At 42.7% G+C, this 1,153,433-nt stretch overlaps 7 protein-coding genes across 11 annotated transcripts; 3 read left to right on the forward strand and 4 right to left on the reverse strand.

Moving 5' to 3' along the window:
- Nucleotides 1-24,315: 24,315 nt before the first annotated feature.
- LOC149852334 (uncharacterized) lies at nucleotides 24,316-25,953 on the reverse strand. Its single transcript, XM_090028134.1, has 2 exons — nucleotides 25,352-25,953; nucleotides 24,316-24,445 (listed from the first exon to the last, which is right to left on the reverse strand). Exons 1-2 carry the CDS (start codon nucleotides 25,900-25,902, stop codon nucleotides 24,316-24,318), a joined length of 681 nt encoding a protein of 226 aa, XP_089884260.1. The 5' UTR covers nucleotides 25,903-25,953.
- A 69,621-nt stretch (nucleotides 25,954-95,574) lies between these two features.
- Nucleotides 95,575-712,352, forward strand: RORA (RAR related orphan receptor A). 4 transcript variants are annotated; one of them, XM_090029403.1, is made up of 12 exons: nucleotides 95,727-95,828; nucleotides 518,858-518,887; nucleotides 520,241-520,325; nucleotides 672,599-672,684; nucleotides 684,503-684,644; nucleotides 686,622-687,017; nucleotides 690,341-690,462; nucleotides 692,463-692,595; nucleotides 694,229-694,336; nucleotides 696,129-696,239; nucleotides 698,677-698,789; nucleotides 700,668-712,352. In XM_090029403.1, the coding sequence occupies exons 5-12, from the start codon at nucleotides 684,632-684,634 to the stop codon at nucleotides 700,830-700,832; spliced, it is 1,161 nt and encodes a 386-aa protein (XP_089885529.1). In that variant the 5' UTR covers nucleotides 95,727-95,828; nucleotides 518,858-518,887; nucleotides 520,241-520,325; nucleotides 672,599-672,684; nucleotides 684,503-684,631; the 3' UTR covers nucleotides 700,833-712,352. The 4 variants fall into 4 exon arrangements, with proteins under 4 accessions (XP_089885526.1, XP_089885528.1, XP_089885529.1 ...); XM_090029400.1 differs by lacking the exon at nucleotides 520,241-520,325 and having other exon boundaries at nucleotides 95,575-95,828; XM_090029402.1 differs by lacking the exon at nucleotides 520,241-520,325 and having other exon boundaries at nucleotides 95,575-95,828; nucleotides 686,622-686,828.
- On the reverse strand, nucleotides 359,199-361,450 carry LOC149852336 (uncharacterized). Its single transcript, XM_090029491.1, has one exon. It carries the CDS (start codon nucleotides 360,822-360,824, stop codon nucleotides 359,199-359,201), a length of 1,626 nt encoding a protein of 541 aa, XP_089885617.1. The 5' UTR covers nucleotides 360,825-361,450.
- Nucleotides 712,353-719,184: 6,832 nt separating the features above from the next.
- Nucleotides 719,185-782,658, forward strand: ICE2 (interactor of little elongation complex ELL subunit 2). Its single transcript, XM_090029399.1, has 15 exons — nucleotides 719,185-719,309; nucleotides 722,403-722,507; nucleotides 729,936-730,236; nucleotides 732,089-732,208; nucleotides 740,118-740,252; nucleotides 740,579-740,695; nucleotides 743,273-743,432; nucleotides 749,592-749,776; nucleotides 750,225-751,194; nucleotides 756,607-756,785; nucleotides 760,110-760,239; nucleotides 774,787-774,871; nucleotides 775,753-775,803; nucleotides 776,811-777,069; nucleotides 778,442-782,658. The coding sequence occupies exons 1-15, from the start codon at nucleotides 719,281-719,283 to the stop codon at nucleotides 778,604-778,606; spliced, it is 2,991 nt and encodes a 996-aa protein (XP_089885525.1). The 5' UTR covers nucleotides 719,185-719,280; the 3' UTR covers nucleotides 778,607-782,658.
- A 5,144-nt stretch (nucleotides 782,659-787,802) lies between these two features.
- On the reverse strand, nucleotides 787,803-789,646 carry LOC149852338 (uncharacterized). The gene is made up of 2 exons (XM_090029593.1): nucleotides 789,071-789,646; nucleotides 787,803-788,711 (listed from the first exon to the last, which is right to left on the reverse strand). The coding sequence occupies exons 1-2, from the start codon at nucleotides 789,644-789,646 to the stop codon at nucleotides 787,803-787,805; spliced, it is 1,485 nt and encodes a 494-aa protein (XP_089885719.1).
- A 20,921-nt stretch (nucleotides 789,647-810,567) lies between these two features.
- On the forward strand, nucleotides 810,568-862,889 carry ANXA2 (annexin A2). Of its 2 annotated transcripts, XM_090028733.1 has the most exons (14): nucleotides 810,621-810,708; nucleotides 815,298-815,365; nucleotides 818,764-818,823; nucleotides 825,505-825,604; nucleotides 839,868-839,962; nucleotides 847,490-847,603; nucleotides 853,251-853,341; nucleotides 853,954-854,033; nucleotides 854,403-854,462; nucleotides 855,137-855,230; nucleotides 857,061-857,156; nucleotides 858,210-858,268; nucleotides 860,217-860,339; nucleotides 862,519-862,889. In XM_090028733.1, exons 3-14 carry the CDS (start codon nucleotides 818,776-818,778, stop codon nucleotides 862,576-862,578), a joined length of 1,020 nt encoding a protein of 339 aa, XP_089884859.1. In that variant the 5' UTR covers nucleotides 810,621-810,708; nucleotides 815,298-815,365; nucleotides 818,764-818,775; the 3' UTR covers nucleotides 862,579-862,889. The 2 variants fall into 2 exon arrangements, with proteins under 2 accessions (XP_089884858.1, XP_089884859.1); XM_090028732.1 differs by lacking the exon at nucleotides 815,298-815,365 and having other exon boundaries at nucleotides 810,568-810,708.
- A 220,605-nt stretch (nucleotides 862,890-1,083,494) lies between these two features.
- On the reverse strand, nucleotides 1,083,495-1,084,570 carry FOXB1 (forkhead box B1). Its single transcript, XM_090028876.1, has one exon. It carries the CDS (start codon nucleotides 1,084,533-1,084,535, stop codon nucleotides 1,083,570-1,083,572), a length of 966 nt encoding a protein of 321 aa, XP_089885002.1. The 5' UTR covers nucleotides 1,084,536-1,084,570; the 3' UTR covers nucleotides 1,083,495-1,083,569.
- Nucleotides 1,084,571-1,153,433: the final 68,863 nt, after the last annotated feature.

Consider the following 1,153,433-nt stretch of genomic DNA (forward strand, 5'->3'; position numbering starts at 1 on the left):
AAGTCAACAATAATACCTTGGAACATGTACAATTCCAAATAGTATTAGGATGGTCTGGGATTTTGACAGGTATCAAAGTCATTTTGTCTATTATTTACTATAATGGTGAACTATAGTCATGTATGCCTTTAACTGTTACTTTTTAACATAAATATGGGTCCTATAAACTCAGTATTTTATACATTGAATTCTCTAATTAAAACAATCGCTAGTATATATAGTGCACTACTACATTTTATGTATTGACAGAAAATATTGAATTCTGATACACCTGGAATATGAAGTAGAAATCTCTCAAATTTGTCTGATAACAAAACATCTGCTTTTATAATTTACATCACTACATGCTTCACATGAAGCACTCCAAGGAACTGACTTTGTTAAGAATGGCTTGTCTGGAATGTACACCAGACTGAGGCTCACCTCTTTCTTGAAATGTATGCATTTTCAGTCTCTATTGAGATTTCTTGCAAGTCTCAGTTTCTAGTGTTTGCAGAGTCGGACTGCCACTATTGAACACGGGAAGACTACATGTCAGCATAATCTTAAAGTCCTGACTGAGATTTATTAACAATGAATAGGGAAGGGACATGATCATTTTCACTATCATAACTGTCTGGCAAAAAGCTATAAAAAATATGACATTTGCTCCATTTTTTATTGCCTGGCAAATGCTGTCAAGAGGAAGGTCATTGGATTCTTACCTATCACTATAGAGAGGTGGTAAATGTCAGATGGCATTTTGTGAAGTCTTCTCTCTTGTAAACATTTTCTAATGGTGTATAATTTTATTTGTTTTAAATCAGAAAAAGTGTTTGAAATGCATGGTTTTTCCACCCACCTTCAAATTGGATGTGTTTTTGTTTTATTCTCAAAACTAAAGTGCATTTTGTTTTTAAAATAAGATGGCTTAATGGATGCACAGCTTGAAGAATACCAGTGCTGGTGCCCTGAGAAGTAGCTAAGCTTCAGAACGGAAAGTTCTCCAATACAACTCTCCTTTATGTACTAGAGCAGGGTTGACAGGCTGTGAAGGAGAGCAGGGTCCATTTATATTGGGTCCAAGGAAGAGTTGTGATTGCTGAGGGCTGGGGAAGGCTTTTTTTTTTTTTTTAATTCTGTGACCTCACTTTAGTTCATGAATCCACTTCTGGGCTGAGTCCAAGTGCTACAACTTCATTTAAGTGGAATTAGGCCATTTGTAGGTTATACTCCCTAGTAAGAGAACTGCAACTGTAAATGATTAAATGTTGTTACAAGAGAATATGTCATCTCTAATTATATTTTGGATGGGCCAGTAGCATACCTTTAAAGCATTTCATCATCAACCAGGGAACAGGAGTTTATGATCAGTTATAACAGAGGTGGTAAATTTTCACAACTTCCCAAGTTGATTGAAAGCAGATATGTGCCTCAGCCAATCAAAAAGCTAATACGTTGAAGAGTTTCTCTCATACTTATTACAAGTTTTACATAAACTTTTTAGTATGGATCAGTAGATGCAATGTGGGTCAGTGGATAGAATATGGTGTTGGCATTTGGGTTCTGTTCCTGAATTAACACTAAATTGCTGTGTGACCTTGGGGTTACCACAGCTTTGTGTGTGCCTGTCTCTCCTCCTGCCTTTTGTCATATATATGCACTGATCACTGGAGCAAAGATTTCCTCTTACAAAGTGTTTGTACAATGCCCACCCCAAAAAGGATCTTTGAGATTACCATAATAAAAATAACTTTAAATTATTTTGTTTGTGACAAACAGAGAAATAAAGTTTAGAGGACTTCTATTTCCTTAAAATAATTTTTTTTAAAATCCCTAAAAATAATTGTAAAGTTTGGGATTAATCAATTTAATTTGAGCCAAAGTTACCTAAGTTATAGGTTCAAGCAAACTAAAAACTTTAACTGATATTGCTTTTTTATTGCTTTATTTGTTGCATATTCACGTTTCCCCTCCCATTCTCTCACATTTCAGAGGCAAGTGACTTTTCTGGCATTACTGAAAACAAGAAAACTCATTCTTAGACAAAAATAAATGTTTTCCTCTTAAGGAAGGGTAGCCTCTTATTATTCTGACCTATCTGACTGTGCCTTAGAAAGATTTGTGAAGGGTACTCAAGCTGTAATGCCTTCAGTGGCAAACAATTTTTCAGACTTTAGTGGGGTCATTCATCAGCTTCAATGAAGAAAAGCTGACTTCTTGTGCCATTGCAGTAATATGTCATTGGGTTGAAGATAGCATTACAGAGCAAAGCTACTGGATGAGGTTTCAAGTATTAACCAGCTGTTTGAAAATTTATTTCATATTTTCACTAGGTTTCTGATCAGGTAGTGGTACTATGTTATTTTTACAGTGGAAGTAAAGCTGTTTACTTAGTGTGAATTTAAAGGAGCATGTTTCATTATGTGTACTGTGAAGAAGCACATTAGAAACAACAGACTTTCACAGGTCTCTCATATTTACATAATAAAACTATTTCATGGGCCAATGTTTGTTTTTAAGACTATTTCTGGTAAGATAATTTTTAGTAACTTAATTTTACAAATACTTGGCACAAAGTTCTCTATCCTGTTGAATGCAGTTTGTGGCTTTAGGTTATCATCAAATCAAGGACAGCAACAAGTCCAAGTAAATAGCCAGAAAGCAGGGCAGATTTATACTTTATAGCCTAAGTCATAGCATATCATAACATAGATTTATACTTTATAGCCTAACATATAGCACAAGTTTTAAAGAGCCAGTAATCAATTAGTGCAAATAAGTACTTACACACAAGAAAATGTACCATATTTATTTGACTATGAGATTTCCCTCCCCAGTCAATGCGGGGGAGGCTCATCTTACATTTACATATAAGGAAACCACATTAAATACACTATCATTGAACTACTGCTAAAAGCAGCATGTTCTCAGTAATGGAAACCAACTATGAAGCTGATTAAATGAAGCCATTCTAGAGCACGACTATAAAGTCATCACCCATATGGAGCAAACATGCTTATGGGAACCTACCACAAAGACAGGTTAGTGCAACTCATCTGAATAAGACATATGGTAGTGTCCATTGAGCACATTCCCACTGAGGCCTGACTTTCAAGTCATGATGAGGCACTACTTGTATAAATTTTGACTTCCTTTTCACTCCCACAGCTGAGCTGCACCTTTCTTTCCCATTTCCAGTGTTTCTCTACCAGCCTTAAATGCCTGGCAAACATCACCAAATGGGGCCTCAAACAGTTTACCCAAAATTGTCACATGATTAGTGTGTCCCTGCCCTCACTGAGGTGAAACCAGACCAGCTTGCCCTATGTATGTTTTTGGAGGATGGCAGGACTCATGACAAGAACACTCAGTCCAAGGCGTGGGTGGGGGGGGATGATTAGCACATAGATTCTTTGTGGGGAGTATGTCAAGTACTTATATTGAGCAGTGCTGCAGTCTGGGATCACTATGGCTTGACATGCTGTTGACTCTGCTGGGTACTAGCCCAAAGAACTATGTGGTAAATCACAAGCCTACTAATATTATGTATAGTTTGTACTACATATAAGTAGGTACAGAACTGATGTTCATGTAGTACCTGTGCTAAAACTTGCAGCAGTTTCAGAAAAAGGTAAAATGCATCAATTCTAGATGAACCAAGTCTTTGAGTACTATATGCAAATTGCTACCTCTATGTTTATTTCATTTTCAGTTTTTTCAAATTTATCTATACTTCCGTTGCTGAGAGAGCAAGATCTGATGGTAAGGAAGAGGGAAGTGGCTACAGGGAGAAGTTGTTGGGGGTGGAGAAGGCAAAGGGGCTACTTGACCCCCCAGATTTATTTTCCCTGCTGTAGCAGTGGGAAGTTGACAGATTAAAGACAAATCTCTAATAATTAAATTCTATACCTGGAAAATTATATAAAATCTATCATTTTTCCATATATAGAATCTAATTAGTGAGGTGTTGTCTTATAATTTGGGTCAACTGATATTTGAGTGAATATGGTAATTTTTATTCATGATGGAGAAGGACAGAGGATACTCTTTGTTTGCAAAGCCTTTATTAGTCCGGATTTGTTGTTCCCAACTGGAAATATTTGTTACCCCCATTGCTTTTCCTCTATATTCAAAATTTCTGAATACGTTGAATAATATTTCTGTTTGCCCATCTTAACCCCTTTACTTGGAGTAAGTATTTTCCTCCATATTTTATTTACTTGGACTTTTAATGCCCCATACATTCTAACTGCTCTCAGTCTCAGTGGTCAGTGATCCAGCAGCAATTGGTACAATAGTTCAGAATTTAAGTTGAGCCTTCCTTCAGTCCTTTCTGAGTCCAACTTCCTCCCCTCGCACAATATTTTTTCCAACTGGGCAAATATCATGAGGTTCTTGAAACAAATATCTGACCTCTGCACCTACATAGCGTGCTCATTCATTACACAATACTTCATTATTGAATTTTTATTATTAGAATTATTTTCATTAGGAATTTTTTCAAAACACTATGCCAAAACATGTCTATCTCTTTCTGTAGCTTGTTGTCTTTCTCCTAACATGACTCTCACACAAGATGTTATGCTATCTTTGTTGTAAAATTCTCTGACTTCCTAAATTTGCCTAGATAACAGATATGGAGCCCTAGCAATCAAGGAGGAGAAGCAGGAGCATGTTTGATCAGTGGAAGAGACCAAGCCAGACCTCCCCAAGGCTGGGAGGATTAAGACCACTGCTACCAGAGGAAACGATTGGTGGTGGTAATTGAAGACTCCCTTTTTTAGGGAATGGAGGCAACCATCTGTCTGCCTGACCTGTTGTCTTGGGAGGTCTGCTGCTTGCCCAGAGCCCAGATCCTAGATGAAACAGAAGGATTACCAAGACTCATCTTCTGACTACTATCGCATGGATATGTGGGCACCAATGGTACTACCAATGATACAACCCTGACCAGATTAAGAAAAAAAGTGACTCTAGGTTCTCTTTGATCCTCCCAGTCAATGGGAAGGACTGGGCAGGAGAAGACACATCCTGCAAATCAATGCATAGTTGCACAGGTGGTGTTGCCAGCAGGGCTTTGGCTTATTCAACCATGGAATGCTGTTCCAAGAGGAAGGATTGATAGGAAGAGTTGGGATCCATATGAGAAAGAGAGGCTCACTAACTATTGAGGAAGGCTTTAAAGTAGGTTTGCTGGGGGGTGGAAACCAAAGCCCTGAAGGAAGTGGGGAAGCAGCTGACCTGGAGGAAGTAGGAGGGGGCAACAGGGGAGGCCTGAGAAAGAAGGACAACTGGCTAGTTACCTCAGGTGCCTGTACATGAATGCATGGAGCCTGGGAAGTAAGAAAGAAGAATTGGAAGTCCATACACAGTCATGCAACTATGATGTGATTGGAATAATAGAGACTTGCTGGGATAGCTTGTATGACTGGAGCACTGTCATGGATGGGTATAAACTGTTCAGGAAGGACAGGCAGGGGAGAAGAGGAGGAGTTATATTTTATGTAAAAGAGCTGTGTGATTGCCCAGAGCTCCAGTATGAAACTAGAGACAGGCCTTTTGAAAGTCTCTAGGTTTGGGTCAGAAGGGAGAGCAACAAGGTTGATGTTTTGGTGGGTGTGTGCTATAGACCACTAGTCCAGGGGCATATGATGGATGAGGATTTCTTCAAACAGCTAGCAGAAGTTTACTGATCACAGGCCCTGGTTCTCATGGGGAATTTCAATCACCCTGACATGTACTGGGAGGGCAAAACAACTATATCCAGGCAGTTTTTGGAGAAAGTTGGGGAAAACTTCTTGGTGCAAGTGTTGGAGAGACTATCTAGGGGCCTGCTAGTCAGTCTTCTTGACTTGCTACTCACAAGCATGAAAGAACTGGTGGAGAATGTAGAAGTGGATGACAACTTGGGTGGCAGTGATCACAAGATGATTGAGTTCAGGAGAAGGAAGGAAGGAAGAAGAGCAGCAAAGTAAGGACCCTGGACCAGAGGAAAACAGACTTTGACTCACTCAGGGAACTGATTAGAAGGATCCCCTGGGAGGCCAGTCTGAGGAGGAAGGGAGTCCGGGGGAGCTGGCTGTGCTTTAAAGAAGAGTGCTGAGAGTGCAGGAATGAACCATCCTCATGTGCAGGAAGACTAGTGAGTATAGCAGAAGACCAGCCTCGCTTAGCAGGCAACACTTCAGTGAGCTAAAACACAAAAAAAGAAACTTACAAGCAGTGGAAAATTGGACAAACTACTACAATAGAGTATAAAAGTATTGCTTAGGCATATAGGGTTGAAATCAGCAAGGCCAAAGTGCAATTGGAGTTGCAGCTATCAAGAGATGCGAGGGGTATCAAGAAGGGTTTCTACAAGTATGTCAGCAATAAAAGGAAGATCAGCAAAAGTGTGGGTCCTGAATGGAAGAGGCAACTTAGTGACAGATGAATCAGAAAAGACTGAAGGCTGAATGCCTTTTTTACCTCCATTTTCACAGGCAAGGTCAGCCCCTAGAGTATTGCACCTAGCAGCACAGTTTGGGGAGAAGGTGGGCAGGCAAGAGTGGTAGAAGAATACATGAGGGACTATTTATAAAAGCTGGATATGTAGAAATCCATGGGACCAGAGGTGATTCACCTGAGGGTACTGAAGGAGCTGGCTGATGTGATTGCAGAGCCACTGGCCATTATCTTTGAAAACTCTTGGTGATCAGGAGAGGTCCCAGATGATTGGAAGAGGGCAAATATAGTGCCCATCTTTAAGAAATGGAAGGAGGAGGATCCATGGAACCACAGCCTGGTTACCATCACTTCAGTTCCTGGAAAGATCCTGGAGCAGGTCCTCAAGGAATCCATTTCTAAGTACTTTGAGGAGAAGGTGATTAGGAACAGTCATCATGGATTCACCAAGAGCAAATCATGCCTGGCCAACCTGATTGCCTTCTATGATGAGGTGACTGACACTGTGGATATGGGAAGAACAGTGGATGTGAATATACCTTGACTTCAGCAGGGCTTTTGATATGGTCTCACACAATATTCTTGCAAGCAAACTAAGGAATTATGGGTTGGATGAATGAACTGTAAGGTGGATAGAAAACTGGCCTTATTGTCAGACTCAAAGGGTAGCAATTAATGGCTTAATGTCTAACGGGAAGCTTGTATCAAATCGAGTGCCCCAGGGGTCAGTCCTGTTGAAGATCTTCATCAACAATCTGGAAGATGGGATGGAAGGCACCCTCAGCAAGGTTGCAGATGACAGCAAGCTGGGTGGACTAGTAGATATGCTGGAGGGTAGAGCCAAGATTTGGAGAGACCTCAACAAATTGGAGGGTTGGATCAAAAGTAATCTCCTGAGGTTCAATAAGGACAAGTGCAAAGTCCTGCACGCAGGTGGAATAATACCATGCACTGGTACAGGCTGGGGTCTGACTGGCTAAGCAGCAGCTCTGAAGGAAAGTATCTGAGGGGTTACAGTGGACAATAAACTGAATATGAGCCAACAGCGCACCCTTGTTGCAAAGAGGGCTAACAGCATGGTAGGCTGCATTATAGGAGCATTGCTAGCAGATCAAAGGAAGTAATTCCTCTCTGCTCAGCACTGGCGAGGCCACATCTAGAGTACTGTGTCCAGTTTTGGGTTCCCCACTACAGAAAGGATGTAGAAAAATAGGAGAGTCCAGTGGAGGGCAATGAAAATGGTAAGGGGGTTGGGGTACAAAACTTATGAAGCGAGGCTGAGGGAACTAGGCTTATTTAGTCTGGAGAAGAGAATACAGGGGAATTTAATAGCAGCCTTCAACAACCTGAAGTGGGGTTCCAGAGAGCTGGACTGTTCTCTGTGATGGCAGACAACAGAACAAGGAGCAATGGTCTCGAGTTGCAGCAAGGGAAGTTTAGGTTAGATATTAGGAAAAACTTTCTCACTAGGAGGGTAGTAAAGCACTGGAACAAGTTACCCAGAGAGGTTGTGAAATTTCCATTCTTTGAGGTTTTTCAGACCTGGACAGACAAAAGCCTTGGCTGGAATGATCTAATTGGGGATTGCCCTGCTTTGAGAAGGGGCCTGGACTACATGACCTCCTGAGGTCCCTTGCACTCCTAATTCTATATGATTCTATGTTTCTGTGATCTTGATTGATGCAGAAATACAGACTGGAGAATGACTGGATAGGCTGCAGTACTGCAGGGATTGACATGGGGGTTACAGTGAAGCATAAGCTGAATATGAGCCAACAGTGTGCTCTTATTGAAAACAAAACAAAATAAACCCCCCTGCCAAAGAAAAAGAAAAAAGCATATTGTGTGGTGTTAACAGGAGTGTTTCCTGCAAATTAAGGGAAGTGATTCTTCCACCTTCTCCATCATTAGTTTTGCCTCACCTGGGGTATTGTGTCCAGTTTGGGGCTTCACAGTTGAAGAAAAGATGCAGACAGATTGAAAAGATTCCAATAGAGAGTGACAAAAAATATTAGTGGCCTCAGAAACATGACTTGATTATAGTCTGCAAATGCCTGAAAGGGCATTATAGAGAGGATGGAGACAGCCTTCTCTCTGCAGCTGTTGGGGGTAAGACTAGGAACCTCAAACAGCAACAGAGGACATTTGGATTGGAGATTAGAAGGAACTTCAAGAGATGAGTGTGGTCAAGCACTGGAACAGTCTACCTAGAGAATCTATGGAATCTCTATCCCTAGAAAATTTCAAAAGCAGGTTAGACAGACACTTGGCAGGGATGGTTTAGTCAGGGATGATCCTGTCTTAAACAAGGGGCTCTTGTTGCTTGGACTACTTAAGCTCATTAAGTCCCTTCCAGCTCTACTTTCCTATGATCTTATCTTATTTTTATTGCACCATATTTTACTGTATGATCTCTGGGGGGTTTTCTTCCTAAAATTACTGGACTTAGAATCATGAAAAATAGAGCTGGAAAGGACTTCAAGAGATTAGCTACTCCAACTTTCTTACCATAGTAGAATAATTCTTATCCAATCCATTTCAAGCAACTGTAGTACAATTATGCCCAGTCATCATGCATTCTTTCTCTCAGATATTGACCATATTTAGAGGGTCACACTTAAGTACAGTATTTCTTTTTCTCTCATCTGACATCACTGGTATATCGGTCCATGATTGAAAGTCTCCACTAAAGTCAGTGGGGTGCAGCATGGCCTGATGATGAATCCAATTTGTAGTGTTGTTTCTTTTAAACCTACTACCAAATGCAGTGTTTCCATTCATGGGTGGATCTAGGATTTTTAAAATGGGGGTGCAGGTGGTATGTGTGCATAACATAACACATTTTTCTCTAGTTTAATGAGAAACTAGATGCTTTACTAATATATCAGGGCCTAGCACTATATTATTCAGTTTAAAACAAATATAGCCTTATTGGAATGTATGCTAATTTGCTAGATTACATATTAACTTTAAAAAAAAGCAAGAATCTAGACAAAAATGGTCAAAATAGTCTAAAGATATTGTATCATGACTGTAGTCATTACAGGCAACCCCTGCTTAATGCTGTTTCACTTAGCACTATTTCGCTAGAGTGCTGATTTCACTTTGATGCCCGATGCCCAAGTTCACTTAGCACTCAGCAAGTTTGGCTATAACACTCACAGGTATTGAGCAGGTAGCATTGGCAAGGAGCAACCCTTGCAGCCACCCCTCAGAAAAATCCTTAGCCAAGCACTTCAAAATCCCCTGAAATTGACACTAGCCCTGACGGTCCTGATTCTGAGTGCTGAAGGAAGCTGAATGAGCAAAAAGTGCAAGTGCATCTGTGCATACAGTTCATTACTTTATTATGTAATTTTATATATTATTTCAAAGTTCTAAGTGTCAAATAAAGCATTTACATACATTTAGATGGCTGAATATATTGATTTTATAGTAGTAGTAGGGGATTTCAGTGATTTTATAGTACAAGTGAGGAGCCCTGGGAATTAATTATATTTATTTACATTCATTCCTATGCGAAAATCGATTTCACTTAATGTCATTTTGCTTAGCGCTCAGTATTTTCCAGAACCAATTAAGAGCACTAAGTGGGGGTTGCCTGTATATGTACATCCCTTTTTTCAAATTGGTAAAACAAAATCTAGTCTTCTTGAGAATTTTGCCAGTACCTCTGGTACTTCATTGTCAGCCATTTCTACACCTGAGTTAAGGTGTTTAGCTACAGCTAAAAACAGTCTACAGAGCTGTGAAATAGAAGAGAGACATTACCAAGAATACCTAAAAGAAAAATTGCAGAACAAAGGATAGTTTGAATAGTGGAATATCATTCTAATATTATAAAATCTTTAGTCTGCCTGTCTGTAACACTTTATTTGCACTCCGATAGGTTGCCTCGGCCTTGGCCTGAAGTGGCAGGGTGGGGCGGGGGGAGAGGGAACAGCCCCGGCCCTGGCCCAAAGCATTTGGGGGGGGGGGGGGAATGGCTGCAGCCCCAGCCCACAGTGGTGGGGGAGGGGGCCAGATGCAGGCATCTGTCATTGCCCACCCCCCTCTCCTCCCAGTCATTCTTGATGGGCAATTTGCTAGTCAAAACCAATAAAGAGGAGACCTATAGAACGCCTATGGAATTAAGAGACATTATTAGGAATCAGGTAGATTATCATGATCTATAAAGGCAATTGATCCCCTCAGTATTGCCTGAATAGAAATGCAACTTCCCCTCACAGGTAGTTGGTTTTAAAATTTCAGTGAAGCAGGAATCCAAGGTGGGTGTAACTATACCACTTCACACCTCCTATATCTACCCCTGTTCCCATTGCTTCTTGGTATAACAATTCTACTTAGACCTACAGTAGGTTTTGTATTGAACTACTATAGTACTAAAACCATAGTTTTACTACTACTTCAGCTAAGGAACAAAATACCTTTGTTGAAAGTGGTGACATACCTATAATTCTCTTCAATGGATCAAATACTGGAAGACCCATGCCCACACTTCATGGATTGTGAATGATCATGACAGTCTGTTCTCTTTGGTGTTATAGAACTCTCTCATTTAGCAAACATTCTTCCAAACGGTTTCTTGTTAATAGCTATTTATTATTTTAAAGCAACCAATAGAGTTTTAATATCCCAGATCAATTTTTATTTCTGAACTGAAGGAGATTATTTGGTCCTTTACAGAGGTTGTTTGTAATATTCTGCCATGTCCTGAGCAGCATGTTATTGGTATTCTCCATGGTTAAGGTAATTGCGCACACCTTTGTTAGGTTAATATGTTATGCTAACCTTATACTTTTTGAAGGAAGATTAGGTAAATTACAGGAAAGGTTGGCATAGGGAGGGGGAATCCTAAATATTACAGCATGCCAACCTTTGTCTGAAAAACCACTTGTTAGAATAGGGAAAATTAATTCTACGGTACAACAATAAAAAGAATAATTGGGAATTCAACTTAATGGCCACAAACTCAATAGAAAGAAAGGGCCTGCTAGAGCTGGATGATGAAGGAACAGTAGCAGTGAATAATACATAAAAGAATATAGTGGATTGAATGTATGGTTCTATGGCCTCTTTAAAACCTTATGAATAGCATCGCAAAATTGAGTTAACTGAGGTAAGTAGTAATGAATCTAGAGATAGAAAGTTACAGAAAAATATTTATTTGACATCATATAAAGAACAAATACAAGTTTAAAGGTCAAAAATCAAATATCAAATGACTATGAATAATTTAGAAAAAATATACAAGGACAAATATATGTTTTATCAGGCGGTAAAGACAAACGTGACCTACATCAATAGCATACTGAAAGTAACATGTCTGATAATATAGATAAAGTATCTGAGAAAGATAAGCAAGGACTTAAATACAGTTATAGTTATAGTTAAGGAGGAAAATAAAGCCAAATGGCTACAAATGCCTATCCCTCAAATTCTGAGACAAGCCAATGAAAAAATGGTGTCCATGAAGAGAAAGCAGCCAAGATAGCTTGTCAGTAAAACAGGCCTGTGGCAGATCCACAGGCATTTCTAAAGCTTCAAATACAGATGCTCAAGGAAATTGCCAGGGAACCAGATGCTGCTGCTAAAAATTTCTTTTAGAGCATGGCATTCAAAGCCAGTGAATGCTATCCACAGAAAGAGATGGAAGAAAACTACATGCCCCAAGGAGATAAACAGTAGATGGCTAGAACACAGGTACTTGTAAAAGCAAAACTTACATTACTGAAGCAAAAAAAAATTCAAGATTTTTTTTTTAGCTCCAGATACAATTGACCTTAACAAACAGATTTTATATGGAACACATTTACAAAAATTTGTACACCTGATTTAGATATACAAATATCTGTAATGCTTTTGCAAACCAGATGCTATGTCCTTACCCATCTATATATGCATGACCAGTGAGCCTGGCTTAAGTCAAGTGAGCTTAAAAGGGGAGCATATATAACTATGTTCTCATAACTTTGAAAATGTGGGCTATTATTTTCAGTCTGAAATTAAACACCAGGCCTGAATAAAGTGGCAAGCATTCCATTCTGATTTGAGGATTGACCAACTCTGGTTCTGTCATGTGAATACACAAAGAAAGATCATTCGATGATAAGGACTTTTAGTTGGGGAAAATATCAACCACAGTAAAAAAGATCAAAATTATACATACCATTATAAATAAATAGCAGCAAAGAGGAAACCAACACAATTCCTTCAGAACTAGAGTAATAGGCCCCACTGTGGCCAAAGACCTCTGTATTAGGGCTGTGTGAAGCTTCAGTAGTTTATTCAATTCAGCAGAGATTGTCCCGATTCAGTGATTGAATCTCTGAATCCAAATCAAATCAGGAGACCCTTTAATCTCTCTGAATTGAATCAAAACCCTTCAAACTGATTCAGAGAGATTCAAAAAGATTCGACAGTTCAGATATAGACACAGCTTTAAATGTTTTTTCTACATTCTTCAAGGTACTAGGTGGCTTATGAATGCTGAGGTGGTGGGGTGGATGGAGTATCCCACAGGAGGCGGGGGGGGGCACTCTAGTGTGCTTGGCAGCAGACCTGGAAGTGGACCAGAAGCACCAGGGAGTGCAAGGGAGGCCCCCCTGCACCCCCTCCAGCAGGGTAACTAGTGCCTCCTGGGTGTGGGGGGGCACCTGGGGTCCTCCCATGACCAATTGCTGAGCTGGGGGAGTACAGGGGCCTCCCAGTCCATATCCAGTTCACTTCCAAGTACTTCTGGTCCACTTCCATGTTCAGTGCTGAGCATGCGGGGAGGTGGGGGAGGCTGCACTCCTGTGGGATGCTTGATCTGCACCACCATTTCAGCATTCACAAGCCACACTGGCACCTCAAGGTAAGTAGAAAAAGCATTTATAGCCGTGTCTATGTACAAATCGCTAATTCTCCAAATCAGCATTGAATCTTCAGATTCGGCCAAATCAAATCAGGAAAGTGATCTGAATCAACTAATTCAATCACTGTCCCCAATTTGGGCCAAATCGGAATCCAAATCTAATATGGCCCATTTCTCACATGCCTACTCTGTATTTTGCACCCAGATGAAGCAAACCAGATACTCTGCAGAAGCTTCCTTTAGATTAAATAATGAGAGGGATTTTTAATGAAGTCTGACAAGTAGCAATGCAATTAGTACAGTACTCTGTTTGTCAGTTATTTGGATAGTAAACTGAGTTTATTTTACACTTTCTTTTCATTTTCCATTTTTGACATAGTCGATCTGTGTTAACAGTTGCATTGTAGAAATTGTCATGGGGAAGTGAGAAGGTTTGGCAGCTGACAGGCCATTTGGAGTCTAACAGTGTTGGAGTGGAATGGGCAGTAATCTGGAATTCTGAGATAGACACCTCGGTTGGATTTTCTATTACCAAATACCATGCCTTTGCAATCATGATAGCTAGGTTAGGTCTACATTACTTTTTATCCCCAGCACAGGTATATCAGTCAGGGGGCTGACCTATCATGTAGACATCTACAGTGGCCATACATCCTAAACACTGTTATACTAGCAAAACTGATAAACTTGAATAAAATACCATGGGTAAAAGCACAATTTTGTGTCCATGCTAGGAGCACTTTGCTGACATAATATTCTGATGGTATAGCTGTGCCAGAAAGGCTTGGCTAATGTGGACCTGGCCTAAGAAGCCCTTTTTATAATGATTGCTCATATTCTGGAGCACAGTTTGGCAAGCCTGGATTCCTTCACTGCAGAGTACACAAGGTCCTGCCTGTAGTCAACTCCTCTGAGCAGCTGGGCATTTTGTGACTGCTGAAGCTTCAAGGTCTTTAGAGATAGCTCACAGAGAAAAAAAAAAGCAATCCTGTTTGGTGGGGGATGGGGAAGAACACTGTGGCAAAGTGAACATCGACGATAGATACTTGTGGACATGGTTCTAAAAGCAGATGGGAAAAGACACGTTGCTGAAGAAAATCTGTTGCTGAGATGTATGCCTATTTTAGAACCATGCTTTAATCCTAGCTTTAGGTGTCCTAATGCTCTTGAGTAACCAAATAGGAATTGGCCTGAGAGAGAGATGCTACACACACACACACACACACACACACAACACTAATATACTATTCTATATATGTACTATTCTATATTGTGTGTGTGTGTGTGTGTATACACTAATGTAAACATTCTAATGCAAAATTTAAGCACTCAAGAATGTTATATAGATTTGGAGAAATCCCTACAATTTGAATTTCATAAGGAAAATATTTTGGTAGGACACAAATCATCCTGTACCCAGACATTTCATAATGTTAAAACTGACATAAGTCATACAGTCTTCCTCGAACTAGCACCAAAATTTTATAGAAGCAATTTTTGAGCATGAAGCAACTCCAATATACAATGCAGTGAAGAGCTGTATATGAACTGTGATGCTGAAATCTTCTGGAAAATGCAGAGGGGGAGTTGCCCATTTTTCACCTATTTTTGTGATGCCTCCATTTTAGGTGTTACAGATTGGAGGGCAAATGGCTCAATCTGGCTGAGCAGGACAGTGAGCATTTTGTGGCGTGTCAGTAAAATTAAATTTTTATCATATATCTGAATTTTGCATTTCTGATCTAGCACTATTTTTCCATGTCGTAGTTAGTTTGGATGTTTAAGGTTTCTCTCTTGAATAACACACACCTCTTACACACCCTCCAAAAGAAAAGTAGTGAAGTAACATGTTTTCTTGAATCCAAGATGAGTCCTTGTCTTCCCTGCCCCTCCACCCCCACAACACGGGGGTGGGGTGGGGAGGAGCCTCATCTGAGATTCAAGTACTGGCTTGGGGCTGGTGGCTGCTCAGGTCTCCTTTGAGCTCAGGCTCAGGCTTGGAGCTAAAGCTGGAGCTAAAGCCAAGACCAGGGTGGCTCGTACAGCGTGAGTGGTAGAACGTGGCAGGAGCAGCATGAGGGAGACCCTTGGTGAGGGTGGGGGCATAGAGGGAGAGCCATTTGTGTGGCTTGGGGGAATTGTTGGGGAAAATGTACAGTCTTCCACATCCTACCCTCCCACTTACCTTCTGCTCCTCCTCTGGCCTTTCCGGCCCCAGTCTAGCCAGGCTCAAATCTACTGCTGCTGCTTCAGCCTGGCTGGGCAGGGCAAGTTTGGGCTGGAGCTGCCACGTCTGCTGACTTCCCTGGAGCCAGAGCAGTGCAAAACAACAGAAGGTAAGTTTGTTGGAGGTAGGGGTGCAGGCAGGAAGGGCAAGGGTCAGAATTGTAAGGGGCCTGTCCCCTTGCTTTCTGCTGCTGCTTTCCCCACCATGGTGGGTGGGGAGGCAGGGTGGAGATTTAAGACACCCTTTCACTAATTGGATTGTATATATGCAAAATTATAAATGTGTTATAATGTTCAATGTATGCAATCTAATTATGGGGGGTGGGAATCTTAAATTCGAAGTTGTCTTGGATTTTGGTAATATACAGTGTATATTACAACTATATTTGGGACTATTAGTGCTATTACTTTACTAAGGTCAAATTCAGGGTTATTAGTCATTCCAAGAAATAGACCATACATCCTTAGACATTAAACAAGGAATGTGCATAAAAGTGTAGGGTTGGAAAGAGATGATACTAGATTATTGTGCTACTCTTTACACAACGTTTTTATGTGGGGCTGTATAAACATTGTGAATTTTCTGTAGTTGGCCAGGTCACTTACCTGCCACACCATCACCAATCTGAGATACTGCTAAATTGAATTCCTTCTAAGAGCTCTACTAGTGGACTATCAACTGGACTAAATATTGGATATTTTGTTATCTGAGAAATAGGCCTATCAGGACTTTAGATGAGGAGCATGAGCACACAGGTTTACTAGAGAGTAAAAATAGTGCTCCACGTTTGTCAAGTTTTTAGCGATCATTATTGCAGCCCCATTTTTTTCGTGGGAGATTTCACAAAAGATTGGACACAATTGTGCAATAAGAAATGTTATACAATGTTTTCAGAAAAGTATTGATCAGATTTTGGGTACAGTGTTAGTGGATATCTTGACAAAAATTGTAAGTGGTGCATTTATAGTATCTGAAGGGGTTTTATCCTTGGATTAAGAACAGCTGGAGGAGCAGAATTTTATGACAAGAAATATTAGATAGTGATGTGATCCGTATTAAAGCTTTGAATAACAATGCTCCTGTTTTCATCTGGAAAGATGGCATTGGAAACAACATGTTCAAGTTTGCAAATGACACATAATTGTGAGCAAAAGAAGAATATTGGAAAATTGTTCAATCAGAAAAGAAATGCTTAAGTACCTGAGTGGCCAAAAGTAAGCTGTATGAATGCGGGTGTTCTAACAGAAACATACAATGTGGTGCATAAAAGCAGAAATCTTGTTTTTAACAAAAAAGGAGTGCTAGTGCAGAAAAACCCACAATTTTTAATTAGCAGTTGCATTAAAGGAGGTAGGAAAGAGGCTGGGGTTTTGCTTCAAAATGCTTATTTCAAGATTGCTGAGTTGTGGGTGCTTTTAAAAAATGTATAAATTATATATAAAAAAGCTGTTATAACAGAAAAGCAGCTCAACTGCAAAATTCTAATGATTGCTTTCTAGGTGTGAAGAGATGCTTTGGACATCATGTTGTGCCTTTTCACAGGGACCCACCTCCAACTGCTTTTCAGTGCGATATGGGCAACTATCTTCCAACATGGCCAACATGAACACCACCTCCTACTGCCCTAGAAGCCTGTGTATTCTCATTTAGGATCCTGAGATATCTTTATTTCAGATGACAGTGATATTTCAAAATAATTTTTATTTTATTTGTTCACCTCCTTATTGTGTAAGGTGTTGCCCTGCCCATTCTGTTAACATAAGCCTTTGGGCCAGATTCATCCTCTAAATCAGTATAGAACCATATAATGAGTCCTCAAAATGATAAGTCCTCCATAAGGCACTTGCTTCAGCACAAGACAGAAGCAATTTCTTTCTGCTGGGAATGAGAAAGGGCCACAAAAGGACATAGCTCCGCTGCTTAACTTATTTCCTGAGGTTTTTATGGGGGGCCTAGAACAAAGCCTGAACAAGCGAATCCCTTATTCAGTCCTTAGACCATTGTTGATCTAGAGCTGTGATTTGCACCTTTGCCAGCTAAAGTGAATCTGGTCCCTTTGCATCTGTTATAGTCTCTAACTGGGGCCTGGCTGCCTGCAGTTGCCTTTAATTCCCAGTTGAATTGAGGGAAATGATTGTGTGATGTTCTTTGGTTTAATCCCCTTAATTTGCAGCTAGGGAACTGCTTGTCACTCTTCCTACTTACTGATTTCCTTTTTTATTATTTTTGATTCCAAATGACACTTTTTATTGTTACCACAATGATGTTTAAACATATCTGCCTGAGAAATGTCAGAGTTCCCTTCTCTTTCACTGAAGCATGAGGGAGATTCTGGACAAAATGAAGAGTGAGCAGCACAGAATTGGTAGCAGTAGTTCTGTCTTACCATGCTTTCTCTTGTGCACAGACACCTTTTCTCCCATACTGGCATCGTTATCAGGTGTCAGATTTGGGGTCCTACCACACTTTCTGTAGGCCTCAAACAACTTCCTTCCCCAAGAACCTAAGATGAAATGACCATTCTTAACTAAGACAATTGATTCAGTGATTGATTTGCCAGAGCAAAAGACAGAATGTCTGCAGAGAATGACATGGCTGCTCCTGCCAAATCCACCATCTTCTAAGGGTAATAATATGTCTGGGAGAGCGATGCCTAATCATGCTATTAATGAGCCAGTGAGAGGTGGCAGGCAGAAGCACTAGGTCGACCTTGCTGCACATCAACATTTTGCAACAAAATGATCCCATTTTTATCAAAAATGTTTTTTACATATTGGAGCTTTTTTGACCAACCTCAGAGTAGGTTTCCCTGCAGCTTCCGGATTTTGGTGCATACATAGGAAAAGTCAAATCCAGGCATGTGGACAAAATTGTTAAATCTCTGAATCATCAGTAAGGAAGGAAATTCACACAGGATGATCCAGTGGGATGTCAGACTGTGTATATCCAGTTTCCCAATATTGCATGCTGGATAGTAATCTTCTTCCTGGACTATTAGAGATGATTGAGTATCCATGTTGTGCACCCAGACACTGGATTCCTTGTTGCAAGGTACTGATCCTGATGTCTTCCCCAAGCAGCCCATAGCCCTCAGATTACTGTGAAACATAAGGCAAATGCTCATCATAAAAAAGCAGTGCAGTGTGGAGATGATGAGGTTTGCATCAGTGTAAAATCTATTTAATGTTTACATCTTAAGAGCTCCTTTTTTGATCTGTTTCTAAATGTTGCAGATGATGGAAATAAGTTCATAATGTGTGTATGTACTCTATTGTTTAAAGAAAAAAAGCCTGGCAAATAGGAAGGCATACATAGCCCTTCTCCACTGGGAAACATTTAATTTTGGGGTGTCCTCTGTGCCTTGGTGAGCTAGCCTGCCCAGTTTGCATCAAGAATGTCATTTGCCTACCTGCTTTTTTGGAAGTTGGGAAGCAAGGGAGGGAAGAGCCAGGTCTGTTTTACTCCTTGCAAAGAGTAGGTGTTATCCCTCAACCTATTTTATTCTTAGTGAAACATGATTTATAATCCATTTGTAAAGTTATAATATTTGCAGATGATAAAACCATAGCTAGAGAGAACCCTTACTTACCATAACTGTTGTCCTCTTTTATCTTAGTCATAGAGACCTCTCTTTGTGTGTCTCAAATGATAACCTCAACTCTGTTCAGTCTGATTCTAAGGCTCCTTGTTATAAACACAGCATCATGAACACTCAGAATGCTTGCAGTGGTGCTTATGCAGAAGTGGCCCGATAGTTGCATTAAAATGAATACGCACATCTGGAAGTATGACAAGACTTGAAGAAACAATATAGATGATGTTTAGCCACAAGACAGGAACAGCCAGAGGACATTCTTGAGGGGGAAAATGCATTATCTTCTCCAATTTTTACTATAAAAGACTGACTTTTTAACAAACATGCTGTGAATCATCTTGACATTGTTTAGGAGTATATTGAGAGGATATCAGAGTAAAACATTCATAACTGCATACAGAGACTATTCTGTTTACCATATTTTAGTACAATTAAAAAAAAAAATCTGGAACCAACTGCCAAGAGAAGTGGTGCAGGCGCCTACCCTGAGGGTCTTTAAGAGGAGGCTGGACGAACACCTGGCTGGGGTTGTTTGACCGCAGTACTCTTTCCTGCTATGGCAGGGGGTCAGACTAGATGATCTGCTCAGGTCCCTTCCTACCCTAGAAACTATGAAACTATAAATAGTGACAAAGTTCTTGGAAGGGAGCTTTGGAAGTAATGAGTTTGGGAGTCATCTTGGATTTAATCCAAATGCTTTCTGCATTCTCATGAAAAATCTAAGGAAATACCAAATTGAGCACTTTCAAATTTAATTATGAAAAAAATAAAATCAGAAGGCAGCTAACTGAAAAATCTCTTTGAGTATAACAAGAACATTCTTTTCTGCATGCCTAACATAGTGTGGAGCTGGTTGGCAGTTTTTAAGGAGATAGAAGCTGGAAAATACTAGATTTATTTTTATGGACCATTACATTAGAGTATAAACCTGTTCTTCAGTTTCTGCTATTTGACATCTTGTGAGGTGATTTTTTTTCATGCTGCACTGCTTAAAAAAACAAAGGCGAAGGGAACGTGTTGTTGTTGCTGTTGTTCATCTCTGCATGATTCCAGAGTGACCATTAAATCCTCCATCAGAAGATAGTAAAACAACAAATAATTCTTTTACTGTGCAGTTGAGCCCCCTCTTTAATTACAGAAAGGTACTTGTCTTGTATTTAAAGTGAGAAGCAAACTCAAACCATAAACCCAATTTTTATCTTGTAACAATACCTTGTGCTTCCACAGAGCTTTCTATGAGAGGCTCTCCACATGCCTGACAATCATTAACAAATTTAGCCTGCCTGCTCCCCTGTGAGGTAGGTAAGTACTGTATTGACATTCTTATTTTACAAATGGGGAAACTGAGAGACATTATTATTGATGCTTTATAGCCTGAAAAGGCACTTTGCAGAACATACAGAAGACATGTCTGCCCTGAAGAGATTACAGTCTAAATAAAGACATGACATAACAAATGGATACAAGAGAACAAAGCAGGTAGGGTGAGTGAAAGGAGGACAGGGGTTACAAGACCATGTGGTTGCTTTGGGAGCAGTGTACACATCTCAGTGCTAAAGCACTGAATTTTATTTTCTACAACATCAGGTTTTAGCGGATGTTACATCTGTACCATTAAAAAATAATGGAGGGAATGGAAAGAATAATAGGCACAGGCCACTGACAGACATTAATTTAAAGGCACAGCGGGATCTGATCCCCAGTTCCAATAATCGTGCCTCCTTTCATGCCACAGGTGCATGGCAGGACACACAGTTCTTGGATCAGGGATCAGATCCCAGTTGTGCCCTACTTGCCAGTTCAGGAGGAACCCAGGATCATGATCCTAGACTCTCTCTCAATATCAGCAAGTTGAAAACTGATTGCTCGGCGATCAGCTGATTATTGGCTGGCTCCAGGACCCCACCTGGGGATTGAACTGGCCCCCATGCAGTTCCCAGAGCTGATTATCAACCAGGTTGGGATTACATCAGGGCTTGAACCAGCCCCATTCGCTGGTAGGGATCATACCAGGGCTGGTTGGAGACCCCAGCATGGTCCTAACCCCTCCATTTAAGACATGATGGAAACCAGACATAAACACAATGTACATTTTTATGTAACATTTTTGTGGTTGATTTCCTTTTTTGTTTTGCCATTAATTGCCTGAACATGTGTCTGGGTTACTATATAAGATGTGGTTAACAAACAGTATAATATCTTCTCGGGTCCATGGATATGATTAAGTTGAATTGCCAATAGGCCTGGAACAATTGAGTGAAAAGCCCAGAGTCCTAGGTTTCTGAGGGTCAGAAAATGTCCAGAGGTCTGAAAATCATGCTGAGTCTGCAAAAGACTGGAATTTCCTGACTTACTTCTTGGGAATTCACTGTTGACTCCTATCTACAGGATGCAGATGGGGACTGCTAGGTACAATCTTTTCTTTGGTTCCCTTCTAGCTTAGGCCTGCCCCTTGTGTCTTTAAAACACTCTACCAGGAAGTAAAAAAATGATCTTTTCTAGATTATTTGGACATATCTAACCTAGAGGAAATAATCTTCTTGTAAATAGATTGGTTAAACAAATGGCTTGAGGAAGCTTTTATAATTCATGTTCTGAATGCCAAACTTTTTTGGTCAGTCTTGCCAGCTACCATGTGTCTTCCTTAATTATTCATGTCAGGGGTGCTCAACCTCTAGCCTGAAGGTCAGATCCAGCCCACAGCAGTCTGTCATCTGGCCCACAGGGCTCACCACAGATTCGGAAATGTGGTGGTAGGAGAACAGTGGCACTGCTCCCCTGCTGCCAAATCTCCAGATTTGTGGGCAGCCCCAGGCCCTGTATACGGGATATGGTGCTTGATCCCAGCATTCAAGGCCAAGCAGGGGTAGCACCAGGCTCCCAGGCCCAATCCTGGACTGCAGGGGCTGGGAGGGGGTAGTGCCAAGCCCGTGGGACCCAATTCTGGCACAAGGGAGGTGGAAGGGGGAAGTACAGACCCCGCCAGGACCAAATGCCAGTGGGAATGAGTGGTGCCAGATTCCCAGGACCCAATGCTAGCATGAAGAGAGGAAGGAGGCAGCATTGAAAAGCTGAAACAATATAACTTGAACATGTAACAAAAGGTCATAAAAGGCAAGGTAGATAAAACGAACCTAAAAGATTCTACTAAAAAAACTTACGATTTTGAGTAAATCTGATATTATTTATTAGACCAATTAAATAGTTACAAAAATTCTTTTTTGCAAGCTTTCAGGTATAAACACCCTTCATCAGGCTGAGGAAGGATCTGCAGTTGGTCTGTACTCTTCTTGGAGTATCAGATATTAGTAGGCCTGTACAAAGTGGCTAGTATTGCTTTGGATTTGGATTCGGCCGATTCGGGAGAGAGTGATTCAATTTGGTGATTCGAGTCACTGTCCAGAATCAATTTGGCTGAATCTGATTTGGAGATTTGGCTGCTGCTGAATCTCTGAATCAGCCAGGCCCATCCCCCACCAGCTCAGCAATGGCTCCCCCACCCACCCCAGCTCCGGGCAATTTGGGAAAAAAAGGCCCCAGCTCACTGGGTACTGCCGGGCAGGGGGGGCAATCTCTGCTGCCCCCCACTGCCCCATGCTGCATAGGAGGATCTACACAAGCCCCCTGACTTCCCCCAGCCCCCTACCAGGTGCCTCACCCAGGCCAGCTCCGGCCCTTTAAGAAAAAAAAAAGAGAGAACCTCCTGGACTCACTACTTCTGCCAGCAGAGGCGATTCCCACTGCCCACACTGCCCTGCACCACGTGGGGAGGGCTCTGCACGAGCCCCCAAAGCCCTGAGGCTACACTGCAGGAGCAGTGAGTTTTGGGGATTTTTGCATTTTTTTTTCTTAAAGAGCTGGAGCTGGCCCAGGCGGAACACCTATGGGGGGGCTGGGGGAGTGAGGGGGGGTTGGAGGGGCTTATGCAGAGCCCCTCATGCAGCATGGGGCAGTGGGGGGCAGCGGGGATCACCCCTCTGCCCAGCAGCACTGGGTGAGCACTGGGGCTTTTCTTTAAAGGGCCAGGAGCTGGGGTGAGCGGAGCAACCATGGGGGAGGCTGGGGGAGTGGGCAGGGGTCAGGGAGGCTGGAGGAGTGGGGTGGCTGTCAGGGGTCCCCCCATGTTCCTCTCCACCCTCCTCCAACCCCACTACCCCACCCCTAGTACTTACCAGCTCAGAGTCTGGCTGCAGCTCCCTGCTACAGCCACCGAGGACTGCCCAAATCATCAAAGTTCTCTGAATCTTTTCCAAAGATTTGGAGAGCCTTGAATCAATTTGGACCTTTATATTGGTCCCCTGATTTGATTCAGATTTGGAGATTCAGCCACCAAATCAAGCCAAATCTCTACCGAATCACATCACCTCCTGAAGCTTTGCATAGCCCTAGATATTAGCAGGTTATAATGTGTAATAATTCCAATGTCTCTATTTAGTCCATGATTTTTTGTATCCTGTAGGTTGATGAAGTGAAGTTCATAGGCTGGTCTCTGAAAGCTGTTTTATAAATTCCCTTTGAGGATTAGAATTGAGAGATTGGAGTGAGAGCAGTTTTCTTGTGAGAAACGTGCCCCCACAGATATCTGGGTATTCTTGTCTTTGAAGATTTTTAGTGTGTGTTCACTCCAGTACAGTTGTTATTTGGTTTCTCCTATATATTTTCTATCAAGTCACTTAGTGCACTGGATGAGATGTATTACATTTCTGCAGGTGTAAGATCCAAAAATGTTGATGGTTCTGTTGTGGGGTGTCATTATTGTGGGGTTGGTGGAGATGTGTTGGAAGGTTTTACATTTCTTGTCATGTCCTGGTCTGGATCCATTCGATGTGTTTTGGGCCATAGGAAGTTTGCTGCTGGTGATGAGGTTGGTGAGGTTCGGTGGTTGTTTAAAGGCTAAGATGGGTGGTTCTGGAAAGAGCTCTTTAAGAATTGGGTCTTCTTCTAGTATGGGCTTCAATTGTTTGAAGATTTTCTGTATAGGTTCCAGGGAGGGATGATATGTCATAACTAGTGGTGTGCAATTCATGAAGGTTTTCTTTCTGTTCCACAGCAATTCTTCACGTGGTATCCAGGTGGCTCTTTCAAAACTACAGTCTATCTCTTGGGAGGAATGACCTTGCTGAGAGATGGCCCTTTTGAGATTTGTGAAGTGATGATCATGGGTGTTCTCCTCAGTACATATTTGGTGGTATTGGAGGGATTGGCTTTATATTACAGCTTTCTTGGTGTGTTTAGGGTGATTGCTGTTTCTGTGCAGATATGTATGTTAGTCAGCGGGTTTCTTGGATATGGTGCAAGAATCTGTATTTTACCAAGTATCTGTATTTTACCATTCTGGATAATGATCACTGTCCAAGTTCGCCGATGACACCAAACTTTGGGGCAAAGCATTCACACCTGAAGACAGGAGGGTGATCCAGGCTGACCTGGACAGGCTCAGTAAATGGGCAGACGAGAACCTGATGGTGATTAACACTAAAATGCAAGGTTCTCCACCTTGGGAGGAAAAATCTGTAGCATCCTTATAGGCTTGGCAGTGCTACGCTGGCTAGCACTACAGAAGAAAGAGACTTGGGGGTCATCATTGACCACAAGATGAACATGAGCCTGCAATGTGATGCTGCGACTAGTAAAGCGACCAAAACGCTGGCTTGCATCCATAGATGCTTTTCAAGCAAATTCCGAGACATCATTCTCCCCTTGTACTCGGCCTTGGTGAGGCCGCAGCTGGAGTACTGCGTCCAGTTTTGGGCCCCACAATTGAAAAAGGAAGTGGAGAAGCTTGAGAGAGTCCAGAGGAGAGCCACGCGCATGATCAGAGGTCAGGAAAACAGACATTACGACGACAGGCTGAGAGCCATGGGACTCTTTAGCCTGGAAAAGCGTAGGCTCAGGGGTGATCTGATGGCCACCTTTAAGTTTATCAGGGGTGAGCACCAGTACCTGGGGGAACATTTGTTCACCAGAGCGCCCCAAGGGATGATGAGGTCAAACGGTTATAAACTACTGCGAGACTGTTTCAGGCTGGACATAAGGAAGAATTTCTTTACTGTCCGAGCCCCCAAGGTCTGGAATAGTCTGCCAGCGGAGGTGGTTCAAGCACCTACATTGACCACCTTCAAGAGGAAATTGGATGCTTATCTTGCTGGGATCCTATGACCCCAGCTGACTTCCTGCCCCTGGGGCAGGGGGCTGGACTCGATGATCTTCCGAGGTCCCTTCCTGCCCTAATATCTATGAAATCTATGAAATCATAGTGTCTAAAAAGGAAATGTTGGTGGTGAAGTATTCAAGAGAGAGTCTGATGGCGGGGTGATGATTGTTGAATTTCTGATGAAAATCAATCAGAGATTGCAGGTTTTCAGTCCAAATTATGAAGATGTCATTGATATATATTAAGCATAGCAAGGGTTTGATTGTGCAGTCCTTAAGGAATTCTTCTTCCTGGTGGCTCATAAAAAGGTTGGCATGGTGTGGGGCCATTTTGGTGCCCATAGCTGTGCCTGTGGTTTGGAGAAAGTGTTGATTATTAAAAGTGAAATTGTTGTGTATGAGGATGAAGTGTATCAGTTCAGTAATATCTTTAGGTCTGTACTCTGAGTTGTAATCTTGCTTTTGTGGATATGTAAGGCAGGCTTGGATGCCATCCTGGTGTGGGATGTTCGTATGTAAGATGGTAACATCTCTGGTGGCTAGGAGGGTGTTGCTGGGAAGGTGGTCTATGTTTTTAAGTTTTCGTAGAAAGTCTGTTGTGTCTTCGACAAAACTCACCCTTTGGGTGACGAGAGGTTTTAGCATTCATACGGTGAAAACTGATATTTCCTCAGTTAGAGTTTCATGGTTGAATATAATAGGTAGACATGAGTCCTCTGCCCTAATGATTTTGGGAGATAAGGCATAAGCAAAACCACTTTTATGTGTTACTGGATTGTCATACATGGTTTATCTCAGTTTAGATGAAAACTGCCACAGATATCTGCTGTTCACAGTTTGATGGGATCTTGTACATTTTCTACCAAAAGATATTAGTACAATACTTACCTGAATACAAGACAAGGTTTCTCTCACCATTGAACATGGAGGGGGAAAGCACCTCATCTTAGACTCAAGTACGAAGTGGAAGGTAGGGCAGGAAGGTGCTCTGGCTCTGACTCTGGCCCCCCAGGGGCCAGAACCATAGCAGCTGCTTCCCCTGCCTCCTCTGCCTGCCCCCCCACAACCTCTGCCCCCTTGCCTCCCTTACCACTGCTTACTGGCAGGCAAAGCTCTGGCTCTGTTCCTTTCTGAGCACAGAGCTCTTGGAAGTTCTGGCCCCTGCCTGGCCTTGCAGCAGCATCCTGGGGCCAGAGCTGCTGCCATCACTACCTGGCTGGGCAGGGGCCAGAATATCCACGTGCTCCATTCCCAGGAGTGAATGGAGCTGGAGTCACACCTGACAATAAGTAGTGGAGACAGAGGGCAGAGGCTGCAGGGAGCAGGTGGGGTGGGGGCAGAAGCTGTGGGGAGCTGGTGGGGGTGCTGGCATTGCTGGGGAAGCAGGTGCCAAAGGGGCAGGCATGGGGTGTAGGCACCATGGTGTGGGGGGGGCAGGCTGCAGGGGAGAGAAGTGGGGGCTGCAAGAAGGCTGTGACCCTGTGTACTGTATGCCCCCTTTCCACTGTTTTCTGTGTTATAATAGTGGAGGGGACAAATTTAAGATGATTGTCTGATAATTAGATTTTATACATGGGAAATTACAACAAATTGATAAATTTTCTATATACAGAATCTAATTATTGGGGGGGGTCAGCTTAAATTTGAAGTCATCTTAGATTCAGGTAAATATGGTAATTTTGGTGTCTTTCAATATTAATGCTGAGAATTGGGGTTCCATTCTTCAGCTAAAAAGTACTAATTGAGTTCCATTAGTACCAGCATTTTCTTTTTTGCCTCATGAAATGCACAGCTGGTTTTTGAAGTTCTATATAACGAAAAGGTTGTTATACTATTCATAGGACAGTACTATCAGTGTCAGTTGATAAATATTTCTAAAAGCTATGTTTAATTTTCAGCTATAACATGCTACTAGATTTTAAAATGCCCAGATGGCTGATTGCCACAAAATCTGATACTGCAGGTTTTATAACAGAAGTTATCTTACCTATTTTGTACAAAAATAAGGGCCTACATTGCAATTAATATTTCTTGTCATTTGCACCTGTTAATGTTGAACATTTTTTCAGCTGATAATGTCAAGTGCTACAATTCACTCCATAATTGAATTTGTAGGAAAAATGTATTTCTATTATTTAAATGCAGTATGTGTATTTTGCATGCAGGAGTATTCCTAAACATTACTCTTAGGATTGTCATTTTAAAAATATGTTTTGTCCTGCTTTTGAAACACATTTAATCTTTTGCCCATTAATCTGATTTCCCTAAACCTTCCCCTAATTCTTCTGAAGGATTCCCCACCTGCTGTGCAGGCTATACAGCAAAGTGAATCTAATCATGTCTGGAATTATCATCATTTTATCAGTTTAATCCATATTTTTGTGTTATTTGCTTTCCAAAGTCTTAGCTATTTCATGGTTTATGCTGAGCAATGGTGTGAGTTAGTCTCTTTCTCAAAAGGCAGTGACAACACAGATAAGATAATGAATTGATTATTTTCTGGAATACAGTGTTAGCCTTCCATGTAAGCTAAGCTTGATCCTTAGATTTACTGAATTTATTTTAGACTTCCAATTGTAGTTCTACTGAGCAACAAAAAATCCCTGTATTTAGCTGTTAATATTTAGAACGTTTGCTTGGCATCTGAAATACTTTCTGTCATTGACTCAACATTGTTGCCAGTCTGAATTTGTTCATTCCATGTTAATGTGAAACTTTTGTACTATTTTTTTTTAGGACACCTATATAAAATAAACTTCAGATAAGACAACAATGCTGTTTATTTTTTTGAAATAGAAAAACCTTAGTAATGCTAACTTACTTACCTATACATCATATTATTTTGGCTCAAATGATTCAGGAAAGTTTTAATTCAAATAAAGACTAACTTTATTGGGCCAGACTTGGACTTTGATGCAGGTACTCTGGAGTTATGATGACCTAACAGATGAGAATTGAATCCAGTATCCTCAATTCCTTTGCCACAAACTCACATTATATGTGCTGATAAAAGGCATTATTCAGTCTAAATATTTTCAGACTGGTGGGGACAGACAGTTTGTGCCTTTGATTTATAACAAATGACTAGTAAAACCAGTGCGCTACTTTGTGATTGTTGTTGTCATCTTCAAGGACATAAGCTTATATGAAAGATTTAGAATAAAATCACATATCTATGCCTGTGCTCTTGCTCTTAGTAGATCTGGCACAGGTGATACGAAAAAATAACTTTGGCACCATGTTATTTCTTACAATAGATTTAATAGTGGTTCCAGGGTAATCTGCCCATTCAAGGTTGTCTTTTTCCCTTATCCTTTTTATGCCATGTCTGTGAAATGCTCAGCATCTGCTACTTATTTAACACCCATATCAATGTATAGGTCTAATACTGCTCCTTTGGTGGTAATGTTTTGTAAAATATAATTTAGCAAAATCCTTGTGCAAATGAACAGACTGCAAACGGTTTGTAAAGGCCTATGATTTGTGCTGTTTTCATTCAGAGTAGGACATTAGGGCTCGAGCCACATTTCATTATCCATTTGAATAACTTTTTTCAATTTAGAGCTCTCTGCCTAACCATGAGCACTAAATTATGACTAGATCCTTTCTCTGCCTAGTGGGAACACTAAATAGATAAATAAAAATCATTGCAGAATAATTGTAGGTGCTGTGGGCTGAAAGCCAAACCAGGCCAGTTCAGCCTTTGAGCCTCATCTGTCTGCCTCTCCCCTCTCCCCATCATAATAGGGTATTCAATTATAATCTTTTCTCTGCATGCACAGAGGAGGTTTACATACAGTGGCCCAGGGGCATTATTAATCTCAATGCATTTGGAGTGAATGAAAAGACTAAAGGTTTAGGGGGAAAATCTGTCTCCCTTGTAGCTGTATTCATCACTTAGGGGCTTTGTCAAAATATACTCTTCATGCCCCCCCACCCCAACCCGGTTCCTTGGAGCATAAGCTGGAAATGACTTCCGAAAGCAGAAGACAATGAAAGCATTAGCACAGGGATTATGGATCTTTGTGTGCAAGATCAGTGGAAGGGACCTACTCCTGGCAGCGGGATATGGACACTTAAAAGACATCACTGGCCAAGTGCTTCCTACTGGATAACAATACATAGTGCTTTGTACTGGACAAAATTCAGTAAAGGGGAGTTTTCCATGTCATTATGTGTCCCCAGAGGGACAAATAATGCATAAGTGGGTCAAGAGTTTAGCATACATGCCTAAACAGAATTCATAGTAAACAGCATGCTCCATAAAATTGGTTTCTGTTACTATTCAAGAATTCTGAGTACTTGTATCTTTCAAGAATAATTAATTTTTAAGAATTATTAATTAATATCTAAATTGTCTGGCTGTTTTCTATGACTAATCCAAAGGTGTGGACACCCAAAACAGAAAGATTTTACTCTGGAGGTTTGCTTTGGAGTGGATTTTTCAAAAGCTTCTATGCGAATTAGAAGCACATGCCACTGAAAGTCATTAGCCTCTTTGAAAGTGTCACTTGGATTTGATTGAACAGATAAATCACAAGGTATGGATTCTGCCTGGCTAAAAGAACATAAACTAGAATCAGGTTTTCCACATTAGCAATCCAGCTGATGAATTCAAAGGTGACTTTCTGTATACTTTTTATAACATTGCTCTAGGGTTCAGGATCAGCCAGGATGGAACTTGGATGAGCTGTCAGTGTCCTCAGAGCTCAGAGGCAGTGGGATAGCAGAGGCCCCTCATCTACCTGGTAAGTATAAAAGTGTAAGAAACTGATGATAGGAGATGAACAGTTATTTGAGTAGAATTTTTACTTTATTTCCACATTATAATTTTCTTTAGAAAGGAATTAATCTGTACCACATTTGCTGAATTACAGTGGAGCTGTAGAAGAGATCACTATTAGGTACCTTTTGTTTAAACAGACTATGCCAAAGTGCAAATTTTTGTATAATTTTTTTCTCCTTTTTATTATGGATCCAAATGCGCCAAGCCTGAGAGTGCTTAAAAGAGGTTTTAGTGATTTGATTTTTTTCTTGCCTATGTAGCTTTAAAATATGTTACAGTTGAGTTTTTTTCTTAAACAATATAGACTAGAGACATATGACTGAAATTGACCTAACTTGGTGAGTTGCAGAGGTGGGTGCATACCTTCAGCTGTTTCTCAGTTGTTTCCCTGTACAGCTCAGGGAAACAACTGTATTTAATTAATACCAAGCAGACTTGATCGAGTCTGCTGGAGCATTCTGATCAGAATGCTCCAGCACATATATCACTTCAACAAGGATGAGGTAAAACTCAAGAGAGTCCAGAGAAGGGCCATCTGTGTGATCAGAGATTTGCATTGCAAGCCATATGAGGAAAGGCTGAGGGACCTGGAACTCTTCAGCCTGAAAAAGAGAAGGCTGAGAAGGGACTTAATAGCAGCATACTGGTACATCAGGGGCATATATCAATGTCTTGGTGAACAACTGTTCACCAGGGCACCCTTGGGAAAAACCAGGAGTAATGGTCACAAACTCCTGGAAGATCATTTCAGGCTCAACATTAGGAAAAACTTCTTCACGCCTAGGGTGTCCAGACTATGGAACAGGCTCCCGCCAGAGGTAGTGCAATCACCTACCCTGGAAAGCTTCAGGAAGAGACTGGACAGTCACCTTATTGGGTCTTTCCTGCCTGGTGCAGGGGGGCTGGACCCAATGATCTCCCTAGATCCCTTCCAGCCTCACAACCTATGAATCTATGAATCTAGTGTAGTCAGCATATCACATGTCTAAATGGCAGTGGGGGCACTTTAACTAAAGCTGGTCAAATGAGTTTAAAGTGCCCCTGCCACCATTTTGAAATGTGAGATGCTGAATACACGAGATGCTGTGGGTGTGTTAATTAGAGTAGCTTCCAAGAGCCACTGTAATTTAAAACACACCCCCAAGCCCAGAGCACATGTACAGATGCCCATGTTGGCCAGCCAATTAACATTGTTTAGTGTGATACATGACTGCTTAGATTCACTGAGAAAATTGGAAACTATCCTTTACATTACTGAACAATACTTAGGTCCACCCTGACACATTATATCTATTGTGAAATTAATTCACTAAATGCATAATTAATTTAGACATGCTACATGTGTAAAGTAATTATCACACAGTAAAAATGGTCAAAAGCCATAAAAATGGCTAATGAGCCACAAAGTTTTTGCTTGAAAAATGTTGAACACGTTTAAGCTGGTTTCTATCAAGCTTTAATAGAAATGTATGGCATGTCACCCATAGGGTGATAGTGTTTGGTCAGGTCCACTAGTATTCTAGAGTAGACAGTTCTCTCTCCCCAGCCCCCTTTCTGAAAAAGCAATCTGTGACTCATACGTAACTCTGATGCCCCAAGGCAAAGTAGCAAGAGATGTCATGGCTCACTGCCCCTCCTCTCTTTCTTCAACCAGCCTTCAGGGCTGCTTCTTTAAGAAGCCATTAGCAGTTCTCTGTGAAACCTAGAGTGTAAACAAACACTTAAGTGCCACGCTTTACTTGTCTGAGGGCTATGTCACAGGTTACAATAAAACTGGCATAAAGGCACTTAAAACAAGAGCATTCACCCCTTAAATGTTAAACCATCATAATTACTCTCTAAGGCCATGTCCAGACGAGCATGGCTATGCGGTATGTGGCACTGCAGACACATCTGCAGTGCCACATACTGCACATTTAGATATTCTCTATGCTGCAAGGGTGCACTGCCTGTGCGTGTGCTGCTCCGCTTTTTTTTCCCATGGTTTTTTTTTTTGACACTGGGAAAAAAGGCGGAGGAGCACATGCACAGGCAGTGCATACCACTCAAAAGCACAGCTGGGCTACTCAGAGCTATGCTCCAGCTGCCAGCCAGGGCAAACTTTCCACTGCTGCAGCCTCAGGAGGCCCCCAGGACCTCAGGTAAGGCTGCTGGGGCTAACCCAGTTCTGTCCCTAGCCTCCCCTACCCCACCTGAGGTAACTTGTCACGTGCCAAAGCACACATGGCATGACCATTCCCCAGGGACAAGTAGCTGCAGCACAAGGTGCGCCACTACTGCTTGTCCCTGGGGAACCAAACATCCATGCTCGTCTGGACACAGCCTAAATGTTTAAAAGATAAGCCATTCAAAAGGAGGCTTATCTTGGAAATGTTTTACCCATGTTGATCCCAGGTATTTTTGGAAAGGTCAAGGTAAAATTGTTTACCTTCATTTCTTCAGCATGCCAGGATGCACAACTCTCAGCTGCACTATCCATTCTCACTCTCTAAAACTATAGTGGTCCCCCATTTCCACTCTTTCCTGCTGAGAGAAATTGCTCTGAGAGACTTAATTGCAGGGACCATGGAGCCAGAGAAGTTTGCTTCCCTAACTGCATGGTCTCACTGCAGGAAGATGCAATTTCAGCAAGACCAGAAGCCCTACGGAAGCTGATCCTGGGGCTCTCTGGACTTGCTGAGCTGTAGCAGCTCTGCATGGAGAACAGGGCCCCAGGGCTCAAACCCAGTGTCCATGTTCTCAGCGCAGCGCCTCTGCAACAATTTAAATGAGACCAGAGAGCCCTGGGTAAGCAGTTTCCCTTGGACTCTCTGGTCTTGTCAAGCCATGATGGTTCTGTGCTGAGAATAGGACCACCATGTCTTTAAGTATAGCAGGCCCCTTCCTCAGCACACAGCCTCTGTGACAATTTCAGTGAAAGCAGAAAGCCCAGGTGAGTAGCTCCTCTAGGGCTCTCTGGCCTGGCTGAGCCACGGTAGTCCCATTTTCAGTGTGGAGCCACAACACAAGGCCAGAGAGCCCTGGGGAAGCTACTTCCATGCTACACATCCATTCTCCCACCTAGCTACTGTCTCCATGCCCCTGCCCACCAGGCCCTCTACTGGCAAGGCAGTCACGCAGGTCTGAAACAACATGAAGACTTCACCTGTGGCTGCTTTAAAACACCCTAACTTTGACATCACAATAGTCCACAGATTTCTGGCATTATACATGTAACCTGTGACAAAGTCCTGATACAGGGAGAGATGGGAGAGGGAATTTGTTCATAAACTTGTAGGCAAGACAAGCACATACAACAAAATGTCCCTGGAGAGTTTGAATCCTGCTACTCCTGCCCACCCTCCACCCCCTGCCCTTTGCAGGGTCTCCCAAGATCTGCACAAGGGTTGGGGAAGCAGCTTCTTCGCCCAGGGGGAGCCTAGCTGGCTTCTCATTCCCAGCACAGCTGCTGAGAGGGATGACAACCCCTGCCAGCAGCTGTCTAGCTCCCCTTGCTGGCCAGCCCTGGCAGAACAAGTTCCCAAGATGCTCGTGTCTCCTCTGGATATTTTTGCCCTTTGAACATAAAGCAAGTAACACCGTGTGACAGTTGCTATTGTGTGATGGGGCCTGTTGTTTGATGGAGGTGATGTCTGCCAAGGACCTACTTTACCTCAGTTTGGCAAGATATTGGTGAACCTTTGGTTAGCTCATGCAGCAGTGTTAGCAAGAGTAGTGGTTTTTCTTCTGATATACATTCAAAATCAATCGGTACTTATACATGTGGCAGGGGTTTAATCACCTAAATTGAAATGGTGAGTTTTTAATTGCGATAATTAAAAACCCATCATTTGAATTTAGGGGCTTCCATCACTCTTACAGGGAGGGGCCCGATCCTTTTCTTTTCCCGCAAAGTCTGCCTGCCTTTCTCACCGCTAGGGGATGAGCTGCCAGCGGGCTGAGCAGCCCCTGAGCTGTGGGGTCCCCAGTCCTTCCCTCCATAGCATCAGCCCCCCTCAGGGCTGCCCAGGTGGGCTGATAGTGGGCCTGGGGCTGCTCCAGCTCAGGTTTGGGGAACAGTTGGATCAGGCTGGGAGCTGTTTCTTTGCTGGGGCAGCTCCTGGCACACTAACAGCCCACCCAGGTGCCCCTGGGGGGCACAGCCACCATAAATAGAAGGACCGGGGTCCCCTGCAACTCAGAGGCTGCTCAGCCCACTGGCAGCTCATGCCAGCAGGCTTCACCGGAAAAAAAAAAAAGCGGCAAGGGGCCTGATCCTTTTTTTTTTTGTGCAGAGTCTGCCTGCAGCTTCAGGGGACCCTAATCATTTCCTCCACAGTGGCAGCATCCCCTGGGGCCAGCCAAATGAACTGCTAGTGGGCCAGGGACTGCCCCAACTTGGAGTCCAATTGTTCCCCAAACTTGAGCTGAGGCAGCCCCTGGCCCACTAGCATCCCACCAGGGTGGACCCAGGGGGTGCCACTGCTGTGGAGAAAAGGAGCAGGGCTCCCCACAGCTCAGGGGCTGCTCGGCCCACTGGCGGCTCAACCCCTAGCCTTGGGAGAGGAAGGCAGGCTCCATGAGCCTCTCCTACAGCCGGGGGGCGAGCTGTCAAATTAAAGGCTGCAATGTTATAAGTAGCTATGTTGCCAATTAAACTACATAAGGATGTGGTTTAGTTTGCAACACAAACACATTTAAATAACAAAAAACCCCTCATACATGTGAAGTGTGATGCAATTAAACCACAAAAATGGGCAGTTTTCATCATGTGTACAAGTGCTCAATGACTGAAGATTGCTGGACAGTGGACACTTGCTGGAAGGCTTCATGTCTGCCTGCTACTAAACCAGGATTATGCAGTATCTGATTTAACCTGGATAATACTTTAACAGTGTCTTCCCTGTATAAAAGCTTTAACATTTCACATCAGGACCTTGATTTACTTACCATCTGCTCAGAGGTCTGTCATCAACTGAGATGAGTTCTAGCTCCCTTCAGATAACTGGGGTTTGGCAAGGTTCTGGTAAACATTCTGTGACCTTGAAGACAAGGAGAAAACAAGAACTTGCATATATCAATTAACCTTTAAGTGTTTTAATTGCCTCTTTCTTTATGAAGTCCTTCAGGTTTTTCCTGGTTTTTCCCATAAGCCAGAGGAAGAAATTCATTGAAACCCTGGGAACAGTGGAGAAATTCCATGTCTGTTTTGACTTCTAGCTTTCTCTCCCCAAAATTGTCCATAAGGACAACTTATTTTCCTTTTTGTCTGAGCTCTTCGTGATTGCTACAGAAGAATAGTTTATGGTGTTTCTTTTCCAAAACTATGCCTGGGAAAGGCAAATGTGGCAGAAATTCATTAGCAGCTATATGTGCTGAAACTACATTAGTTCAGTGAAAGCAGAAGAATTATTTGGACTTAGTTTCTAACTGCATGACTTTGGACAAAAGGTTTGACCTTGCTTCTTGTTTTAATAGTAAGTCTGACATTTCAAGAGGTTAATAATATATTCCTCAGGGTGTCAAGCTAATGACTGAAAGCAGTAAGAAAAATATGCCTCCTAGGTTTAAAGAGCAGAGGAACATTTTCTGTGCAAGAAGAAGCAGAAAAATTATGTCCAATGGCTCTCAGAGACTTGGCATTTACTTGACATTCTGACCAACCTTACGTTTGAAGAATCGCCAGATCAGAGAAATTGTAGGTTAGAGCAGAGTTGCCCAACTCATGACCCATGAACCATGTGCAGCCTACAAGAGGTTAATTTGCAGCCCCTAGGCTCCCACCCAGCCACTGCGCTCCCTATTGCTCTAGCTGTAGCAGATGGGGTCTTCAGGTTCCTCTTCCAGCTTCCTCTTCCTACCCTCTCATCATGGGGTAGGTCATGGTGCAGGCCCGGAGAGCCCATAGCCTGGGGCTTCTTCACAGCATGGCACAACTAGGGACCCCATGGCTAGGGAGCTTAGGGTGAGGACCAGGGCACCTGTGGTCAGTACTAGTATGACATATGTGTTGTGTGGCCCCTGGCCACTTAGAAGTTGGACAGCCTTGGCTTGGATCCATTGAGTGAAACCTGAAAGGGCTTTTTAAAGCAAGAGAAGTGTTCAGTGATCAATATAGAGCTATGTAGCCATCCTTCTCTGGTACCAATCAAAACTATAGCTGTGTTTGTTACTAGATATATTCCATTACAATAAAATTTGTTTGTGAGATTAAGAGTGTATATAACAGAATAGCCAGCCACCCCATAGCAGCAAATTCACTTAGAACTTTTTGAACCACTGTAGGGACATGTGTGTTTGATTGCAGTAGATGTCCTTTCAGAATGGCCTGACATAGTCTATGAACTCACCCAGTTCAGTGCAGAACTGTAAATTCTCTTGTTTTCGAGTGTGAGAGTTCCAGAACAGAGTGTAAATGACAATGAACCTCGGTGTAGAGGCTGCCTTGAATGCAGTCTTCCCGTAAAATTAAATTACAAAATGAAAGCACTTACTGCTTTTCTCCAAAATTGTATTCTAGCAGCATTTCACAACTTCTTCCTAGGGAACACAGAGGGAAACCAATCCTCTTTTGAGGAAGATAAAGACTGCAGTTTCACAACAAATTACTGACCCTTAATATTTATTATTTATTATTTAAGTGCCATTTAATATTGTCCCTGAAATAGGTATGCATTTATGCTGCACAGTTTATGGTCATGAACAGGGATCCTAAGTTTCTCTGATTTAAAAAAAAATCTCCAATTTTCAGTTTAAAAAAAGTAACTCCAAAACCACATTTTTTGTGATTAAAATGAAATACCACTATATATATAATATATACCACTATTATGTGTGTGTGTATTATATATATACCTTAGGTATATATTAGTGGTATTTCATTTAAATCATGGGAAAAATGTAGATTTGGGGTTACTTTTTTTAACCAAAAGTTGGGGATTTTTTTAAATTGGAGAAAACCAGGACCCTTGGTCATGAATTTCTATAATCAAAAAACCAACATTAAACACCTATTGGGACATGCACACCATCTCTCAAATATATGTGGATGGGGGAGGTTTCACTGAGATTTGAAGCTACTTTAAGTAACTGCTGCTGGAAAGGGGACAAAGATACAACAGAAAAACTCAGCATAGCCAAGACTCAAGATGGAACAATTTCATGGACCCAACCCTAAAAGGGTTAGGTAGAAGGCTGCTGTATGTAATGCCATAGTGGCACAGCAGAGCGGGCCTGTATAGTACAGAGAATCTGTGGCTCAGGAAGACCTTGAATTTCCTGTGACTTGATTATGCACCTGGGTGCTTATCCATAGTGCATTCTTTGGGGTTCATTCATCACTAGTAAACACTGACAGATCTTGTCCCTTAAGTTGAGTAACAGTGCTATCTAAGGCATTTCATTACAGTGGCATCTAGAGACACCAAGGAAAGTTGTCTCATCCAGTGGAGCCTCCAGTGTGTACATGTATGGCAGGAGATAGAGTTTATAGTAATAAACATGACTAACAAAAGAAGGATGGAGGCCATTTAAACAACTTGCCCCGCATCACATTAGAATTTTGGGTCAAACTTGAGAATAGCATCTAGGTCTCTGGAACCCAGCCTGTAACTTAACCACAGCACTGCACATTTTTCTGTTCTTGTGCTGCAACTGTAAGAGAAGGCACCTTTCCAAAAGTCTGTAATTATCTTCTGAGTATAGTGATCAACATTAGTTTGGATGTCAATTTTTAATGATAGTATACATGATTGTAATTGGTATCTATATTAAAAAAATGAACAATATAACTTTAAATGGTGTCCAGGTGCAGCAGCAACTTTTTGCATTGCTTATATAAATTCCAGACTGTGTGTTAGAATTACAATTAATCCATAATAAGGATTGGCACAAAACACTATAAAGTCTCAAAGCTAATGATGGCTCCTTTAACGATTAGTTTATGCATGCTTTTCTATAGTACTGGTGATTGACATGAATCCTATGAATTTCTATATCCAACAAATTGACAGGAAATACCCATTAATGAAAGTTGTCTTGATGCTGATGGGAATTTAAAAGGAGTCATTCTGCAGATGTATTGTGCCTGAAACCCTTAAGAGTATGTAGATTACTGCAAAAGTGGTGTTAAGTATTTGTGTTTTGAAGCACTGTTTATTTCTTAGGCTGTGTTTGTGACACCTTTTTCATGGACACTTTGTATGTATATCTAGATTTATAATTACATCTGGATATCAAGATGAACATTACCATGCACAAAAAAGAATTTGACATCTTTGTTTGTGATTGCTTTTTCTCTTGTTAAAACGTGTTTTCCAGTAATCTCATCTGAGAGTAGAAACAGTGCCTTGTGATCCAGAGGTCAAGCACATAGCACAAACTCTGAGTCAACACTCCACTAATAGCCCATAAGAATTTAAGGTATGTTTCCAAAATATTTAGCAAACAATGTAAAATATTCAATACAGTTCTAGTGATCAGAATCAATTTGGAAAGTGAAAATAAATTGAACTAAACAACAACTTACTTGGAACAAGCTCTAGACTGGAAGTTTCACAAGATTCAAGCACTCAGCTGGCATTGGCATTAAGTGGTACCTGCTGGATGCCAGATTGTTATGCTCCTTCGACTGTTCTAGTTTTCCTTTTCTGTGGCTACCTGTAGTTCAGCATGTGCTGCAGTGCTCTGAGTATACTTTAGAAGTACAGCAGGAATAGGAATAGGGTAGGGAAGGAAGTGGAATACAACTGTATGGAACTCACTGAAGCCTGGTTTTTTTGTGAAAGAGAAGAACTGGATTAGGCACTAAAGTTTTTCTCTAAATCAGGAGTGTCTAACTTCTGGGCCACAGTGGGCCACCCCCTCCCCGGGCGATGGACCTCTGGGCTGCATTCAGTGCAGGCCACGCACCACAGGAGTAGCCCTCCTGGGTTTCCCCCCACTGCTTAGGCAGCCAACTCCCCTTCTCTCCATGAGAGCCCGAGCAGGCAGGTTCCTCTCCCCGTGACTGCACACAGACCACAGGCAGTAGGGCTGTGTGGGGCTTTAGACAGAGCTTCAGATCTGGAGAAGCTTCAGATGCTTCGGGGTCCAAAGCAGCACATCCGGATCAAAGCGCTGGCCTTGTTAAGCTTCCTGAAGTGATTCAGAGCTTCCAAAGAGACTCAGAGCCACCTCAGAGATCTGACCATAGGGTATAATGGGGAAATAATAAAATATCTATAACTTTGTTGTTTTTTGTCTGATTTGGATTAAATTTTCAGGGGTGGTAGACTCTGCAGAGGATGAAGCCTGCCAAGTTTCAAGAAGATCAGTGCAGGGGTTTGGGGGAAACAGCACCTCAAATTCTTGAAAGTAAAACTCATGTCACATCTAGGTGTTACAACATAGTGGGGTCAAAACTGCAGGGCTGGTAGCTCTTACTGAGGCCACAAAGCCTGCCAAGTTTCAAGAAGATGGGTGCCATGGGTGCTGGTGGGACTGACTGTGTCTATCTTGGGGTGTGGAGGGGAGACACTACTGCAGGCCTGGCTGCTAAGCTGCTGTGTTCCCAGTTACCAATCAATCAATCATGATTCACTCAGGGACCAGGGACTCAGGGACCAGCTCAATACACAGGACCTAGCTACTACATAATGACTTAACAAGCATCAATTAGCTCCTTCAAAACCAGGCTAAGGAGAGGAAAGAATCAAGACAGACAATCAACTGCCCCAAGACAGACACAGTCTTGGCAGGAGTTTTGCCCATCAGCAGCCAGGGGTGCAGGGCCCCACAACCACCCTGCACCGATCTCCTCCACAGCTGGCAGGCGTCGTGGCTTCAGCAGGAGCCACCATCCCTGCAGCTGTCACCCTGCTGCGCCTTAACACACACAGTGTCACCCATGGCCTGAGTTTTGCTTGTCTGCAACTTGAGGTGTAGTTCCCCTCAAACCCCTGCACCTATCTCCTTGAAACTTGGCAGGCTTTGTGGCCTCAATAAGAGCTACCAGCCCGGCAGTTTTGACTAGCCTGTGTTGTAACACACAGCCGTGACGTAAGTTTGGCTTTCAAGAATTTGGGGTACAGTTTCCCCCCAAGTCCCCACACCAATATTCTTGAAACTTGGTAGATTTCATGCTCTCAGCAGAGGCTACCAGTTCAGTAAGTTTCATCCAAATTGGACAAGAAACAACAAAGTTATAGATATTTCACTGATTCCCCATTATACCCTATGGCCAGATCTCCTAGGTGGCTCTGAAGCTTCAGAGCTGCTTTGGCCGGATTGAGGCGGAAACCCGGTCCAGAGCTCCAGATCGGATCGCAGCCATCCGAAGGGGCCAGATCCAAAGCCGGATCGGATCGCTGCCGACTCGCACAGGCCTAACAGGCAGCACAGACCCTTCCCTTGGTCCCTTCCCGCTGCACTGCCCCACCCTGAGGAGCAGGGGAAGGAAGCAGAAGCCTAGAGGGGGAGTCTATGTCGGAACAGGAGCTAGGAGTGACAGTGGCGAGATGGGAGCCTACAGGCTGCATGCTAACCCCGCACAAGCTGCATGCAGCCCATGGACTGCCAGGTAGACAGCCCTACTTTAAATGATACCAAAGATCATACAATCAAGGCCTGGAGTTATGCTGTGCCTACAACATCTCTGCCCACGTTTCCTATATTGTCAGTCCTTCAGTTCTTCAGTGTGTAAGGCACAGTGTCCCCCTGAGTTTTTAGGTAGTCCCTGCTCTTCTCCTTTGAACCTCTGCAAGCAATCCCTTCCCCTTTCTGACTACTAATCCCTACACCTGCCCTTCTCTGAGCACTACCTTGTCTTTTCTTCTCTTGGTTTGTAGTGTTTTCAGAGCTGGGATCATGCCAGGCTTAAATCTGTGAAGTATTGTATACATTTCCACCAGTATAAATGTTTTGTTTAAATAATAATCACTGTGGTACAAAATATTAAAAATCATGTTTAGAAATAGGTCTTCTATATGGTTATCCACCTTGTGTATCACATTTCAGCCCCTTTTTGCTGCTAGAGTGGTGCAGAAGGCTGGATTCTTGCTGTAACTGTACAGCTAAGTATTCCCTTGGCTTAAAGGATGCATCAGAGGTGGGAGTGGGGAAGGATTAGACAGAGCTCAGATTCTCTTTGCGAACCTCACCTGGTATGCAAGTTCTCTAGGATCATCAGTGAGTGCATAAGGTAGAGCACTCCCAGTGTTCAAAATGGGCTCCATAGTGAAACCATTCTCAGAGGGAACTGTGACCAGTTACTGGATGCCCCTCCCTTCTCCCTCTTGCACAATCTGTAGAAGAGTCTGCCCCAGTCTCTCACTGCAATTTTAATAATCTTGGGTGTTAGTGATCCAGCGGGGTAATTATTTCTTAAGCCCTTAATATTCTTTTGATACACTTTGTGTGTTTAATTTTGTAAGTAGCTAGTCTTCTTTATCAAATGTCCTAGCTGGGTTTTCCTGATTTACTTTTTCATCTAAAAGACTCTAATGAACTCTAGAGCTGCCAGTCTTATTCGATGATTTTGTTAAGCACTTGGACACCATCCCAGTCCTGTTTCACCTTCAGATGAGGTGATCTTCTGTTTAAAGTCTTCCATTGATCTTCTCTCATTTTAAAATTTCTCCAAAGTGTATGAGAGCAGGCTTGAAAACATATAAATTAAGCTTGTCAAAATGCATTCCTCTTTCCAAAAATGGTTAAATAGTACATAATGTATTCTGCTCATGAACCACAGAGTAACTACAAAGATCATATCATCTGCCATCTTAGTTCTTTATAATGCATCTGTCACATTCTAAATACAAGGTTCTGAATCTTGGAGTACACTTAACAAAGTGGTTCCTGTCCATGGGATTTCTCTCAAACCCTGTGTGCACAAGCAGGTTATTTATTGGTTGTGTAAATTCTTTTAGCTTGATAAAATGTTTACAGTATTGGAAGCTTTCTTTGTGTGTAACTTTCTTTGTCTTTAAGTAATCCTATTAAAGGAAGTAGGCTATTAATCAGGTTGTTACAGTTTAATATGGATTCCACTCTGCTTTACAGAAAGTATAGGAAACACTTGTAAAAATGGTGTTGACTCTCAATAAAACTTGGTTTTTGATGAAGGCTTTTGAAACAAAATACAGTATAATAACTTATATATTTGGTTCAGCCTAATGATTAGAAAAGTAGACTTCATAGGAAAATCAAAGACTACAATAACAAGAGGTGTTGGGAGGATTTTTTTTAAAGGCAAGTAAGGCCAGGGTTGCAAAATTCAAAAACATGAAGGAAGAAGAGAACTGCAGGTCAGATGAGCTTAAGCACCAGTGACCCAGGAATCTATTCCAAAGAGCGTGTTCAGACTCTTTCACTAGATTTTTCACTAATCTATACTAAATGCAGGCAGTCCTCGACTTACAATGTTTTGAGTTACAATGTTTTGCACTTACAACTTTCTGACCTCAGTTTTGACTTTACAACACTTGATCCACGCCATGCCAGTTGCCCATTTCTCTGGAGGACATCTGCCCAAACTTCCTTGGACACTATCTTTAAGAAAGGAGACTAGAGTTCAGAAAAACCTGCAGCCAAGACTCCTGAGAAGACTCCAGCCCAAGAACCCTTTAAAAAGTCCAGCAAAGTCACCTCAAAGAGGTCCTTCCAAATCAATATGATTGCTATTTACAACATAAATACATTAATGCAGCTCTATTACTTATCTAAAATTGATTGACTACAAAATTCTGGGTTATTTTTGGTGAAAATAGGGTATCCAGCCTTGGTTCAGGAACCAATCCCGCATTTATAACGTTGTTTCCTATGGGAAAATTGGTTCCAAATTGCAACGTTTTGGCTTAAGGTGCGGTTTTCAGGAACCAAGTCCAAGGAATGCCTGTAAATAATAGTAGCATTATGAGGTACAGGACTAGTGGAAGTAGTCCTGTATGGTAGTCCTGTTAGTAGCATAGTAGAGACAAAAGAAACAAGCCTAGGAGCATCTTAAGGCGGATACTAACAGCATTACATTCTGGGAAGGGAAAATTATAGGCATTAGTGAGCATGTCTATATAAGACACCCATTGTGCAGTTGTTACTGTGCGGTCATTTAGTACTTGCATAATCAAGTACTAAATGACATTACACTAACCGGCTTTACAGCACAGTGGTGTACTGGCATGGTTGCTTATTGATGCTTATTGGGCAGTAGCTTGTTTCTACTGTGCAGTACCATCATGTTGTAGTTCATGCCCAGTGATGCTACTGCACAGTAGTAACAAGTTACTGTGCAGTAAGAATCTCATGTAGATGCAGCCAGTGTTGAATAAAGAGATAGCAACATCCTATAAACCTGACTACCAAGCACATGGATAAAAAAAATGGGCCCAATTCTACTCTGTTAGTCTAATATAAATCTGTAAATCAATGACATTATTCTTTATTTACACTTATGTGAATATAGTTCAGTCCAGTAGACTTTAATCCATAATATAGTCCTAGAAAAACAATGCTTTATTACTCTGAAAAGAATGAACAATAATAAAGGTCAATTAATTTGATAATCAGAAGATGTAAAGAATCTGTCGAGGGCAATTACATTGGATGGCATCTTTTTAAGTAGATAAGACAATTGATCTACATTTTAAGTTGAGCAAAACTTAGTTCATAGCGCTAAATGAAGCATTAGCTGGATTATGAAAAACAGGTGACCAAAAAAGGAAGAGTTTAGATTCAGAAGAGGCTGGAATCTCAATACTCAGTAAAATACAACTGAGTTTTTTACCCAGGCTAACACAAGAGAGAATGGCAAATATTTAGAATCCCACAGAATAAAGCTAATAAAATAAACAATCAAAAATATAGCTAATACAACAAAATAGAAAAATCAGTACTTGAAATAAAGTACCCTGTCATAGGATCATAGAAAATTAGGGTTGGAAGGAACCATAGGTGACTGGTAGGGGGTGCACGGGTGTGCACATGCCCCCCGGTGGGGCCGGTGCCCTTCCTGACAGCCGACACTACTGCTGTCGGTAGGGCTGGTGCCTGCCCTGACAGGGCTGCCACCATGGGTGGCTTCTGCGGGTGCCCCCCCCAGATTCAGGAGGCACCAGTCATTCGTGGAAGGAACCTCAGGAAGTAGTCTACCCCAACCCCCTGCTCAAAGCAGGACTATCCCCAACTAGATCATCCCAGCCAAGGCTTTGTCTAGCTCGGTCTTAAGGGTGGAGATTCCACAACCTCTTTGGGTAACCTGTTCCAGTGCTTACTACCCTTCTCATGAGAAAGATTGTCCTTATATCAAACCTATACTTCCCTTGCTGCAACTTGAGATCATTGCTCCTTGTTCTGTCATCTGCCAGTACTGAGAACAGCCTAGCTCCATCCTCTCTGTAACCACTCTTCAGGAAGCCAAAGGCTGCTATTAAATCCTACCTCAATCTTCTGTTCTCAGATTAAATAAGCCCAGTTCCCTCAGCCTCTCCTCACTAGTCATGTGCCCCAGACCCCGAACCATTTTCATTGCCCTCTGCTGGACTCTCTTTAATTTGTCCTCATCCTTTCTGTAGTTGGGAGCCCAAAACTGGACACAGTACTCCAGATGTGGCCTCACCATTGCCGAATAGAGGGAAATGGAATAATCACTTCCTTCAATCTGCTGGCAATGCTCCTACTAATGCAGCCCAGTATGCCGTTAGCCTTCTTTGCAACAAGGGCACACGGTTGGCTTATATTCAGCTTATTGTCCACTGTAACTCCCAGATCCTTCTCTACTTCGTCAGTTGGTCCCCAGCCTGTACCAGTGCATGGGATTATTCCACCCTAAGTGCAGTGCTTTGCACTTGTCTTTATTGAACCTCATGGTTTCTTGTGCTCCAATCCTCCAACTTGTTGAGGTATCTCTGAATCATAGCTCTACCCTCCAGCATATTTACTACTCCCCCCAACTTGGTGTCATCTGCAAATTTGCTGAGGGGGTCCTTGATCCCATCTTCCAGATCATTGATGAAGATATTGAACAAAAGCAGCCCCAAAGGCCCACCACTTGATACCAGCTGCCAACTAGACATTGAGCCATTGATTACTACACTCTGAGCCCAATGATCCAGCCAATTTTCTGTCCACCTTACAGTCCATTCATCCAACCATAGGAGACTGGTAGGGGGTGCACTAATACTTCCTTAATTTGCTTGCAAGAATGTTGTGGGAAATTGTATCAAAAGCCTTGCTAAAGTCTATTATGAAATCAATGTTAGCAGCATGATCATCCAAAAAGAGCTTTCTTTTTCAACCTCAGTTTTAAAAAGATACATCTTAAACATCACTGCTTCCTTGCAGGAGAGGATATGTCTTAAAATATGGTAACTAAAGTGTCTTACTTCATGCAGCTTTCAGGCAAACCATGGGAAAAGGAGAGGATGTGGGCCTACATATTATACAGTGCATCTGGAGACAAGAATAGTTAAAATAGTTAAAATGTGGACAAAATGTGCCAGAGCAAGGTTGTGTCTGTGGCTTGTGCTATAAGTAAATGGAACAATTTTATAGTCGATGCATTGACTTCTTTGTAAGCAACTTGAAAGGCTCTATGATCAGTGAAATATGTTTAAATCATCCCCTTCTCCCCAGAAATAGAGCGGCAGGCTGCACCTGCTACAGACTGTGCCGAGCCCGGTTGTGCAGTCCAGTCAATAAAGAATTATAGTAATCTAATCTTGAAGAAAAAGACAAAAGTATAAATAGACTTTTCAAAGGCTTCCTGAGAGGGAAATGACAGCCACTTGGTAATGGCCTTTTCAAATGGTAGCAAGGTACTCTCGCTATGGAGATTAAGTGCTTCTCAGAGGTCTAACATGGATCTCAAACATTTCTGAATACTGACGAAGCCATTTAATTGCAAAGTGGTGGAGAAATAACTCTTCTGTGAGCTTCAAAACCACAGATCAACCTGACTGTCATAGCAATATGTTTCAAGGAAATTCTGACACAGAGGACTGAACATTTCCCTAATACATGAGGCTTGGTGTTGCATGGTTTATGCACCTGGAAAAATTACATACAGGTAATAGAGATGGGGATGTTCTATGCCAGGCCAGTTTGGTGACTCTCATATACCCTTGCTGGCATGTGGCATGGGTTTCCTCTCTGTCACATAAAGGGTTCCATGGGTACACAGCTTCTTTGGGTTATGGAAGGATTCATTTTGACATGAGCTGGTCTAGATCCCATAAGACAGGGTAGACTTAGGATTCTGAAAAGGGGGGTGCAGACAGAGTGGTTCCCCATTATGTATGACAAAACATACATTTTCTCTAGTTAAAAGGAAACTAGAAGTTATACCACTATGCTAGGGGCCTAAGGCTATATTATTCAGTTAAGACCAAAGCAAAAATGTATATAACTTTATTGGAATATGCATTAATTTTCTATATATATATTATGTATAGAAACACAACAAGCTAGGCAAAAACTATGAAAAGATGTTGCTTCTTTAGTTCTGTACGTTAGAATTACATGTACATCTCTCAAAATGATTAAACAAAATCCAGCCTTCTTGAACATCTTGACAGTGTATCCAATGCCTCTTTGAAAGTTATTTCCATACCTGAGTTAATGTTTCCACATCTGAGTTAACATTTTTAGCTAGAGTTAAAACCAATCTGTAGGGCTGTGAAATAGGAGCTATATTATCAGAAGCCAGTAAGAGAGCAGAATTGCAGAAAAAAGGATAGCTTGATTAGTGGAACATCAAAACCATTAAAAAGGAGAGAGGGTCATTATCACCTGGGAATGATAAATTAAAAGGAATTAAGTAGTTTATAATGATCCATGAAGTCAGTTGACTCCCTTACTGCTGCCTGAACAGAAATGCTGCTGTCACTTCTAGGCAGTTGTTTTTAAAATTTGTCTGAACCAGGAATCAAAATGTGGTGTGACTAGATCACTGAACCCCCCGCTAGATCCACCCCTGAAGTAAGAGCATGAGGCCTGGTGGTCTTATTCAGTGCAGGCCTTTGGGCTAAGTACTTGGGAAATTAAATATCATTGTTTGGATGACATTGGGAGAAAAAAAACCTATCTCAAAAATAGGAGTCTAGGTTGTAGCTGTGTTGGTCTAAGGACATAGGCAGACAAGGTTCTTTGGGTAAATCCGATATCTTTTATTAGACCAACTCAAATAGTTGGAAAATTCTTCTTAGCGAGATTTCAGTTTAAATACCCTTCGTCAGGCTGAAGATACACCAACTGCAGATGCTTCCTCAGCCTGACGAAGGGTACTTAAACTCAAAAGCTTGCTAGGAAGACTTTTTCAAATTATTTGCGTTGGTCTAATAAAAGATATCAGATTTACCCAAAGAAACTTGCCTCTCAAAAATATTAATTCTGGTTACTGCACAGTCATTTAGTACTTGTGTATGCTTGTAACTCCTGCACAGTCAGCATCTTGTATAGACATGGCCTGTATGTTTTTCTTCAGGCTTAGAAAGAGGATGTTTTCTAGTAACAGAGGCAAAGCTGAAATTTTGCAGACAGGTGCATGCACAGACAGGATGGAAGAGAATGGAAGGTTAATCTGAGCATGTTCCATAGTGTGCTCAGCCCTGCCCAGGGACCTATAGAGACATTCAAAATGATTTAAAAATAGACAAATTGGACATCATCCCTTAAGGGATCACAAAGTGCCTTACAAGATTATGAGCTGGACAAGTAACAATGACTGCAAGTAAGCAAAAAGAATGTGTTTAATGCATACGTTCACAAATCCTTTGTTTATTACTGTCTTTGTGAATGAGGCTATCCAGGAGATGAGATTTACACCTTAGTCTTTCATAGCGATATTGTCTAATGGAAATCATAATATCCACCTGGACCACCTTCAGAGGCATGCAGAAGGAATCTCATTTTATGAGTAGATCTCATCTACTTTGCATACTCAAAACTCCTTTTACTTGAACAGGTATGCAGTCTTATTAGTAGATGTTGAGAAGGTATGACGACTCTGCTCTCAACTACCAATCTTGGTAAACAGATGAGGACACAATTACAAGTTGACTTGATCCCAGTATTAAACAGCATATTTCAGTGTTCAGATGAATTGATCTTGCGATGAGATCTTGAAGAGCCAGTAATGGATCTGTAGCAGAGAACATACAGTAACCTGGGAATTCACTCACTACAAGGGATGGATTTTAAAACTGCAGCTATATACCATGAAGTCAAAAAACGCTTTCTGCATAATAAGTAAGCGTACTTGTTTCTTTCTTAACATTATCATACATTCCAACAATCTGGTAGTAAAGCAGCATTGGCACTATTTCAGCTTAATGTTTCAAATTGAATCTATGTTCCCGATACCATTTTTCATAGAACAGCAAAAATCCAAGTGGTATGTCTTCCTTTTTTTTTTCTTATGGCAGACAGGGTTCTTTGGGTGAACCTGATATCTTTTATTAGACCAACTTAAATAGTTGGAAAAAAAATTCTTTGCAAGGTTTCGGGTTTAAAAATCCTTCGTCAGGCTGAGGACGCCTCTGCAGTTGGTGTGTGTTCTTCCTGGATGGAAGGAATAGTAAAGAAGCCAGAGGGTGGGCTGGTATGCATACAATGAAGTCAGTGAAGATGTAAAGTGATGAATCAGTGGGTGAGAGACAGGCTGGGTAGGGGGGGAGGGGGAGAGGGGGAGTGAGAAGGCGGATGAATGTAGCAGGTAAATAGTGGAGAGGTACCTGGGGAGACAGATGTCAGGCAGGTTATAATGTGTCATAAATTCAGTGTCTATATTTAGTCCATGATTTTCTGTATCCAGGAGGCTGATGAAGTGAAGTTCATAGGATTGTCTGCAAGAAGTGTTTTGTAAATTCCCTTTGAGGATCAGGACTGAGAGATTGGAGAGAAAGTGGTTTTCTTGTGAGAGAGGTGCCCCGACAGGTAACTAGGTATTCTTGTCTTTGACAGATTTCCGGTGTGTGTTCATTCTGGCGCGCAGTTATTGTTTGGTCTCGCCTACGTATTTTCCATCAGGGCATTTGGTGCTTTGGATGAGATGTAATGTATTTCTGGAGGTGCAGCTGTAAGATGCTGGAATGCTGATGGCTCTGTTGTTGGGTGTAGTAATTGTGGGGGTGGTGGAGATGTGTTGGCAGGTTTTGCATTTCTTGTCATGGCATGGTCTGGATCCATTCAGTGTGTTCTGGGCCTTAGGATGTTTGCTTCTGGTGATGAGGTTAACGAGGTTCAGTGCTTGTTTGAGGGCTAGGATGGGTGGCTCTGGGAAGATATCTTTAAAAATAGGGTCTTCTGCTAGTATGGGTTGCAATTGTTTGAGGATTTTCCGTATGGGTTCAAGGGAAATATCATAACCAGCGGTGTGTGATTTGAGGGTTTTTTTCTTCTGTACTGCAGCAATTCTTCACGTGGTATCTGGGTGGCTCTTTCAAACATGCAGTCTATCTCTGGAGGAGTGTCCTTGTTGAGTGAAAGCCTTTTTCAGTGCAAATTCAGTGGTATCTGAGGGCTTAGCTGCCTATCACAGTGTTCTTGGTGTGTTTAGGGTGATTGCTAGTTCTGTGCAGATATGTATGTTGGTCTGTGGGTTTCTTGTATAATGTAGTCTGTATTTTACCATTCTCAATACTGGTCATCATGTCTAAAAGGAGATGTTGGTGCTGGAGCAGTCAAGAGAGCCTCAGATGGAGGGATGATGATTGTTGAATTTCTCATGGAACTCAATGAGAGATTGCAGGTTTTTGGTTAAAATGATGAAGTCATTGATATATCTTAAGTATAGCAAGGGTTCAATGGTGCAGTCCTTGAGGAATTCTTCCAGGTGACTTATGAAAAGGTTGGCATACTGTGGGGCTGTGTTGGTGCCCATAGCTGTGCCCATGGTCTGGAGGCTCCCCCAGCCTCCCCTATGGCTGCTCCACACACCCCAACTCCAGCCATTTAAGAAAAAAACCCCGAGAAAACCCCCAGGCCTCACCACTCCTACAGCAGCCTTGGGGCTTCAGGGGCTCATGCAGAGCTCCCCTCACCCAGCAGGAAAGGTGATTCTAGGGATTTGGGATTTTTTTTTTCTTAAATGCCCAGAGCTGGGGTGGGTGGGACAGCCATGGGGGAGTGGGGGTTGGGACAGCAGGGGGGTCAGGGGATTCATGCAGAGCCTGACCATGCAACATGGGGCAGCGGGGAGCAGCAGGGATTGTCCCCCACCTGGCAGCACCCGGTGAGTCGGGGCCTTTTTTTTCAAAGCACTGGGAGCTGGGGCAGTCGGGGCAGCCATTGCCAAGCTGGGAGAGTGGGCGGGGTTAGGTGTGGCCTGACTTATTCAGAGATTCAGCCTAATCAATTCAGGACAGTGATTCGAATCACCGAATCAAATCACTGTCTCCTGAATCAGCCGAATCCGAAACAAATACTAGCCGCTTCACACAGGCCCAAAAACCATGTACCCCGTGACTTAAGAGTTAGGTGCAAGGCCAATGTGAGGAAAAGTTTTGGTAGGATAAAGCAGTAGCATCAGAGTGTTGTTGTGTTGCAGTGTTATAGGCAGGGCCATCCCTAATGGGGGGTGAATTGGGATAACTGCCCCGGGCCCTGTGCTTTGGGGGGCCCTGCAGAGGTGGGCAGATTGGCTACCTCCCCCCCCACCACCACCAACACTGCTGCTGCTGATGGTGGAGGCAGCTTCTTCAGGTTCAGAGTGCATAGGATCAGAGCAGAGACAGGGCCCCACATGGGCTGATTTGCCCTGGGCCCTGCACCCTGCTCGGGTTAGCTCTTATTGTAGGAGAAAGCACAGTGAAGGAAGAAGCAAGAGGGCCTATGAGAAAGACACCAGAAGTAAAAAAAGGAAAGGGCAATCAGGAAAATCTAGGAAGACAGAGAGGGCTTTTAAGGCTAAAACTATAACAGTTGAAAACATGGCTCAGAGGAAGATAAAGGCACAGAAAGAAGAAAGATCTATTGAGATGCACATAAAATAATGATAGGAAGACAGGAGAGAATGCCAGGAAGGGAGGAAAAAACTCAACAATAAAATGATCTTATAGAAGAACCTGACTTTAAATCTCTGAGTTAAATTTAGCTGATATTTGTCACCTTCCCCAAATGCCTACCTAGTTGCTTAATTTATATATGCTATGTTATACACATTATGTATGCTGTGTGTGTGTGTGTGTGTGTGTGTGTGTGTGTGTGTGTGTGTGTGTGTGTGTGTGTGTGTGTGTGTGTGTGTGTGTGTGTGTGTGTATCCCGGGGTGGATCCAAGATGGGTTGGAGTCCACTTTTGCTTCCTGGTTCAGCCAAAGTTTAAATCCTACTGCCTGGTAGAACTGGGAGAACCCTGCCTACAACCACTCAGTTTGAAGAAGCCAGGTCAAGGCTGGTACAGTTACTGTACAGAGTCATCATCAGAGAGCCCAGGCTGAGGCCTGCAGGTGAGCCAGGAAGCAGAGTGTTCTTCAGTCTCCATCTGACAAATGGATCAGGCTCTTCTCCCACATGACTGCCAAGCACTGCTGACTGATTGACTTTGTTCCTTTCATCTGTCAAGATGTTGGATGGCCTGGTAATGGCAGCAGCATTTCTATTCAGGCAGCAGTGAGAGAGCCACTTGACTTCATGGCTCATTATAATCTACCTGATTCCTTTTAAACTCCTCATTCCACAGGTGTTAATGAACCCCTCTCCTTTTCTTAATTGTCTTGATGTTCCACTAATCAAGCTATTTCGTTCTTACACAAATTTGCTCTCTGTTAACTGCTGCTAGTAATGTAGCCCCTATTTTACAGCCCAGCTTACTCTCTATTGTTTAGCTAAAAGCACTAACTCAGGTATGGAAACATTAACTCAGGTGAACATTAATTCAGGTGTGGAAAAAACTTTCAGTGAAACATTGGATGCACTGTCAAGATGTTCAAGAAGGCTAGATTTTGTTTCATGAATCTGAAAGACATTCATTTAATTTTAATGACTATAACATATAAGGAAACAACATCTTTTGATTATTTTTGCCTAGCTTGGTGTGGGTTTTTTATAATAAGATACAGCAAATGAATGCATGTTCCAATAAACTCACATTTGTTTTTCCTCCAATTTTAACCTGAATAATACAGCCCTAGGCTACTATTATATTAGTAAAGCTTCAGGTTTCTACTTACTCGGAGAAAAATGTGGTTGTGTTATATGTGATTATGTACCACACCATCTGCAGTCCCTTTTCAAAATCTAAGAGAGGTCTGTGTGTGTGTGTAGAATGTATGTTTATAGGCAGAGGTGGCAGTGAGGCACTAGCTATTGTTGGTTAATATTTTTTTATTATTAAATCATATTGGCAATGTGTTTGAACCTTCACTGAACTTTAACTATTCCAGCTGAAATTTTTCAAGAGTAGAGACTTCCTCAAGCTCTCAGATCTTAAGCTTTGGACAGAACATGTCATTTAACAATGATACTGGAGTCTGGGTCGGAATGGACTGTCTGGTATGACTACATTTTGGATGGTCCTTAGAGGTTGAGATTGGTGCTATTAAAAAAAATTGGGTTCCAACCTCAACTTCTGTTTATTTTATAACAACTGGGGATACTCATCTCCCTGCAGGCCTAATTTGTATAATTCTGTTTATCCAGTATTTCTATAATTGAACTGAAACTGAAATAACCCAAGCTCCAGCATGATGATGGAAGGTAAAGTTGCATATTTTCTTCCTCTTTGTTCTTTGACTTCAACTTCTTGGGGGTGGAAATGCATCAAGCACTCCCCAAAGTCTCTATGGACATGGCAGAAGTAAATCAAGAAAAAAATTAGTACAATAGGGGACCCCTCCCCCTGTCACTTGGAGCAAGAACAGCTTGCAAGGAAGGAGCTGTGCTACTTGCATCTGCTGCCAAGTGAGCTGCAGGGTTCAGCTTGTAGATTGCAGGCAACAGAACACCTGGTTGCTGAACAGGGGATGAATAAGCGCTATTAACAGGAAGCCAGGTCAAGTAAAAAAAGGGGGAGGAGCAAGGGCCGTATAAGCCTGAGCCTGGAGCTGAAGGCTTAGACCCTCACTATAGAACAGAAGTGGGCAATTATTTGTGCTGGAGGGCAACTTAAGGAATTCTGGTGAATTGCTGAGGACCACAAAGATGGGAGGGGGCATAGTTATTTCTATCCAGCATCACAGCTGCTGCCAAAAACCTGAGGAGAGAGGGCTGTGCCCCATGCCACTCTGTTTGCTGCAGCCAGGGTCAGGGTAGGCCACACAGCATATAGACTCTGCCCACATGCTGCCTGGCCTCCTGTTGGCACTACACAGTCCTGGCACTGCAGCTTCCAGCAGCCAGGCCTGCACAGCATGGGGCATGAAGCAGTGCACTGAGTAGTCATCGCATCCACCTGTCATGATGAGCTGCTGCTGCTGCCCCACCACACCAGAAAAATTGGGGGCAGTTGCCCCAGGCTGGGCCTCTCCTATTGCCAGTACAGACTAGTGGTGCCATTGCAGCAGTGGCTCATGGTGGCAGGTACGTAGGCATGTGGGACGGCTACTTGGCATGCTGCATCATATCCCATCCCATGCAGACCAGCTGCTGGTGGCCACAGTGCCAGGACTACACAGCTGCGGTGCTAACAAGAAACCAGGTGGGGAGGATCAATGTGAGGGGTGAGGGCAGAAGAGTCTGTGCGCTGTATGGCCCAGGCCTGGCTGCAGCCCAGAGTTGAGATGCATGGGGCACAGCCCTCCCTCCTCAGGCTCCCAGTAGTGGTCAGTGGGCCAGACAGGATCAATTGGTGGGCTAGATGCAGCTTGTGAGCCATATTTTGCTCACCCCTGCTATAGAAGGAACTCTCCAGGTAGGCTGCACAGGAGGAGGTGGGTTCTATGTTTTGTTTCTCTTGTTTGGGTTTTGCTCAGGTCAGGTATGAGGGCTGGGCAGACTGGCAACCTGGTGATGAGCAGGGGGGAGCAAGACACCAAAGGCCAAACTCTGGTTCTCTGTAGGCAGCTTCCTAAAATATATATTAACCCAAAACATCAGGGCATGGCAGGTGAGAAGGTAAGACCAAATTGGTGACCTGGTGTAGCAGGGTGGATGTAGTGTGACCACCACCAGGTGGCGCCATGGCCACCCCTGGAGATGCACTCTTGCAGAAGAAAAAAGCAGTCTTTCTTGAATGATTACTCATGAAATGTTTGCATTATAGTGTTTCAGTTTTGCAGTACATTAACTTTTATTTTTAAATTAGTTTTCCCTTTGTGTATTTTTCAACTGACTTCTTCATCTCATAGCACTTGATATGAACTAGCAGCAAATGGCTAAAATACCAGAAGAAAATTTCAGTAACTTAATTAATACTTAAGCCTTCTTATACTGCCATTAATATTAATTGCAAAACTCCTATTGAGTTCAAAGGGATCTAGATGACTCCCATGCTTCTTCCCAAGTAGATTAAACCAATTTGATTAGTGATATAAAATCTGATCATATTAATCATTTTGGCAACAAATGATGATTAAAAACCTTTATCGGTGGTTAGCAAAATTTAATATCAGATGTGTGAATACTGCAAAATACGAGTCTTCAGATATGTTTACAGTTTTTAATTGTAACTTGGTTTGCTTTGTTCTTCTTTCATGATTTAGTTGTCAGCCATATTCACAGAAACAGCATGTTTTCAGTGAACATTGGAGAATATTCATGAACATCAAGTCCAGCACGCATAAGCATGAGATTTTTGTATCAGAAGACATTTACAACCAACACAACAGAAATGGCAAATGACCTGCTTGTGAATAAGAGTCTACTTAAACCAACCAGCAATTATTGGTTTAAAACTGGGCTATCTAATTGGTGACCTTTAAGTCTAGCCCCCACATTCTGGATGCTGTGGTTCTCATTGTTCTCTTGCTGCTGCCACTGGGGTCTCTGAGCTCCTCCCTCCTCTAGTTTTCCCTTATTGCTTCTGTGCCTGGGGATGGGACAGGGCAGGGCAGGACAGCACAATCTGTGGGGCCCCAAGAGCCTGCAGCTTGGGGACTTGAGGTGCCTGGGGCCCTATGTGGCACGGGGGCATCCATAGCACTGCATAATAGTGAAGCCCATGCTGTGTGGTATGTAGCCCAGGGGGTGTGCAGCCCTCAGCCTCTCAAAAGTTGGGCAGCCTTAGTTTAAAATAACATATGTTTGAAAAAAAAATTAAAATCTGCTGCTAGAAAACTTGCAGGAAAGTAATCATGACTTACTTGTTTCTCCTAATACTTCCGTATGTAACTAGAGCTACATGATACTTTAACAGTGAAGACATGATGTTGGAAGGGAAAAAAAATTTAAATGAGCTACATTTAAGTTAGTGTGGGGGCAAAAAAAAAATTGAAATGGCTCTTGCAAATTATTGCCAAACTCTAAAGTCATATTTGTCAGTCTAAGGCCCAAATATAGGAAGAAGACTCAAAATGTGACAGACAATAATAATGATCATTAGTACATGGAAAACTTAAAATACTGTGTTTCCTTCCATTTGTGCAGACAACCTTTTATAACGTTGGTATTACTAATTTTTTAATAGATTAAGTTTTCCACAGCAAAAATAAGACAATGACAAATTTTTGTGGAACACGGATAACTTAGGGACTAAAATGAATGACATCCCTTGAAACAAGGGTTTTCTTGTTGTCTATGGTTCAGTGCATATTTTTCAGACTGAAGTGCATGCTTTGATATCGGTTTTGTAATTCAACCTGACATTTGAACACTTTATACCCAAGGTTCTCTGTGTTAAACAAATCCTTGAATGCTGTACAAAATTCACAATTTGTTTTAAGAAATAATCAGAGATTTTTGCCATCTTATTTCATGAGATTCTTCCACACATTTGAATTTCACTCTCTTCCAAGATTAGACACTATAGCAGTGGTTCTCAACATTTTTAGATTCAAGGAACTCCTTGTTAGGCACCCCTCATTGGACTCAAGGCATCCCTCAAAAAATGCCAGCTTTTAGTTTTTGCCCATTACTTAACTATTTAAAAAATGATAGGGCAATCTTCTGTTGCAAAGAACTCGGATTACAACAGATTAGAATGTTTTTGATACTATGGATTCCTATTTGAAATCATATGTAGGAGTTTATATAGCTAACATAAATACTATTGCACAGCACGCTATAGAACCACTAAATGGATCTCAAGGCCCTCCTGGTTAAGAATCAGTGCACTAGAGCTATTCCTGGATTAACCTCATACAAAGAAGTAAATTGTACTATTTGTTATATAAAAGCCATCTTACTCAAATTAGTCTGTTTTTTACTGGAAACTTGGACCAGTTTAATTCCAAAATTCTATGTGCTTAGTGAAAATTTCCAGACAAGTGATAGAATTCAAATATGGAATAAAATAAAAAACCTAGAGAGGAAAACAAAGTGTCTATAAGATAAGTGGTATACAGCAAAATAACACAGTGTAGCCTAGGGTCATAACTGACAGCTTTTTAATGCATCTTGATTATATATATGAAGATGTATAAAGTTTTCAGGCTGCAGTTCTCAGACAGCCTGTTTTCAGTAACTACCGGTAAGTAGGAAACTGTTGGGATGGTGGCAGTGACAAGTGACAAATGTTACTATGGCCTCAGAGGCTTGAGTTTGACTCCTGATATTTGGAGCAAAGACTGCTTCTAATCAATGTATGTGTATATGGGTACCCAGTCATTTAGGCTAGAGAGCCAAACGTGACCAGACATGATGGTATCACTTGCAAATCATACAAAAGCTGGTGTACATTAATCACTCTAGGCAGATGAGCCATTTGACTCACATGTGTAGTAGTCATTGGGTTCAATAAACATAGGCCTACACAAATGTGAAGAAGAACAGCAAACTTCAATCATGGAGCAGTAAGCAACCTCTGCAAACCCTTTGTCTGGCTCTAGCTGGCAGACTAGCTGCTTCTTAACTGAGGGACTATCTCTGAGTTCTCCCTCAATCTCTAATTTACAACTGCTATCACTAAGGACTTTTGTTCACATTTTTTACCTTCTCCACCTAAAGTTTCAGGTAGAAACAATTTTCAAACTCTAACAAAGCCCATGAGTTTCACATAGGTCTGGATGAAAATAACAAATTGTCTGTCCTCCTCCAAACAAAAAGTTATGTGCCTGTCAGCAATTCCTACCATAGCTTCAACTTTGCCTGGATTATCATTTCCAAACCCACACAGCACAACATCCTTTTAGACACAATTTGCAGACACATTGAAAACAAACAATTTTAATCATTTTCACTGGAAATTCTGTGTGTTCAATTTTGAAAATCAAGCTCTTTAATTCTGGCTGAATTTTAACTCAAAATGAAGTCTAACAAACAAACAAACAAGGAAGGAAAATCTCTGTGTCCCTCTCACAAACCTTTCCCAATTTTAAATTATTAACTGCTTAGTCAAGAAACTAAAGATCAGATCCAGCACTCTACTTCAAAGACAAAGTCCACCTGATCTAAGACTTCTGTTTCACTAAAGTAGGACCATTTTAGGTGAAGTAGAATCTCCAGAAAGTCATTCAGTCTCTATTTGAAGATACTGAGAGGGATAATCCACTGCTTCCCTTGATGATATGGTCCTCTGATTAATCATCCTCTCTGTTATGAATTTTCATTTAATTTTCATTTTGAATTTGTCTGCCATCAGCTTCTAGCAATAGGTTCTTTTTATATTACTAATTAATTAAGTAACCTATATTACTCTGTATGACTGGCCTGGCATCATCATTATTATCTTTCTGCCAATCTTTTGTCATCCAGACCCACCTTCCTCCCTCCTTCCCAAGAAATGCCCCTATGTTTCATGATGGTTGCCCATTGAGATCTGTCAATTCTTCACCCAATGAAAATGTACAGTATTGAAATTGTATAATGTTTATTTTTAATTAGAATGCAATGCAAAGTTCATTGCTTCATAAAAATGTATTGCATTTGTGTAGTTTCCCTCATCAGCTACGCTTGTCATTTAAGCAAAGAACTACATGTTTGTTTGCCAAGTGATAGTGTAACTAGGTGTGGGTGAGTGGGGCACTAGCCCCCGGCACTGACTTAGAAGGGGTGCTAAAATCATTTCCCACCCTCTCATACTATGCACCCAGCAGCAAGAGCAACCCCACAGCATTATTCTTATAGCCGCAGCTGGTTCACAGACACCATGCCACTGGCACTTCAAGAGCAGGAGCAAGGATGAGCAGAGCACGGGGCAGCAGCAGCCTGGGACTGTTTTAGAACCTGCTCGTGACCCCCTGTTCTTGGAACCACAGCCCCTACCTCTGCCTCCCCCTGCTCTGCTGCAGAGTTTGCCCAGGTTGCAAATCCTGCTTCTTACACAACTGTTGACAAGAGATATTTTCTGTAACTATGCTGACTGTATTCCCGTCATTTTAATATTTTATCATTTTAATTTTGTATGAGCTTGTCTTTCATTTTGTTTGGGATGGATAGGAGGATAATGAACATAAAGTTCCCTTAGGCATCTTTCTTGCTCTTTTTAAATATTAGCACAACACTAGAACTCTCCCAGTCTTCTCCTGGTATTTCAAGGATTGCAAAAATATATCATCTGTAGGCCAGCCGTTTCCTCAGCCAGCCCTTTTAGGACTCTTGAATGCAAGTCTACCATTCATAAAGTACCTTTTCCACAGTAGTTGTTGTTTGATGTACTCCTTGCTTGTTCAGTGGAGTGGAAAGTACACTATCATTGATGTGTCATGCAAACATCATATTATGCTTCTTTGTGCATATGGAACATAAATATTTATTGAACACTCCCCTGCTTCTTCTGTATCATTATTACTAACAATTTAACCATCTCCATCTAGTCGTGAAGCATACTGTTGCTAGGATTTATTTTTTATCCTAGAAGGCTTAAAATATTTCTCCTTATTTGAATTGCTATGTATTTCCCCTTTTACCATTTGATTTAGATTGCTCTTTAAAAAGTAAAAAGCAGCTTTTACTATTTCAGTGAACTAGGATGGACTTCTAACCAAATTTTGTACCTTTCTTAATTGCAGTATCATGACCTTTTTGTCATCTATCTAGTAAACTTTTCTTAAATAACCCCCAGTTATTCATTTGCATTTTTCTGGCTAAACTTCAGTATTGCTCATAACTTTCCTTATCTTTTGGAAATTGATCCTTTTAAAGCAGCAAGTATATATACTGATTGGGTCTGAATTTTCTTGTATTTTTTAATGTAATAAGATCATGATTGCTGGTTCCTAGGCAACCACCAATTTCCAGCCCAGTTATTAATTCATTTTTATCTGTCATAATGAGGTCCAAAGTGGTTACCTCATGTGGGTGCAATACTTTTTTGTATTAGAAAATGATCACCTAGAATTTTTAGAAACTTTAATGATACTACTGGCTGTGACCTCCAGCACTTGTCTCCTAAGCTGAACTTATTCATAACTACACAATTTCTGATGTTGGATGTTAGAAAGGTAGTTATAGCGTGACTCACACAGTTCAGTTTTATTCAGTAGCCCCTAAAAGACAATGTGAACCAGTATGGTACCTGAGTTACCACATAACATATGCTTTCAAGATCCAGTGGTTGAGTCAGTTCTAAAAGAAGTAGTTGTGCCTGAGGCAGGGCACATCTAAATATATGGATTAATGCACTTTTTCTAATGCGCATTAAATATAGTACCTCCAGTGTGAGGTACTAAAATGCACATTAGACTGCCCTAATGTGTAGTACCAAAAGCTCATGTTAAGTGATGCATAATGTGCAGTAGTCTATTATACTGAGCATTAGTATTACTGCACAATTTTTTTACATGATGCTTTAATGTGCAGTAAAATAGGCTAAAGTGCCCACAGAGTACTATTCCTTCATTTCTTATCACCTACTCTTTCCTCCCTAAACAGGTGATACAGACATTTTAGCATTCTAATCAAGCAGATCATCACATCAGGTTTCAATAAAGCTAGTTACATCACATTTTTTCTTAAAAATGAAAATGACTAGTTCTTTTTTACTGTTACCTGAACTCTCCTAGCATTGGTGTGAAAGCAACTGGAAAGTTTCTTTTCTTCACAGTCTTTGCTATATCTATATAATGTGTTCCTGATATGTTGAGTTTGAGTTTGTCCATTAGCACCCTCTTCTTGCACCTTTAATTTTGTAACATGGCTCAGTGTTACCCAAACCTGAATCCTTCTACTTCAGAGCAGATTTAGAGTTTCCACTGAAGATTTCTTGCTTTTTTAGGATGGTTGAAGAACCTCTCTTGGAGCTGCTTCCTTCATACTACAAGAACACTCTAGAGGAATTTCCACATCTGGTTGTCCACAAAGTCATCATTTTCCCAGCTGCTGCAGAGTTCTGAAATCTGAATATATCCAAATGTGATGTATTTTCATTCAGTGTGTCCATCAAGTTGTATTTCATGGCAAAAATCTCATGTGTCCTAATGCAGAAGGGAAAGCTCAGCACATCCAAGGTAGATGGGAATGTGTTATATCCCTCTCCAAGCATCCTCCCAAACTCCCCTGTTCTGCTTCTGCTTGCCTGCTCAGGCATTTATCTGTCAAATGATTCAGTAATTCTAGTTGCTTAGCTCTGCCCATTGGCAGAAAGTTGTATTAATCATTCAGATTTCAAATAGGGGATCTGATCCTTAGACTCTTCACAGACTAAGTACAGACAGTCAAAAAATCCCAATTCAACCTTCGCAGGTTAGTCTAAACTACCTAGATTGAACTCACAGGCATTCACTTTTGATTCTGGAAATGCAGCCACATGCCTGCAGTGGCCCAAGGCAGAAGCCAGGGAGCACTAGAGCACACCTCCCTGCTGGGCTGAAGCAGACAACTTGGGCCAAGGCTAGCTTGTGCACCCTGCAGGGGAAGAGGGAAGGTGCAATGCATACTGAGCTCCTGGAGGACTGAGAGTTAACTTGAATCTGGAGGAGATCTGGGACAGAAGGTCAATAAATCAATTTAAGCTAAATCAGCTAAGTCTGATACTACATCCAGGTTTATCTTAAACCAGTTTTAGCCATTTTTAATGCAGTTTATGTGCATTTAACGTCTGTTGTGTTACAGATTTGAATCAGTTTCCGATCACTTATACTAGTTTATGTGTAATTTCCGTTCCTGGGTACAGAAACATATACAAACATACCTATCCTACCTTGCTCATCTATGGTCCCAAAAAGTCCAGACACCTGAAGAAAAACATCTAACCAACCTACAGGCAACCCAAAGGCAGAACTCACTGATTCACTAAACTTTATCTTCAGGAGCTGCAGCTACAAACTGACCAATAGATAGCAGTGCAGATAATAGCAGTGCCTGCATTCTAATTTTTACATGAAGCTAATCCACTTTAATTCTGAGGTCATTTCTTATTTTATGGTAGCTGAAAAATTTTTTTTTTTGATATAACATTTGGAATAGGTTTTTCATTGTCATTTTCTCTACTGTGTGTGCCATGTTAAATACAACTACAAAACAGTTTAAAGCAGCAAAAGTGCATAAATTATTGCTTTGTATATGTGTAAAATTTGAGGTGTGAAAAAAATCACCCAAATGTCATTTGAATTAAGTGGATAATTTTAAGCAAGTGCATCCATTTTAACATTTTCCATATTGTTAAAAATAGTAGAGAAAGCTGACTTTTTTAATATGTAAGAAAATACTAATTTTACACTTTGCAGCTCATTCATTTCTGTTAGTAATGAAAATATATTTAGATATTTTAAAATTAAGCACTTAACACTTTTTACATATTCCTACAGCAATTGTTATGGGCAAAAAAATGTTTGTCAGTACAAAGAAACAGGGTTGGGATGTAATATAAACCAAGGAAAAAAGAGTGTATTCTAAGTAAAAGCTGCCTGATTGCTTTGTGCTTAAGCTGTACAGAGTGCATTATCATTACAGTGCTGGTTACCAAAAAGCAGCAGGACCTTATTACATATATTCAGGGGTTCAACTACAACAGATTCAGTAAATAGTGGCTGAGTATTCCATAGATTGGATACCTGGAGTTGCAAATTGGCAGAATGACTCAACAACAAAAAATAACAGTTATAATGAGCAAGGTTCTTTTTGTACATTTTTGGAGCAGGGACTTTATCTGTTACATGTGCATAGAGTGGCTAGTTAAGTAAAGCCTTGATTAGTGACTGGAAGCCCCATTCATGACTGCAGTATTGATAAGGGCTTGTATTTAACTGGTGACGAAATTAAGTTCTATATTTACCCAAAGCCAAGATGACTTTGAATGCATGATGACCCCCACCCCCCAGTCATTAGATTATATACATGGAAAATTATAAATTAATTATAATTTTCCATGAATGGAATCTAATGACGGGGGGGCTGCCTTTAAATTTGTCCTCCTCCCTCCAGCACTGCTGTAGCACAGAAAGCATGAGTGGGGTTGCGGGGAGAGACCCCTGCCCCTTGTCAGCGCCCCTGCCACTTGCCTCAATTTCCTGTGCCTGCCCCACTGCTTCCTGTCCCCCTTTGCACCTCCCTGTGCCTGCACCATGCTCTGCCTGTCACCCCCTGCTCCTGGGCTCCACTTGTTCTCACTCATCTCTGCTCCTGGGCTGCACCATGCCCTGATGCAGGCAGCTGGTGTCAGCTGCTCCTAGGGCTGCTCCAGCACAGGCCGGGGTGAGCGCAGACAAGCAGAGCCCTGGCTGGCATGGGGAGCGGCACTCACCCTGGCCCTGGGAGCAGCCAACACCAGCTGCCTGTAGCAGCTGGGCTGCACTTTGCCCCAAACTCCTTGGGGCTCTGCCAGTTCCCACTCATCCCAGCCCCAGCTGCAGCAGCCACGGGAGCAGCTGATACCAGCTGCTGGTGCCCCAAACCCTCCTGGGCTCTGCCGGTCCCCACTCACCCCAGCCTGTGCTGGAGTGACCCTGGGAGCAGCTGAAACCAGCTGCCTGCACCAGGGCACGGTGCAGCCCTGGAGCACAGGTGAGTGCAGACAATTGGAGCCCAGGCGTGGGGGGACAGGCAGAGTACAGTGCAACCCAGCGGCTCCAGGCAGCTGGCACCAGCTGCTCCCTAGGCTGCTGCAGCCAGGGCTGGGGTGAGTGGGGCCATGGCCCTTTTCCCTCCCCCCACAGACTTACCTGCTTGGGCAGGGGCGTCTATGCTGATCGCACAAGAGCCAATTTACCTCGCATATAACGAATTATGGGCTAAATATACTCACCATAGGAGAGCAAATTCGCATATAAAGAACCCACATAAATCAAAGGGAACCTGTATAAGAAATGTTATGCAAGATGTAGCAATTACAAGGTTGTACCCTTTTCCAAGTACCTCTCATTTTTCCTGAAGTTCAGTCCATGGAAGAATTTTTTTTAATGACAAAAAAAATATAATCAAAATCAAATCATGTTCTTCTGTGGATGCAAACAGTTTCTTACAAGGAGGGTTTTTTAAAATAGTTTTAAAACTTTGTCTAAGTGCTGTTTTCAGAAGCAACATAGAGGAGCCTTGTATGGATGAGGCTTTGACAGTCTGTTAATTTTACCCAGGAAAGAAAAAACTAATTACCATCCAAACCCAAAAATTAATTTTTGTCAGTAACCAACAACTCAGAGAAACGCAAACAAATATTTTATTTCTAAATGAAATTACGTGAGTGTCTTTTATCCCAATCTTTCAGTTCTACCAGTTGTCCCAATTCAGTGCACATAAGGAGGAAGAAAATCCTTCTGATTAAAAATCAAAGTTTGGCAGGGCATAACATAAAATGTCACTGATAATAGCTAAACAAGAATTCTGAAGGGTTTTTTTTCTCTGAGCCTGTGTAATGTGAATAATATATTTTCCCTTCCTGGCTGAAACTCTCCCCCAGATACTTTCAAACATTACTCATTATAACTTATTAGACCTACTGGGACATATCCAGGTGATATTTACTCCAGCTTTACAATGGTATCAGTTCATTGACTAGAACATTAGGGGAGTACATCAAGGGCTCAGTGAACAGCTATTCACCAGGGCACCCTTGGGTAAAACCAGGAGTAATGGCCACAAACTCCTGGAAGACAGTTTCAGGCTCAACATTATGAAAAACTTCTTCACAGTTAAGGTGTCCAGACTGTGGAATAAGGTCCCTCCAGAGGTGGTGCAATCGCTTACCCTGGAAATCTTCAACAAGAGACTGGCAGGGGGCTGGACCCGATGATCTTCCAAGGTCCCTTACAGCCTTAAAATCTATGAATTTATGTAGTTATTCCTCATTTACACAGTGTAACTGAGAACAAAACTACTGTTGAGAGAGATGTAAATATAATGGCATACATTCATCAGTGAGTGATAGTGGATATTGCAGCTATTCTACCGACTGGTGGTGCATTTTCTCTTGTGGCTATAGAGATCAAAGTTAGACTTTCAGATCCTGCCACAGTGGTCACAGGTTTACAAAGCATTAGGGGCTACATACTGTTAGCCTGGGTCCTTTGGTCATGTTTCTGTTGTAATTTGAGTAACAATTTCTTGTTGTGATGATGGACTCCATGATTAAGAAGGGAGCACCACTTTGTCCTGTCTCCTGCTAAGGCCTCCCAAATGTTTGGTTTCATTCCAAAAGCCTTCATGTCCTGCTTGCAGATGTCTTTGAAGTGCAGTTTTGGACACCCTATCCTTCTCTTCCCACCTGCAGTTTGCCCATACGTGATGTCCTTTGAGATGTGCACATCTTTCATCCTGTGGAGACAGCCAAGTCAACGTAGGCACTGCTGTAGACACCAATGTAAATATAGGATTATAGGAATGAAATCTGGAAGGGACCTCACAAGGTTATCTAATCTCAGCCACCTGCTTAAGGTAGGACCACCCCGATTAAACCATCATAGTCAAGTGTCTGTCCAACTTTTTCTTAAAAAACTTGCAAGGGTGGAGATTTCACAACTTCTGTTGGTAGGCTGTTCCAATGCCTGACCAGCCTCATAGTCAGAAAGTTCTTTCCAATCTCCAACCTAAATTTCCCCTACTGAAGCTCAAGGCCTTTGCTCCTAATCCTGTCCCTTATGAATACAGAGAAAAGCCCATCTCCACCCTCTCTATAAACATCTCTCAAGTATTTAAAGACTGTTATCAAATCACCCCACCCCTGCCAAATGTTCTCTTCTCCAAACTAAACCACCCTAGTTCTTTCAGTATTTCCTCATAATTTTTACTTCCCAGGTCCCTGCTCATTTTTGTTGCTCTGCTTTAGATTGTCAGTCTGTCCACATCCTTCTTGAAGTTTGGGGCTCAAAACTAGACACAAAACTAGGCAGATGAAATCTCACCTGCTGAATAGAGTGGAAGAACCACTTCCCATGATTTAAAAGTGACCCTCCTGTTGGTACAGTAAAATCTTTGTTATCCAGCATTTAAGTAACTGGAAATTCTATTAACTGAAATTTCTGGCCAGCTGGCTGGATGCAGGGGAGGGGAAGGGAGCTTGCACATGGCGGCCACTGCCCCTGCCTCTCCCTGCAACAGTACCACTGCCTTTGGGTGTGTGTGGGGGGGTGTATCCCAGATTTCCTATTCCCCCATATGGTCACCCAAGCTAAGTGTGTACTCAGTCCCATCACCCACAATCCTGCATTGTTGTTGCTCTGCATGTGGCCAATGCCACACCTCTTCCTGTTCTCTCCCCCACTCCTCGTTATCCAGTAACCAGAATTTTTATATAACCAGCAATCACCAGGGATGCAGGATGACAAAGATTTTACTGTACAACTCAGTATGCTGTTGGCTTTTTGTTGCAACAAGAGCACAGTGTTGTCTTATATTCAGCTTCTTGTCCACTATGACTCCCCGTCACCTCCACACCCAAGTCATTTTCTGCAGACCTGCAGTCTGGCCAGTCTTCACCCAGTCTGCATTTGCATATGCAATTATTCCAGCCCAAGTACAGGACTTTTCACTCCATCCCAAGAGGACTCTCATCTGTTTGAATGTGGACCACTTCTGCAGTCTATCCACCTCTTGCTAGATCCTACCTCTGTCAGAGTGTCTGCAACTCCACCCAACTTGGTGTCATCAACATATTGCCTAAGTATAGAGTGATCTTACATCCTGGTTTAGCTGGGACAGGCCTGGATTTTAGAGGCCAGTGCCAGCCAGCTTTTGAGAACTCAAGTGAACATCCTGGAAACACTGGGGTGCAGAGCACAGTTTGGCAAGGAGGTAGAGTGATGCAGAGTGGAACAGCATGCCAGACAGGCACTGCTGCTGCCTGCCTGTCCAGTGCACCATGCTGTCCTGTCCCTGCCTCTGCCTGCACTAGTGCCATTGGGGGGAAGGGGTATCCCAGATTTCCTATTCCCCCATATGGTCACCCAAGCTAAGTGTGCACTCAGTCCCATCATCCAAATCATAGATGACTGTTCATTGAGCATGATTTAACCAGTTATGTACCCACCTTACAGTATTTTCATCTAGCCTGTATTTCCTTAGCTCATTAATGAGAAGGCTGTGGGAAATAATGAAAAAGCCATACTAAAGTCAAGGTATATCATGTTCACTCCTCCCCCCATCCCTTCTCCCTCCCCCATCCACAGAGCCTGTCACCTTATCATGGAAGAAAATCAGATTAGTAAGGCATGACTTGCTCTTGATGAATACATTCTTGCTGTTCCTGATCACCTTGTTTTCCTTTAGGTGCTTCACAATGTTCTTTCTAGATATTGAGGTCAGACGGACTGGTCTGTAGTTCCCAGGTCATCCTCCTTCCCCTTCTTAAAGATGGGCACTGTATTTTCCCTTTTCCAATCATTTGAGATCTCACTTGACCTCCACGAGTTTTCAAGAGGATAACCAATGGCTCTGCAATTATCTCAACCAATTCCTTCAGTACCCTCAGGTGCATCCTGTCTGGCCCTGCTGACTTGAAAGCATCTAGCTTCTCTAAGTAATCCCTAACCTGTTCTACCATTACTCAAGGGTGTTTGTCTCCTTCCCTCCCTCTGCTGCCTGCTATACTCATCATCTTGTGGCTGCTCATATTTGTGAAGACTGAAATAAAAAGGCCTTTTCTGCATCATCCATAACTAGACTGCCTTCTGTATTCTACAGCAGACCTATGGCTTTGATTTTCCTCTTATTCTTGGCATACCTGTAGAATCCCTTTTTTTTTCCCTTATGTCTTGTGCCAATTACATCTCAAATTGTGGTTTGGCCTTCTTAATTTTCTCTTTGCATACCCATGTGATGCTCTTATACTTTGGGTTTTTTTGTACGTTTCCTTTTTGAGTTTCAAGAGATTGCTGTCTAGCCAGGCTGGTCTCCTGTTATACTTCCCATTCTTTCGCTGCATCAGGATAGCTTGCCCCCGCACCATTAAATGGGTCTCCTTAAAGTACAGCAAACCGTCCTGGACTCCTTTTCCCCTCAGAATTGCTTTCCAAAGGATCCTGCCCAAAGGTTCCCTGAATTCCATAAAACCTGCTTTTCTGAAGTCTGGTGCCTTTATTCTGCTCCTCTCCTTCCTTCCTATCCTTAGGATCTTGGCTATCATTTGGTGTTCAGTGGGGCACATCTACAGATTTAATAATGTGCTTTTGCTACTGTGCGTTACATTTAGTACCTCTAATGTAAGGTACTAAATAAAAGCACATTAAGCTACCCTTATGCACCCATTGCGTGGTAGTGAAAGCGCATACTTTTTTGGTGACGCTTAATGTATATTAGCCTATTTTTACCATGCATTAGCATATTAGCACAGTTTTTGACGCGACACTCTATTGCACAGTAAAATAGGCCACTGAACATTAAAGTGCACATATAGATGTGCCCACTATTAGCCAAGTTGCCTTCTACCTTCACATTCTCAACCACCTGCTCACAAACATGGAGGAACAAGTCCAGAAGAGCTCCGCCCTGCACTAGTTTGCCTATCATCTGTATCAAAAAGTTATCTCCAATGCATTCCAAGAATTTGCTGGCCTGCTTATGCATTGCTGTGTTTCTTCTCCCACAAGAGGTCCAGATTAATTAAAGCTCTCATGAGTAGTAGGTCCTGTGATCTAGAAGTTTCCATAAATTATTTAAAGAAAGTCCCAACCACCACCTCCTCTTGGTTTGGATGCCTGTAGCAGATGCCCGCCATGACATTCCCCCTTCCTGCTCTCCCCTCTGACCTTTACCCAGAGGTTTTTAACAGGCCTACCTTCCACTTAGTAGTGCACCTCAGCACACATTAATATAACCTTTTCTATATAAAGCAACACCACCTCCTTTTTCTCCCACCTACCCTTCCTGAGCAAATTATACCCATTCATGACTGTGCTCCTGTGTACCTCTGTAATCCCAATTACATCATAAAAGGAACTCTAGACGTCTTTACTACTTACAAATTGTAGCAAAAACCACGCAATTATTTTAGAAAACATGTCTAATAGTCATCTTGGGTAAACCATATATTAGAAGAATCTTGAAAAACCACTTTTCACAGGATGATTGAGTTCAGGATCCTGAGGAAAGGAAAGATGGAGAGCAGTAGAGTAAAGACCCTGGACTTCAGAAAAGCAGACTTCAACTTACTCATACAACTCATAGGCAGGATCCTCTGGGAAGCCTGTCTGCAGGAGAGAAGAGTCTAGGACAGCTTTGTATTAAGTGGAGTGCCCCAGGGGTTGGTCCTGGGGCTGATTTTGTTCAGTATCTTCATGAACAACCTGGAAGATGGCATAGAGTGCACCCACAGCAAGTTTGAAGATGATACCAAGCTGAGGGGTGTAGTAGATACAGGGAGGATAGGGCTAGGAGGATAGGGCTAGGATTCAGAGCAACCTAGACCAATTGGAGGATTGGACCAAAAGTAATGTCATGAGGTTCAATGAGGACAAGTACAAAGTCCTGCAATTAGGACAGAACAATGCCATGTATTGGCTGGAGGGTCGCACCCAGAGAGTCGTGGTGGATGGGTCGGTTTCGACCTGGAAGGGTGTGGGCAGTGGGGTCCCGCAGGGCTCGGTCCTTGGACCGATACTCTTTAATGTCTTCATCAGCGACTTGGATGAGGGAGTGAAATGTACTCTGTCCAAGTTTGCAGATGACACTAAGCTATGGGGCGAAGTGGACACGCCGGAGGGCAGGGAGCAGCTGCAAGCAGACCTGGACAGGTTAGACAAGTGGGCAGAAAACAACAGAATGCAGTTCAACAAGGAGAAATGCAAAGTGCTGCATCTAGGAAGGAAAAATGTCCAGCACACCTACAGCCTAGGAAATGACCTGCTGGGTGGCACGGAAGTGGAAAGGGATCTTGGAGTCCTAGTGGACTCCAAGATGAACATGAGTCGGCAGTGTGATGAAACCATCAGAAAAGCCAATGGCACTTTATCGTGCATCAGCAGATGCATGACAAATAGGTCCAAGGAGGTGATACTTCCCCTCTATCGGGCGCTGGTCAGACCGCAGCTGGAGTACTGCGTGCAATTCTGGGCGCCGCACTTCACGAAGGATGCGGATAATCTGGAGAGGGTCCAGAGAAGGGCCACTCGTATGGTTAAGGGCCTGCAGGCCAAGCCCTACGAGGAGAGATTAGAGAAACTGGACCTTTTCAGCCTCCGCAAGAGAAGGTTGAGAGGCGACCTGGTGGCTGCCTATAAGTTCATCAGGGGGGCACAGAAGGGAATTGGTGAGTATTTATTCACCAAGGCCCCCCCGGGGGTTACAAGAAATAATGGCCACAAGCTAGAAGAGAGAAGATTTAGATTGGATATTAGGAGGAACTTCTTCACAGTTCGAGTGGCCAAGATCTGGAACGGGCTCCCAAGGGAGGTGGTGCTCTCCCCTACCCTGGGGATCTTCAAGCGAAGGCTAGATGTGTATCTAGCTGGGGTAATGTAGGCCCAGCGCTCTTTCCTGCTTATGCAGGGGGTCGGACTCGATGATCTATTGAGGTCCCTTCCGACCCTAGCATCTATGAATCTATGAATCTATGTATCAGTACAGGCTGTGGGCTGCCTGGCCAGACAACAAGTTCTCTGCAGAAAAGGAACTGGGGTTTACAGCAGAAAATAAACTGAATATGAGCCAACAGTGTGCTGTTGTTGCCAAGAAGCCTAGTGGCATATTGGGCTGCATGAGCAGAAGTGTTGCCAGCAAGGCAAGGGAAGTGATTATTCCCTTCTATTCAGCACTGATGAGGCCACATCTGGAGTATGGTATTCAGTTTTGGGCTCCCCACTACAGAAAGGATATGGACAAATTGGAGAGGGTCTCACCCTTTTTCCTCCAAATTACTAATCTCCCTTTTCAGATTGGATTCCTGCTTGTCTCTCTTGGGCCATTACATGGAGGTTAGCACTTACATGGGCATTCTACAGAGGAGTTGATTTTTGCCTCCTGTGATTATTTAATACATTAAAATTGTCCATTAATTAAGCTTTGTTTTAAGGGCATTATTTAGGAGACAACTTAACACAAACAAGAGGAAAGCATCTAAAACATCAGCTTTAAATTAAATATGGAAAATGAGCTACCTTTGAGTTCATGCAGTGTAATTAAATCTTGTGCTAATTTAAAGCATATATGTGGGAGAGAGAGTCAAATAAAATAGAATGCAGTATGCTAATTACTGAAGCATCCATCAGCTTATATCCCTAATGACCTACACTTTATTAGAACTTCTTAAAGTCCAAGAGTGATTCAAAATTACCCTTGAAAGTCCACAGCTGGAGCATCCTTCTAAGCAGAAATATAAAAGGGGGTTGCAGCACATCAATCGGGTAATATCCCAGCTCAGCAGTTCCATTTTACCCCTCTGAGCACTTCAGTAGCAGAAAACTTGTCAAACAGCAACTCAAACATAGCCCAACTCATTAGCAAAAGTCCCCAATGTAACATCAATTGGGCAAGCTGCAAATTCACCACTTCTTGCTCCTCAGCATCTTCAGCTTGATAAATCAATATGCAGCTCAAATGTACTTCTGGGTGCACAGTAGCAAAAATATGACAGGTACTAACGCATAGTATTTTTAGGCCAACAATACAAAACAAATATTTTTTGTAACATTAGAAACATAAATACTTTGTTGTTTAGGAACTACCTACCTGAGACCTCTTTTTGTCTGTGTCACATATACTACGTTTGGCATTGGCACAGGTGCTCAAACTGAAATCCATTGTTATGTATGAGAAGGACTGCTGTTTGGTCATTCTCTGCAAGGACATCCCAGCTTTGAAATGCCATCCTCCCTCTCGACTGCATGCAACAGGGTCTGTAATATGTCCAGAGGGCATCAGGATCTGCTCCAAATATTCCTTTTCTCATCCTGTTCCATGGTAGATGTGGACAATCATAAAGCGTTAAGACTGGAGTTTTGCGTGAGTAGGAAGGACAACTGAAACTTATGCAGTTGCCTAGTTTGCTGGTTCTAGGCTATACTGAAATTGTGCTGCTGTTTTGTTGTGTGTTAAGTAATGTCAAAGGCAAAAGCAGCTCATGATAGGTCTCTTTTTTGAGCTTTTCGGTAAATCCAGATAAATAATGTTATATTGCTTGCAGCAAATGGTTCTGGGATTTCTACTCTCTGGTGAGTATCTAATGGTGAGTAGCAATGAGAGCAGCTGCCTTACCTGTTAGTCCAGGTGGATATAAAACTGCCCTTTGTAAAGGTACAACAGGAAGGAGGCAGCAAAAATTTAACACGCCCAATTACAATTTTTCTTTTCCTAACAGGCTTTGCTTAAGAGCAGAAATTTTGACAAATACTGTAGTAAATAAACTACTGGAAATACCTATTTTTGAACACTACCAACTGTAGTTTACACTAAGTAATTTGAATGCTACTTAAAATATTTTTAATCAGCTTCCTCTTTTCAGTTATTAGAGAATGTATGTGATCTTAATGGTTTTCATAGCTGTTTCCTGGGTTTGGTAGGGCTCACTCTTTTTCTGTGTTTCTTTGAGTGTTATGGTCATTTACCTTCAAAATTTAGATGTCTTTAGATTTAACACATTTGTCAACAGGTATTACTGCAGTTAAATGAAGTGTAGACTAATAACTTACTGATGCCTAACTCTTGCGTTGTGGTAACAGGTGTGCCACCTTGTGAACTGAATATGTGAAGAACTTGCTATGACATGGCTGTGATTTCTGGCAAACAAAGAACAGATGCAGTGGTAATACACAGTTGGTAGCAAGCACTGTAAAATTTCACAGCTTCTCCAAAATTAGCATAGCTAAAATAAAAACACGAATTGCAATACGTTGTGTCTAGTAATGCTGATACACTAGCCCACACCACCACTTGTGCTTTCGTATCATTGTTCCAATTCAGTCTGGAATAAAAATTAATATAATATAAAATAAATAAGTTTACAACCAAAAAAAGAAAAAAAAAAGTTTGCCATTAGTGAGTCAGGATTCATATCCTTTAATGGTAAGGGGAAAGATTCCAGTAAGATCTTCACCCCTCTGTATTTCACTATCTAATCATATGAACTGACTTCATAATTAGATAGACAGCCAACTTGTTGCTGGATAAGTCTACAGCCACCTCTACACATGCAGGTAAAAGCGTGATGGGACCTAATGTACTATCCCAAAATTGCGTCTCCTGCCATGCTGCACCTGCATGGCAGGAGGTGTGATTTGGGGATTGCACATTAGATCCAATTGCACCTTATTGCTGGTGCAAGGGGAGCCAGATCTCAGGCTCCCTCTGCACAGGCAAGAAGCAAGCTCCTGCATCTGAGAGCACCATCCCCATTCCCCTTGCAGCCCTGGGGTTAGGGGATCATGGCAGCCATGATTGTCCGTGCACAGGGGACCAGGGGATAATGGCTGCTGGGAATCTCTAAGGCTTGGGGTGGGGCTGAAACCCCTGAGCCCTGGGGATTGCAGCTGCCTTGATTCCCAGGGCTTGCGGGGGTGTCACCCTGGGCATGGTGCACCCTTGCAGCTGGGAGCTCTGTCAGCTGAGGGGCTCCCAGTCATGGGAGACCCTGCTACATGTGCAAATGAAAGCTTGATAGCAATGAGGTGTAAAGGTAGTACACATTTTTTAGGTCTCACAGTATAGCTGGTTGGTGCTTTTTATCATGTGATAAATACTTTGTACGTGTAGTTGATCTTATGGTAACTGTGCAATTAATCAGTTAATTATGCAATACTTGTAATGTGTAAAGGAGGCCAAAGAGACTATGCTTATTCCATATCCTGAAAGTATGCATATTGCTTTGGCATCTTGGGTTTCTTAAAAGAACACCACCACCATCATAGTTTTGGAAAATTCTTAAGTCAATTTCTATTCAAATTGCAAATTCACTTTATCCTTTACGTTTTCTTACAGATAAAGCACGTAATTCTGTCACATAATTTCAGTCCTCATCCAGCAAGAAAGGAAACCTTGGGTCATATTTATCAAAAAGGATAACAAATAGTTTTCAGGTATTGCGTTCTAATGGCTGGCTCTTATTCATTATTCATCTAGCTCAGAAATTTAATGAAAAGTTTGAAAGCTAATTATTGAATTTTTACATTTGGGTGAAAGTGCTTCAAAGAGTGCAGCTGACTGAATACTGCCAAAAGTTTCTATGAGCACTTACTTTAATTTAAAAATAAATTTGCTTCAACTATACTTGTCTCTGCTGTTATTTTTCATGACTTCAAGCCATTCAATATTATCTGCATGAACTGAGAGAATTAATTTATAACTACATGTATGAGTATTTTGTACTGGAATAAGTAGGTTTCATGTGGGAATTGGCTTCTCTTGACACATACAGGAGGGAAACCAGGATTTTGAAAAACTCATTGGGAAAAGTCAGCTAGTTGCATACTGTCTCTTTTGCTGGCCCATCTTGGGTATACTTACAGAGATATTCAGGGTCATGCCTTTACCTTTCCTAGGATGGAACACCTCAGTTTTCCCAACTCTCAGACTAGGTCCTGGACTATAGTACCCTGATATATCACTGTGGTGTCTCAGCAGGCCTGCAGGTCTTCCCTTTAGGAGCTTCTGGCCAATGATTCATAGAGATCATCAAACATCTACCTTGAGGTAAAACACTGTCAAATTTTAACAGGAGGAACTGAGCAAAGGATATGATATAAACTGTTTTATTATGATTAAGGACTATAAACATTGCCTTATTTAAAGCTTACTGACCCCCTGGGGCGCTCAAATAGAAGTGGTGCAAATTTGAGCTGGGGCTTTTTGCCTCAGTGCATGTGCTCGGACATGCACTTTGGTGTGAAGCAAATTGTGCCACTTGGGGCAAAGTAACCCTGCCTGGCTCCTCCTGGATCTTCAGCCAGGGGGAGCTAGAGCTCAGGGCCAGCATCTGTGCTGTCCCCAGCAGTATAAAAAGCTACCCTGTCCTGGCCCCATCCATACAAAAAGCTGCCCTGGCAAGCAGCTTGGGTCTACTTGCTCTCTGGAGCTTCTGGGGCCCAGCCAATTGATACCTGGTGACACTACCCCTTGTGCCAGCTGGACTGCTGCAGCAGCATCCCAAATCCATTTTTTTAAATACCCCAAAATCCATGTTCTTCCACATTTAAAACAAAAAAACACTCTACGCAAACACACACATATATCTGGAGAGAGAGAGAGACAGTGATAAGTTGGGTAATGCTTTATTGATATATTTACAATGTTAAAGCAATTTGGAAGCCTTCCAGTGTCTCTATCATCATGCAAAAGTACATTCTAAATACCTATATGTGTTGATCTGTGCTTTTGGTTTTCTTCATACATGATGGGTGTGTGATGTATATAGAAAGGGGGTGATAAGGGGTGTGGGGGAAAGCGGCTGGATGGATATGAAAGGATGTGGGTTGGTCTGTCGGTAGAAGTGGGGCAATTGCTGGGGGCACTGTGAGTGTGGGGGACCTTGTGTGGAGGCTGCTGTGGAGGGGTGGGTCCCCTGGCCCCCACAGGGTGAAGCCCCCCCCACAGCACATGGATTGCCCCCTCCGCCCAGGGTCCCAGCTCCCCCCTGGAAGGCCCCAGCCCCTATCCCCCACAGGCCCCAGCCCCCCTTCCCAGGGTCCCAGGCACCCTGGAGGCCCCCCCACTCAGGGTCCCAGCTCCACCCTGGAGGGCCACAGCCCCTATCCCCCACAAGGCTCCAGCCCCCTTCCCAGGGCCCATAACTAACCTTTAATAGCAGCAGTGGGGGTACCATGTGCCAAGCCCAGCCTGGTTCTGCCAGCCCTGGGGCTGCTCTTGCTATCCAGCTGGCCTGGCCTTGTGGCAGCAGGACCCGGTGCAGCATGCAGGGACCACGTGCCAGGCCCAGCTGAGTCCTGAGCCCATTCTGCAGCCCAGCTTGGCTGGGCCCAGATCCTTGAGTCTCGTTAGTCTGGCTTTGCACTGGAGTTGGTTGCACAGCTCCAGGAGGCATGGACAGGAGCCACGCCTCCTGGAGCCCTCTGACCCTCCTCGGGCCCCGGGAGAGACACGCCTGGGCCAGGGGTTAGCGAGGAGTTAGTTAGGGTACTTCTGGAGAGGCTGGACGTGTTCAAGTCCGCTGGTCCGGACGATCTTCACCCTAGGGTTCTACAGGAACTGGCCGAGGTCATTGCGGGACCCCTGGCGCGGCTCTATGAGCACTCATGGTGCTCTGGTGAGGTGCCGGAGGACTGGAAGAGGGCCAATGTGGTCCCTATCTTCAAAAAGGGAAAAAAAGAGGACCCGGGAAATTACAGGCCAGTTAGTCTTACCTCAATCCCGGGTAAGCTCTTTGAAAAAATTATCCTGGCACACATCCAGGAGGGCCTTGCAGGGGAATGCATGCTCAGGGGCAACCAACATGGGTTCATCAGTGGCAGGTCTTGTCAGACCAACCTGGTGGCCTTTTACGATCAGGTCACCAAATCATTAGACGCAGGGGTTGCTGTGGATGTAGTCTTTCTGGACTTCCGGAAGGCTTTCGACACTGTCTCTCACCCTGTCCTCATCAAAAAGCTGGGAGACTGTGGTGTCGATGCCCACATGGTCAAATGGGTCGCCAACTGGTTGGAGGGCCGCACCCAGAGGGTGGTAGTGGATGGGTTCTTCTCGACCTGGAAGGACGTGGGCAGTGGGGTTCCGCAGGGCTCGGTCCTCGGGCCCGCACTGTTCAACATCTTCATCAGTGACTTGGATGATGGGGTAGAAAGCACCCTGTTCAAGTTTGCTGATGACACTAAGATGTGGGGGGATGTGGGTGCACTAGAAGGGTGCAATAGGCTACAAGCTGACCTTGACAGGTTGCAACGGTGGGCGGATGAGAATAGGATGGGGTTTAACACTGATAAGTGCAAGGTGTTGCACATGGGGAGGAAGAACCGGCACCACACTTACAGGTTGGGAAACTCCCCTCTTGCCAGCACGGAGACGGAAAAGGATCTTGGAGTCGTCATTGACTCCAAGATGAACATGGGCCGGCAGTGTGGGGAGGCAGTCAAGAAGGCCAACTGTCATGCATCCACAGATGCATCTCGAGCAGGTCCAGGGAGGTGATCCTCCCCCTCTATGCGGCACTGGTCAGGCCGCAGCTGGAGTACTGTGTCCAGTTCTGGGTGCCACACTTCAAGAGGGACGTGGATGATATGGAAAGAGTTCAGAGGAGGGCCACTCATATGATTGGGGTCAGCAGGGCAGGCCTTATGAGGAGAGGCTACGGGACCTGAACCTGTTTAGCCTCCACAAGAGAAGGTTAAGGGGGGACCTTGTGGCCTGCTATAAACTGGTCAGGGGGGATCAGCAGGTATTGGGGGAGTCCCTGTTCCCCCGTGCGCTGCCAGGAGTGACCAGGAATAACGGTCACAAGCTGGCGGAGGGTAAGTTTAGATTAGATATTAGGAGGCGCTACTTCACAGTCAGGGCGGCTAGGGCCTGGAACCGGCTTCCAGGGGAAGTGGTGCAGGCTCCTAGCCTGGGGATTTTTAAAAGGAAGTTAGATGAGCACCTTGCCGGGGTCATCTGACCCCGGTGCTCTTTCCTGCCAAGGCAGGGGGTCGGACTAGATGATCTACCTAGGTCCCTTCCGACTCTAGCTACTATGAAACTATGAAACTATGACCTGCTCAGTGCAAGGCCAGACTAGCGAGCCACATGGGGCTAGGCCAGGTCCTCACCCCCCTGCCGGCACGGGGCAGAGGCGGGAGCCAGCCCTGGGGCCCAGCCCATGTTGACAGGAGTTCATGCTCCCCGGCCCAGCCGGACATGTGGGGACTGTGTGGAACTGAGCTGTGTCCTGCCAGCCCCAGGTGGCTTGTGTTCCCTGGCCTGGCCCAGCACATGGAGACAATCCGGGTCCTGCCAGCCTCAGGACTGCTTGCACTACCTAGCTGCCAGGTGGCATGACCAGCCAAGGCGAGCAGGACCCAGCTCAGCTCTGCTTGGTCTCTGCACACTGGGCCAGCTCCTGCAGCTATAGGAAGGGCCTGGCTGTGGCAGGGCCCGCTGTGGCACGTGGAAACTCCATGCCACACCGGCTCCTGTCAGCATGGACCGGGGCCCAGGGCTGACTCCCTCCTCTGCCCCCATGCCTGTGGACGGGTGAGGACTTGGCTCAGCCCCATGTGGCTCGCTAGTCTTGCCTTGCACTGGAGTAGGTCACAGGGCTCTGGGAGGCGTGGCTCCTGTGTGCACATCCCAGAGCCATGCAACCTGCTCCAGTGCAAAGCCAGACTAGTGAGCCTCAGGGATCTGGGTCAGGTCCTCCCCCTCCCCCCCGCAGCACCAGGGATATCCCCCCACCACTCTCCAACCCCCCCCAACATCCCCCGCCACCCCTCTGCCCTGACACCCATGAAACCCCTCCCCCCCCAATTTACCTTAGACAGCACTGGGGGTAGCAGGAACACAAAAGAGATGCTCTGGCCAAAACCAGAGTGTCTCTTTTGGAGGACTGGCTCTGGGTACGGGCTTAAACTCTTGCTCCACTCCATTGCAGAACATTTTTTTTAGACCCCTGGATATCCAGGGGTCTAATTTGCTTGTTTTCACATGTGCCTGTTGCCCCGCCTCAAAGGGGTTTGTGGTTGGGCAACAGGCACATGCTCACTCATCTGGATCCAGCCCTGGAGTCTTGGGAAAGTCTAAATTCTTCAAATGTCCAAGTAAGTATCTGTCAGGGCCAGGATGTTACTTCTGAACAACTCCCACAACTTCCTGATCGGTGGACAGAGTGGGCTCATCTACACATGCATTTACTTCAACCTAGATTTACAGTGCAGTAAGCTACTGCACAGTGGGCATGTCTACATGTGCATTTAAATGTGCCTAAATTTAATGCACATTATCTTAATGCACATTAAGCAAGGTTTAGGCAGGCATCTACATGTGCAGGCATTAAAGCTCATGAATACTGTATGTGGACTGACTTGGGACTAAAGCTAGTCCCAAGTCAGTCCACACCCACAGTGTTAATGTGCTTTAACGTGTCTGTACATTTGTTAATGCATTTTAACTATTCATGCCTAAAGTTAATACCTTCAAATGCAGATATCAAATTTAGGTGTGAATAGCCTAAATTGGCCATTTTTAAAGCACATTATGGATACACACATGTAGATGCACCCTAATACACCTTAAATTTAGCTAATGCACCTTAAAGCATCTCGTGTGGATGCATCCAGTAAGAATTTTTGAGTAGCTGTCTACACATGCAGGGATTAGGGAAAAGATTAGCTCCCAAGTCCCTGCAGCGCTACAATGTGCCCCTGTGGCCATGGGCGGGAGCTTTGACTCCGGCTACAACTGCAACCCTGCCTCATGTGTAGATGCAGTCCTAGTGAGGTACATTTAGTTGCAGTACTGCTGGTGATACCAGTAGATGATTCTGAAGTTGTAGACATGGCAAATGACAGATGTTCATAATTTCTTACATCTAAGAGGCCCCCTGAAAAAAAGGCTCAAGTCACTCAAGTAGAGTATTATTCAGTGTATGACTTTAAAAAATGAGATTATAAATGAAAGATCCCTCTTGCAGAAGATGTTTTTAACCAGTATTTAAATTATATTCTTCATCAGTGTAAAACAGCTTGAAATTTTTTTTCAAAATTATTTAAAATTTAATAAATTCCCATGAAAACATTATTCTGCACAAGATATATTTACCTAGGAGTTACATATATGCTTACACTGAGAAATAAATCTCAACCATTGGATTTTGAACACACACATTTTGAAATTCATAAGAAATCTAACCCAAAACTCACATTATTGTCATACATTTATCATATACTAGTATTGCAATATATGGTAGGCAATCTATAAGAATGTTACAAAAATAGTAAGTTTACTAACAAGTTCATTCAGATGGCTCAGACATGTCCAAATCACCATCTTCAAGTTCATTGCCTTTTGAGAATCATTTTTCATAATGTTTCATTTAGGTGACCAGGCCTTGCACCTCTTTGCTCACTGTTCACATTTAGCATGTGTTCCTCTTTTTCCCAGTGAAACAGGACGTTCTTGAAAATAATCCCAAACAGGGCCTTTTAGTTACTTGAACCCATGGCAGTATTTTTCTCCACTTTTCAGGTGTTGAAGTCAAGACTAGTCTATATGCTCCATTGAATGTTGTTCCTTTTCTTACATTGTCTTGAGCCCAGCATTGGTCCTTTCTGTTGCATGAACTGCTCCTTACTCTGCTCCCTCTCCTTCCTCCACACAAGAAATTAACAACAAACCAAGATGAGTCCTCCCTGTGACATAACCCAACACACCTTTGTCCCTTACCACTCCTGCACCAAAACCCCCTAAACCCTCCTCCCTAACAATCCATGTTTTCTGCTATTGGAGCCCACTGGCATTATGTGCTGAAGTAGTTTAGACATATGGATAGAACACTTGGAAAGTTAATGTTTACATCTCTGTATAAATGCAAAGGAACCAAGGAAGACCTTTTAACTGACATACCCCAAACGATTCAGAGGCAGGGGGATTGGTAGTTACTAAACAGATGGTTGTTTTTCCCTGAGCTGGAGAATAAGGCTGCTTACAAATGGAAAAAAAATCCAAAAAAGGGTGCTTTACTTTAAACGCTGCACACTGCTGCACCAAGCCCAGCACATGCTCAGAACAGGCAGCCTATTAGTTGGACCTGGCTTGCCCAACATCTGTATAGATTGGGCACTTCAATGGGGCTTTTTGGGCACATTTGTCTATTAGCTGATTGAATCAGATTTAGATACTAGTTCCAAAAGGCCATGCTAAAGCACCCAAACCAGGGCCAGATACAGGCATGGGTGAACTGGAAGGCTGCCCGGGGCCTAGACAGAAAGGGAACCTGAAAATAGTAATTTTTTTCTGTTGTCCAATTATTATTATCATTATTTCTGGTGAAATGGGGGCCCAGTACTAAAAGTTTGCCCGGGACCACCAGAAGTCTAGGTACAGTGCTGGTCCAAACTATACAGACACTGTGGAGCCAGGTTGAACTAGTATGCTGCTGCTTTTGGTAAAGTGAGCATGGTTTTTTTTCCATGTCTGTCAATGCCCTAAGTCTCCACTAAGGGTGTATAGGGTGCCTATACACATGCTTCAACACATTCTAATTAGAATGCATCAGAGCAAACACATCAATTAATTGAGTCTGCTCTGCATTCTAATTAGAAAGATCTAGCATTGCTGCTGTATCACATGTATAAGTGCCCATGGGTTTAAAAATGGCCACTAGGGCACTTTATAACGTGTTGACCATTTTTAAGTGCACTTAATACACATGATGCTGTGGTGTTTTAATTAAAGCAGCTTTTTGGGAACCACTCTAATTAAAATGCTACCCTCCCACCTTCAAGCATGTGTATTGGCACTCATAAATATTTATAATTTGAGAGCTGAGCTAATCAAAGCTCTATTGCAGAGAATAAAACAGGAGCTTGACACCATCCAGGTGAGATCAGTCAATAATCCTGGTTAAGGAGTACACATGATGTAGTGGAGCCAGGGGCCAGGTCCTAACACCTGTGATGACTTTGCTGATCCTTTGCACCTGGTCATACAGACCCTGAATCTCTTGACAATCAGGCCCCTAATACATGAAATATATGTATTTCACATTTCACCACACTGACCATTCAGCGTGGTGCCACCTGGTCCACCAAGGCATGCACCACTTTGAGGCCCAACGACTCGATACTGAGGCAAAATGGTCACAGCGGAGGAAGGAGAAGGACACCAACCCAGGGCTGTGAATCCCACTCCCCTGTGCAACAACATGCTCCCATTGCCATTGAATGTGTGTGTCGCAGGACACTCCCGTGCCCTGCTCTTAGTGAGTTATGAACTTAAGGGGGGAAAGGTACAGGTGCCGGTTGCCGAGGCGACCGCAGTTTGGTCAGCTGACTTGAAGAGGGCAGGGCCTGGCCTATATAAACAGCCTAGGCTGAGGCCAAGCAGGCAGTTCCCCACTAACATCTAAGGCAGAAGGAGCTCTGCTAGAGTAGGCAGCCTAGAGAAGCTTGATGGCCTGACCAGCTTTGGCTTAAGGGTACTGGGAGGAGAAAGCCGTGTTAGGGATTTGTCTGATGATTAGCCAGGTGGCATAGAGGTTTATGTTTAGCCATGATGCTTAATTTGAGTTGTAGCCGATTGGCTCATGTTATTATATGTGGTTGTTTGTTGTTACACCAGAGGACCAGGTGAGGCTATCAGGGGTTGGAGAAGGCCTCACAGGGGGTCCGCAGCAGTGTGGGGACCCTGGTGCCAGAGAGGGCACAGCATTTAGGGGTGCACTGACCCCAGCCCTTAGAAGAGGCACAGTGCATTGGGCGCCAGGCATGGCTACGGCCACCTGAGCCCCAAGCGCCAAGAAAGGCCCTAGGGCGGGAGAAGCCCCAGGGAGGGGATTTGGGGGCCAGGCATGGCTACGGCCACCTGAGCCCTGACTGTGAGGCAGGGCCCCAGTGCGGGCGGGATCGTGAGAGAGAGCCCCGGTGTGGGCACCGCCGTGAGAGAGGCCAGAGAGCGTCCAAGGGGAGCGCAGGCAATAGCTAGGAAGGAAAGGCCAGGGAGTGTCCTTGAGGGCGCAGGCCAGTGAGAAAGAGGCCAGAGAGCCGGCAAGGGCCTGGGCCAGAGGAAGACGAGCCCAGGGAACCCATGAGGAGGCAGGGGTGCCCACAGGGGCACAGGTAGGATGTGGACTAAAATAATGTCCGGAACATCCGTGAGGCTTGGGGCGTGGTATCAGGGGTGGTTGGAGCCACGTGTAGCCCTTAAGGTGTTAATGCACAGAGTCACCTTAGACGGGACACAAATTTGGAGATGTCAGGGTTACCGTGCCAAGGGGGACAAAAAGGCAGCGTTCCTTAATACTCTTAACATCAAAGACATGGCGGGCGAGAATGAGGGTGCATTGACACCAACTTGGCACGGTAGGGGACACTAGGAGAGATCATGGCCACTCCTAGGACCCCGCCCCATGACAGTGTGTATCCGGAATCAGGCTCCTCAATCACCTGAGGACTCATCAAGCCTGACCGACATCATCCTCGACTCCGAGGGACTGCCAGCGATGACAACAACCTGAAATATAGTGCTATATTGTTAAAGCTAGACCTCAAAAGTTAGACATTTTCTCCCTAATTTTTTATATAAAATGAAATCAGCCTTTAACTCCAGAGTTTTTAGTACAGGCTCATTGATTCAGCGTATTATTTTATTTTAATTATTTTAATAGATCATGCTAAGTGAATACCTGAGCCTATGCTGTATTAAATTCAAATTACATTTTAAGATGGTTTATTTTTAAAAAGGAAAACTTAATTATAATTTAAATAAAAATATCAAACAAGTCTGGGTAAAATAAAAAAAAATCTGTTTTAAATATAAAATTAAAGAGTCTTTTTTTTTTAATGATCTTTATTCACCCTGGTTTCACAACATGATAACCCTTGAGGTTGGACTGAAAATCAAATTAGTTTGGAGTGTAGTTTAAAAAGTTAAGTCCCAAAAAATGTTCGTTAAAGTTACATTCATAAACTAGAGTCTGACAATGTTTCAACTTTGTCATTTTCAACTACTTGAAGAGTGATTATGAAGTGGATAGAGATAGACTATTTTCTGCAGCCTTAAGGGAAAAGACTAGGAGCAATGTTCTCAAACTGCAGCAGAGGAAATTTAGGTTGGAAATTAGAAAGACCTTTTTCGCTAGAAACCACGAGAAAGGCGGTTAAGTATTGGCCACCTAGAGAAGTTGTGGAATCTCTGTCCCTGGAAATTTTCAAGGGCAGTTTAGATTGATATTTTACTAGGGTGATTTAGATAGGGATGATCCTTCATTGAATGGGATAATGACCTCACAATGTCCCTTCCAGCTCTATTTTCCTATTATCCTATGATTTTTTTAAATCCGGAAGCAAAGTAACAAAGGATATTATAACATTAACATTCTTAAAGAAACAGTTCAGCAAATGCCTTCACATGAGCAAAACCATGGTTGTGCAAAACATATGTATGCACAATCTAGGACCTATAGTTTTAGTGTAGGTATTTCAAACCCAGATTGAGGGATAAAAACATTGTCTTAAAGATGTGACATGAGTCTGAGGATTTCTTAAGGGAAATGTGAAAACACAGGTTTAAAAATACTGAATATGAATAATTAAAAAAAGAAATGTTCATTAATCATAATGCATTCATCATGATATATGTACATTAGGGAAAATCTGGTTTTGGAAAGTTTTACAAACAATTTAGTAACAATTCCACAAAATTTCATCTGTGAGCTGAGATGAGATCTATGGAAACAATGTTCTCATCCACACACCAAGCTTCTGCAGAAAAATCTAAAGTGGTTATCAACAGGGATTCATCTGGGGGGAAATAGAGCTGAGCTATTTATTTATCTTTAATTATAAGTGGTTAAACAAGTGAGAACAGGCTTACAGTTCCTCTTGAACTTAAAAATGGTTGCGTGTGTGCCAGCTGAAAATTAATTAGTAAGGATTTTTTTTATTCTAACATTTCAAGCCAAGAATCTATTCCTTGATAAAGATGTCCCCTAGGAATAAGGAAGGATGTGAGATCAAATTAGAAGACATAAAAACTTTGCATTACCTAAAGCTCACATGCTGAGCACCAAATCATAGAGAGAGTTAAAGAATTATTTATAGTTATATCATGGTAGAGCCCAAAAGCTACAACCCAGTTTTGGCAAGGGTGAATTGGGACCTGTTATACTGTATGGAGAAACACAAAATCTCAGCATAAAACTAGAACACTTTACAGTGGAAAAAATATTAACAACATTTAGTATCAAGCAAATAACAGCTCTGCTTCCTTTTGTTCCTGAACTTAAAATGATTTATTAACTAAATTATTATTCAGTTCATTTCAGGAGAACTTCAAACTGTTCCCTCTCCTTCTGATTTGAGGGGCATGAAAAATAAAAGGCATAGTACTTACTCACAGTGTTGTGGAATCCTGCAAATTGGTCTGTTTCTCCAACATTTCAATATATTTTGCTTGCTTTGGAGTTGCGTATTAAAAATATATTTTTTTTCACTGTAAAAACATTCCCAAGTGGACATATATCAATTGTAAAACTCTGAAGCTATTTTTCCACTAGAAACATAAAGGTTCTCAAAATGTAAATTTGCCAGTTTCTAGCAGACCCACCACTGAAGCAACATCTATGGAAAACGAATAAGACAATGTCAGACTAATATTTGCAATTTACATCAAGCTCTAAGTTAGAACAATTGAAAATATCTTAATAGATCTGCATCTTATGGTTGTTGAAAGTGCTATTGATTATCTGAGATGTAATTGAAAGCAACAAAGCTTGGCAAGGACTTAGTTCTTAAAGTGAACCAAGATTTTCAAAAAATTGTTAATTACCCCTTGAGTATATGTATGTTTGTGTGAAGTACTTTAACTCACTGTTCACTTTAAATGTTTAATATCAACACACAAAACCTGTAAAGCTATCAATCAGTAGCCTTTTGTGGTATCTGTACCAGATGAAAGTCAGTGCAGTCTAAAGATTTATGTAATGTGAAGAAAAGCAAAATTAAATTAGAGTAAAATAAATGGCTGTGCATTCTTAACCATTTGTTCAGACTATTTGATGCATGGAAAGAGGTGGGAAAATATTAACATACTATAAGGTGAGAACAAAATTACTCATGAAAATTTGTGATGATTACTTAGAACCAATAATGGGCATAAAAGCAAAAAGATTCTTACATATCATCATATGTTATTTATGCATGTAATGGAAAACTTTTAAAATGGTACTTCATTCTATCTTTGAGACCATATTTTATTGCATACACACAAGGGGCAGACTTAAGGATAAATGTTTAATTCTAGTTTTGAGCAGTTTTAATTCCTGCTGAGATTAGTAAATTAAATATTCTCCATGTAATTTTTTCTGGAATTTCCTAGGTATATACAAATAGAAAATCGTTTTTACAATGCTCCCTTCAACTGTGTAATCCTCCCTGTTCATAGCACTTTGCCTGTTTGCTAACCTAAAACTTTAAAAGTTGGATCTATACTGCACAGGCCAGAGAATCAGATTATTAGCCTCTTCAAGCAGCCCAACCATAAAGAAGAGGCATTAAAGTTTAGATTAGCCTTAAAACTGAAATCCGTCACAAAAGCAGAACTGAAAGCTAAATTTAATTTTAAATAGTTATTCAGCTTTTACATAATTTAAGGCTTTAATTTGATTTATTTAACTTTGTAGTAATGAAATATTTTAATTCTAAAATAAAAGCATCAAACTACTCACTGTATGCAAAGGTCAGTCAGCATGGCCTGAAATATTGAAAGTATACATTCTCCAGTCTGCTTTACCTCTTAGAGCATATAGCATTACAAAACTGCAAAATTAAACTTAGGGCACAGTTTAGAGCATGGAAAACATAAAATGGAAAATCCACTACATCCTTACATTTGTTTTGGACATAAACACACATACACTTTCTTGGTGAGATGCCAAAGCCATGCAACCTGGCTACATTATTTGAGTGATCATCTGATTATTTTTGCTCCAGTTTCACACAGCTGACGCTAGCTACAGCATTCAATCAGGTCTTGTTACCAGACTTTCAGGTTGTTGGAAACAGTTGGGGGAAGGGAATGAGGATCTGAACAGGGAATTCTTCATGTACTGACAATCTAACAAATCTGCTGGCAGTCTAGGGATGAAATAATTCAATTTAATACACATATAAGGTGCTATTCATGGCAGCTTTCTTGCGTTTGTTACATTAACAAGATAAATATATTATACATTGTGTACATGTTGCAAGAATAAGACAGGCAATGCACTAGAAAAATGTTTGCAAAGGGGAAGAAACTCTCATAGTGGATGTAGTAGTTCCAGTAAGTCAAAGGAACAATGTATACAATGTGGGAAAAGATTTTTTTTCTTATGTTTAGAAGGGAGTAAGAAAGAATTTATTGAACATTCATAAACTGCAGTTATACTAGTAAGAAAACTGGCTGGATTTATGTAAATTTACCTGAATGTGCATTTTTTTGGTAAAAATGTTTTCCTCAAAAAATTTCACACAGTTCTAAATCCTACAAAGTTACAGTATAATAACTGATTGATAGCTTTTTGATTGTCTATGTACAAAGAGTTTAGTGGCTTTGGTCCAATTCCCATTGGATAAGTGTGCATATCATGAAAGCCAGGCCAGTTATTAATATTCTCAGCAGAGGTTGCAAGTGTTTCTTAGATATAAGAGCGCAACAACTCTCAGAAATAAGCAGTGAGCAATATGGGGAAGGTGTGTGTGTGTGTGTGTGTGTGTGTGTGTGTGTGTGTGTGTGTGTGTATGGCTGCAACAAACGTATATATATGTTTGTTGCAGCCAGATTTTTGGAAGAGGTGAGACCCCCAACCTCATGGGTCTGAAAAGGGGCAGTGGAAGGAAAGGCTACCAAACAATGTTGACATTCACTTCAACACTGTGGGTTACAATACTGGAATTCTTAGTGATTAGGAAGGTTCTTCCGCGAAGTACTCCATCTCAAGGAGTCCTTCTCCTCCCTGAAACAAGGTACACTATGATCCACCCCTCAGAACCTGATTTCCAGTACTCCAAATCCTTGGATTCCTTTCAGGAGGTTGCCACTCTCCTGAATTCAGCTCTCTGGAGACTCTGAGGAGCCTTTTTCACCCTCCTTTATTCTTATTTATCTCCATATCTCCATATCACATCATTTCTTCTCCAATGAACTTAGATCCTTTTTCCATCAAATCATACATTCTTTCAATTATTTCTCACATTTTTAACTACATTTTATCATTCCAATCTGTCACTCAAAGGTGTTGTTCACCTTCTCAGAACTCTCCCCCTCTTCCAAAACTCTTGACTAAGCATGCTTAGATGCTGAGATGATTATGATATGATATATAGATGTTTAAAAGAAGACTATCCAGGCAAAAACATAATGTATGGTCACCCTATACATTTTGGTGACCATACATTATGTTTTTGGCTAGACTGTACTGTTTTAAATATCTATCCCAAATGATAGGTCAGTCCGGTCAAACGAACATTTTTGTCCCATTTTCAGGGTGATGCCTGGGACTTGTGCTTAAATGAGGATGGTCACAGCAAAGACAGGACTGTTTCATTCTCCGTGCATAAACCCACACCCCAACATGTTCTTCTGAGATCAGAGTTCAGTGACAGGTGAGTGTGCCAGAGAGTAGGCATACTCTAGTTTTGACACTAGAAAAATATAGTCATCTTGCATCTATGGATCAGATTCTTCAGTCTCATCAAGACATATAAAGGTATAAATAAGTCATATCTGTGATCCTGATTTTGGATTAGCCCAGACCTCTATTGTAAATTAGAATGGACTCCAGGATGTTATTCTGAGGACAGAGCTCATTGGAACAGAGGGAGGTTCTGTGCCCAGGTTATTTTGCTTAGGAGACTGTATCAGGGGCTCTCCCACAGAAAACAGGCATCATAATAGGATCAACTAAGCCAGCTTTAGGGAGGCTTTTATATTTCTGTAGTAGTGAACAAATTATGACTTTTCCCAAATATTGTTTTGCTACTGCTCCCCTAATTGTGTAGTTTTTCTTAATTTGGAACGTATATTAATAAATTGCAAGATTTCCCTCTTGACCCTTCACCAAGGCCAAGGGCAAAGTAACTCAGACCTCCAAGATAACCTATTTGGGAGTGTAATTTAGAGCTAGCTCAAAAGCTAGCTACCCTAATTATATTTATGGTAAATAAATAAAATGTTAATTAGTGATCTAATTTAAAGGGGCTAGCTATTTGAATTACATACCAAACATTCCATTGTGGGGAATAGCTTGCATACAGCATGACCTAAAATATAGTAGATAACTTGTTTTTCAAAGGCAAAATGAAGAAAAAATATTGTTCCTTGTAGTAAGGTAACTGAATATCAACAGCTAGGGAATAGACCCCGCTCATTGTTCAGCTTCTTATAGATCTTTGCAGATTTAACTTTGGACTTCAGCCTGTAAATGAAGTCTGTTATTTTCATATTTCTTGCGTATAAGGTACATTCCTGTTTCCAGCAGTTGTTTTTTTTTTAAATATGAATGTTGTATGTGAGAAAATATGGTATTAAACAGATAACACCTTGAGTAAAACTTGATCTATGAAGACTTTGAGAAATGGTTTCTCTTGTTACGGTCTTTACTAAAATATCTTATTCACCCATTTCTTTGGAAGGAAAAAATCATCTTTGAAACAGATTTTCTGATTTTTATCACCTTTAGTTTGATGAAAGCTATATTTCTCCTCTAAATCAGTTGTTCTTTTGTGAGATAAAGAGGTTTGTCTGCAATTATAAGGAACCTCAGAAAGCTGCTCATGTTGCTACAGAAAGATCTGAATTAATTTTTTAAAGAAATTGCAGGAAAACAGCAACAAAAAACGTATTGCAAAAGCCCATGTGTGAATCAGGGATCGCTTTGCCTTTTCCCTCACTTCAGACAGAAAAGCTTTTTAGCTTTTAGAAATATATTTGTGCTGTTACTGTTTACCCTTTTCATCACATTGGATATGAATGTTACTGCTGAAAAAAGTTTAGAAGTCATTTATTTTGTCTGGTGTATATCTAGAAATGGTTAAAGTTGAGTAGGGATCAAGCCCAAACTGCAGAAGAAAAAAAGTGGCAGTAGTTCTTCATCAGACAATGAGATTAGTAGTTTATATTGTGAATTTGCATTAGGAAAGGAAATAAAAAATACCACCACAAAAATATATGCAATCCTAACTGGTTAACAAATAACCCCTGTCCTTAGAAAAAAGTAGGTAAAAGAAACTTCTGATGAGCTGTGGCCGAGGACAGTGACCATTTTTTTTTTGCTTCACTTGGGGATGGAGGGTAGCACAGAGTGACACCTTAGAGTGTGTTCTCATGATCCGGAATGTGTTTTTCCCCAGTGACAACTAGCAGTAGCACATATTTGTGCTACTGCTAGTTGATCCCCGGCATGCCCCTCCATGCATGTGGCAAATTGCCCTGGGTCAGGTAGGGGAGGCTGGGGCCAGCACCTGGGTTGGCCTCAGAAGCCTTACCTGGGGTCCTGGGGGCTTCCTGAAGCTGCAGCTGTGGCAACCCAGGTGCCTGCAGCCTGGCCGGCAGCCAAAGCATAGCTCCAGCTTTAGATGTCGTATGCACAACACCCCTTTTTTGGTGTGTGTGGGTTTTTTTACATCAGGATTTTGTGATGCTAAAACACCCCACTGTGTTGTAAACTAGCTGTGCCGTGAACATGTGTCTGCGCGTGTGGTTTGCAGCACCACAGATGGGTTAGCAGTACTGCAAACTTCATGTGCACGCTCATGGGGATGCGCTCTTAGAGACTAACTGGTTCAGACGCATGCTCGCATAAGTTTCTATAGACAACAACTTAGTTGTCAGATGCTGTGAATAGGATGGAGGAGGAGAGAAACGGCATGAAAAATCTGCATCCATTATTTGAATACATTAATTTTTATATGACATTACTTGTATATATGTATAAACACACACAGGAATTATGTGCATTAATCTAATCATTTAGTCAAAATGTATGTCATACTCCCTCTCATTGTTCATCCATTTTTTCTTACTTTTTCTTCTTCATTCTAAAGCACGTGTTCAGTATTTTATAATGTATATGCATACATATACCCTGAATGTTTTGTAGAGATTAGTGAGTAGGTAGTCCTGATGTTGACTTTAGGAACACACAAGTGGCATGTATTTTGAATGGATGCCATATCTCACCATGCTGTTTTAAATGTAATAGCAAATTTAACCAGCAAAACAACTTCAATTAAGTTCTGTCACTCATTAAAATATATGCCTGTGAATATAGAAGCAAAGATATTTAAACACAATTTAAGTATTTATTTTAAAAAGGAAAATATAAATGCATGTATATTAAAATCTGCAATACAAATTAAAATATAGGTCTTAGAGTAACTGACTTATTTGAAGACCAATCAGGTGTCCCTCTCCTATGACACTGAAACAACTTCTTTCTACTACTTTCTGCCAGTCCTTGACATCTAGCTTCTCCAGCAGTTACTGAGGCATCCTTCCAGGATGACCACAGAAAGGAAGTAAGGGTCACCATTTTAACTGGCCTGTTTTTTTCTGTCAAGGTTCAGTTTCATGAGAATTATGAAGGACCACAGATTAAAAGGTGGTGGTGGCAGTTGGCTGAAAGATTGAGGTTCAATGTATGATAAGGTGCAGTGAAGATAAGTATATATAAGTAGGAGTTGCATAGATCAAAGGCCACATCTGGGCCTTCTGATTAAGCCTTGTTAGAGAATTAAGTGCATAGATATTAAAATGTCTGTGCCCTTTCCTTAGTGCTTCTTTACATAGTGGTCCTGAATATCTAGTGCTGCCGGTACTACTGCTACAGGAAACCCAATGGGCTTTTTAGTTGTTCATAATAATCTTGACTAAACTTGAGGTAGAATACTGGTCCTATCAGCCTCAGTTGTATCACACCAGACTTAGCCCCATCGGCTAAGTACAACAGTCAAAAAACCCAAGGCTGAATCAATTCAGTCTTCACAGGTTAGTCTAAGCTGCGTAGATTGAACTAATAAGTGAGTGAACAGACATTTACTTTTGAGTCCAGAAATGCAGCCGCATGCCTGCAGTGGCCCAGGCCAGAAGCCAGAGGCTAGATCATGCCTCCTGTTCAGCTGAAGCAGACAGCTTTGGCCAAGGCCAGCCTGCCCATCCTGGGGGTAGGCTTTGGGTGGGGGGAGGGGTTGTTCAGGGGAGGTGCAAAGGATCCTGGGATGCTGTGGGATTGTAACTTAACTTGAATCTGGAGAGGATCTGGGACAGAAGTTCTATAAACTGATTTAACTTAAATCAGTTAAGTCTGATACTACATCTACTCAGGTTTACCTTAAACTGGTTTTAGCCATTTTGAAAGTGGTTTATATAGACTGAAGTTCTGTTGTTTTAGATTTGAATTGGTTTCCAATCACTTATACTGCTTTATGTGTAATTTCTGTCCCTAGCCATCCTCTGTTTCAAAACACCTAGGGGATATTTAAGCTTTCCTTGGTCGCTGACTGAAGTTGCAACTAACTTCTACTTGAGTAGTTACTGTTTTGGTCAGAAAAGATGTGGGAACACAAAGACAGTTTCATAAAAGGATTCTGGGGATACATGCTATGATTATGAGGCTGAAAGTTTCCCCACTAGCCTTGTATGTGAGGTAGTAAAGTGGGCTCAGCTGCCTGCTTGTTTTAAAGATCCATGGGTGCATACATGAGATGCTTAATGCACAGTAGACTAATTCTACTGCACATTAGCATGTAATGGGAAAAAGCATGCTAATGTGCATTAAGTGTGACAAAAAGATCATGCACTGTTGGTACAGCGCATTAGTCTTGGCTACTGCACATTAATGTACGTGTAGATGCCCCCTGTAAGTAATTCTTGATAGCTGCCCAGTAAGGGAGCAGAGTTTAGCAATAATCTATTTCCATGATCCTGACATATTTCCTTGTGGTCCGATCCAGTATTTGCTGTGTTATGATGACTGATCAGGGAACATAAAATTTAGGAATTACAGTTCACACTGTCTATATCATGTCTTTGTATGATTATTTCACTGGGTTCTTACCTTCTTGTGCTAAGGGATATGGGAATACTGTTTGCATGTCAGCCAGTGATTAGATAGATTGTTAAAGACTATCTGTTTATGAATAAATCTCTGAAAGTAAGGACATCCTAGATGAAACCAGTTTTCTTCAACCTCTCTGCAGATAGTTAAGGTTTGAAGGGGTAGACTTTCCCCAGAAGCCAAGCAAACCCGGTATTGGTGCTAGTACTTAACAACTCAGAGGGATTTACAAGGAAGGTTGGGAAGGAGAAAGGAACAAAGACTCCAGCTTTAGGAGGGAAGGAGGGAGAAGGGACCATGTGAATCAGCCAAGATTAAGGGAAGCTAAACGGAAGAGAGTAACTCATTGTTCCAGAGAAGCCACAAAGAGAGAGGAATTGGAATCCTGGCAGGACCAAAGTGGTTAGGAAACCAAAGCAGGAATAGCCTTGTAGGTATTTCTTGTTTTGTCTAGATCTGTGTATTTCTTGTGCTGTCTAAATTAAAGAATAACTGATTTTGGAACCTTTTGCAAAGTTTGTTTCTAGAGGGGTAAACCATAAACTTCCTGTAAGTTGCTGTAAGTGTCTGTTGGGAAGGGTAGCATATACATTGCATGAATAAACAAACAACAGTATCCACAAACTTCGAGATTTCTGGATGCATATGAGTAAGCAGCTTGTAAGGGTTGTAAGGGTTCAGCACTTATCCTGTGGAACTAGCAGAGTCGGCTGCAAGTTCTACTTCACTATAGACGTACCAGCCATAAGGGTTCACCTCCATGATTTAAAACAACAGTGTTGTTTCTCTAACAATGAATTCAGGTTCTCCAGAGGTTTTTCTCTCTATTTTGACATAAGGTAGAGCTGTTTTATCTGCTTGTTGCGTGGGTGCTGTTGAAACACTCCAGTAAATTGATGTTGCCCTTTGAGATGTATTACTTGAGGCTGTAGCTCTGCCTTAGCTATTCCTTACTGCTCCCGAGCTATGGAGAGGAGAGGTTATTGGGAGACTTAGTTTTAATTCTCTCTCTTGCATGGAGTCAAATCCCTGCTACAGACAGACACACGTACTTTCTCTTCTTTGTCTTGTATTATTTTTATCTTTTGAATACACACTCATTTCTAAAAGCAAACTCTGTTGTCCGTTGCCCTGTCAGAGCCTTTGTTGTCTCACTCTCTCCCTTTTTCCTAGCAAAATGGGGAAAATAGTTTTAAAAATCTGTACAGTTTTGCAAGCAGCCCCCCCCCCGACAAATTATTATGCATAATTAAGGTTAGGACATGAAATCTCTGTAAACCTTTGGAAGTGCAGAGAGAAAAACAACAACAAAGGTAAATCTCAGATCATTCAAAGCATCTGGAATTCCAGAAGCATCAGGTCCTGCACACATTCAGAGGAGCGAGCCTTTCTCCTGCAAGTAGTTCCATTGTTCCTAATGCTTGTGAAAGGCATTGGTTTGACAGCCTTGGGGAATGAAGTCCTCTTTTTATTAACCGGGCAAGCTTCCCAACACATGCTGCCTGGTCAGCCTGCCTCAATCCAAATCTGGGAGGAGGGGAAGAATTCTGTCAGGGTAACCAGGAGTTCAGTTTCTAAGGCTTATATAGTTCTTGGCCTCTCTTCTGAGTCTGCCAGTTATTGAAAAGCAAGGGAAAGTGTTTGTGAGGCAGAGAACTGCAACTCAAATCCACCAATCTCACATCAGTGGGGTCGCTTAATGTCTCAGCCTACACCGAGAGGACTTCAAACTGATGGTAGGGGTGAAGAGCTTTGGGGCCTTTTGTAGCAGTAACTTGGGACAGCTGCTCCCCAAGTACCTGAACATTTAGCCTGAATACTATTTTCTATTCAAAGCCATAACTACTAAATCAAATTCTGACCTTCTGGAATTTACAGTCTCCAATTATAAAGGAAAAATCTTTTAATGCTGCTTTCAGTCTCCTACTAATACAATCTATCATCTATGATTCACACAGCACCACTGTATTTATGCATTGGGATAGTAATTATTTGATCATTTTTTCCTACATAGACAGTTGGTACCCAGAATACTTCTTTGCACTTGAGAGAAAGGTACAAATAATGGCACAGCAGGATATTATACAATTTATGGCCCAGCCCTTAGAGACAAATGTAACAGTTGGTGTGTTTCACAACTATGTGCTACATGGCAGTGAAATGCTGGCTGTCGGGCAGACTAGATTTTCTTCCTACCCCAGATGCAGCGTATGATCTAGTCATTAAACAATGTTTACAGGTTAGTAGCTAGGCACGCAGGTTTGGTGCATGCAGTTTGTAAGACTTTTCGGCTATTAAATTAGAGGTGTGTGTTCTGATTCCAGCTCTTTCTAATGTGATTTTGTGAAACTTCTGTTACCTTGTAATAAAATAGAATGAGTGATATCTGCCTCCTGCAGTGGCAGATCTAGAACAGGTGCAGTGACACAGTTGTATCCCTGGTTATCTGTTGCACATGAGCGCTGCATGGCATCTGCCTGGAGCCCCTGCTTTCACAGCGTCCAGGGGTGCAGCACTGTCACTTGGCCCCTCCTTTCCCCTTCTGCGGCATTCAGCAGGGATGGGGAGGAGAAGGGGAAGGAGAGAAAGGGCAAACAGTAGCAGCATTCAGCCCTTGGGCTCTGAAGCCTGGCAAAATCAGAGTCTCTGGCCAGACTAAGCACTGAGCTCAGAGCTCACTGCACATGCCTGGCACAGCCAAAGTAAGGGGCTGCACATCCCTTGTCCTCTTCCTGGGTCCATTACTGGCTTCCAGTTACCTGTTTTCAGGGATAGGGCTAGGAGACCTAGATCTGTAAAATCGGTCAGGAAGATTTCAGTCAGAGAGCCCAAGGTCTTCTGGCTCCCAGCACCAAAGGGGACATCATTGGAGAGGGCCTTGCAGACAGTCCTCCGACCTGGTGTCAGGTTTTGCCCGCTCACAGGGCAGCTGAGCGGTGACACCCAGCAGGTCAGGCAGCCCTGCTGCTCGCGCAGTACCTCCGCGCGGGAAAGCCGAGTCTGCCCCGTGACGTTTCTTTTCAGCCAGGGGTCGGGAGCGGGTGACCCCAAGGAAGGGGCCCCACAAAGACCTCCCTCCGCTAGTGCGAGGCCGGGGTGGCGGAGGGCCCTTCCCCCATCCCCTTGCTTTGCACCCTCTGCCCTAGCATCCTCCTCAGGAGCTGCCGCCCCTGCGCTTGCCAAGGGGGCTGCCAAAGCCCTTCTCGCTGCCGTGGGAAGGCCGTGGCCGGGTTCCTCCTCACGTCCTGCCGCTGCCACCTGCCCGGGCAGAGGTCGGGGGGCAGCAGCAGAGCCGGCTTCCCCGCGGCTCGGCTCGCCCAGCCCCGAGCCGGCGGCTCCGTCCCCGGCAGCCCGGGCGGCGGGTCCGCGCCGGGAGCCGCTCCCCCTGCCCCGGGCAGCTGCGGAGGGAGCGCGGGGGGGCGAGGAGCTCTCGCTAGCGCTGCTTGTGGTCACAGCCAGACACGCTCGCATCCCATCTGGATCAGACTCGCTCTCTCCCTTCTGCCTCCTACCATAGAGTCGCGCTGGAAACAGAAGATAGAGGGAGTGTAGGAGCTCGCCATCTCCAAGCGATCTACATTGGGAAAAACATGGAGTCCGCTCCGGCAGCCCCCGACCCAGCCGCCAGCGAGCCGGGCAGCAGCGTCTCCGAGGCGGCCGCCGGCGCCAGGGACCCCGCGGCCAGCCTGGAGCCGTCGCGGAAAGGCGAGGCGCCGGCCCCCGCGCGCAGGCAGAGCTACTCCGGCGGCGGCGGCGGCGGCGGCGGCAGAGGTAGGGCAGCCGGGCGGCGGGCGCGGACGGCCCCCGGCGCCGCGCAAACTTTTCCAGCTGCCGCGCGCGGGGGGCGTGGGGCGCCGGGGCCGCGCCGGCGGGAGCCGGGGCCCGGGGAAACTAACTTTGCGAGCCGCCGGGCTGCCCCCGGAGCCGGGGCGGGCGAGCGCCTGCGCCCCGGGCGGGGGGCCGGGGCGGCTCGCCCCGCGCCCGCACGCCGGAGAGGCGAGCCCTGGCGGCGCGGCGCGGCGCGGCGAGGCGGGGACCCACGGGCTGGAGGCGGGGCTGCACGCGCCCGGTGCGCGGCGCTGCCGCTTGTGCACACCTGGAGCCGCGGCGTGTGCACGACCGCTACGTCGCTGCTGCCGCGGAGGAAATACGCGGGCGAGCGGCCGTAGTCGCGCCCAGGGGGCCCTGGCGGGGAGCGGCCCCCTCCCGCCGCCTGGCTCGGGCTGTCGGCGGAATATGGCTGATGATGTGCCGCCCTGTGTTTTACAGTATTTTCCCCATTTTGGCCACACCCCCCTTCGAGGCGGCTTCCCACTCGGGGCGCGCAGTACAGTACGAGCCCGCCGCGGCCTCCCGCGACAGCCGGTGCCGAGCCGCTGCCGCGGGGAGACGGCGGCGGGGCCGTGCCAGCCGCTTATGTAAGGCGGTTAATGAGAAACACTGGAGCAAATCGCCTTCACATGCCGAGGGCTTCCCTGCCCGCCCGGCGCGGGACGCGGGGTGTTACACAACCTCTAGCCCTGGTCCAGCCCCGCTCCCCGCCGGCTGGGACGGGACCGGGACCGGGACCGGGGGGCAGCCTGGGCTTGCATCTTCCCTAACTTTTACAGCCCCCGGTGAGGGGAGGGGTGGCGGCGGTTGATGCATGGAAAGGTGTGTGTGTTGGGGGGGGGGGACGGTGATTTGCATTTCCAGTTTTGAGGGCGACCCGAGTGGCTTCGGCTTTGATACTGGTAACCTGCTGACCCACATGTCCCTTCTCCCCCTGGGATTAAATAGGAGGGGAGTTCAAGGCGCACACACTGCACGCAAGCACCGGGTTATGTAACAGTGGGAATGAGGGGAAAACAAAACCAAACCAAACCCCGAAGGTCAGTGATGGAGGCAGCCTTGGCAAGCAGCAAAAGCTCCTAGAAATTGCCTCTTTCCAGTCTTTTAACATTAGCCTGAGTTTGTGCTTTTCCAGGGCAATCAGCTGTGCACTCAGACTGGGGGGGATTGGGGAGGAAAAAAAAGAGATGTTTTGGGTTTTCAGATGATGTAATGAGCCTGGCAGAAAATACAAGTCTGCTCCTCGAGCGCAAACACTGAGCAAATTGGAGCTGGCACTCAGTAGCAATATTGCATAAATGACAGTACTGGAAACAAATTGACCAAGGCGCTAGGTGATCATGCCTTTCTAACCTTTAAACCATGAAGGTCGGGAACTGCAGGAAAACAGCATAGGCTTGTCATTACCCTGTTTAGTCTGGTTGAAAGGAGGACTAGATGAAGATTTGGGTGAAAACGACCCCATTGTCATTTTTCTTCTTTGAAGTTTATTTCAGGCCCTTTTTTTTTTAATATGCAGAGAATAAGTAGAACGTGGGATTTCCTTTGACATTGGGTTGACCTGATGGTGCACAAATAGTATAGGTGTAAGTGCAAGGGAAAAGAAGAATCTTTATAACAGAGACATTTCAGATCATGTGTTGATGTGTTTGTTCAGGCCATAAGCTGATCTTAGGTCCTTACTCTTTAACTTGTGCCAGCCAGTCCAAGACACTCTGGCAAACTGGGATGTGGGACTGTTACTCAAGAAGGTATTTGTAGATTTTTAAATCAGTGAAGTTATTAAGACAACAGACATACTTGTTTTATATACATCTATTTTATTAGCTGCTACTCCTGCAAAACTGCTTGATGCCCCAGAGCTAAACTGGTTGTACAAACTGAAGTAATGGAGAAAGTAAAGGTTTGAAGGGATGAGACTTACAAAGGAAAGACTACGTTCTTAATTGCAGTTTTAATTGCTGTAGCCTTCACAATTTGAAATATTCTGTTTTTAGATAACATAAATGTATCTGATGTGCCAGATCCCTGAATAGTTTTATTTCTTTATTTGTTTTTTTCAAAACCATGCTAATGGATGGGAATGTATAATATATTGTTCAATTATTAAATTTTTTAAAAACAGAATTATTGTTATATAAACACTGTAAACTACCTATGGCCTGGTACTGAAGCCTCTAGTGGAAAAGTGATGACATAGGAGACTGAAAAAGTGGCCAACAGCTGAAAAAGACAGACAGTTTTCCCAAATAAAGATGTTACCACCTACACTAGTCATTAATTTACCCAAGAGGAGTCATTTTCCAGTAGGTTAAATGCTGATCCATGTATGGTTCTTGGTTGGGGTTCTCGGATGTTTTTACAATGCACTTCATGTATTCCTAAAGAAAGGGTTTTTTGCCCTGCTTCCTAACCCTTATTGAGAATTACATTTCCTTCCATTTGCAGTCACTTAATATTCTTGGGGTAACTATGACAGTTGCTTCCATGGAGAAGCAGAAGTGGTAGAGTATAATTGGCATTAAAAACATTACAAATTGAGCATCTGGGGGGAAAAAGAGGAGCCAGTATCTTTGTTTTCTTCGTTCTACAGTCAGATGAGACCAGTGAACAAAATAGTCTCTCTTCTGGCTGTTACTCTGATTCCTTCAAGGTGAATAAGTAGGAAAAAAAAAAAGCCCAGACTTCTTTCCTAATGATGAGGTGGGTCTGAAATATGTTTTAATGCATGCTCTCATTCATATCCCCCAGTGACTTTCCCTAAAATACCAGTTTAGGAAAGTTTCAGATTTTAAAGACAGCATTTGTATTGCTGGAGGACATTGTACTAAATGTTTTTTGTGATGTTCATTATATTTTTATAAACAGAAACCTGCAGGGATGTTAGACGCACACTTTTCTGCCATTTTCTAGGATCTTCCTGAGGAACGGTTGTCACTAGTTAACTCTAAGTATTTCCTCTTTTTTTCCCCCCCTCTTTGGACTTCTTTGTGAGCAATTGGATTGTACTGTCAAATAACACTGACTATGTGTGTGTAACATAAAAATATTTCTTAAGTGTGATAGAGAAGATACTATGGATATATATTTTTAAATTTTATTTTAATGTAGTCTTCCTTACATTTCAGAGTACCTTCATTGTAAGTGTTTTTCTGCAAGCACTATTTTTAATATAGGCCTGCTGCTCACCTTTTTCAATAAATGTACTGTGAACCCTTTTAAAGAGCATCTCACCAACTTGAACTCTTGCAGTGTAAGAGCAATAACACTGCTGCGGTGGTGTTCTCTTAGGGACGGTGCAGTTCCCTGATTTCCATAAACTGTAACCTAGTCTCTTACTTGATCCACTTGAGAAGTATCTCTGTGGCTCATAAACTGGTATGTTATTATTCAACCAAATGCAATAATATTACTAAATAAAAACACATTTTATTATGTAGCAAAGTTTAACAGGCAGCATGATTATTTTAACTCTGATTATATATCTGCAATTGAGAAGTAGAATGATTTCAGCATTTGGAACTTGTCTAATTCTCTATTGTTTGTTTCCCACCATACAGACATTTGCTTTGGGAAAAATGTGGATTAACTCCATTGGCATTAATGGATTTAGCTTGGATTGACACCAGCATGAGAGAGAAGAGATTCTAGCCTAAATTTCTAAAACCACCTTTAAAACGATTTCATTACCATGATGGCTGTAATAATCCACCCATCCCAAAGGGATCTTGAGACAGAGATTTCTGAGTTTCCTATGGCTGCAGGATAATAGGTCCAAAAGCTAAGGACTGAAAGAATTTTAGGGACAGATACCTGCCACTAGTATATTTTAAAATATTGTCAGTAAAAGATGGATAAATAATGTGCAAGAGTAGGGCAGGTAAAACTGAATTTCAAGTCTAAAGCTTTGTTGCTGTTGACTAATTTTTGACTGTTAAATTACTGTTTTGGGCAACACACTAATTAGCATGTCTTCACTGTTTTTTAGTAAATTTAGGAAGTGTCTAAAAGGCTTTGCTCTGGTACTTTTTTGCTTATATTGAATTTGGTAAGTAGTAATGGAAAAGATCCACTGGTGTGACATAGCTTGTTCTTATGTCTATGCAGACACATGAATGTTTTGTCAGGTTGAGTTTTAGTGTCTCGAACAATGGAGGTTCTTCTCTCTACCTTGGCATGTCTTCCTGCTGTTCAGTTTAAATGATCTTTCTATGCTATTTTTCCAACTCCTTTCCCTGCATTTTTTCATGTTTCACCTGCTCTTCGTCATTTAGCGCTTTTAAAAATCCATCTAGCCTGGCTGTGCGGTTTGTTTATTTTCTTTCCTTCCAACTGAAAAAGAAAGATGTCCATTTTTGTTATAGGAAGCAGCGTTGGGTTTTCACCTGCAAATAATTCAGACTCACTTTAGAAAACACCTGTCAACTTAATAGCTGTCAAGTCTTGTGCAGCTTCTTTTGTGATATTTTTTATGGGTGAGCATCACTGATTTTTCCCCACACATCATTCCTTAAGCAGTGGTGTGACTAGTGGGTAGGCATGGTAGTTCAGGCTGTGATAAGCATGTGTCTGGGAAGTCAGAAACATGTTTATCTTGCTAAAGGCTCTGGGAGTGTCGGTGCCTGGACTAGCAGCTAATGATGGCCTGGGGGTGCTGGGGTGACAGGTTGTAAGTTATGTTGATAGTTACATGTGGTCGTTTTGAAGAGGGTCCCTAGATGCAAGAACTTGGGACCAAAATTCTGATCTTTCCTTGGCCTTCTGTTTTTGTGAGATTAGCTGCTACCATTTCCTTTTTCTCCGTAAAGTTGCTGATGCTGCATTTGCTCCTCACAGCAGTCTGAATGCATAAGGATATAGCTGGTCTATGAGCATGTGTGGCAGGTTTGCCAAATGTACCTGCATTTTCTGCTTCTGAACTCCCTTCTGAGAACACGAATCATAGAGCCCCAAATTCACGAAGGCTACTGAGGACTTGGTGCAGTATTTCCATGGAATGATTTGTGTTTTAATAGTAGGGGTGAAGTCATAGTTTTTGACCCAGTCCCTAGAAAAAAAAAATATTGTGTTGCTTCAGAGGAGTGTAGATATTTGGGTAAGAATGGTTGTGAGGAAATTGAGCAGGCCTGTGTTACAATAGTTTAACACTATATGTATGGCACTTTTATCACACTTCTCACCTGGAAGAACACTAAGGTCCTTGTATTGGTATGTGGGACTGTTTCATTTTCTGAAATCTGGTCACTTTATGTGATGTTTTCTGCTCTTAAACAGTGTTTTGCCATCTGAAGTGTTGTAGACAGGAAGTTAAGAATACCAATGAAGAATTAGGTATGCATAATGTAATTACCCACATTGGAATCTGATTCTGGTATTGGATCAAAACAGCTGTAGTTTTATGGACAAGAATCTTAGAAATTTTCTGCGTCTATCTTTAGGAAGATACATTCTTCACTAGAAAAATACCTGGAATCAGTAGTGCCTGTTAACTCATGGCCACTAATTCCTGTAACACTGAGATTTTCTGTGGATATGCCTGCATTTGTTTGCTGACCAGGCCTAAGCCTAATTGATGCTCAGTATGAGAAGTTCAGTACGAGATGCGATGAAACGGAGAGTAAAAATGGAAAATCTACAGGTTCTATTCCTTAGAGAAGATTTCTGTACAAAGTCACTGTCTTTAATGAAGTTGTTAGAAAGCATGGGGAAAAATGCATTATAACAGGTTTTAGGTGCTATTACAAACCGTTTTGCTGATATTAAAACAATAGTTTAAGGAACACAATAAAAGTTTATGGATGTTAGCCAGGTGCCTTTACTTCCATTCGTTACCCAATGAAGCTTCATTTGGTAAGGGACAAAAATTAAAATGAATGCTCAGCTGAATATACATAAACGTTCCAGTAATGGTGACCTACCACGGTGTCCCTCATTTGTAATTTAATCTAATAATTTCTATGCATTTCTAAAGCAACACCCTGTCAAACTAGCAACTTCTGAGAAATTGCTGTGCTGTTACAAATGGTTTTTGAACTGGTATTATAGCAGCGTGCTCAGTTGTAACATGGAAAACAAAAGTTAGAGCTGAGAAAAATTGCCAGTAGAATGTGAGAAAGCAGAGTTGGATTATGATAATTGTCCTTGTAGAATCAAATTAAACCTTGTTAAAGGTTTTATTGATTTTTAGTCTGTAGTTGTACTATGTATTTACTGCACATAGGTACATGAGATTAATGAGGCAGTTGTAGTGATCAAGGAGTGCAAACTGTGGTGTTGCAGTTCTTTTAAAATGTTTTATTTTGCACAGACTGTGGGAAATTTTACAGCATTAATTAACAATATATTTATGCACTTCAATTCTGTGCCCACTCAAACACATTGGAGACATCTGATATATAGTAGTAATGGAAATAGAGTAATAATGTAATAACATAGTATTATATTAGAATGGCTTTGAGCAGGTGGCATTCATTTTCTTTAATTTCTGTTTCCCAAAGAATAAGAACTCTTAAAATAGAGCAGTGTTTTTGTAGATGGAGAATAAGTGTGAAGAATGATGTGTGTACACTTGACAAGGGTGCAGCTAGCTTTTGAAAGTAGTGCATTTTCTCCAAGTTTCACAGTCTCCCTTATATAGTTTGATCACCTCAAGGAGTATACTTTTAGATTGGTCAGTGTGTAAAAGGTCCAGTGAAATATGTTAAAACAGTTGCCATAAGCAATTTTGCATCCCAAAAAATATTCTGTGGGGAAATCACCCTGATATACAAAGGGGAATATGGGAAATGTTTGGATATACCTATGGTATATGCAACGTTGTGTATTCTCCCATCGGGAATGAAGAACTGGCAATACTAAGAGAGGAGCTGGACTGTTCATATGAGCAGAAACGTATGGAATACTGATAAAATGCACATAAGTGCAAAATTGTGGGCACAGTGGGAAAGATGTCAATTATTTATTAACAGAGTTTGAATTGACTGTTTTGGCACAAATGCGAGGTCTGTGAGAGACAGTCAAGGATAATATCAAGGCCAAGGCTTATGAAACACAGATTATAGGTTTTAGTTCTTCCTTTAATGGGAGTATAAGAATATTTTTAAAGTGAGATTTCGTCTCATAATTGCCTACAAGAGAGAATACACCATGCTATTCATATAGAACTTACAAACAGACTGTTTTGCCACGGAAGTCTATGCCAATTGTGCATCAGTAATACAGAGCTGCTCTGCGTTGCCAAGTACAGGACAGAGAGAGAGGTAGGATTTTAACTGTGCCTTTGAAAGAAGTCTTGAAATTTGATAAGACAAGCTAAAATGCGGCTTTTGTTAATACTTTGCTTGAAGTCAAAAACCTGTCAGCACAAAACATACTGTACATCTTATGTATGTTAAAAGTGAAGTGAAACCTATATCAAAGAAAACTGGGGCATATCAGATAGTCTCTTCTCTGTCTACTAGGTGTTTTATCCATATACATTTTAAGAGCAGACTTGTTAGTCATTTGTAGTGTGATTACGGACATTGTTGATGGTTCCCCTTTTGAATAACTTGGGCAATAACTATTGTGTTTAAGATAGATTCTTGATAACCTGATGTTGAAACAGAGTTGCTGAGAATAAATAATAATATAAGTAGGACCTAGCAAAACTAGATGCAGAGACTATTTCCAATATTTCAAGCTCTAAATATTTTGTATATGTACAGGAATAAGTGAAAAGGGATTATATTTTTATATTTTTAAAGAGTCTGTTGCAAATAATGGATAATTTAAAAAACAATATTTAAATATATCAGATTAAACAGCCCCAATAGAGCCTATACCACCACTGAATAAAGGAGGATTGAAGCACAGCTCAACTGATACTTAAAAACTGCTTAGTAAAGTATTTTGAGGAAAATAGAAGGTTTCTTACTGGTAATGAGCAAGTCTTTGGGAAGCGGACTGCACTTGAGTTCTTGGGTTGGTTACTTTGTAGGGCCTACTGTTACCCTCCCATAATACTGCTTCTATAATAGCACTGGTAAAGGAGGAAGGCATATCCTCCAGTAGGAGTTTTTGCAGTAATAAGAAAATCCTTCTTTATTTTATAATGCAGGATACAAAACCTGAGTTGTGCTTGCTTAGTCATAAATAGGAAGTTTGGAAAATCCTAATCCCTTCTTCAAATAATGCAGTAAAAAAGGCTGTTTTATGTTTTCTGCTGGGAAGGGAATGAATAGGAAGGGATCTAGACAGGCTGCAGATTGCTCAGGGGGTTGGTTCTTCTACTCAGACCTCTGTTGGTTGTGGTACACAATTCTTTAGTGATTCTCTGAGCTCAAATACATGGAGAGGGATGGCAGGCAGGTTGGGAGCATGTCCAGGGAATCTGTGCAATGCTTGGCTCCACTAGCTTGAAACGGTAAGATAGAAGGAGGGTGCCGGGGGGGGGGGGAGGAAAGAATGAAAGAAAGCAGGCCCTGTACACCCTCCACACTGCAGGAATGACCTTTCTGTTGACATGGTCATTTGGGTTCTGTTTTTCCAGATTTACCCCTTAGATCAAAGCTTATGTATATGCAGGTTTCTCCATGCAACAGGTTTTGTCCTTGAGGGCTTAATTCTGCCCTGATGTGTGCCAGAGGACAAAGCCTGGCAAACACTGAAAGACAGATGAAGTGAAAGCATTTTCTGTGCCTATATCTAAAGATTTTTTTTTATGAACACTTATCTGCATAGACTATTGTGGCACATCACATCTTTTGACAAATGTTCTTCTTGGTCAAGCATTAGTTCTTGACCAATTTGCAGTTCTTCATGCTAGTGACCGTAACTTCTTATTAAAAGGACCATGTCATACTGGACAGTGTCTCAAGAATATTGTCGATAGAGTGAATAATGATATAACATCAAGGAATGAGGCATGGGCACTTTGTGAAAAAAAAATCCAACTACATTTTTATGTATAAACCAGTTTCAAAGTGGCTGAAACTGGTTTGAGATGAACCTGGTTGAATGTAGTATCAGACTTAATGGATTTGGGTCAGACCAGTTTATGGAACTTCTGTCCCAGACCCCTTCCTGGTTCAAGTTAAATCACAGTCCCCCAGCATCCCAGCATGCTTTGCAGCCCTGGGCTGGGCTGTGCTGCCTACTCCAGAAAGCAGGGCTAGCCCACCCCTCTGCTCCCTAGCTGGAGCAGTGAGGGCTGGCTCACTGGTCCCCACAGGCAAACCTTGACTAGGGTCTGGGGGCAGAGATGGGGGTTAAACTCACCTTCCCCCTGCCCCCTGAGTACAGAGCTGCCCTGCTGGCTTACTTAGTGCTGGCTGTGAGTGTGTACTACAAATCCCAGAGGCACCTAGAAGCAGAAAGAGGAAGTGATGAGCAGCTCTGCACAATCCTGCTGTTCTGATTATGGACTGCAAATCCCAGAGACCTTGGGGGGCAGCAGGAAGAGTATGAAAACACACAGGTCATGCTGTGTTCATAATTGTTCATTTTATAGTTTGGAAGAGAAAGAACTATTCTTGTTCAAGCTTTTATGAATTCAATGCCAGTACCTTCCCCCTCACTCCCTTCTATGGCAGAGTATGGGCTGGGCCTGGCCATGCCTCCTCTGCTCAAGGAGGGAGGGGGGAAAAGTCTTGGAGAGCTTCTGTCTTCCCTGCTCTTTGACAGTGGCTGGCAGGTGTGCTCTAGCAGCCCCCAGCTTCTGGCTTGAGCCACTGCAGGCATGTGGCTACAGTTCATAGTTTCATAGTTGGTAGGGTCAGAAGGGACCTGAGCAGATCAGTCCGACCCCTACCATGGGCAGGAAAGAGTACTGGGGTCAAATGACCCCGGCAAGGTGTCTATCTAGCCTCCTTTTGAAGACCCCCAGGGTAGGAACTTCCCTTGGAAGTTGGTTTCAGATCCTAGCTGCCCTGACTATGAAGTAGCACCTCCTGATATCTAGCCTGAATCTACTCTCCATCAACTTATGGCCGTTATTCCTTATTACTCTCAGTAGTGCTCGGGGGAACAGGGATTCTCCCATTGCCTGCTGGTCTCTCTGGTCCAATTTATAGACAGCCACCAGATCCCCTCTCAGCCTTCTCTTGTGGAGGCTGAACAGGTTCAGGTCTCATAGCCTCTCTTGTAGGGCCTGCCCTGCTGCCCCTGATCATGTGAGTGGCCCTCCTCTGGACCCTCTTCATGTTGTCCACATCCCTCCTGAAGTGCGGTGCCCACAACTGGATGCAGTACTCCAACTGCAGCCTGACCAAAGTCATATACAGGGGGAGGATCACCTCCTTGGACTTGGTCTATAATGACTCCAAGATCCTTTTCTGCCTCTGTGCTGACAAGAAGGGAGTTCCCCAGCCTGTAGGTATGCTACTGGTTCTTTCTCCCTAGGTGCACTTGTCAGTATTGAATCCCATCTTATTCTCATCTGCCCATCCCTATGGGATCTGGATGTAATCTGTCCAGATCCAATTGCAGCCCGTCCCTCTCTTCTAGCATGCCCACTTCTCCCCACATCTTAGTGTCATCTGCAAATTTGAACAGGTGCTTTTCACCCCCTTGTCCAAGTCGCCGATGAAGATGTTGAACAATGCGGGCCCAGAGGGACCCCCCTGCTCTCATCCCTCTAGGTCGAAAATGACCTATCCACCACACTCTCTGGATGTGGCCCTCCAGAAAATTGGCAACCCATCTGACTGTGTAGGCATCGACACTACAATCTCCTAATTTTTTTAATGAGAATGGGGTGAGAGACTGTGTCGAAGGCCTTCCTAAAGTCCAGAAAGACTACATCCACTGCGACACCTGCATCCAAGGATTTTGTGACCTGGTCATAGAAGGCCACCAGGTTGGTCTGACAGAACCTGCCTCTAATGAACGCATGTTGGTTGCCCCTAAGCATACACTCCCCTGCTTGCCCCTTGCAGATGTGCACCTGGATAATTTTCTCAAAGAGCTTCCCCAGGACCGAGGTAAGACTAACAGGCCTATAATTTCCTGGGTCCTCCTTCCTCCCCTTTTTGAAAATGGAGACCACATTGGCCCTTTTCCAGTCCTCTGGCACCTTGCCAGAGCACCATGAGTGCTCGTAAAGCTGTGCCAGGGGTCCCGCAATGACCTCTGCTAATTCCTTCAGCTCTCTGGGGTGGAGATCATCAGGACCTGCTGATATGAACACGTCCAGTCCCACCAGAAGTTCCCTGTCTAGGTCCTCTCTGACCCTGGGCCTGGCTGTGCCTCCCCTGGGACCATCGGGGATCCTGGTGGGGTGGATGACCTGGTCCCTGCTCAGAAAAATGGAGGCAAAGAAATTGTTAAATAGGTTAGCTTTGTCATCTGGTGAGACCACCAGATTTCCTAGCATGTCCTGCAGAGGTGCCACAGTATCCAGAACCTTCTTTTTACCCCCAATGTATTTAAAAAATGAGTTCTTGTTATCCTTGATCCTGGTTGGTAGTCCCAGTTCCATGTCCACCTTGGCTTTCCTAACAGCCCCCCTTACAATCCCGAGCAATGGAGGTATAGTCCTCCCTGGTGATGGCCCCTGCCTTCCATTGGGTGTACGCCTCCTTTTTAGCTTTGAATCAAAGTGAATGTGAATTTCTTGAATCAAAAGTGAATGTGTATTAATTTGCTTATCAGTTCAATCTCTGCAGTTTACACTGAATCAGTTCAGCCTCAGGTGTTTTGACTGCCTGTGCTTAGCCCAAGGGTGCCTGTAGACATGCTTGTTCACATTCTAATATAGAACATGTTGGAGCAGACTTGATGAATCGGGTCTGCTCTGTGTTCTAATTAGAGTGCTCAAGCATCACCTCACTGTCATGTGTATTAAGCTGCTGTGCATTTCAAAATGGCTGTGGGGGCACCTTATCTAAACCTCATTGAATGAACTTTAAATAAAGTGTCCTATGGCCGTTTTGAAATGTGCAGGGGATCAACACAAGTGACAGTGATCCATTTTAATTAGAGTAGCTGTCCAGGAACCACTTTAATTAAAACGCTCCCTCCCCATCCAAGCACATATATAAGCAGCCAAAAGTACCAGGCAGATGCAGTTGGGAACCTAGGCTGCTTAGTGTTGTTTACTTATCATTTGAGACTAGTGGGGTTTGTTCTAGTGTCAGGCAACTCTGTCCCAGCAAAATGTTCGATGGTAATCTGAGGTTCCCCACCAACCAACCTCTCCTCTTTGGCAAGGTTGGAGGCTACAGAAGCAGTGAATCTAGGATTGTTGGGTTTCTCCTCCTCTCCACTGTTGAGGCTGTAGAAGTAGCATCTCTTTGGGGATTTGAAGGCCAGTGGTTGTGAGTTGTTGGGTGGGCTGCTGTACGTGCATCTGTGTTATCACTGAGTGATGATCAGAAAATATTTGCAGAGCTGCTTCTGGCTGTGATGGTACTGGCTGGAGAGAGTTGAGATGGTATGAGCTGTAGGGGAGGAGGATACAGGGTAACATAGATTGACAGTAGGACAAGACAGAATAGCAATAGGGGAATGCAGAAGAAAATCAGAGTGGGGAGGGGCAAGGGAACTTGGGGAAACCTAAGGAAAGCTACGGAGTACTTGTGGGAAATGGACAATAGAATAGAAACTTCTACATCCAGTGAAGGATATTGAAAGAGTCCAAAGGAAGCTAGAGCAAAATTGGAGAATGGCCTCAGGGGACCTGAGGATTATGCTAGTTTTTCTGTGGGAGCCACAGATGACTGGTGGGGGGGGCTCTCCCCCCTCCCAAAGATTGACCCCCAACTTGGCACCACTCTTGATGGGCCAGTTTTTTTGCTGCGCAGGCAGGTGGAGTGTGGTTGGGGGATGGGAGGGGGGCGGGGGGGGGGGCGGGGAACTAAGCTGTGGCACAGAAGTATAGGAGCTGTGGTGTATTTACCAAAAAGAGCTCTGGGCAGTTCTCATTTTGTACTTAATGACCTTGTCTTTACAGTGAAGTGCGGTAGAATCTGTATAAATGCATGATGAGGTTTCCTTGCAGCTTTGCTCCAGCACTCAATTGTTCCCAATGAGCTCAGAATAAATGCTTTCACCATAGACATTGTGCTAATATGTTCTATGAATGGTTTGTCTTTTTTCAGTGCTGTGAAATGAGAGGCCCTTTCCCACAGCATGTTAAGCAGAGTAAAATGAAAGTTTATTTTTATGGTCCAGAAGTAGTGCAACTCTAAGGAAAATATTTTGTTTTGATCCCACATGTAAGGTGCTGTAAGGAAGCTCTATGAAAGCCATGGGCAACTGGTAGTGCTTGTGGAAGTACAAACCAGTAGTGCTGCTGGCACTTCTCAGGGGGGCACCGTCCAGTACTCTCCACTCCCAGGCTAGTGAGGGCCAATTTTAGGGGGCACATGCCCCCCATCCCCCAATGCATCACCTATGATGAAAGCAAATACATTTTGTAATCTAAATGCTGAGATCAGTACCAAGGTTCCTTCAGAAAAGTTCCTATCATATTCTCTAGTGCTTCTTAAAGGAAAGGTAAAGGTTGGGAATACAGAGGTTCTCAGGATACTTCTGTCATCTTAAGCTGGCAACACTGCAGACATCTTCAAAACTTTCCCAGTAAACCATGGCCAAATCCAGCCTCTTCTGTTAGCCTTGCCCACCCACCCACAGACTTCTGAAAGGCACTCAACAGCGCAGCAGATCCTGGTACTAGTTTCTTTTTTGTTTATAATAGATCTCTGCATAAAGCTAAACAGAAGTCACTCTAAAATGCAATCCAGAGATGGTTCTGCTGAAGTATAAACTAAATCCAGTATTTGTATCACTTGAGCCATGCTGTTCCTTGCACTGGTCTGCTTTACGCCCTTTCCCCCCAGTCTGTGAATAGGGAGAATATATCTTAGTTACAGTGGTATTTTATAGACATCTTTATGCTTTAATCTTCTTGCCATAATGTTCTAAGACACTGTATTTGACAACTTTTCTTCTATCTGTGTGGTATTTGTCATGTAAAAGTCTGAAGCTATAATAGAACTGTTGCAGTTAGGGAAAATATTAAGACATGACATGGATTTAAGATAAAAGGATATTGGATTGCATTTAAGCAATAGTTTTAATTAAGAGGCCACATGCTAGTGGAAGGGGGCAGAGTAATGGTAGCATGTCATAGTGAAGGTTACTCTTCCAACTCTAGTTCTTAACTAGATGGCTTTCTAGTCCTCCAGCGTTACTGTATTTATCCAATGTGGTTTCAAATTTAAGATAACTACACAATAATCATATTCTGTATATGGAAAATTATAAACTTCTTATAATTTTCCAAGTATAGAATTTAATTAATTATTGCAGTTGTCTATAAATGTGTCCCCCCACCACTGTGATTGGGAAAGCAGTGGTAAGGGGCCAGACCTCACCTTTTACCCCACCCTGTTGCTCCCCTCTCCCTTGCTTCCCATATTTATACTTGTCCCCCCTGCTACCTGTCCCCCACTTCCACTTGCTTCCCCTCCAGTGCCTTCCTCCCTGTTGTCTACCCACCTGTCACTTGTTGATGGTGGCTGATCCCTCCATCACCTGCACCCCCTTTCCACTTACCTGCTGCAGTGGTTCTGACTTGGCTGTGGCTCCAGCGCAGTCAGTGGCAGTGGCTCCAGGCACACAGAAGCAGTGGCAATAGCTTTAGGCCTGGCCAGGTTGGGGCTTAAGCCAGAACTCAAAGTAAGTGGATGACTAGGGGAGTGGCCAGGCACATGGTCTCTTCGGTGCTCTCCCTAAGCTGCACAACATGGGTCTTCCCTATGAACTCCCTATCCCACTGCACACCATCTCTCTTGCTGCATGAGCCACCCTGGTCTGAGACAGATAGCGGCTCAGCTCTGGCTTTGGCTCAAAGCTTGGAACAAGCGCCAGAACTGAGCCACTGCCTGGCTGAGGCTGGAACTTGAGTCTAAGACCAGGCTTTTCTTCCCCATGTTAACTGAATTTCGAGTAAATATGGTACTTCTCTACACAGAGAATTAAACATGGAAGTAAAATGTTTGTGTATGTGTGCATATGTGTATATGCATGCGCAAGCATATGCACACACTGTAGCAAGAAACCTTTTCGCCTGCCCCCCCCTCAAATGTGAAGCTGCTCCATATGGCAAAAACCCCTTTTGCAGTATTTGCCCCCTTTTGGGGATGCTTTCTCTTTTCTATCTTTTCTTCCTTCCTCTCTCTCTTTCTTTTATTATATTATTATTATTTTTATATAAGGTGTATTTGTAGTGAAAACAGCTTGTAGATGCTTTTACAAATGTACTTTAAGTATTAAAGTAAGTTGTACCATGTAACTATGTTAGAAGGAGCAGGAATCTGTATATGGAGCAGGTCCCTGAATGAATCATGGTTGATTGTGTAACACAGTAGCTAGTGTGGATAAGCATGTTAATGAGTGGCGATTAACACCTACAAAATCAGAGACCAGGAGAGGAAAGAATCAACAAAGAGCCAGGAATTCCTGGAAACTTCACTGTTAAAGGTAAGGAAGCCCCTGTTTGAACTAATCAATGATGGAAACAGACCCTTGGGGCTGAAACACCCGCAATCAACCACTTCCAGAGGTCTATTCATCACGGCAGTGAATCAATCAAAATTCATGAATTTACTCCTGAGACGGCACGTACGTGCGGACCTGACCCCTGGGGCTGACAGTTGCCATCCAGCAGCTACCAAGAGGGACATCCCTCGAGGTCAACAACCCCTGGATTGGGTAAGCCCAAGAATTGAGGAGTCACCGAAGTCTGCCAGAGAGGGATAAAAGGCAGTGAAGAGTGACCCCCAATGGCACCCTCTTTGACCTGACCAGCACTGTGCCTGTCCAGCCAGAAGGACCAGCCGGCGACCCCCTTCTGAAGCAATGTCGCACTGAAAGAAGCCTTGACTGGCCATTGATGACAGACTCCAGTGCTTGGGGATAGGTATAGCTGGACACTGGTACTGTGAGTGTGTGTGTTTGAGTGGATCAGCACCAAGGTTTATGGTTTGACTTTTGCATCCATCCAATAAACTAGAATTTTATGATCCTGTGAGTTTGTCCTTTGTAGCCAACAACATGTACATGCACACACATGACTATTGAATGGGGCTTTTCTGAGCTATGGTCTGGGTTTAGCAGTCATGGAATGGGTTGTGGAGTATGTTTCATAAAAATCTATATCGCCACTTGGTCAGCCCTGAGCAAGGTCCAGGGTGTAGTTGCATAGCTGCAGAAGTAGCATAGGAAGAAGATGGTGATAATCGAAACCCTGGTTTGTGTGTCTGGGCAGGAAATATATATGTGGTTCTTTTTTGCAAAAGCATAAGTCACAACATTATAAGATATACTGTGTTTACCCCTATCCATGACAACTTCAAATTTAAGACTAGCCCCCAATAATTAGATTCTATATGTGGAAAATTTTATAAATGTTGTCTTAACTCTTCATGTACAGAATCTAATTAGTGGAAAGTCATCTTAAATTCATCCCCCCCCCTGTTGCTGTCATGGGGAAAGCAGTGGCAGGGGCAGAGGGAACAGATTCTTACCCTTTGCCTCCCACCCCTTGCCCTCCCTGCCTGCTGTCCCTTGCCTGCTGTGCCTGTTCTCCCCACCGCTTCCCCAGGAGCCTGCCCCTGTCCTGTGCTTGTGCCTTTCCTCAGCACTTTTTTTGAAGTCTGAATTCTTATGTGAAGTGATTTATGAGTAGTTTCCCAGCTTCTCTTGATAGACATAAGAGTCTGGTATTTTTTTTATTTCATTGGCCCTGTTTAATGTCTAATTATTGCATATACATGTCTAAGCACTGAAATTCCTATGTGCATGGTACTGCTCAAACAAGAAAGTAGCTATCCTTATTAAAAATTTTACTCAAAACTTTTAACTCACATTTGCATTTGTTTTTTTTACAAGACTCTCACTTTTTCAGTTTGTTTTATTTTAAGCATGAATGTCCTTAATTACAATAGTTGTTATATGAAAACTATAGATGTACAGCAGAAACTAACGTGGAAGGTTCTCACTTAGAACCAGAGCCCTCTAATTTTAACACCTGAACAGCCCAATATGTTTGACTTGCATGGCATGGTGCATGGGCTTAGCGGTCTACTTGCTCATTCAGTGTTTGTGTGGCAGTCTTCCAGTTCTGGAGGAATTAATAGAATTTCAGAATATAAGGGAAAAGGCAAGTAATTCTGTGGAAAATGCTGCATTTTAGATGCTGCTTTAATAAACAGCAGCTCATGTTATGTTACCCGTGTAAGGAAAATACAGTCAGGCAGGAGGACTATGATAAAGACCCTTACAAAGGTAGAGGTAGTACTATTATAAATTTAGGTGAACATGTATATTCCAATGACAAGGTGCCTGTTCCTTAGAATTTGTTTATGGCTTCATTGTATGAAATTTTAGAGAAAGTTAATGGAGAGGCTGCAGAATGTTCCCTGGAACGTCGTATACGGTCTTCTGGATTCAGGCTATCTACCGAGTGTGTTTTCAGGACAGGCAATATTAAGGTTTTGAATAATCTGTAGCCATACTATGAAGATTTTACCTGACAAGGAACCATTAAGTAAATTTTAAGTGATGTGATTTTGAGCATACTTGATTGCAGTCTTCAATTTGTATATAAGTACAATCTCTTTAGGAAGCTGTAAGCACCATGAACCTGTTTGTAGGGTTACAGGTAGCTCAGTTTGATGCAGTCTGAAGCTGCAAAGGAATCTGATGGGCAATAGTAGAAAGGTTCATAGCTCTTGCTACTATGTAACATGAGCAGTTTTGTGATCACTGTGCATATCTACATGTGCATTAATGGGATGTTAGTACTGCATATTAAATTTAGTACCTCTAATATGAGGTGCTACATACATGTGCAGTAGCCAGTGCTAATGTGCAGTAGCAACTGCACACGGTCTTTTTGTGACACTTGGGCTAGGCACAGAAGTTACTATACAGAACTATACAAAATGGTTTAAGTGATCAAAAACTGTTTTATACCTGTAATAGAACAGAAGTTCAGTGCACATAAAGCAGTTTCAAAATGGCTGAAACTGGTTGAAGATAAACCTGGTTGAATGTAGTATCAGACTTAACTGATTTGGTCAAATGGGTTTATGAAATTTCTGTCCTAGAAGTAGTCCCTTTCTGGTTCAAGTTAAATCATAATCCCCCAGCATGCTTTGTAGCCCTGGGCTGGGCTGTGCCATCTGCTCCAGAGAACAGGGTTGGCCCCACTAGCTGGAGCAGTGAGGGCTGGCTGACAAAGGGATGTGGGTGGGAAACCCAGCTGGGGACTGCAGCTCAGAGTCCTGCCAAAGGTGCTAGCAGTGATAAGCATACTCATGTCAAGGCACCGAAGGGGGAGAAGGGGGTGCAAGTGTGCCTGTAAAAACCCAAATAGAGATGAGGGTTGTGGGATCTCCACTCCAACACCTAAGACCACCTGCTGATTCCCCAAGAAGGACTTTCTGAATACCTGGCTGTAAGGAGACACCCTGCCCTCAGGATTATGTAAGATGTATGCAAGGCTTTCTCTTGTCTTTTTGGTTTATTACATTCCGTTTTGAGTTAGACCAAGTTGTGTGTGCTCTCACCATGTTTTACTGGGCTGTATCTTAGCTTAGGCAAATATTTTTGTTTGTTCTTTGTTGTGCTTGAGGTTGCAAGTTGCTATGGTTCAGCACATGCTTGTTTCAGAGAAAAGATTATTGTTGAGGCTTTTATGAATTCAGTGCCACTACTTTTTCCCCCACCCACCCCCTCCTCAGCTTGGTAGGGGCTGCCCTCCCTTCCACCCCTCCAAGCGGGGAGTGAAGGGGGGCAGAAGCCTGGGAGGCTGTCCCCCCCTGGCAGACCTGGGTTGGGGTCCTGTGTGGGCAGGATGGGATTTAAACCCCCACCCTCCATTGTGCTAGTCAGGGGCTGAGGCCTGGCTACGCTGCCTCCTCTTGAGCAGGGAGGGAGGAAAAGCCTTGGAGCTTCAGTCCCTTCCCTTTGGCAGTTGCTGGCAGGCTGGGAGGTGTACTGTAACGCCCCCTGGCTTCTGGCCTGACACTGCAGGCATGTAGCTGTGTTTCCAGAATCAAAAGTGAATGCCTGTTCACTTGCTTCTAAGTTCAAACTCTGCAGCTTAGACTAACCTGCAAAGACTGAATCTCTTCAGCCTCAGGCTTTTTGACTGTCTGTACTTAGCCTTAATACACAGTAGACTAATTTTACTGCGCGTTAGCACATTAACATGTTTTTTGCACGTGTCTGCTAATGTGCAGTAGAATTAGTATACTACAAATTAAGTGTCTTATGTAAATATACCCACTGAGACTTCTGTGTTCTTAACTTGAACACACTGCTATATCAAGAGATCTGCTACTTTATCAAAGCCCTGGTAGCGGCACAGCACAAGTTGTTCTCTTTTCTCCTTTAAAAAAATACTTCCACCTTTCAAATACACACCGATTCCACATATATATATATTTGCTCCCATCCAGTGTGGGACTACATCCATCCAGATGTCATGGTATGAGTACTTACAAAGTAGCTAGAGTAAGGGTCCCATTTTGGGGGTGTGGAGGTGAAGCGTGGGTTGAAGTGGGGATGGGGCAGAGAGGGATAGTTTGAACCAACTTTGCCAAATGTACTTCTTTCACATTTCACACAGTCAGGTCTCTGCTGGCAAAAGCCATACAAGCAAAGCTGGCCTGTAAATGTTTTTGGATAGAGATGGGGGCAGAAGAGACTTGCACTCTTCTTCCTTTCTTGCTTCTGAACTTAATTTATTATTAAAAAAAAATATGGGTAGTGGTGGTGTATTGTCTTGAAAATATTGGTTCATTTGTGTCTCCTGTTGCAATAGTTTGTTTTCCTTTGTTTTGTTTCTTCTGGCTAGTCGCACTGTAATCCACTGTCTCTCACCCTCCGGTGTTTCTCACTTATCCTTCCCCATAAATGAGCAATAAGATATTTAAGGAATACATGTTTTTCAGCACGAGTAAACTTTCTGATAGCATATCAGTATTTAGCTTCGCTCGCTGCTGTCCTAACAAGCTTCCTTCTGGCTAGACAAATTTAAGCTCCAATCTTGCTGGAGACATTCCTGCACACAGATTTGACAAGTAGCTTTAGCTGATTGTTAAAAGTGAGCTATGATTATGGGTTGGCAGGATCTACTACCAATTCTGAATATTAAACAGGCAGGATCTACCATTCATTGGGAAAACAACTCTAGCTCTAACTAGTACACTAATACAAGAAGTTAGCAGAGTCATTCTTAAGAGTGTATTGGCAATAAAATTTATTGTTGTGCCAGGGGTCTGCTTATGGCCTTTTTTCCCCCTATTTGCTAGATTCTCAGTATGGGGAGAAATTTTTTTTTGTAGTAGACTACCACTACCTTGGATTTCATTTTACACCCTATACAAATAAACACTGCATAGAGCATAAGTAAAAAAAAAAAAAAAAAAAAGGCAATTTAATTAAGCTCCATGGTGTGACATGTAACTGTAGAACAACTTGTGCATGTAACTGTAGAATAAGGCTTGAATTTTCTAGACTTCATAGTAGTGGTAATGAACATAGTGATGCATCTGTGTAGCTCTGAAATATTTCAAGACCTGACACTTGTTTGTCATCTTGTTTTGATGACTATAAAAAAAAAAGGTAAAATTGAGACCATATCCTTTCTTTGAACAACAGCTCTGCGTATGCAAAATGTACTAGGCTATAAAATAGACATAAAATACAAATACTGCCGTGTAATATATACAGACAAAACAAGACTGACCTGTGGGTTCCTATATTGCCAACACAACAATTGCATGATTTCAAATGAGTTCTTTAGAGAAGAACAGCTTTTGTCGTTATGATCCTCAGCACATGACAGGGTCATAATTTATGTACCAATAGGTAACTTAAAAGGAAGTATATTTCTAGCACTATACTCTTCCTGTGCATGTGGCATTTGTTTTTATTTAAAATAGTTGCTATTAAGCTAAAAGGAAAAGTCACAATGTGACACATAGACCTACTTACTTAGTTTCTAAGACTGAATTGAAAAGCATTCCTCACTGTAAGGCAGGGAATCTGTATAATTTAAGTTAGCTGCTAAAAGCATTATTTGTCATGGGATGTATGAGTCCTTTGTGACTCACTATGGCAGGGACAGGCAATTATTTTGGGTAGAGGGCTGCTTTATGAGGTTTGGTGAGCTTTCAAGGGCTGCATGGATAACCCTGCCCCATGATAGTTACCCTGCCCTCTGGTTGTCATCTTGGGACTGAAAGTCCCACCCCCTAACCCCTGAACATTGCCACTGGAAGTCCCTCCCCTTCCCACCCCCTTCCCAAAATACTCCGGGGGGGGGGGAGGGGGGGTTGCCATCTTAGAACCAGAAAAAAACCAAACCATACACCAAAAGTCAGACGCCTACTATAACATATTTTAATTTTATTACAAACAAATATTTGTCATGATTTGTTTTTCTGTACTGTATCTAGAGGTGATTGCATAATAACTCAAAATACATTCTTAGTCTTTTATATTGTGTGGGGATGTGTGTATGGTGGGGTGTGAGAGGGGTTGTGAGGGATGTGGTTGTGTGGATTAATAGATTCATAGGTTGTAGAGTCAGAAAGGACCACAAGGGATCATTGTGTCCGACCCCCTGCCCCTGGCAGGAAAGAGGACCGAGGTCAGATGACCCCAGCCAGGTGACTATCAAGCCTCCTCTTGAAGACCTCCAAGTTAGGTGATAGTACCACCTCTCTTGGAAGCCCATTCCAGACTCTGGCCACCCTACTGTAAAAAATGTCTTCCTAATGTCTAACCTAAATCTGGTCTCCACTAGTTTGCACCCATTATTCCTAGTTACTCCTAAAGGCGCTCTGGTAATAGTGCATCTCCAATTCCCTGTTGTCCTCCCTTGATAAACTTATAGGCAACTACAAGGTCTCCCCTCGGACGTCTCTTGTGAAGGCTGAAGAAATCCAAATCTCTCAAGCTCCCCTCTTAGGGTCTTTCATGGAGATCACTAATCATGCGAGTGGCCCTCCTCTGAATCCTCTCCAGATTCTCCATGTCCCTCTTGAAATGCAGCTAAAACTGGACACAGTCCTCCAACTGCAGCCTGACCAGTGCCGCACAGATGGGGAGCATCACCTCCCTTGATCTGTTGGTCATGCATCTGCTAATGCATGACAAGGTGCGATTGGCCTTGTTGATGGCCTCGTTACATTGCCAGCTCATGTTCATCTTGGAGTCAACCATGATTCCAAGATCCCTCTCAGCCGCTGAGCTGCTGAGGAGGTCATTCCCCAACCTATAGGTGTGCTGGGGATTCCTCCTTCCTAGGTGAAGTACCTTGCATTTATCTTTGTTGAATTGAATCCTATTTTGTTTTGCCCATTGATCCAACCTGTCCAGATCAGCCTGTATTTGCTCCCTGCCCTCTGGTGTGTTAACTGTGCTCCATAACTTGGTATCATCTGCGAACTTGGAGAGGGTGCTGTCCACACCCATGTCCAAATCAGGGGGGCATAGGGTATGTTGGGAGGTTGTGTGTATTTGGGGGGTTGTGGAGGCGGGGTGTGGGTATATGGTATTGTGGGGAGTAAGGAAGGGTGGGAAGGGTTGGGGACCTCACACTTCCCCCATGGTGCAGGGGCACTTGGGGCCCAGGTGCCCAGCTCTTGCCAGCGCTGCACACCACTGCTAGTAGCACAGCACCCTGCTGGACTGTCTGTATCACCAGCTCTACCTGCACTGCTGCTGCTACTCCCTGCTGCCATGGGGGGAGTGTGAGGGAGGGTGGGGCGGTCCCCACCCCCCTACCCTCCCTCACACCCACATGCTGCCCACCTGAGCTCCATGTTGCTGCTGCTCCCCTGGGTGAGGGCTCCACACTGCCACCAGCCCCAGCCCCATGCTCTGCATTCCTATCCAGCTGCAGCCCCACCCCTGCCACTCCTCTACCTGCTGCCCAAGGTGAGTGGGACCCAGGGAAAGCAAGCAGCAGTGGCAGTAGCAGCCCTGCATGGAAACTGCTGCTGGCTGGGTAAGGCCCTTCTGTCCACGAGGTTGGGAGTGAGCCACAATAGGGTATGTTGGAGGCAGGGTGTATATGTGGGCACCTCAATCCCACCCTTGTGGGTGGAGGGACTGGGCAGGGTACAATTTGTTGGTGGGTGCTGCAGGCTGATGAAAAAGTCTGGCAGGCTGGATTCAGCCTGCTGGTTGTGTTTTTACACCCCCACCCGCCCTGCAATATGGAAATTACCCTGGGTCAGAAACAAGGTTAATTGTACCTTTATCCACATATGGAAAATCTGAAGCACTTGAAGCTAACTATTACTGGCAGGGAAATAGAAAGATTCACATGGAATCCTGTGTACATCTTGTCCCTGGAAGGAGAAATCCTGAAGAGTAAGTCAGAGTTGCTTTCCAGGCTAAGGAAAAGGAATCAGAGAGTGGGGTTTGTATGACAGCTAATTAATGAGCTAATTAAGAGAACTCATAAAATGGGTTGGGAAAGAGCAGGAGATAGGAGGACCTGTCCTGAGAGACTTCTGATGCATGGAAACCAAATGAGTGAGTTATGTACTCTACAGGGTTTGAGATTGCCCGAGTGTTTAATTTTGACTGTAGTTACTGTGAGCCATATGTGGTCTGATACGCCTGGTGACTTCGGACTGCAATATTTTATTTGGAGTCACAAGTGCAATAAAATGATTCCAGCTCAATGGAAGAAGTCTTCTGTCACCTAATTTTCCCACAAAATCTGACTTTAGACTTGTTCTGACCCTCATCCCATCCCAGTCCCCAGCCCAACTGTTCTATAATATATGAAGTCCAAACCATTTATATGTTTGGTTGTTTAGAGTGCACTTTATTGTTTACTTTGACCAGATTCTTCTTTCTAAACTATCCAAAAAGCAACAGTAGCAGAAGTGGCAGGTTTTTTAAAATAAAAAATGTTGTCCTGTTGTGTCTTGTTTTCCTCTAGATAACGTCCAAAGGATGCTGTCATAACACTTTTCTACAAGTATGCAAACCTGATAAACTGTCACCCAGATTATAGAATGCAATTTAATCACCTAACACTGTGATGTATAGACAGAGGTTCAACATGAATAAACTAATTTGAGGAACCTCTCTTTAATTTACAAAACTTGACCCCCAAGTTAAATTGAGATCAGCTGATCTTATATTGAACTTCAAAAAATAAAAATCTTCACTCCAGTGACCAAGGTTCAAAAAATCAGGTTATACATTGTGCGACCAGATCCCTGTGTAGATGCATACCTAGACAGTATGACATTCAAATGGTGAGCAGTGATGTCAGCCCAAGGAACCTGAAGTTGTTCTCAATTTACTCATAGTGATTAGTGACACAATACTGTGAACTTCATACTGCATAAAGCTTCCTTCCTTTATCATAGAAGTAGGGTCAGAAGGGACCTTGTAGATCGTCAAGTCCGACCCCCTCCCTGGGCAGGAGAAAAAAACTGGGCTCAAATTATTCCAGCCAGGTAGGCATCAAGTCTTCTCTTAAAGACCCCCAGGGTAGGAGCAAACACCACTTCCCTTGGAAGTTGGTTCCAGATCCTAGCTGCCCCAACTGTGAAGTAGTTCTTGAGGAAGCCTAATCTAAACCTACAGCAACTTGTGGCCGTTATTCCTTGTTATGCCAGGGGGTGCTAGGGGAAACAAGGTCTCTCCCAAACACTTCTGGTCCCCCCTAGTGACTTTATAGATGGTCACCAGGTCCCCCCTCAGCCTTCTCTTCTGAAGGCTGAACAGGTTCAGGTCCCACAGTCTCTCATTGTAGGGTCTGCCCTGTTGCCCCCGGATCATGTGGGTGGCCCTCCTCTGGACCCTCTCAATGTTGTCCACATCCCTCCTGAAGTGGGGCACACAGAACTGGACACAGTACTCCAGCTGTGGCCTGACCAGTGTTGCATAGAGGGGGAGGATCACCTCCTTGGCCCTGCTTGAGATGCACCTGTGGATGCATGACAAGGTCCGGTGAGCCCTGCCAACCGTGACCTCGCATTGTCGGCCCATGTTCATCTTGGAGTCAGTAATGACTCCAAGATCCCTTTCTGCCTCCATGCTTTCAAGAAGGGAGTTTCTCATCTTATAAGTGTGCTGCTGGTTACTACTGCCCAAGTGCAGCACCCTGCACTTGTCAGTATTGAAGCGCATTCTGTTTTTGTTAGCCCACCCCTGCAACCTATCCAGGTCTTGCTGCAGTCTTTCCCTCCCTACTAGCGTGCTCACCTCACCCCACATTTTTGTATCATCAGGAAATTTAAACAGGTTGCTTTTCACCCCGTCATCCAAATCACTGGTAAAGAAATTGAACAACGTGGGCCCAAGGACCGAGCCCTGGGGGACTCAGCTGCCCACTTCTCCCCAGGTCATATACGACCTGTCCATCACCACCCTCTGAGTACGACCCTTGAGCCAATCTGCAATCCATCTGACTGTGTAGGCATCAATGCCACAGTCGCCTAATTTTTTAATGAGAATGGGGTGGGAGACGGCCCAAAGGCCTTGCTGAAGTCCAGGAAGACTACATCCATGGCGACACCTGCATCCAATGCTTTTGTGACCTGATCATAAAAGGCAGTCAGGTCAGTCTGACATGACCTGCCCCTAATGAAACCATGCTGGTTGCCCTTGAGCATCATCTCTGAGGCCGGCCCATCGCGGATGTGCTCCATGATGATCTTCTCAAAGAGTTTCTCTAGGATTGAGGTAAGACTGATGGGCCTGTACTTGCCTGGGTCCTCCCTCCCTTTTTTAAAGATGGGGACCACGTTGGCTATCTTCCAGTCATCTGGGACCTGGCCCAAGCACCACAAGCACTCATAAAGCTGTGCCAAGGGCCCTGCAATAACCTCCACTAGCTCCCTCACCACCCTGGGGTAGAGAGCATCTGGACCCACTGATTTGAACACATCCAGCCCCTCCAGAAGCTCTCTAACCTGGTCCTCCCCACCCTGAGGTCTGGAGACGTTCCCCTTGAGTCCGTCTTGCATCACAGTGGAGAAGTCCCGGTCCCTGCACAAGAAAACGGAGGTGAAGAATTGGTTAAAGAGGTCTGCTTTCTCCTCTGGTGCAACCACCAGATTGCCCAGAGGATCTTGCAGGGGCCCCGCATTTTCCGGTGCTTTCTTCATTCTCCCTATGTATTTGAAAAAAGACTTTTTATTATCTTTGATTTTGGATGCAAGTCCTAGCTCTATGTCCACCTTAGCTTTCCTGACAGCCCCCCTACAGGCCCGAGCAGAGGAGGTATACTCCTCTTTGGAGACAGCACCCCCCCTTCCACTGGGTGTACACTGCCTTTTTGGCAATCAGGCATTCCCGTACACCCTTGGTGAGCCAGGGGGGCTTTTGGGCACTCCTGCCCCCCCTTGCTTCTTGTTGGGATGGTCACCCCTTGGGCCCCGAGTATCGTCTCGTTAAGGAACAACCACTCATCTTGGGCATCTTGGGCACTGAGCTCCCCTGCTCTTGAGAACCCCAGCACCTCTCCCACTAGTCTCCTCAACTCCTTGAAGTTGGCCCTCTTGAAGTCTAGGGCTACCGCCTTGCTGCAGGCCCTTGACACCCTGCGCTGGATGGTGAATTCCAGCAAGCGATGATCGCTATCACCCAGGTGGTCAAGAACCTGGAGGCCCCTTACCAGGTCGTCACCTGTGGCCAGGACCAGGTCCAATGGGGCGTTTCCTCCGGTGGTACTGTGCACCTCCTGAATTAAGTAGGGGTCCTGTATCTTGGCCAGGAACCTCCTGGAACGGTCCGACCTGGCTGACCGTTCCTCCCAGCAGATGTCCGGGTAATTTAAATCACCCGTGACAACTACATCCTTTGCCTTAAGTGCTTCTGCAAGCTGGCCTGAAAATTCCCGGTCCAGGTCCTCCCCTTGGTTGGGGGGTCTGTAGTAGACCCCCACCGTTAGATCCCTCTCCCCATGGCCCCCTTGTATCTTGACCCAGAGCACTTCCGCTTGCCCCTCTGACCCCATTTTGCTGGCAGAGGATGTGTATTGCTCCTTGACATAGAGTGCCACACCCACACCTTATCTTTCTTCTCTATCCCACCTGTAAAGCCTGTAGCCCCTAATGCTACCTGCCCAGTCGTGGGATGAATCCCACCAAGTTTCTGTAAGCCCTATTATGTCTGAGTCTGAACTGGCTATTCTGAGGGCGAGTTCCTCCTGTTTATTCCCCATAGTATGAGCATTGGTATATAGGCATTTAAGGCCTTGCCTAGCTGCGTGTGCCACCCCCTGATTTGGGAGACTGTTTGGACCCCTGTTTCTTACCTGGGCACTCCTTGCATTTGTCACCTGTCTTGCTTGGGTGGTGTCTCCTCATCTTCCTGCGGCCCCCTCTCCTGGCGATGCTAGTTTCTCAGGAATGGGTAATCATTTTTGACCAACTTAATTGTAGTTATGGCCAAGTCATGCTCATGATTGTCTGCTGATAAATCATGTTATCAGCATCTGTATATCATGACCAGGCTGATGCAGTGAGGTTATCCTTTTCTCTGTGGTCAAAATCCTGTTTACGCGACAATGAAATTACTGATGTGACTTGAGACTCCTCTGGACTTATTTTATTTAGATACTGTTTGATAATGTTCACGTTCAAATAATTTCTCTCATCTTACTGGCAAAGGCTTTATATTGAATAAAGCTGAAGGACAATTCTGTGTAAAATACATAAAGGTGAACATATAAAGTATTTTAATTCTTAAGGGCATCTTTCAGGGCCATTATATGTCCAAAGGTGCCCTTGTACAACTGCTGCTAGAGTCATGCCTGTTTATTTGAGGAACAAATGGAGCCATTTATATGCATTTGATGTAGTAAAAATAGTATGAATTGTTTTAAAGTTACTATATTTTAACTGTTAGGAGGCTTTATAGAATTAATTTAAAATTAAATCTCCAGTATTTATATAAGCACCAAAATTGATCCTTCAAAGAACAAATACTTTGCACCAGTACAATTGGTGATGGGTAGGTTATGGCCAGCTGCACTGGGGGGGGTGTAAAAGTAAGACTTCTGCATTTACTTGATGCCTTTAAAAAAATGAGAGAAGCAGTAGCTTTGAAAACAAGACCTCTATGAGTGGATTAGATCCATGTGCATTTCAGAGTCCTGAGAACTTTGAAGAAACTACAATCATGGAATTAATTTTCAATGACTTAAGAATTCAGCTCGCTGAAAACGAATTTACTTAGATAAGTGTGGGTGCTAAGAATGAAGGGAGTGAAAGCCTGTAGAAGCAAGCCCCGTATTAGGTTACAATCTTATGCCTTTTTGCTTTCTAATTCTTCCTGCAAATGTTGGTACAGAAGTAAGCACTTTATCAGCTACCTTTTCTTAACCTGAAATTCAGCTTTTTGCTTTTCATATAGGAGTAAACACCATCTACTCTTTAGTCTGAATTAAAGATGAATAGGGATAATTTGTCTCTGTCTTACTGAGCTAAATTAATCATTGACCAGTTTACATTCACTTAACTTCAGCCCCTCCAATTGTGTTTCCAGACTGAAAGCTCAGGGGTACATCCATATGAGTAATTTAAGAAGAACGTTTTAAATAATCCAAAATTTTTGACACGCTTTACTTACCTGAAAGTTAGAGAGTGAAAAAGATTAAGGGATTGAGATTGGCAAAATAGTTATAAAAGGAAAACAACTCTAATTCTGAGCTGAGTTGATCTTAATAAGAAAATCTTAAGGCACTTCCCCGCCACACCACCTTTTCACCTCCTGCACCAGTAGATTCATCTTCATTTTTCCTTCTGGGTTTGTTCTTTTTTATGCCTGGTATCAGGTTGCAGCTGTAACTGATGTTCAGTTACAGATTTGCCATTAGTATATCTCTGTCCAGCAGCTTAGTACTGCAAAGTAGCTTTACTTCTTCACTTTCACTCAGTACTATAGACAGAAAGTGTATGGTTCTGCCAGATCACATAGAGTCCTGGGCATCCACTTTAATCAGTAAATTACTTGACCAGACCTCACCTGTAGTGGTACTGGGCGTTGAAACAAAAGTTTTCTCTTCCTCTGTTGTATTGGTACTGCTTTGTTCTTTTATATCGTGATATGATGATATCATTAAAAAAACCCCCAGAAGAACTATATAAACTTGCATTCTGTTTTTGTAGCTGGCATTATGGATTTTACTTAACATGGGATAGTTTTTTCTCCCTTTGATAATGATGTACTAAAACAATTACGTAAGTTTTCCCTGTATTCAGAGAAATGGGATTGTGCTCTGTAGTCAAGAAGTATGTGTTTGAATTTTTAGGGCCACTGACAATGCAATTCAGGAATGATCTAATTAGGGAGTCAGAGAGCCGAATTCAACCTATCCTTAAGTGTTGACTGTCCTGGGAGATGCTCTGGCAGATGGTTAGTTCAAAGTGAGTTTACCTTGGGCTCAGTTGCTTTAGACTGACAGCTTTTTTTACTCAATTAAATGAGACAACTGTCAAAAGAACAGACTCTTGAGTTGATGCAAATAACTATGCGGCACTGATAAAGCTTAAATGTGTTTCTTGAGTCAGCTGAAACTGTCAGGTGCTTTCAGTAAGTAGTTCAGCCATCCAAAAAGGCACACTGGTATGCAAAAGAAAATGTTGGGAGATGTCTAAAAATATAACAATCCTGGGTTTTTGTTACCTTTCTTCATTGGTTTAGTTTGGTATACATAGCTGTGTGTAATGATAGGGTTTTTTTTTTTGTTTTTGCTTTAGAAGTCATTTAAATGAGTAAATCTAGTTGTAATTACATTTATCCTTTGGAGTTTGTTTTGGTTTATGGCTAAAGGCTTGGTGTATAAATGCAGAAAGACTAGGTGCCACCACCACCACCCCCCAATCATGTCGGAGGGTGCCAAAATGAAGAGTCCCTTGCTTTTTGGTGAACCAGTTATTTTAAATGTCATATTGTAATTTGTCATATGGCATGTGGCTTGAGTTTTCTGAGAGTCAAATATTATGAGGAGGATCCATTAATGCATCATGATAAGAGTGTAGCAAGAAATGTTCTACAAATGGTACTCCCTCCATAGATTACCTGCCTGACTTATGATAGTGAAGGATTTGAGTTTCCACTTAATACCTCAGATTTCCAATATATAATCCTATAAATGTTGGGTTGTTATTTGTATATGAGCATGGGGCTCAAAAACTGTGTTCTACTTCGGGCATGTTCTACTGGTAGCCTGTTGCCATCTCCCTAGCTTACTGTGGAAAAGCTTTGAGAAGACTTGTCTTCTCTAATTACATATCACCCAGTTTTCCCTACACTGTGCACATGAGAAACTATATAATCCATATCATTGGCTGCATGCATTTCCTTCCATCTAAAATTAGGAGGAATGTACTTTAAAATGTCATCTCCTTGACTGAGATGGACACAATAAATGGCCCATGTAGGTTTTGATCTTCAAAAATACAGAGTGGTCTTCAACCAATGTTTGGAAAATGGTTTCTTCACCCAAAGCTCAACTCAACTGATTCTATAAGTTTTTGCATTTTTAAAAAATATATGCCACTGGATAATCTTAGATGAATTTACTTGAAACGCTTTTTATTCTAGGGATGCTAAGCTCTCATTTTGGTCTGAATGAAAATGCTGACTATAGTGAAAATTGAAGAAGAAACAATGAGAACATAAAAGTCCTTATGCCTGTTTGGAAACAAGTTTCAGAAACCGCTGGAGCCTAAGGGAAAGGGAAATGATGAGGCTGAGAGCAATTTAGGAGGAGGAGGGGTACATTGTCAATGCAATCAATGACAGTTTGGTTGCTTAAGTAAGGGAGTGGTTGGAACTGAGAAGTTTTTGGTAGGTTTGCTTGCCCTGTGGGAAGAGCTGCTGACAAGATTTTGTATGTAAAGATAACTAGTACTTTCTGGCTTTGGTGTTTCTCTGGCATGCTTCTAAACATGAAAATCAACTATCAGTTAGTTGATGGTAAGTAATTACAAAACATCAGTGTGTGATTTTTTTTTTCTACTCAACATGCCTCGAGTTGAAAGAAGTGCTGCAGTTGAGTGAAATTGTAATGATGATGATGATGTTTCTTCCCAAGTGAAAGAGCAAATACTGTCAAAAATAAAGTGCCAAAGATTTGTGGTCTTTTAAAAAAGTGCAGAAACTGATTTGATCCTAATATAGGATTAAAAAGCCAAAATGTACCTGATTAAAAATAGTCCTTACTTCCTTTCTTCTAGTACTAGCACTGAAGAGTCATATTTTTCTCAAAGTTCATGTTTTCTGGGGGAGATGTGAGTGAATTCATAAATACATAATTTGATCAATTTCTGGAACCCTGAACTTCTGTCCATTTCCTCATCTAATTAGTTTTAGCATGACGTCTTGTCCTACCAAACTAACTGCTGAAAGAGCAAGGAGTCTGTTGCTCTTGTTTTTGGTTTTGGATCCCAATTTTCTCTGCTCAGGTTAGTTACTAGACTCAGGTCTTTATTACTACTTGCATATATTTTACTTAAGGAATTGCAAGTTTATTTATTTTAGGCAGTATGTCTTCTCCATTTATGTTTGAGTGATTAATAATTCAAGTTAGGTTGAGTTAGCTTTTTTGCTTTGTTTTTCTGGAAGCAAAATAGTGTGGATTCACTTTTGTTGGATCAAATCACAAAAGTTATGGTCTCATCTCAGCAAAGTCCTCTATACTGCATGCTTCATGTGTAAAGCATGATATTAATGGATTGAACAGAAATTCTCTTGTGCTTATCTTAAAATATACTAAAACAGATCAGGATGGCTCCTTGGTACATCCCTTCATGGTGCTTCAATCACTCAGGTTTTAACTTGTAATATTTAAGCATTTTTCATTTAAAAGCTTTTCCTTTAGAACTGATTTATGTAAAGAAGTCTTGGCATATTCTACCTATAACCTGCTATGAAGGATGAAATATAATCATGAAGAAATACAGTGGAAGAAATATTCTATTGATAGAATATTACCATCCATCCCTCTAATGACAGCCTTGCTTTCAGATTAAAAACAATTTTTGTTTAGTAAACAGTATTTTCATAATGGCAAGGCTCATTATCACTCTGGTACAAAAGCATTTACTTTTCAATGGGATATTGTAATATGTCATAAAAGAGGTCTCAGTGGCCTCAAAGTTCTGGGATGCTGAATAAAAGAAAAGGCCCAAGAATTGCCATCAGGCATGTCAATGGGACATAAGCTATATACCCAAGGATCAAATGTGATGACACATACGCCTCTACACTTACATAAGGCCCCCTTTACACTTCCTCAGCAAATGTACATCCTTTTTATAGCCCTTTTAATGGGCAGTGAAAAAAAGTCTAAAAGTGATATGAGAATTAGGCTTATATTAATTCTGTGAAAGAGTATTTTAGCTTTGAGGTTGTTTGTTTCCATTGTGCAATGCTTGTTTTCATACTTATAAATCATAGAAATGTGTTAACGTTATTTGGTACACATGTTCCAACTTCAGCCAAATGTAATGTTGTTAGTTAATAAATGATAAAATAAGGAAAATAGATCTGTTAGCCATTGGAAAACACCAATTGTGAGTGGTAAAGCAGCTTTGTAACAGTGGTAATAATACACTCTATTCTCATCATAAGACTCCCTGTTATGACTTGATCTCTAGACAAGTGCCTGCACTTCAGCTCCTAACTGCATTAAACCCCATAAGTATCCGTATTGCCAGCGCCTGCTGTGTGAATGCATGTGGAGGAAAATGTGGCCAGCTTCATAATTGAACAACTGAGCTTTTGTCAGGATTCATTGTTCTCAAACTTGCTTTTACAATTGCTAATACCACCATGTTTCTGTAACAAGCAGAATGTGGCCTTACAAAGCATGATGTGTGAGTGACATATCTAATTATTTCTGTGGAAAAACAAAACAAAACAGGGTGATATGTCTTTAAATTTCTATTATTTCTCATGGCTTTTCTGGCAACAGACCTCTGTCCTAAACCTGCAGAGTTAAATTTACCCAGAATGACAACTGTATACTCAGGGTTTAGTTACATAACAGCAGTTGCTGCGTTTCACGTTGCACTAATCCAAACACAGTGATAAAGCAGGCCTGAAAAAGCTGTCTGCTTTTGGTGTATTACATGGGTGACTGGATAACTTGTTTTTAATTTTCCTTCGACGCTGGTAAAATCATCCCCATGATCTTGCATTTTGGGCCGTCTAGTGGCTTGTTTAATATTCCAAATAGTACGTTAGCAGGAAAAGTGACTCAATATTATATTGTGGAGGAATGTGTAGGGTCTCTTCTCTCTCTCTCTCTCTCTCTCTCTCTCTCTCTCTCGCCCACCCACACACCCAGGCTGACACACCATTACCTGATGGTTTATAATACTGCAATATAAAACTGCACTACAGCTTTTGTGTACCATTGTGAGACTACTTTTAACACTTGTTCACAAGGAGAGGTTTCCAAACAGTACTGACAAGAGAACCTCTGTGCTAGAGCTTAAGCAATCACCTTTGGGTACTTGCAGGTCCATAGTGGTGATATCATTTACCGTCTATCCTATCATTAGCATGTTATGGCTCAGCTTTTGAAACCCTGCTGAGAGTGCTCAAGTGTAATGTTCAGTTCTGTTTGTGAGCAAATGCATTGCAGCTTCATATGGGAATGCTTGCAGAGCAAATACAAAAAGCATTTCTCCAAATTCTTATATGATCAATCCAGTTATGAACTGTGTCTTGAGCTCCTTAAATTAGTGAAACATTTGAAGGGTGTGTGTGCACTATCAGATTTGAATTCTTGCCCTAGATAGGAGTTTGAGGTTGATTTGCCTCTCTTTCTTGCAACTGGTCTTGAGGCTTCCCCTCTCCATTTATGCATTCTTGCCATGTCTGCTGTCTTTCTACTCCTTGTCATTCTTTGATCTCTCTTTCAGGGGTGGGGATTGTTTTGTGCCAATGTCATGCTTGGCATTTGTACAATAAACGAAAATAAAGACCATCTATGCCATAAAGAGCTTGAAGGTTGAAGAACTGTACCTTAAATGATCCCCTTAGAGGGATGTGTCTTGTCTCTGGCAACGTGCCTATGGTCTGCAGTGGTGTTTGGCAAAGCTCCACTAAAATCTCTTATGCTACAATGCACAGGGTACTGTTAGGCGAATGTCATAAGAGAGGCTGCAGAATATGAGAGAGATCTGAACATGACAGTGAAAGGGGCATGGTGCAAAACTGCAAGCATGCTGTTGGAGGCTGGACCTCCCATGCTGGCATTAGAGGATAGGTCTTGGGTGTTATGAGGGGAAGTCTCAAGTGGATGAAGTGAGGACTTTAAACCCAAGCTGTTTGAAGAAAGGAAGGTTTTCATTGCTAACTTCACTTTTCCTCTTAAATCATCTTTGCACAATATAACATTCAGCTAGGAAAAAAATATAAATAACCACACACACCTTGTTGGTGTTGATACTGAATAAAGTAGAATAAAATAGTTACTGTGGATAAGTTGTCCAGGCTCTGACTATTGTTCTCATGAAGATCCCCCTTCAATTTAGGCTTTTCATAGAGGTCTCAAGCCTTCAAGAAAAAAAGATATATAGGGTGACCATATATCCTGTTTTCACTGGGACAGGTCCATTTTAACCAGCTGTCCCAAGCATCCTGTTGGTTTGGTCAAATGAACACTTTTTGTTCTGTTTTAGCAGGTGCTGAAGCTCTCTGGCTAGGAGATACAAGGATTGCCAGTCCTCTGGCATCCGGTGATTCCCCGTTCCTGGCTTGGGGCGTTGCAGCGGTGCGGTCCAGCCCCCCTGCCATAGTGAAGGTCACACCCAGTGATTCCATTTCCCTGCGCCTGGGTCCCCTGTGGTGTCTGAGGCACAGCTGGAGCCTTGGGCTGGAGTGAGACACCCTGGGGGGGTGAACCAGGGGGCAGGTGAGGAAGGAGTGGGGACCCACTTGCTGTTTGCTGCTGTCTGATAGAGAAGTTGAAAATACTTTCCTTTTTCCTTGCCACCCTTTTTGCCATGTGTATTGAATTCCACATAAATGATCATTGCTATTTGACCTTTATTTTGAACTTTAAGGAATATACTTTCTCTTCTAAATGAGCACAGATAATGTCCTTATCCTTAGTTTGAAATACGCCTTACATACATTTGGACATCAAAGTATCATAGACTCATTGTGTTGTGTACTTTTTTTAAATTGAGACTTCTAATTTTTTTAACAGTATTTGTGTTTGGGTTCTTGGAAATTCTTTTGGAACAGCCATTTCAGTGATATTTCTAGAACCAGAAGAGTCACAGGCCTGTTCAAAGTAAAGGAAAGGACAAGAAGTCATTGAAATTAATTTTAATCTAGTATGGTTTGTTTAACATTCCTTTGTATTTTGGAGTCATTTTTTTATTCTTTCCTAACCTTTTCCAATCTGCTTAGTGTTGGCTGTCTCAGGAAGATGGACAAGCCCCTTAGGCATTGTTTGATGGTCTGAGAATGTAACAAGCATGTGGTAAATATCTTGGAAGGACTGGGAGGTGTCAAAATGAAAAGTGGTTGTCCTCAGTCAGTGTGTAGCTTCCTTAGTGACTTGGAAGTTGACAGGCAGTCAAGCAAATTCAGTGTTAATGAACTGATATGTAAGAGAAAGGCATAATATCTAGCTATGTGTATTTATTCATGTGTTATCCTGTGATTGGATCATTCAAAGAATGATGAAAGTTTTCAGGAGTCCTTTGGGTATGCATACCTTGATATTTACACCGTGGGCTGGCCAGCCAAGTAACAGCAAATGAAGGCTATTTGCTTTCTATTTTGGTTTTTACTCATTGGGGAACATGCAGCAGTGGGACTGGGGAAAGTATCACTGCAAGCTTCAGCACTTTTATCACTGCAAGTTGCAGCACTTTGCACTTTCAGTGGTGTAGAAGCAGCCATGGAGGCCAGGTCCAGAAGTTACACTTATTGCGTGGTAGATGTGTAGAAGCATCTATAGTTGTAACTGAACAGACAGTTATGTCACATTGAGTGCTGTAAAAATGGCAGACCCCGCTCTTACATAAGCCTGGATAGATGTGTTATCAGACTTCAGCATTGTAGATTAGAGCACCATAACGAACATCTGTACCAGCTGGTGATCCCATCGTGACTCACAGTAGGTCTCATTTCACTGACATCCCATGGAGCATAGTGGCACACTGCTCACCCACCTCCCAGAGCGGTGCTGTTGCTTCAGCCAAAGCTCGTGTGGTCAGCCTGAGTGCTAGGCTGGCCCTGCCCCTGGGCTCTCAGTGACCCGAGGCTGTGAAGCCTCTGTTTCCACCTCCTCCCTCCCCTCCTTTGTTCCCTCTGGCTAGCTATGAGCCACTGTCTGGTATTATCGCTCAGTGTGCAGATTCCATCTACCCCATCTGGGCATTTGTAAAGATTGAAGCTTTTGATTCAGTGCTGTGCTGTCTGCTGGACACTGCATTCCCGCAGGGGGCTGTCCAAGATGTTCGTCTTGTGTTGTTTTGAAGTGTCCCTATCCAGACCTCAGTCTGTTAGCTTGATCCGTGCTTTTCTGTCAAGGTCATGCCCAGTGACTCACTTGGTGTTGGTATAAAATGCTGCAGGAATAGATTTCAGACTGGATTACTCGGGATGATCATTTCATTTCCATTCACCCCACCCCTTACCTAAATGTAGCACAACAAACAAAGCCACAGTACCAGGCCTGCCAGGTGCTCCACAGGCCCAGAAACCTGGCAGCAGGGGAGCTGTTAGGGTCTATCTTCTTACGTCACTTGGTCTGATGCCTGGGAGTGCAGGGAATTCATCTGTGTGTGAGCAAGTTGCCCAGCTTGTTATGAGTCTGTACACCGTTAAGTACAGTATTGAGTTTTTTTAGTGTGACAATTTCTGCACCATATAGGAGCACAATAATCTTCTGGAGCTCATACCTTTGCAAGTGTGGTGATGCTGAGCACTTGCCTCAAGATGATTAGCCATTGGGACATGGGGCGCTAACTTCCAACTACCCATTCAGAGACTTTGCTTCTGACTTTCTGAATGTGATGGTTATAGGTGAGGGAATGGTCCAGTGTGACTCCTTGGTAAGTTGGGGTACGCTCATGGGGAAGGAGATACTTGCCTACTCGGATATTCATTGTGCTCTTTGCATCATGATTGTCCACACAGAAGACTGATGAAACTGATTTATTGAAGCTCCTCACTGTTCTTGTGTCTCTCAAACACCCGCCTCCGCTAACCCCTGCACCTCTGGCCAGAAATGAAGCAGAGGTGCCAGACTCAATCCCTTGTACTATTGTTGGAGGCTTATCAGTTTGTGTTATGCTGAGTGGGGCCATATATCTGGATGATTGACAACTGACCACTCCATCACTCACTGGGCTCTCAGGAAATCAATGCAGCCTTATTTATTCAGCTCCATCTGACACACCTTAACCTAAAAAGACCCTGATATACACTGAAAGCATTTTTCTAGCCCCACAGCTGAAGTGTAACCAGCAGGTGAAACTGCACATTTTTGATGGTGATCCTTTGAGTACTGTTTGGCAGAGCAGCTACGAATGAACCCTGCTGCAGGTAAGGCAGAGCAGGACATGGGAATTCTCCCTAACAAAACCCTCCCTGCTCTCTTACACCCTCTCCTACTGGAGAAGGCTTATCTCTCCAGGCCCTGATGCTTGGGTTTCCCAGCCTGCTTGGTTCTCACAGCAGGGAGAATAAAGCCAGATGTCTGAGTTTTCCCAGCTGGGAGGCATAACGTGGGCATTTGGTACTGTAGTCAGTACCAGGTTGTTAGGAACTTTGTGGTTTCTGGCCCTGGGCAGGGGTAAGGTCTGGACATGGGGCTCACTAGAGGTCCCTTGGTGTTTCGCTTGTCTGCAGACTCCACATTTGTGTGCAGGAGGCCTGAGATGCTGGATCCAGGAGTCTGAGATGCTGGATCCAGGATGGTCAGCTGGGTATCTGCAGAGCACCAGAGATCTGTGCACAGATGGTGCCAGCGACATGGGGACCAAAGGGGACCTTCATTAGAATGGACAGATTGGTGACTGCTCACACCTGTGATGCTGTGGCACTTAAACGAGCCACCTCAGCCCAGAAATGCACAGCAAAGTTCCAAGAATGAGGTCTACATATAGCCAGCTGCTCTCTGCGGGACACCACATGTGCCACTATGGAGCACATAGTTGCAGCACCAGGATAAGGCGTTTATGTACAGGGGCAAAGACTGCTTGGGATCCAGCTATGACACTCCTGAATGGCATCAGTGCTGTTGTCCTCCCAGGCCAGAGTGGTGGGGCAGGCTGCCCTCATAGAATGGAGAGCCCCAGTCCAAGGACTCCTCCCTGGGATGACATGGCTGAGAGTCCCATGGGAGTGGGTGAGGGAGTATGCGCCATACTGGTGCTGACTGTGAGATGCTGGGGGGCAGGGAGGCTCCAGGACAGGAGATAATGGCACATGGGAGCCACTGACCCATCGTCCAAGGAGCCAGGAAGGCGACCGGTAGGGATCACTCTGGGGAGCAGCAATACAGGAGGGAAGGGTGACTTGACTGCCCAAGCAACAATGCCAGGGCCAGCATTGACTCAGCCCACCTGGCAGGGTCAAGTTGCTAACCCCAGTCGCTGGCACAGACGCAGGGCCCCAAAGAGAAGACAGGGGCATGAAGAGGCAGCCCATCAGACCACAGGGCCAGGTCTCTGCAGGCCAGGGTCCTACTGTGGGGGAGTGACACAGCCTCTGCAAAGATAGGCAGCACCCTGGGCTTTGGTCCAAATTCCAGAGCAGGCAGTGTTCCAGACAGGTTTTTTCTTTATCACGAGCACTAAAAATTAGGTAGCTACAACATTTAATTAAACCAAGAGGTGGCAGTTTCATGTGTGGTATTTCCCCTGCAACCCCAAGGTTTCATGTTTTAAATTGAGCCTCCACAGCTGCCCACCCCATTTCCCCTCAACATTATAACCACCCGGTGCATCCAGCATCTTTCCCCACTGTCTCCATGTTAACTGAGAAGAAGTTTCCAAGTTCCATGGCAGGGAGTGTTGCACAGTTTTTGTTTAATAAACACACTTAAAGTTTTGCACCTTCAACATTTGACTGAAATGAGGTACATCTCTTCCTTGCGCCACAATCCCCACACTCCGATGCATGTTCCAGGAGGGGTAGGATGGGAGCGGAGAAGGGTGACAGTGTGGGTTGTGGGCAATGGTGCCTGTGATACAGGGCCAGAGGAGCCTCGGGCAGGAGACCCATGGCTTTAGTGCCTGGATAGGGCACTTGAAGCCCTCCAGTCCTACTAATCTGAGGAGGGCTTCCAGTCCACATGAGTGAGGAGCTACTGGGCCAGGGCTTCACAGATCTGGATAGCTTGCTGTGCTGTGGGGCTAAGGCCACCAATATTGGCGAGGGATGTATGTGTAGGGGGGATGGTAATACAGGAATTGCATGTGAATGCAAGTGTGCACACCCACACACACACACCCAGGCATCCAAGACATACATACACTCGGGTGCCTGGTGTGCTGGGTGTGTGTGTGAGAGACAGCCAGCTGATAGCTCATGGCCATGATGAGCTGCTGCCGCATCAGGTCCAGGTGAGCATCCATGATTTCCCTGCCAGCCAATTAGGGGCAGTTCAGCTCTTTGCCTCCTCTCGGGAGTATTCAACAACCTGTGGGGCATGCTGGGAGGTGTGTGGGAGCATCCCACTTGCTGCCTTCAGGCTGTGCAGCCAGGGTCCGAGCCTCCCCCCCACCTACCACAAAGGCTAATGTGTGTTCTGCTTCCTTTTTACCTAATTATGAACACTTAGATGACTGGTAGGGGAGACATGAGGAGATTGTCCCCCAACTCGGCACCACTCAGGACGGGGCCTTTTTTTTTTTTTGCTGTGCAGGCTGGTGGCATGTTGGGGGCATTAAGCTGTTGCACAGAAGTATAGGAGTGGATATGGGGCTCTTGGCCTGCCCCTGGGCTGGTCCACAAATTGTGCCTCCCCCCCCCCCCCCGACTCAGACGGCACCTGTCACCCCTGCTTAGAGTTAATCTCAAAAGTTAGAGTGTTTTCACCATGGGCTTCTTGAATACCTGTACTTAGCCTAGGGTGCTAAGGTGAGCTGTTTTTGAATCTTAGAATGAAATCCTACCTAGCATAGTAATGTGGATTCAAGCTCCTAAAAGCAGGAAGAGCAGAAGAATCAATTGATTACATAACTTTGCTCTTAAAGGAGGCAAATATAAAGGAGAAATAGGGCCTGGCCTAGGTTCCATTTGTATAATGAGAGAGATGTGGTGCTCAGAATTCATACCACTTATAGGTTGTCAGGTAGATATTATTTGCATCCATTTTAGATTATAAGCTCCCCAAGACCAAACCTATCTTTGTGGCTCATGTAGCACCAAGAATGCCACAGCTATTTTCAAAGGCAGCAGTGGGCACAGAACTCACACTGATAATGTGGTGTCCTATTTATTAGGCTGTGTGAAGCTTCGGTTGCTGATTCAAGTCAGTGGGGATTTGGCCTGATTCAGTGGCTGAATCTTCAAATCTGAATTGAATCAGGAAACCCTTTAATCTTTCTGAATCGAATCGGAACCCTCCTACTCAATTTGAAGAGATTTGGAAAGATTCAGTGATTTGGATATAGACACAGCTTTAAATGTTTTTTCTACATGCCTCAAGGTAGCAGGTGGCTCATGAATGCTGCGATGCTGGTGCAGATGGAGTGTCCCACAGGAGTGCGGTGGGCTCCCCAGCAGGCTTGGCAGCAGACCCAGAAGTGGACTTCCCATCCACTTCCAGGTCCACTGGGCAGCATGCTGGTAACCTCCCTGCCCCGTGGCTTAGCGATTGGTGCCTCCTGGGTCTAGGGGGTCACCTGGGGTACCCCGCAGCTGATTGTTGAACCAGGGGAGCACTGGGGGGTCCCCCGTCCACTTACTAGCGGACCTGGAAGTGGACCAGAAGTACTTCCAGTCCACTCTTGGGTTTGTCGCCAAGCACGTGGTGGGTTCCCCATGCTCCGGCGGGATGCTCCATCTACCCCAGCATCACAGCGTTCATGAGTAACATCTGGCACCTTGAGATACGTAGAAAAAACATTTAAAGCTGTGTCTATGGCTGAATTGCTGATTCACCGAATCAGCATTGAATCTTCAGATTTGGATTTGGCTAAATCAAATCAGGACAGTGATCCGAATCAGTGAATTGAATCACTGTCCCTGATTTGGGCCAAATCCAAATCAAATACGGCCCGTTTCGCGCACTCTTACTATTTATGCATTGGAAATATTCTCTTGTTAAAGGCATTTGTCATTGGTTAGGGAGAATGGATATGTATATGACCAGATCTAGTTCTAAAAAGTAATGCCATAAGGTCACTGAAGCTCTTATTCATTGTCTTGTAGCTGGACCAGTAGAGCTAGCTAGAGTTGTGATGGCATTTTTAAAAGATAAGAGGTTGTCCTCACATATGAGATGCCACATTGTGAAGTTGCTTCTCTTTCAGTCACAGCGTATGATGCAATAACAGAACAGGCTTTGTGTTTTATGTTATTGAAGTTTTCCTTCAGTTACGTTGTTGTGGAAAAATATAGTCCTTTCTCTTTCCTTTCCTTTCCCATTTGAAGGTTAGTTTTTCTTTAGGGTATCTTTTCATGTGTCTGACAATCTGATAAAGCCAACTTAATTAAAAATATTACCATTAGATCATAGTTCTTTTTATGAGTTAAGTCTATAGAGTTCCTTCCCCATTGGGAAATTATTTACTTCAGAACATGAGGGGCTAGCTTTGGCTGTCTTTGCTTTAACACTGCTTTAAAGGTTTCTGCTAGATTAATGTTTTTCCAAGGCCTTTATTGCAGGTGTACTGTTATTCAAAGATAACTGCATAATTACTGTTGTACAGCATGGACTGTGGAATATTGCTTATAAGACAACTGGACAGTTACATTGTAAAAGAAATATAACTTTATTTTAAGTGTTTGGTTACTTAACCAAGCTCTCATTTTCCATGTAAAAATTCAGTGATAGTCTGCATATAGGAACTGTGTGAATTCCTTGTTCTCTGGCATGGTGATTTCTTAGGTGGGTAGGTTGTTGGAGGGCGGCAGGGGTGAAGCAAAACATTGATCCTCTTTTTATCTCAGCCTGGCACATTAGAGTAAGACCACATGGCACTTGATCTGTTTGAGGCAAATCCAACATCACATTTTTTATATGAAAGTGAAATAGAGCTGTATTTTTGGGGTGGACTTGTGAACAACTTCTATGTTTTAGTGTAGTACAGGAGTGGGAATAAAGAAGTAGTATAGTTCAGTGAACTTGATTGCTCGTGGAGTCAGGAGAGCTGAGTTCTCTTCCCTGCCCCACCACTAAGCTGCATTGTGACCTTGGGTAAATGCCTCTCTCATCTTCCTAGCCTGGATTTTCTATTTCAATTTATTTTTTTGTGCATACTTATAACATGGCTGCTATGTTCCCTATAGGCAATGATGATAATATTATGTCGTCTGAGTATATGTGTAAACTGTACCAGGAGCCATTAACTCTTTCAACACATGTACATACCTGTGCCTTAGCCTTCTAACAGTGGCTAGGGACAGAAGTTACGCACAAACTGGTTTAAGTGATCAGAAACTGGTTTAAACCTGTAATAGAACAGAAGTTCAGTACACTTAAACCACTTTCAAAATGGCCAAAACCGGTATCAGATAAACCTGGTTGGATGTAGTCTCAGACTGAACTCTGATTTAGGTCAAACCAGTTTATGGAACTTCTGTCCCAGACCCCTTCCCAGTTCAAGTTAGTTCAATCTCCAAGCATCCCAGAATGCTTTGCAGCCCTGGGCTGTACTGTCTGCTCCAGCAGAGCACGGTTGGCCCCATGCCTCTGCTCCCTAGCCAGAACAGTATCACTTTTCCAGCTGGCTGAGAAGGAGATGGAGGTAGGAAACCTGGCTCTGAACACCAGATGGGGTCTACCTGGTGGAGGTGGAGCAGCCCTTCACAATCTTTTCCTTTGTTCCATGCTCAAGCAGAGAGGCGGGGGGGGGGGGGGGAGAGGGGGCATGGTCAGATGCCAGCCAGGCTACAGGGTGAAGCAGAGGGGTTTAAACAGGGGGTTTAAACCCCCTCCCTCCCCACTTCAGCCTGCGAGTACCTGGCCAGGGCATGGCTATATTCCTTGCTCTCTGTTTGTGGGGGAACAAAACCCTGGCAGGGGCTGTCCCCTAAGGCACACTAGGGCTGGGTTCCCATGCTGGCCTGGGAGGGGGTTAAACCCCTCTCCCTCCCACCTCAGAGTGCCGGCCCCAGGCTGGGGTATGGTTAGGCACCCTGCTCTCCACTTAAGCTGGGGGGCAAAAGCCTAGGAGGGTCTGTCCTGTGTCAAACCCTGGCTTGGGTCCTATGAGGGACAGGGAGGTGGTTTAAACTCCCTTCCTCCCTGCCTCCATGTGCGAGCCATGGGCTGGGGCATGGCAGCACCCCCTGCTTTCCATTTTGGGGGGTGGGCAAAATCCTGCCAGGTACTGCCTGCGTTCCCAGCAGGCAGCAGGGGGCAAAAGCCTGGCAGCAGCTGCCCCACTTTCCACTAGTCAGGGGTCCTCTGTGGGCCAGAGACAGTGTTTAACTCCCCCCCCCCCCCCCCCAGTCTCAGCATGGTGGCCTGGGCTGGGAGCAGGAGGGAGGGGAAGCCTTGGAGGTCATCTCTCCTTCCTTCCCTTTGGCCTTGGCTGGGAGGTGTGCTCCAGCACCGCCCCCATCAGGCTCTGGCCTGGGCCACTGCAGGCAAGTGGCTGCATTTCTGGAATCAGAAGTGAATGTCTGTTCACTTGCTTCTCGGTTCAGCCTACACAGTTTAGACCTGCAAAGATTGAATCGATTCAGCCTCAGGCTTTTTGACTGTCTGTACTTAGCCAGTATGTCTAAACTAGATTTGATTAATTTTTCAACTAAGTTCCTTTAAAGCCTCTATGTAGATGGAGCAAATTGTATTTTATCTTGTTAGCTTGTTGAAATGAACCCTAGTTTAAACCAGTTAGCATGTTAAAATACAAGGTACCTTGTATACTGTAGGGGTGTAAATATATTTGTTGGGTTTTTTTCTCTCATTTCAGATATAACCTGTGGAATAGTTTTATTCCATTCATCCTTGAACTTTTGATAGTACAGTGGACACACCCTAACCTCATATTCTCTTTTCTTTTTAAATAAAGGAGTAAAAAACCTGGAGACCACAAGACTGGCTGGCAATAGACCATACGTGAAACTTGATTCTGGCCAACTGAGAAATGCTGTTTTTCTGGATAGTAAGGATGGGATGACATTTGAGTGATTCACTGAAATATATGATCTGACTATCTTGTCTTCCCTTCTGTTAGTGTATAGAAGTTTCTATGGGGGTGTAGGTTGTAGCTGTGCTGGTCTAAGGGCATAGGCAGACAAGGTTCTTTGCTTGAATCTGATATCTTTTATTAGACCAACTTAAATAGTTGGAAAACAATTTTTAAGCAAGCTTTCGGCTTCAAAAACCCTTCGTCAGGCTAAGGAAGTATCAGCAGTTGGTGTGTGCTCTTCCTGGATGGAACAGAAAGTAAAGAAGCCAGAGGCTGGGCTGGTCTGCATACAAGACAAGCAGTCAGTGAAGATGTAGATTGAGGAGTCAATGGGTGAGAGACAGGCTGGTGGGGGAAGAGAAGGGGGATGAATAGTTCCTTAGCCTGACGAAGGGATTTTGAACCCGAAAGCTTGCTTAACAATTGTTTTCCAACTATTTAAGTTGGTCTAATAAAAGATATCAGATTCACCCAAAGAACCTGCTCTGCCTAGAAGTTTCTATGTAGTTTTTGCTCATACCATTATTTTAGGTTTATCACTTGATGTTGAATTTAGATTTTAGGCCAAATCCTGTTTGCTTTACTTATGCAAGCAGCTAAATAGATGCAAGAAATGTGAGCAGGCTTTGACCCCTAATCTTGTTTATTTCTTCTGTCATGGGAAGTGACTGCTGTAGCTCAGACTCAGTTAAATGCTAGCATGTAGGCAGCATTATTTTTCAAAATGCTCCCTTCTTCATAATTAAAATTCATGAGCAGTTCCCCAGAGAGCCACCTGAGGTAACTGAGTCTTTTCAGCATGCCATTAATATACAGAAACACTAAAGACAGGCATTTGGCTGTGTTCACTTTTCCTCACTCTTCCCTGGCTGGCCGCCTGTATATGTTGTGGAACCGAAGTCTGGACAATTTATATTTCAGTAGTGATGGGATAGTCTCTCTTTCCCTGTCACTTCACATTAAGGACCTGCCACTAATAAAACTAATTAATAACTGTTGGCACTGCACAGAATAGTTGGACTCCCTAAAGCTGGCGCTGTGCCACCGTAGCTTTTGAAAGAAGTGCTTCATCTTAGTCAGGGAGAGGATGAATATTTCTCCACACTTCTAATTGGACAAAGTGCCTTTCAAATTCCCTGCCATTTGTAAGATAGCAGATAAGTAGGCAATAGGCACACCAGATAGCATCACCTCTCTATAGCTCCTGAGATGAGTGTGTGAGAGGTGGGTGGGACTGCAGTTTCTCATCTGGCTTCACAGCAGGATGGCGGTAGGAAGCTGAATTGAAGGGTTAGTGTATATGTTTCAGGGGCTTTACTGGTATAGCTTTACCAGAAAAATACGCTAGTAGAAAAACATCATCCCATGAATGAGATGCCTTGATGATGGAATTTGTTCTTCAGGGGGTAGTGTATACTGACTGGCAAAAACAGTCTTTTTCCTGATAGAAATAATCTCCCTAAACGACAAACTTTACTTGCAGAATGACTTTTTGCAGCTGTAAGTTGCATCTGCATGGGAGGGTCTGCTGTGAAATAGCTAGGTTGGTTAGGGGTGATCCCCACCGTGTTCCTAACTTACACTGTCATGCTGGCAAAACTAGCATAGATTCACCTGTGCTCATAGGATAGAACTTATTTTTTTTTTAAATTCCCTCCCTGCCTCCCCCCAGCACTCACATATACCTTTATATTCATGTTCCTTTCTTTTGCTGGACTCTTGCTGTCCTGTTCTCCATGGCAGGAAGGCAGGCTGTCATTGCATTGGTGATCTGGGATATGACTTTAGTTTTATTTATACTCAAACTGATCTTTACAAAAGCAAAGGTGGCCAAGAGCCCTGAAGTCCTCTTCCTACAAAATGGCTCACAGATAGCGGTGATGCTTTTCTAACACTAGTCCCACAGGCATAGTTCATCCTAAGAGGCCAGTGCTAGCAGGATTGTAAATGGAGGGGGCCAGAAAATTCTTATCAAAGAAATGTTGGTGAACATAACCTTTTGGTTTTGTCTGCATGTGTTAAAAATGCTTTGACTTTTCTGAACTTCGGCAGTAGTAACTCTCGCAGCAGTAGTAGAGTTCATACAAGCCCAAATTTCCCTCTCCTTTCAGTCCTTGATTTTGATGCTGAAGGCACTAGTAGTGGTAGGTGACTGATTTTAAAGGCAATTTATTTTTACATCCATTATGAAGAAAAAAGCTGCAAATAAGGTGAAACAACTGAAGAGAATCTATATAGCAGGGAACAGAGATTGGAAATTTTATGTCCTTTTACATATGGAATAAATGAGTTTCTCACTATTCTCATCATCACACCCCTTAGTTTACCATCAAGCTAAGAGATGGTCTTATTTATTCATAATAAATGTAGTATGTATGTGGCATGGCACTTCACTGACAAAGATGGATTCTGTGTCTAGAATAACTTGCCATCTAAGTGAAGCAAAGAAAAAACCGGAGGAGGTGAAAAGCACTGAGTTGGGGGTGGAGAAGAGTGACAACATTAAGAACACCCGGTGGCTTAGGTGAGTAATATGCACAGCTGCGGCTTTCATGATGTTTTGTAGGCCTACAATTAATGTACAGGAACACTTTACACAGCCATTTAACTGTGTTCAGTTTGCCTTGCATCTCTCCTGGATCAATGGCATTCTCAATGATACAGCTCCAGCAGGAGAAACGAATATGGATCAGGAGGTAGAAAAAAGAAGTAAGGAGTTCTTGAATTTAACAACAATAAAATCTCTGTTACTGGAAAAGAAAACATTGGGAAGTACATATAGAGAACTATTGCTTTTCCAAGCTCTCTATCCTTATCATTATTGATATTTTACTAGATGTAAAGCAGTTGCAGTCAAATTCTACTCTTTTACATTGATGTATATCCGGAGTAACTTTATTGACTCCACTGAAGTTACTTTGGAAACCAACCAGTGCAACTGAGGAGAATTTGCATCTTGGTTTTGTTGCCAATAAACTTGCAAGGCATAAATACTAAATGAGTGAGGACAGTCCAGTAATTTGCAAAGAAATTCCACTAGTGCTAAAAAAGTAGCTCCAGATTAGGTTTTGCATCATAATGCTGGGGAAAAAATGCAAGTCCCTAACTCCCAGCTATATTTCTTCCCCAGTTTCACTGTCCCGGTATTCCTTGACTTTATGCCTTAATCTTTTTCAGCAGAACAGAGAGCTGGCAGTCTCAAGTTCCCAGAAAATACAGCTTTTTCCAGCATAAATGAAGGAGATTGGCTGGAATCATAATTGATATTTCAGGTCCCTCATTATTGAATAAGCTTTCAAATATTGTCATCTCTTTTGATTAAGCCTGGGTGCCGGGTTGAGGGACATGGACAAGCAATTGTGTTGAAGAGAAAAAAAACTTTTGTATGGAGTGAGCTGCTCCCAGGAATTTGTTCTAGTATCCTGAGGGAATGCAAAGGGTACCACAAGCAGGGTTTGCCCTTATTCTTAGATTGTGACCAATATTGTGCCTCAGATTTGCTCTCCTGATAACTGCTTTTGGAGATTTCAGTTATGTATCAAGCTTTGTTTTCATTTCTAGACTACTCATAATATTCATAGAAAGAATTGAAGTGGTGCATTCCTTTCCCCCTGTCCCCCCACCAGGGATTTTAGTTACAAGCTAGGTGAACTAGCTTGGTTGACCTTTGGATCACACTTTGGTTTTATTACCTAAAAAAGGAGCTTTTACAGTTACCTTAAACAGTAGCAATGTAGTGTGTGAATTAACAAAAGCCAATATTGTGTGACTGAATTACTGCTGGAGGTATATAGATCACAGTGCAGCGAAGGAAGCTGGTGGCAAGTTGTCAGACATAAGTTCTTTAGAGGTAGATGTTTCATGATTACTTGCACTGGAGGCAAGTGCAGTTGGCAAGGGATTGGTACAGACATTCAGAAAGCCCGAGCCTGAGTTGATTCAATCTTTGCAGATTAATCTAACCTGTGTAGATTGAACTGATTTGCAAGTGGATAGACATTCACTTCTGATTCTGGAAATGCAGGCACATGCCTACAGTGGCTCAGACCAGATGCCGGGGGACACTAGAACGAGCCCCCTGCAGGAGGGCAACTGAGCTAGGGGATGTGGCCAGGCTCCAGCAGGCCTAAGTATGATTGTGGAGGGGTTTAAACCCCCACTCTAGCCTGCAGGGACACCAGCAGGGTTGTGCCTTGAGGGGGTAGGGGAAGCAGCCCCTGTAAAGTGTCCCTTGGCCCCGACGCCTGCTCATTCACTGGCTGCTCCAGCAGCAGGAGTGGGGGCATGGCCAGACTCCAGTAGCCTGAGGGGAAGGGGGGGGTTTATTCCCCCATTGCAGGGGGTGGGGACGGTGGCATGGGCACTGATAGGCTTGGCTCGTGCACCTGGCCAGACTCCAGTAGCCTCAGATGAAAGGGAAGGGGGTTAATCCCCCCATTGCAGGCAGCAGCAGTGTGGGCATCAACACAATGTTGGCTGTGTCCCACGCTGAAGATCCCCTCAGGCAGGGCTCATGCCACAGCACCTGGGCTGAGTCCCTTGGAGGAGCAGTGAGCTGGCCACGGGCAGGGGGTGGAGAGGGGTTGTGTGACCTAGCTGGAGGCACAGAGGGGTTTGGGAGAGGGAGCCAGCGTTAATCACAGAGCCCTACTCATGGCTGCCTCCCACTGCAGCAGCATGGCCTGGGCTGGGGTGGCCCTAGGAGGAAGGGGCCTATGTGGCCCTGTAGTCCCATGTGGGGGCTTCAGTTTGCAGGCAGACTGCAGGTGGAGCATGGCTGCCCCACTCCTCCCACCAGTGGTGGTGGACCAAATCATTACGGTGGGCAGAGGTGAGGCACCTATCACCCACCACCTGCTCATGGTGGTGACGGGCACTCGAGGCAGGCTGCTGTGGGCCAGTCACTCCCCATGGGCCATGGGGCTGGGCTGGACCAGGCTGTGGCAGTCCTTTACCTTCCCTCACTGCTGCTCACACCCCTGCCTGCAGCAGCCTGCTCCAAGTGTCTAGCGCTACCATGACCAGGCAGCAGGTGATAGGTGCCTCACTTCTACCCAGCTCCCTGCTTTGGACCCCCAGCCAGCTGTGCCCAGCACTGGGTGGGAAAGCCCACAGTGGGGGCTGTTTTTCCCCACAGTCCCTTCTCAGCTGGTTGAGCAGGGGGTGTAGCCAGGTGATTTAATAGATTCATAGATTATAGAGTCGGAAGGGACCCAATGGATCATTGTGTCCAACCCCCTGCCCCTGGCAGGAAAAAGGACCGAGGTCAGATGACCCCAGCCAGGGGATTGTCAAGCCTCCTCTTGAAGACCTCCAAGTTAGGTGATAGTACCACCTCTCTTGGAAGCCCATTCCAGACTCTGGCCACCCTACTGTAAAAAATGTCTTCCTAATGTCTAACCTAAATCTGCTCTCCACTAGTTTGCACCCATTATTCTTTCATGGAGATCACTAATCATGCGAGTGGCCCTCCTCTGAATCCTCTCCAGATTCTCCATGTCCCTCTTGAAATGCAGCGTCTAAAACTGGACACAGTCCTCCAACTGCAGCCTGACCAGTGCCGCACAGATGGGGAGCATCACCTCCTTTGATCTGTTGGTCATGCATCTGCTATTGCATGACAAGGTGCGATTGGCCTTGTTGATGGCCTTGTTACACTGCCAGCTCATGTTCATCTTGGAGTCAACCATGATTCCAAGATCCCTCTCAGCCGCTGAGCTGCTGAGGAGGTCATTCCCCAACCTATAGGTGTGCTGGGGATTCCTCCTTCCTAGGTGAAGTACCTTGCATTTATCTTTGTTGAATTGAATCCTATTTCATTTTGCCCATTGATCCAACCTGTCCAGATCAGTCTGTATCTGCTCCCTGCCCTCCGGGGTGTTAACTGTGCCCCATAACTTGGTATCATCTGCGAACTTGGAGAGGGTGCTCTCCACACCCTCATCCAAATTGCCGATGAAGATATTAAATAACACTGGCCCAAGGACCAAACCCTGTGGGACCCCACTGCCCACCTCCTTCCAGGCTGAAAATGACTCGTCAACCACCATACTCTGGGTGCGGTTCCTAAGCCAGTTAGCCACCCACCTGATTGTGTAGGTGTCTACTCCACAGCCCATTATATTCTATATGTGTTGAAGGCCTTCCTAAAATCCAGGTAGATGACATCGGCCTCTACTCCTTTGTCAAGGCAGTATGTGACCTAATCATAAAAGGCTATAAGGTTTGTCAGGCAGGACCTACCTGTGACGAACCCGTGCTGGTTTCCTTTCAGCATCATTGCCCCTGCTGGGCCTTCACAAATGTGCACTTTTTTCTAGTATTCTTCTAGTATTCTAATAACCTGTGTGATTTCCTCAGCTTCCAGCTTAGGTGGGGAAGTAAATTCCCTACTGCATACTTCTCTGCAGCCAGGAGCCAGGCTCATCACCCAGCCATGCCCCCTGCTCTGCTGGCAGACCAGCTGAGAAGGTAGTCAGGGGGTGGGGGAGGAAATGGTCCTCACTGAGGGCTTCCCACTCCCTGTACCAGGCACAGGGGGGGGAGGGCAGGCATTATCCCTCCCATTCCATTCTCGGCCGGCCTGCCAGCTGGGCAGAGGGCATGGCTGGATAATGGGCCCAGGTCCCAGCTGCCAGGAAGACTGTGGTGGGGGCTTTACTCCTCTTGCCCATGCTGGGACCTGAGGTCATCACCCGGCCATGCCCCCTGCTCAGCCAGCAGGCTGGCTGAGAAGGGAGTGGGGGGGAACAGCCCCTCTGCCCAGCTTTGGACCCCAGCCAGGCTGTGCCAGTACAGGGGAGAGGAAGCCCATAATGGGGGCCATTTCCCCCCCATTTCCTTCCTCAGCTGGCCTGCCAGCCAGGGAGAAAACATGGCTGGGTGATTACCCTGGCTCTCAGCTCAGGTGGTGACTGTGGGCTACCCTGCAGCCGGGAGCTGGGCCGATCACCTAGCTTCATTTCTTTCCCGGCCAGCAGAGGAAGGAGTTGCGGGGTGGGGGTGGGGGGAACAGCACTCATTATGGGCTTCCTGTCCCTCGTGCAAGACACAGCCTGGCTGGGGGTCAGAGCTGAGCTGGGGGCTGTTTCCCCTACCCACCCCTACCCACTGCCCCATGTTTGGTGGGACTGAGCCCAGTTAGCCCTGGTTTTCCACCACCTAGCTGCCCTTCCACCATCCCCGCACCCTGCCAGATGAGCTGCTCATGGCTCTGTCCTGTGCCCTGCTCCAGATGGCACGCCTATTGGTGCCCCTTGCTTCAGCACCTGGGGCTGTCACCGCATTTGCCCCCCCTTCCTACGGCACTGCATGCGTACATGTGCAGACACATGATGTGTCCCCTCCACAGCCCTTTCCCCTCCCCCTGGCCCTTCCCCCACAGACTTACCTGCTGGGCGGGGGAGGGGGCCATATGTGCACTACCAGGCAAGCATGGAGGGGCATATGCCCCCTGGATCTGTGCGCGGGGCGAGGGTGGGTTGCTGCTGCAGGCTTTGGGTCGGGCGCCAAACTTTGTTGCTGTGGCACTGTGTGCATGCACGTTTGGCCACCTATTGAATATTTATAGGAAGCTCACAGTACCTTCCATGCAGAATCATCAGCATGCAGTTTATAGTACTGAGATCAGCAGATACACATTTGAAGTGTCCTTTGTTTAGAGGCTATCAGTGACTTCCAGTAAAAATATGAAATATTTTATTTCTGTATTGGCCTGTATCATCCTGAGAGAGAATATTTAACTGACACTGAATCTTCATATTTAAATGCTAGCTTGAAAAGGAAAAGCTACAGAAATTATGTAAATAATTTCTTTGGAGGTGTTATCTAGCAAAGTCCAGGACCAGGGTGCACAGATGGTGAAGGAAACCAGCGGTACTGGTTTGTGATGGAGGAATGAGATCTTCAAGGACGGGGGTGGGTAGCTTCAAGAATTGTCAGGAGAATGGATGAAAATAAAGATGACAGCAGTCACCTGCCTATTTATTATTCCTTTAAACCTCTATGATTAGTTACACTACCCACAGTTATAGGGAAGATTATAGGTCTTTTTTAAACCTGCTGTTGTGGCTCATTGATAGAATCCTTGTCTGCTATGTGGGAGACCTGGGTTCAGTTTCTAGATGAACATGTAACTAGAGTCATTGAGGCAGCAAACCTCTGGACTTGATCTCATCTTTGGATACTGTCTCAATGGTCTAAAGAAGGGCTAGATCATCTGGGCAGCCTCCACTACTCCCTACTCCTAACTAGGTATACATGTTGAAGGTCCTGGTGACCTCCCTCACACAGCATGATCCAGAAGATGTATAGAACTACTGTAGTGTTTTTAAATGGTACATCCATTAAAGGGCTATCTTTAAAAGTAGCTAATTTAAATGGTTTTCAGTGGCCTGTTTTTTTTTTTAATGATTAGAAGTGTTTGCTGGGCCTGGAACGTACTGACCTACTTTATCCATTTTCTGCCAACTTTTATACTTTGCATACAAATTCTTCTGCTTAGCTTATGAAAATGCTATGTTCATCAGGAATGACCATGTCATTTAAAAGGAGCTAACCAAGTCTGATTGACTGTGTGGAATGTTGGCAGAACTTTTTAATATGAAATCATTGTTGAGTTTATTTTTGTTGTCACCTTTTTAAATCTGTACATCTATGCCTTGCTCAGCTCTTGGTTTTAGAACTTTACTTATTACTGCTTCTGATTCTTGAGGATGTGGCCTTTGTCTCTTTTCTTGTTATTTTCCCTTTTTAGTGAAACTGACCCCACTGGATCCTGACCTTCTTCAATTTAATATTTGCTCCTTGACTATATCATGGCTTTGACCAGTATCTGTTTTCTCTTAGTATCTTTTGATTTTTTTTGTTTCATATAAAAAAGGACATCTAGGTGGGTTGAACAGTGGCTGAATAGTGTTTTTGTCCTCCATAACCAAATTTCAAGTTTTTTTTTTTTTTTTGTTTTAGATCTTGAAAGCTATTGTAAGGGTTCTACATTTGGTCATAATGTAGGATGGGAAATATGTTCTTGTTTGAAATGTTTTGCCCTTTTCCTTGTCACTTCTTGAACTTCCTGATATGTAGTAGAACAGTTTCAAATGTGTCTTGTCTTACATGGCAGGCACACTTCTAAATGTATATTTCATAAAGTAGAAAGACCTGAGTGCAGTTGAATGGAATGGTTTGTATTGCTAAGGTCCCAAGAGATGGACATTGTGCAAGTCTTGCATCAGAATTTTGAGTAGGAGGACTGATGTAGTTCAATTCTTAAAAGGATCTTTTACTTGAGAATAATGATATAAAGGTGAGTAGCTTGTTATGCTTATAGTAAAAAATGGCAGGGGTTTATGGTAGTCATCACAAGTGTTTCTAAAGGTTTAGCTTTTAAAAAGAATGTCAGTTTTATGTAGCAAAGACAACAATAAATACAAATCCTGCTTGCTGTCCTCTAGCAAATACTCCCACAATGGCCAGTCACATGAATAAGGCACGCAGAATTTTGGTTTATATACAGAAGCACAATGATTACTTTTAAAATGAGCATCATACATCAAAGACAAATAGTAAAAAAGAGCATTTTCAGTGCAACCTGCAGTCTGTGTACCAAAATGGATATGTTAAAATGCTTCAATAGTTTTATTTTTATGGTAACTTTAGTGTCAAGAAGACTGGCGTCATGTACCAAGGGGTGGAAGAACCAATACCTGGCATCACTCTGGAGGGTAAATATCTTGGTGTCATCAACAGCTTTTGTTACTTGGGTTCTATGATCATCAGGAATCTTGACCTTCAGACTGAACTAATAGAATTGGAAAAGCAGCCAAAAAATTCAGACTATTACATGTGTATGGAATAATAGCAAATACTCAAGGTGAAGATGTGAATCTGTGAGACTTGCATGCTGTCATGCCTGCTTATGGTTCAGAAACATGGGCTACGTATGCTAGGCACAAGCAGAGTTCGGGCAGCTTCCGCATAAGATCCTAAAAATAAAGTGGAAAGACAAAATATGAAACAGAGGTGCTGGAGCAGACAACTGACACACTATCAAAAAGTCGAGGCTGTGATGACTTGGCCATGTCAAGAGGATGGGAGGAGACCATATTCCCAAGAATGCTTTGTACAGCAAGATTTGAGGTGGCTCTAGAAAGTGGGGTCACCCTTTATGGCACTACCACAATGTGTGTAGAAATATGAAGTCATTCACTGTCAGTGTAGAAAGCTGGGATCAGTGCACACAAAACCTCCTGATCTGGAGGGAATCTGGCACTTGGTGTAGCACAACATGAATCTGCTTTGATTCCAAGGATGGAAGCAAAGAAAAAAGAAAGCAGCACACTAAACTTAAACTCCAACTTAAAAGACATGGATCTGTAAAGCTTGCAACAAGTTATCTTGCTCTTGAATTGGGCTTGTCAGCCACAAGTGGATTCATCAGGCACCTGACTAGACCTCTCTGAAATGAAAAGGAAATAAGCAAGCAAAACAGTTATCTTATGCAGATACTAATGGTTTACTCTCTTGGTAAAATAGTTTCAATCCTTGAACTTTACTGATCAATTTATTGTCAAAAGCCCATTTGGTAAACAGATTTTGATGAACCATGTTACCTTTGCATCCTCTTGAATTATTTCCACACTGGTCAAGGTCAGTATGCTGCCAGCAATCACAGATGGTGTTTCTGGAGCATCTGAACAGCAGATGTGGGCAAGCACACACTATGACTTAGATCCTAGAGGGCCTAACCTGATTGGATGGATGTCTAGGGATGCTGAATATAGTTACCAAAAATACAGTACTTTGGCTTAACCAGATGTGCATAGGCTCCTTATAATGATCATTCTTGCAAATTTTGAATGACTAATTTTCAGATGTATTTTGTGGTTCATAAATATTGTTCAGTACTGAAGCTTATTTGTAAGTTGAATTAAATTACAATGTTTGGAGGGAGAGAATAGTTTTGGGTCCAACTTCTTTTTTTGGCTGTTTGCTTACTGGTCGATGAAATAGTAGTGTGGACTTCAGTTTCTGCATGTATCCAGAAGACTCTCTCCCAGCTTTTGGTAGCGCTCATACATCAAACATAATATAATTCTCACTCCTGTTACTTTGGATAAGGATTAAAATGCACAGTGCATCCATATTGTCTAAGTGAGTTGTATATGAAGGAAAATAACAGATTTGTAAATCAAATAGCCACATTTCTGAAGAATTTGTAGCTAATAATAATTTGTGGAATTATATCTCAATCTTTGGATTTATGCAAACATTTTAAAGGTAAGTGAAAATGATGACATACATAATAAAATATTGATTGTGAATATCATATTAATTCAAAGGTGTTGTTAAAGTTATTAGAAGGTCACGGGATATAGCACTGGGAATGTGACTACCTTGAAACTTTGCAGTAAGTAATACCTTAGTGAATAGTAATACGAGCATTCTTTTTATATTTGTCAAATAGTGTATTGCCTTTGATGCTCACTAATTTTTTTTTCCTGTTGAAAGCAGCCAGAATTTCTTCTGCTTTTTTTCCTTAAGATGGATACCATGACTATTTTATACATGGTTATGGACTTGATCCTATTTGGAATAATAGTACATATAGACATGTTAACTTTGACGTGACATGGGCTTGATGTAAGACTAGATTTGTCAGTTTTTAAATCATTGAGCAGAGAACCTGGCTGCTTACTGGTCGATGAAATAGTAGTGTGGACTTCAGAGTCTAAATGGTCATTAAGTCCAGGTCCTTCTTATACCACACAAAATATAACTGAAGAAAGAGATCTTTTTTTTAATGGTATGTTATGTCCCCCAAGTGCGTTGTATAAAATAATAATAATATGCACATTTTCTTGGTTCTATGCCGTGGTGATATGTATCTGTGAGCATTGGAACCAGTTCCAGCAAGCCTGTGGATCAACTCTTTGTAATGGAACAGGGTACTCGGAACACGCTTTATTGTTTGGAGTTGTATTTTTAACAGGTGGATTAGAAACAGATTTTCTTTTTTTTCCATTGCTATCTTTCCACTGTAATGATGTATTTGCTGAAATGCAGTTGTCCACCAGAAGATTCCAAACTTAAACCTTTTTGATCCATAGAAGTACAGTAAAAGTCCTCTTATCCAGCATTCCAGTAACTGGACTTTTCAGCTAGTTGGCTAGATGCTTGGGGACGCGATGTGCGCAGGAGAGCCACCCGCCACCCTGTGCTGCTGCTCTGCGTGTGGCCACCATCACTCCTGCCCCCACTGCTCCGTGTGCAGCCACCACCCTGCCCCCACTCCGCGTCCTGCCAGAAACACGTCTCTCAGGTAACTGGCATTTTCTGGTAGCTGATGCCAGAAAACAGGGCTTTTACTGTATCACCTTTTGGTTCTTTTACTGCATTACTGATATATAAGAATTTAATGGCTCTAAGCAACTGCCCAGTTTTTGAATGTTAATTATATACAGTTATAAAAGATAATATTTTCCCATTTTCGTTACACAGATGTAATAGTAATATTCTTGGAAAAAAAGAAAATATGGTAAGAAATTGAAGTGGAAAGGGATCTTGGAGTCCTAGTGGACTCCAAGATGAACATGAGTCAGCAGTGTGATGAAACCATCAGAAAAGCCAATGGCACTTTATCGTGCATCAGCAGATGCATGACAAATAGGTCCAAGGAGGTGATACTTCCCCTCTATCGGGCGCTGGTCAGACCGCAGCTGGAGTACTGCGTGCAATTCTGGGCGCCGCACTTCAAGAAGGATGCGGATAACCTGGAGAGGGTCCAGAGAAGGGCCACTCGTATGGTTAAGGGCCTGCAGGCCAAGCCCTACGAGGAGAGATTAGAGAAACTGGACCTTTTCAGCCTCCACAAGAGAAGGTTGAGAGGCGACCTGGTGGCTGCCTATAAGTTCATCAGGGGGGCACAGAAGGGAATTGGTGAGTATTTATTCACCAAGGCGCCCCCAGGGGTTACAAGAAATAATGGCCACAAGCTAGAAGAGAGCAGATTTAGATTGGATATTAGGAGGAACTTCTTCACAGTTCGAGTGGCCAAGGTCTGGAACGGGCTCCCAAGGGAGGTGGTGTTCTCCCCTACCCTGGGGGTATTCAAGAGAAGGTTGGATGTGTATCTAGCTGGGGTAATGTAGGCCCAGCACTCTTTCCTGCTTATGCAGGGGGTCGGACTCGATGATCTATTGAGGTCCCTTCCGACCCTAGCATCTATGAATCTATGAAATCTCAGATGCCACTTGCAGATTGGCCACTAGCAAACAGTCACTGTACACTGTAAGCAATACAAAATATAGTGAAGTGTACAAAGCATGCCAGACCTTCACAGTGAATAATTTTAAGTGCTTCCCAGCTGTTCGTACTGATTTTTCTGTTTAATAAATGAAATGGGATATAAAAGGAAAGTGTTTACTGCTTAGTAAACTCTATATTTGATGGTAACTGTCAATCTTCCTGAATCATGGTGTATGCATGAGGGCCACCCAGACTTTCAATGTATATGCCTGGGCAGGAATTTGTGGAGGCGATGCAGACCTTCCTTCAGGCCACTGAGACAGAATCCAAAGACCAGGCTGAGTCCAGATGTTTGGTGCCTCCATAGTTGTCATTGTATAAGTGTCTGGGAATCAAACCCAAGTCTCCTGTGTGGTATACAAGGATTCTACCACTGAACCACAGGGGACTCCTCTGTATGGCTACAGACAGAAGTTACACATAAACCAGCTTAAGTGATCAGAAACTGGTTTAAACCTGTAACAGAACAGATGCTTAGTGCACATAAACCGGATTCAAAATGGCTGGGGGCTGGGGTCAGGGAGGGGGTTAAACATCCCTTCCCCTGCTCAAGCTACTAGGTTATGGCCTTAAGTTGTAAATGCTCAACAATAGGGAATATAGTATGGTCTTTGGGGCTTGTTTTTCATCTCATGTCATATTGTTTTACGTGTCTTATATAAGTCTTTACATGTCTTATATATTATTATTGGATTTGAAATCCAAACATTACATCTCAGGGGAGAAATATATATATAAAGGCATTAGATTTTTAAAAAAATCCAAACTTAGCTTAAAATGGAGTTCCTTACAATTACACTTCTTTTTTATATCCTTGTGACAAGATACTTTGCAGGATTCACAGATTCATTGGAATCTGATGGGGCCTCATTCTGAGTGCTTCTGCCATGGCCTTGAACTTGTAGTCTCTGGGATGTCAACTACCTGGGCTGCACTACCCAGCCCTTCTTTCACATGCTAATACTTTGATTACTCCTTACAAATACGTTCATAAAATGAGTACAGTAGAACCCAGTTCATTCTTATTTGGATGATTTGTAATCTGCCTAATTTGGAGTGAGTTGCCGAATGAGAGACAAGTTATATAGCTATTTGCTGTGGCTTTTGCTTCAAAGATCATGGCTTCTTTACTCAGCTGGAGAACATCTGTGGTCCCACGGAGCTGATTGGAGAAACAAACCTTTGAAATAAAAGCCGCACCAACTAGCTGAAGTACCCCTGTGGTCCCACACAACTGTTTGCTGTGCCTAAACAATAGCTGGCTAGACTATGGAACTGAACCCGACATACTATCCAGGTTCCATCATGTTAAGGAGAGAGGAGAACTTTTAAAACTAAAAAACAGCAGCAGCACAAGATTAAATGGCTACAAACTGGCTATGGGTGCATTTTAGATTAAAATTTCTAATCATTATAGAAGTGAAGTTTTGAAATGGCCTTCCAAGCTAGGTCAGATTTACAAAGACTGAGTGCTTGGGGTTTTTTTTATCTTTTTCTTAGACATACAGCATGGTTCTTTCCTTTGATTCTTCTAAGCAGATATTAGGGGTGTGCAAAATGGGCTGTTTTTTACTTGGATTCAGCCCAAATCAGGGACAGTGATTCGATTCGTTGATTCAGGTCACTGTCTCCAATTCTATTTGGCCAAATCTGAATCTGAAGATTCGATGCTGATTCGGAGAATCAGTGATTTGGCCATAGACACAACTTTAAATGTTTTTTCTACATACCTCGAGGTACCAGGTGTGGCTCATGAATGCTGTGATGCTGGGGCACATGGAGCATCCCACAGGAGCGTAGGGGAGGCCCCGCGTGCTTGGCAGTGAACCCAGAAGTGGACTAGAAGTGCTTCTGGTTAAGTCCTGGGTCTGCTGCCAAGCGTGCTGGGGAGCTCCCTGCTCTCCTGTGTGATGCTCCATCCACCCCAGCATTGCAGCATTCATGAGCCCCTGCTACGTAGAGGTATATAGAAAAAACATGTGAAGCTGTGTCTATGTCTGAATTGCCAAATCTTTTTTAATTGATTTAGAGGGTTCTGATTCGATTCAGAGAGATGAAAGGGTCCTCTGATTCGATTCGGATTTGGAAATTCGGCCACCAAATCAGGACAAATCTCCGCTGAATTGAACTGGGGACCGAAGCTTTGCACAGCCCTAGCAGATATCATCAACTGTTTCTCTGCCCTGTGGCAGGACATTGGTGGTGCCCTCGCCTCCTCAGCTTTTACTTACGGAACATTAAAGGGTGTTTGTGGTGTTGTGACTTGCATTTTGGCATGAGCATTTATCAAGTGGTGATCAAGGGGATTCCTTGGATAAGTGATTGCCTGTGAATGCAGGGAACTAAACTGCATGGCTTCATGAGGCCCCTTCTATTCCTGTTTTTCAAACCCTTGGTCTGTGTCCACTTAAATAAAATTATGTGTGGTATCAAATTGAATGGAGCCCACTCACTGAAGACCAGGCATAGATGGAAACAAGGCAGAGAACCACTTGGTCTGCAGAAGACTACTAGTTCTTTTTGTTGATTTGAGCTCAAACATACTAATGAAGAAAATTTTAAAATTAGCAGCCATTTATGTGGCCAGCCCCCGAAGTAAGAATTCCATTGAGTCTGTAAATATGGAGCACCTGTGATTCCTCACATTGGATTTAATGACTTAGTTGTATTTAAACTCCTTTCCTTTCACCTGGTAAATGCAATGTAAAGAGATGTGTCATAATGCTAGCTTAAACTCAGACTGGAGTGAACAAAGGTTCACATTAAACTCAGTCACCCTCATTGGGCAGGTCCAGATGACAGTGCACATGCGGTTTGCAGTGCCTCAAACCTGTTTGTGGTGCTACAAACTGCAGGCTGTGCACTCATTTGCTGCACTGCAGATTTGCAGTGCGGTGCCAGAGTTTGACTCTGGGAGATCCTGGTGTGAAACCCCCCCACAAATGCTGCAAAAAACAGGACAGCACAGCACACACAGCAGCAGTGTGTGCCACCAGAAATGGAGTGTAGCTGGCCAGAGCCATGCTGGCTGCTGGCCAGGTTCCAAGCAGCCAGATTGGCCCCGCTGCTGCCCTGGGAGGCCCCCAGGACCCCTACCTCACTCATGACAATTTGCCCTGCACCGATCCCACGTGCAGGGGCATGTGTGCACAGCAGCAAAAAGAAGTGGCACACACGCTTGCATGTTGGGACATGCGCTGCTGCGTGCAATACTGAGCCAACTGAAATCAGTGGGAGTCTTGCTATTTACCCACTGAGGTACCATTGTGTGGTTCTTTAGAATGATTCTGAGATAAGCTGTGAATGAAGCTGGGACAAGGACCTAAGTCATGGCAATAAAACATAGTTGGGTTCATGTACGAACAAATTACTTCCCACGTTTACCCTTTTTCTCATTGCAGTAAGGACTGATATTTAAAAACGAGCAGATCTGAACAGCTTGGAAATGGCCCCTGTGAGGGTCAAATTAAAGAACTAGTTTATATAGTCTAAGCAACAGGCCTTATCCTGCTTCTCAATAAAGTTTCTCAAAAGCAGAATTCAGGGTTCACTTTACTAAGTGCAGGGTCCTTGAATTCGACTGTAAGAGCCTTTATGAAGGGCAGAAGGACTATGTTGATTTCTGTTGGCAGATTCAGTTAAGTTGGCACTAAATTGCACAAATAGTCTCTCAAAGTTCCATTAAATAGAGTTGTTTTCATTAAATCTTCTTGCCTTGAATGCATTTTTTATAATTGGTAATTTGTTTTCCTGTTATTTCATGAAGGAGCATAAGTACCAAATGCTAAATAGTAATGAAATGCATATAGGTATTGTACTGGTTGCTATATTTTTTATCATCATGTATATGGCTCAGTATTGTACAGGACATGCAAAATTTAAGTAAAAAGGATGTATTTTCTAAGATAAGCCCGAACTGTTCAATATTCAATTTCCTTGTCAGAAATTTGGACTAAGTTACTGCTTGTCATATCTTTTCGTTTCTATCCTTCATCCTTTTTCTGGAAAACGCATTCAAAAGTCTGCAGTATGCATTGTTCTTATAAGATGCTACACTGTGTAAATGGTCTCTTGTGCAAAGCTTAAAATCCTCATCTGCAGCCAGCCAAGATATGCTAATATGTTCATGCTTTAGTCAGACAGGGTTATATCTAAATACCCCCACTGCAATAGTGTATACAGTCTGATGTGATCTGGGGTGGTGTGGGAACATTTTCCCCACAAAGGGAGATTTAAATTGGTTGCAGGTAGCTGCCATATCAGAATAGGAAGTATACAGCAAAATTCCTCTTCCCCCCTAAACGGGTTCTGCGGAGGACGGGGGCGGGGGTTGGTGGGATCAGCAGGGCTAGCAAGTTCTGGAAGGGGGTTGGGGGGCTCCCTGCCTCCCAACCAGGGACTATTTTTAGCCCTCCATAACCCTTCCCGCACTTGCAGATGAGCAAGCTCACCCAGCAAACGAATCCCACAGATCTAGCCCACCTCTTCCCTCCCCACCCTGACTTATTTCTTGGCTCCTGGCACCAGAAAACACCAGTAAAACCAGCCCTGGGAGCAACTTGTGGGTTGGGGGGAGGGGGGGGTTGGCAGGCTCAGGGTGGGTCTAGCTAGCCCACAGGGGGACATTATGCAGCATAGTCCAGGGGCTGTGTTAGGAACTGTACAGAAGTTTAGCTTGATCAGTCACATCTGATGTGATCTAAGACTGCTTTGGAGGTACAGTTAACTTCGATTAGGCGGTCCATTTTTAGATCAATCTAACCTTCTTGAACTTCTGTACAGTTCACACTTAGATTGATCCAGCTAGGAATCTAAGTGTTCAGTTTGTAGCTAGGTGAACTAAGTTAGATCAGGTGGTCATTTTTAACATGATCTAACCTCCCCGAACATCTGTATGTATCCTAAGTGTCATCTTAAAAAACTTCCTTTCTTTTGTTGTATCCAATGAAGGGTGTATGTGTGCATGTGTATTTTGCATTATGCTCCTCTGGGGATTCTATGGTGCATTTTTCTCTCGTGCCTTGATGAAGGCAGAATCTCATTCCATGTGGCAGGGGAAATACTTGCATGCTCAGTATTTTGAAGCATGAAGTCTATGCTTGTGCTATGGATCCTGTTCTTTCCCTATTACCATACCTAGTGTACTATGGGCATGGCACTGAGCCAGAATCTAGTTGGCTTTTAAACCATTGGGCAGGAGAGTTGAAGGGATTTTCCCTTTACCTTGAGCAGCACCAAGGTTAAGGGTACTCCTACCTCTCTGGCATCAGCTTGCATGACACAGGAGGCTATAGCTGCTAAGAGGGTCATAGGAGATATGCTTCCCTTGTGTGCGGATGAATGCACAGAAACATTTTATCAAGTGACTGTGCTCTCTCTGGAGTGCTGCAATCCCATGTTGCTGTTAGTTTGGTCTCTGCACAGATGGTGTGCCCTATCCCATTTGGAACATCTCCCCCTCTTTTGAAGACATAAGGAACAGCAATTTGAATTGTCATGACTTAAGCCAGGTGATAACAGTTGCCTTAACAACTTCCAGAGACTATTTGACCCAAGCTCTGGTAGAACTTAATAATGCAATGTTCAGTCAATATGGCAGAGAGGACATGCTCTTTTTAAGAGATGCACTTCCAAGCATATGAAAATGACTTCTCCATATGTTGGGTAATTTTAAATAGTAGCTCCTTAAGTTTGTCTCATGTTAGATATTTGGCATATATCCAGGAAAATGTTTTTCACCATGAAATCCCAGAATCTCTGAGTGAGGTAAAGATTTAAATCTATAATAGCTACTACATGTTAAATACCTTCTATGTATATGATAATTTTTCCTCAATAAATTACCTTTTTATTGCTATCTAAAAACATGTTAAACATTTGCCCATGTTGTAGGTAATATAGCATATATGTCTGCACTTTATGGCTTTAAAATATTATGTATACCACAAGTGAACAAAATTCACAGGTTTTGCGTTAAATAGACTCCAGGTATAGATGTGTTTGTGTGTATCTGTGTATATGTTTTTTATTTTGTACCTCCAAGTTTTTCTGTTCTTTTATGGTAAGAAATTAGAATTTACAAATTTTTTCTTTGAAAGAGAATGAATATGCTGTGCTTTTTTCAACAAATGCCTTTTCCAGTACTAAAAACCTTTTATTTTAGGTGTGTATAATTTAAAAAGCAATGATTGAATAAGGTATCTGTCTTAGCAGAATATCACAGAGAAAAGAATTATTTTTTTGGCCTTGCAAACTGATATTAGTTTTCTTTTAAATATATTGATGAGTTTATAAAAAGGGTAAACATTTGTTAAAATGTATGATCTCTCCATATCAGGTCTGTGATTTCTCAGATATTGTAATAGCTTCTACCTTTCCCATAGCCAAGAAAGGAAAATGATTGTGTTGTCCTTCAATAAAAATAAATATGCGGTATTATTTAATATCAATGAGCAGAACATTAGGACATGAACTTGTAGAGGTTCTTAAGATAAAAAAACCATTTGAAGTAAGCTTTTTAATGCATATTAAGACAGACCAGCTTCTCACAGGTCACCTAATTTGGTAATTGCTCAGAATTCAGATCAGGTATATGCAGCAAAATTACCATGCAGCAAAAAGCCTTTTTGAAAGGGTTTTCTGTTGGAAAAAAAACATTTAAAGTAACACTTAAAAAACATGAAAGCCATTTTTTGGGATTGTGTTTTTCTATTCCAGGTCTTCTGACTGCTATAGGACAAGAGGGATTCGCAACTTGGGAAAAATGGGGAGAGAATAATTGGGATGGGAGCAGGAAGGATCTGTGATACTATCTTCCTAGACATCTCCATCCTTAATTCTTTGGCAGGGGCAAAAGAAAGTGAAGAGTTTCATCTGCTTAATCAGTACAGCAGAGGTCAGGGATGTCCCATCCCCAGGCGGATGGAAGAAAAAATCAACTTGAAAAACCAAATTCTAGGGATGAAGCGGGGGCTGATTTTGGGCAAGTTACTGTGTGTTTACTCTACAGGTGCCCTATCCCATCTGGGAGAAGAAAGAGCTGTTTTCCATGGTATTGCTGCCTTATGGACAGGGATACTTTTCAGCTACTCTTCTTGAATTTGTGCACTGGTTGGTCAGTGACCTGGGCAGTGCTTTGCCTGTTCCAAAACACTGTCATGGCATTACAGAATCACTCCTACCTGGGGGAAAAAATGTTCCCAATGTTTGCTTTCCAAAGGAAAAGTGATATTGCTAGCTAGCAGTGCAGACAGAACCAGCACCATTGCCCCATGCCCTGGGGAGAAAAATCCTGGATGGCAAGCTTCTGGCTAACCTCTAAGCCAAGATGATGGTGGAAGGAAAAGGCAAAACACTTTGAAAAACTATTCGGAGTTCTAACTTCTCCCTTTCTTGGGGTTGGTTTTGTCAGGGCAGTGTTATTCAGTCTGAGAATCCCACACTACTCCTCTTTTGCATATAGTGGCAGTAGATTGAAACACTTTTTATCCTCTCATCAGGTCAGGAGGTGCTACCATGTACGGCAGAGTTCACATCTGAATTAAGCATAACCAGGCTTAACTGCTTCTCTGACCTTTACCTAGGGTGAAAATAGTAGTGTTGGTAAATATTCAAGTTGGCTCAGCATTCAGCAGGTCAGCTAGTAAATGAACCTCACTGTAACAGTCTTCATGTGATATCGGCTGCTTTTTGATACCAATTCAACTCAAAGTCCTGAAAATTAATGTACTGGTCCTCATATTTCTCAGCCAATCTGTGTGTTCTTTGCACAGTTTACCACAATTTCAGCACTACACTGAGTTGCTAGTGCCCAGAATGAAGCTCATAGGAACAAAGGAACAGCATTGAAGTCCCAGCTGTGACATTTCCTGTTACCAGATATCAGCATGATAACACATCTCAGCACCTTCTGAATGAACTGAAGACAAGCCCCTTTGCAAAACTCATCCCACTATAATGACTGTAATGAGTGGTCTGTAACTCTGAAGATGAGTTAATGAAATAGTATGGTTGTATTTGGAAAACTACGTACTCTCTAATAGTGATAAGGAGCCAGGGAAGGAGGGAATGAAGCTTTGTGGGATTATTTGTTGCCTTACAGTCTAAGCACTCACAAAATTATATCAATTGATGGTTATGTTAGAACACGCTAAATAAAATATGCGTGAGTTTACCTCTTCTTAACATTTAAAAACTTTAGAGTCCCTTATTCAGCTGTAATAGAACAAGTCACATACCTTTATACTGGTGCTTATAGGTCAGCTGTCTGGATTCTTTGGTCTTTACTGTGTGTATCCAAATATGTATCGCTTTTGAGAAATTGATGAGTATGCATTTATGCAGGTATAAATACTTCCACAGATATTTATGCAGGTGCAAAATCAGAGGCCCCAACTAAAAATATAAGAAAATGGCACAAACCCAAGCATGTAGAAAGAGGTTCAATGGTTCACCATGCATACCCAAGCATCTGTGAAATGCATGGTAAGTTGTACTTATATCTAATATAGCTTAGAGGGCTTTTAAATGCCTGGGTAGTAGACAAATACTTTCCTAAGGTGTGTTACATAGAAGAGGAATTGCTTTAGATACAAATAACCCCGTCCCCCCCCCCAAAAAACCAAACCAAAACAACCAACACAACAACCCAGCAACAAAAAAACCCAATGATCCTTTTCCAAATCTCAGTGCAAGATTGGCAGTCAGTTTCATAGATTTCATAGACATTAGGGCTGGAAGGGACCTCGGGAGATCATCGAGTCCAGCCCCCTGTCCAAAGGGCAGGAAGTCAGCTGGGGTCATAGGATCCCAGCAAGATAAGCATCCAATTTACTCTTGAAGGAGTTCAATGTAGGTGCTCGAACCACCTCCGCTGGCAGACTGTTCCAGACCTTGGGGGCTCGGACAGTAAAGAAATTCTTCCTTATGTCCAGCCTGAAACGGTCTTGCAGGAGTTTGTGACCATTCGACCTCGTCATCCCTTGGCGTGCTCTGGTGAACAAACATTCCCCCAGATCCTGGTGGTCACCCCTGATAAACTGATAGGCAGCCATCAGATCACCCCTGAGCCTACACTTTTCCAGGCTAAAGAGTCCCATGTCTCTCAGCCTGTCATTGTAAGATCTGTTTTCCTGACCTCTGATCATGCACGTGGCTCTCCTCTGGACTCTCTCAAGCTTCTCCACATCCTTTTTGAATTGTGGAGCCCAAAACTGGATGCAGTACTCTAGCTGCGGCCTCACCAAGGCCGAGTACAAGGGGAGAATGATGTCCCGGGATTTGCTCGAGAAGCATCTATGGATGCAAGCCAGCGTTTTGGTTGCTTTATTAGCCACAGCATCGCATTGCAGGCTCATGTTCATCTTGTGGTCAGTGATGACCCCCAAGTCTCTTTCTTCTGTAGTGCTATCCAACGTAGCACTGCCGAGCCTATAAGGGTGCTGCAGGTTTTTCCTCCCAAGGTGGAGAACCTTGCATTTTTCGGTGTTAAACACCACCAGGTTCTCATCTGCCCATTTGCTGAGCTCGTCCAGGTGAGCCTGGATCACCCGCCTATCTTCTGGCGTAGATGCTTTGCCCCAAAGTTTGGTGTCATCGGCGAACTTGGCTAGTCCACTCCTGAACTCCAATGTCCACATCGTTAATGAAGATGGTGAACAGTATGGGTCCCAGGACAGAGCCTTGAGGGACCCCACTGGTCACAGGGCACCACGATGAGTGACTGCCATCAATCACAACCCTCTGGGTCTGACCACGAAGCCAATTTCCCAGCCAGCGGATCGTGGTGGAGCCAAGGCCACAACTGGGCAGTTTGGCCAAGAGGTGATCATGGGATACCAGATCAAAAGCTTTTTTAAAGTCAAGATATATGACATCAATCTCTTCTCCCTGGTCCAGGTGATAGGTCACCTGGTCATAGAAGGAAATGAGATTGGTCAAACAAGACCTACTCGCAACAAACCCGTGCTGGCTATCCCTTAGTATGGTAGCCTGGGCCAGTCCATCAAGGATGGCCTCCTTAATAAACTTTTCTAAGATCTTCCCCAGGATAGAAGTCAGGCTAATGGGCCCGTAGTTAGCTGGATCCACTCTCCTCCCTTTCTTGAAGATTGGCACCACATTGGCCTTCTTCCAGTCTTCGGGCACTACACCAAAGCGCCAGGAGTTTTCAAAGATCCGTGCCAGGGGCTGGGCTATGACACTCGCCAGCTCCTTGAGTACCCTGGGGTGCAGATTGTCAGGGCCGGCTGACTTGAAAGTATCCAGCTTCTCAAGGTGTTCCTTCACGAGGTCAGCATTTATGGAGGGTAGGGGATCCCCATCATCCGGATCTCCCTGTCCCATAGCAGTCATGGGCGTCCCATGGGACTGATGAAAGACTGATGCAAAGTACCTATTTAATAGGTTGGCTTTTTCTTGGGCGTCAGTTGTCAGTTGCCCCATCTGGTTTAGCAGGGGTCCAACATTGCCCTTGCTTTTCCTCTGGCTCCCCACATATCTGAAAAAGGAGTTCAGTTGCAGCCTTGGCTTTGCTGGTTTGCTCCCTGCAGGACTGAACCAGTGCAGAATAATCCTCCTTGGAGGTGAATCCCGTCCTCCATCCTTTGTAGGCTTTCATTTTTAGCTGCAGGAGGTCCGCTAGGTCCCTGGAGAGCCAGGAGGGCTGCTGTGCCTTCTTGCTGCCTTTCCTGCATGTTGGAATAGATTTAGCTTGTGCATTGAGGATCACTTCCTTGAGAAGCAGCCACTCTTCTCGAACTCCCCTCTCCCTGGGGTCATGGTCCCTGAGGGCCTGACCAACAAGCCTCTTGAGCTTGTCAAAGTCGGCTTTTCTGAAGTCAAGGACTTCTGTGTTGCTGACTGACTTGCCAGCTTTACGGCGGATGGTGAAGGTGATCAGCTCGTGGTCGCTGTCACCCAGCTTCCCATCGATCACTAGGTTGCCAATTAGGTCGTCCCCCGTAGCCAGTACCAGGTCGAGCAGCGCTTTGCCTCTCGTTGGCCCATAGACTACTTGAGTCAGGTAGAGGTCATCCACGCACGAGAGAAAGCTTTGCGACCGCTCGGATTTAGCTGAGTGATCTTCCCACGAGATGTCTGGGTAATTGAAGTCACCCATGACAACCAAGGTCCTGGAGCAAGTGGCCTCAGTCAGTTCCCGGGCGAACTCCTGGTCAAGCTCAGGACTTTGAGTGGGAGGTCTGTAGTAGACTCCCACCGTTCTGCATGTTTAATCCTTTACATCTATTTCCTCTTGGAGCCTACCTTAGAACACCCTACGCCTCACTGAAAATTCATTAAAAATGTTGGTCCCACGACAAGGTGGGAAACAAAGTGAGCAGTTTAACTATTCAGTACTTACTAATGATCTTTCTGTGTAGCAGTAGTAATGAATAGTTCAGAGCCATACTGTATGTATTCCCAACAAACTGCCTCCAGACATTGTAATTGCCACAGTTTTGGCTTTCAGTCAACCTGGTAATGAATTATTAAGTTGTGTCCACATGTTATATGCTTTACTGTATTGCAGACTTCCTTATCTTGGGTGACAGAACAATGGAGAGGAGAAATAATTCTGGAATTAGATATGTTAGTGAGCATTAGGCACAGAGGCGACAATAAGCTGTAGAATGTTAGGTAGCCCCTGCGTTTCAGTATACTTAATCTTTCTTTTTGGATGCTAAGCCCTTTTCTGCATGTTTTTCTGTTTTGTTGTGAACTAACTTTGTGTCATTGTGTAAAAAATAAAAAAAAGTAAAAAACATAGTGCTACCTGGTGAACACCAATTCGCTGATTCCCTGAAGAAAGGGAAGTAGCATTATCCTGTCAAATCCAGAACAGGGGCTTGGGCCTTTGGTATATGTGGGAGAATGGATGCATCTTTTATCTTGAAAATGAATCTAACAGTGCAGGGGTGAATATTGGAAAAGAGAGTTCGTGTTTAGTTCAGATAGTCGTAGAAAAAACTGCATTTGAAGCCTTGTGTACCCAAGAGCAGAATTTAACACAGATTTTTTTAAATGCTTCTTCTCTTCTGCTGATATAAAATGACCAACAGAAAACAGGAAGCGTTTGGAAACAGAGAGAGCTGAAGATGCTTTACCTCACTTACATGAGCTATTCCTCCATGTGTAATTGAACATGACACTTTATGTATAATTTAACATGTGGAATAAACATAATGTTTGAGTTTACAACTGAAACTTTTTTTGCAGAAGTAGAATTCTTTCTGCTCTTGATGCAGAAATTGTGTGTTTTAAATAAAAAACCTATCTCCTGTGCACTTGCTAAACCTTCTGAAACATAAATGCAAAGGTTGCCTGACATACACAATCTACTGACAGTGTCTGATGGGACCAACTTGCAGGTGCCTTTTCAACTGACAGCAGTGTCACAACTGATTACTCACTTTTGTCCTAAAAACTGAGTCTTTTATTAAAAGCTTTTTTCAAGAGAATGCCCTAAGTGTGCAGTTGTGCTTCCCAAACGCATGAGAATACAGGCTTATGCCTCAAAGAGCTTGTAGTCTAAATTAAAAAGATAACCAGAGGAAAGATCAAAGGGAAAGAGATTGAAATGACCTGGGAGGGGTGGGAGGGAGTTGAGACCAATTCTCATGTGTAACTCTAGTTCTTATTTTTTGTTTCACCATTTATGTTTTCTTAAAGGAGTATTGATCTCTATTGTTATGATCAGGAACAGGTAGCAAACAGCTCTTGAGCAAAAGGACTTGACCCAAAAGGGAGCACAGAAGGAAGCAGTAATGTCAAGGAATGTTCTTGAAGAAGAAGGGAGGAACACACGATGAACATATTTCACGAACGTCAGCTTTCCGCTAAGCCAGTGATTCTCAACCAGGATGTCATGGCACCCTGAGGTGCCATGAGATCCTTTTAAGGGTAACATGCAATATTATAATTGTTAAGTGTGCAAAACCAATACATGATTCACAAGATAAACCCAGAGATTTTAAATAGGAATCCATAGTTTTGAAAGCATCCTGACTCTTGTGGTCTGACTTCTTTGTAACAGAAAAATTGCTCTTATTATTTTTCTGTTGTTAAATGGAGGGGTGCCTTAAGTCTAAAAAGGTTCAGAACAACTGTGCTAAACATGGACCTTGCAGTTCATGCAAAATGGTCCTCTTGTTCTAATGTGTTGATAGATGACAACCTTAGTAGCGACCTTCTGCACTGGCACTATGAAAAAAATAATGTAACATGGTGCTGTCTCTCTCCACCCTCTCCTGTTATGTCGTTATCCACACCAGAACTGCTAGTGACATGGACCATACAAAACAGAAGTAAACTTGTATTTAAGATTCACTTGTGTGGGGAAAAAATGAGCCTAGAACAACATAAAGGGTTAATGCTTAGTGACTGCAGTTAAAGACTTGCAGTCCTTCCTGCTGTTCTGTAAAGCCTGCTTTAATTGTTCTATCTCCAGATTTTTTTAATAGAGAAAGGGGCTTACTGTTTCATGTACAGGTATATGCATACAGGGTTAATATGTGCTTTAGTCAAAATATCTATTGATGACTTTGGGAATATTTTTTGCTGTCAGTGTTATCTTTGCCTAGTCTTTTTATTTTTAGTTAATGCTAGCAAGATCAGAGTCTTGGATTCAATATTTACCTGTAAGAGTTCATGCCATCACCAACACTGTGATATTTATTATTGCCTTATATAGTATTATCAGCAATGGCTGAAGAAATGCAGAAAAATGGACTTGGTTCTTGGCAACTTAAATGAAGAAGGAACTCCTTAAATATTTTTTTTAAAGAATTCAAATTTTGGAGAATCTAGCATTGATAGCCAGATATGTGTACATAATGTATTGCAAAGGAGTCTGGTATGTCTGTTTAGGTCCAGATTTGATCACCCTAAACTACTACAAAAGACGTTGGAGGTCCCGAATGATTAAGGGATTAGGATGTAATGAACTGGCAACAGTTGTAATGTTCGGGTTTGTAATTGTCAGTATTTCCCTTGTTTACAGTGTTTAGGAGACAGTGCTAACTTTTCTCAATAATATTGTTAAATAAATTACAAAATGAATGCCTTGCCTTGAAATGCCCAATAAAGCATTGAGAAGGCTATGCATTTGCAGTGTCTTTCTAATATGACTGGTTTTCACTCATGTGAACAATCCATTGACTTCCTAGAATGGGAAAGAATAAAGAGAAGACTTAACATTTATGGGCCTGCCCGTAAGTGTAAAAGTGCAATTTCAGGTTCTTGTTTTGTAAAACTGGACCTGTATATTCTGATCTTGACCAGTTTTTTTTCAGGTGTGTGTTTTTCAAGCATTTTGATAGCTTGTCCTTAGAAAAGAGAACTAAGTGAAACTTTTTTGTTATAGTTGACAAAGAGACTTGAGTAAACCGTCGTTACCCATGACATGAACATTATGAAAACACAGAACTGTCTGACTTAATTATGGTATTTAATTCTGTATCTCCTTTAAGATTTGATGTGATCTGAAACCTTGCATAAAGATATGATGAAGAATGTATTTTTTGTAGACATTTGAGTTTAATGTTTTTATTAAATCTCTTTTGGAGTAGGTTTATTTTTAAAAAAAATGTTATATAGTTGTTACCCACTGCTTTTCTGCCCTGGATGAATTGGTCAAGGACTGAAGAAGCATACCTTAATAATGTATTTTCTGTTTACTTCTATTTTCCCAGCGATTGCACAAAACTTGTTTACAGACTGATAGAAACATACCATTTGTGTTTCAGCCTGTGGCTGTATGTATCCTTCTTAGACTAGAGCTGTAGTGATGCTGCAGGGAATTGCAATTAGTTGGCATGTTCTTAATAGATAACAATAGTGGGGTGGAAAGCCTGGGAAGGATGATGCTTTTTCAGACATCTATTTGTGGAGAGGGGGGAGGACAGAGAAAAAAATGACCTTGCATCTTAACACAAACTGTTGCTGCATGGAAAGAATGTGAGACTAGGTCCTAGGACTGGAAATAGAATGCAAATAGAAGTTCAGAATTGGAGGGTTTGTTTTAAGTAGATGTAGTTTGCTTAATGGACATTTTTAGAATGTTTTGTTGTCGTAGACACTCCTCATCTCACAAAATTATCAGTTTATTAAAAACTTGCAAAATCTCTCACCCGTCCTTCACCATGATAACAGATTAAAAAACATTAATATTTCTGTGCTCATCCCATTTTAATCCATATAGAACATAAAATGTTTCCACTGCTTTGAAAGGCTTTACCAGTTTCAGAGGGTTTTGAAGTACATCAAACACAATTTTCCAGCACAACTGGTAAAAACTATAAAACTTTTAAGTGCATCTAAGGTGTGTGTGCATATCCCAGAAAAATCATAGATTGTACTTGTTTCTCCCATAGAACTAATAGCATTTGGCAGTACTGACATTTGAAACTTGTGTTGCAATGTATGTTTGGGCAGCACTGCAAAATTTGACTTGCCCATTTTCACAGTGCAAGGAATGTCTGTGGCCAAGTAAAACATCAGTATTTTCATTTTCAGTTGTAATAGTGAAGGGTGGGTGATTAGATTTCATGGCTGGCTAGTGAACTCTGACAGCACAATATAATATATTATTTTAGATATAAAATCTGTGATAGTAGTTTGTTCTGTATTACTGAGGGAAAATAATATTGAATGGTGTTATGTGTATGCAGTTTTATCCTTTGTCTGATAAGTATTGCCTAATTTGCATGGAGAATGGCATGCTGGTGTTCATGACTTGCAAACTGCCATGGTAGAGTTTCTAATTATTTTCATACAAAAATGAAACCTGGATGTTTCTCTAATTTTGTTTGCATCTTATCATAATGTGACAACTTTCTAGTTCTTTACTCAGAGTCAGTGAAACACCTTGCTGGCCTTTTTTCCATTAACCTTGCTTGGATTGAGCCAACATTGGGTGTAGCATAACATTTTGCTATTGATTTCCTCCTTCCCTCCCCTGAATTGCTAAGCCTACCCTGAGGAGCGAATAGCTATTTTTAAAGTACCTGTTATGATTAAAAACTATAGGTAAAGGATGCTGACAATTTTCTCCTTATTTTACTCTTTTGGCTGTAAGCTGTTATTGCAACAATTTAACCTCCAGCTGGGGAGGGTGGGCAAGTAGCACCCTCTGGGTTCTTTTTGCAGCACAGCCAGTGCAGTCAAGCCATGAAACCAGCTTTGTTGATGGCTGCTATAGGCAGTGCATTGTTTAACCAATTTTCCAAAAGCAAATTGATGTTTCCTATATTACATGTTTTAGTCAAGTGGCAGATCAGACACTCGACCACTTCGGCTGGAATTTACTTTAAGTGAAGCATTGGATTTTATGTTGTAACTGTGATATCAGCGATTACAGTTTTTTCTCCCCTTTCTTTACATTTTGGAGGTGGTCTAGGATGAACAGATCTGTATAAATGCTCACCATGGCTTATAATGGTAGGGCAGGAAGAAAGAGTATTTAGCCTGGGTGAATCAGAAAATACCTCCCCAGTGGAGCTTGCTATGCACAGCTGTACCAGAAACACCTCTTCCATGCCTCCTAGTGGCAACTCTGTATTCAGCGTGGCTGAAATAACGTACTGGTGGAGTACATGACTGCACCCCAGACTCTGTACCAGGTTCTCTGTTGTTTAGAACCAAACAGAAGAGTGACCAAAATTGTGTGCTGCCATACGAGATTCAAAGTGATGCATTTGTCTACTGGGCCTTTTCCAAACTGCAGAAACAAAAAATAGAACAAGATTAGTTTTTTCCATATTTTTTCTGCATAGCCCAAAGAAGACTTTCTGGTAGACGTGTCTTCTCTAATCATCTTCTTTTAGCCTGTATTCCCTGCCTCCCTTCTTCTTTTTCATGTTTCACGCCCCCCTCTCCCTCCTTTGACAGAACACCAATTTTATTTTCTAGCTCTCTTTTTAGCTCACATGGGTGTCTAGCCACTGCCTCAGCCCCAGCTAATACAAGAGAGTTTGAATAAATGTATAACAGCAGGTAGCAAGTGACTGTTGACAGGGTGACATATTGACTTAATATCTTGTGTAATGTGATATGAAGGATGTGCCTTTTGGTGTGTATTTTCATTTTAATTATTTTTGTTGCTTTTCTTAGGCAGACACTTGTAGGCAGTTTTGAGTAATTGTCTGAAATCATTAACATGTTTATTAAATAAGGAAGCAGAGTGCATTATCTAGTGAATCAATTATGTAAATGCACCAAAAGCATAAGAGATTAGTTTTTAACTGTTGCTGAACTGCATCCATTTCCCTAAATTATAGATGAAAGTGGGTTTTTTGTTGGGTTTTTTGTGGGGGTTGTCTCTGTGTGCGCCTGTCTGGTGCTAGTTCTACTCCCTTGGAGCTTAAAGTAGCAGCAATTAATTGGTGATATTGTGTAGGAAGAAGCCATTTCTAAGGTACAGTAATGAACACCAGTGTGTATATATCCTTTCTATAGAGGAATAACAGATGGTGTGGAGTGAAGAACAGAAGTAATCTCAATTGAAGGGTCTGGATGACATGATAAACTGACAGTGAAGATCTAGCAATTTTTTCTCTCATCTAGACACTGAGAAACAAATCTCCAGGAAAATCTGTTAATCTCAAGCATTTTTAGCAATATGTTTTCTTTCTGGTGACTTGTGATAAAACAAGAATGTGGCTCTTGCAAACCTATTGCTCCTCAAATTTAAAGAGGAGGAAGTGGGAAGGAAGAGGAGTTCATCATTGCTGTACACTTGGGAAATTCACCCTGGTCAGCCAAAGTAAATGGCATGTGTGCAAGAAACTGTGTGGAGCTAGAGAAGGCAAACTACCTTACTTCTGTCCTCATCACTGGTATCTCCATTCCAGCTGATGGTTTGGTTAGGTCTAAGGTAATCTTTTCAGATTCAAGTAACTTACTGCTTTCCTTCAGATTTCCGATGTGATCCTGGGACTAACTGCTCACTTCCTTTTTGCCTCCGTGGATAAAATGGGGAGAATACAACCCTAATCCTACATGCGTATGTGATGATGAGCAGTTAGAAAGGTCTGTCAGTAAAGTTTAAAAGTAGGCAGAATGAAGGGGAATGAAGTCATTCTTCCATAACTGCTACAGATACCTCAGTCTTCAGGTTGAAGTAGGGCAGTGCTTGTACCCCTTCTCATAGATAACATTGGGCACATCTACATGAGATGCTATGGTGACATAGCATTGGTGGGCACTAACTGTGAATCCGTCACTACAGCAAAGTAGCAGTGAGCTACTGCACCATAGCTCATTGCTACTGTGCAATAAGGTTGAAAACGCAGTACTGGTGAGTAATGAGCAGTCATGGGCATGTGTAGACGTCCCTGTGTGAAGTAAACCACTTTTTTCCCCTCAACAGCTTTCTCTTTGGTGCTGTCCCTTGTCTGCTCCCTACAACAGTGTCTGCAGTCATTTGTATTTCCAGGGACACTGCTTAACTACTGTATTCAATGCAAAGTATACCTCAGTACAGGTTTAGGCAGAACTGGTGCCTACTCCTGCCTTTCCTAGTGAGGCGTTGCAGCGTTTCACTGCCATGTACCCATCTCCATACAACAGAGCTGCCTTGGGGCCTCTTTGCAGTTTGTATTCTCTATAGGTAAGTTTCATTATCCAAGCAAAATAAGTCAAAATTTGATGTTGATTGTTGTAACGCCTTGTGCAGTACAATGCAGGCTTTCTTTCAGTTTAAGTGTTGCACATGGCTATATCACCCACACCTACAGTTGCTGGTTTTGCAAACCATATCCTGTTACCAGAGCTCAAGGTAGTCTCCATCCCTTGGAGATGAGATTTTCTTATTCTGCTCCTGTTTTCACTCTGCCCCACTTGCCTGACTAGAGAGGAACCATGCAACTTTGGCTCTCTTATGAGAGACTGTGCCAAACAACAGCAGACTCCTTATACCAGGCACTTTTAAGTTAATTTGTCAGAACATCAATGGTTATGTTATGTGGCTTAAACTGAAAGAACTAATGGGGTTATGCCATGTTAAGTACTATTGTAATAGAAAATGGTTACAAAGATAAGAATGTTATCACGGGACAGTATATTTTACTAGATCTAAAGTAGTTATTCTCTCTTATTAGGAGAATTTCTGGACAACAGATTGCTTTGGTGTCTGGGACACAGAACAACTAGTGGTTTACATGGAAGCAGTAATGATCTTAATGCGGCTGAACATAAAAACAGGGTTTTTTTAGTTTTCTTAAAATTTTACTTATAAAATGCCTTTTTAAACAGTGCCTTACCTGAAGTTCCCAATATTAAAGCAACAGAACATTAAATATGTCATGTTTATTAATTGTCAAGATTAGATCAATCATAACAGACCTAACAGACATGTCTGGTTGAGTTGAAAGATGAAGATGGAAGAGCTAACAGAAAGCACCAAGGAGCTAAGAGATGACAGAAGAGATGACAAATGTGGCTGGATGGCGCCAAGAGGAAAATATGGTTTAGGATACTGAGAAGCACATTTCCAGGCCCTTAGAGAAGCAATAGTGAACCTTGTAGATATGTTGCATAATAAAAGCAGTTACTGAATGAACATGTCAAAGAATTATATGTAACAGTAGAAAAATGTATTTCATAGGGGAGGCTGCAATAGCTAGTATTTAGCTCTCTCTATATAATGTGTATGTATGTATGTTTTAAATAGGTAATAGCAAAATGTTAAACTAATGCTACTTATTTTAGCCTTCCCTGTCAATTAGTTTTGTTCCACCATTTGCAGAATTGTGAAAATCATTGCTAAGCCCCTCATTCTTCCCTTAGCTCGTTGTGAGCAGATTTATATTCATGCAGTATTTAGGAACAATGTTTCAAAAACTAGCACACAAATTTAGGACTTGGGAGATTGCAGGCTAATTTTCTGCTTCCCCACACATTTCTGTGCATGCTCAGTAGTGCTGTAACCACCACCTGGGTGGTAGCTTTGTCAGCTGGGTGGTGACAGCAGCCAGCTGCAGGGGCTGGGCTGCCAGTGGCAGTCAGGCCGGCAGTGGCTGCCATTCTTGTGCTCCCCTCTTAGTGGGTGCCTGGCACTCCTATCCTTTGTTCCAGTGCTGAACCCTCATTTAGTCTTTGTGTGCCTTAGTTCCTCATGTGTAAAATGGGGGTAATATCATTCCACCTCACAGCATATTGGTGTGAGGTGCTTAGATACTGTGGTAATACAGGCTATAAACATAACCAAAATGCAGAATTAATGACAGAATAGAAATGTAGTGGTGTTAATCATGTAGGGTAGTTATTCTCTTCAAAGAGTTTAAGTATTAAAATTGCAATGTTTTTATTGTTTATTTTTGGGGGTTTTTTAATATGTATATGAAAAGTGAAAGTAGGTGGGCTAGTTTAATTTATATCCATAGGTGGTAGCTTCAATGTGCTGTATGATTGATTTTGCATTTCCAATGCCTGAAATGGCTTGATCAGATGTTTAAAATATATATATATTTTTATCCTCCTGCTGAGTTGGGAAAAGCAGTCCTCATAGATAAAAACCTAAAATATGAGCAGAAACAATTTAGCAGTATAATTTTCTTAAAAAAACCCCAGTTTCTTGAATATAATTGTTGACTGAATATGCTTCACCTGGTGATATTTTTGGATGTACGGTAGTTTTGTAAATGTGATTCAGAAAGTCTATGCTACATCTTTTCCTTGATGCTATAAATACAACGTTGTGATGAAGCTGAAGATGTGACTATAATATTGGGCAACTGCCATTATAATATTTTGATGCATTTCTTGGCTTTCAAGATGAAAGGATTTACTCCTGGAACTTACACTCGTGTGATGTGATTAAAAACAGATAGGTGCACTGTAAATAGAATACACTGTGTATGAAGATAAGTATGTTTTAGTGTTCTGAGCAGGAGATTTCTTGCTATGAAAAACAGCTTTTCTTGACAAGCTGCTTGTCACTTTTTTTTTTCAGCAACACCTTTTTCATTTATAATTCATTCTGGGGGATTTAAAAGTATAGTTTGGGCATAGGCTGGCAGCAGATGCTAATAAGCCATAACCCCCCAAAAAATAAGAAACCTACAAAAGTCAAGGATATAGTAAGAAACAGTGGGAAAATATTTTAAAGAAAAAACGACCTTGTGAATGATAAACTTTCTATATAGTTTCATCCATTTGGTGTATTTGCCCCTGTAAAAGGTCTGAACATATGGAAGGAATAGCTTACGTGTAATGCCTATTGTATATGGGCACCACTGCCCTCTAGTGAATAAAATGTGAGGTCGGCCCTAGTGTTTTCACTCATATTGGCTAATAACGACCAGCCCATATAATAATATCTAATATGCCTATATGTAATATTCTCTCCTAGCTCATTTTGATGGGACTGTGTTTTCTGAATAGGTTTACAGTGTTTTCCCCATTATTTATCATGAGGTCTATAGGGCCATAGTGTTTGATATAAATAATGACTGTGAAGTCCTGTGTGACCACAGCTTTGTTGCTGTCTCTATGTGCATGTAGATGGATGTATTTATAGAAGAAGCACTGTGAATGTGAGAAACAAGCCTTTGAAGTGTCAAGCCAAATATTCTGGGGGGAAAAACATTTCTTCTTTACATCAGAACTTTACATCTTATGTCGAGCTGTCTTATTTTGCCCAAAATATTTTCTCACAGGTTAAAATAGCTGAAAGTAATAATAATGGGTAGAGGGAAGGGAGAGGGAATAAACAAACATCATTCTGAAATGTTCTTTTGTTCTTTTATCTTACGTTTTTTTTCTTTCCGTCAGATTTTTCCTTCTCTTTATTTCCCATTGTGGAACAGAGCAGAGCAGTTTGGAAGACAAAGCAGTAGGTTTCCCTCCTGGAACCTTTCCCCCTGCAGGTGCTAGGCTAGCAAGAAGCAGCGGTGAGGAAGGCTGTGGCTGTCTACTTCCTCTTAACAGTTGGCATACTAGATTCCAGATTCCAGTGCTAGGTCATTCTGTTTTGATTTCCAAGACGGATACGTTTCCTGATGAGCTGCCAGCATGGTTGCTGTGGTGAAACTAGCTAAATGCCAAAATGAGATTTTTAATGTTATTGTCTTTCCATTGGAAAAGGAAAGGAAAATGAGAGTACAGAAGCTGTCAGAGGTGTGCATTAATCTCCTCCCCCTGCCCCAAACTACTACAGTTAAAAATTGCAAGTGCATCCTAAAAGATTCCTGGGTGCTTATTGATTTAAATAAAGATATGATACTAGAGGTAGCTTTCAAGCAAAACAAAATAACATATTGATTCTGAAGTTAACTGTCTAATTGATTGCAAAGATTTTTATAGGCTACTTCAAATTATGGAATGGAAAAAACAGTAATTTTCATGAAGAATCCTTTCAGAACCCCATTTCTGGCTGTAGTCCATCTTCAGATGGTTTGCCATACAACTTTTTAAATACTCCTGAGTAAATGTCTGAAATGGAGATCAGTATTGGCTGCATGCAGGTGTTTACCTTGTATAGAACAAGTCCAGTTTGTTCCAATCCTGACTGAAGTATCTGCATAGTGCCATAACACAAATCCTTATTTACAAAGCTCTTTATAATATGGAGTACACCAACTGACTTCAAAAAAATAACTTCATAAGTAGCTTCTTGGTTTACTTTGTTGTTATAAAACTTATTTTTTTGCTTTCAGATAATGGCTGGTTTTGATGAAACTCTTGTCCTTTCCATGGGTTTTTTTCCTCTATCCCCTTTTAACTTATTAAGGATGTATCATGGACCTAGATGACCCCTATTTATTTTTTGAAACAAAGGTAATACAAACCAGAAATGATTCCATTTAAAAAACAGCTACATGTTTCACTGCCTTCTATAGTCTTAACATTGAGAAGAATCTGAATCTTGGGATTAAGATTAGGTTAAACTTCAGTGGACATGTCTACATGAGACACTTAATGTGTATAAGATTAATTCTCCTGCGCATTGGCGCAGCAGGCAAAACCTATGCTAATGCATAATAAATTTAGTCTAATGCGTATTAACGTTACTTTAAAAAACATTCATCTGCACTACACAATAGTGCTGATTACAGCACATTTTGACTTTAGTATCTGTCATTACAGGTACTAAACTTAATGCGCTTTAATTACGGTGCATTAATGAACAAGTAGACGTGTCCAGTGAAGCTTAATCTAAATAAGGTATGTGACAACTAGCCAAGCCAAAAATGTATCTATTTTCTCTGTATTATATTCAGAAATCCATTATTTCATATCAGATAATGGCCACTAACTATGATCTGTTTTTTAGTCTGTTACTGGCATAATAACTATGTAAAAATCTTCCCTATTGTCCATTGGACTTAATCTTACATTTTCATTAGAAGTTATAATATTACTAGTGAACTGCCTGTCAAGAATGACGGATGAATTTCAAATAACAAAAGCAAACAGATGGATTTTACTTTTTATATTTATTAAGTAAATTAAATATTTATAAAACTTAATAAAATAGGCTGAACGTTTGAAGATACCAAATCCTTCCTGCACTTGCTCCCATTCACTGGGCTGGAGGTATACCCACCCAGGCTGCTGCCCAGCCACTGCCTGCATGCCTCTTTGCTGGGCAAGGGCAGGGAAGCTGCATACCTTGCAACAGCTGCCCACACCCTGGGGCTTCCTCCGCACTGCCTCCTTCCCTGCTCGAGGCTTGGGATGGGGCTGCCACTGCTCGCCCACTGGCTCCTGCCTCTGCCTGGCTCCTGCTTTTTCTCAGCTGGCCCCTCTCTCTGCCCTCCCCACTGCTCTGGGCTCATGCACCCTCACCCCCCCCCCCGGGAGGAGCTCACTAGAAACAGTCCTGGCCCATTTTTTCCCAATTCTGGAACTTGGGATCATCCTGACATGGTCACTAAACAAATGCTAAGGTTTAGCAAAGACATTTCTTTGAAGACACAAATGTTCTATCTCTTACAGTTTTCAAGCTGTTTGCATTTAAAGAGCATTACAGATGGACAGATACAAGACAGATGGACTACTCCCTTTATATATATTATTGCTTATACTTTTTGCGTAATCACCTTTAATATGTATTGTGGGAAATTTCAAATAAGCCCATCATTGCACTAACTTAATATAATGTAAATTGTCTGAGCAAAAGTATGGCTTTAAGAAAAATGTTAATGCTCAAGTGTAGTTTCATTTGAAATTTCAGATTGCCTTAAGTATCAACAAGGATAAGTGTTTCATCTTTTCATGAAACTGTCCTGGTTGGGAGGAGTTTGCACCTTGGCACTTGAATCAACTTGTACAGCTGTAAGTAACTGTTAACATACAGCATACACTGCAGGCAGAGAAACTGGCTGCCAGAAAAAGGGCATTTCTCAAATCTATTGCTATAGCATTGAACAGGAGGTTGAGAATCTGGTTTCTCTGAGAACCTGAAAATATTAGAAGAGCAGAAGCAATAAATGAAAGTGTGCCCCTTGGTTAGTAGCATTTGCCCATATATCAAGACCATTTGGGGAGGCAAAACTTGTAACTTAAATTACAGCCTATCTTATGCTGAAATATGTTAAGGATTCTTTTTAATTACAGGATGTTAAAGCTTCAAAAATGAAATTCTTCAAAGTTAATCAGAGTAAAATAACTACAGACTGAGCTGAGCTCCAACTTCATTAAAGCTGTTCAAAACGGCTGAAGGAGCCCTATTAAGTTTTGTTCAAAGATAGAGATCTTTGAAAATTCTCTGCAAATCTCTCTCTCTTGGCTTTGATACCCTTTAATTGGATACTGCTATCTCTGCTAATGTTGCCCAGTGGATTGCATCCATGATAAGATGTTACAAATGTAGCTTTGTCCTGAAACTAGCAGAATCCCAAGGAGTAAAAGGGCCGTTTGGACAGCAGTATTTTCAAGCTTTTAAGCAGTATCTTGAAGGAGGCAAGAGAAAACAAATATTTTGCATGCCATGAATATAGAACATCTTTCTGAATTGGAATGTAGAGAAAATGGAATTGCAAACATTCTGACAGTAGCAAATCATTAATGAGGTCACAGGTACCTAAATTATTTACAGTAAATTCTGTTTGCATCTGTTTCAGAATTGCTAATATTAAATGTGTTGTTTTATTATGCACAAATATTTTGCCTTCTGTGTTATCTTTCTATTCTCCTTTCATGATTTAATTAGCAATGCTGTTTAGTCTCCAAAGATGTGAGCATTTTTTCCTGCAAAGTAAAAATCAATAACCAATTTTACTACAGATACTACCATATTGGAGGTTATCAATAGCATATAGATGATAGAGGAGCGCGGGAAGTTAGTAATTAGTTATACACACTGAAGTGTACATGACATAACCTTGAGAAAAACTGCTCAACGGTGTCCACTGCAGTAAAAAACAGGTTGATAATTCCATTCTTGAGCAGTGTATCATTGTGTCTCCATTACTTGCCATGCAAAGAATTTTGCCGTTTTCACAAGTTCTTCTAGTTGTGTTTGGGAGCTGTTACGTTCAGAACCATCATCCATATGATGATGTCCATGGAAGCAGCCAGTTAAAAAGGCAGCATTTTTCCCCTTGTTGGGAATCTGGACTTGATAGAATAATGGTAGGAACTATTTTTATTGTCCTTTGTTTCAAGAAAGACTATTACATTATAAAAATTCCGATTGGTTTTGTAGACTCATTTCCATGGTTCATTTTTTCCCTCCTTCAAGTATCTTAGCAATATTTGTGTTTTTTTCTGCGTAATCCATTATTTGACCGCCATTAAAAATCAGCTTCTTTTACTAGAGGTGGGCTTAAAACCACTAATTTAATATACCTCACAATTTCAGGGAGGAGTGTATGTATAAATTGATGTATCCAACCTTTCCCCTACAGTTATAAATTAGACATTTATCCAGAAAGGGAAGAAGCCCATTGTCTGGTTTTGGTTTGGATATATCCAAAATCCTTTCCTTGTATGATCTTAGCCAAAAGTGGAAATAATGTAAAAACTAGATTTCTTACATTTGGACTAGAAGTTCAGCAAGAACAACTTACAGACTTCTAACACTGTTGTGCTCCAAGCCTGACTAGACCCTCTACTGAGCCTCTAGATCTTAGAGGCTTATAACCCCATTCACTTGACCCCAGTTATGACTTAGTCACTTGACCCTTGTGGTCTTCCTGCCTAGAGCGGGGGGGGAGGGTTAGGCAGGGCTGGACCCGATGATCTGCAAGGTCCCTTCCAGCCCTAACAATCTATGAAAACATGAATGTGACTATTGCCTTCTTGTTAATCCTTCTTCAGTTACCAGTGACAGTGAATCTTCCTGTAATGGATATATACAATTTCTGTCCTCAGATAACTACAAATTGCACAACAGTTGCTCAGGCATGATGACCTGCACAATGATCGAGTGACCAATTATCATTCTGAATGTAGTAGAATAAATACTCAAGAATATGAAATAATCTTCTGTTATTATGAAAGATGATGCATTTGTGTTTCCAGTAAAAAGTAACAGGCAATGAATTTTACATCATTCAAAAGGTAAAATATTTTTATGCCTTTGTTCTTTTGTATTTGAATTTCTTAGTTCAGCACCCATATTAGTGTCTTTTAATATTGATACAAATACAATAAATAAATAAGTGTACTTAAATAAAAAAAGATTGCATTTTTTTGGTTCAAATCCACTCTTACACCAAACGCAGAAGGTTTCCCCAAGGCCTGTAGTATCACTCCAAACCTTAATATGGGCATAATTAGGTCTTGAATGGCATTGAGATACTGGGTATCTTTGTGCACTCTGATTCATTTTTTACCGTTGAAAGTCTAGGTGGATTAAAAATGGTTTTGTGTTTTGTGAGCTACTGTTTTTCATTTAGAACAGTGGATTTTATAAAGGGAAAATAGCTTGCGTTTCACACAGGATAAACCAGGAATAGAAATACTTAGGTCCACATCTTTAAAGGTATTGAGGTACTTTATTCTTATTTTTTCCAAAATGAAAAGTTTTAAGCATTAATATTTGTTCATTATTTTGTATATTCTTCATTATTATTATCTTTGAATCAGTTACTCAATGCTTCATTCACTTTATGTGAACCGCCTTTTTCTTTCTTATGAGTTGTCCTTTTATCCCCAACTCTTCTCCAAGGAAATGAGTTGTATCTATGTTCTTCTCAAGCAGCTTCTTTACATTTAAGGTGGGGGAACAGTCTTGCGGGGGGGGTGGGGGTGGGGAGAGGTGAAATAAAAAATGGACACGTTAGTACTATGATGGTTTGTAAAAATGCCAAATGCATGTTTTGATTTTCTGCCCAGCTGGAAAGTCATTTAGTGTTAAAGCTATGCATTTTCATATTATTAAGTATTAATAGTTTAACCAATTGTAATTTTATAATGCAAAATTATTTTAAATATTAACACAATCAACCTCTTATGGAAGCAAGCATAAATTCAGTATCATAGCCTTAGTTGCCCTTTCCTATTTGGTGAACATAACAAATGTATTTGCTCTATGTTCTATGTATTTGTATGCTGTTGGACTGGTTTATGTCTCCTTGGGGTCCACAGACTATGTCTAAGGGGTCCACAAAAGATGACTATGATAAATGAATAGTATATGACTACCATACTTACAATTCAGAGGGGTCCACACCTCCATTTGCAATTTCCAAATGGGTCTTCAACTTCATTATACATTTTTAGGAGTCTACAAATGAAAAAAGGCAAAAAACACTGTCCTAGATTGATAATAGTGACTATTTTGCTTTTTGAGTGTGGGGTTGTGTTGTGTGGACAAGTCAATTAATGTCTGAAAGGTGCTTTGAAATCCTTCAAGGGAAAATGCTGTTATGTGCAAGACAGTTGCAGTGGTATGAATACATATAATGAACATGCAACAAAATAATTAGAACCTGGTAGGCCTGCAGTGTTAAAAGAATAACTAAACATACAGATTTTTTTTCAGAAATTGAGCTACAGGGGAAGACTGATATAAACCATATTAGGTTAATTATTCTACCCTTATTTCCTCATGAATAGATGTTTTCTTGCTATAAACATTTTTTCATCTTATTAATATAAAGTTAGCTGTTTGAACCTACAAGATCATGTGTACAGTACTGATAATATCCTTAGCTATTATCACTACAGTACAGGATTGTACAAAGCACAAGGCAGGGTGTCTCTTTATAGAGTTTTCCCTTGCATGAGACAAATCCCATCTCTGTAATCCATGGCATTTCTCTGTTTCATCAGTGACACTCAGAGTTTCACTTGTTTAATAATTTGAATGATGAAGATTTAATATTCTTCCCATGTCAACTTCTGAAGTAAATTGGCTGGTAATAGTGATACTAAATCTACTCAGTCATAAAAATCAGATCTGGTACTTTCCTGCAAGGAGCCAAACTGTGAGGCATTGTTGAACACAGTTTTGAGGTTGGAGGGCACAGTCGGGAATACCTGTGAAAGAAGTTCAGAGATCCTGATTTATTGCCATTCAGAGAATGCCCCCTGCTATGTTTTTCCTGAGTAGGTTTCTAATGCTGTAATATATTTATAATTGGATTTTAATTGTTATATTTTTTTACTTGTTGGCTTTTACTATAGAGGTGGTGATTTAAATCAGTTTCTACATCTCACTGGCTAATTTATATAGATTACAAGACATAAACCGATACAGTTAACCAATGAGTAAATCCTGTCTCTGCCTGTGAAAGTGAGTACACGGGAGGCTGTGGCTTTTGTTCTGCATCATGTATTATATTTCTGCAGGTGCTCCTACATATAAATATGTTGTAGGGATTTAAGATTGGGCAGTCAGAGGACTAGAGACGGCACAGAGGATCCATGACTTTAAACCCTGTGGGCACCCTGTCCTGACTCCTGAGCTCCTAGGCAGACAGCCCCTTTGCATTAATTGGGGTAGGTTAAGATTTAGCAAACCATGGCTTGGTGGGAAATGATTGCGTGTTAACAATACACTGCTTAATTTCAAACCTCTCATTAAGTCACTTTCTGATCCTTCTGGATACAACTACCAGTTTGTTTTATTGGAAAAATTATTTATCATTGCTGAGAATAGGCCTGAATTAAAATCCTTGATCCAAACATCTTCAAATCTGCACAAAGTTAAAGACCAGATCTCAATTGGTCTTGAATGGTCCCTTGGGACCAATCTTATCCCTCCTGAATGTCCTAAGTGTTTCAAAATTGGGCTGCATAGTTAGGAGACTAAATTTAAATATAAGAACCTAATATTAGACATCCATTTTTAAAAAAAATCTTGGCTCCTGTATCTAATATGCCTGAAGCAAAGCAAGACTAGTGTTTTGCTTCTCTGAAGGTCAGAAGAGAAGGTTAGTTCATCTTAACAAAGACTGTTGCTTTGCAAACTGAGAGTGAGCAATTTTATAAATGCTGAAAGCAGAAAGAAAAGGTAGCCAGCCTCTTCAGTTACCTTTCATGAGATGATCAGCCACTATTGTCTTGATACATAGCAAAGTACTGTCTGTGGTAGAGTTGAAACAATGCTAGTAACAACTGTGCTGAAACACTGTCATCTCCTGCGAGTGATAGATAGCAGTGCGAGAAAAGTAGCTCACAGAAGTCATGTACTGCCTCTGGAATAAAGAAACTGGCAGGGGGACTATGAAAAATATTGGTAAAGAATTGCACAAGGTTAGACATAAAATAAGGGTTATCAATTGTGGTGTAAGTTCGAACAGAAGGAGCCCTTAAAAAAGGAGAAATGAAGTTGAAGGAACTGGAAAAAATAGAAGCCAGGAAAAGATGCAAGAAAAAGAAGTGAGCAAGGGAAGTTAAAATGTAAAGTGGAACCAAGATAAACTGCAGCATCTTTTAGTTAAAGATGACTGAAATTACATAGTTTATCTCCTCATTTTGGCTGAATGCAAAAAGTGTAAAAGTTAAGGTCACTTTAAAGGGTAGGTCAGCAATGCTTCTTTGTTGTTCCTGCAGTGGAAGTGTTGAGAAAAAAAAGAAGTGAGTTCAACTTCTACATAGACCGGGACTTCGTCCTCTACAAATCAAAGAGGTTATGCTGATTCAATTGAAAATATTAACAAAGGTGCCCATTGCCTAAAAGTGGATCAGTTTTAATCCTATGCTTAAAATTTTCCATCTGAAAAATGGATACTCCCAAAACTATGCTAACCTGAATTATCCTATCAAAAATGAGAATGTCACAACTGGATTATAGCACTGGTTTATTTAGTTCCATTTTTGTCTGACTGTGTCAGACTGCCAACTGCTTCCGAAGAAAGTGTAGGAAAAACCAAGGTAGGCAACTTAGGATATAACTTATCAGTAGTGAAGTTTCTCCCCCCTCAGTTAAAAGTTAATGTATGTTATGAAGCACAGGGATTTATACCCCTTCCATATTTGCTTAATCAACTGTATCCTGGGGATTTTTTCATAAACCATGGAAATGTCTAATCCATTTTAATGCTGCTATTCTGTGTCATGAATGAAGTGTGCATCCCTTTGCTTTTCCCTGTGTCTTTTTTATTTCTTTGTTTGTTATTCTGTATTTTGTACAGTGCCTAACACGGCGGGCCCCATTTTTGGTTGCTTTCTTGACAGTTACATAATCCGTATGATGGATCAGTGTGGCTGTTTTTGCAAGGTAAATTGAAATTTAGAAAATAACAATATCCCTTTTTAAAAACACTGATTATTGTGATCATTTTCCTAATACATATGTTGTTTCATTCAGGGAAGTCGACTGGCCTGGAGGTCAGAGTAGATGGTCACAGTGCTTCCTTTTGGGTTTATAATTTGTGAAATGCAGGGTTTTGACATGACTAGAAAGTTCATAGGAAAAATATAGTGACTCTGATGCCATTAAAGGTCCTTTTTTAGATAGGGTGGTTTTGTAAGCTTGTAGCTATGTTGAACTCTGGTTTCCATAATATATTGAAGTCTACACAAGAGCCACTGGCTTTGTGACATGCATATACAATGTGTGTCAAATACAATTTCCCATTGGGGTTGGAAATGAGTTTAAAAATAAAAAATTTGGATTTGACTTTCAGAAACTAGACACTGATGAATTGAGGTTGATATAAAGCATTGTTCATACTTCTACTAACATTGAGACTATTATCCAGGGAAGTGCCAAATGAAATGTTGTAGTTCTGTCATGCATTTTCTGTTGTATGAGTATTCTAAAGGCCATTTCAATCCAGTCTTGCTGCTTGATAATGCTGTCTTGATCTTTGAACAAAGATTTTAACCATTAAAAAAGTTACCACAACAATGTCACATTTGATTTTTTATGTGCATATACATTTTAAGGTAATAAAGTTCAAATATTACTGGCTGTTTAATGCAAATGGCACTTCTTCTGCTAGATAATGACCTTCTATAGTAGGTAGAGGAATTTTTTAGTGACATCCTCAGATGTGTATATTTCTTGGCTCTTTTAACCTATGTAGGAGGCAAATGCTTAGAGAGATTAGGTAACATAATCAGGATCCAAAAACACTATTGGAAGCTGGCTATAAGCTACTATCAAATATTTTTATAATAGAGCATTTTTTCAGCAAGAAAACTGCTGTTTCTCATGCACTGTGAATAATGTTCTACACATTCTGTTTTCTGTCTTTTACAGTGATCACAAACTTGAGTTCAAAACTTCATCATCTATTGTATATTAACTTTTTTTAAAAAAAAATCTGATGTCAGATATACTAGATTTAAAAAGAAATATCATGGTAAATGTTAATGAAGATGGTCATCTGTTTTTCATCTGATCCACAAATTGCAGAGAGACTTTCCAGCTAATATTAGGTTCATGCAAAGTGACAATCAGAAAAGAAACAGATCCACTGAGGGTTGTTTTCCAAATTAACAGTCATCAGATTTCTTGGTTGAAATGAAAGGGGTGAAATACAAAGTAATTCACCAGACACATGCCCTAAGCATCCTTCAGGAGATCAGCAGTCAACAGAAGTGGAGACAGATACTTTGATGAGAGTCATTTAACTAGAATTATAGTTAGCTAGAACATTTGGCTACAGAGAACCTGTAAGAAAAAGAAATCAGTATGGAGGGGTTTGCAATGTGTACTGAAAGAAATTAGCTTTGGTGAAGTGAAAAAATAAGAGCCTTGGCTTTTGAAAAACAATATAATCCCTCTCCTAAGATGCTAAATGATATGAAGAGGGCAGAAGGTAGCCATAGTAGGAAAAGAACAGAAAATGCTGGAGGCAATTTTTCCAGTAGTTTTTACCAATGCTTGACAATTTGGAGCTCTTTAAAAAATAAAACAGTAGATTTCATAAGAAGCCAGACATCCGGTTCTTGTGTTTCTCCCATAATCTCTGCTGGTTAACTAGTCTAAGGGTGTTGTAATGTGTTACAGTTCACACATACCACCTAATATTCCTTAGAGTTGGTTAAAAGGTGGTGGTTGGGGGTGGGGGGGGTTGCGCTTTATGTTAGGGAACAGTATACCAGTTCTTCCTTCCAAATGGGACCAGAGGAAAGCTTAACTGAGACCCTGTGGGTCAAACTTCAAGGAGGGCGGGGGGAGAGGGATCTGGTGGTAGGGGTTTCCTACAAGCCACCACATCAGGAGGAAGAGCTGGATCTGGAATTTTCCAGGAAGCTGGGGGAGGCCGTGTGTGCAAAGGATGTTGTGGTCATGGGTGATATGAATCAACTGGGAGGAGCAGTCGGCCAGTCTAGCCACTCACAAAGGTTCCTGATGTGCGTACAGGACCTACACCTTGTGCAGGAGGTACTCGTCCCCACTAGGGAAAACGCCATACTGGATCTGGTGTTAGCCTCTGGGGACAACCTGGTGGGGGATGTGCTAGTACAAGGGGGTCTAGGGGGCAGTGATCATGAAATGATCCAGTTTGCTATTCAGAGAAAGGTGGGGAGGGTAACTAGCGCAAATGCTTGACTTTAGGAAAGCCAACTTTGATGGGCTCAGGGCAGTAGTCAGGGAGGCACTTGGAGCCCAGGGTATAGCTAGTATGGGGGTCCAGGAAAGGTGGTCCTTCCTCAAGGAGGCTATCCTTAGGGCGCAGCAGGATGCAATTCCACTGTGCAGGAAGGTGGGAAAAGGGTCCAAGAAACCTGGATATCATGGCTGAGCGCCGATATCCAGGATGGCCTGAGGGCAAAGAAAAAAGTGTATTGGCAGTGGAGGCAGGGGGCAGAGACAAAGGAGGAGTACACCTCCCTGACCTGAGCTTGTAGGGATTTGGTAAGGGAGGCTAAAGCAGCACTGGAACTTAGATTAGTTTCTGGGATTAAGGATAATAAAAAGTTCTTCTTCAAGTATATAGGTAGCAAGAAGAAGTCTTGGGGTAACATTGGACTCCTATGGGGCAGGGCAGGGCAGGGCAGTTGGTAACGGACGCGCGAGAGAAGACAGAACTCTTTAACAAGTTCTTTGCCTCCGTGTTCCTGTCTGCTGACAATGGGGTCCTCTCGGGTGATAGTGTAGAGAGGCCCAGGAAGGATGTGAGTCCCCCTACTGTTAGTTCAGACCTAGTTAAGGATTACCTGGAGGGCTTAGATGTATCCAAGTTGGCAGGCCCGGATGACCTTCATCCACGGGTGCGGAGGGAATTGGCTGGTGTCATTGTGGAGCCATTGGCACGGCTGTTTGAGGACTCCTGGTGCTCGGGCCAAGTCCCTGAGGACTGGAAAAGGGCCAGTGTGGTCCCTATTTTCAAGAAGGGGAGGAAGGAAGAGCCTGGTAACTACAGGCCAGTCAGCCTCACTTCTATCCTAGGGAAGGTCTTTGAAAAAATTATCAAGGGCCACATTTGTGAGAGCCCTGCAGGGGAAGTAATGTTGAGGGGTAACCAACACAGGTTTGTGCCAGGCCGATCCTGCCTGACTAACCTGGTCTCTTTCTATGACCAGGTAACAAAGAGCTTAGATGGGAAGGAGGAAGTTGATATCATCTTCTTGGACTTCCAGAAGGCCTTCGACACAATGTCTCACCCAATTTTGGTGGGCAAGCTGAGGGACTGCGTCATTGACGAATGCACAGTCACATGGGTGGCAAACTGGCTCCAGGGTGCACCCAGAGGGTGGTGGTAGACAGATCAGTGTCGACCTGGGAGGGTGTGGGCAACGGAATCCACCAGGGCTCGATCCTTGGGCCGGTGCTGTTCAACATCTTCATTAGCGACCTGGACGAGGGTGTGGAGAGCGCCCTGTTCAAGTTCGCTGATGACAGTAAGCTGTGGGGTAAAGTGAATACACCGGCAGGCAGGGACTGCATCCAGGCAGACCTGGATAGGTTGGAGAAGTGGGTGGATCTGAACAGGATGCAGTTCAACAAGGACAAGTGCAAGGTGCTGCACCTGGGGAGAGGGAACCAGCATTATGGTTATAGGTTAGGGGCTGCCCCTCTTGGCAGCACAGAGGCAGAGAGGGATCTTGGAGTCATGATTGACTCTAGGATGAATATGAGTCACCAGTGTGACGAAGCAATAGGCAGAGCCAACCTCACCCTGTCGTGCATCAACAGGGGCCTCACTAACAGGTCCAGAGAGGTCTTGCTCCTCCTCTATGCGGCACTGGTCAGGCCGCAGCTGGACTACTGTGTCCAGTTCTGGGCGCCGCACTTCAAGAGGGATGTGGAGAACCTGGAGAGGGTCCAGAGGAGGCCACTTGTATGGTTGAGGGCCTCCGTGGCCGGCCCTATGAGGAGAGGCTGAGGGACCTGAATCTCTTCAGTCTTCGCAAGAGGAGACTGAGGGGGGATCTTGTGGTTGCCTACAACCTTATTGGGGCCAGCAGCAGGGACTTGGGAAAAGTTGGTTCACCAGGGCCCCCCTTGGAGTCACCAGGAACAATGGCCACAAGTTGAGGGAGGATAGGTTTAGGTTAGATATTAGGAAGAACTACGCCACTGTAAGGGTGGCCAGAGCCTGTAATAGGCTTCCCAGAGAGGTGGTGCTCTCATCTTCCCTGGAAATCTTCAAGAGGAGACTGGATAGGCACCTGGCTGGGATCTTCTAACCCCGCAGTGCTCCTTCCTGCCCATGGCAGGGGGTCGGACTCGATGATCTATCTAGGTCCCTTCCGACTCATTGATTCTATGATTCTATGATTCTAAAGGTAGCACGTTTTGTGATCAGTTGCACGTCTGTGGTTAATACCCTCTCTAATGTGTACATCCCTGACTTGCTGCTTGATGGCTGGCAAGCAGAGGCATGTCTAGAAGCTGCCAAGTCTTCTCCATGGCTGCCTGGCTTTCCGACTCTCCAGTGGATCCCCACTCAACCCTTCCCCCGCATGGCTCCCTGCTTACTTGCCTCCACCCCTGCAGCTCTCCACTCACCCATGGCTGCCCAGTTCTCCACAGCTCTCTGTTAGTCCAGAGCAGTAGAGTTCGGGATGATACACTATCCACATGGGGTGGTGAGGAGGCTGGGAGAGGTGCACCCTGGGGTACTGGAGGACTATAAATTGCTGGTATTGGCCCTGTGGAAAAGACTGATGTTACTGCAACATGAGCTGCCTAACGCCAACTGGAGGTGATCCTTGCCTGAAGAGGCATAACTTTGAGATCTGCAGAGGACACTTAGTTCATCTTTTCCTTGCTGAATGCACAGATGCTCATATTTTAAGAGCATTTAACATGTGGGAAAGGTAACGTCTAACAACACTCTAAGGGCTTCTAATGTTCCCTCACGGGTAATAGGAGTAATTGCACAGCTTCACATTGTCTTCAGAGTTCAAGCAAAATAATTAGATTGATAATATACAGTTAGACAAGATTAAGGAGAGAGAGAGAGGTATCTCTTGAAATCTGTAGCATATAACTCCATAATGCAGTCTTTTAGAATGAGAAGCTATTTCTTGAAAGTCCCCATTTCCTATTTGCCCTTATCCTTGTAAATAATTGTGAAACATAGTATACTAAGTTTTTTTTTCCCTACACAAGTAGCTCATTGGAGAAAATGAGGGAATTAAAGGCAAAAAGAATGAAGTTCAGTCACTTCACAATGAAAATGCATTTAAATTCAACTGTGGTTGTCAGGAGAAGTACCTGAGTACACAAAATCCCCTTCCCCCAGCCTCCAGAACCCTGTGGGCCAGGATATGAAAATGCTAATTTTCCTTAAGATGGGACTGATTGACTTTATTCCTTCTTACCTGCAGTACCAGAAATATGAAACCTAGGAATAGTGGCCCATTAGCTGCAGTTTAATATTTGGATGGGAACAGGTTAGGCAGGAAAAGAAGATCTTAGACGCAGACGCGACTGTTATTGTCCAGGGAGTTAGGTTTGCAGGCTCAGTCCTACCTGGAGCATTCCTCCATCTCTCTCTTTCTTTCTCCCCCTCCCACCCCCCTCCCCTGCTGCCATCCCTGGCCTATCAAATAAACCCATGGACTCTGGCCACCTCAATCTGTCTGCCCATCACCCACCCACACTGCCACCTCCACCCCTCCCCCCAGTCCATCACACCCTCCAAGTGGTTCCTGGGACCAGGAGCCCCCCTCATCCAGGTCAGGGCTGCATGTCCCAGCACTGTTGTGGGCATGGGGCAGGTCCTGTCCTATCTAGTGGCTGGGTACACAGGGTATGAGATTTGTGGGGGTGGAGAAGGGGTGTGTGGGGTATGTGGGTGGATTGTGGGGGGGTTGTAGGTGGTTATGTGGGGGGTTGTGGGTGTGGTTTGTAGGTTTGGGGTTTGTGAAGTGGTGGGAGGTTTGTGGGTGGATTGCGGGGAACTTGAGGGTGTGAGTATGGGGTTTGTGGGGGGCATATGGGTTTGGGAATTGTGGGGGGAGCTGCCACATGACTACCTGCCTTCCCCTGACACAGTGCACAGCCTCTGCCACCAACAGCAGGCCTTTAGGGTGCTCATGACCCACTGCAGGCAGAACCCCTGGTGGCCTGCAGCATTGTCTGAGATGCAGGAATTATATCTGTTGCATGGAGCTGGACTGGCCTGCTGGCACACACCTTCAAACAGGACCAGGCCAGCTCCTGCTGCCATGTGGTAGCCACATGGAGGTAGGAGCTATCCTGGCCTGAAGCTGTGTGAGCCATGTGCAGACAGGAGCTGACCTAGCCCAATGGTGTGTAGCTCCTGCCTGCAGTGCCGGGAGCCCTGGGTGGTGGCAGCAGCCAGCCCAGTCCTGCCTGAAGATTCACACCACCAGGCCAGGCTAGCTACATGTACCACATGTAGCCCCTGGGTCTCACTGCTAGAGGCTCTGCCTGCAGCAGGCCATAAGCACCTTGAGAGCCTGCTGCTGGCTGCTGCTTCCAGTAGTGGGGACTATGTGCCATGTGGGGGGATGGAGGGGGCAGCAGGGACTTGTGGCAGGCATAAAGATGATCTGGCCAAGTGCTAGAGTGTCTCCTTGGAGAACCCAGCCTCCAGCTGCTCTGGGGCGCACTTCAGGAGCATGCCCTGCACCACGTTTTTCCAGTATGTTTTCTTTTGATACCAAGATTCCCCAGTATCAAACTTAGAGTCCATGTTGCAAATATGCAGCACGAGGAACATTTTCATTTCATGGTGTGCCTCCTGCAGTGTCTTAAACTGCTGGCTATGGGCAGTGGTATCTTTTAACTGTGTCAAAGGAAGAGGAGCAGTTGCTACATCAGTTGGTAAGCTGATGTTGTTACCTCAGAATGTTCCTGTAATGCTGCAAGTGAGCTACCTAAATTTAATGGTAATTGAAACATGTTTAAGCTTGTAAGAGTCTTGCTATACTTGTATTTTTACAGGAACGTTCATGGATAAGTTACATCATATGGTTACTGAGTAATTGCATGGTTTTACAAGAGCCCTAGGGGCTGTGCTCTTTTGGTCCTACTCAGTTGAATGTTTACTGGACAATGTGTGACTCCTCGGGGCAAAATTCTATTTTCCAAAACCTGCATGCTTCTTCAGGAAAAGCCTATTTAGTTTAGCTAATTCTAGTGAAACTTGGACCCTGCTCAGTCAAAACTACCTTCAGTTTCAGCAAAAAAAAATTCAAGATTTCCTTTAAAAGGTATCCCTGCTTCTTTTGAGTAAGATGATTATCACCATTTTTTTTTAAAACTGTTATCAAACAATAGTGTAAGATGAGAGACTTTGCTTATAGCTTGAACAGGAAACAATTGATAATGCCAGTTATCAAATCTGACTCCTATAACCCCTGCAGTCATATGTAGACATCCCACATGAACTTTGTGAGGTTTGTGATCCTATGATTAGGGGTCTACCCAACTCAAGGTGGTAGCCCACTGCTTTCGTGGGTAGATTGTGGGGCCAGCTGTAATTTTTGAGGGCTTATTGTGGGTGGGGTTCTACTATGCCTATGAATGGCCAAGGGGTCCCAGTGGCCCTGCCCTTCACCACTGATTGGTTGTGAGGCTGCCAGCAATTGATAGAGAGGGGCAGGGCTTCACAAGGGGAACCTTCTCGGTCAAACAGTGGCAAGGGGTGGGGCATCAGCCATCTTGGGCCCCTCTGTGTCCCAGCAACCCTCCTCCCCCCGGTGGGCTGTGTGGCCAGGCCACAGCACTATGCGGACTGGTTCCCTCTGGGGAGCCAGCATTTTATTTTCAATAAGTTTGGGGGGCGGGGGTTGCAGATTTCATGTACGTTGTGCACTTTCGCAGGCAATGCTGGATTTCATGTTTTCCACAAAATCCACAAAATCATAATTTTGATAGGTCTTTACCCATGATAGGTTGTAAGACTGTGTACTGTCCTGGGTTTCAGGTCAGCAAAAAAAAGATGGCTACTGAGAGGTCAATGCTGAATCTTTTAGCTTGCAAGTGAAAAATAGACAACCCCTTAAAATTTTAAACAATAGTAACTTTAATCATTCTCAGAAATGTGACTTCCTGGGAGTGAGATTTAATGTGTGTATTTCTAGGAAATGTATCATAACTTTGCCAGGAGTAATGAATATTATTCTTTCTGAAGTAGAGATGACTTTCTCAAATCCTAATGAGCACTTATTGGTGTGTAACAAGCAAACCTTATTCCAAATGGGAAGCTACTGATCCTGTTTTTGGTTGTAAAGTTCCTATAACTCTTACACTGTTAAACTGTTCCTTGATTTTTAAATTCCTTCTCTCATCCAGCTAATGCAGCTGCTATAATAACAACTTAGTTATAATCATGCCTTTGATCTCTGGGATCCTAGAGTTTACATGCTATAGAGAGAGGCCACACACCTGCGAGCTGCTATTGGTGGGCACAGGGGTTCTCCTGTACGGTACGTTTATTAGGGTTGAGGTTTTTAGTCACTGCTAATACATATTCAGCAGAGTTGGACCAGAAAACGTGAACTTTCTTGAAAGATGCATGAAAGCAGAGATACAAAAAAGATAAAGAAAGGTGAAGAGCATGGGTAGTATTTTAAGAGAAATTGTTTGCAGGTATCCCACAGCTGTTTCTCCCGTTTTCACTGTGTGTATCCAATTTTTTCCTCTCTCTCCCCTGCCTGCTTCCTTAATGTTTCTTGGATTATCTAGTAAAATTTACTGACCTCAAAAAAACAGACCCCTTGTGAGGCTGCTTTACCCTTAATGAGTTTGCTGATAGACCCTAACCAATATGATTAAGGAAAATGGAGTACATATTAGCAGTTTTCATCAAGAAATTTCATATATTCTAGCCAAGCTTGGAAAGGAAAAAAATAACACGGTGGTGACAAAAGAATTTGAAAGATCTTTTGAAATGCTAAATCAACTAATTCCAACTCAAACAGCTGTATGTATGCATTTTTTTAATCCATTTGTCATCTACCCAAGTCTTGTGGCATATATGTGTTCGTGTGTGCATGTGTTTGTATACGTATACATATATATACACACACATGTGCATGCAGACACGCACACACTTATACACATATATAATATTTGTCCATGAATCAGAGATAAATGTTTAGGTGGCCTTTTGGGAGTCCAATTAATCAGTCTGATTCACTGCATTACTTATTAACAGTGATGGCTGCGCCTCAAAAGATTTGCCATTTTCTTTGAGTAAAGTTCACTGGATTCCAAGCCAAAATCTTTGAGATTAACATCTTAACTTTTATTACCAGAAAAATGCTGTCAGAACTCTCTAATGGGTTTAACTGGAGTAAGACCAGTTTTTTTTTTAATCGATTCAGTCTCCTGTTGAAGGGAGTAGGTGTACACAAATTATGGGAAGGGGAATTAGAATTAAAGTTTGAGTTCTGTTCAGATCTCATGAGGCTATTTATTTAACCTTTTTTTGTATATATATTTTGGGGTTTTTTTAATGACCCCTATTTAGCAGATTGTAGAGATCTTTGAAACTCTGTTATTTTACTCATTAGATATTTGCCTGCTTTCTTTTCCCTCTTTGGGATTTTATGAAGTCTTTTTTCTCTTCGCTGTGCCAACGGCAGATTTTGCCCAAGCATTCTTTTTCTCATTAACATGAATCAAAGTGAGACGTTAGAAATTCAGGACCATTTGCAATGACAGGACAGCGCCAGCACTCTTCCTTTTATAACCCTTAGGAATAAAACTGTGGAAACCATCATTTCATTATTCACATTCTGATAACCCGCATAAGTTAAAGATCAAAAGTGAAGGAAATATTTTTCATGCTGTCCATTGTCAAATATCCAAAGTTAAATTTTTGAGAGGAAAAGGAAAAAGAAATAATTTAAATGATCGCCTTCAGTTACTTTTCAATATGTCAGTTTCTTCCTCGTACCATTTTTGTCAGCATAACATATTAGTGTGCAAAGATGAAACAAGATGAGTACCAGCATGCTTCTTTTTTTATACTGAAATTTGTCCCAATACATTTTCTGATTATAGTGGGATGTTCCAGGAATAGATCCAATAACCACTGAAATCATGGAGATCTGAAGTTACCATTGGTTTCTGATCCTATTCAGCAAAACACTTAAGTGTGTACTTCAGCCCCAGTATTTTGAGCAAATGCTTAAACCAAACACATTGCTTAAGCACTTAGCTGCATTAGGACCCCTGGACACATAATAAAAGGAATATTAATCTTACTAAATTAGGCAACTGTTCACTTGTAAGGATGAGTAAGAATATCCATAATTATTTAATGATAAATAATTTTGTATTTTGCTGCTGTTTAGCTTTAAAGATCACTGCTTGATAGTTTGGTTTGTTTATTTCATGGAGAGATATTTACTTTTCAGTTGAGGCCCCCCCCAAGTCAGCATGTATGAAGACTGTGGGTTTGCAGTAATGTTGGGAGTTGCTGTAATTCTTTTATCTCCTTGTTTTAATTTTTTTTGAGTGAGCTGCAGTCTTAGGCATGGTACATGTGAGAATTCCACTAGTGAAATCGCAAAGAAGTTTAAAGGGCCATGGCTGGCTGGTAAATGCATTTAATACAAATGCATATGGTCCTCTGTATGTGCTACATTTTCACTTTATTTCAGAAAAACTTCCTCCTACATGTTATTTGACCTCCATGAGCAGGACTTGTCAGATATAAATTTGAAGTTAAGTAGCTATCCTGGAACAGGTGAATCATCTTACTCTGGAATCATGAATCCAGTCCATTTTCAAGTGCAAGTAAATACTTGCTGAAATCTTGAAATTTTCAGAAAACCCTTATTGCATGATTGTTCCCTGTCTTTGAACAACATAGAGATACTTACATGTGGATGAAGCCAATGCACATTGACTTAACCATTCCATTTCCTTCATTAAAAATGCCATTTTGCTCATTTTTCCCTGCGATAGACCACTTGAACAAGCAAGACTAAACCTTTCTTGAGTAGCCCAGACTTTATTTCCTCATTCTCTAACCATATATTAAATTATTCTTTCTGGTGAATAGGGTAGGTCATTAATTTTCAAACTTTCTTGGTGGCAAACACTTTTACGTGCAAAACACCAGTGGGCAGTGGCAATGCGGAGGGAATGCACAGGGGTGCACCGCCTGGCATTGTCCCACAGCACATGTATCAGCACAACAGCACATCTCCACACTGAGAAAATGGTGGTGGTGCACTTTGAAATAAAACACTTTCAGTGTGCTTTAGTTCAAAGCTCCTTGCTACCATCTTCTCAGCATAGGGATGCGCTGCACTGCTGATGCACATAACGCGCGGGCACTTTTAATTAGCATGGCTCGCTAATTAAAAGCACCTGGTGCTGCATCAGGAACACATGTAAAAATGGCCAATATATGCACTTACTGAGTTTCTTGTTACTGGCACTAGTTAGTCAATTATATGATTTCCACTGAAGACATCAGTATAGAAAAGTTTTTGCAAAGCTTTCATGGAGTCATTACCTTGAAGGGTTCGTTATTTAAAACACGGAAGAAAAAACACCCCGAGAGCTACCTGTGGTTATAACAACAGACTCCCTGAATATGGGGATCACCCCCTTCACCTTTATTTGTGGGATTACTTGACTTTGCAACTGTAATGTCACACACAAAATGGCATTGAAGAACACTACACTGTTAGGCAGGTATTTTTTCCTTTTGGGTGGTGCAAGAGGTGCAATCCATGCAGTAGTAAGTGAATCTGAATTTTTGTAATTGTGAATTGGAAATTTATGTGAATCAGGCCCTGTTTCTGTTTTTGCCTCTGCAGGTGAACATCGTCTGTTTGTCCCCTGGTTTTCCTTCCTGCCCTTTGCATTGTCTGTTTTAAATCATGAGCTCTGCAGGGCTGGGACTGTTTCTTATTCTGTTTGTGCAGTACTGAGCACTATATGAACCTGTACTCATCTTAGGTCCATAGGTACTACTGAAATATAGTTTAAGACACGAACGATGCGTGCCCTGGTGGCTGGTGGGGCACAGCAGCAGCAGGAGCACGGTAGCAGGAGTGCAGCAGCAGTAAGTGGGAGGTCCTGCAGAGGCCACCAGCACTGTCGGCGATGGGGATGTGGGTGGGGGCAGCGAGTGCTGACCAGGGGGCAGCGACCACTCACAGATGCCAGTGGTGGTGGCAGCCAGTGGGAATCGCTGACTGCCTACAGATGCTGCCAGTAGTGTTGTCAGCGGGGGGGAAGGTTGGCAGCATCTTTTTGTAGAGGGTGCACCACCATGCTCAGGAGGTGCACATGCAGCCACATGCACCCCCTACACGTCACCCCGGTTTAAGATTTTTGTTTAAAAATAAAAAGTTTGCATGCGACAACTCGCATGCAAATATTGTTCCAGCTGACCTTGTCTTCATTATGCAAAGAGATGAATTCCCATGTTTGGTTAACTAAGGGAGTGAAATCCTAAAAATAAAGCAGTTGGAAGTTTTCATATATGGTAGCTACAGACTATCCTTACTAGGATTTGACCGTGGAGTTAACACTGGTTAACTGTAATAAGCAAAGAACGTATCTTTTTTTCCTAGTGAAGACTTGCCCATGGAAGGCATTGCCCGTTGGCGGCAGAATACTGCCTGACTTCAAGGAGGATAAGATTTCATTTCTTGTTTTGGTCTCATTGGGATTTGGCTGCCAGACATGATGGGTTAGCGTAATAGGCTATTTCTATTTGGCTAATTTTCCATCTACAACACTGAGGATTCTTCCTCAGACCTGACTATGGTTTTTATTAATAGGCTGGCTAGTGCCAGCTGAATAGTATATGGACTGCTTGAGTCAGTGGAGGCTCTGCTTCCTTTTGAGAGAGCAACAGCCAACCCTTTCTTTAAAAAAAAAAGAGAATACAATCTGTCTCTTGCTTATTCACACAATTACACCTTCGTAACTGCAGCTGAGTACCTGTGGTTTAGACAAAACATATTTTGTTCATTGTAAATGTAATATGTTTGAGTAAACTGGAGACATGAAAATTTTCATTATGCTTGTCAAAGTTTGTTCGATGCCAATTGACAGAACATATAGGCCGTGGGGATAATTTTAGCATAAAATCACCTAAATGGATTTGTTAATTTTCTTGGTTCCCTGGGTAATCGATCTGCATAGCATGAAGTTATTCATTCTGACTGATGGAATAGAAGAGTATTTTTTGCATTGGTGACTGTGAGAAAAGAGTGCAGGTTTCGAAATGAGGAGGCATAGGAAGTTGACAAGCAAACAGAGAAGCTACAGTGTCTAGGATGCATTGCCTGTTGCTAAAACTTCAAAGCAGTGATTTAAAATGTAAGTATTTCCTTGTTCCTCCTAGGCAGAAGTAAGCTTTGAAAATATTGCAAAGAATTGAATCTAATTGTGTTTAGTTTGAAAAAGAAATTGAAATGAATTAACATATTGCTTAATAGGAAAAACACATACAAAATCACCTTTTCCATCAAATTTGTTAAGATCTAAGAGAGTTTGATGTTGTGCCTTTTTTAGATTCATAAAACACACTATACTTGCAAAGTAGCATTTCAGGGAGGTTGCAAGGCAAATCCAGCATGTTGAAATAAAAAGGATTTCATCTCCTCTTGCATGCAAATGATTTGGAGTTGCCATGTTCATAGAGTCCTTTGTTTGTGTCCCAGTGCTTTCTGGAAAACAGGTTTTAGAGGTGTTGGGAGCCAGACTTCTATAAATGTGATGGGAATTAGAATATGGTACTTAGTGCACTATATTTATAGAGCTGTACTTCTAGATAGTTGTTTGAGGTAATTTTCAGTGAACACGTGGAGAGAGTTTGAGTGAGGCAGAGGAGAATAAAGTAGGAAGAGTTTTTTTAGCAGGCCTTTCACAATGTCAGTCCTAGATGGAAGTAACGTTTGGTATTAAAGATTAAAATAAAACACAACCAAGGGCTCTGCTGTTGTAGTTTTAAATGTCACGTGCCCCTTGCAGAAAGTATCTCTCAGATAAGTTATGAAAACCCTGGATTTCAGGAAATCAGTTATAGAGGCAGGAGGGCTGGCCCTCCAGGAAGAATTATTGAGGAGATAAATTGTTCTGAAAGATGCAATAAAAAAGGGGGTGAGGAGAAAAAAATGTCAGTGTGAGGTACAGAGAGAAAACAAAACCCAGTCTGGCTGCTTTCTAGAGAATTAGTGGTATAATAGAATATATTTTGTATTTGTGTGTCTAAGATGCAGTATGGTTTTGTAAGCACTCCCTTGGGAATCGCATATGCAATTATTTTAGTTTTGCCACTGTCAAGTAATTAAGCCCTCCAAAATATATACTGGTGAAAGGTTTAAAACAGCCATACCCTATATGTGTTACTGGTCATTTCAATTTGAATCTGAATCTTTTTTTGGCTGGCAGATATTGCTTAGGGGAGGAGCTTGCTGTTTGTTGCCCAGCTTGTTGTTTTCCTAAAAATAGTTTCCTGTTGTTCAGTCCCTAACTCTTTGTGCATGCGTGCACGCGCATGTGTGTTACATATGAAATACAGTTTAATACAAAATTATATTAAAATAATTTTAGGGTTGGAAAGCCTAGCACTCAAGAAATTGGAAATGTCAGAATTAAGATGCCACTAAATCTTATGCTGGATGCATTGAGAGAGTACCTTCACGTATATTATTTTGTTGGTTTTATTTCATAGTCAGTGTTCATGATTTTTCTTACGTTAATGTTCTTGTAGCATAATTTTAATGCTACTTTCCACCCTTTAAACTATGCAAACTGAAAAAAATGTTCCACCATGTGGAATCACTTTGACTCCTGCCTGTGCCATTAGAAGAGTTGCAGTCTTTAAAGTGGCAAAATATATTTCTTCCATTTGTGTTAATGGAGTAACTGGAAGTGGAAGTACATTATGCTTCTCTGGGGGCACACTCTTCCAGTGAGTTAGGCTCTTTGGTAACAGCAGGGCCATGATGGGACTTGGGATACTTGGGTCCCATTTCATATTTTGGATAAAATACTAATCTTTTTTGCTTCCTTTCCCAGTCTGTCCCCTTCCCTCTTTGCTTTCTCCCTTTGCCCTGCTGTGCTCCCATTGCTCCCATCCCTTCTGTTTCCTTTCCTTGCCATAAGTCCCATGCTGCCTGCGTTTCGCATTCAGTTTTCATTACCTCTGTACATCTGACTAAAATAAGGAGCATGTTTCTTCTCCTCTACCTCTTGGATAAGTGGGTGCCAGCTGTCCCCATACTACCAGTTTTGGTCCTACAGCAGATGAATACCAGAAGTCCTGTTCAACCCTTGCAGCACATGCTGGGTCCCTCTGTGGTGATGGAGTACATTTGGTCCAACTAATATCTAAGAAATGGTTGGGATACATACAATCTTAAAAGAAAATGCTGCCAGCCTTTGTCAAGTTTCCAGTGAGCCTGTGTGAACTGCAATTTTTGACAGTCTTGTAATGTGGCAAAATAATCTGTGGATTTTCGCAGAGGTGGCTAAAAGCATCTCTCTTAACAGCAGTGAACCCTGACCTAATGTTCAGTTCCCCAGTCTGAAGTGTGGGGGTGCTACAGCTTCTCAGTGAAACAGCTATAGCGATTTAACAGGGACAAAACATTTCCCTTAATCTTATTCTATGAAGCACACAAAATGTTTAACCATATTAACTCAGTTAAAACTAACCTCTCTTCCCCAATAAAAAAAACCCCATGTGCATGCACTGCCCCCCTCCTGACACATACCAAGCCACCAGCATGGAAAATTGCAGTTAGCCTGACAAAGTTACAAGCAAATAATAGAGGATCCTATGGGCAACTCTATGGCTAAGTACAGACAGTCGAAAAGCCTTAGGCTGAATAGATTCTGTCTTTGCAGATTAGTTTAAAATGCAGAGATTAAACTGAGAAGCAAGTGAACAGGCATTCACTTTTGATTTAGGAAATGTAGCCACATGCCTGCAGTGGCTCAGGTCAGAAGCCAGGGGGGGATTGGGGAGCGGTGCTGGAGCATGTCTCCCAGCCTGCCAGCCACTCCAAGGCTTTTCCTCCCACTCTACTTCAGCAGATGGGGTGTGGCCAGGCTCCAGCCCAGAGCTATCCGACTGGGGGAGTTTAAATCCCCTCCCTGGCCTACAGAGGACCCCAGACTTCTTCTTCTCCCCACCCCTTTCCCTGCCTGAGGCTGCCAAGTAGTGGCATTTAATTCATAAAAGCTTGAACAAAAATAGTCCTTTCTCTAAAGCAAGCATGTACTGAACACAGTAATATGCAACCTCAAGCACACAACAAAGAACAACCAAAAACTTTTGCCTAAACTAAGGTACAGCCCAGTAAAGCACAGTGAGAGCGCACACAATTTAGTCTAACTTAAAACATAAGAAACCAAAAAGACAATATAAAGCCTTGCATAAGTCTTACGTAATCCGAAGGGCATTCTATGAAGCGCACAAAATGTCTCCCTACAGCCCCTTCCCCCTATTCCATGGCCTGGGGGGAGCTGAGGGGAATTATGCCCCCCTCCCATTCCCTTTATCAACTCAGTCACTGACAGAGGTGGGAGGGGGTGGAGTCTGCTGGTCTCTTGCCATTTCTTTGGTCACACCAGCCTAAGCAGTCCCTCTTGAGCTGTTGCCCGCCTGCGCACTGTGCCTTGCTCAAGCAGAGAGCGGGCGGTGTGGGCAGCACACTGAGCTAGGGAAGGGGAAGTTAAAGCCCCTCTGAGACCCCAGACCCTAAAACCCAGCTTGGGTTTGCCTGGGGGGGACAGTCCCTCTCAGGCTGTTGCCCCCATCTGCACCCCACCCCACATCCCCATCTCTTCCACTCCAGCAGGGAAAAGTCTAGCAGGGGCTTCACCCCCACCTACCTCCAGCAGACTCAGCTGTGGTCCCCAACCAGTTTTCTCAGCCCTATCCCCTTGTTCGCCAGCCCTCATTGCTCTGGCTAGGGAGCAGAAGGGCTGGGCCAAACCTGCTTTCTGAAAAGGACAGCGCAGCCCAGCCCAGAGCTGCAAAGCATGCTGGGATGCTGGGGGACTGTGATTTAACTTGAACCAGGTAGGGGTCTGGGATAGAAGGTTCATAAACCGGTTTGACCTAAACCAGTTAAGTCTGATGCTACATTCAACCAGGTTTATCTTAAACCAGTTTCAGCCATTTTGAAACTGGTTTATGTGCACTGAACTTCTGCTCTGTCACAGATTTAAACCAGTTTCTGATCACTTACTTTACATGTAACTTCTGTCCCTAGCCTTTAGGTTGTACTTGGCAGTATTTGGGCCGTATAGTCTTACTACTTGTATTAACCGGAACACTTTGTCCACTCTTTTGCTTTTTCACACCAAGTAATCTCCAGATACATTGTGCATCTTGCTGCAAATGTAGAAGTGGTAGCCCTGTGATACTGCATATCCATGTGCTGAGAAACGAATGAAAAACAATGCTTTTTCCATGCACTAACAGTGCTTTTGGCATGCACTTGCACTGCTAGAGTCAAGCACATAGGGAACAGTTAAAGGGTAAATGGTGCTGAGAGACATGCTGAATTAAGGAGCTGAAGAAAGTGAGTAAGGGTTCCCCAGTAATGGCCCCAATGTTTCTTAAGACTGTAGGATGCAGTGCTCAGCTTGAAGTAGGACTTTCATTTTCTTTTTGAGGAGGGTAGTTACAGGCTCTATGGGGAGTGGAATGAAAGACGAGATCTTTCAGGTTTTGTGCCATTTGGAAGGATTTACACTGGTTAGGTCCAGCATTGTTGTTTGCCAGACTTCAGAAGTATGCTTCCCCATGTAGGGAGGGCTGTGGAACAGGTCTGTACATTTTGCCAAACTGCTATGTGAGGAAGGGCTTTAGCTCATTCTGCAAGGGCCTTCCTCTTTACCTGTGGTCTGGAAATGAGCAGAAACCTTCTGATAAGGCCCACTTCAGTATCTTCTCCCATGGCCTGCTCATGCAGACCCCCCAAAATGTGGCTTGCCATGGTTCTAAACTGGCCAGATTCTACATAACTTTGGCTCCCAGCTTTCTAATGTTCAGGGTATCTTATGAATCAGGATTTTGTATTTGATCCATAGTATTGAACCTTCAATACAAATTTCCCCAGTTGGAGCCTATTGGGATCTGGGCCATTTAGCTTAAGCCAATCTTTACTTTCTCGTTTTGAAAACTAAATTTAGTTCCTGAGTGGTGTGTGAGGAAAGGTGTAAGTACAATATCCAGATGGCTGTTTGGAACATGCTCAGCTAAAAGTCCAATCTGTAGCTACTACAGCTGATGAATGTTTCAGTCAGTTCCATCAAAGAAGGTGTTGACAGGACAGCTTTTATTTGCAAAGTCTGTGTCCTATAGGAAGTCTTTCCTTTTATCCCAGAAATGAAATACTAGCACTGTGTTTTCTTTTACTAGAAACCTTATGCTGTTTGCAGTATTTGCCAAAACAAGCCAACTGAATAACAGTGTTAAAGTGAATTGCCTGACGTTAACAATAGTCCTGGGATTAAACATGCTGTAACCGAGGGAAGATGAGCTAGCTGAAACTGCATAGATTTAAGTAGTTCACCACAAGATTGGAGGGGGACTAGGAGCTAAGAGGGACCGTTTGACCTTTTCACTGCTCCAATTTGTAGCTTTGTGTGGTTGACAAAGGTTATCATGAAGTGTAGGGTATGTTCTTCTGAATCTTTTGGCATTGTACGAGGCCCAGTTCAGCATCCAGAGCTTGTGGTCAGCAGTCTGGGAAATTCTTTGCTTCTTACTTCAATTGAATGCTCTGCCTAGTCCATGACAGGGGAAGGATGGAGTGAAACAAAATAAGAGATTCTACAATAACTTTAGACTTGAAAAAGGGTCTAGGGAAAAGTTGTAGCCTGAGGTATTCATCAACATTTTAACTTCTTTCTTGGCTCATAGCTCCATGAGTACAATTCCTAAATCCAGGTTAGTTTTTGCAGGTTCAAAGTCCAAAGGCCCTTCTCTATCCCATCCCCACAACACAGATTTTTTCTGACAAAGGGTGGGAGTACAGTTAGGTCTGAATGGGAGCTAATTAAAAACTGAATCACAATGCAAGATCTAAGGACGTTGGCAGGAACGGAAGAAGGCCTTACGCTCCTTTCTGCTGCCCTTGCCAAAAGAAATGAGAAATGAGATTTGCCATACATACTGTCATACTGTCTCACCTTAAAATCCAAATGACATCTTTCTCCTTTCCGAAGGAATAACTTTCTATTTGTACTATATATCAAGTTTCAGAGCTTCTAGCTCCTGCTGAGTCTAGTGTCAGTGTTATTAAATGAATATGTTTTCAGTTACTTATCTATTTATTCTTGAATGTGGGGATCATTCTCCTCATGTCTGTTCATTATCATCTGTGTGTCTGTTCCCATTTACCAGTTCTCCCAAATGAGTTGTGGCTCACTCATAGAGATGGGGATTAGTTAGGGTGAGCATTATAAAAAATGCTTTTGGTGTTCTAACAGGGAGAAAAAAATCCCAAAGGCTGCCAGAGATAAAGATCACCCACTGAAAGGATAAAAATGAACAATGGTTCCCTCAGTGAGCCTAAAAATACAGTACTTACTTGTCCCACATGTGTTTCAGTTATTGAAATAGCTTGATTGTACAATGTCAGAATTATTATGACCCCAAGAACTTATGAATTCTAGTAACTTTAAACAATATGCTCTTTAAACAAAAGAGAAAAAACTCTTTAAACGTGTTTAAATTTGACCCAGCACTTCAAGAAAAGAGGTAATGCGGTTAGTCACTGGGCTGGGACTCAGGAGATCTAGCTCCAGTTCTTACTTCTTCAACTGGCTCCTTTTGTGATCTTGGATAAATGGCTGAAATAAATTAATATGAAATTATACCCAATAAGACCTGATGGAACAAAGCTCCGTTCATTAAAGATCCTGTAAGACTCTTCAAGACAAAATTCACTGGCTTAAGAGGGTTTACTTGTTAGTGGAGCATGTCCTTAAGTAACTTGCTCAATCGTAGCCTCACATATCCCTCATCCGAACTTTAGATTTTTGGGGGGGGTGGAGGGTGTTGGAGAGAGGGGGAAGGGATGTATTTGGACTTTAAATTCAAAGCTGTTTAATGCTGCTGCTTCCCAAATGGGATCGGGACAGACTAGTGATCTGTAAAGTCTATTTTTGGTCATTGAAGCAATAGTAAACATATCCTCCTAGTTTTTAGGACTCGGAGTAATTTAATTTTAGACAGTCAGTTTAGCCAGTTTCTAGATTTTTTGTTTCCTTCGTGAAAATGGCTGAATATTCAAGAAGAATTTGTGTAGACTCATGTCATCTCTGGTTGCATATCTGGCTTCTCAATCCTGACTGAGATCATAAAGTAACATACATGCCAGAAAAGCAGGCTTTCATAACTGCAGACACTGCAATTAATTGCTACTACTAGGTAGGGATACTCTCTTTTTTTCCTGTCTCTGATGATGACTTTTTGTTTCCTGCTACAAGGAAATCTAATTTGCAAATGAAAAATTTCATTATAACCAAAGGTGCCTGCAAGGGAATTAAGGCACAGCACATTCAAAAGAATTCAGCAGAACATGCAATTGCCTTTTTAAACAATCGATTTACGATCCCCATTTGCAATTAAAATAACAATTGCTTTTAAGTGGTACTTATTATTTTTAAAAAGGTAGACATTCCAACAATAGAATTGGAAGGGAATAAGTCAGCTTGTGAGCAAAACATACGGTAGGTAATTGGCAAAGCTCACTTAATATTTTTGTTTGCTATCCAAGAGCTATTCACGATGCCACTGTAACAGTATGTTGTTGGTACAACAGTGCTGACAGTTTTCTAAGATGAAAGGGAAGAGAATGGAATTAATCACAAATTTCACCATGCAGTCTGGTATTGCTACAAGAGTGAGCTCTACTATTACCTGAATTATTCCAAATAGCTGAGGCTTTATTAATCAATACTTTTTTCTGCTGACTTTTGCTGCTGTGGCATGATGTCACATGTTGCCTTTTGAGATGGTGTTCCCTAAGTGACATATCTACTGCGTGGTGCAACAAAAGACATGCATTTTATCCAGTGCACCATATAGGTACATTAGGTAGGGTCAAAGCACTTATGTGATGTGGGACTTGTGGTGGGAATTCCATCTTGCAGATGGCACAAATATTTCTGAAAGCATACTGTGACAGTTTGGTCAGAGGAGTTGTCCCCTGTAGCATGTGATGCATAAACATTCAGATATTTTTCTGCATTAAAAAACAACAACAGTTTTTGTGTTGTCTGTGGCCAAATTAATTGTTATTTCCCTGGAAGGATCATCCATCCACCGCAGCTAAGATTCCTGACTTAGGAGCTGCTCTGAGATTTGAGTACACCAGAGCTCTGGAGAATCCTGGATGGTGACTGATTTGTGACCAATTTCTGGTCTATACTTTGCATGGTATAAAATGGGTAAACAAAATGGCGAATCCAGCTGGCAGCTGGACTCCATTTCCCAGCAGCCCCTGCCTGTGTCGCTGCAGCTGGTTTCCATGGAGACCCCAGAAGCAGCACCATAACAGGACAGAGCCAGGGTTGCCATGAGACCAGCCCCACAGCACTGGCAGGGCGCGCAGCTGGGCAGGGAGCTGCTCTGGGGCTGGGATCTTGCAGCGGTGACAGCATGGTCCAGAACTAGGGAAAAGCTGCGATCCGTTGCCTGCACACCCTTGCCTGGGGCCTGTGGGCAGGAGACTGCAGGTCTGCCATGGCCCCAGACCATGCTGTCACAGCCGCAAGATCCCAGCCCCACAGCAGCTCCCCGCCCAGCTGCACACTCTGCCAGCGCTGCTCAGGCCAGTCTCCATGGAAACCCTGGCCTCATGCTATCACGGTGCTGCCACTTCTGGGGTCTCCATGGAAACTAGCCACAGCAAAGCGGAAAGGGGCTGCTGGGAAATGGAGTCTGTCACAGGCCTGGTCCGGCCCACAGGCTAGACTTTGCTCACCCCTGGTATAAAATCTCCCTGCAAAGACGCAGCTCTCAAAAGAGAGCCTTTTATAAGCCCTACACTTATTCTGCCTTCTAAGAAACCTGTGACTGTCTACCTTTTAATTGTGATGTCCTGCATCTGTGCAGCACAATACAAAGAATAACAAACAATCATGGCATTTTAACAGTAGATCAGTGAAGAAAATGGCTAAGAATAATAGAAAAGCTTCCAGCAGCACGCCTAATTCAATAAGCCATTTCACTAACTGACAAATGCTTCCATATGTTAAGAAGAGAAAAAGAAGTGGGGAAGGGAGAAGCACACTGCAGAGAAAGGGCCTTGTTATATATTAATTTTAAGTAGCTCCTGGACCACTTAAGCCCTGGATTGTCCACACATAACACATGAAACCAGTTTTAAGCACACTTCAATTGGCTTTAAGTTGTACGACTCCAGGGCAGGGTTATCTCTGATCTGTGTTACCAGGGCGTGTTTCAGTAATGTGTGACGACTCCTCACAGATTAGCTGCCCAAGTTCCAGTCCTCCAGCATCCCAGGATTTAGACATCATCAGGGCTGGAAGGGACCTCGGGAGATCATCGAGTCCAGCCCCCTGCCCAAAGGGCAGGAAGTCAGCTGGGGTCATAGGATCCCAGCAAGATAAGCATCCAATTTACTCTTGAAGGTGTTCAATGTAGGTGCTTGAACCACCTCCGCTGGCAGACTGTTCCAGACCTTGGGGGCTCAGACAGTAAAGAAATTCTTCCTTATGTCCAGCCTAAAACGGTCTTGCAGGAGTTTGTGACTGTTCCACCTCGTCATCCCTTGGGGCGCTCTGGTGAACAAACGTTCCCCCAGATCCTGGTGGTCACCCCTGATAAACTTATAGGTGGCCATCAGATCACCCCTGAGCCTGCGCTTTTCCAGGCTAAAGAGTCCCATGGCTCTCAGCCTATCATCGTAAGATCTGTTTTCCTGACCTCTGATCATGTGCGTGGCTCTCCTCTGGACTCTCTCAAGCTTCTCCACATCATTTTTGAATTGTGGAGCCCAAAACTGGACGCAGTACTCCAGCTGTGGCCTCACCAAGGCCGAGTACAAGGGGAGAATGACGTCCCGGGATTTGCTCAAGAAGCATCTATGGATGCAAGCCAGCGTTTTGGTCGCTTTATTAGCCACAGCATCACATTGCGGGCTCATGTTCATCTTGTGGTCAATGATGACCCCCAAGTCTCTTTCTTCTGCAGTGCTATCCAACATAGCACTGCTGAGCCTATAAGGATGCTGCAGGTTTTTCCTCCCAAGGTGGAGAACCCTGCATTTTTTGGTGTTAAACACCATCAGGTTCTCGTCTGCCCATTTGCTGAGCTTGTCCAGGATACAATGTTCTCTCCCAACCTCTTGTTTTGTGTGGACAAACTTTCTACTTTCAGAACTTTATTGGCCAGGGGGCAGTTCTAGCACTAAGCCAACTCCCGCTCCAATTCTCAGGGGTGTGATCTGTCCACTCCCAGGAACACAGCCCGATGCACATAGCCTGCAGAACACATGTCAGGAATCCAGTTGCAGGGTACAGACAGTCCAGAAGTGGGATATTGGGGAAGGGGGGAGTGGAAAGGGAACAAGGTCTTTACTGTCCGAGCCCCCAAGGCCTGGAATAGACTTGCCCCAGAGGTGTGGGTGTCTGGTGCCTTGAGTTAGGGGGGACACATGCCCCTCCCAACACCAGTCAGTGACCGGGGGGGACCCCTGGCGGCCGATCTCACTCACCATGAAAGTGGCCACGCTGCTTCTGGAAGTCCTATGGCCACTTCCAGAAGCTTTTGCTGGTGGCCCTGCCCCTCAGCTGGCACTCATGGGGGGCAGGCACTGGTGCTTCCATCTGCCCCCCTCCCAGTATGGCCTGGCAGGGGGTGCACCGGTGCTCTCGGGGTGCACGTGCGCCCCCATACGCCCCCTACCCATCGCCTCTGCCCAGAGGTGGTGCAAGCACCTACTCTGTACTCTTTTAAGAAACAATTGGATGTTTATCTTGCTGGGATCCTCTGACCCCAGCTGATTTCCTGCCTCTTGGGCAGGGGGCTGGACACAATGATCTTATGAGGTTCCTTCCAGCCCTAAAGTCTATGAAATCTAAGGTAGGGGGCCAGATCAGCTCTCCATGAGCTGGAGGTTCCTTCCTAAGGCAAGGGCAGTAACTCCTCCAGAGAGCCTCCCTTCACCACTCCTACCTTGTAGCCACTCCAGGAAGCACAGTCAGCACCCCTACAACCCAATCACAATTTATTAAAACGAGACCTTTTTAAATTTCCTTCCTCTTTATTTATTTATTTTTACTTCCTTATATTTTATCCTTAGTAGCTGACTTCCTTCATTTCACCACCCTTCCCCCACCCACATTTTCTTTCCAAGTCCCATTTCATTTAAGCCACCCCCATCCCATTAACCCTCTGCCTCCAAGCTTCATGGTTTTGTTCCCCCCTCCCTGCAACTGTCTCTCACACACCTCTACCTGGATCAGGGATAGAGGCCTGTCCTGGCTCACCAGCCCTGTAGTGGCAACTCACAGCTATAGCTCCTAGTTAGACTACTGCTTACCAGCCCTTTAATAGCAAGTCACAGCTGCATAAGTGGGGGACAGTCAGAGAAGGTTTTTAGCTTTAAGATGTGACTGCTTCAAACTGGGACTAGCACTAACATTAATCAACATTTGAGCAACTTAGAGCACAACATGAAAAAAGGCCCAAAGTGTTTTTGGCCTACCTAATTTGATACGTGAAACTGTTAAATAGAAATTTGTTTTGTATGTTTCTGATGGCTTGAACATTTTGGCAAGAACCTTCTCTTTTCACTCTGTACCTAACTCTTCTGGAAGTGTCTGCTCTCTTTGCATTGTATGCAGAAAGACTATCACAGTGTGAGTCCCTTTTCCTGGACAGTCTTTACTGTAAGAAACTAATCACAGTTAGGGTCACATTTTCATTTGGCTTCAATCCCATTTCTTGTTGTCTGATTGTACTACTTTACTGTGCATTACAGATAGTTAGGAATCTAGAGACTGTATTTTAAAATAATATTCTGAATTGGCACAAATTTTGTAGAGAGTGAAGAAAATATACTTTATTTTTTCTTAAGTCACAAGTGAGGTTTGGCAATAACTTTTAAGATCTTGGGTTCTTTAGGTTGAAAGAAAGAAGCTCAGGAAGAGTTGGAATTACTAAATTATAAAGGGAACTGCCTCAATTAACCTTTTTGCATACTTTAATGTTAAGCTCTGGACTACTTTGCACAGACAACGCAAATGCTGATCTTGTGTTAGCTAGTAAATCATGCTGTCCTCAGAGGATCACTTTGATTTCTTTTCACTGTTTCCACTGAGGTAGCAAATTGTATCCACTGCGATGCAACCTTGGTGTGACGGTAGGTTGGATGCCTGCCCTGAACCTATTATGAATTTATATTTCCATCTGGAGCTCAGACTTGAAATGTTAGACTGCCAAGTCTTTATGTAGTGCCCATTCCATCAAGCAGTACTGGTTTGGCTATGCAGTCAAAGAAGTGGATGTGCCTCCAAACTGGATAAACTTACCACACAATCATTCAGGCCTTCAACTGTTTACAGTTGCATTGAGTTTCGAAATTTTATACACATCATGGTTATTAATATTGTGCAGAAAAAAGAGAAAGTAGAGGTGAAAGCGTCACTCAAGAAAATCTAATAAGCAAAACTATCTGAATTTTTTCCAACTATCACAAAGATAGATGTGTCTGCAAAAAAAAAAATCAGATTAGTTTTCTGATTTACCCTGTATGTTCTTTTATTTTCTGACGTGGGTGGACTCTCTCCTATCCAGAGCCTCTCTCACTCCATACAACTGCTATCTGGTTCCTTCCTGTGGTTTTTACCACTCAGAGAAAGGAGAATTTGTTGGAAAATAAATGTCTGTGTCTGAGCCACAGACTTTCACCTGTGGCTTTAGGAAATGCCATAATTCATTCCCCTCCTGACAGATTTTCACTAGTCCTCCACCCTATCCAGAATCACTCTTTTCTGATTAAAGCATAGTGCTAGCTTTACAGCCCTGTTTCTCCCAGGTCTATATTCAGATAGTGCAGTATCTGGCAGAGAGAATGGTTTTGTCTAGAGGTCTTGGCACAATTGTAGTGGTAAAATATCTGCTAGAGTTGCTAGCTTTTTACAGGTACTTTCAAGGTATGGGTCCAGTTTGTAAAGTTTCAAATAAATAAGAACATCCTGTGCTCAGTAATGAAACAACGTTCGGTAATGGAGTTTGGGCTTCTCTTGTACTGAAGTATCTTACTAATATTGAATCTCCAAGGAGGATTATTCTGCACTTGTCCGGTCCTGCAGGGAGCAAACCAGGAAAGCCAAAGCTGCAACTGAACTCCAACTAGCTTCGAGCTTCAAGGACAATAAGAAGTCCTTCTTCAGATATGTGGGGAGCCAGAGGAAAAGCAAGGGCAACATTGGACCCCTGCTGAACCAGATGGGGCAACTGACAACTGACGCCCAGGAAAAAGCCAACCTATTAAATGGGTACTTTGCATCAGTCTTTCATCAGTCCCATGGGACGCCCATGCCTGCTATGGGACAGGGAGGTCCGGATGGGGGAGATCCCCTGCCCTCCGTTAATGCTGACCTCGTGAAGGAACACCTTGAGAAGCTGGATACCTTCAAGTCCACCAGCCCTGACAATCTACACCCCAGGGTACTCAAAGAGCTGGCGAGCATCATAGCCCAGCCTCTGGCACGGATCTTTGAAAACTCCTGGTGCTCTGGTGTAGTGCCTGAAGACTGAAAGAAAGCCAATGTGGTGCCTATCTTCAAGAAAAGGAAGAAAGTGGATCCGGCTAACTATAGGCCCATTAGCCTGACTTCTGTCCTCGGGAAGATCTTAGAAAAGTTTATTAAAGTGGCCATCCTTAATGGACTGGCCAAGGCCAACATCCTAAGGGATAGCCAACATGGGTTTGTTGTGTAATCTATGAAATCACTTTCTAGTAGTGTGCCTATGTAGCTATATATTTTCACATAATATTTCATAAGTTGTTACTACACCTTTACTTTTAGGGATTCATAATCAGTGTATGCAAATCAGACAATCATTTTGAAGAAAGGTTGGTAGCACCTTTAAAAGAACTGAAAACGAGTAATTTTATGATGGGCTTGTTTCATAGATTTCATAGACATTAGGGCTGGAAGGGACCTCAGAAGATCTTCGAGTCCAGCCCCCTGCCCAAAGGGCAGGAAGTCAGCTGGGGTCATACGATCCCAGCAAGATAAGCATCCAATTTACTCTTGAAGGTGTTCAATGTAGGTGCTTGAACCACCTCCGATGGCAGGCTGTTCCAGACCTTGGGGGCTCGGACAGTAAAGAAATTCTTCCTTACGTCCAGCCTGAAGTGGTCTTGCAGTAGTTTATAATCATTTGACCTTGTCATCCCTTGGGGCGCTCTGGTGAACAAATGTTCCCCCAGATACTGGTGGTCACCCCTGATAAACTGATAGGCGGCCATCAGATCACCCCTAAGCCTGCTCTTTTCCAGGCTAAGGAGTCCCATGGCTCTCAGCCTGTCATCGTAAGGTTTGTTTTCCTGACCTCTGGTCATGCGCGTGGCTCTTCTCTGGACTCTCTCAAGCTTCTCCACATCCTTTTTGAATTGTGGAGCCCAAAACTGGATGCAGTACTCTAGCTGCGGCCTCACCATGGCCGAGTACAAGGAGAGAATCATGACCTGGGATTTGCTTGAGAAGCATCTATGGATGCAAGCCAGCATTTTGGTCGCTTTAGTAGCCGCAGCATCACATTGCAGGCTTATGTTCATGTTGTGGTCAGTGATGACCCCCAAGTCTCTTTCTTCCATAGTGCTAGCCAGCGTAGCACTGCCGAGCCTATAAGCATACTACAGGTTTTTCCTCCCGAGGTGGAGAACCGTGCATTTTTCAGTGTTAAACACCATCAGGTTCTCGTCTGCCCATTTGCTGAGCCTGTCCAGGTCAGCCTGAATCACCCTCCTGTCTTCTGGCATGGATGCTTTGCCCCAAAGTTTGGTGTCATTGACGAACTTGGCCAGTCTGCTCCTAACTCCAATGTCCACATCATTAATGAAGATGTTGAACAATATGGGTCCAAGGACAGAGCCTTGGGGGACCTTGTTACCTGAAAAAAATAGAGGAAATATTCATATGCTTGGTAATTTGATACAGCATGTGCTGTTTCTGAGACATCCACTGAACTTTGCACAAGTTAATTACATATGAAAATGTCTCGTCATTTCTTGTTCAGGTATCTGCTGTACAGCTCGTAGTGGATATGTGCCTTCCATAGTCATCTGAACTGGAATCTTGTTGATTGTACTAGAAAAGAAGCCAAAGGATAAACAGAAATTTCCATTCCTCATTGGAATTGCTGCAAATCAGAATCTAAGGGTATTAATAGATTAGTAGGAGGGAAGTTTGCACTGCTGTTACTCATACTTTCCCTGTGAATTCTGCTTCCTTTTCTGAATACTATGTCCTTTTAAAATGATTTATGAAAACAGAAAAACCCCATAGAAATAATAATTTATAGCATTCTGCTGTTAGCATTTAGCAAATACAGAAAAATAAACTAAGAAAATGGACTGAAACTTACCTTTTGAGGGACTAGCCCTTCTGGAAAAATTACACCGTCAGGAAAGATTTTTAGCTAGTCTGATTTACAAAACCTGGTATTACATGAGTCGAAACCACATTTTCCCAATATGACTGTGTTTTACTGGGATGGGGCAATTAACATTTTTAATGGAAGTCTGGAAACTTATGATTCATTTTCAGAAGGATACTGAAATCTCCTAAGTGTATTCCTTTGATCAAAAGCTGAAACTGACTTTCCTACTCCTCTTGGTTTCAGCTGTGTATCTTTAGTAAGTTACTGCTTCTAATACTGCTGTCATTTTAATTTTATTTCTTGACTGTCTATTTACTCATCTGGCTCATTATGGCATAGTACGGCTAGGTAATTTCCTTCCCTCTGAAATATGGAAAAGTTTTATCTGTTTTATAAATACTTGAACACCAGGGATTGCCAGTAAGTCTATATTCTCAAATTCCTCTTGGGATTAGTGATTTTTTTAAAGTAAATATGCTCTTTGCTTTTATAGTACCTTCCAACCAAGGATCTCAAACATCCTCATATCTGCTAATTAATTAGTCTTCTTGTTGAACAAGGCTAAGTGTTATCCCCCTTATACTGGTAGGGAAACTGAGCTTGCTCAAGGAAGTCCATGGGCTAGACAGTGCACGTGTTGTATGATGGAGCTATACACCATCCTCCCTCTTCTAGCCTGTTTTCTCTTCTCCCCCTCAAAAAAAAACACCTGGCATAGATCTGGCTAGATATCTTTTTGAGACTGTATATGTGTGTGTATCTATATTTACTTACAGCTCTTATATTTTATGATATGACATTCCAGGTGGGATCAGTATCCTCTTTCAATCACTCTACATTTTACAGTTTTAGTGAGCAAACATAGTTATCTGTCAATTTGCTTTAGAAGTCAACTGAAGCAGGGAGCAAGTTCTGCCAAAAGAACATATCCTGTATGGTAGATAGCTGACTTGCATGAAGAAAAAGTGTTCTGTAACCTAAAGTAGCCTGGCATGTTCAGAGTGTGAATACAGTGGGCTGCACATTCTGTGCTACTGTTTGGGTAGAGCTTTTAGACCTTAATTTAAAGAGGAATTTCAAGTTTGGTTTAATATTGTTGAGAAGTCAGCATTATTCCACTCCTGCAGGAATGGAGGTACAGAGTTAAACAATATAGGTGACTAGACATTTACCATTGCCATAGCAACTTCAGATGATGATTTATTAAGCTGCATTTTTTTCCACATTCGAGACAATGCATTTATATTGGTCTGAGCTCTCCAGAGAATGTTTCTTTCAGTTCCCCAGAGTATTTTTTTTCCTTTTTGAAAGTATAGAGCAATGAAGACACGTTTACTGGTACCTTTATGTCAGGAAGGAGGGAGCCATTAGTTGCTGCTGCTGTTATTAAGTTATTAATAAATAAACTTGTGATGGTCAGTTGGTTATCGCTTTGAAGTACAACATGATTCTGGTGACTGACATACCAATTAGGAATCCAGGACCAAAGTAAGAGAGAGCGTGTCAAAGAGAAAGTATTAATAGATCTTAAGATACTTCAGGAACAGAGAGAGACCTTTTGGCCTATCCAGGCGGCTTCATGTTATTGATCTCAAGCACTCCCTCCTGCTTTTGTTCCTATATGTCTATCTCTTCTTGCTTAAAGCTTGTGATAGCTGTTTCCATGGCCACCTTCAGGCTTATAATTCCTTGTAATTGTTACTATATGGTTCTGTGTTAGTTTGGGGTTCCAGTTTTGCAAAAACACATGCACGTAGCATCAGTGAACTGAGTGGGCCTGCTTGAGCACGTAAGTTAACTATGCATAAGTGTTTGCAAGCTGGTGCCTTTGTGCTCCCTATCATCATAATGCAAGCTCTCTTGTAGCACCACATAGGAGCAAAAACAGCAGCTTTCTCTGTGCCTGTGCTCTACTGTGTAAGCAGTTATTAATTTGCTGTCTTCTTTTAGAGGCATAGAAAGATACTTTGTACACTCTGTGGAGTGCCAGTGAGTTATAGACCCAAATAAATCTCCAAATGAAAATTAATTGGTCTTAAACAAAATGTTTCATCTGCAATTGTACAGATGCAGATTGAAAACCATGGATAAAAAAGGATAATGATAACCCAACTCAGAGAAATAATATGGACATATCAATAGAGCATCTTTAGTCTTAGTGACAGCATATTGAAATAGTAAATGAAACTGGCCATAGCAGAAAAGCAATCTTTCTCTTTGTGAACCAGAAGATGTCTCCCTCAGAAAATCTCAAAGATGTTGCTGTCCGTGCCTCTACCCACTTTTATGGAATGGCTGATTCTGCTTTTGAAGTCCAGGTCTGTAATAGGATTAGGACATGACCTCATATATAAATATTATGTGATTCTCAAAACACCCATTTCAAAGGGATTTTTTTCAAGCACAGATCCCTCCTGATGATTCTCAGGCAACATATTTGAGACGTATCTTGGCGTATAAACTGGGTTTCTTCTGACTGGCACTGCTGGAGACTTACCTTCTCTCAGTAGGGTTTATTTAGATAAACATTATTTAAATAGCATAGTTTTTAGGTTGTTCTGATCTCCTTAGACCTACTGTGGCAATTATTCTTTGATCAGACATGTTTAATGCAAGTTTACTTGCTTGGGTTTGGATCATCAGTAAGATAACAGCAGAATGCAGAGGTATCCAGGTAGTTTCACTGAACACTTTCTAGTGATTTCATATTTTCCTTTCACCAAAGTAAAACCATAGCTTTATCTGACAGACCCTTTACCTGTTCAGCACATCATGCAGTGACATTATTTGTAAGTGTGGGTCTTGACTGCAGAGATAGCTTAGGCTGTTGCCCAGGTGTTGTTCCAATCCTCCTCCCCACATTTATATGCAAAGAGTTTTCACTTCAGTTTAGCACAGACTACCATCATGGAGTATATTTTAGAGCCTTGGGTTTGTTACCATTTGGGTTGTTAACCTTTGCTGTGAGCCTCTGTAGTCTATTGGTTCCTGTGGCTCAATAATTTTTTTCTTTCTTCTCAGACTTAAACTTGTGGATTTCAGCTCCTAGAAAATGCTTTACATATCTCTCTCTAATTGAAACTGAAAAACTTGATTAAAGATTATTTAAGTTTAGCATGCAGCACCTAATTGTAACATACGCGTTCTTACATTTGTTGTTGTCAAAGGATTAATTGTTTGCATATATAGTTAAAATCTGTGAAAACCCCAAAGTGTATTGATCTTACTAAGAAATGTTCATTAAGTGCCTAAGTGTTTTAGGAACAGAAATCTAATTGAAAGTTAATTATATTGATGTTTTTTAATCAAGTGAGATTTTAAAATGAATTCTACATCATGGAAATAAGTCTAATGGTACTATCTGGAGCTGGGATGGATTTTTCACTTTCAAATATTTAGATAACTTCTCATGGAAAAAAAAATCCAATATTTGTATTTTTAAGAGCTCTGTTGTATGAAAGAGTTGTAAAACAGTATACCTTTCATGAAAGTTTTTCTGCATTTTCCAGTCAGTCTGTGAAAGGGTACAGGAAATATTTCAGTGCACTTCAGCTAGGATCAATGCCAGATAAATGCCTCTCATGGTACCATCAGGCAATCATGTGTGCTACCCTCTTGCATGTACGTGGACTTTGATGACCTTGGAGAACACTGGCCACATCTACATGAGACACTGAATGTGCAGAAGACTAATTCTCCTGTGGCTTAGTAAGTCACAGTGAAAGCTGTGCTAGTGCACTAATGCACGGTCGAATTAGTTTACTGTGCATTAGCGTCACTTAAAAGGCATACACCAATGCTACTGCACAATAGCACCAGTTACAGGTACTAAACTTAATGTGCACTAATGGACATGTAGATGTGCCTCCTACCACTCATTTCATTACTGAATGGTCACTGCCAAAAGTAGAAGTGTCCTGTTTGTCTCTCAGCAAGATCTTATTTATTTATCCATATTAGTTTAATTGTTCCACCCATGTCAAACTTCCATATATACTAGCTGTCACAGTTATTCCATATAAATCAGAAAATGTAGTATCATGTTGAGGAATAGAGCGTCAAGGTCATATATTGAAAGAATGGTGTAAAACTCCTTAATTTTCATAAGAAAAGCTATTATGACATATTCGTGCAAAAGGTGATTGTTAAACCTACTTAATGTAACCAATGATGCTGTGGCACCTCCCAAAAATGTGTGCTCATTGGCTGACACATAAGACAGACCTGCTTCTGGCACTAAATTCAGTGCTGTTTTAGATAGCATTAGCACACAGGGATGCCAGAAAAAAAATCTGTATTAAAAGAATGTAAAATGACTGGGGTGGGAACAATTCACCTACTACCTCTGTCTCTTAAATTCCATGTGTTCTTGGAAATTCTGGTGCCATCTCTGCATAGCAACATGGCTTTAAGAATTATAATAAAGGGAGAGTAGAGCCCCAAAGGATTGGTGGCTGAATTTAGCAGCTGGGGAGCTGCAGTTCCACCATTATCATCATGTCAGTGCAATTGCTGGGAATTGCTGCTGAGGATTTAGAGACACTTGGGGATAATGCAGTCAGCCAGAAAGAAAAAAACAATCCCATAAACAGATTGTTAAAACTAATGGCAGAAAACAAACAAACAGTGCAGAAGTATTTAGAAGTAAACAGACTTGCATCTTTGAACAAATTAATAGATTTTACCTTTTAAGGATGGAAGGGATTTCTTTGACTATCCCAAATTCATGTTTAATACCTGCCATAAATTTTTACTCAGTAATTGACCCATCAGGCCCATAGATCTTCCATTTCCAAATTCTGCTTCCACAAGATTTGAACCCAGTAACTTCATCTGTCACTCTAAGCATGAACTCTACACCCTTTATAGACCAGAATCTGAAAAGGTAGTATACATTTCAGAATGCTCAGGTGTCCAAATGAATTTAATGAAACTGTAAAATAATTTAAATATAATAGAGCTGTCTTTGGAAAACTAGAGAGAGATTCTTAATAAACCCAACTTCTGCAGACTGTTGCCTCCCTCATTGGTGAACAAAATGTGTACAGCAGGTAAGTAAATTGGCTCTGTCTTGGTAATACAATATGGGATTAATGAATGAATATTCATGATTATTTTTCCCCAGAAGGGTATAAAGTATGCATTTGCTTTCCTGCAGTGTAACATGTGTCAAATCATTCCATGCAATTATTTTTGGGGGCTATAATTAGCATGGTTTTGTGAGTGAGATTTTTGCTCACTCCAGTAAAGGTGTGGTCTCACAGAAGAAAATCTAGAGGTTGTAGTCTGTTAGTGCATTACTGTCTAGTGTGTGGACACGTATCTGTTGTATCTGCCATTAATTTGAAATTGTACAAAATTCTGCATATGTGTACATCATATGGATGCTATCAGGCACAAAGCTTTTTTTAGCTATTAAGGGTGAAAGCATAGGTGTCTTGCTGTTGACTAGAGTGGAGTCAGGATTTCAGCCGTGTGTGTGTGCATATACATAATTTGAACTGAATTTTATTTCAAAAGGTAAAGCAAACCTAGTCATGTGAAGGAGAGAGGTTCATAGATGATACAAAAGGATGTACAGAAGAAGGAAAAGAATTTTTCATAGACAAATAATTGATATCAATAAATAGTAAGAGAGAAGCTATTTCAAATGTAGTTCAGATGGTCATAATGAAAAAAGTAGAGACCATTTTGTGCTGTAGGACTTGCCAAAGTAATGTGGATAATACAAAATAAAAGGTTTGTATACTCTGGGTAGTAGCTTTGTTTTTATAAGTATAGTATTATCTAGTAAATATATTTATACCAACAGTGCCAAAAAGAACAACTTCTGCGTGTTGATTTCCTAACAGACACTGTAGTTGATTAGAGCTTTTTATTTAGAGCTTCTGAAAAATTCAAGCATAATGCTTTTTGCTTTCAAGAAAACTTTCTCCCTTGAGGAGCACTTGATTCAAGGGAGTTGAAATGAGTTCTTAGCATTGACGATCAGGACCCATAGTACAGATGATATCTTTTATTAGACCAACAAGATTTTGCAAAAAAAATTCTTTAATTGCAAGCTTTCAGGCACAAACACCCTTCATCAGGCACTGGAGAAAAGATTGTAAAGGTTCTCCTGGGTAGAAATGAAAGTTCATATTTCATAGGATTACACAGAGAAGTCAATAGATGGAAAACTCCTCCAGGCAGTCAGTTCATAGCTGGTGCGAAGCCTCTCTTCTTAGCACTGAGAAATCCAAAATCCTGATAAGATGGCAATCTGGAAAAGCCGACTGTGCAGGGGAAAGGTGGATAGGCGAATAGCATGTTTGATAGTACTGTCAAATCTAAGATCAGATTAATAGATTTTTCCTACCACCTAACAATCTGAAGCTTCTGTGTTTGAAGTTTTAATAGCCCTTGCTTTTGGAAAGCTGTTTATGTACCAAAGCTGGCTTTTAATGAAATGTGAACTAGAGAACCAGTCTGGTTAGAAAACTTAATCCATAGATCCTGCTCTGTGTAGGAGTGTGGTTTTGATATATGACACTCGAGGGTTGTTTGAGAATCTCTGCAAATTCCTTACTACTTCATGTGTAATGGCTCATATACCGAGAGAGATGTCATAGGCCAGAATGGCAAATCCTACATACAGTATGCCTTGGTGCAAAATAAATAAGAAAATGTAAACAATGTCATATCTAGTGCTCGTCTGCCTCCCCAGAGTTCTGGAAAGTGTTCAAATGACTTTCTCCTGTATTCTCAAAAAGGTGCTTCAGAAAATGTTAGTGATTTATAGGATGCTGTTGCTGTCAGGCAGTGTTGATGTGTAGCCTTCAGTGAGACGAACTTTACAGAATTCCAGAAACAGGAAGGTTTAGATCTACCAGCATTGTAGGCTGAATATTGTATGTACAATGTGGGGTCTAGGTTTTCTCTGCTGCTTTGTGAATCATATTCATCAGTCAGTTAGGCGCACATCAGACTAATATGTGACCTTTAGTACATTAGGTAAACAAAAAGCTCTAAGAGAGAAGTGTGGTACAGTGCACCCAGGAGCAGTAAAGCTGCCAAGTTGAGGACTGAAATGGTGGAAGGAGGTTGCAACACCTCATATAAAAGTGGTGCCAAAAATGTGCAGGTGCTGCTCATACCAAAAATTGACATGGGTGTTGGTCTGTTGGAGTCGGGACATTTCTTGGATCAAAAAAGTTTTTTTCCTCAAAGATTCAACCCCATGTCAGCTTGTCAAGCCTTGCACAACAGATTGGGTATCATGTGGCTGAATCTACATATGCTTTTTTTAAAGTGTACATGGAGATGCTTCTATACACTGAAATTGGATAGAGTGTATTTCCCACTCCCTTGCAGAAATAACTTTGCTCTAAAAAGTTGTTTACAGGAGAGAAGTATTTACTGTAGTTTCTTGCATATAATACATGGTTTTCCCAAAACCCAGCAGCTAGAAATTGGAGTGTACATTATATGTAAGAAATATGGTAAAAGTAGGTTCTGTCACTTATTAGTAGAAACCAAAAGTATACAGAGATCAGAACAATGAGCAGTTTTGTCTTCCTAGCAGCTGCTACTCGGTAGGCGTGTCTACACAAGACGCTATGTCGCTGTAGTGATGAGCTACGTTGTCGTAGCTCTTTCAAAAACAAGATGTGCATTATATTCTAGGGTCTGGTGTATGTAATAAAATGTACTCTACTAACTCCTGAGCAGATAATTTCTGCACCCTACATTTTGCAGAAAAATATGGTTTTGTTTTAATCAGGATATAAAAACGGTTTTTGTCTTGATTTACATTTGTTTTAACTGAAAAAGAAAAAAGTCTTATCTGGTTGTGGGAACCAGGATATTTCCTGTGTCATTAAGCAACTTCAATACCAATTTAGGCACAATTAAAAAGTATTTTAAGGGGTAGAGGTGGGGATGGAATTGGAGAAACTGTTGCTCCCTGAATTCATCATGTATTCCTGTCATCACTTTGTAGGGGGCAAGGAGGCATAAAATAAAATGAAGCTGACTCTCAATGAGTTTTTGTCTCTGGTTGTCCCTTTTGTAGCATAGTGATATGAAATTTAGTGGAGGTTGTGTAAATCCAATGGATGAAACATGGTAGAAGAAGACAAGACATCATTTGGTCTGAAGAAAATTGCATCAAATTACTCATTTAGTTTTTCTGGTATAAACCTTGTGTGGCAATCATTCCCATGACTTATGCTTTGTCTTTGCAGGGTGATTTAAAATAAAAGGGTGTATTCCCTGACAACTTTGAATATGAAAAGGTAATGCTTATTATACATTTTGGCATATAGCAAAACAAAGTAAACAGAGATTTTTCTAGATTGAAAAACCTATAAACTGACTCACTTGCAGTCTTTCCTTGCATCAAACATTTTTTCCTTCCCTTTATTTTTAACATAACTAAGCATTACGTTTCTCTAATGGAAATCATGCTTGTCTGACAGTTGATCACCTGAGGACATCTGTAAAATTGTCACTTCATAGAGTAAGTTTTTTTCACATTATTATGGCTATTATGACAATCCTTCATGTAGCTACAGTGTATGCCTTTGAATGCATCAGTGGTTGATAATGCATGGGCACATTTTCAAATGTAATTGGTGTGGACAGACAGATATCTGTACATGTGAGAAATGTGTGTGCAAACTAAGTAATTGCACCCAAATATCTCTTGGAATATGCATGAGTTTGCAATGCTTCTCAACTGAGGGATCTGTTAGAGTTTCTCTCCTCTGGCCATATAATTTACAGGCAAAACAGACGCTGTTTTAAACACCTTCAAGGAAATAACATGGTGGTGATGCTGGTATTTATATAATTACAAATGTTGCCAGTTGAATCACTATGCAGATCTTGTAAAATACTATGCAGTATTTTGTAATAAACACATCATATTACATTTTTGTATAACAATCCCTATAGAAAGAACAAGAGGTGATGCAGGAATAGCTCAAATAAGTAGCTCTGCTGGAACTTATATTGCACCAAATCTCTGCTTGAGAAATCTCATTTGATGACAGTCAAAGAAAGGTCTACAGGCATCAAACACACATTATCTATGGCAAGCACACTATATATGGTCATTGTTGTATATGGGAAGAACTTCTATCCCATCTGATGTTTCCATTGCTTATTTTAGTCTACCATTTCATACCTCCTCTTCAACACTTGATCCTTAAAGTTAATCAATCTGTGCTGCTGCTGCATATTTTCAGAAATGTTGGCATAAAGTACTGGTATTGACATAAGTTAGAATTCCTGGATCCTCTTAATTGCTTTACTTCAGCGTATCTTCACTTCCTAACTATTGATGTAAACTCTGTATCTGAACATCTCTGAAATTTGAAACGATCTCTAATCTCTGTCTGTCATGGAATTACCTGCACAGCTACTTGATACAATCATAGTGCTGGTTGTTTCGACACATGTAGCTCACCAAGACTTATTTTGTAGTTCCTTATTCTTTCTGGATCACCTGTGTATAGAAACATTTGAGTCTCATGAGGGCAAGCCCCTCCACTGCTCTCCCCCCCGCCCCAAAAATTAATTGGTTAAGACAACTCAAAATCTTCCATAAGATTTCATAGACATTAGGGCCGGAAGGGACCTCGGAAGATCATCGAGTCCAGCCCCGTGCCCCAGGTGCAGGAAGTCAGCTGGGGTCATAGGATCTCAGCAAGATAAGCATCCAATTTGCTCTTGAAGGTGTTCATGTAGGTGCTTGAACCACCTCTGATAGCAGGCAGGTTTTGGGGGCTCGGACAGTAAAGAAATTCTTCCTTATGTCCAGCCTGAAACAGTCTCGCAGTAGTTTATGACCGTTCGACCTAGTCATCCCTTGGGGCACTCTGGTGAACAAACGTTCCCCCAGATCCTGGTGGTTACCCCTGATAAACTTGTAGGTGGCCATCAGATCACCTTTGAGCCTGCACTATTCCAGGCTGAAGAGTCCCATAGCTCTCAGCCTCTCATCATAAGGTCTGTTTTCCTGACCTCTGATCATGTGCATAGCTCTTCTCTGGACTCTCTCAAGTTTCTCCTCATCGTTTTTGAATTGTGGAGCCCAAAGACGCAGTACTCCAGCTGTGGCCTCACCAAGGCCAAGTATGGGAGAATGACGCCTGGGATTTGCTCGAGAAGCATCTATGGATGCAAGCCAGTGTTTTGCTCGCTTTACTAGCAGCAGCATCACATTGAAGGATCATGTTTGTCTTGTGGTCAGTCATGACCCCCAAGTCCCTTTCATTCATAGTGTTAGCCAGCATGGCACTGCCAAGCCTATAAGCATGCTGCACGTTTTTCCTCCCAAGGTGGAGAATCTTGCATTTTTCGGTGCTAAACACCATCAGGTTCTCATCCACCCATTTTCTGAACCTGTCAAGGTCAGCCTGGATCACCCTCCTATTCTCAGGTGTGGATGCTTTACCCCAAAGTTTGGTATCATTGGCAAACTTGGCCAGGCCGCTACTGATACCAGTGTCTACATCATTAATGATGATATTGAACAAAATAGGTTCAAGGACAGAGCCTTGGGGGACCCCACTGGTCACAGGGCACCACGACAATTGACTTCCGTCAACCATCACCCTCTGGGTCCAACTGCAGAGCCAATTCCCCAGCCAGCAGATCCTGGTGGACCCGAGGCAGCAGTTAGCCAGTTTTGCCAAGAGGTGATCATGGGATACTAGATCAAAGGCATTTCTGAAGTCAAGATATACAACATCAATCTCTTCCCGCCTTGTCCAGGTGATATGTCACCTGGTCGTAAAAGGAAATAAGATTGGTCAACCATGACCTACCGCAACAAACCCATGCTGACTATCCCTCAGGATGTTGGCATCGGCCAGTCCGTTAAGAATGGCATCTTTGATAATCTTTTCTAAGACCTTCCCCAGAATAGAGGTCAGGCTGATGGGCCTGTAGTTTGCCAGGTCTATTTTCCTTCCTTTCTTGAAGATAGGCACCACACTGGCCTTCTTCCAATCTTTGGGCACTTCACCAAAGCACCAGGAGTTCTTGAAGATTTGTGCCAGGGGCTGAGCTATGATGCTAGCTAGCTGCTTGAGTATCCTGGGGTGTAGACTACCAGGGCCAGCTGACTTGAAGGTGTCAAGCTTCTCAAGGTGTTCCTTCATGAGGTCAGCATTGATGGAGGGCAAGGAATCTCCCTCACCTAGGCCTCCATGTCCCATAATGGGCAGGAACATCCCATGGGACTGGTGAAAGACTGACACAAAGTACCCATTTAGTAGGTTGGCTTTTTCCTCGGTGTCGTCAGTTGTCCCATCTGGTTTAGCAGGGGTCCAATGTTGCCCTTGCTTTTTTCTCCGGCTACCCATATATCTAAAAAAGAACTTTTTATTATCCTTGATACTAGTAGCCAGTTGGAGTTCCAACTCCAGCTGGCTGTCAACACAATATTAACATCTTCTTTGTGTTTCTGTCTGTGAGGTTGGAGACTTATAGTTGTGAGACTGTATGACACAAATTGAAATTATAAGCACCCAGCTCCCATTGAACCCACTGCCATGAAGACCTCAGAGATCACCATTCTCTTTTTGAAAGTTCAGTCTCCTGACTGCATAATATGTTGGCTTTACTACTCCATGTTTATTTTAGAACTGTGGTATAATTCAGTGGTTTTAAACCTTTTTCATTTGCAGACCCCTAAATAGTTTTCAGTGGAGGCATGGACCTCTGGACATTTTGAATGGAGATGTGGACCCCTTTGAATTGTAAGTGTGGGGATCCACATACTTTTGATTGATCGTAGTCATCTTTTGCAGACTCCTAGCACATAGTCTGCAAATGCTCAGGGCTAGGGACAGACATTACCCATAAACTGGTTTAAGTGATCAGGAACTGGTTTAAACCAGTAACAGAACAGACATTCAGTGTACGTAAACCAGATTCAAAATGGTTGAAACTTGTTTAAGATAAACCTGGTTGAATGTAGTATCAGACTTAACTGATTTGGGTCAAACCAGTTGATGCAACATCTGTCCCAGACCGCTTCCTGGTTTCACTTAAACCAGAGTCCCCCAGCATCCCATATGCTTTGCAGTCCTGGGTGGGGCTCTCAGCTCCAAGCAGGGCTTGCCCCTTCCCTCTACTCCCTGGCTGGAGCTCCAGCAGAGACACATCAGCTTCCCTCTGCCCCATCTCTCCCTCCCCCCCTCCCCCCACACTGGCTGCTTAAGCAGAGATTCCTTCCTCCTCTCTCCCATAGCATGGACCATAGGCAGCATGTGGTAGGCTAGCTAATGCTAAGAGGTGTCTATGTAAAGCAGACAGGACAAAGGCAGGACAGTGTCTGGTTAGGGCTTTCTGGAGCTAATCAACAGGTAGTTGGTTAAGTCCCTCCATTGATTCCTTGGAAAAAAAGTAGTTTAAAGAGAGCTTGAACTCAGTTTTGCTAATGGGCTGATAAATGTTGTGTAAATCCCTGCTGGCTCCATCGCTGGTCAGAAGAGCAGCGAGGGAGGACACCCCTCCCTAATCAGAGCATCCCACTGGGTCCTGGCCACGCCCTCCTCAGCTCAGTGCTGTGCAAGAGAGGGAAGGCTGCTCTAACACCCCTAAGCTTCTAGCCTGAGCCACTGCAGGCATGCGCCTGCATTTTTTTCAGTCCAGAGGGGATGTCTATGCAGTTGCAAACCAGTTCTCTGTAACCAGATTAAACTAACCTGCAAAGATTGAATCTGTTCAGGCTCAGGGTTTTTGAATGTCTGTCCCTAGCCCAGGGGTCTGTAGACCACAGCTTGGAAACCACTGGCATAAGTCATTATTTTACTCTGATGGTGTTTGAATACTGATCGTGTATGCTGTATGTTTTATTTTACTACTTATCATATTTGACTGTGAAAATGCAAGGAGATACTCATGTCAAAATGGTGTGTGAGAGATCCATGGTTTATTTAAAATAATATTTTGATTGATGAAAGATTTTCAGTACCTAAAGGAAGAGTGAGAGAAGAGCTGAAATTAGATTTTAATTCTGATATGTGTAATCTTTAGCCTCAGCATTGCCAATTGTTTCCACACACTCTAAAGCAACTCTGTTTATGGCAAGAAATAAAGAATCTGTGAGATTAATATCCAATCCAAACTCTGTCCCTTTAAATTCTAGCAGAAAGCTGTGTGGCAAAGTTAAGATCTTCTGGTTCATCTGTAGCTGAATCTGTGAACTGTCTCTTCTCTTAAAGATGCATGGTAAATGAGTTACATAAGTACAAAGTATTTCACTGGGAATAGGGAATTGTCACTTTGACAGTATTTTGGAACCATACGGAGTATGGCAATATGATTGAACTATTTTGCTTGTGTTGACTTATGTTCTGGTGCTCATATGTCACTGTGACTATTTCTAGTTCCAAAGTTTAGTAACAAAAATATAAACACAGCATAAAATTTCTCCTAGTGTTACATACTGACAGCAATTTCTGTTGATGGAGCTGCAGGAACAATATTACAGATTGAAGCCCAAGGTCTCTTAATGGCTAAGAGTAGCTGAAAGGGTCTTCATATTCATTAAGTTTACTTAGAAAAGCCATTTGTAAACAAAAAATATTATAGATCACCATATGAAAATTAAATCTTCTATAAAGTATGTCAACCTACTTGGAAAAGATATTTCCCTTTCCTGGCTTGTACTTTTTAAGAAGTTAGATGATAAAACCTTCATCACTTGGTCTTAACTTGCCCTTTCTTTTGATTCTGCTCGCGTACATGTTGGACTCCTGTTTGTCCTGATCTGGTTTTGAATTTTTTAAATTTTGTTCAGAAGTAATATTCTATATTTTATATGAATGTTCCCATTTCATTGCCCCTTGAGCAAGTCCTGCCTTTGCCTGCCAAAGCAGCAGAAAGCTGGCTGTGTCTCTGATGGGAAAGTGGAGGGGCAGGATTTTTTGTGTTTTGTTCTTCTTCAGGGATGAAATGAAGTAAGGCTGATGGTATGCTGTTATGTGCATCATCACATTTTCTCTCTACACAAAATGGGGCTCACGAGAGGCTTGAGAACCATTAAGGTGGCATCTGTGGCTCTTCACTTAAGCTTAGAAGTCACTGTATCCACCTTACAAGACTGAAGGTTAGTCTGTAACTCAAGCTGTTTATATAGGGAGCATGAAACCATCAATTAAAAAAAAACAACAACATCCTATTTGCTATATGACTAAATAACGTGGGATTTGAATTCTGCATTACTACACAAAATCAAGATTCCTTTCTGGACGCATGCATGTGTTCGACTATTATTTTGTTGTCCCCAAAATGTGAATCTCTAATCAGTATTAAGCCAAAAAGGGTATGAACCACAGAAATGTACAATAGATTTTAAGGAGTGGTATGTCACGTGTGTGTCACTGGCTCACCTATGGAAACCTATTCATTTATTTGCAAAGTTCTGTGCCTATGCTGAGATGCCTGAAGAGGGTAGTTCAGAGGATCTGAAGTAGGGATAAAACATTCACCAATTGCAGTCCCCTCAGGGACTTCAGTGGAAAGACATCTTTAAGATACTGGCTCTTAGGCAGGGGTGTGTGTTGGCCTGTATCTAATATCGACCTGCCTTGCTGTAGCAGCAGGCACTGCAATACAGAAAGAGCAATACAAGTATTGGCTGTTTTGGTTTGCTTAATCACTGAAGCAGGTGTATGGTCTTCTGTAAATTACCAAATTTGGTATGAAAGTGTTTTTATTTTTGGCGGGGGGTAGGGGGATGGTTGTTGTTTTTTTTTTTTAAAGAAAAGTCAAATGCTGTTTCTGAGCTCCAAGGGCTGACAGCTGTTCTAGTTTTGCTTGGGGACGTTTTCACAATGTGGATTAATCAATGTTATGAACTGGGTCCATGGGGTTTTGGGAATGTAATTGGTTTCAGATGACACTTTGCTAGTCAATCTGTGAAACAGCCGAATGTTGACACAGCTGAACAATTCCAGCTGTTTCCACTCGCCCCTTCTTCCCTCCCTGGATGCTACAGCCTTTTCCCTCTTGCTTGTCTCCCGTCTCTAATTGTGACTTTGTTAAACAAATTTGTTATCTTCTTTTTTTGGTATTTTATTTTGGTTTTGCTTCCCTTCCCAGCATGCTTAAAAATATAGTGTTTTGAGAATGACGTCTGCTTTTATTGTCTTAAGCTTCATTTTGTTTAAAAGCAATTAACTAGTGTGTTTGGGGCTTCAGTATTTGGATGCAGGTGCTTTTGTACTTCAAAAGTGGCTAGATTACTTTTTCCAAAATAAAATATACCATGAAAGAAAGAGAAGGAAATGTGTCATATAGTATGTTCCCTTATTTCATTTAAGGACTAGTTGCTATTGCTTTATTCCCTGAAGCAGCAGCAGACAAGATCTCGTCAGGTGTCAGTATTGTTTGAGATTTATGTGATTAGTGAAAATTAAAAACAGCAGTTCAGGTGTATTTGGAGCTGGTATGCTTTGAGGGACTAAGTCATAAATCATTTAAGAAGTTTTAAGTTTTAGACTCTTTCAAAAAATCACTGTATTGGTCCATACCACTCATGTGGTGACAACCCTGAACATGACTTGCCTCTGACATCTGGGGTTTTGTACTGCAGCCTCAGTGCAATAAAGCTTGTTCTGGTTTGGCAGAATAATGGCATATGTCCTGGCAGAAGAATGTAGTACATCACAACTATGTTTTTTAGAAAGCCTCTCATACAATAAACTATGAGATGCTTCATAGCATTAGATAACTCATTTAAGAGAAGGAAAAAGAAAAAAGAGAAAAATAGGTTTGAAGTGTTGCCCACTCCTCTCTATCTTGTTGAGAGTGAATATACTGCATCTGTGGTTTTTTTAACGCCTTAGCTCCTGAAGTCACAGTGTGATGAGAAAAGCTGTATCTATTTAAACAAAAAAGTATGTTAAAAGCTCGAAAAGAATTTGGTAAATAAAAAGAATGATAAATGTATTACTGTTTACATTTGTGTGATTCCTATGCCAGCCGTCTAATTTTGGAGGTCCTGATTCATGTGTTTAGAGCCCTAGTGTTTGCTGGGCTAGCCAGGAGAGAAGATTGGTCTTCATTTGAAAAATGGAGGGAGTTGAAGTGGAGGTGTGAAAGAAGGCTATTCCATGTTGCAAGAATAGCTGTTATAGAGGGATAGGTACTTGTGCAACTAGGACTAGAAATAGACTGGACCAGCGGTGCACAGATGATTTCTGCATTACTTCACCCCTTGTCCCATCTTTGAACGGTGATAGAATCTCCCTGCTTTCCCTGCCCAGCCAGATCCAGGGCACAGATATGGCTGAAGGAGGAAAACAGGGAAGTATTTTTCCTCATCAAACCAGACCTGGGACATGGGTTTGGCTGAGTGGGGAAAGTGTAACAGGGGTAACAGACGTTCACTGCAATAAATCAGCAGAGTTTATTACCACCTTTTGTTGTACTACTGATTTTCCTTTTATGTGGAACAACAAAGGCTATCAATGTCTCTAATGTCCTCTAAACTGCATAGATTGATCCAATAATCAACTGAACTGATGTTCAGTTTTCAATTGGGAAAGTGAGGGGGAGGCCTGCACTGACTCAGGCCAGTAGGCAGTGGGCGCTACAGCATGTCTGCCAGCCTGCTGGCCTGGCCATTGCTAACTCAGGCAAGTGGAGCAGTCCCTGATTGGCTGCCTAGCACATGTCCCCCCAGGGGCTGAGGAGCCCAAAATCTAGGTGCCAGTCCACCTGGGGGAAGCCTCCACCTTCGAGTGTTTCCCTCAGCCTGGGTTCCCCAGCCCAGGCAGCCCTGGGGAATTCTCCCCTTCCATGTTCCTGTGGCTGCTAATCTCAGCCACTACCACAGGAGGGAGGGGGAAGGAGCCTTGGAGGCTGGGTGCCTGCCCGTGCAGCCCAGCATGGGGTGCCAGGGAGCCACCACCCTCCCTGCTTCCCCATGCTGCTGCTTGCCTCAGACTTCTCTCTCCTGTGGCAGCAGGTCAGGCAAACAGCTTCAGGGGAGGAGAAAGGGGAGAATTCCCATCCACTCCCTGAAGCTGCCCTGGGCTTGGATGGAGGAAACCCCCCAGATGGGGACTCCACAGTGCTCCCAGGCTGGACTAGATGGGGACTCCACAGTGCTCCCAGCCTGAGGGACTCTTCCCTGCTCCCTCCTGTGGCAGAGGCTGAGGAAAGCAGCCACAGGAGAGCTGGATGGGGAGAATTCCCCGTAGATCCCCAGGGCTGCCCTGGGCTGGGGTGGGGGGAAGCCCCACCAAGGCTGGAGCTCCCTGTTGCCTCCATGCTGGGCTGCATGGGCAGGCACCTGCCCCAGGGAGCTCCTTCCCCCTCCCCACTCTTGCAGCTGCTGAAGCAAGCAGCATACGGGAGCTGGAGGTGGGAAATTTCCTTCAGCTCCCCTTGGCTGCCCTGGGGTAGGGGACATCAGGCTGGGGTGGGAGGGAAGCTCCCCAGGGCAGGGGCTCCCTGGTAGGCCTATACTGGGCTGCATGGGCAGGCACACAGCCTGGAGTGTTTCTTCTCCCTGCTTCCTCTGGCAGCAGCTGAAGCAAGCAGTAGCTGGGAAGCAGGAGTGAGGGGAATTCCCCTTGGCTCCTCAGGGCTGCCTCAGGCTAAAGGACCCTGGGCAGGGGTGAAGAAAGCTTTCTGAGGAATTGGCTCCCTGGTGCCTGCTCCCCAGGTAGCCTTGGAAACTTCTTTTCCTTCCCTCCTGTGGCAGTGGCTGATGCAAGCAGCTGATGCTGGGGAAGGGGAGGTGGGGAATTAGCCTGGCTCCCTGGGATGCCCCCAGTGCGGGGAGGAATGCGGAGAGGTGAAAAGCCCCCATTGCAGGGGGTTTCCCTTCTCCCTCATGCTGTGCAGACCTGAGCTAGAGGACTCTGGGGGTCTGTTGCCTTGACCCCTGTCCCTACAGCCTGACAGGCGTAGGCAGGAAGCAGGCTAGGGAGCAGATGGGGAGGGAAGACCCCTCTCTGCCAGAGCAGATAGCACAGCCCAGGGCTGCAAAGCATCCTGGGATGCTGGGGGACTATATGTTGACTTGAACCAGGAACGTATCTGGACAGAAGTTCCATAAATTAGTTTGACCTAAATCAGTTCAGTCTGATACTACATCCAACCAGGTTTGTCTCAAACTGGTTTTCACCATTTTAAAAGAATTTTATGTGCACTGAACTTCTGTTATGTTACAGATTTGAATTTAAACTGGTTTATGTGTAACATCTGTCCTTAGCCATGATATGTAAAGACAGAGACATGGGGGAAGTAAGGAAAAGGAAAGAACAGGAAGCAATATTTGTGAGTAATTATGGAGTTCTTAAGAACATTATGGGGTTCTTAAAATAAGGAATTTGATCAGTTTTTAACTAGATACTGAAATGAACAGGGTCAAAGTGGATTTTGAGGACACTCAAGTTAGTTGTGTTGCTTTGTATGTATAATAATTTTAGCTGAACATTTCTTCATAGAGTCTGAAGACTTGGGACAAAGGTGAGGGAAGGGACTAAAGAGAAATGAATTTTAATAGTCAAAGCAGAGAGAGATGAGGAAACTCAACCATCAGCTGGTATCTTTGCAGTGTTAAAAGTAGAAAGTTGCAATTAATAAAAGCGTTGCATGCATATTAGGGCTGTGCGAAGTGGCTAGTATTCGCTTTGGATTCAGTTGATTTGGGGGAGAGTGATTCGATTCGGTGAGTCGAATTACAGTCCTGAATTAATTCAGCTGAATGTGATTCAGAGATTTGGCCACTGCTGAATTGGTCGAATCTCTGAATCAAACAGGCCTCATCCACTGCCCACTCCCCCAGTCCCGTCAATGGCTGTCCTGCCTGACCCTAGCATTCCAGCACTTTAAAAAAAAATCCCCGCACTCACCAGCTCCTGCCAGGCAGAGGGGTGATCCCTACTGCCCCATGCTGCATGGGGGGGAGGGCTCTGCCACGAGCCCCCAGAGGCCCCAACAGCTGCTATAGCAGCCAGTGAGTATGTGGCTTTTTTATTTATTTTTTTAAGTGCAAGGACACTGGGGCTGGGCAGGGCAGCCATTGATGGGGTGGGAGAGTGGGCGGGGGTCAAGGGGTACTCAGGAGGGCTGGGAGAGCAGGCAGGCAATTGGACCTGGCAGGGGTCCCCCCATAGTCCCCCCCTAGCTCCCTGAGGCAGCAAGCAGGTCCAGCTCCCTGAGGCAGCAAGCAGGGACTGCCCGAATCTCCAAATCTTTCTGAATCGATTCAGAGGCTTTGACTAGATTGGGACCTTTTCATTGGTCTCTCAATTCAATTCAGGTTCAGAAATTCAGCTGCTGAATCTCCTCTGAATCAAATCAGCAACCAAAGCTTCACACAGCCCTAATGCTTATATGCTTTTAACAAATACTGCTTTTTAATCCATTGACCAAAAATATGCTGTCTACCTGAGAGAATTTATTTCTATAATATCTGAAAGGACCTTTGGGAGCTATAGCTGTTCCGATATGTTTGTGGTTAGTGTTTCATTAATGGCTGCAGTAATGGTAGTTTCTTTTATTGTTTCATCCTGGCAGTGTCAGAATCCCCTTGAGAGAAAATGCATTCATTTTGTTTGCTTGTATGTCTTCTCCGGTGGTAGATTGTTCTAATTTAAAACTTAAATTAAGATCTTCCTATGCCTATTTTCTTTTGACAAGATTCAGCTCATTTCCATGTTTAAAGTAGCAAAACACTTCAAACTCCTGTAACTTTATAAGCTGGCCATAGGTATAACATGGGTGGGCAAAATCTGGCCCATGGGCCAGATCAGGCCTGCAACAGATTCCATTTCCCAGCACCTCTGCCTGCCTTGTTCTGGCCAGTTTCCAAGGAGACCCCCAGTAGTGGCGGAGCCATGACAGCGTGCGCCAGAGTTTCCACGGAGACTGGTCTAAGCAGCATTGGCAGGGTGCACAGCTGGGCAGGAAGCTGCTCTGGAGCTGGGGCTGGGGCTGGGGCTGGGGCTGCGACAAAGGCCGGGGCCAGAATCTTCTGACGGTCACAGCATGGGATAGAGCCAGGGCAGAGCTGCCACATACCCCAGGCAGGGGCATGCAGGGAGTGCATTGTGTCTCTGCCACAGCTCCAGCCCACATTGTCACCACTGCAAAATCCCGGCCCCAACCCCAGCCCATGCCCTAGAGCAGCTCCCCACCCAGTTTTGCACCCTGCCAGAGCTGGATTTGCCATTTTGTCCACCCTTGAGGTATAGTGTAGCATATAAGAGTAAGTAATGCAACAACTGATAAAATAGTTTGTTGATGCAGATTTTGGACTGTTCCCCCAGGCTTGTGAGTACTTTACCTGAGATTGGGTTCATTCCATCAGCTACTAAAAACAGTCGTTTTGTGAATAGTGAAAAAGTGTTAAGACCGTGTATATGTCCATGTTATTTATAAGAATATGCTGTACCTCCAAGGAGGAAAGTGTAAGTGCCATTGATCTAAATAAATTATATTTTTAAGAACACAATGAGGTACAGAGCAGGAATTCTGCCACACTTAATTTTTTACTTTGTGCACAGAGCTGTGCAAATCTGTGGATTGTGTACATAATTTCCATTTTATAGACAGAAGTTCTCAATAAAGACTGGGGTGAAGGGGAAGGATAGTATTGTGGACTTGGCCCTAGAGGAGGATTTAGGAGATACAAGTCTTGATTTCATATGTGACCTTGAAGAAATCATTTCCTGTCTCTGGCTCAGTTGCCCAGCCTTTATCTGTCTTGTTTAGGTAGTTCCTGTCCCAAAGTGTTTACAGTCTCTTACTATCAGATAAAAATAGAAGTGTTTTTGCTGGCTAAGCAGTAACAAGAATGATTCTTCATATTGTACTGGGTTTATAAGTATTGCTATAAACATAATAGTTCAGGTAATGTACAGGAGAAAAGGGGTCTTTTTCTGATATCTTTTCTTGGACCAACTGATTAGTTGGGAGACACGCTAAGCAAATGTTTGGCACAAAGCACTTTTTTAAAGTTTCTGACCTAAGGAAAGGAACTTTGTGCCAGAAAGCTGTCCAGCATCTCTCCCAACTATAGTTAGTCCACAAAGAGATACCACAAAAAAAACTTTTCTTCTGAATACTGGAAAAAAGGAAAAATGGGAAACCCAAGAACTCAGTGTAATTCAGTGTGGTGTGCTAGCATCGCAACAGAACAAGCATGAAACCAACTGCAGCAAAACTCCTACAAATTTATCTTTGGGTTTTTGGTGGGGAGGGACTTGATTTTTTTTTTTTTTAATTTTGTTTATTTTTGTTTGGGGTTTTTAGGACTAGATTTTTCAGGTCTATGTAGATAAAGGGTACAGAAAAGTATTCATGCTATTTATTCTCTGTCCCTTTTTCATCTTCATTTAGATAATCCATAAATGGTTTAAGATTCCATCAAATTGATTCCCTCCCTCTCCTTTTTATATTTTTTGTTATTTTCTTATGACCATTCACCAATGGGAGCAGCTTTCTTTAGGTACAGAAAGAGAATGCAGGCAAACACATGGACATAGGTTTCCATTTTCTACTGTTAATGCAGCCAAATGGACATTTTCTCCATTTGCTAAGTACTTTATATGCATTGTTTTATATAATTTAAACAAACGTCATATTGATTTCCTTTCTTGTAGCACTGAGTTTTATTACTATCCATTTTCGTGGTTAATTTTAGCCAGTATGTATATGCATACACAAACAGAAGTAGGAGTGAAGAGGCTTAATATACTTAATGTGGTCAAGTGCCATGCTTGATCATGTTGATGTCACTAGATATATGCAGTTGAAGGCTAAGTTTACCAAATAGTAGCTCTCGCATTACATTCTTTGGCATGTGGCATGAAACAAAATCTCAGCAAAACTACCTGCTGAAAGTATTCAGTCCTTTGAGTATGGGGGTGAAGAATTCTCTTCTCACAGTAGAACATTCTCTTCATACAGAAGAACCTTGCTTATTCTTGGTGATTGTTACACCTGGTTTAAATTACTACTGCTTTCTGAATTAGCAGTTAATGAACAATCACTCAAGAGCAAGGATGATGTATCACCATATACATGATTCACTTATTTTAATTAGTCTTAATTATTCATGATCATTGAAAACATACAGCAGTACCTCCTGTAAATATAAACTGAGGCATCATACCAACACTTTGATTTTAAGCATTGGAATCAAAAACAAAAAAGAAGACCCTTGATGTATCTCTTGCCTTGTATATTCAGTTTCTCCTGGGAGAGTCTCTGCTTTCCTAGGAGAAGCTACAAGTTTAGAGATGTTCATGCTTTTTCTCTCAGAGTAAAAATGGCCACTCCAGGAGTAAAATAACATGGAAATAACTGGGGTTAAATCATTCCCAGGAGTTTCTCTTAGGAGAGCAAATATTTGTATATGCTAGAGAAGAGAACATAGTCCTCCAGCAACCCCCACTCCTGAAGGGAGTCTGCAGAGCATGCTGTGGTGTGTGTGCAAGGCCCCTTCCCTAGCTGCATAGTGTTAGTACTGCAAGCTCTCAGTTCTTCAGGACCTGTGTATTAACAGGTCAGGCCATCCACTCTGTGTTTCAGCCACCAGCCAACTCTCTCTGGTTCCCAGTCAGGTTCCTGCATAGCATATTCATTTTTCCTGACTTAGCTGTTTACTAAAAGACACTGGATGGTTCTAAAGTATTCTGTCTTTGCTTTTCAGAAAGTGTTATAAGCCCTACTTGTTGAGTATTGTGGCAATCTTTTGTTACTGTGTTTTGTACTGACAACAGTACCACATGTTTAATTATCAAGGCACGGTAACATTGAAATCCTTGTAGGGAAAAATGCTCCTTAAATAGCTTTTCAAGTAACTGTATACAGTTAAAACAGTCTCCCAATTTTGATTTGGTGTTTCTATTTTGATAAGTCAGGAGAGTTGGTTAGAAGGGAAACTACCCATTTGGAAATCTGTCCTTCTGATGTTCCATTTTGGTCTTTCAGAGTAAGACATCCTTAAAAGAAAGATAAAGACAATTGAACTGGGAAAGCAAAGGGACGGTGGAAAGGATATTACACACTTGGTCTTACAAGCATGCTATTTTTCTTAGCATTAAATTTGGGGTCACTCTCAGTATCTAGGGGAAAATAAGTTAATTAGTAATTGGCAAACAAGCACAAGAGTACTGCATCTAATTATGAGCTCCACAATTCAGGAAGGGTGTGAAGAAGCTTGAGAGAGTCCAGAGAAGAGCCACATGCATGATTAGAGGGCAGGAGAATGGGCCTTATGAAGAGAGGCTGGGCCATGAGACTTTTCAGCCTGGAAAACTGCAGGCTCAGAGATGACCTGGTAGCAGCCTATAAGTACATCAGGGGTGTGCAACAGGATCTGGGGGAACATCTGTTCACCAGAGTGCCCCAAGGGATGACAAGGACCAACAGTCACAAACTCCACCAAGACCATTTTAGGCTGGACATAAGGAAAAACTTCTTTACTGTCTGAGCCCCAAAAGCCTAGAATAGGCTCCTGCCAGAGGTGGTGCAGGCACCTACTCTGGACTCCTTTAAGAAGCGTTTGGACGCTTATCTTGCTAGAATCCTATGACCCCAGCTGACTTTCTGCCCTTGGGGTACAGGGCTGGACTTGATCTCCCGAGGTCCCTTCCAGCCCTAATGTCTATGAAATCTCTGAAGAGGTCACTAACATAGAAATATCCATGCGTGTTTCCACACACATGCAAACTCTGTAGTTGTTCTTGGAAATTTTTTACTATATGTGAGAGAATAATGTATTTGTGTGCATGACTTCCTATCATGTAAACATCGTAACTACAATAAGGCAAACTGTTTTTGAGAAAACTAGAGATGGAAGAGATGCACTAAGAAATATCTATATTGTTCTTAGTGAATGCGGTGCATGGGTCTGTGATGTCTTACTTGTTATGGAGTTGTTAAAGGAGAAGGCAGGGTAGGTTTGCATTGTATAGACCAAGGGTCAGCAGTTTTTTTGGGCAGAGTGTCAAAAACACATGTAACCTTGACTTGTAAGATGTTGGTGTGCCAGGGGTGGACAGTGGGGGAGCTGCAAGAGGCCCCGTCCTTGTGGAAGTGCAGCCCCAGCCCCAGCCCTTTCTCCACAGTCTGCCTCGAGGTGTGTGTGCACCCGCTGCCAGCAACGAGCTGGGCTGGCACTTCATGGACCCTGGTGCAGCCATTCATAGCCTTTCATCTGCTTAACACAGCTAGCCTGGGCTCTGGGCAGGCCCCTGAGATAAGGATCTCCCAGCCCTGGCCCCAGGGTTGTAGAGCAAGGCCTGAGAGCTCCCTGCTGCCAAGGCAGGGGGGACATTGTCCCTGCCTGAGCTCTGGTGGTGGAGCCCACCCCAGCAGCAGGCAGCTCCCAGAGGCAGGGAGTAATCTGCTGCCCCCTGCTGCCCAGCTGACCAGGAGCACATTTGCTCCAGGCAGGTGTCTACACATGTGCTACTGCACAATAAGTAATCTTTTACTGCTACTTGCATTTGCAGGTAGAAAATGTACTCACAGAGCCAATTACTGCGCAGTAAGCATCTGCAGATGTAGATTTGGGTATTTACTTTACAGTAATTAGGTCTACTGTGCAGTTAGGCGTCTCATGTAGACATGCCCAGTGAGATGCAGGAACTCAGGCGTGTTGCACAAGCCATGTGCTCATGAGAGACTAAAAGGTGCCCATGGCCCAGTTTCATTTTTAACTATGACACCAAACTAAATCAGAATGTACTGGCCAGGGATTTTGAGGAAGTTGAATCTGTATCCAAATCCATATCTGTGTTTGCCAACTCTCTATTGCCTGCTATATCAGCAAGTTTCAACTGAGAAAACAAACAGTAACTGTGAAGGAGTCAAGAATGTTCCCAGTCATTAGGCTTCCAGCAAGCACTTTTGAATCCTGTTATTGCATTGCAGTTGCCTCTTCAAAGGAACATTGCTTTACTTTTTTGTTACATAATTCCAACTAAAAGTGTTTTGAAGACATTATAGTTGAAGAAGAGAGAGAAAAAGGAAAGAGTAAATGGTACCAGTTAAATTTTCATATATTTATGCATTATTATGGCCTGACAGTCAGAAATGATATTCTTTTCCTTTTATCCTGATTTTTCCCTTTTGACTTGTGTATTAAAAATCCCCCAGCAGTAACGAAGTGTAAAAGATTGAATTAAATCCTAGTTAGAATGACTTCACTTTAAATAGTGGAATATCTTAGATCTCTTTCTCTTTCTTTTTCTCTCTCTGTCTAGTCTACAGAGACTTGGCAGTCTCAGATACCCTTGGGTGTTCAAAGGTAGATCAGTCTGCGGCAGGGCTGCCTTTGATGTTTTCACCTACAAAAATGTCACATCACAACCTGCTCTGTTATTTCACATTTAATGTGAAAGATTCACTAAAAGGTTAATTTTAAATCTTGTTGAGTTTTATACCATTAAAGTCTATGCCTTTTCAAGGGTGCACCCTGAAAATTATTAGAAGGACAGGAAGTAAGGTTGCTTATGCAGTGAAAACTTACATACATAGGCATATATACTTAGCTAACTTAAGTGTATACATACAATATTTGGGATTTTGCAACACATTAATACATGCATATTCCATCCTAATCAATTCAGAGACTTGTAAGTGACACCACCTATCACACTGCCATTATCGCCACCACTCTAATTTGTGTGACACGTCATCATTTGACCAGTATTTTTTCCTGACGAAAAGGACAAATTTAATAGGGAGGAGGAAGACCTGATTTAGTTTGAAGACTAACTTTGATTATCTAAACTGATTCTCGAGTTAACTAGAGAAAAAATAACATGAACATTTTAAAGGTGTAGCCTTGTTGCATAAATACATTTTCTGTTGATCAGAAAGTGAAAAATATCCTTTAAAGTAGGTCTCTGCATAAAAGCATAATGTACACATCTGATACAAGTTACAAATTATACTTTGAAAATATGCCCTGTTTTATTTTAACATTTGACAAGATGATAAATCTATTTATATGTTTCCCCATATTAAAACAACACAGGCACTTTCAGTAAAAGCCCTTATAAAAGAAGAGGAGCCACTTTCCCCTCCCAACACATCTTAGGTATATACTTTACTTTCTTACCAAGTTTGATCTCCACTGTCAGTCTCTTTTCCTCTGTGAAATCATTTCTGTAATAGTGCATTGAATAGTCAGGTGACTCAGAGTGTGTTCACATTTGTAACGTATCAGAAGCTGGCATTACATGATATGTCAAGCTGTGTTCTTAAGGATCCACTGTGTTTCCTGCTGTTTTATTTATATTGAGTGTCTCCATCATCAGGCATCTGTGCTTTTTCCATGGAACCCTTAATTAAATGAAAATTGAAGGTGTATCTAGAGACCACTTCAGGCTTAAGTGGGGTGTGAAGACTGGGGACAAAAAGGACAGGTGGGTGGTTTTGGTCATATTGAAAACAGGTTGCAGTGCAGGTAGGTGAGGCATTAAAATGTAAGATTTCTACTGGGATGAGGTAGGAAAAGATCTATGGTGCAAGGTTTTCAGCTATCTATGTAACTGAGGAGTCTAAGCTCCATTTTTGAAAATGAGTTAGGAGCCTCCTAAGCCTTATTGAAAGTTGACTGGACTTCAAAGCCTAAGTACCTCAGACACTTTTAATAATGGTAGTTCCGTTCCTAAGTCACTGATGTGTTTTTGAAATTTTTTTCCCTGAGATTTTTCTGTGGCTTCATGCAGTCTGCTATATGACCTCACTCACTGCAGGTCATCCACCGTACCTGCTTAGCTGAATACATTGCATTGAAGTCACTGGAATGGAGGAATCTGTTTGGTCCATTCAGCTTCAATTGGTGTTGTGTCTATATATATCTGGAGAATTTACTGGCAATCAAAAAAGTTAGCTGTCCTCTGAACACTTCCAAGTACTATTTTAAAATAATCAGGCCAATAACTTGTTTGAAGGAATTCCACAAAAATAGCTCCCTTCAGTGTTTATAATATAACAGTTGGCATGTACAATTGCTTTTAAAATTAATCCATTTTAAAATAATTTTCCTACTATTTCTAATATGCAGGTTTTGTTAGGAAGATATACAACTATGGCCATTTCTTTGCTAGTTAACTGAAGACTAAAAGATACTTGTAAGTTTTGATTCTTAAAATTAATGGTCAGCTTGTCACATTTATTATGCACATACACTAATGGCTGATTTGTATCAGCGCCCTAATACTAACAATACTAATTGCACCATTATAAACTCAGTTGATAACTGTGGGAACAATAATGTAATATGAATGTAAGCTACTGTAATGAAAGGCTGACATCATCATGTCTAACTAGTCATCTTGCTTTTGAATTATTTGCAAATTGTTCAGCAAAGCCCTTGACTGAGCAACAGCCAAATACTATTGTAGTTTCTGACAAGGAGAAAATTAAGTTCTGTTGGTCCCATGCCCAGCCTGCAAGAGGCTCTTAGTCTAACAGAGTACTAGTACAAGTGATTCTGAGCATTTAGAAAACCACAACCTTCCCTGTTTGGACCACCCAACAAAAGATTCTTTGCTTTGGACTTTATTTGCTATTTCATTAACATTGTGCCACCTTTTTCTGTTGTGTTTTCGTCAGATTTTTGCGAGTTAAGGGAGGGTCAGTATTTGGGTGGGAGACCTTAAGTTAATAACAAGTTGCTGCAAGAAGTGTCAGGTTATCACTACGTGGTGTTCTTTCTGAACCAATGATCAACCTGCTATTGTGTTAGGGGGCACTTTAATGCTGGTTTGCATTTTCCACACAAAACTGAAGAGGTAACAAATGCCAACTGTGTTTTAAAAAAATAATAAAATATTGTACTTTTTTGCTACAATGAGGATTGTCTATACATGCATTGTGACTTGTGTGGCTTTCTTCTCTTTCCCTAAAAACCTTCTGTGACACATTTAAACATGGAGAAAATCATTCTGCACTTCCTGTTTTTATAATTTCATGTATTGGTTCTGTGTACAGTTAAATAGCTACCTCATTCCATCAAATGCCATGGAAAGTAATTTCAGCTCTTAAATGCTTGAGTCTGGATTTTGCAAGGTTCATAGTTCATGCTCCTTATAAGTAGGATTTTGATTCACAGTTAAAACCCACGCATAACATTCAGACACAAATCTGGATATATTCAGATCCTACTTTTTTGACACACATCTTAATACAGGTTTTACATTGTATTCCTTTGTGAAGCTCATTAGAATCCTTTGGGATAACAGAAACTATTGAATATGCTGATATTTTCCTACCTCAAAGGAGATGGTACTCATCATAGAATACCATCTTGCATGAGATGAGGCTTTTTTTCATACGTATAGAAGAAAATAACCACCTATTGTGTCAGAGACAGACTCTCTGCGGGGTGTAAAGAGAACGAACCAAAATCATAAATACTTCATGGGAAAATATCTACCTTCTGAAGTAGGTAGAGATACCGCTCTGATGCTGTGAGCTTGATCCTGCCTTGTTCTTGTTTGTTTGCATGATTGTGATTTACCCTCCATATCTGCCTTTTCCCTCCCTTTGATTTCTTTGAAGCTCAAAGGCTATTCCTGCTGCTGTAAAGGCCCCCTCCTGTTGGTGAGCTGCTGCAGATTCTTTATACCATACTGCTATTATTTGTTTAGTAGATAGTGGATATGGATATGGAACAGATTAAGGTACTTTTGAGAATTACCTTTTGCTGACACTTTCTTGTGTTTCATTCTTACTTTTTTTTTTCCTGAGGTTTATTTCACAGCGTGTCTGAAAGGCTTCTCCCTTCCCCAATGTAAAGGAGATTATTTCCCTGTAGGATTAGCTTGGATGATTCCTGCTGTTAATAGTAAACAGTGCCATTGCTTGAGGGCTGAGATCTTCAAAAATTTTAAATGTTTGTCAGGTATACTAAACATCAGGCACCGCACAGCAGTCTTTATGATATCGCCTTCTGGGATGAGAACAGTACGTAACAAATATCACTAGGTGGCATAACCACCCTGGTATACACCACTTGTTAAACAACACTTGTAGCAATTTTTGAGACTTTGATTATAGTCTGAAATAATTTCTGTCCATAAAATAAAATCTACTGGTCCTCTGTTAGGAACTAACTGTTGGACTGACTCCAGGAAAAAAAGTGACAGGTTAGTACACAGTCTTGTGCAAGTTAGACCTATCCTTGCAGGCTCAACACGTTCCTATTAATAATAAATATACAAATACATTATTTAATTAATAAAGCTCAAGGTAATGCAAAACAAAAGTGAGAAAATAGATATGTTGTTTTTCTTTCCCTGAATTTTGAAACGGCATTCTCCATTAGTTTCTTGACAAGTCATCAAAATAATTATCTCTATGATTCCCTCCAAGTCATCAGAGAGAGTCTTTCGTATTTCTAACTAACTTAATTTCTGCTTAGAGTTAAGCACTCACAGAAATGCTTTGCTGATTGGGGGCTTTATTGAAGGTTAATTTATTATGCAAATAATATTTGGAACTTTGCTTGAGTGTAAGGCATGGTTTCCTCCATTGATTGTCATGGGCTTTCCTATTGAATTTGAAACTGGTAGAAAGGTAAAAATAAAAAGTATGCTATCTGGTACATAAAATGTGAAAGATCTGTATCACATTTTTCATTTGTAGCTAAACATAATTCTTTCACCATATAATAGTTCTGTATTCAGGAAGATGAACTTGAATGTAAATTCATTAATTAAAGCAAGCTCTATATGTCAGATGTACTTTCTCCATAGAATACGTTTATATTGTTAAAACAAAGCATCCGCATTCAGTTTTCTTCCATTGCTTTTAACTGTAGTTGCATGCGTTCATCCAAGAGGGGATTTTGGCCTTCAGTTTATTATAAAGGCTTTGCAGTATTTGTTTATGAGAAAAAGCAGTTAGGTCCTGCAAAAGCTGATCAGCTTAACAGTCTGCTTCTTCAGAGGAAAAAAGGGTAAAAATGAGTATTAAAAACAAACCTACAAAAATCCAAAATTCTGGAAATGGAAACAATTGTAAAAGCTTTTTGCCTTTAATGTTGCCCTTTAGTAACTTACTAATTAATCTGAAGAATTATGCAGCATAAAGTTGTCCATTTTGTTATGATTCTCAGTTCTTCAGATTTTCAGTTGTAGCACTGAAGGAGGGAAACTTACCATATTTTTTGGATGCCATATGCCCCAAATAAGACATATATGTTGTTTTTGGCAAGGCAGAAGGAGGAAGAAAAGATTTTTCCAGAATTATGGCTGCATACAGTAGGGGCAAAGCCTAATCTTCAGCTCACTCACCCTCCCTCTTCTGCTAAGGCAAAAGCCACAGTTTTAACCCTCTCACAGCTGAATTGTGAGTTGCTGTTGGCTGCTCTGCCAAAACCTGAAATTGTAGCTGGTGCTTAAGACTGGAGTCTGTTGGCAGATCTAGCATTTTAAAAGAGCTAAAAATAGCTTGCCGGCTTGTGAAATAGGAGAGAGTTCAGAAGTAGCTAAATTGCAATCCTTCAGCAAAATTGCTGAAGAAAAGCTGGCTTGATTACTGGAACATCAAGACCATTAAAAGGAGAGTGGGTCGTTAACACCTGTTGTGTAAAGAGCAATTACCTGTAATCAGTGCATTTTATGGAACCTTGAAGTCAATTGTCTTCCTTCTTGCTGCCTGAATAGAAATGCCACTACTGCTTTTCTGGGCAAAAAAATCAGCTTCCCTGCTTAAGACATACACCCCAATCTTGGAAGTCTAATTTGGGTGGAAACAGAAAGGTGCTTGTAGTATGCAAATAAATATGGAATGTTCAGGTTCTCACTGAACTGAAAACAAACAAACAAACCCCTCATATTTTGATTTTTAACTGATCTTACAAACCTTCAGTATCAAGCACGGGAGGAGAAGTGGGGGCGTGGTGCTCTACATCAAGGAGAAATACACATCCTCAACAAGTGGCACTGGGTCAGAGGAGGGGCACACTGAAGTGCTCTGGGTTACAATACAAGGAAATCGAGGGGAAAGGGACTTAACAGTGGGGGTCTACTATAGACCACCCAACCAAGGGGAAGAGCTAGACCCCTGCCACCGGGACCCTCATAGGCCCCAGGGGAGGAGCACCCAGGCCTAGGGTCAGTGAAGACCTAGTCAGGGAACTTCTGGAGGGACTGGGTATATTTAAATCAGCAGGTCCTGATGATCTCCACCTAGAGTGCTGAGGGAATTAGCAGCGGTCATTGCGGGACCCCTGGCATGGCTTTATGAGAACTCATGGTGCTCTGGCAAGGTGTCAGAGTATTGGAAAAGGGTCAGTGTGGTTCCTGTTTTCAAAAAAGGGAAGGCGGAGGACCCAGGAAACTATAAGCCAGTTAGTCTTACCTCGATCCTGGGTAAGCTTTTTGAGAGAGTTATCCTGGCACATGTCCGCGAGGGGCCAGCAGGGAAGATTATGCTTAGGGGCAACCAACGGGTTCATTAGAGGCAGGTCCTGTCAGATCAACCTGGTGGCCTTCTATGACCAGGTCACAAAATTCTTAGATGCAGGTGTAGCAGTGAACATAGTTTTTCTGGACTTAGGAAGGTCTTTGACACTGTTCTCATTAAAAAACACCCCATTCTCATCAAAAAACTAGGAGACTGTGACGTTGACACCTACACAGTCAAATGGGTCACTATTTGGCTTGAGGGCCGCACCCAGAAAGTGGTGGTGGACGGGTCATTTTGGCCTGGAGGGATGTGGGCAGTGGGGTCCCGCAGGGCTCGGTCCTTGGGCCCGCACTGTTCAACATCTTCATCAGCGACTTGGACAAGGAGGTAAAAAGCACCCTGTTTAAATTCACAGAAGACACAAAGATGTGGGGAGAAGTAGGCACGCTAGAAGGGAGGAGTAGGCTGCAACTGGACCTAGACAGGTTACGGGGTGGGCAGATGAGAACAGGATGGGATTCAACACTGACAAGTGCAAGGTGCTGCACCTGGCAAGGAAGAATCAGCAGCATACCTACAGGCTGGGGAACTCCCTTCTTGGCAGTGCAGAGGCAGAAAAGGATCTTGGAGTCATTGATGCCAAAATGAACATGGGCCAACAGTATGTGGAAGTGGTCAGGAAGGCCACCCGTACCTTGTCATGCATCCACAGATGCATCTCAGGCAGGTCCAAGGAGGTGATCCACCCCCTCTATACAACACTGGTCAGGCTGCAGTTGAAGTGCTGTGTCCAGTTCTGGGTGCCGCACTTCAGGAGGGATGTGGACAACATGGAGAGGGTCCAGAGGAGGCCCACCTGCATGATCAAGAGGCAGCTGGGCAGGCCCTGTGAGGAGAGGCTGAGGGACCTGAACCTGTTCAGCCTCCACAAAAGAAGGCTGAGGGAGGATCTAGTGGTCATTTACAAACTAGTCAGGGGGGACCAAAAGGCATTGTGGGAGTCCCTGTTCCCCTGAGCACTACCAGAAGTGACAAGAAATAACAGTCACAAGCTGGCAGAGGGTAGATTTAGGCTAGATATCAGGAGGTGCTATTTCACTGTCAGGGCGGCTAGGATCCAGAACCAACTTGCAAGGGAAGTGGTGCTGGCTCCTACCCTGGGGGTCTTTAAGTGGAAGCTAGATGAACACTTTGCTAGGGTTGTTTGACCCTAGCACTCTTTCCTGCCATGGCAGGGGGTCGGACTTGATGATCTGCTCAGGTCCCTTCCAACCCTACCAACTATGTGTCCACTTTTAAGCTTTTAACCAGGCTCTCCATGCACAATACTTGTTCAGTTATTTTTATCAAGAGAAACACTATTTAAGCTCAACAAAAGTGACACTGAAGATGGTTCTAGAAAATGTAGTTGGTGTCTCTCGGTCCTGGTGCACTCATTTCCAAGAAATGTGGCCTTGTGACATGAAAAGTTCTACTATTCTGACTCTAGAATGATAACAACTGAATCAAAGTATCCTCCATTTTTCTGTGGCTGATTATGAGGTGGGGATGTACAGCAGCCTGTGGTGTTTGGAGCTGAAGGACTAGTACTACAAAAGAGTTCAGCAGGTATATATATACAAGTATGTTGTAGAAATGTGACAACCTTATCTTGTTGAAGACCCTTGTGCTCTTAAACACACGTGGTGTAAGTCTCACTGGGTGCATCTACATGACATGCTAAAGGTGCAGTAGACTAATTCTACTGCACATTAAGGTGGCAAGCAGAAATGTGCTAATGCACTAATGTGCAGTAAAATTAGTCACTGTGCATTAGTGTCACAAAAAGTGTGCACTGGCATTACTGTGCAGTAGCACCAGTTACTGGGCATAGCATTAGTACCTGTTATTACAGGTAATAAACATAATGCGCAGTAACTACAGTACATTAATGCACATGTAGATGTGCCCACTGTCAACCAAAACTTTTTTTTTGGGGTGGGGGGGGGGAGTTTATTAATCTAATTTGAGTAAATAGTTCTCAATCTTTCTTTTATTGTGTTGACATTATCTTCCAAGGGATGATAGGGACTAGGTCGAACGGTCACAAACTCCTGCAAGACCGTTTCAGGCTGGACATAAGGAAGAATTTCTTTACTGTCTGAGCCCCCAAGGTCTGGAACAGTCTGCCAGCGGAGGTGGTTCAAGCACCTACATTGAACACCTTCAAGAGTAAATTGATGCTTATCTTGCTGGGATCCTGTGACCCCAGCTGACTTCCTGCCCTTTGGGCAGGGGGCTGGACTTGATCTCCCGAGGTCCCTTCCAGCCCTAATGTCTATGAAATCTATGAAATCTTTCTTTGAGTTGTTTGTTGTGCTGGAAAAAAAATCTCATCATATCAGGAAACAAGATTTAGAGGAATTTATTTCCATATTAGAGATAAACAATAGGCCTGTGCGAATCAGCTAGTATTTGCTTCGGATTCAGATTCGGCCAATTCGGGGGGCAGTGATTCAATTTGGAGATTCAAAACACTGTCCTGAATTGATCTGGCCAAATCTGATTCAGAGATTTGGCTGCTGTTAAATCTCTGAATTACTCAGGACCATCCCCCACTGCTTTCCCACGCTGGTAATGGCTGCCCCACCTGCCCCAGCTCCTGGCACTTTGAAAAAAAAAAAGCCCCAACTCACTGGGTGCTGCCAGGCAGGGGGGTGGGGGCGATCCCTGCGATTCCCTGCTGCCCCCCAACCACCCTTTCACTGTCTCATCCCCCCTCATGGCTGCCCTGTCCACCCCAACTCCCACCCTTTAAGGAAGAAAAAACTGAGAAAACCCCCAGACTCACTGGTCCCTGACTGGCAGAGGGGGATCCCGACTGCCCCATGTTATGTGCAGGGCACTGCATGAGCCCCCCAAAGCACCAAGGTCGCTGCAGGAGCAGAGACTTCTGGGGTTTTTCTCGGGCTTTTTCTTACAGGGCCGGAGCTAGTGTGGGCAGGGCTGGGGGGAACAAGGGGGGTGGGGTTTGTGGGGCTCACAGCAGATCTTCCCATGCAGCATGGGGCAGTGAGGGGAGTGGGAATTGCCCCCCATACCTGGCAGCACCTGGTGACCGGGGTTTTTTTTTAACATACCAGGAGCTGGGGAAGCAGGCAGGAGATGGCCCTGGCAGGGGTGGTCCCCCTCTCCCCCACTCCCTACTTATTGGCTCCGAGTCCAGCTCCAGCTCCCTGCTGCAGTGGGCCGGGACTGTCCAAATCATCAAAATTCTCTGAATCTTTTCCGAGATATTATGTATATATTACACTCCCAATTATAGACAATAATCACAATGACATTGATGTTGGTGGAGATACGTATGGGTCCATGACCACCTGATTCTCTTATCTAGTCATTAATATCCTTTTTCCACACAGCTGTTTCTTAAATTAAAAAAAAAAGCTTCTTGGACAGACTGCTTCTGAATTTAGTGAGCACTGGTTTTGAATTAGATTTTCATGGTTCAGGCCTATCTCCAGCTATATCATAAATGTAGAGGACAAACCCCACGCTGATCCTGGATTCTTACTTAAAATACTCTCTTCGGCTTCCCACACAGAATAGAGTTCGTTATTGAAGGGGATTTTTATGGCTCATGCTGGGATTGACGTCACAGTCACCCACAGCACAGAACTGAAGAAATTCTGAAAAATGCACATGCAAGCAGTTCCTTCCTGTCAGGCACAGTAATCAGAAGCAGGTTTGGCTCTTTGGCTGTGATGCACATCAGATACTGGCAGGCAGTTAGTGAGCTTGCTAAAATCAGTGTGTGAAAATAAAGGCATCCTTAAGGAAAGTTGTAGCTCTCTCTCATGAATACCTCTCATCCATGTCACTTTTCGACACACCATGAAAGAGCTGTCTTTGTCTTACCAGTTCCTGTCCAATTTTCCTCTTCAGTGTTTGTTCCTCTTAGCTTCCGTCTGCTTTTACTTCTGGTACATACCTTTCTTCTGAGTGCATATATGTGTAGGTGTTTTGCTTTTCATGGCTTCAGTCTGTTGACCCACACAGATTTTTCCTTGTTTTCTACCTCCCCATTCCCTCCACCAGTACCTTTCCCTTTTAATTCATTTCCCATCTATACCCATGAAATAACTTGCTCTGGACCATGTAGCAAGTCAGTGGGAAATGAAGACCAGATGACCAGATTGCCAGTTCTCTATTTTAACCACCCACCTGGTTGTCCCCTTGCACTGAATTCTCACACTAAAGCTTAGTTGTCTGCACAGTCATAATGGGAAATTAAGAAACAGACTGAGAGGAATTAAATTAATTATGATAACCCAAGTGCCAAATACACTTTTAAAATAAATTCTGCTAGAAAAAGAAGCAGTTGGTTCTCAAATGTCAAGTCAGTCTTGACAGAGTGCGCTGGCTGAAAAAAAAAAGGCCAGCACCAAAGTACAGCTAACCATTCCCTGTCTTATATTACAGCAACCCTCTGTGGTTGAGGGCGAAAGGGAGGTCACATCAAATGAGGCAGACTTTCTTGTCTCCTTCCTGCAGTGAAGTGGTCCGATTTAGGTGAGCCATCTGCTCCCACTTCTTGTATTAAAAGTCATGCTGCGCAGCACATTGCAACGCCCAGCCTGAGGACTCCTTGGAGTGTAAATGTACAAAGGTAGTTCTGTAGTCCCAGCAATGGTTCTCATTTGGGAGGCAGAACAACGCACACAAGTAACTACATATATTCAGCATTAGCACCTGTACTGAATCCAGATGTTCTTGCTTTGACTTACCATAATCCTTTGAGGTTGCCTGAAGTTCAGCTGAATGTGACTTGGAAGGAAGGGTGCCAACTAACTGTCCATAACATCACCTTTTCATATATCCTTGCAGGTCCTGTCATTTACCAATATAGTCTTTGATAACTTAGCAAGTTATTCTTACTAGTCAAACAGCTCAGCCTCAAGTGAAGTTATTTTTTCTACTTTACTCCGCGTGTGTTGTATCTCAACTACTATGTGGTGTGAAGAGCATGAGTCTCAACTCTGCTGGAATGAATCTGGAGAGGTGATGTCCTATAAAGAAATCAGTTGTTTAAAAAGAAAAAAAAAGTCAACCCAACTTCAGCCTTATTGTGTATAGCTTTTAATAGGATGTAAGGATAAAGAGATCCAAACTAATAGTATGAAGATACAAATGAGCAATAATACAACTTATAACAATCCCACATATGATAGAAGTATATACACAAGACCTTCAGTATATCCCAGTTTTCTTGAGTATTTTTTACAAACCTTTTCCAGTATTGGGCTGCATGACAGATTAGACTTCATTTTCAAAGAGGTCTCAGTCTGATTTCCTGGGTGCAGTAATCTCAAATGTGCTTGTATGGCTAATTGTGGGCACACTTGCAGGTTAATTCTGAAAAAATGGCTCTGCCTATCACACTCTGGTTCACTCACACAATATATGAAAAGGGTTGAGAGATATTGAGCCTCCAGTGACTTCCTTGATCTGACTCTGAATGTGCTTGTAGATGCAAAATTCATCATAAAGCAGGGTTGTTAAACTCACACAGCCCCACAGCCAGATGAGTGGTGTAGGATCCATCTGCAGGATGGATTGGGCCTACAGACCCACATCCTTCCTCACCACTTCCCCCCAGCATACTTGATCTGGTGGTTGCTCCAGCTGGTCTGGATGCTAAAATGGGCACTGCATGCAGTGCAGTCTGCCAAGAGCAGCAGCTGCACTGACACAGTGGCCTCCCTGCCAGACTGCAACACACACAATGCCTGTACTAGCAGCTCTGGGACTGTGCTGCATACAGCACCCACTCCAGCCTGTCCAGGATGCGACTTGCACATGGTGCCTGCAAAGCACCGCATGCAGCGTGGGGTCCCGGACAGGGTGGAGCAGTCACTGTGTCACAAAGCAGTTGCTACACGCAGAAAAGTACAGCCGGGGTGGCCACCATGTGCAGCATGGCTGATGCCCTTGGCAGGCTGAGCTGTATGTGGTGTCTATTCCAGCCATTCTGGGGGTTTGTGCTGCACAGAGTCCAGTCCCAGATTGGCTGGAACAGCTGCCAGATGAGGTGTGGGGGTACGGGTCTGTGGCCAGATCCAGCCTGCAAAGCAACCCTGCACCATTGGCACACACTGTGCCCTGTGTAGGTCTGATCAGACCCAAGGGCAGCACTGGGCCAGATGGCAGGGCTCTATGGGTCATATATTCTGCAGCCCTGACATAAAGGTATCTGCATAAATCAGGCTTATATTTTAAAATCAACTTAGAGTACTAGATGTAGAGAGGGTGAAGCAAAAAGGGAAGTTAGCTCTGATTACTGGCTATATGAAAGCCAGTCATGCTTTGAGGCTTATTGGCTAGTAGTTTTGTGTATGATGTCTGGGAGCCGCTTAGAGGCTCACTTTTTCTTTCACACTTTTGTAGCCAGGATTGTGGAAAGTGTCAATTTGTAGCCATCAAAATTTATGAACATCAGATTTCAACCCAAATGGTATTTTGCATATGTGAAACCCCTTCTGTCTTGCATCTTTTAAGCCACACATCCAGAGTCCCATTTAAGAGCTAAAACACTTGAGGACATGGGAAGAGAGAGAATAATTCACAAATAATTCAGTAAATAGGCTATGGTAAGATTATCTGAGATGGGAACTGGAAAAAAGAAAAGCAGTACTGGTCATGTTACATGACTCTTCCACCAATTATTAAGTTATCATCATGTCCTCCCAGCCGGTGAGATAGACATATTAATTTCCTGTGGCTGACCAATTACACACGTTCTTTTGTAGGAAAAGTAAATTCTGAGAAATAAAATCTTTGAGGCCACTAGCAGTGCTGCTTTTCCTCTCCCAAACTACAGGAAAGCTTTATAGCAGCCAGCAACTGTAGCTCAGGTGATTTTTATCAGAAACCCTTTTAAAATGACCAGCTTTACCCAGAAGCCTAAAAATAAAGATACTCTGAAAAGCTTCTTTTAAGTTTTCAGTTGAAACAGAGATTGGATGCTTTGATATTGACAAAGAAGATTAATAATGATGGCAAGCCCTGGCTATCCTGTTCAATGTACCTTTTAAATTTTTACCCATGATGGTACCTGTGAATTACATTTGTACAAGCAGAACAGGGGTGTTGTGCATTAGGCACCAGGCTGGGAGTCCAAAAAAGTTCAATTTCCAGCTCTTTTGCTTAATTTCTCTGTACTTAAGTTAACTCATTCATAACATGAGGATGATGGTGTTCACCCAACTTTGTAATATGCTTTAAGACCTTCACACAAAAAATGCCTTCTAAATATATATTATTATGGGATAAAATGGAATGTGGTCATGAAGGAAAACTCTTGCATGTCACTTAAATGAAAAGAATGAAAGTGGAAATGTAGGGGTTACGTTTTCTAAACATAACATGTTTCTTCTACACAGAAGAAACGTGTTTCTCTTCACTGTGAACTAGATGCTTGCGTGTGTTTTCTTGAGGAAGAGAAAGCGCATGTGTATGTGAAAGGAGGGAGACATCTTTCCGTGTTAGTGTGGGAATTGACCAAAATGCCATGTAACCTGCACGTGAGTTCAGGCTGTTCTGGTGAGGTGTTGCTTCACTGAAAGAAGTTTGTTACTGAGAAATTACTGATAAAATGTTTGTGTGCTTATTTCCCTCTCCAATTGCTCAGATTTAAAGCAAGAAAAAGAAACTCAGTACAACAACCTGAAGGAAAATAGGTAACAGACTATAACACAATTTAAAATAGTTATGGTTGATAGGCAGATTGAAACTGGTATGCCAGAAGAGTGAGCACATGCATAGGTCACGATGCTAGTAGAATGTGTGTAACGGTAAGGTGAAACCTTCTCCCTCTTGAAATCAATGGCAAACCTTCTGGGAACTCTAAAAGGGCCAGGATTTAGTGCACAGTTAACTGTGGTGTAAAGACTGGCTAGGGATTGGTGATTTATTACCCTTTGAGAATTTTCTGAGCCCTGTTTGTTTAGAGTAATTTAATTTCCTTCAGCTTTCCTTTCAGCTACGTCCTCTGGCTTATAAGAAAATGTAGGTAAGACTGGGCCAAATATTACCTGTTTTATGCTGAGCAGCCATATTCATGCAGTGGTATGACATGCCATTTGAAAAGCATCATTCACAGAAGTCAAAGATAGGACTGAAAGATTAGAAATTGAATCTGTGATAGGGGAGCTTAACCTGGTCACAGACATCCACCAAAGATACACAACAGAGGAAGAATAAGAGTCATGGGTGACTGGTGCTGCCTTAGTTAGAGGGGGGCATGTGCCCCATCAGCGACCAGAGGGGGTCCCCCTGCAACTGATCACGCCAGCCAGGAAGTGGCCACGGCACTCCTGGAAGTGGCCATAGCACCCGTGCTTGGCGCTCACAGGGAGAATACCGGAGCTCCCACCTGCCCCCCTTGCCCATCGCCTGAGCGGGGAGTGCAGCTTGTCAGAGGGTACACCAGTGCTCTCAGGGGGTACATGAGCACCCCCATTCATATTTAGGGTCATCCAGGGACTGTGGATGGTGGAGCAAAAGACTGCAAACTGGAGGAGAGTGGAGGAGAGGGAAGCATAGAAAGAATCAACCATGGTATAAGGCGAAAAGGGAGAGCAGAAAGATCAGGGAAAAAGTTATCAGTGCTGTCACAGTATCTACTCACTTGCCTTTACGCCATGAAAATAATGTGCATATGGGCAGACCCAGACACAGGCATGGGTGAACCAGGTGTCTGCCCAGGGCCTAGACAGAAAGGGGGCCTGGAAATGAAAAAAATAATTTATAATCTCAAAAAGTTTTAATATTGCACATATACAGGACTGGCAATATTATCAACTGAGAATGAACTATTTAAAGACATCAGTACTACAGATGTGATAAAGACTTTGTGCATGGAGGAGTGAGCCAGTAGTATTCAGCAAGTCTGCTTGTACATTAAAAGCTGTGGTGGTGCTATAAATTATTTGAATGTGTGCAAATTCCCTGACCTTTAAGACTGTGATGATTGCCTGTAGATTCTTTTCATGTTTTAGTTTTAGGCTTTAGTAACTGATGTTGTGGCCTCTTGTTCCAGATTTATTTATCTTGGCTCTTTGTATGCTACCCATGGGAAAATGATGTGAATGCTGTGTTTTTAAATGTGTCTTAGTAAGAAAAGTCAAGTAGATCTTGTTGTTTCTAGATGTCAAAACATTCTCTTTTGACCTGACCATGCTATAGAAGAAGTTTGTTGAAAGTGTGACTGACTGACATGATGACTGATTGGCTGATAACAGCGGCTGACAGTGATTGATTGAGTGCAAAATTATCTGCTCTCATTACTGCTGAAATTGAATTCAGATTGGTTCTATCATAGTGTTGCCATGGAGACAGTAACCTGCTGTAGCAGGTGGTTGTAGCTGGTTGGTGCATGGTGATCAATAGCCACTTCCTGTGTTGGTCCAGGGGCATTATTAAAAAGCACAATAAGGTGGAAGATATACTTGTTTTTAAGATAATTCTTGTTTTCCTTGGTGCGAAGCATAGAGGTTGTCTAAGTTCCATTTGTAACTAAAAGTTCTGTAGAATTTAATAGAGTTGACATGAAAAAGAAATGCAATGGTAACTTAAGAGGCTTTAATACAAAATTATCTCCTTTGTAGTAGTGTTGAGTTAAGTTGTGGCTGTGATGGTCGAGAAAAACCGTGAGAGGCAATGATTTTTGAGAGTGATATCTTTTATAGGACCAACTGTATAGTTTGTAAGGACAGAGATGATCTTTCAGACCTGAGGAAGTATACAGTGGTATCTAAAAGCCCACGTCTGCCCTTCCAAATTATATCCTTTTTATACATTTTTATTAAAATGCATAGGATGCTTAAAAACCAGCATGGATATAATTTCCTAATCAATGCTGTGGTACTATTCCATAAGTAACTGTGATGTACTAGGTATTAGTATCTCAGTTAATTTATATTTGAATTTGAACTATAAGAATGTTTATTTGTTGATTATACAGAATAGGCATGGTTAGCATAGTCTTGGAACGCTATGCATTTTATCTATTTTACTATTCTACCAGGATTTCAAAGCATTTGAAATTAACAACTGATATTCCTCATAACAATTTCTCTAGGGTACAGAAGATAATTATACCCATACTACAGCTATGTAAAACAAGGCTTAGAAAAGGTTGTGTAAGTGTCGACAGTAGACTTCCACTCTAGCAAGGTGATATGTATTACCTAAACAGTCTTCCTTCCAGTATTCCCCTGAAGAAGGAATAAAACGGTAAGTGAGTTTACAAGCCAGTAGGGATCTTAATAGACAATTTCAAGGCAGTAAAGATGTTACTGAGTTTCTTCTGTTCACAACATACACTGCTCAACTAAAGTTAAAGAAATGCACGTGTGTGTTTCTTCAGAGCAGTATTCATTTGAATAAAATAAAAGCTTTTGAATAAAAAACCTTCAGCACCTCATTCATAGTCCCTGTAGATTGCACAGTAAGTACAGTGATACATCAATGAGTTCACCTCAGAGACCAAGGAATTTAAATCCATTCTAGAACTATGATCATCTGTTTGATCCTTTGCATTATCTCACTAGTTTAAATTTTTTTTCTGTTAAAAACTTTAGCTTTTGTTGAGTCATACAGTTTGCTCAAAGCTCCCATATATTCAGTAATGTGTTAATGCATTTCTTTTTAGGAAGCCAATATTGCAGTACACTGTAGACAGCTGTAGAACAGATTATAGGAGCACAAGAGAAACTTAAAAAAGGTCTATACACTGATGACAGCTGGATGGACAAATAAACTATTTAAAGTACAGTCTTATGCCAATCTGTGAAATCCACCGATAGAATACATTCTGACAAGTGTAAAGGTTAACTTCTTCATGTTCCGACTGTTGGTTCCTGGTTTTGGGGATGTGATAAAAAGTTGAAATGCAAGTATATCATGCACAATTGCTAGTATTGCATAGTGCTGATCGATAGCACTGTCTGTAGTTACAGCTTTATAGTTGTATGATTTTTGATCTACTGTTGTTCCTTGTCAAGTGCACCCCTTAGGTATCAAGTCTTACATCCTGCCCCTCACACAAGGTGGAACCAGAGGATCATGTGCTCTCATGTTGGCATCTAAGCTATAGCCTCAACCCTCTCTTCTCAACTGTACTGACAAAATAAGCCAAACTTGTTCTGGCATCTGTGAAGCCTTTTGGTCTGGGGACTTGCAAACAGCAAAGGAGTTAAAGCAACTGAAAAATAAGCAAGAGCTACATTCATTTTCCCCCCTCCTAAAGCTTAACTTTTCTTTGCAGAATTCCCTGCATTTGTGCCATTATCTTTGTTGGCTTGTGAGAATCTGATTATCATTACTGCAGTTTTCTGCTTCTCTGGCTTGCTTGCTTGCTCTCTCTCTCAGATTGCCCCTTGGTAGCGTTTCTTAGCTCACCCACACCCAAAGATCCTGTCAGAGCTGGCATTAGGGAAAATGGTACACTGGGGAAACTTGTATTTTTGCACCCTACCGCCCCCGCCCAGCACCTATCCCCTGGCACCCCCCACCCCAAGCCAGCAATGCTGCTGCTGGAAGAGGCAGGCAGGCAGGGGTGCAGAGTGCAGTGCAGTGGGGAGGAGTGGCATGGTACTGCCATCTGCATTGCCAAACCCAGCTCCTCTTGAGCAGTGGCTGCAGGGCTGGACTGTGCACCACTCCTCCTGCATGGGGCAGGCAGAGAGTGCTGCTGTGAGTGCGGGCTGCTCAGATATGTGGGTGCATGTGGTGCCCCCCTGACCATGGCACCTTGGGTGGTTACCCACTCCTAAGGCAAACTCTGGATCTTATAAAGGTTGAGTGTTCTCTTGGATTAAAGTAAAATTCCTGTACTCAAATGTTGGGGCTAGTCAGTCACCTCTTACCAGCTCCAAAGCTCATTACTATGTTTGAGTGTTTGAGATGCTCCTTATGTAGGCCACTGTTTTAGCTTTCCTGCTTGATTCCTTTATCAGCCTCATTTGATTTAACTCTACAGCAAATCTTAGCATAGCTCTTTGGATGTCAATCGTATTTCACTCTTTTGCACTAGCTGATGACTTGGCTCTGAGGCAGTTTGCATTCACTTTTTAAGAGACTGGCCCAAATCAAAATGTCGTGTTGAATAATCCTCAACCTTGTGTTAGAGTTTAGAAGCTGGACCTGAATTCACATATTATGAATTTTATAAATGCTATGGCATTTATACCAAACCAAAACTGCAGGTCAAAACACCTCCAATATTTGTGTGTTCAGAGAACAAAACTGGATGTTTTTGCTTAGGCCTATCTTTCTCTCTTTGGTGGGGAGGGAGGGAAAGGAACAAGGGATTTTGAAATCCTTAATAGCCCATCTGACCTTTCCACCTGTAGCTTTCTGCTCCTGCTGTAGCAGTATCTCAGTCTGAAAACAGCTACTGTTTGACACACATTTTCTTTCTTCCTTTTTTTTTTTAAACCTGTCTTTTAAGTGCTTGTGGTGGCAGTGTGCAGACAACTGGCAAGCTATCTGAAACAGAAAATGGCATACTGTATTTTGTCACAAGAAGTATGTTCAATCTGCCATTTGTTTCTTTGTAGCATTTTGATTAAGAATTGCAGTGAAGTTATTTGAAAAGTGGAAATCCTCTCTTTCCTCTCTCTCCAAAAAATGACATGCAAAACAACATCAAAATATTTGCCTAATCTCACAGAATTATAAACTTGTAACTATGCTGACAGACCATAACAGTGGTCATTAAATGAGGTGCAGATGCAATAAGCATGCAAGCAAACTTTTTATGATAGCCAGAGGTAGAAAAAAATTAGTTGTTAACAGTGCTCAGTAAGCATCAAAGAATTAAAATCCTTCCACACAGGTATACCCAATAAGTATTGTATACATTGTTAATATATTTTCACTCTTCTTATGCAACACTGACTTCAGATCTGGATGTGGGTTTCTGAATTATCATTGTCTCCATTTTGCCAGGAAATTAAAACTTCCGAAAACAATTTTCTAAGGCTTGACTTAATTTTTAAGCCCCCTTTTCCTCCTTGCTTCCTCTGACTAGGGCTAGGGACAGACATTCAAAAAGCCTGAACCTGAATTGATTCAATCTTTGCAGGTTAATCTAACCTGGCTAGGTTGAACCGGTTTGTAACCAGACAGACATTCTCTCTGAACTGAGGAAATCCAGGCACATGCCTGCAGTGGCTCAGGCTAGGAGTCGGCGGCAGCAGGGGCGGGGGCACTAGAGCAGCCCTCCCTTCCCTTCTGCAGGGAGCTGAGCTGAAGGGAGCATGGCCAAGCCCTGGCAGGACTCTCTCATTAGGGATGTCTGCCTGCACAGTCCCAAGCTTTTCCCTGCTATCTGCTCAAGGGGTGGGAGTGTTGCCAGACCCTAGCCCCTTGCTAGCACTTGAAGGCAGTGGGGGGGGGGAGGTGCAGTGTATGCATCTGTTGATGATAAGGAGCTTTTCAGTCTCCCTCCCTGCTTCTTTATAGTGTCTGCAGCAAACTGACAGGCAAGCAAGCCACCAGGAGGCTGATAACAGTGTTTATCACCCCGTCAGCAAAACAATAGCCTCTCTCCATTAGTTCAGACTCTTAAACAGCTTAGCAGCTGACCTGTTGATTAGCTCCAAAAAGCCCTAAGGGGTCACTGTTCTGCCTGGCTATCCCAGTGAAATTGGAGACACATCCAGACACCTCTCAGCATTACCTAGCACACTACGTGCCTTGGGTCCGTGGGGCTGGGGTCCATGCTATGGGAGATGGGAGGGATGGATGAAGGGGGGGGGGGAGTTCCTGCTTAAGCAGCAAGGTGGGCTAGGGCAGAGGGAAGCTAGGCAGACCCTGCTGTGCCTGCAGTCTCTTCTGAGCTCCAGCCAGGGAGCAGAGGGGAGAGGCCAGCCCCGCTGTGGAGCAGAGAGCCTCACACAGCCCAGAGAGCATCCCAGGATGCTGGGGGGAGTCTAGTTTATCTTAAACCAGGAAGGGGTCTGGGACAGACATTACATAAACCGGTTTGAGCCAAATCAGTTAAGTCTGATACTACATTCAACCAGTTTTATCTCAAATTGGTTTCAGTCATTTTCAAACTGGTTTATGGGCATTGAACATCTGTTCTGTTACAAGTGAAAACCAGTTTCTGATTACTTAAACCAATTTATGTGTAACGTATGTCCCTAGCCCTGGGGCATGGCTGAGTTCCCATTGTAGGCAATGCTATAGTAGGTGGTGATTCTATAAATGGTGTTTTGTCTTGACTACAAGGGCAGGAGGTCCTTTGAGAAAAGTAGTATTTATTGTTATTCCAGGATTTATAAAATATAGATCATATTAGATGCTTCTATAGTGTATTCTATGCATTCAGGAATGCCAGTGTGTGCAAGGAAGGGCCAGAAGCATCTTTTATGTATTTGGGTCTCGGTGTTGATGCTTTAGATAAGTTTTTACTAGGTTAACTATTCATGAAGTGTTAGACACTGTTGGTTATAGGAGATTTGTTGGGATTCTCTTCTAGTTTCTGCAATGTTACAAATATTGTATGTTTTACCAACAACTCTATTAACAAATCCCTTCTTCCTTGATATGGAGTATACTGACTGACAGCATATACCTGAAGCAGTGTCCTTTTTTGTACCTCTCCCATGACACGAAAAGGATATTGCTCTAAGGTAAAGTCAAGTCTTCCAAAGCAGTCAGTCAGAAATGACTTTCTTCCTGCAGCTCAGTATTAATGCAGAAATGTTTCTTTCTATGACTGCTAAACACAGCCAAATCTGATCCAGTACAAAAATCTAAACCTCTAGAAGGAATATTTATGGCATTTGAGAGAGATGCAAAAATGTTCATTATTAGGTTAAATTTGAGAATTTGTTCACACATGAACAGCTACAGCATATGTAGACAACACTCCACATACAGTGCATAGCCATGGGTGGATCTAAGATTTAAAAAAATGGGGGCACAAATGGTGCCATTAGTGCCTCAGAGGTGGCTGCAGTCCTCCTCTCCCTCCATGTGCAGGTCAGCCCCATGCCACCATCTGGTCCACAGGACCACGAGATTGAGCATCACTTTTAGAGTGTTCTTGCATTTTGGATATTATTCACGTAATTGCAGTTGAGGGCTCAAAGTGATGACTTGGGAGATCCATTTGGTCAACAGTAGCCTGCAAACTCAAAGAGCTGGATTCAACAACTCAGGAGGCCCCTGTTAGTCATATGTGCTTGAAGGACACCATTTTGACTGTGTCTCTGATAGAACAAGTGTGGTCTGTTGTGAGGACTCTGCGAATATCATTCACTGAGGTGGGGAACCCTGGTACTTTTCAAACTGCTTTCAACCTTTTTCTCACATACACAAGTTTATCATAACATAGCTGTGAGGTAGGGGGCTATGACTTTATTCCTGTTATTGAAGGTAGGGATTTGGGGAAGAAGAAGACTAAGAATTTATTTTTAAACTTAAATGCCTAATGGTGGGCACCAAAATAAGTGTGCTGACCTTTACCCTTAGCTCTTGTTCATAGTAGCTAGGGTCAGGAGGGACCTGAACAGATCATCTAGCCTGACCCCCTGCCCCAGGCAGGAATGAATGCTGGGTTCACAAGACCCCAGACAGGTGATCATCCAACCTCCTCTTGAATTTGCCCAAGGTAGGGGGTAAGGACCACTTCCCTGGGAAGTTGGTTCCAGATTTTGGCCACCCTAACTGTAAAATATTGCCTTCTGATCTCTAACCTAAACCTGTTCTCCATCAGCTTATTACCATTATTCCTTGTCACCCCAAGTGGTGCTGGGGAGAAAAGGGCTCTACCTATTTGCTGTTGATTTCCCCTAATGAGTTTGTAGGCAGCCACCAGGTCCCCCTCTGCCTCCTCCTGTTGCTTGTTGATTTTTTTTTGGTGGATGTTATGGGTACAGAGCACCTCTAAACTTCAAGCCACTTAACACAAACTGTATAATGTTGGAGTAAATGATTTGTTCAGGGTCAAAGAAGAATCGCAACAGAGCTGAGAAGAGAACCTCCTATACTACCAAACCCAGTGCTTTAACCACAAAACTTGCATTTCCTCAGTGGACCCAAGTCAATGATAAATACTGATAACAGAAAATGGGAAAAAATAGCTGTTAGAACCATCAACATTTATTTGACTCAGACTGCAATTTCTCTATACCAGTTCACCCAGCTAGCAAAGAAACTGTAGCAAAGCAAAATGACTTGTGTTAATTTTTTTAATCAGTAAAAATTAAGCTGAGGGCCAACTGGAAGACTTTAGTTCTACTAGAATAAGATCTCTAATTAGCTTGGGGCTAAATTAATGCCAACTGGGAATTTTTAATTTGTCATTGGGTTTAATGTACAAAGCTCTTAAATATTCTGTCACATTTAGCAACTTGAAATAGAAGGAACCCTTTGAAACTGTGTCTGAAAAGCTAAAAACCACAGAAACAGTGCTAAAAATTCTCAATTAGTTATTGCTAAATATTAGAACTTTTGATAAAATTACTGTGTTTTTCAGCCAATATGGAATAATACTATAACATTTTAGTATAAGAATACTTACATTTATTATATATCTATATGTGCATACATACATTAAATATATATGTATATTTGTATAGATACATTAAATGGTAAATTTCTTCATTCTTACAAGCTTGACATACAGTACTGCATGCACACGTTCAATACTGATGTCAAGTGAAGTTTTAAAAGTTTAATAAATATCAGATACCATATAAATATTGAAATTCAAATTATTGCAATTGCCTGGTTGAGATAAGTATCTAAACAGCAAACATAATACAACATATGTCTAAGTGAATGTAAAATGCTTTAAGTCTAACTATTGGTTTAGTACTCTATATAGCAAGTAGCCTGAATCTGTAGCTGCATGATTCAGGAGGGAAAAGCAAAAGTGGACAATTTTAACAATGATAGATGTGTTGCTAGGGAGTAAAATTAAATGGTTGATAATAATTCTGGTAGCTTACAAAGAATGATGTTATTTACAAAAGCTCCATTTTGCATGTAATCTGATGTCTTTTCCCATGAGCGTGGTCATAATTCATATTCTACTGTAATGTGCTTAGAAAATGTATTTCTTTCTGGATATGTATTATTTTTAGGATGTTATGTTTCCTTGGTGCATACACAATGAGCCTTAAATCCTGTAGGAATGTGTTTAATTTGAAAGTTTTATCCTCTGGGCCTGGTTAATTCAAATACAAGGCTGAGAACGTTGTTGCGGTGCCTGGAAGAATGCAGGGATGGCAAATTATGTGCACAAAGGCAACTAAGAGCCAAAGTTACTGTGATACATGTAGTGCAAAGTGCCTATTTTTGAAGAACTTTCTTGCATCTACTGTATACATTTATATCTTTTATTAATTCTTGAGCCTATAAACTGAACTGTTATCAATATTCCTGTCGCTTTAAAAAGTCTGTAGTGGCCCCTTTGAGTTATAGCAGTCCACTTGACAAACCTTCTTTTTTCAGTGTCATGGTACATGCAAGAGTTGAGTGATCTAATACTTGTTGATACAGAGTCCACACAGCATTTTAATTGTTTGGGGTTTTTTAACAGAAAAAGTACTCGTTCCTCCCCTCCCCCCCTCAAAAAAAGGTTTTAAAAGACTGAAAAATTCACCTGCTAAATACGTGCTATTCTTCCGTCATTTCTCGGAGCTGTAAACTATGTTTGCCTCTGTAGAACTGCTAGAGCCAAGAAATTCCAGTGTGCGGTCTGGTGGAAAGAACTGCTGGATCAAAAAGCAGAGAAGGGGAACGGTCTTTGCACTGTGAAGTGGGTGGGGCTTTCACCAAGGAGAGAAATGAAAAGCATTTTTTATAATACCCTGCTCAGCATATGCAAGATGTTATGTCTGGCTTGGACTGAGCTGACGTGGTAACTAGAATTTCTCTCATGATGCTGGAGAAATTGATATGGGGGATAAAACAGAGCAAGCAAGAGGGGGGAACACAATTAAAGTAAATTTTGATAGTATAGTACATGATTTCATAACCTTTGGCCAGGGAGAGAGGAGACACTGGGCACATCTACATGAGACATTTATTGTGGAGCTGCCTAATTAGCCCTGCAGTAAAGTCTCGTTGTCTACACATGCAGTTGTATTAGGCCACAGAAAACTAATTACCTCCGCCATAGGTTATTACTTGTAAATACAAGTACTGTCCTGCAGCAGCGTTCTTTAGTGAGCAGCAGTACATGCCTAGATGGTGAGAGGGCTGGCTGGGGCATGCGGGTGCTTCAGTGTGGGGGCTGCCTGCTGGCTAGCCCACACTGTAGCATCCTTGTGCCCCAGCCAGCCCCTCCGCAGCACGTTGAGCCAGGTCAGAGCAGCCCTGAGCCGACAGGCTGACCCCCTGGACATCCTGCCAGCTGGGGCTGCTCTCACCTGGCTTAACATGGTGTGGTCCTGGGAGCACGTGAAGACTCTGCGCCTGGGAGCCGTGAACTTTGGTGCAATGTGTGCCAGAGTTTATTCATTCGCATTAATTTCATATGTAAACATTCCCACTGAGTGCTAACTTCCTGAAAAGCATAAATGCCAGTTGAATACCCAGGTTATAATGGATATGTCACAATTCAGAGAAAGTAGTATCTGAGGCCAGCTCTAGGGAGAGAAAGGGAAGGGCCTCTGGGACAATTCATCCAGGTTACATTTTCCCTTTACAAGTGCTAAAACACCGCAACTGGGAGCTTTGGTTCCCCTCCATTGAGACAAAGGAAGTGACCAGGCATTGCTTTTCAGTTGCCTGGGATATTCAGGCAATCTTTGGCTCAGGTGAGTGCCCTGATGGCCAGTTTAGTATTCTTCAGGGACCTACTCTTATCTTTCATGCAATCATTTTAAAGGGATTTAAATAGGGAAAACCTTTGCTGGATGGCTCCCATATACTCTCTACATCTGAGTGTGATGGACTATGTGTTGTATTGTGTTATTTTTATCTTAAGTGTATTCACATTATTGTTAAAAGACTGTATGCTGTACTGCATGGATTACACTGGGTCATCCTGAGAGGTGAAGTCCCTCTCTCGAGTGGAACTGGATATGAGCTCCTTCAATCAGGCCCACAGAGCGAGGCACCAAAAGGCTAGGGTTTCAGAGCAAGAAGAGCTCAGTCTCCTCCCTTACTCTAGAAACTGAGCCCGGGCTGGCGTCTAGGGGGTACTCCCAGAGATGAGACAAGGCCACAGTGGGCCCAAGCAGGCAGTGCCCTGGAGGGCACTCTGTCACCCTGATGAATTCAGTTGGCACAAAGTATTATGCTGGAATCTATAAACTTCCTTCTTAAGTGAATTATGTTTTTAGCTGTCCTAGTCACAGAGGTAACTGTGATATGTGAACATAACATAAACCTATGGTGTGTCATCCGCTGGTTATGCTGACAGCCTAAAACTATATCTGAATGATGTGAATTGTCCTATTATTATTTAAATCAGCTGATAACACTGATGATTACAGATGGGGATTGCCCCTCTCACTTCCATGTGGGGACATACTTTTTCCACGCACTGGCTAACCTCCCATTTACCTGGCTATGCAGAGCAGCTCTTTCTTTTGAAAAGATAATTCCTTTTTTCTGTCTGTACTCTCTTTTTATTATAAGCCCGACTTGTCCAGCATATTTTAATGAAATTAAATGGCATGTCTCTATTTCTAGCTTTCTGATGTGGTTAAGTATTAAAGTATGGCCTTCTTTCATCATTTTAAACCCTAAAAAATGGAAGAAATAAAATAGCTTTGCTGTTCTCACATCCTGGAGAAATAAAGAAAGAAAACAATCATTTTCTGTACTTCTGCGTGCCTCAGCATGGAGAAGTCAGAGGAGAAAGAATTAGATTTTTCCCCCCCTAAAATATTATTCTGGGATTTCTAGCTTCAATTTGTTTTGCTGAGACTTTGGAGTCAAGTTTTATATAAAAGTTTTTGATGTAGGAGCTAATTAGGCCCTGCACATCTTAATACTTTCTGCTGCATCTGCATTAAAGATAGCATTGCATATATTTGCATACAATTTACATTAAAAAGTTAGCCATGCTGTTTGCAATAATCATTTTAACTGAAGACCATTGACAGCCAATATTGTGAATAAGCATACAAAATATACATGTATATACAATGCATGTCGTGTTCTTACAGAAATCTTTAGAAATTAAGATTTTTTTATCATTGTAAATTTGTTGGATGTTTCATGACAACCATTGTCACTAATCTAACAAACCAATGAGTAAGAACAGCTTAAAGGCTTAAAGCTTCTACCACAAACTGGGATCTAAATGAAACAAACCCAAGTCAAAAAAGTTTGGATGCACAATTAAACATTCCCCAATTTTGAGGTTATTCAGTCTTCTATAAGCATACAGGATGGTTGTGATCTTCCAGTCTGGATTTGAATTTAAGAGATTATTTTTATGGGGGTTTGATTCCAGTCACACTCTCAGATTTAATACTAATTTTAAACCAGTTTATCCATACAAATATGTGGTTTTATCAATTTCTTTTCTGAAAGTGATGCTGGTAAATGGAAAAACACAAGCAATTCTGAGTATTTCTTTGGAAATACATTTTGGTTGTGTAATTACTTTCCATTTCAAATAATGAAAAAAATCTACAAGTGGTTGCTAGTCAGAGAAAGAAAAACAAAGTGATTGACCTAAAAGGGTAGAGAACGTTTGTCTTTATGGGCTTATGCCAAGCCACACCGTCCAAGAGATGAAGATCAAAATCTCAAAGTGGATTTGAAGAGCACCCAGGCAGAAGCAAAGTTCTGTAGGTATTTTTTTCCTTACGGGATCAACCTTTTTCTTTCTATGATTCTGATGATGTCAAAACCTTTTCAAACATATTAAAAAAGTACAAAAACTGCTTAGACTCAGCTAATGATTAGGCTTGTAAAGCTCACAAGGAGACAGGTTCTTTTTAGATATACTTCAGATCTGATTCTGTCAGAGGTTGGAACTAGCCACTTTCATACTCTACATAAACTCAGCCCAACAGAGTGAAATGTTAATTCACACTCCTGCTATTAAGTAATAGGAGAAATTAAGAATACCAAATATAGTTTTCTGTAGTTTCCCTCTGCTCTGATAATGAATAAGCAGGGCTGGGGATGGTAGTGTCAGTGAGCAATCTACACCCCACTTCAAGGTATTCCTGCTCCCTGCCCACCCCTTGGTGTGTCCCGCAGTCAAGGAGCAGACGCTGGAAGGGGGCAGGGGATTTGCTCACTGACACTATCATCCCTTGCCCAACCCTCCACACAGCTGCTTCCCACAGCTGGAGCCCTTAGGCTAGCATGGGAAAGGTGGTAAAGGGGGAGGAAGCCAGAACCCAACACCGTGTGTGCCGCTGCCCACAGTCCCCCAGCTAGAGGATGGTAAGAGCAGTCCTGGGGCTTTCCCTACCCCCAGGTCAGCTGGGGATACCAGTGGCGGGGGGTCACCCTTCCTCACCTGCTCCCTGTTTGGTCCCCTTCAGTGTCACACTCCAGCCCAGTGCTCTAGTTTCATTTCAGACATAGCAGGGGACCCAGGCATGCAGGGCTATGGGGAGTAGAATCACCAGCAGGCAACCTTCAGTGTGGAAGGTGGGATGCAACCCCTCCACTGCACCCCACAGATCACCTCCTGTCCTCCCTAGGTTCTGAGGCTACCTTTCTCTTAAAGGGAGAAAACATATGAAATATGAGTTTCAAACACACTGGGCATGTGTACATGTGACATTAATACACCACAATAAACTCTGGCACATATTGTGCTGGAGTTTATTGCTTCTGAGCACCATGTTTACATGTGTCCCCAGGTCTGCAGCACATTGAGCTGGGTTGGAGCAGTTCCAGCTTGCAGGGGGCCCAGGAGGCCAGCCTGCCAGCCTAAGGCTTCTCCAGTCCGGCTCAACACTCTGAGGAGGGGCTGCCAGGGGCACAAGAATGCTTCAGTGTGGGGCTAGCTAGCAGATCTTTGTTCTCTCATTTATTACCACTGAGAACAGTCCAGCTCCATCCTCTTTGGAATCACCCTTCAGGTAGTTAAAGCCGCTGTCAAATCTCCTCTCAGTCTTCTCTTCTGCAAGCTAAATAAACCCAGTTCCCGCCTCTCCTAAAAAGTCATGCCCTAGACCCCAAAGCATTTTTGTTGCCCTCTGCTGTACTGTCTCCAACTTGTCCACATCCTTTCTATAGTGGAGGACCAACAACTGGAAACACTACTCCAAATGGGGCCTCACCAGTGCAGAATAGAGTGGAATAATTACTTTCCTCAATCTGCTGGCAACACTCCTACTAATGCAGCCCAGTATGCTGTTAGCCTTCTTGGCAACAATGGCAGACTGCTGACTCACATCCATCTTATTGTCCACCATAATCCCCAGGTCCTTTTTCACAGAGCTCCTGCTTAGCAGGTCAGTCCTCAGGCTGTAGCCATGCATGGGATTCCACCATCCTAAGTGCAGGACTTTTCACTTGTCTTTGTTGAACCTCATGAGATTTCTTTTGGCCCATTCCTCCAATTTGTCTAGGTCACTGTGAATCCTAGCCCTATCCTCCAGTGTATCTACTACTCCCCCCAGCTTTGTGTCATCCATGAAATTTCTGAGGGTGAAATCCATCCCATCTTCCAGATCATTAATGAAGATATTGAATAAAACTGGCACCAGGACCAACCCCTGAGGTACTCCACTTGACACTGGCTGCCACCTAGACATTGAGCCATTGATTACTACCCATTAAGCTTGACAATCCAGCCCACTTTCTATCCACCTTCCAGTTCAACCCATACTTCCTCAGCTTGATTGCAAGAATGCATATCAAAAGCATTGCTAAAGTCAAGGTATATCACATCTGCTGCTTTTCACACATCCACAGAGCCAGTTATCTCATCATAGAAGGCAATCAGGCTGGTCAGGCATGACTTGCCTTTCGTGAATCTATGATGACTGTTCTTAATCACTGTCTCCTCCTCCTTCCTTAGAAATGGATTCTTTGAGGACCAGCTCCATAATTTTTCTGGGGACTGAGGTGAAGATCCCTGGATCTTCCTGCTTTTCTTTCATAAAGATGGTCACTATATTTACCCTTTTCCAATCATCCAAGACCTCCCCTGATTACTATGTCTAAATATAGACAGTCAAAAAGCCCAAGGCTGAATCGATTCAGTCTTTGCAGGTTAGTCTAAACTGTACAGATTAAACTGAAACAGAAGTGAATGGGCATTTACCTTTGATACAGGAAATGCAGTCACATGCCTGCAGTGGCTCAAGCCAGAAGCCATGCAGCGCTAGAGCACAGCTCTCTGGCTGTTTATTCACTTCCTCTTCCTACTGCCCCTGAGGTCTCTAGTAATTGCAAATCAGAATTACAGCAGCAGGACTTGGCGGGGTGGCTCATCACTTCCTCTTCCTGCTTCCAGGTGCCTCTGGAATTTGTAATCCACAGTAGCAGCCAGCAGTAAGTGTGAACAGGGGAAGGGGTGTTTAACCCTATCCCTGGCCCCAGACCCCAGTCGAGGTTTGCCGGGGGCAGGGGGAGCAGTCCCTCCAATAGACTGGGCTGCATCCCTAGCTGGAATTACCCCTCCCCACCCCATTGTCAGCCACCCCTCACTGGTCCAGCTAGGAAGCAGAGAGGTGGGGCCAGTCCTGTTCTCTGGAGCAGACAGCACAGGCCAGCACAGAGCTGGAAAGCATGCTGGGATGCTGGGGGACTGTGATTTAACTTAAACCAGGAAGGGCTCTGGGGCAGAAGTTTCATAAACAGGTTTGACTCAAATCATGTAAGTCTGATACTACATTCAATCAGGTTTATCTTAAACCAGTTTCAGCCATTTTGAAACTGGTTTATATGCACTGAACTTCTGTTCTGTTACAAGTTTAAACCAGTTTCTGATCACTTAAGCTGGTTTATGTGTAACTTCTATCCCTAGCCCATGAGACCACCTTTAGGTGCATTGCACCCAACCCCATGGTCTTGTACACATCAAGCTTTTCTAAATAGGCCCTAACCTGTTCTTTCACCACTGAGGGCTGCTCACCTTCTCCCCAAACTGTGCTGCCTGGTGCAGTAGTGTGGGAGCTCACCTTGCCTGGGAAGACTGAGGTAAAAAAGGCATTGAGTACTTCAGCCTTTTTCTCATCATCTGTCACTAGGTTGCCTCCCCGCTTCAGTAAGGGACCCATGCTTTCCCTAACCTTCCTCTTGTTAATGTACCTGTAGAAACCCTTTTTGTTCCCCTTCATGTCCCTTGCTAGCTCTAACTCCAATTGCACTTTGGCCTTCCTGACTTCATCCCTGCATGCCCAAGCAATATTCTTATACTCCTCCCCAGTTTTTTTTTTCCAGGCTTCCACTTCTTTTAAGCTTCCTTTTTGTGTTTGAGCTTACCAAAGAGTTTTCTGCTAAGCCAAGCTTGTTGCTTGCCACATTACCTGTTTTAACTGCGCGTGTCAGGATAGCTTAGTTTTCTTTAAAATATGGAATAAACTGTATTGGCATGTATACTTTTGTGTCAATATATTGTGCCCCCACTTCATGTGGGTTTTGCCATATTAATTAGACAAGACCTTAATTTAATCTTTGTAAAATGTTTCAACTTTTAGGTTAATAATAATTAAAGTATTAAAATACTATTATGTTTTATGGGCATTTTGTAAGTTAATAAATTGAGTTACAGAGGGGATAAGTGGGTATCACTGAGAATATATGTCCAAAATCATGCTTATTATATAAGGAATGTCCTTTTAGGAAGAGTTCTTTTAGACAAAAGGAATTTTGTAACATCTTTTCTTTCTAAGTTTATTGTTAAACTGCATTTAAAACTGTAAACATGGCAGAACAGCAATAGAAAAATAAATTCTGTCTATTACAAATAGGGAGTTCTGAGATGGATTCAAATCTCTCCTTTTTTTCAAAAACATCTGCTAATTATTAGGGCTTAAAAAAATTCTGAAAGATTCCCATTAGTAAAACATGAATTTTTCATGCTCTATTTTCTGCATTTTTCTGGTACATTTCAGTTTTTCAGCATTTAAGACAAGTGCAGGATCTATAATATACCCTCCAGCTTGTTAAGCCCCCACACAATAAACTGTAAGCAACACATTAATTACTCTCCTCAAGAGAATGAGTAATTCTATCCATAAATACTGAAGCAGGAGTATCTCAGAAAAGAGCCCTCAACGTTGGGGACAATTCTAAGGAAAGTATTACTGCATGAATTCTGGATGAGAGAGTTTGGCTATTTATTTATCATCAATAAAGTATATCTTTTTTCCTTGTCTACATTCATGAGTCATGAAAACCTTAATCAGAGAGGGTTTTCTTTTCTGAATCATCTTCTTATGTTTAGAATGTACTGGGAGACTGAATGAGAGCTGGCAGTCCTTTCAAAATTCATCCATAGATGGCACAGATATTACTCTACAAACAGCTTGACCCTGCAGTGATTTACTGGGGGATTTATTGCATCACAACTTTAAAAATTTCCCAGTTGCTGTGTTCAATATAATCACTTCCCTGGATGTGACTGATGAGTGGCCAAATAAGGAACTGCATAGGTATTACCATGGGCAGAGGTCTTTGAAATATGGATCAGCACTTCACAATGGTATAGTCGCAATGGTATAGTCATAAGAACTGGCCTCAACCCAAGAAGGGTGTTTGATCACAGCAATTTGATTTATCTTTCCCTTTTTGCATTGTTTTTCTGGTGTAATAATCAGATATTGCACACTGCTAAAAGAAAACATTGTCCTCCTCTTTTTTGTTTTTACACTGTCAGATGTCATTTCTAGATGTGATAAATTCAAGAAACTTGTCAGATGGTTGCAGGTTTTCAGAAGCTGGTGCTTACATAGACTGTAGTGAGATCATATACTGGAGAATTTTAAATTATCTCAAAGAATGATTGCTGCACTATGTGAAAACTAATTAAAATATTGAGGCCTACATTTTCAAAAGTGGTTTCCAATGTTGTGTTCCACAGGTTTCATCTTGACTGTTCATAACTACGTATTAAGAAGTTTTCAGAGGAGAAACTAGTAGAAGTTTTAGCAGGTAGCTAAGAAAAGGTTGTGTTTTCTGTCACCTGTAGAGGCATGAAAATGGTTTTGGTTTGTGGACTGAGCAGACAAAATGTTTCTGCTAGGATTCAGCTGTAAAAGAGTTAGCTAAATTGGTATTTAAATGGTCATCTGTATAGTTCAGAGTTATCAGTTCACTGAAATAAATAGGACAGTTTACACCTTGAGGCATTGTTTGAGGTGGTCTGTAGACTCAGAAAGATAATAATACCAAGATAATACCAAGATTTGCATAATACCTTGCATTTTCAAGATTATCTTTATGTAAGTGTACATGGGTTTGTACTTCCCTCTCCAATTGAGGGAATTATTGGCAGGGCGGTGTGCTGTGGACGGACACAACAGCCCAGTGGCCGCCTCCATCCCCTATAGAGTCAGGCCCAGTCAATCAATTACTTAACTATATACAGATTTATTATCACAACAAAACCATTAAAGGGTAATATATAGATATAAATAGATAGATAGATAACCTGTGTACAAGTTTACAAAACAATAAACCCTATAATATATCTACACAGAGATATACCACACCCAGTTTGAGGGGGAGGGCTCCCCTGTGAGGACCCTCTCTCCAGGGTAACTTACTACTACTCCACAGTCCTGGAGGGTTGCCTCTTGCTCTCCAGCGCTATCCCTGCTGGGCTTTTCTGCTGCCTGACTCTGCTGCCACTGTCCTGTGTTAGGGCCACAGGCACCGCTGTGTGTAGTGGGTGCTTCACTTTATGCTAGGGGTTGGAGGCCTGGACAGCCTTGTGCAGCACTGGGGCTTGGTCTGTTCCTGGACCCTCTGGGCTGCGGTATCTGCAGTGAGCTGCTGCCCTGCTTCAGCAGCTGTAGACCCGAGCCACCTCAAGTGGCTTCCAGGGTCTCTCACCCTCTGTGAAGCGCCTCCTGCATTGAGCTCCCAGGTTTGTTCTGGGGGTTGAGGACCTGAGCCGCCCCAGGGGCTCCAAAGATCCTACTCTGTGCACCGGCCTGTGCCACACACCAGAGGTTGCAGACCCGAGCTGCCTCACACAGCTCCCAGGGTCTAGACCCTCTGCTGCGCACCAAGAACTTAACCGCTGAGGCTGTGCCATGCTCCCCACTGATGGAAGTCTTCAGGGGCTCTTCCTGGGCTACTGCTTCTCCCTGATGAGCAGCTCTCCTCAGCTTTTCTAAGCCCCGCTCTCTTCTCAGTCCCTGATGCATCTCCCTTGTGCTCCTTGTATATGCTCCAGGGCACGCAGCTCCTTTTATATCTCCAGGGCTCCACTCATGAAGTCTTCCAGATCTGACAGTTTGCAGTCTTCAATCAGGTCCAGGGGAGCTCTTCTCTCCCTCCCCTCAGAAAAGGGGCATGATGTTATTTGTCTTGCTGCCCCCTGATTGGTGGAAGGGCTTCACCAATCAGCAGGATCTCAAGCCTGGGGCTCAACCCAAGCTCTGAAGGGTATGCCTGCTATATAAGAAAGGTTGCAATGAAAATGAAAGAGCAGATTCTGATGGTTTTTGGTATCCAGTGGTAAATTCTCCAAATTGGAAAATACATGGGGACCACAAAATAATAGCAAAAATATTTATTTCTTTGAAAGCTTTCAGGCCCAAACATGCTTCTTCAGGTTGAGGAGAATTCAAAGATTATAGAAGTTCTCCTAGGTACAGGGGAGGTAGAGGATGGAAGTTTATTCCCCTACTCCTCAGTCCTTTGTGAGAAAGTTGCTCTGTGATGTGCAGATTAGGCAGGCTTTTTCCCTGGAGGTGTTCGATGTTAGTCAGGGAGGTAAAAATTTCTTCTGTCTTGGTTAGCAATGAAATTTACATTTCCAAATGGTTAAATACAATATCTTCCATGTTTCAGGGATATATGTGGGGAGTGAAAGGTGGCAAAGGCCTGCAGCAAGGCAGCAGCCCTAGATTTCAGGAGGGCAGACTTCAGTGAGCTAAGGAGAATAGTCAGGGAAGCACTGAGGTCCCCAAGGGGAGGGGAGCCAGGTGTCCAAGAAGAGTGGTTGCTCCTTAAGGAGACGATCCTCCAAGCCCAAAGGGAGGTAATCCCAGCACGGATCAAAGGGAGCAGGAGGGCACAAAAGCCCCCATGGCTCACCAAAAGCATCCAGGAATGTCTCCTAGCTAAAAGGGAATGCAAGGGAGGGGCCATCACCAGGGAGGACTATACTGCGGTTGCTCAGAGATGCAGGGGGGCAGTCAGGGAGGCCAAGGCAAAGATGGAACTGGGACTAGCTTCCCAGATCAAGGACAACAAGAAGTCCTTTTTTAAATACATAGGGGCAAAAAAAAGGTACCAGGTAACGTGGGGCCCCTGCAAGACACACTAGGAAATTTGGTCGTCACACCAGACAACAAAGCTAACCTATTAAACGACTTCTTTGCCTGCATTTTCCTGAGCAGGGACCAGATCAGGCCCCCCTCAGGCCCCAGTAAGGCGCACCTAGGCCAAGGGTCAGGGGGGATCTAGTCAGGGAACTTCTGGAGGGACTGGATGCATTTAAATCAGCTGGTCCAGACGATCTCCACCCTAGAGTGCTAAGGGAATTAGCTGAGGTCATTGCGGGACTCCTGGCACGGCTTTACGAGCACTCGTGGTGCTCTGGTGTGGTGCCAGAGGACTGGAAGAGGGCCAATGTGGTTCCCATCTTCAAAAAATGGAGGAAGGAGGACCCAGGGAACTATAGGCCAGTTAGTCTTACCTTGAACCTGGGTAAGCTTTTTGACAGAATTATTCTGGCACACATCCAGGAGGGGCCAGCAGGGGACTGCATGCTTTGGGGCAACCAAGATGGGTTCATTAGAGGCAGGTCCTGTCAGACCAACCTGGTGGTCTTCTATGACCAGGTCACCAAATCCTTAGATGCAGGGGTAGCAGTGGACATAGGCTTTCTGGACTTTCGGAAGGCCTTTGACACTGTCTCTCTCTCCGTTCTCATTGAGAAACTGGGGGACTGTGGTGTTGACACCACACAGTCAAATGGGTCGCCAACTGGCTGGAGGGCCGCACCCAGAGAGTGGTGGTGGACAGGTCATTTTTGACCTGGAGGGATGTGGGCAGTGGGGTCCCGCAGGGCTTGGTCCTTGGGCCTGCACTGTTCAACATCTTCATCAGTGACTTGGATGAGGGGATAAAAAGCACCTTGTTCAAATTTGCTGATGACACTAAGATGTGGGGAGAAGTGGGCATGCTAGAAGGGAGCAATAGGCTGCAATCGGACCTAGACAGGTTACAGGGGTGGGTGGATGAGAATAGGATGTGATTCAACACTGACAAGTGCAAGGTGATGCACCTGGCGAGGAAGAACGAGCAGCATACCTACAGGTTAGGGAACTCCCCTCTTGTCAGTGCAGAGGCAGAAAAGGATCTTGGAGTAATTATTGATGCCAAGATGAACATGGACCAGGAGTGTGGGGATGCAGTCAGGAAGGCCACCCGTACCTTGTCATGCATCCACAGATGCATCTCAAGCAGGTCCAGTGAGGTGATACTCCCTCTCTATGTGGCACTGATAAGGCCACAGATGGAGTACTACATCCAGTTCTGGGTGCCGCACTTCAAGAGGGATGTGGACAACATGGAGAAGGTCCAGAGGAGGGCCACTTGCATGATCAGGGGGCAGCAGGGCAGGCCCTACGAGGAGAGGCTACAGGACCTGAACCTGTTCAGCCTCCACAAGAGAAGGCTGAGGGGGGATCTAGTGGCCTGTTACAAACTAGTCAGAGGGGACCAGCAGGCACTGGGGGAGTCCCTGTTCCCCAGAGCACTGCCAGGAGTGACCAGGAATAACGGTCACAAGCTGGCAGAGGGTAGATTTAGGTTAGACATCAGGAGGCGCTACTTCACTGTCAGGGCAGCTAGGGTCTGGAACCAACTTCCAAGAGAAGCGGTGCTGGCTTCTACCCTGGGGGTTTTTAAGACGAGGCTGGACAATCACCTTGCTGGGGTTGTTTGACCCCAGTACTCTTTCCTGCCATGGCAGGGGGTCGGACTTGATGATCTGCTCAGGTCCCTTCTGACCCTACTAACTATGAAACGATGTTGTAGCAGGGTTGGTTTAAGAAATAGAGATAAACAAAGCTTTGTCTCTATTTCTTAAAGCAACATGGCTGTAACATACATCCCTGGTGCCCACAAAACTTTTATGTAAAATTCCCACTCCATATCAAGACAAGTCAAAGATTTTATTTATTTACTGTGGGAAATGTGCAGTTTTGATGCAGAGGGAGGAAGACATAGTAATAAATATTCAAGTGGTCAGGGAATCGACCTACCATATAGGGGACCCAAATTTAAAGTCCTCCCCTGACTGTCTCAGACAAGCAATGTAATCCTAGATCTACCATGTTCTAGGTGAGAGCCCTCCTTGTCAGGCCTTTGAATGCTTGGTAGTGGATGCTTCTCAATATTTGCAAAAGGATCTTTCTCTCACCAAGTCACTAGGGCAGTCACCAGGAAAATGGGAGACTAAAGGCTCATGTCTTTAGTCTAATTTGGGTAGAACAGGGACATAAACCTGTTTCTCACATTCCAGTTAAGTGACCTGATCACAGTATACTCATTTTGGGGGAGGTCTCTCTTGTTTATAATCAGAAATGTCCATTCAGTATCTCTTCCTGTGAAAAGTTTAAATTTCAGTGAATCATCATTTTCCAACAAAATATGTTTTGTTAGAAAATACTCGAGTAGCTCTATCTACGGATAAAGACAGATGTTTTTCATTTGGTAGATAAAATTTTTCTGTGAATGACTGGCTGTATATAATAGTTTTTCAAGTGTAAAACAGCTCTTTGTGCCTATAAAATACTGTTCAATCTACAGGCTAATTATAAGAGTGAGTTTTGTGTATAGTTGCCACTATATTTGGCATTCAATAGCAAAGCCATAAATGCACATTTTTGTTGTAGCAAATATTTTTTTCAAAGCCCAGAAGCATAGTGATTTAAATAGGAGGTAAGTATCTGAACTGTAAAGAGGCTAAGCCCCTTATCAGGAAGAGGTAACTTTCTTAGACATTGTAAACAATATAGCTGCCTTTATAAAACTAATTTTCTCAGTACTTAATTGTGTTGTTTGACTGATACTTCTTTGTATATATAAGGTGAGGATTTCAAAAGTGCTTCTATTTGGGTACCTCAATCAATGGCCAGATTTGACAAAGAAGTCACCATGTTGTGTGCTTGGCTTTTAAGAAAGTGTGGCCATGTGTGCCCCAGTAGGTTTCTGGATACTACTGAAAATTTGGCTCTTATTTAGGTGCATAGATGGGAACTAAGTTTTTTTTTGTTTTTTTGTTTTTTTGCGGGGGGGGGGGGGGGGCAGGGGGGCGTTGTATAGTTTGGCCCCAGTTGTAACTGCTAAGCTTATGAGAGTTTGTCTGATAAGATATTCACAAATATGTAGCATACTCTTTTAATATGGACTGATGTATGCTTAGAATCAGCTAAAGGATTAAATGCACAATACGCAGACTGCAGTTCCTACTGCATGTTGAACTCAAGTCACTCAACTGCAAAAGATGGGTATGGATGGAGCTGCAGGAGTGGGTTTGCTGAGCCCTAGTCTAAGAAAGTGCATACAGTACAACTTTAATGGAAAGTTAAAGAATTCTCAAAAGCGCTTTGCTGTTAAATTCATGCTCTGAAGTGATAAAAGCAGTTTAAGCGTGGAATTGTGTAGAATACTTTCCAGCCTGCACATTATAAGTCAAGCAGTGTATTTTATAAGACAATTAAAAAGCACTTTATTTGTTATCTTTTTAGTCTCTTTCTCCTCTAAACTGTGATGTGCTTAGTTCCTTTTTAAGTTCAGTTTAAACAGCAAATTCTTCTAAAATTTAAGAGCAAAAGGAAATGGCTTGTAGAATTAGAGTTGGGAAATGAGATACTGTCGTTTTTTTTCATTTATTGGTCACTAAGGGAGTCTCAGAATACTTTTTACTTTTCTGTACAATGTAGTTACATACAATTAGGATCATAGTTTAATTTCCTTTGGAGATAAATGCAGTCTTTGCTGTGTATCTTTTTGTTTATCTGCATGGCTTTATTTTGAAACCTACCTCAGTGTGTGCACATAATGTATAGGATAGCCTGAGAGCTGTTGCTCTCTAGATATTTCAGCAACCTTGCAAAACAAGAACTGTCAAAAGAGTATTGTTAAGATCTCAGTAGTATGCCTTGGTTCTGTGGAGGAGGGCACATGTCTACATTAGCTTGATTCGAAATAAATTTGAGTTTTCTTTCTTAAAAACAGATTAACTCTGCAGAGTTACTCTCTTTTTTTTCAATGGCATTTTTCCTACTTAAGATCAGGTGGTGCCAAATTCATCCCTGGGAGAATATCTGTGAAAGCAGTGGGGTTCAACGTGTTGTGCAAATATCTATAGCTGATACAGGTTTGTCACAGTAATTAGTCTAGTTGAGTTTAAGTAAAAATTAGGCTTCACTTAATCACAAAAACAGTTTTCCTGGATTTAATCCCCTCTTTTCCATTCTTCAGAAGATCAAAAAACTTCTGTAGTTGTTGCCCAAGTACTGTGGCATAAGGTTTTCAACTAGGGGCAGATCCGGGAGTGGGTGCACTGGTACACTTGCATCCCCCTTTCATTCCTGGTTCACCCAAAGCTTAAAACCAACTGCATGGAAGTGGCAGCAGCATTTCTGGTCAGGCAGTTTTGAGGGAGTCACTTGACTCCGTGGCTCATTCTACGTGCAGGCAGAAGTTACAATTTTTGCATGGTTTGGCCACAAAAAGCAGTTTACAACTATGACCAAAAACAAGTATATGGCTGTAAACAGCTTTAAAATGGCCGACTGGGTGAAAATCCGACCCCCCATTTCATGAGGTATCAGATAAAGATGTTACAAAATGTAGCATCTTTTGTAAGTTGTGTTTGCTGAGCTCCCAGCCTGTCACTGTTTTCAGAACGGGAGGAATATCTCCAGTTCATGCACCCCACCCTTCAGCACCAGCTGAGGAGCCCCAAGAATGAGCCCCCTCCACTGCCCTTCCGCCCTCCCATTCTGAAATCAGCGAGCACTGGCACAGAGCCCTGCCCATTGCCACAGGAACCTGGCTGCAGGCTCCCAGCTGCAGCTGCATTCCCCTCTCCCCTGGAACCAACAGTGAACTTCTGTTTGGTCGGGGGTAACATAACTTAGAATGCTTTACAAAACTTGTTCTGAGTTGCAGCTGAGTTACAGCTCTTCATTCTGCGGGTGTTAACAACCCTCTCTTTTTTTAATGGTCTTGATGTTCCACCATCAAACTATCCTTTGCTCTGCAGTTCTGCTGTCTGCTAGCTGCTCCTGGTAATGAAGATCTTATTTCACAGGCCTACTGATTGGGTTTTTTTAACTCATTCCAATGAAGTTATGTTTGTTTTTGCTTCCATTTTATATTGAATAAAACAACTTTACTTCCCTGGTGCATCAGTAACGCTTCTAGTTTATTTTTAACTTTTGTTTTATATGTGATAATGTACCTCATTGTCTGCCCTTTTCAAAATTCTAAATCCACCTATATTTTCAACAGATTGATTTACAGATTTTGCAAGGGTTTCAGAACTGCATCAGAATTTTTAAACAATACATAACCAAGGAGCATAGAGGGCATGGGAGATGGTTTTACAAGTCTCAGGAGGAACCTTGTACACATTACTGGTTTTGGGAGCTGTACCAGACAGTTTCCTAGCTCTGCCACTCACTGAAACATTTATGGGGACCCAGGACCAAGTGGCCTTGAGCAATCACAGGATCTCTATAGAAAACAAAATACAAAAATTCATTATGTTCACTAGAAAGAGAAGTATGTCTTGCTTACTTATTTTTCATGGATAATGTGTGCTTTTACATCTTCAATTTTTTAAAGGAAAATTAATCTTTTCCCTGTCAAGAAATGCTGCCAATAAGAGAGCGCAAGCTTAACTAGTAATTTAAATAATGGAAGAAAATGGCAAAGAAAGAAAAAATGAATTGTTTCTGGGTCACAAAATGACTGGCTGAGAAGATCCTTAAAGTTGAAAACTCAGTTGCCAGGCCTTGAGAGATCTGTGAATTGGGATCTCACAAGGTAAAGGAATCCTATAGCATGGCAATATGGAAAGGCTCGTATAACTCAGATCCATTTAGAAGGGACTTTATACTGACTTTTTTACCAACATCAGTCCTGGAAGAACTAGGATTATTTAGTCTGAAGAAGAGAAGATTGCGGGGGTGGGGAGGGGTGATGGTGGATTTGATAATAGTCTTTTACATACCTGAAGGGTGGTTTATAAAGTGGATGGAAATAGTCTATCATCTGTGGCTGTAGGGGACAGGACTAGACTTGTAGTTCTGGAGTGAAGTCCTTAAACTGCACCAGATGAAATTTAGGTTGGATATTAGGAAAAACTTTCACACTATGAGGGTGGTTAAGCATTGGAACAGGCTACCCAGAGAGGTTGTGGAATCTCCATCCTTGGAAATTTTCAAGAACAGGTTAGACAGACACTTGATGGATGGTTTAGTCAGGGAGATCCTGTCTTAAGTAGGGGCCTTGACTAGATGACCTCACAAGATCCCTTCCAACCCTACTTTCCTATGATCCTATAATTAAATAAAGATGGAAGAAGCATCTGAAGATATTGGTGGAGAGTAGGCATTGTAGAGAAACAGAAGTCCAAAAATAATACTGCCACATATTCACCCCACACAAGGTTGATTTTTTGAGGTTCAGAGATTTTCCTCAAATTAGATTTACGAACATTGTTTTGGGATTTTATTTATAGATAATGTAAATTATGCTTGGTTTTATTATTCATATGTTTCCGTGTTCTGTGACTGATTTCATTCTCCCCATTTTATAAAGTATGGAGGCTGAATGACTGGTACAAGAAAGACCTTGTGGAGTAAGAAACTTAAGCTAAGTATCTGAAGTCCAAGGTTACAGCACTAACCAGGGACCCATCTCAATTCCCCTTTTCTTCTTCCTCTACAGGTATCAAGCTACCTGTCTGCCCCTATGCCTCACCTAAAGGAACAAGCTGCAGAACAAGGGAGATAGAGATGCTGGGTTTTAAGGATCAATTAGGGAGAAGTAGTGTCATGGCTAGCCATCAAAGAGAGACCCGCCACACCTACCCCAGGGCCTACAGAAAGCCATGTTGTGCTTCTGCTAGTTTCAAGAGGCCTTTAGAAGCCAGTCTTCAAAGGAGTGGCTGACCTCCTTCCCAGCTCCTATCTATAAGCTTGGGAATGAGACCATTCATAAACAACCAGGGAGGTACCTTAACAGACCAGCTGCTCATGGAGATGAGGCTTGAAACTTTTAGTTTAGGGAGGTTCTGCTGACTAAAAGATGCCTGTCCTCAGGTGTAAGTCCACAAGTCACCTTTCTCAAGAAATGCCTTTGACAGCAATATAAGGCCAAATGAACTTTGTTTGTTGCCAAAGAAGTGTTATCTAGCAGTTAGAATAGAGGAGTCAGAAGTCAGGAGTCCTAGGATCTGTTCATAGTTCTGCCATACCCTTGCTGTGTGAAAGTCAGTTAAGCTGTTTGTTCTGTTTTTGTATTTGTAAAACATTTCATGAATGCTTGTCTCACTTGTTTGCAAGTGCTTTAAGATCAACAGTATAAATGTTGCTATGGAAGATAATTTTTATTATATTATATTATTTGAATTTAATTGCAATGATGTGCATTAGGGCTTAGAAGTCAGACTCTTCTGAAAATGGTTAGTATTTGCTTCCAGTGAGCTTCTTTCCCAGCTCCAAAATAATAAGAGAGCTGTATTCTATGTGTGTGTGTGTATATGAATATATGTGTGTATATGCATGTATATATATGAATATATGTGTATATATACATAAATATATGAATGTGTGTATATATTAGGGCTGTGCAAAATGGCACCATTCCATTTTGCCTTGAGTTTCAATGGTTCGAGGGAATAGTGTTTTGTATTGAATTTCATTTTGAGTCAAAACAGCTGTTCCATTCCGTCGAAACAGAATGGCTGTTTTGACACCGTTTTGAGTTTCGCTGGGAATGGAGAGTCAGACCAGCTGGGCTGACTTCCCATCCCCAGCACTACATCACACTGGGGCTGGAGGCAGCCCAGCTGGGCTGCTTTCCAGGGCCCCGCTCTTGATTGCACCAGGCTGCCTCCTGCCCCTGAGCTGCCTCCTGCCCTGCGCTTGATCTCTGCCTCCTGCCAGCTGGGCTGCCTCCCTCCCCTGGCGCGATCAAGCATGGGACCCCAGGAAGCAACCTGGCTGAGCTGCCTCCTGTCCCCAGCACAATCAAGTGAGGGGCCCTGGGAAGCAGCCCTCCCTCCTCCAGTGTGATCAAGATGGCTGAAAGCAGTTTAAGATAAACCTGGTTGGATGTATGTTAAATTGGTTTATTGAACTTCTATCCCAGATCACCTCCAGATTCAAGTAAACTCACAGTCCCCCAGCATCCCAGGATGCTTCGCACCTTCCCTGCAAACTCCTCTCTGCCCCAACCAAGCAGGGAGGTGTGCTTTAGTGTCCTCTTCCCTGCCCTTCCCCCACACCTCATCCCCTGCTTCTGGCTTGAGCCACTGCAGGCACATGGATGCATTTCTGGAATCAAAAGTGAATATCTGTTCACTTGCTTATTGGTTTAATCTACACAACTTAGTCTAACCTGCAAATATTTAATCTATTCAACCGCTGGCTTTTTGACTGTCTGTACTTAGCCTATGGTATATTCTTTCTCCCCTTCGATAAACTCCATCATTGCAGGCAACATGGAAATTGCACCTCCACTTCTTCCCCAAACCTTAACATTTGAAAAACTAAATTTTTTGCTCTGCTAAACAAGCAGCCACTCATAGTGAATCATTTTGTAGTTGTTATCTATTTTATTTTATTTTTCACTCTATTCCTTTTTATGCAGTCAAGCTGGCTTCATATTTTTATTCTCACTTTGAAATAAATACTTTATTTTATTAGAAGACCTACTATTGTCAGAGTTCTTTTGGTCCAAATATAAACATGCTTTCCTGCACTGGATTTAAAAAAAACCTCATTTGGGAGCACCTACATAATCTTTGTGCAGTCTGACCTTTCTACATTCTTATATAAATAAAGTAACATTAAGTGGCACATGTCCAATCATCATGAATATTTTCTTTTCTCACATGCTTAGTTTTTTCTTGTCTTGGTATAAAGTGAGGCTAGAATATGACAATCAAATTGCAAAACAAAGATTTGTTGTTGTCACACTTGTTAATGAAGTAAGGCACATACATCTGGTATTTGAGTTCAGACTAGTACCTTGAATACCCTTTGTGATACTTTGCCCCTCTAAAATTCAGGATTTGGGAATTCTTTTAACTTGTCTGCTTTCAACAACAGAGCCAATAGTTGTGCTCTTTCAGGGTCAAAGTCAGAGGAGTCACAATACAGAGGCACCTTCAGGGCTTCTGATTACCCATGTGAAAACTTGCAAGCAATAGATCCCTGAATTTAAGCCAGAAAAATTTTGATAACACAGATCTGCTACCTGATAAGGAGGGTGCAATAGTTCCACTGGCATTTACTAGCAGTTACAAAATACACAGTTATGTATGTTACACTGCATTTACTTACTGTGCTAAAGATGACCAGATTTCCAAGCCCTCCATACTACAAACCAAAATCATGACACAGGTGAAAGATGCACCAAAAACTTTCAATACCATATTTACTCAAATCTAAGAAAGTCCTGAATTTAAGATGACCCTTCCAATAATTAGATTTTATATATGAAAAAAATGATAAATTTGTTACAATTTTCCAGGTATAAAATCTAATTACTGGATAGTTGTCTTAAATTTGTCCCAATCCCCACTACTGCTTCAACAGAGAAAACGGTGGATGGGGGTGTCTGGTGGCCCCCTTACCCTCTGCCCTCCCCCATTTCTTCCACTTGCACCCTTCCTACCCCCTCTTCCAGCGGCATCCCCACCCCCAGCTCCACACGGGCTCTCATCCTCCCCTCCAACTATCCCCCAGTATCTGCCTCCTTCCCTCCCCCCTTTGAGTCTGATGCTGCTGGGCTCTGTCCCCTCCCATAGCACAGCACATCAGCCCCTGTTGGCCTTGCAGCAGTGTCTGCCTGAGCTGGAGCTGAGCTAGTCTGATAGTAATGAGGGAAGCCATCAGAGGGAGGACTGGAAGCTGCAGAGGGCAAGCGAGGCAGCGGGGAGAGGAGGGGAGGAAAGGAGAGGAGGCTCCTGTGGGTCCAACTCTGGCCTCAATCCAGGATCAAGGTCAGAGTCAGAGCTGCAGCAGCAGCACTTCACTTTGTATGCAAATCTAAAATGAGGAGCTTTTTCCCCCCATGCTGATGGGGGAGAGAGGGGACCGCATCTTGGGTTTGAGTAAATGTGGTACGTGTATGCCCCAGAGTTAGTGGTCCATGCACTGGGTGTGAGCTGAAGTAATTCTTTGTCCTTAAATTACTTTTTAGAATAAAAATTAAGAAATGAAGAAATTAAATAGAAAATAAGAGAGAGAGAGAGAGAGAAGTTTTTTTTATTTAACTATTTCCCTTTCTTGAGGAGCCTCAATTAAACTGCCTGGGAGCTGTAACATGGTTTATGAACCATGATTTGCCCACCCCTATCCTGTACTAAACTCTGAAGAAAATGTTGAAGATACTAGTGCATGGATAAATGTTGACATATGTTGACTTTTTCAGAGCAGCCTCTATGTCTGATTTATCCATATTTAACACAAGCATTAAACTTACCTGTTGAAAGTTCAGTGTGAGTATTATGAAATAGAATTAGAAATGAAAACTTCCTTCCTCTTTATGATACCAACCCTCCAGTTCCTCCTGTATTTCATTGTTTTAGTACATTCAGGGGCCCCTATAATGTTCAAGATTACATTAGCAGGATTCCCCCTGCTGTTTCTATTGAATTGAGTTAATATAATGAATTTATTTTTAAATTAAACAAAATAATTCTTGCTGTGTGGCAGCAATACCACTGAGATCCCATAATTTCCCCCTATAACTTGTCTCTGAACTGTTGGGTTGTAGCTTGAATGGACTAGACTGCATGTCTTGTCAAATATGTCTAATGTGTTTTCTAATAATTGCATTTTGACACAGAATTTGTTATAAAAGCGAGGTGCATCTGTACAAAAGCTAACAATTTTATCTCTCTAATACAGTAAGACATTACCTCCCATGTGGGTCTCTGCTTTGCGCATGTGCCCCAGACATTAATGCATTTGATAGCTTGTGAAATGTGAATTAACTTCTTTCTTACTGTTTCTGTAGAAAGTCTTCTGACAGACGGGGCGTAGCTAAGGGTGCCAGCATAGTGTAGTCATTGGCACATTTGTTCATGGTAACACAATAACATACTGGGAAAAGGTTAGGTCATGCTGTCTCAAGCTGCAATGTCCACATCTGTCTGTGTAATTCAGGTGTTGTATAATTGTCTTCTATCCCCTTGCAGCACCTTTCAGCCTTTAATTTGAGAAAATAGCAATCTTTAGTTTCTAGCTTGTTTTTGAGGACAGTCATTAAAAACAAGAGAATCACCCAAAATAACTCTGGGAATTAGCCATGCAGGCAAAAGGATATGGCAGCAAATGTACTAAGAGCCCTGATATCATCGTGCTGAAGCACCAAGGACGATCCTAAGTGATGGCCATGGGAGTTTTCTAGAAATCTGTGGCTGTACCATTACACTTAATTCTTTAACTTCATTTTGTGCTTTCCCTCTCTTAGTCTTTGGGATATTTCCATGGTCTCTGTGCTTTTCAATGATTCTTAGCTTCAGTCTTTTCCAGAAGTGGAAAAAACATGACATTGAGTTTTTGCAATTAAAATTTAACCTCACTTCTCTTGTAAATTGTTGTGAGCTCAGAAGCATAAAGGGCCACTCATGGATGCAGATTTCCTCAAAGTTTGTGAGTATTTAACTCTGGATCTTGGATTCTGGTCTGTTACAGATTGAAATCTCATTAATTTTTCAGGGATTATTATCCAAGAAGAATTTGGACTGGAATAATAGAAATAACAAAAAGGTTTTAAGTGCCTAAAAACTGCTACCAATAATTTTTGCTATAAGATGGGTGCTTACAGACAGAAGGGGAAGGAGCTGTGTGTGTTGATTGATAATAGAAGTGACCATGTGCAGTGTAACATAGCTATGAAAATGGCTAATTTGATTCGAGAATGTATCAGGCAAGGTATCTGCAATAGAGACAGAAAAGTATTAAGTACAAGTCATTGGTAAGAAAATATTGTGTGCAGTCACCTGTATTTAGAAAGAACTAGTTTAAAATTAAACAGATTCAGGGAAGGGCTACTTCAGTGTTTAGAAGAAAAGTATTTTTCATAAAATGGGTTCTGAAAGTGATTTGTTTAGCCTATCTAAATGGAAAGGGCATAGGGGCCAGTGTGTATGTTCTTGTGGACCCTTTTGGACTTTGCCTATTATATAGTTGCCAGCTGTTCTAGGAGCCTGACCTCAGTAATCCTGAGTCAGTCTTTCCAGTCAGATATTCCTACATGTCACACATGGTTTTTACCAGCTGAAACTCTGTTCTTTACCTGGTATTCAGCTTTGAAGTGCGTGGCTTTATGGAGTACTTGGGTACAGAGTAGCTATGTGGATCAAAACCAGAGATGATTGAGCACGTTCCTGTGAAGTGAAACTGCTGAGTTAGAGCAAATACCTTCTCCACACATGCATATGCACACTCCCCAAGTTGTTTAACATTAGGAAACTAATGTGTGGCCAGTGTCATTAGCATTCTTTCAGGCTTCACAGGAAAAAAATCCTTCCTCTACCTCTGAACAGTTCTAGACGGCAAATATATTTTGTAAGTTATTTTTCTACTTGGTGAAAAGCCTCTACATGTTAAATATATCCTATGATTTTCCATCTGTTGAGTGGTTCAAACTGTTAAGCATTAACACTAGAAAGGTTGCTATTCCAGCTGGTAAACTGCTCAAAACATTAAACATTTTACAGGAAGTTGCTATTCCAGCCTCTAAGTGGTTCTAAAAGTTAGACAGGGTTTGGGGGGTTTTTCTGTTTTGCTAAAAAAAAAAACCAAAAAAACCCCCCATCTGCAACTAAGCTGCTGTAAACTTTCTTAGCATTCTAGACCTATTTAGATTTTGCTCATGAAACCAAATGTGACATCTGTGGCCACAAGCCAATTCCTGTCCTGTAAGCATAAGATCACATAAGTCATTTTTAGAAATTACTAGAAAATGGGGCAGAGGAAAGACACTATGGGTGTGTGCAGACGAGCCCACGCATGCCTCTTGCCATGTCTCAAAGCAGTCTGAGACATGGCCAGAGGTACGCTGGGAACAAGAAAACATTCCTCACACTGCATATTTGCAGCAGGGGCTCAGAATTGATACCTGGATACTTGGAGGCAACCGGAGCCTCAGGTCCTCCGAAGAGATGCTCTGGTAGCCAGCCAGAGTGTCTCTATGGGTGCCCCTTGGCCCAGTGCTGAATCACGCTGCCTTCACGTGGACCCCAGCTCCATCAGAGGTAAATAAGGGACTGGGGGTGGGTGGACTGGAGTGGGGGAGAGGTGCAGGGGACTGTGGGGGCAGGGGGGCTTCTCAGGAGGGGTGCACATCCTGATAAGCAAAGAGGGTAGGGGCAGCTCTGATTTTTCTATGACAAAAAAGCCAAAAGTAAATGCCAAAGTGTATGGATATTTAGAATTTATTTTATTATGATGATAGAGGCACCAGTAGGCTTCCAAATTGCTTTAAACTTGTAAATATATCAATAAAACATTGCCCAACTGATCTCTCTCTATATATAGTATCATTTCATTTTAATAGCAAAAGAACATTATTTTGGCTACTTTAATGAGAGAATTTAGGTTTCTTATCAGAGAATTTGCACCAGGATCTCTGCTGGTGAGACAAGTGGCAAGACCCATACAGAGGACCCTGTCCAGGAACAGCAACGGGGACCCAGCTGGAGGGCAGATGAGGTGCCTGACCTGTTGGCCATTTGGGACTAAAAGGACACACTTGGGCAGTTCAGAGTGGGCCCCCACAAGAAGCACATCTTTTGGGCAATAGCTGCCCAGATGGCAGAGTAGGGGCACCCCATCTGGGTCTTCCAGTGTGCAGCCATGGGGGGCAGATGGCAGATGCTGTCACGGGTGGCAGCAGGTCACAGCCAGCAAGTATCCCCAGACTGCTGCAGTGGGTAGAGGGGATGGCAGGTAAGGGCTGCTTCAGCAGTCCAGCTGGCACATGGGGTAGTGTCCCCAGATACCAAGTGGCTGGGCCTCAGAAGCTTCTGAGGGCAAATAGCCCTCAGCTGCTTGCCAGGGCAGCTTTTTATACTGTTGGAGCCAGCACAGGTGGTGGCCCCAGGCTCTAGCTCCCCCTGGCTGCAGATCCGAAAGGAGCTGGGCAGAGTTATTTTGCCCCAAGTGGCACAACTTGCCCACACCAAAGTGTATGTCTGGGCACGTGCACTGAGGCAAAAATTCCGGGCTCAAATTTGTACTGCTCTTATTTGAGCTGCTGCAAGCATACATGTATGCACGTGTGGACGCACCCTATGGGTGCAGACAGAAGTGACAATTTTTGCCTGATCTGGCCACAGAAAGCAGTCTGTAGCTATGATCAAACACAAGTGCACTGCTGCAGACAGCTTGAAAAATTGCTGATTGGGTGAAAATTTGACCCCTCATTGCATGAGGAGTCAAATGAAGATGTTTCAAAACAGAGAGTCTTCTGTAACTTGTGTCTGCAGACCTCCCATTATCACTGTTTTCAAAATGGGAGGGGGGAAGGGAGTGGAGGGAGTTCAGTGTGGAGGGTTTTCATTCCCCCTGGATTGTGGGGTGGGTGCATTGGAATCCCCCCAAGGTGGGGAGGGCTCCAATTCACCCACTCCACCCTTCAGCACCAGCTAGGAAGCCCCAAGAACAAACTCCCTTTTTTGCCTTTCCCGCCTCCCATTCTGAAAACAGCGAGCACTGGCAGAGTGCCTGGCCATTGCTATGGGCCAGGTGCAGCTAGATTCCCCTCCCCCCCCCGCACAAACCAACAGTGAACTTCTGTTTGGTCTGGGGAAATGTTGTAACTCAGAATGCTTTGCAGAAGACAGTCTCAGTTACAGGTGGAAACTGCACTTCTGTCCTCACCATATGGGCCTTTTTACACAGTAATTTGGGTGCTTCCTGGAGGTCTTGACACCTGGATTGTCCACACAGTAACAACTGCAGCTGGTTTTAAGAACTCCTTATGTTGCTCAAAGTAACACCACTCCAGAGCAGGATTCTCTCTGATCCACGCTACCTAGCCTATGTTGCACTAAGGTGTGACCACTCCCCCAGACCTCAGATCTGTGCTCACTTCCCACCTCTGACCCTGCACCCCTACTTACCTGTGGCTGTCCACACTGTCTGTCCCAAGGGATCAGGCAGGGAACAGTTAAACTGCCTATCTAGCCACCACCACTGCTGCTGCCCTCTGGGCCAATTTTGTCCAGGGGTTTGACTAATTCTATTTTATTTTGCATGTAGACAAGGGAAAAGATTATAAGCTCTTCCAGGCAGAGTGTGTTCCTTATTATCCTCTATCCTGTATGCCTATCCAGTGTAACTGGCCAGTACCATACCATGGGCAGCAGTGGCACTTGCTGCCTGAACAGTGGCTGGAGGTTCACTGCAGCTCAAGGAGGTTACTTTCATTTTTTGCTGATGCATGTGTAAGTTACCTGAAAATGCACTGTTTTTTGGTGCCAGAAAAGATGGTATCATCTCCTTCAGCAGCAGTGAACCACACCATGCACCATGAGCTGCCACTGCTTCTTTATCCTCCCCAGAATTGGAGCAGGAGCCACTGCAGGGAAGGTGTAAGGTGTGTGATGGGGTCTGGGGGAGAGGGGACAGGAAGGTGAGATGTCCCCTGTATATATTCCAGCACCCCCCCCCTTGCCCCGCTTAGGCAGTGCCTAGGGTTCATGCCTTGCTTGCCCTCACATAGTTAAACTGTTGTGCCTAGTACAAAAAATTTCTCTGTGTTATAATCGGTATTTTCTGTGGATACTTCTTCAATTAAGCAGTGGGTCTGGGGGATGCTGGTAGACTATACATTCATTCTGGCAAGTTCTAGGTAATTTAGGTATTAGATTATGTAATTATTTTTCAAGTTGTTGTGAAAGCTCCTTCTCTGTCCAAAAGTCAACTTCACTCAGTCCTCCATTCTTGCCCTTATGAGGGAACTTGTGATATTGCATCAGAACATGACATTTCAGCCCAATTATATGGTCTTATAAAAGAACATACAGGGTGCACCTACACAAAATGTTTGCTGTACAGTAGACTAATTAGCTGCACAGTAAATGTCATGCATTTACACATGCACCCCTAGTAGGCTCGAGTAAATTAATTAACTCTGCAGCATGATAGTACTTGTAAATAACAGTACTGTCCTGCTTCAGTATTTTTTACTCTGCAGCAGCACACATGTTGATGCTGCCCCAGCTGACTGGGGCACAAGGTTGCTTCAGTGTGGGAGCTGCCTGCTGATTAGCCCCATGCTGAAGTACCCTTATGCTCCAGCCAGCTCCTCCACAGCATGTAGAGCTGGGGGGAGCAGCCCTGGACTTGGAGACTGACCTCTCGGGCTCTCCTGCTAGCTGGGGCTACTCCAATCTGGCTGAACATCCTGGGCACATGTGAAGTGCGGTGCCCAAGAGCAATAAACTCAAGAGTTTATTCATGCACCTTATATGTGTAGATGCACCCATACAGTCACTGGGGAGCCTCAAATATGTTGAGTTGGGGAGCAGTTTCACAGTGGATCCTAAAATGTGGATGCTTATTTGCATATTGGAGCCCACCTGTCAGGCCCTGTGGCTCTCCCACTCCCTATCCTGGCTTCTGATAGGAAATCTGGTACCCCATCTGGTATGTCAGAAGTGACCTGGAATCCCCCATCCCATCTGTCTTACTCTAGAGGGGACATGGCAAGTCTGGCTTTTGTGAATTACAGTGCCCCTTCTCTGTCTTGATGCCTCTTCTTCCTGGGAGCTTCTCTCTTCCCTGAGCTTTCTTTGTCTTTGTCCCTTCTTTGTATGCATCCAGTGCCCACTTTTCTGCTGTCCCCACAACATTTATCTGGAGAGAAGCAGCCTCAATATCAACTGTAATGACTGGAAAGCAGGATGGCCATGAAAATGTTGCTCAGTCTCTTTTTCCCAAGGCAGAGAAGCAGCAACCTTGGACACGGGAGAATAATGTGATCCTCAGCCAAAATGGGACTCTTAGCAAGCAGAATACCACTCAGTGTTACAGACAGAGCCATGCCATTAAATGTGTGACATCCTACATAGCTTGAGCAACTGTGCTTTGTTTTAGCTACTGTTAATAGTAAACATGTCTGGCTGTAAGATGGGAAAGACTAAAACAGTAGAAGAGGGAGGGAATGAAAAAGAAAAACCTTCTCCAAGGTCACCTTTCACTGAAGTTGGGGAATGGGAACTTGAAGAGGGCTCTCTTACTGCTTTTGATGGCTGAGGGCTGCTGCAATGCTGGCAAGTCTCTCAGGAATGGTTCAGGAAGATCTGCTGCCATACCTGAGGCAGACACTCATTTATCTGAGACACTGTGCTCCGACTGCTAACAGCCAGCTCAAATTGGCTTATTTTTTCACATTTGTCAAGGAGCCAGCTGCATTGGCTCAGCTGTGCTTCTACAAAGAGGGAAGTACGGAACCAGAAAAAGTTTTGAAGTCATTATTCTTGTTCATTTCTTCCCTCCTCATCTCCTCTTGATTTTTTTTTTTTTGAAAACTCTGTTTATAACCATCCTTTCCTTTGTTACCTTGAAATCTTGGAGTGTTTCCAGTATATTTCTCTGCAGACAGGTACTCCTCCCTGACTGTAAGGCTCTTGTTATAGCATTTGCTGGTTAAAAGCTACTGTCCCCTCACTCTCAGGTACATTAAATGTCATTACAATAACCACCCTTGTTAAAACACAAAGTCTTTCTGTCACAAAAAGGCTTTGCTTCTAGAGGTGCTATTATAAAGTGTGAGTGAATTCTATAGAATAGCTGTATATGGCAAAAAAAAAGGCCTTGAGATACCTGGTGTATCACTATATGTTTGTATCTCTAGTTTGATGGGCTGCTATTTTTCCCATGTTGACAGAAAATCATAATTGCAATGGCCCCCTCTACACATTACAGCCATTGCACAATTAACTCGTTAATTGCAGTTACTTTGAGACAAGTTACATGTGCAAAGTACCTATCACACTATAAAAAGCTCCAACCCAGCTATTAAGTTAGACCTTGAAAATGTGTACTAACATCATGGCTAGCTGCTATTCAGCTTTAATTTGCATGTGTAGCAGAGTCTCCCCAGTGATTGGGAGCCCTCATCAGCTGAGGGGTATCTCAGCCACAGCAGAGGCTAGCTCTGGGTCCCAGCAACACCCTTTAGCTGCAATATTGGGTCCTGGCAGCATGCCTCCCAGTGCTGGGACCCACCTGGGTTCTGGTAGCCACAGGACATGGCTGTGATCTCCCAGCCCCAGTTGTGCTTGAAATCCCAGGGTATAGGACAGTGGTGTCCGACCTTTTTAAGTCTGAGGTCACTTTTGGAATTTAAAAGGAACCCAAGATCTACCCTGTGCTGCCATGCCAGCACCCCCCACTCCCCTTGCCCAGCAGGTAAGTCTGTGGGGAGGGAAGAGGGGGCATATTGAGGCAGAGGGAGAAAAAATTATTTGGGGGCAAGCCTCCCCAGCAGGTAAGTCTGTGGGGGAAGGGGTGGGGGGTAGGGGAGTGGACTGGGGGGGGCAGGGCAGGTCGAGGCCCCAACCCTAGCCCCGCTCCCTCCCTCACCACTAGGGCCATCTGTCTCCCCCCAGTAGCAGTGAGGAAGGGAATGTAGCTGGAGCAGGGGCAGGCCCTGCACATCCAGGGTGGGGTGGAACAAAGCCACAAGTGGCTCATTCAGAGGGCATGGGGGGGTGGCACTCACCCTAGGTGGGCATGGGTGGGGGGGGAATGCCCCTGGAATTGCACGGGGTGGGGAAGGCTGCAGCTGCAGGCTGGACTGTTCCCAAAGGAGGCTGGGGCTGTGCTGGGCAGTGCCGGCACTGGGAGTGGGGCTATGGGGGACTGCAGCCACCCAAAAATTAGCTATAGCCCCTGCAACCCCTCTCCCAACTGCAGTGCAGACCCAGCTTCCGCTGGGAACAGCCTGGCACCACCTCCCAGCCTCACTCCTGGACCACTTCTGGGTCAGCTGCAGCAGGGCTCAGGGCACAAAGCCTAGCCTGCGGTTGCAGCTGCCTCTGCCGGGCCCAGATGTGGGGGGGATGTGCCCTCTGGGGCCTCGAATGGGGTGCACATAAGATTGTACGTGACCAACTGAAGAATGTTAAACCTACACCAGCTGCTACCTGCAAGTGCATTGTTATCCATTCATTGCTAGTGTTTATGAGGTCACAGTCACTTGACCAGGTGCTATGGAGAGAGTTCATGTTGATGTCTTCACGTATCACACTTCATCCTTGGTGAGTGGTTTGGCGAAATAACAAAACGTATGCCGTGGGATGTAGCTGTTAAAACAATAGACTTTCATTTTTCTGGGCATAAGGTATACCCCCTTTAAGCAGGGAAACTAAGGTACATGGAGGCAAAGTGACTTACCATAGGTCATGCAGCAAGACTAGGGTGTAGAGTCAGGAGTAAAAGAGAGAACATCCCAAGTCTCAGACCACTGCTTTTTGCCCTCAACCATTACTCCATTTTGTTTCTCTTGCAGTCTAATGTGCATACAGGCTATTGGCAGGGTTTCTGATGAGGTGTCTCAGGTCACAGTGTTTTCAGGTACCTGATAACATACTGCTCTATATCTCTCTATTATGACTCCATTTCATTGCTGTTCAGGTCCTTTTCCAGTTTCTGATTTTACACATGGATGAGAGCTACTGGTTACATGGCTGAGGTTATCTTTGGATTATACTGCTGGATTAGGGGAAGCAATGAGACAGAATGAAACGTTTCACATTTACCTTGCTAACTCAAGGCTGTTTGCCTGAAGTTTAAGAACTGATGCAGGAAGTTGGGTCTTCAGCTGCTGCTAAGCACAATACGAGACTAGTAAGCAGAGTACATTATTTCCATCTACTTCTGGCCAAAAGATTTCAGCTGCTTTTTCCAGGTGGAGAGTTTACTACTGTCATCACATCATTGTCACCCACAAGATGATTATGGCTGTTCCTGTACCTGTGATGGCAGCTTAACTCCACTTAGAAAGGGAAGTTGCTGTTTGTAGAGAGCAGTTGGCACCTCTTGTCTGTGCATACATTGCCTGCAGGCATCCATGTTGCATTCGGAGGGTTAGTTAAGATCTGCAAAGCCCAAAATACTTTGGGTCCTGTGTTCTTAAGAAAGCCCTTCTCTACCAGTTCAGTACTGCCCAAGTTGGGGTCAACAAAGGTGCTGAAATTAAAGGCCTTCCTCTGTACTTGCTCTTATTTACAACTGAACCTAGATATGGCAATCGGGGGATCAGAGCCCCCCTGGCTAATTATAGACATTCAGAAAGCCTGAGGCTGAATCAAAATAGAAACAGAAGTAAACAGACATTTACCTTTGATTCAGAAAATACAGCTACAGGACTGCAGTGGCTCAAGCCAGAAGCGTGGGGGCTGCTAGAGCACAGCTTTCTGGCTGTGTGTTCACTTCCTCTTCCTGCTGTCCCCAAAGTCTCTGGGATTTGCAGTCCAGAATATGAGCAGTAGGACTCTGCAAGGTTGCTCATAACTTCCTCTTCCTGCTTTCAGGTGCCCCTGGGATTTGTAGTTCACATTTGCAGCCAGCAGTAAGTTTGAGCAGGAAAAGGGGTGTGTAATCCTCCTCCTTGTCTCCAGGCCCTAGCCTGGATTTGCCAGGGAGGGGGGCAGTCCTGTTCCCCCTTCCTGGTAGATAGGGCTGCATCCTCAGCTTTGCTTGCCTCCTCACATGCCCTTGTCAGCCAGCCTCACTGTTCCAGCTAGGGAGGCAGAGGGACAGGGCCAGGCCTACTCTCTGGAGTAGACAGCATGGCACAGCACAGGGCTACAAAGCATGCTGGAGAACTGTAATTTAACTTGAATCAGGAAGGAGTCTGGGACAGAACTTTCATAAACCCGTTTGACACAAATCAGTTAAGTCTGATACCACATTCAACCAGATTTATTTTAAGCCAATTTCAGCCATTTTGAAACTGGATCAAACCAGTTTATGCTGTGTCTGTCCCAGCCCCTTGCTGGTTTAAGTTAAATCAGACTCCCTCAGCATCCCGGCATACTCTCTGAGCTGGGTGGGGCTCTCTGTTCCACAGCAGGGCTGGCTCCTCCCCTCTGCTCCCTGGCTGCAGCTCTGGCAGAGACTTGCAGGCACAGCCGCATCTGCCTGGCTTTCTCCTGCTCTCCCCCTCCTCTCACCAGTCCCTGCTAAGTGGGGAGTCCCTGTCCCCTTTGCCTTACACAGCCAACTCAGCATTAGCTAGCAGACCACATGCTGGCTTCGGTCTGTGCTGTGGCAGACAGCAGTGTTGGCTTAGGGCTTTTTAGAGCTAATCAACAGCTCATCCGGTAATGTCCCCCCGTTCCTTCTTTAAGAAGAGCTTGAACTAATGAGAGAGGCTGTTTATTTTCTGTTGGGGTGATAAATGCTGATAGCAAAGCTGATAAATGCTTTGTTATCAAGGTAGGGTGGGGGGGCCCTCCCTAATCCTGCTGTGGCCTGGCCATTCCCCCCCTCAGCTCAGCCCTGAGGAAGGGAAGGGAAGGCTGCTGTAGCTTCCCCAGGTTCTAGCCTAAGCCACTGTAGGTATGTACCAGCATGTCTGGGATGTCTGTGCAGTTACAAAGTTTCATAGTTTCCAGGGTTGGAAGGGACCTGAGCAGATCATCGAGTTGGACCACCTGCCATGGCAGGAAAGAGTATTGGAGTCAAACGATCCCAGCAAGGTGTACATCTGGCCTTTTCTTAGAAGTTGGTTCCAGATCCTAGCTGCCCTGACTGTAAAGTAGTGCCTCCTGATATCTAGCCTAAATCTACCCTCTGCCAGCTTGTGACCGTTATTCCTGGTCACTCCTGGTAGTGCACAGGGGAACAGGGACTTCCCTGGTGCCTGCCGGTCCCCTCTGACCAGTTTGTAACAGGCCACTAGATCCCCCCTCAGCCTTCTCATGTGGAGGCTGAACAGGTTCAGGTCCTGTAGCCTTTCCTTGTAGGGCCTGCCCTGCTGTCCCCTGATCATGCTAGTGGCCCTCCTCTGGACCCTCTCCATACTGTCCACATCCCTCTTGAAGTGCAGTGCCCAGAACTGGACACAGTACTCCAGCTGTGGCCTGACCAGTGCCGCATAGAGGGGGAGTATTACCTCCTTGGACCTGCTTGAGATGCATCTGTGGATGCATGACAAGGTACAGTTGGCCTTCTGACTGCATCCCCGCACTGCCGGCCTATGTTCATCTTGGAGTCAATGATGACTCCAAGATCCTTTTCTGCCCCTGTACTGACAAGAAGGGAGTTCCCCAGCCTGTAAGGTATGGTGCCAGTTGTTCCTCCCCAGGTGCATCACTTTGCACTTGTCAGTGTTGAATCCCATCCTATTTTCATCCGCCCACCCTGTAACCTGTCTAGGTCTAATTGCAGCCTATTGCTCCCTTCTAGCGTACCCACACTAAGGTGATTTAGCCTAGCCAGGTTAAACTAACCTTCAAAGATTGAATCAATTCAGGCTTGGGCTTTTGAATGTCTGTCCCTAGCCAGTGTGCTATGTACCTTCTTCTCCTCTGATTGTGGAATATGGTCCAAAGTAGCTCCAATTTGTCCTTCAGGGCATACTGCAAAGCTCCATCTCTCTCTCCTCAACTTTTGAAAGCAGAAACGCATGTGGAAAGCAGGTACGTAATGATGAAATGGGGTACTATGGAGACTTGCCATATGGTTGATTGTTTTCTGTGTGTCCATCCCATCCCCCCTCCCAAGTTTTCACAGTGTGAAGAGGTTGCTAAGATTGTGCTTTTTCATATATATTTAATTATTTAAGGCTCTACACAAGTACTCTTTTTAGTACCACCATTATAGGCTGAAAGAAAATAATATATGATGCCAAGTTTGCAGTATAGGGAAAAAGATCTAATTTCTAGGGAACAGCAAGTAGCAGTCCACAAGAGTTAATGGATAATGTAAGGATTAGTTAGTTTGTTCTGTATAGTGTTTTGAAGATGTAAATTGCTCTACTGGTGTTAACACTTAGAGAGAAGAGTGAATTTTTTCTTATTTAGTTAATATTAAGATATTTCCTGCTTCGACATGCACTGTTGAACCTTTTCATCCAGAATGAATACAAGGTTGAATCTCAGATGGAGCTGGAATGTCTGATATTTTATGTAGTTTCATGGATACTCTTTTGGTTATTTCAAGCACGGGACATTTTTAATAAACAAATTTTGAAAAAACTCATAACAGGTGTGCTCGAGAAAGGCAGACATCTATATTAGTCACATCAGGTAGTAGTTCTTCTAGAATGTTTATTATATTTACCAAAATCACTTCACCTTGAGCTGTGATTCCCTCAGGTAGCACAAAAGGAGCAGGGCTGGTTGAGTAGCTGCTTAAACAGAAGTCTTGAAAACACTACCCAGATGGAAGTAGTGGGGCTACTTATTGCTGTAAATGACATACTCCCCTCCTTCTGCCACTGCTGGGGTGGGAAGTATCCATAAAGCCAACAGCTAGGGAGTTAACCTTCTCACAGCTGTTTCTTTTGCCATCAAATTAAGGCTTTCACAGTGTTGTCTGTCACAGGCTTCAGTGGTGACTGCCACATTAACTCTGTAGTTGCTGACTGCATAGACCTCTCCCCCTGTCCCAGGGCCTAAACATGACCAGGTATTCCTTTGGTGCATCCTGTGCTGTGGTAGGTAAAACCCTGTTTGTCCCCCCATCACTTCCCACTCCTGTGCTCAGCACAGCACCCTCTCTTCACCCCCGTTTCTCCCTCCCTGGCTCTGCCTAGGACCCTGAAATTGGCAACTGTGCCTCTGTGTTTTGCCTCTGTGTATTGGCAACAGCAATTAGGGTTTACCAAAATGGGACTGAACACAGCAGAAAGCAAGAAGTAACCCTCCAGGTTTTGAGACTAAAGGGAAAGTTCTTCAGGTCTCAACTACTCTCCAGACATCTTCAGCTGATTGCAGTAATCCTTTGCACTCCTCTCAGCAAGGATTTCTTGTCTCTTAAAGCAGGCCCGTCCAACTTCTGAGTGGCTGAAGGCCACATGCTCTGTGGACTGCACCAGTGAGGGCTGCAGGCCAGTTAAGCTCCATCAACACAAGCCATGGACATCCCTCCACTACACTACGTGTGCAGTGCAGGGGGCCTGGCCCCCACCCTCCATTCCCCAAGTGAAGGCTCCTCTGCTGCACCCCTCCATTACCTGGGTGAAGGCTCTACCACACCCTATGCACCTCAGCTCAGCTGCAGACTCCTGTGTTGCAGCATGCCATCTGAGCATCTCTGGCTGCGGGCTCCCCTAGCACTGTCGGCTGTTCTGTACCACTCCCTGGGGCCAGGGTAGGAATGGAAACTGAAGGAGGAAACTGAGAAAGCCTGGGAACCCCAGCTGCTGCTGGAGCAATGCGGGGAGTGGTAGGTGGGAGGGAACCTGGGGCAGAGTGGGGGAAAAAAAAACACCCTTGTGGGCTGCATATGGTCCCTGGGCCACCAGTTAAATAGCTTTGCCATAAAACATTAAGTGCCTCATGTTACAGTAAGTTAATTAGTAGGGGTGTGCAAAGCAGGCCCTGTTCAATTTGGATTTGGCCAATGAATCAATTTGAGTAATTGATTCGGATCACTGTCCCTGGTTCAATTTGGTTGAATTGATACTGATTTGGAGAATCAGCGATTCAGCCATAGACACAACTTTAAATGTTTTTTCTACATACCTTGAGGTACCAGCATGGCTTGTGAAAGCTGTGATGCTGGGGTGGATGGAGCGTCGTCCCATGGTGGGGGTGGCCCTCCACATGTTCAGCGGTGACCCTGGAAGTGGACCAGAAGTGCATCTGGCCCACTTCCAGGTCTGCTGCCGAGTGCGCTGGGAAGCCCCCCGTGCTCCTGTGGGACACTCCATGAGCCCCAGCATTGCAGCTTCCGCAAGCCACCTGGTACCTCGAAGTATGTAGAAAAAACATTTGAAGTTGTGTCTATGTTTGAATCTCTGAATCTTTCTGAATCTCTCTGAATCAATTCGGAGGGCTCTGATTTGATTTGGAAAAATTAATTTGATTTGGATTTGGAGATTCAGCCACCAAATCGGGCAGAATCTCCACCGAACTGAATTGGGCTGAAGCTTTGCACAGCCCTATTAACTAGTTAGCTAGAAGTACAGCAGATGTTCGTGTCTGGAGCCAGAAACCAGCTCCACAGATTGAGACGTTGCCAGGACAACAACTAATAGAAGAGAAACATAGTTCATTTGTCTCAGAAGTGTTTGCAACACAAAATTTATAATGTATATAATATTTAGTTACTAGTCCTGGTTTTAATATTACATTCAGTGGCCTTTAGAAAACACTATTACAATGACAGGAGTTGATAACAAGAATTCCTTCAAGTGGAAAATACTGTAAATATAGGTATCCAAGGCTTGGAGATTTATTGACAATATAAGAGGATCAAACTATAAACAGGAGCAATTTTTTTTTTTAATTCTCTTCATCACTGTGATTCACTTTTGAAACATTCTGCATGAACAGCATTGGGTATACTGTAAATGTCAGTCTACTGCCCTTAAAGAAAACAGTTTACGCTCCTTCCATTTTAGATTCTAATGACTGATTTATTTATTGGGCATGGCAATCACTTCTGAAGAGACACAATTTGCTTAGCATTTTTTACAAATTAGCAATGGCTACACATTTCTTTTAACTAGATGTAATGCACGGCATGGACATTGATTAGTATTAAAAACTATGTTTTTTCATATCTTGTGACTAAGGTAACAAGCAATCACAATTCACATATGTTATTTCCTTTTATAGTTGTTTTAATACACTAAAAAATACATTTTAATTTTTTTGACAGCTTTTACAATTGTAAAAATGTAGTGTATAAAAGTGCTGGGAGCGTCATGCTTTCACCTACAGGAATTATAAGCTGTGATGTACAGTTCAGTATTGTTGGTTATTCACAGTTTCCCATTAAGTTTTGCTGTTAAGTAATGGGAAAAATGTCTGATTTTTGGTTTGATGAGCTTATGTGGTTTGTGAGATGATTGTACCACATGGTTTTAACCTAAAATGTGTATTGATTATTAGCACATAGGAAAACTGTGATAAACATTGAAAATATTTTTTTTAATTACAGTCCTGTCCCAATGAAGCAAAACATTTATCTGAGAAATGACATTTGTAAACAGTCAATATTTCTGGTTCTGGTTAATATGTAGATGAAACAGAATGTCACTAATTTTTTTAATAACCATTTATTATCTGGTAATGGTCTAGTTTTATGGTAAAGATTCTAGCTTTTAATGTTTATTTGTCAGTTTAATTTATGTTTTATTTTCAATTTTGTTTTCATAACCTGTTGCTAGAACACTACAGGAGTGGAAAATTACTCATTTACTAGCTATTAATGGCTGAGCAGCTAGTGAGCTGGGTGCCTAAGGGGATGTGGCAGCCAGTGTTCTGGTGAAGTGCTGGAAGGGAGCGAGGGGGTAGTTAAAGGGGCAGTACGCCTGGTTTTGAGTTGGAGTTTTTTCTCTTCTTTTCTTGTAATTTTGTTTTTCTCCAAGCTCCGGAGTATCTAAGGGCAATAAGCCCGCATGGTGGCTAGGTAGGGCTGAGGGGCTTGTATAGGGTCTGGTCGAGGGTCCCTGGAGTGAGATGCTGACCATCTGGAAACCACTACACAGGAGGCGTGAAGCCGGGGTGTAGGGGTGCAGAGCCCCGTGAGTGACCGCTGGGAGAAACCTCAGGTCTACGAGCATGCCTGATGAACTGAGGTCAACAAGTCATGGCAGCGAGCATGGGGTCAAGGATTTGGGCGGAGGTCACTAGCTCAGACAGAGGTGCAAGTCCATGAGGCGAGTAACATCAATCTCCTGAGCGAGAGCAGCACGAGAGTGACTGGTTGAGGCCCAGCAGTTACACCTTGTGAAGAGAGGCTGAGAGCCATAGGACTCTTTAGCCTGGAAAAGCACAGGTTCAGGTGGTACCTGGTGGTTGCTTATAAGTACATAAGAGGTGTACATCAGGACCTGGGAAACGTCTGTTCACCAGAGTGCCGCAAGGAAAAACAAGGACCAATGGTCATAAACTCCTCCAAGACCATTTTAGGTTGGACATAAGAAAAAATGTCTTTACTGTCCAAGCCCCCAAGTCCTGGAATAGATTCCCTCCAGAAGTGGTGCAGGCACCTACTCTGGACTCATTCAAGAAACACTTGGATGCTTATCTTGCTGGGATCCTTTGTCCCTAGCTGACTTTCTGCCTCTGGGGCAGGGGGCTGGACTTGATGAACTTCAAGGCCCTTTCCAGCCCCAGCGTCTATAAAATCTATATCAGCCAATACTGATCTGATTCTGATGTGTAGCCCTGCAGCATGGAGAGTGGCATCAGGCTGGTAAGTCTGTTGTGGGGGAAGGGGTGGGAGGGGTGGATTGAGGCCTCCCATGGTGAGGGAGGGAGTGGGCCTGGGGCTGGAGCAGGTGCTGCCTAGCCAGGGCAGAGCAGGGCACAGGACAGTGCCATGGCTCATTCTGGGGATGCAGGGAGTGGGAGCTCCCACCATTACACGGGCCCCGAGAAGGCGGGGGGGGAATATGTGCCCCTCAGATCTGCGTGCAGCGTAGGGCAGGCTGCCATTGTGGGCTGGGGCTGGGGCTGCACCAGGCTCTTCCTGGCAGGGGGCTGAGCTGGGCTGCACTCGGGGCATGCAGTGGTGGTGTTGGCAGCAGGGACTATGGCAAATTTTGGGGTGGCTGCAACCCCTCCAGCACTCTCTCTCCCATTGCCACCACCACCTGCCACAAGCTCAGCCTGGCCCAGCCCCCTGCTGGGAAGAATAACCTCAGTGTGGCCCCACCCCACAGCAGCAGCCCCCCCCCTTGCATCCTGTGCCCTCCTGGGGTGCATGTAGCAGCAGAAGCCACCCCCCACCACACTCTGCAGGCAAACCATGGCTCCATCCCATGCCCTGCCCCACCCAGCTGGGCGGCACCTGCCGCACCCTAGCCCCATTCCCTCCCTTGCTCCCCATGGGGGCCTCAATCTGCCCCCCCACAATCCCCTTCCCTCCCCCCACCCCTTCCCTTACAACAGACTTACCAGCCGGACCCACTCCATGCTGCCAGGCTGCGCTCATGGCCTGCTGCTCACACATATGGCATTTATCAGCCACATTATTGGCCACATCAGACAAAAAAAGCCAATTGCTGATACTCTCGATTTTCCTCATATCGGTGCCAATCCAATATGGGACCAATGTATCAGTGCACCTCTAATGTTAGTGGTTAATGAATTACTATACTCACGAGTGGAAGTGAAACAGTATTTATCACAGGACTAGTGGTTTGTATACTGTTGATTATAGATAGAAGTACAGCCCTTAGGCAAACACTGATCCACAGAGTTCAGCCTTTCTGTCAACTTATACAACACAGAGGTGTAGTGCCAAACAGAAGTTATATGTTTGTTGACTAAATAAATTGTCTGCATTCTCAGATCCATGACACTTCATTATTAAAGTAGGTGCTGAAATACCTCTATCCTGTTTATGGAAGATAAAAACAAATAACTGTTGATACTTTTCTTCCTTTTCCTGATCCATAACAGGTATTGGTGGCTAGAGGTTAGAGAAGTGTCATTTTACTGGTACATGATGGATGACTTCAGCTACGTGTCCATATACATTTGTGTAAGTGTGTGTGCATCAGATACATAAGACATTGTAGGAGCAGACAGTCAGTGTCACATATTAGTAATATAGATTGGGTAGAGCAGGCATGGTTTCTTGCCTGTACCTCATGAAATCCACGTATAGAGCAGGAGAGATTTACTAACTGGTAGATGTTTATCTTTGAAATCCCAAAATTTCCAAGTTCTCTTGTATTCAGAAGAGTCAGGACTTTTTTTTTCTAATCACAATACTGTTAATAATAATGTTCTTGTTTGGTTAAATCCATGATTCCCAAAGGGTGTGCTACAACAGTGACCAAAGTGTGCCATGAGATCCCGCTACGTGAGGAGAGAAATTCTCTCCCCTCATCTGGCACCCTGCATCTGCCCCAGCTACTCCAGTGGTGCCAGCAGCTGTTCCTCTGGGGCTGCCACTGCCACCACTGCTGCCTCCTCCCAGCACCCTTTCCTGTCCTCAGGGAGCCCCTGTGCTGATTCCCCCCTTCCATGCTCCCAGCAGGTGGATGCACAGACAGAGCTGTACTTTGCAGCCCAGCTTGTTCCCTCAGCTTCTCCCATACTCCCAGGGCTGGTGGAAGTGTAAGAGTGAAGTTTGCTGCCAGTTTTAATCTGGGAAAAAAGTGTGCCCCAGATATCAAATATTTGGGAAGTACAGGGGTTGGATTACATATATAATCCAAAAGTTACAATTTCACAAACCTATTTAAGCTGAAAAGGACTTTTAAAATGTAAAAAGTTAAAAAAAAAGCTGATGGGTTGGGTAAAAATGGTGCAACATGCTTTTTGAAGCAATCTGTAGTATACAATACCAAAATGACAAGTAAGATGAATTATAGTTGCTGTTTCCCATTTCATTGTTTTCAGTAATGCCTACTATATTTTTTAATGCAAAAAAGGCATACAACCTGTTCCTGATGTACTTATTGTATCTCTTAAGCCTTTCTGGGAAGGTTCCTGGATAGTATGTTAAAATAATGTTTGGTTGTGATGGAATATAGTGTTACATTGTCATATACCATTTGGCTCAGGCCTCTTGTGGGCTAAGATCAAGTGTAGTTTGCTGCACTGGTCTGTTGCCCAGATCGAGATGGATTTGAATGGCATTGTGCAGTGGAGGGTGTACCCCTGGCCAATGCACTGTGGACAGGAACACTCCGAGAGCCTGTAACAGCCTTCCAGTGGCCAGCTTCCAGTGGGAGGATCTTGGCTACTTGCCTACTTTATGGAAATGGGGAAACTCCTCCCTAGCTTGCTCCTGTGGCCATTGGCTAAAGCCAAGTGAAATTCAGGGACATCCAGACTTCAAGACCTCTGGGCTTGGGCCTGCACATAAGATGACTGCCAGATGGATTTGAGACTATCTGAAGTGCCAGACTGAAGTGTCTGGGGTGGAGAATATTTGCTGGCTGTAGTGTCACATATGGTGTTTGAGCGATTAAGTTTTGTCCGATGGAGAGGATTCAGAACTAATTTGGCCAATTTGACCTGGAATAGGAATAATTTCCTAATATATCTATATAGATTATCTCTACCTATATAGGTGTGTGTGTGTGTGTGTGTGTGTATGTATATATATAATCTGTGTATAAAGTAGGCAAAAATAGTAGAGGTGATATGCTGAGGCAGTGCAGCCCATCAGACTGAGACAGAAATTCAGTATAGACTTTGGGGCAAATAACTTAAATTCTCTCTGAAGAAGAGGAAGACTAGCCCTAGCCTACCTCACAGGGTAGATGTTAGGATGAATTTATATTTGCAGAACAAATGAAAATATCAAATCCTAAATAAATACTAAGCTATTTTATTGCAAAACAATGTGAAATCATGTGCCAGCAAGTCCTAGAAGAGAGACCTTGACTTGTCCTTGAGGACGTAATACTCAGAGACTCCAGCTTTTACTCCTTCTGATTTTGAAAAAGGATCTATGTAGGAGAGCTGTCCCATAATGCAATGTTCTAGCACATGCATTGTCTCCATGAAATAGATGGCAAATAAACATTTATGACAGAGGGTGAGGAAAGTGGCTGTTTCTGCCTTTTCTATCCCTTCCAGAAAATAGGTGCTGCCAAATAATATGCCTCACACTATATAATGCCGTCTTTTTGTGGTCAGAATCTAAATTGGAATGGTAGCAGACAGGGAACTTTTAATGGCTTAGCTGCACTTGCCAGCAAGTCTTTTTGAAAGATTATTTCAATTTTATCTGCTCTGCATTTCAAATAAATTCTCTGTGACTGATTTACTAACAATTTATTCATTGACTCTAACCCAAGCAAGAGGTAAACTTATTCAGCATGGGCATATCAAAGGCTTGCTTTGCAGTATTCAGACATAGTGGATAGCCTTTCCATTTTTTTTTTCCCATTTTGGAAATCGGAAACAGAGAGAAGATGGAAAATATTTTGGAATTCATTAAGTAACACATTACTATAGCCATACTAGCAATATATTTTAAGTGTCCAACCAAAAAAATAGCTGTAACTCCAATTTATGGTGTTTAATACCTGCCTACTGTTTTTCCTGTTTACAGATAAATATCAAAGATTTAGAGTGTTTGGTCAACTGAGACATGGTACACTAAAAATTTTCCAAACTTCAAACAAGCAGGTCTCTAAAGACACCAAACACTTATATAACTACCTTTTTATTCTAAAAAGCCCAGAGCTCAATTCCCTTGGAAGCTAAAGGATTTGAAAACTGGATCTCGATCTAAAATTTGCAAGCTGAGCTCATTGGTTCTCTTAAAAACAAAGAAATCTTAATAACTCCACTATGCAATGTAACAAAAACTTCCAGGGTAGAACATGCATTTTATCAGATAGCAAACATTAGCTCTAGAGAATGAATTGGGAATTTAGAATAATACTACTAATAAACCCAAATAACCTTTCCCAACAAAACTAGGAGTACAGTTATAATAAATGAAAACTTTCTCCCTTTGATATTAGTTGTAATATTATTCATTATAATAACCTTATTCATTTGCATGGTAAATGTGCCATAGAAGTTTCACTGCAATTATTCTTAACTTAAAATGATGGCATTAAAATATCCTAAATTTAAGGAAAAAATTAAGTAAAAAATAGATTATGAATATTATAAAAGGTTTACTCCATAATTTTTGTATCAGAATCTAATTGTTGATATTTCTTGTCTTTTACTGTGCCACATTTTCATGTTCAATCAGGCTATTTACCAAATAATTTTCATTTTTTAACTTAAATATTCAAATCGGAACCTGTTCCTGTTCCTTTATAGACAGGAAATATATGATAGCATTATAAAGTAACAGCAATTCTAAAAACAAATAATTTTTTGAGCAATGAGATGGGAACTACACAGAGAGGGAACATTAATTGTGGTACTGCAGAGCAAACCCATCGTTTACATCAGTGGTGCTTAAATGTTTTGGTGCTACAAGCCAGACAAGTAGCTCAGGGCCAGTCTACAGGTCGGGCTGGGCTCCATGCACCTGGATTGGGCCTCGTGTTGTGTCTGTCTGGTCCCAGGCACCCGGATCTGACCCTATGTCATCTACCCTTGCCCCACACACCCAAATTGGGCCTCACACTGCCTCTCTTCAGCCCTGCACACCTAGATTGGCCCCTGTGCTATCTATACCTGACCCCGCATGCCAGGATTGGGCCCCACACTGTCTTGGCTGGCTCCCATACTCCCAGACTGCCCCCACGCTGCCACCCCAGTCTTCTGGCTGATTGTACAGGGCCGCACTATCTAGTCTGCAGGGCTCCCCATGGCAACAGAAATTTAGCAGCCATCACTCCTTCCACCCCCCATCCCCCAGGGGAGCAGCCACCACTTCCCCACTGCCAAATTTTTGACCCAGAGGGAGCCTTGTGGTTGGGGGTTGAGTACCCCATGTTTATGACCAGGGATCCAGGTTTTCCATTTCCCATGAAAAAAATGGGAAAAACAATTTTCCCTTTTACCCAAAACACAGATTTTTCATTTTAACAGGAGACAGGGAGGGAGGGAGTTGGGCAAAGCTGGGGCTGGGGCTGCTGCCCAACTTGGGTAGAGCCCAGGGCTGGTATGTGTGGCCACAGGGCCCCAGTGGGGAGTGGGATGGAGCCACAGGCAGCTTGTCTGGGGGCGGGCGAGAGTGGGGCTGGATCCCCATTGTTGCACGCACTCCCAGGAGGGCAGGGGGGACCCGTGTCCACCAATTCTATATGTGGGGCAGGGGCAGATGCAGACTGCCTGCTGTGGGCTGAGGGCTCCCTGCTCTGCTGCCCTCCCCCTGGGGCCTCTACAGCCCAGTGGGAGGAACCCAGTGCAGCAGGGCAGAGAAGGACCAGGCGGAGAAACCCAGTGCTGCTGCCACAAGGTCCACACTGCCTTGGTGAAGCACCCCTGCTCACCTGGAAGCAGCGGGGCTTGTGGTACATAGTTGTGCAGTGCTGTGAGGTGGGCAAAGGCTGTACCACCAAGTCAGTGCAAATCTCCTAGGGATGGCACAAGCCTCCCACCTGGTCCTGTTCTGCCCTGCCACACCAGGTCCCGTCCACTGGGCTGTGGATGCCCCAGGGGGAAGGGAGCAGGATGGGGAGCCCAAACCTGCAATGGCCAGCCTGCCTCTGGCCACCCAACAGGCTTCGCTACGGCTGTGCCACCTATGGGGAGGGGGAGTCAGACTGCACACTTCAGTCCACTGCAGCAGCTGCTGCCTCCCACAGGTGGGAGCTGGGGCTCGAGGGCTGCGAATCTGGATCCCTGGCCCTGTAGCTCTACTAGCTGAGGGCTACTCCTGGCAGGGCTGGGGAGGGTAGGGGCTGTGGATGGGAAGTGAGGAGCACTGGCAGAGCCAGGGGGCTGTGGGTGGGGAGTGAGGGGCATCAGCAGGGTTGGGGGCTATGGCCTGGGAGTGAGGGGCCTGGACCTGCATCTCTTTAAGGGGGCAGGGGGAGCTCTTATTTTCCACAATAAAAAGTCCAACATCAAATACCAAAACTTATAGGTATTTAGAATTGATTTTATTATTGTGACTGAGGCACTGGTAGGCTTCCAAATTGCTTTAAAATTTAAAATTGTAAATATATCAAGAAAATATTTTGTTCAATTGATATCTATATATAGTTGTGGGTTGTTAATCAGAGAATTTTGGGTTGGGGGGGAGTTCAGAGAATTTGAGATTTTTAAACAAACAAAACCAGGACCCCCGTTATGACTATGTAGAGAAGGGATGTGGTTCATTATAGGATTGTTGCACACCAAATGGTTTTATTTTGAAATTGTATGGGGTAGGTGGGGTCTGTGTAGGGCCCAAAGTAGCCCCTCTCAGGCTGGAGTTCTGCAAGGGAAAAGTTACGGTTTCCCACGGTTTTCTCCTTTAAAGAAGAATTAATTTTTAAAGTTTCTTGATCCATTTTTAAAGTTTGTTCATGACCTTGTCATATATTCTTGTGACCCACCATTGGGTTGTGACCCACAGGTTGAGAAACACTACCCTAGTAGTTCCATGCTGATTTTTAAAAATATCAAGTATTAAAGACAGTGTCACAAAGGTTTCTGAAAAGCACAATAAAGGATTAGATATCCTAGTAAGAGAGATTGTAATTGAGATTCAATAGGAGTCAATTGTTCTGTAATCCAGGGCTATCCAACTGGCAGCCCATGGACCATGTGCAGCTCATAAGGGTTTGAGTTCTTAAAGTTATCTTTACACACACCTGATTCATAGATATAAGTGGCTGTTCTCTTGGAGTGATTATGAACTTCAGCCCCACTACACAACACTGGATGAATTTCTGCCATTCTTTTGCTTTAGGGGCATGTCAAGGTGCCTGCTGAATCAAGAACCTCAAATGTGTTTCAGTTGAATCTTATTGTAGAATATTGTCTAGGATGGCTTTGCAAATGCAACCTTGTCCTGCGTAATCAAGGCACAAGAACCTGGAAGGAGGTCTGTGTCTTGTTGTGTCCATAATAATTGTAAAGTGTAACAAAAGAGTCCTGAGTCATGCCAGGAGGTGACACTTGGGAATACCAGAAAAAGCCACTAGTTTGGCCAGTGTTGTTGCCAATTAAATGAGATTCTACAGCACGGATGTCAAAGATATGGCCCATGAGCAGATCTAGCCCACAGAGCCCTATCATCTGGCCCTCTGTCCTGCCCATGGGATGTATTTTTGTCTCAGACTGGGCCCTTACACTGCTTGTGGTGTGCCCTGGGTGTGTGCCACATGCACCAACTCCACAATCCGGATGTGTTGCGTGGGACTGGTTTGGCAGGCACTGCACATGGCAGATGGGACTAGGGCTGGTCCAGGGTGTGCACTGCATGTAATGCATGGCTAGGGCCAGTCCAGGGTATATGTTGCCTGAGGCTTGTGGTGCAGATAGTGACTGCGGCCAGACCATCTCTACACACTGGATCTGGTGCATGGGGCCTGATCTGGGCCATGGACTGGCCCTGCATCACTCATCTGGAAATGTATGAGGGCATTTTAGAAAAGTGACAGTAATTCCTGGTAAGTTGGATGCATTGCTGGATAAAGTGCTGTCGCATTAAAGGCCCAGTTCAGCAGTGTGCTTAGTGTCTTCCATTAAGTGCCCAATGCCTTTAATATCACCTGCTTTTCTGATTTCAAGGATCCAACTCAGGGTATTTTATTGAGCTTGTTGAAATATTGGAAATAAAATTAAATGATGTACTTATGAAGACAGCATCTATATCAGATGAAATTTATGGGGGTTTAAAACAAATTTTATTCTTACATGTCTACAACTGGAATCATGGTAAATTAGGAAGTCTTGGCTTTCCAGGTGGAAGAATATGAAACATAGTGCCAATAAAACTGATTACAAGATCTGCAAAGCACATAAATATGATTATTTTTAAAGGATGATTCCTTCCTTGGAGTGTAGACAGCCTGGACATAGCTTGGTACACTTGACTGATTAGCTGCTAAATACTGTAGTGATTTGGCATTGTATGAATATGTGGCTAGCTATTTAGTTTTCTCACAGGAAACAAGAGGGGTTGTTTTATGGCATTTTAGTCAGGTACATCCAGTTCTGTAATGTAAGTTGTTCTCTTACATATATAAATGCATATGATTGCTTATGACTAAACCTAGTTGTAATTTGAATACTTATTAGGGAAGTGAAAACATTGACAGGCTGCTTGCAAAGATTCTCCCCTAATGTCAACACTTTTGAGGTAGAATGTGTGTGTTTGCATAAGCTCCTATTTTATATTTATTTATGTTTTATGCCATTTGCAACAGAGTAAAAACACTGGCTTATCTCTTGCTCTGCACAGGAAATACACAACTTGCATTTAACCATGTAAAATGAGCTGTATGCAGGGAAGTGTTAATTTAACTGCCTAAATACAGGATTTTTAGACACATACATCTACAAATTGGATTGTGTAGCTTAAGTTCAAGGCTTGTATGAATGGATGCAACTCCCATTGACCCCAGTTTCACTTTGCAGAATCAAAACTGAGAACCTAGTTAACTACTGTGTTGCTCCTCTTCTACAAGGTTGCAACTGGCCTGAAACTGGAACAGTAATGAATCAAGTCTTTAAGATCTTCCCTGCTTGCTAGCGTCACACCTCCCCCTGCTCATTAATTCAGTGGCCTGCATGGATGTTCAGCAATGGGGATTATTTTAAGTCTGTATCTTTCTTACTTCCCTGAGTCCAGGTCAGTTTACTGGCTGGGCATGGTAAGCCAGACACCAATCAGTATAGTACGCGTGGTGGAAGCCAGTTGAGCTTTAACACATGACAGAACATCAGTTTTGAAAGGTTACTGTGTTTACAGGTCTTCAGGACAGAAAAATCACAAGGAACCCAAGCCAAAATAAGGAGAGTGCGTTTGTTTGTAATATATAAATAAAATATACACGTACACACACATATATATAATTTTACTTTGTAGCAAGGTGATTATATTTAAGTCAAGTACAGGAATTTCCATCTTTCTAGTGACACCATATGAGAACCTACTTAGTGCTGAATAGTGACAGCAAATGCTGAAGTGGAAAAATATTTTCATCCATCTGCGGTAATCTTCTTTTACTCCAAGATTTAGAGAAGGGAAAAAAATGAAAGAGTGGAATCAGAAAAATCTTAAAAGCTTGGCTTAAGCTTTTAGCTTTGCCAGCTCAGTCTCTAGCCAATGAAGGAAGTGCCAGACTTCTGTTTGTGGTGGGGATGCTAGGATTTTAATAATTTCAGCAGTGACAGTTGCAGATATTTTTTTTTTTTAAAGGAGGCAGGACTCTGGAGGGAGGAAGATGAAATTGAAGCCCACATGTGAGGGAGGGAGGGGAATTTTGTACCTGAACATAATTGGTTAAAAAAAAAAAGACATGTAGGCAATGTGGGACTGGAAAAAGCATCAGTTAATAGTTTTAAGTTCATGGCAAAAAGCATGAAAAGTTTCCTGAGTTTTCCTGCTGTTATGTAATTTATATCTCGTTATGTCATCAAATCAGTGATCCCTTGCATTAAGGTGAGCTACGCAGTTCTTGTGACTGGAGTCCTGCTGTGCAGGGGGGGGGGGCATAGCATGTACTAGAGGATCACATTATTTTGAGTTACGTTGGGCACATCTACATGAGATGTTTACTGTGGAGCAGAATAATTAGCTCCACAGTAAACATCTTGATGTCTACACATGCGCCCCTATTATGGCATAGGAAACTAATAAACTCCACAGCAGCAAGTACTACCCTACTGTGGAGTTTTTTTCATGCACAGCAGAGCACATGTAGACTGAGCTGGCTGGCCGGGGCACGAGGATGCTTCAGTGCAGGGGCTGCCATCCGGCTAGCCCTGCACTAAAGCACCCTCGTGCTCCAGCCAGCCCCTCCATTGCACATTGAGCCCAGTTGGAATAGCCCCAGGCTGGTGGACTGACCCTCCGAACCCACTACCAACCAAAGCTGCTCCATCCCAGCTCAGTGTGCTGCAGCCTGGGAGTGATAAGCTCCAGAATTTATTGTTGTGCATTAATGGCACATGTAGAATTGCCCATTTTTTTCTTTCATCCTTGCTTTTCCCTGCTTGGATACCACATTTCGAAGACATTTCCCAATATTAAAACATTCCTCCATATAATGCTACTCCTATCTTCCCTTCCTCAAATGAGATTTTAAAGCCACATAGTTGCTAATTCAGTAATATTCTTTTGCCTCTGTTGTGGTGCCTTCCTCACTGATGTATTGAGCTGTTCATTTCATATTAGCTCTTGAAACTTTTGCTTTGGGGCTGAAATTTTCCATTCAGAATCTCTCTTTTCTGCAGTCTCTTTTTTATAGATTTCATAGACATTAGGGCTAGAAGGGACCTCAGAAGATCATCGAGTCCAGCCCCCCGCCCAAAGGGCAGGAAGTCAGCTGGGGTCATAGGATCCCAGCAAGATAAGCATCCAATTTGCTCTTGAAGGTGTTCAATGTAGGTGCTTGAATAACCTCTGATTCCAGACCTGGGGGGCTTGGACAGTAAAGAAATTCTTCCTTATGTCCAGCCTGAAAAGGTCTTGTAGTAGTTTATGAGCGTTCGACCTTGTCATTCCTTGGGGCGCTCTGGTGAACAAATGTTCCCCCAGATACTGGTGGTCACCCTGATAAATTTATAGGTGGCCATCAGATCACCCCTGAGCCTGCGCTTTTCCAGGCTAAAGAGCCCCATGGCTCTCAGCCTGTTGTCGTAGGGTCTGTTTTTCTGACCTCTGATCATGCGCATGGCTCTTCTCTGGACTCTCTCAAGCTTCTCCACATCCTTTTTGAATTGTCAAGCCCGAAACTGGATGCAGTACTCCAGCTGCGACATCACCAAGGCCAAGTACAAGCGGAGAATGACGTCCCGGGATTTGCTCGAGAAGCATCTATGGATGCAAGCCAGCGTTTTGGTCGCTTTAGTAGCCACAGCATCGCATTGCAGGCTCATGTTCATCTTGTGGTCAATGATGACCCCCAAGTCCCTTTCTTCTGTAGTGCTAGCCAGTGCAGCACTGCTGAGCCTATAAGGAAGCTGCAGGTTTTTCCTCCCAAGGTGGAGAACCTTGCATTTATCGGTGTTAAACACCATGAGGTTCTCGTCTGCCCATTTGCTGAGCCTGTCCAGGTCAGCCTGGATCACCCGCATATCCTCTGGCATGGATGCTTTGCCCCCAAGTTTGGTGTCATTGGCGAACTTGGCCAGTCCGCTTCTGACTCCAATGTCCACATCATTAATGAAGATGTTGAACAATATGGGTCCAAGGACAGAGCCTTGGGGGACCCCACTGATCACAGGACACCATGATGAGTGACTTCCATCTATTACTACCCTCTGGGTCCAACCATGGAGCCAATTTTCCAGCCAGTGGATCATGGTGGACCCAAGGCCACAATTGGCCAGTTTCACCAAGAGGTGATCATGAGATACCGGATCGAAGGCTTTTTTGAAGTCAAGATATATGACATCAGTCTCTTCTCCCTTGTCCAGGTGATAGGTCACCTGGTCATAGAAGGAAATGAGATTGGTCAAGCAAGACCTACCCGCAACAAACCCGTGCTGGTTATCCCTTAGGATGTTGGCGTCCATTAAGGATGGCCTCTTTAATAAACTTTTCTAAGATCTTCCCCAGGATAGAAATTAGTCTGATAGGCCTATAGTTAGCCGGATTCACTTTCCTCCCTTTCTTGAAGATCGGCACCATATTGGCCTTCTTCTGGTCTTCAGGCACAACACCAGAGTGCCAGGAGTTTTCAAAGATCTGTACCAGGGGCTGGGCTATGATGCTTACCAGCTCCTTGAGTACCCCAGGGTGTAGATGGTCAGGGCCAGCTGACTTGAAGGTATCCAGCTTCTTGAGGTGTTCCTTCACAAGGTCAGCATTAATGGAGGGCAAGGGATCTACCTCACGTGGACCTCCCAGTCCTGTAGTGGGCATGGGCATCCCATGGGACTGATGAAAGACTGACGCAAAGTACCCATTTAATAGGTTGGCTTTTTCCTGGGCATCAGTTGTCAATTGCCTCATCTGGTTCAGCAGGGGTCCAATGTTGCCCTTGCTTTTCCTCTGGCTCCCCACGTATCTGAAAAAGGACTTCTTATTGTCCTTGATGCTCGAAGCTAGTTGGAGTTCAGTTGCAGCCTTGGCTTTCCTGGTTTGCTCCTTCCAGGACCGGACCAGTGCAGAATAATCCTCCTTGGATCCCATCCTCCATCCTTTGTAGGCCTTTTTTTAGCCTCAGGAGGTCTGCTAGGTCCCTGGAGAGCCAGGATGGTGCTGTGTCCTCTTACTGCCTTTCCTCTGAGATGGAATAGACTTAGCTTGTGCATTGAGGATTACTCCCTTGAGGAGCAACCACTCTTCTTGAACTCCCCTTCCCCTGGGGTCATGGTCCCTTAGGGCCTCACTGACAAGCCTCCTGAGCTTGTTAAAGTTGGCTTTTCTGAAGTCAAGGACTTCCATGTTGCTGACTGGCTTGCCAGCTTTACAGTGAATGGTGAAGGTGATCAGCTCGTGGTCACTGTCACCCAGCCTCCCGTCAATCACTTGGTAGCCGATTAGGTCATCCCCAGTAGCTAGTACCAGGTTGAGCAGCGCTTTGCCTCTCACTGGCCCATAGACTTCTTGAATCAGGTAGAGGTCATCCACGCACAAGAGGAAGCTTTGAGACCGCTCAGATTTTGCTGAGTGATCCTCCCACGAGTGTCTGGGTAATTGAAGTCACCCATGACAACCATGGTCCTGGAGCATGGGCCTCAACCAGTTCCCAGGTGAACTCCTTATCAAGCTGAGGACTTTTAAAAGATTTTTTTTTAAGTTATTGTTTTAAAAATCTACTGGTGTAAAGGGAAGTATCTGGGAAGGAAGATAAATTGAGAGTAAGCAGTTTGTGGAGCTGGGCCATTCCCTTTCCCTCCCAAAGCACAGTTCAATTAAAATTTAAATTGTTTGGCTTACTGGAAAGCCTATGTCCAGGTCTTGGGGTAAAGTGTAAGGATACACATACTGTACACAACCTAGTACTTTCCAATAACAGTGTTTATAACATTGATGGGCAAAGCTCTGTGTGTGTGTGTGGGTATTAGTTTACAGTTGATTCAGTTATTTCTTTTTCTCCGTCTCTGCTCTTTTTGGGTTAGCTGTATGTTTTTTCTGTTTCGGTTTTTTTTCTTTTAATTTCCTTGGTTTCCTTGCATTCCAATGTGCTCTTTCGGATTCCTCCCTCTCTTCCCCTAGGCTATTCCCTCCATTCATTCCAAAATGGAATGCAAAACAAATCATTTAGAGTTCAGCTTTCTAGCCTCTCTGTGGTGTTTGGTTTAAATATCAGCAGAGCAATTTTCCCCATCCCTCATAATTACAAAAATCACAAGAGTTAAATGCTGCAGATTAGTCAGCTCAATAATATTCTTTGATAGCACTTTTATACTGACGTAATACAGTAGCAAGACCATCAGCATTAGGATGAGCCAGCATATAGGTATGCAAAAAGTCTGAATTGTCAGTGTATTTGTGCAGTTTACAGATTTTTCTTTTCTTTTCTTTTTGTTATTGATTTATTTCTCAAGGTGATAGTGAAATGGACTGAAAGCTAATGTTCAGATTGGTACCCATATTTTTCCATGTGCCATAAACTGGACAGGAAATTTTGCTAACTTAATATCAGAAAATTATATTATCTTGGGCTTCTAAAACCATTCTAGATCATGGGCATCTATCTAGGTGCCATATTTGAACATCTTCCCCTTTATGTTACTGAGTTGCGTTGGAGCTTAAGGCAAGATGCGTGTAACATTATTTGGTTTGAGAGAGAAAGGTTTAACACTATTAAAAATGTAAAATTGATCCCATACTAACAGTATAAGACAGTTTGTCTCTGGATTCCTGTATAGATTAACCTTTTTCCTTGAAAAGAACAATAGCAAAAGCCTAAGGATCCAGTGGAACGAACAGTGTTACGTTGATTAGCAAATATGTTTCAGACATTCAGTGACAGTGCAGGGAGGAGAGAGATTCATTTCCTTATAGGAAGAGAGTGGAGAACATCCTGAAAATAGATATCATGCCGTGCTAATCTAGCATTGTGTCTTTGTCCATATTCACTTTCCAATAATTCAGAAGGGCTCAAACTACATAAACAAAAATTGTAAAGACCTAGGCCTGTTTTCCAATACAATCCATCTCTTTAGAATTTACTATGGTACCAGTGCTTAGATGCTGTAATCACAAATCTGAAGCATTGAGGGTAGATTTTCTTTATTTTACATGATATAGCTAGTGGAAATTTAATCTTGGTATGTTTAATATGCTCATCACTATGGTATTTAAATGTTGTTGAAATTATGAAAATAATTGATGGAACATATTTCCCTGTTGTCTCATTTCATGTTGCCTGGTGCAGGAGAGAATGTAGATGTTACAAATGGATGTAAAATTATCCACTCCTTAATAATTCAGCCAGTACTGATGGTAAATCAACTGGCCCTACCTGAATACTTTGCTCTAGGAATATTGAAAATAAATATTTCCTTCAGAGCAAGATTTGACATCTTAATTATGTGCTAGTCACTTCACTAGACCAGTAGAGAGAGGACTTTTGGCTTGAAGAGAAATTAGGCTTTAAGCTCTTTAGGACAGGGACCATGTTTTTATTTATTTATTTATTTATTTATTTAATGTGTTTGCACAGTGTCTAACACAACAGCACCTCAGTCGTAATTGGAGCTTTCAGTCACGTCTGCAATACAAATATATAATAGTGCTTCACTGACTTGTTCACTTGAAGAATCCAATTTAAGTGTTTAAAAAAATGATTAATCTTGGAACAATCCAAAACAAGCAAGCAAGCAAAAACCACCTCTTGCAGAGTGGACTTTTTCCAGTTAAACCCAGAAGTGAAGATTTAGTTGGAGGAAAACTCCATGAGAGTTGCAGAGTGGATTCCTGATGGTTCCACCAAGTGGATGGGCTCCAGATCTGTGAAACAGGTAACAAAGCCACCTCCTAAGTACCACATGACTCACAGGAGGTCAGTGTTCTCTACATACAGGCTTTGTTCCTTCACTACTAGCTCCTGCTAGTCCTTTCTGACTTTAACTGCATCCCAAGGGGAGTCCCACTACCACAGGACTTGCTTTGGCCATCACTCTCAGGGTTCTAACGGATTTTTTACTGTCTTCAACGGGTTAGAAAATATGCATCTAACTATTCATTACATCAGTCATCACTTATCCCCCCTAGCCAACTCAGTCTATACTCACTCCTTTCTTTAGGATGTCAGGCCAATAGCAAACCCTCTGGATGCCTTAGAAGGAGGAAACATTGCTATGAAGGTGCCTGAACCCTTGCCTTCTGCATGTTTAGGACCACAGTCTGGCTCAGTAATAACCAGGAATAATTACATTTAACAGTACTTGTATGTGAGAAAAATCCATTGTTTGTTTTTATTCCCAAACTACAGCAGGTGAAATAATTTTCTTTTGAAAGCGGGGAAAAAGGCAGCCAGAGAAAACAATCTTACTTCTAAGCTGTAATGCTGTGCCAGTAATTGCCATGTTGCTTTTGATTAAATCACTGTTTTCAATATTCATTTGCTTTCCTTAAAAGCTTTGTCAACTTCTGTTCTGATTTACTGTGGTTTTAATCTAGATCTTTGCACACTTGGGACATGAGGTTTGAAGGTTTATGTTTTGCCAAAATAAATACAAGGGACTTGTGAATTAAGCTAAAGCAAAATAAGATCATGTTATTTCTGAATGAATGTGTCCACACAGGGGTTTTCTGATCTTTCATTAACACCCATTAATTTTTACCCCTTAATTTGGCTTGTTTTGCTTGAGTGTAGTTGTATGCACAAGCCTGATAGACTTGCACTGGGAATTGGACTCCTAGGCTAAGTACAGACAGTCAAAAAGCCTGAAGCTGAATCAGTTCAGTTTTTGCGGGTTAGCTGCACAGATTAAATTGAAACAGAAGTGAACAGACATTTACCTTTGATTCAGGAAATGCAGCCACATGCCTGCAGTGGCTCAGGGCAGAAGCCAGGGGGTGCTAGAGCATGGCTCACTGGCTGTGTGTTCACTTCTTCCTGCTGTCCTTGAGGTCCCTGGGATTTGCAGTCCAAAATCAGAGCAGCAACACTCTGAAGGGTTGCTCATCACTTCCTCTTCCTGCTTCCAGCTGCCTTTGGGATTTATAGTCCACAGTTGTATCCAGCAACAAATTTGAGTGGGGGAAGGGGTGTTTAACCCCCAACCCTGGCCCTAACCCCTAGCTGAGGCTTGCCTGGAGGGAGCAGTCACCACCCTGCAGACTGGGCTACATCCTGACCTGGGCTTGCTCTCCCCTCCCCCCAGTCAGCCAGCCCTGACTGGTCCAGCTAGGGAGCAAAGGGATGGGGTCAGCCCTGCTCTCTGGAGCAGACAGCAAAGCTCAGCCCATGGCTCCAAATTGCTGCGATTCTGGGGGACTGCAGTTTAACGTGAACCAGGAAGGGGTCTGGGACAGAAGTTTCATAGACCCAAATCAATTAAGTCTGATACTACATTCAACCAGCTTTATCTTAAACCAGTCTTAGCCATTTTGAAACTGGTTTATGTGCACTGAATTTTTGTTCTGTTATAGATTTAAACCAGTTTCCTATCACTTAAGCTAGTTTATGTGTAATTTCTGTCTCTAGCCCTAAGCAACTTAGATGCACTGGGAAGTGAGAAATGAGGCATTAAGAAAACTGTAATAGGTACTTTCCTTCCTCATTGTAAATGTACCTACATTGTGCATAGATGAAGCAGTTATGCTGCTTTAACAGAGGAACCAGAGACCTTAGTTCACTGTAGTTAGGTGCAGTGTAACTGTCTCTGTGTTTCTGCTCCTAACTTACAATAAGGGAAACTAAACCACAATAATTTACTTCTTGATACGTGAATTCTTCTTTGTGCTTCATTTTCTAGGTGAAATAGTTAAACTGAATAGCCGGTGTGGTCTCATGAGTGGTGTCTCCCTCCCAAGACTGGAACAGCATAACTGTATTTCTGCCCATGTCCTTAACACTCTCAACGGTATACGTAGTTGGGGAAGCATTGTAACAAATCCATTGTGGCTTAAAGATTTTCTCTCTTGTCACTTTGGGCATGTCACGGTCATTCAGAACTTGGTTATTCCAAAGAGGATACAGTTCAGATGCAAAAGGAAAAGCTGTGCTTTCCCTTGTATCATAGGGTTATGTTTTCTTTGCTGGATCTACATATATGGAACATGATTGAAGTGGAAGAGGGCAGATCTGTATTACATTTCTATACTTGGTGCTTGTAAAATTAGTTGTACATTTCTATACTTTGTGATTGTAAAATTAGTTGAATTCTGGTGCAGAAGAATTTAATTCTGTATATTTTTGACATCAGCAAACTATTGTGCTTCATTCGGCTATTAAATGGAGCTGAACTCAAACTGAAGCAGTAAGAATACATGTTTTTCCCCCACTGGCCCATGATCCAAACAGCATAAATGAGCTGGAGTATGGGCTCTGGAATTTATCTTGCTTGTAAGAAGTGAATTGTATAACTTACTTGTGGCATTGGCGCTTCCCAGCTGAAAAATGAATTTCATATCTTCTAGGTAGATGTCCTGTCTGCTTTATATTTGCATGGCTTACAGAAGTATGGAAATTTATTTTTCACTGCTGTTCCACCTTTAACAATTATTTTACTGTTAAAATAGACTGTCAAGTGAGCTGCACTGGAGTTGAAATTAACAGAGCTAACAACATTACAAGATAAAGAAAGGAGAAAGCAGCTAGCAAATAGGTACTACAGCATATGAGATGGGGTATTGGCTGTAAAATGATGAGAAAATACAGATAATCAATATTTGGACTTGGATAATTGTAGAATTGATTCTAAATGTAGCTGAAGGCAATTTTATTAGTTACTAATTTCATTCTAACTTTCAACATCCATTTTCTTTGTTTAATTTTAATAGTCTGTGGTTGACAGAACACTTTTAGGGTTGCTTGCCTTGATCCTCACAATGCTTGCAAGACTGGCTTCTTTTATTTTCTCCAAGTTCTTGCTGCCAGAAGAGGCAGCTGCAATTATCAGCTTTCCCTTTATGCCGTCTTCTGTGGCAGTGCCTTATTGTTTACCTTATTGTAAAGTCCTATAAGTTCAGAGGATGTCTTCTGAGTCAAAGCCAGTAGAAAACTTGCTCACCTGGCAGAACCTTTAGTATCTTTTGCATGGGATACTATTTCCTTTCTTAGAGACTCATTACCTTTTATAATACATGCAATCTACTGGGGAAAAACCATGTGTAGCCAGATTCTGTGTGCTTACCCTCACCCATCTGAGGAGTCTCCTTGTGGGATGGATAAGGACTGTTCACTTGTTTAATGGTACAAACCTGCATAAATACCTGCAGGTTGGCATGTAAATTGCATCATTTTCAATATTGGGGTAGATATATCTACATTTTGGTTTTGCTTCTTTCCCTTCTGATAAGGTCAGAGATGATCATTTTGCATAATATGTCTATCTTAAGCCACACACACACATTCAGTTTCTCCTAAGATAGCAGTGACTCTCCCAGGAAAAACTATGAGTGGACAAACATTCAGGATTTTTCTCCCAAAGTAAAAATGGCCATTCCAGGGGAAAAATAACCTGAGAAGCAGGGTTAAATCACTCCCAGGAGAATGTCTCCTGGAAGAGCAGAAATCTCTACACATTCTCTTCTGAGAAATGCACAGTCCTCCAATATCCCTGAGTGCTTTGCTCCCCATCCCTCCCACACTCGAGAGACAGTTGGTTGCTTCCTGGGCTCTGCTGATCCAGATAAGTAGAGAGCAGAACATATCCCTTTCACAATCCCACAGTGATTAGCATTATTTCTGTCATAAGGTAAGAGACTCTAACCTACAGTCTGATGACTGTCCTATCTTATTTAACTTAACTGGTCTGAAACTGTATGCTATATGTAAGTCTGGTAATACACAATGTTTTTCTGTGGGAGTTGGCTCCTGGCCACATGAAACCTGGAACAAGCCCCCTGACTGTGAAACAGAGGTACAGAAAGACAAATAGACATTAACACCACACCTTATGCTTTGGCATCTTTAAATGTTGTTTTGAACTAAAATGATACATGTGCTCAGATTTTCATCACTAAAGAAAAGATTGTTATGGGAATTTCAGTGGTATTTCTGAAGATGTCTATATAGTTCTCAACATTGTGTCATGACAGTGTCTGATTCTTACTCTTGATTTAAAATCTAGGCAGATTCAAGAAGTGCATGGCTGGGATCAGAGTAGCCAAACTGGCGGGGGGGAAGAGACAGCCTGGAGTACTGGTCAGGCTGCTGTGATGTAAGTGGGACTAAAAAGAAGATGGGATGTTAGCCTGTGTCAGTGGTGCATGGCTTTCTCCCAGTTCCTTGAAGGCATTACCTCATATGATAAAGAAAGGGGGTGTGGAGGGCAGCTAGATGTTTCTAAAGAGAAAAAGTGGGTGCTTGCCCCACCCTTCTGTATGTTTGATTGGCTAAGTATTGCGGCAGTTGACCATGGCTAGTTGGCTGTGCTTCACAAATAGAGAGATCCAGAGGGGAAGAGCTTTTAGGTTGGCTTATGGTATCAGGGGACTAAGAAAACTTGGTTTAAAATTAAATATTGACATGTTCCTTCAGACAAACTCTTCAGAAAGATAGAAAACAAATCAAAATCACAATCACTTAGTAGATGTGACTACAAACTCATAAATTTGACATCAGTTGACCTGAAAAAATATACTTGACAGGAACTAAAAAAAATAAGGTAGTTCATTACAGATTCCCTTTAAATCCCTGTATTTGAGATACCAGGATAAATTGCACATGTAAGCAAGACTGATAAGAAAATCAGTTTGTGCCTTAAAATCAGACAATAACATTTATGGTAATTGTGAGCATTGGCATTGTTCTAATTTCCAGTATTTGTCAGAGTTTGTTTTTAGAGAACCTGCTTGCTAGTACTTTCTAGGCATCTTAGTTGTATCCACACTGTATAAGCAGCAGCTTTCTTGATGATTTCTGGATTCAACTATTATGAAGGAACAATGTTTGTTCGCTGATGATTTGTTGGAACTATGTCATTTGAACTGTAGTTTTCACCACCTATTTTATAAAAGGCAGAGAACTATAAAACTTCACTCGCTCGCCATCGTGATTCTCTAACAGAAATTATGATCAGACACGGAACAAATTACAGCTTTCTGCCCACCTGTGTTCATTCAGGCATCCTTCATGCTGATGGCTGAAGGAAACATAGAAAAGTGAGAAGAAAGGCCACTTACGTTCAGGTTTTTTCATCCTGCAAAATAAAGTCTGTAGTATCTGAGTCGCACACTCGTGAGAGCAGACAGCAATAACAGGGCAGAGCTAGCACCTTAGGTAACCACAGGTAGCAATAGTTATTTATACATTATTAATCTGAAGTTTTGAGGGACTTAATGGAATGGCATATGGTGATAGGTGTTGTTCTGTATAAGGGAATCAGAATCTGGTCCTTAATGTCTAAGATAATACTACCCTGGAAAACCAACGTGACTTTAAAGTCATATAACAGATTCCAACAGAATAAATTTACATAGTAGCCAAGCAGGGAAGAAAAAGTTAGATAATTTATAGCAACCAACTAGAGAAAATGACTGGTGACTTAATGCAGAGCCAGGCACCAAAATATAGAGTAAGGAATATGAGTTTCCTGAAACTGTCCAATCCCATGGTGTCAATTACTAATTTCCAGTATGCTTCCTACTGCTTGCATAAGACGCACACAGTTCAAAGTGCTTTTGCAAAGCTAAGATGCAGGCCTGCTTTGTCTTCTAAGTGCCAATTTCTTATTCTCTAGAGGCTGTTTTGAACACAACACGGCTGTCCAAAGTGCAGTCACTAATATTTCTTTAAACAGAACAGAGAGGGTTTCCTTCCTGCTCATACAAAAATGCAATATTTTTTTCCCAGATTGCATAAAGTACAAAAAGCAAAATATGTGCTGCCGTACTTGAGTTTAACAGAAACGTCTGCTTTAGCTTGCCATGGAATGTGTTAACCCTTAAAGCTGAAGGATGCTCACCAGAAAATGTTCCATCCCACTGTTATAATTCACCTTAATGAGCAACGAACAAAAGGTTGTGAAGGACAGTTGTGACTGATTGCCGACAAAGTCGCGGTGTACTGCAGCTGGCGAGGTTCCTGCTGGCAAAAGACATAATATATTATTGCTACAGGTCACATAATGGTAAATGAACACTTATTGCCTCAGTGGCAACTGGATTGATTATTGTAACCACCTCTGAACAGGCCTGGCTTTGTTTTACAAGCAAATGCATTTGTCCCTGCTGTGTTAAAGTCAAAAGATCAGGTCAAATACAGTGAGCACAAAAATATAAAGATGGTAGCGGTGTGTGTGCAGGAACTACCCTACCTTCACACAGTTGCTTGTGATTTATGTATAAACATGTGACTTTAGACATAATTTTTTCTTACAAAGCTAATTGCTTTTTCACAGATTCCTTCTATGTTGTTATCCAAGGCAAATGTTTACAAAAAAGATAGAAATCTGCTTCTGTCAACCAAAAATATTTTGAAGGTTTTCAGAAACTCAAATGTACCTTTCTGTTCCAGTCTGTGATACCAAATACCTAATCCCCACTCCCATCTTCTTTGAAAATGTTCTAGATAGAATGATTGTTTTATTAAACAAAAAAACCCCCAAAACTAATCAAGCATCACAATTGGTAGCCTGGAAAAAAACAAAATGATGGTAAATACCCTTTAGCCAATAGCCTTACCCAATAAGAACAAGGTTCTGAATTTGTGAAGCCTGAAACACAGAACAGTGGTGCAGTTAAAATGCCTTTGTACTCCCTAAAATGGGCAGAGTTAAGTATTTCTCCTAGTGTAGGGGACCTTTAGGTGGCATGAACTGTGATGCTTACTAGTGATGTAGTGTTTGGAGTTGTTCAACAGTAAGTTTTCTCCACCAAAAAAATGTTAGTTTGTCAAAATTTAAACTCTTGTGATTATACCTAATTTTCAATAAAGCTGTTGTCAGGAAAGTTTCCCTGACCCAAACAAGAATTGAGGAAACAGAGAGAGAGTACACTATCCCAGAACTGCCAAAAAGCAGCATAGCTAAGCACTTGTCCAAGCTGTGGAGGAGACATGGTCTTCCATGGCTGATTCCCCATCCTGTGACAGTACCATGACCATTAAACCACAGAGTTTTTCAGTCTGTTTCTTTGGTTAGGGTTGGTTCACTGTCTGCAAATATTCATTGGGCTGGAAAAAGAGAAACTGAGTTTACAGTACTGCAGTATTAAGATACTCGCTTGGGATATGGGAGACTTAGTTTAACATCTCTTGTCCATCTGATTCAGCATCCCCATTATAACGAGTGCCTGAGCCACGAAGCTCTTAGCTATTTTGAGACAGTGCTAAGTCTCTCTCAAAAGTTTAAAGCTCTTTTTGTTCCAATGCAGAATAAAAGCTACTTTCAAACCCTGAAAATTTTTCATAAGATGGAATTCTTGTTTTCCAGCCAGGCCCAAGCCTAGCTTCTGTCAGTGGTTGGTTTGAGCTCTAGCCAGACCCCAATCAGGGGAAGTAGAAAAGTTGATTAGAGCTACTTTTGACTCCCACCTTTTCAACTGTGCCAGACATGCTGCAAATTGAGCCCTGAGTGTGTTAAGCATGCTCTCCTATTAATTTGGGTTGGCAGTAGGGTGAAAGAGATCACGTTTTGATAGAAGAGATCCTTTTCCTGACAAATGTTTTTGTTTAGAACACTGCTGCTTTCCAGTCAAGTGAATTATGCAGATGTAGGCCTTGCCAGACCCTTGATGTCTGTGGAATGCACGTTTGTGCACATATGTATACATCTGTTTATTTACAGAGATGCTTTCTGTACCAATTTACAATTTTGTTTTTACAAAAATTGGTACAGTTCTGTACCAATTTTTGTTGTTCACATGGTGCAAGCATAGGGGGCTGTTACTGCTTTAGCAAAGTAGAATTTCCTCTTGGGTGACTGGGTACCCTGATGGCTATCTCCCACTATCCTAGAGCTTAGAAACGACCTCTGAGTATTGGCTAAGCTGTCATCAACATAGATTGGCACTGAGAATCAGAGAGAAAGAGCCAGCTGCCTTGTATTGCCCACTAAATTCTACTTTGAGCAAGAGACAGCAATGACAAAATGATCTAAATATCACTAACTAATGTTGCTTTAAATAGCAGGAATCTTGTCTTTACCATTACCTTTGCTGTTAGGTGGTTACAGTAGTGTTTATACTTATGATCGATGTCATTCTGGTACTGGGAAAATCCTGCATAACCCCCGCTTTAACAAGAAACAACTGTATTAAATAGCATGCATTCTTACATGTTAACAGTATTATAAATATATGCTTATTAATTGCTGCAGTAGTGGTGGATCAGGTTGCTATAGTGGCTCAGCTCTGACAAATAATTTTGAGTTAGGCATATTTTCCTTTATGTTTGCTGGAAGATAGCTTCCATTAACGTTAACGTTAATGGGAATCTTGCTCATATGTCCATTTACCTTTTACTATATCTGTTTTCTATATAGAAATGAAATAACACTAATACTAGTGTCCTTCAGAACACTGGCATTACCCTTTTCACTATAAGCAAACACTTGCTATCTGGTTTCTCATTCTATCTTCATTTCTACATCTTCTCTCAGTGAGGTGTTTTTTTTTCATCCTAATAATGGAAGGTGGTAGAGTTGATCTGTGTTTGGCTATGTAATAGAGTTCTTGGCTGCATAACTGCAGGTCAATCTCTGTCTAGAAACCTTCCTGACTAGATGATCTTTAAATGGCACCATTATGTAAGTTTTACAAGCTGCAGCCAAATATTTTAGATGTTGTCTGTTATGAAAGGTATTTTCAGTGTGGAACAACTCCTGCAGTAGGTGCCTGTAGGATGCTTGTAAAGGCTGTCATGCAGGAGAGGAAACTTGTTATAACAGATCAGTGCAGCATTTTAGAACAAATTAAAACAAAAATCTTTGACTAGATCTCTGCCAAGGAGAGGCCTCTGTGACCTGTAGCACTTAACTTGTTCAGAGACTTGATAATATTATGCTGATTAGATATTTCTTGAGCAGGAAGACTTCCAGTTATAATGTTCAAATGCACCTTCCTTCATTTCAGGAGAAAAGACATGCATATTGCTTGAAAGTATCCAACTGTAACCTGCACGTTCCTTTGGGCACGTGGTTTATAGTCAGTGTGAGGGGTATGGACTTCATTTGTTCTTTCTATTAAAACAATTGCAATAGCATCAGCTCAACCTCATGGCTAGGGACAGACATTACACATAAACTGGTTTAAATGATCAGAAACTTGTTTAAGCCTGTAACAGAACAGATGTTCAGTGCACATAAACCAGTTTGAGAATGGCTGAAACTGGTTTGAGATAAACCTGGTTGAATGTAGTATCAGACTTAACTGATTTGGCTGAAACTGGTTTGAGATAAACCTGGTTGAATGTAGTATCAGACTTAACTGATTTGGCTGAAACCAGTTTATGCAATGTCTGTCCCTAGCCATTTAAGATAAACCCCTCCTATCTCGGCATGCTGTCTGTACTGGGCAGGGCTGTCTGCTTCACAGTAGGGCTGGCCCCTCCTCTCTCCTCCCTGGCTGGAGCTCCTCCCCCTCACCACTCCCTGCTAGGCAGGAATTCCCCTCTCCCCTCCTGAGGAGGTATCTGTGTATTAGCTAGCAGACCACATGCTGAATCAACAGGTAGAATCAAGAAGTAGCTGGTAATGTCCCTCTGTTGCTTTCTTAATTGGGAGATAAACACTGTTATCAATTCCCTCCTGGGCTAATCAGAGCTGCTATCCTGGCCATGCCTGCTCAACTCTATGCTGTGGAAGGAAGGGAGGGCTGCTCTGGCACTTCCCCCAGTTTCTAGCCTGAGCCACTGCAGGCATGCGCCTGTACTTCTGGGATGTCTGTTCAGTTACAAAACTGATGTAGCCTAGCCATGTTAGACTAACCTGCAAAGACTGAATATTTCAGGCTCAGGCTTTTTGAATGTCTGTCCCTAGCCTAGGTGACCTGAACGACTCAAGTTTATGAACAGATAGAGCTGATGCAGACCTAATCTTATAGTTAATCATCGGCACATTTTCAGAACTGGTAGAGCTACATACTTCATTTGGTGCACAAGCACATTCATGCAGCTCCAAGCACCTGTCTATTTATAGGCAGGTAAATTTCATGTGGATATACTGAGTGCTAAAACTTAAGAATTCATGGTATCACATATAACTGCAGTTCTTTCTTCCTCTGTATACAAATGGGTATGTAGTCCTTGCTTCCCTAAGGACAACTCCATTCATATAAGAAAGATATAGTAGGTTTAAAATAAATTGCACCATATTAATATTTGGTTATAAAATGCACCATATAAAATGAAGGTTTCTGGTTAGCTACTCACTAAAGTATTCTTTCTACAGTTTAGAGTACAAGTACTATTTCTGCCTAGTACTAAGTCTGATTTTGCTGCCTCTCTATGGAGTGTTTCTCAGTGGATTGGCTGCAACCCCAAGGGGAGTCACAGAAGGCATTCAAAGAGAAAACAAAGAAAATGTTGCTTCCTTGCTCCCTTCACAACCCTGTTCTTTAAGCCTTCTCTGTCATCTTTGTAACACACACGTACCAATTTTATAGGATTGTTATTGGTAACATTGGTACATTGTTTTAGTACGTGTGAGGGGGTGGTCAACCATTCTGAGTTCAAATAAAAAGTCAGCACTCTGGAAAGGTGAAAAACACTACTCTTTGTAGTTTGTTTCTGTGCCTGTGAACAGATAATAGAGCAGAAAACTCATTTAGTTGCTCTGCACCCTGAAAAGAGAGAAAGTATTCCCCTTATGCATAGGGACTTATAATATATGGGGTATTACAACAGGACTTCTTTTTTCCACAATAGTAGGAGCTGTGTGGATCTTATCTCAGTTCCGTTAAAGTTACAGCTGTAAGAAATTCTTTGGTGAATAATAGCTTAGTTCCATAGTTGCAAAGTGCCAGCATTATTTGTATGTAGCAACTCTGTAATTTTTAATTTACTCACCTTTCAGTTTTAACTAGGGATGTAAATTATTCAGAATAACTGAAGAAAAAAATCTATGCTCCATCCTTAACACTTAGTCCCTGGAGACCAAATATTTAGCTATGTTGATAGGGGAACCTCATGGAATCTAATGACTGTCAAGCATGTTTTAAATAGCTTTTTTCTCCCTGGCAAAGATTAATTAGACTTAAAACAGGTCTTTTAGAGAGAGAATAGGGTAAAGAGTAAATCCTTATATCTGTTTTAACCATGATTTTGTTTCAGGGTCAAGTGTTTGTTTGACTGATAAACAGGGATCTGGGTTTTCCATTCACCATGGAAAGATGTAGATTTTCTCATTTTAAGGAGGAAAAAAAATGCAGGAAACAGCAGGTTTTCCTTTGTTGGCTGGCAGGGTTCCTGCCTGCAAGGGGCTGGGGGGGGGCATGAGGAGGGCAATCAGGCAGAGGGTGCCATGTGCATGTGCTCACGTACACATGCACGTGGCAGCCAGGCAATGTCGAGAGCAGATCCTGCAGCTCCCTGGAGGTAAGTTTTTAGGGGGAGGGAAGGGATTTAGGCTCCCATGGTGAGGTGAGGAGGGAGGGAGTTGGGCATGGCTGAGGTTGAGGCTGCTGCCCTGCTGGGGTGGTATATAGAGCTTGGGGCCCAGGGCCAGAATGTGTGGCTGCAGTGCCTGGGTGGGGAGCAGGCTCATCAAGGAGGCAGTGTGGGGGCTGGCTCCCTGCCACTGCATGCACTCCTGGGGGGACCATGGGGGGCATGTGTTCCTCAGATTTGTGTGCAGGGTGGGGGCGACTGCAAATTGCCAGCAGGTGAGACCCAGCACGGCAGGACACAGTAGGGCAGGGGGAATGGGTGCCGATGCTGGAAGCTGTGCACTGCCATGGCAAGGTGTCCCCTGCCCACCTGGCAGCAGTGGGGGTGATAGTGTGAAGTCATGACCCGCATTGCTGCTGGGTGGGCAGGGGCCACCTTGCCGTGGCAGTGTGGGGCTCCCGGCAGCGGCACCCCACTCTGTCCTTCTGGACCAGGTCTCACCCTCTGGGCTGTAGAGGCCCCTGGTGGGGAGGGTAGCAGGGCAAGGAACCCTGAGCCCACGGTGGGCAGCCCATATCTGTCACCTTCCCCCCTCCCCACAAAGGCTCCACTCCAGCCATGCTGTTCCTGGGGGAGGAGGAGCTGGACTTCACACTCTGCTCTGGCCACAGCAGCTGCTGCCTCCCGTGGGTGGCAGCTGGGACTCAGGTGCTGCTGGGGGGGGAGAGGGGCAAGGGATGTGCATCCAGGTCCCTAGCCCTGTAGCCCTGGCAGCTGGGACTCCTCTGTGGCAAGGGTGGGGGGCAGTGGATGATGAGTTTGGGACACCAGCAGGGTCAGGGGGCTCTGGGTCGGGAGTGAGAGGTACCAGCAGGCCTGGGGGGCTGTGGCTGGGAAGTGAAGGGCAATGGTATGGGCAGGGCATTCACATATCAGGGCTGCTCAGCACCACATAGCAGTGGCAGGGGGAGCAGCTGCAGCTGGACCCATGTCCTGATGAGTAAAGGGGGCTGGGAGAGCTTTGATTTTCCATGATAAGAAACTCAAAATAAAATGCCAAATTCATAGGTATTTAGAATTTATTTTATTATAGTGATTGTGGCACTGGTAGGCTTTCAAATTGCTTTAAAATTGTAAATATATCAATAAAACATTGTGTTCAACTGATAGCTATCTATGTATAGTGGTGTTTCATTTTAATCATGGAAAAATGTGGAGTTTTTTAATCAGATAATTTGAAAAATGTTATCAGAGAATTTGCAATTTTTTTAAACAGCGAAAACCAGGATCCCTGGTGATAAAGTATTGGAGTTTTGTTTCAGTTTTGGTGTCATGCATAAAACATTCAGACTTCTTGGTTAGACTTTGTACAGCTTGCTTGTGGAAACCATTTTAAAATAAGGCAGACATGTGCCAGTTCCTATTTTGATAGGGCTGGGCCTGAGCCTCCAACTTTGGATCCAGGTTGGAATTTCAAACCTGATGGTGCTTGAAAGTGCAAGTCCAGTTACAAAACTCAAGCCCAGATGATGATTTGGCTTGCTTTCCTTTTAACGTGGATGTGGCATGAAATGTTTTGTAGGTGTTGAGACCTGTAGTTTTGCTTCAGATCTGTCTGTGGTCAAGAATGCTATTATACTGTTCACAATATTTTAGGAAGCATGAACTGACAAAGGCCCTTGCTTTGACATGAACAGGGGTTGGTCTGGGGAGCAGCAGGGCAGGGTTGCCCCCTCCCCCCTCCCTTTGATTCCTGCTCTACCCAAAGTTTAAAACTACCTGGCAGTGACAGCAGCAGCAGCATTTCTACTCAGGCAGCAGTGAGGGAGACAGTTGACTCCACGGCTCATTATAATCTATCTGATTCCTTCTAAACTCTTCATTCCAGAGGCGTTACACAACTCTCTCTCCTTTTTACCTGTTTTGATGAACCAAGATATCCTTTCTTCTGTAATTCTGCTATCTGATAGCTGCTTCTGGTAATCTGGTTCCTATTTCATAGCTCTGCATGCTGTTTTTAACTCTAGCCAAAAACATTAATTCAAGTGTGGAAATGTTAACTCAGGTGAACATTGATTCAGGTATAGAAATAACTTTCAGTGAAGCACTGGATGCACTGTCAAGATGCTCAAGAAGACTAGATTTAGTTTTATGAATCTAAAAGAGATATACATGTTATTCTAATGACTACAGGACTAATGAAACAACATGTTTGATTATCTTTTCCTTGTTTGTTGTTTTTCTTATACACAATATATGATATAGCAAATTAATGCATGTTCCCAAAATCTTATATTTGTTTTTGCTTCAATCTTAAACTGAATAATATAACCCTAGACCCCTAGCATATTAGTAAAGCCTCTAGTTTCTTTTTAAAGGAGAATTTTGGTAGCCTAATATGAATTAGTCTTTGCAAGGGTTGAGTTTTGACGGGGAGTATCTTTATATTAAGAGGTTTGTCCATGAGAAGAATTGCTGCTATAAAAATTGCTGGTAGCCCTAGGTTGGTCGTGTCCTTTGGATGTAAGACTGAGGGTAGATCTACAAAATGGAGTGTAAGTAAGACTGTAGCAGCAATAATTACCTAGATGGTTGTTTAACCATGCAGTAAGTAATGAAGTCAGGGACTGTAATGTCACATCAACTGCATTACCTCATTTTCTCCTCTTGCAGACACAGGGAGGTTAAAAATAATGAGCCTGTCTGCCTCTCCCAATACCCCTGAGCACATTGAATCACAAGTACCTTCTTTCTAAAACAAATTTATTTCTTGCTGCCTCCTTCCCAACAAAGACCTGCTTGTGATGAATACCAGACTTCACAGCATATTTGTCAAAGCAGTGCACCTGTGAGGGTTCCAGCACAAGATAAATTTTGGTGAGCAAGGGGAGGGGGGGAGGAACCAGGCAAGGAATAAATCTTAACATGTTACACCAGGCTGTGAATGAGCATTTTCCTCACAAGAATCGCCCCTCTGACAAGTTATGATAAATTACACTCTTTGTTGACACCTTCATCGGGTTATTTATGGCTCATTAATTGAACCGAAAAGGAGACTTGTAGGCGCAGCAGGGGCACCATACAATGCTTTTCCAGTGGGTTGGTGCTCAAAGCAGGGAACAAAAAAGGGGGAGGGAGGAGAGAAATATAACATGTGGGTCTCCTCTGGAAACTGGTAGGGAAAGAAGAATACAAAGTGTCAGACAGCAGCAAGAGTCCAGAGCTGGTGCAATCAAGTCCAGGGTTCCCTTGCAAGTCCAGCCATTTGGGGTCCTCCTGCCTGGTTTCTGAAGTGCTCTAGGTGGAATGTGTCTGGTTATCTTGCCCCTCATCCTTTAAATCCTCTTTTTGCTATGACCTACTCTGTCATTTGTGTACTGTGTGTGAGACTGATTTGCCTGGTGTATGCATGGCCTGTTTCAAGATGGGCACAAGGAGTGCCCATTTCCCTCGCATCCCTCCTTCCTCCTCTCTAGTCCTTTCTGCTGCTCTAGCTTTCCCTTGTAGCTGAGTGATGGGGATCTGACATTGATGTCACTATCCCAGCTTTCCAGACACTCTAAAGTGCAAGAACGTGGCTATTTCCTCATGGATGGACATAGCTGTTTGTTCTTAATTTAGCGGTGCTGAGGGTAAGAGTGCACTGGTCCTACAGTGCACATTTGTGTCTATGCATCCTGTTGCATGGGTTGGTGACCAAATATCCTGTGGCAGCAGCACAGCTGTGGCACATCATCAAAGAAAGAACCAGTCTAAACAGAGAAGGGAGACTCAAGGTGAGGGGAAGGGTCTGTGGGGATGGCTGTCTTCATCAGCCATGTAGAAGGGGCCTTCAGGAAAGAGGCAGGAACACCATGATACGGAGAAGATTGCAGGGCCTAGTTTTGAGATGAAACTGGCATTAAACTGTAGTAGTGTTGTAACAAGCCATGTCCCAGGAAAAGTGCCAGCTGGCTCACAAGAGTATTTGTGATTCTTGGAGATCCCAAGAAAGGAAAAATGCAGCAGCAGACACCTGAAAGGATAAGCTCTTCCTGTGAGACTGAAGGTATCAAATGATCCCATTAGGAACTGTTCCAATAAAACTGTTACAGCTGCATGCTCCAGTAAGTGGAGCAAAACCAGTGTGACTTGAACCCTGATTCACTCAAGAGTAGAAGTGACAATGACTTAGCTCACACTGCTATAGCAATATGCAGATGGAAAGGTTAAATAGGAGTAGCTGGGAGCACTCCTGACCGCTGCACCTCCTCCTCCCTTTTTTAGCAAGTGGAAAGATATCAGGTACATCTGTCCACTTCCTGACATAACCACATCCATTTCTTATTGGGGTGCCATCTAAGCTACTCTAAATGAATATTTCTCATGCTATTATTCCCATAGCTTTTGTGTGCCACACTGTTCACAAATGCAGTGTGTGAACTTCCATTCTTTTACAGAGCTGGCACCTCCTGCAGTGATGGGTTTGCAGTTCCCTGAATGAGCCTAGGATGAAATGACTAGTCAGAGGCATGGTCTATAGGAAAGAACAGTGGGCCTGAACTCCATTACTGTTTCTGCTGATGATTTGTTTTGTGCCACTGGTCAAGTCACTTGATCTTTTGGTGCTTCTCTGTGCCTTTTCTCAGTAGAAATACTAGAGTTTGTTTTGCCTTACCCAAAGCCTAAGTGAGTTTATGTGCTACATTGGGTAGAAAACATAATTGTAGGACTCTGCCCAGGAAGATAAAGCATTTCTCTCTTTGGCTTATTCATCTCTGGTCTGGATGATGCAACCCCATTCACATTGCCAGTTGAGGACCATTTGCAACTCACTGGTATGGCAGCTTGCATACCATAAGACCTAGTGTTTAACCCCACTCCATGTAAGCGGTATCAGCCTCCTGTGCCACTGCCACCTCCCCCCCACTCCACCCCCCGGCCTGGAACTGTTCTGATCCCAGGGAATTGGGGTAAGATGGCAGTTTTAAGGGCCCGCACTGTGATCACAAGTTTTCACCACTGTTTTCACTGATCTAGCTGGTTATTTTAGTTTAAGACAGCAAGCTGAATGAAACCTACTTTGGCTACATATTGTGCTTAGAGAGGTGTTGATTTGGCCTGGAGGAGAAATAGAATATGTTTGGAGTTGTCAGGAACAGACAGCCTTTAAGGAATGCTATTTAAGGAACTGTGAATATTGTACAACTGCAGCTGTTGCTGGAAAAAAAATTGCTGTAATATTTAGGTGCTGTAAAATCACGCAATAGATAGAACCACAACCGAACCTTGGGGGGGTCTGACTATAGACTATGACTCTTCATAGACTTGCTCATAGGTGAAAAGCCCTCTGTTCCAATACCAATTCCTGGTTAAACTTTATGCTCACAGTGTGTTATAGTCTCTCAGAGGATACTCGCAACTTCTTGTACTATTAGTGGGAGATATAGGCACAACATCAAAAGGAGAATTAAAGCCCTTTCTGGTTTCCTTTGTTCTGGGTACATGAAACGATAATGTAAGAGTTAATGTAGTATAGAATTTTGAGCTCGGAGACTATGGGAATATTCTATTTTTATAATGTTGCTTTCATTTATCTTGTAGCAAAATTTGCTATGTGTACAGTAAAAGTAATCTCTTTGAACCAAAAGATTGTTTCAAATATGTTTATATCTTATCTTCCATTGCTGTACTTCTCAGAACATCTAATTTTTTATGAGGAAAATCTTAGGTGGTTTTAACAGAGTGAAAAACGTTTTTCACCCTTAAAAGATTTTGCTATCCCTAACAGAAATATCAATTAACATCAGTATTATTAAACCCTCTACACTTCTGATCCAGTTCCTGCAGCTCTTTGCTTTCCTGAATAAGCATGAGATTGGCCACAAAAAGAAAATTCTATTTCTTTAACCCCTTTCCTTCATTCGCTGCAATCTGTAACACCTGCTGGCAGTAGTATGACTGAGATGTGCTGATGATGGGGTTGCACAACTTCTGAATAGCTCTGCCTTGTCCAGCGTTCACTGTGATCTTCCTGGGCAGCAGAAACTGACACTCAGGTTCTCTCTCTTTTGCTTTAGGTTTCTCGTTGCTTTGCACCTGTTCGTACTTGTTTTAGGAGTGAGTTCACGCTCCAAGCAGATTTGTATATAATTTAAGAGGGAAAATCTAAGATGATACTTAAACAGTTAGAAAATTAATATAATTTCATTTGAACTTTTGGCTGTGCAGTAGGTTTTTCAGTGTATGTGTACCAAAGAAGCAAATTCCTTTTTTACCTACAAATAAAGTGAGTTTTTCTCTATCTTGGCAATTCTTGTCTATTTTTCCTCTTCAGGGATATGATCTCCAGTTCTTTGATTGTGGTCATAAATTTCTCATTCAAACCTACAGTGTTCTAGATTAGTAACTAGGATTGCCTCTTTGATCTCTTTGTAGTCATATTGCTGGGGTATTTTAATTGAAGATCTGAGTACTGCACATGCATAGTGCTTTGTTTCCAGATGTTGATACATTGGCTTAATAATCATGGTATAGTAACTCTTTGGGCTTCAAACTGTGTAGGCAAACGAGGAGGCTTCACTGAGTTAATTCTCTCACATAAGACTATAATAACAATTTGTTTCTATGAAATGAAGGTAACTGAAAAGATTTCTGCAGACCCACATATGAAGGAGAAATTGTGTTTATAATTTATTTGCCTTATGCAAATGAAGTACACCCAAGCCAAGGACCATGTGTGTGATCTGAAATAGGAAGGATTCAGTTTCCTTGATCTCAAAAATCTTCTAAAGTGCTCCTTGTAGCTACATACATAGGGGCAAAAATTTTCATAAAGTATAAAAAAAGAAAGGAAAGGGCATTGCCTCCCTTCTGCCTCCACCCTCTTTGTTTGCTGAAATCTAACAACAAAAATAAGATCAGGAGCATTTTCTTTTTAGGGCCAGAATTTGCAAACTTGTGTTCTCTTTGAAAGGAATAGGAACTGAAGGAGCCAGCACCTGTAATCAAGTCAGTTAATTTAGATGTCTAACGTCAGCCAGCCCCATTTGAGAATTTTGCCTTAAATTTCCAGCTTCCTGTCTTTTTTGTGCTGTCAGTTGAAAAGAAAATAAAGTGAAAGGGATGGGAAGTAAAACTCACCAAAGCCTTACATAATATTTTATTTTGTAAGGGTTCCACTAATTGTGTCAACAGTTTGTCTCTAGTAGCCAGTTCCTGGTAATTACATGAGCAGTGCCCAGTTTGTACATGGTAATTCCAACTATAATTACCATGAAATTATATAACTACAAATTACCCTGTCATGTGGATGGCCTAAATAAGCATGTACAGTACCTGCTCTGTGATAACAAATTAAAATTATATGGTTGGTTAGCTAGTAGTAATATGAAATTTCAAAGTGGCCAACCAAGCTGGCTAGTTATGTGAGGGAAAGTGTGCATGTGTTTCTTTCAGATGCCAGATTTAGATTTTCAAATGATAAATTGAATTAGGTTCTGATACTTGTGTATAGAAGTTGCTGTAATTTTTTTAGACACCTATAGTCACATTGTATTGATTCATGTATGTGGCTATTGCCAGCTGCTGTAATTGTCCATCCACGTATGTGCCATGCTGATTGCAGAGCACATTCTGATTGAGAGGGTAGGAGAAGAATCCTTATTGTTTTGAAGTGTTTGGAGGGGGAGGTTAGTAAGGACTGTTATGAAAAAGAGTTACTGGAGAAAAAATAAGTGTAGGGACCCTTTTCTTCTCCCAAAGCACAAGTATCCCTTTTGGCTTTTCTCCATTTTTATTAGGGGGAAAATGTTAGGGATAAAAGAAATTTGTTTTGCAAACAAAAGAAAACCTGGCTGCTTTGGGAATCATGAGTCCCACTCTCAGAAGACTTTCAATGCAGTTCTTTTCTGATAGACAAAAAAGATACATTGGTATTTCTCACTTGATCCTTCTATCTCTAAGTTGACAAAAAACACCAGAAAGCCAAACCTAAAGGCTTGTAAACGGTATACCAGCCAATAATTTTGACAGTGTAATGAGATTGAGACTAAAGCATTTCAAACATAATCAAACTGCAAAAGTTGGAGCACACTTTATGTAATTCAAAGAACTGATCCTGCTGTTAATCTAACTTTGGTGAGCATGAGGGGGTTAGCCCTGGACAAATGTAAAACTGGTGAAATGTGGTAGATTTCTATTCCAAAAGTGAGGCTAAACTTTTGTAGACATAGCAACAAATTATGTTATTACTGAAAATGGCTATACATATGAAAGTGATCATTACATTAATCAGATAAGGGAAATGAGGTTTTGGAAAGAAGAAAAGTCCAGTCATTATGGATAACTGAACTGTGGTAAAATGGATGGAAAGTACATTACATTTTCTTCGGTTGTACAGTTTTTTTTGCAAAAAAAGTGGAAGATTTTGTCAGTGAACCCCACCAGGTGGCAGTATAAAAGAAGCTGTTATAATGCTTTATTTTCTAAGATATGTTCAATTCTTGTACTTTTTACAAAATTCTTTAGATTTCCCTTTGAAATAAGTGGCTTCCTGCAACAAAAATATAGTCAATACTGATGTTAATGAGTCACTGGACCCTTGTTAGGTGGCCGAATTGCCGAATCTGAATCAAATCAGGGAACCGTTTAATCTCTCTGAATCAAATCGGAGAGATTCAGAGATTCACACATAGACACAGGTTTAAACATTTATTCTACATACCTCTAGGTAGCAGGTGGCTTGTGAATGTTGTGATGCTGGGGCATGTGGAATATCTCAGAGGCGTGGGAGGCACCGCCCTGGCTTGGCAACTGGTGCCTCCTGGGTCTGCAGCGGACACTCAGGGTCCCCCGTGTTCGATCGCTGAGCTGAAGTGGGATGCAAGGGTGGGGGCAGGGGTGCCCAGCATGCTCCCTGGCGGACCTGGGTTCACTGCCAAGCATGTGAAGGCCCCCCCCACACACACACACACACTCCTGTGGGATGCTCCACCCGCCCCAACATCACAGTGATCACAAGCCATGCTGGTACCTTGATGTATGTAGAAAAAAAATTCAAAGCTGTGTCTGTGTCCAAATTGCTGATTCTCTAAATCAGCATCAAATCTTCAGATTTGGATTCAGCTGAATTAAATCAGGGATGGTAATTCAAATCAACGAATTGAATCACCATCCCTGATTCGGGCTGAATCTGAACCGAATAGGGCCTGCTTCAGACACCCCTAATAACCAGGTGATTTAGATGGTTTCCGTAGATGCAAGGTCTTGAAACTCTTTCCTCATGTGGACCACACCGCAATAACAAAATTATCCTATGAATTTCCCAATGGCAGCTGAATATCATCTATGGAGCATGTGCTATGCTTATTTACCAGAAGTACAGTAAAAGCTGCCTTAATCAGCACCTTACAAGCCAGCGTGCTCTATTAACTGGCATGCTGGCCTGTAAGGTAGAAGTGAAACCGGAAGTGCCCACTGTGGCACTTCCAGTTTCACTGTGCCCCCATGGCCCAGGGAAAAGCAGCCTGCACTGCCGAGCCCCCACGGCCCGGGGCATAGCAGGCTGCGTGGGACCTACCTCTCTGTCCCTTGGGGCCCATAGGAGTGGCGGCGACACCCAGGACACAGCGGGAGAAGCGGTGGTCCAAACAGGCAAAGACGCCTGTTTGGACCTCTTAATTAACTGGCGTATTTTGTTATCCAGCACCCCCAATCCCCATGGATGCTGGATAACCTATTTGATTTCCTGAATCAAATGCGAATGTCCGTTCACTTGCTTCTTAGTTTAGTCTCTCCGGTTTAGACTAATCTGCAGCTACTGAATTGATTCAGCCTCAGGCTTTTTGACTGTTCTCAGCCATACGGTATTGTTTGGAAATAAAATAGAAAATCCTGTAAATGCAGACTTTGTCCATTCCAAGGATTAACAAGAATCTCTACTGGTTCCTTTCATATCTGCCATGTTAGATCACACCACTAGTGCCCACTGACACAGACTATTTTATCCGTATTATCCTCAGTTAAACCATAGTGTTGAGCCTGAATGGCATCAAAGCCAAAGAAAACCTTTGCAGTTTGAAGTTACTTTGTAAAATGATATGTTGAAGTCTCAAGATAAATATTCCCAAAGATAAATTAGGATAAATTGGTAAATTAGGATTAAAACAGAAGTAGTGATACTTCAGAACAGTAAGCTAGATCACAAGACAGTATATTGTGGAATATACTAGTTTGACTGACAAAAAATACCTACTTTGTAGATTTATTCTGCATAGATCTGTAGTGTATTTGTGCCAGGACGTTACTATTATAGGTATTCACAGTCTGGGTGATGTGTTAAGAAACAGACTTAATTTTTACTTTTGAAAATCGGTTCAGAGTCTCAGAACTACAGAGGAGTACAGCTGTTGCAGCTCAGGCCTTTAAAATGTCATCAAGTTGTTGTGAGTAGGTTTATATATCACCCTCACAGGAAGCAATTTACAGTCATCTGAATGTTTTCTTTTGACCATACCGACATTTTATCTGCAGTTTATCTTTTGCACTCATTTATTGTTGGTTTGGAGAGATTATTCTTGACTAGCAGTCATAGTATCCGATACTTTTTCCTAATCAGTAAAAACTGACAGAATTGTCTCTGCCCATGTTTCTGATCTCCCTGTGTGTTTTGAAAATAGTTTAAAGTAGTAGTGATCATTTGCAGTTTGTTTGCAAACAATATTGTCACTAATTTGACAATGTGGCCTGAATGTATTGAAATGGCTGGTACTGCTAGCTTCACAGATTGTGATGATGTGCTGCATTTTTCCCTGTTGTTAATTTGTTTCAAATGCACTAAAAAGCATACACCCAGGTAAATTATTGCTTACTTAGATCAGATGAGTATGGAACACAATCTCTGTTTTAGAGCTAGCTAATAGTTTCTGAACAGAAGATGGGTGTACTTAATGGCTTTATTATTGTTTGGTACAGAAGAAACATTTTTTTCAAGGGTGATTGGCCATGAAAAGTTTCTGTTTGAAACAGCTGGTGTTTTGGGGAATATCTTCAGTGCAGAATTACCCTGGACTCCTACTTGTGTATTACTCCAGACCTTTGCCCATGCACATCCACAGCCCTGCCTGCTAAGTAGTATTTTCAGTCTAGATTAGCTAACTAGGTTTTATATGTGCATTAGGACTCCTTCCACATGGGCTGGTAACCCTGGAAGCATGAAATACCTGGGCCAGTCCACTTTGCAGGTTGCCCCAAAGCCAGAGTCCTTGGAAGATTAGAGCAAGAACCATTGATCCTGGTAGTCCACAAAGCTGCTCTGTTGTGAAATTGTCATTCTGCTAAGCAGCCATGAAACTGATATGAATCTCCATTTCACTGAGCAGCTACAGGGCTCAATGAGTGTATTTCCTTGGGTTTTGGCGTTTCAGAAGTGAAATGTTCTTGGAAATCCCACATGATGGGAAATCTTAAATATTTGGCATTTCAGTAGATTTTGTATGGCTAAATGCAGGGTCAGCTCACATTCTGGACAGCTTCCAGGAATTCTGAAACTGAGTTTAGTGCAGCAGTTTCTTCACAAGAGGTGCAGAGCTGGTCAGTACATTGCACTGGGCTCCATACCCTTTATAACATTTTCACTTAAAAGTTTGGTGATAAGCATATGTGGTGATCTCTGATGGATTTTGAGGACTGACTGGTCCCCAGAGTTTGGGAACCAGTGGGCGCATCTACACATGTGCTTTAATGCTCAGTGGCCTATTTTACTGCACATTAGTGTTGCATAAAAACTGTGCAAATTGTCTACTGCGCATTGTGCATCACTAAAAAACGGTATGTGCTTTCACTACTCTGTACGTTAGGGCAGCCTAATGCATGTTTATTTAGTACCTCACATTGGAGGTACTAAATTTAATGCACATTTTAAAAAGTGCATTAATGCACATGTAGATGTACTCAGTGAGCAAGGGAGCTTAGCTGCCCCGTGGGTTGAGAAAAATGTAGAAATAGAAAGTTTTACTGGCTAAAAATATACATAGCATCTTCAACCAATAATGCACGCACTTGGAGTCAGGTTCCTTTAAAGATGCCTGAAGAGAATTACTACTTAGAATGGAGTAGCACATGACACTGCAAATGTATTATGTAAATGGTGACAGCTAGGGAATGTGTATGTCTTTCAGTGGGCTCCTTTTGAGGTTTGGCATTCAGACTTACAATTAAAATGAAACTGTAATGTTGCAGTTGACAGTTTTGGGTTTCTGTTGATTACACTTGAATATAAGGATGCTTATAATTCATCAACTCAGAATTTACTGGCTCATTTTGTTGAATCCTTAGGAAATTTCTCATAAAGGATTACAGTAGCATGATTCAGTCTACAAGAAGGAATTATCCAGCACAGTGTGTATTGATTATTATTTACTTTAAAACTAGAGTTTCCTTCAGTCACGCAATGTATAATGTGGCAGGTGTGGAAATATGTTTATCTAAGAAGCATGGCAGGGGTTTTTTTCTGCATAGGAAGACACTAACTGAGAGAGCCCAGTGCAAAATCTTTACAAACCTTTCTTATATTACCACAATGAAAGGCTTAGTGCCTAACAAAAAGAGTACTTTTTAAAAGAAATGAATTACTTGCTTCTAAAATATTTACCAGTGTCTCACTGACAGTTGTGCAGCATCTACATTTTATATTTTCAAAAAATAAAGTAGTGAAGTATAAATGATCATCCATTTTCTGCCACTGCAGTACCACCAAACAGTAATTTGTAACTTGGCTGTCTGTAGTCATGTAGAACTGCAGTGCCAGTGTGAAGCAAAATGCATAAATAAAGAAAGTAAACCAGTGCTGATCTACACTATTGAACTGTTGCAGAATTGGTGAAGTTATGACAATACCTAAAGAAACAGTGCTTTATTTTGCTGACAGAACATTTTGAATATAGGAGTTCAAGATTAATCACCATCTTCTCTGTCCTCCTCACTATTATGTACTAATTGAAATAACATGCTGTTGGATGTGTGCTTTTAAATTTTTTATCTGTCGTAACATAGTATTATGTATGAAAAAGTTTCAGGACCATTTTCCAATTGAGAACGTGAAGGTGGTTGCAACTGAGCCAGAACCTATTTGCAATTACCATATGGGGTCTGAGACAGGTAAAGTATGGGACACAAAAGAACACCGAGTTATGTCTGGGAACCATCACGGAGCAACTGTTGCACATAAACTACATACTTTCTCTGTATAAAACTGTTTCAATGAGCAAGGTCCTTTGGCGCACACAGGCCTGTTGGCTCTTTTTGGAGGTCTTGATTTTAGAAGTTCTCTGAATAGCTGCTACTCTTGAGAATCAGGTTGCTTGGTTCTACTAAGCACCGCTATAGATAGACTTTTTTGTGATTTAGAATGGGGATAGACAACCATTTGCCAGTAGAATTACTAAAATTTAGATTCATAAAGGTACAGTTTGGTGGACAATAGAAATAATTGTCACATCAAGATGTGGTATAGGACAGTGGTTAAGCCCTGTGCCTTCCCTGATTGCCTTTTGATCCCCTTTCCCCTACCCAGTCTGCTGCTCTGCTGTTGCTCCCTGCCTCTTCCCTGATTAGCCATTTGCTACATACAGAGGCTGCCCATGCCACAGATTGGCCACCCCTGGTGTAGCACATCTTGATGTGCTACTGATTTTATAATATGTATTCAATTATCAGCAGCACTGACCATCTAGAACCTGCCATACATCCGACAGCATCCTTCACCCCATTTCTAACTGAGGCAGCTGACTGGCAGAGGTGCACTTATTCTAGGCTGGAACAGTAGCCCCAGGAGCTGTACCTGTTTTGTGTTTTGAGAGGGTTTGTATGTGGGAGTTCACTTGCTGTTTCAAAGCTGTTGTCAGGTGCAGCATTTGTGTGCACAATACAAGGAAGAAAGGTTTGAATTCAGTTATGCATAGTAGCCAAATTTTAGAAATGCCTCCATCAGTATTTGCACCAGAAACACTTGCTCATTCATTCAGTCAAGAAACAGATATAATACTATGTGATTTACCAGACTGGCACAGCTGAACAGCATAGCCTTAATCCTCAATATTGTGCAAATTGAACTGTCTACAACCAGTCCTTAGATATTTTTTTTAGTTTAATTGCAAAAAGAAAAATTTAAATAAACAGGATTATAAATTTGAGTAAATTATAATCCTTCATAAACAGGAAAAGGCTGCATTTGGAGACTATTTTTTATTATGAATGTACAGAGGTCTGTTTGAGGCATGAATAAGAATGTAAGTTATTTGGTACTGTGACCCCTTCCTGAAAAAAAGGTGTCTCTTAATTTTTGTTTTTTTGAAGAGCTTTACATTTGTGTTAGAAGTCAAGGGCACTACCGGGCAGCATAGTAGTAGGCATCTGTCTGTCTTACAAGACAATAGAATTACATCAAGTGAGACATCAGCTTGCTACACATAATCCTCCCCAGAAAGTAAAATGAAGCTGTAGTGACATCTCTAGTAGTATATGCTTAACTTTAAGCACAAGAGTAGTATCAATGAAAACGGGATTGTTCGTGTACTTAAGCTGAACAAGAGCATAATTGTGTTCTCAAGTAAATTTACAGATGTTTTTACAGAATCTTTGCATAATATTGAGGTGTTCAGGCAACTTAAAACAGCATCACAATGATCTGGTATAGTGGAGGCCAGTAATAAATGGATACTTGCAATGTCTTGCACCTAAATTTACATCAGTATGGGATGCAGTTTTCTGTAGATGTAGGGGAAATGCTACAAATACCGTAATAAAGAAAAATGAGGCAGTTTAGTAAATGTCTATCTTATTTAATGGCCCCACTCCTGACAGAAACAAAGCCATTGTTTGCTTGTAGGTTACACCAACTGTTGATTAAGGGTTGTGGTGATGCATAATTTGCGGCCCAAAAGATTTTATACATTCAGCTCCAGAAAGGAATTGTGAGGAAAGGAAATTGAGTGTTGGAAATTGTTCAGACAGTATTTGAAAACACAAACATGGGCAAATAAGAGGACCCATTCATAAGCTAAACATGTAAGTGGTTTTCTATCTTGCTATTGATTAGTGCTAAGAGTGTACAATCTACAGCAGCTTTGTAAATTCAAACTGGGAGAATGGTTGGGAAAAGCAAGCGTATTGTTACAGTCCAGGAAGCAGATGTGAATGTGCTCATGCTGGCACATCTCATTGGACCATCCTCTGTTTATTGAGAAAATACGGTATTGTTTCTAAATGCTTATTGATTGCAAAGTTATTTACTTCACAATAGCTCAGTGTGCAGAGACAGACACTGCATTCTGCTACTGATGTAACCTCAAGTGACAAGTCGAAATGAAAGGCTTGTCCAAATGATTTTAAGACAATAAACATGATGGCTCCTCATTGACAGCATGTTAAATATTAATTCTTAAAACTATGAGTATTAAAGGCTTTGACATGTGTCAGGATGCTATTTAAAACCAATCTCCCACAAAATTTCCTATAGACTGCTTGTCACACAAATCAACATTTTCCCTTTCAAATAGAACTCCACAGGCTGTAGTTTAAAGAGAATATTGAAATTTAACTTTAAACATTTTTCTCTATACTTCTCAGATGCTACCATGTGAAAAGGTTGCTACGCTAGCTCAAAGCTTGTTAATTATAAGCTCAACTCACAGCTGGCTGATGTACCTGAAGGCGCTGTCCTATACCATGGTAATATTTAAAGAAAAATAGATCCTGTCACTTTAAAGGGTCGCTAAATGCTGCCTCTGCTGTGAATGGCAGCACGGCTATAAAAACAAAAGGGGGCAGGGGGGAAAGCATCCATGGTAGTAAAGAAAGCAGTGTTACTGAGATGGCCCTTCTGAGAGGGTGGAAAGTGTATTTTCTAAGATTTCGGATACAAAATCCATTTGCTGCTGTTGAGAAAAATCTCTCTGACAGAGGATTTAGCTCCCACTAATCCTTCAGGGACTTGTTTTGACAGAGCCTTTATAGAAGATTTTCTCAGTAACTTCTGATTTGCTATAAAAGAGCAATTACTGACTTATCCTCAAGCACCTTTTTGACGCATGTTTGTTAATGAAGTTCATGTATGTGCAGGACTAGGAGGGGAAGCTAATCGGGACTGTTTATGGTGCAAGTACAGGAACATTTGGATTTTCCTGAATCTTCAGTTCTCTTTCGTGCCCTCAGGGTAGTGGGAGTCTGGATTTCATTTAGCGCATCATGTGGCCTTCTCAGCAGTTTATGGAAACTGATGCTAATTTTTATTTGTGCTGCATCTTCAAAAACAAATCCATTTTCTTACATTCTGGGATGAGCCTTGTGATAGACCCTTGTTTTCTAGCCATTGGGCAGTTTTCTCTACATAATCATTTGCACAGGTGACTGAAAAGTCTGGATGTTATTGTGGATATGGTAATTAAATGGACTGGGCCAACATTTCTGAAATGTTTGGGGGCTGCTTTTTCCTTCCTTTATGCAGATGAGCAAGTTCTACCATATGGCTCTCCTTTTCAAAACTCAGGAATAATAATGATCATGGCACAGTCAGAGAGAGGACAAAAGCAGCTGATTGGGCCAAGAATACAGGGAGGTTTATGTCTGTATAGTTTTGCTAAAGAAAGTAGCCCATCTCCTCTTAGTTTTCCTAGCCCTAAAATTCATGACGCTTATAACCTGATTTCAGAAATGGGTACCAGAACCAGTATTGTCATGTTAACACCGTTCTCTGCCTTGGCTAATTTACATCATTCTCAGGGCTTCTTTGGAAGAGATTCAGGGATCTTCCCACAGCACTGCGCTGTGCAGTAGAGACATGTACAGCAAAAGCCATGTTATCCGACACCTTACAAAGCAGCATGCTCTATTAACCGGCATGCCAGTTGGCGCGGCAAAAGCGAAACCTGAATACTCACTGTGGCACTTCTGGTTTTGCTGAGCCCCCACAGCCCAGGGCAAAGCAGCCTGTGCTGCCTAGCCCCCACGGCTCGGGGCATAGCAGCCTGTCCCCAGTGTGCCCGGTGCCCCGCTCTCTGTCCCCCAGCACACTGACACGGCAGGAGGGGTAGCAGCCCAAGCAGGCAGATGCCTGTTCGGGCCTCTCAGGTAACCAACGTATTTGGTTATCCGGCACCCTCCATCCCCCATGGGTGCCGGATAACAAAGCTTTTGCTGTACTTTGTTTAAAGATACCTGAGTTAGGTTCTCTGTGCAAACTACCCACCCTGAGTTATGTGCTCCACACAGGCTACCCAAGCAAATATGCCACCAGCTGTAAGATTTGGGGTGCAAAAAACCTGGTAGGATCCAACTTACTTATGATACCTTTGTCTTTTATTAACTGATCTTGACTCATTAGCTTTAACAGTAACTGTAAGCCCCATCTGGTTGCCTAATAGCCTAAGAAAGGGGAATTCTAATGTCTCTGGACAGGGGAAGAGAATTAGCACTGTCTGTGGTGAAGTCTGGGGAGAAACATGCAAGTATACATTGGATGAGGGGGAAACTTGTGAGACTCTACCAGGAAAAGAAAAATCTGACATGAATTGTGCCCCTGCAAACAGCTCAACATAGATCCTGTGTCTGTGGCAGTGCCATCTTCTTGCACCTCTCAAGACGGTCTGGAGGGGAATATTGTGTCCAAATAGAATTTGAATGGCAATGAATTGGCCCCAGTGGCAGGCAGCTCTGCTGTTCACAAAACCAGCACATCTGAGTGGCATGGTATATTTTTCCACATCTTTAGTAAACACCGAGATTTATTTTTATCACATCAAATCCATACATCCAATACTTGATGTCCCAGTTACTTGACACTCCAACTTGAACACAGTGTGCATCTCCTTCACCAGGCACTCATATGTACTCAAAGTCTAAGTCTCTGATCGGTGTGTCTATTCAACATAGAATAAGCTGGTATCTATCTTGAATTTTTTATGTTTAGAGCTCTTGCAATTGTACTGTACAGCTATTTCATAAAGTCTTGGTAGCAAAAACAATTCAAGTCCCTCTTTTTGGTACCACTATAAAGGACCCAGTTTTACAGTAGTTGGAGATTAGAACTGTGTCCTCTTCACCATTATCACTGTATTTTGCCTGGCCTGAATAACAGACAATTATTTCTGCACTCAAGCTTTTCCTTGAGTAGTATGAAATTTATTTAATAATCCAGATTTCCAAGAGAAACAGTTTAATGCTGGTTTTCATCTTGAACCATAATGACTGAGAATCTGCTTCCTACTCTGCCATTGGAAATAGCATGTATTTTTAATTTATTTTCCTTCCAAGTATGTGCCACAAACACTTAGTAGATGTGCCAAATGGTTAGCAAGACCTTGAGGGAGTCTCACTGTAAAATATGTTTCCTGAAAAACAGAGATTGTGAAATTGCTGTTTATGTAACTACTAAAGATTTGCTTTATAAATAATAATTTTTTCATCATGGCAGGTAATTGTTTATGCGAGAAGTTGCTTTTTATTTTTCACTCTATCCTCTGTGCTGAAGATCAAAGTAGTTAAATATTCCATGAAATAATGGAACAAAAGAACTCTCTTAAATGCAGACTGTACTTAGACACACCATTCAAGCAGGCAGCCTTCCTTTGGAATTATCTGTTAAAAGTAATCATGATAAATGGAAGCATACTGTCCCCTGATGCATCTCATTTGCATCTGTAGGAATCACCAACCAACAGCTGAGGAAGGAAAAGACCATTAGTTTTAAAATGTTAGAACACTAGATCTTTGCTTAAATTTTGTGCTGTAGGAAACAGCATGAATTTTGGATGTTGCCTGGGCTCCCAGGGGGCTTAGATTAAGAAGAGTGATTTGTGATATTGAAAAACATATAAGAATTTAATACCATATAAAACACAGTGATTGTGCCACAAATTGATTTTTGTTGGCTTCCGCTGCTTCTAACATGCTCATTTTCAAACGTGATTGAAACATTTAGGAGAGTTAGCAGTACTAAAGTCAGACAAATGTACTTTCCCAAGTAGAAGCTGGACAAATCATGGACAACAAAATAATTAATATGGGTTGCATCAAAACATTTTGTTTATATTTTTGCAATGTTTTAAAAATGTTGGTTAATTTCAAAACAAACACCAGTTTCAGTCTCAGCTTTGAAAATCTCAAAATTAAACATTAAATGTATCCTGAAAATCCCATCTAGTTCTCCTGAAGATGTTCAATGAATTTGACCTGAATTTGTCAAATTTAATTTCTGTCCCCCCCCCAAAGAAAAATATGTTTTTGTTAAATTATCTAATCATGTATCACCACCTCTACTCCACAGTCACTTTTGAAAATATTTTGACATATTTAGTACCCTTTGAGCACCTCCTATACACCAGACTTACTGGCTAAGGACAGCCATTACACATAAACCAATTCAAGTGATCAGAAAGTGGTTTAAACCTGTAACAGAACAGAAGCTCAGTGCACATAAACAGTTCCAAAATGGCTGAAACCAGTTTACGATAAGCCTGGTTGAATGTAGATTTGGGTCAAACTGGTTTATGAAACTTCTGTCTCAGATCCCTTTCTGGTTCAAGTTAAATCATAGTCCCATAGCATCCCAGCATGCTTTCCAGTCCTGGGCTGGGCTGGGCTGTGCTTTCTGCTCCAGAGAGAAGGGCTGGTCTTGCCCTAACGCTCCTAGCTGGAGCAGTGAGGGTTGGCTGATGGGGGGTAGGTGGGGTTGCAGCCCAGTCTACAGAGGAGGATTGCACTGTCCCAGGCAAACCCCAGCTAGGGTCTGGGGCCAGGGAGGGAAGCTAAATAGCCCTTCATAGTTTCATAGTTAGTAGTGTAGGAAGGGACCTGAGCAGATCATTAAGTCCAACCCTGTGCCATGGCAGGAAAGAGTACTGGGGTCAAACGACCCCAGCAAGGTGATTGTCAAGCCTTGTCTTAAAGATCCCCAGGATAGGAGCCAGCACCACTTCTCTTAGAAGTTGGTTCCAGATCCTGTCCCATGGCCTGTCCTCATAGGTCCTGCCCTGCTGCCCCTGATTATATGAGTGGCCCTCCTCTGGACCCTCTCCACGTTGTCCACATCCCTCTTGAAGTGCGGCACCCAGAACTGGATGCAGTACTCCAGTGTGGCCTTACCAGTGCCGCATAGAGGGGGAGGATCACCTCCTTGGACCTGCTTGAGATGCATCTGTGGATGCATGACAAGGTACGGTTGGCCTTCCTAACTGCCTCCCCACACTGCCGGCCCATGTTCATCTTGGCATCAGTGATGACTCCAATATCCTTTTCTGCCTCTGCACTGACAAGAAGGGAGTTCCCCAGCCTGTAGGTATGGTGCTGGTTCTTCCTCCCCAGGTGTATCACCTTGCACTTGTCAATGTTGAATCCCATCCTATTCTCATCCGCCCACCCCTGTAACCTGTCTAGGTCCAATTGCAGCCTATTCCTTCCTTCTAACATACCTACATCCCCCCCACATCTTAGTGTCATCAGCAAATTTGAACAGGGTGCTTTTTACCCCCTCGTCCAACTCACTGATGAAGATGTTGAACAGTGCGGGCCCAAGGACCGAGCCCTGGGGGACCCCACTGCCCACATCCCTCCAGGTCAAAAATGACCCATCCACCCCCGCTCTCTGGGTGTGGCCCACCAGCCAGTTGGCGACCCATTTGACTGTGTAGGTGTCAACACCACAGCTCCCCAGTTTCTTAATGAGAACGGAGTGAGAGACAGTTTTGAAGGCCTTCCGAAAGTCCAGAAAGACTATGTCCACTGCTACCCTTGCATCTAAGGATTTGGTGACCTGGTCATAGAAGGCCACCGGGTTGGTCTGACAGGACCTGCCTCTAATGAACCTGTGTTGGTTGCCCCTAAGCATAATCTCCCCTGCTGGCCCCTCCTGGACATGTGCCAGAATAATTCTCTCAAAAAGCTTCCCCAGGATCGAGGTAAGACTAACTGACCTATAGTTCCCTGGGTCCTCCTTCCTCCCTTTTTTGAAGATGGGAACCACATTGGCCCTCTTCCAGTCCTCTGGCACCACACCAGAGCACCACGAGTGCTCATAAAGGCATGCCAGGGGTCCCACAATGACCTCAGCTAATTCCCTCGGCACTCTGGGGTGGAGATCGTCTGGACCAGCTGATTTAAATGCATCCAGTCCCTCCAAAAGTTCCCTGACTAGATCCTCCCTGACTCTTGGTTTAGGTGCGCCTCCCCTGGGGCCTGATCTGGTCCTTGCTCAGGAAAATGGAGGCAAAGAAGTCGATCCCCCTCTCAAACTTATTCCTGGCTGCAACTGTGGACTACAAATCCCAGAGGCACCTGGAAGCAGAAAGAGGAAGTGATAAGCAACCCTGCAGAGTCCTACTGTTGTAGTTCTGGTCTGCAAATCCCAGAGACCTCAGGAGCCACAAGAAGAGGAAGCAAACACTTAGCCCATGCTGCCTGTGCCAGAGAGACATGTTCTAATACCCCCCAGCTTCTGGCCTGAGCCACTGCAGGCATGTGGCTGCATTTCCTGAATCAAAGGTAAATGTCTGTTTACTTCTGTGTCAATTTAATCTATGCAGTTCAGAATAACCTGCAAAGACTGAATCAATTCAGCCTTAGGCTTTTTGACTGTCTGTATTTAGCCACTGTGCCAGGGGTGGTGATGCCTCAAGCCTGCTGTGTTGGCCTGCACAAAATGCCTGCTATATTAGCAGCAGTATAGCCTCACCTACATGGTGCTTTAGGCCAGCTAATCAGCACTGCTGTGTAAGAATGCCAGTTAGCTTGTCTATAGTGCTACAGGTGCAGTTTTTCTGTTCTGAAAATAGCCAACATGAAACATCATTGAATTTGAAAGCACTACTACCAGCCACAGTACACTTGCCAACGGTACAGTAGTTTCAGTTGTCTTCTGCCTATTATAGCTCACTCCCAAAGTAATTTGGAATTAAATTCTCTCTTGCGGCTGGGATCATGAGGCTTAGTTAAATATTAGTGTAAGGCTCAATTATGCCTCCTTAATTCTGGAAGTTGAACTGCACCTCCAACCTGGTATAGGAAACCATATGCCAGCAGAAATCAAAAGAGAGCAGAATAGAGCTCAATGGATGTATCTGCATGAGACGCTAGAAGCGCAGTAGCTTAATTCTACTGCACATTAGCGCCTCATGGGGAAAGCCATAGAATTAGTCTGCTGCACATTAGCATCGTCTGAAAACGCACCAACATTATGGTGCATTAAGTTAGTACCTGTTATTACAGGTACTAAACTTACCGCGCCATTATCACAGCACATTAATGAATGTGTAGGCACACCCAACATTACTCTTTCAGTGCCAGAATGGAGCCATGGCTTTTTGCCAGCTAAAGGCTCTTTTCTTTGGAAATAGTATTCTCAATTACCTGATTAATGCCACCATATGGGTCCTGAATAACATACTAAAACTGGTTCAGAAAGGAGAACCTGGGCTTTGTTTTTGGCCCCTTGTTTTAAAGATGGAAAGTTTTAATTAGATCTTACATTCAGTCCATAGTAATGCATCCAAAATAATAATGATTTTATTTTTGAGGTCTGTAGCATTCATCTGTCCATTTATAAGTAAAGTTGATATGGGGCATGCTCCAGTTGTTGTTCATAGATTTACATAATCTGGTAGCAAAGCTCATATGAGGTAACAGTACTGAAAAGTTAACTTCGAACTTGCAAGTCTCCCACACTGGAAATAAATGTGCTGTCAGTAAGTTGCAGGTGCTCACAGCATGATGGTGAAAAACAATGCAATTCTGAGGAGTTTGATGACATTTCCAATACTATAATTCATTGTAAGCACACTTACGGTCATCTGCTACATCATGCAGTATTTTACACTAAGCGTTTTTGGTTTCATTAGTTCAGCTTCTTATATACATTCCCTTTTTACTGTTAAAAATTTGCTATACATAGTTTCGCCTATCCGTTTGCAAAATCCAAATGTATCTTGATAACCTTTACACAATCCCTCGCAAATACAGTGCATCTCTTTTTTTTGTTTATTTTATCATATTTGGGGGGTTTAATTTTTTTAAAGAAAAAAGACTGTTTAGTATACTAGTTCTTAATCTGTTTTTCTATTTCATAAATATATTTGGTTTACATTTATGCAAAACTACCACATCTGGCATGCTTTTGAAGTGTGTCTGCTGCCTGTATCTAAGCCAGTGATTCTCAACTAGTAATCAGTGCACTGAAATCTTTTCAACGGTGCCACAGAAGTTATCACTGTTAGAAGTGCAAACATGTTTAGCAAGATAAACCCAGAGGTTTCAAATAAGAATCTATAGTGTTAAAACTGTAGTCTTCCTGAGTTTTTGCAACCAAAGTGCTCTATTATTTTTCTGTAGTCCTAAATGCATGACAACTAAGAGCTGACATTTTCTGAGGGATGCCTTGAGTGTGAAAAGGTTAAGAACCAGTGTCTTAGGTACCAAACCAAAATCTTATACCCATCACTACATAATAAATCAATAAAAACTAATCAAATAACTAGACAAACAAGGATAAATTAGCGTTTCAAATTATCTTTACACTGGGGTGGGGGAAGAATACAGAAAAGAAGAGGGAAGGGAGATTTCTGTGGACTGCAAACACATAAATATCACTACGGTTTATAGTCTTAGCAGCCTGTATCTGATAATTTCATCAAACAATCAAATTTTGGGAAGAATTTAATTTTTTACATTCCCTATTTTTTCCACAGGTGGGGATTAAGCAAATTTGATTGACCTCTTTTAATGTTTTTTTTCCCCTTTCCTTTTGGATGGAGAATAAAAGAACACTTGCACCATACAAAATAACCTAGAGTTATTAGGTGCCATGTACATATTTCAATTTGAACGTTATTTCTCAGCCGTTGACTTGGGGGGGGTGGCAAGCAGTGACCGGGCACAGGAACCACTGACACTGCTAGCAGTGGCCAATCTCAGGGGATGCATGTGCAATGTGTACACCCCCTACACATTGCAAATGGTCAGTGGCAAACCTGGAAGTGCCAGCAGCACTTCCTCCAGCACTTCTGGTTTTGCCACTAGTGTTTCTCTTGGGCCGGGGGGCACACCAGTACTTCTCTTGCCGCGGGCGGGGCATGCCAGTGCTTCTCCCAGTGCCCCCCACTTCTGATCCAACCAGGTGAGAAACAACAAAGACAAGTGCAAAGTTGGGATGGAATAATCTCATGCATAAATACAGACTAGGGAATGATTGGCTAGATTGCAGTACTGCAGAGGACGTGGGGGTTATGGTGGACCATAAGATGAATATGAGCCAGTGTCCTCTTGTTGCAAAAGAAGGCCAGCAGCATCCAGGGTTGCATTAGCAGGAGTGTCATTTGCAAATCAAGGCAAGGGATTTTTCCAACCTACTCATCACTGGTGAAGCCTTACCTGGAGTACTGTACAGTATATCTATGTGGTCTCCTAAGCAGAACTTGGAATTGATAAAGATCCATGTGTACTCTTGATCCCACAATGTTTGTCTGACAAATTGAGACCCAAACCCTGTACGCCTTTGTTACTCAAGTCTGTAAAACATACATATCTTGCTAAATCAGAGGCTACAAGCAAAATGCTAATAGATGTCCACCGATACATGCCCCAGATTTATTATTTATGATCACTGCCACATTTATGTAGTCATCTTCAAATCAAAACTAACTGACCATGTACCTAATAATAAATATCCATATTGAAAGCTACTTTCTTCCTCACATGAAGACAAGTAATACATTATTTTTTGTGGGTATGCATACCATAGGAAACATTTTGACCATGCTGGATACCAGCTTTTGAGAGAGCTAGGAACAGTAGCAGTTGAAAACAAAAGGGAGGAATGGCCACACAAAAAAACAAAAACAAAAAAAAAAAACATTAAAAAGTCTTGGCTTTCACTAATCAATAGAGGCATGACACGGATGGGCACGCACCGCACCCCGAGGGTCCCCTCAGGCTCTGTGGCCCCCCCATCAGGCACCTCAGAGACGGCCACCCAGACGGAGCCCATGGTTCCAGGCTCCACGCAGACGGAGCCCCTGGCTCTTGGCTGCGGGGGCTGCCTGTCCCTTTTTCAGGCTCTGGGGCCCAGGAGCATGGCCACCTCCCCTTGCGGGGTCTGCTCCCTCCTGGGGTCTCTGGCGCGCCAGCTGGAGGAGCTCCAGGCCACAGTCCAGAGACTGCGTGCCATCAGGGACTGCGAGCAGGAGATAGACTCCTACTGCCAGGCCCTTCTCCCCCGGGAGCCGCAGGGGAGAGCACCGTCACCCTCCACGACTAAGGAAGACTCTGGGACCTCCCGCTCTGCCCAGTTAGGGGCATGGACCAAGGTGGTCAAGGGCCCCAAGGTCCGCCGCACCAAGGACCCTCCCTTGCCGGAGCTTAGCAACAGGTTCGCACCTCTTGCAGCCCCAGCAGAGCCTGCTCAGTTGCCAGCTCCCGCAGGCAACCCAGGCTCAACCGCAGCTACTGGCCCTGCTCTCCCCAAGTCAAAACGAAAAGTGTTTGTTGTGGGAGACTCCATCCTGCGGGGGACCGAGGGGGCAATCTGCTGCCCCGACCCCTTAGCCCGGGAAGTCTGCTGCTTCCCGGGGGCCCGCATCAGAGACATTGCGGAGAGGATCCTGCAGCTCCTCCAGCCCACAGACCATTACCCCATGCTCCTTATTCACGTAGGCACCAATGACACGGCTCGGAGCACCCCCAGCCAGGTCATGAGGCGCTACAAGGAGTTGGGAGCGGAGCTTAGGGGTCTGGGAGCTAAGGTGGTGTTTTCGTCGATCCTCCCAGTCTCTGACTATGGGCTGAGGAGGGAGAGGAGGATCCACGCAGTGAACCAAAGACTGTGGAGCTGGTGTCATCAGGAAGGCTTTGGCTTCCATGACCACAGCCCACTCTTTGGCGAGAGAGGCAGCGAGCTGCTGGGAAGAGATGGCCTCCACCTCTCTCCCCTGGGGAGGAGGCTCTTCTCAGCCAGGCTGGCTGACCTGCTCCACCGGGCTTTAAACTAAGCCCGCTGGGGGATGGGGGGACTACTGCCACTGCTGGCCCGCTAAGTGACCCTTGCAAAGCCAGCAGACCAAGGCACTTAAGGGAGCCCACCCCTGCCCCAGCCCTGGCACAATCTGTGGGCAAGGCAAGAGCCCCTAAGGGCACACTTGCCTGCCTGTACACTAATGCCAGGAGCCTGGGTAATAAGCAGGAGGAGCCTGTCCTCCTGCTCAGTGCAAAGAATTATGACATCATTGGGATAACGGAGACCTGGTGCGACTCCACCCATGACTGGACCACGGGTATAGAGGGCTATACCCTGTACAGGAGGGATCGTGTTGACAAAAGGGGTGGGGGTGTAGCTCTCTATGTGAAGGAAAGCTACATGTCCCTGCAAGCTGATGTTGGTGACCAGCATGGACAGCTAGAGACCCTCTGGGTAAAAATTCGTGGGAAAAATGGCACAGGGGACACAACGGTGGGAGTCTACTACAGACCTCCCACTCAAAGTCCTGAGCTTGACCAGTTCGTCCGGGAACTGACTGAGGCTGCTTGCTCCAGGACCTTGGTTGTCATGGGTGCCTTCAATTATCCGGACATCTTGTGGGAAGATCACTCAGCAAAATCCGAGCGGTTGCAAAGCTTTCTCTCGTGCGTGGATGACCTCTACCTGACTCAAGAAGTCTATGGGCCAACGAGAGGCAAAGCGCTGCTCGACCTGGTACTGGCTATGGGGGTCGACCTAATCAGCGACCTAGTGATCGATGGGAAGCTGGGTGACAGCGACCATGAGCTGATCACCTTCACCATCCGCCGTAAAGCTGGCAAGTCAGTCAGCAACACAGAAGTCCTTGACTTCAGAAAAGCCGACTTTGACAAGCTCAAGAGGCTTGTCGGTCAGGCCCTCAGGGACCATGACCCCAGGGAGATGGGAGTTCAAGAAGAGTGGTTGCTTCTCAAGGAAGTGATCCTCAATGCACAAGCTAAATCTATTCCAACACGGAGGAAAGGCAGCAAGAAGGCACAGCAGCCCTCCTGGCTCTCTAGGGACCCAGCGGACCTCCTGCGGCTAAAAAGGAAAGCCTACAAAGGATGGAGGATGGGATTCACCTCCAAGGAGGATTATTCTGTGCTGGTCCGGTCCTGCAGGGAGTAAACCAGGAAAGCCAAGGCTGCAACTGAACTCCAACTAGCTTCAAGCATCAAGGACAACAAAAAGTCCTTTTTCAGATATGTGGGGAGCCGGAGGAAAAGCAAGGGCAATGTTGGACCCCTGCTAAACCAGATGGGGCAACTGACAACTGACGCCCAGGAAAAAGCCAACCTATTAAATAGGTACTTTGCGTCAGTCTTTCATCAGTCCCGTGGGACGTCCATGCCTGCTATGGGACAGGGAGATCCGGGTGATGGGGATCCCCTACCCTCCATAAATGCTGACCTCGTGAAGGAACACCTTGAGAAGCTGGACACCTTCAAGTCAGCCGGCCCTGACAATCTGCACCCCAGGGTACTCAAGGAGCTGGCGAGCGTCATAGCCCAGCCCCTGGCACGGATCTTTGAAAACTCTTGGCGCTTTGGTGTAGTGCCTGAAGACTGGAAGAAGGCCAATGTGGTGCCGATCTTCAAGAAAGGGAGGAGAGTGGATCCAGCTAACTACAGGCCCATTAGCCTGACTTCTATCCTGGGGAAGATCTTAGAAAAGTTTATAAGGAGGCCATTCTTGAGGGACTGGCCCAGGCTAACATCCTAAGGGATAGTCAGCATGGGTTTGTTGCAGGTAGGTCTTGTTTGACCAATCTCATTTCCTTCTATGACCAGGTGACCTATCACCTGGACAAGGGAGAAGAGATTGATGTCATATATCTTGACTTCAAAAAAGCTTTTGATCTGGTATCCCATGATCACCTTTTGGCCAAACTGCCCAGTTGTGGCCTTGGCTCCACCACGATCCGCTGGCTGGGAAATTGGCTTCGTGGTCAGACCTAGAGGGTTGTGATTGATGGCAGTCACTCATCATGGTGCCCTGTGACCAGTGGGGTCCCTTAAGGCTCTGTCCTGGGACCCATACTGTTCAACATCTTCATTAATGATGTGGACATTGGAGTCAGGAGTGGACTGGCCAAGTTCGCCGATGACACCAAACTTTGGGGCAAAGCATCTACGCCAGAAGATAGGCGGGTGATCCAGGCTGACCTGGACAAGGTCAGCAAATGGGCGGACGAGAACCTGATGGTGTTTAACACCGAAAAATGCAAGGTTCTCCACCTTGGGAGGAAAAACCTGCAGCATCCTTATAGGCTTGGCAGTGCTACGTTGGATAGCACTACAGAAGAAAGAGACTTGGCCACATGTTCATCATTGACCACAAGATGAACATGAGCCTCCAATGCAATGCTGCGGCTAGTAAAGCGACCAAAATGCTGGCGTGCATCCATAGATGCTTCTCGAGCAAATCCCGGGACGTCATTCTCCCCTTGTACTCGGCCTTGGTGAGGCCGCAGCTGGAGTACTGCGTCCAGTTTTGGGCTCCACAATTCAAAAAGGATGTGGAGAAGCTTGAGAGAGTCCAGAGGAGAGCCACACGCATGATCAGAGGTCAGGAAAACAGATCTTACGATGACAGGCTGAGAGCCACGGGACTCTTTAGCCTGGAAAAGCGCAGGCTCAGGGGTGAACTGATGGCCACCTATAAGTTTATCAGGGGTGACCACCAGGATCTGGGGGAACGTCTGTTCACCAGAGCGCCCCAAGGGATGACGAGGTCGAACGGTCACAAACTCCTGCAAGACCGTTTCAGGCTGGACATAAGGAAGAATTTCTTTACTGTCCAAGCCCCCAAGGTCTGGAACAGTCTGCCAGCGGAGGTGGTTCAAGCACCTACATTGAGCACCTTCAAGAGTAAATTGGATGCTTATCTTGCTGGGATCCTGTGACCCCAGCTGACTTCCTGCCCTTTGGGCAGGGGACTTGACTCGATGATCTCCCGAGGTCCCTTCCAGCCCTAATGTCTATGAAATCTATGAAATCCCCTCAGTTTTAATTATTTTTGTTATTGTTTCATCCCATATCCCTAGCATTGGCCAGTACTATCACCCCATTAAACATCCTGGTCACAGTAGAGGAAATCTTTCCCTGTATAGCTCCTGACACTGATGCAGCTTATGTGGATCTCTCTCCGCATGTTGACATACCATCTATTCCTGTCTATCTCATCTTCAAATAGGTCTCCTCTCACTTCTCTTTATCTCTTGATTTTATCTTTATCTGATGTGATTTTTTGTAAGTCTTCACTATACATTTCCAAGGCTTTTGGGGTATTCTTTATATGAAGGACAATATAATTATTATCTTCCTGTAGCAGCCTCCCTGCAGAGACTGCTTTGGAAAATATTATGAAAAATCATGAGAAAATATTGTTGCAATATCATAATTTTTAATCTAAAATATAAAGAATAAGGACTTGTGTTTTACCTTGAGAATAATGGCATGAACATAAAGCTTTATGCAGATTTTTGACACGCATTGTAACCTTTACCACATTAAGAATAATTTGTGCTCATCAAAATGTTACTTTATACTCCTGTTGAAACCATGCAAACTACTAAAATCAGAGCGTTTAGTTCCCCAAAGATTTGATTAACCCAGGAAGAAAGCTGGAGTTCTGGTGTAGCAAAGCTCTTGTACATCAGCAGAGCTCGTTTGACTTTTTTCTTTCTCTACCAGACAACAAGAAAAATGAAGCATTCTTTCCTTTCTTGCACATGAAAATAGCAAGATCATACCATCCCCAAATACAACCTTTCCCCACCCTCCACCCCCAGCCATCTCCCAGAGTTTTCAAGCAAAACATCTATGAAATTTCTCAAGTTTTTCAGAATGTTTGTCCCATTTCATTAAACAAAAATAATATGAAACATTTCAAGTTGGGATGTGTCTCATGTTTGTCAACATTCAATATTTGTAAATGTAGCATCCCAGAAATTTAGATTTATTTGCTCTTTACATGGCACTAGCAGTTCTCATTAACTTTTTAAGGGCCTTTTTGTACATGAGAACCAGGTTCACTTAACTGATCATCATTTGTAGACCATCTTGTAGGAAGAAGCACTGTGAAGATTCATGACATGATTTGCTGTCTGCAGCTTTAGGAAGGTCTAACATCATTAAAAAAGAAATCATCCACTCCTTGAGAATCACTGCTTCTTATCAGCTCTAGAGAAAGTATCATAGTTTTCAGTAACATCATATGAACTGACAAATTAGAGCAGAAGAGAGAGTTTATAAACTACAGATGTTTTTAAAACTTGCCTGGGGACAAGCTGCTGCTCCCCCCTTCTCCTTCTTTCCCTTTCAACCACTGTGGAAAGCTCTTTGGCAGCAGATCCCGTGTATAGTCACTTCAGTAAATTGGATGAGGATTGCAAGTAGTGTGCATGCTATTGCTACTGATTTTATTTCCATATCTTCTCCTTTCTTGAAATTGCAGGTCAAAACGTAAAGAAAAATATGAATGATGTGAATGCTAGCAGGAAAAAAATGTCATTTAAAACAAGGTGTGGCCAGGTGGGGGTGAATAACGAAATCCCTCCCCCTGGGACTCACCTGCCACATTGTAGAAAGATGGAAGAATAAGAAGCTAATTCCCTAAAGAGAGAGAGTGTAGTAAATCATGCCAGAAGCAGGACAAAAGAAATTGGTTTATTAGTAACTTCCCCACAGGGAGTGGAGCACCCTGGCTCATGGTCTCCCGTTTCTCACCACTGTGCAGCCCACTCCCACAAGTCAGTCAGCTCTACTCCAGCCCCACTCTCTTCTCTCTTTCCTGCGGTACCAGCGGATCCTTTCTCCATGGGACCTTCTCTCAGCCAGTAAGTTTCTCCTCTCTTCCTCACCTCCTTACTTCACTGGTCACCGTGGTTACCTACAGTCAGCTGGTCTTATCTGCAAACTGGTCCAGCACTGGGTGTCCCTGCTGAATCTCTCCATGCTGTACCCCAGGGGGCAAAGGAAAACCCCTTGGTGTGGACTTAAGTATCTGCTGGCTCCACCCCAGGTGCAATCCCCTTCCCAACTGTGTTTATTAAGTAATTAACTTTGCCGTGTCCCTGACCTGACTACTTGCAACTTAGTAACATCAAAGGAACCCGGCTGTCTTTGCCTGTTACATGTCGGGGAAAACCGAAGGATCGGGCCCCAAGGTCATGGTGGGCCGGGGTGGCAATTAGATACGGACAGGTGGGATTAGCGGCGTAGAGTCTGGAGTTAGGGACTCGGAGCGGGTTGAGGAAAAACAGGTGAATTTATTTGACTTACGCTTCAGGCGTAGGCAGAAAGGTCTTCAGTTACAGTTTTGAAACACAAACAAACAATTAACAACAAAGGGGTCTGTTGGCCCACGAGGTTCAGTCCGAAGACCTAGTCCCAGGGCTGGTCAACAGCTCATAAATGGGGATTACAAACAACAAAACAAACAATAAAACGAACTGTAACACGGTGACGGTGAACCGCGTGACGCCAGTCCACAGCAATGGACGAATCGGGTGGTCGAATGAGAAAGCCGAGGTCAGTAGCCAGAAGGTGATGCAGCGGAGACGTCAGTTGGAGGGATGAGCAGAGTCGTAGGTGGTGAAGGAAAGCCGAGGTCGGTGATCCGGAACCGAGTTAAACAAAGTCCATAGGGTGATCCGAAATCGTAAGCCGTTAATCAGTTCGAAAGGTAAGTCAGGAAGCCAGATGAACGTAGTCAAAACCATAATACAACGAGTACTAAGCCACCGAAGGAGGAGATCAATAGGCCCTGAAGCCTGACTCAGAGAACAGTCCCTGCAGCAGCAGCCTCTGTCTCTGGTCCACGCGATCTCCCCCCCGAGGGAGGGGCTCACAGAACTTTTATATCAATTTAGTAGCCAATCAACGTGCTCTCCGCAGAGAAATTTCTAGTCCGATTACCTCATGTCAGGTTCTGACTGAGCATGCTCTCAGTCAGGAGCTGACACAGTCTGAGCATGCGTCTGTGGGGAAAGTAGGTCAGCAATGATTGACAGCTCCGCAGGTCACCCAGGGGGCAAGGACTGGGTGAGCCTTGGAAATTTCCACTCACAGCTTCAAACTGCGCATGTCAGTTTAACCTCTTCTGTGCTGGCAGCACATACTCAAAAAATTTCCATGACATGCCCCCTTGCTGTCAGCACAGAAGCTAGAAGGCCGAATTATACCTCCTCCCCCTCGGTGTTGTCGTCGTTCCGAAACTTATCGGGAGAGGGAACGATGGAATACATGTGTACAGACAAAGCTGAAACCTTCCGTGTCAGAATCTTAGAAATACAACTAACAATAAGAACGATAACTAAGAACACGAATAAAAATGATAACAATGGTGTTAACAAATTCGTTAGCCATGACGACACATTAAAGCCCAACCAATTGAATATTCTAGACAGCCATCCTTTTCCTATTCCCGCAATGGAATTGACCTCCTCTGCAATTTTTCGGATTTTGATGATTTGACCTTGTAGTGGGACGCTGACATTAGGGATGGCTATGCAGCACATATCGTGGGACAGATTCAAATACTGGCACAGTCCTCCCTGCTGGATGAGGAGTGCATCTAGCGCCAATCGGTTCTGCATAGTCATGCGCGACACTGCTTGTAGCTGTTGGTCTACGAGGTCAAAACCCGTGGCCGTATGATTTGCAAGTAACTCAACCTGCTCAGAAAGTTGTGCTAATGCTATCCGGGCTTTGGCGATCGCGAGTCCCCAGAAAAAGAGACCCTCAAAACCCCAACTGAGTCCCTGGGCAACTTTTTCCCCACTCGTTAAAGAACTCCACACCGGAGTACGAGATCTTTTATCTCGGTGTGACACAAGGGGACTCGGCGGGTGTGCCGTGGAAGCCTGTAGAGGTGGACAAAATAAAATCGAACTTAAGAAACACTGTACACCTGATAATGTAGCTGGTAGGGTGGTGTACAATCGCCCGTCCGAGCATGCCCATACCATTCCCAAAGGTGCTGGTGTACTCAATTCAGAGCATCGACCTGGGGCAGGAAAAGCATGCCTAGTCCTTTCCGGGGGGCCAGATTGTCTAATGGGTTGTTCCACACCATGGCAGAGAGCACTTACTAACACCGCTCGTAATATGGGGTAATAAAAACTAAACCATGAATTGTTTCCCCTGGGGCCTGGCTGAGTTAGATCGATTGTTAATGATTCGTTCCACACCACCAAGGGAGTAGGCTTTACGAGGGGTGAGAGGACGACCTCAGGGTCGGAAGTTTTCCTTCCCCTGGGAACGAGGGTGAGGTGCCAAGGTGGGATAATTGAGCGGGGGTCCCACTTTAGCGACATGTCTGGTCGAGACCAATCCTCACCTTCGGGGTGTATCCCCCATGGGATAGTGGAACAAGCGCACGGAGCTTCCCTTTCCCAGCACTCCTCACGAGGTGGTCGAGTGATTAGCGAGAGAGTGGTGAGATTAAATCCACGGGGCCAAGTGTAACTAGTCAGAATATAGCCTCCTCCCATCAAGGGGACAGAGATATTGATAACATTCTCCCCACTTTCTGAGACCTTGGTAAACCATGTTTCGATGTCAAACGGTACTGAATATGGGATGAGGACCGAATCCTCTACGGACAGAGGGACTTTAAGACACGCGGTCAATCCCTCACCAGTCTCGTCGTCTCCCGTGGCATTAGCCCACATTGACAACAAGTACAGAACCGAATTTTGAGACCGCTCAGAATCTGAGATCGATACCGTAGATACAAAAGTAACATATTTACAACACATCAAAACCCAGAGTACTCCAAAGTCCTTTTGTCTTCTTGGCATCTTTGTAGCCTTGTCTGATTTAAGTTGTCACTCTAATTTCCAGGCTCCTCTCAAATCCTCTGAGGAATGATCCGATAACCTGAAACGACAAACATAAACAAAACAACAGAACGTGTCCTTTTTTCCTATAGACCTCTTTCTCCTGTACCTTCCAGCACTTAATAAGGGACAAACAGTTGCCCCCTTGCTGGGAGGACAGGAGCTGTGACTTTAAGTAGTATCATTGGTATCGTTAACGTCTTGTGGTAGAATCGTTTCTGTATTAGAGCGTCTCGATAGCCAGTTGTGGTGGGTGAGTATGGTCCGTCCGCTATCTGTAAGGGTGACCAAGTAGGTGTTCGGATAGCTCTCTGCAGATTGTATTACGCCTTGCAAAACTTTAGGATGGCGATGGTTATGGTCTGGAAGGGAGACCCACACTAACTCGTTGTCTGCAAATTTCTTCTCCCATGGTTCGACTGGTTTTTCCGTAGATTGTTCCCACAAGGGTTTGGTCGCATTCAGATTAATTAGGATCTCATGATTACGGACTGTCCAATTTCGATAACTCCCATTTCCCGTTACTCGGAGCGCTTCTTTATAAAGTCCTATGGCCCGTTCCACAACCCCATTGGACTGGGGATGGTAAGGAAGGTGATGATGCCATGTGATGTTATATGACCTAGCAAATTTTTCGACAGTGTTCGATGTAAAAGGTGGCCCACCATCCGATTGTATTGTGGTGGGAACTTGCCACATCGCGAAGACGGCGGTTAAGGCTGTAGTAACTGCTGCGGCGTGGGACTTCCGAAGGGGTACGACGGTCATTAGCCGAGAGCCGAGATCAATAACGAGTAGCCCCTTATTTGGGACTGAGGCTCCAGGTAATGGCCCAAAAAGGTCGACTTGCCAGGTTTGCCCTGGGTTGAAATTTTCTTTTGCGAGGGCTCCTTGCGTGCTCCTCGTGGGATGTACTTTCTCCTTTGCACAGGCTGCGCAGGCTTGGACTACGCGCCTCCAGTCACGATGTAAGCCATACTGTGGCTTTTCTACTATGGTCTCACGCCATCGGGAGTAGCATGCCTTGGGGCCTGGATGACTCCATCGCTCGTGCAACCAAGTGAGGTAGGGGTCAATACAAATGGGTTCGCTCGTCTCGTCTAGGGTGAATACTTCATCATTAGTTACTAGTCGTGGCCTGGGTTCGCTCGTATCGTCTAAGGGGAACACTTCATCAGTAGCTACTAGTCGTGGCGAGGGTTCGCTCGTATCGTCTAGGGGGAGTACTTCATTTTTTAGATGTATCATCATTAATAACTTGGCCAGTTGATTGTTCCAAGTCTATGGAAGAAATAGTTCCATGCAAAAAAGAAAAGAGAAAAAGAAAGAAAGGAAATAGCCTTGCAGTCCGGTTGACTGGTGCTTGTTTTATGCGTGGAACCTAGAAAATGAATGTGGTCAGCAAGCGGGTGCAGTTGAGATTTTTCTTTATTTACGATCCATCCTTCAGCAGTTAAATGTTGGATGAGATCGTTCGTGGCTTGGGTTACTTCGATTGTGTTCCTGCCCATGATGGCGATGTCATCGAGGTAAGCCCAGATTTGGATGGACTTTGCGATTTCATTGCTTTTGGTGATTTCGATGGTATTTAGGCGAGGTTACTTCATAGTCACTGGCGCTAAACAGCGTTGATGGAGTCTTCGCTAAATAGTTTAAGAAATCATGCAGGTACTTCAATAGTGAAGTCAAGCTCTTCTCATCCAGGGGTGTATAAGCAAGCATAGCCCCAATATTCACAAAGAGTCGTAGCAGATGAGGTGCACCGTAGACCTGGGACATGGGAGCATCTGGATGATTTGCTAAGATTTTAGCATACTGGGGCCTCTCAAATTTGTACAGCAGTTGAGTTCCCAGCATTACATTGAAGTATTCCTTAATCCCAGCAACAACTTCATCCACAACATATTCTCGGTTATCAGTGTTTTCTTGCGATTTTTTGTAGTTCGTATAATCTTCTAGAATGGAATCAACATTCTTTTTGGCAGGAAGACAAAAGAGTTGTCTTTGCCTTGTGATCAAATCGCAGTCATCAACAAGCCACGGTTTCAGCTTTTCTGGAATTTTAACCTTTACGTTAACCCTGTTCATAAATGTTTCTTCCCTTTTAACTGTGGAGTCTACTTGAGCTCTTCTCTTCTTAGGAGTCCTCCATTTTTTCTTTTCCGTTTTCATATAATACCGAGGCTTGGTTGGTGCCATCTCAGCCTCCTCTTGGGTCTGTTTGATTATCACACACTTAGGGCTGTTGTGACCTGAAAAACAAACAATACACACACAGCTCTTATTCTTAAGTCTTTGCAATCTACAGTTCTTTTTAAATTCCCTCAGCTCCTTAATTTCTTCTTCCAGGATTTCGTTTTTCTCCTTTAGGTTCTTTATAATATTCTGGACTTCTGCTAGTCGTGACTGTAGCTTCTTACTTCGAAGCTCCTCCTTCATTTCTTCCTGGGCTCCTGTATCTAGTAGGAATCTTGCCGTAGTGATGTCATGTGGATCATCGGGGTTCTGTATCTCTATTGAGGCGTACGGTCGAGGATCGCTATCAAAGAGTTTCATGTGGTTCGTCGCTACCAATATCTTTTGTTTTCCGGTTCGGGCTTCCATGTCTTTTTCTCCAACCCCCTCCTGTACTCCTTCAGACAAAATAGTTTCCGTTACGCTTGGTTTTTCTTGGTTTTGTTTCGATTCGTTTCGTGCGGTTTCGTTATGCTTCAGACTTTGTTTCGTTTTGGTACGTTTTGGTTCGGTTATCACGGTTTCTTCAAGTTCGGTTTGTGTTCTTCGCTTTACTTCGGTTTTTTCATTTCGTCGTCTGGATTCGCTTCGTTGAGTTTCGCTTCGTGTAGATTCGTTACGCTTTGGTTCGTCTCGTTCTGGGTTACGCCGTTTCAGTTCGGTTTGTCCGCTTAGTTTTGCTTCATCACGTTTAAGTTCGCTTCGTTTCAATTCGTTAATCGTTTCCTCGTTTGAGTTCGGTTTAGGTTCGTCTCGCTTACGTTTGCTTTGTGTTACTTCGATTGCTGAGTCCGTTTGTCGCCTTGTTGGGTCAGTCAAGCCATCGATCGCCGGACTTCCGCCGATGGCGATCACTCGTTTTTTGGCTTCTGCCTCTCAATGAACCCTAAAGCTTTGGCGAGAGCTCGCTGTCCTTCATCTCTTAGGGCTCTCAGTTGTTCTTTACTTAGGCCAGATTTTTCCAGAAGGAACCCAAACATTGCTCTTTCTAGAGGGGTCCTCTGGGGCGGTGAGTAACTTGTACGGGCTGGCGGCGAAGAAGATCGAGAGTAATATTTTCTTGTTTCCTGTGGTGACACTCGAGGTGGTTTCCGTTGGTTTTTATCAGTAGTTTTTTGATTGTGCTCAATCATGTGTACATATCTTGATTCCCATTTCTCATCCCTGTCGAAGCTTACACTCTTTTGATGTTGTTGCTTCTCCATGGCTCCTCTTAACTGGTCGAGCTGTCCCAGAGTATGGATAACGGGCCCATTCACGGATGTACTTAGTAATAACCTCGCGGTAATACTTTGATTCCCACCGTAGATTTCAGTGGCGGCATCGACCGCTTCTTGTAAACAAGGTACATCCCCAGATGATAGTACATATCTGTGTGGCCATGCCCCCTGCACCTGAGCAGGTGTCAAATTTAGAGCTTGGTGGGCTGGGTTCCACATGGCGTATGAGGCTCCGATCACTGTATACACCAGTGAGGTAGCACTCGCACGACCCGCATGTCCCTCGTGCCAGGTGTGGATCTTCCTCTGAAGTGCCTCGGTAACCAGAGCTGGAATGGGTATTGGCCAATAATAGTTGGCCAGCACTGGCACCGGGTCCACTACTTTAGCTCGGCTCCAAGCTGAATTGCGCACAAGCTGCAAGGCTTCATCTTGATTGATGGTCTCACTCCCTGCCTCAGCTACTAGATGCCCCAACCAGGCAATCGGTGTTTCATCATTTCTGATGCCAGTTTCCTTCCTCAATTCATTCATCTCAGAGCGTGTTCTAGTTCGTGTCGTGATGGTCTGTCTTGTTTGACCCTGAGGATCAGTTACCCATTTTTGGACTGCAATGGGAAAAGCAGATACCAGTTCTTCGGTGTAATCATTGTGTTGTTGGCTTGGTTTATTTCGTGTTACTCTTATGAAGTCGTTCTCAGTTTCATCAGCACTTATGATTTCATTTGTATAATTCATCTTGGTTACTGGTTTAGTCATTTCTATTAATCCGTTGCTTGTGTTTGTTCCGATGGTACTCGTTTTAATCGTTAAGCTTCTTGTTACATCATTCGTGTCGGTTCCAATAGTATTCGTGCTTACTCTTGATTTCCTTATGGTTACGTTGTTAGTCTTATCTTCGCTTGTTGTTTCAGTTGTTTCCGTTCCTATGCTGTGCTTAATTACTTTGTTGCAGTTTTCGTTATCCGTTTGGGTGCAATTCTCGCGTACGTCCTCCTGGTGGCGCTGGCTGACGTACGGAGGCGGTGGCTTGCGTACAGCAGGTGGCGCTGTTGCGGGAGGCCGGCTCTTGGTGGGCGGAATCATAGACGGGGTTTTCCCGGAAGGCAGGCTCGGGATGGGTGGAGCTGGGCGTCGTGACGTCAGCATTGGTTTTGGCGCGCTGACAGTTTGGTCGGCGCCATCTTGTAATGGCCGCTCGGCCAATTTTTGTGTCACAGCTCTGGTTGCTGCCATGAGCTGGGCCCTAGTGTCAGTTAGCTCCCTCAGTAAGACAACATACTCCCGGAAAAGCACATTTATTATACGGCCTTTCTTCCAACGGGGTCCCGACCATTTTATTTTTCTGCCGTCCTTCTCCAGGCACTCTCGTAGCTGGACCAAGAGCTCATGCCCCCTAGACCCGATGGCAAGGGTCGGGCAGTTAAACCCGTCAGGAGGGGTATCCTCACCACCCTCCTTCACATACTTTATGCACCGGGCGAATTCTCGGTCCGGGCCTGAGGTTGCCATGCCCGAAGGTTTCTTACGGGCCAGGGCTACGGTCCCGGTCTCCCCCCTTGGGCGGTAAACGGCCCGAGGATCCTGGATAATGCAACCCAGCGCACTTGGGGTGAGCCGAACGGCCCATTCTTCCCCACTTTCTCCCCGGAGGGACAGGTACCCGCTCACAGTTCCTTCAGCCGGTGCGGCCTGATGGAACGCTATGTGGTCCCATAAGTCCTCGGCACCGATGGTCTGCCGGACTCGGTTGCTCCATGGGCAACTCCTTATAATCTCCGACTCCAATACGCCTCCCATTGATCCTGTTCGTGACGCCATGTCGGGGAAAACCGAAGGATTGGGCCCCAAGGTCACGGTGGGCCGGGGTGGCAATTTGATATGGACAGGTGGGATTAGCGGCGTAGAGTCTGGAGTTAGGGACTCGGAGCGGGTTGAGGAAAAACAGGTGAATTTATTTGACTTACGCTTCAGGCGTAGGCAGAAAGGTCTTCAGTTACAGTTTTGAAACACAAACAAGCAATTAACAACAAAGGGGTCTGTTGGCCCACGAGGTTCAGTCCGAAGACCTAGTCCCAGGGCTGGTCAACAGCTCATAAATGGGGATTACAAACAACAAAACAAACAATAAAACGAACTGTAACACGGTGATGGTGAACCGCGTGACGCCAGTCCACAGCAATGGACGAATCGGGTGGTCAAATGAGAAAGCCGAGGTCAGTAGCCAGAAGGTGATGCAGCGGAGACGTCAGTTGGAGGGATGAGCAGAGTCGTAGGTGGTGAAGGAAAGCCGAGGTCGGTGATCCGGAACCGAGTTAAACAAAGTCCATAGGGTGATCCGAAATCGTAAGCCGTTAATCAGTTCGAAAGGTAAGTCAGGAAGCCAGATGAACGTAGTCAAAACCGTAATACAACGAGTACTAAGCCACCGAAGGAGGAGATCAATAGGCCCTGAAGCCTGACTCAGAGAACAGTCCCTGCAGCAGCAGCCTCTGTCTCTGGTCCACGCGATCTCCCCCCCGAGGGAGGGGCTCACAGAACTTTTATATCAATTTAGTAGCCAATCAACGTGCTCTCCGCAGAGAAATTTCTAGTCCGATTACCTCATGTCAGGTTCTGACTGAGCATGCTCTCAGTCAGGAGCTGACACAATCTGAGCATGCGTCTGTGGGGAAAGTAGGTCAGCAATGATTGACAGCTCCGCAGGTCACCCAGGGGGCAAGGACTGGGTGAGCCTTGGAAATTTCCACTCACAGCTTCAAACTGCGCATGTCAGTTTAACCTCTTCTGTGCTGGCAGCACATACTCAAAAAATTTCCATGACATTACACAAGACATCATACATGTGGTTGAAAAGGCAGTTGTAGGTCCAGCATGAGTAAATTAAAATGACTGCTTGTACACGTGACGGGGGGTTAGTCCCCTAAATTGAAACGGTGGATTTTTAATTATAATTATTAAAAACCCACCATTTCAATTTAGGGGCTTTTGTCACCATTACAGTGAGGGGCCTGATCCTTTTTTTCCACCCCCTGTGGAGCCCACTCGCCTCTCCTGCAGCCAGGGGCGAGTTGCCAGCAGGCCAAGTAGCTTCTGAGCTGTGGGGGGCCCTGGTCCTTCCCTCCACTGCGGCTGAGTGGGCTGCTAGCAGGCAGGTGCTGTCTGGGGGGTGCGCCCACCATGACAGAAGGTCCAAGGTCCCCCGCAGCTCAGGGCTCGCTGGCAGCTTGCACCCTGGCCATAGGAGAGGTGGGCCAGGCTCCCTGGGGTGGAAAAAAACTATCAGGCCCCTCACCACCTCTTAATTTTTTTCCCTCAGCAAAGCCTGCACATGCAAGCTGCTGCTGGGCCGCACAGCCCCTGGGCTGCGGAGTGGCCGGTCCTTCCCTCTGCACCAGTGGCGCACCCTGGGGCCACCTGGGTGGTGTGCTAGCTGCACGGGTGCTGCCCCAGCTTACTGGTAGCACCCACTTCCCCGAGCCTGCTGGGCGTTACTCCCTCTGCGGGCTCGGGGCAGAGTTGGATCTCATGGGTGCTGCCTGTGAGCTAGGGCAGCATCCGTGGCAGCTACCACCCTGCCTGGGTGGCCCCAGTGGGCACCACTGCCATGGAGGGAAGGACCAGGCACCTCCCACAGCTCAGAGGCTGTGTGGCCCGGTGGCAGCTCATGCAAGCAGGCTCCACTGAGAGAAAAAAAACCGGCAAGGGGCCTGATCCTTGCCCCACCCCCCACCCCCAGGGAAGCCTGCCCACCTCTCCCATGGCCAGGAGGTCAAGCTGCTGGCAGGCCCTGAGCTGTGAGGGGCCCTGTACCTTTCCTTCACAGCAGTGGCACACCCCTCCGCCCCCGGGGCCACCTGGGTGGCCGGCTAACAGGTGGATGCTGCCCCAGCTGTTCCCTGAGCCCAAGCTGGGACAGCGCCCACCTACTAGCTGCCAACCTGGGCAGCCCCAGGTAGTGCTGCTGCCACAGAAGGAAGGACTGGGGCCCTTCACAACTTTGGGGCCACTCAGCCCACTGGTAGCTTGCGCCCCGGCCAGGGGAGACACAGGTAGGCTCTGTGGGGGGAAAAAGAAGACTGGGCCCCTCACTGCTTCTGCCTTCAGTGTGCTTCTCCTGTGGCGGGGACTGGGGAAGGGGAGGGCAAGCTGTCAAAGGCTTCAACTTTACAAATAGCCACATTGCAAACAAAACTACGTGTGGATGTGGTTTAGGTTACAATGTAGGAAACTCACTTAAATTGTAGAAAAACCCTGCACATGTACAGTGTAACACAACTGAACTGCAGAAATGGCCAATTATCATCACGTGTGCAAGCACTCAATAAGCCTGAGACTTTATAAGGGCTACTTGACAATTGGCTTGGATTGTTTATGACTCTGTATTGATATTGAGTCCGTGCCCTGTAGCACTAATCTACAGACAGATCAAGAATTTAGCAGTCGTGAATCTAGAAAGGAACCTTCATCTTTTTTTCCTCTCTTTTATTTATTTATTTTTTAATATCCAATGTGGAGGACCATAGGTTGGCATTATACACGCTAATGTATGTCTTCCTTAGAAGACAGATTACTATCAACTGTGTTTGCACACTGCTTCTATGGATTCACTTGGGTTCTTTGCAAGTTTTCTTATTTTATGTTGACCAGCTAATTTTACTTAGGGGCTTTTGATCATTTGCTACTGTATACCTCAAACAAACATGCAATATTATGAACTGTAGAGTGGAGCCGTACCTATAGTATTTTTTGCAATAAATTAATTCTTTGTTGCTGTACGGTACCTGGCTACATAAATCTGACCTTCTAAATCTGACTTACCTGCAGAATTTGAGGTGTGTGTTGCTCATAAAATACAAAGTAAATGCTGATGTATTCCTTGCTCATGGAACATCCAGGTGGAACTATGGAATTTCTTTGATAAGCTTTGTTTTTAGTACCATATAACTGCGGCCTCATATTGAGAAATAGATTCCTCTTACAAGAATATAGCCACCGTGTATGAATAATGCCCTTGTCCAAAAATAAGAACGATCAGAAATTATTAGAGAAAATAAAAAGATTTGAAATGACATAGTGCAGTTTCAGAATTTGCCTGGGCAACTTCAGCCTTCAGCAACACAGAAGGAAAAGCAGGAAAGGATCACTTGCCTCTTGTGCTTGAGAGAGAAGCACCCGCTACTGAGAAATGATCCACAAAAAGTGTGCAGGTTCCTGTTGGATTGTTCTTCCAATCTACTTGGGGTCTACAAGATGTGCTTAGAAAGCTAATCTGAATATTATTTCCCAACAGGTTTCTAGCTCTTCCTACTGCTGCTCAGGTCCTTCTGCATTTAATGTCAACCCTAAGAGTTGCCCTCAGCCAGCACAACCCCCAACAACAACTCCTCCTTTTCTAGCTCAGCTTATGGGAGCTGTGCAGAAGGCACAGGCTGACTGATTTGTAGAAGGGATCCACTGGAAGATGGAGAATGAAAAGCTTCTGGAAGGAATGAAAACAGAAAGCCTTCCTAGGGAACAGTCCACCTACCACCTGTCTCTCCTGTGCTTGGCTGTAATTATTGCCAGTAGAGAAGGAAAGTTGTGGTGCTGAAGGGCTGGATATCAGGAGAAAGGAGTTGTAGGACTGCTGCTAGAGACTTTCTGCGCTTGCATCTTAAAGCAACTGGAAGAGTTGTGAACCCATTGCAGTGAACTTGTGGTTTAGCCTCAGGGCCTGATGCTTAATGCACAGAGATCTGTGCAAGCAAAAGAACACCTCCAACCTCAGCTAATGCACCTCTATCACCACCCCTTACAGGCTGTTGACCTGTTTTTAATGCCATCTTTTAGGGCACATCCAGATGTTTGGTTCCTGGGGACAAGTAGCAGTGGCGTACCTTGTACTGCAGCTACTTATCCCTGGGGAATGCCTGTGCCTGTGGATATCCAGGGGTAAAAAACCCCCCATAGAAATAAAAAAACAGAGCAACACATGCACAGTGTGGAGAACACCAGACTGTGGAGTATGTGGCGCTGCAGACGCCAAATACCACATGGCCGGGTTCATCTAGATGCACCGCTATAGTCTGTTTTATAATATATTTCTGTAAGGTCATTGGTGGAGTTCAGTTCAGCTATTCACTTTGTGATAGGGGCTGTGTAAGACACCAGTGTATCAATCAAGCACCTTTTCTTTTGCATTTGTTTGAGGAGGAATATTTAATCCCTGTGCATTAAAAAATGGTCTCAGATATCCAGTCATCAGAGATAGAATGAATACATGTTAGGGGTTTAGGACTAAAACAAAAAAACCCCGAAAATTATGATCTAGCTAATTGTATTGTGTCACTCACAGCTTCTATTAAGAAACCACAGAATCTGTCCTTAATCTCTAATGGGGCAGACAATTAGTTCATATTGCAGCTGTAAGGTTACTTGGGATCAAGGCAAAGGCATCTGAGAAACTGTAATGTTACATTTGTTTAGAGATAGGTTTCTCACTTTACCAGTAATTACTTTCAAGTGCATTGAGTCAGTCCATAAGCTATTAATTACATAGGACATAAGGAGGCTGACAGCATCGGACAGGGATTATAATTGGGTACTGGTGAGTAACTTCTCTGGAAGTAAAGGGAAAAGATTCTCTTACACAAAAACCACTTCAGCTTCGTCTCTCAAGCTAGGCCTTTATTTTTCCTTCCCTTTCTGTTTAAGGGATGTATTTGACTGAAAAAGAAGTGGAGGATTTGAAAAACATCTTTGTGAGGTTTACTTGATGAATGGTATTGTGCATAGTTTGGATGGCTGTAGTCTCTTAAAGCAAGTGGTGTTCATAAAAGCAGTTAATATATCATGTAGATCCAGCCTTCTGGTACTGTAGACTTTGTATTGTGAAGTGAATAATAGCTACAGCTTGCTAGGGCAGTGGTTCAGCGCAGGTCATGTATTTAGAGCACATTGCACTTGAGAGCTGAACTCAAAAGCTTAACGGCAAACTACCTGAAATCCACTTGAGCGGCCTTGAACAATGTTGACACAAAACTTTGAATTCTTACTTTCTAAAATCCCTTTTCTGTACAGCAGCCCCAATCTTCAAGAAATTGTGCAATGGCAGTGATATAAAAATACTCACCATGGGTGTGTTCAGATGTGTGTGGACATTTGGTTCCCTGGGGACAACTGCATTGGTGCACCTTGTGCCCTAGCTACTTGTCCCCAAGGATATGTGCGCTTTGGTGTGAGGTAAGTTACCCCAGGGGCAGTAGGAAAGGCTGGGGCCAGCACAGTGCTAGGCCCAGCAGACATTATTTTCCTTTAAACAATAAGCTTATGTTCTGTTTTTGGGTATTTTCTCAATGTACAATATAATTTCAGCAGAATAAAGTCAGCCGCTAAGTGTGTTTGTAATTAAAGGCAATCAGGACTCATAGTAGAGATTATATCTTTTATTAGACCAACAAGATTATTGCAAAAAAAATTCTTTAATTGCAAGCTTTTGGGCACAAACACCCTTCATCAGGCACTGGAGAAAAGATTGTAAAAGTTCTCCTGGGTAGAAATGTAACTTCATATTTCACAGGACTTCACAGAGGAGTCAATAGATGGAAAACTTCCCTGGGCAGTCAGTTCATAGCTGGTATGAAGCCTCTCCCCTCCTGTGAGGATCTGTGATGATGCAAATTACCTGTGCAATTAATTTGTAATTAAACTAATTTCATGATAGCAACACCCAAAATATTTTTTCTCTTGCACAAATGAAGCACTTTTTTTCCTGAAGTTTTTACAAAACCCAAAGACTAAAGTGATAAGAAGCATAACTAAACAATTTAGAAAGGAATGGACAGTCTCTGAACATGAGTATTCAACACTTGAACTGTATTTTCAGAAAGGCTTCTAGGTCTGGAAAGTCTCAACAAGCAAGTGTCAGAGTATGCTGCAAGTGAGCTATTTTCTTACTATAGTTATTCAAGAGCTCTGTGAATTAACACATGCTCCTCAACAAGCAATAAATACTTTCTCCAACTTGTCTTGCTATGCACGACATATGATGTACTAGTTTGGGGTGGTCCGTGGCTACTAGTAACATTTCTGTGCTTTGTGTATTGATAGGGCCTTTCATTCAAGAAACCCTAGAGTCAGGATTTTACTGAGGTAGTTCATAGGAAATGATTCTTCCAAAAGTTATTTTGGGCTTTTGATATTTCAAACCATGGACAGTCCACTTAATGAATGTTTTTACTTAATTTTACTTCATATGATTATCGATCCTTATTTGAGATCAAAATTTCAAAGCTTGCATGGTGCTAGGGGGTCAGTCTGCATTACTAACTTGTAAATAAGGAAGGGCAGCTGGGAATGCTTCACTGGCATAAGCCAGTTAGTAAGAATGTCAGATAGTTAGTCTAAAAGGTCCATCTCTATCTCTTCTCAATCCAGTTGGTGGTTATAGTGTCTGATTGATAACTTCTTAAAAGAAGAAGTTATACAGTGCCAATATAATAAATTTTTCATTGTATACTTTTTGTGAATTAAGGAGTGGGTTAATGAGCACCCCAAAAGCAATTCAAAATTCTGTTTAAATCTGTTTTATATTTCATACTTTTTCTACCTGCAAGAGGATGATTTTATTCACTGAAACTGCAGTTGTTAGTACATTGCCTAATAGAATTAAGCCCAAGGAGACTTTACAATAATTGCCATTTAGTGACTGGGGCCTCAAGCCTGCATGTGGTCTGTAGACAGACTGCTGAAGTCCTGCAGAGCCCAGCAGTCTTTTGCCAGGCTACAGGTCACAGGACAGGGCTACAGGGCACACAACAGAGGTAAATATATATCAGTGTTTAAAAACATGAATTTATGGTTTTAGGGGAGTGTAACATTCATGTAAAATTGCTAAGATCAAAAATGACTGACAGTTTTTTCTTTCCTTTTTTCCTCACCATACCTACTGCGGCTAAAGGGCCAGTTTCTGATCTGGGTTATCTAAGTTACATCCAGAGTAATCTGATAATCGGGAGAGTTAGTCCAAATTTACATTGGTGTAGTTAAGTAGTATTAGCCCAAGGGTGCTAACAAGCACAAGCTTGATGGCTCAAAATTAGCTTAATTTGTTCAAACTGAAGTTTTATAGGCCATTAGTTGAGAGCACTGACTAGTTCTCATTAGTAAAATTAAACTTGGGAGAGTTATTTCATTTGGAAAATTAGCCACAGTAGCACAGGCAAAGTACCAGTTGGGTCCCGAGGATGGCACTATAAATTATTTGCAAGAGATATCTCATTATTATAGCAGTTGGCTGCTGATTGTGAGTGGCTGGGGGTTTTTCATTGGGGGCAGGGAAGAAGTGACTCCATACAAATTTTTATGTAGTTGTAGCATGGAGTGATTAAATAGTCCTCACTGGTTATTAGTTTCTGTTAAATAAGTATGCTGGACTCATTTCCTATTTCTCTTCAACTAGCGGTGCATCTATTTTCACCTGCCTGAAACCTTTTACTGGTCCAGGGACAAATAAATCACATTTAGTATATTCCCAGGATAGTTTCAGCTAAAAAAAGGATATCAACATGAAGGACAATTGCAGTGTTGAGCTGTCATCCAGTCCCCACAGGTACCATGAAAAATTACAGCCAATAAAATAACATTTTTCAAAATGTGACACTACCCTTAAATTTATCTTCTACAATAAATGGGTTCTAGAGAGAATTTCAGTCTATTTGAGCACAAACTATTCTTCAAGCACTCAATAATAGATTACAGATGAATTGCATTATTAATTTATAATAGAATAATTGTTTTGCTTCAACAGTCACTTTCAGTAGCTCAGGCAGTAATTTTCTCTGCTTCTTTATCGTCTTATAGATATTTTCCCATAATGAAAAATAAGAAAAAAGTTAAGAGTTTGGCTTAAAACTGCCAGAAGCCTAGAAACTTAATGTTAAAGCTGATAGGAATGTAAATCTTTAATGCACTTTGTTGTGGCTTAGTAGACGCCAATGTACCATCGTCACCCATTGTTGGAATGTCCTTGACAGATGACTGTAACTGTTAAAACACTTACTTGGGCATGCCAGTCTTGGTTAAGAATGGAGTTCATCTTTAAAGTAAATTCCCTGGAGCTTTAGCATGATATGAATGTAGATTTTGTATACATTTCCATGTTTTTACTTAGGAGTGGTAAGGAAAAAGAGAAAAGTACACTTATGAGAGCCCTAGAAACCTAGAATAAGTATTATTTAAGTGCTAACTGTGAACGTATATCCCCTAACAATGTATACTGAGAGCATCGTTACTATTAAAGGGATTTGCACACCCACATGGAGAATAGATTCTTCTGTTATGGTCTATTGTGTAAATATTTTGACAGTCTTTTAAATGAGTAGCTAGAGAGACTTCTTTTTCCAAGTGTATCTTTTGATTTTCCTAATGGACTCCGCTGGATAGACTCTGTCAGTCATTTCCACATGCGCCTCTGTTGTAGACATATTTGCAGTTTTACATGTAATACAGTTGCTGAAGACTTTTTACTAGAATGTTTTTTGGAGACACACTAATGACTGCATTGATAGTTTTACAGTCCATCATGTCAAGGGTACTCCAGTGTTGTTTACTACAGGGGCCATTAACAGAATAAATCATTGTAGATCTGAAGATACGTACTTGCTGCACAAGTGCCCCAGACTAGTGTACTAGACAGTCTTGGAAGTTACTGTAGATCAGAAAGGTCTGAATGCTATGAGACTGGTTAAGGTGAAATCTGAGGTCTTCATGGTAATGTAGTGAGTAGTAGGCTATATATCAAGTAGTGTTTGTCTGATAGGGCCTTGTTAAAAGGATGGAGTCTGTTACATTAAGACCACTGGTGTATTACTGGATGTGCAGGTCAGTTTCTGTAGTTTTAATTAGACATAGTAAATGGTTATTCAGTCTATGGTTATGGTAACCCTTTTCAGCTGCTGTCTCTATGTAGCTTAGGCAATGGCAACCAAAAACAGCATGTAAGAAAAGAGAAGATCTTAATAAAATGGCATAAGACTGCAACTATGATTTATGAGTTAGTATTGCAATATACCACAGTCTTTCCCTTCAGGGTGGGAACACAGTGTGGGGATGATTTGTATGTACTGCATGTAAACTAGCTTGTGGAAAGCTAGGTTCTGGATTTCTGTGCAGAAAAAGCATTTGTGGAATTTTAGGAGTACACAAGTTAGTTTAAGTGTTTTTATGGGTTCGGGGAGGTTTGGCACTCTCTGATACTTCATCTCTGCAGTCTTTTTCTGGTAAGTCCTTTATATGCATTACTAAAAATTTGACAGATTATTATTTTAGCCATAAAAGATGCTAGTGCTTTTAGATACTAGTCAAACTGTTAGCTTTAAGCTGCCAGGGACCTAACTGTTTTGGCTTCTGGCCATCTGTGTGCCTATTTCTCCCCTCAGTCAGTACCCCACAGTTGTGGCTACCTTAGGCACTCCAAGGAAGCTTCTGAATGTTGATAGTAGCAGAATTTCAGAGAACCCCAATTAGGTTCCCATTAGGTCCAACAGAGTAAATCTAATATCACTATAGAAAACACCAATGTTTCTCCATTGCTCAAGGCTTTCAAGAAGAGGATGAGTTAGAGGGGAAAGTAATGGCAGAATCCCATTTCATTTTATGCCCCTACATAGTAGTTACCCAGCTGCATAACTGCCATTCTGGTTGCTTACATACAGTTTGCGGTCCTACTGCACTTGGAGCATGGACACACACAAGTGTCTATATTGCTGTTAGGCATATACAGTTGGGAGTGTGCTGGCAGGGCTGGTATGTAGTGCTGTGCATGCATGTACTGGGCAAGCATAAGTCACTAAACTGTATCTGAGAAAGGCCCCTGGCTGCTGGGGGTAGGGAGCCCTCCTACATTTTAGCCCAAATACCCTAATGGCTATGGTACTCGCCCAGACAACCAGAAACTCAGGATATATATTCCCCAGCACAATCTAGAATTTGAACTTGCATCTCTCCAACTTCCTGGCACAGTGCTCCAACCAGTGGGCCAGTCTCCGGTACTCCATTTGGGGCTGGCCCCTTGGGCAGCGAAGCAAGGGAGATATGTGGGGCCAGAAGAAAGGGAACAAGCTAGACAGAGTGGATGGCTCAGTGAGGTGGATACTGGCCTGGAAGAGAGCAGGTTTTAGAGTCTAGCCTGAACCATGGCTTCTAGGATGGTAAAAACTTCTTGTCACCCTTTTTAATATTAAATGCAAAACACAGTGGCCCAGCTTCCAGAGGAGGGCTGGAGAGCAAGACTGGGTAATGCCTGACTTGTGTGGTCTGGTGGTTACAGCACCATATGGGGAATTCAGAGAGATGCAGGGTCAAATCCCCTCTGGATAAGAAGGACAGAACTTGGATCTCTCACTTGGAAGAGTGCCCTAGCCATTAGGCTAAAATGTGGGAGGGCCTTCTTATCCACCTAACTTTTGTGAGGCCACACTTTCAGGACTTATGTTAAGGTACACACGTATGGAACCGCGTATCTGCCTGACCACTACACAGCTTGTGCATGCTTAGTAGCTGTGTGGACATTTGCTCTTCATGCTGTGTGTGGAATAAGATTGCAAACTGTGCATAAATGCCAAATATGGCAACTACATGGCTGGAAAGCTGCCATTTGGCTTGTAAAGTGAGATGGGATTTTGCCTTAAGTGTCTGGAAGAAGGCAGAGCTTGTTACTTCTAATGTGCAGGATACATAAACAGTCTCCAAAATGCATTCATGTGCCATAGGGATATATGTGGAATATTAAACTGTATAGAATTCAGTATCAGAATTTATTTTTAAGATGTACGACTTCAGTGTACATGGGCCAAAGATAGAAAACCAAACCATTTTGTTTAAAAATTATAATGAAATAGAATAAATAATTTAAAATATGCAATTCTAAACTCAAAGTACCATGAAAAATACATTTTTAAAATGTCCTTCAGGCTTTTGATTTGCTAATGTTACAGCAACTTCATTCTCTTCAGAGTTTATTTGTTGATCCTTTTGAGACAGATGCATTCTAAAGAAGACTGGGGTGATTTATACTAGGACTACATTTAGAAACTCTTTATGTTGGATTAACTGCTATATGCAGTAATTCAGTCACCCACCAAAGGATAAGCATACAGCTTCTGAAAAACCCCAGTCAAGGAGTCATTACTCTGCAAGTTCTCAGCTGCATGGAGCCTTTTGCACCAAAGTATCTCTGTAATGTACTGCCTTGATTATAACACTGCATTGCATTTGCTGTCTGAGCGGGTGGGGATTGGATTACATATTGGCAAAAGCAATTTTCTTTCGGCTGCCCCCAAGAGGCCTGCATTTTAATCTTCTTGGAGGGAGATGTCTAAAACTAGTGGTCTAAAGGCATTAAAGCACAGATGCGGATGGTTGTATCCATCTGAGCTGCACCCTGCAGTGAAGAAGGCTTCTTCCTGAAGTTATTTATGCAATGAATTCAAAGATGTATTTGATTTTCTCTTACTGTGTCAGTACAGACAAGACAAGCTTTTTTTAATGCACCATACAAAATATTTCATTTCACACCATTGAATTCCCATCTAGATCCATTTTTCTATTAGACTATATCTCCATGCAAATACACTATAGATCATGTAACAAGATACAATAGCTTATGCTTGCTTTCATTGTTCCTTGAGAGACTCTTTCCGTCAGAAATATATACCTAGGTAATACATAGCTGCTAGAAATTCTGGTGACTTCATGTATAATGTTTAGGTAGGTAATTTTTTGAATATCTGCTAAGGAGAGCGAAAATTGATGATTTGCTCTTCTACACCACACTTCACTAGCAGATTTTAAAGGAGCTCACTGTCACATTTCCATTTTACACATAAGGAATCTGAGGGGCAGAGAAGTGAAGTCACTTGCCTAGGATCCTCCAACAGGTCAGTTCCAGGCCATGGACAGACCTTACATTTTTGTCAGGACATATGCTCTTTTCCTAGCACAAAAAGTAAGCATCTAGACTTTTAGGTGGTTTGCAGCTTCAAAAAAAAATGTGAACCTGACACAAAGTGTTAGTTGTTGCAAACAGCAACTTTTGAAGGGGGAGGAGAGCATTGGCTCCCTGATAACCTGCCCAGCAGCAAGCTGTCAGGGCTGCCATCTCCACTTGAACAGTTCCAGATCTCACTGTGACTGCTGAAGATCCTTGGGAATGCTTTGAAGCATTGGCGACATGTAGCGGCTGCATTCAGGTGCAGGTGCATATGCATCCCCTGTAACTGCCAGCCACAAAACTGGAAGTGCCGGCAGAAGTACATTTCCGGTTTTGCTGCTGGTGATTTTGGGCTCTGTGATCACTGCTAGCCCCACCCCCCCGTCAGCCACTAGGAACCCCCCACCCAGTCAGCAATTGTCTGCTGGGGACCACTCCCAGTGATCTGGTTCCCACCCAGACTCAGGAGACACCAATCGTCCATGCTTTGGAGACGCCCAGGCCTGCTCGAGCAGTGGTGCCAGTGCCCTCTTCCTGACCCTTTGAACAGTCCTAAGTCTCTACAGGACTGTTCAAAAAAGGGCGGTAGGCAATCTTTCTGCCCTTTGAATAGTCCCAGGGAGCTCTGGGACCGTTCAAACAGTGGTTCCAGTGCCCCCTGAATCTTGAACAGTCGTGGACCCCTCCAGGCAGAGTGTCAATGATCATCTGGTATCTGCTGAAAAGCAGCATTTGCTAAGGACAGCCCCTACACCCCTATGGGGGTAGCACATTCTCCTCATCCCTGCCACCCCGAGTAAAAGCCCAGCTCTTGCAAGCACTCTTGTAGTGGTGGTGGGATTTCTGTCATGCTTATCCCTGGTTGGAGAGCAACTTTGAGGCAACTTTGACTTTGAGACAACGTTGTAGCTATTCAGCCAAGGGGCTGACATGTCTGTACACCCCCATTCTTGCCCCGCTTTCCAGCACTGCAACTGAATGCCTGTCTATACCCCCAGTGTGGTGTTCTACCGTGGAGGCATTCTTGAATGATTTTTATATGCCTGAAAATTCAGTTCCTCTGCTTTCAGTTCCTCCACCAGATTTTCTTTCGAAGAAATTCCCAACATTGTTGTAAACTAGGGAACTCATCTTGTTCACCTGTGTGATTATATTTTTAGAAAAGGACAGGGAATATTTAACCTACATCATACATAAATTGATTATGAGACTCAACCACTTCATTAGTTGGTAAGGTTGAGGTTTGGGCCCAGCATTCTGTAATGTTTACATCAAGCATCCCGTGTAACAGGATGTGGCTAAGTCACACTAGCACAACTTCAAATGAGTTCTTTTATGTCTGCATTTCTGAAGGTGCCTTCCTTCTTTTTATACCCTTCCCTTTCACGGCACCCACCTGAAACATCAATTCTAGACCCAGCGTGGCAATGAGGGTAATTTCTTTGTTGTAGAAATCCATTGGAGCAAGGATTTTTTTTGTCTTACCCATAGTTATTTGTGCTAGGGTCACTGAGATTCACATCATGGTTTACCACCCTGCTGTCCTTTGTAAAACATTTCTTTTTCAGGGAGCTGTTTCTAGTACTGATACCTGTTAGTTCTAAAACCGTGATGTCTTGCAGAATGTTTAGCCATTTATTCCTGCCCAAAGTGGATGAAAAATACTGTTGTCAGTGTAAATGAATGGAGAATCGGATCTGGTAGTATTCCATAGAGCTGTGGTTTTCAACCTTTTTTCATTTGTGGACCCCTAAAATAATTTGAATGGAGGTGTGGACCCCTTCTGAAATTTTGAATGGAAGGACAGACCCCTTTGAATTGTAAGCGTGGGTATTCATATACTTTTGATTCATCATAGTTATCTTTCACAAACTCCTTAGACATTGTCTGAGCAACCCCAGGGGTCTGCAGACCACATGTTGAAAACCACTGCCATAGTGTCATGATTTGGGGAATCTGCCTGTGTGCAATTTTAATAAAATTGCTGCAACATTAAATATCTCAAAACATGTGGTCAGTGGCATGCTGTCAAAACTGTGTCATGTGTCTCCTAGGCCAAGAACAATGCAGAGTCATTAAATCTTGGTGGTCATTTTTCTCAAGTGTCAGTACACAGAGTTAGGTTTTAGTGAGTGAATGGAAAATCCCCAAAAAAGAGAATATAGCAATCAGGTGTTTAATGCTGGCTCTGAGAATCCATAAAATCAGAGAGCCTGGGAGAAGGAAGGATATCCAGACAAACACTGGAGAATTAAGCAGGGGGAGAAAGGAGGGAGGAGTTTGACTGCATGACCAGCTAAGGAAATAAATATTGGTTGCACAGGAGAGACAGAGGGAGAATGAAAGAATCCATGTTTCAGAAGTGAAGCCATACAGAGGAGAGAAAATTCTTGACCCCTGGAGAGACTAACCAATATCCCAAGCAGTGTTCACGTGTGGTTTCATGAAACCCTCACACAAACTCTGTGGGCACATCTACACAGAAGGCTTAATGGCGAATTAGCATAGTTTACTGTGAAGTAAGCATGTTGGTCTACACATCCACATGTTTACTTCACAGTAAATCTCCCTAATGCTGAGTAAATTTCCTTGGCATTAGTAATGGTGCTGTAGCACTCGGTTAGATGCCTGGGTGGGAGCTAAATCTGCTTCTGGTCAGCCATCCATGAGGGGGTGGGAGATTGCTCCCTGCCCCCAAGAGCTGCCTGCTCTTGTGGGCTCCGCCACAGAAGCCTGGGTGGGGACTATGTCCCCCTGCCCTGGTAGCAAGGAGCCCTAAGCCCCTGTTCCCAGATCATGATTGCGGAGCAGGGGCTGAGAGATCATTATCTCCCAGCCCCCACACCATTATGATCAAGGAGCAGGGTGCTGCGAGACACTTGTCTCTCAGCAGCTGCTCCACGAGGGGGACCACAGCTGGGAGATGCTTATCTCGCAGCAATGACTCTGCAGTTGCGGAGCCAGAGCTGGGAGCTCCCTGCAGGCAGGTGCTGGGGAGCTTGTTCCCTGCCCAGCTCCACCAGCATGGAGCTGTGGGGCAGGGGTAGGGGGAAGGCGGGTCCCAGCCCCCTGCCACAATCTGCCAGTGGAGCAGCTAGCAGTGAGCTAACTGCTAGCTGCCCCACCAGTGGATCAGGGCAGGGGGAAGGGACCTGCCCCTCCCCTGCATCTCTTTCCATGTCCCCTGCCCCTGACTGGGTTGCCAGGGCCAGGAGCTCCCTGATGCTGGGGCAGGGGGACATTGTCTCTGCCCCAGCAGCAGGCAACCTCCAGGGGCGAGGAGACTGTTGTTTCCTGGTCCAGTGCTCCCTGCCAGCCTCTGGGCATATTGCAGGGCTGTAGAGAACCAGGAGCAAATCTTCTCCCTAATCTCCACATGTAGACACCTACCCAAAAACTTTACTGTGCAGTATCTGTGCAGTAGATGCACCCTGTGTGTATGTGTTTGCTTCAGCTGTCACTTTCCCTTGAAGAGATGAATTGTGAACTATCAATGCTAGAGTTTTGGAACAAGATGCGCTTATGTGGTTAGGAAGTAGTTCATAATGGCAGCTGATCCAGAACGTCCCATTTCCATGAAGGGGTCAGGGACAGAGCAGAGGTGTAGCAAGTTCACTGAGTGCCCCAAGGGGGAAGTGGGATAAGGGTATGCCGACCACGGTAGACAGCAGGGGATGGGGGGAGGGGGCAGAGTTTCTGGTACCCCCTCATAGTCAGCATCTGGGCTGGGTGTCCTGCTCACCCCATCCTACTTATGCTACTTCGACAGTCTTAGTTCACTCAGGAATATTGCCACAGGCCAAGAGAAGCTTAAGAGCATACGGGGTTATTGTCATGGGACCCAAACAGCAGCCTGGTGACTTTTCAACCAGGCTTGTGCAACACCCACTTATTTTATGCGGGGCTAAATGACTGCACCATGGAGAATAAGGTGTGTACCCTTCTAGATGACAGCCACCAAATGGAAGTCATATCAGGACATGGAGCTTTGCTAATGTTTTTACCTTTCTCCTTCTCTCTTAATTTTCTGCAATTTAATGTAAAGCAGAAACAACTGATTTCAGATCATCTCAGTATAGCACAGAAACCTGAGGGAGGGGAAAACACATGGTGTGCAAAAGATGAAGTTTTTTATGATCTCTTCATACCCTCTGATCGACATTCACACTCTGCTAGGGTTAGGTAGGATATCACTTCATGCAATATGCCCCATCTTGACTACCGTGCAACATTATGCAAGTACAGGGGGTCACAGTTTCACAAATTATTCTGACAAGTTTTGGAAGCAAAACTGTGTCACTGAAGCAAGTCACTGGGATATGACTCACAGGGGGAGATAAAAGTGGTTTTAAAAGGGGGGAGTTGAGGGGTTTGTTGTTGGGTTTTTTGGGTTTTATTTTTTTAACTAATTTTTCCCGAGAAGGAAGGATATATTTCCATAAAAGTTATTGCCTATACTTTCTTTTATATTACAGTATGTAGTTTCCAGTTTGTCTTCACATACATGGAATGGTTTCCTTTTAAAGTCCTGTACCATCAGCTTCCATATATGTCTATCCATGTTTATTCTGATTTTAAGTGCAAATTAATTTTACCGTGGTTGTCATCACATTTCATTCTGTTGCGCTGCATAAATTGTTAATTAGGCTGTGTCACTTGTTTTCAATTTCACAAGGTATATTCATAGGCCGTGTCTGTTTTTTATTTGGCTGCACTACAGTATGTTTTCATCATGGTAAAATACCACTTTCTTCTAGAAACAAATACAAATACTACACAAGAAGTCACCACTAAGATATATAATAAACCTTTGGCAGAACAGAAACCCTTCTTTATTAGCTTGTCCTTGAAAACACTGTAAGAGTTTGCCTAACATAGCATAAAACCTGATTTCTGGTGATGTCCAGAATTAAAATGCTTTGGTACCCTTCCTTACCAGTTAGACTTGATTTCACTATAACATTAAGTTCTGCACTGTGCAGAATTTCAGCAAAATGCTAGTCTTTGTTCACCCCAATTTTGGATTAAGCATGCACTACACGGAAAGTGTCCTCTCAGCCTTTTCAAGTGAAGAATCCAGGCTACAGACGTGGCCAGATTAGAAGCTTCATGGCCTTGGGTTAGTGCTTATACATTAGTTCAGTTGGAGCAGCCATCAAATTTGCTTTGGTCCTCTGTGTTATAACAGTCATTTTAAAAGCTGCAGATTAACTGAACATCACAAATGGACTTCTCTGCACAAAATATTTTCACCCAGTCTTTTCTGTGGGTAATAGGGCAGGAACTAAAAGGAAACAAGCAATTGTGGATTCTGCACAGTCAAATGTATCTGGACTAAAACCAAATCATGCTGTGCGTTTCCTGTAATACTATAAACAATCAGAATATAATGTTATCACCACTTGTTTCAGGCAGTGTTTTTTTGTGTGTGATGGAAACATTCCGAAAGGACTCTAATTAAGGGGAGGCATGTCTCATTTACAAGGCAATATAATATACTTACTGAGTGCATAACTGCAAAGGAACCAGGTTATTTCTGAATAAAATAAATCACTTAGAGGCTTTGAAAAACTGTGTCACGGAAATTCTTTATATAGAGTAACTGCGTGTGGTGGGGTATGTCATTAAAGTCTCTGTAAAACTGCTACATGCTCATGCTGAAGCCACTCTTCATAGGAGAGAACGTGCCGATGGAAGTGGAACATCTGGTGATGATTGGAACGCACATGTCACGTATGGGAGCAGCTGAGGAATCTAAGATCCCCCGAATGCGCTTAGGGTGGTGAGAGCCTGATTTATTATTTTTAAAGCAAATGAAAAAACATTGTTTTAACAAACCTTTCAAACTCAGTGGGTTGGGTTGTGACTCAACTGATGTTGCAGGTTGAAGGAGAGTGCAAGAAACCCTGCACAGAAGCTGGTAAAAGTTCTTGTACCACACCCTGAGTAAAAAGAGTACTTGTGTATAGTTCAATCACTGGTTTCACCTACAAAGTCGGAAAGAAGGGGAGAGGGCAGGGCTGTGGCCTTGCTCACAACACGCTAGCTAGTACAGGATGAGCTGGTACAGGAAAAGGGAAAGGGAAGCCCCTATACTCCAGCTTTCCCGCTCTGGTGGCATGGACACTGGGGTGAGTGGCTGGAAGCCCAGAGGTCAAGAGTGGAAGACCATGGTGAAAGTGCTCATGTTGTTGCCTTTTCACATTGCAGCGAATCTGCAAATTCTGCTAAATACCTTGACACACAAGAAAGCAAAGGATTTCAGCCTTTCATCAGCGACCTCTGTGTCTGTCAAAGGCATGTTTAGAAAAGCAGATTTTTCTACATGAAATAATTGAGTCATTAAACAGGTAGACATGCAGTGCCTTAAATTTATTATATCACAAATATGGCATAACATATTCTGTTATACAGATACGCCAATATATTTATCTTGAGCAAGAAAACATGTTTAGCTTTGGGCTTGATGTAATGGAAGAGTCATTAATACCAAATACCTGGTTGTGTGGGTTGCTCATTCTGGGAAAAAAAGGCATATGTCTGCACACTTGATGCTTTTGGAAATATTTTACTGATTCCCAGAGGTTAGATAGTAACTTTACTGAAAGCAGTGTTAATTTTATGAATAATTGTGGTACATAGTTATCTTATAGCTGACTGTTTAGATGTGTTTCACTTGCATATGTATCCTTGTTTTATGTACAGATGACATGCATACAAGTGACTTATATATATGCAATGATTTATCATTTTTATCATTAAATCTGATTTGAATGGTGTCACATGCCAGAATTTTCTGTCGTGCAGAATTCTTCACTAATCATCTCCCTATGAGTTGCAATGAAAAAACTAATTTAAAAGAGTTTACATTATCTAGAATAAAATATAAATATACACATAGGTATAGTCACTAAGCCTCTGTGATAATAATTGGCCATGGAGACCTCTTCTATACCTTCTGTAGAATGTGAAAAGGAAGGGAGGAGTTCATCAAATATTATGGGGAGGTGGGGGGCGTTTATTCAGCTTCCTTCAGAGAGCAGGAAGGAATGTGAAAAACAGTGTTGTGTTCTCAAAAGACCAAGGAGTTAAGCTTATAGATCAATAAACTTGATTATTCAGAGAGCAGTACCTAGCCTACAGTTATGCTGTTCCTTCCTGCAATCCCCAGGCAAGTGTAACAATTTACACATAACACTCTTAAAGATATCCACACACCTTCCCCCTTGGCATGTAACATACCCCATACAATACTAACATTGGCTGTTTAGCTCACCCCAGTTAGAGCACATTTTAACAGGTCTCTATTAGTTTTTTTGTTGGCTTTTTAGTTTTAAGTGGTCTTCTCAGTTGCTCTGCATTCTCAGTCCTTATTGGTTCAGTTCTTGCTTGGTTTCCTTGTTCAGCTGTCTCTACTTCTGTCTCATTTTCAGTCTCCTCTGTCATTTCTTGTTGCTTTGATATTAGCTGTTTTCTTTGGTGAATCTCATGATACTGCTTCTTTTCTCCCCGTTATGAGCTGCAAGTGTCGCCTGCCCTTCTTAACACCTGTCTTTCTGGTGTGACTGTTTTCTAGGATCTGGAAGCTACTTGATGGGAAACTAATACTTTTTGTTTTCACATTTGGCTGTCTAAAATAAACACTGTATCTTTATTGTAAAGTTGTGGTAAGTCACTGGAATCCCTGTCATAGTACCATTTTTGTTTGAGATGTTGAAGTTTTTAAAAGTTTTCATGTCTTGCTTTTAATTCTGATGAGCATCATCCACAAGATTTAGCAGCCTAGTTTTGAGTTTCCTGTTAAACAGCATTTCTGCTGGGGACAATCCATGTTTCATGGGTATTACCCTGTAATTTCAGAGTGACAGATAAACATTGGTGTCCGACTCTGTAGCTTTTTTTCAACAATTTCTTCACTATTGTACTCCATTTTCCACCAGACCATTGTGGGTATTTAGGACTTGAAGTGTTGTGACGGAATCCATATTTGTTTGTAAACTATCTGAACTCAGGACAGTTGAATTGAGGTCTGGTGTCTGTTCTCACAATTTGTGGAATCTTATGTCCAATAAAAATCAATTTGGTACGAGTTATGACATGGTTTGCTGTTGTGCTTTTGAGCAGTGTAATTTCAGGATAGTGAGAAGAATAATCCAGCACTCATACATATTTTTTTCCTCCATGTATGAATAAGGCAATGCCCACTTGATATTACAGGCTCCTCCATGACCATCATGGGCTCTTCTCTTTGCGCTGATCTGTACTTTAGGCACATTGTACATGCCTGTACAGCATCTTCTATGTCATTATTTATGCTGGACCAATATAGAGTACTTCTTGCTCCTTGCTCTCCTTTTGCATTTCTCAGTACCTAGATACCCCTCATGTATTCTGTTTAACGTGTCTTTTTTAGCACTGCTAGAACAAGTCAAACCTTTGAACAAAATGCCATCCATTACTGACAGCTCTTCCTTGAACTGAGAGTAGGGGCTAGATATATGTTTCCCGGCCAACCAGTACAAATAGCTAATATCACATTTTGCAACATGGTGTCCTCAGCAGTAGCTTCTGCGATTAGTGCCCACATTTTATTTGTAACAGAAATCACTCTTTTAATTAGATTAACATGTACATACTATGTCTGAGTCTGGAATTCTGTCATTTTCCATTGTGTCATATACTCTGGACAACATATCTGCAATAAGTAGATGTTTTCCTGGCATGTACTATATGTCTAGATCATACATTTGCAGTTGAAAGTATCTGTACTCTGGGTGGCATGTCTGATGGCCCTTTCTTCGCTATAGTTACCAAAGGTTTATGATCAGTTTCAACTATCACAGGTTTCCCATATATGTTGTTTCTTTGACTCTGAATTTGCATTTTTGTTTGTTCAGTTTCAAACCTGTTCTGCAAGTTTTTTTTAGTGCCTTTCTTAGCCTCAAGTCATGTTCTTCCATAGTATTTCCCCAAACTAATACATCATCAATATAAGCCATAGTTCTATCAAGACCTTCAAAAATTTGTTGCACCTTTCTGTGAAATACTTTAGATGCAGAAAACAGTCCAGAAGGAAGCCTACAAAAGGAATTCCTTTTTAAGGGCATATTGAAGGTACATGATCTAGTGCTATTTGTTTCCAGGGGAACTTGCCAAATCCCAGAAGAGGCATCCAAAGCTGAGAAATATTTAGCTTCTGCCATGTTGCCAAAAACCTCTTCCCTGGTATGAATGGGAAAATGCTCCCTTTTCATGTACCTGCTCATTTGCTTAGGATCCAGACACAATCTCAAGGATCCATCTTTTTTTTCTGTTATGACCACTGAATGAACCCAATCAGGTGGTTACTCTACTTTTTCTATTATGTCCCTGTTAACTAATCTAATTCTTTTTTCAGTTTGTCCCTTAGTACAAGGGGCATATTTCTTGGAGCATGTATGGTGGGGAGTATTTGGTTCTCTTAATTCTTTTACTCAGTTGTCAGTTTTCCTATGCCTTGAGAAGCATCATAAAACTCTTCTGCTATGTTTTTGCTTTCTAGTCCCTCAGTAGAATCCATTCCTAATCAAACCTGGAGTTTTACATGTTTGGAACCCAATAATTGGCACTAGCTTTCCTGGGACTGTTACAAACTGAATTGTTACTGTATTACCCTTGTGTCTAACTTACAGTGCACAAACACCCTTGGTTGCAATTGTGTTCCCATTATATGCTCTAATTCTAAATTATTCTTGTAGTACAAAGGTTTAGTTTTCATTTTGTGAATAATGTATTCTGGTATTACAGTGACCTGTCCCCCTGTATCTAATTTAAACAGTTACCATTAGTCCATTGGTATTCAGGGTGATTGTCCAATCCTCAGAAGAATGAACTACTTCTTACATCGTGCCAGTGAGGAATTCTTCCTCTTCCTCATTGCATAGAGCATGCACCTGCTGTTTCTTGTATGTTGCATCCTGCTCATTTCTGTAAACTCTTGCAAAGTGATTGAATCCCTTGCATTTGTTGCAGCACTTATCAAATGCAGGGCACTGCATGACTTTGTGGTAACCCGCATAGCAACTTCAGCTGATCATTGTTTCTTCAAACAATTCTCTTTAGTCTTCACTTGACTGCTTCATAGTGAGGTCTTCTTTTCTGTATTGTTTGTGTGTTGCCTTAGGTTTCTGCAGTCTTGTAATCCTGTCTAGTTCTGCTTATTCTGTTTTTTTCCTTCAGCTTCTGCAGCCTGTCATTTGTTGTCTCAGCCAGTTGGCAAATTCTAACTGCCTTTTCCAAATTATGCTCAGGATCCTCTAGCAGTCTTTTTGTGAGGCTTGTTTCCCTTATACCCAATGCTATTTGGTCTCTGATCATGGACTCTTTTAGGTCTCCAAAGTTACAGACTGGCTTGGCAGTCTGAGGTCTTTGACAAACTCCTCTATTGTCTCATATTGTTTCTGCTGTCTTGTGAAAATTATACCATTGAAAGGTTAAATTTTGTTTGGATATACAATATTCCTGAAACTTTTTTGTATTACTGTGCCATAGCTTTTTTGTTCTGCTTCTGACAGTTCTGGGCTATTATAAAGAGATAGAGCTTCTGGGCCTGCTATGTTTAAAAAAAAATAGCTACTTCGAGTGAATCTTCCTTTTCCACTGGCTGTCATATTTATGGTGATGCTCTGCTTAAATTTCTTCCAGTTTTCTGCTGCATTGCATTGCATTCCAGTTTTCTGCTGCATTGGACAGCTTTAACTCCTCTGCAATTCTGAGATGCTCCATTTTTTTTGTCTTTCTTCACACCCTACTCCTGGTACTATGTGTTATTCTCAAAAGACCAAGGAATTAACCTTATAGAATGATAAAGCTTGTTTATTCAGAGAGTAGTACCTTGCCTATAGTTCTGCTGTTCCCTCCTGCAATTCCTGGGCAACTGTAACAACTTATAGGTAACACTCTTAAAGGTATCTATGCAGGTGTCTCCCAGATTTCACCAAACTTTCTCATCATATCCCAGACATTTATAATGCATAACTGCTTTGTAGTAGTGACTCTAGAGCCATTACATGCATGAAGACCATTGTACATACAGACTGAGTCCAAACTTCACAATATAAGAACAAGTTTAATCATTTTCTTTTTTTCATTTGCATTTGGAAAGCTAATGCCTTGAGTCGTAGATGCGTAAAACCCACAATGCAAAAACAACTGTATTTTGTGCAGAATTGCAGTTGGGTAATAAACTCCTAGGCTTAAAATCAGGGTCCTGGTGCAGATTTTTCATACATTAGGGAAAAGGGCTGGAGAGGAATTGGCACATTTTAATGTCCATAATTAGGTGCATATCAGAGGTGTGCAAAACGGGCCATATTCGATTCAGATTTGGATTTGGCCCAAATCAGGGACAGTGATTTGATTCGTTGATTCGGATCACTGTTCCCAATTCGATTCAGCTGAATCTGAATCTGAAGAGTTGATTCTGATTCAGAGAATCAGTGATTCAGCCATAGACACAGCTTTAAATGTTTTTTCTACTTACCTCAAGGTATCAGGCACAGCTCATGAACACTGCAATGGTGGGGCAGATGGAGCACATGGAAGGGCCCGTATGCTGGGTGGTGAACCCAGACCGGAAGTAGTTTCGGTCCACTTCTGGGTCTGCTGCCGAGTACACTGGGGGCCCCCCTTGTTCCCCCTCTCCCAGCTTGGTGATCAGCTGCAGAGGGACCCCGGTTTCCCCTGAAACCCAGAAGGCACTAGTCACTGAGCTGGGGTGATGCAGGGGGGCCCCCCTGCATGCTCCCCAGTGGACCCAGAAATGGACCAGAAGTGCTTCTGGTCCACTTCTGGGTCTGCTGCCAAGCACACTGCTGTGGGATGCTCCATCCGCCATGCCATCACAGCATTCATGAGTCACCTGGCACCTTAAGGTATGTAGAAAAAACATTTAAAGCTGTGTTTATGTCCGAATCTTTCCAAATCTCTCCCAGTTGATTCGGAGGGTTCTGATTTGATTTGGAGAGATTAAAGGGTCTCCTCATTCGATTCAGATTTGGAGATTAGACCACTGAATCCAGCCAAATCTCCACCAAATTGAATCAGGGACTGAAGCTTTACACACCCCTATTGCATATGCAAAAACAAAGGAATTACTTGTATGTAGTGCTGAATATAAACTTAAATGAATAGCACCCCCTTAGTCATGCAAGTTTGTCTCGTGTCATGCTATAGGCCTAATGTACCTGAAGAATTATATAATGAAAGCTCTTCCTTTAAATAATGTATTTATATAAAATGCACAGAAAGGATGAGAGAGACATTGAAAAGAAAATGTCTAGATTTTGGTAGCATAAATGTTGGTTTTAATTTTCTGATTGTCAGTAAAATAAGTATTTTCATATGTTTTAAATAGAAAAATCTCATGCCTTCATCAGCTATAGTGCCTAGATTCCAGCTATTCAATTCAAAATATTAAAATTCTTGTATTAATATTCCAAATATGGAATGTATACACATTACTTTACAAAAATATAATGATTTCAGCATAGGCATAAATATTGTAAGAAGCAACCAGTACATAGGTACATGGACCCCTGTGGCTGTAATAAATCACAAAAATACCATGGAACCTGATCCTAGTGATTTTCCATTATGAGAGCTGCTGTTCTGTGAACCTCTCCTTAGAGTGGATATGTTCATGAGGAGGAGAAAGGAGTTTTCGGTCTTACACTTTTCTGTAACCCCAATTCAACGTTCCCTGTTCAGTAAAAGCATACACAGAAATGCTGTGTGAACAGGGGCCTGTTCACAAATTGTATTTTGTGCAATTACCCTATAAAGCAAGATAGCAACACCCAGCAACATCATTTTGAATAATATCCTGACATGTGTAACAGTAAAGCAAAGATACATGAGAAAGCAGGATTTAAGATAGCTTGTTCCACAGATAAGGCTGTATATTAAACCTAGCACTTTTTTTGTCAGAATGCCATCCATAATTTAATTTAGTAATTTGATTGACCTTATTAGGGCCCTCCTTTAATCCACCAGTTGCTCTAATGTGAAATTAAGACCTATAATTCCAATAGTTATTCTACCCCACGTCTATGTCATTCTCAGTTACTTATTATTATTTAATAGCAGCATTATCAATGTAATCAGTTACTTTTAGGAAAAAATGTTTGTTGGTGTTAAACACACAGCAGATCAGTTCTTCCAGTTTGTCACGATGGCGTCCTGCATCTCCACAAATAGCCAGTTTTGTTACCTAGGCATATAGCTACTGCTCAGAATTCTGTCTACTTTGAGATTTCTGCTGGCCAATACTTTACAAAACTAAGTGATATTTGGTCTTCATAGCTAACTATAGACAGTCAAAAGCTCAAGGCTGAATCAATTCAATCTTTGAAGGTTAGTCTAAGCTGCAAGTATTAAACCGACAAGCAAGTGAACAGACATTCAGTTTTGATTCAGGAAATGCATCCACATGCTTGCAGGCTAAAAGCTGGGGGGTGCTAGGGCAGGATTTCTCAACCTGTGGGTCGTGACCCAAAAGTGGGTCACAAGAATGTATGAAAGAGTCACAAACAAACTTTAAAAATGGATCAACAAACTTTAAAAATGAATTATCCTTTAAAGAGAAAAATACAGGAAGAAACCATATCTTTTCCCTTGCAGGCTGTCAGAGTTTCTGCCTGTAAGGGGATGCTTGGGCCCCCCCATGCTCCCTCCGCGACCCTATATACCCACCCTCTACCTCACACACTGAGGGGCCTGGGGGAGGGGGCAGTGGGTCAGGAATGAGGAGTACTGGGTTGGGACTGGCCATTGATGTTTAGAAATAGCTCCAGGTGCAAAAAAAGTTTAGAACCACTATGCTAGAGCATGCCTGCCAGCCACTGCCAAAGGGACTCTAAGGCTTTTCCCCCATCCCTGCTCTGGTGGAGAGGGTATGACCAGGCCCCAGCCCAGGACTAGCACATTGGAGGGTGGGGGTTTAAATCCCCTCCCTGGCCCACAGGGCACACCAACCCAGTTCTGCCTGGGTGAGGGGGCAGCTCGTCAGGCTTCTGCCCACTTCTACCCTCCCTCCCCCTGCTTGAAGCTGCCAGGCTGAGGAGGAAGTGGGGGAAGAGGGGAGGTAGTGGCACTAAATTCATAAAAGCTTGAATAAGAACAGTCCTTTCTTTGAAGTGAGCATGTATTGAATACAGCAATTTCCAATCTCAAGCACAGAACAAAGAGCAACCGAAAATCTGTGCCTAAGCTAAAATAAAGCCCAGTAAAACATAGTAAGAGCACACACAACTTAGTCTAACTTAAAATATAAACCAAGAAGAGAAGAAAAAGTCTGGCATAAGTCTTACATAATCCTGAGGGCAGGGTGTCTCCTTACAGCCAGGTATTCAGAAAGTTGTTCTTGGGGAATTGGCAGGTGGTCTTGGGTGCTGGAGGCCTCATCTCTCAAGCAGAGAGCAGGGGGCATGGCCACAACACTGAGCTGGGGATGGGGGGATTAAAGCCCCTTCAAGACCCCAGACTCCAGCTAGGGTTTGCCTGGGGCAGGGCAATCCCTCTCAGGCCATTGCCCCTGCCCCCTCTGATCCAGTTGGAAAGTCTGGCAGGGGCTGCCCCCCCTCAACCCCACACAAACCCAGCTGCAGTCCCCAGCCAGGTTTCCCACCCCAACCCCTTGTCAGCCAGCCTTTACTGCTCCGGCTGGGGAGCAAAGGGTGGGACCAACCCTGCTCTCTGGAACAGGCAGCACAGCAGAACCCAGCCCAGGGCTGCAAAGCATGATGGGATGCTGGAGGACTGTGATTTAACTTGAATCAGAAAAGGTTCTGGAACAGAAGTTTCATTAACCGGTTTGACCCAAATCAGTTAAGTCTGATGCCACATTCAACCACTTTTAAAACTGGTTTATGTGCACTGAACTTCTGTTCTGTTACAGGTTTAAACCAGTTTTTGATCACTTAAACTGGTTTATGTGTAACTTCTGTCCCTAGCCCAGGAGTTTAGATTTGTATTAGTTTGTTGTTTGTTTGGAATTCAGGTGAACTCCACAACTCTAATACATCCCAACCTCCTGATTTGTATATGTTCTTTTGCATGTAAAACCCATCTCAATTTGCATGATTTCCATAAATCAGATAGTGGTTGTGAAGAATTCAACTGTTTAATTCAGGCTGTTAATACCAATCAACTGTGCCTTGGTCTCACATTTGTGATGCCTCATAAAAGCCAAAAAAAATTAGCTTAGCTCTAAATTTTGTTGTAAAAATTGCTCAGCTCTGCTCCTGGTTATATGCAAGTGCCATCCTTCTAATCCATACCTTGCTATAATGTGTTGCTTGCTTGGTTTCCAGTACAGTGTTCAGAGAGAGGGGGAGCTCCGTAGCTTAGTAAAAGGGTTTACATTAAAACAATATATTCGTTTCCTGAAACAGAAGAACTGCAGAGGGAACTGCAGATCTCTGCCCGCTGACGCATATACTTCAGAGTGATACTAATAGTCAAGGAAATTAATGGTTAGTGTCCTTAATTGTATTGCCTGTTTTCCTTCTCTTGGACTGGTTTCTTCATCTAGATAAGAGTGTTTTATTCCTTTCATTCTCTTTGAGAACCTGGCTTAGGTTTTTGCAGGAATACCATCTTTGGTTATAACTTGTCCAGTTAAACTTGTAGCCTTTTTTGGAGAAGGTAGGAATGTCTCATTTTAAATCTCATAACTTTGCTTCATGGAAGCCAAGGAGACCAAGTTAAAAGGTTAGGGCCTCCCTATATTTTAAAATTGTTGTTCTTACATTGAAAGTGCCCTATTTTAAGTGTCATGGTGACAGTCATTTCAAGCACAGCTGAAAGTTACAGAATCTGTGGTAAAAGCAGAGTGATCGTCTTGACCTTTAAAGCTGGAGATAATGGCCAAGACTGTGGTATGGTGACCTTTTAGTCCAAACGGGGTAGTAATTGTTCATTCTGTGTGATATGATTTTAGGTGTTTATTCTTGACCACCTTTTTTTTTAATTGGAAGAGTGCACAATGTGAATCAGATTCAGCCTGGACTTCAGTTGCTGTTAGTAACGTGAGAATGTCTGGCAGCACTGCAGTTATAAATGAGCTCGCTACCAAGTTCATGCTGTAGCTTTTCACTAATTGCCCTTGTTGCAGATATAAAGAATTAAATACTTAGCTTAATCATGAATACTGACTTTAACAAATGGGCTATTCTTAAATAAACCCTGCTTGTCATGTAACTATTGAAAGGTGGTGGCTCAGATGAAACAGGGCTGAGTTTAACATCAGGTGGGTCCTCTGCTGAGGAAACACTAACTTGCTGACTCAGAGGGTTTTATTCTTCTCTAACATTATCTGAATTTGGTTATGCTTGATTTTTTTTAAATAATAAATTATCACTTTTCAACATCCTCAAATCTTCCTCTGCACAAAAGAAAAGACATTTCAGATATATTCCAACCTGGAGATCAGTCCATCCATTTCAGAACCATAGCTTAAGGAATAGGTTTTATCAATTTCCTGATTGTTGTAATTACATTGTTTTATGCTTCATAGCAAAAGTGATCACCATCCTGTCAGTAAGAAAACCAAAGCTATCTATGCTATAGAATTGCAAACTTGACCATGTGCAGTGTGGCTGGAAGAAGGGAGTTAATTTATTCTGAGGCATCTGTCGCAAGCCACTATTGGTCACGTGATATCACACCTGCTAACCTGTTGGTTTATTCAGAGATAATACATTTAATGTTTTCAAACTTATATCTACCTTTCTGAAAACTGCTCATTGCATTCTGACATTTGGCAAAATTAAGTTCCACCCTGTTTTATGGTTTTAGAGCTCTTTGTGGTATTCAAGCCTATGACTGGGTATTAGATCATGTTGCTTTTTTGGATATCTCTGTAGGCCTGCTAGGCCACATCCCGACAAGTGTGCACATGCAGAGGCATACATTTCCCATGGGACAAATACCACATATTTGTGCCCCTGCTATTTGTCCACAGGCACACCCCTACACACACACACACTCTGGTGTGCAGCAAAGTGACACAGGTAGGATAGGGGAGACTGGGGCCAGCAGCTATGCTTGAGCCACTGCCGGGGAAGTTTGTGGTGATGGCAAACACACCCCAGCTGCCTGAGCAGTGGGGCTTCCCCACACCTCTCTGCCTGAGGGCGAAGGGGGGAGGGGTCACGGTGGTAGCGCCCCCCTGCAGCTCGTCCCCAGCGCTCCAAGAACAGCCAGCAGGGAGGGAGGGAGGGGTCACAGTGGCAGCTGTTGTTGGGGCCAGATGGCGGGAAGGGAGGGAAGTGCGAGGGGGTCCCTAGCAACAGCGGGCAGGGAGGGGAAGGCGGTGGGGAGGGAGGGAGGCTGCTCAGGCCCAGGGGGGTCATGGTGGTGGCTGTTGTCGGGGCTGGGTGGCAGGGAAGGAAGGAACGGAGGAAAGTGGGGAGGGGATGGGGGGTCATGATAACAGTGCTCCCCCCCCATCTGGCTCTGACAACAGCTGGCGGGGAGGGGGAGGGGGAAGCCCTTCTGTGAAGCTGGGGTGGAGGAGGAGGTGGTGGCAGTGAAGGGCGTCTTTACATGGCCAGCCCCAAAGCGTGAGCGAGGGCCAGGGTAGGCCATGTAAACACGCCCTGGAACCCAATCCCAGCACAGAGTCAGATTCATTTCCTGGACTGGCCCCATGCTCCTCGTCTGGCTTGTGGGGCTAAAACACTGAATACCACTGAGCTAGGCACTCAAACCAGTTAAGGCTGGCAAGAGGAAGTAGGGCAGAGCGAGGTGAAATTAGCTGCCCAGAGCAAGCCAATCACAGAGAGGAGAGTGATTGAACCATATCACTAGATTACAATGCATTCACTGCCACTCTGCATGTGAAATAGGATAGCTTAGAGTTCTGAAGGAATTTGGATAGCAAACCCTTTTGGAAGATTGAAAAAGTTTGTTTGATATATCTATATCTGTATTATGTACGGTTTTGGGCTCCACTCTTAAGGTCACAGAGAAGTTAGAGGCAGTTAAAAGATAGGTGATAAAAACTGTCAAGGGCTTGGAAGGCAAGCCGTATGAGGTTGAAAGAAATAGGCATGTTCAACTTGCAGAAAAAGGTAATTAAGAAGGGACATGATAGCAGTCTTCAAATACCTGAAGGGCTGCCATGAGAATAGTGAAAACACCTGTTCTCAATCACTGCAGAGAGCTGGACATATAGCTGAGCTTTGAAATTCTAGCAAAGGAGATTTAGTTGGCTATCAGGAAAAAAAGTCTGCACTTTTAGAACAGCGAGGCAGTGGACTAGACTGCCTAGGGAAGTTGTGGAATCTCATTCATTGAAGGTTTTCAAGAAGACATTGGCCAGTCATGATCAGGAATAATTTAGGAGTTTATTTAGGTTTTTTCCAGGCTTCTTAGCTTTGCTAGTTATCACAAGGGGCCAGAAAGGAATTTCCCCCTCCCTCCCACATGTTTCCCGCACCCTGCTGCTATAGGTGTCTGGAGGAGGAGGGGAGTTCATTTTCCTAAGAAGCACCAGGTATAGGCTGCAACTAAGATATGGTGATGCTTCAACTGGGACAAAAAAAAAGAGGAGATTCTTTGTTAAGAGCATCTTGCCACTCTGCTCATGCTCAAGCTAATTACCGCGCTTGAGACCATGAAGGAATTTTATCCTATGGTCAGACTGGCATGGATTGTGGAGGTTTTCACTTTTCTGTGGGCGGGGAGGGAGAGGTGAGGGGGAATTCCTCTTCCTTGTATCTCTTGAGTCTATTTTAACAACCACTTCATGTCCTTGCAGTGGTAGGGCATTCCTCTTGCTTTAACACAAACTCTGTCCTTGGTGTTTTGGAGTAATGGGTCTATATAGTTTTAAGAATGGGTTAGAGCAGTGGTCACCAACCAGTGGATCTTGATCCACTGGTAAATCTCTGAGCCTCTTGTGGTGGATCTCAGAGCCTCTTGGAGTCAATCTGAGGCTAGGATGGGGAGCTGAGTGCCCACGAGCCAATGTGTGCAAGCCCCAGCCCAACAGGTCGGTCCATGGGGCAGGGAAGGGGAGGGGCTAGATAGAGGCCCCATGGTGAGGAATAGTGCCACAGAGGCAGGAGCAGGGGTAAGGTGAGTGGGGCCCTAGCTAGGTGGGACTTATGTGTTGGGAAGGCGTGCCCCCAAATAACTTTTTCTACCTCTGCCTAAATCTGCGCCCCCTTCCCTCCTCACAAACTTACCTGCTGGGCAGGGGGAGGGGTGGTGGCAGCAGGGTATGGTAGACCTTGGGTTGCTTTTAAATGCCATGGGATGGTTTGAATGGGGATAGTCCTGCTTTGGGCTGGGAGTTGAACTAGATGCCCTTCTGAGGTTCCTTCTAGCCCTACTCTTCTATGATTCTATATTTATGTAAGGCTATATCTCTATATTGCTCTGTATAACAATGAGCGTTCCTTTTTGTAGCTCTGGATTTCCTTGTTCCTCATGCCTCTACCACGATTTCTTAGGCAGACATGAGGAGCTTGTTTAGTCGTTTTAAATACCCTTCCCCACAAACGCTAAAGATTCTGATGAGCGTGTCAGATTCTCAGCTGTTAATCTGAACTGATCTGGAGCTCCAGTTCTTTTAAGGTTCACACAGTGTGAATTTAGAAATGCTTAATATAACTTTGGATACAATTGGGTATCCTATGGTTTCTTTCTGTAGGCTGTTCAGTTAGAGACCCCTATAGTGATGCCTTTAATTTGCCTTTTCTGTCAATTATTGAGGATTTTTTTATCAATAAAAATAAGCACACCACTGTTTATTATTACAGCGGCCATCTGTCAGAAAAAGTGTGACCAATCACCCTCTACTAAAGTGTTCAAGATGAACTTCCTGTAAGACAAATGAATGTTTATTTTCAGCTTAATTTTCTAGTCACAATTTTCTTTACAATGTCAAGGATTTCTGATGATTCAAGTAGCCAGGCTTACAGGGAAGCTCCATGCATGTGCTAGCTGAACAAGAGACATGACAATACCAATATGTTATCTTCTTTGCTTATACCACATCTTCACACCCACTAACTTAGTAACAGACTGAATGAAATGTGCTTGAATGCTAGTAAAGGAATGAAAATAACATCCATTCAAAGAAAATGAAGATTTTTGTGCTTCTGTAGAAGCAGTCATTTTTTTCATTGTTCTTCTAGCACACACAAAGTGATTTTTTTTTTCCCTCTATAAGCCTGTGTCAAAGAAAAAGGATCTAGTCAGGAAAAAAGTACTCTTAGTGCATACTTTGTTACAATCCTGTACTAACTAAATTTGGGATTGGTTACAATGCACTTGTTCCCTGATGCATTTATAACCTGACTTAAATGTATAGTTTTCCTGTAATTAGGCAAATTGCAGCATATGCATACATCCTTCTGATTTTAGTATTAAAAACCTTCCAAAGGCAGGCAGTTATAATTTTGTTTACCTCCTTATCCTGTGCACAGGGAAAGAGGAGTTAAGTACCACGGCTGGCTACCTGGTTCAGGATGAGACCTGGTGCTGCTTGAGCATCAGCAGAGCTTTAAGGGGCTTTGTTGACGTATCAACAAAGGTGAGAAGGCTGACAAGAGGTGTCCACAGGAGATAAGCATGACAGTGGGAGAGCAGGCTGGTAGCTCCTGGCCAGAAGAGTCTGGTACACAGAGAGAAGCTGAGAAGCTTTCTGGAGCTGGAGAGATTCTAAAGGGAACAGCTGAGGATACTGGGAGGTGCTCAGGGCTGTGCAGGCTGGACCAGGGAGGGAGGGACTGCTTAGCCCCTTCAGAGGAGACAGAAAACCTCTACCCAGCTGGCCTTTGCCCTAGTAAATACCTTTACTGAAAAGACTGTGTGCTGTGCTGTGCTGTGCTGTGCTGTGCTGTGCTGTGCTGTGCTGTGTTGTGTGTTGTGCCACGCTGCGCCGTGCCGCACTGCGCCATGTGGCCTGGGACTGTGGGTTGCACTGGGTCAGCCCAAAAGAAAGTGAAGTTCCTCTTTCAGGAGCAGAACCAGATGTTAGCTCCATGAATCAGGGCCACAGAGAACCAAGGTGGGTGAGGGAACAAAAGTACCATATTTCCATATTACCATATTTCCAGTTTCAAAAAAAGAGAACACCTGCTTGGGCGGGCGGGGGGGGGGGAAGTAATATGATTGCAGGAGGGGCATATAGTGTTATACCCATGTCCTGATCCTGCCCCTCACTCCCAAGCCATAGCCCTCCCAGCCCTGCCAGTGCCTCTTACTCCTGACCCACAGCCCCTTGCCCCCCCAGCCCTGCTGCCCACACAGCTCCCTGCTGCCCCCAAAGAACTCCCCCAACCCCTTCCCCCACTGAAGGGGCAGGCACCTCCCCAGCCTCCCTGCCCTGCTGCAGCCCCAGTGTTGGCAGGTACCCACCCCCTCACATGCCCATCCATGTACACACACACACACACACACACACACAGAGAGACAGTCCCTAGCCCTGCCCCTCCAATCCCCACCCCCCACAGACTTACCTGCCTGCAGCTACCAGGGCCGCATGCAGGGGCTCATGATGGCCCTGTCTCCAATCGCCCTCCCTTGCTCCCCACAGTCCCAAGCAGCTCATTGCTGGGAAAGTACTAGGAAAAAGATGGTGAGCAGAGGCAAAGCAAAATCTTGGACATTCATTGGTATTATTAAAAACTGACTGGATGGAGATGGGAGCACCCAAAAAGAGGACATGTCCCTTGGACTCTTTCAAGCTTCTCCACGTCCCTCCTAAATTGTGCAGCCCAGAGTTGGATGCAGTACTCCAGCTGCAGCCTCACCAAGGCTGAGTACAGCAGGAGGATGACATCCTGGGTCTTACTTGAGATGTACTGGTATATGCAAGCCAGAGTTTTGTTCACTTTGCCAGCTGCAGTATTGCATTGGTGGCACATGTTCATCTTATGGTCAGTCATGACCATGAAGTCTCTTTCAGTCATGGTGCTAGCAGATGTAACATTGCCGAACCTGTAAGTGTGATACAGGGGTTTTTTCCCCCCGCAAGTTGGAGCACCTTGCGCTTCTCCGTATTGAATGCCATCAGGTTTTCATCCACCCACCTTGCAAGCCTATCTAGGTCAGCCTGGATCACCAGCCTTTCCCCAAGTGAAGATATTCTTCCCCAAAGTTTGGTGTTGTCAGTGAATTTAGCCAGTCTGACACCACAGTCCAGATCATTTATAAAGACATTAAAGAGTACAGATCCGAGAAAAGAGCCTTGGGGGACACCACTGGTCATGGAGTGCCATGATGATTTGGTTCCATCAACCACCACCCTCAGAGTCCGACCTCGGAGCCAGTTCCCCAGCCGTCAGACTGTAGTGTAGTCAAGGCTGCAGTTGCCCAATTTTTCCATGAGGACATCATGGGACACCAGGTCAGAGACTTTTTTAAAGTCCAAATATATGATACCAACCTCTTCCCTTTTGTCCCAGTGACACGTTACCTGGTCATAGAAGAAAATCAGATTAGTCAGGTAAGACCTACCCGCAACAAACCTCTGCTGGCTATCCCTCAGGATGTTGCCTTCTGTTAGCTTGTCTAGAATGATTTCTTTGATAATTTTTCCAAGATCTTCCTAGGGATTGAGGTCAGACTGATTGGCCTGTAGTTTCCTGGATCTTCATTCCTCCTCTTCTTGAAGACAGGCACCACATTGGCCCTCTTCCAATCTTCAGGTACTTTGCCCAAATGCCACAAGTTTTCAAATATTTTTGCCAGTGGCTGCACTATGATGTTTGCCAGTTCCTTTAGTCTTTACACAAAAGCATTTGCCAAACATTTTAAATTACCCTTTTTTTATCAGTTGCATTATGATTAATGACAATCTATTTGTTGTGTTAGTGTATCTCATTAAGATGCTATGTTTTATTTGGAAAAGACCCTTTAAATTTTGCTTTTGAATTTGAATCAAAAAGCCTGAAATTTCCTCAAAGGCAAAAAAATCCCTAACCCCCCCCCCAAATAATAGAAAATACAGATGTTAAAATTTCTGGCACCTCATTTACAAGGGGGAAAATTCAGTTTCTTGAAATGCACATCTTTGTATGCATATTTTAACATCTTCCTTAGGTTTAAATCAGCAGTCTGATTAGCTGAATCTTGCGGTATTTTGTGCTGTGACTGTGCAAGATATTTTCAGCACATCTCACTGCCAACTTGTCTAGCTAAACTTGAAAGTCAGACTTACCCTCCACGCTGTGCATCTCCTGTGTAATGTGAATGCAGGAAGTGGAGCTGACTTTGTAATCGCTGATAACTCATACGTTAAAGGAGGCCAGTTGTTATTAAAATGCAGTGTGATTCTGGCAAAATTGGAATCTGAAATCTGAGCGTGCTGAGGCCTCTTGCCAGATCCACTGTGCTAGATGCTGTGAAAACAGAGAGTAAGAGAGATTTTTTGCCTCAAACAGCTCATGGTTTAAAGGCAGAAGGCAGGTAAAAGGGTTGCAAAATGAGAGTATTATCATCCTCATTTAAGGGAACTGAGGGTAAAATCTCAAGGAAGTCCTGAATGTTGCATGCAGTTTGGACTCAAGCTTATTGAATCATAGATTTGCCTGTACAGGCCCTTAGTCATAAGACCTCTTTTCCTCCCTTGGTTAATATTTTTAAAAAAAACTGTTATAAAGTGACTTGCAAGAAAAAGGAAGCACCTTTAGAGCTTTGTCATGAATCTGTGATTGCACAGAATCAAATAATTATACGCAGCAATTTGTGGGCATGGTACCTGTTTCTATATCTACACTCCAGTTTGTTTATGTATTTTGCATTCGTGCACCAATGGCTCTGGTTACTGATGGCCTCTCTGTATCCTCAAAAAACTTCAGTACAGCTACCAGCAAGGTGGGATTTCTCATGATGCCTTGCTGGGTGATTCACATTGACCTGAATGGAGTGCTCACAGGGTGAGATGGGTATTCATCTTTCATGGCCCTTTAATGTGTGGCTTTTCCTCTGATGCTGCCAACAATAGTGAACACTCATGGAAAAATACCAGGGAATTTAACATAAAATGATAACTTCTCTGTATGTTTTCTGAGCTATCCTCTTTAACAAGAGCCTATATCCCAGTTACCAAACTTTATAGAATCTTTAAAAAAAAGTATAGACATTTTACTAAAGTTTTTTTTTTTTTGGAGTAGTTTCCATCTGTGTACAATTGTAGGGATGTAAATATAGGCATGGCCTGAGACTATCAAACCGACAAACCACTAAAGAGCAGTCATGGTGACAAATGGATGAACATATATTTCATTGAACAAATCATGGGTGACAGGCACCTACTTTACCTCCAGCTTCCTGAGTCACAGGTTTCTTTCCTACATATACCATTTTAATGTCAAATTGGGTTTTAAAATGGGGTTGAATGTGTTACAAAGATGATGATAGAAGTCTGTGCTGAGAAAATTCTCCATGTGCCAGTTACAACACATTCATAGCAAATGATCCCAAATTTTGTTACAAAAGCAATTAATCAGTCAGTGCACCCTTCCACTCCTCTGTGACGAAATGAAACTCACACAAGGCTTGTATTTTTGCAGTTAAATTTGTGAATGTAAAAGTATTAAAGATGTTGTGATTGTCTTGAAGGAAGCACACCCTTATGGGTTGCACACAAGTGAAAACAACAATCGAGCAGAAACCTGAGCTGAAGTTTCAGTGCCATCAGCCTTAGTTAATGCCACATTTAGAGTCAATCGTAGACTTTGAAATGGATTAACCATGTCAGAATACATATTTTTGTGGCAACATTATGTTTTAAGACATTTCCTTAAAATGGTCATAAGTGATTATTGAATTATGAGACGGTGGAATGTTTCATTTCAGCTTACCTGCACCTGCTGTGAATTTTATTCGTTCAGGTTTGCAATTGCATGGTTACAGTTTCAGCACATTAATGTAGTGGTCTCTCTTGGTAGACGCACCATTCCCTTCTACAGTACAGTGCTGTGCTTGTTAGGGCCACTCTGGAATCCCGAAGTCAGTGTCAGAGAACAACAGAGAGTATATTCCCTATTTCAGTTGTGGATGTACAGATGCCATGGTTTATTTGCAGCCAAGCAATTACAGGCTTGCTATTTTTAAGCAGCATTTGATTCCAAAGGGGTACAATCTGTACAAGCATATATATCCTAATGCAGTTATATGGATGGCCATAAAATGATGATCATTGTTATAGAGTACAGGAATTGAGTAGTAGCTCTTCTTATCATCCATGGCCCTCTGATATCACCCTGTTTTTCATAATGTAGTAACTAGCTAGAACTATGGTATGTATGTAACTTCGTTTGAATTTCTATATAGAGTTAGTAAACATGAAGGCCAAGTGTGCCACTGTGGTTTCTGTTGCTTTATGAAAACTAAAAGATGCAACAGTGCCCAGATGCTCTGAACCAGTGTGATGGTTCTAGAACCTTGTGATTCTTTCAATATTTCAATCCAGGAAGTTGAAAGATGCATGAAAATTAATAGGAATGGGCTTTTCTATTTTTTTAAGGATTGTGTGTGTGGGAGGGGCAGGGGAACTGGTCATTTTGGGTGTTTGAATGAAGGTGTTATATCAGTCTTTATTTCACCAGAACACATTTCTGGTAGTAGAAGAAAAATGTTGAAGCTTGCTACCAAGGATTGTTAGGCAAAAACAAGGACTGAACCTAGGATCTCTGGATTTGGGGTGAGCTAGAGGACCAGATCTCAAGTCTGGTACATGAAAGCCACCACACCAGAGAGATGGGTGCAAGTGGGGCCAAGGAATTAGATGGAAGTAGATTGCTGCACATCCTGAGTGGAACACACTAATCATGTATTCTTTTTGTTTCCCTTTTGGGAATAAATAATTTGATTTTGCAGTTGCTTCCAGTCTAAAGACCTACAGCACACAATAAAAGATGGTGAGAAAATCCATGTGGCCTACCCAAATATTCAAAAATCATCCATCAGACTCTCAAACATATAAGATCAAAAAGAAAAGAAAAATGTATTGGATCATTTTGTTTGTCTTCTGTGTTGGGAGGCTTTGGGGTTTATACTTCCAAGTTATTCACTACAACTATGAGGGCTAGATTTCTTTTTGCTAAAAGTTAAGATACATGCAAAATAGACCCAGAAGCTGGAGCTTTAGTAAGAAGGAGGAAAAAAGCTAGAACAACAGGATAAAGTCCTATGCCTGTAAAGGTTGGCAGAAGAGGCGGAAGGGCAAAAGATGACTGGAGAAGAATAAATTACCAATATCAGCAGGGGAGAAGATGATCAGGGTAGAAAAGAGCTCAGCAACATGCAGTGGGCTAAAGGTAGGGAAAAAAGGTGCAAAAACTTCATTAGTATCCCTAGTTCTTTTCCATTTAGACCTGATAAGACTGCCGTAACCCTCTCACATTGGGAGCAGAAGTACTCTGAAAGCAGTAGGGGAACAATTAAGTTTTCCTTCCCTTAGACTTCCTTAGCTGTTCTTTCTAAAAGACCTGAATTGGCCTGTGCTTTTTCCCCTATCTCTTAATGTCCTGTAAACTGATGTGTGCCAGCAGTAGCTGTGCCCACAGCAGCAGCTAGCAGCACACACAACTTCAGGCTAACTCGGAAAGTGTCCTGCCTACCCATGTCTGCCCATTTCTGAGCGTGGTCTGTGGTTTGGGGTTTTTTTCTCTTTTCATTTTTCCTGTTTATTGCTGTCAGTTTATAATCCCAGACTCCTCTAAAACTCAGAAATACCAGTGAGCTGATTTTTTTTCTTAGCTGAGTGTTCACACCTTACGTGCACAGCAGAAGGAAGAAGACTCAACTGCATATCTAAGGCGGCGGGATGAGTAAAGTCTTTCAAAGCTTAAAACAACCCTGCAATGGCACAGTGGTTAACAAGTTAGGAAATGAATTTTCCCCTCACTATCTACAAAGACAAAGATCGTTAATGAATCATTTAACGTTTGGTAAGCCTCTATTCTTTTTCCCTCCCCACTCTCCCCCCTTTATTTTTGGTCTCAAAATGTGTTAGATTTTCTTTGAACTTTGAATGGTGTTACAAATTCACATAGGTGGGTTCTTGTCTCTTGAGTAGTATGGCAGAGCAAAGATGATTATCTTCATTCTTAGATTCACTGCAGTGCCAGCTGTTAGCAGTGTTCTCAAAAGATAAAACCACCACCTCTAGCTAGTGAAGTGTGATTAATTGGACCTCTACACAGGTTGGCAAGTTCATCTTCTATGTTTGGAACAGGGGTTGTACTTTTCTTTCTTTTTTTGTATAGTATCTATCAGTGCTGGAGACAAATAATAATCACAGTCAGACTCCTATGTTGGTTTAAAAATGGATGAGTATGTGACATGTTTAAAAAACGCTTGAAAAATGAGAGAGAGGTAACATCACTGTTTTGAACTGAGTACAGCATAAGTCCTTTCCTCACCTGGGACTGTACGCTACTTTAAGTAGGGCTATGCAAGAAAGGGGGCAAATTGTGGGGGCCATTCAGCAGAGGGAGTCTGACAGATATATTATGCTAGATTCATCTATAATTCCTGACTGCTGCCCAAAATTACATGCTGCAGTAATAATCTCTTCATTTTGTATGAGTATATACCATGTGCTCCCTGTTCTCGGCTAGTGCAGGGAATGGACTAGTACCAGAGATCCAAGACCATCACACTCCATGGCCAGGGAGCCCAGAGGAAGGACTTGGAGCTGTGGTGGGGGTGAAGAAAACCCCACATCCTGAACCAGGAGCAGATAAGTACCTTGGACTCTTTGGGCAAGGGCTTCCATAAGGCAATTTTAACCCTGGCAGGGGAATCTTTGGGTTTGGGGCAGGTACTCACAGTTTTGGTTTGTATTTTTACCAGACGACTGGATTATGGATGTAGAAGCAAATGAAGCTGTTGCTGACAGAAGGACTGAGGTCACAGACAATAGGGACTGAGGGCACGGTAGGCACTGAGGACACAACCCCAGAGCCTGCCATGGGATGAAGCATAGCAAGGACCATGGGGGGGGGGAGAGTGAAGCAGGGACTGAGGATGCAAGCCCAGCTCTCTGTGGGGCAAAGCACAGCAGGGACTGAGTATGCAAGCCCACAGCCTGTCATGGGGTGGGGCACAGCAGGGACCGAGAGCACAAGCTCAGAGCCAGCTGTGGAGTGAGCACAGTAGGGACTGAGGACTCAAGAGCCTGCCATGGGGTGAGGCACAGCAGGGACTGAGGGTGTCAGCCCAGAACTGTGAGGGCCTAAACAGGGGGCCAGGGGACTCAGAGCTGTGAGGGTGTAGTCAGAGCTGGGACCCAGGAGCATGGGGTCCTGGGACAGTGGACCCCAGGCTGAGGGGCCCAGCCAGAGTAAAGTGGGACAAGGCCAGGGAGTCCTCAGCCCAGACAAGCGCCTACCATAGGGTGACCTGCCATCCGTAATTGGGTAGAACAGTCCTGGAGTGGGATTATCAAGTTCCAGTCGCAGGCTGCATGACTCCGGGACAGCATTTGTCCCAGATTCACAGCACTGTGAAGGGATTCAGTTTCCTCTTGCAGGCAGGCAGCATTACAGCCTGCAAGGGGCTGCCATGAGTGGGACACACAGGGGGCACACATGCACACACATGCCTGCACACATGCGCATGGCCAGGAAAGAGCCAGACAGTGTGGAGAACAGCTGCTCACAGGTAAGTCTATGAAGGGCAGAGGGAGCATGGAGGGCAGATCGAGGTCCTCATGATGAGGGAGGGAGTGGGGCAGGGACTGGGGCTGGGGATGCTGCCCAACCAGGATGGTGCATGGAGCCTGGGATCTGGAGCAGGGAGTGAGACTGAGCCACAGATGGCTTGTTCACGGGGTGCAGGGGAGGGCAGCTCCCTGCTGCTGCACATATCCCCCCAGGGAGAGAGAAGGAAGCAGGGCATTTGTCCCCCAGATTTGTGTGCGGGGTGGTGGTGGATGCAGGTTGCCTGCTATGGGCTCAGGGCTCCCTGCCCTGCTGCCCTTCCCCTGGGTGCCCCGCATCACCATGGCAAGGGATCTTCTGCATGCCTGGCAGCATCCAGGGTAGTGTCACCATGGAGTGCTGCCCCCAGCTGCTGCCAGGTGGGCAGCGGGTGTGTGGCAGGCACAGGGCTCCTGGGGGAAGGGCAGCAAGGTGGGGAGCCTGCATCCAACCCCATACTGCTTAGTTTTGCTCTGGCCATGCTGCTGGCAGCAGGAAGAGGCAGGCATGTGTCCTGCCTTTACATTTTAAAAAGGTGGTCACTCTAGCCTACCATCAAAAACCTCTTTTGCCCTGTACAGGCTGCCTCCTTGTCAGTTTGTAACATTAAGACATGGCAAGTGAGACAACAGGGTGGAGGACCCTGAGAGGCTAAAGTGGAGTCCAGGCAATGGCCAGAAGAGGGCCTTGCTGCCTGAACACTGACCCATTACACTGTTCTATAATTGCACCACCACAATCGAGTCAGATTGTTTGTTCCACTAAATCCTTCATTAAGTGTGGTGTCATTCCCTATATGACAGTGTACATACAATCAGACTCTGGCACACAAGTATTTAATCACATCGTGGCCAATGGTTTTCAGCCCAGGGGGATTTCTTAAACCTGAGTCATTAAGCCATAAAAATAAGAGTTTAAAATACTAACACCGCTACATACCAGTGTGAGTGGTGCCTAGTTACAGGGTAGGGATTTCATGCTTAGGATATATCATTCACACACACTTGTGGAAATCAGCTAAGTACATGGTCTAATGCCTGAAACTGGGAGTTTACTGGTATAATGGTATGCTGTAAAGGGACCCCTACCCCATCACTGAAGGAGAGGGAGAACTAGGGAGCAGCTGGCTGGCTCCAGGCCCCTGGAAAGACTAATAGTGGCAGAGGACCCCTTAATATAAATGCCCCTGCCCCTCGAAGGGGCAGCCAGCACAGTGTGGCCAGTACCTGGGGTGGCATTAGTTGGTCAGGTGGCCCAGAGATGGGGTTAAAGGCCTCATAAAATCAGGACTGTGGCTGAGGCTGGGGGAGAGGCCAAGGAGGAAGGACTCCAAACTGTGGGGAGCTGCAAGGAAGCCCCTGCACCACTGGGCAGCAGAGCCAAGTATTTTGGCCTTAGGTTGCAGCTTTTTACCACGGTGTGATGGTGACCCAGAGCTGGGGGGAAGGAAACCTTTTGTCTGGGAGCAGAAACTTGTGTTCTTTGTTGTGTTGAAGTTTGTACCAGAGGACTGGGTTGTGGCTGTAGAAGAGGAGGCCACTGAGAAGGATGCCAGGGCACCTGGGGCTAGCCGTATAAGGGGGCTAAGACTGAGACAGCCAAGGCCCAGTCATGAGTCCTGAGAATTTTGGAGACCACAAACAGGGTCTGCTGCTATCAGCTGAAGGACTGTAGTGTGTGGTAGAAAAGACAGGGCACAAGCCCAGAGCTCACAAAAGGCAAGACCAGGGTTGAGGAGCCCAGAACCTACAAAGGGTGAAACAGGGGCCAAGGGGACCAGAGCCCATGAGGGTGAGGCTGGAGCTAAGGCCCAGGAGCCTACAGCCCTAGGACCCTCAGGTGGAGGGCCCAGGCAAAGTAAAGTGGGCCGTGGCTAGGGGGACCTCGGTACTGACAAAGTTCTAGGATCTGAAGTGAAACCTCCTAACCTCTAAGGCTAGCTTCCTAGCCCAATTATAACATCAAGTCATGGCAGGAGGAGCAACAGGATAGGTCCCTGTGAGGCCAGACAGGATTAGCAGGGGCAAAAGCTAGGTGACTGTTAAGGGGTGATTTAGCAGCCCCAGGGTGTAACCCGCTACAATGCATAAGAAGTGTACATGCAATTTCCACTCTTTACTTGAATCACTTCAGTACTGGCAAAAGTAGAATCAGATCCTGGCTATAAAATACACAGGGTTCAGCAGGGTGCTGGGTTCCAATCTAGAAAAGCATGGCTACAAGTAGTCACACTCACTTCTAGGAAACCACTCGCATGGTTAGAGTTAACACTGTTACTGTGGGTGCATATTGCAGACTACCAGAGGCCATCTCTTATGTCTCAATCTATAGTACCTAAACAAGAATGAATATATAAATGGAAACTGCTTGAAGGATAGAATCATAATGGTCTTTCTGCACTAACTCTACAAGAGCAGGCAAATTAATAAAAACCAGTCATCTAAAATGAATGGCTACTAAAGCAAAATAGTTTAAGCAATGAAAAAACTGAATTATGAAATTTAATTATGATAAAAAAATTTACTTTCAATCAGTTATCTTACTAGAAGAATAACTTTTCTGGGCATCAAACCACATTAAGATTAAAGAAGAATGTGAGCAAGCCTATTTAAAGAACCAGCCATTAAAAATAATCAAGCTGCTAAAACCACAGAAATCTAATTTTACTCTCAGTTACACCACTATGAATCTGGGATCATACTTTGACTTCAGTGGAGGTACTCTAAAAGAGTCAAGTCCAGTATGTATAACACACATGCATGGTGCTATTTGACTAATAGGTTATTAATCAGATTTAGAACAGAAATGCACAGGAGGGATAGACAAAATAGCTTTTCTCATCCCTTATATCCTACCACAGGATATATAAATGATCTTAGAAGGATACTCCTTTCAAATCCTTTAGATGTTCTGAGATGGTTTTACTGCAAGCAGACATAGCTCTGCTAACCAAAAGATCCCTAACTCTTCTAAAATCTTACATTTCCACTGAAACAAGTTAAAAAATGTTATATGGAAATTTCAGGTAAGCATCTCTGCTCCCTGCAGCTCCTATAGCCAGGCTGCTCCTCTGGCTTGGGGCTTCTGCTTATAAGACCCTTTCTGACCCTCCACTTCTGCCCCAGGCCTGTCAGTCACTGTTTGCACCCAGGTCAAGTGGCCATTTTATTTTAGAGCTCCCCATTAACTTATCTCAGGGTTTGGAGAAGGTCAGTCTCCCCTGGTCTCCCTCCCTCCTTTAGTAATGGGGTAGGAGCCCCATTACAAGCGGAAATGAAGGTCAGGACTTCTAAGTGTTGCATCTTGCCCAGATGCTGACATGCTGTCCAATATTGAGGGATTACTTAAACTCGTGATGCCTCAGTATCTCCATTGTAAAATAAGAATAATAAAATAATACTGCTAAGTAAACCTCAGAAGAATATTCTAAGTTTAAATTAATTAAGATATGAAGTACCTTTTTAGATCCATAGATCAAAAATGCTATTTACATATGTTCATGTTACTTATATTTAGGGAAATGAGTAATACCTGTGCATGTAATAAAACACAAAGATGATAGTATCTCTTTAAAAGGTATCAGGTAAAATTATGTCCTCAGGCAAGGAAAGTACCAGTCAGTTTTGGATAAATTATACCGTCCCCCTCTTTCTTGGGAAAAAAAAAATGTACTCCCTGTTAACTGTCCCTTTGGCCCTCTTGTCAAATGAGTTTTAGTAACAGGAGCTGCTAAAAATATAAGCCAATTTCTTTCTTCATTTAAATGCAGTGCTTACAAAAAGTGTCCTTTAGCACATCCAGCTAGTTCAGGGATCCTCACACCAGCATGCTGATCCATCTCAGACTCTGAATATTAGGAGTTAACATACTAGCATCCCTAGTATAGCTCGATACTCTGCACCACTGTAACCAAGAGTTTGCACTTGTCATCCTCACAATAGAAGATGAGTCTAGAGGGAATTCCTTTCCCGGTTTCCTCCCTGAGAGGTTAGGGCGAAAAAATTAAACAAATCTCCAGGTAGATGTGGTGTCATGATCAGTGTTCTCCAGCTATTTCCACCTGTCAGGCATTATTTGAGTCTCACAGTTTTGAACCCTAAGCTTCTGCTTCATAAGTGTTTATGCATCAGGAGTGTTACAGACTGGATGAGTGAGTGATTATAAGTTTGGCCTCAGATTTGCATGAGAGCTGGGGCTGGGGAAGCCAAAGCTTTTGCTATTTTAAAGGATAACATCAAGCATTACATATATTGACCAAAGGAATATACAGGAAAAATACAATAATAAAGTTGTAGATATAGGCATCATTGAAGAAGGAATTGGAAAACTTCATGAACAAGTTAATCAAATCACTTAATGTGGTCTGAACTGCTAAACTTTCTGTCTCTTCTGATGCTGAACTCTTTGCATCTTAACCCTAATAATTATTTCAGAAGTGTGCCATCATCTCACTTATAACTGATTTGACTTTTTTTTTATTCCCATATATATATATATGCATGTGCGCACACACACAAAACTAACCAAAGAACGTTGCCTGTCCCAGCATAAAAAATGCAACCTAGTCCAAGGCACTCATCTTGGATGCAGGAGATCCAGGTTTAAGTTCTTGGTCTACCTGATTCACATCACACTGACATCCCACAGATGTATCCAAACCAACCAGCTCTTCTCTCATCAGTCTCTCTTCTTCGGTATTACCTTTTGGGGTTATTCTTTGGAGAAATAAATGTTTATGAAGCTGAATAGATCTCATCAGTAAGACAGCCACTGTTCAGTAGGAGTTGTGATTTTTTAGTATTTTAGACCTTTCTATGAAATAACACTTTTTGTATATAAAGTGTCTAGGCAGTCATAGTTCTTCTTTTACTGATTCTTTTTGTGGTGAAACTGAGCTTGGCTGCTGAGACACTTGGTGGGGTACTATGATCAGAGACATTTTCTGTCTTTCAGTAGTTGTGTGTCCATATAGTTGTGCATAAATTAGTGCCACAGTTCTTTCTTGCAATGTTTCATCAGAATGACTGTAAGTAAGGAGGTGTACATATACAAGTATTAGAATGTGATTAGATAGTTTACCATTGATTTGAACTGCAGCAAAAATGTAAAAAGCTAATGTATTTTGCAAAACTGTTTGGAGGCCAAGGCATGCTGATTTCATGTTGTATGTAAACCTTTATGCTTAATCTATGGCAGTATCTGGTTTTTGAGTGCTGAAGAGAACCTGACCTATCTTTGAAAGTTAACACACCTCCCATATAAACTGCTCTAAAGGGGTACAGCGAGAGAGTTTACTAATCTTAATAGAACCAACCTATCCTTCCATTTTTAGGAGTGGTTTCCCAGATGCTCAGTCTAATTCCCAGCTAAGTTCATCTGGCTCCTATGAAAGAGCTTGACAGCTGGAGTATACATTGGTATCTTAACAGCTTCCCAAAATGAGCAGTGTCGCAGCAATTTCCATGGAAACAGAAGGAAGGAAAGGTGCAGGGGAAGGATTAGAGTCAAGTAAACGGGGAGAATATTTCATATCCCTCCCTCAATCTAGACACAGAGTCAGTTTCCATTTCGACTATAAATAAAAGGAAAGAAAGCAGCCTCTGATCAATAATGAAAAAGCAGCTGCATCAACCATAATTTTAAGTTTGACATAAAGTTGTTGTTTAAGTTTCACTACTGACATTTGTTTGTCAGACTAATACTGGTTTGGAAGGCTAAATATAAGAAACAGTAATATCATTATTTCCCAAAGCTCAACCTACTTTGAGGTATTCAAAATGCAATAAAAAAAAAAAGCCTATTTGTGTGCAGCACCAAAAACAAAGTCAGTGACTCAAGAAAATACCTCTATGCCAGGACATTTTCTAAATTTCTCTAGGGAAATCCCACAGCCCTTCAAAAAACTTGACCTCATTTGCATGTTTTGATTAAGTTGCTGTCAGCCTTTTTCTGACTATGTATAGGAAATGAAGAAAAAGTAGTTTTCCAGAAAGTCCCAGGAACTTCTTCATGCTGCAGTGTTCCTCTTTATGAATAACTTAATCCTTGACAAGTAGTATTTATGTACCTTGTTCAGTTCCATAGAGGATACATGTCCAGAACACGTTATATTAAAGAGGAACATACTCCGTGTACAGCCCAGTTTAAAAAGTTCATCAACATCCAGAGTAAATTCCTGAAGGATTTATTAGTTAACTAAACCTTTGGCCTCATTACAGCTGGGATGATATTTCTTTCAAGGACCACAGTTCAAGTAGCAGCATAAATCACAAGCATGGAGTATTGAGATACCATGTGCTAGAGAGTCATTTTTTTTAATCTTATGCCCCCAAGGGAGGGGAAATCTAGAGGTAGAAAAATGAAGTCTGAAGCCACCAGTATATTTAGGCATGAGATAATGATCTGCACGGCAGGACTTAGCCATGGGGAAGGCTGCAGTGTTCACTATCCATTAATTGGTGTCACGAGGGGCTTGAATAAAGATAACGAAAGTGTGTACATGTAAATATGTAACACACACAGAAGCAGAGAGATAAAGAGCAGCCTCTATCACAAACTAAACTGTCACTACTTGCAGTGTCTTTTGTTTCAGATGTTTTCCATTGTAGAAATAGCAGTGAAAATAACCTTAGAAAGACGCTTGTGACTATAGCCATAGAAGATGGATGAACAAGCTGACAAAATCCTTTGTCCTTTGCAACTGGCAGCAAAAAGCTTAAAAAAAACAAAAACAATGGCCACTACTACCCTCATGCATGTATGTCAGCTATCAGGAACTATATAAATTGTATAATAAACCCCGATTGTCATTTCAGTGCTATACAAGTTCTGGATGTAATAGATATATCCTCCTACAGGGATAAACTGCATAGCCAGAAGGATAATTCAGGAGGAAGAGGGCAAGGAGAGTGACTTCAGAAGAGCTAATTTTTATAGAAGTAACCACAATGCCAAATCCCTGTTCTTATTTTTGGACAATGTGTTCAGTGTAACACAAGCACAGCTGGGATGGTCCCATTACCAAATACTGAGAAAGTTCCAAAGAACACTGTATGCCTCTCCACATATAAAGATTGTTTTATTAGAGAAGAGTTTGTTCTTGCAAGCATTTTACCCGTTGGTTTGGTTGGGTTTTTTTTAAATCGTGCTAGAAATTCACCCCATTTAGATTGGACAAGTGAAGCAAGTTATAGTCAAAGCTAGTTTAGATACTTATTAAATACATGTATACCTTTTTCCCCCCATGATAATCTAGATTGATTACCTGCTTCTGCAAGCTGATTTTGTTGGGGGGGGGAGGTGATGGGGAAAGGGGCAGGGAACTTTCAGTTAAAACAGTTACAATCCATTTTGAAAGGTGTAGAGGAAAATATATTGTTTAACCTGTCTTAAAAAATATTGGCAGCCTTTGCGTTGAAAAGCTCTAATGTCTTAATGCTTTGGAGCAGTTATTAAGAATATGTTTTGGGGCAGAGTGCGTCTCTTGCCATTCCTATGAAAATCCACCTGAGTCTGGCCTAGTTACAAGTCTTTGAACATTGTGGTTTTGCACCTGCCCTTTGGAGGCTTCTTGAGAATTAAGCTGCTAAATTCCTCTAAGTTTCCATCTGCACTGGGAGTCTTCCAGTCTGAGATTGTCCCTGCAATTGCAGTGCTAGGCTGCTATGCTGGAACTGGCCCCCTGGACATAGATCAGAGATCCTGCCTCTCTTGTGTTCTCAGTGTTCACCAGCTAGGCCCATGCAATGCAGAGGAGGAATCTGATTCAAATGCAAAGGGACAACAGCTGAGCGCACACGAAGCATGAGTAAGTGGACACTGAGTATGAGGGGAAACTGGCAGGGGGAGAAAAAACTGGAACTGGGGGTTGGGATAGAAGGAGTCTGGGACTGATCAGAAGCCTGGGAGTAAAGCAGAGACAGTTCTGAGGAAAAAGGGAGGAGAACTGTGATTGACTAGGAAAAAGGTTTGGACCAGGTGCTGCTGGAGTTGGAAGTTGCAACTTGACAAGGAGCTGGGTGAGGAGTGAAAGCCTGACTTGATTCAATCTTTGCAGGCTAGTGTAATGTGGCTAGGCTAAACTGGTTTGTAACTGTATAGACATCCCAGAAGCTCAGGCTAGAAGCTGGGGGGTGCTAGAGCAGCCCTTCCTTCCCTTCCATAGTGCAGAGCTTAGTGGGGGGCATGGCCAGGCCCCAGCAGGATGCTCTGATTAGGAAGCAGCCCCCTCTGCCCTTTCTGAGCAGCCCAGGAGGGAGTTGATAACCATCAGAAAACAAAGCCTTTGTCCATTACCTCGAGCTCTTTTTAAACAGCTTTTCCAAGGAAGGAATGGAGGGACATTACCAGCTACCTGTTCATTTGCTCCAAAAAGCCCTACTCTGACACTGTCCTGTCTGCCTTTGTCCCATCTCCCACAGAACAGACTGTAGCCAGCATGTGGTCTGCTAGCTAATGCTGAGAGGTATCTGTGTAAGGCAGGGAGGAGCAGGAGGAAGTCAGGCAGACCCCACTGTACACGCGTCTCTGCTGGAGCTGCAGCTAGGGAACAGGAGGGAGGGGCCAGCCCAGCTCTCTGGAGCAGAGAGCCCTGCCCAGCCCAGAGAGCCTGTCAGGATGCTGGGGGAGTCTGATTTAACTTAAACCAGGAAGGGCTCTGGGACAGACATTGCACAAACTGGTTTGACCCAAATCAGTTAAGCCTGATACTACAGTTAACCAGGTTTATCTCAAACTGGTTTCAGCAATTTTCAAACTGGTTTATGTGCACTATACATCTGTTCTGTTACAGGTTTAAACCAGTTTCTGATCACTTAAACCGGTTTATATGTAATGTCTGTCCCCAGCCCAGGAGACTAGCCTGAGGAAGAAAGAAACTAGGACTGAAACAGGGAATCATGAGAGTCATGAGTAGGATTTTCACAACAATGAAACTGAAACGAGTTGGAAGCTTAAGAAGCAGAGGCTGGAGTAGAGGAGGCAAGATGAATAAAACCGGGTCTGGGACATAACTGAGGGGTAGGCAAGACTGAACAGCAGCCAACAGTGCAGACAGGGGCATGCATGAAGGGGTAGAGATAGTGCAACCTAACTCTGTGACCACTAAGGAACACTGCTGTCCAGGGCAAGGAAAGGACCCATCAGATCCTGATTCTTCCCATTCCTTGTCTATCAGCACTTACCCATAAAACCTATGGGCAATGTTTTACCACCTGCAGTGCTGATCTGCATGAAGGATGACAACCTAGTATTGCAGTTTATTTAGTTATCTCATATTGCAGAAGGCCTTATGGCAGATTTGAATGTCCCAACCCTGATACCCTGTATAAGTGTCATTATGATGAAATCAGCTTCCCACGATTTTTTTTAATGTAGGCAATTATGTATGAGCAAAGAAACTACATTGAGAGAATGTTACTACCATTAGGAAGTGTGACCTTCATTTGGCTTCCTCATATATATACATTGTGACACAGTCTTTAATTACATGGTCATTTGCTATTTTTACCTTATGACCCCTGCCTCAATCACAGGATGGTAACAGTCACTTAGGGAGCAGATATTCAGTATTTTGTGTTAAACCAATATTGACTGGTTAGCCTCACCATGCTTATTTAGTCCATGGTAGTCCTACCCTGCCCTGAAACTGGAATTATTCATTTCATCATAGGGTTTTCTTTGGTGCTCATTGCTAGAATATGTGAGTACTTCATAAATATTAATTTATTTATTTACACCACAGCCCTGTGAGGTAAGTGGGTATGGACACCAGTTTACATATGGGAACCGATGCACAGAGAGATTAGAGACAAATGCGTTCTTTAATTTAGTTTGCCTGATTTGAGACACCTTGAACCTGATTTTTCAGGATGCTTTGCATTACATTGCACTTAATATATTCAAGGCAGATCACCCACTGGCTTGAGTTGCACCTGAGGGTTCTCAGTCATTTCTATTAACCAGGCCCCATGGTCTCAAGTCAGACGCCTAGAAAATGAGAAATGTGTAGGTACTGACCATCTTAAAAAGCTTAAGGGACTGGCCTGACATCACAGAGCAAGTCCATGTCAGAGGCAGTGATAGTATCAAGTTTTCTGGGGCAGCATTCTGCTACCTTCACCATGAGTCCAGCCTTCCTTTTCCTATAGTCTCCTGCATTGTTCACTCCAAGCCCTGTAAATTCTATAGTATATAAGTGAAGGGTCCTATGGAAAACAGCATTATTCAAAATATAGCCTGGCTTTATTCTTCTACCCATGTCCAGTTTGTGCACTTAACAAGCTGGAGGTCATGAAAAATAGGATGGTCATATACCATTGGAGTATATCATAATATGTATATTCAGGGGGAACAAATTAAGATTTTAAGGGCAGTCTTAATAGCAGCATTTTCTACTTTTTGAACATTTGAATTTGCAACCTGAATAATGTTCTTCTGATAATTCTGAATGGTTAGAATATATAATATAATAGGTGTATTTTTCAGCTGCAGTATGCAGCTTTGCATTTTTTTTCTTCTTTTTCTCTTTTTACTGAAAAAAATCAAGAGCAAAAGATTTAGGCTGCTGACAGTTTTGACTTTTAGAAAAAGGAAATGTTCAAAACCACTTTTCCTTGACTAAAACACTCACTAAACTTGCATTGGCAGCAACCTAGGTTCTTTGGAGTCTGATTGTTAAAGTGGAAGCTTCTTCATGAGTAAAAGTGGAAGAGTTAGGATTAGAGGTGCACTGATACATCGGTCCGATCAGATCAGTACCAATATGAAGAAAGTTGTCTATATTGGATATCGGCCCTATGGGGTTCATAATTTAGCCAATAAATGCCCATGCTGCACGCAGTTGCAGCGCAGCACAGAGCAGACCTGCCAGCATGGAGAGCTGCCTCCAGCTGGTAAGTCGGAAGGGGAGGGGGAGGAAAGGGGCATAGCGGAGGCAGATCAATGCCCCCTGCAGTGAAGGAGGGGGCAGGGGCAGGGGCAGGATTAGATGTTGCCCAGCCGGGCCAGGGTGCGGGATGGAGGCGTGGCTCGTGGGGTGGGAGTGGCTCCCACTGCTGCTTGCACCCCAGGACGGCAGGGATAGAGGTGGGGTGCCCCCAGATCTGCACAGGGCAGGGTGGGCTGCAGCTGCAGGGTGGAACCGGAGCTGGCGCTGCATGGGGGTCATCTTGCCAGGGGCTGGGCTTGGAGCAAGCTCCAGTGGCACCCCAAATTTTGCCGCAGCTCCACTCCCAGCCCTATACCACCGCATGCCGCCTAGTGCAGCCCCAACTAAATGCCCCACCTCCACCCAAACACCTGGAAAAGCCAGGGCTCTCATCATTGAAGGGCTTATGTTGTCTCCTAGCTTCACAGAAGGAGAGTGAGTAGAACGCAGGATTGACCTGTCCGTTTAGTCTATTTTACCTACATAGTATTTTTTTTTTAATGGTGTTATTCAGGTCTTAGTTTATACAGTGTAATTGCAGATGCTGGATGGGTGTGGGAAGTGGGTGTCTAGTTACCATTGGAGTCACTGATGCTTGTTTAGAGATGAGGTATCTTTTATTTGGGTTGTTGTCAAAGTTACTGTGTATAGTGAAGTAATCTATGTAGTGGAGGGTGTTTCTTTGGCTAATGAAAGAAGAATTTAATTACTGTGTGAGGAGAAATCAGTAGATCAGAATCTCATGAGTTGGACAGCCTCACTTGCATGTTAAGCAGTAGATTACGTTGAAGTAATAATTCATCATTTTGGATGAGGTCACAAGTTGAACTGTGCAACTATTCTCATACCCAAAACAAATCCAGCGGGGGGGAGGGCGGTTGGCAGAAACAATTGCTTGCCTGCGAATAGTGTCATTTTCCCACTTTCCCTAACACATCTGGAAGAAAAGACTCAGAGAGATTTGAGTCCAAAAGGAAGCTGGTTCCTTTTACAACTGTTCTGAGTTAGAAGGGGCAGAAGCTACAAAGTTAAGAATAAGCTTGTATTTTCCCCAGGTGTCAGAGGTGTTTGATTCTTGGGGCTTGGTTTGGGACCCCATCTCAATTTTAATGATGTGAAATGAATGCTGAGGAACATGCAAAGCATCCCGTAGGCAATTATTGATGAAAATGAATAAAACAAGGGGGTCTCCTACTGTGGGAGTGACTAAGACCAGCTATTCAGAGTGTGATGTTCTGCATTATGAATGCGGGATAGAATCATCTGTGTTTTGCATTTGGCCTCAGGCCAGCACTGGGTGGTGAGATGCAGGAGACTGGAGCAAAGGACTTAATGAGAAATCAGGTTAAACCTGAGCAGTATATGACTTCCCTTTCTGTTTCACTCAGAATTTCTTCGGCCTTTTGGCCTTGAATAGATTTGGTTACAGGTAGAAAGTGGTCTGTTTTCCTCGACCACCTTAAGCGGTCACATCATAAGTACTTTTAAGATATACCACAGCAATTAGACATGGCCTTGAGGGAAGTTTTGATATGGATGCAAACTATTTGGCTTGGGTCCAACTCTAATAAAAATGATAAATTACCAGCAGTGCAGACCACTGTATTCATGAGTAAAATTTATTGGCCTCCTCTGGGATGGATTGAGAGAGAGGGAGATTAAAATGATATAATTGTAAAGATACACTCTTGACTTTGTTGTTGTTAAAAATGTTGGGAACCAATTGCTTTGATTCTCTGCTAACCTCAGTGATAATCCTGCCATTAATCAAAATAAAAACACCATTGTTAAAAGCAACAGGCAAAGAATACCAAGAGTGAGTTATACATTTAACACACAATAGCTTCTGAGAGTTGAGGTCTGCTCCTTTCTCCTGCAAAAGTAAAACTGAATTACAGTACTAGAAATTTTTATCTGTCTCCACTCCGTGTGCCTTTTCACAGCAAGTGTCTGTAGCAGAAAAAAAGGAAGGAAACTTTGACAGATTTCTTGCCACCCTCTGAAATGCTGCCAGTACCCAGCAACCTCCTCTGATAAACATTTTTCTGGAAAGGACTTAAAAACACAGATTTATCAGCAGCAGGTGATTGGAACCTAAAATGTTAGTGGTCAAAGGGACAATGAGGAAAGAGAAAGAGAGGCATGTTGTAAAATAGGGGTAGGCAACCTCCAGCATGCATGCCAGTGTGGCATGCAAAGGCATTTTGCTTGGCACACGCACCTCAGGGCGGACAGGAAGGAAGGGGCTGGGACTGCGCTGCCACAATGAAGATCAGGCCCCTTGCAGCTCCCCCACCTTCTGCTCCTGGCATGCTAACATCTTACAGGTCAAGATTGCAGCTGTTTTTGGCAGTCAGCCCAAAAACATTGCCGACCCCTGTTGTAGAATATTGCATATTCCAAAGAGGATATTGATTTGTTTATGGCTTTTCCTCCTGAAATGCTGAATGTCACGCATGACAACTATTTGCGATTGATAGGAATTCATGTCTGTAACACATATGTTATCACTTCCAACCAGTCAGGTTAGAAAAGGTTAAAAAAAAAAAAAAAGTGAAGCCTGGCCCTTTAAATAGGCTGAGAATAGGGGCATTTGAGGTCAGTCTGCTTCACATCTTTATACCATTAGTCTTTAAAGGCATCTGTAATTCAGACGCAGTCCAAATATCCTTTGTGTTTTTCATTTTTACATTTTGGCATGGTATTCTGAGCAATTTTCCAGAATGTTTTAAAGAGGGAAAAATAGTATTTCTGAGCCCCAGGGTTTCATTTGCATTCAGAAATATTTAAACAACTGAAGTTGTTTTCCTTCTTAATAGCTTAATTCATTTTTAGAAACAAACCAAGGAGGTGTTTTGTGCACTTATATAACATTCTTAACTCTTACCTCCCTTGGATCAGGAGAGGTCTGTTCTTTTTATTGCTTGTAATGTATCTAGCAAAAGGTATACACAGGATGCTATTAGTGGGTAAAGAGAGAATAACCTACTTAATCTTCATTAGTCTTGCATAATCACAGATGAGGCAGTTTTCTTTCCACCTGAAATATCTGAAGTTTGAGAAGTTGAAGAAATATTTAGCTTCTGGGAGGAGTGCAGTGAGTGGATTATTTTACATTTTTTCCCCAAGAGAAGGCTGATAAAATATCAGCCCTTTTTAACCATAATTCTTCCACTTCCTTACATAATGAAAAGTCTTCTTTCTCTTTGGTTCTTCTAATTTACTTCCTTACTATCCAATGTATTGTACTGTGTTTTACAACACTTACCATAGAATCTGAGTGACTCAATTTTCTTGCCAGAGTGCAGTAAATTAAGGCAAATCTCTTTCACCGAAGAATACACCTGTTTTCTGTAACTCACAGAATATCAATCCTTCAGTGTGGCCTCACTAGTAAATATCTGGCAAAAGATGAGTATTTTACACATGGCCTTTCCAACATGCTACAAGTAAATTTAACAAATTAGAGCTCTCACTCAGTGGAAGTTCCAGGTGATTTTTTTTTTTTTGCCCCAGGCAATTATTAGGGTAACTGCAATTTCTGCTACTCAAGAGAGCTGAGCTTGCAAGTATGTGCTTTACACAGACCCTGCTGTGTCCTAACAGTCAGTCACATGAATTCTCCCCAGGAGAAAGCTTTACCTCTATGAACCTCAAATGCTTAGTTTTATAGCCAATAGTTTTATTTTCCTTCTAGTGTTTCTTTTAAAGACTATCAAAAATTGTCAAGAGAAAGGTAGCTTCTCTTGAGATTTCCAAGCTACTTTTCCAGTTCTTTGGACTCGGATAGTTGAGGTTAGCAACCCAACTTTTGAGGGCCTTTCCAAACCAAACTTTGTTGCTACCCATTTTCCTGTTACTCTTCCACCTACAGCATGTGATCCATAAAGGCTCTTAGCAGTGGCAATTCCAAGCTCTATGCACATTTCCGCAGCTGGGAAGGGCCATTTTTTACATTAGGAAAAATTAGGCCTTTTCAAAGTGTCAGCTGAAAACTGAGTGCCATGACTTGAATTGTTAAAAGTGACTAGTAATTTTGAGATGTTATTTTCTAAATGAAGGGTAGTGAGTTCTGATATATGTGAAGAGATTAACATGTCACATAATGGAGGTATTTTTTTTAGCTCTCCCAAAGGCTAACCTCTCTTCAGAGAGGCGAGAAGCCTGCTGCTGCTGGTTACAGAGGATGTAATCTTTGGACGGATATGTGCTCCTCACTAAAGAGTCCAAGCCAGATCACTCTGTTTTGGGCTAGTTTTCTGAGGCAGCTGTGTTCAAGTAATGATATGACAATTATTAGTGATTTAAAATATCTGATTTGTTTTGAAAAGCTTTCAGCATGCCATACAGAAGGGTCAATTTACTTGTCAGCAAAGACACCTCTAACTGAACCAGTTTCGAGATACTGTAAACTGCTTTAATTGATACCAGGCATGTGTTAAATGACAGCTATTTGGACATCCAAAGAATCAAGGGAGAAAAACTAGGCTTCTCTTTGCCAAACGTAGAAAAGGAAATGTTTATACATTCTGTGGGAGAGAGAAAAAGGAAGAGGCAGATTTCTTTCATATACTGCACAAATATTGCCAAGTATAAGGAGTCTGGATTACGACCATAAAGAGTTAACCTCATGTGAATGTGTGGAAACCTTACATAACTCATTCAGTCTCATCTCATGGGTGTTCCTCTGTACACTCTGCCAGAACTAATTTCACGGTTTTAAAACAACTCATGGTACAAAAAGAATACGTAATGAGTTGCCGTAAGATACGATTGTTTCCCGTTTGTAGGAGAGACAGACTTGTACCTCTGCAGGAATTATTAAGAATCATTTCTCAATTAATGTATGGCTATGTATGGCTATGCCCCCCAACTACATCAGAGCATGGTTGTGAAAAGCTTACCTATTGCAAGAGGAACTTTTTTCCCCCACAGCATCTTTTACTCAGCTAGTTTATAAATTCAAAGAGACCGTAAGGTTGTGTAGACAAAAACACTGACCTGGCATAGTCTTTCTCATCCTGCATACTGAGCCCTTGTCATATTTCAGAGTTTGAAAGCAGGCAAAGCTTTCTGGTGCTGTCAAAAAAGTCATATTTAAGAAAAGAAGCAGCATCCAAACTGTCAAGACCAATACTTGCTCCCTCTCAGCCAGTGACGTTTTACTCCTGAAGCCTGCATAGCAATAAACTACCTATTTCAGTTATCAAAAGACAGGAGCCAGATGAAGTGCTAGCAAAACTAGAGCTCAGGGAAAGAAAATGGGGGAAAGGAGCCTGCCAATCTGTAGCTGAGAAATTCACTGACAGATAAGCTGGGTTTTCACAGCCTGGAAGGCTTCAGCTGGGCAGAAGATAAATCATCCATCCCAGGAAGGGAAGGAAGCTCAGGTCACTTCCAAACCAATTTGAGAAAGCCACAATCCCTTAAATCAATGGAACTGAAAAGCTTATGAAAACAAATTTAATTTAACTTGTTTATCCATTGCTCTATAGAGGTGGTCCTGAAACCAACTACAGACTCCGAATCCCCATCCCACAATGTCAAGAGCAGTTTGAAGTCCCATTCTGATCTCCGTGCATGGGCTAATCCTCTTCAAGAGTTGGGTACAAATTAATAAATTAACCAAGCTTTGCCAAAACATAAGGCAAAATTTAGTTCAGAGGAATGGAGCCACTTCTGGCATTCTGGTATTTGAATTAGGTACTGAGGATAGGAAAATGCTCTGTCTCTAAAGGATTTTAAGTAGCACTTAAGAGACTGAATCTGTGCAGCATTGACAGTGAAATTTCATTTACACAAGCCTGTAATAATCTCTGTGCAGTTACGTAATAATCTCTATGCAATCTATAATGATCTTCATGCAGCTGAAGTCTGAAAGGATGAGGGAGGTGTTGTTCCCAACATACAGGTTTTAGGGCTGCTGTGCAGCTATCATGAGCTGTAGGGTCCACAGCTTGATTTACTCATTGCTTTCACCATACGGTGAAACCATGGAAATAGGGCTGTTGGGGGAGGGGCAGGGGATAAATGAAATGACTGATTATAGATCTGCATGGCACAAATTTGCATCCAAACTAATTAGTCTTTCTGAAAAGCTGGTTATAGTAGCCAGGCAGAGTGAAGCACTACTGTAGTTGCAGTGTTTCCAGTACTCAAGTTAACTCATTTAGAGCTAGTGCTGGTCTCTCTGCAAGGCAGTGCATTGTGCTGTGTAGACATACCCTGAGATGCACTTCTAAAATTATCTCTGACAGCCACACCAGAACGCTTTTGAGTTCTCAGAAGAATTCAAGAGGCAAATTTCCATCTTTGCTACAACCAAATACAATGTTTGCAATGAAAACACTCTGCTTTGGCACAAATCACATTTGCCCCAGTGGAAAGTGATGCCTCTTTTGTGAAGCAAAATGTTTTGGTCTCTTTATTTTCCCACCTGCAGCAACTGCTTTTTTATGTGGGAAAGAAGAAAAGATGTGAGGCAGAGGCACACATTGATTCTGCTTTTAGAAAACCAGTGAGAATAAGGATGCAAATTAGTTCATTGTATAGCTCTAATTAGTACCAGCATTTTTTTCTTTCAGTTACCTTGAGTTAGAAGTCATGTTATCCTTTGGGCTACTGGTGGCTGATTGTTTCAGAATCCAGGCAAGTACTGATCTGAGGAGGATGCAATGAGGGGTTAATAACCTACGTATTGTGGTTACTCCAAAGCCATCACTGATTTTAGTTAGAATGGCATTTGGTACTATTTCCCTTCTTATATATTAAAGGGCAGCTGAAAATAAAGTGAATATACCTGGAGACATGTTAAAAGAACATTTTGTAAAGATAAACCAAGCAATTCATTAGTGTTAGAAAGATGCCAGGTTTGGATCCAGATACGATTGTGATTTCCAATGCCTACAAAATTCAGCACCTGAATTTTTGTTTGGATTTGGATTTGAATTTTTTGTTTGTGTGTCAAGTAGTAAAAAGAGAAAGGGACGGAAGAATGTGGTAGGGTAAGCAGAAAATTAGTTAGCATTTCCGTTATGTTCATTAAGAAGGCAATGTTAGGCGTTAAACTGCTGTTACATTGAAATCTTCATTTCATTTGTGCCAGTATTTGTAAATAATTAATCTGACATTTTAAATTGACTTTTCTCCAAACGAAATTATGCTCAATGACTGCTTAAATACAATAATGAACTGCACTGCAGACACGAGAGAGAAGGGTTTTAATGCCATGTCTTGATTTGAAATGATTTTTCACTTGCCAATCAGTGTTACTTGGTGGGAGGTTACCAACTATACCTGCTCACTGGACAGAGAAAACTCCTTAGGAGGTGAGTTCTCGTAGCAAAGGAAGACTTCACAGCAAAAGCCAAATTCCTCAGGGAGCAATTCCATGATTGCCCAGTGTCATGCAGATTCACTCTTCTGCCCACTTAGATCTTGTGAGCAGGGAGGCACAAGTTATGGGGAGGGAATTCAAATGTCACAGAGCATTTTAACTATAAAACCACCAGTAGCAATTTTTCAGAATACATTAGCCAGCAAGCCATGCAATTAAACTGGGCCTACATTCCATCTCTTTAGCAAATCACTGAAACCCCCCTTGAAGTCTTACAAAACTTCCTTCAGGAAAAAAAGGTAACACTGATACTAACAATGTAGTCATCCTCTAGGGTTTGTGTGCTTGCTTGCTTGCTTGCTTGCTTGCTTGCTTGCTCACACAGGAGTTACCTTGTGCCAGTGACCTCATGCATTTTGTGAACTAAATCCTCTTTATTTTAACAAAGCTCTTTCCTCATGGTTCAGATGGCTGGAGAATGGGAAAAAAATCTTTAGAAAAAGAACACTCAGAAAGACAAGGACACTGGAACAGAAAATTAAAAACATTATAATGAATGCACAGGTCTATTTAGAAATTTTTAAAAAGTAGGCTTTCTATCTTGTTTGCTTAAACAATTGTGGGTATTTTGCAAGACAGTCATGTTAAACTCATTTGTGCTTTAGTTTAGTTCTGAACTTCACACTCATTTCAGCTTCACCACATGTGTCACCACCACTGTTCTCTGGACTTGTCTAAACAGCAACACTGAAAGTGTATTCAGTTCATAGGGTCAGTGGGTTTTATCATGAGTTTGATTCTTGACAGTTGAGGGGAAGACAGGAGTCAGTGCTTTTGTAGCTCATATCTTCACCTGGTTAAACTGGTACATTTACTTGGCAAAAGTTTGGACTGGTTGACCTTGATGGTCACATTTATATATTGAGCTTGATCCAGTAGCTATCCAGCGCTCTGGACAGACGGTCATAAAAGACCACCGGATAGAGTTGTAAGACCTGAGATCTTCAGCTAAGCACTGAGTGCAGGCTTGAGCCCATTGGATCTTTCTCCAGCATATTTGTTCACATACTAGACTTTCAGAATTTTACACACAACTCTTCAGATTTGTTTTCTGATCAGATCTTGGACAGGACACTGTCAGAGACAGTTGCTATCAAATTAAATTTGGGCAATATAGGTCTCCGCATTGTGGAGCAGAGAGAGGGGAGATTACCTCCAATGTACCCCCTGATACACTGTAATTTTTAATTTTTTTTAATTAAAAAAAAAGAAATGTTACCATAACTTTTTTCAGCCAGTCAAAGCACCAGGTTTAATTTTACCATTCTTCTTGAACTATGGCATTTATGGGACTATTGGTTATGACATACAAGACTTTTCCAGGGCTGAGAGAATTAATTTCTCATTCTCTCTTTCCCTTTTTACTTTTCCTTTCTTTTCTCTTACTCTTTTTTGGACTGCCAGCCTGCAAATCAATATTTCATTTTGAAGGAGCCATGTTTGATGCCAGTTCTACTTATTTGCTTTGCAGTCACTGCAGTAATGCTTTGTAGCTCTGTCAGTATGTAAATTAAACCAAGCATAGATAGCTTTGTGTTGCTTAATGTTCAGCTGATAAAAATTAATGTGGTGTGAAATGAGCATTTTATCTGACTGCAGATACAGTGACGGAGTTAATTAGACTGGCAGAGCAAAATGTTATTAAACACACAGGGCCCTGATCATCAAGAGCTGGGTGAACCTCAAAAATGTGGGTTTGGGTGGACAGCGTAATGTAAATTGACTGAGGCAGGCTCAGAGCACACATACTGAGAATGGGGCACTAGTTAAGCAATGAGACATGACAGACTGAGCAGTAGTGCTGATGAATGCATGCCTTGGGTGCATAGTCTTAGGTACAAGGCAAGCCAAGTGCTTCCAGCATGCTTGGGAAGTGCATTAATCAGCATTAACACATGATCCACGCTGTCTTATTGTCATTAAACATTGCCATTTCTAAAGTTCAGTACTCAGTGGCAGCCAAATGATCAGTAAGCCAAATAAGATAAAGTGGGAAAACATTTAATTTAGTACAGTTATTTTAATGAAAGTTGTAAAATGACAACTTTTCCTCCTCCCTGGTCATCTTGTGGCAACGGTGTAGCATGTAGTTGCTTCTCATAATAAAATAGTTTGCACTTAAAATGGGACATTTGATTCTCAGACCTTGGCATGCTCCATCAACATGAATTCAGCCTTGGTTTTGCTGAGATACATTGCTGTAGCTCATCACAACAGCAACACAGCATCTCATGTAGATGCGCTCTCTGAGAAGCTGGCTGACCTAAGCAGAATTGTGCACACTTACTGATTGTGGGTGCTGCATGTAAATGATGTTTAAAAGGCTGATCTCCAGCTTCTCCAAGATCAGGTTTGAAGGAGTGGCTAAACTCTTCCACAGGCAAAATACAAGTTCACCTATGTGGGAGAAATGTTCCTCTCAGAAACCAGTTGGAATTGTTTGGTGTATTATAGAGAGGTGTTATGGTATATACAGTGCTGTTCAGTTCAGACTCAGACACCAAATGAAGCAGACCTCTATCAGATTCCTCTGCTCCACTAATCCCTGTCTTTCTTCATTGTTTTGGCCCCTTACCCTTGCGAGGAATACACCTTCTTGATGAAATCAAGTGCCTAACATTTTAGTTTAATCCAGTAATGGGTACTTTTCCCTCAGTACTGTTACAAATCGTATCTCTCCAGTTTTGTTATTTACAACTACATCTAGTTTGCATTCCCCTTAGTGAAAATAAACTAATCATCGTAAGTCCTGAGTTTTACCTGTCATGTTCTGCTGCCTGTGGCATCTGGCAGTATTAACATCAGAGTTTCTGGCACCACATTGGCTTGAATTCCAGTATACAACTTAAAATAACTCAGTACATGCCCACTTGCTTTCAGAATGATGCTCCCTCTATTCCTAGTGTGCTGCAACCTTACCCAAGAACTGCTCCAATCCAATGGTGCTGTTGTCATTCTTTTGTCCACACTGTGCTGTGCACGTTCTGCTGGTGCCTGCAAATTCCTGTAAAATAATGCTGTTTGTTTAGCTGGGAAAGAAAGATTTGGAGGAACAATACTTTTTTTAAGCAGGGATGTCAAAGGTACAGCCCAGAGACCAGATCTGGCCCATGGAAACCCTATGATCTAGCCTATGGATCTTGGACTGACCTGGAGCATAGAGCCAGTCTGGCACACACTACATGTGGTCACGGGGCTGGATCTGGCATTGTGGGTTGGGCCCACAAACTGTCCCTGCACACCAGAACCAATGTGCAGAGTCAGTCGGGCACAGGTGCTGCATGTAGCACATACTCTGTGCCAGCCCCACTCACTACATGCAGCACAAGTGTTGGACCAGGGGTGGCACGTGATGCAAGCAGTGCATTGGGTTGGATGGGGTCCACGTGCTGCATGCAGTTCCCTGCTGGACCAGCCCTTTATGCTGGCTCCAAGGCGAGTCCAGAATGGGCCCATGCACCAACCCTATGCACTGGAACTAGCATATAGGACCAGTCTGGTTCAGTATCTCATGCAGTGTGTGCCCTGTGACAGTTATGTATGCAACCTACGGCCTAGAACTGATTTGCACTACACACAGTGCACAGGGCTGGTCCAGGGTTCACTTCAGCATGTGGGGCCAGTCTCTGGGTTAAATCCAGCCTGCAAACTGGCCCCATACCCTTCATCTGGCCCACTGGGTGAGATGGGTTTGATACCCCCATTTTAAGAGGTTCCCACAAAGGCTAGTTGGAAGCATGTCTTGTGTCATGCAGAGGCTCGTGTTTCCTAAGGCTGATCAGTTAGGACTCAGGCACTGGAAGAAGCAGACCCCTCTTGGACTCATTGATTCCAAGTGTTTCTGAACAACACAGCCTAGGAAGACAAACATTCAATGGCTCTTCATTTAGGTAACCATGCATAAGAGAAACAGAACCCACTGAGATAATTACTGATACCAAGTTGCTAATTTGGCATTTGCCATTAATACCTCTGTCTATAATGACAGAAACTTGCAGCCACAGTTCAGAGAAGCTAACCTTTTCAACTAAGCCTGGGTCTGTGTAAGTGACCTAGGGACTACTAGATGTCTGCTTAATGTAAGGTCATAGTGTGCTTGTCACAGTATTATTTTAGTATTCCTTTAACTCAGACCTCTGTGGCTTTGCAAGCCAGAGGAGAAGCTTGTCTCATGATCTGAATATGTTGCAATGGCCTCTTCATGCCTCAGTACTTTTCAGGTAAAATCCAAATCCCTAGTCCGTTTACTTATTAATTTATTTTAAATATTTACCACATTAAAAACACTGAAAATCCTTACCGTGTTTTCAACAGAGACTTGATGAAAGAAACAGCAAGATTGTATTGGTTTCAAAACCTACACTCTTCTTGAATATGTCACAGTTATCACCACCTGGACTAGATCCTTCAGAAAGATGCACATTGGTGTTTACTTTCTCATGTGCATGCAGCTAAAGACAAACTCTTCCCTGAAAAGCCTTGGGTTCATGCAAACTTCCCAAAGTTCCCTCACTGCAACAGATGGATATGCAGCAGAGGGTGAAGTTAACTAATATACCAGCCATGCATATTGTTAACTTGCAGAATCAGTGATGCCTGAATAGTGATGTGATATACTGTATTTCCCCAAATCCAAGACAACTTCAAATGTAAGCTGACTCCCCAATAATTAGATTCTGTACATGGAAAATGTATTAATGTGTTATAATTTTCCATGTATAGAATTTAATTATTGGAGAATCATCTTGAACTCATCCCTACCACTTGCTCCCTGGCACCTGCCCTCCACAGTACCTGAGCTCCCTGGCAGCTGCTCTGCCTTCACCACCATTGATGCTTTGTAGCTGGGCAGGGGCTGGAGCCACCATGTACTTCATACCCTAGGCTAGAACTGGAGCCAGAGCACAAGGATAAGTGGCAGTGGGTAGGATGGAGACAAGGTGAAGTGGCACGAGGGACAGAGGCTTTGGAGGGGTCAGTGGCTGCAGCTCTGACTCCAGCCCTGAGCCCAGTTGTGGGCAGAGCCACAGCCACCAGATATATCTGCCTTGTATTCTAATCCAAGGGTTTTTTTCCTATTTGAATGAGGGAAAAACCTTATCTTGGATTTGAGTAAATATAGTACAGACACCCTATATTCCCTTTGGGAATCAAAGGTACTTAAGCCTCTGCACTTACTAGGAGGTACATTATATTGTGTTCTTTACAGTTTATTCTGACACATGCATATGTCTCCAATTTTGGCCTAATTAATTAAACCCAGAAACAGCCTTTCCATGGTATTCAGTATCCTGGTCAAAAGCATGCCAACAGTGAAGAAAATGTTACCTTTTTAACATGAAAGTGCAGATTTAATCACTGTCTTAGGCTATAATCTGGGCCACTTTAAAATTTATTTGAAATGAATGATCTATTCTCTACAAACTTTTTCTGGGGATTGCAGGTTAGATTACTGTGAAATAAAATTTAATCTTGATATTGAAGGCTCTGACCACCCCTCATCTGGAAGAGAAAAAACACATACCTTTAATTAAATTAGCTAATGTTAAAGTGACAATTTATCTCACTTGGTCAGCTCATAGTATTCCATGTGTTTGGCAACTGAGAAAAAGTGGCTGGAAAATGTTGCCTTTGTATGAAGCTATGTGCATCCCTTCAGTGTCCAAAACTACAGAAATGAATCCATCTGAAAAAGCTGCTTCCACTGACTCCCCACAATGTTTTACAGAGCCCATAACTTCAGGATGGTCACACTAACGTCCAGGATTTCTCCATCCTCATGGTTCAGAAAGGATCTCATAGAATCCCATTAAGATACTTTGGTTGCTGGATAGAATGTACTCTTCCCCGCCTCCATCTTTGCTACAAAATAAAATATGCCAAACTGGCATGGAAGCGAAATGGGTCACCTGCATTCCAGACTGGAAGTGACAGAGCTCTGTTACACTGTAACTTTTGTTATGAAATAAATTGCTTGTCTTAGTCCAATTACTAGGAGTCTGGTAACCACCACCCAAAACTTCTCAATTTATGGCAAGTTTAGTAATGAGGCTGCAAAATTTAAAAAATGTGATGGGCTAAAAGTTGGCTAGGAGCAGCTTATGAGATGGTTATACATCAGCATGGTGTCATTAAGGTCGATAGTGTTAAGATAATTTAGACAAGCTAAGGATTTGACCCTATGTAACATCAACATTACTGGGTATCTCTGAGCAAAGCTTTATTGGTCTGTATCAGCAGACAAGGTATTTAGATGATGTTCTGTTGCTCACTGCTCTTAAAATCATAGACAAACTGTTGCAAGAAGCTACCAATGTAACATAAATCCTCAAAGCCTTAATTTAATTTCTTTTATTCACGCATGTCAAAGCCTCTAAGTGAATGACAGTTGTTCTATACCATTCAAGGCTTTCTTCAGTAAGTTAGATGCCTGTGATTTGGGCTGGCTATGATAATACTTTAATTCACACACTCCTAATCATCAAGCTCAGTTGAGTGAATGCAGATAATTGTGCTGTGTTGTATATTTTTAGACTATGGCCTACTGTATCCAAGTAGCTGAGATTAGCTCATTTTCCTTGTTTCCACTGACTGCCTAGCTGACTCAAAATACATGCCTCTGCAGGGTTGAAAACAAAAAACAAACTTCAAAAAAACCCATTAGAAGATTTCAAAATCTGTTTTCTTAGCGTTACGTTAATAATGACTTTGAAACATGGGTCCCTGCTTTCTTTTTTTTTTCCCTTTGTGTGCTCTCCTTCCCCCTCCGGGGAGGCATTCAGCTCAGTGGGTTATATAACTGTGACTTGACACTGCCGCCAAGTTACCAGTAGCTCCAGAGTTCAGCTTACTGAACTGTAGCAAAGTGTGAATTCTCCTTAGTACACTTGCCAGTGGTGCTAACTGCTTGAAGAAGCACAGTTAGAGGATAAATAGATGAGTTAGTGTTACAGAGCAGTTACATTTAATGCACTAAGCTGTCGGTTAGTGACTTCACGCCGCTTGGAGTATTGGTAAACATGCTGAGCAGAGTACAGAACCTGATCAGGAAAATGAATAGCCCTGTTTTGCCAAACTGCATTTAGACCTTGCCACATTAACGTGGGGTTACTGTACTCAGTATTCGTCTCAGGGAAGCAGCAGACTCTCTTCTAACAATGAAATTGCCGACAGCATGTGGCCTTAGTGATTGAATTGCAGAGTGTTTCTCCTCCCCAACCCCTCCCCCCACCGCCAAAGCCCTAAACCTTAAATTCTAGAGTTGTTTAGTTCAGCCTCATTCACGTAATTTCTCTGAGCAGAAAATTATTTCAGCAAGCCATACTGTGGCAAAAATAGATATGAATGGTTTGCCTTTAAAAGACATTTTAATAACCGTGGGCTTGTATTGGCTGAGTGTTTGATACCAGCTCATGTGATAAATCTTTATACTGTGTATTTTGAAAAGGAACATGTTGATTGATCTAATTAAGAAGTGGATGTGTTTCTTTTTTCTCTAAAAATGTGTGACATAAAATTAATGAAGAGATGAACAAGTCTATTGCTGTGAAATTCTTTCTGAGAATAGAAGCCGTTTCTTTACTTTAGTTGTAGTAGTGAGGAGGCAGAGGACTTAGGAACCCGGAAATCTGGGTTCTGTGCCTGTTTCTTTTCTAGATGACCTTGAGGGGAACACTTGACTTTCTTGGGCTTGGCTTTGCTTATCTGTAACATCACAGCACAATTATTACCCCGTTCCCTATTTCTACTCATTTGATATTCTACAGCCAAGCTTTATATAAATGTGTATATATGTGTATTATGTATACTTGTGTGCATCTATATACACATATATATGTTTACGTGTGTGTGTGATACACACATATATACCACCCCCTAAACAATGGAGGGCTATATTACTGGATGGTGAAAATCTAAATAGAAAACATTTCATTTAATAGGAAATATATATATCCAGATGCATATTTGTGAAAAGAAAATGAGTTTGTGTTTCAGTAAGGCACAGGTGAAAGTTTTCTGGCTGTTTTGCAGTAGAAAGCCTATACTCTAGTACCTGTATTAATTTGTACATGTTTGAAATCATAGAAAAGTAATAGACTGGTACCAAGTAATTGTATGTGATGGCATCAAACCCACAAAAAGAATACTTCAGATAATGGAGTTTAAATCAAAGGATTTGATTATTTCAAAGCTAAACTGACATTCAGTAATCTGGGTAAAGATACTGGAGACATGGTTTTAATGCTATGAAAAAAACATATATTTGGGTTATGCTACTGTGTTGGAGATGAGATTCACTGTTATGTTAGTATTTTTCTGGTCTTTCTTATGTACATTATTTAAATGCAATTTTCCAGAAATAAATTAAACAGAAGCTGAGACATTCAGAGGTAAAATCTGTTCCTCATGAATATGTTCCCATCATCTTACACCTTCTGATAATAATTTATCCCTATGCAAAGTGAATATACAATTAGTATACAAGCTTTAAAATCAGAGTAAAAAAATCCAGGGAGTTTTGTTGTGAAAGGTGGCAGAGAGAGTTTGGGTACGCATTCTAACAATAGTTGTGTGGGAATTTTCTAGCAAAATGGGTTCTCATCAGAAAATCCTGCTTTGCCAACACCAGACCTTTGTGCAGAATCATACATTTTGATATCTATAAGAGTGGTGCAGGTTAAAACCAGAGACAGGCTGCCAGTGGCAACTGCAAGATTCAGACCAGGGACTTGAACCTGTGTTTCCTACATCCTCAATGAGTGCCCTGACCAGCAGGCTAGTGGTTGTTCTTATGTAGATCTTTCTCTCTGGCTGGGGCTGTTTTAGTTTATATTAATTCTTAAATATCCATTGGGCAAAGATGAGAGAAAGTGCCCTTAATTCTACCATAACAAGCTATGGACAATCTAAAATAGGCTAATTCTGTGAGGATCCTTCATCTATTAATTTCATTCGGCATCCAGGTGCCTGGAACATCCAGGAGGCACTCACAGCTTGCAGGATAAAGCACAGAATAAAGCACAGACTAAGGAAATATGGGTTCAATTAGAATAAGCCCCCAGATATTTGGATACTGATCCAAAGGACTTGGATCTGCAAACCAAAGCTGTAAATCTCACAGAAACAGGCTTTATTATAAGATTTCTAGTACATCCTGCTTCAGGTCAGACTAAAAATGCTGCGAACAACCTTTCCCATGGTGGGGTTCTTTTGCTTTCCTTACTTTCAGCCTGGTCAAATCCAGGAAGTGCAGAGGCAGGCAAAAGTGAGGGATATGTTTTGAATAATAAGATTTTTTGGTTTAACCCTTAAGTAAATGTTTAGCTCAGGATTGCTAACAATTTTTAGTGAATGTGGGAGTTCAACTTTTTTACTTGCTTGAGAAACTGTTCTGTAGTCCCCTTGCACAGATTCTTGAATGCCCTTTTGTAAGTGTTAGTCTCACAGGAACTGTGTATGTATGTACATAAAGAGCATGCTAGGTCTGTGCAATCCACAAAGCATTAGCATTAACAATGGAAATCTGATGATGGAGGAATACCCACAAATGTGACAGAAAATGGGGAACTCCTTCAGCAGACCTCTGAAATGGAAGAAAATTGCCTAACTTTTAGTTCAACTCTGTAGCTCTTACCAAAGTAGAAATAGGGCCTTTCGTATGTGCAGACGTGAGGGTAATTTAATGACTAGGGAAAGGGAAGGCTGACTTGATTTTATGTTAGTGATGTATTTGTGTGGTGTCACCTTCTTTAGGAAATCATACGATTATTTCTAGGTCAGCCAAGGCTCTATTTCTTGAGAAGTTTTTGTAACAAGTCTTGTACCGCTTCAAACAAAGTGAACAACCAGCTTTGTCCTCCTAAGCAGCTTGCGGATTAGTGATATCAGCCAACAGGTTTTATGATGAAAGGTTACACAATTTGTTGGCCTGTTAATCTTTCCTTCTTTTTTCCTAAAAATTGCACTTGACGGTGTCCACTCTACAGTCTTCCTGCCTTCTGTGGCTGATTGCCTCAGCTTGTGGTAAACAGAGAGATTTACCACTCTTTTCTCAGGAGAGCTAAGCTAGTGAAACACAAACCTGCGGTTCCTGGATCCTCTTTAGACAAGAAATGTGTCTGACAGGTTTTAATGTTTACATATCCCATCAGGCAAGCTTCTGATCCCTTTTGGTATTTCTTATGTTAAAAGAGTAAACTACCAGTAATGAAACTGCAAATGTACTAAGATATTACGTGTGATTAGTAAGGTGACTGGCTGGGGAAGAATCAGTAGTCTGTCGCAATACAATAAAATAGCATTAAGGTCATGACAGGGTTGACCTTAGAGCATGACATAGAGATGCAGTCCCTTCACTTTTCTGAAGAGTCCAGCTTTGCAGTCTTTCCCTTGTCCAAAAGCTTCTGCCATCATAAAATCCCAAGGGAGACAAACTCTGGGAATCATTATGCTTGTCTGCTATGAATTCTGTACAGCAGAGGTTTGTGTCTGCAGCTTTAGAGTGTACTTAGTAGCTAAGTACAGATAGTCAAAAAGCCCAAGGCTGAATCGATTCAGCCTTTGCAGGTTAGTCTAAACTGCAGAGATTAAACTAAGAAACAACTGGACAGACATTCACTTTTGTTTCAGGAAATGCAGCCTGCAGAGGCTTAGGCTAGAAGTTGGGAGGAGCTAAAGCATGGTTCTCTGGCATGTAGCCAGCATGGGCTGTGCGTTCACTTCCTTTTCCTGTTGCCCCTGAGGTCTTTAGGATTTTCAGTCCAGAATCACAGCAGCAGGACTCTCCAGAGTTGCTCATCACTTCTTCCTACTTCCAGATGCCTCTGGGATTTATTGTCCACAGTTGCAACCAGCAGTAAGTTTTTAGCAGGGCAGCTCTGTACTCAGGGGAAGGGAATTTTAGCCCCCATCCTTGGCTCCTGGCCCCAGGCCCCAGCCTACTCCTTCCCACCCCCCCAGCCCTTCTCTGCTGGAACAGACAACACAGCCCAGGCCAGGGCTGGAAAGCATGCTGAGATGCTGGGGGACCGTGAATTACATTGAACCAGGAAGGGGTCTGGGATAGAAGTTTCATAAACCAGTTTGACCCAAATCAGTTAAGTCTGATACTACATTCAACCAGGTTTATCTTAAACCAGTTTCAGCCATTTTGAAACTGGTTTATGTTCACTGAACTTCTGTTATAAGTTTAAAGAGTTTCTGATTACTTAAACTGGTTTATGTGTAACTTCTGTCCCTAGCTCTTATAACCTAATTTCTGACTAATTTCTAATTTGATCCTGTTGTCACTCTTAGTACAATGGCAAAATGCAGACAGATGTTGCAATGAGGCAACTAGATATACTATACTACAGAGTACAGTTTGACTTAGCAAAGTCAGAAATTTGTTCTGCAGTTATTGTTTTGACAGACCTGCTAGCAAAAACGAAAGGAGATGTTAAAGGCAGCTGGATTGGGCCCTTAATGAAGAGAGCCTCCTTTGAGCTTGGGAAAGTATAGTGTTTCTGTTTGATTTTTTTAAATCATTTTCCTAGAAAAACAAATAACGTAATAGTATAAAACTTCATAAAACACTTAGGTTAACAACCCTGTGTTTTATAAGATGTATCAAATCCTTGAAAAATCCAGGTCTTCTTGCATTAACTGAATTGATCCCTGGATTACATTCATTCACACAAAATGCAGCTCTTGATAATTGTTTCTTATTGGAGGAACAAACATCTGTGATACCCATCAATACAGGTTCACAGCATGATGTGCGTGTTTGTGTTAGACTTCTTGCTGGAGGCTGTACTTACTTGAGCTTCAAGTCAATAGCATCCACACAACAAAAACTTATATTGACTATTGGATTAAACTCAGGTCAATTTATATTTCTGAGCTCAGTATTCAAGGATGAATAAGAGTGATGTGACATGCCAAGTGTGGTTTTGCAAGACTGCAATAAAGCATCCCTATTGTATTTTAAGCCATTCCACTAGGGGAATATTTAAATATCTTGTAAATATCTTGTGCTGTGAGATTGCTCTGGTTCTTGCTGTTCCAAGCTATTAAAAAAAACTATTAGAATTAAGTCTTTGGACATTGATGCCTCTTCCCCCCACTGTCTTCCTACTCCCTTGCACCTTTGAGGTGTAATGTGACATCATTTAAAGCAAAGTAGCATACAACAAGGATGTCAAAATGTAGAAGAGAGATTTAAAAGCTACAAATTAATAAAGAACTCTCAGTTTGGTGGATATCTTTTTGGCTTAGATATCAAACTATTATCTGAATTTCTAACCTTTTTTTGTTCATGAGAAGAGATGAGAATTCTGTTCCAGCCTGGATTAAAAATACTGAAAGAATAGCTCTCTTTTTGTATTGTCAGGGTTTTGACTTCTCCTTCTAATAAGGAGATGTGAGAAAATGTATTAACTCAAATGAACAAACCAAGGCTTCAGTTCTGCAAAGAGTTCAATGAGACCTGACATTCATTGACCTTGTTGGGCTTAAACAAAGTATACTTTTGTGCAGTTAGTCGCAGAATTGGGCCCAAGTTCACCTAACCTTTTCTGAATCTCACAGAAGTTTTCTGTCCAAGTTCCATTTTTGCCAAACCGATTCATTTTATATTAAGAATAGATATGTGCAGGACACAATACTTTCCCCAAGCTACATTCTATGCAGAAGCATCAAACCCAACAAAAGAACAAGGGTTAGTCATAAAATTAAATTCAGGCTATTTTCCTTTTTTGTTGTTGTTGTTTCAGTGTAGCTATAATGAGCAAGCTTTGAAAGGCTAGGGAGTACCACTGAATTCACTCAAGTGTGACAATTCTTCTATTTCAGTAATTTCAAGCCTAAAGGGGATGACATCCCATAAGCACATTCATCTATTTGTGTTTATTAAATTAAAGCTAACATGAATTTGCAACAACATACTGTTCATTAATAGGAAAAGAGAATATTGTTTTCCTCTTGGGAACACTTTGGCTCTGATCCATTGATCCATTCCTATGTTGACATAAATGTTATGATTTCTGTTTGGTTTTGTGTTTTCTTTCTCCCTGTAGTTTGGAAAATAAAACAAAAAATATTTTTACGATGGTTACATTTTTGTACTTCGTCCTTATGTCACACTTGGCAAAGTTGAGTATCTGTGTAGAAAAGGAAAATAAAAATCAATATGTAATGTCATGTCTGAAAAAAGTAAGAAATGAAAATCCTTCTCTTCTCGGGTGTCTCCATTAGCATGTTAAAACTTCCTGGATGTATAAATACTAAAGAATTTCCTGTTAGCATCAGCTAGGCAGTTTTATCTGAAGGTTAGATGGAGCTAAGGATAAGAATAATGATGTTTAATGTTTATATTGCTGTAGCAACCAAAGACTCCGGGTCAGGATCGGTGCCTTATTGTACCAGGCTTGACTGACAAAGATGCATGAAGGGAAGAGCCATTGTGTAAGCTAGTTGAACATCAACATAAGAAAAAGCTAAATCAAATATTTAGAGTCATTTTTCATTCATATCCAATTTCTTCCCTCCCCATTATCAAATGGCCTACCTCCATTATCAAATCATTACTAACTACTTGATTCTGTAAGTATTATGGAAGAAGTGCATCATGGTGAATGAGTAAATCACCTTTTGGATCAGTTCATGGAGGGTATGACATAAGAGGGAGAGGGACGGAGGAAAGAAGCATCCAGATGGTTGTGGAAGCTACATAAAGCAAATGAGAAGCATTAGTTGGCATAGGAATGTGTTAGATTGGGAGAACTTTCTGGCAAGAAAAATCCAGAAGTAAAAGAGAAGAGAACAGATATATGGTGAAGGCCGTTCACATCATCACCCAGCTCTCCCCAGAGGTACTCAGCAGCATGCGTGCATCATCAGTAGAAATGGATATAGAGGGAAGGTGAAGACTGGGATCAAAGGGTAAGAGAACCAAGAAATGAGAAGGGGAGAGAAGTAGGATAAGATTGGCAGAGAAGTTGTGGACATCAGTGGTTTTAGGTTGTGATACTGCTGGGACATACGAGGTTGTAAATATGGAAAGATCAGAAACAGGTCTACGCTTAGCAACATGAGCTGTGATGAGTGAATATTTTGCTGAGTGAAGGAACTGATTCAGTGCAAGGTCCAACAAGAGCTGCTACTGTGGACGTTGAATTGGCTGAGAAGTGTATAGGATTATGTAACTCCTGCCCCTGCGTTGAGCAGAAATGAGTGGGGCCCCAGACCCAGAGACCTGCAACCCCCAGACTGCTTTGAGGGCTAGCAGGAGGGTAAGCAGGAAAGAGGAGCTGCAAAGTGGGAACCATTTTGCCCAGAGCTGCATGGAAGGAGCAGGGGAGAGGCCTCACTCCCTGATATGTTCGATGCACCGTTGAGAGAGGCCCAGGGAGACTGTGGAGGAGCTGGTCCGAGTGCATCTGGGAGAAGGACCAAGCTCCCCACTGAGCAAACCCCAGAAGAGAGAGACCGGAGTGCTGCAACATGGCAGGGCCTCAGTTGCACTTAAAATGATGCAGAAAGTAGCGTGGTGAGTATGCTTGTGGAGCAGTGAAAGTCCTTGTGCCATCTGGAACAGCACAAGGGGAAAGAGTCTCACCCCAAAGGGCCCTTGTGAGACTTTTGGAGTCAGGCTTTTAAGCTGTACCGTTGAAAGGGGTAGTCTTGTTATCAGGCTTCCATGCTGGGTGTTGTGGGTTGTATTAAAGATTGCAGCTCTAATGCTTATGGATACAAATAAATCCAACATATACCTACTTGTTAAACTGAGGTACTTGTGGGGGAAACTGAGTCACCACAGCCACGCACCAGAACCCCCTTGCAAGAGAGGTTACATTTGTAATAACATTTATCCTATATTTTATCTCCCGTTAATGCATACTTCATTGCAGATGCATATTTCTGTCCGTGCATGCTCTGAAGCCTTTCGAAGTATCGCATTTTAAATCTGTCTTGTACCCAAATATTCACCCGGATATTTTTTCTAACTTTTCCACCTGTTTTTAGATTTTCAAGTTTCACCATTAACAGAAACACTTACTCATATTGATGAGCCTTCAGCGTTTTTCCAGTTTACTTTAAACAACCCAAGAAACTCTATTAAACCCAAATGAGTTATCTGTTGTCTGACTCTTCTCTTTATGTGGCTTTCACTTCCTATCTCTTGGCTCCTCCCTCCTCTCTGACTCACACCTGGCTCTTATTTTCATTCTAATTGTAACCCCTCTTGCAGGGGGAGCAGGTATGTGACTGTGGGTGTGTGACTCAGTTTCCCCCAAGAGTAACTCAGTTTAACAACTCAGATTTATTTATAACCATAGGTAGGGACCTACTTAATTCACAGCCAGACAAAGGAATTTTGGTCGTGGCACAAAGAGCTGATTTCATGGGCATTTGCCGGCAGCCACCCCTCACTGCTGATTGGCAGAGAAACACCAAAGACAAAGGGAGGGAGAGACAAGGGTGCAATTCACATCTCAAAATTGAGATTTATGTAGGTCCCTACCCATAGGGATTAGAACTGGAGTTACACGCATAAATAAGAGTGAGTAAATGTTCACTGAAAATCACCTGCCCACCCTCAGATTGAATTACCTGACATCTCTTTTAACGTATAATAACATTTTTCAGTTTTGTCCTTCACTTTTTGGTTTTGGCTCTGAGCAAATGTTAAAGTACAAAAAGTGTTTGAACCTGGAAATACTACAACCAGGAAATAATAAAAATCTCTGGGCAAAAGAAGATCAAATAAATATCAAGACTTCAATGCTTTTTAGATCCAAGTTCAACCTCCAAAGTGTAAGTTTGCCCCTTACCTGTGACATAATTTAACATAGCATAGCCAACCCCAAACATTCAGAAATTAAGAGTAAAATTGCTTCCCCCCGCAAAAAAAAATATTTATAAAAGATATACCTCCATGTTGCTTTTCTTTAGTTTTGCATGATTTTTTAACCTTTAGAAAGAAGTCACAAACTTCCCCACAAATTATTTGGGATTCAACCTCCAATAAACACAAAAACGTTCATAGTCCTGTACCAACATTTGAAGGGTACTCCACTTGTGCTCTCCTTTCCATTCAGAGACAAAAACCTGTTCATGAAAGGGATGGCATAAGGGAGGAGCAAGGAAGGAAGCATCTATAAGTTCAGTGCTGAATGCTGTGTCTTGGTGTTAGTATTATTTTCCACAACTAGATAAGATAGGCAGCTGCTCCATTTCTATTCTCTCTGCTTACCTTACAGTCATCAATTGTACCCCAGGTTTTCCATTTTTTCTGTGACCTCCAATAAATCCTAGTCTTCCTTTCAGCAGTACTGCAAACTCCTATGCTCCGCAAATTCATGAGAACCTAGAAACGATAAAATCTAATGACGTTGTTTTTAAGGCTTTAATAATAAATTAGTTCAAGGTGGCTGAGATCCAAACATATAAAGCCACAATCACAAACTGCTCTGCTAAAGTGCTAATGTAAACTGTAGTTAACACACAAACATAGGATGTGCTAATTAATGACTAATTGGGGCCATTGTCATGCTCACTTTGTGACACAAAATTGTCTGTTTAATCTATACGAGTCCATGAGCAGGTAGAAGATTTTAATGCAGTGTACAAATAGTACATGTTTTTATGAGAAAGTAAAGGAAATAAATCTAAGATTCTGCTAAAGACTAAAAGACTGAAGATGTTTAGGGATAGGCTCTTGGCACTGATACAGAGCATTTGTGGCACTTCGGCAGTGTTATAGGCAATGCAACTGCTCTAGCCAGGCAACTGAGATTTCTCATGCTTGGGAGCACTTCCTAGAACAACGCTGAGAAGTACTCTGCACATAGTGAAGCTGTCCTGAAGGGAACCCACTTCTTCCTCACAGCTGTTAAGCATGACAAAAACAAAGATCTGAAGTTTCTGCTAAGGGAATGCCCTCAGGGCATCTTTAGTACTTAATTTCCAGGACTGGAGCATTCACAGCAGGACCTGCTCTGCAGAGAGCATTTCTTAACAGTGGTTTTAGGAGTGCCCTGAACCAGACAGAGACATACCCAGATAGTTGGCTCAGTCTTCCACTGTACAGGAGTGGCAAATACTCCTCTGTGATAATCCCCAGCTGGCTCAGTTCTTGTTGGAACAAATGTGTAGCTCCTTTAACTTATTCCTCAATGGACGTGTCAGCATGTCTCCCTAGGTTGCTGTAGCGACACATTATGTCGCCGTACAGGGTGCTACGCCGACATAGTGATCATTTGAGTCTACATGTGATTGGCAGCTACTTTGCTGTAGTGGCGTGCTCCCCCATTTTAGCATGCCGCTATGGTGACGTAGTGGAAAAATCTAACTGTGTGCTGCATGAACAGTGCAGTATGGGCAGTTACTGGCCCATGCATGAGTCTTCCTACAGGAAGTACTGAAGCATGACGCCATAGCAACATTGCCATACCACGATATGTAGATGCATCCAATGTGTTAACCCCTGTGGTCACTCAGGGGTTTTTGCTGTTCTTCAGAAGGTCCTGCAGTGGGAGAGAGTAAATGTGGTGGCAGATTATGTTATCTCTTTCTATTCAGGACATGCCCAGGGAACAATTCTTCCAGGACACCTTGCATTTGAGAATTTGGTTTTGTAGATTGTATGTAAAGATTGGTGTTCATACTGTGGAGAATTAGGAATCCCCAGACTGAGTATTTTAGTGTTCAACCCAGGTGTCTCAGCCTGAAGTTCAGGATGATTGATCTCCTCACTCTGTTGTTCTGAGATAGACCCATGCCAGTACATTTTGAAAGCCTTGAAAAAGGTTTTAGCAGTGAGTTACTATCCCTTTACTCAATAGAGCCCTGTCATTCGACCTCTTAAGAACACTACATTTCAATTCCTATTAAAGCTAACAAAGAAGCCCTGAGACACAGGTCTCAAAGCAGTCTGCACATGGCCCATGATTAGGACTCGGTGCAAAGATGCTTCTCAGCTAGATACCAGAGTAACAGGTGCAAATGGCTATTATCAGGTGTTGAATGTGTAGAGCATTGAACAAGATAGGCACTGGCAGCTAGTCGGTAGTCCCAAAGTCTGCCTAGCAAAGGGATTTTCTCCCATGCAGTTTGGCATTTTCAAGACCAGCCAGGCTGGCTTGCTATTTAGTAACCACTCTTAGGTTACGCTGAAAAGAACCAGGGACCTGGAAAAATTACCCTCTTCTCTTTTCCAAGGCAAAAAAGGTAACCTCCAATTTTGTAACAAAAATCTTTTTGCTTGGAGATGAGACTGTAACTTTACTTCATGCCCTTAGCTGGATCGGACACCACTTCCTCTACCCACTGTGCGAAGTCAGCTTGCCCTGCCTGTATATCTAGGTTAGTACTGAGAAGGATACATTTTACCTCATGCTCTGTAATTACAGAGTGTTAACACGTATGGATACTCAGGGATTTTTTATTCTTCAATGATATTTCTTCTTAGTGTATTAATGAAGCAATCGTGTCATTGTTCTAAGCTTTCGTTGTGCTAATTTGCTATCTCAAGTAAGAAGACGTTGTTTCATACTATTTTTCTTAGATATTGACGTTACATGTTTGCCTTTGACTTCAATTTTGCAATCCATGCACATAAAAAATGCTGATTCCTGTGCAGTCTTCTTTAGAGCACAGGTGTCAGCCTCGCCCCACACCCTGGGCCAGGACCAGGTAATGGGGCTCTGTGGGACAGATCCCTGGGGCAAGCAGCAGAGCCAGCAGTTGTGGTGGCAGTGGGGCAAGCAGCAGATGTGGCAGGGCCAGCAGCAGAAGCACTGGGGCAAGAAGCCTCAGGCCAAGCCACCACATGCCTCATGGCAGAGGCAGAATAAGCACTCGTGGCCATGGGGCAAGTAGCGCCAGGCCAAGTCCCTGAGTACCAGATTCTGCCCCCTCCTGGCCACGCCTCAAAAGTCTTTGGCCTATCTGTATGTAGCCCAACATGCCAGATTAAGTTATCGTATATTTGACACCCCTGATTTAGGGTAAAATGTAAGAACCAGCCTTCCACAGTAGAGAGTTAAGATCTGGGACAGTATTTCCAATCTCTTATCACTGGCTTGAAATGTGAGGGTGTTTTGAGAGTGGTTGGTTTAGCCCTTAGGAGCTAGATATAAAATATTGATCTAGACATCTCCTAAAATTCAGAGGGGTTTGGATCCAAGAGATTTGGGTCTGTATCTAATAAATAACTTTGAAATCCTTGGGTCAGAAACAGGAGCACTGTCTCCTGTCTCCTGTGAAAGTTTCTATTAGTACACTCATCATCAAAGCATGGCCAGTGTAGTGTGTCCTGCTAAAATAGTAGTTGAATGAAATACTGAAGAACCTAACCAAATAAACTAAAGCAATGGAAATCAATGCTGTAGGTGTGAGGTGGAGGGGGTCACATAATTATGTAGAGGTAAAAACTGCTTTAGAAAGATTGTAATAAGCTAGTGCATTGAATCTCCAGTGATTTCTTGAATGTTGATCTTTTGACTGCACTAAACTAGGAAAAAATTGTATATGGAAAATATATGAAATATATGTTTTTGGTTTAATAGTTTTTTTTCAGAGACTACTGCAACTTAAAAGTTTGCAGTTCTTATTTAAAATTAATAATGTGGAAAAATAAACATGAGATGGCTAACTGTGTTCTTACCCCAATATCCGTAGTAAAGCATACTTCTACCCAATCAAACTATGAAAACAAAATTGATGCTGTGTCAGCATCTTCACTGCAAATAAAACTCAAAACAGATTATAGCACATGCTAGGAATACAAAATAAGGTTAGAAATAATGCTTCAGCTGTGAGTTCTTCAGGCTGTGGAAATAATAGAGCATAATTTAGTAGAAGAGGAACTAGGGAGTCAGCACACACAGGAAAAAATGAAAGGAGCAAGAAAAATGCAGGGAAGTGGAAATAGATATGGGAGAAGTTTGGTGAATACTGTGGGTGGTAAATTATCACACTGACTGTCTGGAAGGAGGAGAAGGGATTTAAAGAAGAGGGCAGTGATTGATTGATTTTTTTTTTATAAAGGACTCACACTGGAAGGCCTGAAGAGGATACCAAAAGGACAACAAACTCAGATTGCTAAGTACATTTGTTAGCTACTTATGATTGAACTCAAAACTATTCAGGCAAGTTCTAGAAGCTTTTGACAGGTGTCTCACAGCAAAATTGGTATCATAAGATCTCATAAAATCACATTGCCATTTTGTCATTTATGATGTACTGCTCTTAGTTGTACTCTAGCATTTCTCATATGTGTATTTAGTAAGTTAATTTTAATTATCTGTTAAATTATTATTTTTGAGTTTATTTAATAGTAGATTGAGGACTCACATCACTATAGCCTTCCTCACTAATGAGGGAGGTTTTGTGGAAAGCAGTGCGGCATTGAGTGCTCCTGCTGTCTGTAAAAGTACTGATTTCCCAGGGCAAGAGCTGCCAAGCACCCCATTTTATGCACTGGATATAGGTTCAGCAGGCTGTTGCAGACGCATCTTTGGGTGCTGCACATTTTGCAGGACAGGGACTGGATGCAGCTCGCCAGAGCACAGTGCACAGTAATCCCTGTAGTATTCTTCCTCAGCACCAGCAACCCTGTTCAGCAAGGTCCTTTACCACATTTGAATGTAAGCTAGTTACTTAAGTAAATACCTTGTGGAAATGGGGCTTGAAGGATGAAGCCCAAAGCATAAGAAGGAATCATGAGAAGGCAATTTAAACTTTTAGCTAAGAAAACTGTTTGGAGACATAATGACTTTCTTCATCAGAGTATCTGACAAACATTTAACTGAGCTTAAAACAACCATCATTTGATGCATAAAGATTTACTGGGGCCCTGGACAAACAGAAAAGTGGAGGCCCCCCACAAGGAAGGGCCCTGATCCACACCACCACACCCATACCCAGCCCCCAACTGCACCCAGGCTGGGGCAAGCAGCTTTCAGCCCCCTGTATGCCGCCTGGCCCTTCCTTCCCGAGGGGGATGGGGATGCAGGTATCTGCTGCTACAGGTAGGCACAGGTGGCTGCAAGGGCACAGCTCTCCCCGCCCGTGGCCCAGCAGAGCTGGGGGGAAGGCTTCCCCGGGAGAAGGCAGCAGCAGCAGGGAGTTGGAGCCAGCCCAAGGGTGCAGGTGCAGGCGGCAGTGCCTGCTGAGAATGGCCCCTTCCCTTCCTCCCCAAGCAGCTGCCAGGAGCTGCAGGACACTGCCCTTTGACAGCAGCAGGCACACCTGGGCTGGGAGAGGGGCAGTGTGGGGGCACCGGAGCAGAGCAGAGAGTTCTCCTCGGCCGCCCAAGTTCACCTGTTTCCCCAAGGATTTACTCTCTCCTTCTCCTCTGAGCTTACACCGTTGCCACCACTCCTGCCACACCCTGCTGTGCCAACAGCAAGATTCAGAAAAGTCCAGGCCAGATTGTTTCTCCCAGAGCTTACCATGGCAATCGGGATCCCAGCCATGCGTATACATGTACATACACAACTGTGCATAGTATAGCATTCGAAATTTTTTTCCGGGGGGCCCCTGATTGGCAGGGATCCCTGAGCTCAGGCCCAGAGGCCCATGCATTAATCCACCCCTGACAACCATGCTTGGCATTAGGTACTTCCATAAGAGCACCAGCTTTTAAATAGGCATAGTTTATCTTAATTTGCCCCTTGTTGTATAAAAATAAAAATTAAGATTAAACTAATCACTGGGGGAGTGGCGAACATGAGACACTGAATCCAAAGCTCTCCCCTTTCTTCCCACTCTCTAGATTTGATAGCTGGTAAATCTTTAGTACTTCAATTCCAGTACAGTAAAATAGAGAGAGCGCGATAGGGAAGACAACAAATTGAAAGAGAGGTGTATATTCAGCCTTCAAACGGTGTAATCTCTCAGCAACCATCGTGTTAAGTTTCTAAAACTCAGATTCAGTGAGAAGCCTGGCGGGAGCAGTGACATTTCTGAATAGGGTTCAGTCTGTGAAGAGCAGAGACTTGCAATCCATTAAACAATGAGTTACAATAGTCAAGTTGAGATATCATAAGGCAGGGATTAATGTACACACATCCACACAGGAAACTTTGATGCTTTCAAATGCTTCCTCGTCATCTGAAAATCAGTCAGCAGGCATCGCCTACATATTTCACAGCAGTCTACCTATCTGGGCATTTCAGTATGACAGTAGGAAGCCCTTTGAAATGATAGTGAGACATTTCTGTGTAGCTCACATTGAAAGTTTTAATATCTAGAGGTTTTCTCTTTTCTTTCTTTTTCCTTTCCTTCCTCCCCCCCCCCCCCCCCCCGGGTTTTTTTCTTTTTTTACATAAACTGCAGTGATCAGGCCAATGCCAGCTAATTCTGGAACCATTTATTAAGTTAATGTCACAAAAGTAAATAATGTTGGTAAGATCCTTACCACAGTCTATGTGCTAACAGTCCTCTTCAGCAATAATTGTGTAATAGGCAGGCAGAGGAAATGATTTATTCACAGATAATAACAGTTACTAGCTATAGCCCATTTTAAGTGTGCCAAAGACTTTGACTGCATATTTTCTATCCAGATTATTTTACAAATCCCTCAAAAGGGTTTGGTTGACAATTGTCCTGAAATACCGGCTATTTTGGAGGAAGCGAAAAAAAAAGTTAAACTTGGATAGTATATAGAGCACATGGGAAATGCTGCTCAGATTTGCCAAGTTTTATCTTTGCTGTTTAATGCACAGTGAGAAATTGAAAACATGGCCCCAGCTGCATGAGATCAAATAAACATGAAGGAAAATCTTATTTGGAAAAAAATTGGGTTTGTGTCAAATTTATAACTGGCGGCATTTCTAGCACTGAATGATGTCAGAGGTGGGAACACATTTAGTTGAAAATGCAAGCACTTCCCAGTTTTCAGGTGCTTTGTGACAACTGTATTGAACTGTATTTGAATTATGCCTGACCCAAACTAGTCCTTCATGCTTATATGCTAGTAGTAACTAATGCTTTTAGTCCCATGTCCTTTCTGAGTGCTCAAGTTATATACAAAGTATACAGAAATCTCCCATTAATTTCAATGAGTCTACTCTCATAAGAAAGGAAAGCATACTTTGTCCCTTAAATGAGGCTTGGCATTGATCCACAGTTAGACAAGTAATGATTAGATGACAGCTTTAGTGCAATGTTGAATTGGCATATTGCTGAAAAATCTTTAAATGTATATGACAGTAGGTATATGCCTTGCTTGTCATTCCTGGGGGCTTTGCTGGTTCTATGCTTCATACTCTTCTCAGCACATACACATATTGCCCACTGATATCAGGGGTGCCGCACGGTATCTGGTCTTCCAACTCTTTCTTGATGTAGAAAATGCCATTTCATTAAAATGTGAAGCTTTGTTTTATCAAAAGCTCTGCAGTGAAGTATAATATGAAAATGGAGCATGTGACTATAACAGATGGTAATGCTACCAAATATAATGTAGACGGAAGTCCGGTTGATGTAACTTACATGAGGGAAACAAACACATTCTTGTAGACTGAATAAGTATGCCTCCATGAAATATAAGTAAATAAGTTAGTAATTCAAAGAAAGTCCTTTAAAAATACTTTTTCAGATAAAAACTTTAAGTGAGTTTGATTGCTTTTAGCCAATGAAGTGTGGTCTCTAATTAAGGTTTCTATTCATACAGCGTGGAACATGAAATGCATTACTGAATCTAGTTGACCTTTTCAGCCTGGGGAACAAAATGATTTCCATGCTCTTTAATTTCAGAGGAATTTCACATTTGTTGCTGCTGGTAACTTTCACAAACAAGGAAGAAAGTTTAAATGATCCAGAGACCTGCTTAACCCCCTGTACTAAGCACAGGCTTTATTATTGCTAGTTTGCCTGTGGAGCTCTTCTGCCCTGTGAATCTTTTTTGGCATGTATGCTGTCTCTCTGAATTGGATTCTGTAGCTACACACAGGGATCCTCCGTGCTTGCATCTATCCTATGCATTTCTTAATTTCGTTTGGAAATTCTCTATTCTCTCACCTTATTAATGTTAAAACAAGAAAAGAATTTTTTTTCTTTATTGCTAAAGGCAGAAAAGTGAACTTCTTGGTGAAGTAGTGTGTCTTCCCCAGCGAGTGAAAGCTAAATTAGATCTGAGGTACTTTCACTCACTGGAAGCGTAATGAGAGACACCAGCCACCTCTTCATTAATAACATGCCAGTCACAGAGGGAGCGGCACACAAAGCCTACTGGGGGAGCAGCAGCACCATTGCAAGCAAGTAGGCAGCAGAAAATAAAAAAAGGCTCAAGAGCTGGGAAAATAGAGATAGGAGCTCATGGCTCTGAGGCAACAGGATGTGAAGTCATTCTAGCTGAAAGGACAGAGCCAATGCTAACTAATGGGCACAGGCATTTAGGGCATAGGCTAGTTATTCTATATGCTGTTCTATTTCCACAACCTGTTCACAGGTCATAAATGGTCTCCTCTTAAGACCCTCATGCTTAGCAAAACTGGGTTATGTGACCCACCTTTATTGTTTGGCTGCTACTGCCTGCCTGACTCCTTTTATCTGTGGCACAGTGGACAGGAAGAACAAGACATGATGATCCCTCAGTTCTGATGTTCTCCCAATAATGAATCTGGTCGATCTGGTCCATCGGTTTACTTTTGCTTTCTTTGTTACCGTTAAGAGTGAAGTTCCACCTTAACTATGCTGAGGGTAGGGAAGGAAAGGAAGAGAAGTGGGTCTAGGCGATTTGTTAACCTCCTCTTCCTGCCTCACTGCAGGCAAGCTGCTGAGCCAGATCTTAGTAGCAACCAATAATAAATGTTTTGCCTGCTTAATACTTGGACCTTTATGTCATGTCCCAAGGAGGCATGACCTGTTGATGAGGAGAATGCTTCACCTCCCATCAACCAAGCTAGTGGACCTGCTGAGAGGGGGCAATTATTTACTTCAGTTCAAATACTAATGGGGCATCTTGAAACATCTTTCTGGTGAGATCTCATAGCTGAGAGGCATACTTACCCTTTTAGACCTCTGTCTAGAAGCTGAAGCTCTATTTACTATGTGCTTAGCTTACGTTATAATATTTGAAGGAAGACAGTCTGGATCAGTATAGAGATGCAGTAGTTCCACAGAAAAAATAGCTTTCACTTTTGTTTCTTTTTGCTCTCAAAATCATATTTTTGTGAAACTCTTTCCTTAATCTTCAAACCCTCTGAAATTCCTTTTCCTACCACTTTAGCTGCCTGTTGTGTAAATACTCTGAACAGTGTAGTATGTCTTAGTAAGTAGAGGGTTTGATAAGGTATGTAGAGGTTATTTGGACTGCTTTTCAAAGACTGGGGACCAGAGTCTCATTTAAGCTGGTCAGAATCATATGCAGTCTGTAATTGGCTGCCTTTTTGTCTGTTAATGCTTCTTCTATTTTGCTTTTTTTTTGTTACCAGGTACTTTTTTTCTAAACCATTCTATGACTGTGAAGGTTAAGGAACTTGCAGTGCAAGAAAGAAAGAACTTAATAAAATATCTGAGCATGCAATTAGGCATGGCTATGTCCTTCAAGAATCAGGTAGCTGCAGTTCTAATTGGCAAAACAGCATCTTGAATGTCATTTTCTAAAATCATTAGACCATGTCTAACAGAGAAAGAAGAAATAGAAGTAGTTTACAACACTCTAATACTGTCCCTCTTGGAGACATAATCTTGGGTCAGCTGTTACAGAAATTGCAGACACTATGGAATGAAGCAAGGTGTATTATCATAAACAGCAAAAATATCAGAGAAAATGACATTCATTAGGTTCATTTGGCTCGTGCTGTCTAAGGAAATGAATAGACTGAACTCCACAATGGCAATAAATGTATGCATAAATTAGAGTACCAGTGCTGCATCTCTACTCAAGTAAATGGCAGTTGAAGTCTCCAGGAGACTGAGCTGTGGTGTTTGAGCAGAATCAAACTCTAGGTTTGGGCAAGTGTTGAGCAAATAAATTTAATTTAAAGTGATATGTTTCCCCCTTCACTCTTATTTTAATTCTATTTTTAAACATCACTAGTTGGATTAGGATCAGGTAAAATAAAACAACATACTCTTTTCTGGATGTAAGAGACTTAACTCTTCCACATCTGTGAGCCCATTTTTCCACATTGGTTGTAGCTGGTGGCAGTTTAGGCTGTATGAGGACTACAGGACTCGGATCCTGATATCATATTTGTAAAATCTTTGCCTCTGCTGGTAATCATCTGGACCTGTTACTGTCTCAAGTCTGTTGGGTTCTTGCTGTGATATCTCTGTCCTGCTGCTGAGTTCTATGAAAATTTCAAATCCTGAGAGTAATACTAAGTATGTTATGTTTCTGCAACACTTAGAGAAATCTCTGAGAGTCTCAGAACATTTTATAAACCTAAATTGGACTTTCCTTCATGGTTCCCTCAGCCACCACCTCAGAGTATTATTATCTCCATTTTACAGGTAGGGGAAATGACCCTGCACGGTTCTGACTTCCTTGTGTTAAGAAAAAGAAAAATGCATTCCATGCAAATTGACAATGATTGTTACTAAGTGTCAAGCCTCCGCGCTGTAGGCTCAGGTCTCACAAGTGCCTCTCCACTCCTGAGCAGAGCTCCCCTGCTCATCTGCTACGCCTTGATGGAAAATTACTTCAAGGAGGGGTTAGTACTCATGTTTCCAGTGCGCCAACTTTGGGCCTCCATCTTCCGTACACCCTTTCCACTCGCCAACTGTACATGTGGAGATTTTGCAGCCAGCTGCCGCCTCCTCTGACTCATTGGAGCTTGGATGTACCTTGTCCTTTTTCCAGACTTGTCTTGGTGTCTGGTTCACAGCCTGTTGTCCATACTACAATATGGAGGTGGCACTCCGCTCCTCACAATGGTCACAGTCCCTGCATCAGCGTGTTAACTAATTATGATAGTAATCAATTAAGAAAGAAAACTTCTCAAGGCTCATTCTCTCTGGCTCCCGTCAACTTGGCAAGAGAGTGAGGCGCGGGTCTGGCTATAAGGCTTCAGCCAGCCCTTCTCAGCCCCATAGCCTTCCCTTTGCTTCAGCTTCAACACAAAACTGGAAACAAAAATTAAAGTAAAAGAAAGAAAGTAGGCTGGGAGGAGCCGTGTTGTTGGGGAGCTCCCAGTCTCTTTATGCCGACTCCTTTTCAGCTCTGCTGCTTCGGCATTCTGGGCAGTTCTGCTTCCAGGGTCCCTATGCGCTGCATCCCCTCCCCCTTTTTCTTGGCCATTGCCTGGCCTTTTAAATCCCCCGCAGTGGTGCCAGAGCCAGACATCTGCCCTGCACTGCCAAACTTGATAGACAGACTCTTTAAGAGCCTGTGCAGCATCAGGAAAGCGCAACTCCTGCCCCAGCTCCAGCTTTTTTTTGGTAAGTCTGCCATGGCTTCTGGGATCCCTGGGCCATGTCCCAGGGTACTTGGAGGTGCCCCCAAGGTCTCTGCCTTTAGTGTGTGGCTCCAGCCGCCACACTAAGCATTTGATGAATAACTACAAATTAAAGGGATATTTAAGGAATTAGGGTTGCATGCACAATCCTAATTAAAATATTGCTCCAAGATATTTTGTGGAAAATTGGCATTTCAGTTCAATCCATCCATGCATATGACACTCCAGGCTTTTCCTAAAGATAATATATCTTTTTTTTTTCACTAATGGATGAAGGCACAATCTTGGCTAACACTTAATGATGTGAAATGGTGAGAAGGCTAATATCAGGTGGACAGAATAAGTTACTGGAATACAATCTTTCACTTATCCCTAGAATCCCCTCCATTAGTTTTGCACCTGTGCTTCTCTATCCATGGTATGGTAATTCAGCTAAACCTGCCCTTGCTTGCCACTTGCATCCTAAGGCTATCTATCAAGCGGTTGTTTTACTCTAGTTCTATCAAATAAAGGTGACTGTAGTATAGGCAGCTGTAATCTAGTACCCAACGTTTAGAAACACCAAGACATCATAAACATGAATTTCAGTCATCCCAAAAATCCTAAGTAAAAAGTAGTACTACCACTTTGTTCTTTTTCATTTACCGTCTAATGCTCAAACTGCAAAGTTTCATGTTTTCCTGTTTTTAAGACATCAGGGAGTCTTTGCTCCCCCTCATTTTAAGTTCTTTTTAACTAGATAAATCCCACATCTTCTTACTCACAAAATAGCTGCCTATTGCTTCAAAGGCACAGCATGCTAAATAAATTGAGCTGTGAACATTTGTGCCAAATGTGTGTCACTTTTCTAGGCATGCTCTGCAGTGGTTTAAAAAAGTGCAGTGACAGTTCTGGAATAGACCAAGGTAGGACAACCAGGTTTTTAGGTTTAAGACCTCAAGGCACATCTTAAATGTGCTCTTGGAACAGGAAGACCAATATTTATTGTTATTAAACATAGAGCTTACTCATAATATCCTTGTGGGAATAGCAACTGCTATTGATTCAAGGGTTTTTTTTCCTCTTTTAGCACTGCATTAATTTCTGCAGTGGTAGCATCAGCCTTGACCCTCAACTAGCTTTGAGTCAAGGGGGGCCTTAGGAATAGTGTTAATGAGTCTGAGAATGAAAAGACTCTGCTGTAATGTTATCTTCAAGCTTAAGAAGTAAAACAGAGCAATCTGTAACATAGGCACATGGCAAGAGTCTTACATCATCTGCAGGCAAAGCTTAAGGAGCTGGTACATTCTGCTGGCCAGCTAATTCTATAACAAGAAATTTATTAAGTTTATGGCCAAGACTTTCTAAAATGACTGCTAACTTGGGATGCCTCAGTTATGGGCTATCCAAACAGACAACTTAAAAAGGACAGATTTTTATAAGGCTGACCATCTTTCCTTCAGAAAATGACCATCCTTGTACAAAAAAAAAAGTATAGTGGGATGCCCAAATATTTTTGCACTGAGAAATCACTTGCAACTTTTTAAAACTCTTGGCAGTATACCAACCAGTGTAGCACCTTTGTATCCAGGGTGCTCTATTTCTAGTGTGGAAACTTCATTGAAAACTGCTAGGGCCAAGCACTAGGGCTGTGCAAAGCTTCAGGTACTGATTTGATTTGGCCTGATTCAGTGGCTGAATCTCTAAATCCAAATCAAATCAGGGGACCCATTAAAAGGTACAAATCAATTCAAAGCTCTACAAATCAATTTAGAAAAGATTCAGAGAGCTTCAACAATTTGGGCAGTCTCTGCCGGGTGCAGCAGGGAGCTGGAGCTGAACTTGGAGCTGGTAAGTGTGGGGGGGAAGGGAGGAGGCTGGAGGAGCGGGGAGGGGAACATGGGGGGACCCCTGCCTACTCCCCAGCTCCCCAAAACCCCCAAGCCCTGCCCACTCCCCCAGCCCCCCACCCCATGCCTGCCCTGCCCACCCCGGCTCCCGGCTCTTTAAAAAAAAAGCCCCCCTCACTGGGTGCTGCCTGGCAGGGGGACAATCCCTGCTGCCCCCCACTGGCCCACACTGCATGGGGAGCTCTGCCATGAGCCCCTTGACCCTCCCACTCCCCCAGCCCCCCATGGCTGCCCCACCCACCCCAGCTCTGGCCCTTTAAGAAAAAAAAGCCCTACTTTCACCGGCTGCTGCAGCAGCCTCGGGGCTTCGGGGGGCTTGTGCAGAGTTCAGGGTTTTAGGGGGGTTTCTTAAAGGGCTGGAGCTGGGACAGGTGAGGCAGCCATGGGGGGGCTGGGGGTGTGGGCAGGGCTTGGGAAGCTTGTGGCAGAGCCCCCCATGCAGCGTGGGATAGTGGGTGGCAGTGGGGATCGCCCCCTGTCAAGCAGCACCCGGTGAGTTGTGGCTTTTTTTTTTTTTCAAAGTGCCAGAAGCTGGGATGGGCGGGACAGCCGTTGCTGGGGCAGGAAGAGCGGGCAGGGGATAAGCCTGTGAGATTCAGCCAAATCGATTCAGGACAGTGATTCGAATCACTGAATCGAATTGCTGCCCCCGAATCACCTGAATCAGAATCCAAAGTGAATACTAGCCACTTTGCACAGGTGTACCAGGTACCTATGAAATTCATGTGTTCCACATGGGATAGGGTCTCCAGGTTCCAGGGTGACTTTAGCTGAGGCCCACAGTAAAGGTATGTGCAAGTTACTATAGTGAATTTAGCAGTTTAAATTTCTCAAAACAAATATAATCCCCTTTCCCTTCTCATTTCCCCCCCCCCCCCCAATCCTAGCTCCCTCTCCTAGGAAAATTTCATGCAAAGCCTATTATTAATGCATACTCAAGGTTAAAATATCAAGCACTGAAAATTATGGAAATCTCAAATGTTTAATACGTGTGGTTTGACCTATTCTTGTTTTTCTCTTCTTAAACCTTAATCAGTCATTGTTTTAAATCATGCATAGAAAACAATATAGATTTGTATGTGTTTTGTTATGGGATTATGATGATCAAATTTTTAGTTGCTTGGTGTTTCATTCTTAACATACCATATTTTTAAATAAAAAATGTGCATGTGTTCACAGAGTTGATTTAATGAAGGTGGTCACAAATTAGACTACCATCTTATAAATAATCCATCAATATGAAAGATGAATTTTATGAATACATATGTGACCGCTGGGTTTTGAATAGCCACCTTCAGGCAGCTTTCGTTCTGGTGGTAGACGTCAAGCGCCTTACAGACTCACATTGTCGCCCGAGTAGATGTCTTCCCCCCGAGTCTCCAACCCCGTACTCGTGTGCCACGACTTGTTGTTCCTCAGTGTGCAGGGTTGTTAGTCGAGTGCGCTCAGTGGCCCATATTTCACCCAGAGGCCGCTTACAGGGCTCCACCACCCCTGCACCCCGGCCTCACGCCTCTTTTGGTGTTGCATTCATTTGTCGGCCTTTTCTCCCCCTACAGGGTAACACCTTTCGACTTAGTGTTCGGGCATCCGTAGCCTATCGCCACGCTCACCCGTATGGGCCTGCCCCCAGGCCCCCTTCACCTTCACCCCTTCTTCGGGGAACATACCAAAAAAAAGGAATGGTAAACCCTCCGAGACTTTCCTACAGACTCGCTCCTCGGGGAACCCACATCCTTCCCCTGTGTCCCTTCATCCAGGGTAACTAAATACTCAACAAAAAAATATGGGGCAACCCAACACTCCCTGTTGCCTTTCTATCATTCTCTGGACTCTAACTGTGTGGGTTACTTTCTTCCTGACCCGTCGCCTTCAGTATTCCCTCTTGTCAATCCAGTTGGGGTCCCGTGGCAATACCCGCCCCGACTGTAAACCCCCTCCAGCTCACCCGGGGTCTTCTTCCCCCTGACGTGGCTTCCTCCATGCCCCGTCATCCCCACACTCCTACCTGGGTTCAGCTCTGTCTCCAGGTGCCACTCCAGCGATGCTTCCAGCCGGTGTGCCTGTTGCTCTTTTGCTGCCCCATGAGGACTCCCGCCAGGGTGCTCCGTCTGGTCCTGTCAGCATCTGTCCCTGCTTGCCTGGCTCCACAGTTCCTGCAGGGAGAGTTCCTTCTGTTGCCAGTGTCGGCTGCAGCTCCTTCCCCATGCCATCCACCCCCTCTGTGGCATTGGCCGCCATTTTTATCCCTGCCAACCGGTGTCTGATGCTGATGTCACCAGCCGGCCATGACTGAATAAAAAGGCAGCTGACAAGCCACGTGGGCCCTTCCTTCTGCTCCTCGCATATCGTGCCCTGAGCTGTCACTAAGTATCTCCCATTACTTCGTCTCCTGGGACAACATGTTTATATGAACTGTGACCGCCTTGCTTCGAATACCCACTCATGAGCAACCTTAGCATGATTGCCTGGTGGTGGGTATGGTGAGGGTTCATGCGACCACAGAGAGGGACCTCAGTCACCCTGGAGAAGGCCCCTGCTACGACTTTGAATGCATTTTCAGTGAAGGGGTCTTTTGTTGAAGGTCCCTCAGGGTCAGTCACTCCTCCCAGTGGTTATTCCTGGGGCTCCCACCTCCCCTACATCCCTTCCTTATGCCAACCTTCGGCAGGCCGCCTGATCTTAATGTGGCCGTCCCTTTAGTCTAGATAATCTTCAGTCTTCACACCCTCTCTGGGACTGGTTATTATCTTCATTTCTTTAGTAGAGTGCAGTCCTACTGGATTCACCTCTCTTGTCTATCTCTCCTGGTGCTGCCGGCTACTTGCCAAGCCTCGTGAGTACCCCCAGGTGTCAAGATGTCATTCAGATCCTCTTGAGGTGGACCTAACCACTGAACAACCAAAAGAACAAACCATAAAAAGCAACAAAAGGAACTATATACAGGCAAGAGACAACTAAAGAGAAAAAGGACTTAAATAAGAAGAGAGCGGATAGAAAAGGAGAGATCAGGCCAAGTTGCTCTTTCCCTCTCCCTGCCCTAGAACCTAAGCCAGGTGGCATTCCCTGGCATTGCTCCGTTCTCTGCCTTCACCAAGGGTATCTTCCATTCCTCCCCAGTTTAGTTTTTCTCCTTGGCTTTGTACCTGTAGGAACCCAGAGTGGGAAGTCTCTGCCATTGCCTGGGTTTCTATAGCTCCTTCAGGAGCAGAGTCTTCCCCTGAACCTCGATGCTGCCCGTGACCGGCGTGGGGCTGTATTTTAATTGCTGCCACTTGGGATGCCTCTTCCCAAGTGGAATCCACCTTTTCTCACCTGGACTGCCTGCCCCCAGTGCAAAGAGCCTCTGCAGCCTCCGCTACTTCTCCCCGAGCAGGATCCTCCATTCTGCTCTGGCACTGCCTGCTGCTGGCATGGAGAGCCTCCGCAGCCTCCATTGCTTCTCCCTCTCTCCTTATTTCTCCATCTTTTTATCTCCGCTGGCCAGTGATTGCTCCTGATGTCACCTGCTGGCTCCAGCTGTATATAAGTGTGGCTAATGAACCATGCAGGCTTTGCTATTTGTTCCTCCTGTGCCTGGCGTCGTGTGGCAGGTCAGTAGTTTTTTGTTTTCGGGGGGGGGGAGGGGTTCCCAGGGGATGTAGCCCCTGTCCTAGAGTCTCCTGTGGGGAGGGTCTCTAGTGCCCTTGTGGTTGTGCCCCTGGGATATGAACTAAGTAACATATTTGTTGTTATTACTTTTAATCTGATAAATACTAACAAGTTGTCTTAGTTGTGTAGAAATTAAAAATATGGGGAAAGGAAAAGCACACAAAAAATGCCAAGTATCTTCTATGTATTCAAATGTATTTTATCACTTATGATAAATGGTATCATTTATATTTTATGATTATGAAGGTGATATGGGAAAAAAATTAGCTTTGTTGAGCAGGAAAAGTAGGCCTGGAGATTATGCTTTCAGCTTATGTAAACCTAGTGTTACCACCTTTTAAAAATGGAAAGGTGATACAGATGCCTGCTTCTTTCCTTTCCCCTTTGCCCCCCAGTGGCGACACATAGGGGGTGCACGGGAGTGCATGTGCACCCCCCTGAGAGCACTGGTGCACCCCCTGATAGCCAGCATTCCCCGCTTAGGCGATGGGCAGGTGAAAGCACTGCGGCAGCACAGCCGGAGCAAAGCTGAGCAGAGCAGGAGTGGATGTGAGCTGCCCACTGCAGGCTCAGGGCTCCTTGCCGTGCTGCCCTCCTCCTAGGAGCCCCACACCAGCCATGCACCCCCTGCCTGCCTGGCAGCAGTGGAGGGCACAATTCCATGCTGCCACCACCCCCACTGCTGCCATGTAGGCAGAGGGTACAGACTAGCACAGGGCCCCCAGGGGGAAGGGCAGCAGTGTGGGAAGCCATGAGCTCATACATCTGTCTTCTCCCTATGCACAAATCATGGGGGCATCTCCCCCGCCCCCATTTTCCCACCTCTGTGCCCCATGATTTAGCTGCCCTTGGCTCTGTCCTGCTTCCCGCCCTGGCTTGGGGCCCCATGCACCACCCTGGCTGGGCAGCAACCCCAAGCCCTGCTCCACACCCTCCCTCACTTTGGGGGCCCCAATCTGCCCCCCATCCCTCCTCCCTACCCATAAACTTACCTGCAGGGAGCAGCTCTCCACAATGTCTGGCTATATTCCCAGCCATACACGTGTGTGCAGGCACATGCATGCACATAGCGCCCTCTGTGTCTCACTCCTGGCAGCCCCAAGCAGCCTCCTGCAGGCTGGAATGCTACCAGCCTGCAAGGGGAAACCTACCATTTCCTGATCCCTACACAATACTGCAAATTCAGGACAAATGCTGTCCCGGAGTCATGCAGCTTGGGACCAGGACTTGATGTTCCCATTCCAGGACTGTCCCGATTAGGGATGGGTGATCACCCTAATTAAACCTTATATATAATCTTAATAACATTTCAGGAAAAAAATACAAAAGTATTGTCTCTGACTGATTATCACTTTCCATCTCTGTGATCCTGCTATAAAATATGCAGGAATGCTGCAGGCATCTTGATGTATTTTAAAAACATGTGTTGGGGAGTCCATTAACACATCCTCACAGAGACTAACTAACCAAACAGTTCTATAGTAAGTAGGTGCATGATCAGTTGACTTCTAACTCTCCTGTTGTTGTTAATGGGTACTGAATTAATGGGAAGTTTTGCCCACTTGACAGTACTGAAACTGGGACCAAATATTATTTTTAAAAATATAATTAATTAAAATGCATTGAGTGGGCAAATAATATAAAGAAAAAATTAAAGTAGTGGCAAGTGTTCACCTGGTATTTCACCTGTCCTAATATAATTTAATATACCAGATTTCAAAGTCTATACAGATGCAAGTCTTGATGATCTGCAGCTGTAGCATACTAATACAGTCTATTCCCAGCATTCTGCTAACCTCAGTTGATGAAGCTGGCAGTGCACAAGGAATGCTGTTTGGCACATCAGGATGCACTAAAGCTAAACGGGTGTTAAACTAATAAGAATGATGCTAATTTCAGCTCCATTTAAAAGTTTTGGGGAGAAGGTGAAGAGGATGAATTAATGTTTGCAGGTAAAGAAGGCCCAAATGGGAAACAAAAGGTGTACTTTTCAGATTTCAAGCAGTGTTTTCTAGTGTTCTTTTAAAAAAGCATCTATCTTTAACTAGAAAGCCAATGTTTAGTCACTCTGGTATAAACAGGACCAACAAAGAACCCAAAACAACTATTTCTGGGCAGTTTAGTAAACATGGAGAATTTAATACTTTCACATATCTGTTGAATTACAAAAGTTACAAATTACTAAAACACCACTATAAACAAGACTTTGTGTTTTGACCCTTATTGGAATGGTGCCCTAAGCACTCACAGGAATATGCTATTGTACTCCAGTGCTGTTATCCCGTGTGGTAAGAAGTAGTTTCTGCAGGACCAGTAAAAAAAATCATGTAAAGTTATCAAGCACATTCATTGACTTCTGAGGAACTGAAATGTAGAAGAAAAAGCTTCCTGGAAGTGTGCATGGTTGAGTTTATACCTCTAGTTAAAAAGTAGTGAAACAAGTCTTTATAAAGAAGGATGCTGAGATGAAAACTTGAAGTGTCCTATAGTTAAAAATACAACTTCAAGCGCTGCCCATGCCCCAAGTCCTTGCAAAGGGAAAAGGAACTTTTCCACTGAAAGACGGTTTGTTTTGTCCTGCCATCACTTCTTAGCTTTCAGATGGAAATTTGTGTTTAGGAAGCTGATTCATCCGATGGCTCTTTTAATAGAACTTAGTACAAACACTTTTATTTATTTGCTGTCTCTCACTTTAGTTTACAAGGTCAGGTCTGATGTTTTGGTTGTTTTCCCAGCAGTGCTCTACTGACCCACTTTGCCTTAATCCCTTGATGTCACGTAAATGAACTGGGGAGGGGGAGATTTCAGTACTCAGACAATTTCCTTTGCCATTGGGCTCTGCTGCAAATTAATTTAATGCTGTTAGGTAAGCAAAATCTTTCACATCACGGAATTGGCAGCTGGCATAAATAGCAGAAGTGAATATTCTGGATAGCAGATAGACAGCAAAATTGAATATTTAGTTAAGCTGAAATGCTTTGGAAGCCCAATCCTGCCAAATCTCATTCATTCAGAGTCCATGCCCGCATCCATTGAAGGCAGTGTAGTTGGGTAGCTGAGTAAAGGTTTGAGGCTTGGGCTCATTGTTCAATAATTTCATCTAAATTTTTTCTTCTCATTTCTTCTCATCCTGTAAGGCACTGAATCCTCAAGTCCTAAGTGAAATCACTGTGGACTCTGCACTTCACAGATGCCCTTTATCTGGTTATTAACATCTATAAGAACTGAGAACAAGATTCTGATTCCATAACATTCATGACTAAATACACAAAAGAGTCACATAAGTTCATTATAACTTACCTAGGCAAGTAAACAGAAAGGAAGAATTGACAGGACAGAGCAGTTGATTTAAAAGCCCAGTGAGACCTGGTCTGCCATGTCACCCCTACCATCTTTTACATCTTTACTAATGTAGACCTGCACTGCAGTATCAAATACATTTTTCTTCTTTACGCTGATTAATGATAGCTGCCTTCACCCTAAAAAATTCCCTTGGTGAACAGCAACATACCATCTAGCCTACTGAGCTATTGTTACCATGTATAAAGATAAGTAAGAGATGTAGTAAGAGTGATGTTTGACCAGAACTTTATGCAATGCTTTGAATTTCTTCCTCAAATAACCCTCCCAGGGGCTAGGGACAGAAGTTGCACATAAACAAGTTTAAGTCATCAGAAACTGGTTTAAACTTGTAACAGAATGGAAGTTCAGTGCACATAAACCAGTTTTAAAATGGCTGAAAGTGGTTTAAGATAAATCTGTTTGAATGTAGTATCAGACTTAACTGATTTAGGTCAAAATGGTGTATGAAACTTCTGTCCCAGACCCCTTCCTGTTTCAAGTTAAATCCAAGTCCCCCAGCATCTCAGCCTGCTTTGCAGCCCAGGGCTGGGCTGGACTGTCTGGTCCAGAGAGCTGGGCTGGCTCTACCCTTTTGCTCCCTAGCTGGCTCACTGCCCTACCTAGGCAAACCCAGGCTAGGTTCTGGGACTAGGGAGGTGAGTTAAACACTCCTTCCCCCACTCAAATTTACTGCTGGCTAGGGCTGTGGACTACAAATCCCAGGGGCACCTGGAAGCAGGAAGAGGAAATGATGAGCAACTCTGTAGAGTCCTGCTGCTACGATTGTATGCTGCAAATCCCAGAGACCTTGGGGGACAAAAGGAAGAGGAAGTAAACACACAACCCATGCTGGCTATGTGCCAAAGAGTCATGCTCTAGCACCCCGACTTCTGTCCTGAGCCACTGCAAGCATGTGGCTGCATTTCCTGAATCAAACGTAAATGTCCGTCCAGTTGTTTTTCAGTTTAATCTCTGCAGCTTAGGTTAACCTGCAAAGACTGAATCAATTCATCCTTGGGCTTTTTGACTGTCTGTACTTAGCCCCAGATGGCAAACAGCTGTTGCTGCTGCTTTGCCTCTTATCGCCCACACCAGCAGCATGGTTGCTTATAGCCTAATGCTACTTCCAAGTATGCAGTCTTATATGTAAAACAAAACAAAAAAGTGACTTTCTGCTGTTACTTAGCAAGAATTTATATTAGGAGGGAGAAGAAGACTTGGTTTCTTGTAGGAAAAGGCAGCAGGTAGGGAATCAGAACTGCATGACTGAAATCCAGTTAAGTAATACTCAGCAAGAACTTGGAGAAGAAATGGTGAGAAGCCGTAGATAGAAGGAAAGCCCATTGTTAAGACATGAGACGCATTCTACAAGAGTTGTCAGAAAATTGCACACAAAAGAACAGTAGGCATTAACAAAACAGGGAAAATGCCACCCAGCATCTGACTCTGAGTATATACAAGGGACCTGGCTTACTGTGAAGAAAATGTCTCCACAACAGATATGTATCACTTCTATTGGTTTTCATAATATCCGTATGGCAATCTGACAACCTTCCAGGGTGGAAAAGAAGTGGAAGCACCTGAGAATTTCCGAAAAGACATAGAGTGGAATGAAGATTAAGTGGGGAAAAGTTATGTAACTCAGCACTCCTTAGCAGCATATGGATGGGAGCATGTATGTGCTGAACAGATAGTGCTGTTCCCAAGACCCTGTAATGTTGCAATAAATTTTCTCTTTGCCAACATTTTCCCTTGTAGAAGACAACTTAGTGCAGCTAAGCCTGCAAGTTGAACTCTTTGTGTAGCACAACAGCCTTTGTTGTGGTCTCGGCAGAGCTATATGTTCATAAAACTAGCTGATGGGATGCTTCCTTAGTTAGTATTCCAAAGCTTCAGAAAATAGTATACGATTCAAAACTGTGCAAGTGATGTAAAATGGAATGAAGAGGCTAAAAGACAACAACAACTCCACTCAGCGCTATGAATGCAGAAGCTGAAATTGCAAGTGTTTCCACACATATGTCATTAGTTTCTGCTGAATTAAAAAGACAGTTCCTGGTGTCCTAAGTGATAAAAAGAGGACAGTCCTGAAAAAGAAGCCATTTAAATATATTCAGGGGTCTAAATGATGCTAAAAAATAGAGATTGAGTTGAACTAACTGCTAATTGTCAACTTTTTTTTTTCTTTTTTAACTTCCCGAAAGTAGAACAATTGTGAAGGTGTTTTATTAAAGCCTCTAGCTTAGAACTGAAGAGAGAAGATCCAGATGCTGCTGGAGAAAGGAAATAGGAAGTGGCCTACACAGCAGGCCTGCTGCCATTGAAAACAGAACATCTCTCCATCTGAATGCTTCATTTTGGGGCCTTGTTGCACATTACACTTAGGACATGTTAACAACACTTAAAATGGGAGTGTTTGTGGCTAAGAACAGACATTCAAAAAGCCCAAGCCTGAATTAATTCAATTTTTGCAGGTTAGTTTAACCTGCGTAGATTGAAGCAGCAAGAACGTGGATAGATTTGGAAATACAGGCACATGCATGCAGTGGCTCAGGCCAGAAGCTGGAAGGCGCTAGAGTGAGCCCTCCCTTCTCTTCTGCAGAGACCACAAGGCTGAAGGGAAGCTGACTAGGGAAGGGACGGGGCGTGGCCAGGTCCTGGCAGGCGTGTGTTTGATTGGGGAGCAGTTTAAACTGCTACCTTGGCATGCAGGGACCCCAGCCAAGGTGTGCCTGGCTGGGGCATAGCAACCCATGTCATGGTCCCTGACCGCTCATTGCTCCAGTGGCAGGGGTAGGGGTGGGGGCGTGGCCAGATGCCAGCCTGCCATGACCCCACAAGGCGAAGGGGGCAGGGAGGGGGTCTATTCCCCCCTCCCTCCCTTCTCTGACCAGGGGACTGTAGGCAGCATCTCCCAGCCCTGGCCACCACCTCCACTGCTTGCCCCTGCATGGGGTGAATGCCCCCTGATAAGGGCTGCTACCCCTGCTATCCCTGGCTGGGGTTCCCCACGGGAGAGGAGAGGAGAGAAAAGGGGAAATAAACCAGGGGCTGCACTGTGGGTGTAAGCAGGGTGGCATAGATGCCATGGCCTGCATGGGGTGGGTAGCAGCGGTGCTGGGAGGAGTGGTTACAGGGGGCTAAGCAGTGGTGGCACTAGGGGAATTTGGGGGGCTATGGCCACCCCAACATTTGCCTTAGCCGCCATAGCTATCCCTCCCAGTGCCGCCACTCCTGCTCACCCTACACTGGCTGCGGTAGCTGTGCCCGACCTGCTCCCACCCACAGGGCAAGGGGAGGGAGGGGGGAAATAAACCCCTCCCTGTGGCAAAGGGGGCAGGGAGAGGGTTTATTCCCCTGTGAGGAATAAACCCCCCTCCCTGCCTCCTTCACCTTAGCGGGCCATGCCAGGCTTGCATCTGGCCACATCCTTGCCCTACTGCTGAAGCGGCTAGGGGGGTGGACCCTGACAAAGGCTGGTATGCCCTGGCCAGGCAGACTTCAGCTGGAGTTCCCCAAGGGGAGGGAAGGATTAATCCCCACTCCCTCACCCTTTCACCTCAGCAACTATCTTGGGCCAGCATCTGGCCATGCCCCCTGCCACTTGAGCAGTGAGGGTGAGGGGGGAAATGCCTGGCAGGTTCTGCTTTGCCCCGGCCAGGCAGACCTCGGCTGTGGTACCCCAGTGATAGAGGGGAAGGAGTGGGGGAATAAACCCTCTCCCTGCTCCCTTTGCCTCAGGGGGCCATGCCAGGCTGGTGTTTAGCTACAACCCTCCCTTGCTCTGGCTAGAGAGCAGAGAAGCAGACAGAACAGCCCAGTCCAGGCTGCAAAGCATGCTAGGATGCTGGGAAACTCTGATTTAACTTAAACCAGGGAGGGGTCTGCCACAGAAGTTCCATAAACTGGTTTGACCTCAATCAGTTAAGTCTAGTACTATGTTCAACCAGGTTTATCTTAAACCAGTTTCAGCCATTTTGAACCTGGTTTATGTGCACTGAACTTCTGTTCTGTTACAGATTTAAACCAGTTTCTGATCACTTAAACCAGTTTATGTGTAACTTCTGTCCCTAGCCCATGTGTTCAAGCAGTGAAACACATGCTAGGTATGATCATATCATAGCAGAGTTAGGATGTTTCAAAGCAGGGATATCTCCATATTTTATTAAGTAACATATGTTCAGTTATCATCTGACTGATCCAGAAAGTTAATACCAGCACAGTTTTCTGGTTGTTGGTCTCAGCTTCAGTACTGCACTGGAGTCTTGAACCAGCTCCAGTGCAGTCCTGGGACTGACAGTCATCTCTCCAGTGGTGCCAGGATGGGACTGATAATCAGGTGACTGCATATGAGTATTGAACTAACTCTTGTGTGCTGCTGCACCATTTCATGCCATGTTACACTCAGAGATCCTACTAAGCACTACTATGAGGCTGCACAAAACATGTTGTAACTTTTAATACGGCATGGTAATGTTTACTGTGATCTAAATAAAACATATACCAAGCATGCCATATGACAAAATCCCTGTATAGAAGCCATCCACCACAGATGGTTCTTGTTACTCCTGAGGAACAGAATAAAATCCTGGGTTTCCAGGATATCCATAATATCTTCTGGGTTGGGTGATTGCTCCTGCTGTGTTGCTTTACCTTTAAGTTACCTACATCCTTTTCAACTGCCTTGGGAAGTTGGGGTCAGAAACCAGAACAGAACATGGGAGGCTCTTTTCCTACCCTACCTTTCCAGTACCAGACGTGCTACTTCCATTATAAGATTCTTGCAAACAAAGAATAGACTCTTGCCTTTTTTAAACTTTTTAATTTTTAACAAGTGACGGATGCAATATAGATGATGTTTGAATCATTTATGATATTTTGAGGAAATCTATATCAATTATAAAACAAAAGGCAAAGCATTAGAACAAGAGTCTTTTTCTGTTGTTGTTCCAGAAAGTGATTGCTGAGAGCTGGGTGCCTAGATGTTTTAACAGAAGAAGAGAGAGACTTCTTATATTCTATTTTATTCTGCGTCTGAAAGAAATAGACTTAGCTGCTGTATATTGAACATAGTAGTTGCTGTTGAGTATAATGGCTTTTTCCTGGCATCCTGCTGCCAGAGGTACATGTGCTGTACTTTAGAGGGAGGTATAATTTTTGAAAGAATAGCCTCATTATAACTTTACAGTTAGCGATAACATTTCAGGCATCAGTGTCTTCGGCTTTAAGGAAAGAAAACATCATGGTACTGAAGTCATGATGCACTTGTTTTATTATTATGAATATTATGTATTTGAATATACAGCCATTGTAATTTAGGGTTGGACTTTGACTTTTCCTTTTTTGGGTCGACAGGGAGTAGGCATAAATCGTCTACCAATATTCACATACAAGGGCTTTTCATAATGTGGCCTTTTGTTTGGCATGTGCAGGGTCTATTCATACTGCACATCTCAGAGTCTAAATGCTATGAAAGGTTGCAAATAGGAGTGGATCATGGCCACACTTCCAGCAACTCCCAAAGGCTGAGTGCACTGTGGGAACAGGGATGCACTGTGTTATAGAAAGGATTTCTGCCCCTTCTTTGTTAGCTTTGTTATTGCTTTGAAAATAAAATTGCTGAATTCTAGGCACTTCTACACCTGTTGAGAAATGTGGATTATCTGGGCTTGCCTGTTCAGGGAAATTATAAAATGATTTGGAATAACTGCATGCTCCCAGGGAGTTAAACAGGAATAGCTCTTCTGAAATACCTCCCCGTTTACAAATCCTCAAGTAAAATGCCCTTCGGGATAAGCTTGTAGGATGGTCACTGGCTTGGCTGGTGCACTGAAGATTGAACCACGGACCTTCAGAGAAAAAAGCATGGACTGCTGCTATAGCCTGAGCTAAGAAATGACCCACAGTTCCACAGCTGGGGGCTGTAATAACTCAGATGCTCTGTGGACTGACCCAGAGAGTGAAAATGTAAGAGTCACCAGCAAATCACGCTGATGGGCCAGTTGATATGCTCACATTTTTTACATTTTACCTGGATAGAGCTGATATTCTTATATTCACATTTTCCTTCTACCTTTCCAGTGTCTAGCTAAAAATAATTGCTCCTTGCTTTTTTCAGCCCCCAGTATGAGTCCTTTTTAGTCCTAAAAGTGATGACCACAAAGTAGGGGTTAAGATGCATAGAATCAAAGATTTCATTCCAAGACAGACAACTATATTCTTCTTACTGCAAGTATATTCACCTAAACTATTTATGAGAAGTTTAAGCCCTGCACTTCTTTCACCATTCCTGTATTTGTTAGCTAGACTTTACTAGTTGTCCTCTGATAATTGAGTTTGATGTCAGACTACGGCAGTTATTCAGAGTTGTTTTTTTGGGAGATGTACATGCAATGCTAGCTGCAAAGAGATGCAGGATAATATTTTGGAAAAGTGTGTGCTTTAAAAACACTCTCTGACATATGTTAGAATTCTTTGTTTGAAGTTGGAGATATTTTTAGGAGGGCTTTTGAACTGAGGATAGACATTTTTCAAATACTATACATTCTTCCTGGATGAACATTGACAGTACACAGGAAATGAGTGTCTTCAAACTGCTCAGAAGAAGATAGGCCAACAATTGAGTTGTTTAAACATGGCAAAAAGCTTCCAAATCAACAACAGGCAATAGAAAAAGTGCAGCAGGTTAACTGTGACTTAATTGTGGCAGCTATGTTCTTATAGAGAGCAGATAGTTTTGCTGTAATATTAGGTAAGTTATTAGGCCCTGACTGTTATAAAAAAAAAATACTTATAGGGCATTAGGTGGAGAATAGCTATGGGGTCTCAAGGGATAGTTATTAACAACAGCTGATGGAAAAGAAATTTCCCAAGTACCAAGTACAATAGAGACAGCGTGGCCAAAGACTAAATTCTACTATCACTTACCAACCCCACTATGATCAATGGATTTGCTTGCTCAGCTGATTAGAAAGCACTCTAGGCTTAGCCTTGGGACTGTCCAGAAATCATTTGCAATGTCAGAAAGAGCTGGCCTCACAGGCATCTCCACTGCACCCCTGTGCTTAAGAAAAACATTTGGCATGAGCAAAGTACAGCAGGTGCAGACTGCAGTAGTTTGTAGCTACAATTAGATGTATTCATACTCTTCAAGTGCAAAAACCTGGCTTTCCCAAGCATGTTAATTTGGTGATCAGAAGATGAAGGGAGGAGGGGTTGATGCAAAAGAGAGATTAAAAACATTGCAGGTCGATTATGTGAATAATTTAAGGGAAAATCAAGCAGTCTGCCTATGACTTAATATGAAATGTCTGATCCATCTGGGTCTATATGACCTTGACAGAGGCAGGTTTTAATTTTTACTTGGTAGCCTTCTGCCATAGGTACTTAGACACTGAGGGAGTGGTGAGGCTCAGGTCAGACAATGGAGCTCCCTTGAAAGCAAAGCTGTTAGAGAAAATAAGTGAAGCTTTTTCAAGAATATAAATTTTGCGTGCAACAAGATTCTTCATTTACCAAGTTTCTGCTATAGTGAAGAGCATTACCATTTCAAAGGCCTGGGGAAACTTCTGGCTAGCAGAACCACCAGAATTATTTCATTACAATCTCTGTGCTGAAAACTAGTCTTCCTGCCGTGGTTTTGACTTTTACTCTGCATAAATATAAAGGCCTTTATTTCTGGCATGCAGTCTAACAAAGCAATTACTGTTATTTACCCCTGTTCACTCAAAGAGAACCATTTCACAGAGGCTGCACTGCTTTTGACAAAGCTTAACAGTATTGTTACTGGTGCCTTTAATGATTTCTCAGGCTCCAGTTCACATCAAGGACCATGAATGGCTCTTCCAGACAAAACTGTAAGCCTTGAGTGAGCAAGAGTTTTTTGCATTTTAAATGGACAGTCAGAGTTCATGTAGTATATCAGTTTTCACTTTACATGCCCCTGGAGCTATTTTGCTTTATTAGTCTACTTTTGTGTAAGGTGATTTTTCTTTTGAATTGATAGTCTATGTGTTGTTGTGGTTTGCAGTCTCTTCTGGGAATCTAAGCATTTAGCATTACAGAGAGAAAGAGTTTAGTGACCCCTGTTTGAATGCTTGACGGTAGTTTAAAAAATAGACTCTAAACAAGGGACCGCTTACACGGTCTCAAATGTTCCCCTACCAAAAAAAAAAACCAAACCTGTGGGTACAGTAGTTGATTCATTTTTTTTCCACCTTAACCTTTTTTCTCAGACAAAGTTTCACTTTCAGGTCTGTGTTTTGACTGAATGATCAATCAACAGTTGGGAATAAATTACACCTACCTGCAGAAAAACCTGGTTAATCTGAGGGCAATGTAACCTGGAAGAGAAAAAAAAAATCACTGAAAGAAGGCAGTCATAGAAATCTTGTAATGAAAGGAGAGATGGTGGTGGCTCTTCATCCAAATATGGGAAAGAGCTGGTGTCAAAGATGCCGCAAGGTGAATGACAGAACCTGCCTTTCACAGTGGAGAATACCCATGTGGGGAAACAACTGGGGAATGAGCAGTTTTCAGCAATGAATTGCATGGTAAAAAACTGTTGGCAGATATGATAATTTCAGATGCAACCTCCTGGCTGCTTTCAGCAGAATGGGTGATGAACTGATGATGACATTAGATTAGGTAACCAAAGGGAGTTGCCCAATTGCACAGTCTCAGCGCATACACAGAGCAAGGTAAGTAGATAATAGTATACCAACCAGACGTGAATGAGCCCCACAGAGCTGTTTGTGATGCTTCCAGTTCAATGGACCCGGTGTGTGAGAAACTGGCCATAGCCAAACTTTTGCATTATGTTGAAGGGCGGAGACTTTTGTCTCCCTTCTTCTGCCTGCAGGGGTGTCTTGTCTTCCACATAATTTGTGTTCTTGGGGTAGTTGTCTGCATCACTGTGCTCCCTCCATACAAGGACTGGAGCTAGAAATCTCTTTACCCAAATACAGGAAAGAGCTGGAATGTAAATGAGCCTCAGTCCCACAGGAAAGTATTAGTGGAGCTGGGGGTTGCATTTTTCTTGCACGAATTCTTTTCACCTTTTTTTTCTTAATGACATTTAATGTCTTTTCAACCAAGCCCTGAATTTTTTTGTTCAATTTCCTTCTCCTCCCCCATGTCTGATTCAGGGTGATTCTTGGACAGTCCAGAAGGTGTTTCACAGACTGCCTACGTGGTTGTTGAACTACACTGACAAACTACATGAGACTCACCAGACAGGATAGGGCCCAACTGGCCAGAGTCCTAATATAAAAGCACTTAAGACAGACAAATACATAACTTCACCCTTCACAGCTGAAATTGTGCACCCATCTGCCATATACTGTTACTTTGCCTGAAGTTGATGAAACCGTTCATTTTAATGGTGGTCTTACTATGTTGTGGTCCATGTTTTTCTGGCATTGACTTTCTCCGGTACCCAGCAAAGGGGCAAGTTTAAGAAGTCTTAGATATTCCCTACTCCTGCTGGCAAAGTGCCTCATAGTTTCACAGTTGGTAGGGTCGGAAGGGACCTGAACAGATCATCAAGTCCGACCCCCTGCCATGGCAGGAAAGAGTACTGGGGTCAAACGAGCCGGGCTAGGTGATTGTCAAGCCTTGTCTTAAAGACCCCCAGGGTAGGAGCCAGCACCACTTCTCTTGGAAGTTGGTTCCAGCTCCTAGCCACCCTGACTGTGAAGTAGCACCTCCTGATACGTAGTCTGAATCTACTCTCCGTCAACTTATGGCCGTTATTCCTCGTTACTCCCAGTAGTGCTCAGGGGAACAGGGACTCCCCCAGTGCCTGCTGGTCCCTCCTAACTAGTTTGTAACAGGACACTAGATCCCCCCTCATCCTTCTCTTGTGAAGGCTGAACAGGTTCAGGTCCTGTAGCCTCTCCTCGTAGGGCCTGCCCTGCTGCCCCCTGATCATGCGGGTGGCCCTCCTCTGGACCCTCTCCATGTTGTCTACATCCCTCCTGAAGTGCGGCGCCCAGAATTGGACGTAGTACTCCAACTGCGGCCTGACCAGTGCCGCATAGAGGGGGAGGATCACCTCCTTGGACCTGCTTGAGATGCATCTGTGGATGCATGACAAGGTGCAGTTAGCCTTCCTGACTGCCTCTCCACACTGCCGGCCCATGTTCATCTTGGAGTCTCTAATGACTCCAAGATCCTTTTCTGCCTCTGTGCTGACTAGAAGGGAGCTCCCCAGCCTGTAGGTATGCTGCTGGTTCTTCCTCCCCAGGTGCAGCACCTTGCACTTGTCAGTGTTGAAACCCATCTTGTTCTCATCTGCCCACCCCTGTAACCTGTCTAGCTCCAATTGCAGCCTGCCCCTCCCTTCTATCATGCCCACTTCTCCCCACATCTTAGTGTCATCCACAAATTTGAACAAGGTGCTTTTCACCCCCTCGTCCAAGTCGCTGATGAAGATATTGAACAGTCCGAACCCTGGGGGACCCCACTGCCCACATCCCTCCAGGATGAAAATGACCCATCCACCACCATTCTCTGGGTGTGGCCCTCCAGCCAATTGGCAACCCATCTAGGATGTAGGCATCGACACCACAATCTCCTAATTTTTTTACGAGAATGGGGTGAGAGACAGTGTCGAAGGCCCTCCTAAAGTCCAGAAAGACTGTCCACCACGACACCTGCATCCAAGGATCTTGTGACCTGGTCATAGAAAGCCCCCAGGTTGGTCTGACAGCACCTGCCTCTAATGAACCCATGTTGGTTGCCCCTAAGCATACATTCCCCTGCCTGCCTCTCGCAGATGTGCACCTGGATAATTTTCTCAAAGAGCTTCACCAGGACCGAGGTAAGACTAACAGGCCTATAATTTCCTGGGTCCTCCTTCCTCCCCTTTTTGAAAATGGGGACCACATTTGCCCTTTTCCAGTCCTCTGGTACCTCTCATCACGAGTGCTCATAAAGCTGTGCCAGGGGTCCTGCAATGACCTCTGCTAATTCCCTTAGCACTCTGGGGTGGAGATCATCAGGACCGGCTGATATGAACACATCCAGTCCCACCAGAAGTTCCCTGACTAGGTCCTCTCTGACCCTGGGCCTGACTGTGCCTCCCCTGGGACCATTGGGGGTCCCAGTGGGGTGGATGACCTGGTCCCTGCTTATAAAAATGGAGGCAAAGAAATTGTTAAATAGGTTAGCTTTGTCATCTGGTGAGGCGACAAGATTTCCTAGCATGTCCTGCAGAGGCCCCACATTACCCAGAACCTTCTTTTTACCCCCTATGTATTTAAAAAAGGATTTCTTGTTATCCTTGATCTGGGTTGCTAGTCCCAGTTCCATCTCTGCCTTGGCCTTCCTAACAGCCCCCCTACAATCCCAAGCAACAGAGGTATAGTCCTCCCTGGTGATGCCCCTCCCCCCTTCCATTGGGTGTTCACCTCCTTTTTAGCTTTGAGACATTCCTGGATGCTTTTGGTTAGCCATGGGGGCTTTTGACCACTCTTGCCCCCTTGGATCCATGTTGAGATTGCCACCCTTTGGGCTTAGAGAATCATCTCCTTCAGGAATGACCACTCTTCTTGGACTTTCAACTCCCTGCCCCTCCAGGACCTCAGTGCCTCCCCGACTAGTCTCCTTAGCTCAATGAAATCTGCCCACCTGAAGTCCAGGGCTGCTGTCTTGCTGCAGGGCTTTGCCACCCTGGGCTGGATGGCGAATTTCAGCAGGCGATGATCACTATTGCCCAGGTGGTCGAGCACCCGCAGTCCCCTCACCAGGTCATCATTGGTGGCCAGGACTAGGTCTAACAAGGCATTTCCCCTGGTGTGACTGTGCACCTCCTGTAATATGGCTAGGAACCCACATGAGCGGTCAGACCTGGCTGACTGCTCTTCCCAGCAGATGTCTGGATAATTTAGGTCACTCATGATGACCACATCCTTTGACTTAACTGCCTCCGCGAGCTGACCTGAGAATCCCCAGCCCAGCTCTTCCCCCTGGTTGGGTGGTGTGTAGCAAACCCCCACTGTTAAGTCCCTTTCCCCTTGTCTTCCTTGTATTCTGAGCCAGAGCACTTCTGTCTGCTCCTCCTCTGACCCAGTGCTGCTCATTGAGGATGTGAATTGTTCTTTGACATAGAGCACCACACCCCCGCCTTTCCTCCCTGTTCTATCCCTCCTGTACAACCTATATCCCTTGATGTTCACCTCCCAGTCGTGCATTGGATCCCACCATGCCTCTCTTATTCCTGAAAGAATCACAAGGATAGAGACTTGATTATGGACACCCCCTGCCCCCCGGCTTCCACTGAGCCAATCAAAACACAAAAGCAATCCCTTATGATTAAGGGAGCTAGTCAGATGTCAGTAATATTGGATACTGAATATGCAACAGGAACAGAGTTGGCAAAATTATTTTCCATGAGACAGTCAAATACTTTCAACTCACAAGTGAAGTCATGAAAGTCAAAGTCTATTTATGGCCAGGAAAAAGGGTGAAATTTGTCAAATAAATTGTTCTCTATGAACAGTTCACTCAGCTCTAATTTACATATTTTTTGTTTCACAGTCAGTGGCTCAAATTCTTTTCTCCTTATCCAGAGAGATTTAGATGATGCTCAATTGTTTTGTAAATCACACTGATTTGCTTCTGTAAACTGACTGACTAAAGAGCACACCTGATGACATTAAATAGCTCCCATCTTTAAATCCAGCAGTGCTGCCCAGCAGTCACCGGACTAAAAGTTAGGCTTGAAAGCATTTGCAAAAGATGAAACAATTACAGAAGGATTAGAAGCCAAATCTGATTAAATTGGAAATGCATGGAAACAATTTAGTCAGCTGTTGCAAGTGTGCTGAAAATGTGTTTAGGGTTGGGCAATTACTCTCATGGTAAGTGTAGAATTGCCATAAGTTTATACTGGATGCAGTTTGCCAATTTATGGGTCGTAAAGCTTCAATATGGGGGACTGTTCCTCATTAGTAATCCAGCAGCCTTTATCTTCCTGAGATGTCTTAGTTAGTTATTAATTTTACCTCAATAGCCTAGTGTTGATTACTTATTCCCAGTCCCACTTAATTTCAGCATATTTACAAATATTTAGGTATCTTCCTTCATCCAGCTTTAAGCTGCATGCATAAAAAATATATATGAAAAGTGAATCCATATACAGTAGCTCACTAAATCTGTGGTGCCATTCAAACACAGACACTATGCAGTGGGAAAGCAACAAGAAAGGATAGTGGCAAATACTTTTTTCCCCTAACTTTCATACAAAAACTTCCTAGAAAGTTAGAGATGGCTTGAATGAAAAAAAAAACAACACAAAAAAACCCAAACTTAAAAAGACAGAGCCTGAACCTGTCCTAGTCACTGGTGGTATAAGTAGAGCAGTGTTTTTATGTGTATGACAACAGTACAAGATAGACAAGCAGAAAGGTCCAAAGAGACTCTGTGACTTCTCTGAGCTCTTATAGTTACGAACAGAGCTGGCAGGGCTGCATTATAAAAGGTGAGGGCTTTGTTTTTTTGTTTGGGGTTTTTTGTGGTTGTTGTTTTTTGTTTTGTTTTGTTTTGTTTTGTTTTTTGCTTGTGACAGCTTTAGTAATTTTGACTCCTAAGAAAAGCTATTTTGTTTGAAGGATTAGCTGATAGTAGCCTCCGCTTCCCATGGCAGCAGGTGAACTATAGTTTAATGAAAACTTAACAAGGAGAAATACAAGGTTTTAAAGTTAATTCTCATGGAGGAATGGTTTATATCATGGATGTTTCCATTACTAACTTGTCACTAATTCAGGTAAAAGACATAATACTGCTGATTTCTGCTTCATCAGGGATTATACTTAATTCTAGCTGGTGTGTAAATTGAAGATAAGCCTGAGTGATAAAACTTTTTAAGTGTCATAAATGTCAAGGGTTCTAAATCCAAGGGTCTCCATGGATTTAGAATCTCAGAATTAAAGGAAATTAGGGTAGGAAGAGACCTCAGGAGGTTATCTCATCCAACTCCTGCTCAAAGCAGGACCATCCCCAACTAGATCATTCCAGCCAAGGCTTTGTCTAGCTGGTCTTAAACACCTCTAAGGATGGAAATTCGGCAACCTCTTTGGGTAGCCCATTCCAGCACTTTACTACCTTCCTAGTAGCTATCCTAAACTTTCCTTGCTGCAGCTTGAGACTCCTTACCCTGTTATCTGCCACCACTGAGAACAGTATAGCTCTAGCCTCTTTGTAAACACCTTTCAAGGAGTTGAAAGCTACTATTAAATCTCCCTTTAGTCTTCTCTCCCCCAGTCTAAATGAACCCAGTTTCCTCAGCATCTCCTCATACGTCATGTTCCCCAGCCCTGTAACCATTTTCATTGCCCTCGGCTAGACACTTTCCAATTTGTCTACATCCTTTCTGTAGCAGGGCCCAAAACTGGATGCAGTACCCCAGATGTAGCCTTACCAGTGCTGAATCGGGGGGGAATAATCACTTCCTTCGATCCACTACCAACACTCCTACTAATGCAGCCCACCATGCTATTAGCCTACTCTGCAGCAAGGGCACACTGTTGGCTCATGTTCCATTAATTCTCCACTGTAACCCCCCGGGTCCTCTTCTGCAGAGCTGCTGCCCAGCCAGTCAGCCCCCAGCCTGTATTGATGCATGGGATTGTTTCGTCCTAAGTTCAGGCCTTTGCACTTATTCTTATTGAAGTTCATGAGATTTCTTTTGGTCCTATCCTCCAATTTGTTGAGGTCTTTCTGAATCCTAGCCCTACCTTCTAGCATATCTACTACTCCACCCAGCTTGGTCTCATCCATTTGATTTGAACCCATCTGTATATGGGCTTATGAACATACAATAAGTATGTAAGACATCAATCACTATGTACACAAGGTTATGCATATATTCAAGTCACTGCTAAAGTTCCATAATCTGAAGGACCTCCTCAGTGACATTTAGTTTTAGAAACCTGTATTCTCTCCTTTACAAGTTTTCCTTAAACTGCTGCTGTGTTTAGTCCTCTGCTGGGTAGCCTCCACTTCATAAGAAGAGCTGGCATGGATGCTCATGTTTCAATTGCCTATCACTTCATTAGAAAAGATTGCTTCAGCCTTGTTTTGATACTGACATTTCTGTTGTTTTCAGCAGGCCTTTGATATTAAGCTAGAAAAAAAGCCCTTGCACTACAGAAATGTTCTGTTTGTATCCCATAATATTCCCAGCCACATTTGAGTTACAAACTGGCAAAAATCAGCATTTCTCTTTTCTTGCTTGTGCTGTTCAAGGAAAAGTTGGAAGCCTGTTGAAGTAACAGCACAATGTGAGTATTTGAAAGATCCAGGCCCGAGCTGTCTTCAGAGCAGCACCTGAAGGCATTGCACTGGGAGCTGCCAGAGCAGCCCATCTTTGTTGGAGAACTATGTGGGACAGGAGGAAGAGGACCAGGCTCTACCTGTAGACCCATTTGAGGCTACAAGTAGCCCATTATTGCCTCTGGATAAATAGTTATCTTTTATTGGCAATTTAATATGCCACTTCTGTGGCTCAAGTGCCTCAAATTTGTATTGTAGTGGGCAGCGCTGTACCTAGACTCCTGGCGGCCCCAGGTGAATTTTTAGTATTGGCCCCCCTTTTGTCAGAGATAATGATAATAATAATTGGACAATGGAAAAAAATTACCATCTTCAGGCCCCCTTTCTGTCCGGGCCTCAGGCAGCCACCCAGTTCAACCATGCCTGTGTCTGGGCCTGGTAGTGGGGAAAGTTCAGAGTTCAAACCTTGTTGTTGTCTTGTTATGCAAACTGTCACAGTTGCATACAATAATCTCAGTTCTTAACTTTTTCTTTAAAACCTGAAAAATACATGCAAAAAACACTGAAAAAATAATCTTAATGTGGGGGGAGGGGGGGATGGCAGCAGTACCCCAGGGCCCAATCTCAGCAGAGGATCCTGGTGTTTGGCACAGCACCAGGCCTCCTGGGCCCAATCCCAGGGCACAAGACAGGGAGAAGGGGGTGCTGTGACTCAGAATCCAATTCTGGTGCACAGGGCTCCATCTGGTCCATCTTGTGTCACTCATCTGGTCTGTGGGGCTAAAAGGATGAGTGCCACTGCTCTAGGAAAATTATGCTTTCTTTCTGCTCTAGCTTTCTAGTGTTAAAGGTAACTGCTGTGCAGTAATCCCTCCCAATGGCCACCTTCTTATTGGTTCTTGCATCACCTGCTGGTACAGCACAATCTGACTGTGCCCAGATAAAGGCCCCCCACCCATTTCATATCAGTTATGTATAGGAACACATAAAAGTGTTGCATGTTATCCCTTTTGCTTTGTTTCTTGACTTATACAAGTCAATCTTCTAGCTGTTCCCAAGTATATTTTATCTTCAGTTTCCTTAAATGGAAAGGAAGATTCCTTTTTTTACAACTATGAAGAAAAAAAATAAATAGCAAGCCCTTTTATTGATGGCTACTGTCCTTCCAGCTGTTCACTTTACATTCATCAATGCAATGTTTCAAAGCAGCTGAAATCCTCCTTATTTTGTGTCAGTATGCCACTGTGTTGTACCAATCGCAGCAAAAGATTTCAATGTCAGCTTTTAGTGATGGATAATAGAAGGGTTATATTTAGCCATAGGTACAGAAAATTCCCTGATGCTTAGACATAGAGCTCAAAGTATACAGATCCTTAAGTAAGCACCACCTTGAGTTACCTAGGGCAAGAGCACCATGCAAAGTGGTAATGTAACTTTAACTTTTAATAAGGCAAACTTTTAACATCATTAGCTGCGTGTTATGAATGCACAGCTTAGGGAGGTATAATAGGGCATGCTCACCCAAGGTTCAAAGCTGACCAAAGCCCATTCTTGAGTTCATATTTTTGTACTTATTCTTCCATTTCAGAATATCAGCTATTTACTATGGTTCTTCCTAGTTGTTTGTTCTATTATGACAAGAGGAAGACATCAAGAATGACAGGTTGTTAATGAGACCATTCGGTGCCTCATTTCATTGCTGTCTGCAGTGCTACCTCCTAAGATAACAGGCAAAGGGAAAAATCTGACAAGTGTGGCAATTTCCCACGACAAAATCACTTCAGCAGCAGTAAGTGTTTTTGAAGTGATACCTTAAATAGTAATTACTCTCAGAATAACCCTAACTTCATCTGCCTAATGGTGCAACTTCTATAGAAGTTTAATTATCTTCAATTCTGAGATGCTGTTTATTATATTTACCCTTATTTGCCTTTATTAATTGTGAAGTGATAAAATACTGTATACATTAAAGTAATATAGGCTGTTTATCTGACTAAAGGGAGATTCAAAATATGCATGATGAAGGTGTTGCTACAGAATGTAAAAAAGAGGTTGGCATTTTTTAAAGGGCCTTCAGCAGTTAGTTGCCCTTCTGCCATTGATTTTTGATAGGAGTTTAGTGCCTGATTCTCTTACCATCTTGTCTGCCCTTTATTTACAAAAGTCTTACAGGGGTCAAGTCAGGTGTACACTATAAAATGTTACCATGCCTAGACACAGTTATTGGTAATGATAATAACTGATATGAGATTGAATTCTGTGGGAAGTGCAGACCAAGATTAAAAGGTATTTAAAATTGTGCCATTCAATTGGGATTAAGCCCTTAGATTCAGGGGGTAATAATTTAAGGTGCAGACCAGGCCAGGGACAGGAAAGGATTTCCTCCAGACATAAAAAAGTATAGTTAGTCACATAAGTAGCTGCTTTACTAGTCCCCCTGGAAGAGGCAGTGCATTCTTCCAGCAAGCCTACAGAAGTGCACACAATTTTTGAGAAGCTGATGTACCCCTTAATATATAGCTCAAACCCCTCAGGCCTTGTCTTCACTAGTTAATGCATTAGTTAACATATTTTGAAAATACTTTTTTTCCTGGTGTGGACACAGCCTAAGGGACTGCAGTGCATGAATTGGTGCCTTAGCTGGGAATAAAGCCCTCCTACATTAATTATCCAGAAATCTGAACATTTAAGGCCACAAAGCAACATACTTCAGAGATGTGTGAGGGGAGTTGGGAAAGAAAAGGATTATTTCATCTTCTACTACCCCCCAAAAAAAGTTGGGGACACTATTTGCCATGGTTTACTTAATCAGGACCCCAAAAACAAATGGGGAGCAGATAGTGAATGTGAAGGACTAGAATGAAATTGAGCACTGAAAGTAATTAATTTGCAATGTAAATATCTTCCTTTGAGGGCAGATTCCATTAGGAATAGAAAAGTGCTTGTTCCTGGCCCTCTTCCTATTCTCATCATTCATTCAAAAAGGTTGTATGTTCCCATGCCTGTAACATCTCACCCCATGTTCCTCACTGTGTAAAATGTCTACTGTGTTTGTACAGTCCTTCTTTGGCTCAAGCTAGCTTGTTGAAAGCGTTGATTGTGTTCATAAAGAAGCCGTCATCACAGGAGAAAGTGACAGCTTCTTCTTTTGGACCTCATCTGTTTGCTCTGTTTGGGAAGAAACTTAGTTTTGTTTGTAAGCCTTTCGAAACATCATAACAGTATGTGTCCAATCATCTAGGAATGTAGGTGAGCCCAAGCAGAGATCTGCTATGGAAGGAAAGTATGTTGGGAATTCAGTATGCTTTGCTACAGTAATATCCCTCATTTTTTTAAAGATAAATATGAGAGTACAGATGGAAGTTATTAGCAAGACTTACAGCCAGTTTCAACTTCTGGCTTAAGCAGGCACAGCCCATTGATTTACTTCAGAGACTAATTTCACCCGTAAAGAAAAAGGAATATTTGGGGAAGGAAGAGAATGTATGCTACCCACCGCTAAAAATCTAAAATGAAATGAACATGCTTATCATAATACAGATTGGCAGAATTATTTGAGAGACTAAATATTTTGTTTTATTGCCTTATAAATTAGAGTTAGCTTCTGTGTGCAAAGAACCTACACAAACTCAGAAAGCTATTCAAGAAATACCGGGAAGAATTAGCAATCAAAACGATTGTACGTGTGAAAGTTATTACTGCTAAAAAAAACTTTAGATCAGGGTTAATTATAAAATGATGCAGTAGTATAATTAGTATTCTTCCTATGGAGGATTATGGGTCCTCCTAAATGCCCTTTTTGATTGCCTTCTTCCCTTTTTTAATTTCCTCCTTGTCCTTTTTGATTATCTACCCCATGACCCTCAGGGCTCCTAAATGTAATACAATTGAAATAACATTTTTGTGTTAGAGGTGGGATTTTTTTTTAAATGAGCTATTAACCTCTTGCTTACCAAAGACTGAGAGATTGTTTTATGTGACTAGAGAGATGGGAGTTATGCCTCTAGTGATATCACTAAAACCAGAAACTATCATTGGTCTCCCCAGAGTTTTTGTGCAGATCATCTTTTTGCCTTTCCCAAAGTAATCTCTGTGGGTTTGCCAGTCACTGGTCTGCATGACAGTGAGCTTAAGAGAATAGAAAACTTGCTTGAAATGTATTTTTACAACTTCATAAGATTAGACCTAATGGATCTTAACTGGGTAGTTTGCAAGCATCTTGACTGTCCTCCTCACTATGAATATCAGGGTGCAACCTGAGCAATGTAAGTTTAAATTTTTGTTTTATTTTTTCAGAAGTTTCTTTTTATTCTGCGTTCTCCTTTTGGAGTAAAGTCTCCCTGGGGGTTTTTTTCAGAAAGCCTAAGGAATGGTTTTTTTGCTCCCATGGCATCTTTTAATATGATTGGGCCACCTTACTGTGATTTTTGTAGCCATGGAATATAAAGCTTATCTCCCTACCATTTCTGTTCTTCCCCAGATGTATCCAGCATTGCGTTTTGCTGTTCTTCTGGTACCTCAGATTCCAACACGCAGTTTTGTATGGTTCTTCCTTGAGGCAGATCGTTTCCTTTGTAGGCAGAGCAACACGCTTGCTTGTGCTATCTTTTATTTAGTTCAAGGAAGGTCTGCTTCTTCCTGGGACGTGAGGAAGGGTAGCATGTACCTAAAAGCTTATCAAACCTCTCTGCCAACTGTATAGGTGGTCCATTAAAAGATAGCACAAAAAAACCCAAAACTCAAAAACCCCTTTGCCTCTCATACTAAATGACTAGAAACTCAGTAAAGCTCAGCCTTGGGAAAGCAGATGTATATTAGGGATGTGCAAAGTGGGCCCTATTTGATTTGGATTCGGATTCACCCTGAATCAGGACAGTGATTTGATTAATCAATTCAGATCGATTCAGTCGAATCCAAATCTGAAGATTCAATGCTGATTCGGAGAATCAGTGATTCAGCTGTAGACATAGCTTTAAAAGTTTTTTGTATGTACCTCGAGGTACCAGTGCGGCTTGTAAACGCTGCAATGCTGGGATGCATGGAGCATCCCACAGGGGGTGGAGGGGCCCTCCACGTACTCCGTGGCAAACCCAGAAGTGGACCAGAAGTACTTGGTGCCCCCCCCCAGACCCAGGAGGCACCAGTCACCGAGTCAGGGGATTTGGGGGGGCCCCCAGGGCACTACCTAGTGGACCTGGAAGTGGATCAGAAGTGCTTCTGTGGCCGAGCGTGCTGGGAAGCCTCCCGCGCTTCTGTGGGACACTCCATGTGCCCCAGCATTGCAGTGTTCACAAGTCACTTGCTACCTAGAGGTATGTAGGAAAAACGTTTAAAGCTGTGTCTGTCCGAATCGCCGAATCTTTCTGAATCTCTCCAAATCGATTCAGAGGGTTCCGATTCAATTCAGAAAAATTAAAGCGTCCCCTGATTCAGTTCAGATTCAGAGATTTGGCCACTAAATCAGGCCAAATCTGTGCTGAATTGAATCAGGGACCGAAGCTTAGCAAAGCCCTAATGTATACGGATTAGAGAATGTGTACTCTGCTAATTATCCTTCAGATGTATATTTTACGGCCATCATGTGATGGCACCTCAAAAGTTTTACATTTCTTTTTTCTTGACGCATGCTATATTGGGCCATTTTAATTAAATGCACTGCCCTGATCCTCTATTTCATTAAGCATAGCAGGTATTGATTCTACTGTTTATTAACTGATGCCCATTTTAAACAAGGCCCATGATCTAGGGTTGTGGTCATTGGAGCTAGTTGAGATATAGTCATTTCGAAGTTGTCTGGTTTCTCCAAGCTTCAACTAACTCATTTTCAGCTTCATACATACAAGTGCAGTAACGCTGTGGTTATGCTTTGAATCAGCAATTGGAAAAAATTTACCAGTACAAACCTGAAGTATAAACATGAGAGGTACACTGGTCAAGCTTCCTTCCTGAATCTAGACTTCCTGGAATGAAGTCAAACTGGGCTGTCCTCATCTGCTTGAGGTTTTTTCTAGGCTTGGTGAATTGGGCCTATTGTGAACTATAGATAAAGCTATTAGATTTATCAAAATTAGATTCCCCTCTCATCCATCAGGTCTGTTGAACAAAAGAATCATGCACATATTTTCTCTTTGACTCTCTTTGCATGGCTAAAGAGATAACACTTAATATCAGTGTTTTCCCCTTAGGGTAGTTGGCTTATGAGTATTTAATGGAAAGGTCATTGATTTCTTGTCTTGCCTATAGTGCAATGAACTGAATGATGGTAGTTCTCAGTGCATACTAAATATACTATGACAAACAAGCACAAATTCATAAATACAGATAAAGTAATTGGAAATTCCTTGTAACTGTTAATCTGTTAGCACTTCCAGGAAGCATTTTTTTTTTTTTTATTATTACTTGTTTTTGGGTTTTTTTGCAGTCTGTGCTCAAGAGCAACTTCCTTCTTCAGCAGTACTTCGTTGAGGATGCATGTGGGTCAGCAGGACATGCACACTTTGGACTAAACCTGTTTCATCCTCTCATGCCTAAATGGCACTTACATAGCCATGGAACTGCATGTCTGTACATACAGAGTTTTGTTAAGTGCCTCTTGGGCATATGAAGGTGAAACTGGATTAGCTTCTTTGTCTTCAGTGCCAAATACACTGAGTAGCACATAGGGGGTAGCACAAGTTCTAGACAGAAGACTGTAATACTGCTAGAATAGGAGCATATAAAGACAGGGCAGTGGATCTAATCTAAAGCTGCATTTAATTTTGTGCCCTGTTGGTTGCAAGATTTCTTTTAAAAGTGATATACAAACATTTGATACAAGAAAACTAAGTAAAATTAATTAAAAACAAATATTAGTGTTTTGCTGCCTCCCGCCATTCCCCCCAGCCTCCCCCTGGTGAACATTAGCAGGGAAGAGAGAATCCAATATGTACATGATTACTGGAATTAGGCTGCTTGACGAAAGTTATAAGGCATTCTTGTTCTGGAAACAAATGTGACATAAGGACATGATTTTTTTTCTCACTGTAGCGTAAATAAGTTTTTCACATTTAGCATTGTTGAGAAAAGGATTCAAATATCCAGTAGATCCAGCATTATCCAAATGTCACTGGGAATTAGGGAAGAGTTATGAGTGAAAAGAGCCCGTGTTTTTTAACAAACCAGGTTTATTTTCTGTGGTTCAGTCTCTAGGGGCAGGACTTGAAGACAAGATAGATCACTGCTCCCTCTCTACCCCAGCATTTGGGAGAAGAGAGAGCCTGGTTTTAGAAAGTGGAAAAAACCTTCAGGAAACAAATCGGGAAAGTTTGTCCTTGCCTGGGTAGCAGATTCAGACCAGGGTGCACAGCAGGCCTGCTCCCAAAAAAGAGTGGAGAAAAAGATGTTTGCTTGATAGTTTTCTTTCAGCAAGGCATACTGGAAAGAGGTGCTCTTTATAATGCAAGTTCTTCCACTGTGCTGTTAGTTCTTAGGTCTTGCCTACATATGGAGCTATTCATCAGTAGTTTTTCAGGAAAAGCTCTTCTGAATAATACCATGTCTGGACATTTAGTCCCAAGGAAAGATTTTTCTTTAGCTTAATCCACTTAGAATAAATGTGCCCACATCTGGAGTTATTCAGAAATAGCTATTGCACGTGAAATTCTCAGCCTACCTTAATATGATTTAACTTCCATTTGAAGACAAAGCTTCAGAAGAAGGTTATTAGGAGCTGGAGTTGCTGTGGAAAGGTTTCAAGGAAAGGAAACCCTTCAGGAATATAGGCAGTGGGCTTGAAGAAGCTTTCCTGCTTGCAAGAAAAAAAATTAGTGTAATTTTGGAGAAGACTTTAGAAACTAATAGCACTAACACTAAATTAGAACCCAGGTATATTTTTGGGAACTAGGAACTAAACTAAGCAGGTGATTGCATTTATTGGTGTGATAAACGTTTTTGATAGAAACTTCATTTCTACTCCTCCTTGTCCTCCCACTTCTATGTCAATCAGGATATCTTGATTCACTACTTTACCAAGCGACAGTGTTGCATATGCAGAACATGTTGTTGACTCCTCTCAAAATATTCTTGGGCATGTTTATTATTATGAATGTGCTCTATACTCAAGAGGTGGGGTAAGCTATACCTTTTACACGCTGTCAAAACCTAAAAGCCTCAATAGGGATAAAGATGGAAAATATTTCCTTTTTTCTTCTGGTTACTGGAAAAAGTTATCTGGTTCCTGATGTATCACAGCAGAGGTCTGTGAGGGCTGAAAATGAATAGCTTGGCAAGGAGAATACTAGCAAACTGTAACTTCTTTGTTAACATTTCACAGCTAGAGATGGGTCAGAGCTGGGAAATTCTGGAGCTGAATTTAACCAGAGTCCAGATTCAGCCTTCTTCCCTCTCTCATCCATATTCCATGCCCTCCCCAGTTCTGTGTATGAATGATGTAGTGCCTTTTGGTCAGTTTTTAATATGCTTTTTTAAAAAAAGGAAAAAAACTATTTGTTGTTCCTGGAATACTCTGGCAACTAGCTTTTTGAGATGAAACAGCTGTGTGTGCAAAGCTTGCAGACTTGTGGTTCTTGGGACTGGAACTCCCTTGTCACTTGTCCTTGCTTCCAGAGTGAATGATTGCCATTTCAAGTTTTTCCTACTTATAAAGAACACCTGCAGCAAAACAAGCAGAAAAAGAAATGGAAACAGAAGTACAACTTACAGTCTTCATTTTTATTAGCACAAATAAGCAAACAGAAGATATTTCCAGCCGTTTTCAGGACTTTGTTCTTTTTTTTATGTTTTACTAACTAAAACTTCAAAAAAGTCTACAAATGGACAAGGTCCTTATGGTTCCTAATGCTTATATATTACTGTCCAAACCTTTAAACCTAAGTAACAAAGTCCTTAAATAGTAAGTCTTAGCTTGACCTGTTAGCTGATTTTTAGGGTTTCTATTTCCCCTTTCAGATATCTAAAAAATTTAAATTTTTTGTAATCCTGAATTGGATCTGAAAAGACCCACCCACTTTGCCTGTCAGGATGGAGCTGCAGAATAGCTCCATACTTCTGCTCATGGTTCTGAGGCCCATTATCCTTGAACGTGGCTCTGCTTTTCTGCCAAATTCTTTTCTTATAAATACTTTTGGCTTGGGATACATTTTTAAAGCACACTTGAAAAAAATTAACAAGACAGTTGTAGAGCTGCCTTTTTACCCTTTAAGTATACTTGTAAATTAATCCAATCCTAATTTAACAGAAAAAGCATATCAATGTATAAGATATTTGATTATTTGTTAATGCAAGTTGTACCTTTTAGAACTTTCCCTTTAAATAGGGGAGCTAAGATAACGTGGCTTGGCTCCAAATGTGTCTTCTCTACTGTTGTTGGAGAGCTTAAAGGTTTGTAACCAAGGTATCTGCCATAGAACTGTGCAAGGATTTAGGGCTGTTTGGATAGAGGAGACTCATGGCTGCTCATCCTGTTAAGCTGATTGCCCCACAAAAAGAAGCTTTTAAGCAAAAGATCAGGAAAATCACATGAGTGCAGACCCTGCCCCTTCCTCTGCTTTAACCTGTCCCTAAACCCACTTGTTCTTAGGGCCATATTTAAAGGATATGAATCACAGAATCATAGAAAACAATAAGGAGTACCATGTGTGTCTGGGCTGTAAGCAGGGCAATATGTGTTTTCTATTACTGCAACACCTAAGAGGCCTTGTGGCTTGAGGTGGGTGTAGGGATAGAGATATGCTGGGTGAGTGTCAAAGTACACTAAGGCTAGGGACAGACATTCCACACAAACTGGTTTAAGTGATCAGAAACTGGTTTACACCTGTAACAGAACAGATGTTCAGTGGACATAAACCAGTTTGAAAATGCCTGAAACTGGTTTGAGATAAACCTGGTTGAATGTAGTATCAGACTTAACTGATTTGGCTCAAGCCAGTTCATGCAATGTCTGTCCCAGACCCTTTGCTGGTTTAAGATAAACTAGAGTTCCCCAGCATCCCGACATGCTCTCTAGACTGGGCAGGGCTCTCTGTTCCATGACAGGGCTGGCCCCTCCCTTCTGCTCCCTGACTGTAGCTCCAGTGGAGACTGCAGGTACAGCAGGGTCTGCCTGGCTTCCCCCTGTCTAACCCCCCCACTCGCTGCTTGCTGGACAAGCAGGGATTCTCCCCCTCCCACCCCTTATCACCGACGGCACAGACCCTAGCTCCACACACCCTAGGCATGTGGTATGCTAGCTAATGCTGAGAGGAGTCTCTGTGTGTGAGTGTCTCCAATTTTACTGGGACAAGCAAATAGAACAATGACTTAGGACTTATTGGAGCTAATTAACAGGTCATCTGATAAACTGTTTAAAAAGAGTTTGAATTAATGGAGAGAGGCTATTGTTTTGCTGATGGGGTGATGAATGCTGTTATCCACCACCTGCTGGCTTGCTTGCCTGTCAGTTTGCTGCAGACAGTATAAAAAAGCAGGAGGGAAATTGAAAAGCTCCATATCATCAACAGATGCATGCACTGCACATCCCCCTTGCCTCAGAGTGCTAGCATGGGGCTGGGGGCTGGCAACACTCCCACCCTTTGAGCAGCCAGTGGGGAAAAACCTGGGATGGTGCAGGCAGACCTTCCTAATCAGTGGTTCTGCTGGGGCCTGGCCATGCCTCCCTTCAGCTTAGTACTGTAGAAGGGAAGGGAGGGCTGCTGTAGTGCCACCTGACTTCTAGCCTGAGCCACTGCAGGCATGTGCCTGAATTTTCTCAATCCAGAGGGATTGTCTGTCCAGTTACAAACTGGTTCAGCCTGGACAGGTTAGACTAACCTGCATAGATTGAATCAGTTCAGGCTCAGGCTTTTTGAATGAATGTCCCTAGCTTAACTGATTCCATCATCAACATGTATCCCAAAGGAATGAGTGCACAGTGCAGAGATTGAAAATGGCCATCAAGCCATGTAATGCATTAAGGAAAAACCTCTCCTGATCATTTGTTCCCTGAAATTCTGAGTGTTCCATTTGGCATGGACTTCAGAGTGTTTGCCTTTGAAATAAAGCTTTTGTGTGATGGAGTTAATTGTGTGTCATATAACCAGCATATTCCTTCATGGCTCAAGCTAAGAATTTGGGAGCCAATTGATTATTAAATTTCTAGTATGGTTTGCTTAAGCAAGGCTGATAAATAATGTTTTATAACCATGTTGACATGAGGTATAAAAACACGTATAGTTTTAACATGGCGGTTGTTAGTGCACTGACATCCACAGTATTGGTGGAGCTAAAGAAACTGTTAACCTGACTTAAGCTGGGAGAAAATAAAATATACAAGACAGTTTTCCCCAAAATGATAGTCTATAAGATAAGGAAGGCTGCTTAAAACAGTAACCACAAAAGCTGGGAAATTACAAATTACAGCTATTACTCATTCTTTACTGGCAAGGGTAAACAATAAAAAACCCCGCATGTTCAATTTGGGTGCAGCAAGTGGATGACTTTGCTTAATAGGGAGATTATTGCATGCCAGGGACAGGCAACAGAGGCCTGCCATTTTATGGGTGAGTGTGGGTGCATGTATAACGTCTTTACCCATTAGATAGCATCAAGATGCATGAGGGTGTGCTGTTTTTACTCTTTCCTAGCTTGCCCTTTCTATACACTGTATGAAAGAGAGGTCTTTTTTTTTAGGACTCACATTCTCAGGTTATTGTTATGGTGACAGGTATAAGTCAGTTCTTACACTTTTTGTGAGAAGAGAGATTTAGGAAAATCTTAGAGTCTGTGTAATTGTGGGAGAAAACATGTCATGTTTACAGAGAGATTCATATATATTCCATATGTAATAAATGAGAACATCCTGGTAAATTAGATAGAGAAATTTTTGTGCTGCTTAACCAATAAAAAACATTAAAAACCCTGATGAGCACAAAGATCTCAATTCAAAGTGCTGCTACTCTCCAGCCAGACCTAAAGGTAAGAGTCTGTAAGGTGAATCTACTAACAAGCTGACTTTTCAAAGGTTTTGTGCTCTAAAGAACATGAAAGCCATGTTTAAAAATTTAAAGGCGTGATACGTTCCTGTTCTGTGTAGCAGTAGAAGGAAGAAGCTTTTTACGATGCTGTAATTCCCCAACCAGCAGCTCTTTAAATTAAGATGTTTATGACAACTGCTTGCACTTAATGAAATGCACACTGACTTGGTCATTAATTATTGCTTTTTTTTTCAGTTATTACCTGTATTCAGTGAGTGCATGTGGTTATAATCCTGTTGTCACTGCAATGGCAGTGTTCTTTCTCATGAAAAGAAAAAGCTTTATTTATCTTTCCAGTGGCTAAGAATTTTAGGAAAATATTCAACAACAGTAAGTTATGGGGGAAGAGGGGGTTATGCAATCATTGAACCGATTTAACTTGGCAGTGATCCCATCCACCTTAATCCTTTTCACAGTTTGCAAGCAGTCAGCTCAGAGCAAGAGTGCAGTGGGTCTAATAGACTTCAATCTCTGAACTGTGGCATTTGCGTTCAGCTTCCAGAACTAGTCTTAAGTGCCTAGTAAAACCCTACAGCTTTGGTTTCATTAATTAGAGACCCTTTCGTTGATTTGTGAGAAACATTGGCCAACACTTTAGCTTCACATTCCTTTGGCTCTGTAAATATTTATACTGTTCCTTTATAATTTTAATTAATGAATGGTGCACATTTTCAGTGCATCTAAAAGAGGCCCCCTTCCACACATTAATGACTTCCTTGTGTGACCCTCTGCCAAGTGTTGCAGATCAGGTTAGTAGGAGGTCAAGACGAAAGCTCGGGTGAATTTAATTCTAAGGGATCCTAACAGAGCTCTGTGAATTCCACTTAGCTGCAATGCTGTTTTTTCATCATGATTTCAAAGTGCTGGTTATTTGAGTAGAAAATGGAGAAGTAGTAAATAATTATTATTGATTTAAACTTTAATGTGCTGACTGACTAGTCCATCTTTCCGTTTCCAATAGATAACTAAATGCTAAATTATGATTGTATTGGGTTAGGAATCTATCAGGCTACTCAGATGAACTCCATCATTGTTTTGTATTAGCACCTCAAAAATATAAGCAAATTTATCTTCCAAATCCCCATGAAGCAGGGCAGTATTATATCTACTGTATGCAGAATGGAGCTAGAGAAGAGTGACAGACCCAAGAACACAGGGCAGGGGTTGCAGTACAATTTTGATCACCCAGTTCCAGTGTCTTCACAGGACCACCCATTCTAAGGGCTTAGCAAAAGATTTTCAAAATCCTGACAGTAAGTGTGCTTACAGAATTGCTGAATCATATGGGAAATATTTACACAGGCCTGTAAAATATTGTGTGTGCAACTTCCAAATATGTTGGCTTTCCAATTCTTCATGGAGCTACTGAGAGTTATGTTCTTAGAATTTTTCCACTGTTTTAAATTTATCCTGTATATGATAGTACTCACATGTGAACTTTTTTTTCCATTAGCTCTCTGTTCATCCCCCTTTCCTCACATATTGGCTCAAATTCTACTTTCAGTGACACCTGCCAGTATCTCTGAAGTGGCAGAACTGTTATCAGAATAGCTGCGACTGAGGCTTCCTAAGATGTATTTCATAGCCCCAGCTCTATATGTTGGAAGAACAAGACCTTTTTATGATGACTATTTCACTATCTTTCTCCAACTGGGGAAAAGACCGTGGAAAACTACGTGCACCTTTCTTGGGTAACACACATGCACCTAAGAGCACACAAAAAAATTTGGATCACTGAAGAAAAGGCAGCATGTCACTAGGCTTGCACAGCTGCAACATGGTGGAATTTTAACATTTTGTTGAACTCTCATTTTAGCAGCGCCTCTTGACAAGTAGATTAATTTACAGAACATTTATCTTTTTGTTTAAAATACATAAATAACTTCACCATATGTGAAGTGTAAGGAAGCATTAGTAAAATCATTGCTTAGCTAAAAAGGAAGAAGGGGTAGGACCTGGGCTTCAGTTTACCATATGTATTAACTACTAAGACGAAAACACAATTGCTCGGGTTTAGCAAGAAGACAACCCAAGTGTCTCTGGTACATCCGGGTTATACCATAATTAAAAATGAGCACAATGAATGATGCTAGTTAGTTGTTCAAAGAACATTCCAAACTATACACTTATTAACAAACAGCTCAGAGCACAATATTACAGCATTTACGTGATTCTTTTGAAACTAAGGGAAGTTTTACTTGCATAAGGAGTAAGAGAATAGGCCCTATAGCATCTTACCAATTCTTGTTCCTTGAGAATAATTTAGGAAAAAAAATAGTTTCATTACTTAGTGCCAAATCTGATAAAAGCCAAGTCTGGAAGAAAAAAAGATTTCTTGGTTGGTTTTAACAATCACAATGTGCATGTGAGTTACAGCCATAGGCCAGGTACAGAAGTTATGTTTATTGCATGGTAGGCATGCAGAAAGCACTCTACAGCCATAACCAAACAGATGATCAAGGCACATAGATAGGAATCTACTCAATTCACGATTTTGCAATTTCCCTGGAAACAGTGATAAAAGGCAGTTTCTGCAATCACCACAAAAAGTAGCATTCTCCACGATTTTCCATGGAACCACTAGGAAAAATAAAACTTACTAAAAATAAAGTACTGACTCCCCAGTGGGAGCCAACAGCCACTGCAGCCTGGCCTAGTAGCCCGCCGGAGGGAAAACTGCTGGCATGAAAGGGAGCAGCCAAGATGGCAGCTGCTGCCTCCTCCTTTCGCCTCTGATTTGGCTGAGATGGCTGCCTTCTGTGTGGCCCTGCCCCTCTCCAGTCAGCAGTGAGGTGGGTGGCTGCATGAAAGGTAGCCCTCTCAGTCCATTAGCAGCAAGAGCCAAGGCCACCAGTACCCATTGGCCAATCAGTGGTGGGGGGGTCCTCCACAAAAGACTGTAAAAATGGCTCCACGCACCGTGAGCAATCTGCAATTTGTACTTTACTCTGCGCACTTTAAATAGATCCTTCACATAGACACTGTAAAAATGGTGGATCTCACTCTAAGATAACCCTGGATGAATGTGGTATCAAACTTCAGTGCTGTAGGTTAGAGCACTGTAACGAACATCCAGCAGATCCCATCACAACTCACAGTAGCATGTGCACCCCCTGAGAGCGCCGGTGTACCCCGTGCTCGCCGCTTCGGCGATAGGCCGGGGAGGCAGGTGGGAGTGCCAGTGCCCCCTGCAAGCGCTGCCTGGGAAGTGAAGCACCATTGTGCTCCCAGAAGCAGCCGCAGCCACTCCTGGAAGCAGCCACAGCGATCAGCTGCCTCACAATCAGTCATGGGAGGACCCCCTCCCCCCCCAGATGGTGGAATCGGTGGCGCCAGTCACTCATGCATCTTTTGAATCGGTGAGACTGCTTATATGCTTAAAATGAGGTACTGTTGCTGCAGAATGAGCCCGGAGGCTGAGCATCCTTGTATGAGTATGGCCACATTGGCAGAACAGGAAAGTTTGTACCACTACTGCTTGGTAGATTAAAGAAAACCCTTTAGTCTCCAGTGTTGTCAATCCAGCAACTTTTACTAGCACTAAATTTACTTATAAAAAGTTTTTAAAAAATGCCCTCAGGACAAGCCCTTGCATGTCATGTTTTTGCCTGGAGTAGGTTTTTATATGGAAATACTTTTTTTTAAGATAGTACAGAGGATATCTAGAGTTTGTCGAGCCAATTGATTCTGCAGGGAATGTGCTGACTTTCAGTATGTATGGAGGATTTTAGCAGAAGCTGAACAAAATCCTCTCTCAGATAAGATGCATTCTATTTCGTCAGTTAAGAGCATCCTTAAATCGAAATAGCTCAAACATAATCAAATCTCCCCACCTCAATCCCTTGCCTTCTCCTCCCACCGCCTGCTCAAATCCCTCCCTCTCCCCACTGTAGGATAATCCTGACTGTGATGTCATTAAATTGAAGTTACAGACTAATGCTCCAAATTCTGGTCATGGGCTCCAATCGCCAATGTTGTAAATTTGAGATATGTATATAAAGGAGTCAGGTTATTCCTTCCTCCTACCCCTTGCTTAATTTCCCTCGAGCCCTGAAAATAACTAGTGTGGGATTATTTGGAGATATTCATGTCTTCTTGCTGCTACAGAGCCTTCCTGTAGCTCCCAAGCAATTTGCAAAAGCTGTGCCTGGGTTCCTGAGGGGGATGCTGTCTTCAGGGACCAGAAAGTTTAAGGAAAGAATGAAATGTTCCCTTAGCCACTTTGCCAGCTAAATGTGACTGATGATTGTTCGCAGCTTCTTATGAGTGTTGAGAAAGGTGGTACAAGGTGGAGGAAGAACTGAAAAATCCTCCTTTTCAAACAGACTTCTGTGTGTACTGAATTCCTTGCCACTGTAATGATTCTTAATTTCTGGTGTTGCCTTCGTTGAGGTATTCACGCTCATATCAAATAGTACCTGGGAGCTTCAGAGCATCTGGTGCAAATGCATAATAAGAGGCAGTCCCTGTTGTAGGATGTATACAGTCTGAATAAGCAAGATAAAAGGAGGAATAATGAGACTGTCCTTCTCCATTTTTCAGATAGAGAGCTGAGGTACATGGGCATTAAGTGACCTGCCCAAGACCATGCAAAAATTCTGTGGTGAAACCAGGAATTCAGCCCAGATCTCCCAAATTATGGTCCAGTGCTTTAACCACAAGGGTTTTGTTCCTCTTGAATTATGTATGGTTGACATTTAAACCACATAACGTTAATCTGGCAGGTTTGACCATGCTGCATCAACCATATCAACCCACTGACGTCATACAAGGCAGGTCTCTTCCCAGGAAAGGTAAATGACACTGATAAGCTCCTCCGAGTTCAGTACACAGAGGAAAATAGGGCAGAGTGGGCTTGAAAAGAGTGCGAAATAAAGGGTTTTTGCTTTGATCTCATGTCTGAAATTAACCTTTTCCTGGGCCAAGATGCTGTGCATATTCCCCACATTTACGAAGTAAATATATAATGGGAATTACTTGTTTTAGAGACCGCATTTCACCATGTTAAATTATTTAAAAATGTTAGCTGAAAGCACAAGTGGAATCTTGAAGGACCAACATCGTTTCAGAGCTACTGGGCGCATGCCAACTGATTTCAATATGGAGTTTATGTGCATACCAGCTGCCAAAGGCTGGGGATTATTTTATATACTACACAAATGTATTGCCTTATGTTGTAAATAGGAACATACACCCAACTGCCATTAATAAAGCTGTAGCTCTGTGAGAAGACTTGAGCAACCTAACAGACCCAAAGTAACTCTTCAGTTTTGTGTAGCTATGTTGGGATTGCAGGCTTTTCTGTGTGCAGTATTTTTAGACAGTAACTTTCACATTATTTAAAATAACACTGTTCTCTCATCCTCCTCTTGGATATTTCTCTACTAAAAATAGAGCTTTTATGGGAGACTCCTTGACCTTCCTAATGGATTCTTGTTGGTGAACTGCCAGTGGATCATTGCAACCGTGTCTGAGTTTGCCCACTGAGGATTGTTCATGGTGGTTTAACCTGGCAATAAAGTTGTCACCTTATTCCAAGAGTCCTCCTGCAAGGGAAAACTTACCTTTCTATGATGATTAAACCACCATAATTGGATAATATAAACGAACAAGCAAGCACAAAAACAAAACTCCCCAAAACCTGAACTAAGAATTATAGAAAAGGGTCTGTATTTTGTAAGTGCCTTTTAGGGCATTGATTCGGTGCATCTTTTATGCACTAATGTTCCTGAGACAGCAGATGTCCTTTTTAAGTGATTGCAAAAAGAAACTATATGCTAAATTTTAAGTATGTGTTTTATTTCATTATTTACTGTACTTCAGGTATCTCATAAACCTTTATATGAAAGATTTAGTGAAACAGATACTTGAGGTCTAGCAGATTATATTACCACCTTATAGCACTTTTCAGGCCATTTTAATTTATTGTGTGCTAGATTTAGGCAGTTAATGATCATCATCTCAATAAAAGAGCTAAGCTTTGTGACTTGGCTTACTGTGCACAGAGATCTGAAGAGGTTTTGAGTGGACTGTAAATGACCAACCATTATAACAATTAGGGCTGCATGAAGCTTCAGGTGCTGATTTAATTTGGAGGATATTCAGCCTGATTCGGTGGCCAAATCTGAATTGAATCAGGGGACCAATTAAAGGGTCCAAATCTACTCAAAGCTCTCCGAATCAGTTTGAGCATCTCTGATTGCTGCAGCACGAAGCTGGACCTGGACTCCTAGCTGGTAAGTAAGGGGTAGAGGAGGGGGGCTGGAAGACAGGGGAAGAGGACCAAGGGGGGACCTCTGCCAGGCCCCATCCCTTGCCTGCTCCCCCAGACCCCGGCCTGCTCCCCCAGCCCAACCCCCATGGCTGCCCCGCCCAGCCCCAGCTCCCAGTGCTTTAAAAACAGCCCCTATTCGTTGGCTGCTGCCCGGCAGGGAGGGTGATCCCTGCTGCCCCCACTGCCCCACGCTTCATAAGGGGCTCTGCCGTGAGCCCCCTGCCTCCTCCACTGTCCCAGTGCCCCCCCCCCCCCCGCAATGGCTGCCCTTCCCACCGCAGCTCAGGCTCTTTAAGGAAAAAACAAACAAACCCCAAACTCAGTGGCTCTTGCAGTGGCCTTGGGGTTTCAGTGGGGGGCTCATGCAGAACCCCCTACACAGTGTGGGGTAGTGGGGGACAGCAGGGATCACCCCCTGCCAGGCAGCCAGGCAGAAACCATTGAGTTGGGGCTTTTTTTTTTTTTTTTAAGGGCTGGAGCTGGGCAGTCAGGGCAGTCATGGGTGGGGGCTGGGACAGCAAGCAGGAATTGGGGGGCTTCTGGCAGAGCCCCCCCATGCAGCACAGGCAGTGGGGGGCAGCAGGTATTGCCCCCTACCCAGCAGCAACCAGTGAACCAGGGCTTGCTTTCTTTTTTTTTTGAAGTGCCAAGAGCTGGGGCAGGCAGGGCAGCCATTGCCAGGGCTGGGAGAGCAGGTGGATGATGGGGCCTATGTGATTTGGCTGATTTGGCAGTAGCCGAATCTCTGAATCAGATTTGGCTGAATCAATCTGGGACAGTGATTCGACTCACCTAATTGAATCATTGTCCTCTGAATCAGCCAAATCTGACCCAAAGCGAATACTAGTCACTTTGCACAGGCCTAATAATGTAGTAGGAGACTGAAAAATATCTGCAAAATACCTGGCATCCACAGGAAAGTCAATGAAATGCAGGGACAGTAGATTCAGAGGAAAAACAAAATGTACAGAAAAAAGTAAGTGGAGGGCCTATGAAGGTATTGTTCCAAATTCACACCTAATGTAACTCTGTAAAGTGAACGGTGTGTGATTAAGTATTAAATCCGTCCATCCTCTCTGTGTATGTTGCCTAAATGAAACCTCCAGTCCAAAGTTTTTGAATGAAATATGGAAGATGGAGCTACTTCGTTTTGACTGTTGTAGAGATTTTACTTGAGTTGGGACTTCAGAGTTAGACCAAAAATGCACTTAAGTATTAGTCTTCATTTTTCTCCAGTGTTGCATAGTTTCTGTTTGCTGTAATTTTCAATTATCATATCCATTTTTTGTTGAAAGAAGCTAGACTGATCAGTGAAACATTAGAAATTAATTTTCTAGTATATGAAAATTTTAAAGGTTATGAGAATAGACTCACTTTTCATGCCAGGCCTTCAACTTGGTCATAGTAATTTTGTTTTATAGATTAGAAATGGCACTGAACTTCTAGTGAGTGCAGCTTCCTTATTTTTATTGTTCCTGTTGTGTGCAAAAGAGAGAGCATTTAAATGGCTCTTAAAAAACAGAAATAAGTGTAGCACTCACAAGCTAGTTAAGTCAGAATTACAAATTTGTCAAACTCCTGTCAAGAAATGTAGTTCACATTAGTAGCAACCAGTTTATTAATTTTGCTTGAGTCGACAGAGTTTTCTCTAGGGTGTTTTCCCCTTTCCTGAAATAAGTTTAGTGATTTAAACTCAGCTCTCCAGGGAACCCTGCACTGGAGGAGTCTTAAGTGTTGAAGTGCTACTTGTGCTATATTCAAGTCTCTATTTTTGCATAAACCCTCTGCATAAATCCTTCTCTCTCCCTATTTTCCCCCATTCATCTGACACTGATCAAGACATAATAGAATTGACTTATCTTCCTCTGGAGAGCAAAGCAATGCAAAGTTGAGATTCACCCTCAGTATATTTTGAAATAAAAGGGGGAAAGTTACTATGGAGAAAGACTAGTAACAAATGTCATTTTTGAGGCAATCAATCTCCAAAGAATAAGAAGAGGTAAATTTACAAGCACATTGCTGCTAAGTTATTTGGTTGGGATAAATCAAGCAGCATGTGAGAAACTGGCTTTCTAGGCAGAAACTAATACTTATAAAATGTAATGTTTAATAGAGTCATTGGGCAAAGAAAAAAGATGGCTTGTTAGCGAAGATTGATTATTGTTCCATTATGTGTAAAGTAATGCTCCCCCCACCATTCTAGTTAGAACTTGATGCCCAATGCTGTCTCCATTTTAAAACATAATGAACCATGCTGATTTGTGCTACAAGCATATTGTAGCCAAAAGAGTTGCACCAGCAAGACACTTGGTCCAATAAACTCTCTTCATGTTTTTTCTAAAACATAGACACTAGACAACCTTTTCATATGGAACAGTCCTATAGGATTTAGTGGAGAATGATAGCAATGTAAATCCTATAGAAATTTAAAAACCAAAACTCTGTAGTGAGGCTGGAATTATCTATCAAGTACTACAGGCTAATTTAAGAAAACTGAGGAAAAAATTTCAGTCATTTTAGTGTCTAAATGTTCAGACTAATTTCCATAGGGATCTCTTAATTCTTTTATTCATATGACCATGCTTTCTCAATTGGCTTTGTACAAGTATTAATGCATTTATTCTTTTTTTTAATCAGTAAAGCAACATATTTGTTCATTTTATAGAATAAAATGCAAAATTCAGACCCAAATGCTGGAGATGAAGGGGTTGCCTGTGGTATTGGAAACCATCATCCATATCTTTATTGATTTGGAAATGTATGACATTAAAATTGCTGGTCTGGTCTTTAGAAAATTAAGCATCTGTGGGCTACAGTGTCAAATTTCAGGTTTAAGATATCTGTTGATTAAAATTGTTATTTGTAATATCTTTCTTTCATTTTTGGTTTAATAATCACTTAGCAATAAAGTTGGCAAGTGATTATTACACAAAGTGGCTATCAAAAGAACCAGGTTAGGATTTCACCAGAAAAAGGAAAGGGAGTCATTGGGTTGAGGACAGAGTGAGAAACTCCTTAGTTAACACCGGGGTGTGGACCAAGCACCTTGTGCTTTATTTCAGCTTGGTGGCATTGAGGAAGTTACATAACTACTTTGTGCCCATTTCTGTCTGTAAACAGACGATAACACTTGGCTTTTGAGGATGCTTGCATAGTGATTTAGATGTGTAAAGCACTGTATAAAAACTAGGTATTATTATATCTTCAGTAACAGCAGAGGAAACGCAGAACCCATTTCTTGTTGAGTTGAATGCTTTTGTTACAAGTTAAATCTTCACATTTTCAAGCTTGCCTCAGTGTAAATGTAAAATATTTTTTGAGTTGCTCATATCTTTGCAAGTGTTTACAAGTCCACAGGAAAGCTGACATACTGGCTTGCTGGTCACTGTGTGTAATTGTTCTGGGTAGCAAAGTTCATTGTAGTTATTCAGTATAAATTACATAAGGAATTGGTTAGATCCATTGTAGTCTGCGGACGTGGTCCCTTGTACCGTATTCCTGCTCATTCTCAGAAGTCAAACTGGGCTTTGCTGGGCCTCTGCTTGAATGGGAGATCCAACAGACTGCTTGCAGGGTACGGGCAGTGGAGCTGATACATCAGCTGGGATGTGGGCTTCTTCCCAGCACAGCAGAGAACCAATGTCTACATGTTGCAAGTACTGTGCTGTTAAAGGTCCCTTAAGTAAGGTCCCCTAAGTAAGATTAGCAACAAGTGCTAGCCCCTTAGTCCTAAAATTACATGCCCCTTTTTTCTCTCTATTATCATGGTATCGAAGTAAGAAGTGCACAAGCGATATATTTGATACTTTCTGGTATTGGTAAGGAGAAGCACACAACTGACAAAACAAGATTTATATTAAAGATTAAAAAATTGCTTGAAGGTTTTGGAGGGTGATACAAACATAATTTGGGAGCAAAGCAGTATTTTCTCAGGCTTTCACTTCGTTAGACTGTTTTCCTAATCTTGCTAGAGTAAAAGCGACCTTTCCTGGGCTCTTCAGCTATTGCAGTGATAGAACATTTGTGTGCAGTGCTTGTGTGAATTTATCAGTCAATGCAAAGTTTCCTTTTACAAGCTGTGCTGAGGAAAATGGGAATCCTTCAGTCCCTCTGTGCAATTTATATGCACCATGTTAATTGAAGAAAATAAGCATTGAAGCCAAACTGGAATTTAGCCAGCAGTGCAATTGTCTTTTAGATATGCAGCTCTATAACACATCCTTGTACTGTATTTTACAATAGGCTTAATGCCTGAATGTAGTTCCATGAGGAAAACTTTTCAAGGTGAACACCTGACATTGCCTTCATGGAATGGAGTGTAAAACCCTTACCCTCACAACTTAATGAGAATAAAATTAAATACCTCTTTAAGCTGGCAAGATTTATTTTGTCAGAAGTAGTGATATAGAACAGCTGGTTCTTTTAAAGCCATAGTTTTCTAATTTAAAGCATCTTCTCATAGTTCTGTTGGCACATCTCATGAAACAAAAGTTATGATAGAAATCTGATAGTTCTCGTTGTAAATGTAATTGTCTGTCAATTAAAACTGCCTTGTTAAATGTGGTAAATAGCTGTTTTGCACTAAGAAGCTCTTTTCACTCTGGTTTAAATACTAGAAAAAAACCGTTAGGCCCAGGCTGCAAAATGAAATTAATTCAAGCATTAAGTATACCCTTGTGAAAGGTCAAGGGTTTTATGGAAAGTGTTTTGGCCAGCCAGGAGGAGCCCACTGAAACACAGGGCCAGAAGAAGAATGACCAGGAGTCTGTGGGCTCTATGGACCCCACAAATCCCTTGGGCCCAGCAGCACCCATGGAGGAACTGCTCCAATTTCTGGAGAGCACTCTGCACTCTGGGAAGAAAATGCAGCTCACCCTGGACCACTGTGGGGATTTCCACCAAGTGCAAAACTCAATGAGGGCTCTGGTGGGGGAAGGCAAGGGGCATAAGCAGAGCAACAGCAAAAACTACCAGTGGACCCTCAGCTTCCACAAAGCCCTCTATACTTATGGGAGGGTGACAGGATTGCTGGTGGGCCCTGCAGCTGGCATTGCCTCCTGTAAAAGTCCCGCCAAACCTAGCAATACCCCCACCGTGGGCCCTTACTTCAGTTACCTTCACCGTGTATGGCTGCAGGATAGGTCTCTGTAGCTGTCAAATACTCTCCTTCCTCCAGAAAGGGGGGTAATTTGTGCTTTTCCTGCAGGAGACCCGCATGACTCCAGCCACCAAAGACAACTGGCTGCTGGAGTAGGGAGACAGGGTCTATTTCAGGCCAATTCATGGAGACATCCTCTGGCAGGAGTGGCAACCCTGTCCTCCCTGAACCTGCAGCTAGAGGTCCTTCTCACCACTGAGGTGGTGCCAGGCCATCTGCTTCATCTCCAGGTCTGAATATAGGGGCTCATCTGTAACCTGGTGAACATCTGTGTCCTGGTCCATGACCCAGTGATGGCCCATTTCTATCAGCCAGTGACCACCTACCTCTGGACCCTGAGCCCTCGTTAGTGCCTGGTCCTTGGTGAAGACTTGACATCACCACACTGGCAGGGAGTGGAGCTCTGCCACCACAGACATCCTCAGGGAGGTCATCACTGACCACTCCGTGGTGGACATCTGGTGTGCCCACCACCCTGGTGACATCACCACTTTCACCTTTGTCAGGGTGGAGAAGCAGTAGGCATGCCACTCCTGACTGGACTGAATCTACATATCCATGCTAAATGCCACCCAAGTCCATGCCTCCAGTGCTAGGCCAACCCCGTTCAGTGAACACCATTTAAGTATATTCTCAGGTCTTGCTGCAGCCTGAACATCCAGGACCAGCCTACTGGAACTTCAACAACAAACTGCTGGAGGACATGAGCCTTGTAGCTTCCTTCTGGGAGTTCTGCCTGGCCTGGCACAGGCAGCAGCAGGTCTTTCCCTTGGCCTAGAGATGGTGGGATGTGGGGACGGTGCACGTCAGGCAGTGCTGTTGCCACTTCGACCGGGGGTACACCTGACAGTGGGAGGCAGCTCAAGAGGGAAGTGTTAGAACTGGAATGGTCCCTTGCCACCAACCTGGAAGCCCATCCCTCTGCAAAGAGTGTCGGGACAGGAGTGAATAGCTCCAGGCTCTGGACAACCTCCATGCCCATGATGCAATCATCCCTTCACACTTCCAGCTCCTCCAAGAAATAGACTGTAGTTGCCATTTCTTCTATGCCCTAGAGAAGAGGAGGGATGCCAAGAAGTATACTGTTTGCCTCCTTGTGGAGGACAGCATCCCTCTGAAGGATCCAAGTGACCTGCGAAAAAGGGCAAGGGCTTTCTATGAAGAGATCTTCTTGCTGAATCTGACTGACACCAGTGCCTGCCAGGTTCTGTGGGAGGGACTGCCACAGGTCAGCACGGGTGACAGGAACCAGCTAGAGGGTCCTCTCACCCTGGCCAAGCTCTCGAATGCCCTCCACCTAATGGCTACCAACAAAGCACCAGGCATCGACTGGCCAACTGTGGAGTTGTACTGCGTCTTCCTAACACTGCTGCCCAAGAAGGGGGATGTCCATAACCTGAGGAACTGGTTCCCAATCTTGCTTCTCTATATGGACTACAAGGTCATAGCAAAAGACATCCTGTTGTGCCTGAGGTCCTTGCAAGTGGATGTGATTCACCCTGACCAGCTGTACTTGGTTCCAGGGTGGTCTGTCTTCGACATCTTGAACCTGGTGTGGGACCTCCTTAAGCTCACCCACAGGGATAGCCTGTCATTTACCCTTCTGTCCCTTGACCTGGAGAAGGCTTTTGACAGGGTGGATCACAGGTACCTCAGAGGTATGCTGAAAGCATTCATCTTCAATCCCCACTTTGTGCAGTTTCTCCAAATCCTATATGCCTCCACAGAGTGCATGGTCTAGCTCAATTGAATGTTGACGAAGTCCATCCTGTTTGGGTGGGGAATGCATCAATGTTGTCTGCTGTCAAACCAGCTCTATGTCCTATCCCTTAAGCCATTCATCTGCTTCCTGTGAAGTGGGTAGTGGGGCTGGTGCTCAAGGAGCCAGCCATGAGGGTGGTTCTGTCAGTGTATGTTAACAATGTGCTCTTTGCCATCCAGGCCCCAGGTGACCTGGTGCAGGTGGAGGCCTACCAGTCCCTCTACTTGGCAGCCTCCTCTGCCCAGGGCAATTGGGTCAAGAGCTCTGGCCTGATGGTGGGTGACCGGTGGCAGGTGGGCTTGCTCCCACCTCTGCTCCAAAATATCCAATGGAGTGTGGGCTTACTGCTCTATCTCAGGGTCTACTTGTCCCCCAGTCACCCCTTCCTGCCAGTGAACAGCCCACCACTACCATCTCTATATGCTCATGCTCTATATAATCCATCCTATCCTCACCAAGTGGCAGGATACCCTAGGCATCCTAGTGGTGTGAGGGTCCTTGGTGGGCAAGTCTGTATTCCACCTTGATCCCACAAGCCACCAGGATCTCAGCTGGCGGACCCCCCATGGAGCCATCACTACAGGTATGTATATGGCATGCTTACAGACATCCCGAACACCTGCCTCTTCTGCCAACAGTGGGAGACCCTGGGACATGCCTACCTTGAGTGTGCCAGGTTGCAGCCACTCGTCCACCTCCTCCAGAACCTCTTTCTGAGATTCTGGCTGCACTTCTCCCAACAACTTCTTTGTTATGCACTCCTTGTCCGTGACCCCACCAAGCCCCAGGACCACCTGGTCAACCTCCTGCTGACTCTGGCCAAGCTGGTCAGCTATAAGACCAGGAAGGAGGCTCTGCCTGGAGGAACCTGGGTGAGTGCGGGGCTGTCTTCTTGTCACTTCTGTGCTCACATCTCTGGGCCGAGTTTTACTGGTTGGTCTCCTTTGACTCATTCAGGGGGCAGTGGGCACTGGTCAGTGTGCTCTGCTTGTTGCCACATTCTGGATCCCTTGTTCTTAACCTATGACCTCACATTCCTTCCTATTTTCTTTTGATTTGTCCCAAGAAATCAGTTGGTACGCCCCCAGTGGCCTTGCTTATTAAGGGAGGCCTATAGTTTTTCATGATGGGCCTAAGCCCATGGCACATCCAAGAGACCTGTGTCACACAGTGGCAGAGAATAAATACTGAAAGGAAGAGTTAACAGGGTATGACCAGGGGTATTTTTTCCACTGTTCCTCTTTCTCACTTGCATCCTCCAGCATTTAAGGTCTAGGAAATTCTGATTCAGAGACTATATTCCTAACTTCCATGCTCAGTAGTAGATAATTCCATGGTTAGTTCACTACATGTCAAATCCGTCCTCACATTTCCATTAAACTTCCTTGCATCCTCTTTGGAATCAAATATGAGTGTTTTATATAAGACACTTTATGGTCAATGGATATATATAGGCTTTATTGAGATGTTTGCCTATTGTCCTCATTTTATCCAGTAATTTAAACACTACAGAAACTGAAGTTCCATTTTCAGTATGGATTAAGAAATGTACTAATTCCTTTAATGCTGGATTTCCATGAGGACTCTCCTTTGCCAGCAATTGCTCATTGTAGGCAGTAACCGCTGGCATCAAGGGGCAAAAAGAGGTACATTTGTATTATGTCATGCAGGAGAATTAGTCTGCTTTGAATGCATTAGTAAATTGTAGTTGATAATCCAATTTAATGGTCAGCGTGCAAATTAGACTTCCCATACGCAGGTCTTTTCTGAAAAGTTATCTTTTTTTTAATGGGTAGATTTCCTTATTTGAACTGAAAGTTCCTCTCTAAATATGCTCTTCCTGTATATCGCTGTGACCCTCCTTGGGAATTCTAATGGTCAGACTGGTATTTGGATAGGATAATGATTTCAATCCTGTTAAAAGGGGGGTCCTTGAAACCACTTCAATCTTCACAACTCCTAGAGTAAACTCTAGAGAAATCCAAGCAAGTGGGCATATTTGACTAAGACGAAAGAGCATATACTATTTTTAAATCAGGAACAGCCCGACCAGCAGATTTTGGTGCAAGGTTGCAGCCAGTCTGCGGTCCTGGATGTAGAATTAACTTAATCTCTTGCAAAGAGTGAAGCTAGTTGCTTACATCTAGAGCCAAATTCCCCCAAAATCTGGGAGGGTTGATTTTTGGGTTCAGCTCTTGTCATAAAGCAAACTTCAATTCTTCTGACCTTTTATTCTCACTTTTTTCAAGTATTTTGTGAAGTATTTTACACAGAAATTGATGCTACTTGTGCAGTATACTCTCTGTGATGTAGCTTTTTAGCATCTTATCCATAGGCGATGCGTGCCTCCTGAGGCTGGGGGGCATGACAACTACCCGCAGATGACAGTGGCAGCAGCCGTGACAATGGCACGGGCGTGGTGGTGCCGAGTAGGGCATGCCCGCAGGCAGCAATGCAGGTATCAGCAGCAAGGGCAGACCAAGCGGGGACTATTTGCAGGTGGCCACAGCATTGGGGCATGTGGGGTCCCCCCGCAGCCAGACACTGAGCCCGAAAGTGCCAGTGGCACTTCTTGGGGGGGGCAACAGCGCTCCGCCTGCCCCCAACCTGTTGCCTAAGCCAAAAGTGCTTGCTCTCAGGGGACACACATGCACCTCACTATGCATTGCCTATGATCTTATCTATAAGCTTACTTGAAGCTTGAAGTCTTGCTGCCATACAAACTATTTAAAAGGTGATTGCTTTACCCATGGCTGAAATGTAGCCATGTCTTGAATAACATAATAGACATGTTACTGCACACATTAACACCACAAGAAAGTTTGGCCAGGAACTGAAGGAATTTATTCCTCTTACTGATGATTCTCCAGAAGGAAATGCAGAGAAGTAGAGTTTAATTGAGTATAATTATATGAGACAGAGTTTGACAAAGATACTTCTGGGTCACATACAGACTCCTGTAAGTTTATAATTTTAGTAGTTTTAATATGAGTGGATCTTAAAATAGAACAGGAAAGACTATATATGAGAGAGAGGTAGTACGGAGAACTGATTCCTGAAAATCTGTGTATGCTCTGGCTATTTTGGATATAGAGAAGTAGTTAGCCTGAAGTTGGGCAGCAGGTAGGGCAGAATGGCACCTTATAGACTAACTATTTAGAAAGCCATAATCTTTTGTAGGCTGTAGCCTACAAAACATATTTAGGATATAATATATAGCAGATATATTATGTATTAATAGTGTCTAGTCTGTATAATATAGTATATGACAACATTACATATTATAAACTCTTACTACTCAGTAGATCAATGTAATGGAACATCTCAATATCCCTAATTTACAAAATTGAATAATGAAGACTCATTCTTAAAAGTAACTGATTTAATTCTGGCAATACCACTGATTGGATATATTTTCAGCATACATAGTTTTCACAAATTCATGAATAAAGTAACCTATTATATTCTTTTTCATCATATATTATGAATGTATATAGTTCCCAGGGGTTATTTCTATTTGTGTTACTGAATAACTCACAAGCAGTTCTGTTTCTGTCTATATGAATGCCAAGAGAAACTTAGTGGTTGTCTCCCAGAGGAACTGTCAACAATACTATACCATATAAACAGAGACACCCTGTGACAACATATATTAGTATTATAACATATTAAAATTTGAAATAAAAGTGGGTGCATCTACATGGGATGCTATGTCACCATAGCAATGCACTATGGTGACATAACAGCAGGCAAAAACCATAATGCCGCAGCTATGTTGCTGTAATGATGCGCTCCCTCACTATAGTGCATCACTATGGTGACATACTAGCTAAAAACAACCATGTGCTGCCGGCATAGCACAGTAATGGCTGTTACTGCGCCATCATGTAGTACCTCCTAAAGGAAGTACTAAAAGATGGCACAGTAACAATGGCGCCGTAGGGGCATGTGTAGACACGCCCGGTTTGTGTTAAAATAGAACCATATTCTGTCCCCTTATATAGCCTCCATATGAGAAAATTCCCCAGAACATCCTTAATCTTATTCATATATACTTTGTTATTCCACTTTTAAATTCACATTGGAGGTTTGAGTATTGCTTATCAACATGAAACAAAAGTGGGTGCAAACTAGCTGTTTGACCAGCACTGTGGGACTTCGACAGACTTAGTGTAATTCCCAAAGGACAAGTATCCACATTGTGTTTGCAACTAGAGGCAATTTAGTCATGGACTAACTAGGTATGTGGAGGCAAATTTCCTCTAACTCTTGCAAAGGGGTTTCTTCAGACGAGAGTTGGTGTAGAGGGTGCTGCCAAGGCTTCTGATTTTACTCCATCTAGTTATATGTGTTATTTTATTTTCTGAGCCCCAGCTCTTGAAATCATATGTGAGAATCTTAACTTTAAAAGGGCATCAGGGAAGTAGGAGGTTAGCCTGAGCCTGTATGGTTGTAGAAAAATGTATTGACACCATGAACTGAGGCTTAGCATTTTAGGTAGAGCAGGGGTTTTGAACTTTTCTGGATCAGTGTAACCCTGGCAGCCAGACACAGAGCAGTGTACCCCTGGCAGCTGGAGGTGGTGGGGGGCGGTGGCACTCAGCTGAATGCGGAGCAGTGGCAGCCACCACATGCGAGCTTCCCCTGCTTCCCATGTCCAGCCAAGTGGGCGGCAGCAGCACGGGATGATGTGTGGCAGCTCTCCATCCCTGCCTGCCCATGCATACCCCCTAGGGCCTTCTCAGATACCCCCAGTTGACAACCCCTGAGCTAGAAGTTGATAAACCAGAAGGTAAATAAAAACTCCAAATGTGTGTGGATTTTTATTATCATGCTTTTTAAGTCAATTTTGAGGGTCTGACTTGTGCTTTTTGAATGCTTGAAGTTGGCAGTGTTAGATGGCATGGCAGTCCAGAGAAGGTTGTACTTGTTCTGTGTATAAGTGGAAAGCTTCTTTAGGCAGCATATTTAAATAAAATATTACTTCAGATGGTAGTTTTTAAAAAGAATATACAAGTATTTTATGCAGTAAATTTGAGGGATCAGTCAGATAAAAGAACTTCAAAAAGAAGCAACTCCAGTTTACAACCTGGAGATAGTGAGCTATAGGGTGTCCATGGTTCCCTAAATAGACACAACATCAAAACTCTCCCATTTTTCAAAATATTGGGCTGCAGTTGTGCTGGCTGTTGTCAATGCAAAACAAATAGTGAACTTGAAACAGTTCTGCCAGTAGGTCAAGTTTTCACTTTTCTGGAATGTCCTGTCCTCTTTGTTTAAAGTCAGACTAAGTAAAAAGAAAGTAGAACTCTAGTCAATGAATCAAATAGTAGGAAGGGCTAGCCATGAGGATTGATTCCCCTCAGGAAGCCACACACATTACAGAGTTCCTTGGCTTTATATCTAGTGCAAGTTAAATGAATTGTTCCCATTAGTGAGCTGATAGGACAGCTCCTCTAGATGAAGGAGAGTCTGTTCTTTGAATGTCACTGCTAGGAAAAGACACAGTGCTTACGAAGAGGGTGTTTGCCACATTTGTGGCAATGTTCTACTGTCATTGTTAAAACTAGCATATATAAAATGATGATTTACAGTAAGGCTCATGTGCAATGTTAATAAGGCCCCTGTTGGTTTTTAAGAGATGTAGAATTTCTTTATGGTTGGTAGTTTATCTTAAGAACTGTAATGGTGTGGTTGGATTTACAAAACACTGTACATTAAACAATTCATTTACCGTAATTGTGTTGCTGTCAAGACTATTTCTAAATCCTCACTTTGTGGTTTGCTCAGTCAATTGTGTAATTACTGTTCATTAAAACAAAACTAATTCTAAGTTTTCCCACGAAGTCTCCTGCTGGATCTATGCTCTTTATTTAACTTTTAATACATGAAGTAGAAGTTCAGTCAGCTACTTAAGGTGATAGACACAACATAAAAAGATATCGATTTTTCAAGGTAGTGTTAGAGTGATATTGTGGCTGTGATGGTCCAGGAATTATGCAAAAGGTAAGGATTTCTTAAGGTGGTATCTCTTATTGGACCAACTATATACTGGGGTAGAGTTAGATAAGCTTTTGAATGCAAGACATTCTTTGTCAGGTCTGAACAGTGAGAGGTAACACAGCATAGTAAAAAATAACAGGTATTCTTCAATAAGCATGTTTGTCTTGTTATTTTATTTCTAGTTAGTCATTTAATTGAAAAAGTAAAAGGGAAACAACTTAAAGATCTGAAGGACCCTCTTTGGGATTATACAAGTCCAGGTTAAAAGTGCACAAGCACCAAAACCTCTTAAAATAGGGTGCTTGGCTGATTCATTTCCCCAGATAGGCCAACAGTCTTGCTAAAAAGGTCAGCTAGAGTTTCAACTTAAGATCAGGAGGGTATATGTCCACAGCAGTCTGGCTCAGCAGCAGTAAATGAAGTGGGCGTTCACTTCAAAAGCAGAAGAAACAGGTTGTCTCTGTATTTTGCACTGGTGATCCTATCCCACCCCCAGCTCCACATTTGGCTGGTGTGTTGCAGGATGGGAGAGGCCCGCTAAGTGTGCCGCTGGAACGAAAAGGTTGGGAAATGCTGACTCAGACAAATGCAGAGATGGGGAGTAGGCAGCTCAAGGCTACCTGCTGCCCCATCTCTGTGTGTTGCAGAGCCCCCATGCTGAGGTACACTGTGCCCCAGCCAGCGCACTGTGCCCAGCTAGGACAGCTCTCCCAGCTACATAGTGATCAGGACAGGTCCCTCTATGTGGCTGGCAGGGAGCATCATGTTGAGCCACAATGGCTCTCCCCACTCCCTGTGGTCCTTTGCTGCCTAAGCTGACTGGGAGCAATTTGGACCCGGTCAGCCTTTACCCATGTGGTACGTTGCATTACTTATCTGCCGTTTTTCTAGAACCTCTATCTAGAAGTACTACTATATCTACAGGTACAAGAAAATGGCATATTAGACTAATATATTGTACAGTACTTGGTGTGCACATGTAGATGGTGATGCTTTACTGTGCATTGGATTAGTCTAATGTGCATTGAAGCATCTGATGTAGACACACACCTCTTATATTATAAACTTTGATTCTAGCTCAAAGCCACAAAGAATACCAAGGAAAACAAAGGCAGATGAGGTTCTTTGAGTAGATGTGATATCTTTTATTAGACCAACTGAGTAGTTGGAAAAAAGTTCTTAGCAAGCTTTGGGGCACAGTCGCCCTTCTTCAGGCATAGGGAGTCTCTGCTGGCCTTAGACTCCAGGGAAAACCAAGAGAACCCACCAGCTTTTGCATTCAGTTTAACATTTTGATAAATGAAGCCATAAGGGAAGAATATTTTTGACAAATCCCTATACAGTTGAAGAACTGAAGTCGTTTCTCTTAAAGGTGATCTAAGGATGTAGGTGCTTAATTCCTTATTGGATACATGTACACTGTGTCCTTGGCTTGTCTTGATGGAGAGTGTCCCTACAAAGCACATTCCAAAGCGTTATATATAATCCTCCATAAAAAGTCTGAGTTCCAGAATTTCCCAAAGCTGCAACATTGACTTTCTGAATTTTTTATTGCACTGTGTGACAGGGCACCTTTGGTGCCTACCACTTTAAGGGCAGAAAACAGGCAGCAGCCAGGTGCCTGATGAGGGCAGCCATTTTGAACCCACAGATATAAGCTGGACTGCAGTTTGCTGCAGGAGGAAGGAGGTAATATCAGGCTGAGAGGCTGCTCTGGCTATAGGCAGGAGAGAAGGGCAGGGACTATGGGATGGAGGTAACCCCTTTGGACTGGGTAATATATAAAACTGCACTCTACTGGGGAAGGGTGGTCTGGTGGGGCTCCTAGTGATGTGGGAGCCACCTGGAAATGCCAGGCCAGTTATCTCCCCGGTAAAAGGCAGGTCGGGGCTCCTTATAACCCCAGCCCCACAACCCTGTTCTAACAAGCAGGAGGAGTCCAGGGCTCATTAAGGAGCCCTGAGGCAGGGCTCAGGCCGGAGAGAGGACCTGGGGCCATGCCCAGGTGTCAGGGTAAAGCCCAGGGGCACAAATAAGATCCTGGGAGAGGGGTGATGATCAGAGTGGCCCCATTAGTGTAGGCAGGTAAGGAGGCCCACTGGAGGCATAATGGCCCGGTGAGGGGCCAGGAGCAAAATAGGCCTATAGTTTAGAATCACTCAGTCAACGCTCAGGTGAGGGTAGTAGGAGACACCCAACCAACTGTGCCAGGGCTGACTGAGGCAAGGAGAGCTAAGCCCAAAGCCAGGTGAGGCCAGGTGGGATAAAGGCAGAGAGAGGGCAGTATGAAAGAGGCTGGCTGAGAGCCAGTGGAGTGAGTGGGACCCTGGTGAAAGAGGGGTGGTGTGTGTGTGGCCCTCTGGGGCTTTAGAGAAGAGTTACAACTGTGTGTCCAGTTTGCTGTGGCCACAGGCCAGAGGAGTAACACTTGTGAGGCATGGGACCAATGGAGTGGGAGGTCGGAGCAGGTATTAGGCCCTTGTCAGCAGGGCAAGTAATGGCTAGCCTCCCGCTTTAGTAGCAACTCTCACATTTTTCCATCAAGACGTGGCAGGAGAACGAAGCGGGCGGTTACTCCAGGAGCAGGGTGGCCAGTGAAGACCTGATGAGGCCACCCTGTTGCACACTGCTATTAACTAATTTTTGAGTAAGAAATCAGAGCAAATTATACAAAGCCAGTTTAATTCTAAATGGAAAAAATGAAAGATAACCCCAGTTAACAAAAATATTTCAGCTTAGTTACATGGTCTGCTATTGACCAAGTACATCCTTCCTATCCACTCCCACAGACCAAACTGGGAAATGTGGCAGTGAAGCCACTCTGAAGCGTCCCTAGTTGCCTTTCTCAAGTACCGCAGATATAACGGTCTTGAAAGCTGCTGCTGGATGATATCCCTAGAACAGTTTCACCTCCATATTTCTGGGTTTGGTGTGTATTAGTAGAAGCAAGTGAAGCAGGCACACTTGGGAGTGTCCCTGCTGAGACATGCTGGGAACACAGTACAGATACCCCCATTAGGTCTTGGTTCCTACATCCAAGTGTAGCATATTTACCCAAATCCAAGAATACTTCAAATTTAAGATGACCCTCTCAATAATTAGATTCTATACATGGAAAATTATAAATATTCTCTAATTTTCTAGGTGTGGAAGTCATCTTAAATTCATCGCCTCACTGCTGTGCCAGGAAAAATAGCAGTAGGGGGCAAGGGGTCAGACTTTTGCTCCCCTGACCCTTGTTCTCTTGTGCCTGACCCCTTGCTGCCTACCCCTTGCCATGCACCTCCCTCTGTGCCTATGCCTGCTCCTTGCCCTTGTGCCTGCCCCCTGAGTCCTTGCCTCCCCCACTTCCTGCTCCCCCTTTCAGCCTGCCCCCATGCCTGACTGCTGCCAGCTCTCTTCCTCCCTGTGCCTGCCCCCTGCCTCTTACCTTCTGCTGTATCTCTGCTCATTCTCTAGCCCAGCCAGGGAGAACATAAGCACCTCCCAGCTAGGTTAGGTTGCAGCTGGAGGGACCGGAGGATGCCTACACTAAGGTGGGGTGGGGAGCAGAGGTGCAGGCTGCAGGAAGGAGCAGTGGGTAGGGGAGGCAGGGGGTGCAGCGAGGCAGGCACAGACAAGGGGGGCAGCCTGCAGATCTCCCCCAACCCATGCTCCCCCAAGCAGCAAGCCCCCTTCCCTGTCAAATGAGCCATTATGTTCCATTTTGTTCCAAAGCTGAAGAAGCAGCAGTTCAGCTGTGGCTTCAGTCCCAAGCCTAGGGCCAAAGCCGGAGCTAAGCTGCAGCCTGCTGCAGGCCAGTTCTCAAATCAAAGATGAGGCTTTTTTCCGCCCCCCCCCCCCCCGCCCCCCCCATGCTGATGTGGTACAACTTTGTCTTGGATTCAAGTAAATATGGTCATTTACATGGGTGTTAGGCACCTAAATATCTTTGTGGATTTGGCCATAAGTACCTATATCACTACTGAAAGTGGTATATTAACTCCTGAGTCACGCAGATATTTTTAAAATATTACCTGTAACACCTACACCAAGACCTGAAAGAGGAAATAAAGCATCTTAAATTTAGCTATGGAGCAGTCCCACTCCTTATCTTCCCTGTTCTAGCCATCATAGTAAAAGTAGAATAGCTTTGTTTTTGACATGGTGAGCTACAATTTGGCTAGTAACTGCAAGATGCCTTGTTCCTTTTTAATGAGCAAGCTTTAGGAAAACCTGAGCATTATAAAATATTTCAACGTTCATTATAATTTGAGTGATTTAAAAAAAAGAAGCTTTTATTTAATTATAGAATGTTTGATTGCTCTTACATTCCTAATGCTTTGATGGATAGTGTATGTTGCCCTTTGTCCTTGCAACCCTTGCCATAATTTATTTCTCTTTTGAGTGAACTATAAGCATTACTGTCCATTAACAATTTTTGAAACAAAGTATTAACATTACTTGGAGCACTTTCAGTAATATGTACTGATTATCATTAACAGCTCTTTTGTCCTAGACAAGGACATTCTTTTGTAACATCATTTTGTTTAGTTAGAACCCTTTAGTCTTCATGTACAATACTTGTGTGTATTTTATTTGTACCCTATCCATCATAAAAACAGTGTTGAGAAAGATCAAGCAGTTTCCTCAAGCCAGGGACCCCTGTGGTTGTGATATAAACCATTGTTAAAGTTTTTAAAAGAAAGTATTCCTATCTGAGTACATTCAAGTCTATTCTAGTTTTGCTATGTTCTCTGCAAGTGCCCAAGTGTTACATGTAATCTACCACCTTAATTGCCAGCTTTTACGGTAATAAAGTAAAAGAGAAGTGGAATGATGGGAAGAAACACAGTGGGATCCAGAAGATTGTAATACATTTTCTTTTTGATTTTACACAATATGTCAAGTAGGAGGCCTCGAGTTAAGTTTTAACACTTTTTTTTCCAAAGGGTTATAATCCTCCATAAAACATGTAAGTCCCAGAATTTCCCAAAGCTGCAATGTTGACTTCCTGAGTTTTTTACTACACTGCTGTTAACTAATTTTTGGGTAAAAAATTAGAGCAAATTATACAAAGCCAGTTTAATTCTAAATAGAGAAAATGAAAGATAACCACAGTTAATAGAAATATTGCAGCTTACTTACATGGTCTGCCATTGAAGCAGGCTTTTATAAACACAACCTTCTTCGGAAAAGTTTTCTCAAAGGTTTAAGGAAACTGTATGAGACTCCTGCTCTCAAGAAAATATTGCCTTTGATATTTTGCAGAGTAATGAATTCTGCCAGATAGGGAACTTTTTACTTTATCATTCTGTACATCAAAGTATGTTTTTTTCCCCTTGAAATACAGAAAGTGTACAACAGCAGCCGTTGTCTGGGTTCACAGAGTACACAGTGTTTCGTTATTCTGCTTTCAACATTATTTGCATGGGCAACTCCAAGAAATAGCTTATGATGTTTAAAATATCTGATTTTTTTTAATGTTTTGTTATCTCTATCTTGAAGTTGGCTAGTGAAGGTCAGACAAGCTGACAGATTACAAAAGAGTGTTCTGCCTCTGTTGCTAGACGCTCTTCAAGTTCATTGCATGCAGAAAGCTATTTCTGTAAATACCACTCATAAAAGTAAATTATGTGTATTTAGTGGGAGGGAAAAAGAAATGTATAAATTATTTTCTATAAAAAATGAAACTGATTGTGGCTGCACAGAGACTTGCATAGCAACACTCAATAAGAATGCCATCTAAGAAGTTAATTTGTCTAAGATTTGGCATCGATCAGGAATGTCAAATTGCACTGCTGAAGTGATAAACTCTGTGATAACTGTAATATTGAAACCTTCACTCACTGATAACCATGGCAGTGATATATTGTGGTATTTTCATGACATTTCCTTTGCTTTACTTTGAAGTCTGGTTGGTTGAAGTCAGGAAGTCTTTCTGTATTAGCAACACTGAGGCTCCTGTTTTTCCTTTAGTTAAAATCAGAATGAAAAAATGGCACTTTAGGGCAGTGCTAAACATATTAAGTGGTCACATGTTGCTCCAGAATATGACATTGTGAAGTGAATCACATGTAGAAAGTGAAACACATGTACCATGATCTCATTCTCTACAAATTTTGAAATTTACTTTCAAAAACGTTTTAAATAGGTTCAAAGGATTAAGTAAATGCCACTTGTTTAAAAAAATAAAACATTGTACCTCGCTTCAGAAATACCTTGAACTTTGATCCACTGCTGAGATATGGGTTGCCATGCAGTTCACTTTAGACATATTCTCAGATCTGTAGACATGTAGGGCCAAATCTTGCACATACTTATAAACTTGAGTAATCCCACTGAACAGAAAGGAGCTAATTGTAAATAAAGACATGATTGTATAGTTATACTTTGTGGAAATAAGCTCTTTAAATAAACCCATTGATTTCAGCAGAATTGACAAATTGTGTACATAAGCCTAAGAAGGTAAGGTCCGTAAAAGGCATAGGAAAATGGACATTAAATGGAGTTGCCAAGGGCCAGGAGACTGAGGTTTCAGGTTCATGACAATTCCTAGTTTATATAAACTGAGTTTAGGCTTAGTTGTGAATTTTTTTCATAATGTAGGCTATATATTTTTTGAAGTTTAGAATTGCTGAACTTTTGGCCTGCTGCCTTAAATCTACCCAAAATATATACAGTGGCCTAGAAAGAAAACTACTTACTTTGTGTTAAACTGGTAACTTCTCCAAAACAGTATTTGTTCAGCTTTTTCCCATGTTCAGTTTATACATGTGGAAACTCCTTTGAAACTTATAAGTAAAATAATTAATTAAAAGATTCCTATAGTCCTGTTTAAAGTCAGTAGCAAATGTGTGTGTGGGTACACACTTTTTCTCTGAAGTTCAATTAAAATTGAAATATTTTTGGTTTATGCATTGTGATTGCCAGTGTGATAACAGAATGTATTGCTATTGAGCTGATATTTTTTAAAAACTGTCAGAAAAATGTATGCCTGAAAGATCTTAAGTTATATCAGTGCTAATTTATAATTATTATGGACACATTTCATTGGAAAAATCCACCACACTTATATAAGGAGTTTTAAGAAAAATATAAGCATTGATATTTCCATCAGTGTTTCATACATCAGGAGAAGGTAGTTCCTCAGTCAGCGAATACAGCTAAGTCTGTTTTGTGCTGTGGCAAATCCCATTGTGAAGAGGCTGTGAGTAATCAGAAGTGACAGCATAAGCACTTTCTGTTCAAAGTGATTTTACAGAAAGCATTATTTTCTGAGAAAAATACACATATGGCTCCCATAATGCTGAAAGAGCACTGATGTATCAATTTATTAGCACCGGCATAGAGAGAGTGAGCTTACAAATGGCATTCAAATTAAAAACTCTTTTCTGCATTCACCCTTCTATAAAATACCCCTCAGACTCTTAGGGCTAGTCAAATAGTGTGGGGCAGAGATGAGGGCTTCTGCCAAGGAAGTTTTATCAAGGACTCTTAATAGCAATGAAAGTCTCTGCAAAGGGTTCTGGTTGCTGTTGTACTGGTTGGTTAAAGAAATAGAGAATGACAAAGATTTTTTTCCTAGAGTTAAAGAATGGATGTTTCTACCATTCTTTCAATATAGGCTCTACCTTTCCATATTTGCTAGGTTCAGACAGCCAAAGAGCCCAAGGTTGAATCAGTTCAGCCTTTGCAGGTTAGTCTAAGCTGCAAAAATTGAACTAATAAGAAAGTGAACAGATATTCACTTTTGATTCTGGAAATGCAGCCACATGCCTGCGATGGCTCAGGCCAGAAGCTGGTAAGCGCTAGAGCATGGCTCTCTGTCTATGTGTTGACTTCCTCTTCCTGCTGTCCCTGAGGTCTCTGGGATTTGCAGTCCAGAGTTACAGCAGCAGGACTCTGCAGAGTTGCTCATCATAACGTCCTCTTCCTGTTCTAGGTGCCTCTGGGATCTGTAGTCCACAGTTACAGCCAGCAGTATGTTTAAGCAGGGGAAGGGGTGTTTAACCCCCCTCCCTGGCCCCAGACCCCAGCTGGGGTTTTGCGGGAGGTGGGGACAGTCCACCCCTTGTAGACTGGGCTGCATTCCCAGCTGGGCTTGCCCCACTCCCTGACAGCCAGCTCTCACTGCTCCAGCTAGGGAGCAGAGGGGTGGGGCCAGCCCTGCTCTCTGGAGCAAACAACCCAGCCCAGCTCAGGGCTGCAGAGCATGCTGGGGGACTCTGATTACACTTGAACCAGGAATGGGTCTGGGACAGAAGTTTCATAAACCAGTTAACCCAAATCAGTTAAGTCTGATGCTACATTGAACCAGGTTTATCTACATTGAACCAGGTTTATCTTAAACCAGTTTTAGCTATTTTGAGATTGGTTTATGTGCACTGAACATCTGTTCTGTTACAGGTTTAAACCAGTTTCTGATCACTTAAATTAATTTATGCGTAACTTCTGTCCCTAGCCTTAAAGACCAAGTAAGGCCTTAGAAAGGACACATAGGTAGATATAGGAGTTTGAAAGGGTGTGCAGATAAATATAATGTGCTTTATATGGCTTCAGGTCAAATACAGGTTTCAGTGTATCAGCCCCATCTTCTGTTCTCACTATGAGTCACTCATGGCAGGACATTAATAATACTCTTGTCCTCTATCTTTTACTTTGACACATCACTGTACCTTTCCTTTTCTGACTAGCCTCCAGTCTTCTTTCAGTCTCAGACCTGTCTGCCTTGGTGCTGCCTCTTAGATAGCTTGCATAATGCATCCTTTTCTCTACAGCTACTAACAATATTGTGGTTCACTCTGATCGTGTTGTCTTCGTCTTGAAATCTGTCCAGAACTGAATTTTGGCTTCTCATCCCACATACAAGAGCCCTTGTACATGTGTCTCTCTGCTTCTGTGCTTAGTTCACTATGTTGCTCTCACACTCCTTTTCAGGGCTGTTCTTTATGTATAGACAAGTCCCACTAATTTAACCCAGAAAACTATTACTAGTGTCTTTTTCTATCCACCACTTCATGCTGCAGTGGCTTCAAGTTGTCATCCACAACTGTAATACTGGACCTGTGATACAATTAGACAAAGCTGACTTGTACTTATTAAAAATTAGTCTGTAGGGTAATTGTGAACATTGCAGTTGTACATTAGCTACCTGGATAATCACATAATCTTATTATTGTTACTCCTCCCCATCCCTCTCCCCCCTAACACTTCAGTCCTATTGTTTGTTTGTTGCCAAGGTTGGTTTAAAAGCAGCATAAAGTCAGGACCATACTTCCTATATGATGTTCAGGGGCTGGGATGATGCAGCCCTGACCTTGACTGGGGCTGCTGTACAAATATTCAGGTATCCTGCTTGTCAGAGGTGTGACTTTATTTCCATCTCTTACTGCTTATTTTACTCCGCATCTCTGAATCAGACCCCTCAATTAATTTTGCCTGCTGTTGTTATATGCAGTGTTTTTCTTGGTGATATGAGATTGTTAGCTTTCCTTTGGAAGAAAAAATTTATTGCTTCCATGATTGAAGCTCTAAAAGTGCTTTAAAAAGCAAATATAATACCTAAATGTAATATCTCATATTAAAGTAGAACTTGGGATTTTTTAATGCTCTGGGTTGGCAATATGGCTTTATGTATATACCAAAATATGAACACTTAGAAGTTAACTCCTATACTTACAAATACTATAGCTCCATGTTTGTGGATCATAACCAATTGTGTTTCTCTGCAGCATTCCTTAACAAAGTAATAGGAGACTTCTGTTCTTTTCACATGCATTTGTTTTAGGCAGATCAAGGAGATAAGAAACTGTCTTTCTTTCATAAATTGTAAGCTAAACAAATCTGGGATTTCATTTCAGGTCTTAATCACAAACTAAATGTTTCAAATGCTTGTACTACTTCCAGTAACCTTTTTCCCCTTTCATAGAATGTCCCCAAAGGAGAATGAAGCTTAAATAATGAGAGAGCTCTGAGTAAAGCACCAGTTATCTATTAAAGTGGAGACAATATAGTTTATATTTAAGCATGAATTCCGATGACATTTATCTGAGTTAATGTTATCTTTATTTGGTATTATGTATTTTGCCTAGTTCTGTTTTCTGTGTTGCTTTCTTTAAAAGGCCTCTCAGATTTTGCTGGAGCTGGACCATCTCTGGTGACTACATTAGCACATGCCTCTGTAGCATGAAAACATCTAGACATCTTAGTTAAGGAAATATAGATATAACAGGTTGTAGCTATTTGCATCCAGCTTAGAATAGTGGCCACTAAACTCATATTCAGAATGCTGTTCATTTGGTTTTAATAAGCATGAGCCCCAGCTTGTAGTGAAGAGACTACTTGAACTTAATAACCATAGCAAATGAATCACTGTCTTGCTCAAATCTGTTCTGTCTGGGTAGGCTGACATGCATTGGTTGATATGAGTGTGGGAAAATTCTTGACCATGGGAAATAAAAGGAAGGGGCCTCTGTTCATAGCGTTGTTAATTAACCTGCCTTTTAGATTAGTCTCTTCTTTCAAAATGTTTTAACATGAACAAGATTTTGGTCAACATAATCTGACTTATACACATTTGAGCCTTCATTTATGGGGTGTAGCTTAAACATATAAAATAACATTAAAACCTGTGTGCAAGAAAAGTGAGACACTCCAGTTTCTAATGTTGAAACCAATGTAATGTTCCTTTCTCTTTATAGTGACAGCCATACATCTGAAATAAGAGTTTAACAATGAAATATGCATCAAAGAAATTTACAGTGATGACTTTCCTAACAATGGTATCATTTCTTCCCTCCAGGTATTTCTGTAACAAAGAAGACTCATACATGTAAGTAATATCTTTTGATATGTTCTTTTCTTACAAATGGAATTCATGTTAGGCTGACTGATGTGGTTCTCAGACTATTAGCTGTTTTTTCTGATTTGGGGAGGTCCCACTTTACAAACACTAGTCGGCTTCCCAAGACAGAGTTGTTCCAGGCCAGACATGGAGTTTCCTCAAAATGAGAATATGGTGTGCGTGGCGAGGGGTGGAAGGATAAAAGAGTGAGGGAAGGAGTTTGAGGGGGCAAGGCAGAGCTGCAGGTTCTGATGTGTGTGACCTGATATAGTTGGCTGGTAACAAGTGTACCCTGAAACCAAGGGAATAACAGTTACCTATTGATCTCCCTTCCTTTGTATGTCTGGTACTTATGTGATTTGCTTCAAATGAAATCTTTTTGTTTTTAAGTCTCCTTTCCCTTCCTGTCCACTAGTCCATAAGTTAGATAACTTTGTTCTTGTGCTTAAGGAGACATTGGTTGGAAATGAGAAGGCTACAGTTTTGTTATTAGCTCTCCATACAGACAGCCATGGTAAGTGGCAATTCTGGTAACTGATGTGGAGGTGTGCATGGACTAAGACAATTCACGCTGAGTCCCCCTCTTCAGAGACAAGTGTTTGAGGATTGACCCTCATTCTGCTCTGCAGTGAGCCAAAAGCTCAGTGCTGTGATTTGTAACTGGAGGAGTGATATTTATGCATGAAAGGTTCTGAAACCATTAAGTCATGGAAGCCAGGCAGTAGAACAATCACATTTGCCCACAGTTTCACAAATCCATAGACTAAAGAAAAATTAAGAACCAGAATTTGACAAAGGCTGCCTATCAAAATCAAACATTCCACTCCATGAGACTTGTTAGGCTCTGTTTTAACCAGGACAAGATTTAGGAGTGTCTTAATCACTGCTTCATAGGGCCAAAACAGTGTCATAAAGTATTTGACATTAATTTCATTCCTGTTTCATTCATGATGTTAAAATTCCCATGTGAAGAAAAATCATGCTTTAAAATCACATGCCACTCAACGTCTTACTGAAGTTAATAGAGATTTATAGTGTATGGTTTGTTGATACAATACATGCAGAAGAGAAGTTGCTTGAAATGAGTTTTGTTTAATGTTGCAAACTTCTTTAGAGAATAATCGTACTCCTTTGTGTAGGTGGGTTTAGTACGTAACACACATTTTTAAGGGTCAGATTCTCTCATTGGATGTATGTATTTGTGGTTCCCATCATTATAAATGGGAGCTACACATAGGCATCTGAGGGCAGAATTTGGTCCTTAATTTTTTGGTGAATATTTGAGCTCATGCTGAATGAGATTGACAGTACAGGAGACTGAAGTCCTCTGTATATCCGCAGGCCAGGCATTGTACAGACAGCTTCCTTGCACAGCCTTGCCCATGAGCTCAACCCTGGCCTGGAGGGACCACCCTCTCTAGAGGTGGTAAGTAATTCAGTATTTATGCTAGCTCAGTCCTGGGCCTCTCTTGCACAGAGGCTAGTGATTGTGCTTTCTGTACCTGGTGGTTTGTGACAGTCCACCTTGCAATGAGGTTGAAACCACCAATCTATATCATCTTTTATATATAGTAGTGCCTTTAACTGACTCACTGTCAGGAAACCACTTCTCCAGTTCCAGTATTCAGTAGCACATATAAGACAAATTAAGCAGTAGCCATAGATTTGAAGACCATAGGGAATATTTTCTTAATCCATGTTCCACTAATAAGGAGTTGTCATCATCCATACTTTAAGGGGATGTGCATCTGGGGCCTTTTATGGAAGATGGCTCTGTTTTTCAAACTTATTTCCCAGTAATGTATAATTGATACTAAGGCACTGTAAGGATGGCAACATTTAGTCTTCTGTCAGTAACAACAAAAGAGTTCTGATTCATGCTCAAGTGAGAGCAATGTCCCCCATTCCTAAATGGTCTTGTTATATAAAGCAGACACAATTAAAAAAAAACAGTGTATAGTTAAGAGTCATTCTTTATGAAGCTTATGCAGATATTAGAGACCTAATCCTGTGGCATTTCCCGTAAAAAATAAGAACAAATAAGAACAACCTAAGTGTAATTTAAACCGATCTTGCAGAGGGGTTCTCTAATTGGCACATCAGTTTCAGTGCAGTTCTCTAAAACATAAACAGGAAACTTTTCTGAGCAGTGGGGAGATGCGCTAGCTCAATAGGCAGGTATCTGAATACAATGAGCACTATGGAAGAATTGGCATAGTGACAATATAGATGCTACTTTCAGATAGATATGCATGAGCTTTGCATCAACTTTGATCAAAGTTCCATGAGATTTGATTCATATTGGCTAAGTACATACAGTCAAAGAGTCCGAGGCTGAATCAATTCAGTCTTTGTAGGTTAGTCTACCCTGCAGAGATTAAACTAAGAAACAACTAGACACATGCTCACTTTTGATTCAGGAAATGCAGCCACATACCTGCAGTGGCTCAGGCCAGAAGCATGTAGCCAGCATGGGCTGTGGGTTCACTTTCTCTTCCTGCTGCCCCAGAGGTCTCTGGGATTTTCAGTCCAGAATCACAGTAGCAGGACTCTGCAGTGTTGCTCATCACTTCCTCTTCTTGCTTCTAGGTGTCTCTGGGATTTGTAGTCCACAGTCACAGCCAGCAGTAACTTTCAGTTAAGTTTAGCAGGGCAGAGCATCTCTGTACTTGCGGGAGAAGGGGTTTTACCAGGAGAAGGGGTTTAAACCCCCTGCCTGGCCCCAGACCCCAGCTGGTGTTTGCTTGGGGGGTGCAGTCCCTGCCTCCTCCCCCCTGCCACCTCTCAACCCTTGTCTGGTGGAGCAGACAACACAGCCCAGCCCAAGGCTGGAAAGCATGCTGGAATGCTGTGGGACTGTGATTTAACTTAAACCAGGAAGGGGTCTGGGACAGAAGAAGCATAAACTGGTTTGACCCAAATCAGTTAAGTCTGCTACTACATTCAGCTAGGGTATCTTAAATTAATTTTACCCATTCTGAAACTGGTTTATGCGTAACTTGTGTCCCTAGCCATTATGAGTAGTTCTCTAAAGTATGAGTTGAATCAGATCGTATATGTCTGACCTTTTGCTATAATGCGCAATAAATTTTCCTATCATTGTACAGAAAGCAGTTTAGAGATTAAAATATACAATTGTGGAATAACATCCAATAAGTGTTGTTTCACATAAGCATCTGAGTGCAAGAATGACAAAGCAAAACTGAGCTGGAATTTAATAATTGCAAGTGACGCCATGTTCTTTTTTGCTAATCATGTTATATATTAACTTATACCCAATCATTATGTTTGCAGTTATTGAGAGCATGCTTATCGGTATAATATGAGCATTATTTGCCATTAATAAAGTGAAATGGAATAAGATTTCTTTAGGGGAAACCAAAATAGTTCTTATAGACACTATCCAAATTGGATGTTGACTATGTTCTGTGTTGACACCACTTAGGAATACAGCAAAAGTTCACATTTCTATCAGTTCTTGAGAAGTTCAGAGTACAGGACCATTTGAAAATGTTAATAGGCTAATAGGTCTATAGCTGATAGGTTATATTGACCTTCTGACCCAGATAGAGGATTATGCTGTAATGTTGCTGATAGCAGTAACTATACCAGGGAGTTTCCTTTAATTATATGGTAGGCTATGCCTTTGAACAGCAGATTTGTGCTGTTTGGATATAATTTTAATGGTTTTCGCCGTTGTACTGAATTTGAGACCAGTAAACAGTCTTTTATTGTTCCATCCACACCATTTAGGTTTGTGTTCTTTCACTGTTTGAGATATGGTAGGTGTGTTATCCCTTCCTGGGTTCTGTTTTTAATAAATAGTGCATCACCTGAAAATGAACTGCTTGTTATGTAGGTCACTCCTGAATCAAATGCCAGTCAGGTTTTCCAGCAAACTGTTGAGGAGTCCTGTGTCTCCCAACTAACTAGCTGAACAAAACTTGAGAGACTTCCATTCTCTTTAGTGCAATCTGTCTTACTGGAGTTACAATCCCTGGGATTGTTTCTGTATGTCATCTGTTCCTTGAATTCTTTCAGAATTGGAATACTGCAAGCTTTAGGGCACATGTGCTAGCCTCTGTTGAATTCTTTAAACTGTGATCCTTCTTTGACTGTGGACTTTGATTGTATTTTTTTTAAATCTACACTCTTATGGAACCAAGGAAACAAATCATAGAATCATAAATCGTAGAAAATTAGGGTTGAAAGTGACCTCAGGAGGGCATCTTGTTCAACCCTCTGCTCAAAGCAGGACTATCCCCAAATATATCACCCCAGCCAAGGCTTTTGTCTAGGTGGGTCCTAAAAACCTCCAAGGATGGAAATTCCACAACCTCTCTGGGTTACCTGTTTATTACCCTCCTCGTGAGAGAGATTTTCCTTAAATCTAACCTAAACTTCCTTTGCTGCAACTTTAGACCACTGCTTCTTGTTCTATCATCTGCCACCCCTGAGAACAGTCTAACTCCATCCCCTTTGTAACCACCCTTCAAATAGTTGAAAGTTACTATTAAATCCCACTCAGTCTTCTCTTCTTCAGACTAAATTAGCCTGGTTATCTCAGCCTCTCACCGCTCACGTGCCCGAGCCCCCTAACCATTTTTGTTGCCTTCTGCTGGACTCTCTTCAATTTGTCTCCTTTCTGTAGTGGGGGGCCCAGCACTGGACACAGTACTCCAGATGTGGCCTCACTATTGCCAAATACAGGGGAGAATCATTTCCCTCAATCTGCTGGCAATGCTTCTACTAATGCAGCTCAGTATGCTGTTAGCCTTCTTTGCAGCAAAGGCACACTGATGGCTCATTCAGCTCATTGTCCCCGGTAACCCCCAGGTCCTTTTCTTCAGAGCTACTGCCAGTCAGTCCCCAGCCTGCAGTGGTGCATGGGATTTTTTCATCCTAAATGCAGGACTTCGCACTTGTCCTTATTGAACCTCATGAGATTTGCTTTGGTCCAGTCCTTCAGTTTGGTCTCTGAATCCCAGTCCTACCCTCCAGCATATCTATTACTCCCCACAGCTTGGTGTCATCTACAGAGTTGCTGATGGTGCACTCCATCCCACCTTCTAGGGTATCTTCTAAGATATTGAACAAGACATGGATCAGGATCAACCCCTGGGGCACTCCACTTGATACCAGCTGCCAACTAGGCATCAAACCATTGATAATTACACTTTGAGCCTGATGATCCAGCCAGTTTTCTGTCCATTTGACAGTTTATTCATCCAACCCTACTTCCTTAGCTTGCTTGTAAGAATGTTGTGGGAGACCATATCAAAGCCATGCTGAAGTCAAGGTATATCATGTTCACTGCTCTCCCTGCATCCACAGAGCCAGTCATCTCATCATAGAAGGCAATCAGGTTGGCCAGGCATGACTTGCCCCTGGTGAATGCATGCCAGCTGTTCCTAATGACCCTCTTCTCCTCCAAGCATGAGTGCCACATACCCCCGGAGGCTGGCAGGGCACGGTGAGCTCTGGCAGGCGAGGACAGCATTGTCAGTGGCAGGCACATAGCAGCAGTAAGCAGGGAGCTCCTACAAGCAGCCACACTGCTGTCGGGGGGGGGGGGGGCAGATGGCAAGTGCCAACCAGCAGTTGGCGGCCACCCACATACATCAGCGGCGGCCAGTGGTGACTGTGGGCCACCCGCAGACACCACTAGCAGTGTTAGCAATGGGTAGCAAGCAACAACTGCCTGCAGGTGCTGCCTGCAATGTCAGCAGCACCTTTTCATAGGGGGTGCACCGCCATGCTCAGGAGGTACACATGCACCCACCACACATTGCCAGTGCCTCCAAGTACTTAGAAACGTACTCCTTGAGGAACTGCTTCATGATTTTTCCAGGGACTGAGGTGAGGCTGACTGGTCTGTAGTTCCCTGGATCTTTCTTCTTCCCTTTCTTAAAGATGGACATTATATTTGCCCTTTTCCAGTCATTCAGGACCTTTCCCAATCACCACAAGTTTTCAGAGATAATGGCTAGTGGCTCTGCAGTCACATCAGCCAACTCTCTCAGCCCCCTCACATGCATCACTTCCAGCGCCATGGATTTGTACATGTCTAGCTTTTCTAAATAGTCCCTAACCTGGTCTTTTGTCACAGTTAGCTGTTCACCTCCTCCCCAGACTGTGATGCTAGGTGCAGTAGTCTGGGAGCTGACCATGCCTGTAAAGACTGAAGTAAAAAACACATTGAATATTTAAGCCTTTTCTGCACCATCTTTCATTAGGTTGCCTCTCCCATTCAGTAAGAGACCCACACTTTCCTTGATCCTCTTCTTGTTGCTGACATACTTGTAGAAACCTTTGTGTTGTCTTTCATATCCCTTGCAAGCTGCAACTCCAGTTGTGCTTTGACCTCCCTGATTTCATCCTTGCATGCCTGAGCAATATTCTTATACCTCTCCCTAGTCATTTGTCCAATTTTTGTGGTTTAGCTCATTTGGAGTAGAGCATGTTATGGTCTTCTTTGTACTATCTTACATGCTTTGGGCAGAGTAATACTGTAAAAGTCCACATTAACTTAGATGCATTGATATGAATCAGAGCAGTTCACATTTCTCCACAAATGTGGTTTCAGACTCTTTGTAAGTTGCTACAGATATCATTGCATAGGTTACACTCAAGTCATATTTTTCAGATATTTTCTTGCCACAGCTAATGACCTTTTGAGGAAAAAAAATAAGACTTGAAATTGTGAGCAAGAAGAGGCTGGTTTGAGAGAAGAACTTGCATTCCAAAGACAACCTTTGGGTTCATGTGGAGGTGCAAAAGTTTAACAAGTGAATATATAGTATTTCAGTGCTGGCATATTACATTCAGATCTTACCATAATCAGTGAAAATGAGCTTGATGGCTGCAGCCCAGTGCATTGCAGACACTTGCTGAGATGTCAGAACCACTACACAATGAAGTAGTCTTTCCCCCCAAGATCATTTTTAGATCCTTTACACTTCACTTCATAGCCCTTTTGAAGAACTTGATCCAAAGCCCACGGTTATAAATTGAAAGCTTTCCTTTGACTTTCTTTAATGGGCTTTGAATCAAGCACCTAACAAAGCAAAGGGATGTTACCTGCTGGTGTACTCAGCAGGTTAATATTGCAATTTGTGATCTGACTGAAACTCAGTAGCCGTGCTCTGTGAATTACAAGAAACCACACTCAGAGTCTTCCTAGAAGTTTGATTGCATGCTTAGAGGTCATACCTACTCAAAAGCCCAGGTGGATTCAATTATTTCTTCACTGTGTTCATCCACCCCAACTTTTCAAGAAGGAAAAAGGAATATGCTAATATAGGTTTTCCAACCCCTTCCTCGCAAGTAATAATTTCGTTATTAAACTTTGTTCTATTCATTTCAAAGCTCCTTTTTATAGAACTATATTCTGAAACTAAAGTGCTGCATTGATTTCTTTACCAGTTTCTTGAATGTTCATCCAAAAGGACTGGACAGCTTAAGGGGTCAGTCACAAGGCAAAGAGCTCTTGATTCTGAGGTCATTCTTTGAAGTCTAACCCACACTGGTGGTGACAAAGAGTCGTTACTAAATTCTGGTGAAGTGAAAACAACTTTTGAGGTCTGCCTATTCTCTCATGTAATAGAAAGTTAATAGCACCAAACCCACCATCATAATGGTGATCCTGGGACAAAGTATAAAGCATAGTCCAAAAAGTGTTCTTCTTGTGGAAACCATGAGTGGCAACTAGAGGAGTTGCAATCTGGCCCCTGTATTGCAACTTTTGTGGGAAATGAGAGAGGATTGCAGCCTGAAAGAAGTACCAGCAGCTCTTGCAAGCATAGTATTCAGACTATACAAGTACACATATACACAGAATTAATCTGATGCCTCTTATAAGTCATTTTTCCAGTGGTACTATCATCTTTGGACACAAAATTGCTTTAATATTTTTGTGACAGAATGAACTTCCCAGGTTTTCATCCTTTGTGCTGTAAGACCCAAACTAGCCCATGGCAGTCAAGTGCCCCAATTCTTGCATCATGTCCAGGTGGCAACTTCTAGAGGAAGCTGCCATTCCACAATACACAGGCTTCTTTCCTTCTATACTTTTCTGTAGTTTATGCATATCAGCAGTGGAATTTCTTATCTGTGCCCATACACTACCACTCTATCAACAGGTATCATCTTAAATCTCTGACTTGAGAGATGCAGCCATTAAAGGCAGCTACAAAATGGTGTTTGGAATTTATGTATATTGAGTGCTCAGTTCAAGGGAATCTGATCAATTAAACTGTCAAGAAGTTCAGCTTGTAGCTGTAATGTAGACAGTCTACTTTAACCTGTCCGTTACACTGATTGAGGGTTTCATTTTCTCAATATGCAGCAAATCATTTCAGTTTGTAGTCAGGCCTCTTTTATACATTCCAGCAGAGTTCACTCTCCATATCAAGTTCTCTCTGTTACATGGCTACTGTTTTCTTGTAGTCATTTCTATTTATGTCACCCCTCCTTTCATTAGCCTTGCTTAACAGAATGTCGAGCGCCCTTAACTTGCACAATATAATATAATGAGACTCTTTCACTATAGTGTCTAGGGCTGCTTACAGACATTAAAAAAGGCACTTTAAACTTGGTGTGTCCCCACGCCAAGACCAGCACATACCCAGAAGAGGCATTGTGTTAGTTTGAACCAGCTCGCCCAATGTCTGTATAGATTGGGCACTTCAGTGGGGCTTTTTTGGCACTTTTATCTAATAGCTGATTTATTTCCACATCCATCAGCAGCACAGAAGTTTGTCCTGTATTGGTTCAGACTTAGGGGTTGTTGATATCGAGAAATTCATCATTCTACAGTAATTATTCAGTATAAGTAATTATTTCAATATAAGCCACCAGTGTGGATGCTAATTTTGAAATGAATGCTTTTTAATGAGTTAGTAAAAAAAATGCACTCGTGATCTAGAGTAAGAATATCCACACTTCATATTGAAATAATTATCGTGGAGTAGCTATCTTAGTAAGTAGTAGTGTCTTGGAGCAGTATTTGGTAAATTGGTAAATTTTCAAGTGTAGATAAGCCCTTCATTTTCAAGTGGTAGCTGCAGAAATAATTAAAAAATGGTGAATCTTAGTTTTAAACAGCTGTCATGGAGTCCCTGCGAAGGGTGTACCTTGCAAAGGGCTACTATGACCTTGTCTGGTCTCTGACAATGACCTCCCAATCAATGAGACAAGCCCAGGCATGGCTCCTAGAGCAAGGCAGGAGCACAGACTTCTTCCTTCTCTGCATTAGTGACGTGTGTCCCCAGAGGCTGGGGAGGGGGAGAGGGCATGGTGAGCTCTCACAGGAGGCAGCAGCAGCAGAGTCAGTGGCAGGGGTGTGGCAGTGGCAAGCGGGGAGCTCCCACAGGCAGCCGCAGCAGTATCAGTGGTGAGGGTGGGCCAAACGGGGAGCTCTTGCAGGTGACTGCAGTGGCGGCCGTGGTGGTGGGAGAGGGGAAAGTGCTGACCAGAAGTCGGCAACCAGGCACAGATGCTGCCAGCAGCGTCAGCAGCAGTCAGTGGTGATCGGGGACTGTCCGCAGGTGCCGCTGGCAGTGTTGACAGCAAGGGTGGGGCTGGCAAGTGGCAACTTGCCCACAGGCACCGCCAGCAGCATCAGCGGCACTTTTCGCAGGGGGTGCACTGCCAATCTCAGGGGGTGCATGTGCACCCTCATGCACCCCCTGTGCATCTCCAGTGCTTCTCTGAGACCCTGGCCTTTTGTTGGGAAGATCAAGAGCAACCAAAGTTTCAAGCAGCAAACCAGTCAGCCTTTTCAGTACAGGCTTTAATAGGGTTTGCCACCCATCCAGAGGGTTTGCTACCTACCCAGAGGTTCTCTTCCCTCTTCCAAAGGGGTTAATCCGTCCCTTTGACCCCAATCCCGGCCGAACTCCGCTGTTCTCTTTCCAGTTGGTCCAGGGCTCTGCAGTTCCAAAGCTCCTTCTGGTCTCTTCCTCCAGATTCTCTTCTCAAAACCAGACACCTTTCTTCTCTAGCCTACTTTCCTGTTATGTTTATCTCAGTCGACTTCTCAGGTGTTGACCATCTTGCCTTTACTGATGTGTTAAAGTTATTCCTGGATCTTTGTGGATGGTAGAGGTCCACTTTGTCTCATCCCACAGATAGGCAGATCTCTTGCTTCACTGTCTGTCTTGCTTGTCCTTCCCATGTACTAGTTTTATGGGGAAACTGAGACATACAACATTATGACAACATGAATGCAGTTAAACCCAGAAATATTACAAGAAAACCCATAGTCCATCACAAAAGCATAAGCCCCCGTGCAGTAGCTTGTTTAAGTGAAGGCAGTCTGATACCAACAGATTTTGTAAACTGAACCAGCAGTTTGAAGGAAAGGGCTGAATGTGCACCAGTGCCTTCAGATTTGGCTAACTGAAATTCCTCACTGAGTATCTAAGGCTGTGTGTAGACAAAACGAAGCGCATGTGTGTACGACACTTTACAGCAGGCTAAAGGCTTTTACACTGCTTTAATGGTGTCAATGTTTACAGGCGCTGATGGCATATTGCTTATTAATTACAGCCACTGTAGGAAATTCAGTGACATAATGCGCCTTAAATGACTTGGGGCTCAGCAAACTAAAACTCCTCCTCTGAGTTTTAGTTTGCTGCCCCTACAGCCACAGAGCGAAGCTCTGGGCTCTGTGAAGCTCCAGGGCTCTGCAGGAAGTCCTGCAGGCAGCCTGGTAGGAGCCTGGGAAGGCAGCTCTGCCCACGAAAAGAGGTGAGCCTGATCTCCCCCACCCCTGCACAGAGCTTGCTTGCATGCCTGAGCTGCGCAGGTGCTTCCCTCCATAGCTACAGTGCCCCCCGAAACCACCTGATCTAGGTGCCTGCTGCGGAGGGAAGCACCAGCCCCCCCCCCCCACTCCCTCCGCAGCCCAGGGACTGCTCCGCCTGCTGGCAGCTTGCCCCCCCCCCTCCCCGCCCCCGCCACCAGAGAGGCAAGTAAGTCAGCCGGATGTCTGCACAGCTCGGGGGTTTAAAGGGCCCTAAATTGAAGTGGCATTTTTAAAAACCCACCGCTTTAATTTAGGGTCCCCGTTTTGTTTACACATGGCCTAACTTGAAGATACTTCTCTGTGCCCTAACAGTATCTTCCCTGCATTGAGCCCTGGGATCATTTCTATGCTAGTCATATATTAGGCCTTGATCCAGGAATGCACAGAAGAATTGACTTCAGTTGGGCATAAGCACATGCTTACAGTTAAAAACATGCTTTATGGAAGTATCTACATAGCAATCACGAGGTGTGACTGCAACAAGGGTGGGCACACCTGTATTGGCTATAAATTAACTTGTTTGAATATGCTTTTCACACTGTCCTGCCCAATCCGCCCTTCCTAAATTAAGTCCTCAATGCCTTTGCTATTAGTGCTTGTTAATAAGAGGTCATAACTAGTTGGAGAGTGAGGGAACCCTGTTTTGGGGAGAAGGAGGTTCATCAGCTTCCCAGATGCGCAAACAACCTTAAACCATATGCACCAAACACATGCAAGCAAACCAAGGTTTGCAAGAGTATCAAACCCAAAACTCCATCCTCTGTTTTAGTGTTTTTTAGAGCTGATGTGAATACTTCATATACCTTCCATTTTGGCTTGGCTGAAATAATCAGGCAAAAAAACACCGATCAGTATAGTCTCCCCCCTGCCTCTCCCACTGTCCTCATTCTATTCACCAGGTGTGTGGGCCTCCATCTCTGACAACTAGTTTCTTTAAATATGTGCATTATTTTATTGAATTGCATTAAAGGGAAGATAAAGAAATTGACTCATCTGTTTACTTTTCTAACTTACAAATAGCCAGGACATGAGTATACAGTCTGCTTTGCACTGTTTTTTATGTGCTGACTAGAGTAAGTGAAAATACACTTTCCCTCACAAAGTGGGAACTTATAGAAAATTGATGGTTAACAATATCTGCTGTTAGCATCAATGCCTCCAGAGAGCAGGTGAAAACTAAACCCTGTCTCCTGAGGCCAATAAAATAGCTGTTTGGTCCCATGTGTGTAACCTCCTAATAACTTTACTGGGCAGCCTTAAGATCCCTTGGGGGCTTCTCTGCAAGAGCACTCCCTCTCTTTTTTCAGATTGCTTATTAAAAATGATTTTATAATGAAGTTGCCTCAAATAGCAGCTACTTTCTTGCTTGTCCTTGAAGCACTGTTTGCCCTGGTGAAGAATCCTAGAGACAACTACCTAGGGCTTTTCTCCTTGTTTAAAACTTTTTCTAAACTTCTGTTACACTTTTTTTTTTCTGTGAGTCAGGAGACACCTGTTTCTCACCAGCTGGACATGTAAGCTTATTTCATTTGAAGCCTTCATTGTGGTACTTGTTTTAAGTGCACTAGCTGATAATCAGTTTTATTCTTGTCAATACAAAAGAGTATGTCAATGGTCAGTTTGTTGCTCAGGAGAGAATATTAACAGCAAAGCCATCTTCTGTCTGTAGATGGGTGAGACTTCAGATACTGAAGCAGAGATGGTAAAAGACACATATTCTCAGATAAGTAAAGCTTATTGATTGACCTCCAGCTTTGGAAGGTCTGGGATTCCACCTTCTGGCTATGGAAGTTGAGTGAAAGTATATTTAAGTTATTATTAATCCTTTGTGTTTGGAGCACACAGAATGCCATCAGCTGGATAGGGACATATTGCTTTTATCAAGACTGTGGAATGGGAACCATATGGATACCCTGTCTTACACCTTTATCATAAGCCCATGTGGTAGGTGCTGTGTCCTCGCACAAGCTCCCATACAAATTTGTGATGCAGTCTGTTTGGAAAAGAGAGCAGAACAAAATTGTCTTAAATTCTGCAGAATTTTATCCGTGTGTAAATTTTGAACTATGTCTCTCCTCTAATACACACTAATAGATATTATAAATTAATAAAGTACAGTTCTGTTCATACTTCATTGCTTCCAATAAACAGTTATTTGCCAACATACAGTATGGGTGTGAGCCTTTTCTTTCATGTATAAAAGATTAAGTTGGCATAGTTTTTTAAGGAGCAATGGAAAATAGTTAAAGACTTTTGCCATTGAACTCTGCTAGAAGATACAACTCAGAAAGACATGCAGAAAGCACAAATATGATTGAAAATCAATTTTAAACTGTCTTCAGTTTTAGACATTAAACATTTTAAGAAAACCTGAGGTTCTGTAGTCATTAACTAAGAAACTCTATTTTATTTTAAGGTGGAGTGGGCTATAGCTATATTATCATTCTGCAGGAATTGGAGGCATTTTTGCAGACACCGTTGATACTGTCCGCTTCTATTTCAGTGCTTCCTAGGGAAGTTGGCCTGATAGGAAAAATCACGATGTGAAACATGGACCTTACCTGTACTCTGCTGTGCATAACAGCTGGGGAGATTTGGACCTGATTTCATTGCAATCTTCCTCATTTTTAAAAAAAAGTCTCCTAACTTTAAATCTGACATAGTTCTTGTTAGAAATGAATGTCTCCAACGTGATGCTAGAAGCAACTACCCGCAGGTTAGGTGGTTGGCTGGAGGCAAAATAATGGGTGGATTTCAGGTGAGGAGGGGTGAATTTAAGCTTCAGAATATATGGTGTTCTACACAAATGAAAATATTAATCAGACCCTAAAAACATGTCAGGTTAGTAGTGATAAATAGTTACTGGGGTCAAAATACCATTTCCAGCTTGAAAATGTTGTGAACTGGTAAACTGACAGTGTAGAGTTCTACCGCTCTGCTTTTGCATTCTTGCTACTTTGCAGTGAAACCTCTTCTAATAGGAAGTGTTACTGTTCGTGACTTGCTTCTTTAGTAAGTGGATCAAGGAGGTTGAGCACAGAGCACAAGGTGGTATGTCCTGGCTCTGTGTAGTCTAAGGATACTGGGTATCTTTAACCACAAAATGCCAAAATGCAGAGAGCCTGCTGCATGCGGCCTTTGCGGTATCTTCTCAAGGGGTGTGTGTATTATTTTTAAAAGATGTTCGTGTGCTCCAGGAGCCTGATCATCCAACACCTACTGAACATGGTGGCAAAATTCCCTCTGATTTCTCTGATGTGGGAATAGACCTGAAATGCTGAGGTAAAACTGACTGTAGTTGATCAAACAGATTATGTGGCCACTTTCTTTTAACCCTTATGTAGAGAGGAGTCTGAGATGCTGTGAATGAATTGTATCCAAGCACATATAGGGTTTGGTTTGGGACCATTATTGAATTAGAAGCTGGGCAAAAAGTTTGGATCTGGTAACCTACCTGTTTAAAGATCATAGGCCTAAGTCTTCCCTCAAAGAATAGGAGTTACTCCAGTTGTATATAGTGAACCCTCAGATGAGATAAAATGGGAAGAATTCATCCTCAGAGTTTCTTGGTCTGGGTCTTTTCTACTTGACAGAGCAGTTCTTCAGAAGACAGCATTGAGTTTATTCACAATGGAAAGGAAAATCTTTTTACAGTCTTTCCTTTTTTATAATCCTCTGTAGTTAAGTTAAACTATAATGACTCTCAAACAAGGCAGGGCAGACAGGCTTCTCTCCCATTGGTCTCTGAACCAGAAAAACATATTTTATTATCTGAATTTTGGAACCAGTGATTGATTCTGAAATTCTTAATAACTGTACTTATATAGCAGAGGGTGTGTCTACACATGCACTTTAATGTACAGTAGCCTATTCTACTGTGCGTTAAAGTGACATGTAAAAACCTATGCTAATACATTAATGCACAGTAGAATAGACTACTGCACATTAAGTGTCACATAAAAAGCATACGCTTGCACTACTGTTCATTAGTGCAGCCTAAAGCACATTTATTTAGTATCTCATATTGGAGGTACTAAGTTTAATGTGCATTAGGAAAAGTTCATTAATGCACATGTAGGTGCATCCAGTTTGTCACTAATTTTGAACACTTCCATTGTGGAACAGCTTTGGAATCTGAAAGTGTCTTTTTCTTCTATCTTGAGGTCTAACCCTACTACTAAAACTACTGGAAGTTATTGCAACTATTCTCTACAATCTGAAGTGGTTCAAGCATTTTCCTAAACAGGTGACACTTATTAATAAAGTAACTATGTGGGGCATTATTGTGACAAATCTGTTAATAGGTCTGTGATTCATATCTGATATACAATAGAATTACTGTTAAGACTAAATTACATCATTAGATTGATCTGTTACTGTATCTTTAAAAACAGCCCTTGCTGGTTAGGGCTATATCTCTCATGAGAATATTAATGTGTCAAAGCATTGTTGTTAATGTCAGTAGAAAAGGTAGATAGCCTTGGAGGTCATGGTGGGGTAACTTAGGTACACTGCAAAGGAGAAAAAGGAAAAACAGGAACTGAGACAGTTTAGTTGCCAAACTAAATACAGTCGTGGTGGAATGTGAGGAGGATTAAGTTGATAAACAAGGCGCAAATAAATTTTAAAAAAATAGGAATAGGGTTGTGAATTAGAGAAGGAACTCAGTAAAGAACCAGGGTGACTAAAAGAAAATGTTGCAAAGGGGGAAAAGAACAAGTTTCAGGGAATCTAGGGCTGTCACTTGCTTACAGGTCAGTTGACATGTATTTACAAACATTTAGCTGAATGTTGGGCTCCATGTTATGCAGATTGTCTCTGTTTTAATTTGAGTATTTTTCTTCTCCCTGTAGTCCTTCCTGTAGACAATTTTAGTTTAGGGTTGCTTTGTGGAATACTCACACTGGTATAGCAGAGGGTTTCTGAGCTCTTTTGAGAGCCATTTGGGGGAAACAGTCCACATCCTGGAATATATAGGTGAGGTAGCTCTCTCAGAAGTGTTGCCACATAGTTTGTAGTCAAATAGAAATGTAGATAATGCTCCTGGATGATGAATATAAAGGAATAATGAATAAAAAACGAGTGACCGAAGCTTTGGGCCTCTATCTTGGCAACTGAAATTTAGCATGAAAACTAGGGAAATAATCCCTTCCCAAACAGCGTGTTCTACTGTGGAGACTGCACATGCAAAATTGTGGGTGCAGACTAGATCATGGAATTATAGAATCATAGAAAGTGAGGGTTGGAAAGGACCTCAGGAGATCATCTAGTCCAACCCCCTGCTCAAAGCAGGGCTATCCCCAACTAGATCATCCCAGTCAAAGCTTTGTCTAGCTGGGTTTTGAAAACCCCCACTTTGGAGCCCCCCCCTTCAGGCAGTCCCCTCTCAGTCTCCTCTTCCGTAGACTAAATAAGCCCAGTTCCCTCAGTCTTTCCTCAGAAGTCATGTCCCCCAGCCTCCTCACCATTTTTGTCACCCTCTGCTGGACCCTCTCCAATTTGTCCACATCCTTTCTGTAATGGGGGGCCCAAAACTGAACACAGTACTCCAGATGTGGCCTCACCAGTTCAGAATAGAAGGGAATAATCACTTCCCTTGACCTACCGGCAGCACACCTACCAATGCAGCCCAGTAGGGCATTAGCCTTCTTGGCAACAAGATTACACTGCTGGCTTCTATTCAGCTGACTGCCCACTGTAACCCCCAGGTCCTTTTCTGCAGAGCTGCTACCCAGCCAGTCAGTCCCCAGCCTGTACTGATACATGGGACTGTCCCATCCTAAGTGAAGCAATTTGCATTTGTCCTTATCGAACCTCATGAGATTCCTTTTGGCTCAATCCTCCAATTTGTCTAGGTCACTCTGAATCTTAGTCCTACCCTCCAGCGTATCTACTGTTCCCGCTGGTTGGTGTTATCTGCAGACTTGCTGAGGGTACACTCTGTGCCATCTTCCAGGTCACTGATGAAGCATTGAGCAAAACCGGCCCTAGGACCGACCCCTGGGGCACTTGATACTGGCTGCCAGCTAGACATCAAGCCATTGATTACTACTCTTTGAGCCTGATGCTTCAGCCAGTTTTCTATCCAACTTAGTCTGTTCGTCCAACCTGTACTACCTTAGCTTGCTTGAAAGAACGTAGTGGGAGACCATATCAAAAGCCTTCCTAAAATCAAGGTACACCACATCCACCAATCTCCCTATATCCACAGAGCCAGCCATCTCATCATAGAATGCAATCAGGTTAGTCAGCCATGACTTGTCCCTAGTGAATTCATGCTGATAGCCTTTTCTCCTTCAAGTGCTTAGAAATAGATTTCTTGAGGATCTGTTCCATGATTTTTCGAGGGACTGAGGTAAGGCTGACTGGCCTGTAGTGGCCTCCCTGGATCCTCCTTCCCTTTCTTAAATATGGGCACTATGTTTGCCCTTTTTCAATCATTTGGGACCTCTCCTGATCACCATTAGTTTTTAAAGATGATGGCCAATGGCTCTGCAATCACATTAGCCAACTCCCTCAGCACCCTCATATGCATCCCATCTAGTCCCATCCAATGGTACACGTCCAGCTTTTCTAAGTAGTTCCTAACCTGTTCTTTCAGCACTGAGGGCTGCTCACCTCCTCCCCAAACTGTGCTGCCTGGTTCAGTAGTCTGGGAGCTGACCTTGCTTGTGAAGATTGGGGCAAAGAAACCATTGAGCACTTTAGCCTTTTCTGCATCCTCTGTCACAAGGTTGCCTTCCCTATTCAGTAAAGGACCCATACTTTCCCTGGTCCTCCTCTTGCTACTGACATACTCGTAGAAACCCTTCTTGTTACCCTTCACATCCCTTGCTATCTGCAACTCCAATTGCACTTTGGCCTTCCTGACTTTATCCCTGCATGCCCAAGCAATGTGCTTATACGCCTCCCTATGTATTTCTCCAAGTTTCCACTTCTTATAAGCTTCCTTTTTGTTACTTTGTTTACTGAAGAGTTCCCTGATAAACCAAGCTGGTCTTCTGCCATACTTGCTAGTCTTTCTGTGCATTGGGATGGTTTGTTTCTGCACTCTCAGGAAGGCCTCTTTAAATTACAGCCAGCTCTTCCAGACGCCTCTTCCCCTCGGACTGGCTCCCCAGGGGATCCTGCCCACGAGTTCCCTGAGCAAGTTGAATTCTGCTTTTCTAAAGTTTAAGGTCCTTACTCTGCTGCTCTCCGTCATTCCTTTCCGCAGGATCCTGAGCTCTATCATCTTGTGTTACTGCACCCAAGTTGCATTCCACTACTACATACCCCCAAATTCTTCCCTTTTTGTGAGCAAAAGGTCAAGAAGAGCATGGCCCTTAATTAGCTGCTCCAGCACCTGCATCATGAAGTTGCCCCTGGTAGTCTCCAAAAACTTCCTGGATAGCCCACATACTGCTGTATTGTCCTCCCAGCAGATGTCAGGGTGATTGAAGTCCCCCATGAGAACCAGGGCCTGTGATCAGGAAACTTCCACTAGCTGTTTGAATAAAGCCTCTTCCACCACTTCCTCCTGGTGTGGGGGTCTATAGCAGACCCCCACCACAACATCACCCTTGTTGCTCTCCCCTCTGACCCTAACCCAGAGACTCTCACCAGGCCTATCTCCAGTTTCATACTGGAGCTCTGAACAATCATATGGGTCTTTTACATGAAGCACAAGTACTCCTCCTCATCTCCTCTGCCTTTTCCTTCCTGAACAGTTTTTGTACCCATCCATGACAGTGCTCCAGTCATGTGTGCTCCCACCAAGTCTCTGTTATTCTGATCACGCCATAGTTCTGTGACTATGTAAGGACTTCCAATTCTTCCTGCTTTTTTCCCAGGCTCCGTGCATTTGTGCACAGGCACCTGAGGTAACTAGTTGATTGTCCTGATTTCTCAGGAAGTATGAGAGCACCCTTCTGCTTACTCTTCCTTCAGGTCTCCTACTTCTCCACTTTCCTCAGGGTTTTGGTCTTCATCCCCTGGTGAACCTAATTTAAAGCCCCCTTCACTAGGTTAGCAAGCCTGTCTGTGAAAATGCTCTTAGATGCTAGTATTCAGAAAGATGGCCCTGAGTGTTACTTGGTATGGATGATTAGTTTAATTTCCTATGAGGTTTTAATAGCAGTGTTCTAACAGGGGAGCAGAGGGGAACAAATACAGCTGTTTTCATGATATGGCAATTATATGTTAAACACACAAAACAAAGCCTAATTTTTCTGTAATACTATAATGATCCCTTTCAGATCAATTATGTGTACACTGTGAAAACCTAGTTAAAATACATTTGGTTTTACGGGTAATCAACATCATGTATGCGTGACTTAGAGAACAGAGACACTTTACTGAAACATGATTCCTGCTGAATATCATTTGCTTTTTGTTAATTACTATTTCTTTATTTTTTACATACTGCAATTACAAATCTTACACATCAACTGCTCCAATACTGTAAATAAATTACCTTGCCTCAATTTTAAGACTCAATAGGCAACATCTGAAGACTAAATGAACTACCTTACTGTTTAAAAACTGGAAAAAATTCCAGTTCATGATATATGTTATACATGTTACATAGATGTTAGAGATGTGCTGGAATTAGAACGCTCTAACAGTGAGTCTCAGGCAGGGTGATGTGGCACCTCAGTGTGCTGCAAGACCCTTCCAAGTGTGCCTCGGTGCCCAGCCCCTGTGCCATAAGGAAAGTCACTGCTCCTCCTCCTGCCCAGCACCGGGTTCCCCAGTGTACTATGGACAAGTAATGCCCACACCTGCTCCCTGCACTCTAGCAGCCCCTGCCCCGGCTGCTCCTGTACCCCAAGCAGCACACTCTGCTGTGCATGCACAAATGGAGGCCACATTTGTCAGCCCAGTTCATCCAACACTGCTCCCATGCTCCCAGGGCTGGGTAGATGGGCTACAGGTCCATGTGGCTCCAGTTGCTGCCATGGCAGTTGCCAGAGGAACAGCAACAAGGGGGGGGCATGTTTATCACTTCAGGTACAAACTGGGGCAGGGAGGGGTCAGATCATAGAAAAAGCAGGACATAGTATGGTAAGGTCCTTCCCTTGCCACCCTCTCCTGGGACCAGCTAAGGTTTAGCTTAGTTTTTCTCAGTGGGGTGCTACTAATTTCCAAAAAATTATGGAGGGGTGCCATGAGGCTAAAAAGGTTGAGAACTACTACTCTAACATGAGCACCTTTGAATTATATTATGGTTGACTCTATAGAATAAAACCAATCCCTGATGCTCTTTTTTCAATTTAAATCCAGACCTGGAAGGACTGTATTTTCTGGTTCATAAAAGAAAACCATTCAACACTTAGTTCTCATCTATTGTAGGTGAGAGACTTCACAAATGCAATTCACAAGTTGTTTTCCATTTTCCATGATCTGATTTGAACTTGAACACAGATACAGTCACTTTGGCCAATCTTCATAAGTCTCAATATTGTCTGGTTCTGCACTTCTGGTTCAGCTCATGGAAATATCTGACCCCACCAGGGTTTGCAGAGACAGAAAAGTTAGATTTTGGTGAATTGCTCATCATACTTTCATTGAAGTCAATGGTAAAAGCCATTTACTTAAATGGGAGTAGGACTAGGCCCTATAAAAGGCAAGAATGGAAGAACAAAGATGCACATTATGTAGAACTTCTGTGTTTTTCAGATGGAGGAAAGGTGAATTTTTGCATCTACCACCATTAACTATACTGAACCCTCAAAAATACTTTATGCTAACTATACAGTTAAGATGATACTACACTAAGACTTTTTTTTGCTTTACAGTCCAGCCTTTATGATGTAAATTCAAGTTTGGCCCTGCAACGTTAACATACACAGTCCAACGAAACAATTTATTTTAAATACTTACAACAACATATCCAGCTGAACGACAAAGTGGACACGCCCTTAAAGCACACTTCCTCTTCCTCTCTGTAAGATACTTACCGCTGACTTCAAGGCTGTTCACAACAATTGTGTGGTTCTGGCAGTTTTCTGGAAATGCAGATCAGGCGTCATTTAATCTCTGCATGAAACCGAAGAAGAAGAACCTCTGTTTTCAGAAAACCAGTATGTGACCAAAAGCCAAATAGAGATTTCCTAGTTGATATGGTCATCAGTTAGTGACCAGCCCTTCCATCAGATATCTCTCTGAAGAAGCTGATTCCTTATCTTTGTTTTGTTACTTAACAGATAAGCAGGTGTGATATTTGCTGGCTGCTGAGGCAACTCTGGCAGATAAAACAAGTTTCCTGTTTTAACTTTTAACATCTTTCTTCTTCTGGCCCTCTTTCCTTTCCCCTCCCTTCCATTGCTAACTTTCAGATTAGAAGTGCATGTAGCTAGCCATATTTACTTCAGGTTTCTTCCTCTTGAAGTAAAAGGAAAGTGAGGGTCTGGAAAGGTATAATCCTAAATTCTGCTAAAGAACAGGGGAGCTAGAGCTGGGAAGGAAACAGCTTTCCATTCTGCAGAAACTTTAAAAAATGTCCCCATGATGCACATGACTGAGATATACACCTTTGGATATCTCCTGCAAGGCAGAGGAGAAGAAAGAGAAACTATCACTTGCCCCAGCTCATGAGCTTGCAATGTGGGAAACAGAGGTGCCAGGCCCTAGTCTGAATCAGATAGATCAGGAACTTGAGCCTGGATTTTTCCACATTCCAGGTTTGTATCCTGACCACCAACCTGTTACTAATTCTGCAGTTGGGGAAAGGCTACTGCTTTAAACCAGAAGTGCCGCCCTCAATGAAACATTCAGCTTTGACAAATCATTTCCCTTCAAACAAGCTTTTTAATGAGAAGATTCCCAAGCAGATCTATGGGGAGGTTTGTCAAAAAACCTTGGGGAAACTTGCCCTAACAAGAAATACACTTTACTAATGAAACATATGCTTTGAGAAACAAACTTAACAGTACAATTTGCAATACCACCTTTTGTCAAATATTATCCTCATTCCTTGTTTATCTGCTGCAGTTCCTTGACATGGTTGATATCTATATACATTGTAAGTAAAGGTTTAGCTTGTTTATTGCAATTCAGCTGTTTTCCTTACTCAAGGTGGAAATGGATAGCATAATTTTCTAATGTGTGGTTCTGTTTTGGAAAAATATTATCCCACAGATGAAGAAGGTAGAGCATGATTTCCCCTGCCTACCCCCCCGCCCTTTGTGTTTGTGAAGTCAGGTTATTTGGATTCATGCCTGATTTTGGATATGCACTTTTATAGTTTGTGTTTTGCTATATACCATATTTCACAGTATATACGTTGAATTTGGAGCCCAATTTTTAACTCTTAAAATTCAACCTCAATTTATACACCATATCCCCATACCCTGTGAGCGGCGCCAGGCTTGGCATTCAGCTGGCGTGGCCCAGGCAGCACCGCTCACAGGCGATGGGGGTGCACCAGCCAAGCACCGTGGCCAGCACCACTCTCAGGGGCCAGGGCCAAGGCCAGGGATGGGGCCAGGCTCAGCATTCAGCTGGCATGGCCCCATCCCCTGAGAGCAGCATTGCCTGGGCTGCATCAGCCAAGCACTGAACCCAGGCCCATCTGCTGTGAGCAGTACTGCCAAGCACCAAGCCCAGCCATGCCATCCAGGCAGTGAGCCCAGCACCGCTTGCAAGTGATGGGGCTGGGCTCAGCGCTCAGCAGTGCTGCTGCAGCAGACAAGGCCAGGCTCAGCACTCAGCTGCCGCGGTCCCATCACATGTGACCAGTGCTGGGCTCGGTGCTTGGCTGGCACAACCCAGGCAGCGCCACTCACAGGGGATGGGGCCATGCCAGCTGAGCACCGAGCCCGGACCTGTCCACTACAAGCAGCACTGCCAGGAGCTGAGCCGAGCCCTGTCCCCTGCAAGTGGCACCAGACTGGGCTTGTCACTCAGCAGTGCCACTTGCAGTGGATGGGGCTGGGCTCAGCACTCAGCTGGCACAACTCAGGCAGTGCCACTCACAAGGGATGGCCAAGCCAAGCTCTGAGCATGGCCCTGTTCCCTGCGAGTGGCACTGCAGCATGTGTCCAGTCCTCAGTTACCTGGCCTGCAGTGGGGGCATGCAGGGGCAGGTATAATTTGACCCCATATTTCTGATCCAAAAGTTAGGTCAACTTATACATAGGATATACAGAATTTCTAACTTTCTGAATCAGATAAATTAGGTTGACTTGTACACCGTGTCGACCTATACACCATGAAATACACTAATTTGTATAGTCAGTGAGATATTGCCCATGTGTTTTTGTCTTTCTAACTGAGATTGGCGGTTTATCTTCAGTCACAATCTTACTCCCTTGGTATTCATTTTTCACAGCACTAGAATGCTTTTCACTCTTCACTAACTGTGATTTCTATACCGTCTATTGCAGAGGATATCACGTATGAGACTGAGATGCAGCATTGCCAACTGTAATATTTTCATTACAAATTTGACAGTATGTATTGTTTTTTCCTAAAGCCTCAGCTGCAGGAGTCAATTGATTGCAGAAGTATTTCAGTTTTCAGTGAAAACTGGTTAATTAGCCAATTGAGGTGAGATCTGATACTCAATTCAGTGGCATCTCTCTATTGGGTTGTAATATTACTTTTAAACCTCACATCCATCAGTTAATGCTCTGTGCATTACTGGATAGAACTCAGTTGATTTGGGAGCAAATAAGGATGCCAGAAGAGGGAAAAGGGGGACAAATGGGAAGATGTTATTTGCATGTCATTAGCACAGTCAGCAGCTTCAGATGGGTCTAGTGGTGAATGAACCTGTTGATGGCAGTCTTTAATGCCTTCTGGTATGCCACCATGCACCTCAGCTTGGCCCGTGCTCATAATGTTGACATGCTGAATGGATATTGCTATCAGCAGGTAGGTTTAAGTGATCTTTGGATCAGTCCTTTAGTTGATTCACCTCATACAGGTAATAGTAATAAGGTAACAAGTATTTCACTTCATGTTAAGGAGACTTCTTCTCCGTGTGCTCTCTCTCTGTATTTTCTCCATAGCAAGATTTTCCTGAATAGGAGTCCTGTCAGGCCAGGTATGTCTAAAGCTAAAATCCAGAAATGTAAAAAGCATACAGCAAGTAAATGTTGCAAACTTCTGCTGAAATTTTCAAAGCTGGGTTTCTGAAGTTAAGGAACTAAACACATAATTAACCTCCTACAGAACTAGTTGTCCCTTGATTTGATTCAAAACTAATTAAGTTAATTGGACCTACCCAGAATGTTGGCTATCGTGTTAGCTTGGTAAAGAGCTCTATTCCTGTTCATCTGTACAGTTCCTATGCAATTTTTCCTACCATACAATACAGCTTGATGTTTATACATAAAAGTATCAGATGTGAGGAGTCAAGATTATCAGTAACAGATTCTTTAAATAATTAGTCAGGTTTTTCTTTTACTTTAGCAAATGGGTATTATAGGTTGAAATATTAAGTATTAGCTTAATGTGTGTCCCTTCTGTGTGGGGCTGAGGGAATAAACGTCAAATTTCAAAAGCCACCAGAATATTTCCAGTATCAGTAGTTTTCCTGATGCATCCCCCCACAGCTTTGTCCTCACCTCACTACTGATCATGAAAATCCAGTCCATTACTGCACTGGGTCAGTATATTTTCAGGCTGCAAAAATAGACTGCCCAAACCAAAAACTTGACTGAATTCAAATGCAAGTTCTGTTTGACATACAAAAAACCCCATTGCCTTTATTAAACTGATTCAGAGATGTTTTACAAATCCAGCAGAAGTTTTTAATAGATTCTTTTAATAGCCTTAGCACAGGCTTGCTTTTTTCTGTTTTAGCATTGATGGTCTTTCAGGGACAAATTGCCCAAGACAATTAAATGGACAGCCTGTGGTTGATTTTATCAAGAAATATTCCTTCCATTTTTGTAATGCTTTTTTTCATAATTTATTTTTTCTCTGTCTCTTTTGTTACTCCAATTTTTGAGCTGACGGGAGATGGTGGCAAAAGAAAAATCACTGGGAAGGGAAAATGGTGACTCAGACACCATTTGTCTGAGAGTTATGTGCAGATCCTTTACATTTGCAGTGATCACATAATAGATAGGAAGACGAGCAGTAGGCTCAGCTGCAGGGATTTTTTTTTTTTTGCATATTGCAAGGCAGAGTAGCAACAGAAATTGAGAGGTTGGGACAAGGCTCAATTCTGCAAGGTGCTGGGTGCTCTATCCCCAGTTCAGCAAAGCACTTAAACTCATGCTTAACATAAAGCTCATCACATTTATATGCTTCAAGCTAGGCATGGTCTTAAGTGCTTTGCTGGATAAGGGCCAAAGCCCTCAGCACCTTATGGAACTGCACTTTAACAAGATTGCTGAAGAATCTTCCTCTAACAATGACTGCCAGTTTATATCAAACACTTCTCCTACTCTTTACACTCTTATTATTACACTCTTATCCTCAAACTTTTTTCTCTGTCCTGTGTTCAGGATTCTCACAGCAATTCATTTCTGTTGTCCCTCACCCTGGGGGTTGGGGTGGAGGGGAGGGGGCCAGGGGAAAAGACTTGCAGGGGCTGGGCTTGGAGATGTCTGAACAGGTGAATAGAAAAGCAGAAGACTGAGCTCACTGGAGTCAATGACAAAACTCCCATTGAGTTTGGTGCATACAGTTTCTTGCTCAATACGTTATTCCTCATCCAGCCTAATTTACACCTCAAAACACACAGTTTGAGTCACTGAATATTAATTTTGATGTCCTTTAAGCTGCTCTTAAATTAATTGTCATCATTAAGGGAAAAATCAGAACCTCAGGTAGGAGGCATCATTTGCCAGTTGTGTACAATCAACACTCCTGTTGATAAAACTTCTGTATTTCACCACAGGAAATCTTTTGGCTTTTAATATGAGCCTTTCTGGCCTTAAGTGCTTTTAAATAAAAATACTTTTACAAAACATCTTTATCATAGTTTTTTGAAAAATAAAGGCAAACCAATTGCATCCTTAATGGATTTGCTACAAATGGGAAAAAAAATCATCATTTTCACTTCTGTATTTTACAGGTGAACGCATTTTATTATTAGAAAAAAGCATTTTGATTCCAGGCATGTGTTTTCAGGGAAAAAAACATGTACAGCACATTATATTGCTATAAAAACACAAACCGATTAAATGGCAAACAGTTTATGTTTTCATGACAGTCATCTTTAAATTGGCACATTATCTGTGTCAGAGTGTTTTATAATGTAAACTTTAACTGTCATATCATATGTGCTTAGACAGAAAGGTCTGAAGTCTTGCACACAGAGGAGGAGAAATCAGCTTTCATCAATTAGCTGGCTCTGGTTATTTAAAACTGTGTATAAAGCTTGTAGTCAGACATGAGGCTCTTAATCTGAATATCCTCAAACATTTGAAGTTGATAAAGAGGTAGCTTCAATGTTGAAGGCATAGAATTCATTTGTGCTTACTAAGGCCTGACTATAAATATCAGGGCTTCCTGGTGGAGCTTGAGCTGTCTTTGCACATTTTACTTTATCACTCATCTCATGCATTACAGAAATCACTTTAAAAAGTAGGGGACGTGGGGGGAAATGGCTCTACATGACTCAAGTCACTGTAGGCTACTAGAGTTGACTGATCTTAAGGACTATAGCAAGGGTTTTGGCATTGCCTAACCATCTGGGAATTGTAACTGCAGGTTCATGGATCAGATTATAACAGGCTGAAAAATTACTTTCAAAGCAGTCTGTCTCACGAAACAGAAAGCCTACTGGGTAACATTCTGAGCAACAAAGTACTGTGTCACTAGGGTAGTTCATGTTGAATGAACTGTGGTTATCAATAAGTGATCCTTGTTAGAGGAAAACTACAGTAACATCAAAGCTTGTGATCATTTCACCTGCAGGTATTTTGGGCATCAGGCTGATAGAGACCAGGTAAGGAAAGTAACAGATGCATAAAAACAAAGATAGGGTAAGGGAAATAGCAAGGAGAATTTCATCTTCCTAAAACAAAAAATATTTGCACCAAGCAAAATAAAGCAAAGCCATGTGTTTTCATTAATATTGTTCAATGACTTAACACCTGATGGATTGCTTTTAATAAGTCCAAAGAAAATACTGTACAAGAGTACGCTTGTGTTAAAAATAAGAATTGAGAGAGTAAAGCGCTGATTTTAAAATACTATCTGTTTTATAGTGTAAACTGCTGCAATTACCAGGTTGATCCCATTGCCATAGGGTGTACTTAATGAAAAATTATCGGTTTTTCAAAGCTGCATGCACACGAACATGCACCCAGTTACATTACACGTGCAAATTCTGTGGTTGCATATACAGTAGTAGCCACCTGAACACACAGATGTCAAATAAAGAGCTAAGGAAGAATCTGAACATTTATTTTCTCATTGTTTGGGGAGTGATGCATGCACATTTCGACATGTAGAGATTAAGACTGAATTACATTTTCTTTTGAGAAAGTACAAACAGACTCAGTGCATGTCGTATGGGTTAACTCAATGGCTTTTTCATCCTCAGAGTGTTGGATTTAACTCTAGTCATTAAATTGCATAGGAGAAATAGTGTAGTATCTTCCTTTCTTTACTCAATGGATATTTGCCCATGGATGGTGACAGAAAAATAATTATACCTCCTTAAGAGAAAGAAACCTACTGCTCATGAGCTCATGTCAGCTAATCTGTTACAACTCTTCTGCAGTGAGTGAAGCTAAATTGAGGTAACGTCTATATTTCATGCAGGGGCAAGCCGCCCTGGTTTAATTTTTACATACGTGCGTTTCCGGAGAACAGTGCATAAATTGAATTCGCATAAAGTGAACCCGCTTTACAATGTAACAAATAGGAATAGGTTCCCATGGTGGTAAGGGAGGGGGGAAGCGAGGCTGGGACTAGAGAAGGTGTGGGGGTGCCACTCCCAGGGCTGCACAGGGCAGCAAAGCAGAGGGAACAGAGCGGCATGCACCCCAGCCCCGACTGCAGCAGCCCCGGGAGCAGCTGGTGCCAGCTGCCTGCAACCACTGGGCTGCACTGTACTCTGCCTGTCCCCACTCACCTCTGTGCCTGGGCTGTGCCATGCCCAGGTGCGGGCAGCTGGTGTTGGCTGCTCCTGGGGCTGCTGCAGCCAGGGTTGAGGTGAGTGCTGCACCCTGTGCCCCCCGGGGCTCTGCTTGTCCGCACTCATCCCAGCCCATGCTGGAATGGCCCCAGGAGCAGCCGACACCAACTGCCTGCACCAGGGCATGGTGCAGCCCAGGAGCTGGGGTGAGCCCAGGCGCAGGGGGACAGGCGGAGTACAGTGCAGCCCAGCAGCTGAAGGCAGCTGGTGCCAGCTGCTCCCAGGGCCACTGGAGCCAGGGCTGGGGTGACTGGGGCCATGGCCCTTTCTCCTCCCTCCACAGACTTACCTGCTTGGGTGGGGGGGGACCATCTATGCTGATCACATAAGAGTGAATTTACCTTGCATATAATGAATTGTGGGTCTAATATGCTCATTGCATAAGAGCGAATTCACATATAAAGAACCTGCAAAAATCAAGGGAAACCTGTACTATGGAATAGGAGTGGAAAGAAGAAATGATTACAGGTCATTCATCTGACTTGCAGTAGCCCTCCCTCCCCTCCCCTCTAAACAGTATTTTATCTGTCTGCCCATGCCCTTTACAAGCCCAGATTCAGTTTAGCATAGCTAAAAAGAGAAGCTATGGGCCTGGAATAATCTAGATCATAAGTAGTGTCTATAGACAGAGTTTAATCAGAAAGCTTACACCATAACTGTTCAAGGTTTAAGGGTTCCATTTGAACAACAAATGGGCAGAACTTTGTTTCTGTGTTCAGCCCTATTTAAAGCAAGTGGTAGGGGTGTGTGAAGCAGGCTGTATTAGATTCAGATTTCGCCTGATTTGGGGGACCGTGATTCAATTCACTGATCTGGATCACTATCCGGATTCGATTCAGCTGAATCCAAATCTGAAGATTTGATTCTGATTGGGAGAATCAGCGATTTGGCTATAGACACAACTTTATATGCTTTTTCTACATACTTTGAGATACCAAGCGTGGCTTGTGAACACTGAGATGCTGGGGCAGATGGAGCGTCCCACAGGAATGCAGGGGGGATCCCCACACGCTCAGCAGCAGACCCGGAAGTGGACCAGAAGTACTTCCAGCCCACTTCTGGGTCCACCGGGGATCACACAGGAGACTCCCCCCCCACACACACCCTGGCTTGGTGATAGGCCATGAGGGGACCCCAGGTGCCCCCCAGACCTGGGAGGCACCAGTCACCAAGCCGGGGGTTGGGGGAGTCCCCAACATGCTCTGCAGTGGACCTGGAAGTAGACCAGAAGTGATTCTGGTCTACTTCCAGGTCTGCCGCCAAGCACACTGGGAAGCCTCCTGCACTGTCATGAGACACTCCATCCACCCCACCATCTCAGCATTCACAAGCTGCCTGGTAGCTTGAGATATGCAGAAAAAACATAAAGCTGTGTCTATGTCCAAATCTTTTAATCTCTCTGTATCGAATCAGAGGTTTCTAATTCAATTTGGAGAGATTAATTGGTCTCTACCGAATTGGTTCAGCTACCGAATCTCCTCTGAATTGAATCAGCAACTGAAGCTTTGCACAGCCCTAGCAAGCAGCTGTATGGAGTTGGAGCCTTATTCTGTCATGGACACCCCCCTTGAATCTAGTAGAGTTAGGTGTGCATCCAGAATCTTACCCACATGGAACATGTTGCAGATTCTGGGCCTTGCACTTGCCCCCATGAGTGTCACGGTTATACATAACACCCTCAAGTCCTGTCTTTTCATTTATCTCCTCGCAGCTCAAACTATAGTTAATGATAGACATCCACCTGCTGACAAGCTTAATGGTCTATGAAATCTTAGCCCTCAGGCACATGCTGGTTATTTATTGTTACACACACAAACACAAAGCAGATAGTAAATTTGTCACTTTCAGATTTAGGTGACTGAAATGGGTGTTTGAAAGCCTGAAAGAGGTAGTAAATGTTTATAGATGTTGTCTAACAGCCATTTTTCATTTTGTCCTGCTATGATACACTGTAATTATGCCAATGGATACCATATAGTAGGCCTCTGCGAATGAGAAAGTATTTGGATTTGGCTGATTCAAAGGACAGTGATTCGATTTGGAGATTTGGATCACTGTCCTAAATTGATTCAACCAAATCAGCTTCGGAAGATTCAGTACTGATTTGGAGCGATTTGGTGATTCGGATGAGCCAGGGAGAGGCAGGCATAGCTGGGCAACTGCAGGTTCTCCCACGGCTCCTCTGGCTGTGCCTGCCTCTCCCTGGGCAGGGGGAGCCACGGGAGAAGCCTCCATGGCTGCCCTGCCCAGCCCCACGCCCCACCCAGCCCCAGCCTAGCCCCAGCACTTTAAAAGAAATAAAAAGCCCCGTTCTCACTGGCTGCAGGAGTGGTGATTAGGGCCTCTGGGTGCTCATGGCAGAGCGTCCCCATGCAGTGCAGGGCAGTGAGGGGCAGCAGGGATTGCCACCCTGACTGGCACCCATGCAGCAGCTACCCCATGGCACAGGTGCAGCATGGCTTGGCAGGGCACCATATGCTGCCTGGAAGCTATGGCCACTGTGGTTAAGTGCTGCCGGGCTCCAGGTGACTGCTGGAGATGCTCTGGCTCCCTGCCGAGCCATGCTGCACCCATGCAATGCAACAGCTGCTGTACAGGTCCCAGGCAGGGGGGGCAATCCCCGTTGCCCCCCACTGCCCCAAGCTGCACAGGAGGTGGGAGGGTCTGCTACAAGCACCCAGAGTCCCCAGTCACTGTTCCTGCAGCCAGTGAGTGCAGGGCTTTTTTTTCTTTTTAAAGCTCCACACTCGCTGGCTGCAGGAGCAGTGATTGGGCCTCTGGGCACTCGCAGCAGAGCCCCCTTGCACAACATGGGGCAGTGGGGAGTAGCAGCAATCACGCCCCCGTTGGCAGCCATGTGGCAACTGCCCCATGGCGTGAGTGCAGTGTGGCTTGGCAGGGTGCCATGTGCTGCCTGAGAGCTAGGGCCGCTGAGGCTGAGCAATGCCAGGCTCCAGCTGACACATGGAGCCGCCCCAGCTCCCAGACAGTGGGCAGTGCCCTGCTGAGCCATGCTGCACCCATGCCATGGGGCAGCTGCCATGTGGGTGCCATGTGGGGAGGGGGCAATCCCCATTACCCCCCACTGCCCCATGCTGTGCAGGGCAGAGATCCCAATCAATGCTGTGAGAGCCAGTAAATATGGGGCTTTTTTTTTTTTTTTTTTTTTAAGTGCAAGGAGGCTGAGCCAGGAGGGGGATGGGGCCGGGCATGGCAGCTATGGGGGTTTCTCTTGGGGCTCCTCTGGCTGTGCTTGCCTCCGCACCAGTGGGGGGAGCTGCAGGGGCTATGCCCTGCTCTGCTTGCCCAGCCAGTGCAGGGCGGGGCACAACGCAGGCACAACTAGCTCCGGGTGGCAGCAGGGCATAGCCCCTGCTCCTAGTGCTGCCATGCCTGCATCGGCACTGGGAGCATGGGTTCTGCCCTGACGCTTCTTGCCAGTTGGCACAGAGGGCATGGGATGTGGGCACGGCATTGCTGGGAGCAGGGACCTGTGCCCTGTTGCCACTTGCCCCCTTCCCCCGGAGCAAGCCATGCCTGCATCGGGCTCTCCCCAGCCCTAGCTGGGCAAGTGGCAGCAGGGCAGAGCCCCTGCTCCCAGCGCTGCTGCGCTTATATCCTACACCCTCCCACCCCGCTCCCTGAGTAATGTGCCCCCCCCCGATGGGCAGCTTGTCCCAGCCCCAGTCCCTCCCTCCCCACTCTTCTTCCCTCCCCCCTGCCCCAACCCCAACAGATTTGCCAGCCGGACGCAGCTGTCAGCTGTCTGTTTAGTCTATGGCGGAATGTCCGAATTGGCCGAATCTTTTCTGAAGCTTTTCTGAATCAATTCAGATGCCTCAAATCAATTCAGAGCTTTTACTTGGTCTCCTGATTCAATTCAGATTTGGAGATTCAGTCCCCAAATTGGGCCAAATCTCCTCTGAATCGAATCAGCTACTGAAGCTTTGCACAGCCCTACCGTACAGCAGGCAGCGCTGGCACTGCAATTGCTTGGACTCAAGATTAGAACATCAGTGTGCATGTTTAACACGGGGAGAGGATATATCATGTATAAGGTAATTGTGTTGATACTGAATAGTTACTGAATTTTAAAGAAATGACTAATGATACATAATTCATGATTAGTACTGTGGTTTGATATTTGTTTTCATTATAGCAGTACATTGGAGCACCAAGCTTGCTTCAAAATATGGGAGAAAAAGCTGAAAGTAAAGGGTATTTGACAAAGCCTACTAATATTACCATAAAGCAGATGTTGGTCTGCCAGGAAGGGGTGGGGGAAAGAAAAGATAAATTTTGTCTCCTGAATATTTTAGAGAAGACCTTTTTTAGCAAAGATGCTTCTAGTATTATTACATAATTTATTTGTGTGTCCTAAGAATTATATGATTTGACCATACTCTATACTGTCTTGATTTAGACAGCTTTCAACACTGACAATTCACAAAGGACAGAGTAAACACCATAGGCACTGATTTTTATTTTTGCTGGGGGTTGGGGGCTAAGATGTTGGACATGTGGAAAGTTCTACGTCTTTCAGGTGATAGCCCTCTTCCCAGTGGAGGCCAGTGCCCTCAGACCCCCACATACTTGGGACCTCTTGTAAACTCTATAGGGTTTTTGGCAATACAGCTGTTCAAACATACATGCTGCTCTGTGCATATGATAAGGTCCAAGAAGCAGTACTTTTAGGGGGTTATGTCTATACCTCTATTTAGGGCATTTTTGAAGGCTCATCCTTGGCTACCCTAAGCTACACAAGTTTCTTCTCTTTGTCTACATTACCTGCTGGTATGCAAAGGAAAAGAAGAGAAGGAGAGACAAGTAGGCTAAGTACAGATAGTCAGAAAGCCCCAGGCTGAATTGATTCAGTTTTTGCAGGTTTCTCTAAACTGCATAGATTGAACCGATAATAAAGTAAACTGACATTCACTTTTGAAACTGGAAAGGCAATCAGACCCCCGCAGTGGCCCATAGCAGTAGCTGGGGGGTGCTAGAACATGCTTCCCAGCCTGCCAGCCAGTGCCAAAGGCACCCAGGTACAGTTGAGTAGGGCTCATCCTTGATTGGCTGCCCAGCACATGCCCCCCAGCCCCTTGCTTTCCCAGGGGGAACAGTCCCTCCAGCCTGGGACTGGCTGGATCCTTGTCTCAGTGGGTGGTCCCTGTCCCTCACAGAGTCCCCCAAGTTCTGCCTTGGTGCAAAAAGAGGATTCCCCCTTCCCACTCATCAATACAGTCCCATAAGGCTTGGCTGCACTCCTACGGATGGGAATAGTTCCTCCAGCCTGGGTCTGGCCAGATCTCCCAGCCTCAGTGGGCATTCTCTGCCCCGGCATGGTCTCCTGAGCTCTGCTCCTGGTGCAGAGATAGGATTCCTCCCTCCCTCCTCTCAGTATGATCCTGCAGGGCTTGGCCCTGTACCAGGCTGCCAGGCACAGGCAGAAGCTAGAGAGCAGAGGCTTTACTGCCTCAGCGCTGTGAAAGCAGAGGGACAGGGCTAAGGGATCTCAGCCATCTCTCTAGGCTGCAGGCGGGCAAAAAGTCCAGGGAAGTGAGCTTTCCCCTTCTTGTGCCTTGCAGACCCCAGCTGAGGGGCTGGTGATGGGTTCCCTGCCTTCCCAGCCACTCAGATGTAAGGGCAGCTGGCAAGGGGTGAGGCCAAGGGATCCCAACCCAGCTTGAGGGACTGTGGAGGGTGGGGAAGTGATAAGCCCCATACAGGAGGTTTTCCCTCCCCTTGTGCTGTGCATACTCAAGCTAAGGGAGCCTGGGATCCATTCCACTGCACCCAATCCTGCCAGGCTGCCAGGCTCAGGCACAGGCACAGGCTGGGGAGCAGAGGCTTTATTGCCTCAACCCTATGAAAGCAGGGAGCAGGCATCACAGCCCAGGGCTGCAAAGCCCCCTTGGATGCTGGAGGACCGTGAGTTAACTTGAATTGAGGGTGGGGGAGGGATCTGGGACAGAAATTCCATAATCTGGTTTGCCATAAATCAGTTAAGTCTGATACTACATCCATCCATGTTTATCTTTAAACCAGTTTCAGCCAATTTGAAAGTGGTTTATATGCACTCAAATTCTGTTCTGTTACAGGTTTAAACCCATTTCTGATCACTCAGGCTAGGGACAGACATTACACATAGACTGGTTTAAGTGATCAGAAACGGGTTTAAACCTGTAACAGAACAGATGTTCGGTGCACATAAACCAGTTTTAAAATGGCCAAAATTGGCTTAAGATAAACCTGGTTGAATGTAGTATCAGACCTAACTGATTTGGCTCAAACTGGTTTATGCAATGTCTGTCCCAGACCCCTTCATGGCCTAAGTTAAACCAGACTCCCCCAGCATCCTGGCATACTCTCTGAGCCAGGCGGGGCTTCCTGCCCCTCTGCTCTCTAGCCCGAGCAGAGACACTGGCCAGCATGGCCCCATTAAGGCAAAGTGGGAATGGAGGGGGTTACTTTTTCCCTCCTTTCCCCCTTCCCCCACTACACCTGGGGTCAGCCTGTCTGCTGGGGAGCAGAGGAGAGGGGGCTGCAGTGGTGGCCCCTGGAGCTGGCAGACCCCGGCTACAGGGAAGGGATGGAGGGAGGAATTAACCCCTTCTCCCTGCCCCCTTCACCTTAATGGGGCCTGCTGTGTTGGTTTTCCTGCAGGGTGGGGAGGGGGGCTATTTCACTCTGGGGTGGGATTCTTCTCCCTCCTCCTCCCCTTCCCCTGGCCACTGCGGGGCTGGAGGGGGGGAGCTGCCTGGCCCCGGGGTACAGGGAGGGGGAGGCTCTATTCCATGCTGGGGGAAACACTTCCCCCTCCTCCTTCTCTCCCTGGAGGGGCAGCAGGAGCGCAGAGCTCATCTCGGCAGGGTGTGGGTGTGAGGGTGGAGGGTATAGGGACCCCTCACACACTCCTCACATGACGTGCAGCCCCAGCTGCTGGCAGCAGCAGCAGACAGGAAGGTCAGGGTGCTCGTGTCCAGTGCGAACGCAGCTCCGGCCAGTGCTGCATGGTGTGGGGGACCCTATTGCCGGGACTCGTGCCATGTGCCTGCAGCTCCAGCACTCGCAGAAGGGGGAGCTTTACACTGGAGCCTACTACTTCCCCCACTCCCTGCTGCGCAGGTCCCTGCAATCTGCCAGGATGGGGGAAAAGCCCCTCATCTTATAATCGCATACAGGAAAATCTCACTAAATATAATGTCTCTCATTAAACTGCTGCCAAAACCAGGCTGTGCTCAGCAATAAAAACCAACTATAAAGTTCATTAAGTGCAGCCAACATGGAGCATGACTATAAAACACATGGCCCACATTGGGCAAATATGCTGATGGGAACCTTTTTATATATATATTTTATGAAAAACACATTGATCACGCTACAGTTACAAAACTTCACATATTAAACATCATTTTTTACCAGAACTTCATATAACAAAGCAACTACATAGCAAATGATAAACCTACATATGTTAAAAACCTTAACAATATACATCTACATCCCCAAGCCCCCTAAAAAAAATAAAACTTTTTCTTTATAAGGGGCCCCATAACTATCATTTAAACTCCCTCTAAAAAATCTACTAAGTTCAAAAAAACCAAAACCCACCTCCTTTAACATCTTCAGCATTCCCATCAGTCTTCTTAATTAGTTCAGTGAAATAAATGTAATCAGTCTTTTTCCTCCATTTCTTTTCTGCTGCCTCTTCACCAATCTCTTGTCCTGGTCAATGTAATATCTCAGGTCATACAGTTCCAACTTCAGACACTCTCCTTCAGTGAAAGCCAATCCCTTAAACACCCAGAGGTTTCTTACTTTCCATATACTGGTTTTAACACAGGCTAACAGTGTTCTCAATATTGTTTCTCAGGCCTCTTTGGTATGAATCCATATAGTACCATTTCTTTTGATAAGAACTGGCTTATTTTTGACACCCAAGAAGACATACCCTTTCCTACACACCCTTTGCATATGTACACTCCCTAAACACTTCCCACTGTTTCATCTTCCCCTCCTATGAACACACTGCTGATCTCACCGAACACCATCTATGTTGCACCTCCCTCACTACCAAGATATTTCTAAAAATCAGTAAAGCTAGATCAGCATGCTCCCATATCTGTCATTTGTCAACCACCACCCTCCACACCTTCTTTCCTTGTCCTTCTGTGAACTTTCTAACCAGTGTCATCCTGTCTCCTTCTCTTATGATTTCCTCAATCTCTTGCGACCTTCCAGGACCTCCAGCCCCACCTCTCCTATTTTGTATGTCTTTATAAAATGTTCCATTCATATGTAATGACCAGGAGGTTGCTATGTACATGGCTTCTTCCAAGAGCCCCCATACATTCCTCATCTTTTCAAGATCATACCTGCCAAAAATTGGCTAAAGCATGCTGCTTTTTCTTCCCTCTCTGTTGCTGCTTTACACACTGCACTTATGTAGTTTATATAAAATGAACAGCCCTATGTCCGGCATCCCTTCCACCCCCGCATCTCTCTTGCTTTATAGAGTTCTATTTTGGATAGACCTTTTTCTTTTCACTTTCCAAAAGAACATATATATTTCCCTTTGTACTTTTGCTAACTGCTGCCAGGATGGTGTAAACACAATTCTGGTGTACAAAATGATCAGCAGTAGCACCACCTTAACTGCCACCACTTTTCCAGCAAAGGACAGTGTCCTTCCCATCCACAACCATAAAGTTGTCATTCCCTCGCTCTCACCTTTTTCTCATGCTTTATTTCCTTTCCCTTTTGCCTCCAGATTGGGATCCCTAAAACTTTGATCTCTCCCTCTACTACTTGTAGTCCAAGCTTCTGTAGGTTCCTCCAGTTTCCCACTCCCTTTATAGTGCTTTTCCGCCACCTTTGTTTAATTTAGCCCCAGTCCCTTCACCATACTCTGTAGGTTTTGGTACCCTTTCAACTGATAATTTGTCTCTAACCAGTACATTGATGTCATCCACATGAAGTGCACACTTTACCTCTCCCCCTCCTGGTATCATTAACCCACTTATAATTTTATCTTTCCTTATTCTTTGTGCCAGTGACTCCATTGCACATATGAAATGATACTGGTGACAATGTCTTGTCTTATCCCTATTTGGATTTTAAAGGCTCTGCTCAGATGTCCATTTATTAGCACTTGGCTTTCTGCCTCTCTATATAACAGTCTTATCCAGCCTATCAATTTTCTCCAGGAAACCCATTTTCCTTAACACTTCAAATATAAAATCATGATCCACTCTATCACATGCTTTCTCCAGATCCAAATATGCTGCTGCCATATTTAATTTCATCTCCTGAATGTGTGTCAGTGTATCCCTTATCAGCTGAATTGAAGTCAGAAATCTTCGTGCCTGGGTTTGCACAGGTTTGATCTTCATGCATTATTTTTGTCAGGTTCTTCCATATTCTCAAAGCACGGTCTTTGATTTAACAGTAGTCCATATTTAGCAGGATAATCAATCCAGTTCTTCAGAAATTTTTCCTCCCCTTTATTGAATCATAACATTACTATTCTGCTTGTAAAATCCTTCCCCACCTCTCCTTTTCCCACTATTTCTTTGAAAACCTCTACTATATCCATCCCTATCCATGGCCAGAATTTCTCATTACAATTCCATGAGTAGTTCATCTGCTCCTGGAGATTTTCCTTTTTTAAAAAATGTTAAGCACTCCTCTACTTCCTTTAAACTTATCTTTTCTTCCATCTTCTGTATCTCCTCCTCCTCCTCTACTTTTTCTTCAGTCTCTTCCAGAACATTTTTTATTTTCTTTCTGACTGTTTCCTTCTTCTGGTATAGTTCTTCATAGAACCTCATCATCACTTTCTCCACCTCCACCTGCTTTTCCACTCAGGCCCCACATTCTATCTGTATAGCTTTTAGCTCTTTTTTTAGCCTTTCCATGCTGGTCAGAAAGTATCAGGACAGTTCTTCATTTTCTTCCTCCCAAGGTGCTTGTGCTGCTAGTTTTCTAAGCAGAACCTTTCTCCCCTCCCACTTTGGTGGGCGTATATATTAAAAACTTCTAATTCTCTTTTCCTGACTGATAATATCATTCATTGTAATCTGCCACTAATGATGTTGTACACCCATTTCACTCTTAATTCTGGATTTCTTAAAAGAATCGCTACTCCTGCCACTGTGCTCTTATTTGTCCCTGGCCACCAAGACAGTCCCCATCTCCACCTTTTCTCAAAGTGTTTATAATCCTCTTCCCTGGTATACCACTTCCTTGTAGGCAAATTATATCTGCCCTTACTTGTTTCGAAATTGGTTCAATTTCTTCCCATCTTTTCCTTGTTAAGACACTCCCTGACATCAACCAATGCTATTGTGCCACTGTGCTTGTGTCAAACTAAGTGCATCTGTCCTTTAAGGCTTATCAGTGCTGCTGCTCACCACTGTCACTCCATTCCCCCCACTTGCTCACATGCCTGTTGCTTTTGCAAACTGCTTGATTGCTCTTGCGTTAAGGAATCTTTCCTGCCTCCCTGCCATTTCCTGCCTCCAGCTCTAACCCAGGGGCATTAGCGATGGGAAGCTGCTCTCCATCTCTGACTGTGACTCACCTTCCTCTTTATCAGGTTGCTTTTTCCTGATTTTTCAATCCCTGTATTTTCTTCCTTTTCCCCACCCGTCTCTCTGGCTCTTTTCCTTGTTCCATCTCCACTTCTGTTGTTGGGTTGCTTCCTTCTTCCCCTCTCCACATCCATGTTTGAGTTGTTTGTCATTCCTGTCTCCCCTTTCATTTTGTCTCCTATTCCCTCTTGTGCTGCCTCAGTTACAGAAATTCTGCTCCCCTCCTTCTCCGCCCCTCCCTCCCTCTTCTCCCTCACTCTCTATCCATCCCCAGACCTTCTTTTCTGTTCTTTATTTCTTTTTCCATCTCATGGTTACACTACTTGCCATCACTGACACTGTTTTGAGCTTTGGGTTTCCTTCCTCCACACCTTATACCCTGATGCTCTGTTGATCTCTGTCCTTAAGGCATTGATCAGATTTTCAGCTGATTGCTTGATCTTAGCCAAAGAAAACCAAGCAGCAGGGTCTTGATTGGAACTGGGTGTCTGTGTGTGTCCCCCTTGAAAAGAAATGGGCAATTGCTCCTCCAGGAAAGAACAAACACCAGGCCTGGAGATAGTACAATATCAGGCCAAAAGCAAAGCCTGAGAGAGGCCAAAGCAAGTTCTGACACCCTCCCCTGGTGCTAAAAATGCTGATGGGAACCTACCAGAAGGATAAGTTACTGCAGTCCATCTAAATAAGACATTGGTAGTATTCATTAAGTGCAGTCCCCCTCACCACCAACTCTTTTTCAAGTCATGGTAAACCACAGCTTTACATACCCAGAATCTGTCAACCCCTCTCTCAGCCTGGTGCAAACGATTATAGTAGCCCCACTCTCCACGAGGTTATTTTTTTCAAATTAGCTGAAACCTGCAAAACATTTGCAATTAAATTTTTATCACAAAAGTATTTCTTTAAATATAGGATTTTTAGTTATCTTTTTGACTGAATACTTTAATGGAATCAAAATTTCTCCCCCTCGAAAAGGCTACATAAAGTTGTCCATGTGTAGACACAGGCTGAGGAATATAAATACATATTTTGTCAAAAGTCTGACCTTGTGACTTGTTTATAGTCATAAAATAAGAGGCCCTTGTACATGTGAGGAAATTGCCCCTTTTAGTGATTTAAATGCCCTTTACAATGATTGAATTGTGTAACAGTATACACAATCAGCGGCATGTTACAATTAAATTTCACAACAGTGTACACATTCAGTGGCGTATTTTTTATTTAAATGACTTTTTTACATAGCAAACTAAAACATATCCCATGTATTTTAGTTTGCTACATAACAAATTACAGAGATATTCCTCATGTGTACAAGGGCCCTATCCAGAGAAGGTGACAGTGCATGGGTGCTGGAAGTCCCGTCGTGGTCGGGGAAGCGCGGGCTTGGCAGGCTTCCAGTGCCCTGTGCACCAACCCCGCTGCCTTCACCGGCTGCCCAGCCACCCTCCTGCCACCTTCCTGGGGCAGCCAGCCTGTTCCTGGGCTGTCCCAGGCAGTGGGAAGGTGGTGGGGATGGTGCATAGGGTGCTGGAAGCCCACTAAGCCTGAGCTTCCCTACGCACACCCAGGCTTCTAGCACCCTGTGCACTGCTGGATCTCGTGGGTGCTGCCTGCAAGCTGGGGCAGCATCCCCACAGCTAGCACTCCACCCAGGCAGGCCTAGGGGAAAGCACGGGGCACCCATGCACCTTAGGGGCTGTGTGACCCAGCGGCAGCTCATTCTGGCAGGCTCCTGAAAGGGGAAAAAAAAAGGCAGCGAGGGGCATGATCTTTCTTTCTTTTTTTTTTTTTCTCCCAGAGCCTGCCTGCATCTCCCCTGGCAGGGGAACGAGCTGCTGGTGGATCACGTAGCCCCTGAGCTATGGGGGACCCCAGTGCTTCCCTCCTCAGCAGCAGTGCTCCCCAGGCAGCACTCACCCACTGGCACCCCACCCAGGCAGTCCAGGAGGGCGCCACCACGGAGGGAAGCACCGGGATCCCTGCAGCTCAGGGCCCACCAGCAGTTCATCCTTTGGCCACAGGAGAGGCAAGAAGGCTCCAGGGGAAAGGGGAAAAAAAGCTTATTCTGTCTGTCTGGAGCACACTGATTGGTTTTCTTAGTAGGCATTGTGATTGGCCGCCAAGACAACAAATCAAAGTGCTCGGGACAGACAGAATAAGCCTATTATTGTTATAAATTTGTTTCTCACTTCCACATGCTCAGAGAGAATAGGGTTTGACAGTAAAGGGAGAAGCAAAGATATATTTTCCTTGCTGTAGCAGTGGGAAAGGGACAAATTGAAGGCAAACCTCCAATTAGATTCTATGCCTGGAAAATGATAACGAATTTATACATTTTTCAAATATAGGATCAAAATCCTGGGGGGTCATTTTATAATCAGGGTCTTCTAGTTGAGTAAAAAAGGTAGATATACCATTGTAATCACTTTTTGTGCCTCTCTTAAAGGAATGGGGCACCAGTTTCTAGCACATTAATATAGTACATTACCCTGTAAACTAAAGTCATTTGGAGGTGTCATTACTAATGTCTATGCTTAATTATAGTGTTAAAATATACTATAATAATACTTATGACCCATCTACTTTGTGATATGAATCTTCTCCCATATCTGGACTGATGTTACAACTTGTACTTGTAGGCAGAGGAATAATGCCATCTGCTAGTTGCACTAGTGATGATTATGACTGAGTGCTCTCTTCTTCTTGCTTGGTGAGTCAGTGGATAGTTCCAAAAGCTTGTTTGGATCTCAGTGAATGTTGCCATTTAAGCATAACTGGTCATATTTTCATCAGCAGCTGTGGTTGTGAAAATGGGAGCAGTCCCCAGGTGCCCATCATTTTGCCTAAGTCATAATCCATTTCTTTCTACATTGCAAAGGACCTGGTTGGTTCCACTGATTCAGTTACTGTACCAAGTTGCTACTCAACACTTAGACTTCATAAAAAAAAATTGGAGTTTCTTGCAAAAATTTGTGGTGTAGTGTAATTTTTATTGTAGTAGGATTTTTGTCATGGTCTTCCAGACAGCTAGCTGTTTTTTTTAGGATCTTGTGATGTGTTGCACTTTGAGCTGCTCAAATGTTGAGCAGTGTTCGTGCTAGCTCAAGTTCATAGTTCGTACTGGGAACTAAGAGCAGCCACATTTTAAGGCTAAAACCTTTCTCTGACTGTGACCCCCACCTGTACAGGTGTGTCTTGCCACTAGAGGGCTGGTGAGTAGGGGTCTGACTAGGAACTACAGCTATGAGTTGCCACTTGATGGCTGATGCATTTGGTTTTCAAGTGGTGCCTTTCTAGCTTTGTACACATCTAACTTTGTAGGTTTGCCTGCTGATGTTTGGTGGTGCAGAAGTTAGGAGTTTGGTGTAGCCATATATGTACTGATAAAATTCCTAACTTCAAGCAAAACTGGCAAATAGTTCTCTCTTTACTTGAGTATAACTTCATGGTTCCTGGAGCTCTCTCCTGCCACAGTGTTGCAACATTTCCTTCTTGCATACCATCTGTATTGAGTATTGTTTCTGTTTTCATTGCAGCATTTCAAATTTATTCCAAGGCTGGTGATGTCCTTCATGTCTTGTCTAGATTCATGGCCCGGCTCTATCTCCATCCATTGTCTTTGTTTCAACTGCTCATAGCCATAGATAGGATAAATTGCCTGGGTATTTATTAACAAAGCTTTTTGAAGGCACTCCGTACTTTCAGCAACTTAGTTGAGCACACAGTGAGTGAATAAGAAGCAGTATCTTAGACTTATTGTCCGTACCTCTTAAAAAAAAAACAAGGTACCAGTTATCCAAGCACATGAATAACATACACCAGGGTATCAATCTCTCCCTGCTGGGTCTGAATTGCAGAGCTCCTCACCCCTGAATGTTGTGGCCTACCAGGAACCACACAGGCCAAATGGAACGGCTCCATGGACCTCATGTGTGACATATGTGACACCTCCTCCATACACTATATATTTGGACTTAATTGTACTGTGTTTGTCTCAGTTAAACTTCTGTTGAAATCTAATAGGATTTGGACCAGTAGGAGAGAAAATGTCACGTGCTTTGTTCCTCTTTTTTTGCATTATTGCAAAAGCTAAAAAAATGCAACTATGCTAATCTGTCAGTTATCCTTAAATTACTAAAACCATATATGTTTTATATCCCAAATTACTGAAACCAGACTAGATACATGCGCTTTCATAATGACCTAATGCTGAAGGTACAAAGCAGAGTATATTTTAAAGAGCAGTGTGTGTGTATGTGTGCGTGCGTGCTCTTCATCGTATTTCTCACATTATCTATTTGAATTATTATTAGGAATCATCCAGTGTAATACTGGCTGTGAAAAGAAGGCAAACTCAAAGTTAGAAACAACTGGAATATCTGAAAGGGCTTGTTTTGCAGTAAAATAATAAATCTGGACTTCTACTTACCTATTCTTATCTGAAACAAAGTAATTGAAACAGCGGTTGTCTGAGGTTGGGGAGAAGGAAGAGAGGATCAGACGTATTTGTAATGACTAATATCACATTGGTAATGAGGTGAGTCTTAACTCAAGATAGCTAATTTGTGTTAACATGAGGTAAATTCCCAGGGTAAACAGCCCAACTTGTAGTTCTCACACAAGTTACATGTCCACGTAAACTCTAGATTCCTCCCATATTCTTTAACTTGCCATGCTTATTTGTGTGAAAAACTAGTCTGTGTTTTCTTCACTAGAATTTCTCTCCATGTTTGTTGAGCTGAGTTGTGTCTTTTCTCTTGGTCGCATCATTTGAGGGCTTGTGTCTCCCAATTAGAGTAACTGTTCTGCCGCTGTGATTCTTAATTCTTTGTACTGACATCTTCTGTCTGAACATTTCAGAAGGATTTGCAAATGTTCCTGTGAGACAGGAAGGCATCATTTCACTCATGTTACACAAAGTGAAATGGAGAGGTTAATTGACTTTCATACTATAGCTGTCATTGCATCAAGAGTATAACTTATAGTCTGGACCCCCTCCTACATGATTTTGATCTGTAGAGCTGCTCCCTTCCTGAACTGAAGTGTACTAACAATAGGGCTCTTTTCTATTTGATAGGAAAAGGAGGTTAAAATATCTTTTTGTGTTTGTTATTGCTGAGTTATTGTTAATGTTGATAGACTCGAGAGGGTCCAGAGGACGGTCACTCATATGGCTAAGGGCTTACAGGGCAAGCCTTGAGGAGAGACTGAGGGACCTGGAGCTCTTCACCCTCCACAAGAGAAGGCCGAGAGGTGATCTTGTGGCCACCTATAAATTTATTAGAGGAACACAGTGAGGGATTGGAGATGCTCTGTTCACCAGGGCACCTCTTGGGGTAACAAGGAACAATGGTCACAAACTGACAGAGAGAAAATTTAACTTAGATATCAAGAAAAACTTCTTCATGGTGAGGGTGGCCAAAATTTGGAATGGGCTTCCAAGGGAGGTAGTGCTCTTCCCTGCCTTGGGGGGTCTTTAAGAGAAGGCTGGATAGGCGTCTGGCTGGAGTCATCTGATGATCTGTTGAGGTCCCTTCTGACCCTAGCATCTGTGAATCTATGAGAAGGTAACAAACAAGTCCCTGACTGAAGTGTCAAAATCTCTTTCACTGTAAGAGAAATAGGGATTATTGCTTCCAAAGCTCACGAGGCAGCACCTTGGGTCCAAGAAATTACATGAAAATCTATCACATACACTTGTCCTCACTGAGACAAAAGAAGTGCAGCTTTTACTGCTGTCTAAAAAAATACTTTGCCAGATTAAACGTGCATATGTTTCTCCCTCATTTTGGGGCTGAATCACAATCTACCATCCAATTTAAAATTTACCTGAGCAGAAGCAAAACTGGTTGGCCTGCACTTGGTTTTTGGTGTATAAAGAAGGCTTACGAGGCTTCTGATACACAATCTGTTCTTAAACGAGACATTTGGATACTGCCTAACAGAGGAAGCTCTCAGTAGGTTTCAGGAAAAAAGCCTTGGGGAATGAAACACAATGCTTTGAAATAAGTTGGATTTCCTTCCCTCATATGTTTCCTAGAGTCCAGAGACCTGATCTCTGAGGGAACATGGGACAACTCTCTTTGTGTTTCCTAGTGTTAAGAAATTAAAGCAGGTTGATTACTGCCAACCAGGGGAGAGCAAAAGAGACACCAAGCAGATGTTTAGACATTTGTGTTTGCCTGGAACAATCCTATTCTATTAAGTGTGGGGAAGGAGAGGTTTGGCTGCCAGTTTTCTTTTATCAAAACATGCTGCCATGTCTGGAGCCTTCCTTACAATGGAAGCTCTACTATTTCTTATTTAAGAGGGCATTACCAGGGAAAGGAAGATGCTGTCTAAGACGCTTTTCCTCTGTGGATGAGGAAAAACTTGTGAGCATGTACATATGGGTGCCTGAAGAGACTCACCACCTTGAAAAGGGTTTGCTATTCACACATTTGGAATTAGAGATCTATGTAAATTATTATCTATCTATCTGTGAAATAAAGAGGTCACAGAAGAAAGGTTGATATCCATTCCCCTTTATCTTATCACTTTCCTTTCCTTGGTAGGCATGGTGTTATGATTCACTACTCCAGCTTGTGGTTCTGTATAGGTCTGTATAGATTATAAATTAAAATGAGCATCCCAGGCACAGGTTGCAGAGGCAGAGGAGCAGGAGCTATGAAATAGCAGCATCCTGGATTTCACATTGTCCCATATAGTCACCCTAGCACTTCCAGTCAGTCCCCGGAGGGAAAGCCAGGGAAAGACACCATGCCTCCTTCCCCCTCCCAGCCAGGCTATGGCTCTCAGCTGGCTGGGATTGGAGGGGGGTGGGAGGACTGGGACAAGAGAGTGTCTGGGGGTGGGGATATAGCTAGCCATTTCAGTTACTCTTGGCAGTCTCTAGCAGCTAGCAGGAATCCCAGGGAGAGAAAGCCCTTCCTCCCCTCCTTCCTCCTCCCTTTCCTCCCTCCCCCCCATAATACAACTGTGCAGGCTCCTGGTTGGCTCTGCTGGCTGGTAGCAGGGTGAATCCTGGGGAGAGAGAGCCCGCACTCCCATGCTGCAGCACAACTGTCTGCCCGCTCTGCCAGTCGATCCTGGATGGAAATCTGGGAAGAGACACCAGTCCCCCCTTGCTTCTGCCTAACCAGGCTATGTCTCAGCTGGCTGGAGGGAGGAAGTAGGGCTGGGGTGACAGGCTATCAGTGACAGCCCAGGGGTGAGCTGTCTGCCCTGAGCTAGAGCACAGCCCAGTGCAAAGGCACATGGGATGCAGGCAAAATCGCCCAGAAGTTAACCCCTGGAGCAAACCTGTACATGGGTTCACTGAGGCACTCTGCCCTAGAGCGCCTTTATCTGATAGTTGATTTAATGAGGGTTAAATTTTCACTTTATTGGCCATTTAAAAAGTGCTCTGTAGCCATGGATGTCCATTACTTTACAACTCTAGAGCACTTTCAGGGGCCTCATCACATGAAAAATGTAACTACTGTAAGTGCCTTAAGAGTCTAAAGTGAATATGCGATTACAGCATGAGTCCCAAGCTGATGAAGATGGGCTGCAGAAAGATCTCACCAACCTGAGTGGGCAAAAAATGGCAGATGAACTTCATTGACAAGTGCAAGGTAATGCACCTGGGGAAAAATAACCTCAACTATATGCACGCTGTGCCGGGCTCTGAGCTGTTGCTACTCAGGAAAGAGACCTTGGAGTCACTGTAGATAGTTTCCTAAAACTAGAGAGTCCTCAGTGTGCAGTGGTGGCCAAAAATCCAATTAAATGTTGAGCATCATTAAGAAGGGAATAAAATATAAAATGGACATCATCATCATGCCATTATACAAATTCAGGGTGCAGCCACATCTTGAATACAGTATGCAGTTCTGGTTTCCCCCTCTCAGACAGGATGCAATGGAATTAGAAAAGACACAGAGAAGGGCAACCAAAATGAGCAAAGGTATGGTGTAGTTGCCATACTAAAATCTAAAAAGACTAGGATTCTTCAGTTTGGAAAGAGGAAGGCTGAGGATGAGATGTGGTAGAGGTCTGAAGTGTGTGGACCAAGTGAACAGGCAACTGTTGTTCACCAAGTCCTACAATACTAGAACTAGGAAACAACTGCTGAAATTAGTAGGAGACAGATTTAAAACTAACATGAGAAAGTACTTTTTTATGCAATGCATAGTTAACATGTGGAATACATTAATGGTCTAGACAAACAGCATAGCCAGGTTCAAACAGGGACTCCATTAATTTGTAAATGATAGATCTATTAATAGCTGTTGAACAGAACAATTGGAAATGTTTCTTCTAACATCTCTAAACCAATAATGGTGAGTGCCAGGGAGGATAATGAATAGGGAATAGATTACTGTAGATCTGTCTGGCTCTCCCTCTAGCATCCACTTCTGACGCTGTCCGAAACAGGATACTGGGCTAGATGGACCGTTTGTCTGACCCAATATAGTAATTCTTTTGTTTTTATCTACCAATATACCTGTGTTAGTAGGAGTAACAGCAGCAGTGAAGACACAGAAGCATAGGTGTTAGCAGCTGCTAGCCACCAGAGTACAAAGTCTCCAGTGGCACTGGGTATGGACAGGGCCGTATGAATGCACAGGCAAACTAGGCACATGCCTAGGGTCCTAAGCTGTGGGGAGGCCTGGTCCTTCCTGCCATGGCAGCGACATGAATGGCCCCATCTGCCTCCCTTCCCTTCCCTTCCTCTCCCCTCCACCAGCCTCGCCACTGCAGCAGCTGGTTCCTAGTGGTGGTTCTGAGCCCCACTCCCGCGGGCAGCAGCACTCAAGTGGGGGGGCGGGTCTTGACCGGCCCGGGGCCTGCAAGTTTGTTCACCTAGGGCCCCCTAAGTAGTTAATTTGCCCCTGGGTATGAATTCATCTTGTTAGCACCTCCTAGAACCTTTAATGGCACACCTGCACTGGTAGCTTCACCTGTATTATTTTGATTATTATAGCACAGGTAGGCTAGCTGGTAATTAGGGCTGTGTGAAGTTTCAGGTGCTTGATGTAAAAATCACGGTTCGTTTCTTTGGAGGCTCATGAATAATAATCCTTAGGCACACATTGTTGGTAATACAAAAGGTATATATTTGCAAATAGGGTCAGAGAGAGAAGACAAAAGACCACACTCTCTGCCCGCGGGGAACACTTCTCAGCAGGCTTTTATTCCCTCTCTCCTGAGCACGTGTACAGAAGCAGGAACTCTTACAACTCATTTCCGGTTCATACAAACATATATGAAATGACGTCACGTCATACATTGCATGTGCATTATAATTAACTACTTAAGTATGCGGGGCGGATAGGCTTATATGTATTAGCTAATTGCGCTTGCTCAGAAAGTACTTTAGGTTACAAAAAGTTCAAACCCAAGGACAAGATGGCAATTACTCTTATCTAGCCTGAGAAATGTAGGGGGCATGAAAGGAAGTGTGATTTAGTGTAACAAAGAGATAGTAAATTCGCAGAACAAAGAGAGAGTGATACCTTAATACAAAGAGCCCTTAGTAGCTTTTTCTTCAATCTCCCCCGACTCCTTCTCCCACCAGGGAGAGCGAGAGCTGGCAGCTGTGCTGTTCTAACAACACTGTTGATAATGCATTTTTAATAATATTTCTAACATGCTGATTCGATTTGGACGAGATTTGGCCCAATTCGGTGGCAAAATCTCCAAATCCAAACTGAATCAGAGGACCAGTTAAAAGGCCCAAATCGATTCAGAGCTCTCTGAATCTTTGGAAATGATTAGGAGGGCTTCGATGATTCAGGCAGTCCCCAGTGGCTGTGGCACGGAGCTGCAGCTGGACTCAGAGCTGGTAAGTAGGGGGTGGAGGAGGAGGGGATAGAGAAGGGGGGAGGGGATCATTGGGGTCCCCTGCCAGGCCCCAGCCCCCGCCCGCTCCCTCACCCTCCCCATGGCTGCCCTGCCCGCCCCAGCTCTGGCCCTTTAAGAAAAAAAAAAATTGAGAAAAGCCCCAGGACGTACTGCTTCTGCAGCGGCCTCTACCATGAGCCCCCCCCAACCCCCACCTGCTCCCCTTGTCCCCCCATGGCTGCCTGGCCCACCCCAGCTCTGGCCCTTTAAGAAAAAAAAAAGGAAAAAACCCTGGATTCACCAGGTCCTGCAGCGGCCTCGGGGCTCCGGGAGGCTCATGCAGAGGCCCCCAGTATGGTGCAGGGCAGTGAGGGGGGGGGGGGATTGCCCCCTGCTGGGCAGGAACTGGTGAGTCCAGGGGCTTGGGGGTTTTTTTTCCTTAAAGGGCCAGAGCATATCAACCATGTTTCAGACAGACATGCTCTCCCTTACAGTTTTGATGTGACCAAATAGTGCATTATCCAAGTATGCTACAGCAATGCGTGCGACGTCTGGACTGTTAAGCTGCGTCCCAGTTGGGCACTGCTTTTTTGTTGTTTTTTCTCCTTACTACTGAACCTAAAAAATTGTGTAGGAATACATTTGGGCAGCCATAGAGGGAGGGTTGGGAGGCTTGTGCTGAGTCCTCCACACAGCGTGGGGCAGTGGGGGAGAGCAACAGGGATCACCCCCCAGCCTGGCAGCACCCAGTGAATCCGGGCTTTTTTTTTCAAAGTGCTGGGAGCTGGGGCAGGCGAGGCAGCCATTGCCAGGGCTGAGGGAGCGGGCGGGAGATGGGCCTGTGTGATTCGCAGCAGACAGCTCTCTGAATCAGATTCAGACGAATCAATCTGGGACAGTGATTCGAATCACTGAATCGAAGCACTGTTCCCCGAATTGGCGGAATCCAAATCCAAAGCAAATACTACTAATGTTTACCCTTTGCACAGGCCTAATGTTTACCCTTTCAAACAACTGGGTTGACTGAATCGCACAGGCCTACTGGTAATCTAATATGTGCTGTATTCAAACCTACCTGGTTATATTGTAAATGTACTCTAAGAGAAAGGGATTTCTTGTGAGACAGATTTGATGATACCCATGCACACCCATGCCTATCTGACCTTCTCCATGAAGATCATTATACGCTACTCATCTCACCATAGGTGAGACTTACCAGTATACAGCCTCTGAAAACCTCTAGGCAGTTGCTCCAGCAAACACAGCCTTGATGTTTCCAACGTATTTTATTAGAGTGAAAAACCAAGCATACCTTTTCCTTTAAATTCAGGCTTTCTTTATATATCACAAAGTAGAAAAGGGTCCAATTGTTTAAAAAAAAAAATCCCTTAGAGGTCACCTTTAAGACTCTGACCCTCATTCTTCTTACCAGTGAGATAATTACTCACTCTCAATTGCTATCCCTGAACCAGTTAATGAATGCTGCATAATAAACATAAGTAGGGCAGCTGGATGAGAACAATGCACAGGTGGGCAAGAGAGCTTCAGTTGGTGAGGAGATAATGAGCGTGAGAATTTGCTGTTTGTCTAAACACTACCATTTCCTCCCTCCTGAACCCGCCCCAACCTCCTGCTCCTGCTTTTTTTACTGGTTTCCCTCTCTGTCAGCTTTGGTCTTCATTTAACTATCAAGAGCAAGGCTGTTACAAAGTAAAATGTCAGTGTCCTCCAGTCTGGGGGAAGAGTTGAGGGTCCACACAGTGAAGATTCCCTTGTCCTTATGCCAGAGCACCCCTAACTGCTCTTGTGTTCTTGTGTGGGGCTGGGCACCTTCCCACTGGATGCTGATCCTCTCTAGGGAACAATCATTGCTCCTTACCTTGCAGAATCCTGTGCCCTCTCTTCTCAACAAAATGTTACCCATTTCCAGTGCTAGGGTTCACATGGTACCCATGGAGGCCATGACAGAATTTGTCCTCAAAATAGAAGATTATATAACATGAATACTGAGCAGCAAGGAAATTGTTTTACGTATTCCACTTCCAGTGCCACCCTCTGCAGCAAACAACTGCATTCTAGCCAGGTCTCAACAAATACTTCAATAATGTGCACCTGTCACAGTCAAACTTAATGGCCCAGCTACTAAAAATAAGTTAAAATATCACATTGTTGTCCAACCTGGGATTTTCAAGAGAAACATACAAATAAAGTGCCTTCCTTGCCTAGCAGCCACTCTGAAATTGTAATTTTGAAGACACCATCTGCATTTTCGAAGAAGGCACTAAGTCATCATGAGATCAGTGTTGTGCAAAGTCATAGCAGTAGAGACAAATGACTCAGTGACAGGAAGTATTAAAGGCAAGCTGGGGGCCATGCAATATATCGGTGTTTTGTTAACTTGGTTGACATGTAGAAAGGAAATGGTGTTTTAAGGGTTCTGGCTTATTAACCAAACAATTAATCATATGCAGACAGCACAGAATTATTCAGTGAGATGGTTATCAGGTACCTAGAACAAGATTTGACTGTGTGTAATGTCTACTTCAAATTGTGAGCAAAATAAGTAAAGATGGAATTGTCTAAAGGATTGACAACATCCTAATTGCCACCGAACTCCAATGTCATTCAAGCATGCATCTTCTTGACACAGCTTAAAAAAATTCCACCTGAGTATTTTGAAGGTATTTTGATGTGACAGAAATTGCAGCCTAAGATCCAGTAGGAGTATTAGACGTATTCTCCACTAATACAGGCAAGCGCAGACCAGCCATAGCTTCAAAATCTCTGCCAAAAAGCTAATGAGAGCACGTTTGCTAATAGCCTTTTCTCTGAATTGGACAAGGGAATTGAGTTGGACAGTTCCCAGTTGTCTCATGTCCACCAAATATAAAACAGAAACATCAAAGCAAGGTACTAACGGGCAGTTTCTCAAAGGTCTGCTGAATAGGCGAGGCATGGCATTAGCCTTTGGCCTGCCATTCCCTGCATACACATAAAGAAGAATTTTTCATGAATAGTGTTATGTGCAAGAGCTAAATATTAGGAGGGTATTTGATTTGGATTTGTCCTGAATCAGGGACAGTGATTCAATTCCTTGATTCAAATCACTGTCCCTGATTTGGTTCGGCTGAATCTGAATCTGAAGGTTCGATGCCAGTTTGGAAAATCAGCAATTCAAACAAAGACACAGCTTTGAAAGGTTTTTTTACATACCTCGAGATACCAGCGTGGCTCATGATCACTGCATTGCTGAAGCCCATGGATCATCCCACAGGAACGCAGGGGAGCCCTCCATGTGCTTGACGGCGAACCTGGAAGTGGACTGGAAGTACTTTCAGTCCACTTCCAGGTCTGCCAGGGAGCATGCTGGGGCCCCCCCACACACACGTTCTCGGCTTGGGAATCAGCCACAGGAGGACCCCAGGTGCCCCCCCAGACCCAGGAGGCACCAGTTACCAAGCCGCGGGAGGGTGGGGGGACCCCCTGGTGGAAGTGAACTGGAAGTGCTTCTGGTCCACTTCTGGGTCTGCTGCTGAGCGTGGGGAGCCCACCGCGCTCCTGTGGGATGTTCCATCTGCCCCACCATCGCAGCATTTTTGAGCCCCTGCTACCTAGAGGTATGTAAAAAAAACATTTAAAGCGGTCTCTTTGTCCAAATCTCTGAATCTTTCTGAATCAATTTGGTGGTTCCAATTTGATTTGGGGAGATTAAAGGGTCTCCTGATTTGATTCAGACTTGGAGATTCAGGCACCAAATTGGGCTGAATCTCTGCCGAATCGAATCAGGGACCAAAGCTTTGCACAGCCCTACTAGATATCTGGTAGCTCTCCAAATGGAAGGACACATTTGGTACATCCCATTCATTGTATATTTAAGGGGAAAAACAAAGAATAACATCTTATGAGTAACAGTTAAATTTTCTAAAGTGCCAATTAACCAAAGAGTGGCCTGGATTCCCAGAACAGAGAGAAACTCTGGCTGCATCTCAACCATATGAAAGCTCTCTTATGAGCCGCTGAACCCTCTTTCTGAGTGAGGTGTAGGCATGGAATTGGGGACTCGTGTTACCTTCCCATGATTCCAGGAGGTAGATACTCCAGAGGTACTCCTCCCCGTAGCTCTTCTCACACACGAACTGCTGAATACTAGGGCTGTGTGAAGCTTCAGTCCCTGATTCAATTCAGCGGAGGTTCAGCTCAATTTGGTGGCCAAATCTCCAAATCCAAATTGAATCAGAGGACCCTTTAATCTCCCTGAATTGAATTGGAACCTACCGAATCGATTCAGAAAGATTCGGAGATTGAGAGACAGCTTTAAATGTTTTTTCTACATACCTCTAGGTAGCAGAGGCTTGTGAATGCTGAGATTCTGGGGCACATGGAGTGTCCCACAGAAGCATGGGGGGCTTCCCAGCACGCTCGGCAGCAGATCTGGACGTGGACCAGAAGCATTTCCAGTCCACTTCCAGGTCTGTCGTGAAGCACACTGGGGGGCCCTCCCCGAACCTCCCCGGCTCAGTGACTGGTGCCTCCTGGGTGTGAGGGGGCACCCAGGGTCCCCCCCCGTGGCTGATGGCCAAGCTGGAGGGGACAGGGAGCCCCCAGTGCACTCCCCGGCAGACCTGGAAGTGGACCAGAAGTACATCTTGTCCACTTCCAAGTTCGCCACTGAGCACATGGAGGGCTCCCCTGCACTCCTGTGGGACCATCTATGCACCCCAGCATTGCAGCAATCATGAACCACACCTGCTACCTCAAGGTATGTAGAAAATTTTTTTTAAAACTGTGTCTATATCTGAATCACTGATTCTCTGAATCATCATTGAATCTGCAGATTCAGATTCAGCCTAACTGAATCGGGGACAATGATCCAAATCAACAAATCAAATCACTGTCCCTGATTTTGGGCCTAAACTGAATCCAAATCGAATAGGGCCAGCTTCACACACCCCTACTGAACACTGACCCAAGGACTTCTCTTATCTGGGGGAGAAAACTCCCCCCATTGCCTTGCCATCTCTTCCCACTATCACTCTTTTGAATGCAAGCTTTTGGGTCCTGTGTTTCTACCCAGGCACATCTCCCACAGGAGTTAATTTTACCTGTATAAGAATTGCTGGGTTATAACAATATTTTACATTTTGGTGATGATTGGTGGTTTATCTGCTGCTGGCAATATGTGCAGTGCTGCAACAGACACAGGAAACGCATCATTCCATCCCTGCAGAGGTGTGTTGAATAGGATTTATGGAAGCCACAGGGGTGAGTCAGAATTTAAAACCTTAATAATTTTCTTTTTCCAAACAAAATGTACAAGTGGAGGAGTGTGGAGGGCTGTATGCAGATCTTCTGCTGTGAGCCAAACATTGTTGCCTACAACTGAAGGTTTGAAAGTTGGGCACAAGTATTGCAAGAGCGCAAAACACCACTTTTAATAATCCATTCTTGGAGGCTGACTTTACCAGGTCTGTAAAATTTGGGTGAGCTTGATATTGAATTACAAATATAACAGCAGAATTCCATCCTCTGATGCCTTGGGTAATGCAGTGCTGTGTAGAGATACCAGAGCTAGTTTGAAACAAGCTACTACCTAAACTAACACATGCAACTTTTTTTGAAAGAGTTTTTTTGCCCACGCGTGCAGAGCTAGCATGGCTGTGCTGCTTCCAGTACTGGCACTAGGGTTGAGTATCTCTATATGGTGCTGCATGGTGCCATGTTGACATATCCTATCAAACTGTTAATTTTCCAAGGAATATGAATGCATTGGAACATTGCTTAACCATAAGGATTGTTATTAAATTCTTCTCCTCTGCTGTTTTTTGATTTACATCTGCAAGAGTCACTTCGAGAAAGAATTAAACTAGATTTATCTTCCAGATTTGTAATTTAATTGATGGTTATTTGCACAAGTGTCCTTGCCAAAATGAGGTGATTTAGCAGTTCTCTGGAATGTAACCGTTAAATATATTGATTTAATCTTGTCCCCACAGAACTGTTCTTTCCATGGCCAGGCACTGTCATTTTTGCTCTTGTGAGTCCTCCAGCTTTGTTTACAGAGGTTTAATTTAATTGTGTCCATACCTTACTTTAAATGTAAGCTTATCTTTTCATGCAGTTCTTGCTGGTTGGAAGAAGTTCTTGGACTCTGAGGCAAAAATTTTATTTAATGAGTCTTGAATTCCCTGATGTCCTAATTCACCAACTTACAACATAAGTGTGAAAACAGGTTAAACTCTAGCAAATATATTTTCCCGTTACAATATAAAATAAACAGGAGTTAGTCATATCAATGGTATAATCTTACTACTGTGGTTTCAGGTCAGTAAAACATGAGATACTGTACAACTAGATAATCATATTGAAATCATTAGTGAAAGGCATATGGAACATGGTTATTTGAACATGAAACATTGTTGAACTTGTTACAGTTTCAGGTAGTGGAATGGATTGCTTGAGCTTTGTGAATATTAAACAAGAATTGATTTCGGGAATCCTATGTAATGAACATCACAGGTAATGCTTTCTTCTACATCTGCAGTACATGTACTAGATTGGGACCTGTAGTTCTGGTCAAGACTTACTCTTGCTGCTTAAGGATAGGACTGGACCAAAACCACGGGTCTGAGCTCTCCAAGTTCTGAGTTAACAGGATCTGACTTTCACAAATTTCTCTTAATTGTCTTTAGCTCTGGAGTTTTTGTATAGCCGTTCGACTAAATAAGGGACAGGGTTTCTTATGTACAGCTGAAACTTGCAGCACACACTCATCTGTTTATTTTTCTGCTTTCACATCTTTCATCAGCATTATTTTCCAAATTAACTTTTATCAGCAGTCTTCCCAAGCAAGTGCTACTTTGAACATTTATTAGGTGTGTTTAAGTTGTTTTCACCTACATACTCCTTACTCTTTCTTTGCTCTATGCCTTGTATGGGACAGAATAAGAGCCCCTTCATAGCGTGGACTACATTTCAGAGGAAAGATTGCCTCATGATCCATTTGCAATCAGGCAACATCTTCTGGCAGCTAAAAGGTACTAGAATATCAACACTGGGGAAACATTTATGTATTGAAGATAGATGATTTGTGCTCTTTGGAGAGGAAGAATGAATTCTGTTACTTCACTTTGCTTGATGAATTATCTACTGTCACATCTGTTCTGTTAGTCTAAAGTGGAAACGAGATGGGAAGAGCAAGACCCAGGTGACCAGCCAGCTGTCCTCAGACCACAAACTGAAGGTCTGTGGCAGATCTGTGGGATTACTGGATTAGAAATGTAGGGTTAAATTCATTCCTGCTCTAAACTGAGCTCATTACAGGGAAGTTAGGCCAGGAGTGAATATGGTCCACTATGACTGAATGGAGAATTGTATCTTCATCCATTTTTCCTCCTAAATAGGTGACTCCTTTTCCTCATACATCCAACCAACACTTTGATTCACTGTTTAAAAACTGAACTTTTAGATATTTCTCTTTCATTCAAAGAGTGTCAGAGTCCCACTTACTGATTTTTCCTGTTGATTTTTCTTTCTCCCACAACACTTATTTCTTAACTCTCTAAACCTTTTGTCCAAAAGGTTTTCTTTGGATTCTTATCAGCCTGTAAGGAATTAGTCACAATATTTGGTCTTTCAGTTGTGTGACTAGTACTCACAAGGCTATATTGTTGGATGTCTTGTTGATAGGCAAAAAAGCCAGGACCAAGGAGCCACAGGAATTTACTCCCTCTATGGAAAATCTAACACGATTTCTTTGGTATGGCAATACCAAAAAGTGTCTCCTGGCATACCCAGCTCACTTACTTATAACCATATAAAGTGAATGCATTTCAGGAATTGGATTAAAAGACAGACATGATATTTTCCATCAATTAGACACTGAGAAACCCCAGACACACAGTGCTGCAAGTGAAATTAGATATCTTGGGAAACCTATTTCAAATGGAAATTTAATATGTGGGATCCTGACTCAGTCACTACTCCCTCAGCTTCTTACCCTCTCCAGAATATATTTAGATACATTAGCTAATGTAAATATAGTAACTTTACACCCAGTAAACATGCATGGATTGAATCATTTTGGTTGCACTAAAAGTAACCATAGAAAACTAGAAATGTGGCTATAGATTTTTTTTTTAAAAAAACCTGCCAATGCACAACAGATATTTACCCATTTGCCTATTTACCTATCTCTTACCACAGATGTACTGCATGACCATTTTGCGGAGTCAGTTCAGCAAGTGGTATGTTATTTATAAAAGGAAAAATACTGAGTCTTCCATAAGCCTTCTGTCACAGTTGCTTGGCATATGGGAAATATAAATAGGGCAGAGTAATCATTGATGTGCTATGCTATTGGCTGTAGTGGTCATCTCTGACCCAAAAAGATGCCACAAAAGTAAAAAATAAGACGATGCTCCTGCTAGCATTTTTATGTTTTGAAATATTTTTCTGCTTCGTTTTACTTTACTCCCTAGCTAGGCAGAAAGTTAAATAGAGAATTTTGCATAATATTTTTGTATGTGCACCACAGTGAACAACCTCAAAAAAGCCTTGTGAAAAAAATTGATTCTCTCTTTTGTCTTGTGTGGCCTTTTATTTTTTCCCAAGGACTTCCTCCAAATGTATTATACCAAAATTGGCCCTTAAAAATGCCTATGCTTCTCTCCTAGCTCTCCTGTACTTTGGGGGTATTCAAATGGGAAACTGAGTACCTTAACTCACAGACTTGTAACATAGCTTAGCCACAAAATGAAATGGTTGCTTTTCAGTGAAGCAGAGTGAAGTCCTTTATCATATGATAAAGGAAGTGGCTTTTGAACCACTGGGACAGCTTGCAGGTTTGCCTTGTAATAACACCAGGTAGAGCAGCTGCAAAAGGTAACTTTTACAAGATCACTTCTACTTTCTTCTGGCATATAAAAAATGGCCAAAATATTACTGAAAGCATACCCTGTAGGATGAGAAGTTACTAAAAAGACATTGTTTTCTGATTTATGCATCACCTTTGCTCAATTTGTGATTTTTCTAACTGCAGATATGACTTATCAAGCTCTGTCTGCTCTTCTTGACTCTTGCTACTTCACCAGTAACAGATTTTATGGTCTAAATGTAGCTGGCAGTTTTGTTGATCGATGCAGAAGGTAAAATAGAATCAAGTTGTATATTATGGAATTCTCCAGGGGTAGTTATGTTAATCAAAATATTGCCATTGTGAGCTACTTTTCTGGCCATAGCTACAAGGAGGACAAAAGATGGAGCTCTTAATTTTTTCAGGTCATTCCTATGAACAACTCGGGTGATACGCCAGGTAATACTATAATTAAGCTCACCAAAGATGCCAAACAAACAACTTTTGAGGCTCATGCATATTTTTATTATGAGAAATGTTTCTACTAATATTCGATAAGAGGTGCAATTTGAGGTGGGAACATCTAGTTTGTTTCAACTCCACTCCCTTTCAAGCTCTGCTCTCTTTGGGTGTAGGCACTTAATATGGAAATCTGTAGCTAAGCAAATTTTAAACATAGCCTGTTGCTAAGATTTTATAAAGCAACAAAGTTTTTCTTTGGATTCTCTTCTGTTTTTGGAGCACTAATGGACCACAAACCTGGTAGAAATAGGAGACAGGAGAAAATTTTAAAATTATAAAAGCCCAATGAATAACTTTTTTGGGGGGGAAGAAATAAATTTGTTTTTATCAAAGAGATACCCATAATTAAGACCAAATATGCAGGTTCACTCTGTATCTTTTGCATGTAAAAGTTAATTTAAACAGGTATTTCCTCTAGGAGGGCACCTAGAGCACTGAAAGCTTTGTATGCAAACTGTCTTTATAGGCATGCAGCTTAAAATAATTAGACACCTATCTGATTTACACATATAAAATATTTTAGGTTTAAAAATGCCTATGCAAAAATGCAGGAAATGTTAGTACCAGGAGTTTGGGGCATACTAGTAATTAAGAACCAGTTTGTTTTTATTTGCATAATTTTGATGGGTTAGTGGAAATGCTACTATCTTATATTGGGAGATTGTGGTAGCCTGAAACTAGGGGGATTCAGACCATAGGCTTCCAGGTGCCTAGGCATCAACTAAACATCTCTTACCTCAGCAGTGCTTCTGGGTCCCCTTCCAGATCTCTGTTTCCTTGGACAGAGAGTGTCTCCTTTACTTTATCATTGGCTGAAACAGGGATACCCTGATGAAAGTGATTTTATTTTTTCTACCTTGGATGTGGCTTCAACCCTGCTGTATGGAAGGGTCAGTTAGGCAAATGGTTCAATAGCATTTACAATTCTAGATTGTAACTGGAAAAAAGCACTAAAAGCAGCATATCTTTAAAAAAAACACCTTGATGAAATATTCTTGAGCCAATGAAATGTGTATAGAGGAGGAGTATAACAGCTTGCTCTTTATCACTACAAACTGCTGTCCTCAAGATAGGATATCAAGCATTTCTTTTGTTGAACAAAGATTTTTATCTACCTATCCAATCACCCCCCATCACGAGGCTTTACAATTCTTATTTCCTCGGGCAGAGAGCTGGTTCAGACACCATACCTGTGGCTTCCCTTTTTCCCTGGGTCTTTTCACAGAACTCTGTTTCCAGAGTGAATGCCTTTCTAAAAGCACTCTGCAGGCCTTCATTTTATAAAGGAGCTCTCTCATTAACTTACCATTGAATAACTCTCATAACTCAAGGCCTATTTGAATTCTACTCAGAACCACAAGATTTCATTGCAGAGCACCTGACACCTCATGCATCACACTAAATGTATATTTCCACCATTACCTTTACCATGTCCATATTCTTCTAGCCTCACCCTCATCCATGCTGACTAGGAGTTGGTCAAAAGATGGGGTAATTTTTTCCCGCAAAAAGTTTCATAGTACTGCCTATTCCAAACCTTTTCCATCAGCTTTAATTAATGTGATACGCACAGTGTACTGAGCCTTTAATTTTAATAGAAATTGCCTGATTGCAGAAATGCCCCCTATTTTCTATTGGAATAAAGAAGGGATATTCACATATATCCATATACACCTGGTGATTCATGGAGACTTGTTCATTCTTGTTTTCCTAATCTAAATTATAATAATTTAGATAGTATGCGGTTAGTCTGCAGATCCAGACAACACAAGCCAAGTACCAGTAATCCCACTTCGGACATGTTGGTGTGATAGCTTGGTCAGTACAGGAGACGTTAATTTGTTGACCTGAAGAAATAAGACAATGTTAGTGATACAATTTCAGATATTAATAAAAGGATACATAGCCATCAGGTGGATTGGATCAAACGTTTCAGTTTATTATGTAACATACCATATTCCCAAGTGAAAAATTCTGTCATCCATTCTCTATGCATTTGTACTGCATTGTACAGTTTCAAAATTAAAAACAAATATGCACTTTATGAAACTGAGAATGGTACATTATAGCACATGTGACCAAAGATCTCAATAGTATCACAGTTCTTGGTTATGTTCTTTAGCTTTCCTAAAGCAGCAAAGGAAACTGTCACTCTCTTAATTTTATCCTTGCTCAATTAAATTCCATTGGTAGCTAATCTGTTAGTTTTAGGCAGTAATGAGTGTAAAACATTTCCTGTCACCACACTATTTGCATATGCGTCTTATATCACTAGTTAGAAGCTGGATGTAATTGCTGGCTTTGCTGGTACTTTCCTCTTTATTTCTTTATCCCCTTTACTTCTTTGCCTTGCAGAATAGTACTATTTCTGGTAAGATCCTTCATCCTACAGAACAGAGTGAGAAGCATGTAAGCATTCAGTTGCTCGTGTTGCTGTCCTTTAATTTTGCTTTTATATCTTTGCTGTATTTTGAATCACGTCAATAGTCTGTCCGATGCATTAGCAGTGAGCAGCTGTAACATGACAGAACACTGGCTCTCATTTCTTTGGGTGACTTCTGCTTATCCAATCCAATATCATGTTACATGAAAAAGAACTTCGATATGAGACATCACTTTATGGTTAGGACCAACCACTGCCAAGAACATCTTGCTCTTCTGTGCCTTCTTGAAAAGATGAAAGTGAAAAGGATTTAGGTGGCTGGATTTGAAACAGTCTGACTCAGCATTAGCATCAAAAAAGGAACAATTGCTTCTTCAAGGGAGAAAAATATCCATAACAAACCACCTGAATATTTTCATTAGACATGAGACCTTTCAAATCATAGCTGATCTTACGTTGCTCTTGTTACACATGTACATTGCTACTTACTTTCATGAGGAGAACTTTTCTTAATCTTTCAGTACTTCTAGGTGCTATGAGTCCTGTTTGTTGTGATCAAGTGGGATCTTATGCCTGAATGAAGGACAGCAGCAGGCTTACCTATAAGAAATATATCTTTATTTCAGCATATGCAAACTGAGACCTTGTCTACAGCTATAGCAATGACTGAAGTACAAATGGAAGCCATATCAAAAGCCCAGATCCTAGAGACAGGCCTCTGAACCTGTGGGGAGCTGTAACTAGGAGTGGGGTTTTGCTTCTTGCAAGAAATTATACATACACTAGTGTTCATAAAATAAAATCTTCCTTCAAAAATCATTAAAAGAATTGTTTTACTTTTTCTGAGTAATAAAAAAGTATAGCAAGCTGAAATGATTCCTTTAAATTGCTTGAAATTCCTTCAAATTGCTTGTATTTGGCTGTTATCTGTTCACAGACAGTCCATTTTTCACTTGTCCAACACAACTAACTGAACATCTATGATGAAAACCATCAGCATGTCATGCTTTCAAATTTGTATTACTTTTCAACTAAAAAGAAAGGTCAAGGATGGTGAAGGTAAGAAAAAAGCATCCATCATGCTTCTGTATAACGGACTGTTTAGTGCATCCACGCAGAGTACTTTAAAGAATAATAAACACTCATACTTTTATTTTCCTTGTTCTTATTCAGTAGCACAGTTGCAATGCCAGAGTCTGTATTGATAGAGCAAAGTTCAAGAAAAGCCACATTAAGAAATGTAGCAGGCGTACCTTTTCAGAGCTTGGGTTGAGTCCCAGGGTCAAGGGTCTGCTGTTTGATTGGTGGAGTTCGCCCACCAATCCAGAGGCAGCACAAGGGAAGCAATGCCCCACCCTTTTCCAAAGGGAGGGGGGCAAGGAGCTGCTGGACCTGAATCAGAACTGCACCAGCCAGGTCCAGAGTACCTCAGGGGTGGAGCCCCTGAAGAGTATAAAACGGCAGCATACTCAGCAGCCTGGGGAGAGATGACGAGGGATGGTGAGGAGAAAGGAGATGCAGAGATGGCCATCTTCAGGACCCTGCTTCAGCTTCAGTGGTGTGCAAACCGGCGCATGGGGATCAGGCTCTAGGAGCCGCCCGAGGCAGCTTGAGCCTGCAAACCCAGCAAGCAGCTGGGCGGTTGCTATGCAGATGGCACACAGAGAACTGGCCCTGGGAGCAGCTCGCGGCTGCTTGGACCCCACACAGTGCACAGGTTGGCACATGGAGAACTGCCTTGGAAACAGCTTGTGGCTGCTCATGTTAGTCCCAGTCCTAGGCTGAGTGACCAGAGCCCCACAGTGAGGCTCCACTTTTAACTAAAAGAGCCCCAGTGCCCAGAGCAGCGCCTGGGAAAGGGGAGAACTCCCAGTGTGAGACCAGGGGAGTCAGAGCCTGCAAGGGCTTGGCTCCCACGAGAGCACAGGGCACCAGGCCATCGAGGAGAGCTGGAGGCGCTGCTGGGGAGAGGCTTTTGCAGGATCAGCCACCAGGGGATGAGCCTTGACTTCTCCAGAGAGGAAGCATGAGTTGCTGGGGAAGCTGGCCCCGATGGGGGTGGGGTCATTTAAAATGGATGAGGAAGGTCTGCCACCTCCACCCTCCATTGCAGGAGAGGCATATCCACATCCCAGGGCCTAAAGGGGAGGGGATTCAGGGAAACCCCTTGGAGAGGTGCTGAGTGCACTCCCTGTTTTGAGGTTGTCATGTTAAGGGCTATATAGCTAGGAGTATTCTTTAAAGGGATTTATATGGTGTATGTGTTTTAATGTCTCAGTGTATATATTGGCATCGTTATTTGTGAAGGTTTAAAGAAATGTTATGGTAAAGTTACTTGGGTTATATAGGTTAAATATCCCTATGTGTTAATTGTGTTGCATAGGTTGTAAGTTATTTGGTTCATATCTGGTATTATATGTGAATTGTGGAATATTATATATAGTATTGTATGTTAAGCCTTGTAAATATTCTATGTTTTATGTTAAGTGTTTGTATTAATTCTTGTAATAAATTGTACATAGTTAAGTATTTGGTTTTGGCCTAGTTCTATAGAGAGGGGAGGAAGCAGCTCTAGTAGCTGACCCCTTCCTCAGCACCCTGCCTGACCACCACCACTGTCATTGGGGGACAGGGCACACCCCCTGGGTGTACCCAGGCTACAGAAAGAAAGTTCATTCTAGGATTTTAAAGATCTGTTTGTATAGATCCTACAAATCCCCAAGCTGGAGAAACCCCCAATCAAATTGTCTTCTGCCCACATTTCCATCATGTGGCTTTTCGTCCTTAAACGTACAAACCAAAGCATCACAAACAGGAGATAATTCTTCTGTCTCTAGAGAGGCTTGCAGTAACATTTACCTTTCCCTAGCTCATAGCTCACCCCATTCTGAACTTAAAAGCTTACTTTACCATGAAAAGAGTGTGGGCATCTTCCCTTCCTCAGCCTCACCCCAGTCTATCTTGGGGTCTGACTGTCTTAACATACACCGCTTTCCTGCCTGCGCTAATGATGAACTAGCACTAATGGAGGTGAAATATGAACTTAGTTCTCTCCTCTTCGTGTTGTGACAATATCCCCATCACCAGGAGGAATTTTGTGAGCACTAGCGATAAGGAGGCCCTTGCAGCAAGGGGTTACTCCCCTCTGACAGACCTATAGCTCTGTGGATTCATATTTTCACTTTGCTGCCTTGTGCTAGCATCAAAACACAAACAAACCAATAATTCATCTTTGTTGGGCTTCTAAAGTATGTGCACAGAGCAAAATGAAGACCTGATTGTAGCACAGGTTAGCATAACTGTGCCTAGTTTTAATCTTTAACAGTATTAGTGAATATATGCTATTATGGACTAACAGTAACAACCAGGCTACAAACCCACTAGGGATCCTGGGTATATACAGTCATGAGTGCCTACCCACATTATAATCAAAACTTCATTTTGCCTCGGTCATGACAAAGTTTAGCTAAATGTGCTTTTGTGTAGAAATTAACTGCAGTGATACCTACTCACAACCCAGATTTAACTGCAAATCAGGCAGGACCAGAGTTCTCCCAGGAGTGCCCTGACAAAGTTTAATTTACAAATGACTTTACTCTGAAGAGAGCTGCACCACCTGCCTAGCTTTAGGAAATGGCTGGGTTTCTTATCAAGTGCACTGATGCATTTTGCTATAGTGCTAGTTGGTTTGAACAGAGTTCCAAAATATTGGTAGATCCAGATCCCATTAATGTTATGCCTACTTTTAACTTTAACATTGTGTCAAAGTACAGCCCTGTAAATGCGCTGTAGATTCACAAGAGCCAAGAAGATGTCTTGATAAATACTATCAAATAGTCTCTCACTATACGCAAAGCTGAGAATCAGAGAGGCATTTAGGACTTTGCAGTGTTCAGAAACATTCTGCACGGAGATGAGATTTGTATCCAATTGCTTCTGTCAGAAATCCCCTTTGGGGGTTTTTTTTACCATGTGTTTCTTCTATGTGATCTTTATTACAATTAAAAAAAAATTGTGGTGGGGGACACAAAGATATGCCACCTACAAATAGAGTGAGTCTTCTCCAGTTCTTACATTGAGCCAGTTTGCCCTCCTTTAGCAATTTCATACTGGTACTTCTGTTCCTATTTGATAGTAATTTCTAGTATGTTGGATTGTGTTAAATCTATTTTACATTGTGTTAAATATCTTTAGTAGAGTCTCAAAATGCTTTGTCCTTAGAAGAATTTAGCATTGTGGCACTGTTCTCATCGGTACCTCTGGACTTTAGTTATTCCTCACCTGCTTTGATGGCTGTCTTCAGCTCTTGTATTGTAAGTGATCCAGGTTCCACTTTCATCTCAGGGATTTGTTCGGAACTGGTGATATCTATTCATTCAGCACATTCCATCCATTAAGTCATCTACAGAAGAGCTTATTTCCATCCCTCTTCTAGTTCTTTCTCAACAATGGGTTGTCTATCGCTGTCTTTGATTAGTGAATTATTGAGGTTCCCCTTGCTGATATTTTGGTGATGGCATAGTGTTAACAGTTCATGAACATGTGACATCTTGTTTTGCCATTTAACTTTTTATTGGCATGTCTCCTGTCTCTTTTAGTAATAATTTTCTTGAGCCCTTTGTTATACAATTCTGTTTTCCATGGTTTCATATCCCATCTCATATACCTATAACAGCTTCTCCTGGAAAGTATTCGTTCATCCTAGATAGTTCAAAACACATGATTTGTTTATGCAGAGTCTTCGCAGGGTGGTAATTCAACATACTGGATCAATGTTGTTTGCCCTGAAAATGAAAGTAAGCCCTATAGATTTCACTGGAATACTCACAAGTATAAGGCAGGTAGTACTGGCTTGCTGTATGCAGTGAATTGTTACCATTGTCTTAACACACCATTCTGGTGGATTTGTCTTCCTTTTTAACAGTTTAACAACATATGTACAAGCACACCAATTTATAACTGCTGTAATGGTAAGCAATAGCTAAGGACTGTAATAAATTTCCACTAGAAAATCTTCCTTTCGCTCACTCTTCTTTTTGAAAATTTCATCTTTGTTGCTAAACTCTATCATGTACATGCGTAATAGCAGGGATGAAAAGTAGTGTTGTTCTCGCTGTGGAAAAAATAAGAGAACAATTCAGATGAACAGCCATTTCAATTGTCAGTGGAAACTGTATGTTTAAGAATGCTGGCTCTGTTTCAGGACTGAATGTTGATCATTCTGCATTGAAAACCAAAAACTTAAACTTCTTAAGAAAGTCCTTTTCATCTAGTGGTTTTGCAGAACAGGTGGCCTTTCAGAAGCTTCTTAGTGGGTTTGGAATATTAGTGGCAGAAGCGGATCTGGGGGATGGGGATGCAGTTGCACACCCCTTTGATTCGTCCTCCACCCAAACTTAAAAACCAACTGCCAGGGAGGGGTAACAGCATTTCCGTTCAGGCAGTGCTGAGGCAATTGACTTCATGGCTCATTATCCTGTCCCTGATTCCTGCTAATCTCTCCCCTCTCCACAGGTATTAAATGACCTTTTTAAGGGTCTTCATATTCCACTGTTCAAACAATCCTTTCTTCCCCTGTTAGCCATTCCTAGTAATGTCTTTCTTCTGTTTTACAGCCCTACAAACTGTTTTTAGCTCTGGCTAAAAACCTTAACTCAGGTGTGGTAATATTAACTCAGATGTAGGAACAACTCACAGTGAAACACTGGAGGCACTGCCAAAACACTCAGGAGGGCTAGATTTTGTTTTATGAATCTGAGTAAGAGACATATGTTTAACTATAATGGCTGTAGGACAAATGACACTATCTTTTGACTGTTTTGCCAAGTTTGTTGTGTTTTTTGAACTTGACATATAATCTAACAAATTAGTGCACATTCCAGTAATGGTATTTATTTCTGCTTTGATCTTAGACTGAATAACATAGTGTTGCCCCCCTCCGCCCCCCCGGGGCATATTAGTAAAGGTTCTAGTTTCTCTTGAACTGGAAAAAAATATGTGTTGTTTTATATGTGTCAATGTGCCACACCATCTGCACCCCCTTTTTTAAAATATTAGATCTGCCTATTGTTAGTGGTATTCCTTGTGGGAACCAGTTAGAAAACAGAGGTGGTAATGCTGATAAAAAGGCATGGAAAAAGCAGGTTTCCCAAATTTCCCCAATTCGTTGTGTGGATTATATTACCTTGGTTTTCTCAATTTATCATATTTTACCTTGTTTTTCTCAGTTTGTGTATTATATATATTTCCCCATTTATAGTTTAAAATCTAGTAATGAGTGGAACAATCAAGGTTTTATACCAGGGCAAAGTGGAAAATCTTTTTGTTCACTGTTTTACTAGAGTACAAGATATAGGTTCTTATTATTACAACAATATTGTATGGGTGGGTGGGTGAGTGGATGATTTCTAATATGTATCTATGGTATTCTCCCTTTCTTTGAGACCCATGCATACAGTTGGATTAATTGCAATAATCCAACCAAGCTTTATAGGTAAAGGTATATAAAACACGGTACTGATATTACAAATACATTAGCTGCCTAAAAGTTTCGTGAAACATTTCTCTAAAAAAGGTGTAACACAAGCTCTGTGCATTTGTGCAGTAGTAGAAATTTTGTTTGGACACTTATTTGGGATGATCTGTGTAACTTATTCATGGATTTGCCACTTGTAACAGGCATGTCATATATTGATCAAAAACCACACTCAGGACCTGTTTCAAAACCCCAGAAATGCAATGGAATATTTCCTTTGATTTTTCAATAGGCTTTGGATCAGACATTGAATAAAAGAGATGCATGAGTTCATCACGTAGGTAAAATGCTTAAATTGAATAAGTCTCATTGGCCGCATCTACATGAGTGATTTAGGACTTACATACACAGCATCTCTGAATGGCTTATTGGTGACACTGTGCAGCAGCTCATTACTACTGCACACTAGCATTGCAACACACTTTGTGCCATGCGATGCTTCTGCACAGTAGTAACAAGTTACTGCACAGTCAGCATCTGGTGTAGATGCGGCCACTACGTACTTAATTGAAAATCAAGCTTAAGTTGGTCATTCTCAAAGCAGAATTGTACATACAAGGGACAACAAATAAGTTCTTTAAGGCAATAGAAATGCTACATTTGTAACTTTTTATTTTAGTATAAAATATGCTTTTGCTCTTTGGTTAAGAAATAGCAAACATAAAGTTTGAAATCTCTAAGTACAATTTAAAAACTATGTAGACATCTGAAAAATGTCTTGAAATCTTTATGTGTCCACAAACTATAGCCCGTCAAGCATGTGCTTAGTGTGCATTTACTTTGGAGCCAAAGACTTTATATTTAATACTGGGGTATTGTGTTAGAGCCTGGATACAGTTGTGAGACAGATTATGGCTGTCGTGTTAGAGGTACCCCTCCCGCCCCCCCAGTTAAAACGGTTTTAAAGTGAAGATTAACAGCGTCTCAAATTAGCCTTGATTCTGTTAGAAATGTCCCTCATATTTCATGCTCCAGAAAGGAATATAGTGGAGGAATGTCATAATGTTTCCCTATTCTCTGACAAGCCTTTCAGTAGCCCTGTCAAAGATCATTTAAAATGGTACTGAAATAATAAAAAATGATGTGCTTATGTGAAAAATACTTGGCAGATTCCTTTCTGTAAGACAGGGGTATGCTAATGAGCTTTACATTGCAAGTAAAAATGATTCTTATCAAGCAAGCATTGGTAGTTCTGATTAAATATTAAGATATTAAATGAGAAGGTTTCTGAATACTGTACCTGGCTTGCTTTCAGAATTAATAAAATAAAATAAAAATCGCTGTCTCAAGCTAAATTAATATAAATACAGGTTGGGGCACCAGATAGGTTTTATATGTAGCAATACATCATTCCCTATAGGTGGTCTGCCCTATGTGCTTTGCTTTGTAATCAAATTCATCAGCTTGGAATGTTATTTTCCTTTTTCTTTCTTTTTTTTTTTTTTAAAGATAAAGGTTATACTTTGCAGGTGTTCTATTTACAACTTGGTAATTATTAGTGAAACAATATTCTCTAATAATTAGGTCCTATTGTCAGTGAATCATCTTGTTATTTTTTCCATTAAAAACTAATATCCTTCAACAGCATCACTTTATCATGCTTGATCATCATAATTATGCAAGGGAATGATCTGTATGGATTTCACACCCAGTAACTGTATAATTATTTATATAGTTTACTTATTGCTGTAAGCAGGTATATATTATTTTGCTTGTTTTACTCAGTATTTGGCAGCATTAACTTTTTAAAATAAATAAAGTTCACTTTATCAAAAATTTAAAAGCCATAATTAGCTGTCACTTGAAATAGATTTTGTATAACACCAGGGTTTTTCTTAATTTTTTACTAATATAGATTATATATAGATATAGATAAGAAAACTTTCTTTAATATATTACAAGAACTGATGCAGCTGGAGAGAGCATTTTGAATGAAGACTGCAGAATTAGGGCTAAATAATTATTATAGCAGGAACACTTGAACTATGAAAAACAATTTGCCATTTCCTGTCAGAATACTGAGAGCAAGGGATGGGAGCCATAGACAATGATATAATAGTATGTGATCATAGGCCATGTTAGTCTCTGCTATATTAACGTTTGAGAGCTCAAAATTAATCTGAGGAGAAACTGAAGGAAATAAGATATGGCCAGGAATTAAGATCAGCTCAATCTTAAATACTATGTTACAAGAGAGGAAGTCAGGCATTCTTAGAAATTCATGTTAGCTGTGGTTTGAAAAATAATGCTGGAGATAGGTCTTACACGGAACTTTAATTATTGTAGAAAGCATATTTGATATAAATCTTACATTTTGCATCAGAACATGAAAATATGACAGATCTTATAATTGATTTCATTCTAGCATCCTGCATCCTTCAATGCAATGCCATATAAATAATGTATGTACTCATGGGAGCAGGAAATATGCTCCTGATCAGACAATGTCAACTTGGATGAATCCTGTCCTGTAAGCTCTAGTTCAGATGTGAGCAGTAAAACCACTATTGACATGTGGCACTACTGACTAAAATGTCAATAGTTATAAAAAGAGGATTTCATAATGCAGAATAATTGATTGGCTTGCTTGACTGGACAGAAACATCTATTCTTCCATGAAAGTAAAATAATTTCCCTAGTAGTTCTCAGAGGACTTAAGGCAGAGAGAAATGATTTGTCCTACTGCAGCTCACATCCTTAACCACCTGTTGAAGATAGAGTTTGTTTTAGTAGCTACCTATATTGTAAGATGGAATTGTGGTAAGTCATGGCCTGAAAGTTGATCCCTCCCTGTATCCTCTTCTGCAGCTTGCTAAATGGAGACTACTTGGATTGTGTTGGATCAAGAATCAGCCCCAGAAGGGCCCAAATAGTAATGAAGATATTCATTGATATTTCCCCAATAACAAACATTTTGGGATCTGTCAGTTAGACCCTTGTTAATTTTTGGGGTTGTTCAAGTTGTAGCTCTATAATTCTCTAGGTATGATGTGTCATTAAACATGCTGATTTTAAAAATATCTATCTTGAAGACAGAAATAAAGGAAATCCTAGTTTCCAAACAGACCCCTCCTTTCAATCCCTTTCTTCCCTACTCAATATTTTCCTCCCTCTGTGGAAAACAAGAGGCCAGCAGTTTGTATGGTGGCTGCGGGAGTCTTTTGTTGTCAGCCCTCGTTCATTTAAAGGACATGTTAACTCTAGCATCACAGGGAATTGCATTTGCTGCACTACTACATGCAAAGAGAAGTAGGCTCTCAATCAGGCAAAACCTCAACCTTCTGGACTTCATAGGTGAAGTTATTAAACTTCTTAAACTCACAAAAATTCAGCCAGGGCAGATGATGACAAGCGTATACTGAGCAACTGCTCCTACAGGAAATCCAGAAGCAAAAGGGATTCAGCAAGACTCTTGTCTCTGAACCTGAGAAAAAATGCCTATCAAGCCCCAGTGAGGGCAATTAATCATAATGTTTCTACTGTTGCCTCTTTAAGTATATTAATTCCCTTCTTGTTGATTATTCCTCATTCCTAATTCATTCCCTGTTGGCACAGGTAAGGTTGAAAATATAGACCTGAGTGTCAGTGAGTACTGGGATCTACCACCAAACTTAACTTTGTAATCTAAGCCTCCTAATAGCCTATAGCCATGTTTAATGAAAGTAGCCCACAAAACAAAATGTTTTTGGCACTCTGTATCAGAGAGTCTTTAGGCAGAAAAGTGGTTCTCCACTACTAATATTGGAGACCTCAGAAAGAAAGAGACAAAAGCACTCAAGCAGTTCAACTACTCATGCTGAGAGTCAATAGCTCCCTATTTCTGGAAGGCACTTGATATTGTCTCAGAACAGATAATACCCATTTTTCATCATCACAGCAAATGATTAATTGGTAATACTACTGGTATTATGTCCATACTTCTGGCAGAGTCAACAGGACTTGAAGCACTGGAATCACTACATGGCAAATTATTTAACTTTCCCTCAAAGTGGGAGCTTTGAAGCAGTATGCTCTTTTGGGAGATTGTTTGTTAAGAGAAGACTTCTTGAATAAGGTCTAACGATGGTTTCTTTTCATCCTGGAGGAGCCAAAATGTTGTTGTCCCTTACAGTAGGAATTGGCAGATGACTCCAAAACCACCTTGTTGGTTGGCACAGTAGCCAAGAGAGACATGTCACAACTCAGATATCTGCAGTTTTATGCAAGTATCACTGGATGAAATAAAGGCTGGGAGGACTCTGAATATGTATCAAATACAGCTCAAATGCATCAAATAATTTCTTACTATTAATTTTCATAATTTCTGGAATTATACATAATTGAGAAGAAAGGGGATGTGGTCCATCTGCAGGTGAGGTGAGCCATATACAAGAAAATCTTCCTGTAAAGGTCTGATAGTGCCTGAGATAAGTGACTTCAAACCACAACAAAGTAACTTCTTCAGCTCAAGCAAGAACTCTGTAGTGTAGCTAAGTGATGAGCCATGCCCCAATTCTACTTTTATCATAAACTGGCTCTCGTGCTTTCCAATTCAGTTTGATTCATTTTTTGGCAACCGTTCTATCTTTTCATGGATCAGTCTGCAATCAATGACAGTTAATTAGTCATAATCTTGTTTTAATAACTTCAATTCCAAATTGCATGGCATTTGGAGAAGCAGCAAACCCGGTATACATTGAAGGGATTTCAAGGTTGGAGGAGTCTGAGTAAAAATACTGTTGACTACCCCTCTCAAACCTTTTACTGCCAGCATCATATCTAGCTGACACTAATGATAATGACTTCAGATTTGTTTTTCATGCAGACAAATCCCAAAACACTTTGCAAACTCTGTTTCTGTCTTTACCTTATTTTACTAACTGTAGAGTTGAACCAGCTGTTTAACAGAGCACAGTAACAATTCAGCAGTTCAAGAAAAGAAGTGAATGGTAAGATATTTAATTGAAACTAGTGTGGGAGTTCACAAAATAGTTTGATTATGACAGCTGAAGACACACCTTCTCAATAAGCACTCAGGAAAACCTAACTGAAACACTATGGTATGAATACAGTCAGCCTTGCAGCACTAATATGAATTATAAATGTACGGATAAAAGGTAACTGCAATGGAGTGATCACTATTTTTGTCTCACCAATATGCTTTTAGTACTATAAATAAATCAGTTAAATAAAAATAGTAACGATCACTAGAGAGAGAGAGAAATGGACCTTGAGACTTAGAAACTACTTTTTGTGCCTGTAGCATTTAGAAATAAGGTAGTATCCCTTTAAACTGTGAGCACCAGTAGAGGGCTCCCAGCTGCATTCAGTGTTTCCGAAATCATCCAGAGCTGTACTGTAGCTAGGCCTTACTTCTTGTGTATATTTAATAAACATGGTTATTTGGACCTCATCCTGCTTGTATAGTTTTGTTATATGACTGTTTTTGCGCCTCCCAGTGATTGGGTTTAGAGTTGTTTGAAAAAAAGAAAGTATTTTTTGCAAAATGTGTTTCCATTTTATTGTTAAAAAGAGGTCCCATTTTGTCCAGTTTTTCACAGTAATTTTTCATATTTTTATTTTTGTTTCAAATGTTGTGATTTTGTTTTGAAATCATTAAATTTCATTAAATGAAAACCTCTTTTTCAGAACCACTTTTCTTCACAGTTTACAGCTAGCTCAATTGTTTTAATGACTTCTGTTTTTTTATTTAAGAACACTTAAGGTTTCATTAAAAATAAAAAGTTTGGATTGGATAATGTTGTCACTTTACCCTGAAAATGTCAAACTGCTCTTCACTGAAAAATATAAAAATAGATTAGTTCTCATTTGGTTTGCATATTGATTTTTCTCTTCTGACATTTAAGATAGGCAGATCTTGGGCCAATTTATTGAAATTATTTCTATGCCACATTTGCAAGAGTCAACTGCATCTAAGAAAGGCAGTATGCAGTCACTACAAGAGCACGTACACAGTGTAATGCCATAGCAGCTAATAAGCTGATCACTTAAGCATTTAAAAAATATTAGCTCTGTAAAAACTCTTTATCTTAAACTAGTGGTTCTCAATCATTTTAGATTTGAAGCACCTCTCGATAGACTCAAGGTAGCACTCAGAAAATGCCATCTATTCATTTTACTTTTTTGCAGACAAAGAAAATAGTAACAGAGCAATTCTTTTGTAGCAGAGAGTTCAGAAAGATCACAATGGGTCAGAATGTTTTTAATATTCTTTATTCCTAAGTGAAAACACTGGTTTTGTCTTGGAATCATTTTTGTACACCTAACAGTGCTAACATTGTGTGGCACCCCACCACAACCTTAAAAAGATCTCAAGGCACCCCAGGTTATCATGGCACTTCAGGTGAGAATCATGGTCTTAGAACTACTTCACAGATGGATATGTAAGGCATGGGGTACTAAAGGAAGGCTCTGGCTTTTCTCTAAACAGAGAAAAGGTGTGAGGTTGTAAGAGCCACTTTCTTACAAGGGATAGGCTAATTTGCACACCCTCCTAGCAGTGCTTGTAGCAGTAGCAGCCCCACACGTGGTTAGCTACAAAGAGAGAGAGGGCACGATGCTTCTTTTGAAGGAGTGTACTAATGAACACACTTTGAGATATTAGGAATGGTTGAGGTACTGTCAAACGTGGAGCTAGATCAATACAGCTCCATGCTCCGGCTCCATAGCTCAGCAAATCAGGTCCAAGTGATTTGTCCATGCATATAAAGTCAGCAGCAGAGCTAAGAAATAGAGACCAAGAGTCCTGATTCAGTCTCCCACATTCATCCCAGCCTTCAGTCCAAATCATACACAATACCATTAGGTTGATATAACTAATTTGGGAGGTCTTGGAATATATGAACCAGTTCAGGGGACTGCAGTTAAACATATACACATTGTTTCTCCCTCTTGTGAAAAGTGAGAAATGTATAATATTTTAATGCTAGTATTCAAGTACTAAGTCATCTAAGAATTATATAGTGCAATTGTCTTTTCAGTGGGAGGTGTTCATGTAGGTTAACTGATTATAATTTCAGATATTAGACAAAATACTGAGAACAGTTTGGTCAGGTGAACGGTAATATCAAAGTAAATGTTTTACAATTGTTAACAGCTGTCATCCTATTGCCATTCATACATTGACTAAGCTTGTGCAATATTAGAGAGAATTAATTAGCTGTGTTGGTGTGAAGTTAGGCAGAAAGCCTGAGAGATGCCCCTTTTGGGCTCACAAAAGCTTATGCAGCTCTGATTTAGTCAGTCTATAAAATGCATCTCTGTCCTGGTTTGTAGTAAAGCGTTCAGGTAGTGTGTAATAGCATTGTTTGGTTAAAAAGAATCAGGAAATCTTTTTTAATTGAATGGTCAGAACAAGGCTGATGGGAGCTACAGAGGGTCAGGTATGGATAAATGAATAGATTAAAAACTGAGTTTTACCTAGGATTTTTATATCAAGGTAGTCTAGTTAAAGAAAAGTATGCCCCCCTTGCATGTGTAATGTTGTTCTAACTCTTCAAGACACAAGAACACGTATAATATTTGTCATTTAAAGTATCTACACTTGAAGTACCCAACCTTATGTAAAATAAAGGAAGCAAACTTTATACAGGATCTGAAGCAATAAAAATCTATGTTGACTGCTTATTACTGAAGCATTTAGCACATCAGCTGTCACTCCAGATTATCAGTTTTATTTCATTTGGACTGGAAAGACATACAGATTGGTAATAATGTAGGGCTATGTTCCTTAAAGTTAAATGTCTTACAATAAGACTAGTACTAATGAACTATGACATTTTTCAAGCCACAGGTCTGACATTACTTGCTGTGTCAGAATAAAATGTTTACGGTGAGCTAATTCTACATTACAGTGCATTAAGACATCCTTTCAGTGCTGTAAATTATCTTAGTGCATCTACATTTCAAAGTATAGTAGCATCATACAGATGGCCCAGATGTAAAAATAACACTTTGCAGCTTCTGCAATATAATAGTATTTTTAAAAAATAATCCTTGTTCTAATCTAGTGTGCTAAAGCATATGTTTTACAGGTGAAAAGACTTTGGAAAACAAAAGGAATCAGAACTCATGGTAGAGGTGATATCTTTTATTAGACTAACTAGATTTTTGCAAAAAAAAAAAAAAAAAAAATCCTTTAATTGCAAGCTTTCCAGCACAAGCACAACGTTTGTGCTTTGGGAAAGAAAGTCAACCTTGACTCCACAGCCAACCATATTCAGTGGGTGCATCTACAGATGTTTACTGCGGAGCTGACTAATAAGCTCCAGGCTGTATGTCTCAGAGTATACGCATGCGCTTCTATTAGGGCACAGGAAACTAATATGCTCTGCAGCAGGGACATACTTGTATTTGCTTGTATTTTCTGCACAGCAGCACACATGTAGACACTGACCTGGCTGGCTGGAGCATGAGGGTGCTTCAGTCAGACTGCCTGCTGGCTAGCCCCGCACTGAAGTATCCTCTTGCCCCAGCAAGCCCCTCTGCAGCACATTTTGCCTGGCTGGAGCAGCCCCAGGCTGGCAGGTTTCCCCGGCCTCTACTAGATGGAGCTGCTGTGACCCAGCTCGATGTCCAGGTGCACATGGGACCTTCCTGAGAGCAATATGCTCTGGAGCATGAACTCCAGCAGGCAGCCATGGCATTGGGGGAGGGGGGGGGAGTGCTGACCACTGGCCAGCAACCACCTGCAGACACCACCAGCAGTGTTGGCAGTGGCCAGCAGCTGTCACGGACCACCTGCAGGCTCCACTGGTGGTGTTGGCAGTGGTGGGGGGTGCGGGTGGCAAGTGGTGACTGCCTGCAGGCGCCGCCAGCAGTTTCGGCGGTGCCTTTTCATAGTGGGTGCACTGCCACACTCAGGTGGTGCATGTGCACCCTGTACACACCGCCAATGCTCTGGAGTTTATTGCTACATGTTAATGGAGTTTATTGCTGTGTTTAATGCTACCCAGTGGTATGATTAAATATATAGTTGCTTACCTTACTTCTATCGATGGCACTAATTGAAGACTAAGACACAGCTTAATCAAAGGCTGCATGACAAATATTAGGAAACTTCTGGCATTACTATAGCAATTCAGTTCTTATGTTTCCTTAAATAAGTAAGATATAAAACGATCACAACTTTACACTGATGGGATAGGAATGGCTAAAGTGATAAACCACTTGTGTTGCCTTAAACAATATCGTACCACAGCAGTTGCTCTGTATTGAAATACTTAAATCATTCGGGGTGCGTTTTGTTTCGGACATGTGGTGCATCTCCCCCTCGGCTGCGGGTGCCTCCCTGCCGGCTCGTCGCACCGGAGCTCGCTCCTGCTGCAGCCGGGGTCTGGCTCGCGCACCGCGGAGCCGCCGGGGGTCCCGTTGCGGAGGCAGGACTTGCGGGACGTGTTGTGGCTCGTTTCTCCGGAGTGTGGTGTCACTACGGGCTGGGATGTGGGGGGACCTCTCTCGCACGGCGCGTGGGTAGCAGCGACGCTAAATCTGGCGAGCAGCGGGGCACCGCGATTTGCTGTGCGGGCAACGGGGGTCGGGGGATGCCGGAAATCCCCTCGGGCAGATGCTGAGGCACGCGCGCCTGCCCGGGTCCGCGGGGTCCGGCTGGAGCACGCGGCCGCCTCCCGTCTCCTTCACCCGGCGCGGGGGTGTCCCCCCCCCCCCCCCCGCAGCAGCTGCGGGGCGCGTGGCGGCTCCTTCCCCGCGGCGGGCGGGGCGGGGGCGGGCGCGGCGCGAGGTGTAAACAAGGCGGGAGGGGGCCTGGCTTGATGTCAGCGGGTCACATGGAGTCTCATATGGGCCGCGGCGCGGAGGCGGAGGATGGTTGTGCGCCGGCAGGCAGCAGCAGCGGCAGCGGCTGCTGAGGCGGCGGCGGCGGCGGCACCAGGCGAGGGGCCGCGCACCCGGCCCGGCCCGCCGCGTCGCCCTTGACAAATGATGTGCGTTGTGCTCGCAGCGATGAAAGGTAGGCGCCGCCGCGGGACAGGGCCGGCTGCGGGCCGGCGCCTCCTCTCCCCCCGCCGGGCTCCGCGGCCCGAGCCGGGCGCGGGGCTCTCGCGGCAGGGCCCGAGCCGGGCTCCGGCACCTGCCCGCCTGCAGGGCCGGGCCCGGGGCTGCTCCCGGGGAGGGTTGGGACGAGAAACCTGCAGTGGAAAGGGCTGGTGGCAGCTCGGCTGTGCCGCTCCCCTGACCCTGCAGTCTAGACCGCAATAAAGATCAGGTTTCTAAACAGCTTGAAACTTATTCTGGCCAGGCCGGGTGAGTGGCGCACCCTCTCTCTCTCTTTCTCTCTCTCGCCCTTTTTTGAATTGATTTTTTTTTTTTTTGAAGTTGGTGTTCCTGTTTAAAGACCAAATCCAGTTCTGAGACTTTGAAAGACAAATGTAACTTTGAAGTCAAATAGCTAATGATGGAGCCCGGCAGTCCAAGCTTGGTGGCGGTGGTTTTTTTCCCTTTCCACTTGGCAAGAGGGCTCCTTGACAATCAGTAGTGTCAGTGAGGGTGCTGGAGGCACGATGATGTGCGGCGTGGGTTGAGCTTGCTTTTTGTCTCTCAGGAAGAGTGGTACAAAAGAGGAGTACCATCCCCTCGTCCTTAGCAGCACTAAATGGTGCTGTAATTGGGCTGACCTGAAATGCTTGTTTTTGTAACAAAACATGCATTGCACGTGGTTTATGGGGAGTTTTAATACTTCTTCAAAATTCTGCGCACGTATTGACAAAATACTTTTTCTACAAACTCGGTAGGAGCATGCGTTCAAAAATGTGTAACGAATCTCTTCTTCAGCTATCGGTTACTTTTAGAAAGCTTTTGAGAAGAAATGTAAGCTTACAGTAGGGTAGTAAAATGATTTGTCAAACTCAGCTTGGGTCTGAAGTTCTCTCTCTCACCATTTTGGGGGATTCTTTTAGCCAACTTACTTGTTACTGCAAAATCAGTAAACGCCAAACTCTCGTACTTGCAGAATGTATTTTTTCATTATTAAGTGTTTAGGTTGGTATCTTTTTAATTTTTTTTTAAGTGCAGTAAGTATCATCTCTCCGCTAAGTCATTTATATTTTAAATTTTACTGTGGATTGAAAAATGTACATTTTTAATCAGTTTTCCACTTACTAATTTTCCAGAAATTGCAAGGTAGGGAATAGGCAATTTATTATTTCTTATGTTTTGTTGTTGAGGGTTTATGCATGCAGATGTTTCTGTGTTGCTAGTATCAAAACAGTGTTCCACATTATCACTGACAAATAGATTCATGAAAATCGCCATATTTTTTTCCTCCAAAGCCCATAGCTTTCTCCAGCACATTTGTCTTGGAGTGACCTCTGGCTGCCATGAAATAATAGATTCACAATATTGTGCTTTGAAAGAAGTAGACCAGAAGCACTGGGAATGCGGTTTTTATATAAGCTCTAATGCACAGGGGGGAAATGGAGAATGTGTAGGTGAATAGAATTATTTTATTTATTCGTGATGCTGTAATAGCACTTTTTGGGTATGTGATCACTTATAGTTGCTATGAAGCTGAAGTGAAGAAAATTGTGGTTTGTGAGAGAATGGGGGATGTTACAAATTTCCATATCAGATCTTAAAAAAAAAAGTGACACACAAGCATATTAATTCCTTCCCTGCTGCCCTGCATTTCTGGTACCCCAGATCAACTCTGTGTGAAGCAAATTTTGTATAATTGTATTTTTCATGCAAAACAAATGCTCTGTCAAATATGCTTTCTTTCATTTTGAAATATACAGCTATTTCCAATGCATATAAGGTTTTGAAGGAATAAAAATTTGGCTGACTGTCAGCATATTGATAGCTACACTAGTGCGTTCAAGGAACTGGGGGGGAAAAAAAGCAAAACCAATGAAGAGGAGATGGATATATCATTAAAATGGGCTGCCGTATATAAAATGTACTCTTCTATTTTCAGCTGGAGGGAAGAGCTTTCTACTTAAGGAAAAATAGTTGTTGAAGTACTTCTGTTCCTAACGATAAAGGAAATAGTTTGTGAATTGTCTACTTTATGCGTCTTCATAAATGAGTAAGAGTTGATTAAAGAAACTTTGTATTGTTAGTTTGCACAGATTTGAGTCATAAATGTGTGTGGTATTTTGTTTTTGCTTCTTGTTCTAAGGGAGTATGTGTATTTTTAGTTTGCCTTATAACTGTTAAAAAGAGAACCTTGCCTAAGACGGTTAATCCTTATGTTGATTTAAATAGTCATTGATCCCAATTCTGTTTGCATTAAAGTTTGTTGGTTTTTTGGTTCTTGTTAACTTCAACAGGAACAGGATTGGGTAAGTGCTACAAAGTGGCTGCAAGCACTACTCGAGATGGAAAAACTGAATGACACAATAACAGACCAGAGGATAAACCAGAGATAGGCCCAAAGAGGAGAGAGTGATAGAATTGGAGTGATGCCATCTCACAACTGCTTCATCCTTACTTTACACGAGTGTAAGCCACTATCCACCATGCACATGCACCACCGCTGGTGAAGGGTTCTCTGCACCCTGCAGGAAGTGCTTAGCTTTGCAGTATTTCAGAGTCCTGGCTGGTATAGGTCTACATAGTGAAACAAAATGATGTGGTATAAAAGTGATCCTGGAAGTATTTTTTAATAACCTTGGACTGCTAATTCCCAATCATCTTGGTGATATGTGGGATATTACTCTAACCTCTTTGTACTGGACATGTTTGTTAATAATCTGAAACACTGTTTAAATTGTTGATATGGATTTTTTTTTGTTTTTTTGGGTTTTTTTGTTCCGAACTGGGTTAGAATCATTTGATTTCTTCCCAACAAAACCATAGCTGATTGTTGGAGTGGAGTTTGTTTTAACCATTGGGAGGTGTGCGTCTGTTTTGTTTTTGGTTTTTGTTTTTTTGTTTGGCTTTTTAAAATTTTAAATAATCTTTGGGTAGATGTATTGTTAATTTTTTTGTTGTTGTTGAATTTAAGTGTGTACTGTTTATTTGCTCATGTGTTTTTTGAAGAATTTGGGGTTTCCTTATTTAGGGCACATGCTTGTGTGCTACATTTTGATGATTGCCTGTGTTTGCATGAGCCCTGCATTGGTACATAGATAGGGACTTGATTTTTCTCCATTTTCTGACTTATCAGCTTTCTGAGCATCCTTTAATTCTGGCTACAATGCTTAGAACTTCAGTGTCAAGCCCTAGTGGCTTACTGAACTGATCACTGTGCTGAATTTTCCTGAGTCAGTCAGGGCAGATCTCTTCAAGCTTTTTGGCATTGACCTACCAACTATGAGGCACTTTTAGTATGACTAAGTGATTTTTTTTTTTCCAGACTTCAGTAGATAGTGAGTAACTTGTAATAAAGTTACGCTTATTTTTAACTTGCTGCACTACTGTACACTAGCGAAGTAAAAGCCTCACGTAGCAGGTGCTCTAAAACTCATCTGTTGGTTTCAGTGGAAGTTATACATAAGAAATGATAACAGGATTGGGGTGGTATTGGTTTTTTTGTTTTGTTTTGCTTTATTTTGTTTTGTTTTGAATAGTATATAACTGTTACCTGCTTAAAATCATTGGTCTGTTTTAAACTGCCTGGCCATGGAAAGACAATGTCTAAAAAATAATCATTTGTGGACAGCTCTGAGTGGTGAGGTGAACTAATAGAGACTCTGTGCCGGGACTTCCATCCTGCACAGACATCTGGAAAGAGTGCTGTAGGGTGAAATGGCTGTACATTAAAGTATTTAAGAAGTGTTCTTTCTCTATACCAGCTCTAAATATGTCAGTGCAGAGGCAAACTTGGAAGCAAGCTTGTGTAGGTCCAGTTGCAAGTTGCTGCTGAGGTCTGATACAGAGTTTGGGAGAACTGCTACACCAGCCAGTGCAAGTGAGGGTAATTGCCATAGAGGGGCTACTTTGTGGCTTTGGAGTCTGACCCTGTGGTCAATAAGTACTGTCTGTTTGTATATTGTTGTTGTTGATGATTTATTTGCATTAAAGTACTGCTTACAGGACCTGATCAGGAGCCTGAGCCACTCTGCAGAATGCTATACCAAAATGTAAAAGAAAGTTGTTGCCTTTTCAAACAAATAAATGTAAAGAATTGGTTGACATTTCTCATTGATCAGACAGAAGGGCCACAGTCATATTTCTCAGGTTCAGCATAACATTTAGGAACTACACCCATACAATATTACATCCTGTGTATGAAAATATTGAGTGCGTTACCTGTGGTATATTATTGGGTGCATTCATTATACGCTAATAATTTAAAAGTGTGTTAATATAATGCAAAGTATTTTTGTTGCTTCAACAGAGATTTCTTTTTATATCTTTTCCTCCAAATGGATATGTTTTGTGTGTCTGCACGATATGGCTTTTTATAATACAGTTTGCTTTCTTTTCTTTTTTTTTTTCCCTTTTTTTTCCCTTTAAGGGGAATGTGGTAAATCTTTGTGTCCTTTTCCCAAGTAGGTAGATGCATCCAGCTTTGCAGATTAATCTATCTAGTGTTCAATAACCTTGGGTCACAATAGGGTCTTTTTCTCCGTATTTCTGAGAGAGATGTTTTTTTGTAGGCAGCAAAATAAGTACGTGTCCCAGACACTTCAGCTCTTTCAAGAAGCCTATTACAAGTCCAGTCAAACTTGATGATGATATTATTATTTTACTTCGTCACTTTCAGTGAAAGCATAATGTAACATTCATCTTCCTAGTATTTCTCTTCTAGTTGTAATTTTGTGTTTACAGCTGATAAACTGCCTACTCCATCTCTCTCAAGTTATTCTCTTCTTCTGTAATTCAGCTTTTCTTTGAGGACTGATATCTGAGAGACGTGCACAAGACTAATTGTGCTGAAGCTGTGTTGGAAACTGCTTGTCCTTTTGAAATTCTCCTATTTTTCATAAAAATTGGAAAGTATCAGCTTGGGTCTCTGTGTTCCACACCAATGTTTTAAAGCTCCCTGCTGGCCCCATGTTGGGGTAGATCTCCTTTGATGCACCTTAGAATGAAGAATACTATTACAAAATAAATGAAAACACTTTGTCAGGAGTTTAAAAAGCACACTTAGACTAAAAGACTACCCAGTGCACTTTTAAGGTATCTAAAAAGGACCTTGTGTTTCCTTCTGTTATGCCCTGTTTTGAAATAAGCCATAGCTGATGTTTTAATTGGCTTTTGTTCATGTTTTTTTTCCCATACCTTCATTTAATTTAGACTGCTCCTTTAATGCTGTAGAAAGTTCCTCAGATTTAGTTTTGAGGTTCTCTGTAAAGATGTTGGTGACTTTCCCCTTTGAAACCTATGCCTTTTTGAGCGTGGTATTAAGTATCAAATGATGCCTCTGGATCAGCTCCCTTCAGGAGTACACTTCCCCAGCAAGCAGTTGTTACATATACAATGCGGGGGAGAGAGAGAGGAGTCACCAAGAGTCTCTGGAGGAATGTAGTTTGAGCAATTTTTTATAATGTCCTTATACAACATTCAGCACGTGAGTTTGGGCCACCTTGTGTAGTTCCTTTTGAAGCTATTATTAGCCTTGAGCCCTTGCGCTTGAGGTGAAGAACTGGGATAGTATATGCCTGTGCAGGTCCAGCCATTACCTGGCTCTTGGATTAATTTTTTTTTAAATAATCGTTTTCCTTATTCATGCAAAACTTAAAGAGTTCTCATCACATCTTATTCATGATTTTGTGGGAAGGTGTAACTTTCATATTGTGTGGAGCAAGTGAACACCTAGAAAGCTGGGGTCTGTCTCCCCAAATATTAGGGACACTCTGTTGTAACCAGGCCAGAAAGGCTAACCTACCGTACAGCGTTTACACTGTGAATTCCTTTCAGAGGAGTGGAGGACATAAGGTTGAAGTTGGTGTTTGGGAAGGATTAACATATGCATCTTTTTATATCCAGTGGGTTTTTAGGTATAGCCTAGCTGCTGTACTATTTCAGTAGCATCAGCATTTGTGACAGCCCTCCATAAGAGTTCATGGAGCTTCCAGTGGACAGTGTGAGCATATATGAATTTGCAACCTGTTTCTATCATCCTTTGTGTGTGTCAGGCCAATTTTTCCACTAGCCATTTGAGCAAACCTAGCAAAATTGTTCATTGCTGATTTGTGCAGTTGAAAACACTTTATCCTGGTCTCTACTTGCAGTTGTCAGATGTTTGTGCTACTGACACCCTTTAGTTGGGCTGGATGAAATCCTGGCCCCAGTAAAGACAAGCGGTAGTTTTCTTACTCATTACGAAAGGGTGAAGTTTTCATCTTTGGGACTTGGTTTCCCTCTGTGTTTGTGTCTGCAGGAGTGTCAAAGATATGGCCTGCAGAGCCCTGTTATCTGGCCCATGGGACTGGTAGCAGGGCAAGTGGGGGCTATTGCTTGTCTTGCTGCAAAATTTCTGACCTGTGGGCATCCCCACATGGGTTTGATTTCCCCCCCCCCCCCCCCCCCCCCCCCCCCCCCCCCCCCCAGCGTAGCAGATAAGCTAGCGACTCTTGGTCCTATGCCACTTTCTGCTTTTGTGACTGCAGCTTGTGTGCCTTTTTGTGATGCTTTGTATATAATCAGCTGGGCTAAGATGGATGCCAAGAGAAGTATAATCTGGGCTGCTTTTAGATGTTAAGAACCCCACCACCCTCAATTTACCAGAAGAAAAAATGCATTACTTTAACTTGGCTCTGCAGCACCTGTATAGATCAGGTGCTTCAGCAGTGCTTTTTGATGCTTTTGTCTAAATCTGGTTCAATCAGCTAGTGGATAAAAGCACCAAAAAAGCGCCCGATCTAGATGGGCATCAGGCAAGCTGGGTCAGACTAATATGCTGCCTCTTCTGGGCATGTGCTGGGCTCAGCATGGGAGTGTGTGAAATTTAAATTAAGGTACTTGTTTTTTTGGAGGGGTTTTGGGTTTGGGGTTTTTTGGGTTGTTTTTAATGTCTGCAAACAGCTCTAGTCTTCATTTTTTAAAATATTTCATCTCCAAGCCCAATTAAAGTTACTTGAATGTAAATATTCTAAGGTCTTTACACTTGAACAATGCAAATAAAATATTCAATGCGTCTATATTATATGGTATGTTCCATGTAACTTCTAGCATAATGCTTATGTTTTCTCTCTGTATTGCTTCTTTTTAAAACTGGAACAAGGTACTTTGTGAAATGCACTGTTCACACTTACAAACTGTGGAAGGTGACCTTTCTCACCAAAAAACAAAGTAAAACATTTCGCATCACACACCATCTTTAAACTCATTCAAATTTGTTACTGTTACAGAAAATATGATTAAATACACTGGTTACAACTATTATTAATATTAATCCTGGAAGGACACCTCCATGTTGCACATTAATCTTGCGAGAGAGTTCTTTCAAATTTGAAGTGACAGAAAAGAAGCGTTACCTATTTAATAAGGTATAATGGAAGCTTCTAGTCATACTTGTGATCTGGTAAATAGTTAATATACCATGACTAAGCATAAGGGAAGGTCTTTGGGTTGTTTGAATGCTTTATAAACAGATATTCTTTGATAAAGAACTGTTTGTGCTGTGGTTTTTAAATTATGACTTTAGAAACTTAAATCATACAAACCGTGGAAAGATGCAGTTGCCATAGCTCCTCCCAGTCCTTGTAGAGGGTGAGAGATGGGTATCTAACAATAGTTTTACCATCTTCTGTCCTGAAGACTAGTTGGAATTGGCCTGAGAGCATTCGGGTCCTTCTCCAGGCAGAATTGCACTTGGTTAGTTTAAGTTAAATGTTAAGATTTTAAGTTAAATTGGTGCAAAAGGCAGAATGGGCATATGCATGAAGTTTATTTCAATTTACCTAAGCTTATTCACCACTAAAATATGTGTCCCCTGCAGCTGAGTAAAAGCAGTGGAAGCATAGGTGTAGGTAAGGCCTTGGATCCATCTCTCTTCCCCAGTGAACTTCTCTGGATGGCAAGAGAAGGCAAACATGGAGCTGTAGGGTTGTTAGGTGAAGCCACCAAATTCCTCCCTCCTCCTCACCCGCAGTGTTCTGGGAACCAAAACTGACAGAAGAAATATTTTTATCTTTAGTCCAAGCATCATCTTTTGTTTGCAATAGCACTAGCAGAGTCCAATTAGGGATGAAGGCCCCATTGTACTCAACAGTGTACTGTGATGTAGCACAGTGCAATCCCTGTTCCAGAGAGCTTACACTGTGCTTTTAGTACTTGAACGAGCACTCTTTAATCTTGCAGAAGGGAGGAGAAGTTGACATTTGCTTTGTTTAATGAAATGATAGAGGTGAGCATCTTCTTTATTAATCTACTATATATATTTTGCCAGCCTTTTCAGCACCTGGAACTAACTTGGGAGATAGCATGAAGCTTCACTTGCTTCTGATGTGCCTCTCTGTGCATTGAGAACTTCAAACCCCCAAGTTACCTGAAGCACAGATGCCCAGTGGGGGATGGAGAAACATACAACCTAGTGCTCTGCATCACCTACTATTCAGAGTCTCTTCTCAGTGCAGAGAGGTTGTAGTGGTTTCATTTTGACTTGTGTTTTGAACAATGGGAATTGCCTTACTGGGTTGAAAGGAGTAGTGTGACTTGTTGACTTCCTAAATTAACTTTTAAGTATAGGGTTGCTCATTAGCAGGTGCATTTTCCCCTTAGTTAAATTTAGTTCTTTCATCTTTATTGGTACTTGATTTATCACAGAATAGTTATGGCGCAAAATGTTTTTTTTTCCAGTTAATATACAGCAATTACTTCAAACTTAAAAAATTAATACGTACTTTCTGTACCACACAACCTTTTTATTTTGGCGTTTCTACTGCCTGGCAATCCATTTTTTTTTCTTGCATTTGATTTGGTAACTTTTAAAACATTTGTGTGTCAGATGATGATAATTATGAATGTTCGAGAACCTCAGTAAAAGAGAAGCTATCCGTTCATATCAAGTCAAGCACTTCAGGCTGTTGTTTTCAAGAATTTCAGAGAGAACATCATGCCCTGCTGTATAAAGATGGCCATGTTGTAGGCGAAGCACCAGAGTAATGGGGAAATGCATTTAACTTAGACTTCTGTTCAAAAGAATAGTCCTAGCAACTGGGGTGACTGGTGCTTCCTGAGTCTGGGAGGGCACAATTTGTGGGCAGGCCTAGGGGCGAGCCAAAAGTCTCATATCCACTCCTATACTTCTGGGCTGTGGCTTAGTAAACTTCCCCCCCCCACACACACACACACACACAGCCAGCCCGCGCAGCAAAAAAACTGTCCTGAGTGGTGTGAAGTTGGGAGCCAATCTCAGAGGGGGGGTGGGGAGGAGGCACATCCCCTCCCCCCCCCAGTTGCCTGTGCCTAGCAATGTGTGTAGATCAGGAGTAGGCAACCCCCAGCATGTGAACCAGAATGTGCCATGTGAAGGCATTTTGCTTGGCACGTGCATTGGGGTGAATGCTGAGCATCTGCAAGGGTCTTCATCCTTATTGTGGCAATGCAGCCCTGGCCTCTTCCCCACTGTCTGCTGTACCAGGGTCCACAGAGCCACAGCCTGGCATATTGCTGGTGGCAGGGAAGGGCCCAGGGCTGCACTGCTACAACAAGGATTGGGCCTGTTTTGGCTCCCCTGCTGTCTACCCCTGGTATGCCAACATCTTGCAAGTCAAGGTTGCACATGTTTTTGGCACTCTACCCAAAAATGTTGCTGACCCCAATATAGACTTATGTAGAAACAATTGCTTTAGTCTCTATTGAGTTTCCCCTATGCTGTGAGTGGAGAAAAATTTACTTTTTTATTCAGAATACAGAATGATATGGATCCATATCTGTACGATAAATTTAAACAGGAATATGTGGCCCAAAAAAAGTTTTTGAGCCACTGGCTTAGAATGTCAGGTCTTCCTTATGCTGAGCAGGTAAATGTTTTGAACAATGGCAGTCTGGAGATTCCCATGATGAGATCTGCAGTGTAAATCCTTTCATCTTGTTTTCCTTTTCTTCCCCCATGCCATAAATGATTAAATCATAGCATGTTTCTCACTTAACAAAGACCACTTTAATTAAAAGCTGCTCAGGGTATGTCTGTGCTGTAGGCACATGAATGAGGGCAGTGCAGTATGGCCACCTAAGCTAACTTTAAGCTCATAACTTGGGTAGCAGTGTCACTCTAGCCACAGCAGCACAGTGCAAACTAATTTACCCTATAATGCAGACACATCCTTAACTGTTCCACAGCGTTTGGGGGTTTTTTTTTCCTTTTACCTTTCTGTTTTTTTTTCCTCAAAATACAGTAAATATTTTTAAAAATAAAACCAAACCAAATAAAACAAATTTAAAGGATGTCCTGAAACTTTGTGAATGGAACATCTTAGTCCAAAGAGTTTTCTGGTTTTATGGCTAAGTTTAAAATCCTTAAAAACATGTTTTAAAATGAGGCCCTGACAACTTTTGCAGTAGTAGCTCAAGAGGTGTACTTGCGGTGATTAAATTACCTTACTTCAGACTTCTAACATTTTATTCCTGTCTGCTAGAAAAAGTGGCCTGTGTGGTTATTTTCAGAGGTTGTTAGCTATGTTAGTCTGAAGTCAGACAGAAGGTAGGGCAGAGTGGCATCTTAGACTAACTGGTTCAGGGGCATGAGCTTTTTATAGGCAACAACCGATTTCATCAGATGCTATGAATGTTGTGCTTCATGGCATCTGATGAAGTAGGTTGGTGCTTATGAAAGCTCATGACACTCTGATTGTGTTAGTCTCTAAGGTGCCACTTTGCCCTGCCTTCTGCCTTTTGTCATTTGGTTTGCTGTCAATTCTCAGTCAAAGTAACATTCTATACTTTATTTATTCTATTAAAGAACTTGCATTTTTCTGGATGACAATGGAAAGTCAAATAGAAAAAAATAAATAATCGGAGAAAAAAGATGAATCCACCTGATTTTTGTAAGGTGCAGATAAGTACCTAGTGAGATTTTTTTTTTTTTTTTTTTTTAAAAGAATGGGCACCTAACTCCCCAGAAAGTAGCTAATGCCACCTTATTGAAGTCCCAATAAATACTAGTCTATGAAACCTGGCCTGAAATACCGTTTTTTTTGTTTTGTTTTGTTTTTTTTTAAATCAAACCATGACATGGTTATTCATGTGACATCTAATCTAAATGTGATACTCCATTTTAAAGATATCTCACATTGTCCTTTGAATGTATTCAAATAAATAAGCACTACACTAGATTTATTGTTCTGCTCTTCTATTAAACAGGAGTTATTGTTCTAAAGTAATAATGCAGTTATTGCTGAAAACGTATTATTGAAAAATTTGACTAAAAGTAAGTATGCAGTGAAATATAAATGTTTTAAAAGTGAAAATGACTGGCAGCTCTCCTTGTAAGGATGCTAGTTGCGATCGAGTCTAAAAGTTCGTCTTCAAAGAAACTGCTGCTTATTTTGTGGCAGACTTGTACATCAAAGAGCAAACACAGGACAAAAGGAATGGCATAGAGCTACAGTACAGCTTTACAGCCAGGTCCCTATGGAATAGTATAGAGAGCTGCATTTTTAACATGAAAATTATCTCTGGCACATCTTTGTTTCTGAGCTCTGGAAAAGATAAAGAATTATAAAATAAGAATTATAAATACTGCTTCAGAGTCCAGTCCTGCCAACGTGTAAAGGTGTGACTAATGTGTGTGATTTAGCAGTTTTGATGTTCCATAGTATTTGTTTGTGCAAAGATGCTGAAATGTGTAAGTGTGCTTGAAGAAATGGGATGTAATTTCTGTTTTGGGGGTTGAAGGAAAGAATGAAAATATTTAAAGCTGCATAAATAAAAGCACCTGCTAAATGCCTGTCTTGAAGTAAAATGATAAAAACTTATAAATAAAGGTGGTTTTCTGCATGCATTCTTCATTAGAATTCCATCTATATTAGTCACAATTCATCCTAAAATATGTCCAGTTTTTGTGTCACAAAAGCCCACACAAGCTGACTTTCTTTTTCAGAGCTACTATAATGTGGGAAATTGGATGTAACTTTTGCTGATGTTGTGTTTTTTTGTTTTTTAACCACCTATCATATTTTTAAAAGAAAGTTCAGATCTCTTGAACTTGCCCTTGAAGTGCCTAAATCTTTGCCTTAGCTTGAGCAGACCTAATATTAGGTATTTAAACTACTTGCCCATTTTGAGAGCTTTCATTAAAGAAAATTTGTTTGATTGATGTTGGCAGTTTTAAATGGGTACCATCCTTTCTTCCTAAGGTCGGTGAAAGCTTTACCATTTAGTTGAATGGGGTCCCTTTTAAACAAACTAGAAGTACATGACTGCTTTTAAATCAGTTCCGGAGTCATCTTTTTTTTCTTGTCAGAATATGAAGACTACTGATGGAATAGAGAGATTTCAAAATCAGGACTAATCTGAATTTTTCAAAGTTCAGGTGTGTTTGCAACTAGAGACTTGAGTTTCCTTTTATTGAAATATTGTAGTCAGCAGTCTCTCATTTCTTACTGCAGAGCTAGAATACTCCAAGATTTTATTCAGTCGTTAAGAAATACAAAGGGTTTTTTTCCTTAAACCCTGGGGAAAGCTGATTAAAAATACTCCAGTATAATTAATTGGTGTGCTGCTACACTAACAAAAATAGTAAACAGAAGTTGAAACATAAGAGGCTAAGAACTGTTGGGAATTGTGTGAGACATCAAGGCTTGAAGATAACAATAAGGCACCTCAGGAGAAACCAACATTTGCATCTGGTGAAAGGACATACAATTCTACATATGGCCATAGATGCCAAGGGGAATATGGAGATTTTTTGACTGGTGTTTAGAAGCAGGTTTTTGAGCAAGGAAAACAATTTACACAAAACTATACTTGCCTACAGTATGTCCTTGTACTTCTATATTGGCTTTGAGATGGTTCAGTAGATTGCATTGCTATATTTATAAAAATAGTGCCATGTAAGTGCTGTTCAAATGATCCATTTGTTAAATTATGCTTTAAATTAATTCTTATTATGATTAGGTTGTCTCTTGAAATGTTTGAGTCCTGGATTTATTATTGTTTGTCCAGGATGCTTTGGTATGATCCAGATAGTTGTCTTTCTGTAAATTACTAAAGAACAAAATAACTCAACTCAACACGCGTTTCTGTTTAAAAAATGAATGGTCTTTCTCCAAATTTCTGTACATGTAATGTATATAGATCCCATTAGTATGAGTTTTATTGCATATGGATGAGTGAGGCTGTTCTGTGAGTTTAAAACCTAATGTTGAATTCTTTCATGTTGTTCTGTTGGCTTCACTGGAGTTACACCAGTGATGTATTTGACTCTGTATGTGTGTGTGTGGAGGTGTCTGGCTTACTTCCTTTTAAGAAAATTTTGCTCCCTTTTATTTTATAAAGATGTTACATAGCCAAGAGATTCTTTTAGCAGGCGTATTTATTTTTAAGCACGTTTCTTTAAATAGAAGACTTAATATGTTTATCGTTTCACTGTGCTGCAGATAGTTGGCTGAGAGAGTTGAGCTATACCTGATGAGGCTCAATGAATTGCAGTTTTATTGTAACATGAATTGCTTGAATCTTTCATTTTGTTCATCGAAGGTTCAATGCTTTTTACTCCCTGAGATGTTGGTGGGATTCAGAGTGCTCAGTCACTAAAATCAAGCCCTTGCTAAAATATATACTAGAAAATAATTTGTAAATGGTAATCATAACATTCAGGAAAATGCCATTTCTATGAATATACACTGATATGGAGAATTAACAACAGACATGTTCTTGCCATGCTTGCAGTGGGTATGGGTTTCTTTGCTGATGAATGTAAAGTCCTGGCATGCTTGTTGGCATGCAGTGTGGTCGAAAGAAATGGGATCTTTACATTTTTAGAAAGGCTAATCAAGTGGATGTAATTTGTGCTAAATTTTAAGGATCTTTCGAAAGAGTGGTTTTCAAATGTTTAAAAACCTTTCTATAATCTCTTTCCAAGCTTTTGAAAAATTTTCTTTAAAAATGCACACACAAGATTTTGATTAAAGTAAGTTGTTAGTAATTTTTTTCCTGTTTCTGAAATAAAAGTTTTACAAGGTTTTCAATCTAGCTCTGAAGCAGTCTTCTTTCTGTGGAAATGCTACTTACAGAAAGTGCTCTATAGAATAATGGAGTAATTCACTACTTCAGAATTTCCTCTTGTGATTTTGATGCCATGTTTTACAAGAGAGTTTTACCTTTTTTTTTTTTGGAGGGTTAGGTTTCATAGATTAGTGAGCTTTTTTTCCAGTGTTATAAGAACTTCATATTTTAATTTAATACTAAAAGGCAGCATTTGAGAACTCATCAGGTTGCCTAAGTAGGGCAGGGTTGGCCAAAATATGGGCCACAGGCCAGATCCGGCCTGCCAGGCACACTTGCTAGTTGATTTGGATGTGGCCCATGGCTGCCCCTGCTGCACTCCACGTGGGGCTGAGCACTGCCCACTCCCACCTGGGGCATCCCATGCCATGCTGACGCCCATTGGCCCCAGACCCAGCTAGCATGCACAGCTTATAGGCAGGGCTGCTCCCATTGTGGCTGCAGTTGTCCAGGGTCTGCTTACCTCCCCTCGCCTCTGGCGATGGCTCCACCTGCTCCTGCCTGTGCTGTGCCACTTTGGTCAGGGAGGAAGCTTCAGCTGGGTGGCTCTTGCTCCAGCACACAGGGCTCTGGCTCCAGCTCCTGGCTGCCTTTCACCCACTCTGCCTGATAGAGGTGAGGAAAGTTGAGCAGCACCCAGGAGGCTGTAGCTGCACCAGGAGCCAGTACCTCTGGTAAGCTGTGCTCATGGGCCAGGTTGGGGACCGGCAGGCAGGAGCACAGTGCTGGCTGCCCCAGGCAGGAGCAGCTGGGGCTAGGCCCCTGCAGACCACCTCCGTCTCCTTGCCTCTGCTGGCTTCTGGGACCTGGTGCCTAGGCAGTCCCCCACACGTGCATATGTTGTTCCCCCCTTTTGGCAGGACGGGCATGCAAGGAGTGGATTGCGGCACTGTCCCCACCCCATGGCCCCAGCATCTTCATGGAGATAGGCTGGGAGCTGTGCAGGTAGGACATGTAGTTGGACAGGCAAGGAACTGCCTTTGGGGCTGGGATGGGGACAATGGGTACACCCAGACGAGCGCGCACGTGCTTTTTGCCCCGTTTCAAACCCCTTTGAGGTGGGGCAAGAGGCATGTGTGGGAATAAAAAAAGTGTTCCCTGCATTGCAAACTTGAAGCACAGGGAGAAACTTAGACCCCTGCATATCCAGGGGCCTAAAAAAATCAAAGCTTAAAAAAGCAGAGCAGGGTATGGTCCCAGACCATACCCTGAGGCAACCAGAGGCAGGGTCCTCCACGGAGGCGCTCTGGCTGCCAGAGTGTCTCTATGGTTGGCCGCTCGCCCTGGTGCTGAAACACACGGCCTGCCCAGGCAGCTGCTTCAGCACCAGGGCTCTACTGCTGGTGAGGAGGGGGAAGGGGTCTATGGGGGGGGGACCACCCACCTGTCCCCTTGAGGCGTCCGATCACTTTTCTCCCCAACTCCCCCTCCCCAACCCCTGCTTGCCCCCCTGCCCCCCGATTACTCTGCTGCCCCCCACGCCAGCATCCCAACGGTTTAAAACAAAACAAACAATCCCAGCTTACCAGCAGTTCCAGCTGCTCTGTCTCACTGGGGCCCCACCTGCACAGCATGGGGCAGAGGGACAGCCCAGCCCAGGCCCTCCTGCCCCCTACTGTCTTGTGCTGCCTGGGGGGGCTCTACCAGGAGGCCCCAGAGCCCCCACAGCCCCTGCTCCTGGGGTAAATAGAGGCTTTTTCTTTTTGTTTTTTGTTTTTTTTCTTTTTAAAGTGATGGTGCCTGGGGTTGGTGGGGTAGCCATGGAGGCCTGGGGGTACAGGTGGGGGTGGGGCTGGGCAGGACAATCATTGTGGGGTCTGGAGGTGTGGGGGGGCTGGCTGGGGCAGCCATCAGGGGGCTGGGATGGGGCATGTGGGCCTCACAGGGGGGTGATGGCCCCTGTGTGGGGGCAGCAAAATTATGTATTCATGTTTCATGAATACATATATTTAGAGTTCACTTTATTGTTATGATACAGACACTGGTAGGCTTCCACATTGCTTTAACACTTTGGATATATTAATAAAACTTTGCCTAACTTATAGCTGTCTGTGTCTCACTCTCTCTTGCTTTATAGTGGTCTTTTGTTTTACTTGTGGAGGAACATGGATTTTGGGGTATTTTACATAGTGACTTTGGGATTTTTTTTTTTAATTGGGGATTTTTCAGTTTTCCAATAGGGAATACCAGAATTTCTGCTAGGGAAGCCAGTGGCGGGACCCTGCCTGCTAAGAGCTGGTACCTTGGATCCAGCTGGCTGTGGCTGACCTCCTGGCCCCATTTGGCCAGGAGGATATGCTTTGAGAATTCAAAGCAGGCCACCACACCTGGAACATCATCTGGGCAATAGCTGCCCAGATGGCCGGGCAGGGAGCACATGTGGCAGTAGTGCCGCACAGAGGCCAACCCTCCAACCACAATCCACTGGCAGCTGGCCCAGAGGGGCAGATGCCTCTACTGGCTGTGCAGTCCCCACCCGGGTCTGGCAGGTATGCAGCAGGTCACAGCCAGGCAGCAGCCCCGACTGCCAGACTGCTGCAGTGGGTAGAGGGTGCAGGGAACTCTCAGGGCTGCTTCAGCAGTCCAGCTAGCACAAGGGGTAGTGTCCCCAGGTACCAATTGGCTGGGCCCTAGAAGCTCTGGACAGTGAGTAGCTCTGAGCTACTTGCCAGGGCAGCTTTTTGTACTGCAGAGGCCAGGACAAGACAGCTGCTTATACTCCTGGGGACAGCACAGGTGCTGGCCCCGAGCTCTAGCTCCCCCTGGCGGTAGATCCGGGAGGAGCTTGGGGTTATTTTGCCCCAAGTGTCACAATTTGCTGTGCAACAAAGCACATGTCCAACCACGTGTGCTGAGGCAAAAAGCCCCAGCTCAAATTTTGTACCGCTTCCGTTTGAGCTGCTGCAAGCGCACGTGCTTGTATGTGTGGACATATTCCATTCCCTGCATGCCCCTGCCTCCAGAGCCTGTGCTGGTTGCAGGGACATGTGGGCAGTGGATCACAACTTTGTCCTGGGACCTGCACTGTCACTGCCCCTCGGCCCTACTCCATGATCTTGTCCTCAAGTACCTGTCCTGCTTCTGAACATTACTCCCCGACTACTTGTGGCCCCCCCCCCCCCCATCCTACATGAGGAGTTTTGGTAAATTTGTTGCGGGTCAGGTTAGCACCCCTTCTGTGTCCCCCCCACCCAACTCATCAAAACTCCATATGTGGCCTCCAGGCCCAAAAATTGCCCACCCCTGACCTAGGGGCTGACTGGATTCTTGGGGGAAGATCCTTAGTTCCTGTAAATCAACAGGATCTCTGTTGAAGTGTAACAAGCTAGTTTTCATTTATACCAGCACAGATTTGAGCCCTATAATCCATAACTTTTATTTTTAATACCAAATACTTATTTTGGCAGGGAAAGGTTACAAAATTCTGAATGACCTTGTGTGCTTTCAAGCCAAAGGTAGCTATGTAATTGAGGTCACAAAAAGAATCAGGCTTGAAACCTAATCACAAAATATACTGTGGGGAAATTGAACTAAGTTAATTTTGGTTTTATTAATAACACTCTGAATTTCCACAGTGACTTCCATGTAAAAATGTTAAGGAATAAAGGCCTAGATTTTCAAGTATCTTGCAAATATTCTTGTTGCCCACCTTGAGATGTCTTTTTAAGGGGACTGACACTTATGAAGTGCTGTACACCTACCCCCTGAAAATTTGAGGGTGTTTTGAATTGGGCATCTAAAATCCTTAATTTATGTTAGCCTGTTGAGAAGATGCAACTTCCCCAAAGATCAGTCTGGCAGTTACTGGTATTCTTTTCACAGATGGAGAACCTGGGACCCAGGCAGACTCAATGAATTTTTTTGTTGGGGTGGGATTCAGCCTCCTTGCTTCTAGTCTGGTACTTGAACGGTACAATCATGATTCCTTCCTCTTATTTCTCCTTTTTTGAATTTTGAAATTGGTAGAGAATGGGGTGGTGTTTCCCTGCTGCATATAGTCTCAAGAGAAGGTAGATTAAGATTTTCTTATGCCTTAAGTGTTTATTTTTAGGTAGAAGAAATGAGCAGACCTACTTTCTGTGTCCGGTGCTTTGTTCAGTGTTCAGAAATTGTCAGTAGGGAGAAAGCAAAAGAACTCCAAAGCAGGTCCCATTTGAAGTTTTAGATTTCATCTCAGAATTTATCTTTTACTGAAGTCTGTCCAAAGGAATAACACGACCATCAACTTGACCTCGGAGAACAAGGAATGGTAACGTCGTGGCATATCCCTTTTGTGTAGCTCTTCATAGCATTGCCGGTGATAATCTCTGTGCATGAGTCAGGCAAGTGATTCTAGTCACTAAGTCAGGGTATGATGATTTATTTTACAAGGGGCACTATGTAATACAGCGGTGGGCAAAATATGTCCTGAGGGCCAAATGTGATCCACAAAGGGATTTTGTCTGGCTTGCGGTAGGGCTCTCAGTTGCACACAGCCCAGGTGAAGGGTGCAGCCCGGACTGTCACATGTGTGGTCCCACCACTCCCAGGCACACAGCAGGACTGAGGCAGCATGGTGGTCAGACCTGCTTCCCAGCAGCTCCTTTCTACTGCTGCCACCACCAGACCCAGCCCTGCTGCCCAGGATTCTTGGCCTGTCCACCGCACACCCGCTACCGGGGCAGTACCCATGTGAGCAGCATGCATGGATGGGATGGGGCTGTGGGCAGGCAGGGAGCAGTGTCCAGGAGCAGGATGGGCAGGTGGAGCCAGGATTGCGGGGCAGTGACAGCATGAGGCCAGGGCCTGGGGCAGAGCCAGCATCTGCTCCTCACATGGCCCTGGATTGTGGCTCAGCCACAGTCCCACTCCTGGACATAGCTCCCTGCCCACCTGCAGCCCATCCTGTTTGCCCAGCTGCGCACCCTGCCCATGTGCCCTGGCTGGTCTCCACAGAGACCCCAGAATTGCAGGGTTGTGATAGTGTGGAGCTAGGGCCCAGGTCAGAGCTCCCTGCATGCCCCTGCCTGTGGAACCAACACCCATTACAGAGGTGTACAGGGAGCAGATTGTGGCTCTGTCTGGGGCCTTGGCCCTGTGCTGTCATAGCCCCAGGATCCCAGCTCAGCTCCACTTGCCTGTCCTGCTCCCAGATGCTGCTGCCTGCCTATCCGCAGCCCCATCCCAGCCACCCTGCCTACCGTGGAGCAAAGCTATTATTTAGGGAGTTTTGGTAAGTTGTTGCACTGGGGTAGGGGGTGCTGACCCAGTCCACAACAGCCTACCAAAACTCCCTAAGTGTGGCCCTAGGGCCCAAATAATTGCCCACCTCTGATGTAATACACGGCACAACTCTCTGAGTTTAAACAAAACAAAAAAATCACAGTAAGGAGCACCTTGTTCCTTTTCTGAATGTAACTTAAGGCCCTGTAGTGGAGCTATGATTGTTTATATGATCTGAGGCTGTATGTTTTTTATGACAAAAGGAATAAGAACAGCATTACTATCCAAGCAGATGTATCATAGCTTGCTTGAATCAAAAACTGTTCCCCATCAAGAAAGCTCATTTTAGGGGTTTGTTTCCTGGGGAAAAAAAACAACAAAAATGTATTATAGATAAACATTAGAAGGCTTCTGAGGCTGTCTGTTAAAAGAAGAAAAATACTTGTCTCACTTTTGCTAAAGGTATATTTTATTTTGTGTACTAGTCCAGTTAGTATACTTCCAAATAAATTGTATTGTTGAATTAAATAGTCCCCTTAAAATATTTAAAGCATTTTGAAGCCTTGTTAGGTGGCAATTTACTGAATATTTAATGACAGTGGTGAGGAATTACAAGAGTTGCAAAATTTATCACAGACTGCTAGATTTGTTGTTGATATTATTAACCATTAAATAACATGATGCAGCATACTGCTTAAACAAACTTGGGTAAGAAGAAAGATCTTCAACTCATAAAGTACTTGGGCAATCTGAGGTTTTGTCCTGCTGTCACCTGAACAGGGGTGATGCCTTCCATGTACCACTTCTGTTAGTTTATTTATTAAAAAAAAAAAAAAAATCTAGCCTGCTCTTATATAAAGCTCTCATAAATTGCACATATGTAATAAATGGTTGGGAAACTAAATGGGCTGGAATCCATGTCTAGTTCAGAGGTCAAGTCTTCATCTCTAACTGTTTTTCTAGGCTCCGGATTCCAAAACAGTAGCTGACCCTTGAGCAGCTTCCAATAGCTATGTCCGTGCACGTTCTCTGCTACCTGCTATCAGCTCCGCTTCACGTTTCCCTGTTCTGAATTGGTAAAAGGCTGGGATCTCCTGAATGTTAAAATTGTTATAATTGGCTGCTTCCCTCTTTATGTTAGTTAGTTCTTCTGTATTGGTCTGTGTTTGTTTGCATTTCCTGTATTGCTTGGTGAATTTCACACTTTGTAAAATGATCTTGGTATAAGCCATTAACGGTGAATGTATTTTGTGGGTCCTTTTGAGGGGATGTTAGCAGTTTGATGCACTAATGATTGCAGTTTGCCAGAAAAGGAGGGAGTTAGGAGTTTGGTATTCATGGCATTAACATTTCTCTTTTATTTTTTCCCCCCAAATGTTATAGAATACTGATAATTTTTTTTAATATATTATTTTTATTCTTTAATTTGTAAAATGTGACTCATTTTACATGTGTGTATTGGGTATAAACAAAAATAAATTTAACCCTTTTTAATCTCGTGTATCATTTTGAATACTGTAAAAGTAGGCTGGATTGTCTGTATGCAGCCTTACCTTAGCAGTAGAAAAATAAATTCAAAATCATGCTTTTCTATCTTTTTTTCCATCTGGAAACAGGATTATTTCCAGTCCCTTTTAATATAATACCACCTTTTACAAATACCTTTTGGTTTTATTAAATGAGGGTTTGTCTGTATGGGGACTGGCTCAGGACAGTAGATTTATTGATGTTCTACAATGGATTTGTGGTCTCAAGTTTTTCCTTTCCTTGTTATAAATTGATGTGGTGAGTTTATTGTGATGCTGTTACAGTGTGATAGATGAAAAAGCTGTGTTGACTTTCATCCAGGAGAGAGCAAAGGTTTCTTTCAAGGGCTGTAGATCAATTGCTGTTCTTACAAAAGTAATGCCATGAAAGGGGGGAAGAATTCCTTTTTAATCTTGACTGTGTCTCTTCCAGTTGGTCCTATAATGGGCTTTAAAATTAAATGTTTATTAAAGCATGTAGTCCATTTTAAAGTATTGACAATTGAGATGGGAATAGTTGAGCCAAAGTTCTTATGTTTATCCAAGCCTATTAAAATGAGAACTAAAGTTAACTGAACTAATATAATAGTTCTTAATACTACTGTTATATAGATGGCTGCTATCTGAATTTTCTGTTGAGTGACTTTCTTTGCAATATGCCTTTGAGTTATGATTTGCAACTGGATATATATAAACAAATAGTGTTGAGCCAATTCCATTTTGAAGTCATTATTTATATTTAATTTATGTTAAAAAAAAAATAATAACCTTGTGTAAAAGTGATAAGAATTGTTTTGGACAGGGGTTTGTGTCTGTTTAAGCTATGATGAGTAAAGGGCTTTTTATCAGAGTGTGAACAGAAGCAAGATAATGCATTGATGAGCTGGAAAGACAACAAACTTTTCAAAAGGATTAATACACTTAATGCTTTTTTGGTTTTATCCTGTTAATGTCCTTTGGTTTTGCAAAAAGCTGTGGCTGTTCAGTGATCCTACTACTTTGTATATAAAAATAAGTGCTTTTTGTCAGCCCATTAACTCTTGTGTGACTGGTAAATATTGGGGTTGTGTGAAGCTTCGGTCCCTGATTCAATTTGGCCCGACTCGGTGGCTGAATCTCTGAATCCTAATTGAATCGGGAGACTCCTTTAATCTCTACAAAACCCTCCAAATCAATTCAGAAAGATTTGGATATAGAGACAGCTTAAAATGGCTTTTTTTCTATATATACCTCTATGTACTAGGCAGCTCGTCAACACTGCGATGTTGGGGCAGATGGAGCATCCCACAGGAGCATGGGGGTGCTTCCCAGCACTCTTGGCAGCAGACCTGGAAGTGGACCCGAAGCACTTCAGTCCAGTTCCAGGTCTACTGGGGAGCATGCTGTCCCCCCCCACCCCCCTCGCCCCCTTGTGCCCTCTGGATCAGCAACTGATGCCTCCTGGGTCTGGGGGGGGCACCCAGGGTCCCCCTCGAGTCCACCACAGCTGATTGCTGAGAAATACTTCTGGTCCACTTCTGGGTTCGCCACTGAGCACACGTTTGGGGGGCATGCTCCTATAGGATGCTCCATCTGCCTCAGCATTGCAGCGTTCACAAGCCGCGTTTGGTACCTTAAAGTATGTAGAAAAACATTTAAAGCCATGTCTATATCTGAATCGCTGATTCTCTGAATTGGCTTCGAATCTTCAGATTCAGATTTGGCCGAATTGAATCAGAGATATTCAATTCGGATTCGGCTCACTAGGGCCTGTTTTGCATATCCTTAGTAAACATCAAGGTTAACTTCCTCAGAGATGTATTCAGTAAAATAACTGCCCTTGTATTTTATGATAAAATTGACACATTTTTAAGATTAATGTAAGATACAGATTCTAGTATTTGACCCTTTTTCCTAAACTCTAATAATACACGCATTGTGAGAAATTTACTATAAAGTACTGATTGATTTTAAAAAAAAAAAACAAAAAACCAAAAAAAACCCCAACTAAAATCTGGATAAAATGAGAATTTTATGGAACTTAAAAGCATACAAATTGTATTCTGGGTCTGGGATGTCTGTACTTTGGAGAAGCATGAGACTAAGTCTCAGATACCTTCTCTTGACACAGCAGAGCGTATCCCTTCCAATGGGCATCAGATAGATCTCTGTGCAAATGACAGCAGTTGCTGTGGGAAAAGTAGCATTAGGGAAGTAATATATTTCTAGCTGTAATAATGTAATAATTGTAATGCAGTTTTACATCTGGGAACCAGAGGATCCACCACTGTCTGATCTAGCAGTTCTCTGAACTACCACTGTTCATAATCTAAACCACCACAGGACATAATCTAAAACATTAGAAGACTTTGTAAATAAAATAACCTATGGTCCTAATATTTCTCACTTGTTGAGCACTCAGAATCCTGTGGGAATTTAAGATACAGTGGCATAATGACTGGGGCAGGGGGTGCCTATGAAGAGGGTGAAAGGGAGCTGAAGGGGTGCCTTACTGTCTCTTACCTCATTTTCAACCTTCTCCCCAGTAGCCTGTACCTTCAGTGGCTCCAGCTCTAGCAGAGAGGGCAGAGCAGTCACAGCAGTGTGTGGTATAGGAGCAATACCCAGAGTTTTGCTGCTGTGGAAGGATATTCACCTCTTTTCTTTAACCCCCAATACTAGTGTTTAAATAGCCACTCAATGCTTACTGGCAGCAAAAAAAAGTGACATCTCACCTTGCAGCAGCAAACCTTCAGCTGCTGCTCCTGCACCATGTGCTGCTACTACCTAGCGTGCCAAACTGGTTAGTTAAGCCTCTGAAAAAATGTTCGTCATCACTGTGTATTCATTGTTTGATTTCATTGAGAATTGAGACTGTTTGTTTGGAAACAGGACTGTTCGTTTGTGGAAGCTTTGCCAAAACTGGAGACACCCTGGTCTGGAGAAGGAACAGGGGAGCCCATGGCTTCTTCCACTTCCAGAGATGGGGAGGGGAAGGGTGAGCAGCCAGAGACCAGGAGGGGAGGAAACCAGGGGGCAATGCAGCCCACATTTTGTCAGATCAGGTTCACCTCGGGGCAAGCCACAAGAAATCTTGCCCCACCATTCCACTCTCCTCTCTCTCCCCTGACCCGGGAAGGCCAGGAAAGAGGGGATAGCTGCAGGCTTGAATGTCTGTACTGCTCTCTCAAGAAAACTTGCCAGTGCTAGAAATTTCCCAGAAATTTTCCCTGCTAGAAATGAACATGTATTCATATCCTCCATTACAGATTAGCTCTTATTCCATCAAGGTGGCATGGCATATCACAATTACTATAAATGGTCAGGTAGTCCATTAAATTAGTGTCAGTTTAGTCTGGGAGTGTAATGCCAATTCTGTACAAGCAACCCCTGCTTAATGCTGTTTTGCTTAGCACTATTTTGCAATAATGCTTATTTAAAATTAATAACTGATTTCACTTAGCACTCAGTGAGTTTCATTATAACGCTCGCAGTCACCATCTTGGATCATTAAAAACAATTGTGGTTTCCATCTTGGGTCATCAAATACTTTCAGTTTCACTTAACACTCATTTTACTTGCTTGGTTCCTGAAAAACAGACCGTTAAGAGCGCTAAGAGGGGGTTGCTTGTATATCCCTTTACCCTTGTATTTTGCATTTCGATTGGTGTAAGTACGCCCCCATTGAGAATCATGGGCACTTGGATGCACTTGCCATACTTGTTACTGTCACTTTGCCCAGTTTTTACATAATTGCCCGATCCCTTCCCTTTGCTGTATATTTCCTTAGTACTTTTTCTTTCTTCTTTTTTCTTCCTCTCCAATCACATTAATATTCTTCAGTTGTAATTTGCTTTCTTATACTACTCTTACTAACACATGCTGTTGAAAGCGTCTTGCCAGTAGGACTGTGTGAAATTTCACTGGGCATTTCATTTCAAAGCTGTTTTGATGCGTTTTGAGCTCAAAACAGCAAAATCTAAATGAAATGAGCCTTCGAAGCAGCTTCAAAATGAAACAAGGGCGCTTGAAAAGTTTCGAGTTCTGGAGCTGGGCTTACTTGGCTTCAGCACTGGTCTCAGTTGGCAGCAGCAGTTTCCTGTCATCCCGCACAGATCTGGGGGCTGTGCCCCCTGGGAGGATTCTGGCACAACCCCCAGCCCTTCCCAGGGGTGCGAGCCCTCCGGATCTGCCTGCCGGATGACAGGAGGCTGCTTCTGTTGCCTGGGGCCAGCGGCAGCACCAATCTTCCCAGTGCTTGGCACAGGCTGTGCCCAGTATCAGTCCCACCTTGCAGCAGCAGCCTCCGGTCATCCAGCAGGCCTGCCCACACACCTGAGAGGGCTGTGGGGCTGTGCCAAACTCATCCCAGGGATGCAGGCCCCTGATCTGCCTGCTGGATCACAGAAGGCTGCTGCTGCCAGCTGGGACTGGTGCTGGGCTCAGCCCACATTGAGCATTGGGAAGACTGATGCTGCCTCTGGCCCCAGGTGGCAGGAGCAGCCTCCTGTCATTCAGCAGGCAGATTGGGGGCCTGCACCCCCAGGAGGAGTCTGCCACAGCCCTCCCAGGGGTGCGGGCAGGTCTCTGATCTACCTGCCAGATGACAGGAGGCTGCTGCTGCCGGCTGGGACTAGCACCGGGAAGATTGGTGCTGCTGCTGGCCTCAGCTGGCAGCAACAGCCTCCGGTCATCCAGCATGCAGAACCTGGGGCCCATAGCCCCGGGAGGGCTGTGATGTGCCCCTCCTGGGGGTATAGGTCCCTGATCTGCCTGCTGAATGACTGGAGGCTGGTTCTGCCACCTAGGGCCAGCGGCAGCACCAATCTTGCTGGTGCTTGGCATGGGCTGCACCCAGCACTGGTCCCAGTCAGCAGCACCAGCCTCCTGTCATCTGGGAGGCAGATCAGGGGGCTGCACCCCCAGGAGGAGCCTGGCACAGCCCTGCAGCCCTCCTGGGAGTGCAGCCCCCGGGCCTGCAGACCAGATGACAGGAGGCTGCCACTTCCAGCAAGTGACAGGAGTTTTGCTTGTCAACATCTTGAGGTGCAGTTCCCCAGAAACCTCTGCACCTATCTCCTTTAAATTTAGTAGGCATCATGCCCTCAGAAAGGGCTACCATCCCTGCAAGCCTCATCTGAATCAGACAAGAAATGAGAAAGTTTTAGGCATTTTCACGATTGCCCATTATAGCCTATGGATGAAACGTCAAAACAGTGAAACGTTTCAACAAAGTGAAATGGAATGGTGCTTTCAAAACTAAATGAAACTTGAAACGAAACACACACTTCCATTGAAACAAGTCAAAGTGGAACAGTGCTGTTCCTCACAGTCCTAATTGCCAATACCCTGTTATTTCATTTGCTAGCATAGTTGGGAGTAACACCACAATCTGTATATTTCAGGCCCTTTGTTAAGACTCTGATAGCATTTACCTTGTGTTTTGCACCTTTTGTTTTGCAGCATAATGAAAGACAGCCACATGACAACTTTATATTTTGCTATTATAACACTTCATGCTCAACTCTTACAGAGGTTTGTGTTATTTTAGGGTGCGTCTTCATGTGTGTCAGACTGGACAGTTGTTACCACACGTAATTTAGTACTTGGTTAAGCAGCTACAAAATGACTGGACAGTAATCGGTGTGCCTGCAGTCTCAACACCGCATGGGTTTTTCCACACACTATTGTGCAGTAGCATTGGCATTGTGGTTCATGCCAGCTGACACTACATTGCTGTAGCAAGGAGTTATGGCAATGCAGCGTTTCATGCAGATGCACCCTTCGTAGCCAAACACAATTGCTCCAAGCATGCTATAGGCTTATAACAAATAGAATAAACCATCTTTCCTAGTGGGCTTTGTCTTTCCAAAGTTACAAAGTTTACCTACATCTGATCTGCAAAGCTGCATGGTTTTTCTGAAATTTTTCTGGGTGTATTACCACCTTTTTGCTATTCTGTGCCATGGACATTATCACACGGACACACAGACACCCTCCCCCCCCCCCCCAAAAAAAAAAAAAATTGTTCCTGTTTTCCTTGCATATATAGAACACTTTTTTTTTTTCTCTCTCTGATCCTGGATGCTGAAGAAAAGGTTGTGTAAGTATTTTAACAAAGGAAAGCTAAGCTGCTAGAAATAGCTGAAGTTCTATGTTTTCTGTATGATTTCCCTAAATACCTAAAAATAGTTAAACCTGTGCTAGTGAATAAATTTTTGTAGTTGGTCAGAACTCTGCTTTACTCAGATTGCCAGGAAAATACAGAATTATCAAGACTTAACCAGTTTTGTAAGCATTAATTTAAATGCTGCTGTACAAATCATAGCTACTATTGCCTTAATGTCATTATGAAATATCAAAAAATAGCATTATAGTTAAGTTGTACATCAACAGATATTGGAATTGGAACTACCAGAAACAGGAAAGAACAACTAAAATTAAAATGTCACAAAAAAGTCATGTTGCCTCTCTGTTGTTCCACATGGCAGCAACCATATATTTGTTCTGTTTTACACTTCTAGTACATCCTGGTCTGAGACTGGGGCTCCTAGGCGAAAGGGTGATGATAATAGAGGGTCCTACCCATATCTTCCTCTTTTTTTTTCCCCTTCTCCAAGGAAGTGGAAAAAAAAGTTTAAATGTGATTTGTTTGGAATATTTTATAGCCAGACTGGGGATATAACTCAATTCTAAAGCAAAGCACATATTTGAACTGAGAGTTGATAACAAATGTTGAACCTTTTCCCACAAGTAGCACACCTGTATAACAAACGAACACCTTCAGCAACAAAACCCACACTTTTTCTATGGAACTCGGAGTTGGCAGAATTGATGTTCAGAGATCTGTGCTTCTACCAGCACATTTGAACTGAACTGTGCTGTTGGACACAGTTCTGCTTTCACCATCTAGATCTTCTCTAAACCATGATTTAAAGTGTTAGCCAACTTCAGGTATTACCTGACAGGGGTCATAACTTAAATGTTTCTGCTGTGTCCCCCTGTTTGAAAACAGCCTTTTTTTGTCAAACTGGATGGGAAGTGAAATAGATGGAGGCAACAGACAAATGGCCTTCCCCAAGGAAGTGTACTTGCATGGCTGTTATATAACCAGTTGATCTGGGAACAAAACATTACATCTGTGCACATGACCTATGCACAATGGCTCAAAACACTGGCTTTGACCAAGTTGAAAAATCCCTAAATGAGGCACTAGCTGGCCTAACCTCTTACTTACTACATTGAAAACCAGTTACATTTTAGCCAACCCAACAAAGACACAAGTATGTGCTTTTTCATCTGAAAAATTATGATGCCAGCTCAACATTACGTGGTCTATGACCATACTATCCCACTCTCCAAGCCTGGTTTACCTTGGGAATCACCCTTCTTTGATCATGCAAAGAAAACATCATAAGGACAAATGCAAGATTTTATTTAAACTCAACAACTCAAAATGGGGAGCTAGCCCCTTAACCTTACTGCTCTGGCTCTCAGCCCTTAGAATCATAGGGCTGGAAGGGACCCTGAAGGCTCACTGGGTCTAGCCCCCTGCATGAGCAGGAAAGACATCTGGGGTCAGATGACCCCAGCCAGGTGACTGTCCAGTCTTTTCTTTAAGACCTCTAGGGTAAATGATTGCACCACCTCTTTTGGTGGGGGGGCATGGGGGGGTGCTTGTTCCATAGTCTGGACACCGTAGTTGTGAAGAAGTTTTTCTTAATGTTCAGCCTGAAATTATCTTCCAGGAGTTTGTGACTATTTATTTGTTTCTAGTTTTCCCTCAAGGCGCCCTGGTGAACAGCTGTTCACCGAACCCCTGATGTATGCCTCTGATACAGCAGTAAGCCGCAGTTGAGTCCCCTCTCAGCCTTCTTTTTAGGCTGAAGAGTCCAAGATCGCTCAGCCTCTCCTCATAGGGCTTGCCATGCAAATCCCTGACCATGCAGGTGGCCCTTCTCTGGACCCTCGAGCTTTAGCATGTCATTGTTGAAGTGCAGCACCTGGAACTGGATGCAGTATTCCAGCTGTGGCCACACCAATGTTGAGTAAAGCAGGAAAATCACTTCTTTTGGATTTACTGGAGATGCATTGATTGCATGCCAGAATTTTATTGGCCCTAATGGCTACTGCGTTGCATTGCTGGCTCATTCATGCTGGGGTGTATTGTTACCCCCAGATCCATTTAATTTGTAGTGCTGGTCAGGTTAGCAATGCCCAGCCTGTAGGTGTGCTGGCAGTTCTTCCTTCCCAGATGCAGCACTTTGCATTTCTCTATGTTGAACCTCATTTAGTTCCATTCTGCCCAACATGCCAGCCTATCTGTGGGTGTGTCCGCACAACCCCGTATCTCAGTGTAGTCCACGAACTTGGCCAATGGGCTTTTCACACCCTCATCCAGGTCATTGATGAAGAAGATGTTGAATAGCACTGGGCCAAGTACCCATGACCCCTTGGGTACGCCACTGCCCACAGCTCTCCATGACAACACCAGTCCATTCATTTGGACTCTCTCTGTGTCCTACTCCACAACCAGTTTTGCACCCACTTGATGGTCCTGGAGTTGAGCCCTATATCTTCCAGTTTTCTTATTAGTACCTAGTGGGATACCAGGTCAAAAGCTTTCTAGAAGTCGAGGTATATGATGTCAACCTCTTTTCTCTCATCCAGGTGACGAGTCACCTGATCAAAGAAAGGAATTGGGTTGGTCAGGTGAGACCTGCCAGCGATGAAGCTATGCTGGCTGTCATTCAGTATCATGCCTCCTGCAAGTTTGTCACATATAGCCTCTTTGAATGTTTCTAGGATTTTCCCTGGAATAGAAGTTAAGCTAATTGCCCTGTAGTTTCTCAGGTCTTCATGCTTCCCCTTCACTGAAGATGGGCACAACATTGGCCCTCTTCCAGTCCTCTGGGATTTCTCCAGAGGCCCATGCTTTTTGAAGACCTTTGCCAGGGACTCTGCAATTACTTCAGCCAACTCTTGCAGCACTGTTGGGTGGAGTTCATCCAGTCCTGCTGATTTTTAATGTATGATCAATTAAATAAAATTAGACATATATCAGTTCTATGGCAGTGGTGGGAACAGTGTCAATCCCACCATGCTTATTCTGTGCCCTACCTGCCATGTTGTTCCCCTTGGGCTTGTGGAAGACTGAGGCAAAATAGTCATTTAGGAGCTCTGTTTTTTTCCTGAGTGGTAGTGAGCAGGTATCCTGAGGTATTGAGCAGTGGCCCCACACTTGCATTAGTTTTCCTTTCATTCCCTTTGTAGCTAAAGAAGGATTTCTTTTTGTACTTGATTCTTGTAGCTAGTTTTAGTTTGGTTTCTGCCTTAGCTTGCCTAATCTGGTTTCTACAAGCGTGGGCCATTGTCAACTAATCTTCCTTAGAGGCTGTCCCAAGCTTCCATTTTTTTGTGTGCCTCTTTCTTTTCCTATAGGAGGGCTGCAACTTCCCTGCTTAGCCAAGACGGTTTTTTTGATTCTTCTGCTACTCTTTTTTCTCCATAAGGGAAAGGATTTTCTCTGAGCCTTCAGGATTGTATCCTTAAGGAATGACCATTCTTTTTATGCTCCCGTTACCTGTGGTCCTTGGTCTCCAAGGGCATTCTCAACTAGTGACCTGAGCTTGTTAAAATTTGTGTTTTTGAAGTTTAAGACTTTGAGCTTTGGTGTCTGTTGTGAATGTAATGGATTTCATGGTCACTATTGCCTAAGCTACCTGTCACAGAGTGGGGCCTAGGAGTGGCTATGATCCCTCTAGCACCCCCTACCTTGTCAAGTAGGCGATCCAGCACCCTCTCTTTCTCGCCTGCCACATCTTGTTGGTATATATAAGTTTCTATGGGAGGCTGCCTTTGATCCCCTTGTACACGGCGTTATGCTGATACTATCCCCAGTTCTGTGTGGGGTGACTCGGTGAACTCCAGCCTTATGGGCTATGCATGCCTCCTACCTCCCCTTTAGCACGCCCCAAGCCTCGCAGCTCTTCTGGATGTTATCTGGTCCAATTCCTTTCTGCGCCCTGCCTAGCGCCCTTGGGCTTGTCACACAACCAGTGCCCCTTCTCTGGCGCCCCTGAGCCTGTCACACAACCGGCACCCCTTCTCAGGCACCCCTGGGCTTGGCACGCAACCAGCGCCCCTGCTCTAGCGCCCCGAGCATGTCACACAACCAGCGCCCCTCTATCCATTAGCCCTCTCGGGCTTACTGATAGTACTCTTCCCAATTGGGCTCAGGCAGCCTGAGCCTTACCTGGCCCCTTTGACCCTTTGGGGTCCCCACACTGTGGAGCCCCTCTGAGACTCTTCCCAATTGGGCTCAGGTGGCCTGAGCCTTACCTGGCCCCTTTGACCCTTTGGGGTCCCCACCACTGGGGAGCCCCTCTGGGATCCTTCTCAGTCCGCACCCCTCTTGGGGTTTCTATCAATAGTATACGCCCCCTCCTGGGGCTTCGCTCAATACTTGCCCTCACCGGGGTTTCTCTCTATACATGCCCTCTCTGGGCTCTCTGTAATCGCAGACTTGCCCTCTCCAGGCTCGCCTCTCTAGTAGCACCCACCCTGGGTTTCTTTTCATGTGGCTCTCCCCTTGGAGCCTAACACGAGCCCCTGTGGGCTTTCACTGGTGCTCCTTGCCAGTAGGGCTCAGGTGGCCTCAGCCGTGCCTGGCCCAAAATCCTCTTTGCCCTCCCCAGGGCTCGGGTCTTGCACCCCAACTACGGTGCCCTCACCGGCACTGTGCCCCTCCCCAGGGCTGGGGTGGTACACCCCGCAATGTAGCACCACACTCTGGCACTGGGAGCACCCCCACTCTACTGGGGCGCTCCCAAATGAGGCCTCCTCCATCCCCTTATAGCCTCACCCGGTCCTCCGGTGTAACAGTAACGAAACAGAACCATAAGCCAAATGGCTGTAACACAACAACAAGCCTCCTGGCTTTAACATGGGATTTAAGCTCACTTGGCTCTCTTGCAATGACCTCCCCGTCAGGGTTCTTTCCACCCTTACCATGCTGTAGCCGCTTGGGTGGTCAGGCCGCAACAATCGGCTCTGCTCTGCTTGGCTCTACTGCAGAGCTCCCACACCTCAGACTGCCAGAAGGGAACTGCTAACTAGGCTCTGGCCTGGGCTGTTTATAAAGGCCAGGCCCAGCCCCTTTCTGCTCACGTGACCAGCCTAGTTGCCCTGGCAACTAACACCTGTGCTGTCTTCAGGAGTTTTAGCTACCCTCATTCCTTCATAGGCACAGGGCACCTGCGTGACCCTGTGACACTACCCTCTATGTTTAAGTTAGTCACCAGGTCATCCCCTTTGGCTAGGATCAGGTCAAGAACTGCATTGCCTCTAGTTTGGCCTGTGCACCTCCTGGGTCAAAAAACAGCTCTTTGGTGCTGGTCAGAAAGGATCGTAATTGATCAGAGCTGGCCTAGCACTCCTCCCAGGAGATGTCTGGGTAGTTGAAGTCACCCATGACAACCATGTCCTGTGCACGTGTGGCCTCTGTTAGTTCACGTGCAAATGCTAGATCAAGTTCCTCCCCTTGGTCTGTAATATATACCTACAGTCAGGTGTCTCTTGCTGCGCCTCCCTCAGAGCTTGACCCAGAGGGTTTCAAGCTGTTCTTTGAGGCCAACATTAGCATGTAGGGAGGCGTACTGTTCCTTCACATAATGGGCAACACCCCCACCTCTTTTCCCTACCCGATCCCTTCTGTGAAGGACATAACCCTTTATGGCTGCACTCCAGTCATGAGAGGAGTCACACCAGGTCTCCGTGATCCCTACTAGATCTTAGTGCCCAGTGGAAAGCAGGGGGACTAATTCTTCCTGCTTGTTCCCCATACTTCTGGCACTGGTATACAGATACCTAAGTCCCTCTACTAAGGTCACTGGCCACCTGTTGCATTGAAGGGGAGCAGTTTTCTCAGCTCCCATAAGAGTGGCTTGCTTGGTTTCATTGTCAGTGGAGCTTTCCTGTATATTGGTCCCCGGGTAGGCTCCAGTTAGGGTTTCTCCATTCCCTTGTGGCCCTTCTTTGTGCCCTTTTATGGGAGAGATCCATACATGTTAAGCACCGTGACGACATCATTCTGAACGTTAGCTGCCAGTGCATCACAGGATGTCAGAAACCTACCAGCATCAACAGCCAGTACTTGCTGTCTGGCATCACTCTGCCTGGCATCAGAAGAACAGTGACCAGGATAAAATGATCAAGACAAACTGAAGATGTCAGACGCCTGCTGTACAACCATCTCACAGCACACAAACGACTGAAGTCATGCAGGGACTTCCTCACCAGCAGCCAACTTCTTGATGCCACACTCAAGGGCACACAGCTACAGATGTGGAACAAGAGGCTGGGGAAAAAAAAATGCCAGACAAAGAAAAAAATGAAGATTCCAGCTGTTGACTCCTTACCACTAGGGGCTGACAAACCATGGCAAAGATGGTGGTGTCTCAGCTGCCTAGACACCAGAGTTAGTCACTCCACAGTAACTAATGAAAAAGGGGTTAAACCATTGGTTCAACCATCTGTGATTGTGGCACAGAGCCCACTTGCCCCCCTGGCTGTGTGCATGCCCTACACCTGCTCCTGAATTATCTGTATCCTCTGCTCTCCAGGACCTGCACCCCTTTTACCTGCATCCCCTTCTGCTTTTCCCCCCCATCATGCCTTGGTACCATAACTTGCTACCCCACATGCTGCCTCCTTCCTGCTGGCTGTCCCTGTTGCTACCTGTTCTGTGTGCTCCCTGCCCTCCTCCCCTGCCTCTACTTGCCTTCCCCTTGCAGCTCCAGCTCCAGCTCAAGCTGAGGCCAGGGAGAATGCATCATATCCTGCTTCCAGCCCCAGATCAGGCACACAGCAGCAGTTGCAGTGGCAACAGCTTTGGCCCTAGCCCTGGAGCTGGAACTGACACTGCTGCTGCAACCATATGTCTCGGCTGGAGCCAGAGGCAGCACATAATCCATCCATACCCCCAGTTATGGCTCTAGACATAGTACTAAATAAACAAATCAGACAATTTTTATATGCTGGCTACATTTTCCAGCAATCTTTCACTTTTTTACATAGTAGTGATGAGAGAGGAAAAGGACTTCTTGCACCCTAAGTGTAACTTTTTCTTCATTTACCTGAAGGGGTCCAGTAATGGACTCTCTCACCTTTTGAGTGGCTAGATGGAGAAGCGCTTTTTCCCCTTTATATAGGGTCTCTTGCACAAAATTGTGCATGAGAGCCTCACTTTTTTGGGACTTCCTAAATGGAAGAACTGAAGTGGTACTATTTTTTAATATGAACACGATGCCCAAAAATGTAGATGACTTTCACAGTTTTATATTTCTGTATTAGAAGTAGCATTTGTCCAGTGTCTTATGTCTAGGAAGGTGATCCCTACCATGCAGGATAATTCTACCATAATTCTAATAGTTTATATTTACTCTGTCATATTCTGTATTTAAAGGCAATACTTGAAATCTGATAGGCAAACCTCCATTTAGATATAAGCATTCTAGTACACTACAGAAGCCTTGTGGTGATGCAGCTACTTTAGACCATGCCATACTTTCCTCAAAATATACAAAAGCTCTAACTGGACTTCTGTTTCTGAAAGTAAGCTTCTTGCCTAGGAAAACAGGACTTCAGTGTGAAAGCTCCTTTGCCCCTCTCCTGAGGTTATTGCAAAGGTGCAGGTGGATATACTTTTAGAAAAATAAGGCAAAAAATATTATTTTCTTGAAAGAAGCAAAACTGGATCATAAAATCAAAGAGTTTTTTTATTTTGTAAACAAATAGATATTTGGGCACATTCTTCTTGAGTGTGTCACTGATGCTTATCAGAAGCTTGTCTATCTTTTGTCTGGTATACCACTTTCTCCTGAGAAAATGTAAATATAAAAAGTACAACTCTCCAATTGCATATGAATTTTGTGCACTTTCCTCATATGCCATCGTTGCTCAGATATTTGCATTACAGTGAAAAGATTGTTCTTGCTGTAAAATTTAAAATGGGGAAAGCATATCGAGATTTTATAGATTTCATAGACATTTCAAGGTCATTCCTTAAGGATACAATCCTGAAGTCTCAGAGAAAATCCATTTCTGGAACTGGACCAGAAGCACTTTCAGACCACTTCCAGGTCTGCTGGGGAGTGTGCAGGGCCCCCCCCAGCTCAGCAACGGGTGCCTCCTGGATCTGGAGGGGGCACCTGGGGTCCCCCTGTGGCTGATCGCTGAACTGGGGAGGCCCCCAGTGCACTCACTTGCAGATCCGGAAGTACTTCTGGTCCACTTCCAGGTTTGCCATTAAGCACCTGTAGGCCCCACCCCTACACTTCTGTGGGATGCTCTGTGCACCCCAGCATTGCAGCGATCATGAGCTGCACCTGCTACCTCAAAGTACATAGAAAAAAAACTTTTTAAAGCTGTGTCTGAATTGCCGATTCTCCAAAATCGGCACCGAATGGATTTGGCTGAATTGAATCAGGGACAGTGATCCCCGTGCCAGAGCCCCTGATACGGTTGTTTGAGCACTTGTGGTGCTCGGGTCAGGTCCCAGAGGACTGGAAAAGGGCCAATGTGGTCCCTATTTTCAAGAAGGGGAGGAAGAAGAATCTGAGTAATGATAGGCCAGTGAGTCTCGCCTCCATCCTTGGAAAGGTCTTTGAAAAGATTATGAAGGATTATATTTGTGGGAGTCCAGCAGGACGAATAATGCACCAGGACAACCAGCATGGATTCATAGCAGGTAGATCATACCTGACCAATCTGGTTTCATTTTTATGACAGGGTCACAAAATGCTTAGACGCAGGAGTAGAGGTGGGTGTCATTTTCTTGGATTTTTAGGAAGGCCTTCAATATGGTATCTCATCCTGTCATGGCGGGGTCCTACAGGATGGTCATGATCTTCCCAAGGCCCCCTTACCATGCCAAGTTGGCCCCAGTGGGCACCCTCAATTCTCTCCTGCCACGTCTTTGATGGAAAAATATATATGGGAGGCTGCCTTTACAGCCTCTTGGACACGGTTTGCTGTACACTGTGACCCCGTGGGTTCCCGGATCCCTGATAGGACCTGTTCTGCAATGGGTATTTCAGGGCACCCTAGCCTTACAGGCTATGCATGGCTCCAGCCACCCCTTTACCACTCCCCAAGCCTTGCAGATGGAATTGACATTGTTTGGTCTGGGCCTTGTTATAATTTGGCCCCCTTGTCCTCCCTGGGGCCTCCGTGGCCCTGTCTGGTGCTGCCCCCTCTGATGCTGGGGTCCCCACACTGCCATGGGTCCCCTATGAGGCCTCCTCCATCCCCTAATAGGCTCACCCAAACCACCGGTCTTAAACAGCAAACAAAAACACAAGGCCCTGGGCTGTAACACAAATTCCAGCCGCCCAGTTATAACCTCATTCAAGCCGCACCAGGGAATACTCTGTCCCTCAACAGTGTGAGGAGCTGCTCCTGCAGTCAGGCCTCTCCCCTTTGGTTGCTCTGGGAAAGCTCCTTCCGCCTTGGCTGCTGGCCTCAGGCCCTCCTGGCCTCAGGCTTGGGGTTTATATGTGAGCCAGGCCCCACCCCTTCCGATCAACTGACTGCTGGCAGGTGAGGGCCACTAGCTCATTCTGGTTGCGCTGGTAACCAGGGGCTGGGGCTGCCCACTCACTGCTAGGGCTCTTCCGTAGCAGTTTCCACTCCAAGGAGCAGGGTACCTAAGTGCTCTGTGACACCCCATTCTCGTAAATAAATTAAGAAGCTGTGACACAGATATTTACATAGTCCAGTGGGTGACAATTGGCTTAAGAGTTGCACCTGGAGAGTGGTAATAGACGGATTGGTATCGACCTGGAAGTATGTGGGTAGTGGGGTCCTGCAGGGTCTGGTCCTTGGACCTGTACTCTTCAACATGGATGTTTGAACAATTGCATTTTGTCCTGCGAGAAAGTGGTTTCTCTCAGGAAACATTCAATGCCTGTTCTTCACGCAGGAGACCTAGAGTATTTGGTACATCTTCTAAGCAACAACACATGATATTTAATCCTTTTACCATAAGCAGATGCATTTGTTTTTAATAACATGGATTTCAAGTTTTATAGTAACCTTTTAATTGGCTGCTAAAAACCTTAGCCACAAACTTAATAACTATCATTATTGGTATCCTTTAATGATATCGGATTAATCTTAACATAGATATTTTGACTGTCGTGTTTTGGTATAATCCTTTTTAGGTTAAAGGATTTAAAAAATATTTTTCTCTAACTTTTTTATTAATCTTTTAAAGTGGTTGATTATAGATTGATTATTTCTCAGTTTTGATAGTGACTGATGAATAATTTTAATTTTTGTCTTCTATAAAAATTTCAACTGGATTCTGTACTGCATTCAAAGCTGATGGAAAAGAATAATAGTAAATATTGTTCCTATTTTATGGATATGGAAGCTAAAGTTTTTCTGAGGGGTCTTTTAGGTGTGGTGACTGGCAAAAGAATGAGCATCTCACTTAACAGGGGCTTATATCCCCACCTGCAAAGTTGGGATGATTGTAAACACCTTAAACTGCTTTTCAAGTGGCACTAAAATGCAAAGTATATAAAAGGGAATCAACAGAAGTGGGATTAAAACTTCTTGTATTTCATTCACAATGGTTTACATTGCAGTAGTGTCTTAGAGCTGTAATCAGGAACCTAGTGGAGGAGGGACTGTCTAAACAAAGAACAAAAAACCTGTCCTGGCTCCAGAGAGTTTACAATCTAAATCTAAAACAAGGACCAAGTGAAGGATGCTGTACACCAAACCCATTGCTGCAGCCTTCAGCTGATTGAAATGTATAATTATGGCAAACAGAGTGGAATAATTTTGCTCAAAGTGTTTCCATTCAGTTAAATCTGTGAACACAGAATATATCATTTTTATGACAGTTCAAATCCAAGAACTGGGTTGGTTTACAAAAGGATCTGTGACAATAAATAAGGCTTCATTTTTTAAACTTTTGTTTTAATCATGTGTATGTTAATTCATTGAACAGTCCAAGCAGTCTGGGAGGCCTCCAATAATCAATTTGTGTCTTTAGGATTTTCTCTGTACCTAAATTACTGGGTTTTATGTGGTATCAATAAGGGTTAACACTGCCCCAACCTGTTTTAGAGATGGGGGAACGTAGGCTTAGAATTAGAAACTTGGCCAAGGCCACACAGGAAGCCTATGGTAGCCAGGAATCAAACCTACATCTCGGCTTTCTATTTCACTGCCTTTAACTACAAGACTTTCCTTCCTCTTTTCTTTAAATTAAAAAAAAGACAAAAGTAAGTGTAACACAGGAAATCTGAGTCTCGAATAAGTTTTACAGGATACTGTACCATGTACCTATAAAAGCGATAAGGATCTGTTAAAGCAGGTCAATAGTAGCTATATATATATTTTCTTAGATTTAATTGAAAACTATATAACCAACTGTGAAATTTCTGTTTGCCTTACTTTAGTGGTACCAAGTGCAAATCCCAAGGGATATTAATGTGTTCTAACTTAATTTTGCCCATCAACACGTTGTAAAGAGTAGTATGTACTTAGGGCTGGATAATAAAATGCTGCAGGGGTGGGGAAGAATTCCTGTATGTTCTTTCTGTAGGGTTTTTTTTAACATAGTCAACCTCTAGTTCTCAAAAGCAAATATCAGGCCTAAATGTCATGAAATTGGTATGCCAGTCATGTGGTGGTGCTGTTCCCGGCCACCCTGCTTCCCTTCCCCCTGCAACCCAGTGCAGCAGAGAGCAGAGGAGCTGCGCAGAAAACCTCCTTGCTGCTTCTCGCCCCTGCTACCCTGGCGATGCGCCCCCTGTGCACAGGGCTGCAGTGATGGGCAGTGGTGTGGGGCTGCACCCCTCAAAGCAGTGGCATGTGCTGGAGGCGCGTTGCCAGGGTAGCGGGGTAGGGGCAGCATGCACTGGCAAGGAATCCCCGCTGTCGCCGTCTGTGCCAGGTCACGCCCGCTGGTTCTGGAGGCCTTGGTGGTGGGAAGCAGGGTGGGAGCTCGAGCCTGCACCTGCCTTGGGTACAGATTGGGGGGGGGGGTGTTCCCCTGCCCCCCGGGAGCACGTTTGGCAGTGGGGAGCTGGCCCTCCCCCTCCCCTGGACGAGTTGCCTACAGCCCCATCCTGCTTCCTGCTGGGGCCCTGCAGCCATGCATTGCAGTCCCAGGCCTCAAGCCCCACCTGGCCGGGCAGCAGCCCTAGCCCATCTCCCTCCCTACAGGGGCCTCAATCCCCCTTTTTCCCCCTCCCTCCCCACTTGCATACTGCAGGCTGCCTGGGCCACGTGTATGTCTATGCATGTGGTGCCCCCTGTCTTTCCGCCATCCTCCAGCTCCCTGAAGGCTGTAACTGTGCCAGCCTGCAGGGAGCTTATTGCAAAATGACAATAGCTATGAGTTTTTGTTTTTGTTTTTTTTTCCTGGTAAAATGAGAAATCCACACTTGTCTCTGGTTTAAAAAAAAAAAAAAAAGCAAAATCCACGTTTTTACTTTGTTTTTCCATGGGAAGTGGAAAACCTGGATCCCTGGTGATAAGCTTGACACTGTGCATATGTTTATCTTATATGGCAGCTCCCCAGGTTGCTGCAACACCTTGGTTGAGAATCACTGCTTAGATATCTGAGCTTCTTCCAGTTTTTAGAGGCCTTCTCCTTTCAACACCCCCAAGAGGGAGAAAAAGTGCAACTATTTGGCTATCCCCATTTCACATGTTACAGATGGAAAACTAAAGCAAACAGAGGTAAACTAATTTGCCTATGTTTGCACAGGAAATCTGTTGCACAGCATGGAACTGAATCCAGGTCTCCAAGTCCATGGCTGCCACCTTAACTGTTGGATCACCCCTCCTTCCAGTCTTCTTGTGCAGCTTTATCTTTCTAAAGGAAGATAGCTTGTATACTAAAGGTCAGACCACATGTCTATAATCATTTCTCTGGTCTTAAATTTGTGCATTCATAAATTTTTCTTCAGGCTGAATTCCATTTTACTGATTGAGAGCAATGAATGTGTCTCCTTGTATTTCTTCACAACACGTACATAAGCTTCTGGAAATTTCTTCACTGTCAGTGGAAAGAGCATGGGATTTTTTTTTTTTTTTTTATCATGAAGTCTGGAGCCACGTTGGTAATATTGAGGTAGTATACAGTCTGTCCCTGTTTGTTTGGTTTTTTTTGTGTGTTATTTTTTTTTAATAGCAAAATCAAATCAATAAGTTGGTCAAGTATTGTATCATGATGTAATTATTTGGACATTCCAAAGGTGCCTCCCTCTTTCCTCATGACACTTTGATTGGACTTGGACTATTTAATTGTTATATGTCTACCCACAAAGGTGCAGCAGTGAAAGATTTTAGTTTTCATAAGTAAGTAGTTAGTCTCATATTCTGCAAGGAAAAAAATCCATCAAAAATATGTAAAGTCTTCTGTCCCTCCCTTTCACCTTCCACCCCATCTCTTCTCTTGTGAATAAGTATATTACCAGACTATCTTGAGTATACATCCATTAATGGATTTTATCCTTGCAACATTCTTGTAATGTAAGGGAGTATTATCCTCATTTTAGAGACAAGGAATTGGCACACAGGTTTGACTGTATTAGTTGCCCAGGATCATGAAGCAGCTAAAGATGAACTAGGAGGTTAAATATCCATCGTAGCCCAGTACCTTATCTACTAGACCTTCCACCTTCCCTCATCATCCATGCTAAGTACAGGTATTCAGAAAGCCTGTGTCAGAAATGCTCTAAGTTTTTTTGATCTTTACTATAAATGCCCTCATTTAGGTTGGGAGGAAGCAGAATGAATGTTACCCCTTGTGGGGTGGGAAGCTCAGACCCTGTCTGCACAGCAGGTAGCTCTCATATACCTCTCATCATGCCCTGGAGGGGCCCTGGGCTACCAAAGACACTGGAGCGGAGCCAAATGGCCAAGCCACCCTGAATGGCTGGTGGGGACATCATGGCTGTCTACTAGGACCTGATGCAACATCGGCTCATCATGGCTATGGGTCATCAGCTGGCTATCCCATGCATATCCACCCACTGCACCCTGTGCCCGCAAAGTGTGTGCATGTGCGCGCGCACACGCTGGATGCCTGGGTTCTGTGTTCATGTCCATACCATGCACACATGCACATACATGCACACAGACCCCAGATACCTGGGGCATGACTAGGCCACCAACTTTTGTGGGGCCAATGAGGGCAATGTCTGCCTCTTGCACAGCTCCCCATGGGGTAATGGAGGGCAGGTACTGTGCTCCTGAGGTCCCCGATTTTCAACATCAGTGACATCACTCCTCCCCCCAGTCTTTACTGGGGACCCAGCCTATCCCCTCTTGCCCTGGCTCATGAGGCCCTATGGGGAGCAGCTAGACTGCTGGAAGGAGCACTTCAGCTATGGACTGGGCCTGGCGCTGTGAGCACATGCAGCACAGGGATGGGGGAGAAGGTAAGCCCTTCTGGAATGTGTGTGGCCCTACATTGTAGCAGGCTGTCCAGATCTGCAAAGCCCTGTTCAACTGTCTCTTCACCTGCGTGGACCAGGAGTCCTCCCCAGATGAGTAAGGATGGAGAGCTTTGAGTGCCCATGACCTGGCATCTGTCCATGGGTAACCTGTCATGGGCCCCTCTGGTCCTGTGTCACAGGCACTGTTGCCCACAACCCAAGCTGCTCGGGCATCATCCCCCTTCTCTACCTCTCCAACCCTTCCATGGGGGCACACACTGGGCTGTGGGGGAATGTGGCACAAGGAAGAGACATGGTTCAGTTTAAAATGTTGCAGTTACCAAACTTTTCCTGTTTAATAAAGAAAACCTGTTGGAAATTATCCATGTCTCAGCCTGGTTCTTTCTTCCAATTAACACAAAACAGCAAACCTTTAGTGGTGGCACTGGGGTGAGAGGGAGCGGTTTGAGAACCTGGAAGGGGGGTTGGGATCAGGGGAAGTGTGGCAGGGCTTGAACTCAACAAACATGAAACCTTGGAGGGGAGGTACAAGTTGGGGGTTCCAGGTCAAAAGTGCCTACTTTCAGGGGTCTAGAATCCAGACCAGTGCCCTTTCCATGTAGGAGCTAGATAGAGGTGTGGTCCCGAACCCGATGTCTGTCTGAGAACTGTGGGCCAAGAGATGTCACCACACTGGGTGCCAAAGACTGTTGGCCCTCCCACATAGGACCCTAGTCCCTCAGCCATGTCTTCCCTTTCAAGGACCATAGACTTATGGCCCTTGTAGACATCTGGGGCTCATGTCAGGCAGGTGGCCCAAGCTGGGAGGCTGCCTATTCCTGCCACGGCTGCACTGCTTCACGACAGGGGAACTTAAGCCATGAGTGGCATCACAGGGATGAGAAGAGCTTCCCTCTGCACTCCCCTGCCTGGAGGGGGGGCGGGTAGATGAGCTGGGGTCTTTGGGCTCTGCTACCAGAAGCTCCCCCAGTGACTACCTTGCCTGTTCTGAAAGCTCCTATGCCCCTTCAGGGCTGTCCTGGACGTGCTTGGGGTGCCTGTGCCTATGGAGTGACTGGCAGCTGTCCAGGACCATGTTTATTAATTCCCTGTCCTGGTGCTGTGAGTCTCTCTGCTGTGGTTCACCTCAGGATGTCTCCTCCAAACAGTACGTGGCCATCTGGAGACCTCAGTTATGCAACTCGGCAGCCTGAGTGTAAGCACCCCCCCAGTCTGCCCACTTTTCCTGTATGTGGCCCAATTCATTCCCCCACTGGTCATGCAGCCCCTGGCAACAGGAGTCCATGATGCGAGGCTATGACGAGAGCTTGTACCATCTTCACTTCATCAGCATTTCATACACCTGTCTTCTATTTGGTCACCAGGTGTTCAAACTCCTGTCTTGGACTCATAGCCACCATGCGATGGCCTTCCACACACAGACGTGGAGCCTGCAGATAGGGGAGAGGGTTGCTTAGCTTGCAGAAGTGGGGGAGGGTTCAGGGGGCAGGTCTAGGGCTGGGCTGGGCCTGCAGTTGTGGGATGGGGGTTGGTGGTTGCCCTGAGAGGTTGATACAGTGGGTGCCTGTGCTGTGAGAATTGGAATCAGCTGGTGCCCACTGGACTTCACCCATGAATAGGCCAGGGGCAGTGGGGTAAGAGGGGGGTGCTGTTGGGCCACTTGCCAGCCTGTTCTGGTGTGTAACCTGGGAGTCACCCTGTCAGCAAGAGTCAAGCAGTTGAGATAGCAGTTTCTACTTGAGAATATTTCCATCACATGTCCCCTTTCAGGACTTGGAGGGAGAGAGGGAGGTCTGGGGGTACTCTGGCAAGGAGATGTTATTTTTTCATACTGCAGTGGTTGGTAGACATAGCTGTGCCATATTTCCTGTCTCTTACCTGGGGGTGCTCACTGCAAAAACTGCTGTTTACTTTTTGCCCGCTGAGCTCAATAAACACTATTGATGACTTTCCTTGAATGCTTTGGGGGGAGAGCAAGCTGTTTATGCTCAAGCAGTTGAAAGTATCTGTACTTAGACTTGAATTTCCCATGGAGTATAGCATGGACCTGACAGAAATAGCAAGGATATATCAATTATGCAGATTTATGATCCCGTTGATTGGGACATGTTCTCTTACGTGCCTGGGGGGAGGGGGGAAGCACCCAGGATCTGAATCCTCATCAAAGTCACATGGATCTGGGGTGAACCATGATATATTATGCACTATTCTCTTGTGCGGCTTGACTCAGCAGAAGAAGCCTTGGGAAAACTGGCTAGAGATGTCAGCACAGTGGCCACTGAGCTGGTATTGGGGGGGCCTCTGGGAGGAGTGCAGAGCCACGCAACAGGAGTTGGTCTGGAATAGCCACGGTCTCTGTGTAGGGAATGGTATTGTGGGGTCTTCCTCTGTTTTTTCCTCTGATGGGGTCCTTGTGGGCAGCTCTTCTTTACCTGACCTGATCGCATGGTGTTGGGGAGGTGGGGGGGGAGCATCTGCCCTGTTCTTGGCGAGGAAACAGGACAGGTCCTTGTAGAATGGCATACTCTGTCCGCAGCACACAGACCGCTTTCTAACATCATGTAGTAATGTTGCTATCTCATCAGCATGGTCTTGGTGAGACACTGCTCCCAGTCTCTCTGTTGTAATCCCTTACCTGCATGTCTTGCACATCTCTGAAGACATCTCTGATTTGATATGCTATTTGGGGCTCGCGTGGGATGTCCTTGCCCCAGGTGGCAATGAAATCCTTTATCTCACTGAACTGCCTCTTAAGTCCCCACATTTGGCTGTTGGGGGCAAACAGGCTGGGTTCATCTATGGTCTGCCATGGTGCCCACTGGGGTCTCAGTGTCTGTGGGTCGGTGAGGGTCTGACTGCAAGGGGGCAGGTAGATGGAAACAGCAGCAGACATATGAGGGTACAGTTCTTGGTGTGTGGTTTTCACTCCCACTTCAGTGGCTTGGGGCCTCTGCTACTGCTTCACCTGGGCTCAGGTCATGTCCAGAATCTTGAATTGTCCAGGGGCTTTCAGCTGATGCCCCGTGATTCTGGCAATGCTGTACGTCCCACCTGGGCTGTAAAATTCAATGGTCTGCAGCTTATGTGGTGTCCTAGGATCACGGGATGTCTTTCTGCTCACCCTAGCTTGGCAATTCAGTGCCCCCCCAACCACATCCCCCCCCACACAGTGCACCATTTAGTCAATTATATACTAGCTACAGATCAGCAGGGATCCTAGTTTTCTACAGGAAAAAAATCTCTTGAAGTTATAAAAATCCGCATTTTGCCACAAGTAAAATGAAACACACAAGGACTTACTGAAACCACAGTGGAAGTGTGAAGTGTTACAGGGTAGCAGTGTATTTATTCTTGGTCATCTTGCTGTGCCCCCTTCCCTGCCCTGCTTGCTGCTGATAGGCTGTAGGGCCCAGATAGCCTGATGCCTTGCCACTGTTAGGCAAGTTGCAAAAACTGTAAAAGAAATGAGGCCACTGGCAGTGATGGGGTGGAGCAAATTCCATGGTTTTCCATGGGAAATGAATTTCAAGGATCCTTACTATTCATTGAAGAGAAGGGGGAGTCTGTCTTCACTGGATGAGAATGAAGGATGTGGCAGAAGCCTTCCCACTGAAAAATAGTAATAAAAAAGGAATGGGAAATATGCAGGATTCAACTTAGTCACCCTTAATTTACACCCTTATAATATGGAGGACTTCAGTGTAGTGGGTTCTGTTAGTGGGATATTACAGATTTGAACCCAAAATAGTACATGCCAAATTTTATTAGATTTCATACTTTCACTTTTTCTTTCTGCATCCCTTAACTGACACTATATAAAGTCCCTGTTTTGAGGAGATTTCAGTATAAATATAGATATCATAAGTCAGGGAAATTCAAGGTACCACATTGTCAAGTAGTTGTTTTGTCTTATTATGAACTTATTACAGTATTTTAAAAAGCAATAAATACATGTAGATTATTCTAATACTATAAAAGCCTTAGTCTGTCTCTCTCTGGCTGTGTGGAAACAACCAATCAGAGGGCAAATACAGCATTTAGCCAGGAGGTGGCAGCATGGTGGAGTGCAACCATGATGGTGGGGCCCCGGGGGACGAAGTTGCGGGGGTGAGGCCAGTACAGCTGGCCTTGCCTTCCCCTTCCCTGCTCCCTGGAGGTGGCGTCAACAGAGCAACCCCTCCCCCCGCTTTGCTCCTTGGAGGTGGCAGCAGCAGCGGCAGAGGCAGTAGCGTAGGGGGGAGCAGGGTCAGGATGCTTCTGCTCCCTGCAGGTGGTAAATATGGAAAGGGGGGGGCTGAGGCTAGCACTGCTGGCCTTGCCCCCTCTTCCCCATGCTGCTCCCTCCCGGGGGAGAGGGGGAAGCCGCAGGCTTACGCCGACGCGGTGGCAGGGGGTGGGGAGGAGCAGGCCTGAAGCGGTGGGGGGGGTGGGAAAGCCGGCTCACCACAGGGGTGGGGGTGGAGAGCAGCAGACCCAGGTGGAGAAAAGAGAGGAACGGGCCCAGCCCTGAAATGGCTGTAGGGAGAGTGGGGGGGAGTGGCCTGGTCTGGCCCAGCACTGGCCCCACAAGGGTGGTGCAGTGGATGCGGGGGGCATGCCAGGCTCAGCCTGGTCCCAGAATGGACGTTATGGAGGGGGCGCACCAGGTCCAGCCCGATCTGGAAACGGCAGTGTGGAGGTTGGGGGGGGGGCGGGCCTGGCCCCAAAACGGTGGCAGGGAGGGGTGGGCCCAGCCCTGCAATGGTGGTGGGGAGGGCGGAGGGTCTAGGCCTGGCCCTGCAGTGCAGTGGGAGAAAGGGGGAGCAGGCCCAGCCCCAAAGCTGCCGTGGGAGCCAGATGCAGGCCTCTGTTCCTGCCTGCATCCCCCGCCCATCATGGTTGATGGGCAGTTTGCTAGTGTAGTTTAAGGTTAGAAAGTTTGGGTGACTTGTGGTGGCAGATGTGTATGGAGAGCCATGAGATTCTAAAAGGAAGAAGATTATGGAGGAGGTCTGAGACGGTGATGAGGAAAAATCATCTCCTCTCATTGCTTTCTACTATCTGGAGCCGTCACCTTTCAAGAAGAGACATAAACGGAACTATTCTAGTATTGGAAGGAAAACCATATGACAAGTACAGATCCAAGACCCTAATGCAAACCCCAGCCCCACCCCCCGTGCACCTAAATTGAAATTTCGTATTTAAGGCTTTATCCCTTCTCTGCATGAAAGTGATTTTTTCAGTGAATTAGGCAGGTCCAAAGAGCTTTTGATTCAGAGTTGAGAAATAACTTAAGTTTTGGGCAAACACAAATTGATTTAAACAAGACATGGTTTGTATCAGGACATTACAAAATCTTTCTAAGTGTATGCAGCTGCTTACCGCATCAGATGCATCTGAAATCACTTTGGAGAATGCAAGATGGAGAGAGTAGATATTATGGATTGTATATACTGAAAACAAGAAATACAGTTTACTTTTGTTTATGTTTTCCCCCACAAAAGCCTTCAGATGAGGAAAGTGGAGTGCTATTAAAATTATTTCAGACATGATTTTTTTTTCCTAATTTACACCAACATACATTATTCTTATTTTCTTTGCAGGTCTATACATCTCAGCAGCTTCACCTCATGAGCCTTTAGCTGGCTTCATTCATCCCAGATTGTCCTGTTTTCTCCTTCCCTCTTCTTTCAAACTGTAGAATTTTTTGCAAACTTGTAACTGCTCTTAATGATTGCCCAGCTGGGGAAGTGATTTTCTCCATCCTGGGCAATTTGTCTAATTCACTGCAAGGAGACAAAACAAGGGCAGGCTAGAGATGTACCTTACAGAGTAAACAGTACAGTACAAAGACCCTATCCTGCTCTATTTAAAATCAAGCAGAATTACCCCAATTTCAGATTTAAGTGTTACTATATTTCAGTAACTTGAAACTTCAATATCTTGAAACTTCATGTGACTGAATGATGTGAGATAAACTTAAAAACAAAAAATAACCCCCCCCCAAGTTCATTGTATTAGAGCACTTGAGAAAACACACAGTGGGAGGAGTATTATTGCCCTAAATCATCCTTTCTGAGACATGAGCTGGCAAATGGGACACCCTGACTGCCTCCACTTACTAGGACTTCAGGAGAGTGACCTTGTTTCTGGTGGCTTCCAAAATTCTCTACAGATTTTAGGGAATCTACTGGGTTGAGAAGGGAAAATCAGATTACTTCTTGAGAAGGGAAAACTCAAATTACTGCTTCTTTTGCAAGCAGCAGATTAGAAAGGCGGGGAGGGAGTTTTCTTTCCTCCCAATGAGCAATGTGAGATGTTTCCTAAAGGGAACTTCATAGGTGTTGCAGAGCGTTTTATTTTGCTGGGGGGTTGCTCTAAGAAGGGAATACTACAGGAGTGTTGGATATTATTATTCATACACCCAGGAAAAGCGACAACTGAACAATGGTAACTAGTCAACAGTGTGGGAGCTGTCAAAAAAAGCAGCTGTCCTGTGTATGTATCTGTGGGACTCCCAACAGAATACCTCAAACTGTAACATTGTCTGAACCAGCTTTTTGCCATGTGCACATGATTCAACCATTACTTGAGTGATCAGAGTGATTACTTTCTGTGCACCTACAGCACAATGACTGTAACTTCTGTATTTGCCCCAGTGTTTGTCATAGCAAAAACCAAAAGAAAGAAAGACCACATTTTAGTTCTGTGAACTAACGGGGCTTTTTCCTGGGTTGTTCTATTTCTCTCTCTGTCTACTTTATTTCTATTTCTGATTACCAGATATGAGTTATATGTTTCTTTCCTATTGTTTTAGGAATGTAAGCAAAACCAAATTTAAAACCTAACATAATCCTAATCCGTTTCTAGTTTTTTTTACAGTGAAAAGAATGCATATTCCAAACTTGCAATTATGTTTAAAGAGCCTATACAAGGAATGGCTAAGCACTGTGACAGACAGTGGCAAATCACAAAGCTTAAGGAAATTAATCAGAACCTGAGGGCCTTCATCCTGCCAAGATTTTAGGGCTCTGTGGGAATGTATACTGTTATAGGTAAACTGCTATATTATCCTGAAATAATTCCATGGATTTTCCTGGTTTAAATTAGTCTACTTTCAGAGTGACACAAAAAAGCAAACAGAAAAAGGCACATATTTGCCAAAATAAGTTTGTCCACACAGAAAGTGACATGCCTCTAGCAGTAGTGTTTTAAATTCACACTGTTACTTCATTTTAACTTCCAAGGTAGAGTACCTTGGAAAGATCTGTTTGCTCTCCATCCAGGAGTACTGCAGTTGAAATTAGGGTAAATGCTCATATGTTTTAAGTTAAATAGATGTTTAAATATTTGCTGAACTTAGCTCTTGGAGCAGTATCTTCCACCGAGGAACCTGCTGTAGGTCTTGGTGGTATTAGCTACTATGGCTTTAATATGAAAACGCGTTGCACACAGCAAGAAACCTCTTCTCTCTCTCTCTCTTTTGCTGATGGTTTCTTTTTAAAGGCAGTGGTTAGACAGACCAGTCCCAAATTGTTGCACTGACATATATTTTAGTCACCAAAACAGAGGGCCATATTGAATCCTGCTTCTTGACTTGAACAGCAGTCCTAAGTAAATAGAATTTGTGAAAACAAAATGTAGAAAGTAGTCCTTAAAGGGATTCAGTCTTACAAAATGTAAGAAAGGATTCCAGGTTTGTAAACAACTTAACTGCTTATAAATAAAGCAGAAAATATTAGGAAAAAGATAATGATGAATACCTTTCTTTACAAGGTAAGGAAAACATTGTCTCATTTAAGAAGTAGTTTTGGAGAAAATAAAGTATTTTCCTTTAACAACTGACAACATTTTGCAGCAAGTATATGCCTTCTACCCGTGGCAAAGGCCAAAACAGCTTAAAATACATGCAGCTGGGGTGAGATTAAAGCAGCAGACACCCCAAAACTCTCCTCTGCTGGTATCTGTAGCATACTGCTGTTCCCTCTCTCCAGGGCAGTAATCTTTTGACCAGTGTCAGGTGCAGTAACACCTCATATCCAGTCACGGTTGAATGCAACCTATCTGCACAGGTACAATTATTTTGTAGGTCTTGGAAGCAATTTTTTTTGCTCTGGCTTTGTTCAAGAAGCTCAGAACTTGGACACAAACCATTTTGATTCTCCCCTTTTTTTTTTGGCCTTGGATACAGATTGCAGTAATGTAGCATAACAATGCAGTTACTTTGTTTCAATAGTAACCTAATATGAAACAGATTTTAACTTAGTCACTGTTTCCTTTGAAGGAGGCAGTGTTGGTAATTACGAAATAGACTAGACATTGGTAAGAACTTACAAAATAATTACAGGCTTCCTGAAGTAGTACAGTATGAGTAATTGCAGGTTTAAAATGTTGTTATGAGCAGTAGTTTATATTGAAACTTCATTTTGCTCTTTGAGACGGTGATACCTAATCCTCACCATGCCACAGCAATGCTTGTCATTCTGTGCAGCAGAATGTACCATTTACTTTAATTGCACAGAAAATGTTCTGTTTTACATCATTTAAATTTAGTGTATAATAGAAACCTAATTCGTTGCTAAGGGCCAAAACCTCAGTTAATGTTGAGCAGTGCATCTTCATTGAAATCAACAATGTGATCTTGATATACACCAATAGAGGGGCTGTTCATAAGATTGTTTGACATAGCTGTTTTGATTTGTCTGAAAACTAAGCCTATGGCATTTCCAGATATGATGACCTCTGGTTTTATGTGGGCAGGTAGGGGATGAAATAAACCAGAATGGTAAAACTATTATTTTTACCTGAGGATTTGAGTTTACACTTTAAGTTGCTAGTAGTATCTGTTCTAGTTTGACAAAGAAATAGTAAGTTTACTTCCTTTCTTTCTTGTTACCCCCACTGTATTTGAAAGCTTGCTGACTGTCTCACCCTGTTATCTAAAGGTCCCAGCTGTCCCTTGATAGTTCAGGATAATCAGGGTTGTACTGCAAGTCTCTTTTAGGAGTAAGAGTGTGGGTGTTTTAGTTAAACATTCTGGTCCTTCAGCAAGGACAGTGTGGCAGTTGAATGTGCCATGTCTAAAAAAATGCGTTGTTGAAACTGCAGAGGATTTGAGTAATTTGTTGGCATTTTGCTCTTGTCTTTCTTCTGGTTGAGGGAAATACAAGGCTGAAAATAAACTTCACAAAGTAGCTAGAAAGAAGAACCATTTACTAGCAAAGTTTTTCTTCTGAAGTACAGGAGGGGGAAACTGGGAGGTATAGGTTCCATTCCTGGCACTGGTGGAATCTTTATGGCTGCTGGCAGATTGCGGGGAAGACGCTTCGCTGGAAGAAGCAGTGTGTTTGACCTAGCTTTGCAGCCCCTGTATAGATCAGGGGTTTCAGCAAGGCTACTGACATTTTTATCTAAAGCTGATTCAATCAGCTATTAGATACAAGTGCCAAAAAAGCCCCACTAAAGCGCCTGACCTATACCAGGTCAGCTCCAGCTAATGCAGTGCCTCTTCTGGGCATGTACTGGGTTTGGTGTGGGGTATACGGAGTTTAAAGTGAAATGCCATTTATTGGGGGTTTTAAGTCAGGTAACCCTTTTTACTCAACTTCTGCACCCCAAACAGAATGTGGAGATTTAGCTCATTTAAGTCTCTTAAAGAAAAGGATTATAGTAATACTAATGCTATTTTTATTGGTTTCTACTGAATCTTAGTCTATTATAGAATATGCAAACTAAATGCATTTAGTACATATCCACTACTAACTTTTTTGTATTATTATTTTTGTAGTATTTTGAATTTAGTCCTTTGAAATTAAATTAAACACTGGCTGAATTTGTTTCCCAAAGGGTTTTCTTTTGTTTGTTTGTTTTTTTTTAACCTACAGAATGAGTCTTATTTAGTAGCCATTTTTGTTCTGTAAATTAATGTTTTTCTATGAACTCTTCTGGGGTTTCTGAATTCTGCCCAGTTCTGTGCGGGACAGAGTTGGTTATATTTTTCCTCTTTGTTTTCACTATACCAGCTCTCTGGGACTTGCACTGGGAAGTTGCTTTCATTTTAAAAATTAATGTAGACAGATCTGTTTACTCCTAAGCCATCATTGCACGGTTTCCATAAAACATAAAAACTAAAATACTAAAGTTTTCTATATTGTGATATTTTAAGGCAAGTATACAATAAGGTATCACATTCTTGTATTTTGCCTTCTCAGTACCAGTGTTTTAAGTTTGAGTACAGTATTCTAAACTTTAACACATTTAATGTATGTACCAAATGAGAATAGTGCAAAGGAAAACTGCATGCTGAGGTTAAGAATGTATTCCTTAAGCTCTGAATGGAGCCTTCTGTCTGAGACTAACAGTAAGTGCTTGTCTACGCTGGGAAGTTAACACATGTTTTATAACCTTAAAGTCCAATGATCAGCTGGCATGATAATAAGCACCATAATACTTAACTTGCCCAATTCCTAAGTCATTATTTAACTCGCGTCTATACTGGGCAATGACACCGTGCTGTTACAAGTCCAAAGTGACATGCTAATCCATTTTATGTGTACAGGTGGGATGACAAGCTGAATTAAATTTCAAAGTATCAAAACATTGTCAGGTCTGCAGTGGATCAGCTGATGCCTTCTCTCTTGCTATCATTTTATTTCACGTTGAAACCTTAGTGGTAAAACTGTTATGCATTGCCCTTCTTACCTTTTTGTTAGGAAAAAATAGGATTACAGAGATAATGGATGAAGGCACTGAAGCATTCATAGCAGTAATTTCTAAGTGTTCCAGATAAATAGGCAGGCAAAGTTGAAAACTTATCTGCATGGGGATATTAGTGTTTTGAATACTCTCAGCACAGATGCAGTTATCACTTAATTGACTTTACCTTAGGGAATGCTAAGAAATCTCTTCACAGCCATACAGTGGAAAAAAAATTGTGCTTGGTCCATAACAGCCCTGTGTTCTGCTATAACAGAAGCTGAGCCTATTATACTAATGGTCTCACAACAGAGAAGGGGAGAGCCTGCCATAGATCTGCTCTTTCACAAGGTAGAATACTAGAGCTAGTGTCTTGTTGCATCAATAGATGAGACCTTTTTGAGTGGGGGCTCTCACAGAGGGACAGCTGTGGCCTGAATCCATTGAAAGCAAAGAGCTGCAGCTCTCTTACACAGTGATAAATGTTTTCCATTGTGTCCAAAGATTCCTGGCTCCTGGGACAGTTGTGCAAACTTCTTCTATTGCAGCAAACTTCCTGTATATGAGGCAGAGGGTGAAGGGAAAGGGTCAAAACATAGGTGAGGTACAGAGGTAACACCTATTGTGTTAATTGCCCTGAAAGCTCTCTGAAGCTTCAACTGAACAGATATTCCCGGCTTTTAGAGCACTTTAAAAGGGGTCACTTCCTGCAGCCACCTTGGCCCCACAGCTCGCTGCTGCCTGGCCAGAGGGGCTGCGAGGGAAGGGGGTCTGGGCTGTCTCCCTGCAGCAGTCCCAGCCAGGCAGCAGCCCACTGCAGGATTGGGGCAACTACAGGGACACAGAGCCCCGACCTCTTTTCCTCACAGTCCCCCTGACCCCACAGTGTACCACTGCCTGCCTGGGGGGCTGCAGGAGAAAGAAGTCTGGGCTCTGTCCCAGCAGCAGCCCTAGCCCCAGGGTGCACTGCAGCTTTGCTGCGGGGGTGCTCCTTTCCTCCAGTTGCAACCAGGAGCTCTAGCACGGTGCCATTTCTCACAGTGCCACTCTGGCAGAGTGGGAAGGAGGATAGAAGAGGAGCCCTCCTGCTGTGGGGGGCTGGCCTGGGCCTGGCCCTGGCCCTGGCCCTGGCCCTGCCCCCTCCAAAACTGGAACTGGGAAGCTGGGGTGGAGCGAGCCCAGCAGGTTGGCTGTTTTTCCACCTCTTTCCCCCCACCTTGCTATAGTTCTTGTCACTGAAAAAAGTGATGCCATCCTGCAGCTCCTGGTGGCTCTCTGTGGGCACTGGAGCTTAGGTACCAGGGAGCATGTGTGTGTTTCCCTCTCTGTATCCAGCCTGGTCCTGAGCAATCCTGCCTTGCACCAGTCTCCTAGATCGGGGGATCCATGCCAGATCCAGGTGGGACAGGTGTCCTCAGCCCCCATTGCAACTCCGGGATGATGCTGGTGCCCAGCCTGTCCTCATCAGCACTTGGCAGAAGGACTCCTCTGTATGGATCTTGGCCCTCAGGCATCCCCAGCCTGGTACAGAGGTCTCTTCCAGCCCTGCTTCTCTGTAATGCTCTGATTCCTCTCAATGGTAGGCAAGGATGGGCACTGCTCACCCACAGGAGGCAGCCCAGTCAGGAATGGCTTGCCCGATCGGGTGTGCTCAGGAGTCTGACAGCCTAGGGAGACCACCAGACACCAGACATGCTGGGAGGTGTGGGAGCTCCCCTCCCTCCCCACTGAATGGCCGATTGTCTGTTTGGTTCAAATGGACTCTAACTTACAGCACTTTAAAGCATAATAGAGCGCTTTTGCCATTGGCTTGTTGAAGAGCTGTACTTAGCCATAGGGCATTTATACACATACCTTTATCTGCTCCGATGCACCGCAAATCCAGTGATAATTTGAGTCTGCTCTGCACATGAGCTGATGTGCACTGCGTTGCATCACGTGCAGTTGAATAAGCAGTGAATTGCACGTTAGCATGCAGAAAATGGTGGTGGTGCGCTTTTGAACTGAAACACCTTCAGTGTGTTTTAGTTCAAAAGTGTGCCATCACTGTTTTCTCAGCACTAACACACATTTGGCCGCTTATACAAATGCATACACCACAGCACTGGATGCTTTTAAAAGCGCCTGGCGCAACGGCACAACCATGTACAAATTCCCATATTTACCATTGCCAGCAGAGGACTGGTGCAAGCAGGATTGTGTCCTACAGATATAAACCCACTTGTAAACCTGCCATTCACTCCCTTATTTGCCCGGCAATCTTTGTTGCCTGTTCCATGGCACGTTAAAGGCAGAGGGGAGTGCTGTTCTTCAGGGCTGCAGCAATTTGTGATACAAATTGGACTGTAATTGACTGCTCCCCTGAGAGGGAAACACGATGTGTAGAAAGCCCATTTACTAACTGCACACTTGGCTGCCTACACCACTCACAGCTGCTTGGAGTCCTGCTTGTGTCACTGGCGTCAGAGGGCTCCATGTGTCTAATTGGTGGGACACAGAGGGCAGGGATGTTGCTCACCTTCCTTTTATTATCAGATTTCTTTGGGTCTGCTGCTGTTTTGCTCCATGCACACCCATGGCTTAGCGGGAGGGTAAGTTTAGCTTGCTCTGAACAGCTATTTTTCTAATCTCGAGTCTTGTTGGTCAGAATCGGAGGTGTATATTTTGAATTTTATGGAACTTTTGTGGAAATATAATTTACAACTGTGTAATATTTGGAAAAGCTGCAAAGAAAAACTATATGCCTGCCTTTTCAGAAGCTGTTTGAGACAAAGCAAAGTCTCCTCTCTCAGTACCATTGCTGAGAGTGAGGCAGGTTATATCTGTGATCAAGACAGGATGGCTGTACAAGGTCTGAGCCTTGTTGTTTTTATGCAGGTCCATTTTTTTAAGACTGACTGAGGATTTGGGGACTATGAAACTAGTCTGATTATCATTGCCCTTAAACTCCAGCATTTTCGAAAAGAAGGTTGCTAATTTTGTTTGGTAGTCATTTTAAAATTTACCATCTAATCATGTTAGGGTTTTATTTGTATTATTCCTTTGACAGTGATACAACTCCAATTTCCATTTCAGTGCTTAATTTTGTGTGCATGTTAGTGAGATTTTTTGTGTTAGAGCGAAATGGTTAAGGGACTGGAGTTGTAAATCAAACCATTCTCTTTTCTTGTTGAATTTTTAGTTTTTCCAGGTTCAGGTAAGTATGTGAAAGGGTTTTAACAACTTTAAATTGCTTTTCAGAATGTCAGCTGTAGCCTTTGTACACAAATAAAAACAGTGGAGCTAATTATTATTACTGGGATCTCAGGTGCCCTTATGTAATCATTAATCTTGGTACTTCGTTTTCTCAAGCAGATCGCTGTCACTTTGAAGACTGCCATTAAGTAGACTTTTGTTAGCGTTAAATATGTTACACTTAACCTAATGTAAGTGTCCTGTGTGGAAAGCTCTGTAGTAGTATAAATATAAGTTTCAGGAGCGTACCTGCTGCTGTAGAATTTGACCGTTAGATACATTTTAAATAAAAACATGTCTGCTTCAACTCGATTAATTTGAACACTCCAGTAAGCCTCACCATCACATAAGATGTAAGTTGAGCTTCTATTGGAAAATAGTCTGCAGCCATAGCTAGAGTAGGCACCCACCAAAAATTCTTGTTCTGCACATACACTTCATAGCATTTCATTTCCTGTGTCTAAAAGATCTAAAAAAAAACCCCCAAAACTGGATTAAACAGAGTGGATTAAACATGGTGGATTAACCAGATCTCTTTGTTGTGTCTATTCACATGCTCTAGGGTGGGGTTGTCTTAATTAGAGTGGCTCCTGGAGAGCTTCTCTAATTTAAAAGACGCAGCGTCACTTGTATTCAGCATCCCATGTTTCAAAGTGGCGATGGGACCTACTTTAGTTGGGCTTCAAAAGTGCTGCTATAGTAATAATAATAAATGTATTTGATATAGGTTTTGAATTTGCCTCCTTTCACCTTCTTTGACTATATTCCTTGTTATAGACTGGCTCTTTTCTGTAGTCAGTCTTTATCCCTACTAATTCCTATACTTGCACTTCCCAGACTGCAGCCAGTTCCTTGGCTTCTCACTCTCTTGTAAGAGTTTTTTCCATGCTCTTTGTCACCAGTTTCTGAAACCTTTCAAAATAAGCTGTATTTGCTCTGAACTGGTAACAGTAGTTTAGCTGAGAGGTGTGCTGTGGATTTACACAATGGGATCAGTGGCAGACATTTATACATGTTCTACATGGTTTCCATTCCATTTTTTCTGCACCTGGAAACATTTCCCCTGAAAATATTCAAGATTTGCAGTCCAGCAGAATTGTCATTGCTGCTGAAATCGGATCATTTGTTTGTTTGTTTGTTTTTAAGGGTTCATTACAGTCACCTTCTCTGGAGAAGTTTTGGAGAAACAAGTTGTCAATAAGTGATGGGGGTAATTGTGTTTAGTTTGAAATTAGTGCAGAAATGCTTTTGTAATGATCATCCCAGAATATGGGAAAGACAATTAGAAACTGCAAGTGTTAAGAGCAGGAGAGAGATTCTCAGATATCAATATCAAATCAGCAGGAGTGGTAAATTTTCTTCAGGCTGTGTCTATAATGGGATTACCTCTGGTATCATATGCTAACCATGTCCTGGATTGTCCTTTCAACCAGTTCAGTCTCTTCTAAGACACTGTGTGAATGTTCCTTGGGAAATAGCCTTCACAGGGCTGAGCCTGGGTGGCTCAAGTATTGTTCCTTTCTTGGAAGATAGGAAGATTTCCAAGATAGCTACATTGTTAACTTAAATTTTGCATCAGCTGCTCTGTACAGAAACGGCTCCTGCTGGAGTAGTGTTGGGGGAGAGCGGGGGTGTATAGTCCATGTCGGTATTTTAGTGTCCATTTTATGTTGTTCCAAAAATTTAATGTTGCCTTAACTTTGATCCCATCGTTATTGGTATTCATTGCATTGCTGAGTGACAGGCTCAGCATCTGCAAGACTTAAGTGCCCCTCTGACGTGGGAGGAGAGCAAAATTATTCATTTAAAATGTGTTGGATCCTGACAGGCTCTGGGAAGAGCTGGGTCATGTTCTGTGGTAGAGTGAAAGCAAAGATGGTTCAGAGCAAATGTGTCTCTCAGCAGGAATAAATGTTTGATTTTTGAGCTGTTCACTCTTCCTCTAGGCCTCTGTCTCCATTATTCATTAACTGCTGTGATACTTAATAAAGAAACATACGTTAGCTGTAACTTGTCTACTACTCATAGATTTCAGTGACACTTAGGGCATCTATATGCATGCTCTGGAGGGGAATGGGGCACTTAAATTAGAGTGGATCCAAAAGCTGCTCTAATTAAAGGACCCTGAGCATCTCGTATATCAGCATCCCTGCACTTCAAAATGGTGGCGGGGATGCTTTATTTAAAGATCGTTTGAGCTTTAGATAAAGTGCCTCTGCCGCCATTTTGAAGTGGGGGGGGATGCTGACATAATGTGGAGGCTGGCTGGAGCGCAGTAGTTACCGCACTCCAGCAGACTTGATTAATTGAATCTCCTCCAACACGCTGTAATTACAGTGCATTGGAGCATCCTCTGCTCATATATAGGTACCCTTGGAGCGCCAATTTTATTTTCTTATAATGGCGAGATCATTGCTATAATCTGTTGGTATGTAGTCTTGAATACTAAGAAACAAACGGACCCTGTAACATCTGTGAATTTAATACCATCTGAAATAGCTGTCTCTCTGCTGCATTAGCTCCAGTAAGGGAATTGATTGCAGGCCCTATAAGAAGGAAAGTAGCACACGGGTATTAGAGAGAACATACATGAAAAAACCCTACATTCCCTCCCCGCCCCCTGCACCACCCTTCTTATTTCTGGTTAAAAATGTTCTGAGTCTAGTAAAAGGAATTAAATGATATAATGAGATGGTGCATGGACTTTGAAAGAGGGGAACTCCAGTGCTCACTTCTTAAGGTCTGTCTTAATATTGAGTTCTAATAGACAAACAAGCCTGAATCACTAAATAAATGCCCATAATGTACTCCCTTTATAGATCCAAGGCTGCAAGGCGAGGTATGATATGAGAAGAAGGAAAATGTGAATGATAGCAAGTAGAAGCTTTTTCTACTTGTTAGTAAGTAGAAGCAGAGCAGAGGTTCTGAGTCTGCATCTAGTTACTGTACACCTATAAATTACCTAAAAATGGAAATTTCAACTAGACATCCAGAGTGTACCTTTCATGGGAAGCTAATTGTGTCAGTTGCCTTGCAGCATCCAAACAGCCTTGTAAATGACATAAAGTTTGTGTGCAACTAAAATAGCAAAGATTGTGAAAATGTAGATGCAGCCACTTCACCCTGAAGGAGCTCCTAGTCTCGGTGAAACTTTTGTTTTTCCTGGCAAATTTTGTTTATACAAGGTGAATTAAGGTTTGTTTGGGATTTTGTTGAGTGGTTTTCATCCAAGCTGAGCTCTCCTGTAAGGAAGTAATTTGTATGCTGGTGTTTCCCATTACCACTCAAAGTGCCACATCCCACTTCTTTAAACAGACTCAGAGCCTTGCAAACCTCTGTGCTCTGGAAGGGGCTTTGGAGAAAGCCAGTCAATGTAATGGGCTACTGTTACCTTGATTATGATCCCAGCTTTGCGAGTAAAATCAACATTATAAACTGGTACAAGACTTAGCCCAATGGTGAATGTAAATTCAGACATGCATATTGTTATAGAGAAAATGTGGATGTTATAATTTGCTAATCACCTGCAGCTTTCTGAACAATATTCTCCAGTTGTTAACTCTCACGCTGAGACTGAGAGCATAGAAGGAATGAAGAAAAGTGGTACCCTCTACAGCTCACTTCAGTCTCTTCAACACTTAGCAGTACCAGGAGCCTGTCAACTTCTTAGTTTAATATATTTAGCTGAGCTTGTTAATAATTATGGCACAGTACTGTAAGCTGACTTTCCTAGCTTCTTGTAGCAGTAGGTGGCATTTGATCTGTGCTAGTGTGGATAGTAATGAGACCATTGAACTGAGATGTAATTTTACAGATGGAGAGTGCACATGTACATGGCTGCATCTTCAGAAGAAACATGGTTCATATTTTATATAACTTAAAATAGATTAAATGCTCAGACTGTTCTTCTCTATCCTTTTCTCCACCATTTGGAAATGCTGGGATAAGACACTCTGTAAGGCAAAGTCTGTGCAATTGAATGGGCAGCTCCACTTAACCTCAGTCCTGCATGAGTATGAATACACATCTTTCTGACACCAGAGACTGAAACAGTTGTCTGAGCATAGTTACACAATTAGGGCACCTATACATATGACAGACTTCTGCTTCGACACATGCTAATTAGCATGTATCGGAGCAGACTTGATTAATCGAGTCTGCTGGAGCACGCAAATTAGCGCGCTCCAGCAGCCTCTGTGTTTCATGTATTCAGTGTTCCCCTCATTTCAAAATGGCAGCGGGGGCGTTTTAGTTAAAGCTTATCAAACAAAATTTAGTTAAAGGGCCACTGCTGCCATTTTGAAACATGGGGCACTGAATACACATGATGCCACGCATATTCTAATTAACACATCCTCCCCCCACCACTCCACCCTGGAGCACATGTATAGATGCATTTCAAGACTTTTTTTGGCCTATGTACCAAAAAAAAATGTTTTCTAGTCTCCCAGAAACTTAGTGAACATTTGCTTAAAATCTGGTATATTTTTTGGTAGGATTTTCTTACTGTAAATAATAATAATATGGTTTCATAAACTAAAGAATTTTTTTAGGAGACTAGCCTGGAGGGGGGTGTGGTGGAGTAAATATAATTGTGGTCTTCAGGATGCTAATTTCACATGTTTGGTTAAGTGAAAAAAAATCTAATCTAACACAAAGCCAAATGATGCTCTGAATAGAAGCAAAATAATATAGATGGTTGAAATGTTTATTTAAAATTCTTCTGTGTGAAAATGAAACAAGTCAAAACATGAGTTGTTCTGTTTGATTTTTCCCTTTTTGCTCTTCATCGAAATATGGAAAGTACTGGGGACAAAATGGTTCTCTTTAAACTTGATGAAGAAAAGGCTCACAGTTGTCCAGCCAGCACAGACAAATGGAGTGACTATGGTCCTTCCCATTCCTTTGTATTTTAGCTAAAAATATGGAAGCCAGATGCAGATACCTATTCATAACATTAGAATACTCTTACTTTTAAATAGCGTAAAGAAAATAAGCTATGAAAACTACTCTTTCCAGGAAAATAAAAATGTAAGGGGATGTATACTGCTACAGGATGCGAAGTTTTCAGGTGTCACTGCTGAGAACACATGCATATATTGACTTACCAGCTCATTTTTTGAAAGAATGTACAGATTAGTTTGTTCTAGCAGTAGAGCAGCATGGTATATATGATATGACCATATGAATGTCCATGCTGCCTGCCCTTCTTTTCACAAGTGACTGGTGGTAAATAATTATCTCCAGGAAGAAATTAGGGGTGACAAATACCAAATTAATCCTAGTGTTCTGGAACAGCATGTGGTATCGATTGACTTGATTAGTCTGGTATTTACTGAATAAATGCATATAGAATAAAGCATATAGAATAATATAGTATAGAAACTGTTCTCCATTGTTGTTACGATGGTCTGCTTTCAGGTTTGATTCCTCAGAAAGGATATGCTTTATTAAATGTAGATGCTGATAGAGGTATATCTAAATACCTTGCATCCCTATATCAAGAGCAGTATTTCTGCTGTGTATCATAGAATCATAGTTTCATAGTTTGTAGGGTCGGAAGGGACCTGAGCAGATCATCTAGTCCGACCCCCTGCCATGGCAGGAAAGAATACTGGCGTCAAACAACCCCAGCAAGATGTGCATCTAACCTCCTCTTAACACCCCCAGGGTAGGAGCCTGCACCACTTCTCTTGGAAGCTGGTTCCAGACCCTAGCTGCGCTGACCGTGAAGTAGCGCCTCCTGATATCTACCCTAAACCTACCCTCTGCCAGCTTGTGACCGTTATTCCTGGTCACTCCTGGCGGTGCTCGGGGGAACAGGGACTCCCCCAGTGCCTGCTGATCCCCGCTGACTAGTTTATAACAGGCCACAAGATCCCCCCTCAGCCTTCTCTTGTGGAGGCTGAACAGGTTCAGGTCCCTTAGCCTCTCCTCATAGGGCCTGCCCTGCTGCCCCCTGATCATACGAGTGGCCCTCCTCTGGACCCTCTCCATGCTGTCGACATCCCTCTTGAAGTGCGGTGCCCAGAACTGGACGCAATACTCCAACTGTGGCCTTACCAGTGCCGCATAGAGGGGGAGGATCACCCCTTTGGACCTGCTTGAGATGCATCTGTGGATGCATGCCAAGGTGCGGTTGGCCTTCCTAACTGCCTCCCCACACTGCCGGCCCATGTTCATCTTGGAGTCAGTGATGACCGCAAGATCCTTTTCCGCCTCCGTGCTGACGAGAGGGGAGTTCCCTAACCTGTAGGTATGGTGCCGGTTGTTCCTCCCGAGGTGCGTCACCTTGCACTTGTCTGTGTTGAAACCCATTCTATTCTCGTCCACCCACCCTTGTAACCTGTCTAGGTCCGATTGTAGCCTGTTGCATCCTTCCAGTGTGCCCACGTCCCCCCATATCTTAGTGTCATCAGCAAATTTGAACAGAGTGCTTTTTACCCCCTTGTCCAAATCACTGATGAAGATGTTGAACAGTGCGGGCCCGAGGACCGAGCCCTGCAGAACCCCACTGCCCACGGCCTTCCAGGTTGAGAAGGACCCATCCACTACCACCCTCTGGGTGCGGCCCTCCAGCCAGTTGGCGACCCATTTGACTGTGTGGGTGTCTACACCACAGCCCCCCAGTTTCTTAATCATAGAAGTAGGGTTGGAAGGGACCTTTTAGATCTTCAAGTCCGACCCCCTGCCTGGGTGGGAGAAAAGACTGGACTCAAATGAGTCCAGCAAGGTAGGCATCAAGCCTCTTCTTAAAGACCCCCAGGGTAGGAGCCAGCACCACTTCCCTAGGAAGTTGGTTCCAGCTCCTAGGCCCCCTAACTGTGAAGTAGTTCTTGCAGATGTCTAATCTAAATCTACTCTCTAATAACTTGTGTCCATTGTTCCTTGTCATGCCAGGGGGCGCTAGGGGAAACAGTGTCTCCCCTAAACCCTTCTGGTCCCCACTAGTGAGTTTATAGACAGTCACCAGGTCCCCCCTCAGCCTTCTCTTGTGAAGGCTGAACAGGTTGAGGTCCCTCAGTCTTTCAATGTAGGGTCTGCCCTGTAGTCCCCGGATCATGCGGGTGGCCCTCCTCTGGACCCTTTCAATTCTGCTTGCTTTTAAATGACAATTAAGTTGTTGGTGAAATGCCAGAGTTCAGACAAATTGCAATAGTATTTTGTACTTGCCTCTTGATCTGAGGATCTCAAAGCACTTCAGAAAATATGGATAGTGTTTGGAGGAATATTTGTTCCCAGAGAGACTCCACTAAAAATCTGTAGGGCCTTGGACTACTTTTGGTCTATTGATTATATATAGGACTTTGCTTTCAAGACCCAGGATGTTTGGAAGCAGGGAGTTTATCCTCCTCTTTGTAGTGGTACAACATAGATTATTGTCCTGAGCTGTCACAACTAGTATGTGTTAAGAGAATCACTAGGAGCCTTGTTATACATTGCACTTTGAGCTGTTCACATGTTGATCAGTGTTAGTGCTAGCTCAAGTTTGGAGCGGTCACACATTCAAGCCAGCAGGGGCCTTGAAGACTGAAAGGTAAAAATCCCCCTGTCCCCTTGCATTCTGGGCTTCCCCCCCTGTCCTCCAGGGCTCTTCCTCTGCCTCCCAGCCCTCGTGGCTCACCGGCCCCTCACACCCATGTCTAAGCTGGGGAGGGACGGGGAAAGCGAGCTGGTCTAGGCTACTGCGGGATGGGAACATCCCCCCTTTTGGGAGGGTTGGTGGAGCAAAGGGCCCAATCTGGGCCAATGGGGAGATGGTGGGGGCAGGTAAAGTGTTTACGCTGACATGTGGCATAGAGTGGCTACATGTTGGTATGACACAAGCTGGGTAATAGATCAGAGATACTCTTAGCTTGGAGTAGGGTGACTTTGAGCTGCCTAAAGGGTGCTTAAAACTAGTTTGACTTATTAATGAGTGGAAAATACAGAGGTTAAGAGCTGCAGGAGCCACCTAAAATTAACCAATCTCTTTCCTTCTATGACCAGGTGACCTATCACCTGGACCAGGGAGAAGAGATTGATGTCATATATCTTGACTTCAAAAAAGCTTTTGATCTGGTATCCCATGATCACCTCTTGGCCAAACTAGCCAGTTGTGGCCTTGGCTCCACCATGATCCGCTGGCTGGGAAATTGGCTCCGTGGTGGGACCCAGAGGGTTGTAATTGATGGCAGTCACTCATCGTGGTGCCCTGTGACCAGTGGGGTCCCTCAAGGCTCTGTCCTTGGACCCATACTGTTCAACATCTTCATTAATGATGTGGACATTGGAGTCAGAAGCGGACTGGCCAAGTTCGCCGATGACACCAAACTTTGGAGCAAAGCATCCACGCCAGAAGATAGGCGGGTGATCCAGGCTGACCTGGACAAGCTCAGCAAATGGGCAGATGAGAACCTGATGGTGTTTAACACCGATAAATGCAAGGTTCTCCACCTTGGGAGGAAAAACCTGCAGCTTCCTTATAGGCTCAGCAGTGCTGCACTGGCTAGCACTACAGAAGAAAGGGACTTGGGGGTCATCATTGACCACAAGATGAACATGAGCCTGCAATGCGATGCTGTGGCTAATAAAGCAACCAAAACGCTGGCTTGCATCCATAGATGCTTCTCGAGCAAATCCCGGGACGTCATTCTCCCCTTGTACTCGGCCTTGGTGAGGCCGCAGCTGGAGTACTGCGTCCAGCTTTGGGCTCCACAATTCAATAAGGATGTGGAGAAGCTTGAGAGAGTCCAGAGGAGAGCCACGCGCATGATCAGAGGTCAGGAAAACAGATCTTACGATGATAAGCTGAGAGACATGGGACTCTTTAGCCTGGAAAAGCGTAGGCTCAGGGGTGATCTGATGGCCACCTACAAGTTTATCAAGGGTGACCACCAGGATCTGGGGGAACGTTTGTTCACCAGAGCGCCCCAAGGGATGACGAGGTCGAACGGTCACAAACTCCTGCAAGACCGTTTCAGGCTGGACATAAGGAAGAATTTCTTTACTGTCCGAGCCCCCAAGGTCTGGAACAGTCTGCCAGCGGAGGTGGTTCAAGCAGCTACATTGAACACCTTCAAGAGTAAATTGGATGCTTATCTTGCTGGGATCCTATGACCCCAGCTGACTTCCTGCCCTTTGGACAGGGGGCTGGACTCGATGATCTCCCGAGGTCCCTTCCAGCCCTGATGTCTATGAAAATCTATGAAATCTATGAAACATGTAACAAGGCCTTTTGTTCCCATTTCTTGAAAGTCCCTGAGCTACTTATTTTTCTTAGATAATGAAGGCCAGTTTTATTGAACTGTTTTGTCTAACAATCATAAACCAAGTCTCGGAGTTTTTATTAAGCATACTGTTTCAACCCATTAGTACATTATGTGGCTCATGCACAACATTAATGATCCCCAGCCCCTCCTAGAAAAGGAAGGCCACCTCAAGGTAGCTTTGGGGAGCAAACTTATCCTGGTTTATGGATATCACTGCCCCTCAAATCTCAAATGGAGTTTCTTAAGTAACAGAATTCTTAACTGCTGTCTGCACTGAAGCGCCAGGGCTTCAGTGGACCCAGATGCAAGCTGTGTCCCCTCATCAATACAGACCTTGTCCAAGTAATGTGAGTTATAACATCCCAAGTTAATTCACCTGTACCTGTACTGTTGCCGTATATATAATCACCTTTTACGGTGCCCCTCTGTTGTCTACGCTGGACAGACAGGGCGATCCCTACATTTAAGAGTGAATGAACACCAATCTGACACCAGTTCCAGAAAGATGCACAAGCCGGTGGCAGAACACTAAGGTCCCTGGACATCCACCACTGACCTCAGGGTAGGTGTACTTAAACAGCAAACCTTTAAAAATGAACTCAAATGCGAACAAGAAATCGTCCCAAAACTGTACTGTTAACTATAGAATCTTATCCCATTTTCTAGATTAATTTTTCTGACCCCCCCTTTTCCTATGGGTTTAATTACTTGTTTGTCTCTCATAGCACTTTCCTCCCTCCCCCGCTTCCTGGTATTTTATATTAAGATCACTCTGTTTGATGCAGTGCTCTGTGCATGGCCTTTTACAGCATCTGATGAAGTGAGCTCGGTTCCTGAAAGCTCATGCTATACATCTTTGATTTAGTAAGTCTCTAAGGTGTAAATCTATCCTACTTTCTACTTGATGTGAGACTAGCATCGCTAACTCTTTGTCCATGCTGTTATCTGCATTTTCAAAAGGATGGACTACATGCTTTATTGTGATATTTCCATTAACTGTATTCACATTGTTGTTATGGTATTGTATGACTCTGCAAGTGCCAAGGCTAACTACAAGAGGGAGGAAATCCACCTTTAGTATCAGTCTTGAATGGATGTTTTGGCATATCAGCAAAGGTGAGATGGCCAACACCCAGAAGGTGCGAGGACAGATAAACATGACAAAAGGGATACCAGGCTGGAAAAAGCAGTTTATCAGGTCTGAGGCCATAAGAGTCTAAGGACTGGAAGAAGCAGAGAAGCTTTAGGGAGCTGGAGGGTGTCTAAAAGGAACAACCTCTGGCTAGCTAGCCATTGTCGCAGTAAATGCCTTTACTGAAGAGAGCAGGCAAAGGTTCTTTGGTTAGATGTGGTATCTTTTATTAGACCAACTGAATAGTTGGGAAAAGTTCTTAGCAAGCTTTCAGGCGCAGGCACCCTTTGTCAGGCATAGGGAGTCTGCTGGTCTGAGACTCCAAGGAAGAGACCGTGTTCTGTGCTGCTTGGAATTGTAGTCTGCCCTCAGTCACCCCAAGAAGGCATTGAAATGCTAGGGTCTCAGAGTGGGAAGGAGTTCAGGCTTCCTCTTCGTTCTAGAACAGTGATCTCCAAACTTTTTTGATCGTGCACCCCCATCAGTAAAAAAAATTTGAGCATGCACTCCCAATATATGTATATTTATAAGAATAGAAATAGAAGTTCTAGTATTTTATACCGCACCCTAATGGATCGTCTTGTGCACCCCCAGGGGGGCACGCACCCCACTTCGGAGACCACTGCTCTAGAAGACATGCCTGGACTGGCTTCAAGGGGGACTCTAGGACAGAGGTTCCCAACCACTGGGCCTTGGCCTGGTACCGGACCTCGAATGGTTGGATGCTGAGTCATGGCACATGCCCCCAGCATGGACCCCCATCTGTCCATCTGGGTGAGTGGCAGTCGTGCTGGGTGGTGGGGCAACCCCAGGAGGGAGGCAGCCAGCTCTGTGTGCCCTGTCCCACTTCCATGCCAGTACACAGGGGAAAAAAAAAAAGGTTGGGAACCACTACTGTAGGAGACCAAACAAGGCCACAGCTGTCTGAAGCAAGCAGCCACCTGGAGGGCACTTCATGACAGCCAGCAAGTGCTGCTGAGTCACTAGGCAAGGATTCTTTGCTTTTCTTTAGATGAGGTCTTATAGGAAATGTTGCTGTTCTATTAAATTGTCTTGCTATATGATATAATCAAACCAGTCTTAAAAAGCACAAGTTTTGGAATGCATAGAAAATGGCATAGCAGCTCTTCTTCCTTCTCCCACTCTGCCTTTTGTTGGTATACATTTTACTTGGTTATTTTGTAGCTGTGGGAAGTGATAGTTATTCTGTGTGCTGTGGTTGGTGACTGCATCATCATCTCCATCGTGATTGATTCTGGTATTTGGGTTTTCTATGATGTCATCTTGTCCTCAGAGAACATTGCAACATGAGCAGCTTTCAATTCTGTCTTGCTGTATTGTTAAAATATTAATGGTGTAAATAATCTGTTCTTAAAGTAAGTTCCTTAATTTAATAATATCACTTCAACTTCTGTAACTTCATGTATTTCATGAAACAGTGAAGCTGTTAGGCTGCATGTGTTTAAAGTTAGCAAAAAGTGATTTTCCAAGAAAATAGCTTTTGCTACTCATGGACAGTGGAATCTGTCTGGATATGACAGTCCTAATCCTTCTTTAAGCATAGACTGAGCACTGCTTGGTTGTGAGCACTGCTCAGTTGATTGCTGTCATATTTTAGCCTGTAGTGTGGTTTCATTAATGTGCCTGCAATCCAAAGCTAGAATCTTTACTTGTCATTCCTTTGGCAAGTATCTGGGAACAAATAAAAACAAGATCATCCAGTTTCAAATGTAAATTAGGTTGTGTTTCTTTTTGTCACCCTGCGACAGTAGTGCTGCTCAGTTGGCAACTATCTTTTCTGCATAACGCAGAGAACTGTATTTTCAGCTGTGGGGTCTAATTTTGAGTGTGCGACTGCACCTTCAAAAGGAAATAGGCATGTGGTTTGCACCCACAGGCCAGATCCAGCCCACCAGGTAATTCTGTCTGGCCCACACTGGATCCCTTGGCACTGCCTGACCCAGGTGCCAAGGGCACCTTGGGTCATAGTATGTGTAGCCAGCGTTGCCACCCCTGGGCATGGAGTGCAGCCTGCCCTATCCCTACACATGGCTCTTGGACATGCCAGGAGCTGTAGCCCTCAGGGCTGGGCAGTGGGGCAGGAGTGGCATAGTGTCCAGACTTGGCCTCTTTGCAGCCCCCACAGCAGTGGCTCCTTCCAGCTGCTGCTGCCAGTGTCTCCACTGCAGCCACCACTGTTGGATCTGGCCCCAGTGCCTGGGTACCCTGGTCCATCCACCCCATACTCACTACCCTGCCCATAGAACTGATGCCCATTGCAGGGATGTATGGGGAGCAGATCACGCCTCTGCCCCTGACACTGTCACCACCCTGTGATCCTGGCCCCAGTCCTGCCCACCCATCCTTGACGCTGCTCCCTGCCCCCCGCCCCCACCCCATCTTCTCTGTCTGGTCCAGTATGCCCTGTCTGCAGGCATCCCAGGCTGGTCTCCATGGAGACCCTGCCTGCCTGCTCCATCTGGCATTCCCGGCACTGGTTATGGACAGATAGGCCCTAGGTTCGATAGAATCAATTGGCATCTCCCCATGCCCCTTCACTCTCACCTGCTTCCATATGACAGGGGGCTCCCCTCGGCCCTCAAACTCCTCAAGTGGCCCTTCAGCCCAAATAATTGCCTTATATAGGCAGATAATGGGGCATAATTTATACAGAAAGTTACAAGGTTTAAATGTTTGTTGAAGTAATCAGTTGCATGCATGAGATTAGTGATTGATACCATATATGATATAGTAAGTTTATGTTTAAAAAAAGGATAAAACTCCAAGTGTGCATAGACCTGTGAAAGAGTGTTGGATGCCTGAGAGTTGAAACATGGAGATGACAAAATATGTCTGGGAAGACAGAAGGGAGAAATTAGTTTACCTCTATTGGTAGAGGTAAAAGCAAGAACACTGGGAGAGTTAGAACTCTAACATAGGAAGAAAATGGATATAATTGATATAATTCAGCATTAATCAGCTGACTGAAAGGGGCATAGCTCCATACAAATGAGTTTTCCCACAACATCTAATTCAGTAGCTAGCCGCTGTGTTGCCAGATCAGTTGCAAATATCAGAGCATCAAGTCAACTGCTGGCTGGTTGTAAGGCTGGGAAAAGGAATAGGCTGCGTACTTCCTCTATCAAATGTCCCCTACCGTCCCCCACCCCCTCAATTTTCTATTGCTAACGTAACGTCTTCTCTTCCCTGTATGTTTGTGATTATTTTGGAGGATTGTGCTGCTTTATCTTATCAGAGAGTTTCCTTTTTACATAGCAGGGTTTTGTTTGTTTTTTTATTTCTGAGACCATTATTTTTAGAACAAGAATTTGTTTAGCCATTTGTAGAATTTCCAGCAAGGTTTTAGGGCTTTAAAAACTTTCATTCTACATTTTAAGAGATTTTTCTAATGTTTTTTCAGCTTAAAGTTTTCTAGCAATTATTTAATGGGATAGATTAGTGGTGCCTAACCTTTTCATCCCATAGGCCAGACAAGTTGTGCCTGGTCTGTCAATGAACTGAATGCAGCTGGTAAACCCTATCCAGTATGCAGTGTGGAGTAACAACCTGGGTCCATTCTGACTGCACAGGAGAAAGATGGCCTGTCTGATCTGGCCACATGGCAGTAGCTTAGGCTGGGCCGTGACGCAGGGCTTGAAAATTTGGCAGTGGCGGAGGGGTGACAATGTTAACTGCTACCGCTTCCCTGCTATCAAATTTCTTGGTCCACTGGGAATCCCCATAGGCCAGACCTCATGGCTTTCTAAGCCCAACTTGGCCCACTGACTGAGTGTTAAACACTTCTGATCTAGTACAAGTGTTACTCAACTTTTGGGCCCCACGGGAGGATGGATGGTATGGAGTTGGTCCTCAGGCTGGATCGGGCTCATGTACCAGGATCAGGTCCTGGGGCCCTGCACTGTCCCTGGCCAGACCCATGTACTGGGATTGGGGCCCAGAGCCTCATGCTGCCTCCATCTGGCCCCATGATGCCCTGCTTGCTTGATCTAGTGCACAGGGTCAGCTGTTGGGTCTGGTGACCAGTGCTGGAGTTGGATATGCCCCACAGGCAGGGAGCAGGAATAAATCATTAAAAAACCCTCAAAATCCTCCAATCCCCCCCCACCCTCGAAAGGCAAAACCACATTTAAAAACAGTGTAAATATGTCTTGTGGAATCCAGATAATTTTTGTTTTTCATACAGTCTGCATTTACTGTGAGTTAAAATGACTATTTTGGAACTAATTCCTTAATGCAGTAAAGTACCTTAAACTCTTTTAAATTAAATTTGGTATTAGCATCCCATGGTCTACTGTAGAGCAGTGAATGGATAAAGAGGTATATGAGAACCCAAATGGAAGAGCGTGTGTTTTCTTTGACATACTCAAATCAGGCAATAGAAGTGGAAGTGCTTAGATTTTCACTAGCAGTTAATCTTGCTGGCTCATATTGTGTCAGCAGGAAAAAGGATTTCTAAAAACATGCACCAGAATGTTTACCATCTCAGCTGCTTGATAATTTCTTCATGGTATGTAATGCTGCACGGTGCCAAGCAGCAGTCTGAGAGGGGTCTAGCGATGCTCAGGCATGAGATTAGACAGGACACTACAGCATTCTCTCTCGGAGGCGTCACTCATTTTGTTTTTAATTAAAGCTTTGTTGCCTGTATTCTGCTTTCTGTTCCACCCGTGTACCGCACCCAAGGACTTCAAAGGATATTGAAGCAGCCCAAGTTGTATTATCGTAACTTGTCTTAGCACGCAGAAGTTCCAGTTGTAGGCCCGAACATCACAACAGGGGGGTGCTATATGCTGAACAAAATCTGGTCTCTGGCTCACAGTGCTTACAATATAACTAGCAGTTGAGCAGACTGTGGTTCAGCAGATCTCGGTCAAAACAAATGCCATGCACTTTTTTAAAAATGTTCCAGCTATTTTTGCAGGCCAAGGATGGGTGAGGTTTAAAATACTTCCATGTAGATGAAGAGGCAGATTAATTAATGTAACTTTAAAATGTGAGTGGGATTGTACTGCCAGTAGGTTTTGGTTTATTGGAATTGCAGCATTTGTGAACTGCAGGTGTTAGGAGGAGAGTAATTTGCAGCCAGCTTGAATTACTTAGGGTACATGACAGAGTAAATTATTTAGGTAATGAAGCTGAAAATGCAGGGAGATTAGAATATTATATAGTAAAATTGTTCTATGTTAATTCAGTTTGTGAGCAGATCTTCTGTTGCCTTAAATACCACATTACACGTGGTATCCTTGTTTGTCAGTGAATGTGTATGAATGTCAGTGATTATGTATGACTGGTAATTTAATCAATATACTTATAAACAGAAGTAGCAATGATGTTTAGCACAAATTGTAGGCTTTCAGAAGCAGGTTATCTGGGTTATATAAAATGTTTACTTCAAAGCCTTGTGCATGGATGAATGGGTTGTGAAATGTTACACAACTTGGAAAGTGAAAAACATGCAACTTGGGTCTTTAACATTTACTATATAATGAGGAAGTGTGACTTTTGTTGGTAAAGCATGGGTGCAGGTCTCTGAAGATCTGGGTCCAGTTCCTTACACTTCTGTGCATTCCCTACAGAGCCTTGACCAGAACTTTAAGCCTCTCCCACTGGATTAAATGGAACTGCTCCACGTGCTTGAAGTTCAGCATGTGCTTAGGAGTTTTGTTGGATCAGAGGCAAGTTGCTTAGTATCTTACAGGACTGAAATGTAGGGTCCAGTTCAACAAATTTTTCAACCCACCTTTAGTTTGGTGGAGGATAAATAATGCATTTGGAGCATGTGCTGAAGTTAGTTGCCATTCCTACTGGGAAAACTAGGCATGGGGGAAATCCCTGAAAATTTTCTGTCCAGAAATTCTAATTTTCCCATGAGGAGTTCTGGAAGTGGGCAAAGAAAATGGCAAGAACACTTTCTAATGATACCCAGCTGCTGTCTAAATGTTTCCAGTTTTTTTTTTTTTCAGTTGGGTAACATAAAAAAAAAAAGTGGGAGGTGGGGTCAATTTTCACTTTTCAGTGTTTTTCCTTTTAAATATTCTTCCTCTTTAATATTAAAACACTGAATTATTTCCAACTTTTGCCAGTTGGATGAATGTTTCTGAAAATTCAGGAATAAAAAGGAAGTTAAAAAAGTAGTTTTGAAAAAGATTTTTTTCTTAAAATTTGAAAATGAAAAGTGTTATCAAATGAAAGATCAGCTTTGTTTTTGAAAAACCCTGTTTTCCACTGGGGGCCGGGGGGAGTTCATCTGAAAAATTTACCAGCTCCTTACCCATATCGATAAGGCACATAGGTGCTTTTTTGGATTGGAGGGTAGTTAGACTGTAGGGCCATTTATATACGTACCTTTTTGTCCTGTGAAGTGCTGGAAATCTGACGCTTTGGAGCAGACGCGATTAATTGGGTCTGCTCTGCATGTGAGTTGACACGCACTGTGCTGCGCTGCCTGCAAGTGTATAAGTGGTGAAATGCGCATGCAGAAAATGGCAGTGGTGTGCTTTTCAGCTCTTTAGAGCTTACACTTCAAACGTAAGGCATGAGCTAGTGTTTCATGCAGGACAGTGGGGTGAGGAGAGATTACCTGAAGAAGTGAGTTTCGGGAGGGGTGGTGAGAGGGTACTTGGACAGATAAGCTGTGGGAAACTCTTCTGGGATCGAAGGTAGAAAGGAATGACGCAGAGAGTGGGAGGAAATGAAGGGAGGATTCTTCTGTTAAAGCTTCTTACAAAGGTGCCGGTAAGAACTGGACCACCCTGCAGCAAGAGAACCAAGATAATGACATCTGGGAGAGGAGGAAGATGGTCCAATGGCTAGGACACCATCATTCCTACTTACAAGACTTTTGAGTTCTTGTTCTGCCACTGTCTTTCCTGTGTGACCTTGTTAAAGTCAGTATCTTCTGCACTTAAATTCCCCAACTGTAAAGGAGCCCTTTACTTCCCTTCCCAGGAGTCTAACAGGGATAATATGTTGAAGTGTGACATTTTGTCATGTGACAGCAGGCCTTAGAGGTCAGGAGGTCACAATGGATCGTTTGGACCCCTGTGGCTAGTGAGTTTCTTCTGCCTCTGTTGGGTGTCTGTTCAGGACTGCTTCAGACCTTCAGTGACCACTTCTTGTTCTCAAAAGTTATTTCTGTGGTGGCTTGCTCAGTTGGTGAAGTGTGGCTAGTTTGCGCCTGTATTTACCGTTCTAGGGCATCTTTTCAATACAGTGTCTTGAGGGGCCAACCTGTCCTCTTCCTTGCACAGGGCTCTCAGTAGTATTCGGGTCCACTGTTCTTCCAGAACGTTGAATATTCCTAGGCCTCTAATCTGGTAATACAAACTACATCTGTCACCTGGGTATCTATAGCAGTTTCTAAGCAACCACAAGAGTTTATTTTTTCTCCAATTCATATTTAAGAAATAATTTGTTCCTGCACGAACCAAAATCAGTCTGAGCACCACCCTGGGAGACTGGAATTGTAAACTGTAATTTAGGCTAATTCTAGCCTAAAACATGAATTACAGTATTTTATGTAACCTAGAAAAATATACTGTATAAATATGTGTAAATACTAAACAGGCACAATTAACGTTAATAGTGAAGGAAGCTTCAAGTAAGTCTGGGAATGCATGCTACCAAGCTGTAACATTCTTGATGCACAAAATATTTCCCATGTGTCATGTCTGCATATGAACAAGATTTTAGTAAGCACATATTTGCACAGCAGAGTTAAAAATGAGAAATAGGACAGTAATATTTTCATTCATATAAGAAAAATGCATAGTCTCCATACTGACAGTTTGCATTCTCTGGGTATAAGGGATCTGTGCCCTTTAATACAGAAGGTGTATGAACTTGTGACAGGAATTCCATTTTAATGAGTGCATTTGCACAAGCAGCCACTTAGAGCAGTAATTGATCCGATGTCTTTCCATGCATTAATTTATAATACAATTGGTTATGGCAAGCAATTTATGCTTCTGAGTTTTGTCCAACTGTATTGTAGCTCAGAAGTGAAAAGTTGAGGTATTAAATGCTGTATAGTAATTGAATGTAAGCGTATTAAAGATTATTTATTAGAAATCTGGAGTTCTGAAGTTGTTATAACTAATTTAGTGCCCTTGGAACAATCAGTAGCTGTTACAAGGGCCAGGATCTAACCATTTCTTCCTTATGCCTTAGATCAGGAGTGGGCAATTATTTCAGATGAAAGGCCACTTAATGAGTTGTGGGGACCTGTCAAGGGCTGCATCCAGCTCTCTCCCCTCCTTCCCTCTCTTCCTCCAGAACCTGGCTGAAGCTGCAGTTTCCCAGGGGCCCCGACACTCAACTGTGGAGCCAAGCAGGAGCTGCTGCCATGCCAGGCAGGTGATGGCTCAGCTTTGGCCAGGTTCTGGAGGGAGGGGGCAGGGAAGGGAGAGAAAGAAGAGAAGAGACACAGAGAGATGCTACAGCCCACCTGCTGCTGCAGCAGCTCCTGCAAGGGTCTAAGGCAGATGCCTCTGGCAGATTTTGGGTCAGGCTCTGGGCAGGATCTTCCACTGCTCTGTCGGGCTCTTGAACCTGCCTGTGGCATCCAGAACTGACACCACCGCCCACCTGCTGTGGGAGAAGCCCCACCTGGGTCTGCAGCTGATGTTTGATGCTGTTGGGCCAAAGCAGTCCCCTGTCCATCCAGCACAACCCAGTGGCTGGAGCTGCTGGCCCACTGTGGGCAGATCCAGTGAGTTGGGAGTTGCCCACCCGCAAGCCAGATCAAATATTTTGGCAGACTGGATCCAGCCTGTGAGCCGTATTTTCTCACCCTTGCCTTAGATGTTCTATGCAATGTATTAATATAATTATTATACCTCTTTATTGTCCTGGTAAACTAGCACTGGGCCAGCACTATGAGGTTGTTATGTTCCCTTCACAAATGTACTCACGATATCCTGTTGCTTAACTGTATGAAAAGAAATGTCTACTTTGTAGACAGACTGCAGGTAGGAATTTTAATTAATGTTTTGTTGGTGATGATGATGATGATATATATACAAACTATTACATCAGTTTCTACTAGTAAAAAGGCAGTGATTACATATACAAAAATGGAGTAATAAATATTTGTTGCCGTTTATTTATGTCTTACTATTGACCTCCAACAGGTGGTAGAATAGTTTGGTAATGCACACCAGCAAATATTGCTTTGAAGTGCTGAGCTGGGATTTGGGGTTGAGATTCAGAAATGGATCTCAGAATTTCTATGCAGCTTTGGGCAGTTGTTTAATATCTGTGCCTCTATTTTCTATTTGTAAAGAGGGGATAATGCTGTTTCCTGTTGCAAAGCTTCTTTCATGAACACTTGTGTATGCAGTTGTTTTAGTAAATAATTAATGTACATAAAATGTTAATAAAATAATATGCAGCAATGGTTCTTTCTTTTGTAGCTTCCTGCCCATTTTGTCTATTGTGTGAGCTGAGCAGTAATGTAAAATTAGGAGGTTTTTCAGAGGCTAAGGACCTGTGTCTTTAAGAGTCCTAATATGATGACACTTCCATTTCAGCCAGTTAGAATTTCTCCAGGGAAAGCATGGGATTTAACATCAGGAATTAGGAGATGTCCAAGATAGGACACCACATGCAACTGATTCTATACTAGGAAAATATTTGAGAAGCACTGATGCAGAAGTGTCAGTAAAGTAGCTAGGTAGTCACATCACTGTTGGGTGCTAATAAGCAGAGCATATTAGCTGCTATTTGATTCAGAGGCAAGTCAGTGTTGTTCAGTAGCTGCTCTGTTCTTTGCTCTTTACATGCATTTGCCACATGCTTCGAGCAGATTTCAGCATGTTCACTTACAACATTACAGCCAAAATACTTTATCAAGCCTGATCCAATACTTAGAAGGATTGCATTTAGGTAGAGTGGAGAGCGGAGCTGAGAGATGCTTCTTGCTTAATAATAAGCATTTTCATAACATAGTTTAATGTATGTGAGGCTTAACAGTACAGAGAACAGTCAGTTCCTAGTCTAGAAAACAGAAAGATTTACCATATGGACCCTTGGTGAGAATAATATTAAGGTACCCAGAGACATTATGATGAGGTACTTGATGAAGTTTGTGATATCATAGTCTTAATCTGATGCTGGACAGCTACAAAGTTACCAAAATAAATAAATAAGTCTCCTAGAGGCAGTGTTTGACTGGATTTAAACTACTCTTCTGGTAGTAAGTAAATCATGGTAAGAGCTTCCATTATACTTGGAGAAACTTCACCAGGTTCTGTGAGATTCTCCAATGTGGAGCAGGTCAGATCAAGTTTGAATGAAAATCAGGGTAAGCTAGTCCCACCAAGTTGCACAAACCTTTCTCAGAAATTTTGTTTAAAATGTGTATAAATTGACAGCTCTTTGGCAAATGCCATTTAAAAAAAATGGAATTTAGTATTGGGTTGGATGTGTATATTATGTCTGAAGAACAGAATGATGCACATTCCACATCATTTCTGCTTGGCCAGATGGGTACCCCATGGTTTAGAGATGTGCTTGAAGAGCTACATAGCATGATAAACTTGACTCTGATGAGCTTGTTGTGCAGAAAATTTGATAAAGAAGCAAAAAGAATCAGAACTCATGGTAGAGGTGATATCTTTTATTAGACCAGCTAAATTATTGCAAAAAAAGAATCTTTATTTGCAAGCTTGCGGGCACAAGCACACTTCTTCAGGCATAAGAGAAAAGACTGTAAAAGTCCTCCTAGGTAGAAATGAAAGTTCAGATTTCGTAGGAGAGTTGAAGGTGTAGTAAAACCACCTGTTTGGAACTGTTCATTTTATGCAGATTTAGGCTCAGAGAAAAGTTGGAATAGTCCGTTTTACCTCAAAGATAAAGAAGCAATGCTTTCACAGAGCTCGTCTTCTCAAGAAGAGGGGAGATAAGGGAAGATAAACTGCAAGGCAGTTAAAGGACTGCCATATTTTCAGCCTGGATATTAAGTAGTCTTCAGCTCTGGTATTAATATGCAAATACTTTTATATGCATTTTGATTCTTTAATTGAAAATACTGCTAGTATTTACAGCATTTAACTCTCTAGAACTGGTCTGTACTGTAGATTAGATGGCCCTGTAACATTTCTATGTACAGTGTTTTGTTCATATATCTTGGGTTTTCAGCCAGGACAAGATTTTATGGCCTTTTGTAATGACTCTGAAGGAAGCAGATTGAAGGGAAACCTTTCAGTATCTCTTTGGCCAAAATGTGATCTCTCCTGTCCTTTTTTGGATTTGAAATGCTGATTCTAGCCTTCTTGTGGTTTCTTAAACACCTTCTCAAATGACCCATTTTAATAACCCGAAAGCTATTATATAACGAGCAGCCATAATTTAGTCCAAGGCTCCAGGGGGACCCTCACAGTTCAGCAATGAATAGTTAATGCGGTATAATGTTTAGCAGGTTATTAGTTTCCACTGTACAAATGCTGATCAGGGAATGCTTTTATAAGGTGTTTAAAAGGAAATGTAATTAACTGGTTGTGTGCTTCTGTTGCAGCTCAAATTGAAATTATTCCATGCAAGATCTGTGGAGACAAATCATCAGGAATCCATTATGGTGTCATTACATGTGAAGGCTGCAAGGTAAGCTTTTTTTTTAAAAAAGGCTTAAGACATCTTTGTTTAGCCTTTAAGTTTGATTCCTCCCTCTCCCCATTTATTACATTTCAAAATTTGCTTGGCGGTTGAATTGACTAACTTTTGTTTAAAAAATTATTAAAACACCATGTTTTGATCTGGTTTTTAAACAGGGCCCTTTTGTGATTTCCCCCCCAAGTCCTTTGACGGTTTTCAAAATCAGAGGCTTCCACTTGTGCTCTGGGTCCTACATGTTCCCTCACAGTGAAACTGATACTTAATAAATAGAAGTATAGAAAGAGGAATCATTTCCAGCAGGCTACAAAGACTCAGTTTCACAGATTCTGGAGATATGTGGCATTTTTGAGCTTTTGTTTGTTTTTTACGTGCCTTCTCTCCCTTTTAAGCTTCTAAGCATCCTAATTGAAAGGTGTTAAGGAGATCTCAGGTGATTAAGTATCTTAATTTAAATGTGCATTTGTAACTTGCAGCACTGCCTTGTACATATATTTTGTCTTGTATAGGAAAGAGTATGGTATGAAGAAATTGTATAGGTCATATGATTCATACTTTGATATTGAAGTCTTCCTGCTGGTAGTCTTTTTTCATTACAGGGCCATTCATTTCCTCATGAGGTTTAGGCTTTGATTTTTCTTATGAACCTGAATCTTCAATAGCTCCACTAAACTAGGATTTCAGTAACAGCTGTAACACTCTGTGAGTCTCTTTCAATAGAATATTAAATCAGAGTTAATGCTTAATTTGGTCCTGGCTGCTTGACAGATGGGCCAATTTGGATGTAAACAAGCTCAGAACAATGCATCTGACCTGGTAATGAGACAGTTTGCACATTCATGCTGCAGCCTTTTTGCTGTTTAGGCATTGTGTTCTCGTATGAGACCTGCTGCTCTAAGACCAGCACTGATAGGCTTTTTACCTTTAATCCATGCTTCAGAGGCTGAGATGGATAACTCAGTTTCTTTCCCAGGTTTCTCACCTGCAACCCCTGCTGGCACAGGTGACACGACAGCTGCTGTTGAAGATGAGTCTCTTGCTTCTCTGTTAGACAAACCTACGGAGGGAGTCTCAATGAATGGCCCAATGTCTGCTACAGTAGTTCAGGAGAGGCGGGAGTTCTCTTGTGCTTTGCTACCGGGCTCTCCTTTACAGGATTTACCTTTTTCACTTGACATATATTTCAGTCAGGAAAGATTTGTGAGAGATCTTTATGGAAACCAAGGATTTCCCAGGCTATGTACTGCTTCAGTGATAGGACCTACTAAGATCAAATGGGCCAGGGCTGGTTGTACATACAGTGCATGCCATCTCTGCAGTGGCTTTGGAAAAGCTGTTCCACAGAGAATCTCATCAATGAGAAACATGCTGATTTTTCACTCTCACACACCTTCATTCAGTAATTAAAAGCAGTTGGCTAAGCCAACTACTTGCCCTGTCCATATTGGGTACAATACTGGGCAAGATTTTTTTCCCCTCCCCACGAATAAAGATATCTACCTTTTTGAAGCAAAGAGAACCGTTCAAGATTTCCTGTACTCTGATTTGTCTGTGTTCTTATGGATACCTGTTTCTTTCACTCTGTGTGAAAGAGGAAGTCAAGAAAAATGCAATCAATCCTAGTCAGTGCCTTTCAAGTGCTTACAAGCATATGAAAAAGAAGTCCTTTCTCACCAACAGCTTTACTCTGTGAATTGGATTTCTAGAGCATGTTCAGTTAAGTTCAAGGTCTCTGCCTTTCATAGCAGGTAGGGTCAGAAGGGAGCTGAGCAGATCATCAAGTCCAGCTCCCTGCCCTGGGCAGGAAAGGATGCTGGGGTCAAACAACCCCGACTAGGTGATTATCTAGCTTCCTGCTGAAGACCCCCAGGGTAGGAGCGAGCACCACTTCCCTTGGAAGTTGGTTCCAGATCCTAGCTGCCAACTTTTTTCCTCCAAGGTGTGCCCGGTGCTTCAGTGCAGCATATCTAAGCTCCACTGTGAGGACTGGTTAACTCTACCACTCCTCATGTATAGTGGAGCTCTGGAGTAAGGGTAAAGCTGATCTGTCCATGAGACAGCTTTTCAGTGGTCTCTTGCAGACTGTGGAATAAACTCCCCCTGGAAAGTGGCATGATGATGGATACCCTCATGGGGCATGTGTAGACAAAGCAGGGGCCCTAAATTGAAGCAGTGGGTTTTAAAAAGCACCACTTCAGTTTAGGGTTGATTAAACCCCTGTGTCATGCACACACCCCGCTAACTTATCTGCCTCTCCAGTGGGAAGGGGAGGGTGAGCTGCCAGCGAGTGGATCGGTCCCTGGGCTGGGAAGGGGTGGGGGCAGTGCCTCCCTCCATGGCAGTGGCCCCGCCTCCCCCAGGTGGCACCTGGCTTGGGTGGTCCGCAGGGGGCATTGCAGCTGCAGAAGGAAGCACTGGACCTCTGTGCAGCTCAGGCACACAGGCAGGCTCTGAGGGAGTGGGGGAAAAAGATCAGGCTCACCACTTTTCTTGGGCAGAGCTGCTTTCCCAGGCTGCTACTAGGCTGTCTGCAGGGCTTCCTGCAGAGCCATGGAGCTGCACGGAGCCTGGTGCTTCGCTCCACAGCTGTAGGGGCAGCAAACTAAAACTCTTCAAAGGAGTTTTAGTTTGCTGTGCCCACAAGTAATTTAAGGTGCATTACGCTGCCAAATTCCCTACAGCAGCTGGAATGACTGCGGAATATGCTGCCAAGGTGTGCAAATATTGACACAATTAAAGCAGGGCAAAAGCATTTACCCTGTTTCAAAGTGTCGTGTACACACACCTCTTGTTTTGTCTACACACAGCCATCTCCTCACCCAGTTCTTTAACTTTTCTTATGTAAACACATAGCAGCTTGGAAGCATGGGGAGGGGAAAAAAATCAGAATGCTATACTTGCACAAAACCTTCCTGGAGAGAAGAAAAACGAGGATGAACCACCCATAACACGTTAGTCACGCCACTTAATACGTTTGTAGGAAGCTGCTGTGATATTGTGGTGAAGAAGGTGGCATGAGGACCAGTGTAGAATGGAACAGTTATCTACATCTTCAAGGTGGACAGGATCATCAGTTAGCAGAATTGATCCCCACTTCAGTCCCAGGAGCTTATTCATCTAGGAACTGGTGGACAAACCTAAATATCATTTTATAAGCTACAGAATGATGCCAGAAAACGTATCACTGAAGAGTTCTGGAGCAGTGAGCAGGTGTCATTTTACCAAAGCTTCCAACCAGCAGGTATGTTGCCACCTGTGTAGAAACAAACCCATTGCTGCTTCTTATCAGTCATGAGAATGAATCTTGGATCATTCATTGAAGCTCCTTCCATAAGAGTGGCTGTTCCTTTCATGGTGTAAATTCCTACATTGCTTATCAGAGGACAACTTCCTCTCTGAATCTCTAGCAGTCAGAATGAGTTGTACTTGCTTCAGGGTAACTTGTTTTCCCTGATTCCTACATAAAATCAATGTTCTGGGAACACTTAATCTGCTCCTGAATCCCACCATAGGCTGCTAGTGGGATAGGGAACAAAAGACAATACCATTAAGGCAGTGTGTTCACCCAGCAGCCCTTGCAATGAAGGGAAGTGGTTTCTCCTGATCTTGGAGCACAGCACCAGAGTAGTGTAGCTAATAGCGGTGGGTGTCCAAGGAAAAGTAACTAGTGTGGTAGCTAAGCCTTTAAGGCTTGAAGCAGTGAGTAACATGGATCTCGCTTTACAGTCCTTAACTGATTCTTGATACTGTATTTGGGTTAAAGTGTAGCATGTAGGCCAAAGGTACTCTCATTTCTCTTCTAAAATATGGAAACAACTGATATCTGGAGTCCAGATCTCTTTAATCCTGGTGTATGGCTAACCTGCAGCAAGTGACAAATATGGGAGTGCTGGTGGTGATGGTTGCATTTAGTGTTCATGTCATTACAGCTCAGGTAGTTTTAAAATCCCATGCTATGACATATGAGAATAAAGAAGAAATCTGTTTGTGTTATGCTCTTCTGTAGGTGCATCAACAAAGTCTTGCCCACAGAAATTATTTTGGATGGTAGATAACTTTATTGTACCTTGGCTTTTGCCAGTGGGAAGCAGACAGGATTTTTCCCCCCTCCTGTAACGTGCTTTCCAGCTTATTTGTTGTCATGGTCATTGCAGTTTTACACATTCTTATAGTTCTCTACCTTAGAATACTAAACTTGCATTGAAAGCATTATTTGAAATTTTCCAACTGTGAGGATATAGGTGTCCCACTGATTCACTTTGGTTAACAGGGGCAGATACTTGCACCAACGCAAAGTCCCAGGGAATGCATCAGCTGGCAGATTCAGGGCCATATTAAGTGAACAGATGTACTGCTGCCTTTTCCAGCTAGTTTTGTTATCTGTAGATTATTTTTGACAAAAACAGAAGCGGTTGGATATTTTCATCTCTCTTAGTCTCTTCACACTGATGTGACTTGAACTTCAAAGTTTTTATGCTTACGTTATTAAACACAGTAAATCTATTTTATTTCCTCCTAATTGAAACATAAAAAGGAAATTATAAAGAGAAACATCTACATTGTTGTAGCATTCAGATTCATAGGATCATAAGAAACTAGGACTGGAAGGGACCTCACAAGGATTTCTAGTTCACCCTCTTGCTCAAGGCAGGATCATACCTGACTAAGTCATCCAAGCCAGGTGTCTGTTCAAATTTCTCTAAAGAGCCTCCAAGGATGGAGATTCCACAACTTCTCTAGCTAGCTTGTTCCGATGTTTGACCACCCTTGTAGACTCATAGAGAAGTCAGGCTGGAAGGGGCCTCTCTTGTGATCATCTTTTTCCAAACCATCCTATACAAATCCACAATCTAACCTTTTAGTGAAACTACACGGTCAACCCTGACACAACACAAGATATACACGCAAACCTGCCACAGGTAAAGCATGGGGACCAAGGCAGCCAGCATCCTGCTTCTGTAAACGTTACTAACATATGCTCAAGAGATCCCAGAAAGTGCCACAACCCCTGCTACAGAGGCAGGCAAAACCACCCACAGTCCGTACCAACCTGACCATTGGTCAGAATTCCTTCCTGGCCCCAAATATGGTGATTGGTCTGACCCTGTGCAGAGGCGCAAGACTGTCTAGCCAGGAACTCTCAGCTTTAAGTTCCAACAGGAGCATTGGCACACCCAAATCAAAATCCCCAATCTTGGCTGTAGCCAACAACCAATGCCTCTGAGGAAGGCTTAAAAAAAACCAACCCTGACACATGTAGCAGCAAGGGTGGAGGGTACCTTCAAAGCCCATAAACTTAGCAAATCCCCATAGTAGAACAGAGGCAGAGCTATGCCTGCATCATCCCTGACCGGTGGCTGTCCAGCCTCTTCCTGAACGCCTACAGTGATGGAGAGTCCGCTGCTTCCCTAGGCAGTCTGTTCCACTGCCTCACTAATCTAACTTTTATTCCAAAGAAGTTTTTCCTGATATTCAGTCTGAACCCACTTTGCTTGAACTTCAGGTCATTAGTCTACATCCTACTCTTTGCAGCAAGAGAAAGAAGGTGTTTTCCCTCTTCATTATGGCAGCCCTTCAGATATCTGAAGATTACTACCATGTCTTCTCTTAAGCACCTTTTCCACAAGCTGAACATGCCTAGTTTGATCTGCCTTCCTTATATGACTCTTTTTTTTTTTTTGTCACCCACCTCTGGCCCCTCTCTGACTTCTCCACATTTTTTTTTAAATGTAGCTCATAGTGTCCAATGGAAATGTTCCCTGCTGCAGCGGAGGCCATTGCTCTTAGTCCTATCCCCTATGGCCACAGAGAAGAGCCCATCTCCATCCTCTTTGATCACTCTTCAAGTTCTTGAAGACTGTTATCAAGTGCCTCCCCAATCTTCTTCAGACTAAATAATTCTAGTACTTTCAGCCTTTCCTTATAAACCCCCTAACTTCGTAGGTCCTTAATCATTTCTATTGTTCTCTGCTGGACTCTTTCCAAGCTGTCCACATCCTTCTTGAAGTGTGGGACCCAAAACTGGACACAGTACTCCAGGTGAGACCTCATCAGTGGTCAGTAGAGTGCAAGAATCACTTCCCTTGATTTGCCAGTGATGCTTCTGTTGGTGCAACCCAGGATGTTGTTGCCTTTTTTCCAACAAGGGCACACTGTTGCCTGATTCGGCATGTGATCAACTGTCACCATCATGTCCTTTGCTGCAAAACTGCAGCTTAACTTGTCATTCCCCAGTCTGTATTTGTGCATGCGGTTATTCCTTCCCAAATGCAGGATTTTGCATTTGTTCTTGTGGAATCACATCTGTTTGATTACAGACCATCTCTCCAACCTATTCAAGTCATTCTGGACCCTAGCCTTACTCTCTGCCACCTTTATATTTAATATTATTTAGTAGAATTCAGCTTTTTTTTTTAATCTTACCTGCAAGTGGAATAACAGGTCAATGCTGCTCAAGAAGCTCTCATTTCCTAGTGTTTTATGATTTTAAAGCTATTCCATCTTAATTCAATTGTATATATTTAATTTTCTCTTTATGGAGAAGTAACATTTCACTTAATATTTACATGCTGATGGCCTCTTATTTTCCTGCACCTGAATACCTCTTCAAAACAATAATGAGCTCCCTATCAAATAATGAAGATTATAACCTCTTTGGGGAGAGACAGTCTTTTTTTTTTCTCCCCTATGTTTATCCAGAACCTAACATAATGGCTCCATGACTAGGGCTTTTTGGGACTAAGATAATATAAGTACAATATAATGATGATGATTCTGGGACAGAGAAACCTCATCTGGTTATTGCTAATGACAATTATGACTGTTATATACCGCCCCCCTTTGAGGACTGGGGAAAAAGCTGCTGATTTCGGTAGGACTCTGGTTTGGACACAGTGTTAGGTGGAAGAGAATTTTGAATTCTGATCAGTAAATGCAATCCTCTTATACCATCTGCTAGGTACAGTTCTTAGAAGAAGACTGATTGAGTGCATCACTTCCAGCTTTGTCCCTAAAAAGAAATGTTTCCAGATCATATTGGATGTGCTAAGGAAACTTCTGAATGGGCCATAGGATTCTTTATGAGATGCTTAGATCAGGGGTTTTCAACCTGTTTTAAAGAAGTATACCCCTTCTGTTGGCGATGGCCAGACACAGAGTGTTGGGGGGAGGGGCTTGCACACTGGCGGCTGCTGTCATCCACCACTGTGCACCACTGTCCCACAGCCAGTCTTACATGTGCAGAGGTGGATTAAGATGTACTGGGGACTTGGGCGAACACAGAATTGGAGGCCCCTACCCACATGGGAGCTGGGCTGCAGGAAATGGGGGAGAGGCCCCTTCCCCTCCTGGTGCTGGTACTGGTGCAGGAGGCTGGGTGGACCTGCCAGGCTGGAGGTGAGGGGGCACATGGTCATCTCTTCTCCCTGCTTCCCACCCCTCCCCTCCCCGACTATGGCCAAACATATACACACAGGTATGTACACAGATGGGCACATGCTCTCGTCTCACTCACATTCTGCACATGGACATACAGACACAAACACACTCTCCCTGCCATGAACACAGGCGCGCGCACGCACGCGCACGCACACACACACACACACACACACACACACACGTGTGTATACAGATGGATGTGCACTCTAGTCACTCTTGGCATAGGCACACGGACACAAACACACAGTCCCTGCAGTGAGCACACACACATGCAGAGATGGACACGCAGAGATGCACACATGTGCACTCACATGCACACACACGCATGCACACAGGCGTGAGCACACACACACGTATGCACAAACACATGCACACAGATACAGATGCACACACACACAAGCGGCAGCTGCCACATGCAAGCTACTGCCCCTGCATCCAGCTGACTGGGTGGTTCCTGTGTGCCCTGCAGAGGGATGCCACTGCCCTCGCCCTACCTGGTCCTGTTCCTGGGAGGTGGCAGCACTCTGTCCCTGCCTGCCCACGTGTTCCCCCTAGGACTTTTCCAAGTACCACTTGGGGTATGCATAACCCCGGTCGACAACCCCTGGCTTAGATAGTGGGAAACAAATTGTGATTATGAACATGTTGCTAAAACTGTGAACACAATTACTTTCCAGCTTTTGCTCTCAGCTGTGACAGCTCATACCTACATTGTCAGCAAATAAACAGATGTGGCCACTTCGTGTACTTTCATAAGACCTGTGCACGTTGGATATTTCTTTTGTATTTTCAGAAGTTGCTAGGCAGCTGGCCCTCATCCTAGTAGTGTTCTTCAAAGTGAAAGGTTCTCTTGCCTTTTTAGACAAAACAGAAATATGGTCATGTTGAAGAAGATTAGTTTTTTGTCCTTCCTCTTCTTTTTCTAGGATTTGGATTTACCTGTATTAACCTATTCCTATTATATTTTTAGTATACTCTTTCCTTGCTTTTACTTAACTCTAAGACTTATATTGGCTCTGTCTGTTCATTGTTAGAAGCTTTTTAAAATAATGTTCTGGCTAAACTATTTTTCCAGGAAAAACTTGTAAGCTGTTAGGGATGGGACATGACTATATACAAAGTGGGTTTATAAGGAGTTGTGTATTATAACCCAGCAAACGTGCTCACTATTGCAGACCACGCCTCTTCCAAACCTTTTTAGTACCATTCTTTGCATTTGTTTTCAGAGCTGCCAGACATTTAATCTTAATTAGCAAATACTTGCAAAGAAAAATTTCCCCTTTAAAACTAATAAATGATTTCATTGTCATATACTGACTATGAATTCAATTTGAATATTTACATCCTTTTCAAATAATAATAAACTGTCTTTGTTTCTTTTAGGAAATTTTGAGAGAGCTTGGTTTCAAAAAAAGCAACAGAATGAAAAAACCCAAATTACTAATTGTTAATTGCTGAGAATACTGCAAAACTTAATGATACGTGGAAGTCTGTAAGGATTAGCCATAAATCATGGGATTATGAATAAGTCTTTGTTGTCACAGGCTTGTGTATAGTCATTCGAAAGCGTCTGCCATAAGATGCAGCAAGGCAGCTGTCAGCTGTTTTCTTGTAATTAAACAGCCAATGAGCAGCTAATTAAGACATATGTGTATACAGAAGTGGAAGTGGGTATGTTAATGAACTGTAGGAATCAATTCATTAAATGAAAATTGTCAGAAGACCAAACATGAGATCAGCATTTCAGCCTCTGCCTTAGTTGAAAGGGGAGCGTGGAAAGTAAGATCTGACATAAGTGAAGTGCAGTTGAGTTTCTCCCCTTCCAGGGCGGGAAGTCTACCCCAAAATGTCTGTACCACCCAACTACTGAATAGTGAAGTTATTGAAACTATTAATAGACTTAATGCAAACTGCTATTTACATTTCAAAGTTGCTTTTTTAACAAGCCCTTATTGAAGCTGACTAGCAGATGAAAAGTTTTCTTGCCCTTCCCTCCTCCCCTTTTTCTCCCCCAACTTGATTTTTTGGCAGTCAATGAAAACCAGTACAGTATACTTTGTATAAATTGGAGTTTGAAGTGCAGAAATGAAGCTACGCTTTCTAACCTGCTCTCTTTGGTTCTGCTAGAAATATGTTAATAGATTTATGTGAAAAGAGATTCAGGCTGAGATCTCAGCCTCATTGAAGTCAGTGGGAGTTTCACATTGACTGTAGTGAGGCCAGCAGTTCACCCTTTGCATAAACATGATTGTATCAGAAGACATCAAGCCAAATAATGCTCCAAATTTCATCACTGCTACAGCATTTTGAGATGAGGAATGGCACTTATTTTTGTTTTACAGCGCATTGGAGCCCAAATTGACTGTGGCCCCCTAGGAGTTACCACAAGATAAATACTAAGTAATAAGAATGCTGAGTTAATCCTGATTGCAAGTTAATACACGTGACTTGCAGCTGCTTTCTATAACAATTGTAACCATTGACTATGTTTCCCCCACACACCTCCATGCAGATAGATCATAGCCAGTTCAGTTCCTTTGTCGGTAGTGGAACCTGGACAAAAGAAATATTGAGTTTCTTTTTGTTATTTACTTAAAGTAATTACCATTCTTTGGTACTTTCTTTTAATGACTCTGACATTAGGGATTGCATGCATACATTTTAATAATAATGTGAGAGGATCAGGTCCATTAAAAGGTTAAAAAATTAAGGGCCACTTGACTTGGATAGGTATGTAAGAACCTTGTGTCTCTTTTAAAAAAATAAAGCACTTAGGCTAAAGTTGTTTGCGCCCATCCTTAGAAACCCAAATCCTAAATAAGAACGTTCCTTTGCTCTGGGGAATTTGTGTTCCTTTTTTAAAAATTGTGGTCTGGATTTTGGTCAAATGAAGTGCTGTTCTTTCTACCGTGAGCATACAATGTAGTTCCGTTGATCCCTAAAAGTGCTACCTGGCATCTTTCTGTTAAGAGCATATGCTTTTTAAAGGTCCCTGGTTTAGATAGTGTGGTTTCTAAGCAGTGCTTCACTGTTGAAAATGTAGCTGCAAGCTGTAACTGTTGATAAATTGTACATCAAAGCTGCTGCCAGACTTGGAAGAAAAACAACAGCGCTTTACCGGAAAAAGCAGGGTGTTCGTTCAGTCCTACACCCCAGCGTCTACGTAGATTGGGTGTTTCAGTGGGGCTTTTTGGTGCCTTTACCGAAAGCTGATTCAATCAGCTGTTAGATAAAAGTGTCAAAAAGTCCTGCTGAAGTGCACAGTCTATACAGAAGTTGAATGAGCCAGGTCAAACTAACAGAATGCCTGTTCTGGGCGCACACTGTGCGTGGTGTGGGGGCGTGCTGAGCTTTAAGCGAAGTGCTGGTTTTGTTTTGCATTTTTCATGTCTGTAAGCAGCCTAAATGTACTGGGACAAATCTAGGAAGAGTAAACATCCCAGCAGTTCCTCTGTGATGGCAATGAAGAGAGCTCCCTGATAGATAGTGATCCTCAGTAAGCAGCCATAGAATAACCATATGGAAAGACACATAAGGATAATTGGCAACTTAGCCACCCAGCACAAATTTGTCTGATTGCTCAAATTAGGGACCTGCACACAAGAAGGCTCTACATCTTTGGGGCACCTGACCAAGTTCATTTAGTAATAGATCAAGATGCCTTTCAGGATCCCAGTAGCTGGCATTCAGAGATAAAGTTTGGACATAATTCATGTAACTTGCAACCAGGTATGTGTCAGTGCAGTAAATACCATGGTCTTTTAGACAGCTGGATGGGGATTGATAATGCAAGATGTGAAGCCTTATGTAAGTTTTTTGAGACTGCATCAAAATCTTCTTTCATCTCAGTCAAGAAGAAAAGAATGGGCTCAGAACCACTGCTTAATCTGACAGGTCAGCGGTAGCTGCACTCCCAGCCCCTAAAGTCTAAATATGTTGCTCAGGCTGACCCAGGAAATGGATATACTAAGACCAGAAAAGGCACTTCTTCTCCATAGTAATTAAGAACACCTCTGCCAAAATGCAGACAAATCAGGACATCTGGTGGCCTTGAGGAAAAAGAATTGACGCAATATTGTATTAAAAGAACATCTCTGAGAATAAAGAAAGGTGATACCTTTGTATTAGTATTTCAGAAAATAAGTTGTTCTTTATCTTTTTACTTGATAGTTTTTTCTTTTTTAATTGTGTATTTTTTTTAAGACCCAGTTTTCTCCAGGAAATAAAATTAGCTCTTTATTTTCTTGAATTGACTCCACTCAAACTCAGTATTCTATTGCGTATCAGTGTCATCCAGCATCTTGCTTCAATGCTGCTGTACAAGTCTGGTGGCTAATAGCTTCTTGTCTTGAATTTTGCAATTCTACTGCAGGGCTTTTTCAGGAGGAGTCAGCAAAGCAATGCCACGTACTCCTGTCCTCGTCAGAAGAACTGCTTGATTGACCGAACTAGTAGAAACCGTTGCCAACACTGTCGATTACAGAAATGTCTTGCGGTGGGGATGTCTCGAGATGGTGAGCCCTGCTAGTTCAGGTTCCAATTGCCAAGTATAAAATAATATTTAGTGGGCTGTCTGATCAAATAAAATTCAATGTAGGATTTGAGAATTCATATCTAAGATCCTCCAGTAGCTTTTTTAATGGGGTGTTCCCAAAAGAAAACCAATTATTGAAACACTTGGGAGGTGGATTTTTTTCTTCCCACGTAACATAGTGCTAACTGATATTATTGCTTCTAGTTTTATTCCAAGGATGACATTTTTAGTCTAATTGTCATGGTATTTTCTGTATGTATTCATGAAATGCAAATACACACAGATGAATGTCCAATTTAAGTTGCACATTGTGTAGCTGCAAGTGAGACTCTTGTCATATTGTTGTAGTCCAGAATTATTTTATATCCGATTCAAATATTTGAATAAGTCCAATATGTGACTATAAAACACATTAACAGAATAGTTGGGGACATTTCCTTTGGCATCTCTAAACTAATGCTGGTGGATGCCAGGGAGAGTATTGAATTAGGGGATAGATAATTCTAGAGATATCCAGTTTGGTCCTCTTCCTATACAGCATCCACGTCCGCCACTGTGGGAGACAGGATACTGAGCTAGATGGATTGATCAGTCCCAGTATGGCACTTCTTATGTTCTTACATAAAAATATTGAGGCAGAAAGAAAACACCTAACTCATTTTTAAACAGAAAGGTAACATACCATCTCCTTTTGTGCAAAATAGCTAGTGGTTTCAGAAGTCCAAGTTTAAGCATTCAGTAAGAATAAACCCTTCCAGCAAGTGTGTTTAGCAACCTGAACAAATTAAAGGAACTGGACTAAGACAGGATTGGTTGGCAAAAACTTCCTTCTGCCTGATGCACCTGTTGAGGCAAGTAGTAGTTTAGATCAAAACCCTAAATCCAAAATTACACACAGTATGATGATATCTTGTCCACATGTGAAATGGGTGTGCTGCATCTTATGTAAAGCAGTTAAGGATGAAGTCACAACTGACGTTAATGGCATTAAGCATTGACTTAAATGGAGTTGCAGCCACTTATATCAACTAAGTAGCTCACCTTCTTACCAATTATCATTACATATTCCATATGTGTGTATGTTCTGTAAACATGCACATTGCTTTGTGCAGATATTAAAAAAGAGCAGGTTGTCAAAAGAGCAAAATGTCTTAATTTTTATGTGCCTACTTGCCATCAATCTTTGGTCTCATAAAAGGCTATATTGGACCTACTGTAGGTCCAAGAAATGCCACGTTCTTAGGAATTCTTGTGATATGCAGAACCCTGGTGCCAGGCCACTTGCTTCTAATTTAATGTGTGAGTTCACAAGTTATAAATGTTTTCTTTTTTGAAGCAGTACATATATTTTGTGGGTTTATTGCTGAGTAAGTGTTCTTGCTTATCAGAATAAGAGCAACAGAACGCTAGCCAATGTATCTCATTATGAGCTGATTCTACAGTTTTCATTTTTCACTTGTTCTGATCTCTCTAAAGCTTGCTATTGAGCCTCTTCCTAACAGAGTCTGTGAATATGAAGCCAATAAAAATTGGGCTATTCATATCAGACCAACAGATTTAATTTTTAATTGTCATCCAACAATAATTTCTAAATGAGATTTGAACATTTAGATGGTATAACTCTGATTTCAGTGGATTTCTATTGAGATGAATTTGATTTACTTTTGTAAAGAGACGGAAGCTAAAGAATTGATTTGTAGCTCCAAAATAACCTCAAAACCAAAAGTTAAGTTAAATGTTTCATTAAACATGCTATTGAAAGAGTGTCAGAGCCAGGAAAAGGTACTGTAGTTAAGTTGTGGGTTGCCTATAGCTACCACAAAATATTTTTAGATCTGTCTGTATTACCAATCAGATTTTAATACTGTATTCATCACTTGAGTATTTAAGCTCTCAAGATTGTCACATTTCAGTAATGATTTATAGAAGTATGGTATGTTTTGTGCATTTATTTCAGCTGTAAAATTTGGTCGAATGTCAAAGAAGCAGAGGGACAGCTTGTACGCAGAGGTTCAGAAACATCGAATGCAGCAGCAACAGCGGGATCACCAGCAGCAACCTGGAGAAGCAGAACCACTAACACCAACGTACAATATCACCACCAATGGGCTAACAGAGCTACATGATGACCTCAGTAATTACATTGATGGGCATACCCCAGAAGGTAGCAAAGCAGACTCTGCCGTTAGCAGCTTCTACTTAGACATACAACCTTCTCCAGATCAGTCGGGGCTTGATATTAATGGAATCAAACCAGAACCAATATGTGACTACACACCAGCATCGGGCTTCTTCCCTTATTGTTCTTTTACAAATGGGGAGACCTCTCCAACTGTTTCCATGGCAGAATTAGGTAATAAGAGAGAAAAGTTTCCATTGTAATTGCTTTAATAATACCCTTTGGATTAAACATAGCATTCTGAAACAGCTGCAAGGGAGAAGGCTGTTTTTGTACAGCTTGTAACAGCATACAACACTGGTCTGTGAAGTACCTAGCACTCTTAACTCCAGTTGGTACTCAGTGGCATTCAGCAGCTTACAGAATCTGACCAAAAAATCCTATTGGCTCCTTGCTGATGGGATGCAGATCGTGTTCCCCAAAGGTGTAACTATACTGTTCTGCCCTGGTGGCTCCTTCCTTAGTTAAGCTACTAGCATTCCCTTTATTTGAATCCAGCTAGTAAAGAGTATATCATGAATACTGGCAGTTATTTGAACCATTTTAGACAGGAGCAAATATGCATAATAGTCCTTTTATTGGACAAATCGAATTGTATTTTTACTTATATGTTTGGACTAATTTTTTCACCGCACTATGTTCTCCAAAAAAAAAAAGGGGGGTGGGGGTTGGGTCTGATTCTCTTAACTTCTGTGTTGTTTGCACCTGTGCAAGGTGATCCAAAATGCCACAACCCTGTCAAAATGCACTAGGGAATTTTTAATTATAGAAAGTTTTGTTATTTCCCTAAAATCTGTATTTGACAGTCTTAGTTAGTATGCAGTACCCTGCAGTTTGCTCTTGGGGGGGTGCTAACAGACATGAAAACCCATAAAAAAACAGCGCTATACTAGAAGAGGCGGTGTATTAGTTCAGCCTGGCTCCACAGCGTCTGTATAGATTGGGCGCCTCAGCTGGGCTTTTTGGCGCTTTTATCTAATAGCTGATTGCATCAGCTATTAGATAAAAGCACCAGAAAGGCCCCCCTGAAGCACCCGATCTATACAGACATTGGGTGAACTAGGTCCAGCTAATGCAATGCCTCTTTTGGGTGCATGCTGTGCTTGGCATGGGGGTGTGCTAAGCTTAAAATAAAGCACGGGTTTTTTTCCCATGTCTGTAAGTAGCTGGATGTCTCTCTGAGGGCTAAATTCTGCAAAAGTGGAATCACTTACTTTTAGTGCCTGGAATTAGGATGGGCTGTGTAAAAAGGCTTACAAGCCAAGTGGGATATAGTATTAGACAAGTGTTTTTAAATCCTAGCGTGCTTAATTGAACAGCTCAGGGTTTTAAAGCATTACTTTTCTATATCATTCATGCTAATTACTTGTTTACAAAAACAGGTAGAAGTGAAGCATTTAGGTAGAAATATCAGAGTATTGTATCTTTGACTTCCACTTCATACATTTTTTAAATAGGGGCAGACATCTTGTATGATTTTTTATTTTTCTGGATACAGTTGCATTTGGGTAGCTCCCGACTGAAGTCTTTTCCATCATTTGTAGAATTTGGTTCTCTTCAGCGCATCCCGTTCTAACATCACAACCAGAGGATTTTGTCGCAGTCTGAAATCTAGTAACTTTGATTACAGATTAGTGGAATTGAAGAAAAAAGAATGTCTGGAAATAAAGGCAAAATGAATATATTTGTCTCCGTCACATATTCATGTTTTTATGGAGGTTATTAAAGATTCAAATTTAACCCATAAATGCAGGAATTTTTGGCTTGCTGACAGCAAAGGGTTATGTGTGGAGCCCTGGCATAAAGTAACAGCTTGTCATTTCAAAGTGTTAGAACAACAGCTTCATGTTTAGGAAGGCACCCTATTCAGAAATGTGTCCGGGCATGTAAATACTGTCCAGATTTGGGGGTCTAGGTTTGTGGACAGTCACTTTGTCAAATCTAACTCTCTACATCTTGCGGTAGACAGACAACATTGAAATCCTGCCAGTAGGTTTTAACACGTACACATATGAAATTGTTGGAACATACACAAGCAGTGGTGGCAGCAAAGAATTGCACTTTGTTACATGTTGCTTATTTCAAAGGCTGCATGTTGAAGGTTGTATTTTAAACCTTAATTGAATTGCCTTGTTTTTGGGAAGAGACCTGTTTGTGGGGTTATTTTTATTTCTAAAGAGTATTTAGAAAAACAAAAGGAAACACAACTTTTACAGAGAGGCTGATATGAGAGGCCTTACTGACTCTTTAAGCCGTTATTGATTTTCCATTCAGATCCATATTAAGACCAAATATGTACATTTCAATCATGCTTCAGCGAGAGTAAGCACTAGCTGCAGATTTATATGAGCAAGAGGGGTGAAATTTTGTCCTTGAAGGATCTGTTTTCATGTGCTTATCTTAGGAGGGGGAAAGGCTGACTTCTAAGTCTAAGACACAAGGCTTTCAGAAGTTTAAAACACATATACAAACCATTTACCAATAAGTGTGAGATGTTTTAGTGAAACACATGGCCAAAAATAGTATTTGCATCAGAAATGAGTATGTTATGTAAGATTCAAGCTTGTAGTACAGGCTAAAAAAACCACTTTAAAACTAAAGAAAATTTGAGGCTTCAATTGTATATTTTTCATCATCTTGCTTCTCTGGATAGTGTAGGCATCCTGCTGTTATAGTGTCTCAGCTGATAGCACAAGGGATAAATTCAGTAGATTTAAAATGCAAGTGATTCAGGATCTTAAGAAGCTGATGTGACAAGCCTAATGAGTGGTACTGTTTATTCATGGAGCAAAGAGAGCACAGCAAGACTTTGCCCTCTACGATGTCTCTAGCCTTACCTAAAGAGCCCACTGACTCCTTACCTTCTCTTCTGTGGCTCTAAGTAAGAGTAATTCTTAGCCCAGTTCCTCAGACAGGGGTTCCACCACACCAAAAACACCAGTACCACAGGGTACCGTGAAACTGAGTTTGCATTCATGTATGTACTACAAATTTTAACGGAATTTTGCTTTATTTCACCTACTTGTACATGTTAGGTTTCTGCAGAAGCAAAAAAAATGTGGCTTCCACTGCTGTTAGAGAAGAAATAGTTTCTCCAAAATTTCAGGATGCTTTTGGAATAGATCTCAGTCCAGACAGCTACAGTTTAAACTGGCCTTTAACTAATAACCAGACAAAATTACCTGCTTTGTGTTCTAATATTTGTTACTGAAAATATTTTAAAACTGTACTGTGGAATAGTGATGGAGCTGCGTGTATGTGTAAATACTGCCCTCTAATGGACGGTATGTGACCTCTGGGAGAACCTTGGCAGGACTATTTGTTTTTCAGAGGTAGGATCCAAGGAGATAATAGAAGTAACAGAATGTGCATTGTAACACTTTTCAAAGTAACCAGTATTTGCTAACATGCATACTTTAACTAGCTCTTCAGAAATCATACAAGGATAGCTTTTGGGGCTTGGGGGGTTTTTAATGTTTCACTTCTCTCTCTCTTAGAACATCTTGCACAGAATATTTCTAAGTCACACATGGAAACTTGTCAGTACTTGAGAGAGGAGCTACAGCAGATAACATGGCAAACTTTTCTACAGGAAGAAATAGAGAACTACCAGAACAAGGTATGTGAATAACAAAATCAAGTACTTAGGCCTTCCAAAATTTTAAAGCTGTTTAAATGAAATAGCATTTTGTGAAATCTTCAATTCAACTTGATTTCCCATTTCTTCTCTGTTTGCCATTGGGAATTTTAGGTTTTTTATGTATTTGATAGATAAATCCTATACCTTTAAGTGGTCACTGGGGATAGACAGGAGTCACGATCTGCAAATGGGATGGGCTTTTCCTAGGTTTTGCATGTGAGAGTTTCTCAGGCTTGGAATGCAAAGCCATAAGCCTGACTTAGCTAACAGTGAGAACAAAGGTCAGAAAGACCAAGGAAAAATTCCACCCTTAAATGGTAGGACAGTTTTGGAGTAGTGAAATTTGTTCGTTTTCCTCTGACCAGGCTCTGTTTGCATTGTTTTGCTTAATGTATAATTTTCTCAGGCACCAAAAATAGCTTGTTAAGCAAGCAGGAACACACATGCCCTTCTTATGACATCAGGCTCTGTCAACAGCCTGACATTTTACTGCAGTATTTTTCAATTTAAATAATAAACTTTGTATTTACCTTCTGGTGTTTGAACCTCCAAACTTTTGTTTTCAAGCTTCACTCCACAACTTGGAGGGCTGACATGTTAATTTTTTTAATTGAAGCTGAGATTTTCTGAACATCTGACATCAGGCTGTCATGCTTTAAGAAGTTCATTGACTATTGTGAGATTTCTGTTAAAAAAAAAAAAAAAAAAAAGCAAGTCTTCGCGACACTGTTACTGTGGCAGAGGCTTAAATAAGAAGTTAGCGGGGTGAGATCAGCCAAGAGGCTTCTTGAAACCGGTGTGTAATCCCCAGTGGCCCTTGGGTCTGTTTCAGCACTGCCTCTTTCAGGCATGCATTGCATTACTTGTGCCTTCTATTTATCTGTTAACTGGGTTTGTATTTTATTTATGTTATGGTGCCTTTTTGTTCTTTGCCTTTGTTAAGGCCTGATGGTCATCTGAATTGCCCAGAAGAAGCCTGGGAAGCCACACTACTTTTCCTGCTCCCTTTTGCACTTTGGGACAGTTGTGTACTTCTGAATAATACCCCTTTCTTAGGGCAGTTCAGCTCACAGAGGAAGTGCAGCAAGGGCTTGCTCTGCTCCCTTGGCTGATAGATTGGGGGGGGGGGGGGGCGCTACTGTATGCCCTGCCCTTAACCTGTGCACCGGGGAACAGAACAAGAAGTGTTATTTATTTCTGTTTTCCTCCTGGTGTGGCAGCTTAAGGCCAAGTCTTGATCTGGCCCCTACATTGTATAGGCTAATTGATATGTCCTGTCAAAGATTTGGTATTTTACATAGTTTATTTCAGTTTTCAGTTTAGACAGCAGAACTGGATGTCAAATTTTCTGTCATCTATTTTCAGTTTTGCCTTTGACTCACTGCAACATTGGGCAAATTAATCTCAGTGCCTTGGTGTACCTGTACTGTGGATCATAAAATGCTGTCCTACCTGAAACAGTCTGAATTACTGCTTGTTCCTTTTGTACCTTCATCCAAGGGTAACAAGTCACTTGTCAATCACATAGTTTACTGAAAAAATAAATAAATAAAAGCATCTTGGGAAACCCTGTTGATTTAGGTCTAGATTTTGTAGGAAACAGAGCCCTTAGTCAAAAGCATGGCATTGTTTGCTGAGAGCTTAGTGAAGTCCATAAGTCTTTGTTAAATTCTGCATTCTAGTTCACACCTGAAATCGCCATTTAATCAATAGAAGCTGTACTCTGGTTCCTAAGACAAGATATTTTAGTCTAAATCCCACTGACAAAACTAAATGAGTGTTATTTGTATGTATTCCCATTCATCCAAATAAGATGATGTCTGTAAGTGGCTAATTTTACCCTCCCATCTCTTGAGTAGTTTTTACTGAGGAATACTTGGGAGGCTTGGAAGCTCTGCTTTGGTTTTCAACTTCATTTTCCTTTATAAAAAAGGGCTTATGCAGCCTTGAATAATAATCTGTCCTTTTCTCTTCAACAGCAGAGGGAGGTTATGTGGCAGTTATGTGCAGTCAAAATAACAGAAGCTATCCAGTATGTGGTGGAATTCGCCAAACGCATTGATGGCTTTATGGAACTCTGTCAAAATGATCAAATTGTGCTTTTAAAAGCAGGTACGTGGGGAATTCTGAGGCTCATTTGTAACTAGCTCTAAACCTAGAGAGGTGCTATATAAGTAACAACACTGAAGTCAATTTTTACTGTAGATGTTTCCTAAAAAACTCATGGAAAAACAAACGAGTTTCATAGTGTTTTCTTTGAATTCACATGTCCATCTTGGGCAGTCTGGGTAGAAGTAGGCATTAGGCCTGTGTGAAGCGGCTAGTATTCGCTTCGGATTTGGCCAATTCAGGGGATAGTGATTCGATTTGGTGATTCGACTCACCGTCCAGATTCGATTCGGCTGAATCTGTTTTGGAGATTCAGGTGCTGCCGAATCTCTGAATCAGCCAGGCCCATCCCCCCCACCCCCAGCCCAGCAATGGCTGCCCTGCCTACCCCAGCTCCTTGGGGGGGAAAAAAGTGCCAGCTCACCAGGTGCTGCTGGTTAGGGGATGATCTCCCCATGCTGCATGAGGGGCTCTGCATGAGCACCCTAATCCCCCCTCACTGTCCCAGCCCCACCACAGGTGCCCCACCTGGGCCATCTCCGGCCCTGTAAGAAAAAAAAACAAATGAGAAAAGCCCTGGGACTCACTGCTCCTGCCAGCAGGGGGCGATCCCTGCTGCCCCACACTGTCCCATGCTGCATGGCAGGCTCTGCATGAAACCCCCAGGCCAGTGCAGGAGCAGAGAGTCCTGGGGCTTTTCTCATTTGTTTTGTTTTCTTTCCTTAAAGGGCCAGAGCTGCCCCGGGAAGCACACTGGTGGGGGGGCACTGGGAATGAGGGGAGGTTGGGGGGGCTCATGCAGCATGGGGGGGGCAGCGGGGATCACCCTCCCCTGCCCGGCAGCACCTGGTGAGCACCAGGGCTTTTTTTTTTTAAAGCACCAGGAGCTGGGGTGGGCAGGGGCAGCCATGGCAGGGCTGGGGGAGTGGGCGGGGGGCTCGGGGAGCAGGAGGGGTCAGGGGGGCTGGCAGAAGTCCCCACATGGCCCCTTCCTCCAACCCTGCCTTCCCACCCCTAGTATTTAGCAGCTCAGAGCTTTTCCAAAGATTTGGAGAGCTTTGAATCGATTCAGACCTTTAAATTGGTCCCCTGATTCGATTCGGATTCGGAGATTCTGCCACTGAATCAGGCCAAATCTCCTCTAAATCAAATCATCACCCGAAGCTTCACAGAGCCCTAGTAGGCGTATCTCTCTTAAGGCAGAATTCCCATTAAAAAAATAGGAGTGTGTATGGGTGCAGGGTTGCTGATTAAATTAGACTTCTGACTTGTTTGGATACCCCAAAATCAGATATTAAAAGTTCAGGCTTTGTTGCAGAGATGCTGTTTTAGAAAGAACCAATGAAGTTCTTACAGCTTCAGCAGTAAAAATGCAAATAACTGCCTACACTTCAGTGAAGCTTCTTCAAGTTTTCTTTAGGGTTGTGATTAATTCTAGTAAGCGTAAGGGAGTTATCTTAATTCTTGTAATAAATTAAGCCATTCTCAGATACAGTTGCAGAACCAGAAAAAATACTGGACTTGTACGTAATGTGGTGCCCATTACATTTTTACATTTTTTCCTGTCTTTCCATGTGCTGTCTCTAACTAAACCTTTTATTTTAAATAATCAAATATCTATATTGTTTGTGTTTAGGATCTTTAGAGGTTGTGTTTATCAGAATGTGTCGTGCCTTTGACTCCCAGAACAACACAGTATATTTTGATGGCAAGTATGCTAGCCCAGATGTTTTCAAATCATTAGGTAAGAAAATCTCAAGTACTCCATAATAAAAACAAATAGAAAAGAGGGTAGAAACTGAAACACAGCCACTTACAGGGAAATAGACTGAGTCCTAAATGCTTTTCACAGGACAAGGAAAGGTTTAAAGTACTAAAAAGCAGTCTTAGATTGCTCACTTTGACATAGCATGGATCCTCTTAAATTTTCTGGTTAAATTTGAGGCCCACTGAACTTTAACAAAATATGGAAAAAAGCCTCACACATTCATAGCAGGCACTCGGGTATTAATCTGGGCATATGTGTTTAGGCACCCAAGTTTGATAAGAAAAGTAATCTCATACATTATAAATACATGGAAAAATAGGTTCTGAGATTAAATTGGATACTACAATCTTGTTCTTTTTATACAAAGGTGAACATGATTAGGAAATTAATCTAGACTGGTAGGTAATGGAAATAGATCACTTGAGTAAGAAATATTTTTTTTAAATGACTCAGTAATTTAATTTGACTTGTTTGCATATATTTATCAGTTTACTATTAGGAGGCAGTAGGTTTGGCTGCAGGGTCTAAATTGAGTGGGATAAAATTGAGGATGAAGGTTAGTATGGCAGCAAAAGATTTGTTTTAAAAGTATCTTATGTCTTTTCTAAATGCCCCCCGGTTGTAAAATCTGGGCAGTTCAGAGCTTACTGTTGTATCTGGGCTGTGAGTTGAAGGAGTTCCACATGAAAACCCTTGAGCATCCTGCTTCTCTGCTCTTGTGTATAGCCCCTCAGTTTCCTGCACGTTTCTCAGGACTCTTTTTGTCTAGCCATGCCTCTGTGCTCTTGGGTTCACCTGCATCCTACTTCTTCACTGTACCTCTACCCTTAGCACCTTTTCCTTTTGCACCTCCCAGAGTTATGTCCATTTTGAGGGTGCAAAGCAGGACTGTGGCCCTATATTATGCCTCTTCTGGTTTTCACCCTCAGTGCCAAAGCAAAAGGGCACCAACAGATGTTGCCCAGCCAGAGCATGAGCAGGAGCAGCTCATTGTGGCGGGGAGGCAGGGACAGGGGGTGGGTGGTTTCCGCCGCTGCATGACTCCCAGGCAGGCATGGGGGAGCATGTGCCCCCCGGATCTGTGTGCAAGGCAAGAGTGGGGTGCAGTTGCAGGCTTTGCCCCAGACACCAAACTTTGTTGCTATAGCACTGCACCCATACTTCCTGTATTCCTGTTATACCACACTTCTCCCTGGTTTCCCACCTCTTTCTTTTTTCTTCTTCCCCTCACTTTTCTGTGCTGATCTGCTGACTTCACAAGGATGTCATTTTATGTTTCTAAATGTACAGAGTACAGTATTCAACACTGTCCTGAAACCATGAAAAAAATTGTCTTCAGCAAGAGCAACAGAATTAAATCAGTTTGGAGTTTCTGCATAGGGTTATTTGGGTACCAGGTTGGCACAAACATGTTAGACACTTTGGGAAATGTAGCTTCAGCTTAGTTCTTTAAAATTATTCTAACTTATTAAATGGTTTGCTTTTACTAGACTTCCAAAAAAAATCATTACACTGGGATAAGATTCACCATGCAAAATGTCAGGGTGTTGGGGACTGGGAGAAGTGAAAGTTGGAGATATGGGGAAAATTAAGTGCTAGTTTCCCTTCAGTTATGATACTGTTTCCATCATCCCAACCCTTTAAGGGAAGAGCTCTGATCCTTGTAGATATTTCTAATCCATTTGCTTTCTTCAAAGCAACTTTGAAGCAACTTAACAGAAAATGTTTTAAGAAAAATCCTGAGTGATCTGTATCTTCTTCTTGGCAGGTTGTGAAGACTTCATTAGTTTTGTGTTTGAATTTGGAAAGAGTTTATGTTCTATGCACCTGACAGAAGATGAAATAGCTTTGTTTTCTGCATTTGTTTTAATGTCTGCAGGTGAGATTGCTCTAACTTTTTGATGGACTTTAGTGGTATTTTATTGTGAAATATTCCTCAGTGATAACTTGGGAGACAACCAATCAGTATGAAATATAACCAGCTGTTTCTGTGCCCCTTTCCTAACCATATCCTCTTTCTGGTTTTACTTTTAAGTGCATTTAAACAGTGGGTATGAAGGTTGTTTTACTTGACTGGTAGTAGATTCTAAATTATGCCGTGGTTTTTGTCTGTCACCGCCTTCCCTGTGGGTAATAACATTGAGGAATAAAGTATTCCTGTGCCTGGCACAATCTGGGCATAATTTTGTCAGTAGAAGACGCAGTTCTCCTGCCATTTAGCAGATCAAAAGTATGTAGCATTATGTTCCTTCAGTTAAAGAAACACAAAACTGTTTGCTCCTGCCACCCTGAGGCGGTAGGAGGTAATGCTACTGAACCACCATGAGGAGCACAAGTACAATTTCTTTTTAACAAGCTTATCTTCTTATAACTCAGGGCTTGGCAACATTTTTGGCTGGGGTGCAAAAACACCCACAACTTCGACTTGTGAGATGTTGGCTTGCCAGGGGCGGGCAGCAGGGCAGCCACAAGGGGCCTGATCCTTGTTCTGGCAATGCAGCCCTGGCCCCTTCGCAGCTGTCCGCCTCAAGGTGCACGTGCCATGCAGAACGCCTTTGCATGCCACACTCTGGCATCTGTGCCAGGGGTCGCCTACCTCTGTTATAACTGCATCATTGCTTTTGTCTTCTGTATGTTGAACGGAAAATCTTGCACCAAAGATGCATTCTGGTTAGTCAATCATTATTATACCATTAATTTTTTTTCCAAAACAGAACTATTGCTAATTTTATTTTTCCTCTAATACAGAATTGTATTATGTAAAATATTAGCACATACCATCCAACTTGAAATGCTCGAGTTAAAGACTTCTAAAAACATTTAAACTACTATTATATTTAACCTTATTGCACAGATTCACAGAAGTTTAGGGCTAGAAAGGACCTTGTGAGATCATCGGGTTCAGCCCCTCTGATCTGGGAAGGAAAGACTGCTGGGGTCAAATAATCCCAGCAAGGTGTACATCCAGTCTCCTTTTACTTACTACATGCTATAAGATTAGAGGATTAGATTTTATATGCGAGTAATACATTCATTCTAAACTTCTTAATTGTGAGACTGGCTTCCTGAATTGTTCTTCGTGGAAGAATGGATGGTAGGGAGGTTGGATTGGATACAGGAAAGATAAATCTAAAAGACAGATTCTGAGGCTAAGTACAGACATTCAAAAAGCCAGAATTGATTCAATCTTTCAAGGTTAGTCTAACCTTCATAGACTGAACCAGTTTGCAAGTGAATAAACATTCACTTTTGATTCGGAAAGTGCAGCCACATGCTTGCAATGGCTCAGGACAGAAGTTGGGAGGTGCTAGACTGAGCCCTCCCTTCACTTCCGCAGTGGCCTGGTGGGGGGGAAGCTGAGATAAGGTGGGGGGGCTGTGGCCCGGCCCCCAGAGACCCGAGTATGATTGGGGAGGGGTTTAAACCCCCACCCTGGCCTGCAGGGACCCCAGCCAGGAAGTGTCTGGAGGGGGAGCAGGGAGGCAGCGCTCGCTGGGCTTTTGAGGGGTGGCGGGGCAGGAGCATGGCCAGACCCCAGCCACTGGCCAGACGCTGCCCTGGCATGGCCACCTAAGGTGAGGTGGGAAGGAAGGGGGTTTATTCCCCACTCCCTCCCCTCTCCCCACTTGGATCCCAGCCAGGGTCTACCTGGCTGGGGTGGAGAAGCCACTGTCAGGCGTTTCCTACCCCCCACCTGCCATGGCTGGTCAAGTGGCAGGGACGGAAGCACAGCCAGCCCCATCAACAGCCTGAAGCGAAAGAAGGGAGGGAGGAGAACTTAATCCCCCCTCCCTCCCAGGGCGCAAACCCCAGCTGGGGTCTGCCTGGCCAGGGTGCTGCAGCCCCTCTCAAGACCTCCCCCTGCCTTCCAGTGCTCCAGCAGCAGGGGCGGGGCCATGGCCAGATGCTGACTGGCATGGTGAAGGGGGCAGGGACCATGCCGTGCCAGCACCTGGCTACATCCTCCACCTGTGCTCCAGCTAGACTAGAGAGTAGAGGGGCAGGACCAGCTTTGCTGTCTGGAACAGAGAGCGCAGCCCAGCCCAGGGCTGAAAAGCATGCTGGGGGACTATGATTTAATTTAAACCAGGAAGAGGTCTGGGCCGAAGTTCCATAAACCAGTTTGACCCAAATCAGTTAAGTCTGGTACTATGTTCAGCAGTTTATGTGTACTGAATATTTGTTCTGTTACAGGTTTAAGCCAGTTTCTGATCACTTAAACTAGTTTATGTGTAACTTCTGTCGCTAGCTGAGGAGCATTTCCTTGTGAACCAGGTTATGCACAGTTGATGGTATTCGCTTGTTTTTACACGTAGATCGTTCATGGCTTCAGGAGAAGGTAAAAATTGAAAAACTCCAACAGAAGATTCAACTAGCCCTTCAGCACGTCCTGCAGAAGAATCATCGAGAAGATGGAATCTTAACAAAGGTGAGAACCATTAACTGTGCCATGTCCTAGTTAGAGTAAGGCGTTCGGTCTTTGTACAGTGCCAACACCTACCATTTGAGTAACAGCTCTTAAGTGGCATGTCTGGGCTCTTGTATCCTTTTTCTTATCCAGAAATGCTTCTTCAAAATCCAGCCTACGTTTCAGCTGTTTCCAAGCAGACTCTGGGGTAGAGGAAAGGTGATAAGGTAGTAAGTGGTTTGAGAAATGGAATTTTAACATGGAGCTTAATGAAAAGCCATTGAGGTCAAACTTTATGCCCCCTCCTATCCTGAGGAAGAAGCCTACTGCAAGCGTTATTATTACACAAATATGTTGAGAAAGCCCTGTCTTTCGGAAAAGTGGAATTAAAATGGTATGCAACTCTCTAAAATAACTAGGATTTTTTAAAGGAAATACAAAACTCTAGAACTCTTGGTCAGAGATTATACCTTTTATTAGACCAACTACGAAATCTCAAAAAAATATCTTTTTCTGCAAGCTTTCAGGTGCACATGTCCTTCTTCAGGCTCAGGGAAAATTTATAGATGGCAAAAAAGTCCGCATAGGTAGAAAATAAACTTCATTTTTGTGCAGAGGAAGCCAAAGTTGGAAGTCTGTTCCTCTGGGTCCATCTGGAACAGACTTCCACCTTCGGCTTCCTCTGTACAAAAATGAAGTTTATTTTCTACCTGTGTGGACTTTTTACCAGCTTTTATTATGTGCCCAGAAGCTTGCAGGAAAAGATACATATTTTTTGAGAATTCTTAGTTTAATAAAAGGTATCATCTCTTAACCAGGAGTTCTAGAGTTTTGCATTTCTTTTGGTCCAGACCAACATGGCTACCAAATACATCCCCAAAACAGGATTTTTTAAAGTTTTATGAGAAATTGTCCCTGCGAATTGCAGCAATTCTCCCTGGTCTGGGAAGGGAAGGACAAAATGAATAATTTAGGCTATTCTATAGGTTTTCATTTCTTAAAGAAACTGAAGAGAACACGTATTTTCTAAATTCAGAAACAAAAAGTTGGAAATGGATAGTTGGTTCTGTTTTACCCTTCTCTCTCTATTTGGTTCTTTTTTGAGCTGTGGAAAGCTGCATACGGTTAAAGAGCTCATGCTCAACAAGGTTTTGCATTGTCAACTTCATTACCAGCAGTTTAACCAGAGGCAGTATAATACAGCCCACCCTAGGGGAATGGGCTTTGTGTACGTGCAGTTCCAACTCATCCAATTTTTTCCACGGACATCTATTTTGTATTCCTCAACAGGAGAGAGAATTCTCTCCATGCAGTAGAATAACTAGCGCAACTTGTAATTTTCCCGATGTTTTAAGAGAGACCCCTTTCTTTCTCTCTTGCTCTCGCTCTCATTTTGAAAAAGAAAAATACAGCACTAAAAGGGTCATGTAACATTCTTATGCCTGGCAGAAGCAGGGCAGGGTGATACCTTAGAGGCCAGTTGGGTCAGAGAGGCACAAGCATTTACAAGTGACAGTTGACTTCACCAGATGGCATTCAGAGGTGCTACCCTGCCCTGCCTGCTTCCTGACTTCACACAAGTGCAGCTGACTACCTCTCTTCTACCTGTGGGGTTGCTTGCTCTAGTAGAAGAATTTTAAAAAAAGAAAAAAAAAAAAAGATTGTTCCAGTCTTCTAACATCTTCAAATACAGCTTGATACAACATTTAAATGGTCATGTAGTGGCTTTTTGTTTTGAATTGTTCTGGTTAGTGAATTTAAGGCCTCTTGAATCCTCCTTTAAACAAAACAACCAAAGTAAGAATGCTTGAGTGCTTTAATCCTAAGAACAGAATAGGGAGGACAGAGCTCGTTTTGTATGACTGTATATGTCCTGTTTTTTGTTTTTGTTTTTTACAGTTAATATGCAAAGTGTCTACTTTGAGAGCACTGTGTGGACGGCATACAGAAAAGCTTATGGCATTTAAAGCAATATACCCAGACATTGTGCGACTTCATTTTCCACCATTGTACAAGGAGTTGTTCACTTCAGAATTTGAGCCAGCGATGCAACTTGATGGGTAAATGTTGTCACCTAAGCACTTCTAGAATGTCTGAAGTACAAACATTACAAAAAAAAAAAAAAGGAAAAGGAAAAGGAAAAAAAATAAAGAAAACCAAGACACTTTATGTGGCCCTGCACAGACCTAGGGAGCCAACACACTGCACATCTTTTGGCAGTCGGGGTCAGGCGAAGGATGGGAAACAATGAAACAAAGTTGAACTTGTTTTTCTCATGCATATGATTTCCATTATGCCTACAAATATGGACCCTTTTTCTGTCTCAACTTCTTGATCTTTGACCTCTGTTTACACAGAATGAGGGTACTAAAGTCAAAAGGTTGCTTTTTTCTAGTTGTTCACTGCCCACAGACTTAACAGAACAATCAGTTTGTTGATCAGAACATTGAGTCCAGCTAGTAACCAGTGACTGGTGTGCACTGCAGAGGTTTCCGCATCAGTTTGCACAACTTGTTCATTGTTTCATGAAGGACAATTTATTCACCTACCATTGATTGCCAGTAGGCAGATGGCAAGAAAAGGGTCCATAGCAATAGCAACAATAGCATTATAATATATTACAGGGTAAATGGGCATGAAGACTATATATAGCAAAAGAGATATTGTTTATATATTGTTTTAATTAATATAAAATGTAGTTACTGGTATAGCTTTTCTTGTTGAATTGATAAGGCACTTTCATTTTGCACCTTTTTCTTTAAATTAAATGCTAGCGTGTTCATTGTTGTGTTGCATGTGCACCAGAAATTCAAGTTTAACGGAGAGGTTTGGATGGTACTGGTACAATGGGAGGTATTTATGCTGCTGTTTTCAGTGTTACTATTAGAGAGAGGCTGGTCATGTCCTGAAATGATTACAAATTTGTAGTTTGAAAACAATGACATTTTAAAGTCAGAATTTGTTTCTATGCTGGTTTTAAAAAGCTGCTCTTATTTTTATACAGAATGCACATTTTTCAAACCTGGATGTATGAAATTGAAAGTCTAAATCCATATTTGAACACCCAAATAAACAGCCTAATTTTCAAAGGCACTGAGTACCCAAAGGCAAAGATTTTGCTCAGTGTTCACAAATCAATCACAGCTGCAGGTGTATACCTCTCTTGAAAATCAGGCTATTAAATAAGGTGTATAAATAGGGATATAGATGCCTGACTCTATGAACCCAGGTATGAAGATATTGAACAAAGGTTATACAGTAAAAGTATAATGTAATACATACATATGTATAAAACAGTGCGTGTGCATGTTACACAGCTACATACTTTTATGGAAAACAATGCACTCCATATGGTAAACAATGCACTTAAAGCAAAAACCTCAGTCTGTTGAAGTCTGTGGGAGTTTTGCTGTTGACTTCAGTAAGATATGGTAATGGCCCTATTTTCCAAAAATCAGTTCTGCCCAACACAGAGTAATCCTTTGCTTTAAAGCAGATTTGTATGGCTCCAGAAATAATTAGATGTATTTGGAAACACTCACTTTAAGACTTACAAAATGAGTAAGTACACACTGATGAATTAAAGGTACACTCCAGGTGTTAAAACCTGCCATGTATTTAATATTGTATATGAAGTCTGGAAACTAGGAGTGGGCTAGACAAGTGTTTCCCAATCTTCTCCAGCCCAAGGCACGCTTACATTAATAAAAATTTTCCATGGCACACCTGTTAAGGCATTCCTCATACCTATTGTAGCTTATTGCCATGGCAGAATTCCCTGGCACACCTGTTCATTTCTGATGGCACACGTTTGTGCCGTGGCACACTAGTTGGGAAACACTGGGCTAGAGAATGTGCAGGAACCAAATTTTTCAGCCTTTACTTTTGCAAACTACTGTGTCTTCTAGTGTTCCTGAGTAAGGAGAGCAAAATTTGGCTGAAAGGGGTGGTAAGTCAGGGATATACTCTCCACTTCTGCCGCAAAGGCAAGGGGTCCCCTGTATTCAGGCTTCATCCACTTAAATCATGTTACATTGGACTGCTTAGCACTAAGTGGCAGCACTATGATTGTTACCTGTGTAGATTAACTACAGAAATCAGACTTTCTGCCCTCTCTAACATGCTGATGCAAGGACAGCAGAAAATTTAGATATTAAATTGATTCCTATCTATTCTGGTGGCCAGTAAAGTAAAGTAAAGTAAAGGCTGAATGAGTTCAGCACTGGAAGGGCCAGAGAGCACAAGGAAATACGTAACAGCTATGCAGGTTTAAGTGGAAGGATGGACCAGCTTTGGAAATAGAAGTTTTCTTCAAGGAGAGAGATGCTCCCTAGATTGGGTATGAAGAAAACCCTCTTCAACCTTAGTTGAAAGAGTAGGTTTAAAATGTCAGTCTTACCCTCCCGGCTCAGCACTGAAGCAGAATGCCGATCCAGTGATTCTTCTTTAGCCAGGCAGAAGAAAGCCTATCTTTGCCATGGTCTTGTCCTACGATACAGTTGGGTTCAGTGGCATCTGAGCTACTTCTGATGTGACAGTCTTAAGCAGCTGTAGCTTACCTGAAAGGGCATTTAACAGTTACAGAAAAATTGGAACTACCTCCTTTAAACTGGAAGCAACTGGGGAACTGAGCTAGGATGAAAGCAATGTGAAGCACTGTCCCTAAAAAACAAGGTAGTTACTGAACACGTCTGTATTGTTCAATGATATTGCCTGCAAGTCATAACTACATTGGGCCGAACCATGCCAGACACTGTGTAAGAGTTTTTAAAATAAGTCTATACCTCAGATTTCTTGAGGTAGCTAGACACTTGAAATATGTTTGTTTTCCAGGGTTGGTGTGTGTAAGATTATATAGTAGTCATGTTGTGGTTCTCATACTAAGGCAGTCCCTGTTTCTTCAGTTATGATCAAGTTTTTTGTTTATTTTTCTTTTTGGGTTGTTTGTTTTTTTGGTTGGGGGTGGGATTTTGAGAAAGGAGATAGAGAAATTTAAGGAGAACTTTTTGGTATACGATTAATCCTTGCTACATAATCTCCCAAGTAAAACCTACCTAACCCTCACCTTTAAAATAGAAGTGGCAGTCATGGTGTATTTACTTTGTTAAACGGTAACTGAGAATTAATTCAACAACTTATCTTAAAGGGACACTGCCAACTTAAATGTTTAAAAAAATCCATTATTTTTAGAAGGTACCTTTTAAAAAATATATACTTCCAGATTTTTAATTAACTATGTGAGAATGAATGAAGGGGGTTTTTTTTTGTTTTTGGTTTGGGTTTTGTTCTCATTGATCTCTAGAATGGCCTTTAGGCAACAGGAAAAACAGGAGAATACAAGGAAAACACAGAATTTTTCTGTGCACAAAATGCTGTCACATGCAAAAAAGTAAACAAACTATTAATATTTTTTGCTGTCTTACTTCATTTGCAGTCCTGGTAGTTGTTATAAATCCCTAATAGAAAACAGAAGAAAAGATATTTGTGATTTTCAAGTTGATGGCGTATCTTTCTTTTTAACAGTTGGAACTAACTTCCCCCTATAGGTACTGTAGTGATTGAGGTGCAACTAGGTGGAGACAGAGCAGCACTTTAGTATATAGCTGTTGTAAGAGGGGAATTAGAGCCATAGATTATTTATAGACAAGATTGTTTCCTTTTGTGATTTGAGCAGGTCAATGGCCTATGATCCAAGGTTACATTTCTGTACAGCTGCCACAGTAGTGTGGAAGCTGTCTGAGGGATGGTGCCTCAGGTGGTGCATTCTGCATAGTGTTTTGTTAGTTGAGGGAGATAGGATGGTATCTTCAGCTCTTTCAGGACAACGTGGATGTTTAGGAAGGGAATTGTCCCTGCACATGTCTGAATACAGGAGCTGTGGTTGTGAGTGGCTTTATCAAAGAGTATGGAGGAGGCCATGTACACCCTTCATTCCGTCCTGCATGCCCCGCTTGGGCCACTCACAATCTAGGTCTCAGTCTCACCATCTTATCAGTTTGCTTTTTCAGGAATAATTGTTTGCTTTATTGGAGTAACTGGCATGATATGGCAGCTCTGTTCTAATCTAGGAGTTTGTTTTTATGATTAAAACCAAGCTTTCTACTAACAAAAGTTTTCTACTAACAAAAGTTTTCTGAATGTGACCAGCCTCAGGTGCTAGCCTATTAAAGATCAACTAAACTTAATTTCAGTGTCAGCTAATGGATAGTGGTGTCAGACTGGACCTTCTCTAGAGAGAGAGAGAGAGAGAGAGAGAGATTCTGATTTTTGACAGTAAGTAGTGGGTACCCATGTTAAGTATTTTGAAACTGATCTTTAATCATGTCCTCCTCCTCACCTGATCTCTAGATTCAAAACAAAGATGATTGGCATTTAGGTTTTAGTATTTGCATCCACAGATCATGGAGAATATAAAATATATGAGTAATTAAACTCGTGCCCATAAAATTGAAATTAAGAAGCCTCACTGAATGTCAAATTCTTTGTATCTAAAATTAATTGTGGCACAATGTTCAAAGGTGTTAAGCTTCTTGGAGGCTCTTTTTGCTTCATTGGAGCTATTGAGTGTTCGGCATCTTGCAAAATCAGGCCATTTAGCATCTTCTCCAACCTAAGTGTGTGTTCCTAATCACAATAAGTAGTCACTTGGAGATGCACCAAATAAAAACAAGTATAGCAAAGTGGTAGGTATTCTTAAAAGTATTGTTGCCAAGAGACTTTTAATGAGATGTGGAATGATTCTAGGTGCAGCTAGTCACAATTAAGTCTAGATGACATATACCCTGTTAAGACTGGGACCCAAGATCAGAAATTCAACAAATGATTCAGTGGCAGGACACATTTGGGCTCTGTCAGGTGAATGACAGATGTATTAAACTTTCATAGTCTGCTCCATTTAGAAAAAAAATTGAAACTACAGAGGATTCAGGAATAATTATTCCTTTTAAATTAGCTGTTCATAATAAAATAGTTGTTTTGGGCTTTTGGCATTTGAACATTCTTTAGCTGTTTTATAGAAGAGGTACTACAGAACAGTGTCATTTTGATTACCATTATAAACATTTGTATCTCTGACACTGTTCACCTTTTTAATAACTATGGGATTAGATGATGGAGAAAACTGTCTTTTAAGTTTGGTTGTTCTTTAAAAAAGCTTATATATCATAGTATGGATACCAAGGCCTGAGAGTGTTTGTGAGCGTGTGTGCATGGATGTATGGGTGTGAATGGCTGCTTCTAGGCTGTTTAGTGTCAGTGGAATAAAGAAAATGTATTCAAAATACTTAAGTCAAAAATAGAAGGTGGAAAAAAGATTTATTCTATACAAAGCCTTGTCTGGACCACTTTAGAGAGACTTCTATTTTTTTAACCCTTCTATAAATATTTGATGGCACTTGAAATATTCCTGCAATAAAATGTGATTTGTGTAAACATAAAAAAAAAAGATTTTGTAATGTGAAACAATGAAAGAAAGTAATGTAATTTTTCTAAAAAACAAAAACAAAAAACAAATTAATGAACTTTGTATTATTTTCTTGATGGAATTTGTCTATTTGTCTTTGGAAGACTTTTTATTTCATTGAATGTGCCATAGTAGAGATGTGGTTTTTGGTTTTTTCTTTTCATTTTTTTATGTTTTAGATTAAAGGAAAAGCTGTTTGTGTTACGACATTCCAAAATGCAAGACGACATAGAATAATGATTAAAAGGGTTGATTAGTAAGCTTCAATCATTGTTGCTTTTTTGCACATGTTCTTCATTCCTCTATAGTGCAATATGTACATAGAGCACTTGCGGGTGTAACCTTGATCCCTCAGGGAAAATACATATTTGTACAGGACTTTTCTTTTGCCTTTTTTTCTTTTTTTTTCTTGTTTTTCTTTTCTTTTCTTTTTTCTTTTTCTTTTTTTGCTAAGGAATGTCGATTTAAATCACTTGTCTGTTGTTGAGGGGCAGCCAGATAATAATCCTAAGCCACTGTCACAAAATATTGGTTGTTTAATCATTTTGTGCCCTTGCATTATTTAAAAAAGAAAAATAAATGTTATTTTCTGACAGTTCTTTGTGCTGATTGGTGAAGAAAAGGGTAAATAGATAAGCACCTTATGATTGACTTAACTGTGAATGACAATCCATCTTGTTATCAACAATAGAAGCCCTATCATTTTGGAGTTGGGGTTAAGAGTCAGAAACGAATGTGCTCAGGGATCTTCTAAAACTCTTCAACAGGGTGGCCAGTGCTACTGGGACAAATTGCTTTTGGAAAAAATATAATATCCCTCCAAGGCACAAGTGAACTGTGTAGAAGTTTTCTAAACACTCCATGTGTGCCTCATACAATTATTTGAATTTCAGCCCATGTGCTCAGTTTTATTTTCCTCAAAATCAAAAAAAAAAGTAGAACTCTAAAAATAATGCAAACTTCTGCAAACATGCATAGAAAACCATTCGTGTTGCATCCACAACCAGATCATTATTCAAATTACGTTTCAGTACCCAGTTCACCATTTCTTAAATCATAAGAGAATTAGCTTAAAAATTGAACTTCATTGTTTTGCAACTCCTTATTTAATTTGTTCTTGTATTTAAATTGTCTTCAGTATCTAAATTGTTGTTTAAGAGAAAAAAATCAGGTCATCATATGCAGTATAATACGAGTGGAAATACTACAATTATTCAGTTGTGAGTCACATAGTAATGAAAACAGTTAAAACCAGGAGAATACAAGTACAACAGCTTCAGATACCTGCCATTTGATGTATTTGCTTCATGGTAAAACAAGCTTTTTAAAGAAGCACTGTAACTATCACTTCCTATTTTTTTACATCTGACAACACTTTCAGTAGTTGTAGGAAACAGCAGTATAAGATAAGTGCCAAACTTCTTTAGGTTACCTTTAAACCTTCTTAAATAGTCAAAGTAAGATTCTAAAAGTTTAGTTCAGTTGTTCCCCTCTGGCTTTATTCTTTTGTACCTTGATCAAATAAGTAGATTATTTGGGTAAGCAATTAAAAATAAAATGGGGGAGGTTTTGGTATCTCTCTAGTCAGGTCAGAAGGAGGGTATTATTTCTCACTCATTCTTTTATTATTTTACTATTACTTGTAAAAAGTGTTGTGTTACCAGAGTTGTTTTCCTGTACCCTTTTTAGTGTAACATATCCAAATACTACATTTTTATGTAGAGGAATGAATGCAGTGATACCCACCTTGCGCCTCTGACCTGACAGTGCAGTTTAGTTTTGAGCAATCTTTTAAGGCAAAAAAAAAAAAAAATGGACTAAGTTGAGTTTCTTGAACAGTTCTCATTTTGTTCCATGTGTTAGAAAAAATACCAATTCCAAGTATGTAAAAAGCTAAACTGAATTATGTAATTCCTTTCATACTTGCGAATGATTCACAGATGTGTTCAATATGAACAGTTTACAAGTTAAAATTTTACCTGTGCATTTGGGTTGCCCAAAGTATTTATTGGGTTCTTTAATGACTGGCTTATATCTTCCCTAGTCCATAATTAAGAGGGCTTTATATTGATGTATAAACTACATCATTATTAAACACTGATCAAATGATTTGCAATATGTGATTTGTTCTACATATTTTGCCTCTCTCCCAAAAGTAGAAAATAAACTGGTCTGTTTTTCAGGTTTAGGAGACGAATATTTATTGAACAACGTCCAGAAATAATTGATGAGCAGTATGCTTTGAATACTTAGTATTTGAGTTGGCTGCTTTCTAGTTCAAATATGTAGGTCACATGGCATATTTCTTTTCCCTAAGCTGAAAAATTTCAAAATTTAAATGTAATTATTAAAATTAATATTTACTACTTTAAATGTCAGCTTCTGTAAACATACTTGAATATTAATTTCAAGTTTGTTGTTTGCTTAAACATTCCTGAGAGGAAAATCCATTTGGTGGAATATTCAGGGGACAAATATACAAGAAAGCCAAATGCAGTATGAAAAAAATGTATAAAACTCAAATATTTATAGCAGAACTCTTGCAGTATTCACTTAGCTCCTGGTACTGTGACTGAAGTAGTGCACTGAAATGTTGCCAAATCACTGTTTTAGAGGGGGAAATTATTTAACAGGTTTTAAAGCAACATACTTGTTAATATCTAGTCTGGTCTTGGAATTTTTTTCAGGTACTAAAATCAAATCTGATATTAAAGTAAAAGCTGTATTCTACCTTTTGTTCCATATGTGGACTTTTCAGACTTTTTTCTTGTTTTGGCTTTTGCATTGTCTGTTTCATGGGTAGAATATAGCAATAATGCTTTAGAGCAATAAGCTGACTATCCAAATATAAAATACAACATAATACAGGCTTTGGTACTCATACTTTACATTCAGGTTTTGCTACCACCGTTTTTACTTGTAGGTATTTCTGTCATCTCATTACTGCTTGGTGCTGAACGTCACAAGAAAATTGTTTAGGACTGCAAAATGTGCATCATACCACACCTTGTTTTTATACAGCCCATACATGCTTTCAGTATTCATCTGTGCTTTTTATGCTTGTTTTCCCCTAAGTTTTCCTGGAGGTCTTACAGTAAATACATAAACTTTATACAAACTTGCAATCTGTAATGTGCTCATACCTAAATGCAGAGAATTCATAAGCAATACAGTGAATTTTATTTCACAAAAAAGGATGTGTACTGTATATACCTTTATAAAGTAAAAAAAAATCCTCATTTTTCTATGTTGGTTTTAAAACAGTTTATAGAGCAGTGGTAAATATTTTGACTATTAGGACATTAACTGGCTGCTTCTTTATATGTAACTGTATTGTCTGCCTGCTCCTTTTCTGGAGATGTGTTTTGTATTGGATATTTGGGCCAATGGGAGGCTTCAAGCTACAACGTATTTTCCCAGTTTAAATATATTTAACATATGACAAACCCCAGACAAGGCTTTTTAAAATGTATAAAGAACTGCAGTGTTAGGTGATTTATTTGCAAACCGTTTTCAATGTTGTCCATTTTTATGGCACCTTTAACAATATTCTTGTTTCCAAAGTACAAAAAGGTTAAAAATACTCTAGCCATAACTGAATGTCAAGCAATAAAAACAAATGACTTTTTGTGCATAGATTTAAAAAAAAACAAGTTTTAGACATCTGCATGTAAATGCAATCTCTTGTTTACTGCTTTCTTAAACTTGAGCAACTGATTCCTTATTTTACTACTAATCTAAGGACTTGTAATGGCCTGTAAACATTTTCTCTTGCTCTGTTCTTTCAACTTTATCTTTGTCTCTGCTTTGGAGTCATAATATTTAATGTTGTTCTGCTCACCTCTATACAGTTAACTTTTTTGCTTTCATTCTGTATAGATACAGTTATACTATAAACAGCCTACACAGTGCAAATATTATCTGTTTATCAAATACCACATTATGCTGTATAATAATCTGTTTTACTATATAATCTATTTTAGAAATAGCTGTTTAGAACTAGAGTGTGCTATTTTTGTGTTTTTCTGATGTGTGGTGCTAGATAAGTTACTTTTGTGAACAAAAAACAAACAACCCCTTTTATTCCTAGACAATTCCACCTTTGGGTCTTGTTAATTTCATTGAGTATAACTATAAATATATATATTTGTGTGTGTGGGTATATATAAATATATATACACACACCTCTACATATGCCCAACAAGTACCTGTATCAGAGTACTAGTTTGGGACATTTTTCTCTTTAAATACATAGTATCATTATATAAATTATTCTATAGTACATTTAATAAGGAGAAAATTACTTCATCAGTACAGATACTTGATATCAAATGCAATCCCTTCTATAGTCATTTTACTAAAAAGTGTCATGTCTGGTTTTTACTCTGAGTTGCTAAACTGTTTGCACTCTGTATTATGTTAGAAGAAAATTAAGTAGCAAACTCACCCAACAATATTCACAATATGCTATATCATTTAAAGGTAGGTGGGTACTTGGCTTATTGGATATCTCTTCCTGTTGGTGCTTCAGAGATTGGATTTAATTATCCTGGGTGCTGTCCACCCGTCTAATTCTAATAGGGCCTGAGAGTGCCCATCATTCCAAATATTACATCTACAAGCCTAACTCCATTCACTGTCTGTGAGAGTTTTCTTTAAATCTTTCATAATATATTATTGGCCAAATTCTCTCCTTGGATATGCGTAAGCGCTATCCCTTGAAACCATATGTGTATATTCAAGGACGATATTTGGCAACTAAAGTTAATTCAGAAACAGGGTTTATGGAGTTTTCTCAGTTACTGGTTGATTTTCTTTTTCTTAGAAAAATTGAATACATCTAAATTTAGCTAGAAATGTAAGTGTATTCTTGGGGTTACTCCTAGCCCAACCCTCTCTCCTTCCACAAATATTTCCATCTTAATGCTTCAGAATTGGTGGATATCAAATATCTAGCTAAGGAGTAATTAACTTTTTAAAATATTTATTAGAATTTTTCTGTAATATTACTAAATTTATATAAGATCTTTAGCAAAGATTTTTGAGCAATTTATTAAATACAGTGTTTCTGTTTACTGCACTTTTTGATAAGAAGAAGGTAGTGAATTTTAAAGCCATTATTCTTGGCTTCCATGCACTGCTTTTGTACCCTCAATCCAAAAGTTATTTTTTTTAAAACAAAAAACAAGAAAAGCAGCAAACATACAGTTATCCTGGAGATAAAAATAACCATACTACACCATGGTTATATTTTCATAAGTATAATGGTAAACACTATCAGGATAATTACTTTTAAAACCTTTTGAAAGCTACAATCTTATTTAAATGCAAGCCATGCTGACTTTATTTTTAAAACCCTTCAGTGTAAATCACCTTTTGATACTTTCCAAAAGAAATGGAGGATCTCTTAAATTTGTATCTCCTAACATGTACATCATAAACTAAATGCTAGGAACATATTCTCCCTTGTTGTTTAGGTCTAATTATTCTATAAATTATGCAGAACTATATAATTTTTTATCCCATAACTAAATATTTTAGGTAAAGAAACCAGGATAAATGCAGATTACAAATGTGTTGGTTTGAGGATTAAGCACATAAACTTCACAAACCTCATTGAGTATTGTACTCAGTTCTCTGTAAATACATGCAACTTAAAATGAAGCTATACTGTACATGTAAATGTGATGTCTTATGTGTACAGTATGTATAAATTCCTTTTCTAACAACAATAAAGGCCTAAGCCATCAAGAGGAATATTGAAGTAGTATTGTACTAAACCTTTGCTAATGATCTTTACCCAACAGCCACCTGACTTTTCACTTTCATAGATCTTCTTTCCATCTCACCCTTAAAATAGCTTGCTTATATTCAACAGTTTATTTTACTCTGAGTCCTGAAAAAAAAGTATTTTGATTCATTTTTGTAAATACAGCTGTAAAAATAAGAGATTTAATGTTGTCTTTTAAATACTCCAATTTTCATTCTAATATGAATGTTGTTATATTGTACTTTAGAAACTGTACCTTTAATATTACATTACCTTTATTAAGTGCATTGAACACATCGATTTTAGATGTGCTTTATGTACTGTTATCCTGTAATAAAACTTCAGCTTCTAATGGAAACACTTGTCTTAACTCTTTTTTGTCATAAAGATCAGATTTGTTTGTCTGCATTGTGGAACGTATTCAGTTCGGTGCTCACTGTGTGGATGTAACTATGAAGTTCCAAATTTAGATATGTTTGGTATTGGCTGCGTAAACTCTAAAGCTTTAGTTTGACCCTTTTGACATTGAGGGAGACAGTAAAAAATTGTCTGCACAGGTTCTTATCACAATAACAACATCAGCTGTTACCAGTGTGAGTGAACACTCCTGGGGGTTGCAATCCAGGCATCTGCTGTCCCAGAACATGCAATGAAGAGATGGTCAGTCCAGGCGACATTTGAGACATACAGGTGCGACGCATCACTTCTGCTTACAGTGTGCCTGGTATATGAGGATTTCAGTCCCTACTTTTTCTTCTTTCACTGGCGCTAAATTAAGATTAATCTTTATATATTAAGTAGGTAAAATGTTAGAAGAACATTATGAAGTTACAAACTTAAGCCTGTATGACCTTAATTTGGTTGCCTTGTATGTAGGCATTACCGGCAAGTCTGACTGCATTGGTACAAGCTAGTTTTCCCAGACTCCAGTCTCTTTTAGATATTTATTTAATAAATATCTGTGTTAGGTTCTGAAACAAGTTGAGAGTTTTACTTAAATTACATGAGAAGCCAGTTCACTTAGAATTTCTTCTTATTCATATGAAGAAATGAAATCATAAGGTGATTTTTTTTTTTTTTTTTAATGCTAGCTTTGAGAACAGGTACACTGAAGTGCCTAACTTTGTGATTGGATGCATTGCTTAGACTGATACAGTTTCATGGCATTCCCCCGACTTTCCCCCAGGAGCCCTTGTTCCATTACTATTTTGTCATGTTTATTTAGGGTAACGCCTTGGACCACGCAAGAACAGGGCCCTGTTGTATTGGACATCCTACAGATAAAGCAGTGAAGACCTTGTGATCAGAATATTCAAGGCAAACAAAGAGGTGTACAGGACACAAGAGTGAACAATAGCAGGTATCAAGCTAATATCACTTTTATTTAGAGTATCTGTTCGTGTTTTCAGGGGGGTTTACCTGAAAAGGATAAGCTAGGCAAAAAAGTAAGGACAGGAACAGGGAACACTGAACGTCAAGGAAAGGATCCAAGACATGGCCACAATAAATATCTGCTTTACACAATGGTGTAGAAGGGATCAGCACCAGAGAGCAGCAGCTCTTGTTGAGCTTGCACCAATAGGTTTGCTCTGAGAATGCCTACTGGATTTAGTCCCAGAGGACTGTGAAATAAAGAAGTGCCTCGTTTCTGGGTCCTGATCCAGGAGTGGGATCCTGTATTTTCTTGCATGTAACCTCTACACCTTTTTCCCCCAAAACCAATTGGGGAAAATTGGGGTGTACATTGTGTACCCCAAGGTGTGTGCGTGCATATGTATATGTGTGTGTGTGTGTGTGTGTATATACACACACACACACACACACACCTTGGGGTGCACATAATGTGCACCCCAAATTTCCTCAGTTGGTGCTTTGGGGGAAAATATATGCAAAGAAAAGGGCTCCCCACAAGTCTGGAAATTTGGACAGGAGGTGCAGAGCCATAGAAGTATAGACATATTTAGCTCTAACAGGCATAGCAATTAATGCTGCCACCACTCCATCCTTTCTCTCCTGGCCCCCGACTGTAAGTTTCTGGATTATAGGGAGTGCCCCTCCCATCATGCTGGATTGGGACAGTGTGCAGGCTTAGTCCATGGCCAGAGTGTCAGGTTCAACCCAGTATATGGCCCGAGACCCAGAGCCAGTGTGCAGGATTGGATCTGGAATGTAGCTAGAGCCAGTATGCTGGATTGGGCTAGGCCAGGCAACATGGTCCTGGAACAAGCATGCTGAATCAGGCCTTGCCATACAGACCCCATTGTTGATGTGCCACACTTGGGCCCCATCAAATTGTGCAGTCTCAGCATCCATGTGCTGGATTGGGCCACGGTGCCTGGCTCCCAGCCCCCACCCCAAGGCCTGGAGACCCCAAATCTCTGCTCCTCACACATGCTCCATGGTAAGATTTTTCCTTTGGACCTTGCAAAAATAAGGGGTGTGTTATTTGGGGGCATGGCATTTGTGAAAAGTGCAGTAGTTCTGTCTGACCCTGTCCAGACTGAAGTGCATCAGGTTTTGTGCAGAAGTAGAACTTTCAAAGGGGATGCAGTTTCAATTCTATTGTCTTTCTGAAGGGATTTCAGTCCGATTTCTCACCTCTCTGGAAAGTCTCCAACCGCCATGCTAACAGCCGACATCGGTTTATGTAAAATCCAGAAACAGTCCTGGGAAACTGGAGATCAGGACTTTCCTCCCTCCCAGGCACCCTAGACACCATGTTCTGCAGTCATGCCTTCTTTCATGCTTTTTCTCAAGCCAAGTGATTAAGCAGTTCAGCAGGAGGGGGTGAAGAGATTTACAGTCCCAGAATAACCTATAATAGGGCTGTCTAGCTGGTGGGCTGCAGACCTGTATATAGTCTATAAAAGGCTAAATTGCTGCCCCCCGGGCTCCTACCTGACTGCTGTTCTCATGGCTGCTATTTCCTACCGCCTCCCCATCCCTCCAGCTGCAGCAGCAGGTGGAATGTTTGGACTCCCATCCCTCCTGCACCTTTCACTGCCTGCCCCTATTCCAGGGGAAGCTGGGAATGAGTCTAGGGCTGCATACATGGTACAGCAGGATGGGGGGAGGGAACAGGGATGAGCCTGTGCAGGTGCAGCAGGCAGGAGGGAGCATCTGTGCTGCATACAACCCAAGGGTGGGGCATGGCAGCCTAACGGCATGTGGCCCAGTGCAGCCTATAAGCATGTGGCCTCCAGCTACTTACAAGTTGGATATCCCTAACCTATAACATGATGGGTAGGGTACTCCACTAGGCAGCAGGAGTTGTGAGTTAGAACCTCTTAAGCAAGAGAAGGAATGGAAAACAATTCCCAAATCCAGGATGAGTGCCCTATCCACTTAAGTACTAATATCCACAGGGATGTTTACACCACCTCTTTCTCCAAGTGTTTTTAAGCATCCACTGTCCTGTCCTTGAAAAAGGACATAAGTGCTTACTTTCATTAAAGGTTTCTGAACGATAGATTTTAAGTTGATGGAGGTGCCTTAACTAAGCCTCATAAAGCAGCAAGGGTCTGGGGGAGAGGGCAGCTGGGGACATGGGGCTCGGTTTTAGAGATAAGGGTGTGATACTCAGCTGTAACACCCATTCTTCCCTGCCCCCACCCCCCAGGCTCCTCTTTCCGGGTCTGGAGAGCTAGGTCCCTGGGACCAGTAGGAGCTAAAGGTCTGTGCATGGAGTCAGTGGTGGTAGTGCAGGGCTCCTGCCAGAGGGATTCCAGCTCCAAATCTTCAGAGCCCATCCTCCCCCTTCCGTGGAGAATTAGAGGTGACTGGGACTGGAGCACCCGGCACTGGCAGGGGTTCCAGGAGCAGGACCTGGGGCTAGACATCTATACACCCTGTTCTCCTTCCTTTGCCCATGGAGCTGGGGGGAGAAGGAAGAGAGAAGAGCACTGTGGGATTCTAGAGGACCTATGGGTCCCTTCTCCTCATTCAGATGTAACAAGAAGACTCCCCAAAATGGCACTTCATTTAAAGAAGTGTTATTTTAAAGTGTTTCAGCTGCTTTTAACATGTTTCAGAAGGCTTGTATGTGTGTAAAGCTGGCTGTTCGATGCATCCGAAACATTGTTGTTACATCTGTTCACACAAACTCTAGTTCACTCGCACACTCAGCCTAACTCTGCATGCATTCTATACGGAGCTTATGCACTTAACACAAGTTTCTGGGTCATGCTTTAGCAGCCAGTGGGAGTGTCTAAACAAGATGTTTACTGCAGTTGACTAATTAGCTCCTCAGTAAACATCTCAGCATCTATACACGAGGGCTATTAGGCTGGAATGAACTCAAACTCCACAGCAGGGTAGTACTTGTAAATACTAGTACTACTCTGCTGTCAAGTTTTTTATTCCCAACACACATGTAGACACTGACCCAGCTGATTAGGGCACAAGGGTGCTTCGGTGTGAGGGCTGCCTGCCAACAAGCCCCACACTGGAGCACTCTCGTGCCCCAGCCAGCCCCTCCACAGCACACTGAGCCAGGTCAGAGTAGTCCCAAGCTGGCAGGCTGCCCCTTGGGGGCTGCTCTGACCTGGCTCAATGTGCTACAGACCTGGGGGCATGTGTAAACACAGCACCAGAAAGCAATAAACTCCAATGTGATATGTGCTGGAGTTTATTGTGTTGCATTAATAAGCATGTGTAGACATGCCCAGTGACTACAACATGTGCATTACAATTCCCACAACTGCACCATCTAAGCCCTATTTGTGATGTAGCCCTTTATTTCTCTGTATTTCAGTCTTCCCATCTGTAAAATTAAGATAGGTGATAACTGTAAAGTGCTTCACCATTATTGAAGAAAAGCATTATAAGAGGTTGTATTATCTATGCCTGCCAGTATGAAAGCATTCTGATAGTCACAAGTTACCTGTAGGTGATCACAATCTTCTCTAAGAGTAGTTGGGCTTCGTTTCCCTGAGGTGCAAGGGGAAGTGGTAGTCAACAGCAAAGATCATCTTTGCAAAGGACAGCCTCTGGCTTCTCTCCACTGATGCTAGAAAAGCATCCTTACTCCTCATGGAATGTACTATATGTAGACATGATTGCTTAGGCTCTTCTAAAAAAGCAGCTTCCAGGAGTAAAGCTTCCCAGCTGTTCTGCTATGGCAGAGGCAGGCAATTATTCCAGCTGCAGAGCCACTTAATGAGTTCTGGTGAGTTGTCGAGAGCCACAACAGTAGCCATGTCCCTTGAAAGGTGCCCCTTCCCCTGGTCACCATCTTGGGACTAGAAGTCCTGCCCCTAACCTGTGCCACCAGATAGCCTTCCCCTTGCACTCAGAAGTACTCTTTTTGCCATCTTGAAACCAGAAAAAAACATATTATACTCAAAGACAAATATCTACTATAGCATATATTAATTTTCTTTGAAAAAATATTTTGTCCTGATTTGTGTGTTTGCATAGATGTAGTTGCATAACTAAAAAACAAAGTCTTACTCTTGTATATTGTGTGGTGAGGGTGTGTGGGGGATATGGTTAGCAGGGTGGAGGGGTGTGTATGGTTGTGTGGGCGGGTTCTGAGGTGGTTTGGCTGTGTGCACGAGGGGTATAAGGTATGTTGGCAGTGTGGGTGTGTGTATATGTGAGAGGGTTGTTGGGGGGTGCAGGTGTGTATAGGGTGAGGGAGGGTGGGGGCTGTGGGGATCCCCCCTAATGGCACACAGCTCCTGTGGTCTGCAGCAGCAGCAAGCCCTCAGGTGCTCTGACCCATGCAGGAACAGCTGCCAGGCAGTCCATGGCTCCAGCCAGGTCCAGGAGCTGCATGTGGCAGCAAGGAGCAGGGCCAGGCCATTGGCTCCGTCCCATGGGGATTCCCCCCTGGTGAATGCACGAGTCCTGGGAGCTGTACATGAGCCTTGCATTAAAGAGGCAGGTGGCCTGGCTCCATTCTTTGCTGGCATGTGCAGCATGCGAGGACTACTCGCATGATCAGGGGGCAGCAGGGCAGGCCCTACAAGGAGAGGCTAAGGGACCTGAACCTGTTCAGCCTCCACAAGAGAAGGCTGAGAGGGGATCTGGTGGCCATCTACAAATTGGCCAAGGCTGACCAGCAGGCAATGGGAGTGTCCCTGTTCCCCTGAGCACTACCGGGAATAACAAGGAATAATGGCCATAAGTTGACGGAGAGTAGACTAAGGCTAGATATCAGGAGGTGCTACTTCACTGTCTGGGCAGCTAGGATCTGGAACCAACTTCCAATGGAAGTGGTGCTTGCTCCTACCCTGGGGGTCTTCAAAAGGTAACTAGATAATCACCTAGCTGGGGTCATTTGACCCCAGCATCCTTTCCTGCCCAGGGCAGGGGTCGGACTTGATCTGCTCAGGTCCCTTCCGACTCTACGTACTATGAAACTAGGATCAGGGACCCGAGGAGCCACTGGAGGCTGGGGAAGTTGGGCAGGTCCCCCAGCAGCTGCAACAGTGGCACCAGCGATCCTGCTCAGAAACTCTTGCCCTGCTAAGGCCCTCGTGTGCAGGATGGTGGAGGCAATGCACTTGGGCTGGGCCAGGTACAACTGGTGGGCGCCCCGCAAGCTGGATGACTATTTCCCATGCTTCTGGGCTCTACTAGTGCCCCCTCCCCATCTTTCCTCATGCGCCAGGTGCTTTTTCAGCTTTGCTCAGAGGTGGTGGGTGTTGGCTGTAGCCAGGGCCACCGGCCGCTGCAGGTCTGCAGACTAGGGGGTCTGTGAAAGATGACTACAATCAAAGGTATATGAATGCTCACGCTGTAAAAGTCAAAGGGGCCTGCACCTCTATTAAACAAATGCTTAGGTGTCTGCAAATGAAAAAAAAAAAGAGTTTAGGATTGTATGGGATGGGTCACGTAGGGCAGGGGGTGGGGGGGGAAGCCCCTCACATGCCCCCGCATGACCACGGCCCTGCTCTTCTGGGTTCTCTATGCTAAGAGCAGCAACAGTGTTAAACCTCATCCCACTACTCGCCTTCAGTCCAACACAGGCTGAGCAAGGCTTTACACAGCCCATTTTTCAAAGCACGTAGCCTTTCCCAGGCAACGGACTACTGTGAAGTGTCGGAGCCAGCCGCCCCCCCGAGCCACTTGACGCGCCCGCCGCGAACTGGCCCGCCCCACCTCCTGTCCTCGCTAAGGACAGCAACCGCAACAACTTCAGCCGCGACCCCATCGCCAACTCCGGTTGGCTGCGTCTGCCACGTGCTACAAGCAGTCCACGCGCTCCCCTGCGCTGATTGGGCAGCGCCACGAGAGAAGGCGGGGAGGGCCGGCACGCTGCGGGAGTGACCAAGATGGCAGCCAACGGGCAGCTGCTCACCTGGTGAGTAGGACTGCCGCTTCCTGCAGGCGGAGACCTTCCCCCGGCCCGGCCCGGCCCGGCCCGGCCCTGGGAGCGGCTCGCGGCGGGGCCTTCCCTCAGGGCCGGGTCGCCTGCTTCCCTGTCCTTCTGTTTCAGCCGCCGCCGCCTTTCAAACCCCGCCCCTGGGGCCGCCCGGCTGAGCTGGACTGGCTCGCACCTGCGCCCTTGGCTCCGGGCCCCCTCGGCAGACCGAGACCTCCTCGTGTGTTGTGCTCAAGTACGAACTCTGAGTGGTGTCCCTGTCGCAAAGAATTGGGCCCAGAGCAGAGCAGGATGCCTTTAGCCCCGTGCATTGGAAATCTGACAGCTCCCCTCCCACACCTGACAGTGCAAAGGTTGCATGGGTCTCGAGGCACCCCCGGGGGCCACGGCATCCTGGGTGAGGATCATTGACGTAGGCGCTTCTTGGCCTCTTGTCGGCTCAGATCCAGCATAGTCCTGTGCTTACCTGGCAAGGGAAACGCCGTGACCACAGAGGTGGTCTTCCTAGTCGCACCAGGGAGGACCACTCTCCTAGCACAGGGATAGTGCCTGCCAGGGTCATGTTTAGTAAACCTCCCACTTAGTTGCTGGAATGGGAAGGTCTCGGCTTTAAACCCACTTCATGGAAATGGGAGACTCCTCCCCCGGGGCCTTACAGCTGAGGGCAAGTAAAACTGGGGCATCCAACCCCCGGGCTTGAGCCTGCAAGGAGGATGCCCACCAAAGGTTTTAGAAACATCTGAAGCCCCAGGTGGGGGTGGAGGATGTTTGCCGGTAGTAGGGCTGCTCATGGTTCTTGACCCACTCACAGATTTGGAATTTGGTTTGGCTCTTTTGGCTTGGAATATGGAAATTTAATTTAAAAAAAAAAATCTCTGATGTAGGCAGAGGCTGAGAGCTGCGTGCGGGTGGTGCAAGTCCGATGCACAGTTAACTGAAGTAAACAGTTGACATTAAATAAATTGGGCCAATGTATTGTGCCAGGAAAAAAAAGGATCCAGCTGAGAACAGCAGAGGCCCTGGGTGGGTAGATTGGAGGCACCTTCTGACTTAAATTCATTCCTGGTTTCCACTGAATTTAAGTCACTTTTGTTCAGGATAAACCTAGAGCTCTTCATGAAGAATCTTTGCAGCAACCTGCTGTATGAAACCTGACCCCTGCTTAACTGTGCAGGAATTTTGTGCAGTTTAAGTAAAAAAGATTATATCTGAACCAGTGTAGGAATCTTGGCGTAAATAGTTTACAGTTCTCATGTTTTGTTGACACTTTCTGTGGATGTTTCAATCACACTGGTTTTAACTAAGACTTGGTTTTTTTTCAGAAGCTATGGTATTCCTTGAGAAGGATCTTGGTATCCTGGCTATTCCAGATCAGTTAATTACATTCTTCCTTCCTACATTCTCTTGTAGTTTTCAGTTGGATATAGGGGTCTTACTTACTTGTCTAGTCTGTTGACTAGTGCTTTGTTAAATCACTGCCTTGTGTCACCTCACGAGATTGCTGTATCATTGTCGTGTAATACTGTTCATTTATGAAAGTTTTTAAGCATTCATTTTCATTGGGAATGTGCCATCCCCTTGCAGTGCTAGTTTTCACACACATCCTGTTGGACTAACAGGCAGAGGAACGAACACAAGCCAAAGCTCTCAATGCTGGTAAGGGCATGGAAGGCTGAAGATGAAGTGCTCATCTTCCCCTTTCATTGAATATTCCTAGCACCAGGTCAAGAAGATTTGACCTTTGTTTCTGATCTTATCCTTCCCTCAATGTCCAGGGAGGAGCTGAAAACAAAACTAAAAATCATGTAACAAAGAAAAACCTTGATGGTTTTTTATGGGTATAGCAAATTTAGAATTTTGGTCCTTCACTTTCTGAGGCAGATGCAAAGGAGACATAGCAGTATCATACCATGCATCTCAATTGACTTTCCTTCCTTTTGGACAGCAAAGCTTTGCTTTAGAGAGCTGTAATGCAAAATTAAAAAAGAAAAAAATCAAAATGTAAAATCATTTCAAAACAAAACTCTTGCCATTGTGTTTTGAAAAGTAAAACCAGGCATGTTTTGATATTGTCAGAACTTTTTTTTTTCATCCAGATCAAAACTGGGTATTTGGACCTGATTTCATTTTGATTTCAGTTAGGGGTGGACTGTTAAAGACTTTTTTTCAACCAATACTGATGGCCAATTATTAACCCGCCATATAAGCTGATACTGATCCGATAGCCGATATGCAGCCCGGCAGCTTGGGGGTTGCACCAGCCTCTTCCCGGCAGGGGGCCAGGGCTGCAACTGTGGACGGGGATGGGGGCAGGTGTTGGCTGCAGTGCTGGGGGGTGGTCTGCGGTTGGGCTACAGCCACCCAAAAAATTCCCTGTAGCCCCCATCTCAGTGCCACTGCCTGCCCCGCCCCCAGCCGCCTTAAGTGCAGTCCCGGCTCAACTGCCCTGCCAGGAAGAGGCTGATGCAGCCCCTGAGCCCGCAGTGGGCAGCCTGCCCTCGCCCCATGCACAGACCCTAGGGGCACATGCCCCCCATGCAGTGGCAGGAGCAGCCCCCCCTGCACCCCTCAGCAAGCTGCCCATGGTTCCATCCTGCACCCCACTCCACCCTGGCTGTGCAACACTTACCCCAGCCCCACGTCCTCCCTCACTGCAGGGGCCTTGATCTGTACCCCCATCCACGCCTCTCCCCTCCCTCTCCCAGACTTACTGGCTGGATGCTGGTCTACACGCTGCCCCGCTGCACTCTTGGCCATGTGTGTGCTGCAGCTGTGCACATGCAGCTGGCATTTATTGGTGTAATTATCAGCCAGCTGCACCAGCCAAAAAAAGCCAATTGTCGATAGCGTCAATTTTCCTTTATCCGTGCAGATGCTTTATCCATGCTGATCTGATATGGACCAGTATATCAGTGCACCTCTAATGTCTATGGTTCTTCATGTTTTGATGGAAAATGTTTTTATCAGAGTTTCTGTCACCAAGTCCAGACCTGATTCCCTGCCTAAATATAAATACTGTCTTTTGCATTACGTTGTATTTTAGAAATATGTATTGTTGCTTTTTTTTAACAGGGATATTCCACCAAAAAATGGCAGCGAAGTATTTTTCTCACGAGACATTTATGAAAGATATTCATTGGCTCCAACCCTCTCTGAACTATGGATGTTGTCAAACAGGTAGTCTCTCAGTTGCTGTACATATTCTTTGTATTTCCTGTTTTTATCCCTTCAAAACATGCTTTCTTCTATTGTTTACCTTTTAAGGGGGCAAAAAAAAGAACTAACTTGTTTTCTGACCTGTAAAGAATATTAATAGCTCATTGGTAATAGCTGTGATTTTGTTTTCCATTGTCCCTTCTGTGAGATTTCAAGCTGTAGACTTTCATTCTTGGTCCTGGAAGAATGATCTGAATCTTTGTTTGTTAGTTTTTCTTCTTTGCTATTAATTATTAGTAAACTAATTTTAGTGGTGAATCCCAAAGAACCCATGGTTTGTGGCCATGTACTAGATTTCTTCTTCTCCCCCCCACCCCCCTTTTTGTTTTATTTTGAAGAAGACTGGTCATGCCATCTGATTTAGAATCCCATTTCTTCATGACTTTGAGACGGTGTGGTTGTTGTTTGTCAAATAACAACCATGGTGCAGTTGTCGTTTGCAGAGATTAAGGTTGGTATGGGTTTTACCGAGATGGGCTGCTTGCAAATGTGGAAATCTTCCCCTCCCTTCCCCCCCCCATGCCCAGTGGCATTTTATTTCAAACTCAGCATGATCCTGTGCTAAGCCCAACACATGCCCAGAAGAGGCATTGCATTAGTTGGACCTGGCTTGCCCAATATCTGTATAGATTAGGACCTTATTGGGGCTTTTTGGCTTTTTTGTCTAATAGCTGATTCTGCTATTAGATAAAAGCAGCAAAAAGCCCCAGTGAAGTGCCCAGTCTATACAGAAGCTGCAGAGCCAGGTTGAACTAAAGTGCTGCTGCTTCCAGTAACACGGTCTGTTTGTTTTTTTCATGTCTGTCAGCAACCATAATGACTGCCACGTAGAACAGGAAATAAATGAACTATGTGTAGCGGAAGAATGGTGGATGGGAAGCCACAGAAAGCAGTGATAATGTTCGTACATGTGGTGTTATCTCTTGCTGTTTTTAAAGAATGGGATTGTTATCAGCATGGCTGACTGGCTAGCCAGACTTTTTACCCAAGCAATTACATTAGGTCTCTGTTTATAGTTCTTTTAAAATCAGGAACTGAATTTAATCACCAGGGATCTGGGTTTTCCGTTTCTCACAGAAAAATGGGAAAAAACACAGATTTTACCTTTCAGTAGGAAAAAAAGCGGAATTTTCATTTTAACAGCAATACCTGCAGATTATCCAATTTTGCAAAGAACTTTCTGCAGGTGGAGGGGCATCTAGAGGGGAAGGGGTGGGGCCAGAGACTCTCTGACAGGGCTTGGCTCAGGCTTGCTTTCCTTCCTGGAGCCTTTGAGGTAAGTGGAGCTTGCTGGGGGCCTCCTCTGGTGGGGGTAGGAGGGGTGCTGAGGGGCTATGCGTTGTGAATGGGGGGGACACCAACAAGGCTGGGGTGGCGGCCTGTGGGTCGGGTGTGGGCGACTGCCAGGGTTGTGGGGGGAGGACTCCTTCCCTCCCCCGTTCACCCACAACAGACTTACCAGCCGGATACCACTCTCCACGCCACAGGGCTATGTATTGGAATCATAGATTCATAGATGCTTGGGTCAGAAGGGACCTCAACAGATAATCGAGTCCAACCCCCTTCCCTGGGCAGGAAGGACTGCTGGGGTCAGATGACCCCAGCCAGATGCCTATCCAGACTTCTCTTAAAGACCCCCAAGGTAGGGGAGAGCCCTTGGAAGCCCATTCCAAATTTTGGCCATTCTTACCGTGAAGAAATTTTCCCTGATGTCTAGCCTAAATCTTTTCTCTGTCAGTTTGTGACCATTGTTTCTTGTTACCCCAGGAGGCACCCTGATGAACAGAGCCTCTCTGATCCCTTGCTGCACCCACTAATGAATTTGTAGGCGGCCACAAGATCACCTCTCAGCCTTCTCTTACAGAGGCTGAAGAGATCCAGGTCCCTCAGTCTCTCCTCATAGGGCTTGGCCTACAGATCCTTAATCGTAGAAGTGACCCTCCTCTGGACCCTCTCGAGGTTATCCACATCCTTCTTAAAGTACAGCTGCCAAAATGGATGCAGTACTCCAACTGTGGTCTGACCAATGGCGCATAGAGGGGGAAGCATCACCTCCTTGGTTCTATTAGTCATGCATCTGCTTTGTTAGCTTTGCTGATGATTTTGTCACACTGATGACTTGCGTTCATCTTGGAGTCCGCTATGACTCCCAAGATCTCTTTCTATTTCTGTGCTGCTGAGAGGGTTACTTCCCAGCCAGGAATTACTGGATATTTTTACGCACTAGGTACAGCACACTGCATTTATCCTTGTTGAACTGCATCCTGTTGTGCTCTGTCCACTTTTCCAACCTGTCCAAGTCTGCCTGCAGTTGTTCCCTACCCTCCGTTGTGTTCACTTCCCCCCTCAATTTAGTAGCATCATTTAGGTTCAAATCAGCAGTTCCAGATGCTCTCCACCCCAGAGTGCTGAGGGAGCTAGCAGGGGTTATTGCAGGGCCCTTGGCACGGCTTTACAAGCACTCGTGGTGCTCGGGCCAGGTGCTAGACGATTGGAAGATAGCTAATGTGGTCCCCATCTTTAAAAAAGGGAGGAGGGAGGACCCGGGAAACTATAGGCCCATCAGTCTTACCTCAATCCTAGCAAAACTGTTTGAGAAGATCATCATGGAGCACATCTGCAATGGGCCGGCTTCAGGGATGAAGTTCAAAGGCAACCAGCACGGTTTCATTAGGGGCATGTCATGTCAGACCAACCTGACTGCATTTTATGCTCAGGTCACAAAAGCATTGGATGCAGGTGTTGCTGTGGATGTAGTCTTTCTGGACTTCATCGAGGCCTTTCACACCATCTCCCACCCCATCCTCATTAAAAAATTGGGTGACTGTAACATTGATTCCTACACAGTCAGATGGATTGCAGATTGGCTGAAGGGTCATACTCAGAGGGTGGCGGTGGATGGGTCATATTTGACCTAGGGAGAAGTTGGCAGCCGAGTCCCCCAGGACCCGGTCCTTGGGCCCACACTGTTCAATTTTTTCATCAGTGATTTGGACAACGGGGTGAAAAGCAACCTGTTTAAATTTGCTGATGATACCAAAATTTGGAGTGAGGTGAGCACGCTAGTAGGGAGGGAAAGACTGCAGCAAGACCTGGATAGGTTACAGGGGTGGGCTAACAAAAACAGGATGTGCTTCAAAACTGACAAGTGCAGGGTGCTGCACTTGGGCAGCAGAAACCAGCAGCACACTTATAAGATGGGAAACTCCTGTCTTGAGAGCATGGAGGCAGAAAGGGATCTTGGAGTCATTACTGACTAGACGATTGGAAGATAGCTAGATGAACATGGGCTGACAATGCGAGGTCACAGTTGGCAGAGCTCACCGGACCTTGTCGTGCATCCACAGGTGCATCTCAGGCAGGGCCAAGGAGGTGATCCTCCCTGTCTCTGCAACACTGGTCAGGCCACAGCTGGAGTACGGCATCCAGTTCTGTGCGCCCCACTTCAGGAGGGATGTGGACAACATGGCGAGGGTCCAGAGGAGGGCCACCCACATGATCCAGGGGCAACAGGGCAGACCCTACAATGAGAGACTGCGGGACCTGAACCTGTTCAGCCTTCACAAGAGAAGGCTGAGGGGGAACCTGGTAACTGTCTATAAACTCACTAGGAGGGACCAGAAGGGTTTGGGAGAGACCTTGTTTCCCCTAGTGCCCCCTGGCATAACAAGGACTAATGGCTACAAGTTGCTGGAGAATAGGTTTAGATTAGATATCTGTAAGAACTACTTCACAGTTAGGGCAGCTGGGATCTGGAACCAACTTCCAAGGGAAGTAGTGCTGGCTCCTACCCTGGGGGTCTTTAAAAGGAGGCTTGATGCCTACCTAGCTGGGATCATTTGAGCCCAGTTTTTTGTCCTGCCCAGGCAGGGGGTTGGACTTTGAGAAGATCATCATGGATGATCCCTTCCAACCCTACATCTATGATTCTATCATCTGCAAATGTGGACAGAGTACACTTCACACCCACATCCAAGTCACTGATGAAGACATTGAAGAGTACAGGTTCAAGGACCAAGCCCTGCGGAACCCCACTGACCATATCCTTCCAGATCAATATCAACCTGTCTACTACCACTGTCTGGGTGCATTCCCCGTAAGCCAATTTTCTATCCACCAGACCATGTAAACTTCTAAGTCACAGCCTCTTAATTTATTTAGGAGAATGGGATGAGATTCCGTATCAAACGCCTTCCTAAAATCCAAGTAAATGATATCCACCTCTACTTGTATGTCTAAGCGTTTTGTAACCTGGTCATAAAAAGAAACCAGATTGGTTGGGCATGATCTACCTGCTACAAATCCATGCTGATTGCCCTGCTGCATTATTTTTCCTGCTGGACTCACACAAATATGATCCTTAATAATTTTTTCAAAGGCCATTCCAAGGGTAGAGGTGAGACTAACTGGCCTATAATTACTCGGAACCTTCTTCCTCCCCTTCTTGAAAATAGGGACCACACTGGCTCTTTTCCAGTCCTCGAGGACCTGACCCAAGCACCACGAGCGCTCAAACAGCTGTGCCAGTGGTTCTGCTGTGACACAGGACAATTCCTTCAGTACTCTTGGATGCAGTTTGTCCGGGCCTGCTAACTTGAACACATCCAGTCCATCCAAGTGACTCTGCACCAAGTCAGCATTGACAGTTGGTGCGCTGCTCACCCTCTGATGCTCATCTAAGAACCCATTAGGAGACTTGTCCTGGTTCAAGAACACGGTGGCAAAAAACTCATTGAAGAGCTCAGCCTTGTCCCCCCTGTCAGTCACTAATTGCTCCTGCTTGTTCACTAGGGGTCCTATGGTGCCCTGCACCTTCCTTTTACTCCCTACATACCTAAAAAAGGACTTTTTGTTGTCTTTAATTTGTGTTGCTAGCCTCAGCTCTGTAGCTGCTTTGGCTTTTCTAACTGCCCCCCTGCAAGTATGGGCCAAGTAGGTATACTCCTCCTTGGTAGCTTCACCCTGCTTCCACTGCTTATATACGTCTTTTTTTTTTTTTTGCGATTGGGCTTCTCTGGATTTCTCTCTTTAGCCAAGGAGGTTTTTTGGCCCCCTTCCCTCACAGTGGGATCATCTCCCTCTGCGCCCAAAGGATCACTTCCTTTAGGAACGAAATCAGATCGGTGTTGGCCAATGTGTCTCGTTAAATATCGGCCCAAAAAATCTCTGTCAGTGCACCCCTAGAGGCACATAGTCTCATGCCATTGGCTCCTGCTTGCCTCCATGTACTGCTTCCCTCTGAAGTGCTGGAAGCCCCACATGGAGGCACGGTGCCTGTCTGGCCTGATGATGCACAGCTCCTGGTCCATGCATCATTGGGCCGGCTGGCTCTGTGCCTGCACATGGAGCTACCAGCACTCCAGCAGAAAGCCACCCATGGAGGCACAAAGCCCACTGGGCTCAATGGCATGTGGCTTCTGCCTGCAGTGCCACAATCAGCATGTGTTGGCGTGGATCCAGCCTGGTCTGGTGTGAAGGCACGTGCCAGCGGGACTGGCTGACTCTGTGCCAGCAAGTACTGGCCCTGGGATTCAGCCAGAGGCATGCGCCACTGGGGGCTCTGCCTGCTGCTGCCATGAGAGCCCTGAGGGCAATGGGCAGCGCACCTGAAATCCCTCACTGGCCCACAAACCCCCCACATACGACCTCTGACAGTATTATTTTATGATGGAGTTAATTAGCTTACTGCACCATAATGCTGGCATACATGTAGACTTTACTGAGCTAATTGGTCAACTCTGCAATAAAGCACATAATGTAGTTGCACCCAGTGACTCTCACCTTCCCCTGTCTTCAGATAAATGGAGTAGCCATCAAACTTCACCTTTGTTGGAACAGCATTTTGAGGAAATGCCCAGAGCTTAGACTATGGGCAGTCAGGCAACCATTTACACCACTGTTCATGAAACTGTCTCTAAGGCTCTGTTGTGTGTGATCTTAGTTGCACATGTTAAAACTTAGCCGTAGTTAGAGGAAACAGATTAAAACTTAGTGAGAGAGAAAGCAGCAGCATCTTGGAGCACAACTTTTAAGGATGCTCTAAAAATTTGTTCATTGGTATACAGCGGCTCCTGATAATATTTGCTAAGGTAAGTATTCCTTTCCCATGGAAGCTGCAGCTGATGTGATGGTGGGTTGCTGATAAAATGAGGGGGGAAAATTTAAACCGTCAGCTCAAATAAAGTATAATGCTGTAAATATGGATAGAAAGGTGCTGTCGGATTATTTTGGTTTGCACCCTGATGAAGATTTTGACAGCACTGCACACTGAAATGATCTTGATGTGCTGCCATTTCATTCTGTGCTGAATGTAGCCAATTTAAGCTGCTAGAATTTCTTGACGTTCTTACATTGGCATATCTGAGTCAGCATCTTGTCGCTGCTGCAGCTTAATTAAATTTGCCAGTTTGTGCCACCAGGATGGACATATTCTCATATTCAGAGAGACAGCTGTGAAGTATTATTAAGAACTGTGAACGTGATACTGTTAGGTTTGAATAGCTCTTGAGACGTCTTCTAGTGCTGAAATCAAATCTCTAAAATATGTTTTTCCAAGATCAGCAGTTAATGTTCATTTTGTTAACCTAAAATATGCTCGCTTTTAAGCAATAGTTATTGTAAATACATAAGGGCTAAATAAGCCTTTGTATTCTGAAGTTGTTTTAAGAATCAATATTATTATATGCCTACCTGTTGCTAGGACCATTTTCACCCTTCATGTCCAGTCCTTGCTTTTAGTACTAAAAAATGCTAGAATCAGTTGTGAAAGTGAAGTATGCTTCATCCTTGGGAAGAATTTTCTCTCAAATTTTGACTCTCACATTTGTTGAAGTGGAGTAATTTTAATTTTCCCACTGTAAAAGCAATTAAGCCTTAATAATTTAATAGTATTTTTAACTGGCATAAATTTTGCTTCAAGAGTAAATGAGTCGTAGTTGATTACAAATTGTCAACACACAGTGTAATATGCCTAAACAGTAGAGAGCAGATGAAGCAATGCTGAAACTGAATTATCTCCTGTTCATAATAAAGATATATCCAGAGCCAAAGGCCTTGTATTTTATAATTGGTTCTCTCACCTAAATATTCAGTGTGGCAAGCTAGTATATATAACCATTTGTAGAAAAGTGGCAGTGAATAACTTGTTAAAGTCTGTGGCAAAGCCACCATTGATACTAGGATTTCACCTGCTTAAATAAAACCCCAGAATTATGAAATGTAGATCATGTGTAGATGCTGAAATAACATGATGACTTTTTTTAATTATAATGCATTTTACCTGATGATTAAAAAAGTAAGATATTCTGATTGACAGCCTCAATTTTCATAAGTACCTATCTTTATGTGAGAAGTGCAGGTAGTATAATGTATTGCTTTTTTTTTTTCCAGACGTACAGAAAAAAATGTAGACCTATCACCAAACCATGAAGAAGACAAGCAAACATGTAACACACAGACTGAAGACGACAAGGAAATGCGGAATACACAGGCTGCAGTTCCAGCAGAGGTGGAAATCAAACCCACACCTAATGACAGTCTTTTTCCAGAACCTAGAATTCCATATCCTTATGTCTCTTGTCTAACTGAAGATGAGCAGAAAATATATTTATATCTGCTGACTAAATATGCGAGAAAACCTGCTTCCTACCAAATGAATGCTGCAAATCAGAGAGAATATCTACAGTATTTGGTAAGAGTCTGGTTTGTGTTTTCTCCTTTTTTCTTCCTTTCTTTCTTTTTTTCTGCAAACATTCAAGCAAAAAATTGCTAATTTTGTTTTGAAATAAAAATATTAGTATAATAATTAGTATTAAGTACTTGGGTCTTTCCCACATTCCCGCTCCCCAACAGTGGAAATGTGAGATTTATTTATTTATTTATGTTAAGAAAAGCAAAAGCAGAAGGAAAACCTAGCTTTGTTTTACTCAAAATATTTTTTGGGAAAGTTTTTTTAATTTCATTTTACTAAAAAGATTGCCAGATATAATGGCAGCTGTCTTAATAGGTCATCTGTGCTCTTCTCTATATGTCTGCTCTTAGATGGCAGAAGTAGGAAAGATTACATCAATACCTTAACCATAAATAAAATGGGTGGTACATACATAGATGTGGAATTTCATAATGTCCTAGCCAAATCTGTTAACATGTTGGCAAATGGTTATTTCTGGAAATGTTGCTTATACCTGGGGCAGTATTCCATAACATAAGCATTAGAGGTGCACTGATGAATCGGTCCAATATTGGATTAGCACCGATGTAAAGAAAATTGACTGTAATGGAAGTCAGCCTCATGTGGCCAATAATTTGGCCAGCTGCAACGCAGCACATAGGTGGCAAGGAGCACAGCTCGGCAGCTTGGAGAGCTGCATGCAGCTGGTAAGTCTGTTGTGGTATAAGGGGCGTAGAGGGGCAGATCAAAGCCCCCTGTGGTGAGGGAGGGAATGGAGCAGGTGCTGCCCAGCCACGGCGGGGCAGGGTGTGGCACTAAGCCATGGCTCCCCCCCTCCCCCCAGAGGTAGTGGGGGGTGCGGTCATGTGCCCCAGATCTGTACAGGCGGGGTGGGGAAGGGCTGGGGCTCGGGCTGGGGCTGTGTCAGGCTCTTCCCTGCATGTGGGGGCTGCGCTCCTGGCATGTGGGGGCTGCGCTTGGGGTGGGCAGCTGCAGCACTGGGATGGGGTTATGGGGGGGCTGCAGTCCCCCCATAACCCCCAGCCCCCCCCCACGTATATTTGGACCTAGGAGTTGCAGTGGACAGTAGGCTGAATATGGGCCAGCAGTGTGCCCTTGTTGCAAAGAAGACCAATGGTATTCTGCACTGCCAGCAGATCAAGGGAAGTGATTCTTACCTTTTATCTGGTGCTGGTGAGGCCATATCTGGAGTACTGTGTCCAGTTTTGGGCGTCCCGCTATAGAAAGGATGTGGACAGAATGAAGAGAGTACAGCAAAAGGTAGTGAGAATGGTTTGGGGCCTGGGGCACATGATTTCTGAAGAGAGGCTGAGGGAACTGGATTTACTTTGTCTGAAGAAGAGAAGACTCAGGTTGAAGCAAGGGAAGTTTAAGTTAGATGTTCAGAAAAACTTCCTCATGAGGAGGGTAATAAAGCACTAGAACAGGCTACCCAGAGAAGTTGTTGATTCTCCATCCTTGGAGATTTTTAAGATGCAGCTAGAAAAAGCCTTGGCTGGAATGATCTAGTTGGGGATGGTCTTTTGAGCCGGGGGTTGGACTAGATGACCTCCTTGAAGTCCCTTCCCACCCTAATTATCTATGATTATGAAAGCCACGTGTGGTGTGTGTCATTCCCCTTAGGTAAACTGCAGATATTTGTTACACAGCAGGAACTCCATTTTTCATCTGGACTAGAAATTATTCCATTCCTTACCTGAACTTTTGCACTTTCTATCTACAGTGTATAATCAAATAACTGAGATGCATAAATCAGTCCATTGCAGGACTGATGTACATTTACAATCATGGTTAACAGCAAGAAAGAACAGCTGTGTCTTAAATTTAGGGATCTTTTTTTTTCACATTTCAGGAAATGAAAGAATTGGTCAACAGCGAAGTTGCAGAATTTTTGAAGTTTGCACAGAATGCTGCAAAGAGTTGTGCTCAGGATTATGACACCCTCTCTGAGGATGCAGTTCTTTATGTTGAGGTAACAGTCAGAAAGGTTGCAATTCATTGCTTTTCTTGAACAACTTGTTATTGGGAAAAAAACAATATACCAAATGGAGTAGACATTGTGCAGTATCAATGAGTCATTGAATGTAAAGATGAAATTAATTCGTTATCAAAGCAAGTGGCAAAGTGTTTTATTTTTGGTAAGCTAGGAATTACTCTTGAACTCTACTTAATTTAACAGGCTTTAAAAAAATAGATATGCTACTGAGTCAGTGGCAAAAAGTGGGTAATGCAGTGAGCTGCCATGTGTAGTTATTTTAATGGAGTGGAGTAAGTTTTGAATTAAATATTTTATCGATTAACTCCAGGGTGATTAGAGACCAAGAGTATGATGTGTTGATGTGTCAATTTCAATGTTTTATTGTATTCTTAAACAAAAGTTGAATGGTGTTTCATATAGATTTCATAGCCGTTAGGGCTGGAAGAGACCTCGGAAGATCATCGAGTCCAGCCGCCTGCCCCAGGGGCAGGAAGTCATCTGGGGTCATAGGATCCCAGCAAAATGGGCAACCAGATTTCTCTTGAAGGCATTCAGTGTGGGTGCTTGAACCACCTCCGATGGACCTTGGGGGCTCGGACAGTAAAGAAATTCTTCCTTATGTCCAGTCTGAAACGGTCTTGCAGGAGTTTATAACTGTTCGACCTTGTCATCCCTTGGGGCGCTCTGGTGAACAAATGTCCCCCCAGATACTGGTGAACACCCATGATAAACTTATGAGTGGCCATCAGATACCTCCAGAGCTTGCGCTTTTCCAGGCTGAAGAGCCCCATAGCTCTTAGCCTGTTGTCGTAAGTTCTGTTTTCCTGACCTCTGATCATGCGTGTGGCTCTTTGCTGGATTCTCTCAAGCTTCTCCACATCCTTTCTGAATTGTGGAGCCCAAAACTGAACACAATACTTCAGCTGCGGCCTCACCAAGGCCAAGTACAATGGGAGAATGACGTCCTGGAATTTACTTGAGTAGAGCTCCTGTGACTGCAATTTACACAAGGATGGGAAAGGTGGTTCAGAATACAGAAACAGATTAGCTCTGGACTAAATTGCTTAGTGTAAATGGGGTGCAGACAACCTGAAGTTAGTTTCTAGGTCTGTTTCAATCAAGACTGTTGAACTGTTTAGTGAATGAGAAAGTAAGAGTACTATTACATAGGTTTGATTTGACTTTTTATGCTGAATCAAGAATGTGAATTGCAAGGCAGAAATTCATCTCTTGGTTCTGCACTCAAACTGTAGTAAGATTGCAGGAAGTGTGGTAAGAAAAGTAAATATTAATTTTAATTAGATTTTTTTTACCATAGAGAAGAGAAATTAAAATTGAAAATTGTTTTTTGAGGGCCCGTGTTAATGTATATTATTTTCCGGGTAGGGCTTCTAGTAGTAATGTTTTGTGTGTACACATTTGAAACTGTAAGCTCATTCAAGTAATACATGTCACTGATTTATACAGAGCAGAACACCATCTGAATTCACAAATAGTTATCTGTGGAGTAAGTTTTCACTATGATAATAATTGAAGTCTGATCTTATTTCACTTTAACATTTTCTTACTCTTTGTTTTAGTAATATTTATGGCACGTTTTTCAACAGTTGAAAGAGGAGATTGATGAACAAGTTTCTAGTGGTAATGTTAACAGTTGGGATTAGTCTCATCTGTGGCAATGTATAGGGGGTGCATGGGCATACACCCCCCAACAGGCCGTGCTTCCTGGGTAGGTGACGGGCGGCAGGGCCAATGGAAGCACTGGTACCTTGCCTACGAGCGCCGGCCAGGGAGTGCAAGTGCTGCAGCTACTTCCAGGTGCCAGTGAGTGAGATCCCACCCCATCAGTGAGATCAGCTGCAGGGATTCCCCTCCCCCCCCCCCCCCCCCAACCTCTCGGTCCCTGATTGGCTGCTGGGGTGGGCACATGTCCACCCCCCGAGTAAGGTGCACCAGTCGGCCATGAGTCTTATGCTATATGTTGTCACTTGTGTTTTGTATCTAGTTTCCAAACAAATTTCTACCCTCCTTTGATCACATGTATTTAGTCTGTGATTTATATTTAAGAAAATAATGCATTTCCAAATGTCTTTGAAGCAGAAATTGTGGACAATGAATGAAAGAATGCATTTTGTAATGAAATTGCCAAGAGCCTTGAATGTATAACTCAGAAATTAGTTCAGTTTATCTTAGTTTCATGAGTTAATGTGAAAGGAAATGTTGAGTCTACAGGGTATCCCCCCCACCCAGTTTTTACCTTTTCAGTATGCATCTGAAGCCAGTATAAAATAAGTATCATCTCAAAGGAGTGAATGACAAGTTTCGTAGTCCATAACTGTCAGTTGTTTACTACTGAAAAACAGTTAACTAATTCAGCAGAAACGCCAATATTTTTTATGATAATTCTAAATGTAGTAAATATAGTGGTATGAGAATTGTTATATTTTGATCACTTCTTATACCTTCATATACCACAAGAACAATGATTGTTAGAGTACTAGCATGGTTAGTCTACAGAAATGTAAGTCTTTTGGCATTCAAAATGTCAAAAGTTTTCTGAAAGATTGCCCCTTTTTGCACTCATTCTACAAGAAAAGCATGTCAAATGTTATAAATAACAGCCAACAGCAGGATGGATTTGATTTAAATCAAATTGATTCTAAATCTTTGGTTGGGAAGCCTCGATTTTTAATCCTTGTTTTCTAAAAAAAAAAAAAAAAAAAAGGGTGGGCATTCTTATTGGATATCCTTTATTCATTTAATTTCTTGAATCTACACTTAGAGAAAAGTAAGGGCTTGACTCTGTACACAAGCTTGCAGAGAGACGGTAGGGCTTATTGGGTGGGTAATCGGGTCTGTTGTCTCTCATCTCTGACTGCTGTTAACAAGTATGCTGTCGCTGGAGACGACAAACTCTCCCTATGCCTGAAGAAGGGCATTTGTGCCTGAAAAGCTTGCAAAGAACAATTATTCCAACTATTTAGTTGGTCTAACAAGATGTCACATCTGCCCAAAGAACCTTGTCTGCTTGTGCTCTCTCGAGTCATAAATCCACAGTTTGAGAACTGAAACTGAGCATCATAGAGATGCTTAATGGGAACCTCTAGTTTGAGCCTGGAGTCCCACTAGGTAGAGTGGTTTTCTTTAATAATCTATAGAGGAGCCTCTGGGAACCCCATAAGATTGGACCCTGAATATAGTCCAGGACCTGTTGTTCATTATTTATACAACTTCTAAAAAGGTTACATGAATATATTGTCTCAAATGGTATATAATTAGAAGTTATAATCTCTATTCCATGATAATATCTTTGAACTTTAACATCTTAAAATTATCTGTGTGTGTGTGTGTGTGTTTTAATCATTGATTTCTACCTGCACTGGCCAACGGTCTTTAAAGACCATAGTTATATATGACTTGGATTTTCAGAACAAGAAGTCACACGCCAGACCTAATTTTAAAATGAAGGTGGAAGTATTTATGCATCCATGCAGGAGGCCTGTGTATACATCTTAGCAATTCAGGCTCCATTAATCTGCCTAGCAACATGTGGCAGCAGTACATAGGGCTGCTGTGATTGGCTGCCCCAGACTGCGCATGCTCAACCTGTTTCCCGGTAGCACCATGTGGGGTTGTGATGGGGGCTTGTGTTGCTCCTTGCTTGAAAAACAGAAATCAATGAGAAATACGTTCTCTCCCAGAGCAGGAATGGGGATCCTGGAGGACTAGTCTGCTTATGAGAAGCCACAGCATACGCAGACATTCTCCGTCCCAGAAAAAAACTTCTTAGGATTGATTTAGCCCTGGTTGTTCCCAGGTTATTTTTCTTTTGGAGCAGCCATTTTTATTCTGGGAGAAAAAGCCTGAATGTCTGTACACTCATGGTTTCTCCTGGGAGAGCAGTGACTGTTCCAGGAGAAACGAATGTTTGTATGAGGTATGTTTTCTGTTCCCGCATCTGCCTGTGTAGAACCCCAGTAACAGGGTCATAAGAATATAGGTGCTTTTAAAATATATAAATTCAAAGTAATTTTACACAGAAGAAAAACTACCCCCACCCCACACTAATCACATATGGAGTCCCTTTTTTGTTATTTAATTTAGAATACCTAGCAAGGTGAGATGCATGTTTGTTTGGTTGCCAAGATGTTTCCCCAACACACATAATAATTTGAAGTCTTTTCACTGCAAATGGTTTATCAAGATCTCCAGTTTCATTTCTCAAGTAATTATTGTTTCTCTGTAAATTTAAATACAATACTTTGTTTTACAGACCCAACTAATCCATAATATAGTGAACTACTAAAGGATTTTGAAGGACTGCAGTTTTATTTCAATATATACATTCTTTTATCTATTCTACCAATAAATAATTTAACTACGTTTCATAGTTTCTAGGGTCGGAAGGGACCTGAGCAGGTCATCAAGTCCGACCCCCTGCCATGGCAGGAAAGAGTACTGGGGTCAAACGACCCCAACAAGGTGACTGTTAAGCCTCCTCTTAAAGACGCCCAGGGTAAGAGCCAGCACCACTTCACTTGGAAGTTGGTTCCAGATCCTAGCTGCCCTGACCGTGAAGTAGTGCCTCCTGATGTCTAATCTGAATTTATCCTCTGCCAGCTTGTGACCATTATTTCTTGTCACTCCTGGGAGTGCTCGGGGGAACAGAGACTCCCCCAGTGCCTGCTGGTCCCCTCTAACTAGTTTGTAACAGGCTACTGGATCCCCCCTCAGCCTTCTCTTGTGGAGGCTGAACAGGTTCAGGTCCCATAGCCTCTCCTCGTAGGGCCTGCCCTGCTGCCCCATGATCATGTGAGTGGCCCTCCTCTGGACTCTCTCCATGTTGTCCACATCCCTCTTGAAGTGCAGGGCCCAGAACTAGACGCAGTACTCCAGCTGCGGCCTGATCAGTGCCGCATAGAGGGGAAGTATCACTTCCTTGGACCTGCTTGAGGTGCATCTGTGGATGCATGACAAGGTATGGTTAGCCTTCCTGACCACATCCCCACACTGCCGGCCCATGTTCATCTTGGCATCAGTGATGACTCCAAGATCCTTTTCTGCCTCTGTACTGACAAGAAGGGAGTTCCCCAGCCTGTAGGTATGGTGCTGGTTCTTCCTTCCCAGGTGCATCACCTTGCACTTGTCTGCGTTGATTCCCATCCTATTCTCGTCTGCCCACCCTTGTAACCTGTCTAGGTCCAATTGTAGCCTATTCCTTCCTTTTAGCATGCCCACATCCCCCCACATCTTAGTGTCATCAGCAAATTTGGACAGGGTGCTTTTTACCCCCTTGTCCAAGTCACTAATGAAGATGTTGAACAGTGTGGGCCCAAGGACGGAGCCCTGCGGAACCCCATTGCCCACAGCCCTCCAGGTCGAAAATGACCCATCTACCACCACTCTCTGGGTGCTGCCCTCCAGCCAGTTGGTGACCCATTTGACTCTGTAGGTGTTGACACCAGAGTCCCCCATTTTTTAATGAGAATGGGGTGAGAGACAGTGTCGAAGGCCTTCGGAAAGTTCAGAAAGACTATGTCCACTGTTATGCCTGCATCTAAGGATTTGGTGACCTGATCGTAGAAGGCCACCAGGTTGGTCTCACAGGACCTGCCTCTAATGAACCCGTGTTGGTTGCCCCTAAGTATAATCTCCCTTGCTGGCCCCTCATGGACATGTGCCAAAATAATTCTCTCAAAAAGCTTCCCCAGGATCGAGGTAAGATTAACTGGCCTATAGTTCCCTGGGTCCTCCTTCCTCCCTTTTTTGAAGATGGGAACCACATTGGCCCTCTTCCAGTCCTCTGTAACCACACCAGAGCACCATGAGCACTCGTAAAACCGTGCCAGGGGTCCTGCAATGACCTCTGCTAATTCTCTCAGCACTCTGGGGTGGAGATTGTCCGGACCAGCTGATTTGAATACATCCAGTCCCTCCAGAAGTTCCCTGACTAGATCCTCTGTGACCCTTGGCCTAGGTGCACCTACCCTGGGGCCTAACGGGGGCCAGTGGGGGGGGCTGATCTGGTCCCTGCTTAGGAAAATGGAGGCAAAGAAGTCGTTAAATAGGTTAGCTTTGTCATCTAGTGTGACGACCAAATTTCCTAGCATGTCTTGCAGGAATCCCATGTTACCCGGTACCTTCTTTTTGCCCCCACATATTTAAAAAAGGACTTCTTGTTGTCCTTGATCCGGGTAGCTAGTCCCAGTTCCATCTTTGCCTTGGCCTTCCTGACTGCCCCCCTGCATCCCCAAGCAATTGCAGTATATTCCTCCTTGGTGATGGTCCCTCCCTTCCATTGGATGTATGCCTCCCTTTTAGCTAGAATTAGTTAATTAACGTGAAACTAATTTGGCCTATCTTTCCTTAAATCAGTCAGTATTCACTGCTCTTAATAATTTTCATCACACACACAAATGTTTTTAAATTGTGCCAATGTTACTAGTATCATTTTCATGATCTTAACAGATGTTTAATTTTTTTGTACCCTCCCTTGATACATTTCTGAATCTGAAAACTACACTGCTCTTTTAATTGTTCTCTGTGCTTAAGAACTAGAAAATACTCAACACTTCCCATTTACTTCTTCAAACGCCTTAGAATATAATTCATTCAGATTTGATTTTTTTTTTTATGATGACACTGGCTTTACTGGGTGCTCATAGCAATAGGAGTGTTTTTTGTGTGCACACACCCCATTCATTCAAAAAATCATGTTTTTTTACTTTTTATCAGAACCTGAGTCTTTACAGAAATCAGTGGCCTTGTACTATGGTATAGCTTTGTGCGTTTTACCATTAAAGAAACTGAGGACCTGAAAGATTTAAGCCTAGCCTCAATGTACTTTTTTGCAGCCACAAATGTTGTGTACCTGATTTGTGGGCATTACCAAATACTTAGACTTCCAAATAATCAGTGTATTTTTTGCATGAAGCATGCCTTGTTTTTAAACACAGAATGAAAAAAAAAGGATTTTTCCTTGAAAATACTGACAAGTATTAGTATTTTCATAGGGAAAGCACAGGCAGCTGCAGTAAGTGGGAGCAAAGCTGGGTGTGCTGCAGCCTGAGCCAAGTGGCCCAGCCACTTCCCTGTTCTCAGGCTGAGCTGAATGGGCAGCCAGCAGTAGCACCTGTGGAGTCAACTGAGGGCCACTCAGCCTGGGCCTTGGCTCTGCTTTAGAAATACAGCAGAACCAAGCCAGTCAGCTTCTGTAGCTTCAGCCTCTGCCTAAATGGAAAAGGCTTCCACTGATCACAGCCAGCAGCTGGGGAGCCACATTTGCTTCCTGTGGTAAGTGCAGGGTTATATTCTTTCTTCCCTGAGCAGAGCTTCCTTCTGCAGAAATTGCTGCTACAATACTTAGTCATACACTTAAATCATACACCCCACTTCCCAGCAGCTGATTGTTTTGGAAAAAAGGTATGTGTTGTTTGCAAGAAAATATGCTCTATTGTGTCATTTGTACCTGTAATGCCAGTCTCTAAAAATCTGGACTTTTTACCTTATATAGCATTGCTTAGCAAGCCAGCAATAGATGAATAGAATCTAGGCCTTGTGTCTTTCGATTCTGAGCCTTCTGTTGGTCTGGCTCTGTCATGAAAGTTGACCTCTCCTAAAAAAAACAGTGCTTTTAAAAATAACAGTAATAAAACTTCGCCTTGGCCTCCATTTTTCTTTTTGTATCTTATAGCAGTTTGAGTAGCTGAATTACTAAAAAGAATAAGAAGTCACCTTGAACAAAACCCTTAATAGAAATGGGTGAAATAAATGTCTTTTCGTAAGTAAAAATATGAGCAAACGTAACTGCTTTGTGTTCAAAATATATTTTAATTTTTGTGAAACTGTCAAGAAACATACTGGTAGTTGGGCTGCTTAATGCTTTTATTTTTCTTGTCTCTAGCAACTATTGAGTGCATGTATTGGACATGTGAAGAAGTACCCTGAGTTTTACATACTCCAGGAGATCACCAGTATCATGGGAGGCAAATTTAACACAGAGCTGAGCTTGAAATTGGAAAAATGTCTTCTTGTATTGGTAACGTTCTATAAATATGTATACTTGTTTAGAAAAAAACAATTTAAGATGTATTTCATTATGTTTTGCTAGGATAATTGTGACTGTTATTCTATGCTTAGACTACAAGTTACAACATGGAAACATGTTGCTTGGGTTTAATTAACTGAATTATCCTGGAAATTAGAATGTAACTATTTTATATTTATAGTTTTAAAAATATGGTCATATATTAATAAAGTATTTCTGTAGACCATAATATTTTCATTCTAAAACGCTAATATTTCATCAGTGACACCATTATAAAGGCCTGATGAAGTTGGGTTTGTTTGTTTTTTTTATTCAAGGGAAAGGCTCAATTTGCTAAAGTACGATTTCCTGTCATGCCTGCACAGCTACAGAAAGATTATAAAACTGTAGCATCTCTCCTGACTCCAGAACAGAGAGCTTCAGTGATGCATAATGTGAGTAATCTATTTTTTAATCATAAACATACAATTAAGAAAATATAGATACATTATTCTTGTCTGTCTTTAATGTTGGGAGAACAATGTAGCATATAGGCTTGATAAAGTGCCTAATGAGGTCAGTGGACGATTTCCTTTCATTTCACTGTACATTGGATAAGAACGTGAGAATTTGACAAGTCAGCCATCTGTAATTTCTAGTGAATTTAGATAGAGCCGTTGGTTGCAGTATACTTTACAGTTCTTTTGTTGTGCTCATTTTTAAATACTTCTTTGGGCAAGTTCCTTAATAAAAGTGGTGAAATACGTGTTTACCCATAAGTGAAAATATAGGCAAATGTCTTTGAAAATTTCTGTCTTAAAAATTTACCTTTGCAGTTTCATACTTGGCTAATGCATACTAAACAAAACCAGTCATTTTATACGTGTACACCCAGACTTGTAGTCTTTCTTTCACACATACACAAGCATGCATGTATGTGTGTGTATATGAGAGAGACTACACAAAGGAAAATGAGAGACCTTTTTTTAGGGCTGTCAAACTATTAAAAAATTTGATTGCAATTAATTGCACAATTAAAAAAAATTAGTCAAAATTAATCACAATTGCATGGCTAAAAATATTAAATTATGCACGTACTTTGTATGAATGGGGTATGTGTGGGGGGGATTTGGAGCCTGGGGATGAGGGGTTCCCACACACCCTGGTGGGATGTGGGGTACTGTGGGTCAGGAGTGAGGGGCAGTAGCATCAGGGCTGGGGGGATGTGGCTTGGGAGTGAGGGGTGGACACATCCATACGCAGACACACGCAGACAGTGCTATGATGGTAAGTCTGGAGAGGAGAAGGGATGGGGGGGCACATATAGAGGCCCCCATGGTGAGAGGCAGGGGTAGGTGCTGAGGTGAATGGCACCCAGGGCTAAGACAGGTCATATGATGGAGCTGCAGGCAGCTCGTCCAGGAGTCCAGGGTGGGGAGAGGGGGTGGCTCCCCACCACTGTGCATACCCTTGGGGAAGTCATGGGGAGCATGTGCCCCCTGGATTTGTGCATGGGGCAGAGGCAGGCTGGGGCTCTGCACCCTCCTGCTTTTTTCCTGGGAGCCACGTGACACTATTTTATGCCTCACTCTGCCAGGCAGGCAGGGGACACGCAATCCGGCCAATGTGCAGCTCCTGGGGCAAAGGCAGTAGAGCGCAAAGCTCCAGCCTGCAGCAGGCAGCCTGCCTCCACTCCATGCACAGATCTGGGGGGCACATACCCTCCATACCTCCAGGGCTGCACGCAGGAGGGGGGAGCCATGCCCTCCCCTTTCCCCGGCACCTCTGTATGAGCTTCCCGTGGCTCCATCCCATTACCCACCGTGGGGTCCCTTTCACCCCAGCACCTGCTCCTGCCCCTCTCTCTTCCTCTCCCTCCCTCACCATAGGGGCTTCCCCCCTCCCTTCCCCCAACCCAGCTGCAGCCCCCCGGAGCCCACTCTCAGGGTGCCCTGTGGTCCTCTGTGCTGCCACCACTGGGCAGCCCGGGGCGGCAGAGCAAAGCCCGGGTGTGGGCTCCAAAACCACATGCACAATTAACACATTAAAAAAACTTAACTCAAGAACTGATTAACACGTTAATCATGTGCATTAACTGCAATTAATTGACAGCCCTACTTTTTTTTTCATTTTGAGGAGATTTTTATTAACTTCGTAAGAATCTGTTTGCCAGAAAATTTGAATTAAATTTCTAGGTTACAGAATTCCTTAGGATGCTTTCAAATGTATTAATTGAACAGATATTTGTGGTCGCTGTTAGCATTCGTCCCTAAACATAGAGATATGAAACAATTGTTCCATTCACAGACTGTTAACATTTTTTACCATGTTTACTCAATTCTAAGAAGAGTTGTTTTTTTCCCATGTAACGTGGAAAGACAACCCACTCAAAAACAATCACCAAGGTTTTTAAGGTTCTTGGAGACTCTTTCCCCCCCACCCCCCCCACCATAATTGCTTACAAATTTCATAATCTTAATGCTGCATGTCATGGACTTGTAGCAATTTTTTTTTAAATATTTTGTTTAATATTTCTGCTTTTAAACCACTTGCTCTTGCTTGCACTTCTAACTTCACCTTAAGATTTTTCATCTGGGAACTGTTTTTAATGCTCTTAATAGATCTGCAAGACATCCACTTAAGTCATAGTTATAAGAACATTTTCTAGTGTTCCAATGATCAAGAAGAAGCAGTGCTCCTTTAATTGAAATGAATGTTTCATTGTATTGTCTTATGTGCTTTTATTTGAGATGCATCTGGGCCAAAGTACTAATTGAAGTGTTTTATATAGATAGAATATGTGTTTGGGTTTATCCTTTTTTATTCACAGAAATTCCTAGAAAGAAAAACTGACAAAAGACATAATGGAGAACTTTTGTTCTACAAGATGTGTGCTGTGTGTTTAGGTTTCAGAAAATACATACAGGGTTCGCCTAGCTTTTCTTTTTAAATCTCACCCTGATGTTATGTCTGAATATTGTAGGAAGTATGTGGTAACTTTTAATTTCATTTGTTCATTTCTTTCTTTTTAGGATATTAGTTCAGATCCTAATGCAGAAAAACTTGCTTTGAAATATCATCCTCAAGTAGTTTTAAGTAGTCGATCATTGTTTACTTTGCTGAATAATCATGGACTGAACTACAAGGAACAGTGGGAAATTCCAGTTTCTGTTCAAATGATTCCTGTTGAAGGTGTGGTATATTTTCATACCAACTTAATGATGTCCAAGGTCACCTAACTTGATTTACATTTTCATAACCCCTTTCCAGGTGAAAGAGCGGAGAATTTGAAAATCCAGTCTAAATCTGTGGGGGCCAGCATTTTTGCCAGTCGTGCCCCAAATTAAGCCCTGAGTATCACTCCAGTCTCCTTCCCCTACCCAATCTGCAGTCCTGCCCTGTGCTCCCTGCATGAACTGCTGCTCTGTTTTTTGCTTCCTACCCTGGTTGCCACTGTACTGCTTGGCCCTTTCCTGATCTGTCATGTGCCACACACAGGGATGGTCCATGCCACTTTTGGGACATGTCACAGGTTGTCTATCCCTGCTCTTAATAATCAGTTCACCAGCTGAGTAAATATACATGTATTTCCTTCAATAATCCTTTTGAAATCTCAGATAAAATAGTACGTGTATCTGTCTTGGTTGTTAATATATTACTGAAGATAAGTGAGCGCCAACTTTTTTGCAGGTGTGTCACAAGTTAGCCTTTCCTCATCAAGTGTCACTGTGATCCCTTTCCCTTTCTTGATCTACTGCTCTGGCTTCTGTTCCTTGCCCTCTGCTCCCTGTTTGATTTGCTGCACAGAGAGCCTGCCTGTGCCACTTGTGGCTCAAACGAAAGTTTGCTCATCCCTGACTTAAATAATGTGTTTGTACCTTATAGCTAATGCAGGGTGTTAAGTCTTTTTAATTGTCTCAGGTGTAACTTCTCCAAAACCACACTAAAAAGTAACCCTTCCAGTCAGATAACCTCAGAATTTGTGTAAATTGCAATTTTTATAAGGTTTCTTAATGATGGAGTGGTAATGATGCAGTCAGAGTGTTCTGAAAGCCTATTTATGAAGTTTTTATGGTTTTTGTCAATTAAGGATAACACAGATTAACAAATAACAAAAAGGTGCTTGTTTTATGGTGTAATGGTAGAGATAGGGTGGTTATTTTAAGCAGCTTCATTAGAGAGCTGTGACTCTTTTCCTCAGGTATATCAAACCTGGTCTGTTTAAACACAGGGAAGAGAAGGGAAGTATAAAGGTACAATCTAATAGCTGGGTGAGATTTTCTTCTCTTTCCGGGGCCAGTAGATCCCCTTTCAGGACAAATAGGCATAAGTCAAGGCTAGGTACAGACTTTCATTTTCTATCAGAATTGCCATTCTCCTGGTAGAAACTGAAGGTGTACAGATGGTCAAGTTTTTTTTTTTTCTTTTCCCAAAGCAAAAATGTCTGCTTCAGGAGAAAAATAACCTGGAAATAGCCAGGGTTAAGTTAACTTGTTCCTGAGAGAGTATTCCCTAGGAGACTGAACATCTATACGCTTTCCCTCAGTTTATCCCATTCTGGGGTCTGGGAGGAAGGCCCCTGGTCTTCTGGAGACCAGGGTGATCCCTCTCTTGAGAAGGAAAGGCAAAAGCTATCCCCCAGTCCCATAGACTGGAAGGTGAGGGGAGCAGCAGCTATCACTCCCTGCCTTTTCCCCAGGTTGGGTAATCCTTGCTTTCAAGAAAAGATGGGGGGAGAACAGAAGGGTTGCCAGCTCTTGTCAGCTTCCTGTCTCCCAGCTGAGCAGCAGGGCAGCTATTTTAAAGGCCAGTGGCTCATAGCAGGGCTCAAGGACCGCATTTCCAGGTGCTGGTTTTTAAATTGCTGCCTCACCATTCAGTTGGGTGGCAAAGAGGAAAGGGAAGCCAGGCTAGGGGAAGCCTCCTCCGCATGTTCAGTTCCTGCCCGTCTGGATTTTAAACTGCCATTCAGTTGAGCAGCAGGGTGAAAGGGGAGCTGGGTGTGCAGACGCCCAGTTCCTGGTTCCTCTGGCTTCCCTTTGCTGCCTGCTCTGCTCAGTATCCTTGCCAGCCACCACAGGGGAGAAGGCAGTCTGTCAATTATTGGGATTTCCCTCAGGGCAGGGGTAGCCCAGGGATCAACCCTCCAGTGCTCCCTAGTTGGAGAGCTTCCCTGTGGAGTTTTTCAGTTATGGGGCTGGAGGAATATCTATACAATCCAGCTCCCAGGCTGTTTTTCTAACAGAGAAACTTATTTTGGTAGAAATTAACTTCTGCATGCAGGCCAAGTCTGCAATCTAGATTCAGATGGTAAAATCCAAGAAATGCAATGGGAGTTTTCACTTTTGTTGTTCAGAACTAGGATTATAAAATAAAGGAAAGAAAAGGATAAATGGAAAACAAAAACAAGCAAGCAGAAAAAGAGAGAAAAAGCAAAAGCCCTTTTTTGTTGCTTCCCCGATGGAAAAATACTAGGTTGTTCAGAAGCATCTTTCAAGACTTTACAATTAGCTTTTCTGATGCCAACAAAAAAAATACACAATGCTCGAGCAAATTAAAAATAAATTAAGAAGAGTCCACTTAGATTAGGGGGGCAATGATTTGGGCCTGAGGGCTACATGGGGAGTTTTGATGAGTTGTCATGGGCAGCACCCCCTCTGCTGAAACAGCTCACCAAAACTCCCTTTGGAGCTGTGGGCAGGTGGGGAGCAGTGTCCAGGAATGGGAGGGGTGAGCAAAATTGGGATCACATGCCTCTGCCCTCTGGGGGTGGGGTGGGGGGGTGCAGTTGGGGGTTGCCTGGGACCTAGATCCCAGGAGCCTGCTGTGGGTGAGGTGGGGCAGGGGGCACACACAGCAGAGCTCACCTGGGCAGTAGGGTCTGCGCTGCCCCTGCAGCGGTCCACACTGGGGTGAGCCCCACCTGCTTGTGCTGGGGCAGCCAATGCCTCACTCCCACCAGTGCCTGTGGCCCAGTCAGGTGCTGCTCTGTTCCCCCACCTCCAGGGGCAGCTCCTGTTCCTTATCTTGCCCCTGCTGTGCCGCACTGCACTGCTCCAGGCGAGCAGCTTCAGCTGGGCTCCTGCCCCTGTGCGCAGGGCTCCGGCTCCAAGCTGAAGCTGAAGCCTTGTGTGCTGAGGCAGGAGCTGCCTGGCTGAAGCTGCTCGCCTGCCTACCCAAAACAGCATGGCATGGCAAGGGCTGCTTCCAGCCGGCTGTTCCTGGTATGGCTGCCACACTGTGCCTCACTGGTCGCAGCAGGTGTGTCCCAGTTCTTGGGAAGGTGGCCAGGAGCCCCACACACTGGCTTAATTTGCTCAAGCCAGAGCCATGTGCAGTAGGTAGGAGCCACCCAGCTGCAGCTGCTCACCTGGGGCAGCACACCACAGAAGGGCCAAGATCAGGAGTAGGAGCTGCCACTAGAGGCAGAGGTTGCAGAGCAGTGCCTGGTTTGGGCACCAGTGGGAGCCAGGCGCAGGCTACCCCTGTAGGAGTGAGCGGGGTATGGCCCCCTGTTGAGTGCTGCAGGGGCAGCCTCAAGCCAGATGTGCTATTAACTGTGACTAATTTTTTTTTTAATCACGCATCTAATTGTGATAAAAAATTTTAATCGCTTGACAGCCCTTAAATAAAATTAAGATATAATAGATGTTTGACTTTTAGCATGTGATTTTTGGGGTGCTTTTTTTTTCTGGTTCCAAGATAGCAACTCCCTCCTCCCCCCTCCCCACAGGAGTAATTTTGGGGGCAAGGGGAGGAACTTTCTGGTGGCAAAGGTCAGGGGTTAAGGGCAGGACTTGTGGTCCTAAGATGGCAACCAGGGGCAGGGGACCTGTCAAGGGGTGGAGCTGCCTTTGCAGCCCTCAGCAGCTCACCAAAATTAAGTGGCCCCCTAGCCAAAATAATTGACCACCCCTGTACTAAGACTTTACAAAATTTCTTACTTAGATTTTCTTTTCTTTTTTCTTTTTTTGTTTTCAACATGTTTGATCATTTTCAAAAGTGACAACCATGTTGGGGATTCCTTGATATACCCAGAGATACCACAAGCAGAAATTGAGTTTAAAAAAGAAGTAGTGTGATCTCGTATCACCATTCAGAATATTTAGACTTCCTCTCATCATTCAGAGTATTTTATCTATATTAGGTAAGTTTCTGTAGAAATGTAGCTATCATACAACAGAGCTAATTCTGTAAAAAAACCAAAACAAGAACAGTTTGAATGTTTAACAGATCTCTGGTCAGACCTTTCTGACCAAGGTGGTTTTTTTACACCTGTAGTCCAGTGGAGCCACTAGGCCAGACACCAACAGCAGAATTTTAGTTACAGAGCACTTATCACCTCTAACTGTACTGATGTTGGCTGTGAGGTGGTTTCCTCTTCCATCAGGGCCCGACTGTTGCCTTGTATCACTTTGTTAATGTGGTTCGTAATCTATATATTTTGGGTTTTTCTTTCATGTACCTAAAAAATAATTTAAATAAATAAATAAACCCCAAAACATGAAAATTCAGCTTTTTTTATTTTGGTGTCTCATGAATAAATAGCTATTTAATATGCAGTTATGTCATTTCTGCTCAAATATTACTCTTTTTAAATTTAAAAAATGAATTGTATTGATGTAGTTAGATTCTTATTAACACAGCTCATAAATTTATAAGGAAAAAAGTCAGTTTGCTACAATGATCTGGAAATAGGCAACGAAGCTAAATATTAAAAGAAAAATGTCTAATTTTACTGCGGTTATCACAAAAAGTAAACTTTTAAAAACACTTGTGATAGTTTGTCCTTTATTGTCAAGGAGAGAAACTGATAGCAAAGTCATCTGATAGTTTTCTAGACCATGTTCCACCTCATTACTGAGAATAGTAACAATCTCTAGAGATATTGCAATTAACATTGAGTTTGGACCCACAGTTAGTTATTCTGAATAACATCTTTGCGATAAGATGCCCTTCCGCTTTTTAAAATTGTGAGCTCTTCTCTTTGAGAAGTAAGTAAATGTGTCCTTTGCAGCTGTTATGAAATATAGTATGACAGGAATGGTATCAAAGAATCGATTTTTGTAAAAAGAAAGAAGTCCTTTTAAGCTTTAGAAAAACACTGTGGTTTTCCAAAATGCATTAGCAAGAATTTCCTGGAATTGAAGAAGCTATATTTATTTTAATAATATGAAATAAATACTGCATAATGGTGAAACAAACTCCTTCTAGTAGGGGGGAAAAGTACAGTTTAGCCTAAACTGATCAAATCATCAACACTTTTTTTTTGGGCAGCAGCACCCTGATGGGAGCATCCATATAGGTTTCCTCATTTGTTTTTAATATATCAGTTATCTTGTTGTTGTTGTTGTATATTTTCCCTAAGTTTGTAGCAATATTGTCTTGAGATTGGTGCTGGATTGTGAAGTACTTCAGCAATGGCTAACCTTGAGATTTTCAAACAAGGAAGGGGTTAGCAAAAGGAAATTGAGAGGGAGTAATTAAAAATACCTGCAAATTTCAAGTATTTACAGATGTAACATAATTATCTATTGTTATATGTTATATATTTTAATTCATACCTAGTTGATAATTTTGTTTTAGTCTGCAGAACTATAAATTAATACTTTGACTTAAATAGGTCTCATAGTATGTTGGAGTATTTGTCTGCATGGGAATTAAATTCCCAAATGCACTTTTCTGTTTAAAATTCAGTTTTACTAAAACTTACTCTGTAAAAGTAGTATAGTTGGATTATGCATTCATTGTATTTCACTGACTTTTCTGTAAAATGGGAAGGGCATGTCTAGATAATGTCAGCCCCACAAATGCAAACCTATTAAGGCTAATGGTTGTCACATGGAAGACTTGGGGCAGCACAGCCGAACATAGCTGTGGATATAATTTAAGTTGCAAAGTTTCCTCTTATGGCAATAAGACATGAAATGTAAAGAGCCAGACTAGACTCTGAGCCTAATTTCACTTCTTGGAGCCAGTGTTGTATAGGGAGCTCTTTCTGTTTTTAATGCAAACTAATTAAATTTGATATGTGAGCTATTGTGAACATAGAACCCCAAGATGATAATTTTGCAAATTCACTGTTTAGACCTGCTTTTGAGTGGTATGTGAAACTGAGATAAACTGTTAATGTTGTGTATTGCTGCAATGGGACCATCATAACTTTCACTATTGTTAGATGCATTTTCCTCATAGGCTAGTGATAGAGAACGCTGATGCAATCATTTCTGTTGCAGCTATAAAATTGTTTTGAACACATGTAGAAGTGAGGGAAGATGTATAATAATAACATTATCTGATGATCTTTTTTTTTTTCCTTGTATTGGCTACTTACTCTTTCATTTGTAATAGGTGGCAAACCAGTCAAAGTGGTTTATGTTGACTCGCCTCTTCCAAAAAAAGAGATGACAGTGAGAGAGAAGAACAAAATGTTTCATGAAATTACTCTGGACTTTCTGGTGTCCAAAAAATCATACGCTCCAATGTCCATGATGTTGTTGGATAAGCCGGTTGAGGAAAACATGTTTCAGTGGAATGTATGTAGCTTCATCTGTGTTATAAGCATATGTTAGCTTACTTTCCTCGATGTACTTGATCTATGGTAATAATGGAAAACCTAGTTTTCTCCCCCAGTTGCTGTTTTCTGGACTGTTTTAAATAGGGATCTAGTTTCTTTAAATGCTTCTGTCATATATTCTTTGATTTATTTACACAGGTGACTTTGTTACACCATTTTTTTTACCCTTCCTAGTTTTTAGAAGGTTCTGACTCTTAGCTGAAGAGAGATTTCACAATAAATAACTGAAGAGATATCTCGCAACAAGTTCATAATTTAAAATTATGTATAAATAATCTTTCACATGTTTAAATAATGCCTAGATGGAAAAACATTTTGTGCATCTCTCTTGTTGGATTTAGCACTCTGCTTTATTTTGTGATTTATATATTTTATTACTGATGGGGTTTTTTCTCTTCCATTTGAAGATGTCTTCTGATACTTGTGAGGTTAGAAACATTCAAACTTCAAACCAAATCGATCTGGACTTTGACAATGATTTTACAGAACTGGAAACTTTTGGAGCAACATCTAAGCCCTTGAAGACATCCAAAGCAGAAAATATTCATAGTAAATCTGTTGATCCAGGAAAGATTCTGTCAGAAAAGCTGAAAATAGAAAAGCAGTTGGTAAGCAAGGTTGCTGAAGTGGGAAGAAGCAAAATTTATGAGCAGGAATTTTCAGAAAGTGGCAATTTACAGAATCCTAATGAGGCACAGCTTCCAGCATGTGACACCACCTGCTCAGATTCTGAAAACAGTACTTTATATAAAGGCTTAGATTTGGATAAAATTGAGTTGCATAATAAGCAACATGGTGTAACCACAGAAGTAGTAGTGGACAGTGATACAAAATTAAATTCCTTGCCTAAACCTGATACTTTCAAGAGAGACCCGGAACCTGCAGAAGCAAATGAAACTCTTGTTTCTTGTTGTGGTAGTGACTCGGATGAAGAACGTTTGATTATTGATGTGGAAAGTAAAAATCTTGATCATTGCAAAGCAGCTGTGCTCTGTTCTAATACAAATCCTGTAGCAGATAGGCCCAAATCATCTTCTCCGATGCAGCCTCCACCAACAAGCACTGCTAATTCTTCAGAGTCCCTGGATCTGGGGAAAAACACCCCCAAGAAACCTTCAAAAAAGCTGTCGAAAGAATTTGATCCCGTTGGACAGATTTTAAAAATGCAAACTGAACTTCTCAAGCCTCCTTCTCCAAAAGCTCAGGAGCAGCTGCCAGTCAGCATTGATAAAAGTTCTAATCCTACAGCAAACCACATACCACCACCTTTGAAACCATTTGTATTCTCCAGCATGGAGTCTGAGCAGAGCACTACTGCAAATGCAGGCAGCTTGCCTAAGCTTACGTGGACTTCACATTTTCAGGGAGCTTGGAAGGGTAAGAATCTGGTTGGGAAGTCAGCTTGGAAGTAAGGAGCAAGTGTTTTAAGAAAAAGCAGCCACAGCAATTGAATTTGGCTCTGTTGAAAACACTAGGAGGAACCAAAGTGTTAATGTTTGGGAGGTGGGCTTTTATATGTGAGGAAAAAATGAAAATCTGTCTAGTTGCATGTGTTGCATAGAAAATGCTTGTAGCATTATTGATACTTGTGGGGAAAATATACAAGAAATATCAGTTGGTTTTTATTTTACTATTGGGAAAACAAACATTTCACTGCCCAACCTTTTGGGGCAAGACATTTTTTCTTTATGCATCAGGCCACAAAGGAGACTTGGGACTCTTAAGTATTGGGTATTATGAATTTGGGTCCAGGAAAAGTCTGCATTACGTAATTTTTATAAAGATAAATGTTTGGGTTTTTTATAACTATGCTAAATAAACAAGGGCTCAGTTCTCTTTTACATAATTGAAAATCAGTCATCTGATTTTTCTATTTGTATTCTTATGTTTAAAGCAAAATAGGTACAAATGCCTTGTTTTCTGCTTAGCTGTTTTCCCACAGAATTTCAATTTGCGATCTCAGAATCCTGAAAAACCCTTTCCAATTTGGAATGAAACGTGTTAAGTTTAGAAATGCTAAGGAACAGAACATAAGAGATTAGTTGATTTGAAGTACCTGAAATATTTTACTTTAAAATCTTGAAAAGAAATTATACCCATTCAGTCCTGGCTCCCATGGTCTCTAGACTTATTATTGCTGTAGTCAGTAGGAGCAAGAATTCCCCAAGAACCACAGCTGAGCCAAGAGCCTCACAGCTTAAGAAGCAGGACTCTCAGCTCTTTGGCAGGGTCATTTAGAACTTCTGAGAGCCCAGTTCTTTCTGCTTTCTACTTGGCTCTCATCCACAGGGTTCTCAGGTCTGACTCCTGGGCAGATGTTACTGGGTTTAATGTTGATCAGCTGGATTTAATGTTGATCACTACATAGATAGTGGTGTTTCATTTTAATCATGGAAAAATGTGGATTTTGGATTTTTTTTTTTTTTTTAATCTGAAAATTTGGATGTGTTGGTTTTTTTTATCAGAGAAAACCAGGATCCCTGCAGATAAGTTTCTGTGAAACATCTTGTTCCTAAAGAATGAGCATTTGAAATGAAAACATGTTTTAGTGGGAATTTTCCAGCCGGAGCTACTTCTTTTGCTAATTAGGAAGAGTCTGGGTTTTTTTGTATTGGATATAATTGAAGGATAGTATTAGTTGTTCATGGTCTATTCAGAGAGTAGACCATGATGGTCTGTGGCCTTTGAGCCAGTCTTTTTAGAGGTTGATTTTGAGCCTTCCTATTGTAACTCCTTTCTATTTTAGTAAGTGTGGTGGACTAAGTGAAAATTAGTTTATCTCAGTAGTGTTGGCAATAGTATAGGGACAGAAATCTGGGTAAAACATGTAGTTAAACAGACACAGACTTCAAAATTTGTTGCCTTGTGTTTTTTATTTAATATATCTTATTTACTTGAATATAAGATGGGCTATTTTCCCCTAATCAGCATGGGGAGGGGGAAGCCCCTTGTCATCTTACATTTGCATACAGGGAAACTGAATTAAATATATTCCTATCTTTTGAACTGCTGCTAAACTCAGTGTGTGCTCAGTAATGGAAACCAACTGTGAACCTGACTAAATGCAGCCAGCACAAGCATGACTGTAAAACACATGGTCCATATGTGGCCAACATGCTGGGAACCTATCACAAGGATAGGTTAGTGCAGGGGTGGGCAAAATATGGCCTGTGAACCAGATCTGACCAGCCAACTGATTGTATCTGGCCCAGGGAAGCCACAAAGTTATGGGATCTGGCCCATGGGGAACCAACAGTTCTGACTGCTGGGTCATGTTGGGCATGTCCTGGCCCCTTCCACGGCTTGTACCATCTCCCACCCTGTATGCTGGAAGCAGCGCTAGGTGGGTGCTGGCTTCAGTTTTGGATATGGCTGGCAGGTTTTTGGTGGGGATTGGGGTGTCTGCCCAGGTCTGCAGCTGATGCTGCTGCATCAATGTGTGGCTGCAGTCCTGGGCAGTCACCCCAATCCCCAGTGGGAACTTCCCAGCAGTGTCCCCAGCTGATTCTGTCCCCCTCCCTCCCCCCCCCCCCCCCCCCCCCCAAACACTGCTTGCTGCACACGGGGCAGAAGCTGGTATAAGCTGCAGAAGGGGCCGAACATTGTGGATCAGCTGTAGCTGCAGGGACGGTTCAAGGGTCGGAAGGGGGGGGAAAGAGAGAGGTGGTGTGCTACAGCTGCAGGGACTGTTCAGAAGGGGAGGAGAGAGAGAAATGAGAGCATGCTGTAACTGCGGGGATAGTTCTGGCTGAGGCTCAAGGCAAAGCCGTGATCCACTCCCTGCACACCTCTGCGCAGAGAACCAGCACCTGTTGTGGGCAGGGAATGTGTGTGTGGGCAAGGAATCATGGCTCAGAATCATCCTCAGCCAGGATGAGACCACGGCTGGGATCCAGGGGAACAGCATCTGGGACTGGAACAGGTGGGCAGGGCCAGACTTGGGATTGTGGGGCCCTGACCCCACACTGTCACTGCACTGTGATCCTGGCCCTGCCTGCCCATTCCCAAATGCCACTTCCCCAAATCCCAGCCTTGGCCCCACCCCAACTGAGCGCAGAGCAGAGCCACAATCCATAGCCTGCATGTTCCTGCAGCGGGCACTGGCTCTGCAGGGAGGGGCATGCAGGAAGCAAATTGCATCTCTAGCCCCAGGTCCTGGCCTTATGCCATCACTGCCCCACAATCCTGGGGTCTGCATGGATACCAACCGGGATCTGCCTGGGCAGGGCATGGGGCCAGGCGGACAGGGTGGGTCCACTTAAGGTGTTTTGGTGAGCTGTTGTGGGACAGGGGGTGTTAACCTGCCCTGTGACGGCTTACCAGACTCCTTATGTGGCCAATAGACTCAAATAATTACCCTTCCTTGGGTTAGTGGAACCCATATGAATAAGACATATTGTAGTGCCCATTGAGTGCACTCCCTCAGCATCGACACGTTTTTCAAGGCATGGTGAGTCACTACATTGCATGCATTTTGACTATGTCACTCCCACAGCTGAGCTGTGCTTTTCTTTCCCATTTCCAGTTATTCCTGATTTTTCACCAGCCTTAAATGTCTGGGTAACATCACCTAGTGGGCCCCAAACAGTTCATCTGGCATCCCTCTGTCACCCCCTCTCTCAGGCTGTCACACATGATTAGCGTGGCCTCAGCCTCCATGGGGTGGAGCTGGACCAGATTGCCCCATTTTTTTGGAGGATTCTAGGACTCATAACAAGAACACCTGATTCCAGTCTTCATGATTGAGGGGCTAATTAGCACATGGATCCTTTGTGGGGTTATCAGGAGTACATGCACATACTGAGCAGTACTGAGCTGTGGAGTCGTCATGGCTTGAAATGCTGTTGACTCTACTGGGGCCCAGCCCAGTGAATTATATGGTAAATCATGAACTTTGTTCCTTTGAACTAATAACATGCATATTTTGTACTCTAAGTTCGTACAGAAATGCTGCTCAAAAGTGTGTTTATGGAGTTACCTATATTAAAATTTGCAGCAGTTTCAGAAAAGGCAAAATGCATCAGTTCTGGATGAACTAAATTGATGGGTACTATATGCAAATTACTACAGCTATTTTTAGTTCAAGATCATTTTTTTTTCAAATTTGTTCCTCACTTCTACGTGCTCAGGGAGGGCAAGGTCCAACAGTACGGAGGAGGGAAGGGGCTGCAGAAGGAAGAAGCTGTGGGGGACAGAGGGCAAACGGTGCTACCAGACCCTCTAGATTTATTTTCTCTGTTGTAGCATTTTGAGGTTGACAAATTCAAGACAAAAATGTCCAATGATGTAGATTTTATACCTGGAAATTATATCAAATGGGTAATTTTTCCATGTGTAGAATCTAATTATTGGGGGAACATCTTATAATTATGGGTTTTCTTATATTTGAGTAAATATGGTACTCTAATTTTTTCTGAAATTCTCAGTGTTCTATGCGTTTCGTTGAATTCATCAGAATTGTCGCATATAGGTGTTTGTGCTTACCCCAAATTGAGAGAGGTAAGTAAGCTTACTTTCCTAGTATATTGATCCTCACATAGCCAAGTATGGAATTCAGGTGTTGGACCCTTGTGATCTGATATCCTGTTGCAAATCATTATTGCTGGAAAATCCAAAGTAATTATTCTGCTCCTTGAAAGACTAGCAGTCTTAAGGTGTTCAGCAGACCATCTGAAACTGAAAAACATTCAGCAAGCGTCTAGGTGTTAGTTTCTCTTTTTGGCAGTGGACCAGAAGCAGGGTCCCAAATTTATTAATACACAGTTGTTTTTAGTTATGTGGTTGATTTCAAAATACCTCTCTTTGGTTGTATATATGGAGTGACATGTTGGCCTGGTTAAAATGTATTTAATGTTTTGTCACAATAAAGTGTGCTTCCTTTTAAAGCTGGCACACATTTCCAGCTTTTTTATCTATTACACTTTATTCAGTTAAGTGATGAATAACTAATCCCAGATATGTTCATTATCTTTTTTTTGTTTTTGTTTTTGACATCCATTAATTCAACATCTAATTAGGGTATCCTGAGGTTTCTGAACACTGAACAGGTTGGAATCCTTTTTAATAAAGGTTCTCTGAAATATCTAAGTGTCAGTTCATATTGAAGCTGATGGTCTGGATCTGCCAGTTCAAGCCATGCCATGCTTTGTACTTGGCAAACTGGGTTGATGCCTTCATAACAGTCCTGGGCCAAGTCAGCATCAAGCTCTAGCACATGAGCAGCAACTCTCAAAGACACTTTAAGCAGAATATTGGGGCTCCTTATGCTGCCGTTTACTGTGCTAATTATCTGGCATAAGTGCACGAGAATTTCAGCAGTTGAAACTTCAAATTTTAGTTTAACTATGATCAGCTGATCAGTATTAAATCCAGTAACCTCTTGTCATATGCAAAGCATCTTATAGAACTATTTATTTATTTATTTCAGTACCCAGAGAGCACAGAAATCTCAACTTTGAAACATAAGAATTGTAGTAGTCAGAGAAAGCACATGGCAAGGGACTGTATGTCACGCGCATGCATCTCTGGAGACACAATAGCAGTTAATCTAGGAGCCCTGCCCTGAGGGGTATCAGCTGCTGAAAAATCACTGTTGTTGTGTTTGAAACTATGGAAAAGCATGTTCTTTTGATTTTGTATGTGCGCCCTAAAATAGCATGCAGTTTTACTCATTTCAGTTTTTTATTTCAGATAAGTTCAGTTTAGAACAAACTAGTGTTGAGGGAGAGACTGTAATTGTTCTCGTGAAAGCTGTGCAAACCTTTCGTTTTCTGGTATTTTTCTCCAAAGGAATGCTTCCAGCTGAACTTCAGATGCTTGCTGAAGACCCTTCAGAATACACGGCTCCTCAGGATGGGAATCTTGTATATAAATTATTCAGCTTAGATGACCTACTGTTACTTGTGCGTTCCAGTGTACAGAATGCAGAGATTTGGCCACGGTCCCATAAAAATCAGCGCATCAAAAAGGTAAAAATAGTTTTCATAACATCTTTTTCACCTGTACGCGTGACTGAAACTTTTCATTTATTAATGCCCACCTAAAATGAACTGAATGTTTCTAGAGTTAAAAGAAGGAAGTTAATGGTGTTAGCCCAAGTGTTTATTACACTGACTTCATTATATTTGAGTCATTCTTGTATACGAGTGTTAGTTTATTTTCAGAGCTCTAAAGTTTGTAACTCGGAGCAAGTGTTTTGTAGGAATAGAAGCAAGGATTACTTGTTATTTTTTTGTAGATAAATGCACATGGGTCTGATCCTATACTCTTTATTGTACCATTTGGGATTTCCTGCAGTGGGAATTTGACTCAGTAATGTATCCAGATTGATGTTCCATTTGATATTTATAAGTTCTTTTTTCAGAAAAACCAGTGCATGCAGGTGATTTTATTTATTTGAAATTCAAGGCAATGGGAGTGTTCACAAAGTGATGTGTTCTTGAAGGTTGGTAGGATCTGACCTAACTGTGATCTTCTTCATAAACACAAGTGCTCCCATTTGTTATTCATGTAATCTATCTGTTGGTGGTGTTTTTGATTTCCATGTCAAGAGTACTCCTGTTGTTTCCTATGTATAAAGCTTAAGGTCTTTATAGTTTTTATTGATGTTAGGCAAACAGCATTTTTTTGGATACTGTTTTGTGTGATGCACTTGCCTATTAGTTTGACTCCTGAAATTTGAGGCAAGTGCATCAAACAAAATAGCATCCAAAAATGTTGTTTCCCTAGCATCAATAAAAACTAAAGAAAGGAGGAAGCAGCATGCTTTAAATTTTGGGCTCCATCTCATACATATGGATCTGTGAAACTTGTAACAAGCTGGGCATCTGTACACGTTCATCACTTTTGGTAATGCAGATTAAATTTGAGGTACTAGCAAAAGGCACATTAGCCTATTTTAATGCACATTAGCAAAAGAGCACAGTGTTTTTGTGACACTTTGACGTGCAGTAAAATAGGCTAATGTGTAGACATGCCCACTGTGTCGCTCTCAAATTGGGCTTGTCAGCCACAAACAGATTCACCAGGCATCTGACTGGGATGCCTACATATACACCAATATCCAGAGGATCAACATTTATCTGCTATTGTTTGGCTTTGAAACTTTAACATTCTTTTCATTTTCCAAAACATAATTTCCTAGCTTTATTCGTGTGTCTTTTTTTTTAAACAAACTGCATTTTTAATAGAAAAAATAGAAATAGAAAAATAGAATATTTCCCACTATCCATTCTTTGGAATAGCTGAAACTTTTTTCTGGGAACATCCATAGAATTCAGGCTGTGACTGAGAGTCTCAAGATGGCAAGTGTTAGGCAACCTTAATTATCGCTGCTAACTGTACCTATAATTATTGCATTAGATGCTCTTCGGTTATGTGTGATAAAATTGGAGTGGTGGCCTCAGTAAATACATCTTCCTATGTAGAGGCATGCTTTCTTCCCCAGCAGATGAAACGCATAACAGACCTAGCAGCCAATAAACATAGGCATTTGTACAGCTAGTAGTAAGTAGGAGCTGAAGGTTGTCTTGCGTGATTTCAGTGTGGTACTTGATAGTGTTATAGCTTGATAGTGTTATAGCTGACATTGAATCAAATGAAGTGGGGAAGTCTATGTGGAGTTTTCTTCATGTTAATTTCACAATTTTCTTACTGCTTTTTCTTCTGTTCTTGGACAGTCAAAGACAGAAGTAGCCATGATGGTTTGGGAGGAGTGTGAATAGTCAAAAACTGTTACAGTATTTTGACTGGATGGGACAATGGGATAATAGCACTTAAAAGGAGGGATAGTAGGAGTATTTTAGTTTCAGGTGGGATAATATAGTGTATTCCAAGTGATCTTTACATTTCCTGAAGGATCACAGCTCCTTTTCCTTCAACTGAGAACGCATTTATGAAATTTGTTTCAGTACATTTTTGCTTTTGAGAACAAAAGTTTGTCTTTTCTGGGTGGGAACTTCTACTATTCCTGGTTAGCTTTTGCCCAGCTGGGAATTCAGAGTTTACTCTTAAATTATCAGAAATTGCTGTCTTTTGTGAAAATCCACTGCATCATTTGATAATTGTGGCCCATCAACTCATGCGATATATGAAGCAATTTCTGAACAGTCATACATTCAGAGATAACATTGTCCACTCTGTATTGTCGCAGAATTACATTTCCATTATGGTTTAATTTATGCTTGTAAATGTTGAGAGACAGCTAGTTAGTGTGTAACTCAAAGTCTTCACTGGTAGAGGTTTTAATACCTACCCAACAGAAGGAGAGTGTATGGCCATGTCCAGATGTGCAGGGGTGTGTACTTGCAGTGGCAAAAATTGTAGCGGCACAAATTTGTGCTGCCACTCACGTCCCTACACGTGCTTTGGTGAGGGACAGATTGTCCCACTTTGGACAAACTGCCCTTTCATGTTCCCTGTGTGCGGTTTGTGGCACCGGAAAGAGGCTTGCTGTGCCACAGACCACCCGTGCCTGCATGTCTGGACACAACCTATGTGTTTGATTGTTGGGTTTAAACGCTTGCATTTAATTCCAGATTTTCAGTTATTAAAAATGTTATTATTTTCTGCTAACATTCAAGAAATCTTTTGGGAGAAAACTGCATGCAGTTTAAAAGCAAAACGTGGTGGATCTTTTCAGACTTAAAAGTTCAGGTTTCTTGCCTTTTCAGGTCTTTTGGGGTTTCTCATTTCTGGCATAATCGTAAACAATAAGTTCTGTTACATGCAAATAATTGTACTTTTGTCTACTGAATTGTAATACTACTTCTTCCAAACTCTAATTGTAAATGAATTTCAGGGTGGGGAGTAAAAGGAAAGCTGAAACTCTGTGTTTAGTGGTAAAATGCAGATGCTATTTTAGGATTTTAAACAGGATTTTAATATGAATTGTGAGGGAAGAAAGGGTTTCCTTTATTATAGGCTAACTCAGAAAAGGGATAATTGCCCTTTTTTTCTAATTAAAATTCCTAGAGAGGGCAGCATAGCATAGAGAAATGAAGTGCAAAATAATGTATACCCAAGTAGAAATTGTTACATTTTCTCGTGTTAAATCTTGTCTAAGTGAAAATGTAGGGGGGAAAGGAGGAAAATGCACCTTTCCTTAAATTTACTCTGCGTGGGTTTTTTTTTATGTAAAATGTTCTGTTACAGTACTATCTATGTTGTTATTTGTGTTGCTTCCTAAATCATGCCTGGAAGCCTGTGACGATTATTAATACAAAAAAAGTTGGTTGTTATAATTGCTTGTAAATTTGTTGATGGCCGCTTGACAAATATTTCTACTCTCACAGCGTATTCCTGTTCACATATTGCCAAAACTAGAATATCAACCCTATTTGGGGCTGGAAGCTCTCACAGAAAGTGAAATATGTCAGATGTGGACAGAGAACCTGTTGCATTCTAAATGTTCTTTTTATGTAGGTAAGTTTTTTGTATCTTTTTGTCCAGTTATCCATCAGCAGCTGGAATATCTTCTCTTTAACAGTTAATCACTAACTGGTATTTTTCTTCATGGCTAGTTACTACCTTGGTTCTTTTAACCCACCTACACATGCACTTTTTTTCTTAATTTGCTCCTTGGTTAGTCATCATTTTCCTTTTTAGGTAACTATTTTATTTTAAGTTGCTCCAGAAATAGTAAAGAGCAGCAGTTACTTGTGTTGGTCTGTAAGGTGCCATCCTACCCTCCCTCCTGTGCAACTACATTTAACTCAGTGGGGGAGGTATAAGCTTCTGTAGGCAACAATTTACTTTGTTTATAGCATCTGATGAAGTCGGTTGTTATCTATGAAAGCTCATACCACCCTGAACGATTTAGTCTCCAAGGTGCCACTTTTCTCAGAAATAGGAGAGTTGGATATTTACAGTTTTGCTGCAGGATCCCACAACAGAGGCTCTGAATTCAGGTAGCCATGGGGTTACAGGGAAGGTCCATTCATAGATTAGGAATTGGCTTAAAAATAGAAAACCAAGGCGAACTGTGAGGAAATAGAGAAGGACCTGGTATAATTGAGCGTATAAGTAAATGACATGGAATTCAATGTAGGTAAATGTAAAGTACTGCATGTGGGCAAAATAACCCAAACTGTACCTGCACGATGATGGGCTTTGCATGAGGTTTTAACATACAGGAAAGAGATCTGAGAATCATTGTGGATAGTTTGCTAAAAACATCAGCTCAGTGCACAGCAGATATCAGAAAGTTAGGAATTATTAAGAATGAAATCTTAAACAAAATGTAATTATTGCCCTTTTTATGAAACCATGGTACATCTACATCCTGAATATTGTGCCAGTTTTGGTCCCTACACCTCAAAACGGATATAGAAGAACTAGAAGGTACAGAAGAGAGTAGCAAAGATGACTGGTAGTATGGAGGGGCTTTCATACAAGGAGAGACTAAGCCTAGTTGGTTTTGAAAAAAGACACTTGAGGAGGGACATGGTAAGGATTTACAAAATACTAAATGGTGAAGAGAAAGAAAATAAGGATTTATTATTTACTGTCTCTTACAATACAAGAACTAAGGGTCATAAAATGAAACTAGTAGGTAGTGAATATAAAACTGTTTTTCACATAGTGTGTAATTAAAGTATGGAACTCATTGCCATCAGATGTTGTAGAAGCTGATAGTCTAGCCATATTCAAAAAGGGATTGGATAAATTCTTGAAGGAAAGGGGTATCAGTAGCTATTGAGCATGGGAGTTTCATAGTTGGTAGGGTCGGAAGGGACCTGAGCAGATCATCAAGTCCGACCCCCTGCCATGGAGTTAAGGGTACAGCCTCTGAATGAGAATTTCCTAGACTGTAAATGGAGGAAGCTGCAAGTAGGAGAGGAACAGTGGAAAAAGCCCTGGACATACCTTGTTCACTCTCTCTTTCAGCATCCACTTTCTGCATCTGTGTGACTCAAGATACCGGACAAGGTGGATCCATGGCAGGGGTGGGCAAAATGCAGTCTGCGGGCCAGATGTGACCCACCAGGCCATTCTATCTGGCCTGCAGGCCCCTTAAAAAATTTAGAAAATGAATATCTGCCCCTGGCTGCCTGTTATGCGGCCCTCGATGGCTTGCCAAAACTCAGTAAATCACCCTCCGCCCAAAATAATTGCCCACTCCTGATATGGTCTGACCCATTAAATGGCACTTTATTTTCTTGCTACCTAGTCCAAATCAGAAAAGGATGTTATCTAGTAATGCTTATTTTATCTGGAGACGTATTCAGTTTCTTGTCAAGGACAAATACCAGGTAAGCAGGGGTGCACCAATTAAAGATTTTTTGGGCCAGTACTGATGGCTGATTTATTAATAAGCCATATCTACTGGTCCAGTTGCTGATATGCAACCTGGCAGCTTGGAGAGTAGTCTCTGACTGCTAAGTCTGTGGAGGAAAAGGGGCATGGGGGGAGGCAGATTGAGGCCCCTGAAGTGAGGCAGGGGCAGGCATTGCCCAGGCAGGGTGGGGCACGGGAGGGAGTTACAAGCAGCTTGTCCAGGGAGGCAGGGTGTGACTCCCACCACTGGTACACCCCAGGAGAGGCACAGAGGGGCATGTGCAGGGCAGGCAGCAATGGCACTGGGAGTGGGAGCTACAGGGTGGACTACAGCCATCCCAAAATTTCGTGTAGCTTTCCTCTGCCAGTACCTCCACCATCCACCTCTTGCACAGCCCTGGCCCAACCCCCCTGCCAAGAATAGCCTGACACAGGTCCATGAGGCATGTACCCCACTGTGGCTCCCCCAGGGTGCACTAGTGGTGGCACCAACTTTCCCATGCCCTCAGACGAGCTGTTTGCTGCTCCATCCCACACCCTGCCCCAGCTGGGTAGTGCCTATGTTTGCCCCAGCTCCACTCCCTCCCTCATCCTGGGGGCTCCTCGATCTGCTCCCCGTTTTTCCCCACAGACTTACCAGCTGGACCATGCTCTCCAAGCTGCCAGGTTGTGTGCATGCACACAGCATTTGTCAACAACGTTATCAGCCAAAAAAACCCAATTGTCGATAATGTTGATTTTGCTTTTATTGGTGCCAAGTCAATATGAACCAATGTATCAGTGCACCTCTACTGGTAAGATTTAAATGCTTATTTTTCAGAGATCACTAATTTTAGTGAGTTCATTTATGAAAGCTGGAATTCAATTTTTGGCAACTTCAATTTGCAAGTGAATCCGAGAAGGGATTCTTCTCTATTTGGTACTTGTGAGACCTCGGATGGAGTATTATGTCAAGTTTTGGGCCCTGCACTTAAAGCAGGATGTATACAATTCAGAAGGGCTCTAGTGGAAAACAACAAAAATGATTAGAGGCCTAGGAAACAGATTCTGAAAGAACTACGACTGTTTAGTCTGAAGAAGAGAAGATTTTGAGGGGAGTGGGAGGGTTTGGTAATTCTTCATGAAAGAGTAGACAAATCCCTTAACAGTAATGGAAGTGTAGATTAGGGATTAGGAAGAACTTGTTAACTATGAGCATGGTCAAGCATTAGGACAGACTACCTAGAAAAGTTTTGGAATCTCCATCCCTGGAAGTTTTCAAGAGTAAGTTGACTGAATGCTTAACTAGGATGATTGAGTCATGGATGCGCATGCCTTGAGCAGGGAACTGAATTAGATGACCTTGGGAGGTCCCTACCATCCCTACTTTCTTTTGATCCTCATCTTCATCAATAGGTTGAATACACACTGTATAAGATATAGGCTGTATCATCTGTACAGGGTACAGAATGTCTAAGATACAGAAATAAAAGACAAAAAAGAGAGCAAGCCAAAACAGTTTATAAAAGCTTAAACATTCCTGCTTATGCTTTCTTTCATGTGAATAGGAATGTTCTTTAAGAAGCAGTTTTCCCTTTAACCTTAGCTGTTTCAAAAATATTTTGGTTCACATATAAGTTTCCTGTAACAAAATTTAGAAGCAAAAAAGCATAATTACAACAGACAAAGAATCTTGTTTTCCTGACTTTTTTAAAATTAGTTTTAGTCCCACTTTATGGATGTACCTTATGTGCAAAAGATTCCATATAACTTTAAACAGGTACTAGAACTAGAAATCTCAGAAATTCAAGGAACTGGGAAAACAATTTTATAGTTTTGGGTTTTTTTGCTATATCCTGTACAAACATGTTGTGACTCTACTATAACTGCGCTGGTCCGGTCCTGCAGAGAGCAAACCAGGAAAGCCAAGGCTGCAACTGAACTCCAACTAGCTTTGAGCATCAAGAACAATAAAAAGTCCTTTTTCAGATATGTGGGGAGCCGGAGGAAAAGCAAGGACAACATTGGACTCCTGCTGAACCAGATCGGGCAACTGGCAACTGACACCCAGGAAAAAGCCAACCTATTAAATGGGTACTTTGCATCAGTCTTTCATCAGTCCCATGGGACGCCCCTGCCCGCTATGGGACAGGGAGGTGCAGGTGAGGGAGATCTCCTGCCCTCCATAAATGCCGACTTCATGAAGGAACACCTTGAGAGGCTGGATACCTTCAAGTCGGCCAGCCCTGACAGCCTACTCCCCAGGGTACTCAAGGAGCTGGCTAGCATCATAGCCCAACCCTGGCACGGATATTTGGACCTCCTAGTGCTCTGGTGTGGTGCCTGAAGACTGGAAGAAGGCCAATGTGGTGCCTGTCTTCAAGAAAGGGAGGAAAGTGGATCTGACTAACTATAGGCCCATCAGCCTGACTTCTGTCCAGGGGAAGATGTTAGAAAAGTTTATTAAAGAGGCCATCCTAAATGGACTGGCCAACGCCAACATCCTGAGGGATAGCCAGCACGGGTTTATTGCACGTAGGTCTTGCTTGACCAATCTCATTTCCTTCTATGACCAAGTGACCTATCACCTGGACAAGGGAGAAGAGATTGACGTCATATATCTTGACTTCAAAAAAGCCTTCGATCTCATGTCCCATGATCACCTCTTGGCAAAACTGGCCAATTCTGGCCTTGGGTCCAGCACGATCCGCTGGCTGGGAAACTGGCTCCGTGGTCGGACCCAGAGGATGGTAATTGATGGAAGTCAATCGTCATGATGCCGTGTGACCAGTGGGGTCCCCCAAGGCTCTGTCCTTGGACTCATATTTTTCAACATCTTCATTAATGATGTGGACATTGGAGTCAGAAGCAGACTAGCCAAGTTTGCCAATGACACCAAACTTTGGGGCAAAGCATCTACACCAGAAGACAGGTGGGTGATCCAGGCTGACCTGGACAGGCTCAGCAAATGGTCGCACAAGAACCTGATGGTGTTTAACACCAAAAAATGCAAGGTTCTCCACCTTGGGAAGAAAAACCTGCAGCATCTTTATAGGCTCAGCAGTGCTACACTGGCTAGCACCACGGAAAAAAGAGACTTGGGGTCATCATTGATGTGGCTACTAAAGCAACCAAAACACTGGCTTGCATCCAAGATGCTTCTCAAGCAAATCCCGGGATGTCATTCTCCCCTTCTTCTCAGCCTTGATGAGGCCACAGCTGGAGTACTGCATCCAGTTTTGGGCTCCACAATTCAAAAAGGATGTGGAGAAGCTTGAGAGAGTCCAGAGAAGAGCCACACGCATGATCAGAGGTCAGGAAAACAGACCCTATGAAGACAGGCTGAGAGCCATGGGGCTCTTTAGCCTGGAAAAGTGCAGGCTCAGGAGTGATCTGATGGCCACCTATCAGTTTATCAGGGGTGACCACCAGGATCTGGGGGAACTTTTGTTCACCAGAGCGCCCCAAGGGATGACGAGGTCGAATGGTTATAAACTACGGCAAGACTGTTTCAGGCTGGACATAAGGAAGAATTTCTTTACTGTCCGAGCCCCCAAGGTCTGGAACAGCCTGCCATCGGAGGTGTTTCAAGCACCTACATTGAACACCTTCAAGAGCAAATTGGATCTTATCTTCCTGGGATCCTATGAACCCAGCTGACTTCCTGTCCTTTGGGTGGGGGGCTGGACTCAGTGATCTTCTGAGGTCCCTTCCAGCCCTAATGTCTATGAAATCTATGAAATTAACTGTATTTGAAAACTACGAAACACTAAACGTTAAGACATCAGTGAATTTACAGTATTAAGACTTCAGTCATCTGACGTGATTAAGACCTCTGAATTTCAGGAATATCTTTAAGCAGGAGCTCCTAATATGAAGGTAAGAAAAACAAATGCTAAATTTGTAAATGCTTCCTAGTTTTATCTGTAATACGATTCAGGATATTTAAATACTGAGTTACCTTACTAAGAATAGTCAGGCATTTTCCACTTAGATATTTCCCCTGCCTGAAACACTTTTCTTTCAACTAGCTAGCCATTCCTCCTCACCTATGCTTGACCAGTCCCTGAAGTTTTATTAAAGAACGGAATGTTCTCTCTCCTACTATGTGAGAGGTAGGGTAGGAAAACCAAGAGAGAGGGCCAAACTGTATTTAATTGAAAAGGAATATAGTGCCTGACTGGAAGACAAAGCTTGTGGAGAAAATATAGATTGTCATTGAAAAAAAAATAACTCTAATTCAGCACTTAGGAAGTAGAGATTAGGTTAAAGTGGGGTAACACCATAGGAATATTTAGGGCCGCATTAGGAGGGCCTATTATGGCCAAATTGAATAGCTTCAGGATTATTAACTAAGATGTTATTTTCCTTTTATATCAGTAATTTGCTGGCTAATTATGATTTCTAGTAGTCATTATGTCCAGTTTGTTCAAAAATATATTTTAAATGTCTTATTTATTACTTAATTTTATATTACATCCTACCCAGAAAGGCTCAAAGCTGCTTACCATACAACAAATAGCCCACAGGATAAGAAATGTAATAAAAGGCCCCACAAGTGTCACCCCAGAACTTTAACGCTTCATCCCACTGCACACACTCATGCTTCCCTGCCTCTTACAGAAGAGCAAACCCTCTAACTTGTCCCCACATTTCCACATACCCCCTTCAATTCATATCTAGGTATAAAGAACTTCTTCCCACTGCTTCATATTCACTGACTCCCATTCTCCTGCTGCTCACCCAGCGGGCAGCACAATCTCTCCTCCAAATTCCCTCCGTAGCCCACATGTCCCTTATCTTACAGAATCTATAGCACTTCTCAAAATGTACATATATTGTTCCCCTTCCCCCAACAAACAACGTGCATTCAAATATGTATATATAACAACAGTGAAATGAGAAATGACCCTCTGTTCCTGCACCATCCCCACCAAAGGAGGATTGTTGCTTTTATCATGAATGAATTTTTAGCTTTTATGGTTCCTTTATCTTCCTGTTGTAGAAAAAGCCTGCCTTGTTTTGTTAGTTTCTGTACCAGCAAGTTGTGGTCTGTTGGTGCCTAATTCTTCCAGTTATGCCATGACTTTATCCTGTCATGTTTTTCTTTTTATATTTTTTCTTAACAGTATTAGAGCAAAAGTTGGGGACTTATTTTTTTGTTTTTCTATTTATCTTTCAGAGTTGTTGAGTTCCTGTATCATTCTTTTTGCATACAAACATCCCTTTTCCCCTAATCTTAAAAAACATACCATCAATACACAATGTAACCAATTTTTAGAGCAATGATGTCATGTACTACACCATCCAGTTTTGCCAGGGTTTATAATTGTGTTTTCTTACTTTTTAAATTGTACCCCTCTCTGTGTCTTATTATTGTGTGATGCCCATGCACAGGAAATAACAAGGCCCAAATATCATGAAGAGGTTTGGAGAGATGAGGAGTCTGTGCATTACAGTTGTGAATACATTTATATCTGTAGGTTGTAAGAGGCAAGGTTTTTTCCGCATGTCATTGTTTTTTTGGACCAGCTGCATAGTTGGGAGGGATTTACACAAGCTTTCAATGAAAAATCACTGAAAGTCAGACAGCTAACTCATATAGACCCATTTAAAGGCCAGAAGTAGCACTTGCAAATCGGAAGCAGTACAAGGAATACAGTGAAGTGGATTGCACACCAAATGTTATCATACAGTAAGTAAACAAACAGAAAGAAAACATTTGTCTCTAATCTTCCATATGTAATAATCCTACACAGTAATTGTGACAGTAGCAGGCAAAACAGATGGATATGTAAATTGACAGAATCCCTTTCACCTGGAAATAAACACGGGGTTTTTTTAAATATTTTTCTGTCTTGCCAAAATGCTGCACTTTTGGGATAGTTTTTGCGGTGCCTAGAAAAATACTGGGAGACTGCTGGTAAAATTAGTCCTCTCAAATTTTGTTTTCAAGTAGCTCTAGCTTAGATTTGCAAGTCTTTATTTATTTATTTATTTATTTATTTATTTATTTATTTATTTATTTATTAATTTAAAGAAATAGATTTGCTCTGAAACAACCATTATTCCTCTGGTGACTGAAACTTCCCTTTTAAAACGGTTAGTTTGAAAGAATCAGTCATCTGCTATATTTAAACTAGTGTTCTGCTGCAGCCACTGTCCCGGTAAAGTGGCACTAGGATGTTAATGTCTTTATATGTTTAGCATGAAGTATGTGACTCATGTCTGTTCTTTGTCCATGCCTCCAAGCTTGCTGTGGTTAAGATAACAAGCAAATTATTTAAAATCTTGTGATAAAGTAATATTTATTTTCTCCTTTAAACCAACAAAGGGAAGTAAATCTACGGACTTCCTTTAATTCACACGGTTGCGTCAACAGTGTAGTGCAGTGCAGCCACTTAAATGGTGTGACTGTACCATAGATACTGCATGATTGATGGGCGATCACTCGCAAATGAGTAACTGTCTTCCAAGAATCTTAATAGTGAATCCTTGGTGGCTCCATAGCCCAATTCTAGATCCACATGTATTGTCAGAGTGAGGACAGGTGTTTCCAGGAGGGATGGCCACTGTGTTGCTGCGTTGGATGTTCTGATGTTCTTTTCGCCTGTTCCTTGTGTCCTCTTCTGCTTGTCGATGAGCTGTTTCAAAGTGTTGAGATCCCTCCTGAAGAGCCTTCCTCCATTTTGGTTGGTCCTGAGCAAGGGTCTCCCAAGTGTTGATGTTGATGTTACACCTCTTCATATTTACCTTCATGGTGTCTTTGAATCACTCTCTTTGCCCTCCGCTACTTCAGTGACCTTCTTTCAGTTGTGAGAAAAAGATTCTCTTGAGAAGGTGGGAGTCAGGCATGTGAACAACATGACCTGTCCAGCGAAGTTGGTTTTGGATGATCATGATCTCAGTGCTGTTGGAATTTGCTTTGGCAAAGATGCTTATCACTTAAAAATGATTGGTATGACTGTACCATCAATACTGTGTAGCCAGGACACGATAGGTCAACTTCAGCAGAATTCTAAAAAATTCTAACTCTCCTTTTCAGGATCCTCTGGGTGTTAAACCAGTCCTTTGAAATTATTCTAATGTATCTGTGGGATGAGTTGTGCGCATCAGCACTGGCAGTGAACTGCATTTTAACTTTCCAAGGAGTTCTTTCTTGTAATCTGAACCTCCATCTTAATTCCATTCATTGCAGTTTTTGGCCAAGTATAGACATAATACTTTCACTGGTATAAGTGATTGGAAACCTATTTATAGTTTGGCATGCAAAACCAGTCTCTACTCGTAACAGAAAAGAAGTTCCGTGCACACAAACTGGTTTAAAACTGGCAAAACCCAGTCTAAGATTTGCACCCATCCACCGAAGGGTAAATGTGCATTCTGTTCTCTACCAATCTAAACTTACACCACTTACAGCATAATTTAGATGGATTCTGCTTTTTGAAGGTCTGTACCTAATGTTGTTTCTGGCTATGGCTTGATGAGAGTCTCTTTGGACCCATGCCAGTGTCATCCCTAATTGTTTAAAATGATAATTTTTCAGCTCCATAAGGGCTCTCCCATACATCTGCAGCTCTGTGAGGAAACACAGAGCTCCACTCACTGACTCAGCAGCGCAGCCAGCTCAGGAAATGAAAAGATGGAAATGTAACTAGTCTGCATAAAATTGCAGTGTCCTATTAAACTGATGCTGTGGTTTGTATGATCTAGTAAAGTGGACAAACGGTGTGCACAAATACAAATTACTACAATTGGACAGACTCAGCAGCACTCCTTTTGTTGACAGTTGTGAACACATAGTGTAGCTGCTGCTTTAGGGCCACATGTTCCTCAAATAGGGCAGCTGGCATAGATGGAGTACATTTTTGTAGATGTGCCATAGAAGCCACTTTTTAAGGGATTCTAGGGCAAAGGGGATGCAATAGCAGTTAGTGTATCTAATGAAAACAAATTAAAAGGGACAAGAAAAACTTTGTGTAATCTTTGACCAACTCCTGTCAAACATAGTTTGAACTCCTTATTATGTTAGCAAACTATGAGAAAAAAGTACTCTTCCAACTTTTGGTAGATAGACTTCATCTCTACTTTTCAGGCCTTCTATTAAATTGTATCAATCTGGCTAAGAAATAATTCAGGTTTAAGCCTGGAAAAAATGGTATATTTACTCACATGTTCCTGGGTTGCACTGTAGTAGTAACGTAACAGAAAATGCTACACAGTCACTGCAGATTTGCAAAACAGGTAAGCAACCTTTGCAGTATTTCCAAAGCAGGATATTCCTGCTTGTTTTGAGCACAGTCAGCTACATCGGTGTAAAATGAAAGCTGCTTTTTAATTTTTTTCCCATCAGCCAGCAAGAAGAATACTAAATGGAAGGTTTTTTTCCTCCTTGTTGCTCCTTCATTTGTATGAATGCCAGGCTGTCCAGATTTTGAGCTAGACACTGCATAGCCACACCTCGCTGGGCTGCATGCCTTATGGGCTATATGCCATTCTGTGCTGTGCATGCCTCTTCCTCTTCCCCCTCAGCACCCCCCTACTGTACTGTCCCTGCATCACTACCACATGAGTCCCTTCAGCTGCACACACCATAGGTGTCCCATTGTACTGTACACTGCCCTGCATAGGGTCACTGGGTCTCCCCAGCCATGGGCTCCCTTGGGCTCAACCCAAGGGGTGGGGTCAAGCTGGAAAAAGAAGAGAGGGCCTGGAGACTCCAGTGACAGCAGCTGTCAGTATAGTGGCAGGAGTGGTGCCAAGATCAGGAACCCAGGTTATCCCCTTGACGACTGCATGCAGTCTGCAGGCTGCCAGTTGAACAGCCCCATATTAATGTATTGTCAAGTTTCTGTAAGTGTCGAAGTTAAAACTAATGGAAAAGACTAGTTTACTTTCTTTGGAGTAGGGAAAAGGAGACTTTTTAATCCTTTAAGGGAAAAAAGGTTGGGGAAGTGTCACAGAGCAGTCAGGTGCCCTGTGTCTGAGAGCAGAAAACAGCTCGGGAGAGACCCCTAGTGGCAAGAAGGGGGAGGCTCAGTTGCCAGTCACCAGAGCAGCACAGGTGCTGGTTGCTAGGGCAACCGATGGAGCCAGCTGACAGGAAAGGGCAGGGCTTGGCCCTTCTTAAGCCCCAGGCGTGAGGCCAGGAGGGCAGTTCCCCTCTGGTGGCCAAGGGAGGGGGAGCTTGGCCAGTGCAGAAGGGAGAAGCCGACTGCATAAGCATCCCCTGATCGCTGCTATGGGTTGGAGTATTTCTTAGTAGGGATTGAATGTTGTTTGGACAGACAGTTTAGTTTTTATGCTATAGCCCAGGGGCTTTGTGTTTTTGTGTTCGCTGTTTTGACCGGAGGACCAGGTGAGGCTATTAGGGGTTGGAGGAGACCTCATAGGGACCCCACAGTAGCGTGGGGATCCTGGCACCAGAGAGGGCGCAGCATTTGGGGTGCATTGGCCCCAGCCTCAGAGGAAGCGGGCAGGGAGAGAAGCCCCAGACCAAGGGGGGCAGTGAGGAGCCCAGAGATGGCCGCAAGGAGCGAGAAGCCCCAGAGCAAGGGGGGGGGACAGCGAGAAGCCCCAGAGCAAGGGGGGGGGCAGCGAGAAGCCCCAGATTGGAGGGGGGGCAGTGAGAAGCCCCAAGGAGGTAAAGGAGAGGGCCAAGTCACAACAGGGCTCAGGTCAAAAACTACGTCAGTACCATCTGCGAGGCTTGGGCTGCAGTGTAGAGGTGGAAAAGGAGCTGCAGATAGCGCCCCTGAGCACCAGGGCGCATAAAGTGGGCAGCCTCCCACTAATTACATCAGTCAATTAATCAATTAAGATCAGGGCATGGTAGGCGAGTAAGCAGGCAGTTGGCCCATAACAGGAGGGCAGAGTCACCAATAGAAAGGCTCCTGTAGAGATACTTCTGTCACAGGAAGGTTAAAATCATACCACTAAGATATACTTACAGTATGGGTATATGAATAAATGTCACAGGTTTTCAATCTCTTATTTAACAGGCATCAGAAAAAGTACTATGTCTGATTAAAAGTAGAGGTGCTCTGAAATTAGGTTTAAGCATTTTAATGTTTGAGGCTCTCTTGGCTATGAATTGAGGATAGGAAACAATGTTTATAATTGTATGATAGAAAAGATGGAGGTATGAAGATGACGGGGTAGGGAGAATTAACATAGATATGCAGTAATAACTTGGATTGTTAAACTAAAAATGCAAAGTATAAAATCTGTCTACTTAATCTTCCAAAAGTACTGAATTCAAAAGAAATGACAAGTATATGAGGTCTGAAAGAAGCCAGTTGTCCTTTTGTAGACTTTAGTCCATTAAGAGTGAGTCTAGTCAACAGTCTTCTGAAATATCGCATATTGGATTGTCAGCTGATACTTGACACTGAATGTGAAAAGTGCTGGGGCTGCACATTGGTGGTGGTGGCAGGGAGGTGGCTGTTGTGGGGTGGGGCTGAATGGATCAGGGAGGTGTGTGATGGGGTCCCATACACAACCCACAATACCCAAAAATTCCACAAGCACACCCTACCCACGCAATCACACACCGCACCTACCACCCTCCCCCATGCACTTCTGGAAGGAGCCCTGCACCCTGCTATACTAGCACACTTCACCACACATGTACCCGCACACCCCCTACGCACATCCCCAGCCACTCTCCTCCTCCACACATCCCACAGCCCTCCCCAACCCCATACACACACCCACACATCCCCCCACATACACACACATACATCTACACACGTCTACAGTCCCCCATAAACCCTATATCCACCCACTCCCACCCCCCACAATACAGAAGAGTAAGAATTCATTTCGAGATATTATGCAATCACCTCTGTATACAACAAAATGCACACTGTGACTGCTGGGCTTTGAATAACTACTCTCGAGTGGCCTTTGCTCTATGGGTGGATATCAAACACCTCCCGGGATCGTGTCGGTGCCAGAGTAGCTCTCTTCTTCCCACGTCACCAACCCCATTCTCGCCTGCCACAGCTTGTTGCTCCTCAGTAGGAGGGGTCGGTTGATGGGATACTGAGTGGCCTAGGATTCACCCAGCAATCGGTCACGGGGCTCCACCACCCCTACACCCCAGCCTCATGCCACCTTCGGTGTGTCACCTGTCCATTGGCCTCGTTCCCCACTGTGGGGTAACACCTTCTGGCTTTGCCTTTAAGTGCCCACGGCCCCTACCTACTGTGACCGCCATAAGGGCCTGCCTATCTGCCCTCCTCACCTTCACTCCTTTCTTCAGGGGAAAACATACAAAAGGAAAGGTAAACTTTCAGAGGCTTCTCTTCAGCCTCAGTCCCCAGGGTACGCGCCCCTTTCTCTCTGCCCCTTTGTCTGGGGTGACTAAATAAATGGACCAACAAAATACAGTATACCAGGTCACTCCCTACTCTCTTACTAGCCTACCCCGAACACTCCCTGGGGTTTCCTTCTGGTCTACCCTGGACCAGTCACCTCCAGCGTTCTTCTCTTTTTCCCGTCACTCCATCTGGGACTGGTGATGATGCCCACGCCGACTGCAGCCCACAGGGCTCTCCCGGGGTCTTCCCTCCCTGGCGCGGCTTTCTCTGTGCCCCGTCATCCCAGCACCCGACCTGTGGGTCGCGTTACTCCCAGATGCCACTCCATCCGTGTCTTCAGTTACCGTGCGTGCGGGCTCCTGTTGGGATGTTTTGCCTCGCGCCATCTGCATCCTTGCTGGCTTTCCTGGCTCCATGGATCCTATGGCGAAGGTTCCTCCCATTGCCGGCAGCAGCTGCAGCTCCTCGCCTGTGCTGTCCGCCCCCTCCGTGGCAGCGGCTGCCATTCTTATTTCCACCGGCCAGCGTCCAATGCTGACGTCATCAGCCGGCTGCCATAATTGAACAAAAAGGCTGCTAACGAGCTGCGCGGGTTGCTCCTTCTGCCCCGTGCGCATCCCGTCCTGAGCTGCTGTTAAGTGCAGCTCGTTATTTTGACTCCCAGGACACACACATCAGGGCAAAAATATTTTTTTTAATAAAGTTAAAATACGCTATTCTCAGCATTTGATTTTTAGTATATAATTTGGGTTTTTTTCTGGTTGCAAGATGGCAAACCCCCTTCCCAAAAGAAGTACTTCTGGAGGCAGGGGGCGGGATTTCTGTTGACAAAGGTCAGGGGTTCGGGGGCGGGATTTCAAGACCCAAGGTGGCGACTGGGGGCGGGGCACCCTTGCAGCCCTCAACAGCTTGCCAAAACTCATTAAGCAGCCCTTTACCCAAAATAATTGCACGTCGATCTAGTATGTCTTGGAAGCGTGGATTTGAAGAAACAGTGGCTGTGTACAGGCATTCACTTGCTCCTAGAAGAGTCCCTGCTTTCCTAGGAGAATAAAGATATTCAGGATTTTTATCCCAGAGCAAAAATGATGTTTGCTCCAAGAGAAAACTAAGCTGGAAATTTAACCAGGGTTAAATTGCTCCTTGGACAGTTTCCCCTGGGAGAGCAAATGTGTATACACTTAAATAATTATGTGCTTTCAGTTGCCTTGTTTTCAGTTCCTATGCAAAGTACATTTAAACTTAGAATTGATTTTGTCTTACTGATTTCTTGATGACAAAACTCTTAGAGCTTTTCTCTAAATTACATTGTATCAGCACTTATTTAACAGTCTTTTTCTGACCAGTTTATTCCCTTTTGGTGTTTCTTTGCTGTTTTGATGTTTTTCAGGACATATTGATGCCTTTACATCAAAACTTATTACTCTGGGTGAAATTTCTCCACAGCATTTAAAAGAAAAGTTGGCATCATTTAAGTGAGTACATTTTCTTTATTCGAAGAGCTTTGGAAGCTGTCTTGAATTCATGTTTAAAAATCAGTTAATGCTTTACTAGTTGTTTCTTATAGTAAGTCTTAATTTCTAGGTAGCAAAACTCACATAGAGTTTCAAGCTTTAGTTTGAATAAAGTCAAACTTCGTATGACTGACAAGGTTTTCAGTAATAAAGCTGATTTGGGGGATGTACAACTTGAGACGCCTCTGAAGGGGCCTGATACTGTCAAACTACCCTCTTTTTTCTGTCCCACAAGCTAAAAATTATAGGAGCCATTCAGGTAATTTGACTCCACACTGAGTTCTGACTTGCACGGCAGCAAACAATGTCTTTAGATCTTGCCACACCATTCTCGTGTTTTCTGGCCACTTCCTTGGTGTCTGCCTTTTGGTCTGCTGCCCACCACAAGAGTGAAGAATGCTGTCTTTTAGCAGATAGTCATTCTTTAGCTGGTAGATGTGTCCGAACAACTGGTATTTCCTCCTCACTGCTGCATCGGCAACCATCTCCTTATTAGTAGTGTTTTATCTGATCATCTCCTTTGTGACCTGATCTTTCCAGTGACTGCAAACAATTGCCTGTCCTTTCAGAGGCAAGCAGTCTGTCAGTCTTCTTGACAGTCTATGTCCTTGTTTCATAGACCAGGCTTGAGAGCACACATACCTAAAGTAGCCTTATTTTTGTGTTTAGGGAACATGCCTCTCATGTTGACTACAGATTGCATAAGGTTGATTAAACTAGCTTGTCAGAATATCCCTCTGAAAAGCAGGTCCCTTCGGTCTCAGATTGCGTGCACAAAATGTATAGTTATTTTGATAAGCTTGGCCTATACATGTAATTCTCTCTGAATTTATTTCTCACAGGCCTGCAAATTCATTAAATATTCTTCGAAATATCTTGAAGAAAGTAACTGAGTAAGTACTTTTCTATTTTGTGGGGGGGGGGGGGGGGGTTAGTTGTAGATGACAACAGAACTTCCAAGATAACATCTCTTTTGTAAAATGATTTTTTTACCCTTCTGTTTTTTGTTTGAACTGAGGTAATTCAAATACAAACATGAAACATTTAAGTTACTTTTACACAGCACATATTTCAGGGCTACAGCTTTTTTGCATATACAAAAAGTCTGGTCGCATAAAACGCTTATTCAAAAGAACAGAGTTTCCTCAAGCAATAAATCCAGTTGACATTTCTCACCTGACTAAGGCATTTCTGGGATTAGTCTGTGTAAGATTTTGGAGCTACAGTTATACTTTTGCTTTGGTAGCTTTTTTTTTCCTAGGCTTGTTGCTTATGCTCCTCTGCACTTCAGATGGCTTATAGCTGCATCTGTTTTTCTCTCTTTATAGCCTCAATAGTTGCTTCTTGTTTTCTCTGCTTTATTTTTATTTGTTTAGACATTATAATTCTTCAAGTTGACAGTCACTTAACCAATGTATAATTTGTTTTGAAAATCAGGTTTATTGCCTGGCATGTATGTGAAACATTGCATTTTAAGGATTTTTTTTAACTATCATTTCTGTGTTCTCTTTTGTGGCCTATGACTAAGTTGTTTCTGATTTCTGTTTCTAAGTTAATTGAGCCTATGTGCTTTGCTGAATCTGTGCCTAAATAACTAAAGATAATAGGATGCAAAGAGGTAATTTATTAATGTATTTTCAGTACATTTTTATTTCCTGGTTTATAAGCAAGTTACAAATTAACTGCATTAATTGGATATTAATATCCTTTATTTTGTAAATATAAGATGGTAGCTTATTAGCTATACATGCCATGTTTATAAATCTCTTCATCCAGTTGAGGCTATTAGCTCTTTGTACCACCTCTGCTTATAATGAGATCTGGTGGTTTGCCTAAATTAATGCTGCTTTTTATCTTAATACGTTTTGAATTTGTTTAGTAATATGTCTATACTTTATAGTTTTCAGGAGGGCTCATATTTGTTGACTCATGCTGCAGGAGATTCTTCAGTTGCAATCTACAAGAGCTCCCTTGGGAAAGTGACCAGAGCATCATATAATTTACATAAAGCTCACAACAGTCTGCCTAGTGTTCCAGCAACCCTTTCAGTCCCATGGGTACCATTAGACCCCACCCTTCCTTTACCCTATCACATGTATCATGGAAGAGTCCCATGTATGTTTCCACCTAGACCCCAAGAAACCATGAGGAAACAGAAGGTGAGTATTCACACTAAAACCAGTGTTGAGCCCATAAACTGCTTCTAGGTTAAGATACTTTTGTCTCTTATCTTTGGCTCTGAGATCCTTGGCTACAAAATTTAAACTCACAGGCTCACAACATTGCAATAATTAATTATTGTAAGCCAATTTCAAGTTTATATTTATTTGTTTGTTTATTAATTTATTAATTAATTAGCCTACCACTTATTTTCATTAGTTGTTAGAGTCAGGCCTTATTCCATTTACATCCTGCTCTTTGATAAATAGTTTTAAAGCATGCCCTTTTCCGTGATGAAAAAAAAAAGTCATTCATTTGGGACCATGTAAAGAAGTTGAACTTTGCTCCTTGAGCTATCAGTACTGTTTTTACTTCTTGGTAGTGTATGCATGTCATACTCTTCATTAGGGCCACCTATAGTTAGTGTGTATCAAGTACAACTGCAGAAAGAAATTTCCCCAGATCATGTCTATGATGTATTGACTTTTTTTTATCATGCTGACTTTCAAACCATCTCAAGAAGAACTTTCAGAAGGAAAATTAAGTAACCAGAATCCCAGTTCTGTTTCCACAAAATGGCCTCGCCTTTGAGGAAATTCTGATTACAATTCAGTGCTCAAAATCTCTTTCTTTAGCACTTTATAATCTTAAATAGTACTAAATGGGGGTTTTTTGGCATAGAGGATTGCTAAAATAAGAGCCACTTGTCACGCTGAGTCTGGAGGTGTGTGATTTACATTTAGTTTAGTAAAATATGATTATGGTGTCTCAAATCCATTATGGTATGTGGGTGGTTTATTCCTCCTTAATGAAAATGAAAACATTCATACAGAGTGTATATTCTCCCTCACTTCACGATTTTTAGTTTAGCTCAAAGAGATGGCATTTTAAAGTAAGTTTGCTAAATATATATTTTACCAAGTACTTAGTCTGAGTCTAAAGACTTTAGAACATGTGGACATTTTCTAAATTAAGTTGTTAATAATTTCATTAGTATGAAATAGCACTGAACTGACAAGAACTGTTTCCTGGGTTTGGAGAAGATTCTTGTTTGCTGTAAATCTTTTGAGATCTAAACATAGAATTAAGTTTAGGACAAGTGAATAAATGATGTAGTTAATCAAGTATGAGAATTTCTAGAAGCAGATGCATGCTCTGAATTCTAAACCTTTGTTCAAGTGAGTCACATTTTTAAAAAGGGAAGACCATTTTGAGGAAATATTTCAGCCAGTATTTTTCATAATAGATAAAATATCTCCTATACTTTTTCAAGCTTCTGTATACTTAACTATTGCATAAAACTAGAGTCCAGCTTCATGGACGAGAAATTCTCTGAATGTAATTCTCATTTTTTTTTCTCAATACTTCTAGATGTATGGGGTAAAAGCACATGCAAACACAGCCAACCGGAGAAAATCAGTATCCATGGAAACAAGAATCAATCCCATGCTAGCTAAGCCTGTTAGAAGTGAAGGTGTCACTGCAAAAAAACTGAGGACAAACAACTGCAAACAGGCAAATACGATGAAAAAGTGAAAAATGAAATAAAACATGAACTCTAGCAAAGCAAAAATATCTTCACTAAACTGAGAAAATGTGGAGAAAGACAAGACAAAAAATGCTTATGTTGTTACTTCAGAGAAACTAGAAGAGGCTGGTAGAGAGCAAGCTGCTCTGCCATGTTGAAGAAAACTGCAAAATGCTATGAACTGTTCAGGCCTCCAAAGTATCCAGGGCCTGAATTAACAAAGAGGTTTTTGTTCAGACTGCTTTATTTGTGTTATTTGTTGCATCTTTATGTTCAGAATTGCTTTTCTATTGATGAGTGTTACACAGAATATATTTTGATATCCTGAAAAGATTAATAAAGATTAATCTGGACTCGATGATCTCTCGAGGTCCCTTCCAGCCCTGATGTCTATGAAATCTATGAATAAATATTTGTTTAGTGGGCGATACATTTTTATGCCTGTACCTTAAAAATATACATAAGGCACAGATTTTTAAGCATAGCTAAATGTGCATGTTCATTAAGCTATTCTTCTCTGTTTAAATACAATACCTTTTCTAATTTACCACTGTTATATTTATTTATAGCTTTATTTACTTTCAGTTAACATCCCAGACTCTGTTCTAGTGTTTCTTGTAGATGCAATGATAGATTAACAAAAAGCAAGGTTTACTTAAAGCTGTTTCTAAATTACAGGTATTAGATTCCAGTTCATTTTGTGAACTCCCAGAGTGGAAATATTTTAGTTATAAGGCATGTGATGGTTAAGTGAGGGTGGGGATCTGAAGCACAGTTTTCAGCAAGAAAAATAGTACCTCAACAGGCAAGGAATTTGATCTTTGGACACAGTTTAACGTGATATAGATTCAGGCTGAGTTTGCCCTGCGTATCTGAAAGTCTTAACCTTTCAAAATCTTGTAACAGTATTCATGATACCTTCAGTTACAATTAGAAAGGAGAATACTCTAAAAGAAAAATAAATAACCCATGTTATGATTTGTACATATTGTTACACTTAAATTATTTCTGATTTAGATCAAATTTAGACTTGGCAAACTGTTTTGTATTAACTGAATCAGAGTATAGCTTGTCATTGGGATGGCTGACTGTTTGAGACCTTGGTTGCATTCATGCTTGCTGTGCTATTTTTCATCCACAAATAGACATGAGGAGTGAAATTCTCTGAGTACATATACAGAATGTCTGAATTTTTAGATTAAACCAGTATATGAATTCCAGGAACATACAAGCCAACTCATGGCTCCCCAAACTGACCAGAACAGACAAGACAGCTGCTGCTGGCTTTGGTTTTAGCATTTCCAAAACTAATATAGTAAAATATCTGTTATCCAGCATTCTACTAGCCGGAATACTCTATTAACTGCCACCGCCACTATCCACCACCCTGTGTTATCTAAATTTCCTTTTGCTCAAAAGATGAGCAAGACCTTATAAGGGAGGGATAAGGCAAGATGCCATGTTTATTGATTACATAAAACAAAAACATAATAAAACATACACTAACATATCATTCACACCAATACAGACAGACAAACAAACACTCTGTTTAGATGTTCTAGTTACCAGCTTGTTTGCTCAATGTTAGCACTAGGTGGCCAGCCCAGGCTCATTGAGGATGATGGGAACGGGTGAACAGATTCCCCTGTGCTCCAGTGAAGGTTGCAGAATGTGAAGTCATAGATTTCATAGACATAGACATTAGGGCTGGAAGGGACCTCGGGAGATCATCGAGTGATGAGTCCCCATCTCAGCATTGGTGGATCACACTTTTATAGGGATTTCAAGTCTTTATCCGAAGTTGAGGTGTATTTTTCCATCCGCACGTCTCTGTCCAGATGTTGTTTCTCATCATTCTTTTCGTTATCTCAGCTCGAGGTCGCTCCTGTTGTAAAAGTCAGTCTTCCAGCCTTGAAAGTTGTTTAAGCTAAATTGCAGGACATGCAGAATCCCTCCTTTATCCTGTTGCTTAGCCCAACTCCTCTGCACCTAGTCAGAATGGTTCTTTAGCCATCCGTCTAACAGTTTGTTGTCTGGTAACTTGCATATTCAGCATCTTAGCAAGCCTCTTCTTGCTTACACAGGAACACTAAACAGTCCATACACTCTTCATTAATTCAATCAATCATACTATTATCCTTAATGCACTATATAAAAAATACATAGCTCAATTATATATTATATAAATAATTACACATATTATGTAATCGAGCTATATATTGATAGTAATATGGTTAGTGTGTGTGTATCAACATACACACACACACACACACATCATATTACTATCGATATAATGCTGTTATTAATCTAAACATAACCTATTCAAATGTGAGGATGTTTTAAGCTATCATGTTCTAGCCTTGCATTACATATTGCTAAAACTTGATTCAGTCATACACTACACCCGCACAAGCATCGTTGTATGTAAGCCACATGCAACCACTCTGCACCACCACTGCTATCCACCACCCCGCACCACCGCTAAGCCCCACCCCCCTCATTTTTAAATATCTGGGATTTTTACATAACCAGCACTCCCCACGCATGCTGGATAACAGAGATTTTACCGTCATCTTGGGATTTCAGTATGTGTGCTAGGAAGACAGGTCAGGGAGTATGACTTGTATCAGGGCCCCTCTACACACGCAAGTAAAGACTCAATGGAATGGTATGTGGGATCCACAAAATTGTATCTCCTGCCATGCCACATGTACTTGGCAGGAGGCACAATTGTGTGTATTTCACATTAGATTCCACTGCACCTCATTGCCAGTGCAGGGGAGCCCCATTCGAGTTCCCCCTGCACCGGCAAGAAGCAAACGCCCTCAGCTGAGAGCCTGGGCCAGCTGACAGGGCTCCCAGCCACATAGAGTGCCTCTGCAGCTGGAAGTTCGCAGCAGCTGTGATCTTTCAGCCACAGGGGTGTGTGGGGCACCCCCATCTCAGATCAGGTAGCTCCCAAGCACAGGGGTGTGCAGTGGGCCCCCCAGCTAGGAGCTTCCATCAGCTGATGGGGCTCCCACCCACAGGGGCTTTGGCCACATGTTCAATTAATGGCATGTTAGGAAGCAGTTATACATTTTGAGGAATAACTTTGTACTTCATTCTTTTTTTGCCATTCCATTAATTGATTGAACATGTTTAACTGGTTAATCGCACCTTGTGTCATGTAGATGAAGCCTTAGTCTAGGCTATACGTCAAGGTAGTCATGATCTTCATGCACGTAGGTAGATGAACTCTAGATATTTGTAGACAGAAGAAACAGTATAGACCAGCTTATCCCCCATAGTGACTACGAATACTTCCTTCTAGCTCAGATCAAAGCCTTTAGCTGCTGCAGGACCAAAAAAATGTACTTTGATTTTCTGCAGGTTTCCACATTAGATTCTGTTGGATTGCCAATACTCAGTCCTGTAAGAGTCAGTGATAAAATGTAAATGTTAGTTCTAAAGCTGGCCAAGGAGCAAAACCATTCCTTTGCATAGGAACAATAGCAGCCTACCTAGGGCCCTAAAATACTGTCCATGACCAACAATAATGAAATGGCCCACAACTATTTCCATGCCTGGTAATGGTTGCCCTGATTTATCAGTGACCATGGGAGGGAGATTGAAGAAAAATGAAGGACAGTAGATTGTCAGTTGTGAACGTCCAACAGGAGTTTGTTTCCTTGATCAAAATGTGATTTGGGGTTCTTCAGGACAGTTACGCTGAAAATGGAGGTAACTTTTTTTCTGATACAACATCAGTGAATTTCTGCTCAATAGAATAGTTCTGAATGCCAGATCATGTTGATGATTCACATGATTTCTGCCCCTTGTCAGTCAGCAGTTTGTGAGCTTTTGGCCATCTATTTTGTATGTAATACATTTGGACAAGTGTCTACATGTGTGGTCTCAAGCAGATAACACTGAATTTGGAAAAGCAGTATAAAATGTATTTCTTGAGTGGGTTACAATGTAGCTTGTTCAAAAATAATCTCTTCGTTTCTCTATTTACTGAAAATAGTATGAAAAATACTTTTAAATCTAGGTGAAAATTTAAAACTTTGTGAACTGATTTTGGATCCTTTCTCTCATTGCAGCAATTTACAGACTAATGGAATATTACATAGAAACCATTTAGGAGTAAATATATATTTTTTTTAATTTCAAAACAAAATAATTTGTAAAATGGATTTCAGCTAACACTGAAAACATACTGGTTATGGAACTGGGAACTCAGGTGCTGATGATAAGCTGTTTTCATGATGAAAACCAAACTATGGAAAGGAGTAAAGAGGAAACGCAAGTTATATTCTGTTCGAATACAACCGACTCTGAATCCTAATCCCTGTTAGAATGCCATGCTTTTAATGCCTCCGGCAGAGCTGTGGAGGGAAGGGAAATAGTAAGTAGGTGTGGGTTTGGGTAGGTTGTTTTGTTTTGCTACCAATTTTCTTTTTGACCTCGTGTCAGCAAACCTAGGGTCACATTTTTATTGCACATCAGGACAGCCCTGTCATTTGAACCTTCAGTTATGTTCCTGATTGACTATGGGTGCAAATAATGAATTTTTTTTTGCTCCAGTTGGTGGGTTCAAATATAGACATTGTTTCTTGTCAACCTATATGTGCTTATAACGGCATCTGTTGTGTTGGCATCTATGTTCATGTTTTAATTTTTTGCCCCTGCTTCTCTAGTCTAAAAATGTCTATACACATGATCTGTAGTGGAGGGGGGCAGGCACTTTAATTAGATTGGCTCTGAGGGCGCCTATACATGTGCAGCAAGGCTGCTCTGACATGATGTAATTACAGAGCATCAGAGCAGACTTGATTAATCCCACGCTCATCATTCAATGAGCTTTGGTTAAAGCACCCCAACTGCCATTTTTTGGCACAGGGATGCTGATACACATGATACTCTGGGTGCTTTAATGAGAGCAACTCCGAGAGCCATTCTAATTAAAGCAACACTGCCCCCTTCCTCCTTCCCCCCTTTCCCCCCACATATTCCTGGAGCACGTGTATAAACACCCCAAGAGCTGCTCTACCTAAAGCACCTGCAGCATCGCGTGTATTCAGCATCCAGTACTTCAAAATTGTGCCCCTGCTGTCATTTTGAAACTCTGAGATGCTAAATACACATGATGTGGAGGCTGCTGGAGTGCACTAATTAATATGCTCCAGCAGACTCCCAGCAGTCGCAATTAATTGAATAATCGAGTCCACTCTGATGCATGCCAATTAACACGTCAGAGCAGAGATCCATAACACGTATAAGTGTCCTGAGTCTCCCTATATAGATTTTTACATTAGAAGTTCCTGTAGCGCCAAAAATTGTGAGGAAAGGGAGGAGAAATAATACGGTCTCTTGACATTTGTTTTTCATCATGGGAGGTTATATTGGCTACAGTATTAGATCAAACCAATTTTGAGTGAGAGATTTTGTGTGATGTGCTTGAAATTGAGTTCAGTTTTTCTCTGTATATACCTGTATGGCAGAAGCTTGAATCTAGTAATTGAGGCCTGTTTAAAGAAAGCCAGTTCAGGCACGTGTCTAATGATTGGGAGAAGACAAGGCGTTTATACTCACCAAGGAAAAATGAAGTGGTTTATTGTTGAAACTATGGATTCATGGAACGAGTCAGGAGATTTCTCTATCTTCTGTGCAGATTAACAAGATGAGATATCTGGAATTTGATTGACACAGGAGAGGTCCTGTGAAGAGACAGGAGCTGCTTCATTCATTTATTTGTTACGAGTTTTAAAAAATTCTCTCCTCCAAAATAGAGGTCAGGTTTTCACACTGCCTCATGCTTAAGTTTTGCCACATTGGATTAGACTACTGCCTTTCCAGTCCAGTACCCTCCATCTACTGGTAGATAGTATCTAGTGCTTCATAAAGCAAAAATACCCTGTAACCCTAATGGCACAAAGCAGTATGAAAGTTGATGTAGGGTTTATTTCTTGAGCATAAAGAATCTTAGAATTATTCTCCACTTTGTTGCCCTCACTATGGAGGGGACCGTAGGGAAATGTGATGATAGGAGTATTCCAGGAGTATGCCCATTTGCCAGTTGGAAAATTTGTAGCATGATTTAGGCCAGTATTGAGAGTGGTTCTTAGTTGCAAACCAGTTTCCAGCAGTCACTGGAACTGGCAGGACATAAAGGTTACTTGCAACTGTCAGAGCCGAGCGCCCCGGTGGGGCCAAGTACGGATCGAACAGGTGGGATTAGCGGTGAGGAGTCAGAGCGGGCGGGACGCGTGCGGTTTCAAAACAGAATGCTTTTATTGTTTACTTATGCCACTGAGATGGTAATGTAGCGTAGGTCAGGTCAACTTGGTTACAGTAATATGATAATACGATGACGGTGAAAGAGAAACGGTGCCGAGTTGGTAACAGGAACGAAGTCGATGAACAGGAACGAGTCGAATAACGAGTTGATCAGAAACGTATGATGAGAAACGAGGCCGGAACGTGGTAAACGAGTAATGAGAAACGAAAGGATAATCGAGAATGAGTGGCCAAAATGAGTCAAAGATAACCGGAACGTGAACAAGTAAACGATGATCGATAACGAATGGTCGAGACGAGAGGAACGCTTTCTAGGAAGGGGTACGCCAGGATACGACGGTGCCGGGGAGACCAGTGGAACTCTGGGAAGCGAACCAGGGTTCTAAGAGGCTCTCCTGAGGCAGTCTCTGCTCAGGTCGGGTCTGGTCTCCACTGGGGGTGGAGACTCACTGGCCTTGAATATGTTTCAAGTGGCCAATCAGATAGCTCCCCTTTTGGAAAGTTCTAGTCCATTCTGGTGCATGTCTAGTCATGCGCATAGTGCCAATTCAGATTACCTCATTGAATTTTTATGATGGACAAGTGTGGGGTCAAGCATGGGGCTTGTGCTGGGCATGCTTACTAGCCCCCTGGGGATTTTCCACTTGTCCATACATGTCTGTGCTTAACACCATGTTATCCAGCACCTCTTTTAAATTTGGTTCTGACATGCCCCCTGGCTGGTAACACAAGTGTTAACACTTAATAATTTAACATTCGTCTTCGTCTCTTAAATCAACATGAGTGGGTAAACGTGTATATACAAGAACAGATAAACTTTGTAACTTTTGTTTTAAAAATTGAAATATACAACAGATCATGGTAATTACTATAACTAGAATAAATAAGAACATCAACAATGGAGTAAGCAAATTCAGTAACCAAGACGCAGCATCCCAGCCTAACCATTTAAACACCTGGGACAACCAACCTTGTCCAATGCCAGAAACGGCATTGACTTCATCTGCAATCTTCCTGATCTTTGTAACTTGGTCTTGCAGGGGGAGAGAAATGTTAGGGATAGCTATACAACACATATCTTTTGATAAATTTAGGTACCGGCAAAGACCTCCATGCTGGATGAGCAGGGCATCTAAGGCCAAATGATTTTGCATCGTCATCCGGGAGGTTGCTTGCATTTGTTCATCTACTAGTTCGAATCAGGTCGCAGTACAGTTAGTGAGAAGCTCAACCTGTTCGGCGAGTTCGGCCATGGCTACTCGGGCTTTTGTAATTGCGTAGCCCCAAAAGAAAAACCCTTTGAAGCCCCAGCTAAGGCCTTGCGTAACCCTTTCTCCATATGTGAGGGAGCTCCATACTGGGGTGGAGGAACAAGTGTGGCAGTGTAGGGTTAGACTTGGTGGGTAGACCGTTGAGGCTTTTAAAGGTGGACAAAACGAAACTGAACTTAGGAAACATTGTATACCTGAGAGTGTGGCAGGCAGGGCAGTGTATAGCCTTCCATTTGAGCACGCCCAGACAAGGCCAAATGGTGCAGGTGTAAGTAATTCCGAGCATAGTCCGGGGAATGGAAAAGCATGCCTCGCTCGTTCGGGCGGACCGGATTGCCTGATGGGGGATGTAATGCCATGACAGGCAGCGCTCAACAATGCTGCTCGTAATACGGGGTAGTAAAATGCAAACCAGGAATCGTTCTCTAATGGACCTGGTCGAGTTAAATCAATGGCCAAAGAGTTGTCCCACTGAACTATGGGAGTAGGTTTTATCAGGGGGGACAGGTTAACTATGGGTACCGTCTTTTTACCTTGGGGTGTGAGATCGAGGTGCCAAGACGGGGCGATCGAATAAGGGTCCCACATGAGTGATCTATCAGGCTGAGACCAGTCGTGCCTTGGGGATGTATCCCCCAAGGGATGGCTGAGCAGGCGTAGGGGTTTCCCCTCTCAAAACAACCCTCGCAAAGTGGGTAGGCAGAAAGATCTGTGAGGGTGAAATTACGGGGCCAGGAAAAATCAATAAAGGCAGAACCTCCGCTTATGGAGACATTAATGAAGGTCCTGGGGCCCCTCAAGACTTGGGAGAACCAGTCCGATACATTAACTGGTGATATGTATGGGGTGAGGACTGGGTCCTCAACAGACAGAGGAATTCGGAGACATGCGGTTAAACCATCTCCCCATTTCTCATGGCGTTGGCCCAAAGCAACAGTAAGTATAATACTGTATTAGTTGAACGGCTGGGCTCGTCAACTGGTTCGGTAAATTGCAGGGTGCCGGTAAATATAACATATATACAATACAAAGATATAGTCACTCAATCTTTTCTTGGCATCATCGCAGTCTCCCCTCGGGGTTTGCTGTCATCTCCGCTCAGGGGTGATCAACGTCTTTTGTCGTTTCGGGTGGGTCATGATGATAGCGTAGGGTGACACACCTTCTCTCGGTCAGTAACTGGATGTTATACACTCAGGGCTGTCGTGACCTGAAAAATAAATAACGCACGGACAGCCTCTATTTTCAAAATTTTGATCAATTAGCCTTGTCTCTGTGTTAGTTACTCTATTTTCCACTTTAGTTTCAGTGTCCTTCGTGGTTTCTTTGAATGGTAAACTCTTAATTAGTAATTTCTCATTTTTAAGTTCCTTCTTCATTTCTTCATAGGCTGTAATTAACTTTGTAACGGTCCTCTCATTATCTTCAATTTTTGATTGCATATCTAAATTTTTATTTTCTTCTTCACTTCGTTTCAGAGAAATTTTTAGATGTAGAACCATATCATACAGTTTAGAAATCTCTTGTCTGAAATCTTCATTTTCTTTCTCAAGTATTTTCTTTCTCTGGTCATCGTTTTGTTGATCGGGATCAGTGAATCTTTTAACGCCGCCGGTTGCCGAGCTGATGCCGACAGCAACTACTCATTTTTTTACTTTTTGTTGGTTTCGTCGAATCCAAGTGCTTTGGCAAGGGCTTTCTGCCTTTCATCTCCCAATGATCTTAGCTGATCTTTGGTCAGGCCGGACTTATAAATCAAAAACCCAAACATTGCTCGCTCCTTTGGGGTGCGTTGTGGTGGAGAATCCCGAGCTTGAGGCGGTGAGTTTTGGGCTGGAGGTCGTCGATTTTCCCATCGAGGACGGGTTGGCGTATATTTGGCCGGGTAAGCGGTCGAGATGTTCAGTTGTTCGTCGATGACTGGGAACGCTGCCTTCTGAGCCTTGGGTCTCATGGCTCCTTGCAGTTTACCTAGTTGTCCTAGTACATGGGCTATGGGACCATTTACTGATGGACTAAGAAGCAATCTAGGAGACAAATTTTGGCTTCCTCCGTATACTTCAGTGGCTGCTTCCACAGCTTCCAGTAAGCATGGTACGTTCCCTGGATTTGTAGCGAATCTGTGAGGCCAAGCTCCCTGTGCCTGGGCTGGTGTAAGGTTCAGGGCTTGCTGGGCTGGGTTCCAAGAAGCATAAGATGAACCTAGGATGGCATACACTAAGGCGCTTGCGTCTGCGTGGTTCATTGCTCCTTCGTGCCACGTATGCACTTTCCTCTGGAGGGCCTCAACCACTAGGGCTGGTAGTGGAATGGGCCAGTAATTGTTGGCAAGTACAGGCACTGGGTCCACTACTTTGCCCTTGCTCCAGGCGGTGTTCCTTACAAGTTGCATGGCTTCATCTTTATCCACTGCTTCTGCTATCAACCTTCCTAGCCATAGTATTGGTGTTTCTTTGGGTTTAATTCCAATTTCTTTTCTTAATTTGTTCATCTCTGCTCGAGTGCGTGTTCTTGTTGTAATGGTGATTTGGGTTCCTTGGCCTTGAGGGCTAGTTACCCACTTTCACACCGAAATGGGCAATGCTGTAGCCAAATCGGGATACAATGTTGTGTTGCTGAGGTATCCTGTGTTGTTTCATTTACGCTTCCTTCCGTAGTTGTCCGTACTTTGTTTTTGGTTTCGCTTGTTGCTTTCACTTCCATTTCCTCTAGGTGGTGTGGCTTTACGTACGGCGGTGGTGATGTCGTGGGCGGTGCTGCGGCAGGAGGTGGGCTCCAAGTGGGCGGAGTCGGCGTTGGTGCACTTTTCGATACGGGGTCTCCCGCCTCACTTGAGTTTCTCCCTCTGTCAGCGCCATCTTGTAATGGCAGCGCAGCTGCAGTTTCTGCGGCAGCTCAGGCAGCAGTTTCTAGCTGCACTGCTAAGTCTGCATTTTCCCTTAGTACAGCAACATATTCCCGAAATAAAACATTTAACATCTTTCCCTTTTTCCATTTCGGGCCAGTCCATTTGGTCGTTCGCCCGTTAACTTCCAAGCTCTCCCGGAGCTGAGTTAGCAGCTCATGCCCCCTTGATCCCAACGTGAGGCTGGGACAGTTGAACCTGTCTGGTGGGGTGTCTTCACCTCCCTCCTTCGTGTACCGCACGCACCGGGCAAACTCCCGTGCCAGGCTGGAACATGCCGTGCCCGAAATTTTCACACGGGCAAGGGATACGGACCCAGTTTCCTCCCTTGGGCGATAGACGGCCCTGGGGCCCCGCATCACACAGCCAAATGCGCTGGCATTGAGCCAGGCGGCCCATTCTTTTCTCCTTATGCCCCGGAGGGACAGGTACCCGTTTACGGTGGACACGGCTGGATTGGCGGCCTGATGGTACACAATGTGTGCCCATAAGTCGTCTGGGTTGTTGGTCGGACGGCTTCCACTGCACCATGGGCAGTGACGGATCAGTTCTGACTCCAAGCCTCCTATTGATCCTGTTTGTGACGCCATGTCGGATCCGAGCGCCCCGGTGTCACAGTGGGGCCGAGTATGGATCGAACAGGTGGGATTAGCGGTGAGGAGTCAGAGCGGGCGGGACGCGTGCGGTTTCAAAACAGAATGTTTTTATTGTTTACTTACGCCACTGAGATGGTAATGTAGCGTAGGTCAGGTCAACTTGGTTAAAGTAATACGATAATACGATGATGGTGAATGAGAAACGGTGCCGAGTCGGTAACAGGAACGAAGTCGATGAACAGGAACGAGTCGAATAACGAGTTGATCAGAAACGTATGACGAGAAACGAGGCTGGAACATGGTAAACGAGAAACACACGGATAATTGAAAACGAGTGGCCAAAACGAGTCGAAGATAACTGGAACGTGAGCAAGTAAACGATCGATAACGAATGGTCGAGACGAGAGGAAAGCTTTCTAGGAAGGGGTACGCCGGGATACGACGGTGCCGGGGAGACCAGTGGAACTCTGGGAAGCGAACCAGGGTTCTAAGAGGCTCTCCTGAGGCAGTCTCTGCTCAGGTCGGGTCTGGTCTCCACTGGGGGTGGAGACTCACTGGCCTTGAATATGTTTCGAGTGGCTAATCAGACAGCTCCCCTTTTGGAAAGTTCTAGTCCATTCTGGTGCATGTCTAGTCATGCGCATAGTGCCAATTCAGATTACCTCATTGAACTTTTATGATGGACAAGTGTGGGGTCAAGCATGGGGCATGTGCTGGGCATGCTCACTAGCCCTCTGGGGATTTTCCACTTACTTGTCCATACATGTTTGTGCTTAACACTGTGTTATCCAGCACCTCTTTTAAATTTGGTTCTGACAGCATCCACAGTTGGATTTCTGCCTTCCCTGGACTGGGTCTTGTGCCAAGCAGAACTCAGTTAGATTGACCTTCTCTGGTTTAGGGTTAGTAAAAATAACAACAGAAGTTTAATGTAAGTAGCAAACATCAATGTATTGTCCTCAAAAAAAATAAGTTATTTAAGGTAGGTGTGCTTCAGTAATTCCTCTTCCTGGTGAGCGAGATATCCTGTGTAGGAAAAATGACTCAAGTCTCTCAATACTGCTGCAGTTAAAGTTGGCATGGGAGTTTTCTCAATACTGGCCTAAATCACACTGCAAATATCCGAATGGGCAAATGGGCATACTCCTGGAGTACTCCTATCATCACATTTTCCTATGGTCCCCTCCATACTGAAGGCAACAAAGTGGAGAATAATTCTAAGATTCTTTATGCGCAGGAAATAAACCCTACGTCAACTTTCATACTACTTTGTGCCATTAGAATTGACATCTCACTGTGCTTTTATTACATGAATAACATTGATCAAGAATCTTCTGCATTTCTATTTGAATGTTTTCATCATAAAGTACAGCACAGGGTTTTTTAAAATCAAGACTGGTAAAAAGTCTGATACGTAGTATTACTAGTGAAGAGGAGAGAGGGCAGAATTTTCATTACAGAATTTAACAATTCATCTTCATTTCTGTTCTATAATAGAGCAACTCACACCACCCTGTTCATTCACGCCTATTAATGTATACATTTCTGCAAATAATACTATAACAATGACAATAGGATCCTTAATCTTCAATTGAGTAATATTCTTCACGAAAGCCAAAAGAAACAGCACACTGATTTTTCCTTTTCCAAATCATCCAACACCACTCCCTTTATACCCAAAGGCAGCAATCCAGCTGCAGCTTTACAGATATCCAAAAATGCTTCTAGGAAACACATGATTGCATCTAAGTTTTATTAAAACTTGTTCAAAGACCCAACCGGTGCAATCTCCCACATACAGATAAGATTTTCCTTTGATAAGATGTTGCAATCAGCAAGGAGCATGATACAACCTGTTTACCTTTAGGATATTGTGTTCCTTCAGGTGCTGCCAAATGAATGTTATTCATGCAGAAATCATAGAATCATAGAAAAGAAGGGTTGACAGGGACCTCAGGAGGTCATCTAGCCTAACCCTCTGCTCAAGAAGAACCATCCCCAACTAAATTGTTCCAGCCAGGGCTCTGTTGAGCCGGGCCTGAAAAATCTGCAAGGATGGAGATTCCACCACCTCTCTAGGTAACCTGTTACAGTGCTTCACCACCCTCCTAGTAAGAAAGCTTTTCCTCATTTCTAACCTAAACTTCCTTTGCTGCAACTTGGCACCATTGCTGCTTCTTCTGTGATTTACCACCACTGAAAATAGTGGTAAATTCCCATCCCCTTTGGAACCACCCTTCAGGTACTGGAAGGTTGCTATTAAATCCCGCCCCCCCCCCCAGTCTTTTCTTCTTCAGACTAAATAAACACAGTTCCCTCAGCTTCTCAGAAATCATGTGACCCAACCCCCTAACCATTTTCATTGCCCTCCTTTGGACTCTCACATTTGTCCACATCAATCACTTCTGTAGTGGGGGGCCTAACACTGGGCACAGTACTCCAGATATGACCTCACCAGTGCTGAATAGAGGGGAATAATCACTTTCCTTGACATGCTGGTAACACACCTGCCAATGCAGCCCAGTATGCCATTAGCCTTCTTTGCAACAAGGGCACACTGTTGGCTCATACTCAGCTTATTGTCCACTGTAACCCCCAGGTCCTTTTCCATAGAACTGCTGCCCAGCCAGGCAGCCCCCAGCCTGTAGCAATGCATGGGACTTTGCATTTGTCCTTGTTGAACCTCATGAGATTCTTTCTGGCTCAATCCTCCAATTTGTCTATGTTGCTTGGAATCCTAGCCCTATCCTCCAGCATATATACTACTCCCCCCCACTTGGTGTCATCTGCAAACTTGCTGAGGGTGCACTCTGTGCCATTTTCCAGATCATTAATGAAGATATTGAACAAAACTGGCCTCAGGACAGACCCCTATGGCACTCTACTTGACACCAGCTGCCAACTAGATATCAAGCCATTGATTACTACCCATTAAGCCCAACAATCCAGCCAGCTTTCTATCCACCTTACAGTCTAGTCATCCAATCCATATTTCCTTAACTTCCGTGCAAGAATGCTATGGGAGACCATATCAAAAACCTTAGTAAAGTACACTCCTTTCCCCAAATCCACAGAGCCAGTTATCTCATCATAGACGGCAATCAGGTTGGTCAGGCATGTCTTGCCCTTGGTGAATCCATGCTGACTGTTCCTTTAATCACTTTCTCCTCCTCCAAGTGCTTAGAACTGGATTCCTTGAGGACCTGCTTCATGATTTTTCCAGGGACTCGGGTATGAGGTTGACTGGCCTGTACTTCCCTAGATCTTCCTTTTTCCCTTTCTTAAAGATATGCACTATATGTGCCTTTTTCCAATCAACTTCCACAAGTTTTCAAAAATAATGGCCAGCAGCTCTTCAAAATCACATCAGCCAACTTCCACAGCACCCTCAGATGCATTCCATCCGGCCCCATGGTCTTGTACACATCCAGCTTTTCTAAATAGTCCCTACCCTGTTCTTTCACCATTGAGGGCTGCTCACTTTCTTCCCATACTGTGCTGCCCAGTGCAGTAGTCTGGGAGCTGACCTTGGCTGTAAAGACCAAAGTAAAAAATGCATTGGATACTTCAGCCTTTCCCTCATCATCTATCGCTAGGTTGCCTCCCCAATTCAGTAAGGGACCCACACTTTCTCTGACTTGTTGTGAATATACGTGTAGGACCCCATCTTGTTACCCTTCACGTCCCTTGCTAACTTGCACTTTGGCCTTCCTGATTTCAGCCCTAACAGATGATGGAAGGCCATGGTGTAGTACCTTATATCCAGTCTTGTCAACCTCAGATACTAGGAAGTCATGTACCTGGCCCCAGAAAACTTATTGGCTTAAAAATGTCAATATTTATTTTAAAATAAAATAAAGGACTGATTCTTCTAGTTTATGATGAGCTTTCACCCAATTATTTTTTAAGCTCTTCCTCTGAACCTGTTAAGACTAAAACTTCTTTAAGAAGCCAAGATCCTCATATAATCACAAGATCAAGAACTGACACTTTCAGAAGAATACCAATTAGCATCAGAATCTGAATAAAATTGCTAAAGTTGGCAATACTACATGCTGTACTGTGCTGATGCAATCGATCCTTCCATCAAATATGTGGATCAAGAGAACAATACAGCTAGGGAGATTTACACTAAAAAAAAAAAAAGAGAGATGGCAAGTGGAGGAAGAAGTCCTGTTGGTACATGAATCCATGGCTCCTATATTTTCTGAGGACTTTGAGACTTGTTTATCCCATATCTAGGGGTCTTCTAAACTTGAGGCAGCTGCCCGTTGGTTTTGTGGGACAAATACAGGGCTGGTATCCATTTTAATGGGCAGAATGTATCAGGCCTCCCTCATGCCTCTGATTGGCCAAGGAGCCCCATGGCCCCGCCTTGCATTGCTGATTGGCTGCAGGTCCATCATGTAGTCCTACCCCTTGCCACTGATTGGATGAAAGATGTCTGTCATGCAGCCCTGCCCCTCACTACCACTTGGAAAGGATCAGGGTGGTACGACAGCTGGCCCTTCCAGCCAATCAGCACAGAAGGTTGGGGCAGCGGCCATCTTGTCATGCCGGCAGCCCATCCCTGCTCTTCTTCTCTCAGCAGGCTGCATAGATAGGCTGCAGTGGCCATGACGACTGCTGGCTTCCCAGAGTGGGCCAGTGTTTTATTTTCAGTAAGTTGTTTTAATTTTCAGGGAGCCTGCCAAAAGCACGGTGCCTGTACTTTTTCACAGAACCTACACTTTTTCACAGAATCCACCCAAAATCACAGTTCCTGTGAAAATTGTGAAATTATAATTTTGGTAGGTCCCTTCCCATATCTAAGTGGGCTTTGTTAATATCATCCTAACTACATAATAGCCCTGTACCTGCAAACCTATCAAACCTCTTGGCAACTAGAATTGTTTGTTCAGGGCCAGGAGGAAGAAAGTATGAAAAAATTTCCCATCAACTCAAGCTGCTTGTCAGCCTATTCTGTGCATGGTAGCTGGAGCTTCATGAGCTTCTACTGAAGGTATTATACCTGTCCCATTTGAAGTAAAATGTAAAAAAACCCAGAAAGGAAATGATAAAGTCCTCTTATCTCCTCATGCAAAGACAAACAAAAATTGCAGAGTAGCCACACTATGAATCACCTGAATGTACAAAAGCTTATTGAATTCATCCTCTTACATTATGTGCCTAATACCATAGGTGTGTAAAGTATACATTTCTGTTTCTATAGCTACAGAAAAGCATGAATCACTTCAGTGTAAATGTCTGAGAATGCTTAATTAGTACCTCAGGGTGGTAAAACGAGATTAAAGAAAGTTTAATAGCTACCTGCTGCAGAAAGAAACACCATTTTGAGCATGTGCTTGCATCATAGTGGACCTTCTCCAAGAGCCTTGTTGGCATTCTAGGCTGGGACAGACCGGACTGGAACCACGAATGAGTGAGCTACTTTCCCAACTCCTGAAGTTAACGTCTTTGGATAACAAATAAGGAATGCAGGCAGGGCAGTGTGGGAAAGCTTGTAGTATCACCCTCTCTCTGTTCTGTGTAAAGAAAGAAGTTAATTAGTGATTAGAGCCTCTGACTTTGACAGGTTTATTTAATAAGTATAACACTGTACATAATAATGCACCTATCTCCCTCCCTTTCTAATAAAAAAAATCCTGTGTTGCACCCAATAGCATGTGTATATGTGTGTATATGCATATATGCATATACGTATATATGCTATCAGCCATATAGCCTTGTTTAATTTATTGATGTATATAGAGAGAATAAAGTATAGTTTATTCTGTTGATATAAAAAGTTGCCCTCTAGTTCAAATCTGCGGCTTGGCAATATAAAAAGTATCACAGTGGCCTTTCACTTTTAGGTGTCAAATCAAACCCCTAAAGGTTTAACATTATTTGGAGTGTCTTTGTGGTCATCCCTTCTGGTGCTAGTTCTCTTTTGCCTACAGAAGTATTGTCAAGTTCTTATTTGGTACAGCCTCAGAGAAAGCTGGTAGCACATGCCGTCTTGCCCACAGTGTAGATTGGCTGTCACTAATACCTTCTTCGTCATTTCTATAATGTGTGATTCCCTTGGGAACAGAGCAGCTATTGTCCTCTGAACACAGCAATAATAAAAAAAGCATCTCACACTGAGAATCAATTACTACAGATTTATTATTGTTGAATTAAATTATTAAAGATTTAAATGATTACATAAACACTTATAAAAATGTCAATTACACAAATGCCATGAAATAGTCCTTCATGTTAACTTTGCACTTAAGTTACCAGAATAGTTGTGTGTTTACTTTATTTGCTACATAGCAGAAGTGTCATGATCTAAAATATCAAAGCAGTATTTCTTCTCCAGGAGTTTGGGTATCTTTCTATTTGACAAAAATGAATATTTGTAGCTACTGCTGGAGAGGTTTGACACTGTTTCATTGAACATTATGTCTCCCTTAAATACAGTTAATTTTCCTTAAGTTTGATTAATATTACACAGATATTTTTCTTCCTGCAGGTGACATCAAAATAAATAACTTGATTATTCAGGAACTCCACCCTTTAAGTTAGTGAATCAGCACTTTTGTGGCACAAAGTACAATGATGAGATGGAATCAGACTGTTGTACCCTAGATAGATCAAGCAAAGCGGAGTCCGGATAGGTCAGAGTGTTTAAAGGTTTATACGACAATCCTTAATTATTTTGTTATAGGATTAGCAAATGGATCAGGATGATGATATCATAACATAGAACTTCCTGGCATTGTAGCAAACTGTTAGCTTTATAGACTGAAGTTCCTATTTGTATCAGTGATATTACATCAGGAAAGGTGTGTATAATGTGTTAGTCTCATCTTCACCTGTATTCTGGCTTAGTGATATGTTAATTATTGGTAAATTAATACATTAAATAGTCCTTTCTTAAATCTATTCATCATATATTGGTGATGACATGATAGTGTGAAACTTTAAAAAATGCCTAAGGTAGGTATGGTCATGGTCACAGTTTCCATTGACTCAAATGTTTCATCTTCAGTTATATGAAAAATGTTCTTTGAGTGAACTCCTCCTCATTTTGGGTGCTTGAGAAAGAAACCTCACTCCGTATCTGAGAAGAAGACCTACATCCTTCAGTGTGAAAATATTTTGTGGTAAAGGAGGGTCTGATGGTCATAATACTGTAATGCCTATTGTTGGTGTTGATTTCAAAATCTCCACCTGTTTTGGAGTGAGAGGGTTGCTGTTTTATTTTAAACAGAGAGAAAATTATGTTCCTTAAATGTTCATGAAGGGGTAGTCATCAAGGTATGTGGGTACTGTTCTGTGATTGTTTTCATACATTTACTGGAAATGTCTTGCCTAAGGATTGTTTTAATGTGACACATGGCTAAGTTCCACAAACATTTTAGGACCACTGCTTCAGGCTATAGGGCCTCAAGTATAACAATGTCCCCTGCCCTTTGGTGGGATCAGCTGTTCATCCAAACCACAAAATTTTCCATGCTGTGAATCACTGAAATGGAAAAGTAGCTTTCAGGGAAACACTGGAATAGAAATAGATGTGATCTTGTCTGATGTCCTCTTCCTTAAAGGTTTTCTGAAAGTTTCCATATTCTGTAGTTGTTTCTATCCCGTTCCTGAAAGTTGTGGAGGGGTTCATGCATGCTTCCTCAACATAACTGTTACTGATCTCAGAGACTTTAATTGCATTGGGATATTTTTCTTTCAGTACTTCCTGCCTTTGCTAGAACCAGTGTTAGCAGCATGGGGAAACCTAGTGCATTCAGTTGGTTGCTCCTATAATTTTAAGCACTGCACATGTATCTACATGAGACACTCTACTCAAGATTAGAGCAAATTACTGTGCAGTAAGCATCACAGTCTACATGTGCAGAAGCTTACTGCTTAGTACTTTGCTCTAATGAGTAAATTTGCTACCTGTAAATACAAGGAGCAAATTTACTCAAGGATAATTACTGCGCAGTACATCGTGTGTAGTTGGCCAACTCGGAGCAAATGTGCTCCTGGCACATTTGGGGGAAAGTAGGGAAATGGGGAGAGGGGGATCCCTGCCCCTGGGAGCTTCCTGCTGCCAGAGTGGGCTCCACCTTTAAAGCCTGAGTGGGAACAATGTCCCCCTGCCCTGGCAGCAGGGAGCTCCCACCTCCATGATTGCAATTCTTATCTCTTAGCCCCAGTTTCATGATTGCAAAGCCAGGACTGGGAGATGAGAATCTCCCTGATCACAGAGTAGGTGCTGGGAGATAATCTGAAGGCTGGGAGGCTCCCTGCTGCCAGGGCAGGGTGACACTGTCCCTGCCCAGGCTCTGGTAGCAGAGCCTTCCCCAGGAGCAGGCAGCTCTCAGGAGTGGGGAGCAATTTCCTAGCCCTGGCCAGGAGGCAACTATCTCCTGGCCCTGTGCTCCATGCCAGCCCCTGGGCTAATTCCCAGGGGGAGCTTAGAGCTCCTCCTGACTGCTGCAGCGGGGGTGCAAGAGCAGACTGCTGCCATGAGCAGCAAATCTGCTCCCACTTCCCTGCACATGTAGACACCTGCCCAGAGGGGTTTACTCTGGAGTAAACCCATCCTGGAGCATTTGCACGTGTAGGTGCACCCTGTGTCAACATAAATCTGCTCCAAGCTAGTCTTGATGTGGTGGTGTTTAAAATACAAGCAGAAACAGGCAGCTCATGTGCACAAGCATTCTATCACTAATAACACCTAGCAGAGCTGAACTAGGCTGAGCAACGGTTGAGAGACTTTTTCAAAAAAGTCCCAAATGCCTGATAGGGCAAGCCAGCACAAGCTGAAGATTTAGGAAGAATCATTAGTCTCCACCCACCCCCCTCCCCCCAAATACAGTCAAGTCTGCTTAAAATTAGTCATCGGTGACAAGCTGAGGCTGCTGAATAGAATTTCAATTTTCAGTCTCTGAATTACTTTATACCCACAGGGAGTTATGGCTTGGATTATCCCCAAAATCAGAAGGCAGGCAGAGCCTCCTCTTCAGAAGATAGGATATTCTCTTAGGATTCAGGAAGTTGATTGAAACATGGTCATGAGCAGGACAAAGGCTTTTCTACATATCCTGTAATTGTTTGTTTCTTTTGCTGTAGATGATGAGTTCAGTGTCAGTGTCCAGTGGTAGGTATTTGGCCAGTGTTTCACTTCTGTTTGTGTGTGTATCTAGGCAACTTCTTACAAACAGCACTAGCCTTGTAGCTCCCTGTTGCATACTGTAAGTCTACGTAGGTGTGTGTTGGTGTTTCAGTTTAAGAATCAAACTTGGTTCAGAAGGTTCAAGCAGCTACAAATGTTTTAAATACTTGTGATAAGCATAATATAGAACAGTTATACATGTAGCAAAGTGCAATATCCTGTTCTGATGGGTTGAAATTCAATCATAGCACATCCCCACACTGCGCATACACGTACAAGGTATGGACACAGAAATAATTGAGGTGAGGGAAGGTGAATTTAGAGCAAAGATTTGCAACCAGGATAATATGGAATCCTAGGGTGCTATGGGAAGCCACATAATATTAGCAGCATTGGGTGTGCTGACATTTGCACAATGAGAAGACCAGAGATTTCAAGTAGGAATCTACAGTGTCAGAAACTTCCTGACCTGTTACATAGTCTTTTTCTGAGTTTTTTGAAACAGAAGAATTGCTCTATTATTTTTCCATAGTCAAGAAACCAGTGAAATACCAATGGCATTTTCCAAAGCGTGTCTTGAGTCTAACAGCTGACTTAGAACATAACAGCTGCCCTTTGCTAACATCTGTATGTCTTAGCTGGTGGTTAATACATGTGGTAACTGATCTGACTTGCATTAAGGATTAAAGTATCCTGCTTATCTTACCATGGAGTAAGAACATGAATGCAGGAGATTACTGTGATGTAGCTGGTATACTGTAAGCAAACACCCTAGCTCAGGGGTTGTCAACCAGGTTATGCATACCCCTGGAGGAGTTTGGGAAGGCCCCTGGGGGCTATATGGCAGTGGCGTGGGGGGCGGGGCCACCAGCACTTTGCACTGCCACATGCTGCCAGTGCTTTTGCTTTCTCTGGTGCCATATGCCACCAGCACTTCCAGTTTCACCACTGCATGCTGATGGCACTTCTGGTTTTGTGGCTCGTTTTGTGCCCCCCCCACATTGATCGGCCATACCGCCCTCCCCCCCCGGCTTGTTGGCCAGCCGCTGGGGATACACTGACTGGAAAAGGTAGAAAACCCTTGCCTTAGCTTACCATGCAGTAACTACTTTGTATGCCTCTCTGCATTGCAGGAAGTGGGGTTGCAGCTTGAGTAGACATACCCACTAGGGTTGTGCGCATCTTCGGTCCCTGATTCAATTTGGTGGAGATTCAGGCTGATTCAGTGGCCAAATCTCCAAATCCCTACAATGAATCAAATCAAGAGGCCTTTTAATCGCTCTGAATCGAATTGGAAGACTCTGAATTGATTCGCAAAGATCTGATGATTCGGACAGAGCTACAGCTTTAAATGTTTTTTCTACATACTTCAAGGTACCAGGCGGCTCATGACTGCTGCAATGCTGGGGCAGATGGAGCATTCCACAGGAGTGCGGGCGGCTCCCCAGCAGCACTTCCGATCCACTTCCAGGTCCACTGGGAAGCACACCGGGGGGGAGGGGCACACCCCCTGGCTCAGTGACTGGTGCCTCCTGGGTCTGGGAGGGGCCACCTGGGGTCCCTCTGTGGCTGTTTGCCAAGTCGAGGGGGCCCCCCTGTGCGCTCAGTGGTGAACCCAGAAGTGGACCTGAAGTACTTCCAATCCACTTCTGGGTTTGCCACTGAGCACACGGGGGGGGGGGGGGGGGGGGAGGGGGGGAGGGGGGTGCATTCCTGTGGGATGCTCCATCCATCCCAGCATCGCAGTGTTCACAAGGCGCTCTTGGTACCTCAAGGTATGTAGAAAAAACATTTAAAGCTGTTTCTATGGCTGAATTGCTGATTCTCTGAATCAGCATCAAATCTTCAAATTCGAATTGGGCCAAATCAAATCAGGGACAGTGATCCAAATCAATTAATTGAATCACTGTCCCTGATTTGGGCTGAATCTGAATTCAAATCGAATATGGCCCGCTTCACACACCCCTAATACCCATGTTACCTTTAATGTAGTTAGCTTGGATACCAATGGCAGCAAGGGTGTTATGGGGTAGACTATATTGTAGGGTGTACAAGTTTGCTGCATATATGTCACTCATCTGTGCTGCTATGTCTTCACTGCTGCTGTTACAGAGATTAAAACTAGTGCAGATGTGACTTGCCATGCTGCAGTAACACCTCTTACTTGTAACATAGATCCACTGTGGTGCTATGCACAGTCAGCCCAGTGACATTTAGCCACAGTACACCAGTCCTGACTTGCTTTATTTGAGCAGGGATGATGACTTTAGTGATCTGTTGCCATGAAACCATTTTTTTATTATTAGCCTCTGTGTATATTCACAGCAGTTTCTTTCTTACTGAAAATGTAACTTTAATGAGAGTCCTAGTAGGTATGTGGCCCTGGCATTCCTTGCTCCTGAATCAGATGCTACTCCACTCAGACATTGCTGTATCTGGAAGGATACCTTATAGCTCCATATGACAGTGGGAGAGAATGAACTTTCTCTAGATATTTGCATCAAGTTGTGAGTTTGGAGGATGGAGGCAATGAGATAGCAGTGATAGACAAAGGAGGCTGAGAGAGGCTTTGGGAAGAATAGCTAGAGTTCAGCCCAGTGTCATTTTATGGTGGGATAAGCAGGAAGGTCTGTCAGGGAAACAGAGAGCACTGAACAGAGGAGAGAAATAAATCTACAAGTAGCTGGAACAGAAATTGTAGGAGAAGGTGCATTTGGGGATAAGGGTAACAGGGAGTCTCAGAGAGAACGCAGGACAGGCACCTGTGGGACACCTCCATATGGTAGGAGGGAGGAGGAGGTATTTCACTAGCTACCAAAACTATTGGCTGTCCAAAGCAGGACTCATAAAGCACTTGGAGATCTTTCAGTGAGAGAGAAAGTGCAGAACTTTGAATTTGATATATCTCAGATAGAGGAAACACCTGCCAAAAAGGTAGATTTGAAAAGGGTAAACTGACCTTAACATACAAAACACAGGAATTTGGAAGGGATGTGCTGAGAGCAATTTATTTCATTGTATCAATGGCATAATTTACACATGAATATCTTATTGTCAGACTTCAGGAGTTCTTACAGACTTATCAGCAAAAAACAAATGCAACACAGAGCCCTGATTCACATTATCAGGTGAATTGTCCATTCCTAAAAGAGCAAAATCAGCACAGCAAGCCTAGAACCATGCCAGGGAAGTACCCTGAGGCAGGGTGCCAACTGACCACAATCCCTGGGGAACAACCCTTTTCTTCTGGGCTTCTCCTTTGCAAGAGACCCGTCAGACATAAACCATCCAGTTCTACTCTGTTAATAGCCTCTTTTGCCAGAATGCAGGGCCCAGCTTAGCAAAGTGGACCAGAGGCAGTGGAATTGTACAGTTCTTTCCTTATTATCCCATTTATCCTCTACAACTGTGTTGGATGTAATTAGTTGCCAACTAGGTAGAAATATCAATGTATTGGTGTTAGAAGTGTTTCTGATGGGTGGGCCGGTCACATGATGTCCAGGCAGATGGCTGCCTGAAGTTAGAGCTCCATGGGGTAGGGGGCACAACACACAAACATCACTGACCACCCCCCACCCTTAACTTCCTGTTCGTAGAATACGTACCCCATGCAAAAAGACTAATTTTAAAAGCTACTTGGTGGAAGGTCCTCATTCAGAAGAGCCCACAGGGTCTGCAGAATCAAAGATGACTGCTGGAGGGGGAAACGCAGCAGAGATGGAGAAAGACAAAACAGCCACTTTGACCAGAGAGGACTTTGCTAATTTTATCTCAGAAATCAGAGCTTTCTTGTGGAGAAATTTGAGATTACAGGGAAAATAACAAGAATAAGAGGACTCCCAGAAGGTATGGAAAAGGGAGATCCAGCAGAATGTAGTTATAGCAGATATATTTAAAACAGGTTTCCTACAGATGAAAACAAAAGCAGAAGTCCTTGTAAACAAAGCACTAGAGCTCTCTACACTTCTCATGATTCAAACAAACCACAAGACATGATGCTACTTTTACTCTATTTTGAGCAAAAACCTCAGATTCTGAAGAAGGTGAGAGAGAGTTCTGATCCTACTCTGGGAGAATATAAAAGTACTAGTGTTTCACAACTTGTCACAGGCAACATTAAGGAGGAGGAACTGAGTGAAATAACAGCCTCTCTCAGAGAAGCAAATATGAAATAGAGATAGGGTTTACCTTTGTAACTTTCACACATCAAGAACAACAGTTCATTATAAAAGAGAAAAAAGATCTTAAAATCCTTGAGAAACTAAGCTTAACGGAAAGCATTCTGGAGTCCCAGCCTGAGACTGACTCACAATGGGAAGCAACACCATAATACTGAGTGACAAACAGTTAAGCCCAGGACAAAGAAGATACCATAGTACAAGAACAAAGAAGACTGGGAGAAGTCACAAAACCGTGTTGAAGAGCATTTGAATGGGACTGTGTAATAGTGAGGGAGAAGAAAAGAAAAAAATGGAATGGGGAATATCAGACATGGAAAAGAAAAAGATAAAATAGCGAAAGGTAAGGAGTGTGGGGAGGTATAAATATAGAGCAACATGGGAAAGAGACTGGGGAGAGGCCTGAAATACGGCTCTGCACAACTCTCTCTAGAAAATAGTTTCTGACAAACTATAATCTAGTGCCATGACTCCTCCTAGATGTTCGGAGCCTCCCAGGGAGGAGTTAGCTACTGAGATGTGGAGGTATTACATTTTCCCTTCCATCCAAGGTTAGGATGAATTTTCACATTTTTATTATTTTACTTTAAGAATCTTATTCAGACAGGCCAAAAGAGTCTCGAGCAACCTGAATTTACAGTAACTTGGAGGATTCAGCTCTGATTAAATAATTATTTGATCTTGTGTAATGCTTAGAAGCCCCAAATATAATACCAGAAACCCTGTAGCTGTTTGAGGGGGATTTAAAGTAAATGAAGTAAATTTCAGGTAAGTGGAATTCTAGACAAAGGCTGATGTGCGCAAGGAATGTGCATGTTGTATAGGAATTAAATGGCACAGAAAAGAATTGAGCCCAAGGATTAGCTTTTTGGGTGGAGCAACTAATAAGTTGTCTGGTTCTGTTATATCATGTTAGAGGGCTTTGGTGTACGTGTGAATTCAGAGTTATAATTTTGTGAGTTTTGGTCTCTGTAAATCATAGTAGACAAATTTCATTACTGAGTAAGAAGTTTAAAACACTTCAAATATTTAGTCTGTGATTATTAATTCTACAAGATCCTTCAGATGGTCTTTTCTTCAGGTTGGCATTACACATCTTATTGCATTACTTTCCCAGAAATCTGACCAGCTGTTCATATTTAACCTTGTTTGTAAGCTATGGCTGTCCAACTGGCAGAGGAGAAGGCTTGGGTGGGGGGTGGACCTTGCACAGTACTATGTGCAGCCCATGTAGTATGTGGTTGTCTGGTTGAGGGGATTGCAGCCCCCAACACTCAGAGCTGGACAGCCCTATTGTAGACTCTGGTCAGTGCAAGAGCTAATGGCAAATTCACACTGTTTTTGGCTGAATCTTTGTGATGCTTATTACTTCTGCCCTTCTGGATCGAAAAGCTGGCTCTGTTCCTGGGTTAATCATCATTTTGGCTTGAGCTTCTCTGTTGGTTTGCTAAGCAGCTTTATCTCAGGATAGCTGCATAAATATAAGAATGTGATAGTTTCAAGCTATGACATTAATTCTGCAAACTAAATCTAACGGCTTGGGGTAGCAGGAACCCTAGAGGCCTGCTGGACCATGCAGTAAACTTGACTGGATATGTGTCTTTGGGGCAGAATGGAGCCGCAGCTAATCCAGTAAGGCCTTTCTTTAGGGCCCTCATCCTGTATATATTTACTTCCCTGTTCAGCTCTATACTCATCAATATGGTTATGTGGATGCTTAAGCGTTTGCAAGAGCACGGCATGTATGAAGCAAGTAAATGAGTCTCTGATTCTTCACAGGATGAAGTTCAATGAGGACAAATGCAAGCTGCATGGACACAAGATGCTGACTGTGCAGTCATTACTGCACAGTTATTTAGTACTTGTATAAATAAGTACTAAATGACTGTACAATAACGAGTAACTGCACAGTAGTGTCACCGTATGGCGTTTCGGTGAAGCTGACTGCAGTGGTGTCGCATCACGCTTCGTGCCAGTCAGCTTCTTGTGTAGACATGGCCCTTGAGAGGAATAATCAAAAATGCAAATATAAAATGGGTGATAAATGGCTGGATGGCAGCACTGTGGAAAAGGACTTGGGAGTTTTGGTAGATCACAGACTTGATATGAGTCTGCAGACATATTACGACCACACAATGCAACATGGTTTGGGGTTGCACCAATAGAAGTATTAGGTGCAATACATGGGAGGTGATAGTGCCTCTCTACTCAGCACTTGTTAGGCCTCATCTGGAATACTGTGTGCAGTTCTGAGCTCCACATTTTAAAAAGGATGTAGAGGACTTAGGGAGGGTCCAGGGGTAGGCAACAAAAATGATAAGGAGCTTGGAAAGCAAATCATATGAGGAGAGACTGAAGGAATTAGGCACGATCAGCTTGTGGAAAAGATGCCTTAGAGGGGACATGATACCAATCTTTAAATACCTGAAGGGCTGCTGTAACAAAGGAGGAAAGCACCTTTTCTCTCTTGCTGCAAAGAGGAGAACATGGACCAATGGCTTGAAGTTGCAGCAGATGTGCAACTTCAGGTTGGATATCTGGAAAAATGTCTTCACTGTTAGAATAACGAAGCAGTGGAATAGACTGCCTAGGGAAGCTGTGGACTCTCCATCACCGGAGGTGTTCAAAAGAGGCTGGAAAGCCACTAGCCTGGTTGTCTCTGCCCCTGCCTTTCTGCTGTGTGTCAGAGTGTTTTTAAGCCTCCCTCAGGGGCACTGGCTGTTGGCTACAGCCAAGGCTGGGGACTTTGACTGGGATGTGCCGGTGCTCCTGCTGGGACCAAAACTAGAGGCTCTTGCCCCACTCAGAGTCAGACTAGTTGCCATATTTGGGGTCAGGAAAGAATTTTACCCCATGGTCATATTGGTCTGAACTGTGGGGGTGTTGCCTTCCTCTGTAGTGGGGGTCATGGCCCTCTACCCAGGATCTCTTGAGCATATATTGATATTTCATAGAAGCAGAGCCTTGGCTGCCATGATTCCCTTGCTTTACCTGTGTCAGGTTAGGGTATTAGGCCTGTGTTGTTTCATGGTTGATGTTAGTCATATGTAGAGTTTAGATTATGGATTGTATAGGATGGTTTGGATAGGGGTGAACCTGCCTCATGCAGGGGGGTGGATTAGAAGACCTCTGGAGGTCCCTTCCAGTCCTACTTTTCTATAATTCTATGAAAGCATTCAAAACAAATGAAGGAGAGAGAAAGAGATCTGGGCCTGAATAGAGGGAGAAAAGAGAGTTTAAAAAGAGTGAAGAGTTTTGGATGGAATGCCCATTTTGTACCTGCATAAAATGAAGTATGCCACTTCATTTATTTCAATGTATATTTCATGTATAAATACAAATTTTGGAATGGCAATGTTAAAATTGGAAATACAGAAGTTGGAAATGCTGAAGATTAATATAATGTATATGCTGCAAGGGAAACAAAGGTTAGGATGGAAGGAAGGTGGCTGAGAGGTGAAGCTTAAAACTGAAAATGACTTGGTCTTTCAGTAATATAATGAAACACCAGAAAGAAGAAAGAAAGGAGAAGTAGAAATCACACACCATTTTCAGACAAATTAAACAATAGGGGAGTTGGCAAGGCTGGAGGTTGGGAAGACAGAGTAAATGGGGATAAGAACACATTGTACTGTGCAGAGATCACAGCATTCAGGGCAAACTAAAAGAGAGGCAGAATCAGAAAGTAGCACAAAGACATCTGTTTTCCATTCTTAGGGCTCTGGGGAACCCAAGTAGATAAAAGTGTTCTCTTTGATTTCTGTGGTTGGCATCTGGGAAGCTGAAGATTGCAAGTAGTAAGAACATTGCAGCCATAATGGTTGCCGTGAAATGAGGCTAAAAATTTAACCTACTGTGCTGCCTTTAATAAAAGAAATCCAGAGATTAAGCAATGTGAGAACTAAAACAATACAGGAAACCCTCATTATTCGCGGGTTCAGCCTTTGCAGTTTCAAATATTCGTGAATGCTGAACCCACATTTTAAATACACTTTATACACTTACAGGAACTCCTTGGGAGCTCTGTGCTTGCTCCCGCCAGGGTCCCACCACCGCACTCCCACTGCCACTTCCAGAGCCATGCCCCCCACCCCCCAGCCACCAGTGCCTTATTCACAGATTTTGCCATTTGCAGGGATCATGGGAACATATTCTCCGCGAATGGTGAAGGTTGCCTGTATTTCCTTTCCCTGTCTTGTAAACACTGCCTTGCACTTGGAATGGTGCACTTCCCATTTTTTTCCTAAACGGAAACTTGAGGCAAATAGGCACAGCAGCTTCCAGGGTTCCTAGTAAGCTAAGCCACTGCCCAGTCTTATTATTATAATTACTGTTATTACTGTTATTGTTTATGATTATGCAGCAGTTCAGAATGGAATTATGGACCCTTGTGCAAACCACTGCACAAGCCCTGTAAACTTTAGGTCAGGGTCAGGTCTCTGGAGCTTTAGTTTTGTTTTCAAAGGTGACTTGGGCATTCGTTCTACTCTTTGGCTGCTTGAAAAACTCTTGCATATTTCAAGTCTTGAGGCAGTCTTTGATCCCAGGGAAATATTGTAAACTAATACATGAAGCAAAATAGGATTCATGTTTTCTCTGTAGTTTCAGTATTTATTTCTTAATATTTAATAGTGCTCTAATTGTCTTTCTGAGCTAGATTCCCCAATTCTTTGTTGTTTTGACAATAGCAATAGACTTGCGAAAAGTTGGAATATTCTTTTATTATATATATAATGACCAGATCCTTGGCTGACACAAGCTCCCATTAAGTCAGCAGATTTGCAGTGACCAGCACTAATGTGGGGTGGGGTAGGGGATGTCAAGCAATATTTTTAATGTAATTTTATTTATGTCTCTCTTATTATGTGGTTACTTTTCTATTGCTTAGTTGTTTGATATGCACCTAGGATTAAAAGTACATGTTGCTGTATATTCTGGAGGGACTTGGACAGGTTTATCTGAGACAAATCCCTGAGGGAGTTTGTATCCAATAGTAAGCAAGTAGTCTGTCTGGCTTCTGCACACCTAATGAATATTACAGTCTAAAGATGCTGTTTTCCCTAGGGCTGCAAGTGTTTTTTGACTTACAGGTTACCTTACCAAATGTTCAGTACTTTTCTGAAGAAGCATGAAAAATTAATACAAGGTGGAATTACCTACGGAGCAGAAGGGTAAATGCTGAGTGCTGGTAAGACTGGGGCCACAAACAAATGAAGTTTGGTCAATATAGTTCAGATAATGCATGGGAATGTTACATCATCTCTTTGGTTTTTCTCTTTGGTTTTGTGTTCTCGAAGATTAAAGTAATATATGTTTGACTCTAATGAAAGAACAGTGTGAAGTTTTATATCTTTAGTAACAAAATGAAATGTAATTTCCAATTTTTCTGCTCCTGTGGTCAATCTTTTTGCATCTCATTTTAGTGTACGCAAAAATTGGCTACTAAACTTTTTCCTCTCCTGATGCATTACATCATTACATCATTCCCTTTTTCATGTTTTTTACTAATTCTTTCTTGCCTTCCATGTCCAGTGCCCAGATTCCATATTCAAGGCCCAGTGCCACAGAGCATTGAATCTCTGCCATAATTTTACCCTATCAGCTACCTATTCCCTTCCAAGCCTGTTCTGTCCACAGGCTCTCCATGTTCTTGCTTATCCCAATCATTTTTGTGCCTTTCCCAATGCTGCTGCTTATGTTTGCAGCTCTCTGCCCTACTTGTCAAATTACTTCCCTCATTCTGTGCCTCTTTAAAAAATACAGTTCTGCAAATCTTTTCCATGCTAACATACACTTAGCATGTGCATTATTCTTGCAGCTTTGCATTAGATTACTGGTTATAATCAAATCTCATACTTTATGGCTTGCAGAGATCAGGAAAAATTTTTCTGAGTGTTTTATTGACTAGATATATTCCAGTGGCAGAGGATGCCTTACCCTGAAGCATCAAACTGTGGATACTGGATTGGGTGGACTAGTGTCTTTAGGTGGTACCCAGAAACCTTTCTTTGGTTTCTGGATGGTATGTCTGGCTCGTATGCTTGTTTTCTGCTGCAAGGAGCAAATTTCACATGCTGGGATCATCTGGACATTTCTCTCCCTTATCATTGAAGGGGCCTTGATCTCTTCTGTTCTCTAGGGGTGGCGCACAGTTTAGTCTTCTGAGAACTAATGAAATACTGCACCCTCCCACCACAGAAGCAAGGTATTTTGTGTTGGTTCCATGCCACTGCAGCTAGACTGTTGCTACTACCCAAGCCTAACTAGTTTAAAGCTAGCTCAGGTATCTCACTTCTTTGACTGCACTGTAGATAGTCTTTGGGTGTAATATAGATGAAACGTAGTTTCATAGTTGGTAGGGTCGGAAGGGACCTGAGCAGATCATCAAGGAAAGAGTACTGGGGTCAAACAACCCCAGCAAGGTGTTCATCCAGCCTCCTCTTAAAGACCCCCAGGGTAGGAGCCAGCACCACTTCTCTTGGAGGTTGGTTCCAGACCCTAGCCGCCCTGACCGTGAAGTAGCGCCTCCTGCTGTCTAGCCTAAATCTACCCTCTGCCAGCTTGTGACCGTTATTCCTGGTCACTCCCAGCAGTGCTCGGGGGAACAGGGACTCCCCCAGTGCCTGCTGGTCCCCTCTGACTAGTTTGTAACAGGCTACTAGATCCCCCCTCAGCCTTCTTGTGTGGAAGCTGAACAGGTTCAGGTCCCGTCGCCTCTCATGAGCCTTATCTTTGCTGTAGTGAGCGTGGGTGGTAGGGGTATGAGGGAAGGGAGCTGCTGCAGGGGGACAAGCTTCCGCAGCTGAATTCTGGCTCTGGCTCCTGGGCGCACCCCTCTGCCAAAGTCTGTGCTTCCACAGCTAGATTTCCATGAATACCTGAGCTACACCTGAGCATGTCTGTGCGAGCAGCAGCCACTTCTTAACATAAGTACATAGCAGTCCTTTTGAAAACGATGCTCTTTCTATAAATAATGGACCTAATTATGGTCCTAGAGATGTCAATGACTGGGAGGAGCAGGATTTAGCCTATAGCAGTGGTTCTCAATCTGCTGAAACTAAAAGTGCCCCTGGACAGACCCGAGGCAACACTCAGAAAATGTCAGCTCTTAATTTTCACTCTTTTTGCATCCAGGCAAATAACAAGAGCAAAGGCCAGTTGCAAAGAACTCCAGAAGACCATGCCTATTCGAAATCTCTGGGCTGATCTCGTGAAGCACTTCTGCAAACCTCACAGTGCCTAGCACTCCTTTGAAAGGACCTCAAGGTGCCCCGGGATGCAGCAGCGCCCCAGTGCAGACCCGCTGGCTTCTAGTTGCCCAAGCACCGGACTGGGGCATAGGACTGTGTCCCCAGTCAAGCCACCACCCTGCCATGTGCCTCTGGGCCTCAGTTTCCCCGCCTGTGCAAGGGGGATAATGGCCTTGGCCTCCTTTGCCGAGTGCTTTGAGGGGCAGGGTTGAACAGGGCCGTGTGAGGAACTGTCCGCTGCTTAGAGCCGCTGCGGGGGCGCCCCGGGGTGCGGGGGTGCCGGGTGCAGAGCAGGGCAGGCGGCGGCGCGGCCCGGGCGTGGCGGCCAGCGTGGAGCCGCGGGGCTGAGTCAGGCGGCGGGGCGGGGCGGGGCGGGGGCGGCGCTGTAGGCGCCGCGGCACAAAGACCGCACCCCGGCAGCCGCGCGCCCTCACTGCGCCCCGCCGAGCCCCGCTGCAGCCGCCGCCGCCCGCTGCAGCCGCCCAGGTAAGCGCGCGGCTCGGCGGCTCCGCGCCTGCAGCGCCCGGGCCGGGGGCGGGCGGGGCTGGGGGGCGCGCCCGGGGACGAGAGCCCAGGGGCGGCGGCGGCGGTAGCGACTCCCCGGGGCAGAGAAAACAGCCCCGCCACCACCACAGTCCGCGCTGCGAGCCGGCGGCCGGGCGTGTCCCGCCCCCGCCCCGCCGCGAGCGGCGCCTCTGTGAGGGCGCCGCTCGCCCGGGCCTGGCCGCGCTGCCGGCGGGCGCAGCTGGTCCTCGTCGGAGAACGGCTTGAGGCTGCCGCGGCGTGGGGGCCTGGCTCTGTAGCGGGGCGGTTAATGAAAGGGGGGTTGGCCTGCCAGAAGAGAAACGTTGTGGAGGACGAGCCCCCGCCCTCCCCCCGTGAAAGTAGGACCGGTGTCTCCCGAAAGCGCGAGGAATTTATCTCGTAGTTAAGATCCACTTTTTGACCCCGGTTTTTCAAGCCACGTGGCTTGTTTTAGGCAGTCAGCTGGGCTTTGGATTTGAGCTGGTATCCCCTCTCCTTCCAGCACCCTAGGGTTAACGACGCCCTACGAATGGCGTGCACAGCCCGAGGCACTGGGCACCAGGCAGGACTGTGGCAGAGGAGGACGCTCTCACCCTCTCCCCTTGGGTGCGGTGCCAGGGCCGCTGCTGTGCCAGCAGGCCTCCCGTAGAGGTCCGTTTGGATAGCAGACTGCTGGGCCAAGTCTCGCTGCTTGCAGCTCTTGTGCTGGTTTTGCCCCACCCCAGAAACAGAACATGCCCTGGGGTGTTGTTGGCCTTCCCCCCTCCCACCCCTCTGCAGAGTTGCTGAGGTCCTGCCTCCCGTTGGGCCTTACCCCTAGTGCAGCACTTCTCCACTGGGGGCTGCACCCAGGTTGCAGGGGGTCCGCCCAGCCCAGCCTAGGGAGGAGCTGCCTTGGGCCCTGGGGCTGAGGGAGAGGCCCAAGGAAGGCAGGGGCAGGGCCGCCCCGCCCCGCCCAGCCCAGCCCCACAGCCTCTCTCCTGCCAGCAGTGCTGCAGGCGGGTGGGCGAGGGTCCGTGCTGCTGCAGCCAAGTGAATGGGGCCCCAAGGCTCCCCACCACTCAGCCCTGCCTCTTTGCACCCTGGGGCCATGCGGGCAGGGCTGGGGAGCCAGGCAGTTATTGTGGGACAGGTGGACCATAGAGTTCTTATAGCAGGCTAGCAGGGACGAAAAAAGTTGGGACCCCCTGCCCTAAAGACAGGATGAATGCAGCTTGCTCCACCCTGCTATCAGAAGAAAGCAGTAAAATGTTGCTCTTTTCTTAACTGGAGAGGTTTAGAGATGTTTTGCAGAAGTGAGTTGTCCTCATGTGTAGGACAGATCTGTGCTGGATGGACTTCTACATTCATAAAGCTATTTGTATGTCACAGGACTCTGATGAGTACATGGGAATAAGAGCGAAGGAAGCAGTGTAATTTCCTAAGTTTAATGTTCTGTGCAGCAGAACTATTTCTTCTTAAAAAAAAAAAAAAAAAAAAATTACAATCAGCCTTTTGTTTTGACACTGCCTGATTATATTGTTGCTAGGTGGGTGCCGCAGAGTAGCTCTGTGGACTAAGGACTAAGATTTCCTCCCTGAATCACTAGTGAAGCCCTGCCCCCCATGTCACTTCTGTTGCTGAGTCTTTTTGTACAGAACAGCTCCAGTGAGTTTGTTTTTCCAGTTGCTCATTTATGGAACAATTTTTTTTTCCCATAGGAGGTTTTCCCTGCCAATACTGGTGTCAGGAATCTCCTATTATAAATATAAATCGGTACTCTTACCTCTAGTGTGTTACTCTTGCACATGTGCCAGAGTGTCATTTCTTCCCCCATCTGGGTTGTCTAGTAATGAGAACAAATAATTTACCATATATATTTTGCTGTACTGTGTAGAAATAATGGCTCTCAGTGGTCTGTGAGATCTTTTTTTCTTTTAAAGTCAGACAGTTTAGGTTGCAGAGATTGACTCTGATTGACTTGCATAGCTTTAAAGTAGAGTATATGGACACAGATTGGTCTCTCTGTATTTCAGTGAATGACAGTAAGGCTTTGTTCCATTTTGAAGGGAGGGTCTCTTTCTTCTCCTTTTTGGTGGTCCTCCCCATTCTTCCCCTGACGTCTGGGCTCCATTGCCACACCCTGCTCTGGCTGGAAGACAGCACAGCCGACTGGGTTCCTCACTAAACTTTTCATTCCCTCATCCTGCAGATTCCATTTCCTCCTTCCAAAAGCCGGGAAACATCCTCGCTTGTCACCCACAGAAGATGTGCTTCTTATCAAGCTAGGACAAAAGATGAGCTCAGGTGCTGGCTGCCAGGTGTAACATTGCTGCTTCTACAGTCAGCGTCTGCCACTTCTATCATGGCGCATACAGGAACCAGAGATTTGAGAACCCTGAGAATATTTCTAAATCCACATCACTATTGCAAACCTGCCTAGCTAGCCAGGTAGACTGTTAGGAGGGTGGAGATCAGAGAAACCAGGTATAGTGCAGCAACATCTGGACACTCACCTTGCTGAGGTCATCTGTCCCCAGCAGTCTTTCCTGCCCAATGCAGGGGGGCTGGACCTTGAGAGGTGCCTTCCAGCACCTAGCATCTATGAATCTGACCTGCAAGCATCTAAACAGCTGCTCTTTTCAGCAAAGAGTAACAGATCTCTTCTCTCCTTTTTTGCTATTATTTTATTTTAATAAAATTTTAATTCAGGGTACATGATAATTTTAGGAATAAATAAACATGCTTGAGTGGATGTATGAAGTCTTGGCTTATAGGCTTTAAAATAGAAGCTCTGACTCTTTTCAGCTTAAAGAAGAACATGTATAAGTGCATGTGCGTTAATTATGCAGTATTAAGTAAACAACACCTCTAGGTTCACTGTGTATACGTATATATATAAAAATCAGGAGCACCTAGTGTGGGGTACTTGGCATTGACTAATGAATCCAAAAAACATTAAAATTATCTTTTATTTTCCTTTTTTTACTACAACAACAAATGGATAGCAAACAATAAGTGAAAACCATATACAGAAAACATTAAAGATTGCAATATATATACTGTACAGTGCATTTCTCCTTGGTGGCAAATAGACTGCAAATCAGCTTCATTGTCCTTGAGAACTCCCCCACTTTGTTTCAGGACTTACTGCTCAGTTCTTGATATTCATGCCCAAAACTGGCCTGCACGGGGTCCACTGCCGCCTTACTAAGGCTAGTCAGGTCTCTGAGAGCCGCTCTTAGTCACTGCTGATTGAGTCCACCTTACCTGGAGCCTCTGGATGGATCCGGCGTGCTTGTGTCATTTCCTTTTTCCCCACCTGGCACTCAGAACAGGATGCACATTTTTCTGGTTGAGAGAAAAATGTTTAAAATCCCCCTCATCTTCTTTTGGTTCCTGGGACACTGGATAGATTTGTTACCCCTCTGTCAGTTGGAGCCCAAGCTCACCCAGCCCTGATCAGTCAGTGTAAAAAGGCAGTCTCAGTCAACCAAACACTGTCTCTCTTGTCCAGGAGCTCGCACAAAACAGTCCTGTCTGGGCCCCCCCCTGCCATGCACTCCAACCTAGTTGCTGAAACAGTGTTTTTCTCCTTTCTACATCAGTGGTACGCCCAACATGGCCATCAGCCACCAGCCTTTCCCCTGCCGAGGATGCATTTTGAAACATTCCTGTCTACAGAATGAGGGGGTTATACAAATATTACTAATTAATATTTGCAAGCCAACCATTACTAATTAGAACTTTGACAGTAATAAATATTTTACATAAGGATATTCAGAGTATCTTGACAAATTTGGGCTCAAACACTGCCAGAGTAGCAATGAGAAATATATTTATTCTGCAAGTCAAATTCTTAATTGGAAAAATTCATTTGACAAAAATCCCCATTTTGCTGCATGCTGCAAATTTTCTTTTTTGCTTGTGGCTTTTGGTTGCTATAGCATTGTTATGTGGCAGCTCCTTGAACATTCCAGTTTCAACTGTACAAGAGGGTGTGTTAGCTCAGTACTCTGGACACTGTTCAAGTTTTCTGTTCCAACAAGTCTGATTCAATGTGGTTTTTATTTGATTTAGAAATGGAAGCCTTGCAAAAATCTGTTCAGTGATTACTACTCTGTGAAAGTTTATACTGCAGTTGCATTCACTTTAGCTTTCAGTGGAACAGTTTAGCTCTGGGCAAAATGAAGATTTTTGAGTTTCTTGTCTCAATGATCAACTGTAAAGCCTCTTAAGTACAAAGATCCTTCTGTCTGAATGTGTAATTTTCATTAAGATTCAAGAAGTAATAAGGATGTCATAATGTAGCTGACATACAATCCCCCTCATAACCAGCATGTTTAATGACTAAGACACTATGGTTTTCTTTTATACTGCTGCTCTTTTGAGAGTTGCAGTGTTCTGAATTCCTGTCTCAGCACTGCTTTCTTAATTTAATTCAGCTGATCATGTGGGCAGGAACTGGAGGGTTTGGCACTGTTTGTTCAATTTTTTTGCCTTAAACATTTTAATTCTCCTTTAGGCCAATTAGTACCATTTCAACTTTCTTCCTTTCCTTTCCCAACTAGATTGCTCCAGAAGATTAAGCTTACTCTTCTTGACTCACTTAAAGCAAGCCAGGACAAGTTAGATACAGGTGAGGTAGCGCTTACACTACAGAGATACAACAGAAGGTCTTACTGGTTTTTTTATAACAAATATTACATTTTAATATTTAAATAATGTCTAGAACTAATAATAACAGGAGAGAGATTCTTTGCAGCATTCCACTTCATCTCACATTACATTAACAAGTAATTTTCTTTCCTGCCAAACAAATCAAATTATTTTCCTTGCCTACAAAATTGTGACAGTCATCAAAGAAGTAAATTTAGTTTGTGTTGCTGTAGCACAGCTAAGACAATACTGTGTGTTTCTGACTTGAACTTCTGACTTATAGAATAGTAGAAAATCAGGGTTGGAAGGGACCTCAGGAGATCATCTAGCCCAATCCTCTGCTCAAAGCAGGACCATGCCCAGCTATATTGATTGTCTCAGCCAAGGGTTTGTCTGTTATGGTCTTAAAAACTTTTAAGGGTGGAGATTCCACAGCCTCTCGAGGTAGCCTGTTCTAGTGCTTGACTACCCTTCTGGAACAGGCTTGAATAGGGGCAGATTCTTTCTGGTAGTTGGTTTTGAAGAATCACTTCTTTTCCATAATATTAAAAAGAATCTTTTTTGTAGCCATACCATATAAGATATTAGAGCATAAAATAGTATTTGGGAGTGTGGACAAAGAGGCTGCTTATTTTTTTGCATTTTAAAAATACAGAGCCTCAACTTCTGAGCACTTTGTTTAACTTCATAATACTGATTGCTTTTTCAGCAATCCTGAAGGTTAATGGTTTCTATAACAAAGGTTTATGGTTTCTATAACAAAATGATCATTTTCAGACTGGCTTTACCCACTCATCCTATATTCACTTGATTTTCTTTTCTAAGTGACCCTGATTGACAGAGTGGGAGGTCATTTTTTGCTTGGGATCAACTTAGATTATTCTGTTTTAAAAGAAGTCATATGTGGAAACTGGGTAGTTAGGCAGCATTTCCTAACCTTTTGGCCCCACTGTCAGGCACTCCTACACCTCCTGGACTTCAGCTGCCACTGCTACTTCCCTTGTCACTGATTCCCCCTCATTCCCCTACAGAAGCTGCTGCTGCTGCCTCTGTCCTTGCTGCAGCAGCAACTTATGGCATAAGTAAGGGGTCATGGGCAGTCAGCAGCAAGGAAAGTAGGGGTGGGAACTGAAGTATGATGGGAGTCTGAGAATTGTTGAAGTAGGGGAGTGATTTTGTATTGCCAGAGTGCACCCAGCCGTTTGGGAAATGCTACATCAGGGTATGGCAATTCAGGAACAAACAAGGGTTTCTAGCAGTTAGGAAGAGCTGTTGGTTTCTGATCTGACTGAGGTTTTTGTGCCTGGAAGATTTTCCAGGGCAGTAGTATGCTTTCCCTGGGTGGGTCCTGGAGTAAAAAGAGAAGGAAATAATCAGGAGTAAAAAGAAAAGGAAAATTTCTGAGGAGTATAAAACTGGAGGAATATATAAACTCGAAACTGATCACAGACCAGTAGAGATGGTTTCTTTGTACTTGTGCCTATACCAGATTTTTATTAATTTTGACCATCCCATTTTTGTCCACACACCCTTTTTCATGGACTTGTATACCCCACGGAATTTTTCAGTATGAATTTTCCATTTCAAAATCAGCCTTGGCATAACATGCCAGGACAGCATGACTTTTCATGATGATTTTTCACTGTGACCATTTCCTTCCCACTTCACATTTGCCATCTTATTGGATGCAAATCAATGTACAGAGGAACCTCATCTGCATTTCTGATAAACTAATTTCTAGTGTACTTATCCTCCTCCTTGCATTTAGGATGAATATATGAAATTCCATAACTTTGCACTCTCATTTTTCTGGCAGCCTTCATGCAGTTGTCCTTGCAAACAGTAGCAGTCCGTGGTATCTTATGGATCTGTGACACCATCTTATACGTCTGCTGAAATCTAATGCATTTCTTTTGTGAGTTTCCACACCTGCATCATAATCCAGCTGATGAAAATGGCTGTTCCATTCTGTTTATGATTTGCTACTGAATGCAGTATTTTATCTAGCTCAGGCCACTTAGCTGACTTCCTGTGTGTAGCAGGCTTCTCTTTCTCTTGATGTTTTTATGAGCATTTTTTTTCTGTAGGTGGAAGTCAAAATATCTTTCTGCTTTCCCCCCATTTTCTCCTGAATATTTCACAACTCTGTTTGGAAGCTACTATTTAAGACTTATTTATATGTATAGTATAGGAGGCCAACAACACATGCTAATCATAGAGCTGCCAATGTACTAAAGGCAGTTCCATGTGTAGAACAGAAATCTTTTGTGTAGAATGTTTCAAGAATAACAACCAAATACCAACATGGAGTACGCTAGAATTTGTGTTAATGCATTTTCAAGCAAGCTACTTTCTAGATTTACCTTCCACAAAATCATGGCATCTCAAACTCCAGCTCATGGCAGGGGCCAAACAAAAACTATGGCAGGAACTTCAGATAATTTGATCTCAGTTATTTTTCATTGCAGAGCTTTGGTATAGAAGATGTACCTTAATTTTAGACCTCTTTCAGGCAGAAACCCCCCGCCATGTCTTACACCCCAGAAAGCATGGTTAAATTGTTGGTTAGTCAATGTGCGCTGCATTTGCAACTCGATATGATCACATTCCTTTCCTTGCTAAAAGAATGTAGGAGTGCCACCTTCTAGCAGAGCTTCAGGAATGCAGCAGTGCTACTTGAATTGCCTTTGATTTTATACCACTTAAAAATCTTCCTCCTTCTTTTACTCTGATGCTACAGGGACCCTCAAGCAGTGCTACTAATCTGGCCAACCTCCGAGGTGTGGAAACCAGACTTGGTGGCAAAGATAGTGTTGTGACATAAGCATATAAAGCAGAAGTCCTTTTTTGTGATGTATCTGGCCAAATAGGCTTTTCATATATTTTGGGGGTAGCAAGACTGGGCAAGCAGTCCATCTTGTGTATTAGAGATTAAATAACAGGAATTGTGCTTTTGGAAAATGAAAGTGGCCTCCATACATTTCAAAACATGTACGTGAAGAATTTGGGCTCTGAGTTGGAAATTATTGGATTGTAGTAATACATTGTTTCTTATGGCTTTTTGCTGATGATCTATGCACAGGATTTAAGCTTTCTGATATTTCTCTGGCATTGATTTTTTTTTTTTTTTTAATTATGTTTGAGCTCCATCTGAGAGAGGAAATCCAATTTATTGGTTGAAATTAAAAAGTGCAGCAAAACTGTATTCCATTAACAAATAAGGGGTCATTTACTGCTGTATAGGACAGTGGAGACTAATTCCTATCCCAACATGATAATCACTCTTGCTGGATACCCTTCAATTAATTATTGGTCAATCCAGCAGTTCTCATCAGATTGTCCTGGCCTTGCTACATAAAATGTCTTATTTTTTTCCAGTGTTTTTTCAAGATGTCTACAGTCCATGAAATTCTAACCAAACTCAGCCTTGAAGGAGATGTAAGTATTACTATTAGAAACTAGAAATAATTTCAGGGTTTTCTGTCTTTAAATGCCTATTCTATCTAGTTTCCTATCCAATGTGACTTTTTTTTTTAAGGGTGCTCTTGAGGTGCAGTGATTAGAAGGCAACATGACAACTTCTTGAAATAGATTGATAGATGCTAGGGTTGGAAGGGACCTCAACAGATCATTGAGTCTGACCCTCTGCCTGGGCAGGAAAGAGCGCTGGGGTCAGAAGACCCCAGCCAGATGCCTATCCAGCCTTCTTTTAAAGACCCCCAAGGTAAGGGAGAACACCACCTCCCTTGCAAGCCCATTCCAAATTTTGGCCACTCTTACTGTGAAGAAGTTTTCCCTGATGTCTAGCCTAAATCCTTTCTCTGTCAGTTTGTGACCATTGTTCCTTGTTACCCCAGGAGGCGCTCTGGTGAACAGAGCATCTCCGATCCCTTGCTGTACCCCCTTAATGAATTTGTAGGCAGCCACAAGATCACCTCTCAGCCTTCTCTTGCAAAGGCTGAAGAGGTCGGGGTCAGGCTTGGCCTGTAAGCCCCTAACCATATGAATGGCCCTCCTCTGGACCCTCTCAAGGTTATCCACATCCTTGTTAAAGTACAGCACCCAAAACTGGATGCAATACTCCAACTGCAGTCTGACCAATGCCATATAGAGGGGAAGTATAACCTCCTTGGATCTATTTGTCATGCATCTGCTGATGCATGATAAAGTGTGGTTAGCTTTGCTGATGATTTCGTCACACTGATGACTCATGTTCATCTTGGAGTCCACTATGACTCCAAGACCCCTCTCTGCTTCTGTGGTGCTGAGAGGGTCATTCCTCAGCCAGTAGGGGTGCTGGATATTTTTATGCCCTAAGTGCAGCACTCTGCATTTCACTTAATGACTGAAAGCTAGACAAGTGATACTGTAACCTTTGCTCTAGAGCAGGGATGGGCAAAATACGGTCTGTGTGCCGGATTTGGCCTGCTAGGCCATTCTGTCTGACTGGCAGGGCTCCTAAAAAAATTTAGAAAATTAATATTTATCTGTCCTTGGTTTCTGTCAACGATGACAGGAACCAGGGGCAGTAGGACCCAGAGGAAGTCCCCGTGGGCTCCTGCAACGGCAGAGCCCGCCTGGCCCCACCCCACCAGCCATGGGGGGTGGATATAGGTTTGTGGGGAGCTGTGGGTATGTGGGGTGTAGGAAGGGTGTGGGTGTGCATGTGGGGGTTTTGTTGGGAGGTGGGGAGGTGGAGGTGCAGGTGTGGGTTGAGAGAGCATGTGGGTGTGTGTGAATATGTGGGGTATGGGTGGGTATGGGTTTTGTGGGGGAATGTGTGGGTAGAGGGTGGCTGGGGTGCGTGAGGGGGTATAGGGGTGGGGGTCTGCATGTGGGACTTACCCTATGAACACACATATACACACACACCCTTCCTGCTCCTGGCCCCGGGGTACTGGCACAGCCCTGTGCTCCCACTGTGTGGCAATGCAGTCCGAGGCCATGTGGTGCTGGAGCAGGCATGCAGGGAAGCAGTGACAGCCGGGGCAGGCAGAGGGTTCTGGTTGCGGGGGGACGGAGGCAAGTTCTGTTGGCTTCCCCTGGGTCCTACTGCCCCTGGCTTCTGTCATTTTTGAGAGGCAGGCAGTTGCAGATAAATACTAAGTTTTCTAAATTTTTTAGGTGTCCCATGGGCTGGACAGAATGGCCTGATAAGGCAGATTTGGCCTGCAGGCTGTATTTTGCCTGTCCCTGTACTATAGGGTTAAAGGCAGGAAAAGGAAAAGAGGTGATGCATATCACTATCTGGTTATTCTCTGCAACAGGGAGGGGGTGTAGAGGAAGATTAAAAAACAAAAAATAACTGAAAGGCAAGGCAGACCCCAGCGTTGGTTTTTATTAGCTGTGAATTAAAATTTATCAAGTCTTTTTTTTTTTTTTTGATTTACCAAAATTTGGCAAAAAATGGAAATGTGTTTAATTGTTAACCTAATTTTTTTCAGGTATGAATTCTATTTGAGATGGAAAGATTTTTATGTGTTGATTGCTGAGCATTCAATATTGCTGAGGTTTTGATTGCTGAAAGCTGGAAAAAAAAGCTTTTGTATGTTTTTCTTTAAAGTAAAACATAAAAAGGTATTTTTCAGGGAAAATTCCTTTTTCTTAAAGACATTTTCTGTTTTAAAAGCCAAAGCCTCTTTGGACAATTCCACCAAGTTGAGTGTGATTCTGTCAATGGCAGTGGAGTTGCATCTGTCTGCATTTGTTTCATCATTATTGACAAAATACCACAAAGCCACAATGTAACTATAGTGCTACTTTTGAACTATGATGTTGAAAGAGTACATGAGGATGATACCCCATTGCAGTGTCAGGATATTATGCCATAAAGTTGTGGCTCTCTCTGATTGTAATTGATGAGGAAGCGAATCTCAGCGGCTTGGTGAACCGCTCATCCAGTGAACTTAGGCCTAGGGTGAGCATAGATCCTGGTTTGGCTGGAACAGTCCAGGATTCTGTAGGCTGGTCCTGGCCAGTTGATCAAAAGTTCTGGGCTGGAGTCCAGCAGAGATGGGGAGCAGCATGGTGCACCAGGCAGGCAGGCACTGCTGCTGCTGCGTGGGAGCAAGGCAGGTGGACATATGGTCACCCTATCTAAGATGCCATATCTGAGGTCCCTACATTCCTTGCTTCTGCACAGTGGCAGTAGTGCCCACGTGTCTGGCTCCATTGTTTGATCACCCCACAGCCAAAAAATCATCAAATAATTTGAACTAGTAAATATACTTGAGGAATCCTTTTCTATATGCAGGTAACTGTGAGCTCTAAAAGAAGCTAGAACTGTTGAATAAGGACAGTTGGTTGTCTGCTTCCCCAAGCAGAGTGTTTGCAGCAAGTTAACCAGTACAGAAAGTAAAACAGCTGGTCAGGTACCTTTTCTACCTATTGGATTTTGTACTCTTGGTGTGTGATGGCTACTATTTATATCTAAAGGAACCAAGCATCTTGGCCATGTATAGTTCAGGGTGTGGTATTTGTGCTTAATGCCTCCACCCTGTAGTGAGGAAGTAGCTTCAAGCATAAGAAACTGCACTGATGGACTGTATTGGCTTCTCTTGTGAAACCTGACTTGGCCTGCTTTCTCCAGCCATACAATACCCTGTTCCTCCTCTAAGTACCCTGGAAAAGGAGGCAGCTGAGCTGACGTTAACCATCTGCCTGTGTTGGAGTCCCTGTGGGGAGAAGGTTAACTCCAATGCAGCTTCCTCCTTCTCCAGGGTGTTAAGGGTAGAACGAGAAGCCATGACAGTCCATCAGGACAGTCTCTTATGCTTGGAGAAGTGACTAGTGGTTTTGGATGTTATATAGGCAACACAATACACCAGCCACATGCTGTGCGAGGCTTCAGACCGTGTTTTGGATCCAGAGAAGCTTCTGACACTTCAGTGTCTGAAGCAGTGTGTCTGGATCAAAGTGCTGGCTTCGTTAGACTTTCCGAAGTGGTTCAGAGCTTCTGAAAGGCTTCAGAGCCACTTCGGAGATCCAGCCATAGGGTATAATGGGGAATCGATGAAATATCTATAACTTTGTTAACAGTTTTTTGTCTGATTTGGATGAAACATGCAGAGATGGTAGCCTCTTCTGAGAACACAAAGTCTGCTAAGTTTCAAGAAGATTGGTGCAGGGGTTCAGGGGGAACAGCATGTCAAGCTGTGGACAAGCAAAACTTGTGACATGGGTGACACTGTGTGTTGGTAGCCCCTGCTGCAGCCATGAAGCCTGCCATCTGTTGAAGAGGTAAGTGCAGGGCTTCTGGGGCCCTGCACCCCTAGCTGCTGACTGGCAAAACTCGTGACATGGGTATTTGTGCAACTGTGTCTGTCTTGGGGCGGGGGTGGGGGAGACACTACCACAGGTCTAGCTGCTAAGCTACTGATACCAGTTACCAATCAATCATGATTCACTCAGGGACCAGCTCAATACACAGTACCTAGCTAATGTAGCCAGTTAATTGGCAACAATTAACACCTACAACACCACAGACTAAGAAGAGGAAATAATCAATACAGACAATCAGCTGCCCCAAGACAGACAGTCAGTTGCACAAACACCCATGTCATGAGTTTTGCCTGTCAGCAGCTAGGGGTGCAGGGCCCCAAAAGCCCTGCACCGATCTCCTGAACATCTGGCAGGCTTTGTGGCCTCACCAGGGGCCACCACATCTGCAGTTTTCGCCCCTCTGTGATTTAACACATACATGTGACATGAGTTTTTCTTTCAAGAATTTGGGGTGCAGTTCCCCTAAATGTTGTCATCCAAATCAGACAAAAACCACCAAATTACAGATATTTCATTGATTCCCCATTATACCCTATGGCCAGATCTCAGAGGTGGTGCCAAAGCTTCGGACCCGCTTTGTCCGGATCAAAGCAGGAACCCGGTCCGAAGCTCCGGATCGGATCACTGGCAACCTAAGCGGCCAGATCTGAAGCCAGATCAAATAGCTGCCTACCCGCAGAGGCTTAATGCTGAGTTGCATGGCACCTCCTCCACACATTAGCTCCTGAACCAGTAGTAATGTAGCTGCTGAGAGATGTACATTGTCTTATGGTTAGAATAGAGGCCTGGGTAGTCAGGAGACCTGGATTCTCGTCTACACCTGCCACTGACTTGCAGTGACCTCAGGCAAGTTCAATAGGCCTGCATTTTCAGAAGTGACTAGTGGTTTTGGGTGTCCTGCTTCAGAGATCTTAAAAGGGCCCTCATTTTTTAGGAGGTACTGAGCGCTCTTAACTCAGAGATTTAGGTGCCTTCAAGTTGAGCTCCTCACAATTGGATAATCACTTTTATCACTTCGGAAATTTAGAACTGTCTGCATGTAAGATAAAGGGGAAGGGTGAAGGGAATACAGGCAGTCTTCGTAAAGTATTTGGAAGTCCCCACCTAGGATGGAAGAACCTTAAATTCTCATTTGGTTTTGCTTAGCCTGCCCATGTGCTTATATTTTAGCACTAACTGATGTTTTACTGTTTGAACAAGAGTCTCACTGAACTCAGTAGAAAGGTCAAAAGGAACTTCTTGCATCTTTGATGACAGGGTTCTGCCTCCTAGTGTACCAAAACCAATATGAAACGGGCAGGACCCATTCAAGAGCATAAGGAAACATTTGTTCCAATCATACCAATGCTTTTTCTAAAGTAATAAACTGCCTGTCATATGAAAAGAGTGTAATTATTGCATCTGGAATGAACAATATCCAAGGTTTTAGTTTCCCTTTCCTGAGAGCACCACAGCACTTGGCCTTCTTCCTGAGATCAAGGGGACTGCACTCAACCTTCTTACTTACATGTACATGAGGAAGAAGCTATTTCCAAACTGCACATTTACTATGCGTTAATTTTTCTTATATCTGATGATGTTTTCTAGCACAGCATGCTATCTCAGTGTCTGTATGATGCATAGAGAGAGCAGAAGGAACAAGAGACCGAATAAGATGTTATCTCTGACCTTGCTTTTTCAAATCCAACTCAATTTGGCTAACCAGGTTAGCTATTCCAGAATGTCCAGCAATGCCTGATTTAATCAAATAGAGTGTCCAAATTGTGCTCTATGATACAAAGACTTTGTGTTTCTGTAAGATTCCTAAAACACATTTATCCAAGACTGCATTACACCTTTCAATTTACTGTTATCGTTGGCAGTTAAATCTGTAGATACTGGGAAATGATGTCTGATGTGGTGTGGCAGTAGGCCAGACTCTGCCTGCTTGGAATGAGAGGGTGGGTCCTTGCAGGGATAAAAGAGGATGATTATTTTTCTTGATGTTTGTGCCTCTCCATCCCTGTGGCATGTCTCAGGTTTTCAATGGAGGGCACAACTGGTCCAGCTGGAATAATCTGTGTATGTCACTATGATCTAAGTAGGAAGATGTACAGATAACAAATCCGTGTGGTCAGATTCACACAGATGCCTTATTCACAGACTCTCCTTTGCTTTGGCCATAAAAGGTTAAAAGAAAAAATGCAGGTAGAGCTAGTTCTTGAGAAGTCCTGTTTAGGCATCTACCATTTCAATTGGTGTTAGGTACCAAGAAATGTTGAGGGTGGGGCCTGATATGTCTTGCAACAGAATAATCCTAAAATACTTTTTCTATGGAGAGCCTCCTTCTGTTGAAATAAAGTAAGTGCTTATGCAGCATTTAAAAAAGAAAAGATAGGTTACTGAAAACTGCTAAAAATAAGCTAAAACTGTGTTAATTCACTAGGTGCATAAAACACAGAATTTGTCCTTTGGTGGGTAATATATTCATTGTGGATTTCTAATTATCTTTTACAACTGACATGCATCCAATATAAGCTGTTGGTTTGGATTTTTTATAATTTGAAATAATATTTTCATTTCGACATTTTGAAACGAGTTTCTGTCAGGTCCAGCCAGTTTCTGTACAGCTTTCTGTAATGATAAACACCCTGCTGTGGGTAGATTCGTGGGAAAGCAATACATTCAAAGAGCCAAAGTGCAGTGCTTCTTAGGTGAATTTTTATTATATTAATAGTTTGTCCTGTCCTGCAGTTTGTATGTTTTGCATATACAGCAATGTATCAGCTTCAGAAAGGTACAAGAATCATGGTGGTCATAAGCAAAGTGTAAACTTGCTTTTTTTTTTTTAATTCCTAGCATTCTCTCCCTCCAAGTGCCTATGCCACAGTTAAGGCATACTCAAACTTTGATGCTGACAGAGATGCTGCTGCCCTTGAAACTGCCATCAAGACCAAAGGTAGGGGGAACCAGCAAGCTCTCTGCTATGCTTGCAGATGATAGAGCTGACGTATAAACAGACACCTACCACCTAATCCTGGGCATTTTCTTTAGTGATTAGGGTCAGAAAATTGGCAACATTTTGTAGCATAATGTGAAACTGTTTTGAACTTGTGCGTTAGTCACTCAAGAACTGTAGTTCATTCTTTCTGGGCAAAGTGATGTGTGAGCTCGGGGCCTTGGCTAGTAACTTCAGCGGGTATCTATACTGTTTATCAATGGGGCCTGTCTAAATGACACATGCCGTGTCTACACAAGGCACTGACTATGCAGTCATTTAATATTTCTATAAAGAAGTACTAAGTGACTGTGCAGTAACTGGAGTTACTGTGCAGTAGCACCACTAAATGGTTTTTTGGTGATGCTGACTGCATAGTAGCCTGTGACTACTGTGTAGTAGCACTGTGTCATACTTTCTGCCTTGCAACACTACTGCACGGTAGTCGCAGGCTACTGCACAGTCAGCTTCTCGTGTACATGCACGTGGCCGCAGTGCAGTGCAGTGCAGAGACACCTGAGCTAGCTCAGGTCCTGAAAGAAGTATGTCACATTAACATAGTGTTGTTCTGACTGTCTTGGGTATTTCTGCAGAGCACTGCATTGTGTTGTGTAGATGTATCTATCTCTAGAGACCCCACTGCCAGCTGATTGCCTTTTACTGTGATTTTGCTGTGTGGATCAGATCCTCTACCTTGGTCAGTACTCCTTTCTTCCAACTGCTTTTGCAGTGCATTGTTCTCAGACTTCTGCTAAGGGCTAGCCAAAAGATTTTCATTACAGTGGCTTTTCACTGAAAATCTGGGATTTTTCAGTCTAGTGAATTTTTTGCAGTGTCTGTGTTCTGTCAAAATGGGTTTTTTTGTGGGGTGGGGAATGGGAAATCAGAGCTCTGAGTGCATCCAATATAAGTTGAGTATGAAATGATGCTATATTACCTCATGAATTGGGAATTTCATGTTTCTAATTCTCCTGTATTGGCCACAGTCACCAGCTAGACTGTTTCCCACAATGCACGTAGTTCAGGTTGCACTGTGACACCTCTTTGACTATGGGACTGTGAACAAACATCTCATTCGGGGCAGTCCTAATTGTCTTGGGTTCTAACCCAGATTAAAACACGAGGGATATAGTCATTTTACATATGTAACCCTTCCAAGATGCATTGCTGACCCTCTGCCAGTAGGTGACCAGGGAGAGCACACTGCCTGCCAGGCTTGCTCCTGGAATAATTCACCATTCACTTACAGATCTACGCAGGGGGGGAAAAAGTGGTTGTGCACTTCCTCTCTTGCACGTCGCAGGTCCTTAACGCAGAATCATGGACTTGCTCAGAGGAGAAATACGGCATCTGTTTACGAGACCGGCATTCCACTGGAGGGAATAGTTCTGTAGACACACACATACTTGGAGTCCTTTCAGAAGGGGAGGTTTCCAAAAGGCAGAAACTGATGTGTTTGAACTGTTGTTTGTGAATGAGCTGAGAACAGTTCAAATGCAGCAAAACCACTCCAACTTTAACCCTGGATGAAGCAGTGGTGATCTCTTGAAACTTCCCCTTTTGAAAGGTTTCCAAACATATCTGTGTCCAAATCTGAACCACTGCTCTTATTAGTAGGGATCTACTTAAATCACAGTTTTGTGAAAAATGGAATTGACCACAGTATCCCAGGAAACTAACCAAAAAAGAAAAATGTAATAAAAATAAAATGCTGGCTCCCCAGTGGGAGCCAGCAGTCCCTGCTACAGTTGCAGCCTGGTCTTGCAGCCTGCCTAGGAGAGGAAGATGCCGGCTGGTGGGGCAGCACAAAGGGTAGCCAACAGCCAAGAGTATAGCCACCTCCTTATTCTGCCTTCCTTGGGACCTCCCTGTCAATGAGCATCAAGGGATGGGACCACTGCAAAATTACCATGAAATTGGCTCTCTTGGCCACAACTAAGCCGCAATACTTGATTTCTGTCACCCCAAGTTGGGATACGTCCCTACTCATAAGGCACTGCAATAACAGTTTAGCTTTGTAGAAAAATAATTATTTTTATTTTTAATTTAGAAGCTCAGTGTTTTGCTCAGGGGGGAGTAACCTTTCCCAGATATTCCTGTTACTGTTAGTGCGTGTCTGTATGTGGATCCTTTGCTTCCTGCCAAGGCACAGTGGAATAGCTGTCCAAATTTTCCTGAACTGCAAGTAGAAGCGATTTAGCGTTACAGCAGCTGACATGTAGTTGACACTTGGTTTAGTTGTGCAGAAAAAGCTGCCATGTAGACAGAATTCAGCCCTTTTTGTGGGAACCAGGTCAGGAAAGAATACCACAAACTGGTTACAAAAATACAGTTGTTGTACTTGTATGGTGGACTACCCAAGAGGAGCTGTAACAATTCTCATCCTGCCCCAGAACAAAGAGTGGGTGGGGTTAGCATTCCAGAGTCTTAGTTAATAGCAAAAACTGGGTGTGCCTGGAGCTGCTGAAGAGGTTTTGCCAGCAGACAAAACAGATGTAAAGAGCTGAAGTATTTCTGAACTAAAAAGATGCTGTATATCTGAACAAGACCAGCTTTTATTCAGACAAATAAAGTCTGCATTTGACTTGCTGTGAACTGTTAAGACAGCATAAAATGTTCTCCCTCCCTCATGATATGACATTTCCAAGCTAGTGATACTTTCTCTTAAGAGGTTTGACTTATTTGTGTAATTAACTCTCTTGCAAAAGGAGGAAATAATTCATCATTTCATTCCTACAAACGAGGTACAGATTTCAAATCAGAAATTGAAATTTCTTTAAAAAAAACAAGGAGGCTTCCTGCAAGAAATGGTGCATGACTGGGGGGAGAGGGAGTAGGGGATGGCAGGGGGCATAAACACAAATGTTCTCATATTTGGCATTTGTGTGGAGGTTTGTCTGAGTGCAGTTGTCAACCAGTAGCATAACTAGAGGTGGATGAGAGGGCCCTGGGTGCCAAGTTAGAAGGGGCGCCAGAATCACCCTCCACTTCCATGTCCTTGCCCCTGCTTTTAGAGCAACAGGTGGGGTGGGCAGATCACACTCAACAGTAGCTCACCCAGGACAGTGAAGGAGTCCTGGCATGGGTCCCCCTGCCCATGGCCTCCTGAACACAGCCCTTGCCCCTGCTCTCAGAACCACACAGCCATCCTGCTCTCCTGCAAGTGTTGTCCTAGGTGCCAACTCTGTTATCCCACTGTTATGAACATTTAGCAGGACTGTCTTATATCAGTCCATTAAGTTATTTTAATTTCCATTAGCTATCCTAGACTGTGAAAAATGTTTTCCTGTTAGGAAAGCCAAGCAATATTATCTTCTTTCAACAAAAATAAGCAATTTGCTAAATTTGTTTGGAAGATCTATGGAACATATCTGTGTAAAAGAAACAAACGTAGTCTCTGCTCCTCCAAACACTTCAATAAGGAAAGGGATGTTGTCATAGCTGTGATGGTCCAGGCATTGTCCGAAAGGCAATGAGTTTTTTGTGATTAACTTTTATTGGATCAACTGTATAGTTGGGGAGAACTGCTGGATAAGCTTTTGGGCATCAAAACCTTGTCCAACAGCTCTCCCAGTTATGCAGTTGGTCCAGTAAAAGAGATCACAAAATATCCTTGCCTCTCAAATAAGGAAACTTGTTCATAGACTTTAGTATTATCTGTTATCCAAGCACTATCACTGAAAGCAATAGTGAGATGGCTTGTAAATGGAGAATTTCTTTATGGTTTTGATGTTGATCATTCCATTGAAAGGGCAGCTATGCAAGGGAAGTTAAGTCCCGTAGCATCAAAACCCTTCCTTCAAGTTTTGTTCTTTACAGCTTAAATGGTTGAATGTGAAGTACTAACACTCAGTACTATAAATGACCAGTAATCTTTCCATTGGCAAATTCCTTTAAAACTGTGCCTTTCTGAGTTTGCCAGGCAACAATTGATCTCATAGAAAAACCCATATAAAAACATATTGGGAATTCTTTCTGTGAGTAAGCAATTGAAAATATAAATAAAATTGTAACATTTGACAAATATGAATATTTTTATCAAACCAGCATGTGTATATAAGCACTTAATTATCACAAAGTACCAGTGATACCTATTTCCCTCAAAATGAGTTCTTGGTATGGCATTTTGGAACAGATAATTATGTTACATAGATGAATTATTGAGAATAGTTCTGTATCCTCTTGTTTGTTTTATGTTAGAATGGCCAGACAGCTACATAATTCATAATAGATTAAAAGGAGAAAATCAAACAAGCCTGTTTCATGCAGCTAACCAAGCATTCAGCCACATCATTCATTGTATTGTTCAGCTTCTATAAAGCATGGAGACTATTAAAAGCTGAGGTTGCTACTCATGTTACTGGTTTGAGAGCATACAAAATAAAGACTCTTTTCATTCCAAACCCACGCCTTGCTTTTGTTCCTGGAGCCTAGACAACTGGTTTGTGAGAGTGATGAGATAGATTATAATTCTCAGAACAATCTTTCACCTTGTAATTATTTCATAACCAAATTGTTGGGATTACCTTGTGTAAAGAATGCTAGGAAGAAACATTTGGATGTGGTTTTGTTATTGAAGGTTTTCCTCCTTAAACTTCGCTAAAAATATTAAGGTGGAATAGAAATTTAGTGGGCCAGTCAGAAAAAGTGATAAAGTATTCCAGGTACTCCCCAACAGCCCAAGCACCCTGGATAACAAAGCCAGATTTGTTGGTTATGTGCCTTTATCTTAACACATGCCTTTATCCTAAATTGGGTACATCACCTGTTTAGTTTCTAGGAATGCAGGAGTTTTTTGCAAATTACAGTGTCCAAGTACTCCAAGACCAGTATTTGATATTCAGATTAGCTTCTCAGCTTTTAGCGTCATCTGTATCTACAATGGAATCTGTCATCTGGAAGAAATGCTGTGGTATATCTACTGGGAATCCAGTGAATCAGTGCAGAGAAGTTACTGTACAAGGAAAGTATGTTGTTCTTAATCTCCATTTGCAGTAAGATGAAATGCTGGAAGTGTACAGCCCACGTTAATTATTGTTCATGATATTTTTTTTAACGTGTTAATAGTGCACATGATTTTGGAGCCTGTACCTGGGCTCTGCTGCTGTCACTGCTGCCTCCAGGGAAAGCACATGCCCCCTGGACTTGTGGGCAGGGCAGTCAGGCTGCCACTACAGACTGGGGCTCTGCACCCTGCTGCCTTTGTCCCAGAAACAGCATGCTGGCTGCACTACATCCCTTGCCCACCCAGCAGTGGGAGGTAAAGCATGGCAGCGTGTGGTTCCCAGGGCAATGGCAGCGGGACACAGAGCCCAGCCTATAGCAACAGCCCACCTCTGCCCCGCGCATAAATCCAGGAGGCACTTGCCCCTCAGGCTTCCCCCGGGGGCGTGCACAGTGGTGGGAGTATGCCCCTTCCCATGTCCCTGGATGAAACACCCATGGCTCCATCTCATGACCTGCCCTGGGGCTCCATTCGCCCCTGCCCCTGCCTCTGTCCCACTCATAGTTTCATAGTTTCATAGTAGCTAGAGTCGGAAGGGACCTAGGTAGATCGTCTAGTCCGACCCCCTGCCTTGGCAGGAAAGAGCACCGGGGTCAGATGACCCCGGCAAAGTGCTCATCTAACTTCCTTTTAAAAATCCCCAGGCTAGGAGCCTGCACCACTTCCCCTGGAAGCTGGTTCCAGGCCCTAGCCGCCCTGACTGTGAAGTAGCGCCTCCTAATATCTAATCTAAACTTACCCTCCGCCAGCTTGTGACCGTTATTCCTGGTCACTCCTGTCAGCGCACGGGGGAACAGGGACTCCCCCAATACCTGCTGATCCCCCCTGACCAGTTTGTAGCAGGCCACAAGGTCCCCCCTTAACCTTCTCTTGTGGAGGCTAAACAGGTTCAGGTCCCGTAGCCTCTCCTCATAAGGCCTGCCCTGCTGACCCCTGATCATACGAGTGGCCCTCCTCTGAACTCTTTCCATATCGTCCACGTCCCTCTTGAAGTGTGGCGCCCAGAACTGGACGCAGTACTCCAGCTGCGGCCTGACCAGTGCCGCATAGAGGGGGAGGATCACCTCCCTGGACCTGCTCGAGATGCATCTGTGGATGCATGACAGGGTACGGTTGGCCTTCTTGACTGCCTCCCCACACTGCCGGCCAATGTTCATCGTGGAGTCAATGATGACTCCAAGATCCTTTTCCGTCTCCATGCTGGCAAGAGGGGAGTTCCCCAACCTGTAAGTGTGGTGCCGGTTCTTCCTCCCCATGTGCAACACCTTGCACTTCTCAGTGTTAAACCCCATCCTATTCTCATCCGCCCACCGTTGCAACCTGTCAAGGTCAGCTTGTAGCCTATTGCACCCTTCTAGTGCACCCACATCCCCCCACATCTTAGTGTCATCAGCAAACTTGAACAGGGTGCTTTCTACCCCCTCATCCAAGTCACTGATGAAGATGTTGAACAGCGTGGGCCCGAGGACTGAGCCCTGCGGGACCCCACTGCCCACGTCCTTCCAGGTCGAGAAGAACCCATCCACTACCACCCTCTGGGTGCGGCCCTCCAACCCGCTGGCGACCCATTTGACCGTGTGGGCATCGACACCACAGCCTCCCAGCTTTTTGATGAGGACAGGGTGAGAGACAGTGTCGAAAGCCTTCCGGAAGTCCAAAAAGACTACATCCACAGCAACCCCTGCGTCTAATGATTTGGTGACCTGATCGTAAAAGGCCACCAGGTTGGTCTGACAAGACCTGCCACTGATGAACCCATGTTGGTTGCCCCTGAGCATGCATTCCCCCGCAAGGCCCTCCTGGATGTGTGCCAGGATAATTTTTTCAAAGAGCTTACCCGGGATTGAGGTAAGACTAACTGGCCTGTAATTTCCCGGGTCCTCTTTTTTTCCCTTTTTGAAGATAGGGACCACATTGGCCCTCTTCCAGTCCTCCGGCACCTCGCCAGAGCACCACGAGTGCTCATAGAGCCGCGCCAAGGGTCCCGCAATGACCTCGGCCAGTTCCTGTAGAACCCTAGGGTGAAGATCGTCCGGACCAGCGGACTTGAACACGTCCAGCCTCTCCAGAAGTACCCTAACTAACTCCTCGCTAACCCCTGGCCCAGGCGTGTCTCTCTCGGTGCCCGAGGGGGGCCCAGCAGGGAGGTGGCTGAACTGGTCCCTACTTAGGAAGACAGAGGCAAAGAAATCATTAAATATGTTAGCTTTGTCATCTGGCGTGATGACTAAGTTGCCCATCGTGTCCTGCAGGGGCCCCACATTACCCTCATTGTGGGGACTTTGACCTGCCCCCCTTTGCACCTTCCCCCCCATACCCTTACCTGCTGGGTGATGTCTGTGCATTTCTGTCCATCTGTCTGTCTGTACCTCACTTCCAAGCCACAGCCCCCCTCCCTCCCCCTACCCCCCAGCCTGTTGCTCCCCTCACTCCTGACCCACTACCCCCCATCCTGCCAGGGTGTGTGGGAACCCCCCCTCCCCAGGCTCCAAACCCCACACACACCCACAGCCCCCCACACCTTCACAAATTCCTCCCACACACACACCACACACACACCCCCAACCATACAAAGTACCTGCATAATTTTGCATAACTTTGAATTTTTCTACACATAATTTTGAGTTTTTAGCTGTGCAAGTAAAATCACAATTAATTGCAACTAATTTTTTTAATCGCAATTTTTTTCAATAATGCAACTAATTGTGATCAAATTTTTTAATAGTTTGACAGTTCTAATCAATATATATAGTGGAAGAAAAGTCAACTCAATTATATAAGAGCAATTCTAGCCATCATAAAATGGCTTGTAATGAACTGCAACACAGGCCCAGAGTTAACGTAAACAGCAGTAAATATATGCAAGTTTGGCTCATTCCCAGTTGGCTGGTGTAATAAACATGTCATAGTACATGAAATGTCTTTTGTTTCTACAGCATGTGTTCAGTCTACAAAAAGATTGAAGAATTCCCTTAGGTACCTTACCATATTCAGAGTAGGCCTTGGGCTACAGTTTTGGGTAAAGTTGGTCAGTCAACATTTGTAGGATAATAGAGAGCTGTATGTGGTGTAATATTTTTGTATAAGCGTCCAGTCCTAGATAGCTGGATGTATATTTACAAAGTCAGTATCCTAATACGCTTCTTCATAGAGAATATCAATAGCATGCTATAAATATTTATTATTAATTTTACAGTGAGCTACATTCACTATTGTAAGTGTAAATGTAATAAATATATTTAGACCTGTTTTAATCATGAACATGATTTCTTTTGGAACTATATAGTTCAGTAGAGGGCATAGAGTTGAGAGCCCACTTCATAATGAATAATTTATAACAAATAGTTGCCTTTTTCCTGTATATGAAACATTCACAATCATAATGACTTTCTCACACTTGTTTAAAACATATTTGATTAATTATTTTTCTGTGGCTATTTTGTGAACAGTTTCTTGGGATATTTAAAATTCAAAGTTCCTGACCTGTCACCAAAATTACGAGGCATATTTCTGTTCCATGACTGGGTGGATACAAATTTCTCAATTCTTTGTCAGTGCTTGCACAATTAATTTTAATACATTCATTTTATCTGGAACTTGGAGAAGGTGACTACATCATTAAGATTATCTAGAAGATTGCATTGGCTAGTCCAGCGTGCCTATGCATGTAAATGGAATACTTACTGTGTGGGAACAAACTTTTAGTGGAAACTTCCTTTGATCTGCACTTAAGCAAAACCTGCCTAGCATGTTCTCAAAGATACTCCTTGAAGTCTACAATACTGCACAGAAAGACATTTGGACTGAGGGTGAAAAGTAACAGCCAAGAGCTACTATAATGCAGTAGTTCAAAAAAATCTAGGGGTGAAAACACAGGGGTCAGATCTTGGTTGTACTGAAGTTTAAAGGCAAACTAAAATATTAAGTTTAGGGCCAGGGTTTCCCTGGATCAGCTGATGGGACTTGTAGCTGCAGGGTGTGCCTCTGTAGCTAAGAGGCCAGATCAGCTGATGGGACTCTTAGCTGTGGGAGATTGCTACTTGCTGGTGCAGGGGGAAATGGGGATTGTGATACTGGCACAAGGCGTGATGGAATCTGATACTTAATCCCACAGTTATGCCTCCTGCCATGCATTTGAGGCATAGCAGGAAGCATGATTGTGGGGATCACTCATCAGATCCCATGGTGCCTTTAGTTTTCATGTCTGCAGGGGGCCCTACAGGAAACTCCAGTTCACTCATTTTCCCTGTGAAGATGTACTAAATGACCAAACATTAAACTATTGGACAAATTTGGCCCAAATACTATATTTTATACGCAGTTTATATGGTGAAGTTTTCTGATTATAGTGAAATTAAAATATCATAGTCATAGATTTAATGTACTGCTCCATTTATTATGGAGTCATTTCAAGGGGAGAAAATCTGTGTCTGCTATTTTTCCTAGTTCATAAATTCCTTAACACAGTGGGCCCATACTGTAAATTTATGGAAATTCAGAAGTGGCTTTTCTAAAAGTAAAAAAGTTAAACACAACTGAAGCTGTTAATTTGCATGTCTGAGGTTTTCACTTCCTCTTTTTTTGCTGATCAAACTATAAACTACAAAGTTGTTATGGCAACAGTAGGCCCTTTTATGAGGGAGAGAATTGTCAGTATGTCAAAAAATTGACATAAAAAGTCTCTCAAGTTGAAATATTAACTGTATATTTTTAAACCCCTGAGGAGCTCTCATGTTAAAAAGCAACCATAAAATCCAAAGTAACCAGATAAGCCTTCCCTCTTACCTACCAATAGTAACATACAGGCAAAATATGTTCAACAAGGGAAGTTTGCTTTTATGAAGTTGGGAAAACAAGCTCTAACAACAGGGCCCCGAAAATCTTCTCCAGAGCTTTTAGAGTACAGTAAAGTTATTTTTTTTCTTTAGGGAACCCATTTGCCCTACCCTGTTTCAGCAGATGTGAGTCAGCATCCTGTCCAGAGCCATTTGCTATATGATTCCCTGCTCTGAAGTGCAAGCACTCATTTTTTCATTAAATGCCAGAGCAATGAATAGACTTATTCCATCCGCAGAGTATGTGAACAAGAGCACTATCATTTGTGGGTTCTTTTTCTTGAGCCTGAAAACTTTATTTGCTGGTTTCAAACGCCAGGATTTTTTTAAAGTGTCTATTTTACTAAAGACTGGCTGAATGCTGCAGAGGCTCGCTGGCTTGGGAAAGGCTGAAGAGCTCAGGGAACCTTTGAGTGTACACTTTTTATGTTGTGGAAAACAAATTCTGTTAGAAAATAGTTCTGCTTAAAAACATGTTACTAGGTTATAGCCAACTTTTTGAAGAACCACCAGTTAGTTTGCCTTCAAGTAAGATTGGGATTTTTTGTAGGATAACAAGCCAATGTAAATTAAAATATGTCAGTTGATATGGTTTTGAATGCTGATATTAGGCTATTATCCAAACTCACTTTTGGAACATTAGTTGTAATCTAATACTCTCCCAAGAGTAGAGATGTCACACAGCTTTGCTATTACTTCAGTGAAATTTGTGGCTTAGTTTAAGGGTTAAGAAATGCAACCTTCCTGCCTCAAACCTTCAGATGACTGAGAAAGGAGAGTTTAGACAGTTGGGTGCTAGGACAGTAGAAATCAAAGATGGGTGATTAGCAATGGTGCAGGAAGAAGGATGTTATCTTTGCCATGCAGACAAGACAAGAAGTGGAAGTTGGAGTAGTTTCAAAAGTATGGAGACCTTTTCTTGGACTACATAGTTTTCAACTTGAACCAGACTGCTTGTAATTATTAAGTGGGAGGAAATTTGCAAAAGACATGAAAGAGAAAGAGTTGAATTTGCCTGGTAAATGAGCATGTTCTAATGTTGCTAATAGCTTGTGTGCACTACAGATCTGCTTCTGCCATAGCTGTGTTGGCATAGTAATGTTATCAGAGACACCTAGCATAGATGCAAGCATATGCTGGCAGAAGCCCTCTTCTGTTAGCATATCAGCATCTGCACCAGGTATTTTGCTGGCCCAGCTACACAGACCATGGGGTGTGGTCTTTTCCAATGCCTAATCAACTCTGTGCCAGGAAAAAATTGTAGTGTAGATCAGAATAAGTAACAGCATGGGATTGTCAATTAACCTTTTTTTTTTAAGTGTAATTTGAAAAAGTGAAAACAATGGAAGCAGGGAAAATGGCTGGTGTTCAAGGGAACTCCCTTGGGAGCTTCAGCTCACAGACACTCTGCTTAATTATCCTAAGACAGTGGCCCTTTCACTTGTATAATTGATAGTATTCTCCTCCAAGCAGCTTCCTCATGTCTGATGCTGCTTCTTAGTAAGCTTCTTTACTGAGCACTTAGTGAGGTAAATAATTTAGAAAAATTACACAGAAAATGATTCTCATGGATGCTTGCCAGTGAGTAGATAAGTTCTGTTGATCACTTCTGTTCCATTCTTTGGTTTCTGATATTCATTGCAGACACCATTGCTTGCCCTATAATATGCAGAAATGCGAAGGAAGCTGTGTCTTGATACTGGTTTGGAAAATTAATGGTGTAATACGAACTTCAAACTTTATTTTTTTAAATGTGGTATCTAAATTAGAGCAATTCTGTTCACATACATTCCCCAATAATAAATTCACATTTTGCCTCTTCTGAGCCCCAGCTTCTCAATTAGAGGATAAAATTATAAAATGCTTGCTTAAAAAGAAGCCATATGATTATCAGAACCAGCATCAAGTAAAAACTTGATACCAGAACAAGGAACCAAAAAAAAAGCTTGGTATTAGAACATAGCACTATGAAAACCTTTCTGGCCACCCTACATGGTTGTCCATATGCTACAGTTACTGGTTTAAATTTTAGGAGAATGTGGTATCTGGATATTTGGTACAGCTGTGGCATTCTGCTTCTGTCTGTGCTTGATTGGCAGGTCCAGACAGCTATAGGTAACTGCTGTTGTATATATAATACATAGAGGTGCACTGATACTTTGGTCCAGATTGTATCTGCACTGATAAAAGGAAAATTGACGTTATCAGTAATAAGCTTTTTTTGGCACAGGGCAGGTAGCAGCACTGGCGGGGGGGCCTACCACCCCATAGGCTTCCCGCTCAGCGCTGCCACCACCCACCCCAAGCACAGCCCTGGCTCAGCCCCCGACTAGGAAGAGCCTGGTGCTGCCCCAGGCCCCAGCCCGCCTTTGCCCCATGCACAGATCTGGGGGGCACATGCCCCCCATTGCTCCCCTAGGAGTGCATTCAGTGGCAGGAGATGCCCCCCTCTCCCTGCCAACGAGCCACTTACAGCTCTGTTCTGTACTCAGCCCTGCTCCCTTCCTCAATGAAGGAACTTTGAACTGCCACCCCCTTTCCCTCCCCACTCTGCCCCCGCCACCAGCAGACTTAACAGCTGAACACTGCTCTGCATATCAGCAATCAGATTGGTATTGGCTGATTCGGCTCGCTAATAATTAGCCATCAGTATCCACCCAAAAAATCTTAATTGGTACACTGTTAGTGTTACAAACAGTTTATCTAGGACCTGAATTGTAACTAGACGGATACAAATGAACGCTGAGGAATTGAGGGGCTCTGGGTCGATAAATATTTTCTACTGCATACAGTACAATCCAAGCTGGACATTATTCCTCCTATATAAATCAGTTGTGCTTGTTAAAGTAGATGGAGTATGAAAATTAGATTGAAAACAAGATTTCACTTGAACAAGCAATATCTCCTTACTCTAGGCCTTGCAAAAATTTAACTGCCTGCCTACCATGTTGGATCAAAGTACCCTGAACTAAGATGACCTCTAAAGATCTGTTCAGATATAATCAGTGTCAAAAATGCTAGTGCACCAACTATTTTTTTCCCCCTGTTTTTAAACATTTGTTTCCTAGTGTTTCTGGCACTTCATTATTAACAGGAATGTGGTTTTATTGTGGTTTCTGATTATTCCTGATGATTAGAGGTATGTTCTTAAAAGTTTTTTTTCTTTTGTTCCACTATAGGTTAGGTCACAGTGCAAGCCATATCTTTGTTCTAACAGGGTGTTAAAGTTAGTTAATGTTAGCACTTAGTTTTTGGATTATGAATTCTACAAGTTTGATCGTGAATGCACAACCTAATTATTGTATTTGGATATGCGATAATCAGTTGTTTATAATCTCATTGATTAGCAATGTAGAAGTATTTCATAGACTCTGATCAACAGAGATTTCAGCTTTTCCTGTTGGTTAGGGAAAGGGTTATGGGCCTGATACCAAATCCAGTGAGAACTGTGGCAGCCGACTTGGTTGGGCTTTCGATTTGTCTTATAGAAGTGTCCATTTGCAAGACAGAAGGGTGAGAATGCCTTTGGGAAGGTTGATCTGTACTCTCACATGATAGGTCCTATAGCAGAGCAGTAAGTGTCGGCTACCAGGAATTTAGGGGCTTGGAATAGTTTCTGTTAGGAGGCTGGATAATGTGACTGTCAACAACAATACATGCAAATGATCTTTTTGCACTCAGGGTGTAATTGCATTTTACATGCATGGATCTAGAAACTTTCGTTTAGGATGCTACTGAACATTTTAGTCTTGTGTAGTGTAACTATTAAACAAAACTGGAGAATCAAGCATCCAAATCCCATAGGCAACCTAGAAAACCTCATAACCCCCTATCCTATTGATGATTTCTGGAAGGCAGTATGATTAATATGATTCCCTCAGTAAATATCAAAGATACAAGACCCTTTTGCCTGTGGGCTGCTGAGAAAAGGGAACATAGTGGCCTTTGTACTCATTGTTCTGTTTGGAGTATAGTTAAGTGCCCAGAGTGATCTGGAAAAACAACTGATTTAACAAGAAGCCTAATTTAAATCACTCTGTCAAAATTTCACAAGTGGACTGTAATGCATTCCAGTTCACATTTATTCTACAGGCAACATATTCATGAATATCCTAGTAGGATACTGTGTGACTTGTATTCAGCCAGAAAATAGGAGATAAAAGTAGCACATCATTTGCAGTCCATTTGTCATACAAGTATGCACACCTTCATAAGGTGGGCTGCAGTTGGCTACACTTATTCTGAGGGTGTGGCGTGCTGATGTTGCTGATGATCCTTACTGTGGATGTTGCATATGCTACATTTCAAGTGTGTTAAGCTGTGTTAATAATGGAAACCAGTGTGAGGGGGAATTTTCCATAACCTTTTGCTTATGCCTTAATAGGTGTGGATGAGGTCACCATCGTCAACATTCTGACAAACCGCAGCAATGAACAGAGGCAGGACATCGCCTTTGCCTATCAGAGGAGAACTAAAAAGGTATAGGGACCATCCGTACTTTCAAATTGTTCTACACCTTGTGACTAGATTTGAGGTGAATTGTCCTGCTGTCAGTGTTAATTGAACCCAGCCCTGTGTCAGGAGGGAAAGGGGTGTAGCTTGGCTGGGGGGAAGGGGCATGGCCCAGTCCCAATCCAGCCTTTTGGATGGGGGGAAAGGCATGTGGCTTGGCCCTGTGGGGGCAGGAGGTGTGATCCAGCCCCAGCCTGGCCCCATGGAGGGGAATGATGGACATATTAATGGCCACAGCTCCCCTACTGCCAAATTTCCTGCCCAGTGAGGAGCCGCACAGGCCAGGTGCCATGGGTCTATGCTGCATTTGGCCCAAGGGCCAGGAGTTGAGCAACTCTGCTCTAGGAGTATCCTGGGGAAAACTCCAGGTATTGACCCCCTGGAAAGCATGATGGTCTGAGTACTCCCCCACCCCTGGTGGTATTTTGACAGTAATGCAATCTCTAAAAGGTGAAGGGTATATTTGGACCTGAATACTTCTGCCCAGGGACATTTGTGAACTGGATCGCCCATCAGTGACATTCTTGGAACTGCTATGTCTGTCTGCACCCACAGGTTCCTATTGTATACGAGTACAGCACGCCAAGTTGAGAGGCTGTTTACTTTGCTTCTCACAGGAAGAGGTGCTAATGCCACTTAAAGAGGCAGCTTTGAAAGCTGGTTGAGAAAAGGGAGGAGGGGCAGTGTGTTGTGGCATGTCCTGCTGAGGCACCCTGAAGTAGCAGAGTTCAGCATGAGCTGGAGAGTGCCCTGAAGTGGTGGAGCAGTAGTCTACCGAGGGATGTTGGAGGACCTGGCCAAACACTATCACACTGTGTGTGATATGCCACACGTTCAAATTAACGTTTGATAGAAACCAGCTGCACAAATGTTCTACATTTTTCAGACATCTTTGTGATTGACCATTTTTATGGCCATTTTTATTGTGTGATAATTACTTTGCATATGTAGCATGTCTAAATTTATGGTGTAATTAACCATTTAATTGCAGGGTAGATGTAACATTTGTCAGGGACCTTATTGACAACAGCTCTTACATCATTGCTCCCTCCTCCCAACAGTTAGTACCTGTGTGCCTGCTTCCAGAAATGATGAGTATGCACATCTGTAAAGTAAATCAATGTAAGATGGAGAGTCCTAGCATATCAAGCCAACTGTCTTGCAACCAGCCAATCATGATATTGTATATATAGTTTTAAATGGTATCAATTTTGTATTTTCTTGAATAGGAAGCAAATTATATGCTTCAGCTTGCAAAAAACTTTTGTTCATATGATGCCTGAAGTTCTGAGAACTAGTGGGAGAGAGAAGGTCTGGGGTATCTGTATGTTAATATGGATCAGCGAAAAGAAATTTCATTTATGAAGTCAGCCTAAATGACTGGCAGTCAGCTGTGCAGTGAATCATACAGATACTGAACAAAGTGAACTCACTAGCTGAATTATCACTAGATATTACCCTGTCAAGAATATCCAGTTTACCAATCTTTTGATAAAAAGAAGCTTATAAAATATGTAGGTCTATCCATAAAATGAGCTTTGCTCACAGGGTGTCAAGAGATGTTCTCTTGAACAGTTTTAAAATTTTACTGTAATTGAAGTTTTATGTCAACATAAAAGAAGAAAAGTATGCTTAGAGTCCAATTAGGGTTGTGATGAATGCATTTCTTTTGAATTTGTCAGCCACCAACAGGCAGCCCTGTAATCTTAGTTAAAACTAAATACAAATCCAGAGGCAAATTTGTAAAATTCTCAATACTTTTTAATACATATTTGATATAGGTACACATTGTATTCAAGGTAGTACATACAAGTTGACTACAGAGGTACACACAGTAACTAATCTATACATGGGGATGAATGGACTCGACCACCTATCCCCCAGACTGAGAGCAAATCCCATTAGGGCAATTTTGCACATAAACTGGGCCCTGCTGAAGCTATGTTTAAAAACACACTCAAGGAAAATTCTGGAGCATTTTTTTTATCAAATGTTCCTGCCTTTGCTTATCATCCTTCTCTCGCCTAACCCAAAGGCATGCTAAATATTCCAAAAACTATAATTTGTAATCCATACAGTCTTTGGGATTGTATAGGTACCAAAGTCTAAAGCAACCTCAGGAAACAGTGAAAACAGTGAGTGCAAAGCTTCCAGTGCAACTGTGATAACAAATGAGTAGGTGGCAAAGGAACAGGAATGGAATGTGGCACATCCTGTCTGATGAAGCAGGGCTCTTCCCCCCCCCCAACAAAACAAAACAAAAAACAAACATCTAGGGTTGATCTTACAGATTTCCCTGGAGATATACTATGAAGCTAAAGCAAAAAGGTGGGTTTGATTTATTCTGTACTATGCCTTGCTGCTTATAGCAGTGGCTCGTGAACAACTCACAGTGTAGCTCATTACATAACACATCTCATGGGTTCACTTTCCTTCCTGTTTTTTGCAAACTGAGTCACTATGTCGGCTACCTTTCCTTTTAAGAATGTCTACATGACCCATACAGGTGCTAACTCCTCTCTCTCTCTATGTGCTGCGATAGGAACCAAAGTCTGCCTGAGGCTTTGTATCTGTGGGCGTCTATACGTGTGCTTGCTTGGAGGGGAGCAAGGGCCATTCTAATTCAAGTGGTTTTCAGGAGCTTTAGTTAAAGCACCCCTGCTTTCATTTTGAAACATGAGGGTACACATGGTGGCAAAGCTGCTGGGGTGTTCTAAGTGAAGCACTCCAGCAGACTTGATTTAAGTCTGCTCTGACATCTTCTACGTGGACCACATCAGAGCAGGCATCCTTCACATGTACAGGTACCCTGTGTGTGTTTGCACAGAGCCCTGAGGACCTCTGACTGGCCCTGCTCATTATTGCCTGACAACAGGGGTGGGCAAAATACAGCCTGTGGGCTGGATTTGGCCCACCAGGCCATTCTATCTGGCCCGCAGGACCCCTTAAAAATTTAGAAAGTATTTATCTGCTCCTGGCTGCCTGTCTAAGACAGCAGACAGCTGCCCACCCCCAGCTATTTCCATGCTTCCTGCCACTGCCCTGCTCCAGCACCATGTGGTGCCCAGCTGCATGGCTGGACCAGAGAGCATGGGGCCTCACCAGTACAGGGGGGGTGTGCATGTGGAGGAAGGGACAGTGTGTGTGTGTGTGTCTGTGTGCATGTGCATGCATGCGTGTGTAGGCAGAGGCAGAGTGTGTGTGCGTGTTCATAGGGTGAGTCCCAAACACACCCCACCATATACATGTACCCACACCCTCCTTGCACTGCCATACATGCAGACCCAGCTACCCTCCCCACACACAAGCCCCCCATAAACCTATACCCCCCAATATACAAGAGTAAGACTTAGTTTTAAGCTGTTTTGCAGTCACTTCTGCATGCACTCTACAAATACATGTAAACCAGGACAAAAATATTTTTTGAAATCAAATTAATGAATGTTGTAGATGATCACTTTTTTAGAATATAATTTGGTATTTTTCTGGGTCTGAGATGGCAAAACGTCTTGCTGAAAGGAGTACTTCCGGGGCCAAGGGAAGGGACTTCTGCTGGCAAAGGTCAGGGGTTAGGGGGTGGGACTTCAGGTCACAAAATGGTGACCAGGGGGCGGGGCACCTGTCAAGGGGCAGGGCTGCCTATGCAGCCCTTGACAGCTTGCCAAAATTCGGTAAGCAGTTCTCCACCTGAAATAATTGCCCACCCCTGCTTTACAAGGTGCAAGTCCATCAGCAGTCTATTCCTTTAGGATTGTGCTACTCCTATGCTTATTTTCACTGGGAACTATTTGCTATTCATAGATGTACGACTTATGGAAAACTAAGTTCATCAAATATTTGCTTCCTGCTATTTCTCTTTTAATTTGCTTCTTGCAGCGGCAGAGAATGGCAGGAAGGAACAGCTGCTGAATGTCCAGAAATTATTGCGGTCCTTTGTCAATGATAGCACTGGCTCCCAAGACACCATGGCTACAGTTAAAAATGATTGAGGTGGTGTAATTCTTAGCCATTCAACCCAGACCTATGCTCTACTACTTTGTCTTTGGTTGGTGAGGTTTACCTGAGTGATATTTGTCCTGTTAACTTACGAATTTATGCTGAACAGATATCCACTTAAGGCACACAGGATAGCCCAGGGCAGTGTTTCCCAACCTTTTCCAGCTCAAGATACACTTACATTAATAAAATATTTTCTGCGGCACACCTGTTAAGGCATTCCCCATCCTCATACCTATTGTAGCTAATTGCCATGGCAAAATTCTGCGGCACACCTGTTCCATGGCACACCAGTTGGGAATCACTGAGGGGAAGGCAATTATTTTGGCTGGAGGGCTGCTTAATGAGTTTTGGTAATTCGTTAAGGGTGGCAAGGATAGCCCTGCCCCTTGACAGGTGCCCCATCCCCAGGTCACCATCTTGAGACTGGAAGTCCCACCCCTAACCCTTGACCTTTGCCACCGGCCATCCCTCCCCTTGCTCTAGAAGTATACCTTTGGAGGGAGGTTGCCGTCTTGAAACCAGAAAAAAAACCCCACAATTGTATACTAAAACAATCAAATAGCTACTATAACTTATTTTAACTTAAATATTTTTTAAATATTTTGTTCAGATTTACGTGCGTTTGTGTAGTGTATTTAGAGGCGATTGCATAATAGCACAAAATGTAGTCTTACTCTTGTATATTGTGTGGGGGGGAATGGGGTGGCTGTGTCTGGTGTGGAGGGGGTGTGGGATGTAGGTATGGTGGGTAGGGTGTGTGGTGTGGGGGGGCATGGGTGTGGATATGGTGGGTAGACTGGGGCGGGAGAGGTGCAGGGGTGTGTGTGGTATGTGGTTGGGGTGGGGTTATGGGGGGTGTGGGAGTGTATGAGGGGGCTGTGGGAGGGTGTGGGTGTGTTTGGGGGTATGGTGGGGGAGTGGGAGGATGAAGGTGTGTGTGGGAGGAGGGGAGGGGGGAACCCTTTGGAGTCCCTGCAGTGTGATAGTCCCTAGAGCCACATGCAGTGGCAGTGGCCCCACAGCATGCAGCTTCCTGCACTCCCACCCCAGTCCCCAGCTGCAGGTGGCAGCAGCATGCAGGGCCAGTCCCACCCTGCTCAATAGCACTCCCACCCCAGTCCTCGGCTGCACCTGGCAGCAGGTTGCAGGGCCAGCTGCACCCAGCCCCATAGGTGTAGCTCCCACCCAAGTCCCAGGCTGCATATGGTGGAAGAGAGCAGGACCGGCCTGAACTATGCCCATAGCTGCAGCTCCCGACTCCCTGGCTAAACATGGTGGCAGCATGCAGGGCTGCTCCCACCCCAAACCCTGGCCACATGTGGCAGCATGTGGGCAGCCCAACTTGGACCCATAGTGTGTGGCTCCTGTGCTCCCAGCCTCCTCTCCCCCAGCAGGAGTCCCCGGCCCCAGCTTTGTCCCAGTGGGGCCCTTACCTATATTTGCAGTCCTGTAGGCAGGGAGGCTGAAACAGCCATGGGGTGGCCAAGCAAAAGCCTCTGCCCAGCAGAGCCTTCTTGTTGCCAGCACCCCCTGGCTCGGGGCTGGGGTGGGTCAGGCCAGGCTGGGGGTGGGGATTGTTGCTTAGTAACCAGAGCTACACCTCCTGCATGGAGGCACCTGCTTGCGGAAGGGCAGGCCGGTGCTTATGGGGGGACCCCGCAGACCGGATGGAATTACCTGGCAGGCCAGATCTAACCCATAGGCCATATTTTGCATGCTGAAGAGCCCTTCAGTTGTTTGCATAGCACCAGATTCTACTCCACCTGTTAGGTGCCTACGTGTGATCCCATTCCTCCCTGTTAGACATTCTGAACATCAAATAATGCATTCTCCCCGGACCCCTTTTTTTTCTGTAACACCATCATCTTGGCCTTAAAACAAAGACGCAACAAAAGCAATGAGGAAGGGGACAATCTCCACTTTGTAATGACAGTTTTTCAGTGGCTTGAGCAGAGTGGAATAGTATCACGCTTAGGTGCCCAGCCAGTACAGTAGGATCTTGCTAAAACAAACAACTTTCTTGCTTCACACCAGATTCTTGAAATGTGAGAAAGAGCTGCTTTCCTGAGCCCAGCTAGGAATAAATCTATTCCAAATAAAGTTTCTTAACTCCTGAGAGAGTCTGCTGCAAGCAGTTATCATCAATACTTTCCTTCAGGGAACTTCATTAGTGATAAAATTAGTTCTGACATTCAACATACCACAGAACACATTGTTACTTACCTGGTGATTTATTGCATATGCAGCCTTGTACCATCTTTATATTTTACTCTTTGTTTTGAACTCCTTTGGTTGAATGTCTGTAAGATGTTTAGTAAAATGAAACTTCAGTGCAGCTAACATTTGTCCCCAAAGAAGAGATGAGATACATTACATATGTCAATTTTACTTTGAAATTGTGCTGGGCTTCTTGCTCTTGACACTAAACCAGAATTGTTTAAAGGAAATAGTGTCATGTACTGGAATGCAGATGACCTAAAAGAAAAGAACTTGACATTCTAAAATTTTAATAGTGTGAATTATACTCGAGTTTTTTAATACCCTATAAATTGATTTATGTCTTCTTTTACTTGTCAACCAGAGTGTGCAGATTGCAATTCGTACACAGCCAATTGGAATTAATTGACTGTACCCCAATGAAATGGATTATAGCAGCATGTGGGACCTGCATTATTTGATCTCAAGTCTATAAAACTATTTTCACACTTGTACAAAGGGCTAATGCCCCTTAAATAGGACTTGAGGACTTAAATATTTGCTAAGTTCGAAGGATGAGAGCATCCCACCAGCTCCTGTTTGTTGTGTTGGTGAAGTAGTGGAGTAATTTTATTCATTGTAAGAACATGTTATGAAAGATTAATTTAATGGCTTTGTTAGCAGATGTGGAAGACAGCTGAAGTGCATTTGGCTCTTTTTGATTCTCTGAATTGGGCATCTTCACTACTTGATTAAGATCAAAGTAATCTTTTTTCGTTTTGCCAGTATTTGTTTAGATGAAATATCAGTGATTTAAATGCATTCAACTCTCTATCTTGGATGCTCCAGATTTAATTTCAGCTATAGTTGACTTCTTTTAGTCCCAAATTTGATCCCAGGGAATTGGCATTTCTTAATTTCATGGTAGGAACACTAACCTTGGTGCCAGTAAAATAAGATCTGAAAATGACATGATGACCCTAATTCCAGACTTTTCCCCTCAGTTATACCACTGCCTGGGAAATGGACATGTCTGTTTGTATTTTTCTCTCTGCTGAAAGACAGTTAAGAGCAAGAATTTGGAGTTTAAAACAGATTGTTGATAATTTCCTTTCAAGGGATGAGGTAAATTTTTTGTGTTCCATTTTTCCTTTCTAGACTTTCACAAAAGATGCTCTGTTCTGTTCCCTCGTTTGTTCTATAGGAAAAGAAATAACAGATTTTTATATTCTAAACGATGGAAAACTGACTTGTCTGGAGATCAGAAATGAGTTTTAATGATTTCTCTTTTTATAAAAGGAACTTTCTGCAGCACTGAAATCTGCTCTGTCAGGACACTTGGAAACTGTGATTTTGGGCCTGTTGAAGACACCAGCTCAGTACGATGCTTCTGAACTGAAAGGTGCCATGAAGGTAAACAAGCTTTAAAGTTAAGCTGCAAATCTGATGATATTTCTTGAGATAAGATTTTGAGTCTATACCAAATTCTGCAGTTCTCATCTGTGCACACTGGTTTTTGAGTACCCAACTTGTGGTATCAGAAGTCATGAGTTTAACTATCTAACTTGTGAATATGATTTTTTTTTTTGTTACTTTTTCTAAATAACTCTAAAGAATGACTCTGCATGACCTCAGTTGCAGGACTCCAAGCCCTGGCTGGGCATGGTGCACCCCTGCTACACATGCAAATTAAAGCTGGCTGGAGCTTTTTATAGTGTAATAGCTACTTTGTATGTGTAGCTAGTCTCAAGGTAATTGTGCAGTTAAACAATTAATTGCACAATAGCTGCAACAGTAGAGAGGGTCAAAATCATATAGTTGAGCCTGAGAGAATGCCTCATACCTACTGTTCTGTGTCTATATAACTTGAACAAAAACAGGACAGATTTTCAAAAGATACTCTTGGTCAGCTTAATTTTTCATCACTATATTATTTTTATAAGAGTGTTCAAATAGAGAACCTGTAGTAAAGTTTGTAGCAACAAACTAAATCAATTATTTGGCATTCCGTATAAAAAATTAAGATGCAGAGAACAACAAAACCAATTGCTAAATTGAAGTCAGGTTTTTGAACAATCAAATGTTGCCCTCTGCTGGTTTAAGCAGAGACTGCCTGTAAATTACTGCAAATCAAGAAGACAATTGTTTTTCATTCTTTTTCCTTATGCATTATATGAATGTAACCATGGGCAGTTATTTTCTCAGCCATAGAAACATAGAGAAGTTGGGCTGGAAGGGACTTCCAGAGGTCATCAAGTCCATCCCCCTACGTGAGGCAGGATCTTCTCTGTGCAAACCATCCCATACAACCCACAATTTAAACTCCACATAAGACTACTGTCACCCCTGGCACAACACAATCCTAACACCCTAATCTGCCACAGGTAAAGCAGGGGAATCATGGCAGCCAATATCCTGCTTCTGTGAAATGTTGTCTATATATGTTCAAGAGATTCTGGGTAGTGGGCCATGCCTCCTGCTACAGAAGCAACCCCTCCCTCACAGTTTTACCATATCTGACCATGGGGTAAAATCCTTCCTGTCCCCAAATAGGGCAAATCAGTCTGACCTCAAGCAGAAGGGCAAGACCCTCTAGTCAGGAACCTTTGGCTTTGGTCCCAGCACAAACATTGGCACATCCCAGTCAAAGTCTCCAGCTGTGGCTGTAGCCCAGTGCCTCTGAGGGAGATTTAAAAACACCCTGACATACGTAGCAGGAAAGCAGGGGCAGGGGCAACCAGCAACGCCCAGAAGACTGGAAAATAGCCATAGCAGAACGTAAGCATAGCTATGCCTAGGTCATCTCTGACCAGTGGCTGTCCAACTTCTTTTGAACACCTGCAGTGATGGAGAGTCCACAGCTTCCCTAGGCAGTCTATTCCACTGCCTCGCTATTCGAACAGTGAACAGGTTGTTTCATAGTGATAGGCAGAACACCAGATGGGGAAGCCCATCAAGAACCTTTTCCAGTGTGGTAGAGCAGCTTTGCTTTTGCTTTGGAGGTGGGGCAGGGTATTATGTTCTCTTTATAACCACATGTGATGGTATCTTCCACTGACCCAAAGGCTGATATGAGTCTGTTAGATTTTTCAGCTGTTTATACTTGAGTGTAGTTTGGAATAACTTTTTATGTAGTGGCCATTAAGGCATGTCCTGGCTTAAATGAGGAAAGAAAAATTCCTACGATGAGTTAATGATTACTCTGATGTGTAACATCAAGGAAAAAGCACAGAAGAGAGCATAAGAACAATTTTTCATGTAAAAACAGCTATAAAGAATTAATAACCATATCTTGGTTTAATAAATTATGTTGTCTAAAGTGAATATATGTAGCTTGGGACATTGCTACCTTGTCAACAAAGTCCCCTCAAATTATCACACACAATGACAGATTTTGAATTCTGGCTTTAAATTAATACTCTCAGAATGCAAGTATAACTTATTTGTATGTGCAAAATCAATGTTTATCCATGCAAGCCAGTACATGCACTTTTTCTCCTCTGTAAACAGACATACTCAAATAAATAAACCAAGCACAGTTATAGTCTGATTTGAAGCTAGCTGAATGTTTTTCCTGCAAAGTAGCTTCCCCATTCAGGCAACTTTTTCAAATGATCTCTGGGAGTTTGAAATGAGGAAGAACATATATACAGTTCACTTTATTCCAAAGAAAGACAAATATGTTTATGGTAACTGCAATATTGTATTGCTCATAATTCCATTTAACAAAAGATCCTTATATGAACCTCAGTAGATTTGGAAACCAAAAAATATGAATAGATATTAATTTTTCCCCCTTCCTCAACAGCTGATAAGAACCATCTTTTGGAGAGGTTTTTTTGGTTCTATTACACATGAGTCTTTGGTAAATTGCTGGGCTTAAGTAAATTGGTAAATTGCTGGGCTCCTTTTTCCTTTGTCAAAGAAGCTCTTTCCTGCTCCACTGCCACAAGGATGGTTTTCTAGCAAAAGCTATAAACTCAAAGTAGCTTTAGTATTTTGTTCCAAATAAAAATGCATGATATTAACAATTGACCAGCAGCCTGAGGCCAGGAGTATATTGTTTGAACTCTACTATTTTGGGGCATCTGGGCTCCCATAGAGTTTAATTAACAGCTGATACCTTTTCATGTGGATTAGTTATTTTCTTATTGCTTTAACACGTATGATTGATTTACATTTTAAACAGTAGTAATTCAGCTTAGTTCAAAGTAATGTTCCTACCTTTGGTTTTACTGTTGCTCTACAGAGAGGCAAGTAATACAGAAACCTGATTATTAACTTTGACTTTGATCGCAAAACTAGGCTTTGAAATACATATTTTATCATGTCCTTTCAACACATCCAGGTTGTTCAAAATGTACATGTTCAATCTGAATATTTAGTCTATCATACCAAAGACATTTTTATTCTTATTACTAACATGGGTAATAATTTTGTTATATAGTTATATTTTAGTCTACAATATTGATTTCTGCCTAAAAATATACAGTATGCATAGCATTCACTACAGGTACAAAATAATATTACTCGCAAGCGGTAAATAAAGGTTGAAAATATTTTCATTTGGCTTGTTCTTTCATAGTTTGAGGATATTTGCATCAGCAGCCAGGCATTCCTGCTGAAAATAATTGCATGTTGTATTTCAAGCCCCTGATCCATCTGAGTTCTTGAGCTTAGCTTCAAGTATAAGAATAGCTTCTGGGAGCACATGTTTAGCTCCTAGATCAGGGACCCAAAATAAGGAACTACTATTTTCAGTTGGAAGTGCTGGTTGCTAAAACAAGCACCCTCAACCATGAAGGAGTAAAGAAAATAAAAGTACTTTCACCTTTACTTACCTAATTTTAAATGGAAAATTCAGTTCAGGAATATTCATTTTAAGAACATGCTTCAGTCTTTGCTGGGTCAGGGACAAGGAAAACCATTCTATCCAAAGCATCAAAATCTTCCATTTTTATAGTATGTTTTCTAAGGACTGTGAGGGGACTTCATGTATGTGCATGATGAGGGTCAATTCAGCTTTATATGTGCACATACTGGAGTCAGGTTTTGATTCAGTGCTCTAAGCTGAGAGGTCAGAAACAAATGCTTAGTGCCAGTGACATCTAAACTTAATCTGGAAGCACTGATAGATATTGAATATATGTTAAAAAGCTCCTGGCTAAAACCAAATATATCCCATGGTTATTACAATAATATTTGGCACTTAAACACATTCCATGTTTGGCCTTTCAAACGCATTATAAAAATATCTGAATTAGCCTCACAGTAGCCATGGAAGGTAGTAGTATTCAGCCTTCGTTTTTTGTTTTTGTTTTTTTGTTTTTACAAATGAGGTAGACTGAGGATCAAAGAAGGTAAGACTGCCTTTATGCATGCTCAGGGATGAGAAGAACCGTTTTAATTAGAGCAATTACTGGACAGCCGTTCTAATTAAAATGGCTCAGTGTAACACATATTAAGTCCCTGCAAATTTCAAAATGGCCATGGGACACTTTATGTAAAGCTCGGACGTGGTCTAGATAAAGCACTCCTGCAGCCATTTTGAAGCACGTGGGAGCTTAAAATGTACGACAGTGAGGCAACAGCGAAGTGTTCTAATTTGAATGCAGAGCAGACTTGATTGAGTCTGCTCCAACCTGTTCAAATTAGAACATGAGCAAGCATGTGTATAGGCACCCTAAGTGACTAATCCACACGTCAGAGAGTACGCCAAGCTGTGCAGACTAGAGACCCAGAATACTAAGAGCTTGTTCTATATTTTACCTACTAGATACAAGTGATTGGACTGCATATAGAAAAAGACTGTAAATACCAGCATGTATAGGTAGATCTAGAGTTTTGAACATGGGAGTGCAGATGGCATTGTGCAGCATCACATATAACAACACAACATGCTTTTTTCTCCAGGTAAAAATAAACTAGAAGCTTTATTCATATGGTAGGGACCTAGGGCTGCATTTTTCAGTTTAAGATCAAAGCAAAAACAAATACAATTTTATTGGAATGTGCAATAATTTGCTATATCATATCATATATTTTGTATAAAAACACAATGAACCAGCCAAAATAATTGAAAGCTTTACTTCTGTTTTTATTAGAATTAAATGTACGTTTCTTTCAGAATCATAAAAAAAATCTAGTCTTCAATATTTTGACAGTGTATCAGTGCTTCACTGAGTTATTTCCACACCTGAGTTGATGTTTACATGAGTTAATTTTTTTATGCCTAAATTAATGTTTTTAGCTGGATTTAAAAACAGTTTGCAGGGCTGTGAAATAGGAGCTATATTAAGAGAAGTGGTTAACAGACAACAGAATTACATGAGAAAGTTTATCTTGATTAATGCGTCATCAAGACCATTAAAAAGGAGAGAGGGTCATTAACACTCTGAGTGAAGATTTTAGAAGGAATCAGGTTGATAGATTATAATGAGCCAGGAAGTCAAGTAACTTCCTCACTGTTGCCTGAATAGAAATGCTACTGTCACTGTCAGGAAGTTCGTTTTAAACTTTGGGTGGACCAGAAATCAACCCGGGGCATGACTGCACCACTGCACCCCCTTAGACATTGCCCTGCCAGTATATTATCATACGTAAAATAGAATTAATATGGTACCAGCTTTTCAAGCATTGTGCTAAACTCCTCCCATTTCTGACTTAAGTGATTTCATTTGTTTTAAAGTGAGATTTTGTTACCAGATAAGTGGCTACTCTCCCACAAATTAGTACTAGTGTTTACTTGCCCTTGCCAACTGAAGATTATATAGGAAAATACTGATTTGTCTCAGCCATAATATTGAGATGCGTTGGTGCCAGTTTTGTGCCTCTAATCTACTTGCAACTGGTCCATAAGAATAAATAGCATGAGCTATCAATTACATTGATAAAAAAATTCTGATGCCACATAATTCCCTTTCTAAAACAGCTGTAAAGATGTTAATATTCTCTAACTTTCAAGTAGGAGAAGGGAATATTAAAGAAATTTCTTCGAAATATTTTGGAACTTTCAAGAAATCTGATAATTTTAACTAATTAGCTAAAACTTTTGTTTCAGGGCCTGGGAACTGATGAAGACACTCTCATAGAGATCATCTGCTCACGGACAAATCAGGAGCTTGCTGAAATTAACAGAGTCTACAGGGAAAGTGAGTTGGTGAATTTAGGCCTTTGCATACTTCTTTGGAAGTGGGAGGAAAAACTTTTGACCATTGGCCTTGTTCTTGGTGGTTACTATTTGAGTTTGTTTTTAAATTTCAGAGCTTAAACTCATGGTAAAGCAGCAACTGTCATACTTAGCTATACTTGGAGAAAATTGTGCTCCCATACTTGCTTTGATAGCTGTCAAATGATTCTGTGAGGGTAGCAATGGCTGAATCAAAGCGCTACATGGCATAAGATAAAGCAATAGTAAAATGATGAACTGGATAGTTATATATGAGATTATATATGAGTCTTAGGATAGATTCCTGAAGAACTTGAGAGGAAACTGCATTTTAAGCAATACAGAGCAAGGGTGTACTGATAGAGATTTTTGGGGCCAATACCAATAGCCAATTTTTAAGGAGGCATATCGGCCGATACTGGTCCAATTTCCGATGTGCAGCTCAGCAGCTTGAAGAGCAGTGTCCAGCTGGTAAGTCTGTTGTGGGGGAAGGAAAGGGACATGGGGAGGGCAGATTGAGGCCCCTGTGGTGACAAAGAATGGAATAAATAACTGTAAATCCTCAATAAATAGAAAAGTATTTGTTGTTTTCCAGTGTACAAGACAGAACTGGAAAAGGACATTGTGTCAGACACATCAGGAGACTTCCGCAAGCTGATGGTTGCCCTAGCAAAGGTAAGATATTCTGAGCAAGTGCAATTTTAGCTGTGCTTTTCCTTATTTTATCAGGTTTCTCAGTCTACTCGCCTGTTGGCTACTTACTAGCCATATCAGAAATCCATTGCCTGCTGATGACAAGTTTTGATTCACTTTCAATACCACTGTATAACCAGCAACTTGAAATAACATGGTTTGGATACTGTATGAAAGTAATTTGATAAGGCAGTATTGTCTGTTACAGAGTTGTGTAATGGATATGAGACATACTATAGTAACTGGTCACTTAATGCTGACTAACTTGAATTGTGGGGAAAAAGGCTTGCATGTTTTAAATCAGGTTATCACTATTGAACCTCTACTAAAATGTTTTATTCTTGTTTGAAGGGTAGAAGAAGTGAGGACAGTTCTGTGGTTGATTATGAACTTATTGATCAAGATGCCAGAGTAAGTGCTCCTGCTGCTAAGTAACTAAACTTCATAAATGATACAGTGCTTCTTGCTTTTGCACATACAGAAAGAGCTCGTGTAAATTCCCTACAATACTGGATGGAAGGTATAGGCAGGTTACTCGTTTCAGCATGTACTACTTATAATCCTGAGAGATCAGTCAGATCCCTTTATCGTTTTCTGCAACTACAGCCCATACACATCTGGCTTTTAGTTTCTTTTGCATACTTTGACAAGGAAATTTCTTAGTCAAGAATGATAAGAGAGCAGTGGTATTTTCTTGGGGTTCAAAATGGTTGGAACCCAAGCGATTTCTACAAAGATTATGAAACTATCTCAAGGGATTAATTTATTGGTAATGTTATGTAAATAGTCCTCCAGCATACAGCCACTGAAGCCAGCACACATCAAGAATAACTCTGTTGAACTCAATGAAATTATCCCAGGGCACAACCTCTCCTAGTTGTGAATAAGATCTGTTAGTTTTGTCTATGTAGTCCCCTTGAAGAGTATATTACGCATGTTGGCCTTCTCATCTAATTCAGCTCCTAAAGAACTTTTTTTACCGTAAAAAAAACAAACAAAAAACCAAAGAAAACTTGTATAGCTTTGAAGCAACTACCTTTTTTGACCTCTGGTGGCTACAGAAGGACTTTTCATTCTAACCATAGGACCTTTATGATGCTGGTGTGAAGAGGAAGGGAACTGATGTTCCTAAGTGGATCAACATTATGACTGAAAGAAGCATTCCCCACCTCCAGAAAGGTACTTTTTAAACAAAGCATTTCCATAGGAGGGAGTTAGAAATGGGTGGTTATTTTTTCCTTCTAATAGTGATTAAAATGAGACCAGCAAGCAGAAAAATCTTAAGTTTATCAGCTGTGCCATTACCATTTGGGGAAAAAATAAATATTTAAACATTACTTTAAAAGTAAAGTAAATACATTCATCTCTTTGCTTGAAGTTTTGCATGTACATGCACGTGTGCACGCAGCAGGAATACATCTTAGAAACCACACTTTCAAAAATGGTCTCTAAATTTTAGAGGTGCACTGATATATCGGTCCCATATCTTGGACATAAGGAAGAATTTCTTTACTGTCCAAGCCCCCAAGGTCTGGAACAGCCTGCCATCGGAGGTGGTTCAAGCATCTACACTGAACACCTTCAAAAGTAAATTGGATGCTTATCTTGCTAGGCTCCTATGACCCCAGCTGACTTCCTGCCCTTTGGGCGGGGGGCTGAACTCGATGATATTCTGAGGTCCCTTCCAGCCCTAATGTCTATGAAATCAGATTGGCACTGACAGGGAAAATTAACAGTATCAGAAATTGGCTGCTTTTGCCTGCTGTGGCTAATAATGTGCCCGATAAATGCCCCGTACATGCATGCAGCTGCAGCACAACACAAGACCAGGAGCGCAGCCTGGTGGCTTGGAGAGCAGCATTTGGGCTGGTAAGTCTGGTGTGGGGAAAGGGGAAAGGGGAGGGAAGGGGCATGGTGGGGCAGATTGAAGTCTCCGCAGTGAGGAAGAGAGTGGGGCAGGGACGGGTGTTGCCCAGGCAAGGCAGGGTGCAGCCATGAGGAGCTCATTTTGGGGTGTGCTGTGCTCACCCCAGGATGACATGGGGGGTGTGCCCCATGGTTCTGCATGTGGGGCAGGGTAGGGCAGGCTGCCACTATGGGCTGGGGCTAGGGGCTGTGCCGGGCTCTTTCTGGCAGGGGCGGGGACTGGGCCAGGTTGTGCTTGGGGCAGATGGTGGCACCAGCCCACAGCAGCAGCCCCATGTACAGATCTGGGGCCACATGTCCCTTGTGCCCTCCCAGGGTGCCCACAGTAGCGGGAGCCTGTGCCCCCCTGGATGAGCCACTTGTGGCTCTGTCCTATGCCCTGGCTGAGCAGTACCTCCCCAGCCCCACTCCCTTCCTCACCATGAGGGCCAAAATCTGCCTCCCTACATCCCTTCCCTCCCCCACCTTTCCTCCCACACCAGATTTAGCACCAGATTTAGCAGCGTGATGCTCGTCTCCAGACTACCTGGCTGCATATCACATCAGTATCGGCTGATATGGCTTCTTAAAAATCAATTATCGGGATCAGCTCAAAAAATCTCTATCGGTTCACCCCTACTAAATTCACAGCTGCAATCCTGCACACAGACCCAGCTGTGTGCATCACATGTTTAATCATGTATCATTGGGTTCCAGGAGTAGCTTCTGGTTTTAACAGCCATGCAAGAAAGCCTCTTGTGAGGATTTTCTTGAAGGTTTAAATTCTAGAACTGGAAATGCTCTCAGTACTTGGAGATCTATTTTATAGTTAAAAAAACCAAAAAAACAAACAAACCAAAATGTTACCCAACGTATCTGTTAATTGACGACTTCCTGATGTGTTACAATTTAATCATTGAAAGAGAAATCAAAGTAGCATACAAGGTACTTACACCTTGCTGCTGTTCTCAGTCTGGCCCTTCTATTGGCATTGTGAAGTTTTTTCCACGCACATGTCCTGTGCCCTGCATTTGTGTGTATAACTTAAGAGGTGTGAGCAGCTGCTATTTTAGGTTTTTTCAATGGTTTTCTTCCTTACCATAGTGTTCGAGAGGTACAAGAGCTACAGCCCATATGATATGTTGGAGAGCATCAAGAAGGAGGTCAAGGGAGACCTGGAAAATGCCTTCCTTAATCTTGGTAAGCTGATGTGTGTTCATCCAGGTTAACAGCAGCGTACAAAAAAACCCATTTCCAATGCTCTTGCAGTCTTCTTACAGAGAGAAGGCAGAGAGAGGCTCGCTTGCATAATGACTGCTCTGAAGATGCTAGAGGAAAGCAAAGGCACTTAGGGTGCCATCAGCGTGGAATCTATGAATGAATTTTACTGTTTTAATTGGAAGTGGGAAGAAGTGTAATTAATCAATGTACTGTCTTCTGCTAAAAGTAGTTTCTGCAGCCAACTCTTCAAAGGAGAAGTATGGTTTATGATCTGCTGTTACTTTTTCTGTGGTATTTAGGGACAGAATCGTCCTTTGAGCTTTATGGGAGAAGGTAGCTTAACCTCACACCTGAAATATTTTCTCTGAATGCCTGCTTTAAAAATCTGGTGAGCTGAGAGAGACTGAAGAGAACAACAGTGCTTGTCAGAGTCACCTAGGAGGACTTTGGGAGGCTATTAGGGGCATTTAATTTGCCATTGTGTTCTGTCACATGGACAGGAATGTAAATGCAGTCAGGTGCTTTGAATTGTGGAGTTTGGAGAGGTGCTATGGACTTTGTTTGTGGGGACTGACTGTAGAGGGATAAATGTTTTAGAGATACAGTGCTGGGACAGCCAGGGACTGTTTAAGGCAAAAGGCATAAGGAAAAGCACAAACTCTGCAGGAGAAAGCTATGTGGGTATCATCAGTATTAGCATTTTCAGAAAGGAGGTGACCAAAATTATTTAACTGAACAAAGCCTAGACCTAGAATTGTGAGGGAGCACCATAATGTGATATGATAGCACTACGATGATAAAATATTTGTCAGATCTTACACAGCTTTGGTTAAATGCCTTTGTGTGACTGCCTAAACTTACCCACTTGAAACAGTCATTTCAGACACAAATAATGTATCTGTGGTATTTTTGGACGTATATCTCCTCCTTCCCTGTAGGTTAGCCATCACATCTTCATAAAAAAAAGTGCAGTATCATTCATTTTGCATACCTCTAGCAAGTGTAACCAATCATACTATCTTCCTTTTTCAGTCCAGTGCATTCAAAACAAGCAGTTATACTTTGCTGATCGATTGTATGACTCCATGAAGGTATGGTGGGGCTGAAAGAGGCCTTCTTTCTACTGAATCTTTTGCTCTCCTTCCTTGTCTAATCACATTTTCTTCTTCTTTCTTCTCCATTAATTTTGCAGTTGTTTAGATGGCACTAGCATAGCTAATTACATCATCAAGGCTGGTTTTCTTCAAAAGCATGCTTTAATATTATATGCATAGAGAAATTAATCTGATGTACTTTATGCAGAAATGTCAACAGACATACTGAGAAAGAAAATAGTAGACTGAATAGCATTCGCTGCAAAAAACCACAGAGCTGTAACAGTAAGGTTGTTCTACAGATACTGTTTCAAATCTGCTGCTGTCATTAACACATAGCTTTGAAGTGTAGAGTGAGCATCAGTTATTTTCCTCTGCACTTAGCTTTTTTGTTAAATGGTAATTAATTTAGAAAAGAGAGATGAGGACGTTATTAAGGCTGTGGACAAATGTAACTTTCAACCGCTTGGAAATGAGAGGTGGAATTTCCCCTTGGAGCATGCATTGGCTGTTCAAATGCAGTTGTTATATCTGGAGGTTTCTCTAGCTGTGCGAGTAATATCACTGTAATTTTAACCCTCAAAAAATTGGCTTGCTCCACTTGTAGCCCATAGAAACCTACAGATACAATAGCTATGTCATAAGAATATCTAGGACTACCATTAGAAGCTAGTGACACTTTTAAATCTGTCCACACTGCTTGACTGGCAGATTATTCATGGGTGTCAAACTTTAAGTAAAATTTTAAAGCCAAATCTAATTCCCATCTAAGTGAACTGGAGTGGATTTTGTCCATGAATTAGTAGGTGTCAGGACAAAGGCTATATAGTATGAGTTAAAATGGGTACCTTACCCACAATACATAGCAAATGGTGCTGAGATGATAATTATGAAACCTTGGACAAAAAGTAAGTAATCTGAAGGCTGTCAGAATGTGGGATGTTAAAATGGAGATGACAAGCATAGGTCACAGGAAAGTGTTCCTAGTGCATCTTATGTGGTTGGCCACTTTTATGTGCTGTACAGGACATAAATCCTAATCTACAGTAGGTGGAAAGTTCCCAGAGAAGAAACAAGAGACATTAAAAGGAGTGGGAGCTTATTTAACATAAAAAATCTATAAAAACTTGCCTAGGGAAAGAACTGGTAAGCAAGCATGAGCGAAACCTCGAAAAGTCTAAAGGCAGCTAATGCTGAGCTCTTTGAACTAATAGTAAACAGTAGGGTTTTCAGACACATGCAAGTTAAATTGGTCTCAAATAGCTCATGACTGAGATGTGATCAGTCTAACTGTTACAAACACTGGGTGAAGAACGCCCTCATTCTAAATGAAAAAAACAAAATCCTGCCTTGACATACAGATGGTATCAGCATGTTGGTGTGATGGTACCAAATACCAAAACCTCCCAAAACAAAGTTTCCTTAGAGAGAAAATGAGAGAATGAAATGCATGGGACAGAGGTTAGCCATATCGTTATAAATTATCATAGCACCCTTGGACCCACAGTTGTGGACCAAGATCATCCCTGCTTAAAGGGCTTGCATTTTAAGTAGCTTAATACATTAGTAGAAGGCAGTCAAACACTGCTTTTGCACATGTTTTAAGAACTTCTATGGAATAGACTACAGAGCCACACAGAGAAAACAGTACACATTTCCACTAAAAATAATGGGGATACAATGCTAGTGTATTAAGAGGTAAATGCAAGGGAGACATTTTTGTTTCTGCTGTACTGGAAAATACACAATAATATATCAGCCAAATAGAGGACAGTATAGTGAAGAAGATTTTCAGAGGGATTATCAAATACAGCAGTGAGGAAAGAAGTAATCTATTTTAACTTTTAACTACTTGGCAGTAGATTAGTCTCCCTTCTTACACTGCTATGGCTGTCCTGTTTTTTCACTTCAGCAGCTACTGTTGTAAATGTAAGTCTGTTTGTAGGGCAAAGGAACCCGTGACAAGGTCCTGATCAGGATTATGGTGTCCCGCAGTGAGGTTGATATGCTGAAAGTTAAGAGCGAATTCAAGAGGAAGTATGGAAAATCCCTCTATTATTTCATCCAGGTGAGTAAAAAAACCTCTTGTTTTAATCACTGCATGGGATTTTCAAAAGCTCTCAGCATCAGTCTAATTGCACTCATTGAAGTCGGCAGTAATTTTGTCATCAGTTTCATTGGGAGCAGTTAGGACAATGCCAGGTACTTTTGAAAATCTCACCCTAAACTTTTAACTAGACTACAATCTGTGAGCAATAGGCAGTGAAATTATATGCATGCTTTAGACTGTGTGCAGATGTTTGTAGCTGGCTGATATGTTTGTGGAGAAAGCTCTTCCCAAAGCCAGAAGCAAAAGGAAAATAAGCACCAATGAGCTTGAGATGGGACTGACCATAGAGGAAGAGATCAGGCAAGCAGCTGCTTACAACTCCCATTCATGCTACAGAACCCTAGATTCTAGCTGCCCTGTCTGAAGTTGGTCTAGCTCTGGGACTGGAATAATCCTGTCTGGCCCGTGAGGGGACATGGAAGATATGTCTCAAGCTTTTTTCTTCTTTAAAAATACTGAATGAAGAGCAAGGGCTTTCCAATTCTAGGTGTTGATTCTAACCTGCCTCTCCTAATCATGTAAATTTTGGGCCCCATCCAAACTAACATGTCCCATTTATCACCATGTGAGAGGTTCTTCATCCTGTCATATCCCATCCAGCATTTGTTTTGCATGGGTGAGTGCAGGGGAATGAAACATGCTAAAAAAACGCTTCAGCTTATCTGGCCCAGGCTCTTCCACATAACTTAACTCTGGAAGAAGATGTCAGATTTGGGTGTAGTCCCTTTTTAACGTGTTTCCTACATTGTCTAACAGGAAAGAGTTAGGCGTAATACTCCTGAATTGATGGTGCATATTCCTAAATCATTCCCAGGAGCTTTACAGTTTTTGTCTCTGACCCTGGAAAACAGCTTGTCCTGGTGGGGGCATAAAGCTGAAATAAGTATGCGTGCTAGCTTCTGAGGCTACAAATGTACACTTCATAGTAGCTGCATAATAGTTTTGGCAGTAATTTTCCCCAGACGGGGAGCTCTGTGTCAGCAGCTGTGGAAAGAGTTTGGGCCAGATGCCCTATTCCTGGTAATTGTTCAAGAGTGTTCAATTTTTACAGCATCATTGGAAGAGATGTGGCAGTGGCTGACATCTTATTCTTAGTTTATATGCAAGTTAAATTTCCCTGCACCACTTTGCAAACACACTTCTTTTAGTCCAAGTCTCCCACAGAAAGGGCTATACCTCAGTGTAAGAGAGCATTATAAAATATAGTCCATTAGGAAATAAATATAAATTTCTACTGAATCGTTGCAGACAAAGCTTTTATCTACCATTTACATATTAGAAATGTTAACATCCTCTTATAGCTATGGATGCTCTGGCTAAAAGGTTCAACATCATGGGATCCTGGTGTGTAGACCACCATTAGATAAGCCAACCCAGCAATAGGGCCATGATTATTATTAGACAGTGCCAAGATTGAAACGCTTTGTTGGCTGTACAACAGACTTACTATTGGGTGATTTTGTGCAAGTCAGTTGATTCATTTGTGCCTCCATTCCTATCTGTAAAATGGGCTAGTGATATTGATTCTGTTGTGTCAGTTTAAACCAAGAACTTTTACTACATGCATGTACTGCCTAATTTTGTTTTGAATCCAAGTAATATTGTATTCGTGGAAGGAGCAGAGTTGTAAAATTCCAAATCAGTTGACTTGAGGTAGCGTGGTGAAACTGGGTTGTGTTTTGCTTTGGTTAATTGAAACAAATTAGAGAGGGTACATCAGGGGATTGGTGAATAAACCTTTCCATCTCCAGCTCCCTGGTACAAATATACCCAGACTGGCAGTGACTGAGAGAGCTAACTGATAGATGGTAACCAGAGGGAGGAACTAAACCTTGTTCTTCTGTTTTCTGCTGTTTACTTATTAATTTTGAACCAGAGTTCCCATTTTGTTCCTCCTTTTACATTGCATGTCAAAAACCATACAGTAATTTTTGCTTAAAAATGGCTTCCTACTTTCTACAGCTTGTGGAGATTTTAGTATTAATATATTGGAGGAGGCGATGTGGTTAACTGCTTCAGCTTTGTACTTTACTTTGCCCCAGAAATACAGAATTTAGTGCACTCGTTCTGCTGCCTTGCATGTAAGCTTCACTGTCTTTCAGAGTATACCTTATATTTTTTTTCCTTTACTTTACAGCAAGACACAAAGGGTGATTACCAAAAGGCACTGCTCAACCTGTGTGGAGGAGAGGATTGAAAATCATCACAGAAGACATCTCTGTCCAGAGATATGCTTTTATGCTCTTTATCCTTACATAATCCTAGAAAATTGACTTGCCTAGCTAACTTTGGCTTGCCTTCATATATGTGAGACCAGTGGTATTGTATGCTTTCTTGTACTTCTCTAGCTGGCAGTGCATTGCTTGGCTTTACCAAAGTTCTTATAAGCAAGAGGCCAAAGAAATGAACATTCCAAGGTCAAAGAGGTCTTTGTGAAAGATTCTGCCTCTTTGTGTAATGGTCCTATTAAAATACAAATAAAACTGAATTTTTACTTTAAGAAAACTACTTTCTGTCTTGCATACTTTGTTTTAAAGCAGAGTGATTGGTAGGTAGACTTTCAGCTCGCTCTCCGTACTGGCTTCATTCTCTTCCTTTTTCTTTTTCCTCAGGGGTTCATTTTTTGGTCTGGAATTATCCCCTTTTTTCCTCACAGTTTTCTGTTCTTTCTTATGAGATGTGAAGTTATGCATAAATTCTCTTGATTAATCCAAAGAAGTATCAAGCAACACTTGCACCTCATTCGTGTTTTCTGTTTTATTCACGTGTTGGAGTATGTTAAAAAGCGTGTGTATGTGATCTCTGAGCAGTTTTCAAGAGCCAACACTTATAAAAGTTACCTGCCTGTAAACATTATTCTTAGCTTACTCACAAACACCTTCTTGCCAGACCCCAACTGAAGGTTATTCATAGTTAGATAAGAGGCAAGGGAGTTCTCATTCCTCATAATGAGACAGATTTAGAAACAGGACCATTAACTTTTGCAAATGAGTTGTTCCCAGTTCCCAGTGAAAAAGCATAGCACTTTTCTTTTGCACTGGAATGATGCAAGGTAGTGAGCTTTAAAATAAAGAAAGGTACATTTTTTTTCTATAAGCAAGTTATTTTCCACTGTGTTGTCTCCCTGAAACTGCCATTAGCCTGAAGACTTCCTGCATGGAGCTCAGTTCAAAAGAGCCTTTTATGACATGTTTGCACACAACTGTTACACCTCCATACCTGTGCCAGTACAGTTCAAGTGATGTAACCCTATAGGGCAGATGAAACTATAACAATACGAATTTGCTTGTGTATGGGTATAGCTGTATTCCACAGAGAAGGGGGAAAGGCTAAACCAATAAAAAAACACGTTATAACCAGAGATTTGGATTTTCTGTTCAACACAGAAAAATGGATTTTCTCATTTTAAGGAGAAAAACACAGATTTTTCTCCTTTAACAAAGAAAAATGCAGAAAGCAGCAAGTTTCCCCTTGCAGGCTGGCAGGGTCCCTGCCTGCAAGGGGCTGGGGGAGGGCGATCTGGCAGGGGGCACCACGTGCATGTGCACACACACATGCATATGACAGCCAGGGAGCATGGAGAGCAGTTCCTGCAGCTCCCTGCAGATAAGTCTGGGTGGGGGTGGAATAGAGGCCCTCATAGTGAGGGAGGGAGTTGGGTAGGGCACTGCCCAGCCAGCGTGGTGCTTGGGGCCGGAGCCAGAGTGGGAATGCACAGTTGTGGGGCCTGGGCAGGGTGTGAGACAGCTGTGAGTGGTTCATCTAGTGGGTGGCAGGGGAGGCTGGCTCCCCACTGCTGTGCAAATTTCTGGGGTGGGCATGGCGCACATGTGCCCCCCAGATTCATATGTGGGCCAGGGACCTGGGTCTGCAGCCCCCTAACCCCTCCCCCAGCAGCACCCGAGCCCTGGCTACCACCTGTGAGAGGGAGCAGCTTCTGTGGCCTGAGCAGAGCGTAGAGCCCAGTTCCTACCTCCCCCATGAGTGGCACATCTAGAGCAGATAACTGCGCTGCCACCCCCACTGCTGCCAGGCGGGCAGCGGGTGCCAGGCCATGGCCATGTGAAGTTCCCAGTGGTGGCACCAAGCCTGCGAGTCCCGCTCACTGGGTTGCGGAGGCCTCCAGGGGGAGGGCAGCAGGGCAGGGCAGGGAGCCCAAAGACCACAGCAGGCAGCCTGCATCCAACCCTTCTCCATGGGCTCCATTCCAGCAGTGCTAGCAGCAGGGGCAGGGGGAGCTGGGCTCCACCACCTCCCATTGGCAGCAGCCAGGGCTTGGGCACTGCTGGTGGGGGGGGGGGGGTGGAGGGCAGGGGGCTGTGGACCTGGGTCCCTGGCCCCATAGCCCTGGCAGCTGGAGCCCCTGTCTGCCAGCTGGGTGGGGCAGAGGGCTGTGGGCCATGAGTGATGGACACCAGCAGGGGTGGGGGAGGTGGGACTGTGGGTTGGGGAGAGAAGGGCACTGGCAGGGCCAGGGAGCTGTGGGTTGAGTGAGGGGTACCTGATGGGGGGGGGGGGGAGGGAAGGGCATCAGCAGGCCCGGGGGGAGCATGGGTTGTGAGTGAGGGGCAATGGCATGGACAGGGCACTGGCATATCAGGGCTGCTCAGGGCCACAAAGCAGTGGTAGGGGGAGCTAAGAGGGCAGGGGGAGCTCTGAATTTCCACGATAAAAACCCTAAATCAAATGCCAAAATGTATAGGTATTTGGAATTTATTATGGTGATTGTGAGGCACTGGTAGGTTTCCAAATTGCTTTAAAATGGTTAATATATCAATAAAACCCCATATTCAACTGATACATACATATACATATAGTGGTGTTTTATTTTAAATCCAGAAAAATGCAGATTTGGGGGATTTTTAATCAGTGTGTGGGTGTGTTAATCGGAGAGTTTGTGACTTTTAAACAGAAAACCAGGAGCCCTGCATATAACTAACTTTATCCACATTAGGGGTTGTAGTAATACAACTATGGGTGAAAAATGCAGAGTTATACAAAACTGTTTAAACCTTGCACTGGGCCCCCATTCCACAATGATGCACCTGGGGAGGAACAACCATCACCGTACCTACAGGCTGGGGAACTCCCTTCTCATCAGCACAGAGGCAGAAAAGGATCTTGGAGTCATTACTGATGGCAAGATGAACATGGGCCAGCAGTGTGGGGATGCAGTCAGGAAGGCCAACCGTACCTTGTCGTGCATCCATAGATGCATCTCGAGCAGGTCCAAGGAGGTGATCCTCCCCCTCTATGCAGCACTGGTCAGGCCGCAGCTGCAGTATTGCGTCCAATTCTGGGTGCCGCACTTCAAGAGGGATGTGGACAGCATGGAGAGAGTCCAGAGGAGGGCCACTCGTATGATCAGGGGACAGCAGGGCAGGCCCTATGAGGAGAGGCTACGGGACCTGAACCTGTTCAGCCTCCACAAGAGAAGGCTGAGGGGGGATCTAGTGGCCTGTTACGAACTAGTCAGAAGGGACCAGCAGGCATTGGGGGAGTCCCTGTTCCCCTGAGCACTGCCAGGAGTGACTAAGAATAACTGTTACAAGCTGGCCGAGGGTAGATTTAGGCTAGACATCAGGAGGCGCTACTTCACGGTCAGGGCGGCTAGGATCTGGAACCAACTTCCAAGAGAAGTGGTGCAGGCTCCTACCTCGGGGGTCTTTAAGACAAGGCTAGACGATCGTCTTGCTGGGGTCATTTGACCCCAGCACTCTTTCCTGCCAGGGCAAGGGGTCGGACTCGATGATCTGTTCAGGTCCCTTCTGACCCTAGAAACTATGAAACTATGAGTGGGATCACTGAATTTGGAGGTGCCCAAAAGACAGCAGGGGGTAGCCTGTGTGTGCTTTACTGCAGGATCAGGGCCCTAGCTCATATGCCCTTTGGATGTCTTTATTTATATAGTGATTATAATGGGGGGGGAGTAATTTCCTCAGTTACCAAGTATTATTCCTTTAGGAAATATTAGAACTGCCAACAAGTATCAGCTGTTTTTCCTCAAGCATTACCTGACCTGTGGCCTCATATCAAAGACTAGTCTACCCCCTGGAGATAACATTTTTAAAATCAGCCTTTCTGAAACCTAGCAAGAAACAACACTGATAAGAAACAGACAGCCACCCATTTCATGTTGCTTGAAAATACATTTTTCTCTTGCTGATATACAGTTGTCTTTATATAGCCATGAATATTTTGGTGTGAAAATGCTGTCTACAGTTTACAAAATTGATCCACAATCTTAGTATCCAAATGCACAAATGTAATGTTTGTCAGGAACGCTTCCAATTTAATGCTTGATGAAACCGTGCCATTCACACCTGTTTATGGAAGCCCTTTTCCTTCTAGATTTGTACATTAAAGTACTTGCTGAGATAGCAAATCATTTTCTTAATGCAATTAGGTAAGTCATCTCTATAAACTTTGCTTGCTCAAATGTGGTCCCATAAAAGAAATCAGACGAGCAGACATTTTGCCAGTCAGTGGAATGAGCAGCTAGAATTTGATGGCCGGCATGCTCTGTCTCACTCCTGCAGGACAGTCAGAACTGCAGTTCTCTCTTTGGGATTTCCATTTAAGCAGTTAATGAAATGCAACGTTAAATAAATCTATGCAATTTAGAAGGCCACTGCCATTTTTTTGCTAAACGTGGTGCAGAAAGCCAGTTAGTTTCTTGTAAGAGTAAGAAATTACTTTTAAAAGGCTGAGAAATGTCTTCTCCACATATCGTCGTTTTAATGCAAGCTGCCTTTTTTAAATGTTAGTTTACAAGGTTTGGGGTTTTTTTGTTTGTTTGTTTTCTAGTTGGTGACACTTTCTTCAACACTTGGTAAGACAGACCAGAAAAAATGTACTGGTAAATCACAGTCCAGCTCTAATATTAGGCTACAAACAATTCAATTAAAATATTAATTTTTTGTCATTTCTGTTCTGATGAAAATTAAAACATTGAAACATTGTTTAAAATCAGCTGTTCACAGACACCCAACTTCTTTATGCACACGTATGCTGACAAGGAGGGTCTCTGCCCACGTGGACATATTGAAAGCAACAGGTTAGGCAAACTTAATCATTCTCAACTGTCACACATGAGTGTATTAGCTGTTTCACAACAGCAACTGAAATCTCTACCTCTGTGTTGCTCTCTGCATACGGACATATCACCTTCACTCGAACGGCATCGGAGTGTCTGTCTACACTGAAACTCCTGTGGCGGGGTTTCCTCAGCCAGCCCAAGCCACAGGAGCAGCCCCTCCCTGTCTATATGTGCCTTGTGCCTGCTAGTCCTGAAGGAGAGCCCTGCAATCCGCTTGTCCTTCCTCCTGGGATCAGCTGTACATTGGCAGTACAGAGAGGAAATGGGGGCAAACCTCACACCCAGGCGCAGTGGAATTGCTACTGGAAGATTTCCTGGACTTTGGGCCCCTGATACCCAGGTGAGTTGAGGGCAGGGTAGCCTTGGTGGTAGTGGCAGCAGCACCTTGACCTTGGGGCCGGCCAGCCTGCTGCTAGTGTCGAGCATGGAGGCTCCATGTGTTGCCAGGTGTGGCCTTGAAGGTGGCCTCAAATCAATCCCAAATTAGCAGCATTGATGAACTCCCAAGCATCTCACAAGCCACATTTATCACTGCAGTGTCCCCATGCAGAAGAGAAATACTAATTATCTTACAAATGAAACTGTGGTCAAAGTGGCTCTTTCAGGAAAGAAATGCAAGGCCTGGACAAGTATCAAGCTCAGACCAGAGTCTGAGGACCAGACTGGGCTTGGAAGCGACACACTTCTGTTTGTTTGTTATAAATACCTATTTCTAAACCTCTGGTTATTTTAAAGAAAAGTATACAATACTCTTCTAGGTATTTGACAGTTTTAAATAGTGTAGACTTTGCTTTACTGTGAGAGGCCAGGCTTTCCCTGCAAAGTGAGGAGAGCCACAATCTCCTTCAAGTTAGCACCTCAAGTTTAATTTCTGCCAGCTGCAGAGAGAGATGATGACCCCACAGGAGAAGTCAGATAGAAGTTGTTTTCTCCAATTCAATGCAGGAGACCCAGAAAATTAACCTATTCCTTCTAGGGACCAATATTTGCACACAAATAATACCCTGAGAACCAGGGTGCAGTGTTTTCAGACTGAGGCCATGGCATATTAGCAGCCAAAAGAGCTTGATCAAAAATTGTTAGTTTGCTGCTTATTCAAGTTGGTTCTAGAGAGCAGAATGAAACACTTGGGATGTATTTTTAGCAATTGCTCACAAGAGGGAGCTCGGAGAAAGCTTCAGGCTTTCCCTACATTTGAAAAAAAAAAAAAAAGAACTCTGGTTTCTGCAAACATTTACATTTTCAGACTCAAATTTACTGTCAAAATAATTTTCACTTCCATGTTTTCTTGGAATCTAAAATTAGGTATGCTCATTGGAATATATAATCTCATAAACAGATGACTGATCTCTGACTCCAACATGAATTACAAGCTTTAGAGTTTTAAACAAGCCTTTTTATTTTAAACATTTTACGACCATTCAAAAATTAAGGATTTCTGAATATACCTTTAAAGGACAAGTTAATGATGGCAATAGCTGCACAAGAACCTTTCCTTTCCTTTTCATAGAATAGGAAATCTGGAAATATTGTTTGTCTTCTGCTTGCTGCAAAGCAGGTATTTTTTTAAAAAAATATTCTTTCTTGCTTTCTCAGTAGGCAATTAAATATATCACCTTTTTGCTTTATCGTATTAGCACTTGAGGGTTTAATTGCTAACAGTTGAACACCCTTTGCATTTCCACTATCTTTACTAATAATAAAACAATTAGAATAATTTATGTGCACATATGCTATTAGAGTGGCTTTGCTAAAGGAGCTATTTCCAATTATTCGTGGGCGTTAGGGTTCTTTCCCTCCCCACTCACAGTGACATGTTTACACTCAGGGAACACTTTTAAATTTTTAATAGAGAGAAAGAATTCATTTAATTAGGTGAAGTGACTTGTTTATGTCCAGGTTGTACATTTTAGTGTCTTAATGAAGAAAAGAGATGCATTGATCGGGTTCTTTTTCAGTGTGGCTTATTTAAGATAATTGTATGTAATGCTTAATAGGAAATTCATGTCTCCCAATTCAAGAAGGCCGATTGGAAAAAATAAGCACAGGTATGTTAATTGAAGAACAAAGCAAATTCCTTGTCAATTCCTGGTGCAATGGCTGTTGAATCATTTTGCCAAAAAACAGAGTTCTTTAGACAGGCTGTTTTAAATCAGTTTATTTGTAAGGTAAAAATATAAAATGGGGTCAAACCTCTAACAAATTTTCTGATCATATTGATAAAACTGTGACTATTACTGGAAAATTTCCTTTTTTTTAATAGCTGTTGGGATATTTCATCCTTGAACTCTATTGCCAAAAGATGCTTTTCTCATTAAATACTGACCTTGTGGAACTATTTGTTTTCAAAGAGAAATAAGTATTTGGGATCACTTCTTTGTCATTTGGTATTAAAAATGAAGCATGTAAAAATGTGTTCTATTTATTTCTCAATATTTTGGAACGCTCCAGGAATGAGATGTGATGAATCTCTTGGTAGAGACATTGTGGATTTAATTTAAAAAAAAAAATGTTTAGATGATATCAAACTGATGCTACTTTATAGACTTTTCATGGTTGTTACAAAATAAAGCACAATAAGTTTTATCTCATAATAGTAACTGTATCCATCTATATAGTTACCATATATACTATATTTTTTTTTTCAGTTTACTTGCTGAGTAATGAAGCAATTAACATTATACGCTATGTTTAAAAAGAGGTATGTAAACCAGCCTGAGCAGCATTTCAGCCTTGGTGTGTTTTGCAGTTTTTACTTCCTACAGCTAAATCTGAACAGTTTGTCTCCACTGAAACTACTATTCCCTTGTGGACAGGAAGCTAACAAATAGGCTTTACATAAAATGTTGCGCAGCAGTTCTGGACAATGCATAAATCTTGATATGACAAGTAGCAGTTCATAGAATGATTGTTTTCAAATTGTTTGCTAACCTCTAGATTGCAAATATGCTCAAAAGCACGTGCTGTTGCTATATTCTCTATATGTAAAAATGAATCTATTTTGGGAAATGTTTAGGTGCAGGGACATCAGAGAAGACAAAAAACTTCCTATTAGCAGCTAAGTTTAATATTAGATCTTTCTGGAGTCTTTGTTTGTTTGATAAGAAAAACTACTTCAACAGTTAGTTCTTATTTTCTGATTGTGTTCGGACCTCAAATGCTAAACATTTCAAATGGTAAGATCTCTCTCTCTGCTGCCTTTTCTCCATTTTAGGTTAAGTTATTTTAATAAGAGAATTGTGCTGCCCATGAGTTGTAGAGGTGCATGAATGACAAGTCTGAGGCAAGAGGAAAATTAAAACCTAACTAGGTGGGATTTTATCTCATTTTTATATTGCTTGTGCAGTAAAAGATAAATTGATGAAGAAGAGTAAGAGCAGGTGTATCAGGAAAAAGTTTTTTCTGTTTCTATATTTGGTGATTATACCGTGTTTTAAATAGAAGTTATGGGAACCGAGGAGCCAAAAGGTTTGAAATAATGAACTGCAGTAAACTAACTGATGAAGTAACATTTTTCAGGGATGCCCCATGTGTACTTTCATATGAATGCACACAACCGAAAAAGAGTTGAGGGGGTTGTCTGATTATTTTTTTCTAAATCTGTACTTAGTGTATTATGGATAAATTCAGGTCAAAGCCATCAAACCTTGAGTTATCTAAATGGCCTGCGGAGATGTTTCTTTTGACTGCGTAACAGAAATCAGATTAAAAAGGAACCAAGATCAAAAGTAGAATGTCTTTCAGAGATATTGGGAGGTAGTTTAATATTGGACGAAGAAATTTTGTGTGTATCATTAAAAAAAATGCCAAAACAAACTACAAAACACCACAAAGGGCTAAAGAGGAGTATTTTTTTAATCCTGGCCATATTATATTCAGTAGGCACTAAAAGCTTGCTTCGTGCCATACAAATATTTGGGGTTAGTGGCCTGAGACATTCATAAATCCTGGAAAGATCCAGATGGAGTTCCTCCAGGGTTTTTAAGTAGTTAATGCCTAATTATTTGAATGGTGTTCAAATACCTTAGAGAACCTGGGCCTTATAATGTTTGTTCATAGCCTCATTTGCACTGGTTTACCTTGAAAGTAAGATTTTAAAACTGATTTATTAAAATTGGATACTTGTTTCTTGAAACTCAGAAGGAGATTTAATCTAAAACTTAAATGAAGAGTTTTTAAAACAAAACAAGAATTTCCACGCAGGGGTTTGGAGCAGTTGAAGAAAACCCATACAAATCTGAGCACAGTTATGTCCCAGCTACCCTATTTTCTACTCTTCATAATGCCCTTGATATTAATGGGAGTGGTTTCAGGACTAAGCCTGATTTACAAGCATTTAAGGATTGGGCTCTTAATTAAACAGCTACAGAATAGAGCTGGTGATGTCAAAAAACAAGAGCTAATGCTAACAGTTGGATAAAATAGAACAGCACTCTATAATTATATGTTGGCTCAAATGAAGAGCTCTTATTCTGTCCTATGAGCAGCATTGTGTTATTCAAACAATAGTTTCATTATTAGGTCACTTCTTTTTTTTTTTCCTGTATCACTGACTGGTTAACACCCTTATTGCAACTAGTATGAATAATACATTGAGCAACCACATTGACTATTCCTGATATTATTTTACATGACACTTAATAAACAAGAAAAAAAATACTTTCCCCCACCTCTAGTTTTATGAATGTATTTCTAACAGACTGAAAGTGCCCTGATCTAATTTAAAATGTCTATTTTGATTTTTAGTGGTGTACAAAGCCAAGTGAAAAATAAACTATACATAAGGGAGTTACCAATGAAATATGGCTGGATCTGAGCAACACTCTCTCCCTCCACTGGCAACAATTGATTTTATTTTGCTGTATTTCCACCTTGAAGTATTTACTTTTATAACATTTCTGTCCTCTCCCCTTCCCTTTACTGCATTCTTTTAATGTATGAATTAACCTTCATTTCTGGTAAATTTTGCCAACTGAAAAATGGTTATGTACAACAGAATGCAGCTTTTTGGTCACTACTGTCTCTAAGCAGGACTACTCCTGTTGTCCTCTTGGATCGCTGATCGCTCATTTACTGCATGTTGTTAAATCTGTCCTATTGCACTTTATCATAACACCGTCTCTGTTCGTGTTTGCATTTGGAAAACTTACGAAGTTAGGAAATCTTTAACTAACTTGATGCTAAACCTAACCTAATAATGACCAGAGACAAATAGCACTAAAATGTGTCTGATGATAGTCAACAGATATTTAAAGATCCTGTTTACCCACTTTAGAGAAGACCACACACTTTGTTGATTTGTGCAAGAATATTACTAATAAAGGTAGGTAGTACACTAATCACTTCTAATTCATTAGTATGAATTAGTAGAATGCATTCATTATTAGAATTCATTTGTATGGAGGCTGCTGGGGACGTTATTAATAAAGAGACTAGGACTCGGGGTTCTTGGATTCTGTTTTCATCACATAGATGGCTGTCTATGTGACTTTGGGCAAGTTGCTTAACTTGTGTATGCCTCAGTTTCCCCTTTTGAAAAATGAGAACCATCTTCATTATATAAAGCTTTCTGAGATTCTTAGATTAGACGAGTTAAATTAGAGTAAATTATGTTTATTGTTAAAAAAAATCACTTATTCCATTTGGGATACTAGATTGTTTTATTGATTTTTTGGTTATAGCTCTTTTCAGCCTCAGTATAGGTTTACTCCAGTCCAGGTCTCTAGTGTCTGACAGCCATTCACAGTGGTTATCTTTTTAATTTGAACTCCATATGTGAAATGGGTCTTGTGACTATAGTCCAATTTTCAGTAAGTCGGGACTAGATGTTTTCAATACATGTAGATGCTTTCCTTGACTTGTCTTAGTTGTAGTATGTTTTAAACAATTTGGGATCTTGCTTTTAAAAAGTACCAGATGAGGTTGCACTGTTTGATTTCCACATTGGCAGTCTTATCCAGAGATCAGTGACTAAATGGGCCTGTAGACTTCTTTCTTGCCTCTAAAGGGCATCCTTCATGAACAGGGTATTAATGGAAAGCTTTCACTGTGGTAGGAGGACTCTTCTGCCTTTGCTTCTTCTGCTTCAGGCTGCTGTATTTCTTGGTTTCAGCTGGGAGCATCCTGCATGATTTCCTGATCTTTACATATACCCAATTCACACAGGCACAATACTTAATAATATTGATTGTTTTCTTTTTTATTGAGCACATAAAACAGGACTTTAAGATATTTGAAATGTAGAGGTCCATGTACTGTAAATAAAGAGTAACTTCTCTGAGGTCAGTAGGTTTACTTTACTTTCCAGTGGTATAACTTTGCATCTTTGCAGTAAATCCAAGCAATGTTATTGCTAATAAATAAATTGCTAATAAAAAAATCTATATTAATAAACTTCACTGTGCTAGGAGGGCTCAGGACATGGTGAAATGTTAAAACCAATTGAAATATGATTTAAGATCAAAAGAATATACTTCCTCAAAATTCAAGGGGAAAAAGCTAGCCTCAAATATGTAAACATTTTTATTCCCCTCTCAGCTTCATTCCTGTTGCTGTTGGTGATGAGGTTGATGCTCTGTATGTTTGAGTATCATGACACAAACCAGGAAAGCGATACTGTATCCCGAAGTGCCCTGTGAGGCTGAAATTATGGAGAGTTAAAGTGGTGTAAATGGAACAGCTATGCTATGTCAAATGCACAACCCTTCTGCATTTACTACACATACATAAGAAACCAGGATGCCTAGTGTAGGATACCTGGCATCAAATTTTCCTCAGTGAATAATGATGATGAAAATAGAGATATTAAAAAACCCAAATAGAGATATTCATTATATCACACCTTAGTAGTGAATAAGCTATTAACCGGCTTCATTGTCACTGCTCTGCATAACTGGAGAGCAGGGAGCAGCAGATTGAATCCACCTTCTCTGGAGCCTCTGGATGGATCCAACATACTTGTGTCACTTTTCTTGCCAGCTGGCGCTCGAAGCGGGACACCTGCCTCTTTCAGCAGCGGGAGCCAGAGCTCACGCAGCCCTGATCAGTCCGTGGTCTCCCCAGGACAGTCTGTCTCAGCCTGCCAGACTCTGCCCCCTTCACCGAGAGTCCCCGCTGACTACTGTCCTCAGGGCCCCTCGGGTACACCAGCCACCACCACTTCCCCACTGAGCATGCTCAGCAGGGTCCCCTGTACTTCCCAGGATGGATGCATTTTGACAAGTTCCCTTCTCAGTCCAAGGGGGTTACACAAGCAAATATAAAATGGATCCCACTTGGCAGTAATGGGGAAGGGTCCCTCTTTCTTCTAGCCTGGGCAGATTAAAAATGGACTGTTTTCAGTGTTGAAACGATACCATCTATATAAAACAATGAGCTCATCCTTCCAATTATAAGCAAAGGAAGTTAATTTACAGTATTGGTGTTTTAAGTAACAACAATTGTGATGCAAATAGAAATACAAACATACCAAAATGCATCCATCCTGGATTCTTATGTTTGGACATTCCTGGGCACAGACAGATTGGCCATCTTAAAGTCGGGGATAGGCATGAAGTGTATTAGGTTGTATTTTTAATCTGTAATAAATATGCATTTTGGATTAGAAATCATACATCCTTCACTTTTTAATAGATGTCCACTATTTTAAATTCTTTTGAATGGGCTGCAATAATAATGGTGTGTGGGTGTGTGTACATGTACATGAGCATGCACACTTTTATGCAATTAAACTGTAACTGTTCATTCTGTTTTATCTGGTCAAAACATACTTGAACGCTTCCAGCACAGACTAAGAGTTTTTATGCCCAATAGAAAGTCAATTTGAGATTTATTATTTTTTAAGTAGTGATGATTTTGTTTTAATGAGTACATAAACTATTTGATACTCATATGTGTATATGCTAATTATATATTGTGTATTTATATTAAGTACAACTTGTAGAAGCAGATTGTGATTTGAAATTTCTGATGTCATTGTTAGTATGTGGCTAAGGAGCATAACAAGTATGAATAATGTTTCAAATCTATTCAGGTTGACATCAGAGAGGTGTTATTGACAGGTGTATGAACTGACTGCAATTTTACTGAACTTTAGTTTAATGTTAACATGGTCCTCATGTGCTTGGTAATATGTGTATTATATAGATTTTAATTGGAACAATATTTCTAAAAGGAGCATAGGTGCCATGTACGGGGGGCTGAGGGCCCTGCCCCCCTCAGGAAGAGGGTAGGACGACCACCCATCCCTAATTGGGTGGGACAGTCCGAAATGGGAACATCAAGATCCCAGTCCCAGGCTGCATGACTCCAGGACTGAATTTGTCCCAGATTCCTCGTATCGTGCAGGGATCTGGGTTTTCCATTCACCACAGAAAAATGTGGGTAATGGTGGGTTCCCCTTGCAGGATGGCAGAGTTCCAGCTTGCAAGGAGCAGGATTCAAGTGCATGTGTGCGCATCCAGACACGCACTTGGCCAGGAATACAGCCCCAGGTAGCGGTGGAGAGCAGCTCCCCAGCTGCCTGCAGGTGAGTTGGGGGTTGGGGCAGATTGAGGTCCCCACAGTGAGGAAGGGTGTGGGACAGGGGTTGTGCCTGGGGGTGCTGCTCAGCCAGGCTGGTGCGTGGTGCCTGGGGCTGAGGCGGGGAGTAGGATAGACTCACGGGTGGCTCATCCAGGGGTGGGGGGAGGCAGCTCCCTGCCATTGTGTGCACTCCCGGGGAGTGGGGTATGGGCCAGCACATGCCATCCAGATTTGTGCATGGAGCAAGGCAGATGCGGGCTACCTGCTGTGGCCTGGGGCTCCCTGCCCTGCTGCCCTCCCCTGGGAGCCCTGCACCGGCCGTGCTGCCATGGTGAGGTGCCCCCTGCCCACCTGGCAGCAGCTGTGGCAACAGCATGGAGTAGTGCTCCCTGCTGCTGCTGGGTGGGCAGGGTGCAGGGCTTGCGGGGGCAGCAGGGCAAGGAGCCCACATTTGCCCCCCCCCGCCACGGGCTCCATTCAGCTCTGCTCTGGCCATGCTGCTGGGCAGGGGCAGGTGCCAAGTGTCCTGCTTTTCCATTTTGCAAAGGTGATCACCCTAGAAGAGGACTATCTCTTCATCATCTTAGGTGATCATCATCATCTTATGTGTCTCCCCAGCAAAAATAGAAGTCAGCGCCTGTGCTAAGAAGTATGTATGCGTATGTGTATGCACGCCCATGTGTATATAAATTGTTCCTTTCCTTCACTGTAAGTTGAAATCTTGCAGGTCCTGATCCCAAGCCCATTGAAGTCATTGGGAAGGCTGACATGTCTCTGCATTCATGCTGGATCAGGTCCTCAGAACAGATGAGGAAGATTTTGCGCTTCCTACATCCCATTTGTTGCTGAAGCAGATAGTAGATTGTTAAAATTGGCTCAGCGTGGCATTAGAGTATAGGTTTGCCATTACAAAATTTAAGAGGCTCATTACTGCTTCAAATTCAGTGTCAAAGTTTCCAGATGGGTTTCCCTGGTACTGGTGGTGATGCTGTATTCAGAGTGTGTCATTAGAAAGTGTCAAATGTCAGGGCCATGGCTGCCACTGCAACCTTCACTTGGCTCAACTTAAAATTTATTGTCATTTAGCGAAAATCTTGATGAGAACATAACCTTTTGTAATGTTTAATGCTTTATTGGCTATAAAAGATAAAATATAGAGTAAAGGGAAGTAAAATAGTATTTTGTTAGGGCAGGGGGAAGATTTATGCTTCAGCTAACTGATAGAATAATCAGTGGGTCATAAAGATCAGAGTGCCTGCCTCCTATCTCTTCCTCTTTATGTGTGTATTCAACAAACCCCTCTTTGTGGTAGTTAAGCCCATGGGAGCTCACCAAAATACCAGGCCTCTTTTGTCTAAGGGTATTAAATCAGCTTTTAGATCAGGAAAAATATAGTGGATGTTTCTATTGCAGACACTAAGCAATTGGGATAGAACTAAATAGAATAGGATACTTGACATGTGCGAATGGGACACTTGGTCACAAGAGAGACTAGAGCTGTCTTGTCAGCTAATTCAAGGCACAAAAAAAGGTGTTGAGTAAATTGGGTATTCACATTTTACAGGGAGTGCAATAAGCAATGATTGTGAACTTCAGGTTTAAAAGGCAGTATAAATGAACTGTATGCTCTAACCTGGCTGTTGGAAATGAGTGTAGCATGTCTCTATTCAGGTTTATTAACTTGAACAACATCTGAGGGATGTTCTGTGAAATGTGGCCAGCAGCATCAATTAATTTACTAGCAGGCAAATGTCCATATCCCAAGGTAAATAGCTGAATGTTGTTCCCAATCGGTCACCTCAGTGTCAGCACATCGGTGGAACTCGTACTGTCCCTTCAGAGCTCAGGCATACTGGCAGGGCACAAAGGCAGAGATTTCTGTGCAGACTGTGTACCCATTCTGCATGGACTGCTTTTTCTGGAGTATGATTTTCCCATAAATAATCAAGCCCTGACCAGCAAAGTGTTTAAACATTCATGTCTGTTTAAGAACCTGGGTAGTCCTGTTGCTCTAATTGATGTTGAAATCACTTTGTTCACTTTGCAAGTGAAATATTCTTAAATGCTTTGCTATAACCCACAGTTGTACTGTTGGTCAACTGTTGGAGGACCAAATTTAGCCTTTTTTTTCATTCCAATGAATACAATGGAGATTTTTGCACTTATCCATGGTTGGCAGCATATGAAGTGCATGTGATGTTTGCTGCACACATTAACAAAACCATACTTTTTGAGTAGACATGTTTTATAGGGCTTATATTGAACAAGAAAATCTGCTTTACTTATCAAACTGCCTCCTTTATCTTATGAACTTGCTAAAATAGAGCAAAAATTAATGATGATTCCCATTGTTTCTAAGCTTCCTTCTTCCTGCATACAAGTTTATTAGTTGTTTTAGACAAGAAGTGTAAAATGGAAATGACAGGAATCACCCATGTCTGCACTGTTTCAGTATGAAGAAGTGGTCCATTTTTATAGTTTTATAAAGAAATAGAAAGGAGTTTGTGATTCTAGATTTATATCTTGGCTCCATTACAACCCTTCAAACAATAAAAGTTGAAATCTGTGTTGTAAAATGGACGTGCATCTATTTTTATTAGATTAATTCTGCTATGAAGCAAGTCTTATCTACACTTTTGAGTAGTAAGGTGGATGGTGACACAATAGCAGGTTCAGGATTACATTGTACTGTGAAATTTGCCTGTGCAAAATTAAATTAATTTGAAGCCAGTGTACATTTCTATCTGTGTAGCTCACAAGACTAGCAGTGTAAGAGGGAATATAAAGAATAAGGTTTTAGACATTCTCATTCTGCCTTTTATCCCAAGAGATCCCAGAGCTGTTTAATAATTGCAGGGGAACCTGCTTCTAGTGAAGGGGAGTGATGGTCCTGAAATGCTTCAGTGCATTTCAGTGGGCTTTCTTCCCATCTTGAAGTGATTCATCACTTTACTCATGAAAAAGTTTCCTCCAGATAGGTGGCTAGTACTGTATTCAGAAAGGATTATCACCTCCCTCTGAAAATTTGCTGCTACTCCATGGAGTTGATACAAAGGAAAATCTCTGGGTGTTGTGCAGCTGTGAGGCTTAGAGGATGTGTGTGTGTACCATCACAGCTGTCCTATGCTGGAAGGGGAGAGCTGATCTTTCACTTTTCCCCTGCCAATATTGCTTCCTACTTCAGGGATGAAGAGGCCTGCCACTGCTCCCAAAGGGAGTGGGGATATTTTGAGCAGTTGATTTGTTCTTGGTATAGTGAATTTTCTTTTAAAAGTAGCATACACACTCCAATGAAGTTCAGTCACCTCTGCCAGCTTGCTGTCACAAGGCCCCATGCACATCACTGTAGAAAGGGAAATGAAGTTCCCATCACTCCTATGGTTGGGTGGTGCAGGAAACCTGCATGGCAGTTTCTCCTTGTCATTCCCTGCCACCGGGACAGAAAATAGGAAGAAATTTCTCTCCATTCACCTTCGTGGGTCAACTCCGTTGTGGGTCCCCCTGTAACACAGAGTCCTCAGAACATGGAGCTCTTAATTTTAATCTGCTTAAGAGCTCCCACTAGTTAAATGTGAATGTTATTTAGTGCAAAGCACCCTACTGCTGCTGAATTTGGCTCTCAGCATTTTCGGTCACTGCTGTAGGAGCCCAAGATCCATTTAAAACCCAATTCCACTAATGAAATATGACACTTTTATTAAATATGTAAAAGCACATGCTTGTCAGATACATACAACATGCCGCGAAAACAGCTGAACAGTACTGCTTGGCTGCAGGCAGGGCTTGGCAAAGTCTGAAAAATCCTGCCAGGAAGGGAGGCAATCTGTATTGCACTGACTCCTGCAGGAACATGCCACACTTTTCATCATTCTTCATTGTACCTACACGAAGGGATCATCTGGAGGAGCACTAGCTGGCCTTGTGCCAATTCTAAATAATGAATGGCCCCAACATTTACATTCTTCTTTTGTGGAGCCAGTTTACATGTTGTCTTATTGGATCCTAGAGCCCAAGGAAATATGATTTGGAGCCAACACTGGCTCCATGGCTCCAGTATGCCTAGCTCAGGAAAAAGCTAGGGCTGTTTCAGCTAGGCCATCTGGCCCTCTTGAATGTGCTTATTAGTAATAGTGGAGGTGGGTCTATTAGCTTGGGACAGGAACTCAGAAACAGATGCTTTGTTTATGTGTAAAATATGGCTTTGAGCCAAAGCGCTAATCATGATTGCCTCTGAAGTGGTTCTAATCATCTGTACGAGGCTGCATCGGCTCTTATGTTGTTTGTACAAGCTGGTAGTTTAGAGGTGTTGTGTACAAGATATTTGTAGTCATAATTTCTCCAAACAGGTTAAGGCAAACATTATGAGAATCAGCATATTAATGTGCTGTGTTTCAAATTAGAATTATAAACACACTTTCCTCATTGGAGGCCTAATCTGCTAGGAAGAAGCCAGATGTTTACTGATGACACCATTATTTAGAAGGACCTATCAAACTAAAATAAATTATTGTTGTTTAACTGGATGAAAGCCTAGTTTTATGCCAGGAACTTAGTAAAACTGCTCTGAGCTGAATCTGACTAAAGTAGTTTTTGGTCTTTCGGCAATCACCTGAATATAGAAACAGACAGTTTTACTGGTGCTTGTAATATTCGTTGTGTGGCACATCAGTATAATGAAAAGCTGAGAACAAATTCAAAGGAAATTTATGAATTTATATCTTGTAATGTTCTTAGTGCCCCTCTCCCCCATGTTGCTATTTCTTTTTAATGTTTCAGTTTTCAGTTCTGGAAGATGGGTTTCAATGTGTTTTTTTTTAAATCCCAACTACGTAATTAAATAACTGACATGTGGACAATACAAAATCACCAAAAATAAGGAATACTGTTCTTCAGGTTGTGCAATAGGATACACTTCATAACATCTGTTCATAAGAGTATGTAGATGGAAAAAAATTAAAAATGGGATGCTCTGGGAGAAATTAAATTGTGAAAAAAATCACTAAATGTCAACAAAGGAAGTTCCTACCTACAGACTGAAAATAACTAAAGTGTGCATTTTTTGTCTTTCTGTAGCAGATATGGAAATGGCTAGGAAACAGTTCCCTTTTCTGTGTAGCCTTTTGAAACTTTCTTTTGAAATACATTCATGTGAGTTTTTTTAAATGTGCTTGTGAAGAAGGTTTGCTCTTTCAGGTGTGTGGGATTAGCTCCTTCTCTCCTGGTCCTCCTGCTGAATTCTGTTTCTGTCTTGACTGTAAATGGAGATTTGTATCAGAAACAGATATCTAAGTTTTACTTGATAAAATGGAAAATATATTTGCTTTAATCTGTATCCTCTTACTACAAACCATTCTCATCCTCTTCATCTTTAAACTATTTTCTACAGGCGCAGCTTTTGCTTTTATTCCATTAGTCTTAATAGCTTTGTTAAACTGGGTGGTTCAAACCATTGGTTAAAGAAAAAGGAAGTTGATTTTGTATTTAAGGTTGCATTTCAGCAAAGCAGGTAAGCCCATACTTAAAATTAACAGAAGTCTATGCACCTCTTGTATTAAGCACATTGTTAAATGGTTGCTGAGCGGGGATAGATTTTGGCATATGCTTAAATTTAAGCACATATGAGTGCTTCACTGAACTTCCTTAATTTCATTTAAAAAAACATAGAAACAAGTTGTCTCCTGATCTTAATGCACTAATACTATGCTACAATAGCCAAGACAAACTATCTCATTTCATGTGAAAACCAGAGCTGGGCAAAATTAAATGTATATTTTTCTGTGCTTGGATATAATGAAATAACATAACTCCCTCAACAGATCTAAACCTGGATCACAGGTGGTTTGCTCTGCCTTTTATTCTAGGTATGTGATGTATGGTATGAATTTTTAGTCTCTTATATTTAGTATTAAATCTACTGAGTTAAATACAATGTGGAGAACTAAGGTCAGTTTCCTTTGTAACAAAAAATGGTGTAACTGTATATGTCCGGGAGCTGTATATGTCCGGGAGCCCTAACATTGTATCAGTCTGTGTATTGCATGGGGGCATGGAATGTACATAGGGTACAAACAACAGTCTGAAAAGTATATTTTAATCTACAGGAATTCTTAGTAAATGATGAGTTGTAACTTCCTGGGACACTAGGTGGCATGTAAATGTGAAGAGAAAGCATACAGTAAAATATAATCTAATATCCACACTGTTACAAACATTAATTCATCCATTGTCTCTATTGCTGGTTTTTGGTTTGGTTTGGTATGGCTTAGTTTGGTTTTGGGTTTGTTTTTTTTTGCTCTCCTGTTTCGTGGCAAAAATGGGCTTCAGGCATTTCACCCTTTTGATAGCAGAACGTTCAAGAGCTGAGCATTTAAGCTGACACTAAACATTTTCTCTATTGAAATCATCTTAAAGGCTCTGGCTTTAAATTGAAAAAGCATGACAGTTTTGCACAAAGTCTTCAATATCGCTATTAGTGTAGCTCCTTTGTGGTTAGACACTGCAGCCCATGAAGTGTGCAGAAATAACTCATGGTTCAAAAAACACCTCCACTCCATCAGACGATTGAAGCTTAATTGGTAGAAATCCCTGCTGTACCTATCACTCTACTATTTGTAATCTTACTGGGTACCTTCCCTATACTAGACAGACAAGATGAAAAGTTATTTAATTTGTCTTCTATGTGTCAGAACCTCAAGAGTGCACATAGGGTTATAAAATCAATAGTTATTCCCCTTTTAACTGGTTTAATTCTTCATTTTCACAGTTCCTTTCTTTGGAAAAAATGCATCCTCACTTTCACTTAATTTAAATGATTTTAAAAGCTTTGGTACCTTGCTCATGCTACCTTGAAAACAACACTCTTTTTGTGTGTACCAGAAAGCTGCTTTAGTGTTCTTGGGGTTGTCTGCATCGCTGGTATGTGTAACAAATTAATTAATATCTGTGTGGAGTTCTCTATGTATTGGGTATATTAATGATGGTACTGAATTCTTTATATATTCTGCTTGTAAGGAATTCAATGACATTTATGCCTCTGTAAGGAACTGAGGATGTAAAATATTTCTGCAGTTTGCAGTACTGCCTAACAGAAGACAGCTGAAGAAGTAAAAATATAATTGAAATCCTATTGCAAAATTATACCTCCTTTGCAGTGCATGATGTAGAATTAGCCTATGTGGTGGCTCTTATTGTTATTCTCTTAACTTCCAAACAATAAGTAACTAGAGGGTTATAGTCTGTTTCTGAGTTAAACTCCCATTGATTTATTCTCAATAAAGGCCAAAGAAATGTCACAGGAAGAAGAGATTTGTCTTTTATAGGCTAGAAGTAGTTAATGAAAGGTCCAAGTGGGTTTTCCTTAAAGGCAGTAGGCTACTTGTGGAGGAAAGCACCGTTCAATATCAGGCCCTATCCTTTGTAACAAATGTTTTACTATGTTATAATAAACAGAAAATCAAATACAGCCGAAGATGTAACATTTTCTGTTAATGAGTCTATTATGCCTTATTTCCTCTAGAAGCTTGTAATTATAATTAATTACCTCAAATCTTCTACTAATCCATTTGAGTTTAGAAAAGACACGAATAAAAAAGTCAATTTTCTGCTACCATGTATTATCTTTAAGGGTTTTAATATTTGTTGTAACCCTACATCTGAGTGATTTTGATTACGTTTGTATCTGCAAAATCTGATACAGTTCCTCTCCACATGAATTTTATCTACCACTGTTAAGCAAGGCATTGCAAAAACATTTAAATGAGGGAGGAGGAATATGGGATATTGTCTATTTGCATTCATTTGGAAATAATATTTATAATTATATTTTAAAACCATATGAAACAGCCATGAAATGTCTTCAATTTTTAGAGAATACGAAAACATGTGGAGGCAGTGAAGAGGGTAGGGAGCAGTATTCTGACATTTGCAGAAGCAAATCCTGAACAAAATATTTCTTGACTGCATTTATAATCTTTATTCAGTCTGTCATTTCTCTGGTATTTTTTTACTTGCTTTTAAAAACATTTTTTTCATGTCTAAAAGTATATACATGATATAATATTACTAGGGTGGCCTACAATACATTCATTTTTGGTTCAAATCCTCAGCTGGTGTAAATTAATGCAGTCCTGGAGCAACAGAGAGTGAAATGCATTCAGTGCAGGGTGCAAGGGGGACTGACACACATGGATTTTTAGATTGGTTAGGGTGGAAATGTTCATGTGCGTCAAAGTGCTTAGCTGTTGAATTAGTTCCTGTGTTGCTTTGTTAATGTAGTGAGACAAAGCTAGTGTAGCTACAGTGTACAATGTTTCAGAAGCATCTCAACTGACTTAGGAGCATAAGCCCTATTTTCAAATATTGTTTTAGAAAATGGGAAGTAAGCAGCTTTGAAAGTGCTGCCTATAGTTTATAACTGACTGAACATTACTGAACTTTTGCTTGAAAATGAGACTGGTGAACATTATAGCATTTTTGATGCTGTGTAGTTTCCTGCAGCCACTGAGCCACTAATTGCTTTAATGACTGCATCTTCCCCTTGGCTACTAAGGGTAGGTAACTCTCTCCCTTTGGAGAAGAGAGCAGATGCCTCTGTACTGATTGGTTGAAGGAACTACAAGAGTGATATACAGTATTTAGCAGACCAAGAAATCTATCATCTTTTTTAAATATGCACAGCCTTCTGGGGTCCCAGGTCTAGGTTTTTCAGCACTTTCTAACCTTGGAAATTTTCTGTTCTGGACTGCGAACCACTGTTAAGTGCTGCTGGACAGTGGAATGGACTGAAAAGTTACAAAGTAGAACCATAAATGTCTCAAAGGCGTGAGATCTAGTTATCTCACTTGAAAACTCTAGTTTGTTTGAATGTATACCAAAAACAGACTTGTTTGTAACCAAGCCAAATTGCCTCTGAATATTGTCTGTTTTGTGACAGTCTTATGTACCTTCAAGGTGTACAGCTTGTGGCACTTGTGTAATTTTGCCATCTGGCACTATGATCTATTCTTTATCCTAAACAAATGCTCAGTATCTGCAGAGCAAATGTTATATATATAACTCCCTGCTTCCCCTGGCCTTCAGAACAGCTTAATAACTGAGGCTGATGTTTGATTTACATAAGATAACATTTGTAGGTGTCTGAAATGAATAAGCTTTATGAATATTATGAATTTCTGGATATTAGAAGTGACTAGAGTAGGAAGAAGGTCTTGACTTTCCATAGTAAGATGGTGCTGATGACTTAGGAGGCACCTTCAAGTCCTATAAGTTAAAAACAAGCAAAGACACCCCACTCCCCCACCCTGCCTCAGCTATGATGGTGATATGGTTTTTAGTCCTGTTGTTGAATGCATTGCAGGATGACAAAGATACTAACTTCTCCACCTCTGCCTCTAGGAGGTATGGGAATTAGGTTCTCTGTATTGCATTCCTAACAACCTTCATGGAACTTGGAGGGAGCAGCACAAATTGTGGGAAATACTGAAGGAAGGCAGCCTGGACATACGTGGCAGGTGCAGCATCTTCTTAATAAACAGCTCAATAAAGAGCCAAATAAGTCCTAGACACATGGACCCCTTTCCATTTGTGATGCAGTATGTATACCAAAATTGCAATTTTATGATTTTTCCAGAAACCATGATTCTGGATGGACTCCACAAAAAAGCATGGGCTCCCTGAAAAAAGAAAAAGGGAAAACCTACTAACAATAAAACACTGCTTCCCTCTGAGGAGCCAGCAGTCCTCATGGCCATTGTGACCTGGCCACGCAGCACACTTCAGGGGGAGAGGGCCTGTCAGCATGGCAAAACACCTGCCACTCCTGCTCCTTGCTACTGATTGGCTGCAAAGGCTGCCCATCATATGGCCCCACCCCTCTCCAAGTGGTGGCAAGGGGTGGATAGCCCTGCAGCCAATCGGTGGTGAGGGGTGGGGCCTCCAGGGCTCCTGGGCCAGTCAGAGGCATGGTGGGGCCCGCTGTGTTTGGTCCATGAAAATGGCTGCCAGCCCCACAATCTGCACATGAAATCAGCTGGCAGCTGCCTCAAATTTGGTAGACCCCTACCTATGTGGTTCATGTCACCTAGTAACAATGAAAAAAATGTGTGTTAATAGGCAAACATGGCAACTAGAAATGGAGGAATTTAGCCCATTGTGAATGCTGCATTTCTAGACCCATACTTTGCATGAGCCTGGAACCAGGAAGGGAGTTTGTGTCTAGAGGTAACCACTGGGTATCAAGTTGAGAAAATTAAAGGAATATTTTTAATATTCCATTTGGGTAAAAAAAAGGGACAAGATAATGCCTGTGCCATTGGAACAGTTTATAAAGGAGACTTTCAGGCAGGTTAAGACATTTTTTATGGTCTCGTTTTTGATCTAAAGGAGGCAGAAGAAGGAATAGATGTCTTCAGAAGAAATCACGTAGAACAATTTAATACTAGAACAAGGGCAACTAAGCTGTCCAGAGAAAGAATCAAAATAATGACTACCAGAAGTGCAGAACAAGTATGTAGGCTTGTTAACAGAGCATAGATAGCAAGGCAGGTGGAGAGGTTGCATACACAACACAGTACAGTTCTGCACTGTGGAAAGCAGCATAAAGGACAGAAAAACACTCATCTTATTGGCAATGGTTCAATGGATGTTGAAAACAAAATCCAGTGCTACAGTTACTCCAGGAAAACAAAAATAGCAGTTCATGCAGTAATTGAGCATGTTGAGATTTCAAACAAAAATGTGGTATTAGTTGGTTCAAAAAGTCTTAGTGTATGTTTACTGAAGACCTTCAGCTGTCATGTTTGCAGTGGTGTATTTGGATCAGCAACGCAGCTGATCATTGGAAACATGAGACCAAGATGTACTGTAAATCCATTCTTAGGTCAGTGGACAACTTCAGTCTGTTGATAAGAAATCTGACAAATAAAGAGAGTTATCACTGGGAGCCAATGATAGGTGAACTGCACCAACAGCTGGGGGGCAGTGCAAGCCACAGATTTGACCACACCACCAGAATATCCTCATTGTTACAGAAGAGAGGGCAGTCATTGTGAGCCCTGTTCAGCATGCCAACTGAACCTATTTCAGCAAAACAGATACCTAAATGGTGAGCTGAAGTTAGGATTACTAGTCCATGTGCAGTCTCTGAGACTACTGGTATGCAGAGTTCTCTTAGTCCCAGTGAAGTCATCAAGAGCTAGTCTGCTACAGCCTGGCTGAGTAACAGACAGTTCAAAGAAGCAGTTAAGAGAAAGCTAAGCAGGGAGCCTGCAATAGAAAAGAGACAAGAATCTGATGCCACCACACATAGGGAATCAGAGCTGGGTCCAAGAATCAAATGGCCATATATTAACAAAAGATTGAAGTCCAAGCTCCGGTGAAACACAGATTTTATGAGGTAGTTACAACCTCAGGACAGAGGTGGGGCCAATGCTGAAGACAATCAGCACAGCTGGATAGACAAGGCCAACAATAGGCAAAAAGGGTTTGGAATTGCAGCCATCAGTTTGCTTGAAATAGGAGATTTGGTGGAAATGAAGTGTATGAGCAAGATATTACCCAATAGAATTAAGTCAGAAACCAGGTGCAAGCAGGAGTGCCAGCCATATAAACAAGACCAGTACTTTGGGCTTGCTGCATTGCAGTAAGGCAAGGTAGATATGATATGCACCTTTATAGACTAACTTAATAAGATATATAGAGAGAGCAGAAGCTTTTGTGAACCTGAGTTCACTTCATCATGCGCTGTAAAAGAACCATATCTGTAAGGTTTGTTATGTGCTATTAAGCTCTGGTCTTAGTTGGTCATCAAATGTTTTTAAGAAAGTTAAAGTACTGCCACCAAATGTATTATTTAAAAAATCAAAGTAAAACAGCAACTCATTCACCATTTTTAAACTATTCTCTGTTTTAGGTGAGTAACCTGTGATTTTTTGATCACCTGGGAATAGCAATATTCCATCAAAGCTGCTCTGTCTTTCTAGTCACAGTGCCTCTCATTACATCTACAGGGGTTGCTGTATTTCCATCCTTAATTATCCATCCATAGTTCCAGCACTTTCTTCATTTTAATTAATTTTATGATGTTTAACAATCAGTTCTTTATTTCTCTGTTTATTATTACCAGGGATCTGGGTTTTCTGTTTGCAATGTAAAAAACAGTAAATCCCAGATTTTCTCATTTTAAGGCGAAAAACACAGATTTTCTTTTTCTTTTTTTTAGGAGAAAAGTGCAGGTTAAGGCACATTTCCCCTTGCAGGCCGGCAGAGTTCCAGCCCTCAAGGGGCTCAGGGGAGTGAGAGGAGGGCAGTCAGGCAGGAGACGCCATGTGCATGTGCTTATGCACATGGTGACCAGGCAGCCTGGAGAGCAGCTCCTGCAGGTAAGTCGGGGCATTGGGGGTGGGGCAGGGGGGAATTGAGGCACTCATAACAAGGGAGGGAAGGAGGGAGTTGGGCAGGGCTGGGGCTGTCATGGGGATGAAATATTAAATGCTTTTAAGATGTAAGTGTCTGCACCTTAAAGCAGGAAAAGACCAGCTGAATCCCATTTGAGTGTTGCAAAGTTGTTATATCCAGCTGGTGTCAGGCAGCTCATGTTGCAATAATGTCAGTCTGTTCCATGGGGCCAATGCCAGCAATCTGTGGTTCTCCAGTATCCCAGGATGCATTGCTCCCATTCATCCCTCCCCAACACGGTTGATCTGTCGTCCAGAACTCTACTGTCTTTGACTAATAGCCAGGGAGAGCCAGGCAGCTGTGGGCGAGTGGGGAGCTGGAGAGTTAGTGAGGATCTGCAGGACTTGCGGAGCGGGTCGATGAGTGGGGTGCTGCTGGAGAGCTAGAGAACTGGGTAGACTTGGCTGTTCCTATTAATGCTTCTGTTCACCAGCTCCATGGTGGCAAGTCAGAGCTGTGTATGCTAGAGGGGGGATGCGACTGCTCACATCACATGCTGACTTGAATACTGCTTAACATTCCTTAGAGTTAACACATTGAACTGTAACACATAACAACACACATAGTATGATCCACCTTACTATTCTCATAAAAGTTAATAGAAACTTTCCATGATTGCTGAACAGAAACATTCAACAGTCACAATCTGGAGAAAAGAATACACTTTTAAACTTAAATATGGTCAGTAAAATTTCTAAGTGGAAATATTGACAGCAGCAGGCATATACTAGAGATTGGAATGGAAACTGAATTCATCTAAGAAAATTTTCCAACTATTTAGTTGGTCTAATAAAAGATATCAGATTTACCCAAATAACCTTGTCTCCTCTAGTTTAGAGATTTTAGCTAATTTCTCCCTCCTTCTGAAAATATGTGTAAATAAATTAATGTAATATGATTTCACTAATGCACAACATGGGGATCTGTAGGGATAGGACTAGGCCTAATGATTTCTATAATGTGTTTAATTTCTGATGTTACTGCTAAATGTTGAGGAAAATTGGTTACATTTGGAACATCTGTTTAAAAAAAATGGTTAAACGCTGTTGGCCTCTGAACTTCTATTCTGAGTGTTTAGGAGCAAATTATGGCACTCTGCGTTGCTTTTAACTGCATGTGTTTCTTTAGAATCCGTGTTTCATGATGTGATAAAAATTTGGGTGGCATTTCATGATGGGATAATGTAGCTGCAGACAGAAGTCATTAGGCTAAGAGACACTTATGCTACCCAAATTCAAGTGAAACTCATTGAGACTATTTGGGAGATAAGGAGCTAGCCAACAGGACTAAGGGAATGCAGCTCTTGGTCTAGCCTAGGTCATAAGTATGATGGTCTGGATTTCCCCCCTCATAATTTGCAATCAAGGAATGTCATAAAAAGAATATCATGTTTATTATAGGATTAAATTTGATTTAAAGAAACCATGAATCACTTTACATGATATCTATAATTCCAAATATCTTTATCTATCAAATATTTATTGAGATGTATATACACATCCGACCTAACCTGTTGTAGACCTGTTGATTTCATTTCTGGTACTACAATTACTTTTTTTGCAGTGTTTGTATATTATGTATGTGCCTGTATACAGCCAGCATAATTTTTCAATTACTTAGAAACAGACACTTTACAAGATGATTTTGATAAAGCAAACTTATACCTTTTTACATTGTAGCTTCCTTCTGCCCTGATCCTCTCCTTTAGAGGAGCTGATTGTATTAACATACAGAAGCACACTACATCCAGCATGGATGCCAGGCTGCTAATCTGCAGTACTGAAGTTCTTGTATGCTAGGTTGGTGTCCATGAAATTATTTTTAATAAGGATATTTGGAAATTCTATTGTGTGTAAAATATGCCTCTTATCAGGATGATCCTTGAATGTGATTCCTTTCCCCCTCCCCCTTTTATATTTTTTGAATGGTTACTTGGATTTTTTTTGGATTTTCCTTATTTTGCTTCATTCCCTGATGTGTTCTTGTGGAAAAATCAGACTCCAAATGCCTTCTCTGCCTCGGGTGGCCTTGGATATGCAAATCTGCTGTGAATAGCAGAGGAGTTGATAACTCTGGCCTACAGCTCTCACACAAAGGAGACAGATTTGTCTTCTTTACCCCCTGTTTGTCTCCTCAGGAACTCTGTTCCTAGTTGACAATATAAAGCAAAATAAAAAAATTATAAAAAAGTGCCTGCTTTAGGCAAAAAGTGAAAAAGAAAGAGGTTAAGAGGAAAAAAAGCACTACTTGTGTTTCAACCCAAATAAATTGCTTAGTGCAATTATTTTGATAAGTGTCTTTTGTATTTTCTCCTAATAGAATGAAAATGGGACGTAAAAACAGCTTTTTCCAATTAGCAGATTTGTATGTAATGTTTCACTTTTTAAGATGAAATACAGCAGAGTAGGTCAGATTCTCTACAGCTGTAAAAGAATATGATTTGTCTATTACTAAGCTAAATGTGTTTGGAAGAAGCTGGAAGCGCTGTTGGTATAATTTGGAGAAGCAGGGGCATTTTTAAACATGTAGAAGTAAAATGAATGCATCCTGTTAGGGTATGTAGAAGCTTAATTAATGCAGTTCTTCCTCAGTCACTTGATGTTGGTTTGCTATTAAAAGCTTCAAATGGAGCATCTCTGTGTTAATCCTTTTTGAAGATTTTTATTCCTCCTTAGTTGGTGCTGAGGAATTTTATCTTAATTTTCTTAAAGCATGTGGTTAAAACAGTTGTGTGTGACCCTTTGTATTAGCATTTGATCTTTCTTTGACTGACATTTGACTGACTTTCTGCAATTCAGTTAGGCGAAGTGGATAGTATGATCATCAGTATCTGACGGTGTTACATACATGGACAGTTTTCAAAACTGGCTTGCTCACCATTCTTCTACATCTCTTGTATTATATACAGTTCACAGTGGGTAGATCCAGTAGTAACAGATAATGAAACCAGTGCTTTCTAAATATCTAAATTGCTATATTCTTTTTTTTTAACCTGATAACAAAGTTTACCATACATATGTGAGCTGCAATACTATAATTAGGTAACTGTGAAATTGGAAAAGACTGGTACTTGTGTCATGCAAAACCTCTACAAAAGTTCAGCAGAGAGAATTTTTGATGTAGCAGGAGTGTAACAGCTGCACTAAATTAGAAGCTGCCTATGGAATCCATAATAAAATAGACTAGTGAGGCTTCAAACAGAATTTACATGATTAGTTGCACCTACGCTCCAGCAACCTTCTGTTTTACTCTATAACCTTCACTCTTTCCACTTTCCTCAAAGCCTAAGTAGCCCTGTGTTTAATAAATGGTGATTTACTTTAAAAAATATTTCTACTGAGTTTCGTGCTCCATTGTGCAATAGGGGTTTTTATCAGGAGAAAAACCCTCTCCTTGTTCATAGTAAGAAGTTAATCAATTCCTGCACCAGATGCCAGATAGGCAGCAGATAAACAGAAACAGTTTGCTTACAGGCAAAATTGGTGACGCTAGGGTGGCAAGAATACATATGTCCCAATTCCCTTACAGTTGTACCGCAAGTAGGATTTTGGGGACTACCACTGTGGCCTCTGTTAAGCAAGAGGAGGTGCCTTTGGAGTTTCTTTCCACCTGCCTGTCAGTTTGGATCTTGTGTTTCAGGATGTAAATGATCTACTCTGAAATGGATTATATTAAATTCCAAAATAATCATCCAATAAAATGTCTTTGAACCAGTCAAAGTCAGCATTGAGCTCTAGTTGGTTGGTTAGTGATGAAGAAAATAAAAGGATGCCATCACTTGAAAGTTAGAAAAATATAGTTGTATGGTCTCTATAGTTGGCTACGCAATTTCTAATGTTAGTTTATATTTTGCCATGACAAAGCATGGAGTCCACTAGTCAGCATCTTCCCCTTCATACACAAACACTACATTCATTAGAGCTGGTTACCATCTGGATTCACTGTCCTTTGGGAAATTCCAAAATATTGAAAGTTGGGTTTATCCAAAAATCAATTTAAGATTGTAATCTCATAATTTTTCAGGAAGCAAAATCTATTTAGTTTTATTTAATTAAATAGATTTAATTTTATTAGAAATATTTAATTCTGATTTTATCAGTTTTGCATTACAATAACATTGAAATGTTGAATTTCTAATAGAATTTAATAATAGCTGAAACAAAGTGAAACTGAAATAACTTAAATCTTAATTGAAACATCTCCATTTTGATCATTTCCCATGTAAATACTGATAATTGATACACCCCTGTGGAATGTTTTTGAGGTCTTTTGTGGCATGAACCTTTTTTGATAGAAAATTATTCTGTCATCTGTAACCATCACTTTCTTGGTATTAGACCTCCCCATTTGAAAGTGCACCCAAAGAGTCTGGGGATCAGGTCGATTAGAAGACACATTTATTGCACACCAGCATCTGATACTGGGGTTTGAAGTCTAGACTGTGACTTTTTCCTGAAAGCAAAATCTAAACTAGAATCCACTGCAGTCTGTTAAGTCAATACTTTTCAACCCACAATGCTTGAAACTGGACTCATAATTAAATTTAGGTGCCCACATCAAAATGGTCTACCCTTTGACTCTCTTCCCACAAGAAGTGTTGGATGCCGGTTGTTTCCACTAAGTGGTGTGATACAAAGAATTTCTCATTTGAAAGTTGCTGGTGCCTGTTATAGACCTGATATACATTTCACATAACAAAAAGATATTATCTAAGTAAAATTTGCATGTCATCTTACTCCCTAAATTAATCCACTGATCACTAAGCAACTAATTAATTTTAACAGGGATGTTATAAAACCTCATATTTAGCAAACACACATGTGTGCTGGTGTGGTGAAGTGTTTTCAGGATTAGGCTTTTCAGAACTCAAATGATGTAGTTCAGGCCTGAAATAAATGATACTTGAACACAGCAGTGGAGATGGTGAGATGTTTAGAACAAAAAGAACCCCCATTGTTATTCCAAAATGGCTCTATTTTCAGAATTCATTTTTTTTCTTAATTAACAGTTCTCACTTTAAACATAATTTCAAAATCTGATTTATTTTGTTTGGAAATGGCTGTCTTGGGGATCAAAAGCAAATCTTTGTGCTTGAAGAAACTTCAGCATGAAGTTGCAAGCATTTTTGTTTGTTAAATAGTACCTATTTTTGCACAATAAAATGACATAATAGAACAGAGCATATACAAGTCCTTGCACTGGATTCTCATGGTTTTTTCCTTTGAAGTTCCCCTCAGTTAATCCCTTGGGCCACATCTATATGGCCTTGATACTGAGGCTGGGACCATTGGTGAGAAATGCACTTTACTTGGATGTGCTTCATAGCACATGCTTGAGACTTGTCTAAGCTAGCGACATTACCCAATAGCTGCACTTTAGTGTGGGCTGAGTAGGAGCACATGGACATCTCTTCTGGTGGCTGTCCAGGTTTGAGGAAAAAGGCTGTAGATGCATACCTCCTATCTCTCTCAGCCCTTTTGGTTCTGTATTGATTAAATACTGTATTTTCTCATGTGCATCGTGCCCAGAATATAATCTGCACCTTTGTTTTCTAAAGGCCAAATGAAGAACTTTTGCCCCCAGAGTTTTGGCTGGATTGAGGAAGGACAAAAGCCAAATCTTCAGCTGATTTTGAATGACAGTGATTTTAAAAAGAGCTAAAGAATATCCAGGGCTGTGTAGTAGGAAGAGTGAAACCAAGAGCAGCTAGCAGACAGCAAACTTGCCTTAAGAAAAATTACCTTGATTAATGGAACATCAAGACCATTAAACAGCAAACATGATCGTTATCACCTATGGGGTAAAGAACCAGTAAGTCAAGTCATTCCCTCAGCTGCCTGAACAGTAATACCACAGCTGTTGCACTGTGGAGTAGGAATAAAAACTGGTTGCTTCTATCCTGGGCAGAAAAAACAGTTTCCCCACTTAACACAAGCATGCAAATTTTGGAGGGTTTCTATTTTATATGTTGCATGTGAGAAAATATGGTTTATATTTCTTTTTGGCTGAGGCACTTGGTACAACTGATTTTTATTTATTTATTTTTGCATTTTGAGACATTGCTTCTCTCTTCTAATCTGCTGATTGCATCTCAAAATTTACAAGATTTGGGTGAATACATTCTGTTTAAGATCCACTTTAGGCATGTAAGTTCAAAATTGCAATTCTGAAAACCCCGTAAGAGGAACAAAATTCCATTGATGCCTCTTGTGGCTTTTTTTGTTTTTCTGGTTTGTTTGTTTTTTGTTTTCACTTTTAAGTTCCCTAGCCCATTAGAGCTGAGAGCCTCCATTCCTGTCCAGAACTGTCCCAGGCTTGATTGGGCTCAGCAGCTCTGCACCTAGCTAACACTGAACCTCAGTCAGGATCCAGAAATGAGTTATTCTGTTCTCCAAGTTCCCTGGAAACCTGATGTAGTAATCAGCATCACTGACTGCCATTAAAATAGTTAGGCTCTTCTCCAGTCTTGGCACAGGATCATTTAAAAAAAAGCAGGCAATGCTCCACCCAGCGAATGGGCTCGTAAATAGGTAATTAAGACACACTCTTGACTGATTATGCCCTCCTCAAACCAGAGAAGGAATTGAACCCGGGTTTCCATTTCCCAAGGTTCTCACTTGAAATACCAGGTGAGCCTACAAGAGGATGGCAGCATGTCCTCTTCTGGCAATATCCTTGTGGGTAAAAAAGAGAACTTTAAGGGAGGGAATTTCCTGACTTTAATACTGACTCCCTCGTCCTTTTAAAAAGACATCAGCTAAAAGCCCCGATCTACATCTGACATGTTAGGCTGTGTGGTAAAGAGGTTCAGGGACTACAGATCCAGATACTTGAGTCTGGATCCTCTTTCAGGTCACTGAAGGTCATCTCAAAGCAGCTCAGTGAGACTCATATACTAGTTATTAGGGTTGGGGAGTCGATGACAGGTGATGGTGATACTAGTCACATCACTTCCTTGTGTATCACTAGCTACAGAAGCAGCTATGACTAAATCATACCAGCCTATACTGGATTTGGGTGGGTAGGTATCTGACATTGATACTGTAAATGGGCATATATTAAGAATACTTCTAGCTGTTTTTTGTTAATGCAATGGCTCTGGAGATGGTACCCTATTTTGGTTCTTATAAAAGTGTTTTAAAAAATAGACAAATTATAGTCTGTATTTTTTTATGTTGAATTAAACTCTAACAGCTTCACTCCATCAGTGGTGTGGGAGACCTCCATGCGCTCCATGTCCATAAGCTCAGTGACAACTTCACACTGAGTTCTGACATGCAGAAGACACCATTGCATAGATAATCCAGGCAAGCAAACAGGGACTTTGATTGTTTTCCATAGGCATTTAATTTAGATTTAATAGGATGTGTATTTTATGTTAGCTGAATGCTAATTTTTAGATAAACATTTATTGCTGTTTAACAGCTTTGTAACAGATATGCACATATCTAAGAGCATATATAAGAGAGAGGTCTGTTACATAGCAGTTATATCTCAATAAATATATTTTAGGTAATCAATGAGTATTTAATGTGCAATAACTGTCTTATTAAATCTAAATTGAATGCCTGGCTTAGAAGCTGCTCTTTCAGTCATACACACATGCATGCTTCACTGCAGAGGTTATAAAGCTGAGTTTTCCCACTGTGATTTGGCAGGAAATTCAGGATTTTAATAAAGCCACCACAAATGGTGGCCTCTAAATTATGACTTCACTCTGGGGCTTGCTGCCTGCCTGGTCTTCTGCATTGATCCGTTAACAGGTTTGATTAAGTATAAATTCAAGTTCGTGAGGACTGTGGTTCAGTGGTGGAATCCTTGTCACACAGGAGACCTGGGTTTGATTCCCAGACGCTTATACAACTACATCCATAGAGGCACCAAACATCTGGTCTTTGGATTCTGTCTCAGTGGCGTAAAGGGAGGATGGAAGGTCTGGGCAGCCTACACTCCTCCAAAAAAAATTCCTGCCTAGGCATATGCATCGGAAGTCTGGGTAGCCCTCATGCATATGCTATGATCCAGGAGGATCAACGGTTGCCAAAATTAATCAAGTTTGTGATAGGTGGAAGATGCCACCTACAAGATGCTTTCAGCCTTAGCAAGAATCTTTTGGCATCAGATGTTTGTCAGTAATTGAGGTATGCAATAAATAGTGATTTTAAAAAAAACTTATTTATTTTAACACTTTGCCTCAGTAAATAGCTTTTTTGAAGACAACGGGACCGCCAGATTCTGTATAATAAGATATGGGGGGAGAAGGATTACTTTGGCAAAAGTAATACTAATTGAACAATGTTTCCCAATTTTTCCCCCTGCTCGTTTACTGCATTAATAGTGACATGTACTGGATATAGGCAACCAAATTCAATCTAAAGCAAACAAGATCAAAAACATTTAAGCTATGAATCACAGCAAATAGTGTTTTAATTTTAAAGGGTTTTTGTAAATGCCAGAAACAAATTAGACTGATTTTTGCATGCTTAATTTTTTCAGTAGTCCACTACTGATACTGGGTGCTTGTGTAACATAAGCCTGGAAACATACATATTTTCCTTAGAGATGGGAAGAAAATGATTTACCAGTCCTATTAGCATTTTGCTTGTCCTGAGGCAGGACAAAAAGCCAAAATCTTGAAATTTTTTGCAAACCAAAAGTCTCCAGAGGAAAAAAAATAGTTTGGGTAAGTCCAAGTATTTCAGTTTGTGCAACTTTTTTAAAACTATAAATCAACTTAAATTTTGACCCAGGAAAGGAAACTTTAATTCTGAAAGTATAAAAGTTGGTTGTTTCAACAATTTCTAAATACATTTAAGGTTTGTTTTTTTAAATAACAGGGAATTCATTTAAAGCAAACAGTGTTGGTTTGGACAAATCTATATTTTTCTTCCCATGACACTGGTAGCCCAGGGTTATAGATTCATAGATGTTTGGGTCAGGAGGGACCTTGGCAGATCATCGAGTCTGACCCCCTGCCCTGGGCAGGAGAGAACGCTGGGGTCAGATGATCTCAGCCAGGTGCATGTCCAGCCTTCTCTTAAAGACCTCCAAGGTAGGGAAGAGCACTACCTCTCTTGGCAGCCCATTCCAGACTTTGGCAGCCCTTACTGTAAAGAAATTTTTCCTGATGTCTAACCTAAATCTGCTCTCCGTCAGTTTGTGGCTGTTGTTCCTAGTTACTCCAAGGGGTGCCCTGGTAAACAGAGCATCTCCTATTCCTTGCTGTCCCCACCTGAGGAATTTGTAGGTGGGCACAAGATCACCTCTCAGCCTCCTCTTGCGGAGGCTGAAGAGACCCAGGGCCTTCAGTTTCTCCTCGTAGGATTTTGCCTGCAGACCCCTAACCATACGAGTGGCCCTCCTCTGATCCCTCTCAAGGTTGTCCACATCCCTCTTGAAATGTGGTATCCAAAACTGGATGCAGTACTCCAATCTGGTCCTCTTGCTTGAGTAACAGATCCAGGTCCCTCTTTTCCTTTGTCTCCCTTGCTTTGAGCCCTGATCTTGCAGCAGAAATTCTTGTCAATAATGAGCGGCTTTCACTTTGTACTATTATATTTCATACCATTTCTATTACAGTATGCCACTCCACAAGATTATCTGACTGAATACTCTCTCTTCACATCGAATATCAGTTGTGGAAAGTAAAGATGGGCAAGTGTGCATGAGTCTCTGACTCAGACTTGTGCATGCACTGTGAATGTTCAAGTTGGGAGCTCAAACTTTTTAAGCCTTTGAATTAACAGATGTTGTAAACATGGATGAGGAAATTTCAGGACCAAGATCCCAGGGGTACTGATCCCAGTATCTTAATTTCAGGTGAGCCTATGCTCAGTTAATCCCAGCTCAAAATTTCCCCTGCAGCTTTAATGAGATACAGTGTTTGTCATTATTGCTTCCTGCCCTGAGCCACATGCCGTGCCCAGTCAAATCGCTTTGGTGTTTCTCTGTAGAAGGGGGTTTGTTTCTGTGGTGGTTGAAATAATTCTTGTTGATCTCTTGACTACAGAGGTTTTGGGGGACTTGCAAAATAGATTGTGATGTTTCATTATACTCCAAGTAAGGACCAGAATGGAAAACAAATTGTGACACCTTTCTGTGGCTGGCCACCCTGACCAGTGGGGCCTCTTTCCACCACTGCCCCTTCCTGTACTTTCCACATTCACATAGGCATACTGGGCAGATGGCATCTCCTCTGCCTAGCAGCCAGAATCGCAGTGAAAACAAGATTCAGCTACGGAACAGGGAGGACCTTGCTCCCTTGAACCCCTTTGTATGACTGAGCAAGGGTTATGGCAGTCTAGTCCTAACACTAAATACTGTACTTTGAAAAGTGAAGACGTTCTACAGCAATACAAAATTGTGCTCCTGTTGTACTAGTCCTGCTTGCTGAAGGTATTTCCTAAAATTTGATGTATTAGACACCAACAAAGGCCCAAAATAAATCACTAAGCCAGAAGGCTTTTCAGTGGGCCAGTGTTCTTTGTTCTAGCTTCATTGTGAATTAAAGCTCAGCACGCTAGGATACAAAGAGTGTAGGTCTTCTTACTGTTGTCCCAGCTCTGAAAACTAATTTAAGTTTTATGGGTGTACAGCATACCTTGATGCGGCAGTCAGGAGATAAAAATGGATGCTTTGCAGGACACACTGAAATGTAAATGAACAGGAGTAAAGGAAAAAAAAACATATCTAAGTTCTTACCTTTTTAAATTTTCATTATTTCCCATCCAAGCTGACTGTTTTTGTTTAATCTTGCCATTCCTTTTCTTCTTCATTGTGTGCTCTTGTTCTTAGGGATATGCAAACTTTATTAGTCAGCTCCGCTTTCAAGCTCTGTACGCTTTTGTGTTTGAGAATTGGGAATCAGGTACTTTTACAGTTAGCCTAAGGGGAGAGCTGGGCAGGAGGAGCCTTTATGAATAATCAGGGTTGACATCTCCAACGTTGTTCCTTCATTATAAATATTGTTAAAGGAGCTGTGACCACCATGGGCTCAAACAGAACAGAGCATGGAGGGGAAGAAAAAGACAGCCTTTGATATCCCCTCTTTACTAGTTATCACTCCATTGATGACACTGGCATTGACAGGTCTCTTAAATTTGGCTGCCTTTTTTTAGAAAGTTTTTCTTCTATTAGCATAATTATTCTGTCTGTGGAAAGCTGAATTCATCTTACAAATTGTAAAGGCTGGGAATGCTACTTAACGTTAGTGCGTGTAAATTTTCTTAAATGCTGCATACCTGATGGAGGCATAAAGTTGCCTGATTACATCAACCATTTTAACCTACCTCCATGTTCTGGATTTATTGAATGCCTTAACTGTCAGTTAATAAGTCTTTGTAGCAAGTATATAATTTTGCTTCCTTTTCATGTGAGTAAATGTTTCTTTAACATACAAGTTAACACAAGTGTTACACTTTGAGAGTACTTCATTATAAGTTCACTTAATAACTATCTATTTACTTAAACTCTTCCAGAAATAGTAACTTTTGTAGTAACAATAGTAACCTGTTGGCAAATTGAACCCTTTATTCTAAGTATTTTGGCTTCTTTTTTTCCTTTTAGGCCAACTACAATTTATTTTTGGTGTCATCACTGAACAACATAAAACTCTATATATCATTGAGGGAAATAATACAATGGATCATTAGTAAAGTTTAGTAGAGGTTATTCTGTCTCTGATATAAATATTATTTTTATTAAGTGTCCCTGCTTACTAACAGATTGAAAAGGTGCAATTACAAATCAAATGATATCCCCAGAGCTGTCCCATTTTCAGAACATAATAAGGATCTTTGTTGTTTATCTTAATGTGGCCAGGGTAATTACTTGTGTGTAGTATCTTAATAAGTGTATGCCTTCTTTTCCTTAGGTTACTGACCTCCAGAGAGAAATTCATACTAAAATATGTGAGCAGACTGGGCACTTGAGAGGTAAGGATGTGCCCCCAATACCTTCAAATATCAGGTCTTTGTCTATCTGGCATTTAGAATGCATTAAGCTGGGGGCGTGTTGCCTAAAGAAATTACCCAAAATGACCTCCTGGGGATGGCTCAAGCATTGTTTCAACAGCATTCAGCATCACTGCCAGACCATGAAAGAGAAATCGCAGAAACATGAGAAGCAAAAGAGATAAAAGGAAGAGAAATGAGGAGAGAAAACATGTTGTTTTTTAATTGACCTGGGGGGGGGGCATAGGGATGATGACATGGCCTGAAGTTTTTTGTTGTGAGAACATGCTTCCAGAATTCCTATGTCTGCACCTTAAGCTTGGTAAGACAGGAAAAAGAAAAGACAGTGCCTTCCCTAGTATGTTTTTAGTTTGGTTATTGACCAGAAATGACTAGTTTAAAAATAGTCAAAGCATGGTACAATGTGTTAGCTTTATCTGCATGTCCTGAGTTTGCTTTGTTTCCTGATTTGGCATTTCCTAATTATGGAAAAGACTGTAAGCCTTGTCATTGGGTCGGTGGGACCCCTGTACTGTACTTCACAAGGCAGAATGTGCTGTGGATAGAATAGACTTTTTTCCTAACATTTCTTAAGTAAATTATTTGCACTAGTTAGTGAAGTATGAATAAGTGAGATTGGGCTTAGGTTCTAATTTAGGAAAAATAGGGTAAATATGAGGAAAAAGTTAAGATATGGTTTAGAGAAAATTAAGCTATAAAACAGTGATACTCAACCAGTGTGTCACAGCACCCTGGCATATCACGAGATCCTTCTTAAGTTGCCGTGGTATGCTATGTAACTAACACTGTTATATGTGAAAACAGCTACACAACATTCAGAAAATAAACCCACAGATTTCAAATAGGAATCCATAGAGTCAAAAACATTCTCACCTGTTATGGTCTTTCTGAGTTCTTGGAAGAAGAATTCCTCAATTATTTTTCTATAGATAAAAAAAAAAAAAGTGAAAACTCAGAGGGGTGACTTGAGTTTAATAAAGGGTGCCTTGAGTCTAGAAAAGCTTGAGAACCACTGCTGTCAAGTTTGGAAGAGAAAAATTGCCTAGATAGATTGGTAAATGAACAATTGACTATTATTTATTATTGGAGTGTTGTCAGATGATTAGCCCTTCCTATGATTCAGTGAACAGACTGGATCACCTGATACTGGTCCCTGCCAACCTAAGTAAGCGTGCCATTTTTATTGGGCCTTTACTGCAGATCAGTAGTGGTGCACAGACGTATGTTTACCAGATGTTTTCCTTCCTTCTTGACAAGTACTTGAGTCACAACTTTAAAATTATCTTTTAGGCCAGGGACAGAAGTTACACATAAACCAGTTTAAGTGATTGGAAACCAGTTAAAACCTGTAACAGAACGAAGTTCAGTCCACATAAACTGCTTTCAAAAGGGCCAAAGCTGGTTTAAGATAAAACCTGGTTGCATGTAGTATCAGACTTAACTGTTTTAGGTCAAACCAGTTTATGGAACTTCTGGCCCAGACCCCTTCCTGGTTCAAGTTAACTCACAGTCCTGCAGCATCCCAGGATGCTTTGCAGCCCTGGGCTGTGCTGTATGCTCCAGGGGAGCAGGAACTGCCCTTCTCCTCTGCTTCCTGCCTGCATCTGTCAGCCCATTGGGACAGGGAGCAGGGGAACAGACCTCCTTACCCTGGGTCTACACAGGGTGCAGGGGAAGGGACTTTTCACCCCTTCACAGCCCTCCCCCTGCCAGGGGCAGCCTGAGGAGCCCAGGGGAATTCCCCACCTCTGTCTCCCCTGCACAGCCTTAGCTTCTGCCACAGGAAGCGGGGGAAGGAGTTTCCAAGGCCCCAGGGGTGCAGAAGCCCCTCCTCAAGGTGCTTCCTCCACCCTGACCCAGGTCCCATAGCCCTGGGGAGCTGAGGGGAATTCTCCCCCTTCCTCTTCCAAGCTGCTGATTGCCACAGGAGGGACGGAGGAGCTGTCCTCTGGCCTGGGTGCTTGCCTATGCAGCCTAGCATGGGGGTACCAGGGAGCTCTGCCTTGAAGGGCTTCCCTTCATCCCAGTCCAGGGAAGCTCCAGGGAGCTGAAGGGAACTCTTCCCCTCCGGGACCCCTCAGCTTGCCCTAGCCCCTGTGAGTCTCAAGGAGAGCTTGGGCAGCCTCAGGGCGTGGAAGGAAAAGCCCCTGCTCCTCTGCAGCTGCTTTTGCCTCAGACTCACAGCAGCTGTGGAAAAAGCAGCTGAGAGAGTTTCCCTCCATTCCCTGAGGCTGCCCCAGCTATCCCTGGGCTGAGATGAGCAGCTGTGGGGGTCAGGAGGGGAAGAATACCCCTCAGCTCCCCAGGACTGCTGGGGTAGCGGGGAGCCCCCAAAGGCAGGGGCTCCTAGTTCCCCCATCTTGGGCTGCATAGGCAGGCACCCAGCTTGGAGGACTTTTCCCTCCCTCCTGTGGTAGCCGCTGGGAAGGGCGGGGCAATTCCCCTCAGCTCCCCGGCTGGGGAACCAGGCTGGGGGAAACCCCCTGAGGCAGAGGCTCCCCCGGGTGAGCCAGCACCTCAACCCGCTGTGTGGGGACAGCAGGGGGTTGGGGGCATGCGCTGGGCAGCCGATTGGGACTGGTCCCACTTGGTGGGCTGGCAATGGCCAATAGGCTGGGAGACGTGTGCTAGCAACCCCTGCCTAGTGCCTACTGCCCTGGGTCAGTGCAGGCCTCTCTCTGCCTTTCCCAATTGAAAACTGAATGTCAGTTCAGTAGATTATCGGTTCAGTCTATGCAGCTTAGAGGAAGCTGCATAGATTGACTCAATTCTGCCTCAGGCTTTTTGACTTATTGTACTTAGCCTTGATATACATGGACACAGCTCTGTCAACGTTTCATACTGCACTCGCTTACACAAGCAGAGAAACTGGGCCCAGTGGGGTTAATAGCTATTGTTTGCTGTTCCAGTTCATTAAATATTTCCTAGCAAATTGATTTTTCCTTTCATGGGATATATTTAACAAAGATTCCCAGGTGAGAAAAGTTGAACTTGCTTCTAGAGAACTGGTTGCTATATCATCCTTTTGATGTGCAGAGTAAATGTTATGAGTGTCCCATAAGCAGGATTTGTCTAGTAATATTTTATTGGACCTACTCTATAGTATGGAGAGAGGTTAGACAATCCTTTTTTACTCAAAATGCCTTTACTCAAGCCTTGGAAAGAAGGAGATACCTCCTAAGCTAAATACCAGATAAACAACGTGAGCTGTATTTCTTTCTTTCTACCTTGTCTAACCTCCCTCCCAGCCTAGAGTTGGTCCAATAAGAGATATTACCAAACAAGCTGTCATTCTTCTATATCCCAAGGACCATTACAGTGACAAGAACACCACAGCAACATGAGGATTTTGGACCATTCATTTCAGTGTTGTGGTGTGGCATGCATTGGTCTAATTCTCTGTTAGCTTGCAACTGGCAATACAAAATTAAAGTAAGCTGCTACCAGGTCAGAATGGCTGTGCTCTCTATGTCTACTTTGCCTTGGTGTGAACAATTATCCAATGTTCAAAACAATGTAAAATCAAATCCACTGGGAGGCTGCTGCAGGCCAGTCAGATCTGCTAAATCTGCATGGAGAGGGTGGATCCTGCTTTAAAAAAAACAGTATCAGGTTTCTTCCAAAACAATGTTCTAGCACCTGTACTGTTCCAGATGACTTTCCAAGTGCTGTATGTCACATTTCTGATTTCTTCCTATTTTGCTTCCATTTTTCTTGAGCCTTCACCCCAAAACTAATGAACAAATAGAGGAACTGAGGAGGATGTTCAGTATTTTTTTTTCTCTCTCTCTGCAGTTTTTTATTTCTATAGGGTTCTGCGTAGAGGGGTAGTGCTTATTAGAAGCCAATTTCTTACTGATCCAATTAGATCAGTAGGACTGATAAATAATTTGCTTTAATTCTTTAACTTTGTGCTTGTTATAATGCATTTTAATACCTCTGTACCTCAGTACTTGTGTGTCCAAGAAACCTTCAATATACATTAGCATATAATAAAAATGCTTTGGAATATACATTGTGCAAACAGATTATAGATACATAATTATAGACTGGTGACTCAGAACTCTTCTTACCTAAGTAGTGTTTAGATAAACATCAAGATTGAATTGTTATACCAGGAAATAGCAAAAGTTTTAGAGAAAGATACATTTTGCCTTTCACAATGAATCATTCAAGGAATTCAGCAGGCAGCCTGATAATGTGATTATATGTCTTGGCTTCATGGGTTAGGTTCAGAATCTGCATATTCTAAAGCTTTATTAAAATCTCTTGGGGGATTCTTCATGTGTAAAATAAAATTTCTGGGATTTGCACCGTAATGAAAAAGGCATTCCCGATCCTCTGTTTAGCATGTCTGCAATTGTTCATTTTTTGAGGCTGAATCCTTTTCATCAGGAAATCACCTGCTCCCGTGAGTTTTGGACCAGGCAGTGTCTTCCAAATAGGAGAGGGTGAAGTTTTTTCCCTCTTCCCAGAATGTTTTAAATCTCTTTTGTAAACTAGTACCCAAGGTTTGTACCTCATGATGTTAAGGCATAATTTGCTGTGCAAAGCTTATATAAAATGGGGTCAAATATTGGGCTTTTGTCCTACTACCTTGTTTTCATTTACTGGCTTGAAATGTTTGCACGATCCTCTTCATTTATAAAACAGGGCACTGTGACTAAGGGACTTGTTATAATGTTGCTTGATAAACCTTTGTAAAGCAATGTGCTGTTGCAAGTAATGGGCTCCATTCATTATTAGCCCAGTTGATTTTCATTTACACTTGGCTCTAACAATTAGCTTGAGCAGGTGTGAAGGTGATGGAGGGGCTGGGACGCACAGAGGTCAGCCACTGCTCTATGTGATAAATTAACCATTATTATCAGCAGTGAAAGTGGCTCTTTACGCTTGTCAGCAGCAAACAAAGGGACAACATATCTCACATAAAGTGGAGTCAGGGCCAAGACTGCAAATGTGATGTGATTGCTTCGTTTTGTCTGGTTAAATAAAGGCAGATTCTTCTGTTGAGATGTCACACCTGTGCACCTCCCATCGCACAGGTAAAATAAATCCTTACTTGGAGAAGAAAAAACCCTGAGCTCCAAAACATATTGTAATATATCAACAGAAAAAAGCCCCTTTAATCTGAATTATAACCATTCCGAAATATAGTCCATGCCTGTTTGAAGCGTGAGGGTAAATTCTTAAAAAAACCTGATCAATGATCATTTTGGTCTAGTGAACTCTGAATTCCTTGAACTGTTTGTGTTGATTTGATTTTCACTTTATCCATTTTATAAAATATACAACCTTTCTGTACTGTGTTGAACAGTCCACATGCAATTTACCTCAGATTATCTGCAAATTACACATAATCTGTTAAAAGGCGGCCCAAGAGAGTTGAAAGGCCCAAGAAAATCTAAAAGCATGGAGTTCTGCTTCATGTGCACTACCGCTGCCCCAGTAGTACCACCTTAACTCTATGTGCCTTTCCTTTGTTTCAGACAGGAGAAGGAATGTAACAAAGGAAGCCATACTGCTTGGTTTGGGATGAGTGCGAGCACAAATATATCGTGGTTGCTCTAAAAGCATTGGGTAAGTTGTTTAACAGGAGTATGCTTGTGAAAAAGCATGCAAGCTAAAAAGGATGGGTGGGGGGGTGTCCCTGTGTGCCACATGGTTGTTAGACAGGAATGCAAAAGGAAGGAGAAGGTAAGTCAGAAGGGCATGATATGTCTCCTCATTTCCACTTAAAGCAGGTAAAGGCCATGGAGATCCATGCATGCCTAATTTTGATCTACTTGGTGTTTTGAAATTTAAGGTATTTCTGTACCACGGAGGCAGAATGTCTTGGCCTGGACAGCCCGGAGCACTAGGGCTGTGCGAAACGGCACCGTTTCATTTCGACTTGCGTTTCGATGGAACAACATTTCATTTTGAATTTCATTTTTATTTGAAACCGCTGTTCCGTTTTGTTTCAGCAAAACAGTTTCACTTTTTTGACGCTATTTCGATGTTTTGCCCATAGTCTATAATCATTTTTGGCCTGATTTGGATGAACCTTGCAGGAATGGTAGCCCCTTCTGAGGGCATGAAGCCTGCCAGGCTTCAAGGAGATAGATACAGGGGTTCCAGGGAAACTGCATCTGAAATCTTGAAAGAAAACAACTCATGTCACGTGTATGTGTTAAGCCACAGCAGGATCAAAACTGCAGGCACACTAGCCCCTGCTGAGGCAATGAAGCCTGCCAAGTTTCAAGGAGATAGGTGCAGGGGTTTGAGGGAAACTGTACCTCAAGATGCGGATAAGCACAACTCATGACATGGGTGCTTGTGGGATTGTGTCTGTCTTGGGGCACGGGGGGTGGTGAAAACCGCAGACCTGCTAGGCCCTGCTGCAGCCACGAAGCCTGCCAGCTGTGAAGGAGATAAGTGCAGGGGGAATCTGGGTTCTGGGGCCCTGCACTTCTAGCTGCTGACTGGCAAAACTCGTGGGGTGGTTGGGTGACACCGTGTGTGTGTTAAGGTGTATCCTCACTCAACTGACACCAAGGCAGAAATCAGGGCAGTTCAAACAGTGCTCCCTTTTATACAGTTTGCCATCCCTCCCCTGTTTTGAAGCTCTCTGTTTCGTTTTGATTTCGCTCTTTTGAACTTGACCTAACTGGGATTAGGTTTTCATAGATTCATAGATGTTAGGGTCAGAAGGGACCTCAATAGATCATTGAGTCCGACCCCCTGCATAGGCAGGAAAGAGTGCTGGGTTCAGATGACCCCAGCCTGATGCCCATCCACCCTCCTCATGAAGACCCCCAGGGTAGGGGAGAGCACCACCTCCCTGGGGAGCCCATTCCAGATTTTGGCCACTCTAACCGTGAAGAAGTTCCTCCTAATGTCCAGTCTAAATCTGCTCTCTGCTAGCTTATGGCCATTATTTCTTGTAACCTCCAGGGGCACCTTGGTGAGCAGAGCCTCACCAATTCACTTCTGTGTCCCCATGATGAATTTGTAGGTAGTCACAAAGTCACCTCTCAACCTTCTCTTGCGGAGGCTGAAGAGGCCCAGGTGCCCTAGTCTCTCCTCGTAGGGCTTGGCCTGCAAGCCCTTAATCATGCGAGTGGCCCTTCTCTTGACCCTCTCCAAATTATCCACATCCCTCTTAAAGTGTGGCACCCAAAACTGGATGCAGTAATCCAACTGCGGTCTGACCAGTACCCGATAGAAGAGAAGTATCACCTCCTTGGTTCTGTTTGTCATGCATCTGCTGATGCACGATAAAGTGCCGTTAGCTTTGCTGATGACCTCGTCACGCTGACAGCTCATGTTCATCTTGGAGTCCACTAGGACTCCAAGATCCCTTTCCGCTTCTGTGCTGCTGAGCAGGTTGTTTCCTAGGCAGTAGGTGTGCCAGACATTTTTCCTCCCTAGGTGCAGCACTTTGCATTTCTCCTTGTTAAATTGCATTCTATTGTTTTCTGCCCATTTGTCCAACCTGTCCAGGTCTGCCTGTAGTTGTTCCCTGCCCTCCGGTGCGTCCACTTCTCCCCACAGTTTTGTATCATCCGCAAAGTTGGACAGAGTACACTTCACTCCCTCATCCAAGTCACTGATGAAGACATTGAAGAGTATTGGTCCAAGGACCAAGCCCTGAGGGACCCCACTGCCCACATCCTTCCAGGCAGATACTGACCCATCCACCACCACTCTCTGGGTACGACCCTCTAGCCAATTTGCCACCCTCCGGACTGTGTAATCATCCAAGTCACAGCTCCTTAATCTTGTTCCCCAGTATGGGGCGGGATACCGTATCAAAGGCCTTCCTGAAGTCTAAGTAAACAATATCTACCCCTACTCCTGCGTCCAGGTGTTTTGTTACCTGTTCATAAAAAGAGACTAGATTAGTCAGGCATGATCTACCTGCTACAAACCCATGATGGTTTCCCCTCAGCATAATTTTTCCTGCTGGGCTCTAACATATATGAGCCTTAATAATCTTTTCAAAGACAAAGGTTGATCTAAATGCCCCATCATGTTGGTATACAGAGGGGTTAAATAGAGCAAAAAGTGGTATGCCCAATATAAATTAGTTAACATGAGTAGGTGCACTAACTTAGATCAAGATCAGGTTAACCTGATCTAGGAAAGGGTTAACCTAGTCTCACAAAAGGCGGCACACATTTGCATCACAGCCCCAGGGATGGGAAAGCCCAGCCCTAAGGCTGTGCTAATCCTATCCCCTCCCCTGATTCGGTTTACCCCTGGCAAGCTCCCAGGGGACCTGCCATGCCTCGCCCTGGACCTGCAACCATGCCCGCCTCACTAGACCTGCTAACCTTTTGATCCCGCCCAGCCCTCTACCCACCTAGGGCTCAGAAGTGGTGAACACCTGTACACATGGCTCCCAGAAGCAGCAAACTGCTGCATGCACCTGCTCCCAGTCTAGGTGTAGGTATCTCAAATAGTCACCTACACCTAGACCAGGTGCAGTGAATGCTTATTCACACACATAAGAGGGTGCAGAGGGGCACCTTGAAGCAGCGTCCCTGGTGTTTGGAGCATATTAGCAGGTGTGCTCAGGTAGATCCCAGATGTTCTTGCTATAGTATAAGTAGATCCTGAGAGACTAGTATCTGGAGATTTATTTCCATTCCTGGGTAGTCAAACAACTCATCAATTCACTTCATCAAAACTGCATGAGCTTCCAAACACTGGGACACAAATTCATTGGAAGGGAGAGGTGGGGCTTCATTTTTGCTGGACTTGCCTATTACATCTATCAATGTTATTATCATATTATGGTGGCTGAGCTATTCAAATGCTTTGAAAGACTGTTTGTCATTGCTGCACTGACTTCAGTTATCTTAAGAGGAGCTAATTTCTCTAGAGTTTTTCTAGTTTAGGTAAGGGCAGTCACATGCTAAGTGACCCTTCAGTTGTGCCTCATTTGTATCAGGAGCACAGAATAGTGCAGTCCTAACTATGTTAGCAACTCATCTTTAGCAATACTCAGGTTTATCTCATATCCATTGATGGGCCAGCTGGCTTGAGTTAAAAAGAACTATTTAAATCAAGATAGAGACTTTTATGTGCGGAAGTGAGTTGGGTTAGGTCAAAATTAAGAGTTCTGATGACAAATGCTTTCTACCTAGAGATTGTTCAGAAACAGATGTATTAGCAGTAGTTTAGCCTTAGTATAGAATCTCCTCTTCCTGTCAGGAGCTTTGCACTTTTGCCTTTTAGTTTTTATTGTATTCATCACACCCTCCAGAGTTGGAGTAATCCATAGGTTTGATCCTGAATGAGGTCACACCAAAGAAATACCTAATAATAAATTTACACAGAGGAAGAGATGGGGATGCAGAGTTGCTTTTGTGTGTTTGAGGCTATGGACAAATGAGCAAATTAGCACAAGTTAAAAGAGAGGTGAGGGGGTGGGACTTGCTATGGAACAGCTGATGCCTGATATTTTGTATGTTGAATGAAAAGGCAAGATTTTTTTTCACGTCAAAATAGTTCAATACAATTACCCCAAACATTTCTCTCTCTGCTGGCTTCCTTGCAGAGCAGGTCAGCAATAGATGAAAAGCATTGCCAAGAAGAGGAAAACAAACAACAAAAATCCTTTGTGAAATTAAACAATGCCTCTGTTTTGGTTCTTGGGATCCTTTCATAAAACCCACTACTACCTCATACTCCAGCCATGTGCTGAAGAAATGACTTTTCTGATGACTGGCTTGGTACTAGCATTCAGCATGATGTTTGTCTACTTTATGGATGTCCATGCTTGTAAAGCTCCCTACTCCACAAATTCTAAAGCCATGGAACGAATTAGGTCTTGTATCCTCTCATCTCTGCAAGTGGTCCCTCCAGTTAGTAGCTGATGCACGACTGAGGACAAGACATGAGGGCTCTTATCCTTTCTTTTCTAACTCCTGCCACAGACTTTGTCATCTTTGGCTTTCAGTACCTGGACACTACAAAATGTCCTTTGTAATTGCAGGTGTTCTGCGTAGTGTTGCAGTTCCTTGTACTACATTTGGCTTTTCAAACTAGTGTTACGGCTTTTGTGTCTCTTCTGTTGAAATCTTTAAGTCTTTAAAGCACTATGTGTACACAGTACCCTATTCTACTTTGGCTATAGATTTGGCTGACTATATTTTCTTCAGATTGCTACCTGCAGACTGTTACCTGCACAAGTATTTACCATGCACAAGGCATTTCTAACGGTGAAACAGCATTGCATTTTTAAAGCTCCTTTCATCATGAAAATATCCCCATACCACTTTCCATACTAGGGGTTATACTATCACAGTCAGCGGATGACAAGGAACCAAACAGCATTCCCTTCTTGAATTTTCTTTTTACTTAGGTGTTTCCTCTAATTTGGAGAACCATAGACACAAGTGCCATTTTTAAGGCATATTGAGGGCATATGTCCACATGTGTGCAGCCTTAATGCACCTTAAAAATGGCAATTTTAGGCTAATCCTGCCTAAATTTGATACCTGCATAAAGCAAGTATCAAATTTAGGCATGATGAAGTTGCATTAGCCCACAAGTAGAGGATTAATGCACATTAACACAGTGTGCATCAATGGACACGGGCTAATGCAACTTAGCTAATCGCACCTAAAAGTTAATGTGCATCAATGCACTCTTAAATCATCTTAATTTGCCTTAAGCAAATACATGTGTAGTCATGCCCTCTGGCATGTTCCTTTGTATGGCATCTTAGCTTCCTTCTTTCTGACAGCACAGCATTGAAGGGTGTCCTTGCCCTCAGTAGTCATGCAATAGAATCTGCAGAGTGGGCTTGGATGGTGAAGATATTGTTATATATAATATATATTTTTTATTATCATTATACTCCCTGTGATGTATAGCTTCTTGTATACATAAATTAGACGTGCAAGTGGAAAAAGCATGTGTCGGGGGACAGCTTTCTTTCTTTTTGCAGCCTGAAATATACACATTTAACCTTCTTGCTCCCATTATTTGATCTTATGCTTCAACAACTACCATCCTTCCATGCATAACCAGCCAGAATTTATATGTGGATGAAAGACAGGTGGCATTCTTGCCTTTGGGGGCTAAATGTGCTGTTTTTGCAGAGCTGTTGCTGAGCTAGAGCATGAGTGACTAGGAATAGAAACTGGTGAAAAGAAATATTCCAAACGGCAAAATTAAAATACTTAGCAGTGTGTTTCCAAGGAAAAACAAACATGCTTACAACTAAACACAGCAATTTTGTATGTATTGCATACCGTATTATTTGAAACAAAGTATTATTTAATTTTTTGATTTGTCAAATGAAAGGATTTATCTCATGGGAATATATTTATTAGTACACATAGGTTCAATTACTTTGAGTGGGTAGGCAAACAAAGTATGAAAAATAATGTATTTACTTTGTTTCCACACGTATATGTAATTAGTGTTAGGCAGAAAATAAATATTTCTCCCCATGTTTTCCCCATTTCTATCAAACATTTGGATAGAATTCTCACCGGTTCTAACATATATATTTGTCACAGTAATTACTGACAGAAGAATCTTGTAAAATTTTAAACTTAAAAAATCAAAATCCTAATTTCAGAGTGTGTGTGTGTGTGTGTGTGTGTATGTGTATCCTAATCCTAATTCGTGTGTGTGTGTGTGTGTGTGTTGTGTGATACAAACATATTTTAACCTTCTCTTCTATGATAGAGGATGCTTTAGGGAAAATAGCATCTCTTTTTTTACTGTTTAGTGTTTATGGCCTCCTGTTTAGTGGAATTCTAATGTTATAAAAGCCTTAGTCTGTCTGTCTGTCTGTAACACTTTATTCACACTCTGATTGGTTGTCTCGGCAGCCAATCACAATGCTTACTGAAACAACTAATCAGAGTGCTCTGCACAGACAGAAGTGCCACCATGACAGCAGGGACTGAGGGGCTGGAGCGGCCTCACCCCCTCCCCTGGTCCCTCAGTCCCTGCTGTCATGGTGGCACCATCCCTGCTGTCCCCCTTTGCCTCCAAGGAGCAGGGCCACAGTGCGGAGGGCAAGCCCTCCCCCCCCACCGCTCCAGCCCCTCAGTCCCCACTGTCATAGCAGCACCATCACCATCCTCCCTCAGCAGGGCCAGAGTGCAGGGGGGCGGGGGCAGCACAGCGGCACTGGCCTTGCCTCCCTCCCCAACCCTGCTCCCTGGAGGCAGAGGGGGACAGAGAGGGAGGAAGTGGGCCTGGACCCAACACGGCGAGGGGGAGAGGGGAGCAGAGATGAATGGGGCCGGATGAGAAGCAGGGGCACGGCTGGACATGGGGTCTGTTCCCCCCATCATGAAGGTGGGGACTGAGGGGCCAGAGCGGGAGGGTGAGGGGGGGTTCTTGGAGCCAGATGTGAGGGATGGGGGTGGGGAGGGGGCCCACGGGGCCAGAGGCAAAGCGGTGGCAGCACAGGGCACTGGGTGATGCCGTTCCATCCCCCCCGGTCATTCTTCACAGGCAGTTGGCTAGTACAAATATATTTTTAGATGATTTCCCAAGACCAGACTGAAATTGAGTGTTGGACCATAGATTAGAACACAAGGTTTTCGTGTTCCCACACTTATACTCTCACCAATGGACTACATCATTTTTCTACAATATCCCAAATGCTTTTTGTTTTATGAATGCAAAGCAAGCAAGAACACAAAATACGAATATATCTGAGAATTACGCTGTTTTTTATTCTGCTGCTGTTCAAGTGAAGAAATAAGGAGGACATGTGCATTTTGATTCCCACAGAAACAGTAACAAAAAGTGTGAATTGTTAGGAAAACAAATATGCATTTATTTTCCCAAAAGAACATTGAGACAATGGAGGGTCAAAATAAAAACTATTAAAATGTATTTAATTGTGTCTCTGATCTGTATTTGTAAAGACCGATTTTCAATTAACGCACACAGTTTCAATGAATTAAACTAGTCTGCTAATGCTGAGGAAGATTTATCCTTCTCCCAGTGTCTTTGCACAGGCAAGCATTAGTTTAGGAAGTTTATGATTTGGAGAAGATATGTTAGACTGGGCATGCTGCCAAACACAGCCTGCTGAGGATTCATTGCAAGTTGAAAATTTAAACAGAGCAAAGACCACTAACATTCAGTGATGTGCAAAATTCCAGATGTTCTGTTCAGGTGCAGATCCTGAAGCTTGGATCCATTTCTAAACCTCTGTATTGTAGCTATCAATTATAGCTCTCATGGAACTGCCCCCTGCAAAAAGAAATTTGGAAGTATAAAAGCATACTGGGGAAAAAAGGATATTCTTTTTTTGACATATTAAATTTTGTTTACCCTTGATAGTTGGGATCCTAGTCAATCTGATTTGGGGGAGACCATTTAGGTCTGTTAATGTGACAGGCAAACCACTTGCTACTAAAATGATCACCATATGGAGTATAGAACTCTATTTTCAGACTGGGTGTATCTGCAACCACATATAGTCTGTATGTGTGAAGCAGAAAATTGTGCATATAAATAGGAAAATATATTTAACAAGTTACACATTTTAAACTTTCCAGAAGGAAGGAAGCCTATAGATCCTAAAGGTCTTTAGTCTCAAAGAGTCAGTGTTCAAATCCAAGTTCTTGGCAAACAGCCAATTTCTACTCTAGATAGAAAAAGCAGTCAATTTATGGTCTTGAGTCAGCAAAACACTTACATTCATGCCTATCTTCAAGCTTGACTTCAGTGAGACTTAAGCATATGTTTGAGGGATTGGCTGAAATGAGCTTAAAGACAAGTGTTGCGTATGAGCAATGATGTGCTTTCACCATGCATGAGTGTACTGAGAATTTTTCCTTAAATCTCTACAAATTTAATTTTTTTTCCTATAGGGGGTTCTTAACAGAGGACAAAAGTTGAATATTTTGCTATAAGGTTTATTTAGTATATTAAAAAGTTTGGGATATGAGTTGCATTATTTTGCAAAAGTAATTGGACTGAGCTTATTATTTAATGCTAGTTTGGAATAATATTCCTGTTCTGGGTTTTCAGAATTGCCAAAAAATCAGCTTCACAGACTGTTTCTATCACATCAGAAAAGGTAAGTAACACACAAATAGTATGGATGAAAGTCTGGTCCCACTGAAGTCACCAGGAGTTTTCCTCTTAATTACAGTCTGGCAAGGATTATACCTTATGATTTTTCTCAAAGGCACTGAAACATTTAAAAGAGTCAGGGACCATATCTGCCACACAGAGATGGGGGTTTTTTGGCTATCAAACTGTTATCTTTCACAAACACTAAATTCATGTTAAATAATTTAAAATATTCAGGGTCTGATCCTTTGCTCACTTGCACCATTTCCATTACAGTAATTCCAATACGTGTCCTCCTGATTTATGCTCCTGATTTAAGCATATATCCATCTTGAAGCACATGAGCAGTCCTAGTGGATGTCTACTCGTATGCTTAAAGTTATCCTCGTACTTAAGCAATTTATAGAAGTGGATCCCTGCAACAGAAGAACAATGAGGGCCTCAATGTTCACTTTTCCTTGGGGCTGTTTGTCCCATGCTCATTGCTACATAGAACCAAAAAAGGAATTTTTTCCCCCCTTCTTTGTGCTACGGTTGAGGGTATTCCACAGAAGCATTAGGTGTTAGCTACAACCAAGGCTGGGGTTAACAATGCTTCTTCTAGGTCTAAAAAACCCAGGATTCCTGGCTAGAGATCCTTGCTCCTCTGCTAAAAGTCAGACTGATCACTACATTTAGGATCAGGAAGGAATTTTACTCCATGATTAGACTGGCATGGTCTGTAGGGATTTTTCCCTTCCTTTGTAGCACAGGGCACGTTCCTCTTCAATTCACTGAGCACGTTAAGGCTAAGTACAGACAGTGAAAAGGCCTGAGGTTGAGTCATAGAAAATTAGGGTTGGAAGGGACCTCAGGAGATCACCTAGACCAACCCCTCTGCTCAAGGCAGGGTCCTGCCCAACTGGATCATCCCAGCCAAAGTTTTGTCTAGCTGGGTCTTGAAAACTTCCAAGGATGGAGATTCCACCGCCTCCCTGGGTAAACTGTTCCAGTGTTTTACTATCCTCCTAGGAAGATAATTCTTCCTCATATCTAACCTAAACTTTGCTTGCTGCAACTTGAGACCATTGCTCCTTGTTCTGCCATCTGCCACCCCTGAGAACAGTCCAGCTTCATCCTCTTTGGAATCCCCCTTCAGGCAGTTGAAGGCTGCTATTAAATCCCCTCTCAGTCTCCTCTTCTCTAGATTAAATAAGCCCAGTTCCTTTCCTCATAAGTCATGTCCCCCAGCCCCCTCACCATTTTTGTTGTCCTCTACCAGACCCTCTTCCATTTGTCCACATCCCTTTCTGTAGCCGGGAGCCCAAAACTGAACACAGCTCTCCAAATGTGGCCTCACCAGTGCTGCATGGAGGGGAATAATTGCTTCTCTTGACCTGCTGGTAACACACCTACCAATGCAGCCCAGTATGCCATTAGACTTCTTGGCAGCAATGACGCACTGCTGGCTCATATATGGCTTATTGTGCACTGTACTCCGCAGGTCCTTTTCTGCAGAGCTGCTGCCCAGCCAGGCAGCCCCCAGCCTATACTGATGCATGGGATTGTTCTGGCCTAAGTGGAGGACTTTGCACTTGTCTTTGAACCTCATGAGTTTCCTTTTGGCCCAATCCTCCAACTGGTTTAGGTCACTCTAAATCCTAGCCCTAGCCTCCAGTGTATCTACTACTCCCCCAATCTCGGTGTCACCTGCAAACTTGCTAAGGGTGCACTCTGTGGCATCTTCCAGGTCACTAATGAAGATATTGAACAAACTGACCCCAGGACCCACCTCTGAGACACTCCACTTGATACCAACTAGACATCAAGCCATTGGTTGCTACCCTCTGAGTCTGATGCTTTAGTCACTTTTCTATCCACTTTACAGTCTGTTCATCCAGCCCATACTTCGTTAGCTTGCCTGTGAGAATGTTGTGGAGGACCATATCAAAAGCCTTGCTAAAATCATGGTATATCACACCCACCGGTCTCCCCACATCTGCAGAGCCAGTCGTCTCGTCATAGAAGATAGTCAGGTTGGTCAGGCATGACTCGCCCTTGGTGAATTCATGCTGACTGTTCCTAATCACCTTCTCCTCCAAGTGCTTTAGAAATGGATTCCTTGAGGATTTGCTCCATGATTTTGTGGGACTGAGATGAGGCTAACTGGTTTGTAGTTCCCTGGATCCTCCTTTTTCCCTTTCTTAAATATGGGCACTATGTTTGCCTTTTTCCAATCATCTAGGACCTCTCCTGATCTCCATGAGTTTTCAAAGATGATGGCCAATGGCTCTGTAATCTCATCAGTCAACTCCCTCAGCACTCTCAGGTACATCCTGTCTGGACCCATGGACTCGTATATGTGCAGCTTTCCTAAATAGTCCAGAACCAGTTCTTTCACTACCGTTGATGGCTCACTTCCTCCTTAAACTGTACTGCCTGGTGCAGTAGTCTGGGAGCTGACCTTGCCTGTGAAGACTGAGGTGAAGAAGGCATTGAATACTTTAGCCTTTTCTGCATCCTCTTTCACAAGGTTGCCTCCCCCATTCAATAATAGACCCACACTTTCCCTGATCCTCCTCTTCCTACCAACATACTCATAGAAACCCTTCTAGTTACCCTTCATGTCCCTTACTAACTGCATGTCTAATTGCACTTTGGCCTTCTTGACTTGATTCCTGCATTCCCAAGCAATGATCATAGATTCATAGTTTCATATATTGTAAGGCCAGGTGGGACCTCAGAAGATCATCGGGTCCAGCCCCCTGCACAAAGCAGGAAAGATAACTGGGGTCAGATGAGTCCAGCAAGGTGAATGTCTAGTCTCCTCTTAAAGATTTCCAGGGTAGGTGATTACATCACCTCTGGAAGGAGCTTATTCTACAGTCTGGACACCCTGACTGTGAAGAAGTTTTTCCTAATGTTGAGCCTGAATTGATCTTCCAGGAATTTGTGGCCATTATTCCTGGTTTTCCTCTTGGGTGCCCTGGTGAACAGTTGCTCACCAAGCCCTTGATGTATTCCCCTAGAGCATGCAGTAATCTGCTACCATGTCTCAGCCTTCTTTTCCTCAGGCTGAAGAGTCCCAGATCCCTCAGCCTTTCCTCAGACTCTCATCATAGGGGTGGCTCTTCTTTGGACTCTCTCAAGCTTGTCTATGTCCTTGTTAAAGCATGGACTCTGGCTGTAGTCTCACCAGGGCTGAGTGGAGTGGAAGAATCACCTCTTTGGTTTTGCTGGAGATCCATTGATTGATGCATGCCAGGGTATTATTTGCCCTACTGGCTAGAGCATTGCACTGCTAGCTCATATTCATACAGTGGTCTGTTATTACCCCCAGGTCCCTTTCATTCGTGGTGCTAGTCAGTTTGGTGCTGCCAAGCCTGTAGGTGTGTTAGAGATTGCTTGTCCCCAGGAGGAGCGCTTTACATTTCTCAACATTGAACTTCATCAGATTCCAATCTGCCCAATTTGCTAACCTGTCTAGGTCTACCTGTAACTAGCCTATCTTCAAGTGTGACCATACTTCCCCATAACTTGGTGTCATCTGTGAACTCGGCCAGTGAGCTCTTCACCCCTACATCCAAACTGTTAATAAAGATGTTGTACTGGACCGAGCACCAACCCCTGTGGGACACTGCTGCCCACTTCTCATCACTATGACATAGATCTGTTCATTAGGGCTATGAGACTCGGCCTGAATCAGGGACAGTGATTCAATTAGTTGATCTGGATCACTGTTCCTGATCTGATTCAGCCACATCCAAATCTGGTGATTTGATGCTGATTTGGCGAATCAGCAATTTGGACACAGGCACAGCTTTACAAGTTTTTTCTACATACCTTGAAGTAGCAGTGTGGCTCATGATCACTGTGGTGCTGGGGTGCATGAAGCGTCCCACAGGAGCATGGGGGGCTCTCCAGCATGCTTGGCAGTAAACCCAGAAGTGGACCAGAAGTACTTCTAGTCCACCTCCAGCTCTGCTGGGGAGTGTGCTGGGCCCCCTCTCCTGTGCCCCCATGGCTCGGTGATCAGCCACAGGGGGACTCCAGGTGCCCCCCCAGACCCAGGAGGCACCAGTCACTGAGCTGGGGAGTGTGAGGGAGAGGGGGCCCTGCATGCTCCCTGGAGGACCAGGAAGTGGATCCGAAGTGCTTGTGGTCCACTTCTGGGTCTGCTGCCGAGTGCACTGGGGAGCTCCCTGTGCTTCTGTGACACACTGCATCTGCCCCAGCATTGTAGTGTTCAGAGCCCCTGCTACCTAGAGGTATGTTGAAAAATCATTTAAATCTTTTTTATTCATCTACATCTGCATTGCTGAATCTGTCTGAATCTCTCCAAATCAATTCAGAGGGTTCCAAATCGATTCGGAGAGATTAAAGGGTCCTTTGATTTGATTCAGATTTGGAGATTCGGCCGCTGAATGAGGCCGAATCTCCACCGAATTGAATCAGGGACTGAAGCTTTGTGCAGCCCTACCATTTACTATGACTCTCTGGGTTCTAACCTGCAGTCAGTTTCTCACCCATGTGTCTGTCTTGAAGTTAAGTGCACAATCCTTCAATTTTCTTGTGAGGATATTGTGGGATACTAGATCAAAGGCCTTTTGGAAGTCAAGGTATGCAATGTCAACCTGGTCTCTCATGTCCAGGTGGCGAGTTACCTGGTCATAGAAGGAGATTAGGTTGGTAAGACAAGACCTGCTCATGACAAAGCCATGCTGGCTGTCATTCAGAATCTTACCTTCTGCAAGCTTATCGCAGATAGACTCCTTGATGAACTTTTCTAGGATTTTCCCTAAGATGAAAGTTAGGCTGATTCGCCTAGAGTTACCTGGGTCCTCCCTCCTGCCCTTCTTGAGAATGGGTGCAACATTAGCTCTCTTCCAGTCCTTGAGGACTTCTCCAGAGCACCATGAGTTGTGGAAGAGTTTTGCCAGGGGTTCCACCATGCCTTTGATTAGCTCCTTCAGCACTCTTGGATGAAGATCATCCAGTCCCACAGACTTGTATATGTCTAATTTTATTAATTGGCCATACACCAATTCTACAGCAATAGTAGGAAGGTGATTATTCCTACCATGCTCATCCTCTACTCTACCTGGCGTGGTTTTCCCTTTGGTCTAGTGAAAGACCGAGGCAAAGTAATCATTCAGGAGATCAGCTTTCTCTTCCTGCTTGCTCTTATACCCCTCCCTATTTATTTGTCCAAGTTTCCACTTTTTATAAGTTTCCTTTCTGTGACTTAGTTTACTGAAGAGTTCCCTGCTAAGCCAAGCTGGTCTTCTGCCATACTTGCTAGTCTTCCTGCACATCGGGATGGTTTGTTCCTGCACTTTCAGTAAGGCTTCTTGAAGGTACAGCCAGTTCTCCTGGACTCTTCTCTCCCTCAGACTGGCGTCCCAGGGAATCCTGCCCATGAGTTCCCTGAGCAAATCAAAGTCTGCTTTTCTGACGTTCAGGGTCCTTACTCTGCTGCTCTCCATACTTCCTTTCCTCAGGATCCTGAACTCAATCATCTCATGGTCCTTGCTGCCCAAGTTGCCATCCACTATTACATTCCCCACCAATTCTTCCCTATTTGTGAGCAGCAGGTCAAGAAGAGCATGGCCCCTAGTTGGCTGCTCCAGCACCTGTACTAGGAAGTTGCCCCCAACACTCCAAAAACTTCCTGGATAGCTTGCGCACTGCTGTATTGCCCTCCCAGCAGATGTCAGGGTGATTGAAGTCCCCCATGAGAACCAGGGCCTGTGACTGGGAAATGTCCACTAGCTGTTTGAATAAAGCCTCATCCATCACTTCGTCCTGGTCTGGGGGTCTATAGCACACACCCACCACAAAATCACCCTGGTTGCTCTCCCCTCTAATCTTATCCCAGAGACTTTCAACAGGCCTATCTCCAGTTTCATACCGGAGCTCTGAGCAATCATACAGCTCTTTTACATACAGTGCAAGTACTCCTCCCCTTCTTCCTTGCTTGTCCTTCCTGAACAGTTTGTACTCATCCATGTCAGCTTTCCAGGCATGTGTGCTCCCACCAAGTCTCTGGTATTCTGATCACGTCATAGTTCTGTGACTCTGCAAGGATTTCCAATTCTTTCTGCTTGTTTCCTAGGTTCTGTGCATTCAAGTAAGGCACCTGAAGTAACTAGTTGATTGCCCTGATTTCTCAGGAAGTATGAGAGCACCTCCCCTGTTGCCTGTTCCTGCTTGCTGTTTCTTCAGGTCTCCTGCTTCCCCACTTACCTGAGGGCTTTGGTCTCCATCCCTTGGCAAACCGAATTTAAAGCTCTCCTCCCTAGGTTAGCAAGCCTGGCTGTGAAGATGCTCTTCCTGAATTGATTCAGTTTTCCCAGATTAGCCTAAACTGCATAGGTTGAACTGATAAGCAAATGAACAGACATTCACTTTTGATTCCAGAAATGTAGTCATGTGCCTGCAGTGGCCCAGGCCAGGTGCCAGGGGGTGCTATAGCATGCCTCTCTGCTGGGCTGGAGCGGACAGCTTGAGCCAGGGCTAGCCTACCCACCCTGCAAGGGGGAGTTTATGGGGGAGGTGCAAAGCATCCTGGGATGCTGGGGGACTGTGAGTTAACTTGAATCTGGAGGGGATCTGGGACAGAAGTTCAATAAACTGCTTTAACCTAAATCAGTTAAATCTGATACTACATCCATCCAGGTTTATCTTAAACCGGTTCTGGCCATTTTGAAAGCAGCTTATGCACACTGAAATTTGGTTGTGTTACAGATTTGAACCAGTTTCTGATCACTTGTCCCGGTTTATGCATAATTTCTATCCCTAATGTAAGTGACTACATCCTGTCTTTGCGGTGGCAGGACATAGACAGCATATTTGTCCCACTGCTTTACCTCTGGCAAGCTAAGATGTTTTTCATGTTTCAGAGATGGTGCCTGGTAGCTGTACCAGGGTTCACAGAGTTTATAAGAATAGATTAGACAAACATTTGTCTAGGATAGTTAGCTATGGATGATTCTCTTTTGAACAGGGGATTGGACTAAATGATCTCTTGAGATCCCTTCCAGCCCCACTTTTCTATGATCTATAATTCCCAGCTAGGCCCTTTTTCAGGTCTGCTATTTTAAACTTTCCTAATAGTTGTCTTTTAAAGATGCAAACTGTTTTTAAATGGTTTGTGTCACTTATTATTGTCCTTTTTTGATTTCCACTACCTTCAAGTCTTCAAATTTAGCTTCTTAAAGCTTATTTTAAACTGACTTTTTCTCACTTCGGCAAAATTCTATTGCTGTAAAGTAATTGTATGAGTGAGTGCTTCTGTTTAAGTGAACAGTTTATGGTTACTATATTAAAGTGAACATTTCAACTTGGCTAACACAACCACTGAATAAACACATATTGATATTATAGAACAAAATAATATATTAGTGCATTGCTCATTTGTGCTCTGATAGTCACCCTGATACTATTAGTCATGCGGGGAGTGACAAACACAATTACACTCGAGTGCTAATAGAGTGGAAGGGCAAAACTGCCTGACCTCGGCATCCTGGGTCGATTTAAATGTTTGATGTCTCATTGAATTAGTATCACAGTGTGAAAGACAAAGCTCAAACTAATGGAAATGAGCCTGGACATGCAATACTGCTGATTGGGCTGACATAATTAGAATAATATTCTTCACAGAGCTAATAACAAGCAGAAGAAATAAATAACCAAGAGATAACTTAATGGCTGCATGCTAAAATGCTCCTTTGAATATGCTAAGGTTAGCATTTTCTATTTACTTATGGAGCATTGGTGGATATTTTTTTCTACGTGATCATTAGTTGTGGCGAACAACTAGATAGTAATCACTGAGGCCATATAAAAACGTGCAAGGAAGAACCTACCGTTTCTTCCCCGATTTCACTGTTTAACCCTTTGTTTATGATTATGAATGAGGTCTGACTCTAGAGAAAACTCTCCTAATCCTCTAGGATGAGAAAAATGCTGACACAATAGATTGATAAAGATGTGACCTTCCATCTTTTTCCCCTTGAAAGATTCCAGGCTATAAAGTTTAAGCATATGACTTGATTTGTAAAGATCTGTTTCTGCTGGTACAAATGATATTGTTCCAGAAGAGACAATATTTGGTAAAACAGCTTTGGCAATAGCTCACTCCTGAGATTGATGTTTATTAATATCCTGTCCCCTTTTTTAAGCAGAAGAAAGGTGGTTTTGCCCTAGACTTGGTGAAGGAAGCAGAGAACAGAGGTGGACGTGCAGAATAATAGGTGACTAGCTCTTCAATATTATCGTCAGGACTCAACCCAGGTTTCTTTAAGTGATGTAAGCATGTGGGTCCTAATCCAACTTGATCTTATTTTTAAATATGTCAAAAGGACTAGTTATTTTAATCCAAAGCCCAATGAATTATCCCCTTTTACTGTATTTCAATGGGTTTAAATTGGATCCTCCCAACAGAAAAGGTGTAATAAGCAGATGGAGAGCATTTCTTTTCTTTCTTTGTATCAAATATCCCAGTTTTGACCTGTTTCAGTATTTTCCATTTCAAACAGAAGTAACTGATGGGAATAAAACAGTGAGGCTCCATCAGTGTGCTGTGGGATGGGAACATATTGAGTCTAAAAGGAGAGCTGTAACATTCTCAGCTAGTTGAGAAATGGTAAGCTGGCACTCTGTAAGGACTGGTATTGAATGTTGTGCCTGTATGATATATGTTTAAAGATTAATGTGGCAACAGTGTGTTTTAATTTATATGGGAATATCTTTTTGGCCTTATTTTCTAGTACCCACAGATCCCACTAATGTCAATATGTACTGCTGTACCTTTGAAATGTGGGTTAGTAACATTCATTGAGGAGTAAGGGTGGATTTGGCAGTGAGCTGCATTGTATGCTTCCAACAATGGCATCAGTCATGAGAAGATATCACAGGAGCAAGAAATCCCCAGTAAGATGCGACTGATTAAATTTGGGCTTGTCAGCAATAAATAAAGGAATCCCATTCTCAAATTTTAAACTCATTAAAACTGCCTAGGTGTTTTTCATACCGTGGAGGCCCATCAGTTTAAACAATGACAAAACTTATTCTGTTAATATACTGAACTGGAAACAACAGTATAAATAAATGGGTTGTAATATGTTGTTGTGGAAGGGAAACAAACTTCTTATAGCTTCCCAGGAGAGCACTTCAGTTTTGACCAAGGCAATGCAGAGCAATGTTGCTCTTGTCTTTTATGTTCATAAGCTGACTTACATCTGTTACTTCCTTTAGAATCATAATAAAAAAGGCCAAGCATTTTCAGCAAATCACATTATTTCACTTCATTAAGGGTTAAGGGTTTTATTTCAGTTTATTACCACTTTATACTGAGCTAACGCTGCTGAGCCAGCAGATGCCACTAGATCAATGGCTGCAGCAGAGGTGGATCTCTTCTCTGCTCTCAGCAGGAGAACCGTTTACACTTTGGGGTCAGTACAAAGGAGGGGGGTGGGATGGAGAGGCGAACAGGGACCTGTGGCGGCTGAGTTTGCTAGCATAAACCTGGGCCACCTAAAGACATGAAGGGCAGGTAAGCACTATAAAACAATGAAGAGTAGCATCAAATTATTCACTGAGGGAGGAGGGGGACCATGAATATCATCCACAGGAGCTCCTTGTTCCCTAAACCACATCATCCTCAACCGATGTTGGGAGAGGAGGACAAAAAGAGCAGAGAGAACGAGACTCTAAGGGGCTGCTGTGGGTGGAGATGCAGAGGAATGCCAACCAAGTCAGTCAGCAGCTAAGAGAGGGGAGGCTTCTGGGATTCATAGGAGAATGAAAGGGTATATTAACTGGAGATGAAGGCTGTTACATGCTGAGCCAGGTAGCCTGAATTGGTTTCTCTGGGGCTGGGAAGGGTGAAGTTGGAAGGCTCCATTATGTTTTTTTGGCTATGGCTTGTGCTAGTTGGGTTTTTTCCCTCTCTTGTCAGCCCCTTGCAGCAGCTGCTGGTGTTCTCTGTATGCAACTTGGGAAGTAGGGTGGCCACTGATGCATCCCTAGAATACAGGACATCCCCTTCCCGAGGTACAGGACCACTGGCCCCCTCAGCCAATCAGCAGTGAGGGGTTGGGCTACTGTCTCCTTGGCCAATCATCAGCAAGGAGTGGGGCCACTGGAATCCTCCCCCTTCCTCCCTCCCTCCCTGGCTGGCTGGAAAACTTGCTCCTCCAGGCTGTGCACTGCCTTACCTCTAGGCACAACAAATAAAATCATGAGGACAAATGACTGACATGTATTTCCACCAATGAACTGAAGAAACAGGACTTTTTGCAGTCCGTTCCTCATTCAGTAATGGACAGGGGAGAAAGGGTTTATAAACATGATGGTCCAGGACAAAACAGAACCAAAGATCACACTATTGGGAAAGCAGGATACTGTGCTGAGTGCCTTGGGCAGATCCCATGGCATAGTTGGAGCTATTCTTAAGCCCCGTGTGCACCTGTCAGCATAATTCCTCAGGTTCAATAGGCACATGTGAAAAGTGAGCGGGCAAGGCAGATTTGAGTTGCTATGTAAGCAATGCTTTTGCACTGACCGTGAGGAAAAACAAAGAACAGGCCAATACTGAACCCAGTACAACTCTTGCACACCCTACTGCACATGGGCATTTCCTGGCCCCAATATTAAACCCAGCTTGAGTTTGGTCTCTGCCCTTTTACAGACGTTGAGGGCAAGGCTACGAGAGTAGCAGTAGACAAACTGTAAGAGACAGATTTGCTGTAGGAAAATCCTAAAACAGAGAACTATTTTGTCTGTGTTAACTTATTTCTTGTTATAAATGTTAATGCCTTAAGGAAAATGCTTTTCTAATTGCAGCTGGGTTTGTACAATCCTGCTGAGTCATGGCCCTGCCAGAGATGCCCTTCCATGCAAATATGCAAAATAGGCTGTAAAATCTAGGTAACACTACAAAATGGAGAGACAGCGTACCTTGAAATCCAAATATGATGGATATGTAGAAAATGAAACAAGATAAAGTCCTGATCTTGCTATGAACTCTGTAGGCATATCTCTGTGCCTTTGTAGAGTCACATTAAAGTTGTGTCTTGAACTCATTATAAATATTCTTGAGACTAAAGCTGTGCTGGACTAAAGCTGATGGTCCTTGTAGTTTACTATCTTGCCTTTACCTGGAAAAAATATAAGTAAGCTTTCTACTTAATATTAAAGGAGCAATTTTATTTTTTAAAGAGCGCTGAAGTTCTTGTTAAGAGAACAGGGTATGCACCAGTTGAAAAGAAGTGGGCACTTTTAATAAGTATGTTGAAATGTTTTTCCAATTAATTAATTGGAATAACAAATGAAATCCTTAGTTTTGGGGGTTTTTTCATGGCATATCCTTCCTTTTTCTATAGGAGGGTGTAATCAGTCAATTTTTCTGTTTTTTTGCAACCAGCAATAGATTGGAATCTCATTAAACCAATCACAAGCACAAATACTGTAATTGATGGGCGCATCAACAAAGCTTTCCTAACTTGTGATCCTCTCAAAAGCATTATTTCAAACCCACTGAAATGAAACGGTGTCTTTTAATCAGCTTCACAGGGCTTTGGATCGGGCCCATAACTTCAAAATGTTTGTTAGGTAGTGCACTATGGGGAAAACAAAACATAACAAAACAATATCGAACCCCTCCCCCCACAAACTCTCTCTCACTAGGTTGACAATGACATATTAAGATACTTAATTTAGTTCTGAAGGAAAGAAGTGTGCACCCTGCAGTAGTCACTTTTTATATAATCTGCATAAAAGAGTTTCTACCAAACTGTCGTCATTCAGAGGTTGATTTATGACTTGAACCATTAGGTTTATTTTCCTGCCAAAACTTCTGGTTGTTTGGATAGTCCCTATTAAAATTTTGTTAAGGTCTTAGTCTTAGAGATATCTTGTGTCAATGAGTTTCACAGGCTAATTGTACATGCTGTGAAAACAGTATTTCTTTGATAACAGCCATTTCTTCTCTCTGATAAGATGCATCTGTCTAGAAGCAACATCAAACGACAAACCTAAATGGTGTTTGGCAAGAATAAAAGATAATACATCCAGTTTAAACTACTGAGAAATATTAGGGAAAGAAGAGTATACTAATTTGCTTCACATTAAAATACAAATAGAGCACTTCAATTAACACTTCAACTCTTAAGTAGGACACAGTGAGAACTTTATTTATCATAGAGAGAAAGAGAGATGTTTTAGTATCTCATTCAAAAGAGAAATTTGATTGGTATATTGAACTGAGTCCTTGCATGAGAATATAGTCCTCCCAAACCAGTATCCACTGCTGGCAATGGTTGCATTGACAATACTGCTCTTTCAGTACTAGTGAAACAAAAACAGAGTTTGGGCCCATAGTAACCTAACAGGAGTGATAAATTGTTACAGGCAAAAAAAAAAAGACAAATATTTTGTGTTTGGCAAATGTGGAAATACCATCTATGGCTATTGGTTTGATTTACTTTGATGCTATTTGACAATCTGATAATTTTTGCAAAGATATACTTAAAATGCTGTTTCATGCAAAGTTCACTATTTTTCCTTGTTTAAAAAACACACTACATCTTTAATTTGCAGGGCTGCGTATTAATTTTGCTGAGAGCACCATTTATTTCCCTTTCCTTCTACTTTGTTTAAAGTCAGTTGTTGACAACTCTCAAGCGTGTCAAGATCTTATCGCTAATAATTGCTTAAGGACCCCTAACTTCTACAAATGTTGGTTCCAGCTCAAAAACCCATGCCATACCCTGTTTGAAAAAAAGGGGAAAAAAGGGTGGGAAAAAAAAGAAAGAAAACCTGAGAACTTCTTCTGATGAATTTTTGATTTTGCTTCTTAACAAAGAAATGTCTGTGATTCAAAGAAATAGCTTAAAGTGATATTATAAAATAGAATATGGAGTGCACTGTTCTGAATGACTCTTTGCTTTTAATGTGAAGCTGAAAAATTGTCAGTGCCTTTTTTGATTAGATGAGATTTTTTTTTTGTTCTTGATCTAAGAATTGAGGAGAAAAACATGCTACTTGCATTTGAATATGGTATGAGCTAGCTGTAATGTGTTGGAGATAAAGCAATACCAGTACTGCCTCAAGGCGGCACCTGTATCTGTGGGTCAATGCCATTTCTCTTTAGATCGCTGCTGTGCCACTCTCTTGGCTGCTGCTTTATTAGGCCTAATTAGGCAGGCTGTCACTTTTATTGGTGATGGAAAAGGAAGATAAGTAGATTACTTGTGTCATCTATCTCTATCCGGACGTGTCTAAAAAGTCTAAAGTGATTGCTGTGGGCCACAAATATATTTCACAAGAGGGAGAAAAGGAAAAAAAACCCGAGAAATGTATAAACCTCTAGAAATGACTTACCTTTGGCTCTACTGTGTGTAATTTCAAACCCACAGAGAAAAGAGTTACAGTACATATATAAAATCCTTTTGTTCAGAGGGATAAGGTTGTCTGTAATGGTTTTTGTGATATCCAAATGAAAAAACTGTTTTTTACTTAAAATTCCAGCAGCAGTTTTTTGGTTTTTTTTTTTTAAAGTTAGAGCAAGTTATAATAAGAGCAGTGTCTGTTGCTGGTAAAGTATATCGGGCTATTTTAATATCAGGCAAGTTGGCATGATTCTCTGATGGGTTCACTATTTAGGTTAACATTCAAGCCATCTCTGGTTGTGTGTGTGTGTGTGTGTGTTTGTGTGTGTGTGTGTGAGTGAGAGAGAGAGAGAGAGAGAGGAGAGAATTATGTGAGGAAAAAATGGTTATTCTTTTTACTAAATTAGTGATGGATAGATACCTACAGTTAACCAAATGAACCATTGAGTGGCACATCACCAACAAATAAGTGCTTGGTATTCTTTGAAGCTCTAAAACATCCTGTCAGACAGCCAGATATAAAATCCATTGAAGTCAGTCAAAACTAACATGAATGAGTTTTGGATCAGGCGCAGATTGCTCAGAAATATAAAGTGCTTATCGTCTATGCAACGTGAGAGGAAAATGAAAATACCTTTTTTTAGGTAGCTATATAAGGATGAAATATGTACTTCATTTTGGGATTGTTGACAGGGTTGGATGCTAAAGCTCACTAAACTTAAACTAAGGTCAAAGGTGAAATATAATAGATTTTAATCCATTTAAAATTTTCAAGGCTATCAAATGAAAAAGAGAGATGACAGAAAACTTAAGCTAAAAGGGCCCATATTTCTAAAATGGATTGTGTCATTGGAGCCATTGATGATGGTAATTAATCTGCAATTATAATTTGAATGAAATTATCATCACCTTGATATCTTATGGGACTCAAAAATCAGGTAGTTGGATAGCTTGATGTAAGCAGTGGCACACATAAGACATTGAAAATGCAATTATGCCCTTCAGGGGATTTCTGGTTGAAAGTCTGAAGGCTCAGACCCCAAAATAACTGTTAGCCAGTCCCTTTAAACTGTATGTACAAGAGCAATTCTGTTGACTTCTTATGAGTAAGTGCTACTTGTGTGAGTAAACCCTTTGTAAAATCAGGCCCTACTATGCTATAAGAATGAACGGAAAGGGGTGGAAGTGGGTGAGCAGTTTATTTGTTTTCTTTTTAAATTAGGTATGGGATGTGGAACATAAATTAGGTATGGGTGAGACAATCACAACAGGTTGCATGCAAGCACCTGAGCGGAATAAAAAAAGTTTGGGGTTCAGGTCTAATATCATATCAGGACTAGCATTTTCAAAACCAGCAAGCAGGACTCTTTTAGTTCTGGACCAAATCAAGAAGACATTCTGTTATGGAAATGTCTGTAGATAAAACGGTCTCTCTTCCTTCCTCTTTTGAACTCTTAAATTTTTCCCTCAAGCAAAGTGCAGATTTCTTCCAGAAGATATTTTTCTTCCCTTTTTCAAGTCTTCCACAAGACCCTATCAATGCTTTTCTCGATGGACATTTTACTTAAGAAGACGTACTTGGAAACCTCACCATTTTTACACATTTATACCTACAGTAGGCTTCTGGCTTCAGCATGCAAACATTCTGTCCCTTTTTGACGTCCTAACACTCCTTCCTTATAATAACTCTCTGCCTCATTAGGACCCTACTTACTACTTCTTACACAGGAAAACTCCCATTGGCTAAAACAATGTGGAGTTCAGTAGTTTTCCTGTGTAATGAGTTCTGTAGGGGTCCTTTAAATGACAGATTCTGGCTATTGCTCCAGAGGTATCTTTGTTCAAGAGTCTGCTTGCTCCACAAGTAGTAAGTCAGTGTATTTGATTAGAAATTTCAAAATATTAACACACTATTTATTTAGTTTTTAGTGTTTATAGTTTTTTATTGACTTAAATATCCTTCTGCATGGGTCTTGACTATTTGTAGTCATACATGTTGAGATAGTTATAAATACAGTGTTGTGGAACTCTGCATTAGGATAGATAATTTTATTGTTAGCTGTGCCACATTTTTGGGTTCTTGTAGAAGTCTTATAGGATTTTTTTAACTACAATATGCTAGAAAATATTGTGGGGACAAAGGGACAGCTGGTGTCAGGAACTTCCACATAAGCATGTCTTAGAAAAACTGCAGATCACTATTCATACAATAAATAATTCAGGAATTTGTTGTAGGTACAATATTTAGCCTTTTCAAATTAGTCTTCACTTTTTTTCCACCTACCACTATAGGTGATAAGTTTCACTCTCAGTGCTTGCTTATTTATCTTAATTACAGTATCTGCTCAGAGTGGATGTGTTTTAAGCTCAGGATTTAAGGTGTCAAGGTCTCTGATTTACAAGGAAAATATTTTGATGTATGATCAGTGTTTGTTTTCCACTGCTGAAAGATGAAATCTAATCTCCTTCATAACACACCGCAACCAACCTTAGCATATGAGAAAAATGTGTACTGCTGTCTTTTTCCACATCCTTTTGGAGGTATCAGTTCTCCTCTGCTAGGCAGGCTACTGTTGAAAAACTGGAGGGGATCTCTTCCCACTTGGGGTGAAAATATGAATTTTGGAGACCCTTGTACATCTGGGACTGAGAAGTCTGTGTTTACCAAGCAGTGCCTATGAAGTCAGTTATTCTGTTACTGTGTGTGTTACCAGGGAAAGGCCAGATTCTGGACATTGACTCAGAGTGACTCCACGCTTCACAAATGGTCCCAATAGCTTGCCCAAGCCATCTGTGTAGGCCTGTTCTTTCAGAGACTGTGCATGCCAGCTTACAGTCTAGAAAACTGCTTTTATTCAGCATATTTAGTTGAAAATAATACCAGAAAACACATTGCCTATTATTGTTTTGTTCACATCTATGCATTTCCTATAAACACCAGACCAAATTTTTCTGTCAGCTATACCGTTGTTCAGTTGCACTCATTCAGCCTTCCACTGTCATTTTAGTGGATTTTTTTATACATACATGTTAAAAAATAAGTTTGTGAATGTTAATGTTTCCTTTTATTTGGGGTTTTTGACTGCAAAGGTAAGCTGCATGTAAGAGATAAAGGAGATGCAACCGGCCAGCTGAGAAGGGGTCTGGAACTCTCCTAGAGTTTTGTTTAAAACAAACTAATATTTCTGAAAAGCAGCAAGTCCCAGACTGGGAGAGGTTGGAGGAAGGACACGTGTTTTTAAAAATTCTTAGCTTCTCATCCCAATGTTTAGGGGTGGTCTGCAAAGCTGTTTGTTGCTTAGTAGTAATGGATGCTGCTGCTAACAGTACATGCACTAGCCAGCTGGCTATGACTCCTAACAGGCCGGTCTTCCCTGAGACTGATAGTGCACAAGTACAGAACCAATCAACCTTTCTGACACTTTTTTTAAATCTATAGGTGGACATGTCCTCCATGTAGAAGGGCAACTTTGCACAGACCAGCATGATATCTAATGCAGGCCCGGGGAGAGGGAGGCTTCCTCTCAGACTCCTAGTGTGCCAGCCCAGTAAAGGGCAATATCTAATCCTAATTGCATTAATGATTTTCCCTATTTCCATCTGATCTCATTAGCATTAGTTTTTGTTCTTATGGTATAAAAAAGCATGTACTAAAGTGCATAGATATTATTCTGTATTAATGGCTTCTATAGCCAATTAGTGAACATCATTATTGCCATATATTAGGACTTTGATTGTACACAAGAGGCAACCAAGAAGATTCCTATGAAGCAGCATTATAAATGGATTCTTTATAGCTTTCGTTGACTATAGTGAGTGCTTTGGCCTGCCATCCCATTACCCAATACCCTTAGTTTGAACAGCAGTAGGAGAAAATATTTGTCATGAGGTGAAGGTTGTATTTGAAACTTTGGCTCGAGTAGTGGACATACCCACTCTTTTTGCTACCTATCTAGCTTTTCTTAGGAAGTATTCCACTTTTAAGATTGACATAAGGCACATTCCACTGCAGGTGATATAACATGTTTGCTAAGCACATTTTAAGAAACATTCTGTATCTTAATGGCCATTTAGTAGCTGGCTATCAACAGTCTGTGCTCCCTGCCTGGGGACAGCATGCATGGTTTATTAAATATTAAGAAGCTGTTCATTACTATATGGAACTATGACAACAGAACATCTGCATATTTAGAAAACAGCAAGTTAACATTCTTTAAAATAGCTGCTATAGTTTGGAAGGAGAACTAATGTTTGTCTGGCTAAAGATGCAGAAAAATGTGGTTGCTGCTTTGCAGTCTGCTCTTTGCTTTTGGTCCAATGAAAATATTAAAACTTACCTAAGAAGCTTGATTTAGAGCAAAAAATAAATCTCCATCTCTTCCCCAAAATGGGATTCTGCTTGCATTTAAAATATCAAATAATGCAACAAAATCTAATGCAAATAAATCTGAAAACACCTTTTCCTGACTTGACTGCTTGTTTCCTCTGTTATGATACAGTGATTTCTTTGGGTGAAATCCAAAAGCTTTCAATCTGGCATCCCATGGTCATCTTGTAGAAAAACTGTCCAACTGCAGCCTCGGCTACATCGCAGTCCGCTGGCTGGGGAATTGACTCTGAGTTTGGACCCAGAGAGTGGTAGTTGACGGAATTCAATCACTGTGGTGCGCTGTCACCAGTGGGGTCCCCCAAGGCTCTGTCCTTGGGCTTATTATTTTCAACACCTTCAGTAATGATGTGGGCATTGGTATCAAAAGTGAACTAGCCAAGTTCGCTGATGACACCAAACTTTGTGGTAAAGTGTCCGCACCTGAGGACAGAATGGTAATCCAGGCCGACCTTGACAGGCTCGGAAAATGGGTGGACAAAAACCCAATGGCCCTCAACACTGAAAAATGCAAGGTACTTCACCTTGGGCAAAAAAACCCGCAGCATGTTTATAGGCTCAGCAGTGCCACGCCTGCTAGCACCATGGCCAAAAGGGACTTGCGGGTCATAATTGACCACAAGATGAATATGAGCCACCAATGTGATGTTGTAGCCACCAAAGCGAGCAAAACTCTGGCCTGCATCCATAGATGCTTCTCTAGCAAATCACAGGATGTCATCCTTCCACTGTCCTTGGCCTTGGTGAGGCCGCAGCTGGAGTACTGCATCCAATTCTGGGCTCCACAATTTTAAAAGGAGAAGAGAATCCAGAGGAAAGCCATGCACATGATCAGAGGGCAGGAAAACAAGCTTTATGATGAAAGGCTGTGAGCTATGGGACTCTTCAGCCTGGAAAAACACAGGCTCAGGGGGGACCTGGTGGCTGCCTGTAAGTATATAAGGGGTGTACATCAGGATCTGGGGGAACACCTGTTCACCAGAGTGCCCCATAGGATGACAAAGTCAGACAGTCACAAACTCCTCCAAGACCATTTCAGGCTGGACATAAGAAAGAACTTCTTCACTGTCCAAGCACCCAAGGTCTGAAACAGTCTGCCACCAGAGGTGGTACAAGCACCTACTCTAGACTCCTTTAAGAGTCAATTGGATGTTTATCTTGCTGGGATCCTGTGACCCCAGCTGACTTCCTGCCCCTGGGGCTGGGGGGTGGACCCGATGATCTTCCAAGCTCCATTCTGGCCCTAATGTCTATGAAATCTATGAAATCCCGCTGCAGAAGACCTGAGGATGCCACTCAAGTTCCTTTTAAAGTCTTAAAGACAAAACCTTTACCCTGGAAACTTTGTGCCAGTCTGGCCCTGTCACTCTGAGAGTTCAACCAATAGTCCTTTCTGAGTTGCCTACCCAAAGGGAGACTGCTCAAATTACAGGTTAGCACAAGTCTTCTTGAAGAAGCTTAGCTATCTGTGTCTCATAAAAAGCCTTGTCTGATGCAATCTCTCACTTATAGCAATCATTTTCAGTGGCTTTCAGAGACTGGTGGAGCTGATGAAAAATTGTCATGAGAATTTGTTTCTATCAGATCCATCCATACTTTTCCCACTATCTGACCTAATTTGAGATGAATTAACAATGCAATAAATAATACAAGTGAGCACAGAAGAGAAGGGAAAAATGGGTCTTGATTTTGCTTCTGCACTAAATCTAGAGCAGTGTGCAGGATGAACTTCTTTATTATTATATTTAGCATTAGGTTCCAAGTGCATTACCAGTCAGTAATAGGCTGCTAACATTTGAAGAGATTCCAACAAAAATTCTCCATTTTAGTCCCACATGAGACATACTGGAGAAAGGTTTTCTTTGCTACAGGAGAGTTAGGAACTGGTGGGAGCTATTCATTTGTTTCCCCAGTTCAGGTCTAGATATATCCATGGCAAATGGAGAAGCACTTGGCAAATACAATCGCAATTAATTCAGTTTTCCAGAAATATTTATATTTTTTCCCCCAAAGTATTCCAGGCTAGACTCTCCAGTGCTCAAGGCAGGAATACATGTAGGGCGGGGCTAAAAAGTAGCTGTAAGTTGTCTTTTTGTCTCTCTGTGCTGTAAAATAGTCTGGGGACATTATGACCCTTTTTTGCTACTGGAGCAGTGGAAGAGGTTGGAGTGGAAATCAGAAATTGGTTCATTCCGTGTGTTGGAAAACAGACCAGTGTGTGTGGCTTGTGTAATCTGAAGTGTGTGTGTGTGGATGGGTGAAAACATTATAGCATTTTTAGGATTATTTTTGCCACCCAAGGGTGGGAGTGAAGAGTTGGCCTAATTTATAGCAGGTTTTTATCAGTTAATAACATTGACTAGAAAAACTGTGCTAATGAATTTCTAGCTAGAATAATATATTAAGCGATGTTCTCTTCTGAAAAGGCATTGTAAAGTGGCATTATCTGGATCTAGGGTTATGGTGTTTTGATGATTCTGTATGATATGTAAACTAGTTACAAGTAAAAAGTGTTTTCCCTTTAAGCGCCAGCCCTGCAAACTCCACTGCAAATTTTTCTGAGATCTACATTTCAAACTCTGGGGTTTCATTTCTTTTGTCTTTCTACCTTTCTTTCTCTCATTTTTTGGTTTGTTTCACTGGTAATAAAGGTCCTAAGGACCAGATTAGACTCTTGGGCAACAATGAGACAACTTGGAGGTGCTACAGGCCTAGAGCTCAGCCGGTCTGCCAGCAACAAATCTGCAACTTCCTGTTCCTGACTTCCCATCCCTCTGCACCTAACTTTCTCTACTAACTTTCTCTACTGCCTGTATAGCCAAACTCGGAGGGGAACAAGTAGTCTGCAGGCCACTTCGTAGGAGAGCTCTGCTGGAGAGATATCAGTGTGATGTGGACAAATATGTGTGTTGCTATATACATTCAGTTTGGGTTTTTTTTCTTTCTTCCCTCTTCAGCTGAGTCTCTTTCCCCTGCATGTACACCTTTCCAATTCCCTGCTGCTTCATTCCCCATCTCTCTCTCCCTTTTATCTCCAAAATGGCTCTTCTATTTCTTTACTTCTCTGCACCCTACAGTATCTCCCTTCTCTTCTCTGTTCTGTCACTTCTCTTGACTGGAACTGTGTGGAATCCCAGAAGGATGCCATCTATCAAAACACCAACACAACTCTGTATACACATCATCGGGCCTCTGATGCAGGTCCTAGCCAGGCCCTGACATTGGTTAGGCTAAGAAATATGATAAGATCACAGGCTAAGGAGATATGATTGCATGGTAGTGGGACCCACAGTGCAGTATGTACAATGATTACATGAGTAAGTTTTTGGTGTTTTTCAGTAGACTTAGAAACCTAAAGTAATAGAAAGTAAGAGGCAGTTCTTTTATTCTTGTTTCATTTGGAAGTTGTTTTAATGAAGAGCTGAAAAGGGTAGAATTCCTGAAGGTCTATGGTATTTGTACTTTCCCAGTTGTTCCCTCTTACCTGTGTTATTATACTTTAATCTTCTCACTTTCTTATGAGTTGCTCCAGATGGTTTTATTTTGACCTGTCCCTCTTTTGTGGACCTTTGTATTCTTCAGACCATTGGCAATGCATAGGGAATGCATGTGGGTGCACATGCACCCTCTGAGCTTGGTGGTGCACCCCCTGCCCAGAGGCGCCATCTACACTGCCAGCAGCGCCTGCCCCCACCACCACTGACAGTGCCACGGCTGCCTGTGGGAACTCACCACTTGCTGCTGCCATAGTCCTACCACCAACAGCACTGCCGCTGCCTGCGGGAGCTCGCCCTGCCCTCCCAGCCTCTGGGGACATGCAGCGTTCATGCTTCATACTATAATATAATAGGATCATAAAGTCATAGAAAAGTGGGGCTAGAAAGGACCTCACAAGGTCATCTAGTACAGCCCCCTGCTCAAGGCAGGATCATCTCTGACTACTAAACCATCCCAGTCAAGTGTCTGTCGAACCTGCTCTTGAAAACAGTGGAGATTCCATAGCTTCTCTAGGTAGCCTTCTGCAATGCTTGACCACTCTCAAAGTCAGAAAGTTTTTCCTAATCTCCAGCCTAAATTTTCTTCACTGCAGCTTGAGTCCATGGCTTCTAGTCCAGTTCCTTAGAGTCACAGAGAAAAGCCAGTCTCCATCCTCTCTATAATTGCCATTCTGGTATTTGAAGACTGGTATCAAATCCCTCTTCAGTCTCCTTTTGTCCAGACTAAATAATCCTAGTTCTTTCAGCCTTTCCACATAAGTCTTGCTTCCCAGGCTCCTAATCATTTCTGTTGCTCTGTACTGAATTCTTTTCATATCCTTCTGGCCACATCCTTCTTGAAGTGCGGATACCAGTATTAGGCACAGTAGTTCAGGTAGGGCTTCACTAGTGCTCAGTACAGCAAAAGAATCACTTCCCATAACTTGCAAGTGATGCTCTTGTTAATACAACCCAGGATGCTGTTGTTTTTTTAAACAAAAGTGCACTCTTGGCTCATATTCATCCTGTGACTGGCTTATGACCACTGTAACCCCTTGGTCCTTCTCTGCAGTACTACAGCCTAGCCAATTGTTCCCAGTCTGTATTTGTGCATGCAATTATTCTGTTCCAAGTGCAGGACTTCTCATTTGTCCTTGTTGAACCTCATCTGATTGCAGATCATTTTTACAGTCTAGCCCCAGGTCATTCTGGATCCTAGCTCTACTCTGCAGTATCTGCAACTCTACCCAACTTGGTGTCATCCACAAATCTGGTAGGTGTGCACTCAATCTCATCATCCAAATCATTAATGAAGATGTTGAACAATACCAGACCCAAGACAGGACAATCACACTTTATACCTTCTCCCAAGTAGACATTGAGCCACTGATGACTAGTTATTGAGCATTATGATCCATACAATTATGTAATACATATCCATGTTACAGCACTTTAGTCTGGTCTATATTTCCTTAGCTTGTTAATGAGAATCCGACAATTTATTAATCCAGGAGCGCTCAACTCCTGACCTGGGGCACCATGTCATGCAGGTCATGGAGCTCACCACAGGTCCAGAAATTTGGTGGCAGGGTAGTGGTGGCACCTGTGTGGCAGATCCTGGCACTCGGAGCCTGATCTCTCCCCATGCCACTTATCTGTCCCAGTGGACCAAAAGATTGAGCACCACTGTATTCATCTACTAACCTTCTAAACAATAATATCAGATTTAAAAATTGGATTAATCTGACATTAGGAATTAATAACTAATTGCAGCATGCAAATGCTCAAAATTTAGAGAGGAGATAGGAATCAGCATTTTGGTTAGTTCAAAATATTGGTAATTAAGTCCTGTTGAACATTAATAATTCAGTCTGACCAAAGGATCTGGGGGTCATCATTGACTCCAAGATCAACATGGGCCGGCAGTGTGGGGAGGCAGTTAGGAAGGCCAACCACACCTTGTTGTGCATCCACAGATGCATCTCGAGCAGGTCCAAAGGGGTGATCCTCCCCCTCTATGCGGCACTGGTCAGGCCACAGCTGGAGTCAAGAGGGATGTTGACAGCATGGAGAGGGTCCAGAGGAGGGCCACTCATATGATCGGGGGCAGCAGGGCAGGCCCTACAAGGAGAGGCTACGGGACCTGAACCTGTTCAGCCTCCACAAGAGAAGGCTGAGCGGGGATCTAGTGGCCTGTTATAAACTAGTCGGGGGGGGATCATCAGGCATTGGGGGAGTCCCTGTTCCCCTGAGCACCGCCAGGAGTGACCAGGAATAATGGTTACAAGCTGGCAGAGGGTAGGTTTAGGTTAGATATCAGGAGGCGCTACTTCACGGTCAGTACGGCTAGGGTCTGGAACCAACTTCCAAGGGACGTGGTGCTGGCTCCCACCCTGGGGGTCTTTAAGAGGAGGCTGGATGAACACCTTGCTGGGGTCATTTGACCCCAGTACTCTTTCCTGCCATGGCAGGGGGTCGGACTAGATGATCTGCTCAGGTCCCTTCCGACCCTAGAAACTATGAAACTATGAAATCATGATGGTCGTACTGGCTTGGAAAAAACAGGAACAATCTAATAATTCTATAATTCTGTAAAGTTTAACTATATCATTTGCTAGTTTTCATTGTGTGGGGTCACTTCAGTCGAAAGTGAGAATGCTAAAATGCCATGAAGAAGGCTGCTGTGGAATTACAGTGATAGTTTTGAAGTGGGCTACAACAATGATTCTTGACCACGGTACTGCTGCATCTTAGGTACTGTGAAATATTAGCACTGTTAGATATTCACACAACTACTATACATGATTCACAAGATAAACCTAGACATTTTAAACAGAAATCCAAAGAGTCAAAACTATTTTGGTGTACTGTGGTCTTTCTGAGTTTTTTTCTGTAACCGAAAAAAAAAGAGAAAAAGAAAGAGTGAAAAGCTGGCATTCTCTGAGGGATGCTTTAATTCTAACATGAGGTGCCCTGACTCTAAAAAAGAAAAAATTGAGAACCACTGGATAGTCTCATTTTTTAATGTCACCCATTATGGCCTAAGACATACTATACAGCTTTCTCTCACTTTATACGGGTTCTGTAAGTGTGAATTGCTATTGTGTGATGACTCCTTTTATATAAAAAATTTTGTTATATGCGAGGTAAATTTACTCTTATGTGATCAGTGTGGTGGAAGCCAGCAGTCAGCTGCTTGGTGCACTGCATTGTGGGAGTATTGTGCACCACAATGTAGTCCTTGGTGTGTATCTGTGCTCCTTGCTCGTTGTCTGTGACACGTGTTTCTGTAGTTGCCATCCCCACCAACTAAACATCTAAATTTTAAGATGCACATCAGAACCAAACCCTACTACTACTGAATTTTATGTGTATCTATTAAAAAAATCACTTTTCTTGGCCTCACCAGCCTGTCTTTGAGCTTACTCAACTGAGCAGTTGAGCTTCTCTTATTTAGTTCTCTCTGCTCTTCTAGATCCTGTGTCTCTGAATATAACCATAACTATTTCTCTCTCTTGTACTATGAGCTCCACTGACAGCCTCTTCTGTATCTCAGTTCCTTCTCATGTCCCTTGGCTCTCCTGGTATATGTACGCCTGCTTCCACCAGATCTATACTCATCTCTGCTGTATCTTTCTGTTCTGCTCTGTTTCTCAGATCTTCTATTTGCTTTCTTCCCCTCTAGATACTTCTCTCGGTTTCGTTTGCCAGTTCTTTTCATTTCCCCTAGCTTATAAATCTTCCTACAAGCTCCTCTCAATTTCTGCATCCTCTGTCTTTCCGCTCCTTCATCTGACTTTCAAATCCCCCTGTCTGTGTCTCTGAGTTCCCTTGCTCTTTATGTCTGTTTCTTCTGGCCATATAGCTCTGCTTCCCCAACTCTCAGAGGGATTGAAGTGTTCAGTACCTTAGCTTGAATCAGATGAGTGCGGGGAAGGTGCCAAAAGCATTGACTGAGTTCAGGGCAGTGAATACAGAGGATCAGAGCAGCCAGAGAAAAGCTCAGTTATCTCTTACAAACTTGCCACTCTGTTGCATCTAGTGCATGAGGCCTGACCATACACTAATTTGTATGAGTACAGACTGCTAACTGATTTCCATGGTTTGTTAATGGCAAATTTTTTATAATAGCTGCTCCAGTGGGATTTCTAGCAAGTCTAGGTCTTTATAATTTTGACATTTCAGCCATCGTAATTTAAGCCTTATTCACTTAAGTAGAGGTGAAATAAAGTATGCTCAGTTACCACTCCATCCAGGAAGAGCACAGACCATCTGCAGATGCTTCCTCAGCCTGTTGAAGGGCATTTGTGCTCTAAAGCTTGCTAAGAAGAATTTTTCCAACTATTTGAATTGCTCTAATAAAAGATATAGGATTTACCCAAAGAACCTTGTCTGTCTCAGTTAGCCAAAGAACACAAGGGATAGGATATATCTTTCCTCTGCTCTACTTGGTAAAGAAACTGGTGGCGGTGGTGGTAGAGAAGGAGAAAAGGAAAAAAAAATCGCGTGTGTAGAACTAGATTTCTCGTGAGATGCTTAAAGGTTAATTAATAAAAAATAAACTTTTCTTTTTTAAAAAAGAAAGGCCTACATTGGTGCCAACTGAAACAAATCTCAGCTTTTTCAAATCTTCTCAAACTCTGTTTTTTCTCTTCTGTGCATGAACAAAAGTTTAGAGGGTTTTTTCTGATCCTGCTTTCTACTAAGTTTGCAAGTCTCCAACTTCTTTCTGAGCCCTTTCACTGCTCTTCTCTAGTGGGAGCCATCCCTGGAGTTCTTCCCCCTCAAACAGTTCTTTGGCTGATAAAGGAAGCATTTTTATTTTGTTTTTGTTGCTGCCATCCAAGACTGACAAATGGGTTTAGTCCCAGGCTCTTCCTTCAATTATTAATGAAAAATATTGTATTACCTGAGGCTAACCCAACATTGCATTCATTTTACAAGCCTTTGGCAACTAACAATCTCATTGCTTTCTAAAGAATAGAGAAGAAAATCTTTTTCCTGCTTTTTTCTTTCTCCCTCAAGAAACATTTTAACATGTGGATTGCAGGATGGCTTCAAATGATGATGCTAATAAAACACTGTGATAAAAATGAATATGCCATGCAGTTAGATTGCTACTTGTTTAGGAATTAAAGTATTGATTCCTGAATATTGCAGGGATTTAGACATGGGTTAATTAAACATTTACATATATGTGTAGAACAATATATTGTATAGTACAATAATATGCACTTTAATCAGAATCTGTGGGTGTTGTGTGTTTGCTTGTTCCATGTTAATTGGCATCATGCTGGCTCCTAGCTTAGGTATTTGGCTAGATGCAACAGAATAGACACGGTGTTTTAAATATTTTAATTAGGACCAGCAGTTCCCGGCTCACTCATTTCTCATTGGATTGTTTTTCATGCATGAATAAATTAGCTAGCATGGAAGTACTTTGCAGCAAGTAGTTGCCCTCTAGCCATAAAATGAGTCCTGTTCATTAATACTTTAATGAAATTAGCTATGAGCAAAATATTATTCCTTTTAACTGTGTTCTAATTTCTTAATTTTAATTAGGCACATAATTGTAGTGTGCTGAAATTATCTTAATGTACAGCAAGAAAAGTTCTATCACTGTGGGCCTATGGCTGAAACTTGAGCTCACTCCCAGCATATTTCAGTTTGTAGTTTCTTTCCTTCATCTTCTTGCTCAAATCAAAATTGTTTCCCTCCTTTCTGTTACCACAGTGTAACATTAAGAACTGCTTAATGTTTTTAAGTACCTTGAAGATACAAAGTATTAGTGGTGCTAAGTATTGTTGTTAGAAACCACTCACTGGACAGTCCTGTCATTAGTTTTAGGATCCAAAACCACAACGTAGTGAGCATTTTCAGAAAGGAAGGCAGAAGGACTTGGGGACATTCAGCACTTTCTACATTTGGGACTCTAGAAGCCTTCTAAGTTCTCACTGATCTGTCTTTTAATATTAAAGGCTAATATCTGCGGCTGATCTCCATTTTCTTTACTACGTGAATTCATAGCAATCTGAATGTTGTTGTGCTTTGTAACTGCTGCCTGTTGCTTGGGGGGGGGGCAACTGGCCCATCCCAAAGTAGAGTCAACCAAAACAAGGGCATGAATTATAATTGTCGCTGTGTTTAAAGTAAGTATTCTGAATGAATAGTCTCACCCCATTATGATACAGATACTAAAGGCCTGATGTCAGAAGCAGATTGAAATCAGTGAATGGGAGTCCAGAACCCTTAAAAATAAGCTGTTAGTAATTGTTGTCAGAGTTTGGAATGGGAACAAGGGCTGAAATCCTGAATGTACTAAAGCAAATGGGACCAAGTTTTCACACCAGCAGCCCCTGTCTCCCCAAGTTTTCTTAAGCCACACAACAAATTCTACGATATTCTGTAGGGATGAAAAGCTCAAACAAATGACATTTGTTAACCTGATATGACACAAATTCCTTGTCTTGAGCAATTTTGGGACCCATCAGCCTTGCATCAGGTTATGCTAGGACTGAATTGGTTTATCCCTAACCCTGGTTCCAAGGTATAGGACAAATTGGTTTATCACTGTAATCCATTATGCATTTTGGCTAACAGTGACCCTGTTGTGCAACAGTCTGTCATTCAGGCTGGAGTCATCCTCTCCAGAGTCTTGTGCAAACCCTTTGAAAACCAGAGGGTTGTACAAGTTGTATATCAGCTCAAAATTAAGCTTACTTGCCCCCAAGGCACTGTGCCAACTTGTACCTATTGCCCTTTTCCATAATAATGGACCTTTGTCATTGCTGCAGTGGAAATTCTTACTAAAATCCATTTTTGCAACATATTTCATTGCCTGATATAATTGGCACCTGCTCTAAATAATATTGATATTTCTTATTTAAATAATATATTATGGCTAATTGTAATACTTCATTATGCCCACAATTAAGTGAACTGAGGTTAGTTTACAATTAATACTAATACTAGTTGATGTGTAATTTGAATGTAATTTGCTGCTGTTAGCAGATTGCCAGTGGAAAGAAGAAAGCTAAGGGATTTCTTGTTTCCAGTGGCAATCTTGTTTTCCTAGATAAACAATTTTAAATAAAACGTGTGTTATATTCAGATAACTAATGAAGTAATTAAACATTCTGTTTTCATTTTTGACCAATCATTGTCATTCTGCTATTTATAAACACATTCTCTCTTTAGAGACTTAATTCAAACTATAATCTATTAAAGATTCGTAGAATTAATACAGTACATTTTTGATTGTGTAGATACTATTTAGGACATTGGACAAGTTCAGCTAATAGATGTTTCATACAACCAAGGAACTTTTCAGTATAATCCATTGATCACAGGGTCCTGATCCTATGTCAGATCAGAGGTAATACTAAACTTTAAAATAAGAGGGAAGGAATTGTGATTTGAAGACTCGGTTATTAATGCTGAATGGTATAATGAGTGATTTCTTTAAAGGAGATCTTTCTCTTTTACAGAAACAATGTTGATTCAATAAGTAATCCTTAACTCCCTGTGTATATTTCTTGGTGTGAAAGCATATGGTTTGTATAGCCTGAAAATCATTAGGCATAGTGGATTTTGGCTGAGGTATAACACCATTATAACAGTGTTCAAATATATTTAAGCATTGAGAGTAAAAGTCTTATTGTCTATCAACATTGTTAACTTTAACTAGCTGTAATGTACAAGTGTCATAGCCAAAATTTTCACACATTTATCTGCAATGAGATATACAAAATAGCTAATTTTAGAATAGCTTCAGCCACTTATTTAGGTATCCAACTACAAAATTTCTAATTTCAACAAGGCAGATGTTAATTTTTTTCATGCTTAATAAATTAGAGTTCAACTAGTTTTGCTTAAAAACTCCTCGAACTAAAAACTCTCCCCCTCCCCATACAATGAAAAATGTAAGCCCCAAGGGAATTTAAATAATGAACAACAAGAGGGTGGCTAGAATGGACATTGCCTTCACATACCTAAACTGGAACCACTTTATCTTGCCTACTACAAAACTGTCAGCTGTACCTGGAATATATCGTGCCATCATACTACTGCCAGCAGTACAAGTCAGCATTTTAGAAGTAGAAAGAATAGCATATCCAGTTAGCCAACAGAAGGGTTTATGTAGCTGGATTTTAATTACCCATTGGAGTTGGGCCAGGAAACAAGAAAAAAGCAAATCAGTTTACTTTCACTGCTATTATTCCTATTACAATATGCAGTCTGAATTGTAAGTGCTGTTTTGGAACAATTACAATGTAGAATGAGATTCATTTCCCGTGTACCCAATCTGAATGAAAAATCTTAAGGACTGAAGAAGGGAGCATGAAACATTGTATTTAATGTATCCTGGGATTGGGACCTAGAATAGTTACTCCTTTACTGTTACAACAGGCAGTGGGCACATTGCTGAGTGCTGTATGCTTTACAGATAATTATACTTCTTCCTGCATATCCAAAGGACTTGCTTGTTAATAAGTTTGAGCACTTTTTACTAAGCAAATTAATTCTTTGAATATGGCGGTTAAACTTAATCTACTGGAGAATTTTTTGAAAAAGGCTTGGTTTCTAACATGCGGCTTCTGATGAAATGATGTTTGGATCTCCATATTTCCAAAGCAGGTTGATACATAAATTCCAGTTGTTTAACTGTGGTGAAGTAGTAGGGTGTTAAGCTGTGTGAAGAGGGATAGCAAATTAAGTGGCAGATTGGAAAATGCTGTGCACTGATACATTGGTCCAATATTAGATCAGCACCAATATAAAGAAAATGGATTGTATTGGAAATTGGCCTGATGTGACCAATAATTTGACTGATAAATGCCCATGCATACACGCAGCTGCAGTGCAGGATGCAGTCAGTGAGGAGCACAGCCCAGCTTGGAGAGCTGCATGCAGCTGATAAGTCTGTTGTAGTAGAAGGCGAGGGGCGAGGGAAGGAGTGGGGGGTGGGGGCAGATCAATGTCCCACATGGTGAGGGAGGGAGTGGGGCTGGGGCAAGCATTGCCCAGCTGGGGTGGGGCAGGTTGGGACGTGGGATGGAGCTACGGTTCATCCAGAAGGTCTGGGGAGGGGTGGCTCCCGCTGCTATGTGCACCCCAGGAGGGCATGGGGTAGGGGACGTGTTCCCCCGGAGCTGCATGGTAGGGGTTGGGTGGGCTACAGCTGCTGGCTGGGGCTGGGGCTGGGGCTGTGCTGGGCTCTTCTCAGTGTATGGGGGGGTTGCAGGTTTGAGCTGGGTCTGTGCTTGGCTTGGGCAGTGGTGGCACTGGAAGGAGGACTATGGAAAAATTTTGGGTGCCTGCAGCCCTGCCCCCCCATAACTCCCAGAGTGCAGCCCTGGCCACCACCACCCCCATGCACCACCTGCCCTGAGTGCAGCCCTGGCCACCCTCCCACCCCCATGCACTGGGAAAAGCCCAGTGCAGCCCTGGCCCCCACCCCACCCCCCGTGCAGATCGAGGGTCATGCCCCACTATGCCCTCCTGGGGTGTGCACAGCAGTGGAAGCCATCCCCCCTTGTCCCCAGATGAGCCACGGCTCCATCCCATGCCCTGCCCCAGTTCCACTCCCTCCCTCACCTCAGAGGCCTTGATCTGCCACCCCATGCCCCCCTCCTCCCCCTTCCCCTTCTCTTCCCCCTCCCCTTTCATCATAACAGACTTACTAGCTGCATGCAGCTGTATCAGAAATCAGATCAGTATTGGCCAATATGCCTCCTTAAAAATGAGCTATTGAGCTAGGATGATTGTTTAGTTGAATGCAGTAATTTAAGTGGACAGTTTACAACAGATCTCTGAGCAGCTTTTCCTATAAGCCCCATTCTCCATCTCTACTGTCTGTAATGCATGTGGTCATCTTAATTTGCAATATAACCATAGCTTTTCTCGTTCACTCATGCTTCCATTTTGTATGTACTTTCAGCAGCTGTTGGTTTGGAAATTAGTGAGAGTGGTCATCTGCAAGAAAAGTAGCCTAGATGTATCCCTCCACACTACCTAGTTTTCCATGATTTTCTCCTTCATTTTCTTGTTGGCACATGAATAATCACACAGTACAATTTACCATTGAGTATACTGTCCAAAGCCAAAAGCATATAAGTAGTGACACTAGACTCTTGGTATTTTTAACTAAGTTCTATAGATAAATTCCCAAAAATGTAATAGAATTGAAACAAACTGTTGTGATCACTACATTCAATAAACACAGGCATAAGTGATTAAGAAAATCAACTTACTTGAATTTGTGGAGCAGACTTACACTGTCTCTGACTGGCTAGCTTAGTCTGCCCTCTTTGGGACAATCTCCCAGTTCCCAAGTCTCTCAGTCTCAGTTAGGGAATACCTCTAAGGTCAAACTTCTATCACTACACAAACTATTACAAGAATCAAGCCTGATCAATTTAGAAAATAAAAATTAGAAAATAAATACAGTAAAGCTTAAATACAAAAGATGGCAGCATACATCAGGAAAAATATATTTATTAACTTTGCATTTTGGAACCTCTGTGGCTTTATTTTTAAACTACAATTTGTTTCAAACTACCTGGCTGTTTTATTAGGGGAAAAGCAAACAGATTTAAGGTTTTTCCCCCCATATTTATTTTTCTGTTGGAGGTCAGAAAATGCAGAAGATCAACAAAATCTGAGAGTTCTTTAAGCAAAACCACCACACACTAAACCCCCTCCCCCCCCCCCCCCAAAACAGATATTCATGTGAAGGTTAGCTAACTTTGATTTATTTTATCATGATCACATGTGCTTGTGTCAAAGAGCCTGTAAAATATATTCTCATTCTGTACTTATACCACTATTTTTTCTGCCAAATGTTGGGCTTAAAAGAGAGAAGATGTCATGGTTGTTATCAGAATATAGCTAGTTTATTAAAATGGGACTTGCTACTTGCTGCTAAATTTATGCGGATGGTAGTTTTCCTTGATGTAGATGTATTGATGTTTACCATTATGAATATGATATTGTTAATTGTGGATTTGGAGCTTTCAAGAGCTGTTTTGACTGTGCAATTTATCATATGACAGAATACAGAGAGCTGGTATCTGAGCTAGTAGTTGTAGCAATGACTAGAACAGCAGGATGGTCAGGCAGAATATTTCTGAAGGAAAGAGAACCTCTCTGATCTTTTTCACTGTACAATATAATATTTCTGCTATCAAATGGAAAGAGGAAGTGCCTGTTCCTTGCCTGAAAATCTCTCCACTTTTGTTTTACTTAGTTTCTTTGGTGCTTGACCCTGAAAATTGCTGTGTGCTTTGGTCCTCATCAAATGGAGCTCATAAATAGACATGTTTAAGCAATGGATGATCCTAGTAGAACAAACAGGACAGTGCTGGTCACTACTGTAAGCATAATTTGAAAGATCAGGGGTGGAACAAGAACATTGGCTATCCACAACTGTAGGCAGTCAATTATGTAAGATATGGGAAATACTCAAATACAGAGCATGGGTCAATGATCATTTACTTAAGTCCTGCCTTGCTCCCCCTCCCCAGGAAACCTTGTTGAAGTTCTGACCCTGTTACACTAGAAACTCCTATACTCTCAGATGTCCGATCTGTGCAAGCTATGAACAAGTTCTGTCCAGACTTTGACTTTCATAGAGACAGTTACTCTGGTTCCTTCTGTGCTGTGAAAAGGAAGATTTTTCTCACCGCTATAAGCAGTGTGATTTCAACTTGTTCAGCTTACCTCCTGTCAGAATATACCTTCTCTCCCCAGGGTTTGCCCTGCTAAGGTGACTGGCTTCTCCCAGGTCAGTCAGAATGCATGCTACCTTATTTTTAAGGCTATTTCTTGTGAAACGTTTGCCCTGCTACCACCTTCTCTATGCTCCTTCCAAGCTGCATACTGCAGGTTTTCCCTGTGTGCACCCCGCAACCACATGGTCTCCCTGTGCTCTCCCCATGGTGTGCCCCCTCTGCCTCCACACTAGCCACCCCTCTAGGCTGGTACTCAAATCTAAGATGAGGCGTCCCCCACCCCATGTTGATTGGGGAGGGTGAGGGGGGCCTCGTCTCTTATTAGGATATATTAATTGTAGCATTGTAAGAGTTTGTTTGGGGACCTTATGTTTTCTGTATTTTACCTTGTAAATTCTCAACTGTAATACATTTGCACTGATGTTCCCTTCTTTCCTTTTTTGTCATAATAAATTTGGGGAAGGAGAAAACAACTCATTGAAATGTATATTATTATTATGGCAGGTGTCGCCAAGAAGTACTGTCACACATGGTCTTCCTAAGATCTTCCTGGTGTGGGAGCTCACATTCAGTTTTGGGAAGACATGCTGTGTTGTTCATTTTTGTTATATGGAGTTCTGTGTTAGAAGTGTTTGTCCTTGGAGAATGGAGACGTGAGCAGAAGGAGTTTGTGCTCTAGCTTGAGCTCTGATTTGAGTCAATTCTTGAGGCAGAATTTTTCTCAGGGAATCAGGCATTACAATGTTAAATGAAATCCCTGAAAGAAGTATGTTACCATGCTGTGTGACCTACTGTGCTCCTGGACAGGTATATGTAAGTAAGTAAAACCAAGAATTTACCGGCACTCTAAATCACTGATTCCTTCAGTGGAAAGGTGACCTGCAAGACCTCACGCACCTGCTCCTGGTGCACGCTGTGCACTCGTGTCAAAACATGTCAAAAGAAGGAACAATACTCTTGATCAAACTCCATTCTTGTGGTGAGAGGTCCTAAAGAGACTGTTTTCTTTCACTGGTGTCTGGATTTGGTCCTTTTTCTTCCTTTGCAATATCTTGGATACAGTAGGTTAAATATACTGTTCTTGGAATAATAAGAGAAAATAATTGCAGGGAAACAGAGTTTTAAGGGGTCTGTTCACAATCTTACCCCTTCTTCACACTTGTGAAACAGGATCCACTTCCCAAGAAATCAGTCATTTTTGCCTGTATGGTTTGCTTTGCCCTTTCAACTGTTGTGTTTGAAAAGCAGGAAGTTAAGGGAAAACAAATTAAAATGAGAAAGGCAGCGCACACTCTTAGCGGGGTGGAAAAAACTGTCTTTGGGAGAGAGTGAATTTTCCATCTAATCAAGTCTTCAAATTAAGCCACATTTGGAAAATATCCTTTAATGAGAAAAAAGCTATTGGGCTCAGTACTGGAGTACTAGATGAAATATTAAATCAGGTAAGAGGTCAGAGTAGATGATCAAACCCTCCCCCAGCTTTAAATTTGTACAGTTTAGCCATTTCCAAAGACAGTACATAATGTATTTGGTTCAATGCAACATGTAGGTGCTACTGAATGAAAACTGATATATTTTTTCTGGACAGTGAGTTGCATTGGCTTTCCTGCATTAACAACAGGGTTGTGAAAAGAGTGCAGTATGTGCTCCCTGCTCCAGCAGACTGGCTTGTGCAATTGGTGGCCGAGACCAAGGAAGAAATTATGCTGTTGCCCTTTGCCTATCATTTCCTAACCTATTGGATGCAAAATCTCCCATTGTAGGGATAAACAGGGGGATGGGGTAGAGGGTTCTAAACCCCTCTTCCTTGTGTACTCAGTCAGGGATAGGGTACAATTTGGCCACAAGAGCATTTTAATTTGAAGTTTTTCCATGTGAACAGCATTTTGTGGCAGATAATTCTCTTAATAAGAATCAATTACCTGGTCATCTTCTTTTTTCTTTAAGAATCCAGTTGCATGGAACAAGTCTCAGGGGAAGTGTGAGATTATGTTTTTAAACCATTAATTTCTTCTGATTATCGCACTGCTTTCCTCATGCTAATTGCTAAACCCTATGGGATCTCACTAACATGAGATACAGCCAGGAACAGACAACAAAATCAAAAGTCAGCAGAGGTGGCAATTTTAAAACATGTTCCTAGTCTCAGACCATTGCAGTTAGAGATGGAAAAGACCAGTCCATCTCTCTGCCAGTGCCATATTGTCCCCACAGCACATTGCAAATGTGTTTACTCTCTAGTTTTATGTCTCTCAAATGATGGAGCTTTCACATGCCTCCCTAAAGAGAATATAACCTAGTACATCTTATCGTTAGGAGCTTTTGCTGATCTTCTCCCTTAATTTTCCCTTTTATAATTTGATCTCATTACTGGTAATTATATCCCTGCATACTACACAACAATTCTTCTCTGTCTTTGGTTGTTAAACCCGCCTTGGACTTTTACCCAGTTTCTTTCCTTTTAGTTATCTTTTAGCTCAACTGTACAGATATAGGTACACACAAACTTATCTCTTTAAATGTTGAATCATTCTTTGATCAGCAATATTTGTTCTTTTATAAACTTCCACCAACAAAGCAACTGCAGAAGGCATACCTAGTTTTAAATGTAATATTAGGGCCAGTCAAAAACTTTCCATTAAAATTGCTTTTTTTATGCATAATTAATTTTCTGTTAGAATGAATTTTTTTCCCCCTGAAAATATTTGCTTTGACTAGAAATTTCAAAATTTTGTTGAAAAATTGAAATCCCCAAAACCTGAAGCCATCAGTTTTCCTTAATTGGACGCTTTTGTATATGTAGCCTAAAACTGCTTTATCTTTGCTCTTTTGATGTTTTGCTGTTACAGTGCACTGAAGTTTTATGAATCCTTTTACAGACCTATTGCTTCAATGTAGATATGCTTTAGGTTTTAGCTAGAAACTAAACTGAAAAAGAGTATAATGCAGTGCAATATGCTTTTCTTCTATGTGAAATTTTGTTCAATGTATATATCAAATTTAATAACAATTTAATAACAGATACAGAGCTAAATAACAAGGGAAAGTAATAGACACACAGACAATGGGGAGAGAAGATAAATTCTGAGTCGAGCTGTAGGATTATGTTAGAAGCCAAATGAGGCATTGAATTATTCAATTCTAGGAAGCTTTTTAAATAAAGGCACTTTTAATCCAATGATATATCTTCAAGAATGCTCCCATTAGTAGTGTATGCATCTCACTTTCTTATTGCCCCTAGCAAATGTAACCCTTGGGATATTTTGATCTTCAATAATTTCTTTCCATCTTGAAAACATTAAGCTATTTACAAGCCCATTTTCTGGGTTGTTTTTCTTCCCTGTTTCTGCAGTTTTTCCTTACTGATTCTCTAAAATTGGAAAAAAGAGGGGAGAAGAATCAGAAGAAATACACTTTAGTGACAGTATATTTGGTTGTGTGTAATCATTATTGAAAAAAAATATTTTGATATCTAACTGCGAGTCGGCATGCATCTCTCTGTCTAATTACATCCGTATGGCTCCCCTAGTCATAGTGTCTGACTGCCTCACTACCTTTTAAAGTACTGAAAAATTCAAATCAGATATAATTAAAGGATATTTATTTTATACAATAATCTGCTTAATTATTTTATAGGTGTATGTACAGGTAAGTATTCTTCTAAAGAGGTAATGGTTTCAAGTTGTAGGAATGTATTATAGAGTGGAAAACACAGATTCATAAGTACTTGGTATAGTATTGTTGTATATAAGGGTATACTAATTTACTTGGCAATAGGCACTGAAGTATTATGTATAACCGTGTGTATATTTGTGTACAGTACTCATTTTTAAAGTCTTTCAACCTTCTGGCACATAAAAATCATATTCAGAAAATGATGTCATCACCAAAAAAAATGGCAAAACTAAAGTTTCCTAGGGACTTGGAAAATTCCATATCCATGATATTAGTGTAAAGAACAGCAGGCTTGATAAGGAAAGAGAGAGTATTCCTGCAGGATTTGTGTCTTGAGGAAAGGAACTCCGTCTGTTGCCAAGAAACTGTCACACCTGCCTTAATTATGATTAACAACATACACGTGTACCTGAGAAGATTTTTTTTTTCATTGACTTTTGTAGAACGTCCATGTCGTTGCTAAATATTATCTCAGTAGCATCTGGTACTACAGTTTTTATTATAAGACCTGGTCTCTGGTGCATCATCCATCTATGCAGAAAAAGTATTTGCAGAGCATGCATCCACTGCTCATTTCAAACATCTTTCTCAGCAGATTTCTAACTTAGAAAGCACTAAACTGCATTTATTTCTGTAGTTTTGGGCAGTTGTGAGGTCAAATCCTGCACAAGATATGAAAAAGTGCTTTGCACAGTGGAGTGATCTTGTTGCATTTTATGATCAAGATTTTTGTCAGCTGTGTTTATCTATAGGCTTTAAAGTTTATGTGATTATTTTGTAGTCTGTGTTGGTGAAATGTTCAGACTTAAAATGAATCTAGTTAAGTTTTGCTTTTAAAGCCTATGATTCAGATCTTCTTTTATCTCATATATTGTTGGAGGGGTATCAGCACCATCTTCTTTCTGTACAGGAAATACTGAGCTTTTACAATTAGGCTAACATATGTTTATGCTAAGTCCAATAAACTTCAGTGGGCCACAATCTGGGTGCAGGGGTCTGCTTTTGCACAGTAAATTGTAAACCATGGGTGTCTAGATCTCAGGCAATCATGATAAAATAATGATAGGTACTTGGCTGCCCAGGATGACTAGTAATTCAAGTGCATTTGCAACATAGTTATATCTTTAGTAGATTATTACTGTAACAAAAATGTAATAGAAATACAGTTTATTTGTATTTGCAGCATATTCTAATAGAGGCCACATGTTTAGGAAAAAAAGGATACAGGAAGGAAACTTTATCCCATGCAGTTTTATTTTCATTTTATATGCTACCCTGCTCCTCTTTCTCTCCACACACACTACACAAACTCTTTCTCTTTGCCCAACTATATTGCTCAGATAGAGTTAATGACTGATAATTGTATGTATAGTCATAATCCTCCAAAGTCAACAGTAGAGGGCTCTATCAATTTCTTCTTAATTAGGCATTGAAGCTCTAATTGGCCACTTTTAAGTCGATCAGTCAGTGAAGGGAGATAACATTCGCTCATTGGGAATTGTGGAAGCAATTGATCTAATCAAGGGTTTGCACACAGAAGCAATCATTTATTCATAGCTGAGTGGCTACGATGCAAGAGGACAACTGCTGCCAGTATTTACGGACACTTTTTAAAGTGTAAAAGCAGCATAGCTGGCAGTTAGACATATCACTTGCAATAAAAGATCAGTCGAAATTTGTTCAATGCTGCACATTCTAATTTGAAAAGATTTTTGTAAAAGAAACCTTGTCCTTGAAATATAACTGGAGAAAGCAAGAGTGATGTTGCATTTCAAGTATCAGGTGGTATTCTCTGGAGCACTTGGAAGTTGCTATATTCTGGTTTGCAGTTTTACCTGGTTTATATTATTTGAATCTTGAAGCTTGGTCTGGAACTCACAAATCTACTGTGCTTGTCTAGAGTACTGTGGAACATTTAGAAATAAAGCAGCTTAGATGGACAGGTTTTCTACAACTGTGCCGTCAGACCTGTTGAACAAGCACAATTTTTTTCATTATTAGTTTTCATTGTTCATAACTTTTTCATTATTTATTCATTATTTTGCATGTTAATCTCTTTCAAAAACAGTCCATAGACATTCTACATTCTCACCTCCAAATATCTGCCAACAGCTTTGTGGCAACTGCTGCACTGTATGCTACTTAGCAGTGTAGTCAATGTATATTGGTTTAAGGAAATTGAGGCAAGGATGCTTAATTGTCTGAAGTATTACAGGATTCATCATGTACACAGCAGAAAGGAGGGATGTAATCCCCAATTGCTTAGAATTTAGTTTGCTTTCCGCAAAAGGATGGAGCATGACCTTTTTCTCTTCCCCGCACAGGCTTTTCACCATTGGTATGAGGTTTATTAGGCTTTTTTGAATCTGAGCGGTAGTTCTAAGGCATTTCACCTGCAGTTATTGATTGGATTCATTGTTGTTAAGAGAAACAGTGCTGGATTTATATCTATAAAAGCATGGATGTCTACACTGCCACTCAAGATGTGATTGCAGTCTAGAAATCCTTATCAGAGTTACCTCTAATGTATTTTGCACATGTAGTGGAAGACACAGTGGCACAGATTTCAGTGCAGTCTAGCAGCCAGAATAGGTGTCCAGGGCCCTAATGGGCTCATGCAGCCTTCACTGGAGCTTGTGCTATATACCTTCATTGCTAGCCTGATTCAAACTGGTCAGGTGTGCCTAGCCATTGCCTCCCATCCCATTGTCACATGAAGTGAGGATATACTCATCGTTTAGCTACCTTGTTTTGCCGCTGCATTTTGATTTCTACCTATCTTTGTGTTAATAAATAATTCTTGCTAGTCTGTCATGTAAGCAGAATTCTGAATTGGTGGTTGGAGATGGACTTCTCTTGGGTACTTGGAATATCATCAGAAAAATAATTCCCTGAGCTTTGCAACAAGATTTCAGACATGACTTGTGACCTCAGTGTCAGGAGGTGAGCAGTATAAATCCATGTACTGCCATGCTTCAGTCACAGTGTGCTCATCAGCCTGGGCAGACTGCTGTACTAGCAGGGCTATCTATGCTAGTTCCAAGTCTCAAGCTAATATAGCTGCATGGCGCTGTGCTGTGTTATGTAGCCATAACAGCTAGTTTGGAGTCAGCACAACTACCTGTACATGGCACTATATTGCACTATGGGCTATTTCACTGGTTTAGGACTGAAGCAACTTAGACATTATTGTATCAATACCAAGGACTGCTGATACAAGCTATTACAATGCAGTGGTTAAGCCTGCATTATTCTGTAGTGACAGGGGTGTAGCAAAAGTACTCCAACCTTACCTTGCTTCATTCAAAGTTAGAGCAATTTAGTTACCTCATATCACTACAGGATCATCAGGCATAACCATTGCATTATAACATATGATGCATGCTGCTAAGCAGCAACTCCTACTCTCCTTTTAAAACGCTGCAACATATGTTTGTCCATAGCCTTAGTGAAACTATGTGAAGAAACTTGCATGTTAGATATGTTTGTTCAACAAACTGGGGCTTCAACTGGGAACAAGCTAAAAACATGAGCTGCCCTTGCTCTATCTAAACCTCTTTGAACCAGCACAGGGGAAGATCAGTATCATTCACTCTTCATGCTCATATGCTTGAACTTTTTGCTGTGAACACTTTTATTATTCATTTCTCTACAAAATATTATGGGTGTTGCACAGGAAAGCATAAGCTTATTGTACCCACCAAAGATGTATTCAGATGAGTGTTTGCAGAACAAATTTAAAAATTCTTTTGGTGAACTTCAGAGGCTAGAATAAACACTTCATTGACTGGTTAAAATAAAAAATGGTCCAAAAATATGTGAATATAGGACTAAAGGGATTGCATCACTGTACTGTGCTACTTTCAATTCAATAACAGTGCAACAAAATCAAAGCCTTGCAGGCTATTATTTTAAGGAATGTCTATAGCAATCAGTGCACTTGCCCCCTCCTGAATATAAAAAAAATCAAACTTGCAGAATAATTTCAGCCTATTTTAGTTTTGAGGAATAATGACCATGCAGACTGGAGTTTTATGTATGTTTTGTATCTGAGAGAATTCTATAAATTAACATGCCTAACTGACTATATTAAGCTTACAGGGATTTTGAACATTTATAGGATGGTGCTATTTCCTGATACTTTGATTTAACTTAAAACCTTGAAAAGTATCTGTGCGTATATTTCTCCTTTTTTGATCTGCTTTAGTACTCCATATAAGCACTGGGGTTTTTGGAATATCCTCCTGAAATAAGACATTTTCAATATAATGTTTCTTTTTTTAAAGCTGTTCAGTAGTTATGATGAGACAGGCCATTTCATTACAGAGCTAGGGGTGATTTTAATTTCTTTTAAATGGTGATATGAAAAATCTATTTTTTATGGATTGGTAAGATTGCCCATATAAAAACCATAAACTGACCACTGGCACACATCTAACTACCTTTTTAGAAAGAAAACCTTGAGACAACTGCATTTGATTGTAAAAATAAAATTCTGTGAAGTTTCTGTTCAACTAACTGAATGATCCTGTGTGCTACTTGTTTCTTGCTTATAACTGACAGGGGAAGATGCCATGCTGGTAGATAAAGTGTGTATTTTTGTTTGGTAAGATATATATGTGTAGCCCAGGTTTGACAAAAGGTGCCTTGAGTGGGGTTCCCTAAGTGATGTACTACCCCCCGGATGTGGAGCCCATCCCCTCAACTCGCCTGCCATGACTTGAAGTTATTATGTAAAGAGAGGGGATTCAGTGGAGATCTTTTTCCGGGGGCGGGGGGGGGGGGGGGCTCTACAGGGGCAACGGCACTAGTCACAGTTTGGGTGTGATGTTCCTCAGGGCTCTACCTCCCCTATACCCCATGCACTTGCCAACCAGATGGGCGTCAGCAAGATGGTAATTCGGTCATGCTGGCTTGACCACAGCTCACTTCGAGAAGAACCCCACATCCGAGTGGGCTTTGTTGGTACTTATATGGCTCCCCCTTTTCTAGAGACTGGCAAGCTGTAGGCACGTCACCTGACGCCTATTCTCAGTGCCTCTGAATAGGGCGTTTTGCCCCTCTGCCTCCTCTCTCTCTCTCTCTCTTCTTTCCTCTTCAAAAGAAATAGACCCCTGGGCTGGAGAGGGGTGTGCAGTTGCCTTCTTTCCCCCAGTCTCCTACAGGGGGATCAAACACCTTCCTGATTCTTCTTGCTGGCGTTGCACTGGCTGCGTTGCTCCTCTCCTTTGCAGGAACCTCAACTCATCTGGTGTGCTATATGCCTCTCCCTCCTCCCAGGTTCCTGTGGGGCTTTTAAATCTTCCTGTGGCAGCTGGAACAGCTGCTGTGATTGGCTCAGCTGTTCCCCACCCGGGAAACAGCTGATTAAACAGCCGGCAAAATGCCAGCTCATGCAGCTGTGGCCGTGGCTCCTGCTCCGGCTCCAGCTCTGGCTGCCCAGCGGGAGGTAAGTTTCCCCCACGGGGGGGCTGTAAGGGGGGTTTGGGTCCCATGGGGACTATCCTCTCCCCTTCAGGAGCCTGTCGGGGTGTCTCGCTGCCACACCCAGGTAACTTGGGTATATACTCCCCTTCTCCAATTGAAGGGGATTGTTAGCTGGCAGGTGTGCTGTGGGGGAACTACAGATCTCTCAGTTTCCCTCCATCCCTAGAACCAGGCCAGGATAGTCAGGGGACTTAACTATATACAAATTTATTTACATTAACTTATTACATGGATATAAACATATGTACAATGTATATATATATTTATAAAATATCTAAACCAGTAACATAAACAATACCCTCTTGGTAAATGACATAAAACCTTATACCAGTGCTCTAGATACAGTTAAGTCACAGGTAAGTATCTGATCTGTCATAGATAAACCCCAAAGATAAACTCAATCTCGAGGGGAAACCCGAATACCTTTGGGCTTTTCCCAAGCCCTACAAAGAAGCTGGTAACTTTAGGGGGGCCCTCCCAGTGTAACCTCCCCTTTCAGGAGCCCTTAACTAACTGGGGGGGGCTCCCCCTCCCCTGTGGGAATCCTCTTTTCCCTGCAACTCACAGCTACCAGGCCTGGAGGGTGCAGTGGGCTTCAGGGGGGTTGCTGTCCCCTGGAAAAGGGCTCTGCTATGCAGGGCTTCTGGGGCCTCTGGCTTGGCCCTGTCTGCTGGCCCAGTAGCCTGATCTGGTTCTCTGGACTCAACCTTTTGCTATAGGTTGGAGGCCTGGGCTGCCTTGTGCAGCACCAGGCTTGGTCTGCTCTTGGACCCTCTGTGCAGAGCCTCCTGCACCAAGCTCCCAGGGGTTGAGGACCTGAGCTGCCCAAACACTCCAGAGGTCCTACTCTGTGCACCATGTCTCTGGCTGCACTCCAGAAGTTGCAGACCTGAGCTACCTCACACAGCTCCCAGGGTCTGGATGCTGTGCACCACGCTGCACACCGAGAGCCTAACCACTGAAGCTGTGCCACACTCCCCACTGCTAGAAGTCTTCAGGTGCTCTTCCTGGACTACTGCTTCGGCCTGCTGAGCAGCTCTACTCAGCTGTTCTAAGCCCTGCTCTTCTCTCTTCTCTGTCCCAGATGTGTTCCCCTCATGCTGGGCATGCAGCTCCTTTTATATGCCCCTGAAGTCTTCTGGACCTGAGTGTTGCAGTCTTCAATCAGGTCTGGAGGGGGGTGGGAGACTCTTCTTCCCCTCCCCTCAGGAAAGGGGTGTGACTTAACACCTCTTGCTGCCTCCTGATTGGTGGATGAGCGCCACCAATCAAAACAGCAAGGTTTCAACCCTGGGACAGAACCCAAGCTCCAGAGGGCAAGCCTGCTACATATGGTATGCTGTTTTGCAAATGTGAGTGGTAGAGGAGCACCATTTTGTATTAACCTAAACAGATGTGTACCAAGAACACCTCTAAGAGAACTTAATGCTCCTTTGAAAAAAATATTAATTCCTGTCTCTTCCTTAACCAAAGAGAAATTAAAAATCCTTTTTGTGTCTTATTTACTTTATTTACTATCTTCTAAACCAGCAGACCTTTCCCTGATATTCCACTCCCTAGGCCCCTGTGTGTGTTCTTTGTAGCTTAATTCAAAGCTTAATTTCTTCTTCTTGACATAATTATAACAATAATTACAGTTCATTGTCTCTGGTAGTGGCCCCACAATGTTCTAGACTCCATAAAAATGTATATGAAGGCATAACTAATCACCAAAGAACTTTCAATCTGCTGACAAAAGGGTAAGGGAAAAAGTGTAGCATAGAGTTTAAAGGGTACTAATTTGTTGAGAGAGCCTTAGAATCATAGAACATTAGGGTTGGAAGGGACCTGAGGAGGATCATCTACTCCAGATCATCTACTCAGCTTTTCTGAAGAGCTGTTGCTAAGCCAGTTGGTCCCCACCCTGTACTGGTGCATGGATTGTTCCTTCCTAAGTGCAGGAATTTGCACTTGTCCTTGTTGAACCTCATGAGATTCCTTGTAGTCTAATCCTCCAATCTGTCAAGATGTCTCTGAATCCTAGCCTTCCCACCCAGCATATCTACTACTCTCTACAGGTTGGTGTCATCTGCAAACTTCCTGAGGAGGCACTCCATTTCATCTTCCAGGTCTTTAAAGAAGATATTGAACAAAACAGCTCCCTGAACCAACCCCTGGTGTACTCCGCATGACAGTGGCTGCCAACTAGACATCAAGCCATTGATTACTACTCTCTGAGCCTGATGATCCAGCCAGTGTTCTGTCCACCTTACAGTCCATTCATCTAACCCTACTTCCTTAGCGTGCTTGCGAGAATGTTGTAGCAGACAGTATCAAAAGCCTTGCTAAAGTCAAGGTATATCATGTGCACTGCTCTGTCTGCATCCAAAGAGCCACTCATCTCTTCATAGAAGGCAATCATGTTGGTCAGGCATGATGTGTCTTTGATAAATCCATGCTGGCTCTTCCTAATCACTTTCTTCTCCTCCAAGTGCTTAGAAATGGATTCCTTGATGACCTGCTCCATGATTTTGTAGAGGACTGAGGTGAGACTGACTGGTCTGTAGTTTCCCAGTTCCTCTTTCTTTCCTTTCTTAAAGATGGGCACTATATTTTCCCCTTTACAATCATCTAGGACCTCTCCCAGTCACTATGAGTCTTCACAGATAATGGCCAGCAGCTCTGCAATTACATTGGCCAACTCCCTCAGCACCCTCGGATGCATGACATCTAGCCCCATGGACTTGTTTATATCCAGCTTTTCTAAATAGTCCCTAACCTGTTCTTTCACCACTGTTGGCTCCTCACCATTTCCCCAAACTGTGCTGTCAGGTGAAGTAGTTTGGAAGTTGACCTTGCCTGTGAAGCCTGAGGTAAAAAAGGCGAAGAGCCACTTCAGTCTTTTCCACATCATCAGTCACTAGATTACGTTCCCTATTCAGTAAGGGACCCACACTTTTCCGGATCTTCTTCTTGTTGCTGGCATATTTGTTGTTCCCCTTGTTGTTCCCCTTCATGTCCCTTGCTATCTACAACTCCAATTGCACTTTGGCCTTCCTGACTTCAGCCCTGCATGTCTGAGCAATACTCATACTTCTTCCTAGTCACTGTATGGATAGATAATAATCATTTATTTATAGTTGGGAATTGTATGGCAGTTCTGAGACATGATCACCAGGGATCCTGGCTTTCTCTGTTTAAAAATCCCAAATTCTCTGATAAAAAAATCAAAATTCTCTCATTAAAAACCCCCAAATTCATGTTTTTTCTGAGACGAAAATGAAATGCCACTATATATATAGGTATCAGTTAAACATAATGTTTTATTGATACATTTTCAATTTTAAAGCAGTTTGGAAGCCTACCAGTGTTCCAATCATTATAATAAAATAAATTCTAAATACCTATACATTTTGGCATTTGATTTTCTTTTTTTATCATAGAAAATCAGAGCTTCCCCTGCCGCCTTCACTCACCAAGATGCCTATTCAGCTGCAGCTGTCCCCCCGAGCTACTTTGGGGTGCTGAGCAGCCCTAATATCATTGTATTGCCCCCTGCCCTCTGCTCGTGCCATTACCCCTTACTCCCAAGCCATAGCCCCCCCCCCACCCCATCCCTGCTAGTGCCCCTCACTCCTGACCCACACCCCTTATCCCTACCACTGTCCCTTACTCCCAACCTGCAGCCCCCTATCTCTGCCAGTGCCCCTCACTTCTGAACCACAGCCCTCCACAGCCCCAGTCCTGCTGCTGCCCCTTACTCCTAACCCACAGGCCTCTGCTCCTCCCAACCCAGATGTAGGGTCCCCCTGCTGCCAGCACTATGGGACCAAGGCCAGGGTCTGAGCTCCCTGCCTCCACCCCCAGCAGTGCCCAAGTCCTGGATGTCGTGGCAGGAGCAGAGCACAGAGCCTGGCCCTCCCCCACCCCTATGGGCAGCATGGCTGGAGTGGAGCCAAGCAGAGCCCCTGGTGAGGGAGGATGCAGGTTGCCTGCTGCAAGTTTGGGGCTCACCACACTCCTGACCTCTCCCAACACAGTCCAGTGGGCAGGACCTGGCATGGGAAGGGTGGGGAGGCTTGGTGCTGCTACCGCCACTGGGAGCCCCATGCCAAAAACACCATCATGGAAGCAGTGGAGGTGGTGGTGATGATGGCAGTGGCAGCACAGAGTTGTTCCCCTTGCTGCTGCCGGGCAGGCAGGGGGCGCCTTGCCATGGCAGCATGGCTGAAGCAGGGCTCCCAGCAGCTGCAGCAGCACCAGACCTCCCTGCCCTCCCACACTGGGTCTGGCTGGGTCCAGGGAGATGGCAGCAGGGTGCAGAGCCCTGATCCCACAATGGGCAGTCTGCATCTGGCCCTGCTGTGGGATAAATGTGGGGGGACACATGGTCTCCCATGTCCCTCTCCTCCTGAATGCACACAGTGGTGGGGAGCCAGATCCCCCCCACCCACAACCTCTGAACAAGTTGCCCATTGCTCTGGCCCACTCCTCCAACCAGGCCTCATGGCCGTGCATTCCCTCCCCAGCCCCGGTCCTATGTACAACCCCAGCTGGGCAGCATCTATACCAGGACGGGCAATTATTTTGGGTGGAGGGCCACTTACCCAGTTTTGGCAAGCTGTCAAGGGCCACATGGGTAGTTCCACCCCTTGACAGGTGCCCCATCCCCTGGTCACCATCTTGGAACCAATGTCCCAATTTCTTGGGACCAATGTCCCAGGGCCAGCACTGGTGGGGCCCAGAGCGGGGCACAGGTTGACGGGGGTCTGTTGAGCTGGGCTGGGCTGCACAAGCAGGGAGAAGTGGGAGCTGGCCTGCCTCCATAAAGCCCCTTCCAGCCAGGACTCTGCACCCTAGCTGCCCTGTCTGGGCCCTGCTGGCGCTGGCCCCAGGACACCAGTGTGGGCCCTATGCACGCACTCACTCTCAGTGCCCTCCCAGCCCTGCAGTATAGGCTGGAGGCAGCATGCAGCCCCAACCCTGCGCTCCCCAGCAGGGAAGGAGCTGGTGCAGAGTGTGGGGAAAAGCAGCCCTGTGGCCTGCGCTCCCTACTGCAGCTGCTTTCAGCCCATGTGAGGCTTTCCTGAGCAGGCACAGGCAGCCCCAGGTGGGCGGGCAAGGAGCAGCTTTTCCTGTGCTCAGCACCAGCTTGTAACCTGCCGCCGCTGCCAGTGTAGGCCCTGCACCCACTCCGGGTTTGCCTGTCGAGACTGTGTGTGGCAGCAGCACCTGCGGCCCCCCTGCTTGCTGCGCTGGGCAGTGTTTCCTGCTGCTGCTGCTGCCCACCTGGAGCTCTGTTATAAGCTGGTGCTGAGTGCAGGGGAAACATGGCCCCTCACCCACCACGTGGCCAGCGCCACACTGTAGCCACTCACAGCCTACATTGGGCTGCCTGTGCCTGCTCAAGCCAGCCCTGTGTGGGCTGCAGCAGAGAGTGCCAGCCACAGGGTGGGCAAGAGGCTGTTTTTCCCAGCACTCAGCTTTTTCCCAGGCTCCTTCCCTGCCCATGGTCCCTCCTTGCCTTCCCCCTCTTACCTGAGTTTCCAGTGCTGGTGCAACCAGGAAGCTACATGGTCCCAGGCCAGAAACCCCTGCTGGGGCTTCCAGCTGGGAGGGGAGGGGCCAGGCAGGCCCTGCTGTTGCAGGAACATGCTGGGCTTCCCCTGGGTCCTACTGCCCCTGGTTCCTGTCATCTTTGACAGGACCCAAAGACAGAGAAATATTAGTTTTCTAAATTTTTTAGGTGCCCTGCAGGCCTGATAGAATGGTCTTGTGGGCCAGATTTGGCTTGTGGGCTGTATTTTGCCTCTTTCCCCCCATAGACTAACCTGCAGGCATCTGGGGGAGCTGCTTTCCACTGCTGCCTGACTGTATTGCTGGTCATGTGCATGTGTGTGAGCACACATGCACATAGTGCCTCCTGCATCCTACTCCCCCCAGCCCCTTTCAGGCTGGAACTCTGTGAGGCTGCAAGGGAAAACCTATTGTTTTCTGCCTTTTTCTCTTCTAATGAAGAAAATCCTTGCTTTTCCACAGTGAACAGAAAACCCAGATCCCTGATGGTCACAGATAATTCACTGTGTGTATCTGATACTCCCAATCCTGCAAACACTTATGGATCTGCTTAACTTAACTAGTTTTCTTGACAGCAGTTGGCAGAACAGCCACGAAGGGAAGCATCGGGCCCCCTGTGCAGCTCAAGCAGGCAGGCAGGCTCCACTTCCAGGCAGGCAGGCTCTGGGCTGCTGCCAGGCTGTCTGCATGGGCTTCCTGTAGAGCCCCTGAGCTGCATGGAGCCCAGTACTTCACTCTGTGGCTGTAGGGCAGCAAACTAAAACTCCTTAGAGGAGCCATTTAAGGCGCATTCTGCCACCAAATTTGCTATAGCAGCTGGAATTACTGTACAATACACCACCGCCGCATGCAAACACCAACACCATTAAAGAGGTGCAAAAGCACTTAAACCACTTTAAAGTGTCATGCACACATGCCCCTCATTTTGTCTACACATGGTCAGTGAGGATATTCATGGTAGTAAGACCAAGTATACGTCTAAATGTTTGCAACATCAGTGACTATGTTAGTTGTTTGTGATTGCTATATCAAGTTCATAGCATTGTTCTGATCTCTGATTAGATTAGCGTCCCACTGCTTCCAGCATTATATATACTTGCATACAAATATTAAATTTCTATCTGTGAACTTATATGACATTACAACTTGATCATTTGAAGTTTGCAGACAATGGAACTGCAGAACTAATTTATTGTGAGTGGACATAAAACCTTTCAATTTTCAGGTAGGCAAATTCAGCTTTTCATTTTTTAAAGTACTTTGTGCTTATGCAAATGTAAGAAAGTGACATGACATGGGAAGTGGATGTGTATGTGTCTGTATATACATATATGTATGTATGTGTATGTGTGTGTGTGTAAATATGTATATATATGTATGTATACACAAAAACACATCGAATAATATATTAAACTGTAATTTGGAACAGTGTTATATATACATTTGGATGTCATTTCAGAATTCTAATATTATAAAACCCTTTGTCTGTCTGTCTGTCCATAACACTTTATTCGCATTCTGATTGGTTGTCTTGGCAGACAATCAAAGTGTTCCAAGAGTCAGACACACAGGGCAGGGTGCTGCTATGACAGTGGGGACTGAGGGGCCAGAGTGGGGGGGCAAGGCCAGTGGCACTGGCCTGCCTGTGCCCCTCCCCACCCTCCACCCCCTGCTTCTTGGAGCCAGGGGCTGGAGTGAGCCCCTCCCCAACAACAGCCAGCAGGGAAGGAGAGGCAGTGAGGAAGAAGGGAGGAAGGAAGGGAGGTAAATGGGAAGGGAAGGGAGGGGAACAGGAAGGGGAGGAAGAGGTTACCAGTGGCAGCGTGCAGCTGACTCTGCCCACCCCAGATACTGCTGGCTCCAGCCACTGGCCACCCCTGCATGCAAGCTCCACCCCTCCCCCCTGTCCTGGAAGACAGGAGGGCAGGGGAGCACATGGACCTGCACCCAAAGCAGTAGGGTTAACTGAACCCAAAACAGCAGGGGGAAAGAGAGGGGAACAGGCCTGGGCCTGAAGCAACAGGGGGGCAAGGGAGGGAAGCTGGACCCTGACCTGAGGTTGGGGGTGGGGTACAATTCAGGCTTTTATCCCTGCCCACCCCTAGTCCTGCTTGATGGGCAATTTGCTAGTCATGTTATAAATGCACCTATGATCTTCACCTGTACTTTACCCATTGATCCACTTTCACTTGTAACATTAAGAAGCAGTTAGTTCTGAACAAGAGAGAGTTTATTCTTTTACCATGTGACACATATCATTCAACTAGAAATGCAGTTTACAGTGTTAGTTTATTGGACAAAGAGCAAGTGAGGTATTTGAAGTTGAATGAAATATGCAGGTTCTCCTTTGGCTTTGCAATTTATTACAAAGAACTCATCACTATGTGTGTAAAATGATGACTGAAATAAATTACCAAGGTGCAAACCATTCAGTTATAAATAATTTGATCTATTCTCTTTAATTATTGGTGTAGGTGAGTTATGATGTGCCCCAAAAAGAGCCTACTTTGTGGCTGTAGTCTTTGCCCACATTGGCTACTATATTAAAAAAGAGTCTGTGGCCACAGGACTAGTATTAGTCTCCATGTCCCTGACCCAATGCCTCTTTAAAAACTAATCTTCAGAGAAGCCCATGCTACATTTAACTTTGGATCTCTCCTGTGGGCTTCAAGTCTAACCAGATACGGCCGATCTGAATATTTCCTGCATGCTAAACAGACCATTGTAAGCCTTTTCCTCTAGGCTAGATTGTTATAAATGCTGTTTATGATCCTGCTATGACAACTGTGAAGGACATGGCAAAGAATTTATCACAGGATTATTCATCCACCATCAGAATACCTAATAAGATTCTAAATGACCCAAGATGATAATAAGATCTAGCTTGTAGCAATAAGGTATTAATAAACTGCTTTTTTCAATAAAGAAGAGTCCTGGCATCATTACCCTGACATATTTGTTTTCCTTATATTTTGCTGGCAAAGTAAATCTGATGCTTTATATAGCAAATTTATAAAAAGCCATGATGTATGAAAAATACACCACATATGAAGTGGAACCCATAGGTTAAAGTCAAAAGCATTATGTTTGCCTATGTCATAAGAGGACTAAACCTTTAAGTTATAGATTCTAATTGTTCTGTGTCGTTTGTCTTTGTATTTAAAAATTATATATAGAATAATGCATAGCCCACTGCTGAATACAAGGACATAATTCAAATGAAGGGGTTTTGTCAAAATCATAAACCCAGAAAGTGCAGCTCAAGTGATTAATGACTGATACTGGAACCCTGAAGTCATACTAAGCTGGAGTTTCTCTTGTATCCATATTTGCAATATGTCTCAAACTAATACCATTAACTGACTAAAATGTGTCATCAAAAGTCTGCTGATTTCCATTGCTGTTAATGTGGAAGTGAGAGAGCAGCAGAAAAGCAAGAGACAAAAAGAAGTGTGGGTGATCCAAGGGTTTGAAAGACAACGTTGGAAGCTGTCTGAAAGTACAGAGGCAGCACAAGATGCAGCCATGTGTAGATTGCAACTTACCCATTTCCCTTGCCAGTTGGGGCTTATTGTCTAGGGTGGGGGCACACCACATGTCTACCACTAGCCGCCTCTAGTGGGTTGTGTTAAAAGTGCTGCTTTGTCAGCAAGGTCACCATGATCCAGGGCTGTTGAGGAGGTGGGGGATATGAGAACAGGAAAAGAAGGGACACCAGAATTGCCTCCCATACCCAAATCCAATTTGACTGGAAATGACCAGTCCTATCTATTCAAAATGTAGAACAAAAACATTTTTTGTTAACACAGGACTTTTCATCTGATTACAGTCATTTATAAAGATAAGTATTTTCCTACATACAGGCAGGGAAACCTAAAAACAGAAGTTAAGTGACTTGCCCAAAGCTATAGAATGAGGCAGTGGCAGAATATAGTCTTCTGAATATCAGTTTGCTGTTCCAGTGATCAATTCATGCTGCCTGCTTGATACCTTCTTTGAGAAGCCAAAGACACTTTTATAATATAACTAGTCATTATTTGAATTTTTATGCAGGCTGATCTCAGTTGTAGAGGAATTAGACTAAGCTCAAATAGTCATTATCATTAAGTCAAAAGCATTATAGAATGATTTGGAATTTTTGAGCAAAGTGCAGCAAAAGCTCTGTTATCCGGTATGAGTAGGGAATGGGTGGGTGGGGGGAGAGGTGTGTGCCAGTAATTTAAAAATGCCAGTTACCTGAGGCAGGGGTTTTCAGCCGGATGTGGACTGGGAAGAAGGGCGGGGGGGAGGGGGCAGCAGCCGCACCTGGAGCGGGGGGTAGAGAGGACAGGTGGTGGCTGCATGTGGAGTGGTGGCAGCACAGCATGGTGTGTGGTGGCAGCAGCCGCTGCATTCAAGACCCCCTGCCCCCGCCTCCGGCCGGCCAGAAATTTCAGTTAGTAGATTGTGCCACTTAATAAAATGCCAGCTAATACAGCTTTTAGTGTACTGCTATAATGGTGGTGGGGAGAAGGCAGCTGGCTGGGGACCACTTGGCTGTAATGACCTGACCTTGGGGGCTGCTATTTCTGTAGGCAAAATTTTTTCTCAGCTAAATCTTCTCATATTTGATTTTATATGGGAAGCTGGGAAGTCTTTGAGAGAAGAAGAATAGTCTATATGGTAGGTTAGAAGTACGACATTTGGGAGACTCAGCTCTAGCTTCTTGTTTCTCCACAGCTTCCAATGTGACCTTGGGCAAATTGTTCTGTCCCTCACTTCCCCACCTCAGCGTGGAAATAATAGCAAGTCTCTGTTTCATAGGGTCATTAAAAATAGGCTCACAGATATTACAGTATTGTGGACCACCTGGATTCCTAAAACAGCGCGTTCCTACCCCACCCCGAACAGGGGGCCACACTTTTAGCCAGCTGTAGGTCATCTGCTGATTCTGTAAGTTCAAATCTTCCACAGGCAACTGACTTCACCAGTAAAGTAGCCGTCAGTTATGCACCAACACTAGCTCAACTGATAGCTATGGGTGCTCAAATGTGGGCATTATGTATGCAAAATGGGCATGTGGTATTGTTGGTAAATTTTGCACTGTATGTGCAAAATAAAAGGCTGGAGATTAAAATTTGGCCCCTAATGAGAGAGGTGAGTTTCAGTATTTTCTCCCACTTCTCCTTTCTTTTCTTAATGGCGAGTAATGTTTTGTGATGCTGCATTTCACTGAGATGATTTGCCTCTTCTTCGAAGTCACCTTTGTTGGTTTATTAGGATGCTCTCCTTTTTTGAGATTAAACAGGTCTTTAAAAATATATTGGAAAATAAATGGTTGAATTATGAAACATTATCAATAACATCTGTATCCCACCTGCTTTGATCCAAACTGATGACAGCTTGAGACACTGTCAAATTGGAGCAGTACTTACAGCACTGATATAAATTAAACAGATCAAATTAATCCTTGCCGTAACTCCACAGAAGACATTCCTTCAGCTCAATAGATTTGTCAATACATTAAAGTATTTTTTAAAAATGGCAATAGAGATGAAAGAATTAAAACCAACATCATTGCAAGCAATGTGTGTAGTTGCAGTCACTTGTCTGAAGAATTAATTTTTAAATCATTTTATGTGCTGATTGTGAAAGTCTTAAGCTTAATTTGTCAGTTGTTTTGTTCAAAACCTTCATTTTCTTTGAATAGTTTCATACTACCAATTTATTGCAAATATTTATTCTTGAATTTTAGTCTGTATAGATTTGTATAAACTTATGTAACCAACCACTTCATATTGTGAATGTTACAAAGAAAGAGAAAATTTGAACTGTCACATTCCTGCTTCTTGAATATTCAGGTTAGCTAGTATGCTAATGGCCATGGATAGTGAACACAAAAGATAAAGAATGTGTTTGAATATGAATTATTAGTAAGGGAAGATTTGTTGCCATCTCTACTTTTGCTTGCAGTGACTGCATTCCAGCAGGTAAGCATATGAAAGTTTATTAGGGTGTAAAATTCATATTACACTAGGTACGGTATAATTATAAAATATATTTAATGTGAGCCCGCTGAGACATTAGTGCATAAAAATTGTTATAGAAATGTAAAATGGTCTCTCTTCAGGAAAAAACTATCTTCCCAAACTCTTTATCAAGACTCTCAAAAGTCCTTAAGATTTGTGTATGTGCATGTTAGTATATGCATATGCAAATGCAGGAGAAAGATTGTGCCATAGCTGCAGATATATGTCACCTCAGGCCTTCAAAAAAATCAGGCATGCAAATGCAAGTTTCATGAGTTGTTGTCATCTTTGCATGTAAATATTACAAGGTTGTTGGTGGTAGCCATGTTGGTTTAAGGACATAGGCAGGCAAGGTTCTTTGGGTAGATGTGATATCATTTATTAGACTAACAAAATAGTTGGAAAAAAGTTATTCACATAACACAACACAACGTCAGGAGAGTCTCCCTATGCCTGATGAAGGCTGCTTGTGCCCCAAAACTTGAAAAGAACTTTTTTTGCCAACTGTATAGTTGGTCTAATAAAAGATATTACATCTACCCAAAGAACCTTTCCTGCCTATCTAAATATTAGAAACTTGCCGAAGCAATTAGTAGCCGGAAAACAAAGGGGAATGTCCTTTGGGATCTTCTATGAACATTTATTTGAAACTCAGGGAAATTTCTGTACCTTCATAAAATTTCTCCTCTTGGTTTCTGACACAGATGAGATAACAACCCATTTTCCTGGTTTAAAGGTTCCTCAACTCTAATGGCTGGGAGTGGACAAATCAGGACCTAAAACAGCACCATTATACTGCTTGCTGCTCAGTTTGTTGTCCTGAGTTATACGTAAAAATATAAAGGTGTGGGAAGGAGTGCCCATCATTTCCTTTAATTGAGCAGCTTCAGAAATTCTTTTAAAATGTACACACAACATCATTAATAAAAATATTCATAAAAATGTATAGTTTACAAAATGAACAAATCATTCAGGATTATCTGACATTCTGCACTATACAGAGCACAAGTAATATAATTTTGTGTCTTAATTCTTGGTAAGTGGAATTATGTCTCTCTGGAAATAAAAGAATAGATTCCCTGTGCCTCATTTTTTCAAACCAAATGAGCAGTTTTCAGCTGTAACAGTTTTCACTATTCAGTAGACTTTCTGTATTGCTGCAGATGTATAACACTAAGTCATCTTAGAAGAAGGGGACAGATGTAATGCTTGAGAGTCAGTGAACTTGTCAGTGAACAGCCATAACTTTTGTCTTTCTGCTTCTGTATATTGAACCTGAAGGTAAACCCCTGAATGAAATAGGTTTAAAGTTACAGTAGGTTAGTATTCACTTAGAGCAGAATAGGGAGAGCAGATGAAATAGTTACAGCAGATCACATATAGTCAAAATAAAGAACTATAATTTTAAAGTGTTAGAGCTCTTTGCCATGTTCCTTGGCTGTTACAGTATAAAGCCATGAGAAGTTCAGTCAGATGGTATAAATATACAGAGCAAGTCTTATCCCTTATTTTTTTTTGCTCCCTTCACCATCTCTCTTTTTTTAAATATTACCTACTCCTTTAGTTTGTTCATAGCTTCTTTTTAAATCAGTGGTTAAGTATTAAAGTTTTTAAATAGAATATTCTTTGGATCCTTGCTTACAACACACAAGCAAATAATTTGCAATAACAATGAATGCAGACAAGCTGTATCATTTTATAAGGCATATTTTAAACTTCTACCACCCAAATTGTTCAAAAACACCTTTGAATTTTGGAAAAATTCAGACTCATTTCTCTGACTTCAAACCTGACAAGTCAGCATGCTGTCTAGTGAGACCCCAAATCAGAAAAGGCCTGATATTTTGTTTCAGTTCAAATATGGACAAAATGGCCATTTTAACAAAAATGAAGATCAGAATGGTGAAAATCACCTGAGACCAAGTGAGGTTGCACCATTATTATCTGAAATTTGCATCTGCAAGAGAAGCTTGAAATACTTCGACATTGTCAAATCTCCTCTGAAACTGAAAGCCCTTCTATGCTTCATGATTCAGTCAGAACCTGTTCTTGATATCACGTACATCATGCAAAAAGGTATTTATTTACAGGTATAAGCCAAATTGCACATGATACTTTTCAGACAATAAAGTGCTGTATTGTGTCCTGCTTTTCCTTCCCCCATCTCCTCTGGTGGCTGATTCTGCAAAAATAAAGTAAATGTGTGCAAACTCTAGGAGAGCAGCTTTGGTACATCTATCTCAACAATCTTCAAACACCCACCATGCTGGATAAGCCTTTGGGGCTCCAGGCTGATTGTGAGAATAGTGTGAAAAAAACAATTTTTAATGCCCTGAGATATTCTGATTCGCACTTAATAAGGAAAATAATAAAACCTGCCATTTCTCTTTTTAAATTTAACAAGCATGGCATTTTCTTAAAGAAACAAAATGAAAAGAAAATGACTGGGTTTAATTTTGGAAACATGTCTTTTTTCTGTTTACATGTAAAGCATGAGATCAGGGATCCACATCTCCTGCAAGCAGGAGTGGGAGGAAGGTAGTGCCAAGAAAAGGACTGAGGAGGTTTACTTTCACTAATCTATTAGATTAGCTTTACTACCTGATGCATTGTGGGGGTCAGCAGAAACATCCCTCCTAATCCCTGTGACTGTGGAAAGGGATCCTCTGCCATGCTGGACACAGCTGCCTCCAGCTGGTAAGTCTGTTGTGGTGGGGGGAGGGAAGGGGCATGGCGGGGCAGATCAATGGCCTCACAGCGAGGGAGGGATTGGGCCTGCATCTGGGACAAGCTGCCCTGCTGGGCTGGGGGGACGCAGGACTTGGGAAGGTGGGCTTCTGCTACTGCATGCTACTGTGCATGACTGGTCAGGGAGCTGCTCTTCCAGTGGCTCCTCCAGCAGCTCTCACTGCCAATCTGGGAAGGCATGGGAGTGGATCTGCACAGGGCAAGCTGAGCCAGGCTGTGCAGTGGAAGGCACTGGGAGTGGGGGCTATGCTTCCCCGCCATTCGCTCAGCTGGGGTGGGAGGCACAGGACGGTGCGGCTGTGCTGCCTTAGACAGCGGTGTGCACCCGGATTGGGCCTGGTACGGTGGCAGGAGCTGTGGGGAATTTTAGGGTGGCTGCAGCCCCCCCACAGCCCCCACTCCACTGTACTTGGCGGGGCGGGTGGAGCCAGGGCTGCGCTGCGGGCTGTGGCTGGGGCTAGGTGCCTGGCGTGCAGCCCTGGCTCCACCCGCTCTGTGGAGCACAGTCTGACAGCCGGTGACTGGGGCGAGCCTCCTGGAGCGCCATCCGGCCCAGCTTGCCCCACACAGATCCAGGGGCACACACCCGCTCCTATGCCCTCCTGGACTGGTGCTGAGAGCAGCCACCAAAAGACCAGCTCCTGGATGGTGGCACACAGTGGTGGGAGCCCCGCTCCCTGAGTCCTGCATGCCTTCCCCCCGCCAACCCTGGCTGGGCAGCTTGTCCCAGCCCAAGCCCCAATCCCTCCCTCGCTGTGGGGACATTGCCCCTTCCCATGCCTCTTCCCTCCCCACTCCACCCACCACAACAGACTTACCAGCTGGAGGCAGTTGTGTCCAGCTTGGTCGAGGACTGCTACCTGTACAGTCTATGGTCAAATCTCCGAATTGGTGTCGAATCTCTCCGAATCAGTTCAGAGGCTTCTAATTCAATTCATACCTTTTAATGGGTCTCCCAATTAGATTCTGAGTCAGAGATCCAGCTGCCAAATCGGGCCGAATCTCCTCTGAATTGAATCAGCTATCGAGGCTTCATGCAGCACTACTTGAAAGCATTCACAAGGTGATAGTAAACCACAGCTTTGAATGCTAGAGTGTCATTATATTCCATTTCCTTTCATTGTGAACTGAAGACTGTTTTTGGACCCATGCTCTTCTGCAACATCTTCAAGAACCTCAGAAGTCTTTACATGTCATTCTTAATTCTTACTAATGACGTGTGGCATCCAGAAATTGCTGCTGTAGGGGGGTGTTCTTTGTCCTCTCAGATCTAAGAGTAAATGTAAGTTAAAATGCTTTTCTTTATAGTGTCTTGAATCCACTATATTGCTTCCTCTGCATATACCCACATACTTTCTAATATCATATTTAACTCAAATAAGTCTCAGGCATATTGAGGGTAGATAGTGGGTACAAATCTGACAAAAAGCTAATGAGCTCTCCTGTGATTATCGGTGAGGACTATGACTCATTAAATCTCATTTCCTGGGAAAGTCCACATAGGGAGAAGAAATTATCTGGAATAAAGGCCTGAAAACATAATTCGGTCAGATTTATAAGCTTTCTCATTGCTGCTACATAATAATCAGTGCAAATAGAGAAACCTTTTAATGAGATCTTTTCAAACAGTTAATTTTTGGAGGGGGGTTACTTTGCTTCATTTTGAGAAGCAGACCAGTAAATGCCCTGCTCCCAAATTAAACTTGGCTTTAAACTATCATTTTTGATTTTCAGTGGTTTGATTTGAGTGTAAGTCATAATAGATGGTTGCATGCACTAATCACCTTCAGAGATACTCTTAACTCTGCTTAAAAAATAGGCCCAAAATGTCATTACACATAAAGAAGTTCCTGTTTGCTATATAGACATAAACATTTAGATTTATGATCTACTTTTTGTGGTGTTTTATTGTGGATTACTTCAATATGAGTGATTTCCTTAATAAGAACCTAATCCAAATCAAACTGAACTCAATGTAAAGAGGGTTGGATCACCCTCTAATAAAATAATATTATAAAAAGGGAGTTTTGCTTATTTATATTTTCTCTTTGTGAAAGGAACATGCTGAGATGTATAGAGGCAGCTTGCATTTCTGTTCCCAACCTCAGCATTACATTATGTACAGACACTATCTGGACAGTGACAGGAAAGGAGTTAATGCTGTCTCACAAGTTAGCAAATAGAGAGCCAAGGCTGCCTTCCCTGAATGCAGAAGTTGCCAGGTATCTGAGCCATGCAAAACGTGGAGCTGAACTCTTACTGGGATCATTTACACAAGATGCTTTACTGCTCAGTAGTGTAGTTAACTGCACAATAACTGTGTATGTCTACATATGCACACACTTACTGCGCATTTGCTACCTGCAAATGCACATAGCAAATTTACTTGCGAGTAGTTACTGCACAGTAATGTACATGTAGACACCAACCAGGAGCAGATTTACTCCCAGTCAGCCCTGCCACTAGGGCAGGCCCTGCAGCTGTGCATGGGGGAGAGGCTGCAGTGCGCTCAGGGTCACCACTGCCCATAGCCAGGACCCTGCGGATGCACCAGAGATGGACCCAGGACCACACCATTCTCCTGAACCAGCTTGTGGTAGTGTTGGAAGACACTCTGGTGGGCACATGGGCCTGGCAGGTAGAGGACGTGGCCCGCCAGGATGCATGGGACCAGGCAGATCTGGAATTTCTAACACAGTTCCTGGTCCTGGAGCACAAGTGGGTGTCTCTTGCACCTGGTGCCCTGTCCCCCAGGGATGGGTGTGTGGCTCACTTACAGCCTCAGCAGGAGGGAGCCCACCACTGTCCCTGCTGCCACAGGTGGTGCTCCTACTGCCAGCTATCCTCCGTCCATCATCCCTCCTTCCCCAAGGCCTTGTGGAAGAGCTTCTCTTGGGCCTCACAGATATTATGCAGCATGCAAACTGTGACAATGCCCCGGGGAAGGTTGTCCCCAGAAGTGGCATCCAGCTGCCTGTTGTTCATGTCCCTGCTAGGGTCTGGACAGCTGGATGGGGTCCAGGTGGCAGCTGCATGGTAGCATTGGCCCTGGGATGGTGTGCTGCAGCCAGGCAGGTGGTCGCTGTGTGTGGGAGAGCCAGGAGGGCCCAGACAACCTGCCAGCAGTCGGCACAGTGGGCCAGCAGGACTAGTGCAGTGGCCAGCAGGAGTCCAGGGTGCTGGCTGTCACTACTGCAGGGACAGGAGAAGCCATAGCATGAGGAGGCAGAGGCAGCAAAGCAAGAGTTGCTGCGTGCTGCCTTTGTGTGGTGCATGCTGCTTCTGGCCAGGGAGCAGAGAGCAAGGCTGGCTTTTCAAGATGGCTGGCAGCTGGAGCCTCAAGCTCCCCCCAGTGGCAGCAGGGGCTCATTGCAGGCCTGCAGGAAGTGGCACCAGTTTACTGCTAAGAGCAGCAAATCTGCTGGCATGTCCCTGCATATGTAGACACCTGCCCAGGAGTGTTTACTCACAAATAGCTTACTTGCAAGAAAACTGATCTCAGATCAAATGCATGTGTAGATGCGCCCACTGAATCTCAAAGAGGACTTACTATAATGACGCATCTATGTCACAGGGTGAGGACCCAGGAGCGGCCGTGATCTCTCCTGGCGCCCCTACTGTGCCAAGTTGCCTATCTAGCACCCTCATTCTCGCCCGCCACGACTTTGATGTTTCTATAATGTTAAATGGGAGGCTGCCTTTACTTGGCCCCTTGGACCCGGTTCTCTTGCCCTTCTGGTCCCTGCTCCATACCAATAGGTTCTAGGGCCCCAACCCTATGGGCATCGTGTGGCTCCTTCCACCCCAATACCATGCCCCAAGCCTCTCAGCTGTTCCAGACGTTATCTGGTCCTATGTTCTTTCCTTAGCGGCCCTGTCTGCGGCCTCTACTCTTGTGCACGCACCCTCTCCAGGCCTTCTCTACTCTTGTGCACGCACCCCCTCCGGGGCTTCTCTACAGGCCTTGTCTCAGAACACTCACCCCTATCGGGGCCATCTCGCCGTGTGCTCGCCCTTCTTTGGGCTTCTACTCGCTTCCTCGCCCTCCCTGGGGCTCACCGCAATGCTCTCGCCCTCCCTGGGGCCTTGCTCGCCCTTCTCGTGCTCACCCCACAGGGGTCTGTCTCAGGTTCCCTGTGCTCACGTTGCCTGCACAGGGATCTCGTTTCCCACACTTCCCGCAGTCGCATTGCCCACACTGGGGCTTCGTCCCCCGCGCTTCCCACGGTTGGGGCTCAGGTGGCCATAGCCGTACCTGGCCCCCTGACCCTCCTCATGGGTCTTATGCCCTGCTTGGGCTCCTTACAATTGGGCTCAGGCAGCCTCAGCCTAACCTGGCCTTGAGATCTCCTTCCTGGGTCCTATACCCACTGGGCTTTACCCCAATGCTGCCCCACTGGGCTGGGGTCGGGGCATCCCACTAGCTCCTCCCGAAGTCACCCCACTGGGCTGGGGTCGGGACACCCCCAAAACACAGTGCCCCTCTCCAGTGCACAAACTGCTGTGCCTTCACTGGCACCCGATTACTGCACCCTCCCAGGGCACCAAGAACCCCCACACTACTGGGGAGCTCCCTTGAGGCCTTCTCCAACCCCTACAGCCTCACCCGGTCCTCTGGTGTTACATAAACAACAAAACCGAAAATGTAAAGCCATGAGCCAACCGGCTGCAACCCAAAATAAGCCTCCTGGCTATAACGTAAATTCTACATGGCCCTGGCCCTCTTTCAATACCTCCCTGTCAAGGTTCTCTCTACCCTGCATCCTCATGCTGACACTCAGGCAGTCAGGCTGCTCTGTTCTGCTCTGCAGCAGAGCTCCTGCTGCTCAGGCTGCCAGAGGGGAACTGAACTCTGGCCTCAGCCTGGCTGCTTATAAAGGCCAGGCCCTGCCCCTTCTGGCCAGCTGACCACATTGGTTGCCCTGGCAACTCTCACCTGTGCTGCCTTGAAGATTGGCAGCTGGGCCCTTACTACCACTACCAGTAGCGAGCACCCTAGTGCTCTGCTACACACCTCCCCCCTTAAATTCATACCCTCACTAGGAGCGGGGCGCGTAAGTGCCCTGCGACAGTCTACACATGTTGCTATAGTGATGTTGTTACTGCACCATGATTTAATACTTCCTTTTGGAAATATTAAATCACGGTGTGGTAACAGCCAATACTGTGCCCTATGCGGGGCACATGGTTATTTTTAGCAGCTACTTTGACAAAGCAGTGCACTAGATCAGGGGAGCACGTCATTACAGTGGAGTAATTGCTGGTCATGTGTAGACCCCTGCAGACGCTACGTCACCCTAGCACATTGCTAGGGTGACATAGCAGCATATGTAAATGTGCCTGTGACAGTGCAGGGACCTAGGGGTGGCCGTGATCTCCCCTAGCGCCCCCTATCATGCCAAGTTGGTGTTAAAGCACGTTCACAATCTCGCCCGCCATGTCCTTGATGTTAGCAATGTATAAGGGAGGCTGCCTTTTGTCCTCTCCGACGCAGTGCTCTGATGTATCTCAGTCTCAGCTCTATTTTTGGTGCCTCAGTGCACCCCAGCCTTATGGGCTATGCATGGCTCCAACCACCCCTGTACCATGCCCCAAGCATCGCAGATGTACCGGACATTGTTTGGTCGATTTCCCTCTCCACACCCTACGGACGCTTTCTGGCTTGTCTCGCACCTGCCTGCACTGGGGCTGGGGTCGACACACCCCTGAATGTTGTGCCCTCTCTGGCACCGGGGTCCCCATGCTACCGTGGAGCCTCTATGAGGCCTCCTCCAACCCCTAATAGCTTCACCCGGTCCTCCAGTGTAACAACAACAACAAAAGCAATAACACAAGCCAATCGGCTATAAAGTAAATCTATGCCTCCTGGTTAAAACGTTTTCCAAAACCACACCACGTCTCTCCCTGTGTAACCAGTGGCTTGTACATCCAGGCTTTTTCCACCTTCAGGGCTAAGCTCTTTTTCTTGGTCAAGCAGTGCTCCTTCTGTCTGGCTGCCATGTGAGAGAGAGAGAGCACTTGCAGCCTTCTGTCTGGGTCTTATAGTGGTTAGCCCCGCCCCTTCCGGTCAGCTGACTCACCAGGTGTGGGCCCTTAGCTCCTCCTGGTTGCCCCTAGCAACCAGCACCTGAGCCCATACTGCTGCTTTTCCAGTAGCAGGCACCTTAGTGCCCTGCTACAGTGGCCTAAAAGGAGTATGATCTGGGGACTCTGGCAATCTTACTAGTTTGCCTGAGGAGCCAGACTCTCCTAGTCATGGTGGAGTATTCTGTTAACAGGAGGAAAAGAGCATTGGATTGGTAATTTTGTACTCTAAGTGCCGGGAAGTTTTATGTTATACCTAGCTGTGGCATATAGGGCTTTTTGTACCCGAATATTAAAAACACTTGGGTGTTTGTTTGTCACTTCTATGCAGATATCTCATCTCATTGTAGCTTTCAACTTGACACATTCACCTTTTTTTAAATGTAAGGCAGTATTTATATATTTCCAACATATCAATTAGTTGGATTAATAATTTGGAGAAAACTTTTTTGGTTTTTTGTGCATTCTAGAGGAAATTGACTAGGACATTTGTGAGAAGTAAATAATGTTTTTTTAAGTACTGAAGTCAGCATGCCCTACAGTTGTACTTTTAGTCGGAATAGAAATTTTTCTAACTGCCAACATTTGCTGAAAGTGAAACAGTACTGGAAAAAGGAAAGAAAGGATTTCAGAACCAAACAACTCTCAGATGCTGTGCTACTTGGAAATTCATTTCAAATATATATAACGTGGCATTGACGTGCTAACAAAGAGGCTGGATAGCAAAATAGATATGTGGGGAGAGGCTATGAAAGAACATAGTGCATGGCTGTTCTCCCCATCATCACCATACCTTGATCCTATGTAAGAGAAGGTGAAATTAAACCACTGAAGATCTCAATGGTGTCAAAACATTTGGCTCCATGTTAAATATGGAGAGGTCACTAAATTGGGCTAACAGAAAATCAACATGAAACCATAAGAAAAAAGGGATTAAGCAGACAGGAATTCACTTGTAGGACATACACTGAGTTTGCAACATTTTATTTGAGGTGAGGAATAGTGTAACAACTGCAGAGAATCCTATGGCTGCTCTGCCATGGAAATGGGTTTCTATCACAAGATACCTGGGTTAGTAGCTTCACTCACCTTCAGAATTACTTGGGGAGGATAAAAATTGCTATTGTTCTATGCTTACTGTGTATGAATGTAAAAACTAATAACATCCTCACTATTCAGGGATTTTTAGAGACCCTTCATTTATTATGTGGTCCCTTAAAGAAGCAATAAGAAATGCATGTACATCTATCTACATATAACCAAGAGGTGTTTATATTCTTGAGAGATATATCAAGTGTAGTACTATATACAAACAATTCTTTTTCTGCCTAGAATGAGAAAAGGGAGAGCTCTAGAGAAAACAGTCATGAATTTAAAGAAGAATTTGAATTTTTCAATTTATATATATATATATATAAAAGCTCTGCATCGCAGTATGATCTGATCACCCAGTTAATTCACACTGGCTTAGACTGTCATGAAAGAGGAAGTTGGAAGTAATTTGACATTAAAATAGCAATGCAGCACATGTAACTCGGTTTGATTTCACTAGTTTAGATTAGAAATGAGTCCAAGCTCAAAATCTGGGGCATGAATATATAAACAGATGTTTGAACACCCCAAAGTTCTGAGGTTGGTGATGCTTTGATCTAAGTTTTAAAGTTAGGCTACTATAAATGGAAAGACCATTTGCAAAATTCAGATGCAGGTCTCCTGGTATTAGACTGTGAGATTTTGATTTTTATCTTAACTCTAGTTTTAAGGGGTATATTGGATGTCAATGGGATTATAGCATGCCCTCCCTATGGATATATTAACAGTTATATATTCAGCCAGAACTATGTATTGTCTCAAAACTAGAGGGGATGTAAACGTTTGCTATGTAATTTGTAGTCACTGGACACCTGTATCCTCCGATTAGGCCACTTTGCTTTGATCTTGTACTAGAGCCTCTATAGAGCTTAGGTTTTCTAGTGCACGGAGTGGTTGGCCATATTTGTTGCCTTATCTCTAAAGTACAGGAAACTACAAATAACCTCTTGTTCAAATTGGCAAAACTCTAAGCAGGAAAACTGGAAACACATTTATTATTGTGAATAGACAAGGAAGGAGGTGGGAGAGGAAAAGAAGGATCTGATTCTATAGCATGAGGAAAGCAGGAGGTGCTTAGAATTTCAGCATCTGCAGATCGCATATTTTATAACAAGGGAATGCTTGTACCAGAAGTAAAAATTTAAACTTGTTTCTACTGGGAATCTCAGTTTTGGGATCAAAGGTGATAGAGGTCAAAAGTAAATGCTGGTGATACAGATGGTTTTGTTGATGAATTACTAGTGATTATGCTTCTCTGTTATTCAAAAATATTCTTTTCCTTCTGGTAGGGAAGACTCAGCAAAACTTGAAGAGCAAGAGAGAGCTCCTTACCTACCAGATTTGCTAATTAACAATAGTGTAGGGCTTGCTTTACGGGCATAGTTTAAGGTAAGCGTGAAGGAAGGAAAGCTTACGAAGGCACCATGGAATCTTTTAAAATAGAAGATTTTATGATTTTAAACAGTAATTCAGAAGCTGTGTACTACTGTACTCTTGCTTGCTGAGGGTTGCTTAAGAGCTGGTATTGTTTCTAACCTCCTAGATTCTGGCATGATACCTTCTACCTGCAGAGATTAAATGCTAGAATTGTAGATATTGTTAATTTGTTATATTGTGGCTAACAATGTGATAGGGACTAATATGTAAAAACCCGAAACAAACAACCTCCCCCAAACCCCACAGGAAAAACAAACCCCCAAATGTACTTGCTGCATAATTAATCTGAGATACGCAAACGCCACTCAGTGTTGAAATGCACTGCACTTTAAAGAGAAATGCCTCTGTCCTTTGAAAGGTTAGACAAAGAACCATCACCTTTCAGCATGGAGCGTATATGTACAGTAATCTGGGCTGTGGCCTTGTGTACCTGAGGAAGTTGTACCAATTTAACTTAAGATACGATTTCAACCCAATTTAGATCAGCTTTTAGAAAAAATTACTTGGACATTCATTTGGTTTAAGGTAGATCTAATTCAGTTCAGTTTATGTTGATTGGACACACATATGAACTAAGCTGAACTAAATAACTCTTAAATAAAAATTGGAGTCTGCACATGTGTTTGCACTGGCATAATTAAATCAGTTTAAAAAGGGGTTTGAGTTAAGCCAATGCCATTTTTTGCATGCAGACAAGGCTTACATTTATTGTATTTATTAAAAATAGGAGGGGAACCTAATGGAGTTTGATAAACTGGATTTGCAGGCTAATGAAAGAAAGTGTTCAGTCAATTACAGCTTGTCTGATGTTTACTGGAAGAAGACAAAATACTTTGCTTTTGACTTGTAGGTGTTGCAAACCCTGTGCACTTGTGAACTTTTGGATTGAGAAAGCTGGGAAAAGGGGAGAGGTCAGGGACTCGCTTCAGTCCATCACACTGAGGAGAGTGAAGTAACTAGAAGGGGTTTAGATGGGAGACAGAGCAGAGATGTATCTGGATTCTTTGAGTGATAGTTCTGAGAGTCTAGTTCGTAGTTCAGTGGGCGGTTCCTTTCCTTTTTGGTTATTTCTTTTGATGTGCAGTTCAAATTTTGTATGGTTCCTTTTTTGGGCCTCTACTAGGTGGTGGAAAGTTAATAAATGATTACTTTGTGTTTTGAATATGGCCATATTTTGGCAATCTTTGTCCTACCACTTCTGTTAGGTACTGGGATTCTGATTTTTTTTTTTGCCTTGGCAAAATTACAGTCAGCATCTGAGAGCCTGGAAAAAAAGTTTTAATTGCAAGCACTTTGAAGAGAAAAGGAAAATAAGTAGTATCATATCTGTGAACAAAAGAGTCTGATGGGCCTATTCTCCATGATAATCCTCCAAGGGCCTCTGTGGGCCTGTTGTAAAGTGCTCAGATACCACAGTGATGAGTGTGATATAAATGCCTATATAAACTGATTACTTATGTGGTGTGTGTATGTGTGTAACTCCATTTAATGCACACATCAAATTGAGACTAGACCCCTTAAGGCTAATTCCCTGCCTCATTAGAAGCCAGTGAAATTCCTTCATCATCAAGTAATACGTTTGAATGTACTGGCTTTAGAAAGCACTCTACTTTCTTAGCAAAATCTAGAATGTTAAAGAATTTCAGGGAAACAGTGAACTAGAGTAGAGCAACCCAAAACTAACAACTATGAATAAGAGCTTTCAGGCATTTGAACAAATTGGTCAAAGAATATATGCTAAAAGGGTAGGGGCTTTGACATATTTTAACACAATCAAGTTATACAAAATATATATTTTACTTAGACTATCTTAAAATCCTGAAAAAGACAAATCTTAAATCCTTCAGACTGACATGTCAACAGCACCTTGTATACTTCTCCACTTAGCCCTTCCTAGTAGTTTAGCCACTACAGCAGCGATAAATCAACAGCAAACTAAGTAACCAGATCTGATTAGTAAATTTACTCCCTAAAAACTGTTCTAAAGCAAAAAAGGGATTATTTTCCTACATACACCTAGTATTTTTGTCTGTCTGTCCTTCTCTCACCCTCTGGTTCTGCAAGAAGATTAGCCTTCTGGCAAAGTGATAATGTAATTAACAATGTCCAATTTTTCAAATCAAAAGAGAGCTAGAACTCTGCTCTGGGGCTTGGTTTTCTTTCAAAGACTCTAATGAGGAGGGACAGGCAATTATTATTATTTATTTCACTAATTAGCTGGATAATCATTCATTGTGAAACTCTTCTGTGTTAGAAATATGTTCCTTGTATCCTTTGTTTAACACAGAGTTTCCTTTTATCAATTTGAACCATTGTGTGACATCTTTTATTAGTGGAGTGGTAGGGGGCACTTTTCTAAAAAAGGGATAATTTCTGAGCTGTGAAGATAATGCAACAAGAAGCAAGAGTCCATAAAAACATCACCTTTCAGTCTCTGAAGACATAATGCTTTATGATAACCATAAAACATTTTAGTGCAAAATAAATTGCTGTCCTATTCAAATCCTTAAATGTACTACAGTGGATGTCACTGAAGACATACAGCTATTTTTTCCAATGCTGAGATATATTTTATCATAATTTGTGGGGTAGGTGACAACCTTGTACACATGATTGCCTTTTCCTGCTTAGTTAGCTTGCCAAGGTCAGAGTCCTTTGGCCTTTTATGGATATAGGACTATTAGGAAATAAACAGGATAACAGCACGGCATCATAAGAAAATTCCATGTATTTTTGACTTATGAATTATATATCTTTTTAAAATGTCCTGGTGTTTAGATACATGAACTCAGTAAAAAAATTACTTCTTTTTTAAAAAGTGCTTTAAAGTCCTCTTTACAAAATGTGCAGCTAGCACTAGTTTTCCTGGGTTCCTTAAATTTCAGCTCACCAATTTTTAAGACATTTTAGCTAACAACACATTGGTTTGGAACTGCTGCAAAGAGAAAAAAGAATGGCACTGGAGTGGGAATACTGTGCTAACTGCTGTGATGGGCTGGATTCAGGTAAGCACATCAAATTCATATCTGAGCTATCTGGACATCTTTGGACCTATGCCCACTGGATAGTTCCCTAAAATGCAGTTTCTGGGACTTTTGAGATATTTTGGTCCTTGCACTTTTGGTTCTTGTTCAAAGCAGGAAGCACAAAGAGATAGAAATGACAGAGGCAAATATTAGTAAAGATTATCTGATGGCGACATCTTTTGGATCAAAAACATTAGCCCTGGCAATTTTATTTTTTAGAAAATTAAACAGTTGTCTAAGTTGAAACCATGATAAAATTGCTAAGAATATCTAGAAAAAAAAGTGATGCAATAGGTAAAAATGTATTGTTGAGACACATGGCAGAAAAAAAGCAAAATCTTTAAAAAAGCATTAAAATACTTCAAGTTTTGAAAACATGCTTGTTTGTGGTTAAATGTTACTATATGTCTTGAAGTACTTGGGAAATGCAGTGCTTCTGAAGAACGCTTTTATTAGAGAAAGATAATATGGATAATGATGACGTCCTTAGATTTGTTGAGTTTTGTTTGTTTGTTTGTTTGATTGATTGATTTATATGCCACCCTTCCCCCAAAAAAAGACTGGGGGCAGATTACAATAAAAGAGAAAAGGAATTTTAGAACAGAATATTAAAATAAGAACAAACAACCCTTCCCCACCAGCTTCTCTGCCCCTGACCAAAGATAGCATTGTCACCTGTCCAACCAACCTCACTTCTCAACCATAAAGGCTAAATACAGTTTCTCCAACCCATATTCCCTCCCACTCCCACTCTTACTCCCCTGCTTCCCACATATAGGAGAGTCCCCACTCCTAATATCTCTTCCAAGCTCCTCCACTCTTTTCTCAAAGTGGGGCTGTGCCTGTCTCCAAAACCTATTTCTCACTCCCAGCCCCACAAGCAAAAACACACTGTTCAATTAAAAGAAAACACAGCACGTCTCTATCCTTGGCAAAAAGCACCCACCTCAGGGTGGCCCACAGTCCCTTTTAAAGAAAGGGACCTTTCCCTTCCTGTTTGGCAAGCTATATGGTTTGCATGCTTAGCCTCCCAGCCCTTCCTCTGCTGCAGGTTCAGCCCCAGAGCGTTGGGGGTAGGAAGACTGTTAGTAGCCTCTGCCACTCTGAGGGCTGCTCCAACCCATGTGGGGCCTGGAAGTCCAGCGGTAGCAGCAGCAGCTATCTTCACTCCAGGGCAACACCCATTAGCACCCAGATACTTCCTTGAAGTATCCAAACTTATCTTGTTCCTCGGGAAGACAGCTTATTTCTCTGTGTTTCCTTAAACGTTAGTGTTCCCATCCAAGCATGTTTGTACGGGCATGATTAGTAGCTGGAATACAGTTTGGAGTCTGTTCAAGCATGAACCCATCTGATATGATTATTTTCATTAAGGTGAACAGAAAATCCCAATATACAGCACCTTGTAAATAGTACATAGTATTTTGAGGGTGAAGGTCTTAAAATTTCTCCAGGATTGTCTGCTCTAAGTGAGTTCTGTTTACTTGTTTATGAAAAGGGCCAAATCCTGTTTCAGCCGACAATAGGTTGTTCAGAAGGATCCAGTTTGTATCCTTTGGCCAATGCCATACAGGAGGTCTGCTCTCGTAAGCTGATTGCGAGGGATGAATTATTGTCTTCACTCAATCTGCAACTTGTGTTCGGTCATGTCTAAAGTTATGGTTTCATTTAAAAGTGGTTATAAAAAGTAAATAAATGATTAATGGGAGTTATAAATATGTTAGAGATATGTATTATGTGATATAGCTGGTTATTAGCACTTCAGTAGTGTTATGATAAATGATTTTAAGCTATGGTTATAAGCAACCTATTAACCTTTTGGACTCTTTGACAATTAACCACTTATTAAAAAAACATACAATTTATTAACACATTATAAACATTATATATGTTGCATTATATATTTAATATAAATAGTAACCACCTAATCTTGTCTGAGTTTACAGTATAACTGGCAACTTACACCAGAAAAGAAAATTGTTTGTTGGGGGAAATATTATTATTACCTCTTTAAAAAAGGGCACAGGGAAGTATTCTTTTTGTTGTTGCTCTTTGCTTGTTAGGAGTTTATTTTTGATTTTACAAATAGTAAAAGCAGCAGTAGTGTTTGGTTTTTGGATTCAGCATGCACACACATACACACACATCTAAATGACAATATTTAGCAACAAAATTGCTTCGTTTTAACTGTACTGCATGCCTTCATCTGTGGGAACTATAAATTAAAAATAATAAATGCAGCAAGATGAATATATGACTTCAATTAATTCCAAATACTGCTTATTTTCAGCACTTTTTAATTATTTCAGTGTACTTCTCAATATATTTAATTGGAGTGGAAGAATCATTCAAATTTCAGACCATTTGCGATTACCAATTTCTCTGCAGCTGTCCATCCAAATTACTGTACTTCAAAATAACATTTCATTTGAGTGCTTCTTTTTTCCCCTGCCTGGTAGAAAACACTGAATTAGTCAAGTAAAAGTGTCTCAGAAGCTGAAGGTGCTGTAAACAAAGGCAGCATGTCATGTGAATTATTAAACTACAAAAGCTACATTAAAAGAGTGTTACAGAGCTGATGTAAACTCAAGGACATTCACGATAAGGCTGAGATTCAGTCCTAAGTCTTTCTCAGTTGCCCAGGTACTTTAGTGTGTAGCTGAACACCTTGATTGTCCAGTACTAGGGGTCTGAATCTCAGACACAAACAACTGGGGAGCAGTATAGATTGACCTGATCCTGTAATTCTGGGCCCTGCTACATATTCAAATTAAAGCTGGAGAGAAGCCAGCTATAGAGTTGTTACACATATCCAAGCACTAACTTCATAGCTGGTTGGCTCTTTTTATAGCTGGGATAGTCTTTTTATTGTGTGATAATTACGTTGCATGTGTAGCTGGTCTAAATTTATTGCACAATTGTATAGTATATGTAACATTGCAGGGGCCACTATCATAGCTCCACTGACTTCAGTTCACTGAGAATATAAATACAAGCTGAGGGTCTGGCCCAGAATTTCAGACTCTCTGAGGCACTTGCTTTTCAGATTGTTCATGATAACTGATGACACTTGGTTTTAGTTGTAACATACTTACTGAGAATTTCCTGGGATGATTGTCAGGGTGAAGAGATCACCTATCCTTATGGATAACTGCCACATAGAGAGGTTCTATGAAATAAGAGTATTTCTATCCTTACTTTAGACCTTTACAAAACCCACACTGAGGGAGCTGCATAGGACCTCTGCCAAGCATGTCATAAAGAGGAATTCTGCAATGGAGCAAGATTTTGGCAATGTGGAATGTGTAATATTACATTTCCCATAATGATACCTTTTAGGGCAGGAATGGTCCTATGCTGATGTGGACATCAGACTGACTGAAACACAGGTAAACGTCAATGCTACTTTTTCATACTTAATGCACAAGTGCTTATGTGCCATTCAGCCAGATTCTAGGCTGTTGTGAGGATTTTCTGAGATGCTGTGATGTCTTGAAAGGAGCTGTAAGGAGCTGTATAATTTAACCTTATTTCCTTTCATGTCCCTTTAAAAAAAGATGGTAACTCCAGTTGCACTTTTTCTAAAGGTTCCTAGTCATTTGGGGCAGTGGCTAGAAAGTAGACCTTTAAATTGGTGGACTATCCTCCAGGAGAAATAGAGCTCAATGCACTTTCATGAGGGACTATTCTGTTATTTCTTACGAAGCCAGATTATGAAGCCATCTGTATTAATAAGATAGCAGGCGCTAACCTAATGTAGTTCTCACTACATTTTCCAGATTTGTTTAATAGGGTCATGTTCTATGTTGTATTAGTGTTTGTCAGCCACAGCTGCTTTGGTTGGGAGGGCAAAAACAGGCTTGTGTCATCTTTTCTGAGTCTTCACAATCTGTACCTGTCTAGTCAGAGTGAGAGGAGTCACGTGAGTGGGGAAAGGTGGTGAATTACCTTTATGAATTTCTTAAAGAACCATACCCTATGAATGGCAAGTTGGTTCTGCTGAGTACAGTTAATACATGAGTCATTATAATGGACCGTATATTGACATTCCTAATCAATTTATTTTCAAGCCATTAAAATTTGCCTGATTGAGGGCTTGATTAAGTTGAATAACTACTTCACAAGTGGTCCAATGCAAATAAGAAATATTCCCTGGTGGGGCCAGCCCTCATCCCCAGTTAATATTTATCCAAAGGAAACCTACTGAGACACAGAAGAGAATGTGTTCTAATGAGCTCAGGTGTACCACAAAGTTTTATCTTTTGTTATCCCATTTCACATTACTGAAATCAGGTGAAATGGGATGCTTCTTCAGTGCTGACATCTTTGGAGGAGCTATGAGGCTTCCAGGATTGGTGGGAGGTAGGCTGCAATCCAAATGTGTGATGCACTGGTCTCAAGCAGTTCAGCTTGCATTTAGCCTGAACACTCAAGAGTTCAGATGATTTACTCAGACTCTCACATTAGGCAAAAAATGTAGTAACCACTCCAGCCAAACTATGTGGGCAAAACGGAGACACTGGTTTTCTTGAGAACTTGCAGGAATAGAACTTCATTTCTTCTGCTATGTACCAGTCACTTACACAGTCTAGTTATTTGGGGATAGCATTAGTGGTGAGAATTTTCTCTTGCCCATGCCAACAATCATTTAGATACAAGTAAAAGACCTTAGCATCCAACTCCTAGGCACATGCTTAATTCAAATACCTGTGTAATTTCACTATAATAATTGAGATGACTCAAGTGTATAAAATTAAGCATGGTGTTTATAGGATCAGAATCTTTCAAACAATCTTGAAACTGTTTCTAACAAACATGATGAAGTGTAGTTGAAGTACTATAACTATAAACAAATTGCTTTTACAATAGCATAACAAGGCGGACTGGGACAAGCAGCCCCTGGTACTGTCTTACAGGGAAGGCAGAAAAAATAACAGTTGCCACCACATGGCCACACTGGCAGTGAGAAGTCACCACTGCCCCATGCATTGCCAGGGCTCCAAGCACCCAGCTGCCCTGTTACAGCTCTGTGCCATTATTCAGTCTAATCGTGTCTTCTCTTCTCCAGCTTCCAAATAGTAACATTTCAAACCATGATCTGAATTGCATCAGGTTTCATTGTAGGCCCATATTTATTACTGAATTATAAACTCCTGAAAATAAGAATTTAAAGTTGAAATGCTGAAAACCATTTTTATTCAGTTGTTAGACTGAGTCTTCTAGAACTATAAAGTCTACAGTAAATCTGTATATAGAATTAATGCTGTGGTTGTGGGTGAGATATATAAGCAAAAACTGTAATGATTTACAGTTTGAAGTCACAGTTGATATGAAAATAAACATTGAATCAGTTCCTTCCTATAAGTCTCAGTTCCATTAGAATAACTACAGTAGGTGACATTTTTCACATTTTAATTGGTGTTTTGCTGATTTTATCAGAATTTCTGCTGATCAAAGCAAATTGGCTATTTATTTATTTTGCAATGAAGCTAACTGTTCAGTGCAAGTTTAATGTACTGTAATGAATTTTAAATATCCTCCTAGTCAGATTACAAAGTGTGTGAATCAAGACTCTCTTTCTTGTAACAGTTTAAATAATTAACTACTGGAGGGGGTAAGGTAACATATAATATAATATCATTTTCTTTGAAAGGCTTAAATGCATATTTTGTACTAATACTTACAAATTAGTAATGGAAATAATTCTGTCTCATGCACCCTACACACAGGCACACAGCTTACTTAACCCAATCCTAACTGTATTGTTTTGGACTGATAGTAAAGACCTTAATTATTAGCAGGTTTTTTCTGTAGCTTGCAGAACAATAAGTTTTTATGTTATTTACACTTCAGTGGCTTTGGTTTAATTGGCTTCTTTTACATTACTTATCTATATATATAAATCATACAGGCTTTTTAAATATTAATGATGCATTTTATGCCATAATATTGTTTCCTACCAATGATGGCACACCATAAATCCACATCACCAGTGTAGAAAGAACAAGGAAAGTTTACAGAATTTGTTAAAAGACTAATTGAAATAATTGGTTAACAATGTGATATGTTTCTGTGGTTAGACCCTGATTCAGGAAAGAATTTAAGCATGTCAAAGTGGTGCATCTTAATAGTAATTTTCTCTTATATCAGGCATTTAATCTCTGAGGGCTAACAGACTATAAAGACTTTGGTTAATAGTTTATTTTCAAAGGACACCTGTAACTGGGCTCCAAAAGTGTTCATGTATTTGACCAGTTATAACAATGTGTATATGCTTTTTTATATTTTAAGATGAACTATAGTTTGTTTTGAAGTACCTGGGACTCCATGTGAAAATGTGTGATTGATGCCTGGAATTCAGCATCCTGGAGTTTCTAGTAATAGTGATGATATTATGTAATGCAAATAGATTTCATAGATTTCATAGATTTCATAGACATTAGGGCTGGAAGGGACCTTGGGAGATCATCGAGTCCAACCCCCTGCCCAAAGGGCAGGAAGTCAGCTGGGGTCATAGGATCCCAGCTGGGGTCATAGGATGTATAAGACAGTTCTGTTTGTCTTACTTCTGGACTCAGAAAAAACCTGGTGAAAATCACAGTAAACACAATGAGTCTGACGTCTGAATTGAGCCAGTGGATAGTTTTGTGCACAAAAACGTAAGTCAGTTTTGGAGAAAAATGGAATGTTTGTATTTTTCTTAATACACCTTTGCTATGGAACATTAGAAACATCACAATAAAGCTTTATATTTGAATAGTATTTACATTTTATTTGTGCACAAGAAACAGGGACAGTCTGTAAAAACAGTCATGTATGTTGAGAATGGCAAGGAGAAGAAAAATGTGATATATGGAAGACAGAGACTCCATTTTAGCTTCTATTTAAAAGTACTTTATAATATTAAAATAGTTCAAAAAAAAGTAATTTTTAGTTTCTTGTGTGTGGGAGACTGTAAAATGAAAAGCACTGTGCTCAATCTATCACATAGAGAAATAGTAAATAAAATGGGATGCAGTGAAATTAAATAATATAACTACTCCATAACTGTAAAGGGTAAATCCTGCCCCAGATAAAGCAGCCCAGGCCTTATATTGATCCTGCTGAATAATGGGACAGCAGTTTGGGAGCTCAAACAATACACTGTAGATGCTCATAACATAGTGAGTTTTTGTTCACAAAATGTGACATAACTCAAGTAGAGGAAGAGTTACTGTGCAGAAGGAGCCCCTAAAATACCAGTATGAATCTCTCAGTTGCATACCAGAGATGAAGAGTTCAGGTTGTGCTCGGTTATTTCCAGTTGTAAGTAGTAGATAGGAAAATCCTAGAGTCATAATGCAGCTTCAGAGACAAAATCATTGATATAATCTCAGTTGCCCTGAATATCCAGGAAAAGTGCTAGAAACACAAACAAGATCTTACTTGGCCTTTATTGAAAATCACCAAAGCTTTCTACATGGTCAGCTGCTGAGGCATTGGAGTCACAGAAAAAACCTGGCAGCTCTATGAAGGTTTGCATGGCAGTCAAGTTTGACTGGTCTATCTGAATCTTCCTCTCTCACAAATAAAGTAACGCTGGGGTTCATTGTTGAGTCAACTCACTTCATGCTGTTCTGTGGTTGGTAAATGGCCTTGGTATTCTTCAGGCTAGAATTAGCCCACAGCTCGCCACGAGGATAGCAAGGTAGGTCACAAGCAGCTGTCGCCAAAGCGACTGTGTACTAACATCAGCATACAGGAGTTCTCAGATGCTGGCGTGTTGACCTTAGACACCATTTACAGCCTAGGGAGATTGAACACCTTCTAAGCAATGTGGAAACATATTCCACCACCATGGTGGAGGGTACTAGTCACCTTGAATCTACCTTCTTTATAGTGTCTAGCAGCTAGAGAAACTGCCTCAAAGTTTCCCACATACCTTGCTGTAGGTTAACTAGTCTGAAAGCATGGAAAATGCTGAGGTTTTGAAATATACTGATTGCATAAGTATAGCCCCTTAAATGTGAGGGTTCAACTGTGTTGGGCTGGATATATAGTTGAACTGGAGGTTAAACAAGCCAGCTGCTGTCCAATGAGTTTCAGCTTGGCAAAAGGAAGTGTAGCTGCCCTAGGAAAAATTTTAAGAATATGGTTAAGTGGCACCTGGTTTAAAACACCAAACCAAAGCGACTGAATTCTTTGACTGTTAGCAGGCACCAATGGTACACTAAGGTAAAGTCAGGCAGGGAGCATTTCAAGCAGTGATGGTGCACCATGAGCTAGGAAAAGGACATAAAATGAAAGGAATGACAGGAGCAGCAGATTGCCACATGTTCTGTAAACCAATGTGAGTTTTGTGGAAGAAGCTACTTGTTATAATTGTCTCAGTTACCTGTGCACCCTGTACGCCTGACTCCACGCCTTCAATCCCAGTACCACTATCCTTGATTGCAAGGGCTAAATGATAATAGTCCCCCAAATAAGACTTAAAAACCTTATTTCTGAAGGGCCTATACTGTACATTTTAAAAACTATATTCTAATTTATTTGTGATTCTGTTATATATTGTACCTTGCAGTTCATTTAATCCTGTAAAACAGACATAGCTTTGATTTGTGGAGTGAGTTTGGTTTCATACAAAACATTTTCTATACTTATCTTGGTAGTTAAGATGGAATCTGTCTGGTCTGTTGGGGTTTGGTAGCTTTTGGAATTAATGAATATTCATTCCTTTTCCCTGGGTACAAAGTAAAATAACCAGTAATTAGTATAATATTTAATACTCCTATTCAAAATAAATAAATCTTTTGTAAAAAAAAAATCTAATTATTATAATGTAGCAACTTCTGCGTGTGTAACTGAAATTGGATGTGCTGTTTTGAAAATGCTTTTAAGCCCTCATTTACATGTTTCCAGACCAGTTAATTATTCCCCTTGTATGCATAAAACAGAACTCTAGATTGTACTTGCATATATTATTCATTTTGCCATCTATCGCCTAAAATTAGCTGATTCTAATATTTTAATTTTACATTATTATTATACCAGTGATATTTATCTTCTGATATGAAACTTACTCTTGTCTGTGCTTAGTTTTGTGTTCATTTTTAATACAAAATGGGTTATGTTGTCTCATCAGTTGGCTTCAATAGGAGTGGATGCAGCTGTTATAACTCATTGCTGGTATGTTCTTTGTAAGATACTGAATTGGTCTTGTCTTACATTTTCATGAAGGCCTGATTCAGAATCCTAGGAAGTCAATGCAAAGGCTCCCAAAGGCTTTAGATCAGGTTCTTGGATTGTAAAACACTTTTTCAGGTTGGAAATGTGTTTTATTCTATATTTCATAAAATAGTTTATACTTTTTGGTGTCTATATCGAGATTAATCAGTACTATTTCACATCTCTTGATATGCAAGGGGTCCAGCTAATATTATCACTGAATCACATGAGTAATTGGCATATGTATTCTTGTGTAAAAAGGTTTAAAGGGAATTAATCTGAAAATTGTCTTCAGTAGGTCTTTAATTCTGTTAGTGTTCCTAGTGAGGGACTTGTGGCTATGTGCTGGCATAGCTTGGTCTTGCACCACGGACACTAGATTTTCTTTTGTCCTTGATTGTTCCACTGTTGCCTCCTCCCAGAGGTCCTTGTGATACACAAATTAATGCACTTTTGAGCATCAACAGCTTACATGGTGTAGGCCTAATCTCCAGGAAATCATGCAGACTTAGCACATTCCTTCAATGTAAGATAGAAAGATCATTGCTATCCCCTAATACTCCCTTTAAGTCAATGTCCATAAATACTAGTGCTGACAAAGTTGCTGATTCTTCCTATACCATATATTTAATAATAATGATGATGATAATAATAATATAAGAGGACTTAGAGTTTTAAAAGCTAAACTGATGGCTTATTAAGGGAACTAGTTACAGTAGCTCTACACTTCAGCTGACATTCCAGCTGTGCACATGGACTGACTTCCTGGTCCCTTTTCCAAACTCTTCAGACCTCTGCGTCCAAATTGCACACACTTGGCTCGTTCGCTCTGCCTGATGGATTTGATAGGCAAAAGCTAGAACAGAACAGAAAACACTAATCATAGTGTTAGTGTGATCCTGCCCTATGTAACACGCACACTGTTATCTCTGATTTATTTTAGTTTTTCCTTGATTTGTTAGGGCTATTTGTGAATAAAAAATCCCAAATGAAACCTAGTTTGTGCCTTGTTGTGGGTATTTCACAATACCTAACATGCCAGCTGCTTCTTTTCTTTTTGTTTTGGCTTTGGGTTTTTTAGTTGCATGGGGATGAGTGAGGGGGATGAGTGAGTGGCAAGGATCCACTTCCTTCATCTCTCAGTGGAGGCAGTGTAGACTTGGGAACTTCATGAAATGGGATGAAAATGTGTTTTTGCCAGTCAGGAGTTCAAACCTTAGGTTGCTGGGAGGGGAAAAAAATGGTGGTGGAGGGGGATATATCTTTGAGGATTCAGGCAGAACTATTTAATCCACAAGAGTAATACATGCCAGGAATAAGTTGCCAAGTAAAACCAAAGAAGTAATTAGTTTAAATGAGCTTCAGACAGGTAGGCAGTTTATGCAGAAAGAGATGGACAGGGAGGGTTTAAAGGACAATGCAGAGATAATTTTCAAATAAACAGAAAGGGGGAACAGGTTTGTGAAGCCAACTGGTTTTCAACTAGTTCAGATGGAGGCGTGATGGCAATATGTCTAGCAAGATCTAGTTTTTTTAACAGGTTTACAGAGAAGTATACACAAACTTCATTATTATTAACATTGCAAAGTCCAGGATCCAGAAATTAAGTAGTACCAGAAATAACTATCAGTGCAAACTCAGTTTGGTTTCCCCTTTTGCATGTCATATAGTTTTTAATTACTGTGATCATCTACTGTACTACTGCATCACTCAGAGTCCAAGCTGGATGAAGCTTACATGCTGACAAGCTAAACAACATTTTTTCAATTTTATTTATCCATTTATTTTTACTCTGTGTTCATTTTGTGACCTCCAGGCCTTAACTGCCCCCTATAAAAACATTGCTCTGAAGACAGGATGATTCATTTCCTCAGGAGTGAAAGGAAAAGTGGGAGTGGCTCTGGCACTCACAACATCCAAGAATTTAGAAAATATTAAGGAATTTCTCTTTACCACACTCCTTTTAGGAAAGGGGATGGATGGAATCATTCCTGTGTTACAGATAGAGACGAGGCAAAGAGAGATCAAGGTCAAAAGTATAGGCCAAATTTGGATGCCCAGTTAAAGACACCCAGGACCAGTTTTTTCAGAGTACTTAACACTGTACAGCACTTTTCCATGTTCCTAGCCCAGCTCTCATCAACTTCAGCTATGGCTAAAAGTGCTCTGCACTTCTGCTGAGCAGGCCCCCTGGCCTTCAAGCTGGGCACTCAGAAATGAAGAACCCACAATTAGGGAGAATCTTAATTCACCTCATACACCCAAATGACACTTTTCCAGCCAGGTAGCCACCATCTTTGGCACTGAAACACTGTTTGTGATCCTACTCCCTGTACCGTGTGCACTTGTAAGGATCCTTACAGCTTCTGAGCATGTGGTAGTGGCATGATGATCAGGCAGGTTTGCAGCTCCATGTGCATGCATGGTGCGCAAGTGTAAATCACAAAATTCTACCCAGCCAAATCCCATGATGGATGGGGGCGGGGAGGGGGAAGGTATAGCTGAGTGGTTAAGAAATGAAGGGTATATCAAAATGCCTCAAGACATGGGTACCATATTAAGGTTAAACGGGCAGCTTTTAACTTGCACTTTTTCTGACTTGTATTTGACTGTTGCATTAAAAAGTTCTTTTAGCATATTTTTGTGCCTAATTTCCAAGGCCATTAATGTGTTAATGGGTAGTCAGTACTGTATCCATTCAGACCTCCTCCACTAGACCTAATAGAACAGGGTTAAAAGCTCACCTGGCTCTCAGGGCTGGTCTGCTGGCTGGATTTGACTCCAGGATCCCCTTCTCTCTCATCCCCTGCCTCCTTTCCTTCTCCCTTACTCCAGCAAACTAGATCAGGCACTTGCTCCAGCCCGTTTGAGACCCATGCTGTGTCTGGCATGGATCCTGGAGTGGCCAAAATGGGCGCAGCATTATCTAGAGTGGCCTTGATGTGCTGAAGAAGATATTCACTTAGGCCGGATTGCCCTACATGCAGCACCCGCTCTGGGAACTGCACCACACACGGTGCCCTCTCCACCTGCACTTGCAGGTGCCATGTGCAATGTGGGTCCTGATCAGCTGAAGCAGGTAATGGAAGCAGTGCAGACCCAGAGAGAGTCCCTGGGTCAGCTACTGCATGAGGTACATATCTTGAGTGCTTCCTACAGGGCTGGTCTAGCGTGTGTTGTGCCCCATGTGGGTCTGCACACAGACTATATATTGGACACCCCTGTAATAGAGTAGTAAGAGCAAGAGCAGGTTTACATTGGTACATAATGTGTGTGTCTACACGAGATGCTTTATTCAATATTAGAGCAAATTACTGCACAGTAAAAGTCACTGTCCACACTCCAAAAGCATACTGTGCAGTAATTTACTCTAATCAAGAGTAAATTTGCTACCTGTAAATTTAAGTAACAAATTTACTTGCCATTACTTAATGTGCTTGTACAGCATGTGTAGACAGCTGGCCAAGAGCAAATGTGCTCCCAGTCATTCGGGCAGCAGGGGGCCGAAGATTGGTCCCTGCCCCTTGAGCAGACTGTGGCTAGGGCAGGCTCTGGCACTGGAGCCTGGGTGGGGACAATGTCCCCCTGCCCTGGCAGCAGGGAGCTCCTGGCCCCCACTGCAATTGTGGAGTGGGGGCTGGGAGATTAGATTAGAGCAGGCAGCCTCAGCAGCAGGCAGCTCCCAGAGCCAAGGAGCAAAGTGGCATACTAAGGACATGTCATTTGTGACTTTCTCTGCCTCTAGTTCATCCAGTCTTATTTTCAGCTTTGTTTCAGCACAAGCAATTCTGTCCACCCTGTATTATCCATTCACATATATCCAACTGCTCCATCAAGCCTCCTTGAAATCTGATCAGCTGTTCAACCCTTCCTCCTCAGCTTCCATCGATACCACATGCTTTTCTATGCTTTATTCTGAATTTACACTAACTCTTATGATCTTTAAACATACTGGTCTCCACCTATTCTTCTGCCCACAGCTCCCTCCTTGCTTTGGCTATGACCACTTTACCTATGTTATCTCCATGTAATTAATGTCCCGGAACCTTTCTATTTAATCCCATTGGTACTTTCTTGTTTCTTCATCAGCTTCTCTCTTTCTCTCTGCCTTTATTTGTTTTCTAGCTCTTTGGAGAATTTTTCTTTGATCCCATCTTCCTCTTGACCAATGCCATAGGTTAGTGTTTCACCTATTGGACAGTCTTCCTTTTATGAGTATAAATGCATTGAGTGGAAGTATGTTCTCCTCTTTTTATAATTATTTGGCAGATGTTTAAAGCTACAAAATGAAGTTAAATATATTTTATGACTTTGAAAATCTCCTAATTATCCAGCATTTTTCTATATAAATAAATAATACATAATGCTCCAGATTCTTTTGATTATCTTAAATATGGGACTGGAACTGAATTATGTTATATCTGTCTGTAAATTGTTCTGAGTGTGTTATAGATTTCTTTCTTTACATATTTGATGGATATTTTATGTAAGCATACTTCAGTCTATGAGTCATTTGAAAAATATTGTAATGACTGTAGCTATTAATGTCTTATAGCATAAAAACTGAATCCCTGATCCCATTTCATAGACTCACAACCAGTTCCATCCAGGTGCATAGTTCTGTGAAGATGTGGTATGATTTACTAGTTGAAATTAATAATGGATTCAGGAATTAGTTTTAAAGAAAATAAAAAACATTTTACATTTTAAAGAAAACATTCTACATCTTAAATAAAATAAGAAACAAATGAAGCTGAATTTGGCATATTAATTTTGCTAGGAAAAAAGGGTTCTGAGTCATGAAACCCTTGTATGGAGCTGGCTGTATATAAACTGGATCATAATTAACACTGGTCAGATAGCAGAATCGCTATTCTGTAGAAAAATCTGACATTTCAAAATTTCTTTTTATTCTAAATCAGAGCAAAATCTGAGACTTCAAAATCTCGTCCAAAATGAAAATTCTGAAATTTTTCCATTGTGAATTTTGTTTTGATTCAGTAGCATGAAATCATTTTGATTATACAGATTGAATTGCCTTGTTTTGACATTTTAAAATATTGTAAAAAATATTGTCTTGCTTATAATAAATAGAATTAATTATATGAAATTGATATGAAAGAAAATATTACAGAAAGGTAAATAAGAAGCCTTTTTATTTTGTTGCAGTAAGAGAGCTTGTACCAATCATTTTGACTCTATTCCATCAAATTAATTTTTTTAATTAACACATTTACCTAAAAATATTGTATTTTGATGATACTGTGTTTTCCAATGGGAAACTGTTCTATTGGAAAACTTTCTACTAGTTCTTTTTACTTAAGACAATAAGATACTGATCTTAATGTATCTAATTTGCACTGTTCAGCTTGAAGGGAGAGCAAGATTTAAATCGTGTTTTTATCTGTATGGAATTTGAGTAAGTAAAAACCAAAAAATCTCTAACAGAAAATTTAAGGCATCTTTGTTTCAGGCACATTATTCTTGGCAGCAGATGAACAGCTATAATGTTAGAGCCTCTTGAAGTTCAGACTGGGCAATGGCAGGTAGTAGGAAAGGCTTCACCAAGTGATCATTCATGGATGTTTCATTTTAATTTTGTAAATAATAGTGAACAACTGATGATTAAAATGAGTTAATGTTTTAGATACTAAAACCATTGTAATGAATGACATCCCACTCTAGCCCACAACTCTTAGACAGAGTTAAAAAATAAAAGTAAGAGGATGGTTTATGAGTTCAGGAGGTCTCTGGTACCCCAAATGCTGGGAGCCTTTGATTTGTGTCATTCTTTGCCTCCACTCCAGCTTCCAGGAGAAAAATACTTGTGAGAAGAAGAGTGGAGAGTTCACAAGCACAAATTTGCAGTTTGACTCTTGCTGTTCCTTGGGATTTCTCTATGGGTGTGAACTACTGGGCCTATTCACAATGCAGATGGAAGGGACCTTTCTTACCACTGCTTCTCACCTGTATATTTTTTTTGTCAGTGCTCTGCTTACTTGATTTCTAAATGATTCCAGTGTTGGGAGGTTTAGAGTATCTATTGCTCTGCATATTAGTATCATGTTTAGCGGCAGTCTGACTTTTTGATCATGATGAGCACCTGCAACTCCCAAAGAATCTCCAGTGGATCCAGAGTAGCCCAGTATCCCTGAAAACCAGACCTAATGTCTTGTAAGGCAGAATGTTTAAATATTGAAATACATTTGCTTTTGGGGTGCAGAAACAAACAGGAAAGCCAGGAATGCTTTAAAATAAATGACCAGTTTTTTTCTGACTCCTGCTTTTATGCACCCAAACCTTTCACTCCAGGGATTGCTACTAGTACTACCTAAGTTTGTTACCTGAAAATAATTCAGATGTTTGACCAACAGAGAACAAAAGCTTAGGGAATCATTTTGCTTCTGGGCTTAATCTCAAGTCGTCTCTCTTCTCATACAACCCTGGTAAAGTGGCTGAGGTATACTATTATTGATCTGCAGATATACCACTGGGCTAGTCATTTGTCACATAAAATGTGTCAAAATTTGCACATCAATTGCACCAGTCACTTCAAAAATCACATTTCTCTGGGAAAATCAAACAGAAAATCACATGCCATTTAAACAACTCAGCAATAATTCCGTTGCTGCAGGCATCTGAGTAGTTATATATCTGTTGGCATTTACATTCTGAACCTAACTTTTGAGATGTTTAAAACAGCCATGTTAATTCACAATGGGTTGAAACCACTATAACAAAGATAAGAAGTAGAACGCTGGCACCACTTGCTTTCTACCACTAAGGGTTTGTTGCCTTCCTGAATTCCGATTGTTAGCAATTTTTTGCATGTAGAACAGTATCATTTATTGTTATCTGCATATATCTAATTTTTTTAGGACTGTGGCTTTGAATAAATTTATAGTAACACTTGAGTGGCCAGTTCTGGATGTTATTTTGGGCTGTAGTTTGGAGACATAGCATTCATAAGTAGCGTAAATTGTTTCTGTTCAATCTGTTTCCTATGTTGTCATTTTCCAACTCCATTACTTTATGTCTGTACTAGCCTACTTACTGTAAAATATTCCTCTTCTTTACTGTGGTACTCTCTGTTACAAAACTTTCTTTTACAAAAACATATAACTTTGTAATACATTTTTCCGCCTGAAGATTGGCATGCACAATCTCATCTCAGTGGAGAATTCATACTTTAATTTCATAACCTGTACATAAAACTATGTTTTAAAATATGAACCAACCTACAAATAGTTTATCTTCTTAGATCAGCATTTCACTCACTTTTATATAAAAGAACACCTCAGGTTTTTAAACTCTAAGTTTTACAATAACTTAACACTTCCTCCGATGTAGTTTTTTTGGATACTATATTACTTGGATAATTGATCATTGAAATATCATCTTGATAATTGAAATATCAGTATACCTTATATGTATGTATACCATGCAACTCAAAATGCTAGATTACTAGATATTGCATCTGGGAGTTCATATTGGCTAGAACCAATGGGGGTATCACTATTAGCAATACAGCTTGCACTGGAAAGCTTATTTTGCTTGTATTCATGTCAAATAAAAACAACCTTAATATGAGAGAAAATTTTCTTTCAAATGTAATAGTCACTCAACTCATGACTCAGTAAAAAACTACTGAGAATGAGTAGGGGGTATGTTTATTTGTAGTCTGTTCAGGCATATAAGTGATGGGTGCTAAAACATATACACTGAATTCCAGGAAATACTCCATACTATATAATACATAGTGATGGTGCCATGCTAACTCAGACATAGCCTGTCAGTGTGCTACTTGATTTTGCTCTTCCCTAATCTTTTTTTGTTATTGACTCTGTTATGTTACTCCCCTAAACTGTGAACTTGGTGTTCTTCAAAAGAAGGCTCATCACTGTAGGGAAGACTTGATGTGATTCTGCCTATTTAGGTTCTGCTTTTTCTGTTTTGCCTCTGCTTCTGACATAGTCACTCACAGAGTAAGGTCACATGTTGAGATCTTAAAATGCACTGCTGATGTGCTTCAACTCCTGCTGGGGGAGTTAAAGATTGAATGGGAGGCCCAAATGTTCAGAATTTGAATGCATGGATATAATAGCATGAGTAAATTACCTGCATGCAATAGTGGTGATTTCACATTAAATTGTGCATGAACTATTGTGAAAATGGGGGTCTGTATCAAGCAATTCAGATGGTAAATCCTCTAATGCATTCAGCTTAATATATTGAGCCATTCTAATATTAAAAAAAAAATCACTTTCCTTAAGTGAAAATATCTAATTGCTTATGCTCCTGTGTAATCCTCATCTTTCAGAATTTAGAGCTATAGCAAATGTGTCTATAGGGACAAGGAATCCCCCAAAAGCCTTTGCTTTCAAGGGGCCATGAACAGTACTCTGAAATGACCTGAGAATATTAATTGGTGAGACTGTTACTTGTATCCTGCTTGCTCTGCACGTGGCATGAAAACTGGACCTGGTGCTGCACACAGAGCAGGAGGTCTGGGGTACCGTCTGCATATAACACTCTTGATGGACTGGCCCTGCGTGCTAGATTCGGTGCTAGTTCTGATTGGGTCCCAGGCTGTCTGTGCATGCCAGAGCCAGCGTGCAAGGCTGGTCCAGCAGGGTGCCGCATGAAGCCCGGGCCCTGGACCTCGGACTGTGGACCCTTGGCCCCCAGTGCTGTGTGCAGCACTGGATTCCACCTGTGTTGCATACAGAGCAAGCCCCCGAACACGGCTGGCACATGCTGCACATGGCAAGCAGACTGGACTGGCTGCATATGCTGAATGTGGCATCCTGCCAGCCCAGCCCTGTGCACTGGCTCCAGCACAGTTGATCTGTATTGGTCCCAGAGCCAGCATGCAGAAGAGACTGGCATAAGCACCACATGCAGCCCAAGTCCCATGCCAGCTCCCTATGCTGTGTATAGTGTGAGCAGTGCTGGGTCCAGCCCATGAGCTACATACAGCAGAGCCATGGCCAATGCATACCCCATATGGCACATGGGGGTCAGTCCAAGATCCACAAGTCAGATCAAATGGCTCCTTAGGCTGTATCCGGCCTGCAGGTAGTATGTTTGACACCCCTGCTTTAGAATATTTCACCACAGAGGTTCCCTTCACACTTGCATAACTTTATCCTGTATTTCCTGTTTGCATTGTTGCATAATACAAATATTCTGCATTATATTTTCAAGAGACACCCTACCCTCCCAAGGTGCACATGCCATGCTGTTTATGGTGCCAGAAAATCCCAGGTTTGCTTTGCCCACAAGGAAAACCCTAAATTGCGGACAAAATTGAAAGAATGTGAGCAACTTTTCACTAAAGGCATGGGGGTAAGAACTCCGTTGGCATTATCTCCACTTCCTCATTAAAGTTCTGACAGCAAAGAATTTAAGCACAGTATTGTCTAATTAATTAGCTTTAGAATTGTATTGAACAGTTAATTTCCCTGACTGAAATGGCTTCCATTAAACACATTCTGCCTGTAATACTTACAGTCCTTTGTCCATTGGGTAATCTCAAAATCTCATAAAGATGTCCCTCTGTACTTGCTGTAGACTTCCATACTCAGCATAGTTGGCTCAAAGATCTGGCTCTCAACTTGAGAATGATCACAAGTTTCCAGGTCCCATGCTGGTGAAGGATGAGTTTGTTATGGAAATTATGCAATTAGGGTAGTTATTGGGGAGGGAGATGATTGCTACTTTGTTCACAGAGTGCCCCAAGTTGGCTGATTAAACTACAAATGAAATGCTACATTGACATGCACATACTGCATGACACATTGCAAGAACCACAAAAGTAAGTAACTATGGTTTAGTTGTGTTCTATTACCATCTTCGTTATGAGAATGAGTTCCAGTTGTGTAATTCTGTGTTTTGTTATAATTTGTATTGTGAAACTGAATTATCAGACACCAATCTGCTTGTAATAGCTGGATCTTCTCAGTGCTCTTTGGGGTGTTTTGGTTCCTTGGCTGACCTCATTTTTATGTTAGTGGGGTTATTAATATGAGTAGCCAGCGAAATATGTAGTAAATATAGGCAGTATTTTCAGAAGAAGGTATTAAACTCCTGATAGAGATTGCATTTTTTATAATAATCACAAAACTTCTATATAGACCCATAAACTAACATGTTTTACAAACTCAGGTTTTGTTCCTGTAAGCATGCATGCATGTTTGTGTAACTTCCCCATCAAAATTAAGGAGACGAGTCATGTCAGTAAAGCTGTATATATGCTTGCCAGAGATAGCACCCATTCTCTATACCAAAATGTTCCAGTCTAAGTTTTTGTTTGATGCCCCTCGAGTAAGGCTGTGGCTAGTGTAATGTATATACAAGTCCACTAGAAAGATCAGCTGAGTTAATGGTGCAAATCTCACATTGATCATAACCCAGTTGTAAAGCACTCAAGTAAAATTTCCAGTGATATCAAAGTGAAATTTGCCTACATAAGTATAAATGTAGATGCCCCATCCCTTTAATACCCACTGAAGTCAATGGGAAATTAAGATAGTCTGCATTTTGCAGAATCAGGGTCAGTTTAAGGAATACTGGACTGGGTCCATAGAACGCTTCTTGCCAGTGATGGTCAGAAGCAATATTGACAAGAGGTCTTTATCCTTCAGTGGCTTGAGAATGGGACATGGTTGCATGCGACCACTACCTATCTGTCTGTGTTAAAGCTGCAGTATTCATGATAACTTTTCATGTTTCAGGATCAAATCAATAGATTTGATGTTCTTAAGGAGGAATGTTGTCCCAGATTTCCCAGTCTGTTTGGTAAGATAAATATAAGACTCTCTCCTTGTTAGGTATGGTATAGCATACCTTGTTGGCAGCAAAATTCTTTAGCCTCTTCTAGCTTCAGGGAAAGCACAAATGTTTTTTATAAAATGTTTTGGCCTAGTTTACATGAATCATCTGCTAGCAACTGAGAAAATATGTTATTTTAAATGAGTGCACACTGTTCTCTAACATGGAATAGAACAATTGAATGTACAAATACAGACCAGGGAATGACTGACTAGGCATCAGTACTGCAGATAAAGACCTGGAGGTTACAGTAGACCATAAATTGAATAGCAGCCAATAGTGTGCTCTTGTTGAAAAAAAGCCAACACTTACTAGGTTGTATTAATAGGAGTTTCACTTGCAAATCTGCTCTATTCAGCACTAATGAGGCCTCCCCTGGAGTACTAGGCCTAGGTTTGGGTCCCACACTTCAAGAAGGATCTGGACAGTTTGGAAAGAATCCAGTGAAGAGAAACAAAAATTTGGGGGGACCTGGGAGGCAAGATTTATGAGGAAAGGCTGAAAGAACGAGGGTTATTTAGCCTAGAGAAGAGAAGACTGAGAGGGGATTTGATAACAGTCTTCAAATACCTGAAGAGAGATTACAGAGAGGGTGAAGATGAGCTTTCCCTGTGCCTGTAGGGGACAGGACCAAGAGCAGTGGCCTCGAGCTTCAGCAGGGGACATTTAGGTTGGAGATTAGAAGGATCTTTCTGACTGTAAGAGCGGTCAGGCCTTGGCACAGGCTACCTGGAGAAGTTGTGGAATCTCCATCCTTGGAAGTTTTTAAGAGCAGGTTAGACAGACGCTTGGCTGGGATGATTTAGTCAGGAGTATTTCTGCATTGAGAAGGAGACGGTACTGAACTGGATGAACCTTCTGTGGTCCTTTCCAGCCCTACTTTCCTATGATTTCTATGGCTCACAGATCGATGTAGGCTTGGATCAAAATGTGAATCCTATCCCTCCCTAATGCTGGAATGAACATGGGACATAGGCTACAGAGAGGCATTCATTTCTGCTGGTAAGAATTTCTATGAAATGCCTCTGGGCAGCAGTTTTTCCTCATGTGGCACTTGAAGAGTATCTCAGTATTTGCAGCTCCTGAGAGCAGAGGGACCGAGGAGGCAAAGCCCCCATGCCCCTTCCTCAAACCAGGACTGTCCAGTTTAAAGATGAGGCAGGGAGCAGTAGCTGTTGGGAGGAGAATGGACCATTGGGGCAAAGCCTCCAGCCCCTGAGACTGGGCAGTCCTCAGTTTGGGGAAGAGGCAGGGATCAGCTGCTGCTGCTATTTTGCCCTCCTCTCCCAGACCAGACCAGCAGAGAGACATACAAGCATTAATTCTTGTGAAAGAAACTCTCTTGCAGGGGAGATCTTCCTGGTTGAGAATGTGTTTTCCCCAGGAGAAATTGAATGAATACATGTATGTTTGTCATTTCTATGGGACAATAGCAATTCTCCAGTAGAAACGTAACACAATGTGGCCATTCTTTTTAGCACAATCAGAGCTGTTCAAAAGTCAGGAGTTCGGGTTATGTCTTGTAACAAATGGAATCTGAATTAAATCAGCTTTTCTGATTGGTTTTCCTTTAACATTAGTGATTGACATGTGCACATATATATATAAGCTTTCAAACTTTGTCTTTTTTTAAAAAAGAGAAGTATTTAATATGATCTCCTTTCAAAGAGCTCATATCCTGGTAGTCTACTACCACTTTAGAAATAGAGCATGTTGACTATTATAATTTTATCAACACAGGCACAGATTGCTTAAGTGTATTTGAAAACCATGTTGTTTCATTGAAATTCTTTTTCCAAGCCTGCTAGGAAATAGTGTATATATTTATGAGAGAGACGGTTAAAATCATACAAAGGGAATTTTCAGGAAAATAGCTCCATAAATCTTGGGAAGATGCAAAACTAACAGACATATGAAGGATTTGTATTTAGAAAAGAATCTCCCAGAGGGTTGCTCTCAGCAAAAAATGAAAAGGTCTTCTTAGCATTCAGTTGAACTATTAGAGCATTTTTTGCTGATGCAAGCAGTAATACAGGTACGGCCACTGTCACAGTCCCAGATCTCAGTGCTGCAAATTAGCAAGGTTTTAACTTGGCTCCAAATATCACGCTAGCTCCTTTTCATTATGAAGAAGGTGGGGGTAGGGGGGTGGGACCCAGCACCTATTGGCAAAGCACATTATAATTGTTTAAGCAGGCCCCACAAGTCATGCATTTCAATTATTTGTTCAAAGCCGCCTGCAATTAAGAGTTGCAAACAAGGCTTTTGAATGCAAAGTCAGACAATTAAAATGTTTCATGAGTGCATTAGAGAGAGAAGTTCTGAATTAGCACTTTGAATACACAAGACCTCCTTTTTTCTAATCTCCATTCCCTTTCACTCTTTGAAAGAGAGAGGAGATATATATTTTTTTCTCTCTCTTTTTTTCAAAGCCTGACTGATCCCAGGGAAGATTGAATCATCCTAATCTTCTGCTTGTACATTTGAATGTCTTTTGCTCCTTGAGAGATCATCCTTGTTGCCTCATAATGGCCCAGGTGCAAAAAAACTTTGCCCATGTCTGGCTTGTTCTCGAAGGGGGGTCGTAAATCACTTAAAGCATTTCTCCTCCCTCTCCCCCCCTTCATCCTCATCTTCTTCTTCCTTCCCCTTTGAAGAGGCAAGACTATTTTAGCTTGTGATTTGTGGCACTCAGGCACTAAGAGTGCAGCCCCTGTGCTCAGTAACCTAACAGACAAGATGTGGAAAGCAGTGATGCATTGGCTTGTTAATGGGGGTTCTGTGGATGTTGGTATTATAACTGTTGGTGGTGATCAGATCACAGCTGCTCCCAGGGGAAAGGCCTAACTTCTTTCTCTTAAACCATGAAAAACGGACTTAACTTCCCCATTTCTTTTTGGAAGAACAGCGCTACTCAGTTCTTTTTTTTTTTTTTTCTCTCTCACTAATGCCCTTTGAATGCTGGCTTTTGCCATTTAGAACTTACACTTTGTGAATTTGCAAGCCTTTATATGTTTCATTTTTTGTGCTATGCATTATAGTTGGACACAAGTCCATTTCCTGGAAATATTTAGTAGGCCTTTGCACCTTAGACCTCTGGCAGTTTTTAGAGTAAGCTAGTCAATTTTAAAGGGATTTTTTTTTCAAATCCCAAGTCATCTCTTCTATCACATAGTATTAATGAATTTTGTTTTGCACAGACCAGCATGAATAACTGTATCATTAAGTTAAAACATTTAAGTTTGTTTAGAGTGTAAAGCATGCCAAGAAAAGGAAACCTACTGTTAGTGTGTGAATAGGCTGTCACTCCTAGCATTGCTGAAAGAAAAGATACAGCAGCTTGTGTTGAAGCTGAATTTTTCTGAGATTTTTCTGATTTATGTAGTTAGTCCTTAATTCCTATATATGTAACCCTTTCAGAATTATTGTCAAATAAATGCTGTTTTTATTAGAAAGTAACAAATGTTTTAGGGGCAATTGATCTTCTTGATTGAGATAAATTTGGATTTCTTTTTTTAATGTGTAGCATATATAAGCAAGAACACAGTGACTTTTCTATTTTTATGTGAATATTTACAGAAATTTCTGAAGGGCTTTGTGTGGTGCAAGTAAATACAACTGTAGGATTGTATAGCCACATTGAGTCTCATTCACTTGAACCAGCTTCTGCTGGATCCAGGGATCTGCCCATGTATATGAGCTTGCAGGACTAAGGCCATAGGCCCAACTGTGCAAACATTTACAAATATAAGTGGAATAGCCTTTCATTAAGTACACTGGAGGTCAAAACCCAGCTACTTTGAGGACAGAACCCAACCAGTTCTTAAAGGGATTATATGATGTGGTGCCTGCAATAGCAAGAACTGTTCAGACTGAGCCAAGGGTCTCCTTCTAGTCCTGGGTTCTTAGTATATAGTTTGACTCCTGGGGGCGTTTTTATGTTTGTTCTGAGGGTGGGGAGGAGGCGCTTTAATTAGAGTGGTTCTGAGAACATAGTTAACTGATTATATTCTATCACTTGATGTCTTTTAGGGGGAATATAAGAGTGAAACATAAAAACCAAAGGAAGCATCTATTCACCATGAGGGCTTCCAGGCAGTCTACTTAGTATGCTCTGAGAGCTGCTGTAATTTAAGTACCCTCAGCATCTTGTGTATCAGTATCCCTGCACTTCAAACTGGTGGTGGGTTGTTTTAACTAATTAGCATGCTCCAGCAGACTCGATTAACCGAGTCTTCTCTGATCATGCGCTGTAATTACAGCATGTCAGAGCAGCCTCCCTGCATGTCTACCGGCGCCCTGAATACTTGTTGTGCTCCACTAACATTAAGAATGTTCAGATTTGTTAATGCTTCAAAACCATCGGCTTGCAAAAGACACAAATCCCTCTTGCCCTAGTTCTCAAACCAATATCTGTTAGGACGTAGGATGACACCTTTGTGGCTGGGAGAGATTATCCTGCAGTTCCTTACTGTGGCATTTCTTTCCCCTCCACTGAAGCATTTGATGCTAATCACTGTCAGAGACAGGTTGCTGGACTTGATGGATCAAAGTTATCCAGCTATCATCCAGTTTGACCATTTCTATACTCCTGTTGGCTGTGTATTATTGAATACTAGCATACTAAATAGGCTGCCTGAAGCCCCTATGGTGAATAGACACTTCCTCTGGTTTTTACGTTCCACTTTTATACTCCCCCTAAAAGACATCAAGTGATAGAGTATACTCGGTTTACAATGTTCCCACCATTTGTATGACAGCAGCTTGAGTTTGTACAAGTAAATGAAACTAATTAATGTCTGCATGTTTTAAAATACAAATTATGTGTTTTAAAGCAGGCAATAACACATCTCAATTTACACATAAACAATTTAGGAATAAAAAGATGAGGAAGCTATTATATAGGGTATTGGGCAGGGGAACATGTATATGGAGGATGCAGTAATCAAGGAAAGAACACTCTTGATTACTGCAATATTAATAGTATTTAGCTATACTATAGCTTGAAGTTCTTGTGCTATGTTAGATACGTGGAGCTTATCTACCTCTCCATCCATCCCTAACAACACCCTTGAAAATGGATATGCTACAGCAGGAGTTTCATTCTGAAGTGCAAGCCTAGTAAAATCAATTATATTTATATCATAAGCTTGGACCATTGGCAAATGACAAACAATAAATTATCAGATCATGAGATTTTTATGTTGCTTTGCAATTTTCAGGCCTACTCACTTACTCACTGATTCGTTTTATGAGTGTTAACGCTGCTGCTTCCTTCTCCCTGTAGACTTCAGAGATTGAAAGGCTGTGCAGAGGGGCAACTTGGAGACAGTATGAAGGTCTCAATTCAGCAAATAAATAAATAAACCATAGAAAAATACCAGCATGTGTAGCAGCTTTGTATGGGGTGATGACTAGGGAAAGAAACATTGCTACGTTGCAGCCTTTGCTAATTTTTCATCCTAGGTATAGAGATTATATTCTTTGGCCTGTGTTATGCAAAAAAGTCAGATTGCTCCTAGTGGCCTAAAATTAGCAACGTGAACATGTCAGATATGCAGATAATTAAAAATAAATTTAAGATAGAAGGACAAAATAGAAGAAAAAACAATAGCGGTCAAAATCTGCTAACCCAGAATAAATGCACCTGTACATTAGAAGTGGCCCCGAAGTATAATTATTAGATCTGATTCCAAACTGATCTTTTCCAAAGTTTTTGAGAGTGGGATTCACCACCTGAAATGTCCTTGATAGCCAGAGCCAAAGCTAGCTGAAGTCAGTGGACAGACTCCTGTTGATTCCAGTATGCTTTGAAAAGGGTAGGTACATATGAAAAGGCACATCTGATATACTCAGAGCTATCTCCCAACTCCTATTGTAGTCAGGTGAGGAGATTAGGAATACCACTTTCTTCCAGTCTATCCTGCCTACTCCCTTTTTTCCTCTCCATCCCAATTGAGAACTAAGGGGAGGAACCCCATGTACTGCAGCTGCTATACAATATTGATTATTTCTCTGAATGGGAAACTAGGTCTTTAAGGTATTTTTCCTCACCCACAACACTCCCTTGATGTGTTTTTTTCTCTCTTGCTGCTGCTTCATTCACTATAATTTGTCACCTCCTTATTTTTACTTTTTCTCAGCCCTGGTCCTTTTTTCCCTACAGTGCCTCCTTAAGTAGACCATGAGGCAGTAATTTATAAATCCACTTATAATAGAGCAAGTCTGAAATAAGGCAAATTGTATTAATCAACCCTCCTCCCCCCATGAATTCAAATAAGCTATGTGATTTGTGAATGTGGTTAGACTGCTTTGTTGATTACACTCCTCATCATGACACATGATGGGGCCAAGGTTACTAGAGTTGGTTACGAATGCAATTTTTAAAATTTGGTTGTGTGCAAAAATTTGGGGCTGGATTTGATGCAGGAGCTCTTTTCTGGTCCTTTCTTCTATGTTCCTTATGACTGTGGGTGGAGTTTAGGAACAGCAGGGTCTGATGGCCAAAAAGCAACCTATTCACTTCTATTGACAGTGGAAACGGGCCTAGTATGGCTTGTGGCCAGTGGCCATCCAATCCCCATAAAAGCAGGGGGACCTGAATGAACACTAGGTCCCTTCCTTTGCTGCCTGCTGAGAAGTTTTCCTCTGATCTAGTTGCCCTTCATCTAGAACAATGACTTGTCAAGCCATGTTCTAAATCTGTAATCCTTGGTCTGCAGTTGATAGATATATGAGAGCTGTGATATTTCCTACCTCTTCCTTTTTCTGTATCAGATATTCTGAACGTGTGTTTTTTTTTCTGATCTTCAGGATATGCATTTTTATGTCTCAGTTTCTCAGTTTTGTGTGTCTCAGTTTCTTAGTGCTGTTATTCGTAAGTGGTAGCTTGTAGAAGCCAGAGCTCTGCTGTGCCAGGCATTGTATGAATATATACCCGAAGACCCGCAAAAGCTTTACAGCCTGTCTTAAAGATGACAGAAGTTGTGCTAAAAGACTGAAAACTTACACAGGTTTGAGTTAGATGGAAACTGGGCAGTCAGTCTCTGTCTCTCTCACCCTGGGAAGTGACTAATTATTGAAAGCACCAGAAGAATTGTGGAAAAACACTGGAAGAAGTTACCCAGAATTGTCTTTGTGGCAGCTGTCTCCTTCCTTATAGGGGTGGGAGATTAACTGAGACAGTCTGGTGGTTTGGGTTTTTTTGTTTTTTGTGGGGGGGGGGTTTGGGGGGGGGAGAGTTTTCATCTGTAAGCAGCCCTAATCTCTTTGTCTCAGTGTTCCTACCTTGAGGGAATAATAATATATGCAATCTCCTACATTAGTGGTCCATTGTAAGAATAAACCTGTGTCTGTGAAGAGTTTAGTAAACTTACAGTTCTTTTGCATGGGTAGCTAAAAACTTATCAGCAGAAAAGTCTAGATACAGATTTGCCCCAGTTTATCTGCACTAAATAAGGAGTGGGTGCCTGATATAGATAACCTTATACCATCATAATTTGCCAGATTTCAATGCGGAGGCACACCTGGAAAAAAACAGAGTAATATACCATTTACACTGGTGTTATACTGACCTAAATGACAGCAGTGCAAATGGCATGTGTCTGCTTCTGTTCCAAAGATAACCGTTGAATTGAATTTGGTAAGCATGAGAGAGAGACCCCTGGCAGAGGACTAATTGTCCATAATTACAGAGTTCGAGCAAAGTGGAACTGCTTGAAAGGGGTGTGGACACAGGAGTAGTGAATGAATATGAATCCGCTGTACCCATTAATGCTTGCTGATGAGTTAACAATCTTAAGGGTCACAGCACCCTGTTTTACAAGAGATGTCTTGGTAGGATAGGGGATCAAATGAGGAAGCAGTATATAAACAGCAGTGCCTACAATAGTAATAAAAGTGCTATCTAAGGAAAAGTTGTAGCTGAGATTGCTGTGAGCCAAGGCAGTGATTATTACTGAAAATTCAGGCCAGCTTTCTGGAGTGTGGAGAAGAAGTTTAAATTGGAGATGCACTGAGAACAAGGAACAATTGTCTCAAGTTGCAGCAAGGGAAGTTTAGGTTAGATATTAGGAAGAATTTTCTCACTAGGAGGGTAGTAAAAGACTGGAACAGGTTACCCAGAGAGGTGGTGGGGTCTCCGTCCTTGGAAGTTTTAAGACCTGGCTAGACAAAGCCTTGGCTGGGATGATGTAGTTGGGGCTGGTCCTGTAGATGTAACCTCCTGAGGTCCCTTCCAACCCTAACTCTTTATGATATATTGGTTGCATATTGCATCAGCACTGCTAAAAGGAAAATTAACACTATTTTTTGGCTGGTATAGCCAGTAATTTCAGCAATAAATGCTGTGTGTATGTGCACTGCTGCAGCATGCATGCAGCCACGAATGCAGCTGGGCAGCTTGGAGAGCAGCATCCTGCTGGTAAGTCTGGGGGGGGAATGGGTATAGGGGCAGTGCAGATTGAGGCCCCCGTGGTGAGGAGGGGAGTGGGGCTGGGACAGGGGTAGATGCTGCCCAGCCAGGGCAGTGGATGCGGCCCTAGGGCTGGGAGCAGGACGGAGCCATGGGTGGCTTGTCTTGGGGGTGCGGGGGTGGATGCCAGCTGTGTGAACCCCCAGGGGGAAACACGGGAGCATGTGGCCTCTGGATTTGTGCCCAGGGCAGAGGTGGGCTGCCCACTGGGCTCAGGGCCAGGGGCTGTAAGTGGAGTGGGCTCAGCTGTGTGGGGTGAGGGGTGGCTACGGGGAATTTTGGGTTGGCTGGAGCTCCCCAAGGCCCCCCACCTCTGCTCGAGACATTCTGCTCTGCTGTCTTTCCCTTGGGAGGAACAGGCAGGGTTGCCAAGGGAAGGGCAGCAGGGGTGGGGGCCCGAGCAGGGGTGATCCTTGGAAAGGCTTTTGGGATAGCCACAGGCCACCCCCCAATTCCTTTCCACCACCCCTTCCAGCATCGCTGCTGCCATGTATCTCGCACAGCTGATCCTGCCCAGCTCCCAGCTGTATCCCTGCTGGGAAGAGGCTGGTGCAGCCCCTGGCCCTCAGCCCGCTGCAGGCAGCCTACCCTCACCCCATCTATGATCATAGATGATCATATGGCCTAATGGATACAGTATCTGACTTTGGAACAAGAGATTGAAGGTTCAAGTCCCTCTGTGGGTAGTTTTTGAACACACACTTTGCTGGGGTTATTTGACCCTTGCAGTCTTTCCTGCCCAGAGCAGGGGGGCTGGACCCAATGATCTCAAGAGGTCCCTTCCAGCCCTAAACATCTGTGAATTCAAAGAGGCTATTACTATCTCCCCTTTCACCCAGTGGTAGTACTCCCTAATTAAAGTTTATACTTCAGTAGCTAACCCAAGAGAGCTGTCATCTGTCCAACCAGACCCTGGTGTAACTTCCATTTGAGTGCAAAACTATATTAATTTGTCATTCATACCAGCCTGAATTTGTGCCATAGGGACTGTGAAACTAAGAGCCAACAATTATTGTGTATCATTGTGTATTCCTTTTTTGTTGAGCATGTTGCAGTGAGAGAGAGAGAGAAAAAGAGAGAGAAAAAGGCAAAAGCGTAGTATTTACTTTATCATACAACACAATTGCCTAGGACAGAAGCTGACAATCTCATCATCAGGCTGCAAGCCACAATGACCTGGATTGGGTCCCATGCAGGTTGTGTGGCTTCATGGGCAGGTCAGCAGCAAGCCTGCACCTGCATCAGGGCCAGGTATCTGGGAGCTGTGCCCCTTACACTGCTGCTACTTCTCCAGTGTCCCCATTCCTCATCGGGGGTGTGAGCACAGCTTCCAGTCAGTGGGGAGCAATTCAGCTACCCAGCCCCATGGTAGCTGCATCCATGCTATCGTTTCTTTTATGTTCCAGCTAAGAGAGGGGGAAGGGAGAGGAGAAGGGAAGGAGCAACTTCCACTGGTTGGAAGCTGCATCAGAGCTGGAGACAGAGCCAGAGAGGGGCAGGAGGTGGGGTGTGGGGGAAGCACTGGTAGCAAGGAGGGCACTACTGGAAGTTGCCTGAACTCAGCATGAACGTGAGCCTCCTGCGGCTCTACAGGCTGGATCCAGTGACTCCACAGACAAGATCTTGCCTGCTTAGCCAGACATGTTACCTACTTAGTGAGCTAGAGATGTGGTGGGATCTCCATCCTTGGAGATTTTTAAGGCCTGGCTCAACAAATCCCTGGCTAGAATGATTCAGTTGGGGAAGGTTATGCCTTGAACAGGGGGTTGGACTAGATGACCTCCTGAGGTCCCTTCCAACCTTAATTTTCTCTGATTATATGATTCTATGTTGCCAACCCCTGGCCTAAGAAGCATGTAGCACAACTTTGATATTGCTTTATTTGTAATAAACAAGTTGGTCGTTACATGTTTTACCTCCTCTGGGAGCAGACTGTTTTCCTACATGGCTATGAATATAAAAACCTGCTTCATCATTTATGTGCACTGGAGAGTCTCAGGCCTATTTATATATCTATCTCCTCCAAGTTCTCCCCATATTATCCCACTTCATGGGGAGAAGGCAAATTAATCAGTAAGTTCTTTTTTTAGTTAAATAATATACCTGCCAAACAATTTAAGTTAAACAAATCTTAATATGAGGAATTTTTCTTCCTATGGCTATTTATAACTTTCAAAACATATCTGTTTTATTTTTGTGTCAAGAACCAATCACCAGCCTTTTCAGTTAGAAAAGTAAAGGCAAAGTCTATCAATGAAGTTTCAGGGCATAGGATGTAAGTACTATAAGATAACAGTGGTGGCAAAATTGTTAGAAAAGCAAAAGTGGTGGAGGGAGTATGGAAAACTCAGTATTGAAAATTAAGTGCCTGCAACAAGACAGCTGAGAGTCATTTACAGTTTTCAACTTTTCCATCTTTTTTATTTTCTGGATATCATGAAAGGTGTAGTAGTGATACAGTTAACAAAGGATTTAAGGCTTAAGCTAAATAATATAGATGGTGGATATTCTGTAACAAAATTACGGTAGACAGATAAACTTACATTAAGGCCTTATGTTCAATTCTGTGCCCACTGAATTCAATGAGAATTTTATTATTGCCATAGTAACAGGAGAGTTGGGTCTAGCATTTCGTATCTGACAACTAAGATGCATGTGTTCTCTGACCTGGAGATGCCAGTAGTATGTTGTGTAACCCAGGCGGTACTCTAAGAGGTACCCCCTCTCCAATTGAAGGGATCAAAGCAGGTGCACAAGCACTGTGGGAGGTGTAGGAACACTCCTGCCCCTATAGAGCAGAGCCAGACCACCAATGGGGACTTAACCATATGCCTTTTAATACTGGGAACATAAACAGGCAAAAATCAGAGTGTATAGTGGACACTACAATGCCCCAAGGGGGCAGGATTCAACAAAGGTTAGACACAAAATACAGGGTTAACAAAATATAAAACACAAACAGCAGAACAAAGATTATGGGTTGGTGAAATATGAAAAAAAATGTCAAGTGACAAGGAAATATAGGGCCTTGGTACCTGCAGGGGGAGAACACATTGGCCCCTTTCTACTGCAAGAAGATTTGCTTCTTGTTATCTCATACCCCAAGTCACCTCAGCTGGGACTTGAACCCAGATCTCCCAGTGTTGGGTAGGAACACTGCCACACAGCCACCACTGGTGGCACTGCACCAGCCTGCTGGGGGTTTTGACCTTCCTGGAGCCCGGCCTCACATCAAGCTGCCAGACCTCTGGTTGGAGGAGCTGGAAGCAGAGCTGGGAACCTCTCGGGTTGCTGCTCACAGCCTTCCTGGAGCTGGGGAGCCTCTCCTGCTGGCTGCAGCCTCTCACAGGGGATCCTGGAGCCCAGCAGGGAGCCTCTCCTGCCAGCCGCACACCACGCTACTGAGGGTGCCACTGCTGCCTGCAGGTCCTGCTCTTTCAGGCTCTTCTGGGGCACTGCTCCTGCCTCAGCTCTGTGACACTCCTTCCTTGTTGTTCCTCACTGCTCTCCCCTGAGTTCGCCCACACTGCCCCTTTTATCCCCCTCCAGGTGACCCAAGGGGCCAATTGGGACACAGATGCGGGGGGGAGGGGTGAGTCTCTGGGGCCTGATTGGTGCAGAAAGGGAATCCAAAGTCCTCCAATCATCTTTTGCCCTTTCAAAACCCCTGGGCTAAGTCACTGCCAGCTAGCCTGTCACAGTTGTAAAAATGTGCAGATAAGAGAAAGTACAGAAACATATTTGGGGCTCTGGTGTTAAACTGAACTGAAACATTTATAAAGGCCAGGAGCAAAGAAGATTTAAGATGTCCAAACAACCCTGTCACTGGAAAAAGGGCTGAATGTGACCTTCTTGACAGGGATCATGGGAATTAAGTGTTTCATTTATCTCCAAGTCAGAGAGCAATATTTTATTTTTGGTGTTGGAAACCAATTCTCTAAATACATTTCTTAGAACTTGCCAACATTTTTAAATTCCAAGACAATAGGTTATAAATTGAAACAAAATTTATTAAATTATTCACATTTCTATTTTTTCAAGTGAATCGCCATTTCTTTTAAATTTGGGGAAAATGGGTATTTTTTTGTTAATGTCACTTCTTTTCTTTTGACTAGCTCTAATTTTCATGTTAACATAAACTAATTAAATCCATTTATTATATCCAAAACATTGAAAACTGGAAGGGGATAGGCAATGTTGGGGGTAGGTAGTGTTAAAGGTATCTGTTGAATGATATGCAAGAAAAAATGATTCATTGGCTTATATGTTTGCAGGTATTACATTATCATTTTTCTTTCTAGTCCCTAAGTTCTATAACTGCACAGTCTATATTGTAAATTGTTGTGGTAGACAATGAGTATAAATAGAGCTGTGTGAATCTCTTGAGCCTGAATGATTTTATTTATTCCATTTTTTCCTGTGTGGGTGAGGTAAAACAAGGAACAGCCAGCTAACCTGTAACTTTGTGGCTAATCTGTTGCATTTCATTAAATGTAACAGATTTGAAAAACAATTATTTCTAACCTGGATGTATTGAAGCTGTGTCTTATGACAGCTCTTAGGACAGTGACCAAATCACTTTGGTATGTCTAGTTCAGCACTCCTGCAAGTGTTAATGTTTTTTGCCTGATGTAGGTTTGTTGAAGATCATAGCAGTAATTTCCTCTTGAATTGTATGTCATTTAGCCATGGGTAGAAGGCAGACAGGGGTTAGTGGAGGTATTCAAGCTAACAGGCATTTGTGATGCAGAGAACTTTTTATTGTTATTGGAGTAATGGTGCTTCCCATCATTCACAGCTGTCCACACCTATATTTTCCTGGGGGCATTGGGTGCTTGGGTCACTTACAGTACACCTGCATTTTTTATTAAATACAGTATGAAGTGGAAAATTTGCAACTGAATTTGGGGAAAAAGTAGCTTCAGAATCAGCAGTAGTATTTTGCTCAAAGTTGACCTGCGATTGAAACACGAGATTGTCTTGAAGCACATATGCATTTTTTAAACACTTGTCTTGCTCAACAGTGTTATCAAATAGTGGTGTCATCATTCATTCAAAGGGTAAACATGAGGCACGGCCTTGTGAAGGAATTCTAGCTTTGCTGCAAGCAGCCAGTTACAGTAGCTGGTTGTGTGATGCTACTCATGAAATGAAAGGGGCTCTTCTGGCAGGGTGGGACATTCAGATAAATCACAGGGACCCTTACCAGGATCCCAAGGACAACAAAAATTATTTGTACTCCCTGGCTTCAGAGGAGGTGCCAGATCTAACAGAAACACCATAGAAAATGAGTGTGAAGTCCTGGCCCTGTAGAAGTCTATGGCAAAACCCACATTTACTTCCATGAGTTCAGGATTTTCCTGTTACTCAACATCTGTTACCAAGGGATCTGTTACCAAAGTTACTTTGCTATGTATTTCTTAATAGTCTTACCTAAAAAGAGGAAATTTTGTAATGAGGGTAATTCTTCAGTGCCAAGAGGTGTTTTTAAGACGAAGGAGCTGACAAATAATCATATAATTGAACCTGGCTTGCAGCCCTTCAGTAGAGACCCTTGGTAAGCTAAACAGCCAGACTCCATATTTGTTACTGAATGTGTTTTCACACTAGGTCCAGTGAACTGATGATAGGCTTAATCAGTTGGTGATAAGGAGAACTTCAGTGAGCAATTTTCTCAAAAAGAAGATGATGACATCTCTTCCATGGAAGGTAATTCTGTCATCGTGTAGAGTAGACAGAGAGCCTGGTAGACTCCTTATCTTTATTGTTTGCAAAATAGACTGACATCTTTTACAGGAGGAGTTCCTGAGTTCAAGCTACCCAGGTACTCCAGATCAGCAAGTAGCTGGGATAATTCACATACTTATGTTGGTTCTCTTATATGCGCTCTTCACTTTTATCACAGCCTCAGCATTGGACTTGCACAATTGCTCAAACTCAGAGTGCAATGACTTGCAGTAGTCCTGGGATCTACCATGCCCATACTTGTGTTCAGGAATACCTGACTTTTCCTCATTCCTTTGCAAAACCTGTGCCCGGTTTTGAGATTCATTCCAATCCTCCTGCTTCAGGCACTACTGTCTCTGGAGAACTGGAACAGTAAAAAATTATGTAATTAGTAATACTCTCATCCTTCCATGCATGGACCAGATACTTAACCACAACAATAGTTATCAGTTATTCTTGTCTGCGTGTATTGCAGCCACGATCACACTCAGCACTTTGACTTCAGAGCACTGTACAAACATTAGCTAATTAATCTAAGGACGATGGAGAGGTAGGTGGGAATTTTTAATAGTCAACAAGGGAGCATGTCTGAGCAATTGCTCCCTGTCATCAGCTACTGATCTAGCCCACACTATCTGGGTGGCTAATCAGGCAGATTGGTGGTATCCAAAACAGTTAATCACCCTGGAACAGCTGCTTGCTTCCCCCACTCCTCTGTATTATTCTTGTAAAATTGGCAGCATCAGTCTGTGAATTCCCACTGTGCCTGGACTAAATACTAGTATTCCAAATCATATTCTATTTGAAAGGCAGCAGGTATAAATCTGAGCCTATATTTATACCCTTGCCATGCCCTGACTTTATCCAAGTTGTACATTCAGCCTTCCAGGAAGAAATTCAACAGAATTTGGCAACAGTGAGGCTAATGTATCCATCACTCATTTGGCTGTTACAGTGAGAGGTGACAATACAAGAACCTAGAGGGATGGGTTTTTACAGTTCTGTTGTTCAAGCTGAGACAGTTGTTGCTCTTCAGCATTGTTTTACCATATCAGTGTTTTCTGAGAAAAGTGTTAGCTACTAGGCATTGATATGTTAACAGGCACTGATTTGTTATTGATATAACTTTCAAAGTTCACTTAATGCTGTGAGTTTTTGCAGTTGAGTGTGTAAAGTTGTCATCACATCATAAAAGGGGATGTAGCACATTCACTGGTGAACTTTTGCAGTTAACAGGGCCAAATGCTAAACTGCAGCTGCAGCTTAGGTGCCTTTGTCCTGTTAGCAGACCTAAAAGGAGAAAATCATTAAAGTCTCACTTATCTGTTGATCTAGCTCTCAGCAGCCTGATGCCTTCTGCCACCTTTGCTGATAATGGTCTCTTTGAAGTTGAGTACAAGTGTGAATTTATTGTTTTGTAAAGACTAGATTCCAGAAGGGGCCATAAATTACCTTGTTAAACAAAGGCTTCTGGGGAAACAGTAATGTGTCAAAATCCTTCAGTGTGTGATTATTCTAACACATCTTTAGCATGGCAAATAATTGACCAAAATTATACATTGGCAGGTTCCTTGATGACAGCATCCAGCTTTGAAACTCCTTGTGCAAACTATTTCTGGAGGGAAAACAATGTAATGGATCATCAGTAAATGTCCTCAGCACTAGTTTAGAAATGCATATAGTAACAAACCCAGAGGATCATTCATGTTTTGATGCTAAAGAAAATAAAAGTCTTTTGTTGCTTTCTGTGGGCTTGAATTCAGTTTTAGTAAAGGATTAGTGCTTGTGAAGTTAGGGGGCGGGAGTTAATTCTGGCCTCAGACATGAGGTTGAGTGACTTCCAGGTGAAGTACAACAGGAGAGTTAAGCAACTGCATGTTTAGCTCGGCATGAACACAGCTGATTTTATGCTTGAGGGAAGGGGCCAGGCAGAGCTGCTCCATAGTTGGATCTCAGGTTCTCCAAAGGGCTTCTCATAAATACAAATACCTTAATACTGTATAGATTTCCTCAAACAAAGTTAAGAAAATGAGTTATATCTGGATTGGAAAGTGGTGAGGTTGGCTCTGTCAAAACTATTTTTTCATGCAAATGTGGGTCTTTGAATAAAGAAATAATTCCATAGGAAGTGCCTGCTTTCCTTGGACAATTTTGATTTCTGTTAGAAAAAGAACAATCACCAGAACCTCTCAGCAATGCTGCAATAGTTCCTGGGAGTTGTCCCACAGTTTCATGCCCATTCTTCTCTTTGAACCAGTTTCCTCAACCAAAATAAATCTTTCATGATGTGTCCACGGTACCTGCATAAAAATTGAGACTGATGTACCACGAGTGTTTGTAGAGATATAATTATTATATATTCTTTACTGCACTGTGGTCATTTAAATAAGAGTCAAGTGCTTAGGCACTTTGGAAAGCGTACTGCTTGTTGTATCTCTGTCCTGTGGCTCCTAAAAAAACACTTACCCTGACCCCTGTTTCCTGCGAGAATTAATTTCACAGTCCCCAGTCAGTCCCCGAGTAAGTCCCGTCTCCTGAACACATGAATTGTACCCTTGTGTTGTACTCTTCCCTATGAATGGAGCTGCCAAGGGCTCTTGAGATTCTGGAGGGGGAAGCAGTCTTTAAAAGAGTGTAGACAAGATTGTTTGTTTTATAGCACAGTGCAGATTGGAAATAGGATTTTACAGTTTTATCATAGGGTATATGTTTTTGAAATTTTAGGACCAAAATTAAGATTGGGTGAGTCAGGCAAAGCAGATATGGCCCAAAGCTTCAAATACCTCATACCTCAGATTGCACTATAAGATGCTTGGCCATAGCCAAACATGTGAACTAGAAGCATTGTGAAATCCTGTGTGTCAAGTGTAAGGAAGAGCTGTCCAGTGAGAAGGAACATACCTGTTATGAATATATGCTGTGACTATGGCTGAGAAGGACCTTGTATTGGCAGGCACAAGGTATTCTTGAGCTCTGGAGTCTTTTTTTTTGTCTAAAATTAACTGAGCTAGTGGAGAGAGATTGGCTATGGATGCGGCACACAGTTGGCCCATGATTAACCATCTTGTTTTTGTTTATCCAGGTCTTCATTTCCAAGACCTGCATGCTTGAATGTGTCATCCTCATCTTGTGTTTTGCGTAGAGATTGTAAACTCTTGTTTTTTGCCTGCACAGTGTTTAGTGAAATCGGATTCCATTCTGATTGAATGGAATTGAGGAAATTTAGGAAATTGAGGAAATTTAGGATAAAAACTGGCCAACTGGCTAGATAATCAGCAACCCAGAAAATAAGAGTCAAATAAGAGACAATCTGTGAAAACTCTCTGTGTATGTCTGCTCCAGTAATTCATGCTGAATTACTTTTACTCATTGAATAGTGGGTGGTTATCCAAGATAAAAAGCTCTTTTTAATGTCTTTCTGATACATTCCATTGAATTGCTGCTATATGCCAACATGCTGTGATGTCCCGGAACAAGGTAGATCTTCATGTATGTCACACACATAGTGAGAAATTGGAAAATAAAAGATTAGATCAAATTCCCTTTCGTTTGTGCCTGATCCATACTTTTCTGACAGATAATTAGCAGGTCAGGTACAGTACATTTGAGGAGCAAAGGCTCTTATAACCTGTGGATAGTTGGTTTGCCATAGAAAGTAGAATACATTGTTAAAAGAAATTGCAAAAGTTAGATTGCTAGGACTTTGACACTTCTGAAAAGAGATCAGTGAAAAGGCTTGAATTGGCTTTAAGGCAGGACCTAACAAATGTCAGTTGTACAGTGCAGTGCATGAGATAAAGGGGAAATTGATTTTATCTAAGGAAAGGCTAACTATTTTAGAGCAGCATGGGATTTTGGATCATTAGAGGGATTAGAATGGGCTGATATAAATAAAATACAAGAGGTATTAATGAAGTGTCTCCTCTATGAAGGCTCAGATCCATGAATGAGATTGTGGTATAATTTGCTGGTAGACTTCCAATTAATGATAGTCATTGTTTCAGTTGCATTTTTCTTATTAAAAATATGAAGTTGAGTAGTACTGATGTAATCAATGATGTATAAAATATAGATCATAGTTTAAGGGCAAGATAAATTTACCTGAAACATACTCTGTAGCATGATTCACCTGGGTAGATATTAAGTGATGAAGCAGAAAACTATGACTCAGCATAAACTGTTTAATTCTTTATTCAGCAGGAGACTTGCTTCTGTCTCCAGATTCATGCTTTAGACTGAGAGTGGTTCTCAGCCTGCTATCTCTGTTGAATGAGAGCTATTGAGATACAGCTGGTCTTGTTGTCTAGCTCAGTAGTTTTCAACATTTTTTATTTCAGGACCCATTTGTAAACATTGGTCAGTCTTGACCCAGTACCCTACACTCCTGACCACCTGCTGCTCCCTCAACCCCCCCAGTGTGTAGGGCAGGAAGTGGGTGTGTGGGGCAGGGGAGCTGTGGGGCGTGGAGGGCCACAAGCAGCCCCTTGTAGGCTGGAACGCTAACAGCAGGCAAAGGAAAAGCCACAGTTCCCCATGTTTTTCTCTTTTAAAAGAGAATCCATTTTAAAATTTGTAGATCCATTTTTAAAGTCTGTTTGTGACCCTTTCACATATTTTTGTGACCCACTTTTGGTTTGCAACCCATGGGTTGAGAAACGCTGGTCTAGATAAGTTAGCAGAGGAGTAGCTTTTCAATTCCACAGAGTCCTTGATACTTCCCCTCCTATAGCAGTAGCATAACTAGAGGGTAAGGTGGAAGGAAGGAGAGGCACAGCGAAAGTGGGGCACCAGCCCTGGGCCCTGATTTAAAGGTGTCCTCCAAAGCCTAATATCCCATTGGGGTAGTGTGATTAAGGCATACCAGTTTTCATAGCCAATAGCACACAAGCAAATTATGTGACTAGCATCACATCTGACCACCTTGGACTTCCCAGCATGAGTGACCATGCAACTAACACTTCAGTGTCATGGGAAAATACAAAGTCTGAATATTCATTTCTGTAAAATATACCTCCCTAGTGGAAATGTGGGGTGTTATTTTGTGCTATGATTTCAGGATAATCTGACATCAAATCTTCATGACAATTTGTTTTCTCTTCAAAATATGAATAAAATCAATAATGCTATTACCTAATTTGTGTACTATCTTGTCTGTGGAACTGCATCCTAAATACAGCCACAGAAACAAGAAAAGAAAGAAAAGCTGAAAAGCACAGAAGCTATATATTTAGTCAAATTGGGCATCAGATTATATATACTGGTTTATTAGGAAACAGTGTTGTTTAGTTGTTTTAGAGGCAGCTTCTGGGAATCAGGTCTCAACGTTATTGTTGTACTCATTAACTTCTCTTAGGTTCAGGCTTTGGGCTTACCCATATAGAAAGGGGTTTTAATAAAAGTAACATGCCTCAGAGGGATATTGGGAAGCTTAACTGATATTTTATGGCACCTGAAAGCTGAATTCATCAAGGGAATCCTATGATGCATAAAAGTGTCAATGAATGGTTTAAGGTTTTTAACCCAAGATTGCTCTCCTTGAAATTCACTGTGCACTAATGATAGGTTTAATTTTTGTTTAAAAAAAAAACACACCCTGCTGCTTTGTTTGATCTTGCAGATCACTGCATATATTCAGCAGGTAAAGCTGAGGTCAAGTCAAGTGTTATTACTGTTTGTCAATATTTTTGTTGTAAGTCAAGGGACTTGTACTACCACCCAGCTTTTTGTGTGATAAATGTTAGTAATAATGAAACTGAACAACTAAAGCAAAAATAGCCAGGACAGCACATGCCAGACATTTCTAGTCTAGATTGGTGAGACTTGGTTTACTACAGATTTAGACTTTGAACTTCCTTGTGTTTGAAGACACAATTAGGCCTACCTTGTTAAAGACACAAACACATGAAAGATGGGAATTGGTTCCTATAACACCTGAGCTCCTAAGGAGCTCCTCAAATTAAAGAACAGCAAACACTTCTCATGGGCAGTGCAGACCCTCCCTCCCTGAAATGGGTTTGCAAATGTTTCTATATATCTTGAATGTTTGCAGGTGTTGATATTCAGAAAGGCTAGGGCTTTTAAAGGAAGCTGTTTTCTAATGCCAAATTGTCAGTGTGTCTACACGTGCAATTAGTGCAACTGTTCTTGCCACAGTTTATTGCTCTTGGGTGCAGCATTTACATGAGTGCCTGCGACCACAGCACACTGAGCTGGGGTGACTCAGCTCCAGCTGGCAGGGGGCTGCGGGTTCAGCCTGCCAGCCTGGAGCTGCTTCACCCTGGCTCAATGTGTTACAGAGAGGCTGGCTGGAGCATGAGGGTGCTACACTGTAGGGCTAGCTAGCAGGCAGCCCTGCAATGTAGCACCCTTGTGCCCCAGCCAGCCCTGGTCACTGGCTACACGTGTATTGCAGCGCACTAAACTCCACTGTGGGACAGTACTTGTGTCAGGCATTACTATCCTACAGTGGACTTAATTAGTTTACTTTGGCCTAATAGCACTGCCTGTGTCGAAGGTGACCCTTTACTGTGGAACTAATTAGTTAACTATGTGGTAAAGTGCACGTGTAGATGCCCCTGGTAGATAACAGTTCACTTGGTCCACCCAGTTCACAGTTGTATAGACCTCTGTTAGCAAAGGTAGTTAGAGTATGGTGTTAATAATACCAAGGTCACAGGTGTGATCCCTGTACAGAACCACAAGATCTTTCCTTTCTCAGCCAGCGGTTGGCTTAGATGACCTCTTGAGGTCACTCCCAGCCCTACTTCTCTATGATTTTACATCCCCCTTCAGCCTTCCCTTTTGCAGACTAGAGAATCCTCGCCTTGTCAGTCTCTCCTGGTCTGGCAACTGCTCCAGGCCCTTGATCTGTTTGGTTGTCCTTCTCTGTACCTTTCCTAATTCTATTATACCCTTTTTTAGATGTGGAGACCACAGCTGCACACAGTATTCAAGATGTAGGCATAACATGGCTTTGTACAATGGCATGATGATGTTTTCCGTTTTATTTTCAGTTCCATTCTTAGTGACGCCCAGCATTTTATTGTCTTTTTTGGTTGCTAATGCACATTGAACTGACATTTTTAAAGAACTAGCTATGATAATTCCAAGGTCTCTTTCCTGAAGCATAACAGCTAGTTCAGAATCCAGCATTGTGTACATATATTTGAGGTTATTTTTCCCCAGGTGCATTACCTTGCCCTTGTTAAAGGCAAAACTTGACTATTCTCTCTCTCAAATGTTTTTCTTGGGTTGTCAGTCTTCTGCTGCTCGGACATAAGATCACAAAGAAACCAAAGACACAAAGTAATTACGTGATTAATACCTGTGAAATTCCATGTCTTTTGTGTAGCTCTACAAAATAGTTAAAGATAACAAACAATGAGGCACTATGCAGAGTGTTACTGTATAGTACAAAAACATTGTGCTCACATACACTGTTTTGGATGTGATATGAGATCCTAAATAGAACACATATCTATTGAATGAGCTCATGTATCCAGAGGAAGTTTATGTTGTAAGATACCTATTTCTATATATGCATTTTTGGCTCTTGTTATCTGCAACCTACCCAATAGACTTTTGTTCTTACAACATCCCCCTGAGGTGGAGTAGTAAAATTCCACCTGTATAGATCAGAGTAGAGTAAGGTGCTTGCAGGAAGTTTATAAGGTCACACAGGAAGTTTGTGACTAAGCCAGGAATGGACCCCATATCTCTTGAGTCCCAGTCCAGTGCCTCATTCAGTAAACCAGCCATTCTGCTTCCAAGTGCTGTGTCAGAATATTGTGAGGTTCTTCTGGAAATTAGCCATTAATATACAATAGTTGGAGGACCATGGGAAGCTTTGCTGCAGTAGAGGGTAAAGCTAGATGAACTATTTATAGGCAACATGAATCCAATTATTTTAACTCTTACATCTGTTCACCAGTAATCCAGAGCTGAGTTGCAATTTTAAGTAACTTTTCACTATTCAAGATGCTTAATGGTTGTTCTAGACCAACACCTGTGTTTATGGATTGCTTGTAAATTATTCACTGCTATTGTTGCTTCAGGTATTGGCTGTGTGTGCTATTTGGTCACATAAATCATGAGGTATCATTTCTGCTTCCTGATTGGATGACTCAATTTTTTTTCTTAATTTCCTGTGCATAAAGTGACACTTTCAGTAGTGCCCTTCCTTGAACGTTTTTCCTGGAGGAAAATCTTTAAGGGTGGGAGTACTGTAAGATTGTTCTGAGTCTTTGACCAGGCTTGGTTTTAGGGCTTCACTGGCTTATTAGTGGAGAGGTACTTCAGACTTTTCACCTCTACTGGGCCCTGGTCTCCTGACTTTCATTATGAGAAGTTGGCAGGAAGCAAGGCTACATATTCATCCCAATAAGTTTTCAAGAGCAGGTCAGACAGATGGTGATGGGGATGCATTAATTGGGGATGGTCCTGCCTTGAGCAGAGGGGTGGGTCAGATATCCTCATGAGGTCCCTTCCTGCCCTATGAACTGTCTCCATCTTTCCCTTAAAGTGGATTGGAATAATACAATTCTTAAATAATGTAAACTTAGAAAAAAAACTAACTTCAGACTGATCTCTGTGGTAGAGACAAAGAACTGAATGATTCATCCCTAGTGTTTTGGTGGGAGTTCCTATCTACAAACAGTCGCATCAGACTGACAAATCCCATTCATGGAGATAGGAGGTTTTTTATGAGATATAGGATTGAGAGATGAAACCTTTCAACAAGCCCTGCAGGCCACGTGTACCCATATAAAATATCCTACTCATTACGTTTTTGGGTTTTTTCGCTGTGTTAATCTGCCTTCCTATAACAGTGCTTAAAAACTTGGCTTCCTGATTTAAGATTTGTTTTGTATTCTCTGGGTATGTCTACATGAGATGCTACATCACCAAACTGATGAGCTATCGCGATGTAGTTTTGGCAGGCACTAACCATCCCACCATTGCTACTAAGCAGTAGCAACAAGCTTATTGGTACTGCACAGTCTGGTCAGAAATGACCCATGTGCTGCTAGAACTGCACAGTACCAGCTGCACAGTAAGACACGTGTAGATGCACATTGTGGTCATCAACAAGAGGTAAATTGACTGTGGTTGCACCAAATGCCTATGCCCACAAAGCTATTTTGTGTCTTGGGTAAGGTACAATTCCACTGTAAGCATTTGTTAGACTATTCTGGGCTCTGATATTTTCTAGCCTATTGCTAGCTTGATAACATTTTAGCATGACCTTCTTTTGAGTGCTGCTTACTAACCAAAATAGTTCATGCCTCATTTGCCCTCTGTCACATTTTGGTTCATCAAAATATTTTCTGGTTTATGCATACACATATTCTCTGCACATATTGAACCAGGTGAAATCTTTACACCTTTAGCCAGCTGACACTATTTTTTTTATTTTCTTTAGCTGTATCATTTAGTAGGCCTGTGCAAAGCAGCTAGTATTTACTTTGGATTTGGATTCAGCTGATTCGGGGGACAGCGATTCAATTTGGTGATTCAAATCACTGTCCCTAATCGATTCAGCTGAATCTGATTTAGAGCTCCAGCTGCTGCTGAATTGCTGAATCACACAGGCCCCACCCCAGCTCCTGGCAATTTGAAAAAAAAAAAACCCCCGCTGCCCTCCATTGCCCCACACCACGTGGAGAGGGAGCTCTGCCATGATGCCCTTACAACCTGCCCACTGTCCCAGGCCCCCCCCCATGGCTGGCCCTTTAAGAAACCCCCCGCCAAAAAAACCCCTGGGCTCACCAGCTCCTGCCTGGTGGGAGGTGATCCCTACTGCCCCCCACTGCATGGGGGGCTCTGCACAAGCCCCCAGAAGCCTCGAGGCTGCTGCAGGAGCCAGTGAGTCTGGGGGTTTCTTTTCGGTTTTTTTTTCTTAAAGCGTCAGAGATGGGGTGGGTGGGGCAGCCATGGAGGGGCTAGGATAGCAGGGGAGGGTTGGGGAGATCATGGCAGAGCTTCCCATGCAGAATGGGGCAATGGGGGGCAGAGGTGATTGCCCCCCACCGGCTGCACCCAGTGAGTGGGGGCTTTTTTTTAAAGGGCTGGGAGCTGGGGCAGGCAGGGCAGCCGTGGGAGGGCTCGGGGACTGAGCTGGGGTCAGGGGGGCTGGGGAAGAAGGCAGGGGATAGGGCCTGGCAGGGGTCCCCTCATAGTCCCTTCCCCGCCCCTCCACCCCCTCTTCCCCACCCTCCACTTACTAGGACAGAGTCCAGGTCCAGCTCCTTGCTGCAGTGATTGGGGACTGCCCAAATCACTGAAGCTCTCTGAATCTTTTCCGAATTGATTTGGAGAGCTTTGAATTGATTTGGACCCTTTAATTGGTCCCCTGACTCGATCTGGATTTGGCCACCGAATCAGGCCAAGTCTCCTCCTAATCAAATCACCACTGAAAACTTCACACAGCCCGATCATTTAGCACTACTTTAAAGGTGACTTGCTTCTAACAAGTAGCCTCTGACTTGACTGAAATGCTCAGGTCAGCTCTTGCTCTATTTAAAACCTTTTAATTACATCAAACTGAATTCTGTGAGGGTTGTCTCTGACCATGCTCTTGATAAGAGCTATCATGCATGCTGATCATTTCCTCCACCAGGTGCCCATCTGATTTGGCTGTTCTGTCAGACCCTTACAGCAACCAGAAAGTCTAGCATGCAGCTTTTTCTCGTGGCAATTAATGCATGGCAATATCACGTAATGAAGAAATCTAAAATTAGGTCTGTATAGAAATTGATGATGAATTTTCTTTTGTTTGGGATTTCTGCTTTCATTTATCATACCTTTTCTCTCTTTTGTAATTTGATTATTTCCTTACTAATTCACCACCTCTGCTTTTGCAACATGGTGAGTGCTTAATACAGCTGCTCCTCGCTTAACGTCCTAGTTATGTTCTTGAAAAATGTGACTTTAAGTGAAACGATGTTAAGCAAATCCAATTACGTCACAGTAGTTACCTACTAGCAGACGGCAGCCAAACAATGTTATAACCTAACACTGTGTGACTTTAAATGAGTATGTTTTCTAATAGTTCAGCTAAGATGACATTAAGTGAGGAGTACCTGTATTTCAATTAACATCCAATGAACTTGGATACTGTTTTTAATAAAACAACACAGATATGGTTTCTCAGGATTTGCCAGACATTTGCCAGATATAAACTTCCCATGGAGTGGTTTTAATTCTCTTATACAATGCATTTGTTTGCATAAAATTTTATGGTGTGCTCTGATGCTGGGGCTATTGAGAGGCTTAATTCCTTGACATTTGCCAGGACTTTGCAGTTGCAAAAAAAAAAGCGGGGGGGGATGTCTGGCATGAAATGTAATGTTTTGTTTGATGGAAACAAAATGTTTATTTTCAATGTTGAGTGGTTTTAGACTTTTTGAATAAACTTGAGGGGAATTTTTAAATGAAATGTCCTTTCAAATTGAACTGTTATGTTGAAATGAAAGATTTCCACCTTTGGGGTTTTGCCCACATTTTCCCCCCTCCTGATAAAAATAAAACAGTGAAGCCTACATTAATTCTTTAAAATGTCTTCCTGTTGCCAAATGTTTCTTTCTCCAAAAAAAAAAAAAAAGTGTTTCATATGAAAATTTTTGTCCAGATTGCCATTTTTTGCTGTACCTGTGGATTTTGTGTGTTAAGCACTGAGATACTAAAGTGATCATCAGTGGCAGTATAAAACACACAGGTAAATAGCATGCTTTTAAATAGGTAAGGGTCAAATCATTGTTACAAGCCATATTTGCTGGAGGAAAGGGGAGATAGATGGAAGGAAGACCAGCTGAATTCAGAGTAGCTGCTATCCTCCTTATCTTTTGTACACAGCTGTAGTTCCCTTTTCTGGTCAAAAGCAGAGTTTATAACATTGTGGATGCAGTAAATGTTCCGAACTTGTCAGACCTGGAGTTGTTTTAAATTTTCAGAGCAGGGCGAAAAGGAAAAGCTTGTTCTTTAGCTGCTGACTGGTGTCCGGCGCTTGGGATTCTGTGGCTTGGGGCCATGAGTTCATCCTTGAGGTGTTGTTCTTGGATGTACATATGGAAATGTCTGTTCCATTTTCTTCTCCCTCTTGGTTTTCATATTTACATACCTGTACCTTTCATTTACTATGCAAACATTGCTGATTAACCATATTTATTTATAGTTAGTTTATTTTACTGCATCTGGGTATGTTTTTGTGTTTTAAGTATTTGCTTTGCAAGACTGGAGAGTTCAATGCCTTAAACAATGCAGGTGATTATTTACATAACAGCAACTTAACCAAACAATTTTGAAAAACTGCATTCTTAGCTTTGATTCACTCTGCCAGTGCATAAACTTCCATATCTGCACTTTAAATACCACATGAGTACGTAGAAAAAAATGGAAAAGTACTGAAAACTTGTTTTTGCTTATTTAATGATTTCTGTACATCATCTCATAAAAATATTTAAAATGAATAAAGGCAATGTGCATCTGCAAGCAGAGCTGCAGGAAATATCCATTTCAAAATTCAAAGGCTTTTTCCTTGATTCCCCTCAATATTTTGTAGCTGTGAAAATATAACTCCATAAACTTAGTACTTTTCTTCAATTAGTACTCTTCTATTTTAATCTCCATGAACATTTCAATACACAATTTTGTGATTTTTTGTTGTTGTTGTTGTTGTTGTTTTTGTTTGTCTCTAGCAGCATCCTTTAGCTTACACCATGTGATTTGTTGCTTGCTTTTTTCCCAAGGTTCCTGATTGGTTGCTTAAACAATTTAAACGCTTCTCTTAACCAAATTCCATGTGTTTAAAATTCTTAAGTTGCTACTTCTCCCTGCACAATGATTTTCAGTGCTTTTGTAATGATAGTCTACAATGTTTTGACTGCCTGAATATACAGCATGTGAAGTGCTGTGTTTGATAGGAAATGATTAATTATAGACTTATGTATATAGACTTAGTACATCAGTCCATCCACTGAAAAAGGATAGATACACATCGAGAGAGAGAGAGACACACTCTACTAGTATTGTATATAACATATATAAATAGTATATTATATATGTTATATGTAGTTCTGAGTGTGTGTGTGTGTGTATATATCAAAAAATCAAATAAAGTGTGTATCAAAGATATACTGTGGCAAAATGATATATAATAAACTATCCCTTCACCGTGTGTGTGTGGTGAAGGGATAGTTTATTATATGTCATTTTGCCACAGTATATCTTTGTATTTCCCTTTTAATCTTGGAAGCATGGAAATATATTATTTAAAGGAGTAACAGAATGGTATGTTTAAAATAAATCTAATATCTTTGAATAACAAAATATAAAATTAGTACTGTATGTACTGAAGCCATGATGAATTCTAAGTTAAAAACATTTATCCTTTTTCAACTTTCTGTTTATGGCTCTCTAAAAATAAGAACTTTTAGGGAAAAAAAGTCTTTATAACACAAAATATATCCCAGAATGAATTTTAATCACCACCCTTTAATTTTCTTAATAAATAGAAATGTGGACAGAACCCTAACTATAGTGGTGCTAATGGGCTCTGTGTAGCAACCAAGAATAGCTTCCTAATTACAACTGGGAGGGTGCCCTTTAAGCACCCTCTGGCTTAGCTAGGACCCAGATTCCAGAACCTGTCAAAATATTCCTTTGGTAAAGGCATGCAAAGTATTAGGTATGTAATTTCATCAGTTTGGATTACTAGCCTAGGGTTGTTTAAAAGCAGGTGCTAAGAACAGAAGTATCAGTAAAGTACTATATATGACCAGAATGATTTATAATCTGATGTTTAAGGAGAAAAAAATACTTAATGTACATCAGATGAAGAAAGCGTGATCATAATTAGACATATTTTAAACAGTAGCACTTTAGGTTTACTAGCCACTGACTGTTCATTTGCTGTCGCTTCTTTAATAATATTTTGCAGTGGGTAGTTGTGTTAAACCCACACAAAGGGCCATATTCTGTGCTCCTAGCCAGCTTTTTATAATGTTCAGTCTGCAGTGACCTTTAAAAGCCAGATAATATTTTATTTACCTTTTTTCTCCCATTTACTGTTAAATGTTAATGAAGGTAAGAGATTCAAATCCTTGCAAATAAAACATTTTAATTGGCTTAAGTGTAACATTAACAGTAAATTGGCTACTTTACATGCAAGACTTGAAAAGCTCTTTAGTAGTGCTGGGGCACATGCTTCACTGTCCCTCCCTTCTGTCTACAGACATAGACAAAAGTTTATGGCAAATGTTTTCTTTACTTCCTTCTGATTCAACAGTTCAGCAATGTATTGTCGAGCTAGAGGTCGAATGTGTTGGGTATTGATGTGTCCATGTAGATGATTTTGAGTCCTATCAAAGGAGGAAGGTTAGCTCTGAAAGAGATGAACAGCTTCCATGAGCTGTTACTTCCAACCTTAGCCTTAGGTTAATTTCTGAAAACACACAGTGATGTATCCCAGGTTTGAATCTCCTTTGCATGCACTGGCAAGGTTGTTGGACTTGGTCAGAGATTTCTTAATTCCGTCAGTGATTTTTTTGACTTGCAGTATTATTTGTCATTTGCTTTAGAGATGGTCAAATCCTCCATTCCTTACCTCAGAAAACTTTCCCCCAGAAATGACTGAAGAAACAAAGCTTCACTGTATGGGCTGGAGAAGCCCATGCAGCTGTGGAACTGAATCAGCCTCTGAGCAGCGCAGATAATCCTTACAGCTGTGGTCCATGCTACCAGGAGTCTCCGCCTCTGAGTGAGCTTCCTGGAGCCTGCGCCTCTCAAAGTGAAAGCACGCTGGATCCTGTTTCCAGTCAGGCCCTCCACACCCATAAAATGTGGGCTAGAAATTGCTCTGACAACAGCAGCAAACTGCATAACCAGTTGGTGTTATCAGGTGCAGAAGGTGTGTGCATCTCATAACTGGTTAGCTTTTGCTGTCATAATGTTTGGGATCCTGAGGCTTTATTGAAGACTTCTTGAAGGAAAACAGGCTCTTTTGGACTAAGTCTCTAACCTGTATATATATATATGCTTTTCTTTCATTTTTTAATATTCAAATTTTAAACAAAGAACATAATTGGTACTGAAAAGATTACCTTGAGTAATACAGTGCAGTCTCACAACTGAAACAAGCCCTGTGTGAATAGCCACCTGAGTATGTAATTACCTACTGTTAGGCATTGAGAGAAACTGCTGAACTCATCAAATAACAAATCAAATACATTTTAAATGATTTTTAAATCCAGCCTTATTCCATTGCAGTCGGTGGCGAAATTTACAGTGATTGTATGAAAGTACAATCAGGCCCTTTGTTGTATAATGCCAAATCTGACATACACATTCAGAGGATATAATTTTCCTCAGCTAACAAGATGCTGACTATTCTATAATGATAGTATTACCACGTTGCCAGCTTCCATGCTTTCTTTAAAAAAATAAAATAAAGTTAAACTTTGGTTACATCTTGTTCCACAGAAAAAAAGTACTAGCTAACATACCAGCCCTGCAATCTGTTCTTTTGTTTAACAAAGCTAAACCGGCAACTATTGTCTTGTGGTTCTGGTACAGCTGACTGAAAACTGATAAATACGTTTCAGTAACATTTTTTGAAAATGTTTATTTCTTTAGAAACTTTTAAGTAAATATTTTTTATTTTGGCCAGCCTGCCTGCCTTTGTTTCTCACTACTCCTTCATGGATGAACAGGGGAAAATGAAAATTTAAAAAAAGGTTTTTTTGTCTGTGTATTTTAAATTCCCTGGTCTTCTGTTCCCTTCAAGCTCATTGAAATCATGTTGGGGTGAAGCCCAGCGTAGAGTTACTCTTTTCCCTTCAACAGGGAAGAGAAAAAGATATTATTATACTGCTAAAATTAACTAGAGATTCAGGGAAGGGGGACAGAAGCAGATCCTGAAAATACCCACAACTCCTTTTGTGTAAATTGACTATATTACATAATATTCTCTCTCCATCGCAGTCTATTTCAGTATAATGTTCAAGTCCAGAATCAACCATCAAGCAACTAAACACTGTCTAATGGACCAATTCCTAGACACAACCTTTCTCAAGTTTGAGTACTCTGTCTGAGAAGCATCATGCGACTAAGGTGAAACAGCCCAGAAAGATGCTTCTTTCTAATGTTGAACAAAGTATTTTTTTTAACAAAGGAACTTCACCCTAAACAGCTCTTTTGGGCTGGTAATGGGAAGGTGTCCATTGGAAAGTTGGTTACAGCTACTTACCCTCAAGCTGTCCTGACCCTTTGTTGGCTGTTCTACTTAGGAAAACTAGCTACTGTTTATACTTTTATAGGAATAGAGGGGTTGTACGTGTGAAATATGTATCTAGGAATGTGCACATGAGAATCTAAAGTTATTTTTTGTGGAATCTTGTTAATGGCAATGCATTTATATTCACAATACATTCTGTGCTTGCCAGCCTGGTAGTACTCTTTCCTACACTTACGGCTGGAGTCATTTTATTCAGAACGCTTTTGGACATATATCTCATTGCATTCCTGCTGTCCCTTGAATCAAGTAGCCCAAAGGGAGAATTTGCAATTGGGAGAATTTATTCTAATATTTTAAGCAATGTGTTCAGTTTTAGTTCAAATAAGGATTTAAGGAGTCCTACTGCTGCCAGCCTGGAAAGTGTTGCAATTCTGTCACTTTATCAGTAGAAATTGAAGATAAAAATATAACAACATAAGGCTTCTCCTGCTAACTCTTTGGAGTAGTCCAGTTTACTTCATTCTGACTACTGCAGTGAGTAAGAGGGCAATTTGAAACTCTTTTTTTTTTTTTCCTGTTAGCTGTTCAGATTTGTTATATAATAACAATGGAGCACATTTTAAAAAAGTATATACACAGTGAATACTCTAAACTCTGTCACTGCACACATGTTCCTTTGACATCCATGGGAGGTCGTTTCCTGTGTGCAAACCAAACTCCCTCTTAGGCATTTTGGCAAATGACCATCTGTGACTCCTGTAATCAGTTCTTACAAGTGGGTCTGACTGTCCCCCTACAGGTTCTTAGCACTGGGTAGTCATTTTGCTCTTGCTTCAAGGATGGGAGGAAAACTGTCAGAGGCCAAACCTGACCTAGTAATCCAAAGATACACATAGAAGCTACTTAAACATGTAATAATACTTTCAGTATCACAGTAACTTGATAGGTTGAGGGAATCCAATTTTTACCACCTTCAAAACGCAGGGATGTGCAGATGCATTCTGCAAACATATCTTTGATTCTCAAGATCCCCATCAGTTTAGCTGCTTTTGGAATCAACTGATTGAAATAGTCCCAAGCCCATTTACCTTTCGTAGGTTAAATAGTTTGATTCTTTGCTCCCATGTCAGTGCTTTTATGCCTTAAGGAACTCTTGGCCTTCATCTTAGTCAGAAGTTATTGACTAAGGCCTGGATCCTGCAAATTCTTTGCTGTTTAGATCGCCCCCTCCTCCCCCCACTAGTCTTGCTTACCTAGTTGATTTAAAAGTATGCTCTCTGGGGACAGAGCCAGCCTTTTATTCTGTGTTTGTATCAAGTCTAGCATAATGGTCAAGTCCTTATCTGGTGGCCTTCAGGCACTGCCAAAATAGTATTATTATTGTTGCTGTTAATGATGATAATATATGAGCTTAACTTGTCCCATTTCAGTCAAATGACTCATGCTGAAAGTTCAGTATATTTGTTTGAGGCTCAAGAGTGCTGCTGAGAAGTTTTATCCCCTATAGATTAATGTGTGACTATCTTTAACATGGAAACAATAACAGTCCCAGAAAACTGAATCTTTGCAAAGTGGCAGGGAAAACGTTCTTCAGCATTTTTTCTTCTATCAGTTTCTCATTTAAAATTGTTCTGTAAAATATCACTTAGCCAATTTCACCTGCAAGTTCGTTTTTCTTAAATAAAAACACTCCATATAAATTAATTAAAAATATACCCTTTGAATCTTTGTGGTCTTGCAAGCTTAGCTAAGCTTGTCTGTTAAATTTGAGTCATCATAGTAAATACGCTCAGTATCCCTATCCTGCACAGTATGTGTATTTCTCCAGTGCCTTGCAAGTTCCCTATTGTCAGGAGCAACCAGGGGAATGCAGAATTTGCCAGTGTCTTGTTAGGAAAACATTTTACAAGTTTGGGAAGTTTGTTCTGTAGAAAGTAGCATTGGTGACCCAATGAGCAATATGCTTGATCAAGCCCTCCATAGGCTTTTAAGAACTACTGAACACAACGTTAATCTGAAATATAGCTGAAAGTGGTTAAGACAGGCATTGTGAAACATGGCTTTTCTGTGTACTGTGTACAGCTATTTGAAAATGTAATTTGGCGAAAGGTTGGATTTCTCAGGATCGTTCTGCAAATCAAACCACAATCAGACTGAATCCTTAGAACAAAGGCAGAAATATTTTGCATTTGAATATAAAACCTATCAAGTGGGTGGTGGGGAGAGAATGGGTAAATAAATACAAAACCTCTTAAGGGTTTCTTTCTGGGTTGGTTTCAAGAATGTCCCACAAAACAGGTTTTCATGGTTGTATGGGGTGAAGTGATGCCATTCAACTTTCTTTCCTTTCTTTACAAATTCTGAAGAAACTGTTGAAAACAGCTTCTGAGCTTTTACTAAAATAGTTTCCAGAGATGAGGAAAATGAGAGAATGCATACACAATCTTAGACAAATGATCTGCTCATATATTGAAGCCTGGATTGTAAAATGACTGCTGTGCCTTCCAGTGAATGAATATTCAGTGCTTCCCTGCTGGGTTGGCTTTTCCTATTTGAACCAGCTACTGTTCTGCACTGTGATTCACTTGTTACCAAATTAAAGTCTTTACACACATGGGAGATCCAACTTTATAAAGTCAAATTTTTGAAGTGCTTTCTGGTCAGCCACTGTGCCTGTCACAATCTTCATAACACACTGAATTAAGTTTAAAATATCATCCATGTGTGTTGTTTTTTCTTGGCTGTTGAGCAGTCTCTCTGTACATCATGCATTTTTCTGTTGACACTACATGTCACTTAGCAACCCAGTGAAAGGCCCTATATGCATTGATTGCACACAATTGTCTTTATGGGGTGGAAGTGTTAAGTGAATAAACCCCCACGGGTGACCAGACGGTCATTCCTCTCATGTTGATAATCTGTTTACATCAAAATATTGTTTACTCAGCTCTCTGATCTTCAGGAATTTACATGAAGCTGAAAGAATACAGTTAACTCCCAACACTCTGACACACAACTATGAGCTGTATTTACTTTCTCAAAGATAGATTAGGAAGAAGCAGGTTGTTGTTTTTTTGTTTTTTTTTTTAACTTAACTTTCCCAGATAAAGCATTAAAGTGCATTTGACAGTTAACCACAGATGATAATGCAATCTTTATGCTATGGTTTTCATCATAATGGAGAAGTTACAGGGCTGTCACTACACCATTGAGAGAGAACCTTTCCTGCGGTCTTAGCACAGTCTTTTAGCACAGTCTTAGTACTCTTTGTCAGTGCTCTTACCAAAACACCTTCTGAAAAGTTTAGACGTTTTATACAGGGTTTTTTTTAAGTGTGTTAAAAGTGGAGCTTTTTAAAACATAAGGTCAGGCTTGTCAAAGATACGAGACCCTCCCAAGAGATTTAAAAAAACGTTAATAAAGTTATCCATGTGCAAAAATAATTGTTTAGGAAATTTTTTTGCTTGTCATATGTTTGAGTTATTGTTTTTTTGAGTTTAAGAAAGACTTCTCTATTGACTTCTGTCAAAGACATAACTTTCAATTCTCTATATTAATTGGTGTTTTTGCAAGGGCTCTGAAAATTTAATAGCCTTAATTGGGCGGTGGGGGGGAATCCTTTTTACTGTAAGAGATTTGGATGAAAAATCCTTTTATTTGACAAGATTCCAAAAACACATACCCTGAAGTAGGTGAAGTAGCCAAAAAATGGCAATCTGCTATGAATTTTTTACATTTGATATTTTGAAGATGCATTTTTTCTTTAAAGGTTATACTGTAGCAATTGCCTCAACTTAGTGGTAATTCTAAACCAAATTACATGATTATATTCAGCAGAACCTTAAAGGCCAAATCTTGTGTACCTTTTTCACATAACCAGTCCCAGTGATTTCAGAGGTTACTACTCAGGCGAGTAATGTAAACAGGATTCAAAGCCTCTGAATCTTTATACCACATTGCATCTGCATCAGCAGCACAACTTGAGTATTTTGGGACTGTGAAATGAAAGGTCACACATGTATGTATGTCTTACAATGTGTGTTTTCTGAAGTCAGTCTAAATCAAGCTTTGCAAAGAACAAAGAATAAATTATCTGAATTTCTCATTATCTTCCTCATCTTGTTCCTATTGAAGTCAGTGCTCAAAGTCCTTGTTACCCAAAGTGAATAGTTTCACTGAATCAAATTCATCCCTGGTGGACTCAATGGAGTTATTTATACCAGTGATTACTTTGGCCCTCTTAACTTCAATGGAACTTCTCAAGTGAGTGGGGCAAGCTGAGTTTAACCCAATGATGAAATTCTTATTGTCTTCAGTAGGAGTAACATGGAGCCTTATGTACTCTCCAAATGTGAGTGAACAGTAGAAACAGAATAAAGTGTCAAGATGTGTACAAAGTGAAGGTGTATCTGTATCCTGGATTATGTACAATGCTAGCAAGCATGGGAAGATAATGCAAGCTTCTTTTCTGGGCTTTCAAATATCTGTAAGATAAAGCTAATGGCTATGTGTTGGAAGATAAAACTGATCAATTAGATTTTAGTGGAATCACCTCAAAACTCTCTTTCTGAACATTAACCATGTGGCTGATGGCTTTTGCCTAGTTCAACAGCTAAACGAATGACTGCTTCTATAAACATTTCACTGTTACAAGTTGGATTTTTCACAGCATTAACTTTAACAACATGGGGGTTTGCCATGTTATAAAACTGTAAACTGACATTTTGCAAGACTGCTAGTTACAAGAAATGAGAAAAGAAAATGGGGCTAAAAGTATGACAATCTCAAGCTAAAACTGTCCTCTTAAAAGGCTTGTTGTAGATTAATTGGAAAACCTGTGAGAACATTACTTCTGTTTCACGTGAAAATTTTACTATGTTCTCAGGGTAGATTGTTTTTTAAGGGAAAAATTGCCAACTCGTCTGAAGTATTCAGAACTGGTTTAAAATATGGCTGGGGGTTTTTAAATCTAATTTACTAGAAAATATTTATTTATTTTTGTCTCAGAAACATTACTGTGTATCTCTAGGGACTGAAATGACTTTGGCTTGAAAATGCCAAGAGGAACTTATGAAAACTTGTTTTTTTTTCTCTTTTCTAAAGGCCAATTCGTAACTCTCACTAATTGAAAAGGAGCCAAATATACCTGTTTTTTCTTTCTATTAAAAAGTTTGATAGCTCAAGCCAAACACTTCCAGGGACTCCTTTATAAAAATTTAATTAGTAAATTGCACTTCTCCCCCGCAGATATTTTCTAGCATACAATAGGTGATGCCGTTTTTAAGTTACACTCAAGTGTATTCAGACAAAATGATATTTTTTTCATTTTTAAAAACTTAATTAAATTAAAGTTTTTGTTTTGAGGAAGTTTTGAAACCCTTTATTTGAATTGCCATGTTTTGTGCTTTATTCGTCCTTTCTCAACTTACTCCATCTTTCTCTGCCTCAGTATTTTATTCATTCAGACAAAATTCTCAGTTTTCTGAGTCTAATGATGTTGACATATTAAAATGGTAGGGAGAAGACTGCAGTCTGAGCCCCTCCTTTAGCTAAATGTTATCTGCTTAGGCTAATATTGCAATTGCCACCCACTGACATAATTTGTTTCACAGTCACAGCCTGGCAGCATGAATCAAATGTTGACATTCTAATTTCATGCACACATGGGTGTTTGGCTGAGCAGGCCTCAGCTTCTAAACCATTCACTCCATACCTGTGTAAATCAGGGAGACAAGGCATTTTCACAGCAGCCTAAAGGGGAAGTTGCTACCTTCTTGCAAGGATACTGGAACTATTTAAAGGTATACTGCCTTTTATTTTCCCCTTAGCAGAGCAGAACTCCCAGGAATGGCTGTGCCATTAAGCTAAATCAATGTGGTGGGGAAAAGAAAACTAGCATTACAAAAAAAACCCACCAGCCTTTATAATTGGCATAACTGTATCTTCCAGAGTTTTCTATTAATCACTGCAGTCTCTTTCAATACTCCTTTTAATATTTTTCTTAAAATTATTATAAAAAGGTTTTATGTGAACTTAGTATATTAGATTAGCTAGCTGTTTTGGCTCTGGTCCTAGAAAGCAAAGCCTTTTATTTATCTATATAATAAGTACAGCCTGGATAGTATGAGTGAAAATATTACATGCTGCCTCACTAAGGGGCTTCAAGTGTGGTCAAAAGCAGCCATCACTATGGGGAAGATGATAATTCAGATTCCATGCCTGTCTGATCTTTCACTCCTTTGCTGGGGATAGTAATGACTGCCACCAGTATTGTGTACCATCTGTGACACAGTCAGTTGCCTATCAGGCACCAGATGGAGGCCATCAAGCTCAAATATGGGCCACCAGATTTCTATCATATGATAAAATTATATGTGATCACTACTCACATTCCAGCATCAGCCCACTTTTCTGCTTGGTCCTCCTGGCCTTCTTCACTGTGGAGGATCAACCCAATCACTCTGGAGATGAAAGGGCATGCAAAAGTCTGGTTTCAGTTCAGAGAGCTCCAGAACAGGCAGAGGCAGGAGCCCACAGTTTCAGCTATAAGAAACCTGTACAAAGGGAAAAATTTGATGCACTGAATTTGAGATTACTGTACACTGGGCTTGTAAAATGATCATTTACACTTGTACAATACCTGGCATCTGGAAAGATCTCAAAATACTTTTCATATTATATACATTACAGTAACACTCAAATGCAGCTTCCTCTGGAATTAGAAGACAGAATAGATCTGGCATACACAATGCTGCATAATAGTGCGAAGAGACAAGTCTTTAGCCAGGACAGTTGGCCAAGTCATACTTTGTGCAAAGTGCCAGAACTTTCAAGTTCATTCAGTGCAAAAAGAATCTCATCCAAAGGAATGACACACAGAGTAAATTGTTAAGAAGTGAATTTATTTCTCTTAGAAAGAAAGAGGCTGAGTCAAGCCTGCTGGACTGGATGTGAGGTTTCCGGGAGTGTAGAGGCTTCAAACTGGAAGCTTAGATTACAAAGCCATCCTTAGCAGAGCTCCATCTCAGCCAAAGGTCTTGCTAGGAGCCAGGGATTTGCTTGCAACATTTTGCAGCACTTGATGTGAATATTTTCATTAGTTTTTGATTACTGATATTTGTACCCCCTGAGCTGTGCTTTGGTCCAGGCTCAGCTGGGGCTTCTGTTGGCTTTCATCATCAGGAATCCAGTACACAGTCCAAAGGATGAAAAATTAGCAGCAACAGATAGTAGCTTCTGTTCCTGTCCACAACATAGAAACCAGCACAGTGTACAAATTGGGTAGCTTGAGGGTGCCATGGCCTGAGTAACTAAGGAATGCACTAGTTTGACGCCTCCCCTCAGCAGCTTCTACCAGTGGTGTGTGTTCCTGTGGCTCTTGATGGCTTGATCTGAGTTGTCTTGACAGCTGCACAGTTATGTGCAAACCTTAGCATGTTTATCAGCAGAAAAGTCAGTATATTTTTAAAAAGAAAAGAACACTTTCTTAATGGATTTGCTTCATAGTCTTATTTGACAAAAGGGAATGGGACAATTGGCATGTTTACTAGCTTGCTTTAATGCCAGTCATGGCTTTTTTCTGTTCATATTGCACAGCTGTAGCTGTGCAATCTGGATGTTTTTCTGCCTCTCACATCATCAGAAGGATCAGTAGTGAGACTGGGACTGCAGGGGTGCTTTCTAGTGTTCCTACAGCTGATGTAAGAAGCAAAAGGGATCTGAGACACTCAGCTGAGCCTGCAGTGTCAGCAGTTAGAAAAAAACATTGATTCGAAATTTGAACAAATTAGATGCCGGTGGTTCAATGAGATGAACCAAGGTATCGGGGCTATTAGTCTTCTCTGTCACCACACACCTCAGCATTGGGATTTATGTACGCACCCACCATTTCCCATCCACCATAACACAGTTCTGCATTTCATCTCAAGGAAGTGAAGAAGTTGCTGTTCTTAAGAGGTAGACCAATAGAGGTGTCAATGTTCCTCCTTCTGCTCAAAGGCATTTTTTTTTTATTTTTCCTGTGCTCCCATGCACACTGAGAAGGCCATCCTTCACCCAAATAATGAAACAAAACCATCTCTGCCATGATTCTTCTCAAAACATCAAAGGGACCCCTCCCCCTCGCCCCCCCCCCATCCACAGACAGGCAACAGAAATGGGAGCAGGACTTAGCAAATGGCCCCATATCAGTGTCTCAGAGTTGGCAGGTATCAAATGTTAGTAAATCTTTTGGACTCACCCACTTGCTTGTGTTAGTGGCAGCAAATTTTATTAAAGTTTTACAAGGCAAAAACAAGTAGGGTTTGGTTTTTTTGACGGCAGTCTTATTGCTTTTCCTTTTTTCTTGCTGCTTTATTTATTTGTTTGTTTGTTTTTTGCCATCTGGTTAAGCCAGAAGACGAAGAGGGCTGGAAGGAAGATTTTTCTGTTTTGTTTCTTGTTTTTGGATAATGAGAACCTGGCACAGGGGCTGAATGAGCTAGAGGGGTAGCATCTCATGTAGAAGCCTTACATCTGTTGGCAATCTGCTGTGTTGTTCCCAATGCTGGCAGGTGTGTCACCAAACTGCAACCAAAATAATTAGCAGCAAGGTTTCTGATTTGGAACTTCAAAAAACAAACCAAGATAGCTGTAACCTGGAGGATTTCCACCTGCTTGGAATAAGGAAAATAAAGAAGAGGATTTGAAGGTGGGGAAGGCAGTGCAATGTTGATGTCCTGCTGAGCTGGCACAAATGGATGGCTCAGCAGGCAGCTTTCCTGTGAAGAAGCTTGCAGTGGTCTTCAGTCTGCTCTGGTATCTGTGTGTATGAGAGAGACAGACACCTTGGAAACAGGGTTAGAACAAGTGAAACCTGAGAATCACATTTATTATATTTTGAATCTTTCTTTTAATCACTATTATTCCCTTGGGTCAAACCTGCAATATCTGGATTAGGGAATGTTATCAACTGGGCCAACCTGAATCAATTAGGATTTGAAGGGCTTAACAGTACATTAGAGAGGCTTAGTGGTAAATTCTTTATTATTTGCTAGGAATTTCCATTGTACTATCAGGTAGGTAGTAGGAGGGAGACCTATTTGCTGATGGGACCATGGGGAAAGAAGACAGCAGAAAGTGGTGAGAAGTTAGGAGATGTATGTGGGTCCTATTAGCAGCTGTCCTATGGCATCCTGATCAACTCTCATAACTACCGTGTAGCTTGATTTATTTAGAAATGGGACAAAATTAAAATGCCTTGCTGATATGTTCAGTCTTAATGGTTGCTAAGTGTATTGTAACAAAGGTTATGAAAATTATAATTATAACAGTTATTTTTATTGAAAACAGAACCAAGAAAATAGAGCCAAGCATATAACAATGTCAGATTTGACAGGCATGTAATGTCTGGGCCAACCCTGATAACTAAAATCAGTCGAACCTTATTTTTAGGACTACTACCTATGATAGGAAGCCTGGTGGTTACTAAATACAACAAGAAGTTTTCTTCCTAATGCTGAAAACTCATCTTCAGGAAGGTAGAACTGTTTGTTTGGGGACATTACTCGGTGGGCTTAGAAAATAGTGTGATATGTCGCATTTCAAAGGATGTAATAGAATCATGCTTAGGTTCTGTGGTTTTGGAAATAATTGCATATGTATAACAAGAGGCTAAATTTTTCCCTGACATTTATGCCAATAGGTTTCCATGCCTTATTAAGCATGTCGGCTCTGGACATGTAACAGGTTTTATGAAAGGGGTTGAAATAGCTGCCTGAGATAGCAGGAGACTGGTCTCGGTGACCTTGGAGGTCCCTTCAAGTTCTGTGTAAAAATGTACACAAGGTGTATGAATTTTATCTGTGCATTTAAACAAATGAAGTAGGTGCCATGTTTTCTGATTAGCACATGTATCAGTTAATCAGATTTGTGGCAGGTGATGTGACAGTGTCATAGCTGGGAGTGTGTGTACAGGCACCTGGCTAGAAAACATGTTCCAAGTACTGAGATATGCTCAGTTATGGCTGGTAGTGGCCCCATGGGTCTGTAAAGAGCTAGGCTCCTGTATTCTAGTGTCCCTGTCCATCACAATTTGAACATTAGCTTTCTTATCACCATAAGTTGTTCCAAATCCAAAGGCTTCCTAATATTGTCTGGCTAATAGATCCTCTGAATAAGAATGTTTTTATTTAGCATGCCGTGGTTAAATTGAAGAAATATCTGTTTGGAAGCGATCTTTGCTTTGTTTGCTCAAGAGCATTTGGCTGGACAGGTTTATTGTATGTGGGTTCAGGGTTTCACCACTACTGCTAAGTAATTACCATTATTCTGATATTCTCTATAACTAGTAAAACGAAGTAATAAATAACAATGTTTTATTGGAAACAACTGCAAAGAATTACTAGCAAAATAATTGTTTGCAAAAATGGCAGCTAGGCAAGCCTTTCTGTGTTTGGAAGTACCTCATTCTCCCTGACCTCACTAGCTAGGGTGGGGACTGAAGTATAATCCTGACCAGATGCCAGCTTATTAAAGATCCCAAGAGTTGATTCAGTAGTTTGGTATTTGCAAGTTCAGAAGACTTCACTGAGCATTTTTATTGTGAGCCAGATGAAATAGAAAGTTTTCTGGACATATAAAAAGCTCCTCTTTGTACAGAGCAGATAAATCTGTATGTTTAAAAAAAAAAAATATTCCTTGAACTGAAAAAAGCTTTCTGCCATTCTGTTATATAGCTCCTTGTCTGAAGGATATCTTTAATATCTATATGGGCTGTGAGCATAGCATTCAAATTTAAGATGGTAAACAAAAATTTTAAGTGATGGATTAAAAAAAAAAGGATCTTCTTTCCATCCATTTGTCTTCACTTTGTCCTTAATCTTGATTTGCCCTGTAGGTTAGTCTTATCATAAAGACAGTATGAATGACTGTCTCAGCACCTTTCCTCATTAATGCTGCAAGAAATTGATGAGCAGATCTCTGGAACTGTGGATTTTTTTGGCAAGAATTATAGCCCCTATTTATTTTGGAGGGACCCATGTGGCTTTCTAAGTAAATATATGTAAAAATTTTCCCCCAAAATAAACAGTACAAGTAATTGCCTGATATATGAAGTTGACATTTTGGCTTTGTGATTTGCTATGATATGTAAAAATCTAATTTTCTCTGCAGAAAGATGCTACTGCAAAATTGTAAGTAAATTAAAATCAGTGGTTTACTTAGAAAGTGAGTAATAGACTCTGTTATAATATATCAATATTTATTCTGCAGTTTCTCAGAACAGCCAAAGTCTGAACTATTGAATTCTAAATGTATGGGTAACTTCCATTATAACTGGTGTGAATAAAAGACTGGTGTGTATTTTTTCCGTGAGCACATTATGCAGTGTGTAAATAAGAGTGGCCCTGATCCCGCACAAGCACGCATATGTGTTTCCCATAAACAGTATATTCATTAGGCTATTTATATACATGCTGTTAGGCACTTATATTGATTTGCAAGATTGGAGGCATTTGATAATACCGAAATGCAAGTTTAGTGAAATTATTTAGATAGAAGTTATTAGATCTTTTGGGAATTCTTATGTTGGTTAAACAGTACGCATCCTAGCTTCTATTTGTACATCTCATCTAATTAAACTTAAAAATAGATTCCAAGAAAGAAAGGGAAATATATGGATTAATACACTGAGTACCCTTTCACACAGTAAGGAGCTCAGTGAAGTGACACTGATAAAACTTTGGACACTTGCCACATTATTAAAAGTAATGGGAGTAAACCAGATGTCACTGCTTGTGTTGCAGGAGAGTACTGCTGGAGAAGAGAATTTCAGTGGTCCTCAAAGGCTGGTTTTTATGGTGTTGACACCTCCAAAAATGTTTTTAAGAATTAATAATTTGAAAATGTGGAGAACCAGAGGCTAGATCTTCATCTCATGTAGTCAATGGAGCTGTACTGATTTGTCTAATTAAATCTGGCCCCTAGTCCACCTCAGATGTAATGTAAAGTAATAACCATGCAACTGCTTTACCAGCCAGCTGAGCAACACAGGCTTTTCAGAATACAGACAAAAATGTTATATGGGTCATAAAATTAAGCATGAGCATGATCAGTATGTTTAGAAGGATCACCTTCTAGGCTAAGTACAGACAGTGAAAAAGCTGGAGGCTGAATCAGTTCAATCTTCACAGGTTAGTCTAAGCTGTCTAAGTTGAACCCATAAGCAAGTGAACAGATGTTAATTTTTGATTCTGGAAATGCAGCCACATGCTTGCAGTGGCCCAGGCCATGAGGCAGGGGGAAGGGGGTGCTAGAGCAAGCCTCCCTGCTTAGCTGGAGCAGACAGTTTGCACTAAGGCTAGCTCACACACCCTCTGAAGGGGGGTGGGGTGTTGCAGGGGAGGTGCAAAGTATCTTAGGATGCTGGGGGAATATGAGTTAACTTGAATCTGGAGGGGATCTGTGACAGAAGTTCAATAAACCAATTTAACCTAAATCAGTTAACTGAAAAGGGGTTTAAACTCACATCTTGGCCTGCAGGGTTCAGAGGGTAGGGGAAGGGTAGCATGGCAAGACCCCCATGGAGGGTAAGAGCCCTGCCCGCCAGAGCGGCTCCCTGACAGCTGGGAGCAATCCGGGCACTCAGTTCTGCTGTCCAGTCCTTCAGGAGGACTCTTCCCCCTCCTCCTCTTCCCTCTCCCCTCCCAACGCCACAGGATGGAACTGCTTGATCCCAGATGGGGACCCTCCCATCTTGTCCCCATGCCCTTGGGGCAGGGAGGGGGGCTCTGTGCAGACAGCACCTGGCCCCAGAGAGGGACTCTCTGAAGGGGGCCCCATCCCTGTGGCCTGGCTCAGCCCCGCTGTGTGGCTGCCTCACTTGGGGCTGAGCGGGGCTGGCCTGGGCTGTGGGGACAGAGCCCTCCCCAGCAGCAGTAGCTCAGTGACAGCCTCTCCCCATGCCAAGGCTGGGCCGGGCTGGAAAATGCTCAATATAGTCCCCTTCCCTGACCAGTGGTGAGGGAGGAGAAGGAGCAGAGTCCCCCTCCCTGTCCTGCAGTGGGAGGGAGAGGAGGGGGAAAAGACCCCCTCCCCTCTCCCTACCCCATGGCAGCAGGGGGAGGAAGGAGGGAGGGAGGCTGCTCCACTCTGGCTGCAATCCTCTGATGTGAGACGAGGGAATAACCCTCTCCATTCCCCCTAAGCCTTAAAGGGGTCATGCTGGGATGGCTGCAGTCCCTGCCAGTGGGAAAGAAAAGGGTGGGGGGGATAAACCCTGTCCTAGGCACCCTGACAGAAGCTGTTGCCCCTCCCCCTCCCTTGCTGCTCCAGTGGTATAGCCCTGTTAAGGTGAAGTGGGCAGGGAAAGGGTCCATTCCTCCTTCTGTTCCTGGGAACCACAGCTGTGGTCTGCCAACCCCAGTCACAGCCTCTGCCTTGGCCTCTCACCTGCAGCCAGGCAGACCCTGCTGTGGCAGTGGGGAGGGGAAGGAGGAAAGAATTAACCTCCTCCCTGCCCATTTTGCCTTAACAGGACCATGCTGGGATGTGTCTGGCCATGCCCATGCCCCTGCCCCTGCTCCTGCCCCTCCATGAGCTAGAGAGCAGAGCAGTAGGGCTGGCTCTGCTCTCTGGAGCAGAGAGCACAGCCCAACCCAGGGATGCAGAGCATGCTGGTATGCTGGAGGCATTTGGTTTAACTTGAACTAGGAAGGGTTCTGAGACAGAAGTTGCATAAGCCAGTTTAACCCAAATCAGTTAAGTCTGATACTACATTCAACCAGGTTTGTCTTAAACCAGTTTTGGCCATTTTAAAACTGGTTTATGTGCACTGAACTTATGTTCTGTTACAGGTTTAAACCAGTTTCTGATCACTTAAACCATTTTATGTGTAACTTCTGTCCCTAGCCTTTGAAAGCAGTTTATGTGCACTGAACTTCTGTTGTGTTACAGATTTGGACCAGTTTCCAATCACTTATATCAGCTTATGCACAATTTCTGTCCCTAGCTCTAATCTAAATACCGCTTAGTAAAGAGGGAATGATTTTGCAAACATTGTCTTTGAACTGAGAAACTTTTTAAGTTCAATCTAATGCAAGGCCCTGTTTAGTTGCGCTCTTTGTGAACAATAGCATTAGTTCTTATGCATGCACTAAATATAAGCTCAAATTCTCATGAACAGTGCACAGTATTATAAAATGTATTTATTATACAGGGATTAATAAACTATTTACAGGACTCTATGGAATAGTTCATTCCGAAGTGTCAGTATTGGAACTGTACTGTTAAATATAATACAGTATGTAGCTTTGCTTCCATAATTGTATGCCTTCTGCAACTAAAATTATTTAGGGCCTGCTGCAAAACCTGCTGAAAGCAATGGGAATCTTTTTAATATCTTCCATTGACTTTGGATTGAATTCACAGTGAACATTTTGAGTTTTGGTATGACTCCATTATGTAATTTTAAAAAGTCCTTTCTTCTAATATTTTGATATGAGATGAAACATTTTAAATCACTCACTGATATAAAAATCTCTTAGGAAAAACAAATATTTTATGAAAGTGAAATAATTTGAGAAAAAATCATAATTATAATGAGATCAATTTATACCTCAAATGCAAAGAACTCTGTAGTTCCTGGATCCTGCTCATAGCTTCCAGTTTAATGTTAGTAGGTTATTGTATTTATTAGTTTGCTATGAATAGTTTGTTCAATGGTCTATAATAATTTTGTCCTCAATTATTTTCACAAACTTACTTGTTCAGCGTTCAGAATTTGGAACAAATAAATTTCATATTTATTTTAACTTTGAGTTGATAATGAGTATTCATGAGTTGTTAATGGGAATACAAGCTGTGCTGGTTAATTGTGATTAGCCCCAGGACTCGCATGCTGTTGTTTCTCTTTCTTGACTGGATAGTTAAAACTTAAAACAGCTCATATGTGACTTATTGTAGCACAACTTGCATGTCCGGCAGGATGCTTAAGTCTGTGCTTATGTGGCTTTGGGATTAGTTTTCAGGTTATTGTATATGGGGCCACACCTGATTACCTGAATGTTTACAAAAAGTATATTTAAAAAGGCAACCTTTTGGCTACAGCAAATTCACCTCCAAATCTGAGACAGTAACCATTGGGTTTTTTTCCCTTTATTTTGCCAAGTTTAGAAGGCAGCACATAGCTCTTACCATAAATTCCAAAGGGGTAGAATGAGCCCACAGACCTATACAGCTCTGTACTGTGTTGCTTTTAAGGATTATATGGACTCGGCTCTGGCTGAGTGATATTGGCAGAAGCTAGAGGGCTCCCATGCAAAGTGGGTATTTTGATTCAAATGTAGGCAGGAGGTTTTTGTTGGCTCTTATGAACTTGCTTCAATCAACATAGATTCAATTTCCTTAAAAGCAAAATATAGCCTGTCTTTTGCCAGCACTTTCAGTAAGATTGAGCCCTGGCCTTCCATACTACATCAATTAGTTCTACAGGACGAGTCTTATTAATTCATCTCCTTCCCACTGTGAATGCAGAAGTGGAAGTTGTTTAAGCCAACATTTGGATTGTCATTTAAAGCTGTGAAGTGGGTTCCCTAAGCAGTAGTTAACCCATTCTCTGAGAAGAAGATTGCTTAGTGGCTGGCTATTACCTGAATAAATACAACAGAAATGGGTAACTAATGACACTTTATTAGGGCAACTAAATAAAGAGACGGAGACCCAAATATAGTACATCTAATGGAAATATTGTTCCTGTACACTGGATAATCTTTGTAGAAGCAGGAGAGAGAAAATCCTAAAATTCTTACCGTAGAGTGGTTTATGTGCTGCAAGTCAGAAAGAAATTACATGCGATTGAGAGCTTTCTCCTACATCTACGGAAGAGGAAGCATGGAATATGGTTAAGATGATTCACTGTGGTTTAGGAGACCCTGGGTTTAATTCTTGGCTACAGACTTCCTGTGCAGCCTTGAGTCAGTCACTTAATTTTTCCATGACCCATGTGTAAAATGCAGGTAATACTTGTCTGTCTCAGGCAAGTATTAATTAACATTTAGCTAATGTTTGAGACTTGTAAATATTATACTGATGTACATGTGCATATACAAGGGAGGAAATAGAAAACAAGCGTGGGTTCAAGCCAAAGATAAAATCCAGTCTATCCTACTACATCAGGGCCTGATCCAAAGCTCACTGAAGTACAGAGAAGTATTTCCAAGTCTTGGTTGATGCAATCAATAACCCATAGTATGGCCATAGACTGGGAATGAAGGTGACTTTGGGTAACGGGCGCAGGCTGGGGGCATCAAGGGTTGAGAAGGAATAAGCTTCAATGAGGGGAATAGGACAAAAAGGGATTGAAGATGACCTCCTGCTTGTGGTTACAAGCTTGGAGGAAGGGGGGCCTATGTGTTCATATGTGAAATCTGAATTCAAGCATTTGGGTCTATCTATGCTGTTCAGTGATGTGGAAACATTTCTGGGGCTCTTTTTGATGAATGAACTGTACCTACCTATCTCACTGCTAACTGAATTGACAAAGAGAAAAAAGATAAGTGTCTTTTCATACATGGATAGCCCTAAGTGTGCTCTTCATAAAACCCAACAATTTTAGGAGCCCAGTTCCTTCAGAACTACCTTCTGGCACATGTCCACCACTTTCCTTCATTCATCAGCCCTCATGGCTTTCTCTCCCTATAACTCTTAGAAATAGGTATACAGATGCAAATAAACAGATTTTGAGATGCAAATGCCCAGTCCCCCACTTAGCAAAGCCTACCTGAAGCTGTTGGGCCTTCCCAGTCCTTCTAACTCTAGATGCAGCTTTCCCACCCAGGAGAAAATACTCTTAGGACCTTCTCCTGCTCCTAGTTCTCCCCTTTCTCCTCCCTGACACATGCCTCCCCCGGGTATCAAATCTTCCTTCTGCATTTGAGACGAGCGAGCATGACTGCAGTCCAGGTAGGGCAAAGGTATCCTGATGTCCCCACAGACATGTCTTTTCACAGGACCTGAGGGCCAGCCTTGCTTTTGTTAGTTCTGCTTTTACATCTGTATGTCACTAGAAAGTGCCTTATAGTCCCAAGAGGCCAGGTTAGTGTTAGCCATGAAGATGTGCAACATGATTTTATGAAATATAAGTATCCTGGTTCTGTTAGCTGTTTGAACCAGAAGTGTTTCCCCTTGCTGTTTGTTAGGTTCAGTGAATTAAACTGAGTGGTCTTGTTTTGGAACCTCTTGTATCTGCTATTTTGTTCCCCCCAAAACTTCTTTAGTCCTTTAGAACAAACCCTTATTTAATCACAGCGAAAGATTTGCAAATCATCAAAGGATGTCTCTCCTGAAAACTAAGACTGGGAAAAGATACAAATATATATCTTTTTTTCAAAAACTTTTACTCCATTGAGCAAGCTGTACTATTACAAAGAAAACTGAAGGAATTAATTAACTATAACTGAATTTCACCTCTTTAACCTTAGCTCTTGAGCAAACCTGAGCTAAATAAACATCTGACCATTCAATCTCTTCCACTTAAGGTTAACTTGAGTTTATTATTCAGGCTACTGCCCTTGTGTATTAGGCAAAGCATAAATTATGCATACTAATTACCTTGGATGGGGCACCACTTTAATGAATTCCTTTAATTAAACTGCAACACAGTGGTTTTGCACAGGATGGTCTATATTTCATCCTTAAACTATGTTAACCTTCATCTTTGTCTGGGGAGATCACATATTCAACTTGGTTTAATTCATTTAAGTAGTATATACATACAGCAACCTTCCTTCACTATCTCTGGGAAATTTGAAAAATGTTTGTGTTCTGTTGTAACACTAAGAAATTAGATGCTTCAATGAAAAGTTATGATTGTGCCAGGAAAGCAAAGGGCAACAGAAAAAAGGAGGGGGTTGGTTGGGGGATGAAATTAGGCAATGGTTTAATATTGGCAATTTTCAAAACAAACATGAGTAAATCTTCTCATTTGACATGCTGCTTACTCTGCATTTTGCTTTACGTAACCCATTAAAACAACCCAGGTATCATTTCTATTGAGACCAGAAGGACATATATACAAGTATGCACGTATATATATGCATGTTCTAGTCTCAGTAAAAAGGATCACACAACAAAATATCATATTCATTTTTTAAGTAAAAGGATTCTCTCCATGTTGACAACATTAACATATGCTACTCAGAATTACAACACACTCAGTGATTAATTTTATTTATTTATTTATTTTTAATGGGAATACATGGAAATTCCCTCTTCTCCACCCTGATTCCAAGTCCTGAGCCAGGAAATACATTAGTTTCCTCTTTTCTCTTTGGCTGTAGTTTTCTTAACAGTTATTTATATACCTAGTATCTTCAGGATATTTGTGGCACCCTGTCATATAATGATTTACAGATGAAATCACTGTATGAACTAGAAGTTGATATGCAAGCTAATTGCTGAGCCAGACAGCAGTGCAGATTGCTATTGACAGATATTGCACTTTTTATGAAAGAAAGTACTCATCATTGCTGGGCTTGATTTCTGCAGCAGCTGCCACTTTGGCCTTCCTTATAGACCATCTTCCCGGTCATGCCGGTTCTGACCATGTTGCCACACCCAAGTTTCTCCCCTTCCTCATTAAATCAAATTCAGGTTTTGTGCCCTTTTCCTCCAAAGCCCTTAACGATTTGGCCCTTCCTCACTTAGGGCCAGATCCAAAACCTAGTAAATTCAACAGAACTTTGCCATTGAGCACCTCTCCCTGCCACATCTGCTTGCCAACAATGCTAGACCCCAGCACAGGTTATCTCCATCTATCATAAACACCCTCATAATTTCTTGGTTGTCTTTTCTTCTGAATGGAACCCCTTTCTCATCTGAGTTCTTAATAGCACTGCTTTCTTGTCTATCAGAGCCCTTCATCTGACCCACATCTGTTGGGAACTCTATGGGAAACTACATCTGTAAAAGGTCATGAAATAAGGAAGTGATGAAATTCTGATGTGTTTTTCCAACTAAATTATACATGTGGGTCAAATATCATTTAAAATATTGGGTATGCTTTAAAAAGGCTTGGGCCATTGCCATATGTATTTGGTATTAGCATAATGTCTACTTGAAATTATTTAGGGCCAAACCATGTCCTCAGTTATTCCTATGTGCTTCTTTGAAATTCAGCTGAATCACCCAGTTACGAGGCACTGCAGAATTTAAATTAATTTGCAATTAGCTTCATGCCATGCAGAGAGCACCAGATTTGAATAGATGGAAATATATTTAATTGCAGGCATCTAAAAGTTGTATATTTCCTATTTGTGTGCCATTGGTTTAATCAAATATGCACTTTCCCTGGGTGAATCCACAGCTTCTGTTTTGGTCTCCATCACTCTGATTCCTCTGCAATTTGAGCTGGTTCCTTGAAGCCATTGTCTGCCACAGGCTTGCCTTACTCACATTGCCTTCAGGCTGTACTCTTATGTAACATATGTTTTGACACACCATCTGGTGTTAATAGGTTTCCCAAGTGGTTGCTGCCTTACAACCTGCCTCTTTGGCAGCCACAAGTGCCCCAAACCTCTTTATCTGTCTTTCTCTCTGGGTCAGGGATTCTTATTTTAGCATCTGAGTGTTAACAAGTGTGATTAAGTGTAAAGAAGCATGTGGAATCAATGTGGTATTACAGGGACTTCCTGTGGAAATTAAAGCATTTAGTACAATTCAGGCTGATGCCCACATTTTAACATGCATGACCAAGTGAAACTGGCTTAGTATACCTGCTGACTGGGCATGATGCCATGCTAACATAAGGCTCTGAATGGAGGCAGCCAAAAACTAGTATATAGTGTGAGCATCAAAGATATTTGAAGACAAGTATGTCAGCAGGGAATATGGAAATGACTCCATATATTGTGCTTACCCATCTAATGGATAAAAGGGTATGCCATAGTCACCTCAGTGCTAGGATGGCTTAGCTTCCAAAGTTGAGAGCAAGTGGCTTCTGTATTCCCAAATGGTGAGTGTTAGATTTAAATTATAACGGTGAAAGGTAAGAGTACAACCAAAACGCTTTCATCCTTTATATGAAATACAACTGTATTACAAAGTGATTGGAGAACATGTGGGATTTGAATCTGTAAATAGTAATGGGAAGAGAAACTGGTAACTTATCCATTTAAAAGAAGTGGCAATGTTTAGAATCAGTTGAAAAGAGACAACCTAAAAAAGGACAGATTTTTTTTTAAAAATGTGGGGTGCAGTTGTATACATAGATTCATAGACTGTCAGGGGCTGGAAGGGACCTCGCAGATCATCAGGTCCAGCTCCCACCACTCTAGGCAGGAAGACAACTGGGATTAGGTGACCCCAGCGAGGTGACTGTCCAGTCTCTTCTTGAAAACCTCCAGAGTGGGTGACTGCACCACCTTTGGAGGGAGTTTATTCCATGGTCTGGACACCCTGACGGTGAAAGAGTGTTTCCTGGTACTAAGCCTGAAGTGGCCTTCCAGGAGGTTATATCCATTGGTCCTGGTCATCCCCAAGGGTGCCCTAGTGAACAGTTGTTCACCGAGCTCCTGATGCACTCTTCTGATAATAGTGGCTTCCCACTACATGTCCCCTCTCAACCTTCTCTTCTTTAGGCTGTATGTATGTTAAAGGTTATTTGCCCCCAGGTGAAGCACCTTACACTTTGAAGTGTTAAACTTCATCTGGTTCTGGTTTGCCCAACTCTCTAGCCTGTCCAGGTCCACCTGTATCTGCAACATATCTTCTGGCATGGCCTTTGGGATGATGGTGCTATGAAATGAGTAACTGGATGTGGTACATATAAGAACCAAAAGCTGATAAGGGGGACTTTGTTTGCCTCTCGGGTAACCACCTGGTATGCACCCAGAACCTCAAGGACTATGGACCTATGTCACTTCTTCACAGGAACATGACTCAGTATTTTTTTCATAAATGTTATTAAAACTACTGAGCAAACAAAAATACAATCCAGAAAACATGTCACCATCATTAATCTTTTATTAGAAATACAAAGATTAAAACAAGATACTAATAAAATCAAGGTTGTATTAATAAAATATAGGTCTCAATATTGGATTGGAATGAAATGATCAAATTAAATAATCTGATTATGGATTGTCTTTCTTGTATGTGTTAAACTCTAAGAATAGAGTAAGGAACTACCTGTCTGTTTGGTTGTAATCCCCAGCTAAAGAATTGTATCTATCAAACTTGTACCTATCAGTACTTGCAGCTTTTTAAAAAATATATTTGAATACTGAAATAAGATAATTATCCAGTGTCTGAAACACAGCTTCAAAGGCAGTGATGTAGGTTCCTTCTCAACTTGTGTTTCAGGTGGTACATAGTAACTCTGCTCCCCTAGCTTTGGGATAGGAGTTGTGCAGACTTTAACAGAGCACTCCTGGTAAGTTTGACAACTCTTGTCTACAAGAAATTATTGGTGACAGTTCAAAGTTTGTCTAGTACTTTTAAATGTAGGACATGCTAGTATCGCAAAGGAGTCATATGAGACCTTTCATGAGGCAGCTGGCATAATCTTATCCAGATATAAATTGTGAGATGGTATGTCACCAGTGTACATTTTGTACCATCCTCGTCATTTTTTTCTTTCAAACAACAACTTAGAATAATCTCTTTATTTTGGAATCAAGCTGTAAGGTAAACTGTTTATCTTCTGAAATTTTCAACTTAAGGTTTTTTTTAAAAAAAAAATTATTTTTAACCCCTTTGGGGAAAAAAATGCCCTTAAATAAAAATGTTTACAATGCATATGTCTGCATTCCTATATTCTCTGTGTTTCTGACACATTACACTAATTTAAGTTAAGACAAAGTATACCAAACATACATCTGAGAATATAACATATTTTATAGTGAATAGGGAATATCCATTTGCCCGTTGTGGATTGGCATGTATATGTATGAAGGAGTGGCATCAGAGACTGAGGATCCTGTGTAATTCCAGTCATTATGCTGATATTTGAAGAAGCAAGTGGTAAAAAGTTGTAAGTCTGATTGAAGCACCTGTTTAGGTACTTTGCTGAATCAGGGCCTAAATTCTCTTCATTGTCTGCATTCTTTATTGCAGATTTCAGGTTTCTTGTTGTAGAATATAAGATGACATGACAAATTTACATGGAACACAGCCTCTCTCTTCATAAAAATGTGTAATTATGGAACACATTGAATTTGCATGTACAGATATGATATGCTGGGTAATAATTAGCAGTAGAAATTAGGGCAGTACCTTTCTCCCATTTAGATCATGTTTAAAGTAGCTGTTCTTGTTCTCAACATCAGACACATCCCTAGGGATAGCAGGTACTGAATATCAACAGTTAAATAATTTAAAAATACCTCTACCTGAGATTAATTTGAGACAAACAGATGCAGCACAAGATAATAACCCCATCCATCACTTGGTGTTTCTCAATCAGTTTCAAGCAACATTCCTTTTAAAAACACACAACTTTTTTTTTTTCCCAAGCCTCCCCCCACCAAACTAAATGACTCTTTCAGCACAGGCTTATTCTTAATTTCTATTACTTATTGAGGATACCTGCACATGGGCTTGGAATGATTCTGTTTTAATTGGTAGTCATTAGTAGTCATTGATTAATCTCTCTACCAAAAACTGTTTGTGTAAAAAAAAAAAAAAAAAAAAAAAAGTTCTTTATTATATAGTGACATTTGTAGAAGGCATAAGTTAAAAATATAATTTTAGAAATTTTACAGGTGTGCGCATCAATGATTCTACCAAAGAATGCAGTGTTCAGTGCTGCTAAGGATGCTGAGAAAATATTATTATTAATTCAGATTGCAGTAGTATCCACAAATGTGTTAGTCACCTTTTATAAGCAGGGAGGAAGATATAGACCCTACCTTACAGAGTTAAACTCAGGCATTGATCCTGCAGGATACTCCCTGCAAATAAGCCCCTGCAGTCCTATGGAGCCTGATGGATTTTACTAGGGTTCTGCAGAAGATCAGGAGTGGTGTTACACAGATGCAGGTCCTAAGTAGGGCTGTGTGAAGCTTCAGGTGGTGATTTCAATTTGGCCTGATTTTGGCAGCCGAATCTCCAATTCCAAATCAAATCAGGGAATCAATTTAAAGGTCTGAATTGATCCAAAGCTCTCCGAATCTTCAGAAAAGATTCAGAGAGCTTTTGATTTGGGCAGTGCCCGGTGGCTGCAGCAGGTAGCTGCAGCCAGACTCCAAGCTGGTGAGTAGGGGGTAGTGAGGGGACCTGGGGGAGGGGACCATTGGGAGACCCCTGTCAGCTCCCCCCCACTGCCCCAGTCCCCCATGGCTGCCCCTGCCCACCCCAGCTCCTGGTACTTAAATTAAGCCCTAGTGCTCACCAGGTGGTGCCGGGCGGGGGCGATCCCCATTGCCTCCTACTGCCCCATTCTGCATGGGGGGGGGCTCTGCATGAGCCCACCGACCCCTCCACCTCACTCTCCCAGTGCCCCCACAGGTGCCCCACCTGGGCCAGCTCCAGCCCTTTTAAGAAAAAAACAGCTGAGAAAAGCCCCAGGACTCACCATTCCTGCCATGGCCTTGGGGCTTCGTGGGTTTGTGCAGAGCCCCCCACATGGCATGGGGCAGTGGGAATTGCCCCCCCCCGGCAGGAGCAGTGAGTCTGGGGATTTTTTCAGGGTTTTTTTTGTTTGTTTTTTCTTAAAGGGCCCCAAATTGGCCAAATCCAAAGCAAATACTAGCCTCTTCACACAGGCCAGGTACTAAGTACAGGTTTCCATCGCCAACCACCGTTTTGCCACCCATGGTTTTGAGTATCCATGCTTCAGAGAAGCGGGGGTACAGTCTGAAAATAGCCCCCACAGCCTTGCAGGGGCTCCTCACCCCCCACCCACTGCCCCTGCTACCCCAGCCCTGACAGTTTTGCCAACCACGGGAACTATCAGGAACCTAACCCCCATGGTTGGTGAGGGAAACCTGTACTCCATATTGCATGAGACTTTGATTTTGGTCCTTCTACAGACTTTAAATTCTAGAACGATCAACTTGAATGAGTAACAGTTTTATTGGGAGCTTCGTATAATTTTCTAGTACTGTAGACATTTAAAAATTAACCATGTGGAAACAGACTAATATCCATCAATACTGATTTTTAAAAAATCTTTCCACGCCTAATGATAGAATTTCAAATTCTCTCTTACCCCAACAACCATTCTAAAATGCTATTACAATAAAATTAGAGAGTGTTCCTGAGGCTTGTTTAATGACTTGTGGCAGCATATACACAAACACTAATCTTTTACGTGATACATGTTTAGCTTGGGGAACAGAACACTGTAGTTAAGGATGCATAATTGATTCTGTTGGAACTCCCTGTTTTCATATGTTCTTGGAAGGTGCATTTTTATCCTTAAACCTGTACCAAAATGACATAACATTGTTTGATGTTTGCTTGTTTTGGAAAGTTTGAAACAAAATGGCTGAATGACTTACTGTGGCATCTCTAGCAGATGCTGTGAGCACAACACCGCCCCCTTGGTCAGGGTCCCCCAACTTTCCTGCCATGACTTGTTGGTACCTGAAGAGAAAGAAGGGGTCCAGTGGTGTTCTTCTTCCCCTATCGACCCAAAGATGGGGTACTCGCAGAAGTGCTGTGGTGTTCCTCAGGGCTTCGCCTCCCCTACACCCTGTCCACTCGCCAACTGCTCGCATATTCCACTCGTTGCTCCGCCAATCTCTGTAAGCCCCTTTTCTATGGGGTCTTGCATCAGCTTCAGCAAACTGACATCCATACGACCAGCCAATGTGGCTGGAGCCTCATTTCCTGATCCCAAAGGACCTGAGCTCCCCAGTGTTTGGTGCCCTTCCCCCTCCAAGGGAGGGGAGATGCTTCTATAGGCTTTGAAATTTGAGGGGCTGGAGATTGTCCATCCTCAGCCTAATGCCTGAAACTGCTTCCCTGCCTTTTGATATGGGGCAGTGCCTGCAGAGCTGCTACAACCAGCCGCCAGAGATGCTGCCTGCCCAGTGTGTTCCCAGCTGGCTCGCGCTCGCTCGCTCTCCTGTGCTTGTGCTTGCACTTGTTCTCTCCCTCTCTCTCTCTCCCTCTCTGCTGGCTTCTGGTGGGGTTTTTAAATTTCTCACAGCAGCAGCAGCAGCTGCCGCAATCAGCCAGCTGCTGCCCCGCCTGGGAAGCAGCCGCTTGAAGAGCCAGTGCAATGCCAGCTCACGCGGCTCCTGCTCTTCTCCTGCCTGTCCCAGTGGTAAATTTGCCAGGGTGCAGGGGGCTTGCTCACTCCCCCCTACAGAATGCCTGGGCCTGCCCATGGTGTACCCGCTCGCCACCACACTTACCACTGGAATGACTTCCACCTGGCATGGATCACAGAAATAGCACTCGCCAAAAAAAAATAAAATAAAGTGTTCATTTGGCAAATATTTGTTTGGATTTATCTGACTTGAGAAATGGTGTGTTGTGTACGCACTACATTATTGCATATGGTTTTTCACTAAGATCTTAACTTTGCAAAGAGTTTCATATAAATCCCATAAGGTTCCAGCAAGTGTCACCACAGTCATCAGGAGTCTAAACTCAGGGATCTGGGATCTGTCTGGATAGAGTGACTTGCAGTATTGAGGCTCAAAGTTCAGAAGTGCAGCTAAGAAGTTGCACTGTAGCTACTTGCATATTTCATTTACCTGCATCACAAAAATGATATACAAGTATTTAAAAAGACTCAAAATACCCATAGCAGATCTTCAGAGCCTGTGCATATTTGTAAAGTACAGAGAAGCTGAGCCAAGAATTCTCAAACGGGGCTTCCAACTGTTCAGACAGTTGATGGAGACAGGAGTTTTTAGCCTGTTTTCTTAAAGTCCAAAAGGAAAAAAAAAAAAAAAAAGAACTGTTCTTAAAAAACAAAACAAAGGTGACCTATCACCTGGACAAGAGAGAGGAGATTGATGTCGTATATCTTGACTTTAAAAAAGCATTTGATCTGGTATCCCATGATCATCTCATGGCAAAACTGGTCAACTGTGGCCTCAGGTACACCACAATCTGCTGGCTGGGGAATTGGCTCCGTGGTCAGACCCAGAGGGTGGTAATTGATGGAAGTCAATTGGCGTGGTGCCCTGTGACTAGTGGGGTCCCTCAAGGCTCTGTCCTTGGACTTACATTATTCAACATCTTCATTAATGATGTGGGCATTGGAGTAAGAAGCAGACTGGCCAAGTTTGCCGAAGACACCAACTTTGGGGTAAAGCATCCACACCTGATGACAGAAGGGCAATCCAGGCTGACCTTGACAGGGTCAAGAAATGGATGGATGAGAACCTGATGGTGTTTAACACTGAAAAATGCAAGGTTCTCCACCTTGGGAAGAAAAACCCAGAGCATGCTTATAGGCTCAGCGGTGCTATGCTGGCTAGCACTACAGATGCAGGGGACCCAGGGGTCAGGATTGACCACAAGATGAATATGAGTCTTCAGCGTGATGCTCCAGATAGTAAAGCGAGCAAAATGCTGGCTTGCATTCATAGATGCTTCTCAAGCAAATCCCGGGACGTCATTCTCCTGTTGTACTCGGCCTTGGTGAGGCCACAGCTGGAGTACTGTGTCCAGTTTTGGGCTTCACAATTCAAAAAGGATGTGGAGAAGCTTGAGAGAGTCCAGAGAAGAGGCACACGCATGATCAGTGGTCAGGAAAACAGACTTTATGATGAGAGGCTGAGAGCTATAGGACTCTTCAGCCTGGAAAAGCGCAGGCTCAGGGGTGATCTGATGGCCACCTGAAAGTTTATCAGAGGTGCTCACAGGATCTGAGGGAACATTTGTTCACCAGAGCACCCCAAGGGATGACAAGTTCGAATGGTCATAAACTCCTCCAAGACCATTTCAGGCTGGACGTAAGGAAGAACGTCTTTACTGTCCGAGCCCCGCAAGATGTGGAATAGCCTGCCACCGGAGGTGGTTCAAGCACCCACATTGAACACCTTCAAGAGAAATGTGGATGTTAATCTTGCTGGGATCCTATGACCTCAGCTGACTTCCTGTCCCTGGGGCAGGAGGCTGGACTCGATGACCTTCCAAGGTCCCTTCCAGCCCTAATGTCTATGAAATCTGTGAAAAAAACTAAGCAAACTAGAGCTTGATTGAAGAAGCAGAAGGCAAATGTTGCTGGACAAACAGACCAGAGCAGAGCAGAGCCACCTGCTGTCTGAGCAGGAGCACAGCACCCTGCAGGGATCATTTTCTCAGGGTTTTGTAGGCCATGGGAGGCTTCCTAATGCCTGCCTGTAACTACTGGTTCACAGGTAAGCAGACAGTAATCCTTCTTTGGGGGTCTGTGCTGGGGGACAAGGCCAGTAGGGTCTCAGTAGCTATAGTAACATATGTTGAACTTGAAAAGAAATGGCAGTCTTTGTGCAAATGGGTGGAATGCAAGCTGGGCCTGCAGCACCTATGTTAAGTCATTTTCTTAAAGTGCCCTTTTAGCATTTAGAATAAAGAGCCTTCTTACATTATAAACCAGTGTTAGTACTGTAGAGAGCAGTAGCAAGATGACATGGTGGATAAAATGCTGTCTGCAGTCTTGGTTGCAGTGGCCACCTTACAACTGGTATCACCAAGGAAGTCGAAGCCAGTGGTAGCAATGATGAGGATAAAGAGTAGTGTGGACAGAGGATGACAACTGTTTCACATTTCTATATGTCCGACTCATTCTAGCTATGTAACTTAGACCTTGATCTACTTAAGCATGCAAACTGTCATCCGAAGTCTTCAATGGGACTATTCACATGCTTAAAGGAATGCATGTGCTGAAACATTTTACTTCAGCAAAGCACTTATGTTTTATTAGCACTACTGTGTTTCAATCTTAGTGGATTAATTAATTATGTAATAGACTAGTTTTGATTTCATGTGCATTGATTTTTATTTTTTTTTTTGCTATAAATTGGAATTTGAAACAGGAAAGTGTAGCATTAAGTAACTTTGTTACTTTATCCTCCTTAAATCTATATTCTCTGTTGAAATAAATAAACCAACACAGTAAAGAGAGCTGATAGCTACTCCATCTGTATTATGGCATACAATGATGGCTGGAAGTTAAAGGTTTGATATATAGATCTATTTTTTTATTGCCAGTCCCTGCCCCTGAAGAAAGTATTAAAATTTCCAGATGAGTAACCAAACAATAAATAGATGAGACAGTTGCTGTGAATATCTGATTTTTTGCATAATAATAAGATATTGCTGGATAATGCACTTTGCAGTCCACAGTTTGTCTACATTATCATTTTGATTGGTCAAATGCATAAGAAAGATATACCAGTAAGACCATGCTTAGAGTCTATTTTAAATTGATTCAGTGTGGAAGTTCAGTTAATTTTCCAGTACACTAAAAAATGAAATAACAGATTTTGCATTATTGGTTCACCCATGGGCTTTCCTTGTAAACTGCACACTCCGCCTCAGGAGGGACTGGAATTTGATTGAGTCCATTTTAAGTAACTTTAGGTCAATGTCTTCCTCTCTGCAGGTGACTCTCAAAAGGGCTGTGCAGAGATGTGTCTGTTGCACAAGGAAGCCTTCAGACACCTTGGGCACAAATGTAGGGGGTCTTCATATTGATTTAAAACACACCAGTATAAGATGAGGTTGTTTGGATCAATTGTGGCAGTTGACTAGGAATTTGAAATTTCCTTGAATGCATAATTAAAGAAAATCTAAATCCTGATTATTCCGTTCTCCTTGGACAAATATTAGCTAATGCGTCTTTGTGGTTTCTTGAATCTGAGATGGTTTTAGGTGCAAATTGTTTTGTGTATTATTAAATACTGGGACTGTTGAAGTTGATGACATATACTCATCAATTTTTATGGGGCCAGGACTTAGTCTTGTGCCTTTTCAAACACTGGAAGTGCTGATGACATTGCTGCAGCAGACTTCTGTCTTCCTGTCACTGGCTTTTCCTCTTTATTGTCAATTAAACAATGGATTTTAAAAATGAAGGAAAAAAATCCTCTACTACAATATACCCCTCTCCTCATTTCCATGTGCTTCTGCTTTAATTTGTTATATGTCTCACACTGCGAGAGGGGAATGGGGGAGGTACTACAGTTGATTTTGTATCCAGATTCATTCTTGTTCTTGCAAAATGATGGTGTACTGGATTACATCAAGGGAGAAGCCAGTTAGTCTGGCCAGTGGCTACTTGCCAGGCCTGAGCTATTTAACAATGCTAACGATGAGGCTAGATTTTTTTTTCTGATTTTTGTTTTGCGGGGGAGGGGGCTCAAAGCTGTCCTGTCATCATGTCTTAGAGAGCAGGTTGCTGCATTTCTTTCTGAGCCCTGTCAATACTGATGTAGCCCTGTATATTGGTAATTATATGGTGTGCTTAGTTTTGCTGTATTTCTCCTGGTGGTATCTATGAACTGTCTCTATACTTCTTCCAGTCCCCCTAGACCTTGTATTCCCTCTAAGGTTGGTCTATTGAGAACAGTCCCGCATTCCTTGCATCCCAACTTCCCATGGATTGCAGTGGGAGTTTTGGTATACAACAGATGTTCGGAGGCATGATTTTTCAGGAGTGCTCAGCACTAGAAACTCCCACTGAAAGCCCAGGGAGCCATGGGGATGCATCATGAAAAATCAGGAGTCAGTCACTTTATCTTTGATTTTCTTGCTTCTGCATGCTTCCAACATAAAAAAAAATCTGTGTTTATACAAAAAAAAAAAAAAAAAAAAGAAAAGGAGGAAGAAAAATAAAGAAAGAAAATCAGGTAGTTGACTTAGACCTGTTCTGAAACAATCAGCTAGTTCAAAATGGCAAGACAAGCAAACAATACAGACACGGAAGCAGGTATTAAATTAAAAAAACCTCCCAGATTGATATTGCATATTACACTGTAGTTCTGTTACTACATGTATGGTTTATTAGCTCCTAATGATTTCTGCCAATCAGTTTTACTTGGCAGTGGATTTCCACTGGGGTTTCTCCAACAGGGTAAAATAATAATAGAAGAAATAAATTAAGAGTTTGCTATAAGCTTAAAATACCTATCACTATTTTCTTCTTGCACACAAACAAGGAAGAGGTTTCAGAATGAAATTGCACCAGTGTTATGCCCAGAAGCCATAATCATTAAAAAGGAATGGGACCTGTTTCTTCCCCCAAATATTTATCCTGAATACAATGCTTCAGAGTAGAGAATCTACATCAGGCCTGGCATTACAAAAATGCCTTGTAAGTCTTCAGAACTGGACTTAAGTGATAACAGGCTTTTGCTGGGTTCCTTCTGCCAGATGATTTTCACTTAGGCAGAATCAAGCTCATATTTTTAATACATAGAGAAAGCATCAAGCACAAAAGCAAAGCATATTTTCATCTAGTAACACAATATTCTCTGCCTCTGCAAATTTACATTACAGCACATTGGCCCTGTTTGTACCACACTGCCAGGATTATGTAACTGCCCGATTACTTATGTTTTAAAGACTATAATATAGGTAATGGATAATAAACTCCTGGTGAAGTCATCAGGGTAAGTGTACTGAGAACTGGTGGCAAGTGTGACATATTTTGTTACCGAGATTTGGTTCATTCATAAAATGACTTTTCTGTTCAAAACAACTGTCATGCTTCCTTTGTTCAGGGATAATTAAATAAGCTTTCCTACTTATTGATGCATTCTAATTTACATAGTGTACCTTTCCAAAAAAGGGGGGGGGAACCTCCGCACGCACAGACAAAAGGTTTAAAATACATACAAAGATAAATCTAAATGTCAGCCATAGCACGGAAAGAGCCAAGCTAGATGGGAGAAGCGGAGAGAAGGCTCCTTGAGGGTTATTATTTCCCGCTCTGCTACTGACGACCTGTGTGACACTGTGTTTGTGCCTAGCACAATGGGCCCCTGAGCTTAGTTGGGGGCCTCTAGGTGCTATTGTAATACAAATAATACATCAATAATAATACCCTGCCTGTGCAGCATGAAGCCTAGCTCTGGGTGGGCCCTTACATGGTGGTATCCAGGGGATGGACCAGGGCATAAGTGAAACTAGAGGATCTTGCTGTCTTCTCTTTCTCCAATATGGGGCCATATTAAGGGAGCACAGGGTTATTATGCTGAAGCAGCCTCTGCAGGGCTGCTTTATGGGCTTGATTCCTTTACCACACCCCAGATTGCTTTAGCTTGTCTCTCTAGGGTTTGACCCAGCTACTTGAGGTGAGGAGGTGGTCTTTTACCAGGGTCATGTTTTCTTTGCACAGGCCTCTGCAATGTGGTAGATTTCCTCCAAAGTCTGTAAGTTTTTCAAATAGGGGAATTGCAAGCGCTGCTGCTTTTGTGGTGTTTTTTTTTTAATTAAGTCTACACACACACACTTTTCAGAAGTAAATTGTGGGGGAGAAATCTTTTAATTCTGGGGTTCCATGTGTTGGATCACAGCACCCTGAATTTCATGTACTTGTCCAAAAAAAGCTTGCTAATAGGAACAAGGACCAAATTTCAAGTGAAAAGGAATTACAGAAAAAAGTTGCTTTTCTAGTCCTTTCCTACATTAGGAGAGGTAAAGGTAAACAGATAGTGTGTATTGCTTTCTCTGGTTAAACTAAGGAAACAGCTCTATTAATTTTAACTAAGAATGAGCACCCTAACTGCACTGAAAGAGCCTGAAAGATTTTTTTACTTCTTGAGTGAACAGCAGCCCCTGATAGATGATTGCTCGGCCAGGCTAGCTAGAGCATTCTCAGCTTGGGTAAATAAATTAACATAGGCCCTCTGATTTCAGTGGAGCAATGCAGATTTGTTTTAGCTAAGGTTCAAAGAATAGTAATTTGCAGGAACAGTGATGTGGTCTTCCTTAAATCCTTAACAGTCTGAAGTAGCTTCCATGACTGTGGATCACATACTTCCCACGGATCAACAGCTACCAAAACTGTTTCTAGTGGATCAAAGCCCTGCATTGGGGCCCCATGTATTAAGTGGCAAGTGGGACCTGTTTTACTGGAAAATCTTTGGACTCTGCAGTATATGGGAAATTCTGTGGTAGCTTCATATTCAGGGAGCATGATACTAAGATGCTGACTCAGTTTCTGCCTCTGAAAAAAATGATCTAGTTTGTTCATGTCTGACATCAAGCTCAGAGAACCTGTTTCTTTATAACAGCTCCTTGTTTTACTTTTCTGCCATTAAAAGTAGTTAAGTACTGGCACAGGTTACCTAGGGAGGTTGCAGCATCCCTATCATGTGAGGTTAGGTGTACATCTGTCAAGGATGGTCTAGGCCTACATTACCTTGTTGTAAAGCAGAGGTAGTGGCTAGATGACTTCTTCAGGTCCCTTCCTGCCACATAGCGCTATGCTTCCGTAGGAACACACAGGCAGTCTGTGACAGCATAGGGAATTGAATCTAGTCTAGTGTTTTAATTACTAAGTCATACTGCCTCTTAATCACGATATCTAGAAACATAGATTAAAGACCTCCTCATAGGTTGGCGGACCTCCTCCGGCGGGCTTTAAACTAGGCTCGTTGGGGGAAGGGGAAGATGAGGGCGGAGGAAACTTCAGACTGCCAGACCAAATGGCACCCACAACTACAGCCCAGCCCAGCCCAACGAGCAAAGCGAATAAACAGGTAAGAGATAGGGGCCAGGGTAATGCTGGGACTAGGGGGTCAGTACACACCCACAGGAGGCCTCAAATGCCTCTACACAAACGCTCATAGTACAGGCAACAAGCAGGAAGAACTCACCCTCCTGCTGGCTGACACCAGCCCGGACATAGTGGGGATTAAGGAAACGTGGTGGGACACAACGCATGATTGGGCAGTGAATGTCAAGGGCTATAGGTTGTACAGGAGGGACAGGATAGGAAAGAGAGGTGGGGGCATGGCACTCTATATTAAGGAGGAATTCACATCCTCGTTAATTAGCAAGGAGTCAGGGGAGGGGCACTCTGAAGTGCTTTGGGTTAGAGTACAAGGCAGTCGAGAGGAAAGGGACTTAATGGTGGGAGTCTACTACAGACCTCCCAATCAGGGAGAAGAGCTTGACCAGGAATTCTTGGGTCAGCTCACAGAGGTAGTGAAGGCTAAGGATGTAGTAGTCATGGGGGACCTGAATTTCCCGGACATCTTCTGGGAGGAGCAGTCAGCCAGATCTGAATGCTCATGTAGGTTCTTGGTCAGAGTGCAGGACCTCCGTCTAACCCAGGAGATGAACAGCCCCACCAAGGGAGATGCCTTGTTGGACCTAGTGCTGGCCATGGGTGACGACCTGGTGAGGGGGCTGTGGGTGCTCGACCATCTGGGCGACAGCGATCATCGCCTGCTGGAATTCACCATCCAGTACAAGGTGGCAAAGGCCTGCAGTAAGGCAGTGACCCTAGATTTTAGGAGGGCAGACTTCAACAAGCTAAGGAGGATAGTTGGAGAAGCACTGAGGTCCTGGAGGGCAGGGGAGCCAGGTGTCCATGGAGAGTGATCGCTCCTTAAGGAGACGATCCTCCAAGCCCAAAGGAAGGTAATCCCAACAAGGATCAAAGGGAGCAGGAGAGCACACAAGCCTCTGTGGCTCACCAAAAGCATCTGGGAATGTCTCCTTGCTAAAAAGGAGGCTTACACCCAATGGAAAGAAGGGGTCATCACCAGGGAGGACTATTCTGTAGTTGCTCGGGGATGTAGGGGGGTAGTCAGGAAGGCCAAGGCAGAGATGGAACTGGGACTAGCTTCCCAGATTAAGGACAATAAGAAGTCCTTTTTTAAATATGTAGGGGGTAAAAAGAAGGTCCCGGGTAATGTGGGGCCCTTGCAGGACACGATGGGAAACTTGGACGTCACACCAGACGGCAAAGCTAACATGTTTAACGATTTCTTTGCCTCCGTCTTCCTAAGTAGAGACCAGAACAGCCACCTCCCTGCTGGGCCCCCCTCGGGCCCCGGGGGAGGCACACCTGGGCCAAGGGTTAGCGAGGATTTAGTCAGGGAGCTTCTGGAGGGGTTGGACGTATTCAAGTCAGCCTGCCCGGATGATCTCCACCCTAGAGTTCTAAAGGAACTGGCCGAGGTCCTTGCAAGTCCCCTGGCACAACTTTACGAGCACTCGTGGTGCTCTGGTGAGGTACCGAAGGACTGGAAGAGGGCCAACGTGGTCCCCATCTTCAAAAAAGGAAGGAAGGAGGACCCAGGAAACTATAGGCCGGTTAGTCTTACCTCGATCCTAGGCAAGCTGTTTAAGAAAATTATGCTGGCACACATCCAGGAAGGGCCAGCAGGGGACTGCATGCTTAGGGGCAACCAACACGGGTTCATCAGTGGCAGGTCCTGTCAGACCAACCTAGTGGTCTTTTACGATCAGATCACCAGATCGTTAGACGCAGGGGTAGCAGTGGATATAGTCTTCCTGGACTTCCGGAAGGCTTTTGACACTGTCTCTCGCCCTGTTCTCATTAAGAAACTGGGGGGCTGTGGTGTTGACACCCACACAGTCAATTGGGTCGCCAACTGGTTGGAGGGCCGCACCCAGAGGGTGGTGGTGGATGGGTCCTTCTCAACCTGGAAGGACGTGGGCAGTGGGGCTCTGCAGGGCTCGGTCCTCGGGCCTGCACTGTTCCACATCTTCATCAGTGATTTGGATGAGGGGGTAAAAAGCACGCTGTTCATATTTGCTGATGACACTAAGATGTGGGGGGACGTGGGCACACTGGAAGGATTCAACAGGCTACAATCAGACCTAGACAGGTTACAAGGGTGGGCGGACGAGAATAGGATGGGTTTCAACACGGACAAGTGCAAGGTGATGCACCTCGGGAGGAACAACCAACACCATACCTACAGGTTGGGGAACTCCCCTCTTGTCAGCACGGAGGCGGAAAAGGATCTTGGGGTCATCACTGATGCCAAGATGAACATGGGCCGGCAGTGTGGAGAGGCAGTCAGGAAGGCCAACCGCACCTTGTCATGCATCCACAGATGCATCTTGAGCAGGTCCAAAGAGGTGATCCTCCCCCTCTATGCAGCACTGGTCAGGCCGCAGTTGGAGTACTACATCCAGTTCTGGGCACCACACTTCAAGAAGGATGTTGACAGCCTGGAGAGGGTCCAGAGGAGGCCACTGGTATGATCAGGGGACAGCAGGGCAGGCCCTACGAGGAGAGGCTATGGGACCTGAACCTGTTCAGCCTCCACAAGAGAAGGCTGAGGGGGGATCTCGTGGCCTGTTACAAACTAGTCAAGGGGGATCAGCAGGCACTGGGGGAGTCACTGTTCCCCCGAGCACCGCCAGGAGTGACCAGGAATAATGGTCACAAGCTGGCAGAGGGTAGATTCAGGCTAGACATCAGGAGGTGCTACTTCACAGTCAGGGCGGCTAGGATCTGGAACCAACTTCCAAGCGAAGTGGTTTTGGCTCCTACCCTGGGGATCTTTAAGAGAAGACTAGATGTACACCTTGCTGGGGTCATTTGACCCCAGTGTTCTTTCCTGCCATGGCAGGGGGTTTGACTAGATGATCTGCTCAGGTCCCTTCCGACCCTAGAAACTATGAAACTATGAAAATAAGATTAACACTTGCTTTCTAGAGAGCAGTTCTGTGGCAAAGATTGTCACCAAATGGAAGCTTCTGTTTCAATTTCTGGAGCTATAAAATAAAGAAGACCTTGCCCTTATTGAAAACCAAGCTTCACATGATGACTCTGAAAGTTATAAACATGGACCACATTAGTATATGATCCTAGAACAGGGATGGGCAATTATTTTGGGCAGAGGGCCGCTTACTGAGTTTTGGCAAGCCATCGAGGGCCGCATGACAGACAGCCCAGAGCAGATAAATATTAATTTTCTAAATTTTTTTAGGGGCCCCACAGACCAGATAGAATGGCCCAGTGGGCCGCATCTGGCCCCTGGGCCGCATTTTGCCCACCCCATCCTACAACACCTTATGTAGTAGCTTCTTCCCCTACATTCATAAATCAAATGTCAAACGCGTCTTTTTTATTTGTACTTGATTTAAACTTTATTCTCAAGTTTTTTCCTCTTTCCTAAAGCTTATAACTTGAGGAGAGCATCAAAAATAAGTACATAAGAGGGCCGAACACAAACCCTAAAAGAAAAAGCAGACCCTTCTGTCTCTATTTTGTTTTCTTTCATAGTATTTTGTTTTATTAATAAGGATAGATGTATATTCATGACAAAATAAGAAAGCTATTTCCATTGAAACACAAGTCTTCGTTAGACATCAAATATAACTAATATTTGATGTCATAAATATTCATGACATTCATGACTCTAGATGCTTCAAAATCAATTCCAAACATTTTTGTTTTGATTCTCCCTTATTTTTTTTATTTCACATCAAACCACTTGAAGAATTTTTTCCATTCCTTTGTGAAAAATCTACCAAGTTCTGCAGGCAGATTTAATCTTCTGAAACCTCTTTTTAGACTACTGGATAAATATGTTGCACAGTGTATTTTGTCCGGATGCTGAATAGTTGCCCATTCTCATGTACACTTAGGCAAAGGCATTAGTGCTATTAGTCAGTGTCATATCAGTTATATGATGGGAATCCTTGCTCTTGACCATTATTTTGGCCCACATCAGAGACTGAGTTGGAGACCTGCTAAATTTAGTCTCAAGAGCCAGGCTTGTTCTGGATTGGGCACAGAGAGGAATACACTGACCGGTGTGTTTACACTTGCTTATCTATCAGTTGCTGATCTCAAGCTCATTCTCTTCCATTTGTTTAAACATTTTTGGTGCCGCTGTTTAGGATAAATGGTGCTGTACTGCACTCAGTATCTCACAATTGCTTTTGGTCCAGTGTAAACCGGTCTCTCAGCTTGGAGAACCTCCAGAGGGGAGACTGGAAGGATGTGTATCTCATTTCCAGGTGTAGGTACTGTTCTGTGGTTGTAGCCTCCCCAGCAGCAGTCTCTGATCCCTTGCAGCCTGATGCACATATGCTAGATTCTGAGTGACCCCTATACCAGGTGGATAGTGTCAGAGATGGTGCAAGGGTGCTTCTCAACTTGCCATGTGGCTCATGTAATAAGCAAGCGAAAATGAGTCACAAATATGTATTGGCTACAAGGAAGAATTAATAAAATAACAAAACCCCAAAGCAAATTCAGATGCTAAGTACCAGGGATAGAATCATGAAAGTATTGTGGTCTTTGCTTATCTTCACTCTTCTGCCATATTTGTTCTGTGGGATTCTACCACTCGAGCATCAACCAAACATGCTAAACTAGTCTTGGTGCAACTCAGTTTGGGGGACTGAGTATCCATAAATTGATGCTTCCAGCTCTCCAGCAGGAGGACTTCCTTAGTTTGAAGTCTTTTCCATCCAAATATGTCATGGTGACAGTACTTTGGTAGAGCTGAGCTTATGTTTAGACTGCAAGCTCTTTGGTTCATGATAAATAAATTATTATAAATAAATAATATTAACAGCTGAACATTTTGCTTAAATACAACTCTACCAGAAACTGAACATCTGGGATCTATGCAGCATCCATAGGTTGAGATAACATACCCTGGACTCCTTCAGGATTGGACCAAGCATAGAAGACAGTGCAGGAAACTACTTTTTGTGTAAATAACTCTTTCAGTAACTTGTGTAACTAAAACTCTGCAAATGCAGCCACAGACCCTGCCTTTACTTTAGATCCTCCATTCTCATAAACCAGCTGGCTAACCCACTGGCCAGTGCACCAGTAGTTCACTCTCTTTTCCAGAGAAATGTATTTAGCATTAAAAACAAGTAGAACTTGCAACAATCAAGATAGGCCCTTCAACCAAACCTATTCTAAGGTGTATATCTCTGCACAGCAGTCAGGTCTTTCACTTTGCTGGCTTAGAAAGCCCCTTCCCAGTTCCTTGTTCTGTCTGAGATTCTCCAGTCAGAGCCTCCCTGCTCCTTCAGCTTGTCCAATTAAGTTAATTGGTTGTATAACTTACTAGCTGAAAGGCAGGTATCAATCATCAGCAGAGCTAAGTCCAGTTTCTACCCAGGGCCATCCTGCCTCATGACGTGATTTCAGTTTCATAATGCCCTGTTTCTGATGCACAATTTTTTCAACACTAAAAGTGGAAGGACAGCAAACTTGTGTGGAATCAGTTACCTTGGGGCTAAAATAAAAGGCTTCCTTTGAAATGTTTCCTTTGAAATCAGGGGTAGTTGAGGAGAATGGGAGAGGGTAGGGTTTGTAGTTGCCTGTCTGTTGACTCTACAAAGGCAGGATTGATAGGTACATGCAAAGAAAAAATAAGGGGGAAGCTGAGAACTGGTTTTTCACTTCAAAGTTAAGCTCTGTAATAACTGAATTGCAATAACTCATAAGGAATCATATAAGAGTTAGAGCTACTTCTTTGTCACTAGCTAAATCTTGAAGAGTTCTGTATAAATTCACATAAAAAGAAAATAGATGAAAAGCCTGAGATAAAAAATATTGGAAAAGATGTACCTTAAGAAAATAAGAAAAAAAGAAAAAGCTCTGAATGCTATCAGGGGGTTGGGGAAAGAAATCCCAAGTTCTTCTCAAAGCCTGTGGAACATCATCATCATTATAAATAGGCCAGTCCCAGAGAGATTGCACGTGCACCAAATGGGAGGAGATTATTTGCAGCATCATTTTTGGATGTTTGATTTATCATTAACTAATGGAACTATGACAGTGGCTTGGAACAAAATGATTTAATATGTTGTAAGCCCAAGATTTGGCATCAAAACCAGTTTATTTTACTTGCAGTATTTTCATGTAGTGAGAATGTAGCCAAGTTGTTAGCATTAATGAAAATTCATCCTAATGCCTCCTTGTGAGATGTATTATTAATGTGTTGTTATTAAACAGGGAATCCAAAGCAGTTATGACATGGAATGAGACGGAGAAACAAAATATTAAAACCCCCCCCCACAAAAACTACATCATTGAGATGCAAAAAATGCATATTTTTCCTGAGTAATGGCTTACAAATAGAGCAGAATTGTTTAAATATAGCAATGAGATTGATATATTCTCTAGGGTTTGTTTTGAGTGGTTTTTCAAGGCAAGTATAAGGATTGATATAGCTAAATGTTAACAAATTTGGCTGGTTGATTGAAATAAACAGCTCAGAGCTGTGGTAGATTGTCAGATGTCCTCTGTGTTGGCCTAACTGTGTTCCCACTGAATGTGCTGGGAATTTTGTCATTGACTAAAAAGAAAGTGGGGCTAAAATGAAGCCGAGCACTTGTGAAAATCCCAGCAGAGCTGCTCAACAGAATTTTTGGACCTTACAAAATGAAGGCCTAATACTGCTTTTGCTGAAGTCTGTGACAGAAGTTATGCAAACTGAGGTTGACTTTTTCAGACTATTAGGCTTTGGATCTGCTGTATTTTGAAAAGAATCTTTATGACAACATTTTGCAGAACTTCCTCTGGCAGTTAGTTCATTTCTCATGTTGGAAGCCATTCCACAGTGAGTTTTGACAAGCAGGCGATGAAATTACAGCATAAGAAGGATAAGTTTTAGGGTTGTTTATTGTATGCTGTCAATAGATAACTGCTGACTTCTACTGGCAATTGCCTGATGACTTCCAAAATATGCATAAATACATTGCATCTTATTGTCTGAATCAGTGAAGGGGCCTCAAAGTTTAATTCCATTTAAAAAAAGTTCTGAAGGCCAGGTACGTGTGCCAAGTTACTTGCAGCTTATGTGTATGAAATTCTTTGTTCACATACAGGATAGTTGAATATGAAATTTAGTGGTGTACTTCGGTTTCACATTCTTGTCCTATATGACTGAAACATGACCAAATCTACTTGGTCAAGGTTAGATAGATGCTCATGAAGGACATCACTGGTCTGCTAAATAGTTTAACATTTGCTTAACCCCCTTCCTCTTTTAAGGCAAAGCAGGATTGGGCTTTGCTCAGGGAAATCATGAATGCTCCAGACAAATGCCACTGGACTCAGGATAACTCAGAGGGCTGGGGCTTATGCACAAATGCTTATTGTAGTAGCACAATAGCCCCTAAGGGTGTACCCAAAAGCAGAGAAGAAAACTACCAACAGGAAGGTCAGTCTGTGCTTTTGTGCTCCCAGGGGTTTGAAGGGAAAACTGTGCTACAGGGAATCTTCATCTCTTATTATCTCTACAGTCACAGATCCCTGACCTTACTGGCTTTGGGGCAGAGAAGCTTCTTTGGACTAAGAAATGGGGATGTATTTGCTGTCATTAAGCAACATTCAGTCTATTGGGTGTGTACAGACGAGCACACATGTGCTGTTTGCGGTGCCTCAAAGCTGTTTGAAGCACTGCAAGCCACATATGGTGCATGTGCACCCATCTGCCACAGTAGTAATTTGCAGAGCAGCACCAAAATTTGGTACCAGGAGATCCCAGTGCAAAAAAAAAAAGCAAAGCAAACAAACAAAAAGGCTGGAAAAAGCAGCACATGGCAGCAGCATGTATCACCAGAAACAGAGCCTGGCCGGCTAGAACCATGCTCTGGCTGCCAGCCAGGCTCCCTGGAGCTGGATTGGCGCTGTTGCTTCCCCAGGAGGCCCCCAAAACCCCAGGTAAGGCTGCTGGGGCCAGCACAGGTGCTAGCCTGGCCCCAGCCTTCCCTACTCCACCTGGAATAATTTGTCATGGGCTGGAGTGCATGTGCAGGGGCATGCCCTGTGGCACAAATATGTGCTGCTGCTATTTGTGCCATGGCAAATGCATGCCCCTGCACTTGCACACTAATCCAGACATGCCCATTGATTCCTCCTTACCAGCAAAGGAGGGCAGCGCTAGAACCCAAGGCTGCCCCTCGAAATGGTGTTTCTTTATTTAAAAAGTTAAGATCCAAGTCTGACTGTGGCAGAGCAGCACTTGTTTTTTGGCAGATTTATAGGATCTGACGGGGGAAAAGCCCAGGGAAGAACAGAACCTCAGAGACACTTCTACTATTCTGAGCACAAGAAAAGAGCAGCACTTTAAGGTCCACATATGGCTCTTGATCCAGTGGGAATATAGCATGTGGATCAGGAGCTGTGTGCGCCCCCTGTGTTTTTCCTGAATAACGTTTTGGGGTAGGTGTCTGATCTGAGAAATCAGTCAGCCTGTGAGCTCTGACAAAGCTTTTGTTCACTTTGGACATACATTTTATAATTTATAAGGAAGGAAACATTCTTCTGTGCCGTGCAACTTAGACACATGAAGCACAGGGGCAGAAAGGTGACCACAGTTTGACAGAATTTCCCTGCCATAGGCAGAACTAGATTTGCTTTGCAATAGTCTCTCCCTTTGAACAATCAGATAGTGAAACCTCTAATGACTTTAAAACAGGCCAGCCCCAAGTTCATGAAACTATTTTAGATTAATGTCAGTCTGGTGGACATAGTAACATGCTGGAAAAGGGTGATCTTTTATTTTCTTGTTTAAAAAAAACCCAGATTCTTCAAAAGCTGGGCAATGGCAATGCAGGTTGGTGAGAAGGAAATACCTGGACAAAATGGCAGAATCTGAACTCACTGTAGTAGTAGGATCTGTAATCTAAAACAACTTCCAGGCAGTGCAGCCTGATCTTTCCCCAGCTTGACGGGTGTAAAGTACAGCATGATGACTTTACCATTGGAGGGAATCACTTGGGGCCCTGCTACATATTCAAATTAAAGCTGAACAGAAACCAGCTATAGAGTTGTTGCACATTTTCAAGCACTAACTTTATAGCTTGTTGGCACTTTTTATAGCTGGGATAGTCATTTTTATTGTGTGATAATTACTTTGTGTGTGTGGCTGGTTTAAATTTATTGCCTGATTAACCAGTTAATTGTGTGATAAATACTCGGCACTTGTGGCTGGTCTTACTTTGGAAGTGTAGCTGGTCTAAATTTATTGTGATAGTAACCAGTTAATTGCATAATATATGTAACTGTAGCAGGGACCTCAGACAGCAGATACTGATAAGTTACTTCCCTTTCTGGGGAGGCAAGCTCTCCCTCTCCTCCCTTTGTTTCACTTTGGCTTCTATGGGATGCTGCCCACGAGATGTAGTGAACCATTTCATTTCTTGTATGGCCTGGCCTTGCCCACCTTCAGCCAGCAGAACAATAATTGCAGTAGCTTTGTGCTACTCTGCCACTTAAGCCTGTTTTCTATCATCTGGAGACTTCATGTCTCTTGCTGTATCTGTTTCAGAACATGTGGAGTAACACTACGCTGGGATCACTTCACTAGGCTGCCGATAATGATGGAATTTTTGTGCTCACTAGGCATTGATTGCAAGAGAAAATCAACCTGCCAACTCTCCTTCATTTTGCCTGAGCTTTCTCCATTACTGACATGTAATTAAATGAGAATCTCCATTTTCACTGTTCAGAAACCCATTGTGTTTTGAGCTTCTCTTCTGAGTGTTGCAGAGAAATGTTTGAAAATGTGACCCACCGACATCCCAAAGACTCACAACTTGGATGGAATATTCAAAGAACGCAAGCTATATGCTTTTATTTATTTTGAAACCTCATGACTTTTTTTTATCTGAAAATATTTTGGAGGCCAGTCTCTCTTAAACATGTGGGGTTGGCACATCTGCAACTCTCACAGCTCTTGAAAAAACAGCCTTGCAGTCCTAGCAAGAATCCCTGTCCCCTTACTTTTCCTGGGATTCAAACTTAAATGTTTGAATAACAAATGGAAATGCTGAATTTGATGTACAGGATCAGACTATTTGTTGACCTAGATTTCAGCTTTGGCTAATAGAGGATGCTTTAGAGGAAGACAACTAGAACAGTAATATACCTGTCCTGATATGCAATGGAGGAAAACTCTTTTCTGACCTGACCTGACCTGACCACTGAGGCTGACACCCTGGAATACTTGATTATGTTGCCCACATGTTACTTTACATAATTGCAACTCTTATTAATGCTTGTCTAAGAAGCTTGACAGAGTGTATAAATTGTAAAGAAAATGTAGAACCTCATGGAGGCTAAATGTAATGTTAATTATTTGTAGACACTTCCATGCCACTCATCATCACTGTGGTATGTAAGTACTGAAAGAACCTCCAGGTATGCTGTGTGTGGCAGCTTCTCCTGCATATCTAGGACCATAACTCCTGAGCTAATGGAAAGATATGTATGTAGCCACGGTATTTCAAAGGCCACTTAAACATGCTGGGCAGGTTTTGGCAATGGAATCCTGGTACTATTAATAGGGATGGAAAAATTTTAGGTGACTTCAGTAAGGCCAGCATTTCATCCCAGAAGTCCCTATCTATTGAATGGAGCTTTTCCAGTAAATAGGTGTCCCAAGATCTCTTATGACTTTAATAATAAAATTTAGTCCCAACAGGCATTGGAACCATGGCAACATGTATAATGGCATATTGCTTAATGGAAAACCCTGCAGTGATAAAATGAGTAACAGCAGATGATGCCTTTCCTCCCTTATGCAATTGTTTATCACAGGTTTTTTTCACTTTTCTTTTAATTATATCATACCCATCACTATACAGGACAGAAGATTGGCCTACATAGGGTCAGGTCTTTCTGAATGACAGAAAATGTCATATTTTAAAAAAAAATGGCATTGAACTTGCAATGAGTGGCACGACTAAGGTTTATATATTTATTTATTATTTTCACCTCTCTGTCCTATAGTCTAATGGCAGTAGAGGTCAGTCACATGGTGTATGATAATCACTGTGCTTTGCCTTGGATTTTGGCATGGAACGTCTTTAGGTTTCTGACACACTTCCATTGTTTCTCTGCCCAGCTAGATCCAGATGAGCCTCAGGTTCATACTGCTGCACGGAATGTGGGGAAGAGCCATGAAATTGCCTTCAGCATGAAGCTGAATAATATTATATGTGTGTGTGTGTACTTCAGGTAAATGTGTAACACAAAGATGTGCCTATCACATTTACAACTGTTTAAAATTCCACTTTCCACAGACAGCACAGCAGACACCCATTAACAAACTAGAAAGTGAAATAAAATAAAATCCCCTACACAGGAGGCATCACTATTCCATATAGATGCGTGTGTGTGTGTGTGTGTGTGTGTGTGCGCGCATTCCCCAAAGCAAGTCCTTCTGCAGCTCTGTGTAGGTCCCATCTCCCCCCTTGACATCATAGAAGCTTTAGGACTGCTCTAAATGCTGTTGTGTAAGAGCCAAAGACAGTCAGATGCATGGGGAAGAACCATCCATGTTTGTGCTGATCCAATGCTTCCAGCACTGCATAATGGCCATGGAGGAACTCCAGCTTCAACTTCCAACCTATAAGGCAGAAAAACATGTGCAAGGATCTAGGCAATAGCTTTGCTTACTGGCCATAGCATGGAATTTGTCATTTGATTTCATTTCTTCACTCCTCAAGAGTCCACGGCAGTTTCATTATTCAGGCTTTTTGTGTAGATGGAGTGGGTCTCCAAGGGGAACTTCCATAATAGAAATGCAAAGAACAGGAAAGGGAGAAATGTGGAAGAAGTCACGCCAAACCAAACCAAACCATAATTTATTATGAGGTAATATTATACTGCCCAGAATTGATTAGGCACGGACAGAAAGATCTGGTAAAAGATAGCAGCTGTGGGAGCATACAAGCACCCTTGGTGGATGGCCTTCCCCTCCCTGAAAAGCTCCCTGATTGTTTCCATTTACCACAGTGACCTGCTGCAGAATTGACTGTCTGTGTAATATTTGGGTTCTTCACATCATGTCTAATGCTGTATCCACGTTTGTCCTGATCTGAGGGGTAACATATGGATTAATTTATAGGAAGTTGATTATTTTGAGTCTCTTCAGCCTTTTCTGTCCCTTTGTACTAGGAAGGGATCTTGACCAAAATCTTGGCGTTCATCCTATTTTTCCCTGAGTGGAAAATTTATCTGTATCAAGTTAATCAGAGCTGCAGTGACATTTTGCCAAAAAAATTGCCTACTGCTGTGGGCTGCTTAATATCCAGATTATGGCAGAAGACCCAAAGCCTTATAAACTTGCACAAGTAATCCTACAGCTGCCAATGGGACTGGTTATAGGAATCAAGGGGCATCATATTGTCCGGAGTTCCTGGGTTAATGTTATGATAGGCTCTAGATTTATCATCCTAATTTGAAAGTGAGGAGTGTCAAGGAATGTGATGCCACTGATGTTGTTGGGAGTTTGCCATATCATCACTGGGAGCAAGAGTGAACCCAAAATATGATCCTGATCCTTCCTTATTTGGGCACCCATCAGCTTCCAGTGCAGCCAAATGCAAGATATAAGTGTGATTGTTTCTGATTGCATGCTTGAAAAAAGCTTATAAATTAATATTTACAAATAAGCCCAGTGGTGCCGGTGTTTTGTTGCTGTCTGTAGCAATTTCAGTTGGGGGGAGGAGGGGGGACTTAAAGTGCTTACAGTTCTCCTGTGGTGTAAAATTATTCTTGGCTGTAATGTCTCTCTAAGGAGCTGCTCTAATTAATGCAAAATACTCTAGTTACCACTTAATAAATACCAAGGCTCTTCTAAATGGCACAAAATTAAGATCCTTTATTTAGCAGTGCCGATAAAGGAGATATGTGTTAACCTTTTAAACACTTGTGTGTTCTCTGCCAATGCTTTTCCCCAGCCGGGTGAGCAGCAAAGTAGAAACATCTGGTCTTGGGTGTAAGTGTTGGGGAGCTCAACTCAAAACCCTGTTCATGCTCCATGGTTGTTAAAGCACCTGGCAAAAGACACTTCGTTGAAAATAAATGGAAAGTAAAATTGTGCTGTAAAACAGGAAGCAGAATCAAATAATCTATCCCTGGCATTCCTTAGTAATATTTTAGACTGCAAAATATATTTTTATTAATAATCAGTGTTACTTTGAGAAAAAAGCAACTGTGGCTTTCCTGTTCTCTGGTGTAGTTGGTTGGTCTTTGTCTTTCTGCAGACTGAGGAAATCGAAAGGTGCATGAAATAATATTACAATACCCTGCATTTTGTCCCCCTTAATGAATTCATAGTTCATGAATTCCTCATTTGGAATTAAAAACCTCGATGTGCTTAACTATAGCATGATGGTTGTTGAGAAACCCAACTTCTGTCAGAATTGTAAATACCTCTGTCGGATCCTGTCTCCGTTTGCATAAGAAAAGGTAGAATACAATTCAGAAAGAATAAAATAAAGCAACTTTTGCCTGTATTTAAAATTAAGTATTCTCTCAAAAGATACACTGCAAACAAACAAAAGCCAACGTCTGTTCACAAAGTACCAAAAATCTCCAAACACCAGACCTCCTGTCATACAACTTGAATGTAGATGTTAGTTTTGAAACAAGTCACACCTGCAGTTAGTTAAGCCTTAGCCGCCTTGCTTAATTTTCGCACACTGTGTTGCAGGTATATGACCAGTTCCGATTTTAAAGCATGATCTACTATACTGAACAACACAATCCTTCCCCTTACAAGCTCCTGCAAGGGCAGCTACGTGAATAATATAATAGGTAAAAACCTAAAACTTGGGTGCTTGCTGTAAATCGGGAGTAATGTAATTAATGCTAGTGGAACTACCCACTTTTTAAATCCAAGCTACGCGAGACCGAAGTCAGAGGATTTAGTGTTTGCTTGTTTTCTTTTGAATTGTACAGTTTTAGGAAAACTGTCCAAATCTCAAAGTTGATGAATGAAGAAGCAGTAAAGTAATAAAAACATCGGTTAGCCAATGGAGCGGGGAATATGTATAGAGTCTGTACATATGTGCATATAGATGTACACATTAGAAGAAGTATCCCCAACTAAGTAAAAAAAAGTCATCAGATGTGGAGCTCCAGAAATAAAACATTGCCCTGGCTCCTAATGAAACTGCTACATTTCTCAGAACACATTTAATCAGCTTTTGACCAAGGGTTGATCCCCCCCCGCCCCTCTTCCCCGCTCCCCCCGGTCTCTTTTTAAATACAAGTATTAGCTCCAAAACTGTATGAGAGCTCGGCACGATAAATCCTGCCTGGAAATCCGGAGCTTTTTTTTTTTTCCAAGTAGGGAATGCCAATGCAACTCGCACTGTAGTGCAAACAGACCCCGAAAGAGAGGGAGAGGAAGATAAAATGAATGTAAATTCCCGAGGGGTTCCAGTGCTGGTTTCCTAGTCCCCGAGTCAGCAATGTGTTTGTGAAAATTCAGCCTTTTTGTCTCTCAGAAAAAAAGGGCTAAATCTACATCGGTGGCCCAGTCTAGGTTTGCTATTCTTTGCATTTTCTATTCAAGTGAATGAGAGTGAATGAAGTGGCCTGGGACCCTTTATTTGATCTACTCAATTGCATAAAGTGACAGAATTCTAATATATTTGTTTAATGCTCTTCAATGGGGCTTTCACTTTCTAGCTTGCAAATGAAGGCTCGATCTGCAAAGTTTTGTCCCTTCCCCCCCCCTTTCCTTTCCTTTTTTTTTTTTCCTGGCAGAGGGACATATTTCATAACTTGGACCATGGTTTGAAGTGATCTCGAGAGGAGTTTTAGACTCGAAAAGTGGGAAATAAAGAAACAGATGTGAAGTTATTGTACATTCCTATAGTGGGCTCTGGGGCTATTGTAAACCCACTGCAGGCGGTCCAAAGCCTCTCTTTTTCATGCTGTAATTGAAACATATTAATTAGATAATTTGTTGTTAGTTTAAAAGAAACAAATACAGCCCCTCCAAGGCTTCACAGCCTGTTTTTTGTTGTTGTTGTTTAAAAGAAAACGCCAAGTGACATTTATATTAAGATTTAAAGATAACACCGCGCTCGGGGACACTTTTTAAAAGGAGGGGTTTGCGTGCAGAATTCCCTCCCAGCGATCTCTGAGCTGCTCTGCTCTGGACCTGGCAGGATTAGTCCTCCCCGCAAACTGCGAAAGCGTCCAGACTTGAAAAGTGGGGGACAAAGAATGAGTCTTCGCTGTCGGAAGAAGCCCAGCTCCTTTCAGCGCGGGGCTCGGTCCTGTTGGCTTGGCTAAGCACGGCTGGCTTTGCTGCCTTACCTTAATCGCTGGAGCTGGAATACATTCTTCCAAAGAAAAGAGCCTTCTGTCTAAAATTATCTGTCCCCTTACATCAGATCGGCTTAGTTAAAAAAAAAAAAAAAAGCATCAGTGGCAAGAATAATTGCAAAACAACTTCGACCCAAAGACTATTTCAGCTTGGTAACCTGTGGCTGTTTCATTCCCCCCCACCCCTTTTTTTTGCCGGTTTATATGAGATCTTTGTTTATTGACTTTGGACTTGAGCCATTAGAGCTTTAACAAGACAAAGCAGTAAATTCCAGCGCCGCTTTGAATCGCCTATTTGTTTGTATGCGTCTGAAATCAGCATCTGAGCTTTGCCGAGGTAAGGGGCAGGGGGAGCCTCGCAAGTGTCCCGTGAAAAGCCCCTCGCTAGCCCTCCTCCTCCCGCTCGCCCTGCTGCCGGCTCGGGCATGTGCGGACACACAGCGCCCGGGTTCCCCCTGTACAAGCTGCATTTCAAACCAGAAGGAAATCGTGCTACCGACAAGGTTAAACTGCGATTCCTACTTTACAGTCGGGCTCTCTGTGGAGCAGTTACCACGCTTCTAAGCAGAATGATTTGTTCCTGATCTTTCCCAATTTCAAGTGATTGCTATTTAGTTCAGAAGACCCCCTGCAAGTGTGGGGAGGTGCAGCCCCGGCTCCTCATCTCATTTTGGGGGATTTGTTCTGACTCTAGGATTTGGGGGAGGGGGGCGAGGAAGGGGCACCCAAGGCAAACAGAAAAATAACTCGTCGGATGAAAATGTAGGTCATCGCTTGTTTAGGAAAAGTTTGTCGAGTTTTGTGCCCATTGATCTGGCGATAAGTTTTGAATGCTTTCTTTAGCTGATCGTGTTGATATAATCGTGGGTTGGACTTGATGAATGAGTTCAGTTGTCCCCCATCTGACAAGCTTTAGCAGCTTCATGCATTTTAATCAGCCCTAGTGATTCATGTATTTTCCACCTTTTTTTTCTGTGAGTGGGATCTGTTCTTTAAAAAAAAAAAAAGGTTGCAACCGGATTGATTACTCTCAGCACTAATCTATAACTTTTTGCAAGCACCTGTTCTGTATTTAAGATGAGGCTGGTGCTTGCTGTTTCTGAAACCTCGACACCCGCGTTCAGATGTACTGAGGTTCACCTCTTTGCAATCATGCACATGGCAGGATTGCGTCCTGCAGGCTCATTAGCGTACAGCGTCGTTCGCTTTTTAATAAGAATTTAAGTATCTCCTTAGTTGAACAAGCACATCTGGAAGCCCCGCATTCTCGCTTCACCAGGTTATCCCCTCCGTGGGAGTGAGGGGTCCGCAGGAGCTCGGCGGAGTCTTTGGAAGTGAAAAAGAGACCGCCTAAAAATCCAGCTTGCGGTGTAACTGCCTCGGTTTTATCAGTTTAAAATGATCGTCTGTGGACGTGCAGTTACAGGAGTAAAATGTTGTGTGGTCTAGGTTGAAACGGGGGTGGGCTTTTAAGGAGTCTGGTCAATTCGGGGGGAAAGTAGCTGAAGTAATTAAAATGCTCGGAGAGGTTGATCTCGGAGTGAAGGAGAATGCCGGGTTTCCTAGTTAAGATTTTTTCCCCTGCCCCTTGATTTAAAACCAAACAAACCCATCCAGGTCCTTTACCCGTCTGTAGCAGTTAGTCCTCTAAAGCCTTTTTAAAAAAATCTTTGTCTGCAACTCGCTCTCTGGCAAATGCTTAGTGAGTTTTTGTAGTTAGTCCAGAGCAGGCGCGTGTGCGCGCACGGTGCAGGCACAGCCGGAGCGCGTGTGCGCGCGTGGAGCGGTAAAATCCGCGATGCGGGACATGCAAGTTTAGGCATCTCCGCGTCGCTGCCTGTCCTAGCAGGGGACGTGTACGCATGGCATCATCCGTGATTCCTACCTGCAGGTGAGCCCGAGCCCGGGAGGCAGCCGCCGCCTTGCCTGCGCGGGGCGCTCGGGAAGGTTTCCTTGCCCCGCGGAGCAAGGCGGGCGGCTGCGGCCGGGGCGGGGGGGAGACACGCGTTTGGCTGGGAGCTGTGGCCCAGCGGGTCGGAAAGAGGAACCGGAAAGTCAATGGGAATTTACAGATTTTAATGAGAAAATAGGATCTGGACGCCTCGGTTCATAATTTAACGTGGACATCTGCTCTCCTTCGCCCTCGTCTTAACACACGCATGCTGGGGACAAGCACAGGGGCACGGGCCGCTCATGCTGGCTCTGTACAGGGGAGGGAGGCAACAAGGGGTTTCTTTACGGCCCCGGCGCCGCTACGCCGGCTCCGGGGGGCTCTTAACTTAAGCAGTTCACACGAGAAGACCCGTTCGGTTTCCAGCAGACGACCTACAGCTACGGGGGCGGGGGCAAAGCAAAGTGCATGGCACGGGGGCTCGCATTCCTATTCACAAGCGCGTGGACCGACCGGGCCCGCGGGCGGCTGCTGTCCTCGGCCCGGCAGATAAATAGCCGCCGGCGCGTACTCACGGCCCGGCCCGGCCCGGCCCGGCCCCGACGTGCCGAGCGCCGGGGCCCGCCCGCGGCCGCGGCGCTGCCCGCCCCGAGGGCCGGTCCGGCGGGCCGAGCGCGGCCGCCGCAGTCAGTGCACGGCCACGGAGTGCAGCGCGGCGGCGGCGGGGCCGGTCAGCGTGTCGCTGGGGGTGGCCGGGCTGCTCTGGCTCGTGGCCGTGTGCGACGAGGTGGGGCTGAGCGCGGGCGGCGAGCCGGGCAGCAGGGGCGGGATGGGCGCGGGCAGCGCGGGCAGGGCCGGCACGGCGGCCGGCGTGGGCTTGATGGGCACCGGGATGGCCGGCAGCGTCTGCCCGCCGTGGCACAGCGGCTTGAGCGGCACCCCGTAGGCGCTGTAGTCGCCGCCGGCCATGGAGAGCGGCGCGGCCGGGTCGATCATGCCGGAGCCGTAGACGTGCGGCCAGCCCGCGCCGATGGAGCTGCCCACGGCGCCCAGCTGGTTGGGCAGCGGGTAGGCGGCGGGCACGGGCTGCACGGCCGAGAAGGCGAGCCCGCCCGGCATCTTGTACTCGCGGGCGATGATGTTCTCGATGGCGAAGGGGTGCTTGAAGCCGGACGGCTGCGACACGCCCAGGTTGTAGGAGGACATGGGCGGCAGGTGCGTGCCGCCCGCCGCCAGCGCGCTGAGCCGCAGCTTGGCCTGCTGCTGCAGGTACTGCGCCGCCTCGGCCGGCTTGGCGGGCGCCAGCGGGTCGGCCTTGAGCACCTTGAAGCGCTTGCGGCGCCGCAGGAAGCTGCCGTTCTCGAACATGTCCCCGCAGCTGGGGTGCAGCGCCCAGAAGCTGCCCTTGCCCGGCTGGTCGGGCCGGCGCGGGATCTTGATGAAGCAGTCGTTGAAGGAGAGGTTGTGGCGCAGCGAGTTCTGCCAGCGCTGCGTGTTCTCCCGGTAGTAGGGGAAGCGGTCCATGATGAACTTGTAGATCTCGCTCAGCGGCAGCATCTTCTCGGCCGAGCTCTGGATGGCCATGGCGGTCAGCGAGATGTAGGAGTAGGGCGGCTTCTGGTCGCTGTACGTGTTCCTGCCCGGCCGCGGCATCGCGGAGCGGCAGCGGGGGCAGCGCGGGCCGACCAGACCCCTCCGACGCCGGCCGCCCGCCGGGGGGGCGAGCCCCGGGCCCGCGGGGAGGGGGCCGGCGGCGGGGACCCCCCGGCGGCGCCCACCTTAAACTTGCCGGGAGTTGGCGCTCCGCATCCGGCGGCCCGGGCTCGTCCGGCTCCCGCTCCGCCGCGGCCCCGCCGAGGCACCCGCGCTGCCGCCCCGCGCCGCCTGCCCCGGCTGCTCCTCCCGCGGCGGGGCCGGCTCGCAGTCGCGTCCGCGCAGCCGAGACGAGCTAAGCGCTTGCCTCCATGTCCTTCCTCTACGCATCTGATAGTTTTATGTGGTGACATGAGCAGAAAAGACCCCTGTAGAGGCGCTTCATTAATGTGCCACTTCTTCGCTATCATATGACAATCGCCTGGGGAGGGGGGAGGGGAGAGGCGGGGGAGGGGGAGGCGCGCACCGCTCCGCTCGGCTCGGCTCGGCTCGGCTCGGCACGGATCCGCGCCCCTCGGGCCAATGGGAGGCGGCCCCACGTGCAGGGGCGCGGGGCCGGGAAGCGCGGGGCAGCCCCGCACGCTCCCACGCGCGGAGCCGGCCCGGGCCCGGCCGGCTGCAGGCAGGGGCCGCGCTCGCGCTCAGGAAAGGGCTCCTGCACCCCGCGACCTGTTGGTCCTGCACGGAGCAGCCCCGGGCGGGCCCCGCCGTCCAGCCTCGTGCTGCCATCGCTAGCGCCGAGCCGGCTGCTCTGTACCCGCGCGCGGGCAGCGGGGCCGGGCCGGGCCGGGCGACCCGCGGGTGCGGGCAGGGCGAGGGCGCCCTTCCCCGCGCAGCGCCCGCTTCTGCCGCCGCCCGGGAGCAGCTCCCGCGGCGGGCGCGGCGCCCCGCCCCGCAGGCCAGCGCTGCCGGAGCCCCCGGCGGCGCGGGAAGCCGCGCGCCCGGGGCAGGGCGCGGAGAGGCCGGTCACGGCGGCCCTCGCGGGGGCACCGGGCTGCGCGCTCCGTCCGCGGGCTGGGGGCGGGGGGGAAGGGCTCCCGGCGCGGGCGGCACTCGCCAGAGCCCCGACTTGGCGGCGGGCCAGGGCCAGGGCGGAGGGCTCCGGGCGGCGCGTGGAAATGAGCGAAGCCCGCGGGGCCCCTCCCAGGCCGGGGCCGGGGCGGGGGCGGAGCGGGGCGGGGGCGCTGTGCGGGCGGGCTCCGGAGAACCGCGCCCGCGCTTCAGCCTGTGGCGGCTCAGCGCGGAGCGGGGGGGTCGCTCCCCCCGCCGGGCCCGGCCCGGCCCCGCCCGCCGCCCTGCACAGCGGCGCCGCAGCAGCCCCTTCCCCCAGGCCGGACCACCCACGGCCGCGGCTCGGCAATAACTTATACTGATTTTCCTCCATAAATCCGGGATTCGCTGCAGCGGGATAAGCGCGGGGCCGGCGGGAGTGACACGCACAATATTGGTTTCGAGGGCTGCTGCGGACGGATGCGGGCCGGGCCGGGCCGGGCGGGGCGGGCGCCAGCAGCTCTGCCTCGCCTGGGGACGTGCCCCGGCCGGCGGGCTGCCACACGCCGCGCCCGGCCCCAGGCCCGCGCAAGTCCCGCGCTTTGCCCTCGGGGCACTCGCTCCCTTCGCCTGGCGCCTGTGCCGTTGCCCGCGGGCTGGCGCTGGCGCTGGGCGGGTGCCCGGGGCCAGCCTTGCCCCGGCGGTGGCTCTGCGGGGATCGGGACTTTCACTTCGGGGCGCAAAATGCGGCGCGAGCCCCGCAGGCCCCGCCCGCGCCGCCCCTCGCCCCCGCCGCTTCCAGCGCCCCGGGCCGGACCCCAGCCCGGGTCTCGGAGGAGCCGGGCCCAGCGCTGTCCTCGCTGCCGCCCCCTGCTCGGCCCGGGCGGCCTGAAGCCGAGCTGCAGCTCTCGGCCCCCGGCCCCGGCAACAAGTACCGGGCAGGAGGGAGGCCGCCAATATTTCTTTCTTTCTCCAGCCTCCTCTTCTTTTTTTGGGTCTCTATTTTAAATAAGTGTAACACCCCCCCCCCCTTTCACATGGTAGGAAATATTGAAAATGCCACCTTAGTGTTGAGGGGATTAACTTGCTTTTCTCCCAGCCCCTAACTCTGGTGTTAAGGCAGCAGTAGATCAACTGTATAATGTGTGCACTGTTTGGTCATTTGTACAAGCAGAACAAAGGTTGAGCTAAGCCAAATTGCATTGCACTTGTGAACCGAGTCCCAATTTGAAGTATCTTTTACAGCGGGGGGAATGAGAACAATTTCGTGTATGTCTAAAAGGGAATAACAAAGCCACTTTCTAGAGCATCTCAAAGTGAAGTAGTGAGGCGTGACATTCCCAGGGCGAGGCGGGACAAAAGCAGGGTCAGGGGGATGAAAAAGAGAATCAAACAGCCACTTTCACATGTCTGCCCTCAACTGCTGCACCGCTCCATAATAGGAAACAAATGTTGTAAAAAAGGGGATTGCTCCCATTCATTCAAAATAGCAAATGATAGCTAAACAACATTGTCAAAACTGAATCAACTTCTGTGCAGCGCCACCCAGAAAAGGCTTTGTGTTTTGTTTAATAGCGGGGTGGAGCAAACTCGGGTTTCTTTTCTTTTCTTTCTTTCTTTCCCTTTTTCCCCCGAGGAGAAGCCCTTCCCCGCGGCCCGGCTCCGCAGCCCCGCTTGCTGCCTCCGCCTCCCCCTTTTTTTTCCTTGAAATCTTCCGATGAAAAAGAAAATAAACCGAATGCAAACAGACCGGCCGCCCCCCGCAGGCCCCGGCCTGCCACTTTCTGCCGCACCTTCTGCTCGGCTCGGGGCAGCAAAGAAAGAGACTCGGGTGCGCCGCGCCGGGGCGGTGGCAGGGTCCCGGGCTGTCCCCGCAGCGCCGCCTCCGCAACCCGCCTCCGCGGCGCTCGGGCCCTGGGAGCCGGGGCAGGGCGCGGGGACAGGAGCGGGCTCGGGGCCCTGGGAGCCGGGGCAGGGCGCGGGGACAGGAGCGGGCTGCGCCGTGCGCCCGTCCCGGCGGCGGCGGCGTTTCGGCTAAGCCGGGCCGGGCCGGGCCGCGCCGCTCCTGGGGAGGCCGAAACTTCCCTCGCTTTGTTCTTGCTTCTGAGCTGCCTTTTCTGTCGCCGCCCCTGCGCTGCCACCCACAACGCTGCAAGGGGGAGGAAAAAAAGCCGCCCTGAGCGCCAGCCGCCGGGCCACCCCGGCCCCGGGGCAGCTCCCACGCGAGACGCTCGCAGGGGCGAGGGGGCCGGGCCGGGAGCTACGCGCCCTGCGGCTGCCTCGCGGGGGGCGGGGCGGGGACCCGGGCTGGCAGCTGTCCCTGCCCAGCGCCGGGCCTCGCTCCGCTCCCCGCTCCCTGCCTGGGCCTCGGCTCCGGCCTGCGCGGGGCCCGACGGCCGCACGAGGCGCACTGGCCGGGCCGGGCCCGGAGCTCCGCGCACCTGCTGCCCGGGCCGAGGCGGCGCTGGCAGCGCAGGGCGGCGGCCGCGGGCCACGCGGGTCTGGCAAGGCCGTGAGGGACGAGGCGGCGGCGGGTGATGCCGCTCGCCTGGGCCCCGCTGGGGCGCCCGAGGGGACGGAGCGAGGCGCCCGCTGCGCCGGCGGAGAGGCCCGGCCCCGGCCCGGCCCGGCCCGGCCCGCGCGCGGGAGGCAGCGCGTTCCCGCCGCGCCTCTGCGGAGGGCGGCCCTGCCCGCCTGCCCGGGCCCGGCCGCGCTCCCACCCCGCCTCGCGCCTCCCTCCAGCCACGTGCGGCTTCCTCGCCGCGCCGCGCCGCCTGGCAAACCGCCCCTCCTCGGCGGGCTGGAGCCGGCATACATTACTTTAATTAAGTCTGTGGCGATTTCCTTCCCTCGGAGATCCATTCCGCGGTGCAATTAGGAACGGGCTGGTGCGAGCACATATGAATATTCAGGAAGGTGGCAATTAATTAGCAGGCAGAGGAATCTCATTACGGTGCTCAGAAGCCTGCCAGTGCTCGGCGCAAGGAAAGGGGCATTCGCAGGGTGCTGGATTAGGGAACATTTTCCTGTGCGCTCATTTAACTTCATTACCATAGCACTTAGGCTGCTCTCGGATTGGATTAATTGAATCGCTCATTAATTTGTCCAGAAAGAGGGATACGCGGCTGACTGCGCCGCAGCGCTTGTGCAGGCACCTTAAGAAGGGAAGCCGGCGCTGCCCCCGCAGGGCAGCGGGGTCCCGGGGCTGGTGCGGCGGCCGCCCCCCCGGCACGCTGCGGAGGTCGCTCGCTCGCTTCCCGGGAAGCGTTTTCCGTGGGCACGTTACTTTCCAGCGGGTCCCTGGGCTCTGAGCGAGGCTGCTGCAGCCCTACCAAGTGCTACCGCGAGTTGGCCACACTGCTGCTCCCCGCTTCGCGATGCTCTGGCACCGGGGCGCGGGGGCAGGAAGCCCCTTCTGTGCTTTTCCCTTCGAGGCAAGAACGTGTCCCGACCGGCTGCAGCAACGCAAACCTTCCTCTGCCTCGGAAGAGCCAGACACAGCGTCTGGTTTGCTGAAGCCCAGGCTCAGGGAATCCTGAGATGACGTTTTCATCCAGGAAACTCAGGCGGTCTCAGCGCCCACAGCAGACGAGGAGCAGGGACCAGAAGGGACCGAGCTCTGCTTCGCAGGATTACGCTCATTTTCTAATTGAGCAACACTTGAATGTTCATAGGCTTTTTTTTTTTTCCGAGGATCATTGTATTAAGAGAAGCTATTTAAAAAAAAATGTCCGTGGGATATTGTGCTTTGCTAAAAACAAACAAAAAGTCCCTGAGAAATGTTTGATATTAAATATTAATCGGATTTAAATTCAATAGCCGTATTCTCCGACAGTTATGGATGCACAGAAAGCGATAGATAATCAGCCCCTGCGCATCCGCACACAAGAGGGAGCGACCCGGTGTCACCACAGGCTCCAGAGACGAAAGGGAAACGGGTGAAGATGCGTTTAAAAAGTCACCTTCACTTCAGTCCCCAGCTAGGAATGTGCCCAAAAAGGTTAGAAAGACAAATATTAAATCTGCCTTCACAAAGGGAGCTGCTAAATAGATCCGAAATTAATATGCATGTTAAATTAATTAGCTGCATTTCTTGACATCAAAATAAGTACCTGGGAAACAAGAACACCTTCTGGGCATTTGGAACCATATGCTGGAATTATAGTTAATTGACTAATTACATAAATTAGACATTAATTTTACAACACATCAAGTATAAAAGATATCTCAATTAATTGTGCATAAATTAGAAGGTTAAAAGGGGAGGTGTAAACCGAAAATGCCACCTCTGTGTCCCTTTGAAGGGTGAAGCAGGACTAATCTGATGTCCTCCTGGTGACCACTTTTAGATCAAGAGAAAAGTAACCAAGACTAGGGAAGTAAAACTGGTTAAAGATGCTTTGGGGTCCCAGATTTTGCCACTGGCTCCAGGCAATCATTAATGGGAGAAGAGAAAAAGTGCTTCATTAAAATCAATTACACAGCTTAAGATTGATTAGCTTTTGTCAGAAAAGTCTCTGTAAATCTCCCCCTTCCCCGATGTTTTTAATGCAAAGAGAAGCCACCCCTCCCTGTATAAATTACACACATATTTGGTCCTCTAAGCAATCGTGGGTTTTTTTCCTTGCCCTTCTTATTTTGAAACTTTTCAGGTATAGGGTTTGAAAGAGAGCTTTGGAGATTTGATCAGCCACTGATATATATTTTGCCCCCTCTGGCTGTCAGTCACAGATAAAACAGTTCAAATAACTGCTTTGAAACTCTTCCTGTAAGAATGTTTTCTGCTTTGGAAAAAGTGATCGTGTTGCCTTTTAAACTTTAAAATATTGAAGAAAATGAATGAGCTTCCACACTGATCCTTCACCAGAAGGGGAGAAACCCCAATCATGTAATAAAACTAGTTTATATTTTTGTGTATTATAATCAGAAGGATGCCATCTGCAAATGTCTGCTTCAGAGTTTGATCCCCTTTCCCCCCCCAAAGTAAAAATATTTTCCTGTAGCCAACAAGAGAATAAAACCACATTCACCAAGTACTATGTGGGCCTGATTCTGTTCCATTAACTCAGACTTTTGCCTTTGATTTCAGTGAGAGCAAAATCAAGTTTTAAGTAAGACTGACAAACTCAAGACTACCTATATCATAAACACATTATCTTGTTAAATTATGGAGGCACCTAACAATTCCCAGTTCCTGACCTGGAGAGTTACCATCTAAGAGGATCTGTGGAAATACAAATATTTTCTGGAAACTACAATACCTCATTCTGAATGGCAGTAGAGTAGAGACGTGTCAACAATCTGTCCGCCATGGCACTATGCTGCAAGCTTTTTCTTTACTGATAGCTGGTATTATACAGTGCGTGTGATGGGGGCCTGCAGGGGGCTGTTGCACGTGTTGAAAAAGACAGGTAGAGTTTTAGACTGTCTGGAATAATTTCTATTTCAAGAATAGGTTGGGGGCATTCCACCCAGAAAGGGAGCTCTGTGAAAAACCCGGGTCATGGGGAAAGGAATGGAAAGCTTGCCATTGCATTGAAAGGCACTGGGAAAACAATGGCATTGGCAGGGTTGGTGTTTAGAGTATGGGTCTGTGACAGTGATTTACTCAGCATCACAGTGGAAGGGAATAGTCCATGCCACTATGTATCCTTTATTCAGGCAAAACAAGTGAAGGCAATAGGAGGATTGTCTAAGTACGGTGAACCAGGAATGCTTGCTCTGATCCATCCTGAAGGCAGTTTTCACAGGGCACGGAAGCAAAGATCTTAGGATATTCCCCAGCTCCTCCATTTAGCCCGGACTCTGCACCCCAGTAGCATCAGAATAAACACCATCTCACTCTGAGCTTCACTACTCTATTCTCCCCCTTTGTGGATAAATGCTCCAGACAAGGTGCCCTGGCTGCCTTAGTTACAACATATCTTGACTGCTGATGGGCTAGAAAACAGATGAAAACATGCCACATGTCTATCTTTTTATTGAGACAAAATGTTCATTTTGATGTAGCTGTTTTGTGCAGTTGCCAGATGCTGAAGATACTTGAGGGAGATGTTGACAAGTGGATAATTGTCAGCAGAACTAAAACAGACACTTTGTTTACAGTTGAGCATGATTAATTGAGAGTAAATAAAACAGCAGCACTGTTCATAAGCTCTCTCAGCATCTCAAGTTCAAAAGAGGCAACACACTCTAGAAAGGAATGAACTGAACTTGTCATTAGTTTCAAGGAAAGGATCATACAATAGGGTCACTAAACTTAGCAAGATAATTAAAATGTGTAGGGCACAAGTCTCTAGCTTAAAGCCACATGGTTTGCTTCTCACTTCTCTGTCTGCTGTGGGGTTGGGGATGTTGTTTTGTTTTGTTTTGTTTTGTTTTGTTGGGGGTTTTTTGCTTTATATTTGGATTGTGGTTTATATGATTAAATCACAGAGAAAACTAAATCAGAAATGAATTTAAGATTAAAGTCTCTATAGCAAATGGTGGGAAGAGTCAGGAAATTCCGGTAAAAATGACAAAAAAATATTAATGTCCTAAAATATTCTTACAATGCAACTAATGGCACAGAACTAAATGACACAAAAATCCATTTTTGTAAAATCAAATTGTTTGGGTAATGAAATGTATTAAACAAGCATTTTCTAATGTCAATGAATCTGATTTGTTAGCAGATTCTCTTTTTTTCAGTGTGTTGATCATTACCTGTTTTTCCTCAATCCTTAAAAAAGTTCTCTACTTTTTAGTCACCATTGGTCTCATTTGTATCACAACACACAAGTTGGCAGCACATCCTGTATTCGGATAATGGGATGGTTTGGATCATTGATGTTTGGATCATTGATGCAATAGTAAAATAGTAGGTGATATTGCAATAACCCCACAAACCTAACTTTATACTGCTACAGAGCATTGTAAGACTGATCACTTGTACAGATCAGCAAATACTGCGCATGCTGTCATTTTTTAATGTAAACCAACAGACATGCTTCTAGTAATACATGCTCCTTTTTAGCAGTATACATTTGCCTAGAGATGGCACACTGAAGACCTGAGCCACTCTTAGGCCAAGGGCTCAATTGTGGAGGTGAAGAGCAAAAAAAGCAGCAGCGCCCTCTGAAGCTCTCAGAATGAGAGGTCTCTCGTGGTAGATTGCACAGATTTTAGTAAGATAATTAATTCATCCCTTTCCTGGGCTCTTTTATTAGCACTAAAGTTTGTTTTTAAGATACCTTGCATGTTAGTTATTATTTTAAAAATATATTTGTATTCTTATAGCACCCTGGAGCAAGAGACCAGGACCCCATTGTGCTAGGTGTTGTACAGAATGCACACAAACAACTGGGTGTTTAAGAATGAAATTGCTTGGTGCATTTCTCAACATTACACCCCTGAACACAAGCTGTCAAGCTTCCAGTGCTTTTTATATTAGTTACTGCTTCACTCCTTTTCATGATTCAGAAAAATGGTATTTTATATCTATATCTAGGGCCTGTATTTGTTTGCTGTGTAAGAATGCAGTGTCTGTGTTTTATTAACGTGTATTAAAACTACTCTAAGCATCTTCTAACCTCTACCTGCCCGTAAGTGTGGCAAAACCTTCACTCTGTCAGCAACAAACAAGAAAGAAATTCATCTCTGTTTTTGTTTTTTCAGTTGTTGTATGTTTCTACTGGATAGATATGAACCACTATTAAGATGATTAGTGAAATACATCTAGTATTTGTTTACAATTCAAATTGAAGCAGAAGTTCTTGTGACAGCATGGCACAGACAGCATCTGATGAAGTGATCTTTAGCCTGCAAAAGCTTGCAATATATATACAGCTTGGTTAGTTTGCAAGGTGCAAATCTACCCTACCTTCAGCAGCACACTTGCCAGCCATGCTTACAAGAAAGGTTTACTTAACAACAATTACCTGGTCACCATTACTAGAATTCCTATCCTACGAAATACAGTAGACTTGTAATTTTCTGAATGCTGTGGGATTGTCCCCTGTTTGGATATATGACATCTGAAATTTAAAATAGCACCAGAAAGAGAGCAAAACATGAAGCCCAAGTCCCTAGTCTAAAATGATGTAATAATATTATTACAAAGCAGATTTGTACCTTGTTCCATTTTTGATGACCAAAATTAGAGTTCATATAATCCAAGTGTTCATGTAAATTGGGTTCAGCTAACTGAGGGTCTGCTACTTGTGAAAGGCCCCCATTTAAAAGATCAAGCTGCCTTCACCACTTGTTGGTAGGAGTAGTCTTCAGTTTTTATTTTATAATTATAGTCAGTCATTTCCCATTTATTTAATTCATAGAATCATAATAATCATGGCCTGGAGGGGACCTCATAATGTCATCAAGTCCAACCCCCTGCTCTGGGTAGGAATACTGCTGAAATCAAATGTTCCTAGCAAGGTGTCTGTCCAGTCTCCTCTTGAAGAGTTTCGAGGTTGGGGACTGCACCACCTCCTTGGGAAGTCTGGTCACCATTATCATAAAGAAGTTCTTCCTTACATCCAGCCCAGAACCATCCTCTAACAGTTTATAGCCATTGCTCTTTGTCCTCCCCTGGAGCACCCTAGTGAACAGTTTTTTCTCCCAGCTCCCAATATTCACCCCTTGCATACTTACAGAAAGCCACCATGTCCCCCCTCAGTTTTCCCTTCCCAGGCTGAACAGTCCCGGATCCATTGGTCTTTTCTGAAACAGATGCTATCGGGGAAGAGAGGGAGACTGAATGGGAGTTTCACCATCATTTTCTTGGTACTTTTCCCCCTTTCCTTTTAGCGATATTTGTACAGCAGACAGGAAGTTCTCTGTCTCTTATTTTGTACCCTCACCTAGTCAACTGTAATCTGATTGGCCAGGATGGTGCCTTGAGTTTACTAAAGTTTCACACCCGTGTCCCACTAACTGGTTCAGTCACACAATTTATTACCTGGCTAGCAATTGGTAATTATCCTCTCTTAGAAGACTGGATTAGACTTTGCCCTTTGGATTCCTTCCTCCCCTTAATATTTCCCCACACCCTAACAAAGCCATTTCCCTTTACTCCGCTTCCTCCACATTCAGTTGTCTTTCCTCCATTTGTAATTTACTGTCTTTTCCTCCTCTGAAGCTTACTAGCTGCAGCAGTCATTGCTTGCCTTTGCAGCTTAGAAGTGCCCTAGGATACTCTCAAAAGGCTGCAGCACTTCAAAGGAGATACTGCAGGCTTACAGCAGCCAGAAAACTGGAGCCTGGGGCTCTTGGAACCCAACAGATGCCTGTTGGCAGAAGGGCAAAAGGAAAAGCTCCTTTCAAGGAGCAGCTTTGGTCTTTCCTTCTGAATTGAAGCACTGGACACTTCAGGAGCAAAGTAGCATCCCAGAAGCTGCAATACAAGTTTTGGCAATCTTTACCAGAACAGCAGCATGTGTGTGGCGCACCCTCTAGTAAATCAGAGGAGGGGAAGGTTCTTCCCCACAAATAGGGGTATGACAAAACCAAATCTTTCCCATAGCCGGTAACATTTTCAAGCCCCCAGGCTGTATTGTCTGTCAGCTACAGTGCTCAATCCCAGCACATCATTTTCTTTCCTAGCTATTCAACAGGTGATTAACTTGGGTTTTCAAAACATCTGGAGAGTGATAAACAATAGCATATTAAAATGCAACTTGAAAACAAAATTGAAGAACAGGAAATCAAACACACAATGTATTGTGTTAAGTATGGTCTAACCAGAGACTACAGATTTATCCTGTTGCCTGAATTAGCTTTTATGATCGGTATGTCCCTATTTCTTCGTTGTCTTTTCAGTACCTTTAAAATCTTTGCCTTTTGTACTTAAATCATGCCCTCTATTTGTTGGCCTGCTTTCTACATAGAGAAACAATACTGGTCGCCTTTAGGTGAGCTCTTGTACCTTGACTGTGGTACAAGAGTACCTTGTACTCTCTCTGGAAAACAAAGACTTTTCTGAAGTACAATTCTAAATAACTGGGTCTAGCCTAATCAGCTACTGATCCTGAATTAGATGCATTCCCACATCAGAGATTAAGACACCTGAAAAAGACGAGGTGTAGATCCTCAGTTGATATAAATAGTCCTAGCTTTACTGAAGTCAATGAAGCTAGGATAATTTATGTCAGTTCATGGTCTGTTTCACAAAGTTTGCCATCCTTCAATTAGGTTTTAGACTAGGGCTCAGTATTTTGTGTCTGTCAGCTCTCTCATCTCCCGGGAGGAATATCACTGCTGCTCCTGTGTCTGATTTGGAGCTGTATGGAAATCTCTCAAGAGGTGGATAGCTGTTTTAGTCTGAAGTCAGCCAAAAGACAGAGCAGGGTAGCACCTTAAAGATTAACTCATTTAGAAAGGTATATGAACTGTAGTACTAGAGTGGAGCCTTAACTGAGATGGTTCATGCAATGAGATCTGATAGCACGACTGCCACAAAATATGCCAAGTTGCTTTGGTTGTGTTTGTGCAGCATAGCGCAGTCCCAGACTCAAGACCAAAGGAAACCCCCTGATTAAAGAGTTTGATTCATTGTTACTTGTGCAATACTTTCAAAATTATCAAGAAGGAAGGCAACAGCTAAATGCAATGGACTCGCATTTTGCAGATCCAGGGTGCATCCTTCCTTTCCTATCTTTGCTATTACTGAGCTTTAGGATGCAGATTGCCTTTGCTGACCCTCCTCTTAAACAATTCCAGAAGGCATGGAGCCTGTGATTGTTGCTAAGGCATTGGTTTCTCATGTGTTTTTCAGGGGAACATTCAGATATAGTAGCCTGAGATTTGTCAGCTGCACTGTTGTCCTTCTTGACCAAAAAAATGCTTCCAGGAAGTAAGGAGGCAAGTCATAGGGTGTCCCATTCTCATGGCTAAGAGTAAATAGGTGGCATCTGAAGGGATATGTCCAGCAGCCCTTAGGCAATTTATCCTGAGCATGGTGCCTGTTTCATTACCTTGAAATACCTCAACTTGGAGTCAGAAAGGTAAGAATGGTATTTACTTCATGCTGCTGAACTGCATCTTAAGGTGGTTGGAGCTAGTGGTAACAGCATGAAATGTTTAAGTTCTCTTATGAGAACTTTGGAGAAAATTCAGTTTTATATTATTTCTACCCCAAGGAGGCTTAGACGGTCTGTTTATTTATTGTACATCTGTTACTTTTGAGGTCAAACATTTATAGTATGTGTACACAGTTACAATAATGCAGACTTTACTGATGCAGTGTCTAAATATATATATATCTACACATACATTATAGATCTGTATAGAAATGTAACTGCCCTCTTGTTGTTTAATGATATTTATTTTATTGGGTATCTATTGCATGGATTTTTACATACAGGTTTACTGCATATTAAAAAATTATTTGCAAACAGCTTTTTCAAATATTTTTATAAGTTAACATCTCATGAAAGACAGCACATTTTCCCTTCTTCCCTATACACACATGAAATTTGTATGCATTTGCAAAGCAGAATTTTGTTTAACAGTCATCATTAATGGCTAGAATTGACATGGTCTTAATATTTCATAAATAATCTAAACAAAACATGAGAATAGGATTATTAGAATGTATTTAAATGCTTGAAAATGTACTTGATAAAGGTGGATACACAAAATTGCTGTGTATTTAGCACATGTAATGCAGCTAACTCAATTTGTTCCTAGCTATTCCTAGGAGAGTACATTTTCTCTTTTTAATTGAACTAGATGACAAGACCTTTTAATTAAGGTGGCATCTACAGTATTCATATACTGCAAAATCCACAAATGAGTAAAACTTAATAGCTTCATAAAAACTATGGTTAAGGCCTTTAAATACTTTTGCTGTGATGGCACTGTTGGTAAATCGACCACATGTCAGAAGTGCACATAAACCTGCATAAAAAGGCAACAATTACTGACCCCGGGAAAGCAGAAACTGATTGATTCCTTTTCCACAGAAATCTGATGAGGGTGTTTTCAGGGCTGTAGTAATGCAGCTGGTAAACAGCCTTTCCTTTTTATCCTCTTTTTGTTCTTCCTCCCCTTTGAGTCCCATTTCTCTATCCTATTTTCCAAGTGGGATGAAACTCATGCCTGGATAGAGACACTGCCACTCAGTGTCCCATAGGTTTATGTGGATCTTGTTTAGTATGTACATCTGCTGCGTCTGGAAAACTGTAAAAAGGTATTGTAGAATGAGAACGAGAGGTCAGAGACCTGGGCTTGCCTACATTAGGGAGATTCTGCCTCTAGCTCCTGTCAGGATAGCTGTACCAGCAGAGGTCCCTAGTGAAAATGCAGCATATACTTGCAGAAGGGTTCAATCATCTATTAGATAAAAGTGCCAAAAAAGCCCAACTAAAGCACGTGATCTATACAGATTTTGGACAAGCCAGGTCCAACTAATGTGATGCCTCTTCTGGGCATGTGCTGGGTTTGGCATGGGAGCACACCATGTCTAAAGTAAAGCACCATTTTTGTTTGTTCTTTTTTAAGTGTGTAAGGAGCACCGCTTCCTGGACTGACAGGCTGCAAAGAGAAACACTGAGTCAGTTAAACATTCCCAGTCCTGCCCTGAGAGCTTGTATTGAGAAGTCAAAACAAATGGTCCTTAGGGGCTCTTTGGCATGAGTCATACCAGGAGTTTGCTGGCATAGCAAAATAGGGTGTGATATTTTCACATTCTAGCTCATGCAGCTGGGCTGGCAAAACTCTGTCATGTAGAGTAGACCACACACTGGGTTCTTTTTTCCAGCTCTGGCATTGACCCATCATGTAACTTTGGAAAAGTCATTTGATGCATCTATTGGATCTTCATACATTTTGCCTATCCCTTTTTTTTTAGACTCTAAGTACTTTGTCTATTGTCTGCTACTGTATGCATGCCCAGTGCCAAAGACAATGATCCCAAGCACTAGTGTGACAGAAATAATAATGATGTCCATATTTCTGCTTTGATAAGGAAATTATATTTAATTACAATGTTCCAGTAATAATATTCCTCCCAAATACAGTCTTAAACTTGATGAGCAAAATGAGCAGTTGAAGTGTGGAAATCTCCTTCATTTATGCTTCCTTCCTTTGATGCAATTTTGCCACAGTTCAGCAGTCTTCTTTATAAGATTGTACCCCATTACTAAAGCAAGGTGCGAGTCAGTCAGGTATTCCCAGACTTACTCTGATAACTGAGGTGTAAAGCAAGAGAGTTCTTGGTGGGTCTTTAAAATGTGTTATTTTCTTGATCACGGTAGAATGTTACTCAGTCTATGCTTCAGGAAGAGAAGTTTTTCAGCAAGAGTTCTTTCGGTTTTTCATCACATTTAGTCTATGAAAAATGTACCTCTCTGTATCTAACAGTTAGTGCAGTGGGGTTTCCAGGCACTTCATTTCCCATAGACCTGGATATTTAACAGTTTGTTTTTAGTCATCAAGCCATGATGCACAGAGTTCTTCCAGAAGTCCTTGTTATCAATTAAAAAACAAACCAGATCCTATAATTCAACATTTCCTTTAGGTTTAATTTAGAAAGTGACATGAATTTTTACCTTAATGCTAAAAATACTGCATTGTTTACTTGATGAGCATTTAAATAATTTAAAGAAACTGTTCCAAAGAGAGACCTTGTTAGAGTGAAAAGTGTTTTGCTGTGAGATCCTCTTGCAAGAGAGAGGAGTAGGTAAATGGAGAAAAAGGAGGGGACCTTGGGATACATTAACATTTAGCAAGACTAAAATGAATTGTGTTAATCATATCTGGTTTCATATTAGTCAGTTATGCTAATCCAAGTGTATTTTCTTCTTTTAAAATAACACTGATTATTTCATTTGCAATTGCTGCATTCCTGAAAGCAAAACTTCTGATATGATTGTTCAGTGGAGCTATGCAATGTGGTGCTTTTAAAAAGCATTAGAGATGTACATACTGAGCCAGGTTCTATTTTTTTTTTAGTCACCTTTGCATTGCTAATACAGCACAGAAGGACATCTAAATCTGTCTTTAGACAACAGCTGAGGATTCCCTAGCCTGGAGTAGCTTGACTGCTTTATGTGAGACTCTCCTGCCCTGCCTCTATGCTGGCCTGTGCTATGGAGACTTCTGAGGTGATACTGAAGCATAATCTGCTCCAGCTAGCCTGGCTGGAAGGATGGTCTTCTAGGAACTGTTCACGAGTGGCACACATTACAACAAATCAGAAAAGCCCAGGGACAGAAAGGTGGCAGAAAACCATGTAAGGTTTCCCTGTCCCTTTCCTTTCCCTTGACATTGCCCCTAGCCATGGCTTGGTTTACCTGGGGAGGCAGCCTTTTTGTCTGTGGCAACTGAATGTATGGTAGATCTTTTCTTGTTGTTCAAATAATAGTATATTGGAATATAGCACCCCTCCCCCCAAAACCCCCCCCCCAAAACCTCCCAACTAACTTACATAATGTTTAAATTAGGAGGAGAGTCATGCATTGGTGCTTATAGTAAAATTTCTATCTGACAATGAGAAGACAGAAGTAGAATTTATTCGTATCTATTCTGATGGGTGTCTCTGGTTTTACTACCACACAGGCTGTTTTACAGGACCCTGTGTTTTATACTTACTTGATTTGCAAGGAGCTCTTACCACACCTATCTCCAGTAAAGCAAATTATACCCCCCCACACTTAATGTTAAACATGTACCTAGTCTGAAAGAAAGTTAAAATAAACCTAATCATAAGTGCTTTCATGACTTGAGCTAGGGATAGAAGTTACACATAAACCAGTATAAGTGATTGGAAACCAGTTCAAATTTGTAACACAACAGAAGTTCAATGTACATAAACCACTTGCAAAGAGGCCAGAACCAGTTTAAGATGAGCCTGGATGGATGTAGTATCAGACTTAACTGATTTAGATTAAATGTTTTTATTGAACTGTCCCAGATCCCCTCCAGATTCAAGTTAACTCACAGTCCCCCAGCATCTCAGGATGCTTTGCACCTTCCCTGCAAGCTCCCTCCCCTCAACCCCTTGCAGGTTGGGTGGGCTAGACTTGGCCTAAGCTGTTTGTTTCAGCTGAGCAGGGAGGCATGCTTTAGCACCCCCCAGTTTCTGGTCTAGGTCACTGCAGGCATATGGCTGTATTTCTAGAATCAAAAGTGAATGTGTTCACTTGCTTAGTGGTTCAGTCTATGTATCCTAGACTAACCTGTGAAGATTGAATCCATTCAGCCTTAGGCTTTTGACTGTCTGTACTTAGCTCTGGAGTCTAAGTGATCATTTGCATATAAAAAATGCATTTCCATTCATAACTTTCCATATTGTCAACATGGATGGTTTCTGTGGTGAACACAGGTAAACACATTAACAGATTATTGACCAGTTATACTCTATCTTAATCTTTCTTTCATACAGCAGTGAGCATATGCTTACATCCCACTGGAATGCAAGTACATGCTTAAATGCTGTCTTAAACAGGGTTGTTCCCTAAAACCAGCTCTCTGTTCCAGCATTTGGTTCACATTTACTCATGCAACCTGGGTATACCCAAGGGTGTGCCCTATTCTCAATTGGATGGGATGGGTAGGCAGGATCGGGTGCCATGAGAAAAGATCCCTCTGTCCTCTATAGAGTTAGCACAAGCCCAAAGTTCTTAATTATATACAATTTATTGAGTTATAATATACACAATCATAAAACTAAATATTATATACATATATTTACACAGTGAACATTAACCAATAACCAAAGTCAAACCCTAAATAACACTATTTACCCATCACAGTAAAACAATTTCAGCAGCATCAACACAATACAACGTCATAATACAACATTTCAGTTACAAAATATAAGGTTCAAACACTCTTAATAACACCTATTCCTTAATATAGTCCCTGACTCATGGCAAGAGATAATCTTCCTTCCAATGGTCCTTTGGGGGGTGTCCAGGAAGCACCAGGGGCCCTTCCCTTTATGGCCTAGACTAGGCAGGGAACTGTTCACCCAGCCCCTTCTCTGGGTTTGCCTGCCCCAAACGTCTTTCCCTTGTGGGACCCAAGGGCCCAATGACTTGCGCTGTCTCAGGTGGTGATGGTCAGAGTGCAGCTTGATGGGGACTCCTCTGCTGGAGCACCTCTCCAGACCTCTCCTGCACTGCTGGGCTTCTCCCCACCCTGTGCCCTGTTCTGGGCACCAAGGGCTCAGCTCCCTTCAGCTGCTGCACCACTGCTGCTGGCTCCTGGGTGCTGGGCCTCACACTGCAACACTATCATTTCCCCATGCCCTGGCTTGGCACTGAGGGCTCTTTTAGCACAGGCCGGGCCCTTGAGGCTCTGGCCATCCATCCTTATGCCAGGTGGCTAACCCAAGCAGCTTCTGCTGCTCCCTGGCTCCACTGCATACACCGTTTGTGCACCTTCCTGCCTGGCCGCCTGCTGGGGTTACTCACAATGATGCCTGAACTGCCCTGCCATGGCATCCAAGGCTTGCACCCATACACTGCCCTGCGCACTGTGTGGCCTGCTGGCCCTCTGGGTTTGCAGGCTCGAGGTGCCACTTGCAGCTCCCGGAGCCTGGGCTCCGTGCACCGAACCACGCTCTGTGATGGGTCTGAGCAGTCTCACACATCTCCCAGGGCCGGGTCTCCATGCACCATCCCTGTGCACCATCAATATCCCGAGCAGTCTCGCACCACTCCCAAGGCTGGTTCTCCATTGGTGCTTCAGGAGTCTTGGGCCTATTGCCTGCCAGAGGAGAGCTCCTCAGCTTTTCTTGGCTCCGCTCTTCTTGAGTCCCTTGCCACATCTGTCCTCAGTGCTGGGCATGCAGCTCCTCTTATACCCTCTAAGGCTCTGACTCTGAAGTCTTCCAGACCTGACCATTTACAGTCTTCAATCGGCTATTCTCCCCTGCCCCTTGGGAAAGGGGTGTGACTTTACTTCTCTTGCTGCCTCCAGATTGGTGGATGGGATCCACCAATCAAAACAGCAGGATCTCAAGCCTGGGACTCAACCCAAGCTTTGAAAGGTGAGCCTGCTACACTGATGAAAAAATAGCAAACATACAACTTAAAAAGAAAAAGCAGAAACAAAATTGGGCATTTTTTATTATTTGATAGTACAAGCATGTAGATTTGGTTTTCTTTTAATTTTAGCAAGATCTTGGAGTAAGGGATGTATATATTATGATGATGACATGGTATTAGCATTAAAAATCCCTCTTGTGCTAGCTAGTACTAACCATACATAGACAAGCACAGCCTATAGCAACTGTAAGAAATGCTAGGCATTTAGCAACACATCTCCCAGGTAGTCCAGTGGTAAATAAAAATCACTTGCTCTGTACATAGACCTATCCATAGCAATTATTATATAAGGCAGAAACACTTGACAATGCTGCATTCAAAAGCAGAAAGGTAAAGGAAAGAACATCTTGACCCCAAAAAACAAAAACAAATGCACTCTGTAATCACCTCTTGCTCACATACAAAGTTTATTCTAACTCAAGTGAAAATTGATGGACAGTAATACCATTTGTAATTTCAAGATCCTACATCAGCATTCATACCCAGGAGTGGTTCATTCAAGATGAGTCCAGCACAGTGATCCAAGTCATTTTAAGGCTAAGAGAAAGCCGCTATTAGTTTCTGTTACAGATCTGATCTATCATTCCCCAGGCCATAAAACCTCAGGTCCTGATCTTGAAAAGCATTTAAGCGTGCAGTTGGTCTCACTGAAGCACTGTCCAAGGGGTGAGATTCTTTGGTTCTCTAACAGGTGAAGTGTCAAAATGAGAGTTTTGAGTGTAGAACAAACAGGACATTAGGCCCTAAGTTTCTAGTCCTGAAAATACTTAGGCACGCTTCAGCATTGAAGTATGCTCTTTAGCAAATGATTTACAATTTTCTAAGGCAATGTATAGTTATAGATGCTGTTAATACAATGTCAATTAATTTCTGATGTTCCAGTGTGTTCTAATGCTTAGGACAGGAGACCTGAGAATTGGTATTTCTGGGACGCTGAATCACACCAGATGACAAAGCCGACATGTTTAACAATTTCTTTGCCTCCATCTTCCTAAGCAGGGACTGGAACAGCCACAACCCTCTGGGCCCTCCTCAGGCCACAGGGGAGACACACCTAAGCCAAGGGTTAGTGAGGAACTAGTTAGGGAGCTTCTGGAGGGACTGGACATATTCAAGTCAGCCGGTCCAGACGATCTCCACCCTAGAGTACTAAAGGAATTGGCTGAGGTCATTGCAGGACCCCTGGCACAGCTTTACGAGCACTCATGGTGCTCTGGTGTGGTGCCAGAGGACTGGAAGAGGGCCAACGTGGTCCCCATCTTCAAAAAAGGTAAGAAGGAGGACCCGGGAAACTATAGGCCAGTTAGTCTTACCTTGATCCTAGGCAAGGTGTTTGAGAAAATTATTCTGGCACACATCCACAAGGGGCCAGCAGGGGATTTCATGCTTAGGGGCAACCAACACGGGTTCATCAGTGGCAGGTCCTGTCAGACCAACCTGGTGGCCTTCTATGATCAGATCACCAAATCATTAGATGCAGGGGTAGCAGTGGACATAGTCTTCCTGCACTTTCGGAAGGCCTTTGACACTCTCTCTCACCCCGTTCTCATTAAGAAACTGGGGGGCTGTGGTGTAGACACCCACACAGTCAAATGGGTCGCCAGCTGGCTGGAGGGCCGCACCCAGAGGGTGGTGGTGGATGGGTCCTTCTCAACCTGGAAGGACGTGGGCAGTGGGGTCCCCCAGGGCTCGGTCCTCAGGCCCACGCTGTTCAACATCTTCATCAGTGATTTGGACGAGGGTGTAAAAAGCACCCTGTTCAAATTTGCTGATGACACTAAGATGTGGGGGGATGTGGGCACACTGGAAGGATGCAACAGGCTACAATCAGACCTAGACAGGTTACAAGGGTGGGCGGATGAGAATAGGATGGGTTTCAACACAGACAAGTGCAAGGTGATGCACCTTGGGAGGAACAACCAGCACCATACCTACAAGTTAGGGAACTCCCCTCTTGTCAGCACGGAGACGGAAAAGGATATTGGGGTCATCACTGATGCCAAGATGAACATGGGCCGGCAGTGTGGGGAGGCAGTCAGGAAGGCCAACCGCACCTTGTCATGCATCCACAGATGCATCTTGAGCAGGTCCAAAGAGGTGATCCTCCCCCTCTATGCAGCACTGGTCAGGCCGCAGTTGGAGTACTACATCCAGTTCTGGGCGCCACACTTCAAGAAGGATGTTGACAGCCTGGAGAGGGTCCAGAGGAGGCCACTGGTATGATCAGGGGACAGCAGGGCAGGCCCTACGAGGAGAGGCTACGGGACCTGAACCTGTTCAGCCTCCACAAGAGAAGGCTGAGGGGGGATCTCGTGGCCTGTTACAAACTAGTCAAGGGGGATCAGCAGGCACTGGGGGAGTCCCTGTTCCCCCATGCACCGCCAGGAGTGACCAGGAATAACGGTCACAAGCTGGCAGAGGGTAGATTCAGGCTAGACATCAGGAGGTGCTACTTCACGGTCAGGGCGGCTAGGATCTGGAACCAACTTCCAAGCGAAGTGGTTTTGGCTCCTACCCTGGGGATCTTTAAGAGAAGACTAGATGTACACCTTGCTGGGGTCATTTGACCCCAGTACTCTTTCCTGCCATGACAGGGGGTCGGACTAGATGATCTACTCAGGTCCCTTCCAACCCTAGAAACTATGAAATTCTCAATGTAGATTGGAGTGATTTTTCTGAATAATTTTGTGTGTATGAAAGGGTACTTTGGGAACCTACAATCATTGGGATAAATCTGGAATGATGTGGTATGACCCTCAGTGAACAGTGCATGCCCTTGGCAGCTGGGGGGGCATGGCAGCGGTGGGAGTGCGGCAGCAGTGGGAGCCTGATGATGGTAGACAGGTTTTACTGTCCTCACTTGAGCCACAGCATTTTGGGTTCATTGCATTCGTTCAAGAAGGAAAAAACAATTGGAGGCAAACTGCTGCAGGATGAAACTCTCCTCATCCTCCCTGCACCAGCTTTGAGGTGTGCTTAGAGCAGTACTACCCTGGAGCTAAATCCTCTACCAAGTAAGACAAACTAAAAACTAGTTCTGTCCCCTAAATGTCACTTATGAAAGATGCAACTTCTGGTGCCTTTTGGAAAATGGGTCTGCAATGGAGAGCCGATTGTGTTTTTATTAAGGTGGTAGTACAAAACATCCCAAAATTCCTTAATGACATTAGTAGTTAGAGCCTGGGCTTGAGTTCAGTGGATGTGTCGTTTGCCAAAGGACTCAAAGATTGGTTCTAAATCCATCTTCATCAGATCCTTTTTCTGCAGGTAGAAACTTGTTTTAGTTAAATGGTCACAATTCACATAAAATCTCCCTGCCCTATGTTTGTCCTTCTCATGCTTTTTTTTTGCATGTGTGTGTGACAGATGAAATCCTCTGGAAAGTCCTTGCTGAAAATCCTGATATCTTAATGAAAGGGACTGGAGGTTGGGCAGTTTCTATTAGGAGCAGGGTCTTTGACTCTGCAATTAATTTCCTCAGCTTGTCTGACAGAACTTGTTGTTGACCTTCAGGACATACTGCAAGGCCTAACTGTACATTCAGGGACAGATCTGACAGCTGCTGCACATGCAGAACTTATAGCCCTTAAAACCTGTGACAGAAGTGCATGGCTTGGGAAACTGGAGCTTCTTCTGTAGCTTGGAGTTACTGCAGGACCTGGTGCAGGCTGGTTGAGTGAGTCTTGCGAGTGTAAGGGTGCTCCTGAATGCATCGCCATTGAGTTTTAATTTGTGATTGTATTAGCAAAGTTTATATATTAGATAACTATAGTAGGCATATTTTGCAAGCTGAGAGCTAGATGAATATATGTATAATGGTGATTCTAAGTTTTCTAGTTTTTATTATATTTACTACAGGTGACTTATTGTGATAAGTTTAATAAAATATGAGTAATAAGTCTGTGTCTTATTCCTCATTTTATTATGCCAGTAATTGAATGAATGCATAATCAAGTTATAACTTAAGATGTGAGGAACTGGTTAATCTTAACCCCCCACAAAAAAACATTTATCAATATTTTTTCCCCCTGAAACTGATACAAAGCACTTGAAAAGCTTAAGACTTCAATGTAGGTATTAGCTAAGTCTCGTTTGCCTGGTTTATACAAAGAAGCCATGTGTTCCAGTATTTTATGTAAAGAATGGAAGTCCTGGGAATTTCTTATATTTCTTAAGGGTGTAGGTTGTAGCTGTGTTGGTCCAAGGGCACAGGCAGATGCGGTTCTTTGGATAAGTCGGGTATCTTTTATTAAACTAACTCAAATAGTTGGACAAATTCTTCTTTGCAAGCTTTTGGGTACAGATACCCTTCATCAGGCAGAGGAAGCATCTGCAGTTAGTCTGTGCTCTTCCTGGGAAGTCAGATGTTAGGCCGGTTATGTCATAAATCCAATGTCTATGTTTAGTCCATGGTTTTTTTGTATCCAGTATATTGATGAAGTGAAGTTTGTAGGCTCAGCTGTGAAAGGTGTTTTGTAAATTCCTTTTGAGGATTAGAACTGAGAGACTGGAGAGAGTGGTTTTCTTGTGAGAAGTGTGCTCCCACAGATAATTGTGTATTCTTGTCTTTGATAGATTTCTGGTGAGTGTTCATTCTGGTGCAGTTGTTGTTTGGTTTTTCCTGCATATTTTCCATCAGGGCATTTGGTGCACTGAATGAGACGTATTACATTTCTGGAGGTGCAGGTGTAAGATCCAGGAATGCTGATGGCTCTGTTGTGGGGTGTAATAAATGTGGGGGTGGTGGAGATGTCTTGGCAGGTTTCACGTTTCTTGTCATGGCATGGTCTGGATTCATTTGGTGTGAATGCACACTTAAAATCTATCAAAGACAAGAATACCCAATTACCTGTGAGAGCACCACTCTCTCTCCCATCTTTCAGTTCTAATCCTCAAAGGGGATTTACAAAACACTTTTCACAGACAAGCCTATGAACTTTACTTCTTTAATCTACTGGATATAAAACATCATGGACAAAATATAGATATTGGATTTATGACATTATAACCTGCCTAACAGCTGACTCCCCAGGTAAACCTTCCATTTTTTCACCAGCTGTTATCATTCCCTCCCCCATCCATTGACTACAGCTACATTCATTTCCCTTCCCCTCCCCACACCTGTCTCTCACCTACCGACCACCTCAATTCACATTTTAACTGACTAGCTTTCTTGCATATGTATTGGCCTCTGGCTGCTTTTACTACTCCAGCCAGGAAGAGCATGGACCACCTGCAGACGCTTCCTCAGCCTAATGAAGGGTATTTGTATCTGAAAGCTTGCAAAGAAGAATTTTTCCTACTCTTTGAGCTGATCTAATAAAAGATATTGGATTTACCCAAAGAACCTTGTCTGCCTTAAATTTCTTAAAGACATGCAAAATACTAGAACTCTTGGTTCCAAAATGATACCTTTTATTAGACCAACTGGAAAATGGCAAGAAAACTGTCCTTTTCTGCATGCTTTTGGGATCAAAGTCCCTTTGTCAGGCTCTGGGAAAAGTGTAGATGGTACAAGAAGGTAAAAAGTCCTCATAGGTAGGAAATAAACTTCATTTTTGCACAGAGGGAGCTGAAGATGGAAGTCTGTCCCTCTGGGTCCCTAAGAGTGTCTTTGTGAGTTGTGTTGAGTGGTTCTTTGATGTATTGATCAGGTAAAATTCCTTCCCTGGAGGTGTCAGATGGCAGGCAGGGAGGTAAAAAAGAAAAATTCCTTGTTGTTCTGCAATAAAGTTTAAAATCCAAAATCGGTTAAAATTTGGCATCTTCCATGTTTCAGGGGTATACTTGGTCGCTCTGTTGGTCTGAGACAACAGTTCCAAGAGTTCTAGTTTTTTGTAGGTCTTTTTGTCTCAGAACAACACGGCGATCAAGTACATCCCTTAAATGTCTTAAAACACTTAAATGTCTCAACTTCTCATTTCATTGACTAAAATATTTAGATTATTTGTTATTATTGAATTTGTTCAGGATGTTGCTTCAATGTGAGGAACAGTGCTTGAATAAAAAGTCAGATAAGTGCAGGCACCATTCCCCCTATTCCTTGACTCAAAGTTTGTAATACAACTACAAGTTGTGTTACAGGCCTTTGTGCAGGGCTAGATGAAAAATGTACTCAGGTTCCTTTATAAATGGAAAGAAAACCCCTCCATTTTAAGAAACAGGCCAACCTGCCTTTCATGTCGAAATTCTGGCATTAGCGATACCTATCTACGTTGAAAAAGAAGCATGTCTTTTGTGTAGTTTTTTCTTGTTGCCAGGAAATATTGCCACAAAAGTGACTTGGTATTTTAGTTTGAAAATATGCTCACCTTAATAACAATACACCTTCCCTACCTGAATAACTGAGGAGGACCAGGTTAGGAAAAATATCTTCAGAGATGTAGGCTTTAATGAATAAGTGTCTTTTTGCACAGTAATTTTGGGCGGCTCTTGGAGCTCTAAATCCCTGGATTGTCCACACATTAACACCTTAAAGCAGTTTTAAGTACTCATTATGCAGCTTAAAGATATGCCACTTCAGGGCAGTAACATTTCTGATTCACACTACCCAGCTCCATTAAAGTGTGGCAACCCCAATGTATGTGCTGCCCAAGTTGAAGCCCTCCAGTATCCCTGGATCTCTTACACCACCTACCCCTAAAGCAGGAACAGAAGCCTATCCTGGCTTACCAGCCCTCTAGTGGTAACTCACAGCTACAGCTCCTAGTCCTGCCCCCACTCACCCGGCCTCTAGTGACAAATCCGATTTGTGCAGGTGGGGGACAGTCAGAGATAGTTTCTAGACTACAGGTCTGGCTGCTCCAAAATCTTCGCTAGCACTAACTCATTTGTGTGGTTCACAGTATAAGGTGTAACAAGGCCTTAAGTTTACTTGAGTCATGAGTCTGGGGTGCAATTGTTAGATTCCGTTTCATAATATAAGATGTAACAGCAGTAAAACATCTTCACTTTTTAATCTCTCACTAAACAGAAATATCAAAATACATCTTTTCCTAGAATAGCTATCTGGCAGAAAATCTGAAAAATGAGAATCTTTTTCTTGATACCAAACTGCTTTGTTGATGAACACTGCTCCAAGCAAAAACTTGGAATGATACTGTACAAAGGATATCTACCATCATTATCTGCATTAAATATCAATAGTTATACTTCTTTTCCTATCAAGAGTATAACCTTGTGTGTCCTTAAAATGTAAAAACAAAACACCCGCAACCCTACTGACACTTGGGACAATACTTCTGAGAAGTAAAGAGAAACAAAACACTTTTATTAAAATATTATGAGTTATTGTTAACATATATTTATATAATTTAATTCATCCTAGGAAACATTGTGCAGAAAAGTATAGGCTGTCTCTTTAGTCAGAAAACTCATCTTTAAGTTGTTGTAATAAACATTTGCTTATAAACATTTGTGAATATTTAGTTTAATGATGAGACAACTATATTTTTCAGAAGCGGCTAAATCCGAGGGAGCAATTTTCTGCCTTCAGTATATATAATGAATCTCTACTCATCCCCACTCCAGAAAGAGCATCTCAATGAAAGATAATTGCTGCATGGATCAATCCAAAACATGTACGATACAGTGTCAGGTTAAGCAAACTGGAAGGATAGTGTTCTATAAAAATGATGATTATGTAAGCCAGTGACACCTGGTAGAATTGCTCAGTTGATGCTTCTGGTATAAAATATATTCTTCAGGAATGTATAACTCAGCAAAGTTAAGTCTCCTTAGGCTGAAAAGTGATTAAATGTAATTAAAAGAGGACAAACTACTACACTTTGTCTTCTTTATGCTCCAAGACAATCTTTACAGATGGCCTTACCTCTGGAAGTTTTGCTTTTATAGGCTTAAGTCAAAATGTTAACATTTTTGTTTTGCATTTAATAAATGACAGGTTGGGCAAGTGTTCTACACCATTATTTGCACAAATATTTTAAATATAGAAGATCACAAATATATACCAGCACAATCCGGGGTGTAAACACAAAGCTCAGGATGGCATGAAAGTATCTTGAGAAAAAGATGATTTATCACAGATTTCACTTTTGAGAAGTAAAATCTCAAAAATTGCAGGAGTGAGTCAGGTGACAAGGGAATCAATCCATTTGTATTACATTTATATGCAACTCTGATAAGGACTACAGGAAGAATTTCTGCTCCAGGTTCACTGGATGGTTTTAGTTTCAAAGCTGTACTCATAAACAATCTTCCCTTTTCAGGCAAAAAATGTAATCTTCAATTACCAAGCTAATGTGCTTGGCAGCTCAAACATTAATAGGCTATATTTGTAGTGAGGCAGTGGCTGGGATAACCCTGAAATTCACTCAGCATGAAGTTCAGCATGTGTGGTGTTTCCAGATGTTGATGAATTGCAGGTGAATCATTTGTAACTTCCTCATGGTTTAAATCTTTGAGTATTCAAATGCAGGAACACCTGCATTTTTCCAGTCACATCTGTCTGCTTCTCTGCCACCTCCATTTTCCCCTCTGTCAGCAGTTGGCTACCCGACAAGTTTTAGATGAATGGTGTTCACCTTATCTCATACTTGTTATATGATGCTAGTTAGATGAAATAGTTGCAGCAGATACTCTCAATAAGCAAAGGCCTGTACTCTCTGCAGTTCATTGAACCCATATGGATGAGAACAGCTGGAAAGATGGGATTGCTACCTGAGGCCAATGTTTGTGTTGCCAACCGCGACTCCAGCTTGCTGACCCTTGTATAATTCATTGCAGTTGAGGAAATGTTGCTCACTCTATTCCATTTTGTGATGAATGGCATTACTTAAAACTGATTGTCTTGTAAAGCAATGGTGACTTTCTACATCTGACAGATGTGAGCAAGGGATATAGTCAATAAATATTGCCATGTTCCAGAGGAGCATACGCTATTCGCAACTGAGTTCGATGAATTTCAGTGCAAACAAAAACAGGTGGAAGGGAAGCTGGCTTAGATGTAAAAGTAAAAGGTTCTGTGTAAGGCTGTTGAACAGGGACAGTGGGATGAGCTCAAGATTTCATGAATCATATGTTTCTGAATCCTCCAGCCAGACAACCTTAAGGTCTGAGTTTTATTCTAGTATTGCCAAACATTTTTGCAACCTCCAATTTTCCTATGCCTTGCCAGTCAACTGATGTTAGTTGCATCACTTGGATGTACAGTTTGGACTTCAGTTTGTCTGAATAATAATAGAGTTAAACCTCAGCAAGGATTTGGTGGACTGATAATACTTGATAACAATGACGATGCTAGCACTGGTTGGGAATTTTTCAACAAACCTTGTTTTGGAGGAGGTGAAATACCATTGAAACTGAAACTTTTTTGAAAATGTATCACTGTTAGTGAAGCCTTCCATGGGAAGATTTGAGGTGACAAAATTTAATTTCTGGTCACAATGAGAGAGAGAGAAACCCTGGAATAGCAGGCAGCCTGGGAATTAAGGAACTCTCTTGGGAAGGGGCAGAACGGCACAGCAGCCCCAGTGTGGACTTTAAACAGAAGGCCACAAGGCATACTGAGGTGCATCCTCCTCCTCCTCCTCCTCTCTCTCTCTCTCTCTCTCTCTCTCTCTGAGGAACTTTGTATTGGGATAGAGGTATAGGCTTTTTTACAGGATGGACAACTATTTCCCATTTGGACCTACTTAATATGTTTTAACTTATTAGTTATTTCAGTACTTCTGTGAGGGAGATGCCTATATTAGCCCTTCTTAGGGAGAGAGAAATGTAAGCACTAGTTTTGATTTATACAAGACTGTACAGGAAGTTACTAGCACCAGACTGCCGGCCCACAGTGCCTCTAGTGAGAGCTGGCAGGGCCGGCAGGAACACATGATATAAAGCAGGAAGCGGAGGGCAAGCAGGAGTGGTGGGTGCAGCCTGCACAAAATAATCCAGCTGCATTTTTACTGCTTGCTTTATAGGGGTTTGTAATCAGGAACAATGAATAGAGATGCTCTCAGCATTCAGACTCCATCTCCATTCCTCCTTCCTACAGCTGAGGAGAGGGAAGAAACAGAGAGAATACAGTGGGGTTGGAAGCAGGTCATTTTCACAAGACCCGGGGGAGGACAGATCCCTGGAGGAGTCAGGAGTCTATCTGAGAAACTAGTAAAGAGCAGAAGAGAGGTAAAGCCTAGAAGTGGGGAAACAGGGGAGCAGGAGAAGCAGAGTGAGAGCTTTTCAGCTTTCCATGAGAGGTGATGAAGAAACGGTATCTCGAGGCATGAGCATGGGGGCCAAGGAAATGGTGGGATCATGATTGTGTGTGTGGGTCCAAGATGGGGCACTCCACCCACTTTCCACATACTATGGGGAAAATAAAATGGTGGGTTGTGGTGGTGCAGCAGGAATTCACAGTAGTGAGCGAGCGTGTGAGCAGTGCAACACAAGCATGTGGAGGTTCAGAGGTGTGGATAAGGGGGGCAGAGAGGTGATTAAAGCAATTGAGTGGATGGATGGGTAAGTGTGCATCAAGAAATAGAGGATAGTGTAAAAGAGAGAACATGGGAATAGAAAGAAGCTAGGTCCACAGGGAGAGAGAGGCACTAGGAACAGAGTAACATACTTACTGTTTCTAAGCCTTTGTATATCCAAAGTTTAAACCAATAGAAACCAGAGCAGTGTGTGGTGTGAAATAGTGAAGATAAAACCCTTGATAAAATAAATGTATCAAAATAATAGGAAATGTGGCTTGGGAATCATGAGTGGCAGATTTAACTGAGCGGCTTTTCTCACACAGGTCATTAATATTTATTTTAGAAGACCTCACTTCTGTCTGTCTTCAAAAGAACATGATACATCAACAATAAAAATGGCCATGCAGGCATTTGAAAACAAATGTATAATAAAGTATCAGAATATTTTTCAGGGAACGTAATCTGAATTCAAACAGGAACAGAAGGGAGCATCGCGGTGTATATTTTGGAACTATGCATATGTCTCTGGGTGCACATAATTGGTCTCTCCCAACTGCTCCACCAAGGAAGGGGAGAAGGAGATGCGGGGAATTGGAAAGGTTATAATGTAATGAATATATCCAGAAGACTCAGAATATAACCGCATCATTAGACTGTCCATTTAATCTTAAGGGTTTGTACCATTGCCTTTTAGGGTGTTCTGTGACTGCTTAGAGGCACCTGTTTGTGGATATTGGATCAATATATGATGACATTTAATTATGAAAACATGGTATCTCGGTATAAGGTAATGTCAGAGCTTTACACTATGCCGGTTTTTCATCTCTCTGCAGCTATATGTGATGAAGTGGCTTTCCAAGCCTGCAGAGTTGCAATTAAAACTGTAACCAATTGCCAGTGCTTCAGGGTTCTTGAAATCCTGATGTGATATTCTGTAGATAGATCTCTGAAGTTTCTCACCTTATTTCTCAGGCTTGATAGTCATGTCCTGTCTTTATTTATTTCAGTTTATGCTTAGAGCTTATGCAGCTCTATGTGTTCTTAGACATTTAAAATATAAAATGCAAACAAGAGTTTCATTGTGGGTAAGTGATTTGTGTACGCAATAACTAAACCATGCTTGTCCTTATGCACTTATCCAAACTAACATTTACTTACCTTTCTGTGATGTTATGAATATCAGTTGGTTAATTTTTATGTGAGGTTTTCTAAATATAGGCTGCCTGCAGATGTCACCCCCCCCCCACCAAGAAGAAAAACAAAAAAGAAACCACGCGCTTCACCGGAAGAAGCAGTGCATTACTTCAACCTGGCTCCACAGCATTTGTATAGATTGCGTGCTTTGGTGATTTTTTTTTTTTTTTTTTTCCTCATAGCTGATTCATTCCAATATTAGATACAAGCTTCAATAAAGCCTCACTAAGGTGCTTGATCTATACAGATGTTGGGCAAGTCAGGTCCAAGTAACGCGCTGCCTCTTCTGGGCATGCGCTGTGCTCAGTGCAGGGGCACGCCGAGTTTAAAGCACCGGTTTTTGTTTGTTTGGGGGCGGGGGTTAAATATCTGCAAGCAGCCATAGGCTAAGAACATACAGTCAACAAGACCAAGACTGAATTATTTCAGTCTTTGCAGGTTTTGGTAAACTGCTTAGATTGAACCGATAAAAATGTGAACTGACGTTCACTTTTCAAGAGTGAAAGGCAGCCAGAGCCCTGCAGTGGCCCATAGCGGGGGGTGTTTCTCCCTCTCTCCCTGCACCCAGAGCTGGTCCCCCGAGCCACGCCTCCTCCCAGTCTGAGCCGGTTGAGGAGGGGGCCTGAGGATTAACCTCCCTCCTGCCCCAAATCAGCCAGGGTCTCCCCCATGTGGGGGAAGGTGGGAGGGAGAAGGCCCTTCCTTTCTCCCCATGCCCGGAGCCAGTCCCCCTAGCCACATCCCTTCCTCAGTCTGGGTTAGCTGAGGAGGCGGTGTGGGGGGGAACCCCCGCCCCTCCACCTGGCACTGGCTGGGATCTCCCTACAGTGGGGGAAGGCGGAATCCCCAGCGGGGTGTTTCTCCTCCCCCATCACACCTGGAGCCAGGAGCTAGGCCAATCACGTGGCCATGCCTCCTCCTTGGAGTGATCAGGCTGGCTTCTGGCTCAGGCGGGGGAGTAAAGCCCTCATTGCAGGCTGGACTAATGATGTGGCCATGCCCTCTGCTCAGCCAGCAGGCCACCTGAGAAGGGAGTGTGGGGAAAAATGGCCCCCACTGTGGGCTTCCACCCCCTGTGCCAGGCACAGCTTGGCTGCGAGTCCAAAGCTGGGTTGGGAAGGGTATTTCTCCTTCCTCCTTGATCAACCAGCCTGTCGGCTTAGCATGGGACATGGCCAGCTTCCAGCTGTCATGGGCAGAGCTGCCTGGCACCTCATCCCTGCCCAGGAAATGGGCCCTGCTGCCCCTGCCCCAAGATCCCTGTGGGCACTGTGTGGGGTCCCCCCCCATCTTCCATGCTTGCCCTGCCCATTGCAAGCCCTACATGGACGGAGCCAGTGCCTGCTGCCTGTCAGCCATGCCTGGCACAGGTCCCACAGCTCCCACCTGCTCCACCCACCAGGCTACAGTGCAGGACAGCAGCACTGCTTACACAGGAGAAGGGAGGTGGCTCGCATTGCTGGCTACAGCTTCACTGCTCCAGACTGTCCTGTAGTGTGGGGCTCCCTGGGGAGTGTGGCCCACAGCCTGGAGGGTCCTGGTGTGGCTGGGGGAAAGCACTCTGCTGCCCTGACCACAGTATTCTCTGGAGGGCAGCCAGCCTGGCAGGGAGTACATTGGAGGCCTCTGCTGCCTGTGCCAGCCCTCCTGCGGGCTCTGGGCTGACCCAAGAATGCCCCACTGGGGCAGAAGTGGTGCCCATCATGGGGCTTTACTCCTCACCAGAGCTGGGAAATGGGACAATTCCCTGGAGATGCTCCTCCCCAGCCTGTGGGCCGGCCGAGGAGGGGAGGGAATGTCCCCCCTGCCACCCTGTACCCAGCAGAGAGGGGAAGCTGGCAGTGGGGGGCTTTACTCCTCCACCCCAGCTGGGAGCTGGGTTGATTCCCTGGCCAAGGAGGGGATGAGGCAGGCGAATCCGCCCTGCTCCTGGCTGTTGGGGATGGAAGGATCCCTGGGAGTAGGGCCAGCCCAGCTCCATTGGAGCAAAGAGCACAGCCCAGGGCTGCACAGCATCCTAGGATGCTGGAGGACTGTGAGTTAAGTTGAATTGGGAGGGAGTCTGGGACAGAAGTTCCATAAACTGGTTTGACCTAAATCAGTTAAGTCTGGTACTACCTTCAATCAGATTTATCTTAAACCAGTTTGTCATTTTGAAACTGGTTTATGTGCACTGAATTTCTGTTCCATTACAGGTTTAAACTGGTTCGTGATCACTTAAACTGGTTTGTGTGTAACTTCTGTCCATACTCACAAACTCCAACTGAAGTGACAGGTGCCAGCTGCAGTAAAGTGGGTATTTCCCCAGAAATGTTTCACATGATTACACTGTTATAGTGTAGATGTACATGAGGTAAACAGTAGGGCTGTGCAAAGCTTCGAGTGCTGGTTCGATTTGGAGGAGATTTGACCTGTTTTGATGGCCAAATCTCCAAATCCAGATAAACTCAGGGGACCAGTTAAAAGGCCTGAATCAATTCGAAGCTCTCTGAATCAATTTGGAAAATATTCCAATGATTTGGGCACTCCGAGCTGGTAAGTAGGGGGCGGGGTAGGGGGGGCTGGAGAAGGGGGGAGGTGACCATGGGGGGACCCCTGCCAGGCCCCATCCCCTGCCCGTCTCCCAGCCCCTCCATGGCTGCCGCACCCACCCCAGCTCCCTTTGCTTTAAAAAAAGCCCCCACTCACCAGGGGTGCTAGATGCAGGGGGGTGATCCCCACTGCCCCATGCTTCATGGGAGGCTCTGCCATGAGCCCCCAACCCCTCCCACTCCCCCAGACACCCCCCATGGGGTGCCTCACCCACCACAGCCCCCCACATGGCATGGGGCAGTGGAGGGCAGCAGGGATCACCACCCTACCGGGCAGGAACTGGTGAGTTTGCGTTTTTGTTGCTGTTGTTTTTTTCTTAAAAGGCTGGAACTGGGGCTGGTGGGGGGAGGGGGTTGAGACAGTGGGGAGGGTCAGGGGGCTCGTGCAGAGCACCCCATGCAGCGTGAGACAGTGGGGATCACTCCTCCACCTGGCAGCACCTGGTGAGTGGGGGCTTTTTCCCCCAAAGTGCTGGGGGCTGGGGTGGGCAGGGCAGCCATTGCCGGGTTGGGAGAGCGGGCAGGGGATGGATCTGGCTGACTCAGAGATTTGTCAGGAGCCGAGTCTCTGAATCAGGTTCAGCCGAATTGATTCAGGACAGTGATTCGAATCACTGAATTGAATCAATGTCCCCCAAATTGGCCAAAGCCAAATCCAAAGCAAATACTATTTGCTTTGCACAGGCCTAGTAAACAGACCTTCTCCGTGGCTCAAAGTCAGTCCTATTAGCATAATGATACTTAATAACTGGAAAAAGTAATGATGTGTTTAAATGCCTGTTGAATTGGGCCACTATTTTTAAATATGGTACCATTAAAACACAAAAATACCTAAGATATTAATATAGTATCTTTTAAAGATGTATTGCTGTCTGTATCTAGAGCCTGTTACGTTGTCACAGAAATCAGTCAGCCTGCAAAAGGTTCAATGACTTTGTATTTGAGTGATGTTTTTCTTGCTTGTGATCAATGAAATGTGAGAGGATAAAGGTTTATTTTCACCCATAAGCAATGAATACTGCTGTGTTCTGACAGTGTATTGTACCTCACCCTTGAGTTAGCCCTAGGAAGACCAGCAGGGACAATATTGCCATTGAGGGTCTAATTTAAGCAGCTCTGGCAAACTGCATCAGATCCATGTGAGCAGTATAACAGTAAGTTTGAAGATGAGTTGCAATAGTTGTACTGTCTGTGCTAATGGTACACATAAGGAAATCAAAGTTTAGTGTTAGAAAATAATAATATAGTATTAATTCTTATGCTTCACTTCAGGGCTCCGTTCATAATACATGCTCATAATGAGGTTGGACAACTTTTCAGTGCTTGCCCAGTGCATCTGGATTTCTACTAAAGTGTGTTTTCAGTGTAATTTCTCAAATATACTTCTTAACTGAAAAAAGCGTAATTTTTTTCATGTAGAGTCATTCTGACCCCCAGTTTGTGTCATCAGTCAGAATCATTTGAAAGCCAAAGCACAGACTTCTAGCACTTGTGCTAGCAGAAGGCTTGGAGAGAAGAACAAGTTAGACTTAATAAGGAGAGAGGAAATATGAATCAACCGATCCTTTGTGACTATTTTGTTTGACTGTCCACTCCTATCCTAAGTAAAAGGAAGTAGTCAGCTGTTTTAGTCCAAAGGCAAGGCAGGGTGATACCTTAGCCTTAGGGTATCTTTACATGTGCTCTAGAGGTGGGGGGGGGGAGGGTGCTTTAATTAGAGTGGCTCTGAGAGCTGCACTTTCAAGGAGTGCACAAACAAGGAAGCATGAGAACTCTGAAAGGAGAGGTCAAAAGAATCCTTAATAGTAGAAAGTGTTGGGAAACCTAAGGAGAAGGGTGTTTATCAGCTCCCCCTCCAATACATTATATATGTTTCACTACATTTCATATATATATGGACTGCCCCCTAAATGTAATATAATCTTCAAGGTGTCTACATAGCAATTGATAGCATGCTGAATTCCAGCAAATTTAAATTTGATACACGCAGAAATAAGATGTGAAAATGCCACTAAGCTAACTCTGTCTTTTATTCATAATGTGTATTTTGCAATCCATTGCTTCTGTCTGTTTTTCCCCTTCTCCCCCATCACATTTCTGCTCAAATTGCAACCTTTACAAGGAGGGGGTGCATCATTTTGTCTGCCTAGCACTCAGGCACACTTTTGGATGCTCAGTAAATAGTAGCAATGATAATGAATGAGTATTCTGTTGAATGTCTCTTCCATACTATGGCATCTGCTATCTGTAGCCCTTACAGTCAAGGCATAGCTGAGAGTCCTGGGATTTTGGATGCATTCCTCCCTCACAGCCTGAGGAATCCCCAGGGGGTTTGAGGACTGCTTCAGCTGCTGCAGTTGGTTCTTAATGTATGTAAACTGGTGAGATGGGTGACAAGGATCCTAGTTTCCAGCTGCAACAATGGACATTCACTTTTGCAGGCACAATCTTTTTTTGTGGATGCAAACACAAAATCTGGATGAAAACTTAGCATGAATAGGAATATATTTTCAAAAACCTTTGACACGGACATTTTTGCATCTGCCTTTGCAGTGTATAAAAAATTCCAAATAGACTGAGGTAAAGCAGTTAGAAGTTGTAAACACACTGCCTCACCTATGGCAGTCGCCCACAAAATATGTATAATCTCCCAATATCAAGGTATAAAATGCAATCAGAGCCAGCTATAATGCAACTGGTAAAACCCCCAAAGCTATCAGGAATCAAAAGAAAAGTTTGAGTTGGCAGTTAAAAATTGTACCTGGGTGGATTCATACCTTAGGTCCACTACAATTTCAGCCATGCAATGTGATACCCTGTGTGGAAAAAGTAATATACTTTAACTTGTTTAAAACACACTGCTTTTGAGCAGGCATATCAAATGATTTATCATCTTGCCATCAGTTCTGACAGAATACTTTGATGTAAATGGCCGTGGACCACGCAATGTCATTTATAATCATTCATGCAACTGCTCTTCTCCTGGAATTGTTCCATGAAGTTTAAAAAATAGGAAGAACGATAGTCTGTATAGATGGTGTTACTTATACCCAGATCCTATTCTTCCTCCAGGACATCTGAATGATACTTATGTGGCTTTTTGGCAACTAAGACACCAAGAGTAATCCTATTCCACCCCATTCAGCAGGCGTAAATCTGCTAAAATGTCTAGATTCATTATACACCTCCATTTTATCCTTTAAAGGGCCCCTAGATGGGTAAATCTGGCATATCATGCATGCTCAGAAACAAGCCAGAATGGACACCCTAATATCTAACTACTACCTAAGCTCTCCTGCAATCCAGGTGCGTCAATTCAATGTAGGCCCTCTTTGGTCAAGAAAAACCATGCTGAGCGACTGAAGCTAGATTATGCATGAAGATTAATGAAGGAGGAGGAGGACCTACCCATTTATTGCCCAGTGGTCTAGTCATTAGGGCATTTGGCTAGGAATCTATATTCCAGGTCTCATTCAATCTGAGATGTCCTGAACTCACAACTTCCACTTTAACTGCCAGGTAGTGGGCTAAGCAGGGCTGAAGGCATCTTCCATTTGTCCTGTTGAAGCTGGTTTGCTGGGTAAAAAGGAATGCAGGAGCTTAGGAACCAGAAGGAAAGCAAACAAGAAGAGCCTGACTATACAGACCAGTGAGGAGGGCACTTGAGGGAGGAATGGACACCTGGGTTTGGCTCTGTTTGGACTGTTGTTGATGTGTTCTGCATTAAATAGACATGGTATAAAATTCAGCGGCAGCATTGGGCACAGGAACTTGAACCCAGGGCTCCATCTGTTCAAGGGGAATCCTCATCTCTGTTTTGACGCTGGTTATAAACAGGTGAGAAGTTGACTGTGACAATGGGTGTGAGTAGGGCTAGTAAAAACAAAATTTGTATCAGGTTTGTGGCTGCACAAGGATATTCTTTAAAAATTCATGCTGAAAGCCTCTGGTAGAAGATGAGTGGTAAAAGTGGCAAACTGTCTCTGAAGATGAGAAGGGTATTTTTGGAGGTGAAAGACCATTCAAATCTTCAACCACAGACTGCAAAGGTAAGTCACTCCCTTTCACATTATGTGTAGCTTTTGATTTCACACATTAGTCCCCAGAGCAGCATAGTGATTCAAATTAATTTATATGCTAATCTCAGTACCTTCAAGTTTCTTTACATCAGATTGTAAGGAAATTTACGTGGAGATCTGAAAACACCAGTTAGAATTCCTGGCATTTGGGGAATAAGCAGCTTCAATATATTTTTACAATATCAATGTGGAATCCTTTGAGTACTTAGGGACTTTGAAGAGTTCAATATGTCACTTCATAAACAAAGTATAGCTAATCCCAAAAGAGCAGAACTAGATTTCATAGACACTAGGGCTAGAAGGGACCCCGGAAGATCGAGTCCAGCTCCCTGTCCTAGGGGCAGGAAGTCAGTTAGGGTCAAAGCATCCCAGCAAGATAAGCATCCATACATTTCTTAAGAGTCCATAGTAGGTCCTTGCACCACCTCTGGGGAGAGTCTGTCCGAGCCCCCAAGGCCTGGAACAGTAAAGAAGTTTTTCCTTATGTCCAGCCTAAAACAGTCTTGGAGGAGTTTGTGACCGTTGGACCTTGTCATCCCTTGGGGCACTCTGGTTGACAGGTGTTCCCCCAGATCCTGATGCACATCCCTTATGTACTTATAGGCTGCCACCAAGTCACACCTGAGCCTGTGCTTTTTCCAGGCTGAAGAGTCCCATGGCTCTCAGCCTCTCTTCATAAGGCCTATTCTCTTGCTCTCTGTTCATGTGTGCAGCTCTCCTCTGGACTCTCTCAAGCTTCTCCACATCCTTCTTGAATTGTGGAGCCCAGAATTGGATGCGGTACTCCAGCTGCAGCCTCACCAAGGCCAAGGACAGTGGGAGGATGACATCCTGAGATTTGCTTGAGAAGCATCAATGGATGCAAGCCAAACTTTTGCTCACTTTACCAGCTGCGACATCGTATTGGTGGGTTACATTCATCTTGTGGTCAACCATGACCCCCACATCCCTTTTGGCCATGGTGCTAGCAAGTGTAGCACTGTTGAGCGATAAGCATGATGCAGGGTTTTTTTCCCCCTGAGGTGGAGTACCTTGCACTTAACCTGATAGCATTCAATATGGGTTTTATCTGCCCACTTTCTAAGCCTATCAAGGTCAGCCTGGATCACCAGCCTATCTTTGGGTCTGGATGCTCTACCCCAAAATTTGGTTTCATCAGTGAACTTGGCCAGTCGACTTCTGACACTAATGTCCACATCGTTAATAAAGATGTTAAAGAGAACAGGCCCAAGGACCGGAGCCTTGGGGGAACACCAAGGTCACGGAGCACCATAATGATTCACTTCCATCAACTACTACTCTCTGGGTCTGACCTTGGAGGCATTTCCCCAGCTGTCAGACTGTGATGTAGTTGATGGTGGAGTTGGCCAATTTTTCCATGAGGAGATCATGACACACTAGATCAAAGGCTTTTTTAAAGTCCAGATATATGACATCAATCTCTTCTCCCTTGCCCAGGTGATGTGTTACCTGGTCATAGAAGGAAATGAGATTGGTCAGGCAAGACCTACCAGCACCAAACCTGTGCTAGCTGTCCCTCTGGATGTTGCCATTGGCCAGTTTGTCAAGAACGGTCTCTTTGACTTTTTCCAAAATCTTGCCAGGGACTGAAGTCAAGCTGATTGGCCTGTAATTCCCTGGATTTACTTTCCTCCCTTTCTTGAAGATGTGACACAGTTCAGGTTTGCTTTTCAGAAGTTCACATGCAGAAATTGCTGAGCTTATGTCATGTTCACAGTCAAGGAGCAAATAAAAACCTATATACATGTGTTTTCCAGGGCATTTTCTATCCATGAGCATTATGGCACTAATTAGTTAAATAAACCCAGAGGGTCTAATAATTCTCTATGGAGTTATTGTCATAATTCCCTATGGAACTATGGAGTTTGTAGCAGTAATGTGCAGGCATCCTTTGTTTAATTATTATTTTCTGTATCACAAGACAGTAATAAGAGGTGAGTTGAATGGATTAGGCATGATATTGAGGTACTTAGCAGCCAGAGAATACACTGTGCCATGTGCATCCTGTATTAATGGAATCTTCCATCATATGGGTAATGTTGATTATGCAGTACTCCTCAAATTATATAATATTGTATTATGCACGTGTGTGTGTGTGTGCGCGTGCGCGCGCGCGCACACACACACACACACAGCATGTTTTAAACTCCTTATCTTTGTAATAGCTAAGTAAATAGTCCAATATGTTTTGATTTTTTTTAAATGTGTGACATTTTCAAAAGCATAAATAAGGGGCATCCAAATCTAAGTGTCCTGATTTGTATAGTGCTGAGCACTCACAACTCTGTGACACACATGGTTCCTGAAAAAGTTCAGTATTTATGCAAATCAAATTACTTGGGTATCAGTGCCCCTGCACAGAACCCTTTTGATTTCACTGGAGCTCAGCACTGGGATATATTCCAAGTTCCCATATTATAACATAGGATTATTATGTGTCACACTTAGACATCCAGGTTTAAATATTTGGGTCTATATTTGTAATAAGCATGATACTTACAACTTTAAAAGGTGAATAATTAAACTTTCCCCATGTATGTATATTTGGTCTTAACTAAATCATCTATGTAAACTTAAAAAAAAATCAATTTTGTGTTGAATTTGGACAGAAATGTTTTGCTCAAAGCTGTTTTCCATGCTCAAAATGTTGTTATAACAACATCTCAACCAGCTTCACCTGACTGCACAGGGGCTACTCATCAGGGCACTTTGTGCACGGCAGGAAGCCGAGGCACTGCTTGTTGCCCTTTACCTCCCTTTGAGCACCCCCTCCCAGGCAACAAGAAGCTGACAAGGAAACGGGGGAGGATGGAAGGAAGAGAGTGTCAGGGCTCAGCCTGGGGAGCAATCTGCCCTGTCCTGGTGTCAGTCACCAGCCACGCAGGCTGGAGCACAGGTGCTTTCCTGGGTCTCTCTGGGTTTCTTTGTAGTTTCCTCATGGAATTTTAGTCACAGCATAGAAGCTGTTTTTCCAAGGCAGAGTTGCTATTTTTCCTGTTTTTAACACCAGCCTTGAAGTCTCCTTTCTTGTAATTTCTGCAAACTAGACTGCTGGCATGCTAGTCGCTACCAGTGCCTTTCATACTAGCCACTGTTGTCTTAATTGTTCCCCTGCGCTCTGTCTAGCTGTTCATAGCTTTTGTCTTTTACTTAAAGGGCAGGGACCACCTACCACAGTAGGGTCCCAATTCTTAACAAGGTCTCCCAGATTCAATGAGAATACAAATTATTATTGTTATACTATTACTACTAATAATAATTCCTAGGGAGCTTGGGCAGAATTCCAGCATGTCTCTAGTTTAAAACCACAGGAAAACTGTGCACTGTTTGGTACAGCGAGCACAGGGGAGGCATTAGTGTGTATGAATGTGCTATACATACATTGTCACACATGCTCCGCACACCCCAAAAGGGAAATGATGAATCTGATTAAGGTCTAAAAGGCAGTTAATAGCTGAGAAGAATCCGAGCAAGTAAGGACAGAGGAAATGTATTGATTTTGTGTCACACATGTAGGTGGAACATCTAAGCGTTAAATAATGTTCCCAGGGCACTTTTCAGTGTGACCAGCTGAATCAGAAGAGCACAACATATTTAATGATCTGTAGAACATAGCTTCCTCGAGGTCAATAATATGTACTTAACCTTTAGGCTTTCTATGTTGACTGCTTGTCCAGCTGGTTTATGAAGTGTATGTTAACATGACTGGGGATTTAGGGCAATGATAACTTGATCTCTGAAACAGTCACTGCTGTAACACATAAATGTTGAACAAATCCATTGTGGATAGTGCCTACGTATTTCCAATATAGCCCGCAGCGATTCTCATTCTTCATGAACAGTCAGGCAATTTTCTAAGTGATTATGGTTCGTAAATTATATTTATAAAATGAGTACAAGATCATTCTAGTTTTTCTAGTTTTATTAAGTTCAGTCTCACTTATGAATGTTAAAAGAAAAAATCCACCTCCCCCTCTTTCAACATATCTTTATATTTGGTTCAATTTATTTCTGATGCTTATGCCATCACACTTCTAGCTGAGCAAATAGAAAAACAACTTCTTAGAATATATTTATTTACAAAAATATTTATTTATTTAATCAGAAATCAAAATCAGAATAAATGTAAAAAATCTCAGGCAACAATAATCATTCATCAATTAAAATGGGATTACGATTTTTCAAAAACCGAATCCAAGTTAGATGCTAGAGCATAAAGTTAAATTAATTAGCACCAGAAAATGAATCCTTGCAGCGATAAAGAAAAAAAATGAGGCTGTCCTGAGTCTGACTTGCAGAGGGGAATATCTGTCCTATCTTCTGGAAATGGTTCTAAAAACTTTTAAATTATGCTGTGCAGCAACTGCACCTTTCTGAAACCAGGCAGTAAATTATATTCTGCATGTGCATACTTCTTATGTGAGTAATTCTTGAGAGATTTCCTGGTTCAGGCGCATCCCTGACATCCCAAAGTTGGGGAATGGAATGAGTTCTTTCTTTCCACTATCAGAAGAGGAAATGTTTAAAATGTGGCAAAACCTAGAGGTAATTTATTTTTCCTTGGGACTCAATGGGCCAAAGTTTTCCCCACTACGCAGTGTACTTCAAGCCACATGTGACTGAGTTGGGGAAAAAGAGAGATTCCATTTACTGACAATGAGTGACCATAGCAAAATTACAAAGTATGTGAGCCTTGCCCCCTACTGTCATCTGGTAATTGGAAGTGTGCCCTTAAGGTGCAGTATATTATTTACTGGTTACCCAAGAGTTGCATACCTGTCAGATCATTTTAAAACCAATGGAGCTGCATTCTGTGTTTAACTTTCTCAGTGATGGATCTGAGGGGCAGTGAGACTATATAATTAGTTTTGGAGCTGTAGTAGGTATGTGTAAAATGGATAATATTCTTCCCTTTAGGAACAGCTCCTTAGCTTCATGGTGGGGGTGTGTGTGTGTGTGTGTGTGTGTGTGTGTGCGTGCTCCACCCCCCCCCCTGCACACACACACCAGGAAGTTGAGGAGCTATTCACAAAGGGGAGGGGAACGTTACACATCTTACACATACCTACTACAGCTTCAAAACTATATATATCAGGCTGCTGCTTAGCCAGCATCCCTAGTCATTTAGGGCTTACATAGCAAACATTGAACTGTATAATTTTAATTGGACACAACTTTTAATGCTGACATAAGGGTATATGTTACTTAAGGACTCTGGTGAAGTATAAACTATGAGAGAGAAGCTCATGTAGATTATATATGATATGAGAAGCCCAAGATAAAAAACAACAGTGTCCAGAACATATTTCTATTTGTTTACTAATGCTGTCCAAGATCTGTGAAATAAAACATGAGTCCAGTGTAAATATTACATTTTGTCCTATAATGGATATCTTTTACTGCCTTTTTAAAGGATGCATTTGATTTTTCCTACCAATGCCTTTTTTTTCTTTTTTTTTTTGAAGGGGGGGGGGGTTCCAGTAAATTCAAGGGATGTTTGCAGACATTTTTCTGCAGTTTTAGTATTTTTTTTTTAATTCGTCAGACTCAGTGTGAAATCATCTTCATGTGTCAATTTCCAGATCAATATTTTTCAATTACAGTACTTGACTTTCACCCAACTGCAGAGAGAGAGTGCTTCATTAATCTCATACTTTATAACAAATTCATTGAAGAAATACATTTTGAAACTGTTTACTGACTTGCTGGGCAACAGTAGCAAAGAAGAATGCATATGTGCCTGTATAGTGTTACATCTACCATTCAAGGGGAGCAGACTGGGAGCTTTTCTTCATCTGTTTTCCAAGATTTCATTTCAAACTTTTAACTTCCCTTTTTTCACAGTTCTGCTTTATGGGCATGATAAAAATCAGTTCCTTCTTCCTCCTAGATAAATATATGTTGAGCTCAATTCTGCCTGAGCAAAGTAATTGCAGATGGCATAGGCAATTGTATGTGACCCAACCCTCACCCATGGGTGAAGTACAGACAGTCAAAAAGCCTGAGGCTGAAATAATTCAATCTTCACAGGTTAGTCTAAACTGCGTAGATTGAACCGATAAGCAAATAAACAGAAATTCACTTTGCATTCTGGAAATGCAATCACATGCCTGCAGTGGCCCAGGCTCATGGGTGACTGGTGCCCCATGAGTCTGGGGGGGCACTAGTGGGGCATGACTGGGGGAGGGGTACCCCAGTGCCAGCTGGTGACTGGGGGAGAGAGGGGTCCCTCAGTGGCCAGTCGCCAAGCACACAGGTGACATGGTGGAAGTGGAAGTGCTGAGGCATGGTGACAACAGAAGTGCCATCGGTGGAGCCAATTTGGTATGGCATAGAAATATCAGAACAATAACCTGTTCTTGTCCTGTATCTTAAATCCAAGAATGTCCCCATTTAACTCAAAAGGGCAGAAGGCACACCCTGCCTCTGACTTTTCTGTCAGGGTTGATTACACCAAAAACTTTAACCAACAAGAAGAGAGGACAATGAAGGGTAGATTTCTTTCTGCTGAAGAAATAACTGAGGAGAGAAAGAAGTGTTACGTCCAAAGAACACTTTGCTGTATTATACTACTGATGCTAGAATGAAAAGAACTGTCATTCAACATAAAAAGAAATGGGAATTATGCTTTGATACCAAATCTCAGAAGACTATGATGCTTTAGATTTGACTGCCAGTGATTTAAAAGTAAAAGAGGCCTACAGGAGCCAAAAGTCAACGCTATGCCAAATTGCTGGCTCAGAAAATCTGAATCTATAGCTTCTTGTGCAATATGGTATTTTGACTTCATGAAGTAAATCACGACATCCTTACAAGTAAAATGCTTCAAGAAATGGAAGCAGATTTTGAACAAACTATACCTCTGCTAAAAGCATCAGAAGAGTTCCTTAAAAACCTATCATATGATGAAAGATTATCAAGACTGATGCTAAGAAAGCGGCTGATAAGCTGGAAATTGAACCCAGCTTCCCACAAGAACAGCTACTTAGTGTGAACCAGGGAGTTTGATTACAAGGCCACAACCACTCGCCAGTCCAGAAAAAATTACAATGTTATTGCTTTTTATATTACCATAAGTTTTGGATACTGTTATTCAGTCATTTGAAGGGGGGGAGGTTGTTTGGTTTGGGGTTTTTTTTATAGCTTGAGAAGCACCATGTGCATTTTTTAAATCATATAATATCTCTGAAACACTGAAAATGTCCCAGAGAATTGCAGGGTTGTTGGTTGTAGCCATGTTGGTCTAAGGAAGTAGGCAGGCAAGGTTCTTTGGGTAGATGCAATATCTTTTATTAGACTAACTAAATAGGTGGAAAAAGAATTCCAATAGCAATGCATATCACCTCCGAACCAAGAGTTTTAGAGTTTTTGTTTTTCTTTTGTTCTAAGCAAAGTATTAGAAGTTGGAGACCCTGGCGAAGACACATCCTATGATATAAACTCCTTTGATTGTATGCAAGCTTTTGTTAGGCAGCTGAAGCCTGGAACATGCCCAAAAGCCACAGTATAGTTTCTGTGTAAAAATAAGATTTTTCTCTTGTTTCCTAAGATCACACTCAGGATTTTATTAACCATGTTTGTATCTGTTACAAACAAGAATGCTGTGATTCAAATTTTATACTTGGGAAGATATATTTGCATCTTACAATGGCTCAGTCTCTGTTGTTGGGGTCTTTCTTTACTTCTACTGCAAGGTTAAATTGTTCCACTACTGTGATCATGTGTGGACTCGCATGATCGCTACATCACCATAGCATGATGTACAGCAATGTAGCAGATTGCTACATCACCATAGAGCAACATGTAAACGTGCCCTTAGAAAACAACATTTAAAACTGCCACAGAGAAAAGCAGCTCATGTGGTTTCCTGAGTTGAGAGCAACCTTAAGGTTGACCCTAAATATTCATATGGCCCATAAAGCAACAGAACAACTTGCATTATTTTGCTACCATTAAATTGAAAGCCAAACCCTACACTGGTTTTGCAGCCAAACTAAACTTAGAAATAGGCATAAACAAAGAAAAGAAATTCATAGAAATTTTAACTATGTCTTTTTGTCAACATTTTAGTAGTAAACAATTCTTATTAACTACAGAGTTGGTCAAAGATGGGGGGAAAATCATGAAAATAATCTCAGAAAACTTCCCTGATTTTTTTAAAAATCTGTTTATCAAAATATTTATATTTAACATGAACATACAACAATGACTATAGTATAAATATATCAGTGTAAATATTGACATTAATATATTTTGAAATTTTTGTCCATAATTTCAAAATGTTGATTATATCTTGACCATTACTGCTTTCGCTTGTCTCTATTGAAGATCTAAATGTAGGTTACATCTTGAACTTTGACAGCAATAAAAAAAATAAATTCACACAGTGTTTGTTTGTTGTAGTACTGAAACAAGCCTGGCACAAAACAAGCCTGCATGACCCTTTTTTCACATATTTTCCCCTCGTAATCCGTCTTCTAGTCAGCTGTTATTTAGTGTTTTGGTGGTATCTATCTGCATGTTCTAATTTTTTAAAAAAATATATGAATATATAATTTAAATAAGTTACACACCCTTCTAAGTAGTCACATTAATTTACACATAAACAAATAAGCATATGCCAAGTTTGGGCCCCACCATTATGTTGTATATAAGATGATGAACCTTTCCCCAGAATTTCTGTCCCCTACATAGAATACTTTTTAAAATAAGCTCTCATTGTATGATTAAATGAGAGACAGAGTGCAAGTAAATAATGTTATTTCTAAGCATAGACACCACACAGGCAGTACCAAATCAGGTCTGAAAAATAACTGAGAGGGTTTGTCTTGATCCCTAATGCAAAGTTTTAAGTACAGTACAGCCAGATACCTGCTCTAAATTGGCTGCAACTGTAATTAAAAGTATAAATGTTTCAAGTTGAATAATCCTATTAGTAAGATTTTAGGAAACAAAAATTTAATTTATTCACATTCGATATGGTCTGTAAATGCCACCATTATATGCCTTCCGCTGGCCTTTGATTAGCTATGGATTAATAAAACTTTTATACCTTCTTTGTCAGCCTCATTTTGAACTCTGTTTTTGCATACTGTTACTATTAAATAAATGAATTAGTGTCCAGAAATGTGTCATGCATATTACCTAGCAGCAGGAAGCATAATACAGTGGTCAGCTCCCCGGGAGCATTATAAATCCTAACACGCTCAGTAACCTGCTCATGCGGACCTATTAAAAGCTTGATGATTTAGTGAAGCAGTATTTGTGCTTAACAATGGAATTTTAGTTAATTCAAAACAATGTAAATCATCTCCAATTACAGTATTTGAATATTCACAGTAGCCACACAAGGATATGTAGTATTGCCAGGTTTTTCAAAAAAAAAAAGGCATTACAGAGGTTGACTAGAGTTTAGCATTTGGAAAGGTTGTGGTGGCTGCACATTAAATGAGTGCCAGTGTTTGGAAAGGATGTTTATTTGGCACAGCTGCCTTTTTAAAGAAAAAAAAAAAAAAGATTTAGGGAGCCAAAACCTTGAATTGGAAAAGCATTCAAAGTGACACTGAAGTCTTCTGTAGTCCTGCAGGACTCTAATGGGAGTGATGATAGTGCTGCTATAGAGCAAGGTGATGACATTTATGCTGCTGTGCTATTCAAATAAGGTAACAGTCTCAAAAGCATCTAAGTCCCATTTTCAACAGTGACTTAGGGTGATATTTCTGAAGGTGTCTAACAATGTAGAAAAGGAATCTACATCTTTTTAAAGGCACATAGGTATTTAGCTCCTGTTCGTCTTTGTGGGGCTTAGGTCCCTATGCCCTTTTGAAAATCCCAGTAGGCACTTACCCAAATCCTTAGACATCTAAAAACCTTTGTAAAACTGTCCCTTGGGCACCTAGAAGCTTATGTCTTGTGGAACATCAATGGAATTTAAGCTCTTAAGTCATTTTTGAAGGTGGGATTTAGGCTCCTAAGTCATTAGACATTTTATGGAAAACATTACCCAAGAATATTCTGGGGTGTTCTCAGTCCTACAAGGATTCATGCATATTAGTAACTCTTGAAAAGTTAAAGGCAAAAGGAAGATAATATGCTGAAAGTAACGAATGCTTATGATAGTTGGCAAGTTGTGTTAGACACAGGTGAAAATGTTGCTGTGTCCCTATTAATAGAATATAATGGAGTGTGAAGTAGTTATGCTCAAATTATCTGAAAGTACTGTACAATGTGGCAAGAGACCATTACAAAAGTAACTGTATGAAAAGATTTCTTTCTACAAGTGTTCCACAAGTACTTATATACGACCTTGAATGCTAGAAACTGTTTTCATGAGAGAGAGAGAGAAGATTGTCCAACCCTAATATTCTGCTTCTTTAAAGAAGCAGCAAGTGAGCTTTAAGTTCAAATTGCACAGGCCACAGTGTAACGGGTCAAACATGGTCAATGGAACATTTTTTTGTTGGAAAATGTTATTTTGTAAAAATTCAAACTTTTGTGGGAATGTGTTTAATTTCGGTCTATATTTCGACACAAATATTTAAAATGATTAAAATAAAAAAGTTTCAGCTTTCTCATCCATTTTCACTGTAACTTTCTTTTTTGTTTTTGTGTAGCTTTACTGGGGCTTTTTACATAATTTTTAAAAACTTTAAATTTTGAGTATCCTATACGTTGCATAGAACCAGTATTATTTGCTTTTTATACATTTGAAATCATGAACATTGAAGTGTTTAAATAAGGACATGTTGGTTCCAGAATTTCTTTTCCACAGTACATTTGAATGTTATTTTTTTTTAATTATTATTCCAATTTGGGCTGATAAGAAAATTCAGAATGTCAGAATTTCCCATAGAATAGATATTCCATTTTTTTTCTGACCAGCTTCAATCCGCACTCAATACAGGTATTTTTCTTTTCATTCAGTGACACTTGAATTGTCATACCTGGGTCATTGAGATATCAAAATCAAAGCTTATTTTTGCCAATGATGATCCCATTTTTGTAACAGGTTGCATAACATCCTATGGAGTGTTTGCTTGTTTCTCCTCAGCTGCTGCATAGTAGTGAAAGGCAGACTTCCTTCTGTACACCAGATCAGTGTAACCTTAACAACAGAACTGAGTCCAATGGCTGCAGGAGTATTTGGGAGCGTGGGGGTTTTATTTGGAGTGTAGGTAATGTCAGCTCCATAAAATCTGGGCAGTGTCCGGAGAAATGTTCTGTTGATGGCATCCCTTGCTGCTCATTGGGAGGAGCAGGTTTAATTGCCATTAGCTAGAGCATTAGTGACCTCCAAGTTGGGGTACCTCATTTGAAGCACTAGAGAATAAGTGACTCTATTTGAACACAATGCTCAGCATTTTTTCAAATGAGGCCCAGGTGCATCCTGCAGAGCATTTAGAAATTAAGGTCAAAGCAGTGAGTGAAGGGTCTAAAGGATTTGTGATCTAACAGACCTGTAAATAATTCTTTCCTGCTTGGCATCCTCCTCTCTTTTCACATTTTACAACTTGTCATCTGTAAGACCTTACTATAGTTGAAATGCCAGGAATTGGGGTATTAGAACAATTACAAGGATCCATCTGGATAAATAATGGAATGTATCATAGCTACTTTATCTTGTGATTGTGAGAAGGGATGAAGGACAAACAAGGGTGTATTAATATTTAATGGGCATTGTGAGGTATGCCTGAGGGGAGACTAGAGACTTTTGTGACAAGGTGTGCCAGCGAGTGGAAAAGGGATTTAGTGAGCTTCCTGGGAGACTTTCTGTGGGGCAGGCAGTTCTGGAGCTGACGAGCCTGGTTAGGAAGGTCTAACAGGTGCGTCCGCTGGGGAAACAAGTCTTTAAAGGGGGGCGGGGGCTGGGGTTGGAGCAGCTTTTGTTTCTCTGGATAAATAACTGGAAAAGGGACTGCTGTTTATGGGACATAGTGAGCAATGTGATTTTGCATTCTCAGGTACATGGGTAGAGTGACCCCTGAGGAAATGGGGGTGGGGTGTCCAGGAGTTGATGTATATTTTTAAAAAAAATGTCAGTTTAATCTATTCAAGTATGCTATGCTTGAACTTGGTAACTATGCCTGTGGTGGGGCTGCCAGAGTTTCCATCCAGTGTTCCTTCTCTTTTCCCATCACAAGCTGTAGACCCAGTGGGAAAGCCAGTGATGTGATGGATGACTAGGGAATGAAAATCCTTGCTGTGACTCTGAGCATAACAACTTATTCATTAAATTTACCCTAATTTTTCTGCTCACAGAACAAACTTGAGTAGGTTGAAACTTCCTCATACCTAATGAAGCTTTTTCTGTTTTTCCTTCAACCCTTTTTATTATGTCAGACTGATCTCAAACTGTTCTCTGAATATTCGCAGTTGGATAATTGCAGTGTAAGCTGGATGGTGAGGCTATGATGAGTTGAGCCATATGTATTTTCTCAAGCCATAGGTATTTTCTCTTGTTTCCTGGTGGAAGGAACAAACAAGCAGTTCTGCCTCATATAAATAAGAAGTTTTAATTTGTGGGAATACCTAGGCATTCGACATCCAAAATTCATTTTCCATGAATGTGCATGCTGTTAAAACTCAATGGATCAGAGAAAACAAAGAGGCTGTTAACAGAGCTTGCCTGCCCACATTGTTCATACCTTGCCAATCATTAGAAAAATCAGAGATTATGCTAGTTTTTACTTGCTCATGCACAGATTGTGGCAGACATCACAGGCAGTTTCCATGTCTTCCAAACCCAGTGAAAAAATCCCACGAATTCCTTGTGCTCTATATGCCAATGGACTAATATATTTTACTTTTTTCAAATTCAGTATGTAAATCTGAGAAGTACTGTAGCTTCTATAGTACTTGTTCTATGAAACTAACAAATATAATGCATCTGCATATATAAGTACATACAAAGACATGTACATACAGGTATGTCCTACATATTTGGTACATACACATTGACCCTAAATTGAGTTAAAATATGCTATGCATTTTGTTAAATTAAATACAATATCTGCCCTTCTAACATGATTATATTAATCTGTCCACCAAATGTGATAGTACCTTTTTTTAACTGTGACTTTTTATATGGAAGAATGAAAATAGCATACTGTATTGAAAACTGTTCACTTACCCTATAACACTTCAAGCTTTAAATTCTTTAGGACCTATATTACTTTCCAATACATATCAGCATAAATTCCCAGTTCAAAGCATCCTGTGTCTCTTTTTTTTTTTTAAATGGGCAATTTGTTCCTAGTATCATAGGAAACAGCTGTAAAGAAGATATATTTCATACACAGTGGCACCATGCCAACAAAATACCCCAAATATTGCTGTCAAGTATGCATGTTTGTACCTTGGCTCAGACACAGCATGAAGTGGAGGCAAATATAACCATGGTTTAATGCATATTTACAAGACATCCCACACTCTCTTGTGCAGTGTAATGAGTGCCCAATGGGTAGTTTGTATCATTGTTAAAAGAGCACTAGTGGCAACACCAAATGAAACAAACATGCTAAAATATTGTAATCTATTCCACAGGGCACTGTTCTTCAATGGCTCAGTGCTTAGAGATTTTTTTCTTCTTTCAGAAAACGTTATTTATTCACATGAAAGTCATGCAGAGAGACTGAGAGAAACTTAAAAATACCACAGTAGATGAGGTGGGATTGTCTCTCATGTGAAGAGATCTGCTACAGAGGTAACATGCAGCATTGGGGGACCTCTTTAGGCTTTGTATTATAGATGTTATTTTGATCGTATGCATAAATAGGCCTTTTGCAGAGTGGTCGACTTAATTCAGTCATCTTGATTGATAATTAGAACTGACAAAGAACAGATCAACACAAATCACAAGGACAAAAACATCTGGGACCCAGTTTAATGAGAATACCCCAAATCCTCTTTAGTGGTAATTGCGCGGCATGCACAAAATAGAATTCACAGTTGTTTTTGCAAATGACACAAATTAACACATTCTAAGATATGAATAATAAGTGAATCTAAAAAATGCAGAGAGTTTGTACCAGTGTTGTAGGGGAATGATGCACTTCTTACCTAGTTGAGATCCAAAGTTGTTGAGTTGTTTTATGTTGGAATATAGGCTAAGGGAATGATGGCAGTGAATAGAATCAAAATCACTATTAGCAGGTGCTTCAGTACATTGCTGAATATTCAGCTGCTGACCTGCATCTCTGTTTGCCTGTGCTGCTTTAGGTTCCTCTGGAACATATAGACAATATAGTATATCAATAATTTCTAAAGGACTTAAAAACCTTTTAAAATCTTCCCTTTTATCCTATACCTGGCCAATACAAATTGTTGTCTCTCTCCCCAGGCTCTCCTTCCTACTCCCCTAAATTTTAAATCATACCTCCATTTGAAACTTGAAGAATTTTTGGTCTCAACTCTTTTTTTTTTTTTTTTTTAATAGATGCCTTTTAAAAATAGATGCCAGGTGCCTTTTTTTTCCTTCCAGTTTTCCCATGTCCGAAAATTGAGAAAACTTGAAATATTTATTCTCTTCCCTTTTTTTAAATCTTTCATCTTCTTGTATCTTCTCAAAACTCTAGCTATGAAAAAATATAACCATTAAAAAAGAAAAGAAAAAGTGAAGAAATTTGAAATGTTACAAAATGGCAAGGTGACACTTCTTTGTCATTACTTTTGCTGCTCTGACATTTTCACTGATAGCTAACATTTGAAAAGTTGCAGCAGAAGGAGGAAACAAGAAGGGAAGTGGGGTAGAGGAGGAATGACTTTATATTCAAAAGCAATAACAACCATGACAGTTAAAAATCTCAAATATTTTATTTTTCATGTATTTGAATTTTTTAATTTCTAAATTTCCTATTAAAAATATATTTCTGCTAATTTTTAAAAATCACTTCTATTTATTTACATCTTTTCCTTGTAAGACAGCTGAAAACGATCATTTTCATTTAACAACTGGGGGTGAGATACTTGAGAACTAAATAGTGTGATGAATCTCATAGTAGGAGTCAGGCAGAACAGAATAAATCCCACATAATTCCAACACCTAGTCTTGTGCTGTACCTAGACTTTGCTAGCTTTCTATGCTGTTCAAGACAGCCAGCTTTATTACTGCTAATCTTTTATTTGTATCTATTTATTTAATGTTTTAAGGTAACGGATCTCAGCACACAAAAGGAGATGTGAGTTTGGCAGTTTGCTTTGTTCTTGTGACTTGGACTGTGGTGATCTTTTTCATGGGACTTGTGTTCTGAATTCTGTTCTCAGTCTTAATGGCAAATCTTTTGTGTTGCTAAATGCTAAACTGTTCCTAGTATTTACATTTCTACCAGCACTGACTTCAACAGGGGCACTGAGTGCAAAATAATTTCAGAAATGGGGTCCTCTGCCTGAAATACTGCACTCTAGCACATTCACATTGGAGGCAGTCCCACCATTCCTGCGGATGAAAAAAATTCCTTTGTGAATTTTTCAAATATATTGTATGATATTGGCAGAAAAATATAATCAGTTGGGACAATGTAGAGAGAAAACAGACCTCTCCAAGAAGTTTGGCATACGATTATATCAGGGAAAAACGAGCATAAAATAGGCTCTAACAATGACTGATTATCAGCTGTAAGAATTCCAGCTTGGTTATGAAATGGCATTTCACATTTGCCTAAAACTGTCTCAACAGAACAGCCACTTTCTACTCAATGACAGGGAATTTGAGGTTCATCTCAAGACATTTAGGTGAACAATTCACTTGGAGGATGTGGCTGTGTCTGAAGATAACTATGTGCATTAGGGCTTTTTTGATTAAGGATGAACTGTTAAGGAACCTAAAAGATATAGTGGGTCCATCTACACATGTGCTTTACTGCAGAGTAGACTAATCAACTTCACAGTAAAGCAGCAGCACCTATACATGCACCAGTATTGGGGCACAGCAATAGTAATTATTTGGTATCAGGATGCAGTAAACTAACTCTGCCATAAGATAGTACTGTTGGGGACAGTACTATCTTACAGTAGAATAATTTTGTGCAATCAAATGCATGTGTAGAATGGTGATCATGGGTCCCAGTCATCCAGGGACCAGACTCCTGCCTGATCCTTGTGCCCCAGTCAGAGCCAGCCCCTCCACCACCCACCACTGCCACCTGGAACCCGGGGCTCACTCCCCAAACTCCCTGCCAGCCCAGAACTGCTCCACCCTGGCTCAATTTGCTGCTGTCTTGGGTGCACATGTAGATGCTGCCCCAAGAGCAGTTTACTTTGGCTCAAAGCGCACTGGAGTTTATTGTTTTGCCTTAATTGCATGTGTAGATGCACCAAGTTTGAAGCATTCTTTTTATATGAAATGTATTGGTTTAATACAGTGCCCAGATGTGATCTCCTTAGAAAGTATTGGAAGGGTTCCTTTGGAGATTTTTAACCTTTTTTTGTTTCAGTAACAACAATTTTATTGTTTCAATTTACTTTGCATCTAAATCTGTCCTTCCCATACCAGCAGGTGTCACTTAGAACACTAACAAGGCTTTATTTTTCCATGCATCTGCCTTGAAGCAATTTCTGCATATCTCCAGCATTGTTAAACCACTTCAGGTTCTCCTTTCTGAGCAGTGTCCAAAGAAGGAACTCTTCCAGTTGACTACATTTACCTGTCCTTCCAGCCACTCACTTTTGGCTTCATCCTCCAGGTATTTCAGATACTTTCAAATTCTAGAAAAGTTTAGGGCTAAGGAGTTGCTCAGCTACCAAGAGTCTCAGCTTTGTTATACATAACTAGCACTTTATTTAGGATCTGGTACTTTTCTAGCATGTTTGCTTTGGAAGGTGTTTGACATGCCTATCTGTATTTAAAATCTTTCTAGCAGAATTCTAGCTTCCGTGTCCATATGTTAAGACAGAAATACCATTTGAGTTGTTTCATAGTTTAGTTTTTACATTGCATATTTTCAGTTGACCAAATCTTGTCTATTCCTGTAAATGTTTTGGCAGTCTGAGATCCTTTTTTTTTTTTCTCCTCTTTTTGGACATCCCAACCGGCTTGCAGGTTCTTGCCAGAGTAGGTAAACTGGCTCACTTGGTATATCTCTTTGCTGTCTGAAATAATGCTTGAGTTGGGAGTTCCTGGAGTTAAATTAATTTATTTTTTTAATAACCAGCGATTAAACACGTTGGTATTTAAAAAAAAATCAAGATTTGAACAAATGAGCTAAATGTAGGAAAGGCAAAAGTGGTGCTCATATGTCAAATCATTACTTGGGGACTTAAACTTTGAGAGGCAAAGACTGTTAGTTTTTCCAGTAATATTTGAGTACTCAGTAAGATCCACAAAAGCATAAGTCTGTGTCTTGCAGACTTGAAACTGCTGGATACTGCAACAAAATCATGTATGTGTTGGTTTTATTATTAACTCTAGCTTTGAATTAGAATTCCCTATATTACAGCTTGGAGCTAAACTCTGTTTACAAAACAGTATTTACACTTGACTAATTTTGCAGATCAAACTAATTAAATCAATTAAACTGGTGATTAACCAAATGAAGGCTGATTGCAAAAATTAGTGGGTTTATTTTGGAGGACTGGAAGTAAGCTAATTACTGCAGTGATTACTTGAACCTGGAGTACTCTAAATGTGGTATAAATTGAAACCTCATAGTGAATTAGACTGGGAATTCATTACAGTTTAAAGCACTGTTAATACTATTCAGGCTGCTACTCCTGTGGGAAAATTTCACTCTGTATTTTGTGTACTGATAAACAATCACTTGGGCTGTGTTCTTTTGAATAATGCTGCATAGTTTCACAATATGTTATTTTGTCTCATGATACAAACCAAAATATTGTATTGTACCAGTAAAGTTGTCCATAGGCTTTCTAGATATCACATGATGGAAATGTAGACCAACTCAGTTTGCATCAATCATAATAAAATCTAACCTATGAATTCTATGTGGCTACCCAACTGGTCTCTGGGTCAATCCTTTCACTTGTGTGTAATGTTATTGATGATCAGCTTTGAAACATAGATGTTAAGGGCCTGATTCAGTTCCCACATATGTTCCATAGGCATTTACACGATTGCAAAGTGGACAGAATCTAGCATCATTCTAACGGTACCATGTTTTGCTCTTGCAGCATTGGGGTAAGTGCACAGGGCTGTGGAGAGCCAGGGAAGGGAAATAGATCTTCTAGGTCAGTTGTTTCTTTCCCTTGCCAAAGCAAGATTGTTCCCCATAGTGCACTTTCCATCTTATTTCTTTCCTTGTTGAGTAGCCAATTAACAATAGAATATTTATGCAGGTGAACAATGAACTACAACTAGCATAGCTTTTTCAAAACACAAAAAGTGGAATGAATTTGGATGGGTACACTAATTTTATGGTAATTAAAATACCACATACTTCAGGCAACAAACTAAGGGTTAGTTAGACCAGAGGAAACAGATACTTCAGCTTTATGTCAGGTAACTATGAACAGGGCCAGATTTATTTATTTTTATTAATCTATCATTGATTAATTCTCTGAACTATCCTATTTATACAAATTTTGGTCTCTCTAAATTGAGTTGCAGTGTGTTTTGAGTTTAGTACCAAAGTCTGTTTCAGTCTTAGTAATGCATTTTTGCCCATGTAACAAAAGGTCTGATCACAAGCTGGGTTGAGATATTTCTGTAGTAGTAGTAGTTTAGTTATGACGTTCACTAAAACAATATAATAAATTGAATATAATTTGTATATAATATAATTTCATTATGCTATGTTTATAAGTATAACAATGTAATTTATTATTATATATAACATAAAATATGCAATGAAATTGTATACATTTATCATTTTTGCTAAAAGCATAAGATTGTTCATTCTACCAGTTTAAGCAAAGCAGAAAAATAACAAAACAAAAATTGATAAAAGGAAGCTGTGGAAAATAAAGTAAAATGGAAATTCTATTTATTTTTGGCCCTTATTTTTTATGCAAGCAATGCAAAAAGTATAAGACAGACTGCAAGTTGTTCAGGAAGCAACATTTTTTTGTTGTTTTGTTTGTTTTTTTCATTAGTCCAATATTAAGATTACCACTAATGGAGAGAACAATTTTCCTCTTTATTTCTATTTCTTCAATGAATGAATAAGACCACAAACAATGATTTTTAAGTCCTTTATCTCATTCTTTCCACAAGAACCTGTTCTCCTTGAATATGGGGTCTGATATCACCTGCTCATGGAATTTTTTTGGTTAAATGATTTATTTTGTATTGCATTATGGCAAAGAGAAGATTAAGACATCAGATTGACAGGCACCAATTCATTAAGACTTTTGCCTACAATTTGATTAGAGTAGCATTAAGTTACATACATGAATTAAGTGGATTAAGCACCTAAATATAAAAAAAAAAACTTGGGTGCATGTTGTAACTGAACAAATGACAAAAGTTCATAACAAATGGGTGTTAGGTGATTTTTAGTGATAATTAGAGTTTGATCTTCCCTCCCCCTCTCCTGTGTCCCCTGCTCTCCAACGAGTGGTACCTAACTTAATAATAAGCAACCCTTTGGAATGTATCCATCATACTATTTTGTATTGTTTGCTACAGTCAGGATTGTGTGATTCAGAAGGCTACCACAGTTATGTAAGCTGCTAACAATATTCCTTCCTGAATAGTTTATTTCTGAAGTCAGGCTACAAAAGTTGCCACTCTGCCCTGCCTTCAACCTAACTAAGTCAGAGATGCATGAAATTTTGTAACCAACACCTTACTTTGTCAGGTGCAAGGATAAAAAGTGTAGCTTATGAAAGTTAATGCCTCTCTCAGTTTAGTTTAGTTGTGTTAGAAAAACAGCTGTGAATTGCAAGCCTGGTTCCTTCTCCCAAGGATAATGAATTTCTAAATTTTAGTTATGATTTTGTTGTTGTTGTTGGAGGGGTAGGAAGAAAGGGGGAAGGAAAGGTTGTATTTTAATAAGTTACTTGTCAACTGAAAACACAGTTCAGATCTAAACAACATTTTAGTTCTGCTCAAACTTATAGCACAGTCCTCACCTCCCAGTTATGGCATCTGCAAATACACATAAAAGTCTTAATACTAGTGTAGGTCTGCATCTATCCATAGTTGTATAAGAAAATACAACAACTGGGTTCCCAAGTCACTACGGGCATCAGCAGCACGGATTGTAGGAAAGTAGGGCTGGAAGGGTGGTCACAAGCCGCCGCATTGCATGTAAATGGAAATTTGTGTATGTATCAGTATTTTTGTGGCTGAAATTTCAGAAAGTATAACTAAAGACTTACTCTGTTTCCTTGAACTTTTGTGGTTACTTTAATTTAGAGGTATGGTGAATAGGGACCTTCTGTTTTACATAAACATGAGAGAACTTATTTGAATGAAATACGGATCAGCTCAAACTTCTTTGTATTCCTTATTTTGATTAAGGTAGAAAGTCTCAAAGTAGGACGGTTCTTACAGTGTTTTTAAACATTTGGCCAAAATAATTGTTAGGCATTTCATATTCTGCAACTATATTCTGAAAAATGTCTAGCCCCACTGAGTTCTGCAACATATAGGTAAGCAAATACATAGTTAAACAGTTTTAGTATTCCTCTGAAGCAAACTTTTTGATTTATAAGTTTCTGAATCAAGTTATTAATATACATCTATATTGTGGCTGCATTGGGAGTGTTTAGCTACACATTGGACACTAGAAACAGAAGGCGGAGTTTTCCAAGAATTTAGGGATCTTTATTTGGAATGTAAAGGTTGTGAAAGAAAAAACTACGTTAGTCAACATAGCAAGGACTGTGCAAGTGTCTAGTAGCTATCCATACAGTAAAATCAGATAAGGAAAAGGTGGGATGCACTCTTAATAAATCCATCATATAAAAATGCATTTTTTCTCAAGGAGATAGCAATATTATTCAAAACGTGCTAAAGTGGGCAGGATATCCCAAGAGTAATTGTGAATTATGAGGTCATAGGGACCTCATTGCAAACTATTTGCAAAACTTAATTGGTGTAATAAATAAAATATGCATGCAAATTAGACTACTTTCTGAATTAGAGGAATCCATTATCTGGCATAGCTAAGATTCATCCTTATTCAATACTAGTATTTTTATATTGTTAAGATATACACATAGATTATATTTTACTAATACAAAGGCCAAGTAATCTAACAAAGACCACTGTGATATTAAAAATTCTTCATTCTAGATTCTAAGACTTGACTGACATTATGGTGATGCCAGGACACCTCTGATCTAGAGTATAGTATCTCACAAGAATAGCAGTAATTTTAGTATTTAATACCCAAGAAAACAATTCCCAAGTGAATCACAGAATGAATAGATCAGCTGCACTTTGTCCTGTGTAAAAGAAACAAACAAAAAACAACAAACTACAACAACCCCCTATATTTTTTTTTTAACACTGAGATAAAAAATATTAATGAATGTTGAAAGATCTGTTGCAAACCATGTTATTTATTGATGTATTTGGTATTCAACTTCAACTTCAAGCTTTGAAAAGAACATCACTAATGAGTGTAGCTGATTTCATTACCCTGGAAATAAAGTAGGGATTATCTAGCCATGTATCCTAAAGGAAAATCTGAAAGAATCAAAGTGAAGAATCTCTTAGAGTAAATACAAATAGATAGGCACAGAGAAATAGTTAACATACTTTGTGTAATATTATTGCTAGACCCAATAACACTGTCTAATCATCAACTACCAAATCAAGTATTACATCTGCTTTTTTTTTTTTTTAAAGCTGTTGATTGAATGAATACAAATGTCTTGCTGTTGTCACTTGGGATAGCACTTGATATATCCCATTTTCTAGACTCTAATTATTCCATTTGTAGACATGAATGCCATTTAGATGTAAGCTAATTCAGCATGGTAACTCAATTAGATTTGTACTGACTAGGATTTATGAAACATGAATGGATTCTTGGTGAGACCAATGGGACTACTGGTTATTTATCCCCAAGTCTTACTGATGCTGCCTCTCAGGAGCTCAATTAAACATGCCAGTGTTGAGAATGTTTTGTAACAGTAGTCTTTCACAATTAGACAAAGATTTTTATAAGGCATATTGCATGTATATCAGGGTACCACACAGCATTGAATGCAAAATTTTGCCTTAGCTAGCTAATACAATATCAGTGAATAGTAGTCCTCATTATTAATATATGTATGAATATTTTTTAAAATAAAAGAAGAAATAATTCTGTTCTACACAAGTCAAAATAAGCTCACAAAAACAAATTGCAATCTTTTAAATATCCAAGCTCCTTATACCAGAGGCATAATCACATGGCCAGATGTTCAGGGTAGCTACCACACAGAGAGGCAATGGCACCTTTTGGTTGCCAGCAGGCCACTGGTATGACTGCACACCTGCGGTAGTAGCTGTTTTCTTCCACCCTCCTCTGTTCTTCCCCTGCAAGGTTGGTGCCCCGGGCAGCTGCACCTAGTTACGCCACTGCTTTAGACTCCCTTCTTGGAAATTCTTTCATGGCAACAGCTTTTTATAGCACTGGAGGACCCCATGGGAAGCTATGATGTCCATGTGAATGCAGGGGGCATTCTGCTTGTAACAATGTGAGAGACAGGGTCCTGGTACGTTGCAAAGAACTTTGGTATCTGTTTTGAGCTGGTCATACAATGCAAAGAACTGTCTGCAAGTACTCATATTTCTCAGCAAGCTGAACTAAATGTTCATAAAAGTTGCAGATTTTAGGCAAAGCCATTATTCCTTATTTAATGCCAGTAAAAAGAGGCATCCTTATTAATAAGGCTACAGAATGCTCTGAGCTTTGTATGCCAAGGAAGCAATGATAACAGTATGAAGCTTTGGGGTTTTTTTCTCAAATGGGCAACTGCAATTTTAGCTATGTGAATTTCCATCCTCCACTGCCGAATTGTCTGATTTCCTTAACTATTTTTGTTCTTTTCTTTTTGTAAGACCAAAAATATGAAGGAAAAAAAAAGTTGAAGAATTGAAGAACAAAAATAGTATTTTTGGTGAACTTTTTTAGTTGCCAAATGCTCCCCCCCCCCCTTTTCACTTTACTTCATCCCACCCATCCCACTCCAGTGAAAACCTGAAGTTTTCAGGAGAGGGAAAATATTCTGAGCAGCTCTAATTATTAGACTTCTGGCTAATATGGTTGCTACTCCTGAGGACACAGATTTTATGCTTGTGATTTCTTTTCCATTTCAACAAAAATTGCTGCATGTTCACTTGGGTAGAAGAACTGAGAGAGGTTGATTTGAAAATGACAAACTAATGTTGGCAAAATGAATTAAGCTTTCTTCAAAGCTTGGCAACTATCTCAGGGATTATTATTCCTTCTTTCTTATGCTACCTGATTAAAAATTGGAGACCTTCTTGATGATGAAGGCCCTCCTGAGGGGAAAGTGATATGCAGGCATATAGTGGAAGAATTCTTCCATCTCGTGGATGGTGAAGCAGCTGCAGTAATCTGGAGCAGGCCCTGGAATCACAGACAATCGGGGGTGGAATGGACGTCAGGAGGTCATCTATCCTTGTACTGCTCCTTCTTTAGTGAGATAAGGAGAAGAACATCCACACACAGCTGGTTCCTTCCTCAGGCCTTCTCCAGTGTGTCACGTTCCCCGCTTTGTACCAACCCCTTATTTGTTGCATAGTAGTGGGGTAGGATGTTTATTATTCAGTTGAAATAAAATCTGTCTTGACCTGTAAAACTAGAACAGTTGACTGGTAGTAGCTGGGAGGGATGTTCTGACGTACAACCGGTATATGCTCCCTAGCTGCCTATGTTTCGATAAGGGGCCAGGTACAGACATTACACTTTTACTGATCTAAGTGATCAAAAACCAATCTAAACCCATAACAGGATAGAAGTTTGGCAACGGAGACTAGTCACTAGTCTAAAAATGGCAGAATCTGGTCTAAGATAGACCTGGATTATTGTGCATTCAAACTTAATTGATTTACTTCAGTACTAGTTCCCCTATTGATTCAAGCTAAGTCTCTATCCACTAGCATCCCAGGCTCCTCCCAGGGAAGTACACTAGCACTTGCCCTGCTCTTGGCTGCCCCATCTGGGTGCCCAGCAGGCCCTGCCCCTGAGCTGTGAGATCCAAGTTAGCGCTGACCCTTTCTAGCAGAGACCTTTTCTGCAGCCCCACCTCCTGCCTCCAGCCAGCTGTCAGCCAAAGGTAAGCAGCGTGGGCTGGAAGGGAAGTGTCTTTGTCTCTGCATGAACCCCATCATGAAGCACCCCATGATGTACAGTACACACAGACCTGACATTGACCAAGTGGGTGCAGTCCCATGGAGGCTGACTGGGCTGCCGGGCATGGGTGAGCATTTCCCCCCTACCCCTTGCCATGTTGTCTGTCACCTGCAGGCAGGCAGTGTTGAGGCGGTGTGGGGGAAATACTCATTGACAGACAATGCAGCAGACGGAGGGGGGAATGCTCACCTGTGCCCTGTGGCTAGTCAGGGGTGGCCTGGGTGCTCAGCTGTTCTTGGCAGTATCCAGGAGCTGGGGGAGCCCGTGGGGCCTGCTGGGAGGTGTATAGGAGTGCAAACAAGTGCAGGCAGCCTGCATGCCCCCCCTCCACCAACAACGGGCAAAAGTGTGTTCTGTTCATTGCTGATTTAACCTATGCCACTTACAGAAAACTGTGTGACTTAAAATTATTCTGAATAGCTGTACTTAGCCTGGGTTGCACATGAACTTTTATATATTCTAGTTGAAAAGAGCACCAGACTGGTAACACTGATTTTTTTTTTTTCTTCTTTTTTTCCCCGCTGTATCTTGCCTATTACAATGCTAGAATGAGTTGAACACATTAGAGCTGTTGCTTGCACTGCCTAAAGCTATAGCCACAATTCATTAGGCTGTACAATTAATTATACGCTATAAGTCCTTTTGTGCTTGTTTCTCATCCTTGCCTTTGGAAACCATTAGATTGCGTCAAATGGCAAGCAGTCTCTAAAACATTTTCCCGTACCTGGGGAAAAACTCGGGCATATGAGTTTTGTCTGATGTTTGATCCAACATGCTTGACTATATAACAGTGCATTCACAAAAAACACATGTGAGCCCCGAGATGAGAAAGCATTGTTTTCTTCATGCCTTTTTACTAAGATTTAATTTTCCTTTAAGTACCCTTTCCAAAGTACACATGCAGCTCCTTTAATACACTGTATTGGGCTGTTAGTTATGCAACAGAACCCCTATTAGAGACGTACCTGTTTCTAGTAACCTTATAATTACTCCTCCAAATATAGAGAATTTATTTACATTTTATCTTTTCTTCTTAACAAAGTAAATACAAATCAAGGCTTTACAGATCTATGTGGATAGTGAAAATATTACTGGGACTATAATCAAACCTCCCCTCTGTCTTCTCCTTTCCAGGATAAATAACCCTAGTTCTTTCAGCCTTTCCTCCTAAGTTTTTCCTCCCAGGCCTCTACTCATTTTTTGTTTTCCTGTGCCAGACTCTTTCCAAACTGTCCATGTCCTTTTTGAAATGTGGGACCCAAACTGGACACACTACTCCAGGAGAGACCTCACCAGTGCTGAATAGAGCAGGAGAATTATTTCCATTGATATAAAAATGACACTCCTGTTAGTACAACCCAGGATGCTTTTCTTGCAACAAGAGCATACTGTTGGCTAGGGCTGTGTGAAGCTTTGGGCGGTGATTCAATTCGGAGGAGATTTGGCCCGATTTGGTGGCCGAATCTCCGAATTCTAATTGAATCAGGGGACCAACTGAAAGGCCCAAATTGATTCAAAGCTCTCCAAATCATAGGAAAAGATTCAGAAAGCTTTGATGATTTGGGCAGTCCCCGGTGGCTGCAGCAGGGAGCTGCAGCTGACTCGGGGCTGGTCAGTACTAGGGCTAGGGGAGGGGACCATGGGAAGACCCTTGCCTGCCCCTGCAGCCAAACTCAGCTGGTAAGTACTAGGGGTGGGAGGGCTGGGGGAGGAGGGAGGGGATCATGGAGGGACCCCTGCTAGGACCCACAACCCCCCCCCCCCCCCCCCGGCTTCCCCAGCCTCCTTACGGCGGCCCTACCCAGGCCAGCTCTGGCCTTTTAAGAAAAAAAAAAAAAATGGAGAAAAGCCCCAGGGCTCACTGCTCCTGCAGCGGCCTCAGGGCTTTGGGACTCATGCAGAGCCCTCCATGTGGCATGGAGCAATGGGGGACAGCAGGGATTGCCCTCTGCCAGCAGGAGTGGTGAGTCTAGGGGTTTTCTCACTTTTTTAATTTTTTTTTTCCTTAAAGGGCTGTAGCTGGCCTGGGCAGGGCACCCGTGGGGGGGCTGGGGAAGCAGGGGGGGTTTAGAGGGCTCATGCAGAGCCCCCCCAAACAGTGTGGGGCAATGGGGATTGCCCCCTGCCCAGCAGCACCCAGTAAGTCGGGGGTTTTTTGTCCCAAAGAGCCCAGAGCTGGGGCAGGCAGGGCAGCCATTGCTGGGCTGGGAGAGTGGGTAGGGGATGGGCCTGATCTGGCTGATTTGGAGGTTCAGCAGGAGATGATTCTCCGAATCAGATTCAGCTGAATTGATTCTGGGCAGTAATTCGAATTGCTGAATCAATTTGGGGCAGTGATTTGCATTGCCAAATTGATTCACTGTCCCCTGAATCAGTCAAATCTGAATTGAATACTAGCTGCTTTGCACAGGCCTTCTGTTGGCAGAGTGGGAGAGAAAGGAACGGAGCACCAGCTGGGAGATGCCGTCTGAGGAGCTGGGAGGCTCCAGCTCTAGCCCCAGCTCCCTGGAGGAGGCAGCTGGCCACCGGTGAGGCAGGAGGCAGATTCACAGGGCGGCAGGAGCTGACGAACCCTGCTGGAAAGCAGCAATCAGGTGGGACGCTGCAGGGGAACAGCAAGGCTCCGATGAGGAGCCCTGGAATTGGGATTCAGGGCAGACCCTCAGGTCCACAATCATCCTCAGACAGCTCTGGAGGGGACAGAGCCTGGGGAACCATGTGCCCCAAGAGGGGAGCAGAGGGATGCTGGCAAGGGTGACCAAGACAGCCGGACCCCAGGTCATCCAGACTTCAGGGTGGGGACACCAGAGGAACTGGTAAGGACAGATTACGGGGAAGGTCCCAGTACCCCTACCCACTAAAGGGGAAGGAGATGGACAAGCCCCTAGGAAGGGGAGAGAAAGGAGACCAAGAGAGAGAGAAAGGTGGGTTCAGGAGCTCTACCAGCAGGTGCCGGCATCTTTTCCGTTGAGTTGTGAATGACCCCAGATGGGGCAAGTTTACTTTTCCTAAGGGGGGAGACCAACCCAAGACCCAGCAGTGATCCCCCCTTCAGGTTGACGGCCCTGAAGATCCGGCCCTGGCAAGGCAGGCAGTGTGGGGAAGATCCGCAGGAAGCAGCTTCACCCCAGGCCGAAGGCGTAGTAAGGATGCGGTAAAGGGGAGGTTTTGGAGCCCCAAGAAGACCACCCCCAGGGTCAAGACCCCTCCAGGCTCCACCCGGGAGCTGCCTCCCCAAGTTATAACAGCAAAGACTTGGCAGGAGAGAAAGAAGGGCAGTGCCCAAACCATCTAGGGGGCACTGGAACAGGGTTTCACCTTGACACCGCTGGGAGGCAGGGCATCCACAAAGAGGTCCCCGAGGACTTACAATACCTATTGGCGACAAGGTTTCTGCTTTGTTGGTGGTTTTCAATGTCTTAAAATATGAGAGGGTTCCAAGAGAATAGGTATGTAGGAGGAAACCTCTGCTAAGAGAGGTTGTGGTTTTTCCTCCTGGATCTTAAGGGGTCCAAATCTCAACAGCAGTTGGCATGCTGCACTGCAGTTAGTATAAGCCATCTCCTTCTGTTCTTAAAGTCTGGGAGGAAATAACGGACCATGAATTTGGGTTGTCCCTTTCAACATTTGGGTCACATCATGTAACTCGCAGAAAAAGGTGGCAGGCACCATTTGGGATTTGTGAGACTGGTGAAGTAGGTATGTACCTGTGCATACTTCCAAATGTCAAAGAAGAGAAATAATAAAGTTCTGATTAATATAGGCCAATCATTTTCTTCATATGCTAAATGTACTCTCTCTAATACAGTATTGGAAACAGAGGAGTGACAAAAAGGAAGTTCATTAGAGAGAGAGCTTGTCATTTATATAAAACTGTTTTGCAGTGGGGTATTGAAGTGGTCTCTAGTGTCCAGTGATGTTAGATTTTACAGTATACTTAAACTACCATTGGGCAGTAGTTTTGGGCAAAAATGGTTTGGGTAACATTCATTGAATACTGTTAAACCAAAACAAGACATGCTCAGGATCTGAAATAATATTTGCATTGAATTTCTGCTAAAAAAAAGCAAGCTGTAAACCTAAACCTGAAATTAAATTAAACCAAGCTAAATACCCTGAACTTATTCTGGCTGCCAGAAGAAAGTCTGCACAGGTATCTGTGCTGAGTACAGTTTTCATTTTATAGCATGGCTTACCTCTAAATGTATTTCTTAATATAGATTACCAAGTAGAATAGTCTAAGCCTTTACAGAGTTAGCAAAATTTATACAAGCAGTTGGGTACCATGCCCAATTTGCTGTATCAGTAGTGACTAATTTTACTGGAAGATGATTACAGTCTGTGTGGGGCTGGAGGGGGGGCGGGGATTGGGAAACAAAGGAGAAATGGGAGAAAGAACATCAAGACATTTGAAAATAAGTAGAATTGGGAGTAAGGGATCTCCTTGACCTCAAAACTGTCAAATTATATTGAACATTATGCTCTAAAGTAACCTGATTGACTCGCTCTTCAGTTTTCCAGAATATTTTGTGTGTCTGTTGAACTCCAACCTGGACGTTCAAAGTAAAGCGTAAGTGTAGAGGCATGCAGATTCCAACATGGTGTTTGAACTCAAAACTAAGAGTTTTTTTGGGAAAGTGTGTTAGAAACTTACTTATAATATTAGGTATTCTAAATTCCAGCCAGAATGGTTCTCGTAGGGCTCACCGACTCTGCTCTCCCTTATGGACTCGCTAGAATTTTGAGAGCCCACAAGTCTCATTGGTAGCAAAATGCCTGACACTGCAACTTCCTACTTCTGAAGTATTTAATACTTCCCAGAGTACAAAACGTAGATAATAGTTTAAATGTTACAGCAGGTCTTGAAGGAGCGATCTAAAACATGGAAGAATTTAGTTAATTATCTTTATTTGTTTTAATGTATAACTACTTCACAGCTAACTCTGTGCTTGTCTTGAAAGTGCCTGGTTGTTGAAGCAGTTATGGATGGGTGGGGCTGTTATGATGATTTTTCTGGTACTGCACAGCCTTTCTTCCATGTGACATGCTATGATCTAAGTAGCTGTCACTTTTTGTGAGTCTTTTCTGTTTTTCCCCCCCTTGTTTATGCGACTATAATTAACATTTATTATTGGCACCACTAGGTGAGCACCCTAGAGCTAACAGGTATCTAAATTGTTTTTCAAGTGTTTAATGCATTTCTGCAGGCTATGCAGTTTTGCTTATTCAAACTGTTTATTGATGGATCTCTTTTCACTACAATATACAACTACAAATCTTTTGTTAAAGGTGAATTTCAGCCTACGGCCTCTTTGAGGAAAAAGGATAATTGCAAGTACAATATTATCACTAAATAATTACTACAGAATCACATCTTGATTATCATTGCTCTCATTAAAGTTAAAGCAAGTATTTTTAATTATGAAGGTGTGCATCATGGCTCTGTGTGAGTTACATTTTGCAGTTCAGGCAAGAATTCAGCCATTTTACTTTACATGGAAAAAATATATCCACTGTATTAGAGCTGGCTAAAAATTTCAGATGAAAGACCTATTCTGCTGGAAAATAACATTTTGTGGAAATATAAATTTCTATGGAAACAGGTCTATACGGATTAGATCTTGTTTAGAGGGGAAGAGATGAAATGGAACACCTCAAGTTTTCTTTTTGATATGACATTTCACTCTGAGATTTTTAATATAAGAATTATAAATAAAATTTAAATGTTTGGATTTATTTCAGTATTTTTGAATATTTATTGAAATGTTTCTCTTGACCAAAAAACTGATGTAAAAAAAGCAACCCCACCACAACCCTCCTTTTGAAAGTCACTGTTTTGTTTCTGTTGAGGAAAGAAAACAATTTCTGATATTGTGGAATATCTTACAAATAAGAGATCCTATTTTCCATGTAACTTTACTTTCTATTACTAAAAAAACAAATCATGTTGTTTTTTAAATGGGGCAAACTGTACTGGTCTTGAAGGAAATATTCAAAGAGATTCTGACCTATGACCAGCTTTTTTGCAGTTATATTTTACATATAAGTGCTAAGTAATTGAGTTTAAGTAACTTTACTCCTTTCTTATACCCTGACTCTCTGCAAGTCCGTTCATAGCATCTCACAAAGTAGGCTGTAGCTTGTGAAAGCTCATGCCCTTCTGAATGAGTAAGGGAGGTGTAAAGCTGGAAGATAGGTGTGGAGGGGGGTGGGACAGTTCAGGGTGTAGTTGGGGGATATTGGGTTGTGAGGCTGAGTAGGGGACTTCTAGAGTGGGGGGAAGCATTGTATAAGCCCATTGCTGCAAACCTTTTCCTGACAACAAAACTTTTTAAAAAATATCGTTAGTGTTAATACCCCACATTTGAATCTGGCCCTTGTCCAGGACCTGGCAGAAGTTACACTTACATAGTATAAAACATATGTCAGTAAAAATATTTGTTTGTCAGTAAAAAGCTTGCAAATTGTCAGTTAAAAAAAAATCATCTTGGGTTGGTAACCCTGGTGCCCACAAATGAAGCTTCCCACTGTTGAATGCCACTGAAGCCACATGTCTGCAGGGCAGAATTGGACCAGAGGTTGTCAAGCTCTGGGGCTATAAGGGCATTTATACATGTGTTCTGGGAGTGGGGGAGCAGGTGGCGCTTTAATTAGAGCGGCTCTGAGAGCCACTGTAATTAAAGCATCTGGAGAGTCTTGTGTATCAGCATCCCTGTACTTAAAAATGGCTGTGGGGGTGCTTTAACTAAAGCTTGTTTGATGAGCTTTAGTTAAAACACGCCCCCCCCACACACAACTTTTAAGCACAGGGTTGCTGATACACAAGACGCTGGAGTGTGCTGGAGCATGGCAATTACCTTTTAATTGAGTCTGCTCAATTACAGTGCATCAGAGAAGCCTCACTGCTTGTGTATAGGTGTCCTAAGGTGCTAGCCTGTCCTGCCTTTTGCTAGCTATCTTTCTATAATTGATTTTAGTTCACTTTGCTTTGTTTTTTACCGTGTTAGACCAAAGTAATTTATAAGGTCTGTAAACATTTATGAGGAAATACGGTAACAACTTGCTGGTTTGGGGACTGATCACAGAATAATGAAATTTTCCTTTGCAGGTAACTAGATAAAATATATTACAAATTAGATTCTACCGTGATGTGAGCATGAGTATCTACCTTATGTAAAATAAGTTTGGCGATTCCCAACGTCTCATTTTACTTTTGCCAGCCTGCCTGCTGAGTGTGCCAAAGACTCAACCAAGACTTGAGCTTTAGCACTTGCCATGAGAGAATCCAGGATATACTTTACACATATTAGTAGATGGTATATCTGATAGAGAGAGATTAGGTCTCTGAGGTTGCAAATTTGCCCCATTTTGGATGACCAGTGAACAGTGAATGAATGCTATCCTTACTTATACCACAAGGAGCCCCACTGAATATAGTTGTATTACAGTGTGTGGCTCAGGGATGAACTGGACATTTATCTTTACTTTGGCTACAAGTAATACTTTCCTTGACATAACAGAACTTCTGATAGAGCAAGGAATGAGGCTCTAACAGGGGATCTTAACCCTGTTAACAGACCAAGAGAGGAAGAGAGAGAGAAAAATAAAGGTCAGAGCTGGGGATATAAAGAGGGTAAGTTTATATTGGGGACTATGGGGCACTACCCCTTTAAGAAGACACAGTGACCAGTAGAGGCCAATGAGATGAGACAAGCAATTGGCTGGCCAAAAAGGGCTTGTGGACCTTTAAACCCAGCCAGAAAACAGGCAAGGAGAGGAAGGAAAAGAGATACCCAGCAGGCTGGGTGAGTAAACTCTTCTGGGGCTGTGCAGAGGCTTGGGAGTCCTTGCGTTTCAGTCATTGGAAGCTTCAGCGGCTCAGGCACTGCAAGCCCAGGAGGACTTGCCAGCAGTGGTGATCTAGTGCTCCCTGTGAAGGAGCTGTGACTCGATGAGAAAACTGCTATTAAAGCAGTAATGTTCTTTTTCTTTCATTTTTATTTAATTTACCATGTTAGACTCTGGACTGGGAAGGGAAATTTTGAGGCAGGCAGCTTCCAATAGTCAATTTGTTTTGTAGAAATTGAGCAGATGAGCTGGAACTTATAAGACAGGCCTGAGGGTGGTAAGCCTGAGTGGAGAAGACTCAGCTAGAGAAAAGGGGGCAGAGGTTGAGAAAGCCAAAACCCTGACGAGTGTTTGAAGACCAGGATAGGTCTGGTGGAATATTAAGATGAAGCATTCTGGAAGGGTGATGTCCAATAACACCTGTGAGGCATAGCCATGAATATGGA

Source organism: Crocodylus siamensis, chromosome 15 (assembly GCF_052110815.1).
Source record: "Crocodylus siamensis isolate JL-2025a chromosome 15, ASM5211081v1, whole genome shotgun sequence".
NCBI classification, from domain to species: Eukaryota; Metazoa; Chordata; order Crocodylia; family Crocodylidae; genus Crocodylus; species Crocodylus siamensis.

Bases quoted from the DNA above. Each gene is read 5' to 3' on its own strand.
- RORA (XM_090029400.1), top strand. From the start codon at position 95,648: ATGGAGTCCGCTCCGGCAGCCCCCGACCCAGCCGCCAGCGAGCCGGGC. The intron at 672,685-684,502 runs GTAAGCTTTTTT...ATTCTACTGCAG, and splicing joins TTACATGTGAAGGCTGCAAG to GGCTTTTTCAGGAGGAGTCA. The intron at 696,240-698,676 runs GTGAGATTGCTC...TTTTACACGTAG, and splicing joins ATTTGTTTTAATGTCTGCAG to ATCGTTCATGGCTTCAGGAG.
- ICE2 (XM_090029399.1), top strand. From the start codon at position 719,281: ATGGCAGCCAACGGGCAGCTGCTCACCTG. The intron at 719,310-722,402 runs GTGAGTAGGACT...TTTTTTTAACAG, and splicing joins AACGGGCAGCTGCTCACCTG to GGATATTCCACCAAAAAATG. The intron at 756,786-760,109 runs GTAAAAATAGTT...CTACTCTCACAG, and splicing joins AAAATCAGCGCATCAAAAAG to CGTATTCCTGTTCACATATT.
- LOC149852336 (XM_090029491.1), bottom strand. From the start codon at position 360,824: ATGCCAAGAAGACAAAAGGACTTTGGAGTACTCTGGGTTTTGATGTGT.
- ANXA2 (XM_090028732.1), top strand. From the start codon at position 818,776: ATGTCTACAGTCCATGAAATTCTAACCAAACTCAGCCTTGAAGGAGAT. The intron at 858,269-860,216 runs GTATGGTGGGGC...GTCTGTTTGTAG, and splicing joins GATTGTATGACTCCATGAAG to GGCAAAGGAACCCGTGACAA. The intron at 860,340-862,518 runs GTGAGTAAAAAA...TTTACTTTACAG, and splicing joins CCCTCTATTATTTCATCCAG to CAAGACACAAAGGGTGATTA.
- FOXB1 (XM_090028876.1), bottom strand. From the start codon at position 1,084,535: ATGCCGCGGCCGGGCAGGAACACGTACAGCGACCAGAAGCCGCCCTAC.
- LOC149852334 (XM_090028134.1), bottom strand. From the start codon at position 25,902: ATGCTAAAACCTCTCGTCACCCAAAGGGTGAGTTTTGTCGAAGACACA. The intron at 24,446-25,351 runs ATAGATTTCATA...GACAGTGATCAT, and splicing joins TTTTTAGACACTATGATTTC to TATCCAGAATGGTAAAATAC.
- LOC149852338 (XM_090029593.1), bottom strand. From the start codon at position 789,646: ATGGCGTCACAAACAGGATCAATAGGAGGCTTGGAGTCAGAACTGATC. The intron at 788,712-789,070 runs GTGCAGCTAGAA...TCGGTGTGAAAG, and splicing joins GGGAAAATGCAGACTTAGCA to TGGGTAACTAGCCCTCAAGG.